We start from the raw sequence: 1,153,433 nt of genomic DNA, 5'->3' as shown, positions 1-1,153,433 counted from the left end.
AAATACAGGAAGCCCTTTTTTTGTTTCCAAGTAGTCCCACTGCTATCAATGCCGCAGCAGTTCTAGCTGTCTGAATTGATCTTTATCCCAGAAAAGCAACATACGTGGAGATAATTGTTACACACTTTACGTTTCTTCTTGCAGATGCTTTTCAAAAAACAACAAAAATTTGGGGGAAAAGAAATAGGACTTTGCAATACCAAGGTCTGTGTCCAGTTGGGCTTTGAATATCTCCACAGAGGAGACTCCACCACATCTCTGGGCAACTTGTTCCAGTGCTTGACCACCCTCACAGTAAAGAAAGTTCTTTCATGCATTCAGATAGAGTTTCCAGGGACTCTCCTTTTCTATTGCTGTTATGGCTGAAAGTTTAGAGCAAGAAATTTCCCTGCACTTGCTGCTTCAGCTTTTTTCTTCTTCTTGGATTCATGTTAAGGAGTAAGGAGATTTTGAAGGGTAAATGCTGAGATGCTGTCTAAATTCAAACATGCTCATGAAGTTGAAGAATTGATTGCAGTGGAAATTCTTCTTTCTGAATCCATGAGAACTTCAAAGAATTCATGTTCCATGAACTTTTCCAGCAAAACTTGTTTCAAAAAATTATGTCCATAATTGGTTGTAGATCGTGTCTCACAAAAAAAAAAAAAAAAAAAAAATTAAAAAATAGAACCAAAAACCCCAACATTAGAGTTTTTTTTTTTTTTTTTTTTTGTTCTGTTTTGGGTAGTGGGTGGGAGTACTGCAGTACTGCAGGCAGGATTTTTGCATGTATTATGTAGTGAGTAACGTTATCACAACTTTAGGTTTTACTGACCATTCATGTCCACTAAAAAAAAAAAAAGGAAATTCAGTGTTTTACTGTTGTGTCAGTGGTAATGTCCAAATTTCTCCTTGACTCCACACCATAATGCACATGATGAATGGTTCATCTCATCCGTAGATCAAATACAGACTGAACAGTAAACACAAAAAAGAAAAGGCTTTCCTAAGATGTGTGACTGGAGGAATGGTCTACAGAATTTCAGACATAATCTCCATTAAGGTTTCAGCTGGAGTCCAGTATGGAGGAGCTGACCTTTTGAGAAACATATGTGTCAATTAGGGCAAGAACAAAGAATGAGCACAGGTTTGCAAAAGTGTAATGCCCAAGAAAGACTTGAAGGGAGCTATAGTAACAGTTTTAGACACATAAAAGGCTGTTGTAAAGAGGAAGAGAATAACATTTCTTACATACAAAGTGGATAGTACAAGAAGCAGTGGAATTAAATAAATGGAAGGAACCTGTGTGTTAGACACTAATGAAAGGCAGGCAAAGTGTGCTGCAGGGAGTATAGTGATCTTCATCCTTGGAGGCTTATAAAGACAGGCTGGGACAACGATGTGCCAGGAATGGTTAAGGTGTGGTTAGTCCTTCAGCAAGACGTGAAGACGGACTACATGTCCCTTGGACAGCAGTACTCCATCTGATTCTGCATTTCCTATCCCAACTTAGCCAACCATTAAATAGAGTTTATCTTTAATGAAAGAATTAAATCCAGTTGACTTCAATAACACTGCTTAAGCACTTAGAACTAAGGAAATAATTAAGCTTGGCTGAACCAGGCTCTAGGAAGAATTTAATCCAGCCATGAACTAGCACATAAAAACTCTATAAAAGAAGATAAAGCTTGCACCTCACATGGAAATGGATTATTTTAAAAATCTAATTTGATTTTCTTTCTCTTCCTTTTGGGCTTTGTTTGGTTTTTTTGTCAGGGTTTGTTTTTTTTTTCTCCTCCCCAAAATCAATGTTCCCAGAAGTAATGCAGGCTTTACAGCCAAATATGATATTTCTACAGCTCATTTTATGTCTTTTGTAACTCTGCGAAAATACACATCATTTTTTCTCAGGGCTTTTTAAAGAGGATAAGTGGGAAACACTCTCTGTGATCCTGGAGGTTTTAGTACAGATAAAAGGCAGGAAGGGAGGGAAAGATGGATAAATATTCTCTCAGAATTCTTATAGGATAACACAGCTTTTTGATGCCTCACTATGACATTAGTGCCTCACTATGAACTGCACTCCTAAATGGTATCATACTTCTGATACCCACATACACTTCACCCATGATATGATTCCCTCAACCACAAGATAATATGGAAAAATCCAGAATTTTCTGAGTGTCTGACAAAATGGGTACCCCAAGTCACCAAGACACTTACTGAGGAGAGAAGGGATAACCAGGACAATTCCCTTGCAGTCTGATAGGGATCTTGGCTGCATGTTCATTTTTTACGTCTCCCCACTGAACATACATTTATGAAAACTGGATTGCACCCACCACTGCTGTCGCCACAAGTATTGCTGCCTCATAGGGCAATTTAGTGAAATAGCACTAAGATGAGGCAAAATTACACTGTTTCTCATAGGTTCCCTGGGGAGTCACCAAGAATCCTATTGCTCTGCTTGTCTGACAGTTTCTTACCCGTTCTTCCAAGAGCTATTGTTCTGCCAAGATTGACAAAATCTTCACCCTTTGAGAGGTGCCTGAGCTCAAGCACAATATGAAAATGGCCAAGCAACACATGGTAGTATCAACCCACAACCGTATAATATACATAGTAATAGTAGTATTTTCAGCCTTGAATAATGCATGTAGAGCTACAAAGTTAACATGGTATTTTTCTTAGGTAAAATGTTCTCTTGAAGTAGTTGGGGAAAAAAGCAAGGTTTAGGTAGGCAATGAAGGAACATTGAACAATATTATTAGAGTGAGACCTTTTTATCCCAACAACTCCACAGTGAATCTGTATTTAAATGCCCTCCTGAGAATACATTACGACTGTAAAAGTTTATTTGATCTGATTATAAATGCTATTACTATAGGCAGCCACACACTTAGTATTAACAGAATACTTAATGAATTGAGCTGAGATCATAAAACAGGGCATCCAGTTATCACTTTGCCTGTACTCAACATGCCCCTGTTACACTGAAACCAATCAAAAATAGGTCTCATGAAAAGCTAAATCTGAAAGATTCAGAAAATTGTGAACAGGGGAGGGTAAGCAAGGGACGAAGTGTTCAAATGCAGTGACAGTACTTCAAGTAGTAAAATATACTTGCATATGTTTCCTTAGATAGAAAACTTCTTCCCCTTCCACAGGGAAATTTCCTGAAACAAAAGATTTCATGAAAGGTTCAGGCAAGGCACCTACATTGTGTACAGCTGCATTTCTCTCCCAGAACCTCATTCTGAAGGGACAACCTTTGCATTCTTGATTCTTCACCACACTAAGCGTGGCAGTAAAGAATTTTTGTATCAGCCAAATACTTCACCTCAAAAGGAGCAGAACTAGTTAAAGGGCGGCTGGGCAGCACTCAAGCTTATTTCTGAAGCCTGTGCCACCCCTGTATCTGATCTGCACTGTAGCTTCATCATAGCTTCTTGCCCATAACCTGTCATGATCTGCCTGGATTTCCTTCTCCCTGCAGCTTCTCTGTTGCCATGAGTCCAGAGGTAGATGGAAGTATGGCATTCCCTACTAAAGATGGCTTGATCATCAGAACTAAAGGGGAATAGACAAGCTACTTCCTGCTGTTGGTGTCTTCCCCAGCAAGACCTTCCAGTCACTAGCAGGGAAAGCAAAACTGGCAAGGAAAAGACTTTAACAACACATCAAACACTAACTGAACAACTTTACATAAAAACTCATTCTCTTGTAACAGAGCTGCCCTACAGCCTCAGTGATGAAACACTAGTCTAGACTCTCCTGCTATGAGTAAGATATCAGCTTTCATGTGAAATTCTCACTCAACAAAGTTAACCGTTGGCTTGCGGTATCACTGGAGCAAGGGGAAAATCTGAGTTCCTTTGATCAAGCCTGACAAATCATATGGCAGATGGCAACCTGCTCAGAAGATGAGGGGAGAGCAATCGATATTGTCTATCTGAATTCGGTAAGGACTTTAACACTGTCTCCCATGTGATTCTTATAGACAAACTGCTGAGTCACAGGCTGGATGAGGAGACAGTGAGATAGATAGATTGAAAAATATCTGAATGGCCAGGCCAGGAATGTGCAGATCAGTGAGACAGGGTCCATTTGGAGGCCAGTAACTAGTGATGTAACTAGTGTCAACATGGGGTCCAATCCTATTTAAGATCTTCATTAGTGACCTGGATGATGGGGTGGAGTGTACCCTCATCAAGTTTGCTCATGACACAAAATTGAGAAGTAGCTGATATGCAAAAAGTTTGTATTGGCAACCAAAGGGATAGCAACAGGTTGTAGAAATGGGCTCACAGGAACCTTAGAAAATTCAGCAAGGGGAAGTGCAAAGTCGTGCACTTGGGATGAACAACTTCAGGTACCAGCCCAGGCTGGAGCTGCCTGGGTGGGAAGCAGTTTGGCAGAAAGGAACCCAGAGATCCTGGTAGACACCAAGGAACATGAGTCATGTGCCCTTGCCATAAAGAAGGCCAACAGTGTTCTGGTCTGCACCAGGAGGAGTGTTGCCAGCAGATCAGTGGAGGGGAACCTTCCCTTCTGGAGTGTTGGGTCCAGCTCTGTGCTCCCCAGAACAAGGGAGATACGGACACACTGGAGAGAATCCAGCAAAGAGCCACTAAGCTGATTAAGGGATTGGGGCATTTCCCATGTGAGGAAGGACTGGCAGAGCTGGGACTGTTCAGCCTGGAGAAGAGGATCTGGGGGCATCTCATCAATGTACGTAGAGACTTGAAGGGAGGCTGAGAAGAAGGTGGAGCGTGGGTCTTCCCAGTGGTGCCCACTGGTAGTGGGCAGAATTTTTCTTATAATTTGTAACCTTTTTTGCTATAATTTCCCATGTGGCATGCAACCCAGACACCCAGCAGCATGGAGCTAGGACTTCTCTGCATGCCACTCCTGCAGTCCTTCTTAGGTTTCAAGACAGCCAAGTGACTGCACTTAACGACAGGACTTCAGCTTCGTGGCTCTTCACCAAATGTATCTCTGCAGTACCCAGACACAAACAGAAGGCTGCTCCACTCACGGTCATCAAGAACTTCTCCAAATGAATGAGGACTGCATATTTAAAGTGGATTTGTTAAAGTACAAAAGGCCTTGTTAATCTCATGTTTTGCCAGGTTGGACAGGTCTTGGAGCAACCTGGTCTAGAGGAAGGTGTCCCTGCCCACGACAGGGGGTTGGAACTGGATGAGCTTCCAACCCAAACCGTTCTATGATTCTGTGAAGAACAGGTGTAACTCCCCTCCACTCTGGATGCAAGCAAAGTGATCTCCTAGAGAAGATGTAGGCATCAGGTGTATCACTCATGGAAAAATGTACTCTACTGCACACCTCTTAGATGGATGAAACATGATGATAAAAGAAGAGTAGGACTAGGCTTCTGTCTGTTAGCATTATTGAGGCTTGAGATAGTAACATTTCTCCTTGTTCATACGGAGTATTAATTACGCTATAAGTGATACCAGAAGTAATATTGGCTTTTATACCTTTTTTAAAACAGTAAAGTACTGCCTGAAATCATCCTCAGAAAATCTGGGAAAGCTGCATTAGACTTATCTCAGTTTCCTCTTCACCCTCCCGACATATATGGATAAACATGCTCTTCCCGGTATTGACCTATCTTTCCATATCAGGCCAGTCAGCTCCTTCAAAAGGTTTTGTGCAGTCTTTTTCAGAAGCCTCAATGACAGCACATTCAATTTTATGGTGTGCACTCACTGTGCCTTCTTCATGACTGGTATCATGCAAACACTATAAAGCAAACTCAGCATAGCATGAAATGTAGCATACTATGAAACAATCTTCCTCGTGAGGGTGGTGAGGCCCTGGCACAGGTTGCCCAGAGAAGCTGTGGCTGCCCCATTCCTGGCAGTGCTCAAGGACAGGTTGGACAAGGCTTGGAGCAAGCTGGTCTAGTGGAAGGTGTCCCTGCCCATGGCAGGGGGCTGGAATTGGATGAGCTTTAAGGTCTCTTCCAACCCAAACCAGCCTGTGATTCTATGATTCTACAGGCAAGAACTAATTGACATAATTTGTAGCCCAGGTACACGTGTGCTGTTGCTGCAAAAGACGATGTCCCAGAGTTTGTGTAGCAGAGCAAATCTAGTCTCTGAGACCAGAGAAGATCTGTTTGTCTAGCTGCTGCAGAGAGGTGGCAGTCCATAGACGGTACCTCTTTACCATTTGGTATTGAAATGGTGCAGAAAAGTAATGAAGTGTTATCTAGTCTTTATTGTAGCACTCAGTGGAAGAGCTGGTTCTATCTCAGCATTGCGGTCTGCTGAAATTGCCTTTGTCTGAAGTACACTGAAAGACCTCTTTAAGCAATGAAAGATGTTTTCCACTTCGTAAATATCAGTAACACCCAGTTCGATTCTCCGTCACCGTGTCAGCTACTAATGGAATGTACAACATGAACTCCCACAGTTTAGCAAAATTCAACAATATGTCTTCTTTTCCCCCAACTTTTTGGCATTTGAAACTATCAAAAAGAAGTGGAGAGCCACAGACACCTTTGTGACCAGCCCTGAAAAGAGAGTGTGGTAAATGGCTGTTCTTCAAGGAAGTTTTGAGGATGTTTGGGTTTTCTGGGTCTAAAATCAACAAGGTAGAGGAAGGTGACAAGAAAGCAGGGCTTATTTCCAATATAGCAGATTCACATTGTACAACAGCACAGGGAAAAAATGCCATTTGTTTTCTAGATGGGAGAAGACTTCACTAGCTGCAGCATGCATACGTAAGAGCCATGTGAAAAGCCTCATTGGCATTGTTTATATTTATTAATCTGATCTCTTCACTCTTCCCATACACTGAAGAGTTGCCCCACAGGAGAAAGGGCTTAATTGATAAAGCCCTTTTTGCACCCTGCTTAAATGTTAAGAAAGGAAAAAAAAAAGAAGGATTGAGCATAACCACTTCAATATTATTATTTTCTTAACCTATATGGAACCCTCTATACAATATTCTAACTCTTTAAACTCTTTAAACAAGGAACATACTAGAAACTAGCCTCAACATGAGACCAAATCCAACTTTACATGAACTCAGCAGGACCGATGATTCGGATTTAATTTTACACATTGCAAATAATAGAACTACTTAGAATTGTTTCATCACCTCTTTGTGCCCGAAATCCTTTTGCAGGCTCCTAGCTTTGAGGGGTAGTACCATTCTCCCTTGCCCTTCACCGATTTCTATCCAATGTTCCCTCAATCCTTCTCCTAACGTTTCTTGAGAGCCATGTGAAGGGAGAGAAACAAGAGAAAAGGGAAGGAGATCCTCAGAATTCAGGGTCACTGAATCTGATATGGTCACTGATGCAAATGGCTTCTTTCTCATCTGGCAAATCAAGAAAAAGACGCAGAAGCTGAGATTTGACACAACAAAAAAAGAAGCAAGGTGCCTGCTTGCTACTTTGAGGGGAAGTAACCCTTTAAGAGGATTTGATTAGTGGTGCAGTGTCTTCATTAACATACAAAGCTTTCGGGTCTTAATCAACTGGCTATTAATACTGAACAGCAGTATTTGTTCCCCCACACAGAGGCGGCTAGGTGTGGCTCTCATCGCATCTTTTGCTATCCAAAAGGACAAGCTTAGATCATACCAACCCAGCATTTCTGGCCTTCAGATCTCAGGAAGCAGCAGGAGGGAATTACTGAGACCATGGAGATAAAGTGTTCCTAAGTTCCATGTAAGAAATATAACAACATAATGGATATTGAGCAAATCTCTTGCAGACAAGGACACACAAACAAGTTAAAAATAAAAGCACCAAAACTCTTGACCTTTTCCAGGTAATTCCATGTAATCCTTCTCTTCTATGGAGATATTCTTCTTTGCACGTCAGTATCTCCAGTACAGCAACTGCAAATTTTTCCCTCCAAAAGAAAAAAAGCATTTATGCCAGAAGAATAAGAGCCTAACGTAACAGCAGAGTTACGTTAAGAGTTCTGCCTAACGTAACAACAGAGCTGCTTCAGTGCTCTAGCTAATAAATACCGATTTTAGAGCAAGAAAAGTTATATGGTACTGCCTTTGAGCTTTTTTGCAATGATCTTTCATGTTTAGTAATATCATCTTGGCTGGGCAGCTGGGCAGAAAGAACTCTGGATCCAATAATGTTAGAATTGAAGCTCATTCCTGTATTTCTGTGTAGTTCATTCTCCCAATTCCACAAACACACAGCTCAACAGTTGATTCCCCATACTCAAACAGTTTTACATATGCACTGTTTACGACACTACTAGTTATGCCTTTACGCTCCGGCCCTTTTCAGGGCAGGATTTGATTTCCATCCACTGTGTTGTTTCCTGCTTATTTGTGCCCTTTAAAAACAGTAATTGTGCTGAGCCTCACCAGATAAGGAAGGAGCCTTCCTGAGGGAGCTACAATGGCTGAACTGTCCGTTTGGACTTCTTTACATATTTCATACATTTTAACAGTAATAGTTCATTAAAGATAGAAGGTCTAAGCTTTGAGTTTCTCAGAGTTCCTGTGCTGCAAAAGTGAAGAACCCCTTCCAAGATGAGAAACAGTAAGGTAGCACAGCAATTCTTGCATGAGATCCTTCACTGTGATTCTTTTACGAGTAGGAATTTTCAGACTCTGGGGTTCTCTTTTTGGTTGTTTCTTGGCAATCCGTTATGTACAAGGCTTTTGACCTAGCTGTGAGCTGACATCAATGCCTGTCCCTTTTGCTCCCACATTCATAGTCATAGAATCACAGAGTGGTTTGGGTTGGAAGGGACCTTAAAGCTCATCCAGTTCCAACCATCTGCCATAGACAGGGACACCTTCCATTAGATCAGGTTGCTCCAAGCCCTGTCCAACCTGGCCTTGAGCACTGCCAGAGATGGGGCAGCCACAGCTTCTCTGGGCAACCTGTGCCAGGGCCTCACCACCCTCACAGGGAAGAACTTCTTCCTAAGATCTCATCTCAATCTCCCCTCGGCTGGTTTAAAGCCACTCCCCCTTGTCTGGTGCCTACAGGCCCTTGTCAAATGCCTCTCTCCAACTTTAGGTATTGTAAGACTTCGCATAAGATCCATTTTGGGAGGGACATGAACAAACGTATAAAATAAGGAATGCACAAAAGCGGGAATAAGGCAGCCGCCTTGTCTGTCTCCAGAGATGGAGGAAAGCACGGGGAACAGCTCATGCACAGAGGTAGCACACTCTACCCTTGCAGTGTTAGGAGGACACGCTTCTGTTGCACGTCTGACTGCATTGGAAACTCACAGTGCAGCTGGACCGTTTCCACTAGAATTACACCAATTGCAACAGTGAAGGCTCTAGAGCTCCTCATGTTTTTGCTATGAGCTCTCTGAATCTTTCATCTAAATCCAGTTCAAAGATAACGTGGAAGGTAAGAGCAAAGCATTCACTTTTTGTGTTTCTGTCCCACTTGGAGACTCAGTTGTATTGTTTGTGCTGGCAGTGAGAATTCACAGCCCTGCCTAGTCCATGTTAACAAGTTGTATACCAGGTGTTCAGTGTACATGAGAGAGAAACCTACCACGTTTGGCTGGGTGAGGCTGGCTCAAATCAAAGTGGATTGAATAAGACTGAGTATGTACATCTCACCTTCTCCACCCCCAAATGCATTTTGCAATTTTACCCCAAACCATGAATGTGAAAGGCTTCTAACAAAGTACAATTAGGAGAAGGTTCAGCATGAGAAACAGAGGCAGCCGGAACTGAAGGCAGCAACTGAGTTGGCAGAGCAGTGATCATGGGAAAACACATGGTTTGAATGTTTAAACTCCATCAGTTTAGCACACTGACATATACCTTCATTAGTAACAAACCAGAACACACAGAAGGAGAGTCAGAGAATAGCTTTGTGACTGCCTGTTCTGGAAGACTGTGAGGAAAGCAGTGAGATGACATTTAGGTCAGGACACAGGGACTAGCTAAAAACGATCCTAAACTAACAGCATGATAGACTGGATCCCTGATTTAAATTTCCCATAAAAGAGAGACACAGAAATAGCAGGGAAACTCTAAGAAACAAGAAATCAATCAGTGAAAGTGCTTTATGCTTAAGTGCGAGGAAGAAGAATATGTACAATTTTAATCTGGTCTACATCTTCTCTGAGGGCATTTGCAGTGCAGAAGGAAGCACACTAACCTACAGAACTCAATAGTGAGATGCCTCCTAGAATTCATACTCAGTGGAAAGTGCTGCAATTAGCAAATGACTCCTTAGCAGACTATTTGCTTTTTCCAGCATGCATTGTACAGTAGTCCCTTCAATCCGTTGTGGTCCAGATGATGTATTTCTTACACAACCACCAGCTTTTCATTTTACAGTGCCTTTTCTACAAAGCTAAAAACAAGGGGCAATAAAAGAAAAAGAAAGACATGTAACCAAAATACAGCCAATGGGGATTCCAGCTCACCAGCTTTATGCAGATAATGTGTCCTCTCTATTTCTCCAACCTCTACTCCTCCATCCCACATAGGTAAAAGTAATGTTCAACTAGCAAAAACGAAATCAGCGTGATTTCCCTTTTTCTTCAGGGTTTTTTGACGAGGACTAAGTCCTTTTCGTGGATGGAATGTGAGAATGGGTTCTTATATTAAAAAAAAAAATTATTCTATAATCAATTTGTTGCTTTGCCCGGAGCTGTGCCTGGCATGGGACCAGGCTCACACAGCTGGCCATAAATACCACAAAGTATTTCAGATAGGATTCTGATGTCAGCTCAGAGGCTCAGGAGAGATCCCTGCATTTGGAAATCATTTCATTTAATACAAATTCAGGAGCTGTCTTAAATCACAACATTGAAGTAAAATAATTTAGTAATAATAATAATAATAAAACAATAATCAGCTGATGGTAAAGCGCAGGCTTCCGTCTGAACACATTAGGTAAGCCAGATCATAGTTTGCACTCCGTAGCTGGTGTGAAATTAACACTTCATGCTCCATGTATGAAGTCTTACTAAATCTGAACAGATGAGGCAGATATGGGTACAACTCCGCAGAAGAGGCAGAATAAACAGAAAGCTGGTCTTGCGAAGGGAGGAGAGTGTGATACTACTCCCTCAGGACCATGATGAGGCACATTGGATGAGAAAAAGAGTAGCCTTCAGAAGAAAAGGCTTTGGCACACTACCTCACTGGAGGGACCTGGTAGAGGCCAACAGGGGAGCACCATATAACAAGCTGACCACACAACCCCATGAAGGGACCTGCCTGTGCCACGGGTTGTGCCTGAGCAATCCTGAGGTGACAGCTTGTCCTACACATACTTGTAGTTGCATCATACCAAAGGGAACGCAGAGCAAATAATCAGCTTGAAAGCTATTAAACTGCAGAGGTTCAGGGTCGGACTTTCTGCTGATGTATATCAGTGAGATGTTTTCATTCATCTGTCCTTTAGTCTAATTCACTCCTGAAGAAAGAAGCAAATCAAGCAGTTAAAGAGCAGCTTTATCTTTTTAAACAGCCTTTCTTCGCTGCTGTTTGTGCTGTCCTCTCTTTTCATCTAAGCACCGCATTTTGGTGTGGTCACCTAAAATTGGTTGCAATTTACAGGCATGTTATCCTCACAGCTGCATATCGATGGGAGCAGAATGGAGCCCTGGGGCTCTGTGGAAAGCCTGCAAGCAATTGTTGGGATGATGCAAGTTGAAGTATTAATTATTTCTATTTCTACAGGCTGCTGCTCTGAGGCATGACATCCCTTCTAGCAATATAAAACAGCACATAAAACAGCAATTAACAATTCCAAACAGGTCCAGACAACTGTCTACTCTGACACAGTCACATCTTCAAGCTGGGTCTGCTAAAATGTTTACATTCGCACTGTAGTCACTATGGGCTTAGCTGGGCTTAGCTGCTGTAAACAGGACAAAGAGAGAAATAACTCAAATATCAGAAATGATATTTCTTTAGCTCAGATGTCAGACAGCCCCAGGACATTCTGAGCAACCCCAAGGCTTAGAAGCTGGCTTGCTGGGGAACAGGAAGGATCTTTGGGAGCACTATTAGGGCCCATGTTAGCTGCTGAAACTAACAAAGTTTATTAGTCCTCCTATCCCCAGGACAGATATCTGTGGTAGCATGCCACCTATTCCAGCAGTTGAGAATGAACAGAGGAAGGCACTGAACATGGACTAGAGCCAAAAATTATTTTCAGATGTAAATAACAGGCTGGACAATGCAACAGTGCCATTCCAGAGTGGTCTGGGAGCTGTGAAGCTCCGTAAGTAGTGCTGGACTGCTGGGGAAAAACAACCACTGTACAGGATTGATCTGCTGGGTAAAAAGAGTTGTAGAGTATCATTCTGCATCAGCAGGCTTTAGCAACAATATCAGGAACTGTCTGGAGCATAGTTCTTCAGAAAGGTGTGGAGCACTTTTGGTAAAAACTCATAAGGCAGTAATAACATTTCAGATAGGTTAGAAAAACAAGAACTATCACAAAACAAATGTACCACCAAAAAAAAAAGGGGAGCGGAGGGGAGGACGGTGTAATGGGTTCAAACTTAAACAAGAGAAGTTCAGGTTAGATATAAGGAAGAAATTCTTTACTGTGAGGGTGGTGAGGCACTGGAATAGGTTGCCCAAAGAAGCGGTGAATGCTCAATCCATGGCAGTGCTCAAGGCCAGGTTGGGCACAGCCTTGGGTGACACTTTCTAGTGTGAGTCATTCCTGCCCATGGCAGGGCGTTGGAACCAGGGAGCAAGCAAAACTGACTATAAGCCTTGGAAGGAAGAACAGAACAATCCTACTTCCCTGCAAAGAGGGCAAGAATTATATCATGGCAGAAAAGATTCATGCTACACACTAGGAAAAGCTTTCAAGCAGTAATGGTGGATGGGAACAACCTCTCTGGAGAGGACACAGGCACATCATCATTAAAGGACTTCAGGATTGAGCTAGGCACACATCTGTCACGGCTGGTTTAAGGACAGTTTAAGACACACCTGCATTATGTCAGTGGAAGAAAGACTGCTTTTGTAAAGCCGTATTGTCAAGCCTGTATTGGTGTAGGAGACCTTGGGGTTCCTCTGGGCTAATGCACCACTTGTTTAGCTATATCTCCCTGACTTTCCAGACGAAAAGCCCTGACCTCTCTCCCATACAAATAGTGTTGTAAAGAGACAACAGTAGCAAAAATAAGCAGGTTTTTAAAGCACACCTGTACACAGATCTAGCTATTAATCCAAGTTTTAAGCAAGAAGAATACATATTGTTATGCAGAGGAGAGTCTGAGGAGTGTAAAGACTCATGAAAACAGTCCTTACTCCTCTGCAACACAAAGACTCAAAGCCCACGTGTTCCACCAGCTGCTTCTTTCTCACAGGAGATATTTTTGTAATTTTCACCCCACTCCTCAGTCTAAATAAGAAATATCAATCATCTTCTGGATTCTCATTTGCTGGGGCATAATGCTTACTTTTTTCCACACAAAGGCTTCTTTTTCGGTACAGTAACAATCCTTATGTTCCCTGAGCAAACATCCATCTCCATCCAGTTGTTATGTTCGCTCAAATACACTGTTAAGTATCTACTTCAGAAGGAGAGATTTACATGAATGGAAATGGTTGTACTGATGGGGAAACAAGCTGCTTATTAGCTTTTTTCAAGCCAGTCTTGGCTGTCAGAAGAGGAAGGACTGGCATCTGTAGGTATTTAAATGCCATGAAGAGCAACTAACTCTCTTCATTCTAGTTTTTTCACCTGATGGTCATCCAATAACAATTTCCAGTCCTACTTTGATATTCAGTACTTTTACATAAACAGCATTAGCCATTAATAACATTATATTCACACTATTGCATATTTTTATCTTGGTCTGGGTTATTTTCTTTACAATGTGCTATGGCCTACCATACGAGGAAAGCTATCCTGGAATAAGCAACCTGTATGTACTGCACAATCAGGCTGCCAGAAAATCCTAGCATACATTATATAATATTGGCATCAGTGGTCAGTCACATATAACAAAATCACCCTTAAAACTAACTAAACTGACAAGTTCTGCTTATTTCTGCAGTAGTTCCTCTTTGTTAAGCTGACCAAGAGGGTGAAGCTGGAATTCTACATCCATCTGTGGGCTTAGCCTAGCTGCAGGCTGATGTGTTTTAACCTGACTGCAAATTTGTAAATTATGAAAAAGAGAGAGAGAAAGCAATGCAGTATATTTTGAGGAATTTTAAATCAAAATTAAGACATTGATCTAAACCTAGTATCTTCCTCTATGACAAAGGAATCAACCTCTTACAAAAGTGCAGATGTACAGGGCATCAGAATAGCTTACTCCGAATCTATTTCTGTTTTGATGAGAGACAAAAGGTTTTAGTCTTCACAGTATAAAGGATCAGAAAAAATATTTCTCTTTCACTTGCATTTTTCTATTTCAATTAATTGAATATAATCTGAAGAGGGGCTTTTGACAAGGGCCTGTAGGGACAGGACAAGGGGGAATCGCTTTAACCTGACAGAGGGGAGATTGAGATGAGCTCTTAGGCAGAAGTTCTTCCCTGTGAGGGTGGTGAGGCCCCGGCACAGGTTGCCCAGAGAAGCTGTGGCTGCCCCATCCCTGGCAGTGCTCAAGACCAGGTTGGATGGAGCTTGGAGCGACCTGGTCTAGTGGAAGGTGTCCCTGCCTGTGACAGGGGGTTGGAACTGGAAGAGCTTTAAGGTCCCTTCCAACACAAACCAGTCTGTGAGTCTATCATTGATTCTATTATTCTATGTAGTATTTTACATTTTATTGTGCTATTTCAATATAAATTGAAATAATGACTAGTTAAAATTGATTTTTCCAAATTATTGCATTTTAAGACTAAACATGTACAACATTTCTGACTTTTCTCTTGTGCTCAGAATGCTTTTTTAGTGTTTGCGCTATTCATGAGGTTGATTACTAGCATAAGGTGTGTCAAAGAACATTCAAGAGAAAACAGATGCTTACATGACAGCAAGTCCAATTGTATAATAGAAGTTCCTCAAGTAGCATTTTCTAAAATTCCTTTTGAAGTTAGAAGATGCGTTTTATTTAAAATTACCCTTTGGTTTTAAGAGAAAATGTAACATTTTGGCCCATAGTCTCTTTTTTCCATCAAAATAAGGAAACTGAAAACCTGAAAAAATTCTCCTTTACATAAATTTTCTTCCATTAGAGGAAAAGAGCAAAAGCAAGAGACTTAAAAACTGCTCAAACTTAGAAAAATGCTTGAAAGGTAATGAAAATAATTTCCCAGAAACATCAGAAAGATGCCTTTGCAGAGCAAGAAACATCTGTTACATTCTTTGGAATTGCACACTTTTTAGCTGGAGTGCATATCACAAAAGCCATCATCTGTAACACTAGTGGGACAAATTTCTCTGTCCTGATGAGCTATTCAAAAGCCCTACATGATCTAAAGCATGTAGCTGTTGGAGCAGACTGGGAATATTCATAGATGACATACATGAGATCACATGAAAGATGTAGAAGAAAGTGAGCATTCCTACAGTAATGACCAGATCACCACAACTTCCAGGAAGAAGTATTACACAAACAGGAGGACCCAGGATCAAAATAAACATGAGGAGGTGGATCTCCATACAAATGTCTCATTGGGCTGGTAATACGTCATGCCAAAAGATGTAAATGCTTGAATACTGCCTAGAACCTGAAAAGCACTGGAGAAACACTAAGGACAGGTATTCCCGGAGAAGAGAAGGCTGCATGGAGACCTCATAGCAGCCTTCCAATATCTGACAGGGGCGTACAAGGATGCTGGAGACCAGCCCTTCATTAGGGACTGTAGTGATAGGACAAGGGGTAACGAGTTTAAACTTAAACAGGGGAAGTTCAGGTTAGGTATAAGGAAGAAGTTCTTCCCTGTGAAGGTGGTGAGGCACTGGAACAGGTTGCCCAAAGAAGTAATAAATGCTCCATCCCTGGAATGAAGCCAGGAAGCTATTGAATCCAGAAAGCCCCATAGAGTGTTCAGAATTCCAAGTTATTCATATCTATTTCTTTTGAAGACCAGGTCTTCTACTCTAGTAGAGTTTTCTAAGAGACCCCACCACTGGCTGTTTGCAAGGGACAAAGTGAGTCTGGGAAACAGCAGAAGTCAGCAGAATCTGCAGTCAGCAGAAGTATGATCCCAGAAAATTCCTCAGAAACAGTTCCAGCAGCCAAAAAAGAAAAGGGGGAGGAGGGGGGGGGGAAGAAAAGAAAAATAGCAAAATATTTCTGGAGCCGAGTTTTGTTAACGAAGCTGCCAGGTGTGGAGGAAAGCTGTCAACAGTTCTGCACACAAGAACTAACCTAGCCCCAGCTTCCCAACTAATCAACAGACAAGAGATAGGGAATAATCCTGACAAGGTTAAAATGTAAGAGCTGAGTGTTAAAAAAGACAGATCAAACTGTCAGAAAATCAGGATATTTAAGGTATCAGGAAAGAACTACCCCAAAACAGTGGTATGCAGAATCACTCATAGCCTCTGCAGAACTCTAGCAGCCTCTCTGGCTTACATGCTGATTTAAACCTACAACTCAGTGGAGAAAAAGACTGTTTTTCTGTGTTAGGATGTAAATGTGTGGTTCTGGTTTGCATTTCAGTAGGCCCCAAATCCTTCTGGCACAGGGCTTAAGGCTGCAGAAGGAAGGAGGAAAAGATGCTCTTGCCCAAATATGCTGACTGCTTAAAGGAACAGGCAAAACAGGAGCAGGCAGGCAGAGGAACACACAGGAAAAATATGTCATTACTACAAAGAATGGCAGGCTGTGGGTACGGTAAAGCAAACTTTTTTCTGGAGGTAGAACAGCAAAGGAGTATTTTAGAGATAGAAACTGAGGAAGGGATCAAATCCATCCAGTCAGAATCAGGTGCTGGAAATCTTTTCCTTTATAACACAGTTGGCTTATAGAAAGAACAAACGTAAAAATCTACTCAAAATACATCTTCTTCTGAACATTGCTGCTTCAACAAATATGGGACTGGGTGAACACTTCAGTCAAGCTTTGAAAAGTATATTGATAAGAGCTGTTATCTTGCTGGACCGATATTTGAACAAAACCTACATTTTGCTGTTTGGGGGGTGGGGGAACAGCCTAAAAGGTATGCATCTGATTCAGGGGTCTTCACTGTAGTTACATAGAATCATAGAATGGTTTGGGTTGGAAAGGACCTTAAGATCGTCTGGTTCAAGCCCCTACCATAGGCAGGGAGACCACACACTAAACCAGGTTGCTCCAAGCCCCGTCCAACCTGGCCTTGAACGCTGCCAGGGATGGAGCATTCACAACTTCCTTGGGCAGCCTGTTCCAGTGCCTCACCAACCTCACAGTAAAGAACTTCTTCCTTATACCTAACTAGAACTTCCCTCGTTGAAGTTTAAACCCATGACCCCTTATCCTATCTCTACAGTCCCTGATGAAGAGTCTCTCTCCAGCAGCCTTGTAGGTCCTCTTCAGGTATCGGAAGGTTGCTATGAGGACTCCACGCAGCCTTCTCTTATCCAGGCTTAACAGCCCCAATTTTCTCAGCCTGTCTTCATGCAGGAGGTTCTCCAGCCCCCTTATCATATCACCTGTTCTGCTCATAGACAGGGTAGGCCACAAAGTGACCACACGCTAGCTGTATAATATGCAATAATATGCAGCCTTTATTAAACAGGCACACTACAGCCAATAAGCACACTAAAGCAAGCACACTAATGTGAATTAGGCAAATATCTCTCTCTATATAGTGAATAAGTACAACAAAGCAAATCAGAGATATAGGTATATAAGTAAGGTACTGAAGAAAGTTAGCAGTGCATTAAATCATTACTGCATAGAAAGAACAGAGATTAAGAAGGAATACATCACCAACTACCACTGAATCATCATCCAGGCCCACACTTTCAGCTGGGAAGCCCTGTTGCAGCCGATGCCAGGAGTCTCAGGTACTTGGGAAAATTCCTATGCAGTTCATCCAGCCATAGGTCAGGCTTCTCCCATGGGCATAAGAGGGTCACGCTTGTATACCCTTAGAAAAACAGCCGGCTTTGTGACAGATCTCTGATTGTTTACTCGTGGGACAGTGCAGTTTCTCATGATCTCACCTTTGTCCACTCTGAAGGTGTTGGCCAGGTGCACCAGTGAGGCCAAGTATGAAGGTCACAGAGCAGCTGCACACCTATGTTCTCCTATCTCTTTCCGACAGTCACGATGAACATAAACATATATACTCTACCGAATACCACTCCAATTGCCGACGTATCTCCATAGAGGACGCCTTTAACACCGGAGCGGGGGGAAGCACAGTGTTCAGGAGCCTCAGTTCGGAGCGGCAAGAGCCACCGAGGGAGCCTCAAGTCCTCGACAGGACTTCCGCAGGAGCCGACAGCTCAGTTCACGCGAGCAGCTGACTCACAGGGGCCGGCGCCAGGAGTGGCAGCACCAGCCCTCAGTGGGTAAAAACCCACCCCAGTGAGCGCGGCGAACAGGGCGTGGCGCGGCAGTTCGCGCAGGCAGGGCGAGCGGGCAGCGAGCGGGATGGTGAGCGCTCGCCTCAGGACCAGGGCCCACTCTGGGAGCTCTGCCCCGGTGGTGGCCAGCGTAGGCACCCAGACAGAGCCGATGAGAGGGGAGGCTCCGGCGCAGACCTCGGAGTGTAGAGAGTGCCTCGACTGGTCTCTTGAGGCGAGGGTGCACGATGGACAGGGCTGCACTCAGTGCGCCCTGATGGAGGTCCTCCTGCAGCAGGTGGCTGAGCTGCGGGAGGCTGTTGGAGAGCTAAAAGCTGCCAGGGAAGCTGAGAGGAAGCTGGGCTGCTTGCTCTAGGCCCAAACCGTGCAGAGGCTACGAACGTCCAGCATTGCTCATATAGGAAAGAAGGAGGGCAGCAACCCAGGAAGCTGGGAATTAGTAACGAGAAAAACAAACAAAAAAAGGAGGAAGAGGACAATTAACAACAAGGGACTTCCTCCTAAATCTGATGTCTCCACCCAAAACCGCTTCACAGTTCTGCAGGGGGCTAACGAGAAAGTACCCACCACACCTAATGAGCATCCTGCTGATGCACCAGTAAAGAGGATCACTACTGGTGCCTCCAGGAAAAAGCGGCGGGTCATAGTAGTAGGGGACTCTACTTTGAAAGGCACAGAGGCACTCATCTGCCGGCCTGATCCAGTCTCGAGGGAGGTGTGTTGCCTGCCAGGGGCTTGGATCAGGGATGTTGCTGAGAGGCTGCCTGCTCTAGTAAGTCCTGCTGACTATTACCCCCTTCTAGTGGTCCATGTGGGTGCTAGAGATATAGAGAGTAGTAGCCTGCAGAACATTAAGAAGGACTACAGAGCCCTGAGAGAGGTGGTTAGGGGCTCTGGAGCTCAGATAATTTTTTCATTGATTCTCCAGGACAAAGGGGAGGACCTTAAAAAAGCCAGGCACATTTGGCAGGTTAATAAACGGTTAGAATGGTGGTGCCATAGTCATGGGTTTGGCTATTTAGAACACGGGGCTCCATTTGGGAGGCCAGGTCTACTGGAGGCTGATGGAGCTGGTCTGACAAAGCAGGGGAAGAGCTGCTTTGGTAGGAGGCTTGCCAGGCTGGTCAGGAAAGCTTTAAACTAGATGTATTGGGGGAGGGGAGCATTGATCCATCCCAACACTCCTGGTCAGTTGCCAGCACCTGTAATAAGTGCTCGGAGCGATGCAGAGATGTTTCAGCTGCTCCAGCCGTTGGGTCGGCTTCATTTGGAGCTCAGCTAAGGTGCCTCTATACAAACGCCCGTAGTATGGGGAACAAGCAAGAGGAAGTAGAGATGTGTGCAAGGCTATGGGAATATGATGTCATTGGTATCACAGAAACATGGTGGGATGGCTCCTATGACTGGAGTGTCGGAATGGAAGGTTACAGGCTGTTTAGAAAAGACAGGCCAGGCAGATGGGGATGGGGCGTTGCTATTTATGTCAGTGATAGGCTGGAGAGTATGAAACTCTGTCTGGGGACGGGTGATGAGTTAACAGAGTGTTTGTGGGTCAGGATCAAAGGGAGAACAGCAATGGGGGACATTACTGTGGGGATCTGTTACAGGCCGCCTGATCAAGAGGACTCTGTGGATGAAGTGCTCTACAGACAGATAGGAGTAGCCTCACGCTCGCAGGCCCTTGTCCTCATGGGGGACTTCAACCATCCTGACATCTGTTGGAGGGACGGTACAGCCCGGCACAAGCAATCCAGGAGGTTCCTCAATTGTGTGGAAGACAGCTTCCTCTTTCAAGCAGTAGAGGAGCCGACGAGGAGAGGTGCCATGCTGGACCTCGTGCTCACCAACAGGGAGGGACTGGTTGGAAATGTGATGCTCCAGGGCAGCCTTGGCTGTAGTGGTCACAAGATGGTTGAGTTTGAGATCCTCAGGACAGTGAGAAGAGCATGCAGCAAGCTCACTGCCCTGGACTTCAAGAAAGCAGACTTTGGCCTCTTCAGGAATCTGCTTTGTAAGGTTCCATGGGATATAGTCCTAGAGGGCAGGGGGACTCAAGACTGCTGGTTGATATTCAAGGATCACCTGCTACGTGCTCAGGAGTGTTGCATCCCGACTAGAAGAAAGTGCAGCAGGAGGGCCAGGAGACCTCCATGGATGGACAAGCAGCTGCTGAGGAAACTTAGAGGGGAAAAAAGAAGCTTATAGAAGGTGGAAACGAGGACAGGCGGCCTGGGAAGAATATAGAAGCATTGCCTGGGAAGCTAGGGACCAGGTTAGGAAAGCTAAGGCCCAGCTAGAATTAAGTTTGGCAAGGGATATGAAAGATAACAGGAAAGGATTCTATAGATACGTAGCAAACAAAAGACACACTAGGGACAACATGGGCCCTCTCCGGAACCTATCAAGAGAACTGGCTACCATGGATTTGGAGAAGGCTGAGGTTCTTAATGACTTCTTTGCCTCAGTCTTCACCAACAAATGCTCTGACCACACCACCCAAGTCTTGGAAAGCAGATGCAGGGACTGTGAGAATGAAGACCTTAGGCCCACTGTAGGAGAGGATCAGGTTCGAGACCATCTTAAGAACCTGAACATGCAAAAGTCCATGGAACCTGATGAAATCCATCCACAGGTCCTAAAGGAGCTGGCAAATGAAGTTGCTAAACCACTGTCCATCAAATTTGAAAAATCCTGGTAGTCAGGTGAAGTTCCCGATGACTTGAAGAAGGGTAATATAACCCCCATTTTCAAGAAGGGGAAGGTGGAAGAGCCAGGGAACTACAGACCAGTCAGTCTCACCTCTGTGCCTGGCAAAATCTTGGAGCAGATTCTCCTGGAAAACATGCTAAGGCACATGAAAAACAACGAGGTGGTTGGTGACAGCCAACATGGCTTCACTAAGGGGAAATCCTGCCTGACCAATTTGGTGGCCTTCTACGATGGGGCTACAGAACTGATGGATAGGGACAGAGCAGTTGACGTCATCTACCTGGACTTGTGCAAAGCGTTCGACACTGTCCCGCATGACATCCTTGTCTCTAAATTGGAGAGACATCAATTTGATAGATGGACCACTCGGTGGATAAAGAACTGGCTGGATGGCCACACACAAAGAGTTGTGGTAAATGGCTCGATGTCCAGTTACAGAAACCTGTAACGAGTGGTGTCCCTTAGGGATCGATGTTGGGACCGGTCCTGTTCAACATCTTTGCCAGCGACATGGACAGTGGGACTGATGCACCCTCAGCAAGTTTGCGGATGACACCAAGCTGTGTGGTTCGGTTGATATGCTGGAGGGAAGGGATGCCATCCAGAGGGACCTTGACACGCTTGTGAGGTGGGCCAATGCCAACCTTATGAAGTTTAACTAAGCCAAATGCAAGGTCCTACACCTGGGTCGGGGCAATATCAGGCACAGCTACAGGTTGGGCAGAGAAGAGATTCAGAGCAGCCCTGTGGAGAAGGACTTGGGGGTGTTGGCTGACGAGAAGCTTAACGTGAGCTGGCAGTGTGCACTCGCAGCCCAGAAAGCCAAACGTATCCTGGGCTGCATCAAAAGAGGCATGACCAGCAGGCCAAAGGAGGTGATCCTGCCCCTCTACTCTGCTCTTGTGAGACCTCACTTGGAGTACTGCGTGCAGTTCTGGTGTCCTCAACATAAAAAGGACATGGAGCTGTTGCAACGAGTCCAGAGGAGGGCCACGAGGATGATAAGAGGGCTGGAGCACCTCCCGTATGCAGACAGGCTGAGAAAGTTGGGGCTGTTCAGTCTGGAGAAAAGAAGGCTGCATGGAGACCTCCTAGCAGCCTTCCAGTATCTGAAGGGGGCCTACAAGGATGCTGGGGATGGACTCTTCCTTAGGGACTGTGGTGGTAGGGCAAGGAGTAATGTCTTCAAACTTAAACAGGGGAAGTTTAGGTTAGATATAAGGAAGAAGTTCTTTACAGTGAGGGTGGTGAAGCACTGGAAAGGATTGCCCAGGGAGGTTGTGGATGCTCCATCCCTGGTGGTGTTCAAGGCCAGGTTGGACAGAGCCTTGGGCCACATGGTTTAGGGTGAGGTGTCCCTGCCTATGGCAGGGGAGTTGGAACTAGATGATCTTAAGGTCCTTTCCAGCCCTTACTATTCTATGATTCTATGATTCTATGAATAGAATGTGGCTAACAACATCCTTTGTTATGTCTCTCAGCCGTGAGAGGGAATCAACTCTCAGCTAGGTTCCCATCCATTACATGACCTCCTCTGGACTTGCTCCAACAGATCCATGTCCTTTTCATGTTGAGGACACCAGAACTGTACACAGTACTCTAAGTGAGGTCTCACAAGAGCAGAGCAGAGGGGCAGGATCACCTCCTTCGACCTGTTGGTCACACTTCTTTTGATGCAGCCCAGCACACAGGTGATTTCTGGGCTGCGAGTGCACCCTGAAGCCAGCTCATGTTCAGTTTCTCATCAACCAACACCCCCAAGTCCTTCTCCACAGGGCTGCTCTGAATCACTTCTCCACCCAACCTGTAGCTGTGCCTGGGATTGCCCTGACTCAGTTGCAGGACCTTGCACTTCGCTTTGTTGAACTTCGTGAAGTTGGCATTGGCCACCTTTCAAGCACGTCAAAGTCCCTCTGGATCACATCACTTCTCTCCAGAGTATCAACCAAACCACACAGCTTAGTGTCATCAGCAAACTTGCTGAGGGCGCACTCAATCCCACTGTCCCATGTCGCTGACAAAGATGTTGAACGGGATCAGTTCCAACACTGACCCCTGAGGGATGCCACTCACTATCAGTCTCTATTTGGACAGAGCCATTGACCGTAACTCTCTGTGTGCAGCCATCCAGCCAATTCCATATTGACCAGGTAGTCCATCCACCAAATCTATTCATGTCTCTCCAATTTAGAGACAACAATGTTGTGCGGGACAGTATCAAACGTTTTGCACAAGTCCAGGTAGACGTCTGCTGCTTTGACCCTGCAGCCCCATCATAGAAAGCCACCAAATTGGTCAGGCAAAGGTAGCCTGATCTTTGTAGCCAGGATAGGAATCATTCTGGATAACTTGTCTAAAACCCTTATCTTAACTCAAATAGTGGCCAAGCATACATAATTTCCTACTGAGAGCTCACATTGTTCTGCTGGCTAGCACTGAGAGCTATGTGTCTCTCCTACTCTGTGATTGATCCATTTAGCATTCAGTACCTGTAATCTGTGTGCTCTTACTGCAGCACTAAAAGGATTTCCCTGGCTTTACTTTCCTGTAATTCTATGCCCAGAGGCAATTTGATTCCTGCCTGGTACTGCACAAGATGATTCACTCTTCCCTTTTAAGAATTCCATTACCAACAAGCAGTGACTCATCATGACCAGATTAGCAATGCCAGGGTTTTGTGAATTTGGCCATTTCTCAAGGTTCATCCTCTGAATACCTGAAATTCTGCATGCTCACAAAGCAGGGGGATTTGGAAAAGAGTGCTTGCATCTGCTAAAACAGTGTTTCTTACTTTTCAGTAAGCATGCATTGGCACTCCTGTGTGCTAGTCAGTTCCTCATAAACACATTTGAACTAATGGTTTCCCAGGGCAGATATAAACATTTGGCAGACAGCTGTGTGGAGCTCTTTGGAGATGGCAAAATTAATTTTGGCAAAATTAAAGGTCTTAAAACAGTGTGCTTCTTCACTTGGTCTGGCTGAAAAGGAGTGAGAAGGTAATTTCTTTCTGCTGTATGGCTTTCTGGTAAATTTGGTACACTGACAATGTTTGAAAAGAAATACTACTTGCACATTACTGCTGGAAATGTAGCATAAGCAATCTGGACTTAACTTCAAGGGTAACAATAAAGATAACCAGCTGTCAGGCCCAAGGCAGAGACACAAGGATAGCCATCAACGGTTGTAGAGCTGGGACCACATGTGAGATGAGAACAGACGTGGTAGTGTATGTCAGGAGGCAGCAGGATGGGAGTAGCATGGTCCTCACCAGGTCTGCCTCCTGCCAGGCACGGCATGAGGAAGGGAGCGTGAAGCTCTCAGTATCATCATTTTTACAGGTATTGCTTCTCCTCAGCAGCTAAGAGCCAGCAAAGCTCAGCCTACCCATGCTATCTACACATTTGTCAAAGGAAAGCTGGGCTCTTCATCTAAAACAGCACTGACTCTCTTCAAATACTTATTGTGTGCCACAGTAATAAATCTACAGAGCAGACAGCTTTCAGAAGCTAAAGAGAGCTTGTTTGGTGACCAGCTGCCTGTTACACATTCATGTTCTGGGCACAGAGCAGGCCTGAGCAGCAGGTTTTACCAAAGCAGACCCAGGATCTGGCTGGCTGCTGACAGAGAGCGCTGAAGTGATTCATGCAAAGCGACCTTCAGTGTTATTGTTAGCAGCAGAGTACCACGGCACACAGACCTAGGAAAGAAATTTTTGGTTTGGTTTTTTTTTTCCACAAGTGACATGGTTATGGACTACTGGATGGTGTTTAACTTGATTTTTTTTGTTAATTAGCTCATACTGTGCAGAAACTATAATCAGAGGCAGCTAGATAATTCTGGAATGGACTTGCATGTGTTAAGATGTGAAATGTGACCTTCTGAATGCCCTCTGGGTCCAAAACTTAACTCTTATGACCTTGATAGTTTCAAATAACACAATTCCCATCAAGAATACAAAATGAGAATTTAGTTTAAGCTTCATTTCTAAATGGAGTTTCCCAGCAAGACCAAAGAGCAAAAGGAAGTGGTCCTTTACTGCATTCCCCTTCTTTAAATGCAAAAGGGACACTATGCTACAATTTCTCATCATGTCCCTCTGGTTTTCATAAATTGCATTTGTAGACCGTTTGGCATGCTCTCCAAAACTGCTTTTCTTATTATATTAAGATGATGGGAAAACAAACTTAAAAATCTCTCTCCAATGTTATCTTTTTGCTGAACAGCTTCCTGCCATTATGCAAGTTTGTCTTGCTCACAGATTAGATAATGTTTTTAGGGTCATTTTTCTGCTCTACTTATGGTGGTTGCACAGAGCATAACTCATATATGAACTCCCAACACTGATATTTAGAAAGATACTTAAGTCATCCATGTCAGAATTAAACTTGCTTGGTAATTTTAAAGTTGCAAGTAAACAACTACATCTTTGCATTTGTCAATCATTGCTGGTTCAATTCTTACTGCTCCAACTTGCAGAAAATCTGATTTTAGAACCAGGATTCGACAGAATGAAAGAACATATCCTATCCTCAAGACCTTAAAATGAGATGATACAAAACAGCTATGCGTAGTGGCAGTCAAGTAATGCAGAAGAAAACACAGATTTCCATGACACATGGCTTACAAAACAGCTGCATCTTAATCAAGAAATCAAGTTTTGTGTGTAGCTTAGCAAAGGTTAACAAGTAGAGATGTTCAAAGGAAAACTGGGAAAGATTTGAAGGTACTGTCAAGGTCTCATTTCTCCATCCTAGTTCAAAATCAGCAAAGAGAAAGTTGGTGGCTAGACTGGAAAATCTATCTATGCAGGCTCATCTTGTTGATGAAATGGAGGCAAACTTTCACATTTCAATATTTAGTAAATAGAAACATGTCTTGATAGACCTTGAGGACCACATAAGTACTGAATATTTACACTACAGAGAAGAGGCATTCAGTCCAGGCGGGTGAATAGATTAGACATAGTCAAAGCATGGGACTTAGGATGTGACATTTGCAACAGAGTTCCAACATTTGCAGCAGCATGTGAAACATTTCCTCCAAAATATCTTCAAAATACCATTGTAATACAGTGATCGTTACCTTGCATTTCTCCTGCTGTGTCCAATACAGAGCAGATATTACCCTGTTAAAGAGCTCAAACAGTGCTCTGGAATTCATAACTTAATTAGCAGATGCTACTAGCTTAATGCAGGCTGTGTCAGGTATCATGCAGTAACAGGGCCAAAATTTGTCGCTACCTCAGTTTTATCCATTTGAACACTGAGATTTTCTGATAGCATAAGCCGCATTTTTCATTAACATGTAAACCCTGAAAGAATTGAGCTCTATTAATAAATTTATAAGCTCAGCAAGCAAGGCAACTGTATTAAAAATAGCCTGGGAAAGCTGGCTTCACCAAGGCTGCCAGAGCTTCAAGAAAGCAGAGCTGAAAGCCAACCCGTGAATTCTTCAGTGACATTAAAAAAATAGAAGGGCTGGAGCAGCTCTGCCCTAAAGACAGGCTGAGAGAGCTGGGCGTGTTCAATCTGGAGAGGAGGACACTCCAAAGAGACCTTAGAGCAGCTCCCAGTGCCTAAAGGGACCACAGGAAAGCTGGAGAGAGGCTTTTGACAAGGGCCTGTAGGCACCAGACAAAGGGGAATGGCTTTAAACTGACCGAGAGGAGATTGAGATGAGCTCTTAGGAAGAAGTTCTTCTCTGTGAGGGTGGTGAGGCCCTGGCACAGGTTGCCCAGGGAAGCTCTGGCTGCTCCATCCCTGGCAGTGTTCAAGGCCAGGTTGGACATGGCTTAGAGCAGCCTCGTCTGGTGGAAGGTGTCCCTGCCCCCTGCCCCCTGGCAGGGGATTGGAACTGGATGAGCTTTAATGTTCCTTCCAGCCCAAACTAGTCTGTGATTCAATGAAATGGGATTAAAATAATATAACTAATGCTAGTAGAGACAAGTCACAGTGTGACATCTAATTTAAAAGATCTGTTGATGAATCTGGTAGTGTTTTTAAAGCCCTCGAGGGTCCTTAAGCTATTTGTGTTAGTCAAACCTGGCGTACACATCTCATAACACAATTGCTCCACCTTGTCTTGCTGGTTCCAAAAGTCAGTTGAGCCGAAAAGAGTAATGATCACACATAACATCATGTGTTATAAATCTATACCTCTGAAACAGTCATGTCTCACTGAAATCTGTGCAAAGGTACGCTTTTATATAGGCTTGATTCTCTCATTAATTTCCAGGGCCTAACAAATGTCAGCTACCAGGTGGTTAGAGACTTCCTCTTAATTCATGATTGTTCACTTCCAAAAGATTACAATGGGAGTTTGAGATTGTTTCTGCCAGGCAGTAGGCTGCAGTATCTTGCTGTCTAGACCACAGAAGCTTTACCATGGCCTTTTCTGGGAGAAACAGAACTTGTTCTCAGATATCATGCTTGCCGTTCCCCAGCAGCTCTTGTTCTATTTAAATAAACTGAACAAGCACTGGTGGGTTTCTTAGTAGTTGGGTTTTTTTTTAAAGTAAGATAAAATTATGACATAACTGTAGGTCTACAAATTACTTGTGCTTTTCAAGTTGTCAGTCTTAGAGATTAAGACTTTACCTTCAATGGTAGACGGTTGCTAATACTTCAAAAATCTGTAGTACAGGCTTTTTTTAATTGTCAGTATTGCTTCCTTTTTTAATGATGCTTCGGGGATAAAAAAACAAACAAACAAACAAAAAACTGCTCTATGGACTCTAGAGATTGTTAATTATGATTTATTTCCTTTTGTCATAGATCACCAGGTGGTGTTATGACAGCACAGAGCTTTCTGAAATTCACCATGTTCCCTCTCTCAACGCTCTTTGCACAATAAAGGAATCATTTCATTTAAGCCCTAGCAACTGTCATGGCAATTTTCATTTATACTTCTATCTCCTGTTGCAAAAATATGGTATTACCATCAATGGTTGTGCTATACTAATTAATTTCAGAAATTTTACTCGAGAACAGGAAGCTGAATAGCCAAAGGAAGAAACTAATTTACTTACTATAACTTGCATTGATTCAGGTGTGTATCTGAAGCATTTTTAGTCAAACCAGCTCAAATTTAACAGGGAAATTCACTCTGCTGTCATTGGCTATTTCTTCAATATTATGAGAAATGGCCGGTAATTTGTTCAGGTTCACTAAAGCATGGTTTCTCTCTAATAAAGTATAGCAATTAAAAGAAATTAAGCTGACACTAAGTTCTGATTTTGTATTCTTGTTGGTAAATTGTGTTATTTTTATCATTCTTTAATCTGTTTCTCTTTTAAAAAGAACATAAATTTTGCAGTTTGCTGATAACATTACAGCATGCTACTGTAGCATGGATTTAGATATGTTATAGAACATGTAATAGATAGAACACTGTCAACAAGACAGATTGAGTTTTATTCCTCTTGCAAACCATTAAAACATTACCATGGGTTAACATTGAATAACTTGCTGTGGCCAAATTATTTAACGGACAAAACACACTGGAAATAGAATTTACAGTCATACAATACAACTAGTCGGGGAAGACTGGCATATCTGAATGTTGAAGCATGCAGAACTCATTACATGACCTGGCCAGTGCCCTTAAAGTGTTACCAACAGTCCCTTCTGCAGATTTGTGAGATTGCTGCTCCATTTTACACTACTATGATAGAAAATGGTCTGCAATGAGCCAGGCACACTTAGTGAGGGGCTCTGCATTGCAAACAGGCTCATGAAACTCATAAAACAGCAACAGAAGCAGCACAGACATACAAAAAAAATTTATTGAGTCCCAGCAGGTGACAGTTATGTATCTCTTCTCCTGGCTGGATGTGGACATTACACATGGGACAGGGACTGAAACTCTGCCCCTGGCTCCCACTGAAAAGGTGTCCCAAGAGAAGCAAAAAAACTCCTGATTTCGTTTCAGCACCTCTCATTCTTTCAGGCAGCTTTACCCATCCCTAATCGGAATGCAGCAGAGTCTCCTTAATACTTTGGAACACCACACTGTAAAGTCAACACCTTTGCCAAGTGCTAATGATGTTAGATCTTGTTTACACTATTCACAGGTCTGTTATATGTCCTCCACGCTATCTTGTCTCTGCAGTAAAGAAGGATTGAGCAATGTACCTAGCACTTCTGACATTGCTACCCAACCAGGAAACTCCCAGGTGCTGAGAGTAAGATGTGTAGAAAAGCCTAGAAACTGAAGAAGGAAGAATAGATGTCTACACCCTGAAGCAAAACTGAAGATCTATCATCTTGCAGCTTGGCAAATACAATTCCTCCTGCCCTTGCAAAGAGATAATCATTACAGGGATGTTCCAAGTCTTATCTCCCTATGTGCAAGCTCCCTTCTCAGCAAAAGAGTAGTTCTGTCAGCATCCTTACTTCCATCTAAAGTCAGCAAACTGAAGGCTAAGAAGAACTGTGTACCAGAAAGAGAAAGGAGTCAAGGATTATTGACAATTCATGGATCATTGCTCACAACTGATACTCACAGCATCAAACCTAGCTACCAGACAAAACCAGCTCTTCCAGGACTAAAACCAGGGCAGCTGAAAACTCCAAAAATCATATTTCTCTGAATTGAGGCTGTGCAGAACTCACCAGAAAGGGAAGCTACAATGCAGGGAATTGTGAGTGACAAACCAGTATAATGCATGAAGGCTCAGAGGAGATGGTCACAGGGAATGTGCCTATGAAACTCAGAGGATAATGTGGGGTGTGATTGATCATGGTTGTTGCAAAGAAAGTTGACTATCTCAACACAAAGGGGACTTGAGGGTGGCCTTCATTTTATATAAAGTTACGTCGCCAGGATAAAAACTGAATGACTAACAAAAAATTTCAAAGAGAGCAATGGGATTGAGCTGGCTTCAACCCATGTATGCTTTCCTGATGAGACTGGGGACACCCAGCATCATAATGGTGAGTATTATAGAGATCAGTAACGGGAATCACACTGGTATTCTGATATAACTGTGTATTGAAATTGCTGTATTTTGTTAATTGCAACTTCCATTTGTATATTCAGTATATTTTGTATCAATCTGCAGAACCAAAAGTCCTGTGTAATATCAACTGTCTTCAGATAAATAAATGTTATGTTAAACATTACACCCTCCACACATGGTCTGTCTAAAAGAACCTGGTCAGATCATGTAGGAGTGACATTAATCTGAGTCATAGTCGGTGTATCCAGAGACCTGAGATTCCAGACACAAAGGACAGAAGAATGGAAAGAAAAATAAATCTTTCCTCAAGGTGTTTAAAAAGTAAATAAAACACTAAACTAAAAATAAAAATAATCATAAAAACCCAACCTCTTAGTAATCTGCTGCTGGGAAACAGGCAGAAAACAAAGACAAATGGAACGATACTGTCACACCAAGCAAACTGACAGAAGCGGTCCCTAAGTCAAAGCTGTAGAAAATGAAGGAATGTGTGTTTGTATCTTTCAGATTTCTGATGTCATTTTCAAAGGAGAGAACCATTCCTCCTTGCTGTGCAAAAGATGAATTTAAACCTAAGTCTGAAGACTGTTTCCCTAGCACTGGGGCAATAGTTTACAAAGGAAAATTGTAGAAGAAAAAAGGTTTACAGATTTCACTGGGGTTAAGTTGTTACATGAGCAAGTCAGTAAGCAGAATTCATTTTAGAGATGGGTGGGTAGCAGACCACCACAAGGATTGTGTTTGGTTTGCTCAATTTAATCTTGGGAAAAAAATACATTGGAACAAAAAAAAATTGCAGTATCATGAAAAGCAGGGAGAATGCATCTGCACAACTTCATAAAACAACAGCAGCAGCCATAGCTCTTCTGCCAGTAGAAATAAAGCGTATGTTGCTTTAAACAGTGAAATAGCATAACTTTGTGATCGGGAACTGAAATACGAAAAAGAACACAACCAAATATTGCTGACAGCTTTGCTGCAGGAAATTGGAAGAAGGGAATTGTATCCACATAGGTAACACAGAAATGCAACCAAAAGATGTGTGGATAGTAGAATGAAAGCTAAGAGAAAAGCAAAGCTGCAAGAACACAAATATTGAGCATATCTTTTCTACCAGATAGAGGTCATTTAGGTCAGACTTTCCATGCACAACCCTATAATTAGATGAAATAGAATGAAGATCAAGCAGACTCAAGGTGGGAAATGGGCAATGTGAGTCCCTGCCCTGCTTTTTTCACCAGACCCATCTCAAAGGGAGGTCAGAAGGGCTTTTCCAGGGTAAAAGCTCCAAAGATAGTCTTAACTGCTATGGAAACTAGCATCTGGCATTATGGGGGCCAGTCCATCTCTCTCTCACCCTCCCTAACCTGTAGCAACAAGAGCAGTGCTTTGGCACATCCTTTTGCTAATGATCACTGGCACAGTGGTTGTTCCTCAATCCTCCTTCCTTCTTGCAGGGACCATATATACACCAGAAATGAGGGAGTGGTGAAGTGATGTACAGCAGCATGTTGGGTGGGCAGAAGAACAGATCCAGTTCTGCAGAGCACACAGGAGCACAGCCACGAATTGTGACTGCTGGCAGAAGGACTAAAGGAAATATGATTGAAGTGTGTGTGCACGGTTGGTAACCCCTGCCCTAGGTAGCATTTACCATAGATGCCTTGGGACCAGTGTCATGCCCTGTTTCGCATGACTGCAGTTATCCATGGAAGCAGGTAGCTCTGTATTTCCCTCATGCACTATGCAGACCAAAACAGGAACTTCTGCCCTAGTGAGGAGGAGCTCTCAGGTTGCATCAACAGACAAACAGACAACAACAGAAAAAAAAAAGCTTCAGTGATTTTTCTTGCCATGATAGAGCTCTGCAGCCCAGCCAGGCTTCAGTATGATTACCTACAGCTTTGACACTGAGAGATACCCCCTGAGTCAGTGTGCTGGGAAAGTGCTTGGGAACACCTGCTATAGACTGCATTTTCCCTCAGTGAATGAAAGGCACCAGCCAGACAGGAGTAATAATCCTGCTGGGAAGGGAGGGTTAATGACCACTGACAAGAGAAGGAATATCATTAAGGACCACAGATCTTGCTTAAGTGCAAATCAGCTTCATTATGTCAAAGTCAGCTTCCCCTGGTGAGCTTCTCTGCTTGCTACAACAGCAGAGCTCTGGATCTACCCTAAGTTTAGGGAAGTTGCTTGGGGAGGGTTTGTTGGTTGTTTTTAAGATATTTTAAGAAAAGACAGCTTTTTCATTTCTACTTTTACTGCTTGGCTCCCTTACTGATTATTTATTGTTTCATAAGCCACCTTCAGACTTAAATGTTAAAAACTTCAGAGAGTAAATTCTGGATGTACTTGGCCTCAGGTCAAGAAAGAGGTGATTATGCAAAGAAAGAGCTTTTTATGCTGCAGCAGCAATGCAGTGTTTGAGAGAGAGTATGCATGGGAATCATCACAGAGTCACCTTGAAATCTTTCCCATTCCTTAAAACAGCTAAGTGATCTGTGAATGACAATGCAGAAGTAACACTCAGCTCCTCCACTCCTCTCTGTGTGACAGCAGACAAATCTGAGTAACAGCCCTCTTAAATGGTCAGGAAATAAAGTGCCCAGGGAGGAAATAGAACACGTTTAAACCTATTCACTCTAAAATTTAGGAACAGGCAGACATGAAAAAACATTGGGTTTTTTTCCTCCCCTTCTGCAGCATGAGGGCAAAGCAGAGTACTGGAAAGACAGCACAATTCTAAAAATGCTTTAATTAAGCAGAAGCCCCCATGAAATCCGCAATCTAGTATAGCACAATTTAAAGTGCTGATGTTTCTAGTATAAAACAATTCAAAGTACTGACATTTCCATACTTTAATTGCTATTTTGAGAGATAGAAACATTCTCTTCTATTAATCTGACAAGTTATTTAAGCTTGTAAGCTTAAGAGTTGTACTCTGTTTAATAAAACTGGAATAAAGCTGACACAGAGAAAGTGCTAATCAAGAAGGAAGCATTTCACAGCAGATGTTTCAGGAAAGTGATGCTATTCTCAGAGACAGACGATTTCTGCATGATGTCTGTCCTTCCAGCTTTCTAGCCTATCTTGGGTTTCTGATATTTTTCTTTGTACCAACAGCTGTCTGCATACAGCATACGCCAACAAATAAATAACTTTCATCAGTGGTCACATCGTATCACTTGGCTGTACAGAGAAAGTGAAGAGGGAGCAGCAGGCTGTGGGTCTTCTGCCCTTCAGGGAGCCATACTGAAGCCATACTCATTCCCTCTGGGCGTAGGCTCTTCTGTAGCAGCTACAGGAAAACAGGTAAATTCAGGCCGATGGAGGTGAGTCCAGAGCTGTATTTGACCTTTCAGCAGTCTCAAACATAGCCTACACTCATATGGCTAAACAAAGACCTTTTCAAACATTCATCTGCTTAATTTCCTCCTCTCCTTTCCTTTCTTTATACTTTTATCTCTTAAAAGCAAGCCACTGGCAGGAATTGATGCATCAGCTTTCATTCTAATGAAGCTAATTTGCAAAATGGGCCTAACACCTGCAGGCAATTCCCAAGTGCTTTATTTAGACAAGGATTTCCAGCAATTATTAGCAGCTGGACTGGCATACCTTGAGCAGTCACCTCACCCATGCTGTCCAGGATGGGAGAACTACACTGAATTGACTGTAACTATTCTGCAATGGAGAACCTAAGCTGAGTTGCCTGCTTTTCTAGCTGACCAACCATCCTGAGTTTAATTGAATAGGAACTACGTCCAAGACACATGTTTTGAAAAATGCTGTCATCAAAAAAATCAGCAAAGATTTGAAAGGGTTAAGTGTTTTACACGGTCTCTGTGTACACGTTTAAAGTAAAGAAGATCTAACACCATAATATCTTGAACAATTTTTCCCTAGCAGCTATGTGTCAACCCTGAAGAGAACCAGGAAAGAATTAATTGTTTTAATACTGCTGGAACTGCACAGAAGGGAACTGATCATTGGAAAGGTTTAGTTCTTTCTCTTGCATTACATTTGAAATAAAAAAAAAAAAAAAATTTAGACTAAAAGAAAATTCTTAGTTTTATAGAATGTTTTTCACATCCAAAATGCAAAAGAACTCAACGTCATAGAGCAAAACTGGAATATGGCTACCACAAATGCCAGAAAAGTGTATTCTGACTCTTCAGGATGATAACTTTTGCTTTCAAACTCTTTTCTGTTCTTTTAAACTGTAACAAAGAATAGACAAATGTACTCAGGTGAATTATACTGCACCAGAGTGATAATCCAAATATATCCTTCTAAAGCCTTATCCTATTTAAGGATAGAATAATATAGCAACAAAGGGTATTAAACGAACAGGTTATTATTTGCCATTTTATGGTTGACAAAAACTGGGCATGTTGAGGATGCAACATACCTCTCGACTCTCTGAACCTCAGGGGGGATTGGGGGAAAAAACTCCATCCCATCATAGAACAAGATCATAGAATCATAGAATCATAGAATAGTTAGGGTTGGAAAGGACCTTAAGATCATCTAATTTCAATCCCCCTGCCATGAGCAGGAACACCTCACGCTAGACCATGTCACCCAAGGCTCTGTCCACCCTGGCCTTGAACACCACCAGGGATGGAGCATTCACGACTTCCTTGGGCAACCCATTCCAGTGCCTCACCACCCTCACTGTAAAGAACTTCTTCCTTATATCTAACCTAAACTTCCCCTGTTTAAGTTTGAACCCATTACCCCTTGTCCTACCACTACAGTCCCTAAGGAAGAGTCCCTCCCCAGCATCCTTGTAGGCCCCCTTCAGATACTGGAAGGCTGCTAGGAGGTCTCCATGCAGCCTTCTTTTCTCCAGACTGAACAGCCCCAACTTTCTCAGCCTGTCTGCATACGGGAGGTGCTCCAGCCCTCTTATCATCCTCGTGGCCCTCCTCTGGACTCGTTGCAACAGCTCCATGTCCTTTTTATGTTGAGGACACCAGAACTGCACGCAGTACTCCAAGTGAGGTCTCACAAGAGCAGAGTAGAGGGGCAGGATCACCTCCTTTGGCCTGCTGGTCATGCCTCTTTTGATGCAGCCCAGGATACATTTGGCTTTCTGGGCTGCGAGTGCACACTGCCAGCTCACGTTAAGCTTCTCGTCAGCCAACACCCCCAAGTCCTTCTCCACAGGGCTGCTCTGAATCTCTTCTCTGCCCAACCTGTAGCTGTGCCTGATATTGCCCCGACCCAGGTGTAGGACCTTGCATTTGGCTTAGTTAAACTTCATAAGGTTGGCATTGGCCCACCTCACAAGCGTGTCAAGGTCCCTCTGGATGGCATCTCTTCCCTCCAGCATATGAACTGAACCACACAGCTTGGTGTCATCCGCAAACTTGCTGAGGGTTCACTCATTCCCACTGTCCATGTCACCAACAAAAATGTTGAACAAGACAGGTCCCAACACCGATCCCTGAGGACATTGAGCCATTTACCACAACTCTTTGCATGCAGCCATCCAGCCAGTTCTTTATCCACCGAGTGGTCCATCCATCAAATTGATGTCTCTCCAATTTAGAGACAAGGATGTCATGTGGGACAGTGTCGAATGCTTTGCACAAGTCCAGGTAGATGACACCAACTACTCTGTCCCTATCCATCAGTTCTGTAGCCCCATCATAGAAGGCCACCAGATTGGTCAGAAAGGATTTCCCCTTAGTAAAACTGTGTTGGCTGTCACTAACCATCTCGTTGTTTTTCATGTGCCTTAGCATACTTTCCAGGAGAATCTGCTCCAAGATTTTGCCAGGCACAGAGGTGAGACTGACTGGTCTGTAGTTCCCTGGCTCTTCCACCTTCCCCTTCTTGAAAATGGGGGTTGTATTACCCTTCTTCAAGTCATCAGGAACTTCACGTGACTGCCATGATTTTTCAAATATGATGGACAGTGGTTTAGCAACTTCATTTGCCAGCTCCTTCAGGACCCGCGGATGGATTTCATCAGGTCCCATGGACTTGTGCACGTTCAGGTTCTTAAGATGATCTCGAACCTGATCCTCTCCTACCATGGGCCTAAGGTCTTCATTCTCACAGTCCCTGCATCTGCCTTCCAAGACTTGGGAGGTGTGGTCAGAGCATTTGCTAGTGAAGACTGAGGCAATCAGATTTGAGACTATACAAGGGGGCTGAACAAAGGCTGTGAGACATGAAGAGATCTGTCCCAGGCTCCCAAGGGAACTGACAGATCTATTTGCTAATCCGCTAATCCACTTCAGTGTATTTGAAGAGTCACGGTAGCCAGGTGACATCCCCAGGGCAGGGCAGGAACACCTTCTACTAGACCAGGTTGCTGGTCTAGACCCCGTCCAACCTGTTCTTGAGCACTGCCAGGGATGGGACAGTAAAGAACCTTTTCCTAATGTCTAATCTAAACCTATTCTCTTATAGTTTAAATACACTCCTGCTTGTCCTACCACTACTTGCTTTTATAAAAAGCCCCTCTACAGATTTCTTGTAGGCCCCCTTTATGTATTGGAAGACTGCTACAAGAACGCCTGGATCCTTCTGTTCTCTAGACTGAACAAACTCAATTGGTAGATGAAAAATTAGTTACGAGCCAGCAGCTCTCTTGAGACCCCACTTGCAGTATTGTGAACAGTTCTGGTGTCCTCAACATAAAAAGGACATGGAGCTGTTGGAGCAAGTCCAGGGGAGGGCCATGAGGATGATCAAGAGGCTGGAGCACCTCCCATATGAAGATAGGCTGAGAAAGTTGGGGCTGTTCAGCCTGGAGAAGAGAAGGCTGCGTGGAGACCTCCTAGCAGCCTTCCAGTATCTGAAGGGGGCTGGGGAGGGACTCTTCATTAGGGACTGTAGTGATAGGACAAGAGGTGATGGGTTTAAACTTAAACAGGGGAAGTTCGGGTTAGGTATACGGAAGAAGTTCTTTACTGTGAGGGTGGTGAGGCACTGGCATAGGTTGCCCAAAGCAGTGGTAAATGCTCCATCCCTGGTATTGTTCAAGGCCAGGCTGGACAGAGTCTTAGGTGACATGGTCTAGTGTGAGGTGTCCCTGCCCAACGCAAGGGGATTGGAACTAGGTGATCTTAAGGTCCTTTCCAACCCTAACTATTCTATGTTCTATGATTCAATGATTTTATGTGTTCTTGCAGCCCAGAAAGCCAATTGTAACCTGGGCCACCTGAAAAACAAGCGTAGCCAGCATATCGAGCAAGGTGATTATTTCCATCTACTCTGCTGTCATGAGACCCCACGTGGAGTACTTGATTCAGGTTCTATGTCCCCCAGTAAAAGACATGTATCTGTTAGATTAAGTCCAGAAGAGAGCCACAAAAATTATCAGAGGTATAGAGCACCTCTCCTGTGAGGAAAGGCTGAGAGAGCTGGGATTGTTCAACCTGGAAAAGAAAAGGTTCTGAGGACACCTTTCAATATACAAAAGTGGGATTATAAAAAGTATGGAGAGAAACTGATTACCAGGATCTGTAATGCCAGGACAAGGGGCAAGAGTCTTAAACTAGAAGAGGATAGCTTTAGATAAGATACAGAGAACAAATTTTTTATGATGTGTGTGGAAAGACACTGGAACAGGTTGTCCAGAGAAGTTGTGAATTCCCCGTCATTGGAAGCATTCAGTGTCATTTTAGATGGAGCTTTGAAAAAACTGGTCTAGTGGAAGGTGTCCCTGCCAACAGGCAGGGGGTTGGACTGGGTGATCTTTGAAGGTCCCTTCCAACCCAGCCGTTCTATGATTCTATGGAGGGGGGATGGAAAATGCTTAAGGGGTCAGGTCAGAGTGAGATGAGTGACCCTAAGTTGAGGGCTTCCTCTTCTGCCTCTTGTCATAGGATCAAGCCCTTTACCTTTACCACTGAGTTCAGATGACAGCATCCCCTTGCAGTTTTTCACCCAACTGCCACTCAGTCTTGATTTGTCTTCCAAAAACTGCATAGAATGTCCCTCTGAAAGACTTGCTTGGGATTTCGGAGGACAAGCATTGTGTTCTACCATGCTTTCTACTTGAAAGTGGGTTCTGCCGTTTGAAAGGCGTCATCAGGCATGTCTGGTTGATGTGGAAAAATAGAGTGCATACCACTGGGCCAGATCCATATCAAAGCAGGTCTACATGCTGAGAACAGAGTGCTCAGGGCTCTGTGTTCCCATACTATCATCTTCCATGGGAAAACCCTTCTCTCATCCTGCAGCATCCCCAGCTCAGGAACTTGGAGGGAATAGGCATAAGGGAAGGAAAATACGTTGTTAACATTGTCACGTAAACACACAACAGCACACTCACCACAGGAAGATCTTAAGCAGTGCTGTAGCACTAGTAAAAAGGCAAAACCATTGCCCATCACAATGGCAGATACGTTCCTAAGCCTCTGACTGAAAACTGCCTCATCTTCACCTGAAATTTAAAGCCAAAGATGTGTTCAGCAGCCTGTTCACCCACAGAGACAAAAGAAATCATGTAGAAAGACTTCAGGCTTGTATAAATCAAACACAAATGGAATTTCCTGTCTTACACTTGTTTGTTCTGAGCCTTAGAACCAAAAACACTTGCTGTGAGTAATGTCATTTTCAGGAGATAAGAACTTGAAGATAAAATAATTGCAGCTGCCTCGGAATATAGTCCCAAGTTGTTCAAATAATCCCTTTCAATCAACATGGCAACTCACTAACACATGCTGAGAGTGTCTGTGTTTATAGATCAATCCACCTTACTTTGTCTGCCTCGATTGTCACAAATGAACCCCTGAAACTAAGTGTATAAAAGCACAGCCAGAGGGAAGACAGAAGTATTAGATGAGGGACTAAGCAACCTAACATGACTGCATTCCCAGCAAGGCCTAAAGATTGTCATCTAATATGATTTCCATTAGATCTTCCCTAACCCAAGATTTAAACCTAGATTTAGGAGATCTAACCTAACCCTACACCTAACCCTAAACCCTAACCCTTAAACCTAACCCTAACCCCTCACTGTAGAACTATTCCATAATCCTAACCCTGAACCAAATCATAACCAGTAAATCCTAACCCTAGCCCAAATCTGACCACTAAAACTAACACATAGTCCTTAATCCCAAAATATAAACCTAACCTTAAATCTAACCATAACCTAAACGTAACCTTAAATCCTATCCCTAAACCAAGCCCAAAACTTAACACTAACAATAACCCTAACCCTATTCCTGACCCTTCCCCACACCCTAACCCTAATGATAACACTAGCAGCAAAGCCTAACATGATCTCCAACCCTAAATCCTCATCTCAACACTAATCCTAACACTAACCCTAACCCTAACATCCTAACACCATGCCTAACCCTAACCACAAACTCCTAAACCTTACTATAATTCTAATCTAAACCATAAAACTAAGCCTAAACCTAAGGCAAAAGGTAAACCTAACCATAAAACTGAACCTTAAAAGTAATCCTAATCATAACCCTAAACCTAAACCTACTGCTAAACCTGAACACTAAAACTTAATCCCTAAATATGACCCTAACCCTAAGACCTAACATGAACCGAAACGCTAAGCCTAACCTTAAAACTAATCCCTAAAAACTAACCCTACATTTAAACCTAACCAAAACACTACAATCATAATCCTAAACATAAAACCTGACCCTAACCCTAACCCTAACTCTAACTCTAACCCTAACCTTAATCCTAACACTAACTCTCTAAACCTAAACTTAACCCAAAAACCTAACACTGAAACTAATCCAAACCCTAAACCTATCCCTGTGACTAACCCTAACCTTAACACTGATCCTAATGAATTAACACTAAACATAACTCCAAAACCTAACCATAAATCTCTCCCAAACCCTAAACTTAACCCTATCCCTAACACTAGCCCTAATCCTAACATTACCCCTAACCCTAAAACCCTATCTCTAACCCTAGCTGTGTCACTAAAACTAACCGTACTGCTAACCTAAACCTTAAATCCTAAACCTAACCCCAACCCTAACTTTAACCCTAACCCTAAACCTAACACACTAACCCAAACCCCAACCTTAACCTTAAACATAACCCTAACCCCAACCCTAACCCTGAGAATAAAAATATCCCTTTCAATCTCATATTAAAAATGCTGACTGATGGCTGAATTTCTCCATCTTCTTTCCTGCCCTCCCATGTCTAGTTCAGAAGAGTCCTGTCTACATGAATCCAAAGCACACTGAGAAATGTTCCTCAACTTGCCATTTGTGCTGCTGCCAGGAAGAAGACAAAAGCAGTGAAACCAGAATTCCAAAGGGCTTCCTACCAACTATATGAGCCTCTCTCAACCTAGTGCAGCTATTTAGAAATCCCAGCATTTCCTCACTACCCATTATGGCTTGGAATAGGTGCGTCTTTGTACTGCCCCTCCAGGAGACTTCCAAGCAATGTATAAGACCAAAATGTGTTTAATGGTCTATTCAGAGCCAATCTAGCAGAAAAAGGAAGGGGTTTGCGGCTCCTAGTCCACCTGCAACTCGGATAGGTCTTCCGAACAAGAAAATGGATTGACATTGTAGAAGAATCAGTAAGCCAATACTCCAAGTCGGACCACAGAGCTTACATTGTCAGTGGTAGGTTATCAGCCCTAGTTGCAGAGGTGAAGTAAGGAGAGGGAGAGAAGTGACATCTTCCTACACAGTTATAAATTTCAGAAATTCGTTCTTCTCCCAAAAGTTATTAAGCATCAAGGTCTCCGTAAGGGACAGCACACCCTAGGTTGGCAATAATACAACTGCCAAAAAAAATAATCCCCTAAAACTTAGACTCTTGTTTCTCCCTGTTCTTTGCACTGCACTGCAAGAGTTCTGACTATCAGCAGAGAATACAAGAGGTTTTTGAGCTTGGTCAAAAGCATGATGAGGATAAATTTACATAAGAAGCACCTATTAATAGACTGATAGGAATTATTCCCTTTCATATGTCTTTTGCTGCACAGTCACACACACACAGAGCAGCACTGACACAGCACAGTTAAAGTACTGTAAGAACAATAGAGGGCAATGGAAATTCTTCTCCAAAGTGGTAGTGACATCTTGTTAAGATATCATCAAAATTTCCTCCAAATGTTTTCAATTTCATCTCATAGGAGAAAGTCATACTTTGGCATCAATTTGTCTGTTTAGTTCCTCCTTCAAGAAAACTACAGAAAAATGCTGCCATGTCTTAGTTCAGGAATTCCTGTATAAATCTGAGTTACATTTACCTCATCTCACGTCCCACTAGGCCATGTGTGTGCTGTTGTTGCGTAACTTTCATGTCACATTTCGTAGCATCACAGCCAGTCGTGCTGCTGCATGAAGCAATGTTGCACCACTGTTGATGCTGCTCCTAATAAATAAAGCTGCTATCTGGGCAGCAAACAAATTAGGCAGTCCACATCCATAGACATATCTGGCAGGTATATCATTCTGTCTAAATAATTTCACAGACTTCCCACACAACACTCACTAATGGAGACTGGATGGGGCAGCCCTGAGGAGAAGGATGTGGGGGTGTTGGGTGATGAGAAGCTCCCCATGACCCACAGTGTGCGCTTGAGCCCAGAACCCCTCCTTGTGCTGGGCTGCACCCCCAGAGCGTGAGCAGCAGGTCAAGGGAGGGAATTCTCCCCCTCTGCTGTGCTGTGGGGAGACCTCACCTCCAGTCCTGATCCAGCTCTGGGGCAACAACACAAGAGGGAGCTGCTGGAGCGAGCCCAGAGGAGACCACGGAGATGCTGCAAGGGCTGGAGCAGCTCTTCTCTTGAGACAGGCTGAGAGAGCTGGGCTGCTTCAGCCTGGAGAAGAGAAGGCTCCATGGACACCTCAGAACTGCTGCCAGTGCCTAAAGGAGATGATAAGAAAGTTTTTGACAAGGGCCTGTAGGGACAGGACAAGGGCAATGGCTTTAACCTGACAGAGGGGAGAGTGAGATGAGCTCTTAGGAAGAACTTCTTTCCTGTGAGGGCGGTGAGGCCCTGGCACAGGTTGCGCAGAGAAGCTGTGGCTGCCCCATCCCTGGCAGTGCTCAAGGCCAGGTTGGTCAGGGCTTAGAGCAGCCTGATCTAGTGGAAGGTGTCCCTGCCCATGGCAGGGGGTTGGAACTGGATGAGCTTTAAGGTCCTTTCCAGCCCAAACCAGTCTGATTCTGTGTTACTATGATATGTCTATTTCTATGTATACATATATGCATATGTATATGTAATAAATGCATATGCATGTCTATAAAGGCTTATATATTGAGCATTCCTAGCTATAGTTTGTGTTTACTTTGCATTTAAAAGTATATGTGCTACCATAATATTTCCACTGTGACACGGTTTTGTCCTGCAGAAACCTGCTCCAGGTCCTTTGAAAGGGCTGCTGTCTACGCTGTGGAAATGATGAATGGCAAATTGTTGGGAAAGCAATAGAAGCCTAAGAACTGCCAGCAGCACACAGTACTCCCTGCCTCACTGTAAAACTTATACCACTCATGAGAATTCTTTCTTGAAGTAACCAGGCGAAAACACTGTTATGTCATCCCTCCATAAATTAGAAATTACAAATAAAAGTAATAAATCATTCTGAAGTGACCATTGGTATGCTCTTACAGACAACATTACAGGTGTGAGCGTGCTGTGCCCATGTGCCACTGAGGTTGTGGGGTGTTAGGGGAAGCAGTTTCCTTTACTGTCAGATTGGCCACTCAGCATGGGGCCTCTGACTTCCTGCAGTAATGACAATTTACTGGAGCCACGGACAGGCTGTTTTACTCCAGCCTGCAGGGAAGCACAGAGTGACTCACAGATGCAAAAGCAGTGGTAGGGTCCAGCTCTCCAAGCACAGTGCTTCATGTTGGAAGCAGGCTCTAAAATAGTAATGAAATACCCACTTCATTGCTTAGGCATCCTACTGTCTTCACCCAGTGATCAAGAGCACTACCAGGCTGGCACTGAGATTTGATTAGCAGAGATACTTCAAATGAGCCATATTAAATCCTTATATTTGTGTGTATATATAAATATATGTAAACCTGTATTTGCATTCAGGAAGAATGGATTAAAACTGCAATAAACAGCAATGATGTACCCCTGAACATTCTTCTTTTGATTGTGTGCCAAGATTAATTTTTAATCTTTCCAAGCTTTATTGGACTGTTCTCACCCTATCATTGTATTTCAAATGCAGAGTGGTGAAAGGGACACAACAGACACCCTGCTGGGCAAATAAAAACAACATGTGCAGCAGGACTCTAATGTTATTCTAGATCATAGGTAAGAGGTTTAGTCATCTTGTACCATTTTTGTACTTGTACCATTTTGTAGAATGTAGTGTAAGAAAGAAACATGAAAACACTTACCAGGACAAGATGTTCCTGCCACTTCTTATTTGTCTAGCTGACATACTGTCTTGAACCAATACAAAAATTACCTGTGTGTCCCAGGCAATGCCCGTGCCAGAACATCAGTTGTGTCTATATAGAGGATAAGGACAGAGGAATTAGGAAGATGCAGGGGAAAAGAGACTAGCAGGAAGAATTGTTACCATCTTCAAAACACATAGGTACCAAGCTGCTTTGGAAGCAGTGCTTGGAAAATTTGACAGGATTGACAGGAGTTAACTGAGAAGGCTCCAGGGGGAAGTTATAATAGTCTTCCAATACCTAAAGGGGCTGACAAGAAATCTGGAGAGGTGCTTTTGACAAGGACAAGGGGGAATGGCTTTAAACTTACCAAGGGGAGACTGAGATGAGATCTTAGGAACTTCTTCCCTGTGGGGGTGGTGAGGCCCTGGCACAGGTTGCCCAGAGAAGCTGTGGCTGCCCCATCCCTGGCAGTGCTCAAGGCCAGGTTGGACAGGGCTTGGAGCAATTTGGTCTAGTGGAAGGTGTCCCTGCCTGTGGCAGGGGGTTGGAACTGGAAGAGCTTTAAGGTCCCTTCCAACCCAAAACAGTCTGTGATTCTATGATTTAGGAACTAAGAGTCAAAGTTTAGTCTTTATGATTTGGCCATCTTTTCACTGAAGAAACCCTTTCAAGATGCAGTCTCCTCACAACTGCAGTGTCAGCCCCTGTTGCCTCTGTTTCTCTACACAGACTCTGTCCTCTACCCCCTTTCCTACCCCAATGTTCTGGTGAAAAACAGCAGCTATAGATAGGAGGGAGGATGCAGCAATCCTTAGAACAGTAGCAGGAAATACAGACTGTGTAGGAACAACCACTGTCCTACAGGTGCAAGGCAGTAAGAGGAAAGACCTGAGAGTAAAAGAGCACTTTTGACAGCACTGGGGCGGTCAAGCCACAGGAATGAAAGGGAAAAGGGCAGGACAGATCCTGACACTCCAGCCAGATACCTGCGCTCATGAGACAAACAGGAAAAGACATCAGGAGGTTGCTGCAGCATACCATGTTGCTTGAGATTGACTGTCCTTGCTGTCCTCTGGTGAAAAGATGGCAGCAGATCCCTTTTTTCAACTTGTTAGCACTCAGTCTGACATCCCCTTTCCCCAGCCTCTGTATCTCCAAACACCAATACCTCTGTTTCTGTGGGAGAGCTACAGCTGTTTGCCTACAGTCAAAGGGCACCTACATCTTTATTCCTGACCTGGGTAGCTACTCAAGCAGAAGCACGAACTATTCAAGCATTGATGTTTCTGTCTGTGTGTATATTACAGCTTACAGTATATTAAAGAATACCACTGTGCAATGTTGCTTCCTCCAACCATCCATAACACTGCCCTGTATCTTGATAGTTCATCTCCAACTACAGGACTCTTCAAATTTTCCGGATGACTTTGCTCCACAGTCTTCAAGCTGGTCTCTAACCTTGAACCAAAACTACTTGCCAAAACTACTTGCCAGGAAAAAGTCGAGGCAGAGGTTCAACAAAGCAGAGAAGAGATAGAGTCCATCCATAAGGATGCACACAAAAAGGGCAATTGCTATTGGCTAGAGGTGTATAAGTCCAAGCACAGCCCATCTCTCTATGCAGCCTAAGCAATATCTTTGGCAAGGTGACTTCTCTCGTCTCTGTCTTGCTTGTCCTAACGCTAGCTGGACCAGTCTATCTATCTATACTGGGACTATACCAGTTCTTCTGATGAGTCTCAGCACCACAGCAAAATAGTAAAATAAGGTTCTGAGTGCATCACAGGATAACAGTGCAGATGCAGTGACCACATGCTGAAAACTGAATTGACTGCACTGATCATTCCTGTTAACTGCAGCTTCCAGAGGTCCTCTCAACTTTAAACCTAACACCTAAGAAATAACAGCCTCCAAGGAAGAGGCTCAGACCTCTGCTACGTGCAACTTCCCACCAGAACTACTCACTTTACAAAACAGAGTTTCCTGCCGGATGCTGGTTTCCACTGACCTTTTTGAGAGCAGGAGAGGAGCCTGGCGCTCCTCTGAACAGCAAAGCAAATCAATTCAGCTACACTGAAAAAACCAGCCCCAACTTCTGGTTGGGGCTTGGTCCTGGAATGTCTCTGCACAAGACACACACAGGAGAAAAAGTCTCATCCAATTCTTCCATAAAGATCAATACTGAGGAGGTCTTTGAACACTTTACAATGTTCCCTAAGAAGTGCAAGAGGGAAACTATGCAATCAAGCCTTAAGCAAAAAAAACTTCGCTACAAACAACTTTTACCAGCGATTGCACCTCAGCTGCAGCATAAACAAAAGCTTTTTTTTGTTATTGTCATGCCTGAACACAGCCAGCTCCGTGCCAAAACAGAGAACACAACACAATAAAGGCACTTATTTTATTCTCATACCAGTCACATATTGCTTCCCAGAAGAAATAGATTGGATTGAACTGTATATCAATGCACTCCATCTTGAACTCTTATTGTCCAGAAAAACATTAGGAGTTAAGAGATTAAATTGGAAACACCATTATAAATCTATTTTTAACAGCAAGGCCTGCCTCATCCACTATACCAAATCAGCCTGGCTCAGATTTCAAGCCTTCTTCAGAGCTCCTTCCATAATTCAGTCACATACAAGTCGAGCAGTGGTGATTTCAGGCCTTGCTTGGTTCTTGTTGCAGTGAAAAGAATAAATTTTGGTTCACACATGTAGTTTCTACAAATGCCGAGTTACAGATGGTTAGTATATTATTATGTTTTATAAAGGTTACATATTAACCATTCATTATAACATGCATCAATATTTTTTAAAATGCCTGAGGAAAAAATTATGAACAGAATTTAAACAGAATGTCCTTCCAGAAGAAATTGTCACCGTTTAAATTTATATAAAATTTATATAAAGTTATAGAAATATAATATACATTTTATGTAAATAATAATTTAGTAAAATTTATATAAATAAGTTTATATAGATTTTATATGAATTTATATTAAAAGTTGTGTCTGCTCCATCCCTGACAGGGTTCAAGGCCAGGCTGAACAGGATTTGGAGCAACCTGGTCTTGTGGAAGGTGTCCCCACCCATGGCAGGGGGCTGGAACTGGGTGAGCTTTAAGGTCCCTTCCAACCCAAACCAGTCTGGGATTCTATGATTCTAAAATACACATGCATATCTTATTGCCTATACCTGAGTATACCTTAATTTTTTGCAAAGATGCCTGGGAACTGAACTGTTGGCATTCATTCAGCTTATTTATCATGAAGAATAGAGTATGAGAAACTCTCTCAAAAAACAAACCACCAACAAAGAATCATAAAATTATAGAATCCTTTAGGTTGGATAAAGACCCTTAAGATCATTGAGTCCCATGGTTAATATAACATCATGGGATCCTCACTCACGTTTCCTACAGTATTGTGGTTTTTGATACGAATTACTAAAATACAAATATCCAAGTTTATGTGGGAAATCTGAGAAGAGCAGTTTGATAGGTGAATATACCACAGAAGAGAAAGGACTGTTACCAAGAGAAAAAACATAAATAAAGGCAGGAACACTGTCTGGCTAAAATAAACCACCTTGCAAAAGAGACTATTCATTTGTTAGCACCAACAAATACCAGCTCAGCTGAGGCTGGAGTAACACAAGTCTTTGACAGAACCAAAATCTATGAAGTCCTGTTCCACTGTTTTGGTCAGCTGTGGTGCTGTTTGACCGGTATATTCTCTGTCTCAGGGGCCCTCTGGTTCATATCAGCTCATGTTCCCAGAAACTAGTAGGGACAAAACATAAAGGCCAGTTTTGCAAGACTGCAAATACATAACCAACATCCTGTGTTTCATACGTGGGTGAAACACCAGGACAGATGCAGAAACTGATTTGACTCTCATAGGTTTAACTATAGTTATGTTCATCTGACTTAATCCATATTCTAATTCAGTCACAGTCATTCATAGTTCCTCTCATGGAGATTAGTTTTAGAGACAAAATCATATAGTCAATTTTTATCCATCCACCTTATGACAGTAAAAGTTCCGTCTTCATAGTGCCTGTTTCTCACTGCCCACAAGAAGTCTGGGTAGAGACACGTGCATATATTACATATACATGTGCATATATGTATACATAGAAATAGACATATCATAGTGTCACAGAATCACAGAGTGGTTTGGATTGGAAGGGACCTTAAAGCTCATCCAGTTCCAACCCCCTGCCATGGGTGGGGACACCTTCCACTAGACCAGGTTGCTCCAAGCCCCGTCCAACATGGCCTTGAGCACTGCCAGGGATGGGGCAGCCACAGCTTCTCTAGGCAACCTGTGCCAGGGCCTCACCACCCTCACAGGAAAGAACTTCTGCCTGAGAGCTCATCTCAATCTCCCCTCTGTCAGATTAAAGCCATTCCCCCTTGTCCTGTCTCTCTACAGGTCCCTGTCAAAAGCACCTCTCCAGATTTCTTGTCAGCCCCTTTAGGCACTGGAAGCTGCTCTAAGGTCTCCCCAGAACTTTCTCTTCTACAGGCTGACAAGAGTCAAACAAATTGTAGAGAGGATATCTGACACTGCCAGGTCTGCAGGAAGTGGTGGTTTACATCACCCACCATGGCAGTGGAAGGCACCTGCTTTAACTGGGGGCAAGAAAAAACTCTCTGAGAATCAAATAATCTATTTCTGACAAGACACTATTTGTATATGGCTTTAATGACTCAACTATTCTGCATTTGGGAGCAACGGCATGGGTGCTTTCAGGGTTGAGAGGGGAAGTGGAGAGAAGGATCTGGGCTGTTCTCAAGCACATCTGTATTTTTCAGTAGCTGTATATATGGAAACAGCTGAAGAGGGATGATGCTGAAATATAACACTAATGGACATGTTAATGAGCTTTATTAATGGGGGATAATGATAATTTAGAAAATGAAATTAAGCAAATCAGGACAGTGTAGCAGAGAGCTTCAGGAGCAGATGAATGTATTGACAATTCAGAGACAAAGCCAGGCTAAAATATGCTGCAGAAGTACATCACTGCAAATTGAGGTTAGTTGTTGATTTCTGCTAACTGCCAAAACATCTTTAATCAAGAAACACCCAGAATGGAGACTTTAGGCATAAACCGGGAGGGCATCTTGGAGAAAGGATCTTTGCATACTGCTGGAACAAAAGTTTCTTTGTTTAAGAGTCTGCAGCCATTTTTTGGAAGAAGATAACCAACTAACAGACCTCCAGGCTGATCTGGAATAGACATTTTATCAGAATCCTTGTCTTCCAGGTGCAGTGCTTTTTCATTTTCTTTCAGGGAGTTGTGTCTGATGACAGATAGAAACCATGCTGCCTCCTTCCCAGGCTTCTGAAAGAAACTTTTTTATAAACCTGTCAAATCAGGAGCCCTACCAACAGACTGGAGTATAGCAAGCTCAGTGTTGCATGTAGGCAACAGAAAACACCCAGGCTATCATTTCGCCTGTAGTCAAGCCAATAGTAAACATGCCTTAAAGCACAGTGAAGACAAGAGCACTTCTAAAATGGAAAAGGAACAAGGAGAATTTGTGCTTTTATCGTAGATACTTCATGTCTAACTGAGTTGGCGTCTTTCCTTAACCAATTATTTTCTAGAAAAGGAAAACACACTAGTTTTTCTACTGACAAAAATAAAGACAAGAGCAAAGAGCACCAAAAGAAATGAGCTTGAGGGATACTAAAGACCTGAAGCAATTCCAGGCAATTGGCATCCACCACACGGCTGCTGATGTGTGAAAACAAGGTTTCCAGTATAAACCAGTTTGTGCCATTGCTTGGAAAAGAGAGCGAGGATAGTTCTTTCTGGTATCTAATCGAGGGCTGAGTATGAAATTATTTTTTTTCCTATTGGTGGTGACTCAAATTTGAGTCTCTTGCCTTCACCTGAGTCAGATATTTTATTTACACTTTAGAGCAAACTTTACTTGAGACCTCTGTCCTTTTATAAACTTGGATGAAATCAGCTGACAGGTTCAAAATTTTGGAAGGGAACAGAAAAACTAGCACAGTTTTTCTGCACACCCACACACATTATTCCATAGCCTTTTCCCTCTGGAAAGCCTGTCTTCAAATATTAATCTATTTTTAAATAATGTATTGAGTTGTTTCTAATGCAGCACATTTAACTACAATTAAATATTAATTATAATATGAAAATGTAGCAGACTAAAAAGAGCATCTGAAGGACTGAAAGTGTAAAACATTAAACAAGGTTGTTACAAAGTGATGTTCTGCACTGCTACTAGATGTTCAGGTGTTCAGATCTCTCATATGTTAACCCCCTTAACTTGCAAGTATCTCATTTGATACTAAATTTGGGAGATCCCTTCTCTGGAGGACGGTGGAAAGGAAGACCGGGTGAGCTGGCCTGGAGATGTTGTCTGCTGTCGCTGAATCTGTCTTCCTTGAAGACAGAGCAAGACAAACACATGAAGAGGAAAGCCTAAGTACAATAGAAAATACAGCTCCCCTGACTTAGCACCAAGTGTCCAACTTTGCAGATCTCCTGTGTTAGTGGAGGGCACAATCAGCACATTTGCAAAGTCTCAGGCTCTGCATACGATTGCTATCCTCACATGTACTTCTAAAGATAATTAAATGAACTACAAAATTGGCTGTGTTGATTGCACAGCCTCTGTCAAGCAGAGGACACATATTAGACAATGTTTTGCTAACAGAAGCAAGCCCTCTGTACCCATGCTATGTGGGAGATGCTCTTTAAACACAGCTTTTCGGAGAGAGTTTGAAATTGTTTGAGAAGCATTTTGTGCATGAAAAGACTCTATTTAAATGACATATATTATTAATAGTAATAATGCAGGTGCAGCAGCAGACAAGTGTGATTGTATTTCTGAGAATCACAGATGCTTCCCACCAATAAGAACAAAAAGGCATTTCAAGCTCTAGCTCCAACAGAAAGATACATAACCCCTTTGGTCCCATATTCTAGGCACAACACTAAATAAAGTATGAGGAAGCCTGAATGGCATGGGGAATGGTTATGTAGAGAGGAGATGCTGGCTAATGTCCTGTACATTTGGGACATTCAGTGATCCATGAGAAAGAAAACCTCCTGGCATGTTAGTGGGAAGCCGAGTTTCTAGGTCCGTGCGCATTGTGAAATAAAAGATACTCAAGGATATACATTATTTCAGCTGGGAAAAGTAAAGCAGCAAAAAAGGATCAGCAATAGTCTCTAGTAAGAGCTAACAAGCAGCATGTCAGTCCCCTGCCTGCCAATCTGGTCAACATCTCCACTTTTTCCCTTCATCCCAGGAAGCAACATGTGAGAGGCGCCTGTAGTAGAGACATGTCAAAAACATGTCTTCTTATCCTGCTCAACAAGGAAAACTGTGTGATTTCCCACACTTTCATCCTGGCCTTCTGCGTAGCCCCAGCCAGCTGCTGAAGACAAGCAGAAAGAGAAAAGCCAGGTATGTGTATGCCTCCTCACCCTACGCTGGTCCAGTGAAGGGCAACCTCCCCTTCCTGGTCCTTGCATCTCACCTGAGGAACCTTAGCCAAAATAACACAAAGGCAGCAAATGTCCTCAGAGCTTGACTGCTAGGCAAGACAGTGACATAAATAGCTCTTCTGAAGACTCTAAAGGAAACCAGCAGCGACTACTGGACCGCCAAGAGATTATGGCTTAGGGCTCAGGGCTAGGTCTGGACCATGGGATCACTCAGATAGCCATACAACTGGTCAACTGGCACCAGAGAGCTTCCTCCCCCCAGAGGGCTAGAGATTAAATCTTTGACTCAATGGCTTCATTTAGCAAGCCACAGCTAGAGATGCTGTGAGAGACTAGAGGGGGGGTTGCTTCATCAACTCCCATTTTGGTTTCAAGCCCTGCTCTGTCCTGGGCTACTACTCTCCTTCAGAAATCCACAAGAACTCTCATTCCAGAAACCAGTTACAGAGAGCGTGTGGGTAGCTCCTGAAGACAATGGAGTGGATATTAAACAGTGTTTGTCTCTGGGTTACTGGTTAGTTTCCTACACCTGTGATTGCAAAAATTAGTCTTCAAATTAGAAGCAGATATTCACACTTTCCTGCCTTTCTCTCCCCTGGATATGTAAATTCAGACTCATGGGCAGATCCCTCCTCCTCTCTGCACTGGTAAAGATGCCAATGTGACTGCTGGCTGATTGATGGCAAGTTGCATAGTGCATTCACACCTGCCCCAAGTCAAAACTCACCAGCAGTATTTCCTACAGTTCCAGGCTGTTCTGGGGCTATCAAGTTAAAAACTGAGTCTACCAAGCTAAAAACTGGCAGGCATTCGGAAAAAAAAAGCAGGACAGAACTCCTTTCTGTACTTCGAATAACAACTTTGTTGGTGCCTGGGAAGGAAAAGCTAGCCAAAAAGCACACGAAGAGAGTGGCACTCAGAGAAGGAATATGAACCAAGTTGTGCAACATGTCCCACCTGCTCCCCACTCCGAAGCTTCATGGGATGCAAGGAAGTAGAAGAACTGCAGGTCCAACTCTGTTCCCACAAGCCAGATGGGTACAGGAGGTGCTGTAATAAGCTGGCAGAAGATACAGGAACACTTACAGGCTTGTATTGATCACTTGCGTGGGATGCAGAGCCTCACTGGGGAACAATCATAGGTCACCACAACTGTTAATGGCAGAAACGCAGTATTAGAGATCTGAACCGCAAAGACTCCAACTCCAAGCCCATAGCAGTCAGCCAGACTTTTCTAATGACTTCCATACATTTGGACATTTGAAAGAATAAACTGTTCTGACAACTATTTGCTAACAGAGTTAGCTATAGCTAACTGTAAGAGCTGTATAGTTAAATACAAATAGCTAACCCAGTAATAGCTTCAGAACTACTACTTGAATCTGTATCAGCTGCTAGTTATAAGCTCTGATATATTCTGTGATGTATAGGTAGACTTAAGTGACAAAGCTTCTTTCTGGTTTTGGAAACAAAACCTGTAATTATGTAACCCAAGAATTCTAACTCATATTGTCTTAGCTGTGAAAATTTTTGCATAAATTTTAGCAGTATGAAGGGATTTAGCATAGAAAGGGCAGTGTTAGCAGCAGTGAATTAAGTCAGGTAGCAATATTTGTTAAAAGAACAGGGTGTAGATCAGATATCTTCTAGCATTTTATTAACAAGCCAGAAGGTAAGGGTCAACAATGTGCTAGTTAAAATCACAGAAACACTAAATTTGGAAGTATTATTACAAGACGTAGGGTCTCAGAAGTGGTATGAAACACAGACAGAAAAAAGAAATGCATGGTTCACTTGGAAAATACCACATTCCTGCATCTGAGAAAAAGATACAGCTCTTCTGTGGGGAGAGGATCTTTCCTTGGGAACATATAACTAATAAGCGATAGTTTATCATCTTTACAACCTGAGCTTCGGTGGGGTTTGAATATAATTATTGTGGTTAATTTGCACCTTGAGAAACACTTAGGGGGGTTATGTCTTTGGGTTTTTTTGGTGGTTTGGCTTTTTGGGTTTTGTGGGTTTTTTTGGTTTGTTGGTTTGTTTTGGTTTTTTTCATTGGCTTGCTTTTTTTGTGTGGGGGTTAATTTTGCTTTGTTTCGTAAATCTGTAACTAACCTTTCTTAAAATAGCCAAGAGCCAAGTCACATTCCCTGTTAGTGGAGGAACAATCCAGAGCTCAGTGAATTCTGCATTACGCTGAATAGATGAGCAGACATAATGATGAAAAAGCAATTTTAAACTTTAAATTTTCAATTTTGTGTTATAAACACTTGGCCTCCCTGTCATCCCATGGTAAATTTATGACACGTCCTGCTGGACACAATAGACCATGCTAACCTTCTCCTATGAACTCTCAGAAAGTCAGCCCAGCATACATGGCTAATGGTAACCTCTGAGAGAAGACAGTGTTTGGTGGACCCCTTTCCACTGCCTTCCAAGGTTGCTGCAAATATTCTTAGATGGGCAGCCAGGACCATCCTAGTCCCTTCCACCATGAGTTTGCGTTCAGGGTCTTCAGACCTCTTATACTGCAGGAGGATTCCTCATCTGTCTCTGCGATGCTGCAGCCTCCACAAGGTCTCTTTGACCTTCATCTATAGGTTCCCAAGACCAGGGCATGGAAATAGACACTGGCCATATCCCCTTTCTCTCAGCATGACCATTCTTGCTGCAGCAGCCCCATTCTCTCACTCTGCCTTCACTTTTTTTTCCACTCACTGCATTAAAAACAGTTTTCTCCTCCTCCTTTGACATTCAGGCATGCTCTCCAGTTGTAGAGACAGCTTCACTCTCTTCTGCAGGACTCTCACAGTGCCTCTCATGCACATTTTCCTGATATGAGGTTCCTCCACAATTTGGCTTGCCCTCCAGTAGCCTCATACAGTTTGGTTCCCACCAGATAGGCTTTGCCTCCAAGCAGTTTTCATTAAGTCACCATCAACCTCTTCCTTTTTCAGCCTAAGAACCTCCTCTCATACCCAAGCTCCTGGTTCCTCCAACTGCCTCCACTGCTCTGTACTCTTCCTCCAGATTATTTTTCTGCAAGTGTCTGTCTGTTCCAAGTCTTCCTCTTGACATTGAACAACTCCACTCATCCTGATCTGACCTCCCTTATGTCATTCCTGCCTAGGCAGAAAGTTCACTCTGGAGCTGCACATCTGCATCAGAAACATGGTGTGAGCTCAACAGCATGCAGATATGTGCCATACGAAACAAGTCACTTAACTGGTGGGGATTGCCATGTTGTGTCTCAATGTATTAACAATAACCAAAATCATCGAAGTTTCACTTGGGAAACACATGGCTCAGTTGCAGTGAACATGAACAGTACATGGTTTATAGTTACAAACCAGTGAGCAGACAGGTTCATGCAGTAGCCAGAGATGTATTTAGCATTTTAGGTTAATTTTAGACTTAGGCCCTGATAGTACTGAATTAGCACTGCAATAACTCTGGCAACTGCCACAATGCTGGACATCTACTAAAACACTATTTACAGAAGTTCCCATTCACCAGACTGAGAGCCAGAAGATACGTTTCTTTCTGGGCATAGTTTCACAGATCTGTTGTAGCAAATATTTTATCTTGCTTGCAGTGCATGAAAATCCAGGTTTTTCAAGTAGCAACAGGAGCAACTGCCTGCCTGCCCATCCAGCAGAGAAAATACCAAAACCACCGTCCACAGGGATGCATTCAGACAACCAGACACAGTGGGCGGTAGCTTTGTGCTTGGGATATAAGAAGGTGATGTGGATATTAATCAAGTTAAACTGAGGAGCTAGATTCCGTCTTCTCCTGCCTCTGCACAGCCTCAAGGACTTTCTTTTATAGGCTCAACAATTCCCCAGCACAGCACATCTCCAGTATATCAAAATGGTCAGCTGGAAGCAGGGACAAACTACCTTCACGCTTGTGTTGAAGCTGACAAGATAGAAGCCATTTCCAGCAGTTCAGAACATCAATAGAGCTTTATTAGCTGAAGAGGAAGTCTTATGTCAAAGTCTGATGGTATACTGTTAAACTGAGTGCAGTTAGCTTGTACCTTTTTGCCTAATGCCCCCAGCACAAATCTGAGGTTTTTTTCTCATGATGTGCTCACATTAGACAAAGCATTTGCCTTTTCCTTCTGTGTTTGCTCTGCCTCAAGGCAGACTCCTCAAGGATGAATGCATAACCCAGAAGCCTAGAAGAAAATCTTCTTCAGGTACCTCAGAATTACAAGCAGTGCACATTTCTTGCACTGCAAGAAAATTGTGTAACCTGTGAGAATAAGTGCACTGTGGGGTAAAATAAAATGTCCCAACTGGCTTGGTGCAGGTTGAACTGAAACACAAGGAATTCTGACAGAGGAAACAAAGATAATGGGAAACAAAAACTGTAGGGCTCAGTTTGTTGGGAGTGATTCACGGAACAATCATCTAAAAGTCAAAGCAAGCTTTCTGGTGCTGAATGTTTGTCATCACACGTTTTTGCAATATAACAGCCAGAGTCCAATATTTTTTTTTATCCAGATTTTCCAAATTTATATTTTATCTGCAAATTATAAATAAGTGCTTCCTGTTTGCTCCAGTCTAAGTTTCTCTGAGTATTTTCCTTTTAGAATAGCCAATGACATTTCGTTTCCCCCAGTCATGCTCACAGGTCAGTTATTAAAAACCTTACTATTGTAAGCTGATGTATCACAGTTGGAACAGTTATCCACACATCCATATGTTTTTCCTCATATTGATCTGTGGCAGCAGCAAGAGGCTCAGTTGCTGCTAAGATCTCCACATGCACAGGTGTAATTCAGAACAACTAAAGTTATTCCACTCCTGCCTTGTCCCTCTGTTTCAAGCAAAATGCAGAAGTGCAATCAATCAGAGGACAAACCCTCTTCAGCCACATAGCTGTCATGCTGGAGAGTGTAGATGGGCCACAAAGCTGAAGGTGTACTGCCTTAGGGAAAGGGAATTGGGGTCAGGTTGGAAAAGGGACAGCATGATCTGCTGCAGGTATGCAAAGCAGGAATTTACAGGTCTGACCTGAGAGGATAGAAAAGAGGCACTCCATGCCAAGGTAAAAAAGGTAGCAACAGAATATATAGATGTTAGTGGACATGATTTTCAAAAGAGCTACCTGTTAAAAGTACCCCAAGCAGAGCTCAGTAAAATGGGCCTGACTGAAAAGTACTGGTGATCCAGGAGAGAGGCAAAAAGAGATAGCACAGGCATCAGACATCTGAGGCAATGCTTTCTGCAAAATCCTGTGCTATATTCCCTCCCTTTCATTCTATCAGTAGAGGATCCACTTTCAGAAGTCTGCAGAGACCTTGCTTGGACTCTTTGGAGAAATAAATTCATCACTTGGAGGGTGTGAGCCAGGTCTCCTTTCTGAGAGCAAAAAAAAAGCTAAACTCATGTTATCATTACTCCGTTCAGCCCTGAAGTATCTTAAGGCTCAGAACAGATTTCCTAAAAAAGGGCAGACTTCATCTCTTCATCAGCTCTTGCTTATCTACTCTTCTGTGTTCAAAACAATCTCTCCTCTTTGTTACCCAAAATGGGGCCCTATCATTTTCAAGACTTTAGTACCCCTTATGGTCTAGTACAGAATTGTCACTTGCCATCAGCATTGTCTATTGAGTGACTTGCTCAGTAGCTGTTTGTTGCCTGCCTGAAGAGAGTAAACCCTGCACACCTATCCCAGGTTACATACATCCACAATTTCCTACTTTCTCTAAAGGTAGGATGACAAATAGGTACATTAAGCGAAAGGGCTTGCCCAGGTCAGCTGTAAGAAAGAAGGCAGCATTTCAGTCCTGACTTCCAGCCCCTCTCTCAACTGCTTGCACTCAAAGTGCTCATACAAAGCACTTTGTGCAAAGTGAATACAGGGTACAATAAGAACACATTAAATATTTCAGATCATCTCCCTTTTGATTCATAACATACAGATTTGTCCTGTGTTCTTCAAATTTTGTTTGTTTTCCCATCAGTGTTCTAAAAAGCAGTCAAAAATTATCACCTGCCCAAGCATTCATCACTCTGTTCCTTATGTTTCAGTTCATCCAGAGCTTTTACTTTTCATACTTGTTTGCAATCAGGACCACTTCACTGTCACATTTCCACTTCAGTGTAATATCCACATCATTATTAAAACCACATGCAGCTTCCTCAGAAACTCTACCATTTATTCCAGGAAAAGAAACAATCAGCACAAGAGTATTGTTAGTCTCGTGGCATTTTCAGTCATGGTGGGTTTATGATTTACCATGACCTCTTTAGAGTTTGGTGCACTGTTTGTTCCACAGCATGGTCCATCGGAAGTCACCTAAAGGAAATATGGGTAAAGGTTTGGAAAAGCAGAACTTTTCAATGGAATCTACATTTAAATCAAAATAAACTGTTTTTGCAGAACACTGATTTAAACCAAAAGAAGTATGATCTGATTCTTATGTCCTTTCCCTTCAACAAGGTTATTTGATTACCTTTTTGTTTCCTAAGAAATAACATTTATAATGAAGATTAGTGGGTCTGAAAGGGTGTTGGATGCAGATATCTAATGAACTGAATCAAGTCAAGCTACTAAAATCCTGATCAAAACTGGTCCCTGGCTAATTGAATTTGTCTGCACTACAGTCATTAAAATGGAGTAATCAGAACACTTTCCATCCATGCATATGAAATGTCCTGTGTTTTAGGGGAGGTTTCTCCCATGTGCTATCATACCTGATACGGAATAATTCTGTTTTGGATGGAAAAGCTTTTTACTAAGGTCACCCAAGCCGCCCTGGGCGTACTGTCAGGCTTGAAATTTCTCCCAACATGTCCGTGTTAAAGGACTGCAGCTACAAATCTGAAAGATGAGTACCCAAAGAGAAATAACAATGACCGTTGGCAAGAGAACCCCAAATAATGCTGATTGGGGATTTTGTGTCCAGAAGGTGGTAAAGGTGTGTTCTCCAGCATCAGCTAAAGCATCATCTTTTAGCATTGTAAATGTTTTCTGGCCTCTCACAAGTGAAATTCATGCAAGTCTTGAGAGCACAAGTTCTCTGGTAGCATAGCATCTTGCCTAGACTGTGATGGTCACAGGAGTCATACTTTACAACTGATGATGCCTGCCCCCTCTGAAGGCTGGCTGTAGTTTCTTACTGAGATACACTTACTCACTGCAGACAAACCTTGGTCTCCCACAGGCATGCCCTGACCTGGAAGCTACACCCATGATGTCTATCCCAGTTTGGCGCCATGAAACTGTGTTCCTCCCTGTCATCCCTTCTCCACACCAAGTTCCCTGAAGACAGAGGCAGCACCTAGACCAGAAACAAGTACTTCCACTCCACACCTCACAGGAACAAAGCTTGATGAGGGCACGGGCAAAGTAGGGATGCCAAAGAAAGATGCAAACCCAGATAAACTTTTCTCCAAGAAAAGGATAATGGAGAAAATAATCAAAAGAAAAGGACGAAATGCAACAGCAGCAGACACTTTATCCTTCACTGGGCCATGTGCACAACATGTAACTCGGGATGCCCAGGAAACCCTACCACATCAGGGCAACCATCTCCCAAAGCAAAACATAGTCATCGCATATTGGTCACACCTTGAAGTCCTCCAGAAGTCTTACTGAGTTCAACAATAGCTGTTGGCAGCTCCATCTTTGGAGGGATAAGCTGATAATGACAAGCACAAGTCTTCCCCTGTATGTGAGTTTTGGCACAAGAATAAGCACAACAAGCACATCATGTCAGTCACATAGCTCAAAGTGAGAATGGGAAAGGAGGTTAAGTGACCCCTTAACTTGATTTATTTCTGCAGTTTGCCAGTTAAATTTCAAGTTTTCTGGATCTTTTTCCATTAAAATACTAGTTTTGTTACCAATAGTCAGTCTCAGTGAGGAACACATACGATTTTTCAATGACTCACTAGAAAAAAAAAATCTATAAAATATTTAAAGTAGTCTGAAAATAAATTATTGGGAGAACTAGATCTGCACTGCTACTTTTCAGGCTGCCTTCTTAAACCAACAAGCTAGCCTAGAGACCTGTGTTTCATCTCATTATTATTCAAAAGATTTCAAATCAAATGAAGATATTAGAAATTAGAGTGGGCTCCCCATATTAAAATTGTCAGCCAGGTGTTAAATTTTGGTGCTTGATTACAATGTATAATCATTTCAGGTGGCCTAACTGATGCAATATAAAGTCACAGAACTGGTGAAATGCCAAGAATAACACATTAACTGAGAGCAGGTTCTAGGCTCTGTATACAAAATAACTGTAACCAATCATTTGGTGGAGAGGTTTCCACAGGTCATACAGTAATTTGGATCAAATATCTTTTTCAACAAATACATATGCAAATTCCTTCAAATCCTACCAGTTTTGCATCTGCTTTAAGCCAAGACATTTGATGTCTTGTCTGATTTTCTCTGGTGCACTTTTCCACTGATTTCTTTATATACCACTTCTTCTCAGGTCTTCACATTGGCAGTTCAACAAATCAGGCAGCCCCTGCTAATAACAAGATGATTTGGCTACAGAAGTCCAGCAGGCAGTAAAGTGAAAACAAATACCTACTTTGTTCTTATTCCCAAATATGCAGTTTTTCTAGAGGGTTTTCTACACCACTTGTTCTCTGAATTTACTGTTGATTTCATGAATACACAAATATTCATTTTATTTATCCAAGAGGGCAGGTGTACAGTTGTAATAACACTTGATAAAGATTCGAAAATACAGTTGGTCACTGTAGATGTCTGTTTTCCCATTTCCAGCCCGATTTGTTCTCCACAGCTCTGACAGTGTCATTGCCCCAGTTATAAACAACTGCAAAAGAGTTATGTACAAAGAAACTTCCCGATGCGGTACTATAATGATATCACAATGATCAAGGTGTAGTCTGAAACTATTTAGGATGATGGGATAATTATATTCTGGAGACACCCAGAGTGACTGTTGAGTTCTTATTCCAAAACTATCCAGAAGCAAATACAAAACGTCTTTCTTGAGAAACACCCACAGCATTCAGGGAGAGCACACAGAGGCCAACTCTTTTGCAAAATAAAAGTCATTGCAACTGCAGAGCCATCCAGCCAAGGCAACAACAGACTGGGGAATTTCATAGTCTTCTTTCCCTGCTTGTGATATGACCTGGTTCTGCCAAGCAGGAGCTAGATGATAGCTTAGGGAAACACCTCCACTGAAATTTAAGAAAGAGAGCAATGATGTGGCCTTGTGTTTGTTAGAGTCCCAGTGGCCATGCTCACTCCTGTTTTCAAGGCCCCTGTTTGTGCATTCAAACCTCATTACAAACGGAGCATTTCAATGCAACTCTGCCATGACCCCCCTTCATCAGCCAGTCTCATTTGTATTTCCTCCCTCACAGAACTGATGCAGCTTCTTGAATTACAAATCCAAGCTCATCTGCCTCTGTATCTGTCTGGATAATACTGGGAGGGCAATAAGGTGGGCAAAGAAGAGAGAATCTGTCAGAGGTAAACCTAGGCAGAAAGCTGAATGTACAGACAACTGTGGACAGGCCAAAATATGCCAGACCATGCTTTGAAGTCTCCTCATGGGCTCTCGATTTGGCCCTGAAATTGAGATCCGGAAGTGTGGCAGAGAAAATCCTTTCGATAATGGTGCAATTCATTCATTTTCACACTCCTTATTGTGTACAAGGATATCTGGGAATCAAGCCATTTTGTGTGGGTATTTGTAGCCCTGTATCACGCTTTCAACAAAGTACACGTGTGAGTGATCTCACACCACACCGTAAAGATACTGAAAGTGTCTGTCAGACTGCCCAACCTCTTCTGCCAGTTCCTGTGTGGCAGTCATTTCTAATCAATGCATATGGTGGCATTTTTACTCCTGCTGTCCCATTCTTTCTCTCTTCTCTGTGTGTACCTCTCGTCTGCCTATTCACACTTCTAGACTTTAAAGGAGCAGGAGTATGCTTTCCTCTAACATCAGTACAGCGCAAAATATCTTACAGAAATTACCAGGAATAAATCAATATTTAGTTAGCAGAAAAAAACACTGCAATGTTAGCTGAAAAGGCAGGACCATTTTGTTTGCTGCTGCATATTTGGAGAGGTACAACAAATTCCATGTCAAGGTTAAAGAAGTACTTGTGCACAGCAGTGATCAGGGTCCCATTCTTCACCAGTTAGTCCATTTCACAGGCCTGGCAAAGTCAAGTAGCTTATAAGTAGCTGTTCCTGGTGAATCTTCGGCTTCTGCTTTCACCAATGTTCAGCTTAGTTTGTCCTGGTACATTCCCTAAATTTCATTAGGCACAAGAGTCCCTAATGATGGAACAGAAACACAAAGTGAATTCAAATCATTTTATGCTGTTGGAGAACTGCATTAAAAGAAACCCCAAACCAGCCATTGTTGGGACCTGTCGCCTCACTGCCAAAAATCTAGCCAACTGTAGCATAATGTTAAAGTAGGTTGTGTGAAGTCAAGACCTATGTCCTATTAACAAACCAAACCTTCACCTTCTTTTTAATTCTGAACGGGAAAGTAGGCAAAACATATGATCTATCACTAGTTATGTTTCTTGCAGCTGTGGGACTTTTAATCGATAAAATAAAATTTCACTAACAATCCTAATTTACATGGTTTTCTGGCCAATTTGGCATTAGGCAATGTAAAAAATTCTCCTGCTTGAACTTCTAGCAAAATATGACTCATTTACATCCCACTAAGCATAGAACACACTAGAACTAGAAATACTGGAAATAAACTGGAAATTTTAGTTTCTCAGCGTCTGTCCCTGACCAGCCCTGGGCTCAAATGTATGCAAGCTACACCAAGAAGATGTAGAAGAGGCAGGGAGTGGATGGGGTTTGGTCCAGGTCATCTGTGATGTGAAGTGAATAGACCTACCATGTCTCTGTCAGTCAGGGTGAGGGTGCTGAAGGGAGAAAAGACCCATGACAGGACTAGAAAAAACACAGTAGCCTCCCACCTTCAGAACTAACAGCTTTGGCTCTACCTCTAGCTTACCATTTCCATCACCCCATTCTCCTGAGAAAAATCATCCTATCAGGTGACACTAAAATGCCCAGCAGCATCCCTGAGGTCAGCTGAACCAAAGAAAAAAAATGACCTGGACACTTAATTGGTGAGTATAATGACCACACATACATTCTTCACACATCTGCAAATGTGTAAGAGGTCAAAAGAAAACCCTAGAAAATCTGGGGGTTTGACTCATAGATTGTGCCACATCCAGGAAAGGGCAGCAAGACCACATGCATGGAGAAAGAGTTGAAAAAGACTTCCACACGTTCCCATAGTCAGTTTGCACAGTTCCACGAGCCCACTCAAACATCTCATAATAAACTTAATTTTCTCAGGGGACCCAAGATACTCTTATTGGCTCTTGCAAAGACCTGTCTGTCATGGACCTAAAACTCTGGCCAACTTATTAAAGCTTGTGTATCCATCTGTTTATGACTTTTCCTACCTCTTGAATTTGTCTCTTATGCTGAATAGCCCTTAAACAGATATCGCTGTAAACTAGATATCCTTCTGCTTCACACATGTCAATTAGAGTGCTGTGAGCCGATAATGCTGTTGTAACTCTGTGAATCATGCAGATAATCCTGAAAACCTTTGGAATCCTTTTTCTTTAAAGGAAAAGCCTGGCTGATAAACCTGTAACAAACATTTTGGTTTTCAGTTTGTATATCTTAATCTATATACAGAAAAATTCTGTTTTCTGAATCAATCACACAGCCTTCTTTAGCTGGGGGGAGGCAGGAAGAGTAAGTTTGATTTCATGTGTAGGTTTAATTTATTGTTTGTGTTACCATGTGTTTTAGAACAGCATTTCATTTCCACAGTGAATCAGATAAATCAGGAAGATAAATAGGAAAGGTATATAAGGGGGTAAAAATAACTGAGACATTTTACCAAATGAAACAAATGTTTTGTGAATTGGCAGGCCCATCTGCTGCTTTTCATGTTCATGGATTTAATTACACAATGCAAGGCTTGATCCTGCGTAGAAAATTAGGAAAAATCAGAACTGATTCACTAGAACTGCTGAATAAGATACAGTTTTCACAGTTGTGTAAAGCCAACAGCAAAGTAGGTGCAGAAATGTGGTAGGGCAACGTAGATATAAATGTCTAATCCACAACCTGGAGCTTTGGTCAGCTCACTTTATGAGATCCACCTTAAAATAGCAAGGTGCTGCTAAATGATACTTGTAACCTTTTAGACGTATGCCATTGTCCAAATCCGAGACTACAACTAGACCCAGCCACACCTAGGCTACTTCGGGAGTTTAAAAAGTAAGGGGATCTATTCTGAACCTCGTGACTCAACTGGAGGATTTGCTTTTTCCCTGTATTTCTTCCATAGACGTAAACTGTAGTCCAAGTCTGAAGCTAAGACTAGATCTAGCCACACCTAGGCTCTGTCAGGAGTTTAGAAAGCAAGGGAGTCCAATCTGAACCTCATGACCCAACATGAGGATCTCCATTATCCGTTTCACCTTTGGTCTCTATAAAAATCATTTTAGCTTGATTCCACCTTGATTTTCCTTTATATATTCTATTAGACACAAACCATTGACCCAGTCTGAGGCTAAGGCTCAGCCACACACAGGCTCTGTCAGGGATTTAGAGAGCAAGGGGGTCTTTCTGAATCCCGTGATTCAACAGGAGAGTCTCCCTTACCCTTTGTGTCTTCAGTCTCTGTACCAATCATCTTTACCTCAATTTTACCTCTATTTTCCTTTGAATGCTTCATCCATGCAGTACGTCAGAGTGAACCTTGTCTTCAAATTCTGTTAAGTCATGCCTGTATAAGTCATGTTAAAACTGCTCTTGCTAATACCTTTGATAGTCATTCTTTGAGCCGTCCTAAATCACTCATTTCATGACACCAAGTTAATGCAGAGGCATATTTTTTCTGATAGCTTTTTTCCTAACTAAGGATTCAGCTTTCTGCTGCCCATGTCACCAATATCTAGGATGCCGTCCTGTAGTGAGCCAGACCTACCATCCAAATGTTTGCGTTTCCAAATGGTTCAAATCACTTATTTCCCACAAATTCCTGTATGTCATGGCAAAGCAACTATCCCTGATCCATTATAAAGGTGGTTCTGACATTAAGTTGGGTAGGTTATGTAGGTTGTTCACAATTCACAGTTGTAGATGGGCCAGCTCAGATGTTTCTGTAGGACTCTTCTCTCCTCTCATCAACTCCCAGTCCCTAAAGGACGTCTTGTACGCTAGGCGAGAAGCAAAATTCTGCAACAACAGAGGTTGAAAGTTCACTTGATAATAAGAGATACAATAGCATGGCACCTGGCTTCTACTTGTGAGCATTTCCCCAGGATCACTGCTATAAAAACTCAAACTGCCAGAAGGCTTCTGAAAACAAAGCTGGTTGCTAGAAACAGCTCTGTATTGATAAAGAGCCAGATTTTCTCTGCTTCTTTCATCTTAAATTCATAATTTCATTACACCAAGTTACAAAAAATTCAACACATACAATTACAATTTCAAAATGCATCCAGAAATAGGAAGGGGGCAAGCCCACAATTAGCGTAGTCTTAATACAGTCTCATAAACCCCATAGCAATTAAGTTGCAAAGTACTGTAATTTACATAAACAAACAAAAACAGGGGTGGGTGTAGAAATGTTTGCTTCAGAAACAAATTAAATGTCACAAACAACCCTAATACAAGACTGTACAACAAGATACAGTATGGATAACACTGCTTAGTGATTCTGGCTGCTGCCTGCACAGACTCAGCTTCCTTCCAGATGGTTCAGGATTTGAGAAAGAGAGGCTGGAAAAGGATGGACGGTTTCTGTGGGAGATTACCACTCCAGGCACAACAGGTAAAATATGCCAAGAGTTATGAGAAAAATCTCTTCCATATCAGTGTCTGGTGCAGTAAGAGCATCAAAATAAAAATACAGGCTGAGAGAGCTGGGCTTGTCCCACCTGGAGAAAAGAAGGCTCCAGGGAGACCTTAGAGCAGCTTCCAGTGCCTACAAGATACAGGGGCTGACAAGAAAGCTGGAGAGGGGCTTTGGATAAGGGCCTGTAGGGACAAGACAAAGGGGAATGGCTTTAAACTGACAGAGGGGAGATTGAGATGAGATCTGAGGCAGAAGTTCTTCCCTGTGAGGGTGGTGAAGCCCTGGCACAGGTTGCCCAGAGAAGCTGTGGCTGCCCCATCCCTGGCAGTGCTCAAGGCCAGGTTGGACGGGGCTTGGAGCAATTTGATCTAGTGGAAGGTGTCCTTGCCCATGGCAGGGGGGTTGAACTGGATGAGCTTAAAGGTCCCTTCCAACCCAAACCAGTCTGGGATTCTATGAAGATGTAAAATGGAAAGATCACTTTCACATTTTAAGTGACAGCCTGTGACCACACCCCTGAAACTTCAGCAGGAATGTTAAAGATCTCAGAATTTACACGTTTTGCTGGGCAGTAGATCACTACAATGAAAGGGTGCTCACAGGAGTCCTACAAATGCCAGTCCTTCCCGCTACTCACCACCAAGGTAAGAGGTGTTTGGGCCTCATAAGAAGCAAGAAGCCTAAATGACTCTCTTAAAACCACTTTGAGGAATATCAAACCTTAACTTCATTGGGAAAAGCTACTCTGTGCCCTCATATCTCATCAACTGCTCATTTAGCCAAACCCAGGACACTACTCAAGACAATGGGACCAGTTACTCAAAGCTCCCTCACAGCCTTTGGTCCGTGCTAATTTGAGTATGTAGGGGTCAGTTCTGGCCCCAGTGGCCAAAGTTTTCTTATGAGGTAGCCTTTCAGGAGCTAGAGAGAACATGCCAGCCCTCCAGACTGTTTTCCAGCCAACTGCCTGACAGCTAGGGCTTCTGGGTTTTCCAGCTTACTTCAAGCACACTGCTGAAAATGAGGAGAAACTTGCATCAATAGTATATTTTTAGGCTGCAAGAGAAATGTGGCATTTCCCCCTTGCATAAGAGTGAAAAATATGTGGAAATGTCACAATGGAAACTTCTCACTAGAGAGAAATCCCTGTTTTAACCAGCTCACCCCTGAAATTCATCAGCATTCTGGTACTTTTGCTGCCACTCCAGACAAAACAGGCAGAGCTCATCTTTCCCATCTGTGCATGCAAGTGACAAAAGCCAAGGCTGGAGAGAGAAATTATAAAGTGGTTCCATCTCCTCTATGTTCAAACTCCTCTCATTAAAGCTTTAGCAGGTCACATAAAGAGTACAAAATCATCAAACACGTGGAAGACTTCCACTAGTGAAAAAGTGTGAATATTGGCATTTAAGAATAGTAAATGGCCTTTAGAAGAATTAAATTTCCCAACAATTTCACAGCTTCAAAATTGGAACAAATTTAGTTCTGTAAATGCCACATCAGCAATTTAAAAAATGTTTTCCAGCTGTTGCCCCCACAGAACAGTAAATACATTAAAAGTAATATCATGCAGTCAAAGGCTGGAAACACTGGCCCATGTCATGCTTTCCCAAAGGGTCAAAATATCCCAGGCAAATGGTTTAGTTATTTCTAAATCCTATATAATCTCTCAATAGTTTTCAAAAACATGCACTGTAAATTTGAAAATGCATGCACAAGATGTGTGTCATGGTTTGAGCTCAGCCGGTAACTCAGAACCACGCAGCCGCTCGCTCACTCCCTGCCTTCTTCCTCCCCCCGCTCCTGGAGGGATGGGAAGGAGAATCAGAAGAATGTAACTCCCACAGGTTGAGATAAGAACAGTCCCGTAACTAAGGTATAATACAAAACCACTACTGCTACCACCAATGATAAGAACGATAAGGGAAATAACAAGGGGAGAGGGTACAATTGCTCACCACCTGCCGACCGATACTCGAGTAGTGATCTGGGCCTTCCGGGTAACTCCCCCTGGTTTATATACTGGGCATGACGTGCTGTGGTATGGAATACCCCTTTGGCCAGTTTGGGTCAGGTGTCCTGTCTCTGCTTCCTCCCGGTTTCCCCTCCTCCCTGGCAAAGCATGAGACTGAGAAAGTCCTTGGTTGGAGTAAACATTACTTAGCAACAACTAAAAACATCGGTGTTATCAGCGTTGTTCCCAGGCTGAAAGTTAAAAAACACAGCACTGCACCAGCTACTAAGAAGGAGAAAAATGACTGCTATAGCTGAACCCAGGACAGTATCCACCCCTTATTCCATACCATTCACGTCATGCTCAGATCCCACATCTCCCAACACAACATCGCCCCTGTCCCATATATACACATATATATACGCCCACACCCACACACAGAGAAAGATATCATTCCCTAGTCCATGGACCAATCCTTATAAAATTGCTGAATTCATCCAGTCCATGATGTCAGGCTCCAGCTCTTGTAATAGTCTTTCAGGGCAGGAGGGATGGTGTATAGTGTTGGGTTGTTGCCTGCTGATGACACCGCCAACCTCATCTGGTCACTGCTGAGCTGGTCTAGTTTCCTCAAAATTCATTCTTTGTTGAGGTGATGATCGGAGGGAAGTCAGGGTCACTTGCTGGTGACCTGAAGATATCTAGCTGGTGGGCTATAAAAGTGTTGTAGAGCAGGCAACAGCGTACAATTGATTTCATTGGCTGTTTTCCGCCAAGATTAAATCCCCTTCAGGTACACATCAGACTTCCCCATCTTCCCGCATTACCCACCAAGTACATTCAGGTCCCTGAGCAAAAGCAACCCCACAAGTGGGTTTGCCTTTACCTGAAGCAGGAATAACCCAGACTGTCTTCCCCAACAAATTCTTTATGTGCACCACAGGAACTTTATCCCCTTCTACAGTATGTAAAAGTTCTGATTGGGCTGGGCCAGCCCTGTTGGCAAATCCCCTGGTGTTGACCAACCAGGTGGCTTTTGGTAAATGTGTATCCCAGTGTTTGAAAGTCCCACCACCCATTGCTCTCAGTGTAGTCTTTAACAGCCCATTGTACCGTTCGATTTTCCCAGAGGCTGGTGCATGGTAGGGGATGTGATATACCCACTCAATGCCATGCTCTTTGGCCCAAGTGTCTATAAGGTTGTTCCAGAAATGAGGCCCTTTGTCTGACTCAGTTCTCTCTGGGGTGCCGTGTCGCCACAAGACTTGTTTCTCAAGGCCCAGGATAGTGTTCCGGGCAGTGGCGTGGGACACAGCGTATGTTTCCAGCCAGCCGGTGGTTGCTTCCACCATGGTAAGCACATAGCGCTTGCCTTGGCGGGTTGGTGGGAGTGTGATATAGTCAATCTGCCAGGCCTTCCTATACTTGTACTTCAGCCATCGTCCTCCATACCAGAGAGGCTTTAATCATTTGTCTTGCTTAATTGCAGCACATGTTTCACATTCATGAATAACCTGGGCAATAGTGTCCATTGTTAAGTCCACCCCTCGATCATGAGCCCATCTATGTGTTGCATCTCTGCCTTGATGGCCTGAGGTGTCATGGGCCCACCGGGCTAAAAATAATTCACCCTTATGTTGCCAATCCAAGTCCATCTGAGCCCCTTCAATCTTAGCAGCTTTATCCACTTGCTGGTTATTCTGGTGTTCCTCAGTGGCCCGACTCTTGGGTACATGAGCATCTACGTGGCGTACCTTCACCACCAGGTTCTGCACCCGGGCAGTGATATCTTGCCACAATGCAGCAGCCCAGATGGGTTTACCTCTGCCTTGCCAGTTGCTCTGCTTCCATTGCTGCAACCACCCCCACAGGGCATTTGCCGCCATCCATGAGTCCGTATAGAGATAAAGTACTGGCCATTTTTCTCGTTCAGCAATGTCCAAGGCCAGCTGGATGGCTTTCACCTCTGCAAACTGACTCAATTCACCCTCTCCTTCAGCAGTTTCTGCAACTTGTCGCAGGGGACTCCACACAGCTGCCTTCCATCTCCGATGCTTTCCCACAATACGGCAGGACCCATCAGTAAACAAGGCATATTGCTTTTCACTCTCTGACAGTTCATTATACGGTGGGGACTCTTCAGCACGCACCACCTCCTCTTCTGGTGACATCCCAAAATCTTTGCTCTCTGGCCAGTCCATGGTGACTTCTAGAATTCCTGGAACACTGAGATTACCTATTCAAGCTCGTTGCATAATTAGTGCGGCCCACTTACTCCATGTAGCATCAGTTGCACGATGTGTAGAGGAGACCCTGCCTTTGAACATCCAGCCCAGCACAGGCAACCACGGTGCCAGCAGGAGCTGCGCTTCAGTACCAATTACTTTTGAGGCAGCTCAAACCCCTTCATAGGCTGCCAGTATCTCTTTTTCAGTGGGAGTATAGCTGGCCTCGGATCCTTTATACCCCCAACTCCAAAAGCCGAGGGGTCGACCTCGAGTCTCCCCTGGAGCTTTCTGCCAGAGGCTCCAGGTAGGACCATTCTCCCCAGCTGCGGTATAGAGCACATTTTTCACATCTGGCCCGGCCCGGACTGGTCCAAGGGCTACTGCATGAACTATTTCTCGTTTAATTTGTTCAAAGGCTTGTTGTTACTCAGGGCCCCATTTGAAATCATTCTTCTTCCGGGTCACGTGGTAGAGAGGGCTTACAATCGAACTGTAATTTGGGATGTGCATTCTCCAGAACCCCACAACACCTAAGAAAGCTTATGTTTCTTTCTTGTTAGTTGGTAGAGACGTTGCTGTTATCTTGTTGATCACATCTGTGGGGATCTGGCGATGTCCATCTTGCCATTTTATTCCCAAAAATTGAATCTCCTGTGCAGGTCCCTTGACCTTACTCCGTTTTATGGCAAAACCGGCCTTCAGCAGGATTTGGATTATCTTCCTCCCTTTCTCAAAAACTTCTTCCGCTGTATCACCCCACACGATGATGTCACCAATGTATTGCAGGTGTTCTGGAGCTTGCCCCTGTTCCAGTGCAGTCTGGGTTAATCCATGGCAGATGGTAGGACTGTGTTTCCACCCCTGGGGCAGTCGGTTCCAAGTGTACTGTATGCCCCTCCAAGTGAAAGCAAACTGTGGCCTGCATTCTGCTGCCAAAGGGATTGAGAAAAATGCATAGACAATGTCAGTTGTGGCATACCACTTGGCTGCCTTTGACTCCAGTTCACATTGAAGTTCTAGCATGTCCGGTACAGCAGCACTCAATGGTGGTGTGACTTCGTTCAGGCCACGATAGTCTACTGTTAAACTCCACTCTCCATTAGACTTTTGCACTGGCCATATGGGGCTATTAAAGGGTGAGCAGGTCCTGCTGATCACTCCTTGACTCTCCAGTCTACGGATCAGCTTATGGATGGGAATCAAGGAGTCTCGGTTGGTGCGATATTGCCGCCGGTGCACTGTTGTGGTCGCAATTGGCACTTGTTGTTCTTCGACCTTCAGCAACCCCACAACAGAAGGATCCTCTGAGAGACCGGGCAAGGTGGACAGCTGCTTAATTTCCTCTGTCTCCAAGGCAGCGATACCAAAAGCCCATCTATACCCTTTTAGGTCTTTGAAGTACCCTCTCCTGAGATAGTCTATGCCAAGGATGCATGGAGCCCCTGGACCAGTCACAATGGGGTGCTTTTGCCACTTCCTCCCAGTCAGGCTGATTTCAGCTTCCAGTACAGTTAACTGTTGGGATCCTCCTGTCGCTCCAGAAATATAAATGGGTTCCATCCCTTGATACCTTGATGGCATCAGAGTACACTGTGCACCGGTACCTACTAGAGCCTCATACTTCTGTGGGACTGATGTGCCAGGCCATCTGATCCACACAGTCCAGTAAACCCGATTATCCCTCTCCTCCACCTGGCTGGAGGCAGGGCCCCTCTAATAGTGATCATAAAATTCTCCACTTCTGTCTTGTAGAAAGGGATTAGTATTCCATATCACAGGAGCTGGAGTAAAATCAGCTCTTCCACTCCATCTGGGAAACTGCTCACCAGAGACTGGAGCAGCGGCTTTCCTGGGAGGATCATCCTTGACCATTGTTCTCCTCTTCAGTCCACGCACCCGTTGCTCCAGAGCTGAAGTGGGTTTTCCATCCCACTTTCTCATGTCTTCTCCGTGATCCCGCAGGTAAAACCATAGGGTGGCCCGTGGCGTGTACCTCCTATATTTTCTTTCTCGAGCAATAGGGCGCCTTCTGTTAAAAGCTGAGACATGGGTTGGTACGCGTGGGGAGCTGGATAGATCAGATAAATTGTCTCTCAACTGTTTGAACTCCTGGGACAGCTTTTCCACAGCTGAAAGGATGGAAGGGGTGAGATCGTCTTCGAACTCTCGGAGTTGACGAATCAGGCAATCCACTGTTGGTGATATTCTGTCATTCCAGGTCATTGATGCCAATGTGTGGGCATATGATGATGGTGCACTCCGTGTAAGTTTCCGCCACATGGGTCGTGTACATTCGACTTCATCTGGATCTACGGATGTGTTCCTGGCATCCGGCCTATGATAGATCATCTCTATGATGGCTGATTCCCTCAGGGACTGGATGCCTTTCTCTGTCGTGGTCCAGTTGGCTGAGCGACTCATAATACCATCTTTGTAGGGAAACTTTTCCTTCACAGCTGCCAGGAGCAGCCTCCAAAGGCTGAGGGCTCGCTTCTCTCTTGCAATCGCTTTGTCAATTCCTCCTTCCCTAGCAAGTGATCCCAGCTGCTTGGCTTCCTTACCTTCTAGTTTGTGACCGTCGGCCCCATTGTCCCAGCATCGGAGCAACCAGGTGACAATGTGCTCCCCTGGAAGACGGGTGAAATCTTTTCGCATATTCCACAGCTCGGTTGAGGTCCGGGGTCGAGAAGTGACCTCTTCTTCTTCTTCTTCCTCTGATCCACATAGTAGTAACTCTTGTTCAGATGCTGTTGCATGTAGTAATGGCATTGGGTCTTCATCTTTCTTCGCTTCGTGGGTTGCTCTTTGTGCCTCTCGTCTGCTTTTGCTTACAGGGGCAACAGACATTGTCACAAACTGGCCATTTGGTTTAGCTGCAGTGTTTGTCACTGTGGTTGGAGTGGCTGCAGTGCCTGCCACTAGGATTGGAGTGGTTGCAATGTCTATTGCTGGGGTTGGTGCAGCTGTTTTGCTTGGGAGTTGAGTAACACCGACAGCTGCATTGTCTGTGGCTGTCGGGGTTTGAGTAGCTACTGTGCTTGTCACTGGGGTTGGTGTGGCTGCGGTGCTTGGAGTAGCCACATTGTCTGTTGCTGTTGGGGTTTGAGTAGCTGCTGTGCTTGTCACTGGGGTTGGTGTAGCTGCTGTATTTGAAGTTGGAGTAGTTGCGTTGTCTGTTGTGGTCAGGGTTTGAGTAGCTGTTGTGTTTGTCACTGGGGTTGATGTAGCTGCTGTACTTGGAGTAGCTGCGTTGTCTGTTGTGCTCAGGGTTTGAGTAGCTGCTGTGCTTGTAGTTGGCGTAGCTGCATTGTCTGTTGCATTGCCATCAGATCCAGAGACATTTTTTTCCCTTCGAAGGTCTGGATAGTGTTGAGCAGGGCTCTGTAGGGGTAGGCCAAGCCCCAGCACGTTGCCATGATTTATCCCTCTCTGGTATAACCAGGACGACAGCACACCTCGTTTAAGTGTTTTACTAGTTTTTCCGGATGTTGCACTTGTTCAGTGGTGAAGTTCCAAAGCACTGGAGGGGCCCATTGGCCTAGATACTTGCCCATACTATCCCTCACACCCTGCCACTCATGGCTGTCCAGCCTCAGGGAAAATCTCTTGGTGGTCCTCCTATATCGTCGTCTAACCCTAGACCAGATCTGAACCTGATACTGCTTAACTTTCGAGATCAGATGAAATAGGGTGTTCCCAGGGCGGGATGGCCGTGGGTAAAACACACTCCGTATGTTTGCCAACATGCTGATCCCCAGCACAATCAGCAGGCAGGTCTCAAGGGTATTCAAAGGCCATCCAAAACCTTCAGAACTCTCAACTGCTGTTGCAAATAGGCTGGTGGGGAAACTGGGGGTGAAAGGGAATGCCTCCTTCGTAGGTTGACCCCCCAAGCAGGAAAAAAAAATATGCAATTGCTAAATTATTTCATTATATACCTCCCAATGTATAGAGGTGATGGCCACGCTGGAAGCACAAACCAGACCAGTTTCATAATCAATGAGTCTATTGTATTACAAGTCATTATCATGAAGTACAGTGAAACAAGAACCTTAGCCCAGGCCCCCCAGCCGATAAACACTAAAACAGCAAATAGTGGCTGTAAGTAAGGTACAACATGCTGAAACTCTGAGATCAAGCGCAACAAGTCTGAGAGCCAAATAATCACCATTGTGACGAGTAGTAACAATGAATGCTTATCACAAATATGATTAAACACACTCTGGTCAGATCTGTCATTATCTCGTGGGTTCGTGCCCCACGTTGGGCGCCACAAAGAACTGTCATGGTTTGAGCCCAGCCGGTAACTCAGAACCACACAGCCGCTCGCTCACTCCCTGCCTTCTTCCTCCCCCCGCTCCCAGAGGGATGGGGAGGAGAATCAGAAGAATGTAACTCCCACAGGTTGAGATAAGAACAGTCCTGTAACTAAGGTATAATACAAAACCACTACTGCTACCACCAATTATAAGAACGATAAGGGAAATAACAAGGGGAGAGGATACAATTGCTCACCACCCACTGACCGATACCCAGCCCGACCCGAGTAGTGATCTGGGCCTTCCGGGTAACTCCCCCTGGTTTATATACTGGGCATGACGTGCTGTGGTATGGAATACCCCTTTGGCCAGTTTGGGTCAGGTGTCCTGTCTCTGCTTCCTCCCGGTTTCCCCTCCTCCCTGGCAAAGCATGAGACTGAGAAAGTCCTTGGTTGGAGTAAACATTACTTGGAAACAACTAAAAACATCAGTGTTATCAGCGTTGTTCCCAGGCTGAAAGTTAAAAAAACACAGCACTGCACCAGCTACTAAGAAGGAGAAAAATGACTGCTATAGCTGAACCCAGGACAATGTCCCTGACCAGCTTCCTTATTCTGCTGGTGCCATGTGTTTCATACCAGAATCCTCCACGACTGCAAAGCAGCCCATCTGAGCAGAGGACAAAACATTGTGATACTGAGGAGCACTGTCACTTTTCACACCCAAAAATCAGTCCCGTTTCTTCAGTCTAGGATATAAAAGGGCCTCTATTTTAAATTACAGCTAGTCCTTCAAGGTAACAGCAAGAAAATACCAAGCCGTTTTGAGAAGATGTAAGTTCAGTGTCTTCTCTGTGGTTAATTCTGCTGGTGCACTCTTCAGAGAGGTTGGAAGTGTACATGCAGTGAGTTTAGAATTTCTGTTTGCACCCACAGCCAGAAATATCTATGAAACGTGCATGTTAATACCCACCTCCTGAGATCATTATAGAATCATAGAATCATAGAATAGTTAGGGTTGGAAAGGACCTTAAAATCATCTAGTTCCAAGCCCCTACCATGGATAGGGAGACCACACACTAAACCATGTCACCCAAGACTCCATCCAATCTGGTCTTGAACACTGCCAGGGATGGAGCATCCACAGCATCCTTGGGCAACCTGTTCCAGTGCCTCACCACCCTCACAGTAAAGAACTTCTTCCTTATATCTAACCTGAACTTCCCCTGTTTAAACCCATTCCACCTTGTCCCTAATGTCCCCCTACAGTCCCTAATGAAGAGTCCCTCCCCAGCATCCTTGTAGACCCCCTTCAGATACCGGAAGTCTGCTATGAGGTCTCCACGCAGCCTTCTCTTCTTCAGGCTGAACAGCCCCAACTTTCTCAGCCCGTCTTAATACAGGAGGTGCTCTGTCCCCTTATCATCCTCGTGGCCCTCCTCTGGACTTGCTCGAACAGCTCCATGTCCTTCTTGTGTTGAGGACACCAGAACCTTCTGTTGGGGAAAAGTTCTTTTCTAGCTTTTATGGATGCAAAGAAATGTGGGTGCACTGCTCAGTCTTCCTGGCGTTACAAGAGACAGGAAAATCTTATTCAAACACCCACAGGCTTTGTAACTTGAAAACTTTAGGTTTCCCATCACCACTAATGGCAGTGCTGGTCCCACAGGGAGAATCTGTCCACGGGTTGAACCCTGGGCCCACAGTATCACAGAATTACAGAATGCTTTGGGTTGGAAGGGGCCTTAAAGGGACCTTAAAGCTCATCCATTGTGACACCTTCCACTAGACCAAGTTGCTCCAAGCCCTGTCCAACCTGGCCTTGAGCACTGCGAGGGATGGGGCAGCCACAGCTTCTCTGGGCAACCTGTGCCAGGGCCTCACCACCCTCACAGGGAAGAACTTCTTCCGAACGTCTAATCTAAATTTACTCTCTTTCAGTGTCCTATCACTACATGCCTTTGTAAAAAGTATGGTTGGAGGTGACTGGATGGTAGGAAACACTTGTTACAGCATGGCTAAAAATCCCCAAATGCACATACAAACACTCATTCAGTGTTCTAGAAGGGGATAATGAGTGTCCCTCACAGCTTCTTCTGGTGGAAATTTAACAGCCAAAACAGAGACCTGCTTTGCTGAGTCTAGGTCTGCCAGGTCATTTGAACTTTGTCATTTTTAACTCCCCTGCCTCAGCCACTATGGCAAGCACCTCTCTTGCCCCAGATCATAAAAGCCAGCAGCAACAAAGATCCTCTATCCCTTCCTTGCTGGTGAGTTGCTAATCTGCTGTGGATTAGGACAAACCTGCCTTTATGAAGCCATCGTTGCATCCTCAAACCAACCAAAGACAAACAGTGTCATTTCTCCCCATCTCAGCTAATGACTAGCTGTGCAGTTCTGCTCCTGTTACATGTCAGAGGACTGTCCAAGGACACCTCAGCCAGCCAACCTTTACACAAGCAAAATTTGCCCTACCTGGGGTCACCAGAGAAAGTTCAACATATTCCCAGTTGCTCTGTGTTTGTTAGCCATGGTCACTGTCAAGGGAGACAACATAGGTGTTGTCATGAAACTGAGTGGTCAAGGTCACTAAAAGAATCACAATCAGAGGTAGCAGCAAATGTAATTTTAATATAAATTTATAAGTGTGCTATTCAACAGAATTCAATGGCAAACTATTACATATAAAAGATTGTGTCAGAATTGGCAATGATTTATACAGGATTGGGTTAAAGTGATTCATACAGAATTAGAGTGAAATAATGTGAATAGAAACAGAAGATACAGAGGAAAAAGGGAGACCTTCCCATTGAGTCATGAGGTTCACTTTAATTTGAAAGTAAATCACAGACTTAGAACAGACTCAAGAGGGCGTTAGAACAAAGGTCTTCTGTTCGTAGGCTGACATCTCTGGCAGGAAACATAGCTACAAAACTCACAGTTGGACTGGCCATGACAACAAGTGAAGAATGAAACAATTATTTGCCTCTTCAAAACACTTCACAAGCATTAAAACAGTCAGAAAAGCAAATCTCCTGGGCAGGCATATATCACCTTACTGCATAGTCAGTACAAATCCAGTGGCCAAAAAAACTGACCTCTTCCCTGATAGCAGTTTGGCTCTCTGTGAGAGGTAGAATTCCTGCCAACTTAAGCAGTGGATGGACATTCCTGTAGGATTTGATTTGCCATTGGCATGCATTGAGTAGATTTTGGCATCCACTAAGATGTTTCAGGAGTTCTGCTGAGAAAGTTGTATTTGAGTCTGTATCTCCATCCTGCAAGGTTTCACATATTTGCTGAGTGTGGCAGATCAAAACGCACCACAGCACCTTCTATCACAAATCAGTTGCATTCACAATTCATGGATTCTGTGGAATGCGTGAAACTTCCCCTGTCAGTGTGGATTAGAACTTTTTTAACCTAGATTTACTAGGCTTCAGGAGATTCATAGCCCTCAAAGGGCTGAGTACCTTTGGCACTGCTCCACTTTCCCGAAGTTACCTATTTGCTAGCCAATTTCCTGCTTATAGAAACATTTCTCAGGCACAAATCACATAAAAGGCTACCAAGACTTTCACAATCTTTAAAAACATGGTTACAGATGAATACAGGAGTTTGTCCAGTCTAGCCATCCTGCTGTATTGGTTAATTTGATTTTTTAGGGGATTTTACTTTGCATGTAACCACAAGACTTAGAATTGTGCAGTGTTTTGTTTCAGCTGTGCTAGTTTGCTGGTTTACCACATGCTGGTTTGATTGGATTTTTAAAATTCATAGGTTTATTTATCTCATTTGGGGCTGAAATATTCTGTGATTCATTTACTTCCCATGGTGCTCTGCTTAAAAGAAAACTTCTTGCGGTTGTTTCTAAATTTTGCTTCCGTATAAACTGTACCATTTCTTCACGTTTCAACTCCTAACTTGTAATTGAATAGCTAAAACATTACATACTATTTACTTTCTAGGTCTTCTATATGCCCTGGACCAAGCTGAGATCACTTCATTAAACGCTGGAGGTTATATAAAAGGAAATCACATAATGAATATGCTTTTTATTCTTTGAGATTGACTGAACAAACAACTGAACTGCCTCGGTATCACTTATCCACACACTGTCTGGCTCCAACAACAACACCTCCATATGAAAACGCTGAGGTCCGTGTTGGTCTTTAACCTCCAGATATCTCTCTCTGCAGATTCTGTGGTCCTTAGGACACACTGGAAAGTTAGTAACAGCTTATATGCAAAAAGCTGGAGACTTGGGGCTCCATAGCTATGGGGGGCCTCAGCTATGAACACTTATGCTTCACCAGCTGAGGAAGAAGAGGTTTTACAGACTCTTTTTTCTATTCCTCTTAAGGAATTTCTGTGTAGAACTCTTTTACATCGAAATTATTTTGTTAAATCTGAAGTGAAAAATCAGGAAACACATCATTAGATGAGACAGATTTGGATTAAATCAACACATCTACAACACATCTACAATTTTCTGTATTTGCTGCCTCAAAATTTGACAAGAATCTTCAGAAAAGAGATGCTGAGGTTTCACAGTCCCAAGGCTGCCAAGTTAAACAAAAATTCTCTTCTAATGTCTTTGAAACAGAAATTGTGCCTTCACACATAATGAAAGACCAATGAGGAACAAAGCCACAAGCCAAAGCTGCTTTTCTGCCACTCCAGAGCACTTTATGGTAACAGGAAAACAATAGTAGCTGTGAGATTCCATCAGAAAGATCAGCTTATTTAGGTGTGAGCACAGCTCCACAAAACCCTGAGGATGTCTGTGCTGTCTCTAGGAGCAGGTCAATCCAGTCTGAGGGTAAGACAAGTACACCACAGAGTACTGGTGACATGAATCTTTAATCTCTGATAAACTGAAGACTTGGTGGACTCAGAGGAAAGGGATGAGCTTAGTTTTGTTATTTGCAATAGTTGAGGAACCTATTTTTAAATTCCTTTCTGTGCAGCAAAACTGAGGGAAGACTTCCTTTTTTTCTAGCTTTCCTCATTCTGCAAAATTCATTTTCTGCTTGAAAGATTCTCCTCCTCACAGCAGAATGGGGATATCATCCCTAGAGCAATTTCTTGGGCAACCAATAAACAGTATAATTACACTTACAGAGGTACTCAGAATTGCTGAATGACACATATTTGGGCTGCTGTCCCGCACTGAAGACCCAAACCAGAAGCCAGACCTTTACAGGCAGCTTTAGCATGCTGACATGTGGATCTCACTGTTGGCCTGCTACCACAGCAGCCGTGCACAAGGCCACAGAGAAACCAACCAGCAGACTGTGCCTGGGAACCAGAAGACGTTGAGGTGTCAGACTTCAAGAAAGTAGCTGTCATTGAATCATGGAATGGTTAGGGTTGGAAAGGACCTTAAAGCTCATCCAGTTCCAATCCACCACCACGGGCAGGGACACTTTCCAGTAGATCAAATTGCTCCAAGCCCTGTCCAACCTGGCCTTGAGCACTGTCAGGGATGGGGCAGCCACAGCTTCTCTGGGCAACCTGTGCCAGCGCCTCACCACCCTCAGAGGGAAGAACTTCTTCCTAAAATCTCATGTCAATCTCCCGTCAGTTTAAAGCCATTCCCCCTTGTTCTGTGCCTACAGGCCCTTGTCAAAAGTTTCTTGTCAGTCCCTTTAGGCGCTAGAAGATGCCCCAAGGTCTCCCTGGAGCCTTCTGTTTTCCAGGTTGAACAAGCCCACCTCTGAAGCATGTCAAGGTCCCTCTGGATCCCATCCCTTCCCTCCAGCATGTCAACCACATCACACAGCTTGGTGTCATCAGTAAACTTGCTGGGGGTGCTCAATCACACTGTCCATGTTTCTAACAAAGATCTTGAACAGTGACAGCCCCAACACCAACCCCTGAGGGACACCACTCATCTCTGATCTCCACTTGGCTATCGAGCCATCAACCACAACTCTTTGAGGTGTGACCATCCAGCCAATTCCTTATCCTGTCCTTCACAAGACTGCACTAAATTGCAGAGGTAAGGAACTGGGACACATTTTGCTCAACTGGGCATGACAGCTAGAGACACAAACACTGGTCACATAATGTATACCCGACTAGGATCATGCTTTCTCAAAGATTTGACTGCTTAGAACATTTTACATAATAGAGCTAGATTCTTCATTTTACTGGTGCAGGCATTGACAACTGCCAGAAGGTCTTCCTTGTCTGGATTAGAAAAAAATGCCAACTCACTTCAAAAACCTGTTTTCTGATCCAACCTTCTTATGAATTCAACCTCAACTCCATCTCTGATCCATAGATACCAAATGTTGTTTAAGACACATTTGGTCATATAAAACTGGGAGTCTGAACTGGAGGAAGACTGGGAGAACTTCCCATCTGACAGACTGCCTGAATTTTCTTACAGAAAAGGAAATAGTTCAATTTTTCACAATGGAATCACTCATGACAGAGGCTGTGAAACACAAGCACCTGGGTAGGGCTTTGAACAGAGTACACAGAGCCATTAATGTCTGTTATTTGTTTCTCCCTTCAGTTTCTGGAGTTCTTTCCCTGAACAAATGTACACAGCCTGAAGAAGCTCTCCATGACACCTTCAGCTGCAACAGAAATGTTGGTTCTGACCAGCTTTGTTATATTTTATTTGGCAATTTACGGGTTGCATCATACAGACTGTGAAGTTTTGAGCACAAGCACTGACATAAATTTTGCTGCAAAATAAAGCAGATTGCATAAGAAGTAAACAGAAGTTTAAACACCAGATAATACCGAGATTCTCACATCAGCATTAAAGTGCACTAGCTGCATTGGTAAACACTGTAGTAAGCAATAGTCAGTATAGTTATGTTTACCAAGGTACTCTAAATTGCTGAAATCTTCCCTGGCTGTCCATAAAACGTTGTGGCCTTGGTTTTAGGTTATAGCAAACCTCATCTAGAAGGAACCAACTGAGAGCATTCAGTTTCCTAAACCACCTGTGTCAAAGCAGGCAGAACACCATTCCTCCATTCACTTATTTCTAGGAATCAGAGATGACTATTTGGGGAAGTAAAGTATTTTTTCATAAAAATGTTCCTCAACAGAGAAATTGCAAGACGAAAGAAACATCCCTTACCATGTACATAACAAATGGATTTAGGCAATCACTTGTTCACACTGCTCCTGTATAAAATTTGACCTGCTGGGGCACTAGAAAAGTCCTCAGTCCGAAATGTGCTTTACATCTATTCTATGCCAAATACCAAACTCCAGAACTTCAACTGCATGAGAATGGGACAACTTTACACATGTTCTAACCTCTCTCTAACCCTTTAAAATCCTGGAGACTCCGAAGAAAATAGTACCAGATGTCCTGGTCTCAGCTGGAATAGAGTTAATTTTCTTCCTAGTAGCTGGTACAGTGCTGTGTTATGGAGTTAGTCTGAGAATGAAGTTGATAACACACTGATGTTTTAGTTATGGCTCAGTAGCGCTTGACCTGATCAAGGACTTTTCAGTCTCTCATGCTCTGCCAGTGAGGAGGGGCATAAGAAGCTGGGAGGGAGCAGAGACAGGACACCTGACCCAAACTGGCCAAAGGGGTATTCCATATCACAGCACGTCATGCCAGTATATAAACTGGGGGGAGCCACCCAGGAGGCCTAGATCACTGCTCAGGTCAGGCTGGGTATCAGTCAGCAGGTGGTGAGCAGTTGCATTGTGCATCACTTGTGTTATTGGGGTTTTTTTAACTTTCCCCCTTTAGTTTTATATTCTCTGCCCCTGTTAATTCCATTATCGTTAGTAGTAGTAGTAATAGTATACTGTTCTTTAGTTATTAAACTGTTCTAATCTCAACCAGTGGGTTTTATATTCTTCCGATTCTCCTCCCCATCCCGCCCTGGCGTAAGGGAGAAGAGGCAGTGTGAGCGAATGGCTGCGTGGTGCTGAGTTACTGGATGGGCTTAAACCATGACACCAGAAAGTTACACAAATTCCCTGGGGAAGTCCTTGTACAACCCCTTACAGGCCCTTTATACCTTTTTTTTTGTAAGTAGTACATGATGCCAGGCTGAATGGGGCTTTGAGCAACCTGGTATAGTGGAAGGTGTTCCTGCCTGTGGCAGAGGATTGGAACTGGACAAGCTTTATGGTCCCTTCCAACCCAAACCTTATTATGATGCTATGAAATCAGACCAGAAGTTCACAGCTATATTCTCTCAGCGTATGTCTAACAGTTAAAACAAGATGGTTTAAAAAGTAAGATGAGAGAAGAACATACACTTTGGGGTTAGGAAAGACTATTTTCTAGCAGAGATTTTTGTCCTTTGGTATATTGTAAAGGAGTTAAGCCAGGAGAGACAGAGTTTACTGGTAGAGGTAGGAATTGCTTCACAAGTGCAAGCTCAGCCAAAAGTCTACATGTTGAAACAGGAACCACATAACTCAATGTAACGCTTCTCTCACAGCTTCATATCTCAAAGCCATCTGCTTGCTAGAGTGAACCTGTTATCCTCATCTTCTGTTAATGGTAGTGGCAAGCTTTCACAAAGCTTCCCGAAGATGATGCCTCCCTGTGGGGCAAAGAGTAGATAAAGAGGAAGCTCGACTCCACCCAGCAAGAGGCAGTCAGCAGGAAAACTCAGCACAAACGGGCACGCACCTCACCCATGCAACTTACCCCAACTCTCTCATGGCAGTCTCGACATTTTTAAAATTCTTCTTTGGGAATCACCACTGAGCTGGTGCAATGGAAAATGAGGAGAGTCCTGATGAGGCTGGAAACTTTCTAGGGAGAAAGAACTTGGATAAGAAAAGTAGATGACTAAATATAAAACAGGCGGAAAAATAAAACCCAAATCATTGCCAGTGATGAAGGTCAGGGAGAAAGTTCTCAGGTGCTGCTGAAGAAATTGGTGCAAGTCTCAAGGAAGACCAATGGCAAATTATTGGACTATTGAATCAACTAGCCAACAGGTAAGTACTAAAGAGCTGGTCCCATGGAATAAGTCAGCCAAAACCAAGGGCTGAACAGTGGATCACAGAAAAGGAATTGTCATGGCATCCTGCAGTAAAAGCTCCATCTCCATTTCCACCAACAGTCCCCATACAGACTTTCTAAGAAAACAGGATTTTCATAATTTTCTCTGTTTAAAAAAATATTTGTAACTCAAATTTGGTACCAAATTCACTTGTTTTGAAATATGTGTGTGCAGAGACTGGTGGTTTCTTCTCTTTATTTTTTTTTTTTTTTTAATACTTTTTATTTTTGGTCCACACTTTATTTTTAGACTTAACTTTTTGTTCTGAGCTGTGAGAGAAAAAATATAAGACAGTGAAAATTCCCACAAGGGAATACAGAAAAAAAAAAAAAAAAGGTGTTGCAAACACCAGTTCTTGAGGAAGACCCAGAGTAACCTCAGCCCCTCCTCAAGCGCCCATAAAATGATCCCTCTCACTTTGCCTGTGGCATCATTTTAGCCTCCTCTGCTTCCCCACAGACTGCTGTAGCCCTGTCCTTCAGAAGCCTTTCTCCCTGACCACATCACACGCTATTTCCATCTGTCCCAAGATCACCGTAGGCTGCTGCAATATGGAAAAGCCCCACAGCACGCAGGCCAGCTCAAAATCTACCTACCTAAAATCAGCAGCATTGCACAGATCAGTGGATACTGACACAGCATGTTAGAAAATTTGTTTAGCAAACAGCTGTAATCTCAAATCATCCCTTAGCAACATAGAGAAAAATGAAAATATTTCACAAAAAGAACACCAAATAAAGAAATCTGCTTTACATTATGCATACAATTGATACCACTGCTGTCAAGTTAAGCTGTTTACATTACAAGGCAGGGGAAAGAGAGTAGGTTTTGACTAGCAATTGGAGTTTAGCTTGATTCCAGGATAATGGGATTCCAGGACTCAAGAAGTTTCTCATTCTTGCTTCCATACCCTTATAAGAAGGGGAAGAGCTGTTTTGACAGGAGGCTTGCCAGGCTGGTCAGGAAAGCTTTAAACTAGATGTGTTGGGGGAGGGGAGCATTGATCCATCCCAACATTCCTGGTCAGTTGCCAGCACCTGTAATAAGTGCTTGGAGCGATGTAGAGATGTTCCAGCTGCTCCAGCCATTGAGTCGGCTTCATTTGGAGCTCGGCTAAGGTGCCTCTATACAAACGCCCGTAGTATGGGGAACAAGCAAGAGGAATTAGAGGTGTGTGCAAGGCTATGGGAATATGATGTCATTGGTATCACAGAAACATGGTGGGATGGCTCCTATGACTGGAATGTCGGAATGGAATGTTACAGGCTGTTTAGAAAAGACAGGCCAGGCAGACGGGGAGGGGGCGTTGCTATCTATGTCAGTGATAGGCTAGAGAGTATGGAACTCTGTCTGGGGACGGGTGATGAGGTAACAGAGTGTTTGTGGGTCAGGATCAAAGGGAAAACAGGAATGGGGGACATTACGGTGGGGATCTGTTACAGGCCGCCTGATCAAGAGGACTCTGTGGATGAAGCGCTCTACAGACAGATAGGAGCAGCCTCACGCTCGCAGGCCCTGGTCCTCATGGGGGGCTTCAACCATCCTGACATCTGTTGGAGGGACGGTACAGCCCGGCACAAGCAATCCAGGAGGTTCCTCGATTGTGTGGAAGACAACTTCCTCTTTCAAGCAGTAGAGGAGCCGACGAGGAGAGGTGCCATGCTGGACCTTGTGCTCACCAACAGGGAGGGACTGGTTGGAAATGTAACGCTCCAGGGCAGCCTTGGCTCTAGTGATCACGAGATGGTTGAGTTTGAGATCCTCAGGACGGTGAGAAGAGCGTGCAGCAAGCTCACTGCCCTGGACTTCAAGAAAGCAGAGTTTGGCCTCTTCAGGAACCTCCTTAGTAAGGTTTCCTGGGATACAGTCCTAGAGGGCAGGGGGGCCCAAGACTGCTGGTCGGTATTCAAGGATCACCTGCTACGTGCTCAGGAGTGTTGCATCCCGACTAGAAGAAAGTGCAGCAGGAGGGCCAGGAGACCTCCATGGATGGACAAGGAGCTGCTGAGGAAACTTAGAGGGAAAAAAGAAGCTTATAGAAGGTGGAAGCAAGGACAGGCGGCCTGGAAAGAATACAGGAGCATTGCCCGAGAAGCTAGGGACCAGGTTAGGAAAGCTAAGGCCCAGCTAGAATTAAGTTTGGCAAGGGATGTAAAAGATAACAGGAAAGGATTCTATAGATACGTAGCAAATAAAAGACAGACTAGGGACAATGTAGGCCCTCTCCAGAAGCTATCAGGAGAACTGGCTACCATGGATTTGGAGAAGGCTGAGATTCTTAATGACTTCTTTGCCTCAGTCTTCACCAGCAAATGCTCTGACCACACAACCCAAGTCTTGGAAAGCAAATGCAGGGACTGTGAGAACGAAGACCTTAGGCCCACTGTAGGAGAGGATCAAGTTCGAGACCATCTTAAGAACCTGAACGTGCACAAGTCCATGGGACCTGATGAAATCCATCCACGGGTCCTGAAGGAGCTGGCGAATGAAGTCGCTAAGCCACTGTCCATCATATTCGAAAAATCCTGGCAGTCAGGTGAAGTTCCCGATGACTGGAAGAAGGGTAATATAACCCCCATTTTCAAGAAGGGGAAGGTGGAAGACCCGGGGAACTACAGACCAGTCAGTCTCACCTCTGTGCCTGGCAAAATCTTGGAACAGTTTCTCCTGGAAAACATGCTAAGGCACATGAAAAACAACAAGGTGGTTGGTGACAGCCAACATGGCTTCACTAAGGGGAAATCCTGCCTGACCAATTTGGTGGCCTTCTATGATGGAGCCACGGAACTGATGGACAGCGGCAGAGCAGTTGGTGTCATCTACCTGGACTTGTGCAAAGCATTCGACACTGTCCCACATGACATCCTTGTCTCTAAATTGGAGAGACATCAATTTGATAGATGGACCACTCGGTGGATAAAAAACTGGCTCGATGGCCACACGCAAAGAGTTGTGGTAAATGGCTCGATGTCCAGTTGGAAACCTGTAACGAGTGGTGTCCCTCAGGGATCGGTGTTGGGACCGGTCCTGTTCAACATCTTTGTCGGTGACATGGACAGTGGGAGTGAGTGCGCCCTCAGCAAGTTTGCCGATGACACCAAGCTGTGTGGTTCGGTTGATACGCTGGAGGGAAGGGATGCCATCCAGAGGGACCTTGACGCGCTTGTGAGGTGGGCCGATGCCAACCTTATGAAGTTTAACCAAGCCAAGTGCAAGGTCCTACACCTGGGTCAGGGCAACCCCAGGCACTGCTACAGGCTGGGCAGAGAAGAGATTCAGAGCAGCCCTGCAGAAAAGGACTTGGGGGTGTTGGTTGACGAGAAGCTTAACATGAGCCGGCAGTGTGCGCTTGCAGCCCAGAAAGCCAACCGTATCCTGGGCTGCATTAAAAGAAGTGTGACCAGCAGGTCGAAGGAGGTGATCCTGCCCCTCTACTCTGCTCTTGTGAGACCCCACTTGGAGTACTGCGTACAGTTCTGGTGTCCTCAACATAAAAAGGACATGGAGCTGTTGGAGCGAGTCCAGAGGAGGGCCACGAGGATGATAAGAGGGCTGGAGCACCTCCCATATGAAGACAGGCTGAGAAAGTTGGGGCTGTTCAGCCTGGAGAAGAGAAGGCTGCGTGGTGACCTCATAGCAGCCTTCCAGTATCTGAAGGGGGTCTACAAGGATGCTGGGGAGGGACTCTTCCTTAGGGACTGTAGTGGTAGGACAAGGGGTAATGGGTTCAAACTTAAACAGAGGAAGTTTAGATTAGATATAAGGAAGAAGTTCTTTACAGTGAGGGTGGTGAAGCACTGGAATGGGTTGCCCAGGGAGGTTGTGGATGCTCCATCCCTGGCAGTGTTCAAGGCCAGGTTGGACAGAGCCTTGAGCCACATGGTTTAGGGCAAGGTGCCCCTGCCCATGGCAGGGGGGTTGGAACTAGATGATCTTAAGGTCCTTTCCAACCCTTACGATTCTATGATTCTATGATTGTATTTGATAAAAAAAACCCAAAACAAAACAAAACAAAATATTTTTCACAAGGAGCCTGATCCCTTTTAGTTTACAGTGCAACAAGCACTTACAAATTTCTCAGGACAACAGATGTTGGCACTAGAAAGCTAGATTTTGTATTGCATCAAAATTTGAATATGTAAATAATTGCTCTACATCACAACCTGCTTTGGACTTCCAAGTTCTCTTCAAAACCAGAAACGGCGCCAAGAGACACTCATTGACACATGATTAAGGAACTTAGTTGGGTCTGAAGCACTCACCCACTATGGTTTGAAAGAAGCAACATTGTCTAGGGATGGACAAAAGCACACACCACACATGGACTGTGATGGCTCAAGCCCTTTCACTTGGAAGGACAGCACCTTTCACAGTCTCAGCTCCTTCACAAAGGTACTGCTCAGATGATAAAGTCAGTCAACTCATTTTCTGCTTTGCATGCACTGACTTCAAGCTTCCCAAAAGAGCAAAAACCTGAGAAGCAGCATGCTTTCTCTTGCTAGTGAGCACCCTAAGATGCCAAGTTCCACTGCTGTTCTACCAGAACAAAAAAACAATCAACCAAGCCATCTTCTAACTGAAGAAAATTCTCCCAGACTGAAGAAAACTGTTTGGAAACACTGTTTTCCAGCCATGTCTCCAGCCATGTGTCAAGCATATGGACAAGGCACTTCAAGAGTTGCAGTCAGGGCCAGGAGTCAGCATTTGCTTCTGTTCTGAGCAAAATTCTGTCAATAGAGAATTTGTTACTAGATTTTGTTGCTAGATTTTGTTACTAGAAAGCACCATGCCTGTGAGTTGTTTCTCCCATGGCACAACCTGATAATTCCTTGTTCGCTGTTTTCAGACACATTAGGAGAGACTAGCTCCTGGCACCTAGACACAACGAAGCTTCTGAAGAAGGATTTCCCAATGCTTGGCTGAAACTTGCTGCATATCATCCATCAGTTTCTGCTTTTTCATTTGCAACAGAAGTAGGCTTAAACCTCAGTTCTTTCAGCTGGTTTATATGGATTTCAAAAAGCTTTGGGAAGTACATACATTTTTCCCATTGATACGTACGTGGCTCAAAAGATTTTTTTTCCAAACAGCTCTCCAACAATTTTTTTCCAAGTGGGATAAGATGTGGGATGTCCAAAAAAACCCAAATCTTTCTTCATTTGTGAACTCCTGCTCTGTAATTCTTTTTCACATACAGGTTTTGCACTTTGGTTGCCTTTCACCCTATGGTTTCAAAAGTTCCCAGTTTCCACTTGAGTAAAGCATAAAAGAGGCTAAAGCTTTTTTTTTAATGAGCATTATACGGTACCTCTTTGAAAGGACTTCATAATTCTGTTACAGTTCACAGCCTGCACTTGCTGGTGCATTGACCACAGCAATTTTTCTTTTCAACCTCTTTTCACCTCTGCAGCATTTCCATTTTTCCTTGTGCCACAAAAATGCACAGAGGCTGCTCTATGCTTCTTATCTGAGCACTGCAAGAAGAGCAATAAGGGCTATTCTGAATCACATGCCTGATAATTCAAACCAACACTAGAGCACAGCACAACACGGTTCTTAAAAGAAGGGAGATGAAGAGGCGTACCAAATCAAGTGTATTTCTACTTCTCTTTCCAGAATGTCATAGGCTTTGTCATGGGGGAGTAATGGAAACAGTGAACCTAACTACCATCACAGAGGTGCCTATGAAGAACTCTGGTTCACATTATAAATTCTCAGAGGCTTGGGAATTGGAAAAGAGCAGACGCTGTCATGAAAAGGCTGTGATTGTGAATTCATCATAGCAGCACCACTACCCATCTAAAATCTTTAGAGAAAGCCCATTCTACTCTACAAATAACAATCTGACACCTAAAAAATCATGTGTTGAGACTAAGTATGACTTGGGGGAGGGTGAGGGAAATCTGTACATGTACACTGGTCATTTAACGAACAGAGGGAAGATTTATGGTGCTGTTACAGCTGTTTTTCAGCCACCTAAAGAAAAATACTTTTGTTACTATGAGACCAATGATGCTGAAAACTAGGCAGAAAATTATGGAATCGATGATAACAGTTTTGGAGAGGGGGGAATTCACATCATTACATCTTACAACTTTGGAAGCCTTTATGATCTGGAGACAAGGTTACCATTTTTCTATTAAATCAACACAGAAATGATCACAATGTGTTGAACACTAAATGCGCCTCTAGATCATAATCTTTTCAAGGCGGCAATCATCACTTCTTCCTGTCTGTATAGCCTCTAGTACAATGAAGACTTCATTCTATCAGTCACACCTAAAATGATAACTTTCTGCTATTGCTGCTGATAATTACACTTATCTTTTGGTCAAGTGCTGTTCAATGAGAAAAGTTTCATGTCATATTTTTGGGTCAGGAATGGTACAGGAAGATTTTGCACAAGATGTAGTTTCCTGAACAGCAGCTGCTGGAAGTAGCCCAGGAGGGCAAGGACAACTAAGGCAGTGTTAGGGCAGATAGAATAAGAGTCATGGGCAAAGGTGAATGTAAAAACGACTTTTGATGCAACTCTGAAGTTAACAGCAAAGTCGCATCTCCCAAGCTTGTGATTGCCTATGCATAAGGAGAGAATTAGCTATACAAACACAAGCTTGCACTGCCATGGACCATTTTTTCTTTCTTCCAGATGGTTCTACAAATATCAAACACCACCACAACTGGAGGTAAATATCCTTACCACTATGAGTCTATCATCAATTCTCTTCTGCCAAAGCAATTGACTTTGATTTGAGACTTAATAAACATCACCTGGCTGTTTGCTTTTATGCTGCTGTCTCTATTATTTACAAATCATTAACAAGGAGGTGGAAATTCTCCTCATTTCTCCATTTTCTGCATTAGTCCAGCCAAATGTCAGAGTATGGACACTTGTGTACCCTTTTCAAAAAGCAGCATTCTGTCACTAGTTCTCCTATTATCCCTAAACAGCTTTTCATTCCTCTTCTAAGCTCCTTCATGCAACCTTTGTCTTCACTCTTTTGCCATTCATAGCTGAGAGCTGAAAGCTCCTCTGATCCTTTTTGCTCATAGCTCTAATGGACAATGAATAACCTATGTGGCTGTTTCTCTCTCTGTCTTTTCTTTCCAGCAGATGAATCTATATTTATCTGACCTGATTAAGATGTCCACTATGCTGCTGACTGGCAACTTCTGTAGAGACCACCAGGTGGCCAACAGCCAGAGCCATGAGATTTGGGGAGCAACAGACCTGCAAGTGTGCTGTCCATATCAGGCAAATTAGCAGAAAGTCGTCTACTAAACAGAGCTTGTAGGCACATGGATAAACCAGAGGTATTGAGGAGGGGTCATGGCAGTGCTCGTCAAGGAAATCTGTGCCTTAAAAACCTATTGGTGTTCTTGGGGTGTCTTGGCAAACATGCCAGCTTGAAGCAGTTTTTAGCGTTCAACACAGCCCTCAAAAGACATGAATCTACCATGGGGTAACAGATTAAAGCTCTCATATGGACTTAAAGAAATGGTTAAAAGAAAGGACATAAAGAGTAGGAGAAAGCAGTAATTTTTTGCAATAGAGGAAAATCCCCAGAGGGATGTGCATTAGTGGCCTTTGCTGTTCAACATAGTCTCAAATAAGCTGTAAAAGGTCAGGAGAGAAGTAGTGAGGCCAGAGATATAGTAGCCTAATCTGAGTTATCCAGACAAGAGCTGACTTTTCATAAGTATCTGGTAACACTGAGTGACTAGGCAATAAAACCACAGATTAAATTCCATGTAGATAAGCATAAAGGGATGCACATGTCTGGGGAAAAAAACCCACTGTCAATTTCATGTGGCTAAATGATACATCAAAAACACCAGCTCTGTGCTCAAAAATATCACATATTTAGAAGTATTACAAAAGGGGTAGAAGATGCTGGAGAGAACATCATTATTACCTTCTTCTATTGGGGAATAAAATGCAAAGGCTCAGTACAAATATTTTTCTGTGACTCAAGAAAATATGACAGATTTTCAAAAGGTGCCAAGATGGCAGAAGGGATGATCAGATGTCTGAGATAGCTTCTGCCTAAGGAATATAAAAAAAAAATTACTGTAACAGAGGGAGGGGCTTGTGACATTGGCCGCAGAGTGTGATGATACAGAACCAAGAAAGGGGGAGCTACCTGAAATTACAAGAAGCTGTCAATCAAGAGTGACAATGAAATACACATTTGCCTGTGTCCTCTGGTTAAAAGTTGGGGACATCAGATGGATCTATCCATCATAAGTTCGAAACAAATGAAAGCAACTGACTTTTGAAACGCGTGGTTCATCTGCATCACTCCCTGCTACACGATGCTGGAGCTTTATGTAAGTTCGAAACGAAACCTGGAGAAATTTACTGATAAAAATCAGTCCTGGGCAGCTAACTTCGATCTGCCATGTGCAAAAGTTCAGGAGAGAGGGTGCAGAACGAACACTGATTGATACATTCTTTCACATGTCTCTTGGCATCAGCTACCTAGAGAAGGGGGTACAGAACATGAAAGAAGTAGAGCTGGCAGCTGGAGGAAGGAGGAGTTTACAGGGTTAAATAACTCCAGTAACACTGATGTCATTCTTTGCAGCACGTTTCCTAGGCCATGTGCAAACCTTTCTAATTATAGATTATAATTACGAAGCCTAGCATGCTGGAATACTAGCAGCTGCCAAAATCAATAATGTCAAAAGGTGGACATAATTAAAAACAATATAATTGTAATCCTGCCAAGAATCTGGCACACTGTACTAAACAAATCAGAACAGAGCTGTTCCAGTGCTTTCATCAACATCCTCACGAAGCTATGGCTGTTTTTCAAGGTTTGTAATTACTTCAATTAAGTAATGTTATTTTCCTCTTACTTGCTCTTTCCTCTAAAGAAAAAAAAAAAAGGGTGCTGAATTCCATGTAACCTCAAAGTGCAAAGTCAGGTTTTATGTCATATGAGTAATTTCTGGCTGCAGTCTGACCACACATCAGTCTTCTCCCTTGCTATGCACACCATTTCCAATAAAGGTTTCAAAGTCTTCCACTTGGATTGCCTCAGCTTCTGCCAGAGACAAGCTTAAAGCAGAAATGGATGCTGTGAGCAGCTGAGGTCTTCAGCAGTCTCTCCTTCTCTTTTATTTCCTTTTTCAGGTGCCCTTTGTGCTGCCTTGTGTTCATAGTGATAGACCAATCATAGCATACAATATCATAGAATTATAGAATCGACTAGGCTGGAAAAGACCTTGAAGATCATCAAGTCCAACCATTCCTCAGCACTGACAAGGCCATCACTAAACCATGTCACTGAGGCCCTTGTCTACATGATTTGTGAACACTTCCAGAGATGGTGATTCTACCACTGCCCTGGGCAGCCTGTTCCAACGCCTGACCACCCTTTTTAGGGGAAGAAATTGTTCCTAATATCTAGTCTAAACCTCCCCTCGCACAGCTTGAGGATGCTTCCTCTTGTCCTATCACTTGTTACCTGGGAGAAAGACTGGCCCCCACCTCACTATAACTTCCTTTCAGGTAGTTATAGAGACTGATAAGGTCCCCCCTGAGCCTTCTCTTCTCCAGACTAAACAACCCCAGTATCACTTCTCCATATCACTTCTCCATAACTTTTAAATGTACTATGTCACAATTATACTCTATTTCTCTTCTCCCAGCAGAGACCCATCAACAGCTCAGACACTTGTCCCTCATGAATCCTCACTTTTTAGTGAGGACCAATCTTTTTAGTCATTTCTGTTGAGGAAACAGAGCTCCAAACAAAAGCTCTCAAAACTCTTCACTGGTACTTCCCAAATTCGCAAACTTAGTGGCTATTTCTGCCCCAAATCAATCTGATGGTCAAAAGCAGAAGAGATTTCCTTAGATCCTTCCTGTCTCTGAACTTTCTTTGTCTGTTGTTCAGGCTGAATGCACACAAGCTCAATGGACAATGTGAGAATCCCATCCACTCTATTGCAAACCCCATACAAGATCATAAAGAGAAGAAAGACAAACACTATTGCTAGCTAGAGAGAAATATTTTATCTGGAAGTCTACAAATGGTACATTTTAGTTCAAAGGCTAGCACAACTTCTCGTAAAATACCCCAGATATTTCCTCTCATTTTCTAGAGCTTGACTGTTTATTCTGATACTCTTTTTTTCCAAGGTACATAACAGTAATAAATCATAGAGAAATGAGAAAAAAAGAAAATACCAAAATACATAGTTGTACTTTTCCTGCACAAAATCATCTGCATGACTTCCTTGGTCTCAATATGCTAAAAAGTTTAATTAAAAAAAAGAACACACTTATCAGACCACTCGCAGAATGCTCATTTTAGCATGAATTTTGTGGTAGAATCTAGCTCTCCTGGGGCAATTGTAATTCAATTTTTTGACCTGACTTCTGAAAGCAGACTAAGAAAAGCGAAGGTATAAAGGAGTAACACTGAAGAGGATAGCTGGGAAATGTGCAGTGACATTCTCTGCATTAATAAAGCCATCAGACAAGGACTTGCACTCTCAGAAAAGGTAAGTACCTAACAAGTTTTCTGGAAAATAAATTTAATCTAGATTAATAAACTTTATTCTGCATTGACTTACCAGATATTGTATATTCTGTAGCATTACACAGAATAGACATTTTCTGAATATTTAATAAGGGTGGTTTGTTTGGTTTTTTTATTATCCACCAAAATTACACTACTGCAGTTTGGCTTCAAGACAGGCTGTGGCCTCCAAAATTAAGTAATGGAATTGAAGTGAGGAATAAAATAATTGATAGATTCTGAAGTAGTTTCGCTAATGTATTTTGGATAATTTTGCTAGCTGGGCTGGTTCTTGGTACAAATCAAAGGTAACCGAAGGCACCTGCTGCACTCACCAAGCCCTCCTGAAGAAGAATTAAAGGTAGTTCTTGTGTAACAATATTGCCAGGATCAGAAGTCTTTAATGTCTTGTGCTCTGAAAATGCGTCATTCCAAGCAGATTGTGTGGGAGAGAAGAGTTAAGTGTGATCTACTGCCTTACCATTTTACACATGTTAAATTAAATACACTACTCTCCCAAGAGACAGTATAAGGATTCTCATGAGAGCTGTAAGGGATGGATTTGTAGCAGAAAAGATAGAAAATTTTGAAATAACTAAAAGCTAAGCTAATAACTAAACTTTCTCTTTTGGATCACCTTTCTTCTTAACAAAAGGTGTTTAATAAAAAAGTTTTATTAAATACTAACAAATAAAGCCTTTTTTCTTAACTAAAGATGTTTTATTTAATAAAAAGTTGATCCAAAAGAAAAGGATTGTTTCTTAAAGACTCAAAATATGACATAGAAATGCTTATGTCATTTGCTTTGTTTTAATTTAAAAAAAAACCAACCAAGTGCTATAGGCTGTCTAAAGAAATATACATTTACTCCTACAGCTCAGCTAGGAAATTCTCAGTAGCAGTAAATATTGGCAGGTCAGGGAATGCAGAAGGAATAGTAGCGCTAAAACTTTTTGAGTGGGAGCTATCAGTTTCAACTGCGTATGTAAAAGAAATCTAACACTACTTTTTCCGTTCAACCCATGACAATACTACAGTGAGATTTGAATGAATGAAATGGCCTAGAAACCAAGAACAGAAAAGATGCTTTTGCCATTAATACATCAGAGTCACCAGGGCTGATTTACCTGTCTACCTCTACAGAGAGCAATTCTAACCAGGGTGCACAGGGGCATGGGAGAAACCTATCAATGCCACTGCATGTAAAACCTTACAGTTTACTTCCATTAGACTCTGGCTGAGGCATGGTCACAATGACTGCTAATGGCACCAAGGTGCTGGACAACTTCACAGACACTCAAGTCAAAGGCATGTTTACTCTGAAACGTAAACTAGCCATATGTCAGCTGGCTCATCAAAGCACAGTGTTGCCTGGAGCATAGCTGTTTAGAAGACAAAAGGGGGGAAAGAGAAAAGGAACAATTCCTTCTGCAATTTAGTAAACTGGTGACTTTAAGAAAGTGCTGCTGTAAGTGGCCTTGGAGTCACTAGGAAATCATGGGATCACAGAATCATACAATCAGCTGGGTTGGAAAGGCCTTTAAGATCAAGTCCAATCATTCTCCCGGCACTGACAAGTCCACCACTGAACGATGTCACTGGGGGCCTCATCTACACAGTTTGTGAACACTCCAGGGACGATGATTCCACCACTGCCCTGGGCAGCCTGTTCCAATGCCTGAGCACCCTTTCAGGGAAGGAACTCTCCCTAATAGCCAGTCTAAACCTCCCCTGGTGCAGCTTGAGGCCATTTCCTCTTGTCCTATCCCTTGTTCCTTGGGAGAAGAGACCAGCCACCTCCTGGCTCCATCCTCCTTTCAGGTAGTTGCAGACAGCAATAAGGTCCCCCCTGAGCCTTCTTTTCTCCACACTAAACACCCCCAGTTCCCTCAGCCGTTCCTCATCAGACTTGTGCTCCAGGCCCTTCACCAGCTCCATTGCCTTCTCTGGAAGTGCTCCAGCACCTCAATGTCTCTCTTGTCGTGAGGGACAATGAGAACTGAATACAGGATTCAAGGTGCAGCTTCACCAGTGCCCAGTACGGGGAGATTATCACTGCCCTGCTATGGCCAACCTACTGGTGCCTTCCCTCCACCAGGTACATATTGGCTGTTTATCATCACACTACATTGAGAAATCAAAGAGGAAGTGGATAGACATGACCATGGAAGTGACTGGTGTGAGGCTGGGGACTACTAAGGCTCTTCTCAGTCGTCCACAGAAAGAGAAACTGTGAAATAAACATACCCTGGGGCTGAAGCAGAATCTCTTCTCTCCCTTTCAGACAACATCTAAGTCAGTGTCTGATGCCTTACAGGTATTGCAGTGCTATGTTGCATGTCACATGTAATAGCACTGGACAGCACCACCAGATCTCCATGCAAAACATGAGGCACATCTTTAGTTTTACAGGTGTTGGTCCCTCATGAGCATTCCTGACAGTTCTAAGCCTTTTGCAAAGAGGAAAACGCTTTCCAGAAGATCTGAGGCCTTAAAAGAAAAACGTGGAATATTCATATGCCATCGCGGTAGTTTCTGAAAGAGGAAAAGCCTTTCAAAGTCACTGCAGGAAAGAGCCTTCTAAATGATATGTGCTCTGGGAGAGAGTCTCAGGGGCAAGAAGTGGAAGAAACCAGTGATTCTTTCTTTCTGCCATTACAAGCCTTCTGCTAAAGCTTGAACCAAAGTGACACCTCCAGAGCATTCTGGTTCGGAGTTCATGTAGTGACACTTACAGGTAACTCACTGCCTTGGTGATTAGGACATGCACTCCATCCCACTGCCCCATCAGATTATCCATCTGTTTGTGAATTTGCCTTTACAGGAGCTGCACAGCAGACTTGACTTCCATTGCATTCAAACAGTGCCACTTCTTGGTTTAATCAAACCACTGCACTTCCTCAAACACTGATTTGTAATAAAAGCTGGGATGCGAACCAGACATGTTGTCCTAGACAGGAACCAGTCCAGGAACCTAGCTTGCACTGCTGTAATGGGCTAAAGTCCTAGGTCTGAAAGCGAGGGTGCCTGAATCAGGAAAAAGTCTGATATTCTCTTTTTGAAGTTTGTTCATATCCTGAGGAAAGTATCAGTAACTGTTTTGTGAGCAACCCAAGCAGCCCCAAATACTCCATTTACTCTTCCTGACTAAATCTGCTTAACAGCATGCTTCAAATGTCCCCAGCTAGCTCCCCAGGACAGATGGGAGAATCTCTACTCTTTAAAAGGCTAATGTATTACTAGTTTAGCCTCTTGAATTTTACACCCTTTTGCTATCTTTTTATCATTTCAGATATTCCTCCATACATTTAACTAAAATGCACAACTATGAAATATCCAGGGTTTGTTGCTGGCTTTCCATAGCTGAGTGCACTGCAGACATCTAAATTGAATGTTTTCTAAGACCAACAGTTAATTTATTCAGATACTACTGTGAAATCTCACATAATCCTGCAGGGTCTCTCTAACGCAGGCAATTGTCAGCTGCAGGCTAAAAAATATTTGCATGTGAAGGCACACATTAATATTTAATCACTTGCATGTATTGCTTCTTATGGTACTACAAATATTTGGAGAACATCATCTTTCTCCAAATGTAAGATAGATGGTGGTAATGAACTATATGGTCATTTCCAAGCCAGTATCATAGCTCCTGCAGGCTGCCTGATTGATAGACATCCACTGCCCTGTCTGTGGTGGCCTTCATGCATGCTGCCAGGCGGGAGAGCCTCCATCCAACAGAAGTGCCCTCCAGGCTGAAGAGGTGCTCCAGTAAGGAAAGGCAGCAGCTCTGCCGCAGCAGCCAGGCGACCTTCTTCCTCCTGCCACGCAAGAGAATCTGCTAGGCCCAGAGGCTCTAGCTGTACAGGCTAGAGCCTATGGGCTGAGTCGGAGAGGGCCAAGGGGGGAAAACGGGTGCCAGACAAGACCATTACACCTTCTTGGAGGAAAGGGAGCTGATGGAGGGTGAGCTGCCGGAGGGGAAAGGGGAAAACAACAAGTACCATCGCGGGAAGCTGGCCACTCGAGAGGGTGTTGGCATGACAGTACCAGGGGGGGCAAGCAAAGCCGGGAACCAGCAGGAAAAGGGGTATCATCCTCTGAGCCTCCTCATTACCCCTGGTATCAATACAGGCTGGGGGATGAGGGGATTGAGAGTGCCCCTGAGGAGAAGGATTTGGGGGTACTGGTGGCTGAAAGATTGGGTATGACCCAGCAGTATGCACTTGCAGCCCAGAAGGCCAATTGAATCTTGGGCTGCATTCAAATGAGTGTGGCCAGCAGGTCAAAGGAGGCCCTCTGCTCTGCTCTGGTGAGCCTCCGCCTGCAGTCCTGAGTCCAGCTCTGGAGTCCTCAGCACAGGAAAGACATGGACCTGTTGGAGAGAGTCCAGAGAAGGGCCACAAAAATGATCAGAGGTATGGAGCACCTCTCCTATGAGGAAAGGCTGAGAGAGCTGGAGTTGTTCAGCCTGGACAAGACTGGGGAGACCTTACTGAAGCCTTTCAGTTCTAAAAAGGGGCCTATAAGAAAGATGGGGAAAGACTTCTTAGTAGGGCCTGTTGCAACACTATGAGGGGTGATGGTTTTAAACTACAGGAGGGAGATTCAGGCTGGATGTGAGGAAAAAAATTATTTACAATGAGGGTGGTAAAACACTGGCACAGGTTGCCCAGAGAGGTGGTAGACACACCATCCCTGGAGACATTCAAGGCCAGGCTGGATGTGGTTCTGGGCAACCTGATGTAGATGAAGACGTCACTGCTCATTGCAAGGGGGTTAGACTAGATGACCTTTGAAGGTCCGTTCCAACCCAAACCATTCTATGACTCTACAATTCTCACACCTCTCTTCCTCTTACTGCTCTTTCCCCATGTTCTGGTCCTGCCTCCAGCCCCCACCCCTCTTCAGTACAGCTCTCTGTTCCCAGCCAGCGCCAATCCGCTGCCACAGACAACTCATGCCAGCAGATGCATCCCTGGCTGCAAGCTGCTTTGTATCCTAAGGCATGCTTTGTTCCCAGGGCTGCACAGGGAGAGAGTGAGTGGTGAACTCCGCCATTCCCTGTTCTACCCGTACACTGCTCTGTGTGGCCTCAAGCCTCGTCAGGTCTGGCCCCAGATGCTTGAGACCAGGTAGGAAATGACTCTTTCTCCCCTGGGTTCTTGGTCCTGTTTCTTACTGGGCCTCCTGTGGAAGGGAGGATGCTCTTCTGGCAACATAAGTGGCACGCTGCAACTTTTCCACCTGAGACCTGACAAAGACTCCAGTGCAGGTCTGGGGAAATGGCCTTCCAAGCAGGCTCAAAGCCTTGCTGATCATTTTCTTTGCCAGCTCCATGCGTCCCACACAACAGCAGACCTGCACAGAAAAAGAGAAACATCCCGATGTGGACTAGTTGCCCAAGAGACTGCCAGTATCTGTCAGCATCTGGAGATGCTAGAGCTCTCCTATCCACTGCATCTGGGGAAGGCATCTAGCTCCATCACTCAGGAGATCCCTCCAGACCTCTCCTTTACCTCCCCTTTGAGGCTGAAGAAGGTGGCATCTTCAAAGCGGGATATCACATTCGCTTTATTCTTTAGAGAGTTCCTTAGGATCTCCGCTTCACTCAACTTCCTGAGGGCCTTTGTGCAAGCACACAGAGAGCAGGTGAGATGATTAGTGCAGAGCCCATGGCCACGCTTGTCATCCCCCATTGCCTCTGTCATCTGTCATAAGAGGGCCTGTTTCTCCCCCTGGTGATGCCCACACAAACACAGTCATGTTAGCTCAGAGCACAGGCACCACTGATCCTTCAGACCTCCTCCCTGATAATGCCCCTCATGCTAAGGGCACAGCGCCCTGTGTCTCTTCCCACACAAGAGGCAAACCAGAGGAAAAAGTCAGGCTCAGAGCTCAACATCTCTCTTCCAAGGCCCTGCAAAGGCATGTCCTAGTGCAACGCAAAGTTGTCCGGCCCAGAGCCTGGCAGGACGCACTGCAAGCAGGGCAACTCACCATGTAGCAGTTGCAGACATGCAGGTAGGCAGCTGCAGTCTCCAGAAGGTAGTAAAAGGCTTTGGCCGCATTGCCCAGTGTCATGTAGTGGTGAACCAAAGGCACAAGCACTGACTCCACGATGCCTTTGCAGTCACACAAGCATGCACTGTTGTCCTCCCTGTCAGTCTTGCTGGGCAGCTCAGTTGTCTGTTTGTTCCTTGCCAGAAACTGCCTTGCCACATTACTCAGAGGACAGTGCCCATGTGAAGAAGAAAGCAAAGAATACACGGGTGTCACCTGGAGTGGTCTTCCTTCCCACAGAGACAACATCAAAAGCCCTTTGTGCAAAGCAGAGCACGAGGCCACAGGCAGGTATGACTCATACAGGTCCTTCGGGAGCAGGGAGGAAGGGAGAAGCTGGACTTTCTGTCACCTCCCACAGGCAAACCACCCCAGCCCCTGTGGCAGCTTTTTCCCCTGTAGATTTTGCAGTGCTACTCTGTAGGAACTGGAAAGCAAGGGCTGCTTCAGTGCAGCATTACTTTCACACCAAGCCACAGGCTTCCTTAAGCGCTCTCATCTCCACAGCCATCTCCTCTCAGCTCCCACCCCACAGAAATCTTCTTCCCTAAGCTAAAGTCACAACTGGCAGCCAAAAGCCAGCGTTTCCTTTGTCTTCTCTGGACACCCTGAACTCACTGGCTTCAAAAAGAATCATAACCTTGTCTGCTCACCCAAAATTCTCTTCCACAAAAGCTTTCTGCTGCTGCTGCTCCTCCTGAGTATCTGTAATATCTGAAAGAAAACAGGGGGTTAGACACCTCCTCGCGTGTATCCCAGGATAAGAGTTGCTCTCCCTCTCCCAGTAGGCCTGCAAGGATCCTTGCCAGGGTGCTAACATACTGAGGAAAGTCTGCAGTGGTCGTCCTCACCTGCTGGGCTCCTTCCTAGCAGATCTACTCCCACCCGACCCCCAGCACCCATTCCTGGGCTCCTGGAGGGCCCAGGTTAGAAAGCGTGGTGCACAGCATGCCTGCAGTGGTGTAGATCCTCTCCCTCTTCAGCTGTTCTCCAGCCAGCACCAAGGCCCTCCAGGTGTGTGAGTCATTCGCATCATCAAGGTCCTCACAGCTCCTTTTGTCCTGGGTGCTGGCGACAGCGAAGCGGTGGAAGACAATAAAGTCCCCTTGGCCACATCTCTGGCATTTGTGTGCATGCCGCTCCAGGAAGGCAGCACACTTGCAGTGCAGGGTGACCCGCTGTTTTTGGACCCACAGCTCGTAGGCAGCCTCCCGCAGCAGCGGCTTATGGAACATCAGCACACCAAATTGACACCCCGCACTCTGCTTGCTTGGGACGGAGGTCTCCACACCTGCAAGGCAAAGGGCCTTTGCATGAGCCCAAGCTGGGGCCAGATGGGGAGTCAAAGTCATGCCTCAGTGCTCATCCTTGATAGCGAAGCAGCACTGTTGCATGCCAAGCCCTGCAGCATGGGGCAAAAGGGCTGGTGCTAGCACAGGCCTGGGGATGCAGTCCTCAGCTGCACTGGTCCAGGCAGGAGCTGGGGATGTTACTGCCAGCTGAAGCAAGCCCCAGCCAGCACTTTCTCCCCACTCTTGGCAAGACAGTCCCCAGCCTCCTGAGCAGGAACCCTGTGCCACAGGGAAATCAAAGCCCAATAAAAGCCTGCTGAAGGCCCTGGGGCATTCTGGAGGGCATCTTCGATCTGGATGCTGCAGGTGGCTGGGAGAGGATGTCAGGGGTTCCACATGTCCTCCCATGCCTGCGCTAGAAGCAGCGCTTGGAGGCAGGGGAGCAGAGGCATTTGGAACAGCTAGTGGGAACTTCCCTACAGCACAAAGTTAGTGTGCTTTCAGATTGACTTATAAGAGCTTTGACCAACCCATCCCCATCAGCCATGCCGGCCCTTGCAGGGTGGGAATCACACCATGCCCTTAGCAGTCCATCCAGGACACATCTGGGAGCTCCTTGTCCACCCCACTGCTACCACTTACCAATCTCTGCCTGCGGAGAGGTGGCTGGCTCCTTGCTAGGATCTTGGACATCTGGCTCCTCAGTGCTGTCTATCCACTTGAGGATGTTGTCACTCACTAAGCTGTCCAACAAGATAGTCATCTTGTGCCTGATGCCAGTGGGAAGAATGTATGACAGCAGCTGGGTGGTGAACACCAGCCCGATGATGGCTGCAAACTTCAAAACAGTCTGCTCCAGTGACTTGATCTCGTCCAGCTGAGCCAGCACAATCTCTGTCAAAGAGAAGCCACACATCTCAATCTTGCCTCTTCCCCATGCTGAGGTTGGAGGCACTGCAAAGTTTTGACACATGAAGCAGGGTAGGCTTTGTCCCTAGACTGGGCACTTCTGGGCAATCGCAACCCAGGGTAGGTGTCTGCTCAATGGCTCTGCTCCTGCTGGGTTTGCAGGCCACAAGGCCTGGGAAAAAGCAAGACACTCAAACACACACTCCCCCATGAGGAGAAGGGCAGGATTCAGCAGGTACATGCATCCCACGATATGCCCTACCAAATCTGTAGTAGGTTTTTGCCAGCAGTGCAAGCAGGGACCAGAGAACTTTCCCCACCTCAGGGGTGAACTCCGAGCTCCACAGAATGGTTGTCTCAACTCGGCCAGACCTCACTATTCCTTTCTTTGAGTTTTCTTGTTGGGTTTCTTTGGACAAAACAACTTAATAGCAGGAATGCCTTGGCATGATGCTTCTTCAAGGTTCATACAAATGGCTACTGCTAGACAGGAGGGACACTTGACACTCATTGACAGTTCCCCTGGCTACAGAGGAATTTCCATGAAAATCCGCAGGAAAAACCAAACCAAACCAAACACCACAACAAAACAAAAATGTGGATTTTTTTTTTAATTATTATTACATGCCAAGTCAAATTTTTGTCCCAGCAAAAGATTTATTTCTGTGAGAAAAGGGAGTCATTTTAGTCTTGCACCAACAATCTTTTCTCTCCTACCTGCTGCTGGAAAGCGACCAGCAGGCTCAAGCTGCTCCACACACAGGAAGGGAAAACGGCTGCCCACAACCCCAGGACTGTTCCTGGTTGGAGCAGACCCACCTTCCCAGGACAGCCCCCAACCTGAGAGGGTGACTGTGCACAGAGTGATGCCCAGCCTCTCTCCAGCCCCTGCAGCACAGCCACGAGCCAGTAGAGCGGCGGTCGGCCCCTCACCTTTCAAGTTACTGGGCAGCACGGTGCTGTCCAAGTTCACGCCTGGCCTTATGATGCAGATCATGGCCGCAGACCCTGTGCTGGACCTTGAGCTTGTTGTGAGGAATGACTCCTGGACCGCAAAAGCTAGGTGGAGCAAGAGAGCAGGAATGAGGCAATTCGCAAAGTGACCTGCAGCCTGCAAGTGTTTCCAAGCTCACCTGAAATAGGACAAGACCCCTCACACGGCCCAGTGCAGGTGCACTGATCTGCCTGCACTGAACATGCTCTCTAAGCAGAGCAAAACAGTTTTCATTGCAAGTTTCCCGGGCCTGGCCTCACCTCAAGCTGGGGTTTGTTGTCAATTAAGAACAAACCAAGGTTTTTTTGGCCAAGGTAAATTCTGTGCTCATAAGAATGCTTCAGGAACACACGTGGTCCAGAACCATTTCCCCTGCAGTTTAGCCCCAAGAACTGAGGCCCCTCCAAGCCACCACAACTTGTGAGCCACTGCTTTGGCTGTCCTGACAAGTAGACACACAGAAGCCCACGCCTCTGCAATGCCAAGTTCTGCATGATCTGCTGCAAGATCTCTCTCTGCCCTGATCCATGGCACAACAATGGGGCAAGTTTGTGCTGCAGGGAGTGCAACACAGCAGCTGACTAGTCAGCGGCATAGGTTCTTACTGTTCAGGTTCTCCCAGTTGTCCTCTGCTTCTTCATACCAGCTCTTGGTGCAGAACAAAAGCATGTTGTTGCAAAGAAGGAAGTGCACCAGCTCCTCACAATAATATGGGATCCCCAAGCTTCTTTGGAGCAGGAACCTGGGCAGGAGTAGATCCAGCAGTGACCAGCACAAGAAAAGCAGAATCATGGAATCATAGGATCATAGGATCATAGAATGGGTTGGGTTGGAAAGAACCTTAGGATCATCTAGTTTCAACCCCCTGCCATGGGCAGGGACATCTCACACTAAACCATGTTGCCCAAGGGTCTGTCCAACCTGCCCTTGAACACTGCCAGGGATGGAGCATTTACGACGTCTTTGGACAACCTGTTCCAGCGCCTCACCACCCTAAGAGGAAAAACAGTTGAGGTGGGCAGCAAGCCACTCAGACATAGCAGGGGAGCCAGCATCTTTGTCACAGCTACACCTCGCTTCTGAAAAGGAGGTCCTCCTGCTGGCTTGGGTTTTTGGTCCCCCCTGAACCTCCAGCCTTTGCTGAAGGCCATGGGAAAAGACCTGCAGACAGTGCCCAAACCACAGAGCTGTAAGCCCTGCCTTTCCTCTCCTCGAGAGCCCAGGTGCTCTCTGGCAGCAGGGCAGACCTCTGCCCCAAGGAATCTGCCACACAGCCTGGCCACTTAGACCAAGGCCTTTTCACACCCCAGACATGCTTGGGCTTGGGAGTCTTCCTCCCTTCCTCCCTGTGAAACAGCAAACAATTGGCAGCTCCCACGCTTGGTGTCCAGGGAGCTCCTCTGCCTCCAACTTACCTCACTAAAGCCCTGGGGATGCTGACCACTCCAAGGTCCTGGCAGAGCTTCTGCACCACAGCTGAAGGTTTCAGCTTCTCTAGATGAAAGTAGGTGATTTTATGGGACATCAGGTTGTCTGCTGTGGTTTTGTGAAAGCTGTCGGTTCTTGCAAAGCCTGGACATAAGCTCATGACCATGAAGAAGGAGATGTTCCAGAGCAGGGGCCCCATGATACTCCAGGAGGCAGGGTCAATGAAATGGGCGTTGTCGATGATAAATATGGCATTTCTATCAATGGTCTGGGAAAAACAGGTTGTTCTGAGGTGAATCCAGTGGATTCTCAAGTGTCTTACAGGGGAGGAGATAGCCTCTGCCTCTTGAGAGGATGCTCTCTCAAGTCTCTCCCCAACCAACTCTCTGCTTGGAAGCTTCCCAACTCCTAATTTCTGAGACTTTCAGGTCACACTTAACATCATCTGCCCTGCAGAAGGAGGGAGATTGGGCAAGGGAATGCAGAATTGTCTCTCCTCCAGGGAATACTTTAAGGGAGGAAAGTTACAAGGGTGTTTGTAGGGCTCTGGAGAGAACATGGCAGGTTCTCCAGCCCTAGAGGGCAATGACCCAGGTCCTCCCACCCACTCACACTGCTGTGGCACAGAGCCCAGAGTCGGGAGGGTTGTTTTCCTCCTCTGACGTAGGAGGAGGAAAGGAGAAATGCTCACCTTCTCTAGCATTTTTGCCCAAGTTGAGTGCAATTCCTCTTTTCTTTGCATTTCATGCATTTGGCGAACCTTGTCTGAAATGGGAAACTAGCCGGAAAAGCAGAGTCAGGGAGAAACATGGCTCCAGGGCTCGCCACACCTACCCACCAAGCAAGATGGCAGAGTGAACCTCCTCTGCTTGCCCCAGCACCTTCCCTCTCCCCAGCATGAGTGCGAGAGGCCACAGTGCGGACTTCAACTACAGCCTAAAGCAGAGGCTCTGGCAGAGCTGGGGCTTGGGGGTGCGCTGAAGAGCTGGTTCTCTGGCTGTGGGAATCTTGGGCTGGCTGGAGCAGACCACTCACACAGCAATAACCTCAGCACAAGGTCAGGCCCAGCCTCTCTCCAGTGCTGTTTCCAGGGTGATGAACAAGGCACCAGGCACTGACAGATGCAGCGTGGCACATTAACTCACCACATACAGGCAGCCCCCAGGGCCAGGAATGCGAAACGTGCTGTGACCCCTGCGATTCCCACCCCTGAGCTAAGACACTCAAGCAGCCTTAGAAGACTGCTGAAGACCCAGAAGGGCTCAGGAGAAAGCCTTCTCCAGGGTCAGAGAGGCCTCTCGCTCTTACCTTGACAAGGAAAATGTCATTCAGGAGGCAATAGTTGCTCTCTTCAATTATCCCTTGGAGATTTGTCTGTAGCACATGCTCCCTGGCACTGCACGATTTGCACTCCTGGAGGCCTAGTCCCCTGGCCATCAGAATACGCATGGCAGAGAAGGACTGCCTCACATTGACCTCTAACAGTTCCATGCCAAATACCCTGCCATGCAAAAGCAAAAAGGACTGAGATCCCCAACAGCCCAAGCCTTCTAAGAGAAAAGGGCTGGATTTGCCTTTAGGGGGAACTCTTCAGCCTTCCACCTCAAAGTGCTACCCAGAGTGTCACTCCTCGAACGAGAAAGGGCACAGAGAGGCAGTTGCTGCCAAGCCACTGGGAGAACCAGGTGCAGACCCCATCTGATCTCTGCAGCTCTGGCCCATGTCTCCCTACCTCTCTACTGCAGAGGGATTTGCAGGGCTAAGAGGTGAGCATGGAGCAAGTGAGGAGTTTGCCTTTGGGCTCCAGACCTTAGCAGTCTGCCTCCCAGGCCACAGGAAGGCTTTTCTGGCGCAGTATTCCTTCTGGGAAACAGGTAGGGGGCAAGCAAGGCTTCTGAGACAGGCCACCGTGCTATCTATTGAACCTGGAATCCAATGAAAAGCACTGAGTTTGGGCTTTTTCCTTCTATTTGTGAAGGAGAAAAACCACAGCTCAAGAAGCCACCTCCAACACCCCAAAGAGACAGGGGCAGGAGCAGAGCACACAGGAGATAACTAAGGAATGTCTCCATGAGACTTTTCCAGGAGGCTTCAGTCCAAGGCCCAGGTGCACTGGCCAAGGGGCTGGAGTGTTCCATGGCTGTCAGGGGTGGGAAGAGGCAGTGTCCCAAAGCTACAGGGCAAAACCCTGTACCTGCAGCCAGCTGACCGGCCTAACTGGGCCAAGTGATTAAGTAATCGGCTCTTCCCAGAACCCCTCGTGCCCTCGAATGCCAGCATTTGTCTTTGTCCAAAACGGTTACAGGCTTCCAAGCAGTTGACAAAGAGGTCAATCTCCTTCTTCCGACCTGTGAAGACAAGTAAGAAAAAGAGCTGCTGGGGTGTGCTAGAAAGCAAAGAGCTATCCCTTTTGCTGGCACCCTCCCCCACAGCTTCCCTCCTCACCACCACATCTGCCAGCCTACGACACCTCTGCTGCCTTCCAATCCGCTTGTCCCAGCTTTCACACCTCTGCCTTCCTCAGAGTGGTAGCAGACCACCCTATCCCACAGAGATTCAGACAGCCCCATGCAACTCCCCTCCGGGATCCAGCACAAGGCTGGAAGGGTGATTTGAGTTGCTGCAGGCAGCTGTGTCCCAAACAGACATAGAGCATCTTCTCCTCACTGTACAACTAGCCACAGAGCACATCAGTGTTGATGGCAAAACCATGTTTTAGTTCTTCCTGAAGAGGGCTTGCACAGCATCGAGGCCTTTTCCATTTCTCATGCCACTGTGCCAGCAAGCAGGCTGGGGGTGCACAAGAAGTTGGGAGGGGGTGCATCTGCAACAGCAGACCCCAACTGGCCTATTCCATAGTGTATGATGCTGTGCTCAGCACGAAAAGCTGGGGAAAAGGAGCAGGAAGCGGGCATATTAGCACTTCCAGCGTTTGTCTTCCCAAGTCCTCGATACATGTGTTGAAGCCCTGCTTTCCTGGAAATGGCTGGACACCTGCCTGATGCCAGGAACCAGTGGAAGAATGCGTGACTTTGCCTGTCATGCATGCACAGCATCTGCTTTATCTACTAAGCTGTCTGTATCCGGTGTGCTCACTTTTACCCTTCCAATTCTCTTCCCCATCCCACTGTGGGGAGTGAGCAGCTCTGTGGGGCTGACTTGCTCACCGGGGTTAACCCATGATAGGGCCCAAAACATCCGGCAAGACACTGAGTGGTTAAAGGCATCCGTGTCGCCTGACTTTTCCATGTCTACGCCCAGATGCTGCCAAGAAAGGACCTTTGAGGAGCACAAGGGGGAGAACCCACCACCAAAACTCTCCATCAGTCTGGCAGAAGGAAATCTCTTTTCTGATCCCAAAGAAAAGGACCAGTTTAGCCCCCAGAATGTGAACAGCTCCATAGTTGAAAGGAACCTTCATACCAGGTCTGGAACATGGCCGGGAGCACCAAGCGCCTCATCCTGCTTTCCAGCCCAAAGATGTCAGCTAAGTAGGCACTGAGACAGCCAGCACTTCCTTAGGGTCTCTGCAGGCAACACTATCCCCAGCAAAAGCTTTTCCCTTCCCTATACAAGTTACTGAGGGGAAGAAACTGGAGTTCAGAAGAGCAAGGCATTCTTCACGTACCCAGCAAGGAGGTATTCTCTGGCATTTTCATGGCAAGAGCCATGCCAAATATGCTAGAAGCAGGGGAAAAAGAAAATACAAGTCAATTAGCTGGTGAGAAGCCATGGGATATCGAGAAGCAGTCTGGCATGGAGGGGCTGGATGTGCTCCTCAGGTACCTGCTTTTCTTTCGAGCAGCGTGTTATCCCCTGCATACTCCCCACACCAAAGTTCAAGCTGGCATGCTGGGACAGCTTTAAGCATAAAGAACCCCAACAGCCACAGCAGGACAGGAGAACATATTGAGAATCCATCAACAGGGGCCAAACCCAGAAACATGTGAAAGAAGCCAGGGTGTGCTGCTGGCTAGCAGATATCTTTACTGTGTTGGACAAGAAAAACCAAGTGTCTTGGAAACCAGGACTTGTGTCACCTAATGGGCTGGGATTCCAAGCACCTGGCACCTTTGGCTTAAGTCTTCCTGTAGTTTCAGAGACTAACATTCAAAACACCATCCAAAAAAAAGGTCGAATCCCGGCCCAGAGGAAGAGCCCAGATTTCAGAAGGAAGACATGAGGAAGAGGGTCCCGATGGTCCACCTTTATCCATGGGAACCAGACTGGCCCAAAGCTTCCCACTCGAGATAGCTGGGACAAAACCCTCTTGGGTCAGCATTACCAGGGTATGTGGTAGACCAAGCACAGCACGGAAAGCACAGTTGAAAGCCATTTGAACAGAGCCTGAAAGCCAGGTTGTGCCTACCAAAACAAAACCTTCTCCATCCCTGTAGTTTCACTCCCACTGCTGAAGAGGAGACAGCAGGGCGGACAGGCAAAAAGCCTCCCACACCACAGCTGCTGACCATCTCATCCACAACGAATGGAGAGCAGCTTGTGCTCTCTCTGCAGAACTCCCGTATGCTGGCCAAGGCTGCACCCTTGATGCCACCATCCCCTCATCCAGCCTTCTCAGAGGACACTCACCTCTTCATGGTGATGCCCACATATTGATAGACAGTGATAGGATGTTCGAAGCCTTTCATCTTTCTCTCCGGCAGCAACTTGAAGTAGTAAGGGGGCAGCCCAGAGCTGGCATAGGTCGTGGTATCACAGGTCACCAGGCCAGAGTAGCTCACCATCATCCGGGCTGCCAAGTTCACCTTCTGGCCAATGACTGCCAGAGATGGAGAAAGAGAAAGAGCACATGGTGATGTACCTGTGTCACCAGCTCCACAGTGCCCTTCCAGGCCAACAGCTGCCTTATGTCCGACACCCACAGCCCCACAGTGGGTTAAGCAGATCCCAGGGGAACAATCAGCCATGGAGCCCAGTCTCCACCCCAGGCCAGGACTGGTGCCGCCTGGGCCATTCCTGGCTGGCCGCTGGGCAAGCCCTCTCCCAGCCTGTCTCGCTCTTTCCAACGGCCCATGCCAGTTTCCTAGACTGCAGACATATGCTTGTACCTGTGTACTCGTGCCTCAGAGGGTGGCCAATGAGGCCGCAGTACGCCATCCCAGTGGTAACGGACACAGACACTTTCCTGGCACACAGGGAAACAGTTCGGCTTCAGCAGCGCTCCAGGCGCAGTCCTGCCCGCCCAGCTTCATCCCTTCCTGCATCTCCACTCGGCACTAGCCTGGGCCACTGGCCATCCTGCCCTGCCAGCATGGGGTTTGGGGATACGGAAAGCTCAGGGGTGTAGGGGACCCAGGTGGCAAGGACAAGGAACAGGGCTTGGAGCACAGCAGGAACTTTTGGACACTTCTCCTGAGACCACATTCCCTGAGCTGTGACCTGTGACCAGCCGGAAAAGAGGGAGGGAAGAAGGTGCCACAATGTCACCGCCTGTGGTGACAGCAACGTGAGATCAAGTGTCTGGGCCTCATCCGTGTTCAAAGACCAGTCACCCAGAAGGGACTGCTTCTGGCACCAAGGAGCCTCTCGCCTTCACTAGGGCTCATTCCAGCACAGTGGCTAGGAGGACATGCTTGGAGACATTTTGCCTGGCTGCCCGGGGATAAGCCCATGGGTTGCCTGCCACTTCTCAGGGCACTGTTTCCTTCCTGGCAATGAAGGGAGGACAAGGAAGGGTAAGATAGAAGCAACTTTCTTGTGCCTCACGCTGGCCCAGGCAGCACATACTCCCTCAGCCCCATCACACACTCACCCTATTTTCGCAATGATCTTGGAACACGAGTTGAAGATCTGAATTGCACTCTGCAAAGCGTGAATGCTCTCGTGCAGCAGCTTTACTCCAGGGAGTCCAAACACACAGAGGAATGTGCAGCCCTGCCAAGGACAGATGCAGCACATCTTGCCACGATGCCTAAGAAGAAATCTTCCCCTCTTGCTCACTGTCCACCCTCTCGGGCTGGGGGGAGATGATTCTGCCCCACACTCACTTTGTCAAACAGGAGGACTTTGTTCACTTCGCCCTTGTGAGGATAGATGACTTCCTGTATCAGGCTGTTGACTTCGTTGAGGAGACTGCGGAAAGATACTACGCTTTTTGTATCAAAATCCAGGTGGAGGAAGAGGCTGGTGACTGGCCGTAGCTCACAGAGGAAGTCGTGCAGCACCCTGTCATCAAGCTGGAAGACAAGAGCATGACGGCTTCATGAGCCTGCTCTCCCGGGGGCTTCCTGCCCACACCAGGTATCAAGGGAGAGCTGATGTCCTGGCAATAGTAGGTACTAGGGGAGGAAGAGACAGATCCTCCTATCAGTGCAAATGGTCGGCACGCTGCCCAGCCTGCAGCAGGCAGATACCGAATCAGAACACATATGACAAAGGTGAGAAAGGTGCTCTGGTAACACCCCATCTTGGGACAGTTATGGACATGAGTGGCGACACTCAGCAAAGCTGTCGGGATTTCAGTGGAATCTCCCCTTCATCTTGCCATCATGTCCAGAGCACATGCAGAGCCATACCTACAGAAAAGAAAGTGAGACAGAAGTCTGCCTCCCACCACCCATCTCTCTGAGGACAACTCATACAGTGGTGCAGCATCGGTGCCCCTTGGCTCAGTTTCCCCACGTTGTCGTCTCAGGATGCATTTTCTTTGGTTTGTTTGTTCTCATGAAAATTCCATCTCTGAATGCACCACTTCTTCTGCCCTGCAAAAATGCAGCCCCAGCAGCAATGGCCCAGCCGTACCTTCCTGAGAGCAGATTTTGGTAGGTAACTAAGGATGTCCCCCACATCAGTATCAGAGTTCAGGAAAAGAGCAGGCCTGACAGCATCTGCGGAGAGGAAACACAGGTGGTTGCTGGGAGGATGGGACTACGAGCTGTTGGAAAGCAGGGCCTAGCACTGGCAACAGGGGAGAGTCTCCTGCGTTTGCTTGTGTTGCCACCTGCAGGTGCTCACGGCAGAGCTGTCCCCTGGAAGGAGATGGCAGCAGCAGCAACCACCCCAGCTGATGCACAAGAGGGCTAAAAGCATGAGTGTTAACTGAGAGGGGAAGAAGGGAGAGGTGGTTCATCTCTGGGCCCTGCAGCAGCCAGGCCCCATGTTTCCAGGCAAACCCAAAACAAGGTGAAGTTGGCACTCACATTCTTTTTCCATAATGTAGCGCTTCTTTTTCTGTAAGAGCTTGTCTAAAATATCTTGGCATTCCGACCGAGACATCTGATTCATGCCCGTAACCTGACGGTACACAGAAGGAAAGCACTGACACTGCCCTCTCCAGGAGTCCCAAGAGACAGATCCTGCCCTCCACTGTCACTGCCCAGAAAAGGGGAGAACAAGTCTCCTCGGCTGGACAGGACAGCAGTGCTTCCTCAGAAACACTGGAGCTGGGCAGGCACCTTCCAAGCATCCCCCAGCTGTCAATAGCTCCGTGATCCACAGAGGACACTGCTGGCGGGGCCAAAACTCTTCCAGTGCCTCCTGACCCCTCAAACCAAGCAAGCCCCGCCCACGGTGACTCCTAGCATGGAAGGACAAGAGCATCAGCTGCTCTCCATTTTCACAGCTACAACTCTCTTCATGTTCAGCTCTTCAGCCTTCTGACACCTCCCTCCTTCATGTCCAGGTCCAGGTCCTCAGAAAGGCTCTAGATGCTGCCCCATCCACCTACTTTCACAGCCGTTTTGCCTGCAATATGGCTGGTCCTGAGCCGGTGCTTCTCACAGAGCTTCCAGCAGCTGGCTGAGAGGACAATTTCACTTGCACTCGCAAGCTTTTGGGCCTCACAGACATCTTCCAGGGGCTTGCCAACTACACAGAAGTACTGCCGCCTCTCATCTCCAAAACTCACTTGGTGCATGTTCCCTGCAGAGATCCCTGGGGAGAGAGAGAAGGAGAAGCAGCACTGACCCACGGAATATTTTGAGCTCCACAGCCCCCAGTATCTCAGCTGTTCAGAAGCCAATCTGAACCCCAGTGGGGAGATGGTCATTATGGAGGGGGAGGGCATTCTCTCTCCTTCTTGAGGGGATACTGACACAGGTCTCTGAAATGGGCATCAAGAAATAGGCAAACCAAGTGGACAGTGACACTGTGTTGAGAGTGCTGGATGTCTTACCTGCCCCAGAAGCCCAGCAAACCAAGGCCCTGATCACCGCCTACTCCCTTTACATGCAGGCGGGTTGTAGCTGTCTGCTCAAGAAAAACTACAGCCTGCAAAAGACCTTCTCACATCCTTAAGCAATGCAGTTCCCCTTTGCTCTTTCTGAAAGGCATGGGGAAATCCAGCAGGGAAAAGGATGCAGAGCTGCCCCCACCTGAAAAATGGCATCCTGTAGGCATCTGGGTTAAAGCAGATGCTCAAAGACCTTAATACTCGACCTGACACGCGCTCTGCCTTTGAGATACATAGAATCATAAAATCATAAAATAGTCAGGGTTGGAAAGGACCTTAAGATCATCTAATTCCAATCCCCTGCCATGGGCAGGCACATCTCGCACTAAACCATGTCACCCAAGACTCCATCCAACCTGGCCTTGAACACTGCCAGCGATGGAGCATTCACAGCTTCCTTGGGCAACCCATTCCAGTGCCTCGCAATCCTCACAGTGAAGAACTTTTTCCTTATATCTAACCTGAACTTCCCCTGTTTAAGTTTGAAGCCATTACCCCTTGTCCTATCGCTACAGTCCCTAAGGAAGAGTCCCTCCTCAGCATCCTTGTAGGCCCCTTTCAGATACTGGAAGGCTGCTAGGAGGTCTCCACAGAGCTTCTCTTCTCCAGGCTGAACAGCCCCAACTTTCTCAGTCTGTCTTCAAACAGGAGGTGCTCCAGCCCCCTGATCATCCTTCTGGCCCTCCTCTGGACTTGCTCCATGTCCTTCTTATGTTGAGAAGACCAGAACTGCACACAGTACTCCAAGTGAGGTCTCACAAGAGCAGAGTGGAAGGGCAGGATCACCTCCTTCAGACATTCTGGTCACGCTTCTTTTGATGCAGCCCAGGATACGGTTGATTTCTGGGCTGCAAGCGCACACTGAAGCCGGCTCATGTTCAGTTTCTCATCAACCAACACCCCCAAGTCCTTCTCCGCAGGGCTGCTCCGAATCTCTTCTCCACCCAACCTGTAGCTGTGCCTGGGATTGCCCCGACCCAGGTGTAGGACCTTGCATTTGGCTTGGTTGAACTTCATGAGGTTGGCATTGGCCCACCTCACAAGCGTGTCAAGGTCCCTCTGGATGGCATGCCTTCCCTCCAGCATATCAACTGAACCACACAGCTTGGTGTCATCAGCAAACTTGCTGAGCGTGCATCAACATGTCGCCAACAAAGATGTTGAACAAGACAGGTCCCAACACCGATCCCTGAGGGACACCACTCGTTCCTGGTCTGCAAGTGGACATTGAGCTGTTTACCACAACTCTTTGCATGTGGCCATCCAGCCAGTTCTTTATCCGCTGAGTGATCCTTCCATCAAATTGATGTCTCTCTGATTTAGATACAAGGATGTCATGCGGGACAGTGTCAAATGCTCTGCACAAGTCCAGGTAGATGACATCAACTGCTTTGCCCCTATCCATCAGTTCCATAGCCCCATCATAGACGGCCACCAAATTGGTCAGGCAGGATTTCCCCTTAGTGAAGCCATGTTGGCTGTCACCAACCACCTCGTTGTTTTTCATGTGCCTTAGCATGCTTTTCAGGAGAATCTGCTCCAAGATTTTGCCAGGCACAGAGGTGAGACTGACTGGTCTGTAGTTCCCCGGGTCTTCTATTTCCTCCTGCTTGAAAATGGGGGTTATATTTCCCTTTTTCCAGTCATTGGGAACTTCATCTGACTGCCAGGATTTTTCAAATGTGATGGACAGTGGTTTAGCGACTTCATTTGCCAGCTCCTTCAGGACCCGCGGATGGATTTCATCAAGTCCCATGGACTTGTGCACATTCAGGTTCTTAAGATGATCTTGAATCTGATCCTCTCTTACAGTGGGCCTAAGGTCTTCATTCTCACAGTCCCTGCATCTGCCTTCCAAGACTTGTGCAGTGTGCTCAGAGCATTTGCCAGTGAAGAGTGAGGCAAAGAAGTCATTGAGAACCTCAGCCTAAATCCAGGGTAGCCAGTTCTCCCGATAGCTTCCGGAGAGGGCCCGCGTTGTCCCTAGTCTGTCTTTTTATTTGCTACATACCTATAGAAGCCTTTCCTGTTATCTTTCACATCTCTTGCCAGATTTAATTCTAACTGCGAATGCACGCAGACCCAGTGGTCCTGGTCTCCAAATACAGGTGGCCCCCTGAATGCTTACAGGAGATGCTTTCCTTTGGCACTAGACCCAGTAGGGATCCCCACATTCCCTGCCAGTGTGAAGCACCCTGTGGCATAGGAAAGTGCCACAGATCTGTTTCTGGCACAGTGCTTGTACCTATCTTCAGTCGGAATTTCTGACCCACATGCATGTCATGCCTCCGGTACTTCTTCTGGATCTGCCAGCTACAGTGCACTACAAGGCTGATAGTCTTGGCCATGTCACTGGGTCCTGTTCTCCATAGCAGCAGCACAGCATCCCCTGGGGAAAGCAAGGGAAGGTCAGGGCTCTGCTGAGACCTGACTCTCCCTGACCTATGCTCCATGGCAGAGACAGCAGAAACCAGCTGATGTGCTGAAAAAGATGGACTTGTGGGAGGGCGTAGGCCTGGAGGACCTCTGTACTCTCTGGGACTCCTCCTCTCACAGCCTGACAGCCTGAGCCATGCTGCCACCAGGGCCCCACTGTCCCTCACCACCACCCCAACACACACCTTTGGCTGCACCTTCTAGTAGGTCTCCTCCTCTCAGTGCTGCCTCTGCCCTCACCCCCAGCACAGAGCCCTACAAGCTGAGGCAGAGGGAAGGAAGCCACCACCCTTGCCAAAGCCAAACTGCAGGCCCAGGGTGGGAAGAGAAGCCTGGAGAAAGGACACTGCAAAGTGGTGTGAGTGTGGCCAGGAAGATGGCTCAAGGTGCTGCACAGACCCTCTGGAGAAGGACAGCAGAGCAAATGGCCGCTACAGTAGTCCCATGCTGCAGCTTCATAACCCTGGGCATCATCATCCTAAGTACGTACCAGCAAACTTCAAGACATCACCTCCGAGACTCAGCATGTCTGTGGACAGACAGAAAGAAAGGAAGAGTCATGTGGACACCTTCTTCCATAACCCACAGAGGAAGCTCCTGTGCCCAGAGCAGAGCACCCAGGCAATGGTGCACTATGCGGCACAGCTTAGGAAAGCACCACCCTGGTCTGTCTCCCAGGCTCCCAGTGGCTGCAGCCCTGGTACCTGCACAGAAAGCACAGAGGCAGGGCCTTGAGCTGCCACCTAATTTCAGAGTCGTGGAGGCTGGAAGGGACCTCTGGGGTCCATCTGGTCCAACCCTGCTCTCAAGCAGGGCTGTGCAGAGCCAGCTGCCCAGGATGCTGGCTAGATGGCTTTGGAAGAGCCAAAGGAGGGAGATTTCACGAGCTCCCTGGGCAACCAGTCAGTCACCTCTCACAGTCAAAACGTGTTTCCCAGCTTACAGAGGAAAGCTCATGTGTTTCAATGCATGCCCATGCCATGGCCTCTGGTCCTGAAACTGGGCACCACTGGAAAGAGCCTGGCTCTGTCCAATTTGCTCCTTCCCTTAAAGTTTTAGACACATTACTATAAGGTTCCCCTGGAGCCTTCTCTTCCCTAGGCTAAACAGGCACAGCTCTCTCAGCCTTTCCTCATAGGAGAGATGCTCTAGACCCTTCATCCTCTTTGAGGACTCTCTTGCTTTTCTTTACAAATGCTGCAAAAGGGGTGTCCAGAGTGTGCTCATGGTCAGCTTGGAAGGGTCAAGACATCTCCTGTGAAAATGGGCTTGGGAGGGTCTCTGTCTCTCTCTCTCTCTCTTTCACACACATCCACACACATGTCAGTGCCAGCATCCCCAGGTCACTTGTGTGTTGGCACTTGCTTGGTGCTCTCAGCCTGCTCTGGGCCCTCAGGCACCACGGAGCTGCGTGTTCACATCAGAAGCACAGAGGTGGCTGCTGAGAAAGCAGGTGCCTCCTTGCAGACAGTGGGGAGCAGAAAGGACCTGAACTGGTCCTGACTTGCCAGGAGAGCCTGACTGCTGTCACTGTTCCTCCAAGCCACAGAAAGCCCCAGCCCTTCCAAGGAGGCAGGACTAGGCTGCCCAGGATGTCAGCCTCTCCCCTCCATAAGCAGCCCTATGGCCTGCTGCCAGGCAGTCCCATAGCATGGCTCTTACCCTCCAAAATGTCACACAGGTAGTGATTGAGGGCTTCCACCAACTCATCAGTACCTCCCTCTGAACCACTCTTCCGGATACAGTTCTCTGTCAAAGAAGTGAAATCTGTAACAGAGACACCCAGAAATCAGGAAATGCCCTGGGAACCAGAGAACCTGGCAGCCAGTTCCACGTTGCCCAGCCCGGGGGCCTCTAGGTCAGACCTTCCCATGCCCCAACTCAGTATGGGTTGCAGCAGTGGTTGACCACCCATGATAGCCCATCCTCTTTGGGAACCCCAACAGAAGACCTCAGCACTCACTATGGCCACTCGCTATTAGGGGCAGGGGCAGGGCTCCAAAGGGCATGGTGAGTCCCAAAATGGCTCACATCCATGGTTGCTCCTCCCTGCTCACCCCACCTGAAATATCCGCAAAGAGCAGCACTCCGTGGACTGCCTGGAAGCTGGTTCCGAGGTATTCGCTAGAAATAAGGCTGGGGAGAAAAGCTGTTGCTTTGTCCAGCTCTGAGCTGTAATGTTTCCTCTCCCAGGCAGAAGGCATCATCTGCACCCTGTGACGTCTGCGGTACATCAGGACCATCTGCTGTGCCCAGCTGGGAGAAGAAACATGACCCCATCGCGCCATGTCAGTTGCATAGTGAGCCCAGGGCCTGCATGTGTGACAAATGTCTCTTTGCCCACGAGGCAGACACAGTCACTGGCAGTGGCCTCCTCAGTAGGTCATCGCTTCCCGTCAGCTCTCCGCATGCATCACAATGGGCTGACAGTGACATTGTGCATGGGTCATCACCTTCAGAACTGCTGACCCATGTTTGAGGCTTCCTCCTTGACACTGGGCCACTGGCTGGAGGTGGCCAGCATCACCCCATTGCTTGGGGACAGCGTCCAAGGGAGGCTTGCACAGACCTGCTGCAGTGCCTTGCACACACAGCTGTTTGTGAGCACTGCTCCTTCCCCAACAGCAGACAGCTCGTCACCGTTTTCCCAGAAGTCTTGCCCCCTTCTTGCTCCTGTGCTTCCTTGCTGTTGCAGCAAAGGGAAGGGACGGTGCTCTCTGTTCTGGAAACAGGAGGGGGAGAAGGACTGGGGACCCTTGCTGGGCCGTATCTGAAGAGCACCAGGCAGCATGCAGTCGGCCACCCGGAAGTCCAGGACAGACTCCAAACTTATGGGCATGTTATATGGCAATGAGGAAGTTAAGATTTTGTAAAGGACTATGTATGTGAAAGCTTCAGAATGTTGAGTTTACGCTTGCAGGTAGCAAGGAAAAATGTTTCCTTACAAGCTCACAGATCTTGAGCAGAGGTACAACACTGATACATGAAACATCTGCGAAATAACAAGGGAGGAGAATATAAAGTGGGAAGGAAAAACTCCAAATAAACACAAGTGCTGTGCAATACATTTGCTCACCACGCACCGACCGATACCCAGCCCGACCCGAGCAGCGATCTGGGCCTTCCGGGTGAGTCCCCCCAGCTTATACACAAGGCTTCTCTCTCCTTCTTCCTTCTTTCTGTGAAAAAGAGCTGAGAACTTAAGGGACAGGTTTGCCTTTATGTTTTCAGGAGACTATTAACAACCTCTTTTGAAAGGGATTAGACGCCTAACACACGAACACACAAACCCAAATGAAGCTCTAAGTTCCCATGTTCAGTGACGTCTGAAATTTGCCAAGGGAAAAGGGGGAAGCCAGAAACCAAACAATGCAGAGACATAGACCCGACAGAGCAAGCATGGAGACAATGACGCAAAACAAACCTCACCAGCTGTTTTGGGGAATCGAAGGATTCCGGTGAGGAAATGTCCTGGGTTCAGCTATAGCAGTCATTTTTCTCCTTCTTAGTAGCTGGTGCAGTGCTGTGTTTTTTTAACTTTCAGCCTGGGAACAACACTGATAACACCGATGTTTTTAGTTGTTGCTAAGTAATGTTTATTCCAACCTAGGACTTTCTCAGTCTCATGCTTTGCCAGGGAGGAGGGGAAGCCGGGAGGAAGCAGAGACAGGACACCTGACCCAAACTGGCCAAAGGGGTATTCCATACCATGGCACGTCATGCCCAGTATATAAACCGGGGGAAGTTACCCGGAAGGCCCAGATCACTGCTCGGGTCGGGCTGGGTATCGGTCGGCGGGTGGTGAGCAATTGTATCCTCTCCCCTTGTTATTTCACTAATCATTGTTATCATTGGTGGTAGCAGTAGTGGTTTGTATTATACCTTAGTTGTGGGACTGCTCTTATCTCAACCCGTGGGAGTTACATTCTTCCGATTCTCCTCCCCATCCCTCCGGGAGCGGGGGGAGGAAGAAGTGGGGGGAGTGAGCGAGTGGCTGTGTGGTTCTGAGGTACCGGCTGGGCTCAAACCACGACAGTCCTTTTTGGCGCCCAGTGTGGGGCCCGAAAGGTTGAGACAACGACAGATCTGACCAGAGTGTGTTTAATCATATTTGTGATAAGCATTCATTGTTACTACTCGTCACAATGGTGATTATTTGGCTCTCAGACTTGTTGCGCTTGATCTCAGAGTTTCAGCATGTTGTACCTTACTTACAGCCACTATTTGCTGTTTTAGTGTTTATTGGCTGGGGGGCCTGGGCTAAGGTTCTTATTTCACTGTACTTCGTGATAATGACTTGTAATACAATAGACTCATTGATTATGAAACTGGTCTGGTTTGTGCTTCCAGCGTGGCCATCACCTCTATACATTGGGAGGTATATAATGAAATATTTTAGCAATTGCATATTTTTTTTTTCCTGCTTGGGGGGTCAACCTACGAAGGAAGCATTCTCTTTCACTCCCCGTTCCCCCACCAGCCTATTTGCAACAGCAGTTGAGAGTTCTGAAGGTTTTAGATGGCCTTTGAGTACCCTTGAAACCTGCCTGCTGATTGTGCTGGGGATCAGCATGTTGGCAAACATACGGAGTGTGTTCTACCCACGGCCATCCCGTCGTAGGAACATCCTATTTCGTTTAATCTCAAAAATTCAGCAGTATCAGGTTCGAATCTGGTCTAGGGTTAGACGACAATATAGGAGGACCACCAAGAGATTTTCCCTGAGGCTGGACAGCTATGAGTGGCAGGGTGTGTGGGATAGTATGGGCAAGTATCTAGGCCAGTGGGCCCCTCCAGTGCTTTGGAACTTCACCACTGAACAAGTGCAACATCCGGAAAAACTAGTAAAACACTTAAACGAGGTGTGCTGTCGTCCTGGTTATACCAGAGAGGGACAAATCATGGCAACGTGCTGGGGCTTGGCCTATGCCTACAGAGCCCTGCTCAACACTATCCAGCACCTTCAAAGGGAAAAAAATGTCTCTGGATCTGATGGCAAAGCAACAGACAATGCAGCTATGCCAACTGCAAACACAGCAGCTACTCAGACCCTGAGCACAACAGACAACACAGCTACTCCAAGTACAGCAGCTACATCAACCCCAGTGACAAGCACAACAGCTACTCAAACCCTGACCACAACAGACAACGCAACTACTCCAACTTCAAATACAGCAGTTACACCAACCCCAGTGACAAGCACAACAGCTACTCAAACCCCAATAGCAACAGACAATATAGCTACTCCAAGCATCGCAGCTACACCAACCCCAGTGACATGCACAGTAGCTACTCAAACCCTGACAGCAACAGACAATATAGCTACTCCAAGCACCGCAGCTACACCAACCCCAGTGACATGCACAGTAGCTATTCAAACCCCGACAGCAACAGACAATGCAGCTGTTGGTGTTACTCAACTCCCAAGCAAAACAGCTGCACCAACCCCAGCAATAGACATTGCAACCACTCCAATCCTAGTGGCAGGCACTGCAGCCACTCCAACCACAGTGACAAACACTGCAGCTAAACCAAATGGCCAGTTTGTGACAATGTCTGTTGCCCCTGTAAGCAAAAGCCGACAAAGAGCAATCCGCGAAGTGAAGAAAGATGAAGACCCAATGCCATTACTACATGCAACAGCATCTGAACAAGAGTTACTACTATGTGGGTCAGAGGAAGAGGAAGAAGAAGAAGAGGTCACTTCTCGACCCCGGACCTCAACCGAACTGCGGAATAGGCGAAAAGATTTCACCCGTCTTCCAGGGGAGCACATTGTCACCTGGTTGCTCCGATGCTGGGACAATGGGGCCGACAGTCACGAACTAGAAGGTAGGGAAGCCAAGCAGCTGGGATCACTTGCTAAGGAAGGAGGAATTGACAAAGCGATTGCAAGAGAGAAGTGAGCCCTCAGTCTTTGGAGGCGGCTCCTGGCAGCTGTGAAGGAAAGGTTTCCCTACAAAGACAATATTACGAATCGCTCAGCCAACTGGACCACGATAGAGAAAGGCATCCAGTCCCTGAGGGAATCAGCCATCATAGAGATGATCTATCGCAGGCCGGATGCCAGGAACACATCCGTAGATCCAGATGAAGTCGAATGTACACGACCCATGTGGCGGAAACTTACACGAAGTGCGCCATCATCATATGCCCACACATTGGCATCAATGACCTGGAATGACGGAGTATCACCACCAGTGGATTGCCTGATTCGTCAACTCCGAGAGTTCGAAGACAATCTCACCCCTTCCATCATTTCAGCTGTGGAAAAGCTGTCCCAGGAGTTCAAACAATTGAGAGACGATTTATCCGATCTGTCCAGCTCCCCACGCGTACCAACCCGTGTCTCAGCTATTAACAGAAGGCGCCCTACTGCTCGAGAAAGAAAATATAGGAGGTACATGCCACGGGCCACCCTATGGTTTTACCTGCGGGATCACGGAGAAGACATGAGAAAGTGGGATGGAAAACCTACTTCAGCTCTAGAGCAACGGGTGCGTGAACTGAAGAGGAGAACAATGGTCAAGGATGATCCTCCCAGGAAAGCTGCTGCTCCAGTCTCTGGTGAGCAGTTTCCCAGATGGAGTGAAAGAGCTGATTTTACTCCAGCTCCTGTGATAAGGAATACTAATCCCTTTCTACAAGACAGAAGTGGAGAATTTTGTGATCACTATTAGAGGGGCCCTGCCTCCAGCCAGGTGGAGGAGAGGGATAATCGGGTTTACTGGACTGTGTGGATCAGATGGCCTGGCACATCAGTCCCACAGAAGTATAAGGCTCTAGTAGATACCGGTGCACAGTGTACTCTGATGCCATCAAGGTATCAAGGGGTGAAACCCATTTATATTTCTGGAGTGACAGCAGGATCCCAAGCGTTAACTATGCTGGAAGCTGAAATCAGCCTGACTGGGAGGAAGTGGCAAAAGCACCCCATTGTAACTGGTCCAGGGGCTCCATGCATCCTTGGCATAGACTATCTCAGGAGAGGGTACTTCAAAGACCCAAAAGGGTATAGATGGGCTTTTGGTATCGCTGCCTTGGAGACAGAGGAAATTAAGCAGCTGTCCACCTTACCCGGTCTCTCAGAGGATCCTTCTGTTATGGGGTTGCTGAAGGTCGAAGAACAACAAGTGCCAATTGCGACCACAACAGTGCACCGGCGGCAATATCGCACCAACCGAGACTCCTTGATTCCCATCCATAAGCTGATCCGTAGACTGGAGAGTCAAGGAGTGATCAGCAGGACCCGCTCACCCTTTAATAGCCCCATATGGCCAGTGCAAAAGTCTAATGGAGAGTGGAGATTAACAGTAGACTATCGTGGCCTGAACGAAGTCACACCACCATTGAGTGCTGCCGTACCAGACATGTTAGAACTTCAATGTGAACTGGAGTCAAAGGCAGCCAAGTGGTATGCCACAATTGACATTGCCAATGCATTTTTCTCAATCCCTTTGGCAGCAGAATGCAGGCCACAGTTTGCTTTCACTTGGAGGGGCATACAGTACACTTGGAACCGACTGCCCCAGGGGTGGAAACACAGCCCTACCATCTGCCATGGATTGATCCAGACTGCACTGGAACAGGGGCAAGCTCCAGAACACCTGCAATACATTGATGACATCATCGTGTGGGGTGATACAGCGGAAGAAGTTTTTGAGAAAGGGAGGAAGATAATCCAAATCTTGCTGAAGGCCGGTTTTGCCATAAAACGGAGTAAGGTCAAGGGACCTGCACAGGAGATTCAATTTTTGGGAATAAAATGGCAAGATGGACGCCGCCAGATCCCCACAGACGTGATCAACAAGATGACAGCAATGTCTCCACCAACTAACAAGAAAGAAACACAAGCTTTCTTAGGTGTTGTGGGGTTCTGGAGAATGCACATCCCAAATTACAGTCTGATTGTAAGCCCTCTCTACCACGTGACCCGGAAGAAGAATGATTTCAAATGGGGCCCTGAGCAACAACAAGCCTTTGAACAAATTAAACGAGAAATAGTTCATGCAGTAGCCCTTGGACCAGTCCGGGCCGGGCCAGATGTGAAAAATGTGCTCTATACCGCAGCTGGGGAGAATGGTCCTACCTGGAGCCTCTGGCAGAAAGCTCCAGGGGAGACTCGAGGTCGACCCCTCGGCTTTTGGAGTTGGGGGTATAAAGGATCCGAGGCCAGCTATACTCCCACTGAAAAAGAGATACTGGCAGCCTATGAAGAGGTTCGAGCTGCCTCAGAAGTGATCGGAACTGAAGCGCAGCTCCTCCTGGCACCCCGGTTGCCTGTGCTGGGCTGGATGTTCAAAGGCAGGGTCTCCTCTACACATCATGCAACTGATGCTACATGGAGTAAGTGGGCCGCACTAATTACACAACGAGCTCAAATAGGAAATCCCAGTCGTCCAGGAATTCTAGAAGTCATCATGGACTGGCCAGAGGGCAAAGATTTTGGGATGTCACCAGAAGAGGAGGTGACGTGTGCTGAAGAGGCCCCACCATATAATGAACTGTCAGAGAGTGAAAAGCAATATGCCTTGTTTACTGATGGGTCCTGCCGTATTGTGGAAAAGCATCGGAGATGGAAGGCAGCTGTGTGGAGTCCCCTGCGACAAGTTGCAGAAACTGCTGAGGGAGAGGGTGAATCGAGTCAGTTTGCAGAGGTTAAAGCCATCCAGCTGGCCTTGGACATTGCTGAACGAGAAAAATGGCCAGTACTTTATCTCTATACGGACTCATGGATGGTGGCAAATGCCCTGTGGGGGTGGTTGCAGCAGTGGAAGCAGAGCAACTGGCAAGGCAGAAGTAAACCCATCTGGGCTGCTGCATTGTGGCAAGATATCGCTGCTCGGGTGCAGAACCTGGTGGTGAAGGTACGCCACGTAGATGCTCATGTACCCAAGAGTCGGGCCACTGAGGAACACCAGAATAACCAGCAAGTGGATAAAGCTGCTAAGATTAAAGTGGCTCAGATGGACTTGGATTGGCAACATGAGGGTGAATTATTTTTAGCCCGGTGGGCCCATGACACCTCAGGCCATCAAGGCAGAGATGCAACATATAAATGGGCTCGTGACCGAGGGGTGGACTTAACGATGGACACTATTGCCCAGGTTATTCACGAATGTGAAACATGTGCTGCAATTAAGCAAGCCAAGCGGTTAAAGCCTCTCTGGTATGGAGGACGATGGCTGAAGTACAAGTATGGGGAGGCCTGGCAGATTGACTATATCACACTCCCACCAACCCGCCAAGGCAAGCGCTATGTGCTTACCATGGTGGAAGCAACCACCGGCTGGCTGGAAACATACGCTGTGTCCCATGCCACTGCCCGGAACACTATCCTGGGCCTTGAGAAACAAGTCTTGTGGCGACACGGCACCCCAGAGAGAATTGAGTCAGACAATGGGACTCATTTCCGGAACAACCTCATAGACACTTGGGCCAAAGAGCATGGCATTGAGTGGGTATACCACATCCCCTACCATGCACCAGCCTCTGGGAAAATCGAACGGTACAATGGGCTCTTAAAAACTACACTGAGAGCAATGGGTGGTGGGACTTTCAAACACTGGGATACACATTTACCAAAAGCCACCTGGTTGGTCAACAGTAGGGGATCTGCCAACAGGGCTGGCCCAGCCCAATCAGAACTTTTACATACTGTAGAGGGGGATAAAGTTCCTGTGGTGCACATAAAGAATTTGTTGGGGAAGACAGTCTGGGTTATTCCTGCTTCAGGTAAAGGCAAACCCACTTGTGGGGTTGCTTTTGCTCAGGGACCTGGATATACTTGGTGGGTAATGCGGGAAGATGGGGAAGTCCGATGTGTACCTCAAGGGGATTTGATTTTGGGGGAAAACAGCCAATGAACTCAATTGTACGCTGTTGCCTGCTCTATAACACTTTTATAGCCCACCAGCTAGATATCTTCAGGTCGCCAGCAATTGACCCTGACTTCCCTCCGATCATCACCTCAACAAAGAATGAATTTTGAGGAAACCAGACGAGCTCAGCAGTGACCAGACGAGTTTGGCGGTATCATCAGCAGGCAACAACCCAACACTACGTACCGTCCCTCCTGCCCTGAAAGACTATTACAAGAGCTGGAGCCTGACATCATGGACTGGATGAGTTCAGCAATTTTACAGGGATTGGTCCATGGACTAGGGAATGATATCTTTCTCTGTGTGTGGGTGTGGGTGTATATATATATGTATATATGGGACAGGGGTGATGGTGTGCTGAGAGATGTGGGATCCGAGCATGACGTGAATGGTATGGAATAAGGGGTGGATACTGTCCTGGGTTCAGCTATAGCAGTCATTTTTCTCCTTCTTAGTAGCTGGTGCAGTGCTGTGTTTTTTTAACTTTCAGCCTGGGAACAACGCTGATAACACCGATGTTTTTAGTTGTTGCTAAGTAATGTTTATTCCAACCAAGGACTTTCTCAGTCTCATGCTTTGCCAGGGAGGAGGGGAAGCCGGGAGGAAGCAGAGACAGGACACCTGACCCAAACTAGCCAAAGGGGTATTCCATACCACACCACATCATGCCCAGTATATAAACTGGGGGGAGTTACCCGGAAGGCCCAGATCACTGCTCGGGTCGGGCTGGGTATCGGTCGGCGGGTGGTGAGCAATTGTATCCTCTCCCCTTGTTATTTCACTAATCATTATTATCACTGGTGGTAGCAGTAGTGGTTTTGTATTATACCTTAGTTGTGGGACTGCTCTTATCTCAACCCGTGGGAGTTACATTCTTCCGATTCTCCTCCCCATCCCTCCGGGAGCGGGGGGAGGAAGAAGTGGGGGGAGTGAGCGAGCGGCTGTGTGGTTCTGAGGTACCGGCTGGGCTCAAACCACGACAGGAAATAATGGAACCAACAAGAATGAGTTTTTCCTGACTTTGTCGCAATGGTTAAATTAGGAGAATGGTTAAAGAGTGTTCAGGTTACTTATTCGGTTATATGCTTACCGACCCCGTCAAGGACCCGATGATCAAGAGACCAGCTCCGAGATGCATCGTAGCAGGAGAGGTGGCAGGTACTACCTTGGCGCGTGTCCCCACGGAGGCAACGTGGACCTCGGTGGTAGGGAGACCTGCCTCACCCCCCCTTCCGAGCTCTGGGCTTTTATTAGTTAAAAAGTGCTGACTCATCTTGGCTCAGGGGGCCAGCCTGCGCCAAGAGGAGTGGCCTATTTGGCACTAGTTTGAGTCTGCGTTCTAGAGCAGAGAGGGTCTTTTGGGGGTCAGTAACTTCCGGTTACTTCCTCCCCTTCCCTCTTCTTCATCACTATCTTCATCCCATTCCGACATCTTCGTCACCTCTAAGTGTCCTTGGCTGCCTTTTGTTGGCAGCATTTGGCTAACGTAACTGGTTACAACATCCCCTTCTGATGAAAATGATGAAGTCAGGGCAGCCGGTTTTTTCTTCTTAGCTACAAAGTTACACTTACAAGTCAGAAAGGCTCGGGATGCACCATCACGGACCATTAACTATTGTGTCTCCGGACACACCAGTCACACTGACTAATGGGCTCTCAAGAAACCACAGGCTCCCCTTCCAGGAAGATCCACCTGGACTTCGTAACCTGCAAGACTGTAAACCGAGTTCTTGCTTTCCATGTCAGGTTTTGCTTTACTTGAATATTTTTTTTAATTCTTTTTTTTTTTTTTTTCCCTGCAGAAAGCAAAAAGAATATGTACTTCTCCCTAGGCATCTTTTCCAGCTTTGAAAGACAGGAAACGTCTTTTGAACTAAATTCGCACAACAGTTCTGTATTAGAGAGACAATACAAACTAGGCTTCTTACCTTGTAAAAATGCTGAACTACTCATTAGTTTTCTTGGAAAATGACATTTTCAAAGGTCTGGAGCAATCGACAAAGTAGGAAGAACTGAAAAGAAAAATAATCAAGGATCTAGTAAGGCAATGGAAAAAAAAGAGGTGAAGCTCTTTCTTTGAGAGCCCCTTTTATCTCCAGCCCAAGCCCTGGGGTGGAACTGCAGCTTCCTGCAAGGCTGGGAGCAGCTTTTCCCTCAGGAACCCCCACCCCAATCCCAGAGTGCTCCCTCAACCTGCTTTTGGGTTGGGGATTGCCCTAACCCAGGGGTAGGACCTAGCACTTGGCCTTGCACAGTCCATCTGCTGCTCTCAGTCTGGTTTCCTTCCGTCTTCTATTGCCCCTTTTTTTAACAGAAACTTGACTTTCTCTTGGTTTCCGTTTTGCTTGCAGTGACTGAGCTGCTCAGCTTGGCCAGCTCCGGCAACGGACTGGGCGGAAGGACTCACCTTGAGCTGGGTTTGCATTGCTTGTTTTTGTTCTAGAAACATGCTGGTGTGGGTTAAAACTTAAACTTCTGAGTGGGGAGATGGAGCTAAGGATCACCCTCAGCCTTCCTGAGACTTTACAAAAAGCTTTCAATGCAACTTTGCGCTTTAACACTGACCTGCCCAAATACCCGCAAATCCACCAAAATAGAAACAGGGGATTTTGGTTTAACGATGCTGATGGAATTTTCAAGAGGAATTAAAAATGTCTATGTGTTTTCTAAAGGGTGTTTTACCCAATCCAAGACAGGAACTCCCAGATGAAGATCTATCACCCACAGTGGAGGTGGACAACCTCCACTCCTCAGTGAGGGATGAGGGTTAACAACACAAGGATGCCCCCCACCTTTGAGCTGATCAGTGAGAGCACAGCAGCCGTGTTTTAGTTTTATATTCTCTCCCCTTCTTATCTCCTTTGTCATCATTATTAGTAGCAGTAGTATTCCATTGTACTTTAGTTATTAAACTGTTCTCATCTCAACCTGCAGGTTTCACATCATTCCCATTCTCCTCCCTTCCCACCTGGGGGGCACAATGGAGTTGAGCAACTGGCCCTGTGGTCCTTAGCTGCCAGCCGGGTTGAAACCATGGCACATCTCCAGTGCAGATTTCCTTCCTGCCTCTCAAGGGGCTCCCCAACATTGGCTCCATGACACAGGCTCAAAATGCCAAAATTAACATTTATGGGGCAAAAGAAGGTAAATCCCATTGGCTGCAGGTGCTGTTCCTATGTTAACAGCTTTTTTTCGCTCCACATAAAATCCATCCTTTAGGTGCCACCAGTTCATTTCCCCAGTTAATTCCTGAATCCTCATGAAAAATAATGTAGAAAAGCTGGGATAACCCCAGGACAGGAGGAGCAGGTTTGCCTGTGCTACACGTTCCCTGCATTCAGGGTCTGTCCTGCTGCAGGTCTGATGCTGCCAGGCACAGGCAGGGGTAGGCAGGGCCAAATGCCATCATTAGGCATGTTTCATAGGATTGACCAAGGAGAGTCAGTCCTGCATGAGAGGCCAGGCTGGGACTTTGTTGAGAGCCACAGAGTGGCTGGGTTGGAATTGCTGACACATGCCCTTTGTACCTGGCAGGGACCTCATTGGGGTTGATTTTGGGGCATTCCTCTCTCCAACTGCAGCCAACACCAACCAGTGCCACTCACCTTCACTGCTGGGACCCCACCAAGGTCAAGCTGACCCACTGCGGGAAGAACACCAGGGCTGAGAGTTGTTTAATAAAGTGGGGGAGAAGGAGATGAACCCCAAGCAATGGCATTTACACAAGAAATAACCAACCTTGCAGGGACACCTTGCACCATTTCCTGTTTTGCTCAGTCCCAGAGCAACTAAATCAATCCAATGTAGTCTCACTGCTTCTCAGGTTAAAAATCTCCCCTAAGACAAACTCTTCCAGCTTTCAGAGGGAGGAAATCTGGGAAATGACCCCTCCAGGACACATTCACACTGATGTAAGTGAGGTAAAACCCCTTTGCTGAAGCAATAAAGCACAGTCATATCATGCAGTACACTGATTAATTACTATTAAACCCACACACACGGATATTTCCCTTCCTGCTTCTCCCAGATCATTTTAGCAGGATGCCAGTGGCACCCAATGGCCACACCAAGCACATAAAACCCACAAATGAGGTTCTTCATCAGTAAGGTGTCCTGGTTGCAGCAGTAGCAGTCGTTTTTCTCCTTCTTAGTAGCTGGTGCAGTGCTGTGTTTTCGACTTTAGTCTGAGAACAACGCTGATAACACACCGATGTTTTCAGTTGTTGCTCAGTAATGTTTATGCCCATTGAGGACTTTCTCAGTCTCATGCTTTGCCAGGGAGGAGGGAAAGCCGTGAGGAAGCAGAGACAGGACACCTGACCCAAACTAGCCAAAGGGATATTCCATACCACAGCATGTCATGCCCAGTATATAAACCGGGGGGAGTTACCCGGAAGGCCCAGATCGCTGCTCGGGTCGGGCTGGGTATTGGTCGGCGGGTGATGAGCAATTGTATCCTCTCCCCTTGTTATTTCCCTTATCATTATTATCATTGGTGATAGCAGTAGTGGTTTTGTATTGTACCTTAGTTAATGGACTGCTCTTATCTCAACCCATGGGAGTTACAATCTTTCGATTCTCCTCCCCATCCCTCCGGGAGCGGGGTGGGGAAGAAGTGGGGAGTGAGCGAGCAGCTGCGTGGTTCTGGGTTACCAGCTGGGCTTAAACCACGACTGTTCTTTTGGGGACCTGAAGGGTTGAGATAACAACAGATCTGACCAGAGTGTGTCTAATCATGTTTGTCATAAGCATTCATTGTTTCGGCTTAATAGTCACTCCTCACGACATTTATTTATTTGCTCTCAGAGTTGTTGCGCTTGGTCACGTAGTTTCAGCACGTCGTACCTTGCTTTCAGCCAGTATTTGCTGTTTCATTGTTTATCAGCTGGGGGGCCTGGGCTAAGGTTACTGTTTCACTGTACGTCATGGTAACGACTTGTAATACAATAGACTCATTGATCATGGAACTGATTTGGCTTGTGTTCCCATCGTGGTCATCACCTCTATACTTTAGGAGGCATATAATGGAATTTTTTAACAATTACACATCTTTTTTTTCTCCTTGGGGGGTCAATCGATGAAGGAGACATTCCTTCATACCCCCCACTTCCCCACCAGGCTATTTACAGCAGCATTTGAGAGTTCTGAAGGTTTTGGATGGCCTTTGAATACCCTTGAGACCTGCGGGCTGCTTGTGCTGGGGATCAGCATGTTGCTACACACACGGAGTGTGTTTTACCCACGGCCATCCCACCCTGGAAACATGCTATTTCATCTGATCTCGAAAGTTAAGCAGTATTGGGTTCAAATCTGGTCTAGGGTTAGACGACGATATAGGAGGACCACCAAGAGATTTTCCCTGAGGCTGGACAGTCATGAGTGGCAGGGTGTGTGGGATAGTATGGGCAAGTATCTAGGCCAGTGGGCCCCTCCAGTGCCTTGGAACTTCACCACTGAACAAGTGCAACATCCGGAAAAACTAGTAAAACACTTAAACGAGGTGTGCTGTCGTCCTGGTTATACCAGAGAGGGACAAATCATGGCAACGTGCTGGGGCTTGGCCTACGCCTACAGAGCCCTGCTCAACACTATCCAGCACCTTCAAAGGGAAAAACATGTCTGGATTTGATGGCAAAGCAACAGACAACTCAGCTACTCAACCCTCAAGCACAACAGCTACACCAACCCGAACAACAGTCACTGCAGCCACTCCAACCCCAGTGACAGACACTGCAGTGACTCCAACCACAGTGATAGGCACTGCAGCTGCTCCAACCCTAGTGGCAGACACTGCAGCCACTCCAACCATGGTGATAGACACTGCAGCTAAACCAAAGGACCAATCCATGCCAGTATCGGTTGCACCTGTAAGCAAGGGGAAAAGCAAACGAGCGGCACAAAGAGCAACCCGTGCAGTGAAGAAAGATGAAAACCCAATGTGCGTGCTACAGGGGACTGCATCTGAACAAGAGTTATTGATACAGGAGTCAGAGGAAGAGGAAGAGGAAGAAGAGGTAATTTCTCTACCCTGGACCTCAACCAAGCTGCAGAATATGCGATAAGATTTCACCCGTCTTCCAGGGGAGCACATTGTCACCTGGTTGCTCCGATGCTGGGACAATGGGGCCGACGGTCACAAACTAGAAGGTAAGGAAGCCAAGCAGCTGAGATCACTTGCTAGGGAAGGAGGAATTGACAAAGTGATTGCAAAAGAGAAACGAGCCCTCAGCCTTTGGAGGCTGCTCCTGGCAGCTGTGAAGGAAAGGTTTCCCTACAAAGATGGTATTATGAGTCGCTCAGCCAACTGGATCACGATAGAGAAAGGCATCCAGTCCCTGAGGGAATCAGTCATTCCAGAGATGGTCTCTCATAGGCCAGATGCCAGGAATGCATCCGTAGATCCAGATGAAGTCGAATGTACGTGACCCATGTGGCAGAAACTTACACGGAGTGCACCATCATCATATGCCCACTCATTGGCATCAATGACCTGGAGTGAGGCAGCACCACCAACAGTGGATGAACTGACCCGCCAACTCAAAGACAATCTCACCCCTTCCATCATTTCAGCTGCGGAAAAACTGTCCCAGGAGTTCAAACAATTGAGAGACGATTTATCCAATCTGTCCAGCTCCCCACGTGTACTAACCCATGCCTCAGCTATTAACAGAAGGCACCCTACTTTTTCTTCTCCGTGATCCCACAGGTAAAACCATAGGGTGGCCCGTGGCATGTGTCTCCTGTATCTTCTCTCTCGAGCAGCAGGGCGCCTTCTGTTAATAGCCTTCTGATGCTTGTCCCAGCATCGAAGCTACCAGGAAAAGCCTACAGCACCCGGGATTCCCAGGTGGAGAGAGGGAGGGATTGCTGAGGGAGCCAAAATGGACCCGGAGGGAGGTGTTGTGCTGACATTCATTCTTGTGCCTGCCTGCAGCTACACAAGGTTAACAGCTGCCAGCGCTTCCCTTTGGGTTATTATTAAATTAATTAACATTAATTTCATGTTAATTTGGCATTGGCTTTAACAGGTTGCTCACCAGCCCTTTAACAATTTGGAGCTTCCATCCTGTTCACATTTTGCATGCCACTGCAATTCAGAGGCAAGAGCACGTGTTCAAGCACAAGAGATTATTAAAGAGAATAATGCTTAATGTGGCTTTCATGTGAAAAGAGGCTTTACACAAATTACTCTGAACATGTAGTTGATAGTGATAAGTCTCTTCTACTACAATTTATAGTGAACCAGGTGAGTATTGAATATTGGCTCAGAGAAGGGAAGGCCACTAATAGCGCAAAGCAGTTGATGTGAAAGTAGGTCTAGTTACTACTACTGTTACCTGGTACCACTGTAAGAAAAACTGAACAAAGAACCTTAGAGTTTTGCTTGCAAATTAAAAACCAGTATTTCATACCTTATTGCCGTTTGCACTAGAGCCCTCCCAGCCCAGAGCAGCCAATCCACGGCAGCCTGGAAAGGGGGAAAAGGTGCTGAGGGGCACCAACAGCCAAAAACATTTTAACTTTAAAGTAGTGAGAATAGCTGTAACAGAATTAAGAATAAGGGGTAAATTCCCCTCCTCAAAATTAAATAGCTACAGCTGGAAGGACTACAACTGTCCCTTGAGAGTGGACAAATCTGGACTTTTTATTAGCAACATTAATTCCAATGTCATGGTGGTAAATACATACTCTTTTTTACTCAACTTTGGATGTAAGCAATACAGAAACCCAAATCTACATCACACATTCAAAGATGGTCACTTTGATTATTTTTCTTACTCCTGTGGTATCATTAACCACCGCAACATATAAGATTGATTTGAACTGAGCAATCCCAGTTACAGAGAAATGCTGACGTATTGAACAGCCTATCACAACAGGGTTATTCTTTCCCCTGGCACAATGGCAATTTCATGATAAAAACTGCACACTGCACCATTAACTTCCAACAGAATACAAAGGACAATAAGGATTTATGCTTGACTGTTATATTTTCCCCTCCATAAGTTATGAAAGTGTCTTTCAAAAAAGAATCCAGAATAATCTTTTGTACTACATACATTCAATTTATAAACACACAAAAATCTGTGGCAGAGTACAAGACAGTATCAATACAGTAGGAATTTTATTTACATCACCAATATGGGATATCAAACTTTTTACATGTACACTTCAGTCTCTTTTTCCGAAGGGCCGAACTCCCAAACAGCAATTTTTATTTTGTCTTTTTTTAAAGGCATGAATTTTAATAAGGCCTTCAAATGCTGACAAATTTTCAAATGCGTACTCAGGAAACACACTGTACACTTGCAAAGCAAATTAAAACATGTAAAAAAAAAATAACTGAAGTGTGACACTGCTTACCTACAGTCTCAAACTAATTTCAGTCATCACTCACTATTCTCTCTTTCAGTACAGGTTATTTCGTGGCTCAGTAGAGGCAATGAATAGCCTGTAATTTAGTATTCAGCTCAGGACTGATACTGCAAGGTTAAGAGGACGCTGAAGAGAGCTGCCTCAATGCCGACACAGCATGTTTAGGTGGACTGGGAGGCCAAGTCTAAGTACCTAAAGGAGTACTGTGCAGACCATACTCTCTTTAGCAAAAGCCTCTCCAGCATACGAATTCGTTCAAGGAAGTCAGTGGTCAATATGGTGTTGTACTCAGTCACTATCATATTCCTCTATTTGCAATTCGTCTTCCTCCATGACTGCTTGAGCTGCAACAGGCTGGGGCTGACTGCAAGGTAGTTCACTTCCACTGCACTGGCTAGAAGAGAGAGGGAATCCACCCGATTCATTCTCATCCATCCTGGTTTTCTCCGCCTCTGCAGCCGCCTCCACAGCATGAGCACCAGCACCGTCCCCCTCGGAGCTAACAAGTAAGTCTGGTATCCCAGGATCTTTATCAGTAAGTGTTTCAAGCTTTAACCTGTAAAATTATCATTGCAACAGTCAGTTACCATGAAAAAATGTCTGTGCCTTCACAGAGAAACTGCAAGCGAAAAGACTGCCTGTATACCACACAGGCCACCCTTCCTCACTGGTGCTTAACAGCTTTCTCATTTTTCACCAGTAACACCATCAATACTGTTAATTCTGCCCTATGTAGCAACAGCAGAACACCAGATCCTGTTTGTGCTCCATGGCTTCCCCAGGACGCGTTGCTCCTTGAAGTTGAACTTTTGGTCACAGTGGTTTTCCTCAGCTTTCCTCACACACACGAACCATGAACAATTAAGTTACTGACAACAGCCCATGGTGAGTCAGACCCTTTCCAAGCAAAACTGAAATCCTTCAGGACAAGAAGCAACTTAACATGGAACGGGCAAATCAAAAATAAATTTTAAGAAAATGGATAAGAAAGGAAATATCTTCGACTTCTCAATCTTTCTACCATCTCTGTATCAGTATGTTACCAATGTTCCTTTATTGTTTTTCCCACTTTACACTGGAATAAGAAAAACTTAACACAGTTATTGACAAAAACTCACCCTGACACCAATTTCAGCTGATCAAACACCGTGCTCTCTCCTCAATGCCAGTTTTCTCATTACAGTACCATTCCCATCCCGCGAATCAGTATATAAATAATATTGCTAAATATCATAATATAGTATTATTATTACAATATCATAACATTATTACAATGATATATAAAAATATTATAATATTAATAAATGAAAGATTCTTATTTCCATTGAAACAGATGCACGCAAGTTATTTTAATGACTGCTTAATAACACAAAACAAATTATTTTCACTTAGGATTCCTGAAGGAAGCAAATGCTTACTAAAATACCTACATCTCTCTGTATTTCATTTCCAAAATAGTGAAGAGATGAGAAAGGATTACCATGTTTTCAGGAGAAAGTTACCTGTCAGATAAAACCCTAAGTGACACACACCCAACTTATCAATGCAGATATGAAACATTGATCAATATTTAAAGATGTGCTGCAGACAAAATGAATGGCACTTAGAACAATTAATTTCTAAAGTTACAAACATTTTGGCTCAGACAAGGGAGACTGCAAAGAAATACACCCATTAGGGACACTGCTTTCTTCCCATTTAGCAACCAAAAGGCCTTTCAACACAACTGTTGGGGAACAGGGTGGTTCTCGTGTAATACAGCCTTCAATTTACACTTCAGTATTCCATAGCTAAACTCAGACAGCAATTCCACAGTGATCAATATGGGATGTTTTGCCAGATGCCCTAACAAACTCTCATGGTTCAGGGATGAAAGAGCTACTCTCATCCCAGCTAACTCTGATCTCAATCCTTTATTAGAAACAGGCCAGCACAATTAAAACTCTTGATGAAGTTCAGAGATATCAAAGTGATAGAAATATAACTGAGTTATTTAACATTCAGGACAGAGGAACTTCAGTGGCTGTAGTTTTATTTTAAAAATGCATTCTAAACAAAGGTTTACTCTAAGTAGTCCAGTAAGCAAAAATTCCACAAAGTGAAAACCAGTGCTGCTATCTCACTTCAGAGGAAGCACTCATTAAAATATTTTGTAGTTCCATAGATATACAACAGTAAATATTTTCAAAGAAGTAATTCCCTGTTACACTTTCCTTCTCACACCCCTAACACACATGTGAACACAGAATGTTCTGTGTAACGTCCAGATTAATGATTTATGTCACGATAAACAACAGGCAAAGTGCCCTTTACTCTCTGCATCAATTCAGTTTTATTCTCACATGGATGTTTTAGATAATTAAAAAATATTTGTTCAGATCATGCAGTAGATATGTCTAGGACAGAGCCAATATCTCATACAACAAGAAAGCAAGCTAATGAAGGATTAAAAGCAAGACTATAGTGAAAATGTTGCTACCAACACCATAAGGATAAAACAGATTTGAATTTGAAAAAAAGTTTTAACAAGCAAAATAAATTACCATCTTGCCAATGAGGGATAATGTCACATCATAGATGTGCATGGAAGACGTTTCTCTGAGAGGGTTCTTTTCCTCAATATAGAAGTAAGGAAAGGAGAAAGGAAGAGGAGGAGGAGACAGTCCTAATTTCTTTAGGAAAACATAGAACTTAAGTTTACCTCCCAAGATGTCTTTTCAGCGGTAGCCTCCCAACATCTTGGATAAAAGCAATTTGAGCTAAAAAACAAAGAATCACCAGTAACATATTGAGTAGATCATAACACACGCACAATCAAAACTACTGGAAAGAAAATAATTTGTAACTTTAGTCCAGTATTCCTACATATACTTGCATTATTTTGGACACCAAAACACTGCACGTGTGTGTATTTTTTGTCTCCAAACTGCCTGCCACATTATCATAAAATAAAAACAAAATCCGTGACATTCATCAACTGTGTTTTTATGATGCAGAGTTATTATTCCATAGCCCACAAAATTAATTCATCTCAGTGTCAAGGCCTTAGCTAAGATATGAAGCCTTTTAGTAGAAGTAATTAACATAGCATAAGCAACCCAGAAGTCTTAAACAGCAATTTTATGATTATGTACCATAAAAAGTATGTTTTTGCACATGAACTGTCTGCTATTGGATTATCTCAGGTTACACATTTTTTGAACACACTGCAAACTTGGATTTTGTTCACTTTATCTAGGAAAGGCTTCTGAAAGCCTTTTAAGTCTGTTGATGACACAGGAAGAAGATCAGTAAGCAGTGCAGATCTAGTTAACATTGCCTACTAGGTTTCCAAAAGTCTTCTCACCAAATCCTCTAGTAGATTTAAAAGAAGCCCTAAGCCTAAGCAAACACCTTCATTCATACAGTTTGAGAAGTAACTAATTAATAGGAAGTGGGGAAAGGGGTATAAGGTTAACGCTTGCAATGGAAAAAAGGTGCTAATATGGCTCCACAGAGATCTGTGCAGCACCTCAGCTATCCAGTACATTCCTAAACATAACCCTGTTAAAAAAAGGGATGAAAAGCAAGAGGAGCAGTTTGCTGATCTAGTTAGACAAGCTAGTAAGCATGTGGGCAGACAGAAAAGCTGTGCAAGGACCTTAAGAGGCTGAGTGACAAGGCAACAGGATGAAATTCAAAAGTACAGATACCAGAAATCCATGCAGGAAAAGGGAAAAATTATTTCAAATACTCCAACATGAGGACACCATCTTACGCACTTATAAAGCATCATACAGGCCTCACTTTTGCTAAGAGAGGTACTTATTTGAATTCTTTCAGTTACATTAAGTTTTTAAAATGTTCTTCATACTGTTTCAAATCCAGCAGGACAGCTTGAATTTTGGCTGTGCTACTGGAAACATTTTGGGGTATCACCTATATGCATTTACCATAAGTATTTTTTTCACTGAGGCAAAAGCACAGGCAGTATTGACATTTGGGGTTACAAAACTGCACAGTATGCTTTAGTTACAAAAAAAAAAAAAAAAAAGAAGCGTCCAAGATTAAAAGTTACACTCAGCTTACCTTGATTTCTCATTGGATTTGCTAACATAGCAAGATAAGGCAATAGCTCAGTCTGAAGACACTCAGGTGGTAAACAGAAGCTTGAAAAGAGAGATTTTGCAGCAAGGCAATTTTCTTGATACTGTAAGAATTAGGGGGAAAAGAAACACAAGTTAAAAAAACTGGTACATCATCATTAATGTAGATATTCTCTACCGTAAAGACAGACTTTCTCCTTGCCTGCTGGATGACTACACACAGGCTACTGAAAAATGAGATGAAAGAAAAAAAGATAAGCCATTAGAGTTAACATATACAGAGCATAAAAACGGTGAAATCCTTTGTTGTTGACTTTTACTGGGCATTAAAATTTCCAGAAAATATTTATCCTTTGATTACAGAATCCTCCACCCATCCACGCCAATATTTCTTGCCAGATACAGCAAGAAAAGTGTTAGTTCAAATGTCAAAAATTGTCAAGAGCTTTGGCATCTCATGAACAGTCTATTTCTGATAAACAGAAACCACAGCAGCAGCAATTTCTTAAACTTACACAACAGTTTAATATGATTTAAACTGCACAATATCTTAAACCGACTTGTAGGAATACTTGTGTCACCATTAACTTAGGATTAAGACTCTCCCATCAGTGAGCCAACTTGGATGGAGGAATCAGACTTTGTCAGAGGCCTCCAACTGATTTTTCCATTAAAGGAATAATAAAAATGTAACTCTTCAACCAAGCGCTTTTTAGAAGTAGTTTGTCTCAAAATAGGATTTTTGAGCAAATACCATCGACAGTACTCAAGTGTCATCCCCTTCAAAAAATAAAACAAAATAAAATAATAATTAAAAAAAAATAAATAAAAATCAAGCGTTTACCTTTTTATTGATAAAGAACCACTGGGGTTTATGTAGAGGCCGGAACCCCATCCCTCCTTGGTGATGGGCAAAGGCTCTGGACATATTTGAATGTATAACCCCTCGGGTGGCCACAGATGCACTGTATTTTTCCATCACGAGCTGTGTCTATGACAGAAATCAGGCATGATGTGAACAGTGTGCCTCATGTGAACCACAACACACTCTAATTGCAGGGACACAACAGGCACAGAATTTGTTGAGATTACTGTGAAATTTTACTCAAAGCAGCTGAATGAAAAAGCAGCTCAGTTACATCAGGGAAAAGACATATAGACTGCAGAACATTTTTACAGTAAATATATTCTACCTAAAAATACTTTGTAGAGTATTTTACAAACACTATAACCCGCCATAACAAAACACTGAGAGAAGCTGGACAACAAGTTGGACCTGCATGTCTTCTATAGTTGATGTACTTCAGCATTCATTAACAACTCACAGTCACCTACGCTGCAAGTGTGAAGCAAACATTCATAAACACTTACAAGAAAGCCTAGGAGATCAATGTCAGAGTATTAAAAAAAGCATGTGTGTATAAAAAGGTGACACTTACACTCCAGTTACTACAAAGGACATCAGCGGTGCTCAAGTATTCACTGGCTCTCACTACATCATCTATATCAGAAAAAAAGTCTACATAGTTCTGGTGAAGGTATAAATTAAACATGCTTCCTGACATATGTGATTTTTCCACAATATCCTATTAGGAAACAAAAAAGAAAAAAAAAAAAAAAGAGTTCCAAGTTTTACATCCAATAAAAGATACAACACATTTGGATGATTAGGGAGCTGGCATACATGGTCTGCGAAGTGATGCTTATATACAAAAGGGAGGTTGGCTTGCTCCCAGGGAAGGCTAAAGGAGGGGCAGAGGGGCAGAAGCCATTGCTGTCTTCAACTCTCTTAATGGGTGGAAACAGAAAGGTGAACTCCTATTGACAACGCACAGTGAAAAGATGAGAGCTAAATCACAGGCTGCAGCAAGCACAAGTCCGCTTTCCACCACAAGTTCGTCAGTGAGGTGAGAGGCTCTGCTCTTGGAGATACTCAAAACTCAACAGATCAAGAGCCTGGGAACCTAATCTTCATTTGAATTTAGCCTCCAGAAGTCTCTTCCACAACAATTATTCTGTAACTTGGACAGACTGAATACACATATATTAAAATCAGTGACAAAAACCCTGTGTTTAAGAATTCGCATCAGCCACTTAAGAATTTGCATCAACCACTTAAGAGTTTGTTTTGTTTGGGTTTTTTTTCAAACCAAACTGGAATCAAGTAGCTATTACAGATGTACCTCAGGCTGAATAAGCAAGGTGTCCCGACGGTATTCTGATAAGTGAGCAGGAAGCTGAGGAAATTCTGATTCTGACACTGGTTCTCCTACAAAGGATTTTACAATGTTTTTAGTCTTTCAGTATCAGAAACGTTGTTACATTTCTGCATTTCTACATAATCAAAATACAATATCAAAATACATAATCAAAATATATTTCTACATAATCAAAAAAGCCAGAAGACACACATTTCAGATTAAATATTCAAAATTAGAATAAAAATTAGATAGGAGCAAGAACAGATGTGTAGCTACTGAATAGCAGTTTTCGCATACACTGAGCGTCACTTTCAGATAGTGTCAATTCTACCAGTTGATTTTAGAACTGATATTGTGAATCACCACTGAAATGTGGAGAGCCAGTGGCTTAATGGATCCTGATTTACGTGAGTGCAGATAGTACTAGTTTAATAAGTACCAAATACTTATGAATTACAGTTTTAAACGTTAAAAAAACAGTACTGAACCACACACAGGGAGCAGATTGTTTCTATAAATTTACAGAACCTAGTGTAGAAAAAGCAGAGCTTTCAGTAGAAGTAAGGTGGAAAGTATTTTGGAGAGGTGGAAAGGGAGACAGGGTACGACAGAGTGGAAGAGGTTTTCAGGTCAGAATGGAGAGAGGACGAATGTCTGTTAATGGGAAATAAAGAGCTGAGATAAAAAGTAGGGAGGACAAGAGAGCAGATGCACAAATAAGGGAGGCAGTAGCCATGAGGCTCCAGGGCTGTTCTGTATTTAGGAATATAGACGAGTACAGAATGCAACAGTACAACAATGTCTAATTCTGCACAAAGGCAAAAACTGCTTTTGTACAAAGCAACAGATATGCTGGCTATCTATCCGGTTTTGCATGCATGACAGCACGCGGAACTAATGCAACTAGAGTTATGCAATTTTATTACACACATGTCATACAACTTAATGAAACATTCATTTACCTAATAAATACAGACAGCTGCAATCTCAGTGACCACAAACTATTATTCCTGGAGGTATAGCGTTATTAATGACCAAACATGGGAATCGGACGTCACCCTAAGCCTTACTTTAGCAAATGTAGCTCTTAGCAGCTGACATGTTTTGCCCATGGAAAGGAAGAGTAAGTCAAAGTTTTCTTACTTTTGCAGTAAATTATTTTCCCTAGAGCATGGAAAAGAAAAATGGAAGCATCTTTGCCACCAATAGCTTGTATCTCCTGGTCTTCTGAAGTATCACCTTTACTTTTCTTTCCTACTACTGCTGCTGCTGCTGCTGCTGCTTCACATTTTACTGTGGAGCTCCTTTTCTTCTTTGACCAAAACTCTTTCTCCAGTGAGTAATCTACCAATAAAAACAAAAATACAATCAGGATAAAGTATACAAATCCAAAACTGTTTCCTATTCTTAAATTACATCAACACACACGTAGCTGTTGTGGGTTAGCCCTAGATGGCAACTAAGCACCACACAGCACCTCACTTGCTCCCCCACCAGTTTCATAACTGAAATAACGTAGTTACAATACTATAAGAAATTGTAGTGAAAAGGAAAAAATAGCAAAAGAGAGAGAAATAAAACCTGAGAAAAACAAAAGATGCAAATTAAAAGCAGCTGCTCACCACCAACTCACTGATGCCCAGGCTGTTCCTGAACAGCAGCCCCCAGCCAGCTTTACCCCTGGTTTTTATGCTGCGCATGACGTTCTATGGTCTGGAATATCCCTTGGGCCACTTGGGGTCAGCTGTCCTGACTCTGTGTCCAGCTTCTTGTGCCCTCACTGGCAGGGCAGAATGAGAAGCTGAAAAGCCCTTGACTTAGTGTAAGCCCTGCTCAGCATCAGTGTGTTACCAGCATTGTTCTCAGACCAAAGCCACAGCACAGCACTGCACCAGCCAAAACCAGGACAGCAGCAGATGGTACTCAGCTTTAAGACAACATGTAACAGTCATGACGTGGAACGTTTTCAGCTTAACAAAACAAAAAAATAACACCCCCCCCGACACACACACACACACACAAACACAAAACCTTTGTGTATTTTATTCTTGCTCCAAAGCAGCATACCAAAAATATTTTACATAGCTCACCTAGCAGCGCTGCAACAGTGAACAAAACACCTTTACAACAGAAGTGGTCAAAATGTCTTAACAAAATCACAGATATTTACCTTTCATAGAAGAAAACTGAAGACTATTTATTGCACTTCTTATATCACCTGAACAACCTCTGCAAAGCAACTCCAGAGAAGTTCTGTCAAGAGCAAAACTCTTCTCTCTGTTCTACAAATAAAAAGCAACATTCAAAGTAGTAAGAAAAAGTAGGACAAGGAGCATTTGAATATTAACCTGGCTGTGGGGCCCCACCTCTGACAGACTACATGAGACCATAAACAGACTACATGAGCATCCACCATGTGCACAAACCATGTAATACTGCTAACTTTAAAACTTTCAATCCATTTAAGCACACTGCCATATTTTACACAGTATACTACTGAGAATAAAGCACAAAATTCTTTGCAAGGCGTCACTCAATATTAGACTTGGTCACAATGAAAAACAGGTCGGGAATAATACAGGACTTGGGTTCACGACCTCTTCTTGCCTTGCTGGATACAATGAAAACTCCTTCTGTTCCTTTTATTTGTTTCATATATACACAGCTTCTGTAAAAGGCAGGAGAATCTTCAGCAGTAACTTTGAAGACTTAGATCACAGATCAAGTGGAACTGATGTTAAAAACCAGACACCTTTCAGTTTGTTCTTTGTTTTCTGTTGGGGGGATTGGTGGGGGCCTTTGGGGGGTGTGGGGCTCTGCTATCAAAGATCAAACAAATATACCAACAAACATAAATAACATATTTCAGATATAAAAGCGTGAAATCTTCTAGTGCAAACACTGCACAAGTTATCAGTTTTGATGACTTACCAAACTAGCTTCTGTTGCAGCAATTCGATTAAGAACTTTCATCATATTTGTTGGCGCAACAGGCTTGAAACTGTTGAATTTAAAAAAAAAAATAAAAAATTAGTTTCTGACTTCTCATTAATTTCAATCAGGTTTTAATGAGATAAAACATCTTACCTAATAGTGGATATACACAACTCCTCTAGAATGTCCACTGGGAATAGTAACCTCTGCTTGCTGTCTCCACTGAAGTTATCTGATATAATAAATATAAGGGGACATCTACTCATACGAACAAATCTCCTAAAATGAGACATAAGTACAGTAAGAATCAAACTCCAGTTTACTGTGAGTGGGCAAAGCTTATCCTTAAAACCTTATTTGCAACTGACCTGAGAATTTCATGTAGGCTGCTAGGCTCTCGATAGAATTGGTTAGGTAGGTCCTATTCAAAACAAAAGAACTGCTGTCATTACATTCAGATGTAAATATTCTCTCCCATACACTGTTATGGCACATCACTTGCTACACATTTTCTTTCTAGTTAGCTTGCTCACAACTAAATTTGCATGTGACTAACACTGAAGATAACCAGGTAAAAAAATAAGGAAAAAAAAAAACCTAAAGCATAGCATTTCTTTCTTTCATTATGGGAAACCATTATCTAAAGAATCATATCACAGATCGGTTTGGGCTGGAAGCTCATCCAGTTCCAGCCCCCTGCCACAGGCAGGGACACCTTCCACTAGACCAGGTTGCTCCAAGCCCCGTCCAACCTGGCCTTGAGCACTGCCAGGGATGGGGCAGCCACAGCTTCTCTGGGCAACCTGTGCCAGGGCCTCACCACCCTCACAGTAAAAAAAGGTAAACATTTTCTTTCTGTCCTTGTTTCTTACGAAACAGCCTTGGGTGACTATGTTGCCTGCTAGACTGAGTTTTACTCCCAAAATAAACACCCAACTTAGCAGCTCCACCAATGAAGAGTGCAGGATATGGTATTGATACATGAAAGGACCTACACAAGAAAGTGACTTTATGCAGTCACAGAAAACCATGCTTCCTAAATTCTACAGAACATCACATCGCTCAGCTAGAATTTTTATCTCCTCTATTCTTTTTCTTGGAAGATGAACCTTTCTTGAAAGTTTACAGACAACTTGACTATCATAAGATTCCTCTCAAGAAAAAGAATAAAAAGAGAAAAAGAAAAGCTCAAAAAGAAAATGCCATTGAAACACGCTCCTGAGTAAGTAAAAAATCACATCTCCTCTATATCCCACTAGGGCTTACAAATCCCTAGAGTTCGTATCTCTGCCCTAAATAATTCCCCCTATATAAGACCAGGAATGCTAAATTTCAAATGCTTTCTTATTGTGTTAATTCTTGCATATCTTCTACACTCTCCTGGATCCTTAAATAACAGTAATAGGGAGGGTTTTTTTCCCCTTCTATCTGTGTATACACATACATATTTTTAGAAAGCTAATCATACAGAAACATGGGTATGACTTCTGAAAATTGTTTTGATCTACATTTTGATATAATCTTATTTCTGTACACAAACTAGTCTCCAGTTTCTGGAGAAAAGTTTCTCTCCAGTTTCTATATAAGCCTATTAGTTTATATATAGGCTTGGTTCTAGACTGCTGTAGATACTTAAGAAGTAATAAAGAACTCACCTGCAGTAAAAGCAGACTAACTTCTGACAACACCAATCCACCAACTGAAGCTAGGTAGCATGTCAATGTTACAATAAAAGGTACTGCTTTCAAAACAAGATTTCACAAGTTTTCACTTACTTCAATAAGAATAAGCTTTTTATCATTTTCTGAGGACTCCCCAAGCATCTGAAGTTTGTTATACTTATTTGCTCTTAATAGAAAATCTTGAAAGACAGCTGCTTGGGCCTGACTCGGAAACGTATGAAAATTTGAGTCTGAAAAAGAAAACTAATTAAAAATATGTATTCTATATTATACAAAGTAGAATATAAATACCCACAAGAACTGATATCACCCATGGTATTTTCTGACAGCAGCCACTGAACACCAGCAGACAAGTCCTCTGGCAAACACATGGCAAAACCAGGAGAATTTTTAAACGGTAGAATTCAATTGAGGACGCACATGAAGACAGACTTACCTATTTTTTTTAATTCGCTCAAATGATATCCAGGCTACTACATAGCTCTCTATATTGATTTGAACTGCAAATTGTTTTTGATTAAACACTGTAAAAAAAAACTAGATGGCTTTTCAGCTAAGAGCAAAAGGAAGATTCTTATTAAACGTTAAGGATCTGGCTCACATGGCTGTGACCCTATAGGTGACAGACACAAAAGAATAAAAAATACACAATACAAAAATCACAAAAATAACTGGAAGGGGAAAAAAAAAAAAGAAAAAAAAAAAGAAATAAGCAAAATACTTACCATGGCCAAACATATTTCTTAAGTCTTCTTTTGTAAAGTCTAAAGATATTGGATTGATCCATTCTTGCACCTGAACACCAAGATCTTTTGCTAATATTTGTATAGTTGCAGTCTTTCCACAACCAGGAGGACCAGTCAGCAGTAAAACAGAGCCACGCTGTCACGGGGAGGGGGGAGGAGTGCGGCAAAAAATCCAAAACATGATAAAGACTGAAAATTGGCTGAAGATAAATATTAGTTGAATTTCTTCTATAGTTTCTGTGGTAACAATTCTCTTTTCCCAATAAAAACTGAGCTAAATATTTTGTGCTATTAATTTACCTGTTGGGTTTTCAGATAGAAAGAGCTAGACCCAAACTCTGAAAGCCTTGCTCTTAGTTTTTAATGCATCTGTTTAGTTAACTGCACACCATGTAGACTAGAAACATTAGACACTGAACTGCACAATCAGGTCTGAAAAACACTAGGCAAGACTGGCAAATTATGCTTGTGTATAGGAATGCCTCTTATCAATCACAAGGTTAAAAACATCATATTATATCAAGTCTGTGCAACTGTGAATTTCTCAAGATCTTAAAATTAATCTGTGGGAGATAAAATGCAGTTACAACTACAAACGGAAAAGGTGTGAACTGACTTGATCCTAGAAAACAGTATTTCTGAGAAAAACCAGAATCCACCTCTTAGCAGCATAAGCCCAAAACAAATCTACAAGCTCTAATCTATGTTCTTATTAGATTTCTTACAGGTAGTATCTATTGCATTAGAAGTTGAGTTTTTTCTCTAAAATTAAAATAAAATTGAATCCAGCTCATTTGTATGGTTTTATAACCCTAGCTGCTAATTTCAGCAGTATTACCTGCTTTGGCTGCCTCTGTAATATGTGCATTTTTAACCAGGATTCAACTTCTTCAATCTTCTTCTTTTGTACAGCAAGGTCATTCTAAAACAAGATTAAAATATATTGAATGCATATACACACATGTTGGTTTCCAAGACTGCAATAATGAGATTCAAGAACAGAATACATGCTGACTGGAATATTAACAGACAGGTATGAGCATAAACATATGAAACTGGAACATAATATGTAGAAATAAGTGCAACAGTTAAGAATAATCATTTCAGACTGTTTCCTCCAACAACCAACAATCACTATCAGTTGGTAAATAATGAATTAATTATTTATTATTCCTAAAGTAACATTACAATCTTGCCTGTTTGTGCAAGTATGCCTTATTGCCAGAGATGGTACTTTTTAGGCTCTACTGACTCTAATACTACATAGCTTTTCTGAACTTCTGCAAATCTCATGCAACTTACTCATCTTCTAGCCTTGCAACTCAATTCCTCTCCAGAGATGAACTATTAAATATGTAAATATAAAATACAAGTACTACACTAACTTCTTTACATCAACCAGCACTCAAAACTAAGAGACATTTAACTCACTTGCTGACATCTTTGAAACACACTGTTAAAAAGCTGTTCCAACAGCAGAACCAGTGAAGACAGGTTTACTACAGGTTTGAGTCCTTTCTCCTCGAAGTCCTAAGGTACCACAGTGCCCCACGCCCTCAAAGTCATGCCCAAGATGCACCAAGCAAACAGGAGATAGCAGAAACTGCAATCAGTCAAGTACTCTGAACATGCTAATGGACTGGCTAACTGCTGCCCAGTAACACTCAAGATGACTTCTGTTCTCTCTCCCATAGGAGTGCACTGACTCAGTTCTCTCCTCTTCCTTTAGCTGTGGATGTTCCTAGTACTTGGAGCTGTGAGATCTGGCTGAAATTCAGAAACAGGTTCAGAAGTTCAGGAGTGGATTGACAGGAAACACCTCATCGGTAGCTTTATATCCTCAGGAAGCCTGAGAAAAATGCACCTCCTATAGACAAATACCTCATTAAAATCTTACCTACAGGCAGTAAATAAATCAAAGTAGTACTTTGCTGCTCTAGTAAAACAGGATATACTTAGAAGCTGACCAATACAGATGATGAACAGACACACAACAGGTCACACTGTAATGTTACTACTACATTAGCACTTAGAATAACTCTCACACCTGAGTTTCAGGTTTGTATTTATCTACCCATGGTTCATCTTCAGATTGGCTCCAGTTTTGTCTGGACTTGTTACGAGGTAGATCTACTGAAGACAACTTTGCTCTTTTTCTGGGAAGAACTTTGCTTCTTCTGCTTTCTGTCACAGAAGACACGTCTTTCTGCTGCTGCTGCTGGTTTCTACCAGAGTTGCCTTCAAGTGGCTTCACAGGAATGGTACTGGGGGAAATACTTGTGTTTCCTAAGAAGTCATCAAACGAATATGCCAACCAATCTGTCACCTGCTAAAATACAAATGTTTTGCTTCAATGTAGCATTCTCCTCCCCTTAATTTGGTACAGTTGTCTTTATAAAATCGGAGATTTTTGTCAAGCATATGTAAGAATATGTCGTAGATGTAAAGAACTTCATTAGAACTGGAGGTTGGAACTGGATGATCTTTAAGATCCCTTCCAATCCAAACCATTCTATGATTCCATGACTTACTACTAGTTAGCCACAAACCTGGGCAGTTATGCTTTTTGAATGCACCAATTATATGCTTCGTCAGTATTAAAAACCTTACACACTGTGATATTTTGCAACAAATCGGCAAACCTGAACAAGCTGAAAATTCTGAAAACACATGTTCAAACTAAAGACATAAAATTAAAACTCTGATAAGAATGAAAAAGTAGTATAAGTTTATTTATATCCTTTTTATATTAAGGTCATGTTCATGTTTTATGTCCTCTGCCCCTCATGTTTTCAGCATGTGGCATTTATTTTTTTCTTTTTATAACATTGACAATGCAGACATTTGTGTTTAGAAGTCAGAAATAGATGACAGAGAACCACTAGTTGGGTGGCGCAATAAAATCAAATGTTTCGTTTGCTTATGAGTAAGTGGTATGAGGAATCCAGAATCAGACTGTCACTCAGAAGTCTGTCTGACGGTGACAACAAAACTGCTAGCAGCGCCAATATTTAAGATTTAGAAATACCCTGTCAGGACGGGTGTACAAACCTAGACCCCTGAGCTACTTTTCAGCCTACCTATGGTCCCAAAGATATTATCACAATGATCACAGGCTCTCCGCTGCTAACAACCACACGATAACCTTTTAGCATAGGAGCACTAAACGGTGACATGCCAAAACACAGTTCTGTGAAAACAGGAGCAACAGAACAGACATGTCATCTCCAGAAAGGTCCACAAATGTTCTGATGTTTACATGTAAGAATTAATCAAACAGACCACTACCAGACAATGGAGCATTTGAGGGCAAGAATCACAGAATCAGCTAAGTTGGAAAAGACCTTTAATATCATCCAGTCCAACTATTGCCCCAGCACTGCCAAGGCCACCACCAAATCATGTCACTAAGGGCCTCATCTACACAGTTTTTGAACACTTCCATCACTGCCCTGGGCAGCCTGTTCCAATGCCTGACCACCCTGAACCTTCTCTTCTCCAGACTAAACACCCCCAGTTCCCTCAGCTGTTCCTCATCACACTTGTGCTCCAAGCCCTTCACCAGCTCCATTGCCCTTCTCTGGACCCGCTCCAGCACCTCAATGTCTCTCTTGTAGTGAGGGGCCCAGAACTGAACACAGGATTCGAGGTGCAGCCTCACCAGTGCCCAGTACAGGGGGATGATCACTGCCCCAGTCCTGCTGGCCACACTGTTGCTGATACAGGCCAGGATGCTGTTGGCCTTCTTGGCTGCCTGCGCACAAGCTGGCTCATGTTCAGCTCCATCAATCAGCACCCCCAGGGACTTCTCCGCCAAGCAGCTTTCCAGCCACTCTGACCCAAGCCTGGAGCATTGTATGAGGTTGCTATGGCCCAAGTGCAGGATCTGGCACTTTGCCTTGTTGAACCTCATAGCACTGGTACAGCTCTACCCCTGGAGTGTTTCAAGGCCAGGTTGGATGGGGCTCGAAGCAACCTGGTCTAGTGGAAGGTGTCCCTGCCCACGGCAGAGGTTTGGAACTGGATGAGCTTTAAGGTCCCTTCCAACCCAAACCAGTCTGTGATTCTGTGATTCTATAAAGAGCATCAGCAACTGCACCCGTTTGCTTTTAACATTATTCGGACAATACCTATTTTTGGTTGAATTTGCATATTTACCAGCGGGCCTGGTAACATCCTGTGAGAGAGTTACCTTTCCATGCATTGCACTAGTAAAAAAAAAATAACATCTTACAAATTAAAACGTACAAAAAACCCACGCAACTGGAGAGGAACTGCCCGCAGCGAGACCGAGGGGTAACCACCGCCAACCCCCGCCCGCGGCCTACCTCCGCCGGCGCCGCCTGCTTTCCCGAGGAGCCTCCAGACATCCTCAGCCCGGCCGCCGCCGATCCGCCGGTGAGACCCGCTGCGAGCAGCCGGGCCTGAGGGGACAACCCCGCCCCGTGGCAGCCTGAGGCTGAGGCGGGACCCCGAGCGCCGCGCCGAGCGCCCCACACCGCCCGCCGGCCTCACAGGGGTCCTTCTGCTCCGGCCGCCCTTAGCTGTTCGCGCCGCGCCTGCCTGCCTGCCTGCCTGCCTGTCCAACCCGCCCAACCCCTCGGGCACAGCGGGTGACGCCATCAGCGGGCGTCGAAGCCGTCGCGCACGTGTGTCCTAGGCGCCCGCCATCGGCGCGGAGGGGCCATGAGGAGGCCCAACGTGCTGCTGACGGGTGCGCGGCGGCGGGACCGGCCGCGGGCGGGGGGAGCGGCGGGGCGCTGGCCGGGCCTGGCGGAGGGACCCCCCCCGTCCCTCTTTACCCGTGGCCTGGGGTGTGAGGTCCCTGCGGGGCCGGGCTGCGCTGAGTGGAAACTAGAGATTTCCCCTGTAGGTTCAGGCTTTAAATGAAACAAGGTTTGCTGACAGAGGGGAGACTGAGATGAGCTCTGAGGCAGAAGTTCTTCCCTGTGAGGGTGGTGAGGCGCTGGCACAGGGTGCCTAGAGAAGCTGTGGCTGCCCCATCCCTGGCAGTTGCTCAAGGCCAGGTTGGACGGGGCTTGGAGCAACCTCGTCTAGTGGCAGGTGTCCCTGCCTGTGGCAGGGGGCTGGAACTGGGTGAGCTTTAAGGTCCCTTCCAACCCAAACCGGTCTGTGATTCTGTGATCATCCTGATCAGAATAAAACTTTTGCACAAAGTGAGACTTTTCTTCATAGTTCTGTCCTTTGGGGTTTTTTTATTTCCAGACATTGCTCTTATTTGTATTTCCTCGTCATGCAGGGTTTTGCCCCCTTTTTCTTATACAAACTTGCCAACATTGACTGAAAAAGCTTCCTTTTTGACCCCTTAGAAGGTTATTTGAAGAGGACTTGCATGCTGTTCTCTTACTGTTTTACATGGTGGTGTGTCTTCAGGTACTCCGGGCGTTGGGAAAACCACACTTGGAAAAGAGCTGGCGTCAAGAGCGGGGATGACCTATGTTAATGTGGGCGACATGGCAAAAGATGGTAGGCCATATTAACAACATAATCCATCAAAGGACTTTAGATATTTTTACTTTGTATAATTTGCAGTGCATGCATTATATATTAAATGAAATGGCAATGAATTTGGTTTAACAGAAACGCTTTTGGTGGCATAAGGTAAAAAAGCATTTATGTGACTATGGCACACTTTGTATTAAGTAACAACTTATCCTTGTATGGATTTGCAAACAAAGTATTCCTTGATCTGAACACTGTCGTTTGTTTGCATCCTCCTGAAATAAACATAACTGCATAAATAATTTTAATAACTGCTGTTACTTCACAAACTTCCACAAATTCTTTTTACTGCAGGAGAACTGTATGAAGGTTTTGATGAGGAGTATGACTGTCCAATTTTGGATGAAGACAGGGTAAGCCCAACTTCTAAAACTATCATTCTTGTATTTTGACTTTCTGTAATTTCAGGTAAACTTGCCTGTCTGTTTCTTTTGTAGGTAATAGATGAGCTAGAAGACAAAATGAGTGAGGGTGGAGTTATTGTTGATTATCATGGCTGTGATTTCTTCCCTGAACGTTGGTTTCATATCGTATTTGTACTTCGTACAGAAAATTCATTTCTCTATGACAGACTTGAAAGCAGGTATGTCAGTAGAGTAAATAAGGACAAAGAACTGTTGTGTGACCTCACAAAAGATTTTTTTTAGTGTATAAATTACTGATTCTTTATGGAATATTTCAGAGTTCTCTGCATGTCTAAGACTGTCTCTTGGTGGTGTTCTTGTTTTCAAGGGGGTACAAGGGGAAAAAGCTGCAAGACAACATTCAGTGTGAAATTTTTCAGACACTTTATGAGGAAGCTCTGTTGTCATATAGAGAGGAGATTGTACACCAGTTACCCAGCAATACTCCTGAAGACTTGGAGAGAAATTTGGATCAGATTATGCAATGGATTGAGCAATGGATGAAGGACAACAATTGACATTTGGTGCAAAAGAACTCTGCTGGATCTCTTCCGGGGGTGAGGAGTGTTAATAATTGACACTCATAATGCTTGTATGATACATTAAAATTAATTTTATTGTAATTTTGTATGGTTGGGGACTAGAAGAAAGCTCAGAAGGCTGAAGGGGGACGCATACAGCCTCTGGGGGAGGCATACAGGAGAACTGACAAAGTGAAAATTCTGCAGTGAATGAAAGTCACAGTTGCCTTAGTAGCAGGAACTAGATTCAATAATTACGAGTTTCTTTGAGCTTGCAATTAAAACCAAGTCTCCCCCAACCAGGATCCCCAAGAAAACTGTAAAGTCCTGATAACTGGTGGCAGTTGAGGAGCTTTATACCAAATTTTGATTTCTGAAACAGTGTCCTGAAAAGTGTCTCTTTCTGAACTGTTAAGACTAAAACCTGCTGTACTCTACTGCATTCTTGAATATGTGGAGGCTCACGTGGAGTGAGGGGTGTATGATAAAGTTTAAGGAGGGTGCTTTGTTTTGGAGGGAAGAGATGTGACTTGGTAAGGGAGATATTTTAAAGTCATGACACAAAGCTTTGGGAACTACTTAGGCTGTAAGGAATCATCAGCTGTATCTGCACTGGAGTGGAATATTAAACAATAAGTTTTATTTCTCTGTTTTCTCTCTGTATCACCCACCCCTATCGTATTTATCATTGTTAATTTATCAAGGAGATACTTGGCAGGAATAACAAACCTGCTGCAATCCGAAACATGGTTACACGTAAAATACTGGCCGCTATCTGTTCTCAGTGCTTGTAAAGCCTGGGTCCTGGAAAAGCATGAAATAACTTTTCTTACTGATAATGTGGATTGTAAAGCCTCATGAAATATTCTGTAGAAAGTGCTTGCTAATAAACTTTTTATATACATGAGTCTGGATAATAAAACTCTAACTACCTTGAAAATTTCTGTGGTAAAGAGTCCTGTGGTTACATGTTGAAGATTCTATTTTTATTCCAAATTTGGTAGAGAGTTTTGTTTGGTTTTTTTTGCGAGACTTACAGAGGAATACCACATCAGTAATTTGACACTCATGTAAACTGAAACGGTGAAAAATGTGGATTTTCCTTGCAGAACTGCGACCAAATGTTGTAGCATGTGCTGCTTTCAGGGGTACTGTGAGACCAGGTGAAAGGTGATCTCCAGCACGGAGGTGCCCTGGACAACACCAATTTCTAAGTGTGCTTTGAACGGCCACATCCTGTGCAGTAAAGTCATGTTTCTAAATGCTGTTGGGTTGGGGGAGAAGCTGTAGGTGAAGTACAGACCTTCCACAGCACAACCACCACTCCCTCTGTTGTCGAAGACCTTCCACAGCACAACCACCACTCCCTCTGTTGTCAAAATGTGGGCTTGTTCACCTGGAGTGCAAAAAGCTGATCTCAAGCAGTCAAGATATTGTTTAATTCATATTTCCACAGAGATAGGTGCTGGGGGGCAGGTCGACAAAGTCAGCACACCCTCAGTCTGCCAGCTATCCACTGTAAGACATTTCAAATGGTGATAACTGGTGTTTTCTGTGTAGGTAACAGCCTGTATCTCCAACTATTTGCTCTTGCATTCTCTCTGTTTAAGGACACAGCACATGCATGTTCTGTGAGCGAGGGTCTCTGTGGGCAAGGGTGTCTTACCTGAGGGGGTGTGATTTCTAGGATTATAATCATAGAATCACAGAGTGGTTTGGATTGGAAGGGACCTTAAAGCTCACCCAGTTCCAGCCCCCTGCCACAGGCAGGGACACCTTCCACTAGACCAGGTTGCTCCAAGCCCCGTCCAGCCTGGCCTTGAGCACTGCCAGGGATGGGGCAGCCACAGCTTCTCTGGGCACCCTGTGCCAGCGCCTCACCACCCTCACAGGGAAGAACTTCTGCCTCAGAGCTCATCTCAGTCTCCCCTCTGTCAGGTTAAAGCCATTCCCCTTGTCCTGTGCCTACAGGCCCTTGTCAAAAGCCCCTCTCCAGGTTTCTTGTAGCCCCTTTAGGCACTGGAGCTGCTCTAAGGTCTCCGTGGATCCTTCTCCAGGCTGAACAAGCCCAGCTCTCTCAGCCTGTCTCCATGCTCCAGCCCTCCATAATGAACCAAGTTCCTTTAGGGACACTGTTACTTTCTGTCGTGCTTCACTTTTCAAAGCTGCTTCTCTGTTTTCGACCCTGGGTTCCTTCCTAATCTTTCTGAAGTTAGTTTTTCCTCTTCTTGTGATCTAGATGGTTCATGCATCAGTCTTCTACCTCTTCTCAACGTCTGTGAGCTGGTAAGGGAACATCGTCATTCCAAACTCAAGCTTTTCAAGCTTTCACGCACATAGTCCTTTACACCTGACTTACTCATTGACTGGTAACACCTCCGCTTGCCTCCACACCACCTCCAGCTCCCGCCGGGGCAGCTCCCAAGGTTTCGGCCCGCCCCGGGGCGATACCGGCAGCGCCAGGACGGGCCGGGAGCTCCGGGCCCCGGGGAGGACGGAGACAGGAACGCGCCGAAGAGGTTCCACCCTCACCCGCTCCCCATGGGCGGTCCCACGGCTTTAAAGCTTCACGGCGCGGCTGGAGCCGTGTTTTCCGGCAGCCGGAACCCGCCTCGGGAGCGGCTGCGCACCAACACCTTCAGATTTTTTTCACTTTTATGTTGTTCTGCTGCTTTCATTACCGAGTTTTCCTGTTTTTTCTAGATAAAATCCGTGTTTTGCGGGAGGTGCTCTTCACATTGCCCTTAAGTGAAGTGCTCTACGTCAGAAAACAAGACGACAACCAAAACTCTGGAGGAGAAGATGGAGGAAGCAGAAGTGGATGACATGGCCTGTGGAGACTTGGGAAATGGCCTCGGGAGAAGACCTGGAGGTGTTTATGAAGGGGAAAATTTACAGAACTGCTATTCATTTAAATCTAGGAAGGTATCTGGAAAGGCTTGTCATTCTCTCTTGTCAGCAAAGAGAGTGGAAGAAGGTGATGCTGCAGCTCTTCCTGGCTCAAAACAAAACAGTTTTTACAGTGGATCATCCAAAAAGCCTGTTACTAGTTCCACACGACAGCATAGCTGTGGTAAGAGTAATTTAGGTGTTTATTATTTACCATGAGAAAAATCCCTGTTAGCAAAACTAAGCAGGTCATTTGCTTCACAAGGTGTCCACAAGTTCAAGTCAAAGTGCGTGCCAGACACTTGGGAGAGCTCTACAGGATTCCAAGGCATTTCATGCCTGCTGGGATCCGCTGCAGCCTCACAGGGTGGTTGGTGCAGCCCCTAAGTCTGCTGTTAGTGTCGCAGTAGGAGAGGCAGAGTAGTCTCTGTGCATACGCCTTCCTTCCAAAACATTTGACAGCAGAATTGCTTTTCAGTGAGTGAGGCTGTGGCCCTTTTTGTGTAAAATGACCCCTTTTAAAGTGTTTAGTTTTGCTTTTGAAAGTGATGTTTAGAAAAGAGCATCCTGTAGTGGGGGACAGCATTGGTTTTCTCTGAATGTAGATAGGAAATTGAATGGACTTCCTTGGGTTGCTGGTTTAAGTGTGTTTTCCTAGAGGTTCTATGATTGGAACAGGTGGCCCAGAGAAGCTGTGGCTGCCCATCACTGGCACTGTTCAAGGCTAGGTTGGACAGGGCTTGGAGCAACTTGACCTGACCATGGCAAGGGCTTGGAACTGAATGAGCTTTAAGGTCCCTTCCAATCTAAACCGGTCTGTGATTCTATGATCCTGTGAAAGCTTATGGCTAAATATTCAAAATGTCATTTGCTATTGGCATATTTTTGGGGTTAAGAAGTTGGTTTTGGAATCTGCACATCTCAGTTCTCTGGTGTTGGCATTCTTTTTACCTTTTTTGGTGAAGGTAACACTGCTGTAGATATAATCAAATTTAGGCAGTGCTGTACATTACATGTCAGTTGCTCTCCCTTACATTTGTAGCCATTTTTAGTATTTTGACCTAAGTATTTCTGTATAACTTGCTTATTTCTCTTCTTTAAAACAAGTCCCCATTATCGTCTCCAAACACCACAGTAAGCTAAGTCATGTAATTATTCTTCATTGGTTTCAGCATCTTCTGTGCAAAGATGTCAGGAAAACAGTGTAATTCCTGTTGGCTTCACTGCCCTTATGCTGGTCTTTGTGTGATACTTGTCTTAGATCCAGGTCTATGAAACAGCAGCATCCATGAAAGCATGACTAAAGTCCACATGCATCCTGACTTGGATTTAGTAGGAGGCTGCATCTTAACATGCTTCGTTTAAGTGATAACTTCTTGTGTAGAGGAATATTGGATCTTGTGGGATACTCCACTAACATACTTCATCTTCTGATCTTGAAAACTACTGTTAATTCTAAATAGTGCTAGATGCTGTTGTGTTGACTGTGGTTGTTTAAAAGTTACAATCTGAAGAGAATCTAAAAAAAGAAATATTGTCTTTTTTAATCAAGATGGTAGTTCTGTTTTGTGTTTTTGTTTGGTGGGTTGGCGGTGGTTTTGTTTGGTAGTTTTGTGGTTGGTTTTTGGGTTGGTTTTTTTTTTTAATGAAATGCTAAAATAATTGTCGTTATTTTAGGTCTCTTTATAACTGACTTTTTTTTCCTGTTTCGCTTCTTTAACTGTGAAACAGTGTGTTTGAGCTTAGTATTTATGTATTTCTTAAGTCTTTTAATTAGCTCCTGAAGAAAAAATATACCTCTGAATGTTATTTGTTTTCAGGGTAAACCAAATTCTCATGTTTTCTTCTGTTAACTTCTGTAAATGTTATAGTATCTCACCACTCAGTGTCTCCTACCAATCTTACAGAATCTAATACTGAAGTGCCAAATGAAGAACTAAAGCAACAACTTCAGGAGGCTCTAGAGGTACGTAACTGTGCCGAGTATGCTGTTGTTGAAATCTGCATTTCCTTTTAAAGCAGCAAAGTAAAGCAAAGTGTTAGTTTAGCTGAAGATCTTGGCCTATCCAGGGTCAGGGATGGATTCAGGTTCTTGTAACCAGTGCAGTAGTTGGAAGCCTCATTCAATTTTATGCCAGGATTTTTTTTTTTTTTTTTTTTGGGGGGGTGGGAGGGGAAAGTATTTGGAAAGATGTAGAGATGTAGATAATATTAAAGGGATCGTACTGCTTTTCTAGCAGATTTTCTTTTCTTTATTAAGCTTTGGGGCCTGAAAATCTTCAGTGTAAACAAAGTAATCTTTGGGGTTTTAATTTGGATTTTTACTGAAAGGTAGTTAAATCCTACATTTTAATTTTACTATGGTTAAATGTGTTGATGTGTTGGCATCTGTCTGGGCAGAAAAGAGCATGGTGATCTCAGTTGTAAGGGTATCCACTTCATCTGTACTGTGTTTTTTAACCCCAGGATGTCCTGTGGTAGGTCACTGTCAAGTTTTCTTAGCATGAAGAACCTTCAGTGCACAGCAAGTTAAAATGCCAAGGAACCTTACTCATTTTCAATTAGACAAAACTGATAAAATGCCACTGCTCTGAGGTACAATTTCAGTATCGGTTGCTGCAGGCCTGAAAGAACTATGAAAAAAAGTTTTGTATGACAAGTGAACAACTGAGTGACCTAAGTAGGGGTTAAGGAAAGATAAGTATACAAAGCAATAAATTTTCTTTTAATTCTTGGAAACTAAAAAAAGTAGTTTCTGCTAAAGGGGGGAATGTTGCATGAAGATACGATTGGGAGGTACCTGGAGCAGGAATCTGTGTGGTTGTTGTTTTGTTCTGGACAAGTAGTGATTTTAATCTAACAGTCGTAACACGATATTCACACTATAGAGTATAGATATTTTGTATAATATATTTAGGGTATGTCATATTAATAGAGCATTTATATTTTAGTATATATTTGTAGTATTTGCTACTGCATATATAAGAAAATTGTACTCTGTTCTGCTTCCTTATTTTAAAGCTCAGGACCTATGCTGATACATACAGCTGCTTTAGCAAGGCAAAACTGCAGTGGTTTATTTTCCAAATACCCTGGAAGAGAACAGAAAGAATAATATTTACAAGTATTCTTCAAGGATTTGGTGCTAGCATGCACTGTTAACATTTCTTCATTGTGAGCAAGCTACTTGTCCGGAAAGAATCAGACAGCGTAGAAACAGACAACTCTTTTTCGAAGAGGACAAATTTACATTGCCTTCTTTACATTTATGAGTTTTAATAGGATTACCTTGGGTTTTAGTCAGTGTACCTATTTTGTTTTGCTTCAGGAAGTTGACATTTTGAAAGTTGAGCTTGAAGCGTCTCAGAGACAGCTTGAAGGAAAAGATGAAGCCCTAAGAATTCTGCAGAGCATGGTAGGAGTTCTTCAGACATCATTAATGGTAAAGGAAGAAAACCAGAAGAAATCTTCCTGCTGTTCCTTATCAAACCCCCATGAACCTGTATTTCCCAGAACTTTACTTTAAAGCATTGAGTCTGCAAGTGTCTACACGCTTGGCTTCTACGACTTGCTACTGTTACTTCATGGAACTATTGTGTTTATTGAAGAAGATTTTACTGTTGTAGCAATTCTCTATTCTTATCTTTGAGGTTCTTTGAGGTTTTATTTAAGTTAAAAGAAGAAGGATTTCTCTCCAGACCTTTAAATTATACGTTTTGCCGGTGCTTGAATTTCTGCTGCAAAGCACAGATATTTTCAGTTGACTGCTCCATTCATTGTCTTAGAGGACAGTATATATTAAATGTTAGGTCAGTCTTTTGTCCACAGATTGTAATACTTTTACTCATTATCACAATGGGTTATGTTGAAATCGATTCCTGTTTTCTAGCCTGCTTGCATAACCCATTTATAGTTTACAGTTTCTACTCTCAGACGTTCATAGTAAGTTACACCTGGATCAAAGTCTAGGTATGTTGTAACCAAGTTTTTTAAGAGCCGATTTTGTGGATGAGCCCTAAGGAAGACATAATGATGTCATCTTAAATGAATGCTACATTTTCCAATAGAAAAGATTATGGGATTGAAACCCAAGTTTGTTAATGCAACGTAGCATTTATGTGACTTGAAATTAGAACCTGCTGGACTTACAAGTAAGTTGCTAGTGTTTGTAATCCTGCACACTCCTTTTTTAACTGTGAGTTTGAACTTCTCATGGTGTAAAACTGAAAATTTGTCTAAAGCCAAATTAACTAAACTTAATTACAGTATTTGAAAGGCTTGTGCTTTAATTTTTTTGTTTTGTTTTTTTAGGCAGTATTTGATAAAGCCACTAGTCACACGAAAGCAATGCTTCAGAAGACTGAGGAAGAAAAGAGAACTTTAGAAAAGGTAAGGGTGCATGTTTCCTTCACACCTCTGCAAGAACACAGAATTCATTGCTATTAATATCAGGTTATCAGACTGTTTATTAAAATCAGTACAAATCTGCCGTTCGTTCAGGTTTGGGTTTTTTTTAAGTATTATTCCTTTTTAGTAGAAAGGGAAAATGTTAATGTATCACTCTTTTGATTTAGATGTCTTGATTCTATATGTAGTGTGTACAAATAATATCTGAAAGTAATGAGAGCTTTTTCTGTTGGTCTTTGTGAGTTTCACAATCATTCATAGTGAGTTGCACTATTTCTTAGTTATTAAGCTGGAACTTCCCAATAAATCTAAGAAATGGGTGCCCAATTTTCATAGGGAAGATAGGGAGGAGGAGGAGGAAGGTGGCAGTGAGCTATCTCGTTAAACTAATTTCTATGCTTTGTTTCTCTTCCTGTGTGACCTTTCCACAGAACAGTAAGTGGGCAGGGCAACATGGCAGTGTGGGTTTGTTTTTCTCATAAGCCACTACAAGCATCAGTTGATGCAACACTGTCTGGAATCCACAGATCAGTGATGCAGAAACTTTCTGGTGTCTGGCATCAAATGTATTTTTAGCAGTATCATAGATTGTCATCATCATTGGTCACCTACATTTCTGCCAGTGCTAATCTCAGCACCAGCAGTTCCTCTTCTTTCTTTCAATAGGAGGCTTATAATAAGCTGCTGCAGATTTGTTTCCACAGGAAATAAATATTTTGCAATGGGAAATTGAATTTGATCAGGATCGATTGAAAAACATAGAAGACACATGGACAGAAAAATATGACAGGTATTTGACTTACACTGTGTATTTTTTTGAGTTCTTTTAATTGCATTGAATGCTGTATGTCTTTCCTGTGTTTCAATTTTGCTTCACTGGATTTTCTGGGTTTTTGGTATTTTCCTAATTTCCTTCCAGATTTGGGAATATTTGTTTAATTTTCATGCTAGCCACATTTGTATATTTCAATTGAAACTTCTAGCTTTGCTTGACTGAGTTTTCATTTCATCCTATTACGTTATCACGCTAGCCAGCTGGAGCCAGACTGTTCTTTGCTTTCAATGTAAATGAGGTATGTGCATGCATGTGGAAATATCGTTTGCTGGTTAATCATTGCTTTATTTTCTTGCATTGAAGGTGTGAGCACACATACAGGTAAAATGGAATGCTTTTGAGAGAGGATAATCAACTGGGTCTTTGTGTAAATAAGATTTGCTCTGGATAGGCAGCAGGTTAAGGCAAGCAGAAGATGCCAGAAGCACTAAACTAATAATGCAGCAAAACACCTTGAAAAAAGCGACCAGTAGGCTCCCTTATTTAAATGTAGGAATGATATCTCTGAAGTCTACCCATCAGAATTTTTTTTTTTTTCTTCAAACTTTGAATCAAAGAATAAGCCAAAAGTTTACAAACTATTCATTTGAAAGAGGAGTTTTGTTAACATATTTGATCTTGTTCACCTGTTACCTTAATTACTTAATTAATTAATTGAGGGATACTTTGTGAAAAACCCCTTGGCTTTCCTGACTTAGGAGTTTGGAAGTGTAGCCAGGTAGGTTAGAGCAACAAAAACTAGCATTAACTGTTGGAAACTACAGATGTGGCTTCAGCAAACGGCAAGCCAAAAGCTCAGTCTGCTTTGCAAAAAGGTTTTCTGATATAGATGTCAGAAATCAAGACAACAGGGTTAGAAGAATGTGTATTCCCTTCATTTATTCAAGTGAAATAATTCAGGCTAGTATTTAAACAAAACCATGAATTTGCAGTATGCTGCATTTATGAGACAGCGGAAGAGATGCACCAAATAAATCATACAATCATAGAATGTTTTGGGTTGGAAAGGATCTTAAGATCATATAGATCTAACCCCCCTGTCATGGGCAAGGACACCTCACACTAGACCATGTCGCCCAAGGCTCCGTCCAGCCTGACCTTGAACACTGCCAGGGATGGAGCATTCACAACTTCTTTGGGCAACCTGTTCCAGTGCCTCTCCACCCTCACAGTAAAGAACTTCTTCCTGATATCTAATCTGAACTGCCCCTGTTTAAGTTTAAACCCATCACCCCTTGTCCTATCGCTACAGTCCCTAATGAAGAGTCCCTCCCCAGCATCCTTGTAGGCCCCCTTCAGATACTGGAAGGCTGCTATGAGGTCTCCACGCAGCTTCTCTTCTCCAGCCTGAACAGCCCCAACTTTCTCAACCTGTCTTCCTACAGGAGGTGCTCCAACCCCCTGATCATCCTCGTGGCCCTCCCCTGGACTTGCTCCAACAGCCCCGTGTCCTTCTTATGTTGGGGACACCAGAACTGCACACAGTATAGCAAGTGGGTCGCACAAGAACAGAGCAGATTGCCTCTTTTCTATTCAAGAAAGAAATACTTCAATACGTCAAGGAAAAACATGTTATAAATGCATATTGAATGCTCTAAGGTTGCAACACTTGGCAGAACAGCTGTTCCTGAGAACAGTATTCAGCCTACAGGAAGTTTACTTTATAAAATTCAGACCAAAGGCCTTTTGTCACATGGCCAATAACAATTTTGTTGTTTCAAGGAAGTAAAGAAATTTCAAGTGTTTCAGAGCTTCATAATTACAAATTTCTTTGAGATTCTAATGGTACTGATACTTGAACTCACCTCTTGTTAAAATCTGAAGTTGCTGAATGATCTTTTTTTTTAATTTTCTTTTTTAAACATTCACTCAAATGTACTTGGACACATTTAAATTGCTCGTGTGAGGGTGTGGTTTCAGGAACAAGGCAAACCTGTTTGAACAGCCCATGCTATCTGGGTTGCAAGAGAAACGCTCTCTATGAGTGCAGAGATTCCTGGTTTTGCTCTCTGTGGCACCACATGCAGCCATGGAAAACGAGGAGCTAGACTGGCAAAGCCTGCTTCCTTACCCTTGGGTCAGTGCCGGTCAGACCAAGCCTACATAAAGCCTACACAGGTTGGTTAGGAGTAGTGTCAGGTTGGATACTGGCCCCTGGCTAGCAGATTTGGATCACATACTACTTATTATTGGTACACGTATTGTTATGCGAAAATTTTACAATTTTTCTCAATAAAAAGTATTAAAAGTGAGAAAACAACTTGTATAATGGAGCATGGATAATATCTTGTCAAACTGGACACTCAGCTCTTTCCAGTTTTATTTTTTTATTTCACTCTTCCCTGTAATCCTAATCTGAAATATTTTAAAAGATAATACATCCTTTTTCTAACTTCGGCAGGATATATTGTGAAAATGCAGCTCTTAAGGAAGCATTGAAAATGAGAACAGAAGAAGTTAAAACTTTTAAAGCTGAAAATGCAAGTAAGCCACCAACAGCTATTCCTCTTAATATACTGTTTCTCAGGAATAATGCAGAATTTAGCTATGAAGGAAGCTTTCTGTTGGGATAAGTTTCTTTGTGGCAGATGATTTTAGTGGGTATGCAGAAGCCCTCTTTCAATGGAAAAGTTGTGTTTGGGGTTGGTTGTTTTTTTTTTTTCTCTTAAAAAATAAATGACAGGAGAAGTTAGGTATGCATATCTTAAAAAGTAGATCAGGTATGAAGGAAGTATATCTATCTTATCTCAGTGGCCTGGGAAAACACAACTGGGATCTGAGTTTCCAGATCTACATAGTCTTGTCATATTCCCAAACTTATGCTTTATAGAACTGTTTAATTTCTGTGTAGTTAAACTCAGAAGCTAAGAAATCAGAGCAGCAGACTTTGTAATCACTTTTCTTATTTTAATTCATAGTGCTGAATCAGCAGTGCTTGGAATTTCTTGCCATGCTAGATGTGAAACAACAGAAGATTGTTCAGGAAAACATGTCCTTGAATAAAAGTGACATTACAGATTTTACAGGTCTTGAAGTAAGTATAACTTAGATGTTTTTCAAAATGGCTGGTTCAGAGATATGTTTATATTCAAAATACATAGATAATTTTTGCCTACTGATTATTTAACTGTTTCTTTGGACCTATTTTTATCTAATAAGAGTATGCCCTTGCCTGTTAATCAACTTTCTAATTTGTGGACTATCTTGCAAAGAAAGAGTAGAAAGAAGGAGCATGAGGCTACTTTTCACAAGCTAGCATGCTTACTTTTTATTTCCTAACTCCTTAAATCTTAATCCCCTTGCTTAGTGATTTACTTTATTGGGGGGGGGGGGAAATCTAATTAAGTCTTCAGGGAATAGCATACAGAGGCTGATAGGTTTTGCCTTTAGGCTATCTTGCTGAAAAGACACATTTCACATGTGTCATTGTGAGTCAAAAGCAATCACACCTAAATCTTTTGCAGCTTGCTTCCCCTGACTCTTACACTCCCTTTGTAGTTTCAGGATGTTTTTTTGCTAGTCATCTGGAATGTCTTGGATTGTGTTGTGTGTGCAGTTAGATATTTAACTGGTGGTTTGGTTTGGATTTTCAGCTGGCAGTTCTTGGAGCCTGCACCTGCAGTGCTTCTGGGGCACAGCCTTGTCCCTGTGCTAAAATGGCAGCTGTAACACGAAAGCAACTTCTACATCTCAAGCAAGAGGTAACGCTGCTTGGCTTAAATGTGAACATGCAGAGGCGTGCTTGTGCTCAAAACCAAGTAAAGCAGAAACGCTCTCTGCAGCTTACACAAACTAATGTGTTTTAAACCAAGAATACATCTCAGAATTAATCTAGAGTTTGTTTGTAATGCTTGTAATGCTCTAACTTTTGCTGATACAAAGTTGTAATTACAGTATTAATCAGCCTTACTAGTAAAAAAAAAAATAATAATAATTCTTTTTCTCATTCTTTTTCCTTCCACTCGTATTTTTATTCAAAAAAAAGAGGAAAGAACACTCTAAATGTATGCACTCCATAAGTGTATACCCAGCGTGAGCGTGGACTACCACTGATCCTTTCCCTTCCTTCCTGGCAGTGCATTCTACCCCTCCCCTGCACTGACATCAGCACTCACCAGCCTGCTCACCCAGCTAGGTCAGGAAGCTGGTCTGGCTGAAAACTATGTATTTGCATCACTTCAATCAATAACGTGATTTTCAAGCTCTTAAATTAATACAGTGGACTTCTATTTAAGTTTTAGAATTTTTCTTTTAATTCATATTTGACTCTACAGATGTGGTAACCATTCTCGTGGTCCCACTGCAGAAGTTCCAGTTGACTTACTTGTTTTGAAAATAAGTATTATCATGTCCCTTTTGTACCAAGGTTATTATTACCCCTGACATAGAATTTGCAGTTGGCATGGGACGTTAATGCCCTCCTCAAGCTCTTCTGCATGTCCAGAGATAAATAGTCATTGCTGGCAGCTTGTCTGTGTAGATGGGTGGTGGTGTATACGTGCATAGAAGAGTAAGAACTTCAATACACTTTTCAAAATCTATTTCTTAACATGACAAGGAAGCACTTTCTTTGGTTTCTACTACTTCTTTGATTATACTTATTTAAAAGTTGCCTGTGTTGATGGTTTCAGTCTGCCTCCTCATATAAATTTTAAATCTGCTCTTGCTGCCAAATTGCTTAATACACCTTAAATTTTCACTGAATTAAAAACAGGGTGAAAAGCTGAAGAAGAGTAAAGATGAAGCTTATATAATGGCAGATGCCTTCAGAATTGCATTTGAGCAGCAGCTAATGCAGAGGAAGGATCAAGCCCTGAGGCTTGCAGAAGTGATAAAGATTAAGAAGGAAACAAGATTTATAAACTGGAGACGTCTGAAAGATGATGGTAACTGGACATGCCATGTATCTGTAATGGTTGACTGCAGAAGAAGTTAGCTGACAAGTGGCACAAACAGACTTTCTTACTGTACTAGATGTATGGCTGTGGTTTAATTGCTGACTGAGGTTTATGAAGAGTTGAGGAAAAAAAGGAACAAAGTTATGTCAAAACTGTAAATACGTTAAATAGCGTGTCATGTCATTGAGGATTTTCTACTGGAAGTTTTGCATGTGTAATGTAGAGTATCTGTGTGTAAGTGGAATATATGAATACTACATTGTAGCTACCAGTCTAGGCTTTTAATGTTACCTTTTTTTATTACACTTTCATGAACTGTACTACCTGATTTATTCCAGCATGATGAAAAACCTGCTGGAATAAATAAACTGTAGTCTAGGATGACAGTAACATTCCGGATATTAAAGATGTTTATTATGAGAACAGCACAAAAAAGATAACATCTGGCAAGTTTAGACTGACCGTTTTAGATGCTGTCAACAACTTGGTAGTTGGGCTTGTTGATGATCTTAAAGGCCTTTTCCAACCTAGTTAATTCTGTGATTCTATGATTTAACTTGCTGGGGTTTTGTGTTTTTTGTTTGTTTTTGTTTTAAGCGAGCTCTATGTAGGAGTTAGAGAAGGAGGAGAAATGCAATAAAAAATTATATATATATTTATATATATATAAAAATTTTATTTTTTTATATATATACTGAGCTTTCACTGACATACTAAATAGTCGGGGTTGGGTTTTTTTCTGGTTTTTGAGACATTTTTAGGTTTTTATTATGCACGCACTTGGAGTACAGTTATGGTGTCCCCAATATAAGAAGGACATGGGGCTGTTGGAGCAACTCCAGAGGAGGGCCACGAGGATGATCAGGGGGCTGGAGCACCTCCCGTATGAAGACAGGTTGAGAAAGTTGGGGCTGTTCAGCCTGGAGAAGAGAAGCTGCGTGGAGACCTCATAGCAGCCTTCCAGTATCTGAAGGGGGCCTACAAGGATGCTGGGGAGGGACTCTTCATCAGGGACTGTAGTGATAGGACAAGGGGTAATGGGTTCAAACTTAAACAGGGGAAGTTTAGATTAGATATCAGGAAGAAGTTCTTTACTGTGAGGGTGGTGAGGCACTGGAACAGGTTGCCCAAAGAAGTTGTGAATGCTCCATCCCTGGCAGTGTTCAAGGTCAGGCTGGACGGAGCCTTGGGCGACATGGTCTAGTGTGAAGTGTCCTTGCCCATGACAGGGGGGTTGGAACTAGATGATCTTAAGGTCCTTTTCAACCCTGACTATTCTATGATTCTATGTGTGTCTACATTAGGTTTTATTGTTACTCTTACACTTCATGTGTTACAAAGTGAGTTACAAAGCCCTTTGTAAAAGAGGAAGAATTCCAATGATCCTTTTCTTTAAGATAAAGGATAAAGAGAAGTACTTAAGTGCTTATGTTATGGTCAAAACCGTAGCAGAATTTAGGAATGCCACTTCAAGATATATTTGTCTTAGCCATTGACCTGGACATGCCTTGCTTTGAGGTGGGTCTTAGAATCATAGAATCACAAGAATCAACCAGGTTTGGAGAAGACCTTCAAGATGATCAAGTCCAGCCGTTCCCCAGCACTGGCAAGGCCACCACTGAGCCGTGTCACTGAGGGCCTCGTCTACGCAGTTTGTGAACACTTCCAGGGACGGTGATTCCACCACTGCCCTGGGCAGCCTGTTCCAATGCCTGACCACCCTTTTGGGGAAGAAATTGTCCCTAATATCCAGTCTGAACCTCCTCTGGTGCAGCTTGAGGCCGTTTCCTCTTGTCCTATCCCTTGTTCCTTGGGAGCAGAGACCAGCCACCTCCTGGCTCCATCCTCCTTTCAGGTAGTTGTAGAGAGTGATAAGGTCCCCCCTGAGCCTTCTCTTCAGACTAAACACCCCAGTTTCCTCAGCCTAGATTCCTTGAGCAGCCTTGGGTTGTAATACTAAAACAGCACACACCTTGAGTACTGACATCATTGTTTCCAAGCTCTATATACCGATACATACATTTCACAAATTTCGTGTATTTTAATCTTTTTAGAAATCTTAGAATCTCTTGAACAGCTTATGTCAAAGAATATATATGTATATTTTTTTACATACACATAATGAGAGAAGCTGTAGACTGCATTACCCTTTAAGAGGAGATTATTCAGGATCCAGTTTTACACAGTTCTTGAGGAAGTTTTTATCTGCCTCAGTAATTCCACAGTTTGTGTACTTCTATTTTCCTTAGGGTGCATCAAGTTACAAGGTAACAAGAACAGTCTGGGACAAAAACTATCCAGCCTGCTCTCATCAGAGGCGGATGGCAAGAAAGTTGAAGAGCTGGACAATCCTCATGAAATCCTGAAGATGTTAATAGATCTGGTTAGTGTTCTGTTAAACTATTCATCATGAGTCCTTTGGGGAGCAAATCTAACTGTCATTTTACACAAAATGCTTTTTTCTTAGCTTATAAACTACTTTCTTCCTCTTTTAAATAAATACTCAGGTAAATGACAAAGAGGAGGCTCTGGCTCACCAAAGAAAGGTTAGCTACATGCTAGCGCGAGCAATTGAGGCGAGAGAAGATGATTTGGAACAGGATACAGGAAATGGGCTGCTGTGCAGTCGTCAGTACAATGTACGGAAGTCATCAGGCCCCGAACACGCCTGCTGCCAAAACCTTTGTTCTGAAAGCAGTGTTTCCTCAGTTGCCAGTTCAAAAACCTGTGAAAATCCAGTAAAAATGCTTCAAAAATCACACTCCTGGCCCTCTGAGACTACACAGTGTGAGGAAAATGATTCACGTGGAAAAGCAGATGAAACCCTGGTGATCTCTATATAGCCATCTCTGGCAATAAATTTATTTTTTTTTTTAAAAGAAAGAAGGATGTTGTGGAAGGATATTATTCAGCCTGGAGAAGACTGGGGGGAGACCTTAAAACAGCTCCAGTGACTAAAGGGGCTACAAGAAAGCTGGAGAGGGGCTTTGGACAAGGGCCTGTAGGGACAGGACAAGGGGAATGGCTTTAACCTGATAGAGGGGAGATTGAGATGAGCTCTTAAGCAGAAGTTCTTCCCTGTGAAGGTGGTGAGGCCCTGGCACAGGTTGCCCAGAGAAGCTGTGGCTGCCCCCTCCCTGGCAGTGTTCAAGGCCAGGTTGGATGGGGCTTGGAGCAATCTGGTCTAGTGGAGGTGTCCCTGCCTGTGGCAGGGGGCTGGAACTGGATGAGCTTTAAGGTCTCTGCCAGCCCAAACCAGTCTGTGATCCTGTGAATGTCCTGTGCTGAGACCGCTGAGGACCGGCACAGGCCGGAGCACTGGCTGCTGCCGTGTCCCGCGGTGCTGCAGCAGCGCGGCCCCTCGCTTTGGCGGAACAACCGGAAGCCGCGAAGGTCACGCTAATTCCCAGACGAGGTGGAGCCGCCGTGACGTCACGAGGATGACGTGAAGGGAACAGTGGCCCCGCGTGGGTGGCTCCCTCTGCCGGCCGGTTGCGGGACGGCGCGTGGCGGGGCCGCTTCAATCACACGCTGACTCCGCCCCCTTCCTGCCTCCTCACCATCACCCCCGCTCCCACACCGCCACTGCGCAGGCGCGGGGGGCGCGGCTGTGCGCACGGCGGGCGGCGGCTGGCGGCTGGACGCGCAGAGGAGGGGCGGACGCTGAGGTAAGCGGGGTGCCGGAGGCGGTGCTCGGACCCTGCACCCGCGCCCCGCGGTCAGGATGTGGGTGCGGGGCTGGTGCAGCCGCGGTGGGGCTGAGCGGGGGGGGCGCGAGGCTCGGTGCAGTCGTCGGTATCGTGCCGCCGGGCGGCCTTCCCGCCTCCCCCCGCAAACTGCTCCAGCCGCGGCCTTCCCGGTCTGATTTCCCTGGCGGCGGGGCTGGCACACGGGTCCGGCCGCCTCCCGAGGCTCCCGGGTTGGGGGGAACGGGAGCTGAGCCTGGTCCTGGTGCGTCCGGGCGCCGCGGCTGCTCCCGCGGGTGGTGGCTTGTTAGCGCTCCTTTTGCCGCGGTCGGCTCCGTCTTGTATTTGCCAAGAACCTTTATCTTGCCTGGTGTAGCATAGATGTGTATCTCAGTTGAGGAAAACGTACTAAGTATTCAGCGCTGAATTTTATTCCGGGCCTGAAGAGGGGCTTGTGTGCTTCAGAACTGATAAGCTGTCATGAGTGAGATAAACTTTGTGCTGGGAAGATTATACAGCCTCAGCAGCACGAGCGAATACGCTCTCTGGAAGTAGAAGATGATAATGAAAGAAAATAATCCCCCTGTACTGGGCACTGGTGAGGCTCCACTTCGAATCCTGTGCTCAGTTCTGGACCCCTCACTACAAGAGAGACATTGAGGTGCTGGAGCAGGTCCAGAGAAGAGCAACAGAGCTGGTGAAGGGCCTGGAGCACAAGTGTGATGAGGAACAGCTGAAGGAACTGGGGTGTTTATTCTGGAGAAGAGAAGGCTCAGGGGGGACCTTATTGCTCTCTACAACTACCTGAAAGGAGGATGGAGCCAGGAGGTGGCTGGTCTCTGCTCCCAAGGAACAAGCGATAGGACAGCAGGAAAGGGCCTCAAGCTGCACCAGAGGAGGTTCAGGCTGGATATTAGGGACAATTTCTTCCCCAAAAGGGTGGTCAGGCATTGGAACAGGCTGCCCAGGGCAGTGGTGGAATCACCGTCCCTGGAGGTGTTCACACACCATGTGGATGGGTCCTCAGTGACACGGGTTAGTGGTGGCCTTGCCAGTGCTGGGGAACGGCTGGACTTGATCATCTTGAAGGTCTTCTCCAAACCTGGTTGATTCTTGTGATTCTATGAAAAACAAATCCTGGTGGTGTTTTAGGATGCTGTTTGCCACTGACTGTTCTTACAGCAGTATCTTGTTGTGTATTGCATGTTAGATTGCTTATGTGGATTAATTGCTCCTAGAGGGTTACTTACTGGTTTTGCTTACTTCTGTTCCATTTATTTTGATAGGGGGTACAAAGTATAATATACATGCTTGCACTGTATGCTTACAGGCATTAAATGTTTTAAGATGAGCTTCTGAATAACCTGTGAAACATTCTCAGTCTGTATTTAAATATAAGCTATAATGGCAGAGAACTGGTTTATTGGTGCATCCTGAAGAAAGAAGGAGATCAGAGAGAAATTGCCTGCCAGTGCTAGAGGCTGTTAGTATCTGTTGCTGAGATTGCCTAATACAAATATCTGGTTATTAGTAATGCATATCAGAGAAGAGGAGAATATTAAGGGAACACTGCTTTCCGTTGGGTAGTGATCTTTCAGACCCGATACAATAATTGTATTATCATTACTCATTTTCTAATGCTGATGCAGCTAATGATAATGGCACTGTGGGCAGTCTGAGAGAGATGTGTTTGTTCGGTTGAGCAAGTGGATTCTTCAGCTGTGGGCCTGGCTGCTGATGGCTCTGCCTCTGTGTCAGAGCACTGCTGAACATGTGTAGTTTTTAATGGATTTTTGGAGAAATTGTGTCGAATTACCAGAATGTTGCTCTTTTTAAGCGAGGAAGTTTAGTTTTTTGCAGTGTGCCATATAAGCTTTTCCCTGTGTGTCTGAAAACTTTTATCTTCAACCCCTGATTCAGCTGGTAAATTTGCAGTGGCAGCAGCTGCTGCAGTTTTGGGGTTGGATAATATGTTGTCTTGCTTAGCAAGAATGGGTTTAGTTTCTATTTGACAACATTCAAGTTTTAACAAAGCATTTGCTGAGCTGTAATGAAGTTCCTTGGTAAGTAGATTGCTGATGAACATCAAGGGCAGTCAGTTGTACCTGTAAATGTTTTATTCGGTTGGGGTTTTTTTGTCTGTGGGGCACTGAATTGGTGGGTAGGTGTATGGTGGAGGGGTATGGGAGGGGAGGAGAGGAAGAGAAAGCTGGTAGCTAAATAATTAAGCACCCTTAAAGTGGGAGAAGAGGCATACTGGGTTTGATGCAGCACTTCACTTCTACAGCACTGTGAACTTAGTTCTTAAAGGTTGTGTTTCTGTCAGAGGCTTTGTTCTAACTGTGGTAGCTGATGGGTGGTAAGCTGGGAGAAAACTACTTAAATCCTGTTGCGAGGATAAAAGCTTCAGTATAGCTTTCTGCACAGGCTAAATATGATTAAACACAATCATGGAGCTGAAATGATGTAACTTTGCAGTGATCAAAAAGACTTTCCTGCTAATCTAAAATTAAGATGGGCCAAAGACCTCTGTGCGTATGTGGTTTTCTTTATCTCTAAACCTGATCTTTTCTTGTTTTAGCATGCTCCAAATAAAAGCAGGGCTGATTCTGCAGTGACAATTAGCTGTGACTAGCTGGAGACCTGGTAATGCCTATGCTTATTAACACTATGAAGAATGTTCTTCAAGGATTCTTAAACATCAAAAGGCAGCTTGTAATCAAACATTAAACTGGTTAGCTGGTAATAATTAACTTATCATTTTATTTTACAGGTTATCACCACTGAAAACTACCACCTACCTCCATTTAGAGAAACTCTATTTGAAAAAGAAGTTGTCAGTCCATCCAGTAACTTGGCCATTCTCTACCCTGGCAAATATGTGTTATCTCCTTCTTTAAATAAGTATTGAGAAGTCCCTAGTAGAATGTTGGTTTTGAACTCTGGAAAATATGCCTGTTATGTTAGATGTGATTCATTAAAGATATAAAAGAAGTGGCCTGTGAAGTGTTTTTAAATGCATTGAGGCACTTGCACTCATTGCAGGTCATCCAGATCACAGTATTTGCTTTCTTTAGGTAACAGTTTTTAGGTAGTAGAATTATTGCCTTCTGTTTCTTATGATACTGTCTTTGTGCGATTTAAAGTGCAGTATTAGGAGTTTGCGAGAGACCAAGCCTAGTCTGACTGAGCAAATAACATAAGCAAACCTTTGCTATTCTCTTTTCTTCGATTTAAGCTTGCCTTTTGGAGGCCTCAGAAGGTAGAGAAGGGTGTTTGATCAGTTGTTCATGTGACCTAAATGAATCCTTCAGAATCCTTCCTGGGATTGGCACAGAATAGCTCACTTCAGTGCAGTTCACATTTTCTGTTGGAAGTACTGGCTTCCTGGGTTCTTCTTGGTGACTACTGCCTGGCAGAGCAATGAAGCGTTGTTAGATTTCCAATAAAAAATTTGGGTAAGATAATGAAGAATGCTGGTCAGGACACAAGTGAAAGCTTTGAAAGATAAGAGACTTAAAGTGAGCTTGCTAAGAAACACGCCAAATGCTTACCTGGAATACTCTTAGTGTGCTTTTTGACATTAATAAAAAGTACTACTCTGTCTCAAGCAGAAGTTAACAGAGCAGAGTTGACTGTTAATTGGGAAAAGAAAAGAAGTGGATCTTTGCTAACCTGTGTACTTGGAAGCCCTTGTGATCACTGTTCTTCAAGTGCGATGAGCTGCTGCTTAAGGGAGCGAGATGCACATAAGGACAGATTGTGTGATCAGAAGTGATGACCTGTAATGGTATAAAATGTTCAGAACATGACCTCTTCTATTCCTTAATGTTTTGTCTTCAGTCTATTTCTGGCTGAAGAAGTAGTAAGTGAGCACTCCAGCACTTCTTCTGACATCAGGCCTCATAGTTTACTCATACAGTAGGCAGTCAGCTGATCATAAGGAAATAATAGACCTAATTAGCTCAATTCAGTGCAGTAATCTATGAAATCGGATCTCTAAAACTAAACTACCTTACCTCATTTAACCATAACTGCATCCCCCTATCTAAACTTGACTTTCTGAAAATCTTTCTTGGATCTTGCTCTTTAAAACAGAGTTTTACAGTATTAGATAGTAGCTGTAGTAGCTGTTCTTGCTGTCCTATGGTAATTTTGTGCTTTGATTATATTCCCCCTTTTTGAGAATGATTTGTGTTTTATTTTCAAGTCTCCTCACACATAAATATTTAACTAAACCTGAAAGCATATCACAGACAGCGATTTAAACATTGCTTAAAACTTAAATTTTTATATTTTTAAAAAAATTTATAAAATGGAGCTGTTAAGAGCCTCAAGTTGTATGTCTCACTGCACTGTTGCCTCAGATACAGTTATGAACATTGTGTTTTAATAATTTATTAAACAAAAAATCTGTGAACCAATTTTGAGAGAGTCTGGTGTATTCAGAACTCAAAAAAACATGTTCAGAAGACAACACGTAATGCTGTTTAGTTAACAGAAGGTCCACGCCTTTAAGTGCATAAGAGGTGACAGCAGCAAGGAAGAGATTGGCTTAATCCTGCAGGTGGCTGCTGGACATGCAGGTTAAGCTTCCTGTGCTTTTCTTTCTAGTACTGATTTCTTCCTGCTTGTGCATTGCCCCTTCTGGTGTGCTGGCATGCTTTTTTGTATGTCTGCATGAGGAACTCATCTGGATGAAAAATAACTAAGGAAAAGCTCTATTAAACCCAAGTCAGTTCTTGCTCTGTGCAGAGTCACTGAGCAGATGTTAACTCTTGCGATGTAAGGAACAGTAGAGGGACAAGCTGTTTACGAAACAGTTCATCTAAAACCTTCAGTGGAGTCCTTTGCTTTTTTTTGTGGTTTTGTAGAATTGGGAGTATGGGGAATGATGGGTGTTTCTTCTACTGAAATTTCTGCCTACTTAAAAAAACCACAGTGGTGATGCTGCTGGTTTCAGATTGTTAGAAGTATAATTCTTAATATATTCAGAACAAATGCAGTTTGCTAAAACAAATGGTTCCTACAGGCTTCTTTTGGTCAGGGAAACAAACAGCCATTTAATAAAAACATATCACTAGAGCTTTTTCATAGCTTCTAACCCACTCCTTGCTTAATGTAAATATTTGGATTGGCTGTAGGCAAATCTAGAGAGCAAAAAACAAAACTTGGTCTTGCTGCTGAAAGAGGATTTGAAACTACATAAGAAACCAGGAGGCTTTTGCAGTTCTTTGGTGATGCAGATACATGGATTCTGGACAGAAAGGTTCAAGAAAGATAAGGAGCTACTGCTTATCATCTGTTGGGGGTGAGGGTGATTTTGTTGTGTGTTGGGGTGTTTTTTGGCGTCTTTTGTTTTGCTTTGTTTTTCTTGGAAAAGCTGAAAACATGCAAAACACTTCAAGAAAAGAGTAGTGAAATTACAGGTATAATATCATAGTTGTTCAAAGTCATGTTGTTTAAGACGCTTTACTAACTCAAATGGAACTATTTTATTTCAAAACTGTAGATTTGTCACAACATTATTGGCTCAATAGACTGACGTATTGCAGTAGTTTTCTGAGCTCTCTGTAGAAATTATTTAGTCTGTATTAAATAGATGTAAATATTTGCATATGATTTCAGTTCTACAGTGTGGCGTATATAAGGCAAGGACTCAGAGCATCTTCATGCAGCAAATCACGTTATTGCCTATAGCTCTAGCTTTTGTACCATTCTAGCAAAAGATATTTTTAGCCTATTGCTCTACCTTTGATACCAGGCTAGTTTTAGCACATTATGTTTAGTTCCTGGTTTACAGTTTTGGTTTTTTCCAACATTCTTCGTCGTTTCACAAACAGTCCCAAAACCAGTTCCTTATTTTTCTGTTCTCCTACTCCTGTCCACCTGGGTTGCTCCACTTAATCACACAGTGTACTTTACTTCTTCTTTAACTCTTTCTTCTCCAGCCAAGCAGTTACTTCTCTTTGGCAATAATCAGATAGTTTCCATCCTCTCCTACGCTACAGTTCTTTGCATTGAGTTCTTTCATTTTCAGAGAAGACAATGAGCCACCAGTGTTCAGTGCAAATTCATCCTTCTAATCTACCTGTTCAGCATTACAATCTAATAATGCATATATGCTTAATTCAAAATTTGTCTTGTGCCACTTAAGAGTGCAAAATAATGGATAATCTCTAGGTCTTCTTAAGTGTCAGATAAAGATAAACGAAATGGTTACTTTCCTCAGTATATTTTCTGAAATATGAAAGTTTTTTTGTTTCTTTGTTGTTTTTTTTTTTTTATAAAAGCTTCTGGTGTCATTGAGAAACCTGAACGAAAGTTGTTTCAGAGACATCTTTAATTTCTTGGTGATATATGTTTTATTCCTTCATTAACAATTAGCGGTTTTCCTTAAAAAAAAAAAAAAAAAAAAAATTAATTGCTGATCTTAAAAATACTCAAAATTCTGATTGCAGTCAATTGGGAGCTTAACTTACAGGTCTGTAACTCTTCAGTGTTTAATGTAGGTAATTAGGAGTGAAGCAGATGGAGTCACAGATCTTTGCCAGGACCTTGTGCTAGGTTGATGCTTGTTTTGCTTTGGAGACCTGTTTTGGTGAAGAAACAAGCAAAAAGCTAACATTGTTCTCCCTTTAAAGTACGTGACTTTGTTGTTCTAGCTGTTGGCTTTCTGTGGGATGAGAGTGTGTGCCAGTACAAAGGCCTGGGGAATGTGTGGCTGCAGAGTCATAAGGGGTCTGTGACGACCACCCCTTTTGGTCTGCACATTAGTTGTAGCTTAGGTTGTAACTGAGTGGTACAACCTGTGTAATAAATCATAGAATCACAGACTGGTTCGGGCTGGAAGGGAACTTAAAGCTCATCCAGTTCCAACCCCCCATCACGGGCAGGGACACCTTCCACTAGACCAGGTTGCTCCAAGCCCCGTCCAGCCTGGCCTTGAGCACTGCCAGGGATGGGGCAGCCACAGCTTCTCTGGGCAGCCTGTGCCAGGGCCTCACCACCCTCACAGGGAAGAACTTCTGCCTAAGAGCTCATCTCAATCTCCCCTCTGTCAGGTTAAAGTGATTCCCCTTTGTCCTGTCCCGTCCCTACAGGCTCTTGACGAAAGCCCCTGTCCAGCTTTCTTGTAGGCCCTTTAGGCACTGGGAGCTGCTCTAAGATCTCCCGGAGCCTTCTCTTCTCCAGGCTGAGCAAGCCCAGCTTTCTCAGCCTGTCTCCACAGGGGAATACCTACAAAGAATAAAAATCAGCATTATGTATTTCTGGAGACCAAGGTTTCTCGTATTCATATTCTTCAGTATTTCAAGTTTTTTGTGGTCTGTTTGACTAACTTTTTACTGTCAGTTTTGTTGCTGTCCATAAATAAATGCATAAAGATGGGATCTGTTCTGTAATGTCTCTTAATGAATCACCAGAAACTGTTAACCTTGTAGGCTTTTAATTGAAATAACTTCTGTTTCAGATTATAGTCTCTCACTTGCAGGAGGTCATGAAATGAGATTATTTTACGAGCAAGAACCATATTCAAGTGAGTGTAAGAGAAATGGCATTAAGTATGTACTACTTGTTGTTTGCTCGTTAGGTAGCTGTGTAAGATGACTTATGGTGCAGCATGCTGAAGACTTTTGGAGTGACTAACTCATGGCCATGGAGATCAATACAGTAGTAAATTCAGATTGTTTATTTTTTGCTTATATAAGGTCACACAGTGCTGCATTATGTGGTGATGCATACTAGTTGTTTCATCTTTCTTACACTCTGAAAGTTTCTTTTTGAACTATGATTCTATGTTAGCTTAAAGTATTCTTATTACATGCATATTAATAGAGTAGTAAGTGAATGCACCTGATCTGAACCATTCAGTGAGAGGAGACCTTACACCTCAGTGGAGGAAGTAAGGCATAGAATCTGGATCTGTAGCTACAGGGTGGCATAAGAGGTATGAGAGGATGTAAGTATTTCTTTGGGTTCTAAGCTTTGAGAAGAAACAGTGCTAGATGGTCAGAGTACATTGAATGAGGTGGAGTGTGAAGTCAGCCAATGCAGAGACTAAGTGCACTGATTAGAAGGAAAACTAGACAGACCTCCAGAGAAGAGAATAAAGGGATCTGAGTCCCTTCAGTTTACTTAAGGGAAGTGTAAGTGACATCTTGATTATGTGTTATAGGTAATTGCAAATTGCACAATATGGGTGTTAAGGTGTAAAAAAGAGAGGGAATTAGAAAAACAGTTTGGAGTGACCAAAGAGGCATACCATTAGGTGACTGGAAATCTTCATTAAACAAATGAAAGGGGATGTTTTGCAGTAGTGAGTGTGATTAATAAATAGCTTTCTGATGAGTTGCTAAGTCTTTAAAAAGAGGGGGTTTTAATTATTATTATTTTGTTTATGACTCAGAAGTGTAATGAGTTTTGTATAGAATAGAAATTATGAGCTTAATTATCATGCTGAATGTCTTTTTCTTTCCCTGGCCTTGAAGGAAGATGTGAGAAGATTTAAAGGCAGCTCACTGATCATCGTGGGAGAGGAGTACTGACCTCAACCCACTTAAACACACTACAGCTCTGAGTAAGACAACTGTCTCATACTTCAGCTGGTTATCTGCTTTATAGTTGTTGATGTATTTTAGATTTTAGCCTGTGTTTCATCTTACCGTGAAACATTTGGTCATAGCTGAGAGTAAATTGAGGTTGTTTGGATAGGTTGGGAGCTAAGAGAACTTACTCCTTTAACTGTCACATTCATATGCTCAATGTCGAACTGGTTGTCAGACAGAAAGATACGTTTTGTGCTTCTTATTGCAGTTTAAAGCGTGAAATCATAGAATCATAGAATAGTTAGGGTTGGAAAGGACCTTAAGATCATCTAGTTCCAACCCCCCTGCCATGGGCAGGGATACCTCACACTAAACCATGTCACCCAAGACTCTGTCCAACCTGGCCTTGAACACTGCCAGGGATGGAGCATTCATAACTTCCTTGGGCAACCCATTCCAGTGCCTCACAACCCTCACAGTGAAGAACTTCTTCCTTATATCTAATCTAAGCTTCCCCTGTTCAAGTTTAAACGCAAAGAGGCATATCGTTACCTCTTGTCCTACCAGTACAGTCCCTGATGAAGAGTTCCTCCCCAGCATCCTTGTAGGCCCCCTTCAGATACTGGAAGGCTGCTATGAGGTCTCCACGCAGCTTCTCTTCTCCAGGCTGAACAGCCCCAACTTTCTCAACCTGTCTTCATACGGGAGGTGCTCCAGCCCCCTGATCATCCTTGTGGCCCTCCCCGGACTTGCTCCAACAGCTCCATGTTCTTTTTATGTTGAGGACACCAGAACTGTTCACAATAGTCCAAGTGAGGTCTCACAAGAAGAGAGTAGAGGGGCAGGATCACCTCCTTTGACCTGCTGGTCACGCCTCTTTTGATGCAGCCCAGGATACGGTTGGCTTTCTGGGCTGCGAGCACGCACTGAAGCCGGCTCACGTTAAGCTTCTCATCAACCAACACCCCCACGTCCTTCTCCGCAGGGCTGCTCTGAATCTCTTCTCTGCCCAACCTATAGCTGTGCCTGGGATTGCCCCGACCCAGGTGTAGGACCCTGCACTTGGCCTTGTTGAACTTCATGAGGTTGGCGTCGGCCCACCTCACAAGCGTGTCAAGGTCCCTCTGGATGGCATCCCTTCCCTCCAGCGTATCAACCGAACCACACAGCTTGGTGTCATCGGCAAACTTGCTGAGGGTGCATCAGTCCCACTGTCCGTGTCGCTGGCAAAGAGTTGAACAAGAGCGATTCCAACACTGATCCCTGAGGGACACCACTTGTTACTGGTCACCAACTGGACATTGAGCCATTTACCACAACTCTTTGCGTGTGGCCATCCAGCCAGTTCTTTATCCACCAAGTGGTCCATCCATCAAATTGATGTCTCTCTGATTTAGAGACAAGGATATCGTGCAGGACAGTGTCAAACGCTTTGCACAAGTCCAGGTAGACGACATCAACTGCTCTGCCCCTGTCCATCAGTTCTGTAGCCCCATCATAGACGGCCACCAGATTGGTCAGGCAGGATTTCCCCTTAGTGAAGCCATGTTGGCTGTCACCAACCACCTCGTTGTTTTTCATGTGCCTTAGCGTGCTTTCCAGGAGAATCTGCTCCAAGATTTTGCCAGGCACAGAGATGAGACTGGCTGGTCTGTAGTTCCCTGGGTCTTCCATTTTCTCCTGCTTGAAAATGGGGGTTATATTTCCCTTTTTCCAGTCATTGGGAACTTCACCTGACTGCCAGGATTTTTCAAATATGATGGACAGTGGCTTAGCAACTTCATTCGCCAGCTTAACTGAGAAATGTCTGAGATTATGTAGGCATCATTTATTTAAACAGTTCATTTGTGCTTCAAGGGTGATAATGGCCTCTTGTGGTTTTGCATGTGAGCTGTATGGCATAAAACGTGGGGGGTCAAACTAGAAAATCCTAGTATCCCTTCTCGTATTGAACTTTCTGTCATTGTAATGCCATAGTATGTGCATTCAGCTGCATTTAGCTTTAATAAGACAGCCTCAATTTCCTGATTCAAGGTGAATTTTTGAGTGTATTGTGCATAGTGTAGTGTAGAGTGTATTCAGAGCACACAGAGGCTGACAGCCTGCAACCTTGTTTGTTCTTGATTTTGTTCACATGGAGAGAGATGAAAGTGTTATTAAAAAGGGAAAAAAAAATACTTCATAGAAGTTGTCTTCCAATAATAATACTTTGTAAACACCAAACTTGTGGATGAAAGACTGTATTTCTCTTTTTAGGTTTAAGAAGGCTAAAGCTTCACTAGAACTGTGTCTAGAATGGACAGTTACTTTAAAGCTGCAGTTTGTGACTTGGACAAACTACTCGATGAATTTGAACAGAATACAGGTTAGTTCCTGCACTGCCTTGTTCTCCAGTATTAATGATTTTGGTCAAATGACTGTAACCGTGGAATTTGAAACTAGCCTGTGCCAAGTAAAAGCTTGTATTAATCAAAAGACGGAATATAGAGACAATACACTTTGAAAGAGAGGAGTTTTACAAACTTTGTTTTTTATTTCTTTTTGCTTGAAACAGATGAGTATGACTGCTACAGAACTCCCCAAAATCCATATGACTCAAAACACCATTCACTTTCTTCGGTTCTGGATTGCTTACAACATGTATACCCAGCACCAAAACTGCAAGAGGATGCTAACAGTTGTACTTCATCAGAAGAGATCTCTCTAACTAGCCACATTGGAGCATGTGAAGTGCTTCCGAGTTACTCACCGCAAAACGAGCAACAGAATGTTTCTGGACCTGATCTTTTGTCTACTGTGGACAGCAGTTCCTTAAAGGAAATTCCGGCTTCTAACCTGAGAAGCTGCAGTGTACCTGTGTGTGATCTCGTTAATGACACAAGTAACTTAATCCACTCAGTGTCTGCTCAGGAAGATACTCAAAAGTTGCAGCCAGATGACTTCCAGTATAGTGAAGGCTTGATTGGCTTTGGTGTATCTTGTATACCTGTTCCTACTTGTGTGTCATCAGCTGGTCACAGCAGTGTTTCAAGTACAGAGCAGAGGGATGAGAGCTCAATGCTACAAGATTTAGGACATCTTAAAAAGGAGGAGATTAATCATTTAGCTTTAAAATCAGACAGTTATGCTACAGCAAAGATCTCGATTCCATGTGATAATCAACACAGGACAGAATCTGTAAAGTGCAGTGAAATATTTGAGCAGCTTGAACAAACTGCTTGCCTTAATACTGCATGTGTAACATTACAGGATTCAAATGTGTACAGTCCTGAAGATGAGAAAGCATATGAAAAATTGCTTTGTGAACTGCAAGATGAAAGTGCAGCAAGCAAAGAGATGTATGGAAGAGATGCTATAGAAAAGGTAGACTCAAAAGATGAGACCAGTGTTGAATCCATGCCTTCAGATCTGCCAGAGAGGCCTCAGTGGCACAAAAGCCATGCAGCATTACCTGTAAATGGTGTTTTACCAGGCTCCTCATTTGAAACAGGAGCTAAAGCAGAACTGGAAGAGAAAATCACAGAAGATAATGCAGGAACAGAAGAACTTACTAGCAATGAAATACTAAACAGTGTTTCAACTCCATGTATTTCGGTTGAGGACATCCACACCCCGTTGTCGTGTTTTCCACTTCCTGTATCCATATGTGGTTCTTTAGTTGTAACAGACAAAACAGTTACTCCGTTACCTCAAAATGTGGCAGAGTTTATTAGTGATACTTCAGCTGTTCATGCTGGAATGTCTAAAACTGATCTCTCTGATAGGGAATCTTGTGAAAACACTGACTTGAGTGAACCAGAAGTATATGTAGATAAAATCCATGAAAGTATTGTGGAAAAACGTACAGATGAAGAGAGGTGTAGTAATGAAAATGATGACAGTGATTCTCAGCAAGTCGAAGCTTTTGCTTCTGCCTTCCTAGAATATGAAGCTGAGCTATATGGTGTTGGTATAGACTCTTATTACAATGAAAGTATGAGCCCAGTTATGTCTGACTTTACTGTGGAGGAGAATGTTATTAAAAGTGATACTCTAATAAGTGATGCTGAGCTTGATGATTTCTTGTATGGACAAAGTCTTCAATCCAATGTGTTGAAGTCTTCAGATGATGATAGTAACTTAATGGAAGCTGATACAGATGAAGGGAATTTAATAAATGTGAACAACGTGGGTTTCATAGAGCTCACTGAAGAACACATGCAAGCAAAACTGGAGGAGATAACAAACATTAGTGATAATCTTAAAGTATCTCTTACTGCCAGTGAATCGGAATCTGCAACAGAAGAGAATATGTGTAGTAGTCAGGACATGATTGAGAGCAGTAGTGAAGCACTAGTTCCTAGTGTTCGTACTGAAGGTGCGAGACCAAAGCAGTTGCTTGGCCTTTCCCACAGAGCTGTTGGTCAAAGACAACAGAGAGGAACAGATGTACTTGAGAGGGAGAATCAGGAAGCCAGTTCTGTTATCCCAGAAGCTCCCCTCTCAGGCACCAGCCTACAGGTTGATAAAAATCCTTATCCTGCGCACTCTGGGGAAAGCAGCTGTGAAGCTGGAGGAAATCAAACATCTGAAAATGTGAAATCACTTAAAACACCTGCAGTTCTGTCCTGGAAACAACCATTGTGGGTTCCTGACTCAGAGGCACCCAACTGCATGAACTGCCAAGTCAAGTTCACCTTTACAAAAAGACGGCACCACTGTCGTGCATGTGGAAAGGTGAGTAACTGGAGAGGGGCCCTGTGATACTGAAAGCAAATTAATTCTAATTTAGGAGTAACAAAAGTACAGGAGGGGAAGAATATTGACAGATCTTTTTCTAGATTTAAAGCATTTAAAAATTATATATATGTATATTTCTTCATAGAAAGTTAAAGACTGTTGGAAAAGACTGATAATTAATAAATGCATAACTTTACATAAAAAGTAATTAAAGGGAAGTACGGATAATGTTCTTACCATGTCTTCCATTCCTGACTAGATTATTATGTTTTGCATAGAATAAGGAAGGTGAGACAGTGGACTACTTCTTAGTAGTCATGGTGAATTGGTTTCTTACTCAGCTTTTAAGTCGGGCTTAAGTATTCAATCTTAAAAAAAATGATGTGGCAATGATGATGATTTGAATTCGGGTTAGTGGTTATACCAGCTGTAAAACATTGTCCATGAATCTGGAAAGATTGCATTCTTTCAGGAGCTGTAACAGCAGTACCAAGGTGCATGATTTATAGCCTAAATCTGTCCTCCTCTGTGTTTAGAAGTGTAATTTTCTAGGGAAGTCATCTTGGGGAAAAATGTGCTACTTCGGTGGCATGAATGGTACTCACCAACTCAGCAAGTGATCTGTAGAACTTTTTTCAGCCTGTGGTCTTCTGCAGTGAGTGGATAACACCAAAGCTTATTCTTAATCCAGAATTCTTTTGTTAGCTGCTGTGGTTTATGCTTGTGCTAGTGCATAAATGGAAATACTAACAATACTAGTGAACTTATTTTTCAGTCTTCCTCTATCCATAAAGTAAGCTTTATGGATAAGAATGCAAAGTAAAGACTAATATCAGTACTTACTAGCTTTTTGCATCCCCAGTTCTGAGAGGGTTGGCTGTTTTTTCCCAGGATACCTCTTCTAGCAGTGTGTATTCAAAGCATAGTGAACTAAAATGTAGGTCTGCATTTGTGTGCTAGGAAAATGAAGAACTTGTCATTGTGACAGCCTAATAGTCATTGAACTTAATCATTTGGCAGAATATCCTATTGAAGCTTTGTAACAGTTTAAAACACAGTTCTTCAGTGAGTTTCATTTTAATCATAAGACTGTCTTGAAGTTCCTTTTTTGCATTCACTGTGAAATTCTTGCACCTTGTCTAGAGATGGGGATAAAAGCACCCCATTGCACAGTCCTGTTTAGAGCCATCAGCTGTTAGTGGTGTTGATCTTGTGTGTTAACAGAGAGGGTTTTGACAGAAGAACAGTTTGATTAGAGGGAACATCACCATGCACGTTCATTGGGAGAATGAGTGAAGGCAATATGGGTTATCTGAACTTTACCGATACTGGAGTGCCATGCAGTTGTAATTGCCATAGCTTTTCTGAATGTGCAGTAGCTTAACTTTCCGTCTTGTAAGACTTTGTGTCTCTTTAATAGTAACTTTTTGTCTTAAAACAAACAACAAAAAAACAAAACCTAAAACATTCCTTGTGGATCTGTTGTGGGTTGTTGTGTTTTCAACCACTTGGACATAAGGAGAAACAGGTAAGAATTCACCGTCGTCCTTTGTGGACTATTCTGGAAGACAACTGTGTAGTTTTCACATGATCCTGCAGCTTTTTCTATCAATGAAGATGGCAACACTTGTGAATTCTGGCTTCCGTGCTGGAGGGAAGTGTCAGGTTAGTGGTCTCTCCTTTCTCTCCCATCTGCAGCACTTGTGACGTGAGACAACTTCACAGTTGCTTTGTTGAGGAGTTTATCTCTTCTTGTGGTACCCTTCCTCTTCCCAGCTCAACCAGAATCAATTTCTTTGCTCAGCAGCTTCATCTGCATCTCATTTTCCCCTGTTACATTACCTGTCCCTTTAGTTTGTCTTCACATCTTGTTTCCCTTAGGAAACAGGAATCCTCTTGTTTCCTAGGATTAAGCAGTGGGTCCCAGTGACATGAAATGTAAGACAATACCTGTTGTGAAGGATTGTACTGCTTAGCATTTGAAGCCCTAAGGTGGATTGTAACTGCTTAGCAATTAATCTTCACAAGTAACGTTCTTGAGATATTTACTGAGCATGTGCATTTTCAGTTGAGTAACACTGTAACACTAATGCAGAAGCAATTGGAATAGTTTCTTTCTCATACTACACTGATCACATATTACTGTTCTCATAGTGACTTTCCCTACTTGAAGGAGTTCACTTGTAATAATTTTATTTCAACCGTCACTACTGTTCGGTTGGTTTTGGTTTGGGATTTTTTTGTTTGTTTGTTTGTTTTTCCCTTAATCCACTTTGTTCTCCTGAAGGTAATTACAAGTAGCATGAGACTTTAAGTGTTCTTTCCACCTGCTTAACTCTGGTCAGTGGTAGAAGGCTTCTGTCAGAACAGGGTTTTGAAAGATCTCTTTTGTAAAGGCTAAATCTGACTCTAGAGTCTGCATATAGCTAAAAATGGCAGGACTCTTTAAAAACCTGCAAATCACCCTGAAAGAACATAAAGGAAAAGTGAGAAAAGCATCAGATGTTTATGGGAAGTCTTGCAGAAAGCAGTTTTACTAAAGGCATAATTCTTTGAGTGGGATTGTGCAGGTGTGGTCCAGGCTAAAGAGATGCAATTTTTCCCCCGTTTCTACTTAAAAACAGGATATATATCCTGTTGGAGTAGAAGAGCATATTCTGTTCTTTCAAATCAGTCTTCAGCAAGCTTTTAAAATACTTTGAAGGGAGTGAGTAACATGAAGGCAACTATGCTTATTCTTTCTGACAAAGCTGGGGAGCCTACTTAGCCAACATAGTTCCTGCACCAGAGTTAGTAAATAGATTGGGATACAGTGAGCTCTGGATTAGACAGTGGTTTGTGAGGTAGAAGAATTTCATGACAAACTGGTAATGCTTGTTATGGAGAGACTGCAAGATCAGTGGATAAAGAATGGATCTTTGCTGGTATGAGACTAGATTGTTTTAACCATTATCTGAACCCTAATGAGAGATTTCAACAGCTATCTTCAGAGATAATACTAAAGCAGTAAAGCAAATCTGACCCAATTCTGGGGTTCAGTCCATCTTCCTGTCACTGTTGTTTCATGTAAAATAGTTACAGGGTTAACAGAAGTAGGAGTGAATTTCGGAATAGGTGGTGCACCCTGGAATTCTTTTCATCATTCTAGATGAGAATATACATTCAATATCACTTTTGTCGTCCTTGTTGCTGCTCTTTGTTGTGTGCATATTGTGGGTTTTAGTTTGTTTGCTGGGGTTTTTTTTAAGTTTCTTCATGAGAAATTAAGATAAAAGGTGGAATATAAGGCTACAGAGGGTTTAGAATCAAACGAGTGTATTTCTTGGAAGTTTTCTAATTGCTGTGCAATTGTATACCAGCTGCTTCCACCTATGACCTTTAAAAAAAAAATAAATCCAATTTTAGCTGTTTTGTGGGCACATGGCCTTATATGATTAGATCCACCCACACCAAGAAACTTTAGATTCTGCTCTGTTTCACAGCTGAATCTGAGAGAGTGTTGCCAAGAGCTGAATGCATGGCTGCGTAATATGGATGTGCTTGGTTTGAAGGAAAGTTGGTTTGTAGGCATCTAAGGATTGCTTTGGTCCAAAAGAAGCAACAGGCCAATTTCAGCAGTGATTTTATGAATAGCTTGTGGAGCGGTTCTGGGGAACAGGACAGGAAGAACCCTTGAGAAAAGCAGAGTTAGCAGACTCTGTAGTTCGTCCCAATTTGTGGAGCTTTCGAGATTCTTGATCATAGAATCACAGACTGGTTTGGGTTGGAAGGGACCTTAAAGCTCATCCAGTTCCAACCCCCTGCCATGGGCAGGGTCACCTTCCACTTGACCTGTCCAGCCTGGCCTTGAGCACTGCCAGGGATGGGGCAGCCACAGCTTCTCTGGGCAGCCTGTGCTAGCGCCTCACCACCCTCACAGGGAGGAACTTCCTCCTAAGATCTCATCTCAATCTCCCCTCTGTCAGGTTAAAGCCATTCCCCCTTGTCCTGTCAATACAGGCCCTTGTCCAAAGCCCCTCCTCCAGCTTTCTTGTAGCCCCTTTAGGCACTGGGAGCTACACTAAGGTCTCCCCGGAGCCTTCTCTTCTCCAGGCTGAAGCAGCCCAGCTCTCTCAGCCTGTCTCCAGAGCAGAGCTGCTCCAGCCCTCGCAGCATCTCTGTGGCCTCCTCTGGACTTGCTCCAATAGCTCCTTGTCCCTCTTGTGTTGGGGGCCCCAGAGCTGAATGTGCTGAAAGACTTTTTAGGCTAGTACTTTTCGTTCTCCTCAGACAGAAATACATTGTAAGATACAGATGGTAAAGCTCCTTTTATGCTGCCATACTTCAGAAAATGTGTGTGCATGCTTATATAATGCAGTCCTTTTTAGTAAAAGGAGTAAATAATAACAGGAACTTAATTTAGGAAATACTGTGATTTTCGTCTGTAATATTTAATTCAATCTTTTTCTGGTTTAGGTTTTTTGTGGTGCCTGTTGCAAACGAAAATGCAAACTACAGTACATGGAGAAGGAAGCAAGAGTGTGTACTGGCTGTTATAATGACATTAATAAAGGTAAAAAAGTTTTTTGAGTAATTGCAGTAATCGTTAAAGAAGAATAGGTACAGCTAGCGTCACTTCAACCTTTGTTCTTTTTGAAGAACTTCAATTACTTTAATTAGTGCATGTTTTCCTCTTTCTGAGATGGCGGGAGGAAGAGAATAGTTGTACCTCTTGGTTGGATTTCAGTTCTTATGTTAAACTTTGAGTAGCAATCTGGTTATTTTTTATTTAAAAAAAAAAAAAAAAGCAGGTTTGAACTCTGTAGGCCTAAACATAAAGTTATGCTGTTGGGTCATCTGTGGCAGGAGTCTAGCAAAAGTGATCCTCCCACCACAGTAGCATTCTATGTGTTTAAAGGCCATACCCCTGCTTGTTCTCACATGTTATTTGCCCATTTTATGTAGCTTTCTGGCCTGATATTTTTACAAGTCATAACAGTGTTACAGAAATTGAATCATAAGATAACCTTATGTTAACTGAAAGCGAAGCATGGATGCTTGTGGAAACATGAGAAAAAATTGAGGTCTGGATCATTAATACTTAAATAACAAGTTGAAAGCATACCACGTGAATAGTTTGACTTGATAAATGTGATATATGTATTTGCACCAGGGTACAGGGATCATATGATTCAATGCGACCACTGCAGCAGCAGCAACATGTACCAGGTCTATTTGTGTGTTAGAAATGAATTAGGCAAATGTGCAGGTAGAAAATCAAGAATTTCCTTCTGTACAATAGCTTGAGTGTTCATTTTCCATAACTAGCTGTCAAATTATGCACTGCTTTTGAAAAAAACAAAACCAAATAAAAAAAACACAATTCACCCATAATAGTGCATTGCAAACAAAATTCAATCGACTGTGAGATCTTAAAAAGTAACCACATTCTTTTAGCACAGGCATTTGAAAGGATGATGAGTCCAACTGGTCCTGTCCCAAATTCCAGTGTTTCTGTTGAGTGTTCTGCTGTTCCATCTTTGGAGGAAGCTCAGATACCTGGTAGTGCTAGCTCTCCTTCACCTTCTACATCATTACCTATCCCGGTACTTAAACAGCCTGGTACTGAAGGTATGCTAAATATAATGTAATAGATCTAACACTTTCAGGATCTCTTTGGAAAGAGTTGTTTATCACATCATGGATTCACACTTGGTATCGTGCTTTTTTTTTTTTTTTTTTTTTTTTTTTTTTTTTTTTTGAGGGGTGGGAAAAGGAACTCAGCTGGAACACTGGAAAGTTACTTTTATTTCCCAGTTTTGATGCTTTGTATGAGTTTGATCAAGCCTGGTTTAAATCTCCATTTATCTAACATGGATGTTACTTTTTTAATCATCCTCTGTTTATGTTGTAATTTTTTCGTGTGTGTTGATACTACTTTCGTAACTTCAGTATAGCTTAAAAGACTTCTGGCTTGCATTGTCTAGCAGTAAAAGCAAAAAGTAGTTGTTAAGGGAAAACTTGCTAGGGAGCAGTAGGGATTCTTTTTCTGTGTAACTATGAATGATTAGTGGCCAAGTAGTGTCTTTGTTTCACTTTTATTAAACATCTGACCTTCAATGAGAATAAATCTTTTAAACATAGCAATAAAGTTATTTTTAGAGAGTATTTCATCTTAGTTGTGATATTCTCACCTTACTACAGAGGGATGATTGAGGAAGTTGACATCCTTGTATAGGAATTGGTAGGTTTAAATATAGCATGGCAGCTTCCTCTACAAGTATGAGGGTTTTTTGCATGAGATTTTTTGCATGACTGAAGCCTGGCTCATGTCAAACTGTCTACCTGTACTGGTGCCAGTAGTGTATATTTGGGGGGAAAAGGGGCTCAATTTTTATCCTTTCAGCTTTCAGAACAGTACAATAATATGAAGTCAGTGTTGTTTTCTTAACCTGTCCTAGGGCTGTGCCCCAAAGAACAGAGGAGAGTTTGGTTTGCGGATGGGATTTTACCAAATGGCGAAGTGGCAGATACAACAAAACTTTCCTCGGGAGCAAGGAGGTCATCAGAGGACTTAAGTCCAGTAAACCCTGAGGTGCCAGAGGTGCATATGGTATGAATTAAGAAGCGTGTGTAGGTGCATGAATTAACTCTTGAAATAACTTTGCTTGCTACTGATGGGGTCCCTTATGTACCATAATATGACTTTTGTTTTACAGCTTTTGGAATCTGAACTAGTATTTGATTATTTTTTGGGGGGTGGCTGTGAAGTCCTTGGGCTGAAATCATCTGTAGGCCATACTTAAAGGAAACCATGTCTGGTTTGGGATATATGTGAGCTTTAAAAATGCTATGGCAGGCAATTTTCCAAAATAACTTTGAGGTTTTTTTCTACCCACCCATGATTAACTACTTCTATGAGGGTAACTTCAGCCATAGTTCTTAAACCTGCCATTAACAACATGATTATAGTAGAAATCTGTGGGTTTTTTTTTTTCAGTGGCTTGTTATAGTTTGCCTGTTGGGTTACATTAACCAGAAGTTGCTTAATGCCCTGGAGTACTACGCTATAGGGTGCAGCAAAATCTATGTATTGCTTCTAATGTTAACGAAAGCTGAACTGAGAGGGGGATTGACTTTTTTATAGTAGATCATATTCATAGTGTTGAACTAGTTGCACTTGACGAGAAAAGTCCAAAGAAGTACAAGTTTGTTCTGGAAAGATTTGGAGAGATTCCTCAGCTGGAGCCTCTTTAGAATAAAACAACTCTGAAACACTATCTCAAGTGGTAACGTAAAATTCTATGATTCTAACAGCATTGAAGAGTTTTTAAAACAAATTAGTAAAGCTATCAACTAGACCAGATCATTGCTATTTGAGGATCTGAGCAGTTTCCGCATGTGTAGCATGTAAATCAGCCTAAAGTCATGAAGAATTGTAAATGTGACTTCATTTGAACAACGAAGGTCTGCAGTAAGTTGCACTAACCAAAAGGTAAAGCCTGTTTTCCATTGTGGGGAAAGAGTAAGACATTTTCTCTTGCAAAAGATGGGCACTGTCTAAAATTAAAAGCAGCATGGACAAAGACAGTGGGAAACAATTTGTTGGTGGTTCTTATATGCAGCTTCAGAAGCTCAAACAAAATCACTGTACTGCAGCTCTAAAACAAAGGATGTACTTCACTAGGTAACACATTATCCTGAACGTGCTCCCAGAGGGTACTATGGGGGTCAAAAGTATAAAGTGATGTGAAACACCAGCAAGCAAATTCGTAGGGAAGAAGTCTATTAGAGGCCAAGTTACTCATGGTTTTGTGTGTGGGGTGTTACTTTTGGGGTTGGTGTATTTTTTTTACGTGCTTATTTTATTTTTCTGGCATGCGTATCATCTAAACAGAGGATCTGTTGGAAGCTGATGGGATACCAGGAGAACTATTACAGGGCAAGTGTAGGGTTGTTAGCTTTTTTTTCTTGTTGCAATGCAAAGTTTTCTCTATTGAGGTAGGATGTAGGTCTAACATACTTGAAAGTTGATAGTGCACCCCTTGATTTTTTTGTTTGTTTGTTTGGGGGTTTTTTTATGACAGCTCATATCCTAATGTGCCTATGCTCATAGCTTGTTCACTTTGTTGGGGGAGCGCCATAGGTTTTACTCCAAACTACAAATTAATTAGACTGTAAAATCCTAGACTCAGCTATTGGCACATTATATAGAAATAGAAATACATTTGCAGTACTGAAATGGTGATCCAAGTGCTGGCACATTAGTGATGACACTGTTCAGTAGCTGAGCTAAACAGATTACTGGAGGGGTACGTGTTTTACTGTTGTTTATCTTGCGTTTGACTGTTGTGTGCAAAAATGACCAGTCTGCAGCACTCTGATAGGAGTTCTGTGTTACCAAACAAAACATTAACTATGCATCTTCACCTTAGGTAGCTCCTAAAGATGGGGAAAAAGGAAAAAAGGAAGATCTAGGAGAGATTTGGTGGGTTACTTATCGTTTAGAGGAAATGCATTCTCAGAATTTGTGATAAATTTCACTCCGTTTTTCCTTCTTAGAATGCTAGTAATGAAAGTTTAGCTTTTTGTGAGACAAGAGTATATGTATTTTTATTTACTGATTTATTCTTCATAGGCTGCAAGCCCAGAGGAAGATGATATGTTACCTGATGTAGATCCAAAACAGAAGGAAGAAAGTGATGATATTACACAAATGGAGGAATTATGTCCTGTTTCTTCAGATGATGCACAGCAGGCCGTTCCAGACCAGAGTGAGGTGGTACATAGTTATACATCTGTAACTCTAGAAACCGAAGAGTGTTCTCCTGCTGCAGAAGCTGAGAAGACTAGTTCCAGTTCAGTTGATCAGACTACTAGCAATGTGCCTGTTAGTCCTTCAAGTTACAGAGCACTGTGTGGTGTTGAGAACTGTGTTCGCAAAGAGATCAGCCTTGTTCCTGATGGTGATAAACTGCCACCGCTTCTGCTTGCAGTGGGTGAAAAAGGAAAAGGTAAAATTTGAGAAAATTTAGCAGGATGTCTAAATACAAACTTGTGTGTGTATCATTTATATTTTAATACAATTCTAGTAATTCTCTCATTTATTTGCTGCGCATTGGATTGTTGGATAATTGAACATGCATTATTAACAAGATCAGTGTATTATGGAAAGAATACTTGATCACTTAAATGCGTTATAGTAGTGACTGCTCATTGATGGTAACTAACAGTACCAGAGTATGGGTAAGGAGTCTGCATGCACAATTAGTCAGTAATTGCCAAATAAATGGTAGCCGTAGTTTCCACCTTTATTATAAGTTACTGGTTTATTTTTATATGTTGCTGGAATCTCAGGTTTAGCTGTTCATCAGTTGATCTGTAGCTATTATAAGTTTGAGAATAGTGGCCACCCTCTTAGGATAGGACGAGACAGTCTTTTTCATATGCTATGATCTGCAGTTCTTTTTTTGGGTGGTTGGTTGACATGTTGAACTAAATTGGGTGTTAATTCATTTAGATCCTCTAGTGGAAGAACATCCATCTCGCCAAAAGATCACCTTGCTTCTTGTGGAAGGAGGTCGTAATCTGTTAACTTTTATCCTAAATGCAAACTTGCTTGTGAATGTCAAGCTAATAACTTGTAAGTAGTGCACATTTTCTGTTACGTTAAATCCAGCATTCTTTTTCTGATAAAATAGCTTTACTGTGGTACCTTTCTTTTTAATTAAAGATTCTTCAGAAAAGTGCTGGTACTTCTCAACAAACGGACTGCATGGTTTGGGTCAGGCGGAAATTGTCATTCTGTTGCAGTGTTTGCCAGATGAAGAGATTTTTCCTTGTGAAATACTTAAATTATTTATTGACATCTATAAGGATGCAATGAAAGGTATGTAATTTTAATGCTATTTCATAGTATCTTCTTGCTGATCTCTAAAGCAGAATATTATATTTTTCTTGAAGAATTTTAAGTATCTAATGATTCTGGAAAAAACTTGAGTGTTAGCCTTGGGTTCTAAATAAACAACAGGAAGAAAAGAATTTTAAGTTTCTCTGTTTTGTATACTTCTGTAAATATCCTGCTTGTAGAAGGGGGTTTTTTGTTGTTGCTTAAGTCATACTGTGTTGGAGATTCCGGGTGAAAGTCCTCAAGTCTATGGTTTAGGGCATCTGGCACTTCATTTGTAGAAGTCTCATACTCTTACATATGTAAATATTTGAGGTCTGTTAATCAAATTCACACTGGTGTGTGCCAGAACATTGTAGACTTTAGGATTTTTGGCATTTGTTTGGAGAAGCCTAGTTTGATATTCAAGTTCATTTAGTTAGTAAACACAGAGCGCTCAGTCTATGGGTTTAGATGTCTGTCAGACTTTCAGGAAGATGGAGATACACCCTATGGCTTGCAAGTCTGTAGGAGACCATTGGTTGTTAGAATGGTTTTCTTGACACTAATGTGTTACTTTCCCATATGTGCAAAGATTCTGTTCCTCTTTCTACAGGAAGGTTAATAAGAAACATGGAAAATATTACTTTTACTGAAAATTTTTTCAGTAACAAAGAGCATGGAGGATTCCTGTTTGTTTCACCAACTTTTCAGAAACTTGATGATCAAATTCTGCCAGATCACCCTTTTCTTTTCGGTGTTCTCATCCATAAGCTGGAAATACCCTGGGCAAAAGTTTTTCCTATCCGTTTAATGTTGAGACTGGGAGCAGAATACGGGGGTAAGTTTCTTAACACTTTAAAATAGCTGTATAAATATAAAATTCCCTTTGGAAAGTTCAATGTTTTTAGACAAGTGAAATATTTAAAATCCTCTTTGCAGTATTTTATATTACACTTGTGTAAGACTTGTGTTTCATACATGGGAGCCACCTACTGAGACACTTGAGAATTTACATTGTCTTGCTAGACTCCCTTTATTTAATTTTTTTCCTTCAGCTGATAAGAAAGCTAAGAAACCAAAACAGACAGTAGTAAAGTGCCAAAATCCATGACTTCTGTTGTCATAGGAGAAGGGTTTGAAGGAAAGTTCACAGGCCCAGTTTACGATTCTGGCAAATTGGTTTCTTTGAATTCAATTACTGAAATTGACCATGTTGGCAAAACACTATTGCTTCATACAATGAATGTAGGTGTTCATTACTTAAAAGGTTAACTTGCTAATTAATACATTTAAAATCTCCAGGCCTGTGAAAATGCAGGAGGCATTCTTTCCAAGTGAGGTGGATGGAGAGCACGTAAATGTGCACCACCAGAGGTTGTGCAGTGACACAGCCCCCACATGGGAATTACCTTCCACACTCTGTTGCAGGCTGATGTGAGCGCTTTCTGCTTTCCCAGCAAGATTCACACAGACTCTGCTCCAGGCTCACCAAAGGAAAGTGTTTACGTAGGCTCCCACAGCCTTGAAGAACTTATAAAGCTAGCTTGAGCAAGACCTGAAAGGAGGTGCTGTCCTAAATGCCTTCTAAAGTAGCTTGTGTACTTGCTTGAGTAATACAGGCAGATAATTTAGCAATATAAGTGCTGTTTCGTTTCCTGTGGCACTTGTGGTGCTTATGATTTAGAGAGCAAGAGTTCAGATAAGGAGCAGCAAGCACCAGTTGCTTAAGTGCAGTGAATTTCAAAAATGTATCATACACAACCTTCCTGACCTGAATGCATTTTTGATAAATAAGACTGCCATTCTAGAAGCTGTGAGTCCATAAATATGTATCACTTGCTCATTTATGGATTTCTTGAGTCAGTAGTGCATTTCTGCTGGCTGGGTTTCTGTCTCCACATTGGCAAGGGTGGTAGCTTCTCTGTTGTTATTCTGTCTCTTAACAAACTACTTGTATCATTTTATTTTTTTTTTTTTAACTGATTTTGCATCGTGATCTCAGTCTTGACTTTGCTATGCTACTTGTTTTCTTTTCATATGATTTCATACTGTGGTCCGTGGTTTTTTGCATCTCACTCCCTTCCCTAGGTTCCTTCTACATGTGTTTCCCATTGCAGCCATGGGACTTCAAAGCATGTTACTTCATATGAACATCCTCACTCACTCTATTCTTGCTTATCAATATTAAGTGATACTTCACTTTGTATTATAGCATGAACACAGAAGCAGATGTTAACCTGTATGGTATTCTTATTCAAGCAACTACAAACCCTTTGCAACCTCTCCAGCAGCTGGTAACCCAAAGACTGAACCCGGGATGTTTCCACCCAGATCACCAATTGCAAGAAACATAGCTGACAAAGCATATGAAAGCAGCAATGAGTCTCTGCCACAAAATTACTGCCACTAGGAGAGTGATTCCGTGCAATGACACTGCAGTAGGATTTAACCTTGGGTGGGGAACAGTCTGTGTCAGGGAAGCAAGGGCTCTGGGTCCTTTGGGGGATCAGGTACTAAGATTAAGAAATATGGGCTAAAGCTGAAAATAAATGCTTGGATTGGCAAATTTTACAGTTTTTGATGGGTAAACATGACCTCTTCTTTTTTTCTGCCCTGACTGTAGCATATCCTACCTCTGTAGTAAGTTTCAGGCACCGGAAGCCACTCTTTGGTGAGATTGGACACACAATTATGAACCTACTTGTTGTGAGTAAATGTTTTATTCTCTTCCCTTCCTGTTGTAGTTTAGATTATGCAAATTATCCTCAAAACTCTGTTCTTGAAAGAAGAATTATTTTTGGCAAAGGTAAAAGGGGTGGTATTTTTGTTCTTCATACCTGACTTGAAACTTGCCAAGTTAGTAAGAAGTGAGTTAGAAAAGCTGCATCTCTCATGTTCTATTGCTATGTATTAGTTCTGGTAGTAAAAATGGTTTTAAATGAATTAGGAAAATGTTGACATTGACACTGAAGTATAGTGATCATTGTTCATTTGTTGGTCTTAAAAACATTGGTTTGGTGCAGGCATTCTAGTCTTAATTCTGACATGTTTTTAAAATGTGAAGAAAGATTTGAGAGGCACATGCTGTGGTCTAACTGTACTAGTAATTTGTCACACAAACTTAATCTTGCCACAATTAACCAGTCTGACTGTCTTATGTGAAGAAGTTTTTGGCAAGATCATCAGACTAAGTCATGTCTGGAATTTGTGCCATTCCCTGAGGAGGCTTTTCTTCTGTTACCCAAATAATTTGATTTAAATTTCCAGTAAGCCTGTACTCCTGACCAGAGACCCTCCTCTTCTGATACTTGTATGGAACTTCTCCTCAATGCTATGTTGAAAAAACCTGTAAGGCTATGGGAGGAACTGCATGTATTATTTAGGTGATCACTAAATCCTCTCCTAAGAGTCTAGAGACCATGAGAGCGGAGATGAAACTGCAGCCTTTGGTCCCTCTTTCTTTTTTGCCACTGTTGTTGTCTGTGTCATTACGTAAGGTATCAGAGGAGTTGCACCATCTGGAAAAGTGTGTTTCAATGGAGGAATCTTACACTTTCATTCCATGAGCCAGCTCCCCGCCTGATTGGTGAAGTGCCAGTACCAATATGGCATCTTCAGGCTTCAGAGAATCTTAGAGTCATGGAATGGTTTGGGTTGGAAGGGACCTCAGAGATCATCTAGTTGCAGTCCCCCTGACATGGGCAGGGACACCTTTCACTAGACCAGGTTGCTTCTGGCAGAAAAAGGAATAAAACCCAGTGCATATTCTAGATGTAAATCAACAAATTAGAGTTGTAGAGGACAGGGTATGGAAAGTAATCCAAATGGTGGTTTCCATGCTTTGCTTTTCTATCAGAGGAGGAGGGTGTTGAGGTGTTTTGTTATCTAAAACACTGTGACATCCTAATGTGTATGAAGTAGCTATAGCCTAAATAACCCATTCGTAAATAGAGTTACCATGTCAGTGCTATTAATTTGTTAATATATTCACTAAGATACCCTTCACATACATTACATTAGGCAAAAAATTATCACTAAGTCTTTAGTCACCCTTAACATCATTACTCTAAAGACTATTAGAGATGTATGTGAAGTACTTTTATCTAGGTGGTATTTGTTATAAAAGGTAAGGAAATGATATGTAATTGTCAGCTAACGTAAAAGCTTTGTCTGTTACAGGACCTTAGAAATTACCAGTATACTTTACATACCATAGACAACCTGTTTGTTCATGTGGAAATGGGTAGAAGCTGTGTTAAAATACCCCTGAGAAAGTACAGTGAGGTGAGTAAAATCATCTTGATTAGCTTTCTAATCCAAACTGCTGTAGTCATTATTTTTCACATAAAATCAGTCGTATCTTTAACATGAGCTTTCTTTTCTTTTAAAAGGGGGGCTGTTCTTGGAGGCTGTAATGTTGGTTTTATTCTGTAATCAGTTTCTAGGCAATTCTGCAAGTGAATTCTCCGTTTGATAGGAGCTGTCTAGATTACTTTGCTATTTGCTGTGCAATAGACTCTTGGAACTTTAACCTGGTGTAAGCATGTGATGGGAGAGGGAGAGAGCATGAAATGATCTGAGCACACATTTCCTTCTTCCTGGATGTGTTGGAAGGTGGATGGTGATGAGTGAAAAGTTGAGCTTTAGGATAACTGTTAAATGCTGAAAACTCAACAGTACAAAATATTTTAGCATATATTTTCAAACATTCTCTCTTACACACTTCCTGATGATGGTGTTTTGACTAAAACTTAAAAAAACCCCACACCACACAAACTCCATAAGTTTTTCTTGCCACTCTACTTTTTTTGAATTTGTTTACTTTTGCTTTAACAAAAAAGCAAACCCTGAACAGTAAACTGCATGAGGCTTAATGCATATTTTAGCCTTAAGACCAACAAAATCTCTGCAGCTGATACTCTGCATTGCCCAGGAGTACTCAAGACTTACTCATCCTTCTCAACTGAAGTAGTATTTTTGATCATGCTTAGTGTTCTTCCAGCTAGTCATGGCAAACTGTGTTGTTCAAATGCTCTGGAATTAACTAAGAGAATAATTCCTTGAATTTGTTTTGAGAGCTGGGTTTTTCTTATGTCTTGTATTTAGAAATGAGTAGTGCAAAGTGAGATTTGTCATTTTAATGACAGATTTTGTATCAACAGATAATGAAGGTGATAAATTCTTCTAATGAACATGTGATTAGTATTGGAGCAAGTTTTAATACTGAAGCAGATTCTCACTTGGTGTGTGTGCAGAATAAGCATGGCCTTTATCACACACAAGCAATCAGTGCTACTGGACATCCCAGGAAAGGTAAGCTGTCTGGTTTGGCTTCTGAAGAAAAATCACATTCCTAAAGCAGGAATTGACTGGTAGGGCTATACTGTCACATCTCCAGTGCCAACTTCTGTGCTTCCTTGTAAGCATAGTTACTTAGAGTGTTCTTGTTTAAAGCACGCTGTGTAACTAACAAATTTATGCAAAGATTTGTGGCATGGAAGTACACTTAGGTCATCCTTTCTTTCAGTTGCTTTTAGTACCACTGAAATGATCTAAACGTTAGGAATACCTTCTGTAAATAAATCTAAAAGTTGAGTGGCATGTCTTTTTTAAAAGAAAAAACCCCCTTCCATCCCACTCAAAAAAAAACCAACCCCATCCTACCACTTTCTTCAACCATATGTGCAGAACTTTTATGTATACAGAACTTCTTTTGACTTGCCTGTGTTGGCTGTATGCACTCACAAAATAAGTTAGCAAAGCTGGTCTTTGTTGCCAAGATCTGATTGGACAAAAGTCTTCTCTCCTTAGTTCTATTTCTTAACATTCTGTCAGTAAGGGATTTCTATTAACACTGTCAGTATAGTAGTACCTTTTTTGACCGCCTTTTTCAAAAAGGAATGCAAGTTGGGTGTTAGTGATGACAAACTTGAGTGATACGAAATGGTACTCGCTGTGTTCCTACTTTTTCTAGTTACAGGTGCAAGTTTTGTGGTGTTTAATGGAGCCCTAAAAACATCTTCAGGATTTTTAGCTAAATCCAGTATAATTGAAGGTAATAATTTTGTTCTGTGTGGTTTCTTCATAAGAGAATTTGAAAAATAAATAAATAAAAAAGAGGCAGCAGTTTTGTGCAAGATCTTAAGATCTTTGTTCCTCACTAAGATAAGCTTTTTATTTTCAGGATTTTTAGCCTTGTAGAAAACCTACTGCAAACAAATGCTGTATAAAAAAAATACATCCTAGTTCACCTCCTTATTTAAAAACACAGAATCACAGACTAGTTTTGGTTGGAAGGAACCCTAAAGCTCGTCCAGTTCCAACCCCCTGCCACAGACAGGGACACGTTCCACTAGAGCAGGTTGCTCAAGCCCCATCCAGCCTGGCCTTGATCACTGCCCAGGGATGGGGCAGCCACAGCTTTCATTGACATATTGATGAAATATACATACTGACACAGAAATGCAAAATCTTTGAAGATTAATCTAAGATTGATCTTCTAGTTTTACTTGTATTGCCAAGAAAGGTTTTCATTACTTCCTCTTTCATGTAGCATTTAGTGTGGTGGTTGTGGGATGCCATCCATTTGATTTGCATTTATTAGTGAGGAGAGGGTTGGTCCCACTAGAATTTAAACCAAGATTCTACCAAAAAGCTGTGCTACTTTTTCTGTAGATAAATTGGAATTTTAACTGTTTTTTTTCTAGATGGACTAATGGTACAAATAACACCAGAAATGATGGAAAGCCTACGTCAGGCGTTAAGAGACAAGAAGGACTTTAAAATAACTTGTGGCAAAGCGGATACAGGAGACATGAAAGAATATGTAGATATTTGCTGGGTAGAAAATGAAGAAAAAACAAATGAAGGGTAAATGTATTACCAAAGCAGAACATCTTAGAGAGTTCTTGTGCACAGTTTTCAAATATCCGCCTTTAATTTCTTGAAATGATCTAAGGTATTTTTATTGAGAGAAAGTATTGATACTAAAATGTGAAAGGGGATAGAATGGTAAAGTACCTTCAGTCCTCTAGATGTCACTAACAGAACAATTCTGCTTGTGGTTCATCGAAATTTATTACTGTTTTCTGTGTTTGGGAAGTTGATGGGAAAAGTGTGTGAACCCAGAGTTTCCTTTGAAAGTCCTCTATCAAATCGGTAATCAGCTTGTGTGAGAATGCAATTAATCCCTTTAAACTTCCTCACTGGAGGGGTTTGGAAGTGCGTATTACTGTTGTTGGCCATACACTGCTTGGAATGTCAGCGTTCAACAAATCAAAATGAGGTATAAGGTATGTTTATTGGATGTGATTTGAATGCTTGGAGCTTTATGTAGCTTCAAACTTCAGTTATACATTACTAACTCAAAACTTGTCTCAAGTTGTTTCTCAGGCCACAGACTTAACTTGGCATGCCTTTTTCTGTGGCTTCTCTGACCAATTAGAACAAACAGTGGCTTTACAAAAGATATTTATAGCTTCTTAAACCTGTAAGATTAGGTTTTTGTTAAGTGTTGCATCCTATTTAGGATACTTCTTTGTGAGGCATCTGTGTTTTCATGGTACAAGTCCTGCATTACGTTTTGTTGTAAAGCTGTTTAAATAGTCTTCAAGGACTATTGCTAATATATGAAATAGTGGCTAAGCATTATTTCATACAAGTTATTAAATATAAATCATATAATGTTGTTTTAATTACTAACCATACTGTTATCTTCTATAGAATTTTAAGCCCAGTTGATGGAAAATCAATGGAAGGAACTCAGAGTGAGAAAGTACCACAAGGCAGAGACTTTCAAAGAGAGGGAAAAGTCATGAAGTGTACTGAAGTTAGTAAACTATGTTGTTCTTGAGCCTTTTTACTACTTTTTTGAATAGTTTAAGTGGTAAAGTGATCACACTAAATGATACTATAAAGAAACAAACTTATTAGATATATAGTCATACTGATAGGCAGAATGTTCTCCCTAGCTTTTTGATAAGGGCATCTAAAACATCTACCTAATTTTTCTCCTTTGAAAAAGATTAAAAGCATGGATAATGTTATAAATAGATAATCCAGATATTCCCCTGGTCACTCAAGTGTTTTGAGTGAATAGGTGAAATACTGGACACAACAGCAAACAAGCATTACAGCTTGCTCTGTTCTGCTTTATATGTATATGTAATTATTATATTTATATATTTGTGTATTTTTATATATATATTTATATTACTTTGTAATATAACAAGGCTGCTGACTGTTCTTATCCTTTCTGTAATTTCAGGTCCACTATTTTCTAAAAAACAATGAGCTCTCCAGTCCTGTTCCTTACCAGTTTACTAAAGAGATTGCTATTGCCTGCAGTACTGCTCTTTGCCCACACCTTAAAACTTTAAAAAACAACGGGATGAGTAAAATAGGCCTAAGAGTTTCTGTTGACTTGGATATGGTAATCTTTCAACTTCTATTGCAGACACTCAATTTCAAATTACGTATCTTTCTTGTAAAGGCATGGGTCTCTTTCTGAATGCTTTTAGTTTTTTGCCCTTCCCCAGATCCAGACTGAGGATGAAATTTCATGCAGAAGCTGTCTTAATGACTAGGCTTTTTTGAAAGGAATAATTCTGTTTCCTTATTCTGCTGAAATTCCCTAATAGCTGCTTGAAGTACGCTGTCAGTCCTTCCATAGTTCTCACTCTCTCTGGCACTTATCTGCTTCCAAGGTGAGTCAGTTTAGGGAATCACAGCTAATTTTCTGCTGCTTTTCTTGAAGTATGTAGCTTTTTGCTGGTTTTGGTCCCTAAAATAGTTCAGTAAGGATATTTGCACCAAGATCTATACTGCAGAAAAGGATGGGTCTGCCTGGCTGAAGGCGGCGGAGAGAGCAGGCAAGGGCAAGGCTACACAGTGGGGGATGCTCCTCAGAAGTAGTTCAGATCCTTGTTTTCTCTGTCACACTTTTGAGAGAAGCTGGAAATTCAGCCCTGAAAATGTAGTTTTCAGTGGTATATTTTGAAATTAATCTACTAGTAACTGTGGTACTAGGATATAATCTGATTGCTTTTGGACATCAGAAAAGCAGCATGGGACACACAACACGTATGATCCTGTACACCCAGGGGAAATGTTGCTTGCCTTTCTCTGGCAAGACTTAGTGGTCACGACTGACTTCAAAACCCATCCACCTGCTGGTGTTCAAATGTTACTTTGTCACTTCATGCTAGCCAAAATACTCTTTATCAAGAAACTACTCTTTTTGTGTTGTCTTATTAATACAGAAAGTGTTAATATCAACATTAATATGTTTTCCTTATAGGTTGAGTACTTAGCTGGATCCGGAGGTCACCTTCTTCCACAGAAGTATCTGAATGAATTGGACAGTGCTCTGATTCCTGTGATTCATGGTGGAATGTCAGATCCTACAAGTTTACCATTGAAAATGGAGTTAATATTTTTCATTATAGAACATCTGTTTTGATTAGGTTGATTACAGGCAATACTCTGATTTGCTAGATCTGAACACCAAAGTTAAAATGCTTCAAACACTAAAAATGTTAAAGTTCTAAACCTGTTATGTCTTAATAGATTTTCAAAATGTTTTTTAAACCCTCAAATCCTCTCTGGTTACTTTACTACAAAAGACAATTTGTTTGTAATATTTCCTAAAGTTCAGAAAGTTTACACTTAATACATGTGCAAAAGAGGGCGAGTTTTATTACCTCTTTACACAGCTGTAGCATTTACTATGTGTAGTGTAACTTTAAGCCATACTGTCTTGCCTCTTAAGCTCAGATAAATGCATTACAGAAAATTGCTATGGCTACACCTAATCTCTGCAGCATGTGCTTTCCATGTGCAAGTGAGCTAAAACACTGAAGTAGAAGCTGGCACAAAACTTTTCTTGCCGTTGGAGATTTAAATGTGAGATGTTCTGCAGCTGACTGCAGACTTCATATGTGGGCACCTTCTGACAGTTGTTCGTGGTCAGCATGGGGAGGAATTTCACAGGTATGCTTATGAAGACTTTGAAGTTGAAGTCCTTCACATCAGGATGTTATGCTGGTGCTTCAAGAACATACGCGCTGAATTAATTTTTTTTTAATAGATTAACTGATTTCCTTCTTGCATTCATGAGGATTTGCCTAACTTGAATGGATGCTATTTTTATAAATACTACTTTTTTTTCTTTACTCTGTGTTCAGAACTCCTGATACGATTTGACCTTTCAAGGATTACTAAAAACCAGATTACCCTCGAGTAATCTACATATAGCAATAAATCAGACAAGAATTCTGCAATGTGTTTTCTGCTTGATCTACTGCTTTGCCACTTCTTAGTAGCCACCTTTACTTTCAGGGAGAATAGATGTATTAAGTGTGAATTTTCATTAACAGATGGATTTTTAGTATACCTGAGGTTCTTGCACAGGATGTATTTTTGATACTGAGTCATTAAGATCTATTTATGTATTTGTGATGCATGTGACTTGTACTGAGGTTCAGAGAACCATAATGGGGTTTGGTAACTGTCACACAACTGTTCATTAAGAACAGAACCAAAACTAAATATAAACAAGATCTATACTGTTTTCAGTAAAAGTGCTGGTACAGTTTTCTAAGGAGAGTATTGAAACTTTGATGCCTTCTTGATGCTAATAAGGGGATATTTTATGTTTTTGTATCAAAAACAATTTGTAACTTAACCTAATCTGCTCTGCTGTTACCTGTGCTTTAAAATAGTGGTTTTAGAAGGGTTCAGGCTTTACAATCTTACCCTGGAGGAAGCCAAGGCTGCAGTCAAGCTGATTAATGCAACCTCTGCAGAGAAACTGCAGCTCTGGGGAAGAGCTGAAGACCACATCAGGAACAAAACCTGTGCCGGCATGAAAACAAGCAGCATCCAGGCAGTCGAGGAGAGACCGGGGGTTAGCCAGGCCAGCGGGACCATGTCCATCCTGAGGGGATACATAAGGCAGCTGCCTCCTGCCGCTCACTCTCTACTAACTTCTTTCAAGTAGTGATCAATAAAGTTCGCTAAAATGCTTGATACCTTACATGTTAGTTTTGTTGGGAGGTTTTTTTAATAATAAAGACCACTTTTTGGGGGCAGTATCCTGTCTTTGAAAGCTTTTTTCCCCAGAAAACTACATAGAATCACAGAGTGGTTTGGGTTGGAAGGGACCTTAAACCTCATCCAGTTCCAGCCCCCTGCCACAGGCAGGGACACCTTCCACTAGACCAGGTTGCTCCAAGCCCCGTCCAACCTGACCTTGTGCACTGCCAGGGATGGGGCAGCCACAGCTTCTCTGGGCAACCAGTGCCAGGGCCTCATCACCCTCACAGGGAAGAACTTCTGCCTAAGAGCTCATCTCAATCTCCCCTCTGCCAGGTTAAAGTGATTCCCCCTTGTCCTGGCCCGTCCCTACAGGCTCTTGATGAAAGCCCCTCTCCAGCTTTCTTGTCGGCCCCTTTAGGCACTGGAAGACTGTTACAAGGTTTCTCCTGAGCCAGGTACTTTCTGTTCCCTTTTTTAATCAGCAAAAGACTCTTGCTACAAAGTTACATACAGACCACGGCTACAACCAGAGCAACTCTGACACACGTGCAAGGTGGGATAAATCCTCATGCGCTGTTACAGGACAATTTCCATGCCAGCCAGATATGATGGGTAATAACATGTACAGTGGTTGCTATGGAGGACCTTGGGTAAGCAAATACACCAGAGGCAACAAACAGGCACTTTATGTGCTTATATATGTGTATTTTTATGTGTGCTTATTTATTTACATACATTCACATTAGCTAGTCTTTGGTTGTCAGTCCAGCATTGTGGGTCAGTGCATTTTGGAATCAAAGCAAGGTCTCAGCACAACTTTGTATTGCTTTCATCCATCCCCTGGATGTAGCTTTATTTAGACTAGACCCATTCTCACTGGCCCTGAAATGAACAACTCTTCCACTACAGTGAATATGTGACCAGAACTGGGTTTGTTGTAGATGGCTGAAGTTTCTTGGAGTTCAGAATTTATAAACAAGACAGCACAACACTAACATTAAAGAGTGCCAGATTCATTATAAAGCTGCTTTTTTTTGCATGCAAGATTAGGTTTAACTTTGTTCTTATCTTCCTGACTGAATAACCTTTGCTCACAAAGCACAAGTGTTTTTCATATACAGTCCTCCTAATCTTGGCTGTACTTGCCTCAAAGCAGGGTCTTCACCTGACTTTTTCGTCAGTCCTTCAGAGTATGGAAAAATTAATTCTACCCACCAAAATGTCTGAAAGAACTTTACACATTTTCAAGATGGGAATGCAAATAGGGACGGTTTGATCCAGCTGGAGTCCAAGCCTCCTGAGTACAAAGCCAACAGCCTTATTAACCAGACAATACTGCTTACTTTAAAGTTGGCAGATAAAAAGTGCAGTGTCGTGGTTTGAGCCCAGCCCGTAACTCAGAACCACACAGCCGCTCGCTCACTCCCCCCCTTCCTCCCCCCACTCCCGGAGGGATGGGGAGGAGAATCGGAAGAATGTAACTCCCACGGGTTGAGATAAGAGCAGTCCCGCAACTAAGGTATAATACAAAACCACTACTGCTACCACCAGTGATAATAATGATTAGTGAAATAATAAGGGGAGAGGATACAATTGCTCACCACCCGCCGACTGATACCGAGCCCGACCCGAGCAGTGATCTGGGCCTTCCGGGTAACTCCCCCCGGTTTATATACTGGGCATGACGTGCCATGGTATGGAATACCCCTTTGGCTAGTTTGGGTCAGGTGTCCTGTCTCTGCTTCCTCCCGGCTTCCCCTCCTCCCTGGCAAAGCATGAGACTGAGAAAGTCCTTGGTTGGAATAAACATTACTTAGCAACAACTAAAAACATCGGTGTTATCAGCGTTGTTCCCAGGCTGAAAGTTAAAAAACACAGCACTGCACCAGCTGCTAAGAAGGAGAAAAATGACTGCTATAACTGAACCCAGGACAGTATCCACCCCTTATTCCATACCATTCATGTCATGCTCAGATCCCACATCTCTCAGCACACCATCACCCCTGTCCCATATATACACATATATATACACCCACATCCACACACAAAGATATCATTCCCTAGTCCATGGACCAATCCCTGTAAAATTGCTGAACTCATCCAGTCCATGATGCCAGGCTCCATCTCTTGTAATAGCCTTTCAGGGCAGGAGGGACGGTATGTAGTGTTGGGTTGTTGCCTGCTGATGATACCGCCAAACTCGTCTGGTCACTGCTGAGCTCATCTGGTTTCCTCAAAATTCATTCTTTGTTGAGGTGATGATCGGAGGGAAGTCAGGGTCAATTGCTGGCGACCTGAAGATATCTAGCTGGTGGGCTATAAAAGTGTTATAGAGCAGGCAACAGTGTACAATTGAGTTCATTGGCTCTTTTCCCCCAAAATCAAATCCCCTTGAGGTACACATCGGACTTCCCCATCTTCCCGCATTACCCACCAAGTATATCCAGGTCCCTGAGCAAAAGCAACCCCATGAGTGGGTTTGCCTTTACCTGAAGCAGGAATAACCCAGACTGTCTTCCCCAACAAATTCTTTATGTGCACCACAGGAACTTTATCCCCCTCTACAGTATGTAAAAGTTCTGATTGGGCTGGGCCAGCCCTGTTGGCAGATCCCCTACTGTTGACCAACCAGGTGGCTTTTGGTAAATGTGTATCCCAGTGTTTGAAAGTCCCACCACCCATTGCTCTCAGTGTAGTTTTTAAGAGCCCATTGTACCGTTCGATTTTCCCAGAGGCTGGTGCATGGTAGGGGATGTGATATACCCACTCAACGCCATGCTCTTTGGCCCAAGTGTCTATAAGGTTGTTCTGGAAATGTGTCCCATTGTCTAACTCAATTCTTTCTGGGGTGCCGTGTCGCCACAAGACTTGTTTCTCAAGGCCCAGGATAGTGTTCCGGGCAGTGGCGTGGGACACAGCGTATGTTTCCAGCCAGCCGGTGGTTGCTTCCACCATGGTAAGCACATAGCGCTTGCCTTGGGGGGTTGGTGGGAGTGTGATATAGTCAATCTGCCAGGCCTCCCCATACTTGTACTTCAGCCATCGTCCTCCATACCAGAGAGGCTTTAACCGCTTGGCTTGCTTAATTGCAGCACATGTTTCACATTCGTGAATAACCTGGGCAATAGTGTCCATCGTTAAGTCCACGCCTCGGTCACGAGCCCATTTATATGTTGCATCTCTGCCTTGATGGCCTGAGGTGTCATGGGCCCACCGGGCTAAAAATAATTCACCCTCATGTTGCCAATCCAAGTCCATCTGAGCCACTTTAATCTTAGCAGCTTTATCCACTTGCTGGTTATTCTGGTGTTCCTCAGTGGCCCGACTCTTGGGTACATGAGCATCTACGTGGCGTACCTTCACCACCAGGTTCTGCACCCGAGCAGCGATATCTTGCCACAATGCAGCAGCCCAGATGGGTTTACTTCTGCCTTGCCAGTTGCTCTGCTTCCACTGCTGCAACCACCCCCACAGGGCATTTGCCACCATCCATGAGTCCGTATAGAGATAAAGTACTGGCCATTTTTCTCGTTCAGCAATGTCCAAGGCCAGCTGGATGGCTTTCACCTCTGCAAACTGACTCGATTCACCCTCTCCCTCAGCAGTTTCTGCAACTTGTCGCAGGGGACTCCACACAGCTGCCTTCCATCTCCGATGCTTTCCCACAATACGGCAGGACCCATCAGTAAACAAGGCATATTGCTTTTCACTCTCTGACAGTTCATTATATGGTGGGGCCTCTTCAGCACACGTCACCTCCTCTTCTGGTGACATCCCAAAATCTTTGCCCTCTGGCCAGACCATGATGACTTCTAGAATTCCTGGACGACTGGGATTTCCTATTTGAGCTCGTTGTGCAATTAGTGCGGCCCACTTACTCCATGTAGCATCAGTTGCATGATGTGTAGAGGAGACCCTGCCTTTGAACATCCAGCCCAGCACAGGCAACCGGGGTGCCAGGAGGAGCTGCGCTTCAGTTCCGATCACTTCTGAGGCAGCTCGAACCTCTTCATAGGCTGCCAGTATCTCTTTTTCAGTGGGAGTATAGCTGGCCTCGGATCCTTTATACCCCCAACTCCAAAAGCCGAGGGGTCGACCTCGAGTCTCCCCTGGAGCTTTCTGCCAGAGGCTCCAGGTAGGACCATTCTCCCCAGCTGTGGTATAGAGCACATTTTTCACATCTGGCCCGGCCCGGACTGGTCCAAGGGCTACTGCATGAACTATTTCTCGTTTAATTTGTTCAAAGGCTTGTTGTTACTCAGGGCCCCATTTGAAATCATTCTTCTTCCGGGTCACGTGGTAGAGAGGGCTTACAATCAGACTGTAATTTGGGATGTGCATTCTCCAGAACCCCACAACACCTAAGAAAGCTTGTGTTTCTTTCTTGTTAGTTGGTGGAGACATTGCTGTCATCTTGTTGATCACGTCTGTGGGGATCTGGCGGCGTCCATCTTGCCATTTTATTCCCAAAAATTGAATCTCCTGTGCAGGTCCCTTGACCTTACTCCGTTTTATGGCAAAACCGGTCTTCAGCAAGATTTGGATTATCTTCCTCCCTTTCTCAAAAACTTCTTCCGCTGTATCACCCCACACGATGATGTCATCAATGTATTGCAGGTGTTCTGGAGCTTGCCCCTGTTCCAGTGCAGTCTGGATCAATCCATGGCAGATGGTAGGGCTGTGTTTCCACCCCTGGGGCAGTCGGTTCCAAGTGTACTGTATGCCCCTCCAAGTGAAAGCAAACTGTGGCCTGCATTCTGCTGCCAAAGGGATTGAGAAAAATGCATTGGCAATGTCAATTGTGGCATACCACTTGGCTGCCTTTGACTCCAGTTCACATTGAAGTTCTAACATGTCTGGTACGGCAGCACTCAATGGTGGTGTGACTTCGTTCAGGCCACGATAGTCTACTGTTAATCTCCACTCTCCATTAGACTTTTGCACTGGCCATATGGGGCTATTAAAGGGTGAGCGGGTCCTGCTGATCACTCCTTGACTCTCCAGTCTACGGATCAGCTTATGGATGGGAATCAAGGAGTCTCGGTTGGTGCGATATTGCCGCCGGTGCACTGTTGTGGTCGCAATTGGCACTTGTTGTTCTTCGACCTTCAGCAACCCCATAACAGAAGGATCCTCTGAGAGACCGGGTAAGGTGGACAGCTGCTTAATTTCCTCTGTCTCCAAGGCAGCGATACCAAAAGCCCATCTATACCCTTTTGGGTCTTTGAAGTACCCTCTCCTGAGATAGTCTATGCCAAGGATGCATGGAGCCCCTGGACCAGTTACAATGGGGTGCTTTTGCCACTTCCTCCCAGTCAGGCTGATTTCAGCTTCCAGCATAGTTAACGCTTGGGATCCTCCTGTCACTCCAGAAATATAAATGGGTTTCACCCCTTGATACCTTGATGGCATCAGAGTACACTGTGCACCGGTATCTACTAGAGCCTTATACTTCTGTGGGACTGATGTGCCAGGCCATCTGATCCACACAGTCCAGTAAACCCTATTATCCTTCTCCTCCACCTGGCTGGAGGCAGGGCCCCTCTAATAGTGATCACAAAATTCTCCACTTCTGTCTTGTAGAAAGGGATTAGTATTCCTTATCACAGGAGCTGGAGTAAAATCAGCTCTTTCACTCCATCTGGGAAACTGCTCGCCAGAGACTGGAGCAGCAGCTTTCCTGGGAGGATCATCCTTGACCATTGTTCTCCTCTTCAGTTCACGTACCCGTTGCTCCAGAGCTGAAGTGGGTTTTCCATCCCACTTTCTCATGTCTTCTCCGTGATCCCGCAGGTAAAACCATAGGGTGGCCCGTGGCGTGTACCTCCTATATTTTCTTTCTCGAGCAGTAGGGCGCCTTCTGTTAATAGCTGAGACACGGGTTGGTACGCGTGGGGAGCTGGATAGATCGGATAAATCGTCTCTCAATTGTTTGAACTCCTGGGACAGTTTTTCCACAGCTGAAATGATGGAAGGGGTGAGATTGTCTTCGAACTCTCGGAGTTGACGAATCAGGCAATCCACTGTTGGTGATATTCCGTCATTCCAGGTCATTGATGCCAATGTGTGGGCATATGATGATGGCGCACTCCGTGTAAGTTTCCGCCACATGGGTCGTGTACATTCGACTTCATCTGGATCTACGGATGTGTTCCTGGCATCCGGCCTATGATAGATCATCTCTATAATGGCTGATTCCCTCAGGGACTGGATGCCTTTCTCTATCATGGTCCAGTTGGCTGAGCGATTCGTAATATCGTCTTTGTAGGGAAACCTTTCCTTCACAGCTGCCAGGAGCCACCTCCAAAGGCTGAGGGCTCGCTTCTCTCTTGCAATCGCTTTGTCAATTCCTCCTTCCTTAGCAAGTGATCCCAGCTGCTTGGCTTCCCTACCTTCTAGTTCATGACTGTCGGCCCCATTGTCCCAGCACCGGAGCAACCAGGTGACAATGTGCTCCCCTGGAAGACGGGTGAAATCTTTTCACATATTCCGCAGTTCGGTTGAGGTCCGGGGTCGAGAAGTGACCTCTTCTTCTTCTTCCTCTTCCTCTGACCCACGTAGTAGTAACTCTTGTTCAGATGCTGTTGCATGTAGTAATGGCATTGGGTCTTCATCTTTCTTCACTTCGCGGGTTGCTCTTTGTCGGCTTTTGCTTACAGGGGCAACAGACATTGTCACAAACTGGCCATTTGGTTTAGCTGTTGTGCTTGTTACTGGGGTTGATGTAGCTGCTGTACTTGGAGTAGCTGTGTTGTCTGTTGTGCTCAGGGTCTGAGTAGCTGCTGTGCTTGTAGTTGGCATAGCTGCGTTGTCTGTTGCTTTGCCATCAGATCCAGAGACACTTTTTTCCCTTTGAAGGTCTGGATAGTGTTGAGCAGGGCTCTGTAGGCATAGGCCAAGCCCCAGCACGTTGCCATGATTTGTCCCTCTCTGGTATAACCAGGACAACAGCACACCTCGTTTAAGTGTTTTACTAGTTTTTCCGGATGTTGCACTTGTTCAGTGGTGAAGTTCCAAAGCACTGGAGGGGCCCATCGGCCTAGATACTTGCCCATACTATCCCAGACACCCTGTCACTCTTAACTGTCCAGCCTCAGGGAAAACCTCCTGGTGGTCCTCCTATATCGTCGTCTAATCCTAGACCAGATTCGAACCTGATACTGCTGAATTTTTGAGATTAAACGAAATAGGATGTTCCTACGACGGGATGGCCGTGGGTAAAACACACTCCGTATGTTTGCCAACATGCTGATCCCCAGCACAATCAGCAGGCAGGTTTCAAGGGTACTCAAAGGCCATCTAAAACCTTCAGAACTCTCAACTGCTGTTGCAAATAGGCTGGTGGGGGAACGGGGAGTGAAAGAGAATGCTTCCTTCGTAAGTTTACCCCCTGAGGAGAAAAAAAAAGATATGCAATTGCTAAAATATTTCATTATATACCTCCCAGTGTATAGAGGTGATGGCCACGCTGGAAGCACGAACCAGACCAGTTTCATGATCAATGAGTCTATTGTTTTACAAGTCATTATCATGAAGTACAGTGAAACAAGAACCTCAGCCCAGGCCCCCCAGCCGATAAACACTAAAATAGCAAATAGTGGCTGTAAGTAAGGTACAACATGCTGAAACTCTGAGATCAAGCGCAACACGTCTGAGAGCCAAATAATCACCATTGTGACGAGTAGTAACAATGAACGCTTATCACAAATATGATTAAACGCACTCTGGTCAGATCTGTCGTTATCTCAACCTTTCGTGCCCCACGTTGGGCGCCAAAAAAGAACTGCCGTGGTTTGAGCCCAGCCGGTACCTCAGAACCACACAGCCGCTCGCTCACTCCCCCCCTTCCTCCCCCCACTCCCAGAGGGATGGGGAGGAGAATCGGAAGAATGTAACTCCCACGGGTTGAGATAAGAGCAGTCCCGCAACTAAGGTATAATACAAAACCACTACTGCTACCACCAGTGATAATAATGATTAGTGAAATAATAAGGGGAGAGGATACAATTGCTCACCACCCACCGACCGATACCCAGCCCGACCCGAGCAGTGATCTGGGCCTTCCGGGTAACTCCCCCCGGTTTATATACTGGGCATGACGTGCCATGGTATGGAATACCCCTTTGGCTAGTTTGGGTCAGGTGTCCTGTCTCTGCTTCCTCCCGGCTTCCCCTCCTCCCTGGCAAAGCATGAGACTGAGAAAGTCCTTGGTTGGAATAAACATTACTTAGCAACAACTAAAAACATTGGTGTTATCAGCGTTGTTCCCAGGCTGAAAGTTAAAAAACACAGCACTGCACCAGCTGCTAAGAAGGAGAAAAATGACTGCTATAGCTGAACCCAGGACATGCAGCTTCTAAGTATATTTGAAACTACAGGAAGGAGCAGGTCTTTCTTCTGCTCCTTGAACACCTCTAGTTAGGGGGCATCCACAGCCTTTCTGTGCAACCTGTGCCAGTGCCTCACCACCCTCAATTCTATTTCTGGGCATTTCTAGGCACCCCATTTCTAGAAAACACTTGCAGCATGGTCCAGTGGCCTCACCAAGCCAGCATCACCCAGTTATCAAAGGAGTGACTTATTTACAGGTGGACAACCTGCCCAGAGCTGGACATAGACTATGTCTTTACAGATACCGGCACTGAGGATGCTGCTGAAAACACTCCAGGGACTGTGGCAGCTGCCTCTGTTTGGGGCTTGCAAACAAAATTCAAGAGCAATTACAGTCTGTTGTCTTCGGGTGTCCTGGGTTATTTACCATTGCTTGTCATGGCAGGGCTGGGCAGGAGAGGAAAAAGACAAACTGAATCTGGCCATGGATATCAAAGACTAGAAGAAGGGCCTCTATAGTACCTGGGTGACAAAAGAAAGATGGGAAAATGTGGGCCCATTGCTGAGCAAGGCAGAGGGACCTGGTTACACAGGACATGAAAAAGGCTGAGGTACTGAACACCTTCTGTGGTGGTGAAAATGGATCATACACTTACTGCATGAACAAATTCTCCAAAGCAGAAAACAGCCTGAGGCATTCACAAGATCTCTGTGGTTCTTCCTTTTTTCATAGAGCAGAGGGAGTTCCACGTTACCCTACAGTTCTAGCAGGTAGGAAATATCTTTGCGGACAATACTGTCATTTCGTAGAGCGTCCGTGTTTCCTAACTATCAAAGCACCTTGAAAAGATATCTCTAAGTTTCCCTTTTTTATTCCTTCTGACTCAAATTTGACATACTCTACCCAAATGGACAGGAATTATCAAAGAAAACAGAAATTAAGAACTATGCACATGGATTCACAAAGAAATGTTGCTTTGGTTTCCTTTTTTTTTTTTTTTTTTAATTTTTTACTACAGGGCAGCATTTAAGCTGGCTGCAGAAAGCCACATTAAATTCAATGCAGACATAGACCTTCTTGTTGCTCAGAGTAACCTCTTGCCCATTCAGCAGGAGGAAACCCAAAGCAGGGACTTCACCTGACCTTTTTGTCAGTCCTTCAGAGTATGGAAGAATTAATTCTACTCACCAAAATGTCTGAAAGAACTTTACACACTTTTAAGATGGGAATGCAAATAGGGACGGTTTGGTCCAGCTGGAGTCCAAGCCTCCTGAGTACAAAGCCAACAGCCTTATTAACCAGACCATACTGCTTACTTTAAAGTTGGCAGATAAAAGGTAAACCAAGCCACCTGCTCTGGGATCATCTTTAAGTGTTCCTCTGCACTCTAGCTCCAAGACTAACATGCAGTGCTCCAGACTCTGCAGCACATTTCAGACAGTGAATCTACATCCAAGGAAGCTATGCCGGCACAATGAATGCTACAGTCGTAGGCACATTCCGTGTAACTGAGCTTTCACCATCTGTTACAGCCTATAAATGCAATAGAAATGAACATAATCCACAAGTCAACTATATCATAAGAAGTAAAATAAAAGTGACTTAACTGTAGATCTTTTACTCAATACAGGCGCTGAGCTTTCATTTACAAATGTTTCAAACACAAAGCATGCAAGTACTCTTCTTCTTCAATAGTTATGTAAGAAACCTAAACTCCCTCTTTTTGTATCTCTTTTCAAACATTAATGGAAAATTCAAGGATGTGCTCTTGAAAGAATCTTTCCTCCCGCTGCCTGAGTGTCATGTGCTGCAATACAAGATGTGTTATTGACTGTGCTGAGTCAATTTGTGTTGTTGACTCATGGCTGAGTCAAGACCTGCTGGTCAAACTAAAGGGCAAGAAGAAAACGTACAGGCAGTGGAAGCAGGGAGAGGTAAATCCTGGGAAAAGTATAGGGACACTGCCCAGTTGTGCAAAGATGGGGTCAGGAAGGCCAAGGTGGAGCTGGAGCTGAACTTGGCAACGGATGCAAAGAATAACTAAAAGGGCTTCTACAGGTACATCAACCAGAAGAGGAAGGTCAAAGAAAGTGTGCCCCCATGTTGCCAGACTGGCAAACTGGTAACAATGAACAAGGGGAAGGTTCAGGTACTCAACAACTTTTTGCCTCAGTCTTCACTGGCTGGCTCTCTCCCTTCACATCTTGAGTGGGTGAACTGCAAGGCAGGAACTGTGGGAGCAAAGCTCCACCCACTGTAAGTGAGGATCAGGTTTGTGACCGTTTGGAACCTGAACATACACAGATCTATGGGACCTGATAGATCTTGAGGGAATTGGCTGATGTAGTTGCCAAATGACTCTCCATGGTATTTGAGAAGTCACAGTGGTCAAGCAAGGTCCCTGGTGGCTGAAAAAACAGCAGTATCACACCGATTTTTAAAAAGAGCAGAAAGGAGGACCCTGGGAACTACAGCTCACCTCTGTGCCTGGGAAGATCATGGAACAGATCCTTCTAGGAGTCATCCTAAGGCACATGGAGGACAGGGAGGTGATTCAAGACAGCCAGCACAGCTCCATCAAGGCAAGTCATGCCTGACCAACCTAGTGGCCTTCTATGACAGAGTTACACATCAGTGGACAAAGGAAGGACTATGGAAGTCATCTATCTCGACTGGTGTAAAGCCTTGTCAGAATCTGACTGGAGAAAACCCCAGTGCTGGACCCATTTCGTTCGTGATCTCAAGACTGAAATTAAGAATCAAGTGAGGTCAAGTACTGTAATCAATCAGTTGGTTTATTACAAAAGACAATTATTATAAAAAAGGAAATTATTTTAAAAAAGAGATAGCTATAGGACAGATCAGAAAAAAAAGATGGAAATGAAGCAAGAATTCGAGGTGCAGAGAGATAGTCACCACAGTGGATCCAGCAGTGTCCCGGGGGTCTGTAGTAATCGTCCTTGGTGGTGGGATTCAGGGTTTGTAGTTGGTATCAGAGCAGAGGAGAGATGGGGAAAGACTTTTTAGCAGGGCCTGTTGAGACAGGATGAGGGGTGAGGGTTTTAAACTAAAAGAGGGAGATTCAGGATGTGAGGAAAAAATTGTTTACAATTGTAGGGTGGTGAAACCACTTTAGAAAGAGGTGGTGGATGCACCATCCCTGGAGATACTCAAGGCCGGGCTGGATGTTGTTCTGGGCAACCTGATCTAGACAAATGTGTCCCTGCTCATTGCAGAGGGTTGGACTAGATGGCCTTTGAAGGTCCCTTCCAACTGAAACTGATTCTGCGATTCTATGCTTCCATTTACCAAGCTGCTAACAAAAATCATTATTCAAAACCCAGCACATAAATGGTGATGTCAGAACCCTGGAAGGTAAGTGTTAAAAGGACGCGATCCTCTCTTTAAATCTCTGTTGCTCTCATGTCTGTAAAACCATTATAAAATCACCTGGTGGGTTGAAACAACACCCCAACATGTTCACCAATATTGTCCCATGGTCTGCTTATCTGTATTTATGCGTCTTGCAGACAGGTTAGATAGTCATGGTGTCACAGACTAAATGCCTTTCTGTGCTTTTGTGCCACCCCCTCAAAACTGGTCTTGTTCCACAATCAGGAATGTGCTAAATTAACAGCAAATATTGTTCCAATCTTCCTAATTCAGTAATCAAGTCTCCAGCTCAGTTATATAGTATGATGCTACCGAAAGACACATTAAGGACTGCTCCAACACCCTACGCAGTGGTGTGCCCCTAAGCTAAAGCTCGAAAGGCAGTTTTACATAAGCATCCCTGGCCTGGCAGCCTAAATCAGGAAAGGTATTCAACAGGATCTAGCAACAGCAGGAGTCCATTTAACGCAATCACACAGTGAACTAAAGATTAAGAGGATTAAGCAGTGAATTTTTGTCCCCATGTGTCCATCACAGCTTCATCTACATAGGGGAATCTAGTTACTCAGGAAAAAAAAGTCACAAGGCATAGAAAATAGCACATAACAGCTTAACAAATGTGACAGTTTGTGAAAAGTACCTGACAACCCAAATGGCACTCTTTAATGAATTAGGTGTTTACTGAACACATACCAACCAGTCAGCCTCTCCTCTGTACCCAGATCCTTCTGGAAAATATATTGAACCATATGGAAGACCAGAAGGTGATTAGAGCGTCCTGATTTTGGCTGGGGTAGAGTTAATTTTCTTCCTAGTAACTGGTACAGAGATGTGTTTTGGCTTTAGTCTGAGAATAATGTTAATAACACACCAATGTTTTAGTTGTTGCTCAGTAGTTTATTTCTATTGTTACACTGTTCTTATCTCAACACACAGTTTTTACCTTTTTTCTGATTCTCCTCCCACCCCACAGTATGGGAGGAGAGAGCAAGCAGCTGTGTGGTACTTAGTTGTCCTCTATTGACAACTATTGTCCTCATTGTTAAACAGTGACATAGAGATGGTCACCAAGGCTTCACGAATGGCAAATCCTGCCTGACTAATCTAATGGCCTTCAACAATGGAGTGATTGCATCATTGGGAAAGGGAAAAGCTACAGATGTCACCTACCTGGACATTTTAAGGCCTTTGGCACACAACATTCTTGCAGCTAAATTGGAGAGGTATGGGTTTGGTGAATGGACTAGTAGATGGATAAGGAATTGGCTGGATGTGGATGGCCGCATTAGAAGAGTTACAGTCAATGGTTAGGTGTCCAAGTGGAAATCAGTAACGTGATCTATGACTCTGTGAAGAAGTGATAAGCAAATAAGGAGAACCCAGGACCTACTGGAAGAGGTTAGAAGGAATGGCTCTCTTAAACCATGAAGCATTGATTTAGAAAATTATCTACGATCAGTTTCTAATACATAGAAGCTTTCCAAAGCTTCCACTTCCCTCAACTTTCCAAATCAGTGAATTTCTTGAGGTTGGAGATGTGCACTCTAGTAGTGTAAACAGAGTTGTAATATCAGGGTTTGAAAATGTAATATCCAGTCTCTCACATTCTGTAACTGCCCAGGACCTCTACTTACAACATCTAAATTGTCACAACTGGATGGCCAGAAACCTTGGCATTGCAGAGGACAGGCACAAAGGGGAACCCCAACCCTGCAGCAATGGTGCCTTTAACTCTTTCACACCCTGGCGGGAGGAACTGGGGTTTAAAAACCAGCAGATGGGGGTTCGGGATTCAGGCAACCACAGGTGACACCCGCCAACGTCCCACCCTGTACACAGACCCCATGGGACCACAGCTAATGAGTCTGGAATTTTTAATTGATACAGGGGCACAAACTGGTGTTCTAAATAAACAGCAAGTGCAAGTTAGGAGTTAAACTGTCAAGGAAAACTGTAAATATAGTGGGGGTAGTTGGTGTAGCAGAATTCCCCATAGTTCCACCTCACCTCTGGCTGCCTGGGGAGAAGAGGGTGATGGCTGTGGAAGTGGCTCTGAGCACTAACAAGGAAAATGTATGAGGATGGATACAGATGAGGACTTAGGAAAAAGTTCTTCCCTGTGAGGGTGGTGAGGCCCTGGCACAGGGTGCCCAGAGAAGCTGTGGCTGCCCCATCCCTGGCAGTGCTCACGGCCAGGTTGGACGGGGCTTTGGGCAACATGGTCTAGTGGAAGGTGTCCCGTGTCTACGGTCCACAGTGGGAGATTCTTGTGCAGATGCTGCAGCCTGTCCTTTGGGAACACACAGCACTGCTGGTCAATGGTGTCCTCGGAATCACTGAGTGCCGATGCAGTGAGGAGGCCCAGAGGCTGCTGTGCTCTAACACTGTAACGCGGACTGATGACAGCTCTGCGGCCAGCTCCAGCTCCAGCAGTGACCCTGGCACCAGTTCCACCTCCACCAGTTCCAGGCTGGGGATTCCTGACCCTAATCTCCCAGCAGCCCTGACAACTCTGACCAGGAGGAGGAACCCTGCACATCTGAGGCTGCCCTGCTGAGGGGTCCTGGCCACCGCTCCTTTGCCCCTGTCCCCGAAAGGCAGGAGCAGACCCAGGAGGAGCTGGGGCATGTGGCGGCAGCAGGTGCCTCTGCCCAGGCCAGCACCCACAGCCTCTCAGCTCCTGGCCGGTGACCCCGAAAGAGGAAGCTTTCCAGTGACCCCGAAAGAAGAAGACCACCAGCCCACCATAATCTCCCCCGCCCTGCAAGAGCCCGCGCCGTCAGCAGCAGTAGCAGGGCTCCAGCAATCCTTTGCTGAGGTAAAAGGATCCTTCACACCCCCTGGAAAAGGGCATTCCCCAGGGCACGGGAGCAGAGCAGGTCTCCTAGCACGGGCATGGCAGCAGTGCTGTGGCCAATCTAGTCAAGTTGTCCATGCCCATGGCAGGGGGTGTGAAGAGTTTTAAGGTCTCTTCCGAACATGGGGCAGCCACAGCTTCTCTGGGCAACCTGTGCCAGGGCCTCACCACCCTCACAGGGAAGAACTTCTGCCTAAGAGCTCATCTCAACCTCCCCTCTGTCAGGTTAAAGCCATTCCCCCTTGTCCTGTCCCTACAGACCCTTGTCCAAAGCCCCTCTCCAGGTTTCTTGTAGCCCCTTTAGGCACTGGAGCTGCTCTAAGGTCTCCCCTTAAGAAGCCTTCTCTTCTCCAGGCTGAAGCAGCCCAGCTCTCTCAGCCTGTCTCCAGAGCAGAGCTGCTCCAGCCCTCGCAGCATCTCCGTGGCATCCTCTGGGCTCTCTCTGACAGCTCCACGTCCCTCTTGTGCGGAGCCTTGCCCTTTCTCCACCAGACGGCGCTGCCCGGGCTGTGCTCCGCCGCTCCCCTGTTCCGCTTCCTGCGGGAGCGTTCTCCGGGCCCGCAGCCATCGCCCGGCGCTGCCCCCACCGAGGAGAGTGGGCCCGGCGGGGCCATGGCGGACGAGGCGCAAGGTAAGAGCTGCGCAGCTCGGAGTCCCGCGGCGGAGGCTGGGGCCGGGGCCAGGCCGCCCGATCGGCGGTACTGAGAGGACGGTGTTTTCCTCCCCCGGCGGTGCCGAGGGGATTCTCCTGCTTTCGGCGGTGCCGCAGGTGCCTGGAGCGAACAGGCGGTGGATTACTTTCTGAGGTCGCAGCGCATCGAAGCCAGAGATGCTGCCGCCGTCCGGTGGTTCCACGCCGCCAACAGCAAAGCCCGAGCCAGGGAGGCCGCGAGAAGTAAGTGTAACCGGCTTGGCTGCCGTGCCCCGCGCAGCTCCGCCCTGCTCTGCTCTGCGCTGCGCTGGGCTGCGCTGCGAGGTCCATCACGGCGTCGCTGTGTGCCCGTTTGGGTTGCGGGACAGGGGTTGGAGGTGAGCGCTTCGTCAGACAGACTCCGTTAGTTGTGAGAAGACTAGCGGTTTGCAGGATTGCGGCCCCTCTCTCGGGTCAGACCTTCACCTGAACAAAGCCGAGGAGAGCCGTGGCTGAGGAGACTTAGGGTTTCACGCACTTGAACTAAGCTTATGCAGGGTGTTCATTGAATCACAGACTGGTTTGGGCTGGAAGGGACCTTAAAGCTCATCCAGTTCCAACCCCCTGCCACGGGCAGGGACACTTTCCACCAGACCAGGTTGCTCCAAGCCCCGTCCAGCCTGGCCTTGAGCACTGCCAGGGATGGGGCAGCCACAGCTTCTCTGGGCAGCCTGTGCCAGGGCCTCACCACCCTCACAGGGAAGAACTTCAGCCTAAGAGCTCATATCAATCTATCAAGTGTTCAGATTATATTTTTACATAAGGAAATACAAAATCTGTGGGTAGAGCTGTTTTTTCTAATACTGAGGTTAGACCACAGCACCCCAGTACTGCAGCCTGGGTGGCAATGGCCGTGTTGTCCCTGTTCTTTCCAGTCTCATCTCAGTGGTAGGTCACCCTTTCCCTCGCACTGACACTCTGTGGATCTGCTCTGGAAAACAGAAGTTGTAAATCAGGAGATTGAAAGTCCACCCATCTTGTTGTCCTAGATGTGGGCCTGTTCACCCAGTGTGCAACAAGCCAGTCTCATACACAGGGTCAGGATACTGTTTAATTCATACCTATGCACAGCTGAGTGCTCCAAACCAAGCTGTGGTTCCCAGGTAGTTTTGACCCTGTGTGGATGGATCTTCTTCTAGGGCTTTTTAGGATGGTTTGAAATTGTGTAATGTTATAACACACTGTTGTTCAAACAGGACACTTTTATTACTGCTTTTCCTCCCCCATTTTGTTTGAGATTATTATAACGTATTTCAGGTTTCATGTAAGCAGTTTAATTCAGTGAATTTTAATTTAATCTGTGTGATTATTGGGGAAATATGTAAGTTATTTATGTAATTTTATACATAACTTGCTTTCTATTGACTGTTTAATTGTCTTTTTATTATTATTTCACTCTAAGTAACTGTATATATTGAATTTGCTACAAAGCCAGTGGCACTACCCAGACTCTCAGAAACTTACATAAAGCCATTTTCAAGAGCTTGCAATATTCCTAAGATTTACACTCCCTTGTGTTTCAGTTACCATTTTCCTGGTAGGTGCTGCTTCCTGGCTGACCCTTTTTAAGAAGTTTTGGCTGAGATGGTCAATTTTGAGAATGAAGTGAGGGAAGTGTTAAAAACTTCTGGTCACCTTTTCACTGGAACCCTGTTTTAAGAGGAAAAGATTTGAAATTTAGGAAGAGTGGATTCACATTTTGGATATTCATTTTGCTGTTCCTCTGGGGGAAAAAAAAGTGATTACTTGGCCAAATGTATCTACAAAAATAATTTTTCACATATGTCTCGACTTCTAAAGAGTTTAGTGACTAAAGTACGTCGAGAAATGTCTCTCTAGCTTCACAGACAGCAGCTTTTACTGGATGGCCTTCGTGGAGTTATGTACACAGACCAGTGTAGAAAGACTTGCCCTGTAATTGGTTGTTACTCTGAAGCAGAAGTTGGAATTACTGTTTCTGCCTCTGTTAGATCATTCATTTTTTATATCAACAGGTGATGTGCACATGGTAGAAGCAGATGTTGTTCTTCGTGGTGGCCAGGAGGGAAATGGAGACCCTATCATGGCTCATCCACCTGAAACAGATAGTGACAACACGTTGCAGGAGTGGCTGAAAGAGATTGTCAACACGGATAAAGGCATCAAGCTGGATTTTAAGAGGTATATAAAGGAGAAAAAGATTTTTATATTGTTTGTGTTCTTGCTAATAAAAGTTTTACAAGCAGAGCTAACTATCTTTTTGGCGATGGTAGACCAAAGTTTTTCTTATAGTGCAATTTAGTGTAATGCATTTTTTCCTGAACAGAAAATGAGCAAACAGAGTTAGAATTACTAAATGCATCACAGAAATAAAAGCTTTAGAAATGTTTTGAGCTATAAATAATTATTTCATATTCGGTGAATTAGTTACTGAGTTGCTAATGAGCAGAGTTTTCCCATCAGGAAAACTGAAATGATGGTACCTATCTGGAAAGCTTGTGGAAAGTTTTCTGCTTGTGGAAAGAGACTGGGAAAGACAGCCTTCCAGCTGGGAAGCCCAGCAGTGTCTCCCAGGCTGCAAATGGGGCTGAGATGGCATCTCTGCTTGGCAGCACACAAGTCTCTTCTCCTGCTTTCTTGGTGGTGTTCTCTGCCATGGAAGCGCAATCAAAAGTCAAGCTTTTTCAAGGAGCTTCTGAAAAGCTTGCTGAAAAGCCATATCTGAAATGTGCTGAAGTTTACTGTAATTTAGAAACATCATCCCGTAGTAGCATAAATATCTGTATTTTCCCAGAGCTGTTTATTTTTCCCTTCCCAAAGGAGAGGAATTCTGTTTTCTGATTAACTCCAATACTGATAGTCTCAGTTCCAGAATTAGGTATGCTCCTTTGAATATCTGATCTTGTAACACACAACAATGTGGTATTAGATTTCTTCTGCATGGTTTGTAATACAGAAAATTGTTCTTGCTTTTTGTGTGGTAGGGTGCATGTATATTGAAGTAAATTCAGTTTCTTTGGCCTAACTTATGAATTAAAATTTTCAGGGGTTCATTTAGAATTTTAACCATTAGCTGTTCCATTGCGTGTAACGGAAAATACACATGAAAACCCCATAGATTTCCTTGAAAAGCTAGCAGTGGGGTTCAAAGTGAGTTGAGATTTTCAGACATACACCTTTGCAAGCCCTGACTTTAGCTTTGTCTGAATTTGCATGTACAACATCTATTTTTGCAGCAGATGGAGAATCCACCTCCACGTTAAAAAAAGCTTCATCAGTACCTAAGTATGCTATAGAAATGCAAAACAAAATGCTAGACAGTTGTAAAATGTGATTTGTACCTGTTGTTCTCTGTAACGCAATCACAGTTTTCACGTAAAAGTTCATGAAAATGAAAAGATGTGGACAGATTAAATCCTTTTATTGTTACAGAGTCTGTAGATGTCTGCCAGGACAGAGAAGGGAAAGGAGAAGAGAAGCAGACGTTTGTTTGGGGGTATTTGTTACGGTTTGGTTGGTTTTTGTTGGGTTTTTGGAGCGGGGTGTTCTTTTTAATTATTGTTTGAATTGATTTTAAAATTACCTACTTCTTTTCACAAGGAATTTCCAGCCGAGTGCAGTGATTTTAAAAGAGCTTTTAAAATTATGTTGCATTATAAAAGTCTAGTTACATAAAAGCATATAAAAAATATAAGTACACAATGCAGTTGTAGCCAAATGAGTGATGTTCTTTGGCATTTCTTTGTAACTGGGAAGATAGGGAAGCAGTTAACCATCATCTGTGTTGTTCAAATAGGCACTCTTAACAGTGCCTTCTCATCCCCTTCGTTTTCCTGGTGCTCCTGTGACACCCAGGGGGACCAGTTTAGGATGTGGAACTGGGAAACTAAGTCTGCAGAGCAACATGAAGAACTTTGCATTGGCTCAGCTCTCTGTCAGGTCTGCAAGATTTTGAGGAAAAAGCTGGAACATGGCTCATTCAGAGTTTGCACAGCTCTCGGAGAAAACATGGGTCATTGCTGTTAGTAAGGAAATCACAACTCTGGTCATAATGATTTTAAATTCCTGAATGTTATATAGAGCATTAATTAATTTGCTGTGAGAGAAAAATACATATTTTATTTGCATTCATACCCTTTCCCCGTTTTCCCACATTTCCTTTCCTTCTAGAATATTGCTGGTTTCAAAAGTTTTAGTAGGATAGAGAAAGGTTATTGTTTGCCCTGTAGTTATGCTTTTTCTTATGATTTGAGAGAAGAGTGAGAATAGGTGACTTAAGTTATCTTATTAAATGCTTACAAGTGGTGCTGCATTGGTTGCTCAAGTGACTACATCTCATACTTAGTAACTACCTGTAGGATGAACAGCTAACGGACAGACTTCTTCATGCTGCCACTATTATGCCAGGCTTTTGAGCTGTGGGAACAAGCCCTGCCACGGACAAAATGTTCATATGGGTGCCCTTTCACTCTGCTAAAATTATCTGAAAATGTTCAGGTTTTGACTTTTTATTCTCCTAGTATAGGTGCATCAACTTGTGCAGATGTGAAGGTAACTTTCAGTCTGTTGGCTGGATTTGAAATAGTGATAAAAGCTTTAACACTGAAAGTGCTATTAGGGTTGGGAAAGATTACTTTTACCCTTTGAATAGCATATAAACGTCAGTGATATATAGAGAATAAATAGAATAAATATATTTAAATTCATTTATTTCTAATTTTTCGGATTAGAAAGCCACAATTACTAGTTTGTGGCTAACTTCACGTAATACTATGAATGCTATCTTCAGCCCAGTAGTCTAATCTGAACAAATCCAGTGGCTTCCTGGATTAAAATCCTTTGCAAGCATTCAATATCATCCAAGTCTTAACAAGTTACAAGTTAGAAGAGCCATGAGGTAAGAGTTCGTACTGGGAGGCAGGGAGATGAGAAACTTCCAGTACTGTTTACCAGCAGTAATAGTCACCTGATGGTAGAAAGGGTCCTCAGGCTGACAGGTACAGCTTCATTGAAATATCTATCTTGTGTATATACTGTACATTTCCCATCTTCAGTCCAAGTGAAGTGTCTCATCTCACTCATGTGTTACTGGTACAGCCTAGAAGCCGTACGGCCTTCCTTGGAGCTTCTTGAACACATGAAGCACCACTTGAGGCGACCCATTTGGATCAATGCAGACATCCTACCGGGACCTAATGGCAGTAGCTCTGTAGTGGATGCAAAAGGGTTCATCGCCACTGTCACCTCATTTTTCCCAAATGTGACCTTATCACTAGGGTGGACAACTGGCTGGCACCCTGACAAGCACAATAAAGGTAAAGATAGAAAATTTAATGCTGACACTGCATAGTCTGTTTTCTCCAAATTAATTTCTTAATTGATTCAAAATAAGCTATATGCCATCTTATAAAAGATGATAAGATTATACCTTATAACAGGTGTCACATTCTATACATTGTATATTCTGGAAATTGAGATTTTCAAAATAAGTTTAGTTTTCCACTTCAGTACTGATGTTCTTCACTGAGACAATGACAGTTCTTATTCATAATCATTGAGCCATTTCATTTTAGAATGATGTGATTTTTCACAAAACCCTTGTTTGCTTTTGTTATGTCTTACAACCAAACCATTTTGTGTCTTTATTTTGATACAGACTGTATTTGTGAAGAATTCTTTTTAATCACATGGTGTTTACTGCAGGCTATGACTGGATGATGGTGAAGGAAATGGCTCAGATATGCAACACACTTCTCCAGCCTGTAACTTTCCCTGTAAGAGCAGCACTGGTACGAGAGTCAGTATCTGAGCTGTGCTGGTTAATCCAGCAGTCGGATAGGTAAGTTTGAGGGCCTTTGTTTTCAGATGTCTTTATTATAAAGGCATAGATTTGTTTATATAAATACAGCTCAGTTATGTGTACATACATTGCCCAGAGAAGCTGTGGCTGCCCCATCCCTGACAGTGTTCAAGGCCAGGCTGGACAGGGCTTGGAGCAACCTGGTCTGGTGGAAGGTGTCCCTGCCCCTGGCGGGGGATTGGAACTGGGTGAGCTTTAAGGTCCCTTCCAGCCCAAACCAGTCTGGGATTCTATGATACATATCCCAATTACATTGAAAATATTTTTTTTTCTTTTAGTTTATCTTTCAGTTCTTTTAATTCCTTCAGTTCTTGAATTGTTTTGTGCAATGATTCTGACTTAGATGCTTTATGTTAGGATAATATATTCGTTTTTCTCTCTGTTTTTTTCCCTTTGTTGTTTTTTAATATAGGTACAGTCTCACTGTTTGGACAGGAAAAGAAGATGTGTATTTTGTAGAAGATTTGCTTTACATCCGAGAAAACTTCGATAAAAGTAGGATTTATTATGACATTTTAGAGCCACAAAATTCTGAATTCAGAAAAGCCATAGTAGAATAGTAAATAGGGAAGCAGTAAATAGGGAAGGCTAATACTTTGCCTCTTTAAACGTGAAGATTTGTTGGTCAAAGTGTGTTTTCCTTACTAAAAGAACACAGCTGAGGATATTGGAGTTTTTGTATAACACCTTACTGAAAGGCTTCTCAAATAGAAATTTAGTGCCTTCTTAATAGTTCCTTACTCATCATCTGCATGTCCCCTCTCATTTATCCAGGGGCGATTTTTATCTTATTTACCTAGTAAAGGCTAGTCATATTACCTGAATGTTCTAGCACTTCTTCTCTGCAAGCATATAAAGTGGAGAATGGCCCCAGCTTGTACTTGTGGACCAAGGTGATTTGCTGCTAACTGCTTTCATGTAAGCCAAAGTTTTTGGGACTCTCAGTCTCTACTAAAGCCTGTTTCTACTTTTATGGGGGAGGGCAAGAATCAGGACTGTGTTAATTACAAAACTATGCAGTTCCCAAAGGGGTTATTTTGTAGCTCATCATGATACACTCCATTTTTAATGTCATTGCAATTTGATAATGTTCTCACTCCTGTGTTTGCAGTGAAGTAGCATGTTAGTACTTTCTTCTAGCTACGATTACTTCTGATATGTCTGCTGCAAATTACTGTAATTATTGTATGGTGACCCTGAGGAAATACTCACTCCACACCTCAATTACTCTAGATGAGGTGTTAACGTCTCTGTTCCTTACTCAGGAGCAGTTAACTCCGGCAAATGGGTGCAATAAGCAGCTGGGGGTAACGTCTCAGACTGCCACAGCAGAGCTTATTCATTAAAACCTCAAAGAAAGCAGCATTGGTTTTGATTGTGTTTCCAGTGTAATTCGAAGTATCATACCCTATCATCTTCTGAATTTTGAACATCTAAGTTTTTGGGGCAGTTTTATGTTGTTTTTTATATCCTTATGGCTTGGCTCCCTTCAATTTTTCAGTGATCCTGAAAAGAAAAAAAAAAAAAGCTGCTGCTTTTGCTGACCAATTTTGAGTCCTTGCGTTGCTGTAGCAGGAAAAAAAGTACTGCATAATGCAGATTCGTAGTCTCAGTGGGGATATGTCCAAGCAGAATTAAAATGTGTTTTAAAAAGGTGTTCTTGTTACTGTGTTTTTAAAATGTATGTTGAAGTCAGGTTTGTATTTTAAAATGGGCTGGCTTTTGGAAGAGAAGACTGTAACTCACGCCATCGGGGGCAGCTTATGGAAGTGTTCAAAACCACTGATGCCTTCAGGAAAAACATACGGGAATTAATTAGAGTTCATCACTGTGCGCCCATGCCTGGATTTCAGGAATTTGGGAATCTTAAGGTCTTAGCATGGTTTTTAAGTGGCTGAACATAAATTCACTTTTTTTTTTTTGCTTGGGACACAACCTCTGAATTAGATCTGCAATGCAGTGCTAGCACAGGAAGTGCCATCTTTATGCTTAAGTTTAAAGTAAGTGGTTTTGACTTCATGCTGGTAACTCTCAGTCCTCTGGCGCTGCCTTAGGGGTTGGGCTGTTGGTACATTGGCTTCCTGAACCCCAGTTCAGATGCGCAGCGTGGCTGAGGTGAGCCGTGCTTTGACCTGGAGGCTGGACAAGACCTCTAGAGGTTATTTTTTTTATGATATAATGACAAATTTCACCATTTACATAGTACCTACTGCCGTAGAGGATTAATTCAGACTCAGAAGGAGATCTAAGTAATTCTGTAATTCTGTTTGGTTACTACAAGCTTACTTTCATCTTTGTTGAGCTTTAACGGATGCTTGCAAGGAATTTAAGTAAAGAATTTGTGCAACATGATGGCTGCTGTTGCCAGGGAGCCTCAGTACCTAACTGAAGACCTCAGGTTCTGTTGCCCATTCTGTGCCAGCAAAAAGAAGGAAGCTTGTTTTAGTTCTGTAAAATGACAAAGCCAAGGATGTTCCTATGAGGTCTGTGCCATTTTCAACATACACAGTTGGCCAAAGAGAGGTGACTCCGGTAATAGGTGTCCTTTGGGGAACATATATTTTGCATATGTATATATATTTTAAAATAAGGTTTAAGTCATGTAAAGGAGTATCAGACCTCTTTTGAAAAGGATTAATAGCTGGGTATTTTATCAGAACAATTAGTCGCTAGAATTGGAATTTTCACTCTGAAAAAAACAAAGTGGAACTGATTTCTTAAGATTTACCCTTGCCAAACCTGGTCTCCTTGAAGGTATTACAGTGCCAGCTGAAAATGTGTGGCTGGGAAATATTTTACAACAGGCATTCCTCCCTCTAATTCTGGATTTCAACATTAATTAGAAGAAGAATAGTAATACAGTGTGAATGTCCTTATAAGGATGTGACTAATACTTGTGACTAATGTTGGCCTTTCTGTAACAATCCATGCTCTTGTGATATGAACCAAATAGCCAGCCAGTGGAATAACGGTTTACTAATGTAAGAATCCATTCATGTTTAAATACCTACTTTTAGTTGAAAAATTAAATAGTTGTACTGTATAACAGATGCAGAAAGATGAAGGTCTTAACAAGGATTCATGATGGAGGGAAAAAAGAGGGATTTAGTGACTGTTTTAGTTACTATTCTTCTTGTGTAGCTGCATCAAAATATGGCAGTATTCTTTTGGAAGCACTGCATAATTGTCAAAGACAAAAATCAAAACAAAGCAACTCCAAATGCCTTTCTCCTTAAGGTAAACAGACAAAAAGTGCAGGGAGGGCTAGATTGAAACTGTTACTTAAACTCTGAAAACTGCTTTTTTACATCATTCTTGTGTAGTGTCTTGCTGTCCTTACAGTTCTTAAACCAGAATACGAAGGTTTTTCAGATGGTCACTGCCTTTTATGAGGCCACCACTGCTTGTGTAGCAGTTACTTTCATTGTATGGTGTCATGGTTTAAGCCAGCCCAGGACATACGGTTTCACACAGCATTTTGTGGAGAAAATTAAAACCAAAAGTAAAAAAAAACCCTAATGTTTTTCACCTTTTTAAACTTTGATTCCAAATCAGTCTTCTCATCAGTGATGTGTTTTACTGAAAGCTGTAACCTGGGTTGGCAAGAGTGCTTTCTCACAGACATATCACTACTGTTTTATATAGTTCTTAACTGTTTAAGGGTTTTATGGCATTAATCTGTCTATGAGATAGAGTAGATGACTAACACTAATTTTTCACTGTAAGGTGTGAGAACTAGCCCAGGTTCTTAAGAGCACCTCTGAAGAGAAAAGGTTTCAGCTTGTGACTTTTTTTTACCAAGACGCATAAAGAACACCTGCTTTTGTTGTTTGTAAACTTAAAAGTTTCAGGGAGGTATTTAACATTAGAAATTCAGGTCTTGCTTCCCACTAGAGCACAAGTCTCATAAGGAGCAGCTGAGGGAACTGGGGATGTTTAGTCTGGAGAAGAGAAGGCTCAGATTGGACCTTATCGCTCTGTACAACTACCTGAAAGGAAGATGGAGCCAAGAGGTGGCTGGCCTCTTCTTCCGAGGAACAAGGGATAGGACAAGAGGAAATAGCCTCAAGCTGCACCAGGGGAGGTTTAGACTGGATATTAGGAACAATTTCTTCCCCGAAAGGGTGTTCAGGCATTGGAACAGGCTGCCCAGGGCAGTGGTGGAATCACTGTCCCTGGAAGTGTTCAAAAACTGTGTAGACGGGGCCCTCGGTGACATGGGTTAGTGGTGGCCATGGCAGTGCTGGGGAACGATTGGACTTGATGATCTTGAAGGCCTTTTCCAACCTAGTTGATTCTATGATTCTTTGCTCAGACAACTGGAAAATGACAAGGATTACAAATTCAGACATCATCTCCACTGAAGTGGAAGCACAGTCAGCCTCTGAGAGAGGGAAAGAGCCTCTCTCACACAATACTTTGTACAAATTTAGCCATGTTGGAACAAGTCTTACCAACTGTTTCAGTTTTCTTGTATAGAGACAGCCTGAGAAACACTTAGGAGCCAGTATGTTTGGTAGTGACTCAGTGTCTCCTAAGTAGTGTATAAATGGATGTATCTATTTGCATGCCCCCTGAATGGGGAAAAAACTTTTATTTGTGCATCGTAACAACATCAAGAGAGCAAAAGTGAATTGTTTTTCCTTTGAAGGAAATGCAACAATAAACAGTAACATTAAACTTTCACATTATTTCTGCATCAAAATGAAGCATAGAATATTGGCAACACCACAGAAGAGCTTCACTTCTTCAAGACATTTGCATTTTCCCCCATTTTCTGAGCATTTTGCAAGAAAAATGCCGTTTCAGTTGAGGGAGCAGATCCTGTGTAATCAATACAGCAGATATTTGGCTTTATACCTCCAGCAAAGACACCAATAACATTTGATCTGTGAGATGATTTTTTTTTTCCCTAAAAAAAAGAATTTGGTTTTTTTTAAAGATACATCTTTAACTTCAAATATTTAACTTCATTATGAGGTGAACAGATCACAAATTTCCCTTTCTTTTTATAATAGCATGAAAACATTTGAAAAGTCTGTTGTGCCTGTACATGGTGTTTACAGGGACCAGTATGTACCCAGTTAATATAATACTGACATATGTTCTTCCACATCATTTCTCTGCCATAAAAAGATTTCTATATAGTCCTTGTTTCTGCCTGGTATATGCAGATGCTGATCCAGCAACGTCTCCTGAAGTAAGAGGCAGAACCTGAGTGGAACCAAATGTTCCATCACCTTCACCATATTCCCACCAGCACGGAACAACTCTTAAAATGTACTTTTTGAATACTTGAGTTTTCTTCAGATGTATCCTTACCAAACGTGATCTCCTCAAAGGCCTTGCAGTGCCAGTAATGCTTGAAGCTGAAAATATGTGGCTGGGAAATATTTTTAAATTAAATATTTTAAAATGCGTTTTAGAATATCTTAAAATGTACGTTTTAAGACTTATTTTTGGATCTTCAGTGTGCAAACTCAGCAGTTTGTTTTTTAAACATAGTGAACACACTTGATACACAACTCTATTGTGTAAAGATGTAAATCATACTTTACATTCCAGATGTCAAATGTTTCTTTCTTCAAAATACACATATTATGAACTTTTGGATACTTACGTTTTTACATAAAAAGGGTTTTACAGAGACTGTTTCTCATCCACTTGAAATTGTCTTACACTGAGGCAGAGTTAAATAACATTACAGTTATTTGTTAGGCAGTGCCGGACTGCGTGAATTTTGACTGAAGCTGCAAGAAGGCAGGTGGCACCCAGTGTGTGTTTTCAGAAAAAAAAGCATTTCAGTATACAGAAATTCCCATTAGACACAATTTCAATAGTTATTTTCTTTAAACTGTGACACAACAGAACACATACAGTATTTCTCAAGTCTTTAGAAGATGGGTTAAAAAATGCTAAATGCAATACCATAAATCAAACGTCCATCGAATATGCACAAAGACAAGATGTGGTGTATGCACAGAGGTGTTTGGAATCACAGAACAGTAAGTGGGGAGGAAAACCAGATTTTTCTATGTTTAGATAGACAATATAAATGCAACAGCTTTGAGGCAAAGGAGTGTTTGTCATCTCTAAGAAACTCATGTCTCTGCTTCAAGTTAGGCAAAATGAGGACTTCCATCTCCCAGGTGTTGGATTTTTCTTTTGGGTCTGTCTCAGCAGGAGAACAGTGCTCTTCCTCACTCCCAGATGTGTGTGAAGTATCCTTGCTGACAAAGACAATATCTGGATGTGTCTGACTAGTTGTATCCTATTTTGGAAAGAAACCCATGCCTCTGACTGGTGAAAAAGAGCTCCTGCATGATGTGTAAATATCTTTTCTGGGGGGAGTCTAGAACTATAGAAAGTGGTGGACTCTTGTTTAGATACAGCCTCTGCCTCCCCCAGCCTTCCTCTTTTTAAATGAGCAGATCCCGGAACTCCAACAGCTTAAGAAGCCCAAGTTGATTGGCATGACTGATTAACAGTGCAAGCAGGGTTTGGTCATTTCACACCAGATGCTGATTCAGGACTTGTGGCTCACTGTGCTGGCTTCTTGACTTGGCCCCCAAGCATTGTGTGCTGAACTGAGCTGTAGCTGGAATTCCCAGAGCACAGCTCTGCGTGCAACACAGCTCTGCAACACGAATTTCATTGACAAGTGTTTGTTGATGTGCAGCAAAGCCACTGAAAAGAGAAGATGCTGCATATATCTGCTAGCCGCTGCCCATGCTTGGTGCACACTGGTTGTGCCTGGGATTTCTGGATACCACACAGCTTGGACAGCATCAGTCTGGTCTCCAGCATCACAGTCTGGTGTTTCAGGTTCCCAAACCCCATGTATGCCACCTTGCGGGGTGCGGAAAGAGTATGAATTTGGGGGAACAGGAGGGACAGTATTTCCAACCTAAAATGAGAATGGCAGTGCCTACTACAACACATAGCAGGTTCAGCCTGTCACAGGTGAGATTTCAGTGCTGAAGTTGAAAACATTATGAAAACAGTGTAATAGATACTCCTCAGTTTGCAGAGAGCAGTATCATCAGTTGAGTGTATTTTTTCATGTAGACTCTGGGCTATTTAACTCACTCCAAGGCAGAAAGCTTTACATCACAGACCTGCTTTCTGTGATGCGTACCATTACAATCAGGTAGTGCAGTGACTATGTACATATCGTAAAGAATTTTTAACCCTTTAATCTGCCTGTTAATAATTCACTAACTGCTTGATCTGCTCAGTCTGTAATGACTGCCTCCTTAGGAGTATTTTCATGTTCTTGGTCTTCCTAGGAAAAGCAGGTGCCGCTGGAACTAAATGCTTTTGTTCACAAGAAATCATCCCAGAAACCCTGTTTATCAAAGTATTATCTGGAACTGGGAGGTGAGGACTCACATTCAGTGGTGGAAGAAAACCTGGTCTTGCCTGAGCAGTGTGATCCAACAGTAAGGCTCCCGATCCCTGTTTTTCTAGAAAAGCTTGATTTCTCCTGGTCAGAGTAACAGGATGCATGTTCTGCAGTACTTCTCTAGAACTTCGTAACAAAGAGTGAGAGGGAGAAAGGATCTTTTTCTTTCTTATCACTGACTTAGTGTTTTCTGCAGCAGCAGGCCTCATACTAGTAGTTAACTGGGAATCAGAGCTGTAGTGATTTGCTCCCAAGTTTCTTTTCTGGATAACACTGTTAAGGTTTGAAATAAAGCTGATTTGTCCCAAACTGGCATCCTTACCCACAGGAATCCCACTGGGGTTATGTTTCTTTTCCACACAAGGAATCTGAGAGTTTATCTTGTCATATAACAATTTCCTTGGTCCACTTTGATCAAAGGTTTTCAATAAATGAGGAGTGTCTTTTATGTCAATACTTTGGTGCCTGATGATGAATGTGTTTGATGCAGCAAGGCCATTGGTTTTAGAAGAGAGCTCTTCTGGGGTAATATCCTGAACTTCTTCATGTAAAGAGGTGATTTTTTTCTGGTGGAACAGTGACGGAGAGCTCTTTATCCAAGGCTCAGACTGCAGCCGCTGCATTTGTGCCAGCTTGGACCTGGCTTTTATCAAGCTGGATTTTCTCATCAGTGAAACTGTCTGAGATGAGTTATCCACACTTCGTGGATGATCCAGCTCTTTAAAGCTGAAGAATGCCTTTTCAGTTTCATTTGAACTTGAAAGCAAGGATGGGGACGTTTTCAGTTCTATTTCTGATGGGGAAATGCAGGCAGTTGGGGAATGGCATTCCTCAAGGTGTGCAGGAGGCATGTTTACGTACTGCTTCGTTTTCTGCCTTCCTGATGCGGACTTGTCCATTGTGATGATGATGACTTCTTTTCCTTGCGCCCTGCAGGCATTAAGAAGAACTTGCAGGGTCTCTTTGTCTTCAGAATTTATCGCGTACACAAGCGCAGAGCAGTTGGAGTGATCTTGCAGGCTGGGGTCAGCCCCACTTTTCAGTAGCAGAGACACCACTTCAGGGCCTGCTCTTTCCAAACAAGCGTGCATCAAGGCTGTCTTCCCAGACTTATCCTGTATGTTCGGATCGGCCTTGTTTTCCAGCAGATATTTAACCATCCTTGCCTTGCTGACACTCTGCGTGTCCACATGTTTTGTCTTACAGGCAATCATGAGCGGGGTTTCTCCTCTGTCGTTGCTCTCATTGATGTAGGCACCACCCTCTAATAGCAGCCTGGTGAGGCGGAGGCGTCTTTGGTAGACAGCTCTTATCAGGGAGTTCCCCTCCACTGGCAAGTCCATCAGTTCAGTCATGGCACTTGTCTCACTCACAACTCCCTAAGGCCTGGAAAGAGCACTGGGAAGGCAGAAGGCCCCCCAGAAAAAAAAGAAAAAATGGAAAGAGAAAAAGAGACCCCAAAAAGAGAAAAAAGGAAAAAAGACATAAAGAGAAAAAAGAGGGAAAAAAGAAGGGGGTGGTGATGGGGGAGAGTAAGGAAGGGGAGGAAAGAGAGAGGGAAAAGAGGAATAAATTTAAAAGTGAAAAGATAAAAAAGGGAAAAAAGATTAAAAAAAATGAGAAAATAAGAAAACAAAGGGAAAAGAGGAAAATGAGAAAAGAGGGAAAAAAAGAGGGAAAATTGAAAGAAAAAAGACAAGGAAAAAAAAGAAAAAAGGATTTAACTGTACAAATTGTGCCTGTAAACACACCTGTACGTTGTGAAAAGAGTATGAAGAAAACAAAAAATATATTCCCACCTCCTAGACTTCAATAAATGCATTAAAAACTTTAATAATAAAATTTAAATAGAATTTGGGTATAATTACAACATTTATAGATGCTTAAAGCATGGCTGTCACTTTTTTATTTGTTTTGTTACTGTGCTCCCTTTTGTCACACTCTGCCAAATGAGCTGCAAAAAAAGTTCACTTCTCCACAATCCAATGACTTTATACTGAGCACACCCAAGTGGCTGTGGTACAGCTGTACCACTGCTGATCCTCACCAGTGCAAGAAGCAAGAACTGAATTCATCCTGCAGCATTTTTCATTGATGTGTCACATTCACTTACTCTTTCTCATAAAATGACAATGCTAAACATCCAGAAATGAGTGAGAAAAATAAAGTTCATGGGTCCCAATAAACAAGAAAAGCAAGCATAATAAAACACTTTTTATCTAAGAAGAAACTGTTAATGGCTGGAAAATAAATACTGATGTATTTTATAAAAGTAATTACATTTGTGAAAGTACACTCCCTTCCTTATGCTCCTGTGCTAACAAGCTGGTCTGAGTGACACAGCATCAACGAGGTGATGCGCAGCCTGTGTCACTCATCATGGGGATCAGAAGGCTGTGAGGAGTCCTGTACCTGGGGACACAGCACCAGTTCTAAAACAGAAGAGACATGGGATACCATCAAAGAAAAACACACAGAAAAAGAATCAAGAGCTTAATGTGGTATAAATAATGAAAGGTCTTCTATGGACATACACCTGCAACTAAAAAACTAGACTATTTTTATTTACGTCTTTTGTGTGCTTGCTTACCCATGTGTAGGGAAAATCTTTAGGTAAAAAAAAAAATGTTGAACAGTTGGCAGAGATACAATTCCAAGACAAGATTAGACATGGATATGAAAATTACTTTTTTTTATTTACAGTATATTCCTAGAGAAATAAAAATGTTTAATTAGCTTAACTGCAAAGGAAATTAACAGAAGTTCATTTTTATTTGCCATTGAAAGCACTAGTAATGTTCTGGTGAGTAATTGAAGAGCAGTAATTGAGTTCTGTTTTTCCTTGATACTGTAGTTTTACTTTGAATTCCAGAATCAAAAGATGACATCAGTGTAGTCTGTTCCAGAAGTCCAACTAACAAAGTCAGCTAAAATACACATGACATTTTTATTACAGATTTCTTCCCCCCATTTATTTCACTCCATAGAATCATGCTCTGCAGCTAGAAGTGCTTTTGCTAAGCAGAGACATTTGCTGGCTTATGGGACAAAAGAATAGTTAGCGGGGGGGAGGGCTTCATACTTGAACTGTGCTAATTAAATTATAGAATCACAGACTGGTTTGAGCTGGAAGGGTCCTCAAAGCTCATCCAGTTCCAACCCCCTGCCACGGACAGGGACACCTTCCACTAGACCAGGTTGCTCCAAGCCCCGTCCAACCTGGCCTTGAGCGCTGCCAGGGATGGGGCAGCCACAGCTTCTCTGGGCAACCAGTGCCAGGGCCTCACCACCCTCACAGGGAAGAACTTCTTAATGTCTAAGTTAATTCAACACAGTCATTGTTCGGTGACATAGTGTAATAATGGTTCACAATTTGCCTGTGTTTGGGTAACATGCCTAACAACATTTGATATGCCAGGGTCAGGAAAAAAAACCAAAACCCAACCCAAAAAAACAACCAAGAGACAAATGCATGAGATGAACCGGTTCCCCTTTGGTAACACTTATGTCTGTGCTTATGGCCCTCACAGACTGTTCATTGTGCAAAACTGACTGCAGTCCTGTCCTGGGCAATGAAGGATGGTGAAAGAACCTCTGCCCATCCTCATGCCAGTAAACATCCCACCACTGATTACTGCTGAGAAGAGATAGTACCACCACTGTGGTACTATCATCTTCTTCTGACCCATTGTTGGTTTTTTTTCCACTGTGTCTTGATAAAATGTTTTTGAAAAGTAGTAGCATTAAAATTACTCGAAGGATTAATTCCATTATACTCGAAGTACATGATTCAGTGGTGTCCGTCTCAGTTTTCATTGATGCGCAAATCAAATGCATATTTTGGACAAGGAATACATTCAAGGTTATTATCAAGGCTCCCATAAAAGTGATTTTACATTTCTTTCATGTTTTTATCTAAAGCTTTTCTGATACTTAACTGCTTGCTTTACTTAAGTGATGATAGATAGCACTTCTGGTACAGGTCTTTTCATCTCTAGAAATACCTTTTGTGGCCAAAAGAATATTAAACAGGCATAGAAAGAGAATAATGCTACTTGAAGTCATGCAGCAGGTCAATGCTCAAAATAAGACATTTTCTGACATTCAGTCTAATGCCTCAGAATTGCCTAAATTCACCATCTACATAGACTTTACCTGGACTGTTAATGTGCATGAGGGTAGAGGAAGGCAAGCCTAAGCCAATAGTTAAAAGTTTGGGGTAGACTGTTACCAAGATGTTCTGTGAACCTTGCCTGTAGAAAGCCCAAGATCTTTTTGTGCAGGCAGGTCAGCAGTTCCAGTGTGCTTCAGATCTCACAGGGGCTTCTTGTACTAATAAATTGCATTTCAGAATCCCAACTAATTGTTATATACACAGGCTGGGACTGTCAGGTCTGCAAACTGGCTCATCCTTGAAAGCAGCACAGGCACTCATGCTGCTAAGGTCCAGCCACATTATTTATAGATTGATCTACACTTGGCACTCCAAAGGAAAGTGGAGAAAGAAACACAGAATGAGGAATAAAATCCCACAAATATTTCAGAATCAGATACTGTGCAACTTTAAAGGGAAGTGTTACAGATTTGCAACTGTAAAATGCAATGCAGAATAGATTGCTGAATAGTAGATGAAGACAACCCATGACTTCATAAGGTTGGCATTGGCCCACCCCTCAAGCGTGTCAAGGTTCCTCTGAATGGCGTCCCTTCCCTCCAGAGGGACCTTGACTTGCTTGAGAGGTGGGCCAATGCCAACCTCATGAAGTCCAACAAGGCCAAGTGCAGGGTCCTACACCTCGGTCAGGGCAATCCCAGGCACAGCTACAGGTTGGGTGGAGAAGTGATTCAGAGCAGCCCTGCGGAGAAGGACTTGGGACTGTTGGTCGATGAGAAACTGAACATGAGCCGGCTTCAGTGTGCACTCGCAGCCCAGAAAGCCAAACGTATCCTGGGCTGCATCAAAAGCAGCGTGACCAGAATGTCTGAAGGAGGTGATCCTGGACTTCTACTCTGCTCTCATGAGACCCCACTTACAGTACCGTGTGCAGTTCTGGTGTTCTCAACATAAGAAGGACATGGATCTGTTGGAGCAAGTCCAGAGGAGGGCCACGGGGCTGATCACGGGGCTGGAGCACCTCCCGTATGAAGACAGGCTGAGGAAGTTGGGGCTGTTCAGCCTGGAGAAGAGAAGCTGCATGGAGACCTCATAGCAGCCTTCCAGTATCTGAAGGGGGCCTACAAGGATGCTGTAGAGGAGCTCTTCATCAGGGACTGTAGTGATAGGGCAAGGGGTAACGAGCTCAAATTTAAATGGGAAGTTCAGATTAGATACAAGGAAGAAGTTCTTTACTGTGAGGGTTGTGAGGCACTGGCACAGGTTGCCCAAAGAAGTGGTAGATGCTCCATCCCTGGCAGTGTTCAAGACCAGGCTGCATGGAGTCTTGGGTGACATGGTTTAGTGTGTGGTGTCCTTGCCCATGGCAGGGGGGTTAGATCTAGATGATCTTAAGGTCCTTTCCAACCCAAACCATTCTATGCTTTTATGATTCTACGATTTCATCTGGAGAATCTGTTAACGACAGGAGAATGCGTTTAGGGCTGCCTCATCAAAAACTGCCACTGTGAGAACAGAGCAGCTGGGCTTTAGTAAGACCCGTATCAACCTGGCTCAGGGAAGACACACATGCCATTCCTGGACTGGGTACAATCTGCACCTAAAAACCACACAGCTAGCTATTTTGAAGTGAAAGACTATAGTTCAGGCAGATTCCCTAAAAGAGGGATTACCACAGACTGGAATTATCAAACATTCCTGAATCTTGTTAACTGCTATCTCAGGAGCACTGCAAGTGTTAGTGAGATGTCAGGACTGACTTTTCAGCTGTGCAGGTGAACTCATGCAAACAGTTTAAGGAAGGAGGAGCTATGCAACCTAGCTGAATGAAACCATGAAATGGTCTTTCAGATCACCCACAAATTTCTGGTGGTTTTGTGCAAATAATATTCCTGGAATGCTCTGTCTAGGAACAGCTTCATTTTATTTTCAAAAGCAATATTGCCCTGGAAAGTGCTCTGAGATAAAGTAGCACAAAGTACCTCATAGTATGAAAAACAATTTCTGAAGCCAACGATGATTTGTTTCCAAGCAGCAGATCATAGCTGCTGTGTCCTGTCCTGTCCTAGATCCTAAAGTCAGGGTGGCAAATGCAAGAGTGCATAACACAGATTCTGATACAGGTCCTGCTGCCACCGTAGTGGGAAAGCCACTAAAACTTAAAAAGTTTAAGCACTTCTTCCTCCAACCCTTGCTTCCTGATTTGTAAATCACATTTATTTCCTAGGAAGAAGTCTCACAGTGTTTTGTTACATCTAATAGCATAAATAATCACAACAATGAGAGGGGGAAAAGTTCATCGGTGTTATAATGTATAAACAAACATAAACACAGTCAACATTTTCACTAAGTAAAGGAGTGCTATGAATAACTGGGTTTGCAAAGTATTCCTCGCTTTTTCAATGTGAAAAATTTTCTGCCGTCTGTGCCTCAGCACTCTTGGAGTTACACAACAAAGCTTTCACGGCAGTGTTTAGAATCACTCCAGTAAAATTAACTCACTGATTCTCATCCCTAAAAAAAAGACATGCTTATACACTTAAAGAGAATCAGCTTTTAAATATTTTTGTGATTCTTCATATCCATGTTAAGCCTGCAAATTCTCTCAGTCAGTACAACAAGAACTCTGATTTCCTACACTGTTAACACACTGAAATTCACCATGTGAGAGTAACTTTTGGTTAAAAAAATCATCATTCTCACACAGCCAGAACTCCCCCTCTTGCCAAAGCTGCTAGAATTAAGTCAGTTTTGGAAACCTAGCCTGTAAAGCACAACTTGCCATAGTGAAGCATCTGTCTCTTCAGCCTTGCTGTTTTCCAAGGTCAGGATCTGCACCACCTTCTCACTTAGGATCTCCTTTTGTACTTCTGAACAAAGTCTGGAGAGGTCCAGCCAGGTCCTGAAGTACTTTTTCCCCTGTCACAGCATTTGTCATCTTTCCAAGAACTCTTTCTCCTTTGGAGGTGTTTCTTATGGTAATAATTACTGCCAGAGAGAGTTTGGAGCATGGTGGAGAGCACTGGGAGAGCAAAGTTTTCTCTGAGGCTCTACTTTTGAGGCAGTGTTCCTCCTCACTCCTGTTTAACAGCATCCTGACTTGTAACCTGAGGGTGGGAGATCTCCTGTGGGAGATCTGGAAAAAGAACAGGGACAGGCAACTTCTCTACAGAGGAAACACATGAAAAACGTAAAACTCAGGGCAGAAGAGTCAGCATGTTACAGGTTTTCCCCTTTAAAATCCACAGGACGGAGGAGAGCGGTGTCTGAACTGAGACAACCAACAAGACAGACACCCCACATATAGACAGACCTCCAGTCACCGATGTGAACCCTTCCTCAGCACTCTGGCCACCCAAACGTGCTACACACCGTCACAATGAACCGCGGGGTCCCACTCCGAGTTGCCGGGGGACGGCGGGGCAGCGGTTTTACCTGAGAACGCCGGCAGCGTCTCCTCCTGCCGCGTCTCGGCTGCCGGGCGAGAAGAGGCTGCTGTGGAGGCTCTCGCAGCCCGCACGGCGCTTCAGGACACCCAGCACAGCACAGCACAGCACAGCTCAGCGCAGCCCGGCCGATCTTCCTCGGCTGCTCCGGCCCGCCCCAAGCGGCGCTGAGGGGAGGTGAGTAGCGGCCGCTGCACGGAGCTCACCTGAGAGCCGAGCCGAGGCGGGGCCTCCCCGATGGCGGGTCTGGGCGGGCGCCACCACAGCCGCTCCCCCCACCACCAACAGCCAGATCCCCTCACGACCAGTCCACACCCGTCACACCCCCCTCACAGCCAGACCCCCTCACACGCCGTATTCCCACACTCACGCCCCCTTAGCCCCCCAAATCCACACTCACACCCACCGACATCCCACACTTACCCTTATGCCGATGAACCACCTCAGCCTCTCCCACACCCTCACACCTCTGCACCCACACATACAGCTTCACACCCCTCTCACCCCCTCACGTTCTGCCACAGCTCCACACGCACACCCCAACACCTCCACACCCCCTCGACCTCCCACCCCTACACCTTTGTACGTAGAGTCACAGAATCACAGACTGATTTGGTTAGAAGGGACCTTAAACCTCATCCAGTTCCAACCCCCTGCCATGGGCAGGGACACCTTCCACTAGACCAGGTTGCTCCAAGCCCCTGTGTCCAACCTGGCCTTGAGCACTGCCAGGGATGGGGCAGCCACAGCTTCTCTGGGCAACCTGTGCCAGGGCCTCACCACCCTCACAGGGAAGAACTTCTGCCTAAGAGCTCATCTCAATCTCCCCTCTGTCAGGTTAAAGCCATTCCCTCTTGTCCTGTCCCTTGTCAAGAGCCCCTCTCCAGGTTTCTTGTTGGTCCCTTTAGGCGCTGGAAGACTGTTACAAGGTCTCACCTGTGAGATAAAGACATTACATGAAGATCTTAATGAAGACATTAAACAGGACTGGAGCCTGTATTGGCCCCTGGGGTATACCACTCATTACTGACCACCAGCTAGGCTTTGTGCCACTGATCACTAGCCAGTGATCAGAGATTGAAAACAGCCAGTTTTCAATCCATCATCCAGCCCATATGTCAACAGCTTCTCTATGAGGATCTTCTGGGAGACAGCGTCAAAGACACTTCTGCTGAAGTCCAGGCAGATGATATCCATGGCACTCCACTCGTCTCACAGGCCTATCATCCCATTGTAGAAGATTGCTAAAGCACTACAAGCATTGCAGAAGGCTGCTAAAGCACCACTTGCCCTTGGTGAAGCCAAGATGAACTTTCTGTGCCATAGTTTTGTTTAGCTGCTTGGTGCCTCTGACGATGCTTATGGAGCACCCTTAAACACACCTGCGGATGACAGGACTTCCTGCTGACATCCCCAATACTTCAAAGATATCTTTTTGCAGTGCTGATTGTCACAAAAGCACCTGTGACAGTTCTACAAAATATTTTGCATAAGTTTTGACTGCCTTTGTCATGCTCACTTGTGGTGGTGAGGGTGCTCAGACAAGACAACAGCTAAAAGTGAGACCTGCAGCAACTCTCTCCTCTTCTTCACGAACACTAATTGAGGGGCTGTAGTGCTGCTAATGTGCAAAGTCCTGTATTCATCTATTTAAAAAGGCATCTCCTACCTTAAAGACGGCGTTGTTTCAGCGTGTAGTAAAAGACAAGAGGGCGAATGAAGCAAACAAATAGGGGAGGTAAGGGCAAAGTAACAACCAAACAATCCATCATGCTCAGTATAATAAGCATCAGTCACAGGGCGCCAGCATCCTTGATGCCATGAAGGGCTTTTTTAGGCATCGGAGGAGACAAGTTTCCAGGAGGAACATGAAGGAGGCTTGTGCCATTCTACATTTAAAAAGTACATGACAGGATCGTTTAGATACTGGCATGACTAAGAGCCAGATGAATTGTATGAATAAGCCACTAAGACAAACAACATCCCAAGGGCAGGTTCTTCAGTTACTCTTTAACCTTGTTAGGAGAATGTCTGGAGAGTTCTTTGGTTTATTTTTTTTTTTTTTCCTGAGGCGTGATTCTAATTACCTCTGTTTTCTTTTACTCTGTGCACCTCACCCACAGTGTTAATACTTGGTCTTTGCCGAAAAGCCTCAGACAGGCATGTATATTGAACACCCACTCTTCAGGAAGGTTACTGCTCTTCTCAGACCTGTTCTTGTGTGAATTACAAAAGACACGGAGGCGGCGTACACTTGTATATGCTTCATCAATTCTACTGCTGGAGCATCTTTACTTCTGCAGTTTCTGCAGCTCTCATGTACACTTTCTTATTCTGCCTTCAGTCTTTGTCTGCATTGTGCTGTTGTGTTTATGATAGCCAAAATAAATCTTTTTGTGTATCACACCAGTTCTTAGAAGAGCACTTCTACAAAGATAATTAGCTCTTTTTATATCTATATAAATGTCATAATATCCTTCCTTTTGGCTGCTTTTAATTTGATATCAAAACAACTCTTGGTATCAAGAAGTTGATGTTGAGAGTGAAGGAGGGTGGAAAACCAGAGGGAACACATCAATGCAGTGCAAAGTTTATTCTGAAACACTGAAGGTGTCTGCACTTGTACGCATTGGTTCATCAGACTTCCTGGTATTCCTCTTAGGGTCTCTGTCATCCTGGTCCTCTCCTATATTTTCTGACAGTTGGCCTAGCTAGATATCTATAAGGGGAAAGTTTTATGTTCACAGAACACAAACATTCATTTTAACTGACTAAAATGCTCATTGCACTGATTCTTGATAAACTTTTGTCCAAATATAGGCAGGCAGACAGTGAAATTGAAGAAAGTATAAGGAGTTGCTGGAATCCCAGAGCTGAGCTGCAGAACCTGAGCCTGGGAGCCTTGTTTTAGGAAGCTGGTTTCAGACCTTGAACTCCAGGGTTGGTAGCTGGGAGTCAGGTATACCTGAGAACCCTGCCCCTCCTGGTGCTGCTGGGGTTTCCAAGCACTATCACAGAATCAGCTAGGTTGGAAAAGACCATCAATATCATCAAGTCCAACCATTAATCAACCAAGTCCATTGAGTCCAACTGTTACTGACCATAGCTGATAGTGCTTGGAAAGCGGGGGACTTTCCTGGGTCCTTGGGGATCCTGGAAATCAACCAAGTTATAGCTGCTCCGTTTTTTCAGGGGTGTGGGAGGGAGAAGGGGGGCAGGGAGAAAAGAAAAGAATGGAAATACTTTGATTTGATCTGAAATGAAACTGGTTTTGGATTTTGCTTTCTATGGAAATTGTAACCACTTTGGTTGTCATGTCTGTTTGTTACTGGCCAGCCTTAGCCTACCCTAGCAAAGACTGATTCAAATGAAGAAGGAGCCATGATTGCTTAATATATATAATTATTTATATATTAATGCATTAGTGTGTAAATTGTTGAACATGCCGTAATGTTATTTAAGTTGTTCTAGACATTCTATTACTTTATTATGTATTGGCGCACAGTATTTTTTTCAAAACTGTGAATAAATGGAAAAATGCAAAAGCATAGTTAACTTGGTTTAGTTGTTGTGACTGAAAAAACCCACTAGCCCTGAAATTAATATTATTATTTATTAAATCGATACCTTAAAAACAAATTTTAAAACATTATGTACAGAGGTAGGTGTTTACTGTGCTAGAATCGTTTGTTGGGAGGAATGCAATAACACATGGTAAACAACAGTGTTTCTTAAAAATATTTTTATTAAATGTAACAGGTACAGCTGCTTACTTGTTTAAAATAATGAAATGAGATTATGCTAGTGATCCAGAGACATCACCAGAGAGGTCTAAAAGAGGAGAGAGGAGACACAGGCAGAGTACAGAGAAGCACTATGTTTTGTTAAAGAAATAATAAGCAAAGCTAAACAGAAGAAATTAGGACTCCATTAAGAGTGACAGCTCTGCATGCAGTATAGAATCTAGAACAACACTTTATTACTTTATTGGGTTTTTTACTTAGATCATTTTTATGTTGAGGTATACCTGATAACTGTACTGATAAATGTGTCAGTCACATCAGGTGAGAGCACTGAGACTGGTTCATTTGATGTTCAGTTTGGCTTCGGTGAGGTAATGGCGAAACTAAGTTTTCTCCTGCTTTCTGTCAAGCATGTTTTAATTAACTAGTTATAACATGGAGTCTTCTTTCTGGAACAACATGCTGTCTGAAGTGTTTGGTGTATTTTTGCTAATTACTCCAATTAAACAATTGACTGTGCATAGGAACTGCTCTTGTGATACTTGCAGGAACAATCACGATTGGTGAGGAAACAGGAGTTCTTCAAACAATTTTAGAGAATATATTGCCCTGAAATCTCTCATTCCAAGGACACAACCATTTGCACTGCTGCAAAACACCAGTACTAGCTTCCTAAGTGTTGTAAATCAGTGGGCTCATGGGATAACTCTCTATTGCCAGAGTTCTTATTTCCTCATGTGTGAATCAGGTGTTACTAACACAGAATGTGAACACCCATAGAGTCAACTCTTTCTCAGAAATATGTTCAGAAAAATTGAAAGCGGATTGTGAAAGAGTTATTTTAAAATTATTTTAATTACTAATTACTAATATTAATGTGACTATAATGTTTAATTATAGTCACATTAGTATATGACAATAGACAATATAGGCATATTGATGAAGTAAGAGAGTAGCAAAACATGCTCCCTGCCATACAACAAGGACTTATGTCGATACAGTGATTCCTGATTGCAGCACTTGTTTTCTAATTAGGATGAAAAATCACGTAATAGTTCAAGACATCAACTGCTACTTTCTCTGCTTGTTTCAAATTCATATACTAGTGATTGTCAATACAAGATGAATCTTTCATACTTCTCAGAAGAAAATCACACACAGTTTTGTTACAAAGCTTCTCCTCCCCCTCTGACAGATATTTTTATTTATTGAGCAGGCCAAGCCTTTATTCTACCATAACTTAAAGGATACGGGTTTCCTTCTTAAGAGGATAAACAGTACACTGAAAGAAAGAAATCCTTATTCAGAGTACAGCAGAAAGTTGTCTGCATCCTTTGTGTACTGTAGTGATTTCTAAAGGAATCTGAATTACAGGCTAGAAAAAAGTATATATAGTGAATTGTGCAGTAAGCAATGGTGGTAACTGCTGTGTGACACAAGGAAGAGAATCTGTACGATTCCCTCTGAAAAATAATCGTAATGGGGTGGATACTGAGCCTCAATACTCTGAAGAAATAAATTTTGACTGACTGAACTAGTGGTACGTGCAGAAGTACTTAGTGAGTAAAGAAGAATGGATTGTCTTTTTATGTGACTAACGACCAAAAAACCAAGAGGAAATTATAATTTAAAATTAATTAGGAAAATTAATTCTTTCTAAACTTGGGTATGTTAAATGGATAAGGTCTTCCAAATAGAATGCTTGATGGGAACAGATCTCAGTGTTAACCTTTCTGAACAAAACCTAACAAGATGATGTATAGTGATTAAAACCCCCTTGAGCACTGTGCAGACAAAGCTTTCTTTCAAGCTGATTGCACAAGGGATAGTTTTCAGGAACTTTTTAGAGTGTTTAATAACATACTGATACAGCATTGAAAAGTTCAAAAGCTTCTGAAGTGCTCCTTAGCACAAATGCACAGGCTTCAGTGGAATTCAGTGAATCTATTTTATTTACTCTTACCATGAGAAGTGTATTCAAGCTACAGGTTGGGCAGAGAAGTGATTCAGAGCAGCCCTGCGGAGAAGGACTTGGGGGTGTTGATAGATGAGAAACTGGACATGAGCCGGCTTCAGTGTGCACTTGCAGCCCAGAAATCAACCGTATCCTGGGCTGCATTAAAAGAAGCATGACCAGAAGGTTGAAGGAGATGATCCTGCCCCTCTACTCTGCTCTCGTCAGACCCCACTTGCAGTACAGTGTGCAGTTCCGGTGTCCTCAACATAAGAAGGACATGGAGCTGTTGGAGCAAGTCCAGAGGAGGGCCACAAGGATGATCAGGGGGCTGGAGCACCTCCCTTATGAAGACAGGCTGAGAAAGTTGGGGCTGTTCAGCCTGGAGAAGAGAAGGCTGTGCAGAGAGCTCATAGCAGCCTTCTAATACCTGAAGGGGGCCTACAGGGGTGCTGGGGAGGGACTCTTCATCAGGGACTGTAGCAATAGGACAAGGGGTGATGGGTTTAAACTTAGACAGGGGAAGTTCAGGTTAGATATAAGGAAGAAGTTCTTTACTGTGAGGGTTGTGAGGCACAGGAACAGGTTGCCCAAAGAAGAGGTGACTGCTTCATCCCTGGCAGTGTTCCAGACCAGGCTGGATGGAGTCTTGGGTGACATGGTTTAGTGTGTGGTGTCCCTGCCCATGGCAGGGGGGTTGGAACTAGATGATCTTAAGGTCCTTTCCAACCCAAACCATTCTATGATTCTATGATTCAATATTTTCCTCTTTTCTGTTTATAATAACTGCAAGAATGAGAATGGGATGTAGTAATCCAGAAACCAAGTTCTGCTAATGGTTTCAAGTGAGCATCCTCCAAGCATGTGTTCCGGGCCTGCTCCTCTATGGAGTATATCCACAGACAGCTCATGTCAAATTATTCCGGGTTTTAAAGCTGCTCACCTGGATCTATCTGAATCGAGTGACGTTACTGCTCCTGCTTGCTCACCGCTGTCCATCAGTAGGAGTTACTAGCCCCACTGCTGTATCAGAGGGAAGGATCACCTGAGTTTCTCCTTTTCAGGCAAACCCACTTTGTTCAGCTGAAATAACTTTTCACTGGATATTGAAAACCACCCATCTGGCTCTGCTGGAAGTGCATTAGGCATAATCCCTCCAGCCAGCTGAGAGATGGAATCAGGATCTCCATCCAGCAAAGGACTGGCAATTCATTAACTGGTACAGCTGTCTGAAACCAGCTTGAGATTTCCCAGCAGGACTTTGTGTGGAAAACTGAGTTCATTGGAAGGATACACATTAAAAGCATGTTACTTCTAAGGAGCAAACTTGTGCAATTGTCCTTCTCAATTAAATCAATGACACAATTTGTAGCCAAAGTGACTTCTATATAATGGCTTGTTTATTGAAAATGATTCTGTTTGGTATTAGGAGCTCATTAAACTGAACTGGTGAAGGAAAAGACATTGACTTTGGCTTCATGAGTAATGTTGTACCATCCATTTCCTCTCAAGTTCTGTATTTACCTTTTTTTTCTGGTTTGTGTTTTTTTTTTTTTTGTTTGTTTGTTTCATAGCAGACATTTAGCAAAATATTTAAGTTCATACTTAAAGCTTTCCTTAATCAGGCAAATATATAGCCCAATTTCAGGAAAAACACTACGACTTAATCAGACATAAGCATATACTGAAGAGCTCTCTATTTAAAATATCTGCTTGCCTTGTTCAGAACAGTTTTCCGAATTTCTGTACATTTTCAGTCCAGCAGGACAGCTAAAAAGACAAGGAACAGAACTGGGAGCGCCATAGCTTGAGGACTAAGGTGATATACAAATGCTGTAGCCCCAGTGCAGCCGCAGGACCTTGCACTTGGCCTTGTTGAACATCATGAGATTCACACAGTCCCACCTCTCAAGTGTGTCAAGGTCCCTCTGTATCCCATTCCTTCCCTCCAGCGCATCAACTGAATGGCACAGCTTAGTGTTGTTGGCAAACTTGCCGAGGGTGCATCAATCCTACTGTCCATGTTGCTGACAAAGATGTTGAACAGGATTGGTCCTAACACTGACCCCTGGGGGACACCACTCATTACCTGTCTCCAGTTGGACACTGAGCCATTGGCCATAACTCTCTGAGTGCAACCATCCAGCCAATTCCTTATCCTCTGAGTGGTCCATCTGTCAAATCCATCCATGCCTCTCCAGTTTAGAGACAAGGATGTTGGGTGGGACAGTGCCAAATGACTTGCACAATTCCAGATAGATGATGTCAGTTGCCCTTCCTTTATCCACCAACGCTGTGGCCTCATTGTAGAAGGCCACCAAATTTGTTGGGCATGATTTGCCCTTAGTGAAGCTGTGTTGGCTGTCACCAATCACTCTGTTATTGTCCATGTACCTTAGCATAGTTTCCAGGAGGATCTACTCCATGACCTTGCTGGGTACAGAGGTGAAACTGACTGGCCTGTAGTTCCCTGGATCTTCCTTGTTTCCCTTTTTAAAAATGCAGGTTACGTTTTCCCTTTTCCATGTTTTCACGTTTCCCATATGCAGTCCCAGAAGCATATGCTGTCCACCAGAGGAAGTGGAAGGTCATCAGTCCAGGCACAATGCCAACCATTGGACTACTGGATGCTCTGGGATGGGACTCTTCAGATGTAGTTCAGGTACTTCAGGATAGCAATTGTAGCTGAGGATTTCCTGTAGCTGATAAAGGCAGACACACAGACACCCAAATCCTTAAAATCTTTCATTGATGAAATCCTTTGTCATGGCATTTTACAAGTGCTACACCCTGCAGCAGTTTGAAAGTGTTTCCTTAATTATAGTTACAGGGCAAACTAACACAGGAAACTGCGTGATCCTTCTAGGAAACATCAGTTTCCTCTTCTCACCTCTTTCCCCATTTTCACTCTTCTGTTCCAGGAGCTAGGTCTTCAAAAAATATTTGTGATCTTTTGGTCAGCCTGCCCTGACTTGGTAGGCTTCATTCCTACAGCCCTTCTGAGCAAGCACTTGAAGCACACTGAACACTTGAAGCACAACTGAATAATGAGGGGAGTTACCTCCTAGTTTCATACTTAACTGAGCTTTGTCAGCTCATTTGTCACCTCTAATCACCTCATTTTCTGCACTGACTGACAAGCAACAGTTCTCACAGCTTCTCCTCTCTCCGAACTAGCTTCTGCCTGCTCATGTCTTCCTCTTCTGTTAGCGTAGCTTTTAAATTACTCAGAATTACTTTGGGCTTAGGTTTAAGCCTTTGGCAAACAAGCTGTGGCCTGATGAAGAGAACATGGTTGTCTGTATCCAGTGAAGATGTCATGTCAAGTGGTCCTGATGCTCTCCTCAGACAACATGCATAAGCTAATCACTGTCATTTTCCTCTTCCTGTTTTCCCCCTGGTGTTCTGTATCTGTACTAATAATACTGTTTGCTAAATTGGGAAACTGGTATTATTTAGTGTACCTTTCTTTTCCATGGATTGCTCTCCACAACAGAAATTTGTTGTTGGAATGTTCGCAATTCTGTCCTTGAATACACTGTGGCTGTAATGCTTCTGGTGAGCTACTGAAAACATCAGCTTTCTATGGTCAATGGAAATTGCCATCCATTGGCAGATAAGAGAGATAATGAGCAATAGACAAGCAACAGAAACATTAATGGTTTGTTTTTCACCTCTTATGCAGACCCTCTGGTTTTAGCTATCTTGTTGAACCCAGTATTACCCTTAAAAATTAAATTTTTAATCTGTTTAGAACACTTTGTTCCTGGGAGAGCATGAATGAGGGTGATTAAATTATAGCTGTACTATACTTTCCTTAGTGATTGGTAACTATATTGTCACTCATGATGCTGTTCATTGCACTTAGCTGCATGGAACTGGGGAAAAACATGACATTTCCCCTGTACTAGACATAATGAGAATCTATGGCTTTTCACAGAATCGTACAGCAGCAAAGTATGGGAGTAAACAAAACATGGGGGAGTTGTATTAGGAACAAAGGATTTTTTTTCTTCAAGACATACTATAAAATATCTACATTTCCCTTTGGAAATATAAATGGGGAGCTAACAGGTGCAATGCCCACTTCAGGTGAAGAGCAAACACTAATTTTTTATCATAGAATCATAGAATGATAGAATCACAGACTGGTTTGGGCTGGAAGGGACCTTAAAGCTCATCCAGTTCCAACCCCCTGCCACGGGCAGGGACACCTTCCACTAGACCAGGTTGCTCCAAGCCCCTGTGTCCAACCTGGCCTTGAGCACTGCCAGGGATGGGGCAGCCACAGCTTCTCTGGGCAACCAGTGCCAGGGCCTCACCACCCTCACAGGGAAGAACTTCTGCCTAAGAGTTCATCTCAATCTCCCCTCTGTCAGCTTAAAGCCATTACCACACTTCTTTTGGACCCAGCTCCAGTGCAACCAAACACATTTTCCTAATTCTTGATTGGAATTGAAAATGACATATTGAAAAGCCGTGATGTAAAAGGTGCCATCGAAATGCTTTTATTAAAACCAAAAAACCCCAAAACACAAAAATACACCATTTTGGCAGAGTGGCTAAATGAAGAAACCATGTCATTAATATGTTCTGTAAAGTTTTAAGAAGGAAACTGCTGTGTTACTTCGAAAGTTCCCCTTTCCATGAGTCATAAATTGACTTAATTTGTCGTAGAACTTGACAGAGCTAAATCTGTAGAGGACTAAGTCAGTCCACAAAGAGCCAGAGGAACTATTCTTCTTCCTAGTATGCTTGTGTGCACCCAAGTTAGTTCTTTGTGACCCAAGTGTTTCTAACAAAACATTTAGGCAGCAGTGAACTGCATCTCCCACAATACATGCTTAGGCAGAAACTTCCTAACTTGTGTTTTCATCAGTATCATCAACATCCACGAAGCCTTTACTTCCGCTTCTCATAAATGCCATCTCCATAAACATAGCACTCTGCAGACTCGCTGAGCAGACCTTTCTGCAGTGACCTCTTTTTTGATACTGGTACGCATTAAATGCTTTTGGGAGATGATTTTCTCTTGTCACAATCACGGTAACTTACATTTTCTTTTAAAAATAGCATCCCCTGGTAAGTCTTTTTCCTTCTTTGTAACAATATGTTGTCAAATTAAAATTCATGAGACTTTTTGCTGTATTACAGAAGCCTGCTACTTTGTTGGTTTACTCTTTATCTACTGATGTAATGTCAGCACACATGGAGCAAGATCAGGAAAGCACTTAACATTTTTCAGAATGCAAAAGAAATGCAGAAAAAACTGAAACAGCTCAGAATAAGTGCTGAAAAAAATTTTCATCAACTTTTCATCTTTTTTCATCAATTAAATTTGTAAGTTTCCACAGAGATTTTCAGAGGTGTTCGCAGCTGGTATTCTGACCGTTTTTTTCTTATCGAAGAGGTTTGGTTTTTCAAAAGCAACCAAAATCAAGGTTTAATATTCTTAGAAAACCAGGTGCTGTTATGCTCCTCTGTAGGGTTATAACATGTTTTAATACTGCTTTTAAAATGCTTTGGGGAAGGAGTCAGCAGAGTTTTGAGGGTTAATTTCCTCCTCTTCCCCCCTTTTTTCACTCTCCTATTCTCAGACTGATCTGCAGCACAGGGAAGCATGATGGGCATTTTGTGTCCCAGCTCCTCTGTGTGACACTTCACATGAAGAGTCCTCTGCTGCCCGGCAAACTCCCCATGGTCAGAGCACACCAACAGACCAATACACCTGATCATGTTGTGGTAATATTGGCAACAACAATCTTTGGTCAGCACTTGGCATCGTGTGCCATCAGAATCACAATGTAACTGCAGTTCCAGCATATTGCTCACTGCTTTTAGGGAACAGTAATGCAAAACATTATTACACTAGCTATATTTCATGACAGAGGAAACAGGACTTCGCTACCTGTTTATAATCCATACTTGCATGCCACACTGAGTATTCAAAATCACGCTGACAGGAAGTGATGTTGAGCCCGGGAAGAAGGGACAGGTTGGGGGCAGGTGTGTTGGATTTTGGTCTTTATTTCTCACTACCCCACTCTGATTTGATTGGTAATAAATTAAACTGATATCCCTGAGTGGAGTCTGTTTTGCCAATGACAGTGATTGGTGAGTGATTTCTCCCTGTCCTTATCTTGATCCTCAAGCCCTTTGTGGTATTTTCAGCTGAGAGGGGAGCGATGGAGTAGCTTTGGTGGGCAGCTGACCTCCAGCCAGGGTTAATCCACTATACAGATTAGTTTGTAAGTCAGTGTTTTCAGCCAAAGGCTGTGTACCTGGGATGATAAAAATGACTGGAGAGGTTTTCCATGAAGGATCAATATATCCCTCAACTGCTGCCTGAGACTTCCACACTCCATTTCTTGTTACAATTGCTTACTTTTTCCTCTACACCAGTATGTTTTAAAGATTGTTTTAAGTGTACATACCACCCCAGTCAAACTCAGGAATTTCAACACTTTTGCAGTACCAGATGTTTTGAATCAGGAGATACGCAAAATCCTTGTTTAGGTAGAGACATTCTGATGCAGTCTAGTGCCTTCACTACTCATGGAATTGTTAGGGATGCTACTGTGGATTGTAAAGATGAATGCAATGTCTCAGGCAGCCTTAGTTGTGGTGTTCCTTTGAACTCTCACACTACTTGCCACCATCGTAACTGGAGAGATATGAATTGATGGGTGGACTGTTTGATGGATGAGGAATTGGATGGATGGTCACATCCAGAGGGTAGTGGTCAATGGCTCAATGTCTGGATGGACACCAGTGACAAGTGGCATCCCTCAGGTGTTGGTACTGGGACCAACACTGTTTAATATCTACATCAATGACACAGACAGCGGGATTGAGTGTGCCACCAGCACATTTGCAGATGACGTGAAGCTGAGTGGTACAGCTGACATGCCCGAGGGACAGGATCCAGAGGGACCTGGACAGGCTGGACAGATGGGACCATACAAACCTCCTGAGGTTAATGGGGCCAAGTGCAGGGTCCCACACCCCGGTTGTGGCAACCTCCAGTATTAATACAGGCTGGGGGATGGAGGAATTGAGAGTACCCCTGAAGAGGACTTGGGGGTACTGGTGGATGAGAGATTGGACATGACCCAGCAGTGTGCGCTTGAGCCCAGAAGGCCAATTGCATCCTGGGCTGTATCCAAAGAAGCGTGACCAGCAGGTCGAAGGAGGTGATTCTGCCCCTCTGCTCTGCTCTCGTGAGTCCCTCTCTGCAGTCCTGCATCCAGCTCTGGAGTCCTGAACACAGGAAACAAATGGACCTGTTGGAGAGGGTCCAGAGAAGGGCCACAAAAATGATCAGAAGGATGGAACACCTCTGCTATGAAGAAAGGCTGAGAGAGTTGAGGTTGTTCAGCCTGGAGAAGACTGGGGAGACCTTTCAGTTCCTTGTTTAGGAACCTTTCAGTTCTTAAAAGGGGCCTATAGGAAAGATGGGGAGAGACTTTTTAGCAGGGCCTGTTGTGACAGGATGAGGGTTGATGGTTTTAAACTAAAAGAGGGCAGATTCAGGCTGGATGTGAGGAAGAAACATATTCAAGACATTCAAGGCCAGGCTGAATGTGCTTCTGGGCAACCTGATCCAGATAGATGAAGATGTCTCTCCTCATTGCAGGGGAATTGGACTAGATGACCTTTGAAGGTCACTTCCTACTCAAACTATTCTATGATTCTACAATTCTGTATTTCTACTGCAGAGTATATATTCAGAGGGGTATGCTAATTGGAATCATTCACTACTGAGGTATTGTACTATAAAGTACGATTTTCTTTCAATGACGTACTACATATTTGCACTCAATAAGACATCGTAATTTAAAATGCCTGCCTTTACACAAAAGTACAGGAAGCCTCATTTATTGTGTCAGGACAGCTTTTTCATACACTTCGAATTTGTACTGAATGCCATTCTCTTCCTGGATATCAGTAGGGACGCCTGGGTACCTGGAGAGAGGGGGAGAAGAGAAAGCAAAAGCCAACAAGTAGATAAAAATATCAATATGAGTCACCTGTAATTTATTCAATCAATTAGAAAAGAGAGTTGTTTGAAGAAGGAGATGAAAATAACATCTTTACATCAGTATACTAGCACAAACTACTTTTAAGAATCACGTTGATTCTTACTTGTACACTTCTACACATATCTTTTTAAATCAAGACTTGTACACACATCTTTGTAAATCAAGAAAGCATACTCTGAAGCAAAAAACACCTTTGCGGCTTAATAAAAAGACCCCAACATTTTTATTACAGCCTAGAACACATTATTTAAAAAGTCTGGCTCTTGAGGCAAACGTTTTCATTTCTGCCACCTCCCTGCTGCCTGTTGGATGTAATCTTGTTGGAGAGGACATAACAGTATGACTGGAATATGACAACTCAAAAAACACCACAGAAAATGGCAGAAACTTACAGTTCAATACTTGTTCCTACTAAGTTTGTTAGGAAGAAGTAAATTTCTCAAGAGAAAGGAATAACCTTTGAAATTAGATGGAAGTCTTACATTTGAATACAAGCCTAGAATGCATCTTGGTACTTACTCCATGAGAAGTTTGTAGTCTTTGTAGTTGATTTCTGGAAAAAACGTGTCACTTTCAAATTCCTGCAAAATTCTTGTCACAAACAATCGGTGATTAATTGGCTTCTCCATTGCCGCCTTTAAAAACAACAGAAACAATTAAAATTGAGTTGTTCCCTGTAAAACAGTTCAACCATGCATGAAGTAGTAGGCTTTTTTAGGAATTTTTAGTATCCTTGTTTTATAATGCTATTTGAAATCCGTAAGATAATATCAAGTGTAACTTCTTACTTGAAACACTAGCTTTCTTTACCAACTCTCCAAATTCTTGTTCTGTCTGCCCCAACTATCACCATGACAGCTTTCAAAAGAACCAAAAGGTAAGAGTCTCAGTATATTTTCTATTTGTAGATTGTACACCAAATATGTTATCTAAACCTGAAACTCAGCTACTATTTTAAGTATTTCAGGATTTAAGCAAAGCAGTGAAAACTGAACTGTAAATCTCCTCTTTTGGACTTTGCCCAAGAGCACTTTCAAAGAGATAATTTCACCTTGTGGCAGTTCCACCTGGTTAGTGGCAGCAATACCTGTTCTCAGAGCTTAGGCATCTGACAGAAATTAAGAGAAAAACATGGGTAGTCCTGTGAAAAGAAAGCAGCAGTATGGCCTCGTCTCAATGAGCAATCTGAATACAACATTTAGACAAAAATGAAGTCAGGCTGAGAGAGCTGGGCTTGTTCAGCCTGGAGAAGAGAAGGGAGATCTTAGAGCAGCTGCCAGTTCCTAAATGGGCCAAAAAGAAAGCTGGAGAGGGGCTTTTGACAAGGGCCTGTAGGGACAGGACAAGGGGAATGGCTTTAACCTGACAGAGGGGAGATTGAGATGAGCTCTTAGGTAGAAGTTCTTCCCTGTGAGGGTGGTGAGGCCCTGGCACAGGTTGCCCACAGAAGCTGTGGCTGCCCCATCCCTGGCAGTGCTCAAGGCCAGGCTGGACGGGGCTTGGAGCAACCTGGTCTAGTGGAAGGTGTCCCTGCCCATGGTAGGGGATTGGAACTGGATGAGCTTTAAGGTTCCTTCCAACCCAAACCATTCTAGGATTCTATGATATAATTTATGTTTGGTTGCTCTACTCTGCTAAGTGTAATTTTCAGTTGTATCGGGATTTAAGTACATAGTTGAATCACATTGTGGGCTGACATGCCAACCTGGGCTTGGCTGTTCCCATGGCCCTGTCTGGTCATCCCAGGGCTATGCCTGACTCTGGTTACCTTCATGGGGCCATTGCCAAAAGCCCTGGCTGGTGAGGCCCGCCACGCCACTCAGATTATTTTGCCCATGGGTTCCATCTCCTGTCCCTTTGGAAGCACCCATTCCTCTATGTTCCCTGACAATAACTTCAGAAAAGTAAATTTTGTATCAAACATGAAACCTTCCATGTGTGGAGTCTAAAAGAACCTGTTCAGAGAGCACTGGACTCTGACACTGTCTCTGCAAACTCCTGCTACAGACCTGGCAATGTGGGGAAGGAACTTCAGCACAACTTTGGCACTTTCATGAAGATTAAAGTAGTTCCTTACTAACATTCAATTCACTCTTGCCCTTTTCAGCCCCTTCTATCAGTTTCACCAGTTCTTTGGTACAGAAAACAAGTTAGAGGATGCACAGTGCTGATTTGATAGAACACTGGAATACCTACTCTGAATTTAATCAAGGAAATAGACATCATGCATATTTACTCTAATGAACAGAACAGACTTTGTTTTAATGTAACATATACATAATATGAAAGTATACATGTATACAATCTTGAATATTTAAATAGAATGTGAAGTAACTAGATACATTTATGGTGATCAGGCAACGCTGTGGGAAGTTAGCACAATATTCAATAGACAAACCATTTCCAATAAGTAGGAGACCAGTACTGCCTTTTTTGGTTTTGTGTATTTATAAATGCGTGGATAATTTATGTGATGGAAAAGACAGATAGTAATAGAGAACTTGTTGGAAATAATGGTACTAGGGCAAGAGAAGGAGATATTTAGAAGAAAACTAAGATGTCTCTGAGCTCATGCTTCTGTAAATTGGAAAAATCTGCATCCTCACTCCATGGTCATTACGTTACATTCACTCCATTGCTATGCTGGGTCTCAAAGTTACTCTTGGTATGATTTTAATTTACTGTGTTTTGCTGCAGTTATCCTTGGAGTGTATTTGTACCTCCAGTGGTTTCCCTTGGGAGTTGCATATGTTTTTGCTCTGCATATATGCTCGACTCCTTGTGTAGCAGCCGCTGCACCTTTAAAGATATTACAGCCTGATGCAAAAGGGAAACGCAATGCTGATTTTTTTGTTCACACTAAAGCACAGCCTATTAACTCCGTGTCTGGTGTCTCAGGACCAGAGATGATTTTTCACAAGAGTGAAAAGTAGGCACAACTCTCCTGTTGTGCCAGGTACATCAACCTTGTATGTGAGCCAGAGTCCTTTATTACTCACATAAATCTCCATGTGAAAAGATTTTAGCATATCTTCATCTTTCCGCTCACTTCCAGTAAGTCCTTGTCAGGCCTACCTCTGAAGCATAAAGCAAAAAGGAGATGATCTAAGGATCACCTTCTCCATAATTTCCATCTGCATTGGACTGACAGCCATACAAGGTTAATTATGTTTGCATGTGCAAGACTATTGCCTTGAATCAGTTTCTGTTTGTGGATTAAAACAGCCCTGAAGCTCTGCAAGAAAGAATAGCCATGTATTACAAGTAGTTCTAGCATTATTATATGGAAAATTAATCTTTTATAGATATGTATCACCAAACCACTGTAAACTAGTGGGCATAGCAACCAATTGCTGTCAAAGGGACATACTATTTCTAGTCATTTAAAGATTCACAGCTTTTTAGGACATATACACTCTGCTTCTGCTTTCTTACCTTCTACTGATTACATAAATAAGTGAAAGAGCCAAAGTAAGTGTGTGAGGCGCTTCTTTTTCAAATGTCTTTCCAAACAACAACATTGCCAATCCAAACAAAACATAAAAAAAACACTATAAAAGAGAACATTTCAAAATAAATTATCTCTTTATTTGCATTCTGTTTTTCAGCCCTTATAATGTCTTGAATAATACAGGCAAGCTGCATTTTGAAGACACAAGAGTATAAAAGAAAAATGTTTTATACATTAAAGAAAAATCTCACAGCTGAAGATCTCACAAAGTTCTACAACTTGCCTAGGTAAAAGGACTTGCCTAAGTTAAACTTGGGCTATTACGAGAGTTGTGTTGATCACCAGGAGAATTATCACCTTCAAAAATCCTTCCTTCCCACACTGCTAGGGCTCAGCTTAGTGAGGTGGGGAGCAGCCCGTCCTCCCCAGTCCATGAAGGCTGAGCCTAGTGAGGGAAGAGACACTCTGGTAGCTCCCACAACCAGCTCTCTGCCAGGGATAAAGGCAACAAAATGATTCTATGCCCGTTATTGAAAAGCCTCATCATTTTGTCCTTACAGAAACAGATACACTTTAGTCACTAGGCTTTTCCATGTGTTAGTCTTAAAGGAGGGCCTTTTAAATATTTTCCTTTATCATCTCTGCAAGCAACTTTGATAAAGAACTGAACAAAACAGCCTTTCATAGCTGGTCATGCTCATCTTGATTTGTGTCTGCAAGTGACTCATATATTAACCTTTTTTAGTCATTATTTTTTCCCAGAGGGATATAAAATCAATATGTTTGTTCGCAAGAATGAGCACAAAAGCAGTATCACACCTTTCTTTCCACATTAAAAGTCCTCTGAGTTTATTCTGAAGATACTACTAGAAAGGCTGGATATGTCCCTCTCAAGCCTATGAAAGTATGAAGATGCTAAATTGAAGAAAATTCTTAAACTTTAAAAAGAAATTATTAGATAATCCACTAGTCCACTAGTCCATTGTAGTTGTTTTCCCAGATTTTATTTACAACTATTTAAGAACAAGATGTAATGGACACTGAAGGCATAACTATAATAGTCACAGATGTATTTTTACAAAACATAAATCTCTGTGGGACAACAATGCTGTCACCTGCTGTGACCCTGCCAGGTTTTTTTTGTGGAAGAGGTATTAGGGAATTGCACTAGAAGAATGTTCAAAAAAGTGTTGTCATACAAGGTCATCGAAGCACAGGAAAACAGGAAAATGTGCTCCTATTCCCGTGTTTCTGATCAGACAACTGCACAAGGCACCACAACTATATGTGACAAAATAGAGAATGGTTGCTTTGAGCAACCTGGTCTGGTGGAAGGTGTCCCTGGTGGCAGGGGGTTGGAACTCGATGAGGTTTAAGGTCCCTTCCAGCCCAAACCGGTCTGTGATTCTGTGATCCTATGAAAATTCTGTGGCATTACAGTAATGAAGTAAGAAAGAGTCACATTTGCACATACAACATGAACGTTCCTTGGAAACAACTGCTTAGGACCATAAATGTGCATAATCAAATAATATTATCATGAACTTGGTGGGACAGGGAAAGAATTCGTGGTCAATGCAACCATGACAACCTTCGGTCTCCACTTTACACAAGGTAATGTTATCAAGCTTTCAAAAAATGTTAATAGGATTAAGCCACACTAATTAGTTCACCTAAAACAGAACTAGTGGAGAAGCCACTGCAGTGCTCAGCTTTCTGCAGTGGTTGCTCCCAGAGCAGAATACTGCTTTAAACTGACAGAGAGGAGACTGAAATGAGATCTTAGGAAGAAGTTCTTCCCTGTGAGGGTGGTGAGATGCTGGCACAGGTTGCCCAGAGAAGCTGTGGCTGCCCCATCCCTGGCAGTGTTCAAGGCCAGGTTGGACAGGGCTTGGAGCAACCTGGTCTAGTGGAAGGTGTCCCTGCCTGTGGCAGGGGGTTGGAACTGGATGAGCTTAAAGGTCCCTTCCAACCCAAACCAGTCTGTGATTCTATGAAAGGCATTGTGTGCTCAATGAACACAGCTCTGAGGAGCCTGCTCTTTGCAGCATGTTCTTTGAGAACTCTGTTCACAGGGAGCAATAGCACTGTCACCCGCAAGAGTGGAGCATATCAGCGTGGAAAAATGGGTTGTCTGCATCTCCTGCGTAAGTGGATCTCAGCCCTCAGTCACATCTCAGACTGAATGCAACACTTCAAAAACATGGTACCATACGCATTAGTCTCTATGCCTTCAGGTAAGCAGCTCAAATCCACTTTGTCTTACGTGCAGGGAAGGTAGAAAAATTACTATTATATCCTTTATAGTTTACAGGAAATTCAGACATACTAACCTAATCTTTAAAATGTGTATTTTAGTGTATTAGCTACTGAAGTTTTGGCAACCTTGTTAATACTTCTCTCTTTTAAAGATGTGATCCTTATGGTACAGTAAAGACTTGAAGCTAAGTAAATTCACAACCCATTCAGGGCATTCAGAACCCTGTGAAGCCTATACGCTTAGTCAAGAAATTCTATTTAAGAGGGTAATTAATTATCTGCAAGAGACTTGCTGCGCTAAATATGAATAGCAATTTCATAATTAACATTCTTGGAGAATGAAGGGGCTAGATTACCAAACACAGTATGTCAAATACTAATACATAGGAAGACACCTGACCATGAATAAAATTGATTAGATTAACTGAACATTAGATAAAATGAACATTGGATAACTGAACATTAACTGAACATTAGATAAAATTTTCCCTTGGAGATTACTAGAAATTTAATTTTCCAGCTCAAGCCTCTTCATTGAAGAATTTCCCCAAATGCTTTTTATGACCAGTATCTATATTCTGTTATGGCCAGCCTGGAGATTAACTAAACAGCAAAACCAACAAAACTTCTCATGGAAGAACTTTTTGTTCTGTTACAAAATGGTAAGTTTCTTCCCCAAATTTAATCATCATACAACCATGGAATGGGCAGGGAAACCTCACACTAGACCATGTCGTCCAAGGTTCTGTCCAACCTGGCCTTGAACACTGCCAGGGATGGAGCATTCACCACTTCTTTGGGCAACCTGTGCCAGTGCTTCACCACCCTCACAGTAAAGAACTTCCTGATACCTAACCTGAACTTCCCCTGTTTAAGTTTGAACCCATTACCTCTTGTCCTATCAGTACAGTCCCTAATGAAGAGTCCTTCTCCGGCACCCTTGTAGGCCCCAATCAGATACGGGAAGGCTGCTATGAGATCTCTGCGCAGCCACAGCTTTCTCAGCCTGTCTTCATATGGGAGGTGCTCCAGCCCCCTGATCATCCTCGTGGCCCTCCTCTGGACTTGCTCCAACAGCTCCATGTCCTTCTTATGTTGAGAACACCAGAACTGCACACGGTACTGCAAGTGGGGTCTCACGAGAGCAGAGTAGAAGTCCAGGATCACCTCCTTCGACCTGCTGGTCACGCTTCTTTTGATGCAGCCCAGGATACGGTTGGTTTCTGGGCTGCAATCACACACTGAAGCCAGCTCATGTTAAATTTCTCACCAATCAACACCCCCAAGTCCTTCTCCACAGGGCTGCTCGGAATCTCTTCTTCACCCAACCTGTAGCTGTGCCTGGGATTGCTCTGACCCAGGTGTAGGACCTTGCACTTCACTTTGTTGAACTCCAGGAGGAGTGCCAACACTTGCCACCTCTCAAGCGTGTTGACATTGACCAACCTTTGGATGGCATCCCTTCCCTCCAGCGTGCCAAGTGGACCACACAGCTTGGTGTCATCGGAAAACTTGCTGAGGGTGCATCAATCCCACTGTCCATGTTGCCAACAACATGAATAAGATCTGTCACAACACCAACCCCTGAGGGACACCACTCGTTACCGGTCTCCAACTGGACATTGAGCCCTTGACCACAACTCTCTGTGTGCAGCCATCCAGCCAATTCCTTATCCAGCGAGTGGCCCATCCATCAAATTTATGTCCCTCCAGTTTAGAGACAAGGATGTCACGCGGGACAGTGTCAAACGGTTTGCACAAGCCCAGGTAGATGATGTCAACTCCTTTGCCCCTGTCCACCAGTTCTGTAGCCCCATCATAGAAGGCCACCAAATCGGCCAGGCATGATTTGCCCTTAGCGAAGCCATGCTGGCTGTCACCAATCACCTCCTTCAGGACCTGCAGATGGATTTCATCAGGTCCCAAGGACTTTTGCACATTCAGGTTCCTAAGATGACTTTGAACCTGATCCTCTCCTACAGTGGGCCTAAGGTCTTCATTCTCACAGTCCCTGCATCTGCCTCCCAAGACTTGAGCAGCGTGGTCAGAGCACTTGCCAGTGAAGACTGAGGCAAAGTCATTGAGAATCTCAGCCTTCTCCAAACCCAGGCTCACCGGTTCTTCCATCTCCTTCTGGAGAGGGCCCATATTATCTCTAGACTTTCTTTTGGTGACAACATACCTATAGAAGCCCTTCCTGTTACCCTTGACATCCCTGGCCAGATTCAATTCTATCTGGGTGCTACCTTTCCTGACCTCATCCCTAGCTTCCTGGACAATGCCCCTGTATTAATCTCAGGCTGCCTGTCTTTATTTCTACCTTCTATAAGCTTCTTTTTAACTTACGAGCTTTCTCAGCAGCTAGTTATCCACCCATGGAGGCCTCCTGGCCTTTCTGCCCCATTTCCTTCTTGTCAGAATGCAATGCTCCTGAGCTTGGAACACGTGATCCTTGAGTATGAACCTGCATTCTTCAGCCCCCTGCCCTCTAGGGCTCTATCCCATGGAACCTTACTAAGCAGGTTCCTGAAGAGGCCAAAGTCTGCTCTCTTGAAGCCCAGGGCAGTGAGCTTGCTGTGTGCCCTTCTTACCCCGTAAGGATCTCGAACTCGACCATCTCGTGATCGCTACAGCCAAGGCTGCCCTGGAGCATCACCTTCCCAACCAGTCCCTCCCTGTTGGTGAGCACGAGGTCCAGCATGGCACCTCTCTTTGCCAGCTCCTCTGTCACTTGCAAGAGGAAGTTGTCTTCCACACAATCGAGGAACCTCCTGGATTGCTTGTGCTGGGCAGTACCGTCCCTCCAACAGATATCAGGGTGGTTCAAATCCCCCATGAGGCCAACGGCCTGCAAGCTAATACAATTCTGTACTTCAGCAACATGACCTTAAGTGCCACTGTTTGCTTCTGTAGCACTGAAAAAGCAACAAGCTGAGTAGGAATGTATAAATTAAAAGATACAATCTTAAAATGTTTGAGATGCTGTGGGAAAACCTGTTTTATCAAGGTGAATACCTGTTTGACATATAGCCTGTTTTGGTGTTACTGAAGTGGCCTTGGTTATGAGGACCTAAGTCATGTTTGTTGGTTTTTTTTTTTTACCCACTGGTACGTTCACTGTTAGGGATTTGTGCTTGCTTATTTTTATAAAGCAAGATTTATATTAAACACTCTACAAACAATGTAAGACCATACCTTCCACATAAGTAAATCTACACTTGTTTCTGGATTTTTTTTTTTTTTTTAAAGTGTCTGTTTAACATTTGAGGATGTGCTAGACAGTTCCTATTCCTAGTAAAATCTGAATATTGTTTTTAATCAGTATAAAACACTAACTTTCATGTGTGTTTTTACTTCTACTACTTTCTTTCATAACCTTATTTCACATGCTTTGTTACAGTTTAAATCCAGTTAAAATAAACTGATAATTTACACTGAGCAGACTCCCTCAGGATGTCCAGCTAGCACTATTTTTCAGAGCCAAAGCCAAGTCCTGAACCTCTCAATTAAGAGAAAATACCTCCACACAGAGTGCATCTACATGAGTGTCTTAACTTGAAATAGAAATGTGGTTTTGAAATTAATCTTCCAATTGTCCCCACTCACCATGCTTTTGTTGTTCTGAGGAGTAATCTTGGTGTGCATGAGCTACATTGCCTGGAGATGAAGCCAAACCAGAAAATCTGCTCTAGGAACATGTCTGATAAGCTCGAACACCTAATGGGGACTCAAAGGCCAGAGCCAATGAGTGAGTCACCACCACGAGTTTTCCACCACACAATGAGCACTCATGAGCCAGCAGATGACTCTCAAAGTGTCAAGTGCTCACGCAAAATCATAGAGTGCCTCTCACAGTGCATAACAGCTTCATTATTGCTGTGACCTACTGACCATTGCTGGGCTGCTTCCCTCCTCCTTCCTCCTCCACACGATCAATAGCAACTCAGGAGATCCAGAGTAGCGCAGAAAATCCAGTACTAGTATCACACTGAGATCCAAGGAAATGAAACCTGCAAACCTGTGCTGTGAGAAGTCCAAAAGTTTCCCTGGAGGCAACAATGCAACCTTGTGGGTATGTCAGGAACCTGATCAAGTGATCAGTGTCATGTCAAATTTAAGAAAATGAGGCTTTTGAACGGTCAAGGGACTGTGGGAGCTGTTTTCAATCTTTTCAGCTCTCACTTCCTAATACCAGCAATCTACTCACCCCTCCCTGCCTCCACCAAAATGCCTGCTATGTCTACCTCTTCTGCCTTTTCCTGTTGCATAGGTCAAGGCCCAGAAGAGACAGTTTCCCAGAGTATGCTGCTGAATACAGGATGAATGTGATGCACATAAGGACTTGGATAGCCACCCTGTTCAGAGTTCACCTTTCTGTGATCTTCACAGCACTTGAGACAGCTTATGTCAGTACTCCCACCACCCTGGAGAGCACTGTGTCCTTGACAACCTAGGGGTAGTGGGCAAAGACAGCCATAAGCAATAAACAACTGCAGTGTGTCCTTGTAAATGTTGACAGCCCATCAAGGCTTGTTCCCCTCTCTTCTGCAGTCCTACAAAGAAGAGGTTGTAAGCAGCAGCAGTCTGTTGACCCCACCCCATTCCTTGACCTTGTTGTTGACGGCAGCATCCTGTCTTGAAATGCCATGCTGCAACCCATGCTTTAGCACCTTTACTTGTCTCAGTTTTTAGAGGCTTCTGCATTTGGGCATCTGGGTAGATGCTCCAACTTGGCACAACTCTCTGAGTGAGCATAAGCCAGGCCTGTGTTCCAGCACAGAACACCGTGTGTTCTGGGAAGAGCAGCATGAGGCACAGAAGGGATGCAGTATTTCAGGTAAGGCAGGTGTTCAAACATCTCCAACGGCCCTGGGCAGAAAGAAGGTGCCAGCACCCCTCTACAGTCTGACGTTCTTTGGAAACCTCCTGAAACATGTGTGAATCAGCCTCAGTTCATGGGCCACCTCTAGTAACACTTCTGGGTTGCTACCCTGGGCCCAAAACCCAGCTGGGATTTGGGTGCTGCCCAGAGCACCCACAAAGGATGTAGAAAACCAAAGAGAGCAGAGGCCTGGAAGATTGCACACATTTCCTCCTCATACCATCTACAGAAATATGGCTTGGAGGACTGCTTCAGGTTGCTTCGTGACAACAACCGTGGTCATGATTAACTGATCAGAAATTCCTAAGGTTAGGAGCTGTGTTAAAAGGCTCCACAGGACAATCAGCCACCCTCTTGGATAATGTTGTGGGCTCTAGAAGTGTCTGGCACTAGCAAAGCTATTGTAGTAGCTTTTGACAGACAGCCTCAGTTGTGCACCCTCACATTCGATACATTCTGCATCTACTTTCTATTTTCCAGGATCCCCGTACCAACAGGATGCCACCAGCCTGAGCTCAACCCCTGTGCCAAGCACAGCAGATCAACCAGGTCAGAGCTGCTACAGTGGAGAATGCCATTACCACCCATCTTACTACTCATTCTTTAAGACATCCACAACAGCCTGTTACAGGCTGTCAAAGCAGCCCACCTACGTGCAACGGGTGCATGCATGAGCTTGCTGTTCCCTTTTGTAGCAATCCTGACTGAAAGATCACTGTACATTAAAGAAATAGTGATCCACAGAACAATCAACCTGAACAGACCCAGGCCTGTACTGTGCTGTGCATATTCCTTGGCCACAGATTAAGCTCAGCCAAAAAACTATTACAGAAGAGTCTGCAGGCAGCTCCCACTTGGTGCCAACAACTATACCACCTGCATGTCCTTGCCTTTACCTTAAAGAGCAGCAAGATCTCATGTGAACATCCTTTCTGTCTCAGACAGACTTGTTTTCTTGTAAGAAAGTCCAGTAATAGCTTGAATGACTGAAGTGTAGCCCTTTCTACAGATAGGGTCTGAGCAGCACACTGCCCATGGCTTGGAGGCTTGTTCAATGCCAAACAATTTGGAGTTCCCAACATACACAGAAAAGTAAAATTACTTGCACTATTCTGTCCTTTAAAGCATTAGTTCTAGTAAGTAGCATTTTAAATGATACTTTTTACAGTCTGTGTGCTCTTCCTTCTGGGATCTAAATGGAGTGGGTTCTCTTAGTGCAAACAGCTCTCTACTGCTCTGTTGTGTGGCTATGCTCACATGCAGAAGAATTTACTCAGCAGGCACAGTACTTTTACTTGTAAATGAGTAGGAAGAGCCAGGTACAAGGTCATGAATAAAAAAGGGTTGATGGTACCACCATCTGCAGGAGGGAGATGACAAGCATGGCACTTTCCAGAGTGGCCTGCTCTTCCTCATCAAGGTCTGTCCTCAGAAAGCTCTACCTCAATTGAAACATCTGAACTTCGGGTTAAACTCCCCAAATTGCTAAAAGTGGAAACGTCAACCTATTCCTGTTGCACTTACTTGCTGAAGTAGTTAGGCACTTTCTCCATCACAGGTTTGTACTAATAGACACAATCAGTTCTAAGCCTTTGAGCCATACAAAGTAGCAAGATCAAAATGATGCTTTAAAAGCAAATAACCACAACTACTGAATAAATTTTTTCATTTCAATTGCTAATTGCCATTTTACTTCCCACACATTTCTACATGGTATAATGGAAATATTCCTGTAATCCTTTGTGCATCTTCAGTACAGGCTCTAAAAATATTACCTGAAGTTTCAATACAGGTATATGGTTTCCACCAAACCCTTTTTAACTAATGAATTAAAAATTCCTTTGAAACATCCCAAGCAGGTGCTCGACAGGGGGAAAACATTTGAAATTTTAAGTCATATCCCTGGGGATCAGCACAATAAATGTGTTGCAAAAGCACTGTTGATCAAACCTACCTATTTATAATTTAAGTATTGGTGAGTAATAATACAAAAAATGGCATTTTTCCTACCAAGTATCAGCCAGACACTGGAAAAATAGTTAGATTAAAAGTCTACAACACAGATGCTTCTGGAAGAAATAACCACTCTTTGCAGCGCTAGATGAGTATGTGCCCATTGCATGGAAGGGGTAAATGCTTCTGCTCACTGATTGTATCCTGCAGCATTACAGGCAGAAGTCAAATCCGGTCCCTTGCTCATATGGGACAGTTATGCCCAATCTGAAGAGAATCTGTCTCCTGAAACAAACTTGCTATGTATTGCCTGGAAGCAGGCATTTTAATGACTGTGAAGGGCAGGTTACGTCTATGTGGTAATACTCAATTATGGACTGAATGCATGGACATGAAATAATGTGGTAGACTTCACCACATGCAAAAGCAATTATAAAACACAAATAACCAAAAAAAGATAGAGAAACAACAGTGTTCTACAGGCTATTTGCATATGCATCTTATTTTCCTTGCAACCTTAGCAATATGTAACTACTTTGCTTTTTTTTACTGTAAAATATGCATTCCCTAAGACACAGAGAAGTTCATGAAAGGCACAAGCCACAAAGGCAAGTATCAGAAAATGTGTTTTCTTACAGTGTACTCAAAGCATATTATCAACCCTAATATGCTACCAGGAGCATGATGGCATTCTTATCACACACCTAAGGTCCAAGTGCCAAACAAGAAGTGGAGTGTATTTCCCAGAATATTTGTAATGACTAAAGGACAGCAGAACTGTTTCCTCCTCTTCACTAAGGTTTTATTCATCATAAGAAAGAATGCTTATTGCTGTCCTTATTCCATATTCTCCATACGAAAGGAACTAGGGTTGATGACCACCATCTTTTGCGTGGTCCTCTCTGACAATAAATGCAAATTATACGAGAGTTTAACAAAAGGACAACAACAGCTGAGATTTAAAGGGCAGAACCCTGACTGTATAGGGACTGAATGGATGACTCCAGGGCTGTGGGTGGAGGCATCGAGACTTGACTAAAATTTACATATGCATAAATGGAAAATGAGAGGAAGGGTTTGGTACAAGGGACTGTACAAAGTGTCATACTCTGCCTAAAAATGCTGGATCATTTTCCTTTTTTTTTCCACATTGTCTGCAGCGCCAGCCTACTAACTCAGTAAAATAAATGTAACAATACAGGTTTTGGTTGAAAAAACTAGCAATTTAGATATTTAAGAAAAGCTCTCAAAAGCACAATGACTGAGTGACCATGGACCATTAGTAAGACCTAATGGTTACTTCGACAGGTATTTTAAACTTGTGAGTTGAAATCTTACTCTCCAAGACTTGTTCTGTTGGAATCACTGGAGTTTGCTGGGTTGAGTGAAGGAAAAGAATTTCCTAAAGCAGAAGTAATAGAAGCTTGAGTCATCTTCATCCCATCATAGAAAATGAGTTATTAGGAGTAGTCTAAATGTACCTTGTAAACTGAAGTGCCTCCAACGATCCAAACCATGTCTACTTTACTTTTTAACTCTGGTGAATCCAAAAGAGCTAAAGCATCATCCAGACTTCTGGAAAGATAATGTGCTCCTTTTGGGGTTTCCCTAGAAAAAGCAAAATCATTGTGATAATCTAGGCGTACAATGTGTTTTGATGAATACACAAATAACTAAATGTTTCACACCAGGTAATTGTTTTGAAATGCCTAATATTGCTAAAATATGTTAGCATTCTCATCTGACTGCAGGATTGCTTAATAAATCACAATCTAATAATAACTGACTTAAAAGGCATTACAAATTTCAGACCTGAAATTTTATATCATGTTTTTAAAAAAGTGTAATGGAGACATTTAGATACCTATAAAATTAGGTTTTTACTTGAATTCTAGAATATTAATACTTCATTCAAAAAAAGTAGTCAAAAAGCCTCTATCCCCTCCCCATTCACCCCAAAATCCACCAATATCCTCCAAAGCATAAACCATTATAAGTGAACACTGATTGATGTTTAAGAATATTTGCATGAATGTAGGTGATGCATTCAAGGAGAGAGCTCTGAAAAAGGACAATTCTTTTTCCTTGAATGCAAACAAAAATAAACTTTGAAAAAGGGATTAAGAGCCACTAATTTAACCAGGCTCTAGAGAAATAGTTAAATACATGGGTCAGAAAGACTACTGACATAGTCAGACTGTTTGTAGAGCTAGGACTCGTATTTATTAACAGCAATGACAACTATCTTGTGAAATAATAAAAAAAAAAAGAAGTAGTGATATCACTCAGAACCAATAACAGAGATTCTTCCTAAGCAGATATCAAAAATGTTACATTTAGAATTGTATTATAATGCATTGCTATACATATTTGTAAGTGCAGACTTTTTGTTTTACAGGCCTGTCATTCATCATACGCACTTGAGCTCCTTGCTGAGCACTATATTAATTCTGTCTTTTAGAGGACGATTCTTCTCAGGAATGGAGAACCACGTTTTTTTACCCATTATCAATGCATTCTGTTTACCTGAATAAGAGAGAAAACACTTATTTAATGGGTATTTTTGCTCTGTCCCAAATTTGCTTTGGTTATTTAGTGACACAGCTGGACCTTCTCTCCCCCTTCGAAACTCCATTTCAGCAGTTAACAAAAGTACAGGCTTAGACTCCGATTCTCAAATCAGCCACATGCATAGAAAGACATGTCTGCGGCCTCAAAGCCTTGTCAGGCAGTTGACACCAAAGTAGTCTATGCACACCTATAAGCTTGTAATTAAAAGGAAACGAAAAAAGGTATGTCACTGCCCATCACATGCATTACATGGACATTGCCTCTGCTATAGGTACGGAGATAAATTAATCTCTGTGTGCAAGATCAAATCATACCCTCAAAAGAGTTCTCTGGGTGTGAGAAAACATCATTGTTCTGCTTATAAACCCAAGCAGCGCACAATAATCAACTTTGTGTTTGCATGTTCCATCATTCCAGTTATATGATAAGGAATAATTGCCAGCTTTGGGTGTTATTTAAGGGAGAGGAAAAAAAACCAAAACAAAAACCCAAGTTAAAGGGTAACTTTTAGGAGAAGAAACAGTTAAATCAAATGCAAAGCAAAAGTGCAATAGGTGTTCTATCATATTCTAGTATTCACCTGTAAGCACCATTTCTGATCAAATCCAAACATTCATTACTTGATCTTCTCTTATATATACCCTGCTAAAAAGAGGGTTTCTCTTTATAAGCAAATGGAGTTGTCAGAGAAATAAACACACAAAAGGTAACAGGAAATTTTTTACAGTGCTACACAGCAGGAGGGATTTTAGAGAAAAGACAATAGTACTTGTTCACAGCTATCCTCCCTGCTTCTTGATGAAAGAGAGGCTGGATCTTTTAGATCACACCACAGAACCAACCCTCCAGTTGTTCTTGAGCAGTGTCTGAAGACCTTTCTTCTGCAGATAAGCTTCATGAGCAAGTTTCCAAGAGCTATACTCTGGTGTCAGTTTAGGTATGTTAGCACAGACCACTGGCACTACTGCTGAAGGAAATGCACAAGTTCTGAAAAATGTATGTATTTCCTTATGAAAGATTCACCTGGATGCCTAAGGGGTCAGAACAAAGATCTGTCTAGACCAACAGCTAATTTACAGCAGTGACCAGTGCATATATGCACACAGACTAAAAGCAAGGTCAGGTGATGCTTCTGCACTGTGCTTTTCCCACTTTCAAAAAACTCTCTTTCTTGAGCCAATAGTGATATCCCTGCTGTGAAAATTTACGGCAGCATAAACCATTAAGAGGTTATGAACCAACTTCACCGCCTAGATCTTAGGTCATAGCTTATTAAAAGATGCACAGGCAGGATGGAATAAAAGTTTTCTTTTTAATTGTATGTAAAACGTCTTTTTTTTAATTATGGGTTACTTGTACCAGTGCAGACATACAAAAAGACTTACAATTGTGTTCTGTCTTTTTTGTATGTAAGGTTAAAATGGGCTTAATCAAGTCTCCAACCATAAGCAAAATCCTTCACATGAGGCTGTTGCAAAATGAAATTAGATATTCCTTGTGGAATATGGAACAGACCTTCAAATCAGAATATGGAATAGGTCACTTAATCAAAACAAGAGCACACATTAGGCTGCCCAGAATTTTTAGCAAAGAAGTAGGTTTTGCTCGACAGCGATTTTAACAGGAGCATGAAAAAAAGCACCACAAGAAAGAGAGCGACCACGCTGGCAAATAAAGCCACAGCAGAAATGTGAGGACAAGCTTGATGTCTCTCATGGCTCTGATTCCACCAGATGCAGTGAGCCCGCTGTATGGCTCAGGGAGGTCCTATTCCTCCTCTCCCAATGCCTCTTTCCTTCTCCTACTACATACCTTGTACTGGCAGTCCCTGCTGACACACAGCAGCCTAGTCTACTGCACTAGAGAATTAAAACAGCTTAAGAAAAAGTCAAATTAGCACCAAAGTCAGCGTGGAAGAGGAGCGGGGGCAATGCTGCAAGACTTGTCTCTTCTGGCAGCAGTTAGTACCCAGTCAGAACAAATCAGTTGTTTAGTCTCTTGCATTCTTATCCCTATTTGTGCTTTTATTTTTTTTTTTCACAATAACTTGTTTTATCTCACCAAATTAATAGTCTGAAATATTACCACAACGCAAAGGTCTCTCTGGGCCTGAACATTATTGCTGTGTATTACCAGTACAGTTGTGTATTACTGTGTGCAGATGACTGCATAGGTCTGCAGTGTTGTTGCTGTATGCATCAGTACAGTTAGGGTTTTCTGGCCTAGTGGATGGCTCAGCACTCAGAAAGTCAAACTAAATTACTGTCAAAGGGTCAGAGGGGTGGAACAAATGGCCAAGGCTGAGCTACAGCAAACAAGTTAGATTAGCTAATACAGCCTGAAAAAGACCAACCCTCTGCTGATTAATCGGCAAATAAAAACCTTTCCTTTTTTAAGATGTCGGAGTTGTGGGTAAAGACAGGCAGCTGAAGTTTTCTACCCTGTTGGGGAAACACAACTTTGAAGTTCTCTTTATTTACATATCACCTGCAGCACTGAAACACCAGGTTCATCTCCAGTTTCTTCACCTAACCCAAACCATCTGTAGATGACACATTTACAAGGGGTAAAATACTTGTGAGGCTTGGGAAGGCAGGTTGTTTGCAGAAGCAGGACTTTTTAAATCAGGGAAAAGTAAAATTACCAGTCTTTTCTGTGACTGATACCACACAAAAGAATTTTGGTAGAGGCAAAACTCAGCAACAAGAAAAACATTACCTTCCACTTGGGATGTGCTAGTCATTCTCTGGAAGTACTTGTACTCCTTCCTGTCAAGAAAACAAAAAGAGCATTACAACATGGCTTAGGAATAAGATGCATTTCTCTAACTGGAAAAAACCACAAACCAAATGAAACAACAAAAATATAACACAAATGCCGCTGGTGCCCGGGGAGGAAAGGCTGGACAGGACTGGCCCCATGCCATGCCTGAAGCAAGACCTTTGGCCCCAGCTCTGATTGCATAGAATCCAACTAAATTGGAAAAGACCTTTAAAATCATCAAGTCCAAACGTTCCCCAAACTGCCAAGGCAACCACTAAACCATGTCATCTACACAGTTTGTGAACACTTCCAGGGACAGTGATTCCACCACTGCCCTGGGCAGCCTGTTCCAATGCCTGACCACACTTTTGGGAAGAAATTGTTCCTAATCTAGTCTAAACCTCCCCTGGCACTGCTTGAGGCCGTTTCCTCCTGTCCTACCGCTTGTTCCTTGGGAGCAGAGACCAGCCACCTCCTGGCTCCATCCTCCTTTCAGGTAGTTTTAGAGAGTGATAAGGTCCCCCCTGAGCCCTCTCTTCTCCAGACTATACCCCCCAGTTCCCTCAGCTGTGTTCCTCATCACACTTGTGCTCCAGGCCCTTCACCAGCTCCGTTGCTCTTCTCTGGACCCGCTCCAGCATCTCAATGTCTCTCTTGTAGTGAGGGGCCCAGAACTGAACACAGGATTCAAGGTGCAGCCTCACCAGTGCCCAGTAGAGGGGGATGATCACTGCCCTGGCCCTGCTGGCCACACCGCTGCTGATACAAGGCCAGGAAGCATGAGAGATAACCCACGGCCGGGAGCCTGCCGACGCGCCTCCCTGAGCCCTTGGGGCTCCCCGCCAAGGCCGCAGTTCCGGCAGCCATTGCCCCGGCCGCAGCCCCGCCAACAGGCACCGCGGGCACTTTCCCGCCCTTTCGAGCACCACCCCTACCAGGCCTACAACTCCTAGGGCGCAACGCGTGGCTCCACGCTCGTCCGCCGGCAGGGAGCGCGCCGCGGTGCACGCTGGGAGTTGTAGTCCGCCCGCGCGCCCACCGCCCCCGGCGGGCAGACCCCCGCCATACACGCGGTACCTCAGCGGCGGCCAGGGCAGGCTGCCGTCCTTGCCGATGCCCATATTCTGGCACACGGCCACGATGGAGTTCAACGAGCGCACCATGACGCCCACCGTCGCCTCCCTCCTCACCGGACCTCGGAGCGAGCGAGCGAGCGAACGCACAGCAGCCAGGCGGGCCGCTGTGAGAGGCGGCGGCGGCGCCCGCTGGGGCTGGAGGTTGTGTAGGGGCCGCAGCGCAGCGCGGGCGGAGGCCCTTCCCCCGCCGCCCCGCCCCGCGCCCGCTGTCGCATCCGGTGGGGAAGGTGGTGCCGGGGAGCGCGGCCTCGGCCCGGCGTCCGCCATCGGCATGCCGCGGGGGGGGCGGCGACGGCGGGAAGGCGGCGGCGGGCAGCAGCTGGTGCTGAGCAGGTTCTTCGGAGCGGCGGGGAGCGGCAGAGAGCAGGGTGCCGCCCGGCAGACGGTGCGCCCGGGGCGGTGGTTGGGGCTCAGGGCGCCTGGAGGGCGCGGGCCGGGCCGCTGAGGCCATGCCGGATTCCTCTCGGTGGTGGTGGAGGTCCCTCAGGCCTGTCTGGGTACCTCGTGTCAGGAAGGATGGAAGGCTGCCCTGCGGCGGCCCCTCCATCAGGCAGGGTCTCTAGCTTAACCACTGCTTGCTGTAGCATCCTTGCCTTGTGTAACACAGGGTAGCCATACCTAGTCTTTCAGGAAAGCGCAGTCATATTCCCATTTGGTAGGGCCTGAGGCTTGACATGACTACGGTGATCTTGGCAAAGCCAGTGCTTGCCACAGCTTCTCTCCTCTGCAGCAGGGTTGGACCCCCGGCACAGGTTCTGCCCCTGGGCCCTTGCTCCAGTCACGGAGCTCAGTCTCCTGTTTGGTGCAAGGCCAAGAGAGCTGCAGTGATCCAGCAGCCTCTCCATGTCGCTGCTGGGAAAAAAATGCTGTCTCTCAGTAACTGGGTTTCATCATGAGTTTATATTTTCCAGTCTCCCTGTAGTTAATATCTGTAGCCCTTTCTGGCACTGGAAAGGTGTCTGCTTTTTTCGCCTGTGTCTCAAGACAACTCTTTTTGTTATCTTGGGCCAAATATATTTTGTAAGGTGTGATTACCACTTTTTGCCCATGCAGAAAAGTTGCTTTCTAATTAGTGTTAATCTGGTGGTGTGTAATAGTGGACTTGGAAGGGGAACTCTCTGACACTCATGTGGGCTGTGCATGTGGGTATGTTATGTAGAGGTTATGGGCTTAGTTGCTGAGGGTGGAGTTCCTGTGTGGTTATAAGGAGATTGAATTTCCCCAGTAATACACTCAAAACTATCTGAGATTACTCTATGAAACGTGAATGCTAGCTGCTAAAAGTACCTGTTGTGTGTTTATATTTGCAGTTGAAACTTACTTCTTTAGTCATATTTACTGCATTCTGTCGATAAGTATGACTAAAGAAGTCATCAACGATGAAACAAATGATGAACGATGAATCAGAGATGAAACAAAATAAATTGTTGAATTTTCTGTTTGTGAAGTGTTAAAAGTGCATGTGTCAAAAGCCTTCTAAGGAGCAGTGGTTATAAGTACTGTGTTCTATACACAGGGGATGATACTAGATAGGTGTTTACAGATAGTTTAGGAAAATCTTTTAAGTGTGGATTAACATTTACAGGATGGTGTGCAGAAGATACTCTTCCATCATTGGAATGTAGGCCATAGGAAGTCGTAAGTGCCTCTTAGAGGCAAACGGACAGTATCCGACAAGAAGAGGACTCTGAACTATGGGAACGAAGATTTGCAGAAGAGATCTGATTCAGACACAGGTGTTCAGTGTGTGCTATGGTGGGAATGTCTGTTAAGTGCTGATTCAGTTTTCTGCCAGAGAGGTAGCTCTAAGCTGCCTTTTGAAGCTGTAGAAACTACAGGTGTTTCTTTCTAGCACAACAGCCAACTTGTTCACAGAATGCACTATTTATCTTTCTCTGGTGGCCTTGAATGTTAGAAGAACTATTTTATAAATAAAAAAGTGGATAGGTAAAATAAGGATTTCATGTATGGTAAATTAATTTCACACTATCTCTTTATGAATAATTGGGTGCATTATTATCTTTCATGGAAAATGGCAAAGAGAAAAAGTAACTGAATTTCTTTGTATAATTTATGTGTCAGGCTTCTGAATTTGGCACAAGAAGGACAACATCAAATGAAAGCAATGAACCCTGTGAAAAGAAGACCAAGGAACGACAAATTACTCTAGAAGACATCTGTAATCCACTCCAGACTCAGGATAAAAGTGAGTTTACTGTAAACGAACCTTCAAGCATTTATATCCAATAAATACTCTTTCATTGTCAAATGTAAATGGTGCTAGTAGAAAACCAGAAAAACAAATCAGTGAACTAAAGTTCATTACACTTACACTTCACTGAAAAGCACTCACTGTTCTTTTTAAAGAGGGAATAATATTCAGTTTTGTGGGTGTGGTGGTGATTTGAGATGTCATTAGGACACTATCAACTAGCAATATGGTCTGCTTAAAAACTGTAATGAAAAAATACCACTAGAGTTTTCTGATATTCATGGCTGATTTTGTGGCTTTGCAGTTATCCGTACAGAAAATAATTGTGTTTCTTTTCCAATGTATGAAGAAGAATACAGGTGGGGATTATTGATTTTCCAGGGAAGTAAATCAAGATGGTTACGCGCACGATTCTGTTGGGCTGGCAGAAATACTGCACTGGGAGAGGGGAAAGATTGTAGGGAAGAGAGCGACAGAGCAAGATGGTTGCTTTCTCTGCTTACTGATGTCATTCAAATAGACATTCTGTTTTAGAAAATAAGTTGCTAATATGTTTTTGGTATTTTTTTTTTTTTTTCCCGACTGAAAAAGAACCTCAGAAGTGTGAAAAGCCCCGTATATGTTTGCAAACTCTAGACAGACTGAGAGAATTCTGCAGTGATTCGGACCACCAATGTAACAGAGTCCAGGAGGATAGTTTTCAGAAGAAAGAATCTCTAAGTTTGGAAAAATGTCCCAGTATTATTGGAAAAAGTTCAGAACTGAAAAACCCTCTTCAGTCTTGGGACACTAGCCCAAAGGTTTCTCAGAAGGTACGTAGAGCTCTGGTCCAGTGCTGTGCAGATTACTTTTTATGGTTTAAAAAGGCAAGCTTTGGCACAAGATTCCCTTTGCGTTTTGGTGTTCTGTCATGAAACAGTGTAGCAGTGCCTAACAGACCGGTGTTTCTGTGTGGGTATTTTCCTGGAGCTCCTAGCATTGTGTGCTGGATGCCTCTTACAGCTCTTCAGATGTGCCACTGGAAAAAGCAGTAAGTAGAGAGCAGAAGCACTGGCAGCGTATCTTGTGATTATAAGTGAACCCATAATATTGTAATAACAAATATTGAGTGTGCCCTTTAGCTCAGCTTGCTTTCAGCTCTGTCAGTTTTGATACAAAACTGTAAAATTCCAAACAGGCTTTCTTTGCAAAAATACAATGTAGAATTACTACTGAGATGTAGCTTAATACAGTTGCTGATAAATCTTAACTACTTAAGATATGATTGGGTTTTCTTCATCTGCAGAAAATATGGGTGGCTCCCATGAAAAGTTATCATGTTAAAAGTAGATAAGAATATAATAGCACTTTGCTTTTCCTAATTATGGGGCTCATTAACATAATTAATTGGTTGATTTTGGCATCAGGTTGCTATATTTTAAGTACTGAAGTACTTCATTTTGAAGTGCCTGAAGGTCCTGGAAGGCATCTCATGGCTATCTGTGGTGGTGTTGCCTTGAGACTCAACTGCTCTTTAACAAAGCTTTGTATCTGTCTCTTTGGAAGAAGGTGGTTGTATGAAAGGTGGTATAATTGATTGGACATTCCCTGTCTGAAGGTCATGACCTTAAGCTGAGTGTCTGGGTTGTGTGAATGTGAGATCAAAAAGTAAATCTCTTGCTTGTGGCAAGAGATTTCTGTTGTGATGAGGGATTGAGATTGCAGGTATGGTCAGTTGGAGAACACAGGAAACTGACCCCTTCTCCGTCCCTCTTCTTAAAACCCTTAACTGTCTGGAACTTCCTAATTTCTGACCCTTTAGTCCATGCAGTTACACCAGATGCTGCCCCTGCTAGTTTAATCTGTAAGTCATACTTTAACATGTCTCACAGATGTTTGAGAACCAGTTCCAGATGCTGAAACTATAAAATCTATGTGTTTTACATGTGCATGCTTGTGAAACATGCATGGGGAGTATTTAGTGACTTTCTCTTCTGTAAACTGGAGACAGCATATGCCTGGCATAAGTTGTCAGTTAAAAATGTGTGTGTTACAGTAACCACAGTGGAAGTGCATGTTTGGTGAGCAAAGGCATGTTCAACATTCCTTCCTCCAGCCTGTGGGCCTAAGATTGTTGTTTCTGCAGGTTTCTCTTTATCTTTGAACAGATATGATTGTTAATCTTCTGTGTATTAGCTGGTGCAATATTTCTGCCTTCCATTACAACATTGGTTTCCAGTGCACTAATACTGTTGTGCTTTTTATACCAGTGTTGCCACTGTGTATTTGTACACTTAGGTGTACAAATTGCAAATGGCAGTTTGTTGCCAAACGGCATTTGGGTCCAGTCAATCATAGGTTGTCTGTGAGACTGGCAGCTGTTAACTCACTTCCTAGAGCACAAAGAAGGTCAGCTTTAACCACGTGCAGAGAGACTCTGCAAGCAAGATGTATGCAAAGTAAAAGTAAAGAGCAATTATTTCTTTATATACTCAGTAGATAGCGAGGACTCGTGACCTACTTGACAAAGTATTACTATCATCTTTCTCTGTAAGACACCTGCTGAGTCTGTGCTGCCCAGGCAGTCAGGTGGGGAAGGGCTGGCCTGCCTTGCTTGGAGTGGCTTATCTTAGATGCTTGTGTCTTGCTTTTTTCTTAGAGTTAGAACTTTTTAATGTGGGTAATTTTCTCGTAAATTCCTTAAGCTGCTAACTTACTACCATCCCAACAATTCAACTTCCATATGTGTTTTTACTTCTACTACTTTCTTTCATAACCTTATTTCACATGCTTTGTTACAGTAGTTTTCTCTGTAAAAAGAGACAAGGTCATACTAAACTTGTGGAGGGTGTTGTCTTTGTCTTTGTATTTTACTTTGTTTTTAACCGATTTTACCAGTACTTGATACCATGATATATGTGAGGAGGAACTTTGCTGTAAGTGAGGTGCACCTTATCAATGTTGTTCCAAAAGACTGAATCCACCACCCTGCTTACAGTATAGAACAAAAGAAAGTTGTAGAGCTGAAGTTGCTTGGCTAGCATAGGCTACATAATGTCATTGTAAATAATAAACCACAGAGATAGTGGTCTCAAAGCCTTAACTCTTAAGAGTTTTAGAAACTGTGATATAGATTTTCTGTGTTTTAGAATAAATTATTTTGGGACACTTGCAGAGCTTATGTAGGAAGGACAGACTGGAGAAGAAATACAGTTTTGGAGCTTGAGACAGTGAACTGAGACTTATATTGGAATTGGTTTATTTCTTGATTTACCATTTGGATTTTTGGAATGTTATTAATTTCTCTGCGCTGCAGTGTCTCATCTGTAAATTGGAGTGATTATTCATCTTCATTTTTATATCTGGCCGGTTTAGGCTGCCCAGGCTTTGCAGCCGGCATGTCTCTTGATCTGAGTTTTGAGAGCTCATGATACAATAGAGATCTGATTTCAGCTGAGATGTGTGAGGACAGCTGTGAAGCAAAATCTTTTACTTTCATGACTTTTTAATTCCTTTTAAATCCAAAGAAACTGTGTTCTGTATATCCTACTTTTGCCGAAGTTCTTGGGGCTATTTAATGCAAGAACAGTCATTAGCTGTATGGTTAATGTAAGCCAAGGTCTGCAGGGGCGAATGATTTGTTTAATAATTCCTAACTCTGCTTTTCCATCTACAGGAGGAGTTACGCTGTGACCTTAGTCAGTTCTCTGCATCTTTTAAGTCTTATGAAAATACTCAGAATACTTCAGATACAAATCTTAATAAGAGAACCAAAAGCATTTACACTCCACTAGAACTTCAGTTCCTAGAAATGAAGAAACAGCATAAAGATGCTGTTTTATGCGTGGAATGTGGCTACAAATATCGCTTCTTTGGAGAAGATGCAGAGGTAATTCTTTTTTGTCAGGACTATGGAAAGATACTTGCATTATGTTAGTGTTGTACTATGTCTGTGGCCACTTCAAGAAGGAATGTTTTTGAGAGGCATAAATTTTGTGGGGTTTTTTAGTACTTGAAATCAAGATGAAAAATCTCTGCATACTGAAACTGAAGACTATTCATTCCACATACACTTTTTACTAAAATAGCATTTGTTATTTTGTAATCATATGCTTGCTGTCCTGCCTATTGAGAACTTTAGATGAGATCCTGGAATGTTCAGATGCATGTTCACATGCGGCACCTACACGTGCCTGATCTGTAGAACTGGAAAGTACTTTGCATCAAACTTAATTCTAAAATGACAGTTCATAAATGGTTTGTAATGAGGTTTTTTCATGATCTGTCCCAAAATCATTGCTACCAACCTTTGATCTGTGCTGTTTCCATACTCGGGACCAGGGAGAAACTTTGCTTAGTTACTGAGAATTAATTTTCCTGGTCAAATTTGTACTGTGTAATTTGCCTACCTGTTTGCTGGTGCACTCAGAGTCCAGAATCAGAAATATACCATCCAGGTGCACAGTTAAGGGTTTGGCTGCAGTTCCTGCTAGAGAACACTTTCCTTAGTCAGTGTACACCTACCTTTTGCCAAGGGGCAAAAAAGCAAATACAAATCATATATTATTTTTTTGTTGTTTTTCTTCTGTGGAGTATTTAGCTTCCACTGCTGTTGGATAAAGGTTTTTCAGTATTATAATTGATTAGCTAGCTTAATAACTGCAGTTAAAATGACTCCTTTCTGCATATTTAGCATTATGGAAATTCTTTGACCCATTGTTGAGCTGTATTGCAGAATCTGTGTGTGTGTGGTGTAGGTGGCTTACCTTATGGTGGTAAAGATCAAGGTGCAGCATAATAATCTGACATGTGAAGTCTGTGGTACTGAAGCCTCTGCTAGTGACAACATGCTGGGACAGGAAGGTGGAGGGGCCCAGCTCTCTGTTATTTTTTTTTTCCTGTGATGTTTTCCTTTTGACATTCAACTCTTAATTGTAGTTGTGCATCAGTGTTGTCATAGAGATGAGCTCAAGTATTGCCTTTTGAATTATTGGCTGACTCTTCTTCCTGTACTTTGCAGATTGCAGCTAAAGAACTGAACATTTATTGTCATCAGGATCATAACTTTATGACTGCCAGTATACCGAGTCACAGGCTGTTTGTCCACGTGCGGAGACTTGTAGCAAAAGGATATAAGGTTATTCTTGGCTTTTATTAAATGATGTTAAGTAAGAATAACACTGGAATAACTTATTCTACCAGAGTCTTATTTCAACTGCCAAGTGGGAAACTCATTATCACCTGTTTTTGTGATTAAAATGGCTAACTTTCCTTTGTTTAAATATCTGTATCCTGTGGGGCATCATGGAATTTAAGTAGATTGAAGCTTCCTCCCTTTTACAGAAAAGTATGTTTTCTAGAACAGTTCTTTTAGGTTTTTTTATCAGGCCTTTGAATTTCATAAAGATTATATGTTATATCGTGTTATATTATAGCTTACCATACTTTATTATATTTTATATGACATTTTATTACGTTTACATACATAATATCCTATAATATCATACTATAGTATATTGACTATTACATTATATATTACTTTACATTACTTATACATCGTATTGTATTATATATCCTCTCTCTATTCTGTTCTTCCTCACATCCCTGTTTTTCTTCTCTCAAACCATATTTTTCTTTCTCTTTTCCTTCCTATTGTTGATCCCTGTAATTCTGTTGCTTTCTGTTGATACCTCTGGGGGTTTTTTTGCTCATTATAAGAAAAGGACTGTTGAATCTAAATTGATTGCAGCAATCATTCTCTGGCAATTGGTGAACTCTAGCTAAATTGTTTCAAAACAGGACAAGAAGCCACAGGGTCAGAAGTTGAAAGGGTGGTTGGAAGTGGAAAGAGCGTAAGGAAAAGCAGTGCCTTACAGCCTCATTAGGTGGATTGACAGTAGTCTCCGCCCTTCCTGCTCAGCTTTAATGATTCACTAGCTGTTTGCACATCTTAAAAGATCACCAAATTTCTATAATAGTAAAAAAAAAATCATTTATTATCAAAGAGCTAACTTTGTTTCTTGTTTGTGTGCCTGTAGGTTGGAGTAATAAAACAAATGGAAACTGCAGCACTGAAGGCTGCTGGAGAAAATAAAAGCTCTCTCTTCAGCCGGAAACTGACTGCTCTCTACACAAAGTCTACGCTTATTGGAGAAGATATCCTTTTTCAAATAAATTTGGTTTCAGACTCTAGTCTTTGGTGTATGAGAAGACATAATTCTAGTCTTACCAGCTTGATGGAACACGACTAGCTAGTGGCTGAGTGACAGCAGGAAATGCAGTTCTTTAATGTTGTGGTAAACAACATGCTGGCTTTATAAAGAATTTAATCTCTTCAGGGCTTTAGGTTTGTTGTGAAACAGCAGAGCTTGTGTCAACTGTAGTTGCTTTCTGAAGTCAAGAGAGTGGACTTCCCAAGTCTACAGCGTCCTGCAGGTCTTGTCTTCAACTGGATGTTTCACTAGATTGAGAATGCATAGCATTAGTGATTCAGGAGGGTGTGAAGGAAGAAGAATTTGCTGTCTGGTGTCAACAATCTGCTTTAAAGTGAAAAGGTGATACAATCAGTGGACTGTTAAAAAACTACCTAGGTAATTAATTCTTGACTGTTACATGAAAGAGAAAATGAGATAGAAGCAGCCTTTAACACGTGAAGCTGTTTTCTGAATTTCTTTCCTTCCAGTCTTAGTTTTAATAACTGCTTCCTTATCTAGCTAATGTTTTGGTTTTTTTGTAATTTATCAAACTAGTACCTACTAGATATCAAGAGCTAAAAAGATTGTTAGATTAAAAAGACCGTTAGATTAATACCTATGAGGTTGCACTTCAGTAGGTCCACAGAGATGCTGCGAGGGCTGGAGCAGCTCTGCTCTGGAGACAGGCTGAGAGAGCTGGGCTGCTTCAGCCTGCAGAAGAGAAGGCTCCTTAAGGGGACACCTTAGAGCAGCTCCAGTGCCTAAAGGGGCTACAAGAAAGCTGGAGAGGGGCTTTGGACAAGGGCCTCTAGGGACAGGACAAGGGGGAATGGCTTTAACCTGACAGAAGGGAGACTGAGATGAGCTCTTAGGCAGAGGTTCCTCCCTGTGACGGTAGTGAGGCCCTGGCACAGGTTGCCCAGAGAAGCTGTGGCTGCCCCATCCCTGGCAGTGCTCAAGGCCAGGTTGGATGGGGCTTGGAGCAACCTGGTCTGATGGAAGGTGTCCCTGCCTGTGGCAGGGGGTTGGAACTGGATGAGCCTTAAGGTCCCTTCAGTCTGTGATTCTATGATGATTATGTTGGAAAACTGCTAGTATACTTGCAGACCTTCTTGTAATGGTTGGCAAACTGGATGAAAGCAGGCTCAGCAGTATGACCCAAGCTGGTGGATATATGTGCAGCAAGTTTTCAGTGCACCTAACACTCCTGCTGAGATCTAGACTTTTGCTTAACTCAGGGAATTGTTTGCTTTTTAGTTGCTGCATGACAGTTGCGGTTATTTTTTTATTGTTGTGTGCATATGGTTTGTGGATATAAAGTCAAAGTGGCAAGGTGAAGCAGCCCATGTGCAGAATGAGCTGCTGGTTAGACTTCTGACATAGCACCCAAATCGGAGCAGGAGTCACAAAATACATTTGAGAAGGACTTAGGTCTAGAAGGACGTGTGAATAATCCACCAATGTCTGTGTAGGATTATTTTTTTTTTTAACGTTTGTTACATGTGAACCCTTTGCTGAAGCTAGATGATTCTCTAGATGTTGAAGATGTAACAACAGATGTCCCTGATAACTACCTCCTCTGTATCTGTGAAAATGGAGAAAACTTGAAAGGCCGAAAGAAAGGTGACATTGTCATAGGCATCATGGTAAGTCAGTTTCTCAGGGGAATCGGTATCTTAAGGTTCGTATGGGTTTTTTTGGGGTGGTGTTTTCTTAGGGTTTTTGAGAGGTGGGTGGTTGTCTTCTTAAATTCGTAATTGTTCTTTTAGATTCCTTGGGACTTTTGTTTATTGTTTTGGGGGGGTTTTTTGTTAACAAAGTGCAGTTTAGATAAGATGTCATCTCTGTGTGATAACTGAAGACCAGCCTGCTTGTAATTCATTAATTTAAAACCATCTCGATTTTGCTTGTGTTTGACTGTCACACTGTAGCTGGGAGTGCTAGGATGAGTTTCCAGGCTGAACTGCATGCACCTTCCATAGACTTCCAATTATATACATTTGCCTAGTAATAAAAGTTAACAGTGATGATCTGATGATAGCAAGTGCATCTGCCACTTTCACTAACCATGCGGGTGCTGTATAATTTTGTGCTATACACCATAATCTTTGGGCTTAACAGTGTGAGTCACTGAAATACCCCCTGAAAATTAATTTTTTTTTTTTTTTAATTTTTTTTAATTTGACAGGCAGTCCAACCAACTACTGGAGAAGTGATTTTTGACAGTTTTCGGGACTGTGCATCTCGCTCAGAATTAGAGAGCCGGGTTTTGCGCCTGCAGCCAGTTGAAATAATACTTCCATCTAGCTTATCAGATCAATCTGAAAAGCTCATCAACAGTATAACCTCCATGAGGTATGTTCTATGGGAATTTTATTGCTTGGGTTTTTTTGCCTTTTTTTTTAATTGCAACATAGCTATTGATGGAATTTAGATCCAGAAGCAAGTATGGATGTGTAGTTCTGTAATGGCCCATTTCAGAATGACTGTAGTTTGCTACTGGGCTGAAAATTCCCCACAGCCCACTGAGTTGTGGGCACTCATTCTTAAATTGTATTTAGACTGAAATTTATGACTTCGGTCTGTGAGAGATTTGTGCAGCTGCACATTTCTGTGTTCATTTAGATAGACTTGCTCACACACGCCCAATGATGTGACCTGTTGGATTTATTTCAGAGCTCATGCACTTATCTTTGTATTGAAAAGTGGTATTATGTGGCTGTTTTTCTTGTTTGTCATAGTCTGAAGATCTCTAAAAGGCATGAAACTGTGTATTAATGTAGATAGGCATACAAAACTTTTGCAAGTGGTATTTATCATAGAATCATAGAATAGTCAGGGTTGGAAGGGACCTTAAGATCATCTAGTTGCAATGCCCATGCCATGGGCAGGGAAACCTCACACTAGACCATGTCACCCAAGACTCCGTCTAAGCTGGGCTTGAACACCAGCGGGGATGAAGCATTCACAACTTCCGTGGGCAACCCATTCGAGTGCTTCACCACCCTCACAGTAAAGAGCTTCCTTCTATCTACTCTAAACTTCCCCTGTTTAAGTTTGAACCCATTGCCCCTTGTCCTATCACTACAGTCCCTAATGAAGAGTCCCTCCTTAGCATCCCTGTAGGCCCCCTTCAGATATTGGAAGGCTGCTATGAGGTCTCCACGCAGCTTCTCTTCTCCAGGCTGAACAGGCCCAACTTTCTCAGCCTGTCTTCATACAGGAGGTGCTCCAGCCCCCTGATCATCCTTGTGGCCCTCCTCTGGACTTGTTCCAACAGCTCCATGTCCTTTTTATGTTGAGGACACCAGAACTGTTCACAGTACTCCACACACCTCGTGAATGCTGAGGTCTCACGAGAGCAGAGTAGAGGGACAGGATCACCTCCTTTGACCTGCTGGTCACGCTGCTTTTGATGCAGCCCAGGATACGGTTGGCTTTCTGGGCTGCGAGTGCACACTGAAGCTGGATCATGTTCAGTTTCTCATCAGCCAACACCCCCAAGTCCTTTTCTGCAGGGCTGCTCCGAATCTCTTCTCCGCCCAACCTGTAGCGGTGCCTGGGATTGCCCCGACCCAGGTGTAGGACCTTGCATTTGGCTTGGTTGAACTCCATGAGGTTGGCACTGGCCCACCTCTCAAGCGTGTCAAGGTGCCTCTGGATGGCATTCCAGTATTTCATTCTGTTTGTCATATTACACTGTCTTGAACTTGGATACAAGCTTGTGTATTGTGTTGTGAAGTACTGTGACTGATCATCTGTTTATATTTTGTGTTCTTGTTTTGTATTTCAAGAGTAAATTTGTTAGATGTTTTCTGTATCAGTTACATGGTGGAATGAAGCAAGAGTAGGATGTAATTTGAAGAAGTCAACTCTGTACATTTTGTACCTCACTTCAACTCTGCCCAAATCATCATCTTGTAGCTTCCTTTCATGCTCTTGATGGCTGAGTTACTTTATCAGTCTGTTCCACAGGCATTCCTTTCCCCACCTGGCAGTGTAATCCTTCTTCATCCCCCTTTACTAAAAAGGAGATAAAGTTGACGTGAAATGGTGGGTAGGCAAGTCATCGGGAGAAGATGTTTCCCCCTCTTCTCTGTCCTGGTGAGACTTCTCCCCTGCAGTCCTGCATCCATCTCTGGGGCAACAACACAGGAGGGACGTGGAGCTGTTGGAGCAAGTCCAGGGGAGGCCACGGAGATGCTGCAAGGAGTGGAGCAGCTCTGCTCTGGAGACAGGCTGAGAGAGCTGGGCTGCTTCAGCCTGGAGAAGAGAAGGCTCCAGGGAGACTTTAGAGCAGCTCCAGTGCCTAAAGGGGCTGACAAGAAATCTAGAGAGGGGCTTTTGACAAGGGCCTGTAGGGACAGGACAAGGGGAATGGCTTTAACCTGACAGAGGGGAGATTGAGATGAGCTCTCAGGGAGAAGTTCTTCCCTGTGAGGGTGGTGAGGCCCTGGCACAGGTTGCTCAGAGAAGCTGTGGCTGCCCCATCCCTGGCAGTGCTCAAGGCCAGGTTGGACGGGGCTTGGAGCAACCTGGTCTAGTGGAAGGTATCCCTGCCCATGGCAGGGGGTTGGAACTGGATGAACTTGAAGGTCCTTTTTAACCTGAAAACCATTCTGGGGTTCTGTGATATTGTGGCACACTATGGGAACTTGCACAGATGTTGCTCTACTCAGCTATGAAGCTTTCAAGGGCATGTGTATGTGACAGGCAAGACTGAGACGAGGGACTGAAAACGTCTGATTTGGTCTTGGGAATCTTAGGAAAATGTTCCTTGTGAGAGTGGTGTATTCATCACCATTCAGAGGTGTTGTGGCACTTCCACTTGTAGTGTAGTGTGCTCTTGACATACTAGGCTCTTTTGTTCCCTCAGCTCATGTATGGACTGCAAAGCCATAGGAGTTGAAAAGGTTAGCTCTTATTAGATGCACTGAGCAAGCAGTATCAATCTATTTCCTGGCAGTAAAATGGCTTATTAAGACTTGGCCAAATAAAATACCAGATTAGGAAGTAACTGACCTTTTCCAGTTGTGAACAGTTGGACGTTTTTGCTTTGCTAATCCTTTTACTTTGGTAACTTTAGCAAATTAATTCTATAGGTGTATGCCCAAAACATTTCTAAGTGTACCACAATGAAGATCAGCAATTCTTAGTTTTATTTGTTTGCTTTGTTGTTTTGTTGGTTTTGTTTTCTTTGTTGTGTTGTGTTGCGCTGACGGTTTTGTGGAAACCAGAGGAAGGTAGAACGATGTAATAAGCCAACAAAGCAAATGCATTTTTCAAAAAGAAATGTTACCGTTGCAGGTTGAGGTAATTCTGATGCAGGTTCAAGAGAGCGACTTTTTTGTTGGTGGGTTTTTGGTTTTTTTTTGTGTTGTACACAGATGAGAATGTTAGTAACTAACTTCTGACATAAAAAAAATACCACCCATTAGTTGATTTTGTGAACAGGTATTAGTTTGTAGGTTTTTCCTCTTTCTGGCAATTTTCTAGGCAGCTTGCCAGCCTAAATGTCCTTAATTACATGGGAGTGGTAAAAATAAAGCACATTAGTACCCTTCAGTAGTCCTATTTCAAAACCAATTCTTCAGGGATTTTCTCATATGAAGGATTAAACCGCTAGAGGGCCCTGAAGTATTTAAAGTGGTTCCAGTATCCTGCTTTCTTGTGCTTTTAACTAGGCTTCAGTTTTTATGTAATTGCTTTTCTACACGCAGTAATCTTATTTTAGTGCATATTGGGTGGTCTAAATTATTCAATTTTGGTTATTGTCTATTAGCTGGTAATTTCATTCTTAGTCTGCTTTTTCTAATTACTCCTGATGATGAGATTTGTCTGTTAGCTGGGAAAGTTTTCATTTCAAGAATGTTTTGGAAGACCTTTCTGACTAAACACATATGAAATAGATCTTGTGTTTCAAGAATGCTCCTCATGAAGTGGAAAATCACTGAATTTGTGAAAACAGGGTACACATGGAAGAGAAAAGTAGTCTCAGAAGGTGTACAGGTTGGAGTGGATAAGAGAAGGGTCTTTGTGTTTGCTGCATGCCCATGCCATGTAAGAACTGCTGCAGGGGTTTCTCTGAGTTACACAGGCGATGATTTGGTTTTAGATGTTGTGTATTAGAACTTCGCACTGAGTGACTCTTGAAAAAAGAGTGTGTTGATGGTTCTTAAAAAAAGAAATTAAAATGTTTAGTCGAGATAAACCACTACAGCTTTATGAGAGGAGTCATGCCTGGTTATACTGACAGAGTTGAAAGTATCTGTGTGCTTTCCTTCCATTTCTATCTTTTTTCTACAAAGACCAAATATGAATATTATATGCTGGTGTACATGTCTCTCTGCCTTTATTCTAAAAAGAGAAAACATACATAATGTACCTATTTCTCCTTATGGAATGCTATGACTTCCTCTTTCTGTTCCCTCCCCATTGCCACCACAGCTATGTCCACGTTCAGCTGTGCCACTCACATTATTTACTGGTACTTCTATTTTGATATTGTGCACATTTTTGCATGAAAGTTAATAACTAGAAACTACTATTGAAGGACAGATTTAATGACTAATAAATACTATTTGAGGATACTGAACTGGACGTCAGTTTTGGTGGAGTGTCTGCCTTTAAAACGAAAGCGTAAGTTAAAAGTCTGTTACAGAAACTGGTTCAGGACAAACTGTTCTGGTGGGTACTGTGTTCCTGACCCGTTAGTAACATCTGTTCACAACTGCTGGCCTGGGTGGAGGAAAATCTTTCACACTTTTAGTTTCTTTCCTTCTAGAAAACCAAGAAAACATTCGTGCCTTGAAAAAATACATGTTTTTACAGGGAAACATTGTGTTTTGTACTCTAAGCTCTTCCTAGTCAAGGGTCAGTACCCATTTTCCTTAACATTGGCTGCTTTGAAAGATTGCATGTACTGGTCTTCCTCAAATTATTTTTGAGGCTCCTTTCCCTTTTGGTTGCTCTTCTCACATACCCCTTTTTTGTTTCTTTGAAAAATCCAGCACATCTTAAGGGTGGCCCAGTACTCCTCTTTAAATTTTTTTCCACTTGCACTTTTTTATGTAATATTTTATTCTGTAGCATCCTTTGGCACCATGTAAAAACACATTGATCACAAGTACTTCACTTCCAATACAAAGCTTCATTTCACCTAAGTCTGCACTGTTTTGGGATTCTTTTTTACATGTCTTGTTTGACGTCTGGCCAGCAGTCTGGAATCAGTAACTAACCTCTTGTCTATGCCCACAGATTTTTCACTTTATTCTGTTTGCAGAGCATAATGTCCTCCCTCTTTTAGCTTGGGCCTGTAATCTGGGAGGCAGTTTTGACACAACGTCCATCACACACTGCTTTGTTTAGGCTGCAGGTAGGTCTGCTATTGTTCTCCTGTAATATGTCTTAAGATTTTATTCCTTCTGATCATGTCATTCAGGTTTCTGTTTTTGCTTGAGTAGTGCAATGTTGTCTTTGCCTTGGGGTTTGCTCCCTGGAATTCCTTTCTTTTTCAAATCCATTGAGTACTGAAATCATCCTCCCTGCTCACCGGTGTGATCAAATCCCTCAAGCAGCTGACCCTCTGTCATCACATGCAGCCCACTCCTTTTTCTTTGTGTTTAAGGACCTTTACAGATAACATTTCAAGCTCTTTCTGCTTACAGTTAAGCCAGTGCAGTGCTGATACCCGCTCTGTTTTAGCAGTGACTTCTGCCTTTAGCTTCATGAGTCGTGGTCTTTCAGGTACCTGCATTGCGCCACAGGTGTGTTACTCTCTAGTTTCACCCCGACGTGATCTCTCACCAGCCCAAAGCATTAGCTGGTGGTGATATTTGACCGCTGATTGGTTGTTTCTTGTCATTCTACTCCCCTGAACTGTCGTTCATAGAAATCAAGAATGAGATGTCCTTTGGCTTTTTTGTTTTAGTATGTGTGGTGCTGCAGTGCTGTGGGTTCCTTGGGAAGTACAGCTGTATTAGTTAACTTGTAAAGGGTGTAGGACTGAGATGTTACATGCCTTCGTCAATAGTGCTGTTCATTGCTAATTGCTTTCATGGATAGAGTTATGGATTTATGTCATCAATCAAGAAGTGGAGACTCAGACAGAATGAACTCAGGGAAGTCTTGTTAATGAATACAGAATGCTTTTAATTTTGTGGATCTTTATATGTGGCTGCTGGTTGCTCAGGTCAGAGGATGTTTTCATGTAGTTAATGTTGAGGATTTTCTTTTTTTTTTTTTTTTAATAGGGAGCAATTATGTGCATGTATTTATGTAGCTCAGCTCGTAAGGTTTGTAGGTGAGCAAAGACAGAACCACTTGTAGTGGCAAAAGCAAGACACCAAATGGTTACAGTGAGAGTAAACAGTACTGCAGATGAAATTGCTTAGGAGTGAAAGGTGTCTAAAGGGTTGATAATCATAAAACCTAGTGATTTCATGGTTTGTATAGCTTATAATATTCCCATGGATTTTTAAGTGAAAGGCAAGCTGTGTCAAACATCTTGAGAATGTTTTGTATAAATGGAAGCTACAAGCAGTTAGATTTGCAGCAGGAAAAAAGCAAGTAAAGTACAAAACCAGTGTGTGAGCGATTTTCTGTAAATACAAAAACCAAATGCATCACTGAACAGATGTTTACTGGCTAAAGAGGCTTTTTGCACTGCTAATAATCCAATTCATGGCCTGGGTAACTGAGTATGGAGAGCTGATGAAGAATATCGGTCATACTGTAGCTCAGTTGTTTTGCATAGATGAACATGGAAAACATGCTGTATTCAGGAGCTGTATCTGTGGCTTTTTTGCAGTAATAAGTGGTGATATTCATGATTTTGGCTTCCCCCCACCCCCACCCTGTATTTAAATTGAAAAATGATTAAATTGATCTTGGTGCTTGTGCAGTTTCTTACTGTCAAAAAATTAAATTTTTAGTTAAAAAACCCACCTTATTGAAAAAAGCAGGAAAACTAAAACATTAAAACATCTTTTTTTCATGTTTTGTCACCTATTTGATTTTTTTGTTACAGATCAGTAATTATAGATCAGAAACTGCAGGAGGTGACATGTAAGCGATTCTACTTTTTGTTGTCCTCTCTGATCGTTATGATGTTATGTGCTTATTTCACTCAGTACATGTTTCTATACAGCTGACTTTTCACAGCAGCCACCAAAGGTTCTTAGCCAGGGAAGGGTGCTGAAGCTCACAATTACAAACCCAGGTGAGAGCCTGGACCTCCACACCTCTGTCCTCCAGGAGGTGGCACCACCCTGCTGGAGCGCTGCTGGTCCAGGTTCTGGGGAGGGAGCAATAACTGATTTTCCCTAGGTATATGTGAGGAAAATAATTGTGGTGCATTAGGTGTCTTGGTAGATAATCATAGAATCATGGAACAGTTTGAGTTGGAAGGGACCTTCGAAAGTCATGTAGTCCAACCTCTCTGCAATGAGCAGGGACATCTTCCACTAGACCAGGTTAATGACATGCTAATCAATTCCCAAGTTAATATCCTAATTTGAAGTAACAGTTCACATATTTACATTTTATATTTTTTATTTGAGATAAAAAAATTTAACAATCCAACATTGTTATATGTATTAGTGATATCATGTGATTCATGTTAGTAATTTAATTTCCAATTTTCAGATAATGCAGTTATAATTCAAAAAAGAGAACATTTGCTAATGGAGGTTTGCTTTACTGATAAGCTAGTGTAGGTGTTATACACATTGGAAATTTTCATAGAGTCATAGAATCACAGACCGGTTTGGGTTGGAAGGGACCTTTAAGCTCATCCAGTTCCAACCCCCTGCCATGGGCAGGGACACCTTCCACTAGACCACGTTGCTCCAAGCCCCGTCCAACCTGGCCTCGAGCACTGCCAGGGATGGGGCAGCCACAGCTTCTCTGGGCAACCTGTACCAGGGCCTCACCACCCTCACAGGGAAGAACTTCTTCCTAAGATCTCATCTCAATCTCCCAGCAGCTTTTCTTAAGAATAGCCAAACTCCAAACATAACTGGCAACTCTGTTTGTAGTGAAAGTTAGTTTTGAATCAAAGTAAAATCCTTTTTGAGGGTTCCAGTTACATCTGGAGCTACATCCAGTTACATCAGCACTTTGCTGTTGTTAACTCCCTACTCTAGGCTGTCCTGCACGTTGTCCATGCTAACTTCCAGTGTGCATATTCTTGTGTTCTAAATGGGAAGTTGATTTATCTATTTTCATCAAGAGGTAGTCTAAGTGTATCTTTGTAAGGGTAAATGCATGTGTACAGTTTGACTATCTGTAGAGGAGGTAGTGCATTGTGAAGCAGAATATGTATGTTTGATGCCAACTTGCTCTTACAACCAGAACATTACAACATCTTTTCCCACATTTCCAGCCCTCATTGTTAGTGCTAAGAGTTAGAAATACAGCAATTTTAATTAAAACAATATAGTGATGTGAAACAAGTGTGTTTGACATGCAGACAGCAATGGTACTGGAGTGAGAAGAAGAAGAATGTGCTTGTGAGAGTGGTTCCTAACCCCTCCCAAGTCAGGGAAGAGAAAAAGGCCATGAATGTATTTATTTTTCATAAAATCAGAATATATTAATTTTCTTAATTTTGAAGAAAATGAACTGAAATGGGTTTTTATGTGCCATCAATCTACTGGACTGCAAAACAGAACAAGCTTTATCTTCTAGGCTATCTTTTAACAGTTTAATTTTGTGCTTGACTGGTTCAACATTTTTCTCTTTTAACAGATGTTCTCAATGTATGGCATAGGTAAGAAGCTTTCAGTAAATTAGTTGTGAAGAGTCTACTTTAAGCATAGATTCTTCATCTGAGAATTTGGAATAGTAAAAATGATTGTTAGAAATGCATACTTAAGTTTGCTTCTATATTTACATGGATACTTTCTCAGTTCTTAATAAAGAATTTGAAATCATCGCTATAGTAATTAACTCTTCTAGTACAAAGCTTAGTAATACAGTATTTTTTAACATAAAAAGATTTCAGGTATGTTTGCTTTCCATTTACGTGAAAGAATCTTTCTGCAGAGGCACACAGATGACTTAAAAACAATTTCTAGCAAATATACTTGAAGCTGTTCCTCTTTGTTTTTTATGTTGTACCTGTCTCTCTTGCTTCTTGTCAGATGGAAGATAACTGTCTGCCCTTCCATCCCTTCTGCCTGTTTGCTTACAACTGTTTTACCTGCTTTCTTGCATCTTTGCCACCTCTTCTTGTTTCTGCCATTTGTTTCCTGTATCTAGGGTGCTCTTGTCCCAATTTCTTGCAAGGTTTCAGGCACTGCTTGCCACAGACGGCTTGACGCTGTTCTTTTCCTTTACATAAACCTATACAAAGTCATGGCTGACAAGGGCCTTAAGATGGAGTGAGAAGTAGTAGGTCTCTAGATAGATCCTAGGGTAGATGTAAGTCAGACCCTTCTACTTTTCTTCATCTTTCACATAGGCTGGTAAAGTGCAGGGTTCTGAGAAGGAAGGATAAACTTCCTGGACAGCTTCACTGGGTTTTTTGTACTTCACACCATTTCACTGCATGTCTTATACCGCTTTTGAGCTATGCATTTCTCATTTTACTAAACACCTCTTTTTAGGACCTGAGGAAGAACCACGAAAACACTGTGAAGAGCAAGGTGGTATTCATAGAGTCATAGAATAGTTTTGGTTGGAAGGGACCTTTAAAGGTCATCTTGTCCCTGCAGTGAGCTGGGACATCTTCAACTAGATCAGGTTGGTCAGACCCCATCCAGCCAGGCCTTGAATGTTTCCAGGGATGAGGTATTTACCACTTCAGTGTAATCTGTGTCAGTGTTTCACCACCCTCATAATAAAAAAAATTCTTCCTTATATCTAGTCTGAATCTTTCCTCTTTTAGTTTAAAACCATTATCCCTTGTCCTATTGAAACAGGCCCTAGTAGTATGTTCCCATCTTTCCTGTCAGCCCTTTTAGGCACTGGAGCTGTAACCCAGTAACTCTAACTGTACGGCTCCACGTCCCTCTTGTGTTGTTGCCTCAGAGCTGGACGCAGGACTGCAAGGGGGGTCTTCCCAGAGTGCAGTAGAGGGGTATTGAAAATTACATTTTGGGCTGAACCATTGTCAGAGAGAGCATTCACTCAAATCACAGCCTCCACAGTGTAAATACGAGATAAATTCAGTTTTGAATCTTGATCTGCTTTTTCTTTTCTTTTTTTTCTTTTTCTTAAAAAGTATACCATTAAACCTGCACTGCCTTCATCTGTCTCTTTCAAATATATGTTCCATTTGAAAAATAATCTAGCTTTTTGCTGTTGGCTCATTGATCATAAATCCTAGCAAAGCAATAGTATGAAAAATGAGTAGTATGTTAAATACATGCATCCATATGTTAAATACTAAATTAAGCCATGGGAAAAATAACTTCCCTGCTTTTTCACTTGTATGAACTTCTGATAGAATATCAAGGTAAGTATCCATTTGTGGTTAAAATGTGCCACTCAGTTACAGGAATTTGGCAATGAAAAGAATAATTTGTATATAGAGGGCATAATTACTAACACTTTTTGTATTTATTATGCTAGAAATGTCAGTGTTTAAGCATCCCTGTACATCTCACAGGAAAGCCTGAAATGATTTGTTGAAAAATTAAGAAGTTAATTTCATCACATTTAATGGATTCTTAAATCTGTATCAGCTTATCAAAGGAAACTTTAATTAAAAGTGTAATTGACTAGCCAGCTGTTTCCTGTTTTTCATCCAGCAGCCTCTTAGTAAAACCATTACAAAACATTTAAAGCTCTTTATCTGTGGGAGATGAGAAGTTCCCTGTGCCAAATTCTGCTGAAGCAGTGAGATTTAAATGATAGTTTCTTAGTTTAAAGCATGGTGGGTGCCGAGTATTCGTAGGCATGTACTCCTCTGTGTGGAGCCAGGCTACGTTACCAACTGGTAGGGAAATCCGTTTTAAAACATGACACAGACGGTTAGAGCACCAGAATGCTTTGTTCCTGGAGGTGAGCACTACATGACTGAAGCTGAACGTGTACTTGAATTTTTCTCACTACACACAAGGCATCCTCTAATAACAGTGCAGTTCCCAGCCTAGGCTTATGTATTGAGAGCAGGCACATACTGAGGATGAGCTCTACCTTGCTTTATTGGCATACTTCAACAGTGTAAAGTATACAAGTCTTTTCTGCATGGGTAGAATACGTTTTGTCCGTCAGGTTTACAGTGTTCAGTCCCAAGCTTGGAAATGATTCTCCCCAGGTACAAGAAGGGCCTTATGGAACCATTCCATATTTCATTTTTCCTTTTTTGAGACTGTTGGGAACTGCAAGGTCCCCTTAATCATGAAGAATCTCTGTTGCTCTTTTGGACGTGCCCATTTAACAGTGAGGATGTAACTGGCCTCCTTTTGCGTTGATACTGCTCTTCTCGTTGGACTACCACAAGACAAATCATGACCAAACTCAGCAGCTGTCTTTCCAGAAGCCTGAGTTTGGCCTTCCTGTGGTTTCCTATAGAACTTCCAAGATCTGAAGACATCTTTGAATGTTTGCCTACGATTTGCAGGAGTTTTTTTAATGTACGAGAGCCCAATTTTGGCTTGAGTTAGAATTATTAAAAATAAAAATCCTATTTGCAATTAGTGCACATGACCAAAACCCTGAAGACTCTGTTGGTTTTGGTCTGGAGAATGAATGTGATATTCATTCTCAAATTAAGACCTGTAACAGTGAAGGTTCCTGCTGCTTTTTTTGCTTTCATTCAGATTACTTTCTTGGGGACTTCCTGCTCACTCCATCCTTGGTCATCCTTGGATTTATTGTTATATTCAGTTCCTTCTCTGCTCACCCCCCATCTTAAATGTCATCCTGTTTCCACTGGTAACTAAAGATCAGGTTTTTTCTGGAGTGCAGGATAAGTGTCAGTCACACTGGGGAAGGGTAGAATGCAGCAGAAACCAGGGTGGTCTCATGGCTTAACAGCAATGAAGGAGAAGACCTTTAGTAACAGCAAAGGAAAAAAGAATGGGGATAGAGCAGAACTTCACCTATTGTGTTTAGATTTGAAGATAGTGTCTCACTGGATCTTTGTGAATTGGAGTCTCTTTATTTTAGTCATAGCTGGAGGGCTCAGATGGAGTCATATTTGGAAGAAAATCAGGTAATACAGTTTTCCAGCCATGCTAGGTTTTAGGATCATTACAAAAAATGCACTGTAGCAACACACAGATGGATCTTCCCTGAAAAAGGATAAAAAGGCTTGCAAGGTATAGGCCATGTGCAAAGGCAAACTCAGTTTGATTACTGAAGCTTCTTCAAAACAGAGTAGGTTTGATTTTTGGGATGGACATGCTTAGTGGGGGTTTTTTTGTGGCCTCTAATTGCATCTGTGGTTCCATATGCTGACAGCTGCAAGGTCTTATTGTGGCTCAACAGTTTTATTTCTTTAGTATAGAGGAAACTTGAATGTGCTAGGTGTCCTAGGTTCAGTTATAGCAGTCATTTTTCTCCTTCTTAGTAGCTGGTGCAGTGCTGTGTTTTTAACCTTCAGCCTGGGAACAACGCTGATAACGCTGATGTTTTTAGTTGTTGCTAAGTAATGTTTATTCCAACCAAGGACTTTCTCAGTCTCATGCTCTGCCAGGGAGGAGGGGAAGCCGGGAGGAAGCAGAGACAGGACACCTGACCCAAACTAGCCAAAGGGGTATTCCATACCACAGCACGTCATGCCCACTATATAAACTCGGGGGAGTTACCCAGAAGGCCCAGATCACTGCTCGGGTCGGGCCGGGTATCGGTGGGTGGGTGGTGAGCAATTGTATCCTCTCCCCTTGTTATTTCACTAATCATTATTATCACTGGTGGTAGCAGTAGTGGTTTTGTATTATACCTTAGTTGCGGGACTGCTCTTATCTCAACCCATGGGAGTTACATTCTTCCGATTCTCCTCCCCATCCTGCTGGGAGTAGGGGGAGGAAGAAGGGGAGGAAGAAGGGGAGGAGTGAGCGAGCGGCTGTGTGGTTCTGAGTTACCGGCTGGGCTCAAACCACGACAGTTCTTTGTGGCGCCCGAACAGGGACACGAAAGGTTGAGATAATGACAGATCTGACCAGAGTGTGTCTAATCATATTTGTGATAAGCACTCATTGTTACTACTCGTCACAATGGTGATTTATTTGCTCTCAGACTTGTTGCGCTTGATCTCAGAGTATCAGCATGTTGTACCTTACTTACAGCCAGTATTTGCTATTTTAGTATTTATCGGCTGGGGGGCCTGGGCTAAGGTTATTGTTTCCCAAACACTGGTCCTCCAGACAGAGGGAAGAAGTAGAAAAACCTAGTAGTAGACTGAGTAGTTACACAGTCTATCATATCCTTTTGTTTGGAGTCAGTTCAAGTGATGCTGTCAGTGGTGTGAGAGGAGAATGAAATGTGAATGGCAAGTTATGTATGCTAGAAACCAAGAAATAAGGTAAGAGACTTTGTGCCATAGTCTCAGCTGAAAAACATGGTTAGGTCATCAGCTTAAATAGTATATTCTGTCCTTCCTGTTGAACATGAAGTTTGGCCATAGAAAAGGAAAGAGCATATCTTTTCATCTAGCTACTGGGTGACGGAAGTTCTTTACCTGAAGAGGATTCGTGGATGCAAAATTCCTTAGTTTTCCAAAGAACAGCTACAGCTTAGAGCACAGATCTTGAGTTTCTGAGACATATGAGACTGTGGAAGCAGATCATCTAAACCACAATGTGGTCACAAAGCAACTCTGGAACTATAAGTATTCCAGTATTAGCTCCATTTCTGATCTCATTAGTAGCAGATAGCTGTAAATAGTAAATTAAATGCTATATGCTCATCTCTTTTCTACAGCACAGAAAGAACTGCCTGGTAAAACTGCTGTTAAGACAAGAAAGGCTATGCAGCCAGCGTGTATGGTTTTGTTCTTATTGGTGCAATTAAACTATAGCTGGTTTATATTGTATTTAATAACTTTCACAGTTTCTTAGAATATTTTTTTCTCAGAATCTTGGAAAAATTTGGCTTGGATGGGATTTCTAGAGGTCATTTTGTTTAACCTCTTGCTCAAAGCGGGGGGCTGTCTTCAGTTTTAGGTTTCATGGAGTTTTGCTCAGTTTGGAAAATCCTCAAGGAGGGAAGCCCGCAGCTTCTCTGTACCACCTGCTTGTGTGCTCCATGGCTCTTGTGGGGAAGACGGTTTGTTTTGAGGTTTTTTTCCTAAAGTTTGAGCAAAATTTTCAACAAGTTGCAACTTGCGACTGCTTGGTTTTGTTCCTTTGTTGTGCACCTCTGACAACAGTCTGTTCCAGGATTTAGATAGTAGAATCACAGAATCAATCAGTTTGGAAAAGACCTTCAAGATAATCAAGTCCATCCATTACCCCAGCACTGCCAAGGCCACCACTAAACCATGTCATTAAGGGCCTCGTCTACGTGGTCTACACTTCCAGGGACGATGATTCCATCGCTGCCCTGGGCAGCCTGTTCCAATGCCTGACCACCCTTTCGGGGAAGAAACTGTTCCTAATATCCAGACTAAACCTGCCCTGGCACAGCTTGAGGCCGTTTCCTCTTGTCCTGTCACTTGTTCCTTGGGAGCAGAGACCAGCCACCTCCTGGCCCCATCCTCCTTTCAGGTAGTTGTAGAGAGCGATAAGGTCCCCCCTGAGCCTTCTCTTCTCCAGACTAAACACCCCCAGTTCCCTCAGCTGTGTTCCTCATCAGACTTGTGCTCCAGGCCCTTCACCAGCTCCGTTGCCCTTCCTGGATTCCCTCTAGTTTGTTGGTAGGTGTCTTGTTCTGGAGGCCCAGACTGAACTCAGTAGTCCAGGTAAGGTCTTCCAAATACCAAGTAGAGTGGAATAATCACTTCTCTTGAACTTACTGTCTTTGTGCTGCTGCAGCCCAGTATGGGTTAGCTGCCATGAGAACTGTTTGCCTTCATGGTACTCAAATTACTTTATGCTGGTATGTTTCCCTGCTTTTTCTTTGCACAAAATTCATACCAATATCCCTTAGTGTCCTACCTATATGGAGAAATGCAGGTGGAGAAGTATGATGTAGCCTAGACATATTGTTCCTCCAGGTGTGTCACGTAGACCTATTTAATGTCACTCTGAGTACAGAGCCTTGTGTGGTATATAAACACCATGCTGTGGCTTTTCTTTGCAGCTTGGATGAATGTATTTCCCACCTTATCTTTAATGATGGGTAATACCTGGAAGAATGGCTACCCAAAAATTTCAGGTCTGGGTATAGATCAGGTACCTTTTTTTTTTTTTTTTTTGCATATCAAGTATTAAAAAGTATTAAAGTTAGGTGTTACAGGCTAAATGTTTATTTTCTTGTTTTCCCTGATTAATTTTTTTTTAAGTTTGTCTGTAATCCTACAGGGTTATGCAAAGTATTTATCAAGAGGGTTTGGTTTTTCTATGGGTTTTTTTATGGGAGATTTTTTTCAGGCCTGTGTTGCTAGCTGACATCTGCCACTTTGAGAACCAGTTTCTTCTGACAGGATTTGGCTGGGGAATGCATGGGGGAAATGTTAGGCTGTTGTTTCTGCTCCGAACTGTGATCCACACTCCTAGTAAGCTGCAAGGAGAAAATTTCCAGTTTCCACTAGTTTATTTGGAGTATCAGGGGCTCTCCAGCTGTGAACACAAATCTGTGGATCAGAGGGCAGAATTAGTTACATGTAGCTAATTTTGACTGCTGATGAGTTTCCAGAGATGGGTCAGAATATTACTTTCTGTAATGCAGACAAGGCATAGATAGATTTCTTCCTGGAGGCCTTTCAGCTCTTCCATTCCCACAATACATCTGTGTGGAAAGTAACCATCTGCTCCCTGGCCTCCTCCCTCTTTCAGGCTGTCCCTGGGGGGACATCCACATTTTCTCTCTTCCTCTAGTACAGCAGTCCAGGCCAACAAAACAGCTGGACTGTCTTCTCATGTGAGTTCCCCTCTTGCTCTATTGTTAGTGTGCATGTATTTAATAATAATTTTATTTATTATAAATAAATAGTGGGCAAGCAGTGAGCATGCTGTGTCTTTACAGTGCACAAGAAGGCGTGTAAGAGCCTGAAAAGGAGCTAGATCCCCTCTTCAGAGCCTTTAACTTAAGTGGTTTCAGTGCAGTGATGGGTGGAAAATCCAGCTATGGCCCTCCTGCTTGCAGAAACAGTATACTTTCTTAGTGTGGTCCGTATGGGACATTCAGCTCTCTTAGTAAATTTCCACAGCGATTCGCACGCTGGTTAGAGAACAGTATTTATGTTTCTGACAGTTCTTGGCAGGTAGAGTTGTGGTAGTAGGGTGGGAGGTTAGTTCAGATTGATTTATAACAGATACATGGATGGACTCTGTCACCATCTCCATTATTTGTTATATAATCATGATGTTTCATAAGCTGACAATGACTTCCATTCAACTTCCTATTTATGCTGTCTACCTGTGCTGGTAGAATATCCTTTTATCCGTTGCCTCGGCAAATGCACCACTCATGCTTCAGCAGCACTCCTGAGAACCACTGGATTTTCTATGGCTGATACATACAGCTTTGATTTGGGGTTTTCTTTAATCCTATGAAGAAGTCACTAACTCGAATTCAAGATTCTTTCTAGAAGTATGTTGTATTGTAGCTCCCTGCTCTCAGTTTTTATTTATCTTGACAGCCTCACCTAGGAAACACTTTCCTTTCTTGGGGCAAAGCACTAGGTGTTCTGCATATGTATGTATGCGTAGAATCCTGATAACTTTGAATGTTTTGAGGGTAAGTGGCATTTCAAATATATTAAACCAAAAATGCAGAAGAGATTTTTGCTCAGGCACAGCATAAGGGGAAGGGGAATAATTAAAATAGGTGGGAAACATTGTTAGGCATTGAGCTTGACTTTGTTAAGACTGAATTTGGGCAATTACTTCTGCTGCTAGGGCAGATGTATCTTTGAATAAGATGTACTCTACTTAATTTTTCTTCCATCAACTTTATCCTAGAATGGGGTTGTAATGGTGAGTTTCAATGACGGTAGGCATTGATTTGACAGAAGCACAATGGTTATGACTTAACTGCAAGATCTGGTAGGTGGAAAGCCTTTCCAAAAAGATTAGAAGAGAAACAAAGAAAAGTGCTTTGTGCTCAGAAGTTTTTGCTGTTCAAAATGGGAAAGTTTCTTGTTCCTGTCAGTCAACAGAAGCATGATCAGACAACACGTGACCTTGTGAAGTAAGGAGTATGTTCACTTCTGAAAGCTGTATAATACAGTGAAGAAGGTGTGGGGTTGAGAGTGAGGTATTAGGAAAAAAAAAGCTTCTATTCAGAACAAAGTTATAGTCCAAAATTCACTATACACATTTCTGTTAAGAGTTTCAAAACTGGTTTTATTTAAAGTTGTTCTATGATCTTGTCCTTCACTCTGCCTGTTCAGAATTTTTTGCCTGTAGTCACTCTCTTATTATTATTAAATTTATTGCTAAGATTTATGAAGGATTTGAAGAGATTTTTAATGATGCAAGGTAGTAGTTATACAATATGTAATGCAAAGCTCAGTTTTTCTGTCTGCCACTCTAATGTCTGGTGGTGTAAACATTGTTTTACGCATCCCTTTTGGTAAAAAGTGTGTTAATTTAGAGGGAGTTTTGAGAATTGATTACTACTATGTTAGAGGATGGTTTAAAATAGTATTAAATTAATTTAGATATGAAATTATGTAACGTATTTCTTCATATGAGCAAATTCAGCAGTGTTTTGCAGTAGGGCATCATCTTTGTAAAAAATAAATATTGCAGGATAGCTGGCTTCTGGGGGAAATATATCAAAAGTAGATTAAAATGATGATATAATTCCTGGATTACATTTCTGCTTTCTTTTTGAAACAGTTGTATAGATGGGACTCTCATTTTGACCCTGACATTGCTTCTCTAAGTTAAATCTCTTTTCCCTAAGTGTGAGTTTTATTGTGCTTCCCAGAGAACAGCAGTTTCTAGTGTGTGTCACGTACTGGAAAATTTTGGCACTCAGCTCCTTGTCATGGTTTGGGTAAGGAGCAGTTGCAACTGTTCTGCTTTTTATGCTGATGTATTTCCTTTTAGCATGTGGCTGTATTAGCAAATAGATGTGTTGCTGGCCTGTGGTGTTCTTGCATGGGAGTTAAGGGTGTAGCTCCTGCAGCTGTGGCTGCTCCATCCCAGTCTTCACTTTGGTCTGACCTTGGACTTGCTCTTACAACCCGCTTCTCACTTCTGTCGGCTCGTTTGTTATACCAGTGATAGACGCTTGATACAGTTTGGTCAAGTGATCTGTCTGATCTTTGTGATGGTCCTGCTTCAGGTGGAGGGTTGAACAGTGTGATTCTAGAGGTCCCTCAGTGATTTCTGCAGTTTCAGAGGCGGGATATGTGGTTCCACTCTGCTCACTGTGATCATTGCTGACATTCAAACTCAAGTAATTAAGCAATGAAAACAGGAAAACTTGGAGGTGGGGGGCGCAGAAGAGTCGTCTTGCTGACCAACTGCGAATGCTGAAATAAAGCTTCTGGCCCTAGGGAGGGTGGGAAGAGGACTGTGATACAAGCCTGAGACAATAGCAAGTGTTCTAAAGCTTTCTGGTGGCAAGCTTTTGTCACAATTTGAACTAGATTATCTTTACAGGCCTTTCCAACCCTAACCATTCTATGATTCTATGAATTTCCCTTAGAAATAGTGATCAAAGCTGGCTGCTCTGGTCCTGTCATCATCACCATCTTTTCACTTCATTGTTGGTGAGCCATTTAACCATGCTGAGCCAGCAAAACCGCCTTTTTTCCTTAACCCACCTCCCCTGATTTTTTTTCTGTCATGGCATGCTCCAAATGCTTGTCACAAGGTCAGAAAAGCTCTACGGCTATTGCAGAGGAAGCAGTGGGAATAAGCAGCCACGAATGGGTTGGCAAGAATCGTACCATGACAGTCAGTAGCTGCATTGGTGTAGACCAAGCACAAAACTGCAGCTGCAAAGTAGTTGAGACCAGACATGGTAACAAGAGCTAGTGTTGAGGTCAGTGAGTATTTATCCCCTTTGTATAAAGTATGCATTGTATGAAGCTTACAACCCCATGTGTGAAGAAAATACAGAAAATTATTCTGTCTGATGGGAAAGAACACAGATAATGAACATTTTATTTATTACTTGGCAAAAACTCCTGTATCATAAGAAAAAGATGTGACAAACTCCATGGGTTGTGCTAGGGTCACATTAGTGGTGTCCTTCTGGAGAAACTTCTGTTGACTATTAGCTGGTAAACTCCTTGACATACTGCCGTGTGCTTAAGCCCTGAGTGTTTTCAGGAATGCACAATAGCATGCATCTGGAATTTGTTGAACTGTTCTCTGACAGAAAAGGCACTGCAGTGAAATAATCTTTCTAAAAAAAAAAATAGAAAATAAATGTGTGTGTTAATTCTGCTGGAAATTGCCAACATTAAATTTATATAACTGACGTCAGAAAACTCAGGGCAGAAATAGCCACAGAACAGTTAAATAAGGCCACAAAATATGGCCTGCTGTGGGGGGCTTGATGTTGTGCAGAAAAGAGAAACAAGCCACAGGGGTGATCCTGTGCTATCACGAGAAATGGTTGGATCTCTGTCTCACTCACGCTTCTATTCAGAAAGAGGTGTTTTTTGTGGTGGGGTGTAACCGGGGAGCATTATTGTGTTGATGTTCATGTAGTATGGCAGGTAATAGGTGGAGTGTTCCTATATTTTGTTTTGTGGTGGTGGTGTTGCTTTGGGTTGAGTTTTTGTTTTTGTTGGTTATTTTGTTTGAAGCCCTTCAACAGAGATATTTTTGCTGTTTGGCATAATCCTGAATGGAGGGATTGTGGTGCCAGTGGCGTGTCAGTCTCCTCATGAAACCAAATCAGAGTTAGTTTCATCCTCCCAGTGTCGTGTTCTATATAGCACTTGCAAAACACAGAGAGAAATATGGCTGGAAGCATGGAGGGAGAAGATAACTGTGCTGACTTCTGAAGAGCTATTTTATAAGCTGATACACAACTGCATGAGGCACTGAAGATCACTTTAAATAGTGCTGTTTATTGGATATGGACAGCTCTATGTTGTCATTCCACAAGTAAAGTGTATGTGCCTTGGATGCTTAATGGAAAGAACTGCTATGTTGGAAGTTAGAGCTTCTACTAATTTATTCCCTATTCTATTTGCACGTGTTGTTTATTCATAGCCATATGTGATGGAGAGAACTTGGATTTTTTTAGGTAATTTCTCTACCATATTTTGAGTTCAACTATGTTTTTCCAGCATTCTTTGCAGTCACTTCAACTTTGTATCCTTTTCAAGTTGACTGCAGTTGCCCTTTGTTTCACTGTCCAAGTGATAACTGAAATATCAAGCACCACCAGATACAGTGTTGAGCTTTATGGAGCTTTGCACAGCACACTCATTTTGACAATAAACCCCTTGATACCATTCTGAGTGGTGGTCTCCAGCCAGCTTTACACCCATTCTGTAATAAGTACTTTCATGTAAATCATGCTTACATAGCTCGGTTATGAGAATGTGTGAAATGATATAAAATAAACTCACTGAAATCATGTAGAAAATCATCTGCTGCTTCTCTGTCCATAGAATCTGTTCTTCTACCATTGAAGGAGACTAAATTGATTTGATGGATTTGCTTTTCTTGATAAATCTGTGCTGACTGCTACTCATGTTGATTTCTTGTAGGTAGGTGCTTAGAAATAGTTTCCTAGCAGCTCTTGATCTTTTCTACTAGCCTTCCATGAAATGAGTGTAGTGTGTCCCATCCCATTCTTCAGACAGGCAGACAGAAGGAGCCTGAAAAAGATTGTGACTATTTGTGGGTGCAGTAACTGCTGGAGTGCAACTGTGCTTGTGTTTTGTTCTGTAGTACCTACTTCTGCTCTAATATACAGTGCTTACACTACCTTCTGCGCTTTGCTTTTCTAATAGCCTCCTTGCTCTACATCCTTGATAGCTCTTGTCTCTGAGTCCCTAAAGCTAAAAGAATGTTTTCTTCAAATTTCTTGGAACCAGACTCTTGGTTTGGAGATGGGGTTGGAGTTCTTTTCAGCTGTAGTTCTGCTAAGGTGACTAGAAAGAAATCAGGATGTAGATGTTAAGAAATGTTGATAGTTTGGATAGTAAAAGATAAGCAAGGAGTTTTCCCCAAGTTTTTCTGGAGAGTGTGTGTGTGTGTATACATATACATATGTTAAATATACGTATGTGTATATATATACCTATTAAAGTGTGTCAGTTGCTTCTAGGCTTTTCAGCAGCTTCTAGCATAATTGAGGGGTTTGGGATGGGACATGTGGAAAGCTGGAGGTCTTGTGGGGTAACATGTTGTATGTAGTACGTTGTTAGCATACAGGTGGCCCTGCCTTGGCAGGGGGATTGGACATCATCTAATCTCCAGACGTCCCTTTCAACCCCAGTAATTCTGTGATTCTGTGAATTATTGTTTAGTTATTACTGGCAGCAGTGATTTATATCATTCTGAGAGCAGCAGATGCTCAGAGAAGGTGGCTGTGCTGCCATTTTCCTTGCAACAGCATCTTCTCCGTCATTATATCTGAAGGTTGTTCGTAGCAAATGTGGGAAAGTACTTGACTGGCAGGAGAAAAAAACTGCTTATAAAAATGTATGCAGTTAGTGCCAAAACAACAGGTAATTGGAAATGTCATTGTGGCTTTGCCAGAGAAGCTACCGGAGCTCCATGCCAAGTTTTGCCAAAAAGGAAGGATGATCTCCAGTTCAAACCTAGAGTCCCATAGCTAGAAGCAATTGTATAACAAAGGTAACACAGTGATGACAAATAAAGGAAATGCAATTTCTGCTAAGCTTGTTAATAAGGGAAGATGGCATGATATACTTGCATTTCTGAATGATTAGTGCATTCAGGTTGCCTTGCTCTGCTGGGCAGGGTAGGCATTTTTTCCTCACAGTGGCAAACTAGCCATCCTGCTGGAGTGCAAGGGAAACAGCAGTTTGTATAGTGTTATGGAGAAATTAAATAAAAGGTATTTGTGCTTTATAAATCTGTGCTTAGCATCAGAAGTAAAAACTATATACTGAATTTTAGAAGCAGAGATCTCCTGAAATTCTGTATCATTTATGAACTTGTGTTGTGACACATGGATGTACAGGAAAGTATTGACTCCTGCACCCCTGCGTGCAAATAGTCCTAAAGCAGAATGGACAGGGCAGGGTAGTAGTTGGAAGGTAAAATTCTGGAGTTACTTGTTTTCCTTAAGAAGGCTTCCTGAGCTTTAAGAAAACTTAGTTTGGACGTGTTAATTTTTTCAGGGAGTCTTTATGCACTTCATGCGTGTTGAAGTGTGAATTGTACAGCACTAGTGAAGTGATTCCTGTTTTAATCAGTACACAGCAGGGAGCTCTTGTGCTTATATGCAAGCTCATTCTTTCAAGAAAAGATTTTATTATTTTTTTAAATATTTTGCATCAGTTTATGTAAATGTGTTTTATGTCATTTTGCATTATTCTAGCTTTAAGCTTTTTTTTTTTTTTTGGTCATAAGAGAGATTTTCCCTCCCAAATTTAGTGATCTCTTTTAAATATTTTTCCTGTAGCATTTTGTAAGCAGTGAATCTTTAAGTGAATGCATTGGATTGCCAGAGGAATAGAGGGATAAAACCCAGTGACGTTGACCCCATTTAATTTTCCCAGTTGGGTGACAGATAAATGTGTCCCTGTAGTAACAGAATCATAGAACAGTATAGGTTGGGACTTACATATTTCATTATAAATATGAAAGTGTGTTTGTCTGCATAAATGTATTTTAGAATCCCATCCTTTATGCATCTATTTATGAACACATAGATTTCATATTCTTAACTGTGGCTCATGATAATATCTTCAAGCAACTCCCATAACTCATCTTATGATGGCAGACAGTTCTGCATCAGATCCCAGTGCGTTTAGAGAGCAGGAAATTTTAATAAGGGCACTATAGGTTTATCCATACCATCAGCTGACAATTTGAAACCCTGAAGTATGTCTGCTCAATATCCAGTTAAGGGTGGTAGTGGTATTTTGTGCAAGGAAAGTAAAAAAGCTTTGTGAAGTTGATTTTCATAATTGATTAACCCTATCAATGTCCGCGGTCCATGAGGTTGCTTGTTTCAAAAGTCCTGGAAGGAATATCAATAAAATACTGGATGAGTTGCACAGCAGTTCATTGTAGATGTTCTGACAAGAATGATGTTTACGAAAGTCGATGGCAAATTGACTTCTGATTTAAATAGGCATTGGTAGCTGGAGAGATAAAGCATCAGCATAAGCATCCACATACATTCTGGCTATAATAAGAAAAATGGCCTATGGGTGATCATCTGGCTAAACAAAGGCCAGACACAAAAACCTCTGCAGCAAATTTTGTTTTCGTACATCGTGATAAAAATTCAGATTTTTTTTCCATACGTTGAATAGATACCTATAACTCTCAATTTTTTTTTTGCTTTACCTAGAAATCAGATGCATACTTTGATGAAGTGTCAGATAATTGTTTGACGATGCTATATCTAGAATATAAATACCGAAATATGTGAAGATCCTTACAAATAACTGAGTTGTCTAGTTCTAATTTCTAACAACTGTTTCCTATCAATATAGTTGATGAACAAAAATACTGCTATAAGAAGTCACTCAAATTATATTGATTGTAACTGTCATTTGCCAAAGTTTATGCTAAGGAGTTGGATAAATTTGGTTGTGAAATGAAAAGAAAATAAAAAATGCATTAAATAAAACTACAACAATCAATTTTTTCACCATTACTTTAAAAACAAGCAGGTGTGGCATGAATCATTCAATGAATTATCCCTCCAAAGCCTCCTGTTTTGACTTTGGCTCTAAAAACCAGCTCTGCAGACCTTGCTAAGCCTTGCTTTTCTGAAGAAGCAGAAATGAAAAATAAAATTCCATTTTAAAAAGATTTCTGTAAGTCCCTACTCATGCATGGTCAACAGAAAGGCCCTGCAGTCTTGCAGGACTCACTTGAAGGCTTGTACTCTGCTAACCCCTGGGTAGCATGCAACAGTGCTGAAGGGTATTCTCGCAAAAGGCTGTGGTGAGTATACATGCTAGTTTAGCCAAATGGATGGATATGTTAGAGCAGATTGTTAGTGAAGCTTGGAGCAAGTGAAAAATGCAAGGAACAAAATAGCTGGTTGCTGTCAGAGGCTGAGGAACACAGCCTAATTGTCTTTTACAGAAATCCATCTGCTTTAAAAATGTTTGCTCATTCTGAGTAGGGTTGGGGCAGAGGAGAATCCCAGAGGGCATGGAGAATGAAAACTTAATTGGATCAGTCAGTTAAAACTAAGGCACTTGAAGTAAGCAAGGGATCATCTAGGATGTGCTGAGAAAAGTCAGACCTCGAAGACTCAGTTAATTTGACATGTATTATGGGAAAATAACTCTCATTTTTAAGAGCCGAGCCTGAGAGATGTATTGATCGTTTCAGATGAGAATATGTCCATTGTAATGCAGAAAACCTGTCTGGTTTTTCTCCTGTGAATTAAAAAAGCCCTGCAGAAAGGGTATCGATTACTTTTCTTCCTATAACACCTGCACAATCTCTCTCATTCGCATAATTCCATTGTGCTAGAAGTACTTGGTTAATTCATGTCCCATGGTAGTATGAGACCAGATACTCTGAGGCCACGTAGGTTTAACATACGTCTTTTACTGATAGCTTTCTACTAGCTGGTTCTTCTGTGCTCGTTCTGTAGCTGTGTAATTATGCTCAAAAGTTCCTGGGGGAGTGCGTGTGATTTTTTTTTTTTTTTTTTTTTTTTTTTTTGAACCAGTACATCTCTTTAATGCTATGTTAGCAGCTGTAGAAATTGAATTGATAATGCAGCAGGGGATCACAGGAAACTAGCTAGATTAATTTCTCATGGGTTGCAAAACTGGGTGAAAACCTGTACTGCTGTGATTCTCAATTATGTACTGACAGTAGGGAAGGATTCATGGAAGAGATCTCATTTGGCTTAATGATGGAACAAAGTAAGTTTGCTACCTTTGCTGGTACTGTTAAACTGGGAGGAACTGCTGGCATGTTGGTAGTACTGGGTTATCATTAACAGCATCCTTGACATCCTGGACTGCAAAAAGACTGAAAGATTCAAGTCCTTTAGCACAAGGAAGACAAAAGTCTTCAAATAGTTAGAAAATAAAAGGACAGGAATACTTTATTTCAGGTGCGTATCAGAAAGATGCAATAGGTTCATGTTGCAACAAGTTGTACAGTATAGAACAAAGTCTTCAAAGGTAAAGAATAATTAAATATGGTAATAGAAAGCATAGGAGAATTGATTCATTGTTTAATCATCATAAGTCTTTAAGAACACATAAGCTAAATACTTACAATTGATGAAAACATATTTACGCCTACGTTGCAGGTATACTAGGCAACCTCTGTAAGTCTCTTTTGGGCTTGTTGTTTGGGTTTTATTTGTTTGCAGTTTTACAATGGAAAGAAGAAACATTTGAAAAACCTGTCCACGGGTCAGAAATGTTCTCAGCCCACCCAAGTAGATCATCTCTTCATTCTTTGCCCATTCAATTCTTAACAAATAAAAGATGAAAGAAAGTACACCTTCCTAACTTACTTAAGTGTTTTTCACGAAGGGAGCATAAATACTGAAAGTCAGTTGTGTTTTCTTGCAGGTTACGGGATGACAGAATTAGGATAGAAAAGATGGAAAACCTCCATTTTGAATACAGCCATGCTTTCCAGCTGATCACTGATTTTTACACAAAAGAAGTGCCTGATACTACAGGTATGTTGTTCAGAATGTCTTTGAAGCTGTGTTAGCTTTTGCATAAAAAAAGGAATACATGTGAGTGCATCCCATCAGGTCTCGTGGACTTGGTTATGTCCAATTTGTTTAAGTATTCCCTAACTTGATCCTCCTCTGTAACGGAGGTTATCTTCATTGCTCCAGAATTTCCCACTGGTCTGAGAGGCCTTGGATTCCTCAAGGCACATCTTGCCCGTAAAGATCAAGAAGGCATTGAGTTCCTCAGCCTCTTTCATGTCCTTTGTCAACAGATCTGCTGCCCCACCCAGCAGTTGCCCCACATTGTCTCTTGTCTTACTTTTGCTGCTGATGTACTTGTAGAAGCTCTTGTTGCCTTTCATATACCTTGCCAGTCTCAACTCCAGGTGGGCTTTGTTTTTCCTAACCCCATCCTGCAAGCTTGAACAATGTCTCTATATTCTTTCTGGGTCACCTGTCCCTGCTTCCATCTCTCATCTCCTTTTTAATGTTTGAATTGATCAGGAGCATCTTCTTCATCCATGGAGGCCTTCTGTCACCTTTACTTAATTTTCTGCACATTGGGATCTTTTTTGAGCTTGGATGAAGTGAATCTTGAAAGTGAACATTATTTAAATAGAAATAAATACAGGGCTAGCATCCTTTATTTTTCATAGTTTGAAGATGTGTGTTTAGGCAGATTTAAATTCACACATACCTCCTAGCAACTGCGGGAAATTACTCTATCTAAAATGTTTCCTCGAGTTCTTGTGTGTGTTAATACTCTTAAGAACAGAAGAACACCTTTAAAAAACATCTGTGAAAAAACTTAACTGAATAGGGTTCTAAAAAATACCATTTTATGTTGAGATATCATGAAGTGAATTTTCCTGTTGTTGCAGCTGGACCAGGGATTGTAATAGAGCACTGTTTAGGAACACTAGCAAATACAAAAGTTGTCTCACAAAGATGGAACCATATTCTGCAGACTGGCTGAGGCAGATAAATCATCAGCATTTGTACCAAGGCTTGTTCATGCCTTTTAACTTGCACGGATGTTGCCAGCAGTAGTGGAGATACCAGAATTTAGATCTCAGTTTATATATTTAGAAATTTCTTATGACAACAGTTATTCATTCTTTTATAAAGAAAATCCTGTGGAGTCTAGTGTTTCATGATGTGCTTACGTTATTGTAATGTTCTGTATTCTTTGGAACCGTGTTTTTTTGGAAACTGACTTTATGTTGATTTATAGATATCATAGCACAGTGAACATATATTACAGATTTCTATCTGATTAAATTGAAAAATAGATTATGATTTTTCTAAAATACATAACTAGTAAACAGTTAACAAGAAAATAACTTTTTTTCTTAGGTCCTCAAAAACTATCTGTAATACTAAGCTTGGATAAGCCTGTTATTTGCTCTCTGGCAGCAGTAGTTACATACCTCAAAGAATTTAATTTGGAAAAGATGCTTTACAATCCAAGGTAAGTTGCCTTACATAACTTTCAGTTCAAAGCACCAATCCACATACGAGTGTTACCGTCTAAGTTTTAGCAGACAACTTCTCTGATTGTAATGAACCTGCCTACTAAGAGTTATAAACATATTCCTTGTAAAAATTGTACCGCACATTTCAGCTCCTAATCAGAACTAAAAGAATCAAGTGATTTATTTTTTTTTAAATGGTGTTTCATGAAAATCTTTACCATAGAATCACAGGCTGGTTCGGGTTGGAAGGGCCCTTAAAGCTCATCCAGTTCCAACCCGCTGTCACAGGGAAGGACACCTTCCACTAGACCAGGTTTCTTCAAACCCCATCCAGCCTGGCGTTGAACACTGCCAGGGATGGGGCAGCCACAGCTTCTCTGGGCAACCTGTGCCAGCACCTCACCACCCTCACAGGGAAGAACTTCTGCCTAAAATCTCATCTCAGTGTCCCCTCTGTGAGTTTAAAGCCATTGCCCCTTGTCCTGTCCCTACAGGCCCTTGTCCAAAGCTCCTCTCCAGGTTTCTTGTTGCTCCTTTAGGCACTGGAAACTGCTCTAAAGTCTCCCTGGAGCCTTCTCTTCTCCAGGCTGAAGCAGCCCAGCTCTCTCAGCCTGTCTCCAGAGCAGAGCTGCTCCAGCCCTCGGAGCTGCTCCGTGGCCTCCTTGTAGACATTACTGTCAGTAATGTAAGTGAACAGGTACTGCTGCCAAGTATAACCGAAAGCAAAATCTGGTAGATATTATGGGAGGAATTTTAAAGTATGTCAATCAGTGTCAGCCATCGCATCTCAACCTCAGTTTTATTTTGGAAACAAAATTTGAGGCTTTTTTGAAAGCTTAAACAAAATTAATGCTGTAATTTAGCTTTGCAGATGTTTCATTATGCCAGAGGTGTGTAAATAATTTTTTTTGTTGCATAGTTGTGAAAGCAGGTATAAATGCAAATGTGTTCTAATGTTTAGGCAGTACTCGGCAGATCTGCTTGAGTTGGTGAATCTAGTTATCAATTATAAAGGAAACAGATGTTCAACACATCCTAGCCATCTGAAAAATGCCTTGTGTTGGCTCAGTGGTAACTAGGAGTGGGGAAAACAATCATGCAAGAAGTTGTTGGTAAACTGTCAGTGTTCCTGCAAAGTTAGTACAAGACCACACAGACATGGAAATAATCTTGGTTTTCTCTGTGTAGTCCCAACGCTCAGGTTTATGAGATAGGCTCAAACGAGTACTCAAAATCTGTAACAGGATTATGCAAGTGGAGTGAAATGAGAACGGAAAGATACTGCTACTAAAGCATCTTTTTATCTTGTCTTGCATAACTATAAAAAAGTGCTATCCTACCTGACTTAGGTTTGAAAATATCATTGAGGCTTATTAAATGCTTTATTAAACCAGCTTTAGCTGTCATGGTTCCTGTGCAAAATATTATTCTGGTTGTCTCACTATTCCTCTGTCCTGTAACTAGGTAGGATTAACAAAGTAAGTTTGGCTGCAAAGTGAAAACTTTGAAATATATCATGTCAGTCGTAGATAATTCACTTTTTGTATGAGATTCTTCAAGTTTCAAGCCTTGATTTTGAAGGGTTCCCTATGTATCCAGGTTTTTTAAATGCAGCTGCTTTTAAAAATTGACTGCAGATGTCAGCTTTAAAAGTTTTCCAGGTATCTACTAAAATATTTGAAAATATACCTGGGTTTTCTGGATTTTAAAATGAATTTTCTTCTGTAAGGTGCCCTTCTTCACTCCAAGTACTATTAAAATGCTGGGCTTATAGGCCTAATTAGGAAAGAATACCTGTGTCCATTTTCTAAGCCGTCTCCCCTGCCTATTCCACCAAGGGGCGCTGTGATCTGTGGTGTACTAGCACTGTGGTATCCCCACTCATCCTCTTTGGATGGCTTTATGGGGTTTTTCTTTGAAAATGCTTGGGTGGCTGGAGAAATCTTTCTGTGAGCGTTTCTGAGGAAGAAAATGAACTCCAAGGAAATGCCATTCCATGATCGCACTTGTAGATCACTATTGTCACAGTGCCCTATATGTAATCAATCAGATGAGGAAAATAAAAAAATCCATCTTTTATGTAGAAGTAATTCAGTAGCAATGGAGAAACATCATTATGTGACAGCTTATCTAGCAACAGTCGGTCACATCTGTAATAGCCGCATCTTAAAATCAAGTATAATTACAGATTGGGAAGGAAAAACATTAAATCTTAGAGTTGACATTTGCCTGCTGAAGGTTGCTCTAATGGACTTTATGTGGAAGTATGACCATCTGAGTGGAAAGGCAATGAACTATTTGATATCTTGGTGATAAGCTATGAAGAGATAAAATACATTCTTTGAGATAACTTTGTTCCTGTGCTCAGGAGCTTGGATTCTACTGTACTTATTTCTAAAGCCTTTACTACTTTGATTACCCCATACTGAGTTCTGCTTGCTGTTTTTAGTGTGTCACATATATGGAAATAGTGAGCCAAATACTGAGGCAAACTTAACCTCAGTATTTTTCCCGATGCCAGGGAAATATCTAAATACTGAACAGGGAAAGCCGAAAGCCTTTGAAGGAAAGGGTGTCAGGCTCATGGATATTCTGTGTTTCTGCAGGAAATAAAGGAGAAATACTTCCATTGCATTCTCAAGCAACTTAAAATTCTTAGCAGAATCCAGGTCAGTGAGCATATACTGATGAATCAGTGAGCATGAAGTCAGAGTTCATGAAGTAAGATAGTTTTCAGTTTATTAATATAAGTGACACAGATCTGGATGAAAAAGATGTATTTGATAGAAAGAATGGCAGAAAAATTCCTTACACTTCTGTACCTTCTTTGGATAAACACTTCTCTCACCTAAAATTTAAGAGTCATGAAACATCATATAAGTGATGAGATATTCTCATTAGCAAGGGGAAAACAAGATTTGTTTCGATACTTAGATCAAGATTTTAAATCCACTTTCAAGATCCTAAATAAAGCAAAATATTAGAAAGAAATAAAAAAGATTTCTGCTGCACCAGGACCCTGGGATGTGGCTAGATCGCATTAAAGCTCTAATAGCAAGTAAAAATAAATGTAACAATGAATGATATATGTTGGTTTTTTTTAATCACAGTGTTCTAATACCTTTACATACTGAGAGACCTTTATTGGCTTTTGACAAGAAATTGGTACACATCTAGGAGAGGTTTTCAAATACATTTGAGTACACAGTTTTGCTTGAAAAATCCGCATTTGCATAGCAGTTGCTGGGGAAATGTGTCTTGGTGTGTTTTAGTTTTACTGGTATGTTTTCCAGCATGTTTGAGACACAAGAGAGAGACTGCAGTTTTTAGACTTTGAACAGCGATAGATGAACTCCAGAAAATGCAGGGCATGGGAGAGAGGTATCTTCCTGAATGAGGGGAGTAGCTTTAGGATTGGAGAACTACCCAGCAGTGAAGATAGAAGGGAAAGGCCAAAGTGAAAAATAGAATGATAGAGTGATTTAGGTTGGAAGGGACCTTAAAGCTCATCCAGGTCCAATCCCCTACCACGGGCAGGGACACCTTCCACTAGACCACGTTGCTCCAAGCCCCGTCCAACCTGGCCTTGAGCACTGCCAGGGATGGGGCAGCCACAGCTTCTCTGGGCAACCAGTGCCAGGGCCTCACCACCTTCACAGGGAAGAACTTCTGCCTGAGAGCTCATCTCAATCTCCCCTCTGTCAGGTTAAAGCCATTCCCCCTTGTCCTGTGCCTACAGGCTCTTGTCAAAAGCCTCTCTCCAAATTTTTTGTTAGCCCCTTTAGGCACTGGAGCTGCTCTAAGGTGTCCCCTTAAGGAGCCTTCTCCAGGCTGAAGCAGCCCAGCTCTCTCAGCCTGTCTCCAGAGCAGAGCTGCTCCAGCCCTCGCAGCATCTCTGTGGCCTCCTCTGGACTCACTCCAACATCTCCACATCCCTCTTGTGTTGTTGCCCCAGAGCTGGATCAGGACTGCAGGGGGGGTCTCCCCAGAGCACAGCAGAGGGGGAGAATCCCCTCCCTCGACCTGCTGCTCACGCTCTGGGGGTGCAGCCCAGCACACGGGGGGGTTCTGGGCTGCAAACACACGCTGCTGGGTCATGTTAAAAGAGGAGACGGGAGGATTAAAATGGCTTTGAGGGAGGAAGGGAAAGAGAGAAATAATTAAAGGAGAAGTGTTTGTACCCTGTTGTAGAGGTGGAAGGGCATTGGCAAGATGAAATTAGGAAGTTGAAATGTAAGTTCTTCAGCTTAAAATGGTGGATATCCTTGAATTTTCAGGGGAAATGTAGAAATTGAGGGAATGGTGTTTGTAGGGCTTTCATATCTCTTGGGTGTTAATGATGTCAGAAACATCATGTATACAAAACAATGCATGGATTTATTTACCCGCTCTCACTATGAGAAAGGAAGTGCTTAAATTATTTTGGGAGGCTTGAAAGTCAGCTCAGGAGAATGAGGGACTGAAAAAGGCAAGGCACGGTTTTCAGATGCTAAGAGGTACTGAGCAAAGGATTTGCCGTCTCTTTGGTGGCTATAGAAGGGCAGCAGGAAGGACCTCTTGCTGTCTGGACATTTGGAGCTTGCAGGAGTGCTGAGGCTGCACACAGGGGAAGCAGGCTGAGAGAACGCAGGCATCTGGCTAGAACAAGGTTGCAGGCACACTCTTTGGGGTGGGTTCAGTGGAGAAAAAGAAGACTTGGTTCAAGATAAAGATGATGGAGATTATTTTTGTTCCTCTTAATCTTCCCAGGTCCTTTCATTTCTGTTCTTGTTCTTTGTTTTGTATTTCTCAGTTTTGTTTTGTGTGTGCATATTTTATTTTGTTACTGCTTTAGCCAAAAATTTCTGGATTCCTGTCACATCAGGGATACAGATCAGAAGTTCTATAGCCCTGTGGCTATATCCACTAATGTAAAACTGCTTAATTAAATACAAAGTATAGTCTGGGCTTGCTGTCCTTCACTACATAAACAGTGGTAAATGTCTTTCATATCTGAAGAAGGCTAATGGTTCTGAGAGAACTTGTTTTTAGCTTGTTTTTACTTCTTAAAGCTGAATAGGGTTTCCTGAAATTCTTGTCTGAATATATAGGTTTGTTCTGTGGTTTATTCACCCTTAGAAACCTCAAAGACATGTACTGTATGGGTCTGTAAAAGGTAATTGAGCAGAGAAAATCTGCTGCTTAGTACGCTTTACATACAGTGCCTTGCAGCTTCGCTCGAAGTTTTACAGATTTGCAAAATTAAAGTAGTTGAAAACTACTGATCTGAATAACATGCATGTGCTTAGGCTTGGTTACTGAGTAAGAAATTATATGTAAAATCTTCTGTGGAGGGAATAATGAATAAAGCATGAAAAGTGCCCTTCACTGCAAGTTCCTCAGGAGGTACAATGACCAAGAAGATCCAATGTCACAGGTAACACAAAATAATTGAAGTCTATGGATGTAGTTCACTGTCCTAAAGCAATCATAGTAACCCATTAATACTCATCAGGTGTGGTAAAAAGTAATTTTATGGGTAGGAACCTCTTACTCATGAATATTCTCCCAAAGTTTCCTAAACCTTATTAGAAGCTTGTGTTTCTTCCTCTTCCCCTCCCCCCACTTTCATTTTTCTTACCTCAGACTGCATAATCCTACCTTGCCTTGCTCCTCAGTAATGGACTTGCCAGCTGTTTCCATCACTGTGTTATGACACAGTTGCAAGCATTTTTTGAAACTCAGGTCACACTGTCACCTGGAGAAGGAATTACGGCATTATGATCCAGTTGAAGTGACTTTGAAGGGTCATTTTTACTGATGCAGAAGATGGCTGATAGCACACAGGAATTTCTCACAAGTGATGTGTTGACACCCTTGCTGCAAAACCGGCACTGACTTAGTATTTGTTTACAATCTTCTTCTTATGCCATTTGGTCCCTACATTTCCTACAGAGACTCTTGTCTTTTTTTCTCATTTTTATCAAATTATCATCCCAAGATGAAGGAAGATGAGGGGGTGGAAGCAAAACATGTGCTGTGCTGTGACATCTGGAATTGTTGGTTGGGCATATACTGCAGTTGATCTCGGCTATTCATATACTCTAAGCTCTCAATTACCAGGGTTAATAGCAGGGTGGAATAACTCAGATAAAGCAAACACCTGGATAATATAAAACACATAATTTCTGCTGTGAGAACAACTTCAGCATATCTGATTCTGAAAGAATAGTAAATACACTCCACACTTGCAGTGGAGCAATTAGTTGTTTTTAAATACTAATGGAAAGCAGGGTTGCTGTGAACAGAATATGTTCTGCGTTAAGTGCTCTGAAGCCATCTGAAGGGGGGAAACACTAGACATAGTAAATCCACTACCTTGAAGCTTACATATGGGTGATTAAGGGTTGACAGAAACAGCCAAAAGCATCCTTTTGCTTTCGGGAAGACATGGAAAGGCGTGGTTCTTACCCAGCTGTGTTTAAGAGATTGCAGGCTTGAGTAATGGGAAACTGAAATGCAGCAGCAAATGAGGAAGCTGCAGTTTAGGTAGGTCCTAGATGCAGAAGATGGGCTTTTGGAAGAGTGGGTAGGGTTTATGGTTGGTCATAGGGATTGGGAGCCAAGCAGAAATCATTCCTACTTAATTTTTGCCAGCATCAGCAGTCGTGTTTGGAGATAATAAGAGGAAGTGTTGTGTCGTTGCTTATAATATTGTGTACTTTGGAAAGTGCTGCTGCTTTTGCCTCCAAGGTTTCATTTTACTGGTCAACTTTGGTGGCACACTAGAGCAGAATAGTTATGACCATGGGTACAGTTCTGAGTCAGCTGTACTTCCAAACTCATTGAACTTCTTGAGGGCATTCAGTTGAATCAAACTTTATAGATATCTACTTTATATATATATATATCTCAATATAGATATCAGTATAGATATCAATATAGATCTCAATATAGATATAGATATTGATATAGATATTGATATAGATATATCCTGTGGAAAATACTCCTAATTTGACCCATTACTTAGGAACAAATTTGCTAGCAGGCCCAAACACCTGCATACAACATAAATATATAACATTAGTCTCTTTCATGTTTCTGAAAGTTTTAGTGCTGGTTATGTTTTTAATACAGCAGTAATGCAGTTCTGTATGCCTAACAGAAAAGTTTGAGCATTTGGGTGCTCCCCCAGAGAGTCTGAAATTGAATGCACTGAAACAAATTTTGTGAAAAGTCAATAAAGCAGTTTTAAATCGTACCCAGCAAATCATTCTGTTTAGTCTAAGACAATAAAGAGCGCCCTAGATTTGTGCAAAGGGCAGTCAGCAGTATGATTAACCTAGACAATCATGACTTGATTTGTCAGAAACATTTAGTGAGGATCTTGCACTTCACATCATGGTCCTGACCTACCACATATGTATGTCTAAGACTGAAATAATTTTCAGGCCTTTCATGAAGGCCTGAGATCCATGGTTTACTCAGGAATCTAATACAATTATTAATGTTGATTCTAAACTAATGTAACTTTTGGGTTGGTCTCATCCAGTTCTGGTAGGGAGTGTCAAAAAGTCAAGTAATTACAGTCACGGTTATTTCATATTAAAAGTAAAATCAAATAGTTTGAATATACCCTATTTTAATTTTCCTAAACAGCCTGTTTATATTTGTAGCAGTAGTGGAAAATAATAATGTATATTTTGATGAGCTGGTTTGATGATTAGTCGTGTTAAAAATCTGTTCCACTCTTAAAGCAGTAATTCTTAGTCCCATTCCTGCCCCATATCCTACAGTGATCATAATAGAACACTACCAAAACCACATACTTTTTCAATTTCATCGGGGACTGAAGAAGGGGTGCTTCCTTAACCATTTAGTGGATCAGGATAAGGTAACAGGAGAGCTGGATTTTATTCTGAGCTTTGTCACAGTCATTGTAGGAAACTGGGCAGTGAGTCATAAATCTTGTTTTCCTAAGCAGTAAATTAAAAGAAGTTATTGGTGTTGTGTTATTTTATTTATTTGAATAAATTTTAATTTCTCTTGATTTTTTTATTTTACATAACTAATGAGTTCTCTAATGTGAGACTGTTAGGTCTGTGCCCGAATTTAAAATATAACATATGAAATTCCTCCCCCCAGCAATTTCAAACAGTTGTCAAGTGAAACTGAATACATGACAATTAATGGGACAACAATGAAAAATCTTGAAATTATACAGAATCAGGTAAGAACAAATGTAGTGTTATTTTTAAAAAATGCTGAGGTTTTCACAGATGTTTGACATACTGTTCCCAGGGAAGTTTGTTAAGTTAGTTTGCAAATCTCATTGAGAAGGTTTAAATTATTTTAAATGGGATCAAGCCGAAGGAGGATTACATTTTCAGAAGCATAAATGAAAGTTAATGTGTGCTGGCTTTTAGTATACATTAGGAACCTTTTTGCACTTTGACTAGCAAAGAGCTTTCCTAAAGTTAGTTCTTGAGCCAACTGCAATCAAGAGATATGACTGCAGTAGGGTTTGTTTTTCCTTTTGTGCTACTGCACAGACCTTTATGCTCAGACCTAATTTAACTTATTCCACTAATCTTCTGGAAGGACTTTCTGGCTAAAGGAAAGACATACTTGAGTATCTTATGACTGTTAGAGGTACTTTATGTAGAGCATTATCAATGAACAAGATTGATAAACGAATGCGCAGTTGCCATATCCTAAAGTCTAAACAGAATGTTTAAGTAGTGTGGTGAATTTCTATGATTCTTTCATTAGAATCATAGAATCATAGACTGGTTTGAACAAGTGTTCAAGGCCAGGTTGGTCAGGGCTTGGAGCAACCTGGTCTAGTGGAAGGTGTCCCTGCCCGTGGCAGTGGGTTGGAACTAGGTGAGTTTTAAGGTCCCTTCCAAGCCAAACCAGTCTGGGATCCTACATCATTGATTTTTCAGTTAAAAATAATAATGCTATTTTTTTTTTTTTAGACTGATATGAAAACAAAAGGAAGCCTACTCTGGGTCTTGGATCATACTAAAACTTCCTTTGGGCGTCGAAGATTGAAGAAATGGGTAACGCAGCCTCTCATGAAATGCAGGTGAGATAGTTCCTTATCTTGGCCTAAATCTGTATCTTATAATTATGGTGCTGCATATGCCCAATGTATTTATTTTTCATGAAGGCCTGAGATCAATAGTTTACTCAGGAAATAATAGAAGATGTGGACATTATAATATATAGGTTAGAAAGAGTTAAACAGCTCTGTTCGGGCACAGAATATCTAAGTAGCTCAGAGTAGTAGGTTTGGAGTAAGATAGAAATTCCTATGCAGAAATCACATTGAATACAAATTCTAATTCAGTATCACTTTTAAGACAGTGGGTGAATATTACTTTCTATTGGAGGATGTCTTGTTCCTGAACTTGCCAATTAATGTTTTATATCTTTCTTGCATCCTAAGCATTTACATTCTTAATATATTTAACTTATTCTAAAGTAACTATGGATGTTTGTTATCCCTGTATACACTGTATTGCATATGAAAGCATTTCTTTTCATTAATTCTGAAATGTGATGATGGGTTGATCACATTCGTATTTTGAGCTATGCTTTATTTATTAATGCTTTATTTTGTAATACAGTCATGCTTGTTTTTACTTGTCTGACTTGAAATGGACTCTGTCTTCCCCGATTTCTCTTTGCAGGTTTTATTGCAGTGTTGTGCTTGAATATGTAATAAATAACAGTATTGAGACCATGGACTGTTTGTTGCGTACGTTTTAAGATTTGGATCTGTTGCTGTGAATGTGCATTCCCTCAGCATTGTCATTGTGGAATCTATTCAGTTGTCAATTTGTTCACTTCAGCTATGGCATACAGGAATTCTTCTTGTTTGGTTACCTTAAATAGTTTTTCCCTCTGTTTTACTTTTGTAAATGTATTAAACGGTTTTACATTTTTATTAACAGTTTTAAATAGTGAGATGTACCAATATTTTATCGTTGTTGGTAATTTACAAATGTTTTGAGAGAAGCATTTTTATTTTCCTTGACCAAATATAATATGATTTATGTTAAAGCACTATACTTCTGAAGAATCGCTGCTTAATTTTCTTATTAGCCTTTTTGTGAGGATCTTTTCCCAGTAGTGTAAGAAAAGCGCATAACTATTTTTTCCCTCCTATTTTGTTAATTTAGAATATTAGAGACCTTTTTCATTTGCAGGAACCTACTGGTTAGACTGTTAAATGCTGCAGTTTCTGACAGAGATTTAATAAATTTATTTCAGTATGCCTTTTTTTTTTTTTTTTTAAATCTTTCTGATAATGGCTTTTATATGTCTTACCCACTTCAAAAAGGCTTTTGATGTAACCATCCTAAATACTATTAGACTTTATGAAAGTTATTATGTGCCTGGTGTTCACCTTAAAAGCATATATATAGATTTCCTGGGCCACTTTACAGGAATAAACTGAAATAAATTGGTTTATTTTTTTTCCTGCCCTTGAGGGCACTTTGTGGCCTTTGGGGAATTGTTTGTGAAGTTGTCAGCGGGGGGAGCCAGAGGGCAGGCTCTTGTCTGGTGTGGTGGTGGCACTGAGGATGGGGACCTGAAAAGGTGTGCCTCAATCCGTTTTGCTCCCAAATGATAACATATCTCATGCAACAGCTGAAATACCATTCAACAGTCAAATAGACAAACTTCCTATCTGGACACAGAGAATAGAAAACTGCTTGCATGGAGACTTCAATCCTTCCTTCTTAACCAATAAATTGAGTTTAAATTCTCCCATGTCTCAGTGCAGAACCAGCTTTACAAGTTTGCAGGTTTGGTTTCTTGTCTTTCTCCTCTGCTCTTTGCTACTTCTGGAGATTGATAAAGGTTCCCTTTTTTGCCTTCTTAGTATGAAAGTTTGAGGGTTAGAGATGATAGGAATCCTCAGCTGAACCTAAAATGCTATTTTGTTTCTGTATATTTCTCCATTTCTGGATCCTGAGTTGTAATTTCACGTACTTAGTGCATCAAACATTCAGCAGTATTGTTCCAATAATGCACACAAGTGCACTTAGAGAACATTGTAATTGTAATTCACCTGTGCCTCCTGGAGTGACATTTTCAGAGGAAGTAAGATCTCTGTACTGCATCTTTTGCAGTCAGTGGGTAGGTGCAGTTCTCTTGGTGTATCAAAAATGAGAAGGTGTGATTATTGCTTTGTGCCTGATAGTTGAAAATCACTTGGGATGATAACTGAATTTTCAATGGAGAAACCATACAGTAGGTTGAATAAAGGTAGAATGTGTCCAGGCAGCTCATTTGGACAAACTTGGAGATAACCATTAGATCATCAGTGATGTAATACATTCAGAGAATTACAATAAAAGGTTTTAAGCATTAGACATTTGCAATTTTGAGGTAAAAAAAAGGCTTAACCAAGAAAGGTATAATGTCCGTGCTTATTCGATACAAAGATGATGAGATAAGAATGTATGAGTCATCGAGGACTGAGCTTTTTAGGAGGAATCAGGAAATTCATCATTTTTTGTAGGAGTTAACATCTTAATGCATCACAGAAGTGTTATCTTGCATTGTCTATCTTGTCTTTGAAATGTAAGTTCCATCCAGTGCCTTTCTTGCCTAACAACTTCTGTGAGGGGAGCAGAAAGAAAAGGAAATAGAAAGCTGAGTTGGTTGGAATATATTTGACTGAATGAGATTTGCTGTATCTCAATGGAATTGCAGCAGGAGAAGGAGTAAAGCTGCATATTATCATACGCAACAGCAAAAGGGCTAAGGACTGGTATCATGATACAGTGTTGTAACACAAGGTGATCTTTGTGTGTTTGCATGTGTGCAACATCTAAAAATAATTTCTTTCTTTCCTAATGCAAAATTAATCCCAGAACCTCTGAAGCTGATATGAAACAGTCATTGCTTTTTCAGTAGCTACAGGAACAGGAAAAAGATAAGCTTAATGTAGGCCTGGTTAAGCAAATCTGAATCTGGTTTGCATCTTGTTTGGCGGTTGTATGTTATGGATGTGTTGTCCTATGGTGGTGGTATAAAAGAAAGTGCAAAGGAAGATGTTGCCCTGCACATAAACAATCTTAAACCTTGTCTTTGCAGAATGTGTCTTTCCTTGTCTCTCTGTTATCTCCATGGCTAATCCCTCCCACCGTCATCTTACATCTCCCTTTCCTGTTCCCCAAGCAGCTCCATGCTATAGCAATGCTGCTTGCCCAGTCTGGAGCCTAAACAGAGTAGGCAACTGTAAAACAAATATTGCATCCTTTGTCTCATTGAGTGTTAGGGTCTGTGCCTTGCTCAGCTGTTGATTCTTGCATAATATGTAGGAAAATTGTTTTCTTAAGACCAATAAACACCTTCCTTGACCTTGTCAAGGTAGCTAAATTAAACAAAATTTTCCAGTTCAAAACTGGAAAAGGGAGACAAATAGCACAATTATTATTTGGCAGATGAAGTTTTAAAGCTACTGTCCGTCATATTTGAAAAGTCATGGCAGTCAAGTGAAGATCCTAACAACAGGAAAAAGGGAAATATAACTCCCATTTTTCAAAAAGGGGAAAGAGGAATACCAGGGAAACTGCAGACCAGTCAGTGTCATCTCTCTGCCTGGCAGGATCTTGGAGCAGATTCTCCTGGAAAACATGCTAAGGCACATGAAAAACAACGAGGTGGTTGGTGACAGCCAGCATGGCTTCACTAAGGGGAAATCCTGCCTGACCGATTTGGTGGCCGTCTATGATGGGGCTACAGAACTGATGGACAGGGGCAGAGAAGCTGACATTGTCTACCTGGACTTGTGCAGAGTGTTTGACACTGTCCCCCACGACATCCTTATCTCTAAACTGGAGGAACATAAATTTGATGGATGGACCACTCGGTGGATAAAGAATTGGCTGGATGGCCGCATGCAAAGAGTTGTGGTCAAGGGCTCAATGTCCAACTTTGGAGACTGGTAACGAGTGATGTCCCTCAGGGGTTGGTGTTGGGACTGATCCTGTTCAACATCTTTGTTGGTGACATGGACAGTGGGATTGATGCACCCTCAGCAAGTTTTCCGATGACACCAAGCTGTGTGGTCTGGTTGACACTCTGGAGAGAAGAGATGCCATCCAGAGGGACCTTGACGTGCTTGAGAGGTGGCCAGTGCCAATCTCATGGAGTTCAACAAAGCAAGTGCAGGGTCCTACACCTGGCTCGAGGCAATCCCAGGCACAGCTACAGGTTGGGTGGAGAAGAGATTCAGAGCAGCCCTGCGGAGAAGGACTTGGGGGTGTTGATAGATGAGAAACCGAACATGAGCCAGCTTCAGTGTGCGCTTGCAGCCCAGAAACCAACCGTATCCTGGGCTGCATCAAAAGGAGTGTGACCAGCAGGTCGAAGGAGGTGATCCTGCCCCTCTACTCTTGTGAGACCCCACTTGGAGTACTGTGTGAGCGCAACATAAAAAGGACATGGAGCTGTTGGAACAAGTCCAGAGGAGGGCCACGGGGCTGATCACGGGGCTGGAGCACCTCCCGTATGAAGACAGGCTGAGAAAGTTGGGCCTGTTCAGCCTGGAGAAGAGGAGCTGCATGGAGACCTCATAGCAGCCTTCCAGTATCTGAAGGAGGCCTACAAGGACGCCGGAGAGGGAGCCTTCATCAGAGACTGTAGTGATAGGACAAAGGGTAATGGGTTTAAACTTAAATGGGAAGTTGAGGTTAGATATAAGGAAGAAGTTCTTTACAGCGAGGGTGGTGAGGCACTGGCACAGGTTGCCCAGAGAAGTGGTAGATGCTCCATCCCTGGCAGTGTTCAAGGGATGAAGCATCTTGCAGCACCCTTGTCTAGTGGAAGGTGTCCCTGCCCGTGGCAGGGTGTTGGAACTAGATGATCTAAGGTTCTTTCCAGCCCTAAACATTCTATGATTCCATGATTCTATGAAGGTTTATTACTTCCATATTAGATCATGGTGTAAAGCTAATAAAGTGGTTTCCAGGTGCCTAAAGTATAACTTGTGATAATTAATGATGGATGTATCATGCTGAGCAATTTATAGCCACTGTAGGGAAATATGTGTAGAATTCCATTCCTGTGAAAAGAGCTCTGTGGCCTGTATGTGTAGAAAGCATTGCGTAAGGGATTATTCCTCCCCACCCCCATCTATTTCTGGAGAGGTAGAATATCTTTTAGATGCCAGTGGGTGGACATCATGAAGTGTCATTTCTAGTACTGTAGCCAGGGAGAAGGTAGAGACTTTGCTGTCTAAGTGGAGGATAACCTGGAAAATGCTGACACTTGCCTTTGTTGCAGAAGTGCTTAGCTTATGAGTTACAAGAATATCTAGTGCAAAATCTTAAAAGCTTGGGGGTGGGGGAGTAGGCAGCTCCAGGGAGAACAGTCTTCAATACCTCAAGGAGGGCTACAAGAAATCCGGAGAGGGGCTTCTGACAAGGGCCTGTAGGGACAAAAATGGCTTTAACCTGACAGAGGGGAGATTGAGGTGAGCTCTTAGGCTGAAGTTCTTCCCTGTGAGGGTGGTGAGGCCCTGGCACAGGTTGCCCAGAGAAGCTGTGACTGCCCCATCCCTGGCAGTGCTCAAGGCCAGGTTGGACGGGGCTTGGAGCAACGTGGTCTAATGGAAGGCGTCCCTGCCTACAGCAGGGGGCTGGAACTGGGTGAGCGTTAAGTTTCTTCCAACCCAAACCACTCTGTGATTCTGTGAGTCTATGATTCTGTGATGTTGTTCATGTTCTTGTTTTCAAGGCATGCTGTTTGCCACAAGTGAATATGGGACTTCAGAGGTTGGAACTCTAATTTCTTGCCTGCATTTATTTGTAGTCAGTTCGTCCTAATTTGATCTTTTTCTAGTTAAATGTAGTTTTCTCCTTCTCAATGAAGGAGAAAAATCGTATTTATTTAGAGAGCTGACAAACATTTTAACCTTTGCTTTGCAGGCTAGAGAAACTGAATTTTTAATTACTCCTCAAAAATAGCATTTCCATTTTTTCCCCTGTCATTCTAGTAGTCTTTTTGCCCCATTTCTTCCAGTTCTGGGTGAGATGATGCTTTTATTAAGGCTGAATGAATGCCTTGTAGGATAGTATTAATAATTACTATTAGTCTGAATATGCTTTGCCTGGCAAGAGCATAGAATGACCATAGCTTTAGCTTTAGCAAACTCAAAACTGCACAATCCAGAACTGCAGACAGTTCCTTATTTACCATTAAAGAAGAGAAAGAGTGTAAATTGGTATTACTAATGCAGCATGAGTTTCATTTGGAGGATATATACTGTAGAACTAGGAAGAAGGGCCCTCATAAAGGGTGATGATGGCAACAACGTGTGTTTCCTGGTATAAAAATAGCTTGTTCTAAATCCTCGCACTTTGAATCTATTGAGTGCCCTTTCATTTATACATCTATACACAAACTACAGTCCTAAAGGAAAGTATTTCAAGTTTCGCTTTGTCGTTGTTCCCATAATCAAGATATCTGGGCAGTAAAACAAACTACCTAGAGGTCTTTAAAGAAACTCATCTTCACATTTGATACCATCAGCATGCAGAGCAGGATTAGTATCTTCTTTTGCAGCAGTGATTTAGGAATAAAATCCATCCATTCCTACACCAGAATTCCATGGGCTAGTTTTCCTCCTAAGAATAAAGATTTTATAGCATCGGTGCCAATATAAAGTGCACAAATGCAGGTTACAGCATAAGCCTGAGATCTCAAAATTGTTGTAGTAAAGAAAAAGATTGCAGCATCATCATATGTATTCATTCATTGTTGCTGGGTGTGTGTCGGTACCACTGAATGCTGTCTCTAACTCCTTATAAATGTAGTAATCAAGCATTCATTCATGTCGGCTAAAGTAGCTAACAGTTCCCCTTATTTTGCACAAATAGCCAAAATGCATTGTGTGTGAACATAAACAAAAGTGATTGATTACCATTTGCGTATTTTGTACATTCTTATAACAGATGTGAAGACAAAGTTTATAGTACTTTTATATTGCTGTGAAGTATTTGAGATCCATTCAGGAATATTGTCTTCTTGTGGCTGCATGTTTATTTAGGGGAATGTTGGATCTCTCTGGAGGGGTATGAAACATGAGTAGCTTTGAGAGTAAATTATTCTGTTTCTCCTGCATATAGAAAAACAGGGGAACAGATCTGGAAGGATGTTAGGTTTTTTTGGTTTTTGGTGTTTTGGTGGTTTTTTTTGTTTGTTTTTTTTTTTTTTTTTTTTTTTTTTTAAGGTTTCTCTTAAATTGCGCTGTAGTAATTATGTTATAATTACCCTTGTTTGTACTTTTTCATTGTTGCTGATGCATAGAATTACAGCAGTCACAGCACAATTTAACAATTCAGGATTTATCCCATAAAGTTAGCCAGAGTCCAACTTGGCCATGTAAGTAAAAAAACCTGAGACAGACTGGGTATTTTTGTTTGCTTGTTCTTGAAAAAGACATATATAGTTTATAGATTACATAGTGTGAATTCTACCATGGCTCTGGGTTTTGATGGCATTAATTGCTTGTTATGAAAGAGTGGTCTAAAGCAGGATACACTGTACTATTTAACATGGTCTTTAACTTAATTATCTCATGTAATGTCTTTGTTTGTAAACTGTGTTCTGAAGGAAAGTCAAGAAAAAAGCAAAATATAAGTGCAAAAAATGTAAAGCAGCAGAAATCAGAACAGCCTTCACTTTGTCCTGTGTTTGAAACTAGACAGTTATCAGAGGAGAGCATGAGAACAAGGCAGCTGGGTAATGTTACCTCCCCAGAGCATTCTCCCAGCTTCCAGCAATTTGCAGTTTAGGGACTTTGTCAGTTACAATTGATATCCATGTGTATCTTGCATCTTCCCAATGTTTCTTTAAAATGGTAGTTAGGCAGGACACTGCTAGGCGTTGATCTAGACGCTATGGTTCAAGGAAAGCAACCTTTGTTGTTTTGTACCCTTCGATGTATTTTTTCAGGTGTTGAATTCTTGTGACTGGTAGCTTTACATACTTCTCTAGTCTCTAAATGGATTGAATAAAATGAATTTTGGTTTTATATTTCACTGTTCTTGAGCTATGTCCTTACCATGATGAATGAATTCATACTTCGTGCATTCATCATAAGAGATTAAGTGATTTCTGATAAATCCGTATTTATTCACCTTGTATAAAAATTGAACCTTATATTACTGAAAATTTTATGTGGTTTTTATGCAGCAGTTTACATTTAACAATTTCAGTCTGCTTTAGATTGTATGGTATATTATCACATATAAAAATGTTAGGTTTGCTTCCCTATATGAGGGATCAGCAGATCTGCTAGCACGCTAGCAATCAGCAGTCCTGTTTAGATTGTTAAGATGTTCAGATGTTAATTCAGTTGCAGTGCAGCCTTCTGCTTTGTCAAAATAATTTTTAGTTCAGGATTCAAATATTTCCATATTTGATAGTTTCCTGTATTGTTCACATATCTGGCAGCAGAATAATACAGGGGAGTATCTTATGATTTAATTTCAAGCAGTTATTTTACATGACTAGAATAAAAAAATTCTGCAGTTAGAATTTGTTACGTTTAAATACATTGCAAAGTATTTTAGTATTGTATTAGTGGTGCTATTCTTGGACGGAGAGTATGGCAGAAATAAGCATATTGCTTTTAGTCAACTGACTTATGTTACATTATTTCACAGAAGATTGTTTGGAAAATTGGATAAAGCTCAGATTGCTGACATGGTTTATACAGATGGGAAAGAATAGGCTAATACTGCACCTAAATCGAAAATGAAGTAGTAGCCAATTTATAAAATGTGAGACAGTTTCTTAGCTTAAGCTGTGGAGTTTCTTTATATAATGCTAGTTTCAAATTTTTTAGTGGTGGAATTTTTTTCCAGATCACGGAGAGATTAGAAACCCCAAAGTGTACATCAAATCTGCTGAATAACTGTGCAGTGCGGAACAAATTTCTTTTGAGGTGGTTTAACAGGTGGTCTGAGTAATATATTGGTGCTCAATAAAATTTTTATTAGCTTATGTATAAATATTTAAAGTTTAAAAGCATTCCCTGAAATTCATCATCTGGCTGTTTTTATCATTTCCCTGTCCTTCCTTCCTCATGCATGTAGGATTTTACATAATTCTTTGCTGTAATTTTTGGCTCTTGAAATAGGAATCCCTCTATGTTTTGTTTACAGGTGGAAAAAAATGGGTCATTTTGTGCTGGATGCTGTTTTTCCTGGCTTTCTTATTTGTAGGATTAAAGCAGAAAAACTGTATGGATGCTTAGTTTTAGATTACTGGAACTACAGTAACATAGCCATATGTGAGGATGATTAAAGTGCAGATTAAGCTTTGAAGGGGGGAGAATTTTTAATGTCTGCATCTATTTTACATATTATTGTCTCTTTTCAATTGGCCACATAGATACAGTCATCCTGTTTAAATTAAGTGGCAGTGTTCTGGAACAGAATTCTGCTGCTTGCACATGCTTTTTATAATAAAAATACAGATTATTTTCTTCTTTAAGATACATGTGTTCATAATTTAACAGTTCAATACTCTTTCAGGGAAAGGAGCATTCCAGGGTCTCAAGTGCATTGAATTTTAATAATCCTCCATGAAAATATAATTGTGGCTGATGATACTGACCTTTCAGAATTTCAGCATAGCTGTTTGCTGATTTCAAAGCTACGTACTTGGGGTATTTTATTACTTTGTCACTGGTATTAACGCTTCTCAGTTTCCATTATCCAGCTGTAGTGCACAGCGCCTTGCTAACTTATGTACAAAGCTTAAATCTCTGTTGCCTTGAATATACTGTGTGGATGCCAACAGCTTGGTCTTCAGTTGTTTGGTTGCATAACTTCTCATAACCCTGCCAGTCTACACCAGATACATGATTGTGGCTCTTAAGGATCAGATTTTAAGCTTGGACGTGTTCTGTGCTGAAAACAGGAACCACTCTATAGGTCTAAGTAGTCGCACTGGCGGTAGCTGCTGTCTGCTGCTGTTGCTTGCAGGTTGCCTGGCTGCCCAGAAGAACGGGAGCACTGTTTAATTTGGTGCTTTTGGCATTGCTGAAGGAATGGAACAGTAGTAGGGAAGAACAACGTATTCTTGTGCCTGCAGTAGGGCTGTGAAGCAGAGCCTGCAAAGTCTGACATTTGTGTTTTCCTCAGGGCTGGGAAAAAACAGGCTTTTAGGATAGTGGAATATTTTAGGTGCTGTGGTGCAGTAAGAGAGTCTGCTGTCAAGTTCAGAGGTAGCAGAGTGAATTCCCAAGGTGCCTAGGGTCAAGACGGCAGAGTCTGTTACCAGTTTGTATGACTGTGGAGGAGTGTATCTGCCTGTGCTCCAGGTAGATGGTGGCAGATGGGGCACTGGAAATCCTGGCCTTGTACAGCAGGGAATGAGTATGTGTCATTTGTGGCGGATGAGGGGATGGCTTTACTGTTTTAGTAGAAGGCAGTGTGTCACTGAACAAAATCCTGGCACTTAAATGCCATTAGATTTATGTGCATCTGAGCTCACATCCGGTCATGGTGTTCTCCTTTTCACATGCAGCATAATAGAATTTCAAGGACTCTTAGATTTATCTGTCTTCAGGGCCAGAGGCCTCTGACTGCCAGTCTGTTGTAGTGTCTGCAACCTGTGGAGCTGCCTAATTTCATGGATTTCCTCATGGATAGCATTTTTAGCAGCTAGAGTGGCAAGTGGCAGTGCAGTCTGGCAATAAAAGCCATGGGCAAGACAGGCAGTCTTCTCTGAAATCTTATATTTTGATTGCATGCTTACTTTTCATCCCTCTGTGCTGGCTGAGCTTTAAGCATCTTGCTGGTCTGGGAGAACAGACGTGGGCTGGGCTGTATTTGTCTTGCACATATTCAGCTGGTATATGAAGTGTTGGTATCGAAAGACTGCTTTCTTCTTGACCTGCAAGGGTGGACAGACTCACACATAGCAGTGTGGGGGTTTTTGAACTTTCTTGTCTCGGGAGGAGAATGCTATGATAAGCCTTAGTTGTCATTCTGGGCGAAAGCACAAGGATTTTAAATAAGCACTGGGATGTCTTGAGGATTTGTGAGACTATATACCACATCTTGCATCAAAGAACCTTTACCTATATCACAGTCAATTATATCTCATTATATTACACATGATGACATGTTCAAAGTTAAATGAAACTTGCCCATAGTAGGGAAGTTTAGGATGATCCGCCTATGAAGTTGGATGATACTTGTTTTGTGTTCAGAATGTCCTCTCAGCATACGGTGTAAACAAAAATTACACTGAAAGGAGACAAAAAACCTGCTCCATCCCTGGCAATATTCAAGACCAGGTTGGATGGGGCTTGGAGCAGCCTGGTCTAGTGGAAAGTGTCCCTGCCTGTGACAGAGGGTTGGAACTGGATGATCTTTAAGGTCCTTTCCAACCCCAACCAGTCTGTGATTCTGTGTTTTAGATTCAGCCTTACTTGCCAGAAGCTTTCTGGATTACAGCTAAACCCTTCCTGGGGTTCACAGGCGCTCTTCACTGGCGCTCACAGGGCGTGCCCAGCAGCACATTGGTGCGGGGACTCTGGGGTAACATGTGATCTGGAACACATTTTTTTTCTGTGAAACCTGAGCAAATCTTAGCACAGCCTTCATCCAGTTGATTCTATTTTGTAGTGCACAATTACCTCAGAGATAAAGCCTGAATGTGGAAAAGCTACATTCAGAGGAATCATGCTGTTCAGCTTTGACACATCTCTTTTCACTGCTGTCTTATGGTGAGCTAGAAGGAAATGGACACTGTTTTCTTTGTGTTGCATGCACTGAGTTTTGGTTCACTAACTCCCAAAGATAAATTCCTAACTTGTATGTTTTGGATACAGCCATGTACCCTTATTCTCAGTCTTCTACTAGAAAGCAGTACTGAGGTAGTTTGGTTGCACAAAAAGTACAAATAGAGTTTCCCTTAGCTCTGCTTTCTACAGTCAATTCATGGGTGTATTGGAAGCTGTAGCTGAGCCATTAGCAGCAATGTAGATTGAGGTGAACCTCGACAGTATGTTGTCCATATAATTGTAAGAAAGGTACAAATAACTGTAGAATTGTTTCTTCACATAAAAAATATTACCTTACTGATTGACTTAGGTCCTGAAATATGGAGGGTAATGTTACGGTGTGGGGGGGAACCCAACACTGTTTCTGATTCATGTAATTACAAATTGCTGGTCTGGATCAAAAATAGAGAGGCAAAATAGTAACTAGTATCTACACCCTGTTGGGATGAATTATGCTATGTAGAGTTCAAATGTAAATTCCCCCAGGTACTTGTCTGCAGGTTTAGGGTTGGCTGTTCAGGATTCAGTGTTGCTCGTATAATGTACCACTAGAAGAACATGTAGATGTGGGCACTGAAGTATGTATTTGGCTGGTTTGAATGTAGAGAGGGGATAATGAGTTTATATCCAGCTTCTTGCTTGCATCTCCAGTGAAAGCCCAAGATTGTCTGCATCTCTTAATTCTTCTACTTACTTATGAGAATGTGCCCTTAATCAAAGTTAAAAACAAAAAACAAAAAACAAACAAGCAAAGAGGAACCCCCACACCAAAAAACAACAAAAGCAAACAAGTCAAAGGAGAAGTTCATTAGGTATATGCCTTTCCATCAGAAAAACACAAGTTTTATTTATTAATCTGACGATTGTTCTTTTACAGTGAAATCAATGCCCGGCTTGATGCTGTGTCTGAAATTCTGCTGTCAGAATCCAGTGTGTTTGGTCAGATTCGAAATCTTCTTTGTAAGCTGCCAGATATAGAAAGAGGCCTCTGCAGTGTTTTTCACAAAAAGGTATATCCATAATTACCCTAATACATTATTTTCCAAATGGTATAATTCTTTCTTAATGTATTTCCATAGTTTTTGCATGTTTGTTTAAAAATATTTTCTTCTTAGCAAGACTGAGGCTGACTTAATAAAAGTATGCAAGTTCATAAAAATGACTTTTGCCATATGGTAGAGCCTTATTTTATTTGTTAATCAGTGATATGCTGATGGAAGAAATGCCTGAGTAGAGTTCAGGAATACATAAACTGTATTGCTAATGCTGAGAGGAAAAACATCTCTGGTATTTATGATTTAGTGGCTGGGTTCAGTGAGATGGAATGATGCAATAGGTCCTTGTACCATAAGTTATATCCCTTTAAAACAAACCGCTGCATTCTGTATGCTTATCTAAAATTACACTTGAAAGTGAAACCACTTAGCTGTAGTTAGCTGTTTTTTAAATGAATGTGAATTTGTTTATAAATTCTGTAGTTTGGATCTCACTTGCACATTTTAATAAGAATTACATGTAATAAGACACTGACAATTCTTAGTTGAAGCAGATAAATGTGCTAATAGCACCTATGCAGTACTTCATGTTCTTTTATTTCACTGATATATTTAGAATTTGACAGTTTGTTTTAGATAAAGGAATAGGTGGGTAGAAGGAGAGCAAAGTTGTAATTTTTTTTGGATGGTACAGCATAAAGTTTTCATCTCTCTGAAAATTTGAAACTCAGTTCTTGTATAATTTTTAAAGCCCTAATGTGTTGTGGTGCTAGGCACATGGAAAGACTTCCATGTTTCAATGAACGGTTACAGCTCTAATGAAATTTATGGAAAGAGGGAGTGTGCACCAACTTCCCCATCCTCTAAAATGTACCCTATCACAGAACCATAGAATGGTTTGTGTTCGAAAGGACCTTAAGATCATCTAGTTCCAACCCCCCTGCCATGGGCAGGGAAACCTCACGCTAGACCATGTCGCCCAAGGCTCTGTCCAACCTGGCCTTGAACACTGCCAGGGAGGGAACATTTACCACTTCTTTGGGCAACCTGTGCCAGTGCCTCACCACCCTCACTGCAAAGAACTTTTTGCAAAGAAATGTTTGTAGGGATACATCTGTATTCCCCAGAAACAACCTGGCAATCCTATCCTGTGCCTCCTTTTTTTTATCTTTTTTTTTTTTTTTAATTTAATTTTTTTTAATAGTAGTCAGTATGTGTTTCTTCAGGTGTCTCTTCTATTGTAGGACTGCTTACCTTCTCAGCACTAAAGCTGTCATTTAGGTGGAAACATTCAGAGACCCTCAATTTTCATGTGATTTTTGGAATGAGGTGATAATGTAGTTTGTCTTAACAATATCCACTGTAGCATGAAGATATGTGTAGTGAATCAGATGCTGGAAAGAAGTTGCAGGAGAGAAGAGTGCTCCCACAGAATCCTCAAGAAGAGTAAATGAGGGGAAAAAGATCCAAGCATCACTTTTCCTTTAATGAATTAGCTTCCCTTGGTAAAAATCTAGTTTGTCATCCATTGCAGAACACTGTGAAGAGTCGCTGAAGCACTAAGTACTCCCTGAAGATCTCCTGGATTTCAAGCAGATGACAGTGTCCCTGAAAGATGGGGTCTGTTTTGAATAAAGAATCAAAAGCAGACTCTGGGAAACAGATTTTCAGTCTAGACAGACAGTGGATATGGAATCTGAAGAAAGGTCCATGCAGAGCAGATACATGTTCAAGAACATGGAGTAACCGGGTTTCATGAGGTTTTGATGTTTTGTTTGATTTGGTTGGTTGTTTTTTCCTCCCTCCCCCAGAATATCCAGTGAATTATTTCATTTCAGTTCGTGCTATAGAAACCTTTACAGTTCTGTTAATTCCAGATGTCCATCTCCCACATACTCAAAATGAGGTTAACTGTAATTTCATTCCCATTAAGGGCTCCAAAACTTCAAGTGAAATGCACTGTTGTCTTAACTAAAGGAATGTGCTTGTTAGTTCAGTATCAATTGCAGGGAAAATAGTTGAATGTGGCAACTATTTCATCCTTCAGGCCATTTAGACTCCAGTGATGTAAGTATTTGAGGAGGTATGTTTCATGAAGGGAGACCTATGAAGTGGGCAGAGATAGCTGGATTGTCTTAGTTGTTCCAAACATCTTTCATTCAGATCAGCCACTGCAGAACTTTTCATTGTGCAATGCACTTTGCACCAATAACCTCTAGAGGAGACTGAAAAAAATGAAGGCAAAACAATGCTCTGCTTTGGAACTGACTTATGGGAACTCCTCTGATAAATAATATCATTGTGTATTTTCCTGGCCTGCCTTTTTTTTTTTTTTTTTTTTAATAAGTCTGCTAATGATTTTTATTTGGTAGCATCATTCGTATTGACAGTTGTTACATCTGATCCTCCATGAGTTCCCATTGCCTCAAACCCAAACCACGAAACAACATTGCTGATCTACCCCCAGGTATGAGCAATGTGGAATTAGAACAGCATTCTTGTAGTGGCAGTTAGGTATTACCTTGGAGGTCGTATTACCAGCTCCAAGTTTGTCCCAGCTCGAAAAAGGATTATGGGAATGATAAAGGAGACAGCAACAATGTTACTGTTCCTATGGAGAGTGGAATTAATACAAAGACTGGTTGTTCTTAGTTCTTACAGCTCCAGCACCTGACATCTTGCCAGGCAGAAACGCTGTCAACAGCAGAATGGTCTCACCCTCCTCGATGGGAATAGAAGGGTGGCTGGAGATCAACTGTTTGAAGACTTCTTGATAACATTCAAAAGTTGACTTCAAGAGGAAACAGAGAATTGCCAAGAGCTTTGGCTAAATAGGGCCTGGAGCAAGCGCAAAACTAGATCTTCCTGGAAGGGCACATTGGTTCAATGTTTTCCATAACCAGTTCAGCCATGCCCTCTAGGCCCTGGAGAGAGCCACCAAATAATAGAACAAAATTTAGGCCATGTGCATTTCCTTTTGTGATCTGCATCTCAGGACAACGTGAAATATGAATAGCAGGACCCTATTTTTGTGTCTCAGTCAGAGTGATGGCTTCTTAGCCTTGTCTTGGAGTGCACAGAAGGGCAATAGAGCAGTTGGAGACCTATGATTGAATAGGTCTAAAACCCAGTACAGAGTAAACTTGCCATCAGTACTTTTAGTCATGTATCTTACACATCCATCCTGATGTTGCTTGCTGTTTTCATGGCTGGCTTCAGGCAGTGTGTTTCAGAAGATAAATATTTATACAGGCTAGATCCCTAAATGTTTATCTTATTTGTACCCTTTACTCATCGTAACAAATAGTCATTGAATTTCAGAACAAATTAAAGTGAAGTTGTTTCACTGAACTCCTATACAGGGAGTGAGGTCAATCATCAAACCTTTCCTGGGTATATAGAAAAGTGTCATTTCAGTTTGTTCTGCTTCTAATCTCGGCCATAGGCTCTCCCTCGTTTGGAGTTCCTCACAATTTCCTGCAGTTGGGAAAGCCTGTTCAGTTCTAAATCACTCTCTAAAACTTTGCTGCCCACTTAACCAGGGCTGCTCACCTGTGCAAAATAAAGGAGGCAGTTGCTACAACGAGGGTATTTACTGCTTGGGTGCCTCCAGGGATTTACCCTTGGTTTTCCAGTGAATACTTCATTGTTGTGCTCAGAATCCTTCGTGGAGAAGGGTGCTGCCCAGATGACTGCTGGGTGTTTAAAATCTTTCCTATAAGCTTGTCATCTAGAACGATGCTGAAAATGTGCCCTTCCCTGGAAGGTATGTTTAATATTTCATTGAAGATTGTATTATTTCCAGAGATTCAGAGAAAAATGTTGTATTTCTAATTTTTTTTTCCTCTTGTTAAATCAAATAAATCAATAGCTGCTATATATGCCCAGGAAATCAGTTGCTGTTTAAAATAAGTTCTCCACATAGCATGTTGTTGACTTCAGATAACACGTACCTTTTTTATTTTACATTTTTTTTCTTCTGTGATAGCACATCTTGCATATGCTATACTTTTAATCTTTTAGAGAATTTGTATCACAGATGTTTTTAGACTTGCTGATTTGAGCAAATTGTCCCCTGATAATCTGATGAATAGAAGTAGTGTCATAACAAGGGGACATAGTAACCTCAAAATTAAATTCCTCATTTTTCCTAAACCAAAACCACTATGCTCACTATACTAAAAACATAAAGGTAGATACTACATTTTGAAAGGAGTGATAAATGTATGCTGCATTTCAACTCACCTTTTTTTTTTAATTTTAAATGCTTTTAATTCAGAGTGGTCAATAGCTGTCAGCTGTGTGTCTCTATGGCTCCCTTCTAGATCTGTAGAAGACAATTTCACTAAGGCAAACAAGGCTAAATTGCTTTCAGTGTTGTTGAAAGAGCATTGGAGCTGGCATACTGCTGTGATATTTCATGCATTGTTTTTGGTGGCAGTTCTACCATTTTCAGTACAGTTGAACAAACTGCTGGTTGAAACTATCGTTTGGCATTGCTGTCAACTCTGAGGTTATTCTGGGTGTGCCAAAGAAACTAATAGCTACCATTGATGGCATTTCAAAGTTAGACTTCAAAAATAGCATTGAATAAGCTTGTGAGAATCTTCTGTGAACGCAAGACTATGAATCCCGCTTTATGCAAACCATTTTTACTTCATTTTAAAGCTTCTAATGTATAACACAGTTATATGCCTTTTGTAAGGTTACTTAGGATTTAAGTGAAATCAGTCCCACTTTAATGGGCTCCAGCTTTTCGGAATTACTTTTATGCATCTGTTCCAAGTTATGTGTTTGCTTAGTAAATCATTTCTGCAGGGGAGCCATTAAATTTTAGATGCAAAGTCCTGCGGTGTTGCTAAAATCAAGCCAAGAGAAGCAGTAACACTCTGAATAAACACAAAAAGGGTATGTTCACCCTCTTTCTTGGGAACGCTGCGTGTAACGATATTGTTTGCAGTAAAGCATGCTGGATTTCCTGTTCTCCAAAGGTACTGTAGACCATAGCTTACAGTAAAATCAGATAGGTTTTAACTCATTAGATGTCTGTTACGATGTGTAGGCTGTCAGAGTCGCCATGAGAAGCTTCAGCATGTTCATTAGACATCCTTTGAGAAATCTCATTATAACTTTCAGGGTTGTTTATGGCTTTTATACATGACGAAGGTTGTTTTTTCCCCCCCTCTCCAATTCTTTTATAGATGACACTTGCTTGAAATCTAGTTTCTTCCCCCTATGAAGCCTCACCCTCACAAGCCTCACCACCCTTATTGAAGAACACCTTAGAGAAGTGGTTTTATGTATTCTTAGAACTTTTTAGTTTTTCCACCCTCATGTAGGTAGTGTACTAATTAAATCCCTTTTTCGTTCCTTTTTTTAAAGAACAATTAAAAGAACCACCACCGGCTGTTCAACTGATGTGTTTCTTACTGTCCATATTTGCTCGTTCTTCCTTTCTGGACATTGTTATGAATCAGCTAATGCTGTTTTTCAAGGACCAGTGTTGCAATTTCATGTGGCATGGCTTCAGCCTTTGCCTCCTTGAGTTCATTCTGTAGTCAAGGGAAGTCTTGCAGAATTCTGTCGTGTTATCTGCATGAAGGTTGATGATGATGATGGTGATGTACTCAGTCATACTGTATTTTACTTTACCAATCCAAGCCTGGATTTATCATTTATTTAATCTTTCAGACCTTTCCTTTGTCCTTTGACTTCAAATGCCATTGACAGATTTACTGCTTTATTATTTTGTTCTATGTTCTTGTCAGAGCTTTTGCAAGATAGAATAAGTAAGTTCCAGATTATCAGAAAGATGCTGATAAATTGCAGCGAGTGCAGGGGAGAACCAGAGTTTTCATGAGGCTGAAAAATGGATTGTTTATGAAGAAAGATTAAAAGACTATAGTTTGGTTAAATTGATGATTAAAGGAGAATAGAAGGTTTAGAGATATTTGTTAACACCCTGTTAACAGCAAAAAAGCAGATGAGGTAGTGTAGTACAAAAGAGTAAAACTAGAAACACTGGGATTAATTTGATGGAAAGGAAATTTAGGCTATCTGATAAAACTTTTACATGATGATCCTTACTGCTTTATGGATTCATTTCTGAAAGAAAGTAGTAAGCATACAGCTTCTTGGAATATTAGGGCCTAAGACAAGACAAAAAGAAAACTCATGCAGAAAAATTCAGCAGTTGCAGGGAAACCACCCAGTGGGTCTCTTACATCCCTAATTTACATGGGTCTGAAACAAAGATGAACTTAGGTTTTCCAGAAACATTCAGAACGAAATCTCTTTGGTCTTCCAAACTGTCATGAAATACCATGGTTAAATTGCATAGTCCTTTAGTGAACTATCTACCAATCTTACCTGTTTGGTATGGCAAGTTCAGTTCTTTAGCATACAGCCATGCTTCAACTGTAATTGGAGATTACTGGTTTTATGATATTACTGGTTTTTTAATTAGCAGATACTGGTTTTATGGTAACTTCATTAACATTTAATTACTCCTGTGATTAAATGCATTTTAAATGGCCAGGAATGATTTGTTTGTTTGTTTATTTCATACAGCCTTTATGACAGAGCAAATCAGTGAACACGTCAATTAAATTTAGAAATTATTTTCTTTCTAGCCTTATTGTTGTCAATCACTTACAACTTCCAGTAGTGTTCTACTACTTCCATAGTAGATTACCAAGGCTGCAGGTTTAGCCATATCTTTATTCTGTGTGTTATACAGCATGGAGGATGCTCTTCCATCACTGGTCACAGCTGTGACATGTATTTAATGAGAAGAGGACCAAGGCTGTAGATGGAGTGTATGTTAATTTGTTGTTTATGGTTTTCAGAAGTTTGCGTTTATATGGTGTTTGTGTTCTGAAGGCATTACAGAGCAAACTTATTTTAGGGTTATATATGTGGGGAAGGAGATAAAGTGTTCCTTTAGAGCCCAGCATTTGTGTTAATACTTGCTTTTGGGTATGTAAGTTATTTGGGAGAAATAACTACAGTGTAATAGATGGGAGAATTGTTTCAGTTCTTGCATATGGCTGTGGGAAGGAAAGAGAATGAAAAATTTACCTCTAGGGAGAGATTTTGAAAGAGAAGGGATGACAAAATAAAAATGTAGAAGTGTTTTATGAAATAGTGGTTCATGGAAGCTTACATGTTCTGTAATTAGTGTTGTACTGATCACCAGAAAACACTGACCAGAAATTGAATACGAGGCTGTTTATCGCCTAGGTAGGAGAGAAAAATAATGTAGGAAGGGAAGGATGTAGCATACAAAGAATTTCATAGTAGAAGCGTTCAGTATGTCCTACTCCCTTCCTCGCATTCTCAGGTGAGGAAAAGAAACTGTTTTTTTCAGTGTTGTCAGTGCACTGAAGAAGGAATATCTGATCTACAGATCAGTGAAATATGTGTTACACATATCTATCCAGCAACAGGAGTAATGGAGATCAGCTCTCAACTGATTCCTAACAGTGGTTGAAACAATTAGTGTGCTTTATTAACCTTGTGAATGTAGTAAGATTATGCAGCTGTGTTAGAAACAGTCCATATATTTTCCTTGTATTTTGTATCGTTTTCAAAAAAAAAAGCCTGTAGGATTTAATGAAAATCTAATACACTATAATGATTTAGACATTGCTTCCCTTCTCAGTGTTCAACCCAAGAGTTCTTCTTGATAGTCAGCACCCTGGCTCGTCTGGACTTGGAGGTTCAAGCTCTTGTTCCAGTCATACATTCTCATGTGAAAACTTCTCTATTACAAAATTCACTGTTGGAAATCCCAGAACTTCTCTCCCCAGTAAAACATTATTTAAAGATCCTTAATGAAGAAGCAGCCAAGTAAGTAGAGAAAATACATGAATCTTCAGCGCTTCATAGTCTGTCTGAGTAAATGTATTCAGTTATGAGGGTTACACTTCTGCTTTTAATATACCTTAGTTTTCTATTTTTTGTTTTATATATATGTATGTACAGGTTGCTTAGTTAAAGCAGAGGTTGTTTTCTACAGCTTGTATTCTTTTTTTAAAGTTAAACTATGAGAGAAAGAAGTTTGCTTGGTGGGTGTTTGCCTCAGGCTGAATAATTTTTTGAAAGTTTTTCAGCTTTTTTGGGGAATGAATTTAGAGCAAAATATGTTTTGCTCATGTTAATTTGTTTAACAACTTTTAAATTATTTTTTTTAAATAGAGAAGCTATTCTGTTTGAAGAGAGACATGACCTTTAGCAGGGTGGCTGCTCTGCTGTCAAGAATATGCCTTTGACTTTTTTTGTGAAAATTCATCAAAGCTTTGAGTGCCCTCCATCCATTTCTAAAAGTCTCTTTACATGGTCACTAATGACAGAGAAAATAAGTTTAATAGTGTTATAGGCAAATCATCCTAAACTTCCCTGCTATAAGCAAGTTTCATTTAACTTTGAACGTTTCCTCGTATGTAATATAATGAGATATAATTGACTGCGATATAGGTGAAGGTTCTTTGATGAAAGTTGTGGTCTATAGCTTAATACGTTGTTGTATTGGGGCAGCACAGTCTTATCTTTTATTTTCAAAACAGACTAAAAATAAACATCCATTCTATTTGTAAAATCTTTTTTTATCTTTTTCCAACTGAGATTTAAAATTAAGAAATTTAAGAACTTAAGAGTGCCTAGAACTTACTTTATTTGCTTCAGAATTAGAGACAGATGCAAGGTGTGTAAATTTAGAAGTGGAGAAGGCTAGAAGTGTTTGCTATGCCTGTTGGACAGGTGGGATTATGAGATTTCTACTGATGAATGTGATCCAATTATAGTTGTGGCAGGTTATGACAAAACAGAGTGTATCTTAACTATACCAGAATTACTGTAGATAGGTGTAAAATATGCTTCCTTTTTTTTTCTGTTACTGTATTGATAATGGCTAGAACAGTATGCAAAAATAAGATATAATAGTATAAGTAGAAGGTATCATCACAGATCTGCAGGAGTCGTATGTTTTATTTGCATTTATTCAAGATGACTAAAAATCCCTACCTTTTGGCCTTTATATATTTAAAACTTGTGTGGCAGTATTATTTGGACTCAAACCCCTTTCTTTCATTGGAATCATGGTGACTACTTATACACATACATGCACACGTATGTATACTGCATCATGTGTTAATTTTATTATGTGGTGCAGGTAAAATACTGTGGTGGCTTTCAAAAGCATCCTTGTGATCCAGTTTTTTTTAGGGGATGTTTGAGATTTTGAGGTTTGTGGTTTTGTTTTGGTTTTTTTTTTTAACTGTCAACTTTTATATTTTTGGTAGGCATCACGCAGCAGTGGCAGCCTTCACAATCAGCTGCTGGCTAGTAGCAGTCTTTTTTTTTTTTACTGCATTCCCATGGAAACAGGTCTAATTAGCGCAAAATTGTTTCTAAAAATTAATATTGTATTTTTAAATGACATCTTTACGGTCATTTTATGCAATAACTACATCCATGTAATGCAAAAATCAAAGCACGGCTTTGTGTTACCTGTCTGGTCATTGGTTTGTGACCAGCTGTATTCCATTCTCAGGCAAAGGGGTATTGGAGCAGGTAGACTATTAGACTTCTTATTACTTCCATGTTTTATTACTTTCAGTTTGCTAATTACTTGCTCTCCAAATACTAGATTTCAGAGTAATTATGCAATTAACTTGTACAGTTTTGTATTTGCTCTCAAATAGAAATGTATATTCCAGTTAACTTAGGGCTGATTTCACTACTTTGCCTGCCTGCTACTTATTAAGATAAGTTAAATTTTTGTTATTTTTTATTACAACCATATTTTTAATAGCTTTTTCAGCTTCCCAATTTTAAACATTTGAATGGCATTGTCTGTTTCGGGTTTCAATCCTGAGTTGAGGTAGTGCAGCCAAAACAATTCTGTCATTTTCTGACATTGAGACTAGAAAAAGAGTCTTTATTTTGCATGTATTAAAAATGCTCTAGTTAATCTTTCCTTGAGAAAAGAAGAAAGCTGCTCTGAGAAACTCCTGATGACATTCTGCTTTGATGAAGGCCTAGTGGGAGGGATTTATCTTTGCAATCCTCATGAAAATCTGTCAATTTGGCCAAATTCTTAATACATTTCAAATCTGTGTTCAGAAATTATCGAAGTCTTCACAATTTAATCATGATAAAGATGTTGTCAGCGCTTGGAATGCTCCAGGTTGAGGCAGCAATTCCATTCGCAGAATTAGGATTGAGACAGAAAGGAGTGGTCTTTCTTATGCTTCCTTTTCTTGCTCTGCTCAACTGAGGGAGAACAAACAGAAATCTGCAGAATGCACATCCAGAAACTTCAAGAGAAACCTGAGTCAGCAATACAAGAATGAGCAAGATATGATACAGTAGAAAGAAACAGGAACAGATTGGTTTTGAACCATTTGGGGGGTTATCTTGGTGCAGCTTCTTAGAGTTTTTAGAAGTTCCTTTCTATTTATGTAGTGTGTATGACAGCTTTGGGTAAATGTGCTGTATTATGACCCAAAAGCAGAAAAGCTGTATTTAGAGAGGAATAAAGCTAGAATTAAAACAAATGAGAATTAACAAATAAAAATATGGACACAGCCCATAGAATTGGGAAACTTATCTTTGTTTTTACCATTATTTTATCTTATGCTTCTTATGGATAGGACTGGAGATAAAACCCAATTGTTCAAGGACCTTACAGACTTCCCTGTCATCAGAAAGAAAAAAGAGGAGATTCTGGATGTGCTTTCTAAAATCCAACTGCATCTGCTGGACATTCGTAAACAGATCAAGAACCCTTCTGCAGAGTATGTTACAGTTTCTGGTCAAGAGGTAATATGATATCTATTATGTATGACAGTACCCTTGCTTGTCTAGAAAACAGCTTAAAAGTTAGACTTAACTAGAACTCTCTTCATTTAATGTGATACTCAGTGAGGTCGTATACTTTAAAAAGCATATGATTTTTTGTACAACTTCAAAGTACAGTTTTGTGTCAGTGTCACTTTTTAAAGTCAATTACTTTAGTGATTCAAATAATAAAAGCACATTAGTGCAGTTGAGTTTGGTTCGATAATGCTTTGCTTTTCCGTATATGTAGAAACGCTTCCATACGTCCAAGGCTATTTATGTGGCTATTAAGTGCAGAAATATTCTTAGAGAACTAGAAAGCACAGCATTGGGTTAATGTGAAGAATGGTAAAATGATTTGTAATTACTGATTAAGGGTGTAATTTGAAAGATGGGAGAGAAGAGGAACAGTATTAAAGAATGATACATTTATTTTTACTTTTAGTTCTTAGAAATGGTAGTTGCAGAAAAGAGCTTTTGTTTGCTAGATGCTATGTAAGTGTGGGCAGGCCATGCTCCAGCAAGCTGAGAAGTTCAGTGCAAAAAAAAGGGAGATGACAGATCTTGTCAGATTGGTGGGGGAACTGAAAGGAGCAGTGAGGTAGCACTGTTCAGTATTGGCCTTTGGCAGCTCAGTGTAGGAAGACTGGGGTAAACACCACAGGAAATTGAGAAAATAAAGGAGTTAGGGAACTAGGAGTTAGGAACGAGAGTTGGGAATAAAAGAAAGTAATCGGTAAAGATAAGAAGGAAGGAGCTGGAAGCAGCCCATTGTCACATTGAGGGGCTAGGAAGGTGAGAAAGACTCAAGATACATATCATGGTGCTGACAGGCAATGCTGAAGGTGGGAGAGTCAGAAGGGATGGCATTAAAGGTAGCAGCATATGATAAACAGCTCGGGTAGGTATTTTTGAGGGTGAAGCTGGGAAGAGGAAACGTAGGTAAAGTGTTGGGTAGACTATTAGCATGGATGCTGAACTCCAAAAGCAGAAATGTGGAAGAGTGTGTTTGTTTATTTTGTGAGGAAGGGAAGGGCCAGGATTTTAGAGTTTTGTCTCAGAGAGGCTGGATTAAGAGGTGGGTGATGACACGTGTGTGAAGAAAAGAGAAGAGAATAATTAATCAAAGAGAGGAGAGCATCTGATGAAGTAGACAGATAGGAGCTCGCCAGGAGGGTTTCAGAAACCACCAGGCACTATGCACATGTTCAGGAGAGGAGAACTTTGTAACGGGACAGCTCAGAAACCATTGCAGACAGGGAGATATGTTTTTGGTATATTCATGAAAGGAGCTGCAGAGCTTAGGGATAGCTGTTATTTAATTACCTCTAGTATGAGTGTTTCAGAGACATCAAAAGAAGCAGTAGAGGAAGATGGTCGTGAGGAAAGGAAAGACACTAAAGGAATGGAAGTAATGGAAAGGGAATTGTATGGGAGGAGCAGAGCAGTCTCTTTGAGTTATGCTCTTCTTCAGTGGTGTATGGTATATTCTTCTAATGTTCTTGTAGCACTCTGATATATGTAGTATTCAAACACTTCCTCACATCAGACCTGAGCAGAAAGCAGGTTTATGATTTGCTAGTTCTGGAAGCTAGAGAAACTGCCAGGAAACTGTTTTATGCATCTCTCTACTGTGAACTCTCCCTGCTCTGAAGATCTGTTCAGGGAACAGACCTTCTTGGAGAAAAAAAAATAATCGAACTATTTTCTCCTTAATATGTGCCCCCAAAACCATGATTATGAACACATGGTTAGATTTTCAGAGTCAGCCCAGTTTGTTAACTTACATTTGTTGAGTTCCTGTTGGAGTTTTGATGAAAATCCATCTGACGCACACCTTTTCCAAAATATGCAGTTACACCCCTATCTATCTTATCTTTTGTTTCCAGATCTGTAATGTAATTCATAGTGTGCACTGAACAGGACGGAAAGTGGTCTGGATAGCAATAGCATTGCTATTCGTTTCAGGCAGGATTTAGAGAGCAATTGCTGTATTTGGCAAATATTGGTTTCTTACATTGCATAAGCAGTGCTTTGGTCCCAGTTTATTTATTACTGCAATTATTTATCTACTAGGGCTAAGAATGAAGGCAAATGCTTTTGTTGTTTTGAAGAAGAGTGCAAACTCTCTGCTTGTTTCTCACTATCCACACAAACAGGCCAGGCGACTGAACCTGCTGTGTTAATTCAGATCGTTTTGAGTTCAGTTAGGCATCCAGCACAGACACAAGTGTCACACTATTTTGTGTCTTCCTTTCGTAAACACTGGGTATTTATTTGAGATGAACTTCAGAAAAAGCTGTAATACCTGCGCATCAGCAACACCACTAGTGGCAGCAGCAGCTGGCTCATGGTCATATCTTTGCAGATCTCTGCATTTGTCCATTTTCAGTCTTTTTATGTCATATGTATTATGCAATTTCAGGGTTTCTACAGTACCAAATATGTTAAAAGTGTCTTATATGAATTAAAAACTAGTGCACTATGTCCTTGATGGAGTCTTGTGCTCACATTAGAATTATCCTTCTTTTTTGTACTTGAAGGTGATTGCTGGCTGTTCTGGTGAGGTGTGGAAGTTTTTTATCTAAAACATACTAACTGTAATGGAAAAGCTTTGTCAGCTAGAAAGTCTCCTGCTTTTCTGTGAAGGTGGTCAGATTCTGGGTTAATCTAATCTCTGCTAGAAATTTGTTTTCCAGTTGAATTTTTTTATTTGAGAATGCCTCAATTCTTTGACATCCAGGACCTCAGGCTAATGTTACAAAGATAACAGACATGAATCGTATAAAATACTGCAACACATCATATAAATTCCACTGCACTGAGCCTCTTGCTACTACTGCTGGTTTTCCTTATTCCTTCCCTTTCTGACCCCAAGTTGATACAAACTTGAAGCAAGGTACTATCGATGCAGTGCTAGCATTTGAGATTTTGAGTTCCTGTCTGTGAAGTGTTGTAGGTGGCTGTGCCTCAGCAGAATCACTGATCCCGAGGCAGGAGGGCACATCTCTCTGGTAAGGAATAGCTTTATCAGGTAGTATATTGCATAGAGTCAGTGTAAATGCTGAATTCTCTACAAGCCCCAGTCAGGATCAGGTAAGTAAAACTTACCTACTAGCTTTAGTATGGTTTTGGCTCTAATAAGAGGGAGATGAGGAGAGCATGTTTGTGGATGGAGGAATAGAAGGGCAGAGATGGGACAGCAACACGGTAGGGCTCAAAACCAGCTCAGGATAGGAGCTGGTTGTTTGTCAGAAAATATTTATGCCATAACTCTCACTTGTGGGGTAAAAAAAGAACATTAGCTTCTGGTCTGCTTAGTCAGTTCAGGCTGATTATGGTTTTCTTCTGATGCATGCAGATTTCTTGATGCATGATGATTATGGTTCTGTAGTCTTCCTTACTTCCCATGATGTGCAATATTACATTTCTGTTTATTTTAGTTCTTGGTAGAAGTCAAGAATTCCCATAAATCATCTGTGCCATCTGACTGGGTTATGGTTAGTAGGTATGTAAAATATCTTTGAAGTTTTTTCTATTTTTATATTTAAAAAGTGATATTTTAGTATTACAATTAATGTAATTAGTATTACGTACACATTCTCGTAGCTCCATGTATTAGTGGTTTTGGTTTTTTTTTTTAATGGAAACCAGCCAACCAAAATTGTTATATTAATTTATTGCCAAAGTCATTTTTGCTTAAATGCAAACAAAACCAAACTGAAAAAAACAGAGTTCTTAATATGTTTGTTTCTACATGGTATATCCTTGGTGCACTACGTTACTTGCTTAATCTTTCAAAGTATGTATACTGGTGTCCAAAATTATGGTCTGAATTCAATTGCACCTGTAGCTTGTACATGAAAATCTTTCATAAAATTCTAATCTTATTCAGAGAGGTGAAGGTAGCTGTGCAAATATCTGTGCATCTCAATATAGTCATTGCATTTAAAATGTCATTTTAGTTATTCATACAGGCAAGATTTGCTTGCTTTGGTACTTCATGTTGTGTAGTCATGGTTTTAAATAGTTTTGGATACTTTTCCCAGTAGATGAAACAAAGATAGACTGAATTACATAGTTGTCTTTTTTAATTTTCAGTCATTTGTTTTATTATTTAAACAGGTTGAATACCTTAATGTTATAATTTGTAGAGACCATGGTGTAATGTGTGGAGTCCAGTGCTGTAAGGTGTGGAGTCCAATATAATATGTAGTGTTCTCTACAAGGCCTGGTGTGTAATGTGTGAGCACAGACATCTTGCACCAGAAATAGGCATAATCAAGGTGAACTCTGAAACTACCTTCTATCCACTTTTGCAAGAATTCAGTATTAAAAGCACACAAATTAGACAGAATGAAGATGATGAAGAACAAATTATAGCTAATCTGGATTTTGTAAAATAATGCCTGGGAATGCAAAAGTGACTCCTTAATGAAAATACATAATTAAATAGCAGGTGCCTAAAGAGAGACTTACAAGACAGTCTGTATTTACTGAGTTTATTTCAGGCTTATCATGAAATTTTCCCCTTTAAAGTGAATTTTTTTCTTGGAGTTCTTTATACATGCAGTCACAGAAAAGTCATCCTTTTGTGAAGTGTATTGCTGAACAAAATTTTATGAAATATATAAACCAAAGTAATATATGCTACATTGTGGAAAACATTTCAAGAGCCTTATGAATGAGTAGTGATGCAGTAACTTTATTCACAATAAAGATAATTGGAATCAATAGAGTTTGGTACCACAATAAAAGACTTTTTTTTTTCCTTAGCATTCATTTTCAGAGCTCACAGAAGAAAAACAAGTCCAATTTTGCATGTAGATGGTGTAACTGATTGCTTAGTAACCTTTATTTCATATTTGGCTTTTCTCTCTTTTTCCAGTACAAAAGCTGTCAGCCGTTTCCACTCTCCTTTTATTATAGAAAATTACAGACATCTGAATCAGCTCCGGGAGCAGCTAGTCCTTGACTGTAGTGCTGAATGGCTACGATTTTTAGAGTGAGTTTACAAAGTAGAGTCAGTTTTTGTCATTGTATGTATTTTTTTTAAGATTAACATTTTTCTTTTTCTGTTCTTGTAGTGGAAATAAAATAATAAACATTGATAATTTAATTATATTGCCCACAACAACTTCAAAGAGAGTCAATTAAAATATTATTTTTCAGTTTAAAGCATTTGAATGCAAGACATTTGCAGACTGAGTCCTGAGACCAGCAGAGATATCTCTAGATTTTAAAATTCTGATGAAAATACACTACTGAACGTATAAAGTGGCTCTCAAAATTTGCAATCTAATATCACTGCATTAAAAACCTGAAAGTAACATTTTGAGTTAAACCAAATCTAGTCATTTTGTTATTAAAGTACAATGTAAGTGAACTGGAAAAAAGAATTTAGTATACAAGTTAACCAAATTCACTTTTAATTGAAATAGAGTATGGCTTGCTGTTAAGTGTTCCATTACTTAAAAAACCCAATACATTAAGTACAATTGCACTGTAACTTACACGTTTTGAGTTAGGAATGTTCAGGGTGCTCAAAGGCGGTCCCTTGGCTTAGTGCGATTCTCTATACCTCCTGTATTTTGTATGCTATCCCTGCCGATTGACTGGGTCTGTTTTATAGAAAGTAATGGGAGTGTTCCTGTCCCTCATAATGGGCACAGAAGACCTGTTTGTCTCAGATCTGAGTTTTGAACAGTTATTTGACTATTTAGCCAAAGGATCTTTAAAATGGGAGTTTAAAAAATATTTCTCAAACTTCTGAATACCTTTAATTTTTCAGCTGTCTGGTTATCAAATATTTTTTTTACTTCCATGAATTACAGACCCACTGAAATTGTCCCTCCTGCCATGAAGTGATATTTGGCTTGCTTTCATTTGTGCTTTTTCCCTCACTGCAAAACCTTAACAAGTTCCTTCTGAAATTGTGTCATGGGACATAACTGATGCCAAAGTTTGCCTCCTGGTAGAAACCTAGCAATTCCTTAAATTTTGTAGAAATTAGAAAACACATTCCAGTTCACCCTTCTCCTGATGTGTTGCCTTTGCAATACTGTAAAAATAGTTCTGTTAAATAATTTGTCACTGTATTAGCCATGTAAGTTTGAGTAGATCTATTTTAACCTTTCTTCACTTAGAGAACTGCTACCTTCATGTTCACTTTGCTGTTTTCATTAGTGCTGTATGATAGAATAATAGAATTGTTCAGGTTGGAAAAGACCTTCAAGATCATCAAGTCTAACTGTTGCCCCAGGACTGTCAAGGCCACCACTAATCTGTGTCACTGAGGGCCTCGTCTACATGGTTTGTGAACATTTCCAGGGACGGTGATCCCACCACTGCCCTGGGCAGCCTATTCCGATGCCTGAGCACCCTTTCAGGGAAGAAATTGTTCCTAATATCCACTCTCAGTCTCCCCTGGCACAGCTCGAGGCTGTTACCTCTTGTCCTATCTGTTGTTACCTGGGAGAAGATACCAGCTGTAAGATTTATGTGTAGGAAAGTGCTCTTGTTCCCCAGCTCTCAATTTTATTTCTTTATTAAAATAATGAATTTATTTTGCCCCCCTACTGGTTTTATATTCCATGCTGTATCTTTGAGACTATGAGAGGGAAAAGAAGAAATTCTTGAGGGCTAAGTGAATGAACTCTACTGAAAACTGTGTCCTCCTGGTAATGTTGTTATTCTATTGAGGGAAGCAATACCATAGATGGGAAATTAATTCTTGTATTTTCTGTTGTAGATACCATCCTTTATTGAAATTGTAGGCAACTTCTGCGTTCAGGCACTTTCAGGTTTTTGCGGTTTTTTGGCTGTAACATATGGTCGAAGTGAATTGGCAGTTGGGATTCAGTTGCCACTGTTGTAAACAGCGGTATTTTTATAGACTTCATTTAGGCAGCAGGGATCAGCTGCAGACTCTTTATATGCGATTTAATGAATTTCATTTTGCCTGCTTTTTTTGAAGTCCATCTTGATTAAAGATTGTGTCCTCATATTGTAACTTAATACACTGCTGGGAGGTTTGAATTCAGAGTAATTTAAAGAGCATGGGAGCCCTGTGAAAAGAATGAGCGCGGTATATTCTGACAGTACATTTGTACCTGTATGAAATTATTTTTTTCTCTTCCTTATTTTATCGCTGTTTTGGTGTAGCCATTTCAGTGAACATTATCACCGTGTGTCTAAAGCGATTGGTCACTTAGCAACTGTTGACTGCCTGTTCTCATTGGCCCAGGTGGCTAAACAAGGAGACTACTGCAGGTAATTAATTTTTAATTTTTATGTAGGCTCTTACAGGAAGAAGTTAAATTAAATCTGAATTTTAATAGGTGTACCACAACAAAACACATTAGTAAAATTGTTTACAGTGGATTCAACTTAATCTGATTTTGCAAAGCAACAGTTCTGGGCTTCATGCAAATCTGTAAACATCACAGCTCAAATTTGACATCTTATGTTGGTCTGTTGTTTGACCTGAGTCTGGTAGGTGGTATCTCACATATATATAAATATATGTTTGACTTTTGTGCGGAAGTTTTTACTTCTCCTTCTCAGCAAAGTCTGAATTTATAATGTTTTTCTAATACCTAAAATTCTATGTGTGTTTCAAAGGTGTATTTCAGGTAAATATAGTACAAAAAATAAATTATAGGTAAATATAGGTAAATAATAGGTAAATATTAGTACCAGCTTCCAGAGCAGTGGTGGTGGTTCACCTAGGATCATGTGTTTGACCTGGTGAGCTGTGCAACTTACATGCACCCCAGGCACACCAGCCTGGGACTCTGGTGGTACTAGGGCTGTTCCTCCATTACTCTGTGGAGGAGAGACATGAACCCTCAAGTCCTGCTTCACCAGAGGTTGGTTCAGAGCTGGCTCCTGAGCCTGAGCACCCTCCAGCTGTATCTTTCTCCCAGTCAGGAGTCCACATCTCTTGCACCCACACAGAGACAGTCGGTCTCACTGGGGTGCTTTCTTCTATGCAGTGAGGTTTCTGTCCCCAAAGGCACTGGATGCTCACTGGGCCACTGCTTCAACGTGCCAAGTGCTGTCCTAGAGGCCAGCCCTTACTGTTTCTGTGGTTTACTGTAGACACCCCTGCAAGGACTGTTGGTTTCCAGTCCTCAACCATTTGCTCTGCCACACAATCCACATTGACTCTCTTCTGAAAATGTGCTTTTAAAAAAACCTTTTCAAATATTGTCATCGTGGGGCTGCGCTGCAAGTGCTCATACAGCTGCTTAGGAATAACTGTATGAATTCTTAACATTTGAGACCCATGGAAGTACAGCAGATCATGTCTTAAGTGTGTGTGGATGAAGGGAAATCAACTTATGTGTGCTTCTGCTTTTATGCAGCATTAAAGGTAATATTGATCACTTCTGGACCCTTGGGATCTTGTGTGCCTCTGTCAAAATCTCTTTGAAAGTAATTGCTTGCTTATTTCTGTATACTCAGATGAGAAAATAAACTGGAATCTGATTTGTTCACTGTGCAGAGTTTAAATAATTCACTTAATTTTGAAGAGTGGCTTAGAACCACTTACAAACTGGCAAGAAGAAGACTTCTCAGTGAAACTTCAGCTGCAGGGAAGGTGTCAGTAATTCATTTTGGAGGGCTACTGAAGGAAAGATTTTCACATTAACTAATTTAATTATTTCGGAAGAATGTTTTTGCTTGAGTGAGGATTGTTTCCTATCACCCTACTTGGGGCATGTAAAGTTGCGAAGTCAGGACAGAAGTGCTCCGCACAGTTGTTGGAGACAGATAAGCACCTTCTTCAGCTTTGAGGCATCTCACAACCCCTGTGTTGGAAGACTCATCCGTTACATAGAGGATTACAAAATGAACATCAGGGCTCCTGGGCAGCAAAGTTAGACACCTAGAAATGATGTAGGTAGTCCAGAGATGATCATTTGATGTTTGAGAATCTACTCTGCAGACTGAATTTGTTTAACTTGAAGGAATGCTGTTGAAAAGGTGGTACCTGACTGAAGGACTTGTTATGCATTCCAGAGCAATTTACTTTTTTTTTTTTTTTTTCTTTTTCTGTCTTACGTCATGACACATAATTGTGTGATTATAGGAACACAGGGCAGGGAAGAACTCCGAATTACTATGGCTGAAGCCCTACTTCTGTGGACCTTTTAGAAACCAGAAAAGGCAATTAGCAAGATTCATGGCATCCCGAAACTACATCCTGTCTCACAGATACATGGAGGGAGGCTCAAGCAGTTAAAAAAAGGGAATTATTTCCAAAGCTGAGGGCAGAATTATAAAATAGCAAATGGATACTTAGCTGTCATCTCCCTCTCTTGAATACATAGTGGAGAGGTACAGGAGGAAGTACTTCTAGGTATGTGCTCCTCTCTTTTCAGACCATCATGTCTTCAACTTACGCATCCAGCAAGTGTAGAGTGAAATTTCCTTTCTTTGTCTCCAAGGCCTAAGACCCTGTTTTGTATTGGTTTCATCTCAGTCATACAACTGCTGGAAGTATCTTAATGCTAAAAAAACCCAAAAAGAAGTTATAGTCATAATTCAGTGGAAAATGCTGCTTGTGCCTTTTTTGTTCTGTGAAGAACATGCAGCTCTTGGAGATGGAGGTTTTCAGACATGGAGATATGTAACAGAATTATACGTGTTACATTAGTAGGCATGTAGACAAATTTACAGCTAAGGTGGAAGGATTTGAGACAAAACTTTTTACATGCTTTGGAGATGAGAGAAAAAAGTATTGATCTGTTTGCATATTAATTTATAAAAAGGTACTGTCATTTCAGTGTTTCAACTTAGGTAGTAAGCTCTTTCATAGACAGCTGTTTGATGACTGTTATTGGGTGTTGCTGTCAGATTACAAGAGCTGTGATGTTTATCAGAGAATTATTGCTTCATCATACCCTAGTCTTTGATTTGTATTGTTTAATGTGTTACCAGTTATAAAACACATGCTTGGACAATTTTCTTTACTCCCACACTCTGCTTAGGACTTAATGCAGTAACAGGCTGGACCAGTTCATCAGCAAGATCATTTGGAGAATGTGAAATGTATCTGTAGAAGGTGGCACTTGGCAGAAGTTGGTGAAGTGATGGGGCGAAATCAGACTCATCAGTTTGGGAGTTTTGCTATTGCTAGTTCATTTTGTAGTTCTTAATATTTTTTTTTAGAATACACATAAACAACTGAAAACATTCGCTAGGCCATGAAAACTGAAGAAAATACTCTAAAATTTCTTTTTCCAATCTGCTAATATTCCGATATTTTTTTATAACTGAATGAAACCAAGGAATTCTTTAAAAATGCTTGATAGCAATAATGAATTTCTCTCTATCCAACTCCCCTCCCCCCCAAAATCTGCATCATAGATGACCCTCATGCAGGCTTTAGTTACAGTAGTTCTAAATAATCATTTACAATAAACATTGAAATTAATGTCTCTTCCTTTTTGCAGACCAACTGTGCAAGATAACCAGCGAGAAATAATTATAAAAAACGGGAGGCACCCTGTGATTGATGCATTGCTGGGAGAACAGGATCAGTATGTTCCAAATACCACTAACCTCTCAGTAAGTACTGAGATACCATTTGAACTTCAGATCATTCAAGGGAAGGAATCTGGGATTTGCTTCTTGCCAGGGAGTTAAAATAAATAATTTATTCATACAACTGTCTGCTTGGTTGCAATTCAGAGAGAGATAGCTAGATGTGACCACAACTGTTTTGTCCTTTTTGTGATATCTTACAGCCAGATGCTCTCTTTACAATCTTGTTCCATCTTAATGGCATAAAGAAAAGTGATCTCAAAGTCAGGGAAATGAAAGTTTAAATGGTTATTAAAAAAAACCAAACAACACAGGTTTTTTAACAGCTTCGTGAGAAGGAGTCTGCATTTTTCATAACTTTATCTCAAACTTGTAGAGTTTTTTAATGTAGAAAATAGCAACAATTTAGAATCATAGAATCAACTAGGTTGGATAAGACTTTTAAGATCAAGTCCAGCCATTACCCCAGGACTGCCAAGACCACCATATCACCATATTACTGAGGGCCTCGTCTACATGGTTAAGTTTTCTAGCTAAAGTCTCTGTGTAACATGTTACAGGCCCAGTTTTCCAAATTAATTCTCAGATAGCTCAGACTTTTTTTCAGGTATTTATCTACTTTGTATTTTCCTTTCTTTCTGGAAGTATTAATTTCATAGAGCCTTTCTTACTCTGACAAAGTAGGTTTGGAGCTCTGACTCTTCACTATATAGTATCAAGTACACACTCTGTAGACTGCACATTAGTTGTAAGAAGGCTTTCATATTAACCTATGATAAAGTTCCCCCCCCCGCAAAGTGTAGCTTGCAGGCTATATGTTACTTTTAAGTCTCCCTCTGACTTATTTTCTGCAATAACCATGTTGAGAAGTAGTAAGACTATTATTTGCTTGGTATTGTTGTCAATAGGTCAGAGAAAGTGGGGGTGCTGCTTCTTAACGTTTTCTATGCAATGTTACCCAAATTGTATGACATAAATTGCCTAAAATTGCTATAAATATGCAACTACCATATGTAGGAAACACTGCTGTATTTTATTTCACATAATCTATTTCTGATAAACATATTTTAGTTTGTTTCTTCCTTTTTTCCTCTAAAAAAATAGAATCTGTCTTTTAAGTTACATGTCCTTCTGACATTTTTTGTTAAATATTTACCTGTCTATAAATTTTTTTAAATATTACACATCTGTTCTTAATACATGTAAAAGATAGGCTTGCAACTTAACTGTGAATACATAAATGCCTTTTCATACAGTAAATATAGAAAAAGTATGAAACAGATGTCAGTGAGGAGCATTGCTGTGATCAACATCATTCAGATTTGTATGTATTTCTTAGGAAGTATTTTTCAATGCTGTTCTATCCTGCACAATGATACAGCTATTGTGCAATACTTCAGGGAATGTTTTCAAATTTATTTGTCAACTCCAAACAAGCGGCAGATGGCACTTACAAAAAATTCAGCACTTCATTCAGTAATCATCATGCACTTTCCCCTCTTAGTCCCATTCTTATATTGGCTTTCTAAATACTGAATATTACAAAATCAAATGATCGTGGTAGAATCACTCTTACCTTTACCGTTGGTTTGAGTTCTCTGTTTTTTGAGAGAGGTGGGTGGGAACCCAGTTTATTAAAATGCCTCTTTTTTAAACAGATGAGTTTGAATCAGCAGGAAAATGGATCTTTTGTTGTGTTTTCAGCTGAAATGTTGAATATCTAACTTCAGGAAAAGCTTCCTTGCAGTGCCCTGAAATAAATGTTCTTCCATTCCCCCTCTCCTCCCCAAACACTCATGGATTCATTTAGTACTTTTAACTTCAGCCATAAATTTCAATAAGATGTTAGCTTATGTTTGCATGCAGTTCTAAGGGCAGATGGGCTTTGTAGTCTGATGTTACAACATATGTTCTTTTTGAAAGCTGGCTTTGCAAACCAGCCACCAGCGTCACAATATGGTTGGAGGGACCCTGGAGGGATACCAGACACATGCATGGAATCTGTGGAATCCAACAGATGAACTAATTCTGGTTTTAAGTATCAATAAATTCTGTTGTGTTGAGCCCAGTGGTGGCCCTGACAAAGTTTTAGTAGCAGTATTGAAACTATACCTTGCAGACTAAATTGTTACATATTTTGCTCCTGTAAAGTCATATGCATTTTATTACATCCATCCTTTACTTCTGATAATGGCATTTTCTGTATTTTTACTTTATTCTGCATTCCTCATAGATGGGGTTTCCTCCACAAAAGCTGAACAGCTTTTTACCTATAATAAATACTGATTGCATGTATCTTCTTTATGATTGGGATCATGACATGTGACAGTCCTGTATAAGTTTTATTAACCTCCTTGTTAACAAAATGAAAACTCTGTCAAAAAGCAGATCTGTAAAGATTGTGATGTTTATTCTGTGGAGATTTTGTTCTTCTTCTTGTCACAATGCTTAATCAGTTCCAAAATTCCTAAGTAGTGTGGCTAATGTTCATTATGCACAGCTTGTCCTTTCTTCCATGCCCCTCTCATGGGGCAATGGAATATGCTGATTTTTGGTTAGTTCATCAAATTGTTGGATTTCATTGTGTGTACCCAGTAGAAAGGAAAAGCTGAATTGCCCAAAATCCTTGCATAACTTAATTTCCTGGTCTTGAGTTAGGCTATGAGAAAGCTTTATGGATTGATAGGTGAGTTTTAATTTTGTATTAGCAATTGCCTTGCACAGAGTTTTATTCTGGAGCCATAGACAGGTAGCAGTATTGCTGGGAGTCTTAGAGCTGACATGAGCTCTTGCATCTGATTTTATTTTCCATAGGATTTCGGTAGTTAGGTACACTGATCAATCAGAGATTGGATGCAGTCCACTCACAGTATCTGTGTTCCAGTCAAATACTGCCAAACTTGGCAATGTCTTGATTTCTTGTAGCCAGTCTGTTTAAATGTGCTTATGTTGTACCAAGGCAACGAATTATGAATGGATGTAAAATCTAGGTCATATCTTTGTCTGCCAGATCTACCCATTTGGCAGTGAGAACTCTTTTAACTAGAGAGGAATCCAGATCACAACCAAATTAGAACACCACTGGCTATGCTGAAAGCTGATGCGTTTCTCCCTTTTTCCAAAGAAAATGGCACAGAGAATTGTTGGAGCGCTTTCTTGGCTCCTTGATGGAGAGAGGAAAGGTGCCCGCTCACTGTCTATTTTGCTGAAGAGTAATAAAAGTTGGTGCTTCTCTCTTAGTAGCCTAGAGAGGTCTTGGGAAGATTTATCCACCTGAGACTTCATAATATCTTGAAACATGAATGTGATGAACTCCAAGAATGAAGCAGGCTGCTCACCTAGAAACAGAATGTTTAATCCTAAGGACTTGTCCTGTATACCTCTAAGCATGTACACACAACATACTTTCTTATAGAAGCACCAGGGGCTGGACAATATATTTGACCACTGTTTTATGTTTCCAGGGAAATGGTGAAAGGGTCATGATAATAACTGGACCCAACATGGGAGGAAAGAGCTCCTATATAAAGCAAGTTGCATTGATCACAGTCATGGCACAGATTGGTTCTTATGTTCCCGCAGAGGAGGCAACAATTGGTGTTGTGGATGGTATTTTTACCAGGTAATCTTTCAAAACTTGCTGTATGTTTATGAAAACGTTATTGTGACAGGGTGTGTGTGTGAATACAAAGTATAAGTTCATTTTTCATCGTAGAGTCACAGGCTGGTTGGAGTTGGGAGGGACCTTAAAACTTACCTAGTTCCATGTTGCTCCAAGCCCCATCCAACCTGGCCTTGAGCACTTCCAAGGATCGAATTTTTCATTTATACTTAAAGTTTCCTTTTTCATTTTAAATACATGCATTGGTTGTTAGGTTTTGATTCTGATTTTCTCGTAAGAATAGTACTTGGTTTTGGATCTTTGAATCTTTAAAGGATAAGAATGTTAATGTGTCTGTCTTGATTAGGATCCAGGTATCTAACTTCATCTGCCTGAATGGACATCTCAGCCAACTTTATTCTGCTGGGTGATAGCCAAATGATGCTTCTCCTAAAATAAATGCTATCACCTTTAAAAATCATGTCACAGTTTCTGCTGTGCAGTGCAGTTGTGCATACTCACAGTATTTGAGACTGAGAATTTGGGGCTACATATGTTCTATGCTTACTATCCTTCCTCTACTAGCAGTCTTGAACATACTTTACACTTTTAAAGAATGAATATGGCAGTTCATTTCACTCACTCTCATTTTTAAGGTAGTGAAAAACTCAGTGATTTTTAAAGATTATCAGTACAGAAACTTTCATATTTTATAATCTCATATTACCAAGAATTATTCATCTGTTTTTTCCTGTGTTTCTTTAATCTGTTTGTTAATTAGCAATAGTTCTGTGTTAGTGATGGTATTTGAGATAGGAAATTGCTTACAGTTATAAGTTTCTCAACAAATGTGTATGTGTGGTAGAATTACCTTTCCTGAAATTCTAGTGATGGCAGTGTGCATGTCAGAATTAACTTTTAACTCTGAAGAGAATTTGAAATACTGCTCATCTGGGATTGCTTCATCATATAAAGATGTTTATTCTTATGCCACACTTGTGTGATGATAAAAATGAATGAAATCGTGCTTTGATGCACTTCAGTGCTAACTGCTAAGCAGTTGAACAAAGTAGAAAACAATTTTTATTATCTTTCCAAAATTAATTTGAGCTGAAAATTCAAAATGGTTAATTTTTTTATCCCCACCCTTGTGTTGAAAGTAATTAACTGGTTGATTCGATGAGCATCTCACAAGGAACATGGAGATACAAAAGATTTGATTTACTTTACAGAAAGAAACATTACAGCATTACGAACAAATTGAAGCTTATTTTCGTCTTTGTGTGTGTGTTGTAGGTGAACTTAAGAGTATTTGTGTTCACATCATCTTAATTTCTAACTATAAGTGCATAATCTGTTACTCTTAAGCTTAGTATCCACTTTCCTCTACTTTTATTCAGTTGTCATTGCAACATAATTATTTCTGCAGAAAAATGAAAACTACAGCGTGAAAATCTAGAAACTAATAGATCCGAGTTCCACCTGTTCCCCAGTGTATTTCTCTGATTCCACTTAGATTTCCTCTACATTACACATTTTTTGCATCTGTTCTGATAAGGTAGTGTGGTTGAAGGAAAACTTAGGTTTTTAGATTTAAAGGCAAGGAAGCCTAGAGTGTGTTACTGACTGTGAGGTTTCAGACAATTTAATTTGGACCCCAGTCAGATTCTAACACAGGAGATTGATTCCCCACCCATCTAAATTAGCTTTAGAAGCTCAGCTGGATATGCCATTCTTCATTCATTCTGAAATGTGTCAAACACCAGATGAATATAGTAAAGACTTATTTAAATTCTTGTCATTGTACTGGCAATTAAGAGTAAACTAATTCGCTCAATATTAATCAAAAAGATACTGAAAATGTATTATTGAGGTAGAAGTAGTCATGCATTAGTTAAAAGATTAACAGGAGGAAAAACAAACAAACAAACCAAAACCCTGAGTTTGTTTATTGTTTTCCTTCAGAAAGCCAGGATTTCGATTTGTAAATGATTATCAGTGGAACTGCTTGGCTGTGCATCTGTTTAAACTTCTGTCTTCTATGTAGCGTGATTTGAGGGAATCAGTTGCACTGCTGGGACAGGCATTAGCTATTTGCCATGGTCCTCAGAATATTAGATCTTGACCCAGCTGTAGCTTTCATTCCAGTACAAATGTCCAAGAGAATACTTGCATCATGATTTTCCTTCAGCCTGTGGAGTCTAGGGGCTTTCTTTGCCTTTCCTTGCTCCACATATCCAAGTCATGACATCCATGCTCCCCCAAATTGTCAGTGGTCATTTCTGTCCTGCTGTCAGTCGACATGAAGTGGTCTTCACTAGTCTTTGCCTAACTGCTGCTTCATTTTCATCATCTCCAAATCATGAACTTCATCCTCTCTGACTGGAAAAGGAGAAAGGAGTAGCTTACCAGGTTTTGCAACTCAGAGGCTCAAGGTGTACAGAGACTATCCAGGAAGTAGGCACTTCTATTTTGGTGTGTTAGGGTTTTTTGGATTGGATGGGGGGTTTTTGTGTAGTTGTTGTTGTTGTTGTTGGTTTTGTGTATGTGTATGTGTGTGGTTTTGAGTGTTTTTGGGGTTGGTTTTTTTTTCAAGGGTCTGGGAAAGGTCTTCAGAAGTATGCAAGTCTGTCAGACCAGGTTAACCTGGTGTTATATTCAGGGTATTTCTTAGCTTTAGGAAGTTATGCTTGTAATAGTTTTTAATTCCTGGTTGGAGGAGAGAAACAATAAATTCAGCTGCCACATAGTATGTCCAACATTGTGTCCTTAATGCTATGTCTGGCTGAACATACATTTCTAAAGCCTCAGCTTTTGCCAACAACTCTCGTTTGGTACAGAATGAGCTTGAATGGATCAGAGATTTTCCCTTAACTAGGCCCAAGTTTTGCTTTTTTGTTTTGGTTTTTTTTTCTGTGTTTTGTTTTGGGGGTTGTTTTTGTTTGGTTTGACTTGTTGTTTTTATGGGGTTTTTTTTAATAGGATAACAGCTATGCAGACCTTCTTTCTGCACCCCCAGCACAGGCCACAAGTGTCATGCTGGAAAATGAGATTATTTTGTTGATAACTTTGGTATATTTTTAATCCTTTAAAAACATTCCATGGTAAGATGTCAGTTTCCAAGTTATTTTCATCACTGACATGGTGTGTTGTTTTCTATGTGCTGCTATTAGCATAGCATCCCTGGTGTGAGGGATGCTTTACAGGCTGACTCTGTGAGGAGTTCTGTGCATCAAGAGCAACAGCAGTTCTGCTTGTTGCTAAATTTTTTTTAATATTGGTGCTTTATGCTGCAGTCTCTTTTTTGTTTGTAGACTGCATCTTCAAAGTGTGAATTTACATAGGTTTAAGAGATTAACATTCATCTAGGATTTGTATCTTGTATTCAAAAGTAGGGTTTCCATGGAAATTGAAAGGTTGCTACTATGGTTATTCCGTTGGATATATCTAGTATTTATGTATTACAGCTTCTCTTAATTGACTTTAAATACTGCATTATAGTAAATGTTTTTTAAAAAAGCAAAAGGAATTGTATTTGTACTGCTTACTGGTACAGTGAAAATAGGAATGATTCACCTTCATTACTGGGTGTATAGACACAATAGAATGCTAAGGCTAGTCAGACATTTCAGAGTGGTGTTGATAACTTCATCCTAAAGAGGGGAAAGGGGACATCTTCCACTGCATAATGCCCCCTAAACCTAGATATGATATGCTGGGATGCTGTGCACAATTATGCAATATGGAGGGAGTACAAAATATTTTGAGAATGTTTTGCTGGTTTATATTTTTCTCCTTTTTTTTGTTTTCCTTCTCCAGTAAGGCATAATGTTTTCATGCAACCTTTTCTTAAAGAATTTAACTTTGTCAGTGCTGTTATATTTAAGAATTTTAGAAGAGTTTTGGAAAGGTCAGCACCCAATCTATATTGACTTTTAATGGGATTTGAGTATTTAATTCTCTGATGTTTGAAAATTCCCATCCAAGCTTCTCCTTGCAGTAAATGGGTTCAATTTTTGCATTAAATTTACCTTCAATTTGTATTAGTTCTAATAGAGTTATTCAGACATGGAAATGAATATATTGCTTCTCTGTGTGTTGTGTAGAAAGGCAAAGCAAGTGTGGAAACACATACATAGAGGAACAAATGGAACAAATTCTGTTGACCTAATCATGCATTCAGAAGAGGTGATGTTTGGCTGTTAAAGAGAGCTGACCTTTAAAGACATCTCACATAAAATATTGATGTAATTTCTTAGAGCTAGAAAACTTCAGCATACTTCCAGTAGGTCACCAGTAGCTCTTCATAAGCTAAAAATTGAGCTTCAAAATTGAGAGAGAATTCTATAACAATTTGAAGGTAAAATGTGTTCAAATAAGGAAGCTAATTAATAGTTCAAATTACCAAATGCCTTGTATTCAAGACCCTGAGAATCAATTTGTTGAAATCACAAGCTACCATGAGAAAGAATACTGTGAAGGAGACCAACTCCTACCAACTCTAGGTGGTGGTAAGGGGGCAAAGAAGAATTTCCTTCCTGGAGCACCTACCCTCTTGGCTTTCTCTTCTTGTGTTGAAATAAAAGCTATTTCACTTATTTCAGTGGTCAGAAGTAAATTTGCACAGTCACACCATAGTGACATACATCTTCCAGTGAGGTTTTACACCATCAGCCACATTGGGCATACTATTAAAGGTGGAGCTTCAGTTGTCTGAACTAATACAATGCACTGTGCTTCGATTGCATTTGAAAACTGCCTTTTGCAGGTTATGTCCTGCATGCTTAAAGGTTAAAGGAATAAATAGAAGCATCAAAACGATGCATGTACGTTATCCTCTCATACATGCTGTCTCTCTCAGAAAGTCATCCCACTGTTTACAGATTCTCAGCATGTCTTTAATCCTCATGATGGCAAAGAAATAGTTTGAATTGTCCAAGAAGGTATATTAGGGAAACAGAGGGATGCGAGAGTTTGGCAATACAGGTTAATGGGGCAGTGGTAGGTTGCCTAACTAAGCAGTCATTTAATCTTTCACTTTACATAAGACATGCAGTTGCTTGCACTTCAAGGCAGTTGTCTTGGTACAATCTCTGTGCATCACAAGATCTGTACTGAGGCGTACAGAACCCTGTCCTACATTTTATCCCTGTGACAGATGACTTAAATGTATTTTTAACATGGAGGGCACTCCTCATTGCTGAGTTAGGAAATACTCAGTTCAAACTCCACTGTATATCTGAAGATGTTGTGTTGTGTTGTTGCTCACCTTGGCTAGGGAGGGATAGTTTTGTTCTTCTAACTTGTATTACATGTCTGTAGACAGGGTCCTTGAGATAATCCTGGCCACAAGTAGAATCCTCAACTGTCTGTTGCAGGGTTCCAGTTACATAGCTGGTTTGGTATTTTGTTGCTTGTCTGTCTTCCTTGTATAATGATTTTAATCTTGAATAATAGTTGCTCCTTCAACTAAAACTAGAGTGCAGGAATCTTCAGGCAGCTGTTCCTTACACATCTGTTTGACATGACAAAGTTGCGGAGCTGTATAGATTAGGCACTCTGACTTCTAACTTGTTGCCATCGTACAGTGACCTGCCACTACGAATTGATTCAGCAGAACTGTGTCCTGCTGAGGTACTTGCATGTGTCCCCAGCATGCATATGGTCTGCTTGCATTGCCAGATGTGGAAACCAAAGGAGAGCGTCAGGTTCAGGCTGTGCTTCTTGAAGGTGTATTTGAAGGCAGAGTTCAGACCCCAGCTCACTGGGGTCTGAGCTCACAGACCTATCCTCACTGGCCTTCACATGCAGTAAACTGCTTTTCAAGTTTTGTGATCTTTGGGTCTGTAAGGAGAGGGATGAAGCAGAAGAAACAAAAGGATGTTTTCTACACTGGTCAAAAACTACCACCCTCATCTAACACTGAAATAATGTGGGAATTTAATCCCCCTTGACACAGGCCTTAGTTGAGTCATTTTGTTTCAAGACTAGCAGCCAAGATCCAGTTGCAGCCACCAAGGAGTGGTGAGTCTGAGTTGATCAGTGGCTTCAGTAAGGAGAAGGGATTCTGATAGCTAGAAGGATCACAGTGCTACTGAGAGACCTGCCAACTGAAGGTTAACTCCTGCTATTGGGAACTGCATTTGAGGACCTACCTATGTGAGTATCAGCTATGCTCTCACAGCTGTTGTGTGTGGTGATACAGTTCAGGAGACTTCACTCACCCCCTCATCTGCCCAGTCTTTCTAGCGTCTACCAGAACACGTATGAATAGGCTCAATATACCCTTGAAAAGGGTGCATGCAGTACTCTGTTAGCTATTGGAATGTCAGTGAGCAAGGTACCACCCGATCACTCCCAGACCAGCACATCACTCCAACCTGGCTTTTTTATCCTAGTTGAACCTGCTTGCTTGTAGCAGAGTGGCACTCTGTCGTAGAGGCACCCTGGTAGTGCCCACCAGATAATCCTTCTTCCTCTTCTAAGAAACAGAATAGGTGCAAGGAAAACAAGCTCCTTCTATCTTTTCAGTTCTTTGTACAAAGTGACTGTGCCTTCTTTAAACCCTTTGCACAAGTTAGCCAGTCAACTTAAATTATACATTCCAGTTTAAAGAAGAAATGGCATTATTTATATGTATGCCTGACTTAACATGGTGACACTGATGAGATTAAGTCGCTTTTTGTCAGGAAGCTGCTTTAAAGGCCAAGACATTTGATAACAGAGTCCCTGTAAGTGGGTAACTGAATGTGACGTGCTGTTCTGTCAGCTGGTGGCTGTACTTCTCCTGCTACGTGCTTAGGTAGTATCTTCAACTCATCCTGAAATCCCCAAAGCTAAGATGTGGCCCATTCCACTTAAATTTGTGAGTGTTGCACACTCACATGGGAGAGAGCTTGATGTTACATTGAAAAAAACAGTATTAGAATGCCTGCTTGACTGATGTGACTCGCACTCCTTATTTCTGTCATTCTGTGGGCAAAGAGACCCGTCAGTCATGTGCAATTGGATCCACGGAGATGGAAGAGGAAAGGTATCCCAAAGTGACATTTCTTGTGTGAGTTACTACAGGCATCATGAATCCCTTCACCCACATTATTTCTCTGAGTTGATTGTTGTCACATCAAAAGAGAATTTATGGACCGGAAAATAGGGGAATGTGTGTTGCCTGCACTTCAGTGGGCTTGTGCGAGAATGGAGGATGTATGGAGCCCTTCGCCTGTTTCCCGTTACACCTGCAAGGACTGCAGGTATCTCTGTTTCTGCCGGGTATGTGTGAAAAAGAAAAATCTTCTCTTATTAGTCCATATTTCTTTAAAGACTGTGCATCAAACATGCCACAATGCTTTCTTCTGTATGTTTTATTCAGAATGTCTGTTTGTCTGAGCTCTACATGGTGGAATTTGCTTTCAAAAAGGTTGAGTTTTACAATAGATACATTATGGATGTTACCTCCCTAAATACTTCTAACAGCTATTTAATTCTGACAGCTTGACAAACTCCTATTACTGTTTTGTCAGACTGTGTTGAGCTGAAAGAAACTAGTAGACAACCTCTAGACAAATGTTTTTCTTTTTAACTGGATAAAATGTAAGTATTTATGGCATCATTACAGATTTTAGTATGATTAAAAACATGATGGAAAGCAAATACTGTGTTAACACCTGCAAACATTTGGGCAGTCAATTTTGGATGTTTGTATTTATTTTTTTCTGTGCTGCATTGGGATGTGACCATCATTAAAATTTGAAAGATACTTAAAATTGCATGATTTACTTTTAACAGATTAAAAAGTTCCAAAGCTTGTTAAGTGTACATTTTATAAGAAATCAAGAGAAAATTGGAAAGGACATGATGGAGTGGTATGTGAAACAGGAAAAAGATAATGTTTCTGTCAGAATGGAAACTGAGTGGAAGGTGCTTTTCACAATAAATTGAAATATGAGGTAAATCACTTAAAAACAGAATAGTGCTTATAAATATTAATGGAAATTCATGATCCTTTGATCTAACTGCTGGTGGCAAAAAAACCCCAACTTACCAGCTTTTTGTAACTAGGCAAATAACATTGCACTTAATTTCATTCCAGTTTTACTGGTTAATCAGTAGGAGGGAGCTGCATAGGAGCAGGACAGAGGGCGAAAATTTTTTGTATTTAAAATAATAAGTAACCAGCTCTATTATCAGAGCTTCTCGCAGAAATGTTGCTATTTGCACAGCAGTAGGCAAACCAAGGTTGAAAAGAGAACAGTTTATGACAAGAATGCAGCTTGTTAGATTCTTTGCTACTTATGCATTGCTGAGTTCATGGATAAGCGAAGAGACTGCCCAGGAACTCACTGCTGGAAAGTGGTATAGAGGTATTCTTCATTAGAAGTCTCATCCTACGAAGTGATTTTAATTCAATAAAGAAATGGACATCCTCCATCTGTTGCTACTCTGTATTTAACTGTGATGGCTGAGGGGGCAGCACGCTGATGACTTTTTAAAGCAGTTGCTAGTGTGCAGGTAAGACTTGAAGAGCTTTTATGTCTTAAATGGGCCTGTCCTGTGTTAGTTCATATTCTATGAGCAGAGTACCATGGTATTGCTTTTCACCCTTTGAGGGATCTGCACTGATTTTGTTTTGTAGTAAATGTTAAAAGGTACTATACTTGGAATTATACATGAGGTTTTTTTTTGGTTTTTTTTTTTTTGCCTTTTTTTTTAATCTACTGAAAAATCCTTCCCTGATCTTTTCCCCTGCATCATTATCATTTAGAGTTTCTGTGCCTTTTTCTGAATTCTTCTGCTGGCCACAGTCTCCAAAATCAGTCAGATAATTGGGCTGGACGGGCATAGGTTTTGTGCATTCACATACTTGGCAATAATAAGTTGTCCTTTATGATAAAGTCTTCAGTATATTGCAAGAATAGCACTACCCTCTCATTTTTTTATCACATGCAAGCTTTGTTGGTGTTAACTCAAAATACCAGCTATCAAACTACAAAATTCCTTGCTTCTATTTATTCTTTTATTAAGCTTTATCGATTTCTTTAAGGCTTACAGATTAGGATTATGAAGATTAGTCTTCCTGCCTGTCCCAGAAATATCAGTTAAATCACAAAACCTGGCATGAAGATTCAGCTAGTCAGCTTCTTCATACCTTTGTCATTAAAAACTAGGCTATGAAATTCTAGTCTTGAGGTGACAGCAGTGTTTGGCAGGGCAGTTTGGAGGCGTCTTGCGTAATACAGAAATCACCAGGAGATTGAATGCTGAAGAGAAACTGTGGAGGAGTATCTCTCAGCAGAGCAACTTGTCTGTATGTTACCTGTTTCTGGCCAGAACTTTGGTTGATGCCTTGTTAGATTTTGTTTGGGGTTCTTTTGTTGGGTTTTGGTTGGTTTTGTGTTGCGGTTTTTTGTTTTGTTTTTGGGGGTGTTTTTTGGGTGGGTGTTTTTTGGGTTGGTTTTTTTTTTTTGGGAGGGTGGTGGTTGAGTTTTTTGGATGGTGGTTTTTTGGGGTTTTTTTAGTTATTTACACCTAGTAAAGTATAGGGAACCATTCATACAAAGCAATCCCAAGTGACTGGCAAGTCCACGTGAGAATTTTGTATGCTGATATGCTGAACACGTGTTGTTTGTATTGCTCTAGAAAGCAGCAATGGCAGTCAGTCAAATAGAACTTGATAGCTGTCAGGAACCCAAAAGTAATTTTCAGAAATATTACTTTTTTATGGCAGGGTAATTCATTTCATTTTGTTCTTGCTTAATTGTATTTGTGTTTATTGCCAGAATAACAAAAATTACTTAAGCCTTTCAAGTTCTGCTTACAGTCCTATAATTACACCTCTGGAGTGAATTATTTCCTGTTTTCAGGAGAAGACAAGGGTGGTGTATTAAGTTCATTGCACCTATTTTTAATCGCGTGGAGATGTTCTTTTTGAAAAATAAGAGAATAAGTAAAAGTTGTAGTTAGTGTTGTTAAATTGAAAATTATTTTGTCCTGGTTTTCTGTTTTCTGTTCTGGACATGTCACAGTACATTTGAACTGTCACGCTTCCTGACAGTGTTCTGTAGCTCTGTAGAAATAAATTAAGTTGTGCTGTGTGTGTATTTGTGGCTAATTTAGTTTCATGTCTTTGTTCTTTTCATAGTAACATGCATCCGCGGTGTTAGGTTTATCTCATATACCTGTAATAAAATAATATTTAACAAAACATTCTTTGGTTTATTTACATGGCACTCAATATCTGTAATAATATCTGTAAATACAAGAAACTGGTTTGCTTGCAGGGTTTTAAATCAGGCTTGAAAAATTCATTTAAGTCAATAAAAGACATTTATGTATACAGTGAGATTTATAAAACAATTTCTGCTGCATATTGCAGTATTCCTGAAAGGGATTGAAAAGCTTTCCCCTAAAGGGGGTGGCAGAATTTGCCTGTGAGGCTGACAAGCTGTCTTACAGCAAAGTTAACTCTTATACTGAATGGTGGTACTTACCTTTCTAAAATTCTTCCATGCTACGATTTAACCCAGTCACAGTTTAAACTGGATTTTCCGTAGCATCCACAGGTTTAAAGGGGAAAAGTTCACTTGCGCTGAACGCTTCAGCTATTGTCCCTAGTCTGTTGCTATAGTTTCTGCTTTTTAATCCCCCTTGGCCTCAATCCTTCAGCTGCATATGCACATTAACTTAATTACCTTGAGTTCCCTCACTGGAATCCCAGAGTAGTAAGTGTAAACCTGTGCATGTTTTAGGGTTGGGCTTTTCTTTGTCTTCATTTTTCTCAGCTTCTTCAGGCTAACATTAATGGCTTGCAAATAAACACCCTAATTTGAATATCTACGCTTATAATTTATCCTTCATGCAAAATGATTGTACTCTTAATCTGTTCTTTCTCTTGTCGATCAGTAACATTTATTAATGTGTTAATGGTTTCCTGCAGAGAAATCAGAGTAAAAACATGTTTAAATAAGTGTAAAAGCTGATGGACCTGTGGAAAGCAACCCGTCGATACATTAGGTAATGTAACATAAACTTTTGGAAGAAAAACTGGACTTCCGTTATCTTCTACAGCATTAGGAATGAGAGGATATCAGTAACTTCTTGTCACTCTGTGACAGTATTGACTAGAGTGGTATTTTGTCTTCTGAACTCAGTCCTACCTGTTCTGTCAGTCAAGGTGAAGCTTTTAAAATATTGAGTGTTCCTTGCAACCCAGGGATGCTTTTTTCTTTCCTCTGGCTTTCAGCAAAAAAATCAATGCAGTTCACATCTTGGAGGCTAATCCTGTTAGATACGTTGCTTTTAATATACTGGGGTGCTTATGTGTGCAGTATGCCTCTGTTTGCCAGGTGTATAAGGTAATAAGGATTTAAGTAATTACTTGTTCGGGCTATTTCAATTACCTAGTGATAGCGGGGGGGAGAAAAAGGTAAAAACACCATGAGTGTTAAAATTGCTTTGGTCTTGATTTTCTTTCCAGGATAATGCAAAGTATGTATCTCTAGTGATTTTAAGTTTTACTAGTTTCGTTAATTTCTCAGTGACTAACAATATCACGTCTACAATAATTTACAAAATAAAAATGTATTTTACATTAAATGTGTATTGCATTCTGTCAGGCTTTTCAACAACTGTTCTTCTAAACTGGGTGATGTGCCATCGGTATTTCTTCATTTAAAATTTGCAAATAAGGAGTTGTGGAAATGGTTGAGCACGTGTGTGCCTGTTTACTGTAAATAGGTTAGCACCACAAGCATCTTCCAATTTCCTATCATAGTCATCCACGTAACTTTGCACACATTTACTTTTTAGAAGTTGCCCATGAATAATGCAGAATTAATAACTACCTTGATAACAATACTTTCTGTCATACTTAGGAAAAGAGGGGTGGGTTTTTTTTCAAATTCTGTAATTGCAGTTTCTGTAAATTATTTTTCTTATTGACAGTTTTAGGTTTGAATCAGTAAGAGCTTGATGGAAATGAAGTAAATGATTTACCAGTACTCTGTGGGGGAGTGTGAAGCATTAGTTTCTTGCCAGTGAACTGTTATAAATTTGCAGATGCTCTCTTCTAAAGAATTACTTGATAAATTTTCATTGCATGTGGAAAGTGGCCAGAAGTTACAGCATCCCAGTTGGGCTACTTTTGTACTAAATACTGTGAAATTCTTATTATCAGTCCCAGTGTTTCTAAAATACACAGGGTTTCAAGTTGCTTTTGTGAGTAAAACTGAATAATTGTTCTGGTTAAAGGTATTGGGATTCCTGGGGCCTCAGTGGGAGAGGACATGCAGTAGTCAGCCTGCCAGACCTCTGTTTAGGATGCCCGTTTTCATTTTCTTGGCAGAGCAATTTGCAAACTACTTTTTATTTTTAACCTGTGAAGTCTCTAAGTGTTCTTTGCTAGGTGCTTAATAGACAGTCAATAACCCAATTCAATGGGAGAAGATTTACCAAAGTTTTGAAATGAAATTGCGCTTGTGTTCTCCCCTTCATGGCAGGAGCAATAACAAGTTTTTCTGTTCTTATAAACATTGTCTTCAGTTAAGGCTCGTACTTATGTTTTCTGCAAAGACCATATGAAACTTCAGCTGGGAAGAGTGTTTTCTGCAAAAAATAAAAGGATGCAAAACAGTTGTTACAAGATCTTTTTTAAAAATATGAACCATACATTGTTATCAAAAACATGTTGTAGGGAACGGTCCCATGCAAGAAAAGGCATAAACTGTAAGACAAGAGCCCATCTAAGCCTTTCTTTCTGCAAACTAGTTATTTTAATTTAAATAACTCCTATTCAAGTACAGTGATCCTTGGAATGACATTTTGAAGGGTTTTGTGTGAGAGGGAGCGAGTGGAATTGTAAAGTCACATTATGAATTTATTGTGTGTTTTTCTCAGTGTTCTCTTTGAATCACAGAAGGGATGTCTTTGGTGATGGTGTTCAGAGCGAGGTGCTCTGCACCTTACATTTAAGATATTCTCAGAGAAAAGAGTAGTTTTCTTTCAGTTTTAATTGGTCTTGATGAATAAATAAATTGACTATGACTACATTCTGAGATGAATTCTGGCTTCAGATCTGGAAGGCAAACCATATCTGGAAACCTAAATGCTTCTCTTGAAAACCGCAAAGACAGTGTGTAGAAGCTCTATGCTAATTAGGTTTATTCTTCTGTAACAGGCACTAGGTTTGATTTCTCCAGTAAGTATTTTAGATGAACTTCTATAGTCAATGCATGTTTCTAAAATCAAGGTGAAAAATTGTAAATTTCATTTAAGGGGTTTTTTTTCAGCATTAAGTGTTTTATAAACTAGGACTTACTAAATAGTACCAGGATGTTAACAACCATATGAGACTAAGGCTTTATAGAATGGTTTTGCCATCTTGTTTTCTAGGATTCGTTTGATGCTATGTGATCGGTTTTTGCTGCTACTGGGAGCTCTTGGTCATTTTCACAAGCAGTGTGAGGGATTCACACTAACATAAAAGAATAATAAAATACCTGAGTTCCACACAGTGCTCTTAAATTTTATAGCCAAAGCAACTTAACAGCAGCATGTTAGACAACTTCTTTTGAAAGGTAGCATGGAAAAAAGCCTTAATTAGAAGCTTCTGTATATCACATTAATTTTTAACCATCATATTCTATGATTCTATAAACATTTGCATTGGAAAAGGTCAGTACTGTGTGCATGTCTTGACTCAGGAGAGCAGGTTAAAAACCCAGCCATTTCATAGAATCACAGACTGGTTTGGGTTGGAAGGGACTTTAAAGCTCATTCAGTTCCAACCCCCTGCCACAGGCAGCGACACCTTCCACTAGACTAGGTTGCTCCAAGCGCCGTCCAACCTGGCTTTGAGCACTGCCAGGGATGGGGCAGCCACAGCTTCTCTGGGCAGCCTGTGCCAGGGCCTCACCACCCTTGCAGGGGAGAACTTCTGCCTAAGAGCTCATCTCAATCTCCCCTCTGTCAGGCTAAAGCCATTCCCGTTGCCCTGTGCCTACAGGCCCTTGTCATAAGTCCCTCTCCAGGTTTCTTGCTGGTTTCTCCAGATTTCCTGCTTGCATTCAAGTCTGGAATAATACTGCAGAATAAAGAAATCTCTTCGCTTTTCTCTAAGTAGCCACATACAGGTTTAGCATGTAGTGCCAGCTGGTTTACATAAAGCTAGCTACTGCTGCATATCACCTAACTTATCCTCTGGAAACCTAACTTACGTTTCTGAAAACATTACTTCCCTGTTGCATTACCTCCCTAGGCTGTAGACAGGAATCTTTACCACTTGAAACCTAGCACTGAAAAGAGATAATGCCTCCTTTTTTCCTCACTCCTCCCCCCTTTTTTTTCTTTACATAATTAATGTATTGAACATTACAGGATGAAGAGTTTATAACTTTATGAAATTTGGTTGGCTGTCAAAGAGACATTATTACAAGTAGTTTCCAGCCAAATTGCATTTGCTGAGGAGTGATGGATCTCTTGCCAGCACTTAAAAGAGACACTCTTCACATTGGATGTCTGCACGCTTTTAGTGGGCAGAATATTAAAGGAAAAAGTTTGATGTTTTGATGTATAAAAACATTCAGGAGGGAATCTACATTAAAATGTAAATTGAAAACCACTGAATCATGTAGAAGTTTGGTGGTAATGAATTACATTAAATATATAATTCAGTATCCTGAATTACGTATTTAATTCAGGGAAAATCATGTAAAACTGTTTTAAACTTGAACAAAAAGGATTGTTTAAACAATAGGTGTTTTGACTCAAAAATTTTCTTGTATAGGGAATAATAAAGCATGCAGTTCAGGAGCAGTGCTTTGCTGCATGTTAACTGTTAGTTTTAGCAATGCAGTCATCCACATTGAAATAGTTATTCTTGTTTCTCGGATAATACTGCTTATCACATAAGTTTGAAAAACAAGTGTGATTCTCCTAGTGTCAAGGACAGCGGCAGAAAGAACAACTCTGTCTGTTTCCGAAGGATGACATTTAAGAGTTTTTATGTCATTTTAAAATACATGCTTTTTTTTTAATCTGTAGATAAGCCTGACTTGGATTTGAATGTTTTAAGATGCTTGAAAGAAAGGCTTATGTTGCAGCTGTTGTTAACAAGAGAAAGATGATACTCATTTCTGTTTGTATCTTGAGCATTTAGTGAGGAAGTTCTGAAAATTATTTTTGTGAATGCAAATCAGATGCAAAATGACTAAATGCTTTTGAGGGCTCTGTGGAAATGATGCAATCCAAGAGAAAAATAGAACGTAGAACTCTAAGTATAATCATCATAGGTGCAAAATAGCCTGTTAGATGCTGTCTCTGTAATGAAAAGCCAAATAAAAGTGATAAAATAGTAATACTAACAATCCTAGGGTCAGAAACTAAGGTTAAAGTTGCCCATTATGGAGCCAGAGATTGTTCAGACATAAAAAGTATTTGTTGTTCTCATGTAGTTAATAGTGTTAAAAATAGATCGAAGTTACATTGTTCTTTGTATATCTGTGCAATATTGTGATAAAAGGGGATTGTTTGATTTTACAGTAGCACAGTGTGGCTGAACCACACCAGGAAAGGTGCTGATTGGTGTTGGGGACACTGAGAAATTCAATAGTATGTTCATAGTTCCTACACAGCACTTAAAATTATTGCGATAGTAAGTGGTTTATTAAAATGTTAGTTTCACAATGCCTCAATATCCTGAATTACATATTTAATTCAGTGAAAATCATGTAAAGTTTAATTAGCTTATGTGCAAAATCACCTTTCTTCCAGGGTATGTGGGAGCACTCAGTTGTATCATAATGCCCATCTCCAAACAAAATTAGTTCATTTATAATTGAAGATTTGCATATTGTGACCATATGTGTGGCACCATACCAAATTTCCAGGGTGGGAGACAGAGAATATATAGAAATCATAGTTGTACTGCATCCAGCTGCTAGCTTTTGGTATTGGTAGTCAGTTTCTCTTGACAGATGTAAGATCCTCATAAAATTATGAGTATCTTGCTATCTTCTGTAGGCAACAGAAGCCATTATATTAGAGATGCACCGAAAGAGAAAAAAATACCTATACTGGCATTCTCTTTAAAGGTTTTGATTGGCTTTAAATACTGTTGTGGCCAGCTGTTATAATTGAAAATATAATATGCTAGGCCAGTGAGTAAGTTTTCCTTAAATCAGCGTGGCTTATATGTTACTATATTATTAGCTGATGAGAGTGAAAAACTACGTTTTTACAGCCCTAGTCTTGGTAGTGATAACCTATCTCAGAAGTGATACTGTAACGTGATTAATGTAATTGAAAAGCATATATGGAAAAAGGAAATTTTCTTTCATCAGGTAGAGAGCCTATTGAATAGTTAAGGAAAGATGCAAAATAAAAGAAAAAACAGGGTGAATTACCAACAGGTTTCTGAGGTGAAAGCTGCAGTGGAAGAAACTAACCAGTGTGTCTATTTGGGTGCATAGATACCCTGGTGTCTGTTCTGTCTACATGGAAATGCTAGTATCTGATACTTTCAGGTGTTCTTAGCATTTGAAAAGCATGCAAATTGTGGATAGCCAAACTAAGCAATAAAAAAGTAAAATTAATTTTCATCACTACCTTTGCTGGAATCCTTCTTGTGAGCTGACTGGTCTGAATTCCCAGGGTCCTTTTTAAGGAAAAGCAGGCTGCCTTGTACTGTTTGTCAAAGTGGAAGAATTGCATGCTAGGAAACACACCCTTGTCTAGCTCTTATTTTTCTTCCAATTCCTGTAGTTGACATGGGATGCTGAGATTCTGTCTGTGGTTTTGCAATAGGACTAGATCACTGATGGCCCAGAAAAATTCTCCGCAGTCCCTCCAGCCTAATCCCCCAGATGCCCATAGGGTCAGTATACACTTTTGTCTTGGAGAATGCATACAAGCCCTTACTTAATGGTACACGAGTAATTCCCTCTGTCTTTTAGAATAGCCTCACATCTGGACCATGTGCTGTTGTCGGTTTTTTCCCTAAGCAGTAGCTTGTTGTAGAAGGTGAATATTCTGCCTGCTTTTTTCTGCTCTGCTTGGAGCAGCAACAAGAGGTTTATAACAAAATGTTTTAATTGTCTTTTTTTTTCAAACACCCCCCCCCCCCCCCCCCCCCAGCATTATGTGGCATTTATTTGAACTTGATAAATTCATCTGGTTTGTATTTCAATGCAGAATGGGTGCAGCAGACAACATTTACAAAGGCCGAAGTACCTTTATGGAAGAACTGACAGATACTGCTGAGATAATAAGAAAAGCAACTTCAAGATCACTAGTAATTTTGGATGAATTGGGAAGAGGAACTAGCACACATGATGGAATTGCTATTGCTTATGCTACACTTGAACATTTTATTAGAGATGTAAGTGTTCAATCTGACACATGCTTGTTAATGCCTTTTCAGCCTTTTTTATGGAAGGCTGACATTGACATGGTGTGCATTTCCTTGTAGAAGTGTGGCGTGTCTAAACTCAGAGAAAGGGATATGATACGTTGCTCTGTTTAAAAAAAATTAAAAGCCAAACCTTCTTATGTACCTTATTGCATTGTTGTAGGTGGAATCACTGACACTGTTCGTCACTCACTATCCATCAGTTTGTGAGCTGGAGAAGGTGTATCCAGACAAAGTTGGCAATTACCATATGGCTTTCCTGGTGAATGAGGAGGAAAGTGCTGAACAAAAAGGTACAGTATAAATCCTTCTGAAATTCTGGTACTGTAGCTATAAGCAGAAATTTCAAAATTGTTACGGTAGTTTAAAACTCAACATGCAACTAGTACATCCAAACTCATTAGAGTATCAGTCTAAATACACTTTTGGAGGGGGCTTGAAAACTGAACAACCATTTCTCTTTAATATTAAATATAAGGCTTACTGAGCTTGGTCAGATAAAAGATTCTCCCAGCCCAGTGTCCCAACTTTTTACAGGAGCCAAATACAAAGGATTAGGTAAGGAAGGATTAGGGATCAAACATATGGCAACTCCTTCTCTAAAAGATCTCACTGTCTGCAAACATTTGCTATTTAGGGGGTTTCAAGAGCTAGATGTGTTTTCTGGTTTTTTGGTATCTTCAGTGGATTTCATTTCAATAAGGTTGTTTAGTTTTCCTGAGTATCTTTATGTACTTTTAGACTCTTCATCCTACTGCATCAAGATGTTCCAAAATTTAACACTGCATTGTGTGAAGAACCACCTCTTGTTTGTTTCTAAACTCTTAAAACAACATATAACTTCACTTGATGGTCTCAGTTCTTGAATTAGAAGAGGCAGAGGAACAATTTCTGTTCATCCTTTCTATGCCATGTGTAATTTTTGCTTATCATAATCCCATTCAGTTCTGGGTTTAACAAACAGAAGAGTTACAGCATTTCTTCTTGTCACTGTTGCTCTTAAATAGTTAGCATTTTCAGTAAAGTTCGGTAGCTTACTGCTTAGCTCTTTTTCTTGTTTGATAATGGGTACGTTGAGCAACTAACTGCAGTGATGATCACCCTTCCTGGTGAGAATTGAAGAACTGGCTGTTACCTCCTGTTTCCTATCTTTTAACCAATTATTTACAAATGCAAAGGCCTGCCTTTCAGACTATGGCTGCTTAGTTTTCAGAAGAGCATTTGATGCTTTTTGACTCTTGTCAAAAGCCTTTTGAAAATCCCATATGGTTTATGCACTGGGTCTCTCTCTACTCATGAGTCATGTGGCTTCCAAACTTCCAACAGATTTTTGATGTAGGATTTCCCTCCATATAAACTACTACTTTTTTCTCCCCACTCTCCCCCCACCCCCCCCAATGTATCAGGTTTAGTCAGGTGATTGGTAATTGTGCTTTTACTCTGGTTTTCCCACTTTGCCTAGGAATGGTCTGTTCTCTGACCCATTCCAAGAATTTTCTAAGAATAGGCATGATATTTGCCATTAACCTCCTCCCTAATTCATTCTTAGTACTGTAAATAAGTTTAGTGTTTGCCACTTTATGTGTTTCAATATATAATCTATCACTTTTAAAATGTTTTTCAGAGAGTTAATTAAAAATTTAGGGTTTGGCCTAGAGGGAGCCAAATAGAAGCCTAATATTAGAAGCAGGGATCCCTGAAATGTATGTTAACTTTGAGCACAGGTAGTTCAAAGTAATGTTGTGTTTAGGTGAGCGCTACCTAGCCATACTGATGTTCCCAGCTAAGAGCATCACTCTCCTGAGCATCAGCACATTCTTTTTCTCTCAGAGTTCAGTTCATTAACTGTTGGTCTCTGATACTCTCAGGCAATTGAAATGTTATCAACATACAATACTTACTATTCCTTAACTATTGTGTCTGTGAAACCCCATACTTAGTGTTTCAGTGCGCTGCTTCAGCATTTCTGCTTTCAGAGTTAGCTGACCTGAACCTTCAGGCCATACGTATTCTTCACTGTTTTACTGCAGAAATCACAATAGGTGTAGTACCACAGCCTGCAACCAACAACACATCTGTGTTTCCTACACTGCGTGTATCTTTAATTCCTTATGTCTTAATGTTTTAATTCTTTTATTTAAGGTGAATTTTATGGCATGGGCTTTTTTCTATCTTTGGCTTGTATCACTCAGATCCAATCAGTTTGAGTCATCAACATTTATGGCAATCTCCCTTGTTTCCAAAACCCTGCATTTTTAAGACGGAAGAATGAATGGCAGTGAGTAAACCCATAGTTTTTCTGCTCTTTACACAAGGCCTAGATTGTGCAGAGATGCAACAAGGGTGTCTGAAGAGGAGGAGGAAAGAGTCATCCTATTTATAATGATGGCTCTTATGTTTCTGTCTTGCTGTCACGGAATAGAAAGAATTCATAGTGAAAGATCCACTATCCTAATCTTTGTTTTTTCCCAAGCATTTTCTATGGCTCCTAGCTTCTTGGCAGGCAGCAAACTTTTTGTAGTTCTTCAGTTATGGACTTCTTAGTTGTGGGGTTACTGGCACTTCCTTTATTCTGTCATTGCACAGCAAATGTGAGATGCAATATCCCGGTTACAATGTAAGTAATCAACTTAATATACAGAAATTCTAAGTTGTACACACACAGTCTGCTTGATATGACATCAGGTAAAAGCATAGTGAAGATTTTTTTCAGTCTCACAATGGGTAGGTAATATTTGTGGTCTCATGGTAATATTCTTCTTCCATATTTCTTCAATGGAATAAATCACCCAAGAAGCATGAATGAAAGACCACAGTCTTTGCTGTTTTAGTCTTTGGTCTGCTATGTTTTGTTAATCTAATAGAGGAGGTTTTGATTTCAGCTTTATTTTTTTTAGGATCTGAAGATGAAGAAAGTCCTGAATTTATCACTTTTCTGTATCAAATAACAAAAGGAGTCTCTGCAAGGAGTTATGGGCTAAATGTTGCCAAACTGGCAGATATTCCTGAAGAAATCTTGAAGAAAGCAGCTCACAAATCAAAGGAGTTGGAGGGGATAGTGAATATGAAAAGGTCAGAAAGATTGTGACTTACTCCCCCACCCCTCCCCAGCTATGAATCAAAGAGCATTTCACACAGTGTGGTTAAAAAGAACAGTAAGAGCTACTTCAGATATCCTCTTACCTTTCAAGAAAGAGACTAAAACAAAACTGACGAAGATACCGAGGAAATGGTGGTATCCATTTGAATCAAAACTTTAGATTTTATAGTTAGCTCTTATGTCAGAGATTAATTGCTGCCCTCTGAGACAAGATTTTAAAAAATAAATGCATATTGAGCTAATATTAGGAATAAACTTATTTTATATTTTCTTATGGCAAATATTAGAAAAATTACTATTTCAGTTATGCATTATCACTGTTTTCAGGAAGATGAATTTCAAATACAACCTACTTCGGCTCACACCAGTAATAGTGAAAATATTAATAGATTTAATTTAGAAAGTATATTATTCACTTTGGAACCTGAAATTGTATTTGCATACGATAGTGTAGAAGGGAATGTGGATATTCTTCTTCTGGTCTAACTTATATGTATATATAATGTCCTTTGATTGCCCCCCAAACACACAAAATTTTACTGAAAGGGATTTTATTATTTTTCTGGTAACCAGTTTTCATTTAGGGGCATATGTACCCTATATATTAGATGAGTTATGAAAATTCCCATGTGTATCAAATAGGATCATCTTTATAAAACCTGTAACATTATGTACACAGTCTAGATGTAAATATGTGCTAGTATTTATATTAATTTCCAATTAATTTTTTGTTGTTACTATTTTCAGTGGCAGTCAGCCAAACATTCAACTAGCCCTTTAGGAATATAATAAATCAGGATCTTTGTCGTCTGATGGACGTAACTAATCCTGACAGAATGATTTCATATGAGAAAATTTTAAGTATTAATTATTTGTAGGTGCAGGCAGTTACTTTCAAACTTAACTGTGCTTAGCATAACACCAGTTTTTATCCCCTTTTAAGAAAGCAAAATAAAAATATTCTATTTGAAGATAAATGACGGCTTATGGGAAAAATAATGCAGCAGCTTGTGTTTTATTTGGAAATAATAGTCCATAATTGACAAAAGTGTAACAACAAATTACAAGCAATATCTTAACTCTGTTGTTACAGGATAACTAGGGTTCTAAAGTCAAGAAAAAATTGTTCAAAAAGGTGAGAATATGAGCTGGAAGGCCAGAGTTACTGTGTAATAAAATTAAGATGTGAAATAATATAGTGTGTCCCTTTGGTTTATCTTCTATGGAAATGATGCTAGCACATTACTTGGACAGGGCACAAATAGAGTTCTAGTGTGTCTCCATTGCTAAAAAGGGAGTTAATTGCACACAAAACGTATCAGCAGCAAAAATAGTATGTGATGATGTAGCTACCAGACTGATTTACAGTGCCCAGAGAGGGCTAGAGTGAGGGCTGACTGGGCAATCTTAATTATAGGCCTTAATTGTGTCCCTTTTATCAGCTTTTGAATATGTAAGCAACCATCCATATTTTAGCTTTCAGTATGTAATCTACTCACATTCTTAAAGTGAAAAGGAATAAATAATCTAAAGCTGTGATGAGTCCTTTATCTTGATTTAACACTAAGGCTGGAAGCCCCTGCTGCCGCCACCTGAGCTACATGGGGATCACAGGTACTGGGGAGGACAAGCTGGAGCAGGGTCCCCATCTCCTGCAGGAGGGTGCTCCCTACCCTTTTCTCCATGGTGACAGGGCTGGTTTTTGCATGACCACAGAACTGGCCACGTCAGGGATCTGATCCAGCTGAAAAGTCATTCTTTCTCCACTTGGTAGCATGCAAGTACAGTTTCCTGATGAACAGGTATCACTACCTGAAGAAGAAAGGGTGAGAGCGAGAAGGGGAAGCTCTTGATTCTGGCAGTAGTTGGTAGAATAATGGTGACCTTGACACTGCTGCTCTGCTTGCCAGACCAGCGTACCCATCTGAAGTTGGGACGCTTTTGACTCCCTCTTTAATGTGCAACAGGGGGTCAGGGGGTCAGGGACGTGCAACATCCACCACACAGCAGCTGCTAATTCATCATGTTTGACCTGTACCAAGTTATTCACTGTAGACCTCTTGTATGCACTTTGGAGGGAACTTCGAGCATTTGTCATTCATGGATCATCTATCATACATAGCACAGGTTGCCCAGAGAAGCTGTGGCTGCCCCATCCCTGGCAGTGCTCAAGGCCAGGCTGGACGGCGCTTGGAGCAACCTGGTCTAGTGGAAGGTGTCCCTGCCTGTGGCAGGGGGCTGGAACTGGATGAGCTTTAAGGTCCCTTCCAACCCAAACCATTCCATGATTCTGTATGATTCTACCAAGATAAACCTGGAGCTCAAGTCAGGAAAAAAAAAACCAACCCAACATCAAATGTGTCTGATGATTTCACAGTGCATAAATTATTGTATTACTTAATTTTTCATTTTTCCAGCTCTCCTGTGTAGGTCATTATAGAAATATTTTATTCTTGTCTATTCCTGTTTATTTTCACTTACTGCCATAATGTGATCTAAAAGTCAAAGTATTGTTCTGTGTCGTCTTCCCAAAAGAGACATTAAGAAGTTTTAAAATGGGTATGCTTTATGTGTGGTAGGAAATAAAAATTATCATGATCTTGAGAATCAAAATCAGAGCTGTTTATAGCAGTACACTTGTGCTGTCACAATACTCACAGGCCAGCTGCATTCTTATTTTTATAAATCACTTTCATATTATTTAAGAAAACCTACTGGGTAATTCCATCCAGTCTTGACATCTTTGTCGTCATGAATGTGGGTTAACCCATTTTAAATGTCTTGTTATTTGTCACAGCTCTTACGAATCCTTCTTAAATCAAAAAATGTTAAAAAGGAAACAGGAAGGATGTGTGTACTCATTTATTTTGAAATATGTTAACTCTTTATGATTCTGCAAGTGCAGATTTGTAGGAACTGAATGCTGGAAATTAAACTGTGCAAACTGCAATGCTGTTTATTTCCTTTAATGATTTACTCTTGCTCAGTGTTTTATTTCATCTTATCAATGCTTCTGGTACTGAAAGTTAGTTATAAAATTAAAGTGCTGACTGTTCTAGAACTGGAATATGTATATTGGGAAATATTAACTGATGGTTTAAAGTTCACATAACATTTTGGGCTATGCAAACTGCTGGTTTTGACTTTGTATTAAAATTTTGCACATGACTGTAGGGCTTTTAAGGTTAGATGTGCTTAATTTAAAAATGTGTCCGCATTTTGAGTAATGTATGGTTTTGGGGTTTTTTTCCCTCCCCAGAAAAAAGCTGAAGTCCTTTGCTGAAGTATGGAAGATAAATGATTCTCAGGAACTACAAAAATGGAGAAGTATGTATAAACCTGAAGATGACAGAAAGGACAGTTTTTAATCTTCGAATCATGCTTAAAGATGGAAAATATTGCAAATGCAAAATGTAGGTCTGGAGACTATAAAAGATGCTATCAGGGTGTAGTTCTAGGTGCATTAATTTGACTTTTCTGCCTTTTGAGAGATAGGAGATGCTGTGTCGTGATATGATGCCCCACATCTTCCTGATCGTATGCAATTTTCTCACTCCACATTCCTTCCCTGAAGTGTTTTCCACACTTTTCCTTAATTGCAAGATGTTTACTGGCATTGGAATTAGTTTCTAATATGTTTAGAAAACATGAAAAATTATGTTGATAAATTATTAGGTGGATCTTTTATAAATAAAATAATGTCTTTTAACTTTATTGTACTTCAGTTTCTAAAGAAATACTCCTCTGCATTGGGAAAATGTAGCTGAGTCTTGACTGTGCTATATACATCTGTGCACTTACTAAGAATGAATACCATAAAGAAACTTTGTGTTCTAGTATTAACAAATTTAAAATTTACAGTTCTGTAGAGCACCCTGAAATCTTACATGTGCAGTGAATTTAAGAAAGCGTGTGGTATGTGGCTGGATTAGAAGAGGGTTTTCTCTACTGATGAGATTAATGGTGATGCAACTAGTAGTTTTGAAAGCAACAGCACAAAACATGCATTTGACTGTGTTTTGTTTTCCCTCTTCTTCACTTCTATGCATGCCTGCTTCCTTTTCAGCTTTAGCTTTCCTGCTGATCTTGGTCGTCTCTGGCACAGTCTGGAGAAAGACTTCCTCTAAATAATGTTGGAGTATTGTAAGATGAGGTGAAAGAGGCAATTCAAACTATGCAACTGGCATCCCCAGTGCTCTGTCAAATGCAGAGTAAAGATGGGAAAAAAGAGAAATGCATTTTATTTTTTTTTTATTTGCAGTTATCAAGTCCAAATTTCAAATGGGAATATGATACCCAATTTAGTTTCCTTTATAAATACAGCCAGGTGAAATATCTTGCTGTGAGAAAGAACAATGATGTTGACATACTTAAACCTTGGCAAAAGTTTGTTGTATTTAAAAAATATTAAGTTGTGTATTGGGTTTGTGTGGCAAGGTTTTGGTAGTGGGGGGAGAGGGGGCTACAGGGGTGGCTTCTATGAGAAGCTGCCAGAAGCTTCCCCCGTGTCCAGTGGAGCCAGTGCAGCTGGATCCAAGATGGATCCACCGTTGGCCAAGGCTGAGCCCATCAGCGATGTTAGCCGTGCCACTGGATAACGAATTTAAGAAGGGGGAAAAGTTACTGCACAGGAGCAATTGCAGCCTGAGAGAAGAGTGAGAATATGTTAGAGGAACCGCCCTGCAGACCCCAAGATCAATGCAGAAGGCAGGGAGGAGGTGCTTACTGGAACAGAGGTTTCCCTGCAGCTCATGGTGCAGACCATGGTAAGGCAGGATGTCCCGCTGCAGCTCATAGAGGTCCATGGTCGTGCAGATACCCACCTGCAGCCCACGAAGGTCAACGGTGGAACAGGTATCCACTTGCAGCCCATATTCGTCCATGGTGGAGCAGATATCTGCCTGCAGCCCATGAAGATCCATGGTGGAGCAAATAACCACCTGCAGCCCATGGAGCTCCATGGTGGAACAGATGCCACCTGCAGCCCATGGAGGACCCTATGCTGGAGCAGGGGAATGTCTGTGACCCTGTGGGAAGCCTGCACTCGAGCAGGTTCCTGGCAGGACCTGTGGCCCGTGGAGAGAGGACCCCACACTGAAGCAGGGAAGGAGTGTGAGGAGTCCTGGCCTGAGGAGGAAGGACCAGCAGAGAATGTGTGATGAACTGACCACAACCCGCATTCCCTGTCCCCCTGTGCTGCTTGGTGGGGAGGAGGTAGAGAATTCGAGAGTGAAGTTGAGCCCGTGAAGAAGGGAGGGGTAGGGAGAAGGTGTGTTAAGATTTGGGTTTATTTCTTATTATCCTACTGTGATTTGAGTGATGGAGCGGCTTTGGTGTGCACCTGCCATGAAGCCAAGGTCGACCCACCTCGAGGGGAAAGAAGTAAAATAAATTTATCATCTTGATTTTGCTACAAGGAAAAGAATAAAATAAGGTTTTGTAATTATTGAGGCAACTGAACCTTCCTAATTTTTTCAGTAAATGAAGGATTTTTTTTGCAAAATAATGCATCAGGTTAATATGAAATAATATTATTGCAGGTGATTGAATTAGCCTTTCCAATACAGAGAACTTTGTGCAGAAAAGGATGTTTTTTTACCTACCACAAACAATTGCTAACCTTCACCAAAGACTTTTTTTTCCAGGTTCTTCAGATGACAATGTATCATTTAAATATTTTGTCTGCTACTCAAATGGCAGCAATCAATACAAGCATCTCCTTCCGGAGCTGCAGTATATTTAAACTAGAAAAGCTGAAGAAGAAAACTAGTCTTTCAAGGTTACAATGCACATGTGTGTTTTCTGTGCCACACACTGTAAAGCATAATGAATGTAATTCTCCATTATTAATGCACACAGACGCAGTGCATTGGAGCTAAAGACCTCTGACCATAGTCTTCAAAGAGAATAAATGAGCCATTACTAAATTCCCACATGTGCTAAATGCGCTTTTAGTAAGACTCTGTTTGCCCTCAAAGGAGCATTCAGACAAGAAAAAAACACCTGGATGCAGTCTGAAAAAAATGAAGAAATACAATTAAGAATGGGGAAATGGACACAGTGTTACTGGCCTGCTCATACTATCAAGTACGAAGCAATTATAGCAGTTCTCTTAATGTCTGTAATTACATTGGAAAATAACTTTTATTTTAGCCCTGCTCAGTTCCACAACAGAGATTATCTTGCTATCCCCCCAATAAGGTTTCTTCTAGACGTGCAAGCTAATTATAAAAGCTACTGCATTTGAGAATACACTATAAGGAGATGCATGCTATTATTAGATGTGTTTAGTGCCAGTTTTAGGGTACGTTTGTAATGAAACACACTGTCCAGTTCAGGGTTATCTGGATCTTGTTCTGCAGATGTGGAGCAGCCACAGTCATTAGCAGAGCTCTGGGATGGGATGTGGTGAGTTCAGAGCTCACTTGGGTACCTTTGTGGAGAATGAGGTTAGGCATAGTCTAGACAGGCCACCAGATAGACATTGCTTTGCCTTTGGTAGCAAGCAAGATAGAAAGGAACAAAGACTTTGAGAAAACCAGGGAAAGGTATTAATTTTGCAGTATTTTTTTTTTTCATTTCTTTTGCTGTGGTAAGTTGGGACTCTTGTGTCTGTCATAACAGGAGTCCTAATGGACAGAAAGGTGGGAAGCCACTCTTGAGTTTTCCTTCTGTTGGGTTTTACCTTGATACGCTTTTTGCCTTTTATGGCTTTTATCCGTTTTTTTAAAGTTGGTATTTATCACTCTCTTAAGCTTTTTAACTCTTCTCTCTTCCCTGCTCTTAACATAAAAATTTTAATGCCTTTGTGCATCTTGTCTTGAATGTATTGCCTTTTAGAAATCACAGTGCCACAGGTTAGCAACAAAAACTGGTAGGCCATTTGGATGGAAGAGAAGGAGAGAGAGGGCTGGACATGCTGTCACTGCTTTTTGTATTTGGTTATAGAAGAACATTATTATATAATATCCAAATTAAAGTACCTTGCCAGCTACCTTTCTTACTGGCATATGGCACCCTTCACTGAAGTAATCCTCAAGAGGATTTTTCTTTGTATTGCAGAGTTTTCCAGAAATAAATATTTATAGAAATAACATGAATTTAACCTACCACATAAGTTTACAACATGCATAAACTAATTCAAAGATCACTGGAATGTCAGCTGAGTCAGGTATTGTGATAAATCTGTTCACTGCAATGAAAGTAATGAAAGTAATGTTTGTTTACTGAAGTCTAGTGAAAAGTAAATTATCCAAATATTTCTATTATATGTAAAATTTAGTGAGAATTCAATTATTTTCACTTCTTAGTTCTGATGTAAATGCGTGTTTCATAGGGAGGTAAGCGCTTGGTAGATTCCATCTCTGTTCCAGAATCTGGATCACACTTCAGAATGCCTGTTGGGGGGCCTCCTCCCCCAGTCTCACCCCAGGATATTGCAATCTTCCAAAATCTTGGTATCAGTACCACGAGTATTGAGCTAAAACAATCTTTAAAGTAAGTCTGAACTGCCTGTCTCATTCCCCCTTTCAGATGTTGGAGTGTATGAATGGAGTGAATGGTTCTCATTGCCTTTTACTTATTCCTAAACACGAAGGCCATAGCAAGCTGAAATTCACCATCTCAGCATACTTTTCCCAGCTGTTTTCCATGTTTTCCTTCATTTCCTTGCAAAATCTCTGGCAATCAAATCCCAGAACAAACACTGGTTAAATCCTTCAGTTTTGGGCGACAAATTTGCAGTCTGCTGATCTGAATCACTAGTTTTTAAGAAAGCTTACAGCCAGATCCCAGGAAGGTATTTACAGCAGAGCAAGGATTAATTCAGGACTGAAAATACAGTAGGTAAACCTGGGATTCAGTCTCAATACCAGTTATTTGGGTCTTTGACCTGCACCAGTCCAGCACTGTTTACTGTTCTTCTCTGGCTCTGTATAGGGGAAGCTATGAATTTGCCCAGTGTGGTAGCTTACTAAAAATACTGGAATACTCTTGCTGAAATTACAGAGTTGTTCTTACCTTAAGGATGCTACGGTTGTCATTGTACATGGCTAAACACATTTGGCATGGAAATCCTCCTCTTGCTTGAAATGGTACAGCAGTTTCTTCTTCCTCAGCTACAAATGCACAGTCTCGTTGAATTCCTTAATTACATTATAGATTTTTCTCCTTGCCTAGCTATAGAGATTAGTAGAAAGCAAAGTATGTTTCCTTAATTTCTTAAAAATCTTAAAAAAAATTTCTGAAACAAGTCATCTCAAGATGTGACTCCTTGCAGGCCATGCTGCTAACTGAAATGGTGTTCTTCTCTGAGACTAAACTGGTTTAAGTCATAAGCGAGTTGTAGAGAAAAGCAGGACAGTGCCTAAGATACTACTCAGGGGAAATAAAGGGTGAACAAGATAAAGCCAGATAATAGAACTCTAAGAATAATTTCCTGTTCTTAGAATGTTTGCTTGTAAATAAAAGTATTTTTTCAAGTGTTATAAGGTGATTTTTATTTAAAATGTTGTTAGCTGCACCTAGTGATAAACATGAAAAGTAATTTCTGATTTTACTGGAATTTTTAACCTTTTTTTCTTTTGGGGTTTTTTCTTGGCGGGGGCGGAGTGTGGTTTTTTTTTAGTAGTCAGTTTTTATGACTTTACAATATGCTCTAAGAAAAAGGGTGATTCCTGGGGAAGAAAGAATTGGAAAACACAATACACAGCAAATTTTAAATATGTGATCTGCAATGAGGAAGTAGAAATCACTGTTGCTTTTTATTTATAATAATCCAAATATCTAGGATGACTTAAAACTCAGTGTGTCCTGAATACCACGCAGATTACCAGATATAATTATCTGACTCTTATGTAACACAAAAAGTTTCAGTCAAGTACTGAGCTTTTCCTTCTGCCTACATATTGAAATATTCCTCATTGCATAGTCCTCTCTGCATAAAGCATTAGAAATTAATGGTCATAGAATAATAGCATCACAGAATCGTTTGAGTTGGAAGGGACCTTACAGCCCATCCAGTTCCAACCCCCTGCCACGGGCAGGGACACCTTCCACTAGACCAGGTTGCTCTAAGCCCCGTCCAACCTGGCCTTGAACACTTTTCGGAACGGGGCATTCAAGAGTGTTGTGGTTTAAGCCCAGCCAGTAACTCAGAACCACGCAGCCGCTCACTCACTACCCCCCTCCTTCTCCCGACCCCCATCATCTTAAGAGCATTTCAGAATATCTCATGTGTTGTATAAGCACATATTTATTGTTTCTCATTCAGAGGGGGGGGGAAATAATCACAGTGCCAGGAGCAATGTATCACTGAACTTAAGAGTGCAGGACCTCCTTTTGCTGGAAGGTCTGTCAGGGTGGCGAGCTCGTGATTGTTTTCATATGGCTGTGCAGCACCATCTCCCTCAACCTGCCCAGAGCCTTTGTCCTTTGGCTGGACCATGTTGCTCAAGGAAGGAGAGGGAGAGCTTGAGGGGGATTCTGTCCCTGCCTGGACATCAGAGAACCTCGTGCAGAGAGACCAGGGTAGTGCCCTTGAAGCACTGGGTTGTTTAATCAGCAGAGGTTCCTTCTGACTGGGAGAGAGAAGGGAAGGGTCTGTTCTGTGGTTAGACCAGAGCTGATCACACAGGGAACCACAGGTAGGATGCACAGGGCAAATGTCTGTTGTGCAGTGAGGAGGCTAAAGATCATTCCTTAGACCTCTGCTTGAGTGTGTCAACTCAGGCAGTGTGTCAGCCTCCCCTGTACACCTATAACATCTCTCACAGTCACTGGAAACGCAAGGGCTGCAATGAGAGCAGTCAAAGAGAGTGTGGGGGATGCTGAAAGAGAAGGCCTTGAAACAGCATTCTCTTAGTTTAAGTCAGACAACCCAAGAAGTGATCACCAGGATTTGTAATGCAGATTTTTTTTTTCCAAAACTGATCTCAAATAAGTTTTAATAATGTCAAGGTCACAACAACAAGGTACACTGAGCTGTCTTTTTTGTGCAGACCAAGAATATTCCCAGCTATTCAACTGTCACCTTGTGAGTAGCACGGTGTCCAGTGAGACCACCCCCTTCCCAGCTGGTTGGTATCTGTGGTGGTTGTATTCTCCTTGGTTATGTTTTGTGCACACTTTGAATTAATCTCGTTTTGTTGTGGCTCACTGAAATTATTTCTGTGTAAAGTGAAATACTGTGCTCTATTTGCAGTGCTTAAGCAAGGACTGTACAAATGCAATAAGTAGCTATATTAGATGAGGTGATCACAGGATGATAGAATCACAGAGTGGTTTGGGTTGGAAAGGACCTTAAGATAATCTAGTTCCAACCCCTCTGCCAAAGGCAGGGACTCCTTCCACTAGAATAGGTTGCTTGACGCCCCATCCAGTCTGGCCTTGAACACTGCCAGGGATGTGGTAATCTATTCTTAATTATTCCTATTCTTAATAGCTTTCCACAGGAAAAGAAAACTCTGCTAATTCTTTAATTAAATTTGCAAACTAAAGCTGTGCAAGCCTTTGGCACTTTTTTTTTTTTTTTTTTGAGAAGCAATTAAGTCTTAGCTGTAAGCTCAAGCCCATGGCTGATGTCTGACATTTAGTCTGACACTCTGTTATGTCCAACAAGCCAGCAAGGCTAAGAAGGTGCAGCTTTCCTTCCCCCTCTGTCCACAGCAGCAGGAAAAACATCCACACCCATTTCTGAAGTGATGTGCAACACACAAACATGTGCAGCTGTGTACATGGCAGTTGGGGTTTTATCCGGTGCCACAGTTTCATAGAGGGGTGTCCCTTTGGATCTCTCCGAGGCATCTTTGGATCCTAACATCCTCTCTATCATCACTGCCCAATTGCCTTAGGTAGGATATAGCTTTACTCCACTGTTGAGTAGTTTGAAGTGTCCTCATAGTCTGTTCCTCACATCCACTGGTTGTTTCTTAGCTGGTATGTGCTACAGCTATCTCATCTATCACAGCCCATAATTTTGCTTCCTCCTGATGAAGGTGGAGGGTGTTCAACAAAACATAAAAGAAGACCTTGATCCTAAACTTAAACTTTCTACACAGCTCCTTGCAACTAAATCGTTCTCCCTCTAGTAACCAACTGCAGGCGTTTCAGTGGCGTGCTTGGGTTTTATATTCCACAGTGCTCTGAATTTTATATTCCCAATGCTTTAACGTAAAAATGTTTCATTACACGCCTTCATTGTGCTGTTCTTTAGGCCACAGTGTTCTGCAGCCTCTCTACTCTCTTCCAGTTTCTGTAAAGACCTGTCCGCATGCCTCGTAGTCAGATGCAGGATTTATAAGACCATGCATCACACAATAAACAAGCAGTTTGGCTGCAAGGATCTCTTCCCCGCGGATTGGGAAACGCTGGACCATGCGCGTGTTTTCCTCTTGACAGGCTGAGTGAGCTTACTGCTATCTGCAGTTTCTTAGCAGATGCTCAATTCTAAAAATTTAATCCTCAGAGCCCCTTAAAAAGGTTCCCAGGGACTTGAGCTAGAGTCGATTTAGATTCTAGGTTAGAAATTGGTTTGTTATTTCCCTTGTGTTTCACACAATCTCAGCAAGCATTGTCTGTATAGCTTTGTTTTTAACTTGCTCTTTCATAATTTCTTTCTTCCGTATTTTTGAAATATAGGCAAGGGAATGATAGGGAGAGGCATTCTGACTCTTCCTCCACCTTTACACAGCAATCCTTTAGCAGTTTGCTTATTGCCATGGTATCGGAATAAAGGAATATCTGAAATTGTATTTTCAAGTCTCAACCCCACTTGGTTCCTCAGTTTTAAACCCACTGTGTTTTCAGGCAAGCTGATAGCAAGCAGCCCAGTGCTGTACATCAGCTTCCTTAGCTGGCTTGAGAGATCTCAGTCTCTATTAAACATTTTAAAATTTTCCTTTTCATTTCCTGTCTTTGTATCATAGACTGCTGCCCTTGTCAAGCACTTACTGAAAGTTAGATTTATTTTTTTTAAGTCATTGTGTTTAAAACCTCACTGGATTCCTGTAACATGCCTCACGGTGAAGCTGTCTATTAACATAGAAATGTAGCTGTCTGGTGTTACAGAGGGAATTGGCTAGACAAGGGGAAGCTTAGTGCGGCACTGAAAAAGGAGCACAGAAACTGAAGCTGCCTGAGCACACCAGTACTGGGAGCACTGCTCCTACAGAGCTTTCAGTTTAGCACTGTGCAGGTGAGCACATCACTAGGCTTGGACACAGCCATGGTTTTGGAGGAGAAGGTGGCTGTGGTGGTGATGTGTCATGCAAATTCCTGAGCTTGCTGAACCCCATCCTTCCCTTGGGAGGTTTACAGTGGCATTGTATCTAATTAATTGCATGTAGAAGATGATAGGTTTTCCCTAGTTAAGACCACATATCCTGATAAAAGATTTATGCATTGTACTCAGTCTGGGTTTGCAAGTGAGGAAATGAGTGCTTGTTAAAGGACCCAAGGCAATATAACCTTTTCTTTGCTAGCAACACAAGGCAGAAGTGTGAGGGTAGTTTATAATGTTCAAACAGAGGAGATGAGTTATTTGTATGAACAAATACTGGTCCTGCCAGTGTCAAAGTGGTCTCGTCACAGGTTATGAGCTAAACAGTGTATGCACTGCTGAGTCTTAGAGGTTTACAAGCTATGGCAAGGAAAGTTATTGACAGACTGGAAGGAAAAGGGCATTTTCTGTTGCCATTCCTCTTTCAGAAACTGAGGGCTATACGTCTTTTACGTGCCTTCAGACTGTCCCCAGACAAGCACTATAACTGGCTTCAACTTTGGTCCATGTTACACTTAGGAAGAAACTGATACTTAGGTAAGAGATTCATGCTGCCTTGGAGTTTACAGTTTTGTTACTGGAAGTGATTCTCCTGGGATAAATGTGATTCTAGATGAACTGAGGATAGAATTGCCTTTAAGGAAAATACAATGTTTTCAACAAGTGCCACCAAAAAGCCAGGAAAACAGAATATTTGTGTTATATTTCTGTTAGACTCTCTAAGTCTCTGCCTTACAGATGAGGCTAGGCAATTTAATGTTCTGACACACATTCATACATCATAGACAAGCTACTGTAAGTTATGGCCTCTGTGGTGGTTTCCCACTACTGCAGAAGTATGTGTGAGTTTACTTTTTACTCTGGATGCACTATGGACAAGGGATGGACATAATCATATCATCTTTCATGTCTTCCCTACACCTTCCTTTTCCAAGCCTTGAGCCTTTTTTTAACTTACTGGCCAGATTGAATCCATGTCTTAAAGATGTGCTCCTCAGCAGTGCGCAAGGAATATTGCCAACTGTGGAGAGAAGATCCAAATGAGTCCAAAAGACCCATTGGGGAAGAGCAGGCAGGCCTTGAGCTCTTCTTCTCTTGTGAGGTCAGACTCAGTGAGTCTACCAGCATGTGCAATTGTTGCTCTTGTGCAGTCAGGCTACTTGTGCATGCCAATGTCCCCACCAGGCAAGAGAGAGCTTGCTACCATGGGGAAGGTGTTTGGGAACAGGGTCAGGAGGCTGGAGGAGAAAAGGCTCTGACATTTCCGTTGTTGGTGTGATGACATTAGAAATCTTTCCATAAGGCACAACTATGTTGTCAGATAACAAAAGTTTGTATAAACCAATTCAGTGTGGTGTTCATATATATACAAACATACATTATACATTCTGAAGCCAGGTTCTCTCCTGCTTCTTCAACATGACCAGCAGTTATTCCCACTGATAGATGACTTTTCTATTTCGATTGTTCCCAAGGCTGCTTCCCCCACCCCATTCATTGGGAACTCTCATTGCGCTACAAAAAAAACACAATTCAAGGATTTATTTTTTATTATTCTGAATGGTAAGCAGTCTGTTGCTGTGTGCAAAGTGAAAGCTTTTAAGAGGACACTTTATTGTGACCTTCACAGAAAATACAAAACTAATGTATCTCACTCTCCGCTGAGGATTGTTTATGTATGTTAACTGTTGGCAGAAGCCTTCACCTCGCACATACATAGTAGGTAACAGTCTGTCAGTCAACTGCCTTAAGAGTAGATATTGTTTGGGTAGCATTGGCAGCATTTTCATATTTGTGGAAACTTGTCAGGGTAAATCTTTCCTATGTGCACAGAGTAACTATTTTAAACATTCATGTAAGCAACAGCATTGTCAATTGCTTAAGCCCTGAACTGGGGTTTGCCATCAGAAATCTAGATTCTCTTCTCAGGATTGCTCTTTGCTGCTCATTCATCTTGGCTTCATCTCCCCCATTTACAGAAAGGGATCTAGTGCAGGTCTAATTCATGGTGGCAATGCAATGAATGTTTAGTATATGCTTCCTTGTTGCATGGCTTCTGAAGTGAAAAGAAACAGTATGCATGGATAGAGGTTCATCAGGTATTTATTTTTGGCTGAGAGCTAGCTTACATAAAAGCATGTTATACCAAAGAATATTTTGCATCTTTATGTCTTCCCTAATTTTTCCACGTCACTATTTATGTACTGAATGATAAAAAACTGGGACAAGATTCCCATGCTTTGGCATAGGTTTAGGCCTTTACATGAAGGTTAGGACACAGGAGGAGAAAATGTCCAAACATGTGCCTTTGGTGTCTGCTCTTCCCTGCATATGAGTTTTCTTTTTAAATATATAAGAAGTGCTTTTCCCAGTCTAACAGTCAAGAGGACCAGCAGTCTTCTCCAAAAGATTATTCTCCAAAACCAGTTACAGGTTGGGAGCAAAGTATGTGACATGTGGCATGTTAGAAGAAACTTTGGGTCTTACTCCCTGCCTTTAAGTTCTATCTCTTCTGCCTCTTTCTGAACTTTTTTCAAGGGAATACTGAGGACTGTAAAAGAGAGGCATACTCGGGGCTGTGTGGCTAGCTATGACTGACACAGGAAAGTCCCAAATTCTCCCTTCAGAGCTGGTTCTGCCAATGGGTCAGGATTCTCCCATGGTGTAACGCTCTTGACAAGAGTAGATACTCTGCAGCAAGTAACTTTGTGCCAGCAGAAATGCATGAACATAGACATAGGAATAGTACAAAGGAATGTAGGAGGAGAACCAGGACTGAGTGGTGATTGAAACCAATTTCCCTGTTGTAACAGTCATGGGTTTAGTTTGGTTCCACTGAGGTGAGGTGGGACTGATTGATCTCACTATTCCTGCTGAAGCCTCTTCTCTGCTATCACCTGGTATGTTGCCCACCTGAGAACAGCTTGTTCCCTTTCCTGCTAAGCCATGTTCTAGGTTATTGAAATGAAAGTCAAGATTTAATCATCATTCATACCAAAGAGTTCATAAGTGAGTGCTTTGCTCCTGTCACATCTGGAGACCTGGTGCTTAAGAAGGATCCAAGGCAAAGTCCTGGTTGCTTTGGGAGGTGGATCAGGACAGCCCCGAACCATGTAGTGGTGAGGAAACTCAGAGTACTGCCTAAAGGATCCTGCTGACACCCATGTCTGCTGTACAGCAGTTCTGCACTGCTGGAGAGAAGTTAATGTTAAACTCATTATCTCACTGCTTAACATGAGGAAAAAAGTCCTGCTTATAAGAATAAAGGGATACTTTGTTAAGTTTCTAATTTGCAAAATTAGAAGTGTGATCAGTTTTGTTCTTAGTAATCTAGAGAGCTTTGCTCTTACTTATTCTGCTACATGTATGAATGAAAGGAAAACTGTATGCTGTCATGTCTTAAAAAAATACATCATTTTCGCACTTTGAGAATAAGTCACTTCTCTGGATTTGTAGGGTTGTCAGGACATAAAGCAGCAGCTTTAAGGCTATAGGTAATAATAACTCCTTGCTTCTCCCCACCCCTCAATCATGAATTGTGGTAAGTGGAATTGTATGTAAATCAGGAAATGGACAGCTGCTATCACAGAGAGGAAATAACTGCAGGCTGAGCCAATCTGAGCCTGCCTCAGAAAACACCTTTCTTAAGTAAGCTCTGTCAGGAAGTCCTATGTGAAAAAATTTCCAAGAAAAGAAACACCCCTCATGAGGGGACAGTCGGCTTTCTTTAAGGCTCAGGACAACCACAAAGGAGCATAATGGGTTGGATTTGTCCAGGATAAGCTAGCTAGAACACTCACCTTCTTCCCAATGCTGACACTAAACCATGTTATCCAAGCAGTGCTGGAAAAGGAAGCTCCTAACATTTCTTCATGACTTTCCCTCCTTTTGTCATGTGTTTAGAGGAGCAGGTACTGGCTCTGCTGATAGGTTCACAAGATTTGACTTTCTTGTGTTCAAGGCTTGTACTGCTTATATTGTGCTTACGAGATGCCAGCTTCAGACCAGAAATCACCAGTATGTGCCTGGGCTTGGATAAGAGACAACGGTAAAACCAGTCCCTGCAAGTTAAATAATTTGGGCATCTTCCCAAACAACGAATGAGGATGAAAAGCAACAGGAGTTATTAACAGTCCTGGGGGACCCTGTGTTGTTGGGTATTTTTCACATGTGAGTGGATGCTTTGGCAGAAGAGATAGAAATCCATTCAAGGTAGTGTTATGGATTGTGATATTTAAAAAAACATGCTGCTTTTTCTGCAGAACTGTGATTAAAAAATACAGATAAAATCTGTAATAAGGAAAAAATACAATGAATAAAGAAGGGGCAGGCTGGAAGTTACATATGGGAAAAATTTAGATTAAATAGTCCACAGCATTCATGGAGGAAAATTTCTATACTAATTGAAAGATGAAAATAAACTTTCACAATACAGTGTAAGGTCTGCTGCAAGAATATATCATATAGAATGATTTGGGCTGGAAGGGACCTTAAAGCTCATCCATTTCCAAACCCTTGCCATGAGCAGGGACACCTTCTGCTAGACCAAGGTGCTCCAAGCCCTGCACGGCCTGGCCTTGAAGACTGCCAGGGATGGGGCATATATGCTGATATTTTCGGTTTTTTCACTTTTCTGGATTTTTCTTACACACAGCTTTAGTTTTCAGCTTGTCAGACACCAAAATCACATTCCCCCAATTAACAAATCAGCTTGCTTAGAAGATCCACAGATGGATTACTTTCACAAAAGACATAATAAAGAGATTCATTATAAAGGTCACACATGAAAAAAAAATTACTCTGTTTCTCCTGGCTACAAAGCAGAATCTTACCACGCCAGTTAACAAAGTGTAAGCAGGGCACATCAAGATTTCTTGGCATTACTGAATCATGGGCAGTAGTTTTCAAAGCAAATACAGGAATATTAACATTTTTTCAGCATATGGAACCCGCAGCATCTTACAACTCAGCTAAAGTTGTTAGGAACTGAAATCAGCCACTGTGATGCCATCTCAAGGGTTTCAAGATGAGCTTTTAATGCATTCTGCAAATAGAATCATGTTGATTTCTTTCAGAAACAATGAAAAAATCCATCTACTTTTGCTAATAAAACCACAGTATATCTTGCTACAGTTATGGGCTGGAAATTATTTTTCACAAAATAAATTATATTATGTCAAGTTACTAGAGTGAACAATAGTTATTGTCAGGAAATAGGTTCAGATAAGTCGTACAAATAACACTTCCTCCCTTAGATTTTCCCAAATTGAAATTGCAGATTGTGGCCTGGGGACAAAGCGTACCCTGAGCTCTTGAAGCAATGGGAGATGCAGTTCTGGCTTGTTTCCTTGGGTCTCAAAGGGTGTGAAACTGTCCTCAGCAGACCAAGCTCACAAATGTTCCCTGCTTGCTTTTGTCCCAAGCCAGCCCTGCAGGAAATCAGCCATTGTTTTTAGTGATGCTACCCATGGTACCTTGCTGCTCTTTAGACATGGTGTCTGCATGGAAGCAATTATAGCATGGGTTATACAAAATCATCTCCTTTACATTGTCCTGTAGCTGCAGAGCTCCTAAGAGGGGGACTATGCCCACCAAAGCCCTGATAGAGCACCCATGCACTCACCTCAACAGCACAAAGGACTTGGGTCTTTTTTTGTGGGTGGACCTCAGCAGAGAAACAGCCATGGAAACAGTGTCAGCTGTACAATGCAAAATATCTTCTGATTAGGCTGTTTGGACCAAGAGCATAAAGCATAAACCAGTGACACCATGCCCTCTACTTGCACTGCCTTCTGGTTTCCCTGGCTGATGGTAACTCTGGACTCTGCAAACCTCTTCTCTGCATTTACTGCTATAAACCCAAATAATCAGCACAGTAGCACAAGTCTTTTCTTATTTCACGAGCAAAAGATATCAGTAGGTTTTCCTTTCTCCCCATACAGCTAAGCCAGTACAGCAAGAGTAACAGAAAACAAAGAGGTTTGCACATGTAAAACACAATTTCTAATGAACATCTGATACGTAAAAGTGTCAGGTGGTCAGTTGGAGGGGTATGGCTGTAGAAAGAGTCCAGCCATAGTGAACTGTTGAGTTTTCTAGATCAGTTATTCAAAACCTGCTGGTGCATTTAGGGAGTTTCCCACAGGGAATGAGGAAAAGGAAAGAGAGGCTGTTGGAATGTCTGGCTGCTTCTGCCTGTCCCCTCTCACCACCAGGTTTCCGGCTGGCATGAGTGTCAGAAGTGTCCAGCACTGCTGCCAGGCTGCAAGGAGACAGACACTTGAGTTCCTTGAATTGGCTACTGGGGGTTGTTTTACCCACCTCTGTGTACCCATCTCCCATTTACTGCCTTACACATGTTGGAGAAAAGATGTCACAAGCCATTCTGCCATCATCCGCCAATTCTTCAGATGCCTGAGGTCCCTTCCCTTATTCCTCTTCTCTTCTCAGGCACCTAGGTGACTAGGTGAACAAAAATTAGTGAGTGTTAGTTAGTTTAGTAAATTAAGTGTAAGTTAGTTTTCTTCTGCCAAAGCTTCTGCAGGTTGTATATGGCGTTCGTTGGTCATTAGCCATTGCCCTGCAGTTCCAGGAAGGACTTTTAATCAGCTAATAAATAAATATAGTTCCTGAAATAATAGTTACTATCTAAAACACCTATGCACAGATTATTCTTGCTGTTCAAAGTCATCTTTAAAGTTATTAGCAAAAGAACGTCGTATATAAACACCCTCCCACTCCAGCTGTAATGTGATTGTTTCACGCTCTCAGGCCTACATGAGAAGTAAGTGCTAAAATGATGTTATAGAAACTTACACCAGCTTTCTCTTGGAAAAGAGTTACTATTAAGGCTAAGATACAACTTGTGAGCTGAATTCACTGAGGTTTCTGAAAAAACCTTACGTCTGAAGATTAAGGAGGTACAGCTAATCATGTTTAAACACCACTAGGACAAGAAGGAAGAAAGACAATAAGGTCAGCTCTGGAACTGCAGGAGAAGTCGCTCAGTCCTGTACATACTCTGGAGCCAGGAAGTGCCCAGTCTTGCAGTGTTTTTAAAATGTAAATTGGCAGTTAGGTTTTGTTGGCAATCTATGCAGGTTAAGGACTTCATTTCATTAAATGTTAATGTGTCCCCTCCAAAAACCTGCTGCTCCCACCTCAGAAAAGGTGCAGTTTCACAACTGGCTTAAAACGCTCTAGAACACAGCTGCTGATGATGGAAGGGGGTGTCATTCTCCCACCCAAGCCCTGGACTACCTCTTTTTTGGATCACTACTAGCAAATGAGTGGCTGCAAGGCAAGAACTACTTAGCAGTTTCATGACTTGTTCTAATTTTCTGGCAGGTGAGCAAACCAGGCCAATTTACCATACAATCATGAGACTGCTATTGTTTAAATAAAGCAATTAGTAAAAATGCGGGGCTGGAGTAGGTGAAAGGAAATGGGCTAAAATGAGTGTAAAATCACTCTTTTTAGAAAGCCATGTAGTATTATATCAAGTTGTGCTGAATAAAATATTGCATCTTAAGTGATCTACAAACCCGGGTGGCCTCAGACTCCAGTTCCACAAGCACATTTTGCCAAAAACATATCTGTGCTGCCAGGAAACATATCTGTGCTACTCTCCTCTGTGCTGTTGCCTCCCTTGCAGTGGCAAAACATTTGTCTGAATTATAAGTCCCCAAAACTGAATGATTTGGAAGGGTTGTGGTTTTTTCTTCTAATGTTACAGCAACAGTTTATCCTATAATCTGGTTTAGGTGCCAGTTTTTGCAGAAAAAAAAAGATCCAGAGCAAGTCATCATAAACTGAATATGAGTCAACAATACCATGCTGTTGTGAAAAAGGCAGGTGTTAGATGAAGCTGTGTGAGCAGAAGCATGCCCTGCAAGACAGGTCCATGGAGTGAACGCCTCGTCCAACTATGGGCATCATATCAAGAGAGGCAAGGATCTACCCAGGTGAGACCAGGACAGGGCTGTGGTAATGATGAGTTACCTGCAAACAGGGCCAAGGGAGGGAAGACCACAAAATGGTTTATCCTGGAGAGGCAGACATGGTGACAGTTTTATGAAACATAAAAGGCAGCTGCAAACAAGAACAAGCCTGTTCCCCATGTCCCACGGGGCTAGAGAGGTACAGAAACTTAATATTGCAGGAAAGAAGATTCAAGTTGTACATTAAACGAAAACTCCCAAAGGTGAGGTTAGCTAATCATTTGAATAGATGGTGTGGAGCATCTGGGAAAAAAATCCAAAGTCTTGGAGACCTCTGAAGCTAGGAGATAACCATCACTCAGGGATGCAGGGATGGTGCTGGCTTGGCTGAGTCTGCATAGGGAGGGGATTAGATTTTTAAATCCTCCCAAGCTCTATGAGTTAATGGTATCATAGTTAGTGTGTACATGAGGAGTTTTATACACACATGAATCAATAATAAATTCCTACATCATATACTAGTATCATATACTTGTAACAAGCCCTATGATTTCAGTAATCAGGGAAGACTGGTTTCCTGCAAAAGCCTTTCTCAAAGGGTGTGAGTTTTACTTTTTTATTCCAATAGGAAGATTATTTTGGAACTGCTTATATGATAAAACTTTTTACCTAAATGATAAAACTGCGTTCTGAAGAGTTACCTGGGTCTTCTCAGCACAAACTTCCCCCACACTTCAGGAACTCGAAGCAGAGAGGTTGAGGGGAGAGCCATGTGCTTTTTTGAAAGATAGCAAAGAGAAGAGGACAATGAGAGCACTGCAGGCTGAATCAGTCAGGACAACAGTTAATCACAGACAGCATCAACACTATTAACATGCACTCAGCTCACAAGCACCACGGGAATAGCAAGTCCTCATCGAAAGGGCTCAGCAAACACTTCAGAACAGACACAGCATCAGCCAACCTTTCTTACAAGGCTGGTGAATAGGTCTGTTTGGGGCTGCACATACAAAGTATTTATGGCCAAGCAGCATAAGCCATGCCAGGGTCATGCCTGCAGAAACTCCTGCAAGTTTGTAATGTGCAGAGCTGAAGGAAATACTGCTGAAGATGCTGTTTTGGCATAAGAGGGGTGGCAGAGCTCTCAAGATAGAAGAAAACGCGTTATCAAGCTTTGTACACATGTTTTGGGAAACATGCCTAAATGCTACTATATACCAGCTGATTCATTTGGGGGAGTCAGGAAGCAGTTGTAGCTCTTCCATCCGTACGTGACAAGCTTTGCTGCATTATGACACTCCATCTCTGCTGGCTAATTTTTTAAAAAAAACCCAACATTTTTATTTTGGGTATACGATTGTCTTTACCACAAACTGCATTCAGCCAAAACTTTCAATATAATTGATTATAATGACAAATGTGTTTGGGGAATAAACTCTTGTTTTTAATGTAAATAGATTTGTATTTCTGCTCAGCTTTTCTGAGTAGATGAACACTGCAGGAAATCTGTGCATAGCTGTATTTTTGTTTGATTAATTAAGAAGATTAGCTCAGAATAGGATGTTTTAGAGGCAGTAGAATAAATGGGCACTTTGAGTCTTTACTACCTTTCCTGAATATTTTCTTTATGAAGTTTTTTGCTGTATCTGGAAATAAAATAGCAGAGAGAAGGACAACAGTGAATATTACTAAGTCCAAATGAAATCAGTATGCTGATACTTCATAATCTTGTTTCGTCCTTGCCTACCAAACTCCTTTACCTAACTCATTTTCTTGTCTGTTCCTCAGTTATGCTAGTACTTCTAATTTTAACAGCTATTCTGATGCATATATGTTAATAGACTTACATAATTTACACAGTACATCCCAGTAAGGCTGACAATGTACAGCTCACAGCTCAATTCAAGCTAGAGCAATAATTCAAGAAAGCACAGCATGAAAATGGTGTTAAGAGAAATGAAATCAGAACAATACTTATATAAATTATAGACATTTCATTTATATTTCATATCCATTTTTATGTAATAACTCAATTTTAGTCATATCGGATGGCTCTAATTTCAGGTAATTATTATCTTTTAACTGTTTTGGAACAAGGGAATTTTGATGAAAAAAGTGTGGCAGAGAACAATAAAACCACCATCTTTATATATAACTGTCTGTATATATATGTGACATATCCAAATGTGAGTCAGTCATTTATCACCGTTATAAGGTATTCTTGCAGCCATAGATGAACCGGCAATTGCAACATGATAAAATGAGTCCAACTTTGTTGGTTGTCTAAAGATCCTGCAAGCACATACAATTAATTTCATTCCTATCTACAGAGTAAGGAGAAAAAATCAGCAGGAAAATGCTTAGCGCATTTTGCTTTTAGAGATCATACAATTATAGAATCACAGACTGGTTTGGGTTGGAAGGGACCTTAAAGCTCATCTAGTTCCAACCCCCTGCCACAGGCAGGGACACCTTCCACTAGACCAGATTGCTCCAAGCCCCATCCAACCTGGCCTTGAAAATGCTATCTTCTGATGGTTTAAGTACCATAGATGGGCTGGAATAGGGAGAGTGAGATCCTAAATGCACCAGCCTAACCCTGTTCACACTTGGAGGATTCCCCAGGAGGGAATTTCTCCTTTTTATCTTTTTCTTGACCTTTACACCAGAGGAAGATGGCTGTAAATATGAGGGAATGTGTCTCAACAAAGGTGGGGAGCATGCTGACCTCTTTCCTCTTCCCTCATCCCATAGATTCATATGTTACCCAACTTACTACAACTGGACAGGCTGCATTGACTTATTTACATTGCCTACTGACCAGATACCAGACATAAATGAGCAATCATTTACTCTAGTGGAAATTTTATAACTTAGAGCAGGATTTGTCCTAATTACAGTCTTTCACTGAGTATGAACCAGTGCCTGGAGGGCATGAAGTTCTGTATCCCATACTAATTCCATGAGCCATTCACTTACCTCAGAGCATTTTAAAAGCTTTTCTGAAGAAGAGGTTGGAAAGCTTTCAGCACGTGGCTGTTGGAGAGGCTGAGAGGTATAACTTGAGTTATTCTCCCCAAACTCTGTGCAGCCAAGCTGGCTGATGTCTTTTGATGCTACCTGAGAGACACATATCAAAACTCTTATCGAAATAATTTCAATACATCCCATGTCTGACAGGAAAGCGTCATATACTCTAGACCTCCCATTTTCCTTTCTTTCAATTACACTGCTTGTCACCTTGCATTACAGATGAGTAACACAGAAACATAAAGACATGCCCTCTAGAAGAAAAAGAACCAGTTTTATAGGATGAGCAAGTTTTATCATACATAGTAATTACATCAGTAAGTGATAACAACTGTAGAATCCTAGAATGTTCCTTAAATCCAGTGGAATTAACAGTTTTAAAGAGAAATATATACATGAACAATTAATAAAGATAACTATAATCCATATTAAGAAAGTGTATATAAAGCACATATATAAAGCTTTCTGTTAAAAATCTCTTAAGCTGATTCTTTGGATAGAAGTTAAACTTTATCAGAAGTGAGAACACTGTAGATGACATGGAGAAGTAAATGGGGTGTTTTTTCCTTCCACCATCCAGCAGAATGGGACAACCTGCAACCTGAAGCTTTTCCAATGAATTCTCACTGATGTACTTCAAAGGGCTTTACAAATAAGTTCATGTATTTATTCCCACTGGATTGAAACTATGGCAGAAGGAAATGCTATGACTACTCCAAGGACAGTAACTTTCATGTGGGGGAGAACCAAGATGTCTTGAGTTCTTTATGCTGGAACTGGCAGTGATTTTTCTAAAGCTATGGTTCATTAAAAAAATCTGTTTGACTAGCAGTGAACAATTTGAGGAAAAGATGGTATTTGACATGTTTGACTTTTTTGAAGGGTTTTCAAATATATATAAGTCCTTTTGACTTTTGCGAAACCAAACCAAAAATGTCTGAGTTTTCCAGACTGTTTAAATAGTTGAACAATACGATTTCCCTAATCCATTTCTTCCCCAGAGCTTTGGAGAATAATCATTTTAGAGATTTCTGCACTGAGCACAACTGGTGATGAATAAATCTCTTTTAAATCTTAAACATGGAAAATGTTTCTCATCCAGTCTTACACTATAGATTTCATATCCTTACTTTACCTATACTGCAGGCTCATGTACCTATAGGGTATGTAAATTCCAGATCTTTGTTGCTCTACCTGAAGATGACTCTAAGGCACTATCTAAAAAGCCTTTCCTAATATCTGACAAAGCTACTATGTGATAGCTGTATCTGATCTATGTATCTACACTGATGTGAGAAATTTAGAACTATTTCCACAAAGCCACTATATACCAAAGCAAAAATTAAAAACAGTATAAATCAACAAGAGACATATTTTTGTGTTGCCTCTCTCTTTGGTAAAAGAAGCACCACTCAAACAAGGAACAGTCTTACTCAAGATTCTTGAATATTATAAATCTAACTTTATTATTGATACAAGAAAATAGGATGTCAAATTGGAATAAAAAATACCTTTCGGGTCCCCTCACTACCACTAATAATTAACAAAAAGGTGTTAATCAAAACAATCCAACTGACCTAAGAAGAAAAACAATCATAACAATAACAGTAATACAAATGAGTGAACATATTTTTTTTTTAATGGTAAAATCATTTTTCTTTCACTTTCTTACTGTGCATTCAAGAGGAACCTACTTGTGAAATAAGTCATGACTTATTTTTGCATTAAAAACCCCAAGTGTATTTTTATATGGATTCAGGCCTTTATTCACTTTAGCATGTAACAGTAGTGGCTCTGTGACAAGTACACTAAATGTTATTTTTGTACTCTGTTTAAAAAATAGATGCATTAATATGAAGTGCAGTTAATATCCTTGTACCTTGGAAAGCATTCTACTATGAGAGACGAAGTTACAAATTTTCTGGTGTTGAATATAACTGTAGCTGGATATTGTTGTAGTTTTGTTTTGTTTTGCTTTTTTGTTTTGTTTTGCTTTGTTGTTTTTTTTTTCTACTTAATGTGTTATTTTTCTCAGAACTGTTTTTTCTCCTTTTTTCTTCTGTTCTTTTAATTTTTTTGGTCAGAAAAGCATACTCCATAGCTCCCAAGCCCTAACAAAGTTATGAGCCGAGAATGTGAATGTATGTCTATACCAGGAGGAATGGGTATTGGCAACAGTGGGTCAGCAATTACAGACACCCGCTATCCACTTCCCACCTAATCAGAAATCCCCAAACAGTGACTGGTGTTAAGCTTAATTTCTTTACCCTTGTTAAGCAAGATTGATGTTTGGTATCTTTTTGCTTGCATGTGATAACATTGCCTCAGATCACTGTTTTCAGGGCTGCTCTGCCTACAGCCTTTTAAGATTACTTTTTTTGTTTTGGTTTTTTTTTTTTTTTTTTTACATATATTTTCTCCAGGCATTTGTACAGTCCCAGCTACATCTGAATGGATTCATTAAAATGGTTTTCAATGTACTGCATCTGTACCAAATATAAATGCAATGTTCTCATAAAAAGGCATTGTCTCAGAGATTTCACATGATCTTGAGGTTGGTGTGAGTACCCTGCAATATCTGATTTCTCTTAAGAGAACAGTGGATTCCACTTCCCTTAAAACTGATTTTTATGGCATACGGGTCTGCCTACCTACAAAGTAAGGTGCCGTATTGCTGAAAGCTCAGCTACATAATACATTAAATGTCTCTTTCAAGGTGACTATGGGGAATGTTACTTCTGGTTTATCAAACCTGTTTCTATTGAATTATGCACCCCAGTGGCAGATTATTTGCAGGCTTTATGCCAGATGGATAGAATTTCCTGTATCAGTATTGAGCCTCGTAAACATCACAAATTCTTCTCAGGGTTACTTACTTATTCCAGATGGCACTTGCTGCACTCTCTTTCTTCCAATCTGTGGGGCTTACTTTTTCCCAAGAAATGAGAATGCTTTAATATTTTACACATTTTTCCTATTTTTAGGCCAATTTGTGAGATTATCTTGACAGAATAAGCAAAAAGTGATTTGCGTTTATACTCGGTTCACATTAAATAAAAGGAAATTTTATCCTACTCTGTATTTTTAATTCTAAAGTTATTTTCCCAGTTACTAAGAGCTTTCTGAAACTTAGAGTAATCATATCCTGGTGTCTGCTGAATCCTTTACTTGCAAGAGCTTGGTCATCACGCTGTTTCTCTTGACTCACATTTGGAGAACATTATGAAATCTGTTATGACATGCCAAAGTCTTTGGAACATCCAAAGTACCAATTTAAGATATCTCCCAAGAATGTCGAGACAGTTTCGTGCTTTGGCTATCTGCGAACTCTAGGACAATACTCTTCTTAAGGGTACTGCACTAATCACAGGGTCTGTGAAGTTCTCATTACACAGCTCTCCGAATAGGAAAAAAGGTAATTGTCTCTGTTAACTTTCAGCTCTGACAGCCATGCTCCTGTTAAGTGAGTATGTGTCTCAATATGAAGATTTCAGCCATGTGAAGGAAATTTTAAAATACTATTTTCACTATACTTTGCATCATAAATCGGGAGCTTAGTGTATGTCTGTTGTATATTACATAAAGTACTCCTGGAGATCTGAATTAACTGAGTATGTCTGCATATCTTTAAACTTTCGGTCAGCAAGCTGGACACTGGCTTTTCCATTTTAATCCCAGCTAGTGAACCCTTGCTCTCTCTGGAGCAAAGGAACCAGCTGAAAATAGGCTTAAGGAGAAAAGCTGCCTGTCTTTTCTTCCCTGTGTGGTTTTAGCAGCATGTCTCCATTCAAAATGCTGCTTTCTTCTTCAGCATTACCCTTGACCTAATCCTTTTGCTTTGTGTGCTATATTGAACTGACTCTACCTGACTTCCCTTTTCCTCTTCCATATTATTGCCCTACCAGCCTCCTCAATTTCCCATTCTGCCTTTTTTTGCTCTTCCAGATTCCCACCAGGCTCTCTGCAGCAGATTTCCACCTCTTTACCAACCACCTGGTTTTCCAGTCTTATCCAGCAGCATCCTCTGTCGCTCCCAACTTTGATTCTCCGTGACACTCTCTCCATAGAATGATAAAATCATAGAATGGTTTGGGTTGGAAAAGCTTAAGATCATCTAGTTCCAACCCCACTCCATGGGCAGGGATGCCTCACACTAGACCATGTTGCCCAAGGCTCTGTCCAACCTGGCCTTGAACACTGCCAGGGATGGAGCATTTACCACTTCTTTGGACAACCTGTTTCAGTGCCTCACCACCCTCACAGAAAAGAACTTCTTCCTTGTATCTAACCTAAACTTTCCCTGTTTAAGTTTGAACCCCTTACCCTTTGTCCTGTTGCTACAGTCCCTCTCAATCACCCTTGCAGGCCTCCTTCAGATACTGGAAGGCTGCTATGAGGTCTCCACGCAGCTTCTCTTCTCCAGGCTGAACAGCCCCGATTTTCTCAGCCTATCTTCATATGGGAGGTGCTCCAGTTCCCTGATCATCCTCATGGCACTCCTCTGGACTTGCTCCAACAGCTCCATGTCCTTCTTATGTTGAGGACATCAGAACTGCTCACAGTACTCCAAGTGAGGTCTCACAAGAGCAGAGGGGCAGGACCACCTCCTTCCACCTGCTGGTCACACTTCTCATGATGCAGCCCAGGATAGGGTTGGTTTCTGGGCTGCGAGTGCACACTGAAGCTGGCTCATGTTCAGTTTCTCATTGACCAACACCCTCAAGTCCTTCTCCGCAGGGCTGCTCTGAATCTCTTCACCCAACCTGTAGCTGTGCCTGGGATTGCCCTGATCCAGGTGTAGGACCTTGCACTTCGCTTTGTTGAACTCCATGAGCTTGGCACTGGCCACCTCTCAAGCATATCAAGGTCCCTCTGGATGGCATCCCTTCCCTCCAGGGTGTCAACCAGACCACACAGCTTGGTGTCATCGGCAAACCTGCTGAGGATGCAACAATCCCACTATCCATGTTGCCATCAAAGATGTTGAACAAGACTGGTCCCAACACCGACCCCTGAGGGACACCACTTGTTACCAGTCTCCAAAGTTGGACATTGAGCCATTGACCACAACTCTCTGTGTGTGGCCATCCAGCCAATTCTTTATCCACCATGTGGATGAAGCACATTAGCATGTGGTCCATCCATCAAATTTATGTCCCTCCAGTTTAGAGACAAGGATGTCACTCGGGACAGTGTCAAAACGCTTTGCACAAGTCCAGGTAGACGATGTCAACTGCTCCGCCCCATCCATCAGTTCTGCAGCCCCATCATAGGCCACCAAGTTGGTCAGGCAGGATTTGCCCTTAGTGAAGCCATGTTGGCTGTCACCAACCACCTCATTGTTATTCATGTGCCTTAACATGGTTTCCAGGAGAATCTGCTCCAAGATTTTGCCAGGCACAGAGCTGAGACTGACTGGTCTGTAGTTCCCTGGGTCTTCCATATTCCCCTTTCTGAAAATGGGGGTTACATTGCCCCTTTTCCCATCATCAGGAGCTTCACCTGACTGCCATGATTTTTCAAATATGATGGACAGTGGCTTAGCAACTTCATCCATCAGCTCCTTCAAGAGAGGTACAAGTTGGGTGGAGGAGCCCCCCAGGGCTTTATCCCATGGAACCTTACTGAACAGGTTCCTAAAGAGGCCAAAGTCTGCTCTCTCGAAGTCCAGGGCAGTGAGCTTGCTGCATGCTGTTCTCACTGTCTTGAGGATCTCAAACTCGACCATCTCATGATTGCTACAGCCAAGGCTTCCCTGGGGCATTACATTCCCCACCAGCCCCTCCCTGTTGGTGAGCACGAGGTCAAGCACGGCACCTCTCCTTGTTGGGTCCTCTATCACCTGCAAGAGAAAGTTGTCTTCCGCACAATCGAGGAACCTTCTGGATTGCTTATGCTGGGCGGTACTGTTCCTCCAACAGATATCAGGGTGGATATCACCACCTACCAGTAACTTCTTCCTCTGTTTCTTGCTGTTAGGATCCTTGTGCCACCTTCTCTAATTCCCTAGTCATTCTCAGCCCTTGGTTACTCACATGGGCTTCCTCTGCCCTTTACCTACTGGGGTCTCATTATCATCAGTCTGCCAAACAGCCTGAATTCTTCCACAACCCACCTGCTTTCGCCTCCTTCCTAAATAGTGCTCTTTCTTCAATTTAATTGAGTTCCTTGATTCCACGATTTCAGATTTGGTTTTTTTCACGCTTTCAATTTTCTCCAGCCTAACTGTGAGACAGCTTCTGCCATGCATTTTTTTTCCTCAGTTTTAAACTTGTCCTTCTCATTTTTCCATGCTGCTCCTGATCACAGGAAGAACTCTACAATGACCTCTACAGACACACCAAATTGTTCTTTCAAAAGTTCCTCTAAAACCTTTTTTGCTATTCCTTGCCCAAAATCTCACCAACAAATGGGCTAGTTGCGTGCTGAGGATGCTGCCTATAACAACAGGCAGCGCATTTACTAGTTCTTGTACTTCTCCTTTTGACTGACTAGGGATATAATCTTATGCTTAGTTTGATTTGTTCGTAGCATGGATCCTTTTCCTGTGTTCATGCAGCGTTTAGCAAAAAGAGACTAAGGCATTAAACTGTGGTGATAGCATCCTTACCTGCATAATACGTAAATGATCTGCAGGTATCTGCCTTCTGCTGAAATCTCCCACTGACAGCAGTGGTCCCTTTGTTACCCTTCAGTATGACAGTAAAAATCCTTTCCTCCCATCTTTGTGGCAGACCTGGAGGCCTGAGATTCCTGAAGGAAAGAATCTCATCAACACTTATTCCATGACCTTTCTCATATGACTGAGGGGTATGTGTAGTCACATCTCTTCCACAGGAAGGCTTACTCCAACCTCTGCTTCCAGTTGCTAAAAAACAAAATAAATAAAATAGTAACCATGAAGAATGAATTACCATAATCTGGCACACACAATGGTTTAAAATTGGTTAGCCAAGACAATTTCCCCCAAAAAAATGTCTAGGTAAATAGGAAAAGTATATCTCAAATGATATCAAAAGCTAGATTTAGCAAACACAGACTTGTTTGTAGTAATTTAAAGGGAGAATGATAAATGGTAAACAACATTTACATATACATATGAATAGTCTGTTATTTTCAAGATAATCAGGACTAACAATACCAGTGATGCGTAATATGTGTTTGAAAATTTTCCTGCTATATCAGACAACTGATGTTATTTGAAACATATTTTAAACACCTTTCAAACATCTATATCATGCTTTGTGCCTTAGAGAATAAACCATTATGTCAGCAAAATTGTGAAACTAAAATCACAAAAAGAAATCACAAAAAGGATATTAGTTCAGTTCTACTTTTCAGACAACATATAAGAGGAGATATATAGGTATATTCTTAATGAAACCTACTTTCTTCCCCATAACATATTGCAAAGATATTCAACAGCTTTACAGAATTATTTTGTATTTATTTGATACATTACCTTGACATGAAAAGGTAAATAATGATTTACTATCCCAAATTACTAACAAATAAGCACTCAAAATGAGTAACAACCCAGAGCAAATACATACAAAACCAGCCATAAAAATGGTAGCATAACATCCTTTTCTCATTGCTTTAATCAGTTTTTACTACTGTTACATTATTTTTTCAAAGGTGATTTCGAGAACAGAGGCCTAGATTTTATGTACTTTCTGAAATAGATTTTCCTGTCACTCAGAAGAGTGACAACTCACTGACATGCCCCCTGAGCTCTCATGGTCACTTCTGGGTATCAGAACCAACAATTGCACAGTCATACGATGCTATGTATCCAGCTATTTATGACAGGTCTGAACAAGATGCAATGAATTAGTTCCCCATGGAAATTCAAGGTAGACATAAGCTAAATGTGTTAAATTAGTTTATATGTGACCACAACTTTCCACCATAGTTTTACAGAAGGCTCCTTGGGGCCTATACTGACACAGCTCTTGGGAATGTGGTTTTATAAATGAATCCCCTGGAATGAAAATGCAGAGAAAACAAAGGGTTAGTTAAGGAGGATAGAAAATAAAGGGAACCAATGTGCTTCTGTGTATGTTCTTTTCTTTGGAGCCCTATAAAATAAATTACATCAACAGATTCATTTGCATCTGTTTGCACATACAACTCGATCATGTTCCAACCCTTACGATTCTATGATTCTATGATTCTATCATCTTGGGAAGATGACAGTTACCACTTTCTTCCACTTTTCAAAGTTTCTGGTTTGCTGCAGCCTTTCCCTTTTCTCTGCATGAGAAAAGCTGCATTGACCATTTGAACTCCTGCTTTTCGTAAGAGAAACAGCTTCAGAGACAGATTTTACTGAGTATCTATTACACTTTCAGCCAACTTCATCCCAGTTTCATGACATATTTTCACAGATTGGGGCAGGTCACTGTGTCCCAGTTTGCCTTTGTAATTCCCAAGAGGAACAAATCTATGCCACTCTCCTTGTAAAACACCATGGTGCCTGGAAGACAAGAATATGGGGTGTTTTTTTTCCCTTTTACCCTACTTTTTACCTTACACCAGCTATATCTGACATGAGATGTCTGATAGAAAGGAACTTCCAGCTTTTACGGCAACAAGAATTCAAAACCTGACTAGACACGGTCTTTGGCTGACCCTGCTTGAGCAGAAGGGTTTGAGTAGATGACTTCTAGAAGTCCCTGCAACCTGAGCGATTCTGTGCTTCTGTAAAGTGACTGGCCAAAATTTTATCCCTGTCCATCATATCATCTGAATTCGTTCCCACAGCATGACCTCCATCAACAGAAAAGGTAGAAATTGCAAAGTAAGAGCAAAGAGATGAACTTTGATAGTGTTGGGTCAGGACTGCAGACGAAGAAGACAGACCACATCTGGAATACTGTGCTCAGTTTCAGCCCCCACTCTACAAAAAAGATGCGGATGAGCTGGAGAGGGTCCAGAGAAGGGCCACAAAGATGATCCAAGGACCGGGCAGCCATGTGAGGAAAGGCTGAGAGAGCTGGGCTTGTTCAGCCTGGAGAAAAGAGTGCTCAAGGAGAGACCTTATCTTCACGTTCCAGTATTTAAAAGGTGGCTACAAAGAAGACAGAGACTCCCTTTTTACAAGGAGTCCCATGGAAAAGATGGGGGGTGATGGGTATAAGTTACTCCTGGAGAGATTCTGAGTGGACACAAGAGGAAAGTTTTTCTACATGAGAACAATCAGCCATTAGAATAATCTCCCCAGGGAAATGATGGACTCCCCAGTGTTGGTCACTGTTAACGGTTTGGCTGAACAGGGTGCTGAGCCATCTAGTCTAGGTCATGCTTTGCCAAGAAAGATTGGACCAGATGATCCTTGAGGTCACTTCCAACCTGGAATTCTGTGATATGAATTTGGCCTAGAATTTCTTTAAAAAACCCCATTAACAATCCCTTCTTTATTGTTGGTAATGAAGAATTTTTTTAAAAAAATCATGTTTACATACATGTGTTTAGATGTATTAGATAGTATATATATACATAGGTATGTAGTAGATAAAGCAATAAAAACTAAGTTGGACTTGTGAAGGATAATCAAGTAATTAAGAAAATATCATTGAGAGAACTAAATCATACTTTGAGCAGTAAAGCACAGGAATTCATGACAAACTGATGGTTACACAGTCAGCGTTCGTTGTAGTGAACAGGAACACTAAATGCCTCGTAATTCCTATGGATTGCTGTGCAATGACATATTCAACACTATCAGCTCAGGAAAAACGCACGTGTGCCTAGGAGAAAATTATGTTATTGAAAGGAAACCCTCTCTTCCTCTATTTAGTAGTTAAAATTTAACTCCTGTCATTTATTTTTACTGTATGTCTCAAGTGTTGTGGTAGAAGAGATGGTGATTCTGATTTCTGCAGAAGCTTTACTGATGTACAAATTACGTAAATTGGGACAGAAACTTGCAACCTTATTTTGGCAAAGACAAGTTCTTACTAGAGCATTTCGTTGTGATATACAATGTGCTTACCTTGGAAAGCACTGACTCTTCACTTAGTGTCAAGTATCTAAAAACTCTTCTCTGAGTCTCAGTCTGCTTCTTTCCCTTGTTTTTTTTTCTGCCTTGCCATTTACTTGCACCAAGACATATGATATCCCATGGAATTTCACACACTGAGTTAATACTGGCTTGGATAGTGCTAGTTGAGTAAATTGGAATTAAAGATGTATTGTAAGAAGCAAGAAAGAACCCAGTTACTGAGATGCACGCATGTGAGCCATTTCATACACAGAAATCACCTAAATGATCTCCAGCCCCTTTCCAAAACCTGGACTTCAACATTCTGTGTTAGGCTCAAATTTTGCTGTGTGGAGTCACAAAGAAAACAAGTCAGTTCCAGCAGGATTTGTACATCTGTTTGTTTTTCCCATAGAAAGCTCTCTGTTTGCAGAATGAGAGCCTTAAAACTCCACACGGGTCCACAGTTCCTGTAAATAATATTCCAAATCACAGTCATTCACTGAGATTACATGGGGAACACTTTCTAACTTGTTCTGTGCATTGTACAGCTCACCGAGTATTCAATTTTCACATTTTTTTTCAGCCAGCCAGTGAGAGAATGATTTTTCTTTCTCACTCTTAAGACGGTAAAGCAGAAGAGACATACCCAAAATGCATTTATAAGTGAGTTTTCAAATGCCTTTTCGTGAAAGAGCCTTAAAAGGAAGTTTAAATTATTTGGTAAATTACAGGGTCCTAGAGCTGGTAGAAATTTCTGTATTTGCTTATGTTTTATGTGAAACAATTCTTGATACCAGCTCCTTTGCCAGAGCATATTTTTTACTATTAAGGTCTGACCGTTCCTCATTCTACTGTCCTGGCTGCAGAAACGGAACCGTGCCTGCCTCTAGCCTCGCTAAACTCGCTGTAAGGAGTAAACACACAACAGGCTGTCTGCAGCCCTTGCCGGGTTACTCGTTCTCAGCAGGGATGCTGGGGAAGGAGCGGGGATGAAGCTCCCCGGGGTGAGCCCTCCCGACACGCTCCCCTTCCTCGCGTTGAATAAACGTGAGTATCGGGTTCAAAGCAACATGTTTCTGGCATTTCACTTGGGTTTCGCCTCTTGCTTCTGCTTTAAAACACAAACCCAGTCACCGACTCCCACCACCGCGCTCAACCAAGCGCTGCCGCTTTCCAAGATTTTCACTCAAAAGCATCAAAACCCCCTCGAACTACCGGGAAAAGAACCGCAAAGCCCCCAAATCTCGCAGCGTCCAAGCTCATAGCACCCGACCCTCCACCACCTCCATCCCCATCCCCGCGGTGCCCCCCAGCTCCCCCCCGCGTCGGGCGGGTGTGAGCGGGCGGACGGAGGGCGCGGGGCTGTGCAGCACCGACTTTGCTCTTTAAATCGCTCTCCAAAGCGGATTACGCCTGATCCCTCCGCGTCACACCCGACTTTGCCCGGGAAAGGGGGTGGGAAGCGGAGGGGGGAGAAGGGGTGGGCAGCTCCCTCCTCCTGTGGGGCTCCGGGAGGCGGGGACGAGGAGCGGGGACGAGGTTTAAAGGCGGCCGCCTCCGAGGCGGGAGGAGATCGGGGCGGGCGGTGGTGGGGCGAGGGGAGCCCGCGGAGCGCGGTCGCGGCGCAGCCGGTGTTGCGAAGGGTGCCCGGGGCGGTCGCAAACTGCGGGGCAAGATGCAGAAGAGCGTGCGGTACAACGAGGGACATGCCCTGTACCTGGCGCTGCTGGCCCGAAAAGAAGGCACCAAGCGGGGCTACCTGAGCAAGAAGACGGCGGAGACCAACCGCTGGCACGAGAAGTGGTTCGCCCTCTACCAAAACGTGCTCTTCTACTTCGAAGGAGAGCAGAGCGCCCGGCCCGCCGGCATGTACATGCTGGAGGGTTGCAACTGCGAGCGGGTTCCGGCTCCCAAGGGATGTGTCGCCGTCAGCGCCAAGGATGCTGCGTTGGACAAGCAGGTACCGCTCCCCACGGCTGCGGGGCGGGAGCGATGGAGGGATGGAGAGAGGTGGCCTCGGGGCAGCGCTCCCGCTGTGGTGGGGTCTGAGCGAAGCCGCGGCCGTCGGGGCGGTCAGGCACCCTACAACCCTTTCACCCGGCATCTTTGCATCCATCCCGAGGGATGGCGGTGGGTGCCCCAGAGCCCAGGCAGGGAGGTCCGTGCCACTCCCGGAAGAGCATCAACCGCTCAGAAAGTGGCAAGGGCAGTGACTTTCCCACCCCATCTAATAATTCTTCCTTCTCACCTGACTCTTTTTAGTCCCCACTGTCTGCCCACCTTGTTTCAGTAGGGTACCCTGAGAGTAGCATCTTGCAAACAGAGTGTTTAATCATCTTGATAATGGCTCTTCTGCAATACAGCTACATAATTCCAACCAAACTCAGTAAACAGAGGGTGCGAGGGCCAAAGTACCAAAATGGCATATGGGGGACTCCGCGGAGTTACTGAGCCCATCCTGCTGTGGGGCTCCCGCTCGTCTCAGTGATGCTGTGGGGGGTAATGAGCTCTCAACTCTCCCTTGGGAACCCGTCCAAGAGCCAGGCTGGTGGCTGAGAGGCAAGGGTGAGTGTGTGCTCTGGTTTAAGCCTGTGCATTTCACGTTCTTCTCCAGGCAGGTGGTGTGAAGTTGGTGGTGCTTGCAGTAGAAATGGTGTCACAATGCTCGAGGCAGATCTTTTGTGGCTTTGGGAGGGCGAGGAACGCTGAAGGCTCTGGTGGGATTCATTCCCTTGAGGGGTGGCAATTCGTGATGCATGAACTGTCAAATTACCTCCCCCCCAAAAGCTGATCAGTTTGAAACACACGTGTCGAACCAGCAAGGGGTTAAATACTATCTGTGTATTGCATAACCATGAAGAAGAGGACACTGTAGTTGTTCATTGTAGATAGAGATTGGGTATCCTAACCACACACCTCGTATTGCCTCATGTAAATTCTTGATCTCACTTGCTGCCTGGTTGAATTTGTTTGAATCTGCATCTGGCATGCCCTGTTGCCTCTCTTCCTGAACAGGAGGAACCAAACAGGTGTCAAACTGGTTTGGAAAAGTTTGAGTAACTGTAAGGAGGATGGTTTCAAACTGGCTGCAGGCATTTCGTGCTGATTGCGAGGAAGGGACCCAGACTTAAGTCAGCCTCCGAAAATTGCCACATCTGTGTGCTCTGCTAGAGTGATAACTTTGCAAGGAGAACTCAGAACCTGGTCTCATGTTTGTGCATTTTTGCCCATTTGCAACAAATACTTGTGTGCTTAAGCTGCCTTTGAGATGGTGCATAGTTAGGCAAGTGAACTTTGGGATGATTATGGTTATGTCGTATTCATTCACGACATTCTTGCTTGTTGCTTTGAGGCATATTTGTATGAGCATCGCTAAATGAAACACTGGAGGATTCCCTAGATGAAAGTAAATGTGAATATTTCCCTGTCTGCTTTACATTGGCTTAGTGCACTTGTTTATTGGTAGTGTTGTTAAACTATGGCTTGACTAAGAGAACTGTGAAAACAATGCTTTTCCATATCTGTTCTCTGGGTGTCTTAAATTGTGCTTTTATAGTGATGAACATTTGAGTTGTTTGTAATTACATTTAGTGGTGCGGAGACAAAATAATTGGAGGGGATGAAGCTGAATTTTGCTTTGCTTCAAACATCAACTATGTTGATGTTCTTAACAATAGCAGTCTGCTACTGAAAAAGCAGAAGAACATTTCAAATCTTTTTTCATGAATCCTAGTTTGAATTTTGGAGGCAGACCATCAGAAACTATCATTTTCCTGTTCACCTTTTTCTTGATGCAGAATAAAGCTTTTGAGTGTCAGTAGTTTCTACAAATGTTTGCTTATTAAAGTACGCCCTTGTTTCTATATTCATTTAGGCACAAACCTTTGCTAAGGTGTACAGGAACCTCCCTCAGCAACTAAAACTGGTCAACCACAAGAAAAAAGAGAAATATTTGAAAATTAAACATTTAGAAAATGTGCTTATATTCCTACAAGTGTAAAGGAATAAACTGTGAGCTTTCAGTTTTTTAACAGAGGAAGACAAAGTAATTTTAATTAGATGATAATGAAAACTCAGTGTTGTACGTGCTAACTACTGGCAGTGTAAAAATGCTGCCTAGATTTAATTTGCTTTGATTTAATCACACAGATGTATTAATGGCATAAAAAGAATTATCTTTATGCCAGTTTTTGAAGAATCAGGTCTCTCTCCTGCAAAAGAGAAAGAAGGAAAAAAATTAATCTCTTTTTAGTTTGGGTTTTATTTACCTAGGTAGTTTAGACATTAGAGTGATATGTGTTGTAGAATTACACAAATGATGGGGAGAGAGAAAGAAGAATTAATCACAGGAGAGAGCTTTATCAACATCCTTTGAGTGGATGTTTAAAAAAGCAATACATTTTCTTTAAGTTATGTAACTGAAGATTATGGAAAATGCATGCAGAACAAATAGGTTTTGTTTTCCTTAGTTTGTGGATCTTTTAATTTTAATTTTAGAGTTATTTAAGGATTACTTGTCAAGAACTGTGCTGAGAAGTTGTCAAGAGTTCAGTGGAGAGAGCAACGGAGCTGTACTTCCCTATACAGGAGACTGTATTTCAGTCAACAGATGTGTTTAGGTCTGGGTATCTATCTCCCAACAAGCTGAATGATTTCACATTTAATCACTATTGGTGCTGTTACAACCTTCCAGCAGTCCCTTACGAAGGGACGGTAAGTATTACAGGAACTGTACTACTGTTTTGTGGAAGATGCCAAATGCCATTATAAGATTTGCTGTAATATTAAAGTGTTAAGAGCTTGGAAAAAAATATTGCAATGACAGAACACACTTTTTCTGTCTTTTCCATTAAGATATTAGTGTATTTTTTTTCCTTCAGAGGGATACTTGCTTCAAAGCAAATTCATTTAAAAGTACATTATCTTTCTTAGTATTAACAAACTGCATAATGCATAGATCAGTTGACAGTCTGGGAATATGGGATCAAATTGAGTATGTGGCAGATATTAAGTTTTTATTTTTAAAGTGTTTTGATCTTGCTCAGGTTTTAAAAGGGTTTTGTAAATGCCAAACAGGTGTTGCTATCTACTGTGATTTCACATTCCAGAAAAAAAAGATTATATTGAAAGAGCAGCAACGTGGAAGAAGCTGAGTTTCAAAACAGCTTCTTTTTAGGAGATGAATTAGGAGATGAAAATACTACATGTGGAAAGCTTAAATTCTGGCATCAGTTAAACAGCTTCTTCCTGCAGGAACTGTAGTCTGCAAACAAGTGCAGCTCCCAACAAGTTCTCTACTGTGACTATGACAGACTCCATGAGAATGAATTTCATCTTTTATTTCAAAAACTCTGGAAAGAGATGGCTTTATCTCAGTGAGTGGCTAGTCTCTCTCAAAAGCAGAGTAAAATGCCCCAAAATGATGCTTTCTGCAGTGTTCCATAGCAGACTGACACTTGCTCACAGTTTTTTTAAAGAGTATTGGAAGCAAGTGAGTAGGGGAATGTAAATATTATTATTATTGTCTGATTTGGGAGGAGGCCTGTGTGTATAGTTTCTTTCATAACTGTGTATTGAATACATGGAAATGTTCTGATACAGTTATTAATAACTGTCTTAGTGTATTTAAGGTTGTAAATGTTATACGATTTGAGCAGAGACTCTTCTTTGTATCTTGCCCGCAATAATATTCCTCCCACTTAACAAAATTAAATGCAGTATTAAGTCCTCGTCCCCACAGATTAACAGAATCCAATTATTTTAATTTTTTCTGCTTACTGTAGCTCTGAATTTGTTTTATAAAGGACATGGTGATTTTGCGGTGTTTGAAACGTCTCTATTCCTTGAAGTGATAAGGCAGGCATATGCCACCAACAGCTTTTGCGGCACCTCACTGCTAATTTAGTGTATATAAAACCTAGCAACAGTGCTTAAAGGTAATTTTTTTTTTCCTGAAGATACAGTGAATTAAATGTTAATTTTTTCACTTTTATTTGGAGAACCCCACCCCACGTTGTTCAGCATCTGTTACATGTGTTATATGTATTATATCTGTCATATGTGGTAGATGGCTGAGGAGTGGTGTTATCTTTTTGGCAAGAGAATTTACTGCCTTTTATCCATAAATCTTACTGCTCACGTGTGGGCAGGTAGCTTCCTGGGATGTTCCAGTGCAGGTCCAACAGAGAAGCCCATGTTTTAGAAATTTCCTGCAGCATTTAAAAAATAATGAACGAATTTGTCTTCTCAGTATATAAGAAGAAAAAAAGGTTGGCTTTTTTTTTCCTCCAAAGTTGTTTTTTTTTTCTTTTGGTAGAAGGGCTTACTTCAACAGAAGGAGTTAATTAAAAAAGATGGGCAGTGGGAAGATACTAGCAATTTTGGGATTAGTATTTTTTTGTAAGACCTTCTCGTGGAAGAGTCTTGCATGAAGACATCTTTGGGGTAACTAGCTCTTGTTTTCTTTTCCCACTGCCATGAGGTGATAGAGTTTGTGGGCACATTAAACAAATAAATGGGTTCAAACCATTTTAATGTGCATTTAAGAAGAAAAACAAGTCACTGACTTCGTGCTTAAGGCAAGCTGCATCGAAGTGTCTGCCTCCGGCTCTTCATGCAGAACTGTAAAGTGAATTTACAGCGTGCTTTCTGGCCTAAGGCAACAAGCAGTAAATAAATAGAAAAGTATAACCCTTGTGATCTCTCCAGGGACTGAACTTCACTGTTCGGTAGATGTTTTGTGCTTACCTGCTTGCTTAGTAATGAGCACATTGTGGGAATAAAGAGAAGAACAGAAAATATCATCGCCATCTTTATTGCTATTTTGCCCAAATTTAACCATTTCATTCTAGCTCTTAAAAATGTGTGTTTCTGCTGTAGTGTTCCGAAATGGGCTGTTTGTAACTATGCAGAAGTGAGGAATGTACCCAGCTGAGAAGTAAGTTACAGGTAGATCTAGTTTATTTTTGACATGCCTTCATCTTGAAAGGTTAGTTCAATCCAGACAGACATGACTTGGAGAATATTGATGCCATTGAACAGTTTAATATTAAATCTTTGGCTACTTTAATCCATGTCAAGTGACTTTATAGAATCATAGAATAGTTAGGGTTGGAAAGGACCTGAAGATCATCTAGTTCCAACCCCCCTGCTATGGGCAGGGACACCTCACCCTAGACCATGCTGCCCAAGGCTCTGTCCAGCCTGGTCTTCAACAGTGCCAGGGATGGAGCATTCACAACTTCTTTGGGCAACATGTGCCAGTGCCTCACCACGCTCACAGTAAAGAACTTCTTCCTTATGTCTAACCTAAACTTCCCCTGTTTAAGTTTGAACCCATTACCCCTTGTCCTATCACTACAGCCCCTGATGAAGAGTCCCTCTCAAGCATCCTTGTAGGCCCCATTCAGGAGCTGGACAGTGATCTGTTGTTTTCTGTACTCGAGTGTCTGTCAGACTTGAGGGCAACAGCCAAAAAAAGACACTGCCTGAATATCTTAGAGCTAAAATGTAAGTAAAAGAACATTGGGACTGATGGTAGTAAGACAAGATTTTGGTGAGACAAAGTATTAATGAAGAGAAACCACAGGGTGAAGTCCTTAACATTTCCCTGCAAAATATTGTAAGATCCTGAAATATTACAGTATGCTTTTGCGGAAGCGCTAACTCCTTAATTAAGTTACTGAAAAATAATTAGATCCCAAGGCAAATGACATTTGTCAAAGGCTTATTTGCAGAGTTGCTGGGAAATCCTATTAGCTAACAGGTGAAATATCAGCAAATGAAAGACTGGAAGCAAGTTAGAGCTAAATTAGAAATGCATCCCAAAGCACAAACACTGAAAATGTCATACAAATATTTATCATGTAAGAATAATATGTTTCTTAACCTTAAACATCACACGACGCTATGCCGGGTGACCAGAATCTGCTACATAGGGCAGTGTAGCTCACACCGATAATGTGAATACTCAAATTACATTTAAAATAAAATATTATAGCAGTTTAACATTAATTTCATTCTTTGACTAGTCTTATAGTTAATGCTACTTTTTTGTTCATTTTGTCTCCTATGTTGGCAGAGTTGCGTTGATTTGTGTTGATCTGTTTAGTTCCTCAAATGTAAGAGGGAATTTGTAGAAAACAAATTCTGAGCACAATAATAGCAAGTCAGCCTCTAACCTGAATTGTCAGTCCCCAGTCTACTGAATAATTATACTCCATTTATCTTAATTTGCCTTTATTTAACTTTAAAAATGATTTTGCTCTTCCTCATTACCATGTAAGCAGACTGTTAAGGCATATACCCTGTTTTCTGGTCGCATGCTACCCATATTGATTTCTTGTCTTGTACCTGAATAGAAGATCCAGGCAGAGCTTCTATTTCTATAGTAACATGACAACATTATGACAGTCTTTATATATTCGTATATTATGTATTACAATGTCATCATTAGTAGTATAGCAGCATTTTTTTGATCCGCTTGCTGAGGATTTCTCTATCCTAAGAATCTGAGTGTACAATAAAAGCTGTCGTGGTTCTTCAGTTTGGCCACATATATTATAATTACCAGTCTTATTCTGCCACTTGCAGTATGTGTGCATTACTGAATAGCAGGAACATGGCCTGTTTTGATGTAGCCTATTATGGGTCCTAGTGTATATGTCCATATTGCATCTTGAGCAACAATGATGTCCAACCCATGTGGTAGTGCATAATGCTTATGTAGAGAGCTGATTGCTGCAGGACCTTCTGCCTGCACTGCAAGTGGGGCTCTCTAAGTAGCGTCCCACCATGTGATTTCCGTGTATAGTGTAGCAGATTCACACCAAAAAGAACCCCTTTCGTGCAGTAAATCATTAACATAGCCCTCACACAGCTGGTGAAGATGGCAAGGTCTGAAAATATCAATCCACTGCTTTTGGCCATCATGCAACAGATTTTTGCTGCTAACAGTACCACATTTTGTTAGGTCCGCCACATCAAAGCAGACTTGGTACCACAGTGCTGTGGATTCTGAGGCAACACGAACCCGCTTTTCGGTGTGAATGTTCTAAGCGTTCTCACTTCGTGCTTCCCAAAGTGGTGATGGACTGGCCAAATTTAGGAACTCTTTCATAGGTCTGCTGGGGGGGAAAGTGGGGTAGATTTTGTCTGGATTGAAAACATTGTCAGTGTTTGTTTGCTGCCTCATTGTTGATCAGACACAAATTCAGAGAGATGGTGTCACCCGCCTGTGCGTGTAGTTGAAGGAAAATGAGATTCCACAGAGTACCTTTTTTTTCCTTTTTTTCTGTCTAACAGCCATTACTGATGCTGAGGGGTTTTTTTTAACACTGTGCCTCTGCACTAGATGTCTAGGAACATATGCTTACAATCTAGGTTCCAATGTTTTTTGACTTACCAATCCCATAAGGTTTTCTGTTTGAGGTACAGAATCAGTATATATAGAAGCAGAGGCTTTCCCAATTCAATCCAGCCTTTTCAATATCTGCATTATATGTTCCATGAACTCGGAACCAACTGAGTTTCATTAGAAAGTGTTTCTAAGCTGCTAAATCTGAACTGAGCTCCATTGTCGTAAGCGATTTAACTTCCACTGTGGAAGCATTTTTTTGTGGCAGATCAGTTCCACTATTTCTTTTGAAAAAAAAGCCCGGATTTTGTTTTAAGAGTTAAATGCTGTAACTATTGAAAAGAGTATGGGATTATATTCTGCCATTCCTTTGGATGGCACTCTGGAACAGTGGCTTTGTCCATTTTTGTCTTTTGAGTTTTTGACTGTGGTATTTGAATGTTTATGGCTGTAGCCTTAAGTTCTGAGATTTCCCATGCTGGATCCTAAAACATACTACGTTACTGCTGTTTTCTGTTTTGATGTTTTAGGTATATGCTGGATCTTCACATCTTGGAAGTTTAGGATGATTGCAGGTGACTGCTGTTCTTTTTTTTTCTGCTTTCTGTTCACTTCCTTTCCCTTACACAAATAGTTTCTCCGGTTCCTGCAAATGCCAAAGGTTTTGTATTCTTATCTGGAAATGTGGAGATCATGTTCAACGACTTGTACAGAGTCTCTCTAATGTCCTCCAGGATGAAATCAGAAATTTATTTTTAACCCTATGCATTCGTGGATGCTGAGGCAAGGCAAGAAAATTGCAACCTTCTTTTGTACTCATCATTTTTTCCCTTCCATTTGGCACTTGCAGAGCAATTTTAGAGAAATATTAAAAATGCTTGTTCCTAATAAATCTGTCAGGGAGAATTTAAAATTTATGGGCCACCTGCAAAGCTCTCTTACGAAAAAGATGGAAGAAAAACTGACAGAAGACTGGATGACAACATCGATTCTGCACGGTATCATCACTAGTCATGCAGATATTTGGGTGTACAGATGAAGGGAAGAACAATACTAAAAGGCATTGAGGTGTTAATACTGCTGTTGCATTTGATATCTGAAGTATTTTTGTCTATTCCTAGGGCTTGACCACAAACATCAGGCAAAATGATTACTCAGCCTTATACGTGTAATTTGCAGGATATATTTGTTTTTGTGACTGTGAGGTCTTTCAGTTGTAGCTTTCCTACCCCAAGAAATATATGATGACTGAAGGGAATATCACATGAGCTGAGGAACAGTGATGGGGAGATAGATTCAGATGAATTGGTGCTTCCAGACACTGGAATCTTTCAGACTTCCACAATCCAGGAATCTCAGTGTTTCTGTGGCAGCAGATGAGAAGCGTAGGGCCTGCTGGAGAGGTTCATACCTTCTCCCTCTAGTGGCTATCCCCACAGCAGATAGTCAGGCATTGGAACAGGCTGCCCAGGGCAGTGGTGGAATCATCATCCCTGGAACTGTTCAGAGACCATGTAGATGAGGCCCTTAGTGACATGGTTTAGTGGTAGGCATGGCAGTCCTGGGCTAACAGTTGGACTTGATCTTACAGGTCTTTCCAACCTAGCTGATTTTGTGATTCTATGATACTAAACGGCTACTGCTGTCACAGTGTCGCTCGGTGTAAGGTCCAAGGGCTGGAGCACAGTCTCTGGTCCTGCAGCTGCTCCTTACAAGTATCAGTGTGTGTTGTGTGTGTTTTCCATCTCTTTTTTCTCTTCTGTGGAGTCCAAGGAATTGCATGTGCAGAGTATATGAGCAGGCTGTCAGGATGCAGGATGGAGTGGACAGAGCCACAGCTTCTTGAGCAGCCCAGCAGTCAGTCACTCTTTCTTCTGTGTTGTGATTTGTTGTGCTCTGCAGTTTCAGCAGGTCTGTTTCTTTCCTGAACTCCTTTCTCATGAAGTATTCAAAAGAAGATTTTCAGTTAATACCCTGGAGGGGGTGATTTCCTATAGGGCTTTTCCATTCCCCCCACACTCCCCACATCCTCTGAGCGTTTAGAGTATGTGAAACATGAAGCTACTGGAAGAGAAAAAATATTTCATGGTAAAATCAGAACACCACCTGAGGGAACTAGATTCTGTCTTTTGCCTAGGACCTCTGTGAAAAACTACACAAACGACATGTGTGAGGTGCTTTACAATAATTAAACTTTCCTTGTTGTAGGGAGCAAGCTTGGCACAAGAGCTAGGCATGCAAAGGTAGAACTGATCTCTGTGAAAGTAGTGGTTAAAATAAATAAATGTGCCATTTAAATACCAAAGGCCGATGGTTTTTCAGATCAGGCATCCAAATTGAGTTACATCTGAAACTGCTGGCTTCTGTGCTGACCATATTTGCAGTAATTCCTTCTTACCTCACTGACTGTTGTGAAAATAAATGCATTAGTACTAAGGATGCATCTGAATTACTTCATGAGAAGGACATTACCCAAGAAGTTTCTGAACTTTGCTGATTAATGTGTAATATATAAAACAGGCAGATGTGCATTCAGAAATCAAGATGAAGACAATATGAAATTATATCTCACTTATATGTGGTAACTGAACTAGGATCTGAAAGAAGAATCACTTCATAAGGGACTGCAATTACTATGCTTGCACACACTGGACTAAATTAACAATGCACAAGGCAGCTGGCAGCCTCAGATGTGGTTCTTCTCCTAACATCTGTGTGATCTTTGTGATCTAATGCCAAAAACTAAAAAAAAAAAAAAAAAAAAAGAAAAAAAAAAAAAAAAAAGGAGAACACCAAATAAAATAAACATAAAATTGAGATATAAACACATGTAAAAAAATGAAGCTTTCTGACCTACTTGATATGTGGTTTAGTAACAACCAGATAGAGACAATTAATTTTGGTGCGGATTTGTTATTGTGCGAGGTGTAAGCTTGCAGGCCCTAGACAAGGGTTTTTCTCATGTTTTTTCTGCCTACTGCAGATGGAAGTTTTGTAAGTGCACTACTTGGTGGCCTGAGGGAAAGCCTAGCTAGCTGGTGTCCAGTATTATATGATCCAAAATGTGCAGCAACCTGAGAGAGCTCCATCATCAGCAGTATGAAAATTGCTGCAGACTTTCAGAGAAGTCATGTCTGCACCATGTATGCTAATATTAAAATGCTTTGAAGAGAGATGCTCTTCTCTGAATACTGCACTGCATTCTTGTAGCTTAGCAGCAGATAACTTGGCTATACGCCACTGAAGTGAATGAAGTAAAGACAGCCATTCGGATGTACATGACAATTTAGAGTAATCTGAGTGGTTCCATCTGAAATAAATAAATAGATTTCCCCTTCTACCTTTCATACAAGGGGAAAAAAAAAAAAAAAGAAAAAAGGCGTTTTCCAAGCTCTGATTTTAAATAGGATTTCTTAAAGATCATTGACTTTCTGTATATATCTCTTTGATTTTTTACTTGACTTTTTACTTTATTTTTACTTTTTTGAAGACCTCTGAATGTGAGTTTGTCTTAATGTGTGTTCATAGGCTGGGTCATATGAAATAGGAGGATGGTTATTTGGGTTATGTGCGTCCCAGGTGCATTTGCTTCTTGATCTCCTCACTCCCTGTGGCCTCCTGATGAATTAGTTTCTGGACAGTTTCTTCTGCAGTAGTAAAACAGTCGTAATAATGTTTACCATATGCTAGCATATGGGTAGCACCATCTGCAGGGTGATATTTGTTTATCCTTGCAGTATTGTAGGGTTTCATCTGCGGCTTAATGGGTGAATGCAGAAGTGGTTACCAAGTTAGTCATGAGGTATCATGTGCAAGTTTCTGCATGCAGGAAAAGCACATGGTAAGTCTTGAGAAGTGCCTAATCCTGAAATGTACAGCTGGGATGTTCCTCTTGTTATTTCTCTCAGCCACTGGGATTGTTTGGTATGCCTTCACCTTGCAGATTTGTCCTTCAAGGAAAAATGCTCTCTCTACTCCCATTAACCTCAATTGTGCAACTTATTGTTTCAGGCAGTTTGGTTTTGATGCGCTTAGCCAACATTGGAAACAGTTTGGGGTTTTTGTGTGGTTTTGTGGGGTTTTTTTGTTTGGTTGGTTGGTTTTTTTTGTTTGTTGGTTTGGTTGGTTTTTTTTGTTTTGTTTTGTTTTGGTTGGTCGGTTTTTGGTGGGGTTTTTTTGTGAGTAAGTTACTTGAAATTACAGAAGGTCTTCTTAGTACTACTTAGGCTAGAAGGATGTTTTTTCTCTGTCAAGACTTACATTTTTTATGATCATTGAAATTCATAGTTAGGATAATATATCATTGTACACACATTTGCTTCATCTTTCTGGTGTTTTCTTCTTTGAGTCTTTCTCTTCAGTGTTTGCTTTGCCATGTGTAAATTGCAAGCTGCTTTTGTCTTCCTGGGCTGGTTTCTGCCCCACAAATACTAATACAGTGGTTCTGATCTGCCTTATCTGTGGAACACGTAAGAAACACCATATGAGTTTGCTTGGCCTCTGTGTTTCTCTCATTCTGATCATACTAGAAAATGACTCAGTGTGCTAGCAAGAGGGAACATATAAACAAAACCAAGTATCTGTATAAGACTTTAATCACTTGTGCCCTTTCTTGTGCATGGTAGTTTCCAGGGCGTCAGCATTTTATTTCATGGTCTGCTGAGAGATCCTGACTTTCTTATGTTGCTTTCAAGGCGGGTGAAGAAGTGTAAGCAACCAAGTCTTCTTATTCTGACGGTGGTGCAGTGCACAGAAGGTTACTTAAAAACCAAAAGAGGTCATGTACTTTACTCAGGTTCCATGCAAATATCATGGAAGAGAGCATTGTGGTGTGACCCCCAAAGAGCTGTTGTAGGGAGTGCTCTTTGTTGTATTTGTAACCTCACTGGGAGTCCTTGGGTGTTCACCTTCACATGGCTTCTCACTTGCCTTATGCTCACAGGATGGTTTCCCATAGTGGACACCCTTACAACCACAGTCCACTTTGTGAGTCCGCCCTTTTCTTTAACTCTTGGCTTGGCTACTTGGTCTTGCTATTGCCAGATTTACATACCTTTAATTTTCTGGGTCGAGTACTAGGGTGTAGGGAATGTGTAAGACCTCAAGTGGGGACCTAATGATTGGCTATATGACAAGTGTAATGGTAAATGTTGGGTCTGCTTTTAACAGCTTGTAGAATAAAAGTTGAATGTCCAGAGGGACCTCTTAGTGATTTGCTTTGCAAAGGTTACACAGCAATTCCAAGTAATTTTGAAAGCAGTTCTGATTTTTGCCTCTCGTGGCTTTTTGAACTCTGTGATGGAGTGTAAGATTTTTTAAGTAAAACGAGTAAAAACATGCAGCATCCAAGGCGTCTCTCATCTTTTGAATTGTGTTTTTTCGTCTTTGCTGATACGTTTAGATGTTTGGACCTTGGCTCCTTACTATAATGCCTCTATTTGGCAGTTATATGCAGGAAAAATAGAACATTTTTCTATAAATTACTTCAGTTTAACTTAAAAATTCAAAATTTTATATATATTTTTGAATGACTCAGGAACACAAGTCTCTTTCTTTGACTTTGAATCCATCCACAGTCCTTAATTATGTCTTAATGTAGTTCAGTGGTATCCAGACTTCTTGCTTGAATGAACCTCTTATCAAAGGATTAAAGACTTGAAGTCATGGTGACTGAGAGAAGTTTCTGAAGACTGGAGATCTTCAAGGAGGGCAAAAAGGAAGATCCAGGGAACTACAAGACAGTCTCACCATAGTCCCTGGGAAGGTGATGAAGAAAATCCTCCTGGAAAACATTTCCACACAGTTGAGTTCAAGAAGGTGTTTGGGAGTAGTCACCATGGATTTACAAAGGGGAAATCATGCTTGACCAACCTTTCAGCCTTCCAAAATAAGGTGGTTGGCTTGGTGAACAAGGGGAAAGCAGTGGAAGTTGTTTACTTTGACTTCAGTAAAGTCTTTGATACTATCATCTCCCATGAATTCAGCATTGTAGACAGACATTCAGCAGACAAAGTATGGGTTAGATAAGTGGACAGTAGTGTGGATTTAACTTTGACTTCAGTAAAGTCTTTGATACTGTCTCCCATAACTTCAGCATTGTAGGCAGCAGACAAAGTATTAGATGATAGCAGACAAAGGGTTAGATAAGTGGACAGTAGTGTGCACTGAAAACTAATTGAATGATCAGGCCCAGAACACGGGTGAAAGATGATGTCAAACTTTCACCCGGGACATTTAGTTCTAAGACAGAACTGTTGGTCCAGATAGTAGGATTTTTATTTTATTTTTTTTTTAAGGGAAAACTGCAAAGGCTTCCCCTTTCTTGTATTTTCCTCTTGTTTCAGGAAGTAAAATCGTGGGTTAAAAGAACTATATATGTAAGGTTGCTGTTTTGAGTTGCTATGCAGATAGCAGTCTTACTTTTCTTTCTCTGGAAGAAATTTACTGTTGGCTCAGCATCTTAGCCAATGGTTTACTGAGAACCATAATAAAGATCTGAATTCAGAATTTCTGAGAGTTTTCTGAAAAGTAAAAAGGTGAAAATCCTTTCTGGCTTTTTGTGCTTGTGATGTGCTTTTTTTTTTTTTTTTTTTTTTTTGCATATGTTAGTGCAGCATGTATGTGGCATGTATTTTCTGCTTCAGTTATTCTGTTTTCTGGGGGACAAAGGTTGTTTTCTTTCTAATCAGTTCCCATCTGATTTAAATTTGAAGTAATCATTCTGTTTTGGCAAAGGTTTAAATTGTAGCAGGAAAAAATTGTGCAACTAGAATAGACTTTAAACTTCTTGTGCTAATGAGCAGAATGTGATATAACTTGTTAACTGAAGCTGAAGCCTTTTTTCCTTCGCTTGAGGTACTTGGAATATATCCATAATTCAGTAGTTTTCTGCTTCTCTTTTCTCCTTGTGCTAAGCAGTAATAATATTTACAAAATACTTAGTTTTGCTACCCTGGGAAATGTAACATAACTTTGGATCTTCTTTAGGCTGTATTTATTACAGAGACAGAAGGAAAGAGGGGAAGGTGGTTGTTAAGCTTTTGTGTGTTCAGGAAACTGCTGGAAGGGCTAGTATTTGCTCTAGTGTGCATTACTTTGTTACCCTTTTTCTTCCCCAGTTTCCCCTTGTCTGTACTATTTATTCAGGTAGCTTTTTATTTTATTTTAAATCTTCACCGCCCGGAATGTGTTTGGGGAATACCTATGCAGTAGTGAAGCTGCATAATGTATGAAACTGGAACACCACCAAGCAAAGGTAAGCATTGTAAGGGTTTATTCCCACTCCACTTTCTTCTATAAAAATGCGTGAGTTGGTGATTCTTAGATCAAAACCACAGAAATAAGTGTCTCTCCTTTACTTTGTGTATATCTGATATAATTTCACTGTAGTAGATTATTTAAACTAAGTGACTTCAGAGTTTAGACTCTCTAAATATATCAAGTGGGACCAGGTGCCTGATCTGCTTTAATACCATGTACCTTTTACTAAGGGTTGGTCAGCTGCCATGTCCATTTATATTTCCTGATGTTCTTTCTTGATTCAAGGTTATTTTTAAGTAACCCAGGTCAGGAAGGATATGAGTGGCGTGGAGTACGATGGGAAATGTGGACAATTAATTGAAAACATATTTGGAAGAGCGTTTCGGGAGCTTCCAGAGAAATGTATTCAAATGTAATGGACTTGTTTGATTAAAACTTCTTATCAGAATCAATCTGCCCCCTTACTGTTTTAAAAAACCCTGAATGTAGCTACAGAAGATTATTTAATTATCACTGAGTAATACTTGTATCACTAACAATATACAGTTCTGCAGGTATTGTATATATAACCTGCAACTTTTATTATAAGTTACTCATGTCATAAGAATGTCAGTGTGTGTTAATTTTTAGTTGTTATTTGAGATATGAGAATATAGAAAATCAGCTTAAAACAGCAGCAGCTTTCCATAAACTATTGGAGAAAAACACAAGGCTATCAAGGTAAAAATATGGAAAGTTTTAGCCTAGAATTGTTGGCACTGTCTCTTGTTTTTAACTTTGAATTACAATGTGGCACAACAGAGTATGACATAACATTGTTTCTTGGGTGTTTTTTAAAAATTAAGGTCTTAAAAGGGAGCACTTAGTGTAGTGAGATGCTTAAACCCCACTTTGTCACTGAGGGTGGTCATATCTGTTTAGAGTGTTTATGTTGAACAAAAACTGTTTCATAGAACAAATTTTTATGGTTATAGCTGTCAGTAGACTAAAACCCCTTTCTACCAGAAAATCAAGATTGGCACTAAAAAGTCTCAATTCCTTTTCTTTTTCCTTGTCTGCTCCTTTCCTCCATCAGGTAGCCATACTGGAAGTCTTTGATCTCTCACTGCCTTAATAAATTCCTCTTTTATGGGCAAGAGTAACTGCAGGTTTTTATTATGCAGATAGCTGTTCCTAAAGCTCCAAGTAATTGAGAAAATATGTGTTGTTGTAAACTGTTCTGTGATGAATGGGTTCATGTGTGGGTCAGAGCCTTGCTACCCCTGTGCTGCTTTGATGTTACCATTCTGTTCATCCCTGTTTCCTGGGTGGGGTGGGTGTGGGGACAGCATTGTTTGTATATATGTCATCAGAAATATGTAAGAACCCTTAGCAAACAACCCCTTCCCGTTAAATAGTAATAGCAAATTTATTTATCTGGTATGTTTATTGATGAATTTAAACCTGTAGCAGCCATTTGGGTACACAGAAAACCTCAATCAATTGCAGTGCCTTCTGTTAAATACTCGGAGAAGCTAAGTAAGAAGATACTGCTTGTACGTGAAGGAGCAAAAGCTGTATAACTGTAGGTGTCTTCGAGCTAGGCATGCTTAGCTGACCATACATAGACACAGGAAGGCACAGTAAGATACAGCAGACATTCCAGATTGGATTAAATTGAAGTGTTGGCACCTGTTAGCATAATAAAAACAGAGTAGACTGAAAAAGTCGTTGTGATCAGTAGAATAGAATACGCAACATGGACTTAGAAGCATGGGCAGATGCACTTTTTCTTCGTTGTTGATGTTGTTACTGAAAATTGCTCTGAAGACCTCCTTAAACTCAGCAGTTGAAATACTTGTTTTAAAAACTTATGATGAAATAACTGTTCTTATGTGCTGGTTGAGCAACAACTTGATTTTTGTAAACACTTGCCAGTACTTGCTATAAGTTGTTTCTGGAGCTGGGGTCTGGTCTCTTCAAATGTTTTAAAAATATCTTATTTTACATGTTATTAAACATTACATGAAATTTAATACATTCAGTGCTGTTAAATACTAAATATATAAATATTTAGAGCATGGCAGTAATCTCCAAAGTTTTGTAAAATTCCGAAGTTATTTTTCCAAGTAAACTCTTTAAACATTCTCTCATCACCTAGAAAGACTTCTTGCAATCTTGAAATGTACTTCATTAAATGTCTTTTATGAACTTTTGTTTGTATAACCCCTATCATCAGGAACTTCCAGATGTGGTAGTAATAATTCTTAATTATTGTGCTTGGTACCCATCACACTTAAAGTTGTGCAGAGTTTTTTAAATTAACATGTAACTTTTCTAACTCTAACACAGGTTGTGTTTTAAAAATAATGCTTGCAGATCTCCTTTGTGGTTGGCCACATTGCTAGCAAGCCAGCTAGGTTTTCCAGGATCAGTTGAGAGCCAGCAAGAATAATATAATTGCTTTAAGTATTATATACTATCACCTAATATATTTAAAAGAAAAAAGGTCAGGAAAACTTGAATTAAAATTGGTTTCCTAGTCACACACCTAGATTAAGATCTGGAAACTCGTGTGTGGTGCCTTGCCTGATATGTTCTGGTGGTTGCAGAACATTAGATAACTGACATGTGGCACTCTTATCTAGCTAAACATTTCACAGTAAATGATGAATCTCTGAGGTACCCCTTCTGATTTTGGTATTTTAGTGGTGTATCCTTGTCTTCGTATGGAGACACACTGCTGCTTCTCTTAGCTCAGTTTTCTGAGTCTCACTGTTTTATTGAGGTGATGCTGATATCTGGGCCATTAAAGTACTTACCTACAATTTTATTTGAGAGCCCTTAAATGACGAGGGTTGCATAAAGCTAGACTCCTTTCATTTTAGAATATTTTTTGTTGTACTAAATGAAAGGGATTGCCATGTTTCTGTAGTGATGTCATATGGTGCAATTTGTTATTATCAGATAATGTTTACATCTTGACATCCTTGCCTGAAAAATGAGTGAGGTCAAAAATATGAACAAAGCAACTTGGCTGTGTTACACTGATCAAAGCAGAACACCGTGTGCTTGGTTTAGCTCTGTGGATGAGAACATTTATCTTTAGGGTGCATAGAGTACCTTTAAAAAAGTGTTTAGGAACTGAGAGCATGAGTCAACTTCTGAAGAGATGGCACACACTTCAGGTATCAACCCTTTGCTCTAAATCAGACTTAATTACATGACATTCATAATTGTTACATAACTAATTTTACAGAATGCTAGTTTCATTCCTGTAACAGTAGCAAGAATTGAGTATTGATTATGTCAATCAATCCCAGATTGTACGGAGAAGTGTTCAAGGCCAGGTTGGACACAGGGGCTTGGAGCAACCTGGTCTAGTGGAAGGTCCATGCCCATGGCAGGGGGTTGGAACTGGATGAGCTTTAAGGTCCTTTCCAACCCAAACCAGTCTGTGATTCTGTGATTCAGTGTAAGCTTGATCACCGTATCAAAAGTTCCTTGAGTCCAGTGTCCACTCTCTCTTAGACAGCTGATGGCTGATTAATTGTATCGTAACAGGGCATGATGCTTTCCACAAATGCTGTGTTGAGTTCCAGCAACTTGCAGTTCTGATACCCTGAGCTGAAGTTCATGCCTTTGTAGTTAATAGCCATTTTTCCTCTCAGACTCTGCCAAATGCCTTTTTGAATCCCTACATACTTACTTCTAAAGTCTCCAGTGGCTGTTGCAATAGTTTGAGAGCTCACTACATGTTACCATACAGAAATACCTTTTGATTTTTAATCGACACCATAATGTTGTATTCTTCAAGGCTCATTAATCTCCTGCAGCTTCACACTGCCATGTCCAAGCATCATCAAGGCACACAGCCTCATGTAGGAGTGCATGAACAAAACCTGAGTGTTCAGTACACACAGATCAACACAAACAGAGTTGCTCAGCACTGATGCCAGAACAAACAGAACCAGTGGTCTCATCCTGTTTACCATCTGACTGATCAAGACGGAGGTCTGTTAGTGGGAAATTATACAGCTTTACAGTATGGATCCCTGCAGAAAATGGCCTAGACGCTGTTCATCTAGTGGCTGTCTCCTGGGTCCTCTATCCTCTTCAAGTACAGGAACACAAGCACATCCAATGGGGTTTCTCCACAGACCCCAGACATCATGGCCCCACCAGGAGCTGGCCTGGCCCTTCTGGTTCCTTCAGTATCTTAACTCGTGCAGTTGTCTCAGTCACAGAGACTCACTTATGCGGCCAAGACTTAGTTCTGTCCTCATAGTTGGCTGCCAGGTGACTTGTCCTGCTCACTGGCTGGTGTGGCTTGGTTTTCACTAGCAGTCACATTCAATACAGTTACTGGCACCACAGATACATGGGCCCCTGTGACCTGTGGTTCATCATGATGCTTAGAACTCCATAACACACACATGCACACAGATACAGTCACCTCATCAGGAAAATAGTTAGAAATGAAGTTTAAGGTGAAACCAGGAAACACTGTGGTGATTAAGCACAGGGCATGGACAGGCAGATGTACTGGGGAGACTGGCCTCTTTTATCAGCTTATTCCTGTATTTTCCCATGCTTAGTAGAAATTTAATAATTACATTATTATCCCTTTCCCTGCCTTTGGTTCCTGCTGTAGTCATCCCATAAGAAGTCTTGTACAATCCCAAAATGCTCTCCCCTGCTTCCCATAACAAGTGTTCTACTCCTATAGGCACCATTCTCAACCCGAAAGGTGATTTGGAGGGCCTTTTCACTAACTCATCTGGATGTGTTTCTCACAATAGGATCTCTCATCTTTTCCCACTCCATTGTCTTCCTTATGTCCAACCTAAATCTACCTGCTTTCAGTTGAAAACCATTGCCCCTTGTCCTGTCTCTACAAAAGGCCCTTGTCAAAAGCCCCTCTCCAGATTCCTTGTCATCCCGTTCAGGCACTGGCAGCTGCTCTAAGGTCTCCCCAGAGTCTTCTCTTCTGCAGGCTGAACCAGCCCAGCTCTCTCAGCCTGTCTCCAGAGCAGAGCTGCTCCAGCCCTCGCAGCATCCCTGTGGCCTCCTCTGGACTGGCTCCAACAGCTCCACATCCCTCTTGTGTTGTTGCCCCAGAGCTGGATCGGGACTGCAGGGGGGGTCTCCACAGCGTGCAGCAGAGGGGGAGGATCCCCTCTCTCGACCAGAGCTCATGCTCTGGGGGTGCAGCCCAGCACAAGGATGGGTTCTGGGCTCAAGTGCATACTGGAGGTCATGGGGAACTTTTCTTCAACCAAAACCCCCAAGTCCTCTCCTTGGAGCTGTTGTCCATCCCTTCATCCCCCAGTCTCTATTGATATTGGAGATTGCCCTGACCCAGGTCTAGTGGCCAGGACCTTGCACTTGGCATTGTTGAACTTCTTGAAGCTTGTATGGGCCCACTCTTCCAGCCTATCAGTGTCCCTCTGGATCCCATCCCTTCCCTCCAGCAAATCAACTGCACCACTCCCTTGCTGGCATCAAGCCAAGATGTACCTAACATTGAGAATGTGTTTTTGCCATTTATATACATTATGACATAGGGCCATTTTTTGTTTTGCTCCCATGGTGTTCCCAGAATATCATTCTGATCAGTAGCAAGTCACAGACCTGAGGTTTTCCATTACAGCCCAAAAGCCTGATCAGTGTGTAGTCTGCTCAGGGCTTATTATTGTGCATGTACAGATTGTCTTTCACCATATACTTATTTTTCTATTTATTTTCATTGAATTTCAACTGCAGTTGTAACACTTGATTGGTTGATACTGTAAAGCTTTCCTGTAGGTATTCAGAGACTGTCTTGTTCTATGTGACCTTGAATAATATAGTCTGTCAAGAAAGCTTTGTTTTGGACATAAGATGCTATGGGGGTTTTTTGGGTGTTTTGGAGTTTTGGTTTTTTGGTTTTTTTTTTAAGAGAAGAGATGACCTAGATGTTAAGAAAATACATTGTAGTGTAATTAAAATGTAGTTATTGTTTTTACTGTAGATATGCCTGTCACTAACATAATTCACATCTGAATTTCTGTCACACACACATTTCTTCACTGACTGAAGTTCAGTGTATCAAATGATCTTAAGGTGATTCCAGTTCAGGTCATGGTCTAAGTCATAGCATTACTAGATTTTGTGTGACTAACTGCCTAGGCATTCATTCAGTGTTGATATATCCTTATTTACTTTTATTATAGATGGATATTTGAGTATTTTAAATTTTTTTAAGTATATCACAAAATTTGGCAGAAGTCCACTGTGAAAATTTCTTGAAGCACAAAATAAAAATCTCACTGCTAAATGGAAAAGCTGATAGCATGTAGTTTTCCCTGTTTTTAAATAAAAGAAAGATTAAATGCGTCTTATGCACACACAGAAAAGTGTATTTACCTTAAAAAATTGTGCCTCCTTTTGCTATGAAACTATTTTGTATGTTTAAGTCATGGTGTGGGAAAAAATTGTTTGTAAAACTGACATATGTCAATTTTATGCAATGTATCTGAATTACATAATTGACTGGAAAAATCTTTTTTCGGAACTGCAGTTCTGAAGAACAGTCCTATGTGTGCAAACAAACACTGAAGTCGTCGTGATCCTGTGTCAAAAATAGTTAATTAGCTTCAGTGCTAAGTCTTTACAGCTATCATTACTAGTCTGACAAATGATAGAACATAATTTTAATAGCATGAGCCCAAAGCCTCAGATCATTGTTCATGTGTATCTAAATACATGAGCAGAAAAGCACATTTTTTAGGGGAATAGCGAGGAATCTGGGAAATTTGGACCAATACTAGTTGAAAGTTAAGTAGTGTCCTCGCGACTAGATTATTTTTTTTCTTGTTTCAGTTACCTGCTATAGGAATTTTATGCTCTGCTAACCTGAAATAAGCTCTTTTTCACTGTGTCTTTGGGGTCAAGGATATGTCAGCAAAGGGAAAGATTTTGCCACACCAGTGTTACAAACTCTGCCCATTTCCCATAAACAGTTGTTTTTTTCCAGACTCTGCTGTTCTGCACTTGGGAGTGGAACAGCGTGCCCTTCTGCAGTGGCATGAGAGTCTGCAGAAGTGTTTTTAACTGTTTGTGTGTTTACTCTGTCTTAATTATGCACAGTACCTGTTCAGCTGGTGCATTTGATATTCCTCCCATGCTTTAGCATGTGTGGGTTGTAATGGGCCAGGAAAGACCAAGCAAGATGTCAGCACATTCTCGCTCCACAAGCTGCCCATAGGTATAAGTAGTCCTTCTGTTGCGTGACTAGCACAGCCCTGTTGGTCTGGGAAGTGTTGAGTAGTATGTCTCCTAAGTGACAGTAGGAGAGGATCAGGTTCGAGACCATCTTAAGAACCTGAACGTGCACAAGTCCATGGGACCTGATGAAATCCATCCACGGGTCCTGAAGGAGCTGGCGAATGAAGTTGCTAAGCCACTGTCCATCATATTTGAAAAATCCTGGCAGTCAGGTGAAGTTCCCGATGACTGGAAGAAGGGTAATATAACCCCCATTTTCAAGAAGGGGAAGGTGGAAGACCCGGGGAACTACAGACCAGTCAGTCTCACCTCTGTGCCTGGCAAAATCTTGGAACAGTTTCTCCTGGAAAACATGCTAAGGCACATGAAAAACAACGAGGTGGTTGGTGACAGCCAACATGGCTTCACTAAGGGCAAATCCTGCCTGCCCAATTTGGTGGCCTTCTATGATGGAGCCACGGAACTGATGGACAGCGGCAGAGCAGTTGATGTCATCTACCTGGACTTGTGCAAAGCTTTTGACACTGTCCCACATGACATCCTTGTCTCTAAATTGGAGAGACATCAATTTGATAGATGGACCACTCGGTGGATAAAAAACTGGCTCGATGGCCGCACGCAAAGAGTTGTGGTAAATGGCTCGATGTCCAGTTGGAAACCTGTAACGAGTGGTGTCCCTCAGGGATCGGTGTTGGGACCGGTCCTGTTCAGCATCTTTGTCGGCGACATGGACAGTGGGATTGAGTGCACCCTCAGCAAGTTTGCCGACGACACCAAGCTGTGTGGTTCGGTTGATACGCTGGAGGGAAGGGATGCCATCCAGAGGGACCTTGACACGCTTGTGAGGTGGGCCGCTGCCAACCTTATGAAGTTTAACCAAGCCAAGTGCAAGGTCCTACACCTGGGTCGGGGCAATCCCAGGCACTGCTACAGGCTGGGCAGAGAAGAGATTCAGAGCAGCCCTGCAGAAAAGGACTTGGGGGTGTTGGTTGACGAGAAGCTTAACATGAGCCGGCAGTATGCGCTTGCAGCCCAGAAAGCCAACTGCATCCTGGGCTGCACCAAAAGAAGCGTGACCAGCAGGTCGAAGGAGGTGATCCTGCCCCTCTACTCTGCTCTTGTGAGACCCCACTTGGAGTACTGCGTACAGTTCTGGTGTCCTCAACATAAAAAGGACATGGAGCTGTTGGAGCGAGTCCAGAGGAGGGCCATGAGGATGATAAGAGGGCTGGAGCACCTCCCATATGAAGACAGGCTGAGAGAGTTGGGGCTGTTCAGCCTGGAGAAGAGAAGGCTGCGTGGTGACCTCATAGCAGCCTTCCAGTATCTGAAGGGGGTCTACAAGGATGCTTGGGAGGGACTCTTCCTTAGGGACTGTAGTGGTAGGACAAGGGGTAATGGGTTCAAACTTAAACAGGGGAAGTTTAGATTAGATATAAGGAAGAAGTTCTTTACAGTGAGGGTGGTGAAGCACTGGAATGGGTTGCCCAGGGAGGTTGTGGATGCTCCATCCCTGGCGGTGTTCAAGGCCAGGTTGGACAGAGCCTTGAGCCACGTGGTTTAGGGCAAGGTGTCCCTGCCCATGGCAGGGGTGTTGGAACTAGATGATCTTAAGGTCCTTTCCAACCCTTACGATTCTATGATTCTATGATTCTATGATTCTATGAAATTGCGGAAGTTGCTGAGACCACCACCCTTGACTGCCTCATGACTTCGTATCTATGGTGAGCCCAGTTGTGTGTCCCAGTGGGTATGAAATTTCCGATGCTCATCATCTTCATATATTCTAGTTTATGTATCTCCTATTAGCCAGTACTGGAGATGGATTACTGACCTAGATGAATGCTTGCTCTGTGCCAGTATGGCCATTTAATTACTAAATTGACTGGCAATTTGTTGACTCTTACGTAATTCCCCTATTACAGTAAAAAAAAAAAAAATCTAGCATTTTTTGTGTGTATAAAAATCATAAATTGATACCAACTGATTTTTTTTTTTTTTTTCAATTTCTTTGATTTGTTTTATGAGTGAGCCTACTATGTAGCAGGTAGTATTTATTTTCTCTAATATCCAAGGATGGGGAAAAAATTATTTCCTATCACTTCCCATCCCTGGTAGTGTTCAAGGCCAGGCTGGATGGGGCTTGGAGCAACCTGGTCTAGAGGGTGTCTCACCCATTGCAGGGGGTTGGAACTGGATGAGCTTTAAGGTCGCTTTCAACCCAAACCAGTCTGTGATTCTGTGATTCTATGATTCTAGCAAGTGTAAGACACAAAATTGCTTTTCTTTAAGGTATGTGTATATTGCATCATAATTACAAAACATGTCTATTGATCTGTGTTTGTGTTCGTTTTATGTTTTGTGCTTTCTTTTTTTCCAGAGGATATAAATAAAATCTTTAATATCTTTGCATAATGGGTTTTCTTGTCTGTAAACTGAATAAATAATGAATGTCAAGTTGTGACAGTTTCTTTCTAGTTTTGCACTTGAGCATGTGATGTGAACCACTAGCTCTGGACCTGCTCCTCATATCTGTATGCAGGTCATTTTAGAACCTTTGAGATGAGAGCAACGTTGAGTGGAGGTCGTACATAGAAGGGATTGAGCAGAGAGAACAATTATTTTGTGTGCTAGCACCTTTGGCATGGGATAGATTTTCAGTGTCTAGAAACTCATTTGAGAGTCAATGCAGGAAGTAAGAAGACTGATAAGAAATAATGGGTGATGCTAATTGGAACTGCATAATTTTAACTTCAGCGTAAATGACATCAGGATCAGATCTAAAGACCCCAGTTTCCTCTGCATTTAGTTGAAGTTTTGCCATGTATTTCAGTAATGATAAAATTTCAGCCTGGCAGTCATAATTTAGCCAGCTAAATAAGAGAGAACAGATTGTTATTCTTAATTGTTCTAGTAGAGCCAATAGTACTGTATGATAAGTGTTTTACAGAGGCAGGTTGAAAATCTTCAACCCAACTCTCTGTCTAGCTATGTAAATAGCAGTGTTTGGATTACTGACCTTCTTAGCAGGAAATGGTGTTTTCTTAAATGCAAGCCCCAAATTATACTGGGACATATGTCACCTTGTTATATTGCAGACTTGCCTTCATCTTCTTTTGTTAGAACTCTGCTCTATAACTACTTTAGCTTAATGACATTGTGATTACTTTGCTCTATACTACAGAAGAGGAATAAATCACTCTCCCGTGTTTCACATCTAAATGACAATCATTTAGCTGGAGCAGTGGTATAGGGTGGTATCTGTGTTGTGGAATGATCTGATACAAATATTTACAAGAGATAAGTCTCAGTAGTAACTTGAAATATCTAAAATCAAACCACTGGAAATGTAGAGAGCTGTGACGCTGTTTTTAATGGTAAGATTTGTTCAACAAATCAAGCTGCTGTTTTAATAGAAAAACATCGCCTTTTTAATGATTGAGAAGTAAACATGGTTAGTTGTGCTGCAAGAAAAGATTATGTACATACCTCTTAAGAAAAGAATCATCTCCTTGCAACACTGGTGGTGCAAGTAAAGCATTTACATACTGTGTTTTGCAATAGCACATGCCTTTCTTTTAGAATGATTAGAAGGAAAATAAGTTGGATCTCAACCACAGAGAAGCCACTGACAGGAGCCACTAATGGCAGCCACTTAGAATCGTGTTTTGGTAATTTTATTGTGGTTTTCAGGAACAGTTTGTTCTTTCCTCTTTATCTGAATCATTTAAGAACTAACAAGTGGCCATGGTCACAGATAGGGTGGCTAAATTGAGCGAGGATTGCAAAACCTATAACCACAATGTGTGGCTGCCTGCCACGCCCACATGCTGTATTCTGTTTACACAGAAATTATTTTATTGAACTGTTATATACTGTGTTTTCACTCAGCAGTTTCCGAGAGAGAGCTGTACCTTGACTGTATAGAACCAACAATGTTTTTTTGTAAAGAAAAGGAGTGGGAGCAGAATGAAAATGATCCCTTGAGTCTTTTTGATCAAGTTTAAACTGGTTTGAGTGCTTATTGATTGCATTTTGAATACTTTTGAGGTGAAAGATGTGAAGCAAGCTTTCACATGCCACAGTTTACAGTGGAGCTGTTTGCTTATGGCATCTTATTCCCAGGCTCACACAAGACTTGGGTTACTTGGTCTGTACTCTGTGGGTCAGCAGATAACCTGATTTACAAAATCAAACCAGACAAAAACTATGTACTCAATCACATGTGAGAAAATGCTCCATCCCTCATGCTCCATCCTCATCTGAGAGTTGTGGATTGCAGCATGCTGTCATCTCTGTTCATCAAACTAGCCTTCTCATTCTGTATCTTGATGAGGATTGTTGTGTCTGTATGTAAGCAGTGAGGAATTAAGGCATGATTAAAGGTCACATTCCCTCCAACATGTGTAGAAGAGTAATTGCCAAAACCAGAGCTGATACCTTTGCTTTGGGTAGTATTATTCCAGTTAATTCTCTATGGTTGGATCCTGCAGAACTTCTTCACAAAATTCTCGATGGAGATTTGTCTGTATATGACAATAGTGATGGGAATGTCACTTTGAAACCAGAATTCTGTTTAACAATATTCTCCCTCTTCTCAGTTTTCTCCCTTATTGCAGCTGCCTACGTCATTCATGTTTCTGCAGCAGGCAAGTAAATTCACATGATTTTTATGCCACATCTCTTTTTACATGGGAATACAGAACTATAATGATACAAGACAGCATATACAAGAATGCACTATAAGTATCTCGATACATACGAACGTTTCCCTAGTCGTGTTCAAGATATGAACTTTGAAACTTCCAGCTTTTAGTTATCAAAAGCACTATAGCTACTTTTGCATTGTTTTATCGATAGAAATTACAATCTTAAGGGCTTGACAGGGGTTGTTTTGTGGGTTTCTTTCTTCTCTTTTAGAAACCTGAATGAGGTTATGTTTCTGACACCATGTCAGGCAGTAGGATGGCAATCTCCATAAATACTACAACTGCTACAGGAGAAGTAGTATCCCGTTTTTATGTAACTGATAGAAGAAAGAATTTTTTTCCTTACAAAAGTTAAAGAGGAGGTGTCAGATGTGTAAGAATGAAAGCAGCAGGATAGGAGTACAGGGAGGGCTTCTGTATGATGGTCTTAAACTTTTTTTTAGAATTATTTTGCATGGAAAAAGTAGTTTCAGAAGACCTGAAAAACCCTCATTGATTGAGTACACAGTTTTTGTCTGGTTTGATTTTGTGAATGAGATTATCTGCTTACCACTGTGAAATATTTGGCTTTGAACTGAGTTGTATGAAACAATATAGTCATTATATAGCGCTGTGGTGACCCAAAGAAGTTGCGTGTGGTGCCTGTCACCTTTCCCTGTGTATATTGACTCCTCACTCCTCGCAGTACATTCTCACACAGTTTCACTTATTTTAATGAAAATAACGCAAAAGGCTCACTGTGATAAGTATATTGGATAAATCACAGCTTTAAACTCTGCACGTATTAACTTCATGAGTTCAAAAAACCTAGGATAAGATATAAACAGCTCAATAAACTATGGCTTTTGACTGTCTTTTTCTTTCTGTATTACGTTCATGATTTCAAGTTTTTCTGTAGAAGGCCTAGAATTCCTTCTACTTCATTTGTAAACATACCAAAATGTTCAGTTTAGCTACGTGATTAGGTGAAGATTTGCTGAACATTATGTTATTTCTAATAAAAGGCAGAAAATCTAGCATAACCTGATACTTACACCTTCTATTACAAATTCTTTTACTATCTTTTGAACTTTTGTCCTGCTTGCTCTTAGGAGTCATGTTATGATAACACCTGTAGTTCCTACTGGAAATAAAGTCTGTACTCTATTAAGACTTTGTACTCTAAGAGAATGATCTCTAAAACTGTATATAGTGCTGCCAATTTCAGTGTAGTTTTATCCTGGCGGTTTTTGTCTTTCTCCCTCACAGCTGCCACGGAGAGCTAAGAATTTATGTACTGTTTGCTTATCTTTGGTGAATCCTGTCTTCCACTTCAACCAAGTGTCAATTCACTTCTCAGCCTGAGGCTTCAAATCAGCAAGGCTCACTTCCAAAAAGAATACCTGAGGTGGATTTTTATGGTCTGTGAAGGCTCTTGCTCCTTCTTAGGGAAGTCATTAGGTGGAAGGCCTCAGAAGTTTGGGCCAGAGCTCAAGACTTGCACATACCTGGAATTTGGAGGGAAAAGAAAAAAGTAAAGAAAAAATCATATTCAAGTTTATAGTGTGGAATAATACAGGCAACATACAAGGTCAGTTCATCAGACATAGATTTACTAGTAAGGAGGTATTTACTGTGAGGGTGGTAGAGCACTGGCGCAGATTGCCCAGCAACACTGTGGCTGCCCCATCCCTGGCAGTGTTCAAGGCCAGGTTGGAGAGGGCTTGGAGCAACCTGGTCTAGAGGAAGGTGTCCCTGCCTGTGGGAGGGGGGTGAAACTGGATGAGCTTTAGGGTCCCTTCCAACCCAAACAGTCTGTGAATCTGTAATTCACTGCTTCCACTGCAGCTGAGAGCCATGTGTCCTGGAAGACATATGACCACAGACCCACTGTGGAAACACAGCTTGGATAAGTAGTACACCTGTACAGGGCACGAGCTGCATTACAGTTCCCTTCAGGCATGTATAGGTTGATGTGGAACAGTGTCCTGGGTTCAGCAGTAGCAGTCATTTTTCTCAGTAGCTGGTGGAGTGCTGGCTGTGTTTTGGTTTTAGTCTGAGAACAACGCTGATAACACCGATGTTTTTAGTTGTTGCTAAGTAATGTTTACTTGGACAAGGACTTTTCAGTCTCATGCTCTGCCAGTGAGGAGGGGCATAGGAAGCTGGGAGGAAGCAGAGACAGAACACCTGACCCAAACTAGCCAAAGGGGTATTCCATACCAGAGCACGTCATGCCCAGTATAGAAACTGGGGGGAGTTACCCGGAAGGCCCAGATCACTGCTCGGGTCGGGCTGGGTATCGGTCGGCATCTGGTGAGCAGTTGTATTCTCTCCCTTATCATTATTGTTACTGGTGATAGCAGTAGTGGTTTTGTATTGTACCTTAGTTACTGGACTGTTCTTATCTCAACCCGTGGCATTTACATTCTTTCGATTCTCGTCCCCACCCCTCCGGGAGCGGGAGAAGGAAAAAGGCGGGGGGAGTGAGCGAGCGGCTGCATGGTTCTGAGTTACCAGCTGGGCTTAAACCGTGGCAAACACGCTTCAGACAAAGTAGGTTTTGGTTGGTACATCACAGTCAGTTGACTCAACGCAAAGTACTAAAAGCTTTTTTTAAAATTTGATTTCATGTTTCTAAGTAAGTCTTAATATGATAAAATGTTAGAATTTCCTGTAGGGTAGAAAGTTGGTTTTTTGCTATATTACTACCCCCTGCACCTCCCTTGCCCAACTCTGCTGTAAATCAAAACAGAAGATGTAAACAGTATTTTTCATCTTACTAGAAATATTCTTTAAAAAGAAAATTGACTTAAGGAATATTTTGTCAGCTGCTGCAGAAAAAAAAGCCTTCTCAGTAAGAAAGCGAGCGAGGCTTTTGACTGACCTGAGAGCTGTAGCTGATTTCCTACTGTATTTTGACATTATGCATTGTTTGCCCATTAATGAAGAAAATTGTGTTCTTTTATAGCTTCCTTAGTGCAGAAAATGTCTCTCTTTTTTGTTATCAGTGGCAAAACTGGATAACTTTTCAATTGTTACACACTGTTGTATGTTCGTATATGCCTTCGAAAAGGGTAATATTCATGTGGGCTACAAATATGAGAGAAGTGTGAGAAGAGAAATTGAATTTCTGGCATAGTCTTCCCACAGTACATTCCAGTGAATTAAGAACAAAAAACCAATAGAAACTGTTTGTATTTAGATGCAGCTATTGGTGATAAACTGCTTCTCAGATGTTTTGGTTGAAACTGATAGCTAAAAGGTGCAGTGGTGTTTATCTGTGTTTATCTTTGGTTAACATTTTGGTAAGATTTAAAAGAAAATGGGGCATTTTGTATTTTGTTTGAGGGGAAAGAGATTTTTCAGTTAAAAATAAGACATATATGCAAATGGAGAAAAAAAAAGAACTGTAAAGCAAATTGAATTTCAACATTTGCTATGTGAATTCTTGTTTGATTATTTGCGCTTTACAATTACGTAAAATATGTGAATCATGAATATAATTTTGAGTAGAATAGCAGAGATCTTAACTTCTGAAACTTGATATTGGCAGCACTAAAAGAAAGTACAATAACATCCTTTGAGGTGATTCTGTTTGTATTCAAGCTGAAGCTGATTTGGTTGCTCTGCTTTATTGCCATCCTAGATTTTTCAGCAATTTGTTATGAGAAGCATTGTGAAACAAACATAGTGAGAAGCAGAGCTTTACTTAAAAGTAAAGGTTTTTTTTGTTTTATGGCAAGTTCAAGACCTAAGGAACTGTGCATTTCTGTCAAATGGGCAAGAAGTCAATAATCTTTGGCCATTAGCCTGCTGCAAAGTAAAGATCAGGATGCTGTTTTGCACTTCTCAAGTCATAGGGTGTATTGTGGAACAACTGTACCATCATGGGAAGATTTTCCTGTACAAAGATGATCTTCCTCAGGAGCTAAAAATCTCTTTGCTTATTCAGGTTAGCTTGTGAAAGGTATTGCTGCTGGGGATGCTGCTTGACATAGGAAGCAAAATTTGAGGCTGCATAAGAAGGAGGAACATAAAATACTCTCTTTGTGGAAAATGAACAGAAAATCCAATTGTTCTGCATACAATTTACGCTTTTCTGGGAGAGCGAAAGCGACGCCTGTACTTTTCTGCCCCCTCTTCCTCAACCTTTTTGTGACTCTGTCTTCTCCAAAATTATAATGCCAGCTTAGAATTGCTGTCGCTTCTCACTGGCACCTTCTCCTTGTGTATGCTTTGAAATTCTCAAATCGTACGTCTGTGGACAGCAGGGTCAAGCTTTACTCATCACACACCCAGAGTGTGTGCAGGACAGCCTGATAGCAAAGTGGCTGGATTGGGGTGACATGGTTGTGGTCACTGCGCCTGAGCAGCACCTATGACTCTGAAAGAGTTCTGCTTTGCCCTTGGCAGCTTAAACCACGACAACTGGTAGTTGCTGACTTCCTTCATGTCATGCTTACATAATTTAAATGTATGTAATATGAAATGCTGTAACAAACTGCATTGTTTAGAGAATGAAACTGTGCTGCATGCACCTTACAGAATCACAGAATCGTAGGATCATTAGGGTTGGAAGGGATGCTTGGAGATCATCCAGTCCAACCCCCCTGCCAATGCAGGGCCACCTAAAGCAGGTTACACAGGAACGTGTCCAGGTGGGTTCTGAATGTCTCCAGAGAGGGAGACTCTACAGGCTCCCCGGGCAGCCTGTTCCAGTGCTCTGCCGCCCTCAGTGTAAAGAAGTTCCAACTCATGTTGAGGTGAAACTTGTGTTTTAGTTTATGGCCACTGCTCCTCATCCTGTCGCTGGGCACCACTGAAAAGAGTCTGGCCCCATCCTCCTGGCACCTGCCTTTGAGATATTTATATGCAATAATGAGATCCTCTCTCAGTGTTCTTTTCTCTAGAACAAACAGGCCCAGCTCCCACAATCTCTCCTCAAAAGAGAGAGACTCCAGACCCCTGATCATGCTTGCGGCTCTTCACTGGACTGCCTCCAGTAGCTCCTTGTCTTTCTTTACCCTGAGCAACAAAACAGAGTATTATCTCAGAAGAGCTAGTGGTGACACTGCTAAAATGCTCATGAGATCCAGGAGTTGTGGAACATCTGGAAAGGTCTCAATTATCAGAAAGGTGCTTTCAAAGGTCAGTGTTAACCAATGCAGTGCCTGAATGCTCTCATCAGATGGAAAGGAAACTCATGCCTAGCGTGAATAAAAAGGTTCTTCAACTTTTCTATCATATATCCTTTGGTAAACACACTGTGCAAAAAAAGCATCACAGCTATTTTCTTGGCATCCAGAACTGTCATCACTCCAGAGGAAAAAGAGTTGATATATGGGTATTATCAGTAAATGGATTTCTGAAAGTAGTTCTGTAGCTCCTTTTGATGTATTTGCGTTAAGCTCATTTCACCTCTCACACTCAAAGGTTCGATTAAGGTGTTCTTATTTTTGAATGGGTGGGATGTTAACAGTAGTCCAGCAAACTCTGTGGCCATGTGTAAATAGAAATGTGGGTTCCCCACCTGCCAGTACAGTTTAAAAAGTAAGAAATAGATTGTGGTTACTACCTAAGTAATTTCTCATTGCTCTCCTGTACAAACCTTGTTGTCAATGAATAGTGGTGAGATGACACATGTAATTTAAACCAGAGTATTCACAACCAGTTTTTAGGGGAACCGAAATCCAGGCATTCTCTAAAAGATGTGAAATGTTTCTATCCTATTATCAGAGAATATGAGTAATTGTTGAATTACTTAAAAAGGAAACTTCAACATGTCTGTAGCTGTATGCGTGACACTCATTTGGGTGACGAATCGGGTATTATGTCTGAGTGTTTAAAGTACTTCATGTTGCATAAACTGCAAAATCTTTGTTAGTAACAAGCTATTGAATGTATCACAGCTAACATGATTTGAGAGATATTAGGAAAAACCTGAAAAGAAAACATGTAAAATGGTTACAGTTGGGTAAATTGTTGAAAACTGAATATAGGCTTAAGTGGGTCTGTGACAGTAAATATTGTAAAATGTGGATTCCATCTCTAAAGCTATTGGTTTTAAAACCTGAAAATTATTTTATGCAATCTGTGAATACATTTCAGCAGTCTCCAGCCAAATTTTGCCAACCACTTTTAGGCTCACCACTTCTGTAGTACAATTCACTTCTCACCCTTCATAGAAAATGTTAGGGGATGCGACACTCTTGTCAGTGTGAGGTTTTCATTTGTATATGCAAGGTGGGTTAGTCGATTGGTTTATTTTTGGTTTACTGGTATAGCATATCTAAACAGATTCAACAGTTAAGGAAATTTCAGGGAATCCTTGTATAAAGGAAGGGGTTGGCAATGGATACTTGGAAGTTGAAATAATGTTCCTCATGATAAGGGAAGGATTGTCTTACAGACCAAATCATCTTAATTGTTGCTTGGCCAACGTGAGGTGCATTGGATTTTTTTCTCTTTCTTTGTTTTTTTTCATTGATGAAAACTTGGAGAACTTAAAGGATAGCTGTTACAAGAATGCATATAGAAATATCACAGAAATTTGGTGTGAACCTTTCTTAGAGAGTAGGAGATGACTGGACACAATACACTGGATGTTTGTGTATCTAAGCGTACCTCATATACTCAGGTGATTTTGAGACAAAGCAGTCCAAACAATTGCCTGGTGGTCTTGAATGTCCTAATAGGCTTAGTTATAGTCCCCTCCAAATGGGAAAGCACTACTTTTCTGCTCACAGTCTTTAGGAGCAAGTTTGGGAAATGTAAGTTTAATGAAGAACTTGTTTCTATGTGAATCGTGGTTAGAGAAGCATCGTTTTTAGCTCTGTGGACTTCATGGACTTCTTGAATGCCATTCCTTGGCCTCCTGCATTTGGTGCAGGTAGCTCTCCTTTTGGTAAAATATGAGTATATAGAAGGCGGAAGTCCAGGCGGGAGAACATGATTCTGGTGTTGGAATAACCTTTTCTTGCTTAAAACTGGATTCTGTCACTTTTCTTCCCAAGTTTTTCACTAGATTATGTCCAGGATCCAACCTCTAGGGCTAGGGAGCCACAGAGAAAGGTGGCTCCGTAGTGAGCATGGTGGCACCAAAAAGACATTTTTCCTTGTCATGGAATCATTCAGGTTTGATACGCAGTTTTGGAAACATTATATGTCGGTCTTTTCAGTGGTCTTTTATTTTACATCAGAACCCTGTAATCTGTGGTGCTGGTGGGTGACTGTAGAATTCTTGTCCTCATCTCACAGAATACTGCAGTTGCTTGAAATTTTGAGTGTATTTTTTTGTTTTGTTGTGCTTTTTTTTGGGTTCCCCCCCCCCCCCCCCCCCCCCCCCCCCGAAACTGTTTACAGGTGGAAATGACTATATATAACAGAGATGTAACAAGGTCTAGGATGTGCTGGCTTCTTATTCTTGCTTCCCTATCATATGTTGGCTCACTTCAGGGAGAGAAGCTCTGTTTATAGCAATCTTGAGTTGAACTCATTTACAGCAGATCTATATTTGGGTATCTTCACACATATCCTTGTGTCTAAAATGGGCACCATAATTGTTACCTTGTAGAGGAGTTTGAAGATTAGTTGCTGTCTGTAAAGAGCTTTAAAAATGATAAACCCTTTTTTTGCCTATCTTCAGAATACAATAAGGAAGCCAGCCAATTAGTCTGCTTCCTAGAAGTTAATACTTCAAAATTACTTGCTGTGTAAAAATTGTTTATTGGGCATGATTTGGGGTAGGTATACCTTTTTTTTAAAAAAAAAAAGTGTGGTGTTTACTGAGAAACCCAGCTCCGCTTTTGCAGTACACACTGTATGTGTGCAGTCTTCAAAACAAGCCCATTATATAATTTCATTATTTACCCTTTTACTCATTATTTAAACTGAAGCTGCACATTTTTAGTAGTGAGGGTAATTTAATAAGCAGAACAATTAAACATGGGCTCAGGTGGGTTTTTCATAACTTTTTATGTTAGGATTGATAAGGGAGGGTCTCTGTCTCATCTTCATCCTGTATGTTTGATGCATGAGCTGTCTAGTGAGATTTTTTTCTATATTACATGGGTCATCAGACTAGAAGGTTATAAATATCCCTTTTGGCCTTTAAAGTCTGATGTTTTAATTAAAATGCAGGGATTTCTTTTCAGGGCAGAACAAATACTAAGACAGTTCCTAGCTGAATTCATGTGGAGGAGCTCTGCATCATTTTCAGATTTCAGTAAAGAAAATTGGGTATAAGATGCTCCGGCTGTTATTTGGACAAGGAGGTAAAGGCTGTCAGTACATGGAGAAAGGTTAAGGTTTCTTAAGAATGGTGAAGGAATGAGACAGGGTAAAAGAAGAACAAAACACAAAATGTCTTAGTTCCTGAAAAATACGTAAACCTGCCAGTGATTACACTATTCTCTGTTGTCTCTTTCTATCTATTTTCCCCATCTGTCCTTTCTTTGTCACTTTGAACAGCACAGTTTTCTACTAATGCAGCCGTATTGTGCTCAGTTATGTGGTAGGGCTGTAATCTTGATTCTCTTTAGCTGTGCCATGCTTGAGAAGGGACCAGAACTTGGATTGACTTGTCTGTTGTTTCCCACCTCTTTAGCCCCAGTAGAAAGCCAGCTAATGACACACAGGAGAAGCAGAGGTAGAGACAAGAAGTGAGGCGCTGTGCCCCCATCCTCCATGCCGGAATAGGTTATCTGTAAAAATAATGGGATTTCTGTGCTCCTTTTTCATTGTTTGCACTGCAGATGTGGCACTACAGGAGATCATGGTCCCAACGCGTACCTGACCATTTGTTGAACATTCCACGTAACAGGTTGAATGTGTTGAAAATGTCTCAAACTATGATTAAACTTACCTCTTTCAAAGGAAGTGATTTTTCCCTTTGCAGGCATAAGGAATATATTATAAAAAACCTGAAGACTTGAAGAGATCTGAAGCAACAAGTGGTAGATAAAATTTACGGGTTTTATTGATAAGTGGGATCTGCTGACCGGAGTGCCTTGTCCTTTTTCCAGTACTTGAAAAGGTGAGAGTCCTAGGAATGAGATTGAGTACGTACAATGGTGAGCAGAAGGATACCTACACCATTATGTACTGGGAGCAATTGTTTGTCTCTTGGTTTAGTCAGGTTTGATTTGGTTGTGGTTTATAGAAAATACTTTTCACGTCATAGAAATTCGGTCTAGAATAAGTATCTTCAGGGCACAGCATCAGTCACCTAAGGAAGTTAGATGTAGACATATGTTGGTGTCAAGACCAGAAGACCTTACAAGTGGGAGTGGAGGCTAAGGATAAGCAGGAAGGCAGCAGTTCTGAAAGCACTGTGAATGTTTACTAGTGAATATACTGGGATGCAGCCTTTCAGGGCCCTGAAAAGTTAAATGAGGGGCTTTATGGATTGTTCTGCCAGACTCAAGCATGGTGATACAGTGGAAGTCTCAGGTTGGTTTCCGAAAAGCCTTTAGATCTGTCTTGTATGCATAATTCCCAACAAATGAAACACTTAAACTAACTGTCCTGAATTCCAGTCCTGTACTTTCACTATAGCTTGTATTTCTGGAAGGCAGATGCAGAGACTGTGAGAATGAAGACCTTAGGCCCACTGTAGGAAAGGATCAGATTTGAGATCATCCTGAGAACTTGAATGTGCAAAAGTCCATGAAACCTGATGAAATCCATCCACGGGTCCTGAAGGAGCTGGTGAATGAAGTTGCTAAGCTACTGCCCATCATATCTGAAAAGTTATGGCAGTCAGGTGAAGTTCCCGGCAGCTGGAAAAAGGGAAATGTAACCCCCATGTTCAAGAAGGGGAAAATGGAAGACCGGGGAAACTACAGACCAGTCAGTCTCAGCTCTGTGCCTGGCAAAGTCTTGGAGCAGATTATCCTGGAAAGCATGCTAAGGCAAATGAAAAACAACGAGGTGGTTGGTGACAGCCAACATGGCTTCACTAAGGGCAAATCCTGTCTGACCAATTTGGTGGCCTTCTATGATGGGGCTACAGAACTGGTGGATAGGGGCAGAGCAGTTGACATCGTCTACCTGGACTTGCGCAGAGCATTTGACACTGTCCCGCGTGACATCCTTGTCTCTAAACTGGAGGGACATAAATTTGATGGATGGACCACTTAGTGGATAAGGAATTGGCTGGATGGCCGCACACAGAGAGTTGTGGTCAACAGCTCTATGTCCAGCTGGAGACTCGTAACGAATGGTGTCCGTCAGGGGTTGGTGTTGGAACCAATCTTGTTCAACATCATTGTCGGCAACATGGGCAGTGGGATTGAGTGCTCCCTCAGCAAGTTCTCTGATGACACCAAGCTGTGTGATTTGGTTGATACGCTGGAGGGAGGGGATGCCATCCAGAGGGACCTTGACATGCTTGTGAGGTGGGCCAATGCCAACCTCATGAAGTTCAACAAAGCAAAGTGCAAGGTCCTACACCTGGGTCGGGGCAATCCCAGGCACAGCTACAGGTTGGGTGAAGTGACTCAGAGCAGCCCTGCAGAGAAGGACTTGAGGGTGTTGGTTAATGAGAAACCGAACATGAGCTGGCTTCAATGTGTGCTCATAGCCCAGAAACCAAGCGTGTGCTGGGCTGCATCAAAAGAAGCGTGACCAGCAGGTCGAAGGAGGTGATCCTGCCCCTCTCTCTTGTGAGACCCCACTTGGAGTACTGTGTGCAGTTCTGATGTCCTCAACATAAGAAGGACGTGGAGCTGTTGGAGCAAGTCCAGGGAAGGGCCACGAGGATGAAGAGGGGGCTGGAGCACCTCCCATATGAAGACAGGCTGAGAAAGTTGGGGTTGTTCAGCCTGGAGAAGAGAAGCTGCGTGGAGACCTCACAGCAGCCTTCCAGTATCTGGATGGGGCTTACAAGGATCCCTTCATCAGGGATTGTAGTGATAGGACAAGGGGTAATGGGTTCAGGTTAGATATAAGGAAGAAGTTCTTTACCGTGAGGGTGCTGAGGCACTGGAACAGGTTGCCCGAAGAAGTGGTGAATGCTCCATCCCTGGCAGTGTTCAAGCCCGGGTTGGACAGAGTTGTAGGCAGCATGGTCTAGCATGAGGCATCCCTGCCCATGGCAGGGGTTGGAACTAGATGATCTTAAGATCGTTTCCAACCCTAACTATTCTATGATTCTATGATTCTGTTCAATGCAAGGCACTGGCAACAGCGATAGTAATGAATGTTGTGAGAAGGAAAATGTCCTGCAGCTAGGTAATGCACAGTCTTCTAGGCAAGCAGCTTGTGGTTTATGGCAGGAAATTCCCACTGGATAGTGTCAAATACATTCTTAGATGATAGTAACCCATGTTCACTTTATTATTAGTGAATAATTCAGCTGTGTTTACTGTGTTGTATCAGTTCCTGTAGGCTCTACTTTGTGAAATTTCTTTTTGTGTGGCAGAATTTTTTCCCTGTTGATAAACTACTGCTGAAGTACAAATGGTCTGCATTGAAAATATAGCAGATGGGGCTGTATTTGCCTCATTCTGTCATCTATGAAAACAAATGCTGTAACCATTGTAATTTGGCATAATTTTGATGCAAGTCAACAGAATTGCAGGAGAATTAAGGTCTGCAGTGACCTTTGTGTATTTCTCAATTGCTGTTTTACATGCAAGATGGGTATGGTGGTTTCTATTGATGTAGTAAGAGCTTATAAAACAGAGTATACGTATGTATAATCTTTCTAACTCCGAAACGGCTTATTGCATATTTAAATATAATGACCTCAAAATGGTGTTGCTCTTGGCCCAGACAATATTTGCGGAATGGCTCAGGAAGGTGATTCATTGTGAGATGCCAGAATAGATTTTATGCAGCAGGTTGCTTCTTGATTAATCCAATATTGGTTACAGAGAGAAGATATCAAGCCATCTCATCTCTGCAGTACTCTATAGGGTGTATATATATATATATAAAACAAATACAGTATGTTTTTGCCCAGTTTTAAACCAAACCCAAAACAAATACTACAGCCCATCTATGACTCTCTTCAATGTGGGAGGTGGAGATCTGAAACAATGTCTTCTAATGTATCAAGTGGCTTGGCAGATTAAATCCCTATTCTCATTTAAGTCTAGAAGTTTTTTCTCTGTAGTACTGTTCAATACCAGATTTCTATCTACCACAGTTGGTAAAATATCATTAATAACATGATAAAAAGAACCCCTTAATCTCTAGGTGCCACCACAGAGAAACACAAAAGCTGAAATACTGCGGTGGCTCTCTACCAGTTTATTTTTTTAAAGTATCAAGATCAAAACCAAAATGTGCAAGAAAAAAACCCAGACAATTAGTAAGAGCCAGGCGTTCATGAAGATGCCAGTGTATCTTGTTTATAATAAAATGTGAAGCTTTTAAAGGATTTAAAAGTGAAGTTTTAATTAGCTCCTGTAAGACTATGAGAAAGGGTTTGTTTGAGTGAACCAGAGGACCAACTAGTCTAATATCTTATCTCACATTGAGGACATGCTGGGGAACGCATCAGCTGAGGTACATATTTTGCTTTTCCTTCCCCTCTCCTCTTAGCCAACATTAAGCTTCCAGTTATTTTCAACATCGGACTGCTTGAATTCTGAATATGTGAATTGTATGTGTTAGGTAGCCCATGATTTCTGTACAGTGAACTCTATAGTGTCCCTGCAACCCACTGGCACTTACTGCGTTTACCACTTCCTTTATCAAGGAGGGACACAGTTTAGTAGCAACTGCACAAAGAACCACTTTCTTCTGTGTGTTGTGAAGCTGATTTTTATGACGTTCAGAGAACAGATTTTTTCAATTGGAAGAGAAATAGAGCATTGGATTCCTATCCATCCATTTCATATCTCTTGTGATTTTGTAGACCCATGTTTTATGCTGAAAGTTGCCTCTTTCTTTGTCCTGAAGGGTCTCAGCTTAAATTTTTACTTATATAGGTATCTGATTTGGACATACGCAAGTCTTTCCTGACCACTTTTATATTTTTCTGAACCTGTCCCATTTCATGTTGCCCTTTCTGTGATGGGAGGTGCAGAACTACTCAGTATTCAAGATGTGTTGTAGTTTAACAGCCTTGTCTACTTTGTTTCTTTCCCAGTTATCCCTGTGCAAACTGTGGTTTGCTTTTTTTGGCAGCTACTGAGCATTGTCTAGTATTTTGATGGAACTTACTCCAGGATCTTACTCCTGAGTAGTGCTACCGAGCACTGAGCTTCTTTTCACATGTGAAGCTTGAAATGTTTTTCCTCACATGTGTCACTTTACATTTGCAGTCAGTGAATTTCAAATGCCATTTTACTGTCCAGTAACTCAGGCTTGTTGAGTCTGCAGATCTTCATAATAGGTTGTCATCATTACTATATTGAATAATTAACAAATGTTGTCATCCTTTGTAATGCCCGTCTCAGTCCTCAATGCAATTCCCTGAGGAAGTCCTTTGATGATCTTGTTCCGTAGTAAGAACTGAGAGATGGCCCAATATTCCAGCTCTATTTCCTAGCTTGTGATCAGATTTTTTTTTCTTTTTATCCAGAGAGGGACGTTTCTTTTGTAAGTCCTACACACTTACGTATTTCCCTAAAATTCTGGCAAAATTATTTGAAAACCATATCATTGTAATCCAAATGTTTGTTGACCCCTTCGGAGAATGCCACTGAGTTCAGAGGAGATGACATCCTTTTACAAAAGCCATTCTGTCTCTTCCCAAGTACATCATATTAATTCTGATGTTCACTAATTGTGTTCTCATTATTGCTGGTACTAATTGGTGTGATACAACACAAAGCATATCAGCTTTGTAGATCTCCCTGGAAACTTTTAAAAGCACGGTTTTCACCCTCCTATCATTATTCCATTCTCATGTTAATTTATCAACAACGGGCTATGAGTTTCTTGCCAGTACTAGTGACACAGCAAGTCTCAGGACATGGCAAAACCTAACCCTGGCATTTGCCTTCCCTTGACTCAAGGCACGATACTCTCTTCCCACTAATACACTGCTGATCTAATAATGGGGAGGGATTATTGTCTTCTCCTCCAAACATCTCCCTCATCTCCATACATTCATCCTCTTGCACTTGTTCCCTTTTAGGCATGCTACCTTCTTCCAAGCATGTTCCCTTCTTTTCCTTCCCTTTCCCCAGGTTGTAAGAAATACAGAATACACGTAATGTTTTGTATTTGAGTGGCTGAGAAAAATACTGTCAGTAGAACATATCTGAAAACCTAATGACTTAACGTGCCCTTGAATAGTACAAGCTGCTTTGATTTAGACTGCAGTTTGCTGCTTTTCCTTCAAGGATTATTGAGGAGTTTTCAATTGCTGCAGTGATTGTCCTCTGCTGCCCGATAATTTCCTAGTGTTTGAGATTGCATAGAGGTTTCCAGCTTTTGAAATGAAAATGTCTTTAGAAGTCAAGAATGAGAAATACTTTTAGCTTGTCATTTTAAATTCTCTTCCACATTTTTTAGCCTCAAAGGTTTTTTAACATGCCCTTATAAACATCAGGTAGTGAATGTAAGCCTTAAAGGTACAGCAAATGATTAAGCTTTCTCATGCCTTGCATTGAAGACAGACTTTTGTTAAGGCTTTTCATTTTTGGTAGCAGTCTTATTATGGACTAACTTTTTACAGTTGTTTTGCAGTTATAGTCTCCATTCTTATCAATATTAATGACTGGAATTTTATTTTTAAATTACTGTCAAAGTCCTGGCTTGAATGATTAAACCAAGACTATGCAATAAGTTACTAAAAGATCAGGAAATAACATCTAACAAGGTCACGGCACATTTAAGCTTTAAAAATTGTATTTTTATAGGATATTATGAAGATAATTAAATTTGTTCTGTTTAGTAAGAAAAGTTTAGGGAAAAGCGGTTCATAAGAAAGTAGCTGTTACCACACTGTAGTGCTTTACCAGCCTTTAAAGTACTTTACCAGTACTTTACTTTATACAACAAAATGTGCTAGTCTCCTTGGGGTCCTTTGAAACATAATTTGAATGGTTATATGCTGTGCTCATGGAAGGATAAGATAACAAAACCACTGTTGACACATTCATCATTTCTCCAGTATCAGTTTTTCTATCTGGGCATTCAAAGCTGACCAAATATATGAGGAGCTGAAGGCAGGAACCTGCAGTAGGAGTTGTCAAGCAGCATTATTATCTGGGGTGGCAGCTCTTCTGCCTGTGACAGGTAGCAGCACCAGTGTGAGAAGATGGGTGCCAATTCTTGGTCCTTCTGTGGTTCAGTAACTGAATTATTGCAAGCATCACCCCTAATTTACAAATGGAAAAGACATGTCAGGTTACTAGAGCTACTGGGGGATGAAAAGAAGTAACCGGTGAAGCAGACATAGTGATATATTATCATGGCCTAGGGCATCAAAGATAGGCTAGGAGATGTCCTTTGTAGTTTCTGTGTGAGGTAGAGGGAAGAGAATGATCTGTGGGACCATGCCATTGTGTTGGACGGTGTGATGTCTGTGTTGATGCTTGGTCTCACTTCGTAAACAGCACATGTCCTTGTTGGTCACAAAGAGAATGGCATTCTGCTGCTGGGAAATTTAGTCTCAGGGTATCTGTATTGGTGGAAGCTCTACCTCAGTATGCCTTAAAAGCAGTGTTTCTGTTATAGGTCATATATCAGTTGTGCTCCTCCCCTTCCCCCCCCCCCCTCCTCCCCCCAGCATGTCAGCTTCAGAGCTTTCAATGTCTTATTTTGAATACAGCCATTATTCAGGCAGTTTTATCAGGACAAATTTATGGTGTCAACTGCTGTTGGTGGGGAGCCCAGCATAATCAGTGTACTGATTGGTTGGTGACAGCCAACATGGCTTCACTAAGGGGAAATCCTGCCTGACCAATTTGGTGGCTTTCTATGATGGAGCCATGGAACTGATGGACAGGGGCAGAGCAGTTGATGTCATCTACCTGGACTTGTGCAAAGCGTTCGACACTGTCCCGCACGACATCCTTGTCTCTAAATTGGAGAGACATCAATTTGATAGATGGACCACTCGGTGGATAAAAAACTGGCTCGATGGCCGCATGCAAAGAGTTGTGGCAAATGGCTCGATGTCCAGTTGGAAACCTGTAACGAGTGGTGTCCCTCAGGGATCGGTGTTGGGACCGGTCCTGTTCAACATCTTTGTCGGCGACATGGACAGTGGGATTGAGTGCGCCCTCAGCAAGTTTGCCGACGACACCAAGCTGTGTGGTTCGGTTGATACGCTGGAGGGAAGGGATGCCATCCAGAGGGACCTTGACACGCTTGTGAGGTGGGCCGCTGCCAACCTTATGAAGTTTAACCAAGCCAAGTGTAAGGTCCTACACCTGGGTCGGGGCAATCCCAGGCACTGCTACAGGCTGGGCAGAGAAGAGATTCAGAGCAGCCCTGCAGAAAAGGACTTGGGGGTGTTGGTTGACGAGAAGCTTAACATGAGCCGGCAGTGTGCGCTTGCAGCCCAGAAAGCCAACCGTATCCTGGGCTGCATCAAAAGAAGCGTGACCAGCAGGTCGAAGGAGGTGATCCTGCCCCTCTACTCTGCTCTCGTGAGACCTCACTTGGAGTACTGTGTACAGTTCTGGTGTCCTCAACATAAAAAGGACATGGAGCTGTTGGAGCGAGTCCAGAGGAGGGCCATGAGGATGATAAGAGGGCTGGAGCACCTCCCATATGAAGACAGGCTGAGAGAGTTGGGGCTGTTCAGCCTGGAGAAGAGAAGGCTGCGTGGTGACCTCATAGCAGCCTTCCAGTATCTGAAGGGGGTCTACAAGGATGCTGGGGAGGGACTCTTCCTTAGGGACTGTAGTGGTAGGACAAGGGGTAATGGGTTCAAACTTAAACAGGGGAAGTTTAGACTAGATATAAGGAAGAAGTTCTTTACGGTGAGGGTGGTGAAGCACTGGAATGGGTTGCCCAGGGAGGTTGTGGATGCTCCATCCCTGGCGGTGTTCAAGGCCAGGTTGGACAGAGCCTTGAGCCACGTGGTTTAGGGCAAGGTGTCCCTGCCCATGGCAGGGGGGTTGGAACTAGATGATCTTAAGGTCCTTTCCAACCCTTACGATTCTATGATTCTATGATTCTATGATTCTACTCTGGTACAGGACTTCGTTCACTCAGGCAGGGTCTTAACGTTGTTCCAGTTTTGCTTCTGAGGCAGAGGTGCCTGTCAGCTCATTCCTTTTCACCATAGGAAGAAACTCTGATTAGCACTAGATACAAGTCAGAGAAGTGATACACAACAATATTCTTCATGCATCTTGATCCCATTGTTCTTTCCTTGACTGTCAGTCTACATAGTGCCTTCATACCTGTGCAAGGTATGTAAAACTTTCCCTTCTTTTATTCCCAAACTTTACTTGAAGAACTCCCTGCCAAAGATGTTTTTATTAAAATTAAGACTTAGCATTTTGCTTGGGCATACCTGAATACTAAAAAGACACTTTCAAATTAAATTAATGATTTTTTTTTTAATATCAAAATACAGAATGTTCATTTTATCTTCTCTGAGTATGATGATTTTCGGAATAAACAATAATAATAAAAACATCCAACTGGACTACAGGTTTAACTTGAAACGTGTGTAGTCCAACAGAAATGGTGAATAATGATGAGGGTAGTTGATGTAAATATGTCCTATAGTTCTTAAATATTTAGTGTCATCTCTTAAAGAAACTAATAGTGTGTATACAGAAAAGTGGTTTTACCTGTACTGTACTGCAATGATATGGGAGCTAAGCTGTTTAGCAAATTGAATGGCAGTACTAAAATTATATATGTCTATATATAAATATATATGCACATAGGCCCACTCACATACATCATCAGCTTGAAAATCTAATAATGCATCACAGATACACATCTTATTTTCTTGTAGTAAATTAGTTTTGTAAATGAGTAACATTTATTTTAAAAAGAGAATTCAAGGATGACTTAGAGATTCTTTTTAGAGGCATGTTATGATATTTTCTTTGCACTTCACTTACTCTAGAATTGACTGCTTCTGTGTAAATGATATGATAGCTGACACTGATGCTTGAGTGCAGTATGCATCTTTGAGTGGGGTGGATGTTGCAGCTGATTTTTAAAGTAGCTTCTGAAAACAAATTCTTTTTAAAATTTAGCTTTTTTTTTTATTTATTTCCCCCCCCATTGGGTCCAGTCCTACTGTAGTAGCCCTCTAAGTTTGTTTAAATTTGTGCATTTTCTTGGTCTAGCTAAGTGTTCAGATCGTGCTTACCACCAAAGTAACTGCAGACCTCTAAGTCTTGCTCAAAAGACATCCGAGTTAACTTCATTTTAAAAGAAAAAGTAGGGAGGACTGTGATATGGTCTCAAACTTGAATCCCTACACAATGGGATTAAATCCAGTGCTTATCTACACTTGTGTCTTTAATCTAGTTTTATATGTAGCAGCTTTATGAAACAGAAATAACTTGTTACATAAAATGCAGCTCTGAACAGTGTGATTTATCTTTAAATATACTTTTTAAAATAGACCATTTCAGATGATAAACAGAGCGCATTTGTGTGTAATCTTGATGCACTTCTTACTCTCCTGTAGGGTTGTTTTCAACTGCACTGTATTATAGAAGTTTTTATCTACCAATGCTATGGAGATTCCTATGGACCTGATTAAATGTTTCTTTCTATTCATGGCATTGAGTTTTAAGTGATATGCAGCACTGGAAAAAAAAAAAAACCCACAGTTGGTTTTTTTTTTTGGTGGGTTTTGTTTTTTTTTTTTTTAAATCCTTTTAATGGTGTATTGATCTTTGTCTGTGCTCCAAAGTGGTTTTGTGTCTGTAACTTAGTGGATCTGAGCTTCTTTGTATACCTGGTTAAAAGTGAATGGCATGTCTTCTTATGCTTTGTTTCTGTTTTGTTGGCCTGTGGCTAATCCCGCAGTGCTTGTGGTCTTCTGTAAGAAAAGGGGTTTGTATACATGTAACAATGTTTAGCAAATCAATACAATCTTCAAATGAATAGCTTTCTCTTTATGGAATGTCCTCATATTACTGAAAAGAAACCAAACGTGTGAGTGTGCTCAGATGCACAGAGGCAGATGGGTTTTGCAAATGTGAGGTCCCAAGGCACAAACCTTAATGCAAATGCAGGTGCACAGACAGTGCTAGAGCCAGTGTGGTGAATCCAGTGCATTTGGGGTGTATTGAACCTGCTCCGTGCACACTGTGCAGCCAACTCGTGTGTTGTACGCGCACAGCAGGCTGCCAGATGTTTCAGAAGGGGCCACTAAATGGCTGGAATAATCTTTTTATAGGGGCGAAATTCATTGTCAGTGTTGGCAATATCTGCAGCCAATTCTCCGTAGGTAAAATTTCATCCCTTCTGTTTCTGTTTATGCTTGTATTCCTCCTGCCTTGGAAATGGCTTATAATTCTGAGGTGCTATTTGCTTCATCTCCAACACGGTGTTTCCCTCAGAGAGGCTTTTACAGCTGAGCCGTGGGTTTAACAAGGAAAGCGGAATGTTTGTTGACATCACTTCAGGTTTCTTACTGCTGTGCACAATGGTTAATGGCATGAGAGAATGCAAATTATATACTTCACTTGCTGACTGTAACAAGTTTGAAGTTCGCTGCTAGACCCCAGAAAGTAATTACTGCCACATGTGGTTATACTCAGTTCCGTGTTGACTGCGATGAAGGTGATAGAGGGTTTGAGAAGCTCTAGGTAATGAAGAAAACTGAGTGATCTGGTGCAGAGATGTTTAGCTATTAAGAGCTCCTGAATCACATTGGACCTAATAACTAGATAGTTTTATGTACAAGCAGGTTCCTCTGCCTGTGAAACAGCTGGCTTACTAATGGCTGCATTTAATGGAAATTACAGGTGTGCATTTATGTTCTCACCTATTTTCATCTAAATTGGAAGAATTCTGTTTGCTACCTGGCTGTAAGTTAATATGTAAGCTATGCAAAGTAAGGTTTTTAATGACTAACTTTGTGAAATGGGTTTTAAGGGTTTTCTGCTCCCCACTAGGTATTACTGTTATTACTGCATTCTGAAAGTAGCAAAATCTTTCTTGAAGTTCTGTGTTCTATGGAAATCTGTGAGAAACATCTTTCAGGTAAGAAATGCCGTCAAAGAATGTGACACTTGTGTGAGCAGCATTTTCAAAGATGTTGCAATGACAATTATGGGTGATATTTCTTGAGAGAAGGGCAAAAATGTTTTGTGACTGTGATGAATGAGAAGGGACACTTTCCTAGTTCTTTTGGAAAGGTGAGAAAATAAGCTAGAGCTACCTTATTGCAAGATTTTGCATTTTTGTGAGGAAATGATGGCAGTTCCAGATTTGGTATTGTGTGCTGGCATTTTTCTAGAGAAAAATTTTAGGTAAAAAAATGAAAGGGGAAAAGAACTACAGACACCCCACTACAGTCACACTATTGTAGTCAACTGTAGAAGCTGCTTAGGAAATTATATCCTGTTGTCTTGTATATGGGAGCTTAAGAACAGTAACTTATGACAAGTACCATGAAAGCTATTACCTTGTTACACAGGGGAATATGTTAAGGATATAGTTTTAAATTCAATCCATGTTTCATGACTAAGAGCTGAAAACACATCGTCCTAGGCTGGCAATGCTTTGTGCTATGTTTAAAAAGTCAGATTTTTTAGATTTTTTTTTATTAGTTTTATATATCTATCTTATTTAAATGTGTTTCTAAACATTTTTATTTTTTTTCCCTTGTTCTAATTTGCAGCATTACTTTACTGTTCTTTTTGGCCATGAAGGGCAGAAGCCACTGGAGCTGCGTTGCGATGATGAAGCTGATGGAGATGAATGGGTAGAAGCTATTCACCAAGCTAGGTATGAAACCTGATTTTTAATCTTCAGCTCCATTTTATTGTAAATAAATCAATAATAATTTGACAATCTAAATTCGATCTCCAGACATCAATAAATGTTACAGTGCATTAGATGTGTATTGTGATTAATGGGTATGTTATAGAAGAAAATCCTCTCATCATTCATGGTTACATGAATGTATATTTAAGACTAGGTTGGACAGCGCTTGAAGCAACCTGGTCTAGTGGAAGGTGTCCCTGCCTGTGGCAGGGGGTTGGATCTGAGTGAGCTTTAAGGTCTCTTCCAACCCAAAATCAAACCATGCTACAATTCTACAATTCTATGATTTTATCATTCATGAGTGGTTGTGTTCCAGATGAAATTAGTTAAAGAAGAAGACGCTTACTGAAAAAAACCCCTAGGACTATTCCTCTGTTAGAGGCAATGTTAATTATAAGAATGAAAAAATAGTGATAAGCCAAGTGAATAAATGAGTGTTTCTTAAAAAACTCATATATAGAAATAAATGTAAGAAAGAGGAGGTGTTGTGATTTAAGCCCAGCTGGCAGCTAAGCACCACATAGCTGCTTGCTGTATGGAATACCTCTTTGGCTAGTTCAGGTCAGGTGTCCTGTCTTGTGCTCCCTCCCGGCTTCTTGTGCCCCTCCTCACTGTCAGAGCATGAGAGATTGAACAGTCCTTTATCAGGGCAAGTGCTATTGAGCAACAACTAAACCATTGGTGTATTATCAGCATTGTTCTCAAAATGAAGCCAAACCGCAGCACTGCGACAGCTACTAGGAAGAAAATTAACTCTATCCCAGCGAACACCAGGCCATGAGGTCAAACCATTATGATGATAAAGCACAACAAACACAATTTTGACTTCAAAACAGAAGTCCTGACCAACAATGGAGGTCTGCATGGAGAATAAGCAAGGTTTACAGTATAATCTAAATGCAGACCATCTAACTGAGGGTTTGTGAAATGGTTTGTGGAGGCAAATATCTTTGCTGAAATGCACTTTCTCCATCCTCCTCTGATAGACAGCTAATCTACACTGCCATGGTAACACAGAAGGAACTAGGCAGTTTCTGAGTTGCTTAGGACATGAGCCATGTAAACAGAAGTGATTTTGCTTTATAACTAAAAATGAACACCACCAGCTAGTAGTTTATAATTTAGAATTTGTGAAATGAGGCTAAAACTGCAGGGGCTGTGTCACCCCGGCATCCAGTCTTTGGTTCTGCATCCTCTTCTTAGCATTGGTACCTAACTGAATGTGGTCTTGTCCTTTCTTGGAAAGCTGGATTGTGGTATTAGGTGAACCACACTTTGCATGGTAGCCCTCTGGGTGACCACATTGTTTCAGATCTTGAGAAGCTATGAGGTTTTGAACTCTCAGCCCATCTGGGAGCATGTCCACCAGTGGACAGTCCCATATTGCTGCAGGAGGAGGAGAGGAGGGAGATCTTCACCTTGCATCTGGGTCTAGGTCTATTTCTTTTGTGAAGTTCAACTGAAAGCAAGTGAAGAAAGAAGCATGACTTTTTGCCTTGTGGTAAGGGCAGTTGGGGGAAGTAGGATCCTACAGTTCCCTGTTCTCAGTATAATTTTCTCTTGTCTATTGCGTTGTGTAAAAGGCATGTAAGCAAGACATAACACTGAGTTAAAATTTTTCTCTGTGTAGTTCAGTCCATGAATGTATCACACATGAATTTTCAAGTCAGAACTTAAGAGGAATCTGAGCAGGAGTGAAATAAAACATAGTTGAAAATATTGAGAACTTAACCCGTGGAGAAGTTAGTTGTGAGGTTCAAGGTCAGGGTGGTTGAATTTCGACTTCACCAGAAAGTTATCACTGCAGGCTTCAGAAGGCAGCTGGGTCTCTGTTATAAGCAGGATCAGTCTTTTTACCTCCATCTCTTTTGCTGTTTAAGTTTTTTCCCTTTATTCGTGCCTATCTATCTGAAATGACAGTCTGACTAATATCAAAGTAGGGACACTACTGTGAGGGATAGTCTCATTTGGAGAATTTTCTTCATCTACTTTTCTGCATAGGTCTCTAAATTTCTTGGGGAGATTTTCGAGGGACTTGAACATGGCTTCTCTCGTGCTAGTATTCTTTTCTTGAAGAAAATATCAACAAGTGGCAAAATAGTCTGAAATTTAGTTGCTAAACATAGTATTGTATGCTAGTGTGGTTAAGATGTTCTGATGCTCTTCTACTTCGCTGGAAGCTGATTTTGTTTGCTTTATGTTGTGTCTAGCAAATGAACTTGGAGTTGCATTATTAGTTACTTAACCATTGTGTCTTTTATCAAAGATACAGAATCACAGAATCACAGACTTGTTGGGGTTGGAAGAGACTTTAAAGCTTATCTGGTTCTAGCCCCCTGCCATGGGCAGGGACACCTTCCACTAGACCAGGTTGCTCTAAGACCTGTCCAACCTGGCCTTATCAATGATTGTCTTAGTATTCCCAGGCTCATTTCACAGCACTTCATCCCCTCCTCTGCTAGAGGTGGGGAGCTCTAAGTCAGAGCAGCACCCAGCAGAGGAAGAACAGATGCAGCAAACTCCTCTATTACACATCCCACCCATCTAAGAGTCACACCCGCTGCGCCTATGGAACTATCAGCAATGCTCTGGCAAAGGGCAGAGCCTGTCTTCCCTCCAAAGTGGAGGAGAGCAACCCAAAACTTACTTGACAATAATTATCACCATCACAATGTGGAAGGCAATGAAATACAGCTTTGCAGGCTGAACTGTCACGTTGACAAATCCACTGGTTGACTAAGAAACAAACTGGTGCATGTGCGCCTCTGACAAGTGGAGACAAGAACATCCAAGGCCTAGTTACCAGTCAGACTGAGTTTGCAAGGCAGTTACAGGAGAGATCCATAGAGTTTGGGGGTCTACATATGTTCATGTGTGCAGGCTTGGGGACACCTGTCCATCAGTTAATGGGGGATCCACAGTGCATGTGTGCGTGATGTGGGCATGTGAGGGAACTGGAAGTACATGGGTCCAGGGCCAGTTACTAGGGTAGACTAGGTGTCTTAGACCAATTACTGGGGGATCCACAGTGTGCTGGGAAGAGGGGGGTGCATGCATATCTATGAGTGATGGAGACTGGCTACCAGCAACTAGAGAGGGTCTATGGGCACTGGAGTACATCCAGGACCAGGTCCTGGAGCAGTGGACAGGCTGCATGAACAGGATATTTTCCGGGGCCACCTATACTGTATATACGTATTGTATTTATTTTTCCACTAACATACCTTCCTTCCCCTCTCTGATCAGTCTGAGGGGGGAACAGGATGAGGCTGCTGGTGTTGTCTGTGCCCAACTGAGGGCTGAATGTTTCTGTCTGTGCCGATCCCCTCATCCAGCTGTGTTTGTATGTACATATGTGTTCATTTGTATTGGAATTACATGCCCAGGCTCACTTCTGGTTCAACCTAAGTATAGAGAGCAATGGCAGCCTCACCTCTATCAAGCTACCATCTCTGGCAACCCCTACCACTTTGTTCTGTGGATCTAACTAGATGTTTTTTGAAAGGCAGATATGAGATTGCTTTGCCCATGTTTTGAGCACTACTCAAATTCTCTCTCCCCCATTCCCAGTCAACTGGAAACTACAAAATTGTGGTTTTATTATAGCACCAAGCCTCAGGTTATACAGTTTCTCCAACAGCAAGACATTAGTAGTACAGCATTTGCTTGGAGCTTCCAGGCAGCTCTGAGCTACTATGCTGACCTTGCAACTGCCTGTAAAATACTATGTAAAATACACCCTGCATTAGCAAGTAAAGCATGCCAACAGATCTGAAAGTAAGCCTTTTTTTGTTGTTTTTCTTTTTTAAATTACCGGTTGGAAGGCAGTAGCTCCTCATACAGTTTGAGCACTGACCTAGCTGAAAGAAGCACCTCCCCCAGTATAGCACTCATGCTCTTCCCCATTCCACCCATCCACTTCCCTCTCCCTTGTGCAGTGAACACAGGTGTGTTGCGTGGATGTGCAATGAACAGACCCAGAAGAATTGAGATGGATTAATACTAAGCAGGCAAAAAATAAACAAAACATGGTTCCCTTTAGTGCACACCAGTTTCCCAATTAAGTTCACACTTGTGCCTGCATGAGAGAAAGGTCGGTAAAGGTGTGGGAATGAATGGTTGACTTATGAGAAGGACAGCTGCTTCCTTCAGCAGCAACGTGGGATTATGCCGGCCTAAAGCGCACATGAAACTACAGCCTGAAGCACATAATTTAAGACTTCCCAATAAGCTAAAGTAGAAATGGGTGAGAAATTTGCTGAGTACTGCATCCATATTAAAACAAAAAAGCATAAAAGATTTTGAATTAAATGCAAAAAAACCCACAAGAGCATAGAAGAATTTGTAGGAGAAGGTGAAAAGTCTACCCCACTGTATTGAGAGTGAAACATATCTTTTCATAAGAGGTCAAGTTCTGGAACAAAGCCCAAAACAGGACTTCCTCATGCAATCACTGACAGAGGAATTAGGATTTGCCAGGAGTAAGTCCTCCAGCCTAGAAACATAACTTAGAAGAAGCAAACCTTACTCCACCATCCTGGGCATTACTGAGAACTCGAAACACTGAAATAAAATATAAAGAGATGAAAAATAGGTATGGATGTGGCACTCAAAATAATAATATTAAAATATACTGCACCTCCCATTGCAAGCTCACAAGCCAAACAATCTCTCCCAAATGAGGATAGAGCACTGCAGAAAGGAACATAAGCAACGTACCATGTAGCTGCAGCATGGAAAAGCATGTCGGCTCTCAAACTCTGTGCATGGTACCTGGCAAAACGACAAGCAGTAGCATCCCACCCACAGTGAAATCTTCCAAGAAACAATGGACAATGCCACAGCAGGAAATCCTTTAAGTACCAATTTGCATCCAAATAAAATGCCTATTTATCTAGAGTGGGATGTGGGGTGCAGTGAGATTGTGTTATTTTTTCAACAGTCTGTTCATGACTTGCAAAATAAATAAAACATGGAAGAGATTTTGATGGCTGCAAACATGTACTTGCCAAAAAAGTAATGAAAAACAATCCAAAATTATATTTTGTATATGTCGGTCTAAGGAAAGGGGGGCGAGGGGAAGGAAAAAGAAAAAAGGCTCGACGTCTTTGTCTCAGCTGAAATGGGGATTACCATGGCTACTCATGAGGATAAGACCCTCCAGAAAGCAATTAAATAATTCTATCTCACAGATGCCAACATGTTCACAAAGAACAGGATGTTTAAAGTCCTGTTTTCAATTTAAGATTAGGGAGAATGTTCTCAATATCTCCTAGAATTTCTACCTGAGACACCTGAGATACTCAAAAAAAAAGGTATCTTCAAAAGGCTACACAAAATGTCAGACAGCAATTTAAAACAAAACCTGACAGAATGGTCAGAAATGTCTTGGGCTAGCATCAAAAGAATAGTGACACTGACAAAGTTGCCAAAGCTTGTCCCATTTGTCAAAAATAAGGACAAACTCAAGGAAAAAATTCTGAATCATGATGCAGGCAAAATTTAATCCCTGAAGCAAATCTGTTCTATGTTGTTTAATTAAGTTGGCAAGAAAAAATCTAATGCAATAGTCTAAAACTATTATTTTAACTTCTTTGTTCAGTATAGGTGGTAACTGTACTGGATGGTCTTGTCTCCACCTGTCACAGGCACAAACACACGTGCACAAAAGAGTTTCTCAGTCAACCACACAACCTCATGGTCTTCCCGGTAGCTGGGCTGGATCTCCTGTGTCCTCCAGTCATTAAATCAGAGTCTCTGATGATCCAACCTAAACTTAATGCGTCTCCCAACACCAGCCTTTCCAGCAACTGATCCTACTCCCCAGCTAGCCAGGCATGACAGAGGCTGGTGATCACACGCTGATACATGCACCCAGACTATATGCACACACTCCCACCTCTCCATTGAGTTACTGGCGCTGCAGACACAGAGGGACGTATGGCCCCTCACTCCCAATTCCAGTAGCTGGCACTTTTACCTCCATGGATGCGTATATGGAGTCCACTCACCAAGGAACGTAGTTAGAAGTGAAGTTTAACGAGAAGACAGATTGGGCTGTGCTGATCAAGTGCAGAGCATGGCCAGGCAAGTGTTCTGGTGAGCCTGGTTACATGTGACCCTTTATCCACTTTTATCCCCTTACCTCTGTGTTTCTCCAAGCTTTCTCCTCCTCAAACCTTCTTGATCCCTCCCTTTTCCTGCCTTTGATACCTTCCTTAAACATCCCATAACAAGCTTTGCACAATCCTGAAATGCTTTTCCCTGTGTCCCGTAGTATGTTTCACACTCCTATAGTTGGGAACCCTTCTCAGCCTGAAAGATGAGCCTTCCCAGTGACTCATCTTGATGGGTTTGACCATACCTCCTGCACTCCTTGTAACGCACATCATAGAAATCTGTTCTTTACCCTAGAAGGGCTTTGTTCTGGAGCAGACCTCTCAGCGCTGCTGCAGAGGGCTCCTTAAGCCCCTCAGTGGGGCTTGTAGGTCTTGGTAGACAGCTTTGGATAACATGGACACAAAACTTCAAAAGGAATGATTATACTGGTAATTACGACTGTCCAGAAGGTTGGTGTGGTAGCTGTTTTCTAAGGGAACATTTGAAATCCCACCAATCACACTTTCTGGAGACAGTAGCTACAAGTTCCTATCAGCTCTGTGAAGCCTCAGCTTTCCCCAGAAGGAGTGTCCTTTCCATTGTATTTAGTGTGGATTTCGTGGCTGCTCTTGAACTGTCTCCATTTTGCATAATGGGGAAAGGTGCCTTTCTGCTCCAGTTTGTTTGTAGATTAATTCCTGTAGTTAGATTTTCTTGGATAAAGGAGTGCCAGGACAATTGGAACAGCTGGTTTTAGTGTGAGTTGTGAGTCTGATGAGTAACACATTGGCTGATGAGATGTGCTCTCATGATTGTCTCATTCTTGCACAAGAGGGTAGCGTTCCCTTCTCCACACACCCATGCTCCTAGAGTAAGCCATTCCCTAACTGGCGTGGTTTGGGTACACAAAACCTCCTATGGTTGTTGGGCCATCCTTCCAAAATATTCTTTATTCCGGTTTATATTTCCTTGTCTCAACTAAAAGGATATTGTAGTAAAAAATCATTTGGGGTATACACTTCTCATGCTTCCCCATGCATCACGCAGTCCTATACCCACCTACCCCCCCTCTAAATCCTGGTTGCTGTAGCTGTTCACCAGTCCAAGTGCCATTTCCCACCAGTTTGACTGGCAATCCGCAGACAACCTCTTTTATACCCTTTCTAAACAGTTGTCCATGCATGTCTGAAAAGCCATCTTAATTTTGTGTTTTCTGATAAGCCTCATCTCTGTAACCCTCACAGACGTAGGTGTCCTTTGATTTCCCGTATCGTACAGGAGTTCGTTAAAGTTAATACTGCTTGTGTACAGGTAGTCCCCCAGCTCACCTTGGGGGGGGGTCATGGGGTCATGGGGGTCATGGGGATGCATTGTGTAAGTTTTATTGCGACTTTTACTGTTTCCATACCTAGTGTGGCTGTTCATATGCCATTAGACTTTAAAACCTCCTTTGTTAAGGAGTCCTATAGCTGCCTGAATGTGGTTAGTATGGGCAGATGTAGGCCATTTCTTTTGTCTTCCAGATCCTCACAGCCATATTACATGGCTTTAATAAAGAGTTGATTAGGTTGTCCATTTTGCATTTCAAAAGGATGATTTGATATGACCAATGCCTGGTTCTTACAGCTGCTTTCAGGACAGTTAGCATAGAGTGATCCAATGAACCATAACTGTGGCCCGAATTTGGTACAAAAATCAATTATATTTGCTGATAGCCCTGCTGGAACCTTTATCTTGGTCTGTTACCACAACAAGGAGATCCTAATAATGAGGCGTTGGTTAAACTTTCACACGTTTTTCTATATTTTCTGAACATGTCGGCTCTCACAGGGCACAAATGATGCATCATTTTTCTCAGGACTTTCTTCAATTCTTCCTGTCTCTAGGCAGTGGTAGGTAGTAGTCAAACAGAGCTTAAGGTTCTTGAAATATCTGGTCTAGGACTCCTTTGAGTCCTGTCTCTACAGATGATAGTAGGAAATAGGTATAGCCTCAGCTTTCAGGATGCTCTTTCTTTGAGTCTTACTACATATTATTATAAATTTATAGCACTGCTTCTCTCAATGAAATGTTAATACCTTTCATAGAAAGCTGTGGCTCACAGCAGTTGCTTCTTTCTATTAAATGATATCCAAACCAGAGAACTAGATCTATGTTGGCTGCTTACAAGTTGTTTTATGAATTTTTCATCTTCGTTTGACATTTGAACACTTTGCTACACTTTTCTTTAACAAAGGAGTTTGTATACTTGTGTAATCAAGTCAGTATTGAAACCCTGCACTCTTGAAAGGCTCCTTACATAATGCTGGATATCCAGGTTAGCACTTTGGGCATGATGATCTTTAGCTCATACATACAGAGAGATGGTTGAAAAGGGCCGTTGGAAGCACATGAAGTTTATTCCAAAATCTTAGGGTTTTGCTTTCCCATAACAAGTAGTACTTTTGAGAAGGAAAATGAATAGCCTATTCTAAGGTAGTGTAGGTGTACATAGGCTTTTCTAATTAACTCCTCTTCATTCTGCTCGTTATGGCAGTGAAGGAAGTGTTTGGTTTCCAGGCAGAGATTGACATTTTAGGCAGCCAAAGCCACTGACTGTAGGCAGTGGCTATAGTCAGCGTACTGAATACTCTGCGTACATCTCAAAAGTACAAAACCTTTTCAATCTTCCATAGCAAAATTCATTTTCTCTAGTAAAGCAAGACTGTGGAAATCTGGCTTAATGCATCTAAAGAAACTGAAAAATCTAGGTGAAGTTTCTTCCCCTAAAGGAGGAAAATGAAAAAGTGAAAGAAAAACATCATATATAATAGTACCTTGACTCTTACGTCAGCTCTGACTGCAGCTGCTGTTCACCCTTTGTGATTCTGTGCCCTACTAATTTCCTCAGTCTTGAATAAAAGCAAAGCCAAATCTGTCAAATTCTGTATTGGAAGTATTTGTTACCAAAAGTTTAAGAAAATTTTGAAAAGAACAAACAAGAAAAGGTGATCACCTATCTGCATCTGGATAAGACTACTCTTTATATTCAATGTAAATCAAGATGGTGCCGCAGGCACTAAGGAATGCATTTTCTTACATATGTTACATGTATTTTTGTCTTCATAACATCTCTCATTGTAAAGCAACCAGTGTTGTGTATCTAACCCAGACACATTTTATCATGTACAAATACCCCTTAGGGTAGAAAGAGATTAAGTACTATGGTTTCTGAAAGAAACAGGATTCTTGAAAAACAAAAAAGATTATTATTGAACAATTTTAAAGAACTAAATCTCACACTTTATTACTGTTTATTGTACAATTAAGATACATGGATTACTTAATGACAGATTTTTTTAATGTGTTGTTTAACTTGTTGGAAGAGATGCTGTGAGCTTTTGTTTTGTCATTTATTGTTTACTGTTGCAGTAGTCAAAATATAACAATAAATGTAATAGAATTAAATTCACTTCTTATTCTTTTTATAATCCATTTAAGGAGGAAAAGCCTTTGCTTTATGACAGCTGTGGGAAATTACTCTATTTTAAAAAAATCTAAGCTTGTTTTCCAGGTTAGTTATTGAATTTAACGGCTGTACTCAATATTGGCCCCCTCCAGTATATAACTGCAATAATACCGACTGAAATAGAAGTAAATATATATATGAAAAATGATTGACTGTAGAGGATGCTCATCATTACATTTTTAACAGCCTCCCAGTATTTAATAGCAAATGTTAATTTTTTCATGAGTGCTGTAAGTAGATATTTAAGAGGAAAAGATGTGCAATCCAGAAATTCCTTCTGTCAAATCCTTTGCTAGTTGAACAGTGGAAGCATTTTTAATGATAGATCATAAAATAGTAAGAAATCCCTTATCAAAGATTTAGGGCTTTGTTCTGTTGTGTTTTGTGCAGTTCGGTCTTTATCTTGTAAAATTACTTAACTCTCAGGAGGACAAGCTTCCTGAAACCCCCATAAAGAGGCAGTTTGTGTCTGTAGATCTTGCTGAATGAAGGCCAGCAAACAAGCATATAGTTTCTGCACATTTAAATTATCTAAGTGAGAGGGACTGAATCACATGAAAGAAGAGTCTGATGAAGAGGTTGCATAGGAAGAAACTGATTCCTCCTTTACCTGGAGATGTGAACAGTGCCTCCAGTATGATGCTTATCACTGCTCTGATTGTGACATCCAATCGTATTAGGGATACCATCCCTTTTCAGGAAAATACAGATCAATGGCAGTTTGAGCTAAAAGAAACACGTGATACCATAGTTCCTATTACTAATTAGAATAAATGCATTTATTTGAGTAATCTCAAACTGGGCTAAACAATAAAATAGGTGTTAGCAAACTTAAGTAACAATTATTGAGAATGGATGTGGTTGTTTCTGAGCAAACTGATCTAGCTGAGCGTGTGCCTGCTCAGTGTAGGAGGGTTGAACTAGGTGATCTTTGAAGGTCACTTCCAACCCAAACTGTTCTATGATTCTTTGATTCTGTGATGGGAATTCTTCCATAAAGAGATATGACAGGTGGAGAGAATTAGAAATAGTTCTGGTGAATCACTTCCCAAAAAGATGGGGGGAAGGGAGGAAGCAGCCCTTAACATAAAATAAATCGAATTAATAGAGTTCTTGGGCTTAGCCTGAGGATTAGAAGCTCATAAAAAGGATCAGTTAAATTATCTTGTTTTCAGTAACTGGGTACTGTGAAACTGGGTACTGCTAGCACCTATGTCTAAAAAGGATGTTGAACACTGTAAGTTTGGGGGATTTATGATCAAGCTATTAATTTTATAATAAGCCAAAGAAACACAGTTTTGCAGTTTTGTCACTGGTACAGCGTTTATTCTGACAATATCTCATAAGGGGATATGGAAGACAATATTTGCCTTTTTTTACTAATGTAAATGTTTTCCCTTTTAGTTATTCAGATATTCTGATTGAAAGGGAGGTGTTAATGCAGAAGTACATTCATCTTGTCCAGATTGTAGAGACTGAAAAGATTGCGGCTAATCAGCTTCGACATCAGCTTGAAGATCAAGACACAGAAATTGAAAGACTTAAATCTGAGGTATGTGCCACAGCCATCAAGCAGTCCCTGAGAAGCTGTGGCTTCCCCATCCCTGGAAGTGTTCAAGACCAGATTGGATGGGGCTTAGAGCAACCTGGTCTAGTGGAAGGTGTCCCTGCCTGTGGCAGGGGGTTGGAACTGAACTTTAAGGTCCATTCCAACCCAAACAAGTCTGTGTTTCTACGAATTACAACATTTTGCTCTATGCATTGTGATAGTATTCAATATTTCTGTAATATTTGTGAAAATAACGCAACCCAGTAAGGTGAATATGTGATAATCTCCCTGTGAACCCTTGGCTAAATGCTTTTTTCAACATTTTTTAATATTTATTTTTTCAATATTTTAAAAATATTTTTTCTGTTGGTTCTGTAACTAAGAATCTCATTAGCTTGAGAAAGCATTTAATGAATCATTGTTTTTGTCAGATTGTAGCTCTCAACAAAACAAAAGAAAGAATGCGACCTTATCAAGGCAACCAGGAAGATGAGAACCCAGATATTAAAAAGATAAAAAAGGTAATGTTCTTAAGAGGAGAGGGGTGGGATGGGTGTGTACTTCTGTATTCTAGTCTGTCTAGTTTTGTCTTCATTTATTTTTCATTGAGTACAGTCAAATAGCAAGATGCCTTTTGCCCTGCCCTTATTTAAACCTCAAATTGCATCATCTTCCTATGTTTCAGTGCCACATTTAACCCATGGTGTATTTGTTACTTACGTACTCATTTTTACTTGCAAGATATATATTCAGTTTCTTAAAGAAACTTGCACATTGCACTCAACTGCTTGTTAAGGCTGAAATTAAGTCATGGGCTGTGTCCTCTGAGAATGAAGTGTATAGTGACTTTATACTCCCTTCTTACAAAAAGGATTATAAAGATAGAACCTTTGTTCTGCCACTGAAGCTGGAATACAAATATTACAAATGCAGAGAGCAGTATGGTTTAGGTTGTCACCTGCTCTGTTTGATGGTGATTGTTCTAGGATTCTATGGCCAGTGTTCTTCATACCAAGGACAGAATTGTCCCACTCTGTATGTCATTTACATGTGCAGCTTTTGGCAGTATTGCTTAAGGCTGGATATAACCAGCCTCCAGAACTTTGCCCTTCGCTGACTCCCTCAAGTTCTAGTGCAGAAGCATGAATGGAATTCATCACATCTTCAAGTGTGAATGGACTTCATGCTAGAAGATGTGGTTCCATATGTGTTACCCTTATTCTCACAGTGTTCAGTATCTTGAATTGCATAATATCCTTTATTTGATGTGGACTTAGTTTCTGACTTTTCATGGCTCATGTGGTCTTAAGTCAGGGTCAGCACTGAGCTTGTGTGAATTTTCATTTTCACATGGATTAAACATTGTAAGAGAAGCTAGAAATGTGTCTTTTAGTAGAAAGAGAGCTCTGATTTTGTATATAATTCACTGCATTCTACATCTTGATTGTTTTGACAATTGGACCCTTTTTAAAAAGTTATTTATTCAAAGTAAACTGCTACCAGTGAGATTCTGCACTTCTTTTTCAAGATGAATGATCTCCACACCAAGATCAAGACAAAGACATACCGAAATTTTCTGTGACTATATGTAGACTTTTTCTGTAATCTTTAATCTCCTTGTAACTTCAGTGGGTATTACGCTTAAGCAGATTTTTCCATGACACAGAGGTGCGTTTTAAGAATGCCAAAAATCTGTTTTTTCTGGGTAGTAGTATTGCTGGCCTAGGTGTCTGGTACTAAGCAGTATATTGATACATAGCTTTAAATACACATGCTAAGTGGTTTCTATTCAAAACTGAAAATATTTATTTTTGTATTATGTCAACAATGATATCTGTCTTGAAATGAGTTACCTGGAAGCACTGCACAATACCTTTAGGGGTATAAGAGAAATGTGTAAAGGTAGGTAAAAGGAGATAAAAACCCTGCACAGTGTGTAGCATGGTTGTGCGTGATGGGAAAAGTATGTACAACGTTCGAGCTTGTAGTAAAAGATACTTTGATATGGATGGGGTATCATCTCAGTTTGTTTCCTGGCAACAAGTACGACCAAATGATTGTAGGAATTTTATTAACAAACAAAAATCTAAAAAAAAAAAAAAAAAAAAGTAATTCAATTAACAATTATAGATCAATAAGGGCAAGACTTGTTTGTTCGTTCGTTTTTTAAACAGAGGTATTTCATTTAGAGTCTTAGTTCTACAAGGAAGAGCTTATGATAAGTTATGTGATGTTTTTTCTGATTCTTGTATTCTGCTTGGTTCATTTTTAGGTCCAGAGCTTTATGCGGGGGTGGTTATGTAGAAGAAAATGGAAGACTATTGTCCAAGATTATATTTGTTCTCCCCATGCAGAAAGCATGAGAAAAAGGAATCAGATAGTTTTTAACATGGTGGAGGCTGAATCTGAATATGTACATCAACTTTATGTTCTTGTGAACTGTTTTCTGCGGCCCTTAAGAATGGCTGCAAGTTCAAAGAAGCCACCTATCAGTCATGATGATGTTAGTAGCATTTTCCTCAACAGGTATGGGGATTTTTGTTTGCTTTCTAGGGGTTTCTCTGACCACTTCTTCCCATTCTGCTTCAGTTTACAGTAGGGAGGTCTGGCACTGCTTCCGTCTTTTGCTCTGATGGAAGCAATGTCACTGAGGTAGACAGTGTTTCCAGGGTAAAAGGCAAGGTGCTGTCGGTGATGCTGTTTGAAACCAGCTAGACCTCTTTGCCTCCTTACATTTCCTCTGCTAGAGATAAAAAAGGACAAATGACAAATCGTGCCTCTTGGGGCAGCTCTTATAATTTTCTGTCACCTTTCCTGTTTCCTTTTCTCTTAAGAGAGCAAAATTGGACTTACTGGCCTCATATGATCCAGATAAGACCCTGAGGAGAGTACATCAAATCTTCTGTTCGTCCTGCCTAAGGAGCCTCCTTCCCTCTCACTTGTCTTTTCATATCCTACAAAAAAAGGATTGCTCTTTGCAATAAGCATCCAAGTACTACTGTAATGAGTATGTACAAATAAGCCAGCAGGCATCTAACATTTGATAAAGGGTTGGGATTGCATCCAGGTCTGCCCCAAACTTCTAATGAATGGAACGTGTTCCTTTGGTTATGAGACAGGTTTCCCTTTCATAGCTCATTCACGATCACTATACTCTATGCTTTTTCTTACAATTGGGATGCCCCCTACTTCTGTTGACCTCAGAAGCTAAAATACAGTGTTAAGGTTCATGTTACAGGAAAGTTGTAAGCTTCAGATCTTAAACAGCAGCAAGCAAGAATGTAGATGACTACCATGGCTTGAGGTTTCTGCATCTTCAGTCCTCTTAAACGACTGAATACATTGCCAAGGATATTCTTAGAAAACCTATTAATGAAACTGTATGGAATGTTATTTAATAGATGATTTTATTTAAAAAATCTGAACAGTTAGAATATGCTTTATACACCAAATACTATATATTTTTTAGACATACTAGACTCAAAATTTTAATCAGTGCAACAAAAGTAAACACTTACTTCCATAATAATAAATATCTTCTGATGCAAAACATACTACTAACCAGGAAGAGATGTTTTTCTGTGAATTATTAATCAGAAAATAAATCTGAATTGTCTTTTTATTTGTTTAAATACTTGTTTTTCAGTGAAACTATCATGTTTCTTCACGAGATATTTCACCAAGGCTTAAAAGCAAGAATAGCTAACTGGCCTACCTTAATCCTAGGTAAGTTACTATATTTTATCTAGAGGTACAATTTTCATATTTAGTTTTGTAATTACAGTAAAGTTGGGGTTTTTTTGTTTCTTGTTTTTTTTTTTTTTCCTTTTAAGAGAGGACTTTCTAAAGTCCTCTTTGAATGAAACACATTTCCAGGACTAACACCACAAGATCTGGTATAGTGGGAGTCCCACCTGGGCAGTAGTGCTTGTGTTCCAGTCGATATATGAGAATGCCTCTGCCCTAAGCATTGATTAGACATGGGCCCCAGAACTTTCTGTGATATTGTCTGGCTATTAGCTAATCGGAACAACCATGCTTTGGCAAGTAAAAGAGCCAAGTTTAATTTTTCTGAAATACCAGTTTATTTGAAACAGAACTGATTATAGTAATTCACTTCCATAGAACATAGTAGTTTCTTTAAAAGTATCTTTCAAGAGATGGATAGCTGGGAAAAAAAAGCATTTCTTGACTTTTTCTAGCTGATCTATTTGACATTCTACTGCCAATGCTCAACATATATCAAGAATTTGTTCGGAATCATCAATATAGTCTACAAGTACTGGCAAACTGTAAGCAAAACAGAGATTTTGACAAACTCTTGAAGCAATATGAAGCCAACCCAGCATGTGAGGGGCGAATGCTGGAAACTTTCCTTACTTACCCCATGTTTCAGGTAGTCTCTGTATATTTTCTGTGACTATTTGTTTTTAATGCTTGGTTGATTAATTTTGTGTTGCTGACATTACGATTGATTGAAGATTCTTCTTAACTAAAAACACTTTCATGTAAATTAATATGTTTTTAATTTATTTTGTTCTTATGCTGAACCTCTGCCTGTAGAGATCCTTTCTCCAACTATACTGCTTTGTGTCTATGAGAATCTTATGTATGTTGAAAGAGAATGTGGGATGAAGACTAAAAGGAAAAAAGCTGAGAAACAATACTCTACTTTTGCCTGCTACAGGATTATGAATCAGGCCAGAGAGGAATAATATACCTACTATAGCAAGTTAGAGCAGCCACAAACATTTTAATAGGAATACATTTTGAAACTTTCCTGCCACTTTGCTGTCCAGTGACTTGATCTTTAGAAAATGAAAAATATGCTGCAGAAGTTTTAAGAACTTTATTTATCCTGACATTTTGTCTTGATCTGCCTGGATTAATAACTTGCAGCTGTTTTAAGAGGTCTGGAAACACTGGTCTGATGGTTTTGTGCTTTTACATTTAACCTAATATTTTACTCATCAAGAGAATAGTGAACGCCCTCGGTGTCAGTGATACTTGTGTTAGTGCTAGTTATTAATATTAGCCTCACAGGCCATTAGCACCTATAACAATTCGTTTTTTTTTTTAGTGTAGAGCTTATATATTGTACAGTTTGGGGATTTTTTAGTTAAAATAAGGTCATGGGATCTTAGAAGGGAGAGACAGGATCCTATTCATATGTGATGGAGGATATCATTGCTGATGACTTTTAATTTTACCATAATAAGTCACATCTCTTTCTCCCAAATAACTTTTATTCTGTAAAGACAAGTTATACTGCAGTATCGCTTGTTTCTGGTTAAAAGCCCTGAAACTGCTTGAAGTACTAATAAATGGATCAGAGTCCTTGTGTTACCCTGTGGTCTTTAATAGCCAAATACTGCATATTCTTCAGTGTCTATTAGTGCAGTGTGAGTTTCATCTAAATACAAACAGGTTAGCTGGTGTTATCGAAGTCACAAGAAATTTAAATGCAAATATGCTATTAGAATTGAGGGAAGGCTTGTGTGGATCTCCCAGGGAGTTTTGAAAGTTTTCTCTATTGGCAGTGGCATAGCAGCATGAAACAATGAAATTTAATGTCATACTTGTGGCTGCCTCTGGTGTGAATTTTTCCTTAAAATGTATTAAATGGGTATTATGCTTCCTCAAACTGAAAACACATATGCATATGCAGTCTCTGTCACCTAAAAGTTTAGTAATTTTGGTGGTAGTTAAATTTAGAATGTATGTATAATCATGTAGCTGTGGATATTCATTTAAAAAAATACTATGTTTGCAAAACTTTTCTGATAAAGGGAATGGCTAATATTTAGCAAAAAGCTGTATTGGAGTTATTCCTTTATGGACTTACTTTATACTTATTTTAAGATTCCTAGATATATTATATCACTTCATGAACTACTGGCTCACACACCACATGAACATGTTGAGCGAAAAAGCCTTGAATTTGCTAAATCTAAACTAGAAGAACTTTCAAGGTAAGATTTTTGTACCTTCCTACTTCTCTAATGTCTGATAAGCTTATATAAAAGATTTTAAATGAAAAATCTATATTTTCTTTATTTTGCTTTGGTTTTATTCATTTTTAAAAAAATTCTTCTGAAGAAAAGGATCAAAACCAAAACAAAACAAGGTAATGAAAAATAAAACCCCAAGTATCCCATCCTACTATTTTGTCTCTTCTGTTCTTTGTTTGGCTAACGTAAATCTACAAGTGTGTCCTGGTATTTTGGGTAGGGGAGAATCTGAGTTGCTATAGGAACCACCTACTTCTGGGTTTCGAGCAAAGCAATTTTCTTTATATAGAGAAATATAGATATTTATTTTTTTCACAGTTTAAAGAAGGGCATTTTCGATACTCTGTGACAGTGGGTCTGGAAGAGTACTGAGTTCTCAATCTGTGTTATAGTTTATGTGCATTAATGAAATAACTGATTTTCACATATGCTTCAAATAATGCCAGATAAACAGGAATTAAAGATACCTTTTGAGAACTGGTGCTCCCTGTAGAAGCCTGTAAAATTAAGCTCTTCCCTAAACTCCCAGACCATTCTTGAATGTTCCCCTGTATCAGCCCGGTAAGAGATTTGGTTGTTTTCTCTGGGAGACACAGACTGCTGCTGTGAACAAAGAAATGCTGCATAAACTCCAGGCTATAAATATTGGGTATCTGGAGTATTCACCAAGAATGTACTCTGAGAATTTTTAGTTGTAAAATAGGGATCACTTTATAGCTTTTGTTAATTGCATGCTCTTGACTGCTCAGTTTTCTTTATTCTGTTAGACAAAGTTGCCACCTTGTGCTAACCACTTATTAATTTAGAGCTTATTATTTTTTCCTTTTTGGTCCTGCTGTATTTTTAACAAAGGCAGCTATTTGAGTCAAGTCATGTTGTGCCTCCTCTTCAGGCCCTAACTTCTTGAAGAGCTGGGAAGGGAATTTCTTTTACAGAAATACCTGAGTTTGATTCGTGCAGTGTTGAGTAAGTTCTGTCCTGTTCCAAGGCCCTCTGAAGCAGAAAGAAGTAATGACTCCTTTCCACTCAAGCAAGCAAAGAATTTCTCTAGCCAGGGTTTTGTACATAAGGAGATCAATCAGCTTTGACTAGGGTTCAACTCGGAAGTCAGAGTTCACTGCTGAGCGAACTAACTAATCACTGAATGTTCAGAATTGGAGGCTGAGACTGATTGATTTTTCTCTGCTTATAAGGCAGGCAGTATAGACCATAAGTATAAAACTTTGTGACTCATTTCCATCTTTTTAATGCAGTTCTGAGGGAGGAGGAGCTTTCAGATAGTGCAGTCCAGTCCCAGATTAGGAAACTATTGTACATCACACCACCATATAAACTTCTGGGTTGATTTTAGCCTTGAAAAACATCTATATTTCTCTGTGTAAGGGGAGGTTGCTTGTGAAAATAAGTGGAATAAAGTAAATGGTGAGCCATCAGCAACATTCATGTGGTTCTTATAGGAATCAAGGGGGCAGTGAATGGTACATTGAGATGTAAACTGAAGCAGAGCAGAGTGGGAACTTTATGTCATGGGCAGGGACTCTACGATGTGTTATATAGCTAATACAAAATGCTAGGAAACACTTCCAGGTTCATAGCAGCCTAGTCTATTAAGGATCAAGAAGTAGTGTTCTACCAGGTGTGAAGAGTTTTTAGCTTGGTGGCGTCTTCCAGGTGGGCTTAGGAATAATCTAAAAGTAAGTCTGATAAAATTGTTTCCACTGCTGAAAAAAACTAAATTATTGCAAAAATTATTTGAAAGGGAGGAAAAGAACAGGTAAGAAACTTGGTCTAGAATTATATACTGCATGGATATACAGCTGGCTGTGTAAGTGCAAGTGAAAACAGACACAACAGGTACAAGATACATTCCAGAATTTAAAGTGCATTTTGTATTGTGTCTAACAGGGTGATGCATGATGAAGTGAGTGACACAGAAAACATCCGTAAGAATCTAGCCATAGAAAGAACGATAGTAGAAGGCTGTGATATATTACTAGATACCAGTCAAACCTTTATACGCCAAGGTAAGACATTCTATTTTAAAGCTATCTATATAATAGTGAGAAAATTATACTAAACCCAGCAGGGTTCATCAGGTCACTGCATTGGACACAGCTAACATCCTGAGACTATTGATGGTCTGTGGAGGGTAAGTCACAAAATGCCCTGATGACAACTAATTCTGGGCTGTAGTGGAACCTCATTTCTGTGCTGTTCTCTTTAAGAACCACGGAAAACAGCAGCACATGAATAGTAAAGCACCCATGGGACAGTAATGTACATTTTGCCTGGACTGTCATCTTCAAAGGGATAGAAATTGCCTACAGCTCCAGAGATCAGGGCTGCTTAGCCAGTTAACAGTCCCAGCTGATACCAACATTTGGGAAGAAGTGCAGGAGAAACTTGAAGCTTTGCCAGTGGTAAAGTGATTGCTAGGAAACAAAAGAGCTGTCAGTTGTTCCCATTTTTCTTGGTGCTTTGAAAACATCTCAATGACAGTGCGACCATGGATGTCGTAGCTGAACATACTCATTTTGCCACTTGAAATGCGCATTTTTGGGCTTTAGTAGAAGTTCAGGATAGATATAAAAAGCACTTATACAAGAAGAATTCACAAAGAAAAGTCATCCTGTTCTGCCAAGAATGTAGGACTACTAATGCAATAGTTAGCAAAACAAGAGAGTAGAGCCATACTGTATTCATTTTTGTCTATTCTTGGTGGGTTTGGAAACTCTTTTTATTGAAATTTAGTTATAGCAGAGGAATTTGTTGTTAAGTTCCACAAAATGTGGTAAAATAACTCTTTCATTTAAAATAAATGTCACTTTTTACTAGGAACTGCAGGCTGGTTGCAGTTCTTATTTGGTGATATTTACTTTTTTTTTTTCCTCCCATATATATAATTTCCTTCTGGATCTTTTAAAAACAAGTTAGGTTTGTATAAGGTAACTACAGGTCTGTATGTAGCATAGGGTTTTGACTGGGAAAAGCTGCTTTGTGTCTGAAAAGCATTAAATGTATTTAGGAAAGGTTAGGAATATAATTTAGGTGCATCCTTTCATGAGACCTTTTCTAGATAGCCTCAGCAGAACATTTGGTATTTAATAGAGCCATATACACAGTTGGTAATTAATAGGCTTTGTATACATTTTGAAATATATTCTATGCTGTTTCTGTAGTCATGTGGCCAAACTATGAAACTTTCTGTAATAACTTCCAAGATTGTTTGTATGACAGTCACTATTAAACTACTTGAGTCTTCATTAAATATGTGTATTTGTTGTAACTGAGGTTTTTAAAGAGTTCTGAATATGGCTTCAAGAAAAATATACAGCTGTTGTATTGTATCCACAGCCAAAAAATTATAGGGCTGTGATTATCCTAGATTGACTTTAACCGTGAAATTTAATTAAATTTTTGATTTTTTCAAGGTGATTACAATATTTCATATTTATATTTGTTGGGGCTTTCCTTCTTAAAATTGGCTAGTATTATTTTGTCTGTGTACCCAATGTTTCATCAGTAAAATCTTACTATTTTTTCTGTGGGAATCAATCTGAAAAAGATTACTGTGGAAGGGTTAGACCCAGGTCAAACCCATAGTTTAAGTAAATTAAATTCAGATTTCTTTCTGGGCATACAGTCAAAGGACAGTGGACAAGAATGTATGTTACAGGGGCTGCACAGGCGGCTTTTGGAACATCCACTGCATGTGATTTTGTGTGAGTGCAAAAATCTGAATAGAGCTAATGAAATAACACAGAGCCTCTTTTCCTTTCACGTATGACAGTAGGGTCACTTTGACTGTGATGTGCACCTCCTCTACTTTCAGTTAGGCTCCTATTCTTTGTGTCGATCAGTGTAAACTGGTACAGGAAACCACTTTTCAGCTTGAAAAAGGTGCCTTTACCTTTTTTCCAGGCTTTTTCTGTGAAGGTGGATTACAATTTTGCTAGGTTTTATATACTTTATTTTTCTAAGAAGAGATTGATTCTGTTTAGCTATACAAGTTGAGACCATAGGAACTATCTCTGGCAGTGCTTTGCAATGTAGATTGTGGGTTCCCCTTCAGGTTTCTTTAGGTCTGCTTTTCTCTGTCTCTTGCTTAGATACAGCCCTCATTGCCAGGCACACTGTAAGTCTTGGCAGACAATTAAGGAACATTTTCTTTTAGAGTCTAAAGGAAACATAAGGAGTCTCAGTCTGCAATCCAACATTGGCTGACACCCAGACAACAGGGCATCTCAAGGCCCTTTAGATGCCTCTAAACACTCTGTCTGATATTCCCACCATCGGCTGCGATGAATTTAGCTTTACTGATAAATACATCACAATTACAAAATCATGGAGTAGGTGAAGTTCAAAGAGACTTCTGGAAATTATTCAGTCTAATCTCGCCTCCTCAAAACAGCATCAGCTGGAGCAGGTTGCTCTGTACCATGTCCTGTCAGGTTTTGGTTGTTTTGAAGGATAGAGACTCCACAGCCTTTTGGAATGAGCAACCTATTCCAATGTTTGACAATTTTTACAGTAAAATTAAAAGACCTCCAGAATGGAGAAAGCCAAACTTTGAATTTGTAAATCAGGCAGTTAAAAATGTAGGCTTTTTTTTTTTTTTTTTTTTTTTTTAATAGAACCTTTTCTATTTCTTGGATTGAACAAAGGCTAATGGAGTGACTATTCTGGCAGTACAGGAGTACTGAAAGTGCTGTGGTTTGTAGCTGGGTTACACTGAGCGTCCAAACTATACTATTAATGAATGTTCTAAAATTAGGCTCACTTGCTCACTGCAACTGTACATTGGCCAATCATAACCACTTTTTTCCTTAAGAGGAAATCTATAGTAGAATGCATAGTTGGCAAATACCCAGTTTCATTAATCACAAAAAGTTAATGGGAATGCATGAGGTCCTTGCTTGATGTCAGCTATGCAGCGTGTATGTGTTTCCCTCTATAAATATTGAATATCAGTCTCTTCTGCATTTAAAAAAATCTAGTTTATTTTGATTTACCTTATTAAATGATAACGTTTCAGTTCCATCATACAAGAACACCACATAACCTTCAGCCCACTTTAGCAGAACAGAATATGGTATTCCTAAAGAATTCTAATGAAAATTAAAAAAAAAAAAGAAAAAGCTAACTGTACCTGTGTACCCGTAAAGCTTAATCTGTAAGCATATCATACTTACGAATACTGTTATTCTAAGAAGCAAAGCAGAAATAAAATGTACAGGTTGAATAGTTACTCTATATGTGTAGAGGGAACTTCAGGAGAAAAATAAAAATGACGCTGAGAATTTTGTGATGGGAAGTTGCTTGGGAATCGTTTTTTACACGATACCTCACCTTGCAATGTGACTTAGGGAGGAGTCAGTATAACATGGAAAAGCCACCGTTCCAACACATGGGAATGATCTCCTTCCTGTCTTTCAAAGTTGAGGCAGGTAGGCTGTTTTGTCTGGGGGAAATGTACAACAACCAGTAAGTATCTATGAGTTTTGGTCAGAATTTAAGTGAACGTAGAACATGTTCCAAACCTTTGCAAATTTCTGGAGTACTACTTCACTCTACTGTTTTGTTACAGTGACACAAATCACTTTGTACGCCTTTAGTTTAAATGTGAATTGGCTGTTGAAGAACAGTGTTCTGTTACAGATTTACTGGTTTATATCTTGCTATGCCAGACAGTGTAAGTTTCAAATATATTAATAACTTAAAGCTAATTATATGGAGGGAGCTAAGTGTGAAAAAATGTAGATAAACAGTAGCTTTCTCACTTACTTTAATTTCTTTGTTTAAGATTTTGCATGTGAACTTTGAACAAGATAATTTATTTGACAATGTAGAGCAAGAATTAGTAATCTAATATTTCATGGGTGATTCTTTCAGGCTTCTCACTAGTTTGAGCTCTGATATAGCTACACTAGTCCAATATCTTGTTGCTCTGGAAGAGGCAGGCCAATATCCATCCCCTCATGCTTGTTCTGCTGCTGTTAACTTCCTTTGCATCATCACTGGTGACTTTTTAACCTTTCATTGAGGGATATCAGGGAGTTAAGTCAGATACTTCTTTGTAGCATTAGTTTCCTGCTGGTTTAGCACTATTAGGTAGCTAATGTTGGAATCAGATGAGAGCCAGTGTAAGGGTGATAGTAAGGATAGATGTGTGGGAATGAGATTAGGATTTTGGCTGTCCTGTCTGGTAACAGCCAGTTGTATCATCTTTCCCCTTGATATATAGAGGAATTGCGCTTCACCACCGAATTTAACTCCAGATCCAAATTCAGAAGTGATACATGTGGTGATTCCAATCTGGAAAAGTTGGTCAGAGACTGGTTTTGAGGTATGAAATGTCGGAGCAGCAAAGCTGTCCCCAGTCTGGAGTTCTGCATAGCACAAATTCAGACTTACATAAGCAAGTTCAATTCAGTTCAGAAGTGTTTTACTGGTAACACATTTTAGATGAGCTGTGGAGCACTGAAAATTATGCAGTAGAATATAAGAAGAAGAAATGGGCTTCATTTCCATGTGTCTTGCACACAGGCACACACACACAAACTCTTTTCCTTCAAAACCTGTTCTTTTCATTCTCTGCCTCTTTGGCTTATAAGTAATTTATCTTTTGCAAATCTAGCAGCTGTCAAAAGTGCAGTTTGCTATTCAGCTTCATTTACTGATCGATGTGTTATCAGTGTGTTTATTCAAATTGCGTAAGAATTTGCCCAAGATCTAATCCTGACATGTATTTGTCTAGATGTACTTGCTGGAGTCTATTTATCATTTAAAAAAAAAAAAAAAGTGAACTTGTACGTAAAAAGGGGCTTGACTTGTCCTTAAAACAAATGCTGATGTATATCGATACGTACTATGATGAAAAGCTGCATTAAATAAAAATACGATATTCAATGCACTAACACTTTAAACACTAAGTATTACTATGGTACAGTAAATTTTGAATCTTATTATCAGGTTCCCTTATTCAAGTCCCTTCAGTTGAAAGGGGAAAACTTAGTAAAGTTCGTCTGGGATCATTATCTTTGAAGAAAGAAGGAGAAAGGCAGTGCTTCTTATTTACAAAACATTTTTTAATTTGTACAAGAAGTTCAGGAGGAAAACTGCATCTTCTCAAGGTACAGACTTTACGTTCTGACTCAATTTACAAAATGAAAACACAGCTTCAATATTTCATTATTTTATGGCTTTAACCTGAGATTTGCATATGTTGTTATGAGTAGAAGCAAGGTAATGCACAGTAGTTAACTGCTTTTCCTTCTCATTACAAATAATAGAATTCAGCCAAAGTTCTTGCTAACAACATTTTTTTTTTTTCTAAGAGCATGTAATTCTAATAAGCTGGGAGTTAGAAACAAGACAATAGCATGTCTATTTGTATAAGCTAGCACTGAATATCAGTTTTCAGTGCATAAACCAGCCAGTACAACCCCTTGGAATTACCAAGGAATATTTTCCAGAGCTCTAAGAAAATAATTTTTAAAAGTCAAACAGCACATTCCCTTAAGGTGAAAGCTCTTCTAAGAACACTCCAGTCATATTTGTGAAGAATCAAGCTTTCATAGTGTTGGCTTGTGAATAAAGAAATGTTGGTAGTTTACAGAATGGATTATGTCGAATAGAATTTTAATTTGACAAAGACATTCCTGAGAGGTTTTTAAGACTGTTTGCATGCTTTCTCACTTTGCACTGCTTAAATAGTTCAAATATTTTGCAAAGTAAATAGAGTATAACCAAACCTTTAAAAAAATCTTGTATGTATTCTATTTAAATTCAGGAGAAGATGAAATTCTAGTTACCTTTTTTGATATTTGTGAACAAGTCTATATGTGAGATAAATTATAGTGTGGTAAAAATGAAAAAAAAAAATTGTACATATGAGTTGATATTTTGTACATATATATTGTTGATTTGTTGTATTAAGAAAAAAGTTATATTTAATCTGTCTGGCTGCAGTTCTTGAGTAAAAATATGCATAATGAAATTGATGTATCTTCCTAAGAACTGTGAGTAATGTAAAATCTTAGAGTAAGGTATATCAACTTTAAAAATAACTATAATGAGAAATGGAAACAAATGTCAAAATCTGTAAAAAATGTGCTTTGTTTTCATAGACAGGAGGTGTTCTGTCTTTAATAGAGTGCACACTGATCGAGGAGACAGAAGCAAGTGATGATGATTGTAAGTTAAATTCAGCTGTTTGTAGTAATTACAGTTTCTAGTTTCTTTAAATTGGTACCCTTTGTTTATTCTTCACAAGAGCAAATTCATATGTTCTTCCCTTTCATAAAACCTGAGCAATACAGTGTTAAAGTGCTTCAGTAGAATAGATGTTTTAGTAACGGGCATGCTGGCATAGATAAGAGGGTTTTGTTGCTATGTTTGTTCTTGCTGTTGACACCCCACATAGGATTTTCAAGTAGACTAACTGAAGGAATGTGACAAATTATTTGCTGACTTTTATACTACAGCTTCACCCAGAGAATGTTGGAAAGAAAAAAGTATGCCTTAAAGAACCAGTAGATAATTGGGTTTCTTAAATACATGGGGGTTGATTAAGTTGGCAGAATTAGTGGAAAGTTTTTGTTTTGGAGTCCCTACAAATCTTAACTGCAAGCATGGTCAAGTGAAATAAAACACAGTCTCAGGCTGATTTTAGTGTTACTAATTTTGGCTTCCATCCTGCTGTTTTAGGCAAGTTTTGCACTTGAATTCTGAAATTAGTTTCTTTAATTTCACTAATACTGCTAGTGTACTGGGGGTATATCAGCATAGCAGTGTAGAAGGACTTTAGCCTTACTTGGTATGTTTAAAAGTAATGTACAGCAACTCCCACTATTGCATGTTTGCAACTTTTTGTTTTTATTTGGTGTATGAATTTTGGATTCCCAATTGGATTTGCTCTTTGTCAGAGAGATGTTTTAAAGTAACTCCAATTTTAAAAGAAACAATTATTTTCTTTGTCTTACAGTCTGAAGTCTCACATTTTGACTTTGGTTTTTTTCTCTCCTCTGGCTGTAAAGCAAAAGGTTCTGGACAAGTGTTTGGACACCTTGATTTCAAGCTTGTAGTTGAACCTACAGATGCTCCTTCTTTTACTGTTGTCCTTTTAGCCCCATCACGGCAGGAGAAGGCTGCATGGACAAGTGATATAAGTCAGGTAGTTTAATGCATTCTTTATCTTGTTTGTATTGAAATCTTAGTTAATTTTGTATTTCTGAAAACTAATCCAAGGGAGAGGTGTTGATTTCTTGAGGGCTGATTTGCTGTAGAAACCCCTTGGTGTTTCCTGTTTTCCTCAAAATTCTGTAATTGCATTTGAGTCATCAGTGAAATCTGTTTCTCGCTGAGAAAGATGGGATGTAAAATACAAAATTGTCAGCTGACAAATATAATAGTAATGGTAGTAATTTTTATGTCTAAGGAGAGCCCATCCAGATATGTATATTGATTTACTTGTTTGTTCATAACTTTCACATAGATCAGAAAACGTCTGAGAGTCCTGAGAGTGAAAATGATACTATATCACATCAATAATCATTTCCCATGCAGTGAGAAAATGAGATAAACTCTGTTTTCCACCAAAAAGAATACTAACAAACCATTATTAATAATTACTAAGCATTCTAGCAGTATGCAGTTGTCTTTATCATGTATGAAGAAAAATGGTGATTTAGAATACTTTAATGTCAGGGATAAAAAACAAAAAATAAAGAGTGCTTTTGGCTAAAAATGTCGCAGAAAAACTTTTACAGGAATCTGTTTGGGGAAAGTTGAATGCACTGTGAAAAATCTGAACTTTCAGCCAACCAGATATGAATTAAGGCATTGCTGTTTTGTTTATAGAGTTACAGAAGCATAGAATGGTTTGGGTTGTAAGGGACCTTAAAGCTCATCTAGTTCCAACCCCCTGCCATGAGCAGGGAGACAGTCCATAGATCTCTCATAGTTCTGAATTTGAGTCCTGTTCTCTACCAATTTCAAGATAAATAGTTGATAGACAAATATCAGTGTGGAATTTGATGGATTCGTAAAGATGCTACTATTGCTGGCAACATCTCCAGATGAATTGGGGTCATAATTAGTAGAAATTGCTTAAAAATAAGTATTTTGAGTTACTTTTTTCTGGACTATTTTAAAGGAACAAAAATAAAAAGATGCAAATCTCAAAATATAGTCTGAGTTGTACCTCACTGCATACAGGTCTTACAGACTAACCTGTGTGCAGATTTTTTTACAAAATGGATTTTCAGTGTGTATGCTGTTCCATTTACATGTAAGAGTATTGGAATTATTTGGGTAGGAAAGACTGCCTAAGAACTGGCCTGGAACATGGGATGCACAGGAATAAGTCCATTCTTAGCCTAAATAATAATAAATTTAAATGAGAAAGTCAACTGTAGACTAGCGATCAGAGTTGGGTCTGCCTCCAAAGGCCAGGTCTTCTCCTCCAAATTACTCCAGCTCCAAACAACCCTGCTGTGGTGTTAGGAGAAGGGCTGAAAAGCTCCACAGCTGACTTGAGAGCTGCATACCTAGAAAGCTTGAGAGTGTTTTAGCAAGGCGGATGTAAACATGACCTCTCCAGGAAGGGAAGCAAGAGATGCTGAGGGGATAGGAAGTGGCTTAATAGAGAAAAAGGAATAAGAAGGGGCACAAGATGCTGTGTATACTCCATGTGGAGAGCAAAAAAAGAAGAAAATATTGCAAGAAGCATGCCACTTGTCTTCTGCTGGACGAAGAAAATTAGGGGTGAAACAACAGATAATGCATGAAAATTTCTAAACGAGACCACTGGTCTCCTGAAAAAACCGTGATGATCAGGGGGCTGGAGCACCTCCCATATAAAGACAGGCTGAGAAAGTTGGGGCTTTTCAGCCTGGAGAAGAGAAGGCTGCGTGGAGACCTCATAGCAGCCTTCCAATATCTGAAGGCGGCCTACAGGGATTCTGGAGAGGTACTCTTGATCAGGGACTGTAGTGACAGGACAAGGGGCAATGAGTTCAAACTTAAACAGGGAAGATTTAAGTTGGGTATTAAGAAGCAATTCTTTACTGCGAGAGTGGTGAGGCCCTGGCATAGGTTGCCCAGAGAAGCTGTGGTTTCCCCATCCCTGGCAGTGCTCAAGGCCAGGCTGGACGGGGCTTGGAGCAACCTGGTCTAGTGGAAGGTGTCCCTGCCCGTGGCAGGGGTTGGAACTGGATGAGCTTTAAGGGCCCTTCCAACCCAAACCATTTTGATTCTATGATTGAGCCCCGGCTACAACCCTCAAGGAGAACACAGGAGTTATGCTCACAAAAAGGGCATCTAAAAGATTTTGCAGTAAATATGTGTTTCCTGTGTTTCCAAGTAAAAAAAGTATACATGTAGTTGCTATTCACTCACAGCTATTCACTCTTCTTGTTCAGAATTCAGCTTCTTATTAAATTATATATGAAGAAGAACTATTAGTCATATTTGCCTCTATGTTCCTAGTGACACTTCTTGAATTTATATTCCTTTCAAGCAAACCATGCACTTTTTATGAAAAATGCATGGTTTTTGTTGATGCTGAAGAAGCCTCCCTTCTTGTTTGAGCTTGTTGTCCTTCAGCCGTGGATCCCCATTACACTCATTCCTTGGCTGGTACTGTCAGGGAGGTGATAAATGCTAGGCCAGTGCAGACTGAGCACGAGAGTGCTGAATTACCTCAGGCAGTTTTATGACCGGTACTAAGGGCTTCTCTGTGAATTTAAAATTCACATGGGGGAAATTATGTATTTTTATTTGATGTGTTTTTCTCAGTGCTTTTAGGTAACAATTTGATAAAATCATAATGTGAATTGTTAAAACTGCACTTTTCAAATAATCTTAAATACCTGAATTTAAAAACACATCTAGCTACATAGGTGTATTTTAAATGCATAGCTATGTAGATATATTTTAAAACTAAGAGGCCTCTGATTATCTTGTTTGACTAATGTAACATCAGTCATGATTTTGCTATGAGATGTTCTAAAGCCAGCAGACTATTTTTATTCTTGAAGTCAAGGTAAATGTGTATGGTAATTTTGGAAACTCCTTTTTATTGACAGAAAGAAATAGTATTTTAGTGTTTATATATATACACATATACATAAAAAAGATACTCAACAAATACAACTAGAAAGTATTATAGAGTCCTACAGTATTAGGTAGGAAGTACTTGTAGAATGTGTAAGCCTGATCCTCTGGCAGACTTTATGCTGACTTCCAAGAGCAAGGCTTATGGTGCTGGATTGTCTTAACTACATAAAAGTACAAACCAGAAAATAATGGTGTACAAATGGCTTTGAGCTACCCCTTTGTGCCACCAGCACTGAGCTGTTCTGAGGCTTGAAGAACAATTTACGCTCTCCTAGTCTGTACACTTCTACTGGCCACAGGGCTGCCTGCAATTTCTAAAGCGGTATGTGCTGAGACCACGCCCCACGCCCCAGAAGGGTCTTTGCAGCTTCTAATGCCTAGCCTGTAACATTTATGCAAGTCTTTGCAAGGAACTACTTGGGCAGCATCCTCATAGCTGTGTGTCACAGTAACAGCAACACTTGAATTTGTTTTTACAAGTGTGTTTCTAGAAATTGTTTGTATTTCTCTTTGGTCTTTTTTGCACAGGATAAAGGTTAAGTATCAGTGTATGTGTTCGTGTATAAAGGAGTCTTAACTTCCCTGCAGTATTGATTTTTCAAGCTTAACACTCATTCACAAATTTTTAGGGGTATTTATATTTCTTCAGTTTCAAAGGAACTTCAAAGGAAATTTCACTTCCAACTCAAAATACTTCTTCCTGTGAAAAAAAGCATACTGAGCTGAATACCCTGAGTGTGCTGGTAAATACGTGTGGACTTGCAGATGTGCAAATCAAAGACAGAAGACTAGAGAAGCCTTTCTGCTATATATCTTGATTCACTGACTTGCATGTGTGAAAATACCTTGTACCAGTCAGTCCATACCTGTAAAAACTATGCTTTAAGCTTACAGCGATACGGAATGTGTGGAAGTCCCCTTACCTTGTGTATTGATTTTAACTGATTTCAATGTTTATTTTCCAGTGCATTGATAATATAAGGTGCAATGGTTTAATGACCATAGTGTTTGAAGAAAACTCTAAGGTCACAGTGCCACATATGATCAAGTAAGTGCAGCATTTATTCCCCAGTGTACTAAATAGCTTGTTGTTTTGTTGGGTTTTTTTTAATAAAACTTTTAACAAAATAAAATGTGTATTTGGAAAAGACAACCTTTTAATATTTTTTTTCCCCAGTTTTTTGTTGAATGGGTTTAATGCTACATCCCAAAATGTAGCTTTTAAAATCTCTTACTTGAAATGATAGGAGTGACTCAAAATGGTAAATTGTCAAATCATAGTATTGGACTGTATAGGATTACAGCTCATATTTCTGTATTATTTGTGAAGTAGCCTTCAATTATGCATCAGATGAATAATTTTATTTTCTGTTAGGTTTTCTTGGTCATACCACTCATAATTGTATTGAATAGACTTTAAAATGTCTTCAAAGTTTAGGTGACTGCAGACAAGTATAATTTTCCAAGGTATTTTGTTGTATTAGCCTATTTTTTTCTTCCGTTTCTCTTATTTCTGAGAAAAAAATCGTTTTCTCTCATAATTTTAACTGATCACATGAAGTTAACATCATTATTCATAAACCTGCTTCTTTCACCCTTGAATTTTTTCATTTATTTTAATGAGCATTTTTTAATTGTAGAGAGCAATTTTCAGTACGTTACCAATTTCTAACACAATTTTACCTCTTGAAACCTCTACAGATCTGTATTTACATGAGTTTTACCTACTATTATCCAATGTAAATATCAAGGAAAAGAACTTAGGAGTAGATATATAACTATTTATTTTCTTAGTGTTATCTGTCACTAAGCCATTTCTCTCTCTTGGATGTACCCTGTACATGAAGGTTTCTCAAATGCCTCTTGTAATTGTTGCCTCTCCTCTCTTTGTATATGAAATGAAAAAGAGATAACGTATGAATACAGTGATAGAGTACATATCTTTGATCCCCAGAAAGAAGGCCTTTTATTGTCTTCAGTTTTATTCCAGGAACTCTCCAATGTATAAACACTTCTGCTACCTGCTGAATGTTAAAAATACATTCATCTGTTTTCAAATTGTGAAGTACAGCAAGGTCTTACTCCCCATGTCAAGAGAAAGAAATCTTAATTCTAAAAAAACATAAAGGATCTTAACAACAGACACAAATTTGGTATTCTCCTCCAGAGAAGGAGATTTTCAGTACACATTGGTTTTGAGAGTCACATGTCTTTGGATGAAATAAAAAACAAAAACAAAACCAAAGCTACTTTCCTGAGGACTCAACTTAAGAAAGAATGATTTTTTTTGTTGCTTCTTACATGTAATGCAATGTATAAGTGTGGGGAATATCTTCATGCTGTAGTCTAAGAAAATCCAGTCATTTTTAATGAAAAGATAAGGCAATGTAGAAAGATGCTTTACTTAGTATCCATACCTTTTTTTTTTTTTTTTTTTTTACACACACTAAGCCTTCAACTAGATAAAATAAAGCAAATCTAAATTGGGAAAATGGCATTGTGAGTAGGATTATGTAAATGACTGATTTTTGTTTAATGTCCAAACAAAAATTAGTTCTTTTTTTTTTTTTCACTGAAACAAAGCCTCACCATGGTTTCTGCTTTGAAATTTGAGATGTTTCATGCTGTTCCCTTTTTCTTTTTAAAAAATAAAAGTAATTCTCGGAGCCTGATGGCAGGTGTTACCTTGCAGGTGAGCCTTAAAATTAGCTAACAGGTTAATTTTGCTGTCTTTTGCTAGTGTCCATTGGTTTATTTTAGATAAGGCCAGATCCCATCAGAAAAAAATGCAATCAGTCCACTATTATTCTATATTGAGCTTTTAGTAATATTGGTGTACAAGCCACAACAGCCTGAAAGAGACAAGAGGGGGCAATTCTGCCTCGTGTTCCATTTCAGAAGTTTAATTATTAATGGTTTCTTAGACTTTGAAATGTAAATTAATTATTTGCCAGAAATAAAATTTAAATTCCCTTAGTTATGGCATAAATTATAACTGAATGGAAGCAGGTGTCATGAGAGATTAACAGTTTTCTGGTGTTATTGAAATACAAGAATGCATGTATATTCGATGCTTTTATGTTGACAAGAGCAGCTAAAATGATGCCACTATTGTACCATTATCATAGAATCATATAATCAACTAGGTTGGATAAGACCTTCAAGATCATCAAGTTTTTGGTGAAATGTTCTAAATTTAATTTTTGTGTAGATCTGATGCTCGTCTTCATAGAGATGACATTGATATCTGCTTCAGCAAAACACTGAATTCCTGCAAAGTACCCCAAATCCGTTATGCAAGCGTTGAGCGCCTTTTGGAGCGGCTAACAGACCTGCGATTTCTAAGTATTGATTTTCTGAATACTTTCCTACATACTTACCGCATATTTACTACTGCAGCTGTGGTGTTGGAAAAGCTTTCAGACATATACAGACGGCCCTTTACTTCTATTCCTGTCAGGTGAGCTCTGGGGATTTTCCCTTTTAATCATATGCTTCTTATGGAATTATAATTTGTTGAGTTTTGGTATTTGTTTGCTTGTTTGGAGTTTTTTACTATCATTTTCTATTACATAAATTAACTAAGACTAAGGTTTTCTTATTGTAAATAAGATGTAAGTTTTCACGTAAGTCTGTCTCAACCTTCTTAGGCTTTGAGGGCTAAGTGTCGTACAGATTTTGCAGTGCCATGCATATTTGCCCAAAACTTGTTTGCAGGTGTTTTCACTCTTAAATGTATTTGGTGTTTGTTATCATCTTTTGCTTTTTTTGCTTCTTACTCTCAGGTCTCTGGAGTTGTTCTTTGTTACTAGTCAAAACAATAGAGGAGAGTACCTGGCTGATGGGAAGTCACCACATCTCTGTCGCAAGTTTTCTTCTCCTCCTCCCTTGTCACTCTCCAGAACATCCTCACCCGTCAGAGCCCGAAAACTGTCATTGACCTCACCACTGAATTCAAGGATTGGTGCCCTTGACCTCTCTGCTTCATCTGTGGCAAGCAGTCCTACCTCAGCCTATAGCCCAGCCACTTCCCCACCACCATCGAGTAGCAAAGTGCCGCTGGACCTTAGCAAAGGGCCCTCCTCTCCTGAGCAAAGCCCTGGCTCCATAGAGGACAGCTTGGAGAACCCTCGTGTTGACCTCTGTAACAAATTGAGGAGAAGCATTCGAAGAGGTATTATATACCCACAAAATACTGAATTCTATTTTTGATAAATGGGGCTGCCTCTAAGGTAGGCTTGACTTCTATCAGATCAATGCTGAATTGTTTCTCGCATCTTTTTTTTAACTCCGATAGCTGCAAGTTGTGTTATGAAACCAAATACTTTGGTCTCTGTTTCTTCTCTAGTAGAGCCTGTGATGAGTTGTTTGATTTCCTTTTTTGTAGGAAAAGCAGTATGGCAGAATGGCCATGTCTGTTTTCACTTCAGCAGAGTGTTAAGGAGAATGGCAGAAGGAAATAGTTGATGCCAATTGTGTTTCCTGAAGTGAAAGATTTTGGTGGTGTACGGTTACTACAGGAAGTAAAACATTAAGTTAAAAAGAAATAGGGATGTAAAGACAGAACAGCTTTAACATGTTTACATAACAGGGCTAGTTTTCCAGAAACTAACCCAAACAAATAATTATGTTATGTGGTTGGTACATCAGTGACATTCATACCACTTGGTTGTTATCCATCCAGAAGGTAGATGTCTAAACCAGATTAATTGCTCATGTGTAAAAGCCTGTTTTACACTATGGACTGTGTAAGGCACCTTGGAATAGGTACTACTTCCAGAGGGCTGAAGTTAGTTGATACAAACCTCAATGTGGGCATCTAGAAGGGGATGATTGTATTATTCATAGATGGCAAAGCTCTAATCTCACAGGAGGCATTCTTTCTCATAGAGAAAGTAGCTCTAATCTCATAGGATGCATAAGCGTATGCTTATTTCTTATTGCTCTTTGGGGATAGAGGGGTGGAGGGAATTAGAACTATATAGTAATTTTTTCTATTTTTTTTTACATTAAACAGAAAATAAATAAAAAATCTATTTTGTTCCTAAAATTAATGTTTAGAAATTATCTTACATGGCATGACTTACAGTCAGGAATTTGATCTTTGAATCTGAGCAAAATTTAGCTTATCTTTACTTGCAAGTACTTGTAGCAATGAAAATGGATATAATCTGAGGGGAAAGAAGAAAAAGATTACCAAACATAAACTGAGAAAAGCATTATGTCTGCTCCTTACTGATGAATTCAAATAAGTGCCCTGGTAAGAAATTTGATGTTGTGCTATGCAGAGGGATTGCTTTTACAGAATGCAGTCTGTTGTTTTACAAAAGAATGCTTTTAACAGGCCATTTAGCCACCTTAGCATTATAGGAGTCTATGCTTGCCCATGCTTTATGCTTTCATAAAATGCTGGTTGGCTGTTACGCTTAATCCGTATATTTTTGTAGACTGGACATTATTAAATGAATAGCATAACAGGCTACTTACGTTTGTAAAATATAGTATTTTCTATGCAGAGTTGTGCAAATTCTTCTTGTGCGCTAATGTTACCACATTCAAATCAATATGATAGCACAGCATGTCCCAAAATACAGGCCATGTGTTAAAATTAATTGTACACAGGTAGCTGCAGTCTTAGATGTAATGTTTTTTGCTACACATTGTAAAGGAAACTAGTAAAGAATAGATTATTCTGGCCTAGTGTTAGCAGTAGGCATGGTTGCAGAGGTATTCAGATTTTGTATTCCAGTCTATCGATCAAAGCTGGAAGTGTCATCTGGGCAGTGTGAGGAACATTTGGAAATGCCAAGAACCTCATATAAATGTTAAATTACCCTCTGTGCAGTGTCTCTAGTCCCTCTGGGGAGCAGTTTGCACTCAGTTTGGAGTTTGCAGCAAGGTAACTTAGTTCTGCAGGGGAAAGTCCTTTTGTCACCCAGCTGCATGTAGTGTGTTGGGGAAGAGAAGTAAGTTTAGGAAAAAAAATCTCACAAGGAGAATGGAAATGGGTAGTAGTAGAACTACAAAAAGCTAATCTGCATATTTCTTATCGTGCTTCTTCACTTCCAAAGTTTCCTGGGTAAGGAGGCCAGTTCTATTTAATCAAGAGCTACCAACCCATTACAGTTAATACTGTTGCTCTGGTAGTGCCAGATTTCCAAGAGAACAACTGTGGCTTGATCTAAATCGAATATAACCGTATAGATTCTGTTCCCCAGGACAAATTATTATGGTAGTTGTCGTTCTTCAGTGTCGTCCATTTCTATCCTGGAGTTTCCACCTTCTTCATCTACTTCCAAAGCTGTTGTTTGTTTTGAAAGTTTTTGTTTTGTACAGTTTTTGTTTATATATATATTATATATACAATGTTTGTGCTGCAGTCACAGTTGTCATTCATATCAAATATATGATATATTTTATCAGCCTCTTTTCCTCATTTCAGAAGTTGTATTTCTGCCATTCCCTTTTTATTATTCTGATAGAAGAACTTCTCCATAGAGTAATATGCCTTCCAGTGCTGTTTGGCCTTTTTATTGGGCAGGTTTTGGTTATGAACAGTTTTCCAGCAAGGAAAACTTTTCTTAGCTCATATAAAACCTACGACTTCAAGTATTCTTGTTACATATGTGTTTCGCTGCAAATTCTGCTGTCTAATCCAAGCTATTTTGAAAACTGACAACTTGCTGGTTTTCACCAAGTTCCTTATTTATGAGCTTTTGTGTGGCTATGTCACTGGTACAAAACTTTTCCAGTCCTTTAACTCCATCCAAAGGGTAATTATTACTGAGTCTTCCTTATGCAAAAATTCCAGAAGCAGTACCATTTAGTGCAGCTATATACTAAAGATCAAACATAAACAACTCTGTGTTAGATGGGATTTAGTGCTACTAGGCTAGTATTGAAATGCTGGTATTAAGTGCTTTTAATTAATTAATTTTTTTAAACAAATGAAGTGCCCTTTGATGTACATATTCTTTTTTATCAATGCAGTACAGCTCAGGTTGTTCAAAGTTGATCGTTTGCAGACTTTCAGTCTTTAAGTGTTTGCAAACATCCACATACTCTAACATCTTTGCAGAAGCACTCGATATCTAGAAGACAAACTAATTTGACTATGCTCTTGTTCTTTAAAAAAGCATATCTCAAAGCCCCATACTGTAGTTGCCTGTGGCTTCTTGATATTTTCAAAGAACATTTGTATTTTATAAATGCATGAATATAATGTAATTAATATAACACAGTATAATACCATATATCTGATACATTAATTAACATAAGTTGTTACATATTTATTTTTATATAATATATTATTGCATTCATATACAATAATATAAAATTATTGTTATATTAATATACAATAATATAAAATCATACTATGAACTAGGTTGGAAAAGACCTTTAAGATCATCAAATCCTATATACATTTATACACATGAAAGAGTTGTAAATATTGAATGAGCATCCCAGTATTAACATTGATTCTCTTTTAAAGCAGCAGTTCTAGAGTCTGTGTCAGTGGACTGGGCAATTCCTGAAAGCACCTCAGCAGTGGACACTACAGAGCTTTCCCCATGTAGATCCCCTTCGACACCACGTCATCTCCGCTATCGTCAGCCAGGAGGTGAAAGCCCGATGTTTCTTTCCTCTATCAGTCACTTTAAAGAGTTTAAATACTGTAGCTGTAATCTTTGTAGGGCATTAGAAAAGAATGATGTTTGATTAATGTGTTCTGTTTGTATTTTCCTTATTTCTCAGGTATTGGGGGGAAAAAAAGAAAAGCTGTTAGAATGTGAATTACACTGGTTAATTTGTATAGTAACGTATGGAAGCATACTGGGACTTCGCTGTGATGAAATGTTCTTAAATAGCTCAAGCAGGATGTGCCAAAGTTCAAGACTGATATTGAATCAGTCCTATTCTCACAAAAATCTCAAAACCATGACAGGTTTCTCTCAGCTACTAAGGGGACATATTTTGGGCACCATATGTAATCACGAAATACACAACACCCATTATTGTCAATGGGGAGTGACTGTGACTTGTTTCTTTGTATAACACTGAACATTTACAGATGGTGTCACATTATTCATTCCAAAATTTGAATAAACTGCTCAATTGAAAAGGATAACTGAGAACTGGAGCTCTTTGAATAGCTCTCACGTGGCTCTTTGTAATCATTAGCAGAGCTGTGAGCTATGTCCATGAACGCTTAAAACTCTGCGATCTCATGCAAGCCAGATTTCTAGGCAGCTATTTCATGCTTGGGATTAAAACAACGAAACCAGAGCAGAGTCTTATCAACTATTAGTAAGTTGCTGAGACATTTAATTTCAAACCAATAGTAATCATCTATTACTGGGCACTTTATGGTGAGATGGCAAGATTTGGGAGTTGGAAGCTCAGTGGAACAGTGCCACTTACTGAGTTGTAGTCAGAAGCAATGTTCATAGCGTTCACTATAGAGAAAGCCTGATAAATTTTGCAAAACTGTACTCATCCTAGGCAGTGAACTGGGAAAATACATGAACCTAGCTATCAGAAGTTGGTTTATGTGCTTAGTTCTCTAACATGATTTTTTGTTTAGGTTTCTTTTCTACACCATTGTTTTTGTCTCTCCCCCCTTTTGCTATTTGGTTACTGCTTATTCCTCACCTTGGCAGTGTCTTAGATATTTTTTCCATAAGCAACATTAATTATAGTGTAATGGAAATAAAACTTACATCACAAATACTATTATGATATTTTTATTTCCCCTAACATAAAGTCCTCTGGCAATGAAAACATAAAATGTTCACAAAGAATAAACATTAGTGAAGGTTTAATATCTTATTGTTGCTTAACTTGAAAAATACAAAAGGTATGTAGAAGCTGCTAACTTTTTCCTGTCTGTTCCCTTTACAGTCCAAACTGCTGACAACACCCACTGTTCGGTCTCTCCTGCTTCTGCTTTTGCCATTGCTACAGCTGCAGCAGGGCATGGGAGTCCACCAGGTGAGAAATATGCTGGGAAAAAGAGAGATAACAATAAGATACATAAGTCTTAAAAGGTATATTAAATATTTTTTAAGAACATACTTACCTGAATCCTAAATAGCCTCCGATTTGTTACTTTAATTTGCTGGTGGTTTGAGTCTGGAAACCTGGCCTTTGTATGAACGTTGCAGTACAACATTCACAGATAATTGGCGTCTTGACTTCCAGTTATGTGGACATTATGAAAATACTTGTAATACATTTAATTTGAAAGTGAAATTGACCCATAAGAATGACTAAAACAACTTAGGACAGGCTGATCAGATACATCCACCACATGCATACCTACTGTGACAGTCTGGAAACTTTGGCGGATGAAGCAATTTATGTCACCAAAGAGTAAAATCATCTTTTAGGCTGTTTATATACCACCCTGTCCTGGGGACTTGCCAGGAACCACCACCACATATACTTGAAGGAGGGAAAGGATGAGAATTTATTCAGAAATATATTTAGAACAAAACATGAAACCTAGCAAATGTGGACTGCATATTATACCACATACCTTCAAGAAACTTGGGTGAGCTTTTGTGCCTTTGTTTTCTATAATCTAGGGAGATTGCCAAACCAGTGAAGTTTTCAACAATCATGGTATAAACCAATGATAGCTTTTCTTGTTGACTTAAATCAGAATTGTATTTATCACTCCACATCTTCAGTTCATCATCTGTTAATTGAATTCTTGTATTCAACTATTTCCTTGATATTTCTAGTTCAGCCTTTTACTCAAAGATTAATATTTTACATATTTGCAATCTGCTAAACATCTTGACCATACCTTTTTTTTTGTTGTTTGTGAGTATTCACTTACAATTTCAGATTTTATTTTGAAAATGAGCTTTTTTATGTCCAAGTTTGGCATACATAAGAGCAGTTGTGCGTAAATAAATTATGGCAAGTGTGAACTGTATATTCCTTGGAAAGCAGCTATGTTGTCTGCTGACTGGAGGTATTTAGTTCAAATTAAAATACTTGATTTAAGTTTTAAATTTGCTTTCTGTCTTGCTGTGTACCCTGTGACATATTAAAATCTTCCACTGAGGCCTGTCCTAGGTTATGTTACAAATAACACCCAATTCTTTTAAAATCCACAAAATCACTTTCACTTTGCATTGACACACTGAAGCCCATAGTTGATTTTGATTTTGTAGGAAAAAACATACTCCAACTGTAAATTAACATCTGCCTTTTTTCCATTGTAATTGTTGGAATGTCAAGAAACTGCTTTGAAGACTGTCATCTCAAAATCACTCATGAAATTCTGTGCAAGTTAGTAAATTGTCACCAGTGATTATAGTTGTTTTTGTATTTACTATGTCTAAAGTTGTGGTCATTCACTTGATGGGTGAGAAGGCATCATGAGAAAATAACTTCTGGATAAATATGGATCAGTGCTCCTGTTACTCTTATGCACTTCGTTTGATCTTTAGATGATCACAAGAGAGTAATGTTAGTTTTAGCAACTTTATGAACCTGTCAGAAACATGCATTTAGTAAAATTTTTGTTTGAAATGATGAATGATCTCTGCCTTTGGAATTAGGCACTGCCAAGGAATCATTTTGAAGTATGAATTAATTCCAGTGTGTTTACATATTGTTCAAAAAATGCAGTAAGAGTAAAATATACTGGTTTTTCCCATTAGGATCAATTCAATTAAGAACCACTGCTTTTGTGTTGTTAAAAGCACAGCTTTTCAATATTTGTAGCACTGAAGCATAATAGAAATAAGATCTACAAGTATGCAATCAATTGAAGGAATATCAAAGCACAGGAATGTTATAAAAAGAAAAAACATCATCCCTAATATTCATAAGTACTTTTTTTTTTTTTTTTGGTGTTGCTGTTTAAGCTAGTTCTGCATAAAAGATCATTCTTCTGGGTGACTTAAAGAACAGTAAGAAGGTTCTGCAGCAAATCTAACAGGAAAAGTGTGTGCTGGGGAGTCTCAGGAGGTTGAGCTGGAGCAAGGCTATCCACCTGTAATCAACACAACAATATAAGGCTACAAACCACAGCTCAGACAGGTTAATCACCTGGTTTGTAACTTGATGCAATTAGAATTATGGAATCAACTAGGTTGGAAAAGACCTTTAAGATCATTACGTCCAACCGTTACCCGAGGACTGCCAAGTCAACCACTAAACCATGTCACTAATTAATCATAGTAGAGATGGTATTAATGTTGCAGAGTCATGCAGTTCAAATTTGGGTGATTAAAATAATTGTATTTCATCTCCATGTATGTATTATTGTAATTATGTGGGGTTTTATTAAATAATGCCTTTTTTCCCAGTTGGCTTCTGTCTCATTCACTGCATAGGATGGACATGATCCCTCAGTGAATCAGGTCTGGGTAGTGTATGAGATTTATGGCTTTTCTTCTTTTTTCAGTTGATCATTGGCCTTGCTGCCGCAAACATTGTGATGTGTGCCATTTAATTTACTCCTACATGGAACGTAATAGAATGGCCAGTGAAATTCAGTGTTGATAAATATTACATGATACACATGAGGCAAAACAGTCAGAGCTTCATACCTGAAAGAATAGGCTCTGTGCTGGACGTTATCAGTCAGGACAGATCTAGGATTACAATAGATAGTTCCCTTAAATGACATTAGTGCTCAGCAGGAGAAAAAAAAAGAAGGAAAACATGAAATATTATTAAGAAAGGGACAAAGATGAAAGCAGAGAAGACCTTTACGCTACCACAGTATAAATCCAGAGTTTGCATGTGTATTGAAGTCTATGTACACTTGTGGTATGTCCTGTTTTAGATGAAGGAATGAGAACTAGAGAAGGTTGAGAGTTCACGATCGAGGGTGAGTGGAAGTATGAAATGGCTTCTGTGCCTTTGAAGTTTAGGGAAGAGATGACTTGGAGGGTTGATGAGAAAGTTCTGCAAAGTCATGGATATCGTAAGGAGAGTTAGGAGGCATTTGTTGCTTTTTCTAATGCAGGAGGTAGGAGGCATCAGATGACTTGCTTGAGGCCACGGTTCAAAACAAACACAGGTTTGTGGTTCTTTGTGCAATGAATAGAAAGCCTGTGAGATTCTGCTGAGGGACATTGTGAAGGGAAGAGACTTACCCAGCTTCAAAAAGTGGGCAGATACCTGCAAGCAGCAGTCATGAGTAGTTACTAGAGTGGCAACCTAGAACAGGTTCAGGAGCTGAAATCAGTTGGAGGTTGTGGTAAGGTATTTTGAGCCAAGAGTCATTTGTGTGTCCTCTGTTCTCACTGTTCCCTGAAGCCTTCTGGCTTCAGGCCACTTTTGTTTTGTTGTATTTTGTTTTGTTTTGTTTTGTTTTGCTGTTTTTTCCCAGGGTATGAGCTCTTAGCTCAACTTTCTATCTTCCTATTCTGATTGTTCAGCAATGAATTGAGGCAAGCAGGTTAACTTGCTGAAGACTCATAGGAAAGCTCTATAGTCACACACTTTACCAGAACCAGACATAAAGAATATTTAATCATGTCCTGTAGAGGATGCTGGCCATAACATTTTATAATGCTGTCACCATGCAATGAGAAGTTTAAATACTGGTAAGTATTCAAAGCTCTGATCGGATCTCCCAAGGTGTATGATGGCTTTGCATACCATTAGATGAGCACCTAGGGAAACACCGCCTATGTTGGTCCTGTCTGCAGGCTCCATGATAGCACGTGGCTTGATGGGAAACCAAGGTTGAAAGACTTCTGAGTACTTTGGTCTGCTTTAGGTATCGGTCCACTTCTCCCTTCAGGTGCAGCCTGAGTGCAGTGCATGTTGGCAGTGCTCTTGGTCTTCTTCATCCCCAGTGTGTGTAGATCAGTGCTGTGCCTGAGGGACCTTGGTAGTGTTTTTGGCTACCCTCATCTGTTGAGTTAATTCGCTATCTCGGTCCATGGGATATGCATGTACCCCTAGTAGGGCCCTAGGAATAGTTCGTGCTTGGGTTGCCCAGCCACACTGGGTGCCTCATGGCTTGCTCTGCTTGAATTGGTGCTAGCTTCCAAAAGCAACACAGAAGTTATCTAGCAGCTCTGCTCCAATGTCTGTCTTATAATATGTAGAAGTTCCTACAAAAATTCTAGTGCTAATGGTCTCATCCTAACGAATACCCTGCTGATCTCTTCTTTTAGCTTTGCAATGAGAGTTAGGTGGTCTTTAAGTGGAACTCCAGTGAGCCCCACCTCTTCAGGAGTGATTTCCTTCTCCTCTCTAAGAGTCTGTCACACAGCCAGTCAAGAGGAGTGAGACTGGTAATGTGGGAGAGGAACCTCCTGCCAAAATACTCACCAATCGTTTGTAGCTTTGCTGCAAAAATCCTGCAGATGTTACAGGAATTAAGTCAGAACAGTATAACATATAAAGCACCCACATGAAACCTATCACTCAAACCCAGTTTATATGGAAAAGTATTTATTTCATCCATGGCTTGTAGAACTTGAAAATTTCCCTGGTTTATCTTTGTACAATTCTTTCAAGCGTGTTACTGCTGATTTTTTCTCCTTGAATTTGTCTTTATGTCTGTTGTGCGCAGAATCAGAGCACTGTGTCAGGATCAGTAAGATATCATGCATTTTTAAAGAAGAAACATCTTTTGGTGCTCATTTACTGAAACTATTTGCCCTGCATGCAGGCCCTCATATTTGCTACTTCTCATGAACTATGAAGGTGCTCTGTGTGATTGGGAGAGATTCAAATTTCACTTAAAATCTCTGAATAGTTGTATGAATGAAGCCAAATTAGCGAAGTAATGCTGTGTTGGTTTTGTAAATAATGAATAAAATAAAAAGTACTTACATGAGCTTAGCAAAAGTACAAATTTCTTCTCTGCTAGGAATGCCAAAGACAAATTGAAGAAAATAAATTGCTAATTTTGTATTTACATTATGCTACTGAACATGGGCTTCAAGGAGATTGTTTTGCCAAAATCTTAAATTCAGAGTCTAAACTGTACATTTTATATTTTTTATACTTGCAGCAGATAGACTTGAAAAACTTCGAGAAGGTTTTTTCTCCCTTAACTCAATCAAAAAATCCCCCAACATAGAAAATAAATGTTAGACAAAAAGCAAATACTTATACCCCAACAAAAAGGCTTGTTCCCTAATGAACATTGCAGCTTTATTTCAACAATTCTGTCATCTGATTTTGAGCTGGGCACGTCAGTATTTCCAGCGTGCTGCATGCTTCAAAGCTGCCTCCCTCCTCCTACAGCATACCGATCCACGCTGTAGAGAATGTACCATTTCTCACAAGAACAAGGTGACATTATGGGAGAGGATGGGAGTGGGATGGAAGCTTGTGGTTGGCAGAAGGGCCTGGCTTCTTTAGTATAAGCATTTGTTTTTTAAAACACATGTGAAAGGGAGAGGAGAGTGTGAGAAAGAAGTAGGGAAAAAAGAGCCTTTGGGGGAGTATCTCTGACAAATATGATTTGCATGTAGGAAAATCTGCTCCATGCAAGCAAGGAGGAATGATGGGCTTATTCCCTCTGATTTTAGTGATTTAAAGGAGCAATTAAAATAACAGCTTGATGCTTTGAAACATCTACATAAAAATGAATTGCTTATATACTATCCATTTCAATTAATTGCCTGCACATATCTCTGGGGCTAAATTACCTTTGACTTGAGTTATTTACCTGAGTATGGTTCAGGAGAGAGAATTTTTCCTAAAGCTCCTGTGTTTTACAGTTCCTACCCTATCAGAGAACATTTTAAAAGATCTCTCAAACTATCAGTCTGCAAATCCTTTCTTATGCAAAGAAAGTACAGCCAGCTCCTTCTCTTTTCACAAATCCACTGTGGTGGTTCAGAGAAGCCATATTAATCTGGATTGCCCTTGGTTTTAGGCCAGCAAAACTCATCAGCCTGTTTACCAGAATATTTTCTGATATCATCTGCTTTTCCATAGTTCTTAAAATCTGCCTGCAGAAGTGATCAGTCCTTTGCAGCTGCAGCAGATTCTCAACAAAGCAAGCACAAAAATCTGCTAGCTGCAGCTGCTAAATGCAAGCAGTATCTTTCTGCAAAGCAATTCAATATGCTTTGGCATACAAAAGTACGTCCTGGTGCCACTGCCATACACTGCCACTGAGTATTTTCCACTGTTGACAATGCATCTGTAAGTTCTGCATGGATGGTCCTGCAATCACATCACTGATTAGGGAGGGGCCAAATTCCTTTCTTAATCTTGAACCCTATATAAAAAGGTAGTTGTATGTTAATTTCCACTGATAATCAGTTATGCATTTGTGCATTAATTATATTCGTAAGTTATGCATTAGTGATGGAAAAGATGAACAGAGGGAGGTGTGTAATCCTTTTACAGTATAAATGTCTGATTTATTTTGACTTGGCTATTTTTGTATTCTTGATCGCTGCCTGGGATAAAACATTGTAGGGCCTTTCTGTACTTTGTTTGACCACTTCTGGTGTAAAGCTGCCAAACCTCAATTTTAGAGCAACTGAATGCGGATGAGGATAAACAGTGTGGAAATACTTGTGCCACTGGTTGATGTGACAGTGTCAACTTCAAGAGCCACTGAAATGAATATAGAAAGTCCTCATCTCCTCAGAAATGCTGTAGGAGTTTGTCTGCCATAACATAGAATCATAGAATGGTTAGGGTTGGAAAGGACCTTGAGATCATCTAGTTCCAACCCCCCTACCATGGGCAGGGACACCTCACCCCACACCATGTAGCCCAAGGCTCTGTCCAGCCTGGCCTTGAACAGTGCCAGGGATGGAGGATTCACAACTTCCTTGGGCAACCTGTTCCAGTGCCTCACCACCCTCTCAGTAAAGAACTTCTTCCTTATATCTAACCTGAACTTCCCCTATTTAAGTTTGAACCTGTTACCCCTTGTCCTGTCGCCACAGTCCCTGATGAAGAGTCCCTCTCCAGCATCCTTGTAGGCCCCCTTCAAATATTGGACATATATAACATAGCTCAACTGTAAGAGCAATAACAAATTTAAGTGGACTTTCGTAAATTACTGCTATGATTTCCGGAATGACATATCTCTTGAAAGCCACATAAGTACTGAAGTTGAGCCAGATGAGTCCTGTGAGCTCTCAGTCTGACACACTTTACCCCTGCTTGAATACTGTCACAATATTAGATGAATAAAAATTAGCTACTAGTAATAATTCATGTTTCATAGAAATCCACATTACACAGTGGGTCATGTGTAGTCCTTTCCCTTCTGATAAATCAGGCACAGACTGATTTAAGCTGACTGCTAATTTTATAAGGCCAAAATTAACATGAGAAAGTTTCACAAAAGATTTTAACAGGAGCTGCTTAGCTTATTTTAGGTTGTGACCAGTGGTGCTATTCTGCAGTCATTCAAACTACTTGCCAGCTCCCAGTGTGATAATATTTTTGTTTTGTTTGTTCTGGCATAAGACCTAATTGGAGTAGTGGAATGACACAGCTTGTGCCAAATGATACAAGGGAGATCAGACCCTGTGTGCATGTTCATGTGTCCGTGTGTAGTTATATGTATGACTATGCCAAGAGGAGGCACTGTGGCTGTACACATTGCGGCCATTCAGCACTTAAGCTGAATAATATGACTTAGAGATGTACTGTGCAAAATAATGAAGGCGTACACTCCCAGTGGGATCCCACTGAAATGGAAAATCATGTAGAAACATACATTATGCTTTTAACAGATACAGTATTTCCTCGGTCTTGCACACAGATTGATGTGAGCACATAGTTCCACATTCAAGGCTATTAGCCATACTGTTCAGGGAGTATTTCCCTAATTCTGAACAGAAGCATAATAAAGTGGCATTACACCATTATGTTTCCTGAGAGTAGGCAGCTGAGTTAGTGTGGAATTTGGTAAAGATTAGGATAAATCGATGTTCATAACAGAAATTATTACATTTATATCTATTGTGAGAGGACAGGCACAGATTTCCTTGCTATGATGAATGCTATGTGAAAGGTGAGCAGTATCTGATGGTGCTGTCAAGATGGATCCTACATTATGTGGATAGCTGGGTAATGCACTTCTGTGCTGTGCTGTTCTAAATGCTTCAAATTACATCAGTAGTTATAAGCTACCTTCTGGAAAGGTATATATTTCTTTCTGGCTTTGTACATAAGTATCCATGTCTAAATCAAGACCAGAAATGTGTGTCTTTTTCTAGTTGATGTTCTAGTTATGATGCCATAAACATTGCTATTAGTAATAGTTACAGTAATTAGTAGTTTTCTGGGTTATAACATCTCATTTCTTGTACTGGAAAAGCTTTGTGGAACCTTTTCCTTATAAATCCAGACCCAAAATGAAAAAAAAAACCCCCAAAACCCATGATGGTGATAACCCAATCAACAATCAAGATCCAAAGCATTTAATTCTTTTGAATCTGTAGCTTATCCCAGTAGGGCTACTGTTCATATGAGTAAATTGGCATGACTGGTTCGCAAGTAGAAACAGACTGTTTCTAAATACTGGGAAACAGATCTTAATTTTAACGGTACTTCTTCAGGTCATGGAACTTCAAGATTGAACTTGAGGGCATCTAGGCTCCTGTCAGAGATACGGGATGCTATCAGTTCATAACTGAAATCATTGTTTCAGGCTGTCAAGGTCTGACTGGATAAAACCCTGTGTCAGAAATATTCTGTTCGTGATCTCCAGAGCGAAATTAAGATGCAAACGAGGTCAAGTACCGCAATCGGTCAGTTTGTTTATTATAAAAAGATAAACAGATTATTATTATAGTGATAGGACAGATCAGAAAAAAGGATAAAAATCAAGCAAGCATTCGAAGTGCAGAGAGAGAGTCACTACTGTGGATCTAGTGGTGTCCCGAGGGTCCATAGTTATCTTCGGTCGTGGGTATCCCCCAAAAGCGATTACCTTTTTCCCCTTTTATAATGCGCTAGGGGGAAGTACCTCTGTTCTTAAAGTCACATACTGAATATTCCTGGTGGATCATGTGCATCCAATTTTGTTGGTCTTGTAGCCAGTTCTTCAACTGCGCATGTCTGTCAGCAATCCTTGAGATAATGGGCAGAAATTCCTCACACCAATCCTGGAGATAGTGGATGGTGGAGTCTTACCTGAGCTCCTTATACCCATCTTCAAGATAATGGACCTCAGCTCCTCACACCAATCTTCGGGACAGTGGACAGTGAGTCTGATTTCAGTTCAGTCTCTCACACAGGCATGCTTATCAGTCCTGCTTGTGTTGTGACCCTCCCTGGTCCCCCCCTTTCTATCAGGAATCTAAGATGATTAGTTCCAAGAAAGAAAAGAGTTGGTGTTGGTAGGATCTGTTATCCTCCCCTGATCTCTTATGCGGGATAACCATTTTTATGTGTCATTTTTGTTTGACTAATGGCTCTAGCCAGGAACTGGGAAAGTAAGTAATAGTTCCCAGTTGGGAATATGTTTTAATGATGTTTCCAGACCAATTTATGCAGATTCAGGGTGGTTTGAGAAGCATTGAGATCTGAAAACTAGACTTCCTTGGAGTTCTCCATTCCCCAGAACTCCAGGTGGGAAATATTCAGTGACTTACTCTAGAGCTGACACTGTTGTCTATTAAAAATGGTTGTGTGACAAATAACCACTGATGTATACCCAACCAGCTTTCCTTCCTAGTGGCTGGAGGGTTGTCAGGGGTTGCCCAGATGTTGTTACCGAAGTAGAGGTGGCCAGCACACGTTATGACCGACCCACCAGTTGGTCAGTCAGAAGGGGCTGATGACGATCCTCCAGCAGAGAGGGACACTTACTTTCTGTTCCACTTTTAATACTTCTTCACCAGGCTGCTTTTATGAGACGTCTGTGTATGTTTTCTCCTGCCAGAGGATATTTTACTGGGAAATTCTTAGAAAAATGGAAATAGAGATTAAAACTCATTTTCTTGGAATCTGCCTTCTAATTCAATAACCCTGAATGTTATTCCTTTCCTCTGAATATTCGCCTAGTCTGTAGTGCATTTTAATAGATTTCTATTTCTGTTCCTGAATTAGGACCCCTTTGAATTTAACAAAATTGTTGCTTAGCAATTTTAGATAACTGGCTAAACATTCATGTTCAAATTGAGTTGAATCTTTCCTTGAAGTTTTATTAGAGCAACAACTTTGATTTAAAACAATGACTTAAAAATTAAAGTTTGTTTTGTCTCAAGTGGTGCCTGCCCTTGGGAGTAAAGAGCCAGAGGAAAATGATGATTTTTCTTCACTTTAGCAGAAATTCAAGATACCTTTTTTTATATTTCTTTCTCTTGAATAAATTTCTTATTCTAGTTAATTAAAGGAGCTGACTACACAGGAAAAAAGTACTTGCACTGGACATTTCCTGAGTTACGACACTGTGAACCATGTGTTTTCTGACCCTAAGTCCTGAGCAGCTGAAAGGAGAACTCTCTGCATCATAGACATGTGCAAGCAATCTGACACTGAGAGAAAAATTCCTTCTTCATCTAAGAAAGGAGACTTAAGTACAGTCTCTATTCCTGCCTCCCCAAAATAGGTCACCCCAATCCTACTGCAGTAGATTGGATGGGATATGTTTAGTATGTATTTTCCAGTGGTTTAGATGAGCTTCTCTGGTAAGCTTTAGGTGGTATTTCCCTCGGTCTCCTGAGCTGGGGAGGAGAGCAGCTGGAATGAAGCCGTGACCACTGCACGCAGGAAACCAGCCCTAGTATGCTGACGTTGCAAGCAGGGAGTTCAACCAAAAGGTCTGGGTTCATAATGAGGGCAGGTTTGTTTAGATTCCCTAATATCTTCCTTACATTTGGTGCACCCATTAATGTTTGTAGGGTGGGAAGAGAAATTCTGGGAGGATTTTTATATGAGGTTTTATTACTTCCTGCCGCTCCCTCACTCCCCCATTGAGCCTAAGTGCATAATTAATTGCATAATTAATATTTGTTTATGCTACTATTGAGTTGCTTGATTTCTGGCCCAGTCATAAATGGTCTGGAAGCTGCATACGAGATGGACGTTTTGTTCAGAGATTTTTTGTTGACTGGTGTGCATCCTGCCAAATTTTGTTTTGCGTGACAGTCAACTCTCTGTTCACAGATGGTCTGAAAAATGATACATTTGGCTCTTTGCAATTATCGCCTCCTTTCCATTTAACCTTTACTCTTATTGTCATTAAGAAAATAATGAATAATTTTGCATACTACTTCCTTCAGCGTGTGCAAAAAGCCCAGACCAACTAAAGGAAAAAAAATCCAAAAGCACTTATTACAGTTTTCTGTTTCTAGCTGTACATTGCCATAGACTTTGTTTTAAGCTTTCCTTTGTGGCAGGGCTCAGTGAGAATTTTGAAGGTCTGAAAGCTTTCTTCTAATAGTTCTTGAGAAGACTGAGCGTTATGCAAAAAAGATCTGCTATACTCTTTGTATTGCCGATAGAGCAGATTGAGAGTATAGATGATGTGTAATTAAAGAAATCATGAGGTAGATATCACTTGAAATGCAGAAATACATCAGTGGGTAAAAATTGCTTTTATGTACCCTGAAGACTAGGAGACATAGCAGGAACATAGGAAAATTCACTTGGCTGATGTACAAATTCAAAGAAATATCAGCTGCGGTGTTGCCATTCTTGTTATTACTCATGGAAGATAATTCAAACATCACTGCAGTAAAGAAAAAAAGTGTCTAAGATGTACTAAAACAGTCACAAATATAATTGTTAAGGTAGGCTGTTCTAAAAGGCTTTTCTTCTTCTTTGTCAATTGTTCCCTGTAGTTGTTCCCTTACTTTTATATAAGTAAGTCATAGGAAAAAATTCTGCTGTCACATTGCACATTTGTCATGATACTGTGCAATCTGTAAGCACAGTTGGCAACAGCAGCCTCTGAAATTCAGGATCTATTCTTTGTTAGAGATATATCTAAAAGCACAAGATTTGGATGGTTTTGCCTAAGACTTCACTAGAAAAATTGGACTAGGAGCTTACATTGCATGCAGGTACACTAAAATCTAGTACTAGGTTTTTCTGATGACATTAACTCCATGTTTGCTCTCTTTGCTGTTGCTGAAGGAAGAATAGAATGTTGTCTAGTGGTAATGGAGTTACTGCTATTTGCAGTTGTGGAAAATGCGTGCTATGAAGTGCAGTAGTCTAAAGCTTTAGATACTCATTCCTGGTACTTTCACAAGAAACCTAAATGCTAATGCATGCACATGTGTTTTTTCTATCTTTAGCAGAGAAGTATACAATGGTATTTTCCCTGAACCTATGTATTTATCACCATATGCTAATATTAAAAATGTGATCTTGCATTGCTGCTGAATTTTAGTAAAAATAACAAAACCAAAACCAAAAAAATTCCAAATCCAGACTCTTTAGTGTTTTTTACTTCTAAGACAAGTTATGGATTTTTAATACTACATTATGTAACTTGTAACTGCAAGTATGCTTTCATTGTATAGCAATCTTTAAAGACTTTCTTCCAACTGTAGGACTGATATAGTCTCCTGAGAGAACATCCCAAGAGTGTGTGCCAGTTTTATCTATACCAGTAACCCTGTTTTTAAGGATTTTTTTAAAGCACATATTTTCAAATTCAAAGAGTTCTTTACATTTAAAGGAATATTTTCATTCTTTGTGGTATTCATGTTTTAACCTTAAATCTCATATGTAATATATAGCAATATAATAATAATAATTATCAGATAAACCTTAATGTTATTATTAGGAGTTAGAATAGTATCTTGATCATAAGTATGTTCTTTAGCCACTTACCTTGTTTTCCCTGTCCGTTAAACTACAAGTGTTTCACTGGACTGAGATATTTTTAGACATCTGGATTTAGTTCAAGTTTACAGCATAGTCATGACATAACTGCTTTATCTCAGTGCTGTATTCTTTAAATTTTTCTGATTAGAAAAAGCCTTTCTAAAGCAAAAGTCATTTAAAAATAGTTTACCAACCTTTGTCTTAAATGTTTTGCAGAAATTAAACCGAGTCAGTATAGCTCTATCTGTCTTACACTATTGTACATCGGCTGGCGCATGTGAATCCATGGGATTTACCTTACTAAGACTATAATCCCTTGACTTGATTTGATAGTCAGATTGTATTTGTGGTGGAGGCTTTAGGCGGAAGAATCAAGTACATACTTGGAATTATTTCTGACATGGGTGGTTACAACAGGGATTTTCAGTGGCATATTTCTTAGAAAAAATTATTTCATACATCCCAAGGACCAGTGAAAGTGAAATTAAAAGCCTGAAATGCATTGAACACTTGATTTCTGCTTTTTAATAGTCACTTCTTCTGATGCTCTATGAGGTTGTAACCGTTTGTGAAACTCAAATCCTGGCATAGTGAATTAGATGTGCCTCTGTCCTAAACTGAGGTGCCCCAAAGATCATGGCTATACATGATACCTCCTACTTTCAAGCCTCTGACTGCTCACATAGAATCACAGAATTGTTTAGGTTGGAAAAGACCTTTAAGATTACCGAGTCCAGCTGTTAACCCAGCACTGCCAAGTCCACCACTAAACCATGTCCTTAAGTGCTACATTTACACATCTTTTAAATATCTCCAGGCATGGTGACTCCACCACTGGCACAGCTTGAGGCTGTTCCCTCTTCTCCTGTCACTTGTTACTTGTTATATAGATAGAATCCTCCTTTCATGTAGTTGTAGAAACCAGTAAGGTCCTCCCTGAGCCTTCTCTTGTCCAGACTAAACAACCCCAGTTCCCTTGGCTTCATTATAGTTCTGAATGTGTACATTTGATAATTACAAAAAAAAAAACCCAAAAAACCAAAAAAACCCCAGCAAAAAACCCCAATTGTGTTATTGATCAAATATGCTATTCTGTATACAGTGAGTGGCAGTTCATCATCTTTATGGTTCTTTTCATCAAAGTTAATGTGGTCTTCTTTTCCAGCTCTGCCATTCTTCAGCTGGCTAGCGTGTCTCAACCTGATATCATCATTAAAGAAATCAATAGGAGAACAGAACCATTGGCAGGTTAGATTTTATATTGATATTGAGCCACTCACTCTCTGACACAAATGTGTAAAACTCGATGTCTTGCTGGACAATGTATGACCAATAAAGATGGGTATCTTTACTCAGTCATCCAAGCTTTTTTAGGTATATCAAAGAAAACTTTTTTGTAATTAGGTTTTCTTCACTGCATATATATTGGGAAGGCTTTCCTTTTGTGCTGCATACATTGGAGAGGCTGTTTCAGTTTTAATCTGATGAAAACTACTCCAACCCTGGAGTTTATTTATTCTTTATCCATGACAGAAAGTGACACTGATGTTATGCCAAGTCTAAGATTTCAGGATTTGGGCCACACTGAGGCATGAAACTGGCCTACAACTCATGAGCAGATTTATCAGAAGAAAGAGGAAAAAAGGCAATTCGCAAGATAGAACTGCATTTGACATTTCTCTTGATTTTTTGTCATTTGTCTCATGAACCATGAATGTTCCCCTTCCACCTCCCTTGGCCTTTGTGGGGTTTGCTGTGACCTCATCATAGGCTGGAGTGCAGTTTTGTCCTATGTTAGGTGCTAACATATCTTCAATGCCTGACTTCAGAGTATCTCAGTGAAACTGACACATAAAATCTTTTTCTGAAATCAGGGTTTTTGCTAAGAAAGACACCAGAAATTTGTTGAAGACACGCTTCATAACTTCAAAAAACTTACCCCTAAATCTTGTGAATGAAAATGATTTTTTGTATAGATAAACCCTTAAAAATAGATGTATCATCAGCGATTTCAACAATTTAATTACTGTGGTCAGGAATTGTGAACTGCTGCATTAACGGAGAAAAACAAAATTCAGAGTATAGTAACTGTTACTAGACTAAGAGTTTTTGACATCTTATGAAAAATGTGAAAACAAACGTGCATCATTTAATTTGTTTGACATATATGGTGCAAAATTTAATGATGCAGATGTGCCTGTTGGGTGAGGTGGATTTTAAAGAGGAAACAATGTGAATTGCTGATAGAGTCAGGTTTGTTCAGTAGGAGAAGAAAAAGCAGGATAGGATTTTGCTGTAGGGATGTCTTAGTAACTTTTGAGGAGGGGGCCTGTTCTCTGTCTCATGCTGACATGTGATGAGATCCTTGGATGTGGTCCTGAGTGCAGCAATTCCACACATCCTACCTGTAGGCATTGATTGCCTGTGGTTTTTGCTCTATGAATGAGATAGATAATGATATCTACCACTGAAAAGTGCTTTAGACTTTTACGTCAGAAGAGCTATCTATGTACAAGGTATTGTCATAATTCAATCTTGTTTTGTCTGCAGATGTTGAGATTTATGTCTATTCAGCATCTTTTTTTTAATCCTCAATGATAGTGGAAGCTATAAAGGTATTAGTTTTGAATAGAGTGCACATAAGAAAAACATCTGAAGGTGAAACTAGGTTTTGCATAACATAATCTAAAGACAAGTACATGAACAGAGTGATTGAATTACACTAAAAGAAGTAATTCACTGAAACTAGCAATGCTGGCGGGTTAACAATGTGTTTGACAGCCTGTGGTAAAGGATCTGCATTACCGTTACATGAAGAAACTTTGTGAAAGCTCTGTGTATTAATCTCAACAGATACTGAGGAAAAATGTTACTTGGAAGCAGCACTCACTGAAGCAGCTGCCCACTAAAATGATTAATGATTAGAAATACTGCTGATATTTCTAAAGTAGAAAGATTGCTTCCCTCAGGAGATAAGCAGATATTAACCAAGGAGTGTTTCAGGCTATTTCACCTTGGGATCTGGATGTTAGCAGTCCCATCCAGAATCCTAATTAAAACACTGCAAAGGTTGGCATCCTGCTGGATTGGACCCTTCGCCTTTCTTGTCTCCTGGAACCACAGTAAAGATGAACTTAGAAGAAATCATGCCTTCTTACCCACTGATTTAAGTGTAATGTGTGTAGTTAAACCCCAAAACTGCTCAATGCCAAGGATATCACACTATGTGAAGGACCACTTCAAAACTGCCCCTTTTAGAGATTCTTTCCACCAGGATTTGCTTCTGGATACCAAGTTAGACGAAATTTCATCTGAGGCTTGGGGAACACAGGCTGGAAAGCTGCTGTGGGTGGAAGAGGACCTGGCAGTGCTGATTGATGGCTGCTGAACATGAGCCAGCTTGTGCCCAGGCAGCCAAGAAGGCCAACAGCATCCTGACCTGTATCAGCAACAGTGTGGCCAGCAGGGCCAGGGCAGTGATCATCCCCCTGTACTGGGCACTGGTGAGGTTGCACCTCGAATCCTGTGTTCAGTTCTGGGCCCCTCACTACAAGAGAGACATTGAGGTGCTGGAGCGGGTCCAGAGAAGGGCAACGGAGCTGGCGAAGGTCCTGGAGCACAAGTGTGATGAGGAACGGCTGAGGGAACTGGGGGTGTTTAGTCTGGAGAAGAGAAGGCTCAGGGGGGGACCTTATCGCTCTCTTCAACTACCTGGAAGGAGGATGGAGCCAGGAGGTGGCTGGCCTCTGCTCCCAAGGAACAAGGGATAGGACAAGAGGAAACGGCCTCAAGCTGCACCAGGGGAGGTTTAGTCTGGATATTAGGGACAATTCCTTCCCTAGAAGGATGGTCAGGCATTGGAACAGGCTGCCCAAGGCAGTGGAACAGGCTGCCCAAGGCAGTGGTAGAATCACCATGTCTGGAGGTACTTAAAAGATATGTAGATGTGGTGCTTAGGGACATGGTTTAGTGGTGGGCTTGGCAGTGCTGCATTAACACAAACAATTCTATGATTCTGTGGTTCTATTTCATTACCCTTTCAACCCACCTTGATTATAGCCTACATGGCTAAGAGTGCCTCCAGGTACAGCTCTTGGCCAGGAATGGTATTATGCTAGGCACTGTATAATCAGAGTTAAAAACTAATCCTAGCCCCAAAATAAGTAGAAAAAGTATATAGGGTTTAATAGAACAGATGCAGAAATGCTAAAAAGTTAATTGGAAACTGGTAGAATGCTTTCCAAGATATACCTTAGAGGTATGGTGAAACCCTTGTTCCTTGCAGATCAACATCTGACTTGAAGCCTTGGCTCCCAGTTCTGGTCTGTGGGTCAGCACCCTTTCTTTTAGCTGCATAGCAGGGTTAAGTGATGACAAAATTTCGTATTGCAAACTTTGCATAGTCACTTAGTGCAGGTCCAGGTTCACACTTACATATGGTCAGGCAGGGCAGGTGATGTGTGGCCCAGCAAGGTTCTGGCTGTCTCCTGTTTTGTTGCAGTAGGCGAGACAGCTTGGATTTCCTGCTAGACCAGAACCACTGTCACCTATTGCAAAAGTAGAGAGAATTGGAGGATTTGGGTTACCTTTTGTCTGCAGAGTGAACAGCAACAGACACTTGGGTTATCCAAACTGGTGATGTGAATGTGCAGAACCAAATCAGGTTGTATAGTGGACTCCTTGAAATATGCATGAGCAAGTAGGCTACACATATGGAATAGTTGCAGTTGTCATGGTGTCTCAGGGTTTTGTTTGGAGTTATATTAGGAGAGGATTAAATGGGCAGAGAGAGACCAGAGGAAGTAAGGAGCAGCAGCAAAGCTGATGCATTAGAAGGAATTTTCACTATGAAAAGTGCAGGAAAGACTGATGGCACCATCAACATTCACTGATGCCTGTTTGGATAGCCTCTGTAGTGGCTTCATCAGATCTTAGTCTATGATCATCTCCCCTTTGCAGTTTCTATGCCAAAACCCAAGTGGTTTTGAAAGTTAGGAGGAGCAAACCCAGTACTGGACTTGTTTTTGCATGTTTCCAATCCTATATGATGCAGCTGTGGCAGTAAGTTTATTGGAGGCGGGGGGAGGTTGTGTTTTGTTTAGCTGTTTTCTATGAAAGAAGAACAAAAATAAACAATGCTTACTGATCTTACTTGTTTGCAGCTGATATTTTTTTCTGAGTTTTGTAATATCCTGAAATTAATAGCAGTCTTCTGTGCAATTTGAATGTTCTTGAGTACTTTTTCTTTTACATGTTTTCACCTTTTGGTTAATGAAAAGGTCTACTCAGTGACTGTAAGAACTACTGAGATTTTTTTGCTTTCACCTTCAATATTCACTAACTTTTTCTTTAGATTTCTGACATCATTTCCTTAGTATTGGGAATGATGCAATCCAGCACTTTAAATGGTGGGGGGGTTTAGCTGTTGCTATACTGACTGGAAGGGAGCTAACATCAGTTTTGAATAGATTTCCTGGTATCTATCTATGTGTAACTTACACGGTCTTCTGATATATAGGTGAATAAATAAAAATATGGGGTCTATTGTCTATAATTTTAATGAAAAATTCATGTATATAAATCTAGTTAAGCTTATGTAATGAATAGTAGCAGCTATTAAATAACTTCTAATTTTTAGACTAACCTAATTAATCTGTGCCTGTTGGGCATTTTAATGATGAGGATGGTAACAATATTTACTGCATGCTGACAGTCCTGGCTCTGGCTTCAGTTACAAGTCAGTTCAGGATTGAAATGCTAAGAGCTGCATTCTAAGCACCACTGCGCAACAGGTTCGCACTTTGCAATGTCTTCTGGTGGTAAACCTAGAGAATTATAGAATCATAGAATGGCTTGGCTTGGAAAGGACCTTAAGACCATCCAGTTCCACTGCCCTGCCACAGGCAGGGACACCTTCCACTAGATCAGGTTGCTCCAAGTTCTGTCCAACCTGGCCTTGAACACTGCCAGGGGTAGGGCAGCCACAGCTTCTCTGCGCAACCTATGCCAGGACCTCAGTGCTCTCACAGTAGAGAATTTCTTGCTTATATCCAACCTAAATCTTCCCTGCACCTGTCAATGATGACTTGTACACCTCTATCCTCATGAAGGGTAGTTCTTCATCTTCATCTCTTGTAATACATCTCCAGCATTGCCTAGAAGATTGTCACCGATTTTTGAAGTTGGAGTGTATTCAATCTCTTTGTCCTGAATTGATCTATGTTCCTTCCATGGCTGCAAAGTGTTCCAAAACTATGTCGACAAGGCCCTTAGTGACATGGTTTAGTGGTGGACTTGGCAATCCCAGGCTAATGGTTGGACTTGATGATCTTAAAGGTCTTTTCCAACCTAAATGATTCTATGGTTTGCTTGGAAATAGCATGGTAGAGTGTAGAAGAGGAACAGAGTCAGACGCTTTTTTTTCTGAACACTACAAGTCCCAGTAGCTTTGTCCTGCTCCAGCCTCAGTTGCCTCAGGAAGGTCCAAGGACTCCATGTATTATTCTCCAGCATTACGGGCTCTGGCTTAAGGCCTGACACTGCTGAGCTGATGTCAGAGCCACTGCATACAGAGCCTACCCGAGGTCTACTGTTACTGAAAACAAATCCTGAGGAAAAACCTTGAGGTAAATCCAGACATCCAAATGGAAGAACACTAAAGCCAGTATACAGAGAATATTGGGTATTCCACTGCATTCAATTGCCACAAGAAAATGTCATAAGCATGATTTTCTTCAGAATCAACCTGCAAATTTAAGTCTTGGACAGTGAGCGTTTCTTTTTTGTTCCAATAAAGAACAATAGATTCTAGGGGGCTTTTGTGAAGAAAGAAGAAAACACATCCTGGCTCTCTGAGTTGTTTGGTATTTAAAAACAAGGTCAAAATGAAGTTAAAAGATTTCCAGTTTTATTTTGAAAAACATTTATTTCACCAATTTAGTTATTTATTTGAAGTCTTGTACCTGAAGATGTACAATGAATCACCCACTTGGAGTTAAATTCACTTGTGTATCTATGTTCAGCCTCCTCCTAGAGAAATGTTATGGCCTAAATAAGTGGTCGATGAGGTGGGTGAGGAACTGGCTGACATGCTGCACCAGAGAGTGGTGGCAAATAGCTCCTTTTCAAACTGGCAACCTGTCACTAGTGGAGTCCCCCAATGATCAATATTGGGCTCACTGCTGTTCAGTATCTTCATAAGTGATCTGGAAGATGGGATCAAGTGTAACCTGACCAAGTCTGCTGGCAGTACAAAACTGACTGGGGAAGTGGACACATTGGAAAGGAGAGCCACGCTGCAGAATGACCGGGATAGGCTGGAAGAGTGGGATAACAAAAACCTAAGTTCTTGTTCAGCAAGGACTAGTGTAGAAGTCTTGGCACCTGGGAGAACATAATCCAGGACTGCAGCAAAGACTGGGATCTACCTGGCTGAGAGCAGCTCTGTGGAAAAGGACCTGGGCATCCTGGTTGAAAACAAGCTTAACAGGAGTGAACAGTGTGCAGCTGTGGCAAAGAAAGCCAATAGAGTGCTGGGGGACATCAACAAGGGCATCAGCAGCAGAGATAAAGATGTCATTATCCCATGCTACTCAATGCTTGTCAGGCCACACCTGGAATACAGGGCTCAGGTTTTGTCCCTGCTATACAAAAAGATGTGGATGGGCTGGAGAGGGTCCAGAGAAAGGCCACAAAAATGATAGAAGGACTAGGAAGCCATATTAGAAAAGGTTGAGAGAACTTGTTTTGTTCAGCCTTGAAAAAAGGAGGCCCGGGAGACTTTATCACCATGTTCCAGTGTTTAAAGGGTGGCTACAACGAAAGTGTAGACACTGTTTTACAAAGAGTCACATGGAAAAGAGGAGAGGTGATGGGCACAAGTTACTCCTGGGAAGGTTCAGGTTGGACACAAGAGGAAAATTCTTCACAAGGAGAACAATCAGCCATTGGAATAATCTCCCTAGCCATGTAGTGGATTCCCCAATGTTGGATATTTTTAAGATTCAGCTGGACAGAGTGCTGCCATCTTGTCTGGAACATGCTTTTGCCACGAACAATTGGACCAGATGATCCTTTCCAACCTGGTATTCTATGATTCTTTTCTTACAAAACTGGAGATCTCCATTTACAGGTTCAAGGCATCAACATTAAGTACTGGCAATGTGGATGTGAGTGAACATGTTGCTTATTCTCCGCAACAAGCTAATTACTGCTAAAAAATTGATGAAAATCTGAGGACCATAGATGTTTGCTGAAGTGATCTCTGGAGGTTTTCCTTCTTCCTTTCTTGCTCTTCTTACTCTTTTTGCAACTAACTGAAAACTGTCTCTGTAGGCTTTTTTCTATTTTCCTTCCAGCTTACTGAAACTCCTTTTCCTTAACGTTACTTTGATAAAGACTCCACTGCTTTAATATGTAATTTTCATTGCAACTTTCATTGCTGCAATTAAGTGGCTAATTGAACAGTTTATAATGTGTATGCCTAATTGCTTCTGCGAGAGGTTAACTGTGGAAGGCATAGAAAATTAAAACACAAAATGTTGCCTATGCTAGCTTTTACTAAGGCCTCAGAGATTTTGTTTACCTTGCTGTTTATGGGCAGTGAAATACCAGAAGCTGTTTTAATATGAAACTTCCTTTGATATTGAATCTTAGATGCCAACAGTGTAATATGCCATAGGTTAAAAAGCTTCCATGAAACAGAAGTTAGAAAATATATTTGGAGTTTGTGGTCCAATCTGCAGTAAAAGATGTAAGAATACAGTTAATCTTTTGTTTTCCTGCTGATCATTCAAAAAATATAGAGAAACAATTTGGATTTTTTGGATTGCCTTTAATAAAAATAGAGCAAAACTGCTACTGGGCTCTAAGAATACTTCCAATGAGTTTTCCCCAGAATAAATAGAATTTCAATCTGTTTTTGTTACCTATAATAATACACATGCTTTGGAACAGATTTTATGCCAAAAATATAGTAAAGTACTGGTAAAATAGAAGGGTGTTTCCAGCTGTTCCCTGGACTGTGTACTGAGTGAAATGGAAAGCAGCACAATGTAAGATCAAATCTAACAGAAACTTAGAAAATTGTAGACTTCTAAAGTATATCTTCAGTTAACAATTTTTTTTTTAATTGGTGATTTTATAAAATAAATTATTATTCTTAAAATAACGTGATAATTATTTTATCATACAGATTGTGTCTATGATAGAGCTACAGCAGAATAAGAAGAGAAGCAATAATGTGACTGTAGGAAGAAACTTTCTTGCTTGTTTTTGAAACTATTTATAAGTAAATATTGTTGACTGAAAAAAAGAAAAAGCTGTATTTACAAGATGTGTAGGGAAATGTTGCAGTTGGCAACTCTGTTTTCAGGCAGCTGGGGTTGTAAATGTGTTCTCTGCATACCTTCTCACTTTATTGTCACCCAGTGGTAAAAAAAAAAATAAAATAGCTTTTTTGAGCAGTCTCTGTTGACTGTATAATACTGCTGCTACAAAGGAACATTTCTTGTATTGACATTCTTCTGTTGTCTGTTTAAACTGCTACCCTCCCCTATTTCTTTACCTTCTGAAATTTACCTCTTTCCCCTTTCTAAATGATATTCACTTTTCCTTCTGTCATCTGCTTGATGACAGGCCCTGTACATTTTTGGGCTTGTCCTGGTTTTTACTGTTATTCTCTTCTATACTGAAGGGAGACCTTGATGTTAATGATGCACACAAATATTCTTCATGTTTCTAAAACTGAATGCTGACCCAGGGAGGTGTCTGTGTTAGTTGTGATGTGCAAGGCTGTATTCTACAGATATTGCAGAATTTCAACAGTCCAAATGGTCTGCAAGTCTATATAGGCATCTTTCCTTTTATTGCACATAAATGTTCTATGAGCTTCCAGTCTACCAATGTTTTTTGTACTGTATTTGAATTTTTTCTACCTCCATTAACTTTAATGTGTGCTTTTTCCAGGATTTAACAACTCTGAACGCACATGCGACAAAGAGTTCATAATACGCAGAGCAGCCACAAATCGCGTCCTAAATGTCTTGCGCCACTGGGTGTCCAAGCATTCTCAGGTATTCTTCTGTTGCACTTTTCTCCTTTCCAGCTGTAATACGTTTATGTTCTCCCTACTAAATATTTTAGGCTGCTGTATAGTGTTGTGAAAGTCAAACAGTCTGAAAAGTCAGTGCTGTAAAAGCGATACGGAGAATTTAGCTTGTAAAAACACACTGTTAAGCAAGTGAGGAATCCTTCATCTAGCCTTGCAAATACCCAGTTACAACATTATTGCTGGTAACACTCCATTTGAATGCTTTACTGTTATAATGTGTGTTGAAATACATAATGGGCAGGTTGAATTAATCTTTCAGATTGTCAGTGTCCATGCTACTGGCAGCTTAGTTCAGTTAGACCGTGTTAAAATGCTGGTATTTGCATACAGGTATTTATTTATTTGTTGTGAAATCTGGGAAGAGTCACCAGACTTTCTACAACCATGACAGGACTGTGGGTCTGATACATAATCATAAAACTGTGTTGGCAGAGGAGAAGGGGTGAAGAAATCTGAGCAGCTAGCAGAATTTCATAGATAGAAATGTCCTTTAAGGTGCCAGGTGAGAGGAAGGATGGGGGGAAGGTCAGGAGGAAGGTCAGGAGGTCGGAAGGGGAGGAGAAAGGAGGAAAGAGGAGAAAGGAGGAGAGAGGAGAGAGAAGGGGGGAGAGAGAAGAGGGGAAGAGAAGAGACGGGTGGCGGGGGGAAGAGAAGGGAGGGGAGGGGAGGGGACGAGAGGGAAGGGAAGGGAAGGGAAGGGAAGGGAAGGGAAGGGAAGGGAAGGGAAGGGAAGGGAAGGGAAGGGAAGGGAAGGGAAGGGAAGGGAAGGGAAAGGGGAAAAAGGAAAGGAGGAGGAAAAGGTGGTGAGAGGGAGAGAGGGAGAAGCAGAGGAAGGGAGAGAAGGAGGGAGGGAGGGAGGGACAGAGGGAGGGAAGGAGGAAGGAAGAAAGGAAAGAAGAAAGGAGGGAGGGAAAGAGAAAGAGCACTCTGGAAGCAAATGAAAGATTTTTGCATGCCTTGGATAGAAGGGTACTTCACGGTAATTATACTGATTTGGCACTACATGATAATAATCAAGAACACTTGGTCTAAAAAGGGTTTATTGCACAGCTAACTGCAGCAATGTCAAACTGTCCTATGTCAAACACAATCCCCTTTTTTCCGTGTAATGGGTGTAATTTTCATAGAGGTTAACTTTGCTAGGGAATGAAGTCAGTAAGAAATGCGTAAATGGGAAAATTTGTGTTGTGGTTGTGAAATTGGTTGTGTTTGAAAAGCTGAACAGTCCAGAAGAGATTAATAAAACCTCTCTTGGTGTCATGGGAATGATTAAACATTTTGAGTTATTGGAAGCAGCCTATGTACACCAAGTTTTCTTTGACCTTGTTAATTGAAAATCATCTCATGGCAAAATCTTGAGCTGTAATGGGAACATAAGTCTGTTATTATTATTCTGTGTTATGATAGTGTACAGTACATGTTTAACATGTCCCTGCCACAGTTCATATTAAGTAATTGCTAGGAGTTGAGATTCTGTGCTAATTAAAAGACAGTTAATTAATGTGATTGTGAAAACATTAGGAGTCATCAGAATTTTGCTGATATTAAGGAACTGTCTACAACTGCTTAGGTGGAAGATTACATTTCGGAGCCTGACTGAGATGTGATGATTCTTTATCATAAACACAGAGTAACTGTGAAGAGTGCAAGCACACTCTGTCATTGTAGCAGTTTACCAAAAATACACTTTCTCTCCTTAAAAATACACGTATTCTCTGTTTCCATTTCAAAAGTACCCATGATATGCAAAGATATAATATTGTCCTGGATACTTTTGCACCTACTTTTGCAGAATGTTTACAGTTAGTAGTCTTACAGAAATACTAAGAGGACAAAGATAATGAGTAATAGTTCAACACTGGGCGTCTTCAAAGTGGAAGCTGAGTGTTGAAGTTATCACCTGGACTCCCAAGTCTCTCACTGCCTTTTGTTTTTTCCGTGGCAAGGGTGGCAGATTTTGGTTCTCTAGCAATCTTAATCCAGTATTCCAATGTAGCAAATGTTTTAAAATGCATGGACTTTGGCACAGAAAGTAGCAAATGCTACAGCAACAGAGCATGTAATCAGCTTTTTGTGTTGTTTACTGGTGAGACTAGGGAAAGAGAAAGGACAGAAGACCTAAGCAAACCAGATATGACTGACTAGTTTCTGCCAAAAAAACGTGGGACTGCTTTAAGGAAGACAAGTAAAGAATTGCTGGCTGGCCAAATATTATGAAATACTGGCAGTAAAGATCTGGGAGAGCAGTAGCTCAGAGCCTCATTTTATAGTAACAACACAAACTGCAAGCCAGAGAACCTTTAGCTAGCAGTGTCTGGTGAAGAAATGCTTATTAGATTTCGAAAGTGTCAAAATAATATAAGCATCAAAAATTCAATGAGATCAACAGAAGTACCAAAAACTTCACTGCATTTTAAGATATTTGAATCATTCTCTGACCACTTAGCAACCTGGTCTAATGGAAGGTGTCCCTGCCCATGGTAGGGAGTTGGAACTGGATGCGCTTTAAGGTCCCTTCCAACCCAAACCGTTCTATGATACTGTGATTCTGTGATTGGTACATTTGAGACATTCTTCATCTTCAGCAGCAGCCAAGGGCAGGTTTTATTCCCTTAGTAAAAAAACCAAAACCAAAACCAAAACAAAAAACCCAACCCAACCAAAACAAAAACCAACCAACCAACAACCAAAAAAACCCCAAAACAAACAAACAAACAAAAAAAAGGAATAAAACCCACAAAATAAAATAAGGTGATCTTTGCAAAAATAAACATACAATTCTGTATGCTTTGCTGATACTGTTTTCTCTCTACTTAACTTTGAATTTGCTTTTGCTGTAAAAACTTCCAGAACCAAATAGGCAATTTCTGCCCTCTGTGGGAGCAGCTTCTCCCACTCTGTGGTAGACTGTGCTCCTTGTGGTGTGCCTGAGATCCATGTGGTCATTGCTACCCTGCACTACTATAAGAGGTGACCTGCTAAACAGATTTTTTCAGCCAAAATGCTATTTCCTTGTTATTAAATGTAAAGAGAAGCTAAGACATTAGATGGGGATTTCTTTAGTTCTCTTTATACTGTGTGAGATGCTACTGCAGACATGCTTCACACTGCAGCATGTGAATAATTCTGCAGCATAGCGAACTCTGTTTTGGTGCTCTCTGATTCACCAGTGACAGTCAATTCTCTACAAGTTATTTGTCTGCCTGAATTATTGTACAGATGTATTGTGCTGTAGTGCCCAGAACACAGTCCCATGAGAGCGTGCCATGTATCATAAATGTATGCAACATAAAGAGACTAACATGCAACCACCTGTTAAAAAGTGCTTTTACATATATTATCCCACTTAGTTATTCCCTACCCTCCATCACTCCCTCTGGATCCCTTTGGCTTGCTTCAGTGTGCTGCTCTCAAGTGTATAATAACATGGGTCAGTGTTAGTGCATGAACTGAGGGACAGAGGAACGATCCAAATAAATGGTTCAGAGCCTTGTGTTTACTCACTTTTTTCTACCAAATCCTTGGCAAGGGTCTGTAGGGTCTTTCCTCTGCTAGGTTATGGAATTAATTAGCTACCTCCAGTATCTTGCAATTGTGTCAAAACCACAGTTGTGTATGGTTTAGGGTTGGGGTTTTTTAAAGCACGTTTTTTAAAATTTACTGAGTGTGAACAGTATTTAATATCTAACCTTGCCTCTTGTTTGTGGCTAGAAAACAGAATCATTAAAATGAACAATTCAGCCTATTCGGAGAGGATGTGCCTTCATAATGTGGTTTTGTTATCTTGAAATCACACTAAACAACACTTAGAAGAAAGATTCATTATTTTTAAAACTTGGGTCATACTCTGTGGGAGCCTCACTTAAATTCCAAGTAAATATATAGTGCTAATGCCAGATCTGCAGCCCTTTCAGGAGAGCAGAATGACCTAAATAATGTCTCCAGGTGCTCCCAAGTGCACAGGTAAAAATTTGGAAAAAAAAAGCCTCCTCACATAATGTGATACATATCACATACTTTTTGGTTTTACTCCACTGAGCAAGAGGAATCAAACCTGTATTGCTCATCAGCCAAAATCAGCATAGTGTGAAAGATGGTTCTTTTAGGTTTTCCAGGGGTTTTTATTTATATGTTTTGTTCTTTTCATTCCTTATCCCTCCTCTTTTTCTCCCTATTCTGTCTTTTTCATTCAGCCACCTGCAAGCCAACAAAGCTTTTTTTTCCCCCCCAAAAAAAAGGATAATAGCAGAATGTTTACAATTCATTTTAAAACGTAATTGAGAGGAACAGCATAAGACTTTCCTGTTGTAAACAATGAAAACACAAATGATGAGGCAGACAGTCATGGTGAAGACAGGAGTGTTGATGGGAACAGAAAGGGCTTGTGAGGATAAAACTCCCACTGACTGCTGCAGAGATGGAAAAATAGGAAGGGAAAAGGAAGCCAAAAGGAGAAGGTCTCTGTATGATTTTCATTATCCTAGTGAGGTCTTGCAGCCTCCTTTGCTTAATAATACTTTCTTGTCTTTTATCTAAACACTTTATGTTACAAAATTGAGCTTTCTGCTTCTGTGGCAAGCAGATTGAAATGGAGCTTGTCCAAGGAGAAAGCTTTCGCATCTGCTGATGAAGAAAGAGAAACTGGCTTCTCCAGACTTCCCAGTTCTGAATGACAGCTGGGTGCTTGTTCCCCTTGGCTTCTTTGAAGATCTCAGCTGGAATGAATTGGCAAATCTTAACTATCTTACAAACTAGATGGCTGCCAGACAGTATCAGTGAGTTAGGGACTTGCCACAAGACCTGGGGAGCAGACCATGGGTTGAATTTGAGAGTACTAGTCGTGATCTTGATGCCTGTCTTGCTTCAGATACTACCATATGACTACCAGTCATTTTCTTGTTCATGCTGACAAAGCTGTCTTGGGTTTTCAACAGAAGGTTTTGCAGATGTACTTATCGGTAGCACTTGGGGATTATGTTGGACACCTGTATACTGAGAATTGTCCAAGCAAACATGATTTCAGTTAGTTAAAAATAGTTTTAGTGCATATGAATTGGCCAGTTCCATTTTGTACACTGGAATACAAAATAAGATAAAAATTCCTTTACATGGGTTCCACTTGGCTCATGTTTAAAGGCGTAAAGTAATGAAAAAGCCAGGCTGAACGGAGCAACCTGGTCTAGTAGATGATGTCGCTGCCTGTGGCAGAGGGTTGGAACTGGATGAGCTTTAAGGTCCCTTCCAACCCAAACCACGCTATGATTCTATGATTCTATGAATACGATGCCTGGCAAAGTTACAGTGTTTATGGTAGAAATGTGAACAATTATGCCACACTTACTGTATGATAGCAAGATGTGCTGTATTTTAATACATTTCAAATAAATCCCTAGGATCCGTGGCCTCTGCCTTGAAACAGCAAAAGAATTTCTGGAGTCCTTTCTGGAATAAGCAGACATCATGATACAAATTGTGAACTGAAGAAACAGAGAGGTTTCCCCAGAGAGGCAGAGCAAGGGAACCCTGAGTGAACCTTCCAGTGTGCCATTGGTCACTTAGCAAAGAAATCCAGTTTGCATAAACTTATGCCCTTTGCAAAATACAGTTATGCTTTGAATAGTAATGCACTTAATTGCTGCTATGCTCTGCCTGGATGTCGCAGAAGTGTAAGGGTTTGTTATACCATGACCCTCCAGGGAATGTGATTCACCCCCAGAACAGTAGCCAAGCTTGCAGTCAAACTAATTAGCAATACTCTGCACCCACTTCTGCTGGAGCCTGGCAGGTCCTTCTTCACTGAGGTCTTTCTGAAAAGCTCTTCAATGTATTACATCCCAGGTCTTACAGGCAGGGATGTCACATTTCTTACCTGCTCTGAACACTTTAATCTGATGATACATAATGGCTAGATTCGTAACTACAGGATTACACAGTGCTTGGATAAGGAGAGGTTTGTATTGTATGTGCCAGGAGTTACTCAGTCATAGCTGTTAACATAGCTTGTACTTTTAACCTGTTTATATTCCATCAGGAGTGACAAGCTAATGCTGATACTGTAGAATCAGAACTTGCACTCTTCCCCGAATGATGTCTCTTTGCGCTTGAAACTAACTGAAAGACAAAGCTGTTATTCTTTGCTTGCTTCTTGAAGAAAGCCAGACTTACTTCGAGTTCAGGGATGAATTTTCCTGAGAGCCAGTTATCATATCTTTTCTCTCTGCCTTCCTCTTCTGTAAATGTTTTGTGGCCAGTGAATTTATAAACATTTCTCTCAGCACAATTGGATGTGATGGTTGAAGTGTGCTTTTATGCTGGAAAATTAAATATTGTTGTAGGGGACTGCAACACTGGAGTAACTTCAGTTAACTCTGATAGAGTTTGATCCGCTGTGTACGAGATTAAGAGCCACTCCACTGATGCCATTGAAATAATTATCTGTTTACACTTTGGCAAGACAGAGGAGATATTAAAATCATAGGGCAAACCCTAGCTATTTAAAAATATTCCAAATTCCTTATAAACAGTCTTTCATTATATCTCTCTCCCCTCCTGCCCCTTCCTTCCCTCCCTCCAGTGTTTTCTGTAGTTCTTATAACTTACGAACTCAAATATAAATTAGGTTCTCAGGTTTTAGCTCCCTTTTGTTTGTCTGTGTTATTCAATGTTTCCTCACATTGTTTAAATGAAGAATGTTTCCTATCACTTAGGAAGATTTAAAGAAAGAGAGAAGGAAAAGCTTTTGGGGTTTCAGTGAGCCCATGGCAAAACTTGAAGATTATATTCTATTATATTGTATAAATCACCAATAGCAAATCTACATATTTCTAGTTGTACCTCATCAGCATAGCTAAATTTTATTTTTCTTGCTTTCTGCTGCCTCTACTGCAGCCTCTTTTCTTCTGGCCAGTGACTTCAAATCCATCATTCCCTCTTTTTTTTTTTCTTTTCCTCTGCTGGAATAGGTTGCTTCTGAAGCACTTCTCATACTACATGACTTTCCTAGCTCCTCCTGGCAAGGAAATGTGCTTGCGCATATGAAGAGAACGTTGCTGTCTAATGCTGTGCATGAGAGAGGTCAACAGGCTGGTTATGAGTCTGCTTAGACCGTAATCATGCTGACTTTAGTGCACTGTAGTTACAAAGGAGGCTCTTGCTTTCATAGTGCAGGAGGATGTCAGCAAAATTAATACATTTCTGTCTCTTGCTGCAGACTTCTACTGCTGGAAACTTTATTAAGTGGTACTGAACATGGTGTGCACTGATTTTGATCGGTTGGGAACTGCACACCTTCTATTCTTATCCTAGGTGTCTCTAAGGCAGACCTTTTACATAACTCATCAGCTGTCATTTTTTCTATATCTGCACATTTACAGTGGCAGGTAGAGAATTTTACGGAACATTTTACCTAACATGCTAAATGAGGATGTTAGAGTTGGATACCTCTTCTGTTCATTTATGATATTTTTGTAGCACAACTAGCAAAGATACGAAACTTCTTTTATGTAGCATTCACCATCAAGCTGTAGGAGAGACAACGCTAAATTAATTACACTTGCTGCTTAAGCTTGTGCAGACTCAAGGTTTCTCTTTTAGCTAAATTTTGATGGTTTCATATTCCAAATTTTTTTCTTTTTAAGATCACTGGAGCAAACAGTACTCTCATGTACTTCAGTTACATTCCTTGTGCTTTCAGTAATGAAATATTTCCAATTTCCATACCCTAAATAAACAAATAAAAATCTCTGTCTTCTTTTTGCAAACAGGCTAGAACAGTTCCTAAGGGAGTCATTTTGGACTATGGCTATAGAAAATGTGTTTTGTAAAACAAACACAATGCAGTACCCAGAACTATTTCTTGCTTGGCTTTGAGGGCTATACCTAATAACGCATCCAAAGCCTGATACTGCACAGCTTCATGTTCTCCAGTATTCTCTAATATGGACAAATATCACAAAAAAATCTGAGACATATTTTGGTTTAAAAATGTGAATTAGGTGTTGTCAAGGTGAGGAAACCTGAAGAATGAAAAGGGGATGCTTGTAACAGGAGAGAAATGCCCAGGGTGTTGCTGACACGAACATTTTGAGCTGACATGTCACATTATGGCTGTGACACCACCTTCTTTAATGAGCATGGATTCTTCTCCTCCTCTTAAACATTTCATCCCTTTTCCAAAACAAGCATCACTTTGTGACTTGGGGTGTGCTCTGATGCTCCCATATCCTCTCCATTGAAGCCTGTGGTGTGAGGACGTGTGTCTTCAACAGGGGTGGTTCTCCCCAGAGGCATGCATCTCCAGGAATCCTGTCAGTTCAGGAGCCTGTCGCAACAGAAGCATTGTAGCTGGTTCTTTGGGAAAATGAAATACGCAGCTCTTGCACAGAGGTGCCAAATAGTTCCCATTTTCAGTAATTTCATGGCTTGCGTTCCCATGGAAACAAGCAGAAGCTCGCCACAAACATGGTCCTGCTTGCAAGTAACTGTGGGTTATGAAGGAAGATCTGTGATGCACTAGATAACTGAAGGTTTGGGTTTAGTTTACTTACTGAAATGCTAGCTTTGAGCCAAATAGAAGCAATTTTGGAGTCTACTCCAAGACTTGCCTGCAAGTTCTCTCACGTTAAAGCTTGTATGTTGTTCTATTCTTTGATTTTCTTACCAACAGATCTGATTCCAGGAGACCTTGTAACAGTCTTCCGACATCTAAAAGGGGCTGACAAGAAAACTGGAGAGGGGCTTTTGACAAGGGCCTGTAGGGACAGGACAAGGGGAATGGCTTTAAAGTGGCAGAGGCAAGATTGAGATAAGATCTTAGGAAGAAGTTCTTGCCTGTGAGGGTGGTTGAGGCCCTGGCACAGGGTGCCCAGAAAAGCTGCGGCTGCCCCATCCCTGGCAGTGCTCAAGGCCAGGTTGGACGGGGCTTGGAGCAACCTGATCTAGTGGAAGGTGTCCCTGCCCGTGGCAGGGGGTTGGAAGTGGATGAGCTTTAAGGTCGTTTCCAACCCAAACCAGTCTGTGATTCCATGATTCTATGGTTGTTGTGTCTCATGCTCTTGAATTGCAGTCCTGTGTGATATATCAGTCTGCCTCAGAAGTAATTAAAATGCCAAAGCTCTTAAGTGCAGTGCCAGAGTGCTGTAGTCTGATTTATCAAGCTTATTAGGTTTAGTACTTCACTATGCAGAACAAAAAGCAGACCATTACTAAATGATGAGTATGAGATAAAAATACCAGAGTAGGAAGCAGAAAAACAGAGAAATCCAAGAAAACAGTGAAAAAAACCCCAGAACCCAAACCAAACAATAGCGTCTAGCCTCGCTAGGCAGTGGTGTCAGTATTGCAATTAAACTGTTTTTCTGATTTTATAGTCAGGATAAGAGAGAGCAAGGTATTTTGTAGGTATTGGTGAGATGGCAGTTCTTACTGCAGAGGAGAAAGATTAAGTGATTTCCGCATTTCTACACAGAAGATAAAGGTTGGAAAATGAGATAAATTACAGCCTTTCAGGGCTCATACCTTTGTGGCCTGTTCATTACAACAGTTTTCCAATTTTCTCTAAATCGTTTCAAAACTTACGGGGGGGGGGGGGGAAGGCAAAACACACAGATGTATATGTTTTCAGTTTTTTGATCAACATTGTTTAGACAAAAGGAAGTAAAATTGTTTTCCTTTGTAGGATTTTGAGCTGAACAACGAGCTGAAAATGAATGTGTTAAATTTGCTGGAAGAAGTTTTGAGAGACCCTGACCTTTTGCCACAAGAAAGAAAAGCTACTGCAAATATACTGAGGTAAGTAAGTTTCTAATAAGTTAGTGAGTTAACTATAACATGTGAAATAGTTAAGGGATCATGTATCATTGAATACACAGGGTTTGGTTTTTCTCCAGAGTATTTAATTTTGAAGGATTTTATTAGCTATAAAGTGTTTTATTCGCTATAAAACAGAGAGTGTTTTAAGATCCGTTCATAAGAACACTGTTATAGAAAATTCTGCTGCAGAACGGCTGGCAGCCATGGGTTCAGTCTGCTAAGCTCACGAAAGGCTGATGATAGCCTAGCATGTCATGACATCCTAATAAGACCATGTTTGCACTCTCCTTTGTGTTGACACCATGTCCAAAGTTCTTTGGGTAGCTTACAGAGAGGAATTCTTGTTTAATTAATGCCCTGAAGTAGAAGACCTTTAAGCTTCTGCATAACCAGGACTATTTAAATTAGGGTTAGAACACCTTATTTTGTTACTTAGGGTTGATATTACAGAGTTGAGTGTCCAGTCATGCCAAAAAGACAAATCTTTATATGCATTTATCAGTGAAAATAATTCCATCTACTAAGTGCAGATATTTTACAGACACCGATTTTCATGTAAATTGTTCCACATTACTAAGGAGCAGTGAACATTTAAAGACTAATCAGTTATTAAAATAAGATATGATTTAAAAACAAGATGAATCTGTGACATGCTTTGCAGTATTTGTGTAAGTATTCTGCAGGAAAACAACTAAGGGTGCAGTAAATGCTGTGTGTCTGAGTTTTCTAAGATCACTTGGCAGGTTTCTCCATCAGATACTTAGATGAAAAACAATGAGGGGAAACATGTTCAATTGAGGGGGAAAACATGTTCAATTGAGGGGGAAAACGTCAAAGGATAAGAAACAAAGATAAGTTCTTAATAAAAGCACTTAATCTCAATGGGATCCTACTTAAATTTCACATAAATAAAAATAAACCTCCATTTTAATAATACTGTGTGTGCTGTTATTCCAAGTAAAAATAGTGAGGTTTTTTCTTGTATTTCTGTGTAAGAAACACCAAGCAAGAAGAGCAAAAAGGGTTAGTGTAATGGGTTTTAATAATATGTGTGACAGCAAAGGTTCTATCAGATTGCTCACGGGGGGGAAATTACCTTAAGACCTTTAGCTTCTTAAAAAATATGAGAAAATAAACCTGGATTGGCTGTTCTGGCAGAGTAATGGAATAAATATATGGAACCTTGGTAATTATGTGTAAACTGTGCGTTGCCCCCATTTGCATGCTTTTACTGCTGTTCTATGAAATGGTAGGTATTGTTTGCCCTCTCTTCCCTTCTAGCACTTATTACTATCTGAGCACACTTTATATTCTAGTGACCACAGTTAATCAGATATTTACATTAAACATGTTTCAGAATTTTTCAAAAATTCAGACTGAATTTTTGACCACACTGTGAATTTGCACACTTTTTTTGGGGGGGGAGGGGGGGAGGGAGATGGATGTCCCACTTCCTTCAAAATTAGGCATGAAATTTAAGCCTCGGCTAACATTGCTGACCAAAAATCCTTTATTGCTCTTCAAGACTGGCAATGCTGCTAACATACCTGCATGCAAACAGCTTGTTTGTCAAATATTTCAATAGTATTTCAGCTACAATATTCAATATTATTCAACTGAAATATTCAATAATATTTCAACTACATTTCTATACTATTTCAATATTATTTCAGCACTAACTCCAATAAGCATCGATAACACAGTATTGCTGTCCATAGGGTTTGAAAAACAACTCTGTTCTGTTTTCCGTAGTACCATATTTCAGTAGCAGCTGAAATTACTCCTGTGTCCTATCCATATGTTTATTATATACACAAACTGCCCATAAACTTTCAAGTAAGAGTTATTGCATAAATAAACTTTCAGATAGAAGCTGTTGCATAAATAACACTTTCATAATTTAAGCTGTTGTTAAACTGCAGTCATCAGGACATCATAGTCTCTAAGTTTAAAATGTTATCTCATAAATCAGACTGTCTTATGCTGAGCAAAACTGCTCACTCACCAGACATACAGGAGGCAGTTATTTACCAGGCATGTCCATATGTGTTAACAGTTAGCTGGTAAAGAAATTAATTCTCCATGAGCAGGAACTGCTTCACTGACCTTGTGAGAAAGAGTGTATTGGAGCAATTCTGGCTTTGGACAAAAAAATCATTCAGCTGGGGTGAAATACACAAATGTGTGGTACATCTCACCTTTTCACTGAAAGGAGGTTCTTAAATCACGTCAGGAAAATGGGTTGTCAGGTAATTAGGCAAGCTTTCCAAGCTAAAAAAAGCACTGTAGTTACTTCCAGAAATATATACTCTGAACAATGCTATATAATCAACTAAGAAGAGCAAATTGTAGAATTTAAGGAATAATCTGCAGTTGAATGTAATTGTGTGAAACTGTGTGTCTGTGACAGTGACACAGGGGCACATATTCCTTTATTATTCCACAAGCCTTCGTTTTTATTGCACATTATTGAAATAGGAAGATTAATGAGCTTTGAAAAAAACCTGATCAGGTTGCTAGTCTTGGACCTGCTGTCCCGTGGAGACTGTAAACACAAACTTTTGTGAACCATCTCAGGTAACGGGCATCAAGCAGGAGTCCCTCTGATCCTCCAGTTTCTCAGCTTGTTAGTGGATTCAGAGGTGGAACCATCTCCAGACTGCTCTTTGAAATGTTAACTTTTTAATAATCCAAAATATAAAACTGAGGACTATTTTTTATCAGGAGGGTTTAGCTCTTCCGGCAGGTTGAAAAGGTCCTTGCTCAATTCTGGAACTGATTTCATGAAGAATGAGAAACGAAGAGAAGCAGAAGAGACAACATCTGCATGCCTACATCCTGTCTGACAATAGTTTTATGAACCCAGTTGGCAACCAGGTTTCTGTTGCCAGAAGAACAAAGTTTTTTCTGTAGTTGTGCTAAAAACAAAGATACTGCTTCATGTGCAAAAAGAAGACATGGTGACCTGGAAATGGTTCTTTCGCTGCCATTTTTGCCTAATGCCTCCCATGGTGCCGTGGGTCGTTGTAGGAGTAGGTCAAAGCAAACACTGAACATGCTCTTCCCTAAAATGGGAGAGTTCTGTTACTTGTCTCTGAAGATGACTCTTGTAGTAGGGACAACTAAGGCTATGTTCTTCTTCACCAGGAACTGCTAAGCTTTAAGCAAATGTTCCCATACTGCATGAAGACGTGAAGAGACACCATGTTCTACACCAGTATATCTCTCATATAATTGTTTTCTTGTTCTGCATCAGATTACAGATTTTCTATCGTTTACCAACATGGCAGATTACAGTCAATGTTCTGAATGTTAAGAGAAGGCCTGTAATGGAATAAAATAATTTCTTGTTCCTTGAACCACGCACAGGTTATAATGACAGTAAGGGGAAAGAGGTTTCCTCTCTATGTTGTCTTAGAAAAAATTCTTTGGTGGCTAACTGAAGCACCTAAGCATGAAACAAACTGTAGACATCTAATGAAGCACTTCTTCTAGAGTAACTGCCTATCATGAAGGAGATTCCACCCAAATTGTCTAAAGTTAGGTCTCTTGGCTGTTCCTCCAGAGATCATAGAAGATACTTTTCTTTCTCAGACAATTACAAAACACAGGCAGTGACTTGCAGAGGATGTGAATCCCACCCTGGATGTCCTAATGGTATCTAGAATCTTCTTTGTTATAGAAATGTGTAGAGGTGCTCCAGATACTGTGTTCTTCTTTTGGTTCACGTACCAATTTCTGGTTTGGAGAAATGCTGCTCAGTCCACCATCACCACATACCCGCCTCCTTGGAAATACATTGTCTTTTTGGTTTTCTTCTAGATGGAGGGCTTCCATCTAATACTACTTAAAGAAGAAGTATGTTACCCACTTAAAACCTAAGGGCTTTTTTACTTTTATTAGAAATCAACTTGAATATTTTCAACAGCATGTTTTCTACGTGAAAGCACAGATTTGTCATAACTAGAAGTTTTGATGAAACATCAATTCAGAGGGCTTCTCTGGGACGGGATGAAAATGGGAAGGAGGGGTCAGCCAGTTGACATGCCCCTCATGAAAATAGCAATTCACCCAATTGCTTGGTGAGTGTCATAGAATAGGCTTTTTAGTTGTTCTGAAGAGATGCTTGGTGCAGGCTTTTAGATTTAAAAGGCCTTGGCATATTGAGACATGTAGTCTATCAGAATTCTGGTTTGCCAGTCAACCCTCAGTCTTGACTTCCCTGCATTTCAGTTTTCACAGTCTACTCTCGACTCTGAAAATTAGAAGAATTCAGAGTGAGGTCAGGAAGAGCATTTCTTATAATAAATTCAATGTTCAAACACTTGTGAAAGAAAGTTCGTGCTTTCTGAGCCTACGTATGGGTATGTTCCATGGACTGTGTACTTGAAGGATATTGCGTATAAATGTCTCTTTTTACAAACTGAATGTATGGGTGCATATGTGCATATAAATTTCTTGGGAAGTCAGTCCCTTTGTTAGCAGAGATTAGAGAAGGAGAAGAAGTTGGTTTGTATTCTGGAGATTATATGGTCAGCTCTGGGAAAGACTCTGTATAGAATATGAATGGCAAGGAAAGTGTTTATGAGAGATACTGAGCTGCTTCATGCCTTCTTGAATCATCAGCAGAACAGCTGGTATTTCTTGCATGATGAGATTCTTGTTGAATGGACTGACAGGATTTCTCTGCAGGATAAAAAAGCTTCTTTTTATTAAATATCCGTTCTGAAAGCTAGGCAAACCTGCTGAAGTATGTTTTGCTTAAAATTTTACCAGTCTTATTTACGAACTCCTGAAATCTAGCTAAAATTTCATTGGTGATGAAGCAGTAAGGTGTGGAGTTCAGACTATACAGCAGTGAATAACTGATAAATAGTCCTATCTGTGGGGGGGGTGGGGGGGGGGAGAGGTGGTTCAAGAAACAGTTCCTCCTTTTTCTTCCTCAGAATAAATGTAAATGAAATCCAGAGATATGCAGATGTCAAAATTTGATGAATGACCAATTTTCTGCCTTGTATGATCTCACTAAACAATACATTTCAAGCTCTATAACTTACACCAGCTTTAAAAATATTCTTAAAATATCTTATGTACCATAAAGGAGTAAGGAGACAGATGTTAATATTTTCCACTAGAAAATTATTTTAATATTTGGACTGGCCAGACATGACCAGTTTAAGTGAGAGAGAGGTCTAATCTTAGCTGCTGACTCTAAGAATTAGAAACTTATTTCATATGTATTTACTTCCTTCATTTGTAAGTAAATACAAATGGAGGTGTCAACCCATTCAATCCTCCCTGACAGGGATACTGTTAAACAGTCCAGAAGAATCTCTCATTACCATTGCTTTCTGTCATAACTTTTTTCACTTGTATTACTGAATGCAAACCATGTACTTGCTACAAGTGAAATCTGCTAGTGGATTGTTGTCTGTATCCACACTCACAGCTCTTTGTGTGCGACACTGAATCAGAGAATCATAGAATGGTTTGGGCTGGAAAGGACCTTAAGATCATTTAGTTCCAACGCCCCTGCCATGGGCAGGGACACCTCACACTAAACCATGTTGCCCAAGGCTCTGTCCAGCCTGGCTTTGGGCAGCCCATTCCAGTGCCTCACCACCCTCACAGTAAAGAACTTCTTCCTTATATATAACCTAAATTTCTCCTGTTTAAGTTTGAAGCCATTACCCCTTGTCCTACCACTACAGTCCCTAATAAAGAGTCCCTCCCCAGCATCCATATAGGCCCCCTTCAGATATTGAAAGGCTGCTATGAGGTCTCCACGCAGCTGCCTTTTCTCCAGGCTGAACAGCCCCAACTTTCTTAGCCTGTCTTCATCTGGGAGGTGCTTTAGCCCTCTTATCATCCTCGTGGCCCTCCTCTGGACTCGCTCCAACAGCTCCATGTCCTTTTTATGTTGAGGACACCAGAACTGTACGCAGTACTCCAAGTGAGGTCTCACAAGAGCAGAGTAGAGGGGCAGGATCACCTCCTTCGACCTGCTGGTCACGCTTCTTTTGATGCAGCCCAGGATACGGTTGGCTTTCTGGGCTGCAAGCACACACTGCCGGCTCATGTTAAGCTTCTTATCTACCACCACCCCCAAGTCCGTCTCTGCAGGGCTGCTCCGAATCTCTTCTCCGCCCAACCTGTAGCTGTGCCTGGGATCGCCCCGACCCAGGTGTAGGACCTTGCGCTTGGCTTGGTTAAATTTCATAAGGTTGGTATCGGCCCACCTCACAAGCAGTGTGGTGCCAATAAACAAGAGCACTTCCCAATGAGTCACTCTTTTATGCATGCCCATGTTGCTGTCTTTTCTTCACTTCTCAAATGTTGGATTTTTTCAAACATTTCCCCAAAATATCATTTAGCATAGTAGTTTAAAAATCAGAGAAAAGGCTTGAGATGTAATTCTCCACCTTTAGGTTTCCTAAGATTATTCTGAATAGAGAGCATCTGATTACATGTTATTCTCACCGTGTTGTGTTTTTGCGTTGCCAGTCCAGTTCTTGAAAAGGGAATTTTAGTTTGTCCACCAAGCTTCTTTGCACTAAAGTCAAAGTAGGATAGATTTAGAAACCTTGTCACTGTAATCAGCATATATGTACAGTAGCTATTGTCATTGACCATTCTATAGTATATGCTGTTCTTAGCTCAGAGATTTTAAGCCTTTATGGCAATCATTTTACCTTACATTACTACTACTTTTACTTAGAACAAGACATCAGATTTTAGGTACCAGATTTATTTTATTATTTCTTTCAACCTCTTCAGCTGCACTCTTAAGATTTATTTTAGATAAACATGCTTGCCTATTTGGTTTTCTCAGAACCATAGGCAATTTTATTTATATAGAATGTTCTGCTACTTAATTTTTCAGGGCTCTTTCACAAGATGATCAAGATGATACCCATTTAAAAATAGAGAATATCATTCAGATGGTAAGTTCATCTTGAAATTTAAACATTAAATTAAATCCTCCTATAGAAATGTTGTGTGTTTAAGTCAATAAAATGTAGCACAACTGCAACTTTACAGTTGTGGACAGAAATACTGTTGTTTTATATCAGCAATGCACAGTTCAGTTTAGAGAAATTAAGACTGTCATAGATGAACAGGTTAAAACTTTAGGATTTGTATTTAAATCAAACAATGGAATAATGAAGGGAAAAAAAAGATACTTGCAAAGTGGTTATGTGAAAATTAATGCAGAATGCACAGACTCTATGTAGATAACCTATGTAGATACTCATGACTTGATATGTGTCTTTTTTACTGTGAGTTTCCAGTCTGAATATTTACCCTTATGTTGTTAGCAATTTTTCTTAGTTCTTATTTCTTTGTAGCAAGGAAGTCAATTACAACTCCATGTTGAAAGTTCATGTGAAGTTCTTAATACCCTGTGTTTTGAAATGTCTTTTGATGCAAAATGAGATCATTAAGTGTTCTCCTTCTTTTTGCAGTCAGATTGTCCAAAACCAGAGTGCTTTGAGACTTTGTCAGCCATGGAGCTTGCAGAGCAAATAACTCTTTTAGATCACATAGTTTTCCGAAGCATACCCTATGAGTAAGTGTTCTCCTACAAGTAACTGGAGTGAGTATGGTGGATGAGTTACTGACTGGCAGTGTTAGGCACGACACTGATATATGCTACCGGCAAAAAGATTTGCATACTTAACAGGATAATGTCCTTTGGCTGTTTCTGTCATTGCCTCTGATTCCGTGTAGTTTAATCATGTTTTGAAAGACTGAGTTCTTAGTTAAAAAAAAACCAACCCTCCAGTCTAAGGCTCTGAGCTAGTGAAGGGTGAACATAGTATGAAAGTGGTAAATTCATACATACAGCAGTTTAACATGCATATAACCATATCGTCTGACAAGAACATTTCAATAGGGTCACAATGCTGAAAATTAGAATGGGGGGATGGGGAAGGGGATTAAAAGAAAAATAGAGCTTCTTTATGATATTTACTGCTTTAGACAGCACTGAAAGTGATGGAATTGGTTTAAAGCTATGTTATTAGCTTCTAACAAAATGAGGTATACTTGAAATCCACTTAGGCTATGGTTGCAGACAGAGACTCTGTACTGTGTTTATTAAGGGCATTTTTGTTTGGTTTTTTTCTTTCCCTCAATATCTAGAGAGTTTCTTGGGCAGGGCTGGATGAAAATGGATAAAAATGAGAGAACGCCTTACATTATGAAAACTAGCCAACATTTTAATGATGTAAGTACTCTTAAATATACATTGCTTTCTAGGAGTCCTGTTAACACTGTCTATGACCTCAGGAACAAAAAAAATGTTTTTTTATTTTTACAATGTGATATAACTTCTCATGAAGTAATGACTATTACAGTCTTTTTGTGATTAACCTTTTAAATCAAAGCACATGAAGATTCTTGTTTTCAAGAATTGGTATTCAGCATTTCAATAGCAATTTAGTAGTGTTTTAAATGGTACTACAATGCACTTTTGCTTACAGAAGAATCTAAATTTTCTCCAGAGTGTGAAAATATAGCACTGATTCTATTTAATGAATGCCCTTTGTATCCTCAACCCTATCTTTGCTCATTTACCATTTTCCTTGAATTTTACTGAGAGTCTTCCCAATCAGTTTTGCTACTGTTGGCTTGGAGATACTCCCTTTTGCATTTCTTACCCTTTCATATCTTTATTCTCCCCTACTTCCCTACAACACTGTTCTCAATACACTTCCTCTGATTTTATTAAAAGCCATAAGTTCCATTGTGCATGAAGTTTTTCTGCCTTGTTGGTTTAACAATTATATGTTGAAAGGGTTGATATATTTAAATGTCCTAAATTTATTCCTTTTTGTTTGGCCAGATGAGTAACCTTGTTGCCTCCCAAATCATGAATTATGCTGATGTTAGCTCCCGGGCTAACTCAATTGAAAAGTGGGTAGCAGTAGCAGATATTTGTCGATGTATGCACAATTACAATGGTGTGTTAGAAATCACCTCCGCCTTGAACAGAAGTGCAATCTACAGACTTAAGAAAACTTGGGGTAAAGTATCCAAACAGGTAAGAAAAATAGGATTACAAGTAGGGTTTCTGGATTTTATTGGTCAACATGTTGCTCAGAGAATGTGTTGAGATAGTATTCCTCTCATAAATATTTCCACTTTTACATTACTCTATTTGTTTGAAGCACCAAGTGGTCTTGGTATGTCATGTCAAGGTCTTTTGTATTTCATTTATCCTTTTTTTTTCTTTTTAATATCATTAATTAAATATCTGTGGGAACAAACAGATTTCAATGGAATTAGCAAATGCCTAGGACTATGACTTGGGCCTGAAGTAATTAAATATATAAGAAAACTAAATCCAAATATTTTCAGATATATACATGCAGATGGTTATTAGCTAAGCTAAAGTCAGATCAGGTGCCTAAAATAGTAGCCAGTAGTAGCTCTGTTTTAAATGGTTTGGATAAATTTGTTGAATTACTTAAAACTCAGCTTCCTGCTATTAAAAAAAAAAAAAAAAAAAAAAAAAAGGTGAAAAAGGGAATATTTTAGTATGATGGAATAACCGAGCAAGGAAGTCAGTAGGACAGAGCAAATCACTTGTAAGTCAGGTAGTATTTGGACACAGAGTTTACTCCAGCTAATGGGAATATTTCAAGTTGCCCATTTTAGATCTGGCTAATTGACATGTAAGAGGTGGGCTTTTTTTGTTGCATTTCCTCCTCTGTGTTTTTGCTCTGTCTGCAACTTTTGCAAAGCACTAAAGCAGCCCAAGCAATGAAATCCACTTAAAATACATTCTGAATGTACTGCCTTCTCCAGTCAGCTTTTTCTCAGGTGTTTTATAGCTGGTGCTATCTTCTTTTGTTAAAAAATATGTTAAAAATCCTTTCAATGCAAAATGTTATATAAGTTTACCTTAAAAAAGTTTTATGTTTAGAATTTGTTTGGTTTTTAAACTTCTCAAATAAGAATAGTAATAATAAAAAAGTCAGATTAATGTTGTTGCACAGTTCCTCAGTACTTATTGGAAATGTAATCTGAGTGTTTCATCAGCCTGCTATTTAGAAGAAAAAAGAAGTGTCTGTTTCAGCCTACAGCTTTCTCTTAATTGGAACTTCAGTTTGAAAAACAACAAATTTCTCATGATTCTGTATATTATGTCAAGCATGAATTGACTGAAGAGGCGAATTTGTTTCACTTATAAAGTGACCAGGCTCTGATGATGCCCACTGAAAGTAATTTGTGTAAGACAGTAATATATTTTCAAATACATGTTCAGCTTTTAGCAGAAACTTGGAGGCAAAACCAGCTTAGTGCAAGCTGCAAGTTTGCAAGTAGACATCCTTTACTGTCACTAATTTCAGTAAATGCAGCTGAGGATTCTCAGCAACATGTAAGGTCAATTCCCTAATATTCTTGTATACCCAGTAAACTGAATTGCCATTAATTTAATGAACTTGTGTTTTTCCTGAATTTGCAGGCTAATAATATTAGCATAGACACAGGTTCTGTTGATCACTCACGAAAGTGATCCTAAAGGAAAAATCTTTAATACTGCATAACCTCCATTTTCAGAAATATACTGGGAACTACAACAAAGCAAAATTTATAACACCTATCTTATTACTTTTGAAAATGGGGTCAAATCCTAAGTGGATTACACCTTTTCTAAAATCTAATCCCAGTCATTAATGTGCAACAGCAATGACATTTGCAATTCGTTTTCTTTCTAGACAAAAGCTCTCATGGACAAGCTTCAGAAGACTGTATCATCTGAAGGAAGATTTAAAAACCTTAGAGAAATGCTCAAAAAGTATGCTTCCCTACAATATACAATTGTGTTTTGCTATAAGCAGTGGATAGTATATGTTAAAGATTAATTGGCTTTTATTAATCTTTAATAATTAATATAATATTGGATAATATTTTTACCTAGTAACTTCTTAAATTCTGATTTTGTTCTATTTGGCATCATTGTAGATAAATATAATATCTCCAGAGAATTACTGAAGCAGATTAAACTATTGTTCTGTGTGAATGTTGTTCCCTGTTGGGGTTTTTCTTACACTGATAAACTTTTTCAATATGTGTAAAGCCATATTTAAAAACAGGGTTCCAAAGAGTTCTTGTTCAAGATCAGAACTTTAGGATTTAGGAATAAACCTGAGTCAGATCAAAGATCCATTCACCCCTTTATCTTGTTTCTGACTGTGGACAGTAGCTGATGACAGGAACATAACAATAAGACCAATGCACAATGTTATTTCCTCTTCTATAGCCTCCCAGCTCCCTGGAAAACAGTCTGCTTTTTTTATTCAGTAGTGCTTGGGTATTATTTTCTTTAATTTATTTGCCAGATTGTGCTTTACCATATGTAACTTTGGTACACATAATATCCTATGGCAAGGGTTCTACCCCAGCAGCATGCATAGAAAACTTGTATTTTTGCAAGTTTTGTGCTTAGAAGTAGGCTTTCCAGGATTGAGTGGTACCACTACTTTAAATGATCTTGAGAAAAGCAAAGAATTGACATCTACTAGAATAATTACTGGAACGTTTAAATATACATACATTGTTGGGGAGCTAATGACTTTTTTAAAAATGTTTTAGTAAAATGAACAGGTATTTTTATAAACCTTTCAGTTAATACATTGCTTGCCTGTGAACAACAATAATACTCATCATGTAAAAAATACCCAGAATGAAGGGCACTGCTAAGCATTGTCTGCCTAAGTTAACAGTAGAGCCATCACCCTGCATTCTTCTTATGCCAGAGCTTCAGAAATCCATTTTCTACTATTTCTGCTGAGACAAGAGTCGTTGAGCATGGAGCTGTGATTACTGCATTAGGGAAGAAACAATCATTATCCCATTCCTCCTGTCCCTCAAATAAAAGAAAAACCCTGTTCTCTAAGTTCTCTATTCCTAGTTTTCCAGATCATCTTTGCTACTCCTCTATCTTTCTCTTTGTTCTATGTGTCCACTGTTGAGAAAGCCTGAACAGACTTTGACAGCATGGTATATACATATGTATACAGATACATATACATGTGTATATACATGCATATATGCGTACATATACGTATGTATAAACATGTATATATGTGCGTATACATACATTTGTATATATGTATATCTCCACATGTTCATGGACATGCTCAACACACACACACATACATACATGTAGTCTTACTGTTCTAGGATGCTTACACTACTGCAGAACGTCACCCACTCAGAAGCATGTCCACATGCATTTTTAGCATGTGTGGGGGATCTATTTCTGAGATTGTGTGTCAGTCAGGATTGAAATATGCTTGAGGGTGTTCTCTCATTCCAGAGGTTACCTGTCCTTCCTCTCACTCCATCATGGTTCTACCTTTTACTAAAGGTCGTCTGCCACTAATATCAGATATTGGACAGAATACATACAATTTTTCATGGGCAGAGCAAATACAACTCATGAAATCAAGGAAGATGTCTTAGAAATTAATGTAACCCATTGATCAGAAATACATTAAGTAATAAAGAGTTTGTGTGAGTTATAAAAAAATAGTTTGCAAATTTAGCTGCAGGTTAATATGTTGATTTGTTGTTTTGCAGTTGTAACCCACCTGCCGTTCCCTACCTTGGAATGTACTTGACAGACCTGGCATTTATTGAAGAAGGAACACCAAACTTCACTGAGGAAGGCCTTGTCAATTTTTCCAAAATGAGAATGGTAATTTTCGATTCGTTGTATGCTTTCCCAACAGGTGTTTATTTTTGTGAGTTAATTATTGATTTAATAGTAACTTCTTTGAATTTAACTTCTAAGATGTACAAGTATATTGGAATCATGCAGCTATTTGAAAGCAATTACTTGACCCGGTCTTCTATCACCACCTTCTGGTGGCTTAGCTGAAGTCAAAATGCAATTGTACTTATATATATGTATTCTTTTGAAAGATCTCGCATATTATCAGGGAAATACGCCAGTTCCAGCAGACGTCCTACCGCATAGAGCATCAGCAGAAGGTAAGGCTCTTCTTAAGCACTGTTACCTCCTAACGAAATCAAAGCTGTGGCAACAATTAGTTGTAAGATACAGCTATTGTTGAAAGCTAAAATCAATGTATTCTGCTCCCGCATGCAGAGAGGAGAGGATATACAGATATATGGATGGGTACTCTGGGGTTGTAATACTCTCACCTTGGCAGAAACTCTTTACTGGACACTGTATATAGAAGTAAGTTTCTTCCTCCTTCTCTGGAAACTCTGTCAGGATTGCAGCCTTCGTAGTTCTGGGGTATGAGGGAATGGTTTCAAATTCTCCCTGCCCAGTTGGAAGCATAATTCCCAGGGAGTCTCAGAACCTGCTGATGCTGTGTTCATCCTGCAATTCTTTTCCTCTTGTCCTGTATGGGAACGAGGAAAACTTGCCCAAAGCTAGTCTGTGCCTTCAGGGGAGATGTCATTTCAGACTCCAGAAGAGCAATCTAAGCCCCAGAAGGGCTTAGGTAACCTGGGTAAGGATTTGCCCATTTGTAGGAGCCTGTATTTAACTCGTTGAATGATGCTTGTGCAGCTCTGTGTTGTGTTTCTCAAGAAGACAATGTGGGGGGATGTCAGGATCCAAAATGGGCTGAAGGGGAAAAGGAAAGCAGAAAATTTTTGTGGAAGTAACAGAGTCTGTTCATCTGTGTTTTCTCCGTGCCAGGTCACTCACTATTTACTTGACAAGACACTCATCATAGATGAAGATACCCTCTATGAGCTTTCCCTGAAGATTGAACCCAGACTCCCTGCCTGAAGAGGCAGCTTTGCCTCAGAGTCTACAGAAAGCTTTAGTACAATGAACAAAATCATGTATGTCATGTCCTAAAGACAGCAAGGGAAATACTGAGAAGAATACAAGCTCTCTTTTCCAATAAGAGATACGGAGCCTCACAGCCTTTCCCTCTCAGGCAACGAAAATGAGCACTGAGGTGGAAGACAAAGATACTTCCTACCTGGATTAACTGATTGCTGCTTCACAAAGATAATGTTTTGCAGTAGGGACTATGCATTTAATGGAAGATAGGAGACTTCCCTGTCAATGGGAACTAATTGTAGCCATCTTACATGACATGATATAAAGGGTGGTAATATACTCAGGTATATTAAGATAAATGAGCAAAATGAGATAGCTGTGATATGGTCTGGGTTGATTGCTAGCTATGTGTCCACTGGGGCAGTAATGGTAGTGGAGTCCTCATATAGTGTTAACTTCATTGAAGAAACAGGATCTTAACAGTCATCTACTCTTAGACTGACATTAAAACAGCATCTAATATCTTCAGATCTGCAGCTGTTTGAAACACTTGCTGTACATTTAATGCTACCCTTTATAAAATGTTATCTTCTTTAAATATCCTGTCAGCCTTTTCTAAGGAGACTGATTTACAAGTGAATTGTAAATATTTTTTTTTCATTAATACACAATGAGAATATTTACAGCATGGAAAGCAAATGGACTAGTTGAATGACTGTAAATAGTTGCCAGCCTTGCAAGCTTCAGCTGAGAAATGCAAGGTTAGGAGCTTTATCTGAGACTCGAGAAATCGGGAATGGGATGGTTGGTCAGATTGCACACAGCCCTGGAAAAGGCACTTTATTTTTCTGCACCTCCTGCAGCTTCTTTGACAAGTCAGGCTACAGAGCACTTTCTGGATACACTGTGGAGAGAAATACATGTCTGGTCTGGCAATGGGTAGTGATCAGCTGTGAACACTAGGAGTTGGAATGACAGTTTCGTTTCACGTGGAATCAGTGGTTTGAAAATGTCTAGTTTTTTTGTTCAGCCACTCGGCACTGACTTAGCTCTAAAATTGTTCACATTGGTGGCAAACTTTGAATACCAGAGAACATCTCAGCTAGGAATTATTATTTGCATATGGGCATACGTTTAAGAAAATGTGCTGTTTGTAAATGTTTTCAAAGCCTATGCTTTTGTGACATACCAGGTAGATAGATGTCATTTCTACAGCTAGTTGGTACTTGCTAAATTTTCCTGATCAAAAGTGGCCTGTTGTAGCTGCATGAAGAGTGAGCTAAAATGCATGCTGTAAAGTGCATCATAGTATAAAACATGGTTATTAGTACTGGTGAAAAAAAATTGGCTGGAAAAGTGTCCTTACTTTTCCAATGATATTCAGCCAGTTGAAGAAAGAGGGCTATATCATTGTATACCTCCCTTAAATCCTCTCAGGGAGATAGATGTTTAAAATAGATTGTGACCTAGGCCTATTTGATCTGACATTTCTTACCACAGTCATGATGCTTCTTAGTGCTAGCAATGAAAAACAGATCTGCCTGGCTTGTGGATTTAACTTTATTTGCACTTTAATTGTATTGCTGGGCCAGCCCAGAGCTGCACAGTAAATTCCATTCGTTCTGTCTGAGTGTAACTGCTAGCATTTATAAATGTACCTTAGCCACTGTAAATTTCATTAAGGTGATTCATCACAAGGACGATCTCTTTGTAAATAACTGAATAAGGAACCGTTGCAAATACTGGAAAATTCCTCGATTAGCAAGCAGACGGCAACAGAAAAGGAAATTCCAGAAACATTTTAAGTAATTCTCACTAATGACTGCTGTAGAAATGAACATGGAAAATGTTATTTGTAGAAGCTTTATTGTCAAAAATATGCTTGTTCCTTTCACTAATGACTGACAAGAAGCTGATTGCATCTCAGTGCATGGTATGGAGAAGAAAAAAAAAAAAAAGCAGCATGGTTTATTTGGACCACGAAACCAACTTACTGTGTATTTTCTGTACAAAAGCAGCTCCCATCTGGTAGTTTCGTAAGACACTTTGAAGTAATGAAGAAACAGGGGGAAATGTGGTCCAAAAAGTGATTTCTTGACTTTGTTTTATTGTTTCTCTGTTAAAAAAGAAAATGTGTAACAACTGTCAATGTCAATTGGCATCTCTGTTGTGTGCTATTAACTGCTGATTTATCTGCCTGTACCCTATTTTACTGAACTTCCTTGATGTTCTTAGCGTTACAGGGTACAATTCTTCACTTAACTCTTTTCACAGTTTGTTGTTTTGTGCTTTATTATGTGTGTACTGGTTCTTCAGTGTTTCAGAGTATTCAGTGCATTTTAATGCTTGCAATATGCAGGGGTAGTGCTGTGCTCATGCTATGGTGTTGCAAATGGGCAGAGAGGAAGACTAAGGATTAGACATGGGCTTTTTTAAAAGGTGCTGAGTATCCATATCTTAAAATCAGTAGACAAGGTGGTAGGTCAGCCCCTCTGGAAAAGCATATACTATTTATATGCCAAAGGTTACTCTCTTGGGTGAGTGGCACAATTTAGGTTAGAATCACCAGAGTAACTAGATACTTGGTTTGTGTTCAGAGCAACAACAGCAACAAAAAAACCCCTAACAACAAAAAAAGGGTATGGTCACAAAACATTAAAAAAGTAATGTTTGATTTGCTGATAGCTAATATTAATTTTTCTGGTTGAGGATACAATGCATTCATTAAAATACAGGAGGTGACTGCTCAAAGAGGTAAGCACACCTCTTGTTACCTATAACCCCAGCCAGTGTTGCAATCCCAGCCAAAGCTGGAAGTGGCTATGTTGCTGAAGTCCTACACACCGAGTGTGGGGCAAGTGTGTCTGCCCCACAGCCGGGTTGGGTACTTCACATGTAAGTGGCCCGAGTGCCTCTCCTACAGTCCTGCTGCAGTGTTTGGGCTATGGCAGTAGTAGGCAGCAGCAACCTGCTTTATGTGAAGCTCTGCCCAGCACATTTCTATACACAGCTAGTGCAGCGATCTCCCTGTACAGCACACAGGGATTGTGGAGCTCCTTGCTACCAGCTTCTCTGTGCCACTCCACCACAGCCACATAATACATAGAGTGGGAAATTCTGGACATAAAACACCCACTGTTTGCTTTTGGTGTTTTAGGGTGGATGTCTCCAAGTGAGGACTTTGTCGTTTGGATTTTGCTGTCTTTTAGGATCTTCTCCACTAGCTTTTACGCTGTGGAAGCAGAGCAGACTTGCTTTTCTGCAACTGCAGCTGTAAAAGCCCAGCTGATTCAGGATTCATAAGAAAGAGAAGGGCTGAAGCACCTCTCTACTTGCCTTTCTTAGCTCCTCAGCCCTGCTGCATCTGTCAGATGCAACAGAAGTTCTCACATTGGAGGGGCTGCTCCCTTCGTCACTCTCTGGCCAAAAATGCCTCAGGGTGTACGGGCTGGCTAGGTGCAATGGGGATAGCATATTTCACCCACTGGTTCAGCAGTGGGCACGCTCGCCAGCCAAATCCGAAGGGAGTTTTGCAGTACTTTTTATTGCAAAAAGTAGCAGCCTGGATTCAGCCCGTAGTTACCTGGGAATCTGGGTAGCAGCACAGGCATGTCCCCTTCCATGTGACAGAGAGCACTTGTCACACACTGATACAGGGTTAGAGTTGCCTTCGCGCCAGCCTTCATTTTACCCCATCCCTGTCCTCCCCCCACTAAATTCACCAGTATTGTTAGTGGACTGAGCCGATGATTAGGCATCGTGTGGATGAAAACATAGATGATGCATTGAATTTACAGTGGCAGTAAGTGTATATATATTGTCCCTTTCCTTTGGCTAGACCTGTAACACACAAATGCATAGCTTAATAGTGAGACATGATACTGGGACTGATTACCCTTATTTAAAAGTAAAGGAAGAGGTATCTGTCCTCCTCCTGCTTTTCTAGTTCTTAATACTGATTGTTCTGTAGGATACAAAGGAACTTAACTATTTAAAGTATTAACTTTAACCATGTTGATTTTTAATTCAGGATGTGTTCATTATCCCAAATTTTCCATCATAACCACTATTTATTTTAAAGGTTTTACAAATCTTTACATTGATTTATTTGTATCAATATTCAGTCTTTCATCCTTTCACTTGTACCAGCAACATTAAACTTAGATATATGATTTAAAATTCTCACTGATAGAGACATTTTTACCCACTCTAATTGTTATTCATTAAGAGCAAAATCCTCCAGACCTCATTCTGATAATACCTTAGGCTTCACCGAGAGCTTTTCATAAGTATTTGGGGATCTGGCTCTCAGCTATTTGCCTGTTACTGTTTTTGCCTCCAAAGGTCAAACGTCTGTGTGTAGGATGCTCTGTGTCCAATATGCTGCTCAACTATGGTTGTTTCGTTGTACCTGTACTTTCTAAATAGTCTCTTAAGTTTTGTTATTTAGGAGAATAGATGTATGTTTATTTGATAGATGTACCTATATCTAACATGTTGCTTAGTGAATAATCCAGGTGTTTTTGCATGTATTGTAACTTATCTTTTGACCTGAGGTTATTGCTTTGTATTGTTAGTAAGGCATATCAGGCAGGGTGTTAATGCCAATATGCTAATTAAACTTCTTTTTTTCCCCTGTGCTTACTGGTATCTGTGTATTTGTTTACTCCCCTATGGTGAATAATTAAATCTACATCTGAATTACTGAGTCTTCTAGAAAAACATGAGAGGGGAAGGGACAAGCCATTAGCAGGAAGGGCAAAAAGCAGACAAAATTCTGGGTCTCTACTGGGACAGAATGGTTTGAATTACTGCATTTTATTCTTCTTTCACTTATGCTGCATTGCAGCTGTGGTGGCCATCATTGGGAATAATGCTGATTTTAACTTGGAACAGAGAATGAAGCCTACTTCATAGACAACTGGAAATGCTCATCCACTGTGAAGTGTACAGCAACAGATAAACTCAACCAGCTGCACAACTCATTCTTCTTCAGCTGAGGAAAGCCTCTTCCCTTCCATACCTCTGTTCCTTTTATAGGAAGTTACATGTTGAAGTATCATTTCAGAAGGTGTTCAAGGAATTCCCATTTCGATAGAATTTTTTTTTTTTCTTTTTTAGGCAAAAGGCAACATATTACATAAATAGGGAGTAAATAACATTGTCCCTAAATTCTTTATCTCCTTGTTTTGCATTTGGACTTCTGTCTAAATGTCCCTATCCTTCTCTTGTCTGGAGTCCTGCCCTAGATTTAAAGAAATGGTATTGCCAAATTTTATACTCAAGTAAACACAGAAAACATTTTAGGTTTGTAAGGATGGCATATCCCTCCTTTTGCAATAGGAAAACAAGTCACATGGAGATAAAATGACTTGCAAATTGAAGGAAAATAGCATAGCGATCAAGACTACAGAGCCAGATCGCCAGCTTCTGTTATATGCTTTAATCACTGTCTACTGCTTTCCTTTGTTGAACTAAGTTCTTTATGACAGAAAGATGCCTATTAAAATTGTTTCAAGAATTAACATATTTCAAGATGGAGATAAAGCAAGTGACATCATATTAAAATCAGCATCTGTTCAATACTCTGTGACCTTGCAGTCACATTTTCTGCAATCTTTTTACATTTTTGGTATTTCACATAAAAACTGAAATAGCCTGAGAGAGGAACTTACTGTCAGATATTTTTGTTGTTGTCAAATATTTTCAGTGCAAGAAAAAAAATCAAACTACTTGCCAAACAGCTCTATTTAAAACTACTGCAGGATAATTTTAAGTTGTTTTCCCCACACTTTAAACAATTTTATGGACCTTATGCCAAAGACCTGGCTGGTTTTACATCTTTCTCCTCAGGTCAGAATCAAAGAATCATAGAATCACAGACTCGTTTGGGTCGGAAGGGACCTTAAAGCTCATCCAGTTCCAAAACCCTGCCACGGGCAGGGACACCTTCCACTAGACCAGGTTGCTCCAAGCCCCGTCCAACCTGGCCTTGAACACTGCCAGGGATGGGGCAGCCACAGCTTCTCTGGGCAGCCTGTGCCAAGGCCTCACCACCCTCACAGGGAAGAACTTCTGCCTAAGAGCTCATCTCAATCTCCCCTCTGTCAGTTTAAAGCCATTCCCCCTTGTCCTGTCCCTACAGGCCCTTGTCCAAAGCCTCTCTCCAGGTTTCTTGTAGCCCCTTTAGGCACTGGAGCTGCTCTAAGGTCTCCCCTTAAGGAGCCTTCTCTTCTCCAGGCTGAAGCAGCCCAGCTCTCTCAGCCTGTCTCCAGAGCAGAGCTGCTCCAGCCCTCACAGCATCTCCGTGGCCTCCTCTGGACTCGCTCCAACATCTCCACGTCCCTCTTGTGTTGTTGTCCCAGAGCTGGATCAGGACTGCAGGGGGGGTCTCCCCAGAGCGCAGCAGAGGGGGAGAATCCCCTCCCTCGACCTGCTGCTCATGCTCTGGGGATGCAGCCCAACACATGGGAGGTTCTGGACTGGAAGTACACGTTGCTGGGTCATGTCCAATTTTGTGTCCACCAGTATCCCAAAGCCCTTCTCTGTAGGGCTGCTCTCAGTCTCTTTATACCCCAGTCTGTACTGGTATTGGGGATTTCCCCAACCCAGATGCAGAATCTTGCACTTGGGTTGTTGAACTTCATGGTGTTTGCATGGGCCCACTCCTCCAGCGTGTCCCAGTCTCTCTGGATCCCATCCCTTCTCTCCAGTGAATGAACCACACCAGTCAGCTTAGTGTCAGCTGCAAACTTGCTGAGGGTACATTCAATCCCACTCTCTATGTCACTGATGAAGATGATAAATATAATTTGTCCTTGTTTGGGCCTCTTAGGGACACTACTGGTTATTGGTTTCCACTTGGACTTAGAGCCATAGACTGTAATTCTTCAGGCGCCACCACCCATCAAATCTGTCTATCTCCAATTTAGAGACGAAATGTGGAGGACCGTTTCAAAGGCCTTACGACAGTCCAGATAGGTGGCATCAGGAGGTCTTCCTTGGCCACTCATGCAGTCACTACATTGTAGAAGATGACTAGATTAGTCAGTCATGATGTGCCATGTTGGCTGTCTCTCCTCAGTTCCCTGCCTTCTTTCTATATGTTTCAACATGTCTTCCAGGAGGATGTGCTCCATGATCTTACCAGTCACAGTAAGATCATAGTTGATTGTTTAAGAAGTATTTAACATGGGGGTGGCTGTTTTCTACTATTTAGTACAGTGCAAGAAAACAACCGAATACTCTCTAGAATGACAGACTCACTGAAATGATAGAATCTCTGAGGAAATCTGACAGCAGGCAACACTTTTTAATGTGGAATATGAAGGAAAAGGGGGAAGATAGCTGGTACAGGCTATTCAAAATCCTCAGCTCCGTGAGGAAAAAGCTGAAATTAATCTTGACTGATTGCACAAAGATAATTAATGAGAATTGTGAAGACTGAACTATGCCTTGAAAGTTATACTCTAATGTTCTGTCTCTAGCCTAGAAGAATTAAAATTTGAGAAGAACAGATTTTTACTTGAAATCTTCAGTTTCAAAGAGGACTGAAACAATCACTGGTGTCTGTCTCAGTTTCCTGACTGCTTGAGCCAACCCTCAAGCACATGTGGGTTCGTGAATGTAGTAGCAGAAGCTATTTCAAACTTGTTTTCCTTGTGGTAGCAACTCCACTCTGTAAGCCTCTTTGAACCAGACACTGGCCTCCCATGTGCACATGCCTCGATGGATGGGTCTGAAACAGAGCAGTAATTATTACTAAAGATTTGTGTTCTCTCCCATTCCTCTTCCTGGAAGCTCTGCATTTATACATTTATTCATTTAGACTGAGGACAACATGTGTAAATCATGTCTAGATTCTAGATATGTTTCACATAAGTCAAAAGTAATAACTTCTCTAGCCAGAGAAGGCACAAAGTCCTATCAATACTTTCTAGTCTGCTCTAAATCTTTTTATTTATTTCATTCTGTTTACTGTTAAAATTTCATCTTCAATAGGAGCATTATCTGAAAAAGAGCACCTTTACCCTTCTCTAACCATACGTGCTGGGGTTTTGATGACAAAAAATGCTGGATCGGGATGGTGAAAAAAGGGAAAGCGTCAGAGTTCAAAGTATTAAAATGTGTTTGTTGGCCAGATTTCTGTAGCCATTACTCTTTTGAATTCCCTGACAATGACAATCTCAGGATCAATTTAATGTCACCATTTTGGTAATTTTAAATTAGCTGCTGCATTTTCAGTAGTGTTTTTTGAGGGTAATAAGAATCCCACCTGTGGAAAGGCTACTATTAGAGATCCAGATCCATGGTTGGGGTGTGTTTTGAGGAGAAAGCCATGGTCTGCTGGACTGTGAGCCTCCATCACTAGCAGTGGCTGGCCTTGTGGCAGCAGTGGAAGAACAGAATGAATACCCTCTACTGGGTTGGAGAGCAGAGATGTCAAAGTCTCCTCTTGTAAAGCAGTAATGTTTGTCTCTAATCATGTTCTCAACATACACTCTTGTGAGAAAATAGCATTTCAGTGAGATACAATCAAAAAATACTGTTTAAAGTGCACTTTAAGTGCTTTTCTTTGGAGTAATAATAACTGTAGGAGGACTGTTCTGTGCCTGATTATGCATTTGGTCATGGTGAATTTGTGCCCATGCTTAGCAACAAGTACTTGCTTAAATTCCACCAATTTTAGTGGGATTTAAGTGGTTCAACGCCACCTCAAAATGCAATGTTTTCCAGGTTGAGATCTCAGGGACCGGATATACTCTATGTGAGTGGATACTGAAAACATCAACAGTCACAAGGAGAGCTCAGGCAGAGGTCTGGTAACCATTTGGTAAACAACTACATTTACTCCCAATATGGTATGGTTCTCTGCTTTATTCTAAGTCTATCTTTAGGAATCTCAAGAATACCCATCAAACTTGAAAACCAGTGATTGCAACTGCACTGAGGGCAAGCCGACTGCTAGCTTATTTAAGGACACTGTGTGTAGTGGCTCTTTGCAGCTGCGCAAGACCAGAGCTCTGACTCCGAACACAGAAGAGATAATGATTAGTATCCTTGCAAGCTCTTCAGAACGAACACGGCATCTTCTAATTCCTAATTGGATACATATACTAAGTAAGAATAACTACACTTGTAATTTCTGCCCTGGTTCCTTTGACTTCTAATAAATTATTTCCCACATATGGAAATTTGACTGTATAAGCATTTTCTCTGAAAGAAATGTCCTAATCAGAAAGGCCTTCCCATAAAACAAAATTACCTTCATTTGGTCCATATAAGTAACTTCTCTGTTCATCTAGTAAACTCCAATGGGGCACAAATTATTGCTGAATTTTAGGTGAACTCCCTGTCCAGGGACAGATGGCATTAATATGGATTGCACTTGAGTTAACACTCAGCTACTGCTACCTCCCCAGCACAAGCAAATAGAACCAAGACAGCATTTTAATTGGGAGATTTCACATAAATATTTAGGTTAGATAGAGATGAAAATAGAGCATTATTTATGAATAGTTCTTAGCATCCCAACTGTTTCTGCAGCTGAGTTCCTCACAAAATAGCTTAAAGAACAGTAGGACCAAGCTATTTTTTAAGTATTAATGATACATTCTTTAGAAATCATAAGGGAACTTGCTAACACTGTTTGTTAGGTGTTTGCGATGTTAGCTAGCACGCTGAGTTTTGTTTGCATCTTCTGTTCTTCCAGGCTCTGAGCTGGCAAATAGCTTCAACAGCTGCACAAGCCAGCAAGACACTTCAGTCCATGGCATCACCTACTTCGAGGTGAAGGTCTTTGCCTGTTCAAGGGCTTTATGGAAAAGGCTGCCTTTAGTCAAAAACTTTAAATGATGTACATGCCTCAGCCGAGAGCTGTTGACCTGACATGTGGGGGCTGCATTCCTGACCAAGAGATGATCACGGCAGCGGCAGGAGTGTTAGTACACAAAGCTCTGCATTAAATGCAGGCTGGGGGGCTTACAGCAGAAGCAAAAGATGTGACACAGCTACCAGACAGCTCTTGCCAAGCACAAAAGGAAAAGCTGGTTTCTGTTTTCCTTGCCAGTTCCTGTGCTGGGGCAAATTTGCTGTGCTCATATTTCTGTACTCATGTTACCTCAAGAGATCCTCAACTGGATTCTTCTTTCCATCAATACCAGAAGCACAGTGTTGGGTTGGTAAAAAGCAGGTGTGGTGAAGAGGGGATGTTTCAAATATTTGGTAGTCCAGAAGCATTGATCTGGAGTGGTTGTTTTGTTTTTAATTATGATGGGTATGCATGGCTTTCATTAATCCAAACAAGTCATGACATTTTTGCCTCTAGACCAAAACCAAGAGATATCTATGTTTTGTAAAGTTAAAAAGAAAAAAAAAAAAAAAAATCTGTGTTTAGGAAATTGCTATGTGTAATGCAAGGAATATTAAATGCACAAAGCAAAAAGCACAGTACTGGCCTCTGTGTTCCTCTGTCGGCCTTGATAAATCTTCAGCTTTGGTGCAAGCAGAGCTAGGTGAACGGAACTGATTATTCTTTTTTGCTTTCCAAACCATCACATGTTATTTCTTCCAGTACTTTACCACTATGTAGCTATTGTAATTCTAAATGTGAGGCTTCAGATAGGCCCTTTTTGCATTTCATGTTTCCGGACCCTTCTGCCTTAAAAATAGTCAAGAACCAATGTTCTGAATTACAAAGTAAAGGCTTGGGAGGAGCAAATGCCCACAGGGATCTCAGCTTATCTAGGTCCTGTTCTCTGCTCTGACCCATTTCCACCTGGGATGCATGCCGGTGGGTTTATCCTGCTCTTTGTGTCCATCAGGAGTTGTTCTGGCAGGCAAGGCAATCCAGCACACAGGCTGCTCTTGACCCTTCTCCTTTGGCTGTTACTAAATGGGCTCTTGGAGGTGAAACAGCAGAGGTGCATTTCGTTGCAGTTAAGCATCTTGGCCAACCATTTGCTGACGTGAACTCTTTTTCCCTTAAGAAAGATGATGTTGCTATCACCCAACTGCTACATGACCCCCTCCTGCCACATTCCACTTACATCCTCAAGGGCACCCTTGTGCAAGCAAATGTCAGTCATGTAACTCAGTCAAACAGGATTGGCCAGTGCAGCAATTATTTTCATTTCCCTCACCTCCTTTTCCCCCCTCTCAAATTACCTGGGCTCCTGTCAGTGCACCAACTTGTTATTCCCTTTTACACGGGGCTCACTGCAGGCAGCAGGACGTCTACCTTCAGCTTCAAGGTCAGTTTCACTATGTATATTGCTTTTCCAGCCTCAAACGCTAACATTTCAAATACGAAAGTTATTAAAAATGAACTCAAAGCACCACAGGATGTGGTGTAATTTGGTTGTGATTTATTGATTCGCATAACTACTTGGTACAGGAAAAAATGTGTCAGCCCATTGTGCAGCTGCTTCAAACACTGACCCTTAACTAACAGTTCAAATAAGGGAAAATTAAGTCCCTTTGCAGATGTGTAACAGTTCAGAGAAAATGCCTCTAATTCAACAAGTTTTTCGTGATTTTGGTTGTAGCTCTCTGCACTGTGGAGATGAGGGGTTGACACTGTAAAATAGTGTTGGATTGATTCGGGACAACAAGCACTCCCTGCACATTTGGTTGGGCTTCAGTAGGAAAATTTGGTCTTCTGAGTCTCACCAGGTCAGGTCTGACAGTCCAGATCTTCAGCTGGTAGAAATCAAAAATCATGTTGTTACTAAGGGGTAGCTGTCTCATCTATGAACACTCACAGTCTTTGCCATGTCTTTTCTATTCATGCATCTGTTCATAGATTCATAGTTTGTTTGGGGTTTTTTTTCAAATTATTATGTTTTTGTAACTATTCACTGATGTCTGACATAACAAGGAGACAGAAACTGAAATGTAGTTGATCTTTTGTAGAGATGTTCCATGCTGTGATTAAGGCGCAATTAGAATGTCTGTACTTGCATTGTTTCTGCACTCTGGAGACTGTATCTTAAACCCAGACTAGTCAAAAAGGTTCAAGCCTTGCTCAGAGTGAGCTATGAGAAACTGAAAAAAACCCCACCAATCCTGCCTTATGAGATTTAATTTTTTTTATTTATATCTTATCCTTTGAACCTGGAGAGTGATTCAACAAACCATTAAATGTTTTCTGGGTATCTAAAAATGGTCTCTCATGCATGTAGTCACTTGTGACATTTATTGCAGATGTTTCTAAGGTGCCAGCAACTTCCATAGATGGCCAGAGAAAACTTTCCACTGGCATCTGCAGGCTTTAAATCAAGCTGAAGATGACTCAAAGGAATTACTTCTTAAATATAAAAGACCAGCCTCCTTCCTCCTCCACCATGTGAAAGTTCAGCTCACTGCTGTGATACCATTAGCTAAACAGCTTAACAGTTTAAGAAGTGCATATACGTTTTCTGCGATTATGAGCCTGTGTGAACTTTAGCTATGACTCTGTCATTCCTCTAAAATGTCACTCAGAATCACATGGTGTGGCAATTAATACCACCCATGACATGGTTCAAATATTTAATCTAGTTCTATTTCAAGAAATGTCACTGTAACCCTTGTACCTTCCTTCCCATCTCAGCTAAAATCACATGTCCTCCTTAGTGAGAAATACAGGATAACCAATACCTGTGTTCAAATATGTAAAGAGAAAAACAGAGCTGACAAATTCATCTTCAAAAGAAGTTTAAGAGAGTAAAGAATTAATAGCAAAGCATTATTTTGTAAATATTAAAAGTAGCAGTAAAGTTCTCAGGTTCCTTAAAGGGAGGCAGATTGTGCATTTCTGATGATTGATGCCTCTGAAGTTCCCAGAGAAGGATGCGGCAGCTTCACCTATGTGCAGAGCAGCAAGGGAAGTTTTGCTATGTCAGATTTTTCTTAAGCAGTTGATTTGAAGAAAGGATCTCTTTAGTGTTAGTGACGGACCTGATGTACAAAAGGCATATTTCTTGTGGAGAGTACCTTCACTTTTAGCAGAGGCTTTAATCTAGGTGCATTGTGAATACAAGGGAAAACTGTTTTAAGGCCCTGAAATAGGCATTCTCCAATTTTTTTCATCCTGGGGTTCAAACTGGGGTTACAAGCAGCCCCTCCACATTAAATGATACTTGCAATCCTTTGGGCTGTTTCTCAGCCAGAACCAGATTTGCAGTAATAACTTATGTTAAAACTTGCTGCTGGCTTTTGTCTCTACCTTCTATGCATGGTGATACATATACTGAAAGAGTTTTAAACTCAAAATACACTCCTGGAAGAATATTACTGTCCTGAAGCCTCGTTACAGGTAGCTGAGCATGTCTTGGGGGAAAGCAGAGAGATAAAGGCTATGACCTCTAAGAGCATGACCTTTCAGACACATTTTGCTGATTCACTGGCCATAAGTCATCACGGCACATGGGAATACTGCTTTGGAAAAGGCAACGCCAATTTGACACTGAATTTGTTTACTTTTTATAGTGGTGATGTGAGAACGGGAATGAAGAAACCTTGGTTTTTCAGACACTTCACACTACAGCTTAGTAGCTGTTAGTTTAAGTCACCGTTGCATTTAACCCCCTCATCATTAACCACTGCAGGCATTGATCCACAAGATAACTCGCAAGGAATTCATCAAAACTGTTCACTAGGGAACAGTAGGAGGGAACCTGGTCTGTGGAGGCTACACAGCAACTGCCCCTCAGCCAATTGCTTTGCATCTCTTTTCTCCTGTACCACAGTATTTATGTGTTCTCCAAGTGATAGTACAAGTACAAATGACCTTGGAAACAAAACTTTAAAGGACTTGTTGCCACTCTTAGGGTTACTGAGCTGTGCATGCTCCATGCCCTGGCCTTGGGCCAAAGGCATGTACAATCCTGGAGGCATATAAAAGACTTCTAACTAGTTATGAGGCAAAGCCAGTATCTAAAGCATGAGCAGACTGACATAATAAACGGAAAATTTGCAAAGCAAGTTGTCCAAGCATTTTGTAAAGCTGCTATATTCAAATACCAAGAGCCTTCAAAGTGTCATGCAGAACACTTGACTAATAAGAAAAAAAACCAAAACCTTCCCTGCCACTTTACCTGTAGAAAATCCACCTGATGCTGGGTACCAGCTGAGACATGTATATCTTATCCTCCACCCTTGTCAGTTAAAGCATATCTCATTGCATGGCAGTGCTGAAGACCATGCTATCTGCAAAGGAGAGGAAGACAGCTGTGTTGGAAGTGCTATGTGACAGTAGAGCAGATCAGCCCTGACCGTCATAAGGAAAAGCAGGAGATAAATTACTTGAATAGGACCACTGTATGAAAGCCAGCAACTCTGGCACTCACATGAGAGAGATGGTGAGCCAAATCTGACATTGATGCCATGTGCAGAAGTAGCTGCACCCTCACAGGCTGTCACCATAGTGCTCATGAGGTGTATTTTTTGTGTTTCTGCCATCTGCTAAGGCATCTGAGAAGCTCATACTCTTCTCTTCCTGTTACTCCCTGCTTGCCGTTCTTTCCACCAGGCTGCAACAAGGCCAGTGCTGTCCTAGCCTGTGGACTTGAGCTTGTCCTCCAATTTGTATTTCCCCACTGCAAAATACCAGCTCTCATTTATTCACTTCGGACTTCCATGTCTCCTGATATGTCATCTTCTGCTGGTCTGCGTACAGAATATATATGGTGCTCCAGCTTCATAGACTCACACTGAAATGATTCAGCCTAGATCACATCTCTGAGTATTTCTTAGACAATGTGCTGAAATCAAACTGCATCATCAAGTTAGTAATGAAGAAGCTGTCTGACTCGTAATGTGCCTATTCATGAAATTTTGGAAAAACAGTCTTATGACTATCAGAATATTATCTGAGTGAAACATGCTTGAGGTCTCATGCCATGAATCCTGACTATCTTGTTAAAATCTATAAAGTAAAATTATTAAGGTTTATACTTCAAAAAAAGTGTTCTGTCCAATACCATAGGAATTAGACCTTGTTTGGATAACTGAAAAAGAGATGTTCACAGAGATAAAAATCAGTGCGGATTTAGATGCAGTTAATTCTGTCCTGCATGTTACAAGAACACAATCCAAATTCACATCTAGCTTGTGGTACATTGAAAGAACTTGAAAATTCCCCAAGGTTGGTGCAGTTAATAAACCATGTAGCTGAGAAAAAAAATTTAAGCAGAAATAGTTGGGAACCATTTCAAGAATATCTTCTCAGTACATTCAGAATCCCACAGCAAAGTAGAAATCTATTAGGAAGCATTCAATTTTCAAGAGAAAGTTAAAGTAATAGTTAAAAAAAATTGATGGTACTGACAGAGACTTAAGTTAATCAGGTCCCTGCTATTGCAGACAACCCCATCACATAATATTACTCGGAAGAGTATCTATGTCTGTATCAGAAACAGTTCCCTGACTGCTCTGATCAGGATGCTGCCCAGTCCATCCTGAAGACTGCAGCCATCACTCCCTACCCATGGTTCAGGGAAGGATGTGATGCTAGCTCTTGGCAGGCAATGACTATTCATTCTAGTCACTCTACTGAACTGCTGTGGTCCCAAGGGGATGATATGATCTCTGAATCCATAAGCTATTTAGTAGAGAGATGCTCTGCTGCTTCCGTGCCACGGACCTGGTATGATCATCACTGTGACAAAAGGACCATTCTGGTATCGGGAAGATGCTGAGGATAAAACAAAATGGAAAGAGTTCTGGGTAGAACCAAAGAGTGATTAATAAATTTGAAAATATGATGAAAAAACTGATGGAGAGACATTTAAAAAAAGCTAGTTATTACGAAGCTACATGTGAAAACAAACAAACAAACAAAAAAAAAAAAGAGTAGAAATTTATACAACAAACTGATAGAAGTAATAACAAAGGCCAGTGATTTAAACTGAAGGCAAACAAATGCAGGCCAGAAAGAAGAGTTGTTTGGTTTTTTTTTTTAACTCAGGTTGATTAACCCTTGGAAATCCTCTATCTTCTCCAGACCATAGTCTCTCTAGATAATTTTGAGTGCCAGACAGATACTTTCCTAATGCAGGTGGTTTCCTTCCAGCACACCTGATCAGTGCAGACAAGCACAGGGTTAAAGCTGATAACCACAAAAGTTCTTCTGATCTTGAAAAATTCTTTCCCCTTCCCAGCTGCATTATGGTATCACTATAGGCATCTACAGGAAAACTGATTTTCTATCACCATGAGCACAAGGGAAGACCCTTAGGAAACTAAAAAAGAAAAACATGCACTTTCAAATTTTTAGGCCATGCAATGGTTAAATTTCTCTGATGAAAGTGAAATCTTTGCAGTGGAGGCCTAATGATAGTCTGTCGTGAAACCTGAATCACAGCATGGTATTTCTGGTAAACATTTCTTAGAAATACCTTACGGCTTTAACAACACCTTTGGCTGGGATAATTATTTTTCTCTGAATCCACAGAGGTGTAAACTTATTGTTAAGCCAGGCTGACATTTTCTGTGGGGAAAAAAACCCACACAGCTGAACCTGTTAATGATTTGAGGTCAGATTTGACAAATAACTGTATAGAGAATTTTTTTTATTTTGAGATCGTTCTGTTCAGACTCTTTCAAAATGAATCTTTTTGAAATGTCTGTTTTGAAGCAGTACATTTCTTAGAAATCATGCTAATTTTAGAGGGAAATAAAAGTAAAACCAAACCAAAACAATTTTGTTTCCTGTCAGATAAAATGTCTTATTCATTATGTACTCCCACAATGTAAAAACTTTATTTCTTGAACTTGGTTTTTTGTGCAAGTCTATTTGTGCTATTTAGATTGTATAAGGTATAATATGGACTCAAGTTTGTGCTGCAGTGTTGTATGCATTTATATTCAGAACTATAGCCCACCCTTGTGGCAAGAGGTTTTTATTAAATTAAGAATTACACAAGGATTACAGTCACCTTTCCAGTGCAGTCCAGATGATGTTCTCATAGGAAATTCTAACCTTCATGTTTGGCTGGGCCCTTTGCATTTGTTAGTCACAAACTGATTCCTGCGATGGCAATGCCGTGCTGCAGTCAGAAGGTCCTACCTAAGGAGTAGATCAGGTCAGCTGTTATCTCCAGGTTCCTACAGGGCAGGGGGGTTGGAACCAGATGATCTTAAGGTCCTTTCCAACCCAAACCATTCTATGATTCTGTGATGATGTGATTGATGCATCTCTGGTCACCTTCTCAGCAGAGTCACCTATTCTGCAGGAGTGATTTGGTTTAAAAAGCTGAGGCACTTAACCAGTAAAGACAGAAACTGAACTCCTGCATAAAGAACTGCAAAGTCTAGGGAAGAAAATGTTAGAATGAGGCATGCTGGGCTTCAACTGTAAGAAGAAATCTGTAGTTAGCCATTAGCGGGTTTTTTTAAAGAAAAAAAAAGTAAAGACAAAGAAAAAAAAAGCCTGTCTTAATCTGATATTTACTTATTTATCTATTTATCTATTAGGTAGTTATCCTACACTGCAGCATCTCCAGCATTGGAGGCTTTTAAGAGCTGTCAGAGAACCATCTGCCAGGTAAAGTAGAGCCTGCCTCAGGGTAAAGGGAAACTTTTTCTGTGGTTCAACAATGCAAGAACGTCCTGGGGGATAAGGCTCAATGGAAGATAACGCTGCCAACTAGAGAAAATACTTGTGTTATAGGACTTTATTAAAACTCAAAAAGGAAAACAATTTCATGAGCATAAAGTCTGCCTCTGTTCAGGTGTCCAAAAGTCAGTTGTTCTGCCCTAAAGGAACACACCCATGTAATGTATCAGACCCTGAAAGGGTGAGAAAACTGCTGATGCTGCCTGGACAAGGGAGGAGGGAACAAAGAAACTGTCGGTGCTGAGAGGGTCTGCTTTAGGGATTAGACATTGCACATCCAGTCAAAGACAGGCTCGAGTAAGAGTAGGGAGGGCATACTCAGACTTGTTCAGCAGAAGAAGTAAGGTACAATGTCCCTGTATTTCCCCAATCAGCCACGGCACAAAGCCTTCACCAAATTACCAGGGAAGTCTCTTTGCCTTTTCAAACTGCTTCCTTTCCCCCACATTCATCCATTTCTTTTTCCAGGTAGTTTATTTCTTTTTCTGTTCACAGGCTTTGTTTTCTGTTATGACCCTATACCTCAGGTTCACATTGTAGTTCAGCCTGAAAGTCAAGGATGCCAATCTACCCACAGCCACCACGGGAATTGATTGCGCACCACATTCTGCAGAAAGTTTGCTCTGTTCAGCTGCTCTCAGGATGGGGCACTCTCTTATCCAATAGCTGCCGCAAAGACAAAGAGAAGGGTAGAAGAAGCATTGAATCTGCAGCTAAACAACCCTTAGCTTTTAACAGCTTCATCGACCACAGTTTACCTCTCAAAGAAATCACAGAGAGTAGCTTCTAGCATCCTTCACCCTTGCAGAGCTCACGTAAACTTCTCAGCTCCTACAGAGCGACTGGTCAGTTGATAGCTGCTGTTACAAAGGATGGGACTTTCCCATCACATCGCTTTAGTGAAAGGAACGGAGGTTATGAGAAAACAGCAAACAACAGAGTGCAGCCTTAACAGCAGATATGTGACAGGGGTAAATATAATGACCTGCCTGAGGCTGTTACCTTTACCTGCTAGGTTGCAGCCAATAGGCACCTTGCTGTGCAGTTACTTCTGAAGCATTATAATTATACTGCTGTGCCTTACACTTCTTTCTAAATACATACTGCACATGATTCCTCTAATTTAATCAGATACAGACCAGATTTGTCCCTTAAAATGACACAGGATTCAGAAGCTCCCAAGAAATCCAAGCTGGAGGAGATGCTGATGAATGCCTGGAGTCGTTTAAGTCATAATGTTGTTGTCTGCAAGGGGATTTTGATAAGGCTTCTAGTTTTCAGGACAGGATTTTGACTGCCAGCCAGTTGCTTGCAGTAAAGATGGCATCTGTGAAACAGAACTATAAATACACAGAACTGCTGTGAAAATACATGTATTGTTTCTCAGACACTTGGGTATAACAATAACAATTCTGGGCAGATTAGTCATAAGCAAATATTTCCAGAGTGTAGGATGGATATGCTATACTGTGAAAAGGCACAAAAACTATCATTTGCCAAATACACACAAAAAGAAGCAGCACAAAAACCACCATCACAAATCAAATTCAGTTTTGATTTACAGTCAAGCATTCTCCCACTGCATTTTGGGAGGGAAAATCCTGTTGCTGTCATGAAAGCCTGTCCTGCAACTACCACCCAGACAAATTCATAGATGGAAGGAAGCAATGCCTAGAGATAAGAAAAGGCTATGGCCGATGATCTGCCTCCTGTCCCAGCCCAATGACAGCATGCATTTCATTATACCCTAGTGCTAGGGAAATCATTTCAGTTAAAAATATTGACATTTCTGTCAATCAGTCAGCACCCTTCTCTGGAAGGAAAGTGGGATAAATGTATATTGCATTTCAAGGGCATGAAGGAGACAGAATAACAGAATTCCGGTATAAAATTGTTTAAACAAGACAAAGGACATGAAATAAATGACTCTCAAACTTGAAACACATCTGTGTTTCTCATCTTACGTGTGTGACTAAAGTACAAAGAAGATATTGCTTTGCAAGAGAAAACCGTGCAAGGATGTGAGAATTTCTTTCTACCAAGTGAGAAGATACAGATTTAACATTGCATTTGTCTTTAGACAGGCATGGAAAAAGCAAAGAAATACAGGGTTTGGGGCTAACTAACCCAGATCTACATGAAAATTGGAAACCAGAAGACTTTGTTCACTGAAAATAAAGCCAAATGCTTTGAGGTTTTTAGTTTACCCTCTAAAATAATGGTGAAGAGGTTGCATAAACAATTATACTTTTAAAGATGGTTTAAAATTTTGAAAAAGGCACTAAAGCTGCATATCCTGAGGAAAATATTTTCTTGTAAATCTACCATGACCATTTCCCAAAGATGATTTACTAGAGTCCAGGTTTAAGAATAAGCTTCTGTCGATGATACAAATTGGAATTTGTATCCTTTATTCAAGCAGAAGTTGTATCTTCCTGAGGAACCCACAGCCACAGGCTATACTAGTCAAATTCTGATTCTTGGAAGAAAAAATGCGCATTGTCTTTTTCAAACTTTCACAGAACATGCCATGTTCTCTGGTAGACTTAGAGAACTGAACTCAAGACCTAATCCCAGCAGAGTTAAATAGAAAAAAAATACATGTATAGGAATAATACACGCAAATACTAACCATTTTTTGGAACACACTATATATGCACAAATAGACAATAAATTTCTTCTCTTACAGAGTTACCATCTAAAGTGAGGGCTTACTTGTCATTTTCCCTCCATGATGACTTATGGGTTGACATTGGATCTCTTCTCTTCCAGACTTCATATCCTCTGAGGGGAATGGCTGGCACCTTCTGTCGTCTTCTGGCTGGCCGTGCAACCACTGCACTCTTTGCAGCTGCAGGCACAGGGGTGCTAACCACCGGCTACCTCCTCAACCAGCAAAATGTGAAGGCTGCTGTTCAGGAGAAAAGGAAACTCTTCCCACCAAGGTAAGGACTTACTTAGGTGGTCAGCACCCTGTTAAGTGGGCTAGGAGCAACATTTAACTCTTTGGAGAAAGAAGATCCCTATCAAAGGGTCCCTGCATGGTCCTCATGTGGCCACAGAGTCTGTGTGTCTGCCTATGGGCTGTATGACAGCACATGGACTGTGAAAAACAGCATCCTTTATTAATAACCGTAATCTTAGGTAGCACCAACAATGGTCTTCAAGGCCAGAAAGCAGGGGTGTGGGATACTATCAACACTCAAAAAAGCCACTGACAAACAATAACAAGCCTAAGAAATATTTCAGATTTTAAGCATAGCACTAGATTAACCCTTATTTCATCTCATCAGCTATCAGATGCTTTGCATCTCAGCCTTTTGTACTGGCTGATAATACCTTAGAAAATGTGAAAATATTTTCATCACACAAGTAGTAAAGACATCTCCCATATAACTGCTGCCCTTGAAATACTCCTCATTCTGTTACAAACTGGCTGGCTGATGATTACAAGCTAATTACAGACCATCTCTGTAGGCTGACTTTGCTGGCATACTTGTGAAAAACAATACGAACCAGGCTCTGAGAGAGAATACTGGTGAATACTATTCAGTAGTGAATACTATCCTAGTTAAAATACATTCCTAAACAAATAATGGAGTTGTGCATAAAGCAAATCATTACCAGCACAAGGTAAATGTGGTCTGACTCAGTTGCAAAAATGCCTTGCTAAAGCATAACATCTTTATTTTCCCTGGCTTAGTACACCATGCATCCTTCTGTAAACAGTAATGCCATTAAAGCAAAACCAGATATTGTAGAAGAATGAGCACCTAGGCTCTGAATTAGAGAGAATGTTTTCAGCTACACTTATCTCCCTTTCTGCTTGAACAAAACCATGTTGGAGCTCTTTTATTTCTGAATAAATTTTCTTTATTTCTTATTTCTCTCAGCAGAGATTTAATGGTGCTTAGTACACTTTCAGAGCCCACTGGGATACATTTTCCTGATGGCTCTGCGTAGCAGAAAGCTGCAATTGCCTGTTGGTGTGGCGGCCCGTCGGTGTGCAACATGGGGTACTTTCAATGACCAGAATCTTCCTCCCTTCCTAAAACTCAATACAACATATAAACCAAGAACTAATTATACTTTCAAACCATGCTGTGTATTCTGCATCTCATGACCCTTTTAATAGCTTCATAAACTAGCAAGGATTACTCTTCAAAAGTGCCACATTAACTGCTTGGGCTTCTTCTCCTCTCCAGCGCAGACTACCCTGATCTCCGCAAACATAACAACTGCATGGCTGAGTGCCTCACGCCGGGCATTTACTCTCGGCTCAGGGACAAGATGACTCCCAATGGCTACACCTTAGACCAGTGCATCCAAACTGGGGTGGACAATCCTGGCCACCCTTTCATTAAAACCGTGGGCATGGTCGCAGGTGATGAAGAATCCTACGAGGTAAGACGTTTCCACTATAGTGTTGTATTTGATTCAGGTTTTGTGGTATCTTTCACAATAGCTCATCAGATGAAGTCAGATTCCCAGTAGGGTATGGATTCCTGAGGTAAATTCTATCCCAGAGAGTAAGTAAGGGACAGGCCATGTGCACAAAGATGGTGTTTTCCCTACTCTTCCCTATATTAGGAAATGCATGAACATGAGGTATTACTACTGGTGCTCTCTCTGCTGCAACTGAAGTTAATAAAGGGTACCTGCTGCCTCCAGCAGCTGCCTTCATTCATAGAATCCTAGAATGGTTTGTGTTGGAAGGACCTTAAAGCCCATCCGGTTCCAACCCCCTGCCATGGGCAGGGACACCTTCCACTGAATGAGGTTGCTCCGAGCCCCGTCCAACCTGGCCTTAGACACTTACAGGAATGGGCAGCCACAGCTTCCTACAACTAAATATTTTATGGCTGGGCTGCTGAGGATGGACTGGGACATCTGAAATTCTGGACTATCAACTCCTGTGGTTCAGTTTTACTCAATTAGATGTGTCATTGCCACCACTCCTCATCTGCAGGAAGGTGTGGTGGTGATCAGTGTTGACATACCTGATCCAAGTGGCTCTAACGAGAACTAGCATCCCATGGCACTGAAGACATAGATTATTCCTGCAGGATCTAAAACCAAGACACAAACTGCTGGGGGACTCTTGTGTGTGTGTTCTGGTTGGTAGTATATCCTGAAACCTAATCTGGTTGTCACTGCACCCAGTACCTCCCTGTGGCAACTAGAGTAAGCTTGTAATGCAATTTCTGTTGTGAACACAAGCACCCCTCCTTTTATATTTACCCTGTCTGCATTTGCAAAGCCCCCTGTATGTCTGTCACTGGGGAGCCTGTGGCAGGGCACTTCTCCTGTGGCTGAAGCTGGTGCACTGAAGCATTTCTGTGATGCTGCAGGCTCTCTATAGATTCTCTTGACTCCATAGGTGTTTGCTGAGATTTTTGATCCTGTTATTAAAGCAAGGCACAATGGCTACGATCCACGGACTATGAAGCATCACACAGACCTGGATGCATCCAAGGTAGGACTGAAATAAAACAGTGAGACAATAAAGGATCAGGGCTGCTTCTTACAGTGATGATGTTGTATGTAACAGTACTTCTCTTTTTCCTGATTCAACTCCAAAGGCACTAATTTTAGGGTTAAGAGAAGTGGGATGCCACTCATGGCCTCATCAGCAAGACAGCTGCATCCCTACCTTGTTGCTAGCAGCGGGTTCAGTCCCTACTTACTAAGCACTTGGGCCATAGTTTCACTTGGCACTGGGTCTGCGCATAAGCTCACAAATAACCATGTGTCTGAGACTTGGAATAAAAAGAGGAATTGACTCCAATATGCCCACATAAACATGATAAAACCTTGAAACCTTGCCTGCTGCTCAGTATTTCCTTCAGAGTTCAACTACAGCATGTTTTAGCATTTTTTGGGGCTTTCCCGTTTCAAAGGATCTTCCTTACCTGGCCCCCTGCCTCTGCCCATGTCCATATTTCCAAAGCCGTGAAGATTCCTTCATATTTTTGGACCATTGGTGATTACCCTGCCACATTCATTCTGTCAAAGAAACACGTTGTTCTTAAAAAAACCTCCTGGTGTCTGAAGCTCTGAGGGGCTCCTGGTATCCTGAGTATTTGTGATTCCATGGAGAGCTCACCATGCGTGGGCAGAAAGATGCCCTTCTTTTTTTAATGGTGAGCTACAAGATGGGGGGATGTGTGTGAACTAATTAATCATTCTTTCTCCAGATCACCCATGGTCAATTCGATGAGCGCTATGTCCTCTCATCGCGGGTGCGGACTGGCCGCAGCATTCGGGGCCTCAGCCTTCCTCCTGCCTGCACCAGGGCAGAGCGGAGAGAGGTGGAGAACGTCGTGGTCACCGCGCTCTCTGGCCTGAAAGGAGACCTCTGTGGCAAGTACTATAGCTTGACCAGCATGTCTGAGAGGGACCAGCAGCAGCTTATTGATGTAAGTGTAGCTCCAGTGCTGACACCACCTTCATTTACTCTTGCTTATCTTAACATTTGATTTTCTTCGGGGCACATGCTTTCCTGTGCGGGTAAGGAGGATAATCACAGCATTAACCCAGTAGTTAATGGCCTGTCAATATTTTTAATGCAATAACAAATAATCCAGGGTCTATGTTTTGGCTAAGTACCTAGCTGTGCAGGTCTGAAATGTACATTTATATTCCAGATAGGAAGATCTGCGTCAAATCAAACACACATGGCTGCTGCCACCACTTTGGACAAATAATGATGTAAATTCAGGACTTTATCTTGGTCATTTCCTTGATGAAAGATTGATATTTTCTATATTAATAACCATTCTAACTGAAAATATTACACTGAGATAAGCATTACTTATTATCTGTATTCTAGACTGTTGGGGTGGGGGGCTTTGGCTGTAATTTCTGTCTGTCAAAACTACACTAACTCTAAGTTCCCCAAAATGGCTGTAGCCAACTGCACCCAGGTGACCTTTTCCCAGTCCTGTAACTGTGTTTCAGGACTTGAACGATCAGGCCCATAACGAGAGTTTTCATTGTCACACAGATGGAAAGACAAGGATTTTCATCATGGATTTTGTCACAGCATGTGACATGTCAAACAAACCTTGAATGTGCATTTTAAATATCCAAAGGAATGGCTGTACCCTGTTAGCTATATTCATGGCACATTAATCCATAACATCAACCAAAAGGGAGCTGATGAAGTAAGATAACTATTTATAACCTTGGAACTAGGTGTCACAGTCTGGATTAACCAGGAGTTAAGAATTTATGTAAGGTCAGTAACTTTTTTAATTGAATGTCCTTGGTAATATGTTTATTGACAAGATGTTGATGACCTATTGTAGGTTTTATTTTATTGCCTTTTTCAGCAGGAGAGAGCTCCTCAGAAAGCAGAGGTTGAAATAGGAGCGTGGAGAATATAATTCCTTCACGGTTTAAGGTTAAGTCCTTTGGGAAGCGGAATAGTTTTCACTGATTCAGAATTTTACCTTGGTTTTTTCTGTTTTTAAGTTAATGCATATGTATAGAAATCAGGGCATTGAATGTTGTAACCTCAGATTCCATCTTTAACTTATACCATTGCTTACCTCCTCAAGTACTTTAGGACCTTGAACCTCTATGGTGTCAGGCTTTTTGCCAGCCTTTAATAAGCACCATTTGATCTTGGTAATAACAAATCAGTGCTAGCTGAATGGCATTCAGCACAAACGGTATTTGGTACTTTGCAGATTTGAACCACACACATTAAAGGGAAGGTAATAGTGCTCAGCTGTTTTCTTGCAAAAAGAGGAATTTTTCTTTCAAACAAAAACTTTCTGGCTGCATCAAGTCAATCACAGGGTATTCAAACATGAAAACCAAAAATTCTCCCCTTACAGGGGAAAAAAAAAGTAAAGCATATTAACTTGTCTACCTTGTCATGTTTATTCTGGATAGCTTGCCTCGCTATTCTTAATTAAACTCTAGATTTAAAAAACAAACAAATCAAAATCCAACAAAACCCCCATATAACATTTGATATGGCAGTATTTGAGGAATTAAGAACTCCTTAATGATTTTTCAGCACACACATGAAAATCAAACATTCATTGGCTTTGGGAAAAAAACAGCTTGGTTAAAAAAATAAGAACCTAAACTACCTGGAATGTGGCAAGGCAATGTCACAGCAAGTGCTACATTTATTAAATCAGAAATAGCACCTCTGTTACGGAACAGAACAAGTCTGTTATTCCAAAAGGTCAAGCTTAGCACTGACTTAATTCCTACCTTGACTTCATGCTCAGAATAAATTGTTAAATCTCTGTGCTGGAGAAATATCTTTCCAGAACTAGCTTTTTTAATTTCTTTTTTTTTTTTTTTTCCCAACCTTTAACTCATTGCCTTCTCCTATCCTGAAATATGTCTGTTTGCAGAAAACATCTCTGGTGGTAGCAGCCAGGTCCCTGCAGGGTACCCTTTGGTGTGTGTATGTGGTATGAGGTCCCAACCTCCTATTCCTCTCTACATTTGAAAAATGTTTTTGGCAAAACATGGTCATATTACCAATGTCAGTGAGAATCTGCAAGATGCAAGAAAATCACTGGGTAACGTGCTTTTAGTTTTCAGAAGGAACCATATTCACAAGCTGTACTATGTGATTTACTTGTACATTGACTGCCCTCACTTAAATTGTATCAGAAAATGTTATACTGCTTCCTTGAACGAGCTTGAAGTTTGTTTTGTTTTCCTTCTCTCTTTCTCTTTCCCTTTGTCCCCATTTCGGTGTCCAGGATCACTTTCTCTTTGATAAGCCAGTCTCCCCTTTGCTAACATGTGCTGGGATGGCACGTGACTGGCCAGATGCCAGAGGAATCTGGTATGTTGTGTGACGTGCAGAAGCTTGTGTCGTGTTTTAAAGATTGTGTTACAAATCTCCTTGCTTGTCTTAACCTTGCAGCCACTCTGTCCCTATACTCACAGAATGTTCAGTTCGCTTTTTAAAAGTTTTCTCACTTAATTTTGAAAAAAAAACAACCAAACCCCTCCCCCCCCCAAATCAAAACCAAAACCCAGCCAAGCAACCAAGCAAAATTCATTAGTAAACAACAGAATGGGTAAGACTTTCTATAAGCAAGAAGCCATCACTAATGTCATGCACAGGACACAGCATCATAGGTATGGCTCTTTCTTTGGGTTTTTAACTCAGTTTTTTCTATTTCTAAACAAAAATTTTATTTGGGAAAGAGCCCACGAGTCACCCTCACCCTAAGCTCAGCAGAGCTGAGGTTACAAAAGCATCTCTAACACCAGATTGTAGCCATGCTGTCAGCTAGGTACCACCGGCCATACAGCTGCAGGACACTGCATAGCAAATTCCTACGCCCCACGAAGTGCTATTTTAATTCCCAGAGCTGAAAGTAACCCTTTCTTTCCAAATGAACTGGATAAAAGGGAGATACAGAAGTTGAATTTCCTATTTTGTTCTAGGTCTGCTTCTACTTTCACAGCACACTTGAGGTATTTTGTACCCAAATACATTATTTTCTGTGGAGAGAAAGGGATAATAGCTCTGAGATCAGAGCAGAGGATGGGGCAGCTCTGCAGTGCATAGCATCTGCACCTACCCTGGTACACTTCTAGGCATTACCAGTGCTTTAATTGTGAAACATGAGGCTAAAAAGGATTCTGAGGAATCACCTAGCACATCTCCCTGCCCTAGGCAGGCTCAAGACTTTCAGAAAGGACAGGACTTTATGTGGAAAAAACCCCCAGGTGCTCTCCAAGCAGTGTCTGACAATAGTGGATCACGTTCAGAAGCATAGGCAGTATTACTGTGATGAGCTAAACATGATTTCTGCTGAGGAGCAGGCACTGTGAAACCCATGAAACCTGACAACCTGCTGGAAATCTGTGAGGAGTTTTTTATTTCAACAAGCTTCAGCTTAGTTCCCTGGTCCCCATCTAAATCTGAGGAAAAGGATAAAGCTGAGGCATCCCACTGATTGTCTCTATCAACAAAAAACCAGCAGTACCAACAATATAATTGCTATCCAGGAATCTCCTGAATAAAACAGATCTAGGTTTTGGCTTGTTTTACATGTGAAATATCAGGCAGACAGGAAAAAATCTGGTATGATTGCAAAGTATTTCAGTAAGCCATATTTAGAAAACCTGCCTTTGTCTTGCAAGAAATTGTTGTCAAAAAGAGTACATTATTTTGCTTATACTGTCCTTGTTATGGGCTGCAGGACTATTCCCATTGACCTCACTGGTGTCGATGGCACAGTTTAAATTTGCTCAGCATGGCCTCCCTCCACGTTCCTTAAAGCAATGAGGAGAGTTACATAATCAAAGAAGGGAGCTGGGTGAGGCTAACCTCAGACAATTTGGTAAACCCTCCCCTGAACATTCGTACATAACTGAAGACACGGTAACAGGACCTTGGGTGACCATAATGTCAGGGCGCAGGATGTTTACACCTCAATATTGTATTGGCAAACTCCAAGCACGAGCTGAAAGTCAGGCTCTGGGTGATCTTGAGCTTCCAAGTTTCATGTGTTTCAAACCTCATAATATCCCACTGTTTGCACGAATGAGTCTGATGCCATCAATCACCTTCTATGTGCAGTAGAAAGGCTGCATGTAGTAGGAAAAAGAGAAAATAGAGGAAAAGCCAGGACAAGTGACCTCAGGTTTGACCCAGCACTTAATAAACCTAACCACAGCTGATCTATTTGGAGCAAGAGTGAATATCTTCAGGCATTTTGATCTTGACTGACAAGCCAGCATCACTAACGTGGTCTGCAAGCGACGTGCAGCTGCTGTCCTCGGACACGTAACCCGACTGATGTGGCAATCCACTGCTACCAAGTGATACAAAGGGCACTGGGATTTGATTTAGGGGAGAATACAACTAAGTAAGGACTATTGCTTGGTCCCTAGCAGCATGTTTCTGTTAGGTTTGTGTCCTAGCTGTACAGCTTTCTGAGAACGATAAAAACCATCCCTAGTGACAGAGGACACAGAGCTTGGCTTCTTCCTTTGCTGCACCCCCAACTGTGCCTGTGATAGAGGACAACACATTTTTCCTCGCTCAGCACCACAGCAGCATGATGTGATCAGAAAAACTGCCCTTCTTGCTGTGCCCAAAAATCCATGTAATGTCCCTCACTGGCATGGGCGACCCAACTGCGAGAGCAGCTCAGATGCCTAACTCTGCAGAACATTATTTTGCCATGTTAACCTCTCCACAGCCCCAACAGACTGTGATAAAACTAAGGATACTGAGAACTATTTTTCAGGGACGGTCTTTTTAAAAATAATCTCCCCCCTTTCCCCCCCTTTCAACCAGGCATAACAATGACAAGACATTTCTCATCTGGATTAATGAAGAGGACCACACCAGGGTGATCTCCATGGAGAAGGGTGGCAACATGAAACGGGTGTTTGAAAGGTTTTGCCGTGGCTTAAAGGAGGTAATGTCTCAATGAATTTATTATTCCCATTTCTTTACTGTTGAGTTCTTGTCAGCACTACTTAATAGGGTTCATACTGAACTGATGTCTCCGGGAGCAACAAAATGAACTAACACCAGTCTACACAGCAACCCACAGTAATGCAGTTAAAGACAGAAATATGGGCACTCATGCTACCATGCTAGCTGAGTTGTAACGAAAAATAAGTAAAACGTCTTTGTAGCTTTTTCATTCAAACCTTAAGCACAGGCTGGCTAATGGAATATCCTTCCCCCCCCCCCCCCCCCCCCGATTTTTGTGTCCATAGGCTGTGGAAATCCATAAATCACACATTTTATTTGGATTGCTTGATTTCCTTGAACAGAGAATTTATTTGACCCAGCCTCCTCATTCTCTTCCCTGATGTGGGAAACTGGATGCTGCTGAGGTTGTGCACAGAATTTGGGGCTTATGACCCTTTGGCTCAGTGCCACTTTTAGGGAGATACGGGGTTTTGTGATTAAAATCTAAGAAATTATAGCAAGGACTCTAGAATTGTATTCTGGTCTAGCTATTCACAAAGGAAAAAGAGCCTTCATGAGGTGGTGTGTGGGTTCAGCTTTGTCTAGACAGTCCATGACTCACGTTGGCTCTGAGCCCAGGGCAGCCCCTGTAGTCCTCTGGCACAGAAAAAGTTTATTTAACAAAGAAATAAGACATTACCATGTCCCACAGCCAGTATCATAGAATGGTTTGGGTTGGAAGGGCCCTTAAAGCTCTTCTCGTTCTATCTCCCCTGCATTGGCACAGACACCTTCCACAGCCACAGCTTCTCTGGGCAACCTGTGCCAGGGCCTCACCACCCTCACAGGGAAGCACTTCTGCCTAAGAGCTCATCTCAGTCTCCCCTCTGTCAGCTTAAAGCCATTCCCCTTGTCCTGTCCCTACAGGCCCTTGTCCAAAGCCCCTCTCCAGGTTTCTTGTAGCCCCTTTAGGCACTGGAGCTGCTCTAAGGTGTCCCCTTAAGGAGCCTTCTCTTCTCCAGGCTGAAGCAGCCCAGCTCTCTCAGCCTGTCTCCAGAGCAGAGCTGCTCCAGCCCTTGCAGCATCTCCGTGGCCTCCTCTGGAATCGCTCCAACAGCTCCACATCCCTCTTGTGCTGTTGCCCCAGAGCTGGATCAGGACTGCAAGGGGGGTCTCCCCAGAGTGCAGCAGAGGGGGAGAATCCCCTCCCTCGACCTGCTGCTCATGCTCTGGGGGTGCACCCCAGCACACGGGGGGGTTCTCGGCTGAAGTGCACACTGCGAGTCACCCCCCAGTTCCCTCAGGATGATTATGCACCTCATCAGGTCCCACGGACTTGTGCACCTTCAGGTTCCTCAGATGTTCTCAAATCTGATCTTCTCCTACAGTGGTGGTTCTTCACTCTCCCAGTCCCTGCCTTTGCCTTCCGTAATTCAGGCAGTGCAGCTGGAGCCTTACAAGGTGCAGTGGCTGTTACAACTAGGCATTTAGAAGTCAAGTGTCCTCTGCAAGAATCACAGCATCATATCAAAAATCACATGAAACTCAGATTTAGCTCCTTTTGTTTGCTTTTAGCATTTAAGTCCTTTGGGCTCGTGTGTTGCAACCTTGCTCCAAAAATACCAAGGTTGGAAGCACATGGCAAAAGCCCTAATTCTTATGTGAAGATACAGTTTCGCAGGCCACGGCTATTGCAAATCAACAGGATAGGGAGATCTGTGCTAAAGTGACAGAGTCTCCAACCTAATGATTGTGAGCAAATGATGAAGAAATCCTTGTAATACGCACTGAGAATCTTGGTACCTGATGAGTGCAAACATTTGCATCAGATCTAAAACAGCTGTACTTGGGTGTAAATTTATGCATCTCCACTGGTGTCAGTGAAGTTCACCATCAACAAAGATACATGGAGAAAAGAATACCAGTTACAAGCAGAGATCTTAAAATAAGACATTCGTATGCTGACCTTTTCTTTGTGCTTTCCCTTTTTATTCTGTCATAGGTGGAAAGATTAATTAGAGAACGGGGCTGGGAATTCATGTGGAATGAGCGTCTTGGGTATGTTCTGACCTGTCCTTCCAACTTGGGAACTGGTTTACGTGCTGGAGTTCATGTTAAGCTGCCCAAGCTAAGCAAGGTATATAAGTCATTTAAAAGGCCAGTGACATAAATCAGCTCTTCTGATTTATAAAGAAACAAATTTAAAATGACAACTTACAGGGACTGCATGTTAACATGATGTGTAACAAGGTCCCAGGGATAACACACCACTAACTGAGCACACTTTTATTCTGCAAATTATTGTATTTGTTATGGAAATTAATCTACTCGGGAGACAACTGCCAACACAGGCTGCAATCCAAGGACTGAGAAAACTATCCATCTCTGCCTGTCTTTCTGGAGATGCTATTAAGCCATGGATAACAGTATTGCAATGATTTGGCACAATACACAGGGTGAAAGGCATTAAGCTCAAAACTGTTTTTCTGATAGGATCCTCGGTTTCCAAAAATCCTGGAGAACCTGCGTCTGCAAAAGCGTGGTACTGGTGGCGTGGACACGGCAGCTGTAGCAGATGTGTACGATATCTCCAACCTGGACCGCATGGGTCGCTCGGAGGTAACCTCTTCTTTTTCTTTTTCCCTTGCTTTTTAGCTCTGATCTGTACTGATAGGAGTCAGTTTCCCTCTGTTGACCTCAGTAGAGCCATCCATGATAGTTTTTACTTCTAATGAATCTGGTCCAATGGAAATGCTAACTCATAAGAAAAACTAATGTCCATAAAGTGCTTGACAAATATTCCTGTTACGGCAATGCAAAAAAACAACCCTGAGCAAGTCCCACAAATGCGACTTGCTTGCACCAGATTGGGCTGGACTAGATGACCTCTGAAGGTCCCTTCCAACCCAAACTACTCCATGATTCTATATTCAGGTTAGATGTGAGGAATAAATTACAGTGAGGGTGGTAAAACATTGGCATGGGTTGCCCAGAGAGGTGGTGGATGTGCCATCCCTGGAGACATACAAGATCAGGCTGGATGTGGTTCTGGGCACCCTGATCTAGTTGAAGACGTCCCTGCTCATTGCAGGGGGGGTTGGACTAGATGACCTTTGAAGGTCCCTTCCAAACCAACTATGTTATGATTCTATGTGATAAGTATCTCCATTGAGAGCACACAGGTATTGGAAAGGTTTGGCTTTGGTAACAGACATCCCTCAAGATAATGTTTCTCAGCATCACAGCACAAGCTCTGAGACCTGCCTGCCTGCTGGGGTGCCTGGCTACGAGATCAGTGTCTGGTGACCTCTGCTGTGTTGGACATGAGACATGTTTGTAAGTTGACAGTCAGCACTGAGCTAGCTACTGCACATTGGGTGGTACCTGCTCTACCTGCTCCAAGGTGTTGGGGAAACAAGCAGGAGTCAAGTCCTAACCTACCTAGGGAATCAGACACTGAAAGCAAGACTGCTTTAATGTGTTGTGTTCCTTTTAGTATTCATTCATGCACTTTCTCCACAGTTAGACTGCAGGACAAAGGCCAATCCTTTCACTCAGAATAATTGAGGAGGAGTTGGTGTCATCTTCACATGTCCCATGTGCCGCTGAGCAAAGGATGCAGGAGAGCTGGGTTTAAATCAGGGCAAAGATTTAATTGTCAGCTGAGCCCTCCCTGTTGGGCTATAGGCTATGATGAGATGGGTTCATCTGAGACATTTGTTTTGAAGCTGTCTCAGTCTGAATGAGTATTTGTTGTGCCTAAGAATCAAAATGACCCTACAGCTTTGTGGTGGTGCTGCTCTCCCGGAAGACTCAAGTCCCAGACCTCATTCCAGTTTCATATTTAAGTATTTTATAAAAGCAGAACAGCTTATAAGAGCAAATCTACTGGAGGATGGGGGAGAAATAGCCCTGTCAAAGAGTTGCAGCCTCCTCCCCCTAGCTCTGCCTGAGCCAAACCCTTACTCTGGGGCACAGGCCTTAAGTCCTTTGGCAGTGCTACAACTTCCCTTCCCTCACCGAGACCAGGGCTGTGCTCACCCCTGGCCATGTCAAGAACAACCAAGGCAAAAGTTTACCTTGCAAGACCCTGTAAATTCAGTGATTTGAGTACTCTGCTAGTAGATGGGAAACAGAAGTTCAAAGCTTCTGTCAAACACATCTTTCACCCCCCAGGTTTGTGCTGTAACATCTCAGCAATGGTCAACTGGACAGGCCCTGGTGGGACTGAGGTCTCACCCTTTTTCTCCACCAGCAATGCAATTCACGATTTTGGCTCAGATGCTAACCCTGCTTGTAAATGTCAGGATTTGAAGGGCTGCTTGCTTGCCCAACAGCAAAATGTTAATTACCGTGGGGGATTTGCGCAAGTTAAAATGTGATTGCAAAGGAAAGCATGCTGTCAAGGTGTGTTTAACCCACAGCAGCACAGCACCAAGAGGCTCTGGCAGCTTAGATACAGATGCAGTTTGGTCCTGGTCTTGCAGCCCAACCCTGAGTTCAGCCTGATTCTTGGTAGGTTTTCATAACACAAATATAACCGTAGGATAATGCACCTGGGTAACAACTAGATCCAAACAGCCAGTGGCTTCTCTTCCTCACTCACACTTCCACCATTGTTTTCCACAAGTCAGATCTTATTTGGACATGCCCTTGAATGTCTCCACAGCCAAGGGGTATTTGGACAGGGGGTTGGAAATTCAGAATTTTGGAGTTTGATGTAGGCAGCTATGTTCCTTTGGATCTAGCCCAAAATAAATAAGAGAGAAAAACTATTAAGCTATATTATTTGCAAAACCAGCATGTGAAAAAAAAATAATAATTAATACCTGAAACAACATAATGTGTGCTTTATACTAAAATAACACTAATAATACAAAAGGATTACTCAGCACAGTTACTTCATATGCGTTCTACTCACAGATGGCCTAAGCCTACAAATTTTTGCTTGCATGAAGACTTCCACGGAAGTCAGTGATGCCTTGTACAGCAAGGAGTCAAAGGATTAAGCCAACAGATAAGATACAATTCCTACCTTTAAGATTCTGAAATCTAAATAAGACAAGACAAACTCAAGGGGATGGAAATGTTTTAAAATACATTTTTTTTTCAGTATATGATAAAATAAATTCCATTATGTGGTAAATATGTTTGCAGAACTGAATTATGATCCCAAAAGTGCAAGATGAATGATTTGTATTTTTGCTTTGTTTCAGTTACCAGTCAATGCAAACTTAATATGAAATCCCTTTTCTCCTGGAGGCTGCAAATTCAGACCTCTGATTTCCCAACACAGCTGGCCTGTAAAAGACAATAAAATAAACTGCTAAGCCACTGAAACGCTTTGTAGTAAAAACAAATCCCTTGAAAATCAGAGACTGTCACAATAAAGAGACAATAGGACTTAGTCTTCACACTAAGTTTTAACAAGCCAGTCATTAAAGGTTGCTAATGAACCATTTCATGAAACTAAAGAAAAATCAGTGCTATAGCTTGCTGGCTAAAAATAACACAGGGCCTCAAATGTCGCTGGTATGGAGAAAGTCTGCTAGGGACAAGGCACCTTGTATTCTTTAGCAATTTTGAGGAAGTTTACAAGTCACCACTACCCCCTGCCTTAAAGAACTGCAAATTTTGGTGCTGCTCTGGGCCTGGAGTTAATCCCACCCCTGCCAGTGTAAATGAAGAGCTGAAAACAAAGGAGTGATGGATGGTGCAGAGCCAGCATGAGTTTAGGGTAAGTGCGTCTGCTTCAGAGATGTGCGGTGTCCAAACTGCCCCAGCAAAGCCAGCATGCTTGGCAGAATGAGTAGGGCATCTTTCCCCACAGCTGACCAATCACCACAGCAGGGTTCAGGGCCATCTGCAAGGGAACACACTGTGTACAAGATTCTGGCTTGACAAGCTTTCTCAGGCAGTCTAAATGGCTGTGACCAATCAGGTAGTCCTGCCATCCTCCCAGTGTCAGCCATGTGAAGGATGTCTACCCTGTGCCTCCAGCAGCATTCAGGGCTAGTGTGGATTAAGGCAATGAGCCTGTCTTCCTCTCCTTGCACCACCATCCGACTATGCTCACACACATGCTCCTGCAGGCAGGAGTGGGACAGCCTTGGGAACTGGGAACACACAGCAAGAGCATCTGCAAGAATGCAAGAGCATCTGCCTGGTGATACTGAGCACTCACAGCACCTCTGGTTTGCTTTCTTTATCCTGTTATGCTGAGTGTGGAGAACACAATGGACAGGCTCCCCTGGCTGTGCCAGGCTTTGCTTCTCAGCCAACCTCTGGGGAAGATCCTGCACTCTCCTGGTGGGCACATTTGAAATAGGTCTCTCAGATCATGCCTAAGCATTTTACAACTTTTTGCTTGCTTTGCTATAGGAATATGAGTAGGAACAGTATATGGTAGAAATAATTTTAGGGGCCTATTTGAAAATTTCTGTTGCTGGTGGTCCAAACTCAGGACAAACAGGAGAAGGGAATTACTATGGCTTTCCATTGGACCAGCTTAACCCATATTCCCTCTGCCACAAGGTGTGATTTCTCTGCTGTGACCCTCTTTACTTACAGCTTTACCTGCTGTTGTTGCAGTACAAGCCAATTTTCCCTTCCTCTATTAACAGCATTAGCTAAAGCTTCTGTTACCATTATTTTCTTCTTCTTCCTGTAGGTGGAGCTGGTCCAGATTGTCATCGACGGGGTCAATTTTCTAGTTGACTGTGAGAAGAGACTGGAAAGAGGTCAAGACATCAAAGTGCCACCACCACTGCCCCAGTTTGGCAGGAAGTGATCTTGCTGTTCATGGTGGCAACTGATGGTAAATACAGCTGTCATTCTGACACAAAGGCACAGCTGTATATCTCTGTATAAATAACTTGTGTAATAAAACCCTACCTGATACCTGATGTCTTGTTAAATGCCTGGCTGCACTGGAAGAACCTAGTCATTTTGCAGCTTTACCAGGACCCAACTAGCACCCAACACAACTGCCTCTTTTGTGGGAACTGCTTTCCTTTCTTTCCTGGTTGGTGGTAGGAAAAGTACTATCTCAGTAATGCAAAAAGCAAAAATCTCTAGTTCTATCCTGCACTTGCACCTATGGTCATACATACAAAGTCTCCTACGAGCACCCTATGTCATTCACAGACACGCTCCCCTCCAGTGATTGCCCTGGCAGCAAATCTGCCAGCCTGAGGAGCAGATGCTGTGAGGTGCTCACTGCTTTTTCAGCAGCCACAGGACACCATGGTGAGTTCAGCAGTGAGTTAACTGCTACTGGAGTAGGCAGCTACAGGTGCCTTCAGTCTCTGAAGCCCACAACTTGACCTGTCATCAGAAACTCAATGGTGTCTCTGCATGGGAGCTGTCTTTCTCTGTCCAGGACTGGTCTGGACACAGATTATTTTCACTCCCAGAGAACTCACCAGGTCACTTCTCAGCTGTTTCCCTCTGGCATAATTTCTGTCCTGTGGCCTTGGGCTGTAGAAAGCTGGCCCAAAAATCAGTGGGCAAATATGTTTGCTGATAGTCTGCATGCAACATAAATGCGTCTTGCATGGCCTGTCCCAATCTTCTCCTGCCGCCCTTAGGTTCCAGGTAACAGGGACTAGGCTCAGCTAACCATCGCACATCAAGGTGCCTTAGGAGGTACTGCCACTCTGAGTAAGATCTCTGTACTCAACACTATGTTGTTGGTGTAAAGCAAAAATAGCAGATGCTAACAGTCCCATCAATTGCTTCCTTTCTGCACATTGAAACATATTCAGCATTTCACAGTAACTTCATTCAAAACATCAGTTCTTGGGGGGGGGGGGGGAGGGGAAGTCAAAACATGCTTTGATGAATGTGCTGTGTTGCTCTTGAGTGGGGAGTGTCATAGAATGGTTTGGGTTGGAGGGGACGTTAAAGCTCATCCAGGTCCAACCCCCCGCCACGGGCAGGGACACCACAGGTTGCTCCAAGCCCCGTCCAACCTGGCCTTGAACACTGCCAGGGATGGGGCAGCCACAGCTTCTCTGGACAACCTGTGCCAGCGCCTCAGCACCCTCACAGGGAAGAACTTCTGCCTAAGAGCTCATCTCAATCTCCCCTCTGTCAGGTTAAAGCCATTCTCCCTTGTCCTGTCCCTATAAAAGGCCCTTGTCAAAAGCCCCTCTGAGCTTTCTTGTATCAGCAGAAAATGCAGGTCTGTGTAGACAGGAAAATGACACTGCTGAGGTACCCACTGCTACTGTAGGTATGGGTATGTCTAGGACACGCAGCTCAGTAGTGTCCAAACTCGTCCTCTGAAGACCACTGCAGCACCTTGAGCAATGCTAGTTTATAAAACTCATGCAGTGTAAGTTCTGAGAAAACACTAAGTGTATGTTAGTCCTGGTTTGATTCTTCTGTGGTAGGGACTCCCCTAACAAAGCACCCTTCATCAGAAACCTCTCAGCTGACATTTACTGCAGAATGCCAACTTGGTGCAAAGCCTCTGGAGAAGGTTTTTTAGTGAGTCATATTGAAGAGATGTGACTGGATAGTTAGGCCACGATCAGTTACAGACCTTAAAAGTCATAACTGGAAGCTAATTGAGGGCTAGATGGTGAATTAGCAGATCTTGGAAATCAGCAGCACAGTGTGCTCTTGTTTCTCACTTAGGAGAGCTGCTGTGTATAAAGTAGGTTGGAGCTTCCATATGATTGTTGATTCTCCCTCATCTCAGCTGGGTACATTCCCTAAAATTTTGCTACTAGCTTTCTAAATGGTGGTTAATAATAGTAATTCTGGGGAAGGGAAAGAGACTTCTGCTGATTTCACGTAGAAGGCAAACAAGTAAAACTGGAAAGACTTCATCATTAACTCCCCAAAACACTCAGATCAACACAAAATTCGATTGTGGGCCAACCGTGCTCAGATTATAGCCTCTACTTACTTTTCTCCTGCTGACTTGCAAGCCGCTGACAGGCAGTGAGACAAAGTCCAGCTGGCAGCCATGTACTGATAGCATTCCTGAGGGGTTGATATTGGAGATGACGATACTCTTTTAATACCTTTAATAACACCCTGAATGATGAGGTGCCTTGCACGGTCAGCCAGTCCACTGCTGGTGTTAAATGAAAGGGAGCAGCTGGTACACTGGAGAGCAGGGCTGCTCTTCAGAGGGTGTCTGACTGTAGAAAGGGCTGACAGAAATTTCATAAAGTTCAACAAAGTCCTGCACCTGGGATGGAGCAACTCCATAAAACAGCACAAGCTGGGGGACAACTGGGTGGAAAGCAGCTTTGCAAGGATTCAAGGTCCTGGTGGGCAGCAGGTTTAACATAAGTCAGCAGTATGCCCATACTGAGCTGTCTTACATATGAGCATAGCCAGCAGCTTGAGGGACATGGTTGTTTCCGTTGCATTTGGTACTTACATGACTTCATCTGCAGTGCTATCTTCATCTGCAGTACAGAAAAGAGAGTGACAAAATGCAGGAGGTCCTCAACATGGCCAAAAGAGGACCAAGGGAGCTGGAGCATGATGTATGATATGAAGTTGAGGGAGCTGGGTTTGTTCAGTCAGGAGAAAAGAGGGCTAAGAGGAGACCTTACTGAAGTAACTCCACAACTGCTGTCTGCATTAGAGGATGTAGACAAGCTAAGCTCAAGACTCTTCTTGGAGGTGCACAGTGATAGAAAAAGAGGCAACAGACACAAGCTGGGACACTGGGAATTCCAGTTAGATGTTAAGAAGACCTTTTGAACGAGGAGGATGGTCAAACACAGGAACAGTTGTGGAGGTAACTCAAGGAAGAATGTCATAAGCAATCTGATCTAAGTTGGAGCTGTTTTGGGTTTGCAGTGGGATGGGTTGGGTATGCTGGACCACATCCAGACCACCTCCAGATCTCCAGCCTACATAACTCTGTGATCCTGTGATTGAACAGATTACTGCAAAATGCCTGCAGGTGAGTAAATAGGCCAGAGAAAAGCCCTGGCCATCCTGCGCTCTGACCAGACATGGAGTTACAAGTCTACCCAAAATATGGATACCCTAATACAATTTACTCTCTGCTAAGATTAAACTGTGGCCTTCTCTGTATTGTTGGCTTCCAAGTGTCTCCTTCACAAGCAAAATACTTTTATTCATATGGATTATTTTGTAAAAGCTTGTTATTTGCCCTCTATGCTTTTCACTTTGGTGATCTTTTTCCCTCTCCATGACCTTTACACTGTCAGCAAGCATAACTCAGCTGATTAATAAGAATGATCTATTTTGATTCTTCATTCCACATCACTAATATTTTAAATGAAACCTGGACGGTCACGTGTCTATTAACATTATGCTGGACATATTTACTCAGTCCTACTCCATCATGACAGTCCCCAGACCAGTTTGTTGTCTGCTTGGACCATGCTTATCTCCGAGTCGAATACATCCTGGCGCTTGGAAGTGTGAGAAGAGTGGGGTTCATCTGCTCCTGTAAATGTTCAATAACAAGGCAGCAACACTGCAGCTGCACTGTTTCCAGAGGATATGCTCTGGAGAATTTCCTGCAGCAGGAAATAAAGAACCTGAAAGGTTATCAAACAATGAAAGACAATCATATAGATTATGATCTAGTAAGAAGATACTAAAGGTTAAAAAGCTGGATTGGTGCACTGATTCTAGACATATGATGTTACTTCTCACTTTCTCATATTTATTTTTCCCATGCCATCAATTTTGCACTGGTGAGCTCCTTCTCTGACAATAAAACTCTTTCCTGATAGATTCAGATGCTGATTCTCTATAAATCTTTGAAATTTATTTGATTAAATACTCCAAGAAGAGCTATATGCCATGCCTCAAGTACTTTTATAATCTTGACAAACACATCACTGACTAGGGACCAGCAAAAGTAAACTCTTCGGTTGTGCTCCATCAAATCCCACCTGTGCTGCATCAGGCAGTCCATGCAGGGTGAGAAGTGGAGAGAATCTGCCATTAGAGGACAAGGTAAAAGCAGTCACTGTACTCTGAGCTCTACCAGGAAATGGACAACGACTTTGCAAGAAGTGCCTCTGTACACCAGTGAACACATTTTTCTGTGTTGAAATTGCCATACAAATACTGCTCTAACAATAAATACCATGTCTAAAAGGCTGGGGTGACGGGAATAAACTGTGTTGATTTGCATTTGCACCATGGGGGGACAAAAGGCCCTCAGGTAGGTACAGATCCTTTGACCTGTACACTACCAAAACATTAGCCTAAGGACAGACCAACTTTGTCAAGGCATGTCCAGGGTAAACAAAGAGACAAAACAGTGGATGAGAGAAGCACATGCTGAAAGCACAGGAGAAGAGCCAGGAAAAACAGAAGTTAGGTGATTGTCAGCCAGTCAGGAGCATAATTATATATATTGGGAGATTTAAGCATGGACATGTAAGCCAAATTATTTGTGCCAAGCCTGAACTTGGTTTGGAGCTGTGTTAAAGTTAATACACACAGCCACTGACTCCAAGAAAAGCCAGATCTTGCAGCAAGCCCATGGCCTGGCTAAGCAGCATTGTCAAAAAACTGGAAAATCAAGGGGTGGCTCAAATGTAAAAGTAAAGCCAGGCGAGAGAGGCAGGAAACCAAAGCCCAGGGCATGAAGTAGCATGTGTGTGGGGGTTGACTTGGAAGAAGGCAAGGGATGCTTCAGGACAGCAGATCCAAAGAAAGAGAAACACACACATACCTTCACAAAGAGGGCTAAAACTTTCCTGTATTTGTGAATGGGCTCCTACAACATAGGCAGAAGATGAATTTCCATATATTGACAGTTAGGTCTCATGTGACTAAGTAAGCTACTGAACAAACACGTACTGCCTGGAGCAATTCAGTTTTCTGGCAAGTTGCAAGGTCTATCCATCACTACAGGACTGAATATGAGGTGTTTGTACAGAAAAAACAGCAAGACAGTGGAGAATTTACCATAATGTTGACTTTTTCTCCAAGAAATATAACACAATATGTGCTACAGCAGCATCAGAGTGGTTGAAGACTGACCTACTGTGGGTAATTTGAAATTTGGCTTTATTCTACACACTAGGGTTCACATCACCCACAGAAAGAGCAAACAAAATTCATGCCTCACTTGGAGGGTTCCCCGTAATGAAGACTTGGTAGGTGGGACTACATGCACAGAAGTGATTTATTTCCTGAAGCCTGATTTAAAAGCTTAAGACCCAAGCATGTAGCTATGACAGTTATAATTGATTTCACTTGTGACACCTTACACCTAAAATCATTCAATGTCCTAACAAAAACTGACTAGACAGACTCCAGAAGTTCATGAAATTGTCACTCTTACAAGACTAATGCATACCTGAACAGACCTGATGTAATTTTTCTCTGGAAATATCAAAAAAGGGAGCAGATAACTTGGGGAATGACTTACAGCTAATATTCATATGCAGAATTACTTTACTAATAAGATTTGTTGGAATGTAATTTAAAACCTGCCAAAATAATTAATGTCCATCTTTCTACTCTAATGCCTTTTACAGTTTACTTTCAGCTTAAGGCTTAATTAAAAGATTAAAGACTTTAATCTTTTTAAGCCACTTCTTTTGCCTGCAAAGACGCCTGAACACATGGATGGCATACACCAGAGCGCACTATGTAAAGTATGGAAGTCCTGCCATGTCAAGTCTTCCAAGAGGGCACAGTCATCTACAGCAGAACATATTGTTGCTGACTGATACTGCATTTTTAATTCACTCGGAATAACTTATTATAGAAGAAGATTGAGCTCCTAATGAGAAAATACCAGGTATATTACAATACTAAGTTTGTAAAGAAGGGAAATGAACATATTTTGTTCACCTATCCATTTTTCTGGAAACTCAGATGGATCCAAGAGCTTCCTAGATAGAAGAGGAAAAAAAGTTGATTAAAGATGTCAGTTAATTTTGGTTCATTTTGTGCACAGGCATATTCTTGTTTGAAATGAAAACATTGTCCATAAATTTTGTGTCTACGCCTTTATCGAAGTGTCTGTCATAGCTCTTGTTCCAGTTTTGCAGCTCTGCTTTCTGAACCAGAATTTCCTGTTACATTGACAATTATTTGGCAAAGGGGGCATGAACAGAATTAGCTGTATTTTTAAAGTCTAAAAAAGCTTGTATGTTCAAGAGACTCCATAGGTAGCTAAATCTGTATCACCAAATATGAAGACACTTATACGTATCTGGAGATGGACTTTCCTCCTCCATGCCAGAACACCTTATCAAATCAAACCACTGAAGAAAGCAAAGATAAATTACAAATTCCAAAAGTTACTGGCAAATCTCAAAAACATGTCTAGATGCCTAGCTCCAACAGAAGGAAAATAGAAGATGTCTACGCAAGAGGTAGTTATCCAAATGCCTTTGGCCTTAAAAGTTATTGATCATTTGTCTGGTACTCAGCAAATAACATTGTAGACTACTGGCACTTTGACCTTCTTCGTAGAAATGAGTGATTTGTATTTTTCTTGATGGACAGTTACACGAGAAGTTAGACTGAAAGGATTAGAAGCATACAGCACCCTCCCCTGTTGCTTACTATGCCTAAGGAACCTGTACCTCTACATTTGCTTCTGCTTGCAGCTTTAGACTGTTGTTTTTCCTTTATTCTGTGAAACACAGTAGCTTTATTCAAAATACAGACAATACTGTAGAAGGAAGAGGCCACTGCATCTTAATGTATCCCAGTGAACTGCAGAAGAGAATTCATTCTGCATTTCTTTATTCTTTCATATCTTCAATCTAGAAATTAGAACTTACCTTGTGATATTAAGGTACCAGCCAAAGTGTAGTGCTGTGCAATTTTAAGTTATATAGTTCCCCACTGTGTGTTTCTGAAAAAAAACCCCAAAAAACCCAACCAAAAACCAACCAACCAAACAACCAAACAACAAAAAAAAACCAACCAAAAAACCCCCAAACTGTTCTCTTATGAAAAACCAATGTTTTCTTCACAGGCAGACATCAAAACTAACAACTTGTGCTATCATGACAGTTTAATAATCCTATTTCACTTGAATCACGTTTTCCAGATTTTCATTTTGGTCTAGAAATAGTAAATAGTAATGCTTCTTTGCAGTGTAAAGTAACTAAATAAAATAGCTGACCACAGGTTAACCTTTAAGAGCTTCAGTTCATCCAGGCACTTAAGCACTTGCCTAAATATAAACCCTTAAATAAGTGAGTTGATCCAGCAACATATGTGAGTTGACTGAGCAACACATTTAAGCACTTTCTAGGTATCCTGAAAGAATCAGAGCCACAAGCAACACAGCCTAATGTGAATAATATGGGTCAGCCAGGCAGGCTTCCTGAAGGTGATGCAGCCTTAGTTGTAGCAATTAAAATCCATTAAATATTTATGCTTCATCATCCAACACAGAAGAGTGCCACAAAAAAAAAAAAAAAAAAAAAAAAAAAAAGGGACCAGTAATTTGTTTGGCTTATGGTCAATAAGCCAAAGCGAAAAGGAGCCCTCAGAATACTGCAGACATAAAAGAATTCAAGCAGAAAAAGGCCTTAGTTTTTATCTTCTCTCCCCAGGCCTAAATCAAAATTAAAACAAACAGGAAAATGTCATTCTGACACTCTAGCAAGTAGTATTAACTATCCAAACACAGGCAAAAAAGAGTCAACAGAGGAACTCTCAGTCACACATACATACAACTAAAGCCTCTTCAGCAGACAAAACTTCCCTTTTGGAGGTTTGAGGATTATGAACATTATCACCCAGAACAAAACCAAAGTCATTCATCAAGCTTTTTAAAGAACTTGATGCTGTGACGCATCCAGCTTCACAGCTGTGCCTGTATCAAATGCCAGACTACTGGGGACATCCTTATATTCGTCTTCCAATTTACTATAGACTTTCTTTGGCCCCAAAAATGCACCTGCAACATTCCAAGAGATTCCGTCCCAAGTTACAAAAGATGCTAAGGATCCACTGGTCCAGATTTCCAACTCTGTTGTCTCAGATCTCCAAAACATTTTATGTTTGTGGGGGAACTATGAAGAAAGTCTCCTAAAAGAGGCACTAGACTGTGCTGCTATGAACACTGTGCTGTGGACAGGCAATTTCCTGCCTTTTAGTAAAATATGGAAAAAAAAGGCAACAAAATTTTACAACAATTTGCACAGATGCTGTCCTGCTCATTTTTCACCTGCTGCTTGTGCACAGTGGAGCTCCCAGCCAACTAATGTCAAACTGGAGCAAACCTCAACCAGTGCAAATTTAAACTGGTGTGGTCACTATCAATTAAGTGATACATGCAGGGGAAATACTGTCTTACTGATTTAGTAGTTAGCTTTTTTCCACTGCCTGCAAACCTGGTCGGGGATCCTAAGGGTCACTGATCCTGTCTAAACACACATAGATAAAATTCCAGACTGAAAAAGACAGACAACACGTTTAAGACTTCAGCAGAACAGAAAGCAAAGCAAGTCTCCCCGTACCGGCCTTGTGCAGGCTGTTCTTCAGCTTTTCTCTACACCCATGTCCATATCCGGCATGGGACTGACAACCTGTCTTCTGTGAGCTCAGTATGGAGGAGAGAGGAAGCTGCAGCCAAACAAACACCTGCACTGACCTGAAAGCAGCGAGCAGCCTGCATGCACCAGGAGGCACACTGCTGCCCCCTCTTAGTGAAAATAAGCTGATGCCACAGAGGGACATACACATATGGATGTAACTACATGTATACGCACGTGTATTTTATTTCAATTTGACAAGTAAATTGATCCTCACCCACTTTAATGCATAAAATTAAACTGGCCATGTATGCTACACACAGATTAGCAAGCAAAAAACCACTTTAAAATCTTCTAACACATCAATATGCAGCTATTCCTAGAACATAGCCTAATAAATACACAGCATACATTTGCCTGAAATGTGTGTGACGTGTGATGCCCATTGTATCCTTGATTATCTTCCTGACCCTTGGGCCACTGTCACCTGTTTTAGTAGCCCTCTCTGCCTCCGTGAATCAGCTTTGGCCATGATTTCTAACCTACAGGCTTGCTGGAGTACATTGCAGGAACAACTGGGACCTCATGCTGTGGTTGAGCTGTAACTACAACAGCAAATTAATTTTAAAATTACATACCGATTCTTTCTGATTTAATTTCATATCTTATTAACAGCCACTTTTAAATGGCGTTCATAAATTAGTTTTACCTGCAGTAAATGCAGTCTAACTGTTCTTAAATCTGCTTGTTCTTACCTGCGGCGGTGTAGCCCTAAAATGAAGATCAATGCATGCTTTGCGTATACTCCCCTCTAGCGGATGCAAAACCCCGGAAAAACTGCAAAATAAAGAGGTAAACTACAAAAATAGAGCAAGACCATTTCTCTAGGGAGACATAAATACTAAGGATAACTAATAACGAAGGAGTGGTGCCCAGCTATCCTAACATCAGCTCAAGATTACCAGGAAAGGTAATGGAGATCTAGTGAAATGCTAAAAATACAAGAAACGGAAGACTGACTTCGGGGGGGGGGGGGGGGGGGGGGGGAAGTCTTACTGGATTTATAAACATTTATTTCATTGCTAAGCAGGGGACTCTAACAATATAGTCCTGGGGATTTATTATGTGAACCTTAAGGGAGTGGCTTGGGAAGAGCAAAATGTGTCATAAATTGTGTTTCCAAAAGCTATGTTCTTGAGAAATTTTTCAGGTGGAGGTTTGAATCAGCTTCACTGCTATGTAATGGAGGTAGGGACCACAGTGGTGCCCCAGCATTGCTCTTGGTGGAAGATAAATCCCATCTAGACAGACTTTACTGAACAATATGATCATTTGAAGGCGTGTAACTACACCAACACAGCTCCTCCTCTGCAGTGTCTGGTATAAATGATAGAACTGGTAAGTGTGGTAGTGTCACAACCGTGAGAGTGCAGCTGCATCCAGGACAGTCGGCGCAGCTCAGGGCTGTCCCACACGAGCACTCCAAGACGCTGAGCAGGTCCACCAGTGGCACTGCCCCGGCATTCCTCCTTTACCAGCACCTCTGTGGCACTCTGCACTGCGACTGGTGCCCGTCACGGTGCTCCCCTACACACCAGGAAACCTGGACCCAGCCGGCACCAGCTGTTGTGTCCATCATCTCACCCCACTCTAGTGGAAAGGCACCTGCACTAGAGACACCACCTCGTGCCACCCCTCACCATCCTCCTGGTCAGGCACAGGTACCTGCAAAGGGCCATGTCCCACAGTCCTTTTACCATTGTAAATAAAGAAGTTAAACTGCTCTGGAAGAGGGCTGGCCTTTTCGAGGCACCTTCACAAACTGCAGATGCACAGCTGCCCTATGGGCACATCCATTTCAATGAGACCATACTGAAAACAGCCGTGAGCGAGTTACTCTGTTAACTAGCAGGTGGGAACACGATGGGAACACTGCTGTTAGGTGGGACATCGTCACTTGGCACCACAATAAACCAGAATGACAGGTTAGAAAGTGGACTTTTATTACAGTACTGGGTGCATGGGGGATTGATCCGCTTGTCACACACATCAAAAAGGCAGTTCACAGCTCATGTATCTTCATTACATACACATTCGTTACAATTCTATGAAATGCCGTCCCAACTCCCGTTACTTACACATATGATAATTTGGGCAGATAAGGCTGTGGCGCAGGCACTGTGAGCTTGAGGAGTGGTCTCTGGGGGTTGCCTGGAAAAATACCCCCACTCGGTTTACCCTTCTATGGAAACTCATTAGTTAAGGACACTGGAATGCGTTTAGTGTTTCCAACTAACTACATGTTCTTTTTTGGGCTAATTTATGACCCTGAGAGGCTCCTTGAGCTGTTTTCTTTTGCAGCCGTTTACCTATTTGTTAGGCCCCACCAACAGGAGGAAGGCCTACATCCATTTGAAGGAAGACAATTGTTGAATGCCTTCCTCACCTTGCGAATCCCTGTCGCATGTCAGGGATGTCTCTATACACAAGGAAATTCGTTTTTAATTCGGTGTCAGACCAACAACCCGCTGCTGCCGCCGGGCTGCTCCCCGCGCCCCTCACACCTCCGAGCCGCAAGACGGCGGCAGAGCGCGAAGCCAGAGCGGCACCCCGCGGAAGTGACGTCATGCCAGGCCCCGCAGGCCCACCTCCGGGGCTCGGTGCGGTGGGCGCGGGTACGCGGCCGAGGCGGGCGCGGTAAGTGGCGGCTCCTCGGGGCGGGCGGCCCCGGCCCTGCCGCCTGCCCGCGCTTCCGCGGGAGAGAGGGCGCGCAGGCGCCACCGGCCGGGGAGGCGGCTGTGCGCGGGGTGTCCCTTGGAGAGCCGCCTCGTTGAGGGAGCGGGGCTGCGCCGTGCTCCCCGCGGGCCAAGCGGTGCGGGCCTCCCCGGTTCAGCGGCGCCCGTGTGTTCAGGAGCCGCCCCGCCATGACGAGATGGGCCCGCCGAAGCGGCGCTCCCGGCGACAAGGCGCTGGATGCGACCCCCTGGGAGGAGATGGCGGGGCAGGGCCGCCCGGGCTCTCTCCTCCTGCGGAAGGAGCAAGAGAAGAGGAAGAAGAAGAACAAGAAGAAAAAGGACTACCAGAACGAAGACGTTAACGGGTTTGCGGCGTACCTGCAGCAGAGCTCGCGGGGTGGCGAGGCGGCCGGAGCCGACTGCGCTGAGCTGGAGAAGGAGGTAGCCATAGCCTTGAAGAAGGACAAGCGGCGGGAGGGGCGGAGGCTGAAGAGGCAAGAAATGAAGAAAAATGCCATGGTGAGTTCTCTCTGCAGCCGCGGGTGTTTGTCTCTCCGTGGCAGCTTGTTAAGAACTTGGGAAAAGATCTCTGTGGAAAACGCAGGTTCCAGATCCTCTGTTGGCGCTGCCAGGGGTGGTTTGGTGAGGAGGCTGAATGGTTTACCTGCTAGAAGCACAGCGTGTGCTAAGTGACATTCCAAGTTAAAGAGGATGAGTTTCAGCTTGACTCCTAGCCTTTATCCTGGCTCCTCCCGTTCATACTGGTCATACTTAGGCTGCGATGAATTCTCAGCCCCTCTTGTCTCCTGGGTGAAACTAATTCAGGGCATTTCCATGTGTAACTCATTGGTACAATCTTTCTATTGTTTGGGGGCCTCTTCCTGCAGTGTCTTCTGCTTGAGCATTGGAGTGCGATCTCCAGCAGACTAGTAAGACTGTCTAAAACCAGTTATCTCACAACAAACTTAGGCATTCAGCATAAACTTGCGCTGAATGTAATCTGGGAGCGTAGTAAAGAGAGTTACTACTAGTCTGAGATATCTTAAGTTTTTTGTGAGTAAATAATAGCACTGGTGCAACATAGCTTATATTTCGCTAAGCACTTGCTGCAGCAGTACTTAAAGAGCCTGGGGAACTAGAGTCAAAATCAGGTGTCATTGTTTATTCAAGGCACTCAGTTGTCAATGAGTGAATACCCTGTACGGCGTGTTGTTGGTAAAAGGAAAAGTGTAGAACACACCTGTAATAGTGTGTTCTAATGACATAGACCACTGACAGTTACTTTGTGACAGGGTACAATATTTTAGTCTAGCTATTTTTCCCTAAGGAAAAAAATCCCTTGGTATGTTTGCCTTCTAAAAAGCTGGAACACCTTGTTAGACTGGGATTTTCAGGTCTTTGGATGCCATGCACAGGATCTTGTCTTTTTATGATAGAGCAACCTCAAATCTCAACACTAGAGGTGAGTATCTGATACTACCCTCAAAGTTTCAGCCAAGAGAAATAGTGGTCTAGTACAAGTTTACTCAGTGATAATCACATAATAGGAGTGAATTCTTTAGCAGTGTCACCTCTTAAGTGCTGTGTTTTGCTGTGTGAACTGTCTGTGGAAATGCATACAACTTAATTTTTATTTCAAAAGGTATGTTTCCACTGTAGAGAACCTGGCCATGGTGTTGCTGATTGTCCTGCGGTACTTGAAAGTCAAGATATGGGTACAGGAATCTGTTACCGATGTGGATCCACAGAGCACGACATCAGCAAATGCAAAGCAAAAATAGATCCAGCAATTGGTAGGTCTCAGAAATTTGTGGAGTTTTTGAGATGCTTTGGTCTTTTTTTTTGTTGGTTTTTTTTTTTTCAACTACTGACATACAATCTTCATGTTTTAGTAACTTTACTGTTCTCAGGAGAGAGGTTAGTATAAAAATGAACCTATCAGTGTAAGAGTATAATGTTTGTAGTATAGTAAAACATTGTCGTTGTAGTGTCTGGACTTTACAAAGTTTTTAATGTGGATCATAAACTGTATGGGATTTTGCAGGGCCATTTCCATATGCAAAATGTTTCATCTGTGGTGAGATGGGGCATCTGTCAAGGTCGTGTCCAGATAATCCCAAAGGACTGTATGCTGAAGGTGAGTGTACTGATTTACTAAAACCAAAACACATTTTTCATATTTAGCTGATGTGGAACAAGGTAACATTGCAGTGAATGAGGATCTGACTGAAAGGAATATCTGCCTATCTTTACTCTTGGTAAAAGCAGATTGGTTCTGGGGAATTCAGTGTTAATATTGATAATCTAGGGATTTCTGTTTTAATTGTAAGCTTAAGTTCTCATACTCTTTTAAGTATGAGAACTTGCTTGTGCTTGCAATATCAAGAGGCACACAAAGAAACAAAATCATAAAGGCTGTATGTGTGTAGTCAATGTGTGTTTAAACGTACATATACCAAAGAATGTGTTAAAAACATACTGTCATACTATAGTTTAAGACTCTGGGAGGTGTTCGCTCAAAACAACAGCTCTAACTAGGGAGAGGACATCTTCAGTGTAAGTGACTTTAATGAGAAATGTGATCTAAGTTTGGATTTCACTCAGATTCTGCTCTGCCTCGTTTCTTTGTTGGCACTAAAACAAAGCATTCTGTCTCCCAGTACAAACTTGAGGCCTGGCAAACTCAAAAGAGTGATCTTACAGTACAATCACTTTACTTTCAATGTTTGGTTTATAGTTATGAAATATAAAATCCATGTTTGTAGACTTTATAGATTTTCTATTTAATATCTCAGCATTTGGAGTATTTCAGCAGAACTCAAAATGAAAACTTCCAACAAATCAGAAATAGTCAGTATGTGATGACTGGAATTTGTAGTATGTAGTGCTTTACAGTGCAGTTTGATTGCAGACAGCTCTCTCTGTCAGAGACACAGACAGAGGAAGCTGTGTTTGCACGCTTCCACAGCTGGCTGTTTATCTGCTCCATGATGTTATGTTGCAAAGGAGTGCAGACCTGTCCATAAGGATATTGCCATATCTTCTTTACAGGTTGTGACTACAGATAAGTAGATTTTTACAATACACATACAAGAGCAAAACAATGTAGGAGGCATGTTTTGTGTTTGGGTTTTTTTGTTGTCTGTTATTAGGTTTTTATTCCCAGATGAGTAACAGCTTTCTCTCTTAACAGGTGGTGGCTGCAAACTTTGTGGCTCTGTGGAGCACTTCCGAAAAGACTGTCCAGTAAAACAGAATGGAGGTGAGATGCAGGGGAATGTACAGAACAGAGTCTGAGTGCACAGCTGAGTACCTTTATTTACTGCTTTGCCTGCCTTCAGTCAGGAAGAAATGGGTTTGAGAGGAGAACTTGCAAAGAAAGAGCAGAGGTGATCTTCCTTTGGGATGAGTGCTTCTATTGAGGGGTGTGTGAAGGCATTAAGTGTTAAGTTGCAATGCATAACTTGAACTTTCTGTGATAAAAACAGCCAGCTTGTAGGTTCCTGAAGATAATATGGGCTAATGTGTACTTGTTAGCCAGTATTTTTACTGCTATTCATAACTTAGCAGCTGTAGAACAAAACTGGCTGCTGCTTCTGATGATTTCTGTGTGAAGTGGTGGGATTTAATGTAGTGTCAGTTGCTGGGTGTTGGGATTGGCAGCCTGTAGAAGCTGTGTGTGCAGGCAAGTGTTCAAGTCACTCAAGACAGGAGAGAAGGAGGAGGTAGGAGATCTGTCCAGCTGGATTCACCAGGTTGGACAGAGCCTTGGGTGATATGTCTAGTGTGAGGCGTCCCTGCCCATGGCAGGGGGGTTGGAACTAGGTGATCTTAAGTTCCTTTCCAACCGAAACCATTCTGTGATTCCATGATTCTGCCTGTGGGTGGAAAAAATACATTGTATACCAAAAAAAACTGTTAAGGAAGGCAAAAGCATCAAACAAGGGTTTGAAGAATGATTCTGTTACTGAAGTGCTGACCCATTTGTGCATTTTTATACTGTGTTTGCATGGCTTATAGAACCTTGAGTTAATAATATGCTACTTTTGTGGAATTTATGTAAGATATTTATGTAGGCAATAGAGGCCTATGCGTCAGCCTTTTTTTTTTTTTTTTTGTATCTGATCCACATTTTTTGCCTACTTTTTTTTGAGAAGCTTTATGTCCGTAATGAAGACTGACAACTGCTGTTTAATTTCCCAAGGGACATCTTAGTCTTTACCCTGATGTTTCAAAACTAGTTAAAAATAGTTGAATTAGTTGAAACTGCAACAACATTGTTAAGAGTTGTAATAAATATTCTTTGAAATCAGTTTGCATTATGCAAAGTACTTTTAGACTACAGGAAGATAGCTGGTAGCTGTCAGGTTTAGCCACTACAGCTTGTGGTTTCTTTGGGTGGACCTGTCCCTGGACTTGAACAGGCTGGAGAGGTAGGCTCGAGTGGTAGGCCAGTGCGAATGTCATGAATTTCATCTCAGCCAAGTGCAGTGTCCTGCACATGGGTCCCAAGGGCAGTCCCAAGCACAAACACAGACTGGGGCAGACTTGATGGAGAAGCCCTGGGGAGAAGAACTTGGGGTTTTTGGTGACAAGAAGCTCCCCATGACCCGGCTTCATTGTGTGCTTCAGCCCAGAACCCCCCTGTGTGCTGGGCTGCATTCCCAGAGCGTGAGCAGCAGGTCGAGGGAGGGGATTCTCCCCCTCTGCTGCGCTCTGGGGAGAACCCCCCTGCAGCGCTGATCCAGCTCTGGGGCAACAGCACAAGAGGGATGTGGAGCTCTTGGAGCGAGTCCAGAGGAGGCCACGGAGATGCTGTGAGGGCTGGAGCAGCTCTGCTCTGGAGACAGGCTGAGAGAGCTGGGCTGCTTCAGCCTGGAGAAGAGAAGGCTCCTTAAGGAGACACCTTAGAGCAGCTCCAGTGCCTAAAGGGGCTACAAGAAACCTGGAGAGGGGCTTTTAACAAGGGCCTGTAGGGAGACAGGACAAGGGGGAATGGCTTTAACCTGCCAGAGGGGAGACTGAGATGAGCTCTTAGGCAGAAGTTCTTCCCTGTGAGGATGGTGAGGCCCTGGCACAGGGTGCCCAGAGAAGCTGTGGCTGCCCCATCCCTGGCGGTGCTCAAGGCCAGGTTGGACGGGGCTTGGAGCAACCTGGTCTAGTGGAAGGTGTCCCTGCCCGTGGCAGGGAGTTGGACCTGGATGAGCTTTGGGTTCCTTCCAACCCAAACCAGTCTGTGATTCTATATTCTTGGTATAATTTGATTTGTTCCAATCCAATCAAAATTAAGTTATCATTGAGGAAAGAAGTATGAATTGGTTAACAGTGTTTTTTCTAGCGAAGGAGTATGAAGTGGTCTAAATAGCATTTAAACAGCAGGATGATGTTAATTATATGCAGGGATGTGAGTTGAGAAATGTAAATTTTGCTCTGTTGTGCTTTCTCAGACTTGTGTTTTTCATCTGTAAATCATGGAATCATGGGATTGTTAGGTTTGGAAGGGACCTTCCCTTGCAGGGGCACTTTCCACTAGACCAAGTTTCAAGCCCTGTCCAACCTGGCCTTGAGCACTTAATAATAAAGGAGGTCTTTCTTTTATATCCAGCCACACTTAACATATTCTGAAATCATCATCGTAAGAGTTATTTGGACTTACGTGAGAGCTAACGTACCGTCTGTATGTTTTTTGAATGCTGCTTTGGACAGAAAAATAGAAAAAAATAGAAAAAAATGATATTAATGGTAAACATGCAATGGTAGTAATGATTTTGTGAACCTTGACAATTTGTGTGGGGGAAGAAAGGGAGCTTACAAGACCCAGCTTAAAAAAATAATATCTGACTAAGTTGTGTAAGGAGAGTTGGCTTCAGAGCTAGAACTGAATGGACAGATCTTCAATGAATTAATGACAGGCTGTTGCAGGCCGAATCTTCAAATGCTTAAGTTTCACATAATGGTAACGCTGAGCCTTTCCATAATCTCCTGCCTCTCTTTGCAGACCAGGTTACAGTTGGGCGATGGGCCACTGGAATGAGTGCAGATTACGAAGAAATCACAGAAGCACCAAAGCTGCAGAAAACAAAAGTGAAAGTACCCAAAGTTGTGACTTTCTGAAAGCCTTTTGGCTGTAAACCACTTTGCATTGCTTCACTTCAGAGTAAGGACTACACACAGTGGGTTTCTGATTCAAGCACACTGCTGTTGCAAAATTACGTTGGGTTTTTTTGTCCCCCCCTCATTTTTCCATTTGCCTCCCAGACTCACCCAGCTAACTGCAAAGTTGTGAACCACAGAAATACAGCAAGTGGGTATTTTGCTTTCATATATCTCTGCCAAAATACAGCATTCCCTCTGATTTGCAGTCCTCACTGCCAGCTCTCTGAAGAGGGAAATTGGCTGCTTCTTGGGACAGGGATCTGGCTGCAGTAACCAAACAGGTCATGTGTATTCCATCACAGGGGCTTATGACCACTGGATTTCAGTGGTCATCATTGTGCCTTAAGAGGGCTGTTTTACTTTACCAGAGATGAACACAATCATACTGATCTTACCAAGAGTATTTCTCTATTTCTCTGAGGGGTTATGGGTATTTTCTAAAGAGCCTTTTTGGTTTCACCACCGCCTTTTAGAGAGAATTGATGATTCTTCTCTGTGTGCCAGCCTGAACAGTTCTGTGGTGAAGGTACCAGGTAAACCCCACAGCCTGTTGAGCTTGGGTGTAAAATTCTTGCTGCTCATGGTAGGTCAGGTAAAATATGTACATGCATTAACCTCATGGCACGCACATGTTGGATTGAGTGTTTGTTCAATTAGTAGAAACAGAAGCATGACCTTCCTCTGATACCTGTGGTGAAATACACCTGGAAGGAGTTGGAGAGCAAGTGAGCAGCTTGCTCAGTTTCTTTACCTTTTATTTTCTTTACCTTTTATTTTCTTTACCTGCTTTCCAAGGAAAGTGCTCAGAAGTCGTCAGTGTTTCTGTCTTGATAAGTTGGGAGTAAACTGTTTTGTGTTACAAGTGCCTGCTTAATGGTAGATATCTTTTTAAATGGAGACTGCAGCCTGAAAGCCTTAGAAAAACTGACAGGTTTTTGGTTGGTTTGTTGGTTTTTTTTTTAAGTTTTAAAACCAAACCCAAACTGGCATTCTTGCAACAGCTCTCAAATATTGTAGTACAGCCCAGCCAGTGGTGGTAGGCTTTCACCTGTGCCTGATTGTCTTGGTGTTACTGGGAACACCAGATAGGAAACTGGAGATCAGGACTGGGTTTTAACATGCTCAGGACCAGCCACTGAAACTATAGATTTAGAACGTGCTCTTCTTACAGCAAGAAAAACCCCACGTATGGAAATTTAATGTGCGGGTATATTTTATATTTGTACATGCTAATTATTTTTAATAAAACATTGCTAAAGAACACAATAGTTGGAGCTCTTATTGTAGGTTTCCCTGTTCTGCTCTGGATGCAAAGGCACATTAAGTTGACTACAGTAGGGCAAGTATGCTCAGTATGTATTAATCACAGCACACATTTAAATGGGGAAGAAGAGTGGATGTGGATGAAATCAAGGATTAATTACAAAGTTTTACAGAACTATTGACTTAAAGCTCAAAGCAGTATCACTTTAATATGGACAGTTTGGCAACAGATGTTTATTCCAACCTAAAAAGTGTTTCCCTTTTTTTATATTGTTAAAAAGGCATCTTTTTAGATCATTTCCTGTCCTTAAAAACGCGTTGGTACTGAAACATGTTCCTTTATGCATAGAACTTGGAGCCAAGCACCCTGACTTCCATAGCAGTACCAACAGTTCCCAGAGGAGGGGCTGGTGCAGACTGTGATGTGCAAGCTGTGGCTTGGGGGCACAGCCTCCTCTACAGCATGTCTGTGGCTTAAGTAGGACCTGGTCACCTGGTTGTGCTGAGGCAATGTGAGCAGTATCCCCTCGACAGACTGCTGAGTTCTGTGGTCTACGACATGTCAGTGGGAGGGAGAGAAAATTTACTGTTCCCTTCCCACAGCTGATCACTGTCACAGCCTGGAGTTTGATACCTGTTGCTTTGATCTGTCTTGCACTATAGAACCACTTGTTAGGGTCCTACACCTGACTAGTGCTCTTAGAGAAGAAATAATGGACTTCTTCAGACTTCACAGGGTAAAATCACAGGGTACAGCTGCTGTGAGAATTTCAGTATAAAGGCAGCAGCTGTTTTCAGCTTGCGCAGGGCTGGAAGCAAGTACACCTCCCTCTTGTCCTCTGCATCACTGACTGCTGTGGAAAATGAGGCACTGAAATGATTTTACCACAATAACAGCTGCACGGGTTGTCAATCTTTAATCGCTGTTGGACAAAACCACTTGTTAAATACACCCACTATTCTGTTTTGAGATTATTTCACAAAGGTATGTGTAGTTGAAGAAAGCTATTTGAAAAGCAACTGTGAAAGGTGCTGCATGTAAAGTCACATCATACCCACAAAAAAAGTTAAAAGCTAGGCAAATAATGAGTGCTTAAGTGAAGTTTGTGTGCCAGAAACCCCAATCTCTTTATCTTAGAAGTTGCACAGACTTTGAGAAACTACAATCCTTGGTCTTTCCCTACACCCCCAACCATGTGTGGTGGCTGTGTCCAGAACGTGGCCCAGCTTTACAGTGCTTCACTCTCCAGGGGCCCAGGTCTTGGTGTGGGTGCAGAGGGAGGAACTTGTCATGTAGGAGTGAGATTGGCAGAACGCTAATATTTCAAAAATCAGAATCACAGACTGGTTTGGGCTGGAAGGGACCTTAAAGCTCACCCAGTTCCAACCCCCTGCCATGAGCAGGGACACCTTCCACTAGACCAGGTTGCTCCAAGCCCCGTCGAACCTGGCCTTGAGCACTGCCAGGGATGGGGCAGCCACAGCTTCTCTGGGCAACCTCACCACCCTCACAGGGAAGAACTTCTGCCTAAGAGCTCATCTCAGTCTCCTCTCTGTCAGGGTAAAGCCATTCCCCCTTGTCCTGTCTCCCTACAGGCCCTTGTCCAAAGCCTCTCTCCAGGTTTCTTGTAGCCCCTTTAGGCACTGGAGCTGCTCTAAGGTGTCCCCTTAAGGAGCCTTCTCTTCTCCAGCTCTCTCAGCCTGTCTCCAGAGCAGAGCTGCTCCAGCCCTCACAGCACCTCCGTGGCCTCCTCTGGACTCACTCCAAGAGCTCCACATCCCTCTTGTGTTGTTGCCCCAGAGCTGGACCAGGACTGCAGGGGGGGTCTCCCCAGAGTGCAGCAGAGGAGGAGAATCCCCTCCCTCAACCTGCTGCTCACGCTCTGGGGGCGCAGCCCAGCACACAGCGAGGTTCTGGGCTGAAGCACACACTGCCTCCTCATGGTGAGACAAATAACCTTCTCCAACTAGCCCTTGCATTAGCCCCACAGCCGAGTTCAGTGTGTAAGTGTTGCTAAAGTCACGTCACACACTGTGCTCCACAGAGAGCTACCCGAACATGATAGGAAAAGCTTGGTGCAGTTACTAGCATTTGGGCTCTTTCTCTCCTGATGTGCATGCATTCAGAGCTGAACATTAGGTGTCTCTATTCACTAAAAACTCCCCCCACAGAGACTTCTCTGCCAATTCAAGAGCTTGTGTCTGCCATCATCTGCACACAGCAAGTGCAGACAGGGCTGGGAGGGCTAAGCTCCTGGTTAACAGAGTCTAAGGCCCGGACCCTTCTGTTACCTGCTGAGCCAGGAGGCGGCAAGCAGGGCCTGGAGAGGGCTGCCCTGAGACTGCTCCCTAGACTGAGGCAGTATTGCACCTTATCCACGTGATAAAAGCGATCCAAAACCAGGTTCTGGATCTATAGTCTCTGCTCCAGAGCTGAAGACCAGGATCTTCTCTACTTCATTACTAAAGCAGAGGTAACCTTATGTTGCGCAGCATACGGTGGCCAGCCTTTGTTTGTTAGATGCAGAATACGGCACTGATTTCACTAGTGCTTTGGTTCAAGGTTGTGCCCAAGCTAAACTAGTCTGGTTGAGAGGCCAGGTGACTCCTGGTGCTGATGTACCCAGAGAGCTTCCAGGCTTCCCACTGCTGTCTCTGCTGCTGCTCTCAACAGACATGCCGTACACAGAATGTAACCTATAAATCACTGCTGAAAGCTTTGTTTTGGCTGTAGGTTAAAATGAAGATGTGTTTAAGTAGGAACTGGACCAGACCCCTAGAACTCTTGCTCTAGCTATTACGAGACTACAGTAAAATGAAATGGCACTGCTACAGCTCACAGGCTTTGATTCCCTTAACACGCCTGCATTCATGTTGTGATCCAACTGCTGATGACCATACTTGTTTTTCTGAACAAGGCTCTTCCGAGCAGAAGTCAGAGCCAAAACAAAGTAGACGCACCACAACAAAAATCTCTGAAACCACTCTCCTTTTTCATCTGTGAGGAAGTGGACCCAAGAGTTTCACTGTTCTGCATTTATTCAGTGCTCTCAGAAGAGCCTTGCTCAGCTTGCCAGCTGGAGGTCAACAGCCCCCAACATAACAGCAAAGCTGCCTTTCTGGAACAAAGTCTGAACCTGTTCCAGGGGCACCGTAATAAGATTTGGATTTCTAACCTCAGAAACAGTATTTTATTGGAAGTCAACAGATAGATAAAATACAAGTATTAAACAGATGAAGTTAGCAAACACTAACTTACTTAACATGGGGTGTAATCAATTTATAGGTAATGGGAGTGCAAGAACCTGGATAACCAGAGCACTGGATAACCTATTAAGCAGCACCACTTCTCTGCAAATTATACAGGGTGGTATTCACTGATTTAAAACTTCAGTGCATGCCATTCTGTTCAATGTAACATTAAAATAGTGAAATAATCTCATGAGCTACAGTTCTAGTGAGCCAAGTTCTACCTCAATTTACATAAAATTCATTAACGCAATCAAGACAAAATCTGTTCGTTTACTCTTTTTAAAGTTAAAAATTTAATTTAGAGTCTAGCCTAACCTTAATTTGGTAGAAAATGCTTGTACTAGATACCCTCATCTAGCCCAGTATTGGCTACATGATCTAAAGTAACTACTCTGTAGAAAAATTATTGACACACATGCAGGAATTTAAACCAGCACTGTCTGATCATCTTCAGAGGTCTCTTCAGAAATCTGTTTTCAATTTCAACTTGCTGTTGTTCACCTCCAAGAACTTTATACATTCCAAAGCAGTGTCTTCAATGGATTCAGATGAGCCAGTAAGATTTGCAGCGAAGTAAGGCATAACACCTGATGTCACTTGATTGAAATAACATACCTGTTTAAACAAAAATAAATGAAACTAAAAAGCGTATGGATTGCAATAGTTGGACATTTTTTTTCAGAGGCTAGCTGAGTATCAAAGTTTTTATGGATGTGAATAGAAACACAGAGTGCTTCTGAAACTGAAGGCAGTAATTAGCAAAAAGAGCATGCCTTTTTTACAGTAGTTTAGTGATCTCAGTGTCCTCACTAGTGACAGGTCCTCAAGCATCTGTAGGTAAATGCACCCAGCAGTGCAGCAAGAAACATTCTGTGTAACCTGTTAAACAGATACACAGCTTTATGAACAAAGCTGTGGCTTGAAAAAAGAATCCTGGCCACTGAGAGTTTCTGAATGTTTTCAGAAATGTATTTTCTTAAATGGAAGTTATAACTTTCCCATGGAAAAGAACACTGGTCTAGAGATGGGACTCGGATCGCATAATTTCTGACATGCCAAAGTTGAAGTTAAGCATTTAATCTGAACTGGTTCATTGATCTTCCTCTGCAGCCAGAAAAGAGATGGAGAGCACTAGAGACCAGTTTAATGCACACCTTCTAGAAGTATATTTTAGGGTTGAACAGTTGACTGACTGGAGGTGCCTGGCCATCTCTAGTTTAGATTTCATTCCTAACATTCAGACTGGTGAAAGCTGGGCAAGACAGATTCCACTTCATGGAATAAAGAATGTCTTAATAACCAGACTGAACTCTGGGGAAATCGACTCTTTTTTTTTGTTGTGTTGCTGATACTGCTCCAGACTGTTAGCAAAAACATGACTATATGCACATGTAACACTGCAGGAAAGGAGACACAGCTGAGGTCTGCAGAACTACTCACTGTACAGGAGTTATCGCTGTGACTGTAGATCTGGAATCCAGCACAGAGGATTTCACTTCTGCAGTATTCTGAAGAAGGAGGCACAGATGTGATGGTAACTGACTTCACAGCTACTATGTAAGGTTCACTGCAGGGCAAGGGGAAGAATCAAACACTTCTTCAACAAGATACACGTAAACGAGTACAGAGTATGCACAGTTACATCAAAGATGTCATTTTCATACGAAGGCAAACAAGCACCTCTATTTTTTAATTTATCCTGCTCTCCACAACCCACATTTACAGAACTTGGGCCTCGGAGCAACCCTTATTAAAGGGCTTTACAGTGTGGCCCCAGCAAAGGTAGACAGGATTCAGTTTCCAGATGTATGGGGTGAAAAAGCAAGCACAGTTCACAATACTGAATTTTATAAGCAATATGCTGTTAAAACGAAGAATTACTGAATATAAGAAATTGAGACTAAAGAATAATAAGTTACACCAGATGGTCCCATTTATCCATGTTTCATTATAAAGGAACAAAAGGAAATCTAATGGAAAAAAAAAAAATCAATATATCTTAAACCGATCAAGGGGCTTTTTAAACCAAATTCAGCAGCAAAATTTACAGATACAATAACTGTGTCACAGTGAGGTTTCATGAAGGGCCAGTCACTTCTCTCAGAAGGAAAATCTCCAGAATGACATTAAATGGGATTACAAAGAAGCCACTTACAACAGACAGACAAACTCCCAGTTTTGTGTTTCAGCACACTGACAGGCCCTTTTGGGGGACACCTTTTTCCAAACTGCCTGTTTGGAATGCTGGCCTATTTTCCCTCATGATAGAAGAGCCACTATCAAAAAAGCAATACTGGACTACAGTACAAATTTTTGATGCTCTGAATTTACTTCACTGCACCTTCATGTTGCAAAACAAATCTGGTTTTGCAAACTCAGCTAATAACCTGATTTCTTAAAAAAATAAAATATCTTTGCTACCCAACAACAGGCCCAGGTAAAGGTCGACAGTAATCAAAACTGAGGCTCCAAAGTGCTCACAGTTAAACTTGAAATTGCATACTCACCTTGGCTCACAGGTCTTCCTTTTAGACACAAGAATCACAAAGTCTCTGGGTTTATGGCCAGTCATGGGTGGAGAAGTAACATAATATATTTTCTCATCTTCATTCACAGCCTGCAGGACCTTGCAAGTTCTGCAAATACATTTAACACAGACACACACACACACACACCCCTGCAGACCCTGATGTATGCAATAACATCTCCTATGAAAAACACAGTACATACATATATTCCTTCCTAACAATAAGGCTACAATTTTCATGTTCAGGCAGCAAAGAAGAGGAAGGAACACAGAGTGGAAAATTGAGGTTTTCCACACCACCTCATTCATTTGACACCACTTCTCTGTCCCACAGAATTGTTAAAAAGTGCTGCAAGGTGCTGGAGTAATGTCTTAAAAGCGTACCTTCTGCACGCTGTTTGGAATGACATTAGCTTGCAAGCCGTAACACACTTGCTGAATAACCAAGTATCACCCATCTGACACACCACAGGAGAGACAGTTGTAAAGTTTTATTCAAAGTTGTGTCCTACTCGGTTCAGATAGGACCACTCTTTTACTGGCTTTGGAAGTACTGATCACTATCTCTGAGTTTTCACTTCAAAGAAAAGTCAGAGTTTTCCTATGCACTGGAGTAATTAATTTATTTCATTTCAGCTCCTACTGCCTCTGCAGTAACCACTGGCTAAACCAGTACTCCATTTTCATCAGCCAATCAGGCTTCATGGTAGTCATAAGAAAGCTGAAATTTTTGGCTGTAGATATGGATAGTCGACTTAGTATTTCATTGTATTTCGTTATAAGCTATAAATGCAGCAGAGACTGTAAATTTTCAAATATACCCATGCTTTCACTATCACCCTCTGATAAAAATCTTTCAGGGCAGAATGACTAACAGAAAAAACCTTTTCTTTTAAGACAATACTCATTAAATCTGATTAGTATTACCAATTCGATTGTCTCTAGTTATTATTCTACACCATATAAGGTAAATAAAAAACCTCAAACACTCTTTACAGCAATTCTAAAACTCGTTTCAATTCAGATATCTTTACATGATGTTACTTTTCTTGAAATATGCATTTTGAAGAACTACATTTCCTGACTTCTCACTTTGACTGTATGAAGCTGAGCATTAGTGTCCCAAACATTAACGTGAAGGAGCCCACAGCTTTGCCTTACTTCTTACAGAGAGCATGCACAATATATCCTCCTCAAATTATAGGCAACTTACTAAAATTAAACCTTTTAACATACACGCATCTAGGCATGGAATTGTGTTCATTTTCGAAAAGGATAACCTCTGCTGCAGCTCTTTCTTTTGACAGTCCAGGGCAACTGTATTTTAAAATCTGAGTAAGAAGAAATCAAATTTTATTTCTAAGGTTAACATCCACCCCCCCATCCATACTCTGACTAATTAATCTTTAATGTCGACTTCTTACAGCTATTTCTTCTTAATTAGGTAGAAAAGTCTCAACATCTCAAAAAACATTTGTGTCAGAAAAGGTTAGCTGTCAGTGGATTAGAACAGTCTTAAAGAAAGGCAAGTTCTTACAAGAAATGTTTGTCCCATTGTAAGCGTAATGTGAAGTCAGACAAAAGAGAGAAAGCTAGATGTGATGGTATCTTCACTTGCATTTCAACTTTGAGTGACAACATATCACCCTCCTCGTGAGTCCATATTTTTATCTGAAAAAGTGTACAACATATTAAAACCAAAGAATGATTACTATAAATGCTGTAACACTTGTAAATGTCACACATTTAGGACTTACTTAGATTTTCTCAGGAGTACCTTATGAAACTATATGTGGCAGATGAAATGCAGACATACAGTTTTACATTAAAATACAGCACAATGTAAAATCAAATACACTGATAGCACAGTGACATCAGAATTATAATTACATCTGGTTAGGGACAGCTGCATTAGCTTGCAAGTGGAAGTGAATGAACTAGAGGCCAGTATGACCTCTTTTTCACACTATGCATACATGTATAGTCTCTAATTACCCTTTATGCAGCAGGTGACTTTAAAAAATCAAATTATTTCAGTGTGATTTTTTTTTCTGTCAGGACCACAAAGATGTCATCACTTTCACATACAACAGTAGATCCACTTAGGAATGGAAGGTAAAAGCCTCTCCTCATCTTTGCTACAGGAAGTCTCCTCATAGGGGGTTCAGTTCACTAACTCCAAAAGCTAACGGGGCAAGCTGAGGACCTCATGCAGGTCTTTTTGTGAATCTGGCATCACTGATTGGTGACAGGAGATTGGACTTTTTATACCAGGGCAGGTCAGTATCAGTCCAGAATTCTACCATTTTCTTAACCTGGCCCTTGAGCCAAGTTGAGTTACAGAAATACAGCATAAATATGGGAGAGCAAGGAAAGGTAACATGGAATTTATTAGGAATGAATCCCATTCAATTTATGTAAGGTATCTAGAAGTGTTGGTCACTTAAAGCTTTCCAGAAATTTGAAACTAAAGACTAGAATCCACTGGATGTAGAATCCACTGGATGTAGCACAGGTGAGCAGGAGCAATCTGGAGTGAGGCCATACTAGATGAGACGAACACCCCTGCAGTATGTATGAGAATTAATCGAAATAAGAAAAAACAAGCAACTGCCCTCCCTGCCATCTAAATTTTGGAACACATCCAGCAATCCTGTGCATTGCCACTTTGAGGGCTTATCTAGAAACATCCAGCCAGGAACAGATTTTTACAAAAGCACTTTCCAAGCTTAAAAGGGATAATTTTGAATAATTTTAGATGATAGATGGATGACCTCCTTGATCCACCTGTCCAACCTATGCAGTTCAGTAGCTTGTCTTTAATTAGTAATTGGGAGAGTTCAACTACTTCAGCTCCCTTTTACATGCAAATTAGCTACACATTGGCCTATGCCCTCTTCCCCTAAAATGACTCAACAATTCTCTCTCCAAAATACTTCCATCCCCATTCCCCCCCGCCCCTTCCCTATTTTTTACTGTGATAAAGAGCACTGAGAGTTAAGGATATATTGAAAAACTACTTCAAAACATAGTTTTGCCTCTCTTGTCCCATACTTGCAGTGTCTTGTCTTGATTATTTTGGGTCTATTGCTAGTCATAGGCCTAAATCCTAACACAGACAATTCAAAACGAATAACCTGTACATAACAATGCACACACAATCATTGCAAAAGAAGGGCTTGGTATGTTCCATAAGCCCTATATAATGGAAGAAGTTGAGCAGAAGAGACTGCTCAGAATTAGTGGATTAAAATCTGATGTTCTGATGATCTGTTGTGCTAAATTGTTTCCCAAATCCTAGGAAGTTCAACAGATTTTCATTTCTAAGTGATACAAAATTAGTAAGTTTCATGATCTCTTTTTTTTTTTTTTTTTGCTATATATCTTTTGGTTAATGGCACATTTGTGCAACAGCAAAGATTTTGTGTGTTTTCATATTTTCATGTCTTGGCATAGGGAAAAAAAACCAGCATAACGCAGCAAGCATCTTGCTGAAATAAAGTCTGGCGCATAGCAGAGAGCCTAAGAGCTTTAGTAACCAGCTACAGGATGCATGAATCAATATTGCTCTAAGGCATAGAAAGAAAATCATGTTTTAGGAGTCTTCTCCTAAAGAAAACAGGATGTGCAGCTGTTAAAACATCTCCCTGCTAGGTGAACACTGGTAAGGCTAGATTACTACTATATGCCTGCAAGCCTTGTGGCTCTATGTCGAAGTGCCACTTTCTACCTTCAAAAGTTGTCAATCAAATTGGGGTCCTTCTAGTTCCAGGGAAAAAATCCTCAGCATACAGAGAAGCACATGCTACTTTGTAAAACCTACCTACTAGACTATTTCATCTCAAACACAGTTCAGCCTAATGTCCTTGACAGTCTCCTTTCCTATAGTGCGACTGCCTTCAGGCAGAGCACTGACCACTACTACTACCAGATTCCTACTCTTTGTTCTCTCAGCCCCTCCCCAAGAAACCATTTAATGGACACTGAAGAGGTCTGTTTGCCTGGAGATGCTGCTATGCATGTCTTTCAGAGAAGGCTAAGTAGTTTTCTGTGTCTACACCACTGTATACACCAAGGATGAAGATCAAGACCTGCTGCATGAGTGCAGAGAACGTAAGACTGGTAGGATGTGTGTGTGCTGGCCTGCAGTGTTTAAGGAAAGATTCTGAGCTAGGTATAGTTTCTTAAGGGATATCCCCTTGTGCTTATGTTTGCAAAAGTGACAAAAGTGAGCGTGAAATGGTGACAAGTGCACCAAACTAACACTAGCCAAGACAGTAAGTTTCATTAAGCGGAGCTGGCACAAACTCTTCCTTGGAGCTGCATCTATACCGTATATATCCTGTGTATATGCAGTCAGCATATATCCCGGGGATAAAAAAAAAAAGCAGTGTGCTGCCCTGGATCCCTGACACTTCTTAAAGGAATATCTAAGGACTGACAATGCCAGATTATGCAGAAATGTCCAGAACAATGGGAATAGATGGTTAGTCTTTACCCATTGACAGCATCAGTGTGATTTCTACCTTAACCATCTAAAACGGGTTGAATCATGACATCATCCTACATCCTGCCTGAGATTTTGCTGGATTTAAGATACTTCAATTAGATGAAAGAACAGCTAGAAAAAGCTACTCAAGATTTTCCACCACATGAGTCCCAAGTGGCTTAGAAGCAGATCTTACTGTCAAGACTATTTTATGATATCCAAAAAAGGGGAGAGAGCTCCACACTTCAGCAATACTGGAAGGTACCTAGTGGCTTGCTGAGAGAAATAACATAATGCTGTTTTAAAATGTCATCTAGAATGTGCATGGGGCTTGGGTTTTTTTGTGTGAAGTCATTTCTTCACAACATTTAATGCTATTTTTATTACAGGTTTCAAGCATTTGCTGTTAAGAAGGAAAGAAACTGAGATTATGGCACTACCAGTGGATGCAGAAAGGAAGTTTCACACGGATAATAACACAGTCTTAGCAGAAACTTGAAAATAACGCTCAATTTTCATTCTGATTGTTCAAGCTTGCTTTTTTGAGGATGAGTGCTGTCTGTCATATATTTGGCACAACAGTGTTTACTGAAAGTTATTAACCACTGGAACAACCTACACACAGAACTGGTGTATTTGCCATCACTGGAATTCCTTATGAATTATATGTATTGTCTTACTCAAGTAGCTTACTGACTAGATGCAATAATCAGTAAGAGAAGTTTCATAACCTGTGACATGCAGGAAGACAGACTTAAAGATATTAACAGTTTTTTCTTGTCCCCTAACACCTCTGAGTCTACATGATCTTAATCTGCCAGTCACTAACCATATTTCAGAAGCCAAACCTTAACAGGTATCCCTCAATAGTTTGGGAAACATGCACTTCAATTAAGTTAAAAGAATTTTCCCAGCTAAATTATCTTGCTACTGGTTTTCTTAACAACATCTTCCTATCTTAAAACTGGCTCACACAAGATTCCTGACTGATTTTGAGTTTACAACACTGACCAATGAACAGGGAGGTGCTTTGCTTTTAGGCTTTTGTAATTTTTTAACAGAAAAAGGACAGAAGTAAAGATATCTGGAAGCAAAAATGTGCACAGGAAAAGTCAAGTGGACAAGACAAGGGGGAATGGTTTTAACCTGACAGAGGGGAGATTGAGATGAGCTCTTAGGCAGAAGTTCTTCCCTGTGAGGGTGGTGAAGCCCTGGCACAGGTTGTCCAGAGAAGCTGCGGCTGCTCCATCCCTGGCAGTGCTCAAGGCCAGGTTGGACGGGGCTTGGAGCAACCTGGTCTAGTGGAAGGTGTCCCTGCCCATGGCTGGGGGTTGGAACTGGATGAGCTTTAAGGTCCCTTCCAGCCCAAACCAGTCTGGGATCCTGTGATTCTATTGAGAAAACAGGGGCTGAAAAATATGGTATATAAATTCCTGCCACCTGCCCATTGGGAGTGTCCACTTGGAACTACTACCAGATAATGTCTGCTACTTTGGAGTATCTCCCATGCTGGAAAGCTGGTCAAGACAGTATATTACAGGGTGCCACACATATTTTAGTTATCATAGTGACATGAGAAGCACCACAGATCATCAACAGCACTGCCTCATCAAAGACGTCCAACTTCGGTGTTTCAGTGGAATCAAACCATTTGGCAAAACCAAATTGCAAAACCAAGCATGTCAGTTGGGGAAAATAAAACGCCTCACAAAAATGAGATACGAGTTTGTTTGCATTTTTACATTCTCCTTGTCCGTTGCTCAACAACCACAACTGATCAGTTGCTGGCAATTCTGCCCTTCTGGGATCCAAGTCCTTGTGTTCACCAGCCATTCAGACCATCTTAGAAGTAACTCCATGGTACTTCCAGTTTGTGCAGTGTTCCGGACAAGCAGAGATTGCTTTGCAACATTTTGGGTAAGCTCTGGGAGTTTTGGTTTTCAGCCCTGGACACAGTACTGAACACTGTCAAAACAAATGTAAAATGTTGCTTTTCTGCACCCATCTCTTACAGTGAAATGTAACACAGCTATGTAGCTATCCACAATTACGCACTTACATCATCCAGTGTACTGGTTATTTCCCATCCTGGTTTTGCTGCTAGGTGTGTCAGTGCAGCTATATTGCTGTAACTTATATATGCCTGTAAATTATAGAATCATAGAATAGTTAGAGTTGGAAACGACCTTAGGATCATCTAGTTCCAACCCCCTGTCCTAGGCAGGGACAAAGTAAGATACATCTGAAAATGAAGGGACAAAGTTACAGTTCACTGAACACTGCACAAATTAGGTGTTCTTTTTCTATCATTACCCTTCAATGGCAAACAAATGTATATTGTCCCGTAAGTGTTCCTTCTAGAAAACACAGTCCAGTAGTTTCTGAATTAAATACTTTCAATAGCTAGATTATATCCTCACATTGCTGTTGGCAAAATAACCCTAATTAAACAACAACAAAATACTACTTTTGGCTTCTCCAATTATAAAGCAGTGCAGAAAAACTGTGACCCCCAGAGAGATAATACAGGTAAACCTCTCAGACCACTAAATTAATGGTTTTGTCCATCTTCCTCCTCAGGAATTAAAAACTACTAGAAAATTAACCTCTTCATTGTGATCTAGCTGTGGTCTATCTTGGCAATTGCTTTACACAGCATGCTAAGAGCAGAAAAAGTGCAAATATATCCACTATTTATGCTTGATTACAGTAGATGGAGTTCTCATTTAACCACTGTATAAAGAGAATACAGCCTTAGAGTCTTTAATGACAGGTTTTAATTGAATATTAAAAAATCTTAAGTAAGCTATTTTTATCGTGTCCGTATTTCTATTTATTGTTTTACAGAAAAGAAATGCTGCTTCAAACAACGCAGATGCCACTGTTAACAGCAAATAACTTCCTGCATTATAATTCTCTATTATTTATTTTTTCACGTAATGGAAGAAGACTGGGTAAAATTGCTGGGAGCCACTGAGATCTTAAACGCAATGACAATTTAACCATAAAAATCTGACACTGAAAAAAACATTTAGGGTGTCTGTACATCCACCTAAATTCAGGTTTCAGGTTCATCACTACCGATTGCATGTTTACACTGTTTCACTGCTCATCTGTCTGTTGGCATGTCTCTGCCCCACCTTTTAGCATTTACTAAATGTTCTCTGCACAGCAATTGAGAAAGTCAGTGGCTGGATAAAGCAAAAAAAAGAAAAAAAAGAAAAAACACAAAAACCCTCAAGAAACTAATTCCTCCTCAGGAGAATTCAGCTTTTTAAAAGCTGGGAACACTGGGACATAAATCTGTAGGAAACCTTACAGCTCGGTTGCTTAAAGGATCACTTGCTAAGAGTCTGTCTTAAAGCCATTTTTAATTATATGTATGAAATTTAGTCTTAAATCAATAGTGAAGGATCTACTCTTTTTTTTTTCAGGGGAGGGGAAGTTAATTTTATTACACATTGATCCATTCTTCTATGACTATCTTAACACTTAAGTATGGACAGTCCACTTTGGAAACTGGTAGGTACAACCGTTCTACACACCCAAAAAGTGTACAAATACACCATTTTATGCAACTAGACAATAGGACACGATCTACAGATTACCTGGTTGCTTTGCTCCCAGAGATCAGAAGGTTCGTCTACTTTAGCAGATAGTATGCATTTTCTAAAACAAAATTCAAAAGAAAAATGATAGCATGAATAGTTCTTTACACTTTCTTTCTATATATGCTAGAAACAATCACTTCTACAGGCTGAAGTGTCTTCTAAATCTTTTGCAGGTATTTTAACAATTTTCAATTGCAAGACAGGTTTGCAATAACTCCTTTTTCTTCCCAAGAAAGACAGGGAAACAAAATAAACTATAGAACAAAGTATTTTTGAGACAAGTAACCTCTAATAATTTCAACGCAACTTGGGCAAAATTGTTCAGAAAGTTAAGCACCATAATAGTTATGTTTGAGGAGACTTTCACTATTAAACAAATGATCACTTTTTTAGAGGATACATTAAAAAATAAACTTTTCAAAATCAAATTCTCCTTGTAACCCAACTATATACCTGGTTAGTCGAATTCTCCTTCGGGCAATAGCTCCACGGTACCGCCTCATACCATCCTTTACAAAAAGTAAACCAGACAGTAACACATCTGATTATTTTAGGACACAGTCTAAAAAAAGACAACTAAAAATTATTTCTTACAGATGGACAAATGCCAGAGATGCATTACAAATAAATAATGTACTCTGTATATTGGCCTTTACCCAGATTGGCCTGAGCAAGTGGTTTACTCCTGACTTGACAGTATTCCCTTAAATTTGCACTAACAATCCAATAAAACAGTTGTATCACAGTAGCACACTCCTAGCACTTTTTGGTTCTAAACCAGTGGCAGCTAGGCAGTACACCATACATATTCTCCTCTTTCTGAATGTGCCATCCACCAACTAAACAATTAATCCAATTCATGTGCATCTGATGTTCAAAGCATAAAGGAAGCAGGAAGAACTCCTATTTTAGCATATATGGATCTGGGACACAAGCAGCACTGTGCAAACACCTGCCTATTCAGGTGGCAGGTCTTCCCTCATTATTATTCTGCCCCAGTGGATGTTTTTTTGAAGCACAGAAGCGACCTAAGAACATACATCACACCAAACTGCATTCAAAGTCAATAGGACTTGTTATCTTGAAGGACAGGTCACTTCAGAAAAGCTCTTTTCCTCACCTTTTAAGAGCTGACAGGTAGCTTCTGGAATAAGAGGACTCTCCAGATTAGTGCATCTCAGCCTTCTTTAAACTACATAATGTATTCTGAAAACATCTCTTGCCTGTTTCGTAGAGCTCTGCCATACCAGCTGTCACTTCCAGTCAAAAGACCACTGAAAGTTTAAACTACCTTGAGCACATACTAATTTTCCAAGTTTTGTTTGCTTTACTCTAAACAAATGGGTGTGCGTGTTCTCATTGTGATGTTTGTGGATGCCCCTTCTAGGCAGGTCTTTAGGGAAGCACTATTTTTCTGACAGAAGCTAAACTACTATGGCTTCTTTTGTTTGTTTGTGTGTTTGTTTGTTTTTTTAAGAGGAAGAGTCAGTTCTTCCTCTTTGAACACCATGTAATGGGCAGTAACGAACCTTACTGACTCAGCTAGTACATAGGACACCTTAATTTATCTGTCCAGTTGCCATTCCATAAAATTTAAGTTCCTTGATGCTGAATAATCATTTCTGTCTATGCTGGCTCTCTAAAAATTCTGTAACTGGAGCAGTAAGGTTAATGACAGGTGACATCACAGCGAATAATTCCAACAATAGTATTCAAACTTCTCTGACTGCTTCATGAATCACTTTCAGGGAAACACATGCTGAGATCTCCATGTCAAAGGAACTGGAAAGCCCACCCGTGTCATGGGATTTGATTCCTACAGATCTGCTTATTAATTCTATTTCTTACCTTCATTAAGGGTTTATAAAAATAACTTTTATTCACTGAACACTTAGGAGTTTCATCTACAGTCGGTGGAGGTTGCACAAGATAGGTATAGACAGGTGCAAAAACCTGCAAAAACCAGATTCTTCTTCCCTGTCCATTAACTAACTACAGAATTTATAATGATCACTATCCTCCGCTACACCTCTCAGTTTTGGATGACTGAAGTTAACAATGAAAAATCGCTCAAAGACAAACATTTCATTTAGAGATTTTTTCTTCTGCAAGAAGATTAATTTTAGTGCCCTGTTTAGTCCTCAATTTCCCCAGTAACTGAAATGCATGTCACACAGTGCCTGGCTGTGTGACATGCAGTGTTCTAGGTTGGACCACATAATCATAGAACCACAGAATCATAGAATAGTTTGGGTTGGAAAGGACCTTAAGATCCTCTAGTTCCAACTCCCGTGCCGTGGGCAGGGACACCTCACACTAGACCATGTCACCCGAGACTCCATCCAGGTGGCCTTGAACACTGCCAGGAATCTCACAGAATCACAGAATCAACTCAGTTGGAAAAGACCTTTAAGATCATCAAGTCCAACCATTATGTGTGCATTCATCCTACTCCTGAGGATCAGAACTGACCTGTGTAGTAGGTTTGATTCTGGGGAGGGTGAGCAGCTCTCCATTGTCATTTAAAGCATTAAAAATGAGAAACGCGCTGTTAATGTGCCGTGCCTGGTTCTTGATCCATTCTTCACAGTTATAAGCCTCAACACGGACACCAACCTCCACACTGAAATAGAAGTTTAAATTAGTTATTGAACTACTACAAGGGATGCAGAAGCAGCTCCAAGACATACTAAAAAGGGCTGCTGTATACCCTTCTCTGTGAGGGAGGCCTGACTCACACAGGTTCTGCAGCATACAAAATAAATTACTCAGTCTGGACAGAAACATTTCAGAAATAAAATAAAAGGTGGCACTAGCTTGAATTATGTAGCAAAATATGACCACCAGTAAGCATACTGTGAGAACAGACAGCAAAAGTGAACAGGATGATCCTGATGTGCATTCAGCAGAAGCATGGTATGAAGGCAATTCATTCCCTGCTAGGATTCAGTGGGGCCAAATACACCTACAAAGAAAAGAGGCACAGAACAGCAATGTGAGGGTAACATTTGTCCCTTGTACAGAATTTGGAGGAGGAATTACTTTAGCTTCTGCCTTTTTGTGGCTTGTCTTGCTACACCTTTTGCAGCTTCTGAACATAACCTCCTGCTGGGACAGGGTTCCACATAAGATGTGTCACAGTCCTGGCATAACCTGACAGTGTTTTGGCCCAAAGCCATGCTGTAGATGGGGAAACAGCCTAGCAGAGAAGTGCTATCTTGTTGCCAAAGGTCAGAAGAGCGTGATTCTCTGTAAGGTAAACACAACAGTAGCCCTAGCACTGCAGAGAAGGTAGTGCATGCATGGGAAAGAGAAAAAGAGATTAACCATTAGCAGGAAGCATTTGTGCATGATGGGTCAACAGCCACACCACTAAATCCAGGAGCAGGCATTCAGTGTACTAAGATCTATGTTTCATGCTTACAGTGACCATATACTCAACTAAAGATAGAATTCCAGCTGGGCTGCAGCCATTTATTCCAAACTGCAACTGGCAAAGCCTCACCTCTGCGTACACCCAAACCAACACTGAGAAGAAATAAACGAAATAAAGCATGAATTTTGCCAGCAATAAATAGAACCTAGATCTGCCAAGAGATGCCAAGACAAGAAGACACTGGCACCAAGCTAGAGTCTTATGAAGAACCAAAGCTCTGGAATCAACTCATCTCTTGAAAATCCCTGAATTTCAAAGTTATATTTATGGTCTGAATTTGCAGGATTGGAATTTTTTGACAAGCGATCTTTAAATTGAGAGTGAATGTCAGAGAACAAATTTTTAAAACTTTCACTAAGAAAAAAAAAAAATCACACATAGACCGATAGTTATAGGTATATGCCTGAAAGCCCCAGCAGAAAAATCATTTATTCAGTAATGCAAACCCTACAGATAGCTGCAACCTGAAACACGCATTTAGGCTGGTGCTGGACAAGTCAAGGAAGACAACCAGATGAGGAGCTTACCTGTTCTGAAATGTATTGTTCACAATTGCATTGAAAACAAGGCGGTCACCCACGACGGATGGTCCCCAGAATTTAAACATATTGACTGATTTCAGGACAGGATATGAACGACAAAGGCGGCTGAAAAAGAAAGCAAGAGAGGCAGAGAGCAAAACATACAGTTGTGTTAAAGAACCTCGTTGCTAGATTTGAAGTGGGTAGTGATTAGAAAAACAAGGATTGTGCAACCTAGAAGATCACTATGTTACGCTAATTTATTCCATAACTCACTGAAATACAGTTAACATGTTCAGCTCCAAGTGCATATAATTCAAGCTTCAAACATAATAATACCACTTATGTCATGCCGTTTCAATTTCAACACACTTTACAAACACTGACTAATTAATTCTCGCTGCTTGATATTACCTTCTTTTGGAGCCAGATCATGAATCCCTTACCTACAGAGTAACCAGTTACTTCACAGAGTTTAGTTAATTTCTATATGACAGCCTGGGGAGTAGGATATTGCTCAGTATGTAGAAATGCCAGATCATAAAGCCTTTAAACAATTAAAAGAAACCTGAGCAGAAAGGTTGAGATCCAGAAACAATGTTCAAGCAAAGCAGTGTCAGTCTGTCTATTCTTTTTAATATTTGCAGTTTTGCTTGCTTGTCAGATGTTTTCTGCTAACATTATATGAAATAAGAATTAAAACCTACTCATACAACTGTCAAACGCATAGTTGTTCTTGTTGTGGGTTTTTGTTTTTTTTTATTTCATCTGTTTTACAAAATTATGTGCAGTTCATTACTGGTGCTGAGCTGGGAAACACATCTTTGCACATAAAAAAGAATATAAAGATGTTGAAGTGATCACTTACTGATTCAGAAACACATAACTGTGGGCTAAATTTCAAAAGCTGGGGGGACGATGGTGTATTACAAACACACAAATCTTAGTAAGCCTGTTCCCCTTATCTTTCTGATTGCATAGTGTGTCCGCTCAGGTGTCTTTTCTTCTTCTAGACCTAATCCTCCACTGTGCTCAACTATATGTAGTTATGTTCAGCTGGGTTGCCCTACTGGATCTCTTTGAACTGCTTGTGAAATAGGCTGTAGCCACTGTGGTAAAACTTTGCAGGTCTAGTACAGAAGACTGTCTGTGCCAGGCAAGTACCCTTTCCATGAGTGTACTAGCAAAACTGCCCTTTAGACTAGTACAGTGGATAAACAGAGATGCACCTGATCAAACCCAGCTACATGGCTAAAGTTTTGCTAAAGAAAAAGCTTTGCAATAGTGTGTCATCTATGCTATGGAATTCCAACAACTCACCACTTCTTTGACCTTCACAGACATTCCAGAAGAAAAACATGCAGCACAGATACAGGTTAAGGGTTTGTGGAATTAGGGTCCAGTCTGCATGCTCTCTGGAATGGGCAAAAATTAGGCTTCTTCAAAAGGAATGTGAGCAGCAGGTCAAGACAGGGGATTCTCCCCCTCTGCTGTGCTCTCGATAGGCCCCCCCTGCACTCCTGGTCCAGCTCTGGGGCAACAACACAAGTGGGATGTGGAGCTGGTGGGGTGCATCCACAGAAGACCATGGAGATGATGCGAGGGCTGGAGCAGCTCTGCTCTGGAGACAGGCTGAGAGAGCTGGGCTGCTTCAGCCTGCAGAAGAGAAGGCTCCTTAAGGGGACACCTTAGAGCAGCTCCAGTGCCTAAAGGGCACAAGAAACCTGGAGAGGGGCTTTTGACAGCGGCCTCTAGGGACAGGACAAGGGGAATGGCTTTAACCTGACAGAGGGGAGATTGAGATAAGATCTTAGGCAAAAGTTCTTCCCTGTGAGGGTGGTGAGGCCCTGGCACAGGTTGCCCAGAGAAGCTGTGGCTGCCCCATCCCTGGCAGTGCTCAAGGCCAGGTTGGACGGGGCTTGGAGCAACCTGGTCTAGTGGAAGGCGTCCCTGCCTGTGGCAGGGGATTGGAACTGGGTGAGCTTTAAAGTCCCTTCCAACCCAAACCATTCCATAATGCTATGATTCTATGATTCAGGAGTTCTGAATGTAGTCAAAGCCCCACTCTTTACTGGAATCTCTCTGTATCGCATGAGTAGCGAACAATACGCAGTAATGCCATTTATTTTTGGACTTCGAAAACAAACACGGTCTGTACTCATGCAAGTGTGCAAAACTCAGTAAGAATCCCATATGCACATCTGAGAATAGATTTTTCATTGTGCAGCTTCTAAACTTGAAAATACAGTTTTGTAGCGTTCCTGCCTTTTAACTCAACTGCACTCTGCAAACTAATGTACCAGAATTCTTAAAAGCACACAATTACCTGTAGGTAACTAATTGCTGGTACGTCCTTCTAATAGACTAACAGATTCAAATGACTGTCATTTCATTAAGTTGCTCTTCTGATTTTAAATGCAAAACAGTGATCTTATTTACAATGTTCACGAGAAAGATGCAAACACAGTATTACTGAAAATAAGGGAGGAAAAAACCAGAAATTTGGCCTACATATTCCAGTTTTCCTGGAAAACTATGCTCCGAATACTTCTACTGCAAGTGTAAGAAACACAAAAGTACAGATCCAGACCAAACTAGTATTATTAATATTCAAATGTCTTTATTGCTATCTGCAATATTTCCACCTACTGTCCAGACAAAAAGGTGGGGGCAGGAGGGAAGCAGGAGAATTTAAGGGCAAGTAACCTTTAAAACACCCTTAGAAATGTATTTGTCAAGTGTTAGCCCTCCTCTTATGTTCCTTCATCAGTTTGTGGCCATACCGGCTCTTAACTGGCAACTTCAAAGGTCAGGTCTAATTGTGAGTGGCCTAACAAAAGGTTTGTAGCGAAAATAGCCATTTCTCAAGCATAAAGCACAAAATCTCTGTTTTTAACAAGCCTTTGTCACCAGCTATTACTCCTGAAATTTTCAACATGACGAATTGTGTTTGACATACATTAGTTCAAAGAAAAATTTTTCAGTACTTGGTTTGCTGATGTTTTCCTTCTCTTTTTAAACCTAAATGTGACTCTCACTAGATGAAATCTATGAAAAATGAAAACAGGTAAATATTTTGGGTCATATTATGGCAAAGATCTGAAACAATCCCTTGGAAGGCAATGAAATGACACACTGGTGTAAGGTCAGTGCATTCTAATGTTACTAAAACAAGCTGTTTATCCAACTCCTACAGAAAATCTCTTGTTATCAGTACAACTACTGGCTACAAATCGAAACTAAATGAATAATGAATGGGGAAGTCATTTAATTATTAAAGTTAAAAGGCGAAAACGTATCTAACATCCCTGCAGTGAATTAGGTCACTTGCTATACAAGAAGAATTCAAACTGAAACTCTAGTTTTGCTAACAAAGAAGCTTTGTACAGTGTCCAAAACCAAGGAGGGATAAAAACAATGGCTTTATTTCACTGGAAGAGAAATTAAATTATTTTAAGTCTAGGCCATACTGACAAGCAATACTAGGCAGTCTCACAAAAATACTTCGCACTTAATACCTGAAGATGACAAAGCCCTTTAAAAAGTTAAAAATATTATGCCCCTTAGGACGTGGGACTCAGACTGAAAGGTTAAGTGACTTGCTGAAGGTTATACATCCATTCTGTGTGTGCACCAACAAAACAGAACCTGTTTCCATTCTTCTTCTCTGACTTATTCTTTCTTCTGGCATAAGGATCTGCAGACTAACATTTAGAAGCCTGTTCACTATTGGGTATCAGATGATACAGGGTTTTTACTGGTTTTATCCTGACATAAGAACTAACCCTACATTTAAAATAATGCGCCAACCACAAGGAGGGCAAGCTTCTATTCTGATGTCCAATGCTGACTTTCTACAGAGATTCTCAGGAGGATAACACTGCCTCTTTTGCCTTAGGGTCTCCATGTGTAACAGAAGAATAACATTTGTCTCCCACAGGGGTGTGGCATACGGTGGGAACTATACCACAGGATTACTTCAAAGACCTCCTGCAATCTTAGAAGGAAGAAAAGTCACAAAGGCTTGGGTCTGTATTTTTCATAAAATAAATCCTTGTGAAACCCTTAATGCTAAAATCACATCCATTTAGAACCATGTGCAAAGACTATGATATAGAAAAGTACCTTGCTGAAATACTTGCCACTGTCTCCATCCAAGCCATGATCTGGCCACCAAAAGTGTTTCCATGATGGTTAGCATGAGGAGGCTGGACAAGCTCAGTACTCTGTACATGAGTAAGTTCAGTTGAAACTGCATCTTCCTCTTCAAAAGTATCTGAAATATGGCAGCAATGTATTAATGAATTATTTCAGCTAGTAACTCTGATAGCTGAGAAGAAAATACCCCGTTACTGAAGTGTGCAATTTGCTTCAGGCAACACTGAAAAGAAGAAAAAAAGAAAGACACAGAAGACCTCTGTTCTCTGCAAGGGAAGCAAAAGGCTGAAGATTTGCTCTCTTCTTCCAAGAGACATAAGTGGTAACGGACGGTGCACCCTTCAGTCTATCACAGCACAGTGATCCTTCCCAGCCCCCACTATATCCTTTCACAGAACTGTCAGAAGCAGTTACTGTGAAGCTTGGCTACCTGTGAATGCAGACATGCACAGCCTCTGCATGTGCCTGTGATTATTCATGGTTGCTATGCATCACCCCTAATGCATGTTGTCAGAGAGTTTATCACTTGCTCAAATGACTTCCATAGACTTTGACCACCATGTGCGATGGGCACCTGTGTAAATGAGTCTAATTAAGGTTAGGCATGATTATTTCAACAAATCTTGTGATTACCAGAGACAATGCAGGACACATGACAGTAAGAAATACGGCTATGAATCACTAATGATCTTCCATTATTTGAGCATTTTCCAGTTCCACTTTCAAATGTTTAGCTATACATCCTCACTCTTTTTTTTCAGTTATGTTTTGCAAGATCAGATTTAGACATGAGATGATGCCAATCATTTTAAAGTGTATCTGTGCTAGAAGCTTCTTGACCTGAATCGTACTTTTGACTTTTGCCATAATTAACTGAAGTTATGATTACATGAAAGTGTGGACATATTTGACTAACTTGCACTTTGGACCTACTTAAGTTGTTGCATAAGATCACTCAGAAAACAAACTTCACTTTCTGGATATGATTTACACCTATTTTGCTACCTGGCAGCCTTTACACACAGTATTTTCTTCTCTCTTTCCCCTATTTTGCTTGTTCTGTCTCCTTAAGGAGGTGAATTAGTGCTACCAATGACAAGATCCTTCGAGAAAGTTTCTAGGCAAGGCAGTGGAAACAAAATCATCAACCTCTGATTTGTCTTTCATGGTAGCAAGCTGTTTCCTATCAGACAGTTACCAAGAAGACAAATAACTCGTTTTTGTCTCTTCAGTTCTAGATAATCTTACTAAACTGTTACAACTGGAATCTATATTTACAACAGGTTTAGTCTTTCCTCAGTAAAACCACATGATATCTGTTGTTTATATGCGGAGCTATGGCTCAGATTTTCCAAATACCAGCATATTTCTTAACTGCTCTGAATAATTTCTTTTGCAGGGGAGCTCAGCAACTTTTGAGTGCAACTATCTTTAAGAACAGAGATAAGAAATAAAAACAAACCTGTTTCATAGCTCAATTTTTCTAATTTGGTCATGAGGATTTTAAATTTCTTTTACCTGTTTTGACCTGCATGTAGTGAAGTTTCTCCTGCTTGTTGGTAATGATCTCACAAGATGAATATGGTTGTTTAGTGCTTTCTTGCAAAGACATGGCTGTAAGCCTGAGTGAATTATGCTCCTATCTATATTACAACTAGTGTCATAGGACTTTACTATCATTTTGCAAAGTTCTGTGTGAAGTGTTAAACCTTACACAGATAACCTACAGGAAGATCTGCATTTCACATCTATTTAACACACGCTTAGCCTTCAATCCTGCATTTTTAAATCTGGAATGTCTGAAAGACAAAGAAATACCACTCTATTAGAATAACTGTCTTACACTCCCTCACAAATCTGGCACACACTTTTCTACATGATACCACAATGTCAAGGAGCTCTACTCAGGCATTTTGTCTGCTTTTTTCCTCCCTTGCAGCTGCCCATAAGTCATTTGTTCCATCTTCGATGCTGACCACAGTAATCACCTTCGTTATTACTCTCCTGCATTAGGTTCTGAAAGACCTGTTCATAGCCCAGTCGGATTCTTCTTCTCTCAATAGCCAGGCTGTGTTCCACCTGGTCTTCTGTAGACAGCAGCTTTACAGGTTCTAATTCAATCTATGCAAACAAAAAAAAAAAAAAAAAAAAAAAAAAGGTTCTGAACACCATAATCACAACAAAGTGCACTTTGAGCTTAAAATGGCATCAGCATTTTCTATAACCTTTTGCTATCAACTGTCCAAGATAACAAGTTCCATTAATACAAACAAGTGCAGAGTTAAAGTTCAAGAGATGCTGCATTATCCTTTCTGAATCACTTGTTAAAACTCAATAGCAAAGTGCTTTTAGCTTTTAAATACAAATGCCCATGACAGCACACACAGTTTAAGACAGTTCTCATTTAAAAAAGAAAACAGACAAGAAAAAAATGAGAAGATCTTGATATGTAGGTTTGACTACTGATTTTTTGTATCAGAAAAATAATCCAGTTGCATTAATCAGTCGTAGAGTCTATGAGAAAGTGTATCCCAGAGCCGACTCCCACTCACGACAGAAACAGCTCCCTCTATGGAGAGCAGAAATGCTCTCCATACTCCCACAGCCTATCCCACCTATCTTGAGGACCAGTTTTCAAAGAAGCACTGAGGTGCACTGAGGTGGAGGAGAAACACATGAACACCCAGCACTTGGTGCAGCTTCAGACTATACATTTATGCCTAAAAATGCTGCTTATGCTCAGATATACACCCTTTTCTTGGCAAGATCAGACCTTCTCCCGTAAGTAAAAATTCCTAAGTATGTCAGTTCAATGACAAACTAAATCCAAACCTGTACTGGCTTAAGAAAATTATTACATTTAGATAAATACTGCAGAGGTGCCACTGAACAGTCACTTGTGTGACTTGTCTACAAGGTCTACCCTCAGAAACCTTAAAATAATGCACAAGCACTGCAACACAAATACAACATTTTGTATCCTGCAGTGGTGCTGCTCACGTTTCTCAAGAGGGCTCTGAGTCTTCACTCAAGCTCTCTTGCAGCTTCCTTGCCTCCTTTCTGGCCCTCCTCAAGAGCTTCCTAGCTTTTTCCAGATGACCCCACTAAAAGATTAATTTGGTGAGTGCATACTGTTGCTCTCTGCACAACTTTAGCAACGGTTGTTCAGAAAAGCGGATTTGAAAAAATGTTCTTTAATTTCTCCAACACTTTAATTTGTGATGGAATTTGAACTGAAGTCTCAAACTCCCTGTGGGGTGTTACTGTCTTAAGCTTAACCTTAGTTAATCATCACCAATTTAATCCTGAATTAATCTCCCTGGAAATCTGGGCAAAAGGTAAATGGGTTGATGCCACCGATATGGTATCAAATCAATAATAAACAATCCTTACTTTATACTACTTTGGTGTTTTCAGGTTAACCAATTTAGCCATTAACCTTTCAGAGACAAGCTGGGCTTTAGTTTTGGTAAAACTGTTCTGATCAGTTTCTTCTGCAAACTAACATATCACTACAGAAGAGAAAGCAGAAATGATCATATATATTAATTGCTCATGTGATGACTGCTCTTTGCCAATCTGCAGAGGAGATTAAAGAGGCAGATGCACTGTCATAACATGTTCAATGAGACAAGAAAGTCAGATATATGATTGTACTCACCCATGTTCGAAAAAGTAGAATACTACAACACAAAGGGCGTTTATTAAGAGCATCTGAGGAATATTTGGCCTTTCTCATATCAAAGCTTTAAAAGAACTGTGCCTGCTCGGCACAGCAATGTGAAGGCTAACAGTACCGTGAGACTGATTTCTAAATGTCACCAGGGAGCCAAACACCGGGCAGAAGAAACAACATTGGCATGAAAACTAATTAATAAAAATGGCGAAGGATTAATTTAGATTGGAAGCTACCTTAAAAATAATGTCTTTTATCTGAATAGTGATGTCTGAATAACCTCTTCAAAAGGGGAAGTAAAGGATGAAGAAACCCCACCCCCAACAACCCTTGCAGGTTTCAGGATGTAGATACATCAGTTACTGAAAAGGACAGAGACTATGTAGATTCACAGGGATCTCTCTTCCAGTGCTTGCCTCTCTCAATATCGCAAAGACACTAGTTCTATTATTAGCAAACATGAAAGACAAAGTGGAAACAATAAAAAAAAGCCTAGGAATTTCAGAACAGAGATGTGGGGAAAAAAAAGCATCTCCATAAAGTCTGCACTTCATGCTGTTTTCCTATGACTCATCAGAGTAACAGGTATGAACATTTTAGTGTGTCTCACAACCAGAAAAGTTGGATTATTTAGAAGAAACTCAGTCCCAGTAATTTAGCATAGAAGAAAAAAGAAGGAATACCTTTCCAGCACCAACTGGTTTGGCTACATATGTTGCATATGCCACACTCACAATTTTTTCAACATTAGTCAAAACATCCTGTACTGTAACCTTGATGCCAACCTAGAAGAAGGTAGTGGAGGAAGGAGACAAAAAAAGTATTTACATCATTGTCAGCTGAGTTGAGACAAAATGGTGCAGTCTCTTAAAAAAGGTAAAAGAACTGCTCTGCTATCACTGAGCCATCTCTGAACACATAAGAACATCACAATATTCGCCGAGTTCTGAAAAGTTTTTTAGTACAACTGTAGGTATGCTTAGCATCACTTGTAAGGTAAAGCAAAAAACAGGAAAGACACTTAGATTTAGTTGTATGGATCTCTCCATTTACATGTGTGCCATTTGGAGTCCCTGAGATCTGTATGAGCAGAGAAGTCTGTATAAACGTATAAAACTCAATGAAACACTTGAAGGTGAAAGAGTCTAATTGATCCAGTGTGAGACAGGCCTGACATGCATTAAAGCTTCTGACTGTTTTCTAATTTTTAGAACCTTTTGGAATACATTCTCTGTGAGATGTATCGCCCTATTAATATTAACAAGAAATGAGCTTGGGAATAATGTGGAGAAACTGAACCTTAAGGTTCAGTCCTGATTTCAAGTAAGTGATTGGGCAATGCATTGCATACTTGCTACAAAAGGAAGAGTAAGAACATGTATACACCTGAGATAAATATTTTGTATCAGAAGTTTCAAAAATACTTAGAACTCCACCTATTCAGTGGATCCTAGCTCTGACCTGAAGACTGCTTAAAGGTCAACAGCTTTGGACTGGACCAACACTACTTATCCTATCCTGTCCATTACACCTGCCAAATATTTTCAGTCTTCAGAGTCCAGTTTCTATTTTGACATGGATTATTTTACAGGAAACATGCTACTATAATACACATTATGAAACCAGTTTCATTAGGCAGTGTTATTCTTTAGATATCTGTACAAAGCTCCTGGACCAATGCTGCATTCCTCCACTCCTCCCACCTATTCTTCTATTCTTTATCTTATTGTTAAGATAGTCATGATCTCTTACCTCCATGCTGGTTTTGAATGCTCTGTTCACCTTTGCTTTGATGGTAATAATTTGTCCAACCCTGTTAAGAAAAATAACATGGTATGTAATCATGCAGCTTCATAAGGGCTTGAACCTGCCTCTCTAGGTATTCCTAATACTGAAGAAAATCTCATTATATCAGTCTGTGTCTTCCATCCCATACTGAAAATGCACTGAAAAAGGCCTAGCTCTGTAACTCGTCAGACCTCATCCATGTTCAGTAACAATTTTAGTCATTCAGAAAACTGTGTAAGCTTAATATTAGCATTCCTTCTCCTTGCTGATGCCTGTGTGACATCAGGCATGCTCCAGGCCCCAGGACACCCCAAGAAATTTTGGCCTATATTCTGCTTTTGATCAAAGGGACATCCTGCTGTGAGTTACACCAAATCACTGAGTACGTCTATCTGCAAACCAAGATGTATCTATCACACAAGATACACTCCTTGTATATTCTCTAGCATACGGATACATGTACATGAGGAAACAATCCCAGGAGAAAAAGTGCTCTTTCACATCTTCGAAGGATGAGGAAAGAGGTCACTTTCCAAGTTTTAGCCAAGAACAGGGCTGCAGCATGTCCCTTCTGTTCTAACAGCATACCCCTGAACAACTACTCTTCCCCATTTACCTACATAGAATCCCCAAACAGAATTGTATCTTTCTACCTAAATAATATCAAATTTACAAGAGAAACTAATTTATTTCCTTCTGGAATGTCTAAAGTACCTGTTATGTGTTGGTAACAGGAGTGACCCTTGTTTTTAAACCCCTAATACCCTAACACAAAGCAGTGCTGAAAGGGTAGAAAGAAGTCAGTTTCCCCTAAAACTGCCTTATTAAGCAGAGCAATAAAAGGACATGATGTGCACGATAAGTCAGAACAACAGACAAAATAACTGGGCATTGGGCCACTGCCTTCAGGAAATTCAGACAGACTGACAATTGTAAAGATCAGTCCCAGAGCTGGCTAAGTACAGGTAGCTACATCTGAGTCTTGAAAATATAACTCAGACCACTTGAGTACCTATGAAATAGGCATTTATAGCTAAGGATTTGGCACAGTTATGACCTGAGTTTATATTAAAAAAATCTTTCATCATTTCTTCCTGATTTAATGAATACGGTTTTGACATTTAAAGGTATGGCTTTTCTTAAATTGCTTCTCTCTATGCCAGAACTTCAAATGAATTGTTACCAAACACTAGAATGGGGAATAGGAAACCTGCTCCTTTACAATACCAGACAAGAACAACCAATTACATGGAAACTTTCTTCTTGTTCACATTCAAGAACGCAAGTGGAAGCCTTTTAGTACATGGGGGAGGAAAATGGCTATAGATAAGAAGACCATATGCAAATACACAGCCCTCATTAGCTTTTGAAGAACATATTCAGAAGGAATTGTTCCATCATTCATTGCAAAGGAAAAGCACAATCATTAATACAATTCTAAACTCACAGCTAAGGGGACCACCAGAAAAAGAAGAACATGTTCATAATAGTAACACAATATTTATGTCTAAGTTTGGAAAAGAAGTTAACATTACAATGTTGTAAAAAGGCTTTAGAAAGCTTAGAGTCAGAAGCCAATCAAGAAACACCTCTGAAAGCTCTGTATTTGTCATAAAACTCCCAAGAGAGAGGACTACAGTAACACAGCAATCATAAGTACGAGGTGAAAGAAGGACTATATGCTAACTGGACAAACTGCATGATTAAACGCAATATATGCCAATACTGAGAGAGGCCTTCCTTAAAAGAAAGAGAATTCAGAGTCTCTACAGATGCATGCAGAGGACGTCATGGTTCCCTGTCAAGAATACCACAATACTGGATTGTCCATGAGGTCCCATCAGGGACTGCAAAGGTCTCAATCTCAGGTTTACTGGCCTGTAAGTATTCTTCTGTGCAAAGATTGTTTATTTCACCTTTGCCAGAGACACCTCCCTAGTGACCTCTCTTCCTCTGTGCGAGAACATTGTGTAAGAGAGGTTGAGAGAAGTAAGTCTCCCTCTGTCTGAGTGTGAGAAAGCTGCAGGGTGGAAACAACTAAACAAAGCTGGATGTGATCTCACTTGGCCTGAGACAGTCCCGCAACAAGGCAGGCCTGGACTTCACGGACATCAGACACCCCAACTGACTGGCACCTCCCTGGTGCACAAAGCAGTCTATGCAGCTGCACTAACATTGCTTTGTAGAAAAGTGTACTCCTTTGGAGTACACAGCCATATCAGAAAATGTCAGAACTGAGATGGCCAGACACTAGGATAGGGAAATGTCTTTTCATATACTTTCAGGAGCTGTTTCAAAATGAAATGATTTACATTATATCACATATTCTGACTTTGGACAAACTGATTTATTCAAGCCAAGAGAGCTTGGGCATTTAAATAGATAGGTAAGGGCAGAAGTGACAGAACACCGTTTACCTACACAGAATTCCCAAACAGACATCCACCTGGCATTAAACAGAAAGCTTTTAAAATGTAACAGAATGACTGAATATTATTCACATATAGAGCACCTATAGAACAAAATTTAAATAAATTTAATTTAAAATCAGATGTTCTTACTAGCACTGAACTGCTGCATATTAAAAAGACAAGGAAGAGGGATTTATTTGTTATTATGGCATAAAACTGAGTTTTACAACACAGAGATTTGTGGAAATGTCTGTTTCCATGTCAACCAAAAAGAAATATGCACAGAAGAATTAATCCTTACAGAACATTTGGTAACCTGAGTTAGGTAAATGAAACCTTTTAGTAGATAGATAACTTACAAAACATCTTTTTAATTTAGAGTGAGATACAAGAGCTCTCTTATTTATGCAAGATGTTTGTATAATCAACAAGCTCTGTCAAAATTTTGGAAATTACAAAGTAAACTACAATCAGAATGTTAGAGACAACCTGAGGCTGAAAAATAATTACTGAAACCACTTCACAGTTATTAGGCTTGTAACCTGAATTCTTGTTAAAAATGAAAAATTGGCACCACAAGTGAAGAAGGACTAGAGACCTATTTGGAGACAAATATGGAAAGAAAAGTATTTTCATCATATTTTAGGAGCTCTGTTCTGCTCTTGGAAACAAAGAGAGAAAATTGCCCTGAAGCTACTGAAATCTGAAATATTATGCCTGAAATTAAAACATTACCCTGAATTCATTTGTAGGACTCTCTGATTACGGTTTTCACAGAGAGGTTTTTTTCCTAAGGATAAATTAAAAAAGAACAAAAACCAGAAATCTGTTACAGGCAGGACAAACACTTTAAAACTAATTTTGTAAAACTGACCAAAAAACTCTCTGGAGTTCTAGATTCAGAATGACCATGTTCACTTCTTTGTTACTAGTTCTAGTTCTCATCCTAATAGCCACTTGTCTAAAAATCCGCTGTTCAGAACTGTGAGAGGATGTCTGTAAACTCCTGCACTGCAAAAAGTTTTAAACTGACATCAGCTGTACATCCAACAGCCAGCTTTGTTTGGTTCACAGTCCGGACAATTTCATGCGTGTTCATCTGTGTAACCACAGGTTCATTCCATCTAAGCACTCACTGATTTCCAAATTGCAAGGTGTAAAAATACATGAAAACTACAAAGTAATGGCTTTAAGTTTCTGCAAAGATATGGCTTAGGAATAAATATGTGATTTCCTCTTATAGTGTCTTTTATCCTTTGGAAAACAGCGAAAAATGGTTAAAACAGAAGTTAAGTCCTGTATTATCTTGTAGACTGTCGTGGTTTAAGCCCAGCTAGCAGTAAGTGCCATAAAGCTGCTCGCTCACTCCCCCTCGCACTGGGTGGGATGAGGAGGAGAATCAGAAGAAGAAGAGTGTGTTGAGATGAGAACAGTTTAATAACTGAACTTAAGTAAAATTTAATAATAATAGAAATGATAACAACAATAAAAATATTTATAATAATAATAGGTGTCCTGGGTTCAGCTGTAACAGTTATTTTTCTCCTTCTTAGTAGCTGGTGCAGTGCTGTGCTTCAGCTTTAGTATGAGAACTGATTTATTTAGAATGCTGATAACACACCAGTGTTTTAGTTGTTGCTACGTAATGCTTACCTTGATCAAGGACTCTTCAGTCTATCATGCTCTGCCACTGAGGAGGGGCACAAGAAGCTGGTAGGAAGCAGAGGCAGGACACCTGACCCAAACTGGCCAAAGGGGTATTCCATACCACAGCACGTCATGCCCAGTATAGAAACTGGGAGGAGTTACCCAGCAGGCCCAGATCGCTGCTCAGGTCGGGGGCGTACTGACCGGTCGGCGGGTGGTGAGGAGTTGTATTCTCTCCCCTTGTTATCTCCCTTATCGTTATTATCATTGGTGGTAGCAGTAGTGGTTTTGTATTGTACCTTAGTTACTGGACTGGTCTCATCTCAACCCGTGGGAGTTACATTCTTTTGATTCTCCTCCCCATCCCTCCAGGAGCGGGGGGAGGAAGAAGCGGGGGAGTGAGCGAGTGGCTGCGTGGTTCCGAGTTACTGGCTGGGCTTAAACCACGACAATAGGGAACGACCCAAAAAAAAAAAAAAAAGGACAAATAAAATTTCACAAAACACAAGTGATGCACCATACAATTGCTCACAACCTGGTGACTGATGCCCAGCCTGCCCTCCAGCAGTGATCGGTGGGTCCCCACCACCTCCCCCAGTTTCTATACTGAGCATAATGTTCTGTGGTATGGAATACCCCTTTGGCTAGTTTGCGTCAGGTGTCCTGCCTCTGCTCCCTCCTGGCTTCTTGTGCCCCTCCTCACAGGCAGAGCATGAGAGACTGAAGAGTCTTTGATCGGCGTAAGCGCTATTGAGCAACAACTAAAACATCAGTGTGTTACCAGCATTGTTCTCAGACTAAAGCTGAGACACAGCACTGCACCAGCTACGAGGAACAAAAATAACTCTGTCCTAGCTGAAAGCCGGACATTGATTCAGTCAATACTCAGTGATCACAAACACAAAACATTTTTTTGTTATATGAACACATTTTTCTGAAAGAGCTAAAAGAAAGAGATGTTGAGAAATTAACTGAAAGAGCACCTGCAACAGAAGAAAAAAAAATAAATCACACAATAACTGTTATAGGCATGTATTCCTTATTTAACAGAGATAAGTAACAGCCTGCAGTATTGCCTTTAACTAGAGCCAAAGATCACTGGCCAATCAGTTTCTTACCTGGCATCTAGGTTGCCAAGCCAAAGTAACTGCAGTCTATTTTTTATGTGTGAAATTGATCTGTTTTCTAGGTGGGCCAGGCTATCACAGATAGAAAAGAGCAGTTCTGAGATATAGCCCTGTCACTCCGGGAAGCTCACTGGCCTGCTATCTCAGATTTTATAATGCCTCAGTTTATCTCTGCCAAATAAGAATCTCTAGAATGAAAACATTTGACTGATGTTAGCTGGTTTTGTACCTGGCAGCCTCTTCAAACTGTATGTCATCCATAGATGCAGTCACACAAGACACACCAGCATGTTTCTCAGCTTCAAAAGAGACACAGGGGGACACAATTACCACATTGTGTTTGCATCAAGCTATTCACTTATATACTTGTGCACAAGAGACAGAGATGAAACACAGTAGATCCCACTTCTTTTGATCACCTTAATGCAAGCCTGCAGTAGACCTCTTAGAAAAAGAAAAGCTAAGTAAGAATAAAGTTAATATTTATCATGAAATAAGGGTAACATCAAGAGATGAGGCTAACTGATGATAATGATCCTTCTCAGTTTGAAAAGCTCTAAGGTCTTCCTCTAAAAATGAACATTCTGGTAAGAGAGCATCAATAAACATGCTGCAGAACAAAAAGAGTCACATAGCATTCACACACCTAAAGAAATCTCAGCAATCTCCCTCAAAACAGGATGCCAGGAATATCGGCTGTGTTAAACCAGTGTGGAAGTTTCACATCAGTTGAAGAAGGCTCTCAGACACAGGAGGGAGATCTACTGGCTTATTAGCACGGTCACAGCAGTGGAGAGCAGGTGTGCATCCTCGATGCCGTACCAAAAATGCAGGAATTAAATAAAACAAATACAAGCAAGAATTAAAAAAAAAACCCACAACCAAACACGCTTATTTAATTTAAAATATTTTTACCAAAATTTGAATTGCATTCTTCATCTCCCTAGGATGCATTTGGCTATGAAAAACAACGCACTCTATTTGTATTAATTATGAAAGTTAATCTGGAAAAGGTAAACATCTTTACTGTTAATATTTAATAGGCCAACAGTTACTATTTTACAGCAAGTTATTGTGATTTATTATTTCTCTGACCATAGCAGCCAGAGTTCCAACTCAGAGGCTAAATTTTCTCTGGAGCACACTAGGAGCCGTATGAACACAGTAAAGCCCTGCTCCGAAAAGTTCCCTGAGTAAAAGGTAAAAGAGAGGACTAGCAGGAAAGCTAGAAAAACAGCACTGCACAACAGGCTGGAGCTCTCACTCCCAAACAGCCCAGTATTTTTAGTGAGCATCGCAAGCAAAAGCTTGGAGGAACTGGAGGATGGTGCACGAGTTACGTCAGCATGTGAGAAGTTCCCTTCGAAAATACGATCGTAAAACACACAAATGCACTTACTAGAAACACAGTAAACTGTGATGAAAGGGAAAATGTCACAGATGACCAAGAGGGTGGAGCTGTCACTGTGACAGGTAATACAAGAGGATGAGTAGGTAATAGTCATAAATAGCCTCAAAAGTGAGGAAGAAGCCAGCCATGTATGGGCTGCAGTGCACCTAAAGCAACAGGGTATGAAAATGAAAGGAGGAAGGTGCAAATCCCAGGCACTCGCAACTGCACCAGCTGGCACTAATGCGAGTGAGAAATGGTAAAGCCAAACAAATCCCTGCCTGGCATGTTGAGTTTGCTGTGACACAAAAAGGAAACTAAGGAAAAATGTTGAAATTCTCTTGTGTGCTACAGGATCAGCCTCGCAGCACGACCACTGCTGGCCAAAGCCTAACCAAGAAAAAGCAATTATGAAAGTGAGCTCTGGTGATGGACTCACAGCTGATGAAGATCATCACAGCTTAAATAGGGTCCAAGGGAGCTAGGATGAACTGCTGTAGCAGCTGGGGCTCTGCCACCTCAGAGCAGGGGCCTGAGTTCAGGGCTTGTAGAAATCAGCTCAGAGTCTCTCCACAGAGAGCACTGTTACGGGCTTAATCACTGAAGGGCTGAAACCAAATGGCTCTGCGCTAGAATAAAAAAATGCATGATCATATTATGAAGTTGGTACATGCCAGATACATTATTGTGTGGGACAAGTTCTCCAGGATCCAAACTCTTTCTGTAGAGGACAAGTGGCACTGAGCAGCAAGCACACCACGGTCACTGCATCGCATGGAGGCTTGAGCTCCCCAAACACACCCGGTACTCTCTGCAAGATTTGTTATGGGCTGCTAATGTATGCAGCTGTACTTGGAAATGGGGTCCACTGACAGCAGAGGCGTCAGAGACTTGGGCTTTCTTAGTGCTTTAGATGTGGCTTTTGCTTCCAGAAGTTAGCCGAGGAGCTTTTAAAAGTTTTCTAAGCTGAGCTACACCAGACACAGAGTGCTCTGCATGTTGGTTAAATTTGTGGTTGTTTTTGTCGTGTTGCGTGGTTTGGTTTTTTTCATATGTATACCAATATTTTTAAATTAATCCTTTTCTTTCTTCTGATGTTTTTCTTTTTTCCATCTTTTTTTCCCCTCAGCTGCTGTGGTCTTTAGGTCTCATCCTAACCGCCCGTCACCCGCTGAGATCTGACACTCCCCTCCAGCCCTGGGAGCTTTCTCACTCCCCTGACGCCTGTTCCTAATCTAAACTCCCACATCTCACATACTTCCCGCGCCTTAAACTTTCTCTTAACCCTCCCCTCAGCCCCTCCAGGGGCAAAATTCCACCTCCTCCTCGCCCGTCATGGGCAAAAATGGGGACAGGGCTACCGGTTTTCCGGCAAGGAGATGCTGTCCCCACAGTGCCGCCGAGCTCAAGGCGCGCTCCTGAGCGGAGCCGGGGCAACGGCGGCCCCTGCCCCGGCGCCCTGAGGCGATGCTCCCGCCCGCCGCTGCCCTTCTACCTGCGAGGCAGGCAGTGGCGTCCATCCACTTGAGGAGCTGCCCAGCGCTCAGCTCGTCGCGGTGGTCGGCGTGGGCCGGGAACACGGGCTGGCACATGCAGACATCGCCGCCCTCCGCCACCCCGCGCCCCTCCATGGCGCCGCGGGTGAGGGTGGGCAGCGGCGGTCGAGGCTCCGCCGCACACAGAAAGGGAGCGCTGTCCCTGCCCGGCCCCGGCTCCTGCACTGCCGACCGCGCTGGGGCGGGACCGGCCCAGGGCTGAAGTGGAATCGCCGCCTCCGGCGGGGGCCGGGCCGCTGCGGGAGGCGGGAAGGAGCCGCGGGGCTGTGGGGAAGCGGGTAGCGGAGGGTGGGCGGGAGCACCGCCGGGCAAACGCGGCCCCGCAGGGGCGAAGAGGGGGGCCGCATTCCCATCCGCGCGGCTCCTGATGGCCTGCCGTCAGCCGCCACGGTGGCGCGGCTCCAGGAGCCTGTGCCGGGGCTGCCGGTGGGTCTTGGTATGCGCTTTGCCACTGAAATATTTATAATCGGGCTCAGATTTGTGTTGTTTTTCCCCTTTTCTGATGTGTTGCTCTCTCGTCACCAACATGGCAGCCCGGCAGATAGTCCCAGGGTAGACACGTTCCTGTCTCCAGGTGGGGAAGGAGCTATGGCCTCGTGAACCCCTGCTACTGCTGGTACAGACGTTCTGACACCTCCGGCGGTGGCCACGGCCCTGGTCATGTATTCCTGCAGGAGTTAACTGGAGACCTCATAGAGGGCTGCTTCTCTTACCTTGTTCTCCTCACATGGCTGGTGAGATTACTGCAGGATGTTGCACTTCTGCACACCATGAAAATGCAAGCACTGCTGAGGAATCACAGAATCACAGAGTGGTTTAGGTTGGAAGGGACATTTAAGTCCCTTCCATGAAGCTCATCCAGTTCCAACCCCCAGCCATGGGCAGGGACACCTTCCACTAGACCAGGTTGCTCCAAGCCGTGTCCAGCCTGGCCTTGAACAGGGAAGGAGTAGGAAGAGTAGAGCAATTGCTTTTGAATCAGTCAGGAAGGTTGGTGTTAGACTACTGCCATGGATAATTGCTAATGAACGCTCAACCATATGAAGAGGGCAGTCTGGAGATGCTCACTGCCTGGGTTGTCAGCTGTGAAGGCAGGGCTGATTCATAGAGCAGGCATGTTGCTTTGACATAGCAGTATGTAACTTGTAAATGGTCTTTAATGAAAGACTGCAAAGCTTGTATTTGACTCTGTGCTATTTTCAGCCCCCCCAGGAATTGTAAATAGCATGGTTTTCAACAGAGCAGCAAGACTATTTGTAGCCTTTCCTTACAGCCTTTCCTCTTTTTACGATCGAACTATGACTTGTTACCTACTGTTCTAATGACAGACTTCCCACGTTTATTAAAAACATACAGCAGTGAATTTGTATAATGAATACTTGTTCATTTAAACATTGTTTAAGATCCAACTTTAATGCGTAACAGCCAGGAAAATTTGAATTTCAACCAACCTGCCTCACCAAGATAAGAGTTTCTTAGTGCAGTAGTGATTTTCTTCCGGCATGGTCTGTTACTATCATTGTGTTACAGCAAGGTATCTGTTCCCTTGTCACATACTCTTTTAGCGAGCAACAGGATGGCTGTATCATCACAGTAGTTACATTCCAGAGAAAATCAGCATGCTGTACTAGTCCCTAGATTTATTCTGTTGCTTTGGGAAATAATGTCTCTACTGATTTCTCTTTCCTTCTTTGACTGGCTTCAGTGCAGGCAAGGCTTTCTCAGAAGTGGCAGTGGCATACCTCCGTCTTGCTGCCTGAACAGGATTTGTAAACAGTATGCAGCCAGTATTTTCTCCTTACTTGCCTGCTCAGTCCAGATGGCAAAATCTCAAGTATCAACTTCTCACACCATGGATCCTGGATGTCAGAAGGAAGACTCTTTAAACAGAACTGAACATTTTCCTATTTAAAAAAAAAAAAAAAAAAACCAGAAAAAAAACCCAACCAAAAACAAAACCAGAAACTTGTGTTTTGCCTTCCTAGGCCAGTAATTTGTAAATGTGTTTTCAGGTTTACCTTGTCCTGCTCATTGACCAGGCTTTCTCTAAGATAATGCTTATTTTTCGTTCTTTCGTAGGTAACTTTTGCCTCCATTTCACATAGTCCCAGTGATCAGGTGTTTGGCCCATAATATATCTCATCTGCTGTGAGATTAGAATCTACAGAGCTGTTAGTATCATAGAGGGGTAAAAGTCAAATCTCAATCTACTCACATCTGAAACTTTCTGAATTATGTGGAGGACTACATGCTTGGGATGAGTGGTCAGCAGACCTCTCTTGGGCTGTATGGTGGAGTTTTGCAGAAGCAGAAAAGGTAACCTCTAGTTTCTGTTGGGGTAAGGGAAAGCTGGTATTTGAGAAACATACCTATTAATTTCTAAGGGAAGGATGTCATTCAAAATATGTCTGGTAGAAGCACTAGCTGCCCTTCCAGAACAGGAATGGCCTCCCAGGATCCCAGTGAACAACGCATGTGGCTTACACTGCTTTGGACACTTGGCAGACACACCTGGAGCATGAGGTGAGGTAACTCGCAGCCTAAAATGTCGTTTTCCCAGAAAAGCCTCTGCTTTTGTAAGCTGCATTTCTCCTGCCCTCCAGCTCCTCTTCTTGGACCCTGCCTGCTGAGTTAACAGACTCTAATGTGAGTCTTCCAGTTGGCTTCAGTGACTCCTTCTCTGCAGTCCATTATACATACTCCTTTAGCTTCACACCGTCTCCACTGGAGTAACACTATTTAACAGCCTTCAATGTATTTGTCCTCAGAAAATACTTGCAAGGTCAATATTGTTCTCCTTTCACAACTGAAAAATTAGAGAAATTAAATTACTGGCGCAAGTAATTTAATATCTTACAGAAAAGAATCTGTGCTTTTCAATGGTTTTGAGTTGAATAGTACCTTTTGTGGCACAATAGCCTGTACCACTTCTGGCATCACCACCAGGTGAAGGTAGCTGGACCAACACTATGTGGCTTAGGCAGTCTTTGGGAAGCATCTTTGTGAACCATCAGATTTCTCATTATTGATTCCCACTGTGAACAAATGGTCAGAGGTAGATGGAGGATGTCTTATATCCAAACCCATACCTCACTCAGTCACCAACTCTGCTGAAATTGTTCTTGTGAAATGAGAACTGGTGGTGAGTTAGAGTGAGTTCAGCTTTAAAAGTTTGGTTAACCGACTAAGAAATTAACTTCCCTTCTGCACCGTTGCTTGCTAATGCAGTTATAAAAAGTTTTTGTCAATAAATGATTGCCACTTAATGGCCTGAGGCTTCTCCTGCTGAACTGAAATCGTAAAAAGAGCAGCAACAACAGGTGCAGTACTGTTTTAAATAAATTTAAAACGAAAAACCAGAATGGATATTAGGTTATCATCTCCTAATAACATGCATTTGTAATTGAAGCAATGTAACTTAAAAAGCTTTGTGCAGCACAGCAGCATATCTCACGAGCGCTGTGAAGAACAAGCAACAGTGCAATGCCTGAAGAGGAACTGTGCCAGAAGAGGTAAGGTATTTTATTAATAAAACATGAGCTCAGTTTTAGATGTGATTAAATCTTCTGTAAAGTCATCAGAGCTAGCAAGTACTGCAGAAGACAGCCAGCTAGCAGCCCACTTAGCTAATAGTGTAACTGATCCAGACCTGCATTTCATCCGAGTTACAATTTATTCTGAGAAATGGTATTGAACAAGGAGGTAGCAAAGAATCAAAATTCTACAGAAGCCTGTAATCTAGAATTAGTTTTTGTGTTTCTACCAAAATTCCTTCTATATTTGAACAAATGTATGCATGACTAGAGGGCTTTAATGTTGCTTGGAAAATAAGAGACTAGTGTGATAATTGTGACATTGTTAACACCTTCACAATCTCTTATTACCAATGGAGTCAGCCGCTGTAGGACATAACTCCAAAACGGATCTTTTTGGTAATGTTTTAAATACAGATGTCAGTTACTGCAGTAAATCAGCTACACTGTATAGCTGTGCATCTTTGTAGACTGTATACCTCCATATTCTTGAAACAAAGGTATTACTGCGTGAAGTTATAAATGTTTCAGATTTGTATGGTTCTTTCATAACCCTAGTTATTCATGGGAAAAAAAAAGGGGGGGAGTGTTTGACACAGCTTGTGAAAATACAACTACTTCTTGTAAAATGAAACTTTATTCTAAAATGTATCCAAAATTGCAAGACACAAGCACCATTAAACAGATAAATAGACATATATTTATATACAGAGAGCATCAAACACAGAACAATTGTTAATATAATTCTTATACCATTTTAATGAGTATCCATCAATAAAACTTTACAATTTAAAGAAGACTTTTCAGTTGCAAAACAGTTGTAAAATCATATGTATAAATTATGTTTACTACAATTCCAATAACAGAAGCAAAGTAAAATACAAAAATAATAATCAATACTGCAAATTCAAATATAAAACCCAAAGTAATGCTGCACAGGTACATACGTACACTGGATGAATTCATGCAGCTAGGCAGTGCAACAAATTAACTGCTGAGTTTAACATCACAAATGGAACAACCATGTCAGCAAACAGAAGAAAATATATTTTTGTAATAAATCATAGTGCATTTTGAAGTTAGACTTTATAAAATGATTGTTGAGTGGTACACTTCTAAAATTCCCCATGTGATCTGAGATTCCCCAGCTCCTCTCCTGCAAAATAAAATACAAATGACAAAAGCGAAAAAAAAAACCCCGACTGTAGTACAGAATCTGATCTACTGGTACCATCTTGATTTTTTTTTTTTTCAGTTCTTGGTATCAGACTTGCTTGCAAGTGTCCATGTCAACAGGGACATGCGTTACTCCTTGCTACCACTTGTAAATCTTCACGCTCCAATGCTATCTCCATAAACTGAATCTCACACGATGCTTAGACTGCACTGGTTCAAAGAGACACAGCTGAGCCTTGAAAAAGAGAACTCTTGAATCCCTATGAAGTACAGAGAGAGAGTAAAACGGAAGGTAGAGAGGCCTCGTTATTCCTGAAGCTCCTATCCCCAATTGCTTTAATTACATAAACAGATTAGCATAAGAGGCTTTTATGGCTTGGATGAAATTTCTGCTGATTTGCTGGGCAAGTGCAAGGCCCTTTCACAGTGCAGAAGGCTACAGACTGTTTTGGTTGGTGAAAGGAAGCTTCAGGTGACCGTGTAGAAAAATACTTCTGTGGTGAAAACGTGTTAAAGAAACAAAACCAAAATAGAACTCCTTGAAAACTGATTTCTTGCTTAGCTGCAACACTAAAACATGGCTGTTCACCTTTCAGATCTGCGTTGGTGATTGGTGTATCATGAACATGTAGATATAACTGAGGTTCATACCTCGTTGAATATTACTGGTTAAGTGTCAAAATTAAAAGAGATAGATACAATTACACAGTCCTTAAAATCTTAAAAGTGATAAGCACGCTCAGTGTTTTCACTGGGAAGATACTGCTAAATGCTACATTTCTTTGCTGAGAAGACATGAATTTACAGCAGTCTGTGAACTACTGAAGAGTTGCTCCCTGCATCCTTTTTGCTTCCAAAACCCCCTTTCAAGCCATCACTAACTTTCACATTAATGAGAGTTTCGAGCAAAAAAGGGGTGCAGAAAAACACTTGTATTGGGTAAACCATGTAGCAATTTATACAGCAGAATTTCTAAATTTCCAGCCTGCAAGTATGTGTAAGAGAGAGGCTAAGAGATGGCATGCACTGCAGTGACATGTCATTGTGCTTATGTCTGGTGAGTGTCCTATGGCATTTTCACCCGGAAAAACATAAAAGATTAGCCCCAGAAGATTCAAAATAGCCAGCATGAATGAAGCCATCAGCTGGCTATTTTGAAAGTAAATATTTATATTTCTAGTAAAGAACACTCCAAGAGGGAAGTTAGGCTACTTGTAGCTTATAGATACTGAAGCTGAAGAGAATTACAAAGGCACGATACAAGCCTGTATTTCTTGTAAATCATATATATGCTCATATATTTTTTGCTTATACCACCTCAAGATACCGAATGGTAAAATAGTAACTGAAGATGCAAATGTTAATGGAAAGTTAAGTACTAAAAATAAATGATTGCTGGAGAAGATAGCTCATTACTCGCTACATTTCTACTCTTCCTGGATGGTGAGCTTGCTCACCTTCCCTCCATTGGCTGACAGTACCCATCAAGATACTCAAGAACATGGTGATCCACTGAGAACACTGGAAGAGTGTCAGACGACAGGCAGAATGGCTTTATCCATCTGAAAAGTTGTCAAAAAGTGAAAAGTGGCTGCCACAGCAATCTTTCCCACTGCAACCTGTGGCCCAGAATTCACTGAGAACCCACAGTCAGTCACTGGAAATTCACACCTATCTTCATGCAGAGATGAGGCTAAGATAATCCATGAACGTAAAGTTTTGGTTAAGTTCAGCACTCAAAATATTGAACAGCAGAGCAGGGATTGTACTAGCATATCATAAAAAAACAATTTTTTTTTGTCTTCTATTCATAGCTACACCAGATGTGTATAATTTTCAACACGGAATGACTTACGACTTGGGAAATAAATCTATCAATACCGCTCATGTTAAAACTCACCAAAAAAAATTACACCCACTTTTGTGTGATGAAGTTACATGGCAACTTCAGCTGCTGTCTCAAGCCCAGCTGTGAGAATGTGAACTCTTCATGAAGGTGACAAGGTGCAATTTTTAATCTTCAACTGTTCCTCAGCTCTCAGCCAGAATCAGTACAACTGCTGTTACGATTTCGTACCAGCAGTTAACGAAGAAATATAATCTGGTTAAACTAGAATAAAGTAGGTGTTCAGTGAAAGCCTGAGGTGGAACCTGCTATAAAAGTACTTTGCTAATCCACAGTAACACTGATGCAAAGATATCCTTGTTTCCAAACCAGCATGTGAAATCATATACATTTACTGCACGTTTACAAAAAATCCCCACCATAAACTGGCATTACTACCTGTATTCTCACAGTCCTAAATGAGGATCTTCTAGATTTATTCCTTAAAGCTCCCAGGAAAGGAATCTTTAGCCATCCCAAGAAATTTATGAACATTAATATCTTAGTTACAACCTCACAAGGGCTTAATTTAAAAGCATCATATGCTATGGCTCGTGTTGATCCATCTGTGCAATGATGGTTTGATCCTGTGTTGCTTTCAATGAATGAATCAGTGCAGGCAAAGTGTGACAGTGCGACTGATACTTTTGTGTAACAGGGATGTGAAGCTAAATAAAAAGCCTTGGATTCATTCCACCTAATTGTAGGCAGTTAAAAGTATGCAGGTTTCACCAATGGAGAGGGAAATCTTCCAGAGGCATATCCCTCTTCTGTCCCACCTCTGGCTTACAGGATAGACATAGGCTGGTAATTTTTAGGCAGCTAAAATTAAGGTAGGATGAGTCAGGCCACAGTTTGGAGCAGAAACATGCCTGATGTGGTAGTATGTATTACCATTACAAATCACAGCCTGTCAGCCTTGTCTAAGGCTCCAAACTAGATACATGTTGTGGTTAGAGACCCACGCAATCCTTGCAAACTTGCCAGTCTCGCAAGGATCTTTTAAAAGATAAACCAGTGAGACTTGATTTTATGACCTAGGTTTTTTGACCTGGGCAGCGTGTTGGACCTTTCATCAACACAGGCTACTGCCCTTCTACACCTGTCCCAGAGGCTGCTTTTAAATGTTTCACACAAGGTCTGGAGAAGTTTGCAGTTGGAGAGGTTACTCATCCCAATTATCATTACATTATTATTAATGTAAATCAAATCAACATGCACACATCAGCGTATTTATGATGTTGTGGGAATTTTGTATCTCCATGCTTTTGAGCAATTTTGGCATGGCATGTATTGGCTCTCTACAGTAGATGCTAATAGAGAAGCACACACTGAGGAGAAATACAGGTGTTTGGAAATACACAACATTTGTGAGGCCCCCAGTATTATACATATTAATGCTTAAGGTCAGAGGCAGTATTTAGTTTTACATGTATTTTCTACATTAATATTTATATTGATAAATTTAATTCTTGCTGGTTTGGAAAATTACTGAAGTTTTCTTTACTTCTAGAGACCGGAGTACGAACATTAGTTTTATTTCTGATGTTGAAGGTCATTCTTTTTCTAAAATACACCTGCCTGATCGTTCAGATGTGACCTGCAAATACTTGAGATTATGGGACTGGGATTGCCCTGTTGTTTTTGGTTTTTTTTTTTTGTTTTGGTTTGGTTTTTTTTTTGTAAAGGGCTGAAATAATCAGTAGAAGCTTTTTTTTTTTGACCTTAGAAATACAGGGAATTTATCTACACACTGGCTTGGAAGTGTCAGGAACATTTATTGAAAGTACTCAATGTGAAAGGGTGACGGTGCAAAATCAGTAACAAAGACTGCCTTTATTCAAAATATTAACCTACACATTTAAACAATCAATAAAAACATGTAAAACACAGAATTTAAAATAATCAAAGTAATTATCCCCTTCAACTTTCCCAACTTTTTCACTTTTCTCAATACTGTCTTTCAGTCTAGACAGGACTTGAATGTCAGAAACCAGCAAAGAACACACACACAATTTCAGGTCTTTGTTGTATATCATAAAATAGTAATAAAAAATAATCCAGCGTCCAAGAATTTGGATTATTTATCTCCATAATCAGACAAAGAATTAAATTTTCCTTAAAACATTGCCACACATAAAACCTGTGGTGGCTGGGGATAAGGACACAATACAAAGGCAGTGCTTTATCCCTTGCATACCTTTACAGATGGGTTTCTGTCCTGGCACTGGTGCAGTTGAAAAGCACACACTGCATGCCTGGCATGGAGCCACGAATGTGCTAACCTGCAGCTGCCCATTGTCTGCTAAAATCCAACCCCCAAAGAGATATGAGCTGGGTTGAATTCTCTTACTTTTAATACTCCTGCAAATGGCTTTATATATCTGCTGTTTGAAATAAATTCTGAAACCACTAAGCGTGCTTAACAAAGCTTTTACCTATATGTGAACAGCAAGTTTTGAGGAGAGAACAAGTACTGTTGTAGTATATAATACACATGGCTGTACAATCAAATGCCACCTCTTGCTTCAAAACAATTTACAGTAGAAAGCAATGGTGACAAGGCTTCTTACACAAAACCTACAGGAATTTACAGAATATGCATGGATCACTGAGGTTATAATGCCAGCAGTAGACTACACAGAGTATCTTGTGCAATGTGAACAAAGTTGACAATAGTTTACCAATGCTTTAAGTAATTCACATAAATATGCTAACCCACCAGCTATCAAACCCACCTCCTCTTCCCACCATAAACAAGTGTTTGCCAGATGCATATACAGCAATCCATAGAAAAAATTGTTTTTTGTGTTTTTAGGCAAACATGCACAAAATAGATGCACTGCGACATTTTTGCAAGGGGATACTTGCCACAAAAAAAGCCCTCAAAATTGGGGGGCATATACAGCATATACTCTAAGCATATACAGCATTTTAATTCACACTTCTCAAATAGCCACTACAAGGCTAAAAAAGTTTATTTTATGGATAATAAAAATTTACTTGCTTCTCAACTAACAGAAAGCTCCAGCTTCCACTTTACTCATGCCACTCTTTTATGTCTGTATTTTAGCCCTAGTTTAGGAACTTGTATTCTCTTCCTTAACCGTCAACATAATCATTAATGTAAATTAATGTAATCATTAATGTAAATCAAATCAAAGCTAGAAGTTAATCAGAAAAATTAAAATAGACTGGGCAACAGCTTATACTTGCTTGTGAACATCATGTTTATTGACAACAATTTAGCAAACACGGCTTTTCTTTTCTGCTAAGCTGTTGGACGCGCTCCATGCTCCTGTTACAGATGGACTTTGACACCCACTGGAAGGGCATTTGCACTTTGCTCATCTGTAACAAAAGGTGTGGCTGGTGGATATTGCAGCCCCTGATCCACAACCTGCCTCGATTAAGAAGCCCAGCCCTTCTGCGGGGGATTACAAACTCTGCAGGATCAGGATGCACCTCTGCTTTAAAAAAGAGAGCAGCTACTGAACCTTAGCTACCAGTTTTGCTGATAACAAGCTTGTTACTAGTAACATACTTTGCAAGCTATTCTAGTAAAAGCTCCACCTCAATTACAAATCATCTATTTGAATTTTATTTCCCTCCAATCTGCATGGTAAATATCAGCTTTTGTTTCAAGCTACTTTATGTCATTGCTAGAAATCATCTGGTCTAATGTGAGTCTGTGATAGGCTAACTTTCCTAATCCTGAACAGTAACAGCTCTCAGGATGCCGCACTGCCACTCCACATTTGTTGTTATGCTCAATGTCTCTAATGAAATAAACTCTCTGTAGCAGGGCTTTAGATATAGATTTGAATAACTTTCTGTATATTTATTGGATCTTATTTATGTGCAGATATCTGGCACAATACATTTAATAGGAAAATCCAAATGAGAGAGAAAAAACCATGAAGATTAAACAACAGAAATGAAACCTACAAATATCCAGTTCATCCAGTTGATAATTTGGCTCCTCAAGGATTGGAGCAGTTGTTCCATAGCAATAATTCTTCCCATCAAAAACGATTGCTGATGATTTCACTCTATAGGGACAAACATAGGTTTGGCCATGGTTATTGTTATAATTCCCTCCTAATCTGAGGAACTGTATATATCTCTATAACAGACCAAACTTCTAAATTGTATGGTCTATTTCCTGGTACACCCAGGGTATTGAGAAAAGGCATCACCTTTCAAAAATCCCCATGTTTTGTGCTGATTCTCTATGAAAACTGGTGCTAAACTGCCAGAGTTTTCTCTTGGCAAAATTATTCTTCTTGTCTCAGCATTGTAAAGTCTTGAAGGATCCCCATACCTAACTGCAAGAAGAATTGTACAAGTTCTCAAGAGAACAGCGAGGTAGCGTACGAATACCTTGTTTCTGAGCGCACATCTGGTGGATATTAATTACCAGTCCTTAATTACTAGACCCTGTGAACAAGCCTGCTTGACCACTCGGTTACTCTTTTGAGAGATACAACCACAGAACCCTGCACAGCTAAGGGGCACCCTGAATCCCCCATGAGATACTGTGAAAACACGCAATAGAAAATAAAATTACATTTGTGAATTAGGCTCTTACAAACTCATACATTAAGCAATCCACTTTTGGGGGTGTGGAAGGAGCTTTCAGCATAAAAGCCCGGCTGTAACTAGGCAGTAAATTTAATTTTGATCTGTTTTTCCCAAACCCACATCTTTCAACATATATTTACGATGCTGAATTCAAATAAATAAATGTTTTTTTCCTCGATTTCTTTTACAAATAGAAATTAAATAGTGGCTATAAAGTGACCATTTCAAATTATAACTGAAAATTGCGTTTTTATTAAATGTGAAAACATGTACCCAAGAAAACCTTTATACATTTTTATGGCAAGTTTTCCCATTACATGAGAGGCTTTCTTACACAATTTAAGCTTAAACTGAAAGAACACTGACCAAACAGAAATTTGGACTAAAATCGCAAAGCTGTTAGCTATGTTGAGGGAAACTATGGCTGCACAATTGAAAACAAGATGGAAGGACAAGTTCACAAAAATAATTCATGTAGTAGCGAGCAATGCTCTAATAAAATAAGAAACAGAAGAAAGCCAAATCTGTTCTGCATATCAGTACTACCAATACATAAACATGCTCCTGCATTGGTAGAATCTTTAAAATAATGTCTGCTTAGGGAAGACTAAATTTGAGCTTCTAGACTGTTCATGCTCAAGCATGGTTATAGCATATTAGCAGTCTCACTTTCCTGAAGGATACTACCTGTATTCTTAAATCTGTTTAAAATTAATCAAGTGCAGGCTTAATTTCAAACAAATCTGCCTGTGTTTGCAGGATCAGAGTTTTAATGTGCTGAATAGCTGATTTGTTACTGTATTTTTTTTTTCTCCCCAAGATAACAGCACTGGCAGAAAATTTGCAAGCATGCACTTGAAGCAGTATTTCAGATAAGGACTTTTTCTTGGTTTTAGTTGGTTTTTTTCAGGTTGAAACATCATTTTTATAATTTCAACAGACCCCCTGTACTTCGCTCTATATATTCAGTTTATACATCTGCCAAATAATGTCACACCTCAGATAAATTACATATTTCATCCAGATCAGGGTGAAATCCTACCAAAAAAATGACCTTATGTGAGTGTTTTCATCAGTTTCAGCAGGACAACTGGCATGAGCAGCAGCTTACAGGGCTGTCAGGAAAGTAGAGGAAGCCGCACACAGTAACATTTAATCTAACTCATTTATCTCTGAGTGTACTGAATTTTTATAGTTGTTTCATATCATTAAATCCTGAATTAGATCTGTAAGTGTGATCACTCTGATGAGAAATGAGCTGTCACTGTTGGAAGAGTATTTTTGAGATTTACTTGAAAGATGTGCTTTTGTCAGGATTCTCATCCTTTGGGCCCGACCAAACCCAAATGTGTTTGGGACAGGAGCCATGGCTATATCACAGTGAATTAAAGAAAAATAAATTCACCTGCACTAAGATTTTTCTTTTTTTTTTTTTTTTTTTTTTCTTTTTCATTGTTAAAGCTCCATTTTACATTCTCCAAATGAAAATGCGTAGGGTCAAATCTTGGAAGACTCCAGTCCTTATTTAGCCACCACAACAAAAAAGAATCAAGGCTGACTAGGAAAAGGAGATAACACTTCAAAATAATTAACTGAGCTGAGAAATAGAAATCACTGCAATATGTATCAGCTGAAAATTCATTTTGACTGGTCAAGGGGAAGAAAAAGAATAAAATGTTCAACGCTGAATACTGGAACAGCTGGTCCCTCATTAAATTATCCATCTAATTCCAAATCATCTTTACAGGCAGTATTTCATTTGCTAGCCACAGAACAGGAGAAAATTCAAATGATTTCTAGCCAGTTCAAGAAGCTGTCCTTTTGACATATGAATTGGTATCCATAAAGAAGCAAGACTGTTCACTTCTTCCTAGTTTGAATTATTTCAAATAAACAGCCTACGTATTTATTGTTGTGTATTCCCATTGCAAGGAAAAGCAACAGCTGGATATCGTGGTACATGGGGCATTTTATCCTACATTGAGGGAAGCAGGCTGGTTAAGTCTGAAAGTTGTTGCCATCTGTGGGTGTGTGACCCACTGGTGGTATGAGCTCTGCAACCAGAAGGGCTTCCAAACAAAAAATGGTAAATCCAGCCTCAGCCACAGGCTGACGGACGATCCTCTGATCTGGGGACTGTCACTCTGAGATGCCTTCGAGTCAAGCTGAGGCACATTTATGTCACTGGGCAGCATGTCAAAGACTCAATGTTATTGCCATGTTTTTTACATGCACCAAACTCACTGTACAGTGGAGGGGGGAACACAGGAGTGCAACCGCATTTCTTCCTCATGCTCCTACAATTAAAATAATTTAACCTCTACATGCAAATATCCAGGTATTTGTTTAATGTGCATGTCAGGCCACATGCTTTACATGTGATTCATACAGCTGTTTCTTTGCCCTAAATCTGGTTCTTGCCTATACAAGAATTAGACATGGAGATAAAATCTGGGTAAGAACACTCCTTTTCATAGGCTTATGCAGCAGATTAAATTTCACTGTGAAATTCACAAGTAAATCTTAATTTCAGCTGTTTTGTAGAAGGCCAGACTATTTGCCAGAATTCTCCCAGTATGAGACATCCATTACTCCCCATTTCTGCTACTCTAAGGTTTCATCACTTCTGTTTTTAAAAAGCCTTACTTTGACTTTGCCTAAGAGAACAATTTACAGGACCATGATCTATTTATTACTGTATTAAAAAGAGAAATCTACATAAAAAACCCAGTGTGGAAAAACTATTCTGCATCACTTACTTAAAATAGAATTCCTCCTAGAGCTGGACAAGTTCTGACATGAGTAATGCTGTTGTGTAACAAAAAGTATAAACAAGCAGTTATGTTACACACTCGTATCAAATGTATTAGAAATGTAAGTGGAAGTAAGTCAATGCTTAAAAACAGTCTTTCCACATTAATGCTCTAGATATGTTGGAAATACTGTAAGGATTATAACCAAAAGAAAGAGAAGAAGTGAACAAGCGAAGAGCTCTATGCATATTAAAAAAAACCCCAAAAAAACAACAAACCAAACCAACACCCAAAGGGACACCCTTTATTTTTAAAGTTGAATATTTAGCACATAAGACTGCTTTCTCATAGTTCAGCTGCAGAAAACTATGTATGGTTATTATCACCTGGGCTTGCCAATGCACATGTAAGTAACCCTACTCATGTACATAAGCATAGGGATGTAAGCATCCGCTACAGAAAGCAGATGATTAGGTTTCATTTTATATCTGATTAAAATTCTAGCAATTAAGATATGCAGTGAGTATTCAAGGAGATTTTCCAAATCTAAAATTTTGCAGGCTTGCACATCTTTTGTTCCCTCAGTCTGTGGGACTATGCAGGGATGAGAGGTGCCGGACATACCTACTAACTTGCAGTGAAGGACAGGCTATGAGAATCAGGGCCTGTTCATTTTGAAGCCAGGAATGTATTTACCCAGATTAACACTGCAGGATCAGTGTAACAGTATTATAAATGTTTTGATCTGTATAAATGGCTTGGAAAAGAAACAGGGGAAACAAAGACATGCTGGCAGCAAGAAAAATTGCATAGAAAGGAGTTTGAAAGAGCTACAGAAGAAAATTTATGTGCCTGAAAGGATGTTATGCTCTTCTATATAAACTAGGATAAGATATTTTTACAATTATATTCGGTATGTGCTGGCAGTTGCGTTTAAGGTGCTTCTCTGCACAGGTTTAATTTAATGGTCAGATTTTCATCCTTAACAGGAGCCTATAAGCTAAAATATTGCAGATAATGCAAAATTCAGAAAGAAAAAAAATAATCAAGACTGTGATTAATCCTAAAACCTTACTCTGCTTAATTTTGCCTCAGTACAAAGCTAGAGCGGCACATACACTGTCTTGTAAGAGAGCCCTCAGTGATGCTGTCGGGTGGTCACTGGATACACTGCTTGCCTGCTGGAGCCCCAGCTTGGCACAGGACAGCACAGGGGCTTCCTGGAGGTACAGAACAGACCCCACATGCATTCGGTGGTGTAAGAGCTCACTCAGGGGTACACTTGGTGCATGAATGGGCTTTGGCACTTGATGCATAGTCCAGGCATATCCATTTATCGTAGCCCAGTGGCAAGTGACCACCTGGCTGGGCACAAAAGACCTTCTTGGAAGACTACCATGGATAATACCGGTGTCAAATGCAGGCTGCAAGGACACCTGGACCCTGCAGTGCACTGGGGACACAGCCACTGAAATCAGTGGTATCAGTGACAACAGCAAACGGTCTGAGGAAACTAGGTCTGATTTTTGTGGGTTTGTAACTCAAATCCGTAGTAGGGGCTTCTAGCATCTTTTGGAACAGCAACGGAGTGTTTTCCAAAGATAAGCAGATGAATGTAACCTTCATAATCACTGGGAATTAAGTCCACAAAATAATCTAATGACTATCTAGTTTATGTTTACAACTAATCAAAGTAGTTATTATCACTAAAAAGTAATGCTGCCAAAATCTTTGATATTTTAACATAATTTTAAGCCTCCAAGAGTTTCATCTTTAAATACCTCTAATGAGAGAGTAACAAGTGTTACACCTTTTTATTTTCATATATTATATATTATATTCATATATTAGACATATAATATATGTAAATAAAAATGAGCTAAGAGATTGTAGTATTCCTTGCACATCCCATTGTGTGCAGCAACTAAAACAAGGAGTCCATTAGATGTTCTTCCTTATCATAAGTTCATGAAAAAAATGTCCTTGCAAGACTTCACAGCCATAGCACATCTCAGAACTGCTCCTCCTACGTAAGTGGCTCTTCTGTATGCAAAGTCCAAGGAGAGGACTTGGTTTTTTGTCTGTGGCATGAACTTTTGTTCAGCCTCTTCCTGGCCTCATTGCTGATCATCAACCTTTTGATCACTACACAACTGAAAACTTTTGTTTTCTTGGGGGAGCTGAAAGTCATTAGGAACTACATGTGCTATAACCTTGGGTTTAGAGCTTTGCCTGAAGAGACATGGGATTGCTTCCAGAAGCATTTCCTTTAAGACCATATGCCCTTTCTCCTTTCTGTCCTCAGCTTTCATGTCTAAAACAGGCTGACCTCCTTATAAAATGGCCCACACCTTATTTTCTCTTCTGTTCATGGCAAAAGTGAGACCTTCACAAGGCCAGCGGTCATAAAAAGTTTACTGCATCATTTTGGCTCAAAAAAAAAAAAAAAAAAAAAAAAAAAAAGAGAGAGAGAAAAAGAAAAAGGCTGTTTACTGAAAATTTTGAGGAATTATTTCTGGTAATGTGATGAAAAACACACCCCCGAATAGTAGGATGACCTGGTTTTCTGAATGGGCTTGGGAAATGCTGCTTATAACTGGATTGTTACCATCTGGTTAAGAATCAGTGGAAATGGGAAAACATAATTGTTAGACAAGGTTTTGGTGTAAGGACTCTACTGTACAACCACCCCTATGGAAGATCATGCTAAATACAAAACTCATTTCCAGGGGCAGAAGAAGCCCTGACTTTTTATTGCTAGATTCTATAGCAATTGGAGCTCACTTACAGTAACCTTATAGTACTCTATATAAACTGAGAATCGTGTATCAAATTCAGGCTTCCATTTAAAATAGATATTGCAGATATTAGGCTTCAATTAAAGAAGAAGAAAATAACCTTCAGTGCTTCTTTTTTTAAAGGCAAAGTATAAAAAAAATCCCCAAACTAAGTGAAAATTATTAAATTTCTCCAAAAAATTTAAGACGAGCTTTCTTCTATTTCTTGAGACAGTACAGTTTGTGATTCACAGGGTAACTGGTATCAAACACAAGTTAATGAAAGCTCTTATAAGCAATTTTATTCCTATCTATAATGGCAGACATTAACAAAATCAGAAGAATTTTATCATTTTGAGTTCACCTTAAAAAATAACTTATAAAGCAGTGATATATGCAACATGAAACAGTTCAGGAGGGGAGAGGGAAAGCAAATTTTAATAATTAAAATGTAAACGTGGGGAAAAAAAAAAAAAGGAATAAAAGTCCCTACGTCTCATTTCTAGTTAAGATGTCATGATAATATTTTACAATGTCCTGCAGGTCTATGTATGTATGTGTGTATTTTTATATCACACAGACATACATACACATCAACCCACACATGTACATACACAGATAATTGTTTGCAGTTCCATCTTAGGCAGTTCTCTTAATGCCACTCTTTACAGTTTTCTCAATCATGTTTGGGACCCACTTTCTTGACAAAACGGGGGAGATGGTAGAAAAAAGAAATAATAAAGGTGGGTCTGATTGTGTCTGAGATCCTTTTGTTAAACTGTACACTGGGACGAATAATTTTCTTCTGCAGTAGCTCTCTGAAGAGGGCCAACTCACTGTGGTCTTCATGGCGAGACTTGTTAACGGATCACACACTCATTGTCATGCTAGGGGAGTACTGGAAAAAGAGGAATTCACATTTTAACAACCATTTTTCCCACCCCCCAGGTAACTAAACCCAGTTCTGGACCACAGCAATGGGTTCACATGTCAACATCCTCTTTGAACTTCCTCCTAAAATTGTCCTGTGGCCTGAGGCTGTAGTTCAATTTGTGGAATTATAACTTCTGTGATACTTCTCTCATTATGCAGAAGTACAGCTATTGCTGATAAAGTCAACTTGCTTGAAGAGTCTTTTGTTCTTACCTGAGTGGTGTGATGAACCAATACCTCACTGATGCTTTCCACACTTTTTCCTGGTCAATGTTGGATACTGGGGGGATTTAACTCATCTCAAGAAGACCAGTTGCATTTATGGTTAGTTGAACCACATAAATATTTTGGAGAGCTTTTTATTACTTTATGGGAAGAAAGGAGTAAAGGTATGTAAGACTGGAATTAAACTAGGTCTGCATTATTCCGTATTACCAGTTTTAGGAGGCAAACTGAATCAAGGATCAGTGGTCAATCTTTTTTATGTGAAACAAAAATTCAATCACCACATTACATTATTACTGTAACACAAACTGAACTGCAGCCCTTATACAACCTATAGTTTCCCTCAAGTTAGCAGTACTTCATCACAATAGTCAATGGGACACAACAATGCCTAGAAGAAGTGCATATCTATATGCCTAATTTGTTTTTAAATTGAAAACTGCGGACTGCAGCAACACTTAATTTGGCCTAAAATCTAAGTAGAGGAAAATGTTCAAATGCAAGAAGTATTAGCATTATGAAAACCGTTATAAGAAACACAAAGATAAATTTGCCTTTGCAAGAACGGATATGCAATAAAAATCCTGCCAAAGCTAGAGTTTCAAGCTGGCTGTTTCCGACCAAGCATATTAGAAAAAGCGTCTTGGATGGGTCTTCCCAGTCATGTAAACTACATAGAATGGACTATTTGGGTATGGTAATGGACTACTTAGGTAAAGTCTATTTGTCCCTCGTCATGTCTCTGATGTTCTGTCTACTTTAGGGCTACTTCCATCATGTCCTGCCCAGCACTCCCATAGTGGGACAGCTAAACTAGTAAGATCATGCTTATCTTTAGCCACAGAGACCAGCCCAAATGCTTAAAGAAAAGCCTATGTTTAAGTACCACGCCAAAGTACCTGAGTAATCACTTTGGATAAGGAATCAAAAGATACCTAAATGTGCTTGTAATTTTTAACTTATTATTAGCCAAGCACTGTTCCCCACCCCCAAACAAAACTCCTGGTGAACAACAAATTTGCCTGAGAAAGACTTCATAATAATGCCTACTTGAAGTAGCCAAGTAATCAGAAAGCAAAGCAGTTCCCAAGGACTACAGTGTGACTTGTGTTAGAGAGGTGAACTGGCCTGCCTGCTGATCACACTGCCCGCCCTCAGTACAAGCAAAGTATGCCAAATTGAGAGTCAAGGATTACCATGATCACATTTAATGGAGGTTCTGTGATGACTGTTTTTTTTGGCAGATGTTGAAACATCAGCCTTTTTGAGTTGTAAGAACCAATTTTCTTGAATATTCCACACAACCTGCCCTCGCTATGAAGACATCAACAGCTAACATGCAGAAAGTCTGCTTCTTTACTAGGTTAAAAGAGCAAACCCACCCCCAATCTGATTCCCATTAAATTTGCGATGAAATTCAACTGTTTTGTGATTGGACAGTTTTCTAGTCATAATATCTGAGCTGAAGTTCACCACTCCACAGTTAATGAAGTTGCACTCACTTTGGGCAGCAGTGATTTCCAATAAGAATAAAAGTGCTGACGTCACTCAGCACTTCTGAAAATTCAGGCCACTCCTATTTAGGAACCTAAATGTGGATTTAGAAACCCAGCTTCAGGTACATGAGTATGAAAATACCATGGGCTTGCTCTGTAATGTAGTTTATACCACATTTTGCTGCCTCAAGTATTCTCTATTTCATAAAGCCTGAATGAACACTAGAGGGAACCTTTGCTTTTTCTGGCTCTAACAGGACACTGCATCTTTGCAACATGAGATCTAACGGTGCTCTGATCACGCCCTTCAGTGAAAATCCTGCTCCAAAAGACATTCCCTACAAAACACATTGTTTACGAGTTGAAGGCTGGGCAACCACACATTGAAGACACTCAGGTGTAAGGATCTGCTGACTATGTGTATTTAGCCTGCTTGGATATTGCCTAACAAACACCCATTGCGCACTACTGAATATGTGAGGCATAATTATTACTGTTTAACAGATCTTTCAGTGATAACTGACCTCTTAATCTAGAAATTTCAGTAGTAAATCTACACTTCCCACATTTTCCAGTTTCAGCTCAACTTCTAGCAGTCTTCTGCACAATATTTTGCCAAATCCATAAATACTATAATTTTAGAACCTAGTAAGAACATAAGGCACAGTACTGCATTAGAAGTAACTACAAAACTGTTTGTTATCGCTGTATTTTTTCTTTTTTTAAACACAATTACAGAGGTAAAGGTTCACAAAGTAAAAAGAAATAACAAAACAAACAAGAAAACAGGTAAAGAAATACTTACGCTCTCACTCTGAAAAGGGTTGAGGAAGTTTCCACCCATCTCACCGTCATCCCTGGGAGTGCCAGGCTGATTACTCATGCTCATATTACTGGGAGAGTTCTGTTAAATAAGATTTTAAAATACAGATTAAGTGTTGAAGATTGTAGTCCATTTCCCAGCTTCACCAAGTGTGCCAAAGGCACGCTTTACATGATACTGTTGTGCACTAAGGTGCACTGTGCAATGCGCTGGGATTTTCAAAGACGAAAAATAAGCCTCTGTAGGGTTCTGCATGATTCGGTCACTAATTTTAGCCTGTAAACTAATGTTTCCTAATGACCTAAAGCAAGAATTATTTACCTGCAATTCTTGCTTTCAGGTTATATTCAGCATCTTCTAAAACCAGGAAAGCTACCAATAGCTGCATCAGGATACGAGGCAGTTCTGTCATTACATTAAATCGTGTGGCCAAATGCAGTGAAGTCTATGAGTGCATGCCATGACGTATGCGACTCAGAATATGTACTTAAAGGTAGACATATGGATGGACCTGGTCTACACAGACCTTTGCAAAAGCCTGTGTCTGGGGTCTTTGCTCGTAGTGTTCACAGTTTATTGAAATACAGTTTCACAAGTAGTTCACCAGTGTGGTTCAAGTACTAAACTTCTGAACACAGCTAACACACAGTATTCGTACGTAAAAGAGTTAACAAGAGTCTTTTAGACAAAAGACTCCTGAGTAACAGCTAGACGCTGGACTGGGCTCACGAACGCTTTCACAGGAGGAGCTGCACTTTTGCCATTTGCTTGCACAGAGCTTAATGCAACAGCAGTTTCAGCAACATTTTCAGTCTCTAGGTGTGACTGACATGCTAATAAATAATAACAATATACAGACCTCTGAAGATAAAATTCCTTTTTTCGTTTGGTTTTGGGTGGGGTTTTTTTGCCCTTACAGAAGTGCAGAACCACCTCTGCAATTTCAGAAAATGCTTTCAGGATTCAGTTATTTAAAGAAAGGGTGAAACAAGGTAACTGCCACAGAAATTATTCTGAGTCAATAGCCAATACATGATTATTGTAGCCACTACAATTAGGTATTTAGAAAGTTGATTTGCGGTACCCTACCATGCCTGGAGCATGGGCAATTCTCTTTCCATCACTGTTAAGATTCCTACTGATAGATGATTCGTGATGGAAAAGGAGCAGTCAGGGAAAGTGGTGAGTGAAGTCATGAACGTCAGCATGAAACATTTACATCTATCACAGTTCTTCACTTGATTGTTTTTCTTCTGATCCAGAAAACTGAATGCAATATTGCTGTTGAGATTTTACTTATATAAATGCAAATTTGGTATGTCATAAGAAATTCAACATAAACCTAGTGCAGTCAATGGGCAAGCTAACAAAATGCAAGTCCAAGTAGTGAACTTGATCAAAATGACCAAATCATAATGGCTGTAAGAATCCTAAGTGAATTTGTCCTCTTTTTGTTATGTTATCTCAATTATAATCCTGACACGCTACATCTGTTAGCACAGAGCTTTCTTCTTTAAAAAAAAAACAAACCCCAAAACACAAAAAAAAAAAAAAAAACAAAACAAAACAAAAACCAACAACCAAAGAGGTATTTTGCACTTTGGAAATACCTGCATGCAGTCTTCATTTAGTATAACTAAATCTGCAGTAGGTCAAACTTTGAATGAAAAACTGGAAACATTAAAGAAAGAGAAAGTCCCCTTCATTCCTTGGCACTTCCCTCAGAATTACAAAGGCTCTCCATACTACCCTGGCACTTCAAAGATATACATTGGAGTGCTCACTGAATAGAAAATGGGATGGGATGGTTATGACTTCTTCTTCACCTTCATACCATACTTCTGCATGCTCCTCTTTCACCATATTTCCGTGAGGGAAGATGACCATTCTCAGTCTGAATGGCCAAGTATGTATATGAGTTCATATTGGTGTATTTATTTTCACTTATAGATTAAATATAAAATTGATTACACAAGCGACATGCAAACATAACTTGTTTATTAGCATCAGAAATGCAGCTTCCAATGGTGGGTCAAAACCCCTGATCCAAGCCTTTTGCTTTCTTCAGCTTAGTTAACTGCTTCTCAAACTCTGATCCCCAGATCTTCAGGAATCACTGGGCAACATGTCCATCAAAGGCAAGTAAAAGCCTAACTAGCTGATTAACATCAGACAATTAAGTTTGCTGTTCAGTGAAGTTAGTACTGCAAATATTTCAGGATCCACAGCTTGAAAAATTTTGAAAATACTGCTTTGGTTCAACCACAGCTACTGTACCTTAAGCAGGAATTAATTCAGGGAAGTCCTGTTGCTTGTGTTATGCAAAAGGTCATACTACACAACATTTCAGTCCCTTCTCACCTTAAAATCTATGAATATAAAGTTTAAAACTCACTAAGTAAGGCCTTGTCACATTTATTTTATGTGATGCTCCCACACTTTTGTTCATTCCTGGGGGATTTACCCCTATTTTATCTTGCTCTGTGTAGTGCAAAGCTTTGAAATTCTGCAGTTGCCGCAGTACACCAGCCCCAAAGGTTCGAATTCCTGACAGAAACACTTCTGTGGCAACTCCCCTGGGCTGCTTTTATGGCCAGTATGGGGTCTAGGCTTGTAGCAGTAGCTGGGTTTCTCCAAAGCAAGAATGTCTTTGATGCCTCCACAAATTCCATGGGCACTGCAAGCATCACTGGTTATTAATGTTTATTTAATATGCATCATTTCAGCTCATTTACTTCCCCCATCTCAGTCTGCTTCATAAAATCTTAATGTTTTGATGTTCAGCCAATTACAATAAAATCTTCTCTAGAAAAAAATAGCTCTGAGATCTGTGAGATGTACTGATTCTACGAAGACTGGATTGATTTTCCTCATGTCTTGGGAATGTATCATCTGCTCCTCTAACAGGCATTTTATTCCAGTGACGCCTTGTCACTGGGCTTGAGCATCACACACCCCAAGCTACGTTAACTTTAGTGAACAATGCCGATCACTGGAACAGAAGTTTTCTTTTAGTTATTTGAAAAAGACATGTGTCAAACATGATTTCCATGAGTTATTTATTAAGGTTAACAAATTACAAGACTTCCAGATAAATTTTTGGATCCAAGTTTTCAGAGCTCCTGATATTTGTGTTAGCACATAGACTGATACTTAATACCAGTGAGTTGAACACAGGTTGTTAAAAATAATCCTATGGCAAGCTATTGGAAATGTTTTGGGTTTTTGCTTTAAAAAATGCTGCAGTTTGCAATAAAGATACTGAAGAAAAGATAAGGGCATTGATTTAAAAAATGCTGTATGGTTATAAACTTACTGGAGGCTTTTATAGAATCCATCACTGCACATTGAAGCACAGCACAACTAAGACAACTGTCATTTCAATCCATCATTTTGCAGAGCCAGAAAATGTTATAGATATTCAAAATGTGCAAAAATACAGGATCGCTCCCTCACAGGAGCAGCAATGGCCTTGGACAATCCTGCATGCGGGTATTAAAAGGTATTATGTAGGTATTAGAAGGTCACTTTATCAATACCAAATAAGCTCATTAATTCGTACATTAATAATGATCACGTATGTAGTAATTTTTATGGAAGAAGCGACACATTCAAGCACAGTATTATTTTCGTTGATGCAAAACCCCTTAAATTCACACTCATTTCCAACTATTTAATGGTTGTGATATCAAAGTAGTACTTCTTCTGAAACTACTTCTTATTCTAGCTTTTAGGAACTTATACTAATGATTAAGATTGCCTTACAGAAGCGACACAAGCAGTCATGCAGTGCATAAATGTAACATCCTAATGACATTTCCCCAAATTTACATTTAACTAGAATTGATTATTAGAACTACATTCATTTGTCTTAACAGTATGGAAGAGTATAACATGATCAATCAGATTATGAACTGGACATAATTAATCACATTCATTAATACACATTATTAAGCAGTAGGGAATAATTCTACTTATACTCCCCATTTATTATATTGTTATTGAATTTTCAATTAATACTGATGCTGTCTGCATAGCTTCCAAAGAGCTGACAAGCAGAAAACGTAGATACATAACAAAAAGCTCTGTAACAAAGAAAATATGTTTAAGGCGAAACATCTAAAAATTCCAAATATTTGATTAGATACTCACTTTGGAAATACTGTCCATGTCTCCTGAGCCTTAAATTAAAACAGACATTTTTTCAGTTAGTTTTAAGCTGAAGTTAATCTAAGATTTTTTTTTTCCATAGTAAATATATAGTGTCACAGCAATATTCTAAAACATAACCAGCCATGCATCATCTCACTTCCTTCCCAATGTCTCTCTTAGTAAAAGTTTACAGTCACTATTGAACAACGTTAGTCCTTTCTCTGTGAACATACCAAAAAATGAGAAAAGAATAAGGACACACTTCTGATCTGTGTCTGTTATTTGGGTGGCATCCTTTCAGGATGAGCGAGCCAGCACAACTCTAGAAATTAGGGTATAGGTAACGCAATTCATTTGGGGTATTAACCACCATGGGAGATGTTGCATTAGCTGAATTAAAAAAAAAAAAGACAATTAACTAGTAAGAGTTGATGCTCCTGGGGGAAAAAAAAAGACCACTATTATCACTAAGGTCAGCTAGGAGGGTTTCATCAATGTCTTTGCTTGCAGAAGCAGAAGCCTACTACTGAAATTGGCTGGAATGACATCAGGTTTTGATTCACTACAAACACTGAAGATGACAATATCTTTCAGAAGAAAGCAGATGATTCTGAGGACCAAAGTAACAGAAATCAAATAAAATCAAATATAACGAGTTCAAGACTATTGAAATTTTTTCACATGCTGTAGCTCTCCCTATGGTAAAGCAAAGAAGAAATAAAACTTTAGGATGGATGTATCAAAAAAGGCATTTTTAGCATCAACAGACAGTAAACAATTCTGGTCACCTATTTTCAGGAAAGACATGTTCTGGAAGAGTACTGAATACAAACCCAGAAGAGTATCAGAGAAAATCAATCAAGAAAATGGGAGCTGTGGAAGGAGACTGAAATAGCTTACTATACTTAGCCAGGCAAATTAAGGCTGAGAAGGAATATGATTTCTCTCTATAAATACATCAGATACATAAATGTTATGAAGAGCTAACTTGTCACAGCCCAAAGGATAAATTTTGGTGGAAATCGGGAAAAGATTTCTATCTAAACATCAGAGCTATGAATAGATATGCAGTAGAAAGGTTGTGGTCAAAGAAGTTGGAGAAATTCAAGATGGACCTTGACCAATTTATCCATCTGATTATAAGACACAGCTGCCTCCTGCAGCATGGAAATGAATGCAGCGGGTCCCTTCCAGCCCTCTTCTCCTTAAAGAACTCAGGTTCCAGTTTAGATATGAAGTTACCCCTAGAAAGCAGTCATCATTAATTTGACTAAGCATTTCCTCTCTTTCCCTGGCGAAAATAACTAAGCAAATGCTTAGACGCATGTAAAATCCTTCCACAGCTTTTTCAGGTTTTAAAAGATTTTTATGTACAGTCTTCCATATAACTCAGAGAACTGGTCATAGAAAATGGTACTAGTCATAGAAAATTCACAATGGATGTAATATTTACTATCATTACCTAATGATCCATTCATATGATGTGAATCCATTCCACCCAGTCCACTCATAGGTCCATCTGACCCTGGCCCCATTGGAAACTATAAAATGACCAGACATTAAAAACTGATATTACTGTACAATTTTTTGCAGATAATCTAATAAGAAGAAAATATTTGTCGGGGGGGGGGGGGGAGTAAAGGAAAAATGCACAGTCTTACGTCTGAAAGCACAAGTCACATTAAAGTATTTCATGTGAAGACTGCAAAAACATCATTGCTCTTTTTCACTATTTCCAATGCTACCTTCATGAAACTCTCACCTCTCTGTAGGCTGGAATATAACTTAGGAATAATTTATTATTTACTTCAACACCTTGGGTATGACTTTCGAACCTGCTAGTGCTGACCTAGCTGTACTCTCATAGGGGTTACAGGAAACTTTCATGATTCCCTTCAATGAAGTAAGTGATTAATTAACAGTTTTCAAGCCCCACCTTATACATTCTGACAGCTGGACTACTCCACATTACCTTTGTGGAGTTTCTGGCCAATTTCAGATATTAATCTTAAATTCTGTTCTTCAAATACTTAATGACATTAACATTACAGAAAATAGAATACACTGCATTATGATTTAGCAATATCTAACTAGCTATATTTTTTGTTTCTACTGGCCTTTTTTTTCTTCTCCAAAAAACCCATAATGTGGATCATGATTAAATGAAATATGGTTGTAATCAAGAGAAATACAATCAAAGTGAAGCCATACTGAAAGATCAAAAAAGATTCAAGTTCTACCTGAGAATCCAGATTTTTGTAAGCACTAGAATCGCTGAAATTTAGGCTAAAATAGTCAGAAGTTAACTAGTTCATTAGGCAAATATTTAAATGTTATCAATAGGTTTCATTCTTAACATCCCATTTAAATAAAGAAGGAACTTGGTTTCTTCTCAGAGGCATTCATTTTGTCCTCTTTCAGAGAAGAGCAGGACAACATAATACTGGGTCACTCTCAGCAATCTTCTCCTCCCTTTTCAAGGGTAGATACTTTCTTTTGAAACAAAAAAGTTTGAATCCTGTTGAAACTAATGCTTACTGGCAGCTCCCAGGATGATGTCCTACCACACCAAAGTCTATTGCACGACAGACATCCCCAAACTCCACATGCAGAGTTTCTAAGGTCTTTCCTATGTAGAAGAATATGCTCCAATCTTTATGTTGCATGTATTGACATGATTTGGGAAACATTAAAAAGTACATGGTGGGGGGAAGCAATTGAAGTGTCACCCATAAAAATGATAAACTTAGTTTTACCGATATGTGATGGAAACATAGTGTTTGGATTAAAAAAAAAAAAAAAAGGCTGCATAATTCAAAGTAGTATATGACTAGATTCATATTTACATTAGGTCTGTTGGGTCCAGGTGGTACTGCATTCATTAAAGTGTACATGTTGTCTCCAGAGTTGGTTGAATCTGTAATAAGAGATTATTTTAAGTGCTAATATGTACCTTTCAGTAAAGGTACTCACCTAATACATATCCTGTCATTTTGTTCATATTATTTCTGTGCCTGAATCATTGATACACAGTGGCAATATAATAGATTTCATTCCCTTTCTATCTACTGCTACCACACAACAGAGCTATGAAAAGAAATAATTGCAATGGTCCCTAAGTGACTAAATCTAGACTCTAGTTTTATGCATGACTGTTAGAAGGTTTATAAATCACCAAGTATCTATAACTATTTAATTCCATAAACCTGTTTTTCCTGGAGTTCTGAATTACTTCACACATCTTCAATTCTCTCTATAGAACAGGAGTTTCTTATCAATACTTCCTGCAATTTGTTTTCCATCTGTAATAAATGATAAGTAGTTTCTCATTATACAGACTTCAAGTTAGGATAGCACATGAAAAATTTTTGTTCTCATCCATCTTAGTCTATTTGATTTTGGATATATCTAACTGTTCAGTGGAACATTGTGCAAAGATCCTGACTCCAAGGTCAGCTTTGATGTATCTTAACGGTACAGTGTGGTGCAATGCTTCAAAAAAACTCTTTAAGTCCAAAACCAACAAAACCATCCTGGCACAGGATGGTGCTTAAGCTAGTAAGTTCTGCCAAGAGTTTCACTTGCCCTTGCCAGACGCTGACACAGCTATATTGCATCTCAATCCTTCTTCTGCAATAAATGCACATTAACTTTCAGATAGAGCAACTCCAGAGTTGAAAGGCAGAAGACAACCCAGTAAACTGTGTGGTTGAACTTAAGAAACCAGTGCCTAAGAACCATTAGTAGACACACGTTACTCATTCTGATCTCCAGCTTACCCCCAGTGCTAGCACACACATGAAGTCTTAACACCTTTCATCAATATTTGTATGAAAGAGAAGGCAAAAAATGCAGCAGATGATACTAGACAAATTAGGCAAAACCTTTCCCAAAGGAACTTCGCAAAAGATAGGTCATGTAATGGAAAGGTTTACTGAGAGGAGAATGACCTAAGGAAATTCTAAATACATCCCCCTAAGAGGACAGCATGATTTAAAGAAATACAGGGAACTCTGAAAAACCAGCACCACTATAGCATCTGCAAAAAGAATAAAGAATAGCTTAGTACTTTGCACCCAGATCCTCCAAAAGACCATTCCACCTATTTGAACCAGAGTTTTGAGATTACTAATACAAAAAAAAAAAACAAAAAAAAAAACCAACAAAAAAACCCCAAACCACTGCTGAGCTTTAATTCCTTTTCCAAGAGAAGGTGATGGAGGAATTCTTGAGGGAGAAGTAGTAAAAGCAAGAAACCTGAGCCCACCGAAACATGTTGGAACAGGGAATGCAGCCTGATGTCCTGCAAGAGTGTATTTGTATGTACTCTGGGAAGTTAAAATCAAGGTTTTTGTCTATTTCTTAACCTTTCTCAGACAGTTTTCTAAGCATTAATTCATCTTGGTGAATAAATAATTCCATCATATACAGAGCACTATGTATCATTAGAACATTTAAATATGCTGTTTGCAGAAGTGAGGGTGGGACAAAAAGCTTTTAGCCTGAAGTTATCAAAGTAAAATTGGCATATAAAAAGTTACATAAAAAAGTGTAAAAAGTTATAAAAAGTTCAATGAGGTAGGCAAAAAGTTCTTCCATCTCCAGATCCTTTTGCAACACACCTCCCCAAGTTTCCCTGTGTTCTGCTGGCTCATGTAGAAATACATAGGGGCTGGCTGGGCCATGGGAAACCTTGAAGCTGGTTTGTCTCAGAGGCAAGTAAATACATTTGCAAAATTCTTTGCAAAATCCTCAGGTGGTCAATTTCTAAGTAAGTGTTTTCATATTTCGGAAAGCAGAACCTCAAAACATCTTTGAGTCTCTGACTGAAAGTGGGAAAAACTGTCAGCAGAAGCTTCATTTGAGTTGCACACAGACAGTCTAACATGTGCCATAACTGCAGCGCTGAGGATTTTTAAAAGTGCAGGCTGTCCATAAGCTTGTTTTATGTTAAAAGGGACTCTGACTTTTAAATGTCAGCTTGTACTAATTATCTTTTTCACTAATTATATGAACAGGGAACCCTATTCTTCATCTTAGGTTGCATTTTCCTAAAGCTGTGTAATTGTATTTAATGAAGATATTACACTGCTGCAAGAAGTTTTCATAGCCGCTTAAGAAAATTCCCTACCCTCTTGTGCTGTAGAGGACAGCAAGAACATGTATGACATAAGGACTGAGGATGCTGTAACATCACTGAGGTGAATGGGGGACCTCTCATCTGGTGAAAGTGAGTTACAAAGGCAGATACAGGCCAAAAGGAGTAGCTATTCAATACTGGCTTATACAAGATGCAATTGTACGTTGCAGTTTAGCAGGATTCTGTCCATGGGGGAGGACAGCATCCTCCACATCCTGCGGTTCCACCTTGGTATCAGAATCTTTGCACAACACTGATGGAGGGAAATACTTACATCTAGCTGACCACCTATTAAGCCTTGAGAACCTAGCCAGCCATCCCAAATCCTCCCATCTTCCCTCTTGTTTCCTCAAACCTTGGTTAGAATGTGGCCAATCATCTTTTGCATGGCCAAAATCTCCATGTGGTCCGAGTTGCAAGATACAGACCATTCACTTAGGGGAAAAAGCAGGGAAGTTGAAGTTCTGGGATCAGATCACTGGTAGGACATGATGATGGCTCCTCTGGGGCCTTACTCCTCTGTTGCAAGACATAGGAGAGCAACCTGTCCATCATGACCCTCCTGTCAGTCAGATGACATAGCTGCGGGATGCAGCACATCACTCAAGAGCCGTATGTTGGTCAGGTCTATCTCATAGCATATTATAGGGAAGTTTCACCAGATTCAGAAATCCCCTGATTTCCAAACTGATGGAACTGTCCCAAAGAATATGAGTAAAGGCAAATAAAGACTGCGTCTTCTTTTGTTTTTAACTAGCTATTGCTGAAACTGCAATTTTGATCAAAAGCCAGAGAAATTAATTGCTCTGAACTGCAGAGATACAAAGCTTTGTGTCTGCAACAGGGCAGGGAGAGAAAAAGAGTGAAAGCACAGGCAAAAAAACTCATACAGAAAGTATAAAAGCAATAACTTATCATTAGCTGATTCTTCATAAAAATCAAAGTCTGAAAAACAATTTATGTGCTTCCTAAAATCCCTTACAATTATTTTTTATTATTTTGGCGTATATTTCAGTACCTGCAGGACTAGGCATGATAGGTGTTCCTGGTGGCCCTCCACCCCCTGGAGGACCCTAGAGAAAGCAGAGAATGTCAGTTGGCACAAAAGAAAAAAATACTGCAGTAAAAAATGGACACAGTACAAATGAAAAGAAAACCAAAAAAGTATCATGAATGTCATGAGTTAAATTGGTAAAAACATGCACATTTTCTGTTAAGCTAGTGAAACATCTCATCACAGTTTAAGACAAGGTAATCGGTCACCAAGTTCTGGCACAGATTTCTGGTGTATGTAGGTATACAGACCCAAGAATATCCATTAGTCAATAACTTTGTGTCATGCTGTGAGTCAGATGAGAGAAATACTTGGAACAGGGCCTAAGACAATTATGCTTAATTCCCTCAACCTATTTTCATTACCAGTGTTTTTTCAGCTGGCATTTCTGTTTTGTTGCACTGTGTTCAAGGTCAGTGGTAGAGTAAGTAATGTTTGCTAAGCACAAAACATGGAGGTGTCCCATGGGGACAGAAGAACCTAATCACCTTAAGAATCACCTTTTTCAGGCAGACTTGGTATCTTGATGCTGTTGGCATCTTAATTCTGTCTGTATAATATCCTACAATTTTCAAAATTAACATCTGTATCTTCTCAAAGTACTAACAAATGGATTTAAAAAGTCAGAATAATGCCGGATACAGTCATATTACTTAACCTAGACTGCTAATTCAAAGATAAAAAATCAAATAAACCAACCCATCAAGGAACATCTATTTTCTTAGTTTCAGGTATTTCTGTGTTACAAATCTGTTTATGACTAAAAGTTGTACACAAATTGCTCTGGTTGTTAAACAAGCTTTTTAAGCTTCTTTAAGAATTTCTACAATAATATTATTCAAATTATCCCAATCGCTTACGAAGAACAGAACCATAGCATATTGCTTCCTCTGTTTGAGATCCACTAATATTTTTAAGTAATATGAAAAACTACCAAATTCCAGTTTGGTAAAAATGTCTGTGTCAATAGAAGTTAATAAATATTGACTTTCCATTATAAAAAATACACAGATGCTAGCAAAATTTGTTTTCATTGCCCTATGACTATTATTATTTTTATCTCTTTTGTTATAATTTAAAATAGCAGATACACTGTTGCAGACAGGAATACTTCTTCAGTGGCAATGACTATAAAGGTTTAGTTGTCCCTGTCTGCTTACAAGAACATTGCTGAGATTTGCTATAATTCACTGAGGTATTTTGGAAGGGTTTAAGCAAGGTCACTGAGTATCTTATAGAGCATGCTAGAACAAAGACTTGCTCCACCACAACACTCACAGATCAGCTTATAAAAATCAAGGCATAATCACAACTTCATTTCATACTGCCAGCAGCCATATTGCTTTTTACCGCTCCCAAATTAGAATGGAATCAGAAATGAATGTGTTAGGATCTGGCTTGGCAAAATTGTCTGAAATGTCTACTCAGCCCAAGCAAGAATTCCATCATTGCTCCTGCAGACTCCAGACTCCAAAGAAACCTTTGGATCATCCAAAGAAACCTCTGGATCATATATAAGACCTTTCAGGCATCATAGACATTTTATTCGCGTACTTGAGCACTAAGCTCAATAACTTTTCTTTTTTTTTTTGGTTTATATATATTTTTCAGTATAACATAAAAAGGTGTAGAAACCACTGTCCATTTGTTAGAAAACTTGCTTATGTTCACTACTAACTTTTGCACCTGATGTTAAATTTGCATTTATTCTCATTGCTTGTATGTTTTCTTCTCCCGGAAAGCCTCTTGGTATCAACTATTTTCACCCTGAGAATATATTAATATCTAATGGAATATCTAATTTCTCAAAACCTGTCAAAAACTAAGGAGATTGAGCTCTCAAAATGTGTAGTTCCAGATCTCAAATCCTTTGGCTAAAAAGCTGCTTTAAGAGCTCCCCAGCCCATATCCTATCCCCATATACTTGCTCTCTTGGAAGCTGCTGCACCTGTTTTGCTTATTTAGATGTTTGTAGGGCTGGAGTTCATGCATTCCTTTTCCAAAATGTGGTGAGCCATTCTGAAGCAAGACTACTCTCTCAGCATCAGACAGGACATGCACTTTACAAGCATTTCAGCTGGCAGAAGAAGATTTCAACCCTTGACCCCCTTTCTCAGTTGCTTCACCACTATCCATGCTAGCAGCAGCCTCAGCTTTGCTTGGGGCTCCCTCTGGAAGTGTCCCTCCACCTATTTTGGGTCCCCTGAAGTGCTTCAGTGAGGACCTGGTTCATTAAATACTTCAATCAACTACACTTGTTTTGGATGAAAAGGGTCACTCATCAAAGGAACCCCAGTGGCAGACCTGAAGGAGTAGTAGGTAACCTTCAGCTTAAGACTGGATACAAGGCATTAGGCAGCAACCTTTCCCACCAGCACAGCTGCAGTTCACAAAGCACATGTGGTCAAAGGCTCAGGCCTTTTCTCCAATACTTCAATCTTTTGTCTGTCTCATTCTTGCATCTTTGCCTATCTTTTGATTTTCCTTCATCATTGCCAGTTAGATGCAACATGCCACCATCAGTCTCGTCACTGTCACTGAAAGGAGTAATATCATCTCTTTACTCTTACTCCTTTCTATCTGTACACTGAAATATGGTGATGCCGTGTTTTGTCCAAGTCATTTATCCTGGCTGACCTCTGTCTTGACGCGATTACACCAACGGAGTCCGCTACTACAACCTGCATTTTACTTAGGCTTGCTTCTTTAAAATAATGTTCTGTAGTATCTCCTTTTCTAGTTTCTCAGAGTTTCATACTTTCAAAAAAGAGAATATGAAGTCAAATATAAAAAAAAAAAAATCTTCAAAATTTGCAACAATAAGTGATCATTAATATCAAGGGCAGAACCAACAAAACCGCTTTCCAATAGAGAGAAATCTATGAAATTCTGCATTAAAAATCTGGAGATCAGCAGATTTGTACTGTTTCCACTGAACATATGGCAAAATTAGTACCTCAGTTAAGGACACTTATGAGAATCATAACCCTTTTCACATCAAATTGTCTAAATGAAGAACAAAAGAAATTACTTTTGTCAACAGAAAACAAGCTTATCCGTGAACTCTTCATAAGAGAAACCTACAAGCTTGACAAAGAGATGAAAAAACACTGGTAATATTGTCCTCATGGTGAATGACTTGCTATTTCCACATTCTGAAATAGCTTCAGATTCTATGCTGGTTAAAGGCAATGCCCTGTAGTTGTCTAATCTTCAAGTGATAAAACATGAAATATCAAAAGACGGGTCTACTGAAAGCTGGCACAGAAAGTACATATATATTGGTGTCACACAGTAATGAGGGAGTATTATTACCCTGTGACACCAGTACTAAGCATGTGATAAAAACAGAAACAATATGCCTTACAAGAGTACATAAGAAGTACAAATAATACAAGTACAACACTACAACAACACCAAAGAGCCTACAAGGATAAACAAAGTTAATCTCTTGGTATAGAGACAGAAACCAGTAGTACATACTACACAAAAACCATTTTGTTGATAGGTAAAGTGTATTTCTTAAATTCCAGAGAGAGGGTTAGCATTTCGTATTCTTTTGAATGACAGCTCTATGCTGGGCCTATTATGAAGTTTTAACAACTTAATTTTTAAGTACAGACTAAGAAAAAACAATGATGCAAACTAATCCATACTAAGTTAAAACAATGTCTGTGAAATGAAGACAGACTTATTTTTTGGAGAAAAAAAGAATTTTAAAGTCTTTAAAAGTTAATTATAAGAATATAAATTTCCTTTAAAATGTGAGCTATATGGACACATTTGTATATCTTCAGGGAGATAAAAGCTTATTGTAATTTTTCAAAATTTTTTTCTGAAAAAGTTCAGAAACTCATACACAATATTGTGACATTGAGGAAATGGGGGGGAGGTTTATCCCTTATTATTAAAGGCAATATATTTTATTGGATATATAAATGTTCGCTGAAGTAAAACAGCAGTCAGGGCACTTTTGATCAGACTGATAATGATTCTACTAATGAACATTAACATATGCACCATAGATGGCAGAAAAAAACCTAACTGCAGATCAGATGTTCAGTTCTCAGCCAATACACAAGGGTTCTTCTTAACATTTGGACAGCTGTGTCTTTGCCTAAATAAAATGTAACATCCATTCTAATAAGCAAACACACACAAGTGTACTTACTACATAGTTCCCAGGAGATGCTGAAGAGTACGGTATCTGTAATATCAACAGAAACAAACCAGTAATTTCCTCTCAGTGAGATGGAGTCCATACATACATTTATGTGCAGCTGTATGTTACGCGTATTTGTTTAATTTATTTCAAAGACATAGTTAAGGATTATGGAAAAATGTTACTGTTGTCAAAAAACCACCTCTTCTTTTCAACAACTTGTCCATGTAAGTATGTTCAAGTCAACTATCAGCACAGACACAAACCCAATTTAATACACAATATTTCAAATAAAAGTATTTCCATTTAAGATTACCATGCCCTGGTAGCCACTCAAATGAAATTAATACGAATAACATAATTCACATATTTAAATGTCGGTAGGCTGAGGTCTCATATCTGCTCTCCATTGTTTCATAATAAGTGAGGCATGCATTTTTGACAGCCAGCATCACTTTTTAAAGACACCAGGTTACAAGTTCTAGTACCAATCCAGTTCTTGCACCTACTACAACGTTCTTCTTACTGTGGGAGCCACAGTAAGGTCTGTAAAGACCTACAGTCTATAGTAAAAGGTTAAGCTATAATGTCATTGAGGTAATATACTTTATAAAAATAAGCAGCACATACTGGCATTTAAGTCAAGAGAAGTGTGTACTGAATTTGTACGTTCTTATATATACTTAATATTGATTAAAATCTTGATCACAAAGGAAAAACAACTCTTCTTTATCTTTCACCCTAGAAGATACTAGTTTTATTTCTTTGCCTTCTTCTTCTTCCTTTTTTTTTTTTTAAGGACAGTATTTTATTTTCATTTCAAACTCAATTATGGTGTTTGTTACAGAGGATATCTGGAGAAATCCAATTGCCTATGAATAATCCCATTTTCTTCTTCATTATGACCTTTCCAATTATTCTTTCTAGAAGAGCATGGACCAATACTATTATATGGGGCAAGAAATAAGCAACTGCACTGACAAAATATAAAATTATTTTGTAGCATAACCATCTTGCATGATGGTAGACAACTTGTCAGACAGCTCAGTTTTACAAATACATCTATTACTGGATTTCTCTATTAATTTCACAGAATTAAAGTATTTCAACTAGCCTAACATCCATTTTAGTTGAGTACATGCAAAAGAAAACTGAGGAAGAGTTTCAGCTGGTTTTTGTGAATCACGCCCCCCCGCCCCCAGCTGTCATTAGTAGAATTAAATAACCAAAATTGAGAACAAGGCTAGAAAGAACCAGGCTAGTCTCTTAAGCCAGACCCATCTTATCCAACTGCAAGTGCTAAAAAGTGACACATTTTTTAATACTAATGATGTATGATCACTAAATGAAAACTTTACCTTTGTGTTTTCTGAAGAAAATCCAGACCATTGTTGTTCATGTGGGATGCCTCACTGACCTCTACTTCCTTCAAGCTGTTATTAGATTACCTCATTTTGTAGTTGGTGCCATGAAATTCAATAGAGTACACCGGTTTTTACAAAAAACATAGAGAAATGGCTGATTTCTTGCAAGGAATTGCTCTGTGGTTCTGTATTCCCAGGTTTAGAGCAGAAAAATGTGCTTTTGTTATGTAAAATACGTGAGCACACATTGAGCTGTGTCTTAACAAGCTGTGATTTCTGTAGATCTTGCTGGCCAGATAGTACTGACCTAATTCATCTTAGTGGCATTAAACGAAACAAAAATGTATTTTGAATATATCCCAGGATAACCTTTGTGTCATGGAAGTGCTGTAACATGCAGAGTTATTGTTGATTACGTACACAGATGATATTTGCAGGTCAATGAGCGCTCTGTTCAGATGTGCTCCACACTGTACCTGCTCTGCACTAGGGTTACAGGAATATAAAGCATGCAGTATCCTGTTTGTTCAATGAAATGGAAGCTTTTTCCTGGTGTACTGATGAGAAATACTTCCTTAAATATAAGATCATGTCTAATATATTTTAAATATTTACTTACAGAATTGGCATTGGTTGGGTTTGGCCAAGGTCTACCACCCCCAGGACCCCTGTAACAGAAGATGAAAGATGAGACACAGAACAATCCCCATCTTCTAACCAGCTCTTAACGAAGCAAATAAAAATCATCTGTTTCCAGAGTAAGGAAGGATGGCTTTTTCAAAATAAAGTGTGCTTATAAACCATAACTACACCAAGTCATAATGCTGTAGCAAAATTCTCATCGTTGCACTACCATTATCATTTAATCAGTTTATGAGTTGATGAAAGATAATTTATTTATTGTTACAACCCTGCCACTCACATTTAAGACACTTTATTTCCTGACTCATTCTGGTACTTCTTTGCTTTTCAGGACAGGACCTGCCAGAATGGCACCATAAGGAGTCCTTCCCCAGTAGCCACACTGCCAGAGGCTGCAGTGGAGATTGCAGTTTTGGATTGGTCCCAAACACTTGCAAATTTAGGAAGTGCCAGACATTCCCCTTTTATATTCTCAATGCAACAACAATTTGAAAGACATTGCGAGTGTGTATCTCTTGAAGTGTTTTCCTTCTGCTCACAGAGAATTTATGTTACATATATGCAACATGTTAACGTGGCACAGAAGTTTTGCAAAGGGTAAAAAACAAGTTCCCAAATTCTTTTAAGTTCTCACAGGAGTTTTTTTGCTCTGTTAACCTTTTCTAAAATATCTGGAAGAAGTATCACACAGTCCATGAAAGTCTGCTTACAGTAGAGACAAAGGCAGAAAGGTACTAAAATAGAAGTGTAATTTCAGACATAGGAACAGTACTCTTGCTTAGATAATTAACTACCTTCCTGAAGAACTGAAGATGCATGCATTTATTCAGTACAGTTTTAGAATACTGCAAGTATGGCAAGGTTTTATTAGTCAAAGTGATGGTAGTACATTATATATGTTTTGGGAAAACTTGTATTTTTAAAAGAACAAGCCACACTAAACCACATTGCTATAACCTCTACCTGATAAAATAAATCTCATGTATTAAAAATTGAAAACATGCCAGTTTTTACATACTCTTTAAACATGTTTAGAAATGTATCTAAAAATGGTCTGCTACTTGACTAAGGCTACAGAAGTCAGAGAAACATGAAATATATCCTACAGCAGTCAAAATGGAAATTTCAAACTTTTCAGACATCCTTGTTACATTTGACCCAAGTGGTGTACACATGATGAACTGGCAGCTCCCCAGCAGGAGGGACAAGAGTGTGTCACAGGCACAAAAGCCATTTAGTAAAGACAAGTCTGAGGAGACTTCAGAGGGGTACTTAAGGCAGGGAAGACAAAAAAGGAGGAGCCATGCAGATAGAGGACGTTCTTCTCACAACTCTTGCTGTTATTTTAAGTTTCTCACTCTTAGCTGAGCTCAGAAAAAATAGTTTGATGGTTAGGCTTCATCTTTTAACAGTCCCTTATGAGGGAACCAAGCCATATGGGAGGTAAAATCTCCATGTTTACAGTCATAACATGTCAATAACCATAATTATTCCTGAGAGCATTAAGAGCTCGTAGTTATTTATAAATAAGGCAAAATCACTTTTTGAAGGCCCTGACAACTCAGAGGCAGAGCAGATGACAAAACTTTCACATTCAAAACGGCATTTTGGCCTCATTAGCTTTAGAAAAGCAACATTAGCCATCACAGCTTCCAGACATGGGAGAGTGATTTAAATATAGAGCAGAAAGCAAGCTTTATTAATGAGTTCAGGAAGTTTTCTATTTTAAAGTCTGGCAAAAGTAAAACCTATTAAGTAGATACGTTGCCTGAGGGATTTAATATTTTATCTTGTTTTTTTTTATTACATTGCTGATGAAACTATAAAGAAATTATCTCAAACAATCAACTAAACTAAATCAAGTGAAAACTTATTTATTTCCACTGATTTTGTTTTTGGAACATCTTTTCTGCCTTATTCATTGGGAGAAAGGGGAGGTGAAGCGAGGAAGGGGACTCAACAGTACTCATGCTCCTCAGGTCAAATGGTCAGCATATTCAAATATTCACATTTTCAGAAATTCCTAAATATTACAAGGTGAAATATGAGGTGTTCCTTTTTTCCCTCCAAAAAAAGTTGTTTTATTTTTTATGTACGATATTTGTTTTTTTTGGATCCTATTTTTCAGAGAGCATGGAACTGCACCTGGGGTGGATAATGAGCCAACCAAGAGCTTGCGGGTCAGGATTAAAGGGAGGGCAGGGACAAGGGACATTACAGTGGGGGTCTGCTACAGGCCACCCGACCAGGAAGACTGAGGATGAGGCCCTCAATAGAGAGATAGGTGCAGCCTCATGTTCACAAGCCTCATGCTCATGGGGGACTTCAACCACCCCAATATCTGTTAGAGGGTCAACACAGCAGTGCACAGGCAGTCCAGGAGGTTCCCGGAATGTGTTGATGACAACTTCCTACTCCAAGTGATAGAGGAACCAAGGAGGAGGGGGGCCTATGTTAGACCTTATCCTCACACAGGCGGGGCTGATGGGGAATGTGACGCTCCAGGGCAGCCTTGGCTGTAGCGATCATGAGATGGTTGAGTTCAAGATCCTCAGGGCAGTGAGAAGGGCACACAGCATGCGCACTGCCCTGGACTTCAAGAGAACAGACTTTGGCCTCTTCAGGAACCTGCTCACTATGGTTCCACAGGATAAAGCCCTAGGGGGTAGGGGGGGCCCAGAAAGCTGGTTAATATTCAAGGATCACACCTCTGAGCTCAGGAGCATTGCATCCTGACAAAGAAGTCAGGCAAGAACACCAGTAGGCCTGCATGGATGACCAAGGTGCTCCTGGACAAATTCCAGCATAAAAAGGAGGTCTACAGAGGGTGGAAACAGAGACAGGTAGCCTGGGAGGAATACAGAGAAACAGTCAGAGCAGCCAGGGATCAGGTTAGGAAAGCTAAAGCCCTGACAGAACTCAATCAGCCAGGGCTGTCAAGGGCAACTCAAAAAGCTTCTATAGGAATACTGGTGATAAAAGTTAAGATTAGGGAAAATGCAAGCCCTCTCCAGAAGGAAAAAGGAGACCTGGTCACCTCTGACGTGGAGAAGGCCATGGTACTTAATGACTTTTTGCCTCAGTCTTTGCTGGCAAGAGCTCCAGCCACGCTGCCCAACTCACAGAAGGCACTGGGAGAATGAAGAACTGCCTGCTGTAAGAGAAGATCAGGTTTGAGAACATCTAAGGAACCTGAAGGTGCACAAGTCCATGGGACCAGATGAATGCATCCATGGGTTGCGAGGGAACTAGCAGATGAAATGGCTAAGCCACTATCCATCCTGAAAAGTTGTGGCAGTCCGGTGAAGTTCCTGTTGACTGGAAAGGGGAAACGTAACCACCATTTTTATAAGGAAAAAAAGAAGACCTAGGGAACTGAAGGCTGGTCAGTTGGTGCCCAGCAAGATCATGGAGCAGATCCTCCTGGAAAATATGCTAAGGCACATGGACAATAAGGGGGTGATTGGTGACAGCCAACATGGCTTCACTAAGGGCAAATTACACCTGACAAATGTAGTGGCCACCTATGATGGGGCTACAGCATTGGTGGATGAGGGAAGAGCAAATGATGCCATCTGGCTAGAATCGTGCACAGCATTTGACACTGCCCGCATGACATCCTTGTTTCTAAACTGGAGAGACATGAATTTGATGGATGGACCACTCTGTGGATAAGGAATTGGCTGGATGGTTGCACTCAAAAGAATTGCGGTTGACGTCTTGATGTCCAAGTGGAGACCAGTGACGAGTACTCATCAGGGGGCTGGAGAACCTTTGCTCTCAAGACAGGCTGAAAGAGCTGGGCTGCTTCAGCCTGGAGAAGAAAAGGCTTCGGGGAGACCTTAGAGCATCTCCCAGTGCCTAAAGGGGCTACAAGAAAGCTGGAGAGGGGCTTTGGACAAGGGCCTGTAGGGACAGGACAAGGGGGAATGGCTTTAACCTGACAGAGGGGAGATTGAGATGAGCTCTTAGGCAGAAGTTCTTCCCTGTGAGGGTGGTGAGGCCCTGGCACAGGTTGCCCAGAGAAGCTGTGGCTGCCCCATCCCTGGCAGTGTTCAAGGCCAGGCTGGACGGGGCTTGGAGCAATCTGGTCTAGTGAAAGGTGTCCCTGACTGTGGCAGGGGTTGGAACTGGATGAGCTTTAAGGTCCCTTCCAACCCCAACCATTCTATGAATTCAGGAATATTTCTACTAACACTGGAAGTCTGTTCTCACCCCAAAACCCTGAACTTGTTTGTGTGACATTAAGTAACACAAATATATCTAGTGAAAGCATCAAATGGAAAATAGCTGACAATACTACAGATTACTCTGAGCTACCAAGATATTAAAATGCTGACAGAGATACATGATTGAGTTAAGCCACAGTGACATGGAAATTTAGACAGGCCTTATGAGGAGACTGGGAAACACCTTTCATCTAAAAAGCTGTTGGAATTTGAAAAATTACTGGAAGCCATGGACAGCTCTAAGTATAGACTTAGAAAACACTGTCGCAGATTCTGCTGGAAAGCCATATGTTTTTTGTGGAGCCAAATGTTATTAGCTTATAAAACACATTTTAAAAAGCTACCTGTGTATTTTTTTCAATGCAATGCAAACAGGGGGTTTTGCCCTTTATTAAATGTTTATTTTGGATGCATTGACAAAGTCATAAAACATTATTATGAATGTACCAGTTTCAAAATGGAGTAATTTATGAAACAGCTATCACTATGACTAATTGCAGCTGCATTTTATCCATAAACTTAGTCCTATACTGTTGATCCTAGTTCTTGAAAAATAAAGTCTGATGTTACAGTTTCCCAAGGGGCAAATATATTCAATCAGGAAATTAAGCATTGAGACACAGTTTATGAATTGAAGTCAAAAAACAAAATCACTTTTTTTTCTATTCAGGCATGACTGAGGTATTCTTAGTGCTTGAGACAGCACTGCAGGTCACACAGGCCGTTAAAAAGTGCCAGGGAAATGTTAACATTGATCCCTGAAATTTGCCATCTTGTTCCAAAGATGGCATTTTTTCCATAAACACATAAAACCTTACTAAAAATGGTTACAATAAGTTTCAACTTCAAACCTTGAGGTAAAATACAGTAAATTTGTAGAGGAACATAGGGCATGTATTAGCTGTTTCAAAAGTAATCTGATAAGCATTAGTTATGATGGAGCAAGCAATTATTTAGCAGTACTACATTTGTGGAGTATATGCTTTTGGACTTAAATATTATCTATGAGTTCTTAAGCTGGCTGTTGCCATTTTTTACAATAAGGACACTTTTTCATCCAGAAAAAATTAGAATTATATTTGGCAGATATGTTGCTTTTAACCAAAACACCTTCCAGAGAAGAAAAACCTGGATTTTAAATGGCAATTGTTTTTTGTAGAGTACACATTTTTATATTTTAACATTGCCAAAAATCCAAAACATTGAATACTGAAAAATTTTTGTGTAAGAAAAAGATATAGTTATGTAAAGACAAGTGTATGTTTCCTAGAAATGCAAGTACACTAGATGACTTACACTGTCATTTCTTAGCACTATGCATTAAAGAAACTGTAAGGGATAATACAAAGAATGCATTCAACATGGTTGGATCCAGCTACTGCTATTGCCCACAGGTTAATCTTGGATACATTTCCACTGATCCTGAATGCTGGAATTGACCAGACAAGTCTTCACTAAGATTTTGGTATAAGGACAACTTTGGCAGCAGTGAGTTTACAATAAGAAAAAAAAACTGATCTCCTGGAAATACAATTAAAAGAAACCCAAACCATAGTAAACCCTTTGTTTTCCCTTTGATCATTATATGTCACTCCATTTGACAGAAAAAACAAAAATACTCAGTTTGATGGTTAAAAAAATTATTCATGTAGTCAGGCATGCAATAATGGAGTTCCTTACAATGGTTTGTGATTCAGCATGTAACACAGGTCAGGATATGCTACAGCGCAATATTCCACTACTAGCACTTTGGACTCTCTCATGCCTTTAAAGTGCATTGTAGTATGTAAAGGGACAGGATGAAATCTTGTTCAAAACCAAGAAAGAATATTTCCACTTTCAGATGAGCTGGAGTGAAAAATGAATTTGTAAGAAATGTAAAGGAGTGTGGTATATGATCATACACTGAATCAAAGTTCATGGATTTCCCCAGTAAAGGACTGCAAATCATGGTGTTGCCTTTAAGAGGACATACAAGTTCAAAGGAAAACATACTTTCCACATCACTCAATTAAAAGAACATGATCTGTGTAGCTTTACTTGATCAGCAGCTTATTAAATGCTGCATTATGGAAATCTTAGCATTTCAACCTATTTTCTCTCTTTCTGGCAGACCAGGATTTACTTTTGTCATCCAGGAACACGTTTTCCTATTTTTCCTATGTAATCTTTCATTTATGTGGGTAAATAAGTGTCAAAATATCTTATCCATCCTCAATTTTACTTCTACAATGTTTCACTTTAGAAAGTTAATTTTCTTTTCTTATGATTCAATCTCATCCTGAGGACAATCTCTCTAGTCATTGTGAGTCCTTGTATTATACTAACTATAATACTAACTAATAATAGTTAGTATAATACTATACTAACTATTACACTAACACTGAACTTCAAGTATCTAAATATTTTTTCTACATCAATTTTATTTGAAAAAAGAAATGCCTACCCTTGGGAAGGTTCCTAAAATTGTCTTGAGTCCAATATATTATGTCTATGATAGAGTTACACCCAACTTTAGATTCTATTTTATTTATTTGCTTCAAGAATTCAAGGTACGTCTGAAAATCAGAACAAATTAAGCATATGGTGGATTAGATTTTTTTTTTTAATGCTATTATCTATCTTAATAACTTTTTTACTTTTCAGGTTGGCAACTCTTTAATTGAAATGAAAATCATCATCTCTCATTTATATTTCCTATGAAAATAAGAGTGAAAATGGGTATCTATGATATAATGATAACAAACATGCAGATCTTCACTGTGTCCATTTTCTGTGTCAATCTGCTAGAAATTCTTTCTTGAAAGACAAAGGCTTAAAAGGAGTAAGAAAAGACCATGTTCTCTTCCTTAGGTTGTAAAATCATTCTATTGTCTTGATAGCCAGACCACTATGCTGCCTTCTGTGACCACCCCAGGGTCTGCAAAATGCTGGTTATGAAAAAATGCACTAACTTCAGTAGTGGTATGGCCATGGTACAATAATGACTTGATAATCTCTGGTCTGTGGTGTGCTAAAGGTAACTACAGCAGCCCTTAAAATTTGTGACTCTCTTAAGAGACAAATCTAAATAATACAAGGAGCACCTTATTATTTTTTTCAAGGCTTGCTAATCATGTAAGCAACTCCAAGCAAGCAAAAGATTTACCTAAAGTGCAGACAACTGCTCATGTTGGGCCACTTGCTATGCTAAAATCCTCATCTTTAATCTAGTCTACTCTAGATACACTAATTTTACATCTGGAATTTTTCTATGCACTTAGGAAGGGGGATTGTCTACACAAAGCATAATACACTACCATGACTAAATCCATGCCTGGAATAAACCAGTATAGCTTAACTGAATTCGGTCTATATCAGTTTTTAGCAAACGATTTTCCAGTCCCAGACGTACATAGAAACACAGGAAACCTTACACTCATATCTGTAATGCTTTTAATTGGTTTAGAGTGGAAATAAATATAGTTATGGAAATAAAAACAGCAATAATCATCCACACTTCTTCTTTCAAATATGGCTTTTCTTAGAAATACTTCAAAATAATGGTTTTACTTTGCTAAAATTGAGTACTTCTTTACTTTGCAGAAAAGAACCATACTTGTACCATTCTTTACAAATATTTAATCAGTAAAGTAGAAACATAAATGAAAATAACACCATTTAAAAAAAAAATGCATTCAAGGATGTACCATGGACTATACTGACAAAATATTCTCAATGTTTGAACTTTGACCTGTGAAAGAAACAGAGTATTTGTACAGAGTTGTAGGGACAGCAAAGGCACCTGTAAGAGATGCATGCAGAAGAAGGAAAGTGCTGTGGGATCACTTTTTTTAATTGCAGTTAGTAGTTATCAAAGCCTGTAACTCATCAAAGCATGTTGTCCTTGTCTTATGTATCCCAAATGTTACTTCTACAATGAAATAATGATTTTTCTAAATATTATAAGATTTTATTATTGTGCTTACATGTTCATTCCAGGCATTCCGGGGCCACCTAAAGCATTCAGTGGGGGTCTCATTGCACCTCCATAGTTCTGCAATGATAACCAAGGGTCAGACTACCACAAAACGAAAAAAGAAAACCAAAGAGGAGGGGGAAAGAAAGGACAGCAGGTTAATGATATCCCTACATAACTGCTGACTGGATAGGCCAATGTAATTCATTCTTTCAGGAGTTTCCATTGTTGACTTCAAAAAATAATACTGTTAACCCCACAGAGAGAGAATTACAATAGAAATAGACTAAGAATACTTAAAATGTCAGTTGTTTCAGGAGGAATTATTTATACACGCAGAGGTCAAGGCAATAGCCAGCAAGGGGCAGGCTTTATAATGTATTTAACCTTTATACAAAGGGAACTCATTCAAAATCAGAAACCTGGACTTAAATTCAAAGATTTCTACATCATGGCATTTAAATAGAATTACTTTTAATTAGATTTTGCTAGGACATCAATAAATGCTTGTATAAAATTACACTATATGATATCACACATACAGCATAATCATTACATTTCTCTTCTAACCAGTCGATTCTAGTAAGTCTATAGTAACTAATATAAAAAGTATTTAATAATGAATGTCCCAGCACTGCTAACAAATGCATTGCCCAATGCCTATAAAATCTGAGTTTATGCTCTGGTATTATGACAGACTTTTAACTGTACTTGTTATGTGAAAAATAAATTATACCTATTTTCATTCAAAGAAATACAAGCAGAACAGTCTGGGAGTCGTAATAGACTCCCTGAACTGTATTAATCCTGCTACATTTTTCTGATATTTCAAAAGAATGGATAATAGAAAATTCACTAAAATGGACAGCTGTGTATTTTGGAAGGAGGTGGGAATAAAGAAGCAATTTAACAAAAATTGAGTTGTTGTTGCAGTCTGTTTTCCAGTAATAAAACTAATACACCCTATTTCACGTGTGGTATACTACAAGCTGCATAAACTGTATCAGTCAGGCTTATGGGTGTTCTCTAAATTGGTCTGATTCATAAAACCATGTAAACATGAAGTCATGAATGGGAGAAATCCAACAATGATATTCAAAGTGTGGGTCTGGTGCTGTTTATACCTTGACTGATATGACACGATCAGTTACCTAGAACTGATCTAGAAGCGATCAAGAATTAGGACAAGAGCTTCTGTTGCTGCAAACAAAAACCCCAAACTTAAAGATTTCTTAACTGTCAGCAATCCTGAAAGAGTCCCATTGATAGCTGGTTTGCAAGAATATAACCAGAGGCTGCAAACATCCTCTTCCAGACTCAGCAGTGATATCTGAGTTGCTGGTCATCAGTAACTACTCATCCTGCCTTTTTGTGTCCAGCTGGTAGACTGATTGGCAGCAAAAGTCAGACAGATTTACTCGTGTTTAACCTAAGTTATCCTACATGATTTGCCTGAGCAACTGTAGGGCAGTAAGTAATGGGTAATCAAAACAGCTGGGCACAGTGACAACCCCAGCTGGATCTGGAAGAGAACACAATCTGACTAACGAGACAGCAGTTCTGTATCTGGTTTATTTCATTTTTCCATCTTGATGTGGAGGGCTGAGAATGTTTGGTCTCTCTGGTATCTCCCTTCTTTATTTTAATTCAGGAATCATTTGTGTGGACCCAGGTTAAAGATCTCTATGAAATCCCGCAAGACTCGAAGAAACCTAATCAAATGTACTTCTAACTCTAATTGCTGCCAATTTTAGTCAAATGTACTCCTCTGTCCTAAAATAAGAGTGCTTTCATTAAGGCTACCAATATACATGTTCCTTCATCTGCAGCTATACTCTCTGCAGAAGTTAGTGCTCTAATTTGTTCCTTACAGCTTTTTACTCTAAGTCAGCACCACCACTGTTTATCTGGCATTTGAATCATTCATAAAAGTAGTCTTTAACATCAGGTAGCCAAAAGGAGCCAGATTAGCCAAAACCTTTTACTTAAATATTGAAGATGACTTGATTCTTTTTGTCTAGAAAGCAGTAGGGAGCATGTGGGAGACTCACCAGCAGATAGGAAGGATGGGGAGAAGTAGCAGTCACAGACTGAAGGTAACACCCCATTCATCTAACATAGCTGTATCTTGAAAAAAGCCTGAAGCTAATTCTCTGGACCTTTTCACAGATTGAAGCGTTTACAACCATCCACTTTTTTTTTTTTTTCCCATGTTATTTAGTTTGAGACGGTCTATCATCATAAAATACAAAACTGAGGTAAATTTTCTTTAAGTTTTCCAGCACATGCATGCTGTACTGGACATAAGCATTTCTATATCAGCACATCAATTGTTCTGCAAGTTGACTGCCTTTGCAACAAGGTAGCAGAGCTTCCCACTACAGCCACACCTAAGTCAACTTTACAAGAAGATATTAAAAGTAGGTGTGAAAGATTCATCAAATTTGGTTTTAGATCTGCATTCTGAGAAGATTCTAAATGCCAGAAACAAAGATAGATGATGATCTGTTTACAGAAAACATCCATTTGCAAACTTAAATTTTGTGCAGATTATATTTTTCCTCATTTTAAGAGGATGTTCACTACAAGAAAGAGAACCTTACAAAAACCACTAGATTTTAAGAGACTGCAAAAATGGAAAAATTATTCTTATAAAAATTGGCATAAGATTTGCCAGCTGTGTGACTAACGGTGCTGAATAAAGTATCAGTTCAATCTCATATGGCAGCATTGCAAAGTTTCTCTGCTTACCTCCAAAAGGCAAATGGCAAATATACTTCAGTGTTACAAAAAAACCAACAAATGTATTTAATAATGGTTTGTTGGTCACACAGCTGACCAACACTTGTGTAGACCTGCACAACTGATTTCTACCCAAGAAGACCCAAAACTGTAAAGACAGTTATGAAGAGATTTGAAAAGCAAAGCTATTTAATCATTTAAAATTCAATTGCTATTCCAAGGAATAAAGAAGTCACTAGGAGAGATTATCTGAAACGGGGAAGTAAAATTCTAAGTGTGGGCACAACAAACATGCTACAAAACAAAACACTGGCAACACCGGTATGAAACACCACCACCTAAATCTTCTCACTGAGAGCATTGACAAAACACAGAATAATAGTCTGGATTCATATTTCAGGTATGCATCAGAATTAATTTGTTTAGTGCTGAAATGTAATACTGACAAGCATCCACTCAGATTTGAAGAGCGAGCCTATAAATAATTAGCGCCCTGGAGAAGGCTGATTCTTGCAATGCAAGGTTGCTTCGGACCTCAGGAACAGAGCTAGAGAGATTCTTTGATTGACAAGGGGAAGAAATGGCAGCATGAAATTCTAATTTTTCATTAAAATCTCTCTAGCAGTCCCCAAAAATATAGATCAATAGTGGATGAAAGAAAAACTTCACAGAATTTTGGGGGGTATTTTTGGTACACAGAGTTTGCCTAAGTTAGATATATCAATCCTTTCCTCCTAAACACCATAATCAAATAGGCTGGGAGGATGAGGAAACACTTGGTCTCCTTCACAAATGTCAGCCTTTGATTACAACATACACTGGCTGTAGGACAAACAGAACTTTTCTGAAATATGCAAGGTAAGGGATTCCTCTTTTAATTTCAAATTTTAATTAAAATGACTGATGGTTTAATTTTAGACTTTGTACAGCCTCAACTCAGAATTAGCTTTTGTAAAACAGAAAGTTTATTTTAAAATGGGATTAGAAGAACAAGTCTTGGCCATCTTCAAGCTATGGAAAGCCAGAGGAACAGTATAAGTATAGGCCTATCAATAAAAATGGGCATCTATCTGTGGAAGGTACCTGTGGTCCTAATGGAACCATTCCTCTTGGAGGAGTCATTCTCTGCATCGGCCCACCCATGTTTGGATGCCCTGCAAATAAAATTTTGTAACTTAAAAAACTATGCAGTACACAAGCATCTTCTAAAACAGCTTTAACAAATCGCTCCTTTTTAATTAACAACAAGCTTAAGAAGTTGCAGTAAGCTTTGAAGTAGGAAAAAGAAAGACACAAGTTTGAGAAGACAGTACTTTTGAATAGTCCAAATAATTACTTCATTCACCTTGCTGCCTTGTTGGGTCCATCCCGCTAGGCAATAATGGCTGACTTCCTGGGACACCTCCGAGTGCCTGCAGGAGCAAAAACCATATGTTAAGAGCATATAATCCTTTGAAATTTATGTGCCTAATTTGCACCTCCTCCACCCACCCTTCACTTTATTTTACATATTATTTAATCTCCAAACAGTGCCTTTTTCTTGAGTATTTAGCAACTTATTGCAAGCTTATATTGTTTTCCCTTTTAACTTCCTCTTTGACCATTATTCTAACATTTCCTTTCAGAAGTCAGGATGCAGCCACCAATATTCTCCAAGAGTGAGCCATAACTGAGCCAACTGCACAGTATTCACAGGGTACAGCTAGTGAGCTGTGATGCAGGGGATATTTTATCTTCCACTCTGCCTTACTCTTCTCGAAGGGTGCCAGTGCAAAGATAAGCTTATTATTCATATACGGGATGTTAACAACTGACACAAAACTTGCTCCTAAATCTTGCCTTGATGCATTAAGGTACATTGTGTTGTTACTTCACCTCTGGTCCAAATCAAACACATTGCTGTTATGTCGCCACATTTTAATCTGACCTTTGTGTTTACAGTAACTGGAATTAGGTTTAAGGCTAATTTCTACAGCCTCTTACCTGTAGTTTAGTCAACAAAAAGAAAAAGCTTTTTTATGAATGGGTCTTCGTGGTTGATCCACCTAGCATTTCAAAACACCACCACATTTGCAGTGAAAATGTATCCAGATTGAGTAAATTTGTTATTGGAAAGTAATCTACTCAGGCAATATAGGTAATGCTTACTGTGAGAATGAGTAAGTTACTCTTGATCTGGAAATACCGCAGCAGTCTTGGATATATACAAAAGGGAACTTATCTGCAAATACTATAAAGTGTGTTCTACAAGAGGTAGGAAATTCACAATTAAAATGCACATTATTTCCTCAAAGGTAATACAGTCAAAAGGTACTGCACTGCAAGATTAATGGAGTTAACAAATAATCTGAGATTATGTCATTTAAATCAGAGTTTTACATGTACTTCGAAGGCTTGAAGATAGGACAATACATAAAAACAATACATGAAGTGTATGGAAAAGTGTCAAATACCAGCAAAGCAGGAACTTGTAACTTCTGCCAGAGATGGACACACAACGACAAGGAGGTATTTGCTGCTGTGAGCACATGTGGCCAAAGACTTAACTCATGCAGTCATTACACTATGGATCATTACATGAGGGACTGTGGTTCCTTTCTAACACATCAGACTACTTCCCACGAAAAACAAGTGACCTGCACAGCACAATGCATTGCCAACAGCAAATAACCGTGTAGGTCTTGATCTTGTAGGATGTGATCAAGTACTGGAGGCAACTTAGGGGCATACATGCAGCACTCAGTACTAATTTTCCTCCTACAAAGCCTAGACTGGCTCAGATAACCCTTACACAGCACTGGACAGTGCTGTGCATGCATGTCCTGTGTTACCCTTCCTTGCCTAAGAAACACAATCCCTATTTCAAGGCATTAAGGAATAAAATTATAGTTAACAGAGATAATTTTAACTCCAATTTTTACTGACTTCCATCTAATCAAAATTTCAGCCTTACAGCTGCACTACAGTAGTTTATTACTTCCACACATTGCCCATCTATACTGTAACTTAAATAATGGCAGTGTTGCTAAAAGCAGTAATTCATTGATGTGGCATAATGTAAGTAAGTGAATGGCAAGAGCAGTAATTCACTGAGATTATGTGATTATGTTACAGCTCTGAACTGAAAATATCACAATCTGCAGACAAAAACACGTCTGAATCTAAAACTGCAGGTTGGCAGTGCTTTCACAGCACTCACCACATCCTGCTCCTACCTGCCAGCATTTACAGTGTTCAGAAACAGAAAAACAAAAGAATATGTGAAACCCAAACACTGGAGTATTTTTGGCGAAGGTACTACTGAGAAGTGCAAAAATAAAAAAGATATTTTGTACTGAGTTACAGTATGTCTGTAGCAAATATTTAACTGACTCTTCACTTGTCCCTTGATGATCACATCAGCAAGGTTAATTAAGTCCCCCATTTCCTTTGTGAGAAAGCAGCTGTGGTACAGGTAACTTAAGCTGCTCCCAAACATCACCATGTTTGATGTAGAGGAATATCTGAAGAAGTCTTGGCACCTGATATACCCAGCCGACTCAAATTTAAACTTCATGCTTTCTGACAATATGCCAGTGCTAAAGACAAGTTTGTTGATGTGTTATACAGACACAAAAAGTAGCCAGCTCATTGAGCTGTGACAAGAAAGGCAGTCCTGGGAGTCTAAGTTGGACCAAAACACCCATTCCATCTATCTTATAACCTTTCCCAATATTGTAAATGACCCAGTTTTTCTTTCAGAGCTCCACTGATATTTTTGTGATTGCTTATCTTCACCTTTTTAAGTGCTGACAACCACTTTCTCCTCCTCTATCTGCACCAGGGAGAACTTAAAAATACAAACGCTATCTGCTTCCAGAACCAAACAGCAGCTCATTACTCATTCCTGCTATACTGTCATGCATATCCTTTTCGGAAATGAGAGAAATAGGGAATTTGATGCTTTTATGAAGTCTTCAGTGTCTCTAAGAGCCATAAAGCACTTTACAGTATCTCCTTCTCACCAATAATCTTCATATTTACTGAGAAATAAATATACATCATATATCCAACAAAGATTAGGAGGGAGTGATGCATTTAACATAGAATTAAGTAAAAAATATTCTCAGAGCTAACTGCTTGATGTGGTTAGGAACTTTAGAGAGTGTAAAGGTTATAGGGACACTCTGCCTTCATCTCAGAGCAGGCAGCATTGACTGGCTGAGGTTAATGCAGCACGACACAAGGCAACTATATCCACCCTCTGCAAAAAGGCTTAGCACACAGTTTTGAGGTGTAGACACTAACTAAGCATAGGAAAGTCAGCTGGGAGCGGCATGGCTGCACCTTATCAAAATGACTAATGGTCAGACAAAATGGGGTGGGCAGGGACTGAATGAGTTTTGTACCCCACACTGACAGCCAACAAGACAACATTCCCTGTCCCCACCACTGTACCATCACCCTGGACCACGATGCATCAGTGACAAACTCTTACCTGATTAGGTATTCTTAAAGGTGGCCTTGGACCTCCAGGGTACCGAGGGGACATGAAAGGCTATGAAAAACAAAGAAATACTGCTAAATAATTCAACTTAGTTCGTAAATACTGCATTGAGTCATGGGGCGTGTATGTGTTGTCCCATGCTCACACCTCAAGCATCCAGCTTAAATACTTCCACAGAGCGTTCAGTACATCATTCCACAGTGTTTCACAGAACTAAATAAATTTTGAGATGCATCTATTTAGAACTTTGCTACAGCAATTGTGAATACAGAATATAAGCAATGCAGTAACAGTAGAATAATAAACCATTTAGATCACATAATCACACATCTATACTTTCCACTGGAGAAGGGGGAAAGATAGGAACCCTGGAATAGAAAACAGAAATGTTCTTGGAAAAGCCAAGAGGTAAGTAATAGCATAAAAATTCACTAATACTTTCCATTCATTTTTTCATAATAATACAGTAAAACATAATACAAGATTGTGAGGGCAGAGATTTCAAGTTTATGTTATTCCATTAACCACATTAATTCAATGTTGCACTTGTCCCATCCCTCCATATGCAACTCCGTGCTCACACAATACATCTCCTCCTTCAAAATCAAATTTATACCCAAATCTGTCATACCATCCTGCACCGTGTCAGGTCTCTTGGTAACTACCATACTACATGATTCACAGTCCACAAAGGACAGTTTCTTATGATAAAAAATAGTAGTACCAGCAAATACATTTAACATCTCTACTTATTCCATCTCAAAGTGTGACAATAATCCACAAATCTAAATAGCCAGGAGGTTAGTGGCAAGTGTGAGATCTACATACAGGAAGAAAAAGGGACAAATATCTGACTAAACAGATGATGAAGAGGATCGTTTTGGCAAGCAAGAGTACCTATAACTCCAGAAGAAGAAGAAAAGCTAAAAGTATGCTCTGACTGTGAAGACAGGGACAAAAAGACTGACTCTTTGTACTGCAAAAGAGTAGCTCACTTCTATTCACGGCACTGCCACTGGAGACAAAGGAGAGATAAAGCAAAGGAGTCTGCTGGGACTTCCCAGGGGCCATCTTTAAGGACAAAGGAGCTGCTGCACTTTTAAACCCACTCTTTGGGGTCTTTTTGAAAAGAAACAAATATACCTACATAGGCATCACCTAGTCAGCTGTAGCTATGATCAATGAATGGCATATTTCAGCTCCATCAGCAGCACTGCGTTATAAACTGCCAGTGATGATCAATGCTAGTAATCATGCATTAATAGTAGCAATAGCTAACAAAAGAATTTCAATTATTTTACCAATAATTAGTAAAGGAATTTTTCCTATGATCTTGCATAAAAAATTTAACAGAACCTTTCACATCTTAGAATCAGATGAAAGCTGAAATAATGTAACCTATATGAACATGAATTCAAAATAGGTACTAGAAAGCAATTTTATATACAGAGGGTTTACAAACTGGAGAAGAAAGTTCAGTGACAACTGTGAAAAGATTATTAAAAAAGGCATTTGAAATTCTGTGCTATAGAAGAGGGAGGCTTCCTTCATTCCCCCTCTCTGATGGTGAGAGTCTCTGATAAGAAAGAAAGAAATTAAAAAGTGTTCTGCATGTGGTGAAGGCTGTAAACATGCAGGCCCTTGTAAAGCAGTAAAAGCATGAGAAAATTAGAATTTCAACAATTTCCATAAAGGTCAACCTAGTGCATTATCTGGAGTGCAGCAAGATACCCTAGTGAGTATCTTGGATTTGGCTTACCTCATTCAGCAAACGAAACATTAACTTTATTTACAGTTGTTACAGTTCATAAAAGGGAAATCAGCAGTTTCTCTCAAGTCAACCATATCTTAATATAGAATCACACTACTAATATTAGTATATAACTGTGCATTATTGGCAGAACACTGCTCCTTTCAAGCACAGTGGAAACCTGCTTTCCCTCTCCCCTCGGTGAGTTCACCTTTCTATGCAGTTTATAAAAACATTTCAAACTCTATTTTTTTTTTCATAGAATTGAAATTTTATTAAAAACACTGAAACAAATACCCCACTGCAGCAACAAGAGAAAGAAGCTTACTAATAAAAAGTCGCAACCTCACTTTTCAAAATATGGTTTCTAATGCCTGACAGTAAGTCTGTATGTTTTGGTTTGCTGTGCCCTGATGTGAGTAGCTGCCTCAGATTTTTGAGAAGGTCTGGGTCTAGGCAGGTCTCAAGCCCACTAACTTAAAACTGGTGGTCACAGAGTTTTAACTGGTCAGGGTAGCACTTGTCTTCTGAAGACAAAAAAAAATTCTTCACGTGCTTGAGACGCAAACATTTCTTCCTGTTACCTCAGCCTTGTGCCAACTCAAAACTCAGCACCTGGAGAGTTGAAAACCTGTAACAGATTCCCACACTAAATTTTCTCCTTATTTGCCTCAAAAGTTCAGTGGGGGAAGTGGACAGGTGCCATGCCAATGAATCAAAGGCTTCCTTGCTCACCCCTGCTAGCAGGGAGGGAGAGGGCTGTCAGCAGTACAGAGAGTACACGAGCACTTCGTCCACCTAAGGATTAGAGGCATATGACTTATAAAAAAGTAAAAAAAAGTAATATGCTATGCTCTGCTATGCTATGCTCATATATTATGATTATATATTGTATAATATATAAAAATATACATAATCCTATGTAAAAACATAACACATAAATATAATATCATAATGATATATAATTACATGGTATTATGTGCTGTGATACTAAAATAATAATTTAGAAGAATGAAAAACTAAAGACTAATCAATATCAAAGTAGAAAGAAATCAAAAAATATGCCAAAAGATAGGTAACATGATTTAATAATACAGCAACTTTAGCCATTAGGTAGGAAGAAGACAGAGGGGAGCAAAATATTATCTCCTAGAGCCCTCTCTGTGCATAAGGATACTCTCCAAATCTGGCATTTCAGGTCCAGATGCTGCTTAAAATGTTGCGAAGCCTGTCTATGGGAAACCAATCTCTCAAAGCTGATCTGAATGAGGAAGAAGAGTATTACCAAAGTGGCTCCATCCTACAGTAATTTCCAGAGGCTGAAATGGCTCTCAAGGGTTTCCAGTCACCACTGCAGGCTTCAAGTCCTTCTAAACCACCACAGGGACATTATGGCGAGTACAGGGAGGTGTAAGCAACACTACTGCACACTGTCCTAAGCTACAATTTACTTCTCAAATGGAGTTCAGGAACTGGTACGTATGCTAGTGTATTAAGAAAAAAAAAAACCCATAACAAAACCCCAAAACCAAACCCCAGACAAAAAACCAAATCAAACCAAAAATCAACAATGAAATAAAACAAAAAGAATAAACAAACAAAAAATGTAAAGAGAAAAGAACATGAAGAAAACAAAAGAACAGCAAGAGTGCCATATCGAAGCCACAACTGAGATGGAGATGCCACCAGCATTTGAAAACCTGTGTCACACAAGCTACAGCAACAGCAGAAGATTCTGGAAACTGTTTTGGAGAACAGCCAATGAAACACATCTGTGAACACCAGTATATCGTAATTACTGCCTTCAGGTATACAATTCAGTAATTTGGTATCACAGCAAGCATCTTGAAGGCTGCTGTCATGCACCTGTGATCAAAGGAGAAGCTTTGGTCTACTAAACTGGGTGAAAAAGAAGTCAGAGGAGAAAAAATTTTGTGCCGTTACTGCAGACTATATGGATCATATGTATTTATCAACTTAAAGAGAAAAAAAGCCCACCTAAAAGGACAAAATTACTAAAAAAGAATACTTAAAAAATACTAAAAAAATACAGACTACACAAAATAAAATCAGTATGAGAAATGTTAAATTTAGCAAGCTCCCTGCTCTTACTTATAGCATCCTATCAAGTTGAATTGTTAAAAATACTCAAAGTTCAAGAACTGTGTAATTCTTACTCTTTTTTTAGTTGTTTGGATGATTCTAGAATATGGTGTGGTTTAGTTTTCTTGTACCTAATACCAGTGGAATAAAAGAATTTAAAAGACAGTTTTGTACTAAGTATGACAGATTTCAATAAATCTACTTTTATTTACATTTACTTCCCTTCCAAAAGCTGGGAAAATAATTTACTTGCTTCCAAATATAGCGAGGGTTTTTTGCATTGACATTTTCATCCTTTTTCTACTCATTTCGTTACATTTATTGATCATGTTTTGTAACACATAAATTGCAAAATTTATAATAATCCACAGTCAAATAATTAATCCTAAATATTGCTCACATTTCAATTCCTATTGAGACTGAATTCCTGATGAGATTGAATTTACTGTAAATATCCATATCTGTTCAATACATACATATTACATGATACCCTATGACTTGTTATACTGGATAGCACATCCTTATGTAAGAAACACACACACACCAGGAAAACACACAAATGTAGTTCAAAAAGAATTACTGCAGTTATTGGGCATGAGTAAAGGGGAGGCTGCACACATCTACCAACTGTAAAAATAGCAGGAGCCAACATGCCGACGAACAAAGCTTAGGCTGAGGAGCACAAAATGGAATGCATTTCACTCAAACAGAAGAATCCCGTCACCATGGCATGAAAAAACCCCACCTTTCTCAGTTAGGGTAGCTTAAAATAACAACGCTCATCTAGATTAGATTCACATTAACATCTTCCCAGCTAGGTGTACCAAAAGTTTTCTTCAGCTCAAGAAAATACGTGTTTGTCTGGTCAAAGCAGGACATAAGGTATGCTTTAAAGCACACCACCAATTTGGTTTAAATGACTACATTTAAAGACACTGCAGAAAGCAGGGCAGTAGCTCAAGCAGTTCCTATCAGCTCTTTGCAGACCTGGAAAAGGATGCCCATGCCATGCTCTTATTGCTTTTTACATGCTTAAGAAAGCAGACGAAAAAGTTCTGCTTGCACCAGAGTACTCTGCAGGGCTTTCCCAAAACACCTCTAAATTCATGATCTTAGATGCAAACAAAACCAAGTGATAACTCTTCTTCAGCATCCCTTCTTTCTTTAACTTTCATTATCAAATTTAGAATAATGTCCTTAGAATGTATGTCTCAACACCCTGAGAGGCAGATGATGCTTGTAACTGGAGAATAGCAAGACTACACTACAAACTAAAAAATACAAGATGAAACACAGTTTTAGCACTGGAAAGGACAGAAATGGTATTAATTGGTTTGTATAACTGTGTCACCATAATCAGCACAAACTCTAAATACCACTTATCACTAGAAGCTGAAAATGGAACCACAGACTTCATTTGTACATACTATGACAAATCATTTTAAATTAATTGTGCTGCTACTTGAAGATCAGGTATTGTAAGAGGGTCCAAGCTGACAGCATCAAGGTCATAAGCCAGACAGGAATTCTCGTAATGAGCAAATCTCTTCATTTATTCATTTAAAGTTCTAAGTGATAAGAAGTGAAACAAACAAAAAATCTTTATTCTCCTCTCCTTCATTAAAAAACGAATTCAATTGCCAACTGATATATTCTGTTTCTGAAAATGCAATTAATATTTATCTTTTTTTGTTTTCAAACTATTCCTGGTTAAAAGGGTTGGCATTGCTTAACTATTTATAGTCCAAATGGTAAGAACTAAGACTGATATTTGTATTTCATTTTTGTATTATGGTAGCAGTATTGAAAAATTACTAGGAAGAACATTTTAATGTATCTCCTTAAGACTCCTGTGTTTTATAAAATGGTTTAGAAGTGCTTTACAACTACCACTAGCTGTGTGCTTCCATTCTCAATGAAATGGGTTTTGTACTCTTGAAGAGTACTGATGATGAACCATAAAGTACGTGTGAATTGAATTTACCCAGGTTAGTTTACAATTCATATACTTTCATTTATTCAGTTTTCTCTATGTTTTTTTTTTTGCAGACATCTCCATTAGCAGTTACAGTCACCACAGTGTATAAGACACTCTTCATTAACACATTTTAATCCTAACCAGGACTAAACTAAATTAGCTCTCAAAATGACACTCTTGTCCTGGCACAGCCTGCTGATAAGCACAAACATGTAACTTATCCTCTGCAAAGCTCAGACAGGCTATCATAAATTCAAACAAAAAATTATTTTCCTATTCAACTGCATTCTACTGTTAATTATACAACCCTTCTTGTCCTCCTTTGCTCCCCATATGGCTACAACAGTATTAGAGGTCTTTGTTTTATATTTTGCTAAATTATTTTAGAGATGAAATTTGGGTTATACACTACGCATCTTGTAACCCACCAGCAGAAATCAAACTAACTGTTTTCATCTACACTATTTCACGTGTTATAAAAAACTGTGTTATAATCTTAGCACTGAGACAGGATTTCTTTCTACCTTGGCCTTTCCTCATAACCAAACGTATTTGCATCAGCAAGTTTTTCTCTGTTCTTCAGACAAAGTCCCCGAAAAAAATAACTTCTGTATTTGTGGTTTTCTAAGAGCAGCCTGACATGCTTTAGCAATAGCAACAGTAAGAGGTTTGATTTAATTTAGAGTATGGAGCAAAATTTAATTTTTTTTTTTTTTAATCAAAAAGCTTTCTACAGACTAAATATTCCAAAAGTTCTAAATATTCCAAAAGTTACAACAATACTAGTTAGTATCTCAAATAAAGTGAATGTTTTATCTCTAGTCAAGAAATACAGGAGTCATTGCACCATACGAAAGAATACTGCAATACCTTGCATGCTCGGCATAGAAAAATGAAGAAACTAAACCTCTTCCTAAACCAAAACCAAAACCAAAACCAAAACAAAAAACCCCAAACAAACAAACACCACACCACCCCCAAACAAAACAAAAATCTTTTGCCTCTAGCTAAACAAGTGGGAGAGAGAGGTTCTAGGTTCTTCACAAGGAAATTAATGGAAATTTTGAAAAAAACAAAAACAATTTTAGAAGGGCTCTTACCTATGTGCATTTTAAAATGGGTTAACAGTTTTTACTTTAATTTTTATTGAATGCAAATACTATAGAAAAGAGTATTTCAAACCTTACAAGCTAAAACTAAAGCACCAAGATGTACAACCTCTTCCAAAAAAAAAAAAACAAAAACAAAAACAAAAAAAAAAAAAACCACCAACAAACTGTGCTTTTAGAAATCAGACATCATATGCGCCACTAAGCTTGACAAAGGTTTTCTTTAAATCTAGTAAACCTTCTAGTGACCCCTAATTATGGTAAATGATTGATTTTTTGGAACAACTTTGACAATGACAAGCTGGAGTTTGTTATTCCTGCTGTTGTATTTAATAAATATATTATTTCAAAGCTACATGTATTATCATCATCCCAAGATTTTGGCTTCAAACCCAAGCACTTGTGGCTCATGTAAAAAGGAAGAGTCAGACTAAGACAGCAACTTGAATTAACCTCAGCAGAAGGAAGCATCATACATGAATGACAATCTTTCCCCCTACTCTACTGTACCACTTCAGCAGCAATTATAATGCCAAATTTGGCATATGGTCAGTACCCATAAAATTCTGAGCGTTATCTCACAGAGAACTTGAATTTTCAGGATAAGATTCTAATGTTCAGAAAAAATCTCCTAGGGAAATGACTTGTGTCCAATTTCACTTCTTCCCCCTGCTCCACAACTAGCAGTGGGTCTGTGGCTGTGTGAGATGCACGCGTGGAAGAGGAGGCTGGGGAAGCATGGGCTCAGAGCTTATACAGCTACTCAAGCTGAGCAGTTTTAATTATTCTAACAGTTATGAGCAGCAAAACCATCACCACAACTGCAGCATGGAATTATCAAAGACAGCAGATGTCGGACACCTTTATCTTTTTTAAAGTTGACTTTACTCCTGGTCTTTAGAGAAAACGAACAAAAAACAGAGGAACAAACACAAACCACTTAGAGATCTTTCTAGATGCTAATCCCTTCTCACATAGTCAAAAAAGTCAAAATAGTTTTTTAAATTAAGATATTTTAAAATGCAGTGTGGTACTCACAAGGACAAAAATGTGCAGATCCAAACTCTGCAAAGAATTAGAAATATATACATAATTTTATGCACTTGAGTATTCCCAGTGGGTGCCAGTCTGCTATACTGGAGTGGATGCATTGATAAACAGAGGTTTCAAAAATACAGTAAAATTCTTCTTACTAATATTAATTATATAAACGCAGACTGAGGGGGAAATCCCCTCTAAAATCCATTTTCAAAGCTTTTCAAGGCCTACAAAAGCTGCTAGCTTAACTCACAAGCTGCATTTGTAGCTTTGGTGACATATCATTTGCTCACAGCAATGTTTCAACAATCCATGATGCTTTTCAGACCCCTGGGACTTCAGTGTACCCATTCTGCTCAGGGCCAATTCTTTAACTTTTCACTCTTTCACCTGCAATTATTTCATTTGCTCCACTGGAATTTAGGATGAGTGTGAACATGTAGCAAATCTGGCTAATTTTTCAGTCATGCTCCACTTCATTTTTAACGACTGTACATTTTAGTTTTAAAAAAAAGAAAAAGGGAAAAAAGTACAGGGTATCCTGCAAAAGTGGGGAAAACATGAGGATCAGCACTGAAAGGTAAGTGATGAAGCAGGATTATTAACCAAGTACGGCTGTTTCAAGATCGGAGATAAAAAATGATCCTTGAAAAAATAGGAAACTATGTGAACTAGATGGTCTTTAAGGTCCCTTCCAATCCAAACTATTCTATGGTTCTATGTGAGTATCAAGGAAAGAAATAGTTGAAAGAGTTCAAAGAGGTTTAGAAAGAAACAAAAATGTTTTTAAATCAATACAGATACACATTATGGTCTTACAAAGATCAGTCTGAGAGATGCCTTTATCTTCTAGCTTTAGTAACGTAATTTAGCAGCTGGAATTAGGAATCTTCATTCCTTATGCAAACAACCCCTTGGTGGACAATTCATAGAAGCAACACAGTCATTCCAAAATGGCTTTAAAGGGATGCTGGAGGATTTCTCTCTCCTGGAGTTTTTTTACTGCTGGATGCTTGTTCAAGTGAGCAATCTTTGAGGATGCTGTGTGAGTGTGAAGGGGCTGAGGCAGAGGATCACGCATGCAGCACAATCATTTTCAGGAGACTAATACACGTGAGCTCATTTAAAAGGAGTGCAAGGACTGAGAGAAACCACAAGCAGGCTGGTTTAACCTCAGCTGTCATAGAATCAGAGTAGATATATAAAGGTACCATCTGTATTTCTTTGGGAGACTTTGACCAGTGACTTTGAAGCAGGTATTCTATACTTCCCTTTGGAAAACAGCTCAATTGTCATTTTGCTTGCTAGCTTTCTTGGGGGTATATAGCAAAGATTTAACTGTTTTCATCAAATGCTGCATTTTACAAATCCATAATATAAGCTCTATTTTAAAAATATGCATCATACCATGACTTTACTATACATACTGTAAATGTAAGTGTAAATTTAAGTAGTACATTATAAAGATTTTCACAAACCTATTTTCTTTTTACATATAAATAGTTCACTATTTCTGTCTCAAAATGCAAGAGGCATATATTGTCATTGATTTTTAATTCAGTATATCTTTGCTTACTTTCACTATCTAAACTTTTTTTCTTTTTTTTTAATAGCAGGCAAGGAGAGAAATGGAAAAGTTCTTTCAGCTCATGTGTCTTACTGTAATGATGCTCTCCTAAAGCATTAGATCAGCTTTACTAAGGCACAACAAGGCTAAAAATAATACCTCTAGAATAATATGGACTGAGCTAAAATGAGAATAAGTGCCACTAGATGGCATGACAGCCTTACATTACTTTAATGGGTTGGGTTTGGTGTGGGGTTTTTTTTACTCCTTTATATAAGAGGAATATGTAACATTTGTGTTTCAAACATGGTGTCAACACATTTTTCCCATGCCATTCCAAGTATATCTCATGATCACAAATCGGTGAATGAAGCAAACTACTTCACAATTCCTTTAGAAATTATATGCTCAATGGAAATAAGGTTTAGTGACAAGCTCAACTAGAAGAAATTTTAACAAATCTGCTAAAAAAGAAGAAAGTATTGCATTTAAAAGAACAAATGCTTTATTTTGTATATGAAAAGGTATAGTCAGTAGCAGAATTTAACTTTTAATTACTGTATTAAACAAATGAACTGTCAATTATCAAAAAGCCTGCTTCCTTTACATCTCAGTTGGCACTTGATGAGTTAACTCTTCAGCGGTGGGTTGAGTACAAGCCCAATGTTACCTGCACAAGTGCCTTTAAAAAACTAACGGGTTCCTTAGGCAGATACAGCCATGGCAAGCTTTTGGTCAACCATGTAATAAAAGATGTGAAGATAACTGGGGATAAATTAAATATGCATTTAAATGTTTCTCATAATTGCAGTGCAGAAGTAAGCAACCAGAATCAGTCACTAACATGGAGAGACATGATGAAAGCCACTCGATTAGAACCTAGAACTTTGGAGCAACCTGGTGTAGTGGAAAGTGTCCCTTCCCATGGTGGAGGGCTGGAACTGGATGAGTTTTAAGGTCCCTTCTAACCCAAACCATTCCATAATTGATTCTAATTCTGCATATAGGCGTATTAAAAACAAAAAAGTAACTAAAAGGCAAATAAAATCCTGCAAAATCAATAGTTTTTTTTCTGCCCAAAAATTAAAAATTCTTCAATGAACACAGGCTCCAGAACTTCCCTCTAGCCTCTGTTTATTTAATTACTAATGCTGATATTATCCACAAGGATGAAATAAATAGTCTGCAAAAGTAAAAATGTATCTCAAATTTTTAGTTGATTTAAAGATCAGTGAAGAGATGGATGGAAATGGGCCATTTACAACCTGAAGAGCAGGGGTTTGCACCTCAACACAATCCTCATGCTTCAAATGGACACACTGGTGTGTGCCGTGGAACAAAAGTGTATCCAAACTTCAAAACTTCATGATGATATTTTCAAATGTTTGTGTTATTTTTCTAAAAGCACACTGTACAATGATGTGCAAGTATAAAACTTGATTATTTTTTTTTCCCAACCTCATTGTCCTCAAGAAGAAGGGAGTGAGGCTAGTACTGAAAATTTGGAAGACCTTGCTCTGTGGGTATCTAAGAGGACTTTCACAAGGAACACTTCTGTACTGCAGAGAACCAACCCTGGTAAAAAATGCTGGCTGTCCTCAGGCCAGAAACTAGAAGTAAGATGGCATGTGAAAATATGAGAGTCTTCGAATTCTATGACCTAATCCTCTTTGATCACAAGTGGATGAATGTAACCCACCATAAATGAGTTTATCAGAATCTTGTGTAAAGCTTTGGCTGCTGACATTATATGCATCCTCTAATTTACCTGAAGGCAAATAATTATTTCAAGCAGTCCTCCAGTTGCTCTACTATTTCAGTATCAGATAGGACCACAACAAGAGGGACGAAGACCAGGTCACGCTGACATCTCTGTATGGCCATATGAAGAAACTAACAGCAAGGTAACTCTGATGCTAAAAATTGGCACGGAAAAAAATGTCCTAAATGACTGTATTTTATTACTATAGTAGCTAAGTGCCTTCCTCACACCTGAGCTCCATGTACAGGATGTGGTCCTGGCAAACTGATGATGTATTTCAAGGCTCAGACTGGAGTTAGAAGATAGATTCAGAAATGTATACAGCCATTTTGCCCTTATGCAGTCTAATACATTTTTATGACTGCTGTTGCCCAAGTAATTCATAATCTTTTAAAAGGATCGTCACTGATGACATTCCATTTTAATAGGCAGAGAAACATGAAGAAAGAGAATTGAAACAACTTATCTTGGGTTACCAAGGAAAAATGTGGGTACCTTAGCGATGAACTGCACATCGCTTTTTAGCATCCAGGCTCACAGGGATTCCCAACCATTATCCTTCTCTGAGGCTCTCTATATAAGAAAGCAACTTACCAGAAGTACTGACCCAACAGACATCGCCCTCTGAAGTGCGCTTGACCCATTATTTCAGCCTGAGACAAAATCAACTCTAAAACTTGTTTGTATTCTCCTATTTGCAGTTTAAGAGTCTTGCATGACAGAACTATTACCTCCGCTCCTCCTGTAGTCCCACACATTCAGTTTTGATGCTAATGAGCCAAGAGCAGATTCAGTTACTGTATAACCCCAATTCATTTCCAGAGTATCACCTATTCTATTTACTGAAAGATGAGGACAAAAAAAAACCATGTAGCTATGAAATTTGAAATTACATTAAAATGCAGAGCAGTAGACGAAATTGAGACATATCCTAACTCTACATAAACCTGCTTTCTTGACTTTTCAAAGTTTTAATTTTTGACACTGTAAACAATTCTCTTTAAAAAAAAAAAAAGGGACCTTTAGTTAAGGATAGTAGTTGTGCACAACTCTAGCACCTTCCTTTCACTTATCATTGCAAAGGGTTGTATTTTGGATTCTCAGCACTGTAGTGATAATCACCTATCACCTGAATTGAAGTATAAAAATACAATTACAGAGCGATAGAAGATAAATGCAGCTGCTGGCTTCAGAACTCCACCTCTGTGGACCAGGCATAAAATGCCAGAGACGGCTAATTAACATCAGTGCTAGTGGTCTCCACCTGAGTGAAAACCTCATTTTACAAAGAGCAGAGTTTTACTGTCTGAGAAACCATGCCTCTCCTGTATTTATCTACCTCCACATGCTATACTAGTGTATATCACTTTACTCAATAAATTTATTTTCTGTTACGAAAAAGAAATGTCTCAGAAATAATGCTGGTGGTCAGCAGTGCAAATAAAGCTGGAACCCAGGTAGCATTTACTGGTTCCCAGCACAGTCCCCACCTAGGTTGCCACCCTTCCCTGACCAGTCTGATAAGAAGGAATTGGAGCAGCAAAAGCATCCACTTCACTCATGTCCCCGTTAGTGGTTAGTGCTGCATGCTAAAATTGAGCTGCAGTGTAAAACCAAGAGTTAGTACTGATGAGAAATGAAATGACTTTAAATGGTCTAGCAATTCTGAGCTAGCCAAGAAGAGCTGGACAGTAGTGGCTGTCAACAGGATCAGTTTAGGCCAATCCAAACATTTTGTGAAAGCAGCGAAAGGCACCCTTATCATTCCAAGATGATCTCATAAATGAATTTTAGGTTGTAGAAAGTTGAAAAGTTTTGTAGTGCAAGGTCTTAGTGAACTAAATGTAGATATAAGCACAATTGTCCGCTGTTCCTATAATCTTCTCTTAAAAACCAAAATGGTTCACTTTCATGATTTAGGAGTGATTTGCAGGTCTGAATTCCAAACTTTCAGTGAAGGAAGTCCAGCAGTTCAAGGAAATGCTGAAGTCTGTCAGTATTCAGATGAAGATAGATGAACAGGTTGCCCAGAGAAGCTGTGGCTGCCCCATCCCTGGAAATATTCAAGGCCAGGTTGGATGGGGCTCGGAGCAATCTGGTCTACTGGAAGGTGTCCCTTGCCATGGCAGGGGAATGGAACTGGATAAACTTTAAGGTCCCTTCCAACACAAACCATTCTGTGATTCATTCTATGAACATGTTTTCTGTGATTTGGTTTATTCTTGTGATCGGTTGGGATCAGAGGAACTGCAAAAACACATACAGAATAGATTGTCTAGTTAAAGAAGGTGTACTAAAAAGAAATCAGCTATGAAGGAAGTAGGCATGAGTTTCTCTTTCTTCCTTGTTGTTTCACCTGCTTTTTATGGCAGCGGATGACGCTCCTCAATTTTCAAGGTTCATATACAAGGCTATGTCTGCCAGTGTATTTTCTTGTCCTCCAATAAATTGATATTAATAAGACTTAGTTCCATCTGAAGGTATTTCAACCAGATATATTAACTGCTTCTTGACAACACTCACTCCAACACCACAACACGTTGTCGTGGACTGTCTGTATGTGTTTGCTATATACACACCTTACAGTTTCAGCACACTGTTAGGTAACTGACTGGATTTTGGCTTAGTTTCCCTTGCTGGGTTTGCTCCCAACCATATCAATGCATCTGCTATCAAACTTGGATTTGCTAACCAGCATGTTATTTCTTTACGTACATTCTTAAGCAGATGACTACAGCAAAAACTTCATAACCTCTTGAAAAATGTCTGTCCTGTTGACAAGCCCATTCAGCTGAGGAAAGTAGATCTCTACCAGCTAAAACTGTAAGAACCCATCTTAAGCATTGCATGTCACAGAGACACAAGGTGGCAATTTCAAGGAGAGGTGAAGGGTGATCTCTGGAGCAGTCCAGACCAGACTGTGCAGACCAGCTCCTGGAACCTGCCTTGCAGGAGACTCACTAGCCATGCTGTTTAGTTGATGGTAGCTCTGATTAATGTCATAAACTGCATTACCCCAAAAATGTATTTTCCTCTGTTTATTTGCAATCCCAGGCCTTGCAAAAAGAGCAGGCTGTTGGTGGGGCTTCAAGTAAGACTGAAGTCAGATACTGTCAGACAAGGAACATTTACCCATACTTAACTTTCTGTCATCTTTAAAGATCTAGAGTGGCTAGAAGTCTTTTCACACTTCTAAAAACAAAACTCCCACACCCTCCTTCTGCAAAACCTTTAAAATAGTTACTCTCTCCTCTGTAATTCACATACTTGTCCTATCTGTTCCCTTCCCACTCTTAATTGTCCTCAAAGACAATAAAAGAAAAAAATAATTCCTTTGACACTAAAGCTGGAGTGGGTGGTTAAAATAAGAAAAAGTGAAATATTTATAAAACATAAAAATTAAGATAAAATTGTGTAAAAATAACAAATAAAAAATCTACGCAACCAGCTATTCAAAACAGTAAAAGCAGAAATAAAGTAATTAATCGGTTCTGCCAACTCCCGAGGATTTTGTGACTGGCAACAGAAAGATATTTTCTACTTCACTTGCAAATATCTTTTCATTCATGTATTAAAAATCATGCCTCAGTTTTTGAGTCGACGAAGGAAATAACATGCTCATGCCAGGTTCAGGGTTTCTTTTTGTAGCTATCAGTGCTGCAGAGAGCAGTTTTTCCCTCTATGACTGTAGGAAAAGGAGAACCATACAAAAAACATTGTCACTTACATACAGTGTAAATTAAGGCTGCTGATATACTGCCATTTATGTGCAATCACCATTTGGATAAAAAGAATGAATAGAACAATTCTTCTTAATTTTTTTGCCCTGATGAAACATGTTTCTTTTGTCTATGTATCTCTGGGAAGAAGGTAAAAAATAGTGGTCTCTACCTGGACTTTGGCATTTTATTTTTATGGAACATCCTATTGTGATGTTCTCCCCACATCACAATCCTGCAAATCTGGGTTGTTTCTTTCACATCATGAGATCAAGTATGTGAAGTGGAAATCTCTGTTCTTCCTGAAGAGCTGTTTCAGTGCTAGAGATGCTGCTACTTTTTGCTTCTGCTGCACAGCCACAGTTTGCCAGTGTGGAGAAAAGCAACTCAGCTTTGGTGAAGAGGACATGTGAGCTCGCTCACAGGAGCAGTCTAATCCCTGGATTACAACTGTTAGGCTGGCCTTGCACTAACAGCTGTCATTTTTTCCATCACAGCATTCTGTACTCTTAATGTCCAAGGTGCTAACTGGGTATTTAGTTTCACCACTTAATAGAAGCAACACACAGTCTAAATGCTTGTGTTTTTTAGGCATTAAGGTTGAGAGCTTCAATGTGCAAGGAGATGCAATTCTTAATTGCCTAGGTCTAATTCTAACATCTTAAAAATCTGGCCTGTGGCTTTACCACAGGGCTAAACATGACCAACAACAATCTTACTTTATTTTCAATGCAATGTACATATCACAAGAAATTATTTTAAAATGATATCAAAGCATTTTCAGTCTCCATCATTTCTTATCCTTGAAATTCTGAAATAACTTGTACTGTACTATTCCATATATTAAATACTTGTCTGTTAGAGACATCCCTTCCTTTCCACCTATTTGCTTTTGTTAAAACATAAATTCTCAGTTATTGCACCATATTAGCAAGACATAGTTTAGAACAGAACCTTTTCTACAGACTTGTAAACAGTATTATGGAGGATTTTCTGTCCTGAAATTCCTGTAATTATAATTTTTCTGAATACCTGAAAAAACCCCGGTGGTACAGGACCTACTGGCATGCCATCTCCTGGGGGAATGTTTCCTAGCACTGGACTGGGAGCTGCTGCAGCACTCTGAAAAGAACAAAGGGAGAATAAACCTTTGTCATTGCATGGTAGGCATTAAACCCCTAAAAAAACCCAACCAACCAACCAAAAAAAAAAAACAAAAAACAAAAAAACACCCCAACTTTGTCATTGCATGGTAGGCATTAAACCCCCAAAAGAAACCAAACCAAAAAAATAAAAACCCAAAACCTGACCAAAATGCAGAAAGTCATTCTCTGGATATGTCTTATTGTTTCATCTGAAGGTAAATTAAGATTGCATTATGTTTAGTGTTTGTTTATACAAGTATAATATTGTCTTAAAATACCAATGCATGTTGAGGGGAAGGATGCTAGAGGTTGCAGAGATACACAAATACATGTCAAATAGACAGATCTTGTCTAGATTTTAAAAAATATTGCATCTGAGTGTGTCTCTACATATACAGATGTGAATGTAACATGCACACTTTTACTTATGTGTATAAACATCCTCATGCATGCACGAGGATATACATAGCAGACAGATAGTAAAGAAAGTAATTTATGCATGTTATCAGCAATTTCAAAGCACTTTAAAGATAATTTCAGCAGAGTATAATATACTTCAGAACTACATCAAGCTTCAAAACAGGCTTCTGTTACAAACAGTACAAGAAGGAATGTTCTGCTGGCAATGCTTTTGATTTTACCAACCCCAAAAATAACCACCATGACAAATTAGACGAATTCAGGTTATGGTTTTTGGAAGGGAAAGAAAATAGGGATTTCTAAGAAGTGAATCAGAGGATGAAATTAGTTACCTTTACAAATTCTTCAGCTGGAATAAGCAAGTAAAGAATATTGCTTCTGGCAATTTACAAGCAGGAGACAGTCACAAAAAGGGAAGCCAAACTGCTACCATTGTCGTGTGTTGGAACTTCAATTACTTTTAATTTCTAGCAGTCTTCTTTCCTGCGATATGTTTCTGTAGGGCATAAGGCTGAATTACCTATAGTGGCTCACAGTCTTCTGTGGAAGGAGTCATACACGCACAATGCACCGAGAGCCATTTGCAGCTTACCTGTCAATATCTGCCCTACGGAATCTGAATGGTTTATGTTTATTAACTTATCACTCTATTGTACGCTCACATTTGATATCCAGAAGATACAGATCTGGAAATTGTATTTCCAGGTGTTTGGCACGCTATCTAGGAAATGAAAGAATAATGCTGGGAAGAGTTAAAACTGGCAGAAAGAAGGGCTGACCTTTTTAAGCCAAGCAGAAAGGAAACATTCAGGTAATTACCGCCAATTTTTCAATGGCTTAAGCTGTGCTTTAGAATCAACTTTCTGAACAACTAGCAGTAGCATATTTAGTATCTAAGCTGTATGTTCTTTCCAAATAAAAGTCTAGAATGTATCATTAAAATACAAAGATTGCAGAAGGTGCTGGCTTTAGAACTCAGTGTAAGACTTTGACTCACTAGAAAAACCTGCAACTTAAGAGTCTTATTTGCGCAAGGATCTGGTTTGCAGGATCAGTATTAAAATCCTAGGTAATTGCAACTGACAGAAAAAGCTAGTTGGGTGAATTGGACATAGCAAACACTTTTGCATCATAATACCTTCTCGTGAGAGGCCACTACAAACCAACCAAACTAGCTGATAAAGCTGTAGTGAATAAAGACTGTTCCTCACTTGCCACTGCCATTCTTTGGGCACTGCCTGAAGTTCATGAGACTGGAGTAAGAGGGGGCTGAGATGCATGCAAAATCATGCCACTCCCTGGAAGTCTGTTGCAGGTCTGTTGCAGGATCTTGGCCTCCCAGGCAGAGGGAGAAGTAAGCAACTGGTGTGAAGGTACAGACATTACTCCTAAAGAACAAAATAATTTTGTTACACTTCTTTTCTTTTGCACGGCTTCTGTGAATGTCCACTAACTGCTTTCAGATTATCTACATTTCCAAAGGAAAACAGAAGAGAAAGTTTTCAGCTATATTTTAAGCAAAACCCAACCTGTTTAAGCTGAGCATCAGGTAACAATGCCAAGTAAAACCATGAATAGGTGCAGACACAGTCTGAGTGAAGTATGTTGGATCTTACTTCTATATGTACAGGTTTTCTAGCTGAAGAATGACAACAGCAGCATCACTGATGGAGAAAATCAATGACGTTAAAAGGCTAAGCATCTTAAAATGTCCAAAACAGCCTGCACTGCAGTCTCTGACTAAGAAGGAGTAGCCCATTAAAGGAGCACTAATAACAATGAACCTCATCACAATATCAACCCTCCTTGCTAATTCCTGATCATCCCTATGCCTCCTTAGCTATGCCCATCTTTACCAGCCATGTAATAGGATGTCCAATGGAGCTGATGCTACAGAATAAAGCATTTAAACAGACTATAATAAATCACCGGGCAAACACAGGATGAAGTCAGATAGGCAAAATAAAGTTTAGCTGCCAGATCTCAGAAAAATACTAAGGAGCACCTCCTCTGATACACAGTTTTCAAAAGCCTTCCATTGCAGATTCACTCACGCCTGCTCACATTACGAAACTATACCAGACATTAAAGCATGTCGGAGTATCTTCATGCACTCAGTGGGTCTCAGATGTCCTCCTCAACTGCAGCCTCTGCCAGAGCCCCCAGAAGTTATGAAAGAGTGCTTGTAAGAGAAGGAAGGAAAAACTTCTCAGGATGCAGTGCTCCTGTGTTTGATGAGGTTGTGGCCAGTGAGATGAGGTTCAACAAGGCTCAGTGCCAGGTCCTGCACTTGGTCCACAACAACCCCATGCAATGCTCTAGGCTTGGGGAAGAGTGGCTGGGAAGCTGCTCATGGAAAATGACCTGGGAGTGCTGACTGACGGAGATGAACATGAGCCAGCTTGTGCCCAGGCAGCCAAGAAGGCCAACAGCATCCTGACCTGTATCAGCAATAGTGTGGCCAGCAGAACCAGGACAGTGATCATCCCCCTGTACTGGGCACTGGTGAGGCTGCACCTTGAATCCTGTGTTCAGTTCTGGGCCCCTCACTACAAGAGAGACGCTGAGGTGCTGGAGTGGGTCCAGAGAAGGGCAATGGAGCTGGTGAAGGGCCTGGAGCACAAGTCCGATGAGGAACGGCTGAGGGAACTTCGGGGGGTTTAGTCTGGAGAAGAGAAGGCTCAGGGGGAACCTTATCGCTCTGTACAACTACCTGAAAGGAGGATGGAGCCAGGAGGTGGCTGGTCTCTGCTCCCAAGGAACAAACAATAGGACAAGAGTAAATGGCCTCAAGCTGCACCAGAGGTGGCTCAGGCTGGATATTAGGAACAATTTCTTCCCTTGAAGGGTGGTCAGGCACTGGAACAGGCTGCCCAGGGCAGTGGTGGGATCACTGTCCCTGGAAGTGTTCACAAACCGTGTAGACGAGGCCCTTTATGACATAGTTCAGTGGTGGACTTGGCAGTGCTGGGGCAATGGTTGGACTTGATCTTAAAGGTCTTTTCCAACCCAGCTGATTCTGTGATTCTATGGAGATATTGGGTTCTGCTCCCAGTGACTTCATGCTGTTTCCCACACTTTGAAAATCATATTCAAAAGGAATATGGTAAAAGGAAAAATGGTAAATATACTTAAGAGTTACTTAAAAAAAAAAAAAAAAAAAAAAATTATTCCAAAACAGGGAGAAAAGTACTAAAATTACACTTAACATCTGTTAAGATGTTAGCCATTAAACCTCCTAACAAGGCTTTGTAAGAAATATACCTAAAGATAACATTTTCATAATTGACTCAATAGTGGGTTGGGTGGTTTTTCTTCCCTATTTTTGAATACGACTTAGCACTGATTCCAGAGGAGCCCAGCTTCATTCCTTGGTGAACCTCAGAGATGAGCATGCAACTCTCTGGGATGGGTGAAATGGGCGATTCTTTGAGCTACACACATTGCAATGAATGATTGTAAGTCTACCTCACACATGTACCAAAACACATTGCTGCCAATTCCTGTGAAGGGGATATGTCTCTAAAGTAACCACTTTTTGGAGTATTGGGTTTTGTACAACTTTGTTAATGAAAAAGATACAGAGAAAGGAGATAGACTTAAGCCAACACATGAGACTGTAAAGCTTCTACAGCCTCCTCAGAAAGCCTTCTGCTTGACGTCCCATTCTGGAGCTGCCCTGAGAGAGGGTAGCCAAAAGATCAGAGCAGCGCTATCAGATGGATATCGGAAGAATCATTTGTGATGATGAAGGGGGAAGAAAAGCATGGTCTTATGGAAGTGATTACACAGGTGATCCAGACTGAGTTACTCAATCCTGGTTCTCGTGCTTTCCAGAGAAAAAGCTCTCAACTAGAGAGGAACTAGCTCTTCAGCCTAGTTACTCAAAATTAAATTAATCTACTAATGTTGGCTGTTTTTTGCTTGTGGACTATGATGTTTCAGGAAGGTATTCAATGCATTGATTTTAATTGGCCTAATTATTTGAGACTTGATTACACTGTGCAGTTTATATACACCATCTCCCCTCTGTATCTCTGAGTGAGAAGGAGGACAGAGCAAAGCAAAGTTTCAGTGGCCATAACAGTAGGTCAGTTTTACTGCTTAATAACTGTAAGAATATTGTACCTGGAGGCATTCTGCAACAGTCCGCTCTTAGGTGTTACAGCAACTTCAGTTTCTATCTTTCATTATCTAATGTAGTGGAGCATTTTTCCTGTTTTCATATTTGTTTGTTTGGATTTTCTTCCCTGATGGGCAATGAAGTCCCGAACCCAGAAATAAAGCATTTTCAGTCTTATAGCTATATCACATTTTTCTAGCTTGCGCTATCCAATGAACGTTTGAAGAACTTTTACCAGGTAGATCAATAAACAAACCTGCAACTGCTGCACTGAAATACTCTTATTTATTCTATACTGATGAATTATTCAGCTCTTTTTTCATAGTCCCACAGCAAACCATGGCTTCTTTTTGCATGCATTACAAGTCGTTCATCATTTAAACTTCCATTAGTTTGACATTTTAAATATTTGCAATTTGCTTTCCCTGCTTTTCATAAAAAGATGAAATAGGAAAATTTAAATGTTTTTATCTTTTTGTACAGTATCTTACTTCCTTAAAATTAGAAAACTATTTTCTTTTGTAGCTAAAATACTAAAAATATGATATCTCCTTACAATTATTAATAAAAATGGTGTACTTGAATGAAACTTATTGTGGTCATTCTTTGGTCTACTTAAGCTACTCTTAACAGTGTAAAATAGATTATTATGTTAAAAAAAATTAAAACTAGCCACAGTTTAGGCTGATTTTTACAATAAAGAAATCACAGAGTAAATAAAAAATAAAAATAAAATAGATTAGTTTTTCCATTTGTACAGTATCTGAAATATAAAAATCCAGAGAGAAGTCTGCAACACATAGGTAATTTTTTGAGGCTATCACAAGAAGAGGTTTCTGACAGAAGCTCACAGAAGAATTCCATTTGCAATCAAAGAATTTTACAAAGAAAGGACTTGACTTTATCTATAAAAATCCTCATCTGGCTCATTCACTGAGCTGGGCATTTAATTTCAGGTATTTTGCTTAGAGTAAGACACCCTTATTTTTACCTAAATGAAGAAGTTTGTCACATGTTCCTAAATTTTTCCACCATAAGGAAAATCTACTTAATGATGAATGACGAAATCTACTTGATGATGGATATGAGAAATTGGACCTCACATATAAGACAGATCTATGGCCACTCAATTCCCTTATCATCCAAACCTCCTCCATAAACCTCTGCTACACCAGCCTTAAATCTGCTGATTTAACTGGACAGCCCTGGTTCCTGCTGAATTACTAGAGGTGGTGGGTACCCACTTCTTCAGCTTCATCAAGCATCAAGCCAGCCCCTCCTGCTACTAGCTCATTCAGAGGCAGTGTCCTTGTGTTCTTTCTTCTGTGGCAAAGCATGAGCATGTTACTAGTATGTTGTGCTGTGAAAACCATGCAAGTAAACATCCCTGCTGGACCCCAGGCAGAGACAAGGCAGCGCCTCTATATGACACTGAAACTACTGGCACCAGTGTCCACGATGCAGGCAAGTTAAAACTCCTATTCTTAGGATTTAATGATGCTAAAACTGGCATCAAAGAGGAAGAGGAGCATCAGTTTTCTGAGAGCGCAGCAGGAGCTGTGAACCTGTGAAGAAGGAGCTTCATTAATAACTCTGGTTTGGAAGAAGATGTGGAGCTAGACTTTGTAAGGCACAGATACTTGTCAGTGCTGTCAGGAGTGCTAGGTTGAGTCTCTTTCTTGAAAATAAATTATTTCTATATGGAAAGTCTGAAACAGTTTTCCCTTTTCAAGAGCATTCCTCTCACTATTTGCACAGTAGATGCAACTGTGCTTTCCCACCCTTCATACCACTTCCCGTCACACTGCACATGTCAGGAAGGTATATCTGAGAACACGTCTCCATCATCCCAAGTTGTGACTCCCTCTGTATACAGGCTAGAAGCAACAGCCTGTTGATCCTGTTGATGCTTTCATGGGTAATCTCCAGGCTGATGGAGCCTCTGAAAGATGGCCCTTATGCCCTAACAATCCTACAGTCTGAGCAGAAACATCCTATTGCAGAACTGGCTGCATATTATTGCAACCTCATGTGGTATGTACTGTTTTTCTGGGTTCAAAGTCAAGAAAAAAACAAACCAACCACAAATATCCAAGAAACTTGGTGTTCACACCAGATCTCCGAAGTCCAAAGGCTAAGCAGCACTTGCTGAAAGTACTCTACGGTGTAGGAGCTCCTTCTTATGCTCCTTTTGATGAGATTCTAACTACTTTAACAGTGCAACTGAAAGCTTTGCTTTTGATTATTCCTAAATTTCCTGTCTGATTTTGAGTGATAATCAGAAAAAAAAATGCTAACTATCGTAAGCAGTTTTTGCCTTCTGAATCCTGCTTCAGAGAGAAGTTAGGTCATGAAAATTCTGGCAAGATCTTCAGAAATAATAACACTTTGATCAGTTTTTCTGAAATAGAGGGATTTCATCAAGAGAGGTCTTTTCATAAGAAATCTACTACAGAGCAGTTCCAAGAACTAGCTGTATTATATATGCAGCATCATTTTACATTTCATCTAAACCTTAACATGACTAAGATGTATTCACTCCTCAGTTCAAGTACTGAAGTAGATATATATATATACAACCAGCGCTTAATATAGTGTTAAGGATTATTTTTGTTCCTATAATAAATAAACCATTATTTTATTTTAAAATTCCTGAGCTTTATAACCTAAATGAATTTAGATGTCTTTTTTAGATTATAGTATGAGTATTAATATTATGTTTTCATATATGCAACCAAAAGATGCAGTAACCAGACAAAAATATTCTATCTTGGAGGATATTAATACAATCAGCTGAATCAAAACACGAGCAGAAATGTTCAGCGTCTCAGGTTAGTTTTGTATATGTTCATATGACATTAATGCACAGGTAATTTTAACTGAACAGCAAATGTGTAAGGATGAATGTGAAGGACACTGCAGGGAAACGACAACCATCTTTCGTACCAAGTTTGAAACACTGATGACAGCAGCATAGCGTTGGCAGGAAAAGCAGTAAATGTTTAATTTTTGGTAGGTATTTCCTCGAAAGCCATGCTGAAAACTCACACTGACGTTAAGCATAAACAAGACTCTGCTAGTCAGTTGATAGCTCTGAGATGAATGTACAAAACAGTTCATATGAAAGTCAAACATCTTTCCAAATCAGTATTGCTTAATTCATCACGTCCAGCAATGCCAGTTAAGAGAACTCAGGTAAATAAACAGGAACAGATGACATTAGGGCCATTGTGTTTAGCTCTGACCAGTCCCTGATGCACAAAAAGTGCAAAACTAACAGAAAAATAATCCAAAAGCTGTCTTATTTTTGTCACTTGCTCATACCCTCCTTTTCCCAGCAGTTTTGTTAAGGAAAGCATTCTGGTTGCTTTCCCATAAAGGCATGGATATGCATAATGCATAGGACATGATAGGACAAGAGGTAATGGGTTAAAACTAAAACAGGGGAAGTTCAGGTTAGATATAAGGAAGAAGTTCTTTACTGTGAGGGTGGTGAGGCACTGGAACAGGTTGCCCAAAGATGTGGTAAATGCTTCATCCCTGGTAGCGTTCAAGGCCAGGTTGGATGGAGTCTTGGGCAACATGATCTAGTGTGAGGCATCCCTACCCATGGCAGGCAGGTTGGAACTAGATGGATTATCTTAAAGTCCTTTCCAACCCTAACCACTCAATGATTCTACAAAAAGCTAACTACTTATTACCAACTTACTTGTTATTATCTTAAAGAATACCTTCTCATTCACAGTATTACAAGCCTTCTCCAGCTTACTGCAAACAAACAAGAAACTAACAGACAGAGACATGCAAAACTGTATACTATGTTTTATCACATTTTGCTGAATATTTTGGATAGAACTGTGTTATTTTCTTTGGGACAATATTTAATAAATTGTGTTTCCTTTTTTTTTCTTGAGAATGAAGAATAAATATTTAGTGCTACTTTTTCAAGATCCTGAATTTAGGAAATTATGGAAATTAAGGAATTTAAATTTAGGTGGGGGGTCATTTGGTTTGTTGGTTGGTTTGGTTTTGTGGGGTTTTTTTTGAAAGACAAATGATAGATGATTACTATTTCCAATCACATTTACCATATACTTGATTTCAGGTCACTGATAGCCTCGAAGTGCCAGACATACTGTAGCCAATACTGTAACAAGATCAGCAAATTTCAATTGTAAACACTTCAATCTGCAACTTACCAACTGTTTGTAAGCCATTAGCTAGTTATTATAATGTTTCACTAACCTTTACCTACTACAAATCAGAGAAAGAAATATAAAGAGGAATTACACTGATTAACCACTAGAAACCACCTCATTTTCTCAAAGACATAACATAAAACTACTCACCTCTCTGAACACACACACACACACACACACAGACACACACAAAAATTTAAATAAGCTGATATTCCTTCTACAGAGCATTTGAAACACTCAGCTGTACACAAAAGAACCATAACCTCTAGAAAGCATCTGTGGTTTACTTAAAATGAATTGAAGAGCATGCCCAAAAAGGTAGATTCATCACATAGAAGCAAGCCATTTGAAAGACCTGGATCACAAGACCCGATCAATTCTTGGTATAGTTCCACTGATGTATATTTGTCTAAAATGTTTAATTTCTGCTCTGTAATAGGAAGGCATTCATGCGACAGGAGTAGTCTGAGACGTCTAATTGTAGACGGTCATAATGTTATTCCTCATAATTCCTCAGCTTTCCTCAAACTGCAGCTCCTTACAGCTTGATCTGGACCCTGCCATTCTACTTCCCTTCACCCTATCTTCACTACATTATTATAAATGATAAAGAATATATAATGTCATAAGTAATAATTGTATTAATAGCCAAGTTGTTTATCTGTTAACAGAAGAAAAACATTCAATTTCTTTGGGGGGGGTGTGGGAGGGTGGGAAATTGGCTTACCTGGTTTTACTCAGCAGACCTGTTCACTTAGTGAAGTGGACCTCTTGATGAGGATTCCCTCCACTCTTCTTTCCTCAAGAAATAATCCTATCCCCAAAACAACCTCACTGCAAGCAAAGCTTCCCCCTATCTGAAGTAGGATTACTGTTTGCTTTACTGTATCCCAGTGCCCAATCTGGGCTTTTCATTCTACTTAGGTGAGATAGTGAAATTCTATTACAGAACTGAGAACCAGGTATTAGGTTGGAAGTATACTGTTAAGGGTAACAGAAATTATTTTTGAAGACAGCTTTGCTATTGATGAATAAAGGGATTTCAAGCTCTCGTCAAAAGACAGCATTTCAGCCCTGTCTCTCAGCTGCTGCTTCCTGGACTCTTCAGAACACAATTTCCAGACAAAGATTTCTCTTAAGTATGGTTATAAAGAAAAGTTATTTTAAAATGAACCTTTTGTTATCCACTAGAGGTTACTAAAATCACTACTGCACATAGATACCAACAGAATGTTCACTTAAAAAAAAACAGTGTAAAATTAATTTGTGTTTTAAATATGGAGATACAGAACTATATTTAAAAACTGAATACTTGGGTTCTCTTATTTCTTTACAAAGATACAAAAAAAAAAAAACCAAAACCCAAACCTATTGAAAATAATGAATTCAGACAATTTTCTAGGAAATTAAAGGCATTCATTTCAGCTTAATTCCAAGCCCTGTGTTATTTAGTAATGTACACCTAAGTACAAAACCAAAACACCAAAGGCTGGCCAGCTGTTATGTGACACGTCTGATAAAATCCATCAGTAATAACCATGCTGCTGACAAGTTAAAGGCACTTGAGGACACAAGACACTGTGGTTGCAGCTTGGAGCTGAGTTGCAGTGATATTTCAATGAAATTATTTCTTTCCAGAAGTGACACACCCCGCCTCCAGATTCCCTGGAGACCAGGACTGCTTCGGTCTGCTAGCTTAACAACCATAAAATACTCAATGCGCTGTTTTGTTTTCCAGGCTGCACCTCCAGATCACATCTTTGTTGAATAACTGACATTGCAGACCACGAGTTTAACCCGTTGCCTTCCTCGCCATGAGCAATTTGAATGAAGACGTGTGAAAAAGATGCTTCTCCTGAAAAGGAGTTAGCACGAAAATGATCAGAGGAAATCGTTCAACTTACATGACCATGACGCATTACATGTATCTGACTGAATTTTTAACCCTCTTTTATGGGATCAAAGCATTGCCTTTACATTTAAAATTGCTGAAATACAAAATTGCTCCTAAAATTGTTATTCCCAGTGATTTTAAATGGTAACTGATGATCATATGGCATCCTCTCCGATCAGGTCAAAGACCAGTAACTACAGGTTAGTTTTAGAAATACCATGCTTAGTCCACGTATGAGTTTGATTAACACTGCTAAAGCCATGACATACTGCTCAAAGTAGGCTGATAACTGCTACTCTCTTCTTCCTGCTCCAAACACGCTCCACTTTGTTCTGTTGATGCTCCTCGGAAAATTCACAGCTGGTATGACTGTGCTAGTTAGGATAGCATGACAAGACTATCTCACACCCTAACTTTCTCCAGTAATTAACCTGTCTTTTAATAATTTAATGTCTTTTAATCATGTAATTAATATAATTTTTAAACTTATTTTGTTTTTTAAAGATTTTAAGATTGCCACAGTACAGTTCTTATGCCACTGCACTCCACACAACAGTCAAGTGCTCTCCCATTTTAAGAATATAGTGATTAATAATAAAAGTTTCTCTGCATCTCTCTTCTTTTCCAAGCTATGAAACACAAATGAATAACTATGCTGTGAGTTGAAAGACCAATTTTGATTATGAAATGCAAAGTACACTGGTTTGGGCTATCCTTAGGTCACCTGGGAGTGATTCAGCAATCTTGGCAATATTATATATTTCAACTCACATTTACCACATGCTTAATTTCAGGTCATTGATAGCTTCAAAGATCATATTTATATATATGTGAATATGAGAAAACTCAAGTAACTCATTATCAAAAATGGATTTTTGCCTCCATATGTAGCTGGCTGTAAAAGAAAACACATGCACAAAACCCATATATTTTATTTTAGAAAGAAATAAAATTCTGAACTGCAGAATGTCCCTGATGATGAAACTACTCCTTTGCCCAAGAAATAGAATATTTGGGTGCTCTTGTCTGGACCTTCATGTCATGAAATTTCTCCTTAATAACCATTACTAAAATACTAACTGCAGACACAGCTCTGTTTTTTTCAAGGCTGTGCTGTAGAAGTTATTACTCTGTCCTAAAACATGAAAATATGATTTCACAATACCATACTACTGACAGCACATTTTCATAGTCAAAACATACTGAAGCAGCCATTTGGAGTTTTTGAGCATCAGCTTCTTTCTTTATTGAGTTAATGGAACATAACACGATACATTCTTTAGAGCCTGAATTTCATTACTTTAAAATCAGTGGCATTTCTTGTATATATGGATGCTGAAAAATAAATGTTTTATTCCATAACAAGTCTGTGTTCATTTTAAGACACAAACAGATTGCAATTAAAAACAGTATTATTTGGAAGAGATTTCCCTGTGTTTCTTAACAGAGAAGTTCCTCCCTAGATGGCCTGAAGTTAATTCCATAAGCAGAAACATCATCACAAGGCCAACATTCTCACAAAAATAACAAGCACCTGAAAATTAAAGATATATGCTGGAATTTCTCAATTTCCATGTAACACTGAAAAAAGCCTTTAGGAATACTTCCCTACCATGCAAATATAACTAGCCCAGTGAGACTCCTCTCCTCAGACTCCCTCTTCAGCCACCACAGAGAAAGCTGCTCAGAGACATCCTCTAAATGAGTGCATCTTTTCCCATCATCTACAAAGGATGCACAGGGAGACCAAGACCAGCCACATCAAGACTGAGGTTCACCTTTGCGAAAGCCCTCCTTATGTATTTGCGCATTTTGAGTTTAACTAACTGAAGCGTTGCAGGCAATGTATGGTGCACAGTATTGATAACAAACCACAGTCCACGAGATAGATAGGACTTTTCAGGCATGCCTGAAACTCAGGCTTTCAAGAACAGCTAGGATGTTTAATATCAGAGTCTAAGAAAAGCACTGCAATTTGAAGGAAAATATGATAAAACTCATGGAAAGCTAGCTTGTAAAGCATCTCATTTTTCTCACATTGTCTGAGTATCTATCTTTGGATAGATGTAACTTGTTGAGCAGAAAGTTAACACCTCTAAGTGCTAAACCACAATTATGTACAGTGCTTATGAAGGACTGACATTTTCATGCTGGTGACTGTTTGCTATATAGTAGTCTGCCAGTAACAAAGGCCTGCCCTGCTACCCATGGTGTATGTCCTGGGTTCAGCTGTAACAGTTATTTTTCTCTGTTTTAAGTCTGATGGTAAGACCTCTCTATCATGTGACCTGGAAGAATAATATTTCAAATGGAGCCCTGAGCAACAACAAGCCTTTGAACAAATTAAATGAGAAATAGTTCATGCAGCAGCCCTTGGACCAGTCTGGGCCGGGCTAGGTGTGAAAAATGTGCTCTATACCGCAGCTGGGGAGAATGGTCCTACCTGGAGCCTCTGGCAGAAAGCTCCAGGGGAGACTTGAGGTCGACCCCTCGGCTTTTGGAGTCGGGCCTATAAAGAATCCGAGGCCAGCTATACTCTCACTGAAAAAGAGATACTGGCAGCTTATGAAGGGGTTCCAGCTGCTTCAGAAGCGATTGGCACTGAAGCACAGCTCCTCCTGGCACCCCGGTAGCCCGTGCTGGGCTGGATGTTCAAAGGCAGAGAACAAAGTAATGGAAAAAGCCAGAAGCAGAACTGTCCTCAGGCCACCAGTGACTGACCCTGACTTCCCTCCGATCATCACCCCAACAAAGAATGAACTTTGACGAAACCAGACGAGCTCAGCAGTGACCACACGAGTTTGGCGGTGTCATCAGCAGGCAACAATCCAACACTACACACCGTCCCTCCAGCCCTGAAAGACTGTTATGACAGATGAAGCCTGATACCATAGACTGAATGACCTCAGTGAAGTTTATAGGGATGGTCCATTGACTCAGGAATGATAGCTCACTCGCTCTGTGTGTGTGTGTGTGTATACAATATATATATAACATATATATTAAAAGACAAAAAAGCGATAGTACATAGAAAAATGTGGGATCCGAGCATGACGTGAATGGTATGGAATAAGGGGTGGATACTGTCCCGGGTTCAGCTGTAACAGTTATTTTTCTCCTTCTAGCAGCTGGTGCAGTGCTGTGCTTCGGCTTCAGTCCGAGAACAATGGTGATAACACACCAATGTTTTAGTTGTTGCTAAGTAATGTTTACTCTGATCAAGGACTTTTCAGTCTCTCATGCTCTGCCAGGGAGGAGGGGCACAAGAAGCCGGGAGGAAGCAGAGACAAGACACCTGACCCAAACTAGCCAAAGGGGTATTCCATACCATGGCACGTCATGCCCAGTATAGAAACTGGGGGGAGTTACCCGGAAGGCCCAGATCACTGCTCAGGTCGGGCTGTGTACCGGTCGGCGGATGGTGAGCAGTTGCATTCTCTCCTCTTGTTATTTCCCGTATCATTACTATTATTGGTGGTAGCAGTAGTGGTTTTGTATTGTACCTTAGTTACTGGACTGCTCTTATCTCAACCCGTGGGAGTTACATTCTTTCAATTCTCCTCCCCATCCTTCCAGGAGCAGCAGGAAGAAGAGGGGGAGTGAGCGAGTGACTGCGTGGTTCTGAGTTACCAGCTGGGCTTAAACTATGACAGGATACCAGAATTCAAGAAGAGGCATCCATCCATTCTCAAAGAACAGCAGAGGCAGAGGGATCAGTCCTCCAAGGGCGTTCCTGCACCAGGCTTTTTAGATGTTCTTCTAAATGCTTCAGTACATGAAATACTGAGCCTGTATCTCAAAAACTCTCTATCTGGAATGGTGGTCTAATGCATTGTCAGAGACTTTTATTTAAATTTAGGACATGGATAAAATAAAATAATACAAAAAACCACCCCACAACCCCCCAAAAAGCACTACTAAATGGCATTTGAAACGCACTAGTTCTTCTGCCACCCCACCAAAGCAGCCAGGCAGGACAGCAGTATCTCTTAACTTATACACAAATGGGTTACTGAAGATTAAAAAAACCTACGTTCTTCCTGTTCTTTGGGAATTACAGTGCAAAGCAAGTCAAACCCAAGTGGCTGTCTCAGGTTGCTTCTCCTCAGGGAATCAATTATTTTACACCCTATGGTGTAAAAATACATAATAGAGATAACGAGAACTTGAGGTTTTTAGGGTTAACCACCTCCTGCAGTTCTTGAACCACCTTTAAAAGTCTTAATCTTTTGCTTATTTTATTATTATTCTTAATGTTTTTAAGTAGTGGCCACATAGACACTGGCACAGCAGTGTCTTCTATGCCACCAGCAAGCCCTGAACGTGGAGACTCGAGTCAAGGCATGTCCTCTCCTGGAGGTTTTACAACCAGCTATCCCACTGGGCTGGACCTGTCCTTTTGCTGGGTCACCACATGGAGAATGCCAGCATTGATTGTGTATTTTTAAATACGTATGTTATACTGGGAACAAGAGACAAAATCCAGCTGACAACCATAGACAGGCACCTATCATAAAAAATGGCATCATGAAACCTAGTCTGTAATAAACATTCATACCTGCCTAGATTGCATATACATACAGATTGGCTTTAAATGAGAATTATGGGTATGCATATCTTGGCTGAAGATACACATACTATGTGGAAGGAACCTTCACAAAGTAAAGCATGTATAAAAACATTATTTATATAATTTATATAAATTAAGTCAGGTCATATAACACTGATCCAAATCAAAATCATGCACATTTTCCTAAGCTCCCTCACAAAGTGCATGAGTGCAAACCTAACTGTCATGGTCACTCTTGCTTCAGCATAGCATCCAAGCTGACCTAGAAGACTAGAGATAAATGTTAGCACTCACTGGTTGCAATAATGCATATTCACTATACATAGAAAAAGGGCTTCCACCTCTCAGCTTGGAAAGCACAGGTAGATCCAGTTTAGCTCTGTTCATTGAAGAAAATTATCTAAATAATTATTTAAATAATTAACACACATGTGCCAACTTCTATAACTTAATACCTCCCAGTCCGTTAGAAGTTAATTTAAGATCAGGTTAAACCACAGCGGGCTAAGAACAATGTAATGTACAGGCTGGTAAAAAGAGAAAATAAGAGTTTTAAAAAATTGAAGCCTACTCCCCACCCTAAACTAACAATAACTAAACAAACAAATAAATTTAAGCCTTGTCGCCATCCTAAACTACCTAAACCACAACAGTCAGAGGCATTTTCCCTCTCCAGTGCATCCTTCTATGACACTATTTCTCCTCTCCCTGATACAGAAACCCAAACAATTTCTCAGCTAGGTTGGTTAATTACAGAGAGCTGGCTGGTCCTAAGTGCTGTGCTACCAGGGGATAATATAAGCTATAAATTGCCAAAGAAAAACAGCACTATAGCAGTGCTCCCCACTATCAGCTAAATAGCCTGTATTATGTTGGGCTTTTGATGGGAAATTACACAGCTTTCACTATCTGCTGATAAGATTCACATCAGTAAGTGGTGGAGAGCTGACATTCTTCTTCCATCAATCTGAAATGGCAAGTTTTGACAAAGTAAGACCCACTTGTAAAAGACAGCAGCTGAGCTGCCAGATACAGGGTTTACGTCCATGCTATGTTTTGTTAACAGAACGAGAGAAATGCAGCCGTTATTGGGATTTCCTCCAAGCAACAGCCAAGGCACAGAATGTTAAAGCTTATCCTCATAATTTCTTCTTCTTCACTTACAAGTCTACGAATCCCTAGAAACAACTCCGGGCTTTTTGCTCTCTGGGGACTTCAGCCCATCTTGCAAAGATAACCAGTTTCTGCAGGCAGACAGTCCCATGAGAGGCATACCCATGTTTAGTATAAAAGCTGACAAAACTGAGTTAGTCTCAGGTAACAGTCGGTAATGAAGTACTACTTCATTTATCGGCTTCTACCCTAGTAGCCTCAACACAGCAAGAGCTGATGAAAAGGAAAGGCCACAGATTTCTAGGATGGTTGGTTTGATTCTTTTGCAATTTACTTCAGCAAAGCTTAAACCTGCTAACCTGCATGCTTGATGTCTTTCATTCCCCCAAGTTCATGTGAAATAAACAGCTTCCGCATTTAATTGTCCTTGTGAGTACCACTGCCCAACGATGTAGTGCACCACTGTGCCTTTGCTTCATAAAAGTGACTTTCCAGGATCTGCCTTCTAGAAAAAAGACTCTTTTCTCATTCCTTATGCTTACTATTTGCATCAATATTTGCTAATCAAAATAATACACAATACAGGCTATTCTCCTTACTTTCTAGGCACTCAATTTCCTACCTCTTTAAAATGGATAACAAGACAACCACCGTCTCAAAACTGCCCATAGAGGAAAGGCTTCACAGTTTGTAAGCAACAAGTACTGTTCAAAAGGGTTTTTTCTTGCTCCTGTTATCCTATTAGCCACTTCAGGTCAGCACTGAAGTACAACTGGTAACATCATGAATACTAATGCACACCAGATGAGCTGGACAAGGGAAACAATATGGGATCTATTTTTATAAGCAGCAGGTTCAACAGACACTAGATAATAAAGTTTCAAGTGCCAGGAACATTTAATTTCTTCTCAGGTATATTTAATGCAAGAGAAAGGTGTAGTGTTTGCATAGCAGAAGGATAACCAAAAGTTTATTTTTTCTCATAGTGGCCCCAGCTTGGTGTTATTCCTGTATAGACTTGTGGCATATTGTATACTAGTGTATTCATCGCAAGATTCACATTTAGCACAACTATTTCAGGTCAGTGAGTGTCTAGCTGTAGCCAGACTGAATGAAACAACTTGTAATTTCCAGAGTGAGAAGCAGCCCAAAACACAGTAGTAATTGTGTGAAAAGGCGACAAAAAATCTGGGCTTACATATACACAACATGAAGCTTGGACAAAATGTTTTAACTTCCCAGGCTGAGGTAACATTGTCACAATTTTTATCAGCCATAGCAACGAACTTTTTCAGCCTTACAATTATTTTTTACACCCTTTATGCACAGAATGGCATGCAATTTTAGCATGACAATGATAAAAACGCACTTGATAAGGCACGGTAAAAAAAAAAAAAAGGCTTATTATTATATGACTTGGTGCACTCATTGTTAAATCCTCCTCACCCTCATCAACCCTCAACTCTACCACCATCCATTCCTGTGGTATTTGTCAAGCACTCTAGTTTAGAATGTTTGGAAGAAGAAAGGTTTCACAATAAAAAACCTCAGTGGTTTTACCACGATATAGCACCAAGATAAAACTACAAGAGGCAAGGGTAAGTAGGGCAAGAGGACAAAGGCAAGTAGACTGCTCCATGCTTTCAAATGTAAGTTGTGCCATAGCTTGCACATGAAGAGAAAGATGTGTGTGCCTGCAGGCAGACTTTGGGCATATTCAAACCCTCAAATTTAGGGTATTCTTCACCAGGATCTGCAGACCTCCCCTCTTTCTGCAAAGGATGCTGCTCAGGCTGGGTGCAGGGAACTGAACACAGCAGCAACTGCAGACACCGTACCTGGAGCCTGGGAGGAGGGTCATTTCGGGTGGTGTTGGGAGGTCAAAGGAGGAATGTTGAGGATAGCAAGGCAGCCTAGGACTCCCAGCAGGGAAAGGAAAGGCAAATGGTCTGTTCAATGCTGTTCTGAGTCACCTCCATCCTCATAATTAAAGAAAACTGCAATGCAGGACAGGAAGTTCAAAACACACTGGCAAAGGGCTTTCTAAAACTGCTTCTTGGACTCAAAATTGTCTTGGAACCAACATTTCACTTCAGAGATGAAAATCTTTTGCACAGGCAACCCTCCCCCCTACGCTTTTTAGGCTGTTGCTTTTGGCTGAGGCCACTGCTACAACAGGAAATAAAAATTACATTACTCAGGAAGGAAGCTAATGAGTTTCCCCTCCCCCAAACGCCATTAGACACTTCCTGAATAAAGGAGAAGCACATTAATATAGAGAACAGCGGTACATAAGTAACCAGAAGCTGAGGCTGCTGTATGATTAAAGCTACATACAGTCTCTGGATGGAGAAGGAATACCAGCTCAGCTACTCTAATGCTCCACCACCTTTATGCTGCCCTACAATGTCTGTGCCAGGCTGTTTTGTCCTTTCTGCTTTTAAATGACTCAAAACCAGTGATGCTTTCATCACTTCCTCTGGGAGAATATACCCAGAGATAAAACAATTCCTTGTAAGGACTGTTTTCCACGCACCTACTTAGAGTTACTCTTCATTTGTTTTCATTGTTTTGAATTTAGGGCCACTTAATAAAACCCAAAATCTGCGCTTTTACTGTTTGGTTTGTTTTGTAGAATTTGGATGTTCTGTAGACTTGAGGGATTTCCCAATCTGGGAAATATCCAAAGTCTGAAAAATAAACAAAATACCAAACGCCAGATTTACAGAGACTCAGTGACTGACCCTGCTGTGTTATTAACTTGCAGTGTTATTCAGCTTTAAAAAATGCAATAATTTTTTCAGTGAACGTAAATGTAAATATTTTTGCATGGATCTATGTTAAAGAATACATTATGACTTTGGCCAAAATCATCAGCTTCTCCATGTAGTTAATCTGCATAACGTATTTTGGACTATAGTTACTTGAATTCATTCTTGGCATGTTGGTTTTTTATTTTAAAATCAAGTGACTGTAAGTAATTTCAGGAGTGATTCTGCAAAAAAATAAGTCCCATGTGAAGTCAATAAAATACAAAAGAGTGAAATTCTGCACCTCTTTAAAACCTTCACAGGAGCAAACATTCCCTGCAAAGGAGTATCCTTTCATGAATGGTTTGACCACAAACACATGTAACGTGAGTTTATAGCTATTCATCAAGAGTTGGGCTTTTTTGACTACCTCAGCATGACCACCAGTGAAAGCTATGGGTCTGTTTTCAGGATAAATGCCCACACACCATATGGTGTTTCGTGACATCTACAGTGATCTCTTGGGTTGGGCCCATGTACACCCATGTACAACAGCACCTTGTCCTTTCTCTTCTTTCCTCGCCAGTATTTTCAAGTCTACATCTGCAAAATCCACTTTTTCTGCTTTGTCTTATTATGCTCTCACTTCTTCTTCTTTTCTCTTTAATAAAATTGCTTGTTTCCTTGCCTTCTTTACATTCCTCTCAAGTCCTCAATCAATTATTCCTTTTACCTCTTCTGATCTTGTTTAGTTGCTGATACTATAAGAATTCACCAATTTTTTGAGTTTAACTGGCAATAATGAATGAGGAATAAAAATGCTTCTACTGGTACATACAGCAGCACAGAATCCCCATGAGAAAAAAAAAAAAAAAATGAGAGAGCAACTGCTTGCCATAGCTTTTCCCAATATTTATATTCTGTTTCCGTACCTAAACGCTGGCTCAGAATTATTTCAAATACCATTTAGTTAGTTTCTATTTCAAACAACACATAAAATGTAGACAACAAAATAATTAAGAGCTTAATAAATAATTAATTGGATTAATTAATTAGGTTAGATGGGGCTTGGAGCAACCTGATCTAGTGGAAGGTGTCCCTGCCTGTGGCAGCGGGTAGGAAGCAGATGAGCTTTAAGGTCCCTTCCAGCCCAAATCATTCCATGGTCCTATGATTAACTTAACTTACATAATTTTAATTTTACACATCCTTTTCCTAATGTTATGATACATGCATTATTTTATTGTACTTGTATTATAAAATATGGCGATTTTATAATCACACTAAGACATTTTAGAGTGTGCCTCATGCTGGGATCTTAACATTTCACCAGTAGCTGAGACTCTTGGCTTTTCATCTTCCAAGGAAATTAAGACATGGCAATGTGCCAATATGACACAGTGTCTGTTGAGTCTCAAGACTTAACTACAGGATCTTATTTTTTAAAGAGAAATTACATGAGTCCCTACACCATGTTTAAAACAACAAAAATGTGTCGTTTAATCCATACTGATTAAATTCCTTTGCTACTCATTGCAGATAAATGCTGTATTAGTGATGCTCATGTACAGTACTTAAAGGGGGGGGGGGGGGGGATGCTCCCTTTCCAATTTGTTCACCTATTCAAGAAGCACAGCTGTTACTTCCAGCCAAACTAGCAGCCTTTGGCTACAGCAATTCTGAACATACCTGCACAGCATTTCAAACAACAAAACAAGTTTTAATTATTGAAGAGAATTCCTCCACAAAGTAGAGAGATAAAAGCTGGACTGAGGCCAACACTACTAGCCAGCTTTAACCAGGTTTTGTTCACAGTGACCTGCCTAAGCTGGAGCCCTGCAGATGAGAATGCCTCCAGACACTATGGTGTGAGCAGAAACAACTAACAAATCACTCCCAGAAAAATAAAATGTACATACATGCATAAAACCTTCCATGTCTCTTACTCTCCAGAAATTGAATGTTTGTAAATGGTTAAATTTCAGCACTTGTTAATTCCACAGAAAAGCACAATAACTCTGCAAGGAATAAATGCTAAATTAACCAAAAATTGTAATTTTTTTTTTTGTTGCCCCATACTGATTGCTTTTTTCATGTTTGCAGCACTCAAGACATTATACACTCTAAGTTTGTGCTGAATATATCTGGTTGAGCGTGTTTTTTCACACTCTTCATAAAGCTTGTCATTGATCACCTGCCAAACATCTAACAGTCTGCAGCTTCTTGCATAGCAGAACCTCTACATCTGTGTTTTCTGATACCAGCATATTGTCCTAATATCAGCATAAACTGTAAATAGACAAAACATTTCCCCACAATTTTCTTATCTGTTGTAGCTAAGCAAAACAAAATCTAAACCTCACAGAACCCCCCAAATCTTTACCATACTATTTCACAACCACTTTTTCTTCATATAAAAGCCAATGAACATTACACTAAAACATTAATGTACTATGCCATTTAATTTCCCCAGGTATTTTTTTCTGATAATATACTGAAAGCCAGCAAATGAAATTAAAAATAATCCCAAGATTAGAAAGGTATTCTAATCTTAGCATATATGTATTCATGTGTATATATATTTATACATATAGGATATAAGGTATATTTATGTATTCTCCAGGGGAAAGCCCTCTGCCTTCCCTGTGGGTGATGCTCTGAGGTTGGTAGCCCCAGTCCAAAATGCTGTGCACTTAGATCTCTGCTACAGAGAGCAAATATAAACTCTGGAGCCCAAACACAAACTCTGCAGCTCTAGATACAGATAAATTATAAGTATGTCAAAGATGAAGACCAAAGATAGCAAGAAAACTTTTATTCTGATCTTATTTTTCCCCTCCCTAGAACGAAAGCACTTCCTAATAAGGAAGTAACAAAGCAGTAATTATTCTCACACCCTTATATTGTCATTCACTACACATGCCCGGTCTTGCTTTTTGTTGAGAAAATTGCTCCTGTAAGCTTAAAAAATAAATAAATAAATAAATAAATCAGAACCGCTTCAAAATCCTTTTGAATTCAGTAAGATTTTTCATTTTTGGCCTATTATACTGACACTATCACTTAATAACCATATAAAGAGCAAGCTGCTTTTCACCTGGAGATCTCTGAAAAGCCGGGCACAGAAATCTGTTTATCTTTAAGGTATTCACCATCTCTGAAATTAAGATTTGAATATTCAAAGAATGCCTCCCACACCAAGCCTAAAGATAGTAATGTTTCATTCCCATTGTATATTTTGAACTCCAGAGCTGGCAGTTTTGGATTTCTGAATTTTCTGAGTGCAGAATATAGACAAGACTGCACAATGATTTCATCAAAGCTCAGAAAATATTTTTAACCCTTATTCAAAATGATGTTCATTTTTTCCCCTTATACTTCTTATTCCATCTCAGGTGGAGACCCACCTCTTCTCCAGCTCTTTATAAGGTACAACTGCTTTATAAGGTGCAACTGCTCTATAAGGCGCAACTGCTTTATAAGGCATAAACAGCGCATTTATGTAGCACTAAATCGCTGTTTCAGATTCAAATGACATAGCAAAACCCTTTTGAACTGAATTTCTAGAACTAAGACATCTAACAGTTGTGAAAAATTGAGTCAAATTGATCTTAACTACTACAGTTAAGACTTTACATAACACAGCTGAAACAGAGAATCATAATGTTTAGAACTAATACAGGCTGGTTTCATAGGGTTGTTTCAAAGCTAAATCCATTACAACACTCTGAGGCAGTGGCACTTAATAGTCATGACCATTCCAGCTTTATAGCAATGGCTACTGTAACAATGCTATCAAAAAAAAAAAAGCCTAAAAAAACCCCAAAACCAAACCCAAAACAAACCCAACAAAACCCAAACAATGAAAAGCTATCATCTAAGTGAAATTACAGCCTTTCTTGACATGTATTTTCAAAAACAGTGAACCAAGCTTCCCTGAGAAGTCACCTTATAATTATACGGCTTCTAACAGCTACAACCTTGCATATACATTAGGTATTTAAATACGTAACAGTTTCTTTGGTGTAGTAATGAGGAGTATCTTAATCTAAATCAGCAGTCTGTACTCTAGACCAAGCAGGATATAACTTCTCTGGGGACCAGGGAGGCCTTGTGAGTAAACTGTCAACTCCTTCCTCTTCCCTCAGCAGCAGGAAAGGAAGTGTTAAGGGTGGGACATCACACAGATGTCTGTCTTAGAAAAAAAATGCTAGAGATCACAGATACAACAGAAAATACACTATACCATAGACAGAAAAAGGCTTATTTTATTCAGCAGGGAGAAATTAAAAATAAACCACCCTGTAATCACCATATTGCTAGCTGACACAGGAGGAGAGGGAGTAAATGCACACACCATGTAAATATAAGTATGGGGTTTTTGTACTGCCTGGTAACAAAGGGGTAAAAAAACCCTCAAAACTTAAAATAAGTTCTTCCTGAGAAATGGTGCAACTTGAAAAGTCAAAACCTTCCCATCGTTTGTGGGAAACGAATGCACTCATGGCCATCCACAGTGCTTACATCAGTGCCAGCTTATTCTAAATGAATGGGATTTAAGTCAATTTCATTCAAATTTAAGTTATATTAGAAAGGGAACATCCTACTTAAAAATTATTTATGATTTAAAAATCACTTAAGTTACTGAGGTCGCAGGTCCCACGCAGACAAAACTGACAAGAGAGAACAACCAATCCTCAGAGTTACTTATTTTCACTGAAGTCAGTCAATGAAATTAGAGTTTAAGAGGTAATTTTAGAAAGGTCCAAGGAGCAACTCTACATTTTCAGTTTAGTGGATTTGTACCTTGGTGTAACTTTTCTTCTAGTTTTAATAAATGTTAATCTGTTTGTAACAGACCTCTGCAGGCTCCTAAGCGGTAGTTCTTGCCTGTGGTAAGAACTAGCAAGTTCAGAGACATTTCCTTTCAGAACAGGCTCTTGGATTTCAAGAGAGCTTTAAAGATCCCATTTGTTTCAAAGACATTTGCTTGAAGTCTTTGTTGGTGGAAAGAATAAAATCATGGTACCATGTATCTCTACACCATAAAAGGCACCTCCATTTGGACCGGATGATACTGTGGCCATTCCTGGGTTTGAGAACCAACAACCCTTAAGGGTTCTTTCTGCAGAATCAATGAGGACATGAAGGTGTTTGTGAGCATTAAAAGACACTGCACATCCCACAGAGGCTTCACCAGATTTCTGCTCCAAAAAACTTGGAAGTAGCCTCATTTGAGAGGATTAAAGGATAAACTTCAAGGATTATGATGAAAAGATAGAAAGACAAGCAGGATTTTACCAAAACCTGGCTCTGGTTGATCACCACAACAGGTAACATTTCTCTTCTTCTAGGAGAAGCAGCCAGCAAATGTAGTATTCAACTGAGACCCGCAGAATAAACGAACATGTTGCTATTCAGCCTACTTCAGCGGAGAGAGCACTTACATCATGCTTAATTTTTACTGACTTCCAGAAAAGCAAATGAGGATGAAACATGCATACAGGCAGACAATTCAGAGGGAAAGTATCTCTAGGTAATTGTCACAACTTCAAAAAGAAGGCAGAAAGAACGAGCAAAGAAGAAAATATGTCCAGTGCACAGTGACTACAGTAATCCCGTGAACCTCTACAACACTCAGAAGAAGTTGGGTTCTTACTATGTCTAGTCCAACCCCTTTGCTCACCCCTTTGTAAGACTTACTACAGCAGTTCTAGTGTTTGACTACCACCACAGTAAGTTTTTTGTGATGTCTAAACGAAATTTCCTTTATTTTGATTTGTGCCCACACATATTAGTTTATCTCAATTAGCAAGATCTTGCATCTTTGTGCTCCATATTCAAGTTGCAACAGATGAGGCATAAAATTAATTAAGCATGGTGCAATGACTCTGGCTAGTTTCAAAACGTATCTCCAATTCACCATGTGGCACCACTTCAAAAAACATCAAGTCAATTCTACATGAATGGTTGTCATCTTACGCACATGACAGTACTTAAAGTGCTTCCTTGGGTAACAGATACAATTCAAGTAGAGTTGTCAAAAGAGATTTTTCACCAAACTTTGAACAGGAATATATCAAATAGACCCATGAGAAGAAAGTATGCTTGTTGGCCTCACAAAGACATTCCAGGGCTGGTTGTGTAAACGATTCCCAGGTTTCTAAATGATGAGCAAAGATTAAAAATAAGTATGGACCATTAAGATTTTTGAAATTAAACAGCCAGGCTCACACTGTGCTTTAAGGCAACTGCAGTACCCAAGGCTGCTTTATCTTAGCTGTTGTATCAAAAAGATTGATTAGAGGAGAACAGAACTAGAAAAAGAAAGATTATCAATTTGTTTCCAAGCTAAATGATAATCAGTGCAAAAGAAGTGCCAATACTTAATCAATTCCTCTTAATATTGGGCCCTGCCAACCTACCCGTCTACTGCAGCCAGATTAAATTAAGGCCATAAGGCAAACAGTTTTAGGGGTTCTGCAACTTAACTTTCTGTCGTATAATAAGCATCCCCCTTGTACTGGCAGTATGAATGGTTAAAAGCAAGAACTTTATGTTGATGATTCTGATCAACAGAATTTCTCATAGACATGCTATGTTTCTCATCAAGCAACACCCTCCAGGATAACTTACAAGACCAACAAACTGTGGTTCTCCAGCACAGGTAGGATTCTTAAAAGAGCTTAAAAGAAAGGCACCCTTTCACACACACAAAACAAGTCTACATTGTTATTTGGTGAACTCAAGTTTTTTCAAAGTATGGTTATTTTATGGAATCATAATACCTTTTAAAAACAGATTTTGAGCATTCTAACAAGGCATAGTACTTTGTTCAAGCATGCGTTTTTATAAAATTCAAATAATGCTGCTTTTTCAATTCCTCTTAGGCAAAATTTCTGAGAAATCAGAACATTTCTGTTTCTAATTAGCTATTTACAATAACAGTGATCACCTGTATGTCCACCAGGTGAGTCCAACCAGAAAGGGTTAACATTTATTTTGGCATTCACATGTGGTTGCATTCTTTTATTAACCAAAACCAAAGACTGACCTAATCACTGCTGAATAAAGCAGCTTCTGCCCATCATTTCTAGCCTCAAAAATACAAAAGACAATGTTGTCATGGAAACCAGTCCATCCCTGAGGTATACTGCATTTTGCCAAATCCAAATTATACCAGTATCCACATTTTCCTTAATACTATGGACAACTTAATTTCTTTGCCATATCACGCTGAGAAAAGCCACCATTCAACACAACTAAAACCAGCCTAATTTTTACAACAAATTACTAAGTAATGCTAAGAAATAGGTTCAAATCCTGAGTTTTGCTAATATGTGAAGTCATAAAATCTTCAAGCAAATATGAAGATGAATTGCAAACCACAGAAAACACCAAGTAACTGAAAATCACAGAACAGCAGAAGCTTGCTCAAATTCTGAAATTTTAAGTCAAAAAGAAAGTTTTTTTCTTGGTAGTTTAAGAAGCACTGTGCTAAAGTCTGATACTTGAGGTAAGGGTGGTGATTACATCAACCCAGAGCTATATAATCAACTATCTGCAAGTGCAGTCTCAGCAGAAGGGTACTACCTGTCATTTGAAATGAAACAGCAACACTCAAATTCTCATTCTTAGTATTCTTCCGCATTTAATGAAAGAATACCTCTTGGACAGCACATGACATGCTAGTTGAGATTTATTCTTGTTCAGGTATCTGACACTAAATGCACCACTGTATCACAGAAAGAATTAATTCAGAAAGCATTACAGAAAGAAAAAAGTCAGAAAGCATTCCTGGATCCAGGTGAATCATGGCTAAGCAAAAAACAGGCTAATAGAAAGCAATTTCAACTTGACTACTGAACAGATATAAAGAAGCTTCTCAAAGATTTTAATTACAGACTGTCTCAATAATATTCATGCACCAATGCGTTTACGAAGAACTTGGTGAAAATGGAAAACTTCTGCTTATTTGACTTCCAACTCAAGGAGATACAATCCCCAAAAATATACCTTTGAAGGACCAGTATTTTCAGCCTCCACAAAGGAGAACAAAACCCACTGTGGAATAATCAAGCAGGCAAAATAAGAATTGAGGCATAAGAAGACTCTAATGTTGCACCTTCAATTTTTTCTGACTTGCTAATGACCACGCTAACTAGTGATACCAGGTGGCTCAAAAAGTACACTTGGAAATGGTGAACCTCTGCATGGCATGACCCAGTGTAAAAATAAGTTTACAAACGAACTTTTTGCTGGTAGAGGAGCACTGGTGGTAGGACTGGGAAACCTTTCAAGACTCTGAAGTGCTAGGTTGTAAATAAAGCAGAGGACTTTGTAGAGCAATATATATGTTTGCCTTTGTTTCCTGCTGCATCAGTCTTCTTGCCCAGCTTCTATTGTGCTCTCCCTACACTCCTCATCTCTATGTTTCCCATGTTCTTGCTGTCTGTTTCTTGGTTCCTTTCCTGCTTCTCTGGCGGCTGTCCTTTGGGCAGAACTCCTTCTCCATTGTCCTCTCAATGCTGATGGGCAAGAAGTTGTCTCTCACCTCCCACATGCTTAGCTTTTTTCCTCAGGCTTGCTCCCCACAGGACTCACTATGCAGCTTCCCAAGGGTCATCCAGCTGATGAAGAACTACTGATTTACCTTGAATTTGTATAAATTATACTGCCAGAAGCATTTCCCTCCCCCAAGTTAGGCTGCAATTGTATGTGAAGATGAATTAGGAGAGCTTACTGGAGATAAACAAGTAAACCCCTCAATCAAAGATAACGCAGCCGAATGGAGGAGGACTATCTCAAGCAGAACCACAACCTCATATACTGGAAATGTGGTTTCTGGCAGGTCTTCCTCCTTGAGTTTCTGGCAGGAATCCAGTACTCTGGGTTGGAAGGGACCTCCAAAGGTCATCTAGTCCAACACCTCCTCTGCAATGACCAGTGACATCTTCAACTAAATCAGGTTGCCCACATCATGCAGACACATGCCTGGGTATGCAACTCTATGAAAAAGACAGCAGTTTCTGTTCCTGGAATACCTATTAATCATTGTGAAATATATGGACAGACAACCCTGGAAATCGATTTTTTTTTTTTTTTTTTAATTCAACAGGTATATTAATATATTCCAGCTGCATCTGGAGCCTTTCACAATGGTTTGAACATCTCTGTCGAAAGTGATGTTAAGGGAGAAATCAGCCTGATGTTCACAGTAGTTCAGTTTCCATGGTCACACAGGATTTTACCTTTCCTACAAAAATAAAGTTACTAGGTAGTACAATTGTGAAGAAAATCCAAGTTCCCTCCTAGGACATGAGTATTTCTCTCTGCTTCTCCATGAGAGTTTAGGCAATTAGTGCCCAAAGTGCTACAGTGGTTTTACTACACTGCCATCTATTTACTCAGAGATGAATAATCAGAAGATGCTAATTAGCTGCTGCTAATTTGGGGATTAATTTGAACCCCCATTTCACACTTTAAAATGCCTATCTGGCTAGCAGTTCAAGCCTGAGATTTTTTTAAAAGTGTATTCCTTTCAAAATCATCTTGAAGTGGCCTTATAGCTTCAGGCCACCTCTCATGAACTTCAGCGTCTGGTAACTCAATCCCAAGGTCAACAAAGGCAGGGAATGTGGTGAAGGTGGTGGCATGGGCAACCCAGTCCGAGGAACTCAGCTATGCTGACGAGCAAGAAAAGCACATCATCTTACACATTCGAGATTTGGATATTCAAAAAACCACTAACTTAGCTGTCAAGCTTAAAACGTGTGTCAGATCATGAGAACTACTCTAAGGCAAGAAAAAATAACAATTTACAGAAGGTGTTCACTAGACACAGATACTCTGTACAATTTCATTTTTTTTTTAATAACTGTAGTTATTAAAATAAATAAACATAATGTTGATTTTCTGTTCCACAGTTTCCTCCTCCCTTTCAAGAGACTTTCATGAAACCCCAAATGATATTGTAAATGTAATGGCATACTTTGTGGGCACGGTTTAACTTTTTCTTTAAGTAACATTTTAGATGCTCAGTGAGAACATTAACATGAACATGCATTCAAAAATGAAAACCTGGCATGGTTCGCTGTCAATAGCTGATTTCTCTGAGACCAATACAAAGTTTAAACTGTAGGACGTATCATACCCATGTAACCTACACATTCTATTTCACAGTCTAGTTTAAAATGCTTCGAAAGTAACAAAATAAAACCCTGACTTTTCGTGCAGTTTCAAAAGCCTGTCTTGGAACAACTTGAAACTGGAGAAAATTTTGCTTGAGATTTCTGCTGAGTTTTCTAAAGTCTGTAAAGTTCACTTATGGGAATTTCCATCGTAACACTTAAGATATACTCTCTGCTACTACAACTAACAAAACATGACATATTTGTTGTTGCTAACCATCAAAACTGGATTTTCCTTTGGTTATATGTAAACAAACTTTTTCCCTTTTTCTCTCCCCCCCTCCCCACCCCTTTCATCTATTTCTAGTGAATGGCTATTAAAACAATTCAGATAACCCACATTTCAAAGTTTTTAGTATTATGGAGAACACTGTCCCAACTCAGGACTTCCCAGTAGTTATAAATTACTATAACCTTTTGTGAAAGGAAGGGATAGATAACCTCATTTATTATTTCTGAATTTAGGCAGCCACAATCTGAGGCATGCAAAACCATAAATCACATATAGAACATCTATTCCTTTATTAACAAGACTTGAATACAAGCTGCGTCCAGAACTCATTACACAGATTACAGTCTACGACTTGCTGATATTTAAGCTTCTACATGGACATCACTGGCCTAGCTGTAATATGTTCTTGGGGAATACAATAGTTTATCCATTTTATATTGCTACCAAAACAAAAGCATCATCATTGTTCACTCAACAATATTCAATACTCTTGTCTGTGACAACTCTATACCAAGAATTGCAAAGTAACACCTGTACAGAGTTAACACTAGCTGTGACTGAAAAATTGTGCCATTTCCCCACAAATTCAGTGAAAGGAGTGAATAAAATAGAATTAGAGTGAGAAATGCAACAAATTATCTAAAGCAAAGGGAATGTTGATGGCAATTAGATACATTAAGATTTCTTTTATTTAAATGGTTGAAACTTCTTGTCTTAAGACAAGAAGTCTCTTGTCAAATGCCTCTGCATTTGACTCAATCTGTATTTTTAGCTTTCTTCCTAGCTTGTTTGTGTTGCACTTTCTTGTTCCAGGCTAATTGTATTTCCATACCACTGTGCCTAGCAAACTGGAAGAGTACAGGAAGTGCTTCCACGACTTTGCAGAAGTGGAACAGCAAATTTTCAAGCATCACTGATAAATACTACTGCCTGCATACAATACCAAGTTGTATCTCCTTAAGCTGCTGACAGAAATTCAAAATAGTATTATTTGGACAAACTCACACATGGGCAACTCAGTGCCACCTCAATTAAGGCAAAATAGAAGTTGATCAGAAATTCACAGAATGGCTGAGGTTGGAAGGCAGACCTGGAGATTACTTCAGGCCAACTCTGGGAGTCACAGCAGCGTCATCTAGAGGCAGCTGCGCACGTCCATGCCAGATGAGTTTTCAGTATCTCCATGTATGGCTTTTACATACCCTTTGGGCAAACTTTTCTACCTTATCTCACTTACAGTGAGGTCTTTTTAATGTTAACAAGAAATTTCCCATATTTTTGCTCCGTGCCTCTTATCCTTTCACTGTGCACCACTGAGGAGAGTCTAGATCCAGAGTCTAGTTCCTCTTCAACTATGAGGACTTCGCATTTCCTTTGGTTGATCTTCACCAGGCTGGCCTGTCAAAGTTCTTCTGAGTGGCAACACAGCCTTCCCGTGTTATCAACCACTCTTACTGCTTCTGTATGTTCTACATAGTTGCTGAGGGTTCACCCTGCCCCATCTTCCAGATGACTAATCCAGACACACACGCAACTTCACTAAAAATACTCAAAAGCGCTTTATACCATAAAGTTAACATTTCATTCTTTTACACAAACATTGAAATGAAACTTTCTTGTGCCTTTATTCAGGAAACAAAAGAAGTTTAAAACTAAAATCCAGCATCTAAACCTCTTCTTGTCACGCACTTTGTGGTTTTTTTCCACACTGGTAGAGCAACTGCCAGTTGCTTAATATTTTTAAAACACTAGAGGATTTCTTTTAGTGCTGCTGGACAATGTGGCCAAAATTTAAAATGACAATAATTTAAAGCTCATTACTGTCATAATAATGGCAGCGTAACGTATTTCAATGATACTTACAGACTGTGCCTTATGGAATTAAAATTAATTACTCATTAAAAATCACCCACTTATTCCAAAATTACAACCTCTGATGAGGTTCAAAAAATCCTGAGTTGATCTCATTTGTAAACTCTGCATTTTTAAATGAAAGACATAACTAGAGACAAAATATGATGAAAAGAATGTAAAGAATCACCCAAATCAAAAATAATCAAATCAAATTAAAATAATAGAACACTTAACAGCAAATGGCATAATTTTCAGCACGCACTGTTACAGCACTTAGCTCTACAACTGCTGTTTTCAAGGGATAAGGTTTATTTCCATTAATAAATGTTTACTTAGAAGATTTGTAACTCTGCTTCAGGACAAATATGGTAGGAATAGTTTCCTTCAAGAATGACTACAAGAATGCATCAGCAAGCAGGTCTCTGCTGACATTTTTAATGTGAACCCTGAATCACACCTGAATCTATCTCAATACTTTTGTTGTCCTTTTCCAAAGTTCAGATTTCTACAAATAGCAGTCTTGAGTTGCTGAAATGGTTAAGTTTTTTAATAATAGCATTATTTTACATTTTTCACATCAAAAGAAGTTCAACTCAAGAATCATAACTGTGTAGGAAAGGAACTCGTAACTAGAATGGATTAATTTAGAGAGCTGGAGATTGTAAGCAGATGACAGCAAGAAGTACTAATGCAAATATTTGCAGCAATCTTAATTAGGATTTGTCATTCTGACATAAAACATTATGAATGGTGTGTACATATTTTCATTTAATCCAACTGTGATTTATGGTGCATACATTTACACTTATATAGCCAGAACAAATTAATGTATATGACACTCCCATAGAAACAGTTCAATATGACATCATGCTTCATTTCTAGTAACATGAAGTACACTGAAAACTGGTAATAACTGACTGTGAATAAAAGACTGTGTTCAGAGATAGAATTTTACTATCCTAATTGTTTTTAAAGCATAAGATAAACTGTAAAATAAGTCCAAGATGGAGGAGGGGTCAAATTTAATAAACAAAAAGACCAGAGAGTTGTCCAAGATACTGATTCCCCAAACTTCTTCTTTAGCAAGTTTCTCCAAAGCAAAAAGAATTACAAATCTGTGTGGAAACAAAGAATGATGGCCAATACCAACATTATTTCTCCTGCAGCTGAGTGGCTCTCCCATGCAGGCAATGTCAAGGCTCTGGACAGATGTCCGGTCCAACACCTGTTGCTCCAAACTCCTGCTACTGCCCAGAGTTTTTCTGACAAGCACATCCTGTAAAATCAGCACGGGAGCCACCTCAGTGCTTTCAGCAAAAGCAAAGTGTGCTGGAGGCACAACTGTCTGCGCTCTTTGGGGCAGGATGCCCTTTCTGAAAATACAGTATTTTCCACACTCTGTGAATTTCAGTCCACAATTCAGCCACAGACAAAGCAGCATGTTTAAGGTCATTCTGATTTTGTTTTCTGATTCCCAAACTGCCATTTGAATCTTACGAATCTTATCAAACCTACTGACTAGCCATGGTAGGCTAGTCAGACTGCAAAGTTTAACAAACCCATTCACATATCTCAAATTTTCCATCAAAGTAACAAAAGGCTTCAGCTGCACTGATTCCACCCGGGGTATAGTCAGTTGAATTTAAAATTCCATTTCACTGGATAGAAAAGAGCTAGGTAAAAACATCTATTAAGATTTACAGCTCCAAAATAAAAAATTTACAAATAAAATTTCTTAAGGAGACTTGCTGTTGAACCAAACTATCTTATTTTCTTTTAAGAAATAAAATTACTGGTTATTGTATGCAGAGGAAAAACAGAGCTGAACTAAAGAGAAGTTGTATAACTTAAAAACTACCCAGACAAACCAAGTGCATACAAAACCCTCCAATGGTTATGCTCCCAAAAAGCTTTAATACTCTGTAATGAATTCTCTTGTCCTACCATATGTCAATTTTGGCAGCCGTTCCCCAACAACTATTGTCAGTGCAGACGATCTGACTCTGGAATCTCACAAGCCATTACACCTCCCACAGTCTGCAAGCATTAAATGGAATATTCTTTTTATCATCTTCAAAGGCACATTTATGGTTTCTTTAGTTGTTGCATAGTTAAATGGAAGGAACTGATTAAATGGCTCTGACATGAAAATTCATCATAAAGGAAGAGCTTGAAAACCCTACCTTACTAGATTTGTTTAAGGACTTTATTATATAAAACAGAACTGTAAGAATTCAGTACAAAATCTTTGCAAATTCTGGCCTCACAGATGTCAGTGAAAGTTTTGATGTCAGCCTGGCCAAGAATTCATCTCTTGGTTTTGCATGAAAATTCACCTTGAGTGAAAAATCTTGTAGGTGGACATTATGAAACAGATTAGAGATAAGTTCAATACAAACACATAGACAGATGGACAGATGACAGAACCTGCAAATGTTACCATTTGAGTAAGACTAAGAAATAAATGAATTACATATGGCACCTTTATTTTGTTCTTAGATGTAAATATTAGGCAAAACTAAACAAAAAGCAAAATTCATATTAATTAACATTTTTCTAGCAACAGATCTAAACATGTAGATTATTAATGCCACACTATTCACATTCCCCTGGTACATAAAATGAATTATTTTATTAATAAACAACTCATGCTTTCAAGCATGTAATTTACTCAGATACAAGGAGTCAATATGTGTTATGGCTAAGACTTTTAAACAAGGAAGATGTGAGCAATTTTAGACAAAAGAAAAATTGACATTCTAACAGGAGTCTCACTCCAATTAGCCAGCAAAGACCTTTCATTTTTGTCTTTGTCACACAGGGCAGTGATTTCCCTCTCCCCAAAGAAGAGGAGTAGCAGTAAGCTACTGTTAGGAATCGCTGATTCAGTGAACCCACAGACACAAAGCACTGCCTCTGTCACAATTATATTATTTTTCATTCACGACACCTTTCTTTCAGCTGGGGAGAACACTAAACATCTCTTCTACTCAAGAAATTTTAGGTTAGAACTCAAAAAGTAATTTTCCCAATAACTGAAAGCAAAAGAGAAACTCTTTCCCACTACGAAAAGTACTGTCTGTGTATAAAGAAACAAAACCAAGAAAATCAGCATAACTTTTGCACTGTGGTTTATAGTGCACCTGTGCATCAACACAGTCTAAACTTGTCTCTGTGAAAACACAGACATCAGGTTTTTTTTTAATTTCTTTAAGTTGAAAGGTCTCAGTAATGAAGAGAAGGATCAGTGTCACTGAAACAGATGGATAGGATGACTCTCAAAGGGAATAAATTTGACAAGTGTAAAACAGACGATGAAGAGAACACCTACTAATTAATAGAATGTAGTGGTTGTTTGTTTTTTCAAAATCAAAGTTATTAATCTGTAGCAAGATAAATACATAATAATAAAGAATGATTATGATTTCATGAAAGCAAACATAAATCTAAAATTTTAAGTAATTTTGGTAAGCATAGGAAAACACTGATGTCAATTCAGAAAGCATCAGTGAGAGTCCACCTGCAGGGCAGTGAAAACCAACCATTCATAGAATCATAGAAACAACCAGGTTGGAAAAGACCTTTAAGATCATCAAGACCAACCATTACCCCAGCACTGCCAAGACCATCACTAAACCATATCACTAAGGGCCTTATCTACACCATCTAAATTCAATTAATTTGAGCTGGGAAAAAAAATAGGAAAGCACTAGTATGACAACTGCAACGATGGGAAAAGGTTTGACCATTAACTGGTGGTGGAGACCTAACTAGGTTTGTATGGCCATTTATTAGCCATGACTATTTCCATGATGTACATGAGGAATACTAGAGGAACTGAATATGAAGCATCTTCAGATGGAGTATATTCTTTTTACTTTAACACCTTTTGAAGCAAAACAGATGTATAAAATCAAACAAAAATGAACATGACAGTCTACCTCTTTTCTGGTTTGGGGGATAGAGAGGTGTTTGACAATAGGTCCATTCAAACCATAGTATAAAATCAGTAATTAAAATGAAAAGAATTAAATTTTACTAAAAGGATGGTTTGTTCCAGATCGGGTATTTTTGCAGTAAATTGTGAAGTGAGTGATTCTATCTCCTTCATATCTGCCATTTTCCTATAAAGAAAAGTGTTCAAACTGCTCGTGCCTGTGTTCACATACTAGAGTATTCTGTAAGAGTCTTGTGCAATATGGTCACAGACTCTTATGACCAAAATAACTCAGAATAAATTCCTAGCAAACAGAACTATAAATACTGTTGTACTACTGACTTTGATCAAGCTACACGGACTTACCCTGGCTGAAAAGCTGCCTCAAAACGTTAATGTCAAATCCTCGTTCCAGTAGCACAGAACAGGGGAAAAGAAACAAAAGACTCGGACAACTAAGGTAAGGTGAAAATTAAACCCAAGTACTTTTCTTGCAAGTTAGTACTGAAAATAGATTGTTTCCCTTAATGCTTACATATAATGCTAATAATGTAAGTTCTTTAATATTTAAGACCAGTAAATTATTCCAAGTGCCTTTAGAGGTGGTGATATTCACTCCCCCCATTTCACAGGAGCACAAAAAAGATAAAGCAAATTTGGGAAAAAAAGTTCACAGGGCAAAACAACGATTACACAAGGTTGCCCTGCTTTTGGCTGGGATAGAGTTAATTTTCTTCCTAGTAGCTGGTGCAGTGCTGTGTTTTGGCTTTAGTCTGAGATCAAATGCTGATAACACACCAATGTTTTAGATGTTGCTCAGCAGTGCTTACCCTGATCAAGGACTTTTTACTGTCCCAGGCTCTGCCAGTGAGGACGGGCACAAGTTTATTTCAATTAATAAACTGGTTTTATCTCAGTTAAAAACATGGTGCTTAGTTTAACCACAACAAAGGAGCAGAGAGCAAATCTTGGAAGTCCCAGCCCCACATCCAACCCTTTTATCACATTCTCTCTTCTTGAAATCATACATTGAGTGTACAACGCAAGTATTTTTTAGATTAAAAACTAGAAGATGCCAATCTCCTGGCTTTATTGTTCAAGTGTACCTGCACAGCTCCGTATTTACCTAACACATATAAATCTTCTCCTACTTCATTTTGAACACTCGTGATCTGATAAACATGTACCGTCATGTGCATTAATTTTCAAGTCTACAGCCATGTATATTCAATTGATATAGGCACACAACGTGTTAACTGCAGTGAGGGGTTTAGAAAGGCGTGGGTCATGCAATCTCTCTACTGCCCTGGCAAGCAGCCCACCAGGGACAAATGTGCCAAAGCTCACTGATGCCTCCTGAAGTAGCATGCAACGGAATATAAACTGCAACAGATGATCAAACACACCTGAAACTTAACCACATTGAAACTACTTGCTTATTGTCATGACCCAATGCAACTGCATCAGACCTGTACGTAGAAAAGCTAACTATTTTTGGTCCTAGAAAGCTTGGTTCTAAGGACCCAAGAGAACAAATTGTACTTGGACAAAACTGAGAAGAAAAAAAAAATAAAAGGAAAAGGCAATCATGTTCAACAATAGACCAGCATTTATCTTGACGTCAGATTTCATCCATGATGCTAAGAGATGGCATCTGGTCATTTTAGGGTAATGGTTTGTGGTGCAGGTCAGTGGGAGGTATTTTAGAACAAAAGGTTTTCTAGTCCTGTAACAATTGCACAGAGAAGTGGAAAATTCCATTTCAGAGAAAGGGGAGTTGCTTAAGCAACAGTGAGGTTCCAAAATCCAGAGTGTCCTTGAATTTCAATATAAACATGTTATGGTGTTTTCTAAAAAAAGATTACAGCTAATGCTGGGAATCCCAGTAACAAATTGATTCTACATTAAATATGAGTATTTTACATATTAACGGAAAATAAAGTCGAAGTAAATAAAATCTTATTTCTTTCTCAAAGATAAGACAAAAAAAACCACAAAATAATGTCTACTTTTGTTCTTCTAAAATTATTGTATGATGTGTAAGTAACCAGCAACAGAAAAAATGCCTGCCATAGAATCCTGGTGAACTAAGGTACCTGACCTTGTACTAAAGTAAAATTTTCCATAAATGACCCAAATGACCATAACCAGGAATGTTTTCTTTCTCTTCTTCACTCACATACTGCACCTCTTACACTGTAATTGTACAAAGGGTCTGTGCATGAATGTCACCTTAAAGAAAACCAAAAAAAGTCCTTCCCCTGACCAGAAATCTCACAATTTCTTTTCTATTCAAAGCAAGCTGCAAGTATCAAATACAAAAGAATATTTTAAAATGCATAAGTATCTTAAAATATGAAGATTTTCATACAAAAACAAAATGATCAGACGCTTCTCTGGACAGTGAAGAAAAATCTGGTGAACTGCTGCATAGGGATAAGTATGTCAAGGAATTGATTAGATCAGAAAACATCATATTTTATCTTTATAAAAGGTAAGGTTTGAGACGCATCATCTGTTGGCCCAAGGAAACCAGTGAAGGGGTTAAATGAAAAATTGTACCACAGTGAAACTAGAAAATTATTTTTTCTACACTGGGCATTAAAAAGGAATCTTATGATAAAATGAGATGGTCCTGCTCTGATACCATAACCTTTCCACATCTTCTCTTCATTTGGGATCTCCACAGAAGACTCTCTCGTGTGTACACAGGTAGACTTGAACTGTGAGTGTACTCAAGCCCTCCAACCTTTAATAGCTTAACAGGCTAAGCTACCACCAATATCAAGCACTGCATGTAGTGTTTCTAGAAAATTAACCTCCTCTTTCACCATTCAAAATCCAATCGATTACTCTCCAAGCCTACAAACATCAAAATTATTCTCTTTTTCTATGAGCTCTGTAAAATCTAATATTCGAAATGTAGCTCACTGTGTAGTTATTTCCCATAACAAATGTACTACTTGGAATAACTGTTTAGAATCCTTTCTGGAAAACATACTCCCAAACCAAAGCTGATTCTGTATTAAATATGAATTATCCTATAAGCACTTCATCTTATCATAAGGGTATGTACAAGAAAGTTGAAAGGAAGAATATTTTTAACAGTCATATAAGAAATCTTTTTTAAAGAAGGGAAATGTGCTTCCCACATGCCTGCTACAGACAGCACTGGTGTCAGACGTCAAGCTAAGTCTGCATTCACACCATGTTGAAGTTCTACTAAGTACTGGGTTTTTCTTCTCTGGAAGGGGAAAGGAAAAGACAACTCCTGAGAGCACATGTTGCTGCCATCGACAGAGACTTCAGAAGAATCCTTTGCTCCACAGTCTTCACCATTACTGACTATAAACATTGTATACCAGCCAGGGATCACAATGCTTTTCAGTGTTTTCAAGAGAAAGCATTTTCGCAGTTACAATTCTTGAGAAATTTGCTTTGAAAAGGCTTACCAAGAAAGTGAACAAAACTATTCATTACTGCTTGTCTAGTGTAAATCTGTCAGAATAGAGATCAACAACAGAGAAACTTCTATTCCTCCACTGCAAAAGCTTTGTATTTGATTTCCATATTTCTTTACATCATTCATAGACAGATGTCACTTGTGTGTGTTATGAAATGTCATGTGACAGGTAGGTTGGATTGTATTTATCAGAAAAGGTCAAAAGTAAATTTTTAGTATTTTGAAATTTTAACAGGATTTGATATGGTATGACCATGAAATATTCTAATGAAAAAGAAACTAATAGCACGGGGGGGGGGGGGGGGGGGGGGGCGATCCAAAGAGATGATGATGTGTATCTTGAAATTAAAAAGGCTTCTTCTTCCATCACAATGCTTTTTTAGAATGAAATATTTCTCCACTTCTAAAACCTCATTTCCATAGTAAAGTAATCCAAGTTGACAGCAATGGTGGAGAATACTAGCATGTAATTAAACACCATTTTCCTTTAAAATTTGCTTCAGTAAAACTGTGCTGGAAATTATCATAAACGGAAAGTTTATTTTACTATCAAATAAGGCCTCACATGTTTATGAATTAAGATGCTGATAACAGAAATACTCTCTTATTAAGTATAGTATTTGAATATGGTGTTGAAATCCACATCTATTATTTGATATTAAGATATACATATTTTTAAGTTATTCAATTATTTTGTACCTCTTTTTATAATTAAATAGAAGATAATTTTTGTGACTGAGACTTCACTATAAAAAAATCTCTGGTAATTCAAACCTTCAATAGGGAGAGTTTGAAAACATTACCTTTCTACACAAATAAATTATAACAATCATAACCCAACAAACAACTGTTATAAAAGTACTAGAATTTTACCACATCTTAAAGTAAATCCTGCTTCCACAGTAATGTACAACCACTTTTAGATAATGTGAACAGAGTGACTGTTGAGTAGACTCAGCTTTTTGGAAAAGTTTAAGCTCAATAATGCAAGTACAAACTTGTAAACTATTACTGCATGTGCCTGCTAGTGTACCTGATTTTTTAAGTGCCGTATTCCAAGACCTTTTAAAAAAACCCTCTCTAGATCTGGAAAATCATCAAGCAGCAAAGTCCTTACAACACTGTCTTAGATATGTGGTTGAAAGACTTTAGCCAAAATAAAATTTTGTCAAGTATCAATCAGATGCCTGATAATGCATCTGAGGAATGAGACAACAGAAAGATACAGGACTACAACTGAGGAGAGATGCAGCTGACTGGTGATAAAAAAATGACAGAAGGCCGTTACAGAGGGTCAAGCAGCAAGAATATGGAAAAGGAGAAGTAAGTCTTTGTAAAAAGAGAGAAAACAGATGGAGAGAAGAGAGGAAACCATCTGGTTAAAATCACATTTTCATCACTTTTAACTGGGCAGTGCCATTTCAAGAGCTGGACCAAGACATAGAGAATCCTTCAGCACACAAACTGTAGGACGAAAAGCCAAAACACAGTATTTGGCCAGATGTTAGCCTTTAGCTGCCTATGAACACTACTGGGGAAACAGAATGGACATGGGATCCTATCCTATCTCTAAAGGGGACAAAAACTTAAAAGCAAGCTGAAAGCAGAGGTAAGGTAAGTTGATCCTGTCATTGTACTTCATCCTGGTTTAATAATGTTAGATGTTTGCCCCATCTCTGAAATACCAGATTTAAACATAACTTGCTAATATTCATACACCAATCCTTCTGGATGTTGCTATTATTCCCAAAATGCGGAAGTCCTTCTGACATACTCTTCTCCTTCACTCTTTAAATGGCAGAGCATTCTACAGCCTAAACGTACATGGTGAGAAATTTCCTTTCATCAGTTCTGCCTTCCCCACTTTTCAATTTTATTCAACACCTCTTTTGGTGTGAATCTCCTTGAAAATCATCAGTTTTAATTGACAAGCATTGATTCTTATGTTGCTCCACTTCTATAAAGCCACAGAATCTTGCATTAAAATACACTTATTGTAATTTATGACCAACTTCATGCTTATTCCACCTCTATGCCCACAAATTTATACCCTTTGAGCCCAAAGGACTGATTCTCTTCCCCATCATTAACTATGGAGTAGGTGAAGACACTCTGGTAAACAAGAATAAATCTTCATTTCAACCACTTAATTTCAATTAAAAGAAAAAAAGTTTAATTCTAGTTATGACACAAGTAACATTGCTTCACATAGTTACTGCTTTTGCATTGGAAGTAATCTTTCTATTGGTTCTCTAAACCAAAATACAGGAATAGGACAGTTCTGGAGAAACCATGAGCTGAGAAGGGAAATAAAACTGCCTGTGTAATCAGCTCTACTTTCCTCAATGTCAACTGTTTAGTTTCTGTGTCCATCACAACTCTTGTCCTCTTTCTCGCTGTTCTTCCAGAAAGATCTTTTCTTGCAGCTGAGGTGACCATTATCGCAAACAGAAGACATATGAGGCCGTAACACTCATTTTTCATAATGAGTTTATAAAATTTTCCATACAGTTTTCCACCCTGTTTATTATGCAAGTCTTGAACAAGCTTATTTTCCTGTGTTATCATAAATAATTTCAAACCGAGGAATACTTTTTGTATAGCTAAGAAGCAAACTTCCTCAAATCCTAGTTTCACAAATACTGTCAGCTGATACCAAGATAAGCAGCACTGCAAACAGCATGAGAAGGTTAAATACAAAATGCTTGTGTCGGTAAAGTTGGTTAGTTTGAGCTATGGATTTATACACCATGTGAACAATTAGGTAGTGTTTCTCATAGCTGCTGTGTTTTGTCAAACTAGTATTTTTTTATTTGTGTATATATTAATTTATGCAGCAATTATATTCATATAGATTTGCTTATATATTAAGAAGGATTACAAATTTAAGGGATAAGTATGCAAAACAAACAGCAGCATTCCCACAACTAGAATACTGCACATAGCTCTGGAATTACTGGAATTTCCCAAGGATGATTATAAAAAGCGACTGTACTGCTGAACAACACAAGTTATGAACCAAGAATTTATGATACTAAACATCCACCTTACAACAGGCAATATTTAAAATTATCCAGTCTATGGATATAGGCACTCACATACATGAAAATCTTTGATCATAAAGGGCTTACTGGTCTTACCGGAGCATAACAACAACCAGTAGCTGGAGCTTAAAGTTACATTGTTAGAACTGAGAAATATTCAACACTAAATGCTATTTTCTAGAAGCTGGGATTATTAAACTCTGAACTTGCTCACCAAGGAAGGCTGTGGGCTTAGTACTGGTTGGCAGTCATTAAGGTGAGACCATGGCTTTTTTTCCAAAGTTACGCTCTCAGCCACTTTGAGAAAACAATTCGCTTGCATGCCCTGGAGCCCAATTTCCTCTCCGTCTTTTGCCCTAGGGAGAACTGGATTGCTTGCCTTGCCCCCGGTTTGCTTGCAACACTTGTAACCCTGCACCAGTCATAACAAAACACTATCCTTAAGGGCTTCTGTTGGTTGCCTTTCAGAGCCCAGGAGCAATTAAGAACAACAGTCTGGCTTATGCTTTTTGTTCTTCCCTTTTCACTGAAGTGGAGGAGGCTGGATGCGACAAGGTACTGATGACCACTGCTCTAAATTAACACAGACTCGCCTTCTCAGAAGCCACCTTTTGACTTGAAAGCGATGGGCGACACTTCATGGTCTGAGAACACCAGGAAGTCAGACTGACCCCTTTAATCTTTCCCTGTGCTTTTAATTTTAACTTAATCAGTGTTCTGGATCACAATTACTCTTGAGCACACTATACAGAGGTCCTCACTGAACTACCTGCAGTGGCCCATAACCTATTCTCTATTGTTATTGTTTGTTATGACAGTTAAGTGTTTTATGGGTTAGTCTTAATTTTTAAACAATGGAATATTTCTCAGTTTAGATTTCCTAACCCTCCTAACTATTTTGCAGGCTGTTTTCAATAAACTTTAAAAATTGGTTTTGTTTCCGACTTTTAGGAGGAAATTTGTGTTTTCCCACATAATCTTGAAAACCCATTTTCACCCTTCTCATTTTCCTCTGAACACTTGCTGGCTGAAATTCACATTCCCTCTTATTTACCGCATTAATTTTTTTTAATTTCCATGTGTTTTTGTTTGAAGAGCATTTTACACTTTACTGGTTAAGCATCCCACCTTACCTTTCCTTTCTGTTCAATGACTTCTAAGAAACTGCTGGTGTTCTCTTATGTAGCATCCAGACCATCTCTCTTGTTCTGTTTTTTGGTTTGCGGAGCGTTTTTTTTTTATTATTATTTGTCTAACTTTTAACCTCAGGGTCTCTCATTTAACTGAAATCACTTCCTTTAAAGCTTAGTATCCTTCTGTGTTGCTTTTTGGTTTTGTCTCTTCCCCTAGGATGTTGAATTTAATTATACTTCAATTATTATTAAATTGGTGGATTAGCCATTCTGTCTCAAATAAACTTCAGTTTGCTATTTAATATTAAATAGAGAATAATGTTGGCTCTCCAACTGACTGTTCTGAATAAGTTTTTTAATGTGCTAAAAAGCATACCAAAAGTTTTGTGCCAGTTACACGCTAAATCAGACTAACTGAAGTCCTGCAATATTATAAAAATTCAGACAAGATTGCACAGACTCTTCAGTTCTCTATGTTGGTAAATCAGTGTATGTCTGATTATGCAGTATATCTAGTTTCTTTCAGCTGCAGCATAAAAATATGAAGACAAAAGGCTTTAAATCGACCCGCTTTAAATCGAACGGCTTTAAACCCAGCTAACACTTGGGTAAAGAAGTAAGTAAAACTTGAATAAAATAAGCATGGCTTGAGCTGTACAACTGACTGCCACTCCTCACTTTTCACTTGCACACACAAATGCACGCCACATCTGAAAATATGGCACAAAAACTGTATTCTGTGGCAATCTCTGCCTCCAGGGGCGAATGAATTTCAGCCTGCCTTAAGTCTTTCTTAATTTGCAATGAAATCCCATGCCTATTATTACTCATCATTTGCACATTTATTTTTCACTGCTGTTTTTACTTGTCTGGATTTATCTCTGCATTCTTTGATTAAATAAATATTAGAAATGCAATCATACTTCCGTGTTCCTTTACTCTGTATGCTGTCTGACATGTCTAATATATGATATACAGTCATATTGATACTTAAAAATCTGATCATGCATTACAAAGGACACCAGCCACACACACTGAAGACACTGATTTTGAAACTGGAAACTGTTGTGTCAATTGGCAATGCCAGGAATACCTTCAGAGAGGGTTTTATGAATTTTTGTATAAATTAATCATTTAACAACTGAGCAGCATACTTAAGGCCTGCCAATGTAATTGAAACGCTGCTTTTCCACTGCTTTTTTTCTATTGTACAACAACAAGAGGAATAAATAGAAGTTTATTTCCCTCTTCAGTGTAGCAACAGTAAACTTTAGAGCTTTATGGCTACTCAGGTAGGTCTTGGCAGAGGAAGGAGACATCCAGTAACAGCCACAGAAGTAGGAAAATCTAAGACTCTCTCATCTGAAATACACTGATAATATGGTATTACCCAAGATCTATCATTTAGTTTATTCAATAGACCTTACTTTTACACCTGACTGTTGATACTGCCTTTTACTACTATTTCTTAGACATTGCAAGCTTTAAGCTGAGCATGTTGTTGGATGTTCATAGGGGACGAGAGAAGCATCCCACTTGTCTGCATCCTCTTACCGATGTGCCCACCTCTAAAGTTTAATAGAAAGCACAAAGTCTATAGCAGTTTTTTGCGTTGTTCATTAAAAAAAAGTTGTCGGCTCCTTCACAGCTTACTTATTAAAAAAAGCGAATAGAAAGCTCAATTTGCATCTACTATGGGACACATACATAAGTTTCTAACTGAATCAGGCTTGGCACTAACAACGGGTTGATTTTCTGAATACCAATGTCCCTTTAACCTGCAGGACACAGAACTGACTGCAACAGGCCAACTACTGCAACTGTACACAGGGAGTCATGAGAAAAGAGAAAATAAAATAAAAATACATGTTCAAGTCTCCCTTCCTGAAGAAAGGAAATTGCTTTGCTTGAGATCTCCTGTTCAGCGTGAAATTACCATCGAAGAGGATATGGAAATTGTTGCTTAGGTATAGTAATATTTTTGCAGGCACAACTATCTGCTAGTTAAATCTTTGGGAGAGAATGTACTTTCAGGTGTATCATGGTTAACTGAAGAGGTTGAAGCTACATTCAAACTTTATTTTTTTTGTAATTATATACAAGTTTGGGGGGTTTTATTATTACTTTGTTCCTATTCTACTCAGACAAGGTCTTCCAAATCTGGATCAAAAGGGATAAAGATTTTTTGTTTAATGCTGCTAAGTGCAAAATATTTTCCCCTTTATTTTTTTTCTCCTGTGCTGTACATGAGGACGAACATCCAGGGTATTAAAATAACTCAATCATTGTTTTAAAAAAACAAACATTTACACACTAAGGGAATAATCCTTCCTGAATTTCTTCCTTAGATCTATCCAGATCCAATTCTGAGGACTTTCTTTCTCCTCAGATGACAGAGGAAGCACATGCTCTTGCTTCTTTGTGTTTAGAGTTTTAGTTTTTATTTTTCTTTGATCTTTGTACTTGCTTGAGGAGGAGTTTCAACTATAAATTAAAAAAAAAACCCAAAATACTCTCTTCCAGCTTCTCCTTTCTAACTAAGAAAGATTAGTCTTCCTATCAATATCCTCGCTGGATAATAAGGACAAATCCAACTGGCATTGAGGTTTTGTGGCACAGCAAAGTTTCAGGTACACTGAAGTTGCGTTTGAACGGAGATGACAGAAGTTGATTGGGGGTTTGTTTGCATTCTTGGGAGATAAGGGGTCACCTCACTTCCTCTGCATGGAATTGGTATAAAAGTGGCAGGCAAAAACTCAGAGGAGAAAGACAGTTTGTTCCTGTAGAGGAAGACCAACTGAACTGAATTACAATCAGGGCAGTTGCAGCTACAAAGAATGAGCTGAAAGAAGACTGATGAATTCAAATGCAAGGAATTTCAGAAAAAAATCCCACTACATCTAATAGTTTACACTTAATACATTTAACTGTATTCTAGAATAGCATTGTTAATGACACTAACAAGACTTTCTCTGAGAAGTATGAAAATACTTCGGAGATTTTAAGAATGGAAAAGTGAAAGTAAAGGTAAAATAAAATCACAGAGATTAATCTAAACTTCCAAACCAATTTTGAACCACATAGCACAAAGCAGTGAAAAGGTAAACAAGTTCCTAACCCAAAACCCATATTGAGTAACAGCTAAAATTGCTCAAACTCAAGTTATTTTAAGTATGACAATACTCATAAAATCATGTCCATTTGTGTTTATATCATTCTCTCTACTCTTTCTCCGTAGCTGTTTAATTCTACCCCTGTAATTTATACTTTTTCTGGTTTGTACCTCATTTTACAAAATATTGTTTGAATTATTAAAGACACTATTGATCACACCTCTACTTCTGAAGATTTGCTATTTGGGAATTCAGTATTTTTTCAAAAAACATTAATACAATGGAGTATGTCTTTGACTCCTCTGATTCATTTTAAACCAACTTACTGGCATATACATCCTCCATGTGCCACCTTTGGTCATAAGGTCTTATTCATTCTACAGACTAAGGAAATGCAATATTAAACCCTAAAAATCCCCCGCTCAGGATTACCAGCTTTTTTTATTTTCTTTTTTTTTCCCCATCTAATACCTATGACTTTATCAATTACGAGGCCTGGATATCTAAAAGTAGCAGAGCTATCTATATCTGGAAAAATACATATTTTTCTTCATGAATTGAGAATGGTATGTACGCTTCTGGTTTATACATAAAGACCAATTTTGGTGCCTATAATTCTGTCTGATGGTTTTAGTCGTGCTATTACTGCCTGACCCTACCCAAACAATCACAATTCTTCACTTAACCAGTTTCTCTCAGTTGTTTATACATCTTTCTAACTCACATCCGACATATTTTAATATTTAAGGAAAGACTTTGGGCACAGGGAATAGCTCAGGTGTGAAAAATAAATAACTAAAATAGACTCTTGCCTATACATAGCTGTAGAAGAGCCTTGAGGTCACTATAACATTTCTGGCAACTAAGTCTGACCTAGCTAGCCCACTAACTTGTAGATGCTAAGTTATGACACATGTGTGTGCAAGTCATTGTGCATTGAATAACAAATGCTGGAATTGATGTCGTGTCACATCTTTCTTCAGCTTGAGTAGAAAGACAGCAAAATTTCACTTAATAAATTAAAAATTAAACAAGGTATGCTAAAAAAAAAAAAAAAAACACAACACAAAACCTTTGCCAATTTATATGTATAAAGGAAAGAGAACAAAAGGAACAGTTTTTTGTATTTTTCTATTGTGCCTTGCTCGGTCACTGTGTATGGAGCAATGAGGAGCACTTTGCTGTTTACTCTGCTTTTGGGAACACCATGTATCCTAAGCCTCTTTGTCTTTCAAGTCCTGTCCCCCTCCACAGTACTTTAAAGACTGTCTCTGATAGTAGGGAAGGTTGAGGTATCTGTATAGGGCTTGTCCCCAAGGGACAGAGCAGCAGTAGCTCAGATGCTGATGTGGAACTGAACCTACTTAGACTGGATGTGCTGGGGAGAAGAGTTTGTGTAAGCACTGCAAGTCAAGTCATCCTCTATAATGTGACCTTAACACCAGAATTAATTTTTTGCTATTGCAAATATAGACAGGACTACACTGCTCTGAACAGAACATATTCTTCTCACATGACTCTAAGCACGCCTTTTTCTGAAGAAGTCCAAAATTGGTCTTCCCAAGATAAGGCAAAAAAAATTACAATAGCAGACAAATACTATTAGCATTAGTTTTTCAACTACTGTAACAACTAGAACTAGTAACAGATGGATACAGAGAATCAGGAGGACTCAAAGACAATACTGACCACCACCTAGGCAGCAGACAAACCAAATTAGCAGTACATTTCCTTGTATAAACAAACAAACAAACAAATTCCAAGGTTTAGGGATAATCTGAAGAATGGTAACAAGGTAAGTCTGAGGGTATTTAGAGAGCTTCTCTTCACCACACAGTGAAAGCACTTGTGCTTGCTTGAAAATCCATGCAAGAAGGGCAAAACCAGCAGTATGGTTTGATCACTGAAAGGAATGGAAAGAAACACTGAATTGGCAACCAGCAGCATGCAGAAAAAGACAGTGAACAGGAAGTTAGAAAAAGGATCCTTACAGAAGTATTCTGCATGAATACTGGTATACCAACCCCAAATTTTTCAAGGCCAGAGCACAATTCCATAATTAAGACATTGGTTAAGCAGAGAGACAATAGTTTTAGCTGTATAGAAAGTCAAGAATAAGAATATATACGATAACAGAAAAATACCTGCAGATCTCAAAGAGTATCTAGTTGTAAGAAGGACAGGGCAAAGAGGATACCAAGTTTAAAAGCCTGAGTTTAAAAGCAAAAAGTCTATTGCTCCATGCAACCAAAGGAGATGGCAGAGAGAAACAGAGCATGCTTTCAAGTCTCCATTTTTGTCAAAATGACCTTGGAAAGGTGCAAGAGAAAAGCTAGGATTTGGGGGGGGGGGTGTGGTGGTGGTGGTGGTGGTGGAATTAAAGATATAAATAGGTAGAGTTATAAAGACAGTGGCTGTTTGGAACTGGAGTGAATATACTGCGAGGAAAAAGGGCAGAAAGCTGGTGAAAAGGAGAAAAAGGTAGCAAAAAGATGTGGAAAAAGCCACTGTAGGAAACACTGAAAGAGTATCTGGTGGGACAGGAGATGAATGAGGTGAGTATGTAGCCAAGTAATTAACGGCACCGACAGTAGAACAGGTTGAACTGAATCAAGAGCTGGTCAAGACTTACACTTCAACATAATAGTGAAATATGGATTGGAGAAGGTCTCTCACACCTTTGAAAGAGAGATACCCCACATGCGCTCAGTGAGAGATAAAATGCTGGTGGCAGGTAGTAATGTGGCTCAAGAAAAAGGGAATCAAGACAGTTTTGCGTTTTTGAAAGATGAGAGGGACTGAAAAATTTTAGTTAAAAATCAAGTGGAATGGAGATTAAGAATAGAAAGGTAAAGACTTCCACAACAGATGCAAAAGAGGAGACATGACGACTGGAACAAGCAGATGGAGACCTAAAAACGCTTCCTGAATCTGTGACAGAATAAAACTGAACAAGGGAAGGGGGAAAAGGAAAGACAAACCAAAGGAGGGGGAAGGTCAGGCTATATATTATTATGCTATTATTTCATTATTTTTAAGAAATCAGTGAGATTATACATAGGAAAGGACAGCTAAAAACTTCAGCAGGGATCCAAAAGCAGAGAAGAGCCAACTGAGATGGCAAGTATGGAATGTGATGATGTCTGAGCATAAACCTGTTCAGTGACAAAGATGGCAGAGCTGGAAAAAAAAAGGCAGATAAAACTGTAGCAAAAGGAAGCCGGGCTGGTCACAGGATTTCCGCTGGAGATACTGTGCTGCATGAGAGCAGGACTAGAGGAAGCGGATGCTGGGAGACTGCCAGGGCCAGCAGTTGGTAGAGAGGGAAAAGAGGACAGCACAGTTTACCTAAGAGCTCTGTTCAAATATATGGTTACAGGAGGACAAACCCAGGAGTCAGAACAAACGGAGGTCAAGACCTGCACTGTTTGCTCCTGCTGAGCAGAATTTGCAGGGAATCTAAAAAGCTTAGTCTTGCTTTCAGATGGGGAAAGGAAAAAAAAAAATACAAAGGAAATTATGGGTGAGAATGCAGGAAACTGAAATGTTGATTACCTTAAAGTATTAATTATCTCCAGGAAATCTCCCCTTTGGTTTGGGGAATCCCAGCTTCTCACTGGCAGAGAGCATAGATGTGTGGAACTGGAGGCTTATGAGATATTTCTGCATGGCTAATCTCCTGTCCCTTGATCTAGAAGTGGTTTTGATACAGTACTCATTACAAGAAGTTCTCAACAAGACTAGTGATTTTTCAATCCTCAGTTTTACATACCAGCATGTCAACATTCAAGCAGTTCCTGCTCTGATCAATCACAGCATTGCAGGATTAAATACATGCCTCCTCCTCCGGTGATTGTTGGGAGCAGTAATAGAACATAAATTCTGCAACATGTAATTGTGTTCAACACAGGTACTGCTGAAAGATATACGCTTGACATTATTTCACCAATTAAATACTGAAATTAGAGGCAGCTCCATTTTGAAACATACAGATTATGATGCCTGCGTTCACCAGATACATTTACAGACATTTGTTTATGCATCTTGCAAATCTAATTCCAATTTCACTGTACTGCAATCCAGCTACTGGTGCTAGCTTCATTGGGGGAACTAATACAAATTGTTTTAAAAACAGGTTCTCTAGAACTAAGTCCAAAAATTACTTTTTCAATAATCACCTTGAGAATTCAAGTTTGGGTGCAGCAATGCTGACTTTTTTTGAAAAAGAAGACTATACAACACCATTACTCATCCTGTGGAAAAAATTATTTTATTTCTTGATCAATTGTTCTGGGAGTCTAAACTGCAGTCTTTTCTGAAACATCCCAATCCTCAATCATGCAGCAGACTGTCAAAATCCCTACTAGAGTGGCATTAAATTAGCAGGCAGGCAAATTAACCAAATCCTGACAACTTACATCTCTCTTTACTCCCTAATCCTCCTAAAATTCCCCAAGAATTTTGCCATAGAAAACCAGATTTTACTCAAGAGCAATTATTTTTCCTTATTAGACTTCATGTTAGGAGCATTGTTTCAGGACCATGTTCATATACAGAACAATTTCATGAGCAAAAAGAGGTTTTATACCAAGCAGCAGATGAAAGCTTGGTTCCAGGACACAGTACAAAAGTAATGCAGCATCTGAACACCACCACAACTCAGCATTCTACCTTACATCTAAAAAAAATTAAAAAGTAGAGAGACATTGTGTATTAATTGCAAATCTTCAGAAGGGAAAAACCTGGAAGAACTCAAATACAGAAAAAAAAATGTCACTTACTTTAAGCAGCAGATATAACTTCCTGGGTATAATGATGAATTAATTTTGGGTTGGCTGTTTAATTAAAAAGCTACCAAGCAGCCCACATAAGAAAACAAGCTATAAAAAATATGGTTGTACTTAATCCACACCTAGCACAGAAACGAAAATAAAAACATATTCCACAGTCTGACACTCTGGGCTATGGGGCCCACTTCTTAATTTCTTCCATAGTCAAGGTTTAACTTTGGCAGTTGCTGCAATACAAAAGGCCCTCAACAGTATTAAGCTGCAAATTGCTGAGCAACTAGAACAAAGAATATTGACAACACTGTTTAGGTCCCAAAAGAGTACATTTAGAAACCAAGTAACTGGAAACAAGACTTGAACCAATTCCATGGTTCATCAAACATACGCAATAGCAAGCTGACTCTAGTGCAGTTACAGGCAATGAATCTGAATGCCTGTCAGGTCAGGATTGAAAATTAAAGCAGAAGTCTTGGTGTGTCAGGAACTGTTTTCTGAAACAGCCACTAATGCTTGAAGAGGTTTGGAGAGAAGGCAGAACGCATCACAAGCCTTCTCATGAAGAAACAGGCAAGGCTGCATCTCTGCCGATAGCAGTTGTGAACCATAAGGGAATGTTAAAGAAGTTCAAATTTAAAAATACATAAATAAATAAATGGGATGGGTGTGGCGAAAGGTAAAAAGCAAAATAACTTAGCAGTGGAGGAGTGGAGGATTACGTGAACAATGGTGACAGTGGGTTGAGAAAAGGAGGAGGTATCTGTCAAGGTTGATAGCCAGTATTGAGATATTTGAGAATGCTTGAGAGACTAATCCTTCAGATTTCTTTTTTACCATTTTTATTACAAGACACTAAATAGATGTACAGAAACCAAAAATACCGTCTTAAAAACAGAATCAGCAAGCTCAAGGGATTTATTCTGTTGTGCAGATCCCCAAGAGCTTAGGTTCAATTTGTCTGCTATTAGTTGTGCCTGCAAGATGGTATCATCAGGCTAATACTAGATGGTTTATGAAAAAAAAAAAAAATGGTTGGTTATGTCACTCAACAGTACAAGACAGTATCTCCTGCACACAGCAAAGCTGACATTAAAGTATTAACTGACTTCCCTTAAAATAGTTTCGAAGAAGTCAAGATTAAGATCTCAAATAAAGAAGGTAAATATATGCAGAGATCTAACACTGCTGAATATGCAAGGAAAACACAGGTAAACAAAGAAACTGTGTCTCAGCTTATTTATTATGTGCACACACAAATATGAGCAGTCAGGGTGGTCACCTTGTCTGTGTATTCCAAAGCATTATTCAGAATGTCTGTTTCACTGATCTGTAGGGGAAATCATAAAATTTCAGTACTTCACTAGAATCAGGGAGGAGGGAATCAAAAGCAATCCTGTAACTTCTGCTAGTTAGTTAAATCAAAACCGCCAGACCAATTCCTGAGCTTTACAAAACACCTTCTTGCTTAAACACTAGCGCTAGTGGTTTTCACGGTAAGATTAACACTAAACGAGTGTAATTTGTTTTAGTCAATCACTTTCTACTTCTTTTAAAAACAAGTAAAATGTAAAAGGAAAAATATTGTGGATTTTGTAATTATGAAGCCGCCTTTTATGTTTCTCCATTATCCATTTCAAAGGACATTTCAATACCTGGACTGTGCAAGGTATCTGGCACTTTCCCAACCCAACATCCTTGTCTCTAAACTGGAGAGGCATGGATTTGACAGATGGACCACTCTGTGGATAAGGAATTGGCTGGATGGTTGCACTCAGAGAGTTGTGGTCAGTAGCTTGAATTCTAAATGGAGACCAGTGACAAGTGGTGTTCCTCATGGGTTGGTATTGGGTTCAATATCTTTGTCAGTGACATGAACAGTGGGATCAAGTACCTTCAGCAAGTTTGTCGATGACACCAAGCTGTGTGGTACAGTCGACATGCTGGAGGGAAGGGATGGGATCCAGAGCGACCTTGACAGTCTGAAGAGTTGAGACCATGTGAACCTCATGTGAACCTCATGGAGTTCAACAAGGTCAAGTGCAAGGTCACCAAATCACAGAATCACAGGATCATTAGGGTTGGAAGGGACCTCTGGAGATCATCCAGTCCAAACCCCCTGCCAAGGCAGAGCCACCTGGTGCAGGTTACACAGGAGCGTGTCCAGGTGGGTTCTGAATGTCTCCAGAGAGGGAGACTCCACAATCCCACTGCACTCTGCGACCCTCAATTAAGGAAGTTCTTCCTCATGTTGAGGTGAAACTTGTTGTGTTTTAGTTTATGGCCACTGCTCCTCATCCTGTCTCTGGGCACCACTGAAAAGAGTCTGGCCCCATCCTCCTGGCACCTGCCTTTGAGATACTTATATGCATTAATGACATCCCCTCTCAGTCTTCTCTTCTTTAGACTAAACAGGCCCAGCTCCTGCACCTTGTCTCTCCTCATAAGGGAGATGCTCCAGACCCCTCATCAACCTTGTGGCCTCTGCTGGCCCATCTCCAGTAGCTCATTGTCTTTCTTGCACTGAGGAGCTCATAACTGGACACAGTACTCTAGATGTGGCCTCACCAGGGTCAAGTAGATGGGGAGGATTCCCTCCCTTGACCTGCTGCCCAATGCATCTCAGGGTACTATTGGTCTCCTGGCCGCGAGTGGCACACTGACTATGAGTGCCAGCTCATAGTCAACTTACCATCCTGGAAAGCTCCAGGATGGAAGATACTGAGCCAGAAGCATGCAAGCTGACTATTTTTGTGTAGATATGGCTGGTCAAGCTTGCTTTCCAGAAGCTGCGCAGGGTCCAAACACTGAGCATGCACCCCTGAAGAGTCAAACTGTAGACCAGAAAAAAAACTGTGCTTCAAAGTGAAAAGAGATTTTTTTTTTAGTGTAAGCAGAGCAAAAGGCACCTGGCCTGTAAGGCCTGACATCTATGAAAGAGTAGACATTTGTACGTAACATACTTTTGACAAAGGAAGGAGTTTAAGAGTTCATCCAAATGAATTTAAAGATGGACAGATTCAGCGTCATAGGAAATAGAACAAGCAACCAGGCTGGAGAACTACACCACAGCTGTGCAACTGCACGTGTTTTAAAATGTTTAAGTAAGATGCATGATCCACGATACAAAAATGGATGCATTTCAGTTTTGCAGCTTCAATAGCTCCATGGCTTGCTTAGTCAGCAAAAACGTAACAGAAGTTACTATAAAAACCACAATTTTCACTGACAGAATTCTTCCAGGAGAAGATGTAATATATGTGTTTTAGGTAATGGTTGTGTGTAATTGCTTACAACACACACAGAAACAATAATTCAATTTTTGCTATTAACAAGGCAGTACCTCAACAACAGCAACATTTGCCAGGCCCCATTTAATAAAGTTGAAACACATTTTCTGACACGGCTTCTAGCCACTAATAAATAGAATATCCAATATGTAAGTGGTTTACAATCTATTTCTTTAAATATTTCTTTTGATCTCAAACTGAAAGTCTGAAAACTATAAGTAATCTGAAATGGTAAGAGAGCAGGTATTTGAATTACTGTGTTTTACTATGACTTTTTAAAAGCAGAGATGTCCTAACAGAACTGGGGTATACCACATCTTTCACATGGCCAGTCTACAGAGCCCTTTTGGTTAATCCAGTATTACCCCTGTATCAAAAAAATTCCCATTTGTTAAGAACAAGGATATTACTATAGACACATGTACAAACTGAGCCATAGCTTGAAAGAATAAGCCATGAGATTAGAAGGATAAGTATCCTAATGCCTATATACGCACTCAGTCTCTTAAATAGGCAGCCTGATTTACAACAGCCACAGCACCTCTACAGTTCATCTCACTACAATAAAAGCTGCTGCATACTTCAGAGATTTAAGGGGAAAAAAAGAAAAAGGAAAAAAAAAAAAGAAAAAAAAAGAAAAAGGCTACTTACACTAGCGAGAACTTCTAACCAATCTTTAGGCACGCACAGTCGAGATTTAATTCTTAGTGTCAAAACCACCAGAACACAAATTACTAGTTCTTTCAGCTCCTGCTCTCTTTGAACATATTTTTGAGGCACATAACAAAACCAGAAGTTTTAACCATCATTTAAATCTAGGCTTGACAGTAATAACATTAATAACATTAACTGGGCCGTTTCCAGTTAACGCTATTAACAAAACATCCTCTGCTGTTTCTGCCAGCTCTGTTTTTGAACCAGCGGGGGCCTAAGTTACACAAAATCCCACTCTCCGAGAACAGGAGACAGGAACCTCATTAACATCAATCCCCTGTGGCTCACAAGAACAGAATAGCTGGGATAGCTGAAGTGCATTACAATGCACATACTGCCACTCAACTACCTTTTCAGCTATTAAGATTGATTTATTTTGCATCTTGGTTAGTTGACAAATTAAGAAGAAATTACAAAATAAACATTTCAAGTTGTAATTTTCTTCTTTTCCATTTATTTTTAAGTTTTTAGGTCACAGGCTGCTCAACAGCAAATGCACCGTGTGTTAGGGCTGTCTAATCCACAGAAACATGGACATGACATGGTCACTAATAAATGTTTCAAAGACTGTGGTAGAGTCAAAGAGCATCTTCTGGAAGGATGTGAAGGTTCCAGACAACATAATTTGTGTGCCTACTGTGGGATTTAAATACAATACAGCTGATAACAGGTATTAAAAAAAAACCCCAAAACCTTCTAGAAACCCCAGCTCTGCCACCATGTAGCTTAGGAGTAACTGCTATCTCAGCCTCTTTTGCTAAACCCAAGTTTATAGTGTTTTAACCTTCCTTTTTCTTCACAAAAGTGCCAATTCTTAGCAGCTTTGCTGTTCAGTGCTTGGACTGCAATTTCTCTTAACTACAGCTCCAGAAACTGGGCATTCCCAGCAGAACTCCACTAGACACACATTTGTACTCTGCTCCATGGGAAGGGTAGTGGTGACCATCATTTTCCTGAAACAGCTGCTGGGGATGTCAGATCTTCACTTTTCCTCTAAAAATGGCCTGTGAGCATGTTGCATCACTTGGGAAGTACATGATCATATACAGGTTTTTTTTATTTTGGGACCCTTGCTCCACAGATGGACTGGGCTGCACCTTCCTACAACTTCATCCTGTAGCACAAGAGGGTGGTAAGGGAGAAGCATACCAACTGCAAGGATGATATTTACAAATACAGTATTTAGGTAATTTACAAAATAGTAAATCCAGCCTCTAATGATGCCTTCAGTATGCAGAAGTATCATCCCATGAAAGATTACCTTGGCCATGGTGGGCGAGCTACCTCAGCCCTTCCTTTCTCCCGACAAAACACAACAGTTCCACCAAAAGAAACAGTGCCGTTCAACCACTCATTCTTTCATTCTATTGACCATTCATCTAGAGATATCTTTATAAACCCTCAGAGAGCTATTTCTGCATAAAGGTACTGGGAAAAAAGAGTTCAGCCTGAAGCAGCCACCTTGGACAGACAATTCAGCTGTAACTGCTAAAATTTAAGAAAATGTTAAGCAACTAAAACCAGGCTCTTAAAAAGAATCTAGAACTGACTCCACTGCATAAAAGTATTACACATATTGTAAGAAAACAGAAAGTTACTTCTTTTTGTGTGCTTTAGTGATTTAAAAAAAAATATTAATTATAAAGGTTCTAGAACTACTACTATGGGATGAGATGACATCTAGTAACAGTGTATAACATTAAAAACCTATTAAAGCCCTCTTCTGAAATTACCCCCTTGGATATGCCTTCAATACCATCTTCTTGTGCTACTCTGGATTTCAGGAAACTGAATATAAGCAATGTCAACTTTACCGGGAAAATTTCTTTTTTTTTTTTTTTTTGTACCTAATCATTTTCCATCATTCACTCAAGTCATGTTTCCTAAGCAATCATGCAGGCTAAACCAGATGTTTTTAAAAAATAATGAAAGCTTAGTTCCTTGTACAATTTAAGAAACATGATTTAGGGAACAGAAGCTTCCACAAAACCCTCTGCATACTATAGTACTGTAAAAAGAACTTATTAACAATACCAGTTTTGTTCCAGGAGAACAAATTCTGCAAATTATCAGGAAAGACAAAAGGGATGTAAAAGAGCTCCCTTTTTTTCCTATTAAGGGGAAAAGGGAATAACAATTTTCCCTATGTCTCACTGCTGAAATGGCATGGGATTAAGCCTCGAACTTGATAAAGCAGGGAGAAGCTTCATATCAAAGCGTGGGCTGAATATTCATTGGGGTACAGAGAATGTACCATGTAATTTCTTGAGAGTTTACAGTGTTCTGTTCAGGTAGCTACTGGAATTATCCCAGCTCCAAGAGACCACCACAGCTGAGCGTCAAGGAAGGCCACCAACAAAGAGAATACAAAAACTCGAGATGCTGATGGATCCGTACCTTAATGCTGGAGGAAAAGGTTTCCCCAGAGACAGTGAGAGGAAGGCTTCTTACCCTCCAGCATCAAGGAGGACCGAAGATCCTGCAAATACTCAAGGTACGGCTGTCACACAGGGAGGAAGAACAGTTGGTAGGAGGCTGTTTATTGTTAATTTTGTTTATCTTTCAAGGGAGGAGGGCAGTTACTGCAAATGACAAACTATCCAACTAGCGGAAAGTAAACTGTTCTGAAAAAGCGAAAGCCAAGACAGCAGCTGGATCTGACTCTGAAGTCGTAGGAGCTATACTCTTGTGATTCATCAGTCCCCAAGCCAACACACATCCATCATATAACAATGGGGAGAAAGTAGACGAAGCAAGAAAAATAAAGCAGTTGGCAACCGGAGTCAGAAAACACTACACTGGCGTACACAGAATAACATAAATCCATGAAAGTAGTGGGAAGATTCATGAAATTTTATAAATTAACTGCTAGAATGGAGTAAAAAGCTTTCTGCAGACACGTAAAACCCCTCTTCAACAATTTTGTCCTTTTCAACAGAAATTTTAAGATTTCCTTCACAACAGAAAGAATTGGGAAAGGGTCTCTTTGCACACAAATATGCAGAAAACCCTAGACTAAATAAATTAATAGCTGGTTTCTATATTGAGGAGTAACTCTAAAATCAGGCAGTAAACAAGAATGACCCACTGTATTCATACTGTTTCCTATGATCCTGATACTGCAAACATGTATGAGAATTTAATGAGAGTATTAGGACACAAAATGCTACCCAACCATGAAATTGTTTGCCAGATTAGGGCCAAAGTCCTTGATCCTGCCGTCGGATCCATATAGGCAGATCACAACATCTGTGTATATCTGTGGTAAAGTCAATGAGGTCATGCTCCAGAGGGATTCGAGTGTCTGCCTTTACAAATCTCACTGCAAATCTTACTCATGTAAAATTGATTTATGAAGTGTAACATCGCACTCCACTTTGTGAATACATATATACTATCTGTATACTTTTCTGCCTCTCTCTTGAAAAAGAAAAGACATTAAAACTCACCTCATGTATTATATTCCCTTAACTATTTTATACTTAAACTTTGCATGTTTCACAGGCTAAAATTTCAGGTTTGCAATACATTTACAGAAATCAGACCTGAAGCAGAACCGGAAATCATTTTCCAGATTCTCTATAGCTCAGAACATAATATTTATCATACACCTTATAAAAAGCTTTGTCTTCCTCTTCCTGCAACAGGTTGTGCACCTCTTCTGGTGTGAATTATGCACAGTACTACTTTCTCAGCAGGGTAAATTAGACTCTGATGGCTTACAGACTGTTGCATTTCAATTCTGTTACAGGTACCCTCACTACTGGCATAAATCCAGTTTGTGGATGCTACTGTGACAGCACTATGGAGACGTCCACTTCAGTTACGGAGGCGTCACAATGAAATAGCATACAATGACGAAATCCAAAGCAGATTTTCACCTTAAGTCAAGCTTAAGCTTTTATTCTCCTTGATTACGTGACTATCTCCATCTTTCTCTACATACATGTGTACGTAGAGAAGACACTTCTTCTCCAGTAAAACATTCTGTGCAAGCTCGAGAATCCTTGTTAGCACAGTTGCTGGTAATATTAAGACATTAATTTGGTAGAAAATTCAAAAAGACTGTTATCCGTTCCGCGTGATTCGTGTTAGATAATGCGCATTTTGTATTTAGTGCGATGTTTGGATGCGACAGTTCTAGTCAGCCATGGATATCCATGTTGCTTCAAGAGGCTTGCCTGCCTTTCCTCCTCATTACTTCATTTTTCGCTACCTCTTGTAAGGCGTTTGTTGTTCAGCTGTTCTTATTAAGAGCTGCATGTCTCCCCCAGTTTGTGATGCTCAGGATTCATCTTTCATCATATTAGGGAGCAGATGGAAGTTACAAGTATTTGGTTTTTTCCAAGACTGTGTTAAGCAAGTCTGAAATGAGTCACTTAGGCATATTAACAGAGCAGTCAAGTTTAGTACAAAATCCGTGTTTGGCCCATTGTGCAGAAGTAAGACTCGCTTTCACTTTTACTTTTTATAAGGCTAAGGAAGAATACATTTAGACAAAGTGTCTCAAATCTAGCCAAAGACTGGTATCACAAAAATGCTTTACGTCAATGCAGTACTGGCTTGCACTGTACACAAGCACATCACTGCACACACATGCACACGTGGAAACAAGCGCTTTTGCAGAGTCCTCAAAATACCTTTTCCTAATTAGCTCAAGAGAGAAATCTCACTAGCTAAATTGGAACTGCTGAATGCAAACATCTAATAGAAAGCTACCTAAATCATTTAGCATTATAAACATCAGACAAAATCCTGACAGGGAAAATAAAACATCAGAAGAAAGAATACCAAGGGGGAGGAAGAGCATGCAGAGGAAGTGGGTTGTTGAAAGGCTTTAATCCAACATTTGCTCTCTATTGATCAAATGTTTGTTCAGTACTTTATTGATGTAAAGCATTATGCACAGTGTTAAATATTAATGCCAGAAGATCTTTAACTCCAAATTCAGAGCATTTGTTAGGCAATTTAAGACTCCCAATGTTACTAAGCTACAACTTAACCTCCTTTCATAACTTTCTGGAGCACTGTAAAAACATACCGAGTCCACTATTGCAATGAGTAAGAATGATCTCTATGTCAACTGATACAATGTTTTTATATGTCAACAATGTTTTTTAATGCAACTACTATAAACAAAAGTTTATAAACAAAAGTTTATAAACAGGGCATTTCTCAATGCTACTTAAAATTCCCAATAGGATGTATCTTCTCCTTCTTAAAAGCAAAATAAATTCAAAAGAAGCAAAGTTTCTACAACTTTTGAGGGAATATCTAAAATTCACAAGGTTTACACTTCTATACGTTAAATTATTTAAATGCAAATGTATGTATGTGTAAGTGCTTCCATTTGTAAAAGAAATAATAGCCTCTCTCCACCGAAACCTTGAGTTTGAGTTCACTCCAAATTATAAAGTTTAAAACTTAAAAACTATAATACAAGTCTCACTGTGGTAGTATAAATAATCCATTATAGAAAAAAAAAAAAATTTAAATCAGCAGAGTTCTATTCCTAATACCTCAGGAGTATTGAAATTTTATGCTGATACATTTAACAACTTCACTCTGAGAAATGGTTGAAGTTAACAACTGTTCATCAGGGCAACCGGAGAGGAAAAGAAATGGCAGCATCCTATGATTTCCATCAATCTGGCTGTACATTTCCAGCGGAGCCTTCTTCAGCGGTAACATACGCCATAACTTTAGGCAGAAGTGCCTTGGGTTTATTTTGATTTCAAAGAAAGCCCTAGACTTCAGAACACAGAGAACTGAGCCCATTGAGACATCTACTATGGAGTAAAGCATCTAGTAATTAAACAATGTGTCTGTCAACATTAAGAAAAAAAAAGAAAATCTTATGCCAAATTTATTAAATGGGACAAAACATTATTTTACAACCAGATTTTACCTGTATATTGTAAAAACTAAACTACTGCAAAGCAGCCTGGGCATTCCAGCCATTTTCTTTAGTCTTTTGACCCCTACCTCATCCTGTACACTCCACATTATCTCTTAGATGACTGACTTAAGCTGCATCTTCAGATACTCCCCCTTTCCTCCAAGCAGAAGAAAACAAAGTTTTGTCCTATTTCACGAACTTGGAATGGTTTTACATATAGTGTATATAGATCTTTTTAGTGTTCTCTTCTAAATAAATACTTATTTTTTGCACATAACATTCCCCCTCATTAGAACGGCCGTTGTCTCCTATTGTTTTCAATGAAAATGAAGCGTAAAATGGTTCTTAGCAAAGAGGCACTCTTTCAACATGTCCACTGCCTCCCTCTGGGAACCATGAAAGAGGAGCTAAACTGCCTTCAGGGGAGATGGTGGTTCCTCATACCATCAGATGCTTCCAATTAACTCAAACTAATTATCCATTTTACTTTTAAATTCTGAGAAAATTAAACCTCCACTCAAAAAAAGAAATGGTGAAATCTGGGGGAGGAAATGTTGCTTTTTCTCTCTGAAACAAATGGCTTAGTCATATAAGAAGAGGAGCACAGCACAAATTTACTTGTGAAATTGCCTCTATAAAGTGAAAAAAGTATGTGGACTGTAAGAAACACATTTCTGCATCACAGCTTAACATTTGTGACAGGGAGTAGTTCAAATTTCATCATTATCTTATCCAGTAGTTGATGGGAAGGAATGATGAAAGAGGATGGCAGGAACAGAAAGAGCACATCTTCCTTCTTCATGGAAACACGACAATGGTACTTCTTTTTGTGGGTTTCTTAACAGGAAACAAAAAGAAAATAAATCTGTATTTTCCTGCAAACGGGGTCTGTCTCTATGATCCAAGGAAAGTACTGATTGCTCAACTTTGATGATTTCTGAAGAGCAGACAAAAACAGTTTCATAGTGTTGGAGATAACAGTGCAACACGTTGAGATACACCTATAAATAATGTGGAGCAAATCCTGACACAAGTCAATGCAGTTTTGCAGAAAGTAATGCCTACTTTGATTAGGGGGTGGAGCACGATGTTAATTAATCCTTTCCACGCAACTGCATTAAAGAACATCTATAGTCAGTAAAATTACAAGACTGAAAAAGTTAAGGTTGCCTGTGCACAATTCTGCCAATGCCCCTGTGCAAGATTCTCAGACTGTGAATCACTGTCCTTTCCAAAACTTCTAGAAGTGCTGTCCTCCCATGGAGACATTCACCTCGTTACACGTTAGTGTTCCTATACAACTGACAAGTGAAGGAAAATAAGAATTCTAAGCATTTATCATGTTCTTCAGATTTACAGAGTTTTGCTTGCAAATATGATTTCAAAGCAAACATCAGACTTCCTTAGTCTTCCTTAAGCTTTCACATCTGTTTTACTATAGGTATACCTGAACACCAAGAAGTGAGACATGATCTCTGCAGAATAAGAAGAGTAGTAAAGGCATTTCGTTCATACTGATAAATGCTATTCACACAAAAAGGAAAGGATATTTTTTTAAGAATGGAAGGAGATGCTTTTCATTTCCTAATTACTTACAAAAAGAAGGGTATGACCACTTAAAAGGTGGGGGTCTTTTTCTAATTTTAAGAAATAACCTCTTTTCCAGGTGGACACAAGTAGTACCTACATGGTAAGAAGAATCACATGTCTGAAGAACATATTCTGAAGGTGAAATTACAGATACAGTGATAACCAGTAAACATGTAAAGGGCCTTCCACAACTTTGCAGAACTCATGTAAGGAATTAATAGGTAACTCGGACAAGAAGCATTGCTTTTGGTACAACAGTCTTTGATCATCACTGAGCAAATATTTCACGATCCTATATCAATACAATTTGGCATTCATCCCATAAGTGACACTGAATCCATCATTTTGTAGATTACCTCTGATCTCTTCCCTCCCTCCCCAGTACTTGTCATCCCCTGCTCTTGGGTATGATGGGGAGCTTTTGTTCTGATTTTTTGTTTTAAGCAGAAGGAGTTAACATGCATTCTCCACAGAAACAGACAGCTGGAAAACAGATCTAGAATTCAATTTTCAGCAAGAAAGCCAGGAGGACCTAGGAGCACAAGCTGCTGTATGTAGCTAGGCTGCCTATAGAAGATCACAGTAGCAAGAGCTAGGAAGGCAAGAAAATCAACAGCTAAAACAAGTTCTTCAATCCCTGAGACACGAAAGGCAAGGAGGTCCTGTGACAGACTGCCTGGAAAAGATTGTGCCTAAGTTAAGCATGAGCTCACACCACCCAGAGAATACAAAAACAAAAAACATTTTCAAAAATTATTATGAAACAGAATAAGCTTCCGTGCGTTTATGTTTTATATCCCCTTTTGACGCAGTATGTTTTCAGCTTGTAAAGAAGCAAAAAGAAGGCAGGAACAAGATGAACATTGGAACCTGCTTCTTTCAACACCAAGCTGTGTGGTTCAGTTGATACACTGGAGGGAGGGGATGCCATCCAGAGGGACCTTGACACGCTTGTGAGGTGGGCCAATGCCAACCTTATGAAGTTTAACCAAGCCAAGCGCAAGGTCCTACACCTGGGTCGGGGCAATCCCAGGCACTGCTACAGGTTGGGTGGAGAAGAGATTCAGAGCAGCCCTGCGGAGAAGGACTTGGGGGTGTTGGTCGATGAGAAGCTTAACATGAGCCGGCTTCAGTGTGTGCTTGCAGCCCAGAAAGCCAACCGTATCCTGGGCTGCATCAAAAGAAGCGTGACCAGCAGGTCGAAGGAGGTGATCCTGCCCCTCTACTCTGCTCTCGTGAGACCTCACTTGGAGTACTGCGTACAGTTCTGGTGTCCTCAACGTAAAAAGGACATGGAGCTGTTGGAGCAAGTCCAGAGGAGGGCCACGAGGATGATAAGAGGGCTGGAGCACCTCCCGTATGAAGATAGGCTGAGAGAGTTGGGGCTGTTCAGCCTGGAGAAGAGAAGGCTGCGTGGAGACCTCATAGCAGCCTTCCAGTATCTGAAGGGGGCCTACAAGGATGCTGGGGAGGGACTCTTCATCAGGGACTGTAGTGGTGAGACAAGGGTAATGGCTTCAAACAGGGGAAGTTTAGATTAGATATAAGGAAGAAGTGCTTTACGGTGAGGGTGGTGAAGCACTGGAATGGGTTGCCCAGGGAGGTTGTGGATGCTCCATCCCTGGCGGTGTTCAAGGCCAGGTTGGACAGAGCCTTGGACCACGTGGTTTAGTGCGAGGTGTCCCTGCCCACGGCAAGGGGGTAGGAACTAGATGATCTTAAGGTCCTTTCCAACCCTTACTATTCTATGATTCTACGATTCTACGAATATCTCAGTTCGAAACCCAGAAAAATGAGATCTTAACTAGCAACATGAAAAGGTAAAGAAAGAAAAACCCATTTTACAGTGAAAGTTAAATTTTGTCTCAGAACATCCACGTAAATGATTTTTTACAAGACTTCAAAGCACAGAGAAGTCTTCCTCCAGGAAAAGTAATAGGTACCTGGAAAAGAAACACAGAGGCTTTTCTGCTCCAGGTAAGCTATTTCTACTGCAACGGCTGCAGTATCAATAGCCTAGGTGAGCAAGCACCAGCCTTCTTTCTTGAGTTGCCTGGAATATGAACAATTTCCAATTCTAAATCATTTACACTAAGACTTCCAGGCCAGAACCCATCTCTCTGATCCAACACAGTCACTTTCATGACATGCATGTCTTTTCAAGCCTAAAATATACCAATGTACCTAATGAGTTCAGAATCTTGGTCACTCAGAAGAAAACATTTCCAATCTCAAATCTCAATAGAAAATAAAAATAGAATCTCTTTTAGACAATATGGAGGAGCTGCGAATACTTAAAACAGGATGAGTATAGAAAATCCTCTTTCTAAAGTCAGAATAGGCCTTTGCTTTCCTATTTATTGCATTTTTAGTAATGACGAACATTGTTAGTACTGCAAACAGCTACAGCCTCCACCTTGCAGTCACTTCATGTTCCTTCAAACATGAAGCATTCTTCTCTCATTAGCTCGATAAATATCAAAAGTTGTATTAATACAGTCTGAACACAATGAAATAGCACTTCCAAACACTTTCTCTGCAGAACAGGGATGCTACTATAGAAAGAAACCTGTACACACATACATATCAGAAAATTTAAATAACAGCTACTTGAAAGAATTTGTTTTTACTGTTGTTTTACGCAAATAGCCAAAACCAGACTCAGAAGAAGAGACTGATAGGCACAGACAAGTTGAGACTCAGTTTGCTTCATTATACAGAGCCGATGTTAGAGGGAACTCCACAGGCATTCTTTTTCAGGACAGCACTACAGGGTCCAAGGAAGACCCTGCTAGTCTCATAGAAGCATATAGAAGCATACTATGATTTTCTTTTTCCTTCATCAAACATGACTTTATACAGTAACTTAAACATTCAGACAATCACTAAATTGCATCACACACAGATATGTCATAATACACACCAAAATGTGGACAAAACTGAGCAACAAGGACGTGATATTTCAAGACCTGTAGAAGTTAAGTTAGAAACACTGGAAGGGTGATGCCAGCACAACATTTTTTAATTGACATTATTTTGCTTCACCTACTCAAATTCTTAGTGTATCTCAAAATTTAGATTCAACAGCTATCAATGAAACTCTCATGAGTTTAAAGAATAGTAGGCTCCACTGCTTTTTAGATTTCCAAGTCGTTTTTCACTGAAAATTTCCTCTCACTGATCATTTTGTTTCAAAACTATTTCCCAACATCTACAGCTTTCAGATTCTTGGCTTCTTCTTTTATATTTTGAATGCACAATGCTCCCCACCAAAGTCAACCATTGTATTCTGGATTCTGATCTCTATGGATTTAACTCACTAATGTCATTCCCTGAAGTCATAGACTATTACTGTAAAACTATTTATACTTCAATGGGGAATAAAACCATGATCTGATAACAGAACAGGTGAAAAAGATTGCAGCAACTGTACTTGTAAGAATTACTTAATTTTTAATTTGAGGAATATGCTTTACCAAGTTAGTTGACCTTGACATCTCTGTGGGTGGAAAACTTCCTTATAACTTTGTTCCTCCCTCTGACAGTTTTTTATTTGTTAATTATCACTAGTGATAAATGTAGCCTGGGCATGACTGTGCAAAATTGTCCAAGCTCCTTTACCAGTTAGCCTCATAATCTAATCAAGAACAGGGTATTAAAGTGGCATTGGTCTGTAAGTAAAATATGCTGAACAGTTCTAGCTGTGTTGATGTTGCATCTACAACATAAGTCATTGCTAACTACAAGTAAGTTATCACCCCTAACTCACATACTGTAGGACGCCGAGCCATTATCAGATTATGACAACAGAAAAAGGAAAATGGTCACTTTGGTGATTCATTCCCATTTTTCCAGATTTGTTTTTGTAAGACATCAGGATATGGCAGTCTAATTTTAATTTTATCTGTAGAAATATTTTTCTGCGGTAAGTAGACAGGATTTCTAGGACAGTGGAAAACACTTAAGGAAACAGGTTTCAGAGTTGAACAATAAACTCAACCATGGTCAGCCTCCAAAGGATTTTGTCAATAAAAATGAAATCACCAGATGGACAGAAGCTCATGTAGTAGAAGGAACTCAAATTCCATTTTAACTCTGGAATGAAGTTCCACATTTCTGGCGAACTCCACTTATGAGAATGGAGAAAGTGGAATGAAACTGTTGCAATGTTTTGGACCCTAGTTTCTAGATTGATTGATTGATTGATTGATTTATTGTCATCATCATCAACCTCCTCCTCCCCATTATGATGATGATGATGATGATGATTATTATCATTATTATTAATAATAATAATTATTATTATTATTCCTTGCAGGCAAAACGCCAACAAACTCTCTGCTGGGATTTGAACTAAGTTTCAAAAGCATCAAAACTGGCATAATAATTTTGCCCTTTATTCCTCCCATTCTCTTGGACCAGATGATTTTGCATTTAACTTACTTTATGGCACCTAAGTGTTTATTAGGCTGATGAAAAATACCTACTTCAGGACACAAAAATATCTGAAGAATAATCACACCTGCACTCAGTATGATCATGACAGAAGCCAGAAGATCAATTTCATCTGCTGAACTGCTTTTTCTTTAGCACCAACAGAGAGCAGATATTTGGACAGGACACATCTGTGCTTCCATTTGCCTGTGCCTTTGTCACCAGTCTGACGTGTTCATGATGCGGGGGACAGAAGAACATTCTTCATTTTTCATTAGCACATGGGACAGCACTGTAATCTCTGAGGTGGCTTTCAGGAATTATTAAGGTGCTGGGCAATCAAAGTATTAGGAAGTCCTAATTCTAAGGCATTCCCAGAAAACTGAGAACTTATAAATAGGACCGACACCTACATTTTTGAACCACTGTAGTGCAGAAATACTTCTCTATCATATTTATACATACAATTAATAAAAGTGTGGTAAAGACACAAAACTTACATAGTCGTGAAAGGCTTTCGCTTCACTTGAATGTTCACACGTTTCTCGTCTTTCTGGAGCTGCACAGTAGAGATCCCAAAATACACTGCAAGTTAACAAGATACAGAGATGGTGAGAAGATCATTGTAATACTCATACAGATTTTATGGTGTATGCACACCACACACGCATGTTCATATATAGAAACAGACACACCACTTCCTTGCCAAGGGATGAAAACACTTGCCTCTATGAAAAAATTTAGCTTTGTAAAACATCTATGAGAAGTCAAGTCCTGATAGCTGATTCTGTGAGGAAAGCAGTGCTGTATTCCTTTAGTACCACTGTAGTACAGACCAAGAAGCTAGTCTAATATACAAAGTTTAAGTGTACAAAGTGTATTACTGAAGCTTTGTATTTAACCTCATCCCTCTGACGACTGCTGCAATTAACTTCCACAAAGCGTGGGAAGGGACGGATTCGTAGTAACATGAAAGAGCAAGAAACTGGAGAGAAAACTGGGAGTTCTTCCAAGGTCCAATACTGGGCTTTAAACAAAAGTTCCCAGAGAAACAGGTGTGTGGACAAGAGTAGGAAATAGATGGTTATGTTCTTGTGAGTGAAAGGAAATTGTGGTGCTCCCACTGGTCTTTCTCCCCTTCAAATAGCTATACATATATTGGTTCCAACACAAAGTTTCTGGAATGAAACTATGTGTATGAAAGAACAATTGAAAGGATAAAATATGGAAATTTTGGAGTTTCAGAGTATTTCTTTATTGGTTTAGACTTAATCCTTTGTAACGTAGTCCAGCACCGTAATAAGGAATTGTGGGCAATTCCAGCACTCTGATGCAGACAAGCAAAATTAAAGATAATGCAGACATCAGAGATACAAGGGACACACTCTTCTCAGACAGGTTCCCATCACTTAGCTAAAAGCTGTGAAAGAAAGGTCAATGAAGAATATGACACCTTCCATGCAGCTGTACAAATCAATTACGGTCGAATGGGACCACTTTAAAAGTGTAAGTTCTTGTACTCCTGACATATTCTCTGTTGGACATATTCTCTATAATTCTTTCAAACACAGGCATACTGGATATATTCCCATCAGGTGACAACTAATAAATATCACAGCTAAACAGCGGTGACTATGAATACTTTTCTCTCCTTGGGAATTCTACATGCACAAGCTGGTGTGTCCCTGCACACCAGTATATATAAGCCCATGCCACCATGCATAAAAAATTACAAGTCATCCTGATGTCTACCCATCTTCTGAGCTGAGAGAAACTGTACAAATGCAGACACTGCAGCACCAAGCCCATGATAATGCACGCTGCCTCCCAAAAAGGTTGGTAGCTTGGGTTCAGCTAATTACTTTCAAATACTATTCCCGTGACTAGAATGTGGACTGTAGGCTGAGGAAACTCACATCTGTATGCAGAGTCTCTGTATATACTAGGGGTTTTTAATGCAATTATTTAGGATATGTGGAATAATCTCTTAAATGCACCACTTACCAGAAGGTGGTGAAGAAAGACACGCAGGCCACCTTCTTTCAAAGAGGCTTTCTTATCAGCACACTACAGTGTCTTCCTGTATCTATTATCCGTATATTTTTCCATATCTAATTTTCTGTTTTTTCATTCCTTAACAAGAAACTGGCCCTTGATCCTCATCGTCACATTCCTTTTACAATGTTTACCTGAATTTCTTGCCTCCGGCTGCTAGAACCAGCAGCTAGCATATTTTGAAAGTGAGAGGAAAAGAAAATTGATACTTACCACCACCAGGAATGCAAGAATCCTGGGGGCTCCCCCAGTGTGATGTTTTTTTCCCATCTTATCTAAAACAAAACAATAAAAACAGAGGTGCACATTTCTGATGATGGAGACTAAAAAGCATTACATAATTCATGCAGATAGCCAAAAAAGGGAAAGAAGAAAAGGTTTTGTAGTTATGAAAGGTTTTATCATCATCAATCTCAATAGCCATATTACTTTATTACAGTTACTAATATAGCTGATGCTTAAAGTAAGTTCTTCTTACTCTAAGAAAGCATGTTTTAGAATATTTTTTATTTAGATTCTTTTTTATTTAGATTCTGAATACAATGTTGTTAACGATGTATTTTGTATCACTCCACTGACATGTGCATTATTATAAGGTAAAAAATGCATGACCAATGGAACAAAAATAAAAAAAGGTGTTAAAAAGTACACTTAAAATGATTGATAAGATTTTCCAAGGAAAACTAAGAAAAACATAGAATATAGAACTAATGTAACTGATTCAGCAGGTGGCAGTCTTCCCTCCACATCCAAAGCAGGCACCGTTTTATAATCCTCAAGGAGTGCTTTACTGTTAGAGGTACATTAGCTGTAACTCACTCTCCCACCTCTCAGTGGCAATGCTAGTTTGGCTTGGTTTGTCTGTGCTGGCAATCTCTCCTGAACAGCTACACTGGCTGTGATTTCTTTTCCACCTAGGAAGCCTGGTTTGCTTAACACTGTTTTCAAAGGAAATGCAATTTAAGGACTCTTATTTACCCTTGACTTCACACTTTTCTTGTTAATCAGCGAACCTATCAAACAACAAAACGCACAGTGACAGCATTCTGCCTCTCTGCAACGCTTCCCAAATGTTGTGTCTTAAAGATAATCGTGCAACCATTTTATTGATGCCATAGCCATTAGTTTGTCCTGAACTGCAAAATAAAATACTCTGGGCTATAATAAAGCCTATGAAACTGCTGAAGGAGCTCTGTTGCAAGTAACTGAGGGTCCTGCTGAAATCCACACAACACTGTACAGAAGAAATGTCTCATGTTAGAATTGGGTGGAAACGAGGGCGTTCCATGCACTGCAAACTCCTCCAGTTACAACTACACATAGCATTATTTCCTGTCCAATTTTGTTAATAAAAAAAATTGTCAAAAAAACCCAAACCATATTCTGCTCTAGAGATAGAAGTAATGGCAGACAGAGAGAGGATTGTTTTAATTAAATGCTTAAACAGCCTTAATATGAAAGGTATTTAAAGACATATCTGTAAAAGTACATAAAAGCTTACTATAAAAGGCAGATATAGTGTTCATTCTGCCAGAGGCACTGGTAAAGCTGGCATTTTCCAAAAGAGAATAAAACTCTGATTCTCAACTCCAACTTGATTTCCACATCTAATTCTTCAGAAATTTATACACATTCAAGTTCTGTCAATAGTTTGCAGGACAATATGTAGCCTGTACACCTTAAAATGTTCTTTGTACTCATATGGAGTCACCTAGTATAATTTTGAAATATTATATAAATGCAAATATTCAAAACTAATGTCTCTTAAAAATACTTTTAAAAGGTAACCTCAAGGCACTACCACTTCTGTTGGTAAAGCAGAATGATCCAACTGCGTGGCACTTAACCTCATCACCACCATGTAACGGTAGTTAATATATAAAAAGCATCTTTTAAAAAGCTGCTGCTTAAGCACTCAAAGATAAAAGTATTATAAAAATGAAAAATGTAAATAAAAGCCAAAGCTACTGCAAAGGTATTACACACTCTTCAAATACACTTCGAGGCATGATTGCTTCTCGCATGCATTGGGAATGGCTTGGAAAGACTTGTGTTAATCACCAGGAATACAGAGTACCTCTTCAAAAGCAACATAATGAAGAGATGCAGCATACAACCAAAACAAAAAAATGGCTCATGAAGTTGAAAAATCATTCACTTACAAGTAAAAATCATGTCTGTGTAGAAAGCCCTCACTATGTCTAAGCAGAATCCATCTCTTCAAAGCAGGGCTTAATGGCGAAATTACTCATTTCACAGGTCTTATGCTAGTCCTTTTTAACAGGACGCATTTAATATTGAGAAATTTATTCAGAGAAGGAACATGAAGTGAATGCAGAATTTGGGTCTTATTTGGAGGGGGTTTGTTTCGCTTTTCAAATTAAAAAAATCTCCATACTTCTGTCTCACATGGCAGATGTCATTCTGTCTGATAACAGAGACTTAAAAAGAAAGATTTATAAAAAATTAATTTAGGAAAAATGCCATCATTGACAACTGTACTGATTAAGGTCATAGCCAGGGACTGATTAACTGGGAAATGCCCACCTTCCTCCTCCAGTCAGGCTAATGTAATTATTCATTCAAGGTTAGAACCTAACTGCAAGGATAGAAAATGCGTGGGATAAGGATCAGCTCTTCAAGGAAAGTGCACCAGCTGTGACACCACAGGAAAGATTCTGGAGCAGAACAGCTTCTTTTGTTTCAAAAAAAGTGTGTACCCCATCTGCATAGCTCTGTTCAACCCCCAAAAAGCAATGACATGATTTAGATGAAAGCTAGATGTGCTTGCCCCTCGCTGTTCTGCCAATTATAAGATAAACTGATATGATACAGCTGCTGGGTTACTTCAACCCAGTACTTCGTGCCATGTCTCCTGAAAGGAAGTAAATTTTCAGACCAAGATACCAGTGTTACAGCCAAGAAACTGAAGAGGTCTGCTACCAAGCGACCCAGGAAAATGCTAGATGACCTTCAGGCCTGGTGTTTCAGAGATGGAAACAATGAAGCCTTGAAGGCTGTCGTCAACAAGGACCACAAAGCACAGCTCACCTTGTACTTTAAAGTTCAGCAAAGCACTTCTAGACCTTATTGACTCGTAGAACCATAGAATCACAGAACAGCTCAGATTGTAAGAGTCCTTGAAAGGCCATCTGGTGCAGCCTTTTGCGCGCAAGAGAACTGTGGTTGTTTTTACTGGTAGAGAGTTAATTTTCTTCATAGTAGCTAGTATGGGACTATGTTTGGATTTCTGCTGCAAACAGTGTTGATAACACATTTTCACTACTGCTAAGCAGTGCTTACACAGTCAAGGCCTTTTCTGCTTCTCACCCCACCAGCGAGCAGGCTGGGAGTGCACAAGGAGCTGTGGGGCATACAACCAGGACAGCTGACCCCAACTGACCAAATGGATATCACACACCATATGGCATCATGCTCAGCACGTAAAGCTGGGGGGGGGGAAATGAAGGGGGAATGCTCGGAGTGATAGCATTTGTCTTCCCAAGTCACCATTACACGTGACGGAGCCCTGCTTTCCTAGAGATGGCTGAACTGCCTGCCCATGGGAAGCGGTGAATGGATTCCTGCAAGTGTTCAAGGCCAGGTTGGATAAGGCTTGGAGCAACCTAGTCTAGTGGAAGGTGTCCCTGCCCATGGCAGGGGGTTGGAACTGGATGAGCTTTGAGGTCCCTTCCAACCCAAAACAGTCTGTGATTCTATGAGAATTCCTTGGTTCGCTTTCCTTGTGTGTGCAATTTTTCCTTTAGCTATTAAACTGTCTTTAAATCAACTCACAAGTTTTCACACTTTTACTCTTCTGATTCTCTCCCCTATCCCACTGGGGAGAGGGAAGACCAAGCGGCTGTGTAGGGCTTAGTTGCTCACTTGGGTTAAGCCACAACAGTCCTTTCTGGCACCCCACGCTGGGCACCAAAAAGGACTATCATGGTTTAACCCCAGATAGCAATTAAGCACCATGCAGCCGCTCAGTCACTCCACCCCCCTGGTGGGATGGGGAGAAGAACTGGAAAAAGGCAAAAAACCTGTGGGCTGAGGTAAGAACAGTTTAATAATGTTAAGAGGAGGCCACAAAGATGCTCCAAGGGCTGGAGCAGCTCTGCTCTGGAGACAGGCTGAGAGAGCTGGGCTGCTTCAGCCTGGAGAAGAGAAGGCTCCAGGGACACCTTTTAACAGTCTTCCAATACATAAAGGGGGCCTGCAAGAAACTCCACTGATCAGGACTCTACCACATCCCTGAGGAGGTTGTTTCAGTGAACAATTGTTTTCACTGTAAACAAAAATGAAACCCCTCCCTGTGCAACTCATACCCGTCGCCCCTTGTCTTCTCCATGCGGCTCCTTACAAAGGAAAGCCTCTGTCTTCTTTGTAGCCACCCTTTAAGTACTGAAACACTGTGATTAGGACTTCCCTGAGCCTTCTCTTTCCCAGGGAAAAAAGACCTAAAATTCCTTCAGTCTTTCCTCATACGGTAGAGTCTTCCTTTAACTTGTGGATCAGTCCTACTAAATTCAAACTAGATACAGAGCACTACAAAAATATAGGACTGCTCAGGACAACCATGTCTAAGTTATCTAGTAGCAGATTCCATGATACTCAACTTAAAATTTTCCTTTTCTTAATTTTGTTCCATTACTTTTAGACACGTACCTTGCCAGATCTTTAACGGAAGGGCTTTTAGTCTTTGTCATTTACACATACACAGATACCACTGCCTGCAGTATAGCTCAGACAATTTATGTATGCTTACTGCTTTTACACCCCAACATTCAGTTTTAGAGTTACTCTAAAGTATTTGATCTTCTTTTACTACTTGTCCCTTTAACTTGTGCATTTCAGTTTATTTTCTCCAAGCTGCATTAGTGTACAGTTTTCTCAACCAGAACCTGTCCACCCATATGTAATTTTTTCCAGGGTTCTCTGTATCAGTGATAACATACAACCACCCACAAGCATTGCCAGTATAGTATTCAACCCTCTGCACTGCTAAGGAATGAGGTAAAGAAACTCACAGCTTTGCGTGAAACCTAACAGACACCTCATACCAACTCTATTATTTGTCCCTACCCAGTGTTTACCATCTTTTGGTTACTATCAGTCTTAATTTGAAAGATTTGATATATTCTCACATTCAGAATTCAGACCTAAGAGTTTCTCTATAACCGAAGACTGAGTTAGTTTTAGAAGCTAAGTTTCTAGACACTGTACTGAATGTTTTCTAGAAATCCAAATGTCATACCAGTTATACTTCTGCCAACTGCTCATTTTGAAAATATATCCTGAAAACAAAATGAGCAAAGTGAATCTTGCACAGTGTTTTATTTACAAATGACAGCTGTTTTGGGAAACCAAGATTATACTCTCCATTATTTTCTCTCTTATTTTTCCATGGCTTTACCAAAGAGGAAAAGCAACTGTCAAAACCATACTTTACCATAAACTGATGCCACCATGATTCTACCCTTCTTTCTTATCTCTGCTATGTGAATTCTTTATAAACACCAGAAACAATGCCCTGGGTTCTCATCCTCCCCTCTCCCACCTCCATAATGTCATCACCAGCACAGTAATTTTACTAGCTTTTGGAGAAGCATCAGCTGAAGCAGCAAATACCCCTAGCACAACATTTTGCCTATTTTTCCTCACTTCTAATCACTATTGAACTATTTTTATTATCTTAAATGTTCTCATCAAATAAACATTAAAAACAGCAATAAACCCAAAAGACCTCAATATGTTTGGTGTATAATATTTCTGTATCTCAGATTAAGTGTAAAATGCTAAGAAGACATAAATTACTTCAGTCTTCAAAAGATGTATACAGTCTTTGAAAGACTGTGAAAAACAGTAACTATTGTGTAAAGGTGAAAACTCCATTAGCAGTTGAAAGTCTTTAAGAAACAGGACCTAAATGGTTGTAGTCATAATTGATTTGTCAGATGAAAAGAAGTGGTGAGAAGCATAGTAAGAATACAGAGAGAGATCAGCAGTGCTTAAGAGAATGAGAACTGCATATGTATAGCAATAGGATATAAAATACATGATTGTTTTATATTTTGGAAGGGTACATAATTCACAATATGAGATATCAACAATAAGAAGGTCATAAAAAACCAATACTGTTGATGCATTCTCTAACATGCATATTTATTACAGAAAATAGATCAATCTGTGTCAGCAAATCATAGAACAGGGATAACAAATCACAGAAAAAATAGTTATGCGAAGGTGTGTTAAATGACAAACTGGCTACCGCAGAATCAGAAATCTATGCTGATCAATGTAAGCGGGTATTCAAAGTTGTCAGTGCTCTATTCTAGACCCATGTACATTTAGTTCACTTGCACACACTGGAAAGTTGTGTAAGGAAAACAAAGTATGGGGAAACATACCTCTGATAAAAATGTCTGGGCTGATTTCTGTGCTCCTACATGGAGCAGATACTCATATACATACAGTGCTAATCTGGAAAATAAACAAAAAGGACAATATTTAGTATTGTGCATTTGTTTGCTTCTCTTCTTCAGAAACAAAGGTGCGCTCTATTACCTTTCACAAACCACTACACAGTAAACATGTCAAATCCATTACCTATACCAGAATTTTTAAACTAGGCATGTAGTTCAATGCAAGCAGAGGCGTTTAAATAGTAGTTAATATTAACCCCCCAAATTACCTAATGTCAACATTTTTAATTGTATTTGGACGAGTGCCCAGTGAGCTAACAACTGACCTACTGCTGCTCTGTATTTGCCCACTCCATGGTGTGCTTACTGTAAATACAATATATTCATACAGCAACATTGATTATTTTTCCAGATGAAATTTTTTCACATGTGGAATGTGTCAAGCCACTAGCACACTTGAACAATAGCCTGTGTTTATTCAAAGAACATGCAAACTTCGGGCTGCATCAGGGAAAGTAATCCCATCTATGGCATGAAGTACAACCACATCTCTCGAGATTTTTAGATTAATTCAGACTTGTGCATCTAGGAGCTCGGATCACAGCACAGTTACAAAAGACACAGCTCCCAAAGGAGCTTCCAAAAGAGTTATCTTCAGCATAACTGAGGCACATCTTCAACTAAGTCCGAAGAGGCAGCATAAGGATCTCACTGCAGAAAGAGGACTCATTTCCTGAATGATTTCCCACCACAACTTGAGCTGGGAAGCCCTGTTCAGCAGCCAAAGAACAGGGAAGCAATAACAACAACCAACTTCTTTTGATATAGGGTATGTAGACTAGATTTGAATTAGAAAACCAAACAAGTAATCATTCCTATTCCTCAGGTGACACCCCAGGGAGGCTCCAGTCTGCCTGCATGTTTCAGGTCTTTTAAAATGAAATCTCATTTTAAAAGAATGATTTAATAATAATGCTTGGAAATTGTCTATGAAACATTTCTGTTTGTGAAAAGAAGAGAAAAAAGTCAGGCTGTGAGTCTTTCAAATTTGCTAGCTGAACTGTTTTTAAGAAGTAAAATATATTTTCACGCACTCTGTGATACACTGCTATTATTATTTGAAACGTTTTACTATTCATATTCAAAAATACGTAGTTTAAACAAAGTAGAGATGCAGAGAACCTATTTTCCTGTTACTGTTCAAAATGTTATGCAGTATTAGATGTGATAACTGTCATCATGGCACTGACGGAGTAGCAATTACAGCAGTAACTTATTAAGTCTGAAATTTTAAAACCTAGGACAGGCATTCCATAGAAGTTGTTTTCACTGTACATGCAATACACACACTACTTTACTCTCTCTCCAACTTCAAAAGTAAAATATACTTTTTTCTCACAGATTGAAAGAAAAAGCTATATTCAAACATGTGACTGGTTTTAGTTTGAACTTTAAGAAGGGTCGTATCCACTTTTTAATTCCAGTATTTTACACATACTCTCTAGCCTCTCATCCCAAAAGCACAACTGCATCTGTCAAACAAAGTCACATCTTGTTGATATAATTCTTCCCAGTTCAACCATCATTCAATTTTTAAGCAATAAATGGTTGTAGACAAAACCTATGACCTAAAAAAGATGTAAAAGGCAGAGAGGAAGGTCTTTTCTATAGCAGCGAAGATGACTTGGATACCCAGTATGCTTCAAAGCATTTCATTTGTCTTCTGAGATTCCCTTTTTTGTTCTTATCAAAACATGAACATGCAGTCCAGATAAAAGGATATGTGTGGTCATATCCTTTCTACCCCACAAAGGAAAGTGAAACAGCTCAAAACCCAGTTTATTGCAGGCGTACCACCTTCATAGGTCTGCCATCAGCTGAAAGCTTTAGCAAATACTGCACCAGCACACCTAAATTGACAGCACAACACTTCGCTTAAATAGAGAGGTAGATTTGGGAGTCTCATCTCAGCACTCCTGGAGTCTACCAGCAAAACACGGCGCAGGCAGCAGTGCTCCAGCACAAGTCAATATTGCTACCCTGTGCCTATCTCTGGTGGTCAAAAAAAATCCAAGAAATTTCAACACTGAGAAAAAGACAACCCCAAAACTTTGACTTGTACACAGGGAATGTGCTAATTAACCATAGTTAGAATTATAACCTCTCAAATGCTTTTTAACATGCATTATTACATCTTGGTCTAAACATACTAGCGGTAAATGAAGTGGTGCAACAACTGTGTTTATTAAGCATGGGGGACAAACATGGCAGATTTCAGGAGAAGAATAAATATTCCAGGTTTTAGGCTTCCAAGTTGATCCCCCGATGGCAAATCAAGAGCTGGACCATGCTGGCAAGGGAACTGCCTGGCTCCTGTGACAGGAAAGCCAGGACCACCTTCCACAAACAGATGTGAAACAGAAGGCACAACACAAAATAACCTGATTGGGTCTTATCAGATCTAAATCACTGGCCCATCCGTGGTTATTACGCTCTCAGGAAGTCTTTACAGAAGTTAACAACGTTATAGCTTCATTCAGAAATAAATACATTTAGCACAGAGATCAAAAGAAAGATACTAATGCCTTACTGTGTTACTTGCAACAAAAAGGTCAACGGAAACTGATGCTCTGAGGAAAGACAGCAAAGAAACCCCAAAAAGATGCAACACTGTGTTAAAAAGGAGGATTACCAGATGTATGCACGTTAACTATGGCATAAAATAAAAACCAGGCAACACTCCAAGTGCATATATTTAACAAATGAGTAAACTGTTTAACGTCTCAGAAGAAGACTAAGACAATAATAGTGAGACGGTCTTCAAAACCAAAGGACTTGTGTTTGAAGTGGCATTTTAAAAGACAGTTTTTCCTCTTTAAACTGGCGTGAGAAACCGTGAAAAAGCACCAAGGAGACATATGTTAAATTTTCACATTTGCATACTTGTTGACATCCCATGAGTAATGTGAGGAAAAAATATTTCCAATCAATTTATGACAACACTGCAGTAATTTTTGTTAAAAGATGTGCCACAGGCCAGAGTTCCCCCACCTTGCCAAGACAATTAGGGCACACGTTCATTTATGCCCCGATGATACATTTACTCTATTAAAATAAAAAAAAAAGAAGGTACTGTCTAGCTCTTACCACTACAGTGCTCACTTTGCTATCCTGGTGCATTTTGCCTCATGTTTCTGTTCTAATCGGACAAGACACTCATACACCCTGAAAGTGCCTACCGAACTCCAAATAGAAGAATCTTTTAAGCGCTTCTAGTCAACCAGTTATCAGAATATTAGCAGGAAATAACTAGTAATCACTCTAACTGTGCTGTGGAAATTGCCTTCTTAACACGTTAAGGTGGGAAGATGCAATCAGCTTACTGAGAAGTTACAAAGCCCTGCAGCACTATTTCCATTGATAAAAAAGTAGGCAGTAAACTCCCCCAGTTCCAAGTCAAAACACTAAGACAACGCCTAGCTTTCCATAAAAGGTAGTGAAAATCTGAAAGCACCAGGAAGATGTTCTACCTTATCTGGTTTTGGTATCTAATTTAGGTACTCTGAGCCACACTCCCCACATGGCTCCCCAGGTTTCACCGGCTGTATGTAGGGTACTTGACCAACAGTTCAGACAAACAAATGCTACGGAAAACGGGCTCAAGTTATTATCACAAAGTCATTTAGGAAATAATTCTTCCATAAAAGGTAGAACAGTAGTATCTTTGATTCACTCTTTACCTGTACTGAAAAATTTCATGTCTCTCAAGCTAAGACTGAACTTTAAGCACAGAGTCAGTTTATCATTACTTCATAGAGTCAGAGTGATCTGGGTTGGAACTGACTTGAATTGGGACTTGCTGTGCTGACGGTGCACTCAATCCCACTTTCCATATCGCCGACCAGGATGTCGAACAGGATCGGTCCCAATACCAACCCCTGATGGACACTCTACCACTCTACTTGGACATTGAGCCATTGACCATGACACTTTGAGTGCAACCACCCAGCCAATTCCTTATCCACTGCCTGGTCCAAACTGGCATATCTATGCCACTCCAGTTTAGAGACAAGGATGTTGTGTGGGACAGTGTAAAATGCCTTGCACAAGTCCAGGTATATTTCTAAGGAGATAGCAAAAGGACAATGGGCACATTTTCCCATGAAATTCAAAAGCTGGGCTTAGAAGAGTAAGGAATTGCAAAAAATCAGCTTCGGCCGCCTCTTGAAAGCTGCCCTGTAAACCTGCCAGGAGCAGGCAATGATGACAACACAGCTTCATGTGCTGAGGAATAGCGCAGTTGCTTTCATTGTTTTATTAGCCACATGCCATAACTAAAAAACTATGTACTTTAACTGAGCGTACAGTGGCATATAACCATTATCCCGCAAGTTATAAAATTGATGCTATGGCGCAAGAGCCTGCAGCCCCCCAGCTCTGGCAGTGTGTCAAAGTACAGTTTGGGTACTGTAACTGCCTTCTGCGGCACCCACAGTCAGCTCACCACTGCGAGAGCAACTGTTGCCTCTTTGCCACAAAATCTATGACAGTGAATGAGAGAGATGTCCTTAGATGCTACCACCTCCTCCACCAGATATTATGTTGTTAACATCTGAGGCAGGATGTAAAAAAAAAAAAAAAAAAAAAACCCAATGAAACTTTTTAAAACTATCTATAATGGGAATGTTCCAGATCTGAGCATTGCCAAGATAGACCTAGCATTTTGGGGATTGTTAAGATGCAATTTTTTAAAACTGTTCATGTATGGGAAGTTCTGCATATGACACACCATCTATTTAACTTTGGGGTTTTTTTTTAAATAGTAATTAAAAAACACAGTGAAAACTAGTAAATCAATATCCACACACAATTTTTAGTTTGTGCGAAAAAGAAACTATCTTAGATGTTCTTCCTTGTGTTTCAGGAGACTTGGAGTATTCCAAAATCACTACTCTGACCTCTACAGAGAAACAGATTATTTGCCTTTGTTTTTTTTCCTTCAGAAAAGTATATAGACCTAATTTCAAATCCACAAAGTCCTAAGAATCTCACTCATTTAATATCCAAAATATAAATGTCATTCTCTGAAACAAGAGAATGTAGCACTGGATCCATATTTTAAATATAATACGACAGTAAAAGCCATCTTGAATTTGGGGTTTCTTGAGCAAATATTCTGGAATCCATCAATCCAGTACTTTAAAAACTGCTCTGAAGCTCTTCATGGTGAGCTGGTTTTGGAAAGTTTCAAGTTACAACACCAAATTTTTTTTATTTTTTTTATTTATTTTTTAACAGTCATATATCTTTCTCCCCTATTTGATCATACTGACAGTCACTTTCTTCTCTCCGTTTACACATATATATAAAAATACACTGGCATAACAATACGGGTTTTTTCCAGTTCAAAACATGATCTTTGTTAATGTTAGTGCTCTGCATGCTATTAACAATGTGATCAGTTTTCTTAGAAACACCTGGGTATTCAATGGAACTCAAACACTGCTCTGAGAAACACTATGGCCTTAAAGGAGATACTCAATGCTTCTGTTGGGCTGAGAGCACTTGCCTTTCCTGAGAGCTCCTATCACAGCCCTGCAAACACAGGCAGCATAAAAGTGGATGTATTGAACATGATTCATATCCACTTATTTCTATTTCTTCCTCTCTCTGTAGGCAGTAGAAGACATTTTCCTCACATGCATCAAAATATCTGGGGCTTATACCCAGTGCTATAACGAACGGTGGTCTCAGAGCCTTGGATCAGGCTGATAGTACTTTCTGAATAAGCCAATCCTTCTCATTTATTTCAGTTTTACAGATAGAGGAAGCTTTCTCCTACCATGATACTGGGCAGGTACACTCACCTGCCCAGTGAGTGTACCTGCCTCTCCACTAGTCTCTCTTCCACTTGACTGCTTGCAAGATGTCCTGAAAATATGCCTTATTAAGCCTGATCACCCTCCCCTTGATTATATACTCCTTATACTCGTACTGCATATATACTCCTTCACCTGTCAAAATCAGTTGTACCCTAGAAAGTGCCCTTTTATTCTAACAGCATTAGAAATAACAGCAGGGGTATTTTTTTTCAGTTTACCCATACACTTTCAACACACAAATTCTTTCTGCATCCTAATTTCACATGTGTTTACTATTTAACCTCCTGTAGACTTCAAGCACCAGCATAACAATTTCCAACAACATATTAAGTTGTGCACCAGTATAAAACTAAACATCAGACAGATACCTGGTATCCATTGATCTTTTGGAAAAGATCAGAGATACATGCTGTGGTGGTGTCTGCAATCTCTCCCACAAACACTTAATTGCATGGTTTTACATATTCTCATCTGCTAGGGATCTCCTGGTTCGTGCCAAGATGTCACACTGCACAGTGTTCCTCACTTTACTTTCATCTGACTCTGGCTGAATTACATATTCATTTTTCTTTCAGGTCTCATCTTGTAGAAATTACTACAGATCCGAAGTATTGCAAAATTGAAACACTCTTCTGTAGACTCCATCCCAAATGGGACAATTTCCACTGATTTCCAAATACTTCATCAAAAGGTAGATTTTCTTGCTGAAGTCTAAGGTTTCAAATAAAAATCTTTGTCCTTTTGCACCTATATTTTGCAAGTGTATTCCTCAAAAAGGTTTCCAGTAGAATTTCACAGGCTTCCTAGTCCATGGTTAATAAAGAAGTTAAGAAGTAAGGCTTATGCACCTGAAAGTTTATCTGCATTTTTCCAGCTGTATTTGCTTGTGTAACAAAATAATGTACCCTCCTGCAAACATAGTTCTCTTGGTTACACTAGAGGTACAGCATTATTCCCACAACATTCCTCTGTGAAAGCTGCTGAACATCTCAAATGCATAAGCAGCTGCAATCCTCAGAAATAAGACTATGTTACTTTCGTTTGCTAATGACAGATGCAAATGGAGTGGAACATGCTGAAATTAATCTACTTTGTATTTTCAGCATTTATGGAGCTTCCCACTGCTCTGTGACACCAGTTTGCTCAGGTGCCACATACCTCTGCTTAACGGATTGTGTTTCTGTAGGCTCCTCTCCTACCTTCTCGCCCCTGCAATCTAGTCACCAGCCCAGAAAGCTAAACCATTTAGATGTATTGTTCCTGAAGTCACACTGCAGACAGTTCTTTGCTCTCTATATGGGTTGAAAGACTACGTCCCTTTCCTTCTCCCCTGTTCCTGGTGGCCAGGAAGCAGAGGCTTAATCCAGAATAGCCTGACTGGTGATGATGGAAATTTTGTGTCATCAGGCATCACTTTGCTGTAGCAGAGGAAGCATGACAAGCTCTTTGGGTGCTCTGATGACTTGCAGAGACCATAGGCAGTAAAGTCTTTATCATGTAATTTCAGGGCTGCCCAAGGTGAAGCCAGTCTGCTATTCATGCAGCCTTTGCCCTTTTTGCTTCTTCTCATGGAAGGCAAGCTATTTCACTGAAATAGCCGCATTCCTTGCCATACAAACAGAAAACAAGGCTGAGTTAATCCAATCACCTACTGGCACTGAGGACCAAACCCATCCTCTTTTCACTATGGGTACAAGTTACTTATGGCTACAAGTTACTCCTGGGGAGATTCCAACTGGACACAAGAGGAAAATTTCCCACAACCAGACACTGGAATAATATCCCCCGGGAAGTGGTGGGTTCCCCAACATTGGATGCTGTTAAGATTTGGCTGAACAGGGTGCTGGGCCATCCATTTTGGTCATGCTTTGCCAACAAAGGTTGGACCAGATGATCCATGAAGTCCCTTCCAACTGGAATTCTAGTATTCTAGGATTCACTACTCTTTCATTTCTTCTTCCCTTCCCAGCTAAGGGACTAGAAAATTAACACAGCCAAAAAAAACGGTGAACAGTCTTCTGCTTGATGACTGAGGTGAATCAGCCTGCCAAAGGCTAGAGAAGCCACAAAAGAGCAGGAAGAAGCAGGACCGCTCATTTTGGCATTCCCGGACTGATAACACAGCCCTGCCTGCACCATCAATTCCTCTTGCTGGCTACAATCTCAAACCTGGCATTTTATGAAACCATATGTATTCTCAGGTAACCTCTATGTAGTATACATACTATTCAACTTACCGTTAAGTATAAAATAAGCTAAATGACAGCTTAAAAAAATGTGACAAAACATGTTTTGAAGTGTAAGCTGAGACTTTTATAAAAACATATGAGGTTCCACCTCTTCCTGGTAACATCTGTGCTAACCTTGGTCTTCCCTGCTGCTTTCAATGGGATAGTAATGGGTTTGTACATGCTGTATTTTACCCTACTATATAATTTGCTACAGTTCACGAGTTTAATGCAAAGCATCCTACTCTGGCAGTAAGCAGAGCTAGGTGCATAAAGCTATCCTAAGGAGAACCAGCAGAGAGCAAAGCACAGGCACTGAGCAAACTTTAGAGGGCTTTGGACAAGGGCCTGTAGGGAGACAGGACAAGGGGGAATGGCAGAGGAGAGATTGAGATGAGCTCTTAGGCAGAAGTTCTTTCCCTGTGAGGGTGGTGAGGCCCTGGCACAGGTTGCCCAGAGAAGCTGTGGCTGCCCCATCCCTGGCACTGCTCAAGGCCAGGTTGGACACAGGGGCTTGGAGCAACCTGGTCTAGTGGAAGGTGCCCCTGCCCATGGCAGGGGGTTGGAACTGGATGAGCTTTAAGGTCCCTTCCAACCCAAAACTGTCTGTGATCTTGTGATTCTGTGACACGAAGACAGTCACTCTGATAATCTCTGCCCAGTTAATCTCTTGAGTGAGTTAGCTTGCTGCTGGAAACCTCATCCTGAATACACACTGGAGAAAGGTTTCCCAAAAAAGCTAAGTGCTGAATACTCTTCAGATCAGTCTCATGCTTAGCAGAGACACACTGAAACAGAGAAAAGGATTCACTATACCCAAAATGAACTACATCAAACAGTTACCACTGAAGAAAAAATTATTGGGAAAGGGCACAAAGAGCCACCTCTCCCATGACCAGAAGAAAATGGTATCTATCTCTGTCATATTAATTTAGTATGACATGAAATGTATCTGCAAAAGCTTCTCTCCATTAAAGAAAAGAAAAAATCAGAAACAGACCTCACAGGAAAGAGCACACATATACATAAATCTGTATTAAATGCAAGATTTGCATCAGCAGCTGGTTGCATTAAAACAAAAAATAAGCAAAACATAACTGTCTGTTTAAATACAGAAATTAATTTTCATTAGGAATACAATTTTTTCACTCCTAACGTGGCTCAAAAAGAGATTTTACTCTAAATCTTTTACTCAAGTTACAATACCCTACTTTTATCTTCCAAAATACTGATGCTCAACTTGGTTTAAAACATATTAATTAGTTTTTTTAATTTCCTTTTATTAGTATGTTACAAGAAGACAGCTTGTCAGCACAGCACCAGGCATTCACAGCTCTGGATTTCACTGTCACCTCAAAAAGCCAACGCTGCTTTATTCCCTCCCTCTGCAGGGTTTTACTAGAAGGTTGGAGTCAAGTCCTGGAATTATATTAGCATTAAATATATTTATAAATCTGTATTAAGTAAATTAAATGTTTAATATACATTTTAACAAAGGATCATTTTGGTTATGGTTTTTAGTGCAGCAGTTAGACAAAACACTGTCTTTAACACTTTCTACTGGTGTGCTTACTGACATATATAATACACATTCTTCATGCCTGTAACCTATTTAATAACAGACATTAATTATTTATTAGCCTTCTTTAAAACAATTTATAAATGTAACCTTAGTATAAAGCACGACTTGACTGGCCTTTACTTCCACAACAAAAGTGTTTTAACTGCTCCATTAAGAAGTAAACCCTACTTACAACGAATTCAACACTAATACACATTATGTACATATAAATACAACCAAAGAGTCTATCATTCATCTCAGAATTCAGTAATGCACAGCAGACTTCCCAAAAATTTATGTGAATTGGTTACAATGCCACTGTAAGTGAAAAAAAAATCATGTTTAGATACAAGAAGCTTTTTATACCTCTGCCATTCAACTACCAGGTAAATTTAGTTTTTCACCTAACTACCCAGTTATGTGAGCACAGGAGGTGCTATTCAGGCAGACTGACCTGATATCCCATCATCAACAAACCGCAGGCAAATTTTAATACCAAATTCCCAGCAGCAGCTCGTCCATATGCTAAATCCTTCTGAAAATCCCACTCCCCTGCACATGCTGTTTCAGGTAGGCAGCTAAGACGCCCATTTTTACAACTCACATACATCTCCATTGTCCCAACACCGGACTATGATCAGCTTTTGTTTTCCTCCATGCTGTTCAAGATGTCTTTCCTTGCTTCTCTGGGTAGCTTGCCGTTGACACAAATAATCTCCAGAGCCAGCAGCTCAGCACGAAGGTGCTCCCATGCAGATAACGCTGGATGCTTTTGAAAAGCCTGCAGGACCACTCTCCTCTGATCAGGTTGGAGAGCATTGGAAGTACTCTTTTAAACGAGCTCATCTCAGCTGAGGCTGCCTAGGATCTCCTGCATGCTCAACAGGGAGTGGAAATTTTAGGAAAAGTGTATGTTTTGCCACTCGAGGTTTTAAATATAGATTTTGGAAATAGTACTATGTGTTAACTGAGTGTCAATCTTCACTTTCAGAGTAGCTGACATTCGATATAATTTTAGTATTAAAATCAGCTATTAGTTTTAGCATCTATAAGGCTTTCTGTGACTCCTCCTGGCACTGCACTGGCTTGCTTTTACTATAAATGTTACTCTTCTCACATGAGAACTGCACTGAATTTAAAGCAAATACTTACAGCACAGCAAAATGCAAGAGACGCTCCTTAATGGCAAGACACAAGGAGCAACACTTTCCTAAGTTTTCAAGTCTGCTGTTTGCACCTCCCTTCCCTGGGATTTTCCTCCAACTCAGTAAGTGAGTAATAAACCACAGCTTTCCAACAGTGCTTAAACTCATGTAATCTTTTTGATTAAACTCAGAATTTTCCTTCTAGAAGACATCCTTTCTGAACAACATTAGGAGATCAAATGTGACCTAAGCAAATTGATGGAACATCAAACCCAAGTATCAGCGGTACTACACGTACGACTTGTGTTGCCCACCTTTGAATGCATGTTCTGTCGGAGAACATCAACCAAGTGTGAGTAACAACACATTAAAACACCAAACAGCCCAGATATGAGGAAGAACACAGCATGGCCTCTTCACTCCCTGTTCCCAGCAGTCTGGATTCGTTCAGGAAAGAGACATTGCACCAGGGAAAATCAAATATGAAAACAAAGGCTCACAGTGTAAAATTAATTCATGCAGCTCAAAATTATTTGTCTATTTTAAGTCAATGAGAAACTATAAATCAAAGCTGCTCTTTGTACATTTGAAAAATGCCCGTCTTCAATAATAAAGTGTTCTTTTCAGACCTAAATTATGCCTTCTATGTGTTATCTCAACACAAAAGCACAAACAGAAAAACACAAGTTCTTGCCCATATGAAATTCACAGGGAAGCTGACATAGGAACTGCTACATAATTTGAATAAAAGAGAAAAGAAGTCTGAAGTTCATAATAAAAGAGACTATTACTTTGTAAGATATGTGAGGAAAAAGGAAAACAGCGCAAACATGAGACAACACCCATGTACATTCAGGTAAAGGAAAACATAAGGAAAGTACTGACCCTCAGAAAAAAACACAGGATGACACATAACATCTGTGTGGCGTCTGAGATCCTTGGGCCAAGACAACCTAAGCTGGGTGCTGTAGGTACTGAGTGGGAGTTTGAAGAGCAGGTATTGTGGTTATAGCAGCAGGAAGAACACAGCAGTAACATCATGACAACGCTGGGGTGCAAGGAACTTCATCACCCCCTACCAACATCTTCTTGTCTCCTTCTACAGAGGCAAATCAAGCAGATGTAGGTATGCAGAGCACACTGGTCTATCCACAGACCATCATACCTTTACAGGCGATGTAATCCTTCTATTGCTTGGTCAACAAGCTAATTCCCTGTGAAATTTGGAGGCATTAAAGAGGTTTTCAGTAGCCTTCAGGGTGATGAATACAACTTCCCAGCACTTATTTATGCAGCAGTCTAGACCTTTGAAGAGCAGTCCCTGGAGATATGCAGCACTGACTAGCTTTGAAGATGCCCTTACACTATAATACAACAGTCATATATCAGGAAAAAGATGCATATATGGGAATAATAACTAACAAGCAAACCTGAGATAAAGATCTGTCAAGTCCAGCATGAAACTCAAGACAACCTCAGCAAGATCAGCATAGTTAAAAGCTGCTTGTTATTTTGCTTGATATTTTGTAATATCCCTTCACAGTGATTGCGACCTAAATAATGTCCTTGATTTTTAGATGTCTACGCTATGGTTCCTCATTGCTCTGTTTCTCCAAAAGAGCTCAAGCCTTGCTGAGATCACACTAAAAGGTAGACGGACTGCAATCTAAACCCCAGGGCCCCAAAGAAAATGACAAGAGGCTGAAGACCTAAAATGATGTGCCCTTGAAAAGAGTGTTCAGGGACAACAAGAGGCAGGTAAGCCTGTGACTGCATCAATCAAGAAACTGCAATAGATGGGGAGATGCACTTGGGAACACATTTATCTCTACAGCCTTTTCTGTCAGATTGTGCAGTCTCTCTTCATCCCTAGAAATGTAGAAATGGGGGAAAAAGGGAATAGCTGGAAATTCACAAGTCTTGATAGGATGAAAGTAAAAAAAGTCTGTGGCCCCATGGAACCTACCTTTATAAAATATTTTTAATGGGAATCCTGCAATTTCCCTAACTGTCTCTCCAATAGACACAGAACAGAAAGATAACTCTTAATAAAAGACTTTTTTTCCAAAGTAGCTTGTTACTGGCATCAGCTATTAGATTGGATTTAAGCCCCATGGGAGTATTGGGATTTGATGGTGAGCAAAGTCTGACTGGGCGCCTTTCATCTTCTATTTCTGAGCGTTCTATTACCAAGACCTCCTTACAATCACAAAGTCCCCCCTGTTTTACCAACCAGCTCTGCAAAGAAAGGATCTCCTCACAAAGCCCACACCACAAAATCCCCATCTCCGTACACAGCCAGTAAAGACTGCTGGTGCACGGAAAGATAATCCTGGCTGTTATCACCAGGATCACATGTTGCACTGTAGTTTTGGAGGAGTACAATTTGTCCCATGCTAGCTAACTGGTGCATGGCACAGCCCAGCTGCTCGCCCAGAGGTACAAGGGACTGCTCTGGCTCCATGCAAAGCACATCCTAAAACTGAGTGATTCCTATCCCTGTTCCTAAAGATCAATCCCAAGACAGCACCCTGTCTGTATCTTGGGTGCTGCTGCTTGCAGTAGAACACAATGCACACAGACAGTTCACTTCCAGACTTCATCCCCCCAATCCAACTGGTCATGTTCCACTTACCCTTACACTCTGCCCAAGTTCAAGGTATTAAGACCACGTTCCCCCACCCCAAAAAAAAGGGCAACTCACAGGCCAGCCTGGCTTCATTTCCCTTCTAGACCTGCTGTGGACAACAGGGACACACCACTTCATGAGCACTAGGTGTAGGGCACCTCTTTTTAGCAGAAAGGGGGTTTCTGTGTTTAGCATTCACACAAAGTACATTCAGGACCTTCTGGTGGTTTTGCTGCATTTTGCTCTCCTTTTTATCATAGAATCACAGACCGGTTTGGATTGGAAGGGACTTTAAAGCTCATCCAGTTCCAACCCCCAGCCATGGGCAGGGACACCTTCCACTAGACCAGGCTGCTCCAAGCCCCGTCCAACCTGGCCTTGAGCACTGCCAGGGATGGGGCAGCCACAGCTTCTCTGGGCAACCTGTGCCAGGGCCTCACCATCCTCACAGGGAAGAACTTCTGCCTAAGAGCTCATCTCAATCTCCCCTCTGTCAGGTTAAAGCCATTCCCCCTTGTCCTGTCCCTACAGGCCCTTGTCCAAAGCCCTTCTCCAGCTTTCTTGTAGCCCCTTTAGGCACTGGAGCTGCTCTACGGTCTCCCCTTAAGGAGCCTTCTCTTCTGCAGGCTGAAGCAGCCCAGCTCTCTCAGCCTGTCTCCAGAGCAGAGCTGCTCCAGCCCTTGCAGCATCTCTGTGGTCTCCTCTGGACTGGCTCCAACAGCTCCACGTCCCTCTTGTGTTGTTGCCCCAGAGCTGGATCAGGACTGCAGGGGGGGTCTCCCCAGAGTGCAGCAGAGGGGGAGAATCCCCTCCCTCGACCTGCTGCTCACGCTCTGGGGAAGCAGCCCAGCACACGGGGGGGTTCTGGGCTCAAGTGCACACTGTGGGTCATGGGGAGCTTCTTGTCAACCAACACCCCCAAGTCCTTCTCCCCAGGGCTGCTCCATCCAGTCTCTCCACCAGCCTGTGTTTGTGCTAGGGATACTTTTATGCACCCCTATGCCAAGTGGTACCAAAGCCAGAGAACCTGCTCCTCATGCCCTGTCCATACGTCTTTCTGCCCCACTGCTGCAGGTGGCTTCGTGTTTGCACTCTGGCAGCCCTGGGGCTTACCGCTGGTTCTATGCTTCCTTATCCCCCATTACAGGTTTTAGACAAGCTGGACATTTTCTTATGACTACTTAGGAATATTTTTAGTCAGTACAACGGCTGCAACATTCCTCAGGAAACCAAACTTTACACTTCATATATTTAATTTTCAACACAACAACAACAAAAAAAACATTGTAATATTTTCCTTTCATTGGGAGGACCACTTACTAAAAGAGAGAAAACTGTTTTCTCTGTACCTCTCTCTATTTTAGCAATCTTACCTATTGACTTTAAGGAAAATAAGCCATTGTTTGTTTGTGAAAATCTCACATCAAATTCAAGAAGCAGGCAATGTTTGCTACTCTTTTATGAGTTCAATCACACCTCTCCAGTGACAATTTCATTAAATCATTCAAATATTAGAGTATTTTCATTTTATCTGGAAGCAAAATACAAGAGGTAACAATGATTTTATATTAAACCATAGACAACATTATTGAAGTAATTATAAGGGAATGCAAGAGATAAAGGTTATCCACAGCCTGAAATTTCACTTCAGACCAGGATGATCTTTCCTGTTGTTTGGAGACTTCTAAGGGTTTGGGTTTGGTTTTTTTTCACTCAAAAGTCTGCAAAAGAACTTTCTTTAACACAGTAAGAAAAAAATTAAAAAAAAAAAAAGGATACTACATTACTTCTCATTTCAAGATGTATCAAGTCTTTTCCCCCAAAAATGTTGAAAAAGTATGACGTTTTTGCTTCAGAAAGTTACTAATCTCTGTTAGGAGGCTTGATATATCTGCTTTGTTCACATTTGCAGTGTTTAATATACAGCATCAATGCCTAGATGACCTATAAAACTTAGGTGGGTTTGAACATAAAGTGGATGATAACATGCAGAAGTGGTATCACCATCCTCAACGTAACACACAAAAAAACCACACAAAACAAACCACAACACCAAACCCAACCAACCAAAAGCTAAAAATCCCATAACTGAATTCTCAAACTAGTTTTTGTCATTTCAATCTCAAACTTCAGTATTCAGTACACTACCCTAAACAGAGAACAGGTTCCCCTAATCTTCTGTTGCAGGTATTTGTTTAATTCTAAGAACAACTTCGCAGAGACAACTAGCAGCTCTTTAGTCTATTGCTTTTCTCTTTCACATGCATTCTCTCACATTCGCAGATAAGAAGGAAAGAATAGCACCCCTAAGGTGCTTTTTACACTTCGTTAAAGGTGAACAATGCACAGAAAGTTTTCTATGGGTAAGTACAAGCTTACCCATAGAAAAAAGTCCAAACAAACATCAGGACTAACAATTCCAGCCCAGCAAGGTGGAACTGAAAATTAGTAGGAGTCAGTTGGCAAGGACGGGTTTTACAAGGCATTCCAGCTCCTCAGACTTCAGTTCACCTCGACCTGCTTGGTACCAGGATCGGTGATGATCTCCCCTTTATTCTACATGGGCTGATGGATGAGGCTGATGCTTGAATGTGACTGTGCATTTTACATAAATGCATACACACAGAGATAAAACCGGATTTTATCTATGTAAAATCTCTGCTGTTTTTCTTAGTGGCCAAGTTGCTATAGAGCTCTTTTTTGTTGTGCAGGAAAGCAGAGCTTCATTCCTGCTCTAGTTATTTCACTCCCCAGGGCTGCCATGAATACAACAAATGAAATCACATGGACGGTGATCTTGTCAGATCTCATAAGCAAAAAAGCAAGAGTTGGCCTGGTCATTATTAGAATAGATTTCAAATATAAGCTTGAAACAAAGACTATGAAACTATTTGTACACCGAGCTGAAGCCACTCAATGCAGCTTCTCTCTAACAATCTTACTTTCCTCCAAGTATTTTACTTTGTTGATTTCACGTTCAACACGGACCATTGGAAAAACAAGTTGTACAAATGGCAAAAATAATGAGTCAGCTGCTCAATTTATTTAGGGTCCCTGCAACTCACACAGCAGTTTAAAATAAGTTTCACAGGAAATTCAGTCAATAAAAAAAAAATCTTCCTAGGACTGGATTTGCAAAGAAAAAAAGTCAAGAAATTTCCAACCAAGATGCAAACAGTGTGATTGTATCAGCCTGTGACATAACAATTAAAAGTAATGAAGTTTTGACTGTTCTCACCAAGTGTTAAAAGGATGAAGATTAGCATTTAGCTCACCTGGCAGTCCATCTGAAAAACCTAACATAGACCAGACAACACACTTGAGGTGGTAGTGCTGCTCCACAGGTTCTCAGCATCATTAGTCACCTTGGAGCAGAGATACTGACAGTGCAAAACAAGAGCAACTTACCTAAAATCACAGCATAGAGACTGTCTGTGCAAAAACACACAAAAATCAGTCGATATTTAGTGGTACAACATAGAACCTCTTCTTTAAAAGGCTTCACAACTTACAGTTTGAGAATTACAAGTTTATAAAAACATTACAGTTACCAAGAAAAATATCACTACAATCCACAAAAAAAACCCCTGGTGCACGTGTATTAAATTGCAACCTCACACAGAGATTTCTGTCTGAGGAGGGAGTGGTGACTGCCCAATATCAGGGAGGAGCAGGGGAGTTAGGATTAAAAAAATATTAAAAACACAACAAACAAACAAAAAAACCCCCCAAACCACTATTATTTTATGTGCCAGATTTAAAGCTTAAGCTTTGCAGATGACTACTGGAAGGCTCCAGGTCCCTAAGGGAATAGTTGGGTGGCGAAGGGTTGCTCTAACCAGAGTGTAGAGCTGCTATATTCTTGCCAACACATACTTGTATCCAGCTGGTCCTGATTAATAGGCACATCCTGGTGGTCGTTGGCAGCCTTCAAGCAGTTCTAACTTCTGCCATAGACCAGACTGGCAAGCAGAGGACTTGAGACAAAGACTCTGCACAGATGGCACGAAGTCATCTTCCCACTCTGCAGAATTTCATCAGATAGCTAAGTGCACAGGAGTGCAATGTAATACATTGCCATATAGAAATAAACATCTTGGAGGGGATCATGAGAAAAAGGTAGTGTGGACAATTTATAACCAACATTAAATGCCATCTAATTCTCATTTTAAACTGAGAATAATTTGTACCATCTGCCCCTCTCACTCCACCTCCCCAGTCCTACAGAGACACCTCTGGAGCATTTGCTGGAATCACTGCAGTTCACTGACGCATATCATAGACTTGTGGAATGAGTTGGGTTGGAAGGGACCTTAAAGCTCACCTAGTTCCAACCCGCCTGCACAGGCAGGGACACCTACCACTACACCAGGCTGCTCAAAGCACCATTCAAATCTATGTATAACAAGTATGTTCAACAGTAACAACGATATTCTCAAAGAAATATGGAGGAATCATTTGCCTAAAGAAGGTATTATTCCAGTAACCTAAACAGAATTACTATTCAGACAGATTATAGTTTTCAATACACAGAAGTAGCCCTGCCAAAGAAACAAGATAGCTTTTAATCTTTAGTCTGAAACTTTGTTAGAAACAGGGAAAAGAACTGATGATAGTAGGATCTGTGAAATTATGGTTAAACAGGTTAAAGAGGTTCTTAAAGGCAAAAGGGCAATGTGAAGTTTTAATATTTTCTTTCACTCAGTCATGTAAATATTAATGTAAATTTCCTGGAAGGGTAAGGTTATTCATAAACTTGAAAATGCTGCATATACAAGATATGCCAGCAAATTCAATATTTGGAATATTCATCAGACTGTAAGCCAGGAAATCAATAAAACATTAACATCACATAACATTACATTAACATAACAAAATTGTAATATTAGTAATAAGACAGAGGATTCTGCTTCTTAAAAGATACCTGGAAAAAAGAGGTACAAAGAGAATTTCAGAAACTTTGTATTTTGCAGTACAAGTTGCTACTTTGCTATTCTCTGCTCCTTTTAATTTATTTACTTCTGAGTGGTTTTAAGCAGAATATCAACTACATTCATCTTTTAATACTAAGCACCACCTCTTAAAACGAAGGGGAAGACTCAGTGAAAACAGAGCTACAACAGCGTCAGTCAGAACAGAGCAGTGAGGCTGATTCAAATACTTCAGGACTCAAAACTTCCTCCCAGTTCTGAAGTGTTTAGATTTCTGGGAATAAGTGCAGACAATGTGGCAAGCATGCTCATGAATATCTTAACTGACAAGAACCATTGTGTCCCCATCCCTCCCCACCAGATAATATGTATCAAGGGAAAAACACGTAAAGAGGCTCAAATAGCTAAATATCTCAGGGTAAAAATATCAAGAACTCCCTCAGCTGGAAGTTGTTAGCAGGGCTCTGATAAAAACAAGGAACCAGGACAGCATAAATTCTTTCCCTTCCCTGCAGAAAGTAAACTACATTTGGGAGGAAAGTATTCAAAACATAATAAAAGAGGTGACTCACCCCTACCAACATACAGCACACACTGGAAGGAGGGGCAAGGATGCAATCCCAACCCTGGTGAAGGCCTGGTGGGAGGAGAACAGCGATTCCTGGCTCCCCACATCATGAAACACAAAGTTCCTGCTCACCAGACGTCAATCTGAAATGGTTACCACAACAGTTGTGTAATATACATAGTACTCATGCCCTGAACAATAACCTGGGGCACTTGAAGGTCTTCAGAAAAAGGTAACTGAAATGACCAAATCAAGTGAATGATTGCTCCTGAAGCCTCTTGTAGAGGTCCCTCAAGTGGAATGCTCCCCTAGAAGGCTGCTAGCACTTATGGGAGGAACTAAAAGGCCAGGGATATTTTAAACTAGAATAACAGAACCACAGAATGGTTTGGGTTGGAAGGGACCCTAAAGCTCTTCTAGTTCCAACCCCCTGCCATGGGCAGGGACACCTTCCTTTTAGCCAACAAGATTTCCAGACCCAAGCCGTATTCTTTATTTCTTATTTATTTTTCAAACTTCAGGTGACGTAGCCAGATGAGCGAACCCATAACTAGACGAGCCAGCTTTGGGTTTTGCAAGTAGACACATGCACATGGCTCAGTTGCTTCTTTTTTGTGAGCAGGCAGGGTATTGAAGAGCAAGTACGATCCACCTATACTTAACAGCCTTCCACACTCAGAATAAAGAATGGCCTTCAACTACAGAAGAACATGTCAACCATAGAAGAAACAGAGCAACCATGATGTTTTAGGACAACTAAGCCAGCAAATAATCTACAACGGTATCACACTGCTTCATTTTGGATGGAAAATTCTTAAAAATTCAGTGGAGGAACTGCATCAAGAGAAATGATCTTGTTGAAGCACATCACACAGCCTTACCATTTTGTAATCACACATCACACTCTGTCATACCACACTGGAGACACTCCAAAGGGTTTTGATTTTTTAGAACCACCTCAAGTACTTCCTTCCACAGAGCACCCAACAGAAGGGTAAGATGCTTCTGACTTGGAGAAACAGAAATTCAGAAAAGAAAGAGAATGCCAGTACAAGTGTGACCGCCAGCACACACTGTAGTTGAACATCACTTAGATCAATGCCCAGGAGACTGCTGAAATTTACTTTAATTTTACAAACCGTGTGACATTAAAAAGATAAAAGGTAACTCTGCCATAGGAAATACTCATATGCCAGCCACTTCAGGCAGTGGCATTCTTGAACTCTATACAAATACAGAATATTAAGAGGCAGAGCATCCGTGGGCTGGAAAATGACAGCTTACTGAAATTGAAACTTGAAACTAAATTTGAATGTAAAGGAAAAAAAATGTGACTACTATGTGAGGACAGAACATCTTCATGGAAGGAATGTCACAGATTAACTCATGGGCTACATCATGTCAGTGAATGTTACGATCTTTTCTACCAATTTACAGAATTAATTTCTCACTTTTACATGTCGGATGAAGAAAGGAAAAAACCACAAAGAGATGCTAGGAAGCTTCTTATGCTCAACAGTGGATTGAAGGAGCACCTATGCTCCTATGCTTCCTATGCTCAACAGGGCGTTGAACTGGGTGCAACGAGCACCACAGAGTACCCAGGCACATCATGTATTAGTGTAGAATATATGTATACTCCTTGCAGCCATAAGACTTTGGAGCTAAGAGTGTTCAAACACAACCTCAAATACTTAGAGATGGTTTATGTATTGTTTCAAAAAGTGGAACATCTGGAGCATCTGGCCTGTCCTCTTCAAATATTTACGTTTAGCTAAAATATCTGCTGCTATCTTAAGAGCTCAGGTCCCATCCCATGCTCATTACTTGGTGCCCTGCATTCAGTGCATTAACCTTGTCTTTCCCAAAGCACAAGATTCGCTACCCGTTTGATGTACTCTACATCATATAACACGTCTTTCACAAAAAACCAAACCAAACCAAAAGCAAAAAACAAACAAAAAAACCACCATAGTAAAAGTTAATTATCAGCACACAAAGACATTGTTTTTGCGACACACATACAAAGGAATCAGCTAGGAGAGGGCCATCAGGTGAGCAAACAGAATAGCACCACATACTTCACCCTGTTTTTCACATTGCTACCAGAATTTCCCCAAGCCAGGGAATCAGACTGTGAGGTTCTCTCACCAACAGAAGGTGCTGCCCAGGACTCCAACCACAGTACGCTGAGAGGCCAAATCTGTAAGTACAATCATTCACTAGACCAAGTCAATATAGCTGGGGGGTGGGGGGGGGGGGGGCGGGTGGGAGGAAATGGGGCAAACAAAAAAGGATAAACCCTTGAGGCACAAAAGCTTCTTTCGGTCATGTGGGCTGCCAAACGGGAAGAAAAAAATCTCCTATCTTTTTTCTATAAGCCTGTGTCAATTGCCAGGGGGCTACCCAAGAAGACACACTGATGGAAGCTTTATGGAAGAATTAGAAGGTTGTTTTATCAGAGAAGCATTAGGGCAGTTGTAAATTCCTAGGCAGGAAAAAAATATTACATCTATAGACAGCTTTTGTTGTTTTCAGATGCCTTCATTCACACTACTCTAAACAAGTATTTTGCATTAAAAAGTTTGGTTGTTGGGTACTCCTGTCATTGCTTCCGAAGAGAAGTAAATGACAGATGGTTGAATATAAAGTCAGCCTTGGTCAGCTAAATGCAGTTATTACACAATGGACCATAGGCAAGCCATAGGTAGGACACAGTAAATTTCATGGTTCCATACCAAGAGACATGACAATAGTATAACGGTGACACTGAATAAGCTTGGAAGTGGATCAAGAGTGCAGTTAGTCTATTAACTCCGAAAGTGCCTCCTCTAATTTTAGTCCGTATTTGAATCAAAATGGTTTGTTCTTTGTTTTTTTTGTTTGTTTGGGGTTTTTTTTAATGAATCTGCTTTCATGATTCAATACAAGCAGCTGACACCCCGTTGCCTGTTCTAAGGACAAACATAACAACCCTGCCATCTGAGCTTAAATACATACATAGCCCTATGCATACATACAGACACAAAACACATGCAATGCAATATGGAAAATTCTTCAGTTGGAAGAATGCAATGGTCATCTTTCTTGAGTTATGTTAATTCTTTAAATATGCGATTGAACTGGAAAACCAGAAATTCAAAGAAAGTTGTGGGCATGCTACAAAGTAACTGTCATAGAAGTGGCTTTAAAGTCAGCTGAAATTGTAACTGAATGACAAAGGTGAAAAGAATATAGAAACATTTCCACTTTGATGCTGTAGAGTACACAGCAACTACTTTACTAAATTACACCATTAGTCTCTTTAATCTAGTTTCTTGTTTCCCTTTACAGCCCCACTGGAGCACTTCAAAACAAGGTGTTAGAAAGCCTGAGGCATATATGACACTGACGATTTTACTCCATTAGTTTTCCACTTGTAACCAGAATTAGTGGGAATTTCCAGTGTTTGTGCTGAACAGAAGAGCATGCTCACGTAAGTACACAACCCTTTATAGATGCAAAGCTCTTCCCTCTATAATACACTGTACCAGAGAGCCCCTCAAATTATGTTTTAACCATTGAATGTATACACTTTGCAAAGAAAAGTTAAACAGAAACTAATACCAAAACACTTTCATAAGTTTTACTTGTGAAAAGTTTTCCCTTGGGCTGCACTTTCATCACCCCCAGTTTTGCTTTAGCAGGAAGCCACTTTTCACTATCTTCTCTTTTGCTCAATTCAGTAGCATTGTCCTACACAAAAAATAGTTATGGTTTTATGACAAGAAAACCTTCTACTGTCTATTACGCTTTTTTTCCTTCAGATGTGTAAACCCACATGGAATTAGAGACCGACACCAGGCAACTCCAAACTTTTTTTTTCCTCCAATTGTGAATAATTAATTACAGTCTTACAGGACTACTTTGGGAATATTGGGAAAGACTTATAAGTAACTTCTTCAATTACTAGAATTAATACAAATACACCTGCATAAGGTATTCCAGCCTGATTTTGGTTTTAATCATATATGTAATATGTTCTGCAAAATCATTCAAAGTAATTTTTTCATTCACTCTATAGGTTCCCCAACTACAGTTAGACAAGTTATTTAAGTCTTGCATCTTCAAAGCATAAGATACAGCTTTCTTTGTGTTTTGTTGCATTATAGTCTCTCATTCTATTTCTAAAAAAGATTTTAAAATATACCAAGGTTTGCAGTTACACATCTACAGATATTCGTCTCATAAGAGTAAACATTTTTCTTTTATAAAGAATTAGATGTACAGATAGTAAAATTAGAAGTGGCACTGGATTTGAGAAACTGCGGAAGTCAGAAACACCAACGTGTTTGTACCTTTTTGCTTGTCAAGCATATTCCCATTACTAGAGGCATATTTCCATATTTCTCACACTGCTCTTCATCTTCTGATCAGAAGCTCTCCTTTATCTTTTATAGCTTTGGGGGTTTTTTTAATGTACTGTGCTTTGTGCAAGCTCTAAGTGTTTTTTTGTTGATCTAGGTGATGATTTGTTGATCATGTACTTTTCTTGTTCCAATGTAGAATAATCAATACAACGTGCATATAAATACAAAGGAAAACCAAACTTGCTTCCTCAGGCCAAGATATATGTCTGTAAGCTTTTAAAACATCCACTCCGTGTGTAATACTCTATAAATTTTTTATTAATGCTGGCATCATCATAGAAGTCTTTTTGACTTACACCACCTCAATTCAAAGGCTGACCTCAAGGAGTAACCAGAGCCCTCCAAGACTGGTCCCCATTCTTTTAGGGTTAGTTGGGAAGGGAAGAAAGTAAATAAAACATTTAGAATGGAGAAAGCAAAGGGGATTTGGTTTATCAAATCTTGTTATGCAATTACAAATATCTGATAAAACGCCACAACTTCCACAGTAGGAGCATCAGGTGGGATCCTTACTTCCACCCTCATAAATCATGGAATATTTATGACACAATCATACAGCCTGTCAGCCACATGATCCATTTTGTCCTGAGACTGTCAAGAACAACGTATTTATTACGGACTTGTAGTACCATTTCTATTAATTATTTTCTTCAGAAGGCACAGCCCTTTCCAGGGAAAGGCCAACATGATAAAACATGGGCAACCTCAGGTTGCCACAGATGTCGCTGTCACTTTAAGTTATAAAAAAGTTTCCAAAACTAACACTGCCACTTTTCTATAAGTATTAAGTTGATTACCACTGGAATCTACATATACTGATAAATCATTGTTACTGACAACTTGTTGCTTCTGTATTTTCAAAACACTGGCTTGTTTCTAGAAAAATTATAGGGATTTGGTTTTGGTTTAAGGTGAAATCTCCCTCAAAAGCCAGAGCCATTACAAATAAAATGGAAGTTAATATAAAACACAGGACACTGTTCAATCAGTACCTTCGTACATTTATTTCTTCATGACTGCAACTCCCGCTTTCAAAGACGGTCTTTTATTTAGAGATGGGAGATAGGAAAGAAACAAAACAGCCAAGCCTAAGTAGCAAACCATTACTTTCACTGGCAATTTAGGCTTGATCAATCCCCATCACAAGTTTGGGGATAAATTCAAGGGGTTTACTTCAACTATAACCATACAAACTTAGCAAAAAGTATTGGTTAAATCACATTCAGCTCCCAGTTAAATGCTTCTACATCAACAACTGACCTTCATACTGAAACACAAGCCCAGAGGCAGACTGTAAAGCCTAACAAGGATAGGATCAAGCAGCCTATGAATTCAATGCCAAGAGACACTGAGGACCTTGACAACCCACACCACCCACAAACATTGTCGACAAACTGTACCCAACATCAGAAGTGTTATTTCTGAAATCCAGGTTTTTAGAAATTGGTAATTTCCCAATTGATATTTGCGCAGGAAAGAAGGTGCTGAAAAAGTTTGTTCCCAATACACTTAGAAGAAGGAAACCCAGCCGGTCACTCTTCTTTCATGGGTGGGTCAGGCTTAAAACTAAAACCTGAAGACTCCAATACACTTGCCCAAAGAAGGACTGCAACCATTTTGAAAAGCCTAGAGAAAAGAAGTGGTTAAAATAAGTTATATTAATTTACATTTTGGCTCTTTTATGACAAATTAAGCTGGTTTTCCTGGGGGCGGGGGGGGGTGAAATCCAAGATGTGGATGTCAAAACTGCATGGAAGCTGGGGTCTGGAGGAGCCAAAGGCTCATACACAAGAGGCTCCAGTCATTCTGGGTACAGGGAATGAAGGTGCAGAGAGAAAAGGAAGAGGAAGGCCTTCAAGGGGCCCTCCTAAGGAGTGCCCATCCTAAGGAGGGACTTTGGAGAGCATGCAGTGAAAAGTTTGTCAAGTTGGCATAGTAGATCTTCAACCACTTTCTGAGAAAAACAAAACAAAAAGGAGCTGAACTTACTTAGCTCTTCCGGTTAAACCCTCATTCACACCACACTATAAGATGAAGCTCTCCTGCTGCACAGAAAAGCAAACAAGATACAGGCAAGCAGAAATGAGCTGTCCAACTTCTCTATCCAACTGCCCAAGCACTCACATGGTGAGCAGGAGTAAACATTTTGGCCTGTTGTCCTGGGTTCAGCTGTAACAGTTATTTTTCTCCTTCTTAGTAGCTGGTGCAGTGCTGTGCTTTCAACGTTAGCCTGAGAACAATGCTGATAACACACCGATGTTTTCAGTTGTTGCAAAGTAATGCTTATCCCGATCAAGGACTTTTTTGGTCTCATGCTCTGCCAGTGAGGAGGGGCACAGGAAGCCAGGAGGAAGCAGAGACAGGACACCTGTCCAAAGGGGTATTCCATACCACAGCACGTCATGCCCAGTATAGAAACTGGGAGATCACTACTTGGGTCAGGCTGGGTATCAGTCAGTGGATGGTGAGCAATTGTATTGTGCATCACTTGTGTTTACTGCTTCCTTTTCCTTTTCCCCTTTTAGTTTTATATCCTCTCCCCTTGTTATTTCACTAATCATTATTATCATTGGTGATAGCAGTAGTGGTTTTGTATTGTACCTTAGTTACTGGACTGCTCTTATCTCAACCTGTGGGAGTTACATTCTTTCAATTCTCTCCCCCATCCCGCCAGGAGTGGGGGGAGAGGGAAGAAGAGGGGCAGTGAGCGAGTGGCTGCGTGGTTCTGAATTACCAGCTGGGCTTAAACCATGACACCTGTTTATACATACTACATTAGTCTGGTGTTGGAGAAAACCAAAGTAAACCGAAACAAAACAAGAAGAAACAAAACAAAAAGAAACCTAAAAATCTTAGCATGCCATAGTGAGTATACAATAAAAACAAAAAAAAAACCTAAAAAGGGTAATTTAATCCAGACATCATCTTGACTTTTAAAAAATATACAGAAAACAATTCCAAAACCAAATTATAAACACCTTCAGAATACAAAGAGAAAAAAGAGCCAACATTACCTGTCAAGAAAAAGAATGTTTCAGCTCAGTTTGGTTTACTTGAAAGCGAGACTGAAAAGTGGGTAAGGAGGAACTTACTTACTTTCTAACAGTAGTACTAAATTTAAGATACAAGAGTTTTTATTCTTAGCCTATTACCTGACATCTATGTATGCAAAAAGCCTTTATGAAATGAAAAAATGGTGTGCAATCACATGAAAAAAATAATGGAAGTGTCTTGATCAGTATGTTTCTACAAATGATAGAATATTTCAAGAAAACTCTTGCTATCCTAAGCCAATTCCATTAAAAGACTTTCATTAATAAGTTGTATGTAGAAATACAAAAGTGTACAAGATAAATTGGGAAAGATTATATGCCCTTTTGGGGACATGAACAGAATAAGGAAAATTAATAAGAGAAAATTCAATAAGACAAATGTAGAGTACTACGCTCAGGAGTAAGAAATCAAATACACAAATATGAAATGGGGAATAATTGGCTAGGCAGAAGTATTGTAAAGAGAACCTGGAGGGCATGTGCACTGCAAAACTGATTATTTAAAAGACATTAAAAAAAAAAAAAAAGAAAAAAAAAAGAAAAAACCAAACACCAACAGCCACAAAAAATATGCAAGTGTCCCAGGGAGTATCAACAGCAATGTTTTATATAAAAAACCCAAGTAGGATACATTATCTCAAAATAGGTAATTATTTCACTTCTCCAGGTTGAACAAGTCCAGCTTTCTCAGCCTGTTTCTGTGAAAGCAAATAGCTGAAGCAACCTTTAGAAATGTAGGTTTTTTGAGACTGATGTCTTTTTTTTTCACCCATATTCTTGACATTGGAAAATGAGCTCAAAAGCTATCCAGGGTAGTTGGTTGCATACTTGCACACAGCACAACCTCGCAAGCCTGCTTCCCTTAGGGAAGGAGACTACAAATACACAATTGTATGATTCAGGGTGGTGTAACTGGGTAGAGCCACTTCATGATGACCGCTCCATGAACCCTCAGGGTGCAGAAAAGGGCACAGCCCACTGTGGTACTCTGCCAGCGCAACTGCCCCGAACAGTTGCTTTTTAGACTCTTCTGCAAAAGCTTCTTTGGACACCGGCAAGCACACCAGTTAGATGATGGTTTTTCTCCATGAATATGCAGTAGCCACACTTCAAGGCTTCTCAGCCATGTTGGTTGGAACTAGGGCCACACTTGGTTTCCGTGTTGCTGGTACACACAGGACACAGAGGAGTGCTGATCCCGGTTGAATCAAAGCTTAATTTTCTTTTTCTGGTGTCTGCTCAACTGAGCCACAGACCCCACAGTCCACATGGTTTGGGTAGCAGTCAAGTAATACACAGCTGTTGTATCAGCTACTAAGAGAACATCTTTCTCAGAGAGCAAAAGGGTAGACCTTATAACAGTCTTCCTATACCTCAAGGGGACTGACGGGAAAGCTGGAGAGGGGCTTTGGACAAGAACCTGTAGGAAGACAGGACAAGGAGGAATCACTTTAACCTGATGGAGGGGAGATTGAGATGAGCTCTCAGGCAGAAGTTCTTCCCTGTGAGGGTGGTGAGGCCCTGGCACAAGGTGCCCAGAGAAGCTGTGGCTGCCCCATCCCTGGCAGTGCTCAAGGCCAGGTTGGACGGGGCTTGGAGCAACCTGCTCTAGTGGAAGGTGTCCCTGCCTGTGGCAGGGGGTTGGAACTGGATGAGCTTTAAGGTCCCTTCCAACCCAAACCTGTCTGTGATCCTGTGATTCTATGAAACACCAAAGCATGACCTCAAGAAGATAGATGTCACATACTCTGTGCAAGGGATGAATCATTTTCTGCTCCTCATCTTCCGGTTTCCCGATGTGATAAAATGGCATCTCAGCCTTAGAATCAGTGGCAAAAGAGAGAGCGGAAGTTGAATGGACACACCAGTGGTTTATGCAATGTTCAAAAAAAAAAAAAAAAATCAGGGCTACACAACTCAGATTGGGCACCCAGTAATCAGCAAATATTTTTGCCTTTCACCTCTCTGGCACCTTACTGCCATTTCTAGAACTGGCAGGCAGGCAGGAGTGGCTGATGCATATTTTTAAAGGTTTGTAAAACCAAACAACATATTCTTCCTCCAGGAACAGCTGCATTATGAAACAGGGAGTCAGGCACATACCGCATGACAGCAAGATAGCAAATTATCAAATAGCTGCTCATTATGAAAACAATGCTCTAGTCTGCACAATAAAAAAACCAAGTTTTTCCAGAGGAAACAAAAGAGGAAAAAAAAAAAAAAAGAAATCAGTGAACATGCAAATGAGGACAAAGTAAGAACAACACTTACTATACATCCATATTTTCCAAGTTAAGAGCACATTATTGAGAATTCAAGTACAGCACCCAGACATTGCACTCAGACATATACCGATACACTATTCCAGATGCTTTTGAATGGCAGATCCTACCCTTCCCTCCCAAAGCTTTGACATCTCTGAGTTACAGTTTTTAGGACTACCATAGACCTCTCTGCCATTTCAGCCTAGTCAGTATTTGATAGGTGTTTGCAGGTTTTATCTTGAAGATATTTTGCATCTTGGTCTCATAAGTACTTACTGGCAGCCAAGGAATGGTCATTTTCTAGTACCTGGAGGGACAGTATGTTCCTCCCAACATAACAAAAACCTTCCACTTCCTGACCCGTCCCCTTGAAGGCACCTCTGTCTTGGCTCTGCTCTCTGCTTTGCACCAGGTCTGTCTTCCTTGTCAAGATGCACCAGATCCCACCCAGACCTCTGATGTCAATGCCAGTCCCCTTAGCAATTCTTTGTCTCCTCTCTCCAGGCCAGCCACTTCAACCCCAGTTCCTCCATCCTCCCTCAAGAGCCAACCCCAGTTATCTCTAGTTCTGGCATCTCAGGGCTGCAGGCTCCAACTCCTCAAATTCACACATTCCTTCCCATCACCGACCAGCCCCGCTTTCCCCCCCCAAGCTGCCCTTTGACTCCAGTATCTGCTGCACTCCCAGCATAGGTGAAATATTCAGCAATTACAGCTAGTACGCCCTAAGCATATGCAAATTGATCTTTTTGAAAAGGCTTGTATCCTGGCTAAATTCAGATGCTTTGTCGTGCAAACGGAAAAAGACATATCCCTGGAATAAAATCCCTCATCCTTTTCAACCAGATTTCAAGTGTTTTGAAAGGGAGGGGCACTACTGGTCTTCCACGATAGAAGTTGTGAGAACTTTTAAAACACTGGAAAACACACTTTTTTTCTTTGCCCAATTTGCAAATCGAGTCAAAACATTTCAACTGAACTTTTACACACAAAGAAATTAAATAAATCAGCATAAGGCTTACACATACCATTATAAATTTTCCACTTAAGTTTGGCAAAGTTATGAAAATCTTGTTTGGCTACTTTACACTTGTGACATTATCATATGCCTGTAATTTAAGCAAAATGAATTATTAATGTATACTGGTTTCTATTAACTACTGTCTCCTCCAGCAAGATTTAATTATCTCTTAGTCAAGCCTGAACCATGCTCACTGTAGTCAAGAGTGCATCTCCTGTACCCAGTGGGTCTGAGCAGGCTCCAGAAGTTCTTACTCTTTAGCGCCAGAAATGTGCTCGGCACTACAGAGCCCACGAAGGTTGGAATCTGACGCCTTGTAATGTTCATCGTTAAGAAAAAGCACAGGGGGGAAAGAAACAAACCTTATGCAAGCAGAAAGATTGTATAGAGGAAGCAATGCAGAAACTGATCATCTTTTTTTCCCTAGGTTCTTGTCAGTCCAATGAGGTACCTAGATGTGCTTAGCTGTATGGCAACACCAGTTTTGTATGAGTGCACCCTCAGCAAGTTTGCTGACAAGACCAAGCTGTGTGGTGCGGTTGACACACTGGAGGGAAGGGATGGGATTCAGAGGGACCTGGACAGGCTGGAGATGACAGGACCTTGTGAACCTCATGGAGTTGAACAAGGCCAAGTGCAAGGTGCTGCACATGGCTCAGGGCAATCCCAAGCACAAACACAGGCTAGGGGAGACTGGATGGAGCAGCCCTGGGGAGAAGGACTTGGTGGTTTTGAATGACGAGAAGCTCCCCATGGCCCACAGTGTGCGCTTGAGCCCAGAACCCCACCATGTGCTGGGCTGCACCCCCAGAGCGTGAGCTGCAGGTCAAGGGAGGAGATTCTCCCCCTCTGCTGCACTCTGGGGAGACCCCCCCTGCAGTCCTGATTCAGCTCTGGGGCAACAACACAAGAGGGACGTGGAGCTGTTGGAGCCAGTCCAGAGGAGGCCACGGAGATGCCGCGAGGGCTGGAGCAGCTCTGCTCTGGAGGCAGGCTGAGAGAGCTGGGCTTCATATCCTTTATATTTTTCTAAAATGAAAAAGGTGTCATGTTGATACTCACGGAGTAGTTCACCTGCAACTTTTAAACATTTGACCTGATGGGTGAAATCCGTGTACAAATGTCACACCTAAATTTTCTAAAACAGGCCAGATTAAACTCTCAATTTTGTTTTCAGAAGGGAGACAGGGGAAGAGGTCAATATATCCTTCACCACCTGAAACTTGAAAAACTAGCTCACCATTTCCCAGGGACGAGCAGTAAATTTATCATTGAAGACAACTAATTTTAATCTGTGTCTTATTTTTATGTAGCTTAAAAACATGACAGCAGAAATAGGTAGCCTAATTCATGTGATACCATCTTTCGAAATTTGAAGAGGAAAAAGAACAAGCAACCAAAAAAAAACCCAAATCACATACAAAACCCCACAACACCAAAAAACAAGAAAAAAAGGAAAAAAACCCCACTATCTCCAGAAATCCACAAATCCTTAAAAGCCCTCAGAAATCTCAGTTTTCCTACACAGCAGCAGAATCAAATGAGGAAAGCATTGGTGGTTTTTTCTCTATTTACAGAGAAGCATACTGGCATCAACAAGAAAATGACAATTTTCTTTGAAAAATTCTTTTGTTGAGTTTTGTCAATTTACTCCACTTTCCCACTTGGGAAGAGTGATTGATCAAGACAGGCACTCATGCCACTCATGTAAAGGAGCCCTGCATCTGAACAGCCAACCACACAAACCAGACTAGAGAAGAAACAACAAAGGAGACATCTTTCTTCTTCAAAGCAGCAGCAACGTGGAGAAGAAAAATGCCCAACCAACTGGCCAAGATCAAGCTTTAGGAGACATTTACAACCAGAGCCATGCAAAAAAAACAGAACAAGAATAACACAGCAGCAGCTACCAAGTGTTGTCACTTTCTCCACGTCCTTTCCCACACCGACCTGAAAAACAATCAATAACCGACTCTAATGCTTGCTTCTATGTTGTTATGCATCCTCTTATATTAACGTAAAACACAAGCTCTAGTCACTCAGTTAGTTTTTGAACAAAACCCACATGTCTGGGTCTGAGCCCCAACAAGGTAAGGGTATCTTGGGAAAAAGACTACTTTAGAAGACTACTGAAAGATCAAGACAACTGAGCACAAAACATGTCATCCCTTCAGAATTTAGTTTTCCTTGGATGTTCTTTTCAACTACTTTTATACACATACTTTCTAACCTAAAACATTATTTATATTTCTAGATAGAGTTCCATTTGCAAATAGAATCACAATTGTTTAGGTTGGAAAAGAATTCTAGGATCACCAAGTCCAACCGTTAACCTACTCTCGATGCCTATGCAAGTCCTGTTTGTAAAACTACATAAAATTTGCACAGTCTGTCCCTACTTCTCCCAGATTAAAAGTTTAGTTTCACCATTCAGTGAAATGTCAACAGGCCCAAGCTCCTCATCTGAATTAATCCAATTTTACGGAGTAACGGAAAAATAAAAACATTAAAAAAAAAAACAAACCAAATCCCCCCCCCCCCAAAAAACCAACAACAACAAACAAAAAACCACATTTGCTGTGAAGAGATTAAAAAGAGGATGCTTAGAAAAATTTTAGTCTTTTTCCTTCTACAATGTAGATAAGCCTTATTTGAACCTGGCACAGCACAAGCTGCTGCTTAATACAACTTTCCTTTTCCTATCCTTTATGTGACAGTGATGGCCTGAACCCAAAATTAAGTCACATCTGTTCCAGAACAGGACGAAGGGGCACAACACTAGAGATTTTTCTCCCTCTTCTTCACACCTCACAGGTACTGTGTGCCTTCATTTTCAGCGTTTCACTTACCTGTGCTGTACTGTACTTCTCTGGCATAAAATTAGGTATTGTTTTTTTTCCCTGAATTCATCTATCTACACTTCACACGAGTTGTCAAGCTACATAATACAGATAATTTACCCCAAAGGTCAGGCAGGCGGGACAAAGCGAAAGACCATAAAACGAATGCCATCCTTGGCATTCGAACTGAAAATTTGCCAAGGGCTACTGTAAATGACTTGCAAAACTTGTTAATTTTAATAGAAATTACATAACCTCAAAGGACATTAATATTAAAGGCAGCATATAGCAAGATACCACGCTGCAAACATATCTGGCACAGGATCAGTCTGTAAAATATATCACATCCTTGATTACAAACAACATCTGAACAACACACATCTTTTCCACACTTGATAAATACTCTTTTCACACCCTAGTCTTGTCACTGGCACGCATCCCCACGGGAAAGAAACATGTTCCATATAATTAGGCTGTCCAAACCCGAGGTAGTGGATTTTTATTTTATTTCATTAATTATTTGGGGGGGGGGGGTGTGTTATTTTATTTTATTTCCTTAATTATTACAAATGTATTTCGGAGATCAGTTGCTGGCGACAAATTTTAGATATTTAAAACCTTGAGTAGTCACGACAGAGTTAAGTTACATTTTCTATTCTAAAATTTCCAAATTAAGCACAATTATAACTCCACTCTCCTTGATTAAGTACTTAAGGTATCAGTCAAACATATATATTTTCTCCACGTTTTTCAAATTAATAGCACCTCATGCAGAAGTTAGAGCTGTATTTTTGTGGGCATATTTAATATTTAACGGCAACTTCTCTGAGCAGAACAAGAACTTGTGCATCACCTTGGAAGAAGCATTGCACAGCTGTAAAACAATGTCACAGGAAAGAGAAAGGAAAATGTAATCACAGCTTTTTGGATGTCAGAAGGAAAGCGTAGGAAAATGGCAATGATGTGATCCTACCTACTAAGAAGAAACTTTAAAAGACGTAATAAAAAAAAAAAAAATCTGGAACGTAGTTTATAATGGCATTCCACACCATAAACCAAGTCTTTAGGCTTTCCTATTTTTCATTAAAGTAAAGGACGTCTGGGGAGGGGGGAGATGAGAGAGGAAGAGGGTGTTTCTAAATTCCCGGCTATGTTTATCCATCAGTAGATGCTACAAGATCTGCCAAGTCCATGATTTAAGAACAAACCAGTGTTTTGCACAGAATAACCTATACTCAAGGAACTCACATTTCCAGCTGTTAGTTATAATGAGTGGGAGACAAAGTGTATTTAAATCGAACAGCACCATCTAGCAGGCCCCCCGTAACTTTACTTAGGAGGGCAGCTGCTGCTTGGCAGTAGGTCAGTTTGGCAGGCTTGCCCTGAAAATTATTAAGCATTTTCATTCCGCATGAAGTATGACGTGCTTTATGGCACCAAGGGCCCAGAAGAAAAATCAGCTACAACGAAATAAGACCAAAGCCAGTTTAAAGTTTCAGCCCTAGGACCACAGCACAGCGTGCGTGGCTGGCGTTGGGAAGTTTTTGCCAGGCAAAATGAAAATAACATGGTCTTCATCTGATCCAACACACAATCGCCCTATGGATTCGCCTTATCTAGTCCCACAGTGCGATCCCATTCTGCCCTTCAGGATCTTACCAAGTGTACTGACAAACACATGCAACTATGCAGCAATTATGCAGCATAGGAAAATGGCTTCAATCCATAATTTCGCCAAACCAAATAAACAACGCTTCCACTAGCCACTTCAACAATGATTTCTAGAATTATTCGCCCACCGGGAGTAAGAAGTGCCACTAGTTGATTAGATTTCACTGCCCAAGTTGTGTCTCCCACTCCACCCCAGCCATAAACATTGCATGTCGGCGCTACCTCTGTCTACCTCCACCTTTCCACGGCAAAGTTAGGCGTGAAATTCCCAAACACAACAACACTTTCAAACCTCCTTCAGCATCCCCCCCTCCTGTAGCAACAGAGATGCATGGCCTGCTGCCGTTCCAGGAAGCATGTATGCCGGTCTTTAGAATTAAGAAGTGTCTAAAATACTGCGGGGGGGAGGGGGGAGAATAAATAAAAAAGGAAAGAAAAAGGAAAAACAAACAAACAAAAACTTCTAGGTGAAGGTTCAAGACAAACTGCCCGATGGGGGAACTCCTCCGGAGCACTGCGCCCGGTGGTGGTTACAGCCGCTCCGGAGCAATGCGGTGTGTGCACAGCCGAGCGCAGGCCGGCGCCCCCCGGCTCCGGACCCTCCGCAGCCTCACTCCGACCTTCCCCCGGCTGAACCCCGCTCGGTGCACGTCCTCCTTGCCTCACACGGGCTCTTCCTCCCCCCTCTTCCCCGGCTGCAGCAACGCCGAGAAGCCGCCGCTACAGCACAACTTGACGAGACCGCCGTCCGCTCCTAAAAAAACTCGCTTTCCTGCCCAATTCTTTCGCGCCCGCCTCATCCGCAGGGCACCCCCCGCACCCCGCCGAGCAGCTCCCACGGGGGAGAAAACCAGCGGAGCCCCCGCGCGGTTCGCACGGAGGATTTTATCCACCGAGAACACATTAAAACATTAAATAAAATAATAAAGTACTTTCGCAGGGTGCTTTGGTACCAGCCGGGGTCCGGCGGGGAGGGAGACGGTTGGGCGTGGAGCCCCGCCGCGCACCGGCACCCCAAAACCCGAACCCAACACCATATCGGGGGGTGCCCAGCACCTTTGTTCGGCGGGGCGGGCGCCGGAGCGCGGCGTGTCCCCGTGTGCGTGTGCGTGTGTGTGTGCCTGTGTGTGCCCCGCTTCTCCCGGGCACCCGCAGAACAATGCGCCGCGGGGCTGCGCGGAAAAGTTGCGGGGCGGCGGAGTTGGGAAGCGGCGGGACGACACCCTCCTCCCTCGCCAGTCCCCGTTCCCCCCGTCCCCGGCTCTTTGTCACATACGCTGCCCCGCGGAGGGGATCGTGCGGAGCGGGGACACGGGGGGACCGGCGGCGGAAGGACGGAGGGGGGGAGTCCGCCCGCTGCGTCCTCCCGCCCCGCACCACCCGGCGGCGGGAAAGTTATTTGCTGCGTCCCTCGGGGCGGTACTCACTTCTCCCGGGCCTGGCTGTCGGACGGGACGCTGCTGTTGCTCTTGCCTTTGCCGTACATGCCTGCGGAGAGCTCCGACTGTCACGCACCTGTCAACCCATCACAGCCTCCCCGGGAACAGCCCCGTCACCATGGAGACGCCGCCACACACACCCCCCATTGGCCAGCCGGTCGGCCGGACACGCCCCCCGCGCGGTGATTGACAGTCGGGGACCTGGACGGGCTGCTAGCTCCTCACCACCCCCACCCCCCCACCCTCGGCTCCTCCCCCCACCCCCCCCCCCGCTCGCGCTCTCCCGTCCCCGCGCAAGGGGGAATTAGAAACGGTTCTAGAAGGGTTTTAAACAACTGGCTGTTCCCGGCAAGCGGCACCCCGCCCGCCGCCGCTGCCGGCGGAGGGAGAGCGCGCCGGCGAGCGCCAAACTGCGGACCGGATTCGCTCGGCACCCGCGGCCCGCCCTCACCTCTCCGCAGCGCCCGCCCCGCAGCCCCCTCAGCGCCCGCAGCTCCCCCCGCTCCTGCGGACCCCTCCTCAGCTGCCGCCGCCCCTCTGCCTCTCGCGGGGACCCGGCGCGCTCCGTTCCCTCAGCGCCCGGGGCCGAGCCCGCCCTTCCTGGCGGGGCAGGGGAAAACGAGGGCCGGCAGAGCCCCCCGGGGCAGGGGGCTGCGCCCCGCGGGGACGTATGCCACAGCCCGGTGGAGGCTGGGCCTCGCGTGTGCCGCGGCCCTGGGAGGCTGGGGAGGGGGAAGAGTTTCTTCAGCCACAACTGCGGGTCTTAGACACGATTTAGAGAAAAGAGAATTCATCTAAAGAAAGTCCGAGGAAATGCTTTGATTTTTGCTATTATTATTATTTTTTTAAGGGTACACGGCGAATAATCCCATGCTCCCGAGAGATGATAGGAAGAGAGCAGCCACCAGTACGTGCATAGCCACCTTTTTTATTAGAAGTTTCTTGTGTCTGCGTTTGTCTTCCCAAAGTATCATCCCAAATTCTGCAGATGTCGATACCTGCCTCTCTTTACAAACCCATGACTTAATCTTGTAAACCTACTCACGTGTGTAACCCGAGGGCACTTTTAGTGTTTAATGTCAAGATCTCGGAGCACTTTTTTAGGTCAAGCCAGGTTGTAAATACACCCCATCTCCCCATTGTGTCGGCAGGCAAAGGTCACGCGGAATTCGAAGGAGGGAAGTTGTACAATGCATAGACCACCAGCATCTGTTTATCATTGTTGGAGCTGCAGGGAGGAAAAAAGAAAACAACCAAAAAAACCACATATATTCTCTGGATTTTGAGCTGCTAGAGTGAAGGGAACGGTTGGTGAGGTTAAATCGGGGGGGGGGGGGGGGGATTAAGAGGGTATTAATGAGCAACTGGAAAAAATTAGGGATGGAGTAGCAAAGACAACAGCAAGGAGTGAGAGGCTGAAGGGTCCGAGGTACTTGTAGCTGGTTGTGTGGGATGTGTGCGGTAATTAATCAGGTGAAAGCATACCACAGCAAAAGGCATTTTGTGCCAAAGTTGGTTGGTTGTCCTGGGCTTTCGCCCCACTGTATTTTTATTGTATTAACAAGTGAGTGGGAGAGCATGGTTGGAGTAGTCTAGTGAAGTAAATTAAGCTTTTGGGTCACCCCGCGGTGACCGAGGCTCCTGCTTCCAAATTATGTCACGGAAACCAGAGGAAGAATGACGAGCAAGGTGGCCACAGCGGGTTGTGGCGGGAGAAGGACGTACGTGGGAAATGGCAGGAGAAAAGGATGGAATGGAATGGTAGGAGAAGCTAACAGGGGAAATGAAGGAGGTGAAAATGACTGTGGGTGGTAACAAAAAAGAAAAGGAAACAAAGTACAAGAACAATACATGGTGAATTTGGGTGATAAAAGGGCGGAAAAGACTAGGGAGGGAATCTGAGAAGGGCACGTTAATGAGGCATGAACCAAAAGGAGGCATTTTGCCCTCATTCCTAGGGCTTACATGTCTTGTGCCACGGAGTTCAGGTGGAGGCTAGCCGTGTGACTGATTGCATTCAGTGTGAATAGGGGTGGCAGAAAATGGTACAAAGAAAGAAAGGCAGAGAAAGAATCGGGGCAGAGAACAAAGAAGGACTTGGGTTGTGGGTAAAATATAGAAAGAAAGAAAAAGAAAAAAGAGTTGCTGAGGGAAGGAAAACAGTGAACCATGGATATCCTTGGGCAAACACACAAAGGTGGTTGACACTTTGGCACAGGATCATCGTAATCCAGAATACGGTTTTCATCTAACTATTTGCTTGGTAGAGCCGTTATCATCCCATCAGAGACGCTGACAACCCCCTGTTCAAGGCTTCCACCCATCAGCCATGGTATCAGCAGGGCTTTCACATGAAAATGGTAACAATGGCCAAATCGCTCCTGGGCAAGACAGTCTTCTTTGCATTTTCTGTTTCTCCCCGCACCCCCGTTCTGTTTGCCTCAATAGTTTGGTCGATTTGTTTTGTGGTTTGAAGGGTGGGGGTTATTTTGAGAAGATGGCCCGTCAGCGTTCTGTTGGCCTTTTATGGGGAAAAGTTCTGTTCTGGAGAAGGACATTGTTGAGGTGTTTCCTAAAAATGTGCTGATGAGATTGCTGTAATGTTCTCTGGATATGCATTCCATGGCAAGACTTTCACAGCTGAAAATCCTTTGTTCCCGTTTTTCATGTGATTTGTTTGCATTCTTGTGATTTATTTTGGTCTGAAGGACTGCAAGTGCCTTGCACGTTCATAGATTGAATGGTGATTTGGGGCAGAGCGGAATGAACTTTGGGAGGGCAAGGATGGGCGCTGGGACACGAGCAGGATGGCTCTGTTTCCAATAACAATGTTAAAACCCATTCTCTTTACAGGTCTGGTTCCTGAGCTACCATTAACATTCAGGTCATGACTTTGTAATTTTGCTTAGAGATCCTTTGGTGGAAAATGCTGGTACTTATTTATTATGCATATGAAAAATAGAGCACAAAAGGAATAAGGTGCTTGTAGGACCCTGCTGTAGATCTGCCAGGCTAATATTACAGCTGCCTTTGCAGGAATGGTATCTTGGTGTATTATCTATCAGCACCATGCAAACAAAACGTTATCACATGGGTAAAAAAGTTTGCTTTGTAAGCAGGTAAATCAGCATGAAAACATCCAAATACTGTTGCGAAGTTTTGTGTGTCCTTAGTTCTTTCTTCTAGTGTTCATACATGTATGAATATCTGCGTATCTTTGCCCTTGTGCCAATCATTTTGAGCACAAACACTGCTCGTAGCAGCAGCAGTTGTATATCACGAGGCCAACACTGTAATTAATGAGATTTGAGGCATAAATACTGAGACAAATGTAAGTTTCTAATATCAGAAATGAAGATCCAGTCTTTGTTCAAAAAGGGGATGAGAAGTGGCAGTAGTTTAAAGCTTCTCAGTCTGACACTGGAAAGGAATTCACAATGTATTTTTAGAGTGTTATAAAAATCTCTTACATAATGCTCATTAATTCTTAGGTTTTAGGGAAGAGCACTGGTCTTTGTGTGTAAGAGTGTTGACCAGCTAAGCCACTGAAAGGGGCTGGTTTGGGCTGGATTTTTTTTTTTCCTTCTTTTAACTTCTTGAATACAGAAAGCTGCAATTACTCAATTATTACGGGGTTTTGCTTTTGTTTGGGCGTGTATGAATATTTTTCTGGAAACTGTGTCTTATTTTTGGAAGTCTTTATCGTTTTAAAACATATGTTATGTTATATCACCCTGTCTGAGATATAGGATAGCTACGAACTGGGTGGGGTTTTCTTTTTTTCCCCTCCCTCTTACTGCAGCTAGTTACGTTATGGATTAACGTTTAGGAATGTCTGCAGTGAAACATTACTTGTGTGGCTGTGTAAGACTTACTTAAGCAATTTAACTTACATTACAGAATCATGATTTTCCTCATAGTAATGTATACAATTACTGTATAGTTCTGCCCATCCTGTTGATTTTCAAAATCATCAATTAATCTTAACTGCCAGGTCTCACACAGCTCTTAACAAAGGGCTATTCAGGAAATTAAGTCGGTTAAATGGTACTCCCTTATTTTAATTCTAGTTACCTATAGTTATCATTGGGTAGCTGGAAGGATTTTTTTTTTTTTTTTTTTTTTTTTTTTAACAAGATACCATGGGAAAGAGAAGCTTTTGTTTGGTCTTTTTCAACAGACACGTGACCAAGGCAGTTTTGAAGAATCCTTATTGCTTCTGTAGGATGTTAAATCTTTCTGTGGAGTTCCCAACTATGCACTTGGTTCTGCAGACTTTCACTCTTGTGCCCTACCGATAAGTAAGAATTGCCCAGGTGGGTGCAATGAGCCCTAAATCGTTATTGGAGAATTAGGATGGGAGGAATGCATGGGTGACAAGTGCAAAACAAAAGCTTCATTTGTACTTTCTTTTCCAGTTGGGATGAAATGAAAGCAATTATAGCTCAGTGGCAGGAAGGGAGGATCCTTATAGGTCCCTTCTGACTTGGGATATCTTATGAACTCTGTGGTTCTGAGGCTCAAAGAAAGGCTTACTAATAACCTGTTTGTCACCCAGGTCTCCTGCCAGCAAGGGCTCTCTCTTTCCGTCCGTGATGCCTTGTTTCTGCAGTTCTCCTGGAAGGAGTCTCCAACACCATAGAGAGCCAGTGCTGCTCTGCAGTGTTTGGTTGCCTGCATTTGGTAAAGGACACTTGTCCTATGAGATGCAGAGCAGCTCACTGAAGGGAGCTGGGTACACCTTGCAGCAGGGAGCTTCAGGATAGGGAAGAGCCGCTGCTGTTCTCTGAAACCAGCTGGAAGAATTTGCAATCTGCTACAGTTCCTGCAGTAACACAGTCTGTCCTTGCTTTCTCACTGTCATTCTCCCATGAAACCTAAGTTATGGCCCTGGTTCCCACTTGCACTTTCTTTTTTCCAGCGAGAACTACAATTTCCTTCTGTATGTGGAGAGGAAGCCAGGATGCTTTGCAGCCTCCTGTCACCCAGTTCGTCCACAAAGGGACCAGGGAGAAGCTGAATGTATTCAGCTTAGAAAGAAGACTTGGTAAGACTATATCTTTCCTTAGCTTATTGCTCTCGTTGGCAGTATGTTTGCTCACACATGTAAGTACTCTGGCTTCCAGTTTGTGTACACATGCAATTCAGAGTGTCAGAAATCATCTGTAAAGGGCACACAGTGATACACAGTCTGAATCTTAGTTCATACAATGGAAAAAACCCATGTTTATAAGAACTGGTTTTCTCTGTATTAACTCTAACTACTTCATTCTCTGGTGTCTTATGTGGTTTCAGATCTCCCCGATACTATTTCCACCAAAGAGGCTTTCACAACATCTCGCTTGCTAGCTCTCACACACAGACGCTCATGCACTGGCTGAAGGTTGAACTCATGTTGCCTTTCATGTAGAAAAGCTCAGATACAGTCTCCCTCTTCTCCCCAGCCACATATTTTCACTTACAGAACTGGAATTGCTACACTTTTTTTGTCAAATTTGCTTGATAATTTGGTAATGGGTTAAAATTATGACTGACATACACATAAACACTCACAGCATGTGGGATTGCCCTCATTTCTTTGGTTGGCATGGCTAAAACTGGTCATTTTAAGCTATCTGACTGAAACTATATGTTACCAGACAACCCAGCCTGTGGAAAAAAAATTTTAAAAAGCCTCAGTTATTAATCATTTGAAGGATAGCTGAAAGTCACCATTGCTGGTTCAGTGATGTGTCACATCAGGAATGTGATTCTTTTTCCTGTGTTTGCCAATAACTAGAAGAAAAACATCTCGAAAACTGGAGATACAGGTGGATGTGAGGCTAAATTAGACCCCGATCCTACACAAAACTGCACATGGGCAGTTGATCTGCCTTGGTGCTTTCAGCATTTAGGGCTATGCTAAAACCAAAACCAAGCAAAAAAAAAAAAAGAAAAAAACAAAAAAAAAAAAAAAAAAAAAAACAAAAAAAAAACAAAAACCCAAAACACCCCAAAAAAACCAACCCACAGAAATCACATTAGCAGAATCAAAATTGCTTTTATTTTCAAGGTCACCACACTCAGCAGTATGTTACAGAAAAAAGATGAACCCAGTATGGAGTTGCTGATAATTCCTGAGTTGGTTTGACGTATGCAGAATGCTGTTGACTTCAACAGGCTTATTTAACACATTTGTTTCTTTTGGGTTTAGGATTAGTAAAAAAAGTAATTTTGTGAGGCTATACTGATAAGGTTGCCTATGTGGGCTGTAGGCCTGGAGTTGCAAGCGTTCAGTTGCGCAGGTATTGCAGCAGAAAGACTTCAGCTTTAGCCAGCAGTTAACTATGGTTAGGGTAAATAACCTCTTCAGAACTACTCTCAGGATTTTTACATTTATTAAATGTAAAAATGTTCATGAAAAAAAAAAAAAAAAGAAAGATTCCCAAAGTAAGCAGTAGCACTCAAGGTAAAGATCTGGGAAAATAAATGGCCAAAGCTATCACAGTGTGACAGCTCTGGAAAACCTTTACACAGTTTTATAAAACAAACACATCTGATGTTCTATTCTCTGGGTAGGTCTTTACATTAGAAGTTCATACTTAACACAAAAGGTGAGTAAAAATGGTTCTCTTACTCCACATGTTTACTGAGCACATATTGGTGAATTAAGTATTATTCCAGTGGTGTACCCTATCAGTCAGGCTCTATCAACGCATTCAGACGTACTGCAGTTTTGTGGAACTTTTCTGCCTTCTTTGATGTGTATAACTGAGGGGAGGTGGAGATCATTTCAGCCTGTGCTGTGGGCTTAATATTCAAAGGAGCTCCTTTCTCTGAATCTCAAGAATCGTAGAAAATAAAAATTGTCTGGAGGCTTGTTCTTGTTTTCACCAAGTATGAAAGGTGCCAGTGGAGTCTGATAGCTGAGTGTTATTTCATTTGCTTTCAACACCAATATTTGAGCTTCTTCTAAGTTTTATGAACTATTTGAGGTTTTCATGTTCAATTAAGAATAGATATACTGAAAACTGTTAAAATTTCACCATTTTGGCCCTGGAACGCAAGGAGAGGCTGGTGATGATTAAAAACACATACCAAATCAAAGTTATATCAGATCTAACTGATCAACAGCAGGCCAATAGCAGTGTTAAAAGTAAGAAAGGAAACCATGCTTATTAATAATAATTCATTAATTTCTACTTATATATGTTGTGTTTCTCTTAAACGTCCAAGAGATCACAGATTCATAAAGGAAAAAAAACATTACAGGAATATAACTTACAGAACCATTCAAAAATTTCAGCAAAATAACAAGGAAAATTGATTTAAAGTGCTTGATAGTGTATGGAGCCAAGAAAAGTAAGATAATGCTGCTTATTTCTCACAGGCTTTCACTGAACCAAGGGTAGATGGAACTTTCTGGGTTTCAAGCAATACATACTGCCGCACTTAGTTTGTCAGTATCCTTTGGGTTTTCATCAGTAACTGGGAAATACTAAGAATACACCAAATTCAGTCCCTGTTACAACTGTTACAGGCATGATTACACCAGAGAGACCCAGTTACAATCTTTTAATTCTGGGTTCTTGATAGGTAAAGCAGGGGTATAGGCAGTGACACAGCACTGAGTGTGCACTAATTTGGGAGGGAAACCCTTTGACTCTTAAGTATCTTCTGTGGTAATAGTGCTGGGGGATTGTGAAAATAATTTGCTACTTAGGTTTGTCTTTGGTTCAATATCTCTTGGTTTCTATTCCGAATAGGTAAACAAGTAAAAGGCAAGCATTCTCTGTAATGTTAACACGTGAATATTGTTTTAGAGATTTGGTTTGGGTTTGTGCAGCAGATTGTTTTGCGAGACAGAGCCTTTCATAGAAACCAGACTATTTTACTTGTATTCTTTGGCATTTCCATTTATAAAAGCTACTCATGTTTACACACACACACGCACACATGATATTGTTCATGTATATTGTTCATTTGGTAAGAAAGAAATAAAAAAAGAAATTGATACCAGTCTGCATATGTGTTCAAAAGCTTAGTGAATTCTTCAGGCTCTGCTGTGGATCAAATTTCATGAATATGCAATAAAAAAAATAACCCTTTTTTACCTTGTCTTTGAGTGTTCTGAGGTGGGTTTGTAAGGTTTGAATTACTAGGTAATCACCAAGAAGTCTCCTTTTCATGAGCCTGCAGCTGGGAAATGGACAGTTTAATATTGATGGAAAGAGCAGACTACTTCTCCCTTCTTTCCCCTTTCTTCTCTGCACTTCTGATTCATCATTTTCTTCTCTAAGGTCACTATCCTGAAATCGCCTTTGTGGAAGTCCAAAATGAACAACAAAACAAGAATAGAGCCTAGTTTTTCAAAATTTCATTTATTGACTTCAGTGAGTGTCATATGACACAAACTTATGAATATTCAAGATAGAAAAAAACAATTCATTGACATATCTGCAATTATTTATTCAACTGAGAAACTAATATTACATGAATCTGCAGGCTTTCCTTCTGAAATATTTATGGAATACTCTGCCATCACCATGCCAGGGGGAGGTATGGAAATAATCACTTCTGGCTTCTAAAAGAAGGAAAATATTAAAGCTTTATTGAAAATGAATAGGCACAAAGATTGAACTCTAGTAGAAGTAAACAGTAGCACAGTGTGTGTAGTGTGGTGTAGACATATGTACACATGTAGACACCTGTGCTGTCTGCACAGCATGAATGTCTTTAAAGATGCCATCGTTTAATGGTGTAATCTAGGAAGGTTTCCAGATGATACACCTTCCACTGCTGTTCACTCCTAGGTCCATTCTGGCGCTTTCAAACAAGTTGAGCAAGAAATTGAAGATAATCGCCGAAGTTTAGCACATGGCAATTTTTTAGATTAAGGACACGTTCTTTCTTATTTAAGCCAACTGCTGGAAATCCAGTGGGATGAATGAGAAAGGACAACCCCAGTGCAGGGTCTCCAGGGACTGCTAGGTCTAAGGCAAACATAAAATTAACCCTCTTCAGGCTTTCTAGCCCAAAGGAACTATTTGCATGCAAAGGGATGTGAGATCCTGTTGAGAGACTACAGAAGTCATGGGACTGGACTGAACTGAAAGCTCCAAAAGGTTTCCCACTTCTCCATTTCTGGATATAAATGGCATATTTGAGTAAAAACCTTTGCTGATGACTTCTCTGCTGGTTTCTTGAGTAATGCTTCCCGTGTCTAAGTCTGGTGGGAGCTGAACTGAACAAGCTCTTCTGACCTCTTGCTTTGGCCTGTGGGAGATTTGTTTATGCAGGCAGACTGGTTCTCATGGTTAAAGCCACTCACTTTCTCCCTATGTGGTCTTTCTATCCAATGAAGGGTGGTAGTGTGGGTCTGTGAGGAGCATCATGTTGTGGTCTGAGCAGCTGCAAGAGGGGAGGTTACAAAATGAAGTCCTGAGCAAGGGAACAGAGATGCCCTAGGGCTGTATTAGAAATAGTGGCTTCTCCCATCTGTTCCCTCCTCTTGAGTTCTCCACATACTTAGCGCTTGTAGTCTGGCTGGCATGGTAGTTTCCTGGGATATCGGAATTTAAGGGGAATTGTGTTATTTAAAAGATACTTCTTCTACTGTTTTTCATACCCAAGGTCAAAAATGGCCCAGATTCATGATGCTTACCTGACCTGTGATGGCCTTTTTCCCCTGGTGATTTAAAAGTGGACTTGAGAAGCAGAGATGTTTTAATTTCTTCTATTTCCTTTTATTTTTCTTTCATTTTTTTCCCCTCTTCATTCTCTTCCGCTCTTAAAAAAATCCCACAAATACCAAAACATTCCTTCAGAAGCACAAGATATGTGCATACCAGTGCATCCCAAGGTATAGATTTTAGCAAGGAAGGAAGACATGCATTTTTTATATGACTGTTGCTATTGCACAAGAGTGCAGGGTAGGAAGGCAGCTCTTGAGAAGCTCCTCCCTGGCCTGGAAGGGCATCATGTCTGATTAGGACAACTTGCTTAATTCCACGCATTGGTAAACGAACAGGGATGTGGAAGGGCATGTATATGAAGGAGGAGGACTTTTTAATCTCGCAAGCTGGCCTCAGGGGTTTTGGTTCAGAAACAGACAGGAGTTATATAGAATTCCCAGAATACAGCTGATGCACCCATAACTGCATTGGCTATAATAGGATTTTTTACTGTGCTAGGAATGAAATATCGGGCTCTCATTGTTATCTTTCCTTGTGCAGCTGTAAAGAATTTATTTGTGAGTTTTACAATATCCAGAGGTGGTTCCTTTGTACCCTTTTTCAATAAAGTTGAAATGCCAAAAGTTTTTTAGTTTCTTATTACTCTCTTTGCCCAGTACAAAGCCCTTGTAGCAATCCTGAGACTGACACATCTGTCCTATCATGAACCTTTTCTGAAAGAGACCATTTCAATTTCCCTGCATAGATGGTCCTTCTAATGCCATTTTTAGTTAGCCCCAATATTGAGTCTTTTCCAGCATCTTGAGTTCAACAAGCTCATGGCAGGCTAGCGAGACTTTTATTACTGGTTCTGAAGAGTTATGTTATTTTATCAATTCTTGGCAAGACTCTGGGTCATACCTCAGATTTTAGGCATTCTGTGTTCAGTGTATTGAAATTTCTTGTAAGCCTGAAGTGTCCCACCTTAGAATGGAAAAAATGTCATACATGAATGTGGGGATAAAAACATTTCACTAGAAAAAAATGCCTCAATTGCCCAGAATACGAAGGAATCAGGGAGCCATTTCATTGCCACGTGCTAACTTGCTCCCTGGTCTCTCTTTGGTGAGACTACTGTTCTTTAAAGAGTTTGGCCCTGGTTTGTCATTGCCTTAAGTGGAAGCAGGAGGAGGCGCTTGATGTGACTTCCCAAATACTCCACTTTTCATCCTCAGTCAGTGGCGGCTCATGAGAATCGTTTTGGATTTGATACTGCTGTTTGAGTGTTTTCCATCCTGACAGGCATAGTCCTTCTTTTAAAAAGTCTGCCAGTATTAAAGGTAACTTTCATGTTAATGGAAATGACAGTCTAGCAAAGAAATACACAATAATAAAGAGAGTCCATTTTAGATTATATTTCTTTTTCTCCCTGCATCCTGATTCCTTAAAATCAATTTAATCAATATTAAGAAATAATACACTTTTCTTTCCACCGAGACTTTTTTTCTCCTTCGCTGTCTTTTATGAATCCCCTTTCACCTCCAGGTGCTTGTCATGTCTAGGGAAACAGTAAATTTTAAATTCAGATGCAGCAGGTCTCATAATGTCTATTCACAAGTGAGTTTCCCCTTGAAACAGGGATGGATCAAGCACTGCTTCTAAGGAGTGAAGAAATAACGAACTCTAAATTTCTGGAAGGACATGGGGGAAACTGTGAAGAAATTCTTTCTCTTAACCTCTTATAGTGAATCTACCACACATACATATATCTTCAACAGCTATTGCCCAACAATCTCCTTCTCATTCAAGAAGTACTTGGACAGATGGAAGTCAAAACAGTAGGGGACTAATAAACTGTTTCAAGGTTCCCAAATTAGGTCTGCTTAAAAATAAAAAATGGATTTATAAATGCTAGCATCCAATCAGAGTGTTGCCACTGATTTCCATGGTTCTGGCAGTATCTGGCTCCTAACACAAATACAAATGTCGTGATTTGTTTTCCATCCCCTCTGATGTCAACGTAAACAGTCTTTTGGATGGATTTGGATATTTCTCTGCATGAGTATGAAGCCTAACTCAACAGTATTGTGTTAGTTTATGAGAAGCAGAAGGGGAATGTGACAAATTTAGTGACATTGTCCAAGCTATCTGAAACACAGAAAATGTCTTACATAATGAAAAGCATATTAGAGTTTAAAACATTATGTATTCATTGTCTAAGTGTACATTAGAAGCCAACTGTGTCAAGATTTGTGCTGAAAATGACCAAGCCAAAGCAAAAGGCATAGAAATAGTCAACATGATTTATACAATTTACTATCTAAATCTTCTAAAGCTATTAGAATGTTTCTTGATGATACTGTCTTTTCTGTCAAGATGCATGAGAAAAGTCAGTTCATATAGAATTGTGTGCAATACTCTGAGAAGGCAAGATTCCCTCCATTATTTCCTATTCTTTTAAGAATAACTTGATGCATTTTTCCCTGAATATATATCTGTATCTTTGCTCTTGTCTTGCAATTATTTGAATTCAGTCAACTGCATTTCCCAAGGAAGTCTTACATTCAAACCCATGTTAGCAATAGAGTGTCTGTACAGCTTACAAACTATTAATAGATTTTGACAGAGGTCTTTAAGCCCATTTTTTAACCAACTTACTGGAAAAATTTCAGGAGTTATTTTTCAGAAACAGTTAAGGCAAACCGATGAATGTTAAGTGGGTTTCATATATAAATCCTGCCTGTTTTGCTCTTCCAGGTGCTGTACTTGGTATGAGAATGCAGGGGTCAGTGTGCCTCGCATACAACAGGCAGCGTACATGCCTGTAGGCCTGGTTCTTGATTTTGAAGTCTGATCACTCCGTGCTCAGCTAACAACATTGTTTACCACAAAAGGTTCAGCAAAAACTACTGCTAAAATTGCTCAGTGGTCAGTTGTGTTTCTTTTTAATTTCCAGACTGAGTACCTGCCTGCTGTGAGAAGGTTTATGATAGGTAGACTGTCTCTCCTGACTTCCACAATATGCCCAAGACCTTTTAGCGCGCAAGCAACACATTTTAAAATATGCACTTACTTAGGCACATTATTATTATTCTAAATGTCTTGAAGTTATGTTCTCAGTCTTTGTCACTATAGAAATAATTACACAATTACCAGTTTTTCCAAACAAGGACTGATTGTGTATCTCGCTACAGATACAATGGCTCTCCAATTAAAGAATTACTTGACTGCAAATAAGATACCATCTCTTCACTATGCAGGACCTCACAGGAAAGGAGCAGCTGCCAACCAGGCTGACCAAACATATTTGGGGCTGTTGGGTGACAAGAAGCTCCCCATGACCCGGCTTCAGTGTGCGCTTGAGCCCAGAACCCACCGGTGTGCTGGGCTGCACCCCCAGACCGTGAGCAGCAGGTCGGGGGAGGGGATTCTCCCCCTCTGCTGCACTCTGGGGAGACCCCCCCTGCAGTCCTGATCCAGCTCTGGGGCAACAACACAAGAGGGATGTGGAGCTGTTGAAGCGAGTCCAGAGGAGGCCACGGAGATGCTGCGATGCCTGGAGCAGCTCTGCTCTGGAGACAGGCTGAGAGAGCTGGGCTGCTTCAGCCTGGAAGAAAGAAGGCTCCTTAAGGAGAGACCTTAGAGCAGCTCCAGTGCCTAAAGGGGCTACAAGAAACCTGGAGAGGGGCTTTGGACAAGGGCCTGTAGGGACAGGACAAGGGGGAATGGCTTTACCCTGACAGAGGGGAGACTGAGATGAGCTCTTAGGCAGAAGTTCTTCCCCGTGAGGATGGTGAGGCTCTGGCACAGGGTGCCCAGAGAAGCTGTGGCTATTTATACTGCATATATATGTATGCATAAAAACATAAATTCTATAACATCAGCATCTGGACATTTTGCTACGCTCCTACTCTAAAATTACCTATTTATTTTCAATATTTTTTCTGATAATGATGCCTTCAGAATGTGAAATCACAGCAGAGTATTTTATATAATGGCGTAGTGTCTCTTTTCCTTCCCAAAGAGGAACAAATTGGTCTTAGGATAGTTTGTTGTTGTGGTTTAAACACCTCTATCTCCTTTATTTAACCTGGAAGATAATTATCCTTTTAGGGGCTCTCACCCTTTTCCCAAAAAGGTGGGCAGGTTTTGCTTTCGTCTCCCAGCACTCTTTGAACAGGGGAATCTCAATCTTCTCCCTCAGATGCCAGCATCACTGATGTCCAGGAAAGCGGCACATGACGCCTATCATGACACCAAGCCCATCCGACATGGCAGGCGGGTTGCGCATTTCCTGTTGACATCCAGAGATGTAGTTCATAGAATCATCATAGAATCACAGACTGGTTTGGGTTAGAAGCTACCTTGAAGCTCATCAAGTTCCAACCCCCTGCCACAGGCAGGGACACCTTCCACTAGACCAGGTTGCTCCAAGCCCCTGTGTCCAACCTGGCCTTGAGCACTGCCAGGGATGGGACAGCCACAGCTTCTCTGGGCAACCTGTGCCAGGGCCTCACCACCCTCACAGGGAAGAACTTCTTCCTTATATCTAACCTGAACTTCCCCTGTTTAAGTTTGAACCCATTGCCCCTTTTCCTAGCACTACAGTCCCTGATGAAGAGTCCCTCTCCAGCATCCTTGTAGGCCCCCTTCAGATACTGGAAGGCTGCTGTGGGGTCTCTATCAGTTTCACCTTAAAGGAAGCACTACTTAAAGATGCTTTGTAGCATCCTGTACGTTTTGGCTGTGCAAAAGAGTTTAGCTGTATCACCTAGTCAGGACAGATTTGGCCATGCAAGCTACCGATTTGTTTATCTCTATTCAACGGTTAATCTTTTTTTAAATAGTGGAAGCTTAAATCTAAAATCCACTGGTTTTCTAGGATCTTTCAAGTCAACTTTCAAAGGCAGTCTTTTATTGCTGGGTTATAAACCCCTTTACAGAAGGAAAGGTTTAAGTCTGAATATTAAAGTGTTTAAAGTTTTTAAAGTTCCTTTTTGGATTGTGAACCTATTATTAAAGCAGGGTGGAAGCGAGTCTGCCTTTTACACAGAGCATCCGTACTGCCAGAGTCCAAAATGAAGTCACTTTTTTGGACTAGGCGCCGACTGCAGAAGTCTTAGAAATGCCACTTGTAATTAAAAACATTGTGCCTAGATCCTTCTGTCTTTATCGAGCTTAAATGGCCACTGAAAGCAATACTAGTTGAGACTGAAGAACAACAGCAAGCTCATGTCCTCTATTTTCTAATATATTTAACTTTATGGATGCTTGGAAAGCTTTGTACATTTTGTATGTTTCAACAGTAAAATGGATGCAATTTCCTCTGACTTTGATAGTGATTATAATAACAGTTAGTGCTCTGTGAGGCCAAGCAGAGCCACCTTTCCTTGTCCCCTTCTCCATCCCATGAGAGATTGACTGTCAACCCTTCAGTGCAGACAAATCTGTGAGCTGTTGTTGCAGCTTTCTTTGGGTTTTTTTTCATTTTTATCTGTTGTATTTCTACTAATGCCTTGTCTACTTTATGGATCAGAGACTTTCATCTAGCTGTCTGGAGGAGCTTAGCACAATGCAGCCCTGATCCTGCCTGAGCTATCACACTATCAATACTAATTGCACAACATTTTAACTCATTGAAATGTTATGTGAACTGGATGGGCTATATTCAGGAAAGGTTGTCTGCGGGTACCTGAACATGGGCTTGGTTGGAACTGAAGCACTAAGCAGAATCCTGTGGTCAAAAAATCCCCTTCCAGCTGCTGGCAGCTGTGGATTTGTACACTTGTTCCTTTTTGACTCAGCATTTGACTCAACACATCCCAGTTGGGCATCTCTCACCTTTACTTCCACCGTACTATGGAAGCTACACGTCTTTCTGTTCAGGTTCCCTCCACTGCCCCTGGTACATATTCTCAGGACGTATTACATAGGATTAGAGCCTTCCAGTGATAAAGCTCTTGCCACATTTTTTCAATGTACCACAGGGACAGAAGAGACTCAGCTAGCTGGAAGATAGGCCCACCTCCCCATCTCTCCAGAAACACAAGCCGGATTCCAGGAGAATTAAGTATAAAAGGTGAATATGACCCTGCAGACACTTTGTTTTGTGCTATCCTAGGACACCATCAGGCAAGACGGAAGAATGTCTCTGTGGGCACAGCTCAAAACTCAAGAGCTTCCCATGTTTGCTGACTGCAGTCTCAAGGTATCATCTCCCCAGTCAGCAGCTTGGTGGCTATCTGGGGCTCCATGCTTCACTCAGCAGCCCCTGGGCTCACAATGGGTCCCGGGCTCCCCTCCTGCCTGGGGATGGAGCTTAAAAGCCACATAGCATTTTGTTTAGTTGGTTTTTGTTTTTTCCCTGGCACAAGTAGTCTCAGTATCAGTGAATTCTTTGCAACCACATGTTTTCAGAGGGATCCCCATTTCACCATAAATCATCTGAGCCCCAGTTTTGATTCCTTCTGATAAGGACTCCCAAATGTGCTGAATTTGCATGAAGTTATTTAGTGCACTTAGCAGACCACAAAGCAGAGGAGAAATGCCAACAGCTCATTAACCCGTGTATCCCCCTCCTTTTAACCATATTCATTAGATCATTTACCAGTGCAGCAGAAGTACTGCAGCCAACTGTCAGGAAAGGCTTGAGGGTCAAGCGTAGCATCCAGGCATCCAGTCCCAGAGCTGCTCAAGTGGCTAGGAACAGGGAAATCACCCACTGGGATGCAGTTGTTCCTGCAGCACACTAATCTATAATGCTTCACAGTTGAGCAGCAGCCTTTGTTTTTTGTATTTTTTTCTTAAAATGCACCCATAAATCTGAGTGTCATGCTCCTTATCGAGTTACCCAGCTGCCATTTTTCTAGGTAGTTCACAAAATCCCAACCTTCAAACAAGAGTAAAGTTGTGGGTAAGAAACTACTAGTGATTTCTGATCCAGTGCTGGCCAAAGAGTTTCGCAGATCATCTTCAGTTCCTGTCAGCAGTGGTGATGTCTTTAGAAATATTACAGCCTGCAACAGGGGTGGAAGGGCTATGAATAGTACTGGTATCGTACAGTTCAATTCCGGTTTTGTCAATGAATCAGCAGTATTCAGAGAGCTGTAAATCCTTGTAATTCTTGCTCTCTGCCTGCTGACAATGCAGGATGGTGTGCTGGGCATTCGTGGGCACTGTTGAGCCAGAGCTCTGTCGGAAGACCTCTGGATTGCTGCCATCAGAGCCAGGGCCAAGAAACATTCCTCAGTGGAGTAAAATCCAATGTGAACATTGTGGTTAAGGGCTCTGCCTCGCCTGTGTAGGTGTGTTACCCCAGCTAACAGCACGGCAAAACGAATGCCAGATTACCCTGCAAGTAAGGCCACTTCTTTTTGGTTTGTTTGCATCAAGATAGCATTTATGTCTCAGTCAAAACTGTTTTAACTGAATGCAAAAGTTTCTCTCTTCTCTTTTGGGATAGAGACAGGGCACTAAAAACAGGGGGTTAATTGGGGCCCTGTTGTCTGTAGGTACATAAGGGAAAAAATCAAGAAGGAAATCTGTATGTTATGAGCTGTTTTGGTTAATAAAAACTGAATATATTTGACACATTTAACAGTTTAAATATCTCTTAAAATGTTTTACTGGCAAACTTTTAAAGCCATAAGTATTTCTGCACTGAGCCATGGAACTGTGAAGGAGTTCTCTCATGATGTTCTGCACATAGAAAATGTCAAGAAAGGCAAAAAGGGCAGCTTTAGATATGGGAAACAATGGAAAAATCCTGCACATGCTGATAATTCTTGATGCAGGCACTTACATTTGCAAACACACACACACACTCTTTGTGCAAAGCCGTTTTATGCTGGAGGAGCAGAGTAAGATGAAACTAGGAGCAGAACAGACTATGAATGCAGCAGCTATTAGAGGACAGTGAGAGGAAAATACTGAAAGTCAAGGACACTGCCCGGTATGAACTTGAGATAGGAGATCATAGAATCATAGAATAGTTAGGGTTGGAAAGGACCATAAGATCATTTAGTTCCAACCTCCCTGCCATGGGCAGGGACGCCTCACACTAGACCATGTTCCCCAAAGCTCTGTCCAACCTGGCCTTGAGCACTGCCAGGGATGGAGCATTTACCGCTTCTTTGGGCAACCCATTCCAGTGTCTCACCACCGCTCACAGTAAAGAACTTCTTCCTGATATCTAACCTGAACCCATTACACCTTGTCCTATTGCTATAGTCCCTGATGGAGAGTCCCTGATGAAGAGATGCTGTGATAAACGCACAACAGTGTCAGAAGGGTGATCATATGCTCAGATGGGGAAGGTGGCAAAGCTGTTGAGCTCCAAGGCATATGTCCAGCTTTAATATTATGTCCCCCATGCTGTTCTTCCCAAGAAAGCTACCAAAGGTAGCTACCAGCAAAGCTACCAGCAGCCAGCACATGGTCAAGGGGAAGAACGATCAGATTTCTCTTCCCACAACTATTAATGTGCAAACAAACACTTCTCAATTGGGCAGAAGAATTGCATGTGACATTGTCACAGGACTAAAGACTGCAGTCCAATGGTTTTAGATCTTTACTATCGTCAAATAGGAGCTTCGATGAAACCATGCTTCCCTGCACCATGCATAAAGGGGTTGAAGAACAAATTGAGATTCACTGATAAATTATGGCCCATATATCCTGCTACAAACACTGCCTTAGCATTTGAAATGCATGACAGAAAACTGTCCTAAATGATCACTGACCTTCAAACAGAAGGGGGAAGAAAGCCAGACCCAACTTGACAATATCTTCTCAGAAGCAAAAAAACCCTGTATTTAACTGTATTCTCATGAAAGATCATCTGTGCCACGAGAGGATAAATTTGGAGCATTCTCAGTTTCAGAGTGAATATTTTATATAAACACACTAAGCAGTATAGGAAAAATAGAATGCTCTCCACAACAGTAATGCTCAGTGAGCTAAAAACACAGACTGGGCCAGATCTTAGCTATAATTCCCAATGCAACCTATTCTTGAGTATAATGTCTCCTGAGAGATGCCTTACATAACAGGAAATTGTGGATAATCACAGAAAATACAGCAAAGCCATTTCAGATATTTCTAACACAAGTAGTATATACTAAATGTTAAGGAGTGGGGTGGGGGAAAACCCCAAACCTGTGCATATTACATTTAGGTTTTTATTTTGCAAGGGTTGGAGTATTTCTTCCATGAGCAGGGTTTATAGATTCGCTAGGGCGTGGAGTTCTGACCAGTCTGCTGTGTGTTACATTCAGACTGTATGATCTCAACAGGAGAGCACAGAAAGGGAACAGACATAGCGGATCAGAAGCAGTCAGGGAACATTAACTGCATACATGCATAATTATTACTACAGCGACCTGATGGAGATTTTGCAAGGATTTCAAAATACTAAAGGGAAAGGAAGAGTGAAACCTTCCTCAAGCCCTTTTGTGTTTCCATATACATGCTAACAAATAGAAAAGGACAATATTATAAACAGGTTTTAATTCGTAACAGCCTCTCAAATTTCAGCAGGGATTTTCAAGAGAGAATAACTGAGTGCTTTGAAAATGGTAGAAGACTGCAGCGCTACATAAAACCAAATTGGATGTTATGTCAATGTATTCCATACCGGAATAACTATACAAATAACAAAATGGAAACGCGAGGAACCTTCACAGCCTGTGCTGTGGATCCATCTATCTGTTCTGTTCATGTCTGTTGATTTTCTATGCTGCAGAAGTATATTACACTATCTTAAATGTGCAAAAAGAAAAATTTAAATTTATCACACAGGTTTATTTGAACATGATATAAATGTGTTGAACGCTGCATGCTAACATAGTCGGAGTGCTAGGTCAGAGTCAGGGATTGTAGATTATGGAGTTTTAAAACACACTGAAGTTAATGGAGCACAATCCAGCGATCCATGGTTTTATACCAGCCTGTCTCAGTCTAAGGTCAAACGAGAAAAGTTTCCTGACAAGAGCTGTAGACCTGGCTCCCTTCTTGCTTTGCTGCTGACTTAGCTGGGTAGCTAAATAAGTATAATATAACCCCTAAAATTCTCCAAAAGAAAAAAAAAAATCTACAAATTCAGGTTAAAACCAAAAAAAGTTATGGTAACATAAGCGTCTCTAAGTTTTGCAATAATCCTCCAGTACTTTTGCATCCCAAAAGGCTCCAGATGTGACCAGCCACTGCAAAATGGCAAGTTGTTTATCAGCATTCTACACTGCAAACTGGCACCTGTAATTTCACTCTCACTTTGCATCAGCAGAATTAAGATACCCAGAAAAACCCTACTAAGACAGGTTTCTGCGTATTAATGTATAAGCATTTAGAGTAAAATGCCCTGTCTGTCACCCTCAAGGTGAGGTGCGCAGCATCTGATTCTTCCCCTTGCTCAGCCACGCGTATGCAGCATGATCCAAGTATTTCTCTCTGCTGGGTGTTAAGGGTATCTGTATGAAGCAAAAGAGAGAAAATGGATATAAACCAGTTACTGGCAGTGCTGTTATTAAACACTTGTTATTTTTTTTCTCAGTCTTTCCTGCCTTTTTAAGCTGTGAGGACCACAGACAGCAGAATGGTGAGGCTTGCTACTGCCCGTCCATGGGCTTGCTGTGGCAGTGCTCATGCTGTATACATACATATATATATATATATGATGACCAGATCCCACAAACTTTACTTGCATGAATAATCTCTACCAATGATTTTGGATCCCTTTGGAGAGATAATGGGGTCCCCAGCACTTGCAATCACTGACAGATTGCACAGTGGGGAGAGAGGGTAGGGGGGAGCCTGAACGCATGTGGAGAATTCAAAAATTCCCTGTTTTTGATCATGTTCCCTTCCTGATCTGGTCTATTCACAGCTTCATATTGTTTTGGGGAGGAAAGCTTCCTCCTGATTACCTCTTTCTGAAAACGAGTGCCACCTTTTTCATTTCTACAGGTGATGAATTCTGCTGTTGATAGAAGCTACAAAATAAGTCATGCTGTACCCCAGGGGCAGATGTATTTTCAGAAAGTCACCTCCTTATTTGTGAGAAGCACCTGCCAATTAATATGCTTAAAAATATCACTGGAGTTATGTAAGATCTTTAAAAATTCTTCTGCTTCTTGACTCTGCAGCACTTCACCTATTACTAAAAGTAATCAAGCTTTGATGTGCTTTAAGATAAACTCAAAACCAAACAGCCCTAATTTAATATATGCAAGAAATCCTTAAATTCATCCTCTTGTGCATAATCATTCAAACCTGTCCATGTGACATGCAGCCTGATCTTGCACTAATGATCTTGCAGCAAGTGGCAATCTGTGTCCCTGATCAGGCTGCCCCCAACCATGGTACCAGTGTTACCGGCCACACCATGATTCTCCATTAACGATATAAAAGCATGTGGCACTGTCTGCAGTTTACTGGCATTCGGATGGCAATGGCTGAATGAACTCCAGGCTCAGTGTATCGAATCAGCTGCCCAGGACCATTCTGATCTCCCATCATTCTGCTTTTCTGATTATTTTCTAAGAGAAGACTTCATCTGGAAATGACTCTTCGGGAGCAAGTTCTGGCAAAGATCTTCCTTGGAGATAAGTTTTGAGAGTGAGAGGAGAATCATTTCATGTGACGTGGGTCTCTACTACAAGTTACGCATACATCTGAGCTACAAAGAGCATAAGGGCAGAGTAAACATGCTGCTTATGGCACTTGCTGGTTTGTGCTGTAAAATGCAGTGTGTAATACAAATATTAAGTCTTTCATAGCTACTGTTTTGTATACAGTGTGTTAGAAGCAATAAGGGTTTTCTGGCTTAAATTGATGGAAGATACTGAAAGGGATACATGTTATTTTCTTTTTTTCAGGAACTGATTCAGGGCGCTGAAGTTAATGAGAATTTTCCTTCTGTGAGCTTTGGATCAGGCTTTAAGGCTAAGAGTTCGAAATAAATAGAGAAATAAATATCCCCGAGACACACTTTCTCATTCATGATCCATTCAGAGGTTTTTAGGGCTAGACCTCTGGTGCAGGAGGACCTATTTTTGTACTACAGGTACTCCAGGAAAGCACCAAGAGCTGGTAAGCGCCTACCCTTTCCGTAGTGTTGCAACTTCAGTAAAACCAAGTATATTCAAGACTGATGACTTGATTCTCTCACCAGAAAGATATGCAAGTAAGAATTGTTGTGTATCTTGTAAAAACAGTGCTACACTTGTACATGCATGTGTAGAGCTGTTAAAGATTTTACAAGATACATGGGAATGTGTGCCTGCTTATCTAAGGAAAGAAGTGAGCTCAACATTAACAACAAAAAAATCCACCCTCTCGCCGAGACCTTGCCTGCCAAGTTTTAGCTGTGTGTTCTCTGTTTGAGGCACATACTCCCACATCCTGCAGTGAGAGGTGAACACACTCTTTAATTTAGAGTGAAGATTTAGGAGCAAATTCTACTTTCATTTACATCATTAAAATCCTAATGAGGCTGTAAATCAGGGTAAGAATATGGTTGAGGTCGATAGGGTTGGATGGATTTAAATGACTGTAGAATTTGTCCATTTTAGGAGGAAATATAAACCAGACTAGCCAGAGTAGAGCTCTGAAACAAATGCAAATGCTGAGAGAAAAAAGATTTCACATTCTTATTAAGATCTGAACAGAGTAAGAACAGCCCTCAATTTTGGGTCTGAATGGTTTGCTTCTTCCTGAAAAGAGATAATAGTGAAAAAGTTCAAAGTCCTCAGCCTCAATAGCCAATTACAAACATGTTAAACTGGCCAAACAATAATTTGCAAAGGGTTGAAATGCAGTTTTTGCTGAAATATCCTTGATAGGGTGGTAATTAGAACTACATCTGTATACCTCAGGGTTTACAATTTTCTTTCAACTATTAAGAAAACTTCATGTATTTCCCAAAATACACCAACACAACTACATTTTTCATTCTTTCTTTTTTTTTTTTTTTTTTTGACTGTAGGTTTCAGTATTTCGGATATTATATAACGTGGAATGGTCTGTCAATACATACACATTATATTCACTGAGACCTTTGGTTATACATGGACAGTGAATTTGTTCTTGAATTTGAAACTGCAGTATGTTTAATTATGTCAAAATGCAATCTGAACTTGCTTTTTATTCTGTATTATTCCTCGAGAGAAGAAACAAACAAACAAACAAAACAACAAACAACACCAAAAATACCCTGCAGTTGGTAGTGTTTTCTGCATATATAGTTACTGCTTAACAGTTTTGCAGGTAATGCCAGTCTAGGATGCTGGTGTGCACTCAAGCAGCTGCCATTTCATGAGCTGTTGTATGCTATCAGTCTTTCTTTCTTTCCCTATGTGGCTTCTATGATTAGCAGTTTTCCATTATATTTGAAGTCTTAATTAATGTTGTTTTATAGTTTTTCAGTACAAGAGAGCACAATTCAGAAGCTGAAGAAGGCAGCCCATCCGACGTACCCTGTCTACAGCACTGGTTTAAATGGAAGCCTCCATCAAGCACACAGCCCATGGAATCAGCCTCTCAGCTGAGCTGCAGCCAGCTTGTTTTTGTATTCCTTAGAAAGAGATGCAGCACTTGCCAGGAAATACAATAAAATAACATGAGTCACTAAAACAGTAGTTGTTTTTATTGGAAATTATTAAAACAAACAGTAATGTTATCATACATAAACTTTAATATTAACATTCTAGAGCAAAATTATTTCTGATAATGAGTAGAAGCATAGTATAAAGGAGCATTTTGTCTTACAAATAATATTAATATGAGCTGATGCAAGTGGTGAGATTGCCAAATATAATTTTGCTGACGCAAGACATGTAGTGAGAATCTATGGAATACGGCACATAAACCCATTGTCTTGTGAGCAAAGCTCACGTCTTCAAACTGCATAGCAGCAAATCTATGATTTAATTGTGAAGCTCTTTCCTTACAGACAGCATTAATTCCATACACCACCGATGTTAATTATGTTTCTGTTAGAGAGACACAAACGTGATTATTATTTTTTTCTAAAATGTGAAGGAAGAGGTTGTAAAAAACCAAGACAAAATTCTATGTAAGATTTCAAACCTGCCAAGAGAAGTTGTAGATAAAGAATTACATTTAAACAGACTTGAAAATTTAAATTATTGAATTTTTTTCCTTTGTTCTGCATGTTGTGATCCCAGTTCAAAATTATCTGTTTCCTTTAAAAAATGTGCAATATCTATTTTAATGCATCCTTTGGTCTACCTAACAATATCACAATACATCCCAGCACTTGAAATACAGACTTTTAAGACTGGCTTATGCAAAAGGCAGCAATGAAGGGAATCAGAGTCATAGAATCATTTAGGTTGGAAAAGACCTTTAAGATCATGAAGTCCAACCATAAACCCAATGAAAAGCTCTGAGGATTTATGCTATATTGTTTAAAGTACTTACTACCTAGAATTCTTGAGAGCCAAGTAGGTGATCTGCAGTGCCTTCTTTGTAGTTGCTATGTAACCCAGGAGTTAGCAATTCCTAACTAAATGTAAAACCATGTGTGCAGAAACATACTTTCCAATTTAATACTTTCATAATAAAACATACATTAAAAGTAGTAAAGCTTATAGTTAGATTCTTAGTGAAAACATTCAGTCTAAGATAGCCATTAAATTTTTGAAATATTTGCTTAAAATGTGCTGTTTCTATGAACAATCCTCATAGTAAATCTATTAGCTAAAATATTCACTAAAAGCAAATAAAAGGAGCATGGACAGAGCCAAACCAAACTCAACTTTCTGTCTCAGTTTACACTTGTGAAAGCATTTTTAAAAACATGTTTCCAGCTCTTTCTGAGTCCCTCTGTGATAGGCACTGAGTCTTTCGAAACGTCTAAGCACCGTTCTTTACAGAATTGGAAAATATATAAATATACCTTTGCACCCAAATGACAACAAAGGAACTTTTGTAACAATAAAGTGGCAAAGTCAAGCACTTAACAGCCAGGAAGAGCTGGTGTGGCTCTTGCGCATGAAACTCTAGTTACCCATATCCATCACTACCCATGCTGGTGCAATTCGTAAAGGACATGTACTTAGGCTACTCTTTTTTTTTTTGAAAGACCACCTGCTAATTTAGCACATGGAATACAATCTATTCACTTTTTATTCAACCTCATTTTTCAGTATGTGACCACAGCCTTATGTATAGCGAAGTACCCTTTTTTTACCCAAACTATTAACTTTCTCCTAGGTTTGCCTGTGAGTTTTGTGTTTATAACATCTGGAGGCACAAAAGTATTAATCAATTAATTTTCAGAATGGCAATGAAAATAATAAGGATGCAAACCGAGGTAAAGAGAAGCTAAAAATGAACACATTTTGGTGTCCAATTTGAGAATGTCCATGTTCTTTCCTCTTACCAGCTAGCATTTTGATTGTTCTGTATGCTCATTTCCATTAAAAGCTTAAACTCTACCTAGCTGTAACCATTGGTATCTGAAACCAAACTGTGCATTTTCAACCCCAACCCCTTTTTTCCTGCTTTCTACACTAAAGATGTCCACAGTAGAGAGAAAGGCATAAATTTTCCCTCTTAGAGTTATCCAAGCTGCTCTGCTTCTGGGTGTACCTGGAGACACATACGTCTTGTCAACGCAGGCAATTTAGCTATCACAGCCCTGTCAAGACCAGCAGTCTAAATATCCCTTCACTTGACTTCACTTGTACATTCGGTACATTAGAAAGTGGAATGAATGACAAACCTGTGGTCAGAGCCTCAGGAAGGTGTTCTTAACCACCAGTCTGCCATTTTGTATAACATGGAAGACACTAAGGAGACTGTAGTAATGCAGGCTGGGATTTGACACACCAAAACCTTCCCATTAACGGTGCCATTTGATGCTGAAAGATGACAATATTCAAAGGACTTTGATGCCTGAGGGAGGGCACCTCTAATAGCAGGTTGCCTCCTAGTGCCACGCTAAGGTAGTGACTGAAAAGGCAAAATATCAAATCAACAATACCAACGCAGATGTTTTACTGTGAGTCCCACATTTAATTAATGAGTTAATTTCTTATTATAAAATTTAATGCCTGCTTTTATGAGTGGATCATAATTTTAAAGTAAAGAGTAAAAATTATTTTAAATCCATTAAGGAAAAAAAAAAGTATACCAAAAAGACCATTTCGTCCACTCCCAAAAAGGTTGTTTCTGGTTTCTATTGTGACTATCAGGACTATGGTTTCTATCATGAGAAACACCTTGTTTTAAGAAGTTTGTAGCAGGGACATTCTGCATATTTTTTTCTACTTCAAACTTTAATTTAGCTCAATCAACCATTTATTTTATCTTTTGGAGTAATAAACTGTTACTGTCTCTTTACATATATCATATATATGATGAAAAGGGGGGGGAGGAAACCTCCAACAAAAAAACCCCAAAACCAAAACCAAACCAAACCAACAAACAAAGAAAAAAACCCCCCAAAATATTTGTCCTAGGTCCTTTTTTTTTCTTTTGAAGATGTCTTTTGGAGCCACAGCACCTCCATCTTCCTCCCAGAGATGATACACATAATCTGTACTTCTCCATGCTTGCTTGACAGAAGTAAATCCATTTTTTTTATCTCCCACCCTCCAGATCTTTCAGTAAGAACAGTCAAGCAAATTTCACAGCTCACACAATTGCAAAGGAATTACAGCCACATTGACAACACTTGACTCAGTTTGCTTCCAGGGTAATGTATTTTGGTAAGAAGTAAAATTTACAGTATATAAAACATATCTTTGCAAACGAAATACAGCAGCGTAAGGGAATATTATCTGTATTCCACTTTAAACATATATATGAGAAAACAGATGACAATGCCCAATGTAGTATCTAGTAGCTGTAGACAAAGGAGACAGAATTGCTTCGTGCACGGCTCAATGTGTTGCGCAGGGATCAAACGCGAATATGTGCACAGATCAAAGGGGGCACAGTGCAAGTTGTAATCTATCCAACACTCACCTCAGTTTACACAAAGATCCCCCTGGCCTGGTGCAGACTTATCTGCAGCACTCCACTTGCCAGCTGTAAGGAGAAAAGCACCATAAGTTAAAAACATCAAAGTATGCTTCTGCTGTGCCCCAGATTACACAGCCTACTGTGGAAATGGCACAAGCCTCCTTGTGGAGCCTGCTCAGCTCCTGGAGAAGGAGCGTGCAGCTCTCCTCAGCAGGAGAGGAGGAAGGAGCCCCGAGGTAAAAAAAGGCAGGAATGTTATATATTAAAAACCTAAGCGAGCTAACCTGCAGAAACTATTCAGGTAGCTTCTTTCACTCTAACTGCTCATGTATCAAAATTCTTTTAAGATCTCTTAGAAGCGACACACAATGCTGCTTCTCGCACAAACAGCAGCAAAAAGGTCTGAGGACGAATAACACAAATGAAGCAGCACTTTTACCACCATTACACTCTGGTCATATCCTTCACAGATTAAGCCCCTTCGTCTCAGAAGCCTGATGCAACGCGGGAAGCAATAGGAACCCTGAATATCCTTGGGAATTAATGTTTATCTTTGGAAGGTCAAAACCACCACAGTTTCAGTTTTCAACTGAAAATGGGGAAAGAATTCCTAAGGTTCATCTGTTTAAAAAACCTTCAATAAAACTGTCAAGAAGGAAAAGTTTTACTTATTCCCACAGGATTCATTATTTCCCAAATAAATGCAACATGGCATTTGAATATGTTTATATTGTGACTTCACCAGTTTTTGTTATATATTTGAAATATAATAGTATTCAATAACAGTTGATGGCAGAGTTCTTTTTAAAATGGATAATACTGACAGCATTCAGACATATTACATACTTAATTTGAATAAGTTTATGATTCACTTGCGTTAGAGAAATTGTATTTTACTGTCATTATCAAAATTACATTATTTAAGTACTGCACGATTTTAATACCAAATTATCTTTTCACGGAAAGAAAAAAAAAATAAAAATCTGTGTGGTCAATTACACTGTATTAAAATCTGAAACACCATTTTTGAATTAAATTGCAAACATTTTTTTGTGCATTGTTTCTTCGCTGTAGCTTTACCGTTTCATCAGATACAACCTTATGGTTGAGATTTACAGAACAGGTCTGAGTTGGAAAGAATATATATTGATATTGAGATCTGTTATGCTAAATACATGTGTTAATAATCTGTGTTCTATTATGCTTATCTTTCTGTGGTGTTTTGGGTCATTTTCCAGGTCCCAAATATTAACAAGGTTTTTAGTAAGCATGGAGTAGGTTGCTACATTAGAGATAGAATGGCTAAATGGGTGAAACCGAAGAAATGCAGCAAAAAGCTGTTGTCTGTGGAGTTGTAAATAGTTCCCAGCAGAGATATTGCTGCTTACTCTGCTAAGGCTCAATGAAGCAAGAAGCACTGGGCCTAGAGAAGCGGATTGTTTTATTTGCTTGAATTCATGGGTGGCTCTTACTGCTCTGGGTCAGTTATTAATGAGGAAAAGAAGGTTAACGGAAATAGGAGGGGCTGACAGTCAAACATTTATCTTTCTGTGGAACCCGTGCAATATCAGATAAAAATAGTACTCATATGCTGATCACAAAGTGAGATGCTTTTCAAACATGTCTGAATTTAACCAGACTTTTTAGTATATGACACAAAGAGAGTGTAGCTACAATAAATAATAGCTATACACAAAATGCATTAATGTGACTGCCTAATTTCACTAGTTATAATTAAACACTATATATGGCTCAACATCCAGGCTGATGCTGTTTCTAAACAAGCTACTATTGCTCTTCTCATACAGGATATCCAAGCTTGAGGGATGAATTTCTTCCCCATTCCATTCCTTGCTTGTTCTGTAAGCCAGCCAAGGCAGTGCCTGGACTCTGGTGAAAAGCTTTCCTCTTTATCTGCCAATTTCTTTTGTCTGTTTTATTGAAAAAGCTGCACCATCAGAATGCAGGCAAAGAAGGATCAGCTTAAATAACAGGAGATGGGGTTGCACTACACGGCTAGCCTCATCGAAATAGGCAGCTAAGGGTGTGTCCCCGTTCAGTTACAATGAAGAGCTACAGTGCAACAGAGCTGGTGCTATGGATCTGATGTCCACACTGTATTTTTGGGGACGTTCACATCAGACTAATTCAAGTCTGGTCCCATGGGCAGAATGCCATATTGGAACAAACTTTATGGAGTCTTAGGGTACATCCTTTGGTTCAGCTTTATGTGAAAGGAAACTGATTTGCACATTTCATGATGCAAGAAAAAGAATGGTAAGTTAGGACAATTGGGAGATCCTCTTCAATAGCAAACTGGTCTGAAGTAAAAGCAATAATGCAGATGGAGTCTTCACGTCATTCTTCAGCATGAATTTCTGCATCTTAGTAATCTGTGCTTTCTCCTATCTGAAAAGGAGAGATGGGCTGGAATAAAGAAGGAAACCTTTTCAGTCAATGTGCAAATGCTTCTTGCATAAGCTGAGTTTCAGAGTAGCATTCCTGAACAATTCTGTAATGGCACAAACATTAGAGTGTTTTGATTTATGCTATTAAAGAAATAGGTCTGAACAGTCACCTGAGAGCTGGACCTCCATTTGCCATAAATCAGAATAACATAGAGTGAGTAGAGCAAATAAGGACAACAGCAATGAACACAGATCATGCAATAATGTTTTACATTTTTAATCTTAGTGTATGCAATGTCTGGGCAGTTGCTGAAAAATAATTATAACTAATAGCAAAGGGAATAACAATGTAAATCTACAATGATTAATTAGTAGGATATGCTAAAAAACTGGGAAAAACAAGCACGTAGACAATAGCTTTCCATAGCTTTGTGGGTATAGCTAATATCCCTAACTGGAAAAATGTCCTCACTGGGAAGTCCCACTTGTCTCTGCTGGAGAAATTCATACCATTTCTTCAAAACAGAGTAGGAAAACACACAGCATCAGGAATGGGAACATATTTTGAAGATTTGTTATGTACTGTGTAATGTACATGCACTCTTTTTTTCAGTTGGTCAACAAAAAGCTCACCATGACCCAAAAATGTACACTCATAGCCCAGAAAGCCAACCGCGCCCTGAGCCTCCAACACAAGAGGGACGTGGAGCTGTTGGAGCGAGTCCAGAGGAGGCCACGGAGATGCTGCGAGGGCTGGAGCAGCTCTGCTCTGGAGACAGGCTGAGCGAGCTGGGCTGCTTCAGCCTGGAGAAGAGAAGGCTCATTAAGGGGAGACCTTAGAGCAGCTCCAGTGCCTAAATGGGCTGATAGGAAACCTGGAGAGGGGCTTTTGACAAGGGCCTGTAGGGAGACAGGACAAGGGGAATGGCTTTACCCTGACAGAGGGGAGACTGGGATGAGCTCTTAGGCAGAAGTTCTTCCCTGTGAGGGTGGTGAGGCCCTGGCACAGGTTGCCCAGAGAAGCTGTGGCTGCCCCATCCCTGGCAGTGCTCAAGGCCAGGCTGGACACAGGGGCTTGAAGCAACCTGGTCTAGTGGAAGGTGTCCCTGCCCGTGGCAGGGGGTTGGAACTGGGTGAGCTTTAAGGTCCCTTCCAACCCAAAGCAGTCTGGATTCTCTTTCATTCACTATGAATAGTATCATTAGTGATACTGTACTACCATAAAATCCCCTCCATTCAGTGCCCACTGTTGTGCAAAAACAAAAAGACAAAAAGAGGGCTCTTGTTCACAAACATTAGAAACAAGCGAAGGTGCAACTACCTATGATACCTGACCAGGGGATTTTGGGCTCGCTGTTGCTCTATGCTGACATGTTGTAATGTTTTATCCCATCAGCCACAGGTACCACCTCAACTAGGTTGCCTTGGCGGTGTCCCCTGTCTTGGTTCTCTTATGATCACTGACCAGATGGAGGAGAAGGGACTCTGCATACTCTTTTCTGGAACATCACAGACCAAGAGAAGAAAATAATGAGACTCCACTACCAGAGTTTAACATTTTAAGCTAATAGAATTGTAAGTGCGAAAAAATTTATTTGTGTGAAGACCATGGGAGATATGTGATGTCTTAATTCCAAATAAAATCCAAGCTTTTAATACAGGTCTATAAGAAATTACCATTTTTATGTATGTATAAAAAGTATTTAACTTCTGGTAATTTAGGACACATTCCAACCCAACCATCCAGAAAGGCCAAATTATACATAATAAATAATTGTTGAGAAAGAGGTATCATGTTATCTGTCTTGTCCACAGCAAATTATAAAGCTATTCTAAACCACAAATGTTGAGTTCTTAATCAAAGAAACTACTTACAATAATTTTACTACAGATTTTTATATAGCTGTGAGGATGTACGTCTGATGGAAAGATGATAAAATGTTTTTATAAGATCAAATGTTATTTAAAAATTCATATTGCTGTATGTCTTGAAATTGTACTGGCAAATCTTTTCATTTTTCTCTCCTCTTCAGTATTGCCATAGGCTCAGCACTGTGGTCTTTACAAGCAAAAATACCATGCATGGTTTGCCTATATGATGACATCAAGGGGGGGCATTACAGCAGCCTCTGAATAGTAAAGATGACAGCGAAATCCTGCTTCCTTAATCGAAGTCAGTGCAAGTTTTGCCTGAGTGAGGAGGTTAGGATTGGGTCCCTGGAAAAAAGAGAATAATGAGGCAGAACTAGGAATAATGGGGTGATATGAAGACATGGAAAATGTAGGTTGAATATCATTAAAATCTTCCTGACAGTGAGCTCTATTATACCAGGGAATAATCTGATTGACTTCAATGGGAGAACTACCAGAGTAACATCTGAGCAAAGGGAGGAGTAGCCTTGGTCCTGATCCAAGGCCCACTGACATCCACAGACTTTGGTAAGGTTTGGATCGGGCCCAAAGTGAACAGCATAGATGTATCCTCCTCAACCTGCACAATTCCCAATGCTTTTCTCCTAATTGTTGTGAATAGTTGTTAGATCCATCTAAACACAGGCAACACATTGTGTTTGTGTTTCATGTAAGCATAGCTAAAACTGATCAGTTTAAGAGGCATCTTCCATGTGGTGCAGCTGTAAAGAAGCTGTTAAAATTAGTTTTTGCTGTTGTGCAGTGAGGTAATTTAAACAATAGAGGCCACTATGAAGAACACAGGTATGTAGTAAGGCTATACTGTGTTGCCGCCTGGAGCATATGTGCTTATAACACAGCGGGGTATGGAGGCTAGGCATTATCTAAATTAGAAATCTCTGAGTTTTATAGAATCATAGAATCCCAGACTGGTTGGGGTTGGAAGGGACCTTAAAGCTCATTCAGTTCCAACCCTCTGCCATGGGCAGGGACACCTTCCACTAGACCACGTTGCTCCAAGCCCCGTCCAACCTGGTCTTGAGCACTGCCAGGGATGGGGCAGCCACAGCTTCTCTCGGCAAGAAGTTTGTTGGTGAATTTGTTTTCATGCCTGTGAATGCAGTGGGCAAAAAATCAGGGAACCTATGAGCAGGCAAGCATCAGGCACAGAAATCTGCAGAGCAGCGCGAAGGAAGAGTGAAAAAACCACCTTTTTTTTTAATTCATTCATCTTGTGTATACTCTTGGTAAATAAACTGGATCATGCTGGAGTTGCCAGCTCCTTGTATCTGCTTCTCTTCTCACAGACAAAACTTGCAGGATTGTAAACTTCAGCTATTACCTGATTCAAGAAAGGCAACAGACTAAATATTTGCGGCTTATGCCTTTGCACATACAATTTAAGTCATGTGTTGTTTTGGAGACACCAGTGATTAAACGCATTTTAATACTGGCTTCCACTGAACCTCAGTAATGTGTCACAAGTACCAACTATAAAAATTTAAATCTCTTAACATGTTTTTGTCCTTTAGCAAATTCTCTGCACCTGGGTATTTTTTTTCAGCACCTCATACGACTCTCCAGCCTACCCATATGTTTCCATCCTCTGCAACAGACTGGCAGTTACTTATGTAAAGGTTTCTGTTTCTCAGTGAAGTTTGTATTAGTTAATTTGTTGAGCTGTTGATGGGAGAGGGGAAAGGAAGCAGAGAAGAAAGCCTAAAACTCATCAATTTTTTACTCATTAATACATGTTCCGCAGTTGATGAGGAGCTGTAGAGATCTGCAGCACTGATATGAGACTAATAAAACCAGATTAAATAAAATTGATGCATTTGTGTAGGTAAATTTATTAAAACCTCAGAATCTATGTATGGGAAAAAGTGACTATGCAACTTCTGAAACTGTAACTTGCAGCACTCTTTGACTTGTGACAGATTTGGAAAGGATTTGCATTAGCTCGAGTATGTAGTACTTTATCATTATACTAGTTTAACCCAAAGCAAAATGACTGAAAAATAAAAATAGGCAGCTGAGGACAAATTGAATTGACTGGCCACACCTCTCCCATAATAATTTAAAGTTGTTCAATCAGACAAGTCATAGGAAGTATCTGGAATATCTTGAAGTCAATGCCGCTGCCTCAGCGCAGATTCAGTTCTAGACACATCATTCTGTATATGTCGTCCATCTAACTTCATCCTAGAAAACTCCAGTGATGAAGATTTCATCCTAAGTCATTTATTCCAGTGTTTTTCTGGCCTTACTGTCTGAAAGGTTTTCTTAATACCTAACCTGTATCTCCCTACCTGCAATGTAATCCACCAGCTGACATGGAAAAGAATGCATTGCCTTTCTTGTGCAGCTACTTTTTAGGCATTTGAAGTCTTGTACCATGCTTCTCTTCATCTTCCTCTGTGTGGATTGTGCAGCACCATTTTCTTCACTCTTCTCTCACAAATGAAGTTTTCTAGTCTTCATTCTCCCTGCTCATCTTTTTACCCTCTTTAGATTGTTATCAAAATATGGAGCACAAGCCTATGTAGGATGTACCAGAAAAGGCCCTGTCAGCACTGGGTAATGCAGAAGGATTACCTTGCAAGTTTTGAGGATGACACTCCCAGATGTATATCCCCAAATAATGTCCACCTCTTTGCAACAGTCTGATGTTTCTGAATCTTGTTAAACTTTGGTTTACTACAACTCTGGTTGCAGTACAAAGCCTGCCCTTGCCCTCTATAGCTGATTACTACTTCCTGGGAGGGAAACTTTGCAGTCACCCTAATTGAATTTCAACCTGTTTTTCAAAACTTTTCAACAAAATTTGGAATTATTGTCCTGTCCTTGAACATGACTGCGTTTGCCCTCCACTTGCTGCTGTCTTCAGATGACAGAATCATCCCCTATTCTATTATCTAAGTCACTACTAAAACTTCTATATTATATTGGACCAGAAAAGACCACAAATGTTGAACCCCATTTGATACGTGTTTTTACTATAACAAACCTCTGATACCTGTGCTTTCAAAATACATTTTGGAGTGGGAGTTTCTCCTGCTAGAGTGGGACTTTTTCACAAGGGCCTGTAGAGACATGACAAGGGGGAATGGCTTTAACCTGGCAAAGGGGAGATTGAGATGAGATCTTAGGAAGAAGTGGCAGGGGGTTGGAACTGGATGAACTCTAAGGTTCCTTCCAACCCAAACCATCCCATGATTCTATGACTTCTGGTGAGATATTAAGTAGTTTCATGTAGACGTGTTTCTCTACCTTGCATACGAGAATTATATGGCATAGTGACAAAAACCCACTGAATTCAGACGTATGATGTCTACTGCTTCTTCCCTTCTTCCATTCTTGATGCCCTTTACTCTTGTTATAGAAGAAAATTAAATTGGTTTGACATGATTTGCTCTTGACAAATTCACGTTGGCTGCTACTTACCTCTTTGTTGTCTTTTAGAAGCCCATAAATAGTGTAATAAATTTGTCCATGACTGAAGTTAAAATGACTGATACTCTGTAAGTTTCTTGTCTCTCACTTTTTTGCCCCTTTTCAGCAGTCGTGAACCTCAACCATCCCTCATGCACTTTCAGAAATCACTAGTAATAATGCTGGAACTACCACAGCTAGATCTTTAAATAATACCCAAGCTGAATTTCACCAGGTACAACCCATTTTAATACACCTCATGTTTTTCAGGTATCCAAGATTTTTCTCCCTCCCAACTCACTTCTTATCGCTTTATCTTTAGTGTTAAATACTTTTGCTGTTTGATCATGGGTTTTGTTGCTGTTAAGATGGAAATGAAAAAAAAATAAAAAGGCTTTTTTAGTATCTTTTTCTCCCTTTTGAGAAGTAAACCAACTTTTTCCCTTGAATTTCTTCTTCCTACTATAATGCCTTTAGAATACCCTCCTGCTATGCTTTATACTTCTCATTAGTTGTACTTAATTTTTAATTTATACCTATGTCTTTATACTCTATTTTTTTTTTTTTTTTTTTTGGTAGTTTGAACAAGTTTCCAACTTCCTATACTCTCTTCTTGTGTTTTAAGCACTGAAACACTCCTGCTTTAGCTTACATCCATTTCTTAATGTGCTTTCTGCATTGGAAGGATTTATGCTTTTACCTGAAGTTTAACTGCCAGATCTATTGGATATCTCATACTTGTTTCCCAGAAAATATTTCCAATTCTATGTATTTATTGACTTATGACTTCTTGATGTTTATTGGTTTTGTTTTGCCCTCCCAGCTTAAGGACTAGGAACTCTTGACCTTTCATGGTCACTCTCACCCAAGCTTTACAACTTCACATTCTCAACCAGTTCCCAGTGGTTGGCTTGAATAAAATCTAGGACTTCCTTCCCCCCATTTCCCACTTCTATAAAATTGTTTTCAACACATTTCTAGAACTTGCTGCTTTGTTTCCTGGTTTTCTGGTTCCCTACCAGATGTCCAGAGCAGTTAAATATCTACATTTCACCAAGTCCAGTGCTTTTACACAATTCCATCAGTTTACAAAAGCATCATTCACTTAATTTTCCCGCTTCAGTGGCGTACAAAAGCCTGTGCTCTAACAGTGCCCTCATTTTTTCCCATTACTTTCACCCGCGAGCTTGCAACCCATCTATCTTCTTTCCCACCCTGGACCTTAGAACAATTTGTGTATAATCTTGATATGCAAGAAAATGCTACTTCTCTTTTGCCTTCCCCATCCTTCCAGAGCAAGTTATACCCTTCCAGATTAATATTCTAGTCATGCAAATTACTTGAACAAGTGCCTGCTATGCCAATTAACTTGCAGTTTTGATCATGCACTGAGAGTTCCAGCTCTTCCTGTTAATCCCCCTACTTTTTGCAATACAGAATCATAAGATATTGAATAGATGCCTTCGTCCTCCTCCTTGTCCCTCATATAACTCTATCACGAATATTCCTAGCTGTTCTACTTTGAGTATCCCTACTGTTCTAGGCCTTTGATTTGCACTTCTTTTCTAACAAATTCATGGATTCTTGTAATGAATTATCATTATTTCTAACTTAATGTCCTCATAACTAGGGTAGTAAGCCTATGCCATCCCAATTAACAAAGACAGATCAGAAAATTTAATTTTAAAGATACTTCCTCCTTTCCAGCTAAATTGCAGGTGGCTGGAAGCAAGAAAGGAAAGGGCTGGCTAAAACAGGAGATCAAGCAAGCTTGGCACTCTTAAAAAGGAGCCTTCATGCAGAGGAAGTTACACCAGACTGAGACATGGAGGAACATCTGGTTTACAATCAGGAAGGCCAAAGGTCTAGATAAGATAAATAGGTATGAAAACTACCTTTTGGAGGCCTTTCTTCCCCAAACATTATATTCCACTGCTAAGTAAGCAGTTTTTGCCCAATTCCTGCATACTACTATGGCAAAGGAGAAAATGTTAAGCACGCATTTCCTTGACGTACAAGTACATTGGCCACAACTGAAAGAAGGATAAATGGGATTTCCCCCAGGATGGGCTGAAGCATTAGTCCTGACATTGGGGTTGCAGTGGCTGGTTACTGTCCTGCCCTCCATGGTCATGCCTGGCTTTGGGCGTCAGTCTCACAGCTATGCAGTTCATGCCGTGCACTAGTACTCAGTGCAGTCACATGTCAAGCATGAGACATTATGCACCTACGCCTGAGCTCCCTTGCTCATAGAAGCAGCTGGCTTTTTCTAGACTATCAGCAGAGCAGGGAGCTGATATACAGGCTTTAATAAAGGATTGGGATTTAAGCTTATGCTTAAGTCCCAGACTAATATAGACCTAGGCCATATCTGGAAAATAATGCAGGTGTAGAATGAACCCAGTAAAAAGATAGAAATGCACTGAACTGCAGCACAGCAGAAACCTGGGGAGCTCCCGAGTAACACATTTAGACCTCTGAAGGCAGCCCACATCATCAACTCAGAGTGGCATGACAATGCAACATGGCCACAACTATTATTAGGCAAGTGAAAAAAACATAAATTCTGACACTTTCCTCTGTTTTTGAAGATAGATGATGCTTTTTTTTATTACTATTATTATTATTTTCCTTATAGCTGCAAAGAGACATAATCACAAAGACTCCTTTAGATAATACAATGTTACCAGATGTTACCAGAAATCATCAAGAAGTCTACTGAAAAATATATAAAATAGTAGGCTGAACTAGGGGCTAAATTGAAAGGTGGCTTTTGAAATGCTTGTTAAAATAAGGACCAGTTTTGAGGAAGTAATAAAAAATGTAAGAATTTCTGTTATTTAATAATATTAAAATTCCCTGGGTTATTGAAGCTCCACAGATACTCAGAGAAGCTATTAGGAAAAATTTGGGGGGATTTAGGAGAGCCTTTCAGCATCTTGTGAAAGCACATTTTCTACCAGATGTTTGTAAAGAAAGAATAAAAAAAAAAAAGAGGCATATTTTGATTCCATTGAATCATCAGCTGCATGAGAATCTTTGTCTTCTGAAAGCCCCTTAAGCACTTTCTCTGGATCAAATATTAAGAGGAACTTCTATTAAATAATACAATTTTTTTTTTTTTTTTTTCCTGTAGATGACAGAGAGTGGGTTTGGAAGCTTCTCAGGAAATTTTCTAACAATTTGAGAAACAAGTTCCTGTTTTCTGTGATTTTTCCAGAACATTACTAGCTAGGGTATGGTGGCGTTTTTATGATTAGCAGGAGATGTTGTTTATAATGCAGAACCCTGTTACAAAATCATGTGAAAAATATCAAAATAATATATTTTAATGTCACTGATAATTGCCATCACTTAGCAAAAAGCAAAAGCAAATCATATTCATGTGGAAGAATTTGCTTTCTCTCTACTCAGGCTTTATTGAAGCATGATTTTCAAACTCTCTATGATGATCACATGCATAATTGCTGCTGCTGCTCTTTTTTCAATGCTTCCAGTTTATTTTACGTTTCTAACGAAAACCGATACATAGCATTCACCATGAATAAGCCACCGTTTACCAACAATGACCATACAGTAGCATCAGGCAGCTATCGCCTGCCCAATGTTCAGAAGAATACACACAGGTGACTTGAATGCGACCTGAACACCGAAGGGTCCTGCCTCCTTTGGTGGCAATGCTGCTGAAGCCAGCGTAAGCAGCTCTCCCACCACTCCAGCTGCTTCTTCCCACCTCTGGGCCGCCCACAGCCAAAGATACAGCTGTGCCAACACAATGTAGCGGGCGGTACGGGAACAAGGACTGGGAATGAGGAGGAATGCTTAAAACGCCGGAGAAATACATGTTGTGGTATCGTACACTGCTTTAGTTCCTTAGGTGGTTTTCACAGAACCACAGACTGGTTTGGATTGGAAGGGACCTTAAAGCTCATCCATTCCAACCCCCTGCCACAGGCAGGGACACCTTCCACTAGACCAGGTTGCTCCAAGCCCTGTCCAACCTGGCCTTGAGCACTGCCAGGGATGGGGCAGCCACAGCTTCTCTGGGCAACCTGTGCCAGGGCCTCACCACCCTCACAGGGAAGAACTTCTGCCTAAGAGCTAAGAGCTCCTAAGAGCTCAATCTCCCCTCTGTCAGGTTAAAGCCATTCCCCTTGTCCTGTCTCTACAGGCCCTCTCTGGGTTTCTTGTAGCCCCTTTAGGCACTGGCAGCTGCTCTAAAGTCTCCCTTAGGAGCCTTCTCTTCTGCAGGCTGAAGCAGCCCAGCTCTCCCAGCCTGTCTCCAGAGCAGAGCTGCTCCAGCCCTCGCAGCATCTCTGTGGCCTCCTCTGGACTGGCTCCAACAGCTCCACGTCCCTCTTGTGTTGTTGCCCCAGAGCTGGATCGGGACTGCAGGGGGGGTCTCCCCAGAGTGCAGCAGAGGGGAAGAATCCCCTCCCTCGACCTGCTGCTCACGCTCTGGGGGTGCAGCCCAGCATATGGTGGGGTTCTGGACTCAAGTGCACACTGAAGCCGGGTCATGGGGAGCTTCTCGTCACCCAACGCCCCCAAGTCCTTCTCCTCGGGCTTTCTCTATCCAGTCTCCTCCAGCCTGTGTTTGTGCTGGTGACTGCACTGACTGAGGGGCAGGACCTTTTAAAACATCTCCATTCACTCGCTCAGCACAATTACTCTGCTACTTTTGCCCATCTCTTCTTGGGGACAGCCTCAGGAGAACAGAGGGATAGAACATCCTATGGCCAGCCGTGACTTCTTCGCCCTATTGGTCCATGCTGAGGATTAGTGTCCAAGAGCACTTGACGAAACTTCAACTATTGGAGGGAACTACAGGACCAAGTCCAGCAGGAAACAAACCTCCTATGGACACTAGAGCAAACTCTTGAGTTGGTGTATGGGGCAGCAATACACGTGGCCTTTAGCCAACCATGTTGGCAGTTGCTGCCAACAACAGCCTGTGGAATGCAAACTGCAGAGCAGGATAGCTGTAGAGCTGTGCTGTCCTGGTCACACGGGCAGGTGGGTGGTTGGGTACAGCGTTATCTCAGGGTACCACAGCTTTGCTTGTCTCGGTTTAACCAGTTGATGTCCCCAGCTATTTGCTTTGTCCTGCTGCAGGAAGAATGAAAGCAGGTGGTTCAGAGTCTTTGGCAGCAGCCTGAAGTGAAGTGTGGTAGGTAGACACTTCAGCTGGGTGGAAAAACCTCATCCTGGCCCTGATCCCAGGCATACTGTTTGCCAACTGTGTCCTGAGCTGCATCTGCAGCAGCATGAGCAGCAGGTCGAGGGAGGGGATTCTCCCCCTCTACTGCACTCTGGGGAGACCCTCCCTGCAGTCCTACCCACTGCAGGGGGTTGGAACTAGATAAACTTTAAGGTCCCTTCCAACTCAAACCTGTCTCTGATTCTGTGATTCTATGCAAAGTGAAACTCAGAGTTTAAAGGGTGCTACCCACTCTACAGTAACAGCCTGTGTGCACATTTCTACTTGGGGATAAAAGTGACGTGGTTCAAGGTAGCTTAACCCTCATTTTATGCATGCACACACAGTCAGCACCACCACAGGAGATGACACTTGCAAATTCACACCCCAACTCACCCTGCAGTGACTTGTCCATGTGTTGAAATCCCAAAGCAGTCTGGCCTAATGCAGTGTGACAGTGGAAGTGAGGCTGCTAGTGTCCCAAAAAAGAGATGAATGACTTTCTAGCCGTCAAAGTAAAAGCCAAGTTTGCAAAATGAGAATCTGCTATATGAATAAATGCTTTGGTAAAGTGGGTTAATACTAGTTCTCTCAGCTTGAGAAACCCAAGTCACGTGCACCAACAAATGTAATTGAAAGAGTATGTCTCCATGGTAGGCATTTTCCAGCAGATGAAAGTGACCACACAGTTTGAAACAAGTCATTAATTTGCAATTTCTTCCTAGTTCCAAACAAACATAGGTGTATCATTTACAGATTAGATCTCCTATTCTCTTTGGTTATATAACTGGTTTCAGTAGTTGCTCGAATCAGATGTTTCAAATAAAAGCTCAAGGAACTGTCAGTAAAGATGTGTAGTAATCTGCCTAGTATCTATCTATATCTCACTTGTTTATTCTCAGATTGAGTGATGATCTGGAACCTGAGGTTTTATATTTCCTTCTGTACATATCTGTTCTACATTTATCTATTATGGCTTTGAATGTTCTTGCTACTCATAAAAACCATTGTTTTCTTTCATAGCTTGGAAACTACTTAACCTCAGTTGTCTATTGTAGCAACGCGTTCCCTCATCTAAATCCATGTGGTTTGATAAAATGTTTTCTTTCGTTGGCAGTGAATTTGTAAACTTTCATTTTCAGTGACTGTTCCTCATGTATCCAGCAGTGGGAACAGAAGCTCGCAATCTTTTTTCTTCAAAAAAACCCATGAAATCAGCATTGGCATAACAAGTAAGGGACAAAGTGATCCTTATTCAGAGATAACTGCCCAAAGGCTGCCTGGCCCATGCCGTTGCATCAACAATGTCATATATCTTTTGGAAAGAGTATCTTAAGGCGATCGATCATTAGTTATTACTAAGTATGAGGGGCTCAGAAAAACACTAAAATAGAGACTTGAAAGGGGTCTTATGCTCCCCCGTAACTTCTCAGTTGTGCTATGCTAGTTTCTAAAGGCAGAACACAAAGAATTGTTTGGCTTCAGGCATTAGGACTGCCTACATGCAATCCACCAGTTCCTCATCAGTATACCCTTCTTTCTATGCCAGTGGAGATGCCAGCTCACAGGCAGATCTGCAGGCTCCTGTAAGATATCTGGCTTTATCGAAAAGCCACTGCAAGGAGCTCCTCCAAATTTACAACTGGAACAGTAGATGTCTTTTATCTCCTCAGCCGGAGACTGAAAACACTCTTTCTTTCCGACTTTGAATTCCCAAACTCAAGTTTCTGATGTGCTACATCACTGTGCTGTGTGGCATTAAGCCTTAGAAGTGGATGATTTCTTCTCATGACCTTCAGGATCTCTGGAGAGCTTCTTGGAGCTTCCGGATCAAACTCTTCCTTGACTGAACTCTAGATACTGTTCCAAGTTAGGTGTTATTTGTGCATGAGAAAAAATTCAGATATACAGCAGCTAGCACGTGGAAGCTACCTGTGTGAAAACCAGAAGATGTCTGGAAAAGCCAGGGAGCTAATTCTCATGAGCTGCATCCTGAACATTTGCAATAAGTCTCTAAACAGCCAGACCAAACATGTTAATTCCTCTGAAGTTGTAGAAAAGCTTGGGAAAAAAGAAAGAAACATAAGTCAACTTTGTATAGGTTGCAGTAGCAAGGATTTTGCTCAGAGAACCCCTTGGTTAGTGCAAACAAAACGTGTACTGGTGTTTCATTAGAATTACAGAATTAAACTGGACGGCTGAATTAGGGTAATGGGTGAATCTCAATTAGGGAAATGGGTGAGTCTGATATAGGAAGGCTGAATTAGGGTAATGGGCACCCATCTGTCTGATGAATGAATGTTAAAGGTACATAGTTCTGGGTACCACATGTGAAACCCTGATCTCACTGAGCTCAGTGGGAATGTTGAACTGATATTCCAGCATCTGAATTTCACGTCACTTACTCTTTAGAAAGAGTTAATGTTGGTATTTATGTGTGTCTAATCAAAGTGTTATCTTTTTTAGATAGAAAAAAACCCCAAAATTAGGCTTTAATTAGCAGCAAGTAGTGGAGTTGGGCAAAGAGCTGTGTGAAGAATACAGCTGAGAGAGCAAAGTGGACCAGTCTGGAAAAACCAGCAGACAGAGTGGAGTTCACAGAACAATATGAAGCGATAGGCTGAAAGAATGAACCATCCTGGACAGGGAATTAAAGAAGAAATGAAATAGGCCAGCTTGCCAGGAGGCAGCAGGGCTTACTGAACAGTTTTGGTTTTAATGAGCCTCTCACAAGCCCTGTTTGCAGGATGTCAATAGTACTCACGCTGCGTTTATTTTATTTATGAAGATACCTCTGTGGCGAAGGTGAATGGTGAGAATTCCAAAGACACAAAACCACAACAGCTGACACCAACACCTTCACGTGATGAAGCCATGTCACAACACAGTGCACTGTGTCACGACATGAAGTGGCAGTTGATGCAGTGATGGAGTTATCGGGACACCGCGGCTAACAGCACCCAGGCTGATCAGAGACACAAAATGTGAGTGGCAGTAGGGCAGCCTCATCCTTAGTGGGAAGAGCAAGAGTGACACAAACTTAATTGCTCCCCGGCACAGAACACTGCCCTAACAAATGGGTGCTCAGGGGTGGCTCCTTACGTCCCTGCTTCGGAGCCGGGTCCTCAACGGCGTCGAGCGGCAGGGTCGGTGGGGGTTGTAGATAGCGGGCGTTTTTAAGACGGGCCTCTGGGCACGCACCCAGAAAATCACTTTTGCATTTTGGGGTGCCAGCGCTGCACCCCAATGCCGCCACCCGCCTCCGGGTGCGCCCGACCTCACCCCGGCGCCGCGTATCGGGTCCTGAGCCAGGCCCGGCCGGTGCCGCGCTGGGGACTCAGGGCCCGCGAGGGAGGGCAGGCCCCTGGGGAGCCCACCGCCCGTGGGGAGGGCGCCTGGCCGGCTCCTGCCCCACCGAGGGTCGGCGGGGGGTCAGCCCGAGCCGGGGCAGCGGCCGCCCCACACTCGGCGCCGGGGCGGAGTAGGGGGTCCGGCCGCAGCCCGGTGGCGGGGGCCCGGCGCCGGAGGACGGGATGGGTGCCCGCAGCTCTCCCTGGGCAGCGATCTGCAGCGTGAATCAGCCCTTGCCAGCAGACGCAGTGCCCTCCCGCGCCTGCCGGGCTCCTGCAGGAGGAAGAAGCGGGGAAATAACCCCCCCACAAACGGGAGAGCTCCCCCTCCAGAGCTGCCCCACGACCCCTCTGCCGGGCCCGTCCCCGCTGCCCGCCGCACCGCACGGACATCCCGTGCCGTCCCGTGCCGTCCCGTCCCGGTGTGCCGCCCCCAGGCCTGCACCCCCAGGCAGGCAGGAGCCGCGCTCCCGCTCCCACTTCGCCTTGGCAGGGCACCGCCATCAGACGGAGTGGGAGGAAGAAACATTAACTCCAGCAGCTGTTTCTTGACCCCGGCTGTCAGCCTGCCCGGGAACACGTTTGGTTGGTTTTTTTTGGTTTTTGGGATTTTTTGGTTTTGTTTTTTTTTTTTTTTTCTTTGTGGTGGGGTTCTTTTAATTATTATTTTTATTTTAAAAATTTTTTAAAAGTTATTTTAAATTCTGAGTCCTACCGGCGGCACAAACAGGGAGTTTCGGGGGGAAAGCTATCCCCGAAAGGTGGGTACCCCCCATCAGCAATTCCGCGCTCCCGCACCGGTACAGTCCCGCACAGTCCTGCACAGGCACACAAGCACTCGCACACTCCCTCACACACACACACTCACACTCACACACACACACACCGCTAAGCGCCGTAGCTCGACTTCAGTAATTTCCCAGCATGGGCGGCTTGAAACTGCTCGGGCTGAATAGCATTTGCTGTTCCGTCCCCGCGGCCGCCTCCCGCCGGCCCGCGCCGCGCTGCCTCTGCTCCCGCCCTCCCTTCCTCCTCCTCTCCTCCTCCTGCTCCTGCTCCCGCAGCGGGCCGTTGTGCTGACACAGGCCTGGCTCTGCCGCACCAACTTTGTCAGCAGCGCGCTCCTCCTCTTCCCGCCGGCGGGAATGGCGGGATCCCCTTATCCCCGTTCATTTACCTCATTCCCCTTCATTCCCCTCATCCCCTCAGTGCCTGTGGTGAGGTGGTGTCCTCTGAGGTGAGGGTGTACCTCATGGTGCCTCACGGTAGGACAGCGGCCCGGTAGTGGGGAGCAGGCATAGCAAGTTTTGCCAGTTTGATTTTTTTGTTTGTTTTTGTTTTATATATCTTATTTATTTATTTTTCTCTCAACGTGGGAAAAGCGACAGTGCTCCCTGGTCATCCTGCCTTGTGACTTGGAAAAGAGCAGCCTGGCAAAGTCAGGGGTGAGGTTGATGTGGAGGCATCTGCGCCTTCCTTAAGACAACGAGGTGCCGACAATGTCCATCCTACCCTCCTGGGGCTGAGCAGAGCTGGGGATCACTGGCTGTGTGAACACATGCGTGGTGTGTAGCGGGTATGCCTGCACCGTTATTGTCAGGCAGGCCCAAGACTTCAGTTGGTGCCTTCTGCTTGCATCAGACCAAGGTTGCTTGAAGTTGCTTCTGCATAGCAGTTCAGCGTTCGAAGGTTCCTCTGTTGGCTTTGTGCCCTCTGTGTCCTCTGAAGGCTTCATGAGACAAGAATTAACTCTTTGCAGGGCTCAAAATGCACATTTCCGCATGCACAGCCCTCTGCAGGGCTGACCTCTTAAAATACATTTCAGCGGAGCCATAACCTGGTGTACCTTAAAGGTCACGACTAAAGGGAGGAAGGAGAGCAGGCAAAGTAGCAACACTTGAAACTGCTGCTATGGCTTTTTTCCTCTCCTTTCGTTTACTTTGTATTTTACAGTGCTGGATCGTTGGTGAGCAGAGAGCACACCAGCATACCTTCACCAGTGTCCTCCCCTGTATCAAAAAAACCTAAGAGCTGGAAAGCTTTGGCTTGCAAAGTGTGGCTAGTGCTGAGGAGGTGCTCAAAGGACACAGTTTACCTTCTACCAAGTAAGCAGTCCCACTGGCTTTGGAAGGATATGGTCCAGAAAGGGAAGAATGGCAGTACTGGCCGTGAGGTATTCTTGCTGCTCATAGTGCCCCAGACATGCTGCATATCTTTAGCCTAAACTGAACATCTCTCCGTAGTGATCTGATGGTATCTCATAAAGATGCAGCAGTGGTTCAGTCCTCCCCAGCATCCCTAATAGGGGAAAAGGAACTAGGAGGAGAAGGTGAATATTGAAATGAACATGCCTGTGGGTGTTTGTGCGTTGGGGAAGAAGGTGTGAGGAGGAGTTTTGTGAGGGCTGGCTGAGGGCAACCAATTCACCAAGGGCCAAAGAAGATGATTGGCTCTACTTGCTGTGCCATAGGCAACACGTGATTCATCCTGATCAACTTTTTGAATGAAATAGTAATTATGTATTCTGTATTAACTGTAAAAGAAATCTTGAGAACATATGCTACAGATTGATTGAGGGATATTTATCTTAAACTAGCCAAGAACAGTTTACCCATTTCATAGACAGGGAATACATGTCTCTGACTGCGCAGATCTATACAAAGCCTCCTTATTCTGGGGTGATCAAAGACATACATTTTAAGTTCATATAAAGATAATTTGATTAGAGCTGGTGAATAGATGAATAGCTGTGGGTTTTGTTTGGTTTAGTTTTAAATATAAGAATTATATAACTGAAAGATCGCTGATATATTTTGGAATGTCTGGAGCTGGCTGAGCAAAACGCTGAAATGCTCTCACTGCTCTTTAAGAAAAATCTTACCCTCCTCTTACAAAGTTTCTGGAAAACACTGTATTAGTGCCCAACGTGATCACGCTGACCTATTTTCTTTTTTATTATTATTATTTTTTTTCCTGGTGTTTCTATTTAGTGTAATTGTGTTCTGGGGAAAACCAGCTGAAGTTCCTGTAATAATTTGCTGATCATATGATTCTGCATAGGTGAGACATAAGCAGCGGTATTTCAGGATGGGTTTCCAGATAGACAGCGAAGTCACTTTCACCAGTCCTTATTTTTAGGCATAATAGACTATAGTGAGAATTACACTGTGCCTAGTTTTTAAAAACTCCAAAAATTGCTGACTGACTCAGGAAAATAATGAATGAGCGTATGGCTTTACACATCTGAAATATGCACACCTTTGTATTTTTGTGATGCTTTTACCTTGTTAATTGCATTTTTCTCCAACATTAATTGCCCGGTCTTTAAGTGAAAGGTATTATCCTATGTGAAAACTCTGAGCACTGTACTCATTTGGATTCAATTACTTCAAAGTTAAATAATAAATTAATTTGCAGATGTTGGTATCGGATGCCTTAGTGAAGGGCCAAAGTAGGACATGCAAGTACAGAAGGTAGGTGGGGCTAGGTGCTGGGGATGTTGAAGATGTATTGTTAATTGAATATTTTATTGGAATTTTTTATCACACTTTAAAATCACATATAAATTACAGGTTGCAATTATATGATTTTTATTCCAAAAGGTTTTTTTGAAGAAGCTTTACAACATCAAGCTATGTGGTGCGGTCGACGTGCTGGAGGGAAGGGATGGGATCCAGAGGGACCCAGAGAGGCTGGAGAGGTGGGACCATGTGAACTTCATGGAGCTCAACAAGGCCAAGTGCAAGGTCCTGCCCCTGGGTCGGTGCAGTTCCCAGATTAAGCACAGGCTGGGGTAAACTGGATGCAGCAGCCTTGGGGAGAAGGATTTGAGGATGACAGCAGCTCCCCATGACCCGGCTTCAGTGTGCACTTGAGCCCAGAATCCCACTGTGTGCTGGGCTGCACCCCCAGACCATGAGCAGCAGGTCGAGGGAGGGGATTCTCCTCCTCTGCTGCACTCTGGGGAGACCCCCCCTGCAGTCCTGATCCAGCTCTGGGACAACAACACAAGAGGGACGTGGAGCTGTTGGAGCGAGTCCAGAGGAGGCCACGGAGATGCTGTGAGGGCTGGAGCGGCTCTGCTCTGGAGGCAGGCTGAGAGAGCTGGGCTGGTTCAGCCTGGAGAAGAGAAGGCTCCAAAGGGGAGACCTTAGAGCAGCTCCCAGTGCCTAAAGGGGCTACAAGAAACCCAGAGAGGGGCTTTTGACAGGGGCCTGTAGGGACAGGACAAGGGGAATGGCTTTAACCTGACAGAGGGGAGATCGAGGTGAGCTCTTAGGCAGAAGTTCTTCCCTGTGAGGGTGGTGAGGCGCTGGCACAGGTTGCCCAGAGAAGCTGTGGCTGCCCCATCCCTGGCAGTGCTCAAGGCCAGGTTGGATGGGGCTTGGAGCAACCTGGTCTAGTGGAAGGTGTCCCTGCCCATGGCAGGGGGTTGGAACTGGATGAGCTTTAAGGTGCCTTCCAATCCAAACCAGTCTGTGATTCTGTGATTTATTTTAAGGCTTATTTTGAAATAACGTCATGTGGATAACCACCCTTGAGTCACAGAACTGATAAGGAATTCATTTGGCTTCAGAATATTAGTATGTAACTTCCCGTTTGAAGTACATACCCATCTGCACTGCAGCTAAGGGATCGTTCCCTGTGATCCTCAAATGTATTTGGTTTTATGGGAGTCCTGTTCTATTTAAACACGAGCCCTGTGAGCTGTTCAGGGCCCTCTGGCAGAGCCAGTACTTTCAGACCTTTTGGCTTCTCCTGGAACCAGTGGTGCTCTTGGTGCACAACATGGTTGGCACCTTGATAGATTGGGCCCTGGGCTCTCCTCAGTCTGCTGCCTCAGTTGACTGCAGCGGATCTTCCATGAAGAAATAATTGCAGATAGATAGTGACTTTTGTGTGTTTGACTTTTTAAATCTTCTTGGAGAGACACAAATTATTTGATCGAGCTCTTTATCAAAGCTGTTTCTGAATGAAGTCTCAAGACGCACATTTGCCATTGTCAGAAATCTCCTTCTGAGACCTGTAAGGGGGTTCCTTCTCTAATCTGTATACCTATAGAAGTATTTTGGTAACTGAAAATTAACAATTTCATGTTTCCATGCATGCTTATATTGTATGTAATGCCAGTGATTGCTAAGATGACCCACTCATTCTTGTAAATTTGCTGAGGCATATTTGAGGCTGCCTATGAAAACTTCTCTGAAACAGGCAAATGAATGCATGCCTGTGTTCTTACTCTACCCACTTGCCACGATTTTGTTTGCAGGGCACATAAACAGAAGAGCAAAATCTGTTCTTCATACACACGAGGTGGCATATCTTGTGCCTGTACAGAGGACACCAAGCCAGCCAACATTCAAATTTTCTTGCCATTAGTCACACAGATCCCATGACAAATTTTGGTACATTTAGTCCAACTTGAGGTAAACAGGAAAAATAGAAGTGTGGGGTATAAAAGGTAACCTCAGTGTGATAGTTTGTCTTCTGTGCTCTTAGTTTGTATACTCCTGTTGCAGCCTAAGGACACTGTAACAAACTGTGTTTATAAAATATCTCCATTTATAACAGCATTAACAGAATCTGGTCATCAGCTCCAGTTGAGAGTGGATTCTCATAGGGTTGACCAGAACACACTTATGATGTTCTTGTCAATAGTTAGCATTTAAGTGCACACTTTTTAAAATTTATTTAGTATTTCTGTTAAAAACACTGTTTAAATGTTGAAATAACATCCGAAATGATGGGAATATTTTTATACTCAGTGTAGCATTTTCATGCAGTAACTTTTTAACTCTTTTTGCAGCAAACACACAGTTATATATATGTATTACCATGTCTTGCAGGGTTTGTTTTACACATATTTAACAATAAGGCGGGTGGAGAGAATGTACTGCATGAGAGTAGAGGTAAATCTGGTGTCACATTGTTCTGCACAAAACAAAATTAATGGTGGGACAGAAGATACAGCTACAATAAACAGAAAGAGTTTGTACACTACAGTCACAGTTCACAGTTAGCTGGTGTAACAATTTAATACACAGATGAAATGAAAGTAATGGGAAGAAAATGGTTTAATCTTTTTAGAGTGCAACTACTGAATGTTCAGTGAAGGCTATATCCTAGAATCCTACCTCAGTTGCAGCAGAGGAAAACTTCAGAGTTGATTACATTGTAAATAATTGACTGATGTTTTACAGGAGACCTCAGAATTGTAGACCCATTTCTTCCATGTTACCTAGTGGTAACTAGCTAGTGTCCCAAACTTCTGAAATAAGCTAAATGGTTTTTCTGCATCTAATCTGACCTATAATCTGTTCCATATTTTACGCAAAAATAACTTTAACTGCCTTGTAATTGTAAGTGAATTTTGTGCATATTTTAAGCCATGTCAATATTTACCACTCGCGAGGAGGGTAGTATGGTATCCGGGCAGAAGAGTAGTAATCAAAGTCCATACACATAAAAAACCATCTTGGCAGGACCCTACAACTGCTTCCACTGAAACTGGTGACAAAACTCCAAGAGAGGTCATGGGTACAGGATCAGTTTTCCAAAAACCTTATGGTAATACAAACAGAAATAATAATGATAATAATAAAGAGTAAACAATTGGAAAACCAAACCGTTCCATGGCTGATGCAGACAAAATTAATGTTTTTCTGAAGTTTTCGTGATAACTTTTTGTTCCTCAGTGCAGCTGATAACCATCTCTATGATGTTTTGTGCAAGAGCGATTTTATGTTGGTGTTGATGCCAGTTTTAACCCGAGCATACCTTGCCTGAAGTTGGAATCTGTGGCTGTTTTATAACATCTATCATGTTTTTACATGTTTAGCAGCAGTGCTAATGAAGGTATGATACGTAGAGGGTGTGCTAATTTTATGTTTAGCTAAAACATGTATAATACTTAGGTTTGAAAATGAAGGTGGTAACAACGAGATTAATGAGGTCTGGAGAAACAGTTGCTAACAGATTAACTTATAATATTCGACATATACTTTTTTTTTTTAGAAAAAAATTGCATTGTGTTGTCTAACTGTTAAAGAAATTTCTTAGCCTGGAAGGCACACGCTGAAAAAAGAATTGATAATTTATAGTTATTATCTCTTAAATTACTTTAGATTTGGGCAGCAGTTTATTTATTGGTACAGTGGCTACCAATCTTCTAGTCATGAATCATGGCAGAGTATTTGAGATACCCCTGTGGACAAAACTGTAAATCTTTACTTGTGGCAGAACTTACAAAATGTTTTTGCTTACTATGTGTTAGGAAATTACTTAAATAATGCACCGAATGCCCATTTAGCATGTGGCTTGATTCACTGTTGTATACAGTAGGAAGACATAAACATCTGTAGTGTGGATTTAACATTTTAGTGGCTCTCTAAAATGTGAATATGGTCAGCGAATGAGCTCAGTAGAAAACTGAAACCTGTATTTGTATCCCACTAATGGTACAGGTCTGAACTATAGAGAAAAGGATGACAGGTAGTGACTACCAAATCCTCTGTCTGACAGCCCTTAGATAAGGTAAGTAAGGTTAACCTTTTAGACGCTACCTCATAAATTATTGTCTGGGCAGAGGCTTACTACTATAAGTATCATGATGTTGTTAGTTATGATGTATAAAACTAACAAACATTCAGCTTGTCCTGTTCTTTCCTTATGCACCATTCTGCTTGCATTTCTTTTAGCTCCACGAGTTAACAGTCTTATTAAGCTTAATTTCTGTTTGCAATAAATCCAACAAAAGGCGGAGAGGCAGTAAATCATAGAATCATGGAATGGTTTGGGTTGAAAGGAACCTTAAAGCTCATCCAGTTCCAACCCCCTGCCACAGGCAGGGACACCTTCCACTAGGCCAGGTTGCTCCAAGGCCCCGTCCAACCTGGCCTTGAACACTGCCAGGGATGGGGCAGCCACAGCTTCTCTGGGCAACCTGTGCCAGGGCCTCACCACCCTCACAGGGAAGAACTTCTGCTTAAGAGCTCATCTCAATCTCCCCTTTGTCAGGTTAAAGCCGTTCCCCCTTGTCCAAAGCCCCTCTCCGGGTTTCTTGTAGTCCCTTTAGGCACTGGAGCTGCTCTAAAGTCTCCCTGGAGCCTTCTCTTCTCCAGGCTGAAGCAGCCCAGCTCTCTCAGCCTGTCTCCAGAGCAGAGCTGCTCCAGTCCTTGAAGCATCTCTGTGGCCTCCTCTGAACTCACTCCAACAGCTCCACATCCCACTTGTGTTGGGGGCTTCAAAGCTGAACACAAGACTGCAGAGGGAAGTCTTACAGGAGCACACTATTAAGGTGCAGCTCTTGGCAAGTAAGTTTTTTGACCATTTAAAATATTTCAGTAGGTAACATCTGTCAAAACATTTTATTCTGGATCCTGGAACCTGGTGGCTTAAGGTGACATGGTGGCAGTAGTTGGTTCCTCTGATCAGCAATTAGGGGACAAATGTTGATCCAAGTGCGGAGCAATTTCAGGGTCTTTCTGCACCTCAGTTGCTCAGATATATGATATGACTGAGAACTGCTGGATTGGTCTTGAGACAATTTCTCTCTGCTAAAAAAATAGGGTTGCAGTCTACATATGGTTGATCAGGAGACGAGTAACGTGTTAGTCAAAGGTCTGATGCGGATGACCTCTGCAGTGACTTCAGGGGGTGCAGAATTGCCCTTTGCAGGAGGAAAATATGATGCAGTACGAACAAGGACTGTATTGCCAAGAGTATGAGTCTCCTGTGGTAGAACCAGCCCATGCTATTCAACACGGGGTAGCATCGCAGAATCTGTTCTTCAGCTAAGGCGGAGTGAACATGGCTCTCCCCTGGAGCAGTCTGGAAAATTTTATTTGAGCAGTGCACAATGACTGTTTTCACATAGCTCTGTGTGCTAATGTAGCTCCCACAAACTGTAGCAGGAGCTACACTGTGATACAAAGATAAATGGCGTGCTGCTTGAGAAGCACTCTCAGTCTTTTTTGCCTGTGCATTTTTTTAAGGATGCTGTGATGCTCTCAGAGAGCATATTAAACATGTCCCAAAATTAAAAGTGTTCTGACTGATGATGAAAAAGATTAAATTTCTCATCTAAGACCTGAGTTTGGTAATACAAGGGTAGGGAGCTCAGCTAAGAAGCAAGTTTAATATTTTGCTTGTGTTATAAAAATGCACTGACAGTTTACAGTGTCCAGAGACTGCTCACAAAAGTCCCAGGAGAGCTAACCTGTTCCCCACAGCCTGGCAAACATTCATCATTGGCCTTCATCACCATTCATCACCACCGTGCCGAACCTTAACATTATTTACTGCTGGGTGGTAGTAAAAAAAAGTATCCTGTCTGTTTTGTATACCAGCAGTTAGATGTAGCAAAGATGTAAGAAGGAAATATCTCTCCAAAGTATACGAATGCACATCAGCTAGTGTAGTAAAGGATTTTTTTTAATAAACAGAATTAAACTGATTGATCTGATTAGTACTAGGAAATGTGTTGATTATATGATTATGTAGCTATTACATAGTGGCATGCCTGTATTTATTCTGTGCCACCACTATAATTTCTGTGGAGTATTTTGTGTGTCCTTCATGTTTTCTCTTTTGGGAGGGAAGATGGTTACTGTTACTCTGTTAAGTCTAGATACCAGTATTCTTGGCTGGGGAGGATAAATAGCTCATCAGACTGGCATTGCTTCACACAAGTATTCTAAAAATGTATGTGTTGCAATCTGGGAGGGAATAATACAAGCATAGAAGACTCCAGCCAGTGTCAAAGCAGCAGATCACTTGGTTGTACAATCTAAGTTGTATTCCCTCAAAAAATAAGCTAAGCAGGGTGTAATAATTCTGGGAGATGAAGAAGTGAAACCTAAGCAGACCTAGTGCTGCTGTATTCTTAAAACAGGGTGTGTGAGGAATTTGGAGAAAGATAATGTTTGGGCAGCTTTTTTTCCTTTTTTTTTTTTTTCCCCCCCCCGGAGGGAGAAAGAGAAGGAAAAAAAAGAGTGAAATGAATTCCTGTAAGATTTTTTGAACAGGGAATAGTTAGAACTTCTGCTCCTTTTCCTTGAAGGAAATGTCCTCTTGGTACGTTGGGAAGTTTTTTTTTGCGATGAGGCATTCCTGAGGGACTCAGGACCCCCTCTCCTGCCCCCCCTCCTCCCAACCAAGTTTTCTTGTGGATTTATGCAAGAGCCATGGCAGTACCAGAAAAGTGGTTCCTGATTTTCAATCCCGCTACTAAAGCCTTCATGCGTTTGTGGGTTACAGGAGTCATGAGGAGATAATCAGATAATCGGTGAGTGATTCAGAGGTTGGGGATGACAGAACAGCTTCCAAAGTGGCAGCAGGATTGCTCCCTCCCAGCTCAGGTCATAGTGACACTCTTTTGGTCTCATCGCAAAGCTGTGTGCTTGAGCAGCAAAGAAAATCAGTTGCAGGATGGTTCTCTCTCGTATTACCCAACATCTTCATCTGTGTTTCCATGTAGAGGGTTTCAGGCCAACCCTTTCCTGTGATTACAAAACCCCTCACCTCCCATCCCTGGTCTTTGCCTGTGTGCATCCCTTCGAGCCTCTGCTCTTTAAGCTCTCTGCTCTGATGTATTCTGTCCCTTATGTATTTACCCCCAGTTCAGGCCTAATGCAATCACTTCATTTGAACTGGGAATCCTGAGTATTAGACCACCTAGTTCATCAATATTTATGTTACTAAGAGTTTATAGTAAGTGGTATGGTATGGATAGTAACTCCCTGTGGCTGACATTCACATTTCCTGCTGACACAAGTGTGTTTAATTGGTATTAACTTCTCCAGTCTTCTGGCTGAAGTTTTCCAGGCCAGTTGTCCACATCCAACTTAGGCACATAAACAAACATGCTTATATATTGGAGTTAGGTGGTCATACAGTGTTTTTCACAGGTACTCTCCCCCTGTCAGTGCCCAGGGTGGACCTGCTTGTAGATGAACCATCACTTGGAAAAATGTTTACTGTAGAACCTCTAACTCTTTTGGCCTCGAAAATAGATGGTATTTGCCTGTTATGTCAGGATATTGCTAACATAGAAAGGATCCTTTAGTGATTAAAACCATTGAATGCTACTCTGGTAAATCCCATGACAAGACTCTGGCTCTGTCATGGGATTCGTATGTGACATGAAGCAAGACATTAAACCAAATTTATCACAGGTGGCCAATGTCTGTGCCCTCCTCTTTCTAGCTTTCCTACCTGGAGACTCTTCAACCTAATTTGTGGAGGCTGTGAGTGTTCATGGTTGCAAACAAAATCAGAGGGGACTGTACTTGGCATATGTAAATTCTCTGTGAAAAAAAAAACAACCCCGAAGTCCTGGGCAGATCAGATTGACAGATATCTCAGTTTTGATTCTATGCACCACAGTTCTCTGCTATAAAATGGTGTATGGTCATAGGGAGTACTGCCCATCTCACACAGGAACAGTGAAGGTTCCTCTGATTAAGTGGAATGCTTTCTTTAAGAGATACCCCAAAAAGCAATTAATAATTCAGTCTTCCAAACAGGGCTTAAATTCAGTACAGTAAATAAGACCTGCGACAACATACTAGAGAATGAGGAAAAGCATAAAAAATGTATAGCTGCTCATTAAAAGGACATAATCTATTCTGTGCCCTGAAAAGGTGGGTAGGTACTATACAATTCAGTCACTAATTACTATACCAGAATGCTGATGTGGAAGGCAGACAAATTAAAGCTTAATTCTATATTTTGTGACTTTTGAGTACTTGACTTTGCAAGTGTAAGAATATTTTAACATATTCTTCTGTGTGCAGTATGTACAAATGCTGGTAGTATTGCTAGTACAAACGTTGCTTTTCAGAAGGCCACTTTAGTAGTGGGAGAGTAACTTAAAGTTCTGGATGAACCCCCATTTTATGAAAGCAAATAAATAACAAACATAAAAGTACCCAAAGAAATAAGACTGTATATATATTTTAATCCCTGAGCAGGCTTCCTGAAGTACTAAAGGGCACTTCTTAATGAGGCAAACACAGCCAAAATTGAAGCAAAGATTCCAGAGAAAAGTTCAGCCAAAGAAACCCCCAAAAAACCAAACCAAAAAGAATTTTCAGCTTGTTTTCAAAAGAATGCAATTCAGTATCTTATTTTATACATTTTACAAAAATAGCATTAAAAAACTTATCTGGAAGTGGAAAAGGATGTAACATTTTAGGGGAAGTTGTTTTATTACACAGAAGCTAAAAAGGGCAGCGGGAAAAAATGCTTAAAACCATGTTTATATCAAAAAGAAAATTTTTACTTTATCTCTAAAGTAGCTATTGCAACCTTTTAACACGAGATCAGCACAGATATGAAGACAGAGATAATGCTATGGTTATAAGGCTGTTTTTCCTTCATATGGCGGGTTTTGGAAAGACGTTGTGATTTCATGTTTGATTGAAAACTATAACTTTTACAAGGAATTATGTTTTAATTGCATAATAAACAACTGTACAGTAACACTGAGCTCTGTGGCAAAAGTCTTAAGGTTTCTAAATATACTGGTAGTTGTTCAGGAGTGTAATACATACCTAGTGCTCTGAGTGCTGACATACACGCTGTCAGCAACCATTTCAGATAACCAAAATAACACAGGCTGGAAGGGACCTCAGGAGGTTTCTAGTCCTACCTTCTGCCCAAAGCAGGGTGAGTTGTGAGATCAGACCTGGTTACTTAGCACTTTGATCAGTTGGGTCTTCAAAACCTCCAAGGCTGGAGACAACCTTGACTGTCCTGATGATGCAAAGTTTTCTCCCCATATGTAAGCCAGAACTTCTCTCATATCAGCCTGCATTGTTAAAAAGCACATTTTAATTGGATTGCAGATGTTATACCTGACTCCTCATCAACAGCATTTTAAATAAATAGATAATTTCAGCTGTTGTTGGAAGTGGCTGATATTAAAAGTTATTTTAGTATGGAATAGTGACTTTGTATGATTAGAATGCTCCAAATTCCAAACAAAATTGTAACATTGAAATAAGAAAATCACTGGGTGATAAAACATGTTTGTTAGCATCATAAATGTAAGTGATGAACAATGCAGGTATTCCCCAATGAGAGTACTACTCAGCAAAATGAATCTAAATAAAAAACTAGACAAGCTCAAATTTGTACAAACTTGTCCTGCACACACCTTCAGGAAATATTATATACTGCTGTGATCAAAAGGATCATCTGCAGTTCCCATATAATACTATCATTTTATGACTGGCATTTAGTGTTATAGCTCATGGATACAAACTCTGAAGAAAATTAACAGTATCCCATCTAATGCCACTGTCTTTTTTACCTTCTCCGCCTCAGCATGTCTGCTCAGTGAGAGGTTTTCTTCTTTCTAACAAGCTTTTCTCAGTACCATTCAAAAGGTTTGCGATGTTATTAGTTCAGACTGACAGAAGGCATACCTGGAACTGAAGTGCTGAGTAAATAAATCAAGAAAAAAAGGCACAGAACTACTAGGAAGGTGGCATCCCATCATAGTTCCGGACTTTTCTTAATCGTCCATCCCATTAGGCAGCGGGTCAGGGCTATAGTAAAGAACATGTAGGACAGAAAGGTTCCCTCTATGGAGTAGATGCTTTTTACAACATGCATTTATTTATCTGAGTAAAATTTGAGTCAGAACATTCCAGTGTTTCAGTCTCCTTCTTTATAAAGCTGTAGGGCAAAGGATGTCTAAAATATGTAGATAGTTTTGATCACCTACAACCAGCTGCTATAGATCCTATAGACTTAAAAAGACTTCATACAAACATTAAAGGACAAAAGGATCTATACTTGCAGGACAGATACATGCTTCAAAAGTAAGACCAAGTGTCAACAGAGTCATGAAGTTTATGCTAAGCGTTGCACTGTAACCACATGCCCTGGAATGAATTATCGAGCTTCTTAAATGGTCATGCTAATGTTTTTACTTATGAGTTCTTACCTGTAGAGGTATGGTCTCATAATTACTGTAATTACAAGGCTTATGAGTCTCATCACTCAAATCACCTTGCTCCCTCAAGACATTCTCAAAATTGCTATCTGTCTGATTCCCACACACTAAAAAAGGGTAATTTTGGAGTAAAGTTTCCACTCTGAAAAAAACCCAAGCCAAACAGTCAGAGGAAAGAAATCTGCAGCAATGTCATTCAATCCCTATAGACAGCCTAAACTTATGCCATGTCATCCCCACCATCCACAGCTGACGCACTGACCCCTGTACTTTGATCATGCACACCACAACATGTACAATCAGCTTCTGAGGATGGCCACAGGTAGCGTAGATTGCATACATTATGTAGTGAAAACTGCTGCACGTCGTTTTCTTAACTAGTGTTTGAGTGAATGTCAGACGAGGTGGTGATGAAGAAATATTTATCTGTAGTGCCACTCTTGATGTTTCTAATACCATCAGCTACAATTCTGAGAGCTGCACTGGTAAGTGTACTCAGGATTAAGGTTGTTGAATATTTACTAAGTTTGTTTTTTGCCTTTAAAACTGTAGCATCGTGGCATGGTTTGGGTTGGAAGGGACCTTAAAGCTCATGTAGTTCTAACCCCCTGCCACAGGCAGGGACACCATCCACTAGACCAGGTTGGTCCAAACCTGGTCTTGAGCACTGCCAGGGATGGGGCAGCCACAGCTTCTCTGAGCAACCTGTGCCAGGGCCTCACCACCCTCACAGGGAAGAACTTCTGCCTGAGAGCTCATCTCAACCTCCTCTCTGTCAGCTTAAAGCCATTCCGCCTTGTCCTGTCTCCCTACAGTCCCTTGTCCAAAGCCCCTGTCCAGCTTTCTTGCAGTCCCTTTAGGCACTGGGAGCTACACTAAGGTGTCTCGGAGCCTTCTCTTCTGCAGGCTGAAGCAGCCCAGCTCTCTCAGCCTGTCTCCAGAGCAGAGCTGCTCCAGCCCTCGCAGCATCTCCGTGGCCTCCTCTGGACTTTCTCCAACATCTCCATGTCCCTCTTGTGTTGTTGCCCCAGAGCTGGATCAGGACTGCAGGGGGGGTCTCCCGAGAGCACAGCAGAGGGGGAGAATCCCCTCCCTCAACCCTCATGCTCTGGGGATGCAGCCCAGCTCATGGGGAGGTTCTTCATTAGAGACCCATGAGGGACACCACGCATGTTTCCACTTGGATCTGAGCCATTGACTGTAACTCTTTGGACACAGCCATCCAGTTCCATGTCCACTGAACAGTCCATCCTTCAAACCCATCTCTCTCAGCAGCGAAGTCTGAGTCTATTTAAGCATCCTGTAGAGCTAAGTAGTTCCCCTGGCTATCAAGGCAGAAATTATTTAGAATGCAAAAGAAATCTATCCTACAGGGAATAGCTGTGTGCTTAATTTTTAAAGTTCAGAATTGCCTTATGGTTAAATACATGCATGTGTGAAATCTGAAATTTGTGGATATAGGGCTTTTTAGCCCCAAAATACATAAAAGAAAAACAGGAGGAAATGTAAACGAGGAACATTTAGAAATTTGTCCTCTTTCACAGACCCAAAGAACTATAAAAAAAAGTCTTTTGAAAGAATACTGGGTAAATTTTGAATCTAAATTTAATTATTAAAGATATCTTAATTCTGCTTTAAAGGCCTAATTACAGCCTCATTGAAATTAATGTGCAGGGGCATCCAATGAAGACAGAGCATGCTATAAATAGAAATCCCAACTTAGAGCCCTGCTACTGCAATGTTCATGTGTAATCCAAACAAGCAGATAAATTAAAGAAAGTTCAGTGAATTAAATGTAGGGTAAAAAAACTTTCACTTTCCTAGTGTTACATCTCATACATGTCTGACTGTACATCATGCACAGTACAGTCGCAGCTAAATTGGATTTGTGGCAACCCGAGATTTGTAAATGTCACCCCTTTAGCCTTTTCTGTATCGAGTTGTAGATACCCCATTTCATGAAGTACTAAATGTTCTCTGAAAAAAGAACATTCATTACGGAAATAACATTGGCTTCTTAGGAGAAGTTGGGTGCCTTGAGGGCAATGTGGGTTAGTTTGGACCTTTCATCTCTTGCAAATCCATATATGGTAAATCTTCATGTACTTTAAAAAGTCTCACAATATTAATAAACTCATATTGTCTCCAGTAGACCTTTATCTGACAGTCTAACCAGTCATAATAAAACAGGAGGGATCTAAATCGGGACTTTCCTTGTTAATGTTGTATCCACTGGGACTGTGAAACAGTTAAAGGATCATGCCCTTAAAACACTACTTTACAACTTCCTATTTCCAATCATACTGTGACATCTGATATCTTATATCTTACATCTTGTTTCAGATACTGAAAATAAAAATAAAAAGAAATCATGAAGGAGATGAAGATTTTAATTTTTTTTTTGGTAGCAAAACCTTCCCTAAGCTCAATTAAGTGTTCTGCTTTTTACTTATATAATACCATGTCTCAAAATCCTTCAGTTCCAGTGGTCTCATTATCTCATCATCCTACCTTCAATTCCCTTTTACTCTAAACAGTAATGTACATTTTCATAATAATTATACTTTGATTTTCTATACACCCATGTTTTCACTTGCGTATCTGAAAAGGCCTTAAGTACTATTGAGTTAATCTTCAAAACACCTATTACATTATCATCCTCATCCTCATTCTGCAGGTAGATGGAAATAACAGCAAGAAGCAAGTAACCTGGCAAAGGTAAAGGAGAGAAGTGGTGGCAGAGATGAATGCAGATGTAAGCTGGAAATGGATGACACCACCCTCATCATTAGCCACTAGTAATCCTCCAGTTGATAACAAAGGACACAGCAGCTGTTTCTCAACTTCTGGATACCTGCAAAGAGTTGTCTTCTCCCAGGGTGCTAACCGCAGCTTTTAAACCAGACAGACAACATTTGTAAGTGCTAATTTACAGTTGAAAACTTACATGAAATTGTTCTTTACATAAACAAAATCCACCTTTAAAGCCATGTCATTTGACTGTGAGAGAGTGAGGGGACAGGAGTAGTTAGAGTGTTTGGATAGAAGGGATTAAACAGAAAGCAACCTGGGTTTGTGTAAGCCTTTGGGATGGCAGGCAAAAGAAACAGGGCTGGTAAAACACAGCATTCCACTTGTGCTGGGTGGGTCTCATTTGAATTGGTGCTTGGGGGCACGTTCCACTATTGTTACGTAGGAAACTACTACCTCTGAATTACAAATCACATACAAGATGTATATATTGTACATTAGGGATCCGCAATTTAAATTTACATCTTATTCTGGCTTTGCTTTTTGAATTTGGCTGGTTTTGTGAAAATTCCTACAAAAAGAAATCTCTTAAACATGATTTAGTTTGAATCATATCCAGTTAACTCTCAATTATTTGTGGACAATATGTGCCAGATGTGGCCCATTTTGGTAGAGAGCTATATGTAATCTAAATGCTTATAAGCTGTATTTTAGCTATATATCAGCAATAAGCACCCTATAAATCCACACCAGCTCTGTGCAGATCCAGCCACAACATCTCAGCATTGTCCTCCAGCTACAAGGACTGTGGGGTTGAGTTGCTTTTCTGATGCTGCATGGACCTGTCTGGCTGGTGCTGAAATGGAGCAGTAAATCTGGTGGGAGGGAACCTGATTCTTCCACCTTTCCACTGTGCTGCTCTGTGCTTGGGGAGGACACACCAGCTCTGGAACGGGTACTTGGCCTGCAGCATCTTGGAGCACTGTACAAAGACACCTGAGAAGTTCATTTCATCTCCCGTTCTGGGCCTGTGCTGGCGATGCTGGACCTCAGTTATTTCCAAGCTGTGTGCCACAGTACCTGTGTTATCCAGGTTTGTCAATAGCCAGGTGTTGCAGCTCCACCATTACTCCAGATCATGGAGAGTAATTGCCAGACTAAATTAATTCTGACATACCTTCATCAACATAAGCAGAGTTACACTAGACGTGAATTTGGACCATGGAAATGTGGGCCCTCTCCAGAAGGAAACAGGAGACCTGGTCACCTGGGACATGGAGAAGGCTGAGGCATTCAATGATTTTTTTACCTTGGTCTTTGCCAGCAGGAGCTCCAGCCACACTGCCCAAGTCACAGAAGGCAAAGGCAGGGACTTGGAGAATGAAGAACCGCTGCTGTAGAAGATCAGGTTCAATATCATCTGAGGAACCTGAAGGTGCACAAGTCCATTAGACCTGGTGAGATGCATCCATGGGTCCTGAGGGAAGTCCTGGCAGTGAGTGGCTGAGCTCAGAAACGCGCCGTGTGCTGGGCTGCACCCCCAGAGCATGAGCAGCAGGTCGAGAGAGGGGATTCTCCCCCTCTGCTGCACTCTGGGGAGACGCCCCCTGCAGTCCTGATCCAGCTCTGGGGCAACAACACAAGAGGGACGTGGAGCTGTTGGAGCCAGTCCAGAGGAGGCCACGGAGATGCTGCGAGGGCTGGAGCAGCTCTGCTCTGGAGACAGGCTGAGAGAGCTGGGCTGGTTCAGCCTGAAGAGAAGGCTCCTTAAGGGGAGACCTTAGAGCAGCTCCAGTGCCTAAAGGGGCTACAAGAAACCTGGAGAGGGGCCTTTGACAAGGGCCTGTAGGGACAGGACAAGGGGGAATGGCTTTAACCTGACAGAGGGGAGATTGAGATGAGCTCTTAGGCAGAAGTTCTTCCCTGTGAGGGTGGTGAGGCCCTGGCACAGGTTGCCCAGAGAAGCTGTGGCTGCCCCATCCCTGGCAGTGCTCAAGGCCAGGCTGGACAGGGCTTGGAGCAACCTGGTCTAGTGGAAGGTGTCCCTGCCCATGGCAGGGGGTTGGAACTGGATAAGCTTTAAGGTCCCTTCCAACCCAAATCACTCTATGATTCTATGATTTTATTGTTATGTTAAGAAGCTGTCAGTGCCACATACAGATTAGGGGAAGTGACACTGATGAGCTGGTGAAGCTAAAGCGTGCTAGGTCACAGTCTTGTTAAATAAACCATTCCAATTTCAGTGACAGTCTGCTCTTCATCCTCTTGTCTTCCTGAGTTTGACTCTTGCTGTATTATTTACCTTGCACAAATGCTGCACATGACTGAAGTAGAATGGCTGAAGCTCAGGACTGGCAGTGGTCTGGATAACCTTTACACTTACCCTGTGTGAAATATTCCAGTGCAGTGTAACTGTGTTGTAGGCAAATGTCAGTGAATGAAGTTGAGCTACAACCTCTTATGCCAGGGTAAATTTAGTCAACGGGGTCAGTGCATTTGGGAATCACAGAGAAGTAAAAGATGACAAGTGAGTATTAGGAGGGAAAGGAGTAATGACACTGCAAGATAGCTTATTTTGAAATTCTGCTTACAGCAGTTTGGAGGACTGGACCCCTTCAAATCCTTTTTTGCACTCACCTCTGTAGTGGCAATTACCAGTGGGTAAAAGGTCAGCAGAGTATTCTTCCTGTTCAAAGGATCATCTTACTTGATACAGGCAATGATTTTATGAAGCCATGCTGCAAGTTAAACTCCATCTGAATAAATGTATGATTTTTTTTTCTGGGGGAAAAAGAATTACAATTGGATAATATATCAGTAATTTAACAGCTGATTTTAATTTTGAAGATCTGGTAAATTTCTGGACTATATCATTCAAGGGAATGAAAAAAAGCCTGTGGCCTTGCCCAAATAAGGATGAATAAAACCAAGAGTGTCATATATTAACTTATGCTAGTTAACAGAATTTTGTGCAGTCTAGTATAGGGAAAATATTTTAGCATGTGGTAACCTGTCCATTTTAAATGGCAGGTCCTTTCTGCAGTGCAAAGAAAAATATTTACATTAATAGTCCACTGTCAATTGAATGGTCAGTTCCTCGCTGCTCACTTCATCATTCTACCAGAACAGCTTCTGATTTTCTTCCAATCTGGCAGGTGACATGTATAATTTTCAGACAACAAGAATGTTCTTTGTCAGTCCAAACTGATAAAGAAACAAACTCAGCAGACTGACTCCTGAAGTCTCCATTAGTTGATGCGATGTTCTTCCACTGGGCTTCTACAAATCTCATTTGCGTACCCTGATGAAAACAGCTGACATGCTGTTCTTGTCTTGCATTCTGAAGCACTCAGTACATTTATAATGTTGGTAGTAAGTCTGGAAAACAGGACTCATGACAACAGAAGATGAAGTGTTAGGAATCAACCTTATTCTCAATTTGCAGTACAAGCTGTATAAGAAATGCATTTTAGGAAGGATTGTGCTGGTCTTACCATGCTGAGGGTCTTCACTTGCTAGATTTCTCACAAATGCGAGAAAGAGGTATACTAAAAAATGTTAAGTTAGAGGACGTGATCTTATGTTGATGAAGACAATAAAGTAGGGGGCTTTTCTCCAGTGCTTGACATCAAGCTGGATAAATACTCTTTTTTCCATTTCTGTGGCAGGCACTTCTGAATATAAATAGGTAGCTATGCTATTAGGAAGGATGAACAAGTGAACAGTCCAGCATTCAGAAAATGAGAACAAATGATAGATGCTGTGTTTGAGAAACAATACTGAGTGAGGAACAGAGGAGGTGGATTTGGCAGCTATGAAAGAGAACTGGCAACAGAAAGTGAAAACTGAAGTGACAGCCTGGTTGGCGAGACCCAGGGCCCACAAAGCTGACTAGCCCACCTCTGGTAACAGCAGCAGGAGAGGCCATTTCAGGACAAGAAGTTAGCCCTGCCTTTTCTTTGGCCCACTCCTTAGCAGACACAATTGTATTAGGAACACTAGAGAGCAATAAAATGTTAAAAAGCCTTTCGTTTGGGAGGAGAGACCTGAAGAAGAACTGCGCAGTAACCGAGTATATCAGCAGCGTATCTCACCAAGTGCCAGATATATGGTTGTTCGTGCAAGGGCTGTGTAAGTGCAAATGCCTCCTGCTCCCGCTCCTTGCTATGCACAGCTGCACAGGGTTTGGGAATCCTGTGAACTGGACACTTCAGCCTTGGCTTGGGAAGAGGCCAACACACTTGAACCTCTGCTTGAACCCCTGCAACACGTGTGAGAAGAGGTATTGGGAAGGGCAGACAAGGGGCACACCAGACAGTAAAAACAATTCTCACTCCATCTGGTTGCAGTTTCATTTATTGCTTTCTCTGTTGCATATTAAGGTGGAGTTCTGTGCTTTAGGTTGCTTTGTTTCTGCACCCATTTAGCTTACATTTTAAAAAGTGGCTTTGAACAGGTAGCAGAAGGATCATCACCAGGCTATGTGCCTGCACTTGAAAGATATTTAATAACATTTCTTCCAAGTAAACTTGTAAATTTCTTACAGAAGTATCTCAAATCTGCACTTCATGACAGTATAAATCAGTTTAATTTCACTATCGTAGGTCCATGTCCACAGCCCACTGAATGTTTTTTAGGGTACAGAAGTCCAGAGTCATACCCACTGCTTTTACCTAGCTGGCATCGGAAGCCATTTTCACAGCACCAGTCGGTCAAATGCACACTCCAGTTCCAATAATCCACTGCTACGTGGGGAACATTTTTCTCCTGTGACCTAAGCAGTTAGAGAAGGATTCCATGGTCTTTAATAAGAGAAACTGATTGTTACTAAAATATATCAGGGAGCTGTAATATTCTGTGGGTAACAAGGTTACTGGGAGGGACCTAATTTTATCTATGAGCTAAAGCACTTGGGTTCATTCCTTCAGTGTCACAGCTTTGCTGTGTTTCCTGTATTGCTGTTCAAAACACTGTCCTTATCCATCAAGCCTTTACTGAGCTAGAACACATCACTCTTCTGGCTGGTGTAACTCTTCAAGCACAACCCGAGGGCATCTTCTGTCCCTTAGTATCTCTAGAGCTGTCTGGGACCTCACGCAGCTACAAAAGCATTGGTCTCTCAAAAGCCATTTATTTTTCACTTTGGGAAAAGCAAAATGAAACTCAAGAAACAATCTAATTCCCGGAAGGACACCTATGATGATCAGATCTTTACCTGATCCCAAGAGTCATCAAAAACCAGAGTGGAAGAAATATGATGACCCCCAGAAATCCTGAAATCAAATGTATAAATCACATACATCCCTAGTGTGCAGGACATCATTGTGTGCATACAGTGATGTGGCATGAATAACACACATCAAGTCAAACTGGCTGGGATCCAAAATGTACTGAACTATACATAAAGACTTTTTAACAGACATACCTCTACTCTGCTTTGGGACGACCACCCCTGCAGTTCTGCGTCCAGCTCTGGAGTCCTCAATACAGGAAAGATATGGACCTGTTGGAGAGGGCCCAGAGAACTGCTGTTACCTTTTATATTAATGACTTGAGTATTTCATATAGTAGCCTGTCTCAAATTGATTTCAATACGTGTTTGTCTAATAGGAAATAAAACCAAAACAAACCAAAAAACCAAGAATGGAACATCAGTAACAGTAGCAGAAAGAGAACACAAAACAATGAAAAAAATCTGAATTATTAAACTTTTAGATAAAAGAAGTAGAAAGAAGTAGGAAAAACTGCCAAACCCAGAATGTGGCAACAATTGCTGCATTGTGCTATTACTTTTTTTCCAGTGCTGGTTGGTAGCCGCTGGAGTGGAATGAAAATACTTATGAAAAATGTATGCTGTTTGTATACCTCTCAGTTTGTTTCTTTTTGAACTTTCTCTCAGCACAATCAAAGGGCGCAAGAGCAAGCATGTTTAAAGCACAGGCCATGCACCTACAAAACTGAGCTCCGTTCACTAGCCTAACAGTTTCGACAGCCTTCTACAACTTACTTAATTCCTACTTTTCTGCCAGCAAAAAGAAAATAACACTACTTGTCTACTTTGTAAAAGCACTGTAATATTACAGTGATTATTGGAAAATACGATTTGCTACAGACTTTGCAATACAGCTCTCCACCTATCAAGCTCTTAACGGGAATTTCAACTATAAAGTCTTTTTGCTTAGCAACAGTGCTCAGCTACAGAAAGTAAGGGTAATCAAAAACCAAAGTGGAAGAAATAGCATTAGAATTACTGCGGATCTGAACCATACTAAAAAGGATTTGTGAAATTAAATGTACATCATGTTAATTCTATCAGAGCTGTAATGTTACCTGTTTTCTTTGGAGAGTAGAGTGTTGCCCGAACTGCTTGACTGATCAATGGGTTTTGGATGAAGCTGTGTTTCTTGGGACCAAACTACAGGATGAAGAGATGAAAAAGACCTTTTAGAGATCATTCAGTTCACAGCCTGGCTGATGAAGGCTTACCGTCTATGCCCTTAATTTAGTTTAGTTCTAAAAATCTCAACCAACAAAGTTCCTACAACCACCATAGTTTACTCTCAAAAATTATCAATATGTGATAATATATTAATCACACTGTATTAGAATCAATCACTGGTTTGGTTTGGAAGGGACCTTAAAGCTCATCCAGTTCCAACCCCCTGCCACGGGCAGGGACACCTTCCACTAGACCAGGTCGCTCCAAGCGCCGTCCAACCTGGCCTTGAGCACTGCCAGGGATGGGGCAGCCACAGCTTCTCTGGGCAACCTGTGCCAGGGCCTCACCACCCTCACAGGGAAGAACTTCTGCCTAAGAGCTCATCTCAATCTCCCCTCGGTCAGGTTAAAGCCGTTCCCCCTTGTCCTGTCCCTACAATCCCTTGTCCAAAGCCCCTCTCCAGCTTTCTCTGTGCTTGGGATTGCCCTGACCCACATGCAGGACATTGCACTTGGCGTTGTTGCTGCTCTTCTGGTGCTCTCTTGCTGACCTGTGATCACTCTACAGGCTCTGGGCGTCTCCTACTGGCACCAGAGTCAAACTGGTCTGATGACCTATTATGCATTTGCTTTAAGTATATAAACATTTCAGCAGTGACTCAAGAACAGGACTATTAAAACCTTTGTATGGCAGAGACGAGATGGAAACCTGAGGCACTGATTCAGAGTACAGGCAAAACAAGGCAGAGAAAGGAGAGAAACCCCAATGCTGAGACTTCTTGACAAGTAATTTTAGAACTACAGCAAATGCATTTCCCTTGATAAAGAGGCATTCACTGCAACTTGCTGAAATGCCCTGGCAACAATACTGGAGATGACCATGCTGATACCAGATGCTGTAAGAATATTCCATGAATCTGATCTGCTCTGCAGACAGACAGAAAGGGAAACACACACAGAAAACTAAAACAATCAGCCCAAATTTGTCAACAGCAGGGCCAGGATTAGAACCCATCTCTGGTAAGTACACTATCCTGTCTACATAGAGATATGGAATTTCTGTTAGTAGTAACATATGGATACTAACAATTTTTCAAAGCTAAGCGCTTCAGACCTTAACTTTCGTAACACGAGTTAGGCTCACCAGTAAGTCCTGGAAGGGGATACTCGGGTAAATTGTTCATTATTTTCAACAATACATAATTACTAAACATTGTATATGTTCAGTTTAAGGCACGTAGATAATATTTGTGATGCTCTGACGGTATAGCTAAAGCCTTTACTCTTTAAAAATGACCACTAGCGTTGAAATCCCAGTTACTGCATGTCTTTGATTTTTACAGGGGCTGTGTGCTCAAAATTTTAAATAAAGTAAATGGATCCAAATATATGGAAACTATATATTTGGAAACAGTTTCCTAAAAGCTGCCAGTCATGGCTACTGCTTTGCTAACTTCAATGCAAAATCAGGGCCCTATCAGCCACTTTTAAAATGAGCCATGCCCTAAACCCGATGATTCTTCCCTAAGAAAATCCAGAGAGATGGTAACAAAGCTAAAATTAGAAATCAGGAGCTGTAGCTTCCAAGGCAATACACACTACGTGACATTTTTTCAATACCACAGGCATTTTCTATTAGCAAAAAATGGCGTAAGGAATAGAATCCCACAATGTAAAAACCTTCCTTCAAAACTCAGGGTTGGATGACAACACAGTGTTTACTTACCAAATTTCATAACCCCAAACATTTAAAAGAATCAGTGAATAACAATATAAATAATTAATTCTGATTATTAAATAATGACTACAGCATCCCAACTTGTGGTTGTAATGGCATCACCCAAGCTGTGTAACTGCTTTCAAAAATAATATATGCAGTCAAAATAGCGATCTGTGGAGGTCTTATGATCCATTCAAAGCACATCATACAATCATTCTCCAGAATAACTTCATAAAACAAGACTTTGCTTATTATACCTAATGCTGAAAACTACAGACTTGGATAGAACATTTTGCTGCTCACAAATAGTAGTGAAAATTATTTTTAAATATGAATCACAGTGCATATTTGAAGAACTCAGCTGTTAGCAGCCAAAATCCAGAAAATGGAATTTTAAGTACAAAGAGAAATGGTTTACCTCATGAATATTCCAACAAAATGTTTTGGGCCTTGTGAGCTCTCAATGCCCAGCAAATTACAAGCACTTTGGGAGCTGCACGGTTGGAGAACGTCGCATTACCACCAACAACAGCAAAGCACCATTTGTCTGTGGAGGTTCTCTATTACAGTATGGTGACCAAAGCTGATGGGGTAGCTCGTTTACTCTAAATGCAAATCACAAAACTCTTTAAAATGGCAGTTTCCTGCTAAATAGGTAAACCCCACATTTTAAAGCAACCCTTTAAAGCACTGGAACAGGCTGCCCAGAGAAGTAGTGAATTTAACATCCCTGGGGTGTTTAAAGACGTGTAGATGTGGCCCTTAGTGACATGGTTTAGTGGTGGACTTGGAAATGTTAGGTTAACAGTTGGACTTGATCTTAAGGTCCTTTTCCAACGTAAAGTATTCTATGATTCTATGATTTTAGGTTTCACTCATCTATCCAGATATATTACTATGTACTATATACTATAAACCAGAGTTTGGATATTTGGGTTTCTGCACACACTACAGTTTGGATGGCTTAGTCATGCCAGACAAGACCTTACCACTGAAAAATGCATGGCTTAATAGACTTGTAAATTTTAAAAATAACTCTCTTAACATTCGTGTAGCAAAACAACTTCTGTACACTTCGCAAATTCTCACACCTAAAAGCAATAATAAAGGCAACACAGCTGGGTAACAAAGTGAACAGTGAAACACATAGCAGGCATTTGTGGAAGTAGTTCAGGATTAGGGGTTTAGTGAGACCCTGTTCATTTTTTCTCATTTTCACCCAGACAGCTGCATAACCATAGAATCACAGAATCACAGACTGGTTGGAGAAGACCTTAAAGCTCATCCAGTTCCAACCCCCTGCCACAGGCAGCGACACCTTCCACTAGACCAGGTTGCTCCAAGCCCCGTCCAACCTGGCCTTGAGCACTGCCAGGGATGGGGCAGCCACAGCTTCTCTGGGCAACCTGTGCCAGGGCCTCACCACACTCACAGGGAAGAATTTCTTCCTTGTATCTAACCTAAATTTCCCGTTTAAGTTTGAAGCCATCACCCCTTGTCCTATCACTACAGTCCCAAATGAGGAGTCCCTCTCTTCCTCATGGATAACCACATTGGATACTCCTTCAGGAATCCACCATGTTAGATTCCAAGACAGTGCTGAGGTCAGCTGGCCATTTTAATTTCACGTTTCCCTCTCCTTATTAGGGGGAAGTAATAACATTATGTATTTACCCTGTAGGGAGAGAAGGGCGGTGAAGCCTGCGAAACCGATTAGAAACATGCAGATGTAACTGTCATTGCTGAGCTCCTGGAGGGAGGCCAGCGGGTCTGAATTAATCCGGGGCTAGCACGGCTGGGGGTGGCGGAAGGGGCTGACAGCGGAACTGGGCGAGAAGACGGTGTCCCGGTGGCTGGCCGGGAGCGCTCCCCTCCCACCGCCTCACACGGAGATCGCCGAGCAACAGCAGCGACCACCGAACCTCGGACCCCTGCCCCGCGGCTGCGGGGAGCGCCTCCCGCCGCGCAAGCGCAGCCGTCACCTCCGTCCCGCCCGCCGCGGTCCGCCGCAGGGCGCGCCTGCGCGGTGGGCGGGCCGGGAGCGCGGCGGCGGCGGGAGGAGGAGGCATGGTATGTGGAGGGCGGCGCGGAGGGTTTGCTGCCTCCCTCGTCCCCGTTTCCGCGCCTCGCTTCAACGCGCCTCAGGCGGGACGGGCCGCCCGCGCCTGCCCCCCGCGGTCCGCCGGCTGCGTGTCCCTGCGGTAGCCCCGACACCAGCACCCGGCGGAAGGCCCGAGGGGCTCCGCATGGCGGGGCGCGCAGGGAGGAGCGGGGCCGGCCTGGCCGGGGCTTGCCTGCGTCCCTGCTGCCTGCGGGGCCCTGGGCGAGCGCGGCGGGTTAGCTCTGCTCTGCTCTGCTCGTCGCTGTTAAGTCTTTTCGGGTTAATTGTAAGAAAGAAAGGGAGGTGTGCTGCGCGCGTGCCAGCAGCCTAGTGGCACTTCACAGCTGTTAATGTCCGAAAGCACATGCTTCTGCCCGTGCCAGAGGGGTTGAAACTAGTTGATCTTAAGGTCCTTTCCAACCCAAACCATTCCGTGGTTCCGTGATCTCTGCTTGAAACGCATGTGGGAGCTGTGCTTTCCTTTACCTGTGCTTAAGCAGGTAAAGGAGGTGGATGTAAGGTCCATCATCTCAACTGGGAAATTTGGGAACTGCAGAAGCGTTTACACTGCCTGTTTTCCACATTTCCTCTTTCTTGGAGTTACGGGGGCTTGGGTTAACTGCTGTTGAAAATGAGGTGTCTTCAAGTGCAAGATTAATGATTTATGTCGTGGGTGGACAGGATGATGTGATTTAGGGCCAGATCCTGAAAAATAACATTACATGAGGTGCTGTGTTCTCTGTGTTTTTTGTAAAAAAAAAAAAAAGGTGTGAGCAAATTGTAATCGTTAACTTGAATATTTGAATGTGGTGCTGCAGTGATGCCTGATGTCTGTGAGCCATCTGCATTTATGATACATTCTCTTTGAAAGGGGCAAGAAAGTAAAATTCGACAGATCCTCTGGGAGCTTTTATTTTACCTTTAAGACGCTGGAGGGAAGCATTTGAGGGATAGGGAAGGTGCTTGTTTGAAGCATGCTGTGACTCCCTGAAGCCACATTGTTGGGCCATTGTGAGCTGTGCTGCTGGCATGGGCAGGAGCAATTGCTTCTGCTGGGCTCTCATGGCCACTGTGCAGACTCTGGGTCCACAGACACTTTTTTAAGGTTTTGTGGAGCCATTTAGTTTGCCAAGGAATAGGTGGTAGGCCTATGGAAGTAGTTCTCTTCTATGCAGTATAGTCACTGGCTGGACCATGCTGCTAAGGAAATATATGTCAAAACAGCGGTACTATGTTCAGCTCTGGTCTCCCTAGTACAAGAAAGACAGCACTATACTGGAGCAAGTCCAGTGAGGGGCCACAAAGATGGTTAAGGGTGTCTTGACAGTCAGTGCAAAATACTGATGGGAGAGAACAAGGAAGATGGAGCCAGGCTTTTTGCACTCCTGTGTAGTGAATGCACAAGAGGCATTGGTCGCAAACTGATACGTAAACTTCTTCATTTAAACAGAAGACAAATTATTTACTGCTATGGTGATTAAACACTGAAACAGATTTCCTGGAGAGGTCGTGATATCTCCATCCTTGCAGATCATCAGAACCTAACTGGAAATGGTCCTGAGCAATCTACTCTAGTTGATCCTTCTGTGAACAGGAGGATTGGACTAGATTATCTCCAGAGGTCTACTCCAACTTCACCCATTTTGTATATCTGATTTTCTAATGTACTTGAAGAAATTTGTCTTTGTTTTAAAGAACCTGTTTTCTCTCCTTCCCCCCTTCCCCAGTACTCTGTTATTTTACTATTAAATTGCTATAAATTAGTGAAAGTTTTTAGTGTTCATTTTGTGTGCCAGTACTAACATTTGGTTTGCTCTGCAGATGTCCTGTAGCATGGCAGGTGAAGAGGACTTCTTTTTGGAAGAAGAGAGATTCAGGCAGTACTGTGAGGAATTTATTAAACATTCACAGCGGATAGGAGATGCTTGGGAGTGGAGAACTAGCAAGGTAAAATAATTGTGTTCATTTTTAGATACCCTTGCTGGCCTTTTTGAACTGTTGACAACCACCACAAGCTGGAACATCCTTTTCGAGGGGAGTTTAAAATGTGAGGTAAATGGTATTTTGCACTGCTGGTCCAAGTACAAAATAGTGCATAGGTGGTTTACGTGAGGATATAGGCCTGTATCTGTATTGAATAGGGTTCATGAATCCAAGAACCTTCTGGTGTAACCTTGTAGGATTACCTGAGATGATTTCTGTTCTGGTCAGAAAATGTCTTTTAAGGCATTATGCAGTATTTTTTTTCAGACTTCCCAGTGTTAGAGAAACAGTCACGGCTTTCAACAAGTCTTTCAAGTGGTTGGCTGTGCTGAAAATCGAGTTAAAAAAGTATATAAAAGAAGAAGCTGTTCCTTTTAATCTTAACTGCCTAGCTTTATCTTCCAGCCATTGGTATCTGTACATTGTCTTCTAAGCTGGGCACCCTTTTTTTTTTCAGAATTCTCCCTGTTTTGGTACTTTAGTTTTAGATCCTTTAGAACCTTGTAATTGTAAAAGCAAAACATGTTGAGCTCCCTGGCTATTTGACATGTTTTCTAGTAGTTTAACCATTCTCGTGGATCTCCTCTGAATCCTGTCTAATATATAAAAATCCTTTTTCAGCTGTGGGCAGAACTAGACAATGGATGTTGTATCACTGTGAAATTCAAATTTTCCTACTCTGGGCAAGAGCTTGTGGTTGTGTATCCAAGGATCACTTTAACCCTTTAAGCTGAAATAGCACATAGTCTTTGTTCTAGATATGTGACTTAATATTTTGTATTAAAATACATGTTAGTTGCATACAGCAAGCAGAAAAATCTGTATAAATGATCAATCCTCATTATTTGCTGCTTCCCCCTAATTTTCAAACCTCACCAATAATAATTACATATTGTTTCTAGGTCATTAATCAAAATTTTAAATAGTGCGGGGCCAAGACAAGTCCCACAGGACTCCATTAGAATCACTTCTTTTATGATGATTCCCCATTTTTTCAGTTACATTTGAGATCTGTGAATTAATAATATTTTCATTCTTTAGTGGGTGTCAGATGAGAGTGGTATTATTTTAATGTGTTAATTTCCACTTGTGGAATCAGCAGTTATCTTATGGAAGTCTGAGCATATATTGTTTGTGTTTGTCAAGCAAACATGTCTTTACTCTGATAAAATCTATTTTTCTTAAAAAATAACTACATGTACTGTATGTTTTTCTTTACCGCATTATACATAATGTCTTCTGTTCTTTTGCTTGGGATGACATTAATATGTGAATATGTGTACAGTTACACAAATTAGCCAGTATATAGATTGATACATGCTGGCTTTATCCAAAGTTCTCTGAAGCTTCCACAGCGCTTGAAAACTTAAAGAAGATCAGCAGTTCTTATGTACTGATTTAAAAATACCTAGTGATAGCCACGTCATGTTAATGTCCTGCTTACCCACTGCTGAAATGAAAACTTCTTAATAGTTATGGTTTATGGCTATGTAATTTGTATTTGTTCTGTAAATAAGAACAGAAATGTTTTTAGTACTTGTGGTTTCTACTTTGAATGCTTCTGTTATTTTCCATCTAATACTAAATCTACACTGTTCTAGGATGTCTTTTTGCCACACTTTTTTGGTGGGTGTGCAATACAGGTTTTCCTATGTTTTCTTGCTTTTCTGTCTGGTTTTCAATATGATTGTTTGGAGCACTCATTATTATCCATGTATTTCTTCTTTCTGCTGTAGAAAATTTACTGCTCTAGCTCTAGGTTTTGTTCTGCACTTTAATGGATTTAGTGATTTTGCATGCTTTCATGAATTTGGGGGAGAAAAATCATGCTTCTACCATTTTGAAGTGCAGTAAGTCCTGCAGTAAATGTATGCCATCACTTCTATGGCAATTGTACATTAGCATTTGTAAATCACAAATTAACAGAATTTCAGTAAGAGGCAGAATCCTGGCCTTAGATACATCCTATCTAGAAGTTTTTAAAAGAGTGCAAATATTAGCTAAGTGTTACAATGAACCCATTCTTATAATGAGCCATTTGAAACTTCAGATTTCAGTCCAAGGCTATATTTGTGAGGATTTATTCAACAAAGAAAGATGCTCTCAGCCTCTGTTGGGAATTTAATACATTGGTCAAAGTTTGAACTTTCTGTGGAATAAGAAGCTTTGCTGGAAAAGCAGAATGAGATAGATTTTTGTTCTTACCTATGAAAAGAATTGTAAGAGGTGGTGTTTTTTTCTTTTGCTTGATGGGTCAAGTTGGTGACTCTGTGATTTCAGTGTGATAAAAACCTGGCTGTTGAGATCATCCATTTGTATAGTATGTAGTCTGGCAAGGAGGCTTCTAGTTAACAAGATGTCTCATTGTTTTTTTGCCTTTTTCTTTTTTTTTTTTTTTTTTTTTTTTTTTTTTTTTTACCTATGTATGTGTTTTGGATAGTTTGGGGCACTCTTAGTTTTGCTGATGTAATGCACTTGGATCCTATTCCTCATTCCGTACTCACGTGAATAGACCCATTGATAGCAGTAAGACCACACAAGTAAACCAGGCTTGTAGAACTGTGTTCTTGTGTTCTTGTGTTTTCTGCAGAGATTAAATTTAGATGATGAAATACTCATTGTTTTTGTGGAGCTGGCTCTTGTGACATAAGCTCACATGGCCCAAGCAGAACCCTGTATTTATAACTGTAAGTGAAATGTTCTAAACTGTGTTATTTTTATAAACTGTTTCTTTCTCCCAGAAGAAGGCTGTAAAAAAGCCAAGAGCACCTCTAGTGTAGGACCTGATGGAGCTAAACTGGAGTGCTGTTATTAGGGGTGGATGGTTAAATCTTGGCTGTGAAAGCTGCCCCGTTAGCTTTCTGCTTGTGTTTCTTATTCCCACTTTTCTCTCCCAGCAGCAGTTACTCCAGTATGATGTTGTTGATGTCTTGAGTGAAGAATCTCTGTCTGCCTTCTCCCTCGGCAGCTCTGGCAGCCTGGAAATTGGGAAATAACACAAGGCACCATCAGTTCCCAGATATAGAAAGGCATAAGCAGTCAACAAGGGCATCACAAGCAGAGATAAAGATGTCATAATCCCACTCCACTCAGTGCTTGTCAGGCCTCACCTTGAATACTGTACTCAGTCTTGGTCCCTGACTTACTTACTTAGGTTAATCTAGGTAATCATATCAAAGGCTGTATCAGTTCACTTTTGCTTATAATACTCACAGGATAGCTGGAGTAGAAGTGGACTTCCCTTCCACATTAATGGGATCAAAGTCCCTGCTAAAGTGTTGATATATTTATAGGGGCTGAAGGATGCAAAATAGGTAACATGACAGGGAGAGCAACAGGAGGGATGCTTCTCTTCCCTGCCCCTCTCCTCTAGCCTCTGACATGCAGCTGTCAAATACAGAGACTGCTAAATCCAGCTATCCATAGGTATTTTTTCATGGTGCTCAAATGCTACAGAATGCACAGGCTGTGGCACTTGGCTCCTTCCTGTTGACAGGAAGAACTGGTTCAGGAAGGTGAACGCTTCAGTGAAGCAGCCCTTCTCCAGCAAACCTCACTGTGCCTTGGGGCATTTTACCTCTGTGGGTGGCTGTAGTAGTTTCTTTGCTGCTCTTAGGAGGGTGAATACCAGTGCAGGTAGCTTTACTCCTGCTGACACTCCCATGAAACTCAACAAGGAGAGACTTGAGAGAGTGTTGAGGTTGAGGCAAGTGGCTGCTGCACTGACAAGTTAGTCTGTATTTTTCTGTCACTGTTGCCCTCTGCATGCTCAGTTCTCCGTTGCACAGGCTGCAGTTGGTTCTGCACGCAGGACATCCAGCGAAGTTTGGTGGATTCATCCTTTTGATGAGGCTTAATGAGGAAATAAGGCATGCAGTAGAAAAAGTTGTGAGCCAGGACTGAAGTATACAAACAATGTATATGTGTATGTATATGAAGTATACAAACATAGTATGATTCATGCTTAAAAATTCATGGACAAAAATACATTTAGAGAGCATTATGATTTTTTATGTGTGAAACTTGGTAAGAACAAAGTAAACAAGTAGCCCATAGCAGATTTTGGAGGTACATATATTCTACAGTATCTTTGAAAAGAGAGAACTAGTGTGTTGGAATAAAACCCGTGTTGATTTAAAGGTCAGAATACATAAAACAAAACTGTGTCAGCAATGACAGATTAACCAAAGAGTTAAATTATAGTGAAATTTGCAGCCTTGTCAAGCAATTTAATGCTAGATTAATGAATTTTGTAGAGAGACTGTTTTGAATAGAATCCTTTTTTATCAAATATTGTGCATATGCTTTCTGTGTTTAAAGTAAAATGTAATGAAACAGCTAATAAAAGCCCAATTTGTTTGTTTCCTTCGAGAAACAAGTTTTTAACATGCAACTACTGTTCTTTGTGTTCTGTATACTCTTTCTCCCTTTCAGAGTGTATGTTTTTCCAGTGATCTGTTACTAAACTTTTTCTGTCCTCTTGTTTCTAATTAAAAGAAAATGTATGTTTATATGTGTGTGGCCAGTCAGGTCAGCAAGAGGGGAAAGCTCCTAAAACCTTCTCCTGTCACTTTGAAATTGCACAAGAACCTTTTACAGCAGTAGACTGTGTGGCCCAGTATGGGAAGCAGAATGATAAAAAGGAAACTGGGATAAGGTACAGCTTTGTCTCTTTTCTCTTACATTTGACCCTCAGAAGGGATACAGAGAAGGGAAGAAGTTGTGACACTGCACACATGAGTTCTGAAGAGTTGATGGGGTTTTTTTGGCTTGGATTTTTTTTTTTTAGGACTTTAAGAAAGTTAGAGGGGGAACAGGGCAAAAATAAACCAGTCTAGCAAGATTTGGGAAGTTTATACAGGCATGTATGCATTGCTAGAAATAGGTCAATACATTAATATCTGCTCATCTCTTCATGACCTTGGTGCAGTGTCTTCCCGTTCTTCGGTGCATATCCTGATCTCCAGGTAGCAGTTGTCCTATTCAATTAATAGCTGTATTAAATTTTATTTTTACTGTTCAGGTCTTTGACTTCCTTTAACGCCAACAGCTAGCGTAAACTACTTGGGAGAAGATGCTGAAAAGCAATGCAGTCATTGGTGACTATAAAAAGACTTGGAGCTTAAACAAAATACCATGCTCTGTTTATTTTCTAGAACACTGATAGCATTTAGCATTTTGGTTACAGATTTTTTTTTTGTTGTTTTCTGAACACAGGATCTTGGTGATGGTTATCTTAGTAAAACACACTTCCAAGTAAGAAATAGAAGCATCCCACCAGATCCCAAGGAGAAAAGCAGTGGTAACATTGAAGAAGCATTTTTTACACACGCTGAAGTAAGTACAGATTCTAGACTTTTGTGTTTGTAAAATAAATGATGAACAGGATTTTTTAAAAATATTATACTATTAAATTAAGTCCTGCCAGAAAGATTTCAGATCTACCAGTGGCTTTAATTATTTTTCCTGTAGTTGTTCTCATTCAGGTGTACAACTCTATTAGTGATGAGAACTGGGATGAAATGGGAAGGCTCCGTCATCTTCTATGTATGTATTTTCCTCATGGAAGGATAATACCTCTTTGCATTTTCATTCACCAACATTAAGGAAACTTTTGTGTGTGTGGAAAAAAGATGAAGTATCAAGATTTAGTTATCTTAGAGATAATTATTAATTAAAAAATAAAGAAAACTTTAGGTTAATACTCATTTGAAGTGATACTTACTGAATAAGTCGCATATAAATACTTTACACTCAGTGTATATTTTTCTATTGTGGAACTATCTTAAAATATGGAGCAATTTTTTGAAACTGGTGAGGGGAAATAAAATAGGTCTGGTGTTCTTGAGGGAGAATAAAATTCTTTCTTCCAGAAAATGAAAACGATTCATTAAACTCAGGGTGAACTGATCTGAATAATTACTTGATTGTTTGATTCTGCATTAGACCTCCAGATTACTGACTAATCAAGATATAAACAGTAGACATTCACTCTCTTGTTATGTTGTTACCATAAATATGAAAAGAAATCTTGGGTTATAATTGACTGAAAACAATGCCTTCTGTATACTATAAACTGTTGAATAGATGGAGATGGTGTATTCTCCAGGTACCTTTTTCAGTAGCAGTTCTTTTTTCCTCAGCATATTGATTTTTTTTCTCCCTTTTTTTTGTTTTTGCCCCCACAGAGACTCTGGTACAGGGTCTGAAATGAGTGTTCTTTTGGCCTGGTTTCTGAAGGAAATGACGCTTAAAACAACCGTGCTGTTTGTTAGTCTGTGGTGCAGTAGTTTCTACTGATTTTTTTAGTTCACTCACAGGTTTCAACTGTCTTTTGGAGAGGAGTAGATGTCAAAAAGTGTTTGGTTCTTAAAAATTTTGTGAAAGCAGATGTCTGGCTAGATGAAAAGTACTTTTACTGGCAGGTAGAAGCCTGGTCTTCGTGTTCTGTTTGTCTAGTCAGTGCAAGTGACTAGTGCAAGTACAGGACTGGACTAAAGCAGTACCTTGATCCCTCAGAGTGCCGTGAGGAACAGCAAGAGTTCTCGTAACACAAGTAAGCTGTAAACAAGATGTGGTCCTTTTATCAGCAAGACAACTTTTTCAATCAAATTAAAAAAAAACCCAAAACCCCACCATTTTACAACCCCTTAGGTGATACACTAGCTTTGATACAAATTGGAAGCTGTATAATCTTTATAACGATAACCTTGCAGTTGTTTGACAAATACCAGTTATAAGCATACTATGTAAGTCACAGCTGAAGCGTTTTAAGTTTTCCTTTAATTTACATTCTAGAATTTCTTAAAATGAAGGCTAATTAGTGCTTCAGAAGTTGTTACTTAATTGTCACTATGACATTGTATACGTCAGTCCTGGCTTGTAAGAACAGATGAAGAGTGAAGCAAGGTCTTGGAAAGTTATGTAGGTTGTGGGACATGAGGGTGTGCATAAGGGAAAAATTGAGTTTCTTCTTCAAAATATTCACTGCCTAATACAGATTACGTTGAATTTATGTTCTTCATTGAACTGAAGGGTAACCAGGCTGTTAAAGTTATTTAATCTAGAAAATGGTAGAAGCACACCAGTAAGTTGGAAAATGAAATTTGCTACGGATATATAAAGTAAAACTTTGCATTTCACACTAAGGAGAAAGATGGAGACGGTGACTCTGTAGGGGATAAATTTGCTCAAGCGCAGCAGTGACTGTATAAGATGCATATTCTTTTCCACAGATGTTCAATGCTAGAGTCCTGTTGCACTGTTCTAACAGTCTGGTGTTATGGAGTTGCTGCAGTGTCTTTCAATAAGTTATTGAAATATATTCTGTTGAATAGAGTTCAGCAAAAGTTGTGGTCTTGGTAGAAATTGAAAAGGTTTCCACTGGGTACATGCTTTCAGTATTTAGCATTATTTTTGCTTAGAAAATTTATAAATTTTATTTTTATATTTGAAGTCTGTCAGAGCTCTAGATAAGAATTTTAATTTATTTTGAAAAAAGTCATCTGATAGTTACATATTTCACAATTTTCAGTTTCAAAGTTACTGTTACGATCTAGATTTTTCTATCTGGTATCTCTGCTACTTGTGTGTTACTGAGGTACTTCCATCCGTCAGTAGTCCGATCTTCAAGGCACGGTAGGAGATATCATATATCATATATCATGTATGTAAGATAATTAAATGAGGAACAGTAAGGAAATTGAAGTCCAATCAATATCCAATGTTACGACCAACCAGTGTTGTCAAAAGACAAGGAAAAAAATGTACTGTGGCATATGGCAGGGCATACGAGGCCACAATATTTTCCTCGCCTGTTCCTGGGAAGTCAGTTGAGAGAGTAGAAATAGAATGTTAATTTTGGGAGGCAAGGTGAAAATTAGGATGAAAATTAGAAGTCAGATTTTTGAAGCTGGGTGGAAATATGGGGAAGTTATCCATACTGGGGACTTAGCTCCTAATTAAGTAATTGAACCAAACACACATCAGAGGAGAGGTGATGCTGGGTAAATCGGTGAGTATATTCTGTTGTAGTAAAGAGTACAGTTAGGATATTGAAACTGCAGAGAAGCAAAAGTACCTGTTCTGTTTGCTTTTAATCTGTGAAGAGACGGTAAAGTCTGATGATACAGTACAGAAAATATACAGAATAACTGAAGTGACTTTATTAAAATAGCAAAATCAGTTACCAGTTATCACAGCATCAAAAATGAGCTAATTTTATGGCATCTCCAGGGAACATGATAAAATTATTTGAACAGTTTATTTCAGCTCATTGATCATATGGACAGTTAATGTTTCCAATTTTCCATCTCATTGTCTGGTATCTAAATATTTGGAGCCCTTTGTGGTGAAGGAGTGATGAATAACTGTATTCTGGTCTTTTCTAGAGCAGTCTGTAGTATGTGGTATGCTTGGTGCCATTTATACAAGTTGTGTTTTCCTCTGAAAACCAAGAATAAAATTTTGTGTGGGTTTCTTTCTGCTTATTTTAGATATCTGCAATATAGAGCTTGTCACTTCGATCTTTGTTTCAGCCTGAGGAGGTAAAAAATGCATTTTTGGGTATAAATCAGTCAACCTATTTTAGGTGTCTTCTCTAGGAGAAGATGAGCTAAAAAGTGTCTGGTTTGCTTCACTGCTGATCAAGGGAAGCTAGATGGTTAACCTGGATGTAGATGTCTCCCTTTTGTCATGTGGATCTCATACAACAAAATACATATTTGAGCTCATTAAAAGCAGTAGCAATTTTTTCTGGTGACTTCACTGAAGCTGAGATTTCACTTCAACAGTAAAGCTCAGCTTTAGTTGAGGACCGTATTTTGTAAAGTAGCAATTAAAAAATAATAAAAAAAGGGGTTTAACGATAAACCATTAGAGCATTTGGCATTGATTTAAGCTTTGATTGAAATCCCTACACTGACACCAGCATGCTTGGAATGCCTTGGTCATACAGGAGATCAGAATGTGCGCTTAGTTAGTGCATGCAATGGATCTGCATGGGCGAGTGTGACAAAGTACCACCCTTCTTTGGGGTGGTGGTAGTGTGAATTGCTGTATTCTGGTTCCTGTTGGAACAGCTTACTTGCACAGAGGTTCCTGTATTGCAGGTATTGTGAGATACTAGGGATCAGTTGATGGACAGTTAAGTTGCTGTTTTGGAGACAGTCTTCTCTTCAGGACCAAGAGGAATACAGCAGAAGCTAAGAACAGGTTTGGGTGTCACTGTGCTGTCCTGCAGCAAGGTGGCATGTTACCTAGAATGAAGCAGGTTTTCAATTTTCTGGAACTTGAAGGTTCTGGTATGCACCTAATAGTTAATTGATGTTTTCTTCAGCTCATTGGCAAGCCTGCTGAATTCAGACTGGCTCCTTGTTATCCTTCGATATCTGCTGGTTTCCAGACATACTCTTGCTAATTCCTGAGCTGTCCTAGGCAGTAGACTAATTACCTTACGAACTCGTATGGATTTATGTCCACATAAATTCACTGATGCTATGAAGCAAGGTATCTGAAGACAGGTGTGCTTAAATTCTAGTAACTGCTTAGAGCAGTTTTGGAAAGTTTCTGTCTTTATACTTGGCAGTAACTGAGTTGTCAAGCCTGGGGATATTGCTTCATGCAGACCCTTCATTTCATTTGCCATCATCTTTCATTTGCCATCTTACTAGAAAGGGACTGAGAATGTTCGTCTGATTTCTGTGAATTTGGTTTGATAAAGATATTTGTTTTTATGTCTGGCTTCATAAACAGAAACTACTAATGACATTATGACTAACCATAAACAAACTTTAGACCAGGTTTGTGGAGGACACCCTTCTAACCAGCGAGATCTGATTCAGTCCCTAGGATATGATTCTGTGATTCTATATGAGATGAAGAGTTCATAAATCTTTTAGAGTATCTTCCAATAGAAGGAAAACAGCATGAGATGCAAAGCAAGGAGCTAATACAAACACATGGTGCCATTTGAAAATTTGTAGGTTGCAGTTTTGTTCTGGTTAAATTTTTATTGAATCAGTTGTTGTCTTTCTGTGTTGTCCTGACTTTATGCCAGATGAGTGTCATCTGTACTTCTCCACAGACAGCATAAATCTTGTGTAACCACCATACTGTGTTCTGGCTAATTTAACAACAATCTTCAGCGTATATTCTTTCTTGATCCAAGTCAGATATGTTCTGCCAAGAGATCTGTCAGGGTCTGTATCAATGAACGTGGAATTACGTCTTCTTTTGTATAACTTATTTGATATGTGTAAACATGTTTCAAATATTTCTATATTGACATCCTTATATTACCCAAATTTATAACAGAGATTCATGTAAGTTGTTCATCACAAGCTCTTCACTGAGACTTGATGCAAAGATGACCAGTTTGATGAACTTAACCTGGGCTTGGTTTTGAGGGATACTTCTGGCACTGGTATTTTGACTGTCCGAGGCGGTAGCTTCTGCTTCCACTGAAACTGGAAGCTTATCCTTCTGTATTTGTGGATTTTTTTCCCTTTTCAATCATCCCTTTTTCCAGTCTAAGTATATCATAGTGAATTGAGTGGTTTTTCCTCCCTATGACTGAAACTATTCAAATGCTACAGAGTCTTATTTCACTTAATTTATTTTGAACCCAGGTAGCCAACTGCACTGAAAGGATGCCTTTCATTCTAGATTTCAGTATTTACCATCATCCAACTCCAGCTTTTGTTAAGTGCTGTGTAGACACATCTCAAGCAAGGACAGAACAATTACATATATTACTATGTGAATTGTTGATAAGGTGAAGAATACTGTAAAAAATTTAAAATGAAGATAGTCTTCTTGCCTCAAAGAACTTATATTCTAAAAGAGCAGAACAGAAAAATCTGGATTCACTTTATGCATTCTTTTTGTTTGTTATTCAAATAGCTCAAGGGAGGCAATAACTTGGAGTAATAATTCTCTGTGTGTGGTTTGTCTCAGCTCCTCTGGGTATTGCAGAAAAAGTGAGTCAGCGTGGAACCATTTCTGAAGCTAGAGCCATTGCTACTTTATAAAGGAGTGGGCAGGTCGGGAATGTTGAAGGTCTGTTAATACCAAAATGTACCCTTTGGAAAATGAGCACTGAACTTCACAAACATGTTGAGTAAGTTACATGTTTACTTTTACGTGGACTCCACCTTTGCTGGCAGACATTCTTTGGTGTTGGTGAAGATCTGCCTGATGGAGGATGTGGGAATGAGTTTGACATCTGTCTAAAACTTCATAATGCCACGTGATTTGCTGTTTAGCTGTGCTGTTCAGTGTATAACAACAAAAAAATTACAATTCTTAGTAATTATTAATTTTTTTCTATAAACAAGTCCAGTATTTTTAGAATTAAGAACAACTCCTTTTTTTTTTGTGCAAAAGTAAATAAGATGAACTCAATGTAAACATTTGCATAACCACAGTATTTGTTGGATGGTTAAAACATGTGAAGTGAAAACCCCGCAAACAGTACTTAAGGAGAAAAATGTAAATACATTTAATGGAATCCAGCACTCACTGCAGGAAGTAATGAAAGGACCTTAGTAAAAAGGGAGAAAATCAACTATGACGTACTCAGCTAAAACATCAGTTTGTAATGAACTATCCGTGCTTAGGAGCAGTGCAGTTGCTCAGAAACAAGTGAGTTTACCTCTTGTCTTTTTGATAGTTTCCCTGTTGCTTTGAGAAGGGAAGTAAATCATGCTGCATCTGTATTCAAACCAAAATATGTTCCCTTGAAAAGCTGATGTGGAAAGCTTTGATATGATGGAAGTATTCGCATTTCAGTTTGTCTCGGATCTACTCAGACCCTTTTCATCACACTTGGCTTCCTATTCCAATTCCATTAGGTCTCGTGGGAGTAAGCTCTTCCTTTGGTGCTGCTGCCCAAATGTTGCTAGTCAGCCTTAACTGGGCCACAGTGCATGTTCATGCCCCATAGTTCTGTATTAGCCAGGCATCATCTTCCAAATTCCTTAATGCTTCATTGCCTGTCATATGTACCAGCAACCTTTTCAAATGCCAGGTCACAGAAAGGAAACCTAAATTGTTGATGGAAACCTGTAAAAAAAAAATATTAAAAAATCAAGAAACCACTTAGTCTAAGGCGATCTAGAGTGCGTTGCAAAACGCAGTGAAGATGCTTGTGATTTTGCTTAAAAATATATTAATCTGAAAATGGAATTAGCCTTTATTAAACCACAAGAAAATATTCTGGTGTGGATTTTATTAACTGTTTTCTACATGAAAAGGCTTGGCAAAAGAAGGACATTGTTTAGAAATATCAAGGCAGGAAGAAACTTTGGTGTAGGCATTACACCCCTTCCTTGAGCTGGAGAAACCTCAATAAAGGAAGAGGGTAGTGGTGACAGAAGTAATTTGAATCCCAGATATGTCCTGCTTCTGGGCTACTTCACTGATGGGATGTCTGAAGCTTCGTGGAAGAGGCTAAATGCTTCTGTTCCTGTAAAGTTCTGGAGAAAAGGGAAGTTTCTGTCTCCCACACACAGACCTTTGTAGATAATTTTCTGTGTGTCACTTTGGTATCCTGGCAAATCTTCTTAACAGTTAGTTACATTTAGTTTTCAACGGCTTTGATGACATGCTGTTGGCTTGACTATCATTGTGGGTGGTGGGACTCTGATCTGAATTCTCTATCTTTTACATTCTTTGATTGCTGTTCTGTTTTACCCAATATGGTATGCTTTGTTTTCACAAAAATTAGAAATTACATCAAAGCAAATATATAAACTAATTATGAAGCTTTTGGAATAACTGAAGAGCCATACTGTATGACCTCCAAAAGTGATTTCTTTTTAGTTTAGATGTTAGCACAGAGTGATTCCAACTTTTTATCTGCTCTCTTAGTATTCAGAGTTGTCGCTTAACATTAGCAAATGAATGCTACATCAAACACAGAAAAAGATGCTCCAATTCAGATTTGGTAACTGAATGTGACAGTTTAGTCAGAGTTACCATGGCGTAATCCCAGCAGAATGCCTTCCTTCTGCAATAAATAAACCTCCATTTCCCATGGAGCGCACATTGAGAAACTGGTAAATGAAGATGGTTTTCCCAGAATCTGAGCTTTGAGAAGCTATGAAGTATTTTAAACTTTTTAATTATTCGAGTTAAAATTTAATTAAATATTTTTTAAGTGTGATTTAATTTCATAAATGTACAGTCTGGTTTTTTGTGTGTGTATGTATGTTTTTATTAAACTAAGGCATTATTATGAGAGTGTAAAAAATAAATTTTAAAAATGGTACCGGAGTGGACCTCAGTAGTTGTTTTTGCCCTGTAAATTACGCTGATTTACCTTAAAGCTGTGTATGATTACATGTTCAAAGAAGTAACAGAGGCCTGTAGACCACATATTCAGATACTTACCTGGGCTATGTGTTTCCCCTCTCAATTTGCTCGGGCAATGTCTTCTTTTACAAGGCTCAGTGAATTTTGCATCAAATGTTTTGATATCCACAAGCTTGGCATGCCTTGATGCCTGGTCAAAACATCCAGAAATCCCAACATCTACAGTTTTATTATTGGAAGGGCTTGTGAGAAATTAAAATCTGTTTTTTCAGTTTTTAATTTTAAAATATTACTGTAGTAGTCTAAATAAGAACTGTTGTAAAAATAGACATTTTTGTTTGTTTTGTTGTTATTTAAAACAAAAAAATGTTCACGATACAGTGGTTTGCTGCTACTATGTATTGTTTCTCACCTGCCCCCTTTTTTATTCTGTCAAAAAAAATGTTGAAATTTAGCTACCATGAGTGAAAGAGATAATGATAGACTTTTAGAATCACAGACTGGTTTGGGTTGGAAGGGACCTTAAAGCTCATCCAGTTCCAACCCCCTGCCATGGGCAGGGACACCTTCCACTAGACCAGGTTGCTCCAAGCCCCTGTGTCCAACCTGGCCTTGAGCACTGCCAGGGATGGGGCAGCCGCAGCTTCTCTGGGCAACCTGTGCCAGGGCCTCACCACCCTCACAGGGAAGAACTTCTGCCTAAGATCTCATCTCAGTCTCCCCTCTGTCAGGTTAAAGCCATTCCCCCTTGTCCTGTCCCTACAGGCCGTAGTAATGAAGTGGTATGTATATCAACAGTGCTTATGGTGGCACAACTGGCCATATAGTGGCATCCTATTACATAATTTAATATATTAAAACTAATTTGTATGTTATAAAGTAGTACTGTTGTGGCATTTCCTAAGCAGAACTACTTCAGGATAACGAGAATGAAAGGTTTGGCGGGAGAATATCAGTAGGATACAATGATTCTTTTTCACATCTGAGTAAGTAGATCCCAAATATCTGCCCAGTTAAACCTCCAAAACTAGATTGTTCAGGAGTTGAAAGAAGCTGTACACTGCAGTGTTTTTATTCAGTGCAACTCAGAAGTGGGGACAGGCATGTGGTAAATACTCACTAGAATGCGTACAAGACCCACATGTGTTACTCTAAATTTTACTCTCTGAGTTTGCTTGGTCTCTAAACTGTGCATTTTCATATTAAGACTATACACTTCAAGATTTGGTAGAACACAGGATAGGTATTGGTGGTAGTTGTTTGGAGTTGGTTAATCTCTGAGATTTGCAAAGGGATTATGCCTCAAGCTTGTCCATTAAAACTGATGGTGATGTTAAACATAGTAGAAGTCTAATGTTAAAATTCTTGCATTGCTAAAAACAATTCATGTATGTTTGTAATAACCTGGCTTTAAGAAGGTAAAGGGAAAGGATTTTTTAGCAATAGAAATACCTTTGACATTAATTGATACAGAATTGTATTTTAGTTTGGCTAGTGGAGGGTATGGAGATGCAAGAGCCAACCAAATCATGAATAGTGTTTTGGAAACCTGGGTTTTAAAGTATGCCTCTCTTTCATGCCCATACATATGTGGTAAGCTAGTGATGGTGGCAAATAGGGCTGAATGGAGTGAAGAAGAGTGATCCTTGTTCCCAGTGCTCTGGGTGGCATTCCTGCACCAGCACCTTGGGTTTGGATCAGTTTGCTTCCACCCGAAGTAGCCAGAGTGTCCCAAGGGATGTTGTAACACCCCGCTCATAATCCCAGCTTTTGGCTGCTCCAGGGGCAATCTGGCGATGCGCTGCCCTAACTCTAGGCAGAATACTGTCAAGACTGTATTTTTTTCAAATGTTTATGACATTAGCTCACAAACCAGCAACATGACATGATAGTGTTTATCAATACTGTTTTGCCACAAAGGAAACAAAATCACAATCCAGTCAATTGTTAGCATTTTACTTTTTATGGTGGATCTCAAAATACTTCATATTGCCAGTCTTGCATATATGCCTTCCTTTGTTTCTTTTAAATTAAATTGTACTGGTGCAGTATTATATTCTAATGTTCTAGGGACAGTGATAATCTCTATTGGAGCAATACTTTTATTCTGGCTAAGGGCCTGTATTTTGTAGCAGTTACATGATTCATCTTTCAGTGTGTTTCACCTGCAACACACAGGTCATGTTGGCTTGGAGTGAATATTGCAGATTTAGGGCCCTAAGTGAGCAGTGGCTTCCTAAGAACCAGGCAAAATGGCCAAACCTCCATATGTTGCTGCTTTGTAGAAAATTCATTGTTACTGTCCTTTTAGCTGTGAAGTCTAACCAGTAGTTTTGTTCCTCTGCAGCACCATCTCGCCATCATTGTCTCTGAACTGTTCACCTGGGTCAGTCTTAAGATATATGAAACAATCCTTTTCTCCCCTTTGTTACGAAGAACAGTTTTCATTTCCTATGCTGGAAAAAGATTCCACTTCATACTTCCTTTCTACATGCTAAGTCTTTCTGTACCCTGAATCTTACTTGTTAGCTTTAATGAATAAGCAGCCGTTGCTGGTTTTATGTGTGAAGATAGTGATTTAGCTTTCTTTTTGAGGTCAGAATGTGGTGTTCCTTGAGGACATTATAGAGTTATACTGTGTATTTGAAGTCTAGTCCTTCTTAGATAGAACTAAATAACCCTGAAGTTGATTGAGATTTAGGAACTTCTGCTGCAGAAAATATGTTCTAGATTTATGAATTGTTGCCATTAGTAACAATAACTGATTTTTCCTCATGCAGACAAATACACAGTGAGGAGACACTGCTTTCTTACCTTTTAGGAGTCAAGTCTTAGTGTATGCCCTTAAAAAACACAGTGAAGAAAATAAGAATTTTTTTTCATACTGGACTGGTATGGATATGATACTACCAAGGCAGAGGTTTAAATTTGGTACTAATGTGGTTATGAATACCCCAATTTAAAAATTGATATTCCTCTAGTTTACATCTGAAAGGAATTTGGTTCTGTGAATTTGCATGGGATACAGATGTTTTCCAGAATGAACATGATAATATATCTTTAATACATAGTGGGTATTTTTTCACTTGAAATCAGCTTGTTAGTGTTGTATAATCTTTCTGCCCTGGTTTGCCAGAGATTAGATCAGACATTGCTCACACATGCTTATTGACAACTTCAGTGAGACACTCTCAGTTCTACTGTGTACAAGATACTGAAAGATTCAGAGCAAAGGGATGATTTGGGACACGAAAATACACTGCTTAGCATAAATGGTTGTCTGTAACCAGGAGTATTTTGCTCACTGGGTGGGTAACTTTTTCGTTATGATCTGTGGTGGTAGCAGTGAAAATAAGTAATTTCAGTTGACCCGAACATCTTCCACCATTTTGCTCTGAATTGTAGAGGAGGACATAATGTCATATGGTAAGTGAGATTTAAGTTTGCTTTCTGAAAAAGGCAACAGTAAAGTGTAAAAACTCCTTGGGATCATGAGGTGGGCATTTCTCTGGGATAAGTGATAAACCGAAATGCAGAAAGGCAGACTGTTCTAGTATAGAAGAGAGAAAGCTGTGGCTTGTGAGAGGTGAAAGACTTGTGCTGTAGGTAGTAGGTCATACTTCATAACATAAGCTTTGAGTCCATCTAGTGATTTTTGTAACATAATCATTAGTATTTATTGCCATCTGTATTTTCTATTTTTCTTTGTTTGATAGCTTGCCAATAGAATTTCTTTCCCAAACAGTTGAACCTAGCTTGCAGACTGACAGGGCACAAAAAACCACCTTCAGAGGAAAGCATATTAAAAGACTTAGAAATCACCAGAAAGTGTTAACGGCTCTGTTGGCTGTTACACAATGGGATGCAGGAATTGCAATAATGTTCTTCTTCCATCTGGTGCCTGCAAACTTGATGTTTTCAGAGGCATTCATTGCTGTGGCAAACTGTTCACTTATTCATTCATGTGTAGTTGCCCGTTATTCTTTGGAAAAAGAGTTGGGTTGAAGTCGGATCAGTTCTTTGTTACAGAAGTGCTCAGTGTCAAACATATTACAAGAAGATGTCAGTCCAAATGCAAATAACATGAAACTTCAAAGCATCTTTGCATGTTGTATATATTTGTACTGTGAAGGTGTAGTCCCAGGAGTGAGGATCTTGACTGACAATACTCAAAGGAAAATCATGCAGTATCAGTGCCAAAATGTCAGTCTTAGACTGAAATTTCAATTTCCGTTTTAAATTTCCTGGCTTAGGTTAGCTAACATCCCAGCCTTAAATTCCCTTCTTTTCTTACAATCTCTGTAGTTGTTTTCTTTGTTACATCTGGACTGGGTAGTTTTCAGGACTGTGAGATACCTGCTGACTGGAAGGTGTCACTCTGAGGGTGAAGAATGGTTTCATGAACTAAAGGATGGGGAAGAGCTGGAGCTGGTGCTTCTCACTCCCTGTAGCAAAAGGAGACAACTTTATATTGGAACGTGCTGCCTGATTTCCTTACATTGGTTGCTGGTTGGGGCAATATTGGGGTTGCCAATTTCGTCACTTTACTGCAGAACAAGCACCACCTTGGGTCCTCATGAGGAATACCTGGAGGAAGTGTGGGCCTCAGCTTGCTGGCAGGGTTAGTATTTACAGCTTCATAGGAAAAGCTTCAGAGTTTCTGTTAGGAGGAAAGTGAGTGAAGACAGAGGCAGGACATTTACTTCTTGTTGCCAGACTAGGAGATAAAGGAGTTGATAGGTAATTTCTGAGCACAAACCAGTTAAAAATGTCCAACTCTTGGTCCTCCCAGGACATCTGAAATAACCACATCCATGATGAAGATGCTTGCGAGGGCTGGAGTAGCTCTGCTCTGGAGACAGGCTGAGAGAGCTGGGCTCGTTCAGCCTGGGGAAGAGAAGGCTCCAAGAGACCTTAGAGCAGCTCCAGTGCCTAAAGGGGCTACAAGAAAGCTGGAGAGGGGCTTTGGACAAGGGCCTGTAGGGACAGGACAAGGGGGAATGGCTTTAACCTGACAGAGGGGAGACTGAGATGAGCTCTTAGGCAGAAGTTCTTCCCTGTGAGGGTGGTGAGGCCCTGGCACAGGTTGCCCAGAGAAGCTGCGGCTGCCCCATCCCTGGCAGTGTTCAAGGCCAGGTTGGATGGGGCTTGTAGTAACGCGGTCTAGTGGAAGGTGTCCCTGTCTGTGGCTGGGGGTTTGAACTCTATTCTGTGATATGGCAAGAGTCTTTAATGGTGTTTTCATAGGAAGACAGGCTTGGCAGTTTAGCCATTGCCTATCATGTGGTCTGTTCTCCCAGAATATAAATTAATCTCTCCAGTCCTGCAGTAGTGAGCAGGTAATGAACTTGTAGTTTTCCTGAAAGTATTATAGGATTTATAGGCCTTGAACACTGCCAGGGATGGGGCAGCAATAACTCAAATGACTGATTTCCACCCAGGGATGAAGAAGAGAAGAGGGAGGGATGGAAGCTGTAGTGACATCTTGAGGTGTATTTAACCTGTGTCTACATGAGTACTGTAGTTCAGAGCAGTAGTGTAGTTTTGGAGCAGAGCCTGCAGCTGCCCCCCACTTACTATGAGTTGGTTGATTTGGTGTACATGAACGAGATTACTGTTCAAGCGGGACTAGATCTGATCCAGCTATGTACTGTACCAGTGGGCACCAACTCATAATGCAGGTATAAGGGTCCAAACCAATGACCGATTTTTATAGCTTTGAACTATGTGGAATTGATAGTTCAGAGAATAAGGCTAAGTCCAGTCTGCAGTAAAATCTTGGAGCTGCATATAGGGTAGGTTTTGGGGTCTCTGCACCAACTATTGATGCCCTTGATCTATTCCTATAGTTCTGCATTACCTGTGGATGCAGGGGTAGTCCTAAGTACCTTAGTGTACCAGCACTTTTGCCTAGGAAGTAGTCCTCCTAAAATAAAGACTGAAGTTCCTGGGTAGTCAGTGGAGAGCAGTACATGCTTTTATGTGTCTCTGAATAAAGATGTGTGTTTGAGTTTAGGCAGCAGTTACACAGACATGGTCTGCTTTGGAAGATCTTCAAAGCCAGTTATTTCTTTGCCAGCTAAGTTGCAACTTAAGACCTGAATCTGAATTAATGAATCTGAATTAAGTGTCTCTTCCAGCTTCATTAGTTCCTCAGCTTGTGATTTATTTTCCCTCCTATATGTACTTTTCAGTCAAATCCATGCTTTTGGGATGTTAGCAGATAATGCTGATCATGTTAGAAGCAAGGTGTGTCAGAAGAATTAGTTAAACATGACTAAAGATGACATTTTTGGCATCTGCGCCATGTGATTTTCAGCAGTTGCTGGAAGCTAAGTGTAGGTTTTTGAACTGACCTGGTACTTAGCAGTGGTGAGTCCTTTGGCTATCTTTAGTGGAAGCTTCTGAGTACGTGGTGCTTTGGAAAATCAGGCCACATAGGCACTTAAATAGAAACCTGCTAATCTAAATGGAAGTTTGTGATTTTGAGGGTTTTGTCCAAGATTTAGAAGCTAAGGCAACTGAGTAGTTACATGGGTTTGCAAGAATGAACACGAGCAAGAAAAAGATACCTAAATGAGATACTAAGTCCCAGGTAGGATGCATGGAATACGTTTAAGTGTCTCCTTTATATAGGATCCTTGTGCTTCAGCAGTGTTACAGCATATGTTTTAATGTATGTTTAATGTATGTTTAACTAATGTACTGATTAAGATGTAGAAATGCAGTTAAGGAACAGCTAAAGTGGGTATACAATCAAGATTTTGATCTCATAGTCTGGTCTTAGCTAGAATTCTTCAGCTTTCAAAAATAAAGATTACAACTGCAGCCATTTAAATACAAATGTAAATGGCAGAAACTCTCGTGAGTTTCTAATTTTAAAAATATTTTTATTTGCTGTCTGTTGTTATATGCTTATTTTCACATTCCCCAGGTTTTTTTTCCCACATTTTGAAAGAGTAGAAACATACTTGCCATTTAACATCGAAGACATAGTTTCTGTGTAAACCATAACTGCACAAATTTGAATTCTAAGAAAAATGTTAAGCATTGGAAAGATGAGAATGCAAAAGGTTTGGTATACAAGAGTTAGCAAAGGATGATGCTCTCCTTTGGATTGTATTAGGAAAGCTGTTTTGATCTGATTTTCTGTGATATGTGTTTCTGTCTCTGCCCTTGCCCTTGCCTCTACTCAGAAATTCTTCCGTCAGTGAAATGATTACCACATTTGAGCAAGGTAGAGGTTTTTAAAGATAATTAAGTTCCTTAAGCTTCAAGAAATTAAATAGCTGAGTGGAGGACAGAGACCATAAAAGTTTTCTGCCTGAGGAAGAACTCGAAGCATGTGCTGGTAACTTACCATGTACCAGAGAGTCCACATGAAAAAGACCTTATAAATGTCCTAGCTGAAGAAAAGTCTTTCCTTGGACCTGAAACTGAGTTGACCGCAAGATGCAAATCTGCAGGAAAGAAATATCAGTCAGACAAAACATTTCAAAATAATTCAAGGTAATTTGCAGTCTACAGTATTTAGCAAGCAACTTGATGAGCAATTTCAAAATGTTTTGTCATGTGGATTTGATGCAATATGAAAAAAACAAACATGAGTTGATTAAAGAGCTATGTTCACATAAATTAAAGATTGTTTTTTGCTATTCATTCCCCCCCCCCCCCCCCCCCCCTTTCCTCAAGTACCTATGCTTTGGGAACATTTGACTGAAGTGTCCTGATGGACAGCCTTGTAGCCCTGTCAGAAGATGCTGGGTGTATAGGTATTAAAACATTACATTCTTTGGTGAAGCCTGGCATACCTTTAGTTGCTCCTGTCCCTGTTAATGGAAGATTTGAATGTCTGTGAATAGTAAAGCTGTGCTGAACCTTTCATTTTTAATCTTACATTGTATAGATATCCAGGACTTGCTAAGTCTGTCCGAAATTAATGGACATAAACAATCCTATGCAAAGCTGTTCTGTGTGTCCATGTATGGTGCTGAAGTAAATCCATAATCTATACAGCAAGCCCAGTGATTCCACCAAGCTTTATTACCCAGTTCTTCATATATGCAAAAATTCTTAACACTTCCAGGGAGAGCATTGGACTTGCCATGCAGGCGCTGTGTAGTGCAAGGCATCTCTCATATTAACATGTTGCCATTTTTGAAAGCAACATGCAATGGAAATACTCTTTTTTAATTCAGTATGAGGAATGCTTTCTTTCCCTTTCTTTCTGCATTTTTGAAGATTTTATTTTTTTTCTGATCGATTTCATAATTTTACAACTATAGTATTGCATGGGCATTGATTGATGTAGCAGATTTCAGAGCAAGGATACATTAAAATTCTGTCCAGCTTTCACAGAACTTAAGGTAAGGACTCACTGTACTGTGGACTGTATCTGATGCTGGTTTACAGGTAACAGTCTTAGTAGCCAGGCATGCAAAGCTCTTTAATATCCAAGTTCTTGAATCAAAGTGAATCATACCTTACAGATAAAGTAAAGTTATTTCTAAACCATGTTTTCAAACACTGGAGCTAGTCTAAACTTCCTTTATACAGAGCTTCTTGAGCACCAGGAGTAATCTGGCCGTCAGTAATCTAAACAAGGTATTTTTTGGCACTGCTAATCAGTTGTATTAGATATTTATAGTTGTATTCGTTGTATTAGATATTTACTGCTCCATGTAGTTCTCCAGGTTTTTCACCTCTTCTACTAACAGTACTTGTTTTCTTCTTCTCTGCATGACAAAAGCATTCTGCTGCCACAGTAGAGTCTTGTTACAGAATTTTATTTCAAAAGTATCTTGAAAAATACCTCTAAAAATAGCTAGATTTTAATGTCATTTTTAAAAAATTCTTCTTTCTGAAAACTGTGATGCTACTTTGCTAGAAATATTGGTAAAAAGGAAGAAATAGAAAAAAAACATGAGGGGGATGTTACTGATGTCTTTCAGTTAATGCATTTCATTGTCTTCAGTTGAAATCCCTGTTGTAATCTGCTACACTTATTTTTCTGGAAGGTGTCCTCACAGTGTTTTATTTAGCTGGTATGTTCATATTTTGTCCATTTGTATTTTTAAACTACATCTGAGAATTTGCTTCCATCTGTTGTTTTTCAAAGGCAGTCCTTAATCGTAGATGTCTTAACTATGCGTAAACATCAGTTTTGTAAGATAAGCTGTCCTGACAGCTGGTTATGTTGTAGGTGTTCCAGAGAATGGTATCTCTTTTTTCAGTCAGGTCTAGAAATCTTGCTGTGATGAACTGTTCTCGTATACCTGTAACATCCTTCATAAAGGACAGCACTCTTCAAAGATGTAAATAATACGTAATTAAAAAGCGTAATCTGTTTTGTTTTGTGATTGAAGAACATTTAATGAGTAATATAACAAGGTGCTTAAGCAAATCAAATTAAAATCAAGGGCCTAGAAAATTCTAAAATAATAATAAGTAAGAATTAAACATGTAACACTTTGAAGTGAACTTACTAATAATATGCAGACATATAGGGAGCAAATGGATGAATAAAAACAAATGTTAAGAGTAGGAGGGGAGTGAGCTGATGCAGTACTTTGGTAAGGAAGGGGATGAGCCCGTTCTAGTCAGTTAGAGACCAATTCACAGCATTTTCAGAATGCCAGAAGTTATATTACAGATAGTTTCATTTTCGGATCAGGGAAGCAGAATGGTGGGGTTCCCCCCCCCCCCCCCCCCTTTTTTTTTCCTTTTCATCTTTTGATCTGTCTCTTAAATTTTCCCCTATCAGTATCAAAGAGCAGGTATTTAAAAGTATCTCATCTCTGACTGTAGAGTAAATACAGTTGTGTTCAGATGGTTCTTAAATAATACTTTAGTAAAATGCTAGAAACTGAAAACACTGAGTATATGTTATGAGATGACTGAATTAGCCAGTAGTGGATGCCACTTAGAGAGAAGCCTTGCAAATGGATTCTCCCACTACACTCACACAGTTTCCAGATATGTGTTATACGTTTCAGATAATGAAGAAATAAAAAGAGGAAACATTTTTCAGATGTTTCATGGCTAGAACAAGGACATAAGTTAGGTCATAAGCTGTTTTTCAGGAACCTTCTATTTATTCTCTTTTTGAAGAAGTTGTAAGTGCTTACTTCTGGAGGCAGAATAGCTATTATTCCTGCATTGCTTTGTTATAATTATCCCAAGCAGAGTATCATACTCATATAGCTGTGTTCTTTCCGATACCTGACCGATCTCTGTAGAAGTTGTGAACATGCCTTTGCTGAAACAGATGATTCATTCTGATAATGTATGAAGGAAAGGAAACCAAACAGTATAATAAAATGACTGAAAACACTGAATAGTTTCCATCTGTCCATATTTTACTATTTGTGTTCAGTAGTGTGTTATTCCCTGAATCTTATTGTAAAACAAATAGGAATACATGTAATCCTTTCCTTATTTTCCATCTTTCTTTTTTGCTCCACTTTATATTTTTTATTTTTATATTTTCTCGAGTGTTTTTAGTAATGGTAGATAAATAGCAAATCATATCCGAAGTATTTGGAAGGATACAGAAAGCTTTCTCAACACATCTCTCCAAAAGTAGGTTAGGAAACGTACTTGTTACGGAACTAGAAATTAGTTCGGGAGGATTTACAACTTTTTAGATTAAAAGAACGTTTGAAACAAGGAGTTTTTACCATGTTAGTAATAGCATTTGAAGGCAAACTTGTAAAATTATTTTTCCCCACTAGTCTATTGCAAATGGTTTGTTGATAACTATCACATTATTAAATTTAATTATTATTCTGGTATTATTTCTAAAAATGGTAAGAGTCTTCTGTATGTAACAGCTGATGGGATTTTTCAGTAATTGGGTTTCTTAATGAACAATATCTGAAACTCTTTCAGATTTGGTTTTAGGATGTAGTAAGAGTTACAGAATAATTGTCCTTAGAAAACAAGCTTGAATGGATGTATCGTGAATTGATTCTGTTTAAAATAAACAGATGGACAACTTAAGTATTCAAGTTTCTTAAATTCAGAAGGACAAATTTTAATTCCTTAGTGATATTTAACGATTTTGGCTGAAATATGCTTTGACTTCCTTTCAGTAGAAGGTGCAGACTGGTCTGAAACTTAACCATTGTAGCAAGACCATTGGGAAAATAAAGCAACCTTAAAGGATGAGGCAAAGGTATAGCTTAGACTTTTATAGATAAGAATTCCCAAAAGGAGAACCTGCATTGTATCTTGAAAACAAGTCTGAAAAGATGCTAAGACAAATGTCAGAAAGTTCTTCAGCCCTGCGTATGAGAAGATTAAAGGAAGAGAAGCAAGCCCAGGGAAAAGATTGCAGACAAATTATATTTTACTCTTTCCAGGTAGCAAGAGTTCCAGTAAATATATTACCATTTTCAGTAAAGATGATTTCAGAGAAAGCAGGATGGCTAATGAGAATGGGGGTGTATGTAGACAGAAATTACTTCACTCAAGGGGGAGGCAAAATTAAAGAGATCTTCTAGTAGAAAGCAAGAGATAGCTTTTGTCCTAGAATTCCTGTCAGGTATCTGTCTTGTTGCGTGATGGTGTTGAAATAAAAACAACAAAACAAAACCAAAGAAATACCTTATTTCTTTTTAAAAAGGCAAAAAACTATAGGTTTATTAGCCTAACATCAGTGTTACTCAAGGTTTTTGAACACATTCTTAAGAAATAAGGTTGAAAATGGAAATAGGATGGAATGCAAGATGGGGTTACAGAAGATAGAGGTTGTATTGAACCATTACCTGTTATTTGGCAAAATATCTGATTTGTTGGGGAAAGAAAATTCAGTGCTTCTAATCCATTTAGAGTTTAGTAAAACTTTTTATATTAGCAGCACAGAGGAAAACAAAGCTGAGTGATAATACCGCAAAAATAAGCCTTTGAACAAATCTTGTATTTTAACTAGTAAATATAGTACAGGAGGTAGGAAAGAGTTAATTAAATTTGCTGATGGCAAAGTATCTGGAGGCATTGCCAATACAGCAAAAGATGAGAAACTCCTGTGGAGAGAACCAGAGAACCTTGAGGACTGGCATATCAGAAACAAGATGAACTTCAGTGGTGCAAAGTGTACTTGGGGAGTAAGGTAAGAATACTGTTTGAGAATCTTGTGGCTCATTAGTTGGAAATGACTGAGGAGAAGAAATAAATGGGTGTTTTAGCTCATTGTAGGACTACTATGATGGGCATGAATGAAAGAAAGACAGTTTTAGATTCTGTCTGGGTGTTGCTCTCATCTGAAATTGGTATTACACAACAAGGATGTTGAGGACTCATCTGTTATGCAGTATGTTTAATTTCAGTTACTCCCACTCAAAAAAAAGGAATTAAAAAAAATGGTAGAATTGTTGCAGTGATTGGGCAAATCAGATTGGGAAAAGCCTATTTTATGAGAAAAGACCAGAAGAATTCATCTTGTTTAGCCTAGGAAAAAGAACCCCACAAACCAAAAAAAAACAAACCAACAAAGCCTGAAAGGAAATATGATTTATCTCTGTTAATATGTTGGGGAGGAGGCGGGGGGGGGGGAGATTTGAAATGCCAGTGAATGAAAAAGCTATTTAAGCTAGAGGGTTGGCACTGGAATTAGAGGTTTTAAACTGAATTTGGATAAACTTGCACTAGAACCAGAGGAGAAGTGAAATACTGAAATGACTTTCCAAAAGAAAGAAGTATCCTGAATTTTTCAGATAAAACTATATAATTTGAGTAAAAGCCATGTGCTTAATACCTGTAATAATGAGATAGTTAACTTAATGACCCAGAAGGTCCCTTGCCCTCCTATTTTATACTTAATTATTATTCATTTTGTGTTACCCAGTACCGTGGTGAAAGATGGGTATTTTAAGTTAATGCCTTTGTTGATACATACATATATATATAAGATTTTGCAAGGCCGCTTGGAAAGTCAGGAAATAAAGAGCAGAGGTTGCACAAGAATGCGTTATTTTCCCTTTTAAAACAGGACCTTCATCTTTATGTTATCTGTGTGAGAGAGATTTTCACTTTTGCCCTAGATAAAGGCTCCTAAAAGCTTGGGATCTGATTTTGAGAACATGTGGTCCTCAAAATCCCTTAGATTTTATTAATTCAAAACCTGGCTCCCAAGTGCTGTTTTCATGTGAAGGTTAGCTAGAAATTTCTCCTTCTTCAATGTCCTTCCAAAAACAAATCAGAGACATCCTTTACCTTCACAGCACAGGAAACAGAGGGAAAGGAATACAGGAAGTTTATCAAGAATTAGGCTAACAATTCACAGTGCTCGCTTGTTCCCTATATTGTTTTGAGTCCTGCTTCTTCACTGAGATTCCTGTAAACCATGGGGAATGCCTGTCTTAGGATAAGCTTTCAAAAGAAAATGAGGAAATAATTTGGTTTAGTTGGAGCAAGTGGGCTGAGAATTCGTGGATGAGATTGCATGCATGGTCACCCTGCATATATGTGAGGAAGAAGGCTAGTTGTGTTTGCTGCAGTTAGACTGTGAAGAGGAACATACAGAGAAAGTCTGGGATAATCAGACTGTTGTTGGTGTGGACTGAGATTGTGCCTTGCTAAAACTTGCTTAGTCATGCTACACATTACATTTTTTTTTCCACAGAGGCTGAACAGAGAACTTTCACAGAATCACAGACTGGTTTGGGTTGGAAGGGACCTTAAAGCTCATCCAGTTCCAACCCAGTGCCATGGGCAGGGACACCTTCCACTAGATCAGGTTGCTCCAAGCGCCGTCCAACCTGGCCTTGAGCACTGCCGGGGATGGGGCAGCCACAGCTTCTCTGGGCAGCCCATGCCAGGGCCTCACTAGCCTCACAGGGAAGAACTTCCTCCGAATGTCTAACCTATATCTTCGCTTCTGTTTCATTTTTTATACCCAACTGCTCAGCTGCCTTTATCTCTGTGTTAGGACTAATGTCAGTAGTTTGGATTTGTGTAGGCACTGATCTTGGCTCATTCGTATTGGTGTTCTCCCCCTAATGTGCCTTGAAGCCTCAGGAGGATCCCCAGGAAACAAAGCTGGATTGCGTGTAAGGGTTGAATGTGTTCTGTATAGGTTTGTTGAAGCCTGTCCTTTGGTCGAGTGTGCTTGTTAAAGCACATCCATGCAGTCACATGTGGGCAAAAGGGTAGACCATCTGTATAGTCAGTGTCTTAGTAGATGTTTGTACTGCCAAAAAAAAAAAAAAAAAAAAAGCCAACCCTGGTTATAGAATTACAGTTCTATATGAGAAAATCTAATGTTAATGTGCTCTTTTTAGGTTAATTTTGTCTGAGTGACTCAGTTCCCAATTGTGATTGGCAATCAATAGCAATAATATGAGCACTGTCATGTTTCTTCATCAAAATGACAAACCTCAGAGCAGACAGTATAATTGTTTGCTTTTCTGCACAGATAGAGACGTGATTGCTCTGCTTTTTTCCAAAGAATGAGTTCACAGGGGCTGAAGAAATTAACGTGTAAAATACCAGTGACAAAGACTTCTGTAATAATAGGGAAGTGTAAATATAAAATAGAATGGGCATTTAAAAAGTCACCCTAAACATTTGCAGCACCCTAAAAATAGTGACAGATATTTTATAAATACCCGTTAGAAATTTGAATCAGAGTGAAGCTTGTACATGGCATCTCAGAGAATCTTGTTAACGTGAAACTAGAACTGTGTTAGGTGCATATGTAGATCATGTTTTAGGAAGAGAAACAAGGATTTTAGAGTTTGTGCAAGTAATACAACTGATAGAACTGCTATATCCCGTCAGTGTTTCACCTTAAACCTTAAAGCCAAACTAAAATATCTAGCTTTTTTTTTTCCCTCCCCTCTTCCCAACATGGCACATGATTTTTCCTGTTTTCTTGAGTCTCACCTAGATAACAAAGAATTAAATATCACTATTTTCTTTCTATTTTTAGTTAGCAAAGCTATGTATTTCTGTTTAGCATGTGATTTTTTTGTGTGTGTTCCGAAGGGTATGCGTCTTTTGACTCAGTTATATGTGTGTTGCTTAATATCTACAATATCAACAGTTTCTTCAATACCCCTGTGATTAAGAGATAAGCCAGAAAAAGTATTACGTTGAGAGTCCCTGGTATCAAAGGGATGAAAGCTGCAGAAATCCTGTTGAAAGTTAGGTTGTTTCTCACTATGAAATTCCAAGACCTTTAGCAGGAGGAGTGGGACGAGGAGTTTTAATGGTTTCGAGATGGAGCTAGCATCTCTTGAGAGAATTTGTGGTGTGTGGTTGCTGGGATCGATGCTGCGTCCTGTTCCTTCTTCATGATCATCTAACTGTCGTTTTGTCCTGGGTTTGGCTATAACAGCTATTTTTCTCCTCAGTAGCTAGTGCAGTGCTACCACAGCACATTTCAAGTATTTCAGTTGGTGTGTGGGCAGGAGTTTTACCTAACATTAATGCATTTTGGAAAACCTGGACACCAATAAAGGCCAGCAGGTGATCTGCACCAGGCTAACATGATCGAACTATTATGCATTTATTTGTATGGGTTTTTTTTCCCCTCTTAATTCCAGATCAAATGGAATTGTGTAAGACTGTCATGTATCAAGAAGGTTGCTCAGGGACAACCACCATGAAGCATGGCAAAATGAAACAAAGCAAATACACTGTACCTGGTCAGTCTGTTCTAGAAAGCTGATACCTGCTCTATTTTACAGACACATAATCCTTCATAATTTTAAGGAAATATATGTATGTTTAGTTGTTCTTACAAAATTTTTTTTTCTTTGCCATTTTCATCTTTTCTCCAAAGATTATGATAAGAATTGTGATTTTTCTACTAGTGTTGTATGTAAAAAAACTAAGATTATTTACTGTAAAGAAAAACTTTATGATTGAAGAGCTAACAGGAATGCTAACAGAGGAAAACATGGGAGAAGAATTTTTAATAAGAATATGTTAAACTGTTTGAAGTATGCTTTCAGCACCTACTTCTGTAATTAATCCATATTTGAATAGAAGATAAATTTGTGAAATAGTTAACCATCTCAGTGTCTAAATTATACTTCTAATGTAAAGATACAGACGCATCTCGCATCTGCAGTTGCTTCTCTGGCATCAAGTTTTGTGCTTGGGTTTACACTGGAAGTTAATAGCGTGATAATACTAGTTTTACAGGCACAGTCATATGGTTTTCCTTGGTTATATCCAGTAATAGTCTTGCACGAGCTGAAGAAATTCACAAATCTTGGTGTTACCAGGTTCAAGTGTTATTGCATCGTGTTTTTTGAGGTTGCTGAAAACGATTTGCTGATGTAGGGGCACCCAGGTTTTGAAAGCAAGTTGTCTAATAGTTCACAGAACAGCTTGGCACTATTTTTGTTCTTAAACTTAGGTATTTAGTAAAGAGAGTTATTCTTCTTCTTTAAGTTATTTGTTAGATTGTTTCAAAGCACGATTTTTATAGTAGTTAAAGCTGTGAAGGTCCCAGGATGTATAAGATCATCTGAGACATGATTATGTTAATACTGTCCTATGATGAAAAGTGATACTGACCTTTGATAAACCATTAAGCATGGTTTGTACTAATTTCAATTTTAAAATTAAACAATTATAAAAAGGACTTTCTAAACACGTTGATACTTTACTACTGAATGATTACAGCTTGATAATATTTGATCGTCATTTCACAATGTTTGGTTTTGAAAACAGAAATATTTTTAATATGTCTTGTCTGTTTTACTGCCATTCCTTGTTTTAAAGTTTGCTGATGTTCATAAATGGTTTACCTACTGAAGCTTCAGAACTGGTTTTGAAGCTATTTTGCTAAAATAGTGAGTTGCAAGGTAGCTAATTATTGTTTTGAGTGTTTGGAAATACACAGCATTTTGGCATTAGGAGTCAGAATAATTAAATTATACTCAGTTCTGTTGTGAATTTAGCATGTAAGCTTGATCAAAGCACTTCACCTTTCTGTCTCAGTTTTCACAGAGTAGCTTGTGTTTGTAGGGGGTAGGAGTTAACAAAATAAAATAACTTTGGAAAAGAGTAATGTTGATACAAAATATGCAGTGAATGTTGTAATGCCACTTTGTATTGAAAAAAAATTCCTTAGAATATACAGTAAAACTGCGAAGGCAAGAACTTTGGCTTGAATTAATCTATCATCGCATTGTAATGGCTACTTTCCTATTCCCATCTAAGCAAGGAATAGGTATGTTAAGGACCTTGCCTTTCCGTGTTATATCTTGGTCCTCCTGGTCTTATTACTAAAAATTCTACTTATTATTTTTGTTAAAGCTGTTAACTGTTGAATGAGCAAAGATGGTGCAACTTATATTAAAAACAACAGGTGAATAAAGACTGGTTTTGAGGGTAAAAATCTCAGGACTGAGCCGTTTGGAATTCATGTTACAGCTGACCAACCTATAATTTAAAGCTATAACAAACTGTATTTCACAGTGGAACTGTATATAACCAGTGTTAGTGCAGTGGTCTACATTCTTCTTCCACGTGACATGTTAAAATGTAGAATTAAGAAAGGGGTAAATTTGATCCCATTTTCCTTTTTTTTATTGTCATCAAATTTTAATCTTACAGTTTTCCCTGAGCAGTGGAGAGGGGAAAACTTTACGTTGCCCAAATGAAACACAGTGTATGATGTGAGGAATTCCTACTGCATGTTCTGTAGTAATGAGAGTGGGTTTATCATTATGGATTCCCCTGCTGCAAGTTGTTTATTCGGCTTCAGTAGCAGCTACGTTTTCTATTTGAGTGCTAACATACTGTACTGTAAGCAGTTACGCATTTCTCTGGTGACTCATATCTCTGAGCAGTTCAAAATAAATGAAGGACAATTCAAAATGAAGAAAAAGAATTGGCATTAGAGGAGGACTAGAGGGCTAGCTTAGGCCCCTCTACCCTCAAATTTAGTTTGAAATACAGCTTCCTGTTGGAGGTCTGTGTCTCTAGTGGGAGTGGGAGGAAAATACTATTTTTTCTTACTGGATGTGTTCTGAGTGCTGGGAAACGTGGCATGCGTTTGTGTGAACGTTGCAACTTGAGAGAAAGACAGGAACATTGTTTCTGATTCCATTAAAATGTAGACATTTTTAAAAGCTTTTTTAAAAAATGTAATAAGCTACTTGGAAGTGTCTCAGTAATACAGCAAGTCTGCACCAAGCGTGCTGTACCAGCAGCATATACCAGCAAAGTGCTGGTGGTATGAGCACAGTTCATAGAATCATAGAATCACAGACTGGTTTGAATTGGAAGGGACCTTAAAGCTCATCCAGTTCCAACCCCCTGCCACGGGCAGGGGCACCTTCCACTAGACCAGGTTGCTCCAAGCCCCGTCCAACCTGGCCTTGAGCACTGCCAGGGATGGGGCAGCCACAGCTTCTCTGGGCACCCTGTGCCAGGGACTCACCCTCACAGGGAAGAACTTCTGCCTGAGATCTCATCTCAGTCTCCCCTCTGTCAGGTTACAGCCATTCCCCTTGTCCTGTCCCTACAGTCCCTTGTCCAGAGCCCCTCTCCAGCTTTCTTGTTGCTCTTTAGGCACTGGTAGACTGTTCAAGAGGTGCTGTTAGTGATTTCTACTGTGGCTAGAACCATCCCTGGCCCCAAATGAGACAAACTTGGCTGATAAAACCACAAATTTGCCTGTATGACTGCACCTCCTGCACCATCTTAGGAGCTGCTGCTATCTCACTTCTTCACATTAGATGTTTTAGGTGATATATTAAGCAGATCTGTAGAAGTGGTAGATGCTTTAACTCTGGACCTTGGGGACTGGGCTGTTCTGAAGTTAGACCTTCAGATTTTATTTTAATTCTGATTTGTGTATTGTCAGTTGTTTTCAGAGGCAAAGAACAAAACTGATATAACCATAGTCTTCTATGTGGTGAGCTTCAATAAACTGATTCTGGTTTTACATTCTGTCATGTAAATGCATACTTCGGCCTTTTTTTTTTTTTCCCTAGTATGCATGGTATGTTCATGTAGTAAAAGCCTTCTAAAAGGATTTGAAATGTCCCTCACATCAATATGAAATAAATGGATTTTCTTTGACTAGTGAACTTATTTTTAATTTTTTCCGAGTTCTAATTGCAGTCAGGTTTATAAATGTGCTGTTTTCTTTTGTTTGGTGCTGTATGGGTACTGTGGCAGAGGTTATAGGTGTTAGAGAATTTTTAAATGGAAAATTCGTTTTCTACAAACTCAGATTTTCTTCAGGAATTTGTTTTTCTAATTAGACAAATGAAAACAATGTAGTTTACCTGGGCTCAGTTTAATCCTACTGAAGGCGTGACAGTGTATTAACGTTTTCTGATATTTTTTTAATCAGCAGTTCAACATTGTGCGCCGTGGTGATGCAGTACTTCCCTTGCCTATATGGCCGTTAGGGTAGTGAAGTGCCTTTGAATGCCTCAAGATAGAGATAAGCTGCCTAGAAACTGTGTTTCGTGGGTGAGAATCAGACGTGCATTGGGTTATGCACACTACTAAGATTATCAAAGCGAATGTGCAGCTGATGCCAACTGAATCGGTTCAGCAGATTTATATGGCACACTTTAGAAATACCGACATTTTCTTTTTGATATTTACCATCTCTATTCAGAAAGCTTTTGTCCTGTGAAAAATGTTATATTTAACTTTTATGTTGATTACAGAAAAAGACAAATGTTAAAATACTGTAATTTATTGTGGAATGGAAATTGCAGTTTTTGGTCGGGTGTCAGCATTCTGAGTTCTCTTTTCTCTGTGTAAAATATGGTTGAGCTAATGAGATCTGTGTAGTGTAGGGGGAATCCCTAGTTGCAGTGGGAGAATGAGGGGCATTTATCTTCTGATCTGTTGATACTGTCAGTACTTTTGTGACAGAGAGGGAGAGTAGAGCTGAGATGAGCTTGTGGGTAATCTTGATGTGGCAACACTTGTGTTATAAACTCTATTTCCTGTAACAGTTTCTATCTCCTGCTCTATTGACTGTGCTTCCCAGCTTTGTATCATCAGCAAAATTTGTCAACAACTCTTGCTTTTGTGCTCAGATTATTAAGGAATATTTTAACTAAGATTACTTTACAGGCCAGTTTTAGAGGTATTTGGTTAGTTGACTATCCCTGCGTCAATACTTTGCATTTTAGCATGTCCCATTATGATCTCCCCTTTTTCCAGTTTCTTATATATTATGTTTTTAACATAATATTCATCTTCTCCAGTTTAAACAATAATTTCTCATTTGGCACAGTACTGAGTGTTTTACTGAATCCAGCCAGACTGCATCTGCTGCATTTCCTTGTCCACTAATTGAGTTATCTAATCAGAGGAAGATATTGGGTTAGTTTGGCATGCTCTTTCTTTGGTAAACCAATGTTATGTTTTATCTCCGTGTCTATATAGCTCTGTATGTTTAATTATTCTTTCCTTCAACAATGGTTCTAACCCCTGTATACACTGAGGTCAGATAATGGTTACTGAAGTAGCTTTCCCCTTGCCCCCCCTTTTCTAAATTCAGATAATTCATTTGTTATTTTTCATTCAGGTACTACCACTCAAGCATGATTCAGTTATAAAAAAACTTTGCTGCTGAATCTGTACCCTTATGTTTCCATTCTTTTAGGCTGGAGATTGTTCCAGCCCCCCCTCCTTGGCTCTCATCCCGGTGACTGAGAAACATCATGGTCATCTATCACAGGATGAATGTACCCTCATCCTCATTGACCACTATATTGTGCTCCCCTCTTCTGAATGCACATTCAGGGCACAGAGACAAAATCTGAATTAGGCTTGGGGCTGTTCCTTTGTTATTTTTAATTTAAACCTCAGTCTTACTATGTTTTTGCACTACTTCTTTCCTGGTTTTTCTTCTACTCGTGTCTGGTGAGCCTTTTGCCATTTGTAAATGTAAGCGCAAATCCAGCTTGAATTTTGGCAGTTCTTGCTCTCTCCTTTTAACTTAGACTTCAAGATGTAGCTTTTTTTACTTGACATTCCTCTTTGCTATTCTCTCTAGAGTTTTTTTATGCATACTCTTGGTATCCTTTCTGAGGTGATTATTCACTCAGTTAAGTCTGTAGTTTTATGCTACAGAGAGTTTTTTTCAGGGTGTTTGTTGGTTGGTTTTTTGTTTTGTTGTTTGTTTTTTTTTTGTTTTGTGGTTTTTTTTTTTTTTTTTATATTTTAGGACTTTTTCTGTCTCTGATTTAAATAAATGAAGACTTTTTCTAATTCCGGTCCTTGACCTATTTAATTTGGCTGCTTTAACTCAGTGTCTGTCTTAATTTCTCAAATATTTTAAAAAACATTAACATAAGATTTAGGAAGCCTTATCATGGACAGTTTCTCTCAACAGATACTCAGTACAGGAGGATCCATAAAATACCTGTTCTGGGATCATCTGCATAGTGCAGGCCAAAGCACATTTCTGAGTTCATAATGCAAAGTGAAGATCTGTTGTAAAATAACCAACAGCCACTTCTTTAACTTGTAAAATTCCTAGCTGATCCTAGAAGGCAGAGCACACTGGCATTAAAATTTCAGTGTTCTCTGCCAGTCTGATGGTGGAGAGATTCCCACCTGATTTGCAGTCTTGCAGTTGATTGTTTTTTAGAGCTTGAGCATGACACAACAGTCAAACAAGCTTAGTATCACGTATGCACCTATCATTCTGTATTTGTTTGCAATTGAAGTATTTGAGTCACATTTCTTTTACATAAGCAGCTATCCCATAATCATCTTGAAACTTTGTTAATCCACATAGAAATATTCGTTAATTCAGTGACTTTTTGGTGACGAAGTATCACATTTAAGAAAAAGTGAGTCTTGCCGATATTAGAAACATCGTCTCTTGCAGTTCCTGGCAGTACTAATCTCTAAACAGCATTTGAGACATTTCTATCAAAATGAAATCCTATTGGTCCTACTCTTACGACCCTGTTTTTATAATTCCTCCCCCAGATGATATTTGACCCAAGCTGAGGTATTTTCATCTGTATTACTTGTATTTTCCTGCAGCATTCACAGCTGGAATATAGGCAGTGAAAGCATTTTCTCCCAAAGGGAGAACCTACTGTTATACCTCCCTCCAAGTTTTGCACCACATGTCCACCAGAAGTCTCTGGTTCTTCTCGTGTTACCAGAGTTCTTGGATCAGTATGCTGACACTGTAAGTGCTTCCCTTTGATATCTCCCCATCTCCTGTATAACTCAAATACAGCCCTTTCACAAGCAGTGAGCACTAGTGTAAAGGCTCATACTTCCTCCCTGCTAATGATGTTTCCAGCACTGTTCCTTTTTAAATATTATTTTATTTTTATTTATGTTTTTACTGTTTCTTCAGTTATGGTTTTATTCTCTATTTGGATAACAAAGAAGTCTTTCACAACACTTCTATTTTAAAACACTTACTAACTATACTAGACATGACTATAAACATGAGAGAGCCATGCTCAAATGGTGTCTTTTTGTGGAGAGTAGTGTATGAATGTCTCGCAGTGATGAACCCTTCCCAAACCTTCCAAAGTTAATCGTTGTGTGCTGGTCTACACTATGATATTATGCCTCCACCTTACTTCCATTGAACAGGCAAATCCCAAAGAATCACGAAATTTCTGCTGAAAGTTCCATGAAACCTTCATTACTTTGAGCATTTTCCTCTGCCTGGTGCAGTTTTCTGTAAGTCATTTCTGTAGAAATGCAGATTTATGGTTTGTCTCAGTATGAGGGACATGCCGTGGAGTTTAGAATCATAGAATCAACTAGGTTGGAAAGATCATCAAGTCCATCCGTTGCCCCAGCACTGCCAAGGCCACCACTAAACCACGTCACAAAGGACCTCGTCTACGTGGTTTGTGAACACTTCCAGGGACGGTGATTCTACCACTGCCCTGGGCAGCCTGTTCCAATGCCTGAGCACCCTTTCACAGTGAAGAAATTGTCCCTAATCTCCAGTCTAACCCTCTCGTGGTGCAGCTTGAGGCCATTTCCTCTTGAGGACAAGAGGAAATGGCCTCAAGCTGCACCACGGGAGGGAGAGAAGAGACCAGCCACCTCCTGGCTCCATCCTCCTTTCAGGTAGTTGTAGAGAGCGATAAGGTCCCTCCTGAGCCTTCTCTTCTCCAGACTAAACCAGACTAAACCCAGTTCCTTCAGCCGTTCCGCATCAGACTTGTGCTCCAGGCCCTTCACCAGCTCCGTTGCCCTTCTCTGGACCTGCTCCATCACCTCGATGTCTCTCTTGTAGTGAGAACTGAACCTAGGACAGGTGCCCAGATGTTTCTCATGCTTCATCTCCATCCGGGACTTGAAAGTCACATACCACGTGACAAGAATAAAAAGTGTGGTACTGCTGCTGGCTCTGTCCTGTGTGCGGAACGAGGTGAAGAGTCCTGTGGGAAAGAGTTACTGTCTGCTATTAAAAAAAATATTTAATCTCTCTGTGTTTATGCTGTGCATGGGTATGCAAATGTTTGTGGAAACATATCCATTGATACAAAAAACCAACATTTGCCTTTTTTCTGTAAACTGAATACAGTCCTGTAGAATTCAATATATGAAAGATCCTGGTACTTGGGAACTGATTCCTGCTATGACTTCTGAACTGCTATAACTTCTTGATCTGCTCATGTATTACTTCCAGACTCAGAAAAGTCAAAAATGCAGGGGTTCTCTTTTACCTGAAACATCAAGGAATAGGGACTTCAGCAGTACTGTTTGAAATATCATAGGGACAGTAGGACTTTATTTTAAAATTACTCCTTTAGGGATTGCAATTGAGTTGCAGAAACCTGTAAGCAGAAGTTAAGAAAAAATCAATTAAATTGTCTTTGATTTTGGGGCAGCACTAGCAATCATCGCCCCTGACTTATGATATGAGTAAAGTTATCGTATAGGATGTTAAAAATATATTTAATGTATTTTTAGTTGCCTTTTCTTCCCCTGCTTCGTTTTGCACATGACTGAAGTTTAATATTTAGGAAAGCATGCTCTTAGTTGATGCGGTATTGATTCATTTACGTAACCGGAAATGATTTAAGTAGTAAATATCTTGCCATTTCTGTGGGACCCTGTTTGGGATACATGCAGCAGCATGCAGTACAATAAAAGGTTCTTTCAGCAATCGTTTAGGAAAATACTTTCCAAGAGATCTGCACATGATTAGAATTACTGAGTGCTCTCCTCTTCGGCTTCCTGTTTTGGAATTAAATGCCTTCGGGACATGGGGAATATCTCAGTTTTGAAAAGCAAGAGCAATTTAACCAATTAAATTCTTCATCGTCTTAGCTCTGATTTCAGTTAGCTGTAGATAGGGATGAATATATGAAATAGTCCATGGGATACGCTAATCAAATTGAAGGAATAAATTAACTCCAGTAGCCGCAGAAGTAGCTTTTGAGTGAAATGAGAGCAAATAAAACGCAACAACACTCAAAGCAACATTCTGGCTCTTTCTCTGCACATGTATACATATATTCATATATATACATATATAATACGCGGTTTTTTAGAATCACAGAGTCACAGACTGGTTTGGGTTGGAAGGGACCTTAAAGCTCATGCAGTTCCAACCCCTTGCCACAGGCAGGGACACCTTCCACTAGACCAGGTTGCTCCAAGCCCCTGTGTCCAGCCTGGCCTTGAGCACTGCCAGGGATGGGGCAGCTTCTTTGGGCAACCTATGTCAGTGCCTCGCCATCCTCATAGTGAAGAACTTCTGCCTAAGATCTCATCTCAGTCTGTGCTCTGTCAGGTTAAAGCCATTCCCCCTTGTCCTGTCCCTACAGGCACTCGTCCAAAGCTCCTCTCCAGCTTTCTTGTAGCCCCTTTAGGCACTGGAGCTGCTCTAAGGTCTCCCCTTAAGGAGCCTTCTCTTCTGCAGGCTGAAGCAGCCCAGCTCTCTCAGCCTGTCTCCAGAGCAGAGCTGCTCCAGCCCTCGCAGCATCTCCGTGGCCTCCTCTGGACTGGCTCCAACAGCTCCACATCCCTCTTGTGTTGCTGTCCCAGAGCTGGACACAGGACTGCAGCTGGAGTACTAGCTCTTGCTTTACTTGCTGTATCATGTGTTTCCGGTCCTGTGTGGTGCTGAGCAGATCACTTTTTGATACAGTCCAGGAAGATGGGGCTGCGGAGCTCCCATGCTTTGTGCCCTCTGAACGCAAAAATCACCTGCTGAGGATGGTGTCGTTCAGCGTGGAACGTTTGGTGACTCGCACAAAGTGGTACAGGAATGATGTGTCCTCTAGTGCTTTGTGGCTCCACAAACGAGGAGATATGTCCCTTTGAGCTTCCCCATGCAGGAGAATCTGCAAAAATATGTGAATGCAGCATTGACTGAGAGAAGGCAAAGGTACCAGCTCTCCATTTCCTTCTCAAATTTTGTGCTACTCCCAAAAAATAAAAGTTTGAACAGATTGGGGGAACAGTTTGCTAATAGCTTGAAGTATTTTATATAGCTTATTTATAAAGTTTGAAGAAAAGTTTAGGTATGCTTGTTGCACAGAACACTCTCTTCAGGTCCCTCCATTTCATGCTGAGCAATTCAAGTGCAAGATGAATTCCTTAAAAGGAGATAAACTAATGTCTTTAAAAGCTCACCCATTATATGGATTTTGCATGTGTAAAATCTCTATAGTAACACTGTTCATGAGCTTGCCCAAGTGTAGCTATGTGCAGTGTTTACCATTTCTTGATTTTTGTAAACCAGTGATGTTGTCTGGTCATTGTATTTAAGTAGTATTGTTGACCATTACAGGTGTTTTCCACCACATACTATAGTGGAAATATTTGGGTATTTCTAACTTTGCACTGGGCTTTCTTGTGAAATAAAACAGAGTTTGCATGAAAATGGAGACTGCTAGAAGGTTCATTCCAGACAGAAACGTTATGAATAATTCATACAAATTTTCTACTTGGCTGTAAAGAATTGTAAAGCGCGTTCCAACTTCTTGGTTTTTAAGTATGGTTGGCTTCAAGGTGCAGTTGCATTGAATTGTTCAGAACTTTTGGTGGTGTATTACTGTAGCCAAGATCCTTTTTTACTTTTGTGTTTTCTTTATTTCCCCATAGGCGTCTCCTAACCATATTGTTCAGCCATAGAAACATAGTATAGCTATGTTTATAGTTAGATGATGCTGGCACAGACCATTTTTAATTGCAAGATTTGTGTATTGCATTGTGTCTCCTCATTTGATTTTTGTGAATTTTAACTGCATTTTGTCAAACTACAATTACTTCTTTGTAAAGCTCACTAGCAGTTGAATTTGCGTTGAAATCTATTATGTACCACATTCCTGGAAATCAATATTACCGTGTTGTACAGCATGACAGCTTTCATTTGATATCACAGTACTTTCTTTTTGGCTACTATGCATGTCCTCAATATCCATTTGGGCTGGTTGTGATCAATGACATTGATAACAGTATGTTTATTAATATTTAGAATATTCTTATGGAGTATTTTGTTTGAAAATGAACTAAAGGGCTTTCGACCTCCCAAATCTGAATTCAGAGCTTTGCATTTCCCAAGCAACAGTGAGAGAGTAGAAAATAAGTACATTTGTGTTACATCATATACTAATTAAATAGTTTTTCAGGATAAGCAAAAGCTGAACTTTCTTGACTTGGTAGGGTCTGACCCTGTTACATTGAAAAGCATATTTATTATATTTAGGCATTTCTAAACAGAAAAAATCATTGGATCTTAATATGCTACCAGTTGTAATTTAAGTAGGATTTTTTTTCCTCCTGAGAATTTGCAAGAAAATTAATAATTGAGTGATAGTTATAATTTTAAGATTATTTTGAATTTGAAATAGATCATTGTAGATCTATTACCTTCCTGTTATCTTGATACGAGAATAATATACGTGCTTTAGCCTTAACCTGTAGTTGATATCTTTGGATCTCTCATATTCAAATGAACTAGTTGTAAGTAATGAGTCTTCTTTCTCTTTTCTCCTTTCTTCTTTCTCCTTCTCCTTTTCTTCTCTTTCTCTTCCTCCTCCTCCTCAAAGCATCTCAGGTACCTTTTAAAGTTATATCATTTGGACAGATGTTAACTTAACTGGATCCTATTTCCTTTATTGAATGGGCACCATGCAACTCTTACTGCAGTAAGTCACTGTCCCAGTGACACTGCCTTTCTCTTACAGTGTCCCGGGTGGGCATCAGTGCAGACAAACCTCCCTGAAATGCTTCCCTGGCCTGCTTGCCCTTCAGCCACTTTTAATTGTAACCTTTAACTTCAAATTCTGTGGTTTTTGTAATGCCAGGTTTTCTGACAACTTGTGCATTTCTGTCTGTAGCTTTTTCACTTGAATTACTGCTAAACACTGTCAGTCTTGGCACCATTTTTGTACAGCTTCACATCAGAGAAATTAATGAGGATCTGAGTTTGTCTTCTATAAAGTAAAGGTTTGTAGGCATTTGCTGTCAGTCTCCCCGTTGAATTAGGCATCACCAAAACTGGGTTGCTGCTGAGATTCTCAAAGCAGAAATAATAATCGTTGTTCTAAAAAAAATAAGACTGACCTAAAATGCAGCTGAACTGCTACTGTTGTCTTCTAGTGTAGCACGTATTTTTTACTTTTTGCCTATTATAAAACATAGAGCCCAATCCTGGAAGCACTTCAGTTCAAAAAACAGTAATCTTGTGAAATAGTACTTAACTTCAAAGTAGTAACTTATTCCAATTTGTACAAATGCAAGATCATGGCAGAAATAATGTGGAAATCCTGCAGTTTGGTTTATGTTTGGTTGAAATTCAGTGATACAAAAGTTCGTTTGTGCATGAATTTTAATTATTGCACTCTAATAATTGCAAACTAACTGCAACAATGCATAGTATACCTACCTGATCTGTTTTTCATGAGCCTTGAAAATTCTGCACCTCTCTGCATGTGTGTAGCTTGTTCTCATACAGTAGCACTGTTGAGGTCTCGTGTCCTCAACACGTGTTTGGCATGTGTTTTTTGTGAAGGCTTGTGAATGAAATTCCAAAACTTCCTATTAAACATGGTTTTTAGTTATTGTTGTAATCCTAGAGTAGGAGAAGTCGCAGATCGTAATCACTAGCGTTTATATCCATGAAAGGATGTGGATGCATTTGGCAGCACTGCCCAAAATTTGGTCTGACAGAACCCCTTCTCACCTGCCCCTTTACCTGAGATATGCCTGGGGGCCCTGGGAGCTTGATCGTAGGCTGTGGATGAACTTCCACAGCCTGTCTCGCCCTCAGGACCGGATCTAGCAAGGCTTCTGTGGACACAAATGGCAAAATGTGCCCTTCAGAGGATGGCCAGAGAAGATGAGAAGCTGTGGCTGCCCCATCCCTGGAAGTGTCCACACCAGGTTGGATGGGGCTTGGAGCAACCTGGTCTAGTGGAAGATGTCCCTGACCGTGGCAGGGGCTAGGAACTGAATGACCTTTAAGGCCCCCTCCAACCCAAACCAGTGTCTGATTCTATGATTCTAAATAAGTAATTCCAAGGAAAAATATTGACAAAGAATGTTGATCGGAAGTAGTGGAAATAAATTAATCCCTACAGCTCACATCAGAGACTGCTTTGTCCTTCTGTGAGATGTGTGTCCTTAGCTTTGGGTGGACCCTTCTTCTAAGAATTTCAGATGATTTAGGTTAGTCCATCCTCCCTCAGCGTGTGAGCTGTGTCCGTCTCACTCCTTCATCTCCTGGCTTCGCAGGGTCTTAGCTGTAGTTTCCACCAGAAGAGGTTTCCTACATACTGTGTCTCAGTGCTTCAGCCCTGTTCAGACCAGTCAGCCTCAGTTCTGTGCCTGGCAGGACCATGGAGCAGATTCCCCTGGAAACCATGCCGGGGCACATGAAAAACAACGAGGTGGTTGGTGACAGCCAACATGGCTTCACTGAGGGGAACATGACTTCACTAACCAATTTGGTGGCCTTCTATGATGGGGCTACAGAAGCGATGGATAGGGGCAGAGCAGTTGACATCATCCAGCTGGACTTATGCAAACTGTTTGACGCTGTCTCACACAACATCCTTGTCTCTAAAGTGGAGGGACATAAATTTGATGGATGTGCCACCTGGTGGATAAAGAACTGGCTGGATGGCTGCATGCAAAGAGTTGTGGTCAAGGGCTCAATGTCCAACTGGAGATGGTAATGAGTGATGTCCCTCAGGAGTCAGTGTTGGGTCCGATCCTATTCAACATCTTTGTTGGTGACATGGACAGTGGGATTGATGCACCCTCAGCAAGTTTGCTGATGACACCAAGCTGTGTGGTTCAGTTGGTAACGCTGGAGGGAAGGGATGCCATCCAGAGGCACCTTGACACACTTGTGAGGTGGCCAGTGCCAACCTCATGAAGTTCAACAATGCTAAGTGCAAGGTCCTACACCTGGGTCAGGGCAATCCCAGGCACAGCTACAGGTTGGGTGGAGAAGAGATTCAGAGCAGCCCTGCGGAGAAGGGCTTGGGGGTGTTGATCGATGAGAAACTGAACATGAGCCAGCTTCAGTGTGTGCTCGTAGCCCAGAAACCAACCGTATCCTGGGCTGCATCAAAAGAAGCGTGACCAACAGGTCAAGGGAGGTGATCCTGCCCCTCTACTCTGCTCTTGTGAGACCCCACTTGCAGTACTGTGTGCAGTTCTGGTGTCCTCAACATAAAAAGGACATGGAGCTGTTGGAGCAAGTCCAGTGGAGGCCATGAGGATGATAAGGGGGCTGGAGCACCTCCAGCACAAAGACACGAGGTGGGCTGCTGATCAGACAACCCCCTCTTCTCCTCTCTGGTTACCTCCCTGACTGTCTCAACTCCACACTGTGTTTTCAACATGGCATGCAAAGGGAGGAGCAGATCCAGAGAGTCGAGGTCTGTGTAAAGGTGGGGATGACTTGAGACTCTGCGCAGGAGGGATGAAAACCAGCAGCACAGTGACCTGGAGAGACTAGACCCATGGGGTCTGCAGTCAAAAAAGTGAGATGTGGTCCTAATAGATATGGAGAACACCCAGGAGGAAGAAGAAAGCACACAGATACAATCTCACCATGCTGCCACACCCTCCACATTAAGCTCTGTTTTAATTCCATCTGATGAATGCTGTCCTACCATTCAGTTTCATGTTCAGATCTCCCTGTTTGCCAAAGGGAAAGTATTGGGTGGGGAGGGAAACTGCTCCCTGGAAGCTCTTGTGTTTCACATGGTAGCTTACAGTCATCTGAAGAAAGAGAAACACTACACTGGGGAAGCAGTGATATGTTTATTTTCAACTTTGGAGGCTGAAATGAAATTAAGTGTAAATGTATTCCAAAGCAGTGAAATCAGATTTGCTTACTAATCTGAATTCCACCTCCTTTCTTCCCCCCCCCCCCCCCCCCCCAACAAAACTAGCAGTACCAGTCACTGTGCCTTTGTTACCTCTTCCTTGCTTTCCTGCTTGCGGCCCAGTCCTGCTGTGCTCCTACAGGAGAATTTCCCAGGAGGCTGGCCTGCAGCAGGAGTAAATGGAGGTCAAGACAAGAAAAGAGAGGAGGAACATGGGAATTGGAAGAAAGGCAACATTGACTTGAGATCCAGGAGAAATGTGCCTGCTGTTCTTTAAACCACCTCTCTTAGCTTTTCCCCTAAAAAAGAGCATTAGGGCATGCTTCTGAATTTCAAAGGGAATTTAGGCTGAACAAGGAAGGCTGGCCTCTCTCCAAAGGTGACCTGCCTTAACCCATGCCTTCCTGCTGCTCTGCAGTCTCTGGAGAACAGCTCTCTCTAAAGAGTATCAAAACACATTATTAACTCTCTCCTGCTGTCAAATTAACTTGTTGCAAGGGGTTTTAAATTGGACTTCTTCATCAGGAGGAATAAAAATAGTACAAATGCATTATTTTGCCTTCAGAATGACGTGCGGCATCATTTCTTATGTATTAATTTAAATAATGTTAGCATTTTAAAAATTGACTTAGTTTGTTTAGGGGCTACTTAAAGGTTGGGAACAATTTTATATCAGTTAAAATTAGTGATCATTTATGATGGAACTAATATAATCGAGGTGGTTGCTGCTTATCTTTTTTCTAATATGTACATTGCTTTTAAACATCTGCTCAGTAGTCCATTATGGTACCACAAGAATGATTTTATGTGAGAGCAACAGAGGAGCAGATGCTTCCTGATGACAACTTCCCTATTTGTTTAGGAAACAGCCAGTGAATCCTGGATTCACAGTTTTAACTTGAAGCATGGCAAGCATGCAAGCAAATTTGCAAAGCAGAAACACAAAATTGAGAAATCAAATTACTACATAGCATTTTTAATGATGGCAGTTTCGTCAAACCCCCCCCCCCCCCTTTTTTATGTTATTTTTTTTGTTAATGCAGATATGTTGGCTTTGTCTTTGACAGATCTAAGCAAAATGTTGGATTTGTTTTGTGGTGTGTGTACGTGTGACTGTTTTGTGGTAGTTACGAAGTCTTTCAAAGTTAAAATTGATTTTGATATTGTCTGATGCAGTAACTAAAATTCAGCATTAGCTCAAAAAGAGATAGGACAACAGTTACAGAATGAAAAATGAATCTCTTCTTTTGGGCTGATATGAAACTCTCCGAGGCTCCATTGCTTTATTCAGCCATGCATAGATTTTCAGATGTTCCAAAAATCAACTGAAATGACTGCGCTAGTTTTATTCATCTCATCAGCAAAGTTCATCTCATCAGCTAGGGAGATACCATCAAAACTTTTAAGGCTCCAAAATGTACTTTCCCTGCATAGATACTGTATGCCATGCTTACAGAGACTGTAAAGTACAGGATTACACATCAGTGCTGTATCTTTTTATGTAAGAAATCTTGAAACTGCTGTTTACGGAAGGAAAAGGGATTAGAGGTAGCCCTAAGAAGATTCAGCTATCTGCCTTTGTATGCAAATCACAAATACAGTGTGCCCTCTTGTCACTAGAAACAGCAGAAAAAACTTGAGTATCAGAAACTTATTTTGAGTAAGTGTAGAAACTTAGTAGGAGACTGAAGTCCATGTCATTACAGAGCAGAAGCGTCATTTTCAGAGCTTTTTTGAGCTTTTTATTCAGCTGATACTTGCTTTCAGAAACTGCCTAAACCATCAGTCCAAAAAAAAAAAAAAAAAAAAAAAAGTAATCCAGGATAATGCAAAATAAATGTGTCCAAATGTATTCAGCTGTCCAAAAGAATAAAGCAGTAAAGCTGCTGCCTTCTCTTCTATGCTGCCTCTCCTGCTATCAGACTGTGTACATCTTCTGGGAAGGCCACTTTGGGATAAAGTCAGCTTTCTCTGGAAATAATAGGATGTTTTGGGAAGTACCTGTGTCAGGTAATGGCAGGAATTCTTATGACTTTTCCATGGCTGTCTGAAGGAACAATGAAAATAGAAAGTCTTTCCATTGCTTTCCTTTTCCTAATCCAGCAAATGAAGACAGAAGTTGCTTAGCAGCTGAAATCTGTGCTAACCCAGTAAGTTGAATTCTTAATGATGAAGTTGTTGCTAGCTAAATTTATGACTTTCTGAGATAGTAAGCAGGGTTTTAGTAAAGTGTGTTTTCCCTCAGGGTATACAGGCTTGAGTATTTAATTTTTGAACGAGTATTAACTTATTTATTTTCCAAAGTATTTGGAGGTAATAAAGAATATGGCTTCTTTATCAGTCTAAAATAGTCACAAATTAGATATCAGTGTTTGTGTGAGGGTATGCAGTCATTTTACCATTATATATAGAACAGTATATAGGAGAGAGAAGTATGTGTGTACATACAGCTTTTTTCTAGAACAGTAATATTTAATACATGACTGGGTAGTCTTGCCATTTCCAGGAGAAGTATTCTTCTAGGACAAGGTAAGTTGGTTACTAAGCAGTAGGCAAGGCCGTAATATCTGGTGAGACATTGATATCTGTAAAGCAGTATGATTTTGATTCCATGAGGCTGATCTGAAGGGGCTTTGTAAAGTTTAATGTAGGTTCAGTTCTGAATATGGACTCTTCCAGCCCTACAAACTTGAAAACAGTCTGTAGTTGTGTTTTGTTTCCACAGGCTGCTGCTGTTCTTTCTGTTACTATTCTCACTAAAGCCTTGAAAATGGGTCAATTTTAAAGAAAGCTCAGCTTACTATACAGAAGAAACTTCTGGTTTTAATCTGTATTTCACATCTGATCAGTGGGTAGGACATACGTGAGGAGGAAAGAACTTGCCTTCTTTGTCTGTTACACATTTACATGGGAACTGGGCATAGCATACCTAACCTGTGAAGGCAGATACAGTTATCATCATTGTCCCTTTTGTCTTTAATATCCCTTCACATACAATTGTTAAAACTAGGTTAACACAGAGCATTTTCTTTAACATTCCTTTTCAGTGCTTCAGATATCTGTTTCCTGGTAAGATAAAATCAACCATTCCTGCAGCCATCCAGAATTTCCCAGAAACCTTCTGTTCTGTGCCCATTTACTATTTTCCCATTTAATGTCCAAAAATGTATTTACAGTACTTGGGTCTGTAGCTTCCCAAAGTCTGGGCTTTCCATTTGTGATCTTCTCTCCATGTGCCTCAGCAGCATCAGGTTGTCCAATACACTAAATTTCTGGGAAATCACTTTTATGTGGGATATCACAAAAAAATTGGAAGTATCTTATGTGTCAATACTGTTATAGTTCATCAGGTTTTATATCTCTTCATAGATCAATTTATTGCTGCATTAAGGATGTGAGATAAAAATGCAAAATAGCTTTAAATTTCTTGTGTGTTAAACCCGCAGAGTGTTCAAAGGAGGATGGTTCTTTTCTGTTCAATCATTTTTACTTTGGACGGGGACAGTAAGCCAGTATTCACTGTTGCTTGGCAATAGTCAAATTATGAAATGCACACCCAAACTGTGGGGCATTATGGTTGCTTAGTTCATGCATGTAAATTTGGGGGTTTGAAAACCAAACAAACAAGTCCACACCCACGGTGTCTTCTTGGAAAGTTCGTTCTAACATTTAATCTTAATGTAACTATTAATTTAATGGTTCCATTTTCAGAGAGGTTGGGTATCGACAATTTTTGGAAAGTCGAAACAACTGTGTGCTTAGCACTGTTTGACTGTAGATTTGAAATGTTAGGAAATCTGTGCTGCAACTGGGGTATATCTCAATGCAATAAGTTCCATCTCTTCTGTTTTATTTCAAATCTACAATAAGCTTTACTTTCTTTACACCTGAAATCTACATTAACAGGAAAAAAAGTCTCAGTTTTAGAAGTACTATTAGCAAAAACAACTTCTATCAAAAAGTCTTTAAAGAACGTAGAACAGAATTTTGGTGGATACATCTGATTTGTCTTTTGGCAAGCAAAACCATAGTATTTAAGGATACATTTTTAAAGTTGTCTCTGCTAAAGGTAATGAGGAGAGCGGCAGCTGTAGTCACCTTGTTGTACCAGTTACTGTGCCATAAACATTTTAGAGAGCTTTTGTCTTTTGCTCAGAAAGACAGCCTGAACTTAGAAAGACTTCAGTTCTGCAGATGCTTACACACAGTTCAAGTTTTGTGGAAGTAAGTCTGTAAGGTGTCTTTGTAGGGTTTGGACTATTTTGATTTTTTTTGCTGGGAATCCATATGAGTAGCGCTGTGAAAGGGGTGATTGCCGTTATTTCATTCTGTGTACTTACTGAATTTATTACAATAGTAGTAATTACTTTTCCCTTGATACAGATACAAAAGCTGATTTATTACTGTGTTCATGTTTGTTGTTTTAGGAGTCTTTGGATGATTCTCAAGTAGTTGAAGTTTGTGCAACAGAAGAAGTGATTCGCTATGAATATCATGTCTTGTACTCCAGCAGCTACCAAGTACCTGTTCTCTATTTTAGGGCATGCTTTTTAGGTAAGACCAATCTTTTGTTTGACAAAGTAAAGAATAAAAATAAGTTGGATGTAATATATGTTAAATACACAGATTTTGTATTAAATTGAGGTACATAGTAATGATCATACGTAATAAAGTAAGAGATGAGGCTGTTCAGTAAATTTTGTAGTAGTCCTGACACAGAGCTTCAGGACCTTGAAGTAGATATCATCTCAGACTGAAGGAGGCTGGTCTTTGGCTCCTGGCATCTTGCCTGTGGTTGACTGAAACTGCGGGTCATTTTTCTTGTTCTTTTCTTCAACTGAATAAAAAAACTTAAAGCTGCAGGTTTGAATTTGGCTACAAAATAAGGGGACATAATGACGGTGTTTCTGCAGAACTGTGTCTGTTTATTTTAGAGCCTGAATTTGAGCCACAAGGCTGGGGTCTAAATGTACCTTTAAAAGTGTATGCTGTTTTCTATTTAAATTTGCGTTACAATGATACCAATGAGGTATTGCCTTTTTCTACCTATTAAAACTGGCTCCTGAAGCACTAACTGATACTCTTTCTTCCCTGATACACACAACTTGTAACCCATTACTTAATTGCTATAGCCACTGTGATTTCACCCACCGTCCTGTCAGGAAGGAAGGAGGAATACACAGCCTCCCGCCAAGGCCGCTGTTAGAGTCACTTATTTAATCAGCAGAGAGTGATCACACTGCAGCACTGGCTGTGCTCTCTTCCTCTCTGCCCAAAGACTGTGTAGCTAGAGTGGAGGGATTGAAATCTTCCAAGTCATTTCACTCAAGTCTCCTTCATGCATCATGGTAGCTTGGGGAAGAGTGGCTGGGAAGCTGCTCATGGAAAAGGACCTGGGGGTAGTGATTGATGGCTGCTGAACATGAGCCAGCTTGTGCCCAGGCAGCCAAGAAGGCCAGCAGCATCCTGACCTGTATCAGCAATAGTGTGGCCAGCAGGGCCAGGGCAGTGATCATCCCCCTGTACTGGGCACTGGTGAGGCTGCACCTTGAACCCCGTGTTCAGTTCTGGGCCCCTCACTACAAGAGAGACATTGAGGTGCTGGAGCGGGGCCAGAGAAGGGCAATGGAGCTGGTGAAGGGCCTGGAGCACAAGTGTGATGAGGAACAGCTGAAGGAACTGGGGTGTTTAGTCTGGAGAAGAGAAGGCTCAGGGGGGACTTTATCGCTCTCTACAACTGCCTGAAAGGAGGATGGAGCCAGGAGGTGGCTGGTCTCTGCTCCCAAGGAACAAGGGATAGGACAAGAGGAAACGGCCTCAAGCTGCACCAGGGGAGGTTTAAACTGGCTATTAGGAACAATTTCTTCACTCTGAAAGGGTGGTCAGGCACTGGAACAGGCTGCCCAGGGCAGTGGTGGAGTCAGTGTCCCTGGAGGAATTTAAAAGTCATGTGGATGTAGTGCTTAGGGTCAGGGTGGACTTGGCAGTGTTAGGTTAATGGTTGGACTAGATGATCTTAAAGGTCTTTTCCAACCTAGTTGATTCTATGATCAGCATCTTTTGTGTTGTGAATAATCTTCTAATCTTTATCTAGATAAAAATGTCTGAATGTTGCCAGTGATATCTTTTTAATTAAAAAGTAGCTTAAGCTGCTTTGAATGTGTTTGGAAAATTTAATCACTCTCTGCCTTATATTGTTTAATGGTTTCTAATTTTGCAGTGTTAGCCTTTTAAAAGGCACTTCAGATTTAATATTGAAGAAGAAATTCTCATAGACTCCCTGGTGGAAAGATTTCAGTCTGAGGTGCAGTTTCAGGAATGGATAATTTGGGGTAAATTTTCAAACTGGGACATGGGGAACTGGGGACATTGCTCTGCCTTTACCACCAACAGAACTCATTTGCACACATCCTGCTGCAGATTTATTTCTAGAATTATTACAGGCATTTACAAATGTGTGCTGTTTTGCCTTTAAACTTACTGTGCCAGCAGGAAGATGAAGAAACTTCTGTTGTAAGAGACAGATTAACCTATTTGTGGTCCTGAGAAATGTCATCTTCTTGTTTTTTAGCTGAATTAATAGTTCTCTGTCTCTAAAGAAGAGGATGGAGGTGCTGGAGGTAGAGGAAATAGGACACTATTTCTACTGTACTGTACTTTCATATAATTAGTATTCACCATAAGCAGTTAATCACCAGAGAAGAGCTCACAGAGACAAAACAAGTTGTTTAGCTTGTCAGCATCAGGGAATCGGAGGTGTTGAAACATGACTCCTTATAGCTGGAAGTGGATATTACAGAAGCTAGTGGATGATCTAATGCACAATCATAGTATTATGTGCCAACAGCTCCCCTTGCAGTACAAACCCGTCATCGTTCCTACAAGTACAATTATGTTTTAAAACACTTCTTGAGAACCTTCACAATGAAAAACAAGGACTTTTTTTTCGGTAACTCCTAAAGTCACCTAAGTTCTCTTCAGCATATAACGTTCTCTTCTAACATCTAAGAGTCTCTGACTCTTGAAGATAGAAGGATACAAAATGCTGACAATAAGTACATTTCCTATAATGTTTTCAGCTAGTGTTCTCTGATTTTAATTATGAATAGCTTACTGTTGAAAATTAAAAATTTTTTTGTCCTTGCAAGTTATTTGTTTGCCTATGCCACACTGTGTGAAGGTCCAAACATGGGGTTTTGAGGAATGTGCAGATCACAGTCACTCACAATCACTTGGGGTATCTGAGCAAAGTATCTTTTGTCTTATCCTGAACCTATTAGGAGGAAAACTCTACGTAATGTTCTGAAATTTTTTTCAATTGAAGTAATAGTGTTCATGTGATAGGCTCCTCACCTTGTTTCTCAGACAGGTAGTAATGTTCACTTCTCTAAAATAATCAGAGAAGAATCTTCTGAGACCTACATCAATTTCCCAGTCTAAATTCCTACCATTACTTGTAGGTTAAGTAATCGAATCAGTTCCTCATAAGTCTGTTGTGAGCTGTTCTTGGTTTCCCTTGAATCCTGTCCATACTGATCCTCATGTTAATTAGAACTTGTTGCAGGAGGTGAAGGTGAGCTATCTTCCTTCCAGTGTTTCCACAGCCCTGCCCTGTCTTGCTTTCCCCAGCAGCAATGCACAGAGTTTGAATTAAAAACTCTGCTTCCTCTCTGGCAGAATGTTAAGTGGCCATTACACCTCGAGGCCTGCTTAGAAAATAATAATTCTTCTGTTCGACCTGACTAAGTAGTTTTGCTTGTTTTGCAAAACTTCCTCACTTCGTATGTTATAATAGTAACTGGTGCCAGCCTGTGCAAATCTGTGCTCTTCCAAATAGTCTCTTTAAAAACCTCTAGAAGAATTAAACCCTGCCTTTTTCCCATCATACATGCGCTCAGTTTTCATTGACTTGGTCTCTTGCAGTCCCTCCTAGGAAAAAGGCTTCTGATAGAGTTTCTGGGAGATTTTCCTATTATCTTTAGTGTGGTTGACATCTTCAGGAGCTTGGGTCAGTGAGGACACCCAGTGTTCACTCCTCTCTGCTAGCAGTTGTGCTCAGACGTTGTAGATCAGTTCTTCCTGCAGAAGGGCAAAAGTTGCATTCTCTGCTTATCCTTGCTGTTGTCTAAATTGGATGGTTCAGAGGGACTATGACACGCTTGAGACGTGGGCCAGGACCAGCCTCATGAGGTTCAACAATGCTAAGTGCAAGGTCCTACACCTGGGTCAGGACAATCCCAGGCACAGCTACAGGTTAGGTGGAGAAGAGATTCAGAGCAGCCCTGCGGAGAAGGACTTGGGGGTGTTGATCGATGAGAAACTGAACATGAGCCAGCTTCAGTGTGTGCTCATAGCCCAGAAACCAACCGTATCCTGGGCTGCATCAAAAGAAGCGTGACCAGCAGGTCGAAGGAGGTGATCCTGCCCCTCTACTCTGCTCTTGTGAGACCCCACTTGCAGTACTGTGTGCAGTTCTGGTGTCCTCAACATAGGAAGGAGATGGAGCTGTTGGAGCAAGTCCAGTGGAGGCCATGAGGATGATAAGGGGCCTGGAGCACCTCCCATATGAAGACAGGCTGAGAAAGTTGGGGCTGTTCAGCCTGGAGAAGAGAAGGCTGCGTGGAGACCTCATAGCAGCCTTCTAGTATCTGAAGGGGGTCTACAAGGATGCTGAGGAGAGACTCTTCATCAGGGACTGTAGTGATAGGACAAGGGGTGATGGGTTTAAACTTAAACAGGGGAAGTTTAGGTTGAATATAAGGAAGAAGTTCTTTACTGTGAGGGTGGGGAGGCACTGGCACAGGTTGCCCAAAGGAGTGGAAATGCTCCATCCCTGGCGGTGTTCAAGGCCAGGTTGGGCAGAGCCTTGAGCGACATGGTCTAGTGTGAGGTGTCCCTGCCCATGGCAGGGAGTTGGAACTAGGTGATCTTAAGGTCTTTTCCAACCCAAACCATTCTATGATTCTATGATTTTCTGGAATTCATCTTTAGACCTCTGTTTTTGGTGAGGCAAAGTTTGATATGTAAGCAAAAGGTAAGGGTTTGAATTCTTAATTTCAACAGAACAATTTTGAGAGACATCTGAACTTCTTCAGATTTACAGAGAACATCTTGTTTGTGCAAGGACAAATACTTCAGCTGAAAATAATGATTAAGCGTTATGACTGTCTGGAAAGATGTTTGGGAACATTACAGGATACAAGAAGATATGTTTATGCTACATATATGTACACACGTAGGAAACATTTTTCAGTACCTCATGATACTTCCCATGTGGCATGTATTCATAAATTCAGACTTACTGAATCCACACTCTGTGTCAGGAGCCCAAGGCAATGGTCCTTAATACCTCAGAGCATCAGAGAACTAGGTGTTACTTCTCCAAAATCAGTCTTATCCCATACGTTGCAGAAATGGGAGCCCTTCTTTCTTTCTCTGGCTTCTGAGATTACCAAATAGGTTGTTGAAGAAAAGCATGAACCCCTGCTGATATCCAATGTCAGCAATTAGCCCTCTTAGAGACAGATGGTATAGGCAATTAGCCTTTCCCTTCAATGCTGGCATAAGCCAGATGGGCTGGGCTAGGTCCAGTAAGCTTTCTTTAATCAGCAGAGTATTTTTGCCTTTTCTTAGTCTTTAAGATGTCAAGGAACTTTGGTCTTTTTCTGAACTGTTATTGTATGAAGTCAGACATTCAAAAACCTCTTCCACCAACGGTGAGGTAGCAGCAACGCAGGCATCGTTCAGGAATCACCCTGCATTTCTCGAACGTCTCTTCTTATTTTTTCCTGCAAAGGTAAAAGAATAATTGTGAATGCTGGCTGAGCACTGAAAAGAAAGAGCAGAACTAATGTGAGTCAATAAGGACTGCAGCCTAAATCCTCCAGAAAAGAGAGAAGTAATGTTGACCTGCTCAAAATACATCTAGCTCTCTGACATGCAGATAGGTCTCTGCCAACAAAAAAACATGCTAATCAGTGGTTATAGAGAGAGGAAGCTTGTAAAGATAATGTAACTTCCTCCAACCCTGAAGGCATGACATTCTGCGTTCATAACCGTGTTGGGCCTGACTGATGTTCTTTCCAGAATACGGACTTACTCCCTGAACTTAGAAGCATGCAACCACTATATCGTTTCTCACAAAGATAGCTCTTCCTAAGGCCGTGTCCCATGTGAACTGCTTTTATTGTGGCCTTGGACAGAAATAAAATGGAATAATTTGTATAATTAGATATTCTCCTAAGCTGTAAGGGTATTTTTTTCTTTTGTGGCAATGTTTTCTTAAGAGTGTTTCTTTGGAAAGTGTGCCAGAATGAAGCCTCAAAATGATTTGTGCACCATTTCACCAGAAGTGTCAAATAACCTTTAATTGGAAATCCAGGAAATTATTAAAAGCCCTCAGTAAACTTCAAGAAAACAGAATACAGCAACTTGGGAAGCCTGAAAATTTTCAGTGAAAATGGATGTGAAATTTGTATGCTTAAGGAATTTCTGCTCTTTGCAGAAATTAAGGTGCCAAGTCAGGTGGGATCTGCAACTCATGCGTAGTCTTAATGCTGCACCTTGCTGCTGTGAGGGGGCACTCAACCATCTGCTTTGTAACTGTTTCTTATTTGGGTGACATAAACGAGTTAACCCCAAGTGGACCATCAAGGCGCTTTTCCCAGAATAACGTTGTCATAGTCTGGACAGTTGAATAATAAAAATTTGAGTTTGTGGTAGAAAGGCTGTAGTCGTTCTTGCCCAACTGTTAAGACAGATGAACTGGTTGATAAAGCCCATAGTTAAGTACAACAGTGGCAGAACCCGTAGTTTGGAGTGCTTGACTCCTATCCATTATCTCCTTTCTCTTCATGAAAATCTTAGTTGGTTACTGCCCAGGTTCTTTTGGCCTTTCTTGCTGAGTACATGTCAGGTTTATTCTGTCAGAGCCTGGGTTAGTACTGATGAGCTGGCGATGTGTTGCGTGCCAGATCTGTGGCATTATGGGTGTGGAGCTCTGGACAAAGGTACAGTAAATCTGGCATGACCCACAAGCAGTTATTGCTTTGTGGTGTACATTTCCTTTCACTCTCCGTCATTATTTAATGGGCTGAATGATAGAAAACATACATGTAACCACAAGCTTTCACTTCGGTCTGCATACCTGCTCCCAGCTAGACTTGGGATGAGACTTGGGACAAGCTGCAGGCACCTCAGCATCTGTGTTGTCGTGGGTGGATGATGAATAAATGTATTGCTGGGTGAATCTGAAGCCTCTGCCTTCCTTTCCTGCCACTTCTCTTGGCTTGATGCTGATGCTGCCTTCTTTTTCTGGCTGAACTTTTTGAGTTCAGCTCCATCACAGGAAAGAATAAGACAAGAAAGAGAGAGGCTGCTTGGCTCAGCAGGTACCACAGTGGCCTCTTGTTGCTAGCAGCAACAATTACAGACTGCTCTGTCAGCCCAGCTGGATATTTGAGGTCTCAGTGGGCTGCTAAATATGTGAATGCTGGCAGCCTTGGAAAAAGGGGTCTCAGAGTGCCTGAAGAATACAGATACGTGTTGTGTGCAAACCTGGTAGCTTGTGAATAAAATGCGTTCACTTATATTACCCTAAGCAGATGACCAAATTCACACAGAGGAGTTTTGAAATATGAAACACAGCTCCAGACACATTACCTGAAAGGGGTTTTATTGTCCACACTTACCTTCTGACACAGAAACAGCAACAAACCCAAAATAGACTGCAAAAACTAAAAACTATTCTTCTTCCTCCCCAGATGCTTTCTAACAAACGGTCCTTCTATCAGTTATATTAAGATCTTAGCGTAGTTGGGGTTTCCTTTACCTTTCCCTCTTCTTTTTCTTTTTCTTTTTCCTGTGCATTATTTTCTTTCTTCTTTTTCTTCTTCTTTTTTTTCTTTTCTTCTCTTTCTCTGTCTCTCTCTTTTTTTTTTTTTTTTTTTCAGGTCTTCATCCCACAAAGGAGGATGGGGAAACTAGCCATCCACCCTGTCTCCTTTTGCAAGGGTCTTGAGTTCCTAGCTCTGTAGCTGAACGCGTCCATTTTAAGTATTGATAACTTACTCTTTCCTGCTTCATTTGGCCTTCCATCTCCTAGAAAACTCAGCTAGTCAGTTAAATAAGAATTTATAGGAATACAGTACTTGGGAGCATGTATGAAAGCTTATTCAGTTTAAAAACCACACTCCATTCAAAACTCATTTAAAGCTTAGTGAAATGTATTGAAATAGTGCAGAGAATTAAAAGTGTAGGGAAATTTAAATCCAAGCATATTTCAATATATAAGTGCATAATCAGAATGCCCAGATCAATTTTTTGTTCCCGTGTGAAACACTGCAATTACTCTGTATTTACTGTCTGTGATCTCAGTCCAATATGACATGAAACTTTCAGGTTGGATGTATTTGTATTTTTCTCTGAAATGAAAATAATTTTATACTGAGATAAGATGGAAGATAAACTGCTTCTCATACTGGAAATAATAAGGTAAAGAAAACTCAATTTTAACTATGATTAATGCTTCAATAATACTCGATTGTTTCTGTAAATGAGATTAATGGTAACAGTCAGAATAATGGTAAGAGTAAAATCCATTCCATATGTACAATCTGAATTTGCTCATTACTATAAAAATCCACACAGAAGGGTGTACAGAACAAAATACAGAATGGCATATCAAATCTTGCATTAGAATGTATGTTGTTGTAGATGTTACATTTGGGCTTTCTCTGGATTCTTTTTGCAGGGTGCATAGAAAACAGAGAATTACAAGTGTGCATGGCATCTTGTTATTACCTGCACACTGATGATCTGAGTATAAATACATCCTTCTAAACTTAACTTACATTCTTGTAACAGATTTCTTAGAGATGTTAGACCATCTCCAGCACAGCTCTGGTGTCTGCCATCATAAGACATAGGTCATGACAGCTTAAGTAGTCTCATGTTCATGAGGATGGCATAGTATAGCGAGTTAATATGCTGTTACCCCCTCAGATAATTGGGGGGATAATTGCGACATGCTTCTGCTGTATGGCGCTTTTGTAAGTTCAGAACTTGGTGCTTTTTTATAAAGAAATATGTGCAGAAAATAAGATAAAACAGAGGCTGTAGGCAGCTGGTTTTAACTTATATCGAAACATGGCATTCAAATGTTAATTGGGTGAATAAATCTTATTCATTTTACAGACATGAAAGTGTCAGTAGAATAAAATTATTTATGACAGGATAATGGTTTCTGACACCTAATGAATACTGGGATGAAGCCGCTTATTGAAAGTATATCAAAATATTCTATTGCTGTTTGCCAAAAACAAAAATTCTGGAAAAAATTGACATGCTTATTTTCTAAGAGGTTGACACTAATATCTTTGGCATAATTCTAATATCACAGATAAAAACCTGATGCAACAATGCTATATAAATGCTGCTCAAGAAAAAATTATGGGCATGTAGGTTACCGAACTGTAGTAAACTTTGTTTGCAGAATGTTGCAGATTTTTTCCACTCTCTCACTATGAATTGCATGTATTTACAGTGGAATAACTGTTCATGATATTATTTTGTGGTTTTGAATTTATCTTACCCAAGCATTGTTTTTCAAAATCAGTTTGACTTCACACCTTACAAACAGAACAGTAAGTTGTTGCTCTCAGGTGACAGAAAGGAAGGCTGAAGAGGGAATCAGGGTAGTTTTATATGCACCCTCAGTCAGCATTGGAGCGATGCTGCTTTGGAGTTATGGGTCCAGGAGGAACTGTTTTGCTGTTATTTCTTCCATCTGCTTCATGATAATCTGTATTTTCAGACTTACTTTTGCTATTCTGTATTAAAGATACAGCATGCTTAAGAGCTTTGACTTTAGGTGGTGGTTTCCCCCCCTCCACAGATGGAAGACCTTTAACTCTGGATGAAATATGGAGCAGTGTTCATGCATGCTACCAGGATCGTCTGCAGGAGAGGCCCTGGGACACTATTACACAGCAGGTGAGAAACCATTGGTCCTTTCAAAACTGGAGAATGCAATATGTGCCTGAATCCTCAATGCTCTTATTCTCCTCCTGGACACAAGTGGAATACATAAAAGTCTTAACAGGTTGTGCTGAGCTACAACTACCAACAATGCTTTTAGCCCTGAATTTTGAAGGATATGTATGTGTTCACCGTGTAAGACTTAATGTATCTCTCACTTAAAATACTTTTCCAAAGCCAATCCTGAAAACTTCAGGCCATTTCTGAGTAATCACGGATTTGGGTAAATACAAAAGCAGACTTATTTGTGTAAGTAATATATACTAGTGTAACATTTCACAGATTGTCTATGAGTCAAATGACCAAAAAAGACTGTAATTTTCAATTTTAAATAGACTTGCAGTCCTTAGGATTGAAGGAGAGAAAATTGGTCTCTCAATCAAATGGTAAGTTATTGCCGACTAATGTCCTTAAGAATCGGTAGTTGATGTATGCCATGTTTTACAAGAGGAAGCAGATTAGTAAACTGTGATATCACTGCCTTCTTTTAGAGCTGTTCAAATCACTTTTATTTAAAGTGGTTTTAAAGTCACCACATCATTTCAGCAGCTCTTTCCAGACTTGTGATGATGGCTCTCTTGAAAAGGGCCGTACTTACTCAAGGAAGAGTGAGATATGGTTCAGAGCCGAGTTGGTTCCTCTGGTTTCTTCCTTCAGCTCCAGGCCTCCAGTGCAAGTTTGGACAAAGAATAGAGACCCTCCAGGTGTGAATTGTTTATCATCAAAGATACTAATGTGTCCTTTGTTCCTCCCCTTTCCTTCCTTGACTTTTTGGGTTTAGCTGTTCCAGGTACATGGGTTTCTTATCGCACAGCTGGGACAACAGGGATGTAGCGTCAAATGAGTTCTACAGGTGTTTCCTTAATTTGGCTAATACAATTTAATTACAGGATGCCTGTTTGTAGATCTTACTCAATCATGGGAACACAAGCTGAATTCATGTTTTTGCAGCCATGGACCATTATTTACATTATAATAGCTCCCTGAGAACCTAACAAGCGTTGGTTTTCTGATGTTTGCTGTGCATATCTGAATTCCAGGTGCGAGTTTTCAGATTCTTGTAACACACATTTTTACATAAAGCATTAATTACCTGACTTGTCTAATGCAGAATGAAGATGAGAGAGGTTTTAACAAAATAATGTAAAATAGTAGCAGATAACTGATGTGCACGAGAAAGTTCATATTTTTCAGTAAAGTTTTATGATTTATAGCTGAAGTTTCAGGTACGTTTCTGCATAGAGCATGTCCTGGGTTCAGCTGTAACAGTTTTTTTTCCCCTTAGTAGCTGGTGCAGTGCTGTGTTTTCAGCTTTAATCTGAGAACAATGCTGATAACACACTGATGTTTTTAGTTGTTGCTATGTAATGCTTAGTCCGATCACGGACTGCTCAGTCTCTCATGCTCTGCCAGCAAGAAGGGGCATGGGAAGCTGGGAGGAAGCAGAGACAGGACACCTGACCTAAACTAGCCAAAGGGGTATTCCATACCACAGCACGCCATGCCCAGTATACAAACTCGGTGGAGTTACCCGGGAGGCCCAGGTCGCTGCTCGGGTCGGGCTCGGTATCGGACGGTGGATGGTGAGCAATTGTATTGTGCATCACTTTGTTTATTGTTTTCTTTTCCTTTCCCCCTTTTCATTTTATGTTCTCTCCCCTTGTTATTTCTGTTATCATTATTATTATTGATGGCAGCAGTAGTAGTTTTGCATTGTACCTTAGTTACTGGACTGCGCTTATCTCAATCTGTGGGATTTACATTCTTTCGATTCTACTCCCCATCCCTCTGGGAGTGGGGGGAAAGAAGGAGGAGGAAGTGAGCAAGCAGCTGCGTGGTTCTGAGTTACTGGCTGGGCTTAAACCATGACAGAAAGGCAGAGGATTCAGTTAATTTTGCCTTCACTGCATCCACGTTCTTCCATTCCTAGTTGACAGAGACCACTATCCCTGTGATCAGATGCTAGGTATCCTTTAGGGCTGACATCTCTGATATTTCCCAGCTGAGCTGTTCTGGCTTGTGGATAGTTTATATTCCCACCTGCAAAAATGTTTAGGTCACTCTGTTGTGTGCAGTCCAGAGATGGCATGCCTTCTCTGCACTCATACTGTGGTCTGAAGCCACGTTAAAGCTCCTCTGTAGAAAGCACAGTCTGTTCATCTGCAAAGCATTGCAAGAACCTGCAGTTCTGTGGAGATAATAAATCATAATGCAGTACTACTGAGAATAAAGCATGAACACTATGTTTGGAATGCGTAAAATCAGAATGGTGGAAGCCAAAAGTAAAACCAGGTCACTCCCACCCAGAGATTATTTTTGCCTCTTAAGGACTGGTAAAGCAAAGCTGTCCTGCATTTAATAACTAGATATATGTGTGAGATAGATACATACACACAAAGGCCTGCAGAAAGAGATTTTATGGGTGGTAGAATGTGTGGAGTGCTGAACCTGTGACACCTTTCCAGAGGTGGTTCAGCCAATGTGAGACCAGTGACAAAACCTAAGCTAAGATGTAAGAAAAAACATTTTGGAGAAATTAACAAAGGTTATAGCAGCAAAAAGCCTGCTGAACATAACATCAAGGTGAGTTTAGATTAAATAAGAAGATTACAAACTAAGTTAAACTACTCATCATAGAGCACAACGCTGGAACTGCTGGCAGGTAGCAGGAGCCAGAGAAGTTAAGATCCTCCAGCAATGCCACTACATAGTTTGGAATTACTTTACTTCTGCACTATTTCATGTCTGCCTTCTTCCTGAATACCATGTACCTGTGGCTCAAGGCCATTGAATTCCACTACTTCAGTGAGGTTAACGTGCTTTGCATCAGTATTGAACTTCATCCAGAGGCCCCAGCTGCATTCCTGGATTGGGAATGTACTTTCCCACATGGCTGCAAGAGGAAGCCTCTGGGAAATCAGCTTTAAGAGGTCTACAGTTTTAATTTTAGATGAAAGCAGAAGAGCACCAGGCAGGGAGGTTGCATTTGCTTGTGGTCATTCAGCCAAATGATAAGAAGACAAAGGAATGCATGGTTGGTGGAAGCATACATTTCTAGGGTTGAATCAGAGCAGAGGAAAGCACTAGCACATGCAGCAGTGTCAATACTACCGCATTTTCAGTGCCGGCAACCACTGGTGCAACAAACACATCCTCTTGTAAACTGAGAGACGCATATGCCAGTCCAAATACAAATAGCAGTAAACCCCAGAGTATTCTCAAAGGAATTATGAAAGATAATATAAACATATTGTAAGCACTAGCCTGCAAGCCGCAGGTCAAAGCAAGAGTTAGGTCTACAAGAAGAAGAGCATTTTTTTCCCATCAAATGAATCAGGGTTCTGAATTGAAATACAGGTTTCTCTTCCCTTCCTGCTTTTATGCTGACCCATTTTGTTATGTGGGTTAGGCTTTGCCTGCAGGAACACAGATCGTATAATACAAGTCACTGGGCAAACTCACCAAATCAGGCTTGAAGTCTCAGTGAAGATGAACAGCAGAGAGAAAAGGTTTAGGATTTTGTTTCAAACAGATACAGATTTAAAATTCTACAAACAATCCATCTGTGGGAAGAAAAATTGAGCTTACCACTGTCCACGCATAATGTTACTTACCTTTTAACTAGGGCTGATTTTGCACTTTGATTGAATATTTGGCAGATTAGGAAAAGAAAGTCGTACTGCCTTTTTGTTTCCCAGTTCCAGGATCTTACACTAATCATTTGGGACTTATAACTCATGTATTTTATGAAATATGGGTGCCATGCCTTTTTTGGTACAACTATATTTTGGCTTATAGTCTTTATGGTAAAATATATGAGATCAGGAACTGAGACACTGCCTAAGCTCCAGACAATTTAGCTTTTTGGCAATTACATTGCCAAAAATGCCAAAACCAAATTTTAAGTAAAATTCGAACTTTTTTTAGTTACTCTTGATTGTTGTGGAAAGCCATGCTCATTTTCAGAAAAAGCATCTTCAAATATTTTTACTGACTATTTTTATTGCAAAAGGCAAAAGTCAACTAGTTAGCTTCTCATAAATAAATTAACGTGATAAGGTTGCATAGTATTTTATAATGATAATTGATAAATGGTGATGATTTAATTGCACTTCCTCTAGCAATAATCTTAAAATGCTCAAATGAAGTTCCTATGATTGGCTTTCTTCTGAGTTAAATCTCCCTGGAGTCTTCAGTCATCCCTTTTCTACATCCGGTGATAACTTGCTTTAGCTGTTTTAAATAATAGAAATCAATTACAACACACAGCTGTTTAACAAAACTTCTAAATGTTGCTACAGGTCTCTGTAGGTATTTCCTGATGGCTTATAATGACATCAATTTAGCACACCTGGTAAGATCTGTGTGAGCTGGAAGTAGTTTAATTCTGCAATGACAGGAAAATTAAGGATTATTTATGGATTACTATTGCATTTCAGAACCATTGCCAACTGTTATTTTAGCTTCTTTTTATGAAGAGTCAGAAGTGGAATTGCAGACATTGCATGCGCATCTCCTGAATAGTTTACTTGCAACTTGGTGGGTGCCTTTGAGGATACCCTATGTATTAGTTATATTTCTCTGTACAATCTACACGAAAGAATGTCTCTTCACCTTTTTAAATTAATGGATGCTAGAAATGTGCTCTTTTTAAGAAGCTCCCTTTCAAGTCTTTGTAACTTGTCCTGAACTGCAAACAGAGCTTTCCTCAGTTGTCTCTCACTTGGGTTTTCCTGTTCAGCTTGACTTATGATGGATGGAATCCCAGCCCTGCATCCTCCATATCACCATTCTGCGTAACCTTCTGGGCTCCTCAGCCTCCCAGCCCTGGTGTTTTCCTGAGTGCATTGCTTTTTAAAAGTACTTACTAAGCCAGTTATATATCAGCCATAAGAACAAATAAAAGATCTAGATGTTTGGAAGAGGGCAGGGTGGGAGAAAAAGACAGTCAGACTGAGAGAAGCTGCAAATAGGATGAATATAAAGATAACATAAAGGCTCTTGGGGACATTTCAGTTAATAATGGAAAACGAAAACAAGACACATTCTCCAAAAACTCAGGCAAAAGTCTCCAGCTAAAAGAAAGTTACAGTAAAGGGAAAGAAAAGTCTCGATGAAAGAATAATGAAGTATGTCATCGTGGTAATGGATGACAGCAAGAGACACGTATTTCTCTCGCATGTACTCTGATACTCAGCAGAGGTGTCCAATAGAGCTTTAGGTAAATACATAGTGGCGTTGCGTAAACTAGCTCAAACATAAATGTCCTTTGTAGTAACGGAGAAGCAGATCCACCGTGTTAATATCCAGGTATAATATGCTAGAGGCACAGCTAAGCTGGCAGCAGTCCAAAAGTGCCATGGTCAAATGCTGAATGCTGAGACATTTTGAAAGGAAAAAACCAGAACCAGAAAAAGGTTCAAAAATGAAGAACAGAGAGTAAAAATAAAAATGAAACAAGGGGGAAGAAATCTTCCTGATGATAAATGTGTACATATTTTACCACATGGTAGTGCATGATTTAATAACCAGGAATTCATAAAACAAAGGCCAACTAAAATTTAGTTAATCTATAAGGGCTACATTTTACCTTTTATCATTTTGAAAATCTCTCCCAGGGTAAATGAAAGATGTGAAGCAGCAGAAGGTGACTGTATGGTTAAAGCTAGAACTTCCATCTTCAGGCTATGTGGTATCAGGTCCTTGCTGTAGAAGTTGGAAATACAGTGGCCATAAGTACCTGAGAATGTAACATTTTTTCATATAATTTTTAATAACCCACTTTTCAAAATTATGGCTTGGTAATCATGAAGGTTTAAGAGCATAATGACTTCACCAGATAATATATATACACTTCCATATAAGCTATACACGTTATTGCATACATCAGTAAAGCTGCTTTGAAGGTTTTAATGTCTGTGTAATGGCCAAAGTTTCAAAAAATAATTGAACTATTTAAAAATATAAATTAAAAAACTAAACAGAGATGCTCAGCTCTCCTACTGATCCATGTTGACATTTTTTCCAGCTATAAGATAACTGATTATCTGGGAAAAGTTGCAGAGATGACGGTTTTCAGGAGTGAAGCCCCCTTTTTTTTTGTGTGGAATGGGCGTAGGGTAGGCATTGGAAGTGCACGAATTTTCATCCTGGTATGGCTAGGTGCTCCAAACCTATTTTGAAGTACCTGCATCAAGGACCAAGACAGTAGTGTAGTCTCCACGTGCAGTTGAGTCATTGTTTTGTGCAGAAAGTGTGAAATGGTACTGGATTAGTGATGTGTACAGTCACCTATTAGAAGGTAAACAAACCTACTTATTTCCCAAATTTGTTTAAGAATAGTATAATATTTACCAAATTGGGGAAAAAGGGGGGGGAAGGACACTAGTAATTTTTCATCCTTTCTTTGCCATGGTGGGTCTACAAAGTAGAATGACTTCAAGAGGAGGAAGTGAAGCATTCCCGCCTCAAAATACCATGTAGGTCAGTGGTGAACTAGACTCCTAGGAAGTCAGGAGATTTACTCTAAATCAAGCAGAAAAGAAATTTGAATCTAGGTCTGTTGTGTCTCAAGTGAGTTCTCTATGTGCTTGTAGAGTAAAGGAGAGGTGTAACTGCCTTCTCATCTTTCTTTAAAGTGGCTTTAACCTGACAGAGAGGAGGTTGAGATGAGCTCTTAGGCAGCAGTACTTCCCTGTGAGGGTGGTGAGGCCCTGGCACAGGTTGCCCAGAGAAGCTGTGGCTGCCCCATCCCTGGCAGTGCTCAAGGCCAGGTTGGACAGGGCTTGGAGCAACCTGGTCTAGTGGAAGGTGTCCCTGCCTGTGGCAGGGGGTTGGAACTGGATGAGCTTTAAGGTCCCTTCCAACCCAAACCAGTCTGTGATTCTATGATTCCTTCTGATATGTTTGTGCAAGGCCTGCTTTGGCAGGCATGGTGCATGAGTGCCTAGGGGCTTCCTGCATTGCTGTCACAGGCACACTCTTGGAGTCCTATCATGACATAAGCCATAAATGGGTCACCCTTTCAAAATGTTGTTTGTGCACGTGCCCAGTGACAGGAATGTGTGTGTGGGGTGTTTTGTTTGTTTATTTTTTTGTTTTGGCTTTTTTTCTTTTTTTCCCATGGGAAGAGACAACACTCGTGAGAAACTTGCATTTCTAATGCTGCAGTGAAGCTGAGTAATAATTTTATGAATTTTAAATACAAGCCCTTGAACAGACGTGCTCAAGTCTGTTTTAGATTCTTGTCCTTTGTGCAAGTCCATGTCCTAGTTATTTATTTCCTGTATGGAAGCAAACTAGCAAGAGAATTTTATCAGCTGATGAATGAACCTTGATCACAGCACTGAGTATCACCAAAAGTTCTGTTTGTAACGGTGAGATGTTGTCATAAAGCCTGACCTTCCGCTGAGAAAACAAAGTCATAAACACAATCAAGAATATGTGCTAAGGCTTAATCAATGCTTAGTGATGATGGAATGTGAAATCAAACATCCAAGGATGGAAATTGAATTGCATTATTACAGGAGGCTCAGCAGTTGAAAAACTGCCCAATAAAACAAGAATGAAAGCTTGGTGACTTGAACGTCCTGCAGAAATAGTCTTAAAAAGACTAATCTCTGAGTCAGGACTCTGAAGGATTGTGGAAGTTACAGAGCACAAATGTCCTTACATCTTTCCCCCTCCTGCCCTTTTTAACCAAAACCGTTCAGGTTACTTCTATTACCAAAATGTGATTCAGAGGTGTGTGTGCAGGGCACTCCCCCCAGCCATGGGAGGGGACATGTTTCATCTGTAATACCTAGGTTGTGTATTTGACAACAATAAATAGCATTTCACTTGTTTATGTTCAAAAAGGCATTCAGCGCATTCAGATACTGACTGTAAATGCAGCAGTTTGTAAGGACAGTGCAAAGGATTATATTAATTGATGACGTAATCCACAGGATTATAGTAACTCAGATCTTCTGCCAGTCTGGAATTCTTCTTCCAGCAGGGTGCAAAAACCTTCTGGGTTCCTAAGAATGAGAAGTTTCCTGTGGTCGCATTGATTGTGTTATTCTGCCAATCTGTCTTTTCATAAAACTTCTTTTTCATGAATGTCTCCTTCATGGCACTGCAGAAAAGATAAACCTGATGGTCTAATTTATCATAGAATGGTTTGGGTTGGAAGGGACCTTAAAGATAAGAATAGCAATTTCTGCAAAGACACTTTCCTTCAAAGTTTATTTCTCTTTTGGTATGTTCCTGCTGTTCTGTAACCTTGAACAAATCCTTAAATATGGAAAATCATTGTTGCCTATGGTGGTGTATTAAAAGGTCCTTCACTGTGCTTCAGGCCTTAGTTTAAAGGCTCACCTTAAAATAAAAAGGTGTGGACTATTGATACCAACGCTAGTCAAGTGAGGACTGAAGGTGATTCCGCAGGTTTCCTTCTGCATTGTATGTGTATCTTCAGGTCCAGACTGCTCAACCCTTTTTTGAATACTCATCTACAGTGAATAGAGCTGTTCCCATTTACTAATAGCATTACTACTACAAGAAGGAATGAGTTAGCAATTCTGTTCCACAAAGTACCAATCCTAAGTTTCAGAATAGTAAGTGATAAGGAATTCTGTGTCTGGTTTGGGATTTTTTTTTTCCCCTCATCATTTATTTCTCAATTTCACCTGAATGAAGAGGTTTTCTTGTGTCGTTTGATACTTAGCAGGTAGATGTAATATCATCTTTGTTGTGTGTCAACAAAGACAAATTCTGTCGTATAATAAATAGTCAACCAAACCTAAACTACCCAAATAACAGCACAGAACTGCACTATTTCTACATTAATCCAGAGTCTGCTCTTTTTCAACATGTAGTTAAGAATCTGGAAGATGTATTCTTTATAGTGCTTCAATAATCCTGTCCATTACATCACTTAATTTATAGCAGTGTTAACAGAAAAATCAATAAACATTATTTCTAAAATGTCAGGGATGTTAATGGTGTGATTTAAAAAAGGGGAAAGATTCAAAACTCTGAACAGAACACACTGATGTAGTATTGTAGAGGCACATCTTGCTGAAACTGTGATAGGGAGGATTTAAATCATGGCTAAGTCATCTTGAAAAATGTGTGTAGGTAGCTATTCTTAGACATACAAATCTTTCTTGCCATATTGTGGGATTTTGCTAAGTGGGGGAGGCTGTATACAGTATATCTTAACAGAAGGTTGCTAAGATTGCTCTTAAATCATTTTGAGTCATATCAACAGTTGCTATGGAACCCCTGCTAATATTTTTGGAAAATTATTAGTACAACTTCCTGAGGAAAGGGAGTCTTACCACTAGAGATTGGAAAGCTGTTTCACAGGGAAAAAATGTAGGAATGGGAAAGCTGGGTGGATATTTTTTTCCAGCTAAAATTTTTTGTGATGTTTTGAACTTCTGGGATTTAAACCAAGTGGTAGTATTGTACAAGCTAGCAAGCAGGTTTTATTTAAAAACTAAGCATTAATTAATGTATAGCTGCCCTACAGTTTAATCATGTTTTTCCCAGTAAGACTTCATGGATATGAGCCTTGTCCAACTAATATCATAGGAGGAGAAGACCAAATAGAGGACTAATACTAAATGATGTTAAGGAAATACAGAGGCTTAATGGATAATTTACATGTAGAGATAAGAAGCAGTAGGAGGATCCTTGCCAATTTCTGGAGCACAATTGAGGATAGACTTTCAAGTCCCGGTACTGTTGTTACTAGAGCTGATCAGCTACTCTGAAATGAAGATTCAATAACATTGAAATCACAGATATGTAATTAATTGAATTAATTACGAAGTAATAGTATTGATTTTCTCAATTCTTTTCTACTTCTGTAGAAAAAATGTTTCAGTGCTCTATGTTGCATTTACAGATAATTTATCTAGAAGTGACTTTTCTTCCACAGAGCTTTCCAAGCAGAGATTTTGTGGCAGAAGTTGTAATAGCATGTTCCTTTCTTGGTCTGGCATTTCTCCTTGTAGGCAGAGGTGGGTTGCTCTTCTGTCTTCCCACTGCCATGGTCTCTAACAGTTCACTACTGGAATAAAGCTAGTTGCTGAACATTACATCTTGCTGAATGTTATTGTGAAAGTCTAAAATATAGAACAACATTGGTTGAACAATATGAAATAATTGGATATCAAATATGACACATTCAGCTCCATTTGAAAGGCAGCTGGTATGGTCACAAGGCATTGAAAACTTTATAACAACTTCCTTTTTTGTTTTCTGCAGCAAAGGTCAAGCCCTTTGGAAGATTTCTTTTTTTTTTTATTAATTTTTAAAAAGTGTTTTAAGTGCCACATAAGTGGAACGTATGCATACATGTTAACAGAAAGCAATTTATACCTAAGCACCTGTGCTCTCAAGTTGTGGAGGCAGATGGTATCAGCAGTTCAAAACCTGATTCAGACAGACTCATGAGACCACTTGTCCATGTATGGATGCAAGTCCTAAAAGTCAGTTCTGTGTCCTCCAGGAATGTGTCCTCCATCATCCTTAATACAGAAGACATGCTGGAGCAGTACAAGGAGATTGAGCCACAGAAAGAGGCCAGACTCATGTTCTCCTAAAAGAACCTTCTGTATGAAGCTGTATGTGGTCTCAAAGGCTCACAAAACCAGTTGAAAGTCACCCAGAGGCCGTTTTGGGTCCTCTTTTTGTATATTATATTTCTGATGGCATAGCAGCCTGATTCAAGAACAAGGGGAAAGACCGCCCAAAATCCCCCTGCAGAGCAGGAGCTATGGCTCCTGCAGAACTGGTGAGTTCAAGCTTCCATAGGCTGTAGCTCTTCTGTGCTCTCAGAAGAAAGCTTGTCATTTCAGTCCTGTGTTGGCCAAGACACTGAGGTGATCAGTCTTTTCTAAACTCCAGATACTGGTTTCATCAAAACATTGAGCTGCAGCCCTGAGGCAAGCACTTCAGCCTTGCAGGAGACAGTTTCAGTGTCCTTTTGAGGTTTTCTGTTGCTGTGCCAGCATTTGCTGCTCTGGTGGTTGCTAAGCCCTGTTCTAACCTCTGACTCTACCATGCTGTGTGTAAGGATGCGCAAGTTGGGAAAACTTGTGGCAGAACTGACTTTTAGGTGGTACAAAGTTTATAGCTTTATATTGAGACTTCCAAGTAATAGGAGACTTAACCATAAATACTGACAGGCCTTATAGTGTCCATGCTAGAACACTGGGTATTCAGTTTCAGCAGTGATTCAGAGTGCTTGGTCCAGCAAATGTTTCAAATGATAGCTAATGTAAGACGGTTTGGCTGGAGGAGGGGAGGACAGACATCTGCCACTGCAGGGAGAGATGGAGAGCAAAGACAGCCTCCTCTTGGCCTGAACTCAAAATGAAGGTTGAGTCACAGTTCTATGGACATGTCATTGCCTCCTTATATTTGATATAGTTAAATTAGTTTCCTACTGCTCTGCTGCAGCAGAAATTTGCTTTCCATTCATTACCTAGTGGTAATTATTGTCTGACTTCTGACTATTACAGCTATCAGTTATAATACCTTCTTAATAAACTGTAAAGAGGAGCTAGGAATACATGTCATCCATCCCATTTGCTGGTTACAGTATTTCAAACTTAAAAGTGTTATGAAACCTCTCTTCCCAAAATCTTTTTGTCCAGGAATTCCTGAGATTATAAAATGAACCCTTTCGGGGCACATTTGTGAAATGCTGGTATGGAAATTTTTTTTCTTATGTTACAGTTTCTTTAATCAGAGTAGGAAATCTGTCTGCAAAATCTTTTCCATACTTCCACAGCTTGTTGGATCGTTCAGTTTTGCACCTTAGATGAATCTCTTAACTTAAGAACAGATTTTAAATATTAATTAATTAAGACTATATGCTGCATAACTAAAATGGTGACAACTGAATTAATCTTATTTTGGCAAGCATGGGAGAAGAATCATCTGTTTGTTTTCTTAGGAAAATGGCTGAGATGCCATTTCTTGACAATATAACTATGGGTCTGCCAATTTTTAACTATAAAGTTTTATTAAAGAACCCTAAAAGGAAGTTACATGCTTCTGAGAAGTTTAAGCTTTAAAAACAGTCTTGTGTGAGCATCTCGTAGTGCTTTGATTCCCCTTTTTCTCAAAATTAATAATTCAAATGTTATTCTATATACATCTAAACAGATAAATAAATATATACATGTATAAATATATATCAGCAGTGTTGGCTGTTCTTGATTAATGTTGTGCTTGTCCTGCATTGTCTCTTAGGTATGCCTCTCACAGATCCTGGCTTAGCTATTCAATATCTTTTCAAAAAATAATAGAATTTTAGACTGTAGAAAAGGATCACCACCCCTTTAAAACTGTAAATATTCTGGAATTTGGCAGATTTTGGGGAGGTAATATGAAATATATGGTCATCTAGCTATTATATTTTGTATTCTATAGTATCAAGTATTACAATAGTAGTTCTGCAGAAAAAGCACATATGCACATCAGGTATTACGGCAGTTTTCTCAGTTGTTATCATTCTCCTAGTTAGAAATCACTACATGAAGAAAATATGTAATTTTTGAATACACCTAAAATAGGAAGATGTAGAGTAAACTAAAGTAAAACTTCTGATTTAAACCCATTTCCATCTGTCACCTCTGCCACCCTTGGAAACACTTTACTTCAGGCAAAATGGCTTTGTCTGTGGCTTTCTAACTTGCACTGAGCAATATACAAGACAAGGAAAGCTGTCTTCAGGGATTGTGGATAGAGGTATTCTTCCTGTTTTGGATGCACCCGGATAGTTCTGATAGCTTTAAAAATGGAAAATCAAGATTGATGTTTTTGTGGCATCAAACTGTAGATGTATTCAGCTGTCACATTCAGCAGAAGCTGCAGCTGCCAATATAAGCAGCAGTAAGTTAGCAATATAGCAGTGATGTGTGTGCCAGGAGCATGGGGGCCAGAGCTCTGTCCAAAGGAAAAGTCGGTTTTATTGCAAGCTGTAATCATTCAGGCTGTGAACAGTCAGGCTTAATAACATGAGCAGGGTCTAAAGATGTCCTTTACACAAAGAGCAGTTTGTACCATGAAGTGTTTGTTTCTTCAGAACCTGCATTTCCACCTTTGTGGCCATGTGGGATTTGAAACAGCAGGTGTGAAGTGGTAGGTGTGGTTCATCTGAAAGGTTAATTCTGGCTGTGTTAAGTGTCTTCATATGTTTGTATTTGTAGGATCTGCCGAAACAACTCCATTTTCCTCAGAAAAACTTAGCTGTTTGATTAATTGCCTCTTCAGCTTGGACTTCATATTTCATGGAAGAAGGATAGGATCCACCTTAGTTGGCTGTATGGGGTTAGTATTATTAAAAGTATTGATAAAAACTTGTCAGTAAAGTTAGTTGGCATGTCTTTAGGCATACACAAGGAACAGATACATTAAATCATAAGGGCGATGCAACTGTTCATCTGCAAAGAAGAACTTGAGCATAAATCAAAATCCCTCTGCGGCCGCCTTCTCCAAAAAGAGGTTCAGTAATGGCAGAAATTTGCTTTTTTGGTCTAGTTTGCACTTCTTTGTCTCATAAGGGTACCTTCAAGTTTTCTCTTGCTCAGTACTATCGCAGATTTATTTTGATCGTCTAAGAAAATGCAGGAGAACAGTGGTAGCTGCACTTTCATAGTCATTCTTCAGTACCCATTACAGACAGAAGTAAGTTGTTTCATCTTCAACAGGCTTATCAGTGGGAGTGCTTCTCTGGGTTTATGGCAAAGTTATGGAAACTTTCCTCAATTATATCAGTAAGGATTACTTGGGTTCTTTCTGTAAATTGAAATCAAGGTGACTATAAGTATGTTATCTGTCCCAGATAATAAATTTTATCCCATACCCTCTAGATAAATGGCCTTTTTTGAGGTTTTTCTTTAAGGCTTTTTTGGAGTCGATGACTATTTCAGCAAGCACATTTTTTTCAACAGCCATTTTTGCCCTTTCTGAAAATTTTTAAAATTATAGTTTCTCTGTATACAATACTATCAGTAAAACATTATTTTTATGAAATGGCTGCATTAATAGTAATGTTGCAACCTGCGTCAGTAGGATGGAGCAGCCCCGTACAATTAGTATCCTAACAACAGCTTTGTTACTATGATCTATACCTTCTACCAGGATGGTAAAAGTTCCCTGTGTGATTACAGTTTCTTCACATTGCACTGCAACGTAGCAATTCCATATTAATAGAGTTTCTGTTATAGTAATTCCATTATTAGAGGAATATCTGTGAGGAGGTGGTGATAGAAGTTTGGAACGTATTTCTTGTGACGGCTCTTGCTCTCCTGTTGCCTTTGCAAGCATCATTACTGGTCCTTGTAAAGACATCGTGCATATACTCGTCCAGATTCAGCGCTCAGGCTTAAAGTCTCCCAGCCCTCATTCATAAAAAATTTACGCACTTTGTACAGTTGAACCTGAGCACATGTGTAATTTAAGCATAAAGTAATCCCTTTAAACTCAAGGTCGACTCTGTTTAGGTAGGTTCCACATGTGCGCAGTTAACTGTTCAGGTTGTGGGGGACACAGTCAGTCTGAAGAGCAAAGTTTTATTACTTTCTTCCTGAATAAGCAGAGTTAGGTTTTGTTAACAAGTAAGTTATTAAGGTAAAGTGTGAATTTAAGGACATAAATACGTAAGAGTATCATAATCTTGAGTGAAGGATTTTTACTTAAAAGCAGGTGTTTGTTTCAGTGGTGTGTAATGTGGTCAGTAATGCGTGAAAAGGGAAGAGCATGCAACTTCTTTATTCACTGCATCACTATTTCCATTCCTCTAAATGGAAGAGATTGTGGAGGACATCTTTTATGTATCCTGCCTTGCTTTTTTGACCTGATAACTAGGATTGTGAACAATGCTGGGAAGACACCTGAAAAGAGTCGGTCCTGGCTGCAGTGTAAAGTTTGGTGGTAGTATCCTGCGTGAAAGTTTTGACACCCTTCCATGAATTTATTTTTGCAAAGCAACATGATGCAAACTGGATCGGGGAAGAGGCAATTTCAGGCACAAATCCCTTTGCACTATCATAAATGGAGAGACCATAAATGTTATGATGGGCGCTCAAAGGCAGTTTAATGTAGCACTGGAGAAAATAGAAGCCATTACTACTGGAAGAGCTTCAGTTATGACAGAGAAAATAAATGGTGCTGTTACAAGAAAGGTACTGACAACAAAATACCTGCTGGCTGGGGAAGAGATGAGCAGAGCACAGTACAGATACCTACAGGCAATTGCCCATTACCTGAAGTAATGTTTATTTTTAGTTTAAATCTGACAGGGATAGTATTTCCTATACTCCCTGCTGACAAAATTATCCAATCTGATGGAAGTTTTAGACTTAATTGGAACTTAGGAACTACCCAATCTTTGCCACTGTTCAGATTCATGCCTTTAACATTTCACTGTGCTATGAGCACTGCATGGGAGAGAGGATGAAGTTAGTTTTTTACATCTTAACTCTTGATGACCCTGTGAAGTCCAGTTCCATTAGTAAATGAGGACAGGACAGGTTGATGAAGCTTTCTCATCCCTGATGCGAAGCGGCTGCCTTACACCTCATAAAAAAGGCTGCTCAGCTGAATTGTGTCTCAGTCCTCAGGGAGCCTTAGCATTCACTTTTTGTTGTTGTTGCTGAGGGCTGAAGAACACTATCTAACCTAAACTTCAGCGAAAGAGGCTTAAGCTCACCAGTTTATCTTCACACCGCGGCTGCTCAGCATATGTGCATGCTGGTTATAATTGGGCAGCTAACGAATAGTAAGCTCTTGTGCTGCCAGCACTCAGTCACATTCAATCTTGTGTAGCATTCCTAAAACAAAACTACATTAATTTCCAAACTACCCAATGAAACATTTCCCATCTTTGGTCCGTCCATCCCTTGCATAGTTTTATACGGGAGGAGTTGAGGTTACAGCTACAGAGATGGGTACAGAGCTTACAAATCTTTCTTGAAGTCAGTTAGTAAAGAGGTCTTCCTACAGAAAACAGATGAAGCAACATTTTGATCTTTCAAATTCAATGGAGCTAGTTGCTGCCTGGAAAGATTTCATTTCCCATGAATGTTGGGTAAAAGGGATATGCAGATGGATGATGGACTCCAGTGTGCAGTGCTGAATGGGCAGTGTTATGCATCAGCCTCATAGATAGATAGATACAAGATCATACATAGATCCAAGAAAATAATGCTGTTGATTTCAAGTAAACTGTGTGTCAATGTATTACTGTCCAGAAATGTTGTGGACAACCTGAAAATGGGTTCATGGTGTACAATGCCAGCGATAATTGTGAGAATTGACTTGAAACTCTCATACATAGCTCTCTAAAATGCATTATTACATGACTGATTGGAAAAAAGATTAATTGTAAACTAGAAGTGGGAAGACTCTTTTATACTATTTAAAATTTTTGGGTTTTTTTTCGTGAAGTCCCAGTATGATTTTATATTTTTTATGTAACTGGCTCATGGGTCAGGTTAGCTGAAGGCTAATACTGCTGCCCTAGTGTTATGTTTAGGATGCGTTCACTGCGTGTGGAACATCACAGGTAGTAGATACGCTCACGAAGCAGATGCAGCACAAGCTTTCATTCAGTCTACAGTTTTGGTAGCGTTTGAGAAGGACTTGGGACATCACAGATGCATAGCCCTGCCTCAGGGTCTAACACAGGCAGCAGAAGTGTGAGTTCCCTAGTTTTCCTAACTTTAGAGCTGGCCTACAGGGACTTCACCCTATGGTGACAAGATAAACCATCATCCTCAGTTGTGGACTCATCTACAGTGACTGCCAGAGCAAGGGCACTAATGAATGGCACTTCGATGGTGCGAAACCTGATAGTTGCATAGAGTGCTGTTGTACTGTAATGAGTTCTAGCTACTGCTAGCCTGGGCCAGGCCTGGACTGGTGGCCTCACAAGGTCTGTAAGGCTCTGTACACCTCTGTACAGAGCCATGAAAAGGCTCTGTAGCCCATTACCAATTCTGAAATAATTCAGGGCTTTGATAACTCTTGCATTTTTATTGGCAGCTCTCCGTTACTTCCTCCTCAGAGCTGGTGTGTCAGTGATTTCACCTTGAGTATACATTAAAGCCTCATGGGGATGCCGTTATGAACAGGATTTGGCATTTAGGATTTGACTGAATCAGATCTGATGTTCTCAGTGTTTTCCCTGATGCTCAACAGCTCTTCTTCCATACCTCAGCCCTTTCCCTTTCTAGAGGCTCCCGCTTAATGGGTCTTGGCTCAGGATTTCTTTTAATCTCCTGTGCTTTTCTGTTTTTCCTATTAGTATGTGATATATTCCTATCTTTCAGGTTTTGAATAAACAGCATGACATTCTTTCAGTTTCATGCCTTTTGTTTAGGGTAAGAGAGATACATGCAGCAAGCTGATTGAAAAATTCCAGCTTTGGACACAGCTCTTTTGCATGACATTTTTGTGGACTTTGAGCGCTAAAGGGTCTGTGCAATAATGACCTTCAGTTTCCTGGATTAGAGGTAAACAAATAAGTGACAGTGCTCAGTTCTCAAAAATACCCTGCAAATGAAAGCCAAAGCAGCTCCTCCTGAATGTGTAGACATGCAGCTTTAGTGCACATGCCATTTCTCAGAGCCTGGCCGAGGAGCAGCATGAGTTTAATTAGACCCCTGGGTCATTTGTTGCTGTTCAGAATTCTGTGGATTATAGTGAGATTCACACCACCCTGGCACAGCTGTTACTTCAGGGTGTGTATGAAGCACCCCTTGGTAATTCAAAGAACAAAGAGACAAGCTAGGAAGAGGGTGTCCTGAGGACACCAGGACCAAGTGTACTCAGAGTTTCATATTGAGGTAGAAGCTGGTGGCTGGGTCCTGTAGCAGAATCCTTTCCCTTTACATCTGCTAGATCCAGAGAAGATTCTGCCCATGGAATGGATGCCATCCATTCAAGAAGAATGGAGAAGGGATTGCAGTGAATTCAGAGTGTGGACAGATTTCATCTCTATCACATGTTTGTAAGTCACAGATTGATGCTGAAGATGGTGGGACCAAGGATTTTTGCCCTTTTGGAAAACTGAGCACCAATGCACTCTGCTTTTTCATGTGGACATTTAATGGTTAAAGTTCAGGAGTTTCTTCAGTGTCACTCTGTCATGTTGTAAGAAGAGGAAGGACGTAACCTACCAGTGTGTGCTTGCAGCCCAGAAACCACCCGTGTGCTGGGCTGCATCCCCAGAGCATGAGCAGCAGGTCAAGGCAGGGCATTCTCCCCCTCTGCTGCGCTCTGGGGAGACCCCCCCTGCAGTCCTGATCCAGCTCTGGGACAACACCACAAGAGGGATGTGGAGCTGTTGGAGCGATTCCAGAGGAGGCCACGGAGATGCTGCGAGGGCTGGAGCAGCTCTGCTCTGGAGACAGGCTGAGAGAGCTGGGCTGCTTCAGCCTGCAGAAGAGAAGGCTCCTTAAGGGGAGACCTTAGAGCAGCTCCAGTGCCTGAAGGAGCAACAAGGGGGAGTGGCTTTAAGCTGACAGAGGGGAGACTGAGATGAGCTCTTAGGCAGAAGTTCTTCCCTGTGAGGGTGGTGAGGCCTTGGCACAGGGTGCCCAGAGAAGCTGTGGCCGCCTCATCCCTGGCAGTGATTCTATGACCAAAAGAAGAAAGATGTAGCATGCAAAGTTAATAAGCTATTTTAAAAGGTCAAGTCTGGCCTCCATTTGTCACTCACGGGTGGCTTGCTGAAGAAAGAAGTGCAGGAGAGAATCAAATATCTGGTAACAGGGTAATTGGGAACAACTTCAGGCTGAATATTCAGCTTTGGGAATTCTCTTTACCCCTTGTTCTAAGTGCTAAATCACTTAAAGACCAGATTATCTTCTCTCTTCTTTTTGGGAGTGTGTGCTACCTCTTTATGCTCTTTCTTTATGTAAGGAAGGGAGTTGGCCGAAATTGCTGCCCAATCTTTTTTTTTTTTTTTTTTTTTTTTGTTAATAGCTTTTTAAACATTTACTATCTTTTTTTGCTATCTTTAGGAATACCATTGGCACATTTTGTATATTTTTTAGAATTATTAGGAGACCTGATGTAAGCTATCAGATAAAAAGAAAGGGTTTTTAATTCAAACTACCACTTTTTTGTCAATGGAAAACAGCATCAGTTCACTTTTACGAACAGCAGATGGTAGCATTCTTGAACAACTTTTACCTGTTTGCACCACAGTGTAAAACAAAGCTTTCTGCATATTACTTTTTTTGTGTTCTGAAGCTTCTGGAAGTGTTTTAAAGTTCTCTCAGATGTAAGATGATTGATCCTCATGAGTGCATTTTCAGTGTACAACCAGGCTTCCTTCAGCTGTAAGAGACCCTGTTTGATATTATAGAACATGTGTCCTCAGTTCAGCTGTAACAGTTATTTTTCTCCTTCTTAGTAGCTGGTGCAGTGCTGTGTTTTTGACTTTAGTCTGAGAACAATGCTGATAACACACAGGCTTACCCAATCAAGGACTTTCTCAGTCTCATGCTCTGCCAGGGAGGAGGGGAAGCCGGGAGGAAGCAGGGGCAGGACACCTGACCCAGACTAGCCAAAGGGGTATTCCATACCATGGCACATCATGCCCAGTATGTAAACTGGGGGGAGTTACCCGGAAGGCCCAGATCACTGCTCGGGTCGGGCTGGGTATCGGTGGGTGGTGAGGAGTTGTATTCTCTCCCCCTGTTATTTCCCTTGTCATTATTATCATTGGTGGTAGCAGTAGTGGTTTTGTATTGCACCTCAGTTACTGGACTGTTCTTATCTCAACCCGTGGGAGTTACATTCTTTCAGTTCTCCTCCCCATCCCTTCGGAACCAGAGGGAGGAAGAACGGGGGGGCAGTGAGCGAGCGGCTGCGTGGTTCTGAGTTAGTGGCTGGGCTTAAACCACGACAACATGTCTTTTTGCTGAACATGACAGGATAGGATTTGGGTTTGTTTCTAGGCTGTGTTGGAGCATCCAGTTAGTGTTTCTTCTTTACTGTTGAGAAACAGAGCCACACAAGAAGCACATCTAAGGGAAAGGGTTTTTTCCCAGGATAAAACACCCATCACATTAATCCTCATAGTCAGTCTCTGCTATGGCTTTGGTGAGTAGCACAACACAGCGGGCAAAGTTCACATGGCTGAATGGACACTGTGCGGAGGTGGTGATCCTGTGGTTTATTCCGTCATTGTCCATGCCTACTTCTCCCCATACCACTGCCTTGCATTGTGTGCTTCTCAGCTCCAGCAAAGTCCTGGGCATAGCAGCATCTAAAAGCATGGTCCATGCTTGGCTGTTAACAGGCTGTTGTGGCATTTTGTATTTGACATCTTTCTTGCCTGGAATCCCTTTCTAGCCATTCCTTGATGTGCTGTTATGCCTCTTACTGCATGTGAGGATCCTAGAATCACAGACTGATTTGGGTTGGAAAGGACCTTAAAGTTCATCCAGTTTCAACCCCCTGCCACGGGCAGGGACACCTTCCACTAGACCAGGTTGCTCCAAGCCCCGTCCAACCTGGCCTTGAGCACTGCCAGGGATGGGGCATCTTTGTTTATTTTGGTGTAGAAATACTTAGCAGTAAGCTCAGCAGCATGAAAGGAAAATCAGTTCCCCTGGGCACGGTACATGAGACAGTCAGATAGGCTGATCTTGTGGTGTCATCTCCCATGTGAGAGCTGATGAGATCACTGTTATGGCTCTGCATTGACTGCAAGCTTGGTTAAGTCAGAACATGTATTCTGTTCAAGTGCTGGCTGGAGATGAAAGTGAGGGCTTTATGGAGCATTGGGTTGAGTTTTCAGCAGTACTGCGTGTGGTTTGAAGCTCAGAAGAACAGGCAGAATCTTGTAACGTCATAGGGAGTGTGTCTGACTTAAAACTTAACTGTCACTACATGCTTTTCGTGTTTCCCTTAGGGCGATTTTGACTGGGCTACTTGAAGAACAAATGGTTTAAGACTTTTTTTTTTTTTTCTGTAGAATAGCCTAAAGTGAGGATATGCCACGTAGTGCAAGTCAAAGCCACCTCGAGGGCTCTTCCTTCTTTCCTTCTTGCTCTCCCTCTGAGGCTCCAAATTAAACCAGGTTTACTTCCCAGCTCCAGTATGAGAAGATACAAGGATAAGGGGTCAAGGTTGTTAAAGAGCTTTCCTTTCCATGGAATGGGTTTGTTTTCTTGTCGTCGTTTAAGCCCAGCTGGTAATTCAGAACCATGCAGCTGCTCACTCACTTCTCCCTTCTTCCCCCCTGCTCCGGTGGGATGGGGGGGAGAATTGAAAGAATGTAAGTCCCACGGGTTGAGATAAGAACAGTCCAGTAACTAAGGTATAATATAAAACTAAAGCCCGACCAGAGCAGCAATCAGTCCCGCCCAGTTTCTGTCAGGGGCATGACGTGCCGGGGTATGGAATACCCCTTTGGCTAGTTTGGGTCAGGTGTCCTGTCTCTGCTTCCTCCCGGCTTCCCTTCCTCCCTGGCACAGCATGAGACTGAGAAAGTCCTTGGTCGGAGTAAACATTACTTAGCAACAACTAAAAACGTCGGTGTGTTATCAGCATTGTTCCCAGGCTAAAGCCGACACACAGCACTGTGCTAGCTACTAAGAAGGAGAAAAATGACTGTTACAGCTGAACCCAGAAGATTTATATATTAATTACATTTGATCAGATACTTGTTTATACAGTAGCTTTACCTATTTGTATTCAGGTAATAGTTGTAACAGTAACTTGAGTTACTTCTGCAAACCATTACTTTTTAGCTAAAATGGTGGCATAGCCTGGTTGGTGATCTTATTTTCTTTCTAAGATAGGAGAATGTGGTCTCAAATATTAATTTGTCATGAATGTCAGTAGAAGAGCAATGTGGGTTAGATTCTGAAATGAGAAAAGTTACATCAAAGATTAATTAGACCCTGCTTTGCCCCTTAGGAGCACCCCTTACTTGGGCAGCCATTCTTTGTTCTACACCCTTGCCGGACTAACGAATTCATCTCTTCTATACTGACCAGTTCACGGAAACATAACAGGTGAGAAGCACTTCTGTGCCTTGCAAGGCTTTATGCAGTGCAGGTAAAGTCAATTAGCTGGGAAGTCAAAATGGTCAAAACAACTTTCTTGGTCCACGTAGAGTAAGATTCTGTATTGTCACCTAAGGGCTGACAGTTAAAAAACGTTTGCTATAGATGAAGTGAAGGAATAGCCTCATATCAAGTTATTCTATGATTGTAATGCAGAAAAGGTTGTGGTAATATGTTTATGGTGCTTTTTTGTTTGGTTGGTTTTTTTTCCCTAGACACACAAATTACATTATATTGTGGCTCAGTACTGTAGGCCCAGTTGTGGGTCTAAACCTGCCCCTGAGTTATGCAACACTAGCACCTGAGCAGAATACAAATGCTGATTCAGTTGAAAGGTAAGAGAAAATGAAATCACCCTTTTTCTCTCCCATCCTCCTATGAAATTAAAAACATCAGATGGATAACTGGCACAACCATTATGTTCTCCTTTGGAGCTCTTGGTTCAGTTCATTTAGGACTCACCTTCTGATATTTTGCTTACATGGCTGCCTTATTACCCTACTTATTTTGTAATGAAAATTTGCTCTGAGAGAGATGTGGTTGGCACACTGCTGATGCCTTTCATAACTGTCAGAAAGTTCTCGATGTCCTGAGGTCTTTTTCAGGTGTGTAAAAACATTTTATGGTGGTCTCTCCAGCATATGGCACATCTAGCATAATTCTGTACAATGATTTTAATTTGATCTTTTGGGTGGTTTTCTTTCCCCCTGTTTGATGTCATCACTTCAGACCTCTGAGCTGAGACAGATGGTGGTCAGCTATAGCAAAGCTACTGCAGACTGTCCTAGAGATGAAGTCAAACAAAGGAATCCTTCCCGACTGGTAAGCAATGCAGTGTGGACAGATGACTGTCATGGCTCTTTCTCTGGTGAGAACTTGCCCAGTTACAGTGGAAGACCTAAGAGCTGGCTGCAGTTGTGACAACTTTCAATCGCCATCAGGACCTGAAGCCCCTTGCAATTGCTTTGTCCCCTCACAGTCATTATCATGAATGAAGACATTTCATTATCTCCTGCGTCTGTTTTTCTGTGGTTATGGCCTTGGTAAGACACAAACGTGCAAGCAAGCAAGAGCTGACATGCTGGGTTTGGATCTACTAAATTTACCTGCTAAAAATCATATGTCTAGAAAATCTGCAGCATCTGTGAGGATATGTACAGTAAAATACTTTTAGGATGTGGTTTATGCTTGTGGTGGTCAATGTATGGACTGAGACTACTTCACCTAGGGACCACCTTCTCCACTACAACATGGTGCATGGACCACCCTCCCGTACCACACCACGTACAGAATATCCTAATCAAAGGAGTGAATAATACTTTTTTTTTTTGAGAATATTCTGTGTACATCGTGCTTCAGGGAACAAACAGCATCAGGATTGTAGACAAACAGAGTATTTACAGTCTACATCTGATTAAGCTTGTACGGTTCTAGAGTTCAAGGTGCCTGATGCTATTGTATGAGAACATCTGGCTTTTCCATGCTTCACTGCCTCCAAAGGAAGCTTTGCCATGCTCTGTGGGAGTTACTGTTGTAGTTAATTAGTATTTCTTATTGTACTAGCAGTTCACAGATTTAGTCCCTATCCTGCAGTCTTTATGCAACCCTCCCCTGACAGCTGTTTATTTTTGGGGCAAGTAGGAATTGTATGGTAGTGCAATCAGTGAAAAACAGATTAGAAGTAACTTCCACACAAGTCCTCTTGGATTCTTTCCCAATCTGATTTTATAATTTTTGTAATATAAATATAATTTTTGTAATATAAAACAGACCACAAGTCCTGAGCAGTGGAGATGGAATTATACATTTTACTTTGTATGTTCATCAATATGTCACTGCATACAGAGTTCAGCTATGACAGAGCCACATCGGAGCTGGAAATGTGAAAGTCGTTGGGTTTCAGATTCTGGGTTTTCAGATATTTTGATTGGATGCATATTTTTAACTTACATCATATGTTATTGGTGGACTGAAATACAGTGCAGTCCTTAAAATTCCATTGGTGCAGAATTCTTTTGCCAGCCATTTGGAATTAATAATGAAAGGACATAATTTATCTCATTCTGGATCATACCAACCTGAAAAGCCATTTTTCCATGTAAGATTTATAAAATGAGGTCTTCCATTCATGTACCATGCCAGCAGTCACACTACTTTTTTTAACACTCTTGGTAACATATGCTTGATAACTCCATCCATAGCCCATTTTCAAATTTAAGGGAGACCTACACAGGAGGAAAAACAAAAAAACGCCAGGTAACAGCAGTTTTAAGAGCTGTTAAGTGTTCATCCCTGCAATGTGATCTTCATTTGTGATACAGTGGAACAAAGGGGTAAAAGCAATCAGCCCTTCTCAGCTGCCCAGCATTGCAAATTATCTGTCAGCTCCTCCTGCCTCTACCCAGCATATTGGCACACTCACACTGTGCTGGCTAGCCCTTGGGACCTTTATTCCTGGTATAACTTAGTACTGGTAGGTTTATTTAAAGCAAGTTCTGAATTAGCTCCTCCTGACCTTAGGATCAGGGAAGTGGAAAGGATTGAAGGAGTTGTTCCCTATAAACTGTCAGCACTGAATGCTGCATCAGCATATCCGAGGACCAGTTAAGCTTATTTTCTCAAAGCATCACAGATGTTACTTGATACTGCATTGAGGGTTGAATGTACAGAGCAAATTCCACTTTTAAAAATATAAATAATAGAATTCAATCGTGAATACAGAGTGGCTTTGGAATAATTTACAGCTGAAATGCTCATTTTAGTGTTCTCATATACTGGACAAGAGCTATTCCTTGATAAAGGAAAAGAAAAAAGCCTGGAACAACTTTCAATATTATTTTCTGTAATAGTTGTTAGACCTTGAGAAGATTCTGCTGTGCAAAATTTATAAGCATAGTTTTATAGGAGACTAGCTCTTTCCATGTCTGTCTTGGAAGTAGGAACTGCAGTACAACAGTAGTATTCATAATAGGATTTGGCCAGTTCGGTTTCTTTACCATAGGCAAGTCTTCCTATTGGAAGTCTGTGAAGCGATATTGCTCAACTCCAAACATCAGCATCTCATCCATGTGACACTGTACATTGGAAAGTGTCACAGATTGTAATTAGAGACAAGACAAATATGAAATATGCCTGGGAGAATATACTCCAGTCACTTTGTCCCACTCCATCAGTCTTCTATTGCACTTTAATCTTCTCTTGTTTTGGGTTTGGTTTTTTTTCCAAGAATTAGAAGAAAAGTGAGATTTGTATGCAGATACAAATAAATATTTTTCTTTTACATGGAGGAGGTCTCAACACCAGTACTTTCTACCTTAATTTATCATTTGTAAACAAAATCAAGAATTATTTCAACAGAGCATTGCACATTGTACCACACTTAGGATTTCCTCTGTCAGAAACAACCCTAGGCACTTGTCCAATGGATGGCTGCACACAGTGAGATACTACTTTGTCACACTCTTAACTCCTAGTCAGCCTCTGCTGGCAATCTGGATATTTTACAACCGTACATTCAGTGGGCTGCACACTAAAGTTGTTCCCAGTTTCTGAAGCTGTCTCTGTCTTGCTTCCTTCCTGCTGATAACGCCCCTCCAAATTCCTCTTCAGTGCCTTGACCTTGTTCCCACAGTTACTGAGGCACAATGGTGTCAGGTAATACGGAGCGTGAAATGGATAAGCAAACAGTTCCCCTGCCCTGCTACAAGTCTTAACCATTTAACACTATAAACAATGAAGTAGCAGAGCAGTATTATCCTTAGGATCAATGTTCCCCTGAGATTTGTCTAGAAATACCACTGGACAAAAATTCAGCTCAGTTAGTACAAATACACTAAGCTTAGATTGAAAAACAAATACAGGATAACATAAATCTGGGATCAAGGGGAGATATAATCCTGTTTAGATATCTACTTTCTAATGGGAGGTAGGCATCTAGTTTCCCTTAATGCCTTAATGACTTACAGGATATTTTATACAGAATGTTTATGTACAAAAATCCTATTTTATATCAAAATCAAGTTAATTGCAGCACAATGTTGTAATTTTACTTTGCAAATCTACTGAAGATTCTTAGATCTGAACTTTGGTTTTTGGCTACATACATTATCTGAAATCTTGCAACTTACCAGAAAGAAAATTTCCAGTTCCAAACGGTTTTGTGAATCTGTTCAGTCGTTTATCCTTCCTAATCTGGAAAGACTTATTGAGGACCATTGCTTCTGGGGACTTCTGCTTCTGAGAGCTGGCTTGTACCTGCCCTTGGGTACAAGAATCAGGAAGAGGAATGGATTTTATATGTTCACCTAAGCCAAAAATATGCTTTGCTTTGGAATAAAATTGCTACCTACATAATCCCTCATTTGTGTCAGCGTGATCAGGTTAGAATTTAACCCCCATCTGGTCTGCCAGAACGTTTGCAGTTAGTTGGTTTTGGTTACTAAAAGAAATGTTCCTTTGGTCACATTGCATGCTTGTTTTCATAACAGTAAATGTTGAGCTACTTAGAGCTGAATATAGTGAAGTAATCAATATAAATTCCATGAATTTCAGCAAAACTTTTTCAGTAACTTTTTTTTTGCCATTTGCTTTAATGAATTTGTTTGGACGTTTATATCACATAGCGTTTCAGCTCCAGCACAAAGGAAGACTGCTCTTTCCTGTGAACTGTGAGGTAGTTATTTCCTCCAAAACACTCTCTTCTAGATATCAGTGTACGTATGAATATCTGTGCATATTTTTAGTAATGTGGGCTTTTAAAAGGGTTTCAAAGTGTTTAGAATGATAAGTTCTTATCATCTAGAATAAAAAAAAAATACATACCTGAACTTTAGAGCTGCAAAACTAGCTGTGTATTGACTCCTCAGGAAGAATTACGAAGGTGTCATATGTGTTGTCTTTTAGTTGTTCATGGGTCTTAAAACACACCACAACACAAGGAAGCTTTTGCTTCACCACATGAGACCTTGCTGTAACTGTCACCTACTGAAGATGAATTTCAGCTTAAGGTGAGAGAGGAGTTTACTGCTGTGTTTGAAAAGATAATGGATTTACTGAGCCTTGCCTTGAACGCCTTCTTTTTCCTCAAGCCTGTTAGAAAACAGCGTGTTTTCCTGTAGTATTACTTTTCCGTAGTGTTGTTAATGCAGCATGCTGGAGGAGATAGCCCTGTCTAAAGAGGCTGGGCTGTGTGCTTCTCTGTGCACTGCTGGGTTCAGCGCATAAGCCTTGTCAGCAGATGGAGGGAGATACTGTTCAGGTGCTTCCTTTCCCCACCTTTGTTGCTGCTGAGGATTAGGCTATAGATAGAGAAGAATCCCTCTAAGCAGATTTCACCAGCACTCATCTGCATCACCAGAACCAATCCCTGATGTTGGGTCTCTCTCTTGGAATACATGACCTTAAAATGCAGTGGCTGGTCTTCATGATTTTTGCTTCTGAGCAAGGAACACAGTTGATACCACTCCACTTTCAGGGGCAGGCAAGAGACCACAGCAGGAGAGAACGCATGCTGAGCACAGGCTGGAGAAGATTTTGGCAGATAATGGGAATGAACTAACCCTTCTTTCCTTTGCACCCTATTCAAATCAAAATCCTGAACTGAATTTTGGTGGATTCCAGCCAGGCTTCACTCTGCCAAGCACTGATTTCTTCCAAGGCTTTGTAAAGTTTGTTCTTCTGCATCCAGCAGTCACGTATTGTTGGCTTCATATGATTAGCCAAGTGCTTTAATGTTTACTCTTACATGTTGGTAATGAAGCAGAAACATGGACTGCTGTATTTTTGGAGAGGGACTTTGGACAAGGGCCTCCAGGGACAGGACAAGGGTGAATAGCTTTAACCTGGCAGAGGGGAGATTAAGATGAGCTCTTAGGCTGAAGTTGTTCCCTGTGAGGGTGGTGAGGCCCTGGCACAGGTTGCCCAGAGAAGCTGTGGCTGCCCCATCCCTGGCAGTGCTCAAGGCCAGGCTGGACGGGGCTTGGAGCAACCTGGTCTAGTGGAAGGTGTCCCTGCCCATGGCTCGGGGTTGGAACTGGATGAGCTTTAAGGTCCCTTCCAACCCAAACCAGTCTGTGATTCTGTGATCCTGCGATCTATTGCACGAGTTCACTGTTCTGTGGATTCCCCTCCATTACAGAGGATTTGGGTTGTATCACATATATTTCCAATGCTTCTTTATTAGGCTTAAAACCCCTGTAATAGTGACTTGGTGATGCGGTTTGGCTTGGCTCATCTTCCTTTACTTCCTCTTACCATGTCCGATAACACAAGTTATTCTTGGGCACTGACAGAATCCAGGACATGTTTGCTGGAAGAATTCTGGTGCCCATGTGTTGACTGGATGTCATGTGCTAAATTTGCTTGTAAAAAAAAAAAAAAGTAATGCAACTCAAAAGGTGCAACCAACTTCAATAACTTTGGGCTTTACTTGTCCTGCTGCCAGTTCTGTGTGTTTTCTTACTCCTGTCCCTTCACTTTGATAGTCTCACTTCTGCTACAGTGCAAGAAGTTAAAATAAAACCAAACCAAAACAAAAAACACAAACAAAAAAACCCCTAAAAAATAAAACAAAAACCCCCAAGCACCTATTTAAACCAAATTAGACATGCTTGATGGAGCAATAAGCACCTGTGTTCTTCTCTTCTACGTTCTTGATTTAACAAGATTTCAGGTGAATTTACTCCATAAGCTCTCATCCTTACCTGTCCTTCTGTTTAGTTTTGCAAAGACAGCAAGACAGTAGGTGCCCCATTTTCCTAAGAGAAACTCATTGAATCAGTTAAAAGCTGAATTTTCCGTTTCGAAGATTTCCTTTGTTAAAGTCCACACACGCAACTTTTGGCTTTCCCCTTCATGTTTCAGCTTTTCCTCTCATTGTACTGATAGCAACATCTAGTGGCAAGATTTCCTCATAACAGTGCCCTACTTTTGGAGCTGGTTTAGCTCCATTTACCTCCGGGTAAGTCTTCCATCTCATAGAATCACAGAATCACAGACTGGTTTGGGTTGGAAGGGACCTTAAGGCTCACCCAGTTCCAACCCCTGCCATGGGCAGGGACACCTTCTGCTAGACCAGGTTGCTCCAAGCAAAATCAAATCTTCTCTACTTCCAGACTGACTTTAGAATTTGAAAAGCATTTCAACCACAAGTATATTGATAGTCCTCTTCCTTCTTTTTTTGAAAGGAGTATTACTGACAGCCCTACTAATATATTTTGCTACACAAGAAAAGCAAATTAAAATAACAAAACCAAACAGACTCAGTTTGCTGGAATAACGAAACCAAATCTGCTGATTTTCTTAGTTGAAGGAATACATCTCCCGTAGAAACTGAGCTGGAATCCTAACACCAGCAGTTGTGTAGGATAATATTTGCATATGTAATACCATGATTTCTAGATTAAACTGGCTGACTGGGATCTTCCTCCTCTACCAGGAACTGCTGTCAGATCTGCAAGCTGTGAGTCATAGTTCAGTGCTTGGGTTTGCTCTTCCAGTAGCTTCCAGTCTTAGAATCACAGAATCACAGCCTGGTTTGGGTTTTAAAGCTTGTCCAGTTCCAGCCCCCTGCCATGGGCAGGGACACCTTCCACTAAACCAGGTTTCTCCAAGCCCCATCCAGCCTGGCCTTGAGCACTGCCAGGGATGGGGCAGCCACAGCTTCTCTGGGCAACCTGTGCCAGGGCCTCACCACCCTCACAGAGAAGAACTGCTGCCTAAGAGCTCATCTTAATCTCCCCTCTGTCAGGTTAAAGCCATTCCCCCTTGTCCTGTCCCTACAGGCCCTTGTCAAAGGCCCCTCTCCAGGTTACTTGTAGCCCCTTTAAGCACTGGAGCTGCTCTAAGGTGTCCCCTTAATGAGCCTTCTCTTCTCCAGGCTGAAGCAGCCCAGCTCTCTCAGCCTGTCTCCAGAGCAGAGCTGCTCCAGCCCTCGCAGCATCTCTGTGGCCTCCTCTGGACTGGCTCCAACAGCTCCACATCCCTTTTGTGGTGTTGCCCCAGAGCTGGATCAGGACTGCAGGGGGGGTCTCAGGAGTAAACTGTAACCTCTCTCTTGCTAGAATCATGGACCACCCACCAAAAATAGTCATGTTCTTGCTGTTTTGCGTGTGATTTTGTATCTGATTTATCTCGCACACGTACTTGCAGTTGGCTTGATGCCTATTATTAGTAAATATAGCTGTACTGATGGCAGCCAATGCTTTCAAACCTGGCTGTCTACTTCACATTTTTGTGCTCCTAGGTGAAGGCTGGATTTCAGAGACTTCATAGTAGCATATGCATGCATCTCTACTGTGTGCTGCCTCTGGTTACTGCATTATCTATTCCAAGTTTCATAGCAGCATTATGCAGAGCCACAGCAGACATGGCAATGACATATCTGGGATTTCTGGGCATACAGTAGCATGGTTGAAGTGACTGTGCATTAACAGTAGGTTTGATTCAGTGAAGCTGTTAAGAAATATTGGGCAGATGCAGAAGATCCTTCAAAACACATCCACATAACATTTTGGGGTGAAAAGAGAACATATCCAGAACACACACATGGTTGCATGAGAGGAAAGAATTACCAGCAGTTAACCCTGCACTAGCCAAGAAAACAGAAGGGGTGGAAAACAAGAAAAGCATAGTAAGAATAGAACTGACAGTGGGTACCCGCAGCTGATGGCATGGTCTGCTCAACCTCTTCACTTTCACTCCAATGTGCTAGGTGGTTATTGCACTGTGCCCAACAACAGTCGAGGAGTTAAGGCCTCACTCTGAAAATCTTGAAGGGTATTCAGGTTCTTAACTCTGGAATCACAGAGAGCAGCTTTTCCAGAGTTCCCCCATCACTGGGTTGACATGGATAAGGAAAACCCAAGTTCAGCATTGCTTCTGTGCCTGAACAAGGATTTGAATCCAAATCTCGCTGGTTACCAGGTGACTAAGTTACAAAATACCCAGTAGTGGTGATTCTCAATTTGTTCTTTTACACCATTCTTTTTGTATAAATTAGTGAATACTAATTGAAACAGAGCCTTTTGGATCAACACACAGATGAATTGTGATTGTAACGGAATTGTTTACACCCTAACTTCAGACAAATAAATATTTTGAGTTTTTATTGCGTAAGCCAGCTCTAACATGAAACAAAGAACACAGCACTGCTATAAGCTTTGTGCAGAATGTACTTTAAAGGGAACAAATTCAAGATAAAGTATATGAGTGCAAGTGTTAACGAGTGGGAGATCTGGCAATGATTTAAAGGCTGATAGGGAGATGTTGGTTGCTTGGCTGATGTTCTTGTCTGTAATGATGTATTAGTTCTGGGAACCACATTTTGAAGTGGTGTTGAAGAAGTGGACAGTACAGAGAAAAAGTGATAGAAGATATGAACAGATTGATTATGGTACAGACATCTTAAAAAAGTTAAATCCAACTATTCAGAAGTATTTTTCATCTAGCATAGAAAGCCAAAAAGCCCTACTCGAAGACATGTTTAAGTCAGTATATAGCAGTTAAATGGTAACACGTAGAATGCACTAAAAGAACACTAAAAGTCTTCAAATCAGGCAGGCTTGCTAAAGTCCAACTTGTAGGACTTCGATTTGCACTTAACATGAAGGCATCTGGGTGAAGTTCTGTGGACCAAGTATGACAGAGATGAGATCAGATAAATAGTTTAATAATCCCTTGAGGACCTAAACCCCATCAATTGTGTGTTAGGTGCCATTGCCTATCTTCACACCAGAAACTAGAAGTGCTGTTGTAGTTTCAATAAAACCATTTTCAGCATTTGCAGCGACCACTTTTGATTTGAGGAAGGCCAACTTCCAAACTGCACATTAAAATCCATGCAGTTTCTCCTCCCAGCTTCCTTGAGGGAATGTTTTGATTCCTGATGAATAGCCCCAAAGAAGCATTAGGGCTTTTTTTGAGAGACCTAGCAGTAAGAAATTTCATTTCAGTTTCTATGGGAAGTCTTGAGACTGAAGGTAAAATTCCAGCTACCTTAGACAGCAGTCTATGTCTTCTAAAGATTGAGTCTGTAATTAAGTTCTGGATTGCAAAGTATTTATTACAGTTAACAGACTCTCACAAGCAGTACCTGTGCTCACCCACTGAACCGATCCCTAGTGATACACCGATTTGTACTGATGCAGAGATTGTTACAGCTGTTAGCCCACTTTCATTTTTGGTGCACATACCACTTACCATACTTGGGCCCAATCTTCAAAATCTCTGCACAGACAGTATTAGCAGTCCAGAATTTTTTTTCATGGGGCCCCTCTTCACAACAGCTTTAGGGAAGAAGGGCTTATGCTTTCACAACAGGTTTAGGGCAGAAGCTTCGGAGGGATTCATACAATGGTTTGTGTTGGAAGGGACCTTAAAGCTCACCCAGTTCCAGTCCCCTGCCATGGGCAGGGACACCTTCCACTAGACCAGGTTGCTCCAAGCCCCGTCCAGCCTGGCCTTGAGCACTGCCAGGGATGGGGCAGCCACAGCTTCTCTGGGCAACCTGTGCCAGGGCCTCACCACCCTCACAGGGAAGAACTTCTGCCTAAGATCTCATCTCAGTCTCCCCTCTGTCAGGTTAAAGCCATTCCCCCTTGTCCTGTCCCTACAGGCCCTTGTCCAAAGCCCCTCTCCAGATTTCTTTTAGGCATCTTGTCACGAGGACAGTTGTGACTATAGTTACTAAGCTGAAGAAGCCTTCATGAAGGCACTGGTGATCAGGGACGGTCCACAAACCACTACACCACCTCTCCATTCTAAGAAATAACTCTCTTCTTAGAAGAAGCTCCCTGCACGCAACCGTGTTGGCTCCACACAACACAAAGGTAAATTTGGAAACACAAGTGCTCTTCAGGCTCACTTGCTGGTTAAAAAGATGCTCTGGCTCTCTGCTGTCATTCAGCAGCAAACCATTCCTTATAGAAGGAAAAAACAGCCAGCAACAAAAAACAGTACGTGCCAATGCCTGAGGTATGCCACTTGCAGATAAACATTAAAAAATATAGTAAGTCTTAAATAACAAGCTGCAAGTTTTTCCGATCAAAAGTTTTATTGACATTCTTAGCAAATTAATTGGAATTTACGATCTTGGTCTCTCCTTCTTGCCCTTGTACAAGGCCAAGAGAGAAACATTGGCTACTTTGACAACCTTGAAGCGAACTCCAGGAATGTCACCAACAGCATGACCCTTCCGGCCGAAACCAGCAACCAGAACTTCATCGTTCTCCTGCAATGAAAAACGTGTAGTTAAAGCCATGAACACCAAACCAGTGTCTCCTTCTGAAATGGGCAACACTGAACTTGAGCAACATCCATGACATTCTAAGGAAAGGGTGGAAATACTGAAGGCTGTCGACAGATGCACAAGGTGCAGCAGGGCACAAACCACCTGCTAAATGTGTCAATTACCTGTTTTTATTGTGTGTTCACTGTGATATACGACTTCTTACAGATGACTTCTGGAAAATGACTCACCTCAATGAAGTTCAGGCACCCATCGTTGGGAACAAAAGCAGTTATTTTTTTGCCGTTCTTGATCAGCTGGACTCTAACACACTTCCTGATGGCAGAGTTGGGCTGTTTAGCTTCTACGCCACTAAAACGGAAGCACATGGAAATGTATTAACAAAGCACTGGTTTGATGAACTAGCAGACATTCATTACACCACCACAAGTTACCGCATTAGTCTGTATGAACTGCAAGTTGCATCTGTACTTCAAACCACAAAATATTATCTGTTTATATTTATAAATATAAATAGATACATTTATATACTCAATATATAAACCCCAATTCCTAAGCCAAGTAAAAATTTAAAATTAATCACCGACACATACTAGTTCAGTAATTAAAAAGCTGGAGGGGAAAAAAAAGAATTAAAAAAAAAAAAGATATGCATCTTGGAGCTCTGGCAATGTCCCAGTGAAGCTTATAGATTACTAAAGGAAAAGAAAACCCTGCTCTAGTGGAAGGTGTCCCCACCCGTGGCAGGGGGTTCGAACTGGATGAGCTTTAAGGTCCCTTCCAACCCAAACCAGTCTGTGATTCTACAGTAAAAAATAACTTTCAGCACAGCCACGTGGAAGACATAAACCACGTTTTCAATCTAACGTACAGAAGCTAACAGAAACGTGGTACTATACAGGTAACAAAACAGCTTGGCCGTTCTTTCTCAAAGTCCCTCCCCCAAAGCCTCGCTGCCCGGGCACACCGCGGGGTGCCGCGTCGCTCTACCTACACTTTCTCCAGGACGATGCCCTTGGCGTGCGAGGCGCCGCCGAAGGGGTTGGCCTTCAGCGCCGTGCCCAAGTGCGCCTTCTTGTACTGCTTGTCGTGCCACTTCTGGTCGCGGCGGTGGCTGCGGAGCTTCCGGGCGGTGCGGAGCCCTCGGCACTTCCCTGCGGAACGAGAGCGGACACGGATGAGTAGGCCGCACCTCGCCTACCCCCGCGCGGCCCGGCCACCCGGCGCTGCCGGTGTGGGGAAGGGCCGCCGCTAGGCCCGGCCGCGCTCTGCAGAATGGCGGCGGCGCGGCCGCACAGCCCAGCGTCAGCGGGACCCGGAGCCGGCGGCAGCTCGCGGGGCAGGGAGGGCAGAGCGCTGCGAGCCCCTCCGCGGTGCCGGTGCCGCAGCCCCTTCGCCCGGCCCGGCCCGGTCCGGTCCGGTCCGGTCCGGCCGCCCGGCGCCCTCACCCATCCTTCCTCCTTGGCTGCCGAGCGCGAAAGAGACCTCCTCCACCGCGCGGCGCTGACTAGTGCGGCCGTGAGGCCCCGCCGCGGGCTGCCCGCTCCGCGCCTGACAGAAATTTCCGCCCGGCACCGGGAGGGGTGACCCGGCCCGGCCCGGCCCTACCGCATGGGATCGCGGGTTCGGTTCCCGCAGCAGGCGGCGGTTTCAGGCGGCTGCTCCGGGCGTTACCGACCCCGGTGTGGAGCGGGGTGGGAGCGAGATAGCGCCTGAGCGCTCCGAGGAACCGCGAGGTCCGGAGGGTGCTGAGCTTCGGGTTGACTTCACCAAACACAGCTGCCTGACCAACCCAGTGGCTTCCTATGATGAAGTTACTGTGTTAGTGGACAAAGAAAGGACTATAGATGTCGTCTGTCTGGACTGGTGTAAAGCCTTTGGCACAGCCCCCACCTTTCCCAGCATACTTCTCTCTGATCTGGAGAGTTCTGGATTTGATGGGTGGACTGCTTGGTGGCTGAGGAATTGGCTGGATGGTCGCATCCAGAAAGTAGTGGTCAGTGTCTGGATGGACACCAGTGGTAAGTGGCATCCCTCAGGTGTTGGTTCTTGAACCAGCAGTGTTTAATATCTTCATCAATGACATGGACAGTGGGACCGAGTGTGTCATCAGCACATTTGCAGGTGACACTGAGCTGTGTGGTGTGGTTGGCACACTGGAGGGAAAGGATGGGATCCAGAGGGACTTGGACAGGCTGGAGAGGTGGGGTCATGCCAACCTCATGGAGTTCAACAAGGGCAAGGTCCTGCACCTAGGTCAGGGCAACCCCCAGTATCAATACAGGCTGGGGAATGGAGGAATTGAGAGTACCCCTGAGGAGGACTTGGGGATACTGGTGGATGAGAGACTGGACATGACCCACAGTGTGCGCTTGAGCCCAGAACTGCCCGTGAGCAGCAGGTCGAGGGAGGGGATTCTCCCCCACTGCTGCGCTCTGGGGAGACCCTCCTTGCAGTCCTGATCCAGCTCTGAACCCCCCTCAGCACAGAAAAGACATGGGCCTGTTGGAGAGTGTCCAGAGAAGGGCCACAAAAATGATCAGAAGGATGGAACACCTCTGCTATGAGGAAAGGCTGAGAGAGTTGAGGTTGTTCAGCCTGGAGAAGAGAAAACTCTGGGGAGACCTTATTGAAGCCTTTCAGTTCTTAAAAGGGGCCTATAAGAAAGACGAGGAGAGACTTCTTAGCAGGGCCTGTTGCAACAGGATGAGGGGTGATGGTTTTAAACTAAAAGAGGGGAGATTCAGGCTGGATGTGAGGAAAGAGTCTTCACAATGAGGGTGGTGAAACAGTGGCACAGGTTGCCCAGAGAGGTGGTAGACACACCATCCCTGGAGACATTCAAGGCCAAGTGCGATGTGGTTCTGGGCAACCTGATCTAGATGAAGATGTCCCTGCTCACTGCAGGGCAGTTAGACTAGATGACCTCTGAAGGTCCCTTCCAACCCAAACCATTCTATGATTCCATGATTCTGTGATGAATGGCTCTTGTGCAGCCCTTCTCCACAGCACCAAGGATGCTTGCAGGGTTAAGAGAAGCACACTCAGAACAGGCATGGATCCGTCTTAAAAGTGAGGAGGGCATGGTGGCTTCACCCCTGTTTGATGTGGAGAGGCCTCGTCTGGAGTGTGGAGGCTCCTGCCTTCTGCCACCGTGTTCTTGGAGCTCTCCAGTCCCCTCGATTCCTTGGCATCCTCCTTGGGTGAACACAGCAGGAGCAGTCTCACATATGGTGTATTTAGGGTGAGTGAGGAAGACACAGCAAGTTTGGCAATGACACCAAGCTGTGTGGTGCGGTCGGCACACTGGAGGGAAGGGATGGGATCCCGAGGTACCAGGACAGGCTGAAGAGGTGGAACCATGTGAACCTCATGGAGTTCAAAAAGGCCAAGTGGGTCCCTTTGCAGCGAAATAATCCCAGATTAGTAACTCGGCTGGGAGCCAGCCCTGCAGGGGGCTGTTGGCTGATGCATGGAAACAGGTCGTTTCCTTTGTTACATCAGTGCTTCTAAAATTAAACATTTTGGTTTGCCGAGCAGATAAATCCACCCCAAATTCCACAATTTCTTTTAAAACTCCTGGTATAATCTGATCTCCAGCGCTGCCTGTGGAATCTGATTTCTGTTGTCCTGCAGAGCTGTGAAACAAAAGCTTCAACTTGGAGGGTGAACTACAGCTCCCTGTGGTGTCCTGAGGGGCTGTTGGCCACCGCCATCACCTCGCAGCCCTGTCTGCTGGTGTGTGAGGTGCCTTCAATGTTCCCCTGTGGGACACTGCCAGCAGGGAGAACAACAAAAAGGAGGTTGGATTCAAAACGGAGAATTGGGGCTTTGACTGTCTTGTCTGGTCTTGTCTGGTGCTATGCGAAACATGTTGACTGTAAAACAAACCAGAACATTCTCCAGGGGAGTGGAGATACACAGGTGTTGGGACCTCCTCTACAGTGGTAGATCTACCCTATAATGGAGACTGGGGTTTTTTTGTTTGTTTTGTTTTGGTGGGGTTTGCCCCCCCTAAAGGTAGACCAAGAATCAGAATCATAGAATCATAGAATCAGCTAGGTTGGAAAAGACCTTTAAATCATCAAGTTCAACCATTTCCCCAGGGTTGCCAAGTCCACCACTAATCCATGTCCCTGAGGGCCTCATCTACATGCTTTGTGAACATTTAAAGGGAAAGAAGCTTCATTCTTGATCCAGTCTCCATCCAGACCGTCTGCAGTAGTGCCTGGAGTCTGTATGGAGATTTCTCAGGATAGGATGGCATCCTTTGGGGTTATTATGAAGGGTGCAAGGAGCAGAAGGGAATCACAGAATCACAGACTGATTGGGTTGGAAGGGACCTTAAAGCTCATCCAGTTCCAACCCCCTGCCACAGGCAGGGACACCTTCTGCTAGACCACGTTGCTCCAAGCCCCATCCAACCTGGCCTTGAACACTGCCAGGGATGGGGCAGCCACAGCTTCTCTGGGCAACCTGTGCCAGGGCCTCACCACCCTCACAGGGAAGAACTTCTGCCTAAGAGCTCATCTCAATCTCCCCTTTGTCAGGTTAAAGCCATTTCCTCTTGTCCTGTCCCTACAGGCCCTTGTCCAAAGCCCCTCTCTGGGTTTCTTGTAGCCCCTTTAAGCACTGGGAGCTGCTCTAAGGTCTCCCCTTAAGGAGCCTTCTCTTCTGCAGGCTGAAGCAGCCCAGCTCTCTCAGCCTGTCTCCAGAGCAGAGCTGCTCCAGCCCTCGCAGCATCTCTGTGGCCTCCTCTGGACTGGCTCCAAGAGCTCCACATCCCTCTTGTGTTGTTGCCCCAGAGCTGGATCAGGACTGCAGGGGGGGTCTCCGCAGAGTGCAGCAGAGGGGGAGAATCCCCTCCCTTGACATGCTGGAACCGCTTGTTTTGGTGCAGCCCAGCACACACGTTAAAATGGCAGATTTTAATTTGAGGATATTTACTGTGTTCTTATTAGAATGAATTTCCCAGGACGCTTACCTTGCCTTAGAGGCTGTGCTCCATCTGACATGACTTGTGGATCGGCAAGTACTCTTAAAGATGAAGGTTTGTCTAAATTCATGCATGTCCAGTCATGTGTCACCAGTGGTTGAGGTCTCCTAACACTCTTAATTTCCTCTTTAGGGAATTACAAGAGCACTGGTTTGGCTGAAGGAATATCTGTACCACAGGAGCAACAAGGAGTCCTGGAGTATATGGAAGGAGTATAACCAGTGTCCCGTTATAGGGACCTGTCCTGCGTTCAGCTGTAACAGTTATTTTTCTACTCAGTAGCTGGTGCAGTGCTGTGCTTTCGACTTTAGTCTAAGAACAACGCTGATAACACACCAGTGTTTTCAGTTGTTGCTACATAATGCTTACTCTGATCAAGGGCTTTTCAGTCTCATGCTCTGCCACTGAGGAGGGGCACGGGAAGCCGGGAGGGAGCAGAGACAGGACACCTGACCCAAACTGGCCAAAGGGGTATTCCATACCACAGCACGTCATGCCCAGTATAGAAACTGGGGGGAGTTACCCGGACGGCCCAGGTCACTGCTGGGGTCGGGCTGGGTATCGGTTGGCGGGTGGTGAGCAATTGTATTGTGCATCATTTTTTTTATTGTTTTCTTTTCCTTTTCCCCTTTTAGTTTTCTATTCTCTCCCCTCGTTATTTCCCTTATCATCATTATTATTGGTGGTAGCAGTAGTGGTTTTGTATTGTACCTTAGTTACTGGACTGCTCTTATCTCAACCCGTGGGAGTTACATTTTTCCTCCCCATCCTGCTGGGAGCGGGGGGAGGAAGAAGGAGGTGAGTGAGCGAGCGGCTGTGTGGTTCTGAGTTACCGGCTGGGCTCAAACCACGACAGTTCTTTGTGGCGCCCAACGTGGGGCACGAAGGGTTGAGATAACGGCAGATCTGACCAGAGTGTGTCTAATCGTAGTTGTGATAAGCATTCATTGTTACTACTCGTCACAATGGTGATTTGTTTGCTCTCAGACTTGTTGCGCTTGATCTCAGAGTTTCAGCATGTTGTACCTTACTTACAGCCAGTATTCGCTGTTTTAGTGTTTATCAGCTGGGGGGCCTGGGCTAAGGTTCTTGTTTCACTGTACTTCATGATAATGACTTGTAATACAATAGACTCATTGAAACTGGGCTGGTATGCATCCTCAGCGTGGTCGTCACCTCTATGCTATGGGAGGCATGTAATGTGAATTTTTGACAATTACACATCTTTTTCCTTCTCTCGGGGGGTCAACCTGTGGAGGAGATATTTCCTCATACCCTCTGCTCCTCCACCAGGCCATTTACAGTAGCAGTAGGTTCTGGAAAAGTTAAAGATCTTGAATATCCTTCCAGTGTTCTTGAAAGCATCCTGCCCCTCTTGCTGGGAAACAGCTTGTTGCTGCATATGCTCTCTATGTTTTGCCTATGGCATGACCACCCTGAGAACACCCGATCTTGTCTGATCTTGGAAGCTAAGCAGGGTCCGGCTCAGCTCTTGTCTAAGGTAAAACGACTATTTAAGAATACTACCAAGAGATCTTCTCCGAGCCTAGACAGTCCTGAATGGCAGGGTGTGTGGGATTGTATGGGCAAGCTCTTAAGCTAGTTGGCCCCTCCAGTGCTTTGGAATTTCACTCCTGAACAAATGTGGAATCCGAAAAAAATTAGCAGAACACTTCTTAGACAAGGTGTGCTGTCGTCCTGGCAATACCGGAGAGGGACAACTTGCTGCAATGTGCTGGGGCTTGGCCTACACATATAGGGCCGTGTTCTGTAAGGAGCAGGAAGAAGATGTCCCTGGATCTGATGGCAAAGCAACAGACAACGCAACTACTCAAACTCCAAGCGCAGCAGCTACACCAACCCCAGCGACAAGCAGAGCAGCTACTCAAACCCTGACAGCAAGAGACAATGCACTTACTCCAACTCCAAGCACAGCAGCTACACCAACCCCGACAACAGACACTGCAGCCTCTCCAACCCCAGTGAAAGACACTGTGGCCACTCCAACTGGGGGAAGTTACCCAGGAGGCCCAGATCGCTGCTCGAGTCGGGCTGGATATCGGTCCGCGGGTGGTGAGCAATTGCATTAGACATCACTTGTGTTCATTGTTTTCTTTTCCTTTTCCCCTTTTACTTCTCTGTTCTCTCCCCTTGTTATTTCCCTTATCATTACTATTATTGGTGGTAGCAGTAGTGGTTTTGTATTATACCTGAGTTACTGGAGTGTTCTTATCTCAACCTGTGGGGTTTACATTCTTTTGATTCTCCTCCCCATCACTCCGGGAGCAGGGGGAGGAAGAATGGGGGGGGGGAGTGAGTGAGTGGCTGCATGGTTCTGAGTTACCAACTGGGCTTAGACCAGGACAGGACCCTTCACCGAATTGCCCTGCTGGATCGGAGGGCGGTTCAACTGACTTGTTCAGGGAATTCAGCAGCATAAGAGGGACCCCTTAGTGGGTCTGCCCACTTTATCCGAATATGTTACCTGCTGCCGGCAACTGCTGGCACCCACGAAGGACTGGCACTGACAGTTTGTGGAATAACCCTCTTTATCAAGATTAAATTAATGAATTAATTTTATTAATTTATTATTAAAAAGATATTTTTAATTTATTAATATGTAACAGTAGTAATTAAGGTTCGTGATTGCCAGTAATAGGAACTGTCTGCAAAAACAAGCCTGAAGTGATATACAGTAACAGCTGGCGTGAGTTAGTTATTTAGTGTGCAAAAGATAAAGTTCTTACCCAAGAGGCGTCCCTATGGGGGAGAAGACAGGTTCAGCCCGTCGACTGATCCCAGAAGTTACGATGGAGCCTTCCCTATCTCCGCTCCTCTCTCATTCACTTTTATACTTTTCTTGACTCTCAGGTGGAGCTTGGGTGACTCCAGTCATACATTCTTTTATTACTGATTGGTGTAAAAATCTCTCGCTTCTCATTTAAAGATACAGCCAATAGAAAATACAAAGCGCATGCTCGGCGAGGGGTGGTTGTACCTTGGAGGCGGGTAACTCTGGGATGGAGGTGTGAGTTAGTATTATAATGAGATTATAATGAGCAAGGCTCGCCTAAGGGAAGTGATTTTGCCACAGTTGTTGGCTCAGCAACGGACATCTTCTCCTATATTTCCCATCTGACAGCTGCTATGCGGCTTGTCAGCTGCATGGTACCATCAAGTTCCCAATCCTGCAGGGAGTACAACAGAGCCTGGCCGCGGTGCCTCCACTCCGCTCCACCCTCCATTGCTCCTCTAGGATAGCAGGTTGTGTGGCCCAGGGAACCCTGGTGGAGTAGATTCCATGCATACCAACCGTCCTGAAAGTGGCAACCGTATTTTACCTGGAAAAGGTTTCTCTAACACTACAACTTCTGTTAGACCCCAGTTTTCTCTAATTCCACCCCTCGCCCCCCAACAGTGATTTTCCCACACTTGGTTATCTCTACGTTTCCTTATCTCATTTTTCAAGCTGGTATTCTCACATAAGTATCTGGATTCCTCCTTAAATTGGATAGGAGCAGTACTACTGAGGACAAGCTGTTTAGAGATTTTTGAGATTAGTGAATACTCTCTGTATCACTGAAGGAGAAATGAATTAAGATTGTAAATCCCCTTTAATAGTTACGATGCTAAAGCCCCTGTCTTTATCTTATGTCTGGAATGTAAAAGACAGGAGCTCTTAGTGAAGCAGGGCTTACTGTGTGATCGAATCAGCAGGCAGCTGACATTAACTGCTGAGCAAGAAAGCCATGGGAGTATGTGTGTACATAGATAGGAATATACAGATATGAGCATGCCTGAATACCCATGCCTGCAACCCACCTCTCCTGAGAATGGCCCATCCCAGATAAAACCTGCTGTATTCACAGTGATGTGAATGCACCTTGGTGTCTTGGTCTGACAATCTGAAAACCAGGGCACTGTAATTCTGTGGGCATTTCACAACTGTGGTCTGTGTTATCTAACTGTGTTGTTAGAGTTATCTGTAAGCAGAAAACAATTGAGCTAGAAAGCAGAACACACGCAAACTGAGTTAGTGCTGAAGAAAGGAATGCTTCCAAATCTTTGACTTCTGTAAAATGGAGATAACACTGTTACTCTGAAGTTATTGTAAGACTTCAAAATACATGTAATTCTTTGTCTGGTTATATATGGAAGGGGAAATTTTAGAGCTGTTTGGAAACCTTCACTTTTCCTTAAGGTTAGGATTGAGTACAGATAAGAAGTGCTCTTGAGTGTGATTTTATAACCTGAAAAGACCATCTGATTTTATTTCTTTTTCCCTTAGCAAGCAGTTCACATCCTGCTGCAATTTCCCCAGAATGTGTGAACTGGAATTCACAAGGAAGCTGGAAGGAGCCAGCGGTAGATGTCTGTGTCAGAATAAATCCGAGCACACGAAGGGTTTCTCTGGCAGGTAGCGGTGCAGTGATGGAGTGTCGAATCCCGCCCTGGATTGGCTGGATCTGCTGCCGGCACGCTGCCAGGCGGAGCACGGGAGCTGGACCAGAGGAACAGATGTGCTGGGTCTTGTGGGACAGGTTCTCTTCCCCATGGAAAGAAACGCTGCCCTTAGGCTCCTGCTGCTTGTTTTGTACATGGGATTTGCAGTATCTGAGGAGGAAATGAATGGCAGGTCAGTAACTGAGTGTGTATCAAACTGTTGGTGGAGTGGAATGCATGATTTAACTGTTGTAATTTGGTCATTTGTGCTGTGTGCATGTGGATTTGATGGCAGTTTAGAATGTCAGGATGTGGTTTTAACTTTTGAAAATGTCTGGGACTAATACAGAAATGAATTATTTTGAAGTGTACAGTACATTAGAAGTGTAACTTTAAAATAATTTTATAAAAAAATGCTATAAATGGTTTTAAAATTAGTGTTTTCTGGGCATCTGTCTTATATATCATTTAATTTTAATGACTCTTACACTGACTTGCCCTGGATTGTGTAAAAAAGGAGTTAGAATAAGCAAGGGTGTGAAAACTACTCCAAGAAAGATAGGTGCTAAAATGTTATTCTTGTGTAAAATGAGTATTTGAAGCTTGAGTTCAATATTTCAAAGAAGTATTGAACTGATAAAATTACTAGAGATTTGGATTTATCATTGTGTATATACTATTTCATTCTGTAATGAAGTATAAATAGGAAGCCCAAATCGTAGCAGAGGAAAGAGGATTTTCTAGAGCCTAGCATTACAAAAGTGAAACAGCCTAAACTCTATTAGTTGAATCATGTCCCGAAGTCTCTAATAACATACAGATCAAATATTCTGATGAAAGTCACAGCTGGCAGTAAAATCTATGCATTTAAGGCAAGAAGGATATGTGGTGATTTGCTTAAGCTTGTATTAAGAGATCTGGAAGTCAGTTACTGATAAATACTACAATATGTTTTCATTTAAATAGCTTACTTGCTGTTCTCCTCTGCCAGTTTTCAGATTTATTAGTGTCTTCTTGGTATAATTGCACTTTTTTGCAATCAGATCAGAATTCGAGAGAGAGCAAGCAGTGGAGCACTACATGAACTTTATTACAATAAATACTAAGAAATGAAGTTGCAATCCTGATGCCAGTGAATTAAATGGGGATTTTGCCTTTGCATTCACTAGAGGTGGGATTGTGCCTGCACAGTGTTAATCTGCTAGAAGTTCAGTGAGCTCTTTTTTTTTTTTTTTTTAAATCTTAAAAATGAAGCTTGATTACCTTGTTGTTCTGATCCAGTTCTTACTGGACATCCATTAAAGTGCAGATCAAACCCCAGTACTCAGCATATTGTAAAATAATCATATAAATCTGTCTCCCTGTGTCAAATCACACATGAGGCTACCAAAATATGATACAGAATACTTAAAATTTCAAAGCTATAATTCATGGGCTTTGTAGATATTTCTTAATGAGAGAACGTAAAATATAATAACATTAAATGTTGTTATTTAATAACATTAAGTTGTTAAAATTATTTAAATGTTAAATTTAATAACATTTTTTGTTAGGTTGTTTCTTAGAAGAAACTAGCTTTTGCCCTGGATTTGGGCTCCCAGGCTTACACATTTATAATTTTAATAACTGCATTGAAAATTACTTATGACCAGCGTCCCTAAGGACTGCAGCCAGTTCATTGCTTCCAGGCGCTCAGCAAGCATTCATCACCTTTCATCATAACTTTGTTTTTAGTGCCTTTGAAGGTTCACGTGTTATTTTCCAATTAAATGCTTCATAAATCAACTGAAACTAGTTCAGCAGCCAGTGAGGTAGTCTGGACAATGCGAGTATTGAAGCGATAATTCTGAAGTAAGTGAAATACTGCAGTAGAGTACGCTCTGCCATCTGAGGCAGTGTGTCAGGGCAGCAATATGAAGAGTAAAAGACAGTGTGAATATGGCTTCATTTAACGTGCTGGCATGGAAACTGTCTGTGGCCTCTGCACTCGGTCACTGTTTAGTGCCAGGGTTATTCATGCCACTTGTCTAAATGGACTAAAGACTGCTCATGTGCAAGTCTTCAAGGGCTGGAGCCCACATAAACTTTTTCAGACAAACAAGCCAGACTTGGTTGTGTTATGTAGATGGATAATGTCATCTGATAAGAGGGAATTTACACTTATTTATAATCTTATTTAATTGGGGTTTACATAGGGATTAGTCATCCAAGTGCTTTATATTAGGGCTAATCCAATTTCACGGTGGGTTCCTGACATTCTAGGGCGGGTAAAGTCAACATGCAACATACATATCTGGGCGTATTTATTTGTGAATTGGTGTCCTGGGTTCAGCTGAAACAGTTATTTTTCTCCTTCTTAGTAGCTAGCACAGTGGTCGGGCTGGATGTCGGTTGGTGGGTGGTGAGCAATTGTATTCTCTCCCCTTGTTGTTTCACTTGTCATTATTATCATTGGTGATAGCAGTAGTGGTTTTGTATTATACCTTAGTTACTGGACTGTTCTTATCTCAACCCATGGGATTTACATTCCTTCGATTCTCCTCCCCATCCCTCCGGGAGCAGAGAGGGAGAAGTGGGGGAACTGAGTGAGCAGCTGCGTGGTTCTGAGTTACTGTCTGGGCTTAAACCATGACAATTGGTAAGGAAAAATGTTAGTCATCAAAACATATACCATGTGTGCAAATGAATTTGAAGTTTTAGGATAGAATGCCTGAAAGAAATGATAAATTTTAAAGTCTAGTCTCTAATTCAGTGTGCTAACAATGATTTGCTGTCACTGATTTGCAGGTCTAGTCACTGTTTGCTGATAGTTTTGCAGGCAGTGGCGAAGGCTCTAGTGTGAGCTAGTTTCCTGTCTTATATGTGTAATGAACATTTTTATACACAAAAGGCAATACATACTTCTAATGTCTTGTTATTTGCCCGTTTTTAATTTCTGTTCTATGAAAAATGCTCCAGCTGAGGGCAGAAGGGCTTTGTTGCTAGAGATCGCCTGTGAATTCCCCAGCTTGCCTTTTGATTGGAAAGGCTGCTGATTTTACAGCTGGATGGCTATTGAAGGCCACCAGTTCCTGTCACAGTTCACACACTTCTATGACACCTCAGGGTTATGAGTGTCAAAGGCAGCTGACAGACCCGATAACATCAACATCAGCTTGTGCTTGCTCAAAAGCTGGGAGGCGATCCTTCCCATACGTCACTGATAGACTGTGCCATAGTGATGTGGCTTTAGTGAGAAAAGGCAAAGATTGCAAGCCTTGCCTTTCCTTTCTCCAACAGGGCTTCATGTGTTATGCAGGAGGAAAAGAGGCAGCGAGCATTTCAAATAGACAGACTAGTGAACAGGAGTACCTAGGTGGAGTTACTTCACTTGTGTGCCTCTGCCAGCCTCCCGAGTGTGCCTGATGAGTGGTTGATCATCTTTGTCATGCTGTGGGATCCGGTGGTTCCTGGCTCACTCTCTCCACTGTATTCCTCATTCACTAGCTGTGCACATTCATCTCTGAGTATCTTCATGCTGAAAGCAGAAAACTGACATTTCTTCTAGAGCAGCATGGCTGCACGTTGCTGTGACTTCACATGGGATGTTGTCCTGGGTTCAGCAGTAACGGTCATTTTTCTCCTTCTTAGTAGCTAGCACAGTGCTGTGTGTCGGCTTTAGCCTGGGAACAATGCTGATAACACACCGATGTTTTTAGTTGTTGCTAAGTAATGCTTACTCCGATCAAGGACTTTCTCAGTCTCATGCTCTGCCAGGGAGGAGGGGAAGCCGGGAGGAAGCAGAGACAGGACACCTGACCCAAACTAGCCAAAGGGGTATCCCATACCACAGCACGTCATGCCCAGTATATAAACTGGGGGGAGTTACCCGGAAGGCCAGATCACTGCTGGGGTCGGGCTGGATATCGGTTGGTGGGTGGTGAGCAGTTGCATGCTCTCCCTTTATTATTTCCCATATCATTACTATTGTTGGTGGTAGCAGTAGTGGTTTTGTATTGCACCTTAGTCACTGGACTGTTCTTATCTCAACCCGTGGGAGACACATTCTTTCAACTCTCCTCCCCATCCCTCCAGGAGTCGGGGTAAGAAGGAGGAGGGAATGAGCGAGTGGCTGCGTGGTTCTGAGTTACGAGCTGGGCTTAAACCATGACAGATGTGAAGGAGTCACACTGCATTGTCACGAGCCTCCCACCTGCACCCATGGGCTGTGTGGATGCTGGCTGTAACCGTTCTGCTCAGGATGTAACCTCACAGGGGCATTCACAAGGAGTTATGCCTCATATATTCACTGTATGCTCTCCTCAGGGCTTGATGTTGCCTATCAATTAGCATTCCTCAAGGTGATTGAATTGTCATGGCTATGGTATTGGCCTTATTCCAGATGGGAAACTAAGTAATGATTTTAGTTTGGTTTTTTTAATTGACAAACAGGAAAACAAACATAACCCTTCCTCTTCCCAGAACAGCATAAAGTCTTCATGGCTTTAAACTTAAAGAGGGGAGATTGAGATGAACTCTTAGGCAGAAGTTCTTCCCTGTGAGGGTGGTGAGGCCCTGGCACAGGTTGCCCAGAGAAGCTGTGGCTGCTCCATCCCTGGCAGTGCTCAAGGCCAGGTTGGACAGGGCTTGGAGCAACGTGGTCTAGTGGAAGGTGTCCCTGTCCATAGCAGGGGACTGGAACTGGGTGAGCGTTAAGGTCCCTTCCAACCCAAACCAGTCTGTGATTCTATGAAGTCCAGTGGGGGAATGAAATTAATTACACAATTTTATACCAGTCTTCTCTCATCCCAATGTTTTAGTCTGCACACTGCAGTATGATGATTTCCAGATTGGAGTGATGGGCTATAAGCTTTTAATTATGTATATAGGGAGGAGCTAAAAGTATAACAAAGCAGAATGTCATGGTTTAAGCCCAACTGGTAACTCAGAACCACGCAGCCGCTCACTCACTCCTGCTTCTTCCTTCTCCCTCTCCCGAAGGGATGGGGAGGAGAGTTGAAAGAATGTATCTCCCATGGATCGAGATTAGAACAGTCCAGTAACTAAAATATAATACAAAACCACTACTGCTACCACCAATGATAATAATGATTAGTGAAATAACAAGAGGAGAGAATATAATTGCTCACCACCCGCTGACCGATACCCAGCCCGACCCGAGCAGCGATCTGGGCCTTCCGGGTAACTCCCCCACCACCAGACTGTGGCCCTAAAGATCTTGAAATCATGTAGTATGGCTTTTGTTTTCTTGAATCCATATTGAAACCAATCGCTCTGATTTGTGTGTCATTCAGCAACATAAAACAGAAGTGTTCAGATCTGTAGCCTTCTTGGAAGGTACACCCTAAATGTGACTAAAGTTAGTATAACTAAATAATTCACCTTTATTTCCTTGTGGCATGCCTCATACTTGTAGCTATTATCATGAAAAAATGCTCCAAAATTGCCTTTTCCAGCGCTAAGGCACAACCTATCATGAAGAATGACTAGAAAACAAAAATAAGACTCTGTCAAATCACAAACCTTGTGTTCCTAGTCATTAAGCAATCTAAGAGAGGTTTTTTTCCTGAGCAAAACACCAAGGTTTGGTCCATTTTGACTGTCTTTTGTAACCTATCTGTCAAAATGTGGATTATTTTACCCATCTCTCAAGGCTGCTCACTGTTAATGTGAGATCTTCAAGTGGTCTGGAGACCTCAGCCCACCACTAACCCTGGTGCCTAATGGGCAGTGGGAGAAAGAGGGACCCTCTCTGAAAGTGCGCAGCCTCCTTGAAGTAACTGGGATTTAACAGTTACAACTGAGGAGAAGATTGGTCTCGCTCTCTGTAAATAAAACTGCCAGATTGCTTTTAAACAGTGTTACTGACATTGAAGTTTTAAAGACCTTTTTATGATTCTTTCAGCTCAAATCACAGTCACTGCTGCGGTGCTGTAGAGCCTAGCTGTCTTTTTGTGCTGCGTTATGTTTTCTCTGCAGCCTGTCTGCTGCTTTATTGCCCTGGCTGCTGAAGGGACTGAGCAGCCTTCCCATGGTCTGGAGCAAAGCTGCTCATCAGACCTGTGTTTGGCAGCAAAGTGAGAAGCTGGAGTACAGACTCCACTTCACTTTTGTCTGTTGTGCCTTCTGGGTCTGAGCAGTTTGCGAGGGGACACAGGAGATCTGTTTGTGGCTGCAAAGAGTATCTGCCTGCAAAAGGGCATTCTCACTGGAGAGACACTGATTGGAAGCAAGAGCCTGCTGCTCTCCTGAACCTCTAGTGGAAACAAGAAATTGCATGTGAAATATGGGCTCTGCTGAGGCTGGTAACCTTGGCGTGGGTTTCAGGCAGGCCATGTTCAGTGTGATCAAACTGCAAGAGCATGGCAGCAAGCAGGGCAGGCTCTGAACCATCCCGTGTTTCTCTTTTGGTAGTGTTATATTGTTCAGACTCATATTTATCTGCCATTAAGGATGCCACGGTGGAAATTAGGATGAGATAACTCCTGCAGTACATGCTAGTGGGTAACATAGATCCTCCTACCCAAGGGGGTCCATCGAGGAGTGGGCTCACTCAGCTGTGCAAAGCCTTGGCTCTGCACTTCAAATACCTTATGGTACACTTTACACATGAATACTGAAAGCTGCTTTTATTAGTCTTTATATGCTGGTCTTTGTATAACTCTTCAAGTATTTTTAAAGTGTATAACTTTTCAAGTATTTTGCTTCTGTGGTGGGTTTGAAAGGTGGTAAGAAACAAGGCAAGGAAAGAAGAGCGAGGTGTATTTCCATGTGAAGTGGCTGTGAGGCAGGTCTGGCCCCACCATCGCTTTCAGCCTGGAAGGCACTGTGTGGGGCTGGGTCTACAGGGTCTCTATGGGACAGTCATCACCTGTGACCGCTGGTATGTTCATCTGCTGGGGAACGCTGGGGGCAGACTTGAGAAGTGGACACGTGTCATCAGATCAATAGGTAGCCCACTGTAGGGGGTTGGAAGGTATTCCTGTGACTCAGGGAGTGGAGTGTGGTCCTAATGAGAGCCTCGTTTCTTGGACTTTGATCTTGTAGGTGTTTGGGTGATTTATGTGGATCTGCTGGGCTTGACTCTCTAGTTCAGGAAAGCAGATCATGCATCAGTTGGAGACTTATCCCTAGGTTATACCAAAGAATATCAAAGGCTGAAAATTTCGCGAGCCTGGTAATTGTCACTTGAGATGTGCTTCCCTTCTGCCCCACCTTGCAGCTTCATGGGATTTGGGATTGCTATGAACCATTTAGGAGCTGTTTTCAGGTAGCTGTAAATCTGGGGCAGAGGTATACTAACCCAGTGCATTTGCCCTGTCCTGGAAGAATTCAGTGCGTTGCTTCTGATCCTCACTGGGAGCGGAGGATGGTGCCGCACTGTCCTTCTATTCCTTTTGCTTGTGGGCTGGACGTGGTTCAGCCTTTAACCCAAAACTGATGTGCCATGAATACGGACAAGAGGAGTAATGAAGCTTTTAGTCAATGTGGTAGGGATATGGGAATGCCTGGCAGGACTGATCCACGTAAGGGGTCTCTGAAAATGAGGCATTTTTATCCTGGGTGCACTGGCTTTCGGATTAATTTGTCTTGTTCCTCTGACATTTACCAGCCAAGGATCTGAGTTATGTTTTGAATGTTTTATTGCAGAGGAGCTTTCCGCAGTAAACTTGCTGCATACTTTAAATCCAGATGCTGTACAGTAAATGTTTTTCTCTTCTCTTCTAGTTCACGTGTGTTTTCAGGTCAAGATTCTCCGCAAAGAAATGGGCTTTCAGTGGGTTGAATGCCTAAATACTGTTTCTGCTAGCGTGGCTGTAAAAGATCTTCATTCCCAGGTGTTGCTTCTATTGGCATTAGTGACTCTCCTGTCAAATGTTTTGTTAAAGCCAATACATTTTTAAAAAATACCCTTTAAAGGATTTGCCTGGTTAAAATAATAAGTTACCGACTGACTCTCAGATGCAGTGAGAAGAAAGTGCAAGAAAGAAGTTATTTTGTTTGGTTGGTTGGGGTTTTTTTAACCAAATGAAAACAGTTAAATTTTTGAAGGATGGAGCAGTGAGAGTGTCCATGAAATGAAGTGTCATCTATGAAATTCCACTTTCCTGGCAAGCAGTTGGGCCATCAGGTTATTTGTCAGTATCTCTGGCCAGTGCAGGGAAAGAAGTTCCCATCCATAATTAACACGCTTTGGCCATGCAGTTCAATACACACCCTTTGTCAATAGTTGAATGTATGAAGAAAGAAGAAGCTTTTGTAAAGTGTATTTGGGGTGAATAAATAAATATATATGCAGAATCCTGTCATTTCTGGGCACTGGAGCTCTTCCCAATAAGGGTGGCAAGACGTTCAATGAAGAGAAGAGGAACTCTGTTGTACAGGTAAACTAGAAGATGCATGTATTGAAGGCAGTATTTGCACCAAGCCAAATATTTTCCACAACAGAATCAGGTATTCTGAAATGCACATTTTTGTGCAGGGGTAATTATTATTTGCATAAGAACCTGCCAGATTATACTTTTTCAAATGATTGGATATTTTCTTTGTAGGGTGATAACACACTTTCTTCTGCAGGTCGACGTTATGATGGTGGTGTGAAGCCAAAATTTGATGTAAATCAAGTAGCAATTACACAGGTAATGTTTGAAGGGCTGGATCTGTAAATTTTTTTCATAGCACATTTAGTTTAATTTACATTATTGAATTAAATAATATGTTGTTTGCAAGAAATAACCAGCAAAACTGTCTCAATCATTGTGAGATGGTGCTGAATCACAACCTGCTGGACAAGACATCTGCTTTTTGGAGAAGCCAGCTGAGACTTCAGTTGCTGTTGCTTGTGCTGAGTGGCAGTGGGTTTGGGCACAGAATCTTATTGAAGGAACCAAATCCTGTCATCCATATTCTGTACAATGCCATTTGACTGCTGTGGCCAGTATTTTGCTTATATCACTTGGTACTGAAGGAACAGATGAAGCAAAACTTCAGATTGTTTAAATTTAGTAGGAGTTTTTCCTGAGTCCAGCCAGTAGGTCTTGTCAGAAACAGAGAACAAAAGGCTTTCTTACCAAAAACCCTGTAAGTGATGCAATCTCATGTAAATAATCTGCTGATCAAATCTCTTTCATCTGTACTTCTGAGAAGATAGCCTTATCATTTGTACAAATGATAGACATAGTCAATGTTTCATCATGTTTTCTGACAATGCATGATCTTAACTTGCTTTCAGTTTGTCGCTGTGAGTCCTTACTAATTTAACCCTAAAGCAGTCTTGTGCCGTATGTAAAGGGGACTTTCAGAGTCTGAGCGGGGAGACATGATGCTCTAAACTGAACAGCAAAAAGAAATCTCTCTTTAAGCCAAGACAAACCTTTGGGGTTTAACCACGTCCCTTCTGGAGCCTGGTAAGATGCTGTTTATGATCGGGACTCAAAATACATCTCTTGTTTGTACATGATTTGAACTTGCTTAATCATATGACATGCAAGACAGCCATGCAGACATTGTATATGTTATCAGATTCAGATAGGACATATGTGTAGATGGAAAAAAGCTGGTGTCTGAAAAGTTTAGTTTGAAATATGGAAATGGTTACATTTTGAAGTTCTTTCTGAGCCCTAACTCACTGTCTCAAATTATATTGTCTGACAGCCAAATTGGCCTCCTTTGGCTATGAAATTTGACTTAGAAGGCATAGTATTTGTCTAGTGTCTACGGGTAACGTGGAAGCTGCAATCCCCAGGTTTTAATCTTGGAAATGACTGTTTTTTTAAAGGCAGAGATCCATACTTGAGCCATACTGTTCTGCAGCAGGCATTTTCCCAATTTTAAAACCATCAGGAGCTAAACTGTGTGCAGATAGGTGTAGACTTGGATATTTTCTTCCATCTAGACAGCTTCCTCGTGTGCTTTCTGCACGCTAGGCTGTGTCCTTGGCCCAAGCTGAGTCCTTTCTCGTGTGTTGATATAATTTTTACAGGTGTCGTAGAGAGTCTTCTGCAGGGGTGAGCTCCTTATGATTCTGGCTTTGCTTCAACTTTTTATACTTGGCAGCTCTACAGTGTGCTGGGTGAGATGGGAGCATGATAAGAATGTGTTTTACGCCAGTGATCTACCCTAGTAGAATAAATATAACTTCTGTTTGCTCTCTGGCAGTTGTGCTGGAGCTAGAGGTCTGTAGAGTGGTATTGCCATGATGGGAAGGGGTTAGCCAGAGATATTTCTGCTTCCTCAGTTTATTACTGCTGCAGCTGAGAACTGGCTCCACAGATGTTCTCCAAGTGCTGGCCTCATTTATTCTGGTAGGATGGAGAGTAAGTTCTGAAATATGCGTATTCTAATACTGATCTTTTATATGGTCAATTCAGGTTGTCAGCTACAACTTGAGCAGTAAAGGACAGTGCAAAAGAGCATCCACCCACAGCCACTACAGCCCTCTCAACATCACAGTTAGTGGTATCCCCTGCATTCTGTTCTGGGCCAAGAGGATCATGATTAAGTTTGAAAACCACACGCAGGTGGATTTGACAGAGAAGACATTTGGTGTCCATGCAACAGTGGATGTTGGAGAGTCAAACTGCAGTGAAGACAATGCGAGGTGGCATTGTACTCTGCCAAGGTAACTAGTGCCAGATAATAAGTCTAGTAAATACATACTGAAGGTAAACAGACATTCTATTATGTGGTGTAGAGCCTCATGGGCAAGCTCCTTACTCTAATGCCCTGACATTGCAGGCAGCAGGGCAGCATGGGTTATATACTTTCAGACCAGTCTTTCCTAGGGCACGAAGAAACACATAGCTGCCTTAATCTCTTTCAGTCAGTTCTTCTCACAAGTCAGTTTTGCTCTTATTGCCTACGAGGCTGAAGCTGTTGATCTTTTTAGTCTCTAGCTGGTTTATGTAGGTGCTTGGGAGATGGAGTGGTGAATCCTATGCTGAATATGGGGGCTTAGGGACTGGCTGCGCATGACTACTTATCCCCTCACAGGATGTGTGCCAGCAATAATGTAAACCATTGGTACAAGATACAGATGTGTATTTAGAAACAGGTGGCCCCATGTCCCAGGAGTGCCAAGAGTTGCTGAAGCCAAAGAGTCAATTCACTGCAGGTTTGCATGTGACCTGAAAAGTCTTCAAACCCCTGAACCTAGTCTGTCATGATTTTCTTCAGCATGAACTGCATTTAGCAGCTTTGCTCCTGTTCCTCCTGAGGGAGAGCCATGTATTAACCTAACCCAATTCAAAATCTTCCAATCCCATGGCTATAATAGAAAGGCATGTAGTTATTTTTATTTCCATTTTCATGTATCTGGCAACTTCTCTCCGTCCACATAGTGTGCGGGCTGGCTTAATGTCTAATACCAGGTCATTGATTCTGGTAGTTAAGAGTCTAAAAATTCAGAGGTGGGTACCTCACTGGGCATGTGCTGAACATGAGCATTGAGTCTACTCCATAAACGTGTTTAAATATGTGTTGACAGATAACAATAACATGACCAAACCCAGCAGTTTCCTTTAGCTCCTATACAACATTTCACCTCTACATCTAAAGACATTTCTGCAGAAAGTGTTTCCCCTTTCTGATTATACATCTGTGAAGGATAACCCGTTGCACAGGAATTTTAGTGGGGTTACATGAAAACTAAAAATATAATTGAAAAAGAAGCCAGATTTTCTGCCAGGGGTATCATAGTATTCAACAAGGCAGTCTGAATTTTTGTCATCAGCATGTGAACTAAGCCAGTGCTGTGTTTTGCAGGCAGAGGTAGAAAATGGAATAGTACTATTTTGAAAATAAAAAGTAATAACAAACATTCCTTCTTCTCTTCTGGTCTGCCATTCAGAAATAATCTTAGTCTTATTAGTAATGATTGTAGCCTAATAGAAAATACATTCGTGCAAAGATAATGATTTCAAGACATGAAGTATAGTTTATAGTTATTCATAAGGCTTGAAAAATCAGAAAGACAGTTGCAGTGGACTGCAAATTCCTATTGGACACATTAAGAAATACTACTCCTACCGACTCATGCCCTTTGAATATGCTCCAGAATCCTAACTAAGAAAGGACTTTCTTATTTTGAGCTTTCACTAGGAGGGATTTTCAGGACAGATTGGCAGATTTCATGAACAGATCTGTTGCATCTCTGCTAGTTTCTGCATGTCAAGTCATTAGAAACTGTATGTTTCAAGTATCCATTCATTGTCGCTGGCAGCATCTGAGTACTGGTTGAGGTCTCTAGATGTAGAAATCACACTCTGTGGATAGGAAAATGGATAATCTGGGGTCATGAGTCAGGATTAGACTCAGCATAATTGCCAAATACGAGTCTTGGGCAAATTTTCAGCCATCTTGCATTTGACTGTAGTAGAGAAAAAAGGGAAAAAGTGGCTTAAGTGTTGCTCTGAAATCTCAGATTTAAGGACTGATGTAAATTACGCCAGTTGATAGCTGAATGCTGACATGGTGCATTGCCCAGTGTTTCTCACACCAGAAAAGTTCCTTAAAATTCTCCCTTCTCCAGCCTTTGTTAAGACAATACTCTGTTGTGGCTTTAGGCGAGCTTTCAAGCTGGTTTATACTGTCTAATCAATGCAAAATAGCCAGGAAAAAATACTGGACACTGAACATGCACGCATTTGTTATACTAATATAATAATAATCCAATCTGCAGGGGCTTTTTTATGCACCAACTTCTGGATCAGGCCACTGAGTGGAATGCCTTATTTGCCTGTGTCTAATCCTCAACTGTCTCTGGTTTCCCTTTGTAATAAAGCAAAGGGATAGTCTAGATTCAGTGTCCTGGCTCATAGTCAAGGCACAAGAAGACATCTAGATTTCCTATGAAATCTAGGGCTAGCTGGTTTTCTTAAAAATATTCTTCAGCTGTAAGTTTGGAAGTCTTTCAGATGCTGCATGTTTTCACTCTGTTTTGTCTATAACAGTCTGAAAAGTTTATGTTGACAATGAGAAACAATTATGTAGGTTTTAAGAGGCAAAATATTATTGTTAAGCAAAAAAAAATCTACCAGTTAATCCTGCATTAATTCAGAGATGATAGAAGAATGGTAGAGTATGCATTAGTTTACAATTAACATGGTAGGGCCTTTCATTTTAGTAAACTTCAGGTGCCCATGCTCACCACAGATGAGCTTTGTAGAGCTACCTCACAGTAAGCGTATTTATATTGCTCTAGTGATGCGCAGCTGTGAAATCTGAACTCAAATGTCATCTGCATTTTTTTTTGTGCGCTAGGATTTAAAAAGATGAGAATAATGTGGCTCTTTACACTTTCTAGTGATATGCAGAGGTGATGCATGACTTGAGATGTATGCCATGGCTTGAGAATGAGAACACAGATCAAATGAACCTAATTGTCAGCCGATGCTGGAAGCAGCGGGACTGAATTGTGTTGAAAGTTGAATATGCAGTTCTGTTTTTTCTGGATAGTCTAGGCCTCATTCACATTAACAGGTGAACTACTGGAGTTCACTGGAGAAAGATTTAATCCTTTCAGTTTTTCCCCCACTGACTTCAAAAGTATACTGAGCAAAAGGCTCCATCTGTAACTATGCTTCATCTTTTGGCTGCTTTCAAGATCTCTGAAGTTTTTATCTAGCCTGATGATACTTGCTTTTTGACCTAGGCTTTCTCTGAATTTTGGTGACATTGGCAATCTAAAGGGACTTGTTATTCGGTAAGTTTATGTGATAAAGAAAATATTAGATAATTACATGTTAATGTACATTGTTACACAGTTGCTTGAGGAGTTTGTTTCAGGAGAACTTGTGTAAGCAAAAATAGTGTGATAGAAACTGTTGAGACCCCTGCATTGAACAAGTCTGTCATTTGCCCTGTTTCATTAAGGCGTTTCTTTTTCTGTGTTGACTTTTCTATTCATGAGAATAGTTCAGGTCATCTCATTTGAACAGAATCTTCCCATGTCTGAGATTTTTGCTAAACCTTGCTAATTAGCTACATTTTTGTCTGGAAATTTTACAGCAAGAACTGGTAGTGTGGGCCGCTCAAGCATCAGACTGTGACCTACTTTATGTTTGCTTCTTGGTGATAGAAGAAAACAGCATTTCTTGATAGACAATTTTTCATATCTTGGATGGAAGTACAACAGCAATGTTGCATATAGATTTTTCTCTATCTCTTTGGAAGAATCCCTCATATTTCTTCTCACTGTGAGGGAGAGCAGCAAACTCCTTCAGCTGCAACAAAGAAGAACCTCAAATCACTTTCCACACTCAATCAAAGGAGCTAGAGCTTATAGTGATATATTTATACATATACGTATATGAAATATATGTATATACACACTGTCTTATAAGGTTGTTCAACATGTGAATTTAATAGTGCAACTCTTATCTAGATTTGTTTTCTTACAAATTTTTCTTCCCATACAATATTTCAGATTCTTACTAACAACCAACCATTACCAGCTGTCTGTTCAGAACTGGTTCAGCTTACACAGACTTCAACTTCTTTACAACCACTCCATGCAAGCGACCTTTAATGCAACGAGAATATATGCACCAGCAAGTTACTCCTACCACTGTGAACATGTCAGCAGCTTGCAGGGATTTGATGCACTTCTCATACCCAGCTCTGCAAATGATCTTTCCAGCCTTTGGGAAGTCACTTTTATTGATTTCCAGGTAATGTAATGGAATTAAGCCAAGTGGATCCCATAGGTAGACTGATGGGAAATTTTGCACTTTGCTGCCAAGAAAGGATGATGATCTTCCATGTACAGTTTACAGGATCTCCATGGAACTTGAAATAGAAATGAAGACTTCAATTATTATACTTCACCTTCCTGTCAAATGAAATGAAGAGCTTTATAGATATTCTGTAGTCTCTTGCCTGAATTTCCCTTTAGTGTGGGGAGTGAATTTAACTTTCGGTGTTCTGTCTCTCTGAACTGGGCTCTTAAACCCAGCAGCAGTAACAGCATCAGTCACCAGGATGGGGCTCATTTCACTTAACCTTCGATGCCTAGTGATTTTAACCTTGTGCCCTGATTATGGTCACCCCAGCCTGCCTCTAAAGCCAGTGCATAATTCCTCTGACTCATCTTAAGTCCTTATTTTAGGATGAGGTTAACCATCTTCTGAAAGCGCCTTTTTTTCTGTGTTTGACAGTAAGGGAGCCTAAGATGACTAGACTGGGATGTCTTGCTTTCAGATACCTAAGTCGTAGTGCATGAAGAGCTGAGAAGGGGATTGAGGGGGGAAGGTGATCCCCTTTCCTCACCATGTGATAAATGCCCATGGACTGATTTAGTGGAGCAGTCAATCAATTCCCTGAATGCCAATGTGGTAAACTTCATGTTAGAACTAAAGCCACAAGTCAAACTTACTGGTATTAGCCGTAAGTTGAATGCAACTTCATGTAGTTTAGCTGATTTGCTAACATATACTGTACAGTTGAATCTGGTGAGAAAAATCTAGTATTAGGATAGGCAGTTGAGAATATTTCCTTGTTTGCCACATTGAAGTTTATGAAGTTTGAAACAGAGACTCTGGAGAGTCTCAACAAATGATGCTGGAAATGAACCCATTAACTTGAAAGGTACCACACTTAGAATTAAATATTACAGGGTTATCAAGAGTGATCATTGAAGATTTTGTTTAAAACACATGTGCAAATCCTTTGGGCTGCAGAGTGATGGAGTTTAAAATAGCTGGCAGTTTCTGGAAGACTGACTTGGATAAACTCTGAGCGTTAACTTCAGCTAGCACTGATGGCTACAATTTTGCAATATGCAGATATTAAATTAAAAATTCTTACTGCCATCAGGAGCAAATCCATGAATTTGTTTGTAACTGAGATGCAATTATTGTGTTTAACATGAGCCCTTTTTCTCTCTTTGTAGATTCAAGGTTTTAAAATTCAAGAAGGACATTTTGGCTATGCAAAAGACTGTGCATCGTTATTCTCCCCAGCAATACTTATGGGATTGGTTACATCACTCATTCTGCTGCAGGTTCTTGCCTGTGCTCTTCATATGTTGATCCACCCTAAGTCTCTTGACAGGCACTATGAATGCAAAGCTTCTCCTGCCTATTTTCCACAGATGAAAGACAGTGACATGGGAGATGAGAAAGAGCCACTGAGCAGCAGTGGAAATGAGTCTTACGAACTCAGAAACCAACAGCTCTGTAAAATCTACATTTAGCAGTGCATATTTATCTGTCGCAGTGAAACAAGTGATATTTTCTTCTGCTGGCACTGTTGTATGTAGTTTGTTCATATTTTTCACCAACTGATGAACCAAGTAGATAACAGACTGTTTAGCTGGTTACTGTCTGTTATTTATTGATAACCATCTTGAAGATGCCTTGGGAAACAAGATGAGAGAAAAAAAAAATCCGTTGTGAGTAAAAGATTTCAGGTAATGGGACTTTATCCCTCTAGTACAAAACCAAAATACATATCTTTCTGTTCAGCTTACCAAATCTTGAAGACAGAAGAATCTGTAATGGAGACTTTGAAATTAAATAAAGATACAAAAAACCCCACCCAAAACGTGCCACCCCCCGACCCCTTCCAATTAAAAAAAATCTCTTGGCTTATTCTTTCAGAAGGCAAGATTTTTTTCTGGATTTGTATTTGCTTCATCCACCCTGCTCTGTGTCCTGACAAAGTAACACCCATTCCTTTCTCAGTATATGTTTTCCTTTTATTTTCCAAATTACATCCTCTCTCTTTGACCTCATAAACTCCTTTCCCTCATTTGGAATCTTCAGAGCCATATGAATGGTGTATTATCAGCTACACCGATGAAATAGTGATGGCTCCAGTATAGCAGCATCTTGATACCTTGTCTAAGCTGGAGGCTTACTGTAAGGGTCTAGTGGGAGAACAGCAGACATCTTGTCAAAGGCTTACTTTTAACTTCCTGGCTCAAGTCTGCACTAAAAGGTGGATTATAAGCATTATATCCTGTAATTCTTGGTTAGTTTCTTTTCTATCAAATCCCATCAATGTCCTTTGGGAATTTTACCTGAATGGAGATAGCCAGTGCTGTAACTGAAGACATACATAAGCAAAGCAGTGGAAGCTCCCTAGCAGTGAAAATACAATTGTTACTCCTTTTTCTGAGAATTTAAGATACTGTCTTCCCACTCACTCATTCTTCTGTTAGAGTCAAAGTTTGGGAACTCCAAATTAGCCTGTAATTCAGCCCTGACTTCTAGAAAGGAAGGACACAGTAATGTACTAACTGTAGTGCTTTTAGGTCGCAAGTAGTACAAACCTATTGTTCTTGTCTATCAAGAACAAGAATTTTTTAGATTTCAGATAATGGATCTAATTAGCTGTCTGTGGTCTTTGTAAACTATTCTGCAGTGGGGGTTTGTCTGCCTGTTGTAAACTAAACACTGGAGGACATCCCTGGTCAGCCCCTGCTTGTGTGCTGAAACAAGAGCTCTGGAAAAAAAAAATGTAGGCAGCTTTTAAGTATTTCATCAGGAGGTGGAGTCTAGTCTAACTTTACAGTCCAGCACACTGAAGTAAAAAAGAATAGTGAAGAATTCTGAGCACTTACATGTTTTGAGCCTATCTTGTAGCTGCAGTGCTCATACACTTTCATTGTGGCTTCTCATAGCCAACAGGATTTTATTTAAATAGTTCGTTTTCATTTGCCAGCCTTGTGTATTTCTACCAGATTAGCGTCCATTCTTATCAAATGCCCCAGTTGCTTTTAAACTGCCCAAAGGCACTCTAGGTAGGAATGTCAGTTTTATTCTGGAAAAACTGTATGGGAACCTGGGTTTACGTACCTTTCCTTCTATCAGGTGGGCAGCTGGACCCTGTGCATTAAAGCAAGAACACCACTGTGGGTTGGGCATATGCACAGAAACATGGAAAGTTCCTGCTCCTTGCAAATGAGGTGAGACTCTGCCTGGCATCCTACTACCATTTTCTAGGTTCCTTGTATTACCAGCCAGGAGACACGGGAGAAATGAACTTAGGAGAGAAGCAAAAATGATTGTGAGTCTGAAGACCCCTTCATTCCCAGCCCAGGCAAAACCTGCTGTCACCCCATTTCTGTGTTGCCTCATCAGCCCTAGACTTTTCCTCTGTCACAGCAACTATTTGATTGCCCATGTTGGATCTGCCTTTAGGAAAAACCCAAACAAAGTATATACTGCCTTATAGTGACTTTATTTGACTGTGCATGACACTTCAGTCTGTTGAGTCAGATCCAGTCAGATAGAGCAACTTGGTCTAGTGGAAGGTGTCCCAGCCTGTGGCAGGGGGTTAGAACCAGATGAGCTCTAAGGTGCCTTCCAACCCAAACCAGTCTGTGATTCTGCGATTCTCAGCTGCCATGTAATTAATTTTAGATGATATGTGTGTTGCTTTGCTATTTATTCTTACCACTTGCATCCACATACTCATTTAAAATATAGGACTCTGACTGAAATACCAGGAAAGCCAGTGGGGATCTCTCCAGGGATTTAGTAGGCTTTGGATTTAGCACAAGTGGGTCAGAACAGCGGCCTCTTACCCCCCTTCATAAGCCGTGGATAACAAGGGAGTTTGGGATTAGACAAAACCTGGGGTGACCCCAGCAGTCTGTGCTGTGCCATGCTATACATCTGAGGAGAATGCTGTGTGACCTCCCATGGGGGCACGGCCTGTGCCCTCCAGCAGGAAGAGGAGCCTCTTGCTCTGTGTTTGCAGGGGAACTTAATTTTTCTCTCTGCCCATCTCGCTCTCTGTGTAATTGTCCGGCTTGGTTTCTTGCAATATGATCTTCCCCCCTGCTTCTGGCTGTCAGTCAAGAAGACTGGCATCTGCCTTATGCAGAACTACTCCCTTAATTAGCCCCAAGAGCATTCCGCCTGTGGTCTTTTTCTCTTTTCTGAGTCCTGGCCTGCAGATGGCTAGTGAGAGCCTTCTGTCTGACTTTTGCCTGTGCTCTTGTCATACGATTCCTACCTGGCATTTTCCATAGCTGCTCACCAGTGACACTTGAGTAAGCCAGAGCCCACGTTTTGGTGGACCACTTTACAGTTCAATAAGGAATTTTCTCCTGTCTGCCTCCCGCTCTTTTCCCACTCCTTCTTTCTCTCCCATCCTTTTTTGAACTCTGAGAAGTTTTATAATTAGCAGGCCTGAGTGCTACTGCTGTCTGCCCTCCCGTAGCTTCATTCCTTGGGGTCTGCACTTCCCCTCTTCATTCCTTGTGGTTGTCAGATGTGATTTTCCATGGTCCCTTACAGAGATGATGCAAAGCAGAGGAGCAATCACAAGCCTCGAGTGTTCTTCCTCTTTCAGAAGATGGTCAGGTCAAGGCTGACTGTTATGAGCATTGGCAGTCTGATGACGACAATCCATTTAATAAGGGGATGCAGATGCTTTAGGAGAAGGCAGCTCTTCGACAATCCCAACTTGATACAATTAAAGACATGGAAAATCTTTTTCGTCCTCATGAAAACCTTGTGGCAGATAACTGCATCTCACTGGAGCACGGATTAGAAGAGGCAGTTGTATGAGAGAAAAGGCCCACAGTACAGCAATGGAAATTACCCAGTGCCTAGGGAGGCGAAACCACATGTGGGGAACTTTAAAAAAAACAGAACTATTTGGTATGGAAAGAACAGGAGGAAGAAACCTGATAGTGTGACCTATTTTATTGGAGGACATAAAGACAGCCAAACAAGGGATATTTTCTTAAATAAACCCCTTGATCTAAAGATATAGGGTCACTTTGCAGTGTATAGGGGCAACATCTTGCAGACAAGTCAGTTGAATTTCTTTGTGTCATGTATATGTGTGGTTCATAACAACACAAGGGAATCCAGGAGTATAAAGGAGTATAACTGCTCTGCCAGGCCTTGCGTGCAGAAAGTGAGATTCACATAGCTGGCTCCGGTTTTGTGTGTTGTTACAGATGATTCTATGCTGAGCACATGTGCAGCATGGGGCTGCGGTCCTGTCCTCCCTTTCCCCAGATGTGAGCTGGCTATGCCTGCCGCATGGGATGATGGAGCAGGAGAGGGGCTCTGCTGCTCTGCAGGTGGAAATGCACCATCTGGAAGAGCCCTGTTGCTCCTCTGCCTACATCTGCATCTCCTCCTCTGTTGTGCAGTGTTCTTCTCCCAATGCAGAAGAGTATATGCGTGAGAAGCTGGCATATATCATCCGCCATCGTAGGCTGGAGGAGAAAGGACAACGGTCCTACTTGTTGATACTCCATAGCATCATATGTGTGTGTGTATGTTTGTGTATGTATAAATCTATCATAATTACTTTAGACACAGCATAGTGGTTTATGATTTCCTGTATGTGGGGAGGTGTGGGACCTCCCATAAATTGTAGGTTGCAGTTGAGTTTAAAAGCATCAATGCCAAACAGAGAAATGTAATGGCTGAAAGAAGCCGCTTGACTTTCCTAGGCTGCATGCAAGTGTGGGGTATTGCTCTGTAGAAGACAGATGCTATTATTTGAAGAAGTGTGATTAAAAAGACCTAGAGACTGATACAGTTTGCTTAAATGTGAGAACTTTCTTTCCTGGGTCAGCGTCTGAGCAGATTTTTACTTCATTCCTAATGTTATCAGTGTGACTGACTACAGCTGCAAGAGATTAACTCTCTGTACACGTTTTGGTAACTTACTCGACTGTACTGAGCCAATGCATGAGCCTTGCAGTGAAAGCTATGCACATCACTTTGTCACTTGTGCGTGTGAGAGTATCACACTCATGCGTAGGGAAGTGTCATGGGAGAGCAGCAGGGGTTGATGACACAGGATTTTATTTCCTTCCATCTGCCCCTGCAGCTCCCATTCTGCTTATCAAGAATCTGAATGAGGTTCTGTGTCAGAATCCATGAGGCTTTCCAGTGCCTCACCAAGGATCTCCATGGTGAAAGCTCTCTCTGGCAGATGGCAGCTGCCCAAATTATGATCCATACAGGCAGATGTCTGGGAAATAACTAGCCACAAAGATTTTGAAGCTTGGTTCGAAACTGTCCAAAATGTCAGTTTTAAGGACTGGGCTGTCCAAACCAACTGCAGTTACAGATCTCTTGTTTGCTTTCTTTGCATTTTAACAGATTCCTTCAGGTCGCTCTGGTTACATTAACTTTTACTGGCAGCCTGGAAACTTGGGAGTACTCAAATCAAAGTCAAAGGCTCAATCTGAGAGTGTCTGCTGCAGCTGTGCAGGCTGTGTTTCGTAGAATCACAGACCGGTTTGGGTTGGAAGGGACCTTAAAGCTCATCCAGTTCCAACCCCCTGCCACAGGCAGGGACACCTTCCTCTAGATCAGATTGCTTCAAGCCCCGTCGAACCTGGCCTTGAGCACTGCCAGGGATGGGGCAGCCACAGCTTCTCTGGGCAACCTGTGCCAGGGCCTCACCACCCTCACAGGGAAGAACTTCTGCCTAAGAGCTCATCTCAATCTCCCCTTTGTCAGGTTAAAGCCTGACAAGTCCCCCTTGTCCTGTCCCTACAGGCCCTTGTCCAAAGCCTCTCTCCAGGTTTTCTTGTAGGCCCTTTAGGCACTGGAGCTGCTCTAAGGTCTCCCCTTAAGGAGCCTTCTCTTCTGCAGGCTGAAGCAGCCCAGCTCTCTCAGCCTGTCTCCAGAGCAGAGCTGCTCCAGCCCTCGCAGCATCTCCGTGGCCTCCTCTGGACTGGCTCCAACAGCTCCACGTCCCTCTTGTGTTGGGGGTCCCAGGGGTCCAGGTGTCTGGATATATTTAGTTGTGTCCTGTGCCTGTGCTGCCAAACAGGACTTGCCAAGGTGTGGAGAAGCACCATCTCTTCTTGGGGGGCTAGAGCTGCCTGGGAGGGAGACAGGATGCAAAGGCCAGAGTCAGGAAAGTCTGACGCATTCTGCAGCTGGGGACTAAGCATTCAGAAATACCAGAGAAAATGTTTGCTGGTGAGAAGGCAAAGAGAGTGCAGACTTGGTACCCATATAGGGCTGATTCGTGCTTTCCAGGCAGGTCTGCGAGGCTTGGCAGGAAAAAGAAATGCCTTGAGCAGTTGCCTTATAGGCTGCCACCTTATGTTTGCAAACCTGCAGCCCTGCACCTTTTTTCTTCTGTTAACGGCTGTGCATCCACTTGGAAACACGTGCTACCTAACTGCTGAAGTGCTTGTCTGAAAGGCCACATTCCCTGGCACCTGTAACTTCGGTGAGAGCTGGGAAAGCTTAGGATCTGCAGAATCAATTTCTTACAGGGAGAAACATGAGAAATTTATTATTTGTTAACAGAGTTTGATTCACAAACTGCTCTGAAAACAATCCCTTATAGGATTCAATTACCAGCAGTTGTATGACATATCAAAGGAAGCATCTGTAAACCCAGAAAATGATTTACAGCTTGTGACACCCATCTGTAAGTTCCAGAGCTGCTAAATATTTCAGAAGTCCTCAGTCCTGAAATACAGAGCTGAGGTGGATTATATTGTGTCAATTACACAGTGCTGCGTGGTGGAAGGCACAGAGAGCTGTCTTACGTGGTTATGGGAAATAAGTGAGGCTATAGGAGGACAGACCCTGAGAAATGTAAATCCAGAAAATATTTACAAAGAGTGCTTAGGAAGATTCGAGGAGATGTTGCTGCATTTATACTGTAGAGCAGTTTGAAGATGGCTCCCCTCCTTCTTAGCTGTGTCTAACACTATCCACTGAGCCTGTTTTGCAGTACGTAATGTTTTCTGAACATATCTGTAAATTGTGGGTCTGATTTCCTGCCTGCTGAAGGCATGGGAGACATGTAGAATGTTTAGTGGGAGGTGAATTACCCCCAGCCCTAGTAGTATTATTTTCTTTTACAGCTGTGGGCCAGCCTTGCTCTTGCTGTCACAGGGACATAAAAATTAAGACATACTTTATCAGGATGACCTGCCTTACCTTGCATGAATTTCCCTCTTCTATGCATTCAGTATATTCCACTGTTACTTTTGCTGAGAGTCCTCAGAAGATTAAGGAAAAAAGAGATGCGTAAGGTTTCCTTGACTGACTGCCTGCTCCTACTACCACTCTAGCAGCTTTGCAGAGTGAAGTTTAACCTGAATTTAGCAGGTGTCTCTCCCAGTGAGTTTACTCAGTGCTTGTGGCTTTTGTGAATGTTCATCACAGCATCCCTTGTGAATATTTTTCTTTTTTTTTTTTTCCACGCCACAGAATCACAGCCTGGTTTGGGTTGGAAGGGACCTTAAAGCTCATCCAGTTCCAACCCCCTGCCATGGGCAGGGACACCTTCCACTAGACAAGGTTGCTCCAAGCCCCATCCAACCTGGCCTTGAACACTGCCAGGGATGGGGCAGGCACAGCTTCTCTGGGCAACCTGTGCCAGGGCCTCACCACCTTCACAGGGAAGAACTTCTGCCTAAGAGCTCATCTCAGTCTCCCCTCTGTCAGGTTAAAGCCATTCCCCCTTGTCCTGTCTCCCTACAGGCCCTTGTCCAAAGCCCCTCTCCAGGTTTCCTGTAGGCTCTTTAGGCACTGGAGCTGCTCTAAGGTCTCCCCTTAAGGAGCCTTCTCTTCTGCAGGCTGAAGCAGCCCAGCTCTCTCAGCCTGTCTCCAGAGCAGAGCTGCTCCAGCCCTCGCAGCATCTCTGTGGCCTCCTCTGGACTGGCTCCAACAGCTCCATGTCCCTCTTGTGTTGTTGCCCCAGAGCTGGATCAGGACTGCAGGGGGGGTCTCCGCAGAGTGCAGCAGAGGGGGAGAATCCCCTCCCTTGACATGCTGCAACCGCTTGTTTTGGTGCAGCCCAGCACACATGTTAAAATGGCAAATTTTAATTTGAGGATATTTACTGTGTTCTTATTAGAATGAATTTCCCAGGATGCTTACCTTGCCTTAGAGGCTGTGCTCCATCTGACATGACTTGTGGATCGGCAAGTACTCTTAAAGGTGAAGGTTTGTCTAAATTCATGCATGTCCAGTCATGTGTCACCAGTGGTTGAGGTCTCCTAACACTCTTAATTTCCTCTTTAGGGAATTACAAGAGCACTGGTTTGGCTGAAGGAGTATCTGTACCACAGGAGCAGCAAGGAGTCCTGGAGTATATGGAAGGAGTATAACCAGTGTCCTGTTATAGGGACCCTTCACAGAACCGTCCTGCTGGATCAGAGGGCGATTCAACTGACTTCTTCAGGGAAAGGCACCAACAGCATAAACAGGACCCCTCTGTGGGTCTGCCCACTTGTTCGAATATGTTACCCACTGCTGGTGACTGCTGGCACCCACGAAGGACTGTCACTGGCAGTTTATGCAATAACATTCTTTATTAATGTAAAATAATGAGAAATAAAGGTTCGTGATTGCCAGTGATAGGAACTGTCTGCAAAAACAAGCCTGAAGTGATATACAATAACACCGGCGTGAGTTACTTATTGAGTGTGCAAAAGATAAAGTTCTTACCCAATAGGCGTCCCTATGGGGGAGAAGACAGGTTCAGCCCGTCGACTGATCCCAGAAGTTACGATGGAGCATTCCCTATCTCCGCTCCTCTCTCATTCACTTTTATACTTTTCTTGACTCTCAGGTGGAGCTTGGGTGACTCCAGTCATACATTCTTTTATTACTGATTGGTGTAAAAATCTCTCGCTTCTCATTTAAAGATACAGCCAATAGAAAATACAAAGCGCATGCTCGGCGAGGGGTGGTTGTACCTTGGAGGCGGGTAACTCTGGGATGGAGGTGTGAGTTAGTATTATAATGAGATTATAATGAGCAAGGCTCGCCTAAGGGAAGTGATTTTGCCACAGTTGTTGGCTCAGCAACGGACATCTTCTCCTATATTTCCCATCTGACAGCTGCTATGCGGCTTGTCAGCTGCATGGTACCATCAAGTTCCCAATCCTGCAGGGAGTACAACAGAGCCTGGCCGCGGTGCCTCCACTCCGCTCCACCCTCCATTGCTCCTCTAGGATAGCAGGTTGTGTGGCCCAGGGAACCCTGGTGGAGTAGATTCCATGCATACCAACCGTCCTGAAAGTGGCAACCGTATTTTACCTGGAAAAGGTTTCTCTAACACTACAACTTCTGTTAGACCCCAGTTTTCTCTAATTCCTTCCTCAACACATAATCCACCCTGTGACTATAGTCACTCAAGTTTCATATGGGGGCTGTTAGGTGTTATTGTTACATGAAGTATCAAGTGCGCATATATAGGGAATATCAAATATGTGCATGTTAGAGAGAGATTACAAGTAGGATAATTATTTCATCATACTCCAGAGTTTTACATATATTGTGATTACTAGGATAAAAAATAGAAGGCTTAGTATCACTAAAACGACAACAGGATGAAACATTTTGTTTAGAGTTCCCATAGACATTGGTGACCATCCAAAAAGAGTGTCTGTCCCACCATCAATGTTCTCTGTCTTTCTTGACCTGTTCCAAAACATGGTGTATTTCCTCCACATCATGATGGACAGTAATCTAAGTTTTTGTCCACTTCCTTGAGCTTGCTTCAGCAATTGTCTCAGATCTTCGTGTTGTAACAGTTTTCTTATCCAGGTGAGATTCATTCCAATGAGGGTAGACAGCAAGTCTTAGATTAGCATGTAGTTAGATTGTAGCAATTGATAAGACATGACAGGAGCTGAATAAGTGAAATCACATCCTATAATCTCAAAAAAATTACAAACACAAGTATTAGAATGGTTACTTGTTTCTACAGTAAGGTTATCTATACATATAAAGTCACAAGAAGTTCTCCTGCAGGCACATGCTTTTCTGATGTCTACAAGAACAGTTTCTGGGTTTTCATTAGGGTGTATTTTGAAATGGCAGGCATTCTATTCAGTGTAAAGACCAATGTCTTGAGCTCTGATGGTATTACTTTCGCAAATGAATCCCTGTTGCTCTTGCACAATGCATGCATCAACATCAATAGTTTGCCATTTATTTCCATCCTTCCAGGCCCATACTCTATGCTCCAGGGGATAGAGTACAGTCCCGTTATGATTTAATCCTAACACAATGATTGGGTGTATGGTATATACTGAAGCACTGTATATAGCCAAAACAAAAGCTCTGGCCATGCTGTCAATAGTGTCATTGGTAAAACTGACTAAATACCACCAGGATTGGAATTTCTTTTCAAATTCAATTGTGTTACCCCAGATCACTTATTGAATTTCAGTGAGTAAGGTACCTTTTTCACCTTCTCTTATGATGGCAGCTGACATTGATTGCATCCATAATTGAGCTTGGATACAACTGAGAGCTAAAGAAACATTGTTTTGGACTACACCGAGTGCGTCTGTGGTCACCTGATGGTCTTTTTCATTATTAATTCCCCACTGAGGTAATATATCTGATAGAAGCCATTGGTTGTTTCCCAGAGCCAAAAGGAAAGATCATAGAGGATGTTTCAATTTGTTCAGATCACTGGTTATCATAGTTATGGTTTGTTTGTTCATTAATACCTCAGTCTGTGCTATTTAGAACTCCCAATCCTGTTTCCAATACCAGTCACATCTCTTTTTCCTTGCTTTTGAGAAACGAGGGTTCGTTTATGCAACCATGTCATCTATCCTGCATAAGTTCTCAAAAATGGTGAACAAGCTGGCTGAATAACAGAAATGTTAATTTTCATTGATAGTTCGACTCGTTTGAGGGACCATGTTGGGCTGAATAGCATTTGCTGTTGACCTGTATTTTTGATTCAGTAGGGGCCGATGTTCTAGATGTGAGGAGACAGTTCGACAGGAGGCTGAGTTGTTGGAGGCCGGGTTGTTAGATATGGTTCTTTAACAACAATTTTGAATTGAAGACCCAAGCTCAACTGAGAGCTGGGATGTGTCCAAAGGCACATTATAAGCATTGGATGAGATATTATAAAAGTAAGGCCGCACTCATGTTTAAAAGAGCAGGTACATATGTCCGTTTTCCCTTCAGCACAGTTTATGACACCTTCTCCCTCGACATAGCTTGCTACAATGTGTAAGACTGTTAACATGCATTCAGCATTGTTTTGAGTTCAGCATCCTATTGAAAAGATGTCTCCTTTAATTCCCTTTAGAGATCAAATGTGCTGATTCTTACTATCATTTGTGATGGTCCACTCTTGCCTATAAAAGGTGATGTTGTTGTGCAGTGCCACTGCAGACAAATTTAGGCCAGGCATAGATATATTTAGAAGTATATATTCTTCTACCCATGGCCACTCCGTTGTACACAAATTCCACAATTTGCATTCTACAATTAGGAAACCAACTGATAGTTCTACACCCTATTTTCCCCATGAGCAGAATATAAGCATGGGTCGTGTAAAAGTAAAACTGTACCAACAATCTGATTTGAATGCCTGCTGGCAGGATTTCTCATTGTTACTTGGGTTAGTAAGGTCAGTATAATACATTCAAATGTCGGTGAGTAGACTCATTAGGTGCTTGGCACCCTATTTTTTTTTTTTTTTCTCAGGCATTGCTTGGAGTGCAAATATTTAAGAAACTTCATGATTGTCATGAGTGATCTTAATTCCTGTTCCATCAATTTTTTCCATTCCCATTCACTTGTGAGATATAATTCATATTCATGTACAACCACAACAGCAAGATTCAGGTTGGCCTTACTTTTGGATGGAATCCCAACACTTCCGGTATGTTTAACATAAGCTTGGGACCATGGCCATTCTGCATCCTTGTGATTACAAATCAAGGGGAATTGTGTTGTCAAGGCAAGGGATAATAACACAAATCGGTATGTCATTCTTAAAATTTAGGGTTCCAGACAACCATATACAGTAAAAACAGTATTACAGCTAAAATTAAAGATAATATTCCTTCTATGCATTCAAGGACGGCATAGGCTAATTCTTCTGTCCATGTGCAGTTCATGTCCACATGCAGCTCATTTGGCGTTCCTGTAAGACAAAAGATAGGATATGCTCGGTTGAAAATGCAACCGGCAGAATTAATTAAAATGAGGGTAAAATCCAGCGAGTGCTGATTCGATATATTTTTCCAGAACAATCTCTAGCTTCACAAGCATAGAGATTTTTAGGGGTGAATAGTATGAATAGTACCATTAGTACTATTCCACTTTGAGGCATTTTCACTGATATAGGTTGTCCAGCATAAAACCCAGTAGGGCAATCCCCGGGTTTAGTGTGGACCTTTGGGACAATTATGTTAGCAGGTGCACAAAAGACTTTCATTTCTGGTCTCCCATCTCCACTCCATTTGTTGTTCAGCTGGCAGATGGCGCTAGACAGTCGCAGGTGCCACCCAGGTTCATGAGTTTCAGCAAATCTTTTTACCAAACCATTAGTTTGTTCAACAATGCCATTGGCCTGAGGATAATATGTGCTGTAGAATACCCATTGGATCCCTTCGTCTTTGGCCCATTCGTATACTACGGTAGCTGTAAAGTGTGTCCCATTGTCACTCTCGATTTCCTCTGGAAGGGGGTGTGTACTGAGCCACTCTTTAAGTCCCCTCCCCAAGTTTTCTCTGCTTGCAGGTGCAAATTCAGTTGCCATAGTGAGACCAGAAATTAATTCTATTCCCACCAGGACAAATTTCTTTCCACCTGATGGCTGCAATGGACAATATAATCAATTTGCCAGGTGTGCCATAGTGTTTTCCTGTCCCAAATATGCAAGAGAGGTGCTTTGCTCGGGTGGTCCCTGTCAAGTCACAGCTGACACTGTGAACAGGCAGTCACTACTTGTTCGTAGTTCAACTGATATAGGCCATCCTCAGGCAATGCTTTCCCTGTATAAGTCAGCTCAGCCCATGTGGCCTCACTTAACCATTCGAGCAGGCACTCCCATTCTTGGTCATCATTTATAATATCGATCTTTTGCAGGCATGTAAAGCTGTCTACCTGTTGGTTAAATTGAGCAATGATTGAGCCTGACCGATCATGCCCTTTAACCCAGCCAGTGTGCAGTGCCCTCTGTTCTCATATTTCTAACAATTGCTTCCAGCTCTCAGTTTGCCAGACTGGGGCTCTGTTCACCTGCCAGTCATTAGCTGCCCAGTGACATATCCATTCGGTGGCTCCTTTGAAAATGGCATATGAATTGGTATAAATATGGTTAGGTTCATGTTGTGCAGTTAGTAGAACTGCTCTGAGCTCCTCTCCTTTGCCTATTTCACTTAACCTTTCCCCTGTGGCCACCTCCAGTACCATGGCTTTATTATGCTGTTCATTGTCTTGTCTGTGAGTCGACGCATCAATAAACCATACTCCCTTGAGGTCACTATCCTCTTTCGGTGAAGGTGCCTCTCGAATCTGGGAGGGCTTACTCAGTGTTGGTTGAAAGAAAGTGTGCCATCTATGTCTTTTTGTATCTTATATACGTTAATGTTACCTTCAGTAATTGGCATGATTTCATTAATGCCTTCCAAATAAGCATTCATTTACAGACTGTAGGTTTCTGAGCAATACCTGCAGGTGGTGTTGTGCCTTTATGAACTATATCTAAATGACAGAACGGCCCTCGAACAACCACATTCTGTCCCCTACTTATTTGCTCTGCTTGCTTCACAGCTCTCCTCAGGGATAGTAAGCCTTTCTCAAGATCTGAATACCTCATCTCAGTATTGTTGAAACAGTGAGAACAAAATTCTAGTAGTCTTTCTGGCCCTTCTGGTCCCTTCTGCCGTAGGTTGCAGTGGGAGCCGTGTTCGCTGAATCCTCGTGCTACATGGATAGGATCAATTGGATGGATAGGACCAAGCTGTTGGAATAGTTTCATTTCTTTTATTAATAACTCCAGTGCGTTTGTACGTTGTTCAGTCCTTTCCATTGATTTTGCCTTTTTTAACAAATTATATAAGGGACAAGCAATAATAGAAAAACCAGGAATATGTTTGTGCCAATAGTCCAAAGTTCCCAAAATCTTCTGTAATTCTTTCACGCTGGTGGGATCCTGTCTGTGCTCTATTTTTTCTGGGGTATCTGGAGGGATAGAAGCAGCTCCTTTAACCCACCAGACTCCAAGGAATTTAGCCTCCTGTACTGGTACTTGGCAATTTGATTCTGGAACTTCCAATCCCAATTCAATTAGTGTGTTCCTGTGTTTTTCCATTGTTTCTTTCACCCTTGCTCTATCATCTCCCTCTATCTGAATGTCATCAATATATTGATACATTGTGATACCCAGTGAAATGGGCATCTCTGCTTAGACTTTAGCCAAAGCATTTTGAGCAATAGTCGTGGAGTGTTTGTATCCTTGTGGAAGCCTGTTCTCCATCATCTTCCTCATCTCCCATCCCTGGAGCAGCAAAACTCCACACAGTCCCATCAGGCATTTCCCAACGCCGACCATACAACAGCTCAAACCCTAAAATGTTAGTATCAGCTGCCCCAACCAATACCTCGGCACAGGTCATCCATCTTTCTCTGGGTAGCCATAAATTAATTTTAGCCACTGGGCATTCCTTAACTATTCCTTCTATTCCTGTATATTTCACTTTGCGGCGACCGGGTCGCACATTCAATGCCCTGGCTGTTTCAGTAGTGATTACTGACATTTGGGCTCCTGTGTCCATTAAGAAGTCCACACAAATTTTCGTAGGTCCAATTGGAATACTAAGAAGAGGTTCAGGGTTTTTACCAGAGAGCCAATTTATTGGTCGTATCCGCCGGGTAGGGTGGCTCACAACACTACCCGGGGATAGCCGTTTTTTGCCAGGGATTCTGCCAAGTCAGTAAAGTCCTGGCTTGGTGCAGATGGTACGCACCCTTTCCGAGGCAGAGAATTTTCCTGTGGTTGTTTTTCCTCATTTTTACTGTTTTCCTTTACTGCAGTGAAAGGTTGGACTAATTTATGGAAGTCATCCTTAGGGGCACCATGTAACCAGACCCAGGGGACTTGCAGGTCCCGAGCCTGATGCCGTAGGTCACTCCACTCCTTATCAAATTTGGGTCTTTCTTTAGACCTTTCATCAAATTTAGACCGTGGATTGTTGAGCTGGTGGAGTTGCCGTGTACGGTCTGGCAGCTTTTGCGTGGATGACTTTATGGTCCAGCCCATGCGACGTCCGTAATCAACTACATCTTGTACAAACTCTTCCCAAGTAAGGTTGGGGTCACACTGGCCCCGTCTGCGACTGTGACTACTATATCTGTTATTTTGCAGACGTATCTGAATGCCAACAACATACATCTTAAGACTTTCAGGGAGTCCACGAATGAGAGGGTTTAACCTTGCCGGATCAATGAAGGATTGCATTGGAGATTTCTTTGTAGGATCTCTCTCATACATTGCCTGTATGCATGCTGCCTTCTGCACTGATGTAATTAACTCAGAGAGACTGCTAGTTTCAATTATCAGTGGGTCTCCTCTCTCCTGAGGATCTATACCACCTGCCCAGTACGCAGCCCGTGCGGTTAAAGAGTAATTATGGTCTCCTGGTGCAACAGTTAAAAACACTCCGGGACCCCAAAAACCTCTTGCTTCCTCCTCACTCAACAACACCTGATCTCCTCCCGTAAGAGAAACACGCCACACATATTCAATGTCAGACTCCTCTGGCTGCCTTGAATATTTCTCTTGCAATTTTAATAGCTCGGCAGGCGTCCGGGGGACTGAACGCTTTGTGGTATGAATTTTGTTGTCACTATCAACAGCAGTCTCCTTCTTAACTAATGGTCGCAAGGGAACCGGACGAGGGATAAAGTGGGGGTTACCTGCAATTTCATCATCACTCTCACACCAAACATCCCCATCCCAGTTCCTGTGGCCCCAGTAATGCACTGGCTCACGAATCCTCCTGATCGCAACAGAGGACTGCCCCCCCAACAACCGCTGCTCTCGCCTCTTTAGATCAAAGATAGCTCTGAGACAGTCCACTTCATTTTTAAGGTGGTCCAGCCTAGTTTTAAGGTAGTTATTTTCAGTTTTAAGGTGGTTATTTTCAGTCAGAAGTTTCTCTCCTGCCTCCTTCTCGAAGGCTAATGACGACTTTAACACCTCATTCTCTGATTTCAAAGCAGCATATTCTGCATCAGAAATCCGTTTGGAAGCAGGGGCATCTCTAGCTTCTTTCTGTGCACAAGTTAAACAGGCTCCTAACACTGCACAAATGACACCTTTACCTTTCCGCCCTTTAACTTTCTGCTCAGCCTGACATTGTTTAATACGTTCAACCACTTTCTCTTCATCTTTCCAAAACTGTTGAGCCCACTCCTTCCCAGCCTGGGAAGGGGCACATTTATGTTTTTGCAGCAGTTTATCCATGGCAATCCTGCTGACTATGCCAATTTAATGTCACCTGAAAGGAGGGGAGATTTTCTCGACCCCTGGTGTTTGATCTATCAGCGCCCCAGGAAAGCCAAGACCCTTGTGCTTGACTAGTCTGTCAGCGTCCCGTTATAGGGACCCTTCACAGAACCATCCTGCTGGATCAGAGGGCAATTCAACTGGCTTCTTCAGGGAAAGGCACCAAAAGCATAAGCAGGACCCCTCCGTGGGTCTGCCCACTTTATCTGAATATGTTACCGACTGCTGGCGACTGCTGGCGCCCATGAAGGACTGACACTGACAGTTTATGGAATAACACTATTAATGTAAAATAGTAAGAAATTAAGGTTTGTGATTGCCAGTGATAGGAACTGTCTGCAAAAACAAGCCTGAAGTGATATACAGTAACAGCTGGCGTGAGTTAGTTATTTAGTGTGCAAAAGATAAAGTTCTTACCCAAGAGGCGTCCCTATGGGGGAGAAGACAGGTTCAGCCCGTCGACTGATCCCAGAAGTTACGATGGAGCATTCCCTATCTCCGCTCCTCTCCCATTCACTTTTATACTTTTCTTGACTCTCAGGTGGAGCTTGGGTGACTCCAGTCATACATTCTTTTATTACTGATTGGTGTAAAAATCTCTCGCTTCTCATTTAAAGATACAGCCAATAGAAAATACAAAGCGCATGCTCGGCGAGGGGTGGTTGTACCTTGGAGGCGGGTAACTCTGGGATGGAGGTGTGAGTTAGTATTATAATGAGATTATAATGAGCAAGGCTCGCCTAAGGGAAGTGATTTTGCCACAGTTGTTGGCTCAGCAACGGACATCTTCTCCTATATTTCCCATCTGACAGCTGCTATGCGGCTTGTCAGCTGCATGGTACCATCAAGTTCCCAATCCTGCAGGGAGTACAACAGAGCCTGGCCGCGGTGCCTCCACTCCGCTCCACCCTCCATTGCTCCTCTAGGATAGCAGGTTGTGTGGCCCAGGGAACCCTGGTGGAGTAGATTCCATGCATACCAACCGTCCTGAAAGTGGCAACCGTATTTTACCTGGAAAAGGTTTCTCTAACACTACAACTTCTGTTAGACCCCAGTTTTCTCTAATTCCACCCTCTGCCCCCCAACAGTGATTTTCACACATAGGAACTCTTTTCTAAGGGGCATGGTGAAAGGATGAGTGATGATGGACACAAGTAACATTGAAGGAAATTCCAGCAGGCTATAAAAAAAAGAGTTGTTTCATAGTGGGGGTCATTAAGCATTGGAAAAGGTTACCCTGAAAGTCTGTGGACTCTTCATCCCTGAAACATACTTCAAATTCAGCTAGACAAGGCCCTGAGAAACTTGATCCCACTTTGAAGCAGGCCTTTTTTGAGCAGGAGGTCAGGCTAGATAACCTCTGAAGGTCACTTACAACCTAAATTATTCTATGATCCTGTGATGCTACAAAGTGGTTTTATTTTTACTTTTTTTTTTTTTTCAGTTTTCTGGAACTTCTTCAGCTCTTTCCTACATATCACTCAGCTCTGTTTTGCTCCATTTACAGACTATTTCTTCTAGTCAGACTTGTTTGTGCAATGTAAAACCTCACCATTTGAATGCTGCATCAGCTGTGCTATCCATCAGCTTATTCCCTTCTTCCAAGGGAAGGTCTCAGCTCAGGGAAAGCTGTGACACTGTTAATTCACCTCTGCTGCAATCAGGTCTGATGTCCATAGCTGGGATTTAACTGTCTCCTTTTGAGGTTATGACTTCAGAGTAATGTTTGAGGAAAGAAGAAATGTTTCATTCAATTCCTTCCTAATTGCAGTAGCCCATTCACCCCACACCTCAAACATCATCGTCTGAGATAAATTACTTCTTACTTTGGTGTTCCTATAAAACATGAGGGCGACTGAAAAAGAGGTACAGTAAGTCCAGGCTGGCTACATTTTTCTATTTGTCGTTTACAGCATAATTATAGCCACTAAAATGAACTAAATCTTTTTTGCCAGAGATGTATAGGGCAGAAATTTCAGGTGATTGGAAAGACACGATCCACATGGGTTGGTGGGGTTTTAGAGATCAGAAAACTGACCTAGTAGATTTTCTAGTTACTTCATGTGCTTTTCCTGAATCTAAATTAACCAGTGTTAGGTCTCCAGTACACACTTTTTTGCATGGGCTTCGTAAAACCAAAGTAACCAAAGTAACTTTCTGCAGTCCTCTGTTTTCCTTCAAGGACACATTTATTTTTCAGTTATTTGAATTCTTACCTAGGTAACTTAGAGTTGGCCTGAATAAATCAGTTTTAAATAATAATAGGCAGGGGCTGTGGAGCAACGGCCTTTGTTTAAATGTGGCAGCAGGGGGATGAACAGACTAGGCTGCAGATGTAGTGATGTGAGTTCAAATGTTGTGCTCAAGGATATTTTCAGTTAATCTAACTTTCTCTGTGTCGCAAACTTCAGCAGCTTTTGTATTCTAACTATGGGAGCATAGTGGCCAGCAAGATTCAAGTAAATCTTTGCCCTTTGAGACAGCTGCTGTGTCTGGACCAAGTCAAAGAGAAGGATGGCATAGACTTCCCCCAATTTCAACGTGTCAGAAGCTGAATGTTCTTCAATTAGAGAAAAATCCCAACAGCTGCACAATCAGATAATCTTAAATTTCAAATACTCAGATAATCCATATTACTTCCCCCCCCCAAAAAAAACCCCAAAACCAAACCCTTACACACAAAAGGCATTTATCAGTTAGAAATAATGAGGGATGCAAGCTTATTTCAATATTGATAGATGGGAAGCAGATGCTCTTTTCTGCATGACAGGACTTTCCATGTATCCCACGCAGCACAATCTGACCAAGATTCACTGCAGGGATGTGTAGCACCTGGATTCAGGGGATTTTTAATTAGGAGCTATAGGACATGCAACTTCAGTAAATTAAGGGTCTTGTTTAAAATATGTTCCAGCTGTGGCATGATTAAACCCCTACAACAAAGATTGTAAGATTGTCCTTTGCTTCTATTTCTACAAATGCAATTATTACTAGAGTGCCAGCAAGACATGCGATGTGCTTAAAAGAAGCACCAGGAATGTGGTTCCCTGTTTAAACCCCCATGTTTCTGCAAAAAAGCAGTGGGAGCCTCTCCCAGGGTATCCACATTACTTTTTCCTTTTCAAAACAGTCTTCCTTTGCAGAATACAGATTTTTCACTTGGTCCATGCGGAAAAGCCAAGTCAATAGTCTCTGCACTATAGACAGTTATTTAGTGTTGGGCTTTGAATCATCTGTTGGAAGTCCACAGAGAGCTGTTTTGTCAGCTGGCACTGTCCTCACCCTCTTACGCAGAGACTGGTCTTTGTTGTAGAGTACTTTGAAGAGTGGAAGTAGCAGTTAGTGGAAAGAACAGACCAACATTACCTTGTATGTTCTGATCTACAAAAAGATGTAATCAGTGGGGAAGAAATCGGTTTGTTTTCTGAAGGTAAAGGCAAGTTTTTCAGCATGTTCACACCTCTGCATACAGATTATTGGTATATGTATATAAGAGAGGAAGTCAAGCCAGGGACACTTATGCAAGGGAAGACACATGATGGGGGTCAAGAAGGAAGTAGTCTATAGACAATGTTTTCCGCTTCGTTTTGAAAAGAATAAATAAGAAACTCATCAAAAAAAATTTACTTCTATGAATTCCTTACCATAACTGTAAATCAAAGTTTTCCAAGGACTGTCATAAAGCTATTTTTGGCGTTAGGGCCAACTCTGAAAATAGGCAAATTAACAACTGCATTCAGAAACAGACTGCTAGCTTGGTAAAAGACTTGGTTGTAACTCTGTAAGGTCTCCTTTGTCCATGCCAGAACTTACTGTCTGTGTGTCTGGGAGAGTGAAGACCCTCCAGCAGTGGAATATGGTCTTCAGGTGGTGGTGGTGGTGATATGTATGACCTAGGAAGGAAGAGGTAGTAAACAGAAACCCTATTCTTAGGAAGGGAGACTATATTTAGGAAATGTGCCATAGGGTGATGGAAGAGACAGTGTATTTAGCAGATCAAGGAAAATATCCTATGAGCTGGGAAGGTGGGACAGCATGCAAACTGAGTAGGTTACACGATGATCAAAAGTAAATATCTTTTAAAATACGACTATGAGCTTATCTTAGGTCTAATATATTCTGTCTTACAGTACATGTGTCAGATTAGTAGTAGACCAGTGCCACTGAAAAGGCTGGGGACAGTAGACATCAGATCTTCCTGTGAGAAAGCACTGAAGGTGCCACCACATGCTGGCTTGCTGTCAAGAAGATCTGAAGTTCCCTCTGAGGTCTGTGAAACTATCCCAGAATAAGAGGACCAGTCTTGAGAGGGATAAGAGATGAGCTGGCCTCCTGCTGTATGGTGGTCATGGTGGCCTCCAGGGAGACAGCAGGAACATTGCAGGGTCATTTCCAGACCAGGACAATTGCTCTTGTGAGGCGCAACTGAGTCCCAGTGGGGCTTATGCTAAGGAAGTGTCAAAAGGGACTGGAACATAGAGAGAACAGCTTTATTGAGCTACACTCACCTCTTCCCCTCGCCTTTTGTGTCTCTCTGGTTTATTGTGTGCAATGAGAGGCCACTGGGATAGGTTCATGGGGCTTTTGGTGTAGTTGCTAGGACTTCCCTCAACTTACTCTGTCCTGAAATAGAGCATGTCTTTAACAACAGTTAAAAAATCACCAGTGATGGAAAATGTCTTATAGTATGGAACAAATTGTTCAGTCTTTTCTTCTTTGAACTGTTTTATTTCTACTTCCAGCTCCTGGTTGCTTGTTGCAGCTATGACTGCTCAGCTAGGAACCACTGTGGTAAATATTTGTTCTCTGTGGAGATAGGTAGACCAAAGAGATGAATATTTCCAAGCCTTTCTCTCTCCCTTAATCATAACTTTCCTATTCAGTCATTGTTAAGGCTCTGTACAGTTATGCCAATCTTTTCTACACTACCAATAGCATTATATACCTGCTAATACTAGAAACAGACACAGTATTGCACAGTGCTAAATGCAGAAGCACTTAACATCCCTATCCCTATTCAATGTTCTCTGTGTACACACTCAAAATTCCCACAGTGGCAGATCATGATGCAGTAATTATCCATCTTTGAACCCTTTAAAATCATTGCTTCCCATGACAGAAATGCTGTATCCTGGATGTATACTGTATATTATTTATCTTACACATACAGTTTTATATTTGTCTGCTCAGACGAACGGGTACCATTCATATATGTCAAGGTTAATCCAGGTTGTTCTTACTCGATGTCCTGTTCTCTCTTCGGTGTTCTATTGTCTCTCAGTCTTGTCACCATCTGTCAAGTTCAACACTAACAGTTGTATGTATTTTTCCTGCATCATTCACAAAATTTTATATAGTATAGGGTCAATAATAATTTCTGTGATTGCAGTAAAAGCACATCTACTTGTTTTTGGTTGTCTGTTTACAATTACTCTCAGAAATCTGCTGTTTTAATGCGTTCCATATGTGGGTTATATTACTGGTTTAATTCTTTTTTTTTTTTTTTTAGATTTAATCATAAGGTTACAAAAAGATAGAGGATATGATGGACTACGTCATCAAGCCCAGATCATTATCATGCTCTAGTCAACCATATTGTGATTCATTTATCAAATACCAATTTAAAACTTCCTGAGTTCTGCCCTTCATTGCCTGTGTAGGAGGAAGTCTTGCTGCTCTGGTTTGTAAGCCATTGGATTTGAAGTCCAATAGTATTCATAGATAGTTTATACACTTTTGTTACTGTGCCAATACTGTCATTTAGCTTTGTAGCTGTGCTTCCTCCCGGAGGTTTACCCACTGGTGTATTTTTAGAGATCAATCATACTCCCTCTTGATGCTGACTTTGATATACTAAGCAAGCCTTTCATCCTCTGTAATGATGGCTGCCTCCTTCGCTCACTGTCCCAGCAATCCATCCCTGTTTCCAGTTTCAGCTTGTCTTTGAACACAGATGGCTCAACTGTATAGGCTGTTCCAGATGAGGTTTCATCTCTGTTTAGTAAAATAGCATTAATGGCTTACCTGTCTCCTGGATAACTTGTCTGATATGCCAGAGGACTGCATGTCTGTTTTTCACTTGACTATGACGATAAAGTGGGTCTGATGCACTGATCGATGCAACAGACATGCATACTTGATCAAGTGACTCTGATCCTTGTTTGTGTTTGTTTTGTTCCATTCAGGCATCATCACTCAGATTTTATGCTTTTATTAGAATCCTTGGTGTGGAATGTGCAATTCTATGTGGCAGTTCTTCAGTATTCTGGGATGGAGCTATTTGGTCCCTCCTAAACAGAACAAATTATGTACATAGACTTTTCTCTCTGCTGGTTGCTGATGACAGGAGTGTGGTAGAAGCCATGCCATCAGTGTAGCTGGTAGCATCTGGGATGATAAATAAACACTGAAGAGACCTATGAGCTGAAAGTGCCGTATTAGAGGAGGAATACTTGTATCTAACCAGGATAAGCAGACCACATGAGGAGCTGACAGAGAAAATCCCTGGAACTTTAAACCAAAGGCACTGGCCAGTACATAGCTCCCATCCCTAGCACAAATAAGTGCTTGCAAGGAAAGTGTTGAGATTTGCTTGGATGAATCACCTCTTCAAAAAGAGGTGAAAGGGAATCAGAGGTTAATAATGAATTGAAAAGGATCAGCAATAGTTTGAAGTCAAAATGAAGGGATCATGCCGGTATTGATTAAAGCAGAGCAGTGTTAGATCTGGCAGTAGTAAGGCCACTGTACTTTAGCTATTGAAACCAAAATAGAGAACAAAATGAACAGGACCAGTGTAAGGGCAGAATTTTATGTGATCAGTTTAAGGATTAAGTAGATGTAGCCCCAGTTGAAACGATTTTATCTCAGAGCACAAGGAAGACCATAAAGCACAGCACACTGGCAACGGCAGGAGGGGGCAGATAAGGATGAGGGTGTGAGGGTGGAGGTTGCCATGTCGGAATATGTGCAGTCTGTTTTGGAAGCAGAAAAATGAAAAGAATTAATCTTAACACTGGAAAGACTGGTGCTCTTACCTTATTTTTCCTAAAAGAGTTATTTTCCCTCACTCCTTTTGCCCCTAATGAACAAAATACAGGGAAATCTCACTACAGAAGGGAAAATTTTGCCCAACTGGTTTCTATGATGAAATGCCTATAGATGTCAAGGGCAGGGCAGTTCTAAACAGTTTGAAAGTCTCACCCTGTAGGCAATCATAAGGTTATTATTATTTATTTTTCATATAGGTGAAGGTTCTTTGCTGAGTATGAAAGGGGGTTCCATAGTAGAAGAGATTGCTTCTATATTTATTCACTTCATGATCTCTGGGACAGACATCAGTTATTCTGCTACCATGATTATATTTGCAGCATCGATCTCTGACTTTGTGGTCATCCAGAATTGTGTATTATGCTGGTAATACAAAATTTCATACTGTGGTAAATGCCTTCACTTATGCTTATGTTCCTTTTACTCATTCTAACTAAAATTGAACTAAATAAATCCCACCACTGCATTGTTGCAGAACACGCTTCCCTCTTCTTTAGCCATAATTTTGGTTGTTAAAAATTCATGATGCATTATGGTCACAGGAAATGGCAGTTCTACAAAAAATTCTTCCCTCTGAGGGTGATGAGGCACTGGCACAGGTTGCCCAGAGAAGCTGTGGCTGCCCCATGGAATCATAGAATCATAGAATAGTTAGGGTTGAAAAAAACCTGAAGATCATCTAGTTCCTAGCCCCCTGCCATGGGCATGGATACCACACACTAAACCATGTCACCCAAGGCTCTGTCCAACCTGGCATTGAACACTGCCAGGGATGGAGCATTCACAGCTTCCTTGGGCAACCCATTCCAGTGCCTCACCACCCTCACAGTAAAGAATTTCTTCCTTGTATCTAACCTAAACTTCTCCTGTTGAAGTTTGAAGCCATTACCCCTTGTCCTATCACTACAGTCCCCGATGAAGAGTCTGTTTCCAGCACCATTGTAGGCCCCCTTCAGATACTGGAAGGCTACTCTGAGGTCTCCATGCAGCCTTGTCTACTCCAGGCTGAACAGCCACAACTTTGTCAGCCTGTGTTCATATGGGAGGTGCTCCAGCCCCCTGATCATCCTCATGGCCCTCCTCTGGACTGGCTCCAACAGCTCCATGTCCTTTTTGTGTTGGGGTTACACAGTAGTCGAAGTGGGGTCTCACAAGAGCAGAGTAGAGGGGCAGGATCACCTCCTTTGCCCTGCTGGTCACACTTCTTTTGATGCAGCCCAGGATATGGTTGTTTTCTGGGATGCGAGTGCACACTGAAGCCGGGTCATGTTCAGTTGCTCACCACCCAACGCCCCCAAGTCCTTCTCTGCAGGGCTGCTCTGAATCACTTCTTCAGCCAAGCTGTAGCTGTGCCTGGGATTGCCCTGAGCCAGGTGTAGGACCTTGCATTTGGCTTGGTTGAACTTCATGAAGTTGACATTGGTCACCTCACAAGCGTGTCAGGGTCCCTCTGGATGGCATCCTTTCCCTCCAGCGTATCAACCGAACCACACAGCTTGGTGTTATCGGCAGACTTGCTGAGGGCGCATCAGTCCCACTGTCCATGTCACCGACAAAGATGTTGAACAGGATCAGCCCCAACACTAACCCGTGAGGGACACCTCTTGTTACCTGTCTACAGTTGGACATTGAGCCGTTGACCACAACTCTTTGCATGCGGCCATCCAGCCAGTTCTTTATCCACCGAGTGGTCCATCCATCAAATTGATGTCTCTCCAATTTAGAGACAAGGATGTTGTGCAGGACAGTGATGAATACTTTGCACAAGTCCAGGTAGATGGCATCAGCTGCTCTGCCCCTGTCCATCAGTTCTGTAGCCCCATCATAGAAGGCCACCAAATTGGTCAGGCAGGATTTCCCCTTAGTGAAGCCATGCTGCTGTCACCAGCCACCTTGTTGTTTTTCATGTGCCTTAGCATGCTTTCCAGGAGAATCTGCTCCAAGATTTTGCCAGGCACAGAGGTGAGGCTGACTGGTCTGTAGTTCCCTGGGTCTTCCACCTTCCTTTTCTTGAAAATGGGGGTTATATTTCCCTTTTTCCAGTCATCAGGAGCTTCACCTGGCTGCCATGATTTTTCAAACATGATGGGCAGTGGCTTAGCAACTTCATTCACCAGCTCATTCAGGACCTGCAGAGGGATTTCATCAGGTCCCATGGACTTGTGCACATTCAGGTTCTTAAGATGGTCTCGAACCTGATCCTCTCCTACAGTGAGCCTAAGGTCTTCATTCTCACAGTCCCTGCACCTGCCTTCCAAGACTTGGGAGGTGTGGTCAGAGCATTTGCTAGTGAAGACTGAGGCAAAGAAGTCATTAAGAACCTCAGCCTTCTCCAAATCCAGGGTAGCCAGTTCTCCCGATAGCTGCTGGAGAGGGCCCACATTATCCGTAGTCTGTCTTTTATTTGCTACACACCTATATAGAAGCCCTTCCTGCTATCTTTCACATCCCTGGTCAGACTCCATTCTACCTGGGCCTTAGTTTACCTGACCTGGTCCCTAGCTTCCTGGACAACGTCCCTGTATTCTTCCAAGGCTGTTTGTCCTTGTTTCCACCTTCTATATGCTTTTTTTTTCCCCTCTAAGTTTTCTCAGCAGTTCCTTATCCATCCATGCAGGTCTCCTGGCCTTTCTGCCCCATTTCCTTCTTGTCAGAACGCAACACTCCTGAGCTTGGAGCAGGTGATCTTTGAGTATCATCCAGCATTCTTGGGCCCCCCTGCCTTATAGGGCTTTATCCCATGGAACCTTACTAAGCAGGTTCCTAAAGAGGCCAAAGCCTGCTCTCTTGAAGTCCAGGGCAGTGAGCTTGCTGCGTGCTCTTCTCACTGTCCTGAGGATCTCGAACTCGACGATCTCATGATTGCTACAGCCAAGGCTGCCCTGGAGCATCACATTTCCAACCAGTCCCTCCCTGTTAGTGAGCACGAGGTCAAGAATGGCACCTTTCCTTGTCGGCTCCTCTATTACTTGCAAGAGCAAGTTGTCTTTCACACAATCGAGGAAACTCCTGGATTGCTTCTGCCGGCCTGTACCATCCCTCCAAAAGACATTGGGCTGGTTGAAGTCCCCCATGAAGACAAGGGCCTGTGAGCATGAGGCTTCTCCTGTCTGTCTGTAGAGAGCTTCATCCACAGAGTCCTCATGATGAGGCAGTCTGTAACAGATCGCCACAGTAATGTCCCCCATCGCTGTTCTCCCTTGGACCCTGACCCACAAGCTCTCTGTTGACTGATCACCTGTCCCCAGACAGAGTTCCAGACTCTCCACCCTATCACTGACATAAACAGCAACTCCCCCTCCCCATCTGCCTTGCTTGTCTTTCCTAAAGAGTCTATAACCTTCCATTCCAACACTCCAGTCACAGGAGCCATCCCACCATGTTTCTGTGATGCCAATGATATCATATCCCCATAGACGTGTACACATCTCTAATTCCTCTTGTTTATTCCTGTACTATGGGCCGACTCATTAGCTGGAGCAGCTGAAATATCTCTGCATCACTCCAAGCATTTATTACAGGTGCTGGCAACTGACTAGGAGTGTTGGGATGGATCGATGCCCCCCTGGCAGTGCTCAAGGCCAGGTTGGATGGGCCTTGGAGGAATCTGGTCTAGTGGAAGATGTCCCTGCCTGTGGCAGGGGGATGGAACTGGATGAGCTTTAAGGTCCCTTCCAACCCAAACCAGTGTATGATTCTATTATACTGCCTCTCAGTTATATCTCAGAATATGAAAGTAATTCAGGGTTTTCACCAGATTCCTGCTTGTGTGACTCTATTTTTCCAGCAAGACAAATGGGGCCTTCTGGTTTTGGTGTATCTTCATCAGGCAAATGAACCTCTTTGGTCGAGGTCCTCAACGAAGTACTTTGTTAGAGGCCAAGTCCTCTGCAGCTTTGTGCATCTTCCCTTCCTTCAGGGCAGAGGGTGATAACCACTCATCTCCTCTTCCAACACAAAGTGTACCTGCAGTGGTGCCATCTGACTTTGCTAAAGAGCCCACCAGACTGATCCCACCTTGGTGCCAAATGGGCTTGCACCATTTGAGTGACAATGAGCAGGGACTGCTCCATGTCCAATCCCATCTATAACCCTGCGGGTAGTTTTCCTGTTCCTTCTTTGTATTCATGGCTTAGCAAACAGCACTTCATTGTGTTAACCATCAAAAAGTAGTTATTAAAAACCAAAAAGTGAATTTGCAAAGAATTATTGGGTCTTTAAACCAGATGACATCTGCTGACTTCAGAAAGACTTCAGTGATCCTGTTCCTGTGGAGCTCGTCCTGGTGACTGATCTTAAACACCATCTATTTTAATTATCCACCTGGCAATTGGGAAAGAAAGAGATTATTTCACAGTGTAAAGGAGTGGGCATGGATGCACATCACATCATGCAGAATAGCAGAGGGTGTAAATTGACATCCTAATTTTCGCAGTAGTAACTTATTTATGTGCCCAAGTCAGATAATTCAAAGGGGCTGATGTCATTTCATACAAACATAAGGTCAAAGCTTAAATCTTTCTAAACCACCACTAATTTCAAAAGAAAAGCAGTCTAAAGGACACTCCAAAATAGTCTCTTGTAAGAGCACACATTACCTTGTTTTATTCCACTGTTGCAGTAAGATTTATAGAGACTGAAGTACATATATCGCTCTCCTGCTGAGTTTTTTTGTATACAGAAGGTTCATGGGAGTTAAAATTGAGTACACTGCTAGTGGTGAATGTCTGTGGAAATCTTTGAATGACAGTATGCAGTTTTAGAGCCTTGGAAATTACATTTACACTTACTGATTTACACTACCGAGATGAAATGCCAGTAGCCACATACCAAGATAATACTCAATGTTAATTTCACTTACATTTTGATATACTTGTTATTTTCTAATACTATTTCATAACTTTAAAATAACAATTTGATTTTATTGAATTAGTATTTTTCGCAAACTCTGGACCATATTTATTGAGGAAAGAACCCCAGGTTCTAGGTAAATCCAGCTGACTGTCCTTGTGAAAACCACTTTTCATGAGGGATAGGATCTGACAAGTGAACCAGGTCAAGCAGCATGCATTATCTTTTCAAAGTCTTCTGAGTCATGCTTTTAATTTGATAATAGCTCTCTTTAATGCTCACTGCTTGATTTTTTGATTAGGAATGTCTGATGTCTGGTGGAAAAGTAGGCATTTACTTCGCAAAAAAAAGGCATAGATGGGTAAAAGTCCCCTTAACTTGTCCATAATGACAGTAGATGCACACTGGTTTTGGCATATGTAATTACAGACCTCTAATTTGAATGTTTGGCTTAGGTGAAACAAAGAAAAGAGTGGGCAAATTATTTATCATTTGTGAAAACGCCTGATTCAGGAGCTATTCAGCAGGTGCAGATTCCCTCTTCTTTCACTGAGAATTACATGGAGTAGAAATGATGGGGGGGCGGCAACAGTAAGGCAATGATTTTGCAGTTTAAATGTGCACATAGTTAAGCCCCTCTGAAGTGAAAGGTAGGTGCATTCTTTAAACCTTGTACTTTACTGGGGTTTACACCCAAGTGAACTAATTCTTATAAATCAGTTATGTAGATCCGTTGTGTTAATATCAGCCTTCTCTTCAGTCTAAGTAATTTTGGCCTTCTTAAAAATCACTGTGAGTGTTTGATGTGAAATTCAAAAGAAAAGAGTCTAGGTCATTGGCTCACAATCAATTACATTACTCCCTCACTTGTGCAGTCCTTCTCTGTTTATAAAAGCAAATGAAAAAGATGATTATCAGTAAGCTGTAAACTATGCTTGCTGGCTTAATTTTGGCATAGGATTGCCCAAGAATTTATAGTTTTAGAATGAAATTTCTATCTCAGACTGCTTAAAAAATGAGGGAGGGAGAGGTGGGGAAATTGTCATTCAAGGAGAGTTCACCCGCATTCCTCTTGAACTGTGACCGCAGTGCTGCCTGCATCTGGATTGCAATTAAGCAATATTCTTGGTCTGGACCTAACTAATGATTAAAAGCAGGCCTGACCTTCTTTTTTAAGGGAGAATTGAATTATCTTTTATTTACTTGCAGTTATTAATTTCACAAGTTACAAAGGAATCACTGATGTGAAACTCTGTTTTCAGATTTCAGACTGTAAATGCTTTCCAAGACCAAATATGCAGGGGGCAGCAGGGTAAATGTAGCTGTTTTTTTACTGAGCATTTAATTAAGTTCCAATCTTCAAATAAAAGTAACTACAGCCATTTAGCACTTGCCATAAGCCCAGCGCTACTTTGGGTATTTGGTTACTGCCCATGGTGCCCACATCGATCCTCGGGGATGCACTTCGGCCACCACGCTGAAGGCCTCTTTATGGCTGCGTTACGGCCACCTCTTCTTCTCCTTCCACCAAAAAAAAGTTTCTGGTTGGCCCTGAGTACAGTTCTACCAAAGAGCTTAGGTCCTTGGCTGAAATTCATGCAGCAGTTGCTGGAGCCAGAATTTGTAGTAGGTTCAGATCCAAGTTTCTCCTGGAGGACTGGTATATCTTTTTCTTGGACTTACTTACTTACTTAATTTAGAAGAAGTCCATGGACAGGGTTATCCTCATCTTTCTTACTGTTTGTCTCTTTGTAAGAGACTTCAAGTGAAGTTTATTGTAGCCAGTTGGATTTGTAGGTTGTGAATCCTTGGTACACTTAGGAGCTGACATCCTATGCGACCAAAGCTGGAGGATTTCCAAGGGGATATTCCCCTATAGTCAGTAAATATGGAGTATGTAGTTACAAAGAAAAATCAAACCAAACCCTGGAGAGAACAACCATTTAAAAGTCTTTTTTACCTAATTAGTTGTCCAGCTTTTTACACATACCAAAAACATCAGTGAATCTGAAGGATTTAAATTTTCTAATCAAGCAAGCATGACAGCAGTTGCTTTCTTTTAGAAATAAGAAGAGATATGAAAGGAATCTAAAATGACTGTTTAGTTGTTCACTACCCAAATGAGATTTGTCATGGAAAATGCCTGTTGAGGCACTGCTTTGGGATAGCTTTTGTGTCAGGCGGCAGAATCTAATTTGTGTTTGGGGTTAGGATGTCTAAGGTTCAGCTGGTAGGAGATTGCAGCCATCTGCTTGCTGTGACTGTCCCCTCAAAAAAGGGTACAGAGGCACACATGGGCAGTGTTCACATCTCCCAACATAGGAGGCTATGTCTGATGTCCCCCCCCGAAATACTTGTCTGTGACGTCTAAATTAGCTGGAACAGGCAGCAAGTGGTGTCAGAATTAATGGGCTTTAGTAATCAGATATTTCCATTGTTCAAGTACCTTTAATGAGTGGCTTTAGTGCCTGTTTTCTAAGGGGTGTTTGAAAATCACAGCCTAAATTTCAGAGGTGATATGTTCACTGACTGCTTCTAACATGATAGAAATGAACACTTCTTACTTTTGGGTTGTTTTTTTGGTTTTTTTTTTTTAATTATTATTTTTTAAGCATATGAATAAACGCATACTGTTAATAAATTGCATAAAAGATTTTAGCTCTTACGTATGAAGAATGATGGTGTTGCCCAGTAGTGGCTCATGCTAATGGAAAACGCTCAAAAGAGTTTTCCATCACTATTGTTTAACCTGGGAAACTTGTATGACAGAGCAAGTGTCAGCACCTGCTTGAAGCCTCATTCTTCAGAGTTATTCTCAGTGATGAGAAGAGGGTGCTTGACTGAATGCCTGTCAGCTTTAATCTGGAAAACAGCTTCATGAGCACAGGCAAGGAGATAACCTGCCAGTCACATAGTGCATCAATATCATGTCTGTTCCTAGCACATGGGAAGGGGCTGTTGGTTACTCCAGTTTCAGGGTGCCATGAAAAGGAGCAAAGGAAACTGACTTCAACATTTTTATATATCTTCTATGGGGCATTTTTACCTTGACCTTCACTTTCACTTGGGATGTCTCAGTTACATCTTCTCTATGGTCATGGTTTCAGTGTGCCAAATTTCACTTGTTCTCCTCATAGGCCTCTGAGTTTTGGGAGCTTTCATTTTGCATGTTGGGAAAAGCAACACCATAACTGTCTAAAATGCAAGACTGAAGAGAGCTTGCATACTGCCATGGCTGAGCCTCTGCCCGGGGTTCAGGTGTTAACAGTCAGTTTTCTTCTTCTTAGTAGCTGGTGCAGTGCTGTGTTTTTGAGTTTCAGTCTGGGAACAACACTGGTAACACAGCAATGTTTTCAGTTGTTGCTAAGTAATGTTTACTCAAGGGCTGTGGCTGCCCTATCCTTGGCAGTGCTCAAGGCCAGGCTGGACGGGGCTTGGAGCAACCTGGTCTAGTGGAAGTTGTCCCTGTCCATGGCAGGGGCTTGGAACTGGGTGAGCTTTGAGGTGTCTTCCAACCCAAAACATTTTAGAATTCTATGAATCAGGCATTTGACCCTCATTGCTGTTGCAGATTGAGAGGTGATGTGTCTAAAACATGTGGTATGCAGCCGGTGAAGAAGCTGTGTCACCCTGTTCTAATGGCATCTTCTGCAGTAGCAAAGCAGCAAAAAGGCAATGACGAAAACTGAAAACGTAATAGTAATGGAGCTTAGTTGCCATGTATAAATGAGAGACAAACACTAATGAGAAACAGAGCAGCCTGCGAGGAAGGGTAGAACAATGCTTGTACTGTAGGAAGAAACATGAGAAAGGCAAATAAGTTGCCAGCTGCATGAGTTTATTGCAAGCAAAAAAAAAAACCAAACCACCAAAAAGAATAAAAACACCCCACCCTCCAGCCCCCCCCCAACTCCCACCCTCCAAAAAAACCCCCAAACCAAACAAAAAACCAAACCATTTTGCAAACAGTGACAGAAACAGTCTGAAAGTATTTGCCAAGTGGAGAGTGACAGTGAGATCTCCTTGGATGATATTGTTTTCACTGCTTCCCGCTGCGCTGCAGCTGTGAGGAGCGAAGAAGCAACAAGTTTGTTTGTCCAGCTAAAACTTTGTGTTGCATCAAAGCATGGGCTCAAGCATTCAACTTCACACCTGGCAGTGGCATGACTGCTGGCTTCATGGGGCTTAAAAATCACTGCAGAATTGCGTTGGATACGTCCTCCACATTGCAGGAGAGCAACTCCTGTATTCATCGTGTTACATGCTTTATATGGATCCGTGGCTAAGAACAGCACATGCCATGTAGCTGCATAAAGAAGGCTTCACTAACTAGATTTCAAAATCTCTTCCTAAAAGAAACCATTGCCTCTACCTTCAGCAAAGAGCTATGATTACGGAAGGAAGTAAGATTTGTCATTTACAGGTGGAGTCCCTGCACTTACTGCAATTTGTAGTCCTGCTGATGGGAGTTGCTCATGACACAGACAGGAGAGAGAGTGCAGAGTTACAGGATGAGGGAGGAGTATCAAAGCAATTTCAAATGATGGACAGATGAATAGGTAGGTACTGTGAAGATTAAGAGCCAATGTCTGACTGTCAGACTATGCAGTTCCTATGTTATGAAGGATAAAACCCCCTGCTTGTATAATTTTTTCATATGGCCCCTTTCACTAGCTCTTACTACATCATCTTCTGATGTGAGTGACCAAAAAGGAATAAAAGGGACAGGATTGTTCAGTTGATTATTGCTTTCTATAATCTTAGAATATATTGCTATTTGGAAATATTCGATTTCCTTATAAAACTGCATTTTATTTACCTGAATATCGTATCTCCTTAACTGCAGGCTTCCTTATTACACTGGCACAGCACTACATGTGCCCGTACCTCCTTCTTTCCTTCTCTTCCTCGCCTATTTTCTGCTTGGAGCTGTATCATGCAGTTCTCAGTCAGCCCTTGGCAGCCCTCGTCAGCTGCATTTCTTTAGGCATCTTTCTTTGTTCACATGTAGCTGCCAGAGGTGTGCACTGTCTAAGCTGTTACTGTGACATGTTCTCAAAGGACGTTGCTCTGAGCTGCTTTGGTCACTCTCCGCTTTCATCTTCCGTGCTGTCAAATTGTTTTCACCCATGATGGCCCTTGTCCATCAAGTGTACTCCTGCTATAAATACCCTCAGGCAGGAAACTCATTAGCAGATGGACTCCATGACCTCCTCCAGAAAACATTGAATTTACAGCTGTGTGTAGGGCACAGAAGTGAGGGAAGGTTTATTTATTCTGCTTTGTTTTAAGATCTTGTTTTCTTCTGCAGGGGCAGATTTCTTTGTGCCTTGAGGGAGGAATTATTTCTCTAGGTTGCTTTCTCCACTTGGTAATCGCCTTTTAATCGTGCCTGCTAATGAGAGGAAATCTATATTTCAGCGACCAAGCTCTGAGAGAAAACACTTTTTCAGGTATCATGTTTGAAGTGCTACTGAAATGTGGCACTAGGGCTGGAGTAGGATCTCACACCGAGAAGGTGGAGAGCCTTCTTTTGTCCAGGTGAAAGAGAAGAAAGCCCTTAAAGGGAATTCCTTTCCATCACCGCTAATAGAAAGGATAGTGCCACATCTGAGAAATGCAATGCAGATGTAGGGCTGGTAGTCAGCCTGCACCAAGGGCAAAATCCAAATAAATGCACAGACCTTGGCATCACCCTGCCAAACTGGTGTGTGCAGGCACATGGCAGACAGTGGAGGAGGCTGTGCACAGGCATCCTTACCTAGGTTCAGCCTGCCAGTGGATGTGGCAGGGACACCATCTTCAGCCACCCCTGGCTCCTCATTTCACCACTGAAGGTCTACCGGCCAAGTTGCTTGTGTGCCTGCTGCTTAACTTAGTCCAGTTTGAAAACAAATAGGTAGCCAAAACCTGTTTTTTAAAGTGGTTAAGCCAATGTTGCCGGCATGAAGTGAGGGAGGCTGATGTCAGCACCTCTTCTGGCACATTTTTTGGGGTCAAAGCCTATTAAAAGGGCTGTGCTGATCTTCTGGGAATAGACTACTACTGCGGGAGTCATAAGCACATCGTCTGTGCCCAGCAAGAAGCACTCAGGGCGGTGCAGATATGTGAGTAGAAAAACCAGTAAGAAAGGCCACAGACAGCCAAAGTCACATTTGTAATGCATCCATAAGGAAAAGGGTAAGAAACAGTCCTTGGGAAGAGCACTAGCTGGAAAATGTTTTGGAGTTTTGAACGGAAAAGTCTTGTCTCCTGCTGGTTGAACACAATGGGGGAAGGGAAATAGGGCTTTGTACATTCTCTGCAGAAAAATAGGAGTACATCAGAGAAATATCTGATTTCTTCATCAATTACTTCTTCTAATGGAAACAGTATGTCTGTCTCCAAATTTTGGCTAACTGCTCAAATCAAAAGGAGTGACAATGCTACAGGATCATCCCACAAAGCTAACTTCCCCCCATTGCTGCAGAGATGATAACTTTGTATTCTGTGCTGGCGAGGTTTGCTTATCCGCAGAGAAGAAAGAAATATGTTTCTAACTCTTTCCCCTATTGCTGTCCCTGTTTGGGAATCAGACAAGTTGGCTCCTCTGAGTGGGGGACCACTGGCTGCTGTGCTTTCCCTCCCACCATCAGAGCAATGCCCTGGCTCTCTTCTTGTCCGTACAATACCACATGTCTGCAGGGATTCCTGTGCTGTGCCATGCACAAACTTGTCTGTTGCATAAACAAGCAAGTGAGCAGAGGCTGCTCCCTTCCAGTGCAGGCAGAAGTGAGCAAAGGGTTCTTAACAGTGGACTGCACAGCACCAGTATGTATTGTCATGATATGAAGGCTTCAGGACATCTTAGCGCAGCTCCAGTGCCTAAAGGGGCTACAAGAAACCTGGAGAAGGGCTTTTGACAAGGACCTGTAGGGACAGGACAAGGGGCAATGGCTTTAACCTGACAGAGGGAGATTGAGATGAGCTCTTACACAGAAGTTCTTCCCTGTGAGGGTGGAGAGGCCCTGGCACAGGTTGCCCAGAGAAGCTGTGCCTGCCCCATCCCTGTCAGTGCTCAAGGCCAGGTTGGATGGGGCTTGGAGCAACGTGGTCTAGTGGAAGGTGTTCCTGCCCGTGGCAGGGAGTTGGAACTGGATGAGCTTCAGGGTCCCTTTCAAACCAAACCATTCCAAGATGCTACGATTCTATGATAACACTTATCTACCACAAATATTTCAAATAATGCCTTTATTCAAATCTAGAATGTATATTCAGGGCAGCATGACAACCCAGACTGGTTTCTGTAAAATCTACTGGAATTAAAGGATATGATGACTGGTATTTTTATTAAATTCCTTCCTCTCCTTTCCCATGATATTGTATGAATTGCTGAAATATTGACACAGCATGTTATCTTTAAAAAAAAGGAGAAAAAAGAAAACTTACAATTTAAACTGGAGGTGCGAACACTGTGATGAACAGTTTTTTTCTGTTGCCTGGTAATAGATTTCTGAGTTGGAAAGTATTTGCAACAGCTTGTTGACAAGACACACATGTTTATTAGGAGTGAAAATGATACCTAGTAACTTAATCTCGCTCTCTGCAAAAACAACAAAAAGCCCTCAAACCGACAGCAGTGCAGCAGCAGAGGGCGTCAGCAGCCTGTGTTTAAAGGAGCGTTTGCTAGCAGAGCTTAATAGGACAACTCTCTTTTAACTAGCGGATGGAAACCCTTAAAGCATCCTTGTAACCATGACAAGTCAGTGTGGTGAAGCATTCTATGTTGCTGTATTTAAAAAAAAAATAAATTAAATAATATGGCAAACAATGGACTGACACCAGAATACTGTGGGCAATATCTAGTGGCAGTGATAAACTAGGTGGGTCACTTTGCTGTGACTGCCTTTCCAGCTGAAGCCAAGGGGTTCACTCTGGATTAAACAAACCCATGTGCTATTTACAATGTGGTTTGAGTTTGTGCTTGCAGAAGTTTGCAGTGCCCCTGTGGAACAATAGCTCACTGAACACGACAAATGTAGAACAGCTTACAAACAATGAACAAACAGTGAGAGGGAGCTGGGTTGTTTTAATTCTCATCCAAAATCCAAGGCAATTGGTTTCTTAACAGAAAATAAAAAGCTTATGAAGCTGCTGGTACATTGTCACCAGGCGAGCAACCATTCAACATCCTGGAAATTAAATTCAGGTTTTTGGGAAGCTTCTTGGAGTAGCGGACGGAGCAACACTGGATGGTGCCAATCTTCCCTCATACTGTGTCCTTTGCTGTTTCCTTTAAAGGATTTTGTCAGAAATGGAGGCCTCTAAAATGGCTGCAGCCGGAGACGTTTAGAAATCTGCCCCGTGTATCTAGCTCTAGGCAGGGAATTGTGGGGGAAACAGAAACAAAGAGGACTCATTCATTCCTATGCTGCGAATGCTTTTCCGTGCATTTTGTATCCTCTAAATTAGGATAAAGCCTGAAGATTTCAGAATCCCGTTTTCTCCCAGAGTGAATCGCAGCCTGAGGGCTGGTTTTGTCATCACTACAGAGATGAAGAACCTCAGCTTGCATGCGAAAGGCAACGAAATTCTTCTTGAAAGTGGTGACCATGGGCCTTTGTTGTAATAGATTTACTGTATACTTATGGATGGGAGGCAGTTGCTTCTTTGCCTTTCTTTTTCGTGTGAAAAAGTGAGGAGAGAAAGAGGGGGGAATAGCAATAATATTGACTTCAGTGTAAAAAGATACAGGCTTAACTTTTTTTTTTTTTTTTTGGAGGGGTGCTTGTATTTCCTATGATTGTAAATCTCCCAGAAACTGATAGTTTAACTGCAAATGTGATGCTCAGTGAAAAAATAAAAAAGAAGACAAAACCACAGATGCAAGTGAGATAAATGGTGCCTGAAATGCTAACTAAATATCTTCACAGTTCAAAGGAGCTTGCAAAGGCACATGCATTGCTCTTACATTTCCTGTCCCAGGATCTCATTTGTCGCTGGCTTCACTTCCCCTGAGGCTGAGGGCTGGTTTCTCAAGAGCTGTGGGTGCCTGGGGAGAAGAATGAAGGCAGCATGGTGTGGGAAGTTCAGTTAACCTTGCTCATGTGTGCATCTGCCGCCTTGCTTTCTCGCATCTGTTGACACACAGATAATCACAGCTCCAGTAACATCCCCTTCATAGGGCTAGTACAGAGCCTAGCTGTGATAGCTTGGGGTGCTGCCAAGCCAGCTCTTCAGTCCTGGCTATACTATTTCATTCACGAAAGACCTGTTATGCCAAGTGGAGTTTAATTTCACCCTCCCTACAAGTATCTTACACCAAGGCTTCCAATGGACTAGCAGAAATAGCTGTCTTCCAAGCCATTAGCTGACAATCAGCATCATCTCCACTTGAATGAGCTTCTCTCACAAGTTTTGGCTGCCATGACCTGCTCCTAGTCTTTGGCTGCTTGACTCATCCCCAGGCTACAGCCATGAGAAGAAAGCCTGAGATGCTTCAGGTGTGCAATGGCTGGTGCATTGGCACTCAGATATCGTGCATGATTTCTGGGGTGTTTCCTCAGGAAGAAATAAAGGCAGACATATAATCAGCGGCTGATGAAGCATGCCAAGAGTTGCTCCTAAATTCCTGTAGATCTTCCTTAGACACAGATTGACTTTACATCTTCAGGGCATGTGTGTACTTGATTACCCTCCAGATACAAAGAGACCTTCAGTTTTTTGAACACATGGGAATGATTATGTCAGGATGAAAATGTGGGCGTCACCGAAGCTGGGAAGGAAGTAGAGCCCAGCATATTTTCCAGAGGTGTGGATAAACGAGAAGATTTCATGCAATTCATGTCAGTCATTACCTTTTATCTATGCTGGAAAGCAAAGTGCCAGTAAAAAGGATGTGCTAAGTTTGAACACTTTTCCAGAAAGCTGAGTGTATCCAGAGGGGATTTTTTTCCTTCCACTGATCAGAAGCAATGACCAGTAATAACTTTTGGAGGAATTCTCCAGCTCCTGTTACTGCAGCTGAGCCTTCTTCCTTCCTTTTGTATTATCTTCTCCAAAGGACATTCTCTTTGAAGATTCTCTTAAAAGGTTTTCCCAAATGGAGCTTTTCAAAAGAGACTCTCCTTGGGTAATTCTTGCTAGTTCATGGGTACATTTTTATAGCGGATTGGTTCGTTGGATTTGTTCCTTCTGTTTAAGTTAAAGTACTGAGTAGAAGATGGCGGATTTTGGCCATGGTAAAAAGAGAAGTGAAGCTAAATCACATCCTGCATGATCCATGTGCTTTTGATTGCAGGGTCTAGCAGAGCCATTCAGGTGGTAGCATATTTTGCTGCAGTGCTTCTGAAGGATGCTGCATGTCACGCTCCAGGAGACTGACATTTCAATGTTTCCTCTTTCTCTAGCGGTCATGGGGAACAGCACTTGACTTGAGTGTGCTGCAGACCACAGCTGGGAAAGAAATCTTCATCGACAGCTCATTTACTTGTGGATCCTCTGCTAAGAGAGCCCACAGCAAGTCCATACAGGGGCATAGTTGCATGATGCCCTTTCATGCTTTAATGTAACCACCCAGCTGGAAGAAAATTGAAGGGTATGGATACCTCCTAAACTTTGGGTGGAATAAATCTGTCTCGTGGACTTAAGCTCCAGATCAATAATTGGAAGGTGATAACCATCTGGAATACAGTAGAAAAGTGTAAGTTCAACAAGGCTCACATGCAGACCTCTTCTGAAGATGCTTTCCTCTCACAAGAAGAATAGTGCCTTGTTTTTGAATTATCGATATTTTCCTTGTCTCTTCTGACCTCCCATCTTGAGAAGCAAATTGCTCTCATTTCTGAATTATCAAGAGTGGCACAGGGTATGCCCTGGAATATTTTTAACAGAAAAAAAAAAAAAGGAAAAAAAGAGAGAAAAAAAGGGGGGGGGGGAGGAAAAAATAGAAAGAGAAATAAATCAAAGTACCCTTTGCATTATGCTGCCCTACTATTTTTTATTTTTTCTTCTAGAAACAACATTGTGGATACAAATGGATTAGCACATAATGTTGAAATATTGTGAATATGTTGACATCTCATTGTTTTGCTCAGGAAGTAGTTTGTCATTATTACAAAAATGTAACATGACTGTTTCAAAGTTAATTGAATATGTTGCAAGAATTTTTAAAATCTCAAGTAAACCAGCTGGTCAATAAACAACCATATCTCCTGGGATAGAAAGGACTTTCCATATTAGAGTGGTAAAACCTTCAAACAACCAGTAGGTATTTACTCAGGGTGTGAGACTAATGGCATGGTCATGCTCAAAAGAGCCAGCAAGAAGCCAGGGTAGTGAGAGATCAGCCTGAGCTCTTTTTGCAAGGAAGGAAACTGATATAAACTCCCTCTCTTTCCAGGTGTCATTATCTCAGAGAGCAGTTCTGGTGCTTAATTTCAGCATAAAAGCACTCTAAGTTGAATCTAAGTGAGAAGGACTTTTCAATGTGATGCCATTGCTGTGGGAGTGGGGGAGCAGACAGAACCCACACCAAGAAGTAGGCCTCTTTCCTGGTCAATGAAAGAGATGGCCCACACCCTGGTTTAGGACAGGTCTCAGAGGAGGAAGGTGGTCACTGTGTTTTCTGTAGCTCTGAGAGCAAAGCTATGGCCCAAAAGTATGAAAAGACCTCTTTTGCTAACCTGCTCCAGGCTTATGGGAGATAGATATAAACAACTGAGTGTTGTGAGAGCTGAGGCTCTCCGACATGCCTAGGAAGCAAACCTTTAGAGAAGTAAGACTGTTAAGGATTTTGGGTTAAATGACAGCTTTGTGAATTCTAACTACTTTTGACAATGGTGGTAGTTGCCTGAAAACTCCTGAAGGCATCTCTGTTTCTGCTGGGAATCTTGCCATGTGATTTTAAGTCACTGCAAAAAGAGGTGACTTAAGGAATTGTTTGACAGATTTATCCTTTGTAATGAAATTCTCAGATGAATGAATCTCTTCTTTTGGTTTATGAACAGCTCAGAGCTGATCCTGTTTCCACCTGTGCGAGAGTTATTGGAAATACTTGCTGAAAAGGCTCAGTGTGTGTGGTTGGGTTCACAGAGGTGAGGATCACTAGGTCACGATTTCCCATGGTCTGCAGCAGATTTCTGTAAGCATTGGTACACAGGCTCAGCCTGATCTGGGGCCCCTAACACAAGAGTCGATTCCAGAGGGGGTCACAGAGATGTCCTGGAGACCGGCTGAGAGAGCTGGGCTTGTTCAGCCTGGAGAAGAGCATGCTCCAGGGACAACTTAGAACAGGTTCCAGTGCCTAAAGGGGCTACAAGAAACCTGGAGAGGGGCTTTGGACAAGGGTCTGTAGGGACAGGACAAGGGGGAATGGCTTTAACTTGACAAAGGGGAGATTGAGATGAGATGGTAGGCAGCAGTTCTTCCCTGTGACTGTGGTGAGGCCCTGGCACAGGTTGCCCAGAGAAGCTGCGGCTGCCCCATCCCTGGCAATGCTCAAGGCCAAGTTGGACAGGGCTTGGAGCAACGTGGTCTAGTGGAAGGTGTCCCTGCCCGTGGCAGGGGGTTGGAACTGGATGATATCTAAGTTCCCTTCCAACCCAAACCAGTCTGTAATTCTGATTCTATAAGTTCCCCAAGCCCTGTCGAGTGGCCTGGGGAACACATGTCTCTGGGAGAAGTCAGGAAGTGAACCTGGTCCCCACGTACTTCTGCTGAAAATGGTTCCAACTAGGTGGTATGGAATATTCTTTGGTGGGCAGATGTGAGTCCTGCCTCAGGAAGTGTCTAGCTGCTTTCGTATGCCTCTCCAGACCTCTGCTGGGTCCATGTAGAGGGCACAAGGCGTCCTACTGTATCTTAGAACAGAATAGAATCAGCTAGGTTGGAAAAGACCTTTAAGATGATCAAGTCCAGCCATTACCCCAGGACTGCCAAGACTAAACCATGTCACTGAGGGCCTTATCTACATGGGTTTTGAACACTTCCAGGGTCAGTGATTCCACCACTTCCCTGGGCAGCCTGTTCCAATGCCTGACCACCCTCTCTGTGAATAAATCTGCCTCCCCACTGAGGGGTATTGCAGGAACACGCTGACCGAAAGGAGCTGATGGACAGGCACAGGCCAGGAAGGACAGAGGAGGACAGAGCAGGCAGGGAGAGCAGTGGGGTGGCCAGGCAGGCAAGTGGCTGAGCTGGGGAAGGGAAAGGTGGGCAGGGGGCTGCAGTGCTCATGCTCCATGTGGGCTCAGAGGGAGGTCATGTCATTAAGTGCATTTTCCAGCTCCTCGACGATGGCTGATCTTGGGATGCAGCTGAGCCCCTGCTCCTTTCCCCTCCCTAGTTTAACTTGTGTGTTGTGTTCCTTTAAAGGTACTGGAAAAATCTCATTTCGTATGGTACCCTTCTGCATTTGCAGGCACACAAATCGTCCCATAGGTAGATTTGAACCATAGGCATCCTTTGAAGCGTCAGTGAAATGCTATTTCATCCTGTAAACACCCTTGTTTCTATTATATATAACAACATATAATTTCTCTCTATATAATACCCTTATTTCTATTACTCAAGGGGGAGCAGCAGTCACTTTGAAACAAGAAGCTTTAAGTAGGCTTTCCTCACTCTTTTACAAAAAGGTGTAACTATCACTATATTTAAAACACGCTTAAACCACCAAGGTGGAACTGCTTGACTGCTCCTGTGCTTAGTCATCAGTGCTTAGTCACCAGGATGAGTGACCAGGTCCTAGTCCCTTCTTTTCTTCATTTGCAGGGAGCATTTGAATGTGTTCCTCTGTCCCTGGCTCATGCTCTAATGGCTGGACTACGGGTTATTCAAAGTCGGTTTCTCTCATTGTTTTCTGACGGAGACAGTCTGTTCTACATAAAGAAAAAGATCCCATGGCTGGGCATATAAGCTTATGGCTATAACCCAGCAGAGTTGAACAGCTCCAACAGATAGAGGAAAAAAAACCCAAACCAACAACAAAGAAAACCCCAACCCAAGACACAGCTAGGTACTCATCTGGGATATGAATTCAAACTACATCTTTCCAGCACTGGCTCAGTGTGCATATCTCACATCTCTTTGGATTGCTCTAACCCTAAATGCTTTGAGCCTTCACTTTCTGGACTTTTTGCAGACAAAAAACACCTCTGAAAGAGTTCTCCAGGTTCATGATCCTTAAGAAAGGTAACATCTTTTTGGCCAGAGAGACTGCAGGACTTTCTCATTGAATCTTCTCACTGTAGTGTGTACATAAAATGGAGGTTATTTCTAGACAGGAAATGGTAATCTCTGGAGAGGGTCAAATGGAGGTCACCTCATCACTGGAGGTTTTCAAGATGTGATTGAACAGAGTTCTGGATAGTCTTATTGAGGCTCCCTTTCCCACAAAAGGTTGGATTAGACATCTATTGAGGTCCCTTCCAATTAGGACTGTTCTGTGATTCTAGGATAAAGTGCACCCACAGAGACAGGAAACTCACTTCTTGGAGCTTTCATAACTTTTCCTGCAAATAAATGGAGAACTTGGGTATCTTAATTGAGTCAGCAGTTAATTTTACCATGCTAAAGAACTGGCTGCTCTAACCCTTTGGGAGGTAAAGCTCTAAGGCTTCCTGGATGTACAAGCTGAATTAATTCAACTAACTCAGTCAGAATGCACTGATCTTAATTCAATTGCCTTTTGTGGATTTTCTCAGATTGGTTTACAGTTGTTGTCTTTTGACACACATTACATGAGAAATAAACGTGAAGTCAATGAATAGGCCTTCCTTGACTGGAGTAATAGAGCTTTTAGGAAGAACACCTGTTCCTTTATGGTTATATGGTTTTTCAGTGCCTAAGAAAACAGAGTTCTTATCTCTGTTTAAGTAATAATTATAACCTAAAATTGTTGATTTGACCATATTTAGCCAGTTGTTTCCAAGATGACATACATAGCTCTCTACAACTTGCCTGTATAGAGAGGTCTAGATTAGAGGTCACTGATAGCACGTAGTAAATGGTGGAGATATGAACTAAAGAATTCCTTCATTTCATGTTATTGTGCATATCAGTGTTGTTATCAACCATTTCTGTGAACAAAAACCCGTTAATGGGTAACAGTTTTAACAAATAACGAGAATGTGTTCCAAAGAAATGGCTACCAAAATAACAAGTGTTGAGGATCATGGGTTTTGTCTTGTGACACAACCTCTAGCTGTCCCATTCTTTTGTTTTGTGCCAGTCTGAATTCATTAGATTGAAGATGGTGGTTTGAAGTGAAGTAAAATAATGTCATTGAACTATGATAATAGTACTTAGCACATTATTTTGAGGGAGTTCCTACTGCTTGGACTGAAATAGATGACAGTAGTTTCACTGACTCTCAAAAATTGTAACTCACAGTGAATCTGTTTTCATATTCAGTTTCTTTTCAAAATGTGTTAGAAATGTTAATGAATTCCTATCCTGATGATTAATAAGTAGCAACATTCCTGTTTTACAGAAGCTAAATGGCTACAGGAGACATCAGTGTAAGGACTATCAGACCATGGACTAAAAGTGGTTGTGGTGAAGGTGATGGAATACCTGTACTGAAAATCTCATCTATCTGAGTGAGCTTGGTGTTTTTCCTATGCTCTTTCGTTCTGCTTTAAGAATAGTTGCACTGTGACAGTAAGTTCTTCAGTTAGAAATATTGTTTAAAATCCTTTGAGCTTTTGCTAGTATCCTTTTTGTGCTCCCAGATGTAGTTCTTCACTTCTAAGTTAAATTGTGAGCAATGCTGCAAATAGAGCCACACAGATGAAAAAGATACATGAAACCAGAATCAGGCACTTTGCTTTTCCTTGGTGGCTAGGAGTGGCAGTGAAAGTTGAAGGTAGTTTCTTTGATAACATACTAAATGCTTTATTCTGCAGTTGTCTTCATGCTAAAACAATAAAACAAAAGATTAAGAAGAGGGCAGCAATCTTTCCTTAGTTGAAGTGTTATTTTGCTGATGAGGCAAACCTAACTGACATCAACGATAGCTTAAGTAAGTCTGCAAACTACATGCTGATACTGGCTGTACTTTTCCTTCAGCCACTGCTATAATGGAAATCGAAGGCATCTTCCATACTTTCCGTATTGCACATGGGGATATTAGTAAGAGCAATAGGATTAAAAAAAGAAATCGAAGGTCACTGTAGTGGTGGGATGGAGCTGTAAGGGAAGTACTGAAATCCATGACATTTGGGACATTTAAAGCTGGAAGTTACATCATACCGATATAAGAACAATATACCACAAATGTCAGGAAGTAGGGAAAACATTTGTCCCTGTGTAGAGCTCTGTGGTGTTGCTGAAATTCTTGATCTCAGGATCATGTGCCTGAGAAGGTCTACTTAAACCACAGACAGCATCTGACATGGTTGGGTGATCACTGGTGGCTTTGGAGATATGTGCCACAACACAGTTACACATCAGTTGGAGGAGACATATTTTCCTTAGCCAAAGAGATGAAATCAGTGGTTTTGTCTCCCTTTAGAAAGATGAAGGTCAAAATGTGTATGTTTAGGAGATGAAGGATCATAAACCAGCAAAAGGCAAAGCAGAAATTTAGTCGTTTATGCATCTGCTGTGAAGCCAAGAGGGTTGGCAACACAGACAGATCTGTCGTACTTATCTAAATAGAGAGAGCAAGAGATATATGAACACTCTTCCTTCTTTCTTCCTTCCCTTCCCAGGAATGAAAGGCAGTTTTCTTCTGTTAGGAGCGGATGTGGCCACCAAGCAAAACCTAATAATGGCTACCTATTGAGTTTTAAGAGGTTTTGTTTTCTTGCTCTTATTTTTTTCTTTTTTTTTTTTTCCTTTCCCTTTTTTCTAAGGCTTCAGGGACTATTCTATTTGAGGAGCTTGCCTAGAGACTTTTCACATGGTTGAATTCTGCAGAAAATTTATTGTCATCAGAAAAGGGGTGGGGGGAGAAGAAAAAAAAGGGTCACATGAGTTTTCTTCCAATCTCTTTTCCAGATTTATTTTTCTGTTTCAGTTTTCATGGGAAAATCACTCTGTGTGGTTATATATCTATTTTAGTGTTTTTACTTGTCAGTATTTTGTTTTTGTAGCTGTTCTGAATCTTTTAGCTTAGAAACTGTGATGCTGCTTGTTGATGGACAAAGAAATGTTATTGGAAATTACAGTGAGGTAACATCTGGAGACACTACAATTAAGATCCCAACTTCCGTCATTGCCTACAGCCACAGCAAAGATTGGGGTGATCAAGGCAGCAGTTGTGATTCCCCAGCCTGTTGCTGGCTGTATGTCATCTCCAGCCAAAAGATGATCATTCATCTATCAGCTGGCAAGAGGTGTCCAGATTCCCCTGGGAGAGCTGGCATGAAAATGGTACTTCTGCAGTGACCCAAGGCACTTGTAGGTCCCTATTTTGCTGGTAGCTACCTGATGCAGCCGTAGAAGCTGATGCAAGGAGAGGAATTGGGGAGCATGAGGGAGGATGATCACTTTCAGGGCATCTGAAAAGCCCAGGTGGTGAATTAAAGGTCTTTTCTAAGGATGTCCCTGAGAGTGCAGCCCTGGCAGAGAAGATAATGGGAACAAGCACCACACACTGCAGCTTCACAAAGGCTTTCTTTTCCAGAAGGGTATTGAAGTGTTGTATTGGGTTACCCAGAGAAGCTGTGAAATCTCCTTCCATGGAGATTGTCAGGAAGTGGGTGGTTAAAGTCCCTTTTGGCTTGGTCTTATGGTGGTGACAGTCCGTGTTGGAGCAGGAGGCTGGGCTTAAACACACCAGAGGTCCCTTCCAGCCAATAGTGGTATGACTGTATGGAAGGGCTTTAAAAGTGTTAGGGGCTTTAAAAGTGTTAGTTAAAAGAGCAGGTGTGAATCAAATGCTTTTTCTTCACTTGTTTTTTACAATTTGGCATATTTTTAACCCCACATAAATAACTGAGATGAATGCCTCCATTTTTTTCCCTTAGGAAAAAGATCAATGTTAAATAATCATGCAATTGTCTTGATGTAAAAAGATGAATAGAACTCTTTCCATGGGATTAGATGCCCAAATTTAACAGTAAGAAATACTGGAGCTCCAGATTCCTGCAGTTCATTGCAGTGGAAAAACTTAGGCTGACAAAGACAGCAATTGAAATTTTCTGTAGAAGAGTACAAATAAATTTACTGGATGAGATGCAAGCAAGCCTGGGCAGTAGTTAGAGTGGTTCACAGATTCTGTCAACATTTTTTCCTGTGTCTCACAGGATGGTTGCAGCTCTGGGACAAGTGTGACTACATTTTATGGGTTACAAGTGGCTGAGGAGAAAGTGGCTAGAATTTTTGGGGGCTTGGAAAAACATCTCTCTGATGGGAGACTGAAGAGGTTGAGATAGTTTGCATAAGAAGGAGATAAATAAAGACGGAAATGGTAAAAGGTCATAATATGACCAGCAGTTTGGAGAAGGATGTTCAGGAGAAATAAGAGCCACTGTTCTCTCATTCTTGTAACACAGAAAAGAATTTCACTCAAATTTTGAAGTTTTCAGGTTTTAACTTCACGCACAGAAAAATAGATACTTTGCCTGGTCACATGTTCTGACTGTGCACTCACTGGCACTGGATGCTCCTAAGTCTAGAAATCAGAAAGATTCAAAGGTCATTTTGAGGCACCTTGAGGAGCCAGATGCTTCTGACAAGACAGTAAAGTCTCTTGAGGTTTTAAAATAATGTCTTGTAATTAATAAGAGACTTTTACTTAGCAAACGACCTATCCTGGTCCTGTGTAACAGATTGTGAATCTTCTTTTCAGGCATTTGGTAGTTGTCGAATCCTTTATAACAAGAAAATTTCTGGGCTTTTATGTATTGCTGTGTGCTCCTGGCTTGATTGTAATCTTTAGAAAATCAGTGGGATTTTTAATTTAATGGAAAAAATGGATTAATTGGATTCTAGTTCACTTAATGATTTCTAAATGCAACAGCTTGAATATTGTCTCCTGCTTTGTTTTGAAGTCCTTTATGGATTATATTCACTGAGCAGATGTGTTTATATCATAGCTCTATCTGTTGTGCATGCCCATTTACTGATTCGTACTGGGATGAGTTTACATATGGCCACAGATGATGGGTTGGCTTTATGTCTCCACTTCTCACTTCCACACCCCCCCATGTCCCGCTTTGTGTTTCAAGTTGTGCAATTGACTTATTGAAAGATGATTTGAGTTCCATAAGCTGTTGGTAGCTGTGGTTTGGTTGTAGCACAAGGGTTGGTTGGCTGTGAGTGAGTTATAAGGATGCTTTCTCTTAAATAACAGGTTCCCTTGCTTCATCTGCAATTACAAGAAAAAGATAAAACAATATTAGAGTTGCCTTGACAGTGAAAACCCATTCCCCATTGAACAGGGTAGTGATATGTGATTAAGTCAAAGCCTGCCTAGTGATGATTAATGATATACAAGCATATACACAACATACAGCCCTCCAAGACATACAAAAATGTGGTTTATGTCATAAAAGGTAATTAATAATTTCTAGCTCTGATTACGCTGGTCCGTGCCTCCAATTCAGCTGCAGTGAAGTGGTGATGTTGTTAGCAGTGGCAATTGGCGGTATAAGAGAACGAATGGGTTGGGACTGAAGCCACACAGAGGTTCACTCTTGTCTCCTTCCTTCCCTTTCCTGTTGCAGACTTGCAAAAACCTGCTCAACAGTAGACTGATTTGCAGGCTGAAATTTCCACAGCCAACCACTGTTTGCAGGGATAGAGACTGGGGAGCAGAGCTGGGGCTGACAGCTTTATAATCCAGTTGTGTTGAAACGTATCATTGTCAGTTCAGTTATTTAGAAGAAAACCCTCAGTTTGACTCAGAAGATGAAGATTTATTGTGTAAAAAAGGTGAAATTTCAGTGCCTGAGAAGACAATATGTGTAAGTAACACACCAAGTTCTGTCTGATCCTGCATAAATGAATTATCACTAGGGTTTCTTCAGCTGAGCTCCACATCAAAGCAATATTTCAGTGTGTTCCATAGATAAGCAGTTGCCTCCCTTTTCAGAAATAGGAAGAAGACAGAAAGATTCTGGGGCCATTTCTGGAAAAAAAAAAATTGTTCATGTAACCAGTCATTTGGCATCCAAAATGGAATTGGTGGGACTATGCATAGAAGTAAAGGTTTGTCCTGGTGTGCTGTGGTCCAGCCTTGCGGTGTGACATCAGGTTTGCTTCTGTTTGCCCTCCAGAAGCATTTAAGCAGGGTGTCTCCAGGCCATCTCATCTGCAGTGGATGCAGGAGATAGAACTGTCTGGCTGATAACAGGGGATGGAAACCTCTGAAACAAATTCAGATCTGGGCCCAGATTTTCATCTCATTTTTTCACACTTGTGGTTCTTTCCCCAGCTTCTGCACCAACGTGACAAGAGGAGGACATGACCTTTGTTTCACTGGTGGTGAATGGTTGTTTAACAAGTCTTGACTCCTATGAGGGAGAAGGGAAGAAAAATAAATCCCTTTTATATTTGCTGCTAGATGCTTCTTATCACTTATAGATTATACTTTCTTGAAACGCCTTTTGCATATATGTCTGTATGAGTATGTATATGTACAACTATCTTTCTGTCTTTTCATTTACCTGTCTATCTGCAGGCCTGTGTATGCTTACAGACTGACACTCATTCATCTCTGCCTAATGCTCAGGCATTATGACTGTTACATCCCAGTAATAAGCCCACTGGCAATTTCATTAAAACGTATTGTAGGAGAGCTCTGAAATCCAGCATTCCCTGAAGAATTTCTTGAACACACAATGTATCTGGAATGTCCAAATGATCCTTGGAGAGACTAATAAACCAGGCAGGACATTCATATCATATTTATAATTATACATATTCCCCCATGAAATAAAACTGTACAGCTGTCATTGGAGACAGAGGCTTATCAGCTGGAAACAGCTGCGCTGCTGAAACACCTGGTGGCAGGCTATATAAATATTAACAAAGATACCCCAAACTCAACTGTGTCTGTGTTTATATATGTTTTATTGCCAGCTGAGGCAGCTGTCCAGAGGGTTGACTTTGGAGAAATGGATATGAGTTAGGAACTGCAGAGTTTGAAGCTTTTCTATTAATTTTGCTTGTCCATTAGCATTTAAAAATGTGTACTGAAAGGATCCATCAGACATACAAAAGCTGTGTACTATGGAAAGCCACTTCAGGTGCCACACAGTCATTTTTAAAGCAGTCTTTTGCAAAGGAGGAGCCACCTACTTAGTAAGGGCAGACTGATTCTGAGCACGTTATCTTCTAAGGAAACTCTTCGCTTGCAAATACTTCAAGGTCTTGCCGTATCACAGAAATACACTTCACAATGACCAGCCCAGGGATTGCCTCTTTGCTTACGGTGGATCAGCTCAGGAGCATGCCCCGTGAAAGTAATGGAGCCATGCTAGATTAAAAAAGCATAGGAGGAGGACCCAAGCTCCTGATGTTCCACAGCTTTTTGGATACAACATGAAAGGTCTGCAGCCCCCACGAGCAGTGCCTGCACCTGCCCATGCTCCAGCTTGTTGTGATGCACCAGTGGCAAGGCATGGAGTGCCTCCAGCTAGACTAGGGGTGGATCAGCCTTGCGGGATTGGGTGTAGAAACAACTTTATCCTCAGTTATTTAGGAGGTGTTAGCATAAAGTACAGGTACAGAAACATGGTATTCCTGGCTGTAGCTCATATGGACTTACGTATGCTCTCTCAAAGGGATGGCATTGTAAGAAGTAAAAAGGAAAATTCTCAGGTTGATTGTAAAGACAGTTTTGGTTAAAGATCTATTCTCATGAAAATGTGCTCCATGCTAATTGCACAGCCTATGCGTTACGATTTGGCAAGTGCCTTCCTGGCCATTTTTGTTCTTTGTGAAGCAGGGACATTGGTTCTTCCCAGCTCTGCCACTTTCCCTACTGTTCTAAAATCTATGTCCTTACTACAGGTACCCAGGGGATGGTCATTCCACTTTATGAAAGACCTCAGTGTTTAAATATTTCCTTTTACTGTAAGTCAAAAAAACACACTGAAGTTTTTCTGTACAGGTCAATGCTAGAAAAAATATTATATAATTACAGAGTGGTTTGGGTTAGAAGAGACCTTAAAGCTCATCCAGTTCCAACCCCCTTGAGCACTGCCAGAGATGGGGCAGCCACAGCTTCTCTGGGCACCCTGTGCCAGGGCCTCAGCACCCTCACAGGGAAGAACTTCTGCCTAAGAGCTCATCTCAGTCTCCCCTCTGTCAGGTTAAAGCCATTCCTCCTTGTCCTGTCTTACCTGCTCTAGTCAAAAGTTGTCCAGATTTCTTCTTGGCCTCCTTTAGGTAGTAAAAGGTTCTTATAAGGTCTTACATTCAAGGTCTCTTCCTACCTGAACAATTCTGATTCCTCTGATTCTGATTCTGGTATCTTGGACAGTTTAAAGCAATCCATTTTTCCTAGCTGATTTTCTTTCAGGTAATTGTGCTCTGATAATATCAAGTGGGATACTTTTGTGTGGTCAGAAACTTTGTGTGTGTGTGTGTTCTTCCACTCCAGATCCCCCTGTCTCAGCCTGAGTTTATCAGGAGTTCAGAGTCCAGTTTTGCCTAGGTTCCCTATACACTGCTATATGGCCAGAAAGAACAAAAACCCATGATGAATTCCAGTCATGTGCATTGGTATAATTAATTATACATCTTTCTCTACTGGAAAAAAAAAAGAAAAGAAAAAAGTAAAAAAGAAAAAAAGAAGAAAAGAGCCCATCTGCCTTCTTATTTCCCCTCTCATGCCAGAGAGTTTTTGCTGACAGGTTGGTTAGCTGTGGGAGTGGTGATGGGTGAGATGCACACCTGTGTATCATGATGAGTGTTGCTAGACTGGATGCTGCCAGACTGCATGTCTTACTTCAGATTTAATCTAAATACTTTTCTGACATTCGTTTGCTTTCCATGCTGTTCCCCACTAAGATGTCCCACTGTGGCTACTGCACAGACAGCTGAATATAGCTGAAGCAGGAAGGAAAATAGCTCTTAACCCTATTGTTTTGCTTAAAAATAATAGTTACCTTGCGTCTTCTAATTTCAGTTAGGTCCTTTAGGATCTTGAATGTTTGGAAAACACCATCAAAAGGTATCAGTTAGTAAGCTTCTACAGAAATCAATACTGTAATATTAAATGAGATACTCAAATACTTCTTAAGGTGGTGGGCTGAACTATTTGTTAGCTACTTTTCTTTTTTTCTGCCATGTGTGTGGGATATCAGCTTGTGCCCGATTTGCCACTCACTTTACTGGATTTTGGGAGCCTTCAGTGTTGAAATGTAGACCCAAACGTTATATGTAACCTGGTTTGTTTGTTGATTTGGTTTTTTTTTCCCTCTTTTTCTTTTTCTCTTTTTTTTTTTTTCCTTTAATCCCTTCACACACACACACACTCTCCAGCCCCGCCCCCAACAAACCAGCTTTTGATTCTCTATGTGTATTTATCCTGCAGTTAGGTGAAGAATCAAACCCCAAACCAAAAAGCTGCTGAACTGCTAGATTTTTTTTCTCATTTGAGTAAGTAAAGTTGTAATCCAACAGAGGCATAGGAGAATGTTTATCATTCATTAGCCACAAATGCTTCAAATTAATCACAATGCTTAAATGCTTTGTATATTTAAAAGAGGATAACTGTGATCCAGGAGAGTAATTCTGATCTGGGAATTAACACTATATGGAAGTACATTGTCAAATATAGGTGACTGCGTTTATACGTAGAAGTGATAAAGAGTACAAGCTTCTCAGGTGTGTACTGCTGTCTCTATTAAAATCAATACATAATTCAGGATTATACCTGTGTTATTTAAATGATGTAGTAAAGTTTATTGAATAGAAAACAGAGAGAAGAAAGTCAGACAAATACCTCTGACAAACAAAGAAAGGTATACTCAGGGAAATTTAAGCAGCACATATTAGGCAGCATGAGTGAAAGAGCTGGCAGCCTTTCAAGAGTTGCAGGATGTGTCTGTTTTCTCAAATTTCCAATTTACTCTAATAGGCATATTATGTTCAGGCATGAACAACTAATTCCTTGTGAAATGAATGAAAATGCTGGAAATGTTACAGTGAACCTGTATACATTTAAGCATATGAAGACCTGGTTTCTGTCTATTTAAGTTTGCAGTAAAGCCAGCATTCACACAAAGTAGTTTTTTTTCTGTTTAAGCACAGATGTCTGAATGTCTGAACTTTAGCCATCTTAAAAGAAGGTAAAAACCTCGCCTTCTTATTTAGACTCCTTGATTGTCATTGGAGACAGTGGCCAAGTCACCTCTTGGAAGACAGATAAGAGGAATTGCTTTTGGGGCAACAGCACACCTTTTTCCATCAACTAATTTGGCAGTTCAATTTAGCAAATGGACTGGCTTATATACAGCTTTAATGGCATGAGGTGAATAATACCTGGGATGTCAGTTTTGGTTTTGATTTAGCTTCTTTCCCACCTTTCATCCCTTGCCTTTTTCTTTGTTGACCATTTGAATTAAGTCCATTACAGCTGCTACCATCTTGTCCATGTTGTTTGCTTAAAGCATAGTTTGTTCATGCAAAATGAAATGACAGTAATGGCAAGAGCGGTGCAAAGACTCATTCCATGTAGGAGAAAGAGGAGCTGCAAGTTGAACGCATGAAGGTCATGGACAGGAGAATTACCAAGCCAAGTGCTAGAGATGCTGGTGCATTGTTCCGTGTCATTCTGTCATTACTTTTGCTTCAGATTTTTCAAAACAAAAAATCACTGGTGAAAGTGTTATCAGAAATGTAATTTCATGCAAGTGTAAAAAGAGTCACAGAGAAAATTCTAGTTCCTGGGCATAGCTCTTGTGGAGAATTTCAGGAACACAAGGACTGGAAGGGTATAACATGGTTCATGTATGTTGCTGTGTAAGTCTGAGGTACCACTGAGGCTAAACAGATAGTGTACACAATATGTTGCACTTGTCCATGATGACATCTGACCATCCATATTTCAAAGCATGTGCCACTATTATTCAAAATCTTCTGAAAGGTTTTGGAGGTTGTTTATGCTTTGAATCATCCTGACAACCAAATTTTGGCGGTGTGATGAAGGTATCAGACCACGGCTGACCAAACAGCAATCACAGTGGTACCAAGAAGAGGTAGCTGACTTTGGTAACCCAGATGGATTTACTAGTTACCAGCTAATTCCACTTTTATGTACTATAATAATTATTATTATTTTTTTCCTCTGGTGGTATCACTACTCTGATAATCACTTCTCTCCCTGCCTAATCATCAAGTTGGCATAAATGCCACCAATTTTTACCATCTGGTTCACTGTTGAAAGCCCTTGCCTGCTACTGTTCAGTAATCGCTGTTTCATCTGTCTACCTTGACAGTGACTGATGGGAAAGTTTTTTGTGTGAATTCAACCAACCATTCCAGCTTTTCTAGTCCTAAGCTTCAGATTTTGCCTGACTGTGGAAAAGAAAGCAGGCACTTCTGGGTCTGTCTAGACATGGTTCTCTTAAGTGCATGTCTGATCATATGAGTTACTCACTCTGGTAATATTAATAAATGGGACCAAGCCAAATAAAAGACAGTTCCATTAAATTCTCTGAGCTCATAGGGTGGTTATAAAGTCAACATTCTGAGCTATGTTAACATCTGACCAGGGAAATAGTTATTTCCTGATCCCAGCTTTGGCTTTCAGCCACAAAAAATACAGGACAGATTCTATGCTTTAGTAGGGTCAGGGTTATCAAAGAGATGTAATTAATAGCCAGTTAGTTTGCTTTTTTGACACTTTTGTTCTGTTGATTACAAAGCACTCCTAGCCATGATTTTTCAATGGTTTGGTGAGCTCCGTGATAGACAAGAAGAAAGGAAGGACCATTCTGAGCTGAGCTTTTCCTGGAAAAATACAGGCATGGGTGCAGTTTAGACTGCTTGTTTACTGGGAGCTTGCTTGGTGCGGATGCTACTGATACTGCTATTTTAAAGGGCAAAGGAGCTAACGACTGCTCACAGAGGTAACAGTTGTAAATGCAAACAAGGTGTTCTTAGCTATTTAATGATTTCCCACCAGGCAAAAATGCTGGAGGATTGAAAACACTGCCTTTAAAAATGCATCAGAATAATTTGTTAGGCTTTGAAGTAGGAGGTTATTTGTAATGAAGGGTGTTCTCTGATGGAGTGATAGGCTTGCAGTGTGTGTAAGTGATCCAAGTCAGAATAAGGTTTGTCAAAGGTTATCAGAGTGTTATAACTATAATTTGTAAGTGCTTTATTCCCTGAAACATGGGCATTCTATGTCATTACTTTGATTCTTGTTCAGATTTTCTTCTTTCCCAAGCACTGCCCCCTAAGCAGCAGTACAAGCAATATTAATTTGGCAGTGACATGTGAAAAATAACATCCTAAGCAGGGATGACACTATCAATCCTAAATCATCGATAAACAGAAATGATAACCCTCCAGGCAGAACATTAGTGAGTCAATTGAAAACAGTTACTTAAAACCTCTGTGCATATGACTAGATGGGATATATCACTAATGGGCTGTCACTGTAGGAGGCTCTTTTAAAACTTTCCAATAACTGGTTGAGGTGAAATTTGACACTAATGTGCCAAGTTCTGCTGGCTGTAGAAAACTGCTGATTGTCTTCTAATGGCTATCATATGCCAGAAGTGCTATTTTTTCCCCCTTTTCCCACTTTTACTGCTCTCCCCTTGAAGTATCGGACAATGTTTTGATCATTATTGTGTTGTGGCAGCCATTCAGATAGACTGATAACTATCTGATGGCTACTCTCAACAAGATCAGGAAACCCTCTTCTGAGACAGCCTCTTGCCTCAACTACCTCAATCCATCATGAGTGGATGGATGTTTCATGCAAATGCAGGGAATAAGCAGCACAGTATCCTGCTCTGGGCATTACTGGCCATTTCCATATTTATTTCCTCCCTAACCTGTGGTGCTTTGATATTTGCCATGCTTCCTTAGCTCAAGTTTCTCCTTCAAATTTATGACTGTCTTCTTTGTTACCTATACTTTCTAGTAATACCGCAACTCCACATTAAATTGAACAAGGTACTTACTTTGCCTAGGATATTCTAGTAATAATTGTTTATAAATTATATACATGTATTTTGTTGTCTTCCTGGCTTGGTATTTAAAAAATGAATTCAGAAATGTTTGCATACCTAATTCACCTGAAATTGGTAAATATCAGGTTATCATTTGAACATGTTTTCTGTCACTTGGATTGTTACTTCCTGTGTTTTTTTGCTTTTATTTTTTTGTCAAAGGAGATTATAAATGAGGAAAAGTTTTGCTTCTTTAAGTAGAAATATTCCTTCTGAAGTAATTGCTTGGATTGTAGTATGTGTGATATTGTTTCTAATTCCTGATTCTCTTGATGCAGGTCAGCACCTTTTTGGTTCAAATATCACAAGAATGAGTCACAACAACGAGTCACAAGAACAACAGAAGATAAGTCCAGTGTAATAGTGCCTGGAAAGAGTAGCTGACATAATTACTCTGCCCTATTGCTCTTTTCTCCAGCTTAAATAAGATAAAAAAATACTGGTTTGTCACAAGAAAAGTTGAGTAACAGGTTCATTTGGATGTCAAGATGAGCAGTTTATAAGCCTCCTGATTTGAACCTTGAACTACTGTCTAATCTGCTGATCTTTCTAGTTACACAAGTGACATTCAATAAAATTTTATTTCAGGAGGTAGCTGGAGATTTAGCTTTATGCCCTCGGAATGAATCCTTAATATTCATTTTTCTTTTAAATGTAAAAGAAGTTAAAAATAACAAGAGATTTCTTTCATATAACAGTGGCAAAATGGTAAAGAAAAAAGAGAGAGCTAAAATGTAAATGTAAAATATAAAAGGTAAATGGCAAAAAAGAAAGATGATCTTCGGGAAATGTTAGCATGTATTACTTAAAGAGACTAGTCTCTTGTGGAGTTGAGATTAAATATTTACAAAAAAAACAATGAAAGGAACCATCAGACATCTGAGAAAAAAATTACGTGTATTAGTAGGAAAGTGTATTAAGGAGACAAAACACCAATTCTGCTAACAAGTGTGTTCAAAATAGGTTACAGAGAAAATAGGCTGAAGAAAGCTGCGCAGGAAAACAGTGATTCGTAGTGCCATTGAGAGATTTCAGCTTGGCTTGAACAAGGATGGAAATAAAGTTTTATGGGATTAAGGATTATTAAGAGACTGGAGTTCAAATAAGGTAATATGTCTGCATCTTCATTCTCCAGAGCAGCATTGAAACTACATCTCATGCAGACTAAGTCTTTAAAGAAATTCTAAAAGCTGCTGAAGGACAAGAGATTAAGCCTGGGCTGCAAAGAGGGAGGTTGAAGAAGGCAGCGAGATGGTAAAAGGTGTAAGTGCATCAAGGACAAGCACAGTGAGAGACTTAGCTCTGCAATCTGTTGTCCCCTCCCCACTGGAGTACCTATGTGGACATCTCAGTGCAAATCAAAGCTGTCACTGCCAGTCAGCTGTTGCCCATGAGGTTTTGCTGTTAAGGCTGAATCTGCAGAGCAGACTGATGGGGTCCAAAAGGCTAGATAGTGTGCTGGCCTGTGGTCCTACAGAGCAACATGTCAATGTCAGAGCAATGAGAAAACACAGCTTTCTTCAGGTCTTGCTGCCTCTCTGACCTTAACCACAGGTAGCTCTCTGCAACTCATACAGTGGGGCTGTGCACTGGTGCAGGCAGAATTTGGCATCCATGGAGAGAGACCATGCACATGGAGGAGTGAGAGCATGCAAATGAATGCATCCTTGCAAACTGAGAAAAGCATGCTGAAACCAGGATAAGGGTTTCCTGGCAAGATGGACTGAGGTGTCCTCAGGACAGTGTAGCTGCTGTGCATTGTAGACTGGGAAGGCACTTGTCACCCCCAGTGATGTTGGTGGGATGTGGGACAGGACAGAAAGGGACATGGCGAAATGAAGGAATGTGTCACTGCCTACGCTGTTTCGCACAAGTTCAACAGCAACGCTGGAGGCAGCTCAGAGCAGTCCCTCAGGCTGCAGAGCTTGCAGACCGTTAGAAGATGGCTTGCCCAGCACTTGCCCAACTTGCGGCATTGGTCACCAGAGCCCTGCCACTTCTTCAAGAGCATGAAAGGGCAGGGAATAAAGCAAATATTTCACCATCATTTTGACCTTCTGTCCAAGGCCAGATGCTTTATGTTGCATGGCAGCAAAGACCATGGAGCACATGGGATGCTAACTGCGAGTGCATACCCAGTCTCATAAATGTGGAGGGGTTACAGGGCCAAGTTAACAGCAGAGCTACTGCTGCCTGCAGGCTGGGGCTCTGCCCCTGCCCTGCTGCCGCTGGTAAACCCTGGGTGTGGGGCATCAGCAGCTTCGTGAGCTCTTAGGGATACCTTGGAGATGGATGTGTAGGGTAGCTCTTTAGCTTGTGCAGAAGGGTGATGGAGGGATGCTCAGAGGAGTAGGATATGGTTGTTCTCCTGGTCTGGGGCCATGAAGATGGGTTGTGGGAAGCTAGGACTGTGGTTATGGGGCAATGATTTAGCAAGTTTTTGTGAGAGGTGGGAAGATGTTTGGCTTTTAGCACTGCACAATTTATTTTTTTTCCTAAATGGGGCTTTTAGCCTCAGGAATGTTGCCCACTTCTGCTGTAGGCTGTATGAATGCAGAGTGCCATAGATGTCTTTGTATGGATGCGGCTGCCCCACCCCTGGCAGAGCTCAAGGCCAGGTTGGACGAGGTTTGGAGCAGCCTGGTCTAGTGGAAGGTGACCTTGTCCATGGCAGGAGATTGGAACTGGATAAGCTTTAGAGGCCTTTCCAACCCAAACCATTCTGTGATTCTATGATTCTATGATATGTAGAAGGGACAGAGAAGAAAAGGATAGCATGAGTGTCTACTTCCAGGGCAAATATCTTTTGTTTTTCATGGATGTTTTGAAAAGTTTTGGTTTCTGTCAAATGCAGAATAAAAAAACATTTCCAAAATCTGCTTGCTATTATGTTTATTATCACCATTATCTTTTCATGTAGCTCCAGCAACATGAAGCCCTAGAGAAAATTAAACTCAGTATTTCTTTTAGTGGAATAAGGAGAAAGAGCAACCTCATGGAATGGAGGGGGCACTCTTGTCTGGTACCCTTAAGTTGGATTTTGGCTTTGCAATACCTTGCAGTAAACAAGTTAAAACACAGGACGATTTTGAGGTGCAGGAATATTGCACTTTGGCTTTCAAGGTGAGTGGTCACCCTGATCAAAGCAATTTGGGTGTGCGAATTGAGATGAGAGAGGAATGGATTCTGCCAGAAGTGTCCTTCCATGGGCAAGGGACCTCTCTGGGGTCCCTCCTGCTGCCGTACCCTGAGAATGGGATAATGTGCTGGCAGCTTGGAGGTGACACGCAGGATAAAGCTGTCTGGAGGAACTTTGAGGACTGAACAAGTGCTAGAAGGTGTTATCTCATTACTCTCCACAGGGGTAGGAGAAGGACGAGGGCTAGGACTATTATGAACATGCTTTGGGCCATGGGAGTCTTGCTTAATAGATGTTGCTGATTTATTTGTTGTTGACTTTTGCAACATATTCTTATGCCTTCCTTTCTCATTCAACAAAGTTCTCTTAAATTCAGATTTTGGAAATGGGGAAGTTGGTTTTATACTCATGTTTACAAAATGGGTTTAGTTTTGTTTGGTAGGCTTCTGGGCAAAGATGTTGACTTCCTACCTGCTCTTTATGAAGATATAAACAATACTTCTCAAATCTTGCTTTCTTTTTTATTGACAGCAGCACCCAGAAAAAGAGTCATACTTGGATCCTGCGTTTTCAGATGTAAGGTAAAAGTATATTTGTGTTTTTTAAATTAAATGGTTAGCTGGTGTTGGGAACTTGCAGGTTGTTTCAATCAAGAAAGCCAGTCCTGTTTATCTCCAAATCCTAACTCGCTGATGGATTAGAAACAGATAATGTTTTTACTCAGAGAACCAAACCCGTGTTCTTTAACTCAGGATTTTGGCTCCCTCTCAAGGCTATACACAACCATTTATTTTGCTTTCTGATGGCTTTTTCTTTGGTCTTAGGCTCTCCATGTTCTTGCTCTCTCCACCCTGCTGGGAGAACTTCATATGGGCATGGTGCTAGCCTCTACAGAAGCCCCTGCCTTTTCTACCCGTATCCTGGACTACTATGCAGTGGACAACTAATTTTGCAATTATCATTAAACCGCCAAATAGTTCACCCCTGCTTAAAAGAAAGTTCATATCCAATTGTTATAAGAGTTAAAATACATGTATAATATGCCCTAAGTTTCTTGACCTCATTTCTAGGGGCACACTGGTATAGACAGGCAGTGGTAACATAATCCTACTGCAATCTCAACAGGACTTTTCATTTTGGTGTTTGAAGTAAGAAATGAGAGATCTGTGAACTCATTGATTTCATGGAGAAGAAACAGGGGACAGGAGGAATCTCACCTCAATTTCTGTGAACTGCTTGGTGGACATCTCAAATGGAGAAGGTTGCACTGTGCCCATATACTATACTATTGTACTCACTTCTTGGATGTGCATAGCCTGTAAAAAGTATGTGACCTTAAAAATTACCCAAATCTTGCAAAAATATGGTCTTTTGTGCAGTGGATGGAGTTTCCAGCTTTGGGTGTCCCCAAAGAATGAGTTTCTGGAAACAAGAAGGATTCGCTAATGGAAGGAGGAATCACATCCCTAGGCATGTGCTGTTGACTCTGCTAGTATGGGAAATTGGGCCAAAAGAACCCTCCTGTGCAGCAGCTCCTATGCCCTGTGCCTCATGCCCTGGTGACAGCCATGTCTCTGCTGCTGTTGAAGGAATTTGCTTTCAACCTTCTCATCTCCTAACCCTGCTACTGCCAGCATCTCTTCATCAGCAGCTTGCTGACCTGTGTTATTTTCTTCTTCCCTTGATATGTAGAGTATGGAGACATCTCACGTTTGGTTAGTGGAAGGGGCTAATCAGGTTTGTTATTGGTCACTTTTTGAAATAAATTCACAAGGAATTAGGAGAGATATTGTTATAATCAAGCTCAGCATTAAACAGCAAATGGAATGTAATGAACCTGTAAAAGAGCATTTGGGCCACTAAGTCACTCAGGGGGAAGGTTCTTCCACATGGTTTTCAATTTATGTGTCAACTGCTGATTAGTATATGCTACAAGACAATTATGTATGTACAGCAGTGTACCACCACTGCCAGCCTGAGTTTTGTGACTTCTCTGAGGAGCACTGAACCTACATGCTTTTCGTCTTCCCATTATTCTTTGCTAGTGCTGTTTTTTTGTTCGGTGATTATTCTTTGGGAAATATAACAAACAACATGTAAACTGAAATCACCAGAGCAGTTTCCCCCTAATGAGCAGTTCATTTAGTTATTTTACATCCAGCTAGAGCTGCTAGGACACTCTCCAAAGAGCCTTGCACTGGGAAAATTATGATGTCATTGTAGATGTCTTGCTTATTTCCCCAGAATAAATGAACATCATCATGAAACTCCAGGAGGAAAACTTGGCTGTGCTGGAGTTATGGAGCTATTAAAGCAGCTGAGACTAAGGTTTGCATTTAACTCAGGGGTTATTTGGAGGTCACTATCATACACTTCTATTTGGAGTCCTAAATACGGTTTAAGTGCCTCACTTAAATAATTTTGTCCTTAACAAGGTTGGTTTGGCTGTTCTTCTCTGAAATACTGTAGAAATATGTCACTGAATCACTGCAAATTTTTTAAAATTCTAAAGATACAATAGGAATAATTTCTTTTGTAATTCTTCAGGTGTCTGTTTTACAGTGTGCTTTAGAGCAAAGCTGTAACATGAAATTACAAAGATTAACAATATGCTGAAACTAGCTGTCTCCTCTTTCAAAGAATTAGCTGTCATTTCTTCCTTAAGATGATTTACCCTTCTAGGTTCAGCAATTGTACATTCTTTGAAGCACAGCAAGAAAGAGTCTATATCAAAAGGAAGATAATTTCCAGAATGCTCTTGATAATGATTGTAATAATGGTCTATTGCTGCAATTTTCAGGCTTTTTAACTAAGGGAATGATGAGCTTACATGTACTGATTATTTACAGCAGAGAGTTAAGCAAAGGCAGAGATGCAGCAGGAGTGTAGGATTTGCCATCGTGTACAGTATCATGGCTCTGGAGCCTTGTGTCTGGCTTATGGCAGCATCACACATGTTTCAAAACTAAGGTCTAGCGGAGGAGTTGCACACTATTGTGTACCAAGGAATTATTTCCAGCCCATGCTATTTGCAGGATGATTTGGTTTTCTACTGACTGAATGGATATCAGAAATTATTGAATACCTTAAAAATGAGGTCACTCGTATTTATGCAGTTCTACCACAATGTACAAATAAACTGACTTTTTCAAATTTTCATCAGATGCACTGTAATTTCATGAAGTATCTTCTTCTGTCTTTTAATAGCTTGAGAAGTTGTGTCATTCATCTTTTTAATATCTGTAGTATCCTCTGTTTCATGTTTGTGGCCTCTCCAAATGAGTACATAAACTTTAGGCTTTGGTTCCTATGTTAAGTTTATTATTACTCTATCTATAAAGTCCCATTCTAGGAAAATTCCATTTACTTTTATTGAAAGGGTTGTACCTGTGGTGGCTCTGTAGATTTTGTTTCTCATATTATACTCAATATTTTCTTGATGAATTTTTTGGTGCTCATTTAGTTTTCCTTACTTTCCTTAGTTCACTTTTTTCCTTAGTTTTCCTTTACTTACTTTCCTTTCTGGCAAAAGCATTATTTGTGTTTATGTTGATACTCACTGTTTCATTTTCTTAACTCAAAACGTTAACACCCCATTTTCATTTTTGTCTGCTCTGTCCCATTTGTTTTGATGAAGGACCATGGTTCCTAGCAGCATGCCATCTGCAGAAGGGAGGTGATTTTGAATTTCTTTTGCCAGCAAGGAACATGATTCTTCACGGTTCTTTTGTTTTCTTCATCACTTTTTGGCCTGACTTGTTTTTTCTTTCATAATTTCCATCTGTTTTCTTTCTGATCTGAACAGTCATTGAAGATGTACTCTATTTTAAATGATAACATCATTGATCAAGAGTCTTTCTCATATCATGGCTAGACCAAAGCTTCACATTACATTTTTACAGGTCGTCTAATGTTACTTCTGGAGACAGGATAATATTGTGAACATGTGTGATTAATTAGCAGGCAAAATCTCAGTGCTTTACACTGCTTTCTGTTCTTCCACCTATTATAGTGAAAACTGAAGTTTTAGTTTTATTTTTGACTATACATGCAACTACAAAACCTGTTTCATCTCTGAGGTGTTGTAAGCTACAGGCTTGTTTTTCAAGTAATGAACCATAACTTCTTTCAACTGTTTTTGAGCTGTCAATGCAGAAGGAACAGAATGATTTCAGAGAATGCAGGGCTTTCAACTTCTTGGCCTTTGGGCCAGCTCTGTGTTCTGGTTTTTCCAGACATCTAAGTGGAGGTTACACGTGGATTCAGTAAATCACAGAATGGTTAGGGCTGGAAAGGACCTTAAGATGATCTAGTTCCAACCCCCCTGCCATGGGCAGGGACACCCCCTACTAGACCAGGTTGCTGCGTCTTGTCCCTATATGGGGAAAAGCCAGAAAACTTCAGTTTGGGGTCATAAATCTAGAAACATAAGCATTAAATTCACCTTAAGAAAAAGCAAAAAAGCAAAAAAAAAAATAAAAAAGGCACTTGCATGATGATAGATTATGTTTGCATATCTCTTGCAGTATTTTGCCTAGCATTATTAGCATGTAGGGTTTGATTGAAACCCTGCTTATTATTTCAGTTGGTTGGAATCCAGTTTGCAGTCGGTTGCTCACTGCCAAGGTTAACAATTCATAGGGTTGAGAAGAGGACTTACAGACTCTGCTTCTTGCATGGTTTTTGCACTTTCTTCTTTAAAAGTGTACTGTTCTTGTTGTTCATCTTTCTACTCCTCACCCATCATTTATGAAATCTCCATCTACCCAGCATTTCTCTTTCCCCATAGTCTCTTGCAACCTTGATTTTACTTTAAATAAAGAAATACCTCTGAAATATGTAGTTCAGATTTGTTTTAGAAAATCAGTGTAGGTGCACCATTGAGCAGAGCAGTTAGCTCACAGGGGGGTGTGTGTGTCTGCACTGCATCATATGATTTTCAGGAGATTTTGCTGAAATTTCTCAGGAAATTTCACTGAATCTTAACACAAATGGACAAAATACCACCAGCTGAACTGGTTGGCGTGTTTCACGGAACAAGCCCTATCAATGTTAAACTAAGCTTCTTGTCTTTACAGCTTTTTGATCCGAGAAATGTATGGTTAGAAAATAGCTAAAGATGCCCCTTAGCCTATTTCTCTGCACAGAGGCAACAGCCCACACTTATCTCAAGCCTGGTGATGAGGCTTGCATAATGACTCTATACGTGCATTGCTTCTCTGCCAACATTCTGAGAAAAAAATACCTAATGTTTCAACCACATTTTCTTTGCTTCAAATTAATAGTTGTCCTCTTCTGCTCCTTCTGGCACAGAGAATCCTAGCATCAAGTAGTTGTGTATAGTAGGTATTTTTAGCAGGTTTACAATCGCATAGCAACTTCTGGTTCCTCTGCTGCCTCAGTTCATTGCCTGATTGTATAATTCTTTCCTCTTAGATGCTTATTACCGTTAAAGTGTTTTATTACAGAGGTGATTATCTGATAACTGTAACAGTGAAAATGGTAGATTTGGAGTTCAAATGCATCTACTGTTAGGTAAAAGGTGCCATGTGGTTCCTGAATTTTTGTAATCCCTACTCTACCCTTTGTTATAATAAGATGGGAATTATGGTTGTTTTGCGAAATGTTGGAAGGTTTTAGTAGCTAATGGGTATGGTAAGAGAAATTGCAGATATGGTCTATTTTCCAAGATCTTGACAGTTTCATTACTTACCAGTTACTATAGACTACTTTTTTTTTGGTCATTCTTAAAATGGACTTTCTCTTAATTTGTGTCTTTGCAACACCCAACATTACCTACTATGTAGAAATTTGGATACTGTTTTCAACTCCTCTACCACATCACATAGTTAGGGAGTGGAAATTTGGGTAGTCCTCAACAGAGGATGGGCTCTGACTGAGGTTTTGATATTAGTAGATCGCTTCCCCTTGTGAACATCTTGAAAACCAAAACTCAAGTATGCAAAGTAGCCTATTAGCTCTAGAGCTCTTCATTTGCTGGAAGGCGCTTTGAAAACAGGCACACAAACAAACCTGAGCCTTCAAAGGAGCCTCTTAATTATTTGTCACAGCCTGTCATTAGCACAGGCTAAGCAATGAGTGTGCCATGGTCTTACCAGCTCTATGTTTAGTTGTGCTATTGCATCTTTTATCTTAACCATTGGGCTATTATAACAAGAAATATGCAGAACAAGCTAAGCCACTCTTTTTTCTTTTTTTTCCTTTCTTTCTTTTTCTCCTTGGTTATATGATGTGGGCTGTACACTGAAATCAGCCCTTGGTCCACGCGGAGCACCAGGTCCAGCTGACATCCCGGGCAGTCCTGCTGTCTTGCTCCCTTGTCCTAGCCTGAAGGCCATCCCTCTTCCACTCCACACACTTTATATCTCAGTTTTATATTTCCTAGGTTTTTTATGTCTTCTAGTGTTGACCTTGCATTGCTTTTGTATACCGCATGTGGCAAGTAGGCAGAGGCGGAGTTTGACCGTAAGGACACATGAAGGCTGGAGGGGTTTGTGAGCTGATGTAGCACTTGCTTGGTGGTGGAAAATAGAACTAGTGTCCTTATTTCCAGTGGAGTTCAGGTCCTTATTTCTCCCTCACCTGCCTCCATGCCACCAATGAATGCTCAGGTCACTGTTCATGCTTTTGTTCCTTCTTTATCTCCCTGGGATTATGAGTTTTGGGAACTTGCATTTTAAATAACTCAGATTTGGAGTCTTATTTTGTTGTTTGTTGTTGCAAATCCTGCTCTAAGGCCGCCTAAGTAAGTATGTGGTCTGTAACCTTGGCAGTCCATAACTAGTCATCAAGTATAACCATGGAACATCTGGCAGACCCCTGTAATATGAAGAAGAAAGCTTGTATTATCATCTTGTAGTAGTGTGCCATTCCCACAAAATATCTAAGACCTGCTTGCAGCCACTGATTGTTCCCCGTGATGAACAGGGGAAGATGTTGTTCTTTTAGGCAGATGAATGCTCAATATTGTGTATGATGAGAGCAATATATTATATTATTTCTTATGTTCACATAAATAATCTGCATATAGTAACATATATATAATATTTACATTAATCTACGTATATTAATGTAAACACAATATATGTATCCAACTCTTCCAAGGAAATCTTCAAGAGATCTTTCAGAATTTGGGAGTGTGCAAAACTCAGTATGGGCCCGTCATGCTCTCAATGTATATTATTATAGTGGATCCTCGGGAGAATTTTTCTTAAGAAAGCTGTTTCAACAAAAGGAGAATCAGACACTGTCCATTTAGGATGGCTTAAGGACGCTTCATATCACTGTAGTAGCAAATCCCAAGTATATGGGGCATATATTTGTAAGAAAGATGCTTTACAATAATACAGCATATTGATTATAAAAATAACTTTCAGTAATGCATTCACATTAGAAACATTTATATAGTGTACCTTATCATAGCTTAAACCTTGTTTTTTTTGGGTTTTGGGTTTGGTTTTTTTTTTGCCTTTTTGGTCATAGTAAGTAACTAATGTAATGACTTGAATAAATCAGCCAGTGAAATCCTTTTACATATGATAAATGATATTTCTTGCCAGCAAAGTAACATGATTTAGCAGTTGTGCTTATTATACACCTCTGCAAGCTGGAAATCTGGATGATAAATGGTGTGATAAACATTGGAGAGGCACCAAATTCCAAGGCGATTGCCTCCATTATATAAAACTAAATGAGAAAAAAAAACATTTTACATCAACTTTTCGTTTAAATTGACAGTTAAGGAAATAGTAAAATGTGGTTGGGTGACAATCAGACTTACTCTTTAGTTATGGCACCATGTCCTTTGTCACAGCCGCTCCAATATTTCCTCTACAGAAATCCTTGCAAAACCATAGCTGGGTGTGGGATGCTCTGTTCGCACTGAACATTTGTTTCAAAGGAGATGGTCAGTGGCTTCTTTTCCAGACATGCACTCACACTGATCTCCACCCGTTAAAACAATGTTGTCATCAATCTTCCCCTCTTTCCAAAGATGATGGCTTTAAGGCTAACAGTTGCAGCTGCCTTTCTTCTACTGGCAGTGGATCTGTAGTTTTTTTATCAGTTTGGCTTGCTCAGTTTCTAGCCTGGAATATGTATATATGTATATTTTATTTAATAAAGAGTAAATACTTATTCATGAGAATCAGAGTCCAGCAGTGAGGTATTGTTACTTTAAGCAATGCTGAATTTTCCAGGAGGGTTTCAACACCAGGATGCTTGTTGGCTACTAGACTAATTGCTTTACACTGCAAACAATGCCCAGGGGTGAAATAACACAAGTACAGAGGCAAATTTTCCAACACGTTTTCTTTAAAATTACCCCTCTGAGCTGGAAAAGTGACCTTTGGTGAACAAATGTTCTTTCACCTTCAGTGTTCAAAACTAATACTGTTTTAGTATGGTTACATGATTAATTAACAGGCTTTCTTTTCAACACAGTAATTTGTGGACTCTGCCTTTTTTGTGGCCTCATATTTGAGGCAATTTGTTCTCTAAGTCTATCAATGGTTTATTCAGTACAGCTATGTTGGATTATATCTGTGGCAACCTCAAAGGAGTAATTTAGGATGATCTCCCTCCCAGTGGGACCAACGACCAGGTTCGTGATACCCTTGTACTGAATTAAGGTGAAACGACACCAACCAACCAGTTTTATGATTTATTAATACAAAATACAAGGCATGTGGTTAGACATAATAACTCAGCAATGATTAATTTAATTAGATTGACAAGTCCTGTGCCATGTGTTTTTACCTAGGTCAATATTAGTCAACAGTCAATATTTAATGAAAAAAGGAGGAGAGAAGAGAGAGAGAAAGGGTGAGAAAGAGAAGTATCACCACCAGTGGACCCAGCGAAATCTCATTGGTCCTCTTTTCCCCACGTATCATTGGTGGTGGGAGCTCTTCCCTCTGACCTGAGCCCTGTACTTTTATGTTCATGTCCTTTTGGAGTGTTATCCATAATTTGCATGTGAAGTGTAGAGAGGCATTACTATGATAATGATGGACATAGTTTAGTGAGCACTTGTGCAGTTCCAAAGCTGGGGCTCCCCCAAGGATCCTCCAGGCGGTCTTTGTCCCTCATATCGTGGTGTCTGCTTTTCAACTCCATCCTCTGAGTTAGCTTATCCATGAGTCATCCTTTCACATTCCTGTGGAGGCTTATCAGCTTTGAACAAAGGGGTCAGAACGATCCTATCTACAAAGTATTGATAGCCAACATCCTTGTTATTTGCTTCAACATCCTCACTATTTGCTTCCTTTACACTCAAGGGCCTCTCATGGTCAAATGCAAATGGTGCCTGAGACAAGTTCAGTTTCCTGTTTCTGACTCAAACTATGGAACGTAAGAGGTGTTTGGGACGAGCTCAATGTCCAGGCTCACACAATATCTTTAATAGTTACTGGGCTAGAGTTGCACTCATTTACCTTGGCTTTAGCCTTTCAAAAGTGGAGCCTTTAGGCACATTATTCTATAATGCTGATCTCTGCAAATGAGGTGGCTTGTTGGAGATTTTGTAGGTTGGGGAGATCTGTTAGTAACATACTGAATTTCCCAGCAGTGTTTGTTTTTGGTTTTGCATGGCGATCAAAGAGTGGTGAATCCTTTCGACTATGAAGTTTTCTCTTACCTTGCAAGTATTTAAAAATCTGGCAGGAGGAAAGCTGCAATTTATTCATTTATTTATTTATTTATTTATTTATTTTAAGCAAAAGAATATTAAAGATGATAGGCATCCCTGAGTCTGAGTTGTGGAGGCAAAAGACTTGCATGCCTGATGCAGGTCATGTAGTACCCCTGATCCCTGCTCTCATATAGCAGCATGTGTATAATTTAAAGTCTGCCTTAAGTGATGTGACAACTGCTGTCCAGTGGTGAACCCCATTTACTCTTTGTTAATTACCCTATCATTTACTGCGCAGCAATTACTACAGATGGAAGACATGGGAACCATACACATATTTCTGCCTCCTGTCACTTCTGGGTGACAATAGGCTCACTGATAAAAGGTTTCCCCTTGCTCAAATTTCTTTAGAGCCTTTGTTAAGCAGTCATGGGATTCCTCTTGGGAAAACATGAAGCAAGCTCAAAAACCTATAGTCTTGGCCAGGACATCTTCCTGGCTGACCTTTTTGTTGCTAATAATTCACTTCTATTCTTTGACCAAGATGGTGTCCTCTGTAAGGTTTATTTCTTAAACAATTCTGAATAATTGTGCCTCATTTATTATTTTCCTCCCTGATGTCCTCAGCAGGGTATATTGTCTTTGCTCACTCAGTGTGTATTAAGTGGGAATCCTGCTCAGTTAGACTTTGACTTTACAGGTTCTTGTGTGTTTCCCCCTAACCCTTCTCTGTGTTTTTTACAGGACACCTGGAGTCTTGGTAAATGTGATGTCACTTGCCTCTCATAAATCTGATGTGTGTTTCTCCTCCCAACTCAAAAGCAGTTATGACTGTATCTGGTAATGACTTGCTGTAATGCAGCGTCAGATGGCATTTAAAGTATCTGCTCTGTGGGAAAATCTATAAATAAACAAATGGCTCTGTGTTGGAACAAACCTTTAAAATGTCTCATGGATGGAACATTTCCTTCCACATGTTTTCAAAACAAAACTGATGCTGGACCCTCAGTCTGCTCAAGGATCCTCAGCCCTGGCCCCGAGTGTCTCGAACTTTTTTGCTGTGCAAAGAGGAGATCGTGCTGCAGATTTCCTGAGTCTCAATGTCTTCATGAGCAGAGTGGAGATGTCCTGAATGCTGTGGCTTGTGCCTCTTTGGTCCTGGCTCTATGACTGCCTGCAAGGTGGGCTGCTGGTCAAGCAGGCCAACTGGCAGGGGACCAGGCAGCTGGTTTCCTTGTAAGTATCTGATAACATCAAAAAGTACCATGGGAATGTGCTGATTTCATGGAATCAGCATTTTTCTAATGGAAAAAAATCAGGTTGGAAAATTTCTGTCTGACTCTAATTGTAATGTTTCTCTCCAGACCACGGTTTCTGACTTTTCCTGTGGGATATTATGGAAGTTCCATCATTGACAGTGAGGACATTATTAAAACGAAGAGATAAAATCTTTGCATATGTATTGCATGCTACCTATCAGTCCTCTTTAGAGTATGACAAATAATTCTTACCCATTCAAGGTGCTTAGAATTAACTGAAATTAACACTTTATTGGGGTCTGTATGAGCATTAAAAAACATTTCTCCCTCCAGTTATGTATTTTTAATTATTCAGCAATCATTCTAGTCCTGATGGCCATGTCTCACTCATCATCCCTGCTCCAGAGAGGACAATACAAGCAAAGAACAAGCATCTTGTGGGTCCGACAGGCTATTTTGAGATTTGGAATGCATATGGTGCAAGTCAGGAGAGGGAAATACAAATTCTCTTGACAGCTGTATTCACTTGTCCTGCTTCCTCTCTTTACAGATGGTTCACAAATGCTGCAGCAGGATTAGAGCTCAACCTGCTCATTAGTCTGTGTTGACGAGTAAGGTGGAGCGTCATCTACTCCTGCAATAAAGCAGTGGTAGGTTTAGGAAACTTCATTGACCTATGGAAACAAAGATTTTCTGTTGGGAGTGGTTCAGCTTAAATGAATCGCACTTCATGAAATATTTTTGGGGAGAGAAAATTTGAAATTGATGAGACATTCTGGTTCGAGACTTAAAACTTTAAACGTGAGTTTTTATGTCATAGTTTTGTTTAAAAATGTAACATAGGGGAATTATGGTTGAAGTTGAAAAAGTGGTGAACAACATATATATCTACTTACCTGAAAAATATCTTTTTTCAGCTTTTCTATTTTTGTCTGTGAAATTCTACCCTTCCTCCCTGGGAAAAAAAAAAAAAAGAAGTTAAAAACATCCAAAATGCTAATGTTATTAGATAAGAAAAAGGATTTTTTTCTTCCGTGTCTGGTCAGCTGTATATTAGTATGTCTTCTACTAATGAAGACTATCAGGAAAGGCCATGTGATTTAGAATTGTAGCTCCTTGATATAACAGCTTTTGGAGTAGGGCAACTTTAGCGTAAACCCTGAACAAGAAGTGATACTTAAAGATGCCATGTTGGACAGGGCCTAGAGCAACCTGGCCTAGTGGAATGTGTCCCTGTCCATGGCAGGGGGTTGGAACTAGATGATCTTTCCAACCTAAACCATTCCATGATTTCAGAGCAACTCTGTCTCCAAGCAGACACTTTTTTTGTGCATTTGCTAATGAAGTAAAAATGCAAAATATTATGGTAAAATAAGCAGAAATAATAGGTAAGAATAAACAGGAGAGAGTGACATGATTTTCATCTACTAGCAAGCAATAACTGTTTTTTTGTTCATTGGTTTCATCTACTTTTGTTTAGGAGTCACACAGCCTATGTTTAAGAGAGTGCAGGTGTGTGCCAGAAATTAAAAGGCACTCAGGTTTTAAGGGAGAGATTTGTTTTTATTCTTGGTTGGCTTGAAGGTCAGCTGCAGATGTCTCTCCTCCTTCCATCTGTATCCCCAGCACGGCTGCTGGAAGGCCAGTATCTGAACAGAGCGGTTAACTTGGGTCTCTTGTGGCCATTCTTCATCATTTGAGGTTGTTATGTTGAAAGACAGTGACTGACTCTCAGGTTGCTCGGGAAGAGGATAGTTAGTGGGAAAAGAAAAAACAGCTTGCAAAATCACAATCCACAAAAGAATCTGGATGGGTTCTTCACAATACCTGTGCTTAGAGGCTTAGCTAAGTAATGTGACTTCTCCTTGCTACAACCCTCTGTCTGAACAGACCCATGAGCCATCTAGACCCACTTTTTTCCTGAGAAGCAATGAGTACCAGATATAACTAAAGAAATGAAGAATTCGCACATGGATGGTGCTGGAACATAGCAGCATTATATGACATATATACTTCAGTAAGTGCAGTCCTTATTTTTCCTTAACTGTATCCCCTATGTGATTACTCCTTGCGAACAACATACATGTCTGACATTCTTCTCAGTTGGTACAGAGGAAACCACTTTGTGAAATGAAAGTGCTATATTATTATGAGGTCTTGAAGGCATGTCATCCCACTATCCGAAGTATTCATTGAAATAAAGGGCGTAGGGCTACAATGCTAGCAAAAGTGCATTGATTGTGCTTGGGAATTTTGCTGGGCTCTGAGAATAAGTGCGATGGAAAAATCTCTGAGCAGTGTTCCTTGGGGGTTTGCATGAGAACAGCCCAGGGATGAGCTGTCTCATGAGCAGTGCCTCGTAGAGCTGTTATTGAGCATCTTGGCTGGCACAGAGGCATGCCAGGTAACCTGCTTTGATGGTTTGACAGTGCCAGTGATGAAACTCTAGTGTCTGGAATATTCCTGAGCACAGTTTTATTTACTAGTGTAGGCACAGCTCTAGAGATATTTCAGTCTCCCCCTTCAAGTAACGGTAGAACTTTGTCCTGCTGAACCTTCTTTGCTTTACTTCAAGTCCATTACTTCTTGCCATGTCCATCAGGAAATGTAGAAAATCTGATTCTTTTCCTCTTCACTTTTGTTTGCTTTATATTCAAAGATTATTACCATGTCTTCCAGCAGTCTCTGGACTGAAAAACTTCATTTTTCCCATTCTTTCCTTGCAGATCATGTTTTATAGACCTTCAATGAAAAGTTTGCTCCCTGTTTTGCTGAACAAACTTATAACAAAAAAGCATGCTCTGCCTGGGAGAGTTTAGCTAAGTGTTGAGGACAATATAGATAAAAATAATTACTATAATATATGATTATCTTTCCCTTTCTATGCAAGAAATGAGTGTTAGAATTGTTATTGGTAATATTATCTAAAAGTTGACTTGACTAGACAGGATATACTCTTCATATTTGATCTCTCCTCTCTTACTGGGGCTGCAGCAGGAATGCTTCTGAGCTCTGGAGCTTGTACAGTTCACATTATAAATATAATAGGACTCAACTTTTGAGGCTTATTTTTACTCTAGATTTTAATTGCATATAACAAATTAACTTTATACAGTAGTATTTTATGTACTTCACATTTTTAATTGTTTTAGGTATAGTTTCAGATTTCCTCTCACTGCTGCAAGACTTGCATGGAAAATGTTTGTAAATTGTTATCTCAGCCAGGATGCATCAAGCCCAGAGTCAATGGGCGAAATGATTTGGCATGTGTGAGGTAGACCTGAAGGGTTTGGAAATAACACCTAACTCTGAATTTTCTCATTCTGCACACCAGGTGAGAATGAGTACTAAGCTTAGTTCCCAGTTTAGGGGCAGGAACCATGAATTAAGGTGGAGAAAAGCTCCCTGCATCCTTCCGGAAAACACCACAAAAGTAACAGGATTACATTTTCTGTCTGTGCTTACTTAACCTCCTGTGTCCGTGCCTTCGCTGTATCTGAGCTATTTGCCCCTGGCTACCTTCCTGTTGAGTAACTGGAGAAAGAGGTATCACAAACCCTTCCATTCTTTCATGACAAAGAACAGGAACTCCCATAATATTCCCCTATCACTGTTCCTGGGAACAGTTCTCTGATACTTACAACCTGGAAGACTAAAATTTCTTTCACAGAAAGCCAGTCAATTATTTGAAATGTTTTTGTAGTGGTTGTGAGCTACCTAACAGTATCCAGGACATCTAAGGCAATTCTGACTTTACACAGGGAGATGTTTGCACAGGACAAGTTGTTAAAAACAGGCATTTTCCAAAGCAGTAAAACAAGTCTTCTTTGAGAATATCATCTTAATTTTTTTGTTTTCTTTTTTTTTCCCTTGAAAACAGCTAGATAAAGAAAGAACACATTTTTCATGTGGTAACTCGTGATTTTCAAAAAGGATAAAAATGAGGTGTCTTCTTGAAAAAAACACTAGGTAAGAGACCATTGTAATAATATATAGAAGCTGATACATTTTGACACAAAACTTTACTCATATTTTTACATGTTGGAAAAAAAAAAATGCAGCCCAATAATGCTGAATGTCAGAATGCGTATTTAACACAAGTCCTATTTAAACCACTTGCACTTCTCTTGTCGTCTTTCTGTACAGCAGCAATTCTTTTTCCTTAAACCCAGGTGGCTTATTTCCTCTGACTATCATATTGTTGAGGACAAGGGGAAACAGTCGACATCTATTGCCTTATGCATTTTAAGTTGTTTTGGTGACAGATTCTATGTCTAACAACCAAAGTCCCTGATTCCAAGTGCAGAATATGTTATTTGAGCCCAAAGAGTGGCTGTGGTGTTCCAACATGAGCTTAAGAAAACAAAACACTAAACCCCACTATTAGAAATTTCAGACTCAAGAATCTGAGAAGATGACTATTCCATAACTGCTACATGTTCCAGGGATGCAGGAGAGCCATGAGCATAAACTTGGAGGAGTGTTAAAAAAGAATAAATAAAATGCCAGTGTCTTAGCAGCAGCTGAAATAGAGCAAAGCTGTGGATGGGTGTATTCCTGAAAGAAAGACCCTTTTTCTGCTTGTGGAACAATTCACGTTTCAGAAGGTTTAGGCTTCTGACAGGGCTTTTAAAGTTTAAAAGGCCACTTTTCTCTTTCATATCTATTTCAAGAGGCTTTAGAAAGGCAATGGGCTTCATTTCACCTGTTACTTCTTATTGGGAAAATGTCTTTATCATAGATCAGGGAGTTGAATATGCCTATCTATGCCAAGTTGAAGATTAGCAACTCCAGCTGCTTGCTAAAAGTGATTGATAAAGACAAGCTTCCATCTCTGCCTATATAGATCACTCTCTCCGCATTGATTTCTCTCCACTTGATTGTCAACAGCAGCTCAAACCTGTATGGATATTTTAATTCACCTTCTTGGACTTGACTGTGCAATGTCTATTCAGGAGCAAATATCACCCATTTCTTCTGTACAGCATGATCCCTGCAGTTTTGGAGAATGTTTTGCAAAGCAGGCAGCTCGCCCAGCACACTTTATCTACAGATTAAAAATTGAAAGTGTTCAGAGATTAGGTGCTTAGAAGAAACATTCATGAGACAATGCAGTGGTATTGCATTGCTTAATGGAAAGGAAGTGCTTTAGCAATACTGAGTTTACTTTTTGCCAGATTGAGAGTTAAGAAAGTCAATCAAAGGCCATACCCTTTTGGACTGAATCTGGTTCTTGAAGGATGTTGTACATATTACAACTCTGTGTATAGCCTATTGTGCAGTCAGTGCAAGCTCTGCTAGTCCTTACTTTAGATCATAAGTTGCTGAGCCAAAGTATTTTATGGTCTAAGTGTTCATCGGTGGTATATTTCATAAAACATTGCAGTACATGTTTCTTTCTTCAGATGTGCTAGTCTGGAGTACCATATTCGAGGCTGAGATTGGGATGAGTCAGGACAAAGGATGAAGTGACCTTGCTCTCCTGTCATCCCACTGTTACTGCTTAGTGGGGAAAGGCTCCTGGCATTTCTTAGATGGCCCCCCCAATATGTTTGGAATACCTGCAGTTCAGGGAGATGGATGTTACAGCAGCCAGGCATATACAAATTTCTTCACTCTTCTGTGCCATGCGTTTTCTGCTGGCCATGGGGAATGAGTGACACAGATGAAATGATCAATTGGTTATCTCCATAGCATCCCACAATTCACCTGCTTCAATCATGCTAACCTGCAGGCAATGCATCTATGTCCTTTCATGTAGCAACATCAGGGCAGTGCTCTGTAATCTTTTTACAACTTACTAAGTAATGAGGAATAAAATTTACTCTGTAAATGAATTAATTTAATTAATGTGTTGGGGTAACTGCCCAATTAAGCTGTTCACTAAAACAAGTAAACATCAAGTGACTGTATGCAGAAGAAAATGCTTTAAACAGATTTCTGAGAAGTTATATTTGGGATTTGCCCATAGGGCAAAAATACACTCAGTATTTCCCTATAGGGCACTTACGCAGTTGGCTTTGCCTGTGTGTAGAAAATGTGGAATTGTGATATTTGTTCACCTTCTTCCCAACAGTATAGTTGCTTATTTTTTTCAGGGTTAATCTAAAAACAGAATGTGTAAAATCCCAGTAATTCAGAAGAATTATTTCTAGGAGTGTCTAAGCTCATTATAAAAGACATATAACCTTGGCTTCTAGTGTGGAATTGAGACCTTGAATATCAGTTCTTCTTTATACTTTGCTTTAGAGTTATAAATCCACCATAAAGTGAGTGCAAAAGTGATGATCGACAAGTATTTTAAAGCTGTTCTACATTATAACAGCAGTTGTGATATTCTCATCAGAAGTGGCCATCTGGCCCAGCATCATGCCTCTTGTGGTTCTATTGATTTCTGAGTATAGGAGAACTGTTTTGTTGTTCAGGCAATGTAAGTGGCTACGGACAAGGTGCTGGAGTAGCCGAGCATGCAGCCTTGGGCTGGTCTGATGGACCTCTTGCTTCAATTGCTCTACTGCCACTGACATCTGCTTGCCTTTTCCTAGTTATACAGGGAGACCAAAGCTCATGTTGAGCCACTACAAGCAGTTTAACCACAGTGACATGGAACTTGGTGTGAAACTTTTCTGCGAAAGTGGCTGGAACTGTGCATGGGGAACTTTGACTTGGGCTTTTTGCGTCTTCCCAATGACGGAAGTTTCTTGCCTGCTGTGCTCTTTGTTGTACTTCAAGATTTTGACACTGGACCTTGGTAACTCTGCTCTGGTTGTGTATTCCTGAGGAAGCTTGATTGCCTTAGTACAGTATTGCTTGAATTAGCAATGCTCCTAGCTGTCTAGTCCTGATCAGAAAGCTCGCTATAAAGCATGTTCAAAATAAATACTTGTGCTGTTTTTACAAAATGTACTTATTCTAAGTTTTTCTTTCTACTTCATTGCTTTATTCTTTATTAATCTTTGTTTTAATGTTCATAGATGAGAGGCAGACTGGGTTGCTAGATTTGCTTTAAGCTGTCTTGAAAAAGACTTTGAGTGAATGTGTCCCACAGGGTGTGATAAAATAAAATTCAGTACACTTTAGGCCAATATAAACTCTGCAAAATTGAAACCTTTCATACTGTTGAAATCATCACCAGAGAAGCTTTCCAAAAGTGCCAGGAAATAGTTTTATGTATGTCTGATTAACCCTGTCAAGCAGCTAAAGCATTAGCAGCTGATTAGATAAAATCAGGTCTACACTTGTGGGTTACGTTTTTTTTTAACCAGTTTTACAATATTAAGATGAAATGAAGTTTATTCTTGTAAGCATCAGTATTTCTGGCTAAATTGCAGGACTTTTTAGATCCATCTTCTCTGGAAATTGCTATGTTTGCAATTACCCTTCATTTGCAGCTATGGCTTTTGTTTGCCTCCAGAGCTTGCGGGAGGGGATGGAATATTGCAGTCTCATGGGGAAGTGAGCTGCTGTGAAGTTTCAGTCTGGGTCCAGATCGGTGCTTTTCCAATGCATGATGTGACAATTTGGGGGTACTCACTTGGGCTTACATTCCGGTGCCAATATTAATTGATAAATAAATCTTCAGAACATAAACCACGATTGCATTTATCTTTAGTGAAAGTGATATATATTATCACAAAATCAAGAGTGCTGGACGTTCCCCCTCTTCTCCTGCTAATATCTCAAGTGCTGTGGAATCAATTGTAATTCACTGAAATGAGAACATATTTTATTCATTATGTTTAAAATAATGATTCATATTCTTTCCCGTGGTTATGTTAGTGAAGTAGACTATTGTTACACCAAAGATGAATTTTGCCTATTCTTCACATCTGCCAAAATTTTCCTTTATTTGGCCTCTCCTTTTATCAGAAGAGCTGGACTTTTTCTTTTCTGAAGTGTTAACCTTCTGGCATGCATTGCAGCTCCTCAGAGTCAGTTATTGTTACAACTTAAGTTACTCAGGAAAAGAAAATGAAACAGAAACAACATAAAATGGGATCATAATGGAACACTATTGATGATTTCTTCCCCAAAATGACAGACTCTGTCATCTCTGGACTGTACATTCTCATGTTTTAGAAGCAGCATTGCCCCTCCTGTATTAATTTAAAAATCTGTTCTGGACTTCTTTTGCTACGGTTCAGTAGTCTCAAATTATTTCTTGCTGGACAAGTGGTAATTTTAGATGGGTTGTGGCTTTTTTTGTAAATGCTAGAAAAATGTTATTCTGTTGTGGTTGAAGGACAGACTAATTAAAATTATTGTTACAGCTCCTTCATAGGGAAATAAGATCCTAAGAGCCTTCTTTGAGTGGAGGTGGGAATAGATATCAGAAGCTAATGTTAGGGTATTTTAATTTTTCTTTTTGAGTACTTCTGCTTTGGAAGCATTTTGATTAGTGAGCTGAAGCATTCTACTTTCTTTGTGGCTGAGAGAGCGGGAGTGAAGGATTTGATTTGGCAGTTATATCCCTTTCCTAAGGGCCTCTTGCTGAGTTTTGAAGTTTTCTCTCACTTGGTAATTTAGTGACTGCACTGACATCTCTGTTGGTTTATAAGCCTGAAGTGCAAGACATCAATGAGAAGAATGAGCTATTTTAGCTTGAAAATTGTGATTTTTCTCTCCTCCCATACAATTGGTGTTGCAGTATTTTGTTCTGATTAAAATGTAGCTGAGGTTTGATAACTGCATGTAGCAATACACTGGCATACTATATAATCTACTGATCATACAAACTGATAGGTTTAGTACAGAAGGCTTTGAAACCAAGCTGCTTTTTTTTCTTTTAAAAAAGAGCAAATTCTTTGCTTTTAGGAAGTATCAAAAAAAAAAAAAAGAAAGTGGTAGCAGTTGCTGCCTGAAAGAACTACATGCTTGCTATCAGTTTGTTGGTATGTGAATGTCTATAGCGACAACATGTAAAAGTGAGATCCCAGGGAGAAAAGCAATGAACTTTAGAGGCTCTGCAACAAAGCTCCAACCACATCCTTCTTGTCCTGTAAATAACAACCAAACTGTTATTCTCCAGGGCATTATAACTCTGAACGCACTTTTTTCCTCTCTTTTTGGCTCGGAAATTTATGAATTTATTGAAAATGTTTACTGGAGAGATCCATTCTGTTGCTGGCAGTTTGTTGCCAACTCTTGTTTTCAGTGCTCTTGCCAAATGGTCCCTCTGCTTTGCAGAACATCACCTGGACTTTGCTGAGCTGAAGGGAATGAAAATGTTAGGAAAATTGGAAAAGGAGTTTTTGAGCTGTTGTCAAGGGTAACAAAACATTGACTAGGACTACAGCACACAATTTGTTCAATATACAAGGAAAAAGAATGAAATTGCAACAAAACTATGAACTGACATTATTGAAGGATTATGTTAAGATTGTATTTGATGCAAAAACAATGTGAGATGAGACACAACTGAACCAAACCGTAGCATGTTCCTAACTATTATGAAAAAGAAGACAGCAGTGTCATTACCAGTAAATAAGGTTGGCCAAGGCCTGTGCTCTGGCTTTGAGGACAAGTTGCATGGCTTAATGTGTGTCCATGTGGTAGACATTTGTGCTGTGGCAGTAGCCGAAGGCTAGTTTGCTGGGGAAGAGGTAAATTTTGCCACTGTTGCTGCTATTTCTACCAAAGGGATTTTGTGTTCTAGTATGATACTACTGGGACTTCACCACCTACTTCAGGAAGGATAACTAAGTGGCTGCATCTTAAAAAACAGGTGGGTAGTGACCATGTGACAGTCTGCCTTTGTTCTCTTTCTTCTGTGACAGTACTTGTCTTCTTTCCTCTCCCTGTTTTTGCCTTTGCTGGAAAGAGTTTTCCTTAATAAGCCCAGATTTACACCATTACTGAGGTTTCCTGACCAGAAGACACTAAGAGCAGCACTCTGAGGAGCACAACAGCCACATAATTTTGCCAGCTCTTGAAATGGCTGATGGATGAGTTATGTCTGTTGTTTTCAAGAAGTGTGCTTGAAAAAAAGACAGCACTACCATTAGATACTTTTCTTTTTACTGCTCTTTCTCGACAAGAACATCACTGACCAAAGCTTTAGACTTCAGCTGCAAAAATCTTTTCACTCTTTCCCAGAGTGAATAGTTAATAAAAGGATGTTGAGCGTACTCATTTATCTCCATTATTAAAAGGAGCAAGAACTGAGTGAAATATGAACTGAGTGAATCATGAACTGAGCGAATCATTAAGATGAAAACCGTGACGGTGCTTTACGTCCCACTTGCTATAACTGAGTTGTTTCGTTTGAGTAAGATACTAAAGACTTTCCCTTTTAAGGTGATTACTGCAAAGGTAGGGAATCTAAGTCTTTACACTTCTCACCCTGAATGAGGTGTACAAAGCCAAAGGGTTATTTGACCTTTCTGGGGGTATTAATTTCCAGCAGATTTCACACCTGAGCTCCGAGGATGAAGAAGGAGTAATATCTCTGCGTGCGGTACTAAGTGCACTGTGAAACACTGATGTAGGAAAGCTTTCATGAGGAAGTCTAACTCAACTACTAGAGGCAGTCTTGCTGTGGTGGTATGCAGCTCAGTACAATACACATTTTGCATAACATTTTTATTAAGTCCATGAGTCTATGTTCCTTGCCTTCCAAAAACCTCTCTCTCAGCTATTCACTTTGTAGTGATTCCTGTTCACAGTTCTAACACGTACCCAATCCAAGCTGTTGCATACTATAATCTGCTAAATTTTCTGGCAAAGCTTAGCACTGTTCTTACATTTTACCTTTTTTTTTTTTTCTCTTTATTTTTTTCTTGTATTGACAGCATCAATGCTGTCTCCAAAATGTAAAAAGAAACAGACCCAGTTATGAAGGTCAGATTTTGCTTGGATGGGAACACACTGTTCCTGTTAAAGTCTATTGAATTCGGGGTAGAAGTTTTCTGACGGAATTTCCTTCCTAAGCAGATAGAGGTCACATAGCAAGCACACTTGATACGACCCTGTGGAAGAAATTTGGTTTGATATAGACCATAGCTGGGGGGCACAAAAACTTGCTTTGTTGTATGGAGTATGACAGCATTTTCTTGTGTTTCCATTGGTAAAAGGAGCTAACACACAACCCCCTAAATCAGTTGATGTTATATATTGAGCTCCACATTTCTCTCAGTACAGCTAGAAGCCCTGAAGTTAGCATAACTTACTTAAATTGTGACAATTTTGTGATTTTTCAGCATTTATGTGTTACTGGATTTACTAGACCAACTGTACCTCTCACTTTAGAGTGCTGTAAATCTGTAGTAATTGCGTTGAGTTTGGAAGATCGCCAGAGGCATTTACAAGTCAAATAGAGGACTTGGCCCCAATTAGCTCTTCGCTGATGTACAATCTTCATTATGCACAAGACATTGCAGGCGATGTCTTGTCAGTTTTGAAGCTGGTTGAGAATAGAAATAATTTTCCTGGTGACAAAAGAAACAGCCCCGGCCATAATAACAGTTTTATTAAGTATGCCACTAAAAATTTAGGCAGACCGTGGTGGAGCCACTCTAAGCAGAGCTGGACAGCTGGGTAGCTCTGGGAAGGGATTTAGTGAAGGTGTGGAAACTTCCGAAAACATCCTGGAGATGGCAAAAAGGAAATTTAAAGGTGAAGATGATGTGGAGAAAACCTGGAGGTAAAAAACACCCCAGGAACAAAGATGAGTGAAAACTTCTTGACTTGGATTTGATTTTCGTCATCTTAGGAAGAATAGTGTTCTATCAAAATGACAAAGGGTGAAGAGAAATACCAACAAAGCAGGAATATTTATTTTTAAAATCCTGTGATTGAAGAGTTGAGAAACGATCCTGATCATTCTGCTGGACAGGATCTGGAGCGGTGGGTCAGCACTCATGTCGAGGGTAAACAGAGAAAAGAAACCATGTTTAGGCTGATGCTCAGTGTGTTGAATCGTAGAAAGCTGTTAGCCACTGAGATAACTCCATTATAGAAATAAAGAAACTTTAAAATTTTTTTTAATTCTTGATTATGTTTTCTGTATACTGCCAATTGGAGTTTGTTATGTGGGTTTGCGGGTGCCAATCAGTGTTTTTACTCTGCATGGAAATTGAGAAGAGATCATTCTTAATAAATCCCTTCATCTGTGAGAGTACTTAAAACCAACTAACATTACGCAGGCTACTTGAGATAGACCTGCGAATTTAAAAATCAAGTTGTGTTTACCTACATTACTCTGATATATACGATTACAGGCACTGCACTTCGAGTGTCTTCAGTAATACCGAGAAAAGTCCTTGAATTTGGTGGAACATGGTCAATACCTATCCTCACAAGCCTCTTTTTCTCTAAAAGTTTCAGACTGAATTGTTCATATGCTTTCTTTCTCCTTCACTTCTATTCACAACATCTTGTTTGTAATGAGCTAGTACCCCAGTCTTTTCCTTCCCTGAAAGCATTGTACAAGCCTTTGCAAGTTACTTGCACTTTACTTTTTCCCCATGTACTACTTTCTACAGTTAGTCTTCCATACTTTGCAATCCCTCTGTTAGTGAACAACTAGAATGCAAAAATATCTTTAGAAAATACATGGAGCACAAGAAAAAAATTGCGTTTATTCTTTGTTGAAGAACAACCTTTCCTTTCTATTATCACAGTGAGCTTTCTGCCCTGGCATGTCTAATAGCTCTTTTTATAGGGCCTCTATTGCCTGCTAATCCAAATAATTCACAGCACTGTGCATTTGCTAATCCAGCATTGCATTTATGGTTCACTTTGTAGAATGTTAAATACTGTTTCTCTGTATGAAAGCTAAAGCTTTTTCATTTTTCTGTTAGTGCTTCTTTCTTCTTTGCTAGGAAGTGTGTTTACTTAAGACTAAATTATTGCTTTTGGAAATGGAGGTTAGTGAAGAGCACTGAGTTTGCTACCTAAGCTTATGTTCAAAAGTTCCTGGGACTCAGTTTCTTCTCCCTGGCCCAGGTATAGATAAGCAGTTATAATATCTAAAACCTCATGCCCTTAAAGCCACAGGTGAACTTGAGCATTTCTTCTGCAAAGTACTTCTTTAAAAAGGGAGCTTAGAAAATGATGGATAGCATGTGCTTCAGAGGAGGGTTAACAGCTCTCTATGCCTACAGAAAAGTTAAAGCCCACCCGGCACCTCAAACAAGCTGGCAAGTAATTTTATAACTTGTGCAGAAGAAAAATTCCCTCTTCACTGCAAACAGCGAATGGGAAGTTTATGCCTGATTCCTGAGGATTTATATCACTTCATTTTAAACAGAAAACGTTATGTCTTAGGTGAGAAAGAATGATTTTTATTGCCCATCACTTCCGAACATATTTGATTGCAGGGATATCTTGTATTGATGAATTTCACAATATACTGTTTAAATGTATTTCTTATCATCAGCCTGAAAACACTTTTTTTTTTACTACATTGGATAACGCCTTGCTGTGTTCTTCGTAGGAGTTTTACATAGATTGTTACTGTTCAGATGCCCACAAATTGCTGGATGTTTGGAGTAGGATGTGCAGTGTCCAAATATAAAGTTCTGCCTAGTATTTGTCACCTGCATTTCAGAACATAAATCCTTTCACTTCTAAGAATGCTCTGGCACCTTTCAGTCCAAAATCAAGAGGCTACTTGGCCCTTCAATGCATAATTTGAAAGACAACGCTGTAAGTTTGTTAAAATCTGGGGAGCTGCAGAGAGTCACGAGAATAACTCATACTTGGAATTTGTTAAATAGTCATTAAAAGTTATTTGATATGAACATTAATATTTTCTTTGAGTTATTCAATATGTAGACTTGAATTAATGACAATATCAACTGAGAATTAAATACAACACTGAATGCTATTTATTCTTGCAACAATGGAAAAATCTTGTAAGGTGTGTGTAGGCACCAGAGGCTTTGACTGGAGGTAGATAGACAGTAGAAAAGAAAAAAGTAAACTATTTACTTACTTTGGGTTTACCCTGAGCCATCCCATACATCTGTTGAGGGCAATGACAGCAGGATCAGGTGCATTCTCTTTTAAACCAACTTTCAACATTGCTGAAGTTCCAGGCAAGCAGTGCTTTTTCTTTAATGAAAGAAAAGCTAGAATTTGCTGTGGAAGAAAAATGGTAAATAAATTTAACTCAAAAGAACATGGGAAAACATGTGAATATCTTCCAGAATTTAGTATGAAATTTTCAAAACTGTTTTCATTGTTTTCAGAGGTGCCAAGAGGCTTTCCTCTGCTCTTTTTTTGAAATAAAACCTTAGTGTTATGAAGGTTATAAACCCTTAGTGTTTACTTTTGGAATGGGCATCTTTATCTCCCAATATTATATTTAAAAGCAGAAATAAAGAGATCATAGAAATGGTTAAACATCGTGGAAAACAAACCACTTCGTACCTAGTCAGATTAGAATTATCAAATTAACCTTAAAATGAAATTTTACTCTTCTACATCAATTATCCACCTTTACATGTAACCTGAGGCTTTTAGTTGCTTGCACTTTGGTTTCTCTTGAGGAAACCCCAGTGATGATAAAACCCAATGAAATGAACTCAGGCAGTCACAACTGGGCTGATTGACATAAACCACTACAATAATGGTTGGTGTTGAAAATCTTTACGCAGCAAATAATATATTCCCAGATTATGAATAAAAATGACCATTGTAGGTAATCACAGAGTAGTTCCACCCTAATGGAGTAAATGGATTCAGAAATGAAAGAAGAGCTGATGAAAAAAACCCTGATTACAAGAAAACTTATGTTTTCCTTTGGTTTCATTTTAGTGAGACCAATTTACTCCAAACATGACCTTTTCGGTGATGAATGCCACTTCCTACACTTCCCTTTCAGTGTCATAGGGTCTCTTTGCATTGTGTTAGAAAGAACACCATATAGTTTTTGCAGTCTGCTTGGAAAAATTTTCAACTATAAGTGGAGGATTCAACAACACATCAATAAGAAGAGATAATCCTCTTCCCTGCACACGTTCTTTCTCCAGTATAAAAGACATATTTTTCTGCACCTTTGTTTTTATATACGGGAAAAGAAGATTTTTATTTAAAATGAGATGTTCTATTTTAATAGAACCATCTTTATCTTCAAAAATATAGCATCAATTATTCTGATTTGCAAGTCAGTCTCTGGAATGGGATGTTGGGATAAGATATCCTGAGCTTCAGTTTTTCCTATCAAAGAATATCTCAAACTATAAATTACAGCTTAGGAAACTGCTTGGGTGGACATATTTATGTCTAAAGTAGATAATCTTGGCTAGGATACTCGAAAGTTTTTACTGGTCTTATAACGTGTGAAAAAGAAATGGAAACTGAAATGAAAAGAGACAGAACTTATGGAAGTGGAGACTGTAGGAGACAGCACTGGCTGTCAGTGCATCATAGGCCAAAAAGCGTTGATAGCTGAAACTCATTCCTGAAAATCTGAGGATTATAGAAGTCTGAATAATTATCATTTTCATATCTTTTAATTTTGTCTCAATATTATCAGGTTTGCAAATGAAACACTGGATCATTTCTGGAGGAACTATTCTGACGATGAACCTCACCTGACTGGTAACCATGGGGGCTGGTGTCAGGGTCCGATTGGAGAAAACCCCAGTGCCGGACCCTGTTTCAGTTCGTGATCCCAAGAGTGAAATTAAGACTCAAATGAGGTCAAGTACCATAATCGATTAGTAAGTTTATTACAAAAAGACAGTTATTATAAAAAAGGGAAATTATTGCAATTAAGGGGGTAGCAATAGGACAGATTGGAAAAAAGGTAGAAAAAGAAGCAAGGATTCAGGGTGCAGAGAGAGAGAGAGTCACCATCGTGGATCCAGCGGTGTCCCGGGGATCCGTTGTCGTCGTCATTGGTGATGGGAGTTCTTCAGGCTCTATAGTCAGTATCGGAGCAGAGTGTCCCCCAAGAGTCTGTAGCAGTCGTTGGAGGTGGGTGTCCTTGTGGAGGTGTCCTTCTGGAGTCGCCCCGTTGAAGGCACCTGGTTGAGGTCTCCTGATGGAGTTGCCCTCGTGGCGATGCCTCCTGGAGGGTGTCCCTCAGGTTCTGTAGTAGTCATTGGTGGAGAGTGTCCTCACGGAGGCAGGAGGTATCCTCCTGGAGTAATCCTCATGGCAATGGCTCCCTGGCGATGTGCCCCTTGGTGATTACCTTTTCCCCCTTTCATAATGAGTTGGGGGGAGTACCTCTGTTCTTCAGGACACGTATTACATGTTCCTGGTGGACCAGTTTCCCTGGTCTTGCAGCCAGCTCTTCAACTGCAGGTGTCTGCACACACACACACACACACACACACACACACACACGTCTGCAGCAATTCTTGGGGTAATGGATAACAATTCCTCACACCAGTCCTCGAGGTAATGGACGGAAGAGTCTTATCTCAGCTCTTTCCCACTCATCTCTCAGGCAATGGATGGTGGAGTCTCAGTTCAGCTCTTCACACCCGTCTCCCAGACAATGGATATTGGAGTTTTATCTCAACTCCTCCCACCCATCTCTGAGACAAAAGATAGATAGGTAGAATTCCATCTCAGCTTCTCAGATCAATCTTTGAGACAGTTGGCACTGGAGTCTGATTTCAGATCTGTCTCTCACAGTTGGCCATCTGGAACAGAGCAATGCTCATGGGAGATCACCCGCTCTCTTTATAGAGATCCAGCTGAAGTATATCATATGCTCAGTTTCATCACTGAGAGGTTTTTAGGCTCAATCAAAAAGTCGAGGGCAGGGTCATGGGTTTCTGGACCTCACTCATATCTGGAGATAAGTTCTGACAAAGGGTCTCAGCATTGCCTGGCCTTGCATACTCTCCTTTGTGCTGTAACATGACAGTGCTAGTAGTTTTCCCTTCAAGATCCTGTGAGAGACCTAGTGCATTTTTGAGTGTCATATTCTGAATTGGGGTTGGGAAAACTTGGTCAGAACAGGATTCATTCTGAACAGAGTCTTTAAATAAGCTTCTCCTGGGACCCAATGTCATAATTTTGGAAGAGGCATCTACAGGCAGTGACTATGCTGTGCTCTCCATCCTTTCCCCTGAGGCAGGCTGGACCCAGTACCTGATTATTAAACATTATATTAGGATTATTTTCTTGTTATGTTGTTAGAGACTTGCAAATACTTGTTCCTTTATTTGATGTTTGAAAGGCCAGTGTACATGACAGCATGTAGGACATTCCTGTTACATGGGATGCAAGGATGGAGCTAGTGCAAGTGGGAGCTAGTTTAAGGCTCAGCAAAAGACAGTAGAACATCCCATTTTACTGCAAATTCCAGAAAATAATTTTGTTTTCCGTTCTGGGAGGAGGAGAGAAAATTACATTGCCTGAGGGTAGAAAGTGATATGGCTATAGAAATGGTGTAATACACTAACAGTTCTCCAAACGTACTCTAAACTAACAAACAAACAAAACCTCCCAAAACCAACAACAAACCCCAAACAATCAAAAAGAAAAGAAACAGGTGGAGTTTTGTGTGCAGCAAAACAAGTTATATTGATGTTGGTTAAGACATGTTTCTTCCTGCTCACAACTATAACAGGCTTAAGAATCATAGAATCATAGAATCATAGAATAGCAAGAGTTGGAAAGCACCTTAAGATCATCTAGTTCCAACCCCCCAGCCATGGGCAGGGATACCTCGCACTAAACCATGTCGCCCAAGGCTCTGTCCAACCTGGCCTTGAACACCGCCAGGGATGGAGCATCCACAACCTCCCTGGGCAACCCATTCCAGTGCTTCACCACCCTCACTGTAAAGCACTTCTTCCTTATACCTAATCTAAACTTCCCCTGTTCAAGTTTGAAGCCATTACGCCTTGTCCTACCACTACAGTCATAGAATCATAGAATCATAGAATAGTACGGGTTGGAAAGGACCTTAAGATCATCTAGTTCCAACCCCCTGCCATGGGCAGGGACACCTCGCACTAAACCATGTCGCCCAAGGCTCTGTCCAACCTGGCCTTGAACACCACCAGGGATGGAGCATCCACAACCTCCCTGGGCAACCCACTCCAGTGCTTCACCACCCTCACTGTAAAGAACTTCTTCCTTATACCTAATCTAAACTTCCCCTGTTTAAGTTTGAAGCCATTACCCCTTGTCCTACCATTACAGTCCCTAAGGAAGAGTCCCTCCCCAGCATCCTTATAGACCCCCTTCAGATACTGGAAGGCTGCTAGGAGGTCTCCACGCAGCCTTCTCTTCTCCAGGCTGAACAGCCCCAACTCTCCCAGCCTGTCTTCATATGTGAGGTGCTCCAGCCCCCTTATCATCCTTGTGGCCCTCCTCTGGACTAGCTCCAACAGCTCCATGTCCTTTTTATGTTGAGGACACCAGAACTGTACGCAGTACACCAAGTGGGGTCTCACAAGAGCAGAGTAGAGGGGCAGGATCACCTTTGCCCTGCTGGTCACGCTTCTTTTGATGCAGCCCAGGATATGGTTGGCTTTCTGGGCTGCGAGCGCACACTGAAGCCGGCTCATGTTAAGCTTCTCATCGACCAACACCCCCAAGTCCTTCTCTGCAGGGCTGCTCTGAATCTCTTCTCTGCCCAACCTGTAGCTGTGCCTGGGATTGCCCCGACCCAGGTGTAGGACATTAAACTTGGCTTGGTTAGACTTCATAAAATTGGCGTTGGCCCACCTCACAAGCGTGTCAAGGTCCCTCTGGATGGCATCCCTTCCCTCCAGCGTATCAACTGAACCACACAGCTCGATGTTCTCAGCAAACTTGCTGAGGGCGCACTCAATCCCACTGTCCATGTCGCCGACAAAGATGTTGAACGGGACCGGTCCCAACACCCATCCCTGAGGGACACCACTCGTTACAGTTTTCCAACTGGACATCGAGCTGTTTACCACAACTCTTTGCGTGCGGGCAGCCAGCCAATTCTTTATCCACTGAGTGGTCCACCTATCAGATTGATGTCTCTCCAATTTAGAGACAAGGATGTCGTGCGGGACAGTGTCAAACACTTTGCACAAGTCCAGGTAGATGACGTCTACTGATCTGCCCCTGTCCATCAGTTCCGTGGCTCCACCATAGAAGGCCACCAAATTGGTCAGGCAGGATTTCCCCTTAGTGAAGCCATGCTGCTGTCACCAACCACCTCGTTCTTTTCCATGTGCCTTAGCATGCTTTCCAGGAGAATCTGCTCCAAGATTTTGCCAGGCACAGAGGTGAGGCTGACTGGTCTGTAGTTCCCCGGGTCTTCCACCTTCCTGTTCTTGAAAATGGGGGATATATTACTGTTCTTCCAATCATTAGGAACTTCACCTGACTGCCGTGATTTTTCAAATATGATGGACAGTGGCTTAGCAACTTCATTCGCCAGCTCCTTCAGGACCTGCTGATGGATTTCATCAGGTCCCATGGACTTGTGCACGTTCTGGTTCTTAAGATGGTCTTGAACCTGATCCTCTCCTACAGTGGGCCTAAGGTCTTCTCTCACAGTCCCTGCATCTACCTTTTAAGACTTGGGAGGTGTGGTCAGAGCATTTACTAGTGAAGACTGAGGCAAAGAAGTCATTAAGAACCTCAGCCTTCTCCAAATCCAGGGTAGCCAGTTCTCCTGATAGCTTCCGGAGAGGGCCCACGTTGTCCCTAGTCTGTGTTTTATTTGCTACATACCCATACAAGCCCTTCCTGTTATCTCTCACATCCCTTGCCAGATTTAATTGTAACTGGGCCTTAGCTTTCCTAACCTGGTCCCTAGCTTTCTGGACAATGTTCCTATATTTTTCTCAGGCCGCCTGTCCTCGCTTCCATCTTCTATAAGCTTCTTTTTTCCCTCTAAGTTTCCCCAGCAGCTCCTTGTCCATCCACGGAGATCTCCTGGCCCTCCTGCCGCACTTCCTTCTAGTCGGGACGCAACACTCCTGAGCATGTAGCAGGTAATCCGTGAATATCAACCAGCAGACTTGGGCCCCCCTGCCCTCTAGGACTATATCCCATGGAACCTTACTAAGCAGGTTCCTGAAGAGGCCAAAGTCTGCTCTCTTGAAGTCCAGGGCAGTGAGCTTGCTGCATGCTCTTCTCACTGTCCTGAGGATCTTGAACTCAACCATTTCATGATCACTACAGCCAAGGCTGCCCTGGAGCATCACATTTCCAACCAGTCCCTCCCTGAAAACCTGAAAATATCTATTTATTATTTAATAAACGTCCTTACTTCCTCTTTTCTACTGATTTAATACTACTATATAATTCTGTTCCAGGACCTTTACTCCTGATTTATTTTCTTGCTTAATGAGGTTAAGCAAGAATAATGAAGTCAAGACCTTGGTGGAAGATATGAAACATAAATTGCTGCCAGTTTTCTACTGAGATAAGCCTGAGAGGTGTGGAAGTTATCAAAGAAATGGCTTGACCACATAGAAGATAAAGTTGGGCAAGCTGAGCTTGTCCTAAACCTTACCTGGAGTTTGCTGACCTGACAGACCCACTGACAACAGACTGGGGCAGGTCTGGGGGAACGCAGGCATGCCGAGATGGGGCCGAGACAACCGCTTCTGAACTGCTGCCTCAAGTAGGTGAATGGGTGGGCAGATCTCCCTCTCGTAGTGCTTGTGCAACACTGTTTTCCTTCTCCTGCTGATACCCCAGTAGTCCAGAGAAAGGCACATTGCCTTGGCTGTTTTCATGCAGATGTCCCTGCTGGCATAAACCATTAAGAAATATAAACCTTCAGAAGCTGGGAGTAACAGGGTTTTGCCCTACTTCCAACCACTGTAATGTTTTTTTGTTTTTTTTTTTTTTAATGAAATTAAGTCTTTCAAGTTTATTCCCTCTTTTGCAGTGGACAAAACTGTTGCTGTCCAGCTCACCTATGAGAAACTGCTTTCTGCAGATTGACAAGTTTTATAGAGAGAATAGCATCTGCAGCATGAAAGATGTAACAGCCAAGGACTCTTTCAGGCAGATGCCTGCAGCCTATCAGCCCTGTATTTATCTGAAAATACTTCTTCATACACATATTGTTCCAGGTGATGATTTTAAAAAAAAATCTAGTTTTGTACTGAGACTATATTAAAGTGATTTTCTTCACCGAAAAGTTATCTCTTGAGCATAATTATCTAATCAATGCTGATCATGAAAGTGACTAAAGATGATAACCTATCTTAAAATACTAAAAAATTTCTGTTACAAATTTTGCCGTTGGTTTATTCATCTGCAGCTTGCATTTTTATTCTCTTTCTGAAGGTTTAGAAGAAGAACAAGTGTTTTATTCTCTTCAGGCAGAGTTACCTGTTTTAAAATTCAAAACTAATATGTTTGTATAGTTTGTGCATCAGTAAGAGGAATGGCATGCCTGTGCTTTGCAGTGCAACCCCTTTGACAGATCTTGCAGTCCCAGTTCTTCAAGGATGTATCTGTTATGAGGATGAAAAGCAGAAGTGTGCTGCAGGAAGTGAGAAAGATCTGCTGACCTGGAACCTGTCAAATCTGTAGAGGCATTTAGACTGAGAACTTCATGAGCCAGGAGCACTACTTAACAAAGCATAAATTAAAACTGGGGAGAGATCAATTTATTAAATGTGTAGAGCACCTGTGATTCCTACTTTAAAAAGCACTTTAACACTCATAAAAATGAGGCATATCTCAAAGAAAGATCTAATGGCTTTTGAAGATTCATAAATTTCAGTAACAATGCACCTTTGAGCACCCAATGAACATGAGCTGTACAAGTATAGTATAAGGAACTCCATTACAAATTCAGTGCCCAGGTAGGTGGCAAAAGAGAACTAATTTTTAATAGGTCCTAATTTGAATGCATGAATTGCAGTTTCCTTGATATGATTGCAGTTCATTTTTACTAACAGTTTGCAATTTATGGGAAGATAGAAACTGACATTTATCATGATCCGAAGGGCAGAGTTTGAACTTTTGATGCCTCGTGAGTTATAGGGCAAAGATTTTATTCTGGGCTGCATCATCCTGGGATCATAATCTTGAGTCTACCAGAAAGGTAAAACCTCAGTTTGCTATTAGCAATAGTATTGCTTTAATTGACTCTAATCTAAGATCTTAGGTAGAAAGACGTGTTTCCTATCTAGTAGCATGTAAGTGTGGCAGAGATCTTCAAAGGCTGCAATGTCACTCTAATAAAAGCTTCTGGCTGTCTGTATCATCATACTAGCTTGCAGGTAAATCTCATATATTCGTTCTAAAAACAGTTGGTACAACCATTTTGGTTGTGCTTTGTTTTGCATTTCTATGAAATTGGCATGATCTGTTTTCTTATCAGTTTTGGTGGTGTGAAAGAGTTATACTGATGCTATTTGAATTAAAATATATAAAACTGGCCACATAAGAAAAGAATCAGGATTTACATACTATCAGTACTTTGCTGCAAATAAGTACAGTTCGAAAGGGCAGACTATGATCTATTATCTAAATCTAAGATATCTGAGCTATTAGCCCTGCAGCAATACTTCTGGACAGCTTTCATTACAGGACGTAATTGTAAAAATTCCTATTGTACCTGGGGGGCGAAAGACTTTTCCTTTCTTTTTATATAGTTACCTATGTACATGTTACATGTGTGTAAATACATGTGCAACACACAGACATGCTTTATCTACAGTTGGACATGAAGTCCATAATACTTTCTTGAGCAAAGACAGCAGTAGGCTACCTTTTCTGTAAGGACTTTCCTTTATATACCTGAAGGAGAAAGATAACAGGCATGTTTTCTTTTGATTTATTAGGAAAGGATTATTCCTGATGGAACTAAGGAGTGGGACAATAAATATTTTTCTTCAGCCATGCCCATCTATCTGCTTATTTTGTTTACAAGACAGTCACTGGAATAATAATGAAAACACATGGACTGAAAAATTAACAGGTTTAAACCAAAACATAATGCATTTTTTGTTAACTGATACACAGTTTGCTTTGTTCAGTGTATAAGCTTCATATCTCAGCAGTGCGAACAAATCAGTGTGGGTTTGAATTTCCTTTCTCCTGCAGTCCTTGGGCTTACCTTTACTAACTTGCCTAGTACTTTGGAAGAGAAAATGGTTTTACTGCATTGTTCCTTTTTTGTTCAAGACTTCTGTCTAGGACATACGAAGTCGTGCAAAAATTCCAGGTATTAGTCCAGGTAGATCATGGTGCCTCACAGCACATCTAGTGCCTCCTCACAGAGTGCCTCTCCCACCTCATCCTTGCTCTGGTGCTCATCCAGAAATAAAATCACAGATCTTCCAGCACCACAATATGAGTGCAATCTTTAACTACTGATCACAAGTGTTTTCACTGAGCAGGGAAATGCTTATTGCCTGTAGTTGTTGGGAGTTGCCCAGTTCTTGCAGCAGGGAGAGGGAGCAGCTTGAGCGGCGAAGCTGCTGCAGGCTGAGGGACTGCAGGAGAAACAGATCAGTTAAAGTAAAACAGAGGAAGAATGTGGAGAAATCATTTTTGTCTGCATATGTAACTGAGTAATGGCCAGTAATGCTGGTTATTGCTGGGGATTCCTCTGGATGTTAGAAATAAACTCTCACTAGACTTTATCATCTATCTAAGATTAATTAGACTATAACATAATTTGCAGTTGCAATGTACGTATAAATGCTGTTTGCGTGCAGCCAATTCTTTCAGAAGAAACATGTCGAATATGCCATAATCAGGCTAACCGCAGCGATCCAGCACAGCTGGGAGTCACATTTTCTGGCTGCACGAACCCATTAAAACTGGAATGCCTTGGAAGGGAGGAAGGTGAGCCTTCCCTTTGCCCAGCTGCACAAGGGATAACGGCTTCACAGGGATGTGGCAAGAGTTGAAAAAAAGAGTTAAATAGAATTAAACATTATGTTTCCAAAATGTTTCAACACTGTTGGATAAGAGTTGCAGTACGAGTGAAAACGAAGTTAGCGTCATGCTAACGCTGTCCAACTTCAACAGCTCAGAATGATATAGAGATGAAAGGAATCTTTGGAGTTGGTCATTGTAAGTGTGTGCTGGACCTGGGAGATCTTTGTCCTGGTGCTTAGCATTAATGTGTTTACTTTATGGCAGTTTATATCTTGGGTACCAATGAAAAATTAGCAAAGAGGAAAAGCAATGTGCACGTACCTTCTCTAATACGTACACACGTAATTAATCATTTTATGCAAACTGAGGAAATCATGCAGAGAAGGTGCAGTTACAGGAACAGGAAATGGGCCACTTTAAGAGGTCTTTGTTGTGCTTTTTTCAGTGTGTGTGGGGTGTCTTGAAATGGGGAAGGCTTATTATATTAATAACTCAGGAAACAGCAAATAAATAAAATGTGAGACAGTTAATCTAAATTTAAGTGCCAGGGCTTGGATCCAACTTTGGAGGATAACACAGGAAACTCCAAAACATGCAGTGCTTTTTGAAGAAAAAGTTTATCTCAGCCCTGCCTTCTGGCAGTGAAGGATGGGGGGCCCTGGAGCTGATGGTTTATGCAGCCACAGCAGCACAGATGGATCAGCTCTGCGGCTGAGGTGGGTCTTTGTTGCTTCACTCGCCAAAGCTCGCGGCAGGAGCTCTGCAAGCTGAGGAGGTGGCACAAAACTTTAAGGGTCTTGTAAGAGTTTCCAAGCTAATTGTTAGTTACGGGTTGTTTCACTTCCCAGTGGGAGGAGACCAAAGGGGAAAGAGATCTGCTTGAATGATATGGTCTCTGCTTCTTCTGAATGTGGCTTGGACATTCTGTTGCACACTATTGCAGACAGGTTCATGCAATCAATTGATCATAATTATTATAAAATTATTTCAAGGTCTGTGATAACAACATGTACTGGCAACTGGTCTTGTTAATGTGCTAAGAATGAGAATGATGAATGTTCAGTGTAATAGCTCAGAAATACACATTTATCACACTTCATTTCCTATGAACACATTGCTTTTAATGAGACTTTTTTTTACATATAACACAACAAAAGATGAATCTTACTATAAAAAACCCACCTGTAACATTCAGCCTGAATGAGTGTTAGCTAGAGCTAGTAATTTCTGAAAGCTACTCGCAAGTGTAATTAAACTCTTTAAAGTAATGACTCCCCAAGGAATAAGCTGCTTTAAAAAGGAAAGTGATTTTACACTCCCTCCTCCTATTTAAGAAGCCTCAGGTGTATTTTATAAGCCTTCCAGGCTGTACTTTACCCTGAAGTTCTTGTGCAATCTGGTACTCTTCAGCTGACCAACATCTTTGCACTGAGCTTTGTATAGTAATATGTTTGCAGACTCTGGGATGATTTTTAGTTATTGACAGAGTGAGGTGATTCAGACGTTTTAATGGTTTTGGATATCGAGCTGGCGTGTCCCAAATATCGGTAGTGTAATGGGGTTTCTGAAAATAATAAGAGTGACGTAGTAGTTGAAGGTAGTAAAAAGATCACTAGAGGCCAATATGGCTTCCTTAATAAAATTGTATGGTGCAGATTTTGTAAACTACTTAATATTTTGCAAGAGCCTCATTAAAAATAGGTGTGTTTGAATGAGGGAAAAGGAAACAGAGCTCAAAGACTTAGCTTTTAGGATGTAATTTCTGCAGGTTCATAAATTTTTTTCAGCTGGTGGTTTTGTCAATCACTTACATTTGTCTTGCTGCTCTGAACTTTTTGAATCGACTGTCCTTGTTTCCAGCTCAGGGATGTTTTTGGTTTGATGTTTTTTCAAGAGCAAAAATTAAGTTCGCTTTCTCTCCCTCTTTGAAATTCTCAGAAAGCTAAAATTCCTTCTGTCTCTGTTTCAGACACGGGCAGCAAAGTGCTGTGAAAAGAGCGATGGAATGTGAGTCAGTGGATTTTCTAAAGAAATATTTCCAATATGGTGCCATAAAGGTGCCTTTTTGTCTGTTTTTCTGATCCTATTTCCAGCTCCTAGGGACTTTTGTTTCCTTCCCTCTTCCCCTTGTATTTGTGTTGGGGTATGTGAATAAGCAGATATACATGTAAAGATATACATGTTTATACACACCCATACATGTACACTGTAAGTACACTTGGTATAAAGATAACACGAATGGTGCCATTTGTAGCATGTCACATAGGTTCTCTATAACTGCAATTCCTCTTTAATTTTTGGCCACTTTCTGTGTTGTACCTGCCTTGCACAGACATTCTTTTACTATTGTTCTTGGAGCTGAGGTTGCTTTGGATGATGGTTCATCCCCTTCCACCCCAAGACTAAAAACTTCTTAGTCTTTTAAAGGTTCTATTCTCAAACCACAGTAGTCACCAGGAGAGGAATATATGGTTTTGTTTTGCAGATTTGGAACTCATTTTTATATATTATCTGCCAACACTTAATTTAAAAATATTTCAAACTTCATATATTGAATTTCTGGGAGTTTTCCAGTTGACGTGAATATTTTTTCAGAGACATTGCTTCAAATTTGAGAAAGATATTATTTCACTGATCACTGTTCTAGTAAGAGTAATTTGAGCTGTAGCCATTATTACAGAATTACATGCCTTTCTCACATATCTTTTTGATAGCAAGTGTGTAGCAGTAAGACAAACTTTTCTGTTGTGACTCCCTTCCTGCTTTTCGTATAATATTGCTGACTCTTGATTCACCAAGCTTTGATTTACCCACATGAAAAAATAAAACATATTTTCTCATCTCCAGTATTACTGCATCAAATATATTTCAGAGGAACGGAAGCCATTAAATGTGTTTTGTGCTCATGTTAGGCACACAAATGTTTTTTATTTCCTTCCCTGTTATGTGATATAGTCTCAAAATAAATTAAAGGGAAAGACTCAGCTTATTAGACTCATTTCATTGTTTTCTTAAACTAGAAAAGAATTTAACAGTGCTACTTGATATTGAATCCAATTTTCTGTAGTTACTCTTACCCTGTCTTCAGCTCCTTGGGATTTTTCTTTTTCTCCCCCTAGCTGACGAATGAAGAATAAGGTTGCACTACATGAAAGTGACCCTTCATTGCCAGAGGTCTTTGGTTCTTGGTTTTGCAGACTCCCAAGCATACTGCCATAATTCCATGTCAGGCATATTGTTCATTATGAACCCTGTAGGTGTATTCAGACACAAAAGGAAGCAGTGAGACTATAGCCTAAATAACAGGTTTTTTTTGGTGACAATGCCAAATCTTTCCATAAGTACACCTTTCCCCTTTTTTTTTTTCTGAAAGCACACTGAAGCGAAGCAAAAGAGCAGTGTAGGAAGAGCAGGTTTAATCCCCACCCTCAGGATTTCAACAGTATCTTTGCAAGATCTGTGACTTGGTCATGCAAAGTGCTGTTAAAACTTCATTCCTGTTTGATTTTAAGATGTTTGCAGTAAAAATAATTCCCATGTATGAATGACCTAAGCTTATAATTTGGACTACTTTGTATTATTCTTTAGCTAAAATAAATTTATACATTTAATTTATGAAGGCTTTGCTGAGATTCCTACTGAAAAATACTAATGTAGGTTATCGTTTGTTGTACAAAATTATTGCTTTCGTAGAATAATAACAATAAGCAATCAAACAAACTGCTAGTCATTACATGTACCAGAATATTTTTTAAACCAAAGATTCCTTAGTGCAGTGTATTTGTTTAATGGGTAGATGGTGGTTTCATGTAATACCAAGGCTTTCGAGATTCCACAAAAACTTTTTTTCACAAGGAAAGAACTCAACCATGAGAAAGTTACCACTTCTCTCTGTTATTGTTGTTACTCCCATTTCACTGATGAAATGACCAAGAGCATGCAGTGAGTCTATGGCAAAGTCAGGGGAAAAAGATCTGGGCCTCCAGATTCTTAATGTCCATTTCTAGGTATCTTTCATTTTATTCCCAGGCAAAGTAAATAAAAATTTGAACTAAACCAGAAGAACTACTGTAAGGGGAATATGACTAAAATACTACGTGAAGTAAGATAAGTTCAAAAGGATTTTAGGTGTTTTCTAGTCATGTCCTACTCCAAGATTTACCATTTGGACAAAATGGACCTGAACAGGACTGGTATTTTCTTTTACTGCAAGCTTACAAACTTATGTACAAACAAGTTCAAAGCCACCTTGATCTTGAGAGAAATTAAAAGGAAAAATGCCTTTTCCTGTTAAGTGAAAACAGATCTTTTAATAAAATTTAATCTCATTTGGTACCACAAACTTGTACCACAGCAAGAGCTATGAAACTTGAGTTTTGTAATTAAGTTTGTCATAATGATGGTGTAGCTGAGTATCAGGTCTGTGCCTGCACACACATCCAATGCTTTTGAGGCATTAATTTTATGTGTGGTCTAGGCCACCAGCTAATCATCTGCATAGATGAGATTATGGACAGTTTAAAACAATAGACTAACCTGACCCAACGTGCGTGACTGAGCTCCTGGCCATCTTCCAAATTCAGCGGCTAATTGGTGCAGTAGCTTTCCAAGTTTGGATGTTAGATCGTCCCAAATGTCCTCTGGCAGCTCCTGCTGTGTCCATCTGATTAATGTACCTAAATGTGTCTATTAGCACCCTAGGAGGATGATTCACACCAGAGACTTCCCAAACAGTTCCAGCTGTAGAGCTGAGCAAATTGTTGGTAGATAAGTTGCCCAGAAAGACTTTGTAGAAACTGTTTCAGGGGGCACAGAAATGGCCCTGTAGGACAGTGTTTTGTATGTAGTTAAGGTATTTAGGGTTATTTTGAATGTAGTTTAAGAAAACTAAATGGTGGTAGATCATGCATATGCTCAAGCAGTTAGGTAGGACCACTGGCAGTTGAGATTTTAGGAATTCAGCAGAAGAGAGGTTCAGGGAATCTCACCTGTTCCAGCTGGCGATGCTGTCACAAGGACTCTTGAAGCAGAGACTCCAGTTACCTTTTCAACAGATCACAGTGTATGAGATACTTGGCTAACATGAATGTTAGTTACCCTTGTGCCAACATCCCAGTAATTTAAGCTTATTTTTTAAAACACAAGCAGTTCATGGGTGCCTGTACAAGAGTACAAATCGTTCTGCAGAATTCCATTATAGAGCAGAGTTAAGGTTCATTCTGCCAAAAGGAAATTCTTGCACATGATAAAAATCCGGGTGCTAAGATTCATTCCCCTTTTAATCTGTAGTTCAGATCATAGGATGTGACTCTCTAACTCATTGAGGGTCCCTAACACCCCAGACGGTAATGTTTCCAGTTAGCTGTGCAAAATATGTACTAAGTAGCGATTTAGCTTCTTCAGAGCTATACTAAGTTGACTTCTTCCTGTGTGGATACTGCTTCTCTATTGATACCACTCATTCAAAGACCGCAGCTGATATTTTTTTGTCCTAGATCCTTTTAACACTTACATTTCACACTCTGCAAAGAAACGTGATTGCATAATGCAATTGTATTTCCTTTCACAGGTATGTACTTTGTCTAAGCTATTTCTGAAAATATAAAGTGCCTTTTTATAAAAATATGAGACCAAATTAATTTTGTGTCTGTGTTGAACAGATCATCCAGAACAGGATTCACAGATGGATGGAGAAATGTGACACTGATTTCAGTTCAGAATGCAGTCTTATAAAGGTACATCCTTTGATGTCCTTCTTCCAGTCCTTGATGACTGGAAGAAGGGTAATATAACCCCCATTTTCAAGAAGAGGAAGGTGGAAGACCCGGGGAACTACAGAACAGTCAGCCTCACCTCTGTGCCTGGCAAAATCTTGAAGCGGATTCTCCTGGAAAGCATGCTAAGGCACATGGAAAAGAACGAGGTGGTTGGTGACAGCAGCATGGCTTCACTAAGGGGAAATCCTGCCTGACCAATTTGGTGGCCTTCTATGGTGGAGCCACGGAACTGATGGACAGGGGCAGATCAGTAGACGTCATCTACCTGGACTTGTGCAAAGCGTTCGGCACTATCCCGCACGACATCCTTGTCTCTAAATTGGAGAGACATCAATCTGATAGGTGGACCACTCAGTGGATAAAGAACTGGCTGGCTGGCTGCACGCAAAGAGTTGTAAACAGCTCGATGTCCAGTTGGAAAACTGTAACGAGTGGTGTCCCTCAGCGATGGGTGTTGGGACCGGTCCCGTTCAACATCTTTGTCGGCGACATGGACAGTGGGATTGAGTGCGCCCTCAGCAAGTTTGCTGAGAACATCGAGCTGTGTGATTCAGTTGATACGCTGGAGGGAAGGGATGCTATCCAGAGGGACCTTGACACGCTTGTGAGGTGGGCCAATGCCAATCTTATGAAGTCTAACCAAGCCAAGTTTAATGTCCTACACCTGGGTCGGGGCAATCCCAGGCACAGCTACAGGTTGGGCAGAGAAGAGATTCAGAGCAGCCCTGCAGAGAAGGACTTGGGGGTGTTGGTCGATGAGAAGCTTAACATGAGCCGGCTTCAGTGTGCGCTCGCAGCCCAGAAAGCCAACCATATCCTGGGCTGCATCAAAAGAAGCGTGACCAGCAGGGCAAAGGTGATCCTGCCCCTCTACTCTGCTCTTGTGAGACCCCACTTGGAGTACTGCGTACAGTTCTGGTGTCCTCAACATAAAAAGGACATGGAGCTGTTGGAGCGAGTCCAGAGGAGGGCCACGAGAATGATAAGAGGGCTGGAGCACCTCCCGTATGAAGACAGGCTGGGAGAGTTGGGGCTGTTCAGCCTGGAGAAGAGAAGGCTGCGTGGAGACCTCCTAGCAGCCTTCCAGTATCTGAAGGGGGTCTATAAGGATGCTGGGGAGGGACTCTTCCTTAGGGACTGTAGTGGTAGGACAAGGGGTAATGGCTTCAAACTTAAACAGGGGAAGTTTAGATTAGGTATAAGGAAGAAGTTCTTTACAGTGAGGGTGGTGAAGCACTGGAATGGGTTGCCCAGGGAGGTTGTGGATGCTCCATCCCTGGTGGTGTTCAAGGCCAGGTTGGACAGATCCTTGGGCGACATGGTTTAGTGCGAGGTGTCCCTGCCCATGGCAGGGGGGTTGGAACTAGATGATCTTAAGGTCCTTTCCAACCCGTACTATTCTATGATTCTATTATTCTATCCTTACAACCCAGACTAGTGTCTTCACTGCCATATACTGGGGCTAAATATGACTCTGAAACGTAGTTTGTTTACCTTTTTTAAATTATTGCTATGCAGTCAAGAAATATCCCGTCAGAGAGGAAAGCTGCCTTGTGGCCCTTCAGAGAAGACTAGATTCATGGTATTTTGCTGGCTGGAGGGAGGTTGAAATTGTGTATGCCCCATTGCTGGAAGTGTTCAAGGCCAGGCTGGATGAGGCTTGGAACAACCTGGTCTAGTAGAAGGTGTCCCTGCCTGTGGCAGGGGTTTGGAACTAGGTGAGCTTTAAAGTATCTTCTAACCCAAACCCTTTTATGATTCTATGATAATAAGGGAAGATGCTCAGACATCCTGCATGGATGAAGAACATCTTATCATTCCTCTATATTCCGTAACAAGAGAGCTAATTCTTCTTGATATATGTCATGTTAGATTTTTTAAATTAAACTGTAATCCTCAGAAAGTTTCTTTGTGTGCGTCCCTGATGAAAGGTAAATATAGGGTGTGATTGAAAATGTGGCCAACAAGATGAAGTCTGGGAACGGGCCCTCTTTCAGAGAGGCCTAATCTCTGTGGCTTTCCATAGATTGCTGCCTAGATATTGGCTGTTTCAGGATCTTTGTCTTTAGGTTTTTGTTAAATTTCTAGAGTTTTATTTGTTGGCTCAGAAATTGGTTATGGCTCTTTGTGGTGCAGTGGCACTGTATGTCCTTTCTGCAGATGACACGAAAGAAGTGGCGAAGTTCCACTGTATTCAATAATTTCAATACAGCCTATTCTAACAGCAGGAATATTATCAGCAGTCCTGTTTTATGAATCCAGAAATTTGTTATCAAAACTCTGAGATAAGAAATACGTGTATTCCTTATGTTTCTGTCAGCCACTGAATCGTACTTTGCAAAACACTTTTCCATGTATGTGTTGCATGTTCTCCAAGTAAATAGTCATTTTGTTAGTACAGGGTTGTCAGATACTGAGAAGTGTCAGCCACAATATGTTTATAGGGCTGTATTCTGCATGGAGGGTGCTTGTTTTTGTTGTTGGGGATTTTAACATCTGTCCTAAGGTGGTTTTTTTTCTGGTTTGTTTTTTTTGTTTTTTTGGTTTTTTTTTTTTTGTTTTTTTTTTTTTTTTTTTAATTAAATATGCTTAGGAATTTCTAATTAGAAATGAGAGTTTTCAGTTTGCCTAATTTCTAACCTACCTGAACAAAAGGAATTTAAAAGTTCAGTTAGAACATAAATGTTCTTAGGCTTATGTTTTTCATATGAGTGATTCAGTAAAAATAGCTTTATGGACAATCCAACATATAAATTAAAATGTAGATTAGAAAGATGATAGAGCAGCAAAATAAAAAGGGGTGAATGGTTCTGTGCTTTTCCATAAAAACAGATAGAAATAGAAAAGAAAATAAATTCACATCTTAACTTACATACATGTACCATTCACTTTTATGGTGGCTTAGATATTTTAAAGTAATACATATGGGATTATCAACATTATTTAGACATACAGGCTTTTTCTTTGCTAGAAAAAGCTGCTGTTTTTAAACTGAATCATTCTTGGGAGAGAAAAATGGTTTAAATTAAGGAATGACATTTTATAGACTCATGCTAGTTTGAAAACCTAAACAATTGTCTAAGAAGATTGCAAGCTTTGGACTTTCAAGCATTCATCCATTCTGGCTGTTAATGATTATCCTAAGCCCTGCGGAATTCAGGGATGATCAGAAATGCTCAAGAAACTGGAGGCTTACTGTATGGCAACTAGAAAAAACGACAATGGTAATATGGTTTGAATGTGGTTTATTCATTCTGAAAGCATTTGATCTTTATTTTTCCTCAGCTGTTGACTCATCACTTGGTGTGCAAGTGATATTTCCATATTCTGCTGGAAGTGTTGTGTCTCTCACAGGCATACTCAGCAGGGAATCTTAAGGATAAATGTACTTATCTTGTGTTGGTGGATGCTCAGTGTTACACATTGTGAGACTACAGTATCTTCTCTTCCAAGCCCTCTTGTTCCAGGACACCAAGCACCCCTATGTTCCAGGAGTACATCCTTCAAGTGCAGATAAATGGGACAAGAAATGTGCCTAGATGCAAGCTCCACATCCCTAAAGTGAATTTAAGAAGACCTTTGTTACTTTCCTTACATGGGAAGAATACATCCAGGGGCAAAGGGTTGTGCATATCCTACTATAAACCAACCTCCTGAGGTGGGCAAAGAGCCTCTGCATGGCAAGTTAGCCAAAACCAATGTCTCCTGTCAGAATTGTGTGCATCTACAGGGAACGAGTCTGAAGGGCTGCAGCTGTAGCCTTGATCAACTAACGGAGGAAGAGGCCACGGTGCTGTTGCGTGGTTTTGCTTTGTGTGGGTCTAATTCCATGTTCAGATTCTATCTATCTGGCACTGTTTACATATGAATTCATTAGGTCTTCTAGAAGATCCAAAAGAAAGCCTCTTTTTCATCAGGATGGTGGGAACTGGAAGTTATTCTATGTTCAACTTGTATTCTGGCCATAGACATCTGCAGCTAAAATTTATCATAGTAATTTGGTTTCTGTAATAGTTGTGCCAGAAAGAGAGCCAATTAAACTGAGCAATTATGTCTGGATGTAGCTGATAATTGTAACTTAGGTGTGAAAGGAGGTATCCAAAAGCATTATAACACGCTGTTAATCTTCCCTTATCCACGTTTAAATACCCTCCAAGTTTAACAACATGACAAACCAATTTCTTTGAGAAAATACCTTTCTATACAATAGGTTGCAGCTAATCTAGTAGTCCTTGTAATTTTCCGTATGACAACCAATCAACTTTTGATCGGTGATGACTTTCTGAATTGTCGAATATAGCCAGAAGTACTTCCTGAGCTGTTTGCTAACAGGGAGAGTGGAGCATGGTGGGTACTGCCTGTGTTCAGCTAGGTTTAAAATGCTATCTGGAAAGTCACTGCAACAGGAAAAGGTTATATTTTCTTTCCAGGGGGAATAGTTGCATACTTGCCATACAGATCTGGGAATGCTTTGCCAAGCATTAAGCTCAGTGGCCCACTCATTACTTCTACACAATATTTTTTTGAATTTAAAATACATTTATTTTTGGCCATGGAATGCATTTCGGAGAAGCAGTGCTTTCAATTTTTCTTCCCACAGTCCTTTCTGTCTCTGCTCAGCAACCATGTGGTTACCCTTCCACAGCGAACTGCTTAATTGCCTTTGAAATTGTCCATTTGATGTACTCAATGCCGGGCCAGAGAGCTACTGCTATGACACAGTTTTTGCCAAAACTAAATACCTAGCTTCGAGGGATTCTGAGCCATGGAAAACAGCAATGGGATTTAAAGTTGGTAGTTCATGGGCAAATCGTTGTATTTGCCCAGTATGCAGTACTCTTTGTCACACAACCAAAAAACTGAATCCCCCATCATCTCTTCCACTATCTGTTGTCTTTGTTCATGGGAGACAAACTCGGCACACAAGCAATAGTGAACAAAAATGCAATGTGACCCAACTCAGGAACTCTCTGGAAGCTCCTTGGAGTGCTGTTTTGTGTGCTGTTTCATGGCTTGCACCTCTTTCAGCTGAATTGCAGAGTCCATTTTTTCTGGTCTAGTAAATATCTAGTGAATACCAGAGAAAAAGACTTCTGTTTCTCCTATTACAAGATTAAAAATTAAAGGTGGATCCTGTCCATCCCTCTGATGCTTTTCTCTTTTTGAGGAGAACAGACGAGTTCAGATCAGAGGTGAAGAGAGGGAGACAGACATTTCCAAAGGTTTTCTCTTTGCCTAATTTCAGTTAAATTTCTGATATTCTTACTGATTTAACTATATTTTCCTGTTGCAGAACCTTCACTGGAATTCCATTTGGCAAGATAAATAAGCATCGTATGTGTCTCCAGAGTTATGAATCTTATTTGCAACCTCAAAAGACACTTAATTAAAGTATTGAATAAATAAAATTAAATTGCCAGGCAAGCAACAAATTATATTTCCTTATGAGTATTTTTTTTGTGAAGACAGGTGCAGAACAGAGACACAGAATATTCCAGGAAAATAATTTCCAGGTTCAAATAAGGAATCAGCAGATCTTCAAGGCAATGTGTAAGAAGCAATGTATTGTCTTCTAAGACAAGACAATGTAAGAAAGTGTATTCATTTTGACCATGAATAAAGACTGAAACAGTATGCCAGTAATAAATGTAACAATTACTATGGCTGTAATTCTTGCAACTGTAAACTCCCTGTATTTTTCAACAAGATTCTTGATTCTAGAACTGGTCCATCTAAAGTTATACTTGATGAAAATATTTGTCCAAAAGTCTTACAGTTCAGTAAAATTAAAAAATTTAAAATTGTTTGCCTGCTTTGGATATTTATATTTTCCATATTTAATTTCCCCGTAATAAATTTACAGAAATTCGAAGGCACTCAGTGACTGGTGAGAGTCCATGAAACATGAGTGCCATACAGTTCATGCGATCGGAATAAAGCTGTATAGCTCATGCTGCATGAACTGAATGCTGTGATATGTCTGGAAATTAAGAGTGCACTAGGGATATTTAGAGAAAAACACATATGGAATGCAAGAATTATTAATTAGTAATCTTTTTCTAAACTGCATTTCCAAACCACATAGATTAGCAATGTATTTATGGTATCTTGGTTCATCATAGTGCAGTTGATCTTCCCAGTCTGTGCTGACCAATTTTGGAAGAATTCTACTTACTGATGAAGTTTCTCAGGGGAAAAAGAAAATAAGATTTAGACTGTGAAAATTCTTTGCAAGGTTGCAAACCTTTCCCCCACTTTCAAAATGATTTCGACATAGTTAGTACTTACTTAAAGATGTACTGTGGTTTGTGGCTTGGATTTTCATGCATTTTTATGCTTCATTATTTTCTTTCTTTGCAGCTTCTCATGATTCCAGAAAATTATATATGAGTCATCAATTTTGGGTAGGATGCAAGGGTAGGCAGGGGTGAGAAAGTCCATTGCATCATAAGGCAAATACATGAGATTGCTTCTGATTACAAAGTACCAACAGATACATCATTTGTGTATATATGCTTTGGAAATACGCTTTGCGTTTACACAGGGACAATAAGATGGTGATTAGTGACAGCCAACATGGCCTCACCAAGGGCAAATCATGCTGACCAAGCTGGTGGCCTTCTATTATGGTGCTACAGAACTAATGGACAGGGGCAAAGCAGTTGACATCATCTACCTGGACTCGTGAAAAGCGTTCGACACTGTCCCACATGACATCCTTGTCTCTAAATTGGAAAGACATAAATTTGATGGATGGACCACCTGGTGGATAAAGAATCGGCTGGATGTTTGCACTCAAAGGGTTGTGGTCAGTGGCTTGATGTTGAGAGAAGTTCTCCATGGCCTGGCCATGTGCGCTTGAGGCCCCAGCTAATGAGTGTTAGAATTACCAACAGTGAAACCACTACTTTTGGTTCCCTTTGATGTGAAGAATCCTTTATACTACTTGGATAATACAGTAGGCTTTTGAGTGGATATGAAGTGCACAGGAGGAATTAAGAAGGGTCTCAGCATTTTATTCATCACAAGCCTTTGCCATCAGAAATACCGAGTGACAAATTCTGCAACATAGTTTTGTGGAATGGAAAAAAAATGCTAAACCATAGTATGAAGGAAGATACCTAGCTGCTGAGAGAAAAGCAGCAGAACCAACTGAAGATATTGGCATGGCTACTACAAACCAAACCTCTGTACATATAGGTTCGCATGCTGTAAGTAGTGCATCTGTTTATATAATGCAAATGTATTTCCCTGTATCAGTCAAATTTATGATCTCATTTTTTAAAAAAAACGTTTTCTTTCTTTTCCTGGAAATACACATTTCTCATGAAACCAAGCTGATTGACGTTGACACTAACTACACTGGTGCTTTCTAAGCGAATACTTCCCATATCAGGCGTTCAAATATTTTGTTTAGACCAAAATCATGCTAACTGGGCTATCATTTCCTGTGGTATGTGGTGTGTGCTTACTAAATTCTAGCACAATATTCCTTTTTCACTAGACCTTTGAAATGTCATCATCATTCAGAACTTTTTTTAAGCAATTTTCTCTATACATGAAGAACTCTGTCATCCTCTCAATAATGTTATGAATATTTTGTTTTAAAAGTAACAAATGTACTTTAACATCCTCCATGGTTGGTGGCAGAATATCTATTAGATATTCTGTAGTATGTAACTCTGCAGTGAGATGACATGAATTCTATTTCCCCTGCATCATAGAATCATAGAATAGTTCGGGTTGGAAAGGACCTTAAGAGCATCTAGTTCCAACCCCCCAGCCATGGGCAGGGACACCTCGCACTAAACCATGTCACCCAAGGCTCTGTCCAACCTGGCCTTGAACACCGCCAGGGATGAAGCATTCACAGCTTCCCTGGGCAACCTGTTCCAGTGTCTCACCGCCCTCGCTGTAAAGAACTTCTTCCTTATATCTAATCTAAACTTCCCCTGTTTGAGTTTGAAGCCATCATGCTTATTTGGGATTGGATATAGTTCTAAAGTAAGATTTTATTTAAAGTAGCTCTTGCTTAATCCTATTGGCTATCTGCTTTTCATCCATTAATTTGTTAGTTTTTCCCATCATGCACCTCTATTACCTTGCTATCTTTTTGTAGCTATTGCTATTAGGGTCCCTGTTTGGTATAATTACCTGTTTTACCTCCTTCTCCTTTATAAAATTAGGTTCGTATTCACTGAGAGAACCTAATGAATGTGAAGATATTGAGGAATTCCCAGTTACCCTTTGCATTTTACTGGTCTTTTTTCCTATTCTGCTGATGGTGGTCTGTGTGACTGCTCTCAAGACATGCACACCATGGGACCATGCTTACTGGTGAAGCCTAGGAAGGAGGTGTCACCAAGAGATGAATGATGTCAAAAGCTGAGCAGACACTAAGGAACGTAATGCAATCACTCCAGAGTCCTACAAGAGACTGTTCTTTGGTACAGTATACTTTGAAGGCTGGAGACTTCGGTGCATCTTTCCATCTGTGGTACTTCTTCGTGTTAAAGTTGATGGCAGAGATGAATGGTAGGGGTTTACAGGGATGATTACCAAACCAATACCAAAGAACTTTAAAGTCAGTCTTGATTGCTGCAATTAATGACAGTACACCACACATTTTTTCATTAGAACAAGGCTTACCACAAACGAGTTTTGTTGACCGGAACGGAATATCATTTTCCTTTTTCAGTTCTTGTTTAAAAAATATTTCACAGTGTTAAAAAAGCAGGGATGTTGAAAGCCACTTTTATTTTCTGCTGTCTACATTGGGTTCAAACTTTGACTTTCTGAGAGGTCTTCTCTAACAGGGCAGGTTTTCTTTTTCTAAGTTTTATTTGTTTTAGTAGAACGTATTTCTCTATTTCTTTCTTCTGTTTGGTATCCAACTGTTCATGACAATTTTCCAGTCTAGTCATGGCTGGAAGAACTAAACCATTTGGGGCTGTATTTAGAACAATTTGTATTCAAATAAAAACCATGATGATAACTGCTGAAAGACCAATAGAAGTTATTTGAGCTGAAAATTGCTTGAGAAGCCCATAACATAGTAGGAATATTCTCTGCTTTTCCATTTCTGTTGTGTTCGGATGCTCTGACAATTCAGCATGGGAGAGATGCCAGGCAGCTCACAGAGAGACTTTGTGCCAGCCACTGCGGCATGATTAACTTGGTTAAATTTCTTTACATTGTATAGAAATTGCTCATGGCATTTTAATTTTTTTTAATTTTTTTTTTTTTAAACCATAAAATGAATTTACCAAAACCTCTGAGCTGCCTATGACTGAACTCAGAGGTGAAAGTGGTTCTCTTTCAAATCCCTCCATGGGCAGAAGTAAATCCATCCATGTCTCTTTACTGTGGTTATCTCTTCCAGCCAGTCCTGTGAGTAAACACCATGTCAGCTTTGACTAAATATAGAATACTTCATGAGCTAAAAACCAATACTGCGACATACATTTCATAAAACTCTCCTACTTTTTACAGCCTTATGCCACTAATTATGTAGATTTGGGTAAGGGTGGAAGGCCTGGCAGTTCGGAAACTGAAATGCAGAAAAATAAGGAGTGGAAAAGTTTTGTGATGATATCTAGTTAGTTTTTTTCCGCAGAAATGCAACATAATTATGGTATAAGGTAGTGATTATATCTGAATGTTTGCTGTTTTATCAATAAAAATTGTTAATCTTTACTCCCATTTGAGATCCAACGAGGAACAAGTGGGGAAAAAAAGCTGTGCACTTTTGTGTACTATATCTGTAATAAATGAATTTTGACCTAGGAAGTAGTGTGTCATGGGTTATAAGGCAGTTGCACTAATTGGCAGCTTTGTTAAGAATCTCGCTTACATACACTTTGAAAGAGAGCATCTAAAAGATCCTTCATAGTTAGAAACCACAGCAGAGTTTCGGCTTCAGATTTTATCTTTCCTATCTGTACAAAGAGCTTTGCTTTTCTCTGTTACAGGTAGTGCTTTATTTTCATGCATTCCTTTCAAATCAAATAGTAATAAAGAAAAGACCACCCCCAGAACAGAGGTGATTTTATGTCATATCTTTTAGGATGAATCCTCTGTCAGGAGTGTGGTTCTCTTAGTTCCAACTGGTTACACAATCTTACTCATGAATTAGACAAGCCCCTTAATGAGCAGCCACAGTGAGGGGCAAGCTCACGTAGGTGTTAATCCCTCCTCAAACCATTCATTGAGAGAGACGTTCTGGTGTCAAGAAGGTTTAGAAGGAAACTGTTTTTCCTCCTTTGTTACTCTCTATGTTGATTTGGGGTTATCTCTGCTTTCTGAGGATTCTCATCTCTTCCTTTGTAAACTCAGCCTCTGCCAAGCAGGAGCAGACCAGAGGGCTCAATGTGCGCTTCACATGAATGGGAATGGGTAAACCTACTATGCGCATTGCAGGAAAACACAGTAACATGTAAGTTTTTGGAACAATTATCAACATGGATAACGATACTGCTCTTGTGAAGAAAAATGTGGACTAGAGGGAAACAAAATATAGCACAAGGTGAATTAAGGCTTCAAGAGCTACAAGGCAAAATCTCCAGAGTTTAGCAGCATAAAGGCAGCCTTTAACACAGAAAAGAAAATGCCTTCCAGATCAGAAACAAAGAAGATTTTAAAAAACCTTACAGCTCTTCTAACTTTGCTTTTGAAAATCAGTTACCAGAGGTGACTGTATTTCTAATATGGTTTTATTTAAAAGCTTCTAAACAATGTTGGGGGAAAAAACCTGCTACTTGGCTTGACCTTAGCTCGGTGTGTTAGCAGTACACATGGTAGGAGGCCTTTTTGGTAATGAGAAGCAGCTGTTACTGCCCTCAGCACATAATCTACAAAGCCATTCAGTGGAAGTGAATAGCTATTTATTATCCCTTTTCTTGCAAAACTTTTAGGACCAAACAGTAGGTTCATAAGCACATCAGAAATAGCACCTCATATTCCACTGAATAAGGTCAAAACAAGCCATTGAAAACTGATGATCACCTATTTTAAGAAATGAGAAATGCATGAAATATCTGAAGCAAAGCAACCACATGCGTATATGTCTCTGTCCGGCACTGCAAAGTGGGTAGCTCCAAGTACCTAACTGCCAGTTGCTTTCTGAATTTTTCCTGAGTGACATCACTACTAAATTTACCGTTTGGTAAACGATATGGTATATTATCTCCTTGTTTCAAAGGAGATTTTCAAAAGAAAGGGAGAAGATCCCCAAGAAAAGTAGATCAAAGACAAAATTCAGTCTCGGGACATGCTTTCTGTTCCCTTTTTCTAGATAGGTGCATTGTCAGTTAAAAATTAGGCAGATATAAGCAATTAGGCTGCTATTTTATCCACAGAAGTTTATGTCTTTCATAGGTCTGTGTGAAAATCCGAAGAATATGTTTAACTTTCCCCTTAGCAGGTTGTAGCTCTTTTCTCAGATAAGTCTGAAGCCAAAGATTTTCTTGCTCTGCAAGAAGCAGCTTCCTGAACCCATGTGTATGAAAATAATGAAAGCTGGTATAATTACTGTTGATACCATTGCATGAGAATTGGACTACCCTGAATTACAGACATTAATCATATAGCTCCCATAACTACAAACTACAATAGCTTCCAGAATTCCTTAGCACAGCAAATTAAAAGTAAGAAGTTTCTGAGAGCAATGAGGCTCATACAGATTTGTTGCTGAGTACTAAATTCTCAAAAATGCACAAACATAAAGTTTTCAACATAATTTCACAAATTCCACCTGACATAATGGATATGTTTGTAAAAAAAAAAAAACCCAAACCAAAAACCAACCCAGGAAAGATCCTTCGTAACTAGCTTTGATTTTTTATTATAGTCAGATTCTCTCTGCTCTGTGGTCACTGATATTTCTGGTGTCCACTAGAGTCTATAGAGTTACATCAGGCTTAAATCTATCATCCAACAATGACTTTTAAAAGTGGAGATATGGACAGATGACTTTGTGAGCAGGTGAGTAGACAATAGAAGTAACTGGGAACCAACTTAGAGGTGTTTTACTTTTCTTGGAGATCGGACCACCAGTTAAAAGGCATAAGATGTTAGAGATGTTGGATAAAGCACAGAGATTTTGCATTGTGGCATGTGATTTTCATTTTCAAGAAAGAAAAAAAACCCCAACCCTAAACCAGCAAGCCAAAAGAAAATAGACTCCTTAACAGCAGTTCTGGTGTCTCTAAAATAAAGGGAACAGATTTTGAACACATTGTTTTAAGTTATTTACCTAACAAATAAAAAGCTTGAAGGCTTGCATGGGAAGTCTTGGGTATCTATTGTGGTTAATAGCAGCAAGGTTTTAAATACAAAAGAGACCTGTAACTCATGTTTCTCATGTAATAGGGAAACTAAGAAAGATAACTTGCTTTGAGGGGCTCTTTGTCTTTTTCCTGCTTTGCAGTTTACAGTTGATTTGGATGATTGACTCAATCCTAGATCTGAATTAAGTAACTAAAAATGTATTTAAATAATTGTTTGAGTTTTCTTTTTATGCTATGGATTTTAATCAACAGAAGACTATAGCACAATGAATTTTTGTTTCCACCATAACTGCCACAGAAATGTGACCCACCTCTAACCTTAAATACTGCAGAGTAAGTATGAAAATGGTTAATGTCAGAGCAGTGTTTTCCATTTACTAGTTCTGAGAAAATTGGAAGCATATGTTTAAGCTGTGTGTCTTTTTTTTTTCCTTTTTGTTTATCTGATAAAATTCAAATGAGAGCAGGTTCAGGCCATATTAGTTCCTTCAATACCTAACCTACTTATACCTGACTGCTTTTGTTTTCATATTTCCCCAGTTGCCTAATTAGGTAGCAAAAAGAAACTCTTGAATTAGGGTGTAAATAGGTGATACCTCCACTGGCACAGTTGAAACTCAGTTGCTTGGTCTCTATGTAAGTGGGAGTAGACTTGATGCTCCTTAGGGACTCCAGTGCCTCAGTAAGATTTTGGGAGAGTATTAGTCACTAATGCAATAGAGATGGCAGCAGTCTGTAAGGTCCTTTGAGAAAATCATTCATCACATGTCAGAAAGCACAGGGAAGTTTGGATACTACCAGTGCAAAGAGTGGGGTAACTTCACTACCTTGTGTCTGCATTAGACAGTGCTAACAGGAGATCACCACCCCCTCTACTCAGTCTGAGTCCGAGTCATTAATATTGAGTGAAACACACCTGGGCTGTGAGGAGCACTGGGGTGCTGCTAGATATGTGTGGAAAAGAGGCTGATTTTATTGACTTCTCATTATCCTGACAGAAGCCCAAGGAGGAACAAACCCACGTGGATAGATGTTAGATGTGGGCTGGTATTTTAGTGGTTATTCTGCAGCTCTATGTGCTGTTGGAAGGGTTTCCCTTGGTTATTGCGGCTGCAGCATACACATTGAGGGTTTGTCTTAGCAAAAACCAGCAGCATGCCACTCACTGGGAGATAATAGCACCTCTCCACTAGCACCAGTTGCAGAAGGTTCATTACATCCATGTGTACACTCATGCACACTAATAAACGTGTGAAATGCAAAGTCCATGCTGCCTACTGTAGTGAAACGTTTTACATCTATTTCTCGTTTCCAGGTCCTGAAGTGATGGAGTCTCTGGTGGCCCGGTACACTATTTTCATGATTCCTAAATTTATTTGTTTTTCCCAGGGTGGTTTAGAGAATAGAAAGCCAAAAGTACCATCTTCACACTCGATACATGCATTTCTGGGATGGCAGACTGGTAAAAGAACAGAATGAGTTTAAAGGTTACAGCTTTTGAGGTTATGTGTTTTTAGAAAATTCACTTTATATGATCAATTTTATTTAGTTAACACTGGACGGAATGATGTATTAGAAATTAAGTGTCATGAGTTTTGGGCACGATTTTGCATTCAAGATGTTCAACTTTGGGGAACCTGCTACTTATTTCTGTGTGGGTGTGAGGCAGAAGAACAAATCAGTTAATCCATCCATCAGAAGCATGCAAGTGAAGGTCACAGTTTTTCAAATCCTGAGTAGTATTGTTGATATGGTGTAATCTGGATGCGTTCTCTGTAAAACTTCTAGGTGGTTTTGGATTGCTGAATAAATCATGCAGACTCAATAGTGAGCTGGGAGAAGTACATGTGAGGTGGTGTACATGTGGTGGGCATACAGCTTTCAAAGACTTGTCTGTGACTGTTTAAAGACTTATAGTGCTCTATCTAGGTTTTTGGGGGGTTTTTTAGTTTGGTTTTTTTTTTAGTTTTTTTTTTTTTTTTTAACTTCCAAGCTCTAGATTTTACTTTTGAAATGTAACTGGCAGTACAAGTCAGTGAATTGAGTCACAAATCCCTCATGCTGATGTCTTCTTTTCAGGTATCAAACACATGCATATTTAATGAACAGAGCCCTTCAGGCTAGAAAAATAAACATTCAGATGAGACCCTTTTCCCACTGCTACCACAACCCTAACTCACAGACAAATGAAAACCTGATGAAGGATATACGACAGGACCTATTCCACTCCCCCTCAATGACCTCAATCTATCATGACTGCAACTGGCCTGTATCATGGCAAGCAACCCAGACAACTGACAGTGCTGCCAGTAAATCACTGCAGTCCTAAAGTTAAGAGCTCCCCTCAAATGTTGCCATAATTCTTAATGTTCAAGTAGTCACATGCCTTAGGATTGCAAAAGTTTAGAATGAAGTCTGCTCATGTTGGTGTTATGCTCATTAGATCAAAAAGAAATGTTCCCCCCTCACAAAGGAAGAAATGGGAGCAAGTTGATTGTTACTCCATTCTTGGGGTAAAATGCCTTTTTTATTCTCCTGCTAGTAATAAGCTGAGCCATCCACCATCATGAGAAGCATACGACAGATGCCTTTCGCTCTTAGAAGAACAGAAGGTTTTCTAAAAAGAGTGAGGCTTCTGGTTCCTCTGAAGTAGCTGCCATGTAAATAGTGGCTGGTAGGTAGTGCAGTTCAGTCTGTTTTGCATATTCAGCAGCGCGTACGTGGGAGTTTGGATGAGCACTGTTCCTTTTAGTTATTCTATCCCATTTCTGTCTCTTTCATCCTACCCAACATGAAACACAGACAGTTTTCAGTAGTGGAGAGACTTTCTCTTTCATGTTTTAGCCACGAATTCTCTGCACTGATATAACAGTCATAACAATAACATAGTAGTAATTATTTGCCATGTAGGTTTCTCCAGTGTAAATGTGATTCCAGTTGGTCCAGCACAGTTAAGTTTCAATAAACCTGAGCCCAGAAAATATTCTGTGCAGTGATAATAGCAGTTTTCCTGATGCACAGCACCTCAGTCAGTCCTTCCATTAGAGCACAGCAGCTTATAGCCTCTCTTTGCGCAACGCAATGTTGGGAGAAATGTGTTCACTGCTTTCTTAATTCCTAACAGGAGTTTGCTGTTGCATTGCAGAATTTTTAATTTTCAGAAGTGAAACACTGCAACAGTTGCTAATATGGTGAGAAAATGGATGCTTTTGACCGTTTAATGTTTCAGTTCAATCATTTTCTTTACTACTTTTACAATTTAGTGTCATTATGCTCAAGGAAGACAGCTACTCTCTTGATATCCTACACGTTGGCTACGACTTCTGTCTTTTTGCTTCCTTCAGGATGACAGATACATTGCCGTGGAGCAAGCAGAAGCTTCATATCGATCAGTCAAATGCAGTTCTGCTTCCACTGATTAAACTACACATTTATTGGCACATTACAGAATAAAAAGGCAAGAGAAAATAAAACCTAATTTTTGAAAAAGAGAGCTTTTCCAGATAAGGAAAGCATCCGTGTTCTGTCAGAAACAGGAACTTAACCTACTTTTTTAAAATCTGTTTTGAATAATATTGTTGTTGTAGGTGTGAAGGTCTAGGATTAGAAATCGTAGGAGCTATAGTGTTTGTTACACTAACTGGTGGAGTATTAAAAGAAATAAGTTTTAGGGCATGAAAAAAAGCCTTTTACAGCCCTGAAATACAAGTATGAAGTGACAAACTAAGGAGAAACCATGTCCTCTGTTCTTGGCTTGATTATAGTAATCAATTATCAATTTGTGCGAAAATAAGACAGCAACATTTGAGAATTGAGCTGGTGGAAATACTGATCAAATATTCCTTCTGTAATGCTGGGGTGAAATAATTATCTACAGAAGTTAGCAAGAAGCAATGTATTTAAAATACTTACAGAAAAAAGTTAAATAAGAAAAGAGCCATCAAGCATCATCTATTTAAAAGGAAATAAAAAGCTCTTTTTACATCCTGTCCTGAAACAAAGCTATACCACGGAGTCTGAAAATACAGAGTTATCAAACTGTGATACATGCTGCTACAAGACTCAGACATCCTATTCTTCATTTTATTTTGACTTTTGGCCCTCTTTGGCATCAGGTTAATCATAATAGCCCTCCAACTATCTTGTCCCCAATTTCCTGGAAGGCCCATACGTGGATGTAGACTCTTGACTAGAGTTGCTGAATGCCTGTGAGATCTACTCAAGTGGTTTAACATTAACATGTCTGTACAATGTGCAGATCAGGACATATATCGATAAATTTGGCCCAAACCTCGTATTGTTTTGCCAAAAACATCTTGCTGCTACTTTTATAGATAAAGGTGTTTCACCTTGCCAGAAGCATTTCTGCCCAGCAGCGGTGTTCTACTGCTCTCTTAGTTTTTGGGAGGAGTTAGACAGGGGCTGAAAGGGCTGATGAATACACTTTGCCTTATCCATGCAAATGCCCCAGCCACTGGTGGAGCTGTGCCAGTGGGAAAATACTGCCCTTGAATCCTATAGCAGAAAAAACCTTTGTGTGGGTCAAAGAAGGGATTTCCCCCACCCCCTCGCTTGTCCTGCTACAGCTGGATAAATAGGGTTGATTTTAATGTCTCTTGTTACTCAGATCCCATTCCATATGTCTTAATTAACCCTGTCTTATTCTGGCTAAAGGTTTCTGTTAACACATTCTTTTCAGTATTTCTTGCATGCTGAATAAACAGTCTCATGTACAAAGCTCCATTAACATGCAAATGACTAAGTTACATTTTGTGTTGAACTTCATTAGTATGGAAAGATGCATTTCCTAATGGGAGGTCACTTGGACAAGGCTTAGTGTAATTATACAATTTTGGTGACAGCTCAATATCATGTGGGTGAATACTGCAACATTTTCTCTGGCATGTTTGCTTCCAAGGAAAATGAATTTTCTTTGAGAATATATTGTACCCATTTGCTCAACTTCTCTGCTGAATAAATACACTGGCAAATAATTTGCCAAAGCAGCAATTTTGAAATCAGTTTATGAGAAGGTTTACCTAAAGTAACATTTGAATATAGAAAGAGGAGTGTTCTAGGACCAAATTGCTGAAATATACATTTAAAATAATTTTTCACCAGTGAACACATGCAATATCATGAGATTTGCTTGTCCAGAAAAAGAAATTTGGCTTAGATATTGGTAGTGATTTTCCAAGGAGTCAAAGGGAATGCTTGCAAATAATCTTCAGTTCAATATTATGGGAAGGAAAAAAAAAAGAAAAACCCAAAAAGTTAAAATCGAGTATACTTTATTATACAATTGTAGATTTAAGATCTGGCTGTTTCAAATTCATATATATAAAATGAAGATATCTAACAACTTTATTACTCAAATTCCTTTCCTCCTATAGAATACATTCTAAATTTTACACTTGGCTGTTGTGAATGTAAAGCATCAATTCTTATTATAGAATCGTAGAATCACAGACTGGTTTGGCTTGGAAGGGACCTTAAAAATCTTCCAGTTCCAACCCCCTGCCATGGGCAGAGACACCATTCTTCAATCCTAACTCAGAAGGTAGATGTTTTCATTATCATATTAATTGCAATGTGTAATAAAAATATAATACTTTTCCTGGAAAATTATAATGAAGAACTGGGTTCAGCTGTGTTCTTAACCATCCGTCTAACCTTAAATGCTTATCTTTTTCATGTAGGGACACACAATTAGCTGTGTGCCCAGTTAAAAATGTTGTAAAAGTGGTTCTGATTCAGAGCCATGATTTTTACTTCAGTAGTAAGGATGTAGACAGCGAAGATATGTAGGTTTTAATTCAAGACTTGCAGCACTTACTGGGAAGGAGGGGTAGGAAAGAGTGGCCACAGTGTCCACAGTGTGGTGTGGGATGTGATAGGAGCTAAAGGCTGTGGCTAGGCAGATATGAAAAAAGATGCTGAGGACCACACTATGCTGGATGGTCTCACCAGCTGACAATTTTTTTGTGACATTTTTATGAAGCTGCTTATCATGATGTACCGACTTTGCAGAGACGGTGGCTTAACTTAAAAAAGCTTAACCGCTTTTTATATCAACCAAGGAGGTCATACTATTCATATGAAGTCCTATGCATTTTGGACCTACAGTAGGTTTTGGACTGCAGTGCAACCCTGTGACATTGTGCTTCACAACTTTATTATTATCTTGTATAAAAAAAATGTACTTTAGACTTTACTTGGTTGCAGTCAGGTAACAGAGGATCCTCTTGGTTTTATAATTATTTTGCGAAATGAGAAAGCAATGACTTTCTCGGCTACTGGAGACTTGAAATCTAAATATGATTTCCCCTCTTCTGAGTACCTTACCCTAAATCTAAACCTAAACCTGACGCTAACCCTAATAACGCTAACACTAATCCTAGCCCTGACCCTAAACTAAACCAGACATTAAACCTAAGCAAAAACATAAATGTAATCCAAAACATAACCCAAACCCAAAACATAATCCTAACACTAAAATTACAGCTAAACTTAAACATACATATAATAAGCCTAAGCCTAAAACAAACTCTACCCCTACCACTAATCCCTAACCAAAATCCTAACCCTAATCTTAAACCTAACCTAAACCTAAACCTAACACTATTCTTAACATAAACTATAACCCTAAAAATAACCGTAATATTAACCCTAATAAGCCTAAGACTAACACAAAACCTAACTGTGACACAAATCCCAAACATAACCATAATACTAAACCTAACCTAAAAGTAAACCAAACCTTATCCGTAACCCTAAACTTGACCCAAAACCTAAACCTAGCCCTAACCCTAGCCTTAACCCAAACCATAACCCTAACCCTAACCCTAACCTTAACCCTATCCTTAACCCTAACCCTAACCCTAACCCTGACCCAAATGTCAACCTAAATCCAGCTCTAACCCTTAACCTAGCCCTAAATGTAACCTTGAAGCAAAACATAAGCCTAACACTGACTCTGACTCAACCCTAACAATAACACTAGCGCTGACCCCAAACCTAAACTCACCCTAACCCTATCCCAAAACCGAACCCAAACCCTTGCCCTAAAACGATCATAATCCTACTGTAAACCTAAAAATAACAAAAACCCTAAGGTGAACCCTGACCATAACTTACCCCTAACCCTAACCCTAGCCCTAACCATACCTCTAACCGAGACCCAAACTTAACCCTAACCCTAACCCTAAACCTGATTTAACTTAACCCTAACACTAACCATAATAACCCTAACCCTAACACTAATCCTATTTCTAAACTTAACCTAAACAATAACCCTAAACCTAATCCTGAACCTAACCTGACTCTAACCATAGTCTATGCCTTAACTCTAAACCTGGCCCTATCATAACCTTAACCCTAAAACTAACCCCAACCATAATAAAAATAACACTTTCAGAGACTCTAAACTTCATCCTAAACCTAAGAGTAAAACTAACTCTAAACCTAACCCTGACCTAACTTTATCCTAACAATAACCCTAAACCAGACCCTAACCCTAAGAAACCTAACCCTAACTAAACCTACCCCAAACCCTAACCTGAACCCTGATCCTAACTTAAACCTAACCCAAAATCTTCCCTTAACAGAAACACTAAGCCTAAACATATACTAATCCTAATATAAACCTAATACTAACACAAAACCTAACCCTAAACCTGACCTAAATTAACCCTAACCCTAACCATAATAACCCGAACACTAATGCTCTATATAACCTTACTCTAAGCAATAATTTTAATCCTAATCCTGACCCTAGCCTAACCCTAAACCTAATCAATACTCTAAATCTAACCCTGACCCTAACCTTAACCCTGACCCTAAATTAACCCTAACCCTAAACCTAACCATAATCCTAATAACCCTAACCCTAATAACCTTAACGCTAACAATACCTAACCCTAACACTAACACAAACCCTAAACCTAATCCCATGTGAAATAAGTATGGAAGATATTTTCAGTTTCTTTTCTTATGGAAGGTTTTTCATGTTGTTATGCCATTCTTTTGAGACCCTTCTATTATTACAGCATGTCTTTTACAGTAGCCAGAGTTCTAGATGGGTACCCCACTGATTTACTGGGTGAATCTATAATCCCTCTGGTATTTTTTTATGCACATATACTTTATACATCCTTAAAGCACCACATCTGTTCCATCACATTTCAAAAGATACTTGCACAGATTTTTCCAGAGTGTCACCAGAAATTTTTTAGGAATTTTTTTCTTATGTAGAAGACATTATTTCTTGTAATACACGTTGTTTTGCATGTCTTTCATCTGCCAGGTTGATGTATACCTGTAGCTTTTTCAAATCCTCTGAAATTCTTCATAGTGTTCCTCGTCTTAAAAAATTGAAATAATTTTGCATCTGTTTATAAGTGTTTTTTTCTTTTTTTCTGGCTCTGCCATTCTTGAGCTCCTTCTTCAAAAACGCTCTTGAAAGGTTACTTACTGGCAAATAACTAGAAGTGTAGCGTCAGTTATTCCTGGACTTTATTTGGTATTTCCCTTGAAAAATTATGTATTGTAACATTAAATGTACATTGTGTGGAAAAATTAGGGTAATTTCTCTCAAAGTACATTTTTATCTTATGCCATTGATACTGGGCTCCATCAGAAAGCTGCGGTATACACAATATAGAACCACGGAGTGGTTTAGGTTGGCAGGGACCTTAAAGCTTATCTAGTTCCAACTCCCTGCCATGGACAGGGACACCATCCATTAGACCAGGTTGTTCAAAGCCCTGTCCAACCTGGCCTTGAACACTGCCAGGGATGGGGCATGTACAACATCATAAGCATTTTCAAAGAAAGAAGAGGACAGATTCCTTTCCAAATGAAATACTAACTTTCTATGTAGTGTGAGCACAGGTAGAGTTATTTTATGTAGATTTAATTTAAAGCTATGTAACGATGAAACCCCATCATATCTGGAAGGGAATCGGAATGTGAGCTTAATAGTGTGTAGATGGTTTGTATAAAGCCTCATTGGCTGTGGTGGTGCATAGAAAGGCTGGTTGCAAAGTCTCTGCACATTAGGGTCAGAAGGCATTTGTATTTGGCAGAATGTATGAGTTACTAGCAAAAGAAAGGTCTTGTCAACCATCAATAAAAATCAGACCTGAATGAGGAATGGAGCAGGGAAAACCGCAAAATTTCACAAACTGTTTTGAAGCGGAAAATGAAGCAAAAGTTGTAGAATGTTCCAAATTAAATTGTGTTTGAGTGTGAGTTGTGAAATAAATTATTTCTGTTTGCTATGGAATTTTATTTTAAGAAAGATCTTAAGGGAACTGTAATGTCTGCAGCTTACCAATGTGCACTGTAAATAGTTTAGTTTAACAGAGAAGAGATGCCAGAACAACTGCAACTTCAATGTCTCTAGTTCCACCTTCTTCAGAGAGCTGAAACTGCTTCAGTATCCAGTTGCATTTATTTTACCTTGTGATATATTACAGAAGTCTCCCAACTCCTGGACTGTCTTGTTTTTCTACTGGAGGTGCATCTCAAATAGTGATGGTGGAAATTCTCCTTATTTATTTGAGGTTCTGAGGGAGTTCTTGATATGGAGTAGAAAGCTGACAGAACCCACATGCTTCAGAAGGGAGAAAGAGTTAGAAAATGGCCAGCATATCCAAGCTGTCTTTTTGATCAAAAGCTTTTAATGTGATTGCCGAAGTTCTTTTAGACAGCTTCAGAATAGACAAATTTGATTTAAATTCTAATACACAGTTTAGATAATTTAGATTGTCTAAAGAATCTGCTTCCAGGCAACTAATTAAAAATAATAATACTCCCCTCCACCACCCCTCCTTCTATGTTAAGATATCACAGCAAAGAAGACCAAGAAGCTCAGCTCTGATGCAGGCAAAAAGCCAGCAGCTTTGCCAAATCTCTCTTTATCCTAGCAGACACTGTTGTTTCCTAATTTGCAAGGTTTGCATGCTTGTAACAATTTATTATGCAACAGTAATTTTCCAGTGTACACAACCCTACAATTGTTTGTACTTGCTAAAGATTAAAAATTCAATTTTCTTTTGCTCTTAAAATGTTGACAGCTGACTTGAAATAAACCCTCACTTTTTTTTTTCAATTGAAAAATTAAAATTTTCATACTAAATTTTAATAAAATCAACCCTAAAATAATAATTACCATTCAGGAAAGTGACATTAAAGTTTAAAGTGTCTTTATGGTGATCAAAAGTACCATTCTGTTACACCATGTACAACTTTCCATACATTTCAGCAGAGCCAAGATTTCACCACTACTTCTTAATTTTAATTTTCTTTTTTTTTTTTTCCTCCCTATAATGACTGCTAGGAATATCTTCAGTAACATACTATCAATATAGATATCTGAGTTATTTTCACTCCACATTGTTCTAGTGCGTTACAACACAAAATAATTTTTCCTATAGGAAATTCCCACAGGGAATGAACTTTTCAGAAAAAGCTGTAAAATGATACTGTTCCAGAGACAAAAGAAAGAATGCCTACACCGGTTTGACCTGGAAGAAGCTCTTCCATGGCCATGAATTTTCTTTCTAAAAACCCTTTCAATAGCAATTTTTGGTGAGGTGGTGATCTGATGCTGGGATAAAAGCAGTACAGAGACAGACTAGTGTTATGGAACCACAGTTAAATATATTTTTCATATTTTGAAATAAAAACATCTATGTTCTTCTGTCCATGTTGCTCAGCACCTTTTTGTTCACATAATTATGTTAATATTTAGCAAGTAAAGTTTAGGTATTCACATATCGTTTTGAGTTCGTGATGATGAGGGAATGGCTGGTGTTTTCTTCTGAGCTTCCAGAAATGTAGAAACACCTACAATAGAAATGTCTGCCAAAATCCGTATTTTTCTTTTTTCGGGGGGGGGGGGGGGGGACGACGGAAATAGGTGCGAGGGGGAGCAATAAAACCCCCTCATACCTTTCCAAGTTACAGCAACAGCTCATTTCTAGCATTTAACATCAGAGTAAGCGCATATTACATGTGTACTCTACATGAACTGCATTTTGAAGTAAATGAAGTTACATGCTTTGCTCTTTAAATTTGACTCCCAGCAGAACATATGCAACATCTCATAACAGACTGCAGACAGAATAATATTTCTGTCATTTGAATTACCAAAAAACCTTTTAAATTATGAGTTTTAGTCCATTTTTAAAAGAGTACTTGGCCAAGTATTTTTTTTTCTTGCTAAATATTACGTACTGAGTTTATTCCCTGAAAAGTTACCAAGGGCATGTTAAAAAACCTTACCTTTTAAGCAGATTTATTTGAACAGTATGATATGAGAATTCATAAGATTTTCATGCTGTTTAAACAGAAAAATACGATCTATCTAGCCTGCTAGAATATAGAACATTATGAGACATGTGCAATGAATTCAGCTTAAGAGAGTCTGATTTCTGTACTGTACCAGCACCCAAAGCTGCTGCCCTGTGGCAATTTGGGCATGTTGTGTCTTGGCTTCAGCAGGGTCTACAAGTGTGTGCAAACAGTCAAAATCAGAATCTTGATCACATGTCAAGCTTTGGGCTGAATATGGGTTTTGCTGTTGCCTGCACTTTTCTGTGGTTGTAGACTTGGAACAGTACAACCAAACTCTTGTCTACTTCTGTGATCCAGCATCTGCTGTGCTGAGCTACATCATCCATCTAATGATTAGAAGGGATCAGCTAGGGCAATCTTATAATTCTTCGTGTGTCCTGAATTCTCAATATGACACTCGTGTGATATGGGACTACAATTCAGGCTGGGTTTTGCAGTGAAAAACTATGAGAATGGTTGACTTCAGTCTCTGCAGATGGGTTGAAAAGCTGCAAACACAGGGTTTTTTTTTTTTTTTTGAGGGGCGGGATGTTGGATATATTTGGCCTTGATATGTTTGAATATTTCAAGTGAAATGAAAAATCAAAATGTGTTTTAGCTTAAACAGCAATTTTATTGGTATTAAATGTCTCTCCCCAAAAAAGGAGTAAGCAAGCAAGTAACTATTTAAAAGTGAAAAAATCAGGTGCTCTACTAGCTAAAAAGTATTCAAAGAATGGAAATGAAGATGTGAAATTTTGTTTTTTCTTATTTAGCTAAAAACATTAGTCAACAGTTAATCATGTTTTTTAGCCTGATGCTCCATTTCAGATTAGGAGTTTTAACACAAGTTTCTGTCTGCAACTGCAAAAATAACACAGTAAGGGGCAGAGATGGACTTGGGTCCATGTTTTGTGTAGGATTGACAGACAGTCCCACCTTTAAGGCAGAGAGGGAAGTCAGTCCACAAGCACCCTTTGTAGCACAGAAATGATGGAAATAACATTACCAGTTTGAACAAGATAAGGCAGCTAGAAATAAAAAATCTTATAATTCTGATGCACCTATTGATTGAGGGAAGAGGAAGGTCTTGAACCTTTGAGCGAGGGTAATGTTTGGAATGAATGATGTCAAGTACAATTTGAATAATTTTAAATCCTGTGAATATTAAAAACTTGAATTACCCTTAGTGTTCATAAGGTTTTCATTTACAGTGTAATTTCCACAGATGTATTCTTTATTTGCACATTGTGGCCATACTCCAGGTACTCATCTCACTTATGGCTTTTGCTCTCTAACTGACCTATTGAAACTGTGCTTCAAAAATTTATTCATTCCTCTTTAAACTGTTGCATTAAAGAAATCTGCCTCAAGATCTTATTCTACATAGCAGAAGCGGTGAAGAAACAGCATATAGCAAAATTTTGTTCTTAATTTGTTACTCGAGTATCTTAAAATATAAATCTATTGTTTTGATGTGATTAGAGAGAGTAACAGAGAGTCATAAGTTTTTGCTTTACTGTGCTTTGTGTGCCTTCCTTTAGTGTTAGAGCCTATATGCTTTCTCACAGGCTTTCATCCAAGCATCTGTCTAGGAACAATTAGGCAAGTATTCATTTTGAGTATACATTATGAGGCAATTAAATAAGAGCTGCTCTCCTCAGAGAGAAGATGGAGTGAGATCTGGGACATTAATTACCGAGATGTCATGAGAAACTGTGTTGAAGTAAGTCATCTGGTTCCAGCTTGAACTTGCAGCCAAGCTGCAAACTCACTGCAACTTGATACTGCAATGCAGATCCAGTGATAGCCCCTTGCTTAGCCAGTATGTGTGTGCTTGTTAGAAAAGGAAAGGAGGCAGGAGTAAGAAAGAGAAACCCTATTCTTAGCAGTTTTGAGAGATGTGGGAGCAGTTGGCATTAATCCTTCAAAATGAAAATGAAGGAGCTACTGAAAATTCCCATTGGTTTTAATTTCCATGCTGGTTAGTGAGATGGTCTAGTGAACTGTTTAACCTAAGAAGATTCAGAAATTGCAGTTTAACAAGTTTTCAGTGGGTCAGACTGTCTGCTTTTGTATTGCATGCACACTTTGGTGTTACGGTTAGTAATATTTAAAAAAATAATAAAAAAAATTGCCTCTTAAATTAATCAAAGAGTTTTAAGTGGCAAAACTTTGAAGCAGCCATCTGCTGACAAATCCACTGTATGGCACACTTTAGTGAACAAGACTGAATTCTCCATGGTTGCGAGGGCCAAAGCAGTGAGAAAGCAGGTGTAAAACTGAAGATTAATTTCCTGCTTTCCAAGTTGATCCCGTATTTTCTACTGAGGGTGATGTGATTGTCTTATAATTTCCACGACTCCTTACTGCATTCTGTGTGACAAGGTGTCAGGCATGAGAGCTGCAAGAAGGCCTGATGAAGAGGGGGAGAAGGATGTAGAGGCTGATGCTGCAGCTGAAGGACCACGCTAGGATCACCAGCAGCAATATGATGAGCGGAGGTGAATAGTGTCAGTTACAATGATGCAACAGATGACAAGGCCAGAGGAAAAGCTGTAATAGGAGTCTGGGCAGGAGTGAAAATTTGTTTCTCAGGCCTCCCAGGAGGCCATGTTACTTGGGCATAACATCCCTTTAATGCCATTACATGGTTTTCAGGCTCGTGTCCATCTGCTTTGGAAAGTTGATGCGTGCCTAACACTACCCCTCTGTGTAGACATTTCCCAGGATGATACAGTCTTAAATATGACATAGGCAGGAAGGATTAAACCTTCGGACATTCTGAAACTGGAGGGCATGACCTGCAGTGTGGACTGGCGATTGTGTTCAAGCATTTGGTGGGAGGGTGGAAGAATCACGATGATGATGAAGGAAATTGAGCTGATGAGAAAGCTGGTGAGGAAAAAATCAAAGCTCATTTTTATGGAGTTTAAGTTGACAGCTGGATCTGCACCAGGAAATGCTGTCAGGGAGATAAGAGAGCTGTAACGGGCAATGGGGAGAAGGATTTTAGGAAGTGGGGGTAGCATTGTCAAAAATGGGCTTGTGAATCTCCTCTGAACAAATAGCAGAGCACTGTTCTGAGAGAGAGGAGGTGGGAACCGGATCATCTGGATAAGAGAAGGCTCCAGGGAGACCTTATATCTTCTATCTTCCACTGCCTAAAGGTGCCCTCAAAAAAGCTGGAGAGGGACTTTTACCAGGACATGTAGTGACAGGACAAGAAGGAATGGATTTAAACTGACTGAGGGGAGATTGAGATGAGCTCTTAGGCAGAAGTTTTTCTCCCCTGTGAGGGCGGTGAGGCCCTGGCACAGGTTGCCCAGAGAAGCTGTGGCTGCCCCATCGCTGGCAGTGTTCAAGGCCAGGTTGGACACAGGGGCTTGGAGCAACCTGGTCTAGTGGGAGGTGTCCCTGCCCATGGCAGGGAGGTTGGAACTGGATGAGCTTTAAGGTCCTTTCCAACCTGAACCAGTCTGTGTTTCCACGATTGTATGATTTTCACATATTTTATAATAATGAAATTATTTTTACATGTGTAACTTTCCCTGTGCACTGGGTGCATACAGAAATTCAATGGGCCGGCACCCTCCCAGTGTGCCCGTTCCTGGTGCCAGCCTCCCATGTTACCACATGGTCTCACCAAATCATTGTTAGCAGACAAATACCACAAGAAAAGTGACTGTGGCCTAAACTTGAGCCTGAAGGTATGATCAGCTGACATTGCTAGCAGAGCCAGCAAGTAGAATAGGGAAGATTTAAATGCCCTTTATTTTACTTTCTAGAAGCTGATTTCTGTAAAAAGCAGCAGAACATCGTAAGAATGCATGAATTTAACAGGCCTCCACAAGGAACAGCCTTTCCACGAAGTTAGAGGGTTGTGTACATTACAGCAGTGAAGACATTTCTCATTTGCATGTAGTAAGTGAGATCTGCTACTTGTGCTTGCTGCAGTTACACCGTGAGGAACTTTGGGGCATAGGAACCTGAAAACTCCTTGGTTTTGACTCTTTGCTCCCTCTGTGCAACCCCAACAGAGCCTTTGGCCAACTTTTGAGCCCAGGTGAGTCATGGTTTAAACCATACCGATGTTTCCCCTTTGGCAAGACAGGGACAAACCCAGTCTTGGATCTAAGTCAAAGCTCCCCAGATCTGTTCTCACCTCTAGTTGTTTGCTGACCACTGGGGCTCTCATGATGGGTAAGGATGATGGTGGGCAGCAATGATCAGTTAATGACTGCTTTTCTTACTTCTGATTATGTTGGGAAAGGGTGAGGGAGAGCTGCTATGGTGATTCCTAGAGACACGCATATTTCCCATAAGAAGAGATGTTTTCATGCGGCTGCAGTGAGCACTTTGGTGCTCAGAAGAATGTGGCAGGACAGAGTGGGAAATGGGCTAAAGGGACATTAATTTGAGTAAGGGGGCTTGGGTGCTGTGGAACTCAATGACCTAATTGTGGCATTAGGAGTAATTTTTCTTCATGACTCGCTCAGATCTGGTTTTTAGAAACATTAGCTGTGGGTAGGTCCTTACAGATGAGTCTTTACATTCTTTAGGGTGAAAAAAAGAAAGGAAAAAAGAAAATCTTCCAAACTGATTGCTTAGCTTTCTCTCCTGTTAGGTTTGGGGTAAAAAGAAAAGAATCTTGAAAGGCCACAAATATTTGTATGTAGCAATTCAGTGGTTTTCTCCCTGCATGAGACCAGGCTAGGATAGAGAATGCCTTGGAAATGCACATAAAACCAGCTCTTTAAATAGTGGCTCCCAACCCTCTTCCTTAAATTTCTCATGGTAATTTAATTAGTCAGAGAAGAAGTCTGACTAATACCTCTGAAACTCCGGGACATAAATACCTAGCCTGAACTTCATTCCATTTATGCAATGTGTCCAAGTACAAATCGGGAGAAAAGTTTTAGCCTGGATTCAATCACTGTGTGTCAAACTAATTGAAAATGTGGATTTTTTTTACTTATTTCTGAATTCTCCATCTAGGAAAGACAGTAAGAAATATTGCAAAACATATTTGTTTAAAGCAGTCCAGAAAGTCCAGTCAGTGAACAAGCTGTCTTCAAACCAAGCCTAAAGCTAGTCTTCAGTCTGACAATTCTTTGAATTAATGACACTCTGCTAGCAAATGAGAAGTTTTTAAACATCCTTTTCTGCTTGCTGAGTGTTTTTCTGAAATTTGCATAATGTGTTGCTGCAGAATATTGTGATTTTAAAGAGCAGAGCATTGCAATACATATTGAAGTGATCATACAGATTTGGACAGTAGGAAGGAATAATCAGCAGCAGCCAGGATTGGCTGTACTTGGTTTGCTGATGTGAATTCCCTAGCTGTGATCTATGCTGTTGGGTGAGGGCAGTTAGCAGCAGTGGCAATGACAGTGGGAGGAGGATACAGAGGGGATAGGCAGGGACGTGGTATGAGAGGGTTTTTAGTTAGGATCCCACAGTAGAAATTCATTTTGCCCTTTCCTTGCATGAAGCCAGGACAGGTACCTTTACCCCACTACATTTTCAAGGCCATTTCTGGGTATAAGGAGGGTCATGAGTGAAAATATTTCTCCCTGAGCTCTTAGGCGTGTGCACTAATTCATCCCTTTTCCTTATGCTTCCCATATGGCATTGATAGTGTGCAAGGGGAGGTCATATAGCTAAGCTGCAGCAGCTGAGAGCTGTGTGTCTTGTCTCCATGCTCCTCTACATTCCTTTCAAACCCTGTGAAGAGAAACAGGCACCTCCAAGAGGGGATATATTACATCCACCCTAAAACCCTGGCTTAGGATGGGATGAATCAGTTGTGAGAAGTGGACATCTTCCCTGTGACCACAGAGGGAGAATAATCTGCTGGTTTAGGTAAGCCTGTGAATTTTCAGTGGCTTAAATTGGCAAGGATGACACTTGCCCTTAGAATTTAAACGCACGGAGACACACAGCTTAGCATGACAGTTGCCATAGCAAATAGGAAATCGACAGCAATGTCAAGCTGAACTGGAAGGCAGGAAACCACAGGAGTAATCAGAATTTCTCTTAATGCTTGGTAATTCCTAAAGCAGTTCTTGTTTCGGGAAGAAATTCCTCTTGAAACTCATCTTGTTCTCCCATAGCATTCATATGAGTCACTGCAAACAATTCTCTGAGACCTGGGCGCAGCTATCCCAGACTCGAAAAGGTCTTTTAGGCTCTGCCCAGATTCAGTGGGCATCCTCCAGCGGTGTCTTAGGACCAACCACTCCCACCCCTGGTGTCACCACCAGCACTATTAATTGCAATAACAGGTCACCACGACCTCAGGTAGGAAGTACACCAAATTGGAGACTTATGCTGAAGAAAGAAAGCTTCAGGTGTGTCTGTGTGGAAATCCACAACTCAGTATGACTTTGCTCAACACAACCCTCTTTTACTTTTCTGAAATGATACCACTGATTTTCCTCTTTCTAAAGATCCTTAACTGGTAAACACCTGAAGGAGAAGGTTTTGCCTTGCCAGAGTAATGTGACACTTTCTCACATTTTTCTGTGCCTGATTTTTGTCTGTAAAATATCACAGCCCCTTTGGCCAGATGTACTACAAATGCTTTAAAATTACACTGCCTTATTCTGAGTACTGATTGTCATATGGATTTTTTTTTTAAGAACCTAAAGTGCTTTAAAATGTGGAAGTCACTTATCTAGAAAGAGTGCGAAAAATAATGCATTTGGCGAGGTACCTTGCTAGGAGAAGGATTTTTTTAACAGTGTCCCATAGACAGTGCCAACTGCAATATCATGCTGCCGAAGATCATAGTTCAGTGGCAATAATAAATTGAGGCTTGTCATTAACATGGTGTATACAAACTGGAGATAGAAGCGAAGATGTAAGGATCATGACTTCCTAATCTTGGGTGGAAAACCAAATCTGCAACCGGACATACCCATGAACTAGTAATAAAAACCGGTGGCACAGACTCAGCCTTGACTAATCTTGTTTAAAAGATCCAAAACTAAGTTACAAAATAAAAAAGAAGTCTTATAAAAGAATCCAAGGATTTTGAAACCCAGCATGAAGTTGCTGATGCAAGGGAAAATGTGAAATAATTTCAGACTGAGTCTGTAAAGACACACATTCAAAGAGCCTGAACAATAGCAAATGCGCTTTATACATCCTATATGAGGAATAATTAACAATCTTAAATGAAGAACGGAAGCTGAACACACTAAAAAAATGGTAACTAGCATGCAATATCTTACTGCTTCCAGTCCAAACCTCATTCATTAGCAGCCCGAATATGTCATTTTATAATACTTTGGTGACATAATAGGAAATATTTGGTGCTCTGAATGCTCAGCTGCCTGCATAGGGGATGAAGAGACACAAATAAGTTTGAACCCAAAAAATCTATTTCTATCTTCTGTAGTTATTACTGGATTTTTGTTACATTTATCTTATTGAAACTTGTAGGAATTTTTCTCTCAGAATGAGTGAAAAAATCTAAGCTCTTTTATTGAGCCTAAAAAAAGCAGGAGCCACCAACCAAAACCATGATGTGAGCACACTAATTGTAAATTCTTAATGTAAATGATTAAGTTTTATTTTAAAAAGCATTTAAATCCTTACTTTTTCTAATAGAGAAGATCTACCCTCTGGCCTTTAGACATTTATATTTATGATGGGAGAGGGATATCAAGTTTTGACCATCTTTACTGGATTTATTGACATTGCCATACTGGGGTGGTCTTCTGTTCTGTTCTGCTAAAGAAACCAGGACTTAGAATCATAGAATCATAGAATCGTAAGGGTTGGAAAGGACCTTAAGATCATCTAGTTCCAACCCCCCTGCCATGGGCAGGGACACCTTGCCCTAAACCACATGGTCCAAGGCTCTGTCCAACCTGGCCTTGAACACCGCCAGGGATGGAGCATCCACAACCTCCCTTAGGAAAGCCTTTATAAAAACACATAATTTTATCCAAACACAACTGACATCATAATTAATTTATTTGCCTTATGGGAAAAAAAAAATGTATTGGAGCTAGCATTTTGTTTAATCTATGGAGTTGGAAGAAAGTAAAATTATCTTTGCACCTATCTCATTTATTTATGTCTGGTCATACCAAAATGAAACACCAAAGAGATAGTAATTGTGTATCTTTATTAACCAGTTTCAATATAATTATAACTATTTAATTGTTTTTATTTGTGCAACTGTAGGGGCCAGAAGTCTTCCCCCTAAACAAGAACACTTTTGAGTTGGGTGCTTTCCAACCCAAGAATGAAAAGATGATCCCTCCTTCCAAAAGCTTCCAGCAAGGAAACAATAAGCCTGTATTATTTGGCAGGAACCAGTGTAATCACACTGTTTCAGCAACTACATTTGTATCAAGTGGCTTTTATGTCACTTCCTTAGAAGAATAGAGTACCTGTGAGGTATTAGCAATTTACCTGACTCCTGTGAGAATCATGCACAGTTTTAGTTCTTTTTGAAAGTTAAAAACAGTTCCTAGGTTAAGTGAAATTCCTATGTCTAGTTAAAAAAACAACTTTGTGAGCTGAACTGGCGTCCTTTATAATGCTAAAATCTCATCTCCAAACTCTTTCATTGCCATTTTTAGGCAGTTCTGCCCAGAAAGCAAATCAATCTACTGTCTGGAAGGCATACTGGCACATGTGCACAGACACAAACACTTTCTGTCTCACTTTTAGCATCTTACTTTGACTTGGAGGAGCAGACTACCCGTTAAAAAAGCATTAAACTAGCGGAAAGCTAGGGGTTTCTACTCGATTCAAAACTGTAGAACAAATTTAGCGTATACAGCAAAAACTTGCAGATTGAAAAAGATAAAGAACTCATTTCCCTATTCCAAAGAAGCTTTAACAATATGGCATTAATAGATCATTTTTAGCCTATAAACCTCTTCCCATGGCCTGAAATACTGACATTCCTATACCTACCTGGAAGATCAGCTGTAACCACTTAAACAATTACCCAGTGGAGATGTAAACTGGGCTGCCCACACTGCCAAGGGATATAAACCTTTGCTCATTTAGCGCAATGGGATAATCAGTAACTGTACAAATTGGCAGATGTGAAGTCTGAAGTGCTTTCTCCAGCCGACACAAAGACTGAACGACGCAGGTAACTATCGGAGCAGTAAGGCAAACTTCTGTTTTGCAAGAGTCTACCATATTTCAAGTAGTTCTCCTCTTTGGTATCAATAAGATTTCAGGAAACCAGATAGGAGAAGGTATTCCCACAGCACTCTTCAGAGAACAAAAAATATGATATTCTTTTGAGTAAAAATCAGGCAACACTGTACAGGTCTTTCTTCTTAGCCAGACAGGCTAAAACAAAGATAAACAACAACCTTTGTTCTCAACGAGAAAAATGCAGTTAAATGATCACCTTTATTATTGAGCCTACATGAGCATAAGTATAACTGATGCAGCTTTCCCCAGGCCTTAAATGTCTGAACTGTGTGAGAAATTACCTTTCTTACAATAAAGGCTCTGAATCTTTGAGTCTGAGCCCTGTTGGGGTAAGCAAAAAAAGAATTGCTGGGTGGGTAATGCTTTACAGCTTTTAAGCCATCTCCCCTCACCCAGAGACACCTTGAATGAAGTGAGACCTTTTGGGCTTGCTGGAAAACTCCTCTGTTTTCCTGGGATGTAATGGGAGCTCGTAGGAGAAAACTATGGCTGAAGATGCAGGAAAGAGCAGTGAGCTATCCGTTTGTCATCCTTGTATATCAAGCTATCAAGTAAAAGCTATTGTGTGTGTGTGTAAGTGGCTATTCTTTTTGAACAGTTCTATGTATCAAAACTAGGGAATTAAACCTATATGTATTTAGCCATGAAACTGTAAAACAAGCTTATCTCTTGTCCTTCAGCAACCATGTTTACCTAGGCACCTACTTATCTGTCTTCTGTTATGAAAGTGAAGTTCCCTCAAGCAAGAAACAGAGATTTTCACTGTTCTCAAATGTGCTTACAATTTAGCTGAGTACTATCAATAAGACAAGAGTGCAGATGGATTTAAACTCTTATTGTAATGAAGTTATCTAAACTGGTCAATTTAATGACTATAAAGCAATTTCAGAGTTGGCTTCCTATGGTTCCTTTAATTCTCTTGAATGAATAAATTTAAAAATAATTTACGAAAATGCAATACAGTTGAAAAATATTCACCCAGTTCTTTTCTCAAGTGCACCATTTTGCAGTCTGCAGCAAATTGGTACTACTCTTCCCTGTTTCTGTAAAATGCTCTATGAGTTCAAATGACTCTCAGACCTACTGAGGCAGTTGAATTATTGCAAAAATCTGTCTAGGGCTGTAGACAAGTGTTCTTTTGATTCCCTCTCCATCCTACTGAAAAATAAACTACTGTTCTTCATGGCTTATTTTGTCTCTGTCAAGGAAACTTTCTGCTTTCATCTCAGGAGACTTGTACAATAGCAATCTGATCCTGACCTTTCTACCTCTTCCTTGAATAACAGATGAAAATTGGACAGTGAAAAGTGGTGTAAGCTCTGTAACTTGTATCCCAGACACAATCTAATGACACTCTCTTTCTAGTAAAAACAATAGTTGCAGCAAAGGTTAAGGTAAACAGGTTTAGCTAATTACCTCTTAATCAAATCCAGTTATAATTTATTGCTGTCCTCTGAAACTCTGCACTTTCTAAACCATTGACTTTGGTTGCATTACCTTATCTCTGATAAACACAGTGTGATTAATTTCTCCCGCAGTACAGCAGCACGTAAATATCAAACTGGAATAATATATGACCATATAAACTCAACTCACACACTATCACAGCAGAACTCTGCAAGGCTTTCACGTACCAGGTACTGAAATCGAATCCCTTTTTTCTTACAGAAGGTGATGGTGGGGAAAAAATCATTTTTATGCTTTTAATCCTTTTTTTAAAAAAGAAACATCAGAAGCAAAATGCATCACTGCTTCCATGATGAGGAAAGTCACACTGTGTGCCTATAATGTGCATTTTTGCATGTGCGAATCCTTGCTATAGACATGTAAATCAAGTGTAGATGTGAACACAAACATGCCTTTGTCATATTAAACTTTGAAAGTATGGCTGTGAACACCTTGAGTGACATTTTTTTTAAGTTGTCTTTCTAGAACACAAAATAATCTGTTTTTCAAGTAAGTGAGAGGGAATAAAGAGAGCTCAATTAAAAATCCATTTGAAACATTTATACGAGATCTGAAACTACATATACTTCTTCAGTTTATACTTTGGTTTCAAGATCAGACTGGTTTAATCAAAACATTTGTTGCTTTTTGAGCAAACTTTAGATTACCTTTTAAAGAACCTGCTCTGAGGTATGGTTCTGTGCCAAAATAGTAAGGAAGCCATAATCCCCCAGAGCTTTCTTAGAAGCCCTGTGAAATGCAGCAGTCTTGATTCAGTTGCAGTTTGGGGTTTTTTTAACTTTATACAAATCCAAAACCTGAAACAGACAGTAGAAAATGTCTGCATAAAGTCCTTGTTGCTGTGGGAAATAGCAGAGCTTGATATATTTCTGTCTGCTGGGGATGCTTCAGCATGCTCAATGGGATAGAAGTAATTTACCTGACCTGAGTGATCTTAAATACAATTCTGGCCTTACTTTAACATTAACTTTACTTCAGTGCCACTTGCTTACTGCAAAGCAATCAGGTTGTCCAAACAAAAGCATTTACAACAAAACACTGCCATAACTCTTCATACTGTATGCCATTTCCCATGGGACATCTGAGGAGGAATTCCTCTAATTGTAAAGCAGTGGATTCAATTTCATGAATGCTACTTTGAATAGTGGTTTTCTGTGGTTTATAGGCAAGGGGGTTCAATGTCTGAAACTGTGAAACGTAACTGAGAAAACCAAACAGGCTTTCACAACATGGCTTGAATACGTTAAATAAGGACCTAAACGTCCACCGATTGCTACTCTACAAATAAAAAGAACCAAACATGACGAGTCTTTGACACAGCTGAACTGGCCTACCTGTCAAAGGAACACAAAACTTAAATGGAAAGAGCTGAATGTAAAAGTGGTCATGAAGTGGTTGTGGTAGAAAATTACTTTGAAGCTGATCCACATCCTTTCACAGAAATTAATAAACCCCTTCACTGGGGATTGTGTTTTGGTGACATGCACACTATAAACAAAAGCTTTTGGAGCCTTCAAACCTTCCCACTGTTGGACAGATTTGCAGTTGTTACTACCCTTTGATTTTCTCCCTTTTACATATATTTTTGTTAGCTCTTCTCTTGTGTGCCTTGTGAAAATAGACCTTGAGTTCAAGGCTGTGTACAGTGGTTGGATTTTTCTCAAGGCATTGGAGTTTCAGCCAGTAAGTAAGAGTCCCAGGGCACAGGCCAAATTAATTCCATCATCATCAAACGCAAACAAAGTGCCTGAGACAAAGTGACTGAGAGGTCAAGGAAATCTGCAGCTGAGAATCAAACTGGGGCCAGTCAGGAATTCAATACATTAAAGGTGAACTAGGGGGCATTTTTAGAGCTTGGGGTGCACTCCAGTGATTGCAGGCAATCTTTCATAGTTTTTGTGGCTGTACCTCAGATGTATTGTTGACTGATGCACAAGATGAAACAACAAGAATTATTCTGTTATGTGAATTTTCTTTCTTTGAGTTAATTTTGTATAACTGATGTGATTACTATATGAAGTGACTGTTTAGGAAGTATTTTTAAAATCTACACCAGTACAGGAAAGGTTTGTGTGTCTGGCAGCTCTGGAGCTGCCTGGTCAGAAGACAGTCAGGGTTCAATCTATTAAACTTTTGGTAGCTGCAACATGCTATGTGAGCTGAATTGCTCATCCACCAATGCAGACCTAATTGCTGCTTCCATTTCCTTATGTAGCGATGGACAAAGCATGAAATAAATTAATGCCCACATTTTATCCCCTTCAGGGCTGACATCTTTCTGGCTTGACTGATAAGAACCTTCAGATGATCAGACAGGAGAACTGAATCTGCTACTTAGTATGCCTCAGAGCAGCACTATCATTTAAGACCCACTTCCATGCAATGGTAGATCTGGGAAAACTGGGAAAAAACGTAAGCTAGCTTTTGGGTGAAAACAGCTGTGAGTTTTCAGTGCAATGGTAATCTTGCACCTTAAATTCATGATCCTTTAAATTTCGTGTCATGTGAACCCTGATTACTCATACCCTTAGAGAAAGGAAGCCTATCTGAGAAGCTCTCACACTTCAAAACTGCCCCACTCTTCATGGCTTTGAGCCACATAAAAGTAACAACCCTTCCATAAGATATTGACTAGTGGCTCTTGGAAATGCCTTGGAATAGGGCTTGCTCAGCAAATTTGTATAAAACTCAATCTCTTGTTTTTACAGTGTCTGAGGATTAAAACATGAAATGTAATCATTCTGACTAAAATCTGTGTCTTCCCACAATGTTGTTTCATATCAGATCTGATGCTTTTCAGTTGCCTGTTGCAGATTGCCAACTGGCTCTGTTCTGCCAGAATGGGGCACTGGAATATTGTTCATGTTTCAAAAAAACACCTATTGTATCTTCCCCTGTCCAAACTGCCAAACAGACCCAGGCTAACTAGGGTCTGCAAAGCCCTTGAGTATTCTCCTTCTGTCTTTGGGGTCCTACTTGCCTCCTTGCTCCTACTTATTCTAGCTCGTCTCTGCAGGTCCTCACACAATTAGGTCATAATTTAATTAGTGTGACCTCAACCCACGGCTTCCATTAGAGCTTTGCCTCTTTTCCTGGGCTCCCTGTATGGACAATACATACAGAAAATTATATGGAGAGGTTTATTCAACCTATCTAACATCTGTATCATCATTTACATGTAGAGTTAATTACTCTGGAAGACTACAAGACATATCCAACTTTTCATTAGTGTAGTATGGAATTCTGGACTAATCACCTTAGATATCCTCCAGAGTTAAGAAAGGGAAAAAAAGGTGTTTTGACATTGTCATTCATTTTGTGACCAAACCTGGCAAGATAAATTCCTCTCTCTTGTGTTTCCAGTGGACAGTGGGATGAAGGATGATATGGATCTGAGGTAAACTGTGTCATCTAGTTATACTTGAGATCACCACAATGTTAAGGAATCCCATCCTGGAGTGACTGGTTTCTTAGGATGAATTTAGGCAAATGGAACCTGGATTTTTAAAATAGTTCCTCTGTGGGAAAATTAACTCAGTTAAGCAATTCTGAGTATCTTTAAAACAGGTAATTCTTGGCAGACGTTAAAATAGTGAGTGTTTCAAGTTATTTGTCTTGAATTATTGAATCCTACTGTGCTAAGTAAATTTTATCTTTTTTTTTCACCCATTAGTGCATAGAAAGAAATACTTCCTTGCTACAAAGCATGATTAGTTTAATCTTAGAGGTTTTTAAACTTAATTTATAAGGTTTAAAAGATTGTCAGCTGACTATGAAACTAATGAATTTGGAGGCATTCACAAATATAGTCTGCACAGGGAGGACTGCATCAATGTTAAGTTTGAAAGCTTACTTCCACTAGCTCTGAAGACTATTTTACATTTGAAAGAGTGTGGAATTTTGCTTTTGGCATCTCTAGTCAAAAGCACAGATTAAAATACATATGTGCTTTTCCCTTCATTTTTATACTGGGGGAATTGTCTTAAGTAGGTTTTATGAACAGTGAGAGAAAACAACACAGCCATGCAAATGAACAACTGCTCTCTGTTGTTCATTTGTCAACAGCCACAGGTTTGGGGGTATGTAATGGTCAAAGTACTAAGAATCACGGAATCATAGGATCACAGAATGGTTAGGTTTGAAAAGGACCTTAAGATCATCTAGTTCTAGTCCCCCCGCCATGGGCAGGGACACCTTCCACTAGACCAAGTTGCTCCAAGCGCCATCCAGCCTGGTCTTGAGCACTGCCAGAGCTGCAGCGCTCACAACTTCTTTGGGCAACCTGTTCCAGCGTCTCACTACCTCACGGTAAAGAATTTCTTCCTTACGAATAACCTGAATCTCCCCTGTTTAAGTTTTAATCCATTATTCCTTGTTCTATCACTACAGTCCCTAATAAAGAGCCCCTCTCCAGCATCCTTGTAGGTCCCCTTCAGATACTGGAAGGCTGCTATGAGGTCTCCACGCAGCCTTCTCTTCTCCAGGCTGAACAGCCCCAACTCTCTCAGCCTGTCTTCATATGGGAGGTGCTCCAGCCCCCTTATCATCCTCGTGGCCCTCCTCTGGACTTGTTCTGGCAGCTCCATCTCCTTTCTATGTTGAGGATACCAGAACTGTACACAATACTCCAAGTGAGGTCTCATGAGAGCAGAGCAGAGGGGCAGGATCACCTCCTTTCACGGGCCGGTCACACTTCTTTTGATGCAGCTCAGGATACGGTTGTTTTCTGGGCTGCGAGTGCACACTGGAGCCAGGTCATGTTCAGTTTCTCATTGACCAACACCCCCAAGTCCTTCTCCGCAGGGCTGCTCTGAATCTCTTCTCCGCCCAACCTGTAGCTGTGCCTGGGATTGCCCAACCCAGGTGTAGGACCTTGCACTTCACTTTGCTGAACTCCGCGGGGTTGGCATTGGCCACCTCACAAGCGTGTCAAGGTCCCTCTGGATGGCATCCCTCCCCTCCAGTGTACCAACCAAACCACACAGCTCGGTGTCATCGGCAAACTTGCTGAGGGCGCATCAATTCCACCGTCCATGTCGCTGACAAAGATGTTGAACAAGATCGATCGCAACACTGAACCCTGAGGGACACCACTCGTTACAGTTTTCCAACTGGACATTGAGCCGTTGACCACAACTCTTTGCGTGCGGCCAACCAGCCAGTTCTTTATCCACTGAGTGGTCCATCCATCAATTGATGTCTCTCCAGTTCAGAGACAAGGATGTTGTGCAGGACAGTGTCGAACACTTTGCACAAGTCCAGGTAGATGATGTCCCAAACTACTTTGCCCCTATCCATCAATTCTGTGGCTTCATCATAGGAGACCACCAAATTGATCAGAGAGGATTTCCCCTTAGTGAAGCCATGTTGGCTGTCACCAACCACCTCGTTGTTTTTTATGTGCCTTAGCATGCTTTCCAGGAGAATCTGCTCCATAATCCTGCCAGGTAAAGAGTTGAGACTGGCTGGTCTATAGTTCCCTGGGTCTTCCACTTTTGCCTTTCTAAAAATGGGGCATATATTTCCCTTTTTCCAGTCATTGGGAACTTCACCTGACTGCCATGATTTTTCAAATATGATGGACAGTGGCTTAGCAACTTCATCTGACAGTTCCTTCAGGACCCACGGATGGATTTCATCAGGTTCCATGGACTTGTGCATGTTCTGGTTCTTAAGATGGTCTTGAACCTGATCCTCTCCTACAGTGGGCCTAAGGTCTTCATTCTCAAAGTCCCTGCATTTGCCTTTCAAGGCTTGCATGGTGTGGTCAGAGCATTTGCCAGTGAAGACTTAGGCAAAGAAGTCATTAAGAACTTCAGCCTTCTCCAAATCCAGGGTACCAGTTCTCCCAATAGCTTCCGGAGAGGGCCCACGTTGTCCCTAGTCTGTCTTTTATTTGCTACGTACCTATCCAAGCCCTTCCTGTTATCTTTCACAACCCTTGCCAGATTTAATTGTAACTGGGCCTTAGCTTTCCTAACCTGGTCCCTAGCTTCCCGGACAATGTTCCTATATTTTTCTCAGGCCGCCTGTCCTCGCTTCCACCTTTTGTAAGCTTCTTTTTTCCCTCTAAGTTTCCTCAGCAGCTCCTTATCTATCCATGGAGGTCTCCTGGCCCTCCTGCCACTCTTTTTTCTAGGCAGGAGGAAGGTTGTGGGAAAACAGAATCAAAACCATCAGCTGTAAGTTTTGTTCTGAAGTGGACCAATGACTTCTGGAAGAGACTTCTGGACAGTGCAGCTAAGGAAACAACAAAATTTTCCCTGTACTCACATAAAATCTTGTTCTTGAGACTCAGTTGCCTTCCACTTGCAATTCTTGGTGACTCAGCATCTTAGATACCATGGTCAATGAAAGTCTACTTACACTAGCTGCTTGTACCAGCATTTACTTACACCGGCTAGAGAGCTGACCCTGCGGTTTTCAACTCAAATTTTAATTTCAACAGGTAAATGCCTTGAAACCTAGGGCTGTATGCTATGTGTTTTCTTTTCACCTTTTTTATGCTGCTTAAAAATGATGTAGTGTTTAAGAGAGAGATGGTGTGAATATGGAATGTGAAGCTATTGAAACAAGTGAGCTCCATTCAGGGGGAAAAAAATAAGAAAATATTTCTTTCCTGACAGAGCTATCACTGCAGTTTTCACCATCCTTCTCTTCAACAGAATAATTTATCTCCACATAACCTTCTTGGTCAGCGCTATGGTTCTGGACCAACCCTACCCAGAGGGAGGTACTCCCAGGGAGCATCAATACACACTGTGGGAGTTAGCATGCATGATATTGTATCAAACAATAGCATATCAATATCAATAACAATCATATCAATAACAATTATGTTAGTGGCATAAAGAGATACCCATGGGCTGAACAGGTCAGCTAAGTGGTGCCAGTGAGCTAATACACACTTGGAGTGTTATAGACTGTTGAGAGTAAGCTTTGGCAGAGTGGCATTGCTCATGTACAAACGCAGATGGTAACAGGGGACTGATGGAACACAGTAGCTTGTATGGCACCACTACACCAGAACCTTCAAACTTCATTTTGTGTGAGGATGCTCACACTCCTGTGATGCCTGATGGACAAGCTGCTTGCAGGTGCCAGGGCAGTTTCTGTTTTAACTGCTTGCTTGCATATTGTACTTTTTGTCTACCAGCTTGCCTCCTCAGAGATCTGCCAGCTTCATGTCCACCATCTGCTACTCTGCAGCCTCTCTTTTTCTAACATTTGTTTGATTTGCCAGGAACTGGATAGATAAATGAGGTGTGACTGCTGCTGAGCACTTTGGAGCAAAGCAGCGTATCAATGAGGTCATGCTGTGGTTTTAACATCCTGACAGTCCAGGCCATGGTTATTCGACCTGGACTTTCTAGGTTTGCAGTTTGATTATAGCATACCGTAATACTCCTTTGATTTAGCTCTGTGGATGGCACTTCCACACATGCTGTGCTTTTCTAAAAGATACAAATGATGCTAGTAACTTTAAGGGCAGACAAAAATTAAGCAACCAAGATGTGCAGTTCTTTAGATGTCTCGAGGTGAGCTTTCTATGCCCATGCTTTCTGCTGACTCAAAAGATATACCCCAAAAGAAACATTAATTTCAAAAATTAAAATAAAAAGCAACCGCCTCCTTTCTCCAGCTCTTTGACTGTGTTGCCAGGAAAACACAGTGGAGCAGGGCCAAACTGGATTCTGGGTTCATCAGTTACAAATTGTGACTTTGAAGTTATATTTGCTGAAAAACCAGGAAACCTCCATTTGAATTGCTTTCACAAATGTTTTCCTTTAACATTTAAACTCAGGAAGAGGCTCTGAGGGCAAAGAGACCAGAACAACTGCTTCACAAATGTAGAAGTCAGTGTATTTGTCACTGACAGCTGGAAAGATCTCCTCTATATTTTTTCTGAGCACAGGCAAGGTAATTACATGTGAGTGTTAATTGGAGCTTCAGGTAGGGCATTAACAGCTTTTAGTGTCATGTGATGGTACTAGATATAAGTGAAACAGAAAGGAGAAGGGACTCCAGCCTTGTATGTGCTTCCAGCACCAATTAGACTGCAGCCCCACAAACAGCTGCTGATGTAGCCTGGCACTGATGTTGGAGCCAGCAGTACCATCCTCTCCCTGCTCCCAGCAGCTTCTTCCCACCCCTTTCCAGCAAAATTGTCCACGTAGTCATGAAGCAGGAGCAGACCCAGGTTGAAAGGATCCATAACCGCATCATGAGTCCAGCTCTTAAGTCGGATCCTCTCCCCAGACTGTCTTCCCAGGTTCTAGGGTAGTGTGGGGGTACAAAGGACCTGTGAAGGACCAAGGAGAGGGCAGGGCTGCAGCCATGCCAGCCCATGCCAGCAGAAACTCTACATGCCTTTAGGGATCTCGCCATGTCAGTTGTGCTGGCAGATGGGAAATATAAAAGCCGTCCTGCTAGGAGTTCATTGCTGCTGTTATTTCTAGTTGGTGCCAATATGATGGCAGGTTTGACCTGAAGCCTACTGTGCTACGTGGCATACATCCACAGAAGGAGAAGCCAGTCACTGCCTGAAACCAGCTTAAAATGATGAATTTTTTTGCAAGACATCACAAGTCATAGAATCACAGAATGGTTTTGGTCGGAAGGGACCTCAAAGATCATCTAGCTCCAACCCCTCTGCCACAGGCAGAGGGAGTAGAGGAGAGGAAGAGCAGCTTCATCTTGTAAAAGATGTGAAAACAGAGGAGTGCAGAAATAATTCCCATAGGTGAGCATGCGCATGCCTGATGGGGAAGCAAAACTGCAGAAGTCTCATGTCCTAGCAGAACAACATGTTGCAATACCCAAAACTGATAAGAAAAAAGTTTAGTTAAATGAAGACATACTTTGCCAGACGTAAAAAACACCTCAGCAACAGAGAATGTAGAAGGATGTCTGACTTGAAGATCTCAGCCATGAGTCTGAAAGACAGGCCAGAAGGACAGGGATATCAGAGTTGAGGTGGGCTGAGAGTGAAGAAGTAGATTTATTGAAGCTGGGAAGTGGTGCTGCACAAGGAGGTATAAAAGAGGTAACCTGAGATGAGACAAAACATTTTAAGTTTGTCTGATTAGGCAGAATGAGACAGATCAGAGCAGAGAATATCTACAAGAAGCCTACATAGAAATGGCAGTTGAATTGGTGTGAATGATGGATGTTCAAGAGGGCCACAGAGTTCCTTAAGCTGTAAGTGAGGATTTTTAATGCAGGAAATGTATATGTAAAAGTTGCGTAATGTTCTCATTGCAAAGATCCTCTCTTTCCCAAAGCACATATAAATGACTGCTGTGACACTGTAGTTGCCATGCTGGAGATTTATTCAACATGTAAAGGAATCTGTAGTCAGCTATGCTAAACTGCCTCTATGAGCATGTCTGCTATTGAATAAATGAGCGAATGGTATCATGTGTCTGTTTTAGTTCATGGTTTATCAAATGGGGACTCTATACAGGAAATACCTACCACTGTACCTGGGCACATGAGAAATCACAGAACTATTTTCTGTCAGATAATATACCACAGTCTTTCTTTTATTACACATAGTTCTTAGTTACAAGTGTGAAACCTAGGAGATAATAATCCTTTGTCACTTTCTGCACAGATAAAGACAGAACTGAATATATTTCCAGTATTGAATTACTTGTTCATTTATTCCAAGTTAAAGATGATAATTACTATCTGTGTTTTCACAGCCTTCTTTGATTATATTAACCTGACAAAAGGGCAGCCAAAATTCAAGATTAAATTTCAAGATAATGCTAATAGACCCTTTTTGCCCCCATCTCTTCTGTCTTTTGGCTGATTTTCATGAGTTCATTTATAAGTCTCCTATTAGCCTGTAGTTATTTCAACACAGTATGCAACATAACATGGAAATTTGATCTTGATTTTATCCTCAACTATTTAAAATCTGACTTCAGATTCGCCTATTGCCCAAGGAAAACAGTAGAATGCAAATAATAATCTAAGATTCAAGAAAACAAATAGGCAGAGAACTAGAAAAGACTCTTTTGAAAATGTCTTCTGGAAAGGAGGACTAGAAGTATAGTGACAAGAAGTCACAGAGATGTCTCTTACAGAAACTTTCTGGAAGAACCACTCAAGCGACATGCCCCGAAAATTTTCCGAAGTATCTCTCAAGTCAGAGGCCTTAATACTCTCTGAGGGATGTGTGAACTATAGAAAGGTAAAAAAAGACAGTAGTTTTGTTGATGTTTTCACAATTATTATCAGTTTGAGGATTAAAGAATCAGCTCCCAGATCATATGCTAGGGTCAGAAACCCAGTTTGCATTAAAGCAAGGGTACGTTCCTAACCCTCTTAAAAACAGAGCCTCTTAGAAAAACCAGAGACAGTATGTATGTTCAAAGCTATGACAAAAAGAAAATTATATATTCAAAAATCCCATGGAGCTTCAGCCAATGTTCTGAGGTCCTAGGTCATGAGTTTTAGATGTCTAGGATTGGTAATGAGGAAACGATTATTTTTGTCTTATTTTTGTCGGAATAAGTGGTAAATAATAGGTGGTACGTCACAACCTGATGGCTGGATTTTCAACCAGTTGGGATTTTCAACACCTTCCCTCCTGCAAGCAGCTTCGGATCCCCACAGTTCAGAAGAGGGGAGGGGGGGAGGGGAAAAAACCCAAAAAGCATGGGGTGGAGAAACATCTAAGGGAAATAAAAGGTAAAAGCCAGTGGGTTGTCAGTGTCAGTCCTAGGAGAACAAAATTTGCAGGTAATAGATTGGGCCATCCTTGCGTTTGCCAGCTGTCTGTAGCATTTTGTACAGCCATGTTAGTGACTAGCAGGGACTGTAGCTCTCCAGGAGAAGCAAGAGCACAAGCTGTGCTTGTGTGCTCAGAGGGAATAAGGGTCTGTTACATATATTTGCCATGTATGTGTAATTGTTCCTCAAGAGGGAGTGAGCTCTGACTTTCACTTACACTCAAGGAAATGTTTTACAGGAAGGATGAAAAACCTTGTTCTTTTGCTGCTCAGACACAACGAGAACATGAAATTACGTATTATGTCTAGTACACGTTATATCTCAAGTACTGTGTCTCAATTGCTGTAAACAGAAATGTGACTGAGAAAATTAATGTTTCCTATGGAAGAGCTGCAAAAGCTTAAGTACTTGGAAAACCTATATCTCATTTACTGAAGGCTCGTTTATCTGGCTTGCTGTCCTTATTGAAAAATATGACAAATCCATCCCCACAGGAAAACTCTTAAACACAGGATTACAAACAGCTCCCACCGCCTGGTATTTTTCTCCCCACCTATTCATGGCAGAAGAAAGGGGATTCCTCTGGCCAGCAGAAGACCTGTGTAAATACAGGCATAGTGAGGTGAGATTCATTTCTCTGAAACAGGTCATGTTTCTGAACATGTCTGAAGGGCATGTTACAAAAACTTATTTCTCTCCACAGATGACGAAGAGAGTTCAGGTGATGGGGCCAGATGTAGATTTTTTCTTTTTGGTCATTACTGGACGGCTGGATCCCCCCTGTTGACCCTGCTATGAGCATGACTACGTCCTGTTGCAGTTGTGTTGAGCAAAGGCTGTGCTGCTTCGATGCTGGGGTTGCTTTTCTCCTCTGCTCTTGAGATTCACATCAGTGACCACACCCTAAACTCATTTCAGTCAAAAAGAGTTTGAAAAAATTTCTAGCCCAACTTTGCTTGCCTGAAAGGCATTTTAGGGGTGCACATGCAGTGTGGGATCTAGCTGGGACGCTCTGATGTGGACGCTGCTGGGAATCTGTGCATGGTTTGGGATGACAATGGGATCACTGCTGGGAGACGACCCATGGCTGGGACCCATCTCTGACCCTGGCTCCAGACCTGTCCATGGACCACCATTAGCCAAAGACACAGAGGACAGACTGAGGATGGACAGTTCTATGTATTTTAAGAGTCATACAAAACATATATATAAGGTCATATAGAGGGTTTTGGTGTGGGTTTCCCTGGTCTGGCTGGTAAAAAAAAATTGTTATGGATCTTGAAACAGGAGCAGAGAAGCTGGAGCAGGCAAAGTCCCCTGAATGTGTGACTACATGTGCTAGTTTTCTTCCCTGGCAAAACCTGGAAACAATCTGTCCTTCCTTAGACGGTCTAAAACACTACTTTAAAAATCAAGCATTGAGTTGATTTTATTTCAGATTATTTGAAGTGGATCCAGTTTATATTGTCACAAGGATTTGCTGCCTATACATGTATAAATATGTCTTTATATTAAATATTATGTCAAAATGATAAAAACACTAGTAAAAACACGACTGAACTGATCACAGATTTCATTAGTTTAGTGAAAGAACGTTTTTCATTATACTAAAAAGATAAACAATCAGAAATTGGCAACAATCTTTTTACTTAAATAATTTCTAAAAATACTGATAAGGAAAGAGAAAAAGAAAAAATGTCCATAACTCACTATAAAGGCTTTAATAAAACAGAAATAGAGGGACTTTTTTAGGAAAAATTATTTTTCAGTGGAGCTTCCCACCTAAAAATTCAACAGATTAACGTATTAATGTGTGCATTTGTGTCTCCAGGTTTTAAAAATTTCCTCCCACAATTAGCTAGTTTCATTATTACTTTTGTCCCTGCCATAGTTCCAAATCTGTATGCTGCTACAAACACCCCGAGTCCTGGCGTGGAAAACTCAAATTGTAGCAAATCAAAACCCTCCTTTCACTGGTATGTATTCCAGCTGAATTACGTGTAAGATTTTTAGCACTATCATTTTCAGGTTAGATGTTCACAAATGTTTAAGCATCCTTGACGTAAGGGAAGGGGAAAAATTATCTATTTGCATTTGCATTAAGACAACAGGGGCCACATCTGGGATTTATATAAAGTTGGCTTGCAAAACTATATAAAAGGAGAGCCTGATTCCTCTAAATCATGACCCCGTTGTATTTACAGACAAAGTTTCTACGATTCCAGGTACAAAAAAACTTGCTTTTGCTTGCCTTTAAATAACGAATTGACATTGCAAAGCATTGATTAGGGCATCTGTGACAGACTGCTGCTCATACAACGTTCAAAACATTCTGTCTATAGCATCACATAGCCATTAGCATGCCAAGATTTCTTCTAGTGTTCACATTAGATGCCAGTTCCTTGGCCCCACGAAGCACTAGGGGGCAGGCTAGACTAGAGTTCACCACCCCAAACGGGGAGTAAAAGACATTAAGTCCGCAATTCTACTCAGAAATACAACTTAAAGCTAGAAAGAAAGCCTCACATCGCACCTAACATCTTTAAGAGAAATTAGGCCATTTCGTAAAGAATATTCTGCACTTACTGGGAAGCTTTATTTCTAGGCACAAGAGACAAGCTCACCTTGCTCTGCTGAGGGAAAAGTCTGACCCCACTCCGTGGGGCATCTGCTTTCCTCTTCCCATCAGAGCTGATGGTCAGAGCTGTGCTCCTCATCTACTGCAGAGGAGGCAGCATTCTGCATCCTCCCTGCACCCTGGCCCTGCACTGGTAACTGGAGAAATCACCATCTTGACTCTTTTTTAGCCTGTAGAGCAAGTAACTGACTTTTGTGTTATCTGTGGTCAAATTCTGCCAGCTTTCCTAATTGCAAAGTTCTATTTGCTTATCGATGCAGACAGAGATGGTCTAGTGGAAGGTGTCCCTGCTCATGACAGGGGGTTTTGAACTAGATGATCTTTAAGGACCTTTCCAACCCAAACCAGGCTATGATTCTGTATGATTGTTCAGCATGTTGGGATGCAAAGCTGATCCCTCCAATCCCTCTGCAAGTAATTGCTGCTTGATTCCCAGTTCTGCAGAACCCAGATTGCACTGATCCGTACTGTTATTGCTCCCAATGTGATGGGATTACTTTTCTCTCCATGGCATTCAGTTATGAGCTGATCACGGTGAAGCAGCCCCACTTGGTGACAGAGCCATTTAGGGAGATAAAATACTAGTGTAAATGAATCAACCCCACAGCAGTTTACACAAAAGATACAGAGTCTGAGTTTTAGTGGATATATATATTTTTTGCTAGCTTTCTTGCTTTTCATCTTCACCCCTTATCCCTTTCTGTTCAGATTAAACATCCACCCCAAACTGCCAAGGAAACTTTAAGCCTGTTAATGATATGCTCGAAGTGCATTGTAAAAAAATGTACATGAACTGTTAAGGAGATGTTTTAGGTAATTTTGTCCGTTCCTCAGTCAGGATAGATTATTTTTTATAGTGTTTCTTAACACTGTGGACAGTTTGCGTTTCATTTACTAATTTCATCCAGGACTTTTGAGGCTGATTTTATCCCTGATATAACATAAATTATTGAAACTGTCTGATTCTTGGTCAGAGTAGAAGTGTTCTGAATTAAAGATTATTATTAGTTTTAAGGTATATTCCCTGATTTCTTACGGTGTCCTTGTTAGAATTTCCTAGTGATGCTCAGCCTAACTATGCTATCCGTTCCCCTTTCACTTTTCTAATACCAAACTCCAGTAATTTACCTGGATGGAAACAAAATAAACACACTTGTATAAAGGCCACCAAGGATACATATTTTGAGAAGTGCATTGGTCTGCATTGTCTTTTGTATTACAGTAATGACAGACAGAATGAGGCAAAATGAATTATCAGTCTCTGCTTCTATTTTACTTCTTAAGATTTTCTTTCAGAGTACAACAAATCCTGACTGTCCAGTATAAATAGAAATTTGGCTGAGCACCAGCCAAATTAAATCTCTCTTAACACCTTAGAATTGTGCCCTGTCTGAACAAACATCCTGGAGGGAGTTTTCTGAAGCTTTCTGTCTTTGTCTGATCTGGTGTCATGGGAACCGAAGCAGTTTTTATTCTGATTTTGGGGGAGCTGAATTGCTCGGGACTTCTCTATATACCATAGCATGAGTTTATAACATAATATCCTGAACTGTTGGCTAAGCCTGAGCTGGTGTGCCCTCTGAGATAGAACACAGGGAAGTGGCTTTCCTTGGTTAAGGAAAGGTCGAGGCAAAAGTGTGAAAAAGTTCAATTTTTCCATGTAAAATTTACCTACTATAATCACTGACCAGCTCTGTATTCCACAAAGCGCTGGTTGAAGAAGTGAGGGTGCAAAAGCAGAGGAAGAGTAGAGAGCATGTACTTGAGCCTGTTGGAGATGGTAGACAAATCCCCACTTCTTTAGAGTCCAGCCTCAGAGGTACAAGGGCGGCATCACTTGCTCACCCATGAGCTACACCTGCCCAGACCTAGTCAGCCACACAGCTAAGGGTTGAATTAAAAAATTGAATGTGATCACAGTATATTTATTATCTGTGTTACACAGCTTCATGGAGTACCAGGAAGAGAGGTCTTTTGTAAGCCAGCTGTTTCCTTATTGTAGACTTGTGATAGTGTCTTATAATTTTGTGCAAACATAGCTAATCTGTCTGATTTCCTTTGTGTACAAAATGGTGCGCACTTCTTTGTTGTGTCAGTTGACAGGGATGCAGCTCTCACTGTCATATATGACTGCAAAAGAATGGGATGGATTTATGAGCAGGATGCTGGAGTTTACAATTGAGGGCTTCCCTAGCACCAAACAGGGCTTAAGAAGTTCTTAGCAATGGTAAGACCTACAGTTGAATGGCTGAAGGACACAAAGCGCAGTGTGAATTATATCCTCAGCTGAGTTTTACCCCTGTGACTTGAATTTTCACCTTCCTCAAAACCAGCACATACTCCAGCACGTCTATATGCTGCTCCTTCCAATAAAAAAGCCCAGAACTGGAGTATATGATTAATATGTGATGATGCTTTCTTATGTTATTGTCCAGTCATTCTGAATTTCCTCTGAAGAATCCCAAATTCAAATTTAAAGGCAATATTCCTTTTAAAGGCAGAATTTCAACAAAACATGTAAGCATGTGCTTAACTGGGCATCTTCAATGAGATTTCACCTCATTCTTCTGTTGCTGCATTGAAACCTAGATTAAATTCACTACAGCATAGGTTCCATGGATCATTAGAAAGTTTATGACCTCCATGTTGTATTGAACAAACACATTATTTATATAATATATAATATATATAATAGGAGTATCTAGTATACTATGTAGTATAATACCACATCGTATGACAATTAGAACTATATAGTATAATATTATAATCTATGTCATATATTACACATTATGTCATATATAGTTGTTACTATACTACTAATATTACTATAGATTATAGATTATATGTAATATTTATAGCTAACATAACATATTTATATATTTGTTACTATTAATTTCACATGTAATATATAATGCAAAATATTGTATACTATAGTATACAGCATTTATCATATAGTATATACTATGTAGTATAGTATGTAATATATATTATATATAAAATGTATAACCATAAATTTTAGTATAAAATAATATAAATTGTTGTCGCCATTTTTCAGTTGTGAACACTGTATCTTCCAATTAATTTTCTAACTGTTGCCTAGTTAAGTGCATATAAAGTTTTCATTAAAATGCACTTTTCACATCTTTAGAACATTGAATCAATATTCTTCCTCTCTCAGGAAGAAGGCATAACATTGTCATAAGGAAATAAATGTGTGACTGTGGTGAATAGGTCTGGTGGGCTTTAGTTACTGTACAGTTAATAATTTCCCCATTTTTTTTTTCTGATACAGGCATTGTGGATGGAGAAACATCTCTTATCCAGGAAATTTAAAATAATCTACACAAGTTAGATGTGAATTACATGCATAGAAATTTATTTTGCTATGTAGAGCTTTATTTCTCTATTAATGGAGTCAAAATCATATTTTTGAAGACAAAACTAATCTTGAAGTCAAACTAGAGGCTTTTTAATCCTATTCTTTTAATAATGTATTTACATAATGTTTATATTACATAGCCAATTTCTCTTATGTTTTGTGTACATTTCCATATAGGAAACCCAGATAATGTTATTGCTATTGAATTGTAAGTTTGATCCTTGTTCTCAGAAACAAGTATGAATTATGTAACTGAACGATTTGAAGCACGTTGGGTAAATGGAATATAGTCTTGTATAAATATTTAAAATGTTTTCCATATTCATAAGGACAATTCCCTTGAGGAAACAGTCTTCCAGGGTAGGAGTTGAATCTACACTAAAGCAGAGCAGCTGAGTTCATATTTCCCTACACTGCTGAAATGTTGATTGATTCAGGAGCTAGTCTGGAAAGTGGTAGCCTTGATGTTAGAAAAAAATAATAATTTGTCACCCTTAGTAAAAGACACAGAAAAGATAACCCCACAGTAAGGTCTAGTCCCAACAAAGATGTTACACAGAAGATGAGTGATTGCTGATAAGGAAAATGCATTTGACGGCTTTATGATAGATTTTTGCTGTTTATCCTTGTTCTGAGTAAGCCAGAGCTCATCTGTCAGAAAGGAAGACCGCCAAGACTTCCTGCTAAAGATGATTTCTGTTGTTAGTGAGTTACAGTCTGCCCCAGAGTCACCATCTGAGGGACTTGCCTGGGGACAGCACTGCGCACATAGAATGGCTTGAGTTGGAAGGGACTTTGAAGCTCATCTAGTTCCAAATACAAGCCTTCCCTTCCACAGGGCCTGCTGCAGGCACTAGTATTTCTAGGATTCATCTACTTAATGTGTTGGTATCCCTGGGTAGTAAAATACACAATTATCATCATTATCATAAGTAAAACGTCCATCTTTTAATTCTCTTAGTTCTCTTCTGAAGTGTTCTAGGAATATGCTTGGAAGTACCTTTGCTTATCGAAATGATGTATAAAGGAAATATTTACCAAAAAGTTCTCAGAAGAAATTCTGCTTAAATTTGTCATGTTTTACTGTTTTTGTAGTTATTCAAATTTTTATATTAAGCACTAAAGTTTTGAACACAGGACTAGAAGCACTTCTGGTAAAAAGCACTAATTTTTCTTAAATTACTGTCTGAAGGACTTACCTGAGATGGGAACACCACTCTGCTGGGAACTGTGTAAACACTCTGGCAGAAGCCAGAGTCCATTAAAGCCAGTGGCAGAAATCCCATTCACTTCAATGGAGCCAAGAGTCAGGTTTCACCCACGGTGAGAGATGTTCCTTGTCTAGAAACTCTAGACCTCACCACTGTTGTGCTTTGGAAAGTGAGTCAGTAAACCTCTCCAGCCACCCATACACAGGGTAAATGCTCCAAGAGGTTCCTATCAATAAGACTCAAACACAAACAAACAAAATCCAAGGATGTGGCCCATGCAACTGCCCAAGTCCCTTTGTCTCTCTTCTGGAACTCTTCACAGGCCCCTCGATTTTTAATTGAAATCTGTAAAATGCCAAATTCATTATTGTCTCTCCATTGTGCTTCTAGGCAGAGACAAAAACTGTTATATATCACTGCTTTGTATCGGCAGCGCACAGACAGATAGACGCAGACTTCTTTTAGTGTTGGAGAACTATTCTTCCTGAAAATTATTGTTTGTTTGGTTGTGGTTTTTTGTTGGGTTTTTTTTGTTGTTTTTTTTTATGCTCTCAGACTAGTGGTCCCTGCATCTTTTAGCTCTTTTTTAGGAGAGCTGCATCTTTTAGCTCATCTTTTAGAAGGTATTTTTGAAATACCTTCATGGTAGGAGACTACCAAGTTCGTAGTCTCTACAATGTTCTCAGATTGTAAGGTTTTCAACATGTCTTATATTTTAAGCCTGTATAATTCCACTGAGAGAGAAAAGTCACAGGGAGACATGTCTTGCAACACCTTCACATCCTTTTTTTCTGTTGGACATAGATAAGATAGGGCTTCTAGAAGAGGAAGAAAAGGAAAGATTCAAGATTTGGTCAAACAAACAGAATATTTGTCTATTTTCTCTTGAAAGTGCCTCTCGCTTCTCCTGAACAGATACATTTCAGGGGAAGCAGACTGACTTGACTGCATTTATGGGTATGGGATGGCAGTTTTCACCTGGATGAAGTTGTCTCAATGTGAGAAACAAGTAAATCATGTAGCTAATCTAGCCTCCCCTTCTGTTCTTCTGGCAAGCTCTTTTACTGACTGAAATTAATTTAAACCTGCAGTGGGTTTATGTGAAGAGATAATATTAACAGTTCCAGTCAGAAAGAAAAGGCCAAGTTTTGGGTACGTAAATTAACTGGCCATCTTAACTATTTTAAGATATTATATTGCTCTTCCCTACGAAGGTTTTCTCATTTATAAGATAACATCATATCTAGCAGTTAAAGCATCTTTACTGTATTCTGTCTGCCTGTGTATATAGTCTTTGTCTTGAATTTCTCTGAGAAGCAATGAAGAACTGGTAAACTCATCATTTTATGGTGTTTGATCCAGAAGAAATCCATTTGCTCTTTTGAATGATATATTTTTGCTGATCTATGTTGTATCCTATTTGTGAGATTGCGAAGTTTTGGAAGAATAGATTATTGGAAGTTTTAAAACTGGTTTTTATCACATCTTATTCTGTCACCAGATTTCATATTTCATTAGGTTTCTCCACATTTCAGTTCCACTAGTGTTCCCACAGTTCAAGGGAAAAAAACAGAGAAGACTGAGAAACATAAAAAGAAAATATGAACAAAATAATTACCTTAAGCCAAATGTTGGTGGGAGGTGCTATGCATAATAGGGTAATCTCATGTTCCTACAATAAAACTATCACATGATAAAGTCTAAAGAAGAGTCACAAATAATGGTGGGAAAGTCTTCTATACAGAACTTCAAGAACAAAAATAATTACCAAAAGCATTATTAATTGTGGGGAAAAGCACTTTGACCAGCCTTTCCTGTGATTTAGAATGTTTACCAATGGTGCACAAACAATTCATCAAGCCAATAAAAAGCAAAGGCTATAAAAATGTTAGCAGAGGGAGGGAGGAGCCTGTCTGTTGTGCCTCAAAGGCTATTTCAGTAGTGCTGAATAATCTTCTTAATTCACCCAAGCATGATTTATACTTGTGCCTGGAGCAATGTTTGATGTAACCTTGACAGCTTGCACTGCCTGC

General features: G+C 40.9%; 17 protein-coding genes and 3 long non-coding RNA genes across 66 annotated transcripts; 11 read left to right on the top strand and 9 right to left on the bottom strand.

The window, feature by feature from the left end:
* Positions 1 to 96,440: 96,440 nt before the first annotated feature.
* ADCY10 (adenylate cyclase 10) lies at positions 96,441 to 116,398 on the bottom strand. Its single transcript, XM_030512734.1, has 24 exons — positions 116,173 to 116,398; positions 115,773 to 115,877; positions 114,601 to 114,639; positions 111,171 to 111,376; positions 110,644 to 110,737; positions 110,246 to 110,331; positions 109,492 to 109,680; positions 109,257 to 109,378; positions 108,553 to 108,629; positions 108,074 to 108,263; positions 107,112 to 107,164; positions 105,678 to 105,831; positions 104,792 to 104,984; positions 104,175 to 104,261; positions 103,471 to 103,751; positions 102,661 to 102,797; positions 101,995 to 102,120; positions 100,795 to 101,046; positions 99,909 to 100,151; positions 99,514 to 99,574; positions 98,798 to 98,996; positions 98,317 to 98,424; positions 97,980 to 98,158; positions 96,441 to 96,618 (listed from the first exon to the last, which is right to left on the bottom strand). Exons 1-24 carry the CDS (start codon positions 116,396 to 116,398, stop codon positions 96,441 to 96,443), a joined length of 3,585 nt encoding a protein of 1,194 aa, XP_030368594.1.
* Positions 116,399 to 131,663: 15,265 nt separating this feature from the next.
* On the bottom strand, positions 131,664 to 148,617 carry RAD17 (RAD17 checkpoint clamp loader component). Of its 6 annotated transcripts, none has more exons than XM_030511492.1 (16): positions 148,344 to 148,542; positions 146,063 to 146,344; positions 144,854 to 144,937; positions 143,995 to 144,151; positions 143,363 to 143,499; positions 141,956 to 142,008; positions 141,741 to 141,866; positions 141,585 to 141,654; positions 140,824 to 140,935; positions 139,797 to 139,997; positions 138,636 to 138,721; positions 137,892 to 138,038; positions 137,297 to 137,443; positions 136,436 to 136,556; positions 135,069 to 135,126; positions 131,664 to 132,923 (listed from the first exon to the last, which is right to left on the bottom strand). In XM_030511492.1, exons 1-16 carry the CDS (start codon positions 148,383 to 148,385, stop codon positions 132,656 to 132,658), a joined length of 2,091 nt encoding a protein of 696 aa, XP_030367352.1. In that variant the 5' UTR covers positions 148,386 to 148,542; the 3' UTR covers positions 131,664 to 132,655. The 6 variants fall into 6 exon arrangements, with proteins under 6 accessions (XP_030367352.1, XP_030367356.1, XP_030367354.1 ...); XM_030511493.1 differs by having other exon boundaries at positions 131,964 to 132,923; positions 146,063 to 146,341; positions 148,344 to 148,586; XM_030511496.1 differs by lacking the exon at positions 135,069 to 135,126 and having other exon boundaries at positions 148,344 to 148,617.
* A 4-nt stretch (positions 148,618 to 148,621) lies between these two features.
* AK6 (adenylate kinase 6) lies at positions 148,622 to 151,403 on the top strand. The gene is made up of 5 exons (XM_030511499.2): positions 148,622 to 148,729; positions 149,410 to 149,502; positions 149,833 to 149,891; positions 149,976 to 150,121; positions 150,271 to 151,403. Exons 1-5 carry the CDS (start codon positions 148,702 to 148,704, stop codon positions 150,458 to 150,460), a joined length of 516 nt encoding a protein of 171 aa, XP_030367359.1. The 5' UTR covers positions 148,622 to 148,701; the 3' UTR covers positions 150,461 to 151,403.
* Positions 151,404 to 152,891: 1,488 nt separating this feature from the next.
* On the top strand, positions 152,892 to 166,375 carry CCDC125 (coiled-coil domain containing 125). 2 transcript variants are annotated; one of them, XM_030511498.1, is made up of 12 exons: positions 152,893 to 153,335; positions 153,423 to 153,536; positions 155,260 to 155,318; positions 156,681 to 156,767; positions 157,664 to 157,741; positions 158,464 to 158,549; positions 160,996 to 161,078; positions 161,513 to 161,628; positions 162,188 to 162,295; positions 163,309 to 163,480; positions 165,742 to 165,875; positions 166,000 to 166,375. In XM_030511498.1, exons 1-12 carry the CDS (start codon positions 153,266 to 153,268, stop codon positions 166,333 to 166,335), a joined length of 1,443 nt encoding a protein of 480 aa, XP_030367358.1. In that variant the 5' UTR covers positions 152,893 to 153,265; the 3' UTR covers positions 166,336 to 166,375. The 2 variants fall into 2 exon arrangements, with proteins under 2 accessions (XP_030367357.1, XP_030367358.1); XM_030511497.1 differs by having other exon boundaries at positions 152,892 to 153,536.
* A 733-nt stretch (positions 166,376 to 167,108) lies between these two features.
* Positions 167,109 to 201,404, top strand: ZFYVE16 (zinc finger FYVE-type containing 16). 12 transcript variants are annotated; one of them, XM_030511481.1, is made up of 20 exons: positions 169,331 to 169,920; positions 171,793 to 171,912; positions 172,323 to 172,455; positions 177,978 to 178,089; positions 178,276 to 180,440; positions 184,899 to 184,995; positions 185,880 to 186,053; positions 186,884 to 187,035; positions 189,061 to 189,436; positions 189,943 to 190,065; positions 190,156 to 190,311; positions 190,904 to 191,149; positions 192,935 to 193,017; positions 194,491 to 194,595; positions 195,474 to 195,624; positions 196,286 to 196,366; positions 197,019 to 197,181; positions 198,034 to 198,139; positions 198,578 to 198,742; positions 199,610 to 201,404. In XM_030511481.1, the coding sequence occupies exons 4-20, from the start codon at positions 178,020 to 178,022 to the stop codon at positions 199,769 to 199,771; spliced, it is 4,575 nt and encodes a 1,524-aa protein (XP_030367341.1). In that variant the 5' UTR covers positions 169,331 to 169,920; positions 171,793 to 171,912; positions 172,323 to 172,455; positions 177,978 to 178,019; the 3' UTR covers positions 199,772 to 201,404. The 12 variants fall into 12 exon arrangements, with proteins under 12 accessions (XP_030367350.1, XP_030367346.1, XP_030367343.1 ...); XM_030511489.1 differs by lacking the exon at positions 169,331 to 169,920 and having other exon boundaries at positions 171,690 to 171,912; positions 178,279 to 180,440; positions 190,925 to 191,149; XM_030511485.1 differs by lacking the exon at positions 169,331 to 169,920 and having other exon boundaries at positions 171,690 to 171,912; positions 178,279 to 180,440.
* Positions 201,405 to 216,419: 15,015 nt separating this feature from the next.
* FAM151B (family with sequence similarity 151 member B) lies at positions 216,420 to 227,607 on the top strand. 2 transcript variants are annotated; one of them, XM_030470296.1, is made up of 6 exons: positions 216,461 to 216,561; positions 216,700 to 216,825; positions 218,616 to 218,781; positions 221,698 to 221,915; positions 222,304 to 222,439; positions 222,873 to 227,607. In XM_030470296.1, exons 1-6 carry the CDS (start codon positions 216,543 to 216,545, stop codon positions 223,018 to 223,020), a joined length of 813 nt encoding a protein of 270 aa, XP_030326156.1. In that variant the 5' UTR covers positions 216,461 to 216,542; the 3' UTR covers positions 223,021 to 227,607. The 2 variants fall into 2 exon arrangements, 1 of the variants encoding a protein (XP_030326156.1); XR_003989190.1 differs by lacking the exon at positions 216,700 to 216,825 and having other exon boundaries at positions 216,420 to 216,561; positions 218,616 to 221,915.
* Positions 227,608 to 229,666: 2,059 nt separating this feature from the next.
* ANKRD34B (ankyrin repeat domain 34B) lies at positions 229,667 to 232,460 on the bottom strand. The gene has a single exon (XM_030470282.1). The coding sequence runs from the start codon at positions 231,218 to 231,220 to the stop codon at positions 229,667 to 229,669; it is 1,554 nt and encodes a 517-aa protein (XP_030326142.1). The 5' UTR covers positions 231,221 to 232,460.
* An 11,397-nt stretch (positions 232,461 to 243,857) lies between these two features.
* Positions 243,858 to 1,000,535, top strand: ATP6AP1L (ATPase H+ transporting accessory protein 1 like). Of its 3 annotated transcripts, none has more exons than XM_030470294.1 (8): positions 243,858 to 249,863; positions 984,144 to 984,491; positions 992,027 to 992,752; positions 992,876 to 992,937; positions 994,669 to 994,898; positions 997,950 to 998,000; positions 998,724 to 998,967; positions 1,000,188 to 1,000,535. In XM_030470294.1, the coding sequence occupies exons 3-8, from the start codon at positions 992,695 to 992,697 to the stop codon at positions 1,000,488 to 1,000,490; spliced, it is 948 nt and encodes a 315-aa protein (XP_030326154.1). In that variant the 5' UTR covers positions 243,858 to 249,863; positions 984,144 to 984,491; positions 992,027 to 992,694; the 3' UTR covers positions 1,000,491 to 1,000,535. The 3 variants fall into 3 exon arrangements, with proteins under 3 accessions (XP_030326154.1, XP_030326155.1, XP_030326153.1); XM_030470293.1 differs by lacking the exon at positions 243,858 to 249,863 and adding an exon at positions 981,909 to 981,928 and having other exon boundaries at positions 992,027 to 992,067; XM_030470295.1 differs by lacking the exon at positions 984,144 to 984,491.
* On the bottom strand, positions 250,955 to 270,049 carry DHFR (dihydrofolate reductase). Its single transcript, XM_030470300.1, has 6 exons — positions 269,748 to 270,049; positions 268,999 to 269,048; positions 266,130 to 266,235; positions 265,191 to 265,317; positions 251,684 to 251,799; positions 250,955 to 251,087 (listed from the first exon to the last, which is right to left on the bottom strand). The coding sequence occupies exons 2-6, from the start codon at positions 269,021 to 269,023 to the stop codon at positions 251,000 to 251,002; spliced, it is 462 nt and encodes a 153-aa protein (XP_030326160.1). The 5' UTR covers positions 269,024 to 269,048; positions 269,748 to 270,049; the 3' UTR covers positions 250,955 to 250,999.
* MSH3 (mutS homolog 3) lies at positions 270,072 to 379,417 on the top strand. Of its 8 annotated transcripts, XM_030470273.1 has the most exons (25): positions 270,074 to 270,320; positions 271,765 to 271,915; positions 272,262 to 272,385; positions 272,983 to 273,203; positions 276,047 to 276,259; positions 277,391 to 277,507; positions 278,409 to 278,526; positions 280,065 to 280,210; positions 280,753 to 280,919; positions 306,298 to 306,410; positions 307,767 to 307,881; positions 316,010 to 316,094; positions 316,846 to 316,955; positions 329,572 to 329,704; positions 337,353 to 337,540; positions 340,345 to 340,513; positions 343,975 to 344,039; positions 345,420 to 345,536; positions 347,696 to 347,803; positions 350,995 to 351,109; positions 354,550 to 354,707; positions 371,871 to 372,057; positions 372,251 to 372,380; positions 374,985 to 375,159; positions 378,447 to 379,417. In XM_030470273.1, the coding sequence occupies exons 2-25, from the start codon at positions 271,874 to 271,876 to the stop codon at positions 378,553 to 378,555; spliced, it is 3,225 nt and encodes a 1,074-aa protein (XP_030326133.1). In that variant the 5' UTR covers positions 270,074 to 270,320; positions 271,765 to 271,873; the 3' UTR covers positions 378,556 to 379,417. The 8 variants fall into 8 exon arrangements, 7 of the variants coding, with proteins under 7 accessions (XP_030326131.1, XP_030326128.1, XP_030326130.1 ...); XM_030470268.1 differs by lacking the exon at positions 271,765 to 271,915 and having other exon boundaries at positions 270,073 to 270,564; XM_030470272.1 differs by lacking the exon at positions 270,074 to 270,320 and having other exon boundaries at positions 270,586 to 271,915.
* Positions 404,223 to 422,539, bottom strand: LOC115600877. Its single transcript, XR_003989192.1, has 3 exons — positions 422,529 to 422,539; positions 419,833 to 419,838; positions 404,223 to 404,330 (listed from the first exon to the last, which is right to left on the bottom strand). It is a non-coding gene; the product is annotated as an uncharacterized LOC115600877 (long non-coding RNA).
* On the top strand, positions 409,972 to 547,247 carry RASGRF2 (Ras protein specific guanine nucleotide releasing factor 2). Of its 2 annotated transcripts, none has more exons than XM_030470267.1 (27): positions 409,972 to 410,382; positions 457,714 to 457,820; positions 468,871 to 469,018; positions 469,447 to 469,536; positions 471,288 to 471,541; positions 472,662 to 472,741; positions 473,218 to 473,411; positions 474,878 to 474,987; positions 476,932 to 477,050; positions 481,999 to 482,159; positions 483,156 to 483,222; positions 484,065 to 484,201; positions 488,112 to 488,194; positions 490,358 to 490,606; positions 490,932 to 491,320; positions 494,642 to 494,767; positions 496,048 to 496,137; positions 518,866 to 518,972; positions 528,687 to 528,799; positions 535,704 to 535,764; positions 536,287 to 536,390; positions 536,966 to 537,050; positions 537,669 to 537,866; positions 539,548 to 539,627; positions 541,415 to 541,532; positions 541,760 to 541,828; positions 542,511 to 547,247. In XM_030470267.1, exons 1-27 carry the CDS (start codon positions 410,098 to 410,100, stop codon positions 542,601 to 542,603), a joined length of 3,717 nt encoding a protein of 1,238 aa, XP_030326127.1. In that variant the 5' UTR covers positions 409,972 to 410,097; the 3' UTR covers positions 542,604 to 547,247. The 2 variants fall into 2 exon arrangements, with proteins under 2 accessions (XP_030326127.1, XP_030326126.1); XM_030470266.1 differs by having other exon boundaries at positions 494,639 to 494,767.
* Positions 562,996 to 578,522, top strand: CKMT2 (creatine kinase, mitochondrial 2). Its single transcript, XM_030470302.1, has 9 exons — positions 562,996 to 563,147; positions 564,408 to 564,606; positions 565,583 to 565,678; positions 566,400 to 566,621; positions 568,938 to 569,023; positions 571,499 to 571,622; positions 573,627 to 573,761; positions 574,118 to 574,243; positions 578,295 to 578,522. The coding sequence occupies exons 1-9, from the start codon at positions 562,996 to 562,998 to the stop codon at positions 578,412 to 578,414; spliced, it is 1,260 nt and encodes a 419-aa protein (XP_030326162.1). The 3' UTR covers positions 578,415 to 578,522.
* On the top strand, positions 589,803 to 597,251 carry ZCCHC9 (zinc finger CCHC-type containing 9). The gene is made up of 5 exons (XM_030470297.1): positions 589,803 to 590,348; positions 591,472 to 591,622; positions 591,874 to 591,966; positions 593,023 to 593,091; positions 595,828 to 597,251. The coding sequence occupies exons 1-5, from the start codon at positions 590,019 to 590,021 to the stop codon at positions 595,941 to 595,943; spliced, it is 759 nt and encodes a 252-aa protein (XP_030326157.1). The 5' UTR covers positions 589,803 to 590,018; the 3' UTR covers positions 595,944 to 597,251.
* Positions 600,425 to 633,038, bottom strand: ACOT12 (acyl-CoA thioesterase 12). Of its 9 annotated transcripts, none has more exons than XM_030470276.1 (16): positions 632,777 to 633,038; positions 630,121 to 630,190; positions 624,671 to 624,731; positions 623,602 to 623,703; positions 621,231 to 621,363; positions 619,210 to 619,360; positions 615,091 to 615,210; positions 614,569 to 614,655; positions 613,600 to 613,750; positions 611,581 to 611,636; positions 611,125 to 611,185; positions 609,576 to 609,659; positions 604,565 to 604,698; positions 603,008 to 603,136; positions 601,941 to 602,067; positions 600,425 to 601,115 (listed from the first exon to the last, which is right to left on the bottom strand). In XM_030470276.1, exons 1-16 carry the CDS (start codon positions 632,910 to 632,912, stop codon positions 600,963 to 600,965), a joined length of 1,755 nt encoding a protein of 584 aa, XP_030326136.1. In that variant the 5' UTR covers positions 632,913 to 633,038; the 3' UTR covers positions 600,425 to 600,962. The 9 variants fall into 9 exon arrangements, 7 of the variants coding, with proteins under 7 accessions (XP_030326136.1, XP_030326138.1, XP_030326139.1 ...); XM_030470279.1 differs by lacking the exon at positions 600,425 to 601,115 and adding an exon at positions 630,538 to 630,700 and having other exon boundaries at positions 601,146 to 602,067; positions 632,777 to 632,865; XM_030470278.1 differs by lacking the exon at positions 614,569 to 614,655.
* SSBP2 (single stranded DNA binding protein 2) lies at positions 636,992 to 812,145 on the bottom strand. Of its 10 annotated transcripts, none has more exons than XM_030470284.1 (17): positions 811,978 to 812,145; positions 776,334 to 776,406; positions 770,137 to 770,198; positions 768,369 to 768,453; positions 701,010 to 701,099; positions 684,943 to 685,002; positions 681,811 to 681,877; positions 681,549 to 681,619; positions 677,734 to 677,825; positions 669,514 to 669,562; positions 667,540 to 667,575; positions 663,333 to 663,387; positions 660,021 to 660,091; positions 658,637 to 658,715; positions 657,175 to 657,203; positions 653,005 to 653,103; positions 636,992 to 643,483 (listed from the first exon to the last, which is right to left on the bottom strand). In XM_030470284.1, exons 1-17 carry the CDS (start codon positions 812,034 to 812,036, stop codon positions 643,457 to 643,459), a joined length of 1,104 nt encoding a protein of 367 aa, XP_030326144.1. In that variant the 5' UTR covers positions 812,037 to 812,145; the 3' UTR covers positions 636,992 to 643,456. The 10 variants fall into 10 exon arrangements, with proteins under 10 accessions (XP_030326144.1, XP_030326147.1, XP_030326143.1 ...); XM_030470287.1 differs by having other exon boundaries at positions 677,734 to 677,801; positions 811,978 to 812,143; XM_030470283.1 differs by having other exon boundaries at positions 637,581 to 650,443; positions 811,978 to 812,144.
* Positions 874,464 to 881,884, bottom strand: LOC115600876. The gene is made up of 4 exons (XR_003989191.1): positions 881,479 to 881,884; positions 877,977 to 878,061; positions 877,072 to 877,149; positions 874,464 to 875,907 (listed from the first exon to the last, which is right to left on the bottom strand). It is a non-coding gene; the product is annotated as an uncharacterized LOC115600876 (long non-coding RNA).
* On the top strand, positions 881,816 to 967,969 carry ATG10 (autophagy related 10). Of its 2 annotated transcripts, XM_030470298.1 has the most exons (8): positions 882,274 to 882,405; positions 883,727 to 883,852; positions 889,106 to 889,225; positions 931,914 to 932,040; positions 941,381 to 941,478; positions 963,466 to 963,563; positions 963,830 to 963,949; positions 964,344 to 967,969. In XM_030470298.1, exons 1-8 carry the CDS (start codon positions 882,367 to 882,369, stop codon positions 964,354 to 964,356), a joined length of 741 nt encoding a protein of 246 aa, XP_030326158.1. In that variant the 5' UTR covers positions 882,274 to 882,366; the 3' UTR covers positions 964,357 to 967,969. The 2 variants fall into 2 exon arrangements, with proteins under 2 accessions (XP_030326159.1, XP_030326158.1); XM_030470299.1 differs by lacking the exon at positions 882,274 to 882,405 and adding an exon at positions 881,816 to 881,874 and having other exon boundaries at positions 963,830 to 967,969.
* Positions 974,646 to 976,508, bottom strand: RPS23 (ribosomal protein S23). The gene is made up of 4 exons (XM_030470301.1): positions 976,308 to 976,508; positions 975,854 to 976,013; positions 975,090 to 975,210; positions 974,646 to 974,841 (listed from the first exon to the last, which is right to left on the bottom strand). The coding sequence occupies exons 1-4, from the start codon at positions 976,309 to 976,311 to the stop codon at positions 974,695 to 974,697; spliced, it is 432 nt and encodes a 143-aa protein (XP_030326161.1). The 5' UTR covers positions 976,312 to 976,508; the 3' UTR covers positions 974,646 to 974,694.
* Positions 1,000,536 to 1,014,448: 13,913 nt separating the features above from the next.
* LOC115600762 lies at positions 1,014,449 to 1,025,252 on the top strand. The gene is made up of 3 exons (XR_003989139.1): positions 1,014,449 to 1,014,458; positions 1,024,840 to 1,024,843; positions 1,025,156 to 1,025,252. It is a non-coding gene; the product is annotated as an uncharacterized LOC115600762 (long non-coding RNA).
* The last annotated feature ends 128,181 nt before the right edge of the window (positions 1,025,253 to 1,153,433 follow it).

Source organism: Strigops habroptila, chromosome Z (assembly GCF_004027225.2).
Source record: "Strigops habroptila isolate Jane chromosome Z, bStrHab1.2.pri, whole genome shotgun sequence".
Taxonomy (NCBI): domain Eukaryota; kingdom Metazoa; phylum Chordata; class Aves; order Psittaciformes; family Psittacidae; genus Strigops; species Strigops habroptila.
This window is presented reverse-complemented; position numbering and strand designations above follow the sequence as displayed.

Bases quoted from the DNA above. Each gene is read 5' to 3' on its own strand.
- ADCY10 (XM_030512734.1), bottom strand. From the start codon at position 116,398: ATGGCGCGATGGGGTCATGTTTCTTCTCCCAGCTGGGCACAGCAGATG. The intron at 105,832-107,111 runs GTACGTGAAGAA...TTGTCTTCACAG, and splicing joins AGAGAATACCTCCTTGCTGG to GTCGGAAGAAGGAGATTGAC. The intron at 99,575-99,908 runs GTGAGGACCTTG...GTTTTCTTTCAG, and splicing joins CACCCAGGACAAAAGGAGCT to ATATTACAGATACTCAGGAG.
- RAD17 (XM_030511492.1), bottom strand. From the start codon at position 148,385: ATGTCTGGAGGCTCCTCGGGAAAGCAGGCGGCGCCGGCGGAG. The intron at 146,345-148,343 runs GTAGGCCGCGGG...TTTGTATTTTAG, and splicing joins AGCAGGCGGCGCCGGCGGAG to CAGGTGACAGATTGGTTGGC. The intron at 141,655-141,740 runs GTAAGATGTTTT...TAAATTCAACAG, and splicing joins TTGTGTATATCCACTATTAG to TTTCAAGCCTGTTGCGCCAA.
- AK6 (XM_030511499.2), top strand. From the start codon at position 148,702: ATGAGGAGGCCCAACGTGCTGCTGACGG. The intron at 148,730-149,409 runs GTGCGCGGCGGC...GTGTGTCTTCAG, and splicing joins GCCCAACGTGCTGCTGACGG to GTACTCCGGGCGTTGGGAAA. The intron at 150,122-150,270 runs GTATGTCAGTAG...CTTGTTTTCAAG, and splicing joins TATGACAGACTTGAAAGCAG to GGGGTACAAGGGGAAAAAGC.
- CCDC125 (XM_030511497.1), top strand. From the start codon at position 153,266: ATGGAGGAAGCAGAAGTGGATGACATGGCCTGTGGAGACTTGGGAAAT. The intron at 158,550-160,995 runs GTATTTGACTTA...TAACTTCGGCAG, and splicing joins TGGACAGAAAAATATGACAG to GATATATTGTGAAAATGCAG. The intron at 162,296-163,308 runs GTAACGCTGCTT...AATTAAAAACAG, and splicing joins TTCTACATCTCAAGCAAGAG to GGTGAAAAGCTGAAGAAGAG.
- ZFYVE16 (XM_030511483.1), top strand. From the start codon at position 178,020: ATGGACAGTTACTTTAAAGCTGCAGTTTGTGACTTGGACAAACTACTC. The intron at 189,437-189,942 runs GTAAAATTTGAG...TAATTCATTTAG, and splicing joins AGTGGGTGAAAAAGGAAAAG to ATCCTCTAGTGGAAGAACAT. The intron at 198,743-199,609 runs GTAATCTTTCAA...TTTTCCTTATAG, and splicing joins TTTCTGTTGACTTGGATATG to GTTGAGTACTTAGCTGGATC.
- FAM151B (XM_030470296.1), top strand. The intron at 216,826-218,615 runs GTAAGTGTAACC...TTATATCAACAG, and splicing joins AGCCAGGGAGGCCGCGAGAA to GTGATGTGCACATGGTAGAA. The intron at 222,440-222,872 runs GTAAGTTTGAGG...TTTTTAATATAG, and splicing joins TTAATCCAGCAGTCGGATAG to GTACAGTCTCACTGTTTGGA.
- ANKRD34B (XM_030470282.1), bottom strand. From the start codon at position 231,220: ATGACTGAACTGATGGACTTGCCAGTGGAGGGGAACTCCCTGATAAGA.
- DHFR (XM_030470300.1), bottom strand. From the start codon at position 269,023: ATGACTAGCACATCCCAAGTGGAAG. The intron at 265,318-266,129 runs GTGCGTATGATG...TGCTTTTTCTAG, and splicing joins GTGCTCAGCAAGGAGCTCAA to GGAAACCCCAAAAGGAGCAC. The intron at 251,800-265,190 runs GTACATTTAGAC...TTGTTTTTAAAG, and splicing joins GAGGCACTTCAGTTTACAAG to GCGGCAATGGAGAAGCCAAT.
- MSH3 (XM_030470268.1), top strand. From the start codon at position 270,157: ATGCCCATATTCTGGCACACGGCCACGATGGAGTTCAACGAGCGCACC. The intron at 276,260-277,390 runs GTAATTCTTTTT...TGTACTTTGCAG, and splicing joins TCTTTGGAGAAGATGCAGAG to ATTGCAGCTAAAGAACTGAA. The intron at 277,508-278,408 runs GTTATTCTTGGC...GTGTGCCTGTAG, and splicing joins TTGTAGCAAAAGGATATAAG to GTTGGAGTAATAAAACAAAT.
- RASGRF2 (XM_030470266.1), top strand. From the start codon at position 410,098: ATGCAGAAGAGCGTGCGGTACAACGAGGGACATGCCCTGTACCTGGCG. The intron at 494,768-496,047 runs GTGAAAGCCCGA...TTCCCTTTACAG, and splicing joins CCGCTATCGTCAGCCAGGAG to TCCAAACTGCTGACAACACC. The intron at 536,391-536,965 runs GTAAGTGTTCTC...CTCAATATCTAG, and splicing joins TTCCGAAGCATACCCTATGA to AGAGTTTCTTGGGCAGGGCT.
- CKMT2 (XM_030470302.1), top strand. From the start codon at position 562,996: ATGGCTGGCACCTTCTGTCGTCTTCTGGCTGGCCGTGCAACCACTGCA. The intron at 563,148-564,407 runs GTAAGGACTTAC...TCTCCTCTCCAG, and splicing joins AGGAAACTCTTCCCACCAAG to CGCAGACTACCCTGATCTCC. The intron at 574,244-578,294 runs GTAACCTCTTCT...TTCTTCCTGTAG, and splicing joins ACCGCATGGGTCGCTCGGAG to GTGGAGCTGGTCCAGATTGT.
- ZCCHC9 (XM_030470297.1), top strand. From the start codon at position 590,019: ATGACGAGATGGGCCCGCCGAAGCGGCGCTCCCGGCGACAAGGCGCTG. The intron at 590,349-591,471 runs GTGAGTTCTCTC...TTATTTCAAAAG, and splicing joins AAATGAAGAAAAATGCCATG to GTATGTTTCCACTGTAGAGA. The intron at 593,092-595,827 runs GTGAGATGCAGG...CTCTCTTTGCAG, and splicing joins TCCAGTAAAACAGAATGGAG to ACCAGGTTACAGTTGGGCGA.
- ACOT12 (XM_030470275.1), bottom strand. From the start codon at position 632,912: ATGGAGGGGCGCGGGGTGGCGGAGGGCGGCGATGTCTGCATGTGCCAG. The intron at 609,660-611,124 runs GTAATCTGTAGA...TATAATTTACAG, and splicing joins TCTGGGAGCAAAGCAACCAG to GCATATATAAGTTACAGCAA. The intron at 603,137-604,564 runs GTAAGAACTTGC...ATGTATTTGCAG, and splicing joins CAATGGGACAAACATTTCTT to AACTTGCAAGGTCCTGCAGG.
- SSBP2 (XM_030470283.1), bottom strand. From the start codon at position 812,036: ATGTACGGCAAAGGCAAGAGCAACAGCAGCGTCCCGTCCGACAGCCAG. The intron at 770,199-776,333 runs GTATGTTTCCCC...GTTTTGTTTTAG, and splicing joins CCCAGACATTTTTATCAGAG to ATAAGATGGGAAAAAAACAT. The intron at 681,620-681,810 runs GTGAATGAAGTA...TTTTATTTGCAG, and splicing joins GGACCCAACAAGGCAGCAAG to GGCATCCAAACATGGGTGGG.
- ATG10 (XM_030470298.1), top strand. From the start codon at position 882,367: ATGTGGGAGCTGTGCTTTCCTTTACCTGTGCTTAAGCAG. The intron at 932,041-941,380 runs GTAAGACCAATC...CCCCCTCCACAG, and splicing joins TTTTAGGGCATGCTTTTTAG to ATGGAAGACCTTTAACTCTG. The intron at 963,564-963,829 runs GTGAGAAGCACT...TTTTTTCCCTAG, and splicing joins AGTTCACGGAAACATAACAG to ACACACAAATTACATTATAT.
- RPS23 (XM_030470301.1), bottom strand. The intron at 975,211-975,853 runs GTAGGTAGAGCG...CTTCCGTTTTAG, and splicing joins GGCATCGTCCTGGAGAAAGT to TGGCGTAGAAGCTAAACAGC. The intron at 974,842-975,089 runs GTGAGTCATTTT...TTTTCATTGCAG, and splicing joins GGTGCCTGAACTTCATTGAG to GAGAACGATGAAGTTCTGGT.
- ATP6AP1L (XM_030470293.1), top strand. From the start codon at position 984,409: ATGGAAAGAAACGCTGCCCTTAGGCTCCTGCTGCTTGTTTTGTACATG. The intron at 992,068-992,875 runs GGCTTTCAGTGG...TTTCTTCTGCAG, and splicing joins AGATTCTCCGCAAAGAAATG to GTCGACGTTATGATGGTGGT. The intron at 998,968-1,000,187 runs GTAATGTAATGG...CTCTCTTTGTAG, and splicing joins TCACTTTTATTGATTTCCAG to ATTCAAGGTTTTAAAATTCA.